Consider the following 1153433-nt stretch of genomic DNA (forward strand, 5'->3'; position numbering starts at 1 on the left):
TGGGGCCAGTGCAGCTGGCTGGGACCCAGGGCACAGCCCTCTACCTCTGTGCACCCAGCCATGGAGCTGCACACACCTCTTTGAGAGCCCAGACTCAGCACCATTCTCAGAGGGGGAAGCTGCTACATCGATTTTATCACCTGCAGAGTAAATGGGGAGGGGATACCACTTGTTTCAGGAAATGGTATCTTTTAAAGAGCTCATTTATGTTGCCCAAACCTTAAGAGTTTGCACTTCCATTTTTTTTAAAAATGTTTCTGTATCTTTTCCAAGTTTTCTATGGGAAACTTCGTTTTATGATTACAAGGAAAAATCCACTACACTTTTTAAAAATGGAAGGCCAGTTAAGTTGAGAGATCACAAACTTTCTGGGTGCACTGAGGCCTTGCAGAGCGCAGAGCAGCCCTCTGGGATACACTGCCAAGCAACACTAAGAGAGAAGATCCGTGCTTGCCTCTGAACCAGACAGACTGAGTGGAGTTTGGGGTAGTAGAAGCACTGCCACCTGAGTCTTTGCCCCAAGTTGGTGTCTGTCTCATGCAGGCTCAGATCATTCTGGAAGGGCAGAGGTGACTTGTAACTCCAGCTGGGAGACCTTAGTCAGATTGCTCTCTCTTGGCCTCAGCATTGGCGCCTCCAGAGACTGCAACGAACTGCAAGGTAGACTACCTGTAAGGCCCCTTTCTGCCTACATCTGTGCCGGCTTCACTCCTGGCCTTGCAGGGGCTGAGCAAAACTCCAGCTCTGAGAGCCTTGACACCTGGGACTTTTCAGGAGGCTGGAGGAGAGCTTGACACTTAATGCTTAAGAGCAGAAACAGAAGGAGTCCGGATTAGGAGCCAAGCGCTGGCCCAAAGCCTCGGGCCTGTGGCTCTGAGACAAAGCTTTGAGGCTGAGTAGAGTGGTTGGCCAACAGTAGTTTGGTGCTGGGAAGCTGAGTTGCTACTTAAATTGGTTGACATGGCAGAGGGCCACCCGGGTCATGGATGCCAACTGAGGAAGCAGGCGATGAGGCACAGAGCAAGTATAACTTACCCTCGGGAAGCTTAGCTGGCATTGGAATGATGGTCCTCTCACAGGGGATAGGGCTCCAAGTCTGGGCCTTGGGCAGCTGGCCTCCACAACCCCCTTTAACTGGCATAATAGCACGTGAGTTTCCCTGAGCTCCTTGCATCAGCCCACACTCTTCCATCTGCTCATACCTTCCAGAATGTAGTCTCTGGCCTCTGGATGGTTGCCCCTTCATTTCTCCTTGCTATTTATTATAAGTTTATATATATTTTCAACTGTGAAATGCATCATACATACAGAAGAACATATACACATGTATGGTCCAAAGAAAAATAAGATGGATGGTGTATTGTCTTGAAGACGCAGAGTACTACATTACCTTAGAAGCCACCTTATGTCCAACCCAGATGAATTCTCCACATTTTCCACTAAAGTAGGTATTTAACTGAGTTTTGGTTTAATTTGTTTTGTTTTAGAGAAGAGGGGAGAAGAAGGCGGGGTGGAGGGAGAGAAACACTGGATTGCTGTTGCACTCATTCATGCATTCATTGGTTGATTCTTCTATGTGCCCTGACTGAGGATCAAACCCACAACCCTGGCGTATCCGGTCAGTGCTCCAGGGCCTGGTTTGTGGTTTAATCATTTCTTTGCTTTCCTGTTTTTACCTCCACTGGAGATACTTTGAAACAACGTAGTGTTCAGTTTTGAAAACACTGGGCATCAAGCACAAATTTAGCTGTGTGGGGAAAGAACTATGTTGCCACCGTTAGACGGAGTTGGCCAGCAAAGGGAGTGTGCTTGGTGGGAACCTCCGCTTCCGTAGGAATTTACAAGAGCCCCTCTAAGAAGGTCCGTGAGCAGGGACATGAAGGAATCCTGGAAACATGGGGTCCGCACAGTCAGCTCGGGTGGCAGCATTCTCCACAGACCAGGGCCTCCCTGTCTGTCAGAAATAGGGTTGGTGGCTGGGGCTGCTGCTTTCCCTTGTAATGCTCAGCTGCTACTCTGGAGAGCTCACGTCAAGACAAGCCTCGTGAAAATGACAGTCCGGGCCAGGGTCACTTTGACCTTTTTTTTTAAAGAAAACTAGGTAATTTTAATAAAATCATTTCAAGAATATAACGTGTGTAAAAACCAATATAATGGACTCTAAAATAATTTTTAATTAAATAAATTAACCTGTAAATTCTATAACCACATGTTTATATTCACAAAATCTGAACAAAAAGCAAATATTATTCATTTCTGACACAGTAATTTAAAAGTTCACTTTGAAGAGGACTGAGTTTTTGGTTTAATTTTACTTTCAATACCAAGGATAATTATTCAGAATTTGATATATTGTTTATTTAACAATATACTGCTCTGAAATAAATATCATTTGTCAGAATGACAGAATGTTTATAAAAAGACCATGAAAATGCAAGCTTCGTTTAAAAAAGTTTATAATCATTTATGATTCTATTTGTCCATTTACAATTCTCTGCACTTAAGATAAAAAAATATATAGACAATCTGGAGCATATTTAAGTACATTTTAGTGAAGTTTCTACTGATGTATGTTTACAAACAGCTAAGTAGCATCATTTCTGTATCAAAGATAAACGGCACTGTCTAGAAATAAAGATAAGTCTTCAACAATTTTACTTTGCTAAGTAAAAATACTTCCAAGGAGCTAAAGACACACTTTCATTCACATCTAGTAGAGTAACCAACCATAAAATTGTTATTTATTTTCAACTTAACTGATTGACATTTCTCAAACTGTTTTCAATCCTGATCTTTATTTCCTTAAACATATTTACCATGGGTTGCTGTTTTGCAATAGGTGTCATCATGAGAATAACCAAAATTAGATAAATAGGACAAAAGGTTGACAAAGTGTTTTACACCATTGAGTGATTCCAAATCAAGAATTGGGAGAGAAGCATTGCCAAATGAGACTGTGGCCATGCTATTTACATTCTTGCAGTAAAAGCAGCAATGTATCCATTTCAAGAGAGCATTTCAATTCCAGTTTCTTCTGAAGAACAATTTGAGTGTCTTGGCCATCCAAAGTCTGATAGGCCAATAAAGCTTCTGTTCAATTCTTAGTCTCTTTTGCGTGAGTCTTCAAGATATGCTTTGCACATTCATGTGAGTTTCTAGATTGCTGCTCTGAGAAGACTCTAGATCTCCTTCATATATGGAAATTAGTTGGTGATTAAAATCAAAACCACCAACAAAAGCATATTTTTGTGCAGTCCATCCATACTTATTTTGAGAACAAGACATCAATACCTTGCTGAAGAGGATTGACTATACTTGTGGATTCATCATCTACAGCAAGCTTGGGGCTATTCTTTTCATCTTATCAACTGCATGCATATTTGCATCTATTTACTAAAAATCCCACCATTTGCTGTTTGTTTTCACTTACAGCAAGTAAAAGTGGTGTGGGGTCGTTCTTGCTTCTTGCTTCAGTAGTTGCCTTGTAGAAAAGCAGCTTTGCTGTGATAGCTGTGTTCTGACCAATGACAGCACAGCAGAGAGCAGGGACATCATCGATGGCCATTACCTTTGGATCAGCACCGTGGTCTAGCGGAGTAACTGCACAGTCCTCTTTCTGGCATTGTAAGGCCTTAATCCCAGTTGTTCTGTTTTCATTGTCACAGAGGTTAAACACATTTTCTGTCTGCTAGGAGAGTTAGTACTCCTGGAGAGTTATACTCACAGGCCAAATGTGGAGCAGTCCTGTTCATCTTGTCTTCATCATTTGTGGACCCTGAGAAAGAATATACCTACTAAGGAGTCCTGGGGGCTAACCAGGCTCAAAACAGCTTAGCAGCCACTGCTGCACAGGGGCTTCTCATGCAAACGGCATTTCACAGAGAAGCTGGCATTGAACTGCTTGCTTCTGCATTGAACTGCCTGCCTGCGCTGTGTTCTTGCCATCTGAGTTGGTCCTTACAAATGAGTTCCTGAAATCTGATTTCAAACAATAGGACTGAGGTTTTCCCCATCCAATTAGAGCTGCACAGGTATATCCCCATCAGCTTCTTCACTGACCAATCAGAGCAGCTCCATTCCTACCATTCAGGACAGTTGATGTCTTGAACCAGTCAAATTGCAAGGATTTCAAGTGCTCATTTGCATGAGGACAGACCAGTCAGGGACCAGGAGTGGGTTCTGTCCATACAAGCCTTCTCCCCTCTGGCTCTGGAACTGCACTTTCCTTTTTCACCTAAGACTGAAAGGCTACATCTGCCCAGCTGGAGCTGACACACTGAAGATGTCTTGTAGGAGCAGAGGAGCAGAGCTGTCTGGCTGGAGAGGGAGGGGCCTGGCCTCAGGGCCTCTTAATACCTGTGCTGTTTCATAGATGTGCTACTTGGTAATTGAGCTGTAACACTATTGAGCTGTGTTTGAGCTGTGCTAGAGTTGTGCTGTATCATGACAGATGTTTGCTTTGCATAAAGTTTCCCTCTTCATGCCACAAATTGGGGATTCCTGGTGGTGGTGATGACAACCACCTTTGGTTGACACATTCAAGCCATTTATCCAGTGGAGTAGAATCTGCTGCACTTTCACTACATTGCTCACGCTGGCAGATTTGTGGATTTTTCTGATATCTTTGTCTCAGGTGTGGTACCTGGATTGTGAGTTAACTCTATTACTACTCAGACCTGATGTCCACACTGTTTTCATGGCTGTGAACAGTCCACTGGCGACTCACCCTTCCTACTCCCAAAGCCCCAAATTTTCTTCAGCAGAACCTACAAGCTTCAGAGATGCTTCCTCTTCCCCTCAGCTTTACACCACCTCCTGAGCCCAACTCTAGGGGTCTAGATAAGCCCACCACTTCTCACATATCATCTAAGCAGGGCAGCTCTACAGTTTGACACTTTTCAACTCAGAATAACTTCAGCTGAGCACTGACCTGTTCTTAGCTAAGAGTCATGAAAATAACTGAGATCATGGTGCTAACAACTTTTATTTAACATTTGTCCTGAGTCCAAACCAGACTTGTTGCCCTCCTGGTCTCATCCTGGTACTTTGACTTTCTTGAGAATTTCCTGGGAATTTTCTTGATTTCTCTCCTTCTCTCCTTTGAGGGATCTCCTGTTCTCTTTGCCACTTGGGAGGAGAAAAAGTTAATTAACCCTTGATTTGAATTCTTTCTCCACAGGAAGGTGACTGGCATTGTTTTCTAGAAGAGTTCCAGTTTCAGAAAAAAGTCTGCATTCACAGTTGCCTACCAGTTGGCACATCTGGGGTGGGAGACCTAAGAGTAGATCCAGGAGCCCAAATGGCAAGGATGGGTAACAAAGCTGCTGTGGGGCTTTTCCCTTTTTCAGTCATTTACGTGTTGGACCTCCTGGACTGGCTCCCTCAGTTTCAGATTCTCTGCTGACATCCTTTTGTTGTTTTGCGATTCTTTCACAGAGATGCACTCAATTTTACCTTTCAGTCCCATCTATTGAGTTTCTCAGCTCTGATATCATGTTTTTAACATCCAAGAACTCTGAATGTCCTTTTTAGTATCACCCTTTGTTTCATGGATATGATATCTCATCTGAGGAAAGTATAGATTATTTTCTCTGTAATTCTAATTCCTCCAAGTTATTACCTTTTTTTCCTATTTGTCTTGGTCTCAATCTTTCACTTTAGAGGCTTTAATTAACCTCAGGTGCTTGGTGATCCTTGCATGTCTGCCAGTGACTCATCAAGGGGCTTTAAAAGTCCAGAGCAAATGGGTAGGAGTGTAGTCTGAGCCTCTGTGTAGGGTAGCCTGGCTGGGCTGCTCACTGGGGAATTTCAGTGACAGTCCCCTTAGGTTCCTTTTCAAGAGTGGGTCCCACTCCCCAAAGTCCTTCCTCACCTGACTGGAAGGGTCAGCCTGGTGGCATCTATGAGCCCACTGGAGAAAGAAGGCTGGGGCTTTTTGTATTCAGCATTCAATATGGTAGCATATGGCCACTTAATCCTTTTATTTCCAGATGACACCAATTCTCTGACTTATGCCTGGGATCCCCTAGTTCAGGAATCCCATCTTACTCTCTCCAGGAAGAAAACTTCCTGGCTTCTACTGAGTTGAAGAAAATGCAATAGCCCTGGAATTTGGAATCAAGGAATCTGTTCCTCACAGGCCTTCCTGAATTCCATATTTAAGCCAGCCTCTCCACCCCAAGTTCTAGAAGCAATGACGCCAGTTCCTTGAACTTCCTCTTTTGGTTTAGGACCTGGCAGGCTCAGGTCCGCTAAGTAATTTGCCTCAGGTCTTCTGCTTTTCAACTTCCAAAATGACTGCAGTTGCTGCCTCTCTGCTTTCCCTATATTTCTAGATTTATGTATTTTTAAAGAAATCCTTTTCCTATATTTATTTTGTTTTAGTGAGGTTTTAATAGAATAGCCAAATTAAGTTTATCAATCTGCTTTTTTAACCCTGTGTAAGACTTACACCATTTCATCCAGAGATCACAAGAGGTCAGGAAGGCTGGTGCCCAGCCACTCTGCACAGGAGGGGAGCTCAGGTTGACAGGCTGCTGCGACTGAAGTTGTGCGCCTAGCAACAGGTGGGTCACTTTAAACTCATCTCTGATTTTTAGTTACCTTTCCTATAAATGGGGCTGTTACTGCCTTACAATCAATAAGATAATGGCTTTGAAAGATGAGGAACAATGTACTTGAAAAGAAAAAAATAATAGAAATCCCCCCCAAAAAAAACAAAACCCAAAAAGATGAGGAACAAGCAGGAAAGGTGTCCTGGAGAGCCAAACATCTCCATCACTGCCAGTAATAGCAAATGTGCCCCACACAACGTACTGCTCTCTTTCTAATTCAGGTTTTCTGCAGGTCTATCTGGGAGAGTCATCTCTTGTGTACCCATCTGCAAGGGAGCCTGAGAATGCAAATTTGGGTTTGTAGCTTGGTAGGCAGGGCTCATCAATGTGGGGAATTTCCCAAATGGAAGGATATTCTAAAGATTCTGGGCAGCTGAGACATAACAAATTTGGTGCATTCATGACATGTACTATGCAGCCATTTTATAAGCCTATTTTGAAGAACACTTAGTAGCATGGAAAAATGCTCAAAATATGTAATATGAAAAGATATACAAAGCTATGCACTGAGGGTGGTCTCAATTTTTAAAAGGGTGCATAGGGGAAAAGCCTTGGAACATAGTTGTCTGTTTGGGTCCCTTGAGAAGCAGATACCAATACGGGAGGTATTAGACACACAAGAGGTTTATTGGGGAAAATGTCTGTGAAGAATAAAGGGAGAGGATTGGGCATGCAGAAAAGCCTTCAAGCTGGAGTTAGATCTGACTCCTGCAAAGGGAAAGCAGGAAAGCAGGACTGAGGAGGAAGAGCCTTAAATGCAGTGCAATTCTGAGAAAATGTCAGCCAGGCCAAAGGCTCTGAGCAAAAGCTGCCCTTTGCAATTGTCCCACATTGGCAGGAATGAGCGGGCACTACCTCTGCTGTGCTCAGTTACTGTCTGAGAGCAGCCCAGGACATGGGTGGCCTCAGGGCTTGGGGGCAGCAGCTGAAAGCTATCAGCCTGTGGGCAGCTGTGTACCCACAGCATGTTCTCTTGAAGGAGACAGAGTGGTATACCTTTCTGGCCACTGTTGATAAAATCAGGGTGACTTTCAAGCTGTGTCTTTGCCCACAAGAAATACTGTATAGCAAACAATGGTTATTAAAACTTCCCAAGTAACCCATTTGTTGCTCTTTTGGAATCCATATTGCTGAGAAATAGCATGCATATACACAAGGTACATAAATTAAAATATATGGGTGAGGATCATACATCGAGCATCCATGTAACGAACACTCATGTGGAGAGCCCAGCACTGCCCGTCCCTGCTCCCAGAGCCCCATGCAGTCCCCTTTCACAGGCCCACAGAAGCCCCGAGGAGGGACCCTCTAGAGGGACTTTAGAGCAGTTGCTCTGTGCTCTTCTTAAAAGTTTTACCAACCATGCTTGTTCTTTTCTTTCACTTATTACTTTAAAAAAATTTAGTTTGTAACTTGGTTATCCTGAAAATTTGCCTTAAAAAAGGACTAGGAAGTTGCTGAAAACGCTAAAGGTGGTTTCCACCATTCTACAGTTTGAGTTCTAAGTTTTGGTGTTTCAGACATGTGAGGGCCAGTTATTTGGAAAACCAGCCTATTGATGTGAAGAACTTCATCTTTATGACTCCAGTTTTAATGAACTCAGATTTTACATGCTCACATCTGTTGAGGGTTTCTTTTTCTATCAGACGTATATATATTCCACAGTCTCTGAATGTAGTTCTGTAGGTAACTCAGGGACCTTTTAGAATAAGCCAGATCCTAAAATGGCACACTTAAAAGAACAAAAACTAGAGATTATCTGTTCCCAACTTTACAAATTAGGAATACGAAAACAGATATACAGAGAGAAAGTGACTTGCCCAAAGTCTCAGAGCCCTGTGCTTAGGGGACTGTGGCCTCCTTGTCTCCCTGACTGTGTACCTGTGGGCTGCTTAAGGGCAGGGTCAAGCCTCCCCAGACTTTGTCAGCATTTCTACCCCAAGACAAAAAGAAATGTAAAAGATGTGGTATCCTTTGTAAGGGTGAGTGAGTCTCTGGTTTCTACATACAGAATCAGAGATCCTCAAATTAGTTTTCTGTTATCACCATGAATGAGCAACTAGAGGGCATGGGTGAAAAGCTATAGTGTCCTGATGAAACACTAGTAATAGTAATGATGACAATTGTATGGTCCCTACTGTGTGCCAGGTACTTCCCTAAGTATTTCCCAGGTATTGACTTGCAATCCTATTTGGTAGGTATTGTTATCCCCATTTACAGATAGGGAAACTGAGGCACAGAGAACTTGAAAACCTTGCTTAAGGTCATACAGCCAATCAGTGGCAATGCCAGAGTCTCTGCTCATAACTCCTTTCCTGCCATGCCTGTTGGAGATGTTGAGGAGGTAGCTATCTCAGCCCAGACTTAGGAGACTGGGCCAGGCCTGGCAGGAGGACCAGTGTCTGGAAAAGCAGGCGGGTGTGCTAACCTAGCAAAGGATAAAACTCTGCCTAGGGAAGTGGAAGCCAGAGGAAAGGGGAACCAAGCAGGATCTGGAGCCTGTCTTTGAACTCAGCCAGTCCTTCAGACCGTGGGCTCTGAAGTCACCATTAGCTGTGGGACATCCTTAGGTCAGGGACAGCTTCCTTTGTAGCTTCTGTATCCCTGCCCCAAGGGTGTGTGAGCCCTCAGAGCAGTTTCGGTGCTGGGTGGTTAATGACATGGCTGGAGGCCTGAAAGAGCCAGCCTTGCCCGTGTCGCTTCCAACCTCGAGGCAGGGTTGGCAACAGCTTTTAGGAAGGGCCAGAGAAGGATGTGGGGCCCTTTACTACACTGCAAGCCCATGTACTAATTATGGCCCAATCTGCAGAGAGAGAGAGGCGTCAGTTAGCACAATGACAATAGTCCTTCAAATGTCATCTCACAAGAGGCCCTCTGGTGTGAGAACTTGCAAAACATGATGCCCTCTTCCCTTTCGCCCCTCCAGCCCTGCCCCCAGAGGAAGGTAGCAGGTGGACATGATTTTAGAGACAATGATGTCTCTAAAAATGGACATCATTGACTATGAGAGAGGTAAGGTCCTTAAAAAAATCCTTTTAAGAATTTATTTTCAAGAAGATTTTTTCTTTAGAACTTAACTAGAAAGGACTGCTAGAAATAGACATATAATTGGTTGCCTGGTGGAAAAATGTATTTTTCAAATATTTTATCAACAAACCTGCAATTTTCAAGTGTCCTGCTACTTCTGTGTGTAGGTGGGAGCTCAAATCAGGATCTTTTCTTGGGGAAAAGTCTCCCAAGAAGCCCCTCTTAACTGTGCCCATGTTAAGAAAAGTGGACAACCTTGACTGCATGGTGGTAAAATGTCTCAGACAAAACTCCAAGCTCCCGGGGACAGGGTAGTTCCAAGGTGCATTACTGTGGGGCGGCGAGTTCCCTTGGATTTGTTCTTGGCTGTAGGCCTCTTCAGCTAAGGGTCATTTCAAAGAAGGGTATACATGGAGATGTTGTTTTGGCTCCACCGGTAAGCCCTCGAAATAAGATAGAGCAGCTGAGTACCTGTGGGATGATGATATTGCTGTGTCTTTAGTGGGGATCTGAACCATCAAGAACACCATCCTATTTGCGGACATTGTTTGTGGTCAGTGGTCAGCAGCAGCACTGTATAGAGGTAGCAGAAGTGACAGCAGTGGAAAAAGTGCAAACTGTGACTGGTTCCTGACTCTCACCCCCAGGAGGCCAGTGGACACAGGCGGAGCAACTTCAGGGATGCCCAGGCAAGTTAAGTGGAAGAGGGAGTCCCCAGGAAAGATCCTTATACATCCTACCCATCTGGAAAGCATAACATCAGGAGTAGGCGTACATGAAAAGCCACAAAATAGGCTGTGAGCCTGAACTCACAGGGCAGGCCATGAGCTCACCCAGAGGCTGCGTAGAAGCAGGTTCCCTGAGTCCCCACAGCTGCCGTCAGAAGGCTTTGCACAGTTCAGCCTTGTACACATCCTAAGAATGAATGCAAAGATGTTTTAGGGGATATGATGCCTGGCTTCAAGTATCTGAAGGACCATCAGAACCAGAACCCAGGAGAGAAATTGCTGGAGGAAGACATCAGCTTCCCAGGCATCGCACCTGTTCCATGGTGCAGTGAAGCGCTGAGACCCCAGGTGGGACGATGGTTGGCCTGTGACTTGGCCGGGCCACATGTCCTTGATACCGCTTCCCTCATTCCAGTCTTATTCCTGGCTGGGTTTCCAGGTTGCAGCTCCCCACCTACACACGAGGCTAGTCTGAGGGAATCACAAAGGATCCCTGGGCCTCTTTCCCAGATGTTCTTCTATGGCCCTTTTCAGGTGGGCAGCCCCTCACCCTGGATGTGAGCCGTTTCCCAGGTCCCCAGTTCCGAGAGTGGCACTGCCTCCATCAAAGGGAACACAGGGTAAAGCAGAGTTCAAGTTCTCCTCTGCACTGACACTTGGGATTATATGCTTGGGTTCCTGAAGACAAGCCCTGCTAGGAGGAGGCTGCAAACCCAGCCTAGAGTGGCCACTTAATGCCTGCTTCTGAAAAATGACCACTAAAATGACTTCTTAATGACACCACTTGGAAGAAGGAGCAAGAGCAGCAAAGGGGTTGTTGGTGCATCTTCACTCAAGGCTGCCTTCTTGAGAGACTCAAAGAATAACTACTGTCCTGGCTTCCTTCCTGACTAAACTGTATGACATTAGTGGGAATTCTGACCTAGCTTACAGTATGGGTATTGAATAAGCCATTTGAATTTTCTTTCTTGTATGATGCACTAAAATATTGTTCTGAGTACAAAAATCCCTTCTTGATGCCAGAATTTATTCTTCTCAAGTCAAGGGAGTCAGTGTTAAAGGATTCTGCCTCTGAATCACTGTAACCTTGACGGAGTCACCCAAGTTCTTGGAGTCTCAGTTTTTCTATCTGTAAAGATAGGGTTTGGTGAAAGGGAACATGGAAGACTACCCCTCAGTGAGCAGTCAGCCTAAAGCGCCCTTGGCCACATGGAGTTTGGGGAGGAGCCCATGACTAAGCTGATGCAGCTTGCAAACCAGGTCAGGGGCTGCTTGCCCTATGGATGTCACTCAATGCGAGTGACGGTTGGTGATTGTCTTGTCCTGCACTAGGGTGGGTTGAATTGGGGTTCAGAAGGAAGGTTGCTCAGAACTTGAGCTGGGCCTCTGAGTGTGGTCTGGCTAAGCAGAATAGGGTGTGTTTCCAGTTTCCTTGTAGTTGGCTCCAGAGCATTAGAGAAGGGCACCCGCTCTGCCCTTTCCTGCTTCAAGGCCTTATGTAGTAGGGGCAACGCTTCCTTTTGTTAATAGGAGAAACCTGGTTCTTCTCACCAATACAGTGAAGAATTACAGATCAGCAAGCCTATTATCATACAGGTAAAGTTTAATAATGCTAAGTTCTAATGGGAGAGCAAAAGCAAGGGTGGCAAGAACAAGGGTGACAAGAGCCCAGGTGACCAGCACCTGGCTGGCCAGAGGCCAACTGACCAGGGCCTCCCAATATGGCAAAAGGGCCAGGAGAACTAAGAGAATGAGTCCTTTGTTCTGAAGATGTATATAGTTGGCGGGATGGGGGTGAAGAAGTTTACATGTCGACTAATGGGGTATAGGAGAAAGTGCTAGCTTTCCCCTGGAGAGACGTGATTACCCAAACGTAGGTATGTGTGTGGGTCTGTTAGCCCAAGTCCTTATCTTGCTTTAGACTCTAATTGTTCATTTTGAGGCAGGCAGTTTTTATCGGCTTTTTCTTTGGGCACTGTAGACCTCTCTCCTTCCCCCTTCCAGGCCTTGGGATGAATACACAGATTCAAGGTTCTCCTTTCCCAGCTAGTGGAGATGATACACACAGACTTTCAAGGGTTCCCCCCACCTCCTACACTATTATAGTTTTGCTTGTTGTTTGGAATGCCTCGCAGTCTTTTCAAACCAGACTCAGGACTACTGGGTCAACAGGTGAGACATGTCTTCCTTTGCTTTTAGCCTCCTGAATTAAGTTAGATTGCAATGGCAAGGGCCTTGCCTTTATTTCCCCTCTGGTCACTCATTCCTAGCTGCTACCATAACACTTCCACCCCATGGGTGAATTTTCTCCTAAGATCCAGAGTGGGAGTCTGATTTTGACCCCTGTACTTTTTTTACGACTTACATAAAATTTCGTAAAAATAGAAATGTTGCTCTGTCTAGGTTATACTGACCAGCAAAAAATTAGATCTGACCCATAATACATTTTGAGTCAAATATATCTTTCTAAATTTATAATAGTAAGGCCCTGGTTTCAGTTTTTAATTCTTTTTAAAATTAGATTTTTTAAATCACAGAATATATGCTTATTATGAAGCACTAAAAAAAACACAGAAAAATATAATGTGAAAAAGGGAAGTCCCCCTTTGTTTCTAGAACCATTTAGTGTACTCCTCTGCCAGGGCCACTGCTGTAAGGATTTGGCAAGTGCCTGCCTAGATCTTTCTCTGTGCATTTACATACATAGTTTTTTACATGCATGGGCCATACTGTAGATATTGTATTACTTATTGTTTAAAAAATAAAGCAAAACTAAGTTTATGTGAACTCACTGCAATAAGAGAGAACCTCACCTTGACAATCTTAGCAGTGTCTCAGAAAGGGAAAGTCAGAAGTTGAAAAACTAACTGTAAAGCTTTGGATATAGGCTCAAGGAATTCAAGGCAGACAGGAAACTCAGACTGGCCACGTTCGTGGTGCTGTAATAGTTTAGGACTGGGAACAGCAAGCAAAGAATCTTGAAGTAAGTCTTTAGAAATAAATTGTTAATTGTTTGCAGCTGACTTGAATAAATTGATTTGGACTATCCTTTATTTTTACCATTTGTGACACTTTTTGTTTCTTTGTGTAGATCCATGTTTTCATCTGGTATTATATTCCTTCTGCCTGAAGAATTTTATTCAGTAGTTCTTGTAGTATAGGTTTGATGACAAATGACAATGAATTTTACCACCTTTTGGTAGTATCAAAAAGTCTTTTATTTTTTTAAAGAAAATATCCAAACGAATTTTATTATCACGTTTTCTTTGTAATGATTTTAAGGCCAGCCACAGTTTATTAAGTTACCTCTTAGGGCAGCTCTTCTGCTAATGGCATAGCTATCTCTTTCTACAGTGTTCCAAAGCCATACAGCTCGAGTGCCTGGACATCATTATGTTAAAGGAGAAAATAATTCTTTCTCATCTGTGATTTGCTATGTGTCTTTTTTAAAAATTGAGGTGAAAATCCTATGAGACTAATTATTTTAGAGTTAGAATTCAGCAGCATTTATTATAGTCATAATGTGAGTGACCATCACCACTGTCTAGTTCCCAAACATCTTCATGGCCCTTCAGTGGCCACTTCCCATTCCCGCTCCAACTAATCTGCCTTTTATCTCTTATGTATTTACCCATTCTGGATATTTCATATGGCATTTCGTGTGTGACTTCTTTAACTTAGCATAATGTGTTCAGGGTTTGTCCACATTGTAATATCTGTTGTCCTTCATTCCTTTTATGGCCAAATAATATTCCATAGTATAAATACACTGGGTATTATGGCTTTTCACTCTTTTCTCTTTGTATTTTAATTTAGATAATTTCTATTGACCTGTTCTTTGAGTACATTCTTTCCTCAGCTGTGCTGATGAGCCTGTCAAAGTAATTTTTCATCTCTGACATGTTTGTTATAGCTAGCATTTCCATTTGACTCTTTTACAGTTTCCCTATCCTTGTTGAAATTCCCCATCTGTTCAGGCAGGTCGTCCACCTTTTGTATGGGATCATTTAACATAATCAGAGTTGTTTTAAGATCTCTGATAGTTCTAAGATCTGGATTATCTCTGAGTATGATTCTGATGATTGTTTTATTTTTTGACAGTAGGTTGCTTTATCTTGCTTTTTGAATATCTTGACATTTTAAAAAATGCTGGTCTCCATTTTAGGAGAATAGAAGAGATTAGATTAGTAGTATTTATGCCCAGAAATGGGCATGCCTCCCCCATCAGGTTATTAGTATGGAGGATGGAGTCAAACTGTTCATTTAGATGAGCTAGGTTTTGATTTCTTTGGTGATGCTGTTGCCTCAGACTTCAAATTCCTTTAGCAGTGGGCTGCTGTTACCTTTTGAGTGGGTTCTGCAGTGCCAGTGGGGCCTGAGGTTACTAGATGGTTCAGTGTTCCTGCTGCACCATCAGCTTTCAGAAGTCCTTGCGTACCCTTGCCACAAAGAGGGTATCTCTCCATTCCCTTGCCTGTCCTCCAGCAGGAGATGGCTGCTGCTTATTCCTTGATGCCAGGCCCACTCCCTGCATTTAGAATGTCTTTTTTCCCCTTTTCGCTGCTGAGCATAAAGGATTGTTCTAACTCATGGATTTTCCTGCTATCCTGTTTACACTGGACATGAGACATGGACCCAAGGGCCAGGTAGCTGATACAGTCAGATCCCTGAGTGGTTCTGAGCAGAGGGTCTGCTGCAGGATGTGCTCACAGTCAGAAGATGGGGCGAGAAGCTCCCAGAACAAAGTGTCAACGTGAGCAAGTGTTGCCGCCCATCTCAAAGAGCAAGCCCCTCTTTGCCAGCAACATTTGCAGTGATGGGTGCTATGGTAGTGGGGAGAATGCAGAAATGGGGTAAGATAGTGAATTGCTTGGCTGGGAAAGAGATGGCTGCGAGTTGGGTAAGTCTTGGGTCAAAAATATAATCGCTCATCCTTAACATGCATCACCTTCAAAAATATATTTAATGTAGCATCTTCATTGTAAAATAACTCAAGAGGCTAAGAGCCCAAAGGCCCATCCCAAGAGACATTCTCTGCAAAAAGCTGATGTCAAATTCTTGACCCTAAATGTACCCTTGCACTTCAGAAGACATCAGCTGTAGGGTCTAGAACCTATACCTTCATATCACCCTACAAAAGAGAAAGGGAGTTTAGAAGCCAGCATTTGGTGTTGTCTTGGGGTATTTTGGTTGGCAAACAATATTTTAAGGACAAAGAACTGGATTTATTGCAAGGATAGATTTTCTAATAGAAATATTTAAAAATGGAGCAGGATTCCTTAAGAGGTACTGAGTTTCTATCTCTGTAGATTTAGACAGGGGTTCAAACACTGTATTGGAAAGGGTAGGGCAATTAATGATTTTCTTTGAGCTTTCCCGACCCTAGATCTCAAATTAAAATACAATATACAGCCTCCAGAGGGCACTCTAATTCCCCCACTATTAGAAAGGATTCCTTTTCAGGATTATGCATTGGGAGAAAACACATAAGTTGAGGAAAAGAAGAATTCTCTACCTGACACAAAAGTGAGTTCTTTTTTCCCTCATATTAAATTATATCAATTCATTTTTAGAAGAAGTATTTTACAGACAATGCTGAGAAACCAATATTACAAAATCAAATTTGCAGGTGGTCTGAGGCAGGATATAGTTCTTATTTTTAGAATTACTTCCTGAAATAACCCACTGGGAATATTAATTCATCTAGTAAAGTGATGTCCTTATCAAGTAATATTTATGAATGAGAAGTGCCATGCTTGCTGTTACACAGAAAGGAATACCTGTCTTCTAGAAACTTGTGTTTTAAAACAAAGTCTTCCCAAAATTAAAAAAATTCAAATATTTTTTAAATTCAAAAGTTTCCTGGAGAATCAGCAAGTCTCAGCCAAGATGTCCAAGTCTTCACAAAGCTGCCCAGGCAGATTACCATCAATCACAAAGTCAAGATCAACAGACCCCCCTCAGATGGGTCCATTGAAAGATCCAGCATACAGAGATCTACCTGCATTCTTGGAGGATATAACACAAGGAGAGTTGACCCAAACTCTATCCTTGGATGTCGCAGAGACAGAAACAAGGGTGGAAGCACTGTCAATTGATGAGCTGACTCTACAAATAGCAAGAGTGAAAAGACAGACACGTAGAGCTGCCTGGAAACAAGGCAAGCAGAGAGATCAGTGATGCATTAACTGAGACAAAAGAAATTGGAGATCAGATAATGAAGAAGATTGACTCCATTCTAGAAGCAATCGACAATGTGGCCAAGTCAACAGAGGCCAGGTTTAGATCACTGGAAGCAAAAATCGATAAACTGGAAACCGATGTGTCCTTTCAATGCAAGGTATCCTTCCAACTGGGATGTACTCAGGTCTTCTTCTAGATGAAGCCAATCTTCTATCAGCCGTCACCACTTCTTTGGCTCCCTTTTCTTATGCACAAAGCAAGACCCTTGAGAGATGGGATGATTGGTAATCATTCAGCAAATGTGGTAAACTAAAATGTTCTACAAGCAAGATGCTGAGCATTCCTACCTCAACCAGGCAGAGCCATGCCCTGAGAGCACATTGCTATTGCACATCATGTGCAATGCCACTATCATGGTCTATAATAATTTTAAAAATGTAATAGAAAGCTACTTTTGGACTTAGGCTTCCGAAAGACTGAGCTTGCCTTCACAGATGTGGGTGAAGGGTTCAGAGCCTCCCATCTCTTCTCTACCTACTTCCTGCCTTGAATGTGGACTCACAGAGAAGAGGATTTGCAGATTATACTGGGGCGGGGAAGTGGGTATCACTCCTTGCCTCTGAACTGACCCTGCTGTATGGCCCAGGTAACACAGCATCCAATAGATTTTTGATGGAGCATTGACAGTGTACCAGATTCTTTTCTTGAGTGCTTAGGATACAAGGGTATTGAATCAGAAATGGGTCCTGCCCTAGAGATGCTGACAGCTGTTTACTGATGCCAACACTAGGAGGGTCCATCTCCTTCACACATAATCATGGGGAACATTCAGCCTCTGCTGACATTAGAATGTGTGTTTTGTAAGGTGCACAAAGCACTCTTTTATTTGTGCTATTCTCTTCACCCCAGTCCTCCCACTACCCCTGGAAACCCTGGGGTTTTTAGCTTTGGGGTGATTTAGAGTTCTACATGTGGCTTTTCTCCCCATGAATGTAATCATCCACAATCCTCTGCAAAAACCATGGCTCTAATAGACAGTCAAGTGATAGTTATCCATTTAGAGATTATCTGTCTTTGTGATTAGGCATAGTTTTAAAAACATACTGACTTCTCAGGTGCTTCCTCTCAAATATTGTTGGTGTATTCTCAGAGAAGTGAGACTAATTATAATATTGAAAATATTCACTGTAAGAAAGCAGCAAAAGCAGTGAAATGTAAAGAGAAGGAACCCAGGAGTCAGTGAACCTGCATTCTAGTATTGATTCTGATATGATCTGGCATTCAGGCCTTTATACTGAGCATCATTTTCTTTTTTTTTCACTGCAGACATGTTATAGGCCTTTTGGATAGAAACGGGAATTTATTTGCCAGGGGAGATGATCCCATCATACTTTTGCTGGGACCAGTGCATGGCCTTGTCTTTGCTGATTCTGTGTTTGGCTTCAGTTGTTTTGTACTGCATTTCTTGTCTGTGATGCTGAAACCTAGCCCACCCAGCACCACGTAGAAGTCCAGGCTATATTTACCAATGCTTGGGTCATAACTGATACCCAGATAGATATGTTCCTGGATCCCAAAACTAAAGCTTCCAGTATCTGACAAGTTATTTTTTTATGACTCATACTCTTGTGCCTTCAAACCTTCTTCCAGTGTCTCTTCTGCTTTGGCTTCATGACTGTGCAATGATGGCCATCTGTTCATTTCTCCTGATGCTCAAGGATCTGATGGTGTATCTGGCTTTGGAGAACATGGGACTCTGGCCAGACCTGTGAGCCACTCCAGGACTTTGGCTGCCGGTGTCAGTCTATCTTCACTCTCCCCCACACAGATGTCGAGGAAGAGCTTGTGGATGCAGAGCTCGTGCATGGGGTTCTCCTTTTCACCTCGATCCTGTACCATGATGACAAACAGGAATAGGACCTGAGCATCATTTTACTGTCAATAAGCTTCAGGTGACAAATGTAGATGTTATTTATGGAATCACTCAATGTAGTTTAAATGTAAGATGATGCATTAGAATTATCAAGAATTTCATGGTTACTCTCCAGGAGGGAAGGAGTAGAATAAGGGAGGGGTCTAACTCTTTTTTGCATGGGACGAGCAGTTGGTATCATACAGCAGGGGTATCTTGTACATGAGTGAGGTGGATTATTTCTATAAGTGTATTATGTCCTGGACTTCATGAGTTTATCTTCAGTGGGATTGGTTTTTTGGTCTGTGGGATGCCTGTGAAGCAGGTTCTAGTATAGAAGAGAGGCACAGCAACTATATAAATGAGATGAAGTCAAAGTCAAGCCAGGGGCCTGCCACGATGCTGCCTGACATGGAACTCAGCTGACCCAAGACACAAGCAGACCATGAAGAGCCACTGGACAAAGAAAATTCCTGCAAAGAATGATTAGTAGCTACTCACTCATACCTTATCATTTACCCATACCATGAATAGAAAACACAAGGCCACAAAATAGCCTTGTAAAGGTTAAAGTTAATCCCAATTTTTCCACTCTCTATTTCCCCATACCAGCAATTTTTAGTAGAAACTACAAACAAATATAAGTTCAACCTCTAGAAATGGTTGAGGTCTCTTTTCTCTCATCAGGAGAGTTCACTGGTCTGTCTGTGAAGTACCTTCTCTTGCTTGTCCTTTCTGCTCAATTAAACCTGCTTTTCCACTTTAATCCCTTGTCTTATTTGGTCTTTAATTCATTCCTGCACAGAGCCAAGAACCCTCATGACTCAGGGCTCTCTAGTGCTCAACAGGGACTTGTTCCTCTGGCATCAGTCCTGTATAGAGGTGCTTCATTTGTTTATGCCAGGTAATCTACAGAGATCATTGGCACAGTGGCAATTTTTTTGAGTTCCTGAAATATGAGGATAGTGTATATTTAAACTCAAAATCCTCTGAGTCCTAGACCTTAGTTAAGAATTCTCTAAGGATGTTACTGTAGGTAGTTAGCTAATTATTAATTAGAAAGACACCAAAAGGGATTAGACATTGAGCTTAGTAAACTGGGGAGCATAAGCCTGCTTGCTTAGCCAGAAAACTATAGCAATTACAAACTCATTCACACAATCCAGGGGACTGCTGTGAAGGAGACCTAATCCTAGGAGTACAGGAAGTCTCCCCTGTAGCACTGTTCATCCTCTGGTACTGGGTTGTTGTGGGAGGGTGCAGGGGAAGGTGCTTGACCATAGAGGCCTGTCAGTCTAAATAGGGGCTTCACCCACCAGAAGCCTGTGAAATCTTAGGAAGCTGACTGGTTATTTTGAGAAAGATCCTGGATATAATGCCCAGGGAAGAAAGAAACTCTATGAATCTCTCTCCCTCTCTCTCTCTCTCTCTCTCTCTCTCTCACCAGCATTCACCTCATTCATTTGTTTGTGCAGGAACATGTGACCATGGCGGTCTATCAACCACCCGGGGCCTACAGCAGACCATGTGGGCTTTAAAGGGCTAAACTTTAATATGAAACAAACTCTGGACACGGGCCTTTAAAACAAAGGCCATGTTCTCCAAAGCCAGATACACCATCAGATCCTTGAGCATCAGGAGAAATGACCTTGCTAAAGACACAGTTGGACTTTTCCTCAATGGGATGGATGGAGATGGAGCATTGGGAACACAAGGGCAGCCTTCCACCCAAATAAACCATGCCAAACCACAATCTTCCCTGTGCTGGTCCATGAAGTGTTTTCTTTGCAATCCCATAGAAGAGTCTGACTTCTTTCTTTTTTTTTTTTTTTTTAAGATTTTATTTATTTATTTTTAGAGAGGGAAGGGAGGGAGATAGAGAGAGAGAGAGAGAAACATCAATGTGCGGTTGCTGGGGGTTATGGCCTGCAACCCAGACATGTATTGGGAATCGAACCTGCAACACTTTGGTTCGCAGCCCGCGCTCAATCCACTGAGCTATGCCAGCCAGGGCTTAGAGTCTGATTTCTACTGGCAACATTTGGTGAGCCCAGCAGGAGAGGGAGGTGTGAATCATGGTGAGAACTGGAACCCCAGCTTCCTAGGCTGGAGTTCTAGTCTTCATTTCTCTCTCTCTCTCTTCACTACTACTGCTATGTGGGCTTTTTGCTTCCTTTAGTCTGTCCTCCATCACTGCTGGTTCAGACTCAGATCCAGAATTCCTCAGCCCCAACTTCATGGGTGTGGGCCAAGCAGCCACCAAAGCCTCAGCAGCCGCCACCCATGACCCAGTGTGCAGTAAGGGCAGGGCCCACTTTTTGTCAGCCAGTCCAGGGGTTCTGTTTAATAGCTATGGCTCAGACTGAGAGAAACAAAGCAGTCACCTTTTGTTCTTACCACTGCTGCCACAAATGGCCCTAGCATTTTAGATCCCTGTGAGGGGCAAGAGGCTAATTGGCACCGGAGAATGCAGAATGTGGAAAATGTGCACGTGCCCACTGACCCTGTTGTGGGCACACAGCTTCATCTCCTTTTCACTCCTGACCTCCACCCTAGCTTGCTTGTTTCCAGGAGTAGCAGCTGGCAGTCATATGCTGCTAACCCCAGATGCTTAGGGTGTGGCTACAGCCCAGCAGCTGCAGAGCTCATCTTGCAGATTCATCCACCACTTTATTCCCACTACCTCTCTTGTTCTCCTCTACCCTCCACCCTCACCCTGGCGGCACCCTTGCCTCTGTGCAGCCTAGGGCCTGGCACTATGGGGTAGTGAGTAGCAGAGAAAGCCACTGACTAAACCTGCTTTCCCTCTACAAGCATAGGGTGACCACCTCTGGTCCCTCACCTTATGGCCTGTGTTCCCTTAGCAATTATGCATTGTTAAAGTGGCAGGAGCTGCCCTGTGGCCACAGTGCCCACCTGGGGCTCACAGCCACTGCTATGCTTTTGCCTGATGCAAACACAGCTGCTTGTTTGTTTCTCTAGGGCATCAGATCTTTAGTCCTCACTAATGCTTCTGCAAGTATACAATAAACAAAAGCCTCAGATATAAATGGCCCCCACAATGGAAGGTTTATATCAACTAATCTGGAGATTGATTGAATGTTTCTTACTCACTAGAGAAGGCCAACTGGATTCACCCAAGGGCCTGGTATTAGGGTGGTCAATGATGTGGGTTGTGAAAGAATTTATAATGAGAGGGAAATACGGAGAGTAAAGTTTACTCAGTTCTCAAGGGAGGAAAGGGGCTAGGCATGGAGAAATGCACCTGCCCTGAGAGGTTAGAGCTTTGAATTTTTATTAGGTTATAAAGGGCAAGGGTGTTGTAGCTAATCAGGGCAGGTAATCAGGGCAGTTGTGGAGGATGTTTCAGTTGGTCTTGCATGGGCTGAACCCTATGTTTTGATGTTCTCTTGGGTGCAGGGTCTGGGTTTTGTGACCTGGCATGTCCTGTTTTGTAAGATCTTGAAACCTCTGCGCCTTTAGGGCACTTCCAGTAATTTTCTAGTCCTGAGGCTCATAAAACAAGAGTCAGTCATGCTTTATGGGTACTTGACTAATTTGCAAGCTAACTCTGGCAAAGAGGGACTAAAAAGGGGGTTTTATCCTTTTACTCAGGGTGTTCATTTCTGTATAGCCAGCTTGGTTAATTCTCAGGATGGTTTAACAGTGACATTTCCTCCCCTAGTAAGGGAAGTCTGCCTAACTTTACCAAGCCTATTTAAGGACTGAGGCTATTGGGAATATGAAAGGAAGGGAAATGGGTTACTTGCCCAACTACTAAGGACAGAGTTATAGCATGAGTTTTTCTATCCAAGGCAGCAAAGGTACTAGTTTCCCTTCCTACAGACACATACAAGGGTGGGAACCTCTGATAAGCCCAAAGGTCATCAGAATTGCTTGTGTGCCTGATTAGCTCAGACTGTTGCTTAAACTCCATACATGAACAGATTGTATTGCCATGTTCAGGATAGTCTCTGCTCCATTGTGGGAGATGCAGCCCTCATGATATGGAAGCTGGCAGTAGGTGTTGGGTGCCAATTTCAGGCACTAGTAACATGACAGTGGAGCTAGGGAAATTTGAGGACACCCATATTTTCCCTCAGCTACCCAATATCTCCTCTTTTATGAAGATGAAAGGTTGTTTTCTTCCTCTATTATGAGGATGAAGGATTTTTCTCCCTCTTATATGAGGACAAAGTGTTTTCTCTCCTCAAAGACAATAGGCAATACAATCTCCATTCACAATACCTAAAAAAATTCTTTTGGGGTGATACTTGCTAACTGGTAGAAATTTAACTTGATTTCTCAAGGACAGTGCTTATAGATAATTGCCTTTATGAAAGCAAAGTCTGCCTTTGAAAATGCAAGTATCTGGTCTCCAAGAACTCTCATCTGAGCCATCTTTTAAAATGCAAATTTCTGGAAGGTAGATCTTATCAAGAAAGAAAAATCTTGGCTATCTGAGCAAGTCAATTTAACTAACTTCAGCTAGATCAGTGAGTTTTACTATATAATACCTGTTCTAGCTCATGGATGTATTTCTCTCAAAAGTGTGTGTTTGGCATTCAAGAATCCTATGTGTCTAAAGTTATGGAATGTGTTTGCCAATCTAAGGAATGTTAATTGCTTACCTTTTAGCTGTCTAATAAGAGTTGGAGTTTGGTCCTTTTTACTCTCTTAAAGGGACAAAGGTTTTCTTTTTGCTTAATGTTTTTCTCCCTACTGGATCCTCCAGAATTTGGCAATTCTTAGAATCATGGCAATACGTTTTTTTTGCATGAATTCAATATGACCAGTTTCTAATTGTGGTTTTATTAACCAAGACTTGGACTGGAATGTCATACCTGAGAGAGATGTGCCTGTGTTAGGGAACTCAAGAGCTGGATAATTTTAGTTTAAGGTAAATAGTTAATAAGCCTAGTAGGCAATGAATTTGTCAAAGCTATTGTTTCAGAAACTGCAGATAAGGCCCATTCTGCCTGGTAGAGACAGCTGATCTCCTGGGGCACCACTAAAGATTACCACCTGGAGAACAAGTGGAGGCATCTGGACCATTGTGTTCCAGAGAGAGGCAGACCACTGCCTGCTGCTGGGAATAGCTAACTTCCCAGGAAATACTGCAGTTTTTTGTTTTATTTTTTTAATCTAATTTTCCCTGAATTTCAAAACTCCTCACCACACTTTGTTCTCTGTTATAAAAAAGCTGGCTTGAGAGGAAATGTAAGATGGTCTGTTAGGGGATGAACCTGCCATCTTCTCAGATCACCAGCCATCTGAATAAAGCACCCATAAAGATTCACTCCCTGTCTCTGCTTATTGGGTTTGGTATGTGACAGGCAGCATGAATGCCTGTTCTTTTCTGGTTTCATATTTTGGCAACTTTGCCCGGGCAGACTTTGGGAATCTCTGGTATGTCTGGGTATTTGATGAGGAGTCCCATTTGTTGCCTGGGCTGGGAGGCCCCAGGAGTTTGGATCTGGAGATTCCCAAGCAGCTGCCAGATGATTTCACTTGGGGATTCTGCCCCAGGACTCCCAGCACTTCTTGTCATTTATCACATTTGATTGAGTCATTGTGCTTTCTGGTTCAGGTTACAATCCAGGGTCACAACTTAGGTCATCTGGTAAAGGTGCTTTTTTGGTTTACAGGGCTCTGTCTGGGAAAAGGCTTCTGATCTGGTTAAGGTACCATTGGGTTACAAGGCTCTGTCTGGTGGAAAAAAAAAGGACATCTGATTTGGTTAAGATACCTTCTGTTTTATAGAGCTGTGTCTGGTAGAATGGTGGGGAAAGACTCCATTCCAGAAAATAGTCCCTTGGGGTGAGTCCTGGCTAATTGGTCGACTTATGCTTATAAATATATGATTAGAGTGAATGTGGTTTTATTGTAATACTGTTTGGCTTATGTATTGTATAATCTAGACTCAGGAGAGCACTGGTTCCTGAATGGGTCTTTAAATTACTGTATTATACTGTAACTAGAGTTGTTTTGTCAAAAATCAGGGAAGTGGGACAAATGCCTTACCCAGAAGTTCTTTTTGAGTTTACATGATAAAGATGCAGAGTTAAAAGGAAACAAATTAACGGTCCAGAGAAAAGGGAATTTGCATGTGAAAGATAGTAGAAGTTCAGAGGAGAAGGACCAGGAAGCTCTAGATATTATGACTGCTGTGAGCAGGATCAGAGTTCCCACAACCCTAGGAGATCTTCCTCCTTATTCAGTTGAGGGAACTGGGAAAGTGCATCTGAACTGGTATCACCGTCTTGTGCCTGTCAGGGAACCAAATTCAGTGGAGGACAAGCCCCCTTGGGGCAGGGCAATATCCTTTGCAGAGACTTGCAGTGGGAGTAGGGCCAGAGGGCCAGCCTGCTGGATATTATTGGGCACATACTCTGTTTCTACATCGGATCCGTTAAACTGGGAAAGCTCAAGCCCTTCTTAAAGGGATGATCCTGCTAAAATGACTAATTTGGTTGTATCAGTTTTTGCCACTCATCATCCCAATTGGGCAGACATACCAGCCTTATTGAACTTTTTGCTTCAATAAGGGGGATGAGCAGAGGCTGGTGTTGGATAAGGCAAATGAAGAGGCTTGGAGGTTACACCAAGAAAATCCAGATAGGGCTTTTGGCCCTCTCAGGGCAATACCTCTAACTGAGCCCAACTGGGAACCTAATGGGGATGGCCTTCCTCTCTTCGAGCATTATTATACAGGTGCATGCTCGAGGGAATGAGGAAAGGCAACCCTAAGCAGAAAGGTCTGAATACGGTGCAGGCAGAGCAACAAAAATCCACAAAGGCCCCCTCTCAGTACAAGGAAACATTTAAGGAGTTTCCTGGGGATGGCAAGCTACTGCCACATTTGGATTCCAAACTTTGGGCTCATTGCTAAACCCCTGTATGAGGCTCTGAAGGGACTGGAATATAGCCCTTTAGAGTGGACAAAGGAGTGCACTCAGGCTTTTGAATCCCTGAAAGTGCACCTGGCTTCTATACTAGCCTTGGGGCTTCCAAAACTACTGAAGCCCTTTCAATTATATGGGCATGAGAGACAGGGCGTTGCCCTAGGATTCCTCATTCAAATGTTTAGTGACATTTCATAGCTCATCACATACTTGTCAAGGAAACTAGATCACACCGTCCAGGGGTGGCCAGTCTGCTTGAAAGCTGTGGCAGCCACCTGTGAGCTTTTACAGGAAACTAAAAAGTTTTCCTTGGCACAACCAATCATCAGTTATGCACCCCAGCAAGTGTTGAGACTGCTGGAGAAAAAGGGAAATTTGTGGCTCACTGCTGGAAAAAGGGCAGGTACCAAGCCAACCCTCTCGACAATTCCAACATCTCCCTCAAAACTGTAGGTTAAACCCTGTCTCTCTTCTCCCAGAGCCTGACTCAGCTGTGCTAATACATGACTGTGCTGAGATAACTGATGAAGTGTATTCTAGCAGAATTGATTTATAGGACCATTCTTTAGAGGAAGCAGACTGGACTGTCTATGCAGATGGAAGCAGTTATTTGGACAAAGGAAACAAAGAGCCTGGGAATGCAGTTGTGACTCTTGAAGAAATAGTGGAGGCCAAGGCCTTGCCTCCAGGAACCTCTGCTCAGAAAGCTGAACTGATTGTATTGACAAGGGCACTGGAATTGTCATACGAAGAGAGTGAATGTGTACATCGACTCAAGGTAAGCTTTCCTAATTTTGAATGCACATGGTTCCATCTGGAAAGAAAAAGAACTGTGAACCTCCAAATAAAAAGAATAAGCATGTGGCAGAAATTTTGAAATTATTAAAGGCTGTTCAGGTATCTTTATAGGTGGCAGTTATGCACTGCCTGGGGCATCAGAAAGAGGACACTAAAGTGGCTAGAGAAAATAATCTGGTTGATTGAGCAGCAAAAGAGGCTGCTAAAGGAATGCTCATAATGCCTTTGTTCCCTGTTCTAGACTTTTCACAATCTGACCTCGAATATTCAACTGCAGACTTAGAGAAAGCTCAGGGTTAGGGTTTTGATGAAGAAGGTCCTGACAGTGGATGGGAAAAGAATAAGAAAGGAGTTATACTGTGTGTCAGACTCTTGCTAGCAGAGTCTGTGTGTTGTGACTGAAAACAAAAACAAATGCACAGACTACAGCAGTCCTGTGGAGAAAAAGGGAAGGTATGGTACTCTCTTAAGATGAGAGTCCTACGGCCACTTCTCTCAAGGGGAGAGCACACCGACCCTTGCCTGAACAGGCTTTTATTGTTTTTTTCAGGTCTTACATCAAAGAAGGATTTGTTATTTATTACATAGAATATTGTTGTCTACATTTTAGGTACAATCAAAGAAATGAAAATAACAAATGCAGAAGGGAAAGGTGGAGAGCTGATTAGCTCTGTCCTTGGGAAAATTCACACAGGCTTTGGAAATTACCTTGAAGATAGACAATAAACATCTACTGTTTTAGACCAGGGTGAGGGAGTTTTAGCAAGAGCAAGCCGTAACAGTTTGTAAGCATTTTCTAGGCCTGATTCCCATGGAAAACCCGGTTTAAGGATCTGGCTCCTGCTCACCACTTCACTTCTGTAGGTTTTCCATACAGAGCTGAGTCACATTTGCCAGACCAAAATGAATCGGTTCCCTACAATACTGCTTTCCTGAACATTGAGTAGAGCCAGTCATGAAGCATTTCCATGAGGCCATACACTATGGAAGAAACTCATTGACTACGTATGTCAAACTGTGGCTAACAGGTCCAGGAATTTCTAAACCCATATGAAAAGCAATTGCTGGATGTGTTGTTATGTGCCAGGAGAATAACCCCAAAACAGATCCCCATCAAAGGAGAGAAGGAAAGCAATACCAAGGACAGTGCCCACTTAAGGCCTGGCAAATAGACTTTATTCAGATGCTAGGTGTCCAAGTGGAAATATTTGTTAGTCTTTGTTAACACCTTTTTCAGAATGTGTAGAAGCTTGTCCTACTAGAATGGAGAAATCTTTGAGGAAGTAAAACCCCTACTGAAGGAAATAATCCCTTGCTTTGGCCTCCCTGGCAGCATCCAGAGTGATAACTGGCCCACTTTTGTTTCAGAAATTATATAGAAGGTTAGTAAATTTAGGAATCAAGAGAAGACTCCACGCAGCATGGAGACCTCAGGCTTCAGAAAAGGTAGAGAAGATGAATCACACTTTGAAGAAAAATATAGACAAACTGTCGAGAAACTCATCTCCCTTGGCATTCAAGCTTTGCCTATTGCCCTGCTGAGAATAAGGGTGGCTCCTTGAAGTGGGATTCAATTGGGTCCTTAAGAAATTGTGTACAGGTGACCATTTCAGGCTATGATTGGGGTGGGAGATATGTATATAGATCAAGAAGTGAAGGCAAAAAAATATGTATAACATTTAACTCAGACCTTAGCTGTAATTAATGACCTTGCCTATATTAGTGACCTCTCCCCCACAGGTTTGCTGCATTCCTTTGAGCCTGCAGATAAGGTGCTACCCAAGATTTGGATGACAGCATCTCCAGAAAGCCAACTAGAAGAAAAGTGGACTGGACCTTGGAACGTTGGGACACACTCCTCACCATCCCCACATGGTGAAGCTGGCAGGAATAAAACCTTGGATTCATCACACCAGAGTAAAGCAAGCACTGGAGGAACAATGGACCACTAGACCTCAAAAAGACCTGAAAGTCATCTTTTGAAAATGATATTTGTGTTCTTTTCATTACCTCTTGTTTAACCCCTTGTTCTGTACAACTTATTCCTTTCAAATGGGATGAAAATATTTGTGTATATTTACCAAAACTGTTCTGAATATTTCTGACTTTGTCTTGTACGAGGAACTTATGTTGAACAAACTTTCACTTCATGTTTTGTAGGTGTTTGTACTCCCTTGAAAAGCCTTAGAAATTATACTGTGCTTGAGCATATCAAAAAGAAAATGACTGACTCTGATGTTTATAATTGGGGGATCAGTGGTGACTATAAAGGACAAAGAAATGTTTTCCTTGAAGGTTGCTAAGGTAGCCCCAGCTAGAGAGTGTGCAACTTTTGTCAACTGCACTAAAAACTGTTTTGTGCTCTCAGCAGGTGTGAAGATGAATTGCACCACCACCACCACCACCACCACTGATGTATCTTGAGCTTGTGCTCATGTTAAATTGCCCACAGGATAGTTTCTAATATGTGGAAGGACCCTATTGTTTCAAACTAACTGATTTTATAGAAATAAGATATTTTAAATTAACACTGAGGGAATGATAGGGGACTCAAGAGTTAGAAAATTTTAGTTTAAGGTAAATAGTTAATAAGCCTAGTAGGTAATGCATATGTTAAAGCTATTGTTTCAGAAACTGCAGATAAGGCCCATTCTAGCTCCGGGTAGAGACAGCCAACCTCCTGGGGCACCACTAAAGATTACCTCCTGGAGAACAAGTGGAAGTATCTGGGCCATTGTGTTCCAGGGAGAGACAGACCACTACCTGACCCTGGAAATGGCTAATTGCCCAGGGTGAGAATACTGCAGTATTTTGTTTTGTTTTGTTTTATCTAATTTTCCCCGAATTTCAAAACCCCTCACCACACTTTGTTCTCTGTTATAAAAAAGCTGGCTTGAGAGGAAATGTAAGATGGTCTGTTAGGGGATGAACCTGCCATCTTCTCAGATCGCCAGCCATCTGAATAAAGCACCCATAAAGATTCACTCCCTGTCTCTGCTTATTGGGTTTGGTATGTGACAGGCAGCATGAATGCCTGCTCTTTTCTGGTTCCATCTGGAATCTGGATGTCATCAGAAAGCCTTGAGAAATTGAGATTGACTTTCAAAGCCAATAGGAGCCCACTAAAGAAATAGCCTGGTACCTTGCTTGGCCACATGGTTCATGGCAGTCCTTCCAGATGAGGAATGAAGGTTGCTTTCCTGAGAGACGGTGTGACAAAGGAACCTCAAGACACTTTGGAGGACCTCAATAACTTGAGAAATTTACCCAAACCAACAGGCACTGCAGTCAAAGCCTGATGGCAACTGTGTGGCTTGGCTTCTGTGCCCTGAGGGGGTGATTAAAGCTTAGTCTGAAAATTCCTTGTGAAATTCCAACAAAGCAGATTTTAAAAGCCTATGTGACTGCTATTCCTGTTGTGCTCATGCAGATAATCAGGCCAAATTAAACCTGGACTTAGTGCACTCTCTTTGACAAAATTGAGGGTGATTTAGGGAGAGAAATTGTGTTTCAATGAAATTACAATGCCCAGTTGTGGATACTGACTCTAGTACAGTTAATGGTCTTCAAAGTTTTGTTTTCACTTGTAAGCTGAATGGGTTCCTGAATTGTTCTAGTTTTCTTTAACCCTTTAAGCTAATGTTTCATTTTTCCTCCCATCCCTGGACTGGGAATTATTGGGAACTAAATTTTTTCTAAGGCTTGATACACACTTTCTCTAAGTGTTGATATACTCCATATGGAATTTACCTCAGCACCTGATGAAGTCACCAGAGACGTTCAAACTATAGATGAGTAGGATCCGCCCAATTGTTTAGGAGGTGCATCACCACTTCCTGAAACAAGACTCAAGGGTTTGGCTGCATTGACTTGTTAGGACTACATGGTTGAGTTGTGAAGTATAGAGTAGTCTACTGCTTTCCCTTGAAATTGATTTCCCTTTTCTGCCCAGATGGTTCAGACAGAAAAGGCCCAAAGGTCTTCAGGGGGAAATCTTAGAATGTTGCTTTCAGCCTAATTTGAGTTAAGTATGGTAAACAAGAGGGTTTCAGACAGGTGTAACACCTTTTTTCCTGAGACAGTATAGTGAGAAGCTAGGAAAATTCCTTGGCAAGTAGAATAAGGAAACTGAGACAGACTGCTGAACACAATGGCAGAACAATTTACAGCCAGGTGCAGATTGTCACCAGAGTGGCTTGGCAGGGGGCAAAACTGGAAAAACAAGGACCTCACCCCCAGAGTAACTTCTCCTCTGGCCTTTCCTCCCTGGAGATAACATCTAAGGCCTCAGTTATATTTCAGCTCCAGGCCCAGAAAAACAGCAAAACCAGGTGGATGACAACAAGACCAACTGCCATGACTGAAGACTCCACACACACCCTGTCCTGTCATGGAACAATCAATGGAGACTACAACCCTAAAGGAGCACACTTGGGAAACTGGTGAATATTCTGCTAAAACCCTGCCCCAAGCTGGAACCTAAGATCCCTGCCTGTAAGAGAGGGATAAAAGCCTCAGGACAAAGGACCCAGCATACACACTCCCCCTGGGGAGCTGCCCACTATTCCCTTTTCCTTCCCTCCCCCAACTTCTTTCCCCATGGGCATGCATCTCCTAAACTTTAAGGAAATAGGCAGATGGTAGCCTGTCCCAGGATAATCCCCTTAACCTATTCCCAGAGCCCCCTTTTTTCTGATTTCCCAGTGAGCAAAGGGCAGCCCAGCCAAGGCTCTCATGTTGCTTCTTCTATGGTAAGCCCTTCCATGTTTCACTGTCCCCAGCTTAATAAATGTATCCTCCTTGTCATCTGGACTCATGCTGTGAAATCTTTCCTACACGAAGGGTCAGAAGTTCACACAATACAGCTGGGCCTCGGAGACCAGGCCAGACCCCTGTCTGGTAACCTCCAGGGAAGCCATTCCTCCAACCTAATCTGAGACTACATAAAGTTAGTCCCTCCCCGTCACCTGGTTTTTACCTCTCACCAGACATTTACTTGCTATTTAATTCTGATTTTTTGACAAATTCTTGTCAAATTCGTCACCTCTAGAATACAACAAGGATGCCAACTTGTCTAGCATTGTCATCTTCTAGACATGCTGTTTTCCAGGGATAGCCAACTGACTTGGACCTTCCAAAATCCCTCTTCCCTGCTTGAAGACTCCCGTTCCCTTTGGTCCTTTTTTCCGTTAAGATAGGAAGACCCTCTAGGTCTGGGGATAGGCAGAAATGTGCCTTTTGACAGCAAGAAGCAGTTATAGAAGATGAGACCTTCATCCATTTACCTTCATAAGATTACAAAGACGAAGGTAGTTAGGGGTTAACATTACCATAGATAGTTAGGTGATTACTGTATTAATAAGAAAGGGAGCAAAGGGAATTAGACACTGAGCTTAATAAACTTGGGAGCATAAGCCTGCTTGCTTAGCCAGGAAGCTATAGCATTTATAGACTCATACATACTCTCCGGGGACTGCAGCTGTGAAGGAGGCTTAATTCTAGGAGCACACAGAATCTTTCCAGCAGCACTCTTTGCCCTATGGTACTGGATTGTCAGTAGGGCACGGGGGAGTTGCTTGACCATAGAGGCCTGTGGATGGTTAGTTAGTCTAACTAGGCAGTTGACCCATCAAAAGCCTGTGAATGCTTGGGAAGTTCATTGGTTATTTTTGAAAAAGCTCCTGGTTATAACCCCAGGGAAACAAAGAAGCTCTTTGAAGCCCCCCGTCCCACCCCTCTCTCCCAATAACCCACACTTGCCCTGTTCATTCGTGCAGGGACATATGAGCATGAGGGGGTGGCAACCAACTGGGGCCTGCAGCAGACTGCATAGGCTCCAAAGTACTAAGCTTTAATATGAAACAGAACCTCTGGATACTGGCCTTTGTTTTGACCTTGCTGAAGACAAGGTTGTACACCACAGTCTCCCATGTGTGGGTTCATGAAGTGCTTTTCTCATGATCCCTTGGAAGATCCTGATTTTCACCAGCAAGAGGGAGACTTTCCTCCTCAGCACCTAGACTAAGAGACAGATTCTTTTCTTCCTGTGTGAACTTTTCTAATTTCCCCTTTCACAGTATTGCTTTTGGAAAGTCTCAATTTTATGTGTCTTGGTTGAAACACTCTCCAGCAGGTCAAAGTCATCTCTCTGTGTGGTCATTAAAGGCCAAGCTTCCTAAAACAAGCCCCATCATTCCAAGCCCTTCTACCTTAGGCAGCTATAGCAGCTGATTATGCTTAATGCTCTGGAGTTCTGTCCCCTTTGTGTTCTGGCCCCCGGGAGTTTCCCTTACTTTCTTGTAAGTCCAGCTGGGCATTAAACATATGATTTATAAATTGTACTCAATATTTTCTAGACATTTTATTTCAGGACACTTCAGGATATCCTATCTGCCCTACTGTCAGAATAAAAGCCTCATGGGCACCAGCAGAACTTGAGAATTTTTTTTTTAAAAAGATTTGAACAGGAAGAGTAAAATAGTAGAGTTTGATAGAGCTAGGTAAGGAGTACGTGCATATTTATCCTCAGTATTTTCAGTTGGTTGAAATATTTTATAATTAATAAAATCAAGAAACTAAGGGGTCTTACTCCATATCTAAGGTCCCTTTCTGTTTCCAACTTGGAGTAGCTTTACTTGTTTGGTCAAGTTTTTCTTGGTAGCTGGTAGCAGGGATGGTAGGGTTCTTTGGTGTAAATTTTTCAGGGATTAGGACAAACAATTTAGCTCTGTGGACACTGGGTAATAAAAGTTCCAGGCAAAGCCCCTGAGGCTTTAGAACCTTATCTCAGGCCTTGTGAGCTTATTCAGCATTTAGCTAGTCAGTGTCATTGATCAAGCAGTGACCAGCTCTCCTTGCCAGATAGGCTATCTGTCCACTGATACAAGGTATGACTACTTATGGAAATGGCTAAAAGCCCTTGTCCTACCACAGCCCCAGGATCATATTGTACCCTGATGACTGAGTGGGAGTAAGTGGCAAATTAATTTGATTGCTACTTCTTCCTTCTTTTCTTAAAATTTTTAAAATTACAGTTTTACAATACAATACATACAGACATACAATAATACTTTTCTTTCTTCTCCTGATTCTTTGTCTTCACTTTATTCACGGTAGGTAAAGAAAACTCCTGAAGAGTCAAAGGGCAGCCAAAGAGACACAAAGTCAGTACCGTTCAGAAACAGCATCTCTGGGAGTACAACCATTTCTCAAGTATGTTTTGAAAAACTATGCAGTGAACAGTTTTTTTCTTAAAAGTGTGAGGACACACTTGTTGGTGGGCAATTAAGAGGAAAATCAAGTCCTATGGATTTCAGATTGCCCTCAATAATTGTTTTGATTTGAAATGCTTAAAATTAATGTTACATTTTGTACATGTATTACCAGTATACATATTCACATAAAAAGTTCAAGAAAGGATATTTTGAAGCAAGGAAATTGAAACACACATTTCAGTTTTTAAAAACCCACCATGCGTGAGATCACCTCTGTCTATTTTAAGGTGCAAAAACAGCTCTAAGTCAGTTTGCTACCAAGAAAAGTTCTTCAAGTTAGAAGTTGGTAGTTTAGAATTACTTAGGAGTATTGGAGCTGTGGTTCATCTTCTCTGGACCCCGTAGCTCTTATTCCCCTCTCCTCATTTCCCTTTCTTCCACTTCTAATGCATGCTTCTTGGTGAAGCCATTCCAGATGGAAGGAGCAGCACAAGAAAAGTCAGAGGAACTTCCCCTTGCGGTCACATCCCCTTCCTAGGGCACATGTCCCTGTTTTAATGCATCTGCTATTGGGAAAGGCTGCTTCTCTTAGTAGCTGAGGTTTTATGGGTTGGAGGATTTGCCCAATATCATGTACTTTCTAGTGGATGAAGTTTGGCTGTTCTGTCTTCAGGTCAGGTCTGCCTTTCCCTCCCACTCTTCTTATGAAGGCCCCTCAATCATTTCAGGTCCAGATCCAGTCCCACCTCCTCCAAGATCCAGGAGCTTTGCCCCAGGTCCCTCCTCTCATAGGAATGGCTCCATTCTGTGACCTGGCACCACTTATTCTATACCCCTCATTTTACTCAAAGGCCCTTGATCATAGTACAGTTGTGGTCTCTGGGAGGACCATCTTCTTCAGACAAGTCTGCTGTCCTGGGAAGGACACGAGTGGAGTGAGAAGTAAAAGGACCACCACATGGTGGTGAATTGAGACAAATATTTTCTGGAAAACAGCAGGGTGACAGATATCACAGCCAACTCTCCCACTTCTGAACTGCTCATTCTGTATCCAACAGACCCTGCCTAACTCATCCAGTTGCACCTCTATCTCTCCTCTCCTGAAATACTAAAGTTAATTTTTCAAAAGGAGGGGACACTTCATTTTTTACATCTGTTTGACACCTAACGCAGGCCTGTGTGTGCCAGAGAGGTTACCAATAAGTGTATGCTGAATGAATGAATGAATGAATGAATGAGTGAATGATCTGATTACCAAATAAGACTGCTTAGGATCCACAGTTCTCCCACCAGCTCAAGTTCAAAAGGTCTAAAATCCTCATTTTCCCTTTATATATCTACTCTCCTTTTTGACCTTCCCATTGCTCTTAATGGTACAGTCCTCCAGTACTGAGCAGAAACCACAATCATCTTGGAATGCTTGTCCTCTTGGTCTGTAACTCACTGAGGCGCACTGAATTGAGTATTTCCTTCTTCCTCAACACAGTTACAACCTAGCTTCAGGCCTTTATCACTCAAGCCAGGACTTGTGTAAAAAGCCTCCTGCTTCATTACGTTGTACAATACTACCAGGCTAATCTTTGTAAAACATTTTTCTATTCAAGTCACTTGATGACATTTAAAAAAAATAAAAACATCCATGGTTCCTGTAAGCAGTGAAATACCATTCAGGCACCTTAGGCTGCACTCAGGGACACTCCAGTCTGACTAGCTGATTCCTCACCTTCCTCTCCCTGCCTGTACTTTGCAAAGTTCCTGTCCAAGTGGACTGGTTTGCTCATTGGCTCCCCAGCAGGGCTCTGGCATTCTTAAATCCAGTCTTCCTGCCACACAGCCCTTCTTGTTTTGTCTTTCCAAATCCTGCCTGTTCTTCAAGGCTCACCAAGCTCAAATGCCATCACTCTGACACCTTCCTCACAATTACTTGCAAAGACCACAGGCTATTTACCCTTGAAGGTCTTGAAGCTTAACCTTCAGAACATCACACTCACAAGTTCTGGGCCTTGATTTATATTTGTAATTTTGAATTAATTTTCTTAGATCTCCCAATTTTATAAACTTCCAGCCCACATAAAACCTGCACCCCTCTCTGCTTTTGACCATTGATAACTAATTAGCTATTTAACTTTTCAGTCAGTGGAGCTGAGTTTGTCTACAAGTGTCTTGTTACAATATAACTGGAAACATGCTCAAAGCTCACACTCAGTCTACTTCCTTTACTTTTGTTTGAATCAAATCCCCGAGTATGTTGTTGTTGTGTGTATGTGCACAACATAAGAGCTTTTCGATGGAGCAGAGGCAGGGAAGATATTGTCTGGCATAAAGGGACCTACTGTTGAGAGGATAAAGCATAAATAGCTGTGAAAGGAGGTGGGCAAAGTACAGTAAGAGAAGTACAAAGTGCTCCTGGGCCTGGCATTTTACCCACAGTCTCCCCACATCCCAGCAGAGCATCCTGGCTGTGCTGGGAGAGAGAGAACAGCAGCCAACCCTCAAGACAGTAAGTTGGCTGGGGTGCGGCGGGGGGAGGCTGAGCTTCTCCTTGGTGCCTGGCATGCAGCTGATGAGGTGATCATTCCCTGTGCTTCCAGTGCTCCCAGCCAGCTCTTTCCTTTCCAGCAACTTGTGGCCTGAACAAAGGTACAAGTACTTCCCAGGCGGACTTCCCAGCATGCAACTCTTTTAGCACTTACCACTTTTGCTTTTGTTTCTAAATCCCTAACTGTATTCATGAATTGATTTGAATTTGTAAAAATCAATGAAAGCGAAAAACCCAAATCTATACTGTTTGCCCTGGATGGACAAAAAAAGGGGAAAGAGCTCACGGAGAGGCCTTGCGAGGGTGGGGTCCTGAAGTTAAGCTTCATTAGCTTCAAGGCAATAGTCTCCGGTCAACCTCTCTCTTCCTTTTGAGCTAAACTAGTCCTCATTTCTTTGATTCAGAATCCCTCACTATCATCTCTTTGAGGTCAGAGCTCCCCTTTCTATGGATGCTAAAAAATAAGCGGTGGCTTGCTGCCTTGCTCCTGAAAAATTGGTAGTGATACCCGCTCTCCTAGGCAGAGTCTAAAATCACCCATCTGCTCTCTCACTGCCAAGAAGCTCAGAGCTACACTTTGTGCTGTTAGTTACTTCAGCCTCCTGAGGCTTTGGGGGATTTTATTTGTCTACTTCCTCTTCACTACCTGACTCCCACCTCCTTTTTTGTTAACAACCTTTAGTTCTATTATATTTTAATATATTTATACAGGTCAGTTTCAAGCTTTTACTGAATCCCCATCTCACCATTCCCCATCTTTTCTTTCTATGGAAAACCTGGGCCCATCCCCAACTGGGGACCCATGGTGGCATAGCTTTCTTCCCTCAAGACTGGGAAGAAAGAACTTCCTTTCTCCTCCCAGGCCTGGCAGCAGCTCTGAGATCTCCTTCAACCCAGTTTCTGAAAGACAGCTTCAGGAGGCTCCTGTGCTTATGGGACGCTGGCTCCCTAAACCCGTGAAAAAACTGCCCACTTCCCTTTCTCCCCATTTCCAAGCCCCTTTCCTGCCTCAGGAAAGGGAACAGTACTCCTGAGGGCTTCTTTATGAGATCTTCTCCTCTGCCCTCCTCTTTTGAGAGGACCCAGCAGCAACTGTCCTGTTAGTCTCAGCAAGCCTGTTGCCCTAGCAACATGGGTGGGGCTTAGCCTATCAGCTGCGGTGACTGTTATTCAAGAACTTTCAGTTAGATTTCACCAACTAGAAAGGTTGACCAGGCAGCCACAGTTTAACTGAATTCCCTGGGGGTTGGGCAGCATGGCTTGATCAGTGACATTTAAACTGGCATTAAAACCTCGATATCCTTTCGCTGAACCCACATCACACTACCTGCCACTAAGAGCTGCAGTTCCACTTCCAGCCATCTCAGAGTTCTTACCAGATGGACAAACATAGCCTGATTCTGGTCCAGGAGAAAAAAATCTAGTAGGGCACATATTCCAAAGTGTAGTCTAGGGGTGTCTGAGTTAGAATCATCTAAGAGGATTATTTCAAACGCCAAGTGCCAAGCACCTACCTACAACTGGGGATGGGTCTGGGAAGATGAGTTTTTTTGTTTGTTTTTTAAATCTTTATGTGGGTGCTTCTTTCAGATAGCCTGCGATCTGAGAAGACGGAGGGTTTGTACCTTAACAGACTGTCTTACATTTCCTTTCAAGCTGGCCTTTTTATAACCAAGAACAAAGTGCGGTGAGGGGTTTTGAAAGTCAGGGAAAATTAGATTTAAAGAAAACTGCAGAATTCTTGCCCTGGACAGGCAGCTGTCCCCCTGCATCTTCAGTCTCTCCCTGGAACACAGTGGCTCCAATATCTCTAGCTGTACTCCAGGAGGTCGTCTGTCTCTCAGGGGAGTCAGGGTGGGCCATACCTGTAGTTCCTGAAACAATAGCTTTCCACATGTGTTAACACTCTTGAACCCCCCATCACTCCCCACTGTTAATTTTAAACTATCTTATTTATATGAGATCAGTTTCAAATGGAAGTATTCATTTTGCTGTTGAGCATGTAACAGCATTGGACCATTTGGTGGGGGGTTTAGGGATATACAGATCTGCCCTCCATACAACCAATTAGCTCTGCCTTCCTTAGAGCTTCACATCAATAGATTTCACAATATGTCCTCTATTGTGGCTGGCTTCTTTTGTGCAGCATAACATTTTTGAGATTCTTTCATGTTGTGGCATTTCTCAATAGTTCTTTTCTTTTTATTGCTGAACAATATTCCACCATTTGGCTATATAAAACTTTGTTTTTCCATTCACTTGTTTTGGTTTGAGATATTTCCAGATTTCCACTATTATGAGTAAAGTTGTTATAAGCATTCTACAATCCGTCCAAAGTTGATTTCTGTGAATGTTGTAAGAGTTGAGATTCATTTTTTTTAACCTAACTAGATGTGGATATTTAATTATTCCAGCACCATTTATTGAAAAGAGTCTCCTTTTCCCCATTGAATTATCTTGGCACCTTTGTTGGAAGTCAACTGATCATATATGTTTGGAGCCCATTTCTGGACTTTATATTCCATCAGTCATTCTTAAGCCAATTCCACATTCTGCTAATAACTATAGCTTTATGGTAAAACTTAAAATCAGGTGGTTAGTATAAGTCCTCCAAATATTCTATTATAGGTTCTTTGCATTTCCATATAAATTTTAGAGTAAGCTTATGAATTTCTACAAAAAGCTTGCTGAGATTTTGATGGAGATTACATTGATTCTATAGATCAATTTGGGAATATTGGTATCTTAAAAATATTGAATTTTTTAGTCCAGTGCTAACCAAAAAATGGGCTTGGCTGGCCACTGCAATAGAAGCCAAACTCATGAGACAAGTGCTTGTGCAAAAGGAAAGAGGTTTATTCAGGTTCTGTGACCTGGAATAATGGTGGACTCCCATCTCAAAGACCATCTGAATCTTCCTGCTCACGCCGTTATAGGGATGAGGAGGGGAGGGCTTTTTTCTCCTAATTATCTTACTAGTTTTTTACATGCTTGGGCTCTATCTCTTTATCTTTCTAGCCTTTGCATGTTTCTAATGGCCAGTGATGTTGAGCATTTTTTCATATGTGTATGGGCCATCTGTGTGTCCTTCTTGGAGAGGGGTCTATTCAGGCAATTTGCCCATGTTTTAATTGGATTGCTTATCTCCTGGTGTTGAGTCATATGATTTCTTTATGTATTTTGGAGATCAAATGCTTGTCCGATGTATCATTGCCAAATATATTCTCCCAAACAGTGGTTTTTCTTTTCATTTTGGTGATGGTTTCTTTAGCTGTGCAGAAGCTTTTTAATTTGATGTAGTCCCATTTGTTTATTTTTTCCTTTGTTTCCCTTGCCATGAGAGATATATCAGCAAAAATACTGCTACACAAGATATTTGAAATTTTGCTGCCTATGTTTTCCTCTAGGATTTTTATGGTATTGTGACTTATATTATTCTTTTACTCATTTTGAGTTTATTCTGGTGCATGGTGTAAGATGGTGGTCTAGTTTCATTTTTTACAAGTACTAGCCTATTTTGCCCAACACCATTCGTTGAAGAGAGTATCTTTACTCCATTGTATATTTGTGCTCCCTTTGTAAAACATTAATTGACCTCAGAGATGTGGGTTTATTTCTGGGCTTTCTATTCCATTTCATTGATCTATAGGTCTGTTCTTATGCCAATACCAGACTGTTTGATTACAGTGGACTTGTAGTATAATTTGATATCAGGTATTGTGATTCTTCCAACTTTGCTCTTCTTTTTCAAGATTGTTGAGGCTATTTAGGGTCTTTTTTGTTCCATATAATTTTTTGGAACATTTGTTCTAGGTCTGTGAAATATAGCATTAGTATTATAATAGGAATTGCATTGAATCTATGGCTTGCTTTGGTTAGTATGGACATTTTAATGATGTTAATTCTTGTGTTATGGGAGAAACTCTCAGAATTTGATTCTTCTTACTGATGCAGTAAAGAATTACAGATCAGTGAGCCTACTAGCATTTAAGCAAAGTTTATTAGTTCTAACAACTAATAAACTTTATTTAAAAAATAAAAGCAAAAGCAAGGGTGGCTAGAGCAGGGGTGGCAAAAGCAGGGTGGCCAGAGGCCAGGTGGACTGGGAGCCCCCATGTGGCAAAAAGAGCCAAGAGGGCCAAGAGCCAAGAGAGAGAGACCTTTGTTCTGAGCATTTATACAGTTGGTGGGATGGGGCTGAAGAAGTTACATATTGATCGGCAGGTAAAGGCAGTGCCAGTTTTCCCAGGGAGATGTGACTACCCAAACGTAGGTATGGGTTGGGGTCTGTTAGCCCATATCCTTATTTTGCTCCAGACTCTATTCATTTTGGATATGTTTTGGCAGGCAGGCAGTTAATCAAAGTTGTTTTATAGACTTTTCTTTGGGCACTGTAGTCCCCATCCCCATCCAGGCCTTGGGACAAATACAGTCTCAAGGGTTTCCTTTTCCCAGCTAGTGGAGATGACATACTCAGACTTTCAAGGACTACTCCCTGCTGCACCATCGTAGTTTACTTATGTTGTCTGGAATGCCTGGTAGCCTTATCAGACCAGGCTCAGAATTACTGGGTCTTTGTTAGATTGCAATGGTGAGGGCCCTGCTTTTGTTTCCTCTTTGGCTGCTCATTCTACTATAACATTCCACTTCAAGAGATAGAAACCTACATCTTTGGGGACTTTGGGCTTAGGACTGCTGGGTGAATGGGTGAGACACCACTGCCTCCTCCTCCCTGCCTTGGTTTGCTGCCTATCCTACCTAACATTCCCTCCTCAAGCATTCAGAACCCAAATTTTGGAGGCTTTGGGGTGTCAACTGCTCTAGCTGCTTCCTGCTGTAAAAGGGATGTTGAGCCTTCTTTGGGTTCTGTCTGCTCGCTAACTACCAGTCCACGGAGGTAGAGTGAAATGCCCGTGATATATGGTTGGAGCCTGAGGTCCCAGAGATTGATAGTTATTCATTACAATCATCTGTAGTCTTATAACCTCTATTCTAGAAGACATACATTTAGATAGTAAGTTGCTAAATAGAAACATTACTATTATAATTAATAACTGTGCTGTGTTGTGGATCCAGGGCTTGATTCCTATCAGCTCTAGGGAAGAATGCATTGTCAACAGGATGTCATAGGGACCAATCTATTGTTCAGCCAGCTGCTGTTCAGGGGCCTTGAGTCTTCCAGGTTTTTAGTAAGACTTGGTCCCTTCACCAGAATGGGTGTAGGGGCTCATTAGGTGGATAGACAAACCTGCAATGAGCAAACTTGCGCAAAATAGGTAATTCACACAGTAATCCACAAACTGGTCTCTGCGTCTGTGAGGCTGTCTTTTGGGAAGATATCTCGTTGCAAGGCCTTTACTGGAATGACATTTAACAGTGGCAATTCAACAGATTAATGCCTGTAAATTGAGCATATTTCATGATGTTATAAACTCAGTTTCAACTTCCAAATGAAAACAAACTTTGAAGACAGCTAGCTGCACTAGTCTCATGTCCATCACTGAGCACTGTGATTTTCCTTGAATCACGATTTTTCTCCCTAAGATCACCTTCATTGTCATTAAAGGAACTGTGTTAAGTCCAGTTTTAATTTTGGATATTTGTATAAACCCAACAAAAGCAGAAATTGATCTTTAAGTCTGCTTTGCTGGAACTCACACAAACAACATTTAGATTGTCTTTTTAGTCTGCTGAGACACACATCTGTCATCTGACCTCGCCTGTAGCACCCACTTCTCTCAACTCCTTATGGTTTCTACTGTGCCTTAAGTTTCCCATCAGTACAGCTGGTGACCCATTATGAGGCTCCCAGTGCCAGGACATGGGGCACTGGATATAGCACCAATTCAGTTATTCTTTAGAGTCCTATAAATCCTTGTTATGTTTAAAGGTATGATTTCAGAATTTATTCTTAGAAACAAATTTGGGAGGAAAGGGATCCAAATAGTACATTGTGGAAGAATTTGGCATTCAACTGACAAATGATGGGGGCTGTGTCCTAGAATTATCTTCAGCCCCCATAATATTACTTGATTTAGAGGCAAGAAATGCAGCATGAAAGTTGAGGACAGAGTAAGTGGTCTCAGTATCAACAAAGAAATTAATTTTCTTACCTTCCACATCATCTGGGATTCTTTAGTAGAGATTGAGATGCTGGTGTATGCAGGGGCCAGCCTGCTTCCCAGGCACCCTCCATCCTCAAGTGCTGCCATGGGCTTTGGTGATGACCCCTTTCTGCTCTGGGAATAAAGACAGTCTGTCTTCTACCAGGGATCAGAGCTTGTACCTTTGCATATGGGACATAGCCCAGGGGATGGCCTAGTGCCTTCCCTTGCCTAGTGCCCAGGGAGTTTACACCTAAAGCAGGTTTGATCTTTGTGCCCTTCATGCCTCAGGTTACCTCAAAGTGGCTGGCTATAGCCAATGTTGCCACTAATAGCTAGTGCAAGTAGCTTGGCCTGTCCCTCCTCTAAATCGCGATTGATAAAGACTGAGAAGGTGATATCCATCTGTTGTGCCAAAGAAGCTTGGTGTCCCCTTTGTAATTTTTGAAGCTTTTTATAGATATCAGAGGCTGACTGGGTTATAAAGTGTTGCCTGTTAATACTTGACCTTCTGGAGAGAATGAGTCTATATTAGTGTATTTCTGAAAGGCCGCCACCAGTCTGTTGTAGAAGAGCACAGTGTTCTCTTTCTCTCCTAATGTTATATCTTTAACTCCATTATAATTCACATTGGTAGACCCTGAAATAGATGTTTCTTTAACCCAGAACAAAGAGATGGAGCATGAGATAATACAAAAAAGGTTGTGTATAGAGAAGCTCTAAGCACTCGCTTGGCCTCTGACAGAATGGATGTAATTGGAATATAGTGCTGTAACTGATACTCCCATTTTCAGGCCATATTTCCTTATTTCCTAACTTATACTGAGACCAGGCTCTATCACACAAGAAAATTTGCCAATTTTTCTTGAGAGTTTCAGGGTTAAACTAAACCCAGTTCCTAAGAATGCATCCCAGTGGACATCCTGGGGGATAGAGGATATATTTGCTATCTAGTCGATGGTGCCCCTAGGAAATCCTGGGCTCCTAATAGGGGTCTCCCTTGATTGCCCAAGGAACCTTTTGGTGGGTTGTTGGGTGTACCCCATCTTCCCATCGCAAAGCTACCAGATGTCTCTTGTGACACAAGCTAAGTTTGCCACAAACTATTCCCCTTTGCTACTGGTGAAGTTGACAGCTTTGGTTAAACTGGACCCTTTCTGCAGATCTCACAGCCTTTTATAAGTTTGACTCCTCACCCACGAGGAGTTGGAGAGAAGGGATGGCACTAGTCATTTGGTATATTTCCTGCAAGGACTAGAGGTGAATTTAGTATTGTTCAACACAATAAGAGAGGTGCCTATTATGGTGAAATATTTGCCACCTATGCGGCCCTGGGTCATTCTAGTTTTAGGGATGTATTGTATTAAAACACAGGAGGTGTCTATGGGAGAGACGAAGGCCTATCTCTGTAAAATACTGGATGGGGAAGTGAGCTGGGAGTGTAGAGTGCCAGTCCCCCCTGCCCTGCCCTGCTCTGAGGCTAAAGAAAGAGGAAAAAATTCTTAGTGATTACTGCATTTCTTTAGTGTGCTCAAAAGTGGGCTGTTTCATTATCTAGTGACCTTGACAACTTTTACAGAAGCTAGAGAAGAGGCAGGGGAGATATTCAGCTTGGCACATCTTGTTCCTGGGACTGCAGCTCCTGGGCCTCCAGAAGGAGAATTCAGAGCATTTAAAAGTTTTATTTTTTCCTTCTGAGTTTTACTGTCTACCTAATGGGCTCTCTGATGGAATAAAAACTGAGCCACTCCTTTCTGAAACAGAAACAAAAATGACAAAGGCAGAGTTTCAAGGAGGGCCTGGAATACTAGCCTTCGAATCTTATCTTATACTAACTAGTATTGACAGGCTGTAGAGAGTGTCAGAAATATGGCAAAGACAATTATATTCAGGCCTAATTGTTGTGTTACTTATCCATAACAAGTTTTTGTTTTTTTGAAGAGAAGCTGGAGGTCCTTGAAGGATTCATAAGCATACATCTCAGGTTGTGGTTTCTGTGGGGACTTAGAAGAAACAGGTTTGATTTGAGATAGATGGACCCAACTGGCTCTCCCTGTGAGCTTCATTGCTGTTTGGGGTGTATAGTAGGACTTGAAGTGAACTCTTCTAGGTTTTTGAATAGACCATGTCCCGATTTGACTTGTTTATGCTGGTAGTCTTAAGTGTTTCTATGCCACTGTAACACTTGTCCAAATAAATGAGGGCTGCCACTAAATTCTTGGGGGTGAATAATTCTTGGTTGTAGGTTTTCCTATTACTCCTGGGACTGTGAGGAGAGGGATCTGGAAAAAAAAGTAAAGCAGAGTAGATGGCCCCCATGTAAAGGTTATTATCCCACCGGCCACATTCATGTGTACCCTAAGCTCTAGCCCAGTGATGGTGACCTTTGAATTGGGGCTGACTGGGATGGGCAGCTTTAGTGGGATACTCCTTTGTCTAATGCCTCTTCTTTCAGCACACATGACATAGTGTCTTTGGAGTAGGCTGTACAGGGCCTGTGGGATGTGACTATGAATGTCCTGAAAGCACGGCTAGAACTTGGGCATTTCTAGTCTCCTGTTCTTTCTCCTGAGCCATGGCCTCCCTCTCCTGATTGTAGAGCAGGAGTGTGAATGGGAAGATGCCTATTAGCATTGTGGTAGGATATAGCTTACACTTGTAGCATAGGTCTCCCCTGCCCTTTAAATGGAACAATGTCTATGCAGGATTTCTCACTACCTGCCTAGGCATTTGTAAAAGTTATTACATTGGAATATGGTATATAGTATTGTGATTTAAGCTCCCGTATATTGGCCAAGTTCCCCCGTCAGCTAGCTGATGTTGAGGCCAAGCAGTGTTGCAAAAAGAAAATATTAGTCTTTCCTTCTTTAGAGTTTTGGGGTCAAACTGCAGCCATTTGGAAAAGGTACAGCCTAATGAGGTTCTGTCTGAAAGGAATTCCTGATTTTCCATTTGGAAGGAAGAAATATCTTCCTTTGAGCCAATGGGAGGAGTAACCAGACACAGCTCTTACCTACTTAAAACTGTAACTGACAGGTGAGTCTTTGTTTTTGTTTTGTTGTGGTTTTGCTCTTCTTTTGCCCTATCTTGATTGTTAAAAATACTGTTGGCTATTTCTATCAGTTGCTTTGTGGGTGAATATATTTCTATAAGTGCGTCGCCCTTAGTAGACTTAGGATTAATGTTTATATTTTATAAAGCTGTAGGTAATTGCCCCTGAAAATGTAGGATTTTATTCTTCCCTTGTCCTTCATTTGTCCTAGTTCAATAGAGTTAGTTGGTGTCCTAATGTAGGATTGTAATCCCCCCTGGTTGATGTGTGCTGTTAAGTATGATGGCTAAAAATGCCTGTATGTAGGAGATTTTTGACTCCCCCTTCCCCCAGTCTAGGTGTTTGCAAAAAGACTGAGTTGTAGAATTGTATTATAACTTAGGGTCCCCTATGGTGGCCAAACCTCCTTGTCCCCTAGTTGATATTGGGGCTAGGCTGTGTTACAAAAAAGATCAGGTGGTCTTTAAGTTTTGGGGATCAAACTGTGACCAATTAGAAAGGCTAAATCTTGGGAGGGTACCAGCAAGAATGGACTCTTGATTCCCCATCTAGAAAGGTGAAAACACCATACATAGGCAGTGGCAAGACTGTCTGGCCTTTCTTCTAGGGTGTGGAGAGAATCTTAGTAGTTCTTATGTCCTTTTAAGAATTAAAAAAAAAATAGTGGGGAGTTGAAGGTTAAACAGTGGCAGCTATTCCCTGGGCATAAGCTGGAAAGCAGTTTGTCCCATCCTTAGAGTGGCCTTTCCCCACTTCTGCTCTGCTCAGGAATCCAGAGAAAAAACAGCTGAGATATCAGGCTAGGCTGAAAAATGGCTTGAGTTTTAAAGTGTTACATTTTCCCCTGTGTTGTAAAGACAAGCACCCTGCCGTTTCTGCAAGCTGTAATGAGTTTGAGTAATTTTCAGTGTTTCAAAGACTTAGATACCCATTTTACTTCTTTAACACACAACATTCTAAAATAAGCATAGTAAGTCCCTAAAACTTAAGCCTGATTAACTTGCTTCCTTTGAATTACCCTATTGTTCTTAGGACCTGGTAGCTCCTAGGTCTAGAATTTTAGTGTTTCAAAAACTTCTATACTTACTTTTCCTTCTTCTTTTTTTAAAAAACATTTTATTTATTTATTTTTTAGAGAGAGGAGAAAGGAAGGAGAAAGAGAGGGAGAGAAACATTAATGTGTGGTTGCCTCTCACACGTCCTCCACTGGGGACCTGGCCTGCAACCCAGGCATGAGCCCTGACTGGGAATCAAACCAGCAATCCTTTGGTTCACAGCTTGTGCTCAATCCACTGAGCTACACCAGCCAGGCTTACTTTTCCTTCTTATTTCATTTCTACTTCCAATGTCCGTCCTTCCCATGCCACCCATGGATGTGGCATATATCTCTTTCCATTATTCCTTTTTACTCTGCTCCTTCACAATTATTCACTTTCTTAAATCCTTCTTTTCCCCTATACAATCCCTCTTCAACTTGCACAGATAATCTACGACTTACTTGAATCTTCTGAAATATACATATACAACATTCTATAATAAGCAAACAAGTCTTTCAAAAGATGGAGGCACAGGTAGATACATTTTGCCTCTTCACACAACTAAAAGAAGAATGACAACAAATTTAAAAACAAGAAATAATCAGAACTGCCAGAAAATTGAACTGTATGGAAGTCCAACATCCAAGCAGTTAAAGAAGAAACATTCATCAAGACCCACAGGAGGGGCAGAGACAGGCAGCTGGCGTGGAAAAGATGCGTGGTAAGGCCTCGGCTGGCGGACTTGGTAAGGTGGCAGCTGGTGGAGTGGGAGGTCCCTATGTGGGACCTGCAGATAAACCAGGAGTAACAACCGGGGTGCGAGACAGACCATGCAACCCAGGGTTCCCGTGCTGGGAAATAAACCCTCAAAATCTCTGACTGACAACACCTGTGGGAGTTGAGGTGGCAGTGGGAGAAACTCCCAGCCTCACAGGAGAGTTCAGTGGAGATACCCACAGGGTCCTAGAAGGTACACAAAATGACCTACCCAGGAATCAGCACCAGAAGGGGCAAATTTGCTTGTGGGTAGTGGGGAAAGGGACTCAAAGCCAGTGGAAAGCTGAGCAAATGGCATTGTTCCCTCTGGGACCCCTCCCCCCCACACAGCACCACAATGCAGCCAAGTGGGCTGTCCTGCCTTGGTGAATACCTAAGGCTCTGCCCCCTACTACATTACAGGCACATTGAGACAATAAAAATATGGCCCAAATGAAAGAACAGATCAAAGCTCCAGAAAAAATACAACTAAGTGATAAAAGAGATTGCCAACCTATCAGATGCACAGTTCAAAACACTGGTGATCAGGATGCTCTCAGAAATGGTTGAGTATGGTCACAAAATAGAAATAGAAGTGAAGACTGTGAAAGTGAAATAATGGAAAATGTAGAACAGGGCTGTCAAACTGATTTTCACTGGGGTCCACATCAGCCTCACATTTGCCTTCAAAGGGCTGATTGTAATTTTAACTCCTTAATAGTTAAAGAGTAGTTACATTTATTCAGTCCTAAAATTATTTTGGTCCTTTGAAGGCAACCATGAGACTGATGTGTCCCCTGGTGAAAACAGTTTGACACCCTTGATGCAGACAGAACTAGCAGTGAAGGGAAGGAAACCAGGACTCAATTCAATGATTTGGACCAGAAGGAAGAAATAAACATTCAACCAGAACAGAATGAAGAAACAAGAATTCAAAAAATTGAGAAGAGGTTTAGGAACCTCTGGGACAACTCTAAATGTCCCAACATCTGAATCATGGGGGGTGCCAGAAGAAGAAGAGAAAGAGCAAGAAAAACAAAAAATTTATTTGAAAAAAATAGTGATGGAAAACTTCCCCAATCTGACAAAGGAAATAGACTTCCAGGAAATCAAGGAAGCTTAGAGAGTCCCAAAAAAGTTGGACCCAAGGAGGAACACACCAAAGCACATCATAATTGTGTTACCCAAGATTAAAGATAAGGAGAGAATCTTAGAAGCAGCAAGAGAAAAAGGAGACAGTTACCTACAAAGGAGTTCCCATAGGACTGCCAGCTGATTTCTCAAAAGAAACCTTGCAGGCAAGAAAGGGCTGGAAAGAAGTATTCCAAGTCATGAAAGGCAAGGACCTACATCCAAGATTACTCTATCCAGCAAAGCTAGCATTTAGAATGGAAGGGCAGATAAAGTACTTCCCAGATAAGGTCAAGTTAAAGGAGTTCATCATCACCAAGCCCTTATTATAGGAAATTATAGGAAATGTTAAAGGGACTTATCTAAGAAAAAGAAGATTGAAACTATGAACAGTAAAATGACAACAGATTCACAACTATCAACAACTGAACCTAAAAAACAGAAACAAAAACTAAGCAAACAACTAGAACAGGAATAGAATCATAGAAATGGAGGTCACATGGAGAGTTATCAGTGGGGAGGGGGAAGGGGGTTACGGGGGGGGAAGTTACAAGGAATAAGAAGCGTAAATGGTAGGTACAAAATAGACAGGTGGAGGTTAAAATAATATGAGAAATGGAGAAGCCAAAGAACTTATGTGTATGACCCATGGACATGAACTAAGTTGGGGGAATGCTGGTGGGAGAGAGGGTGCAGGGTGGAGGGGAGAAAAAGGGGGAGAAAATAATGTGACAACTGTAATGGCATAATAAATAAAATATACTTAAAAACAATTGTATTACTGTATACCTCTGGAAAGTGACTTTAATAATATATAATACCATTTATGGTTGCTAAATTTTTTAAGTACTTAGGTGTAAATATAACAAAATATGTATAGGACTGAATGTAATGCATGACAAAATGCTGATAAAAATATTACACAAGTTACAAAAAATGGGTAGACACAGCATGTTCAGGGTCTAGAATATTCAATAAACTGTGGTATATATATATTTATTGCAATTTCTATCAAAATCCCTAGAAAATAATTTTGCAGCTATAGACAAAATTACTCCAAAATTTATATGGGAAGGCAAAGGAACTAGAATAGCTAAACCAGTTTTGAAAAATGAAAAAAAAAATGTGGGAGAATTTGCTCTACCCAATTTCAAGACTTATTACATAGCTATATTAATCAAGACTTTGTGAAAGACACAGATTAATAAAACAGAATAGAGGATCCAGAAATAGCCCCATATACATAGAGTCAACTGATTATTTTATTTAAAAAGTGTGCAAAAGCAATCCAAAGCATGAAGGATGGTCTTTTCAGCATATAATGCCTGAGCAAGTACACATCCACAGCTAAAATAAAAAAGAGCACCTTGACCTAAACATCACACTTCATGTGAAAATTAACTCTAAACAGGTCATAGTAATAGACTTAAATATATTATAAGACTTCTAGGAAAAAAGAGGAAGTCTTCAGTACTTAGGATTGGTGACGTGTTATTTTTTTAAATATTTTTTATTGTTGTCAATTATAGTTGTCTCCATTTTCACCCCACCACACCCTCTCTACCCCATCCATCCCTGCCTCCGCCCTCATACCTACCCCCTTTGGCTTTGTCCATGTGTCCTTTATACACGTTCCCTGAAGGCCCTTCCCCCATTTTCCCATTTACCCCCTCCCCTCTCCCTTCTGGTTACTGTCAGTTTGTTCTTTATTTCAGTGTCTCTGGTTATATTTTGCTTGCTTGTTTGTTTTGTTGATTAGTTTCCACTTATAAGTGAGATCATATGGTATTTGTCTTTCACTGCCTGATTTAAAACATAACACCAAAAGCACAATCCATAAAAGAAAAAACTTGAAAAATAGGAACTTATCAAAATGAAAATCTTTTGTTCTTTAAAAGGCCTTCTTAATAGGATAAAAAAAATCAAGCTAGAGAATAGGAGAAAATATTTGCAAATCATATATCTGACAAAAGACTCATCTAGAATACATAAAGAATACTCAAAATTCAAAATTTAAAAAACACCACTAGCAAACAGGTAAAAGATATGAAGAAATGCTTCTGTGAAGAGGACATACAGGTAGCAAATAAGCACATGAAAAGATGTTCAACATTGTTAGCCATAAGAGAAATGCAAATTAAGACCATGATTAGCTATCACTATATGAAGAGGTGGAGGCAGTGAGAATTTACAAGGCAGAGTCCTGAAAAGGAGGGAACTATGCAAAGAAAAAGCTGCAGAAATCTGCACAAGGGTCCACTTAAATATTAGCTGAATATGAATCTGTACATGCATAGAGTGAAACTCCATAAGGCTGGACAACAACCACCACCAAGGAAAGAAATTTTTTCAGAGAGCTCTAAGTTGAACAATTCTCAGAGCTTGCACAGGGCTGGGATTTGCTTTAATTCCAGAATAGTCACATTTTAGTAGTCTGTCTAAAATAACTTTAGAGTTCAGGACAATCTGTACCTGACCTTCACAAGCTTGAGATTGACATGAACCATCAGTATCTTAACTGCCTGCCACAACAAAACCAAACACTCTTTAAAATAATGCAACAAAATATAGCACTGGTAAACAAAGAAAATAATCCCATTTAATATTGCAACAACAAAAAATAATAAAGTACTTAGGAATGAATTTAACCAAGGAGATAAAAGACCTGTACTCAGAAAACTGTAGGACACTGAAGAAAGAAATTGAGGGACATCCAAATAACTGGAAGCATTTACCAAGTTCACAGATTGGAAGTGTTATAGTAGAATGAGGAGCCAGAGGGAAAATAAAGGCATGGCCCTCACAACTGCCATCTAACAAAGACCCAGTGTTCTGAGCCTTGTCCCATAAGGCCTGCTGTATGCTTGCAGCATCTCTGCCCCTCCCCCGCCGAGATGGCTTCTTGCATCTTTCTCTCCCAAATGGCTTCTTGCATCTCTCTCCCCCACATGGTTTTGCAGCATCTTTCTCCTCCAGGTGGCTTTCTTGCAACATCTCTCTTCTCTAGCACTTCAATTTACATCCAAATACTCCTTGCAGGATCTGCAAAGAAGGATAACGTTATATTTGCCAGGTCTTGGTCTCTCCCTCTTGAGAAATTGCCACACCCTGTGGACACAGGTCAAGCATTTAAAAGCCACTAGGGTACTTGCCGCAACAAAGATACCTATGAGAAGATCTTCTGGGACGTGGACTGTGACAGAACTCTCGGTTTCCTGCCAGCTGCAAGCAGAAGTCCACACAACGAGGGGACTGTATAAAGCAATCATACTCCCATCCTTGCGGTGCATTCCCCGGTTAGGTTTATGAAATTCCTGAGAGGAGAACGCAAGATTTTAGCCTTTAGTGGAAGTTCTGGCTTTTCTGGCTTCTTTGTTCTTAATTATGCCTTTCCTTTGCATTCATAAGTTCCCTTCCTCGTTTCATAATATGCCCCTTAGGTCAAATGTTGGATAACATAATCAAGTTTAAGTTGCATTTCTTTTTTAATTTTAATATATTTTATTGATTATGCTACTACTGTTGTTCCTTTTTTCTCTCCCCTTTATTCCTCTCTGCCCTGTACACCAGATCCCAGCCTCATTCCCCCGCCGTAGTTCATGTCCATGGGTCATACATATAAGTTCTTTGGCTTCTCCATTTCTCATATTATTTTAACCTCCACCTGTCTATTTTGTACCTACCATTTACGCTTCTTATTCCTTGTAACTCCCCCCCCCGTAACCCCCTTCCCCCTCCCCACTGATAACTCTCCATGTGATCTCCATTTCTATGATTCTATTCCTGTTCTAGTTGTTTGCTTAGTTTTTGTTTCTGTTTTTTAGGTTCAGTTGTTGATAGTTGTGAATCTGTTGTCATTTTACTGTTCATAGTTTCAATCTTCTTTTTCTTAGATAAGTCCCTTTAACATTTCCTATAATTTCCTATAATAAGGGCTTGGTGATGATGAACTCCTTTAACTTGACCTTATCTGGGAAGTACTTTATCTGCCCTTCCATTCTAAATGCTAGCTTTGCTGGATAGAGTAATCTTGGATGTAGGTCCTTGCCTTTCATGACTTGGAATACTTCTTTCCAGCCCTTTCTTGCCTGCAAGGTTTCTTTTGAGAAATCAGCTGGCAGTCCTATGGGAACTCCTTTGTAGGTAACTGTCTCCTTTTCTCTTGCTGCTTCTAAGATTCTCTCCTTATCTTTAATCTTGGGTAACACAATTATGATGTGCTTTGGTGTGTTCCTCCTTGGGTCCAACTTTTTTGGGACTCTCTAAGCTTCCTTGATTTCCTGGAAGTCTATTTCCTTTGTCAGATTGGGGAAGTTTTCCATCACTATTTTTTCAAATAAATTTTTGTTTTCTTGCTCTTTCTCTTCTTCTTCTGGCACCCCCCATGATTCAGATGTTGGGACATTTAGAGTTGTCCCAGAGGTTCCTAAACCTCTTCTCAATTTTTTGAATTCTTGTTTCTTCATTCTGTTCTGGTTGAATGTTTATTTCTTCCTTCTGGTCCAAATCATTGAATTGAGTCCTGGTTTCCTTCCTTTCACTGTACATTGGTTCAGTTGGTTCCCTGTACAGTTTCCTTCATTTCTGTTTGCATAGCTTTCATTTCTTTCTCTGTCTTGCAAGCATACTCAACCATTTCTATGAGCATCCTGACCACCAGTGTTTTGAACTGTGCATCTGATAGGTTGGCAATCTCTTTTATCACTTAGTTGTATTTTTTCTGAAGTTTTGATCCATTTGGTCCATAGTTCTTTGTCTTGGTGCACCTGTTACATTGTAAGGAGCAGAGCTTTAGGTATTCTCCAGGGTGGGGCTACCCACTTAACTGTGTTGTAGCACTGTATGTGAAGGAGGAGTCGGTGAGGGGTCAGGGAGGGAACAATGTCACTCGCTTGGTTTTCTGCTCACTCTCAGTTACTTCACGTGCTTCCCACAAGTAAATTGCGCCTTTTCTGGTGCTGATTCCCAAGTGGGTGGTTTTGTGTATGTTCTAGGACCCCATGGATCTCTCCAAGGTACTCTGCTGTGAGGCTGGGAGTTTCCCCTGCTGCCAGAACCCCCACATGTTTTTGTACCCTAAGGTTTTGAGGCTTTAGTTTCCTGTGCCACAACTCTGGGTTGGGTGGTCTGCCTTGCTCCCTAGTTGTTTTTTCCACCTTATCTGCACATGAATGTGGGACTGACTGGTGCTCAAGCCATCTTCTCACCCGCAGTCTGCTGTCTTGCCACACCCCACCACCCAAGCTGCCCATCTTTGCCCCTCCTACCAGTCTGATGAATGTTTCTTCTTTAACTCCTTGGTTGTTGGACTTCCATACAGTTTGATTTTCTGGCAGTTCTGTTCTGTTTTGTTTTGTTTTAAATTTGTTATTGTCCTTTTGGTTGTGCAAGGATGTAAAGCATATCTACCTGTCTCTATCTTGGCCGGATGTACAATCGATTTTTCTATGTTGAACATGTATCTTACAATCTTATTATGACTTCTAGGAGTTGGGTGTTGTTTTTATTTTTAGTATATTCCTTGGGGTTTTCTATATAGTTTATCATGTCATTTGCAAAGGAGAAAGTCTTATATGTCTTTCTTTCTGATCTTTATGCCTTTTATTTATGTTATTGCATTAGCTAGAACTTCTAGCACTATGTTGACTAGCAGTGGTAAGTGCAGACATCCTTGTCTTGTACCTGATATTGGAGGAAAAACAATTTACCTTTCACCGCTGAACATGATGTTAGCTATAGTTTTTTTGTAGGTGTTTTTGAGATTTTTTTTGCTGTGTTGGGGTATAAATACATACAACTAAAATTGTATATATTTCAAATGTATAGTGTGATGATTTCACATATGTATACTTTGTGAAATGATTACCACAATCAAGTTAATTACTACATCTATTATCTCATATTTATTTTTGTATGGGTGTGGTCAGAATGCTTAAGATTTATTCTCTGAGCAAATTTCAAGTACATAATATGGTATTAACACTAGTCATTATGCTGTATATTAGATCCCCATAACTTATTCATCTTATAACTGAAGGCTTATACCAATTGACCAGAATTTTCCCATCACCCCCTCTCCTCGGACCCTGCGAGCCAACATTCTACAATCATCAGTATCTATTAGTTTGACTTTCTTTTTACTTTTATTTTAGATCCCACCTATACATGAGATCATACATTACTTGTTCATCTGTGTCTGGCACATAATGTCCTCTAGGTTCATCCATGTTGCTGGAATTAATAGGATTTCTTCTTTCTCATGGCTGAGTAATACTTCACCATCATTATCACATAGGTGTGTGTATGTATTTGTGTATATATATGTATACCACATATGCATATGTATGCATATCACATATATGTACATACATACACATATACATATATATAGTGTGTGTATATATAGCATATCTTCTTTATTTATTTGTTGGTGGACACTTAAGTTGTTCCCATATCTTGGCTGGTTTGAAAAATGCTGCAATAAACATGGGAATTTAGATATCTCTTTGAGAGATACTGACTTTGTTTCATTCAGATATATACCCAGAAATGGGATTGCTGGATCATATGTTACTTTTATTTTTAATTTTTTGAGAAACCTCCATACTGTTTTCCATAATGGCTGTACCAATTTAAATTTCACTCCATATACATGGTCTGGCAGAAGTTAGGCTTGCTTGAGTGTGGCTGTAGGGTAATAATATAGATGTGATAATTTATGGTTTTAATTGGAACATTTTGCCCAAAGTGTCATATGGTATTCTTGAGTGTGATATTGTCCTGTTACAGAATTGCATACTTACGATTTTGCAATAAAAGATTTTATAATAAAAAAGGAGCATTATTTGTGCTGGACCCTGTGTGTGTTCTTCTTTTATTTTGTGTCTTTGCTGTGCAGAAGCTTCTAAGTTGGATGTAGTCTCACATGTTTATTTTCATTTTTGTTGCCTTTGGTTTTGGTTCCATATCAAACCAAGACCGATGTATCTGTGTGTGTTTAAGAGTTTTATTTCAGCCCTGGCTCGTGTAGCTCAGTGGATTGAGTGCAGGCTGTGAACCAAAGTGTCGCAAGTTCAATTACCAGTCAGGGTACATGCCTGGGTTGCAGGCCATGACCTCCAGCAACCGCACATTGATGTTTCTCTTTCTCTCTCTCTCTCTCCCCCCCTTCCCTCTCTATAAATAAATAAATAAACAAACAAATAAATAAAATCTTAAAAAAAGAGTTTTGTTTCAGATCTTACACTTAAGGTTTTAATCCATTTTGAGTTAATTTTTATGCATGATTTAAGATAAGAGTCCAATTTAATTCTCTTATATATGGATATTCAGTTCTTCCACCATCATTTATTGAAGGGATTATCCTTTCCTCATTCTGTGTGTTTGGCATCCTTGTCAAAGATTACTTGGCCATATGTGATAGCATTTATATCTGGGCACTTACTCTGTTCCATAGGATTGTTTTTTCTATATCTTTGAAAATGCCAGTGGAATGTTGATAGGTATTGCATTGAATCAGTAGATTACATTGGGTATTATGGACATTTTAACAATATTAATTTTTCCAATCCATGAACATGGGATATCTTTTCATTTATTTGTGTTTTCCTCAGTTTCTTGCATTAATACCTCATAACTTTTAGTGTACAGATCTTTCATTTCTTTGGTTAAATGTATTCATCTGTATTTTATTTTTTAATGCTATTGTAAGCAGGATTACTTAGTTTTTCCTTACAATAGTTCATTGTTAGTTTGTAGAAATGCAACTGATCTTCTATATTGATTTTGCATCCTGCAATTTTACTGAATTTGTTTATTCTAACAATTTTTGGTGGCTTCTTTAGGTTTTTCTATAAGGTCATTTCATCTGTAAACAGAGATGATTCTAATTCTTTCTTTCTGATTTGGAAAATTTTACTTCTTTTTCTTGCCTAATTGCTCTGGTTAGGAGTTCCAGTACTATGTTGAATAGGGGTGGTGAGAGTGAGCATCCTTATCATGCTCCTGGTCTTAGAGGGAAAGTTTCTAGATTTTCATTGTTGAGTATGATGTTAGTTGTGGGCTTGTCAGATACACCCTTTATTATGTTGAGGTACATTCTTTCTATACCTAATTCACTGAGAGTTTTTATCAGGAAATGATGTTGAATTTTGTCAAATGTTCTTCCTGTATCTATTGAGATTATCATGATTTTTATCCTTTATTCTGTTAGTGTGGTGTAGCACATTTATTCATTTGCATATGTTAAACCATCCTGGCATTTCAGGAATAAATTCAGCTTGATCATGGTGTATGACTCTTTTTTTAATGTGCTGTTGAATTCTATTTGCTAGTATTTTGTTGAGGATTTTTTATTTATATTCATCAGGGACTCTGGCCTGTAATTTTCTTCTCTTAATGTGTCATTGTCTGATTTTGGTAGGAGGGTAGTACTGGCCTCATAAAATGAGTCAGGAAGTGTTCCCAGTAGATGTTCTTCATTAAGTTAAGAAAGTCCTTCTCTATTCTTAGAATTCTGAGAGTTTTTTAATTATGAATAAGTGCTGAATATTGTCAAAAGTTTTTTTATATCAAATAATATGATCACATGATTTTTATTTTTTAGCTTGTCAATATGGTAGATAACATTGACTGATTTTTAAATATTGAACCAGCTTTGCATATCTGAAATAAACTCTACTTATTTATGTTGCATAATACTTTTAATATTGAATTCTCTTGGCTAGTTTTCATTGATGGATTTTTTGAGAGATATTGAGTTGCAATATTTTGGAATGTAATTATTTGGTTTTGCCATCATGGTAATACTGGTTTTTACAAAATGAGTTGTATCTCAAAGAGATATCTGCATGTCTCTGTTTGATGCAGCATTGTTCACAATAGCCAAGATATGGAAACAATCTAAAAGTCTGCTGATAAATGAATAGATAAACAAAATGTGAGATATAGACATACATACAAGCCATATTATTAAGCCATAAAGATGGAGGATATCCTGCCATTTTCAACAATATGGATGAATCTAGAGGGTGTTATAAGTGAGATAATTCAGAAACAAAAAGGCAAATACTACATGATCTCACTTATATGTAGCTCTAAAAGATAAAAAAACTCACAGAAGCAGAGAGTTGAACAGTGTTTCCCAGGAGCTGGGGGCTGGGAAAAATGGAGAGGTGTTGATCAAGAGCACAGACTTCCACTTATGAGTGAATTTGGGAGTGTAATATGTGGCACAGTGACTGCCATTAACACTGCATCATATATTGAAATATGCTGAAAGAGTATGTATTAAATGTTCTCATCACACACAAAAAATGGGAACCATGTGAATTGATGAACATGTTAATTAACTTGATTGTGGTCATCATTTCACAAATGTATGCATATATCAAATAACCATGTTGTATACTTTAAAATATAAAGTATTTTATATTTTAGATATATAAAATTATATATAATTAGTAGACCTTAAATATATATTCTATATAATTTACATATATATTTGTTAATTATATCTCAATAAAATTAGAAAAATGAATTAACAAGTGTTTCCTCGTCATCCATTTTTTGCAAAAAAAAAAAAAAGAAATTGTATAAAACTTGTGTTAATTCTCCTTTAGGGGTTTGGTAGAATTCAGTGGTGAGGACATCTGTACCTCCATATTTTGGGGGAAAACTTTAAAATAATGAGTTCGATTTCCTTAATAGTTACAGAGCTATTCAAATTGTCTATACTATATTGGGTGACTTGTAGTTTGTGCTTTTCAAATAATTGGTTCATTTCATTTAAGTTGTAAAATTTTATGTGTGTAGAGTTATTTGTAGTATTTCTTATTATTCTTGACTACAAGGTCTGTAGTTATATGTCTGTTTCATTGCTGATATTGTAATTTGTGTTTTTTCTCTTTTTTCCTTCGTCAGTATTGCTAGAAGTTTGTCAATTTTACCAAACTTTTCAAAGAGCCAGTTTTTGTTTCATTGATTTTCTTCTATATTGCTTTTTTGTTTGTTTTCGATTTCACTTGTTTCTGCTATTGACACTGTTATTTCCTTCCTCCTGCTTGTGTTGGTTTATTTTACTCTTCCATTTCTAGTTTTTAGGGACATTAGACTATTAATATGAGGCTTTCTTCTTTTTTCCTTCTCAGCACTGCTTTAGCTCTTATACAAATTCGATTATGTTGTATTTTTATTGTTATTCACTCTAGATGTTCATATTTTGGAACAGAGATCAGTAAGCCTTTTTAGTATAGGGTAGGCTTTGTGGGACACATAAGGCCCATATCATTCCTCCTCTTTTCTCCTCTTCCTTATAACATTTTAAAAACATTTTATTTTTTAGAGCAGTTTCTGCTTCACAGCAAAACTGAGAAGAAAGAAGACATTTACTTGTGCTCCTTGCATACCCACACATGCACAGCCTTCCCCATTATCAACATTCCTCACCAGAGCAGTACATTTGTTACAACTGATGCACTTACATTGACACATAATTGCCCAAAATCCGTAGTTTACATTATGGTTCACTCCAGGCATCGTACAATACATATCCACCATTATATTACCTAACAGAGTACTTTACTGCCCTAGAAATCCTCTGTGCTTTACCTGTTTATCCTCCCTCCCCTCTAACTCCTAGCAACCCCTGATTTTTTCCACTGTGTCTGAAGTTTGTCTGCCTTCATATGGTTGGAATTGTACAGTATGTAGCCTTTTCAGATTGGCTTATTTCATTTAGCAGTATATATTTAAGGCTCTTTCAAATTGGTTCTTGGCTTGATAGCTCATTTCTGCTTAGGGTGGTGTAATATTCTGTTCCCTGGATGTACTGCAGTTTATTCATCCATTCACCTGCTGAAATACATCTTCATTGTTTTCAAGTTGTGGCAATTATGACACAGTTCCTATAAATATGTGTTTTCAGGTTTTTGTTTAGACATGTTTTCAACTCCCTTGGCATAGGAGTATAATTGCTGAATCCTATGGTAAAAGTTTGTTTAATTTTGTTAGAAACCAACAAACTGTGTTCCAAAGCTACTCTACCATTCTGTATTTCGGCTAGCAATGGACGAGTGTCCCTGTCGCTCTACATTCTTATTGGCATTTAGTATTGTCAGTATTCTTGATTTTAGCCATTCTAATAGGTGAATAGTATCTTAAACATGTTAAACCAGCCTTAGCTTGCATGCTATAGGACAACTGGCTTGTTAGGTCTGTGTTTGCCAACTGCTGCTTTCAATCCATTTCCTACCTTCCAAATTCTGAGTGTGTGTCTCTAGCCTGACATGGCACATGTCCTGGATCAGATTTTCTATTGAACAGACACACACACAGTCACACACACAATACCTTTCTTTTTCTTTCAATTTCTCCATAACCTTCTCTTTTTCCAGGACACATTTCAATTTTTACCACTACTTCCATGAAATTTGTTCTATCTGATTCACTCTAAATCTGTCTGTCATTTAGAAAACTCACTGCATGTAATTGTGTAACACTGTTTTGTGCTGAGTTCACACTGCCACAATTTCCTATGCAGGTAACTGTTTCATATATTTTAATTTATTTCTGCAACCGGATTTTAAGTTTCTGGATAGCTGGGATTTATCTTAACAATTACAATGATAACAAAACTTTGCTTAAAAAACCACCTATTCTGTGGTACACAGTGTTTCCTGGGCTTTTTTCTTTTTCTTTCATCATGACAACTGTCTGAAGCGTCCTAGGCAAGGGATTTTCCTCTAGTTGACAAATGAAGAAAATGAGGCTCAGACAGTTAACATGGACCACAGCTCCATGACTAGTAAATTACAAAACCAGACTTAGACTCCCAGTGCTGGCCCAGTGCTTCAGCACCCTGACACCCATTAGCAGACAGGCACACTGAGTGGCCTTGGCCCAGCCTTTTGAATGAATGAACGATGCTGAGAGTGTCAGTGTCAGCTTCCCTGGCCATGTCATCCAGTTCCCCACATCCATACCTCTACTTCTTCCCCACCTTCTGGAGTGTTTGCTGCTGTGCCCTATTATCTTAGTGAGAATGATTAGCAAGGTCTTGGGTGGCCAGCTTTTAAGAAGAGATACCCCAACTAGGAACCTCAATACTTTTACATTTCGAAAATATCTAGAGAAAGATGACTGAGCCTGAAAACATGCCCATTTCCTGTTCTTGGCAAGTAGGGCCACATTCAGGGGAGGCGTTATTATACAGGGACTTTACAGCTGTCCTGAGGAAGGGCCCTTCCCCACCACTACCAGGTCCTCTACAGGAGCACAGAGGGGTAGGGCCCAGGCCTGCTGGGCTCTGGTGCAGGAAACTGCCTCCTTTGTAGGGTGATCTCTGCCTTAAGATATGTGATGTTGGTGGAGAAACTTTCCACAGCTGCAGCAGGTAACTTGGCAAACATGGAAGCAAATGCAGGCCTGTTCATTTCTGTTGTGCAGTAAATCCGCTGTACCTGTCCCATAGTGAGGCCAATGCCCTCAGACTTTGAGGAAAGTCTTCAGTTTGCACCTAGAATTTCAGAAGGGCATGTCCTCTCTGGATAGCCCAAGTCCAAGCTTGGACCCTGGTTGGCATGTGTTGGATGGTAGCATTGCTCTCTCCACATGGGCAAGGCTCCCCTAGGCTTGCCCACCTACACCCCACCCCAGAGCTGGAAGACTTCCAAAGGTGTGACTTTAAAGAGGAGATACTTGGTTGGACTCAGGCAAGGAGGCTATGTCACAGGGAAACCCAAGCCCCCAGAGGGTCCTTTCTGTGGGGCTCAACACTCACTAATTCAAAGATAATACAGCCATCTTGCTTGGGGAAACTCGTTTTCCTTTAAGGTCCCATTCTTTGTCCAATCCTCTATAGTCATTACTTTTTTCCACTCATTGAAGTCTTTGGGAGTATCTTCTCCCAGGAAGTCTGAGGCTTGGATACTTCCGGGTGGATAAATAATTGATTAGATTATTCAGCACCAAGTACAGAGCAAGCTCTGTTCTAGACACGGTCCTCACTAACTTTCTTCACCCTCAGAACAACTTGGTGGGGTAGATGCTTTGTTATTTGGAATCCATGGCGGAGAAGACCTGGCCAACTGCTGAAGTGCACAGTTTAGTAGGCAAGAGCTCAGAGTCTGAGCTTAGGTGTGTGCTGTTGACCTCTACATTCTATTGAGCCTCCAATTTATACATCAATTAGGGAGATTATATAGAAATTAACCCCAGCTAGAATAATAAAAAATGGCTTTCTGAAGGGTGAGGTGGCTCATGAAATCTCTGAGCAAGTGGATTCTGACTGGATACTTTCCAATCCCCTTTCTTTTCCTATGCACAGAGTAAGATGATGTCTCTCAGCCTACCTTTCAGTTAGGCCAATAGAACATAGGGGAAATGATGTATAACACTTCCAGGCCTGGACCTAAAATTCCTTCCCAGATTATTGGCTTTCATATCCCTCTGAAAGAGGAGAAATCTGAGGTGTGGAGCCTCAGTACAGAAACAGCCTGGGTCTGAATCACCAGCAAGAAGTGCTGCCCAGGAGATCTGTCCAGCCTGCATGGGCTTGCATGCGATTGGGAAATAAGCCTTCTTGCAGTTAGCTGCTGACATGTCAGATTTATTAGTTTTGTGGAATGACTTAGCCTATTCTAATCAAGAAGTCCAGAAAATGAGGCTTGGTGGCTCCAAACTCAAGCACAGTGCCCTGAATCATGTGGTGAATCAATTGCTTCCGTGGAGACATCAATACTATTGCTGCTAATATAGATATTGTGATTGTCACTTCCACCACTGCTGCCATGCCTGAAAGCAGGCACTGTGGATAGAGTCTTTGCTGGGCTGTCTTCGGAAAGTGGGGGCTGGAATCACGCCTGCTGGAATAGATTCTGCACAGCCTAGATGATACAGATATGGATCCTGCCCTCAAAAGGCTAACTCTACAGTGGGAGGAGCGAAAACCCATAAAAGGGCATCATAATGGATGAGAACGTGGTGCGTGTGCTGAGCAGGGATGGATACTGGACTCTGATTCCTGGAAGAAGACAGGCTTGTGGGTCAGGATGAATTGCCTGTGTGTTCTTGGGTTCCTGGGACATTGTCTAAGCCGGTGTCAAATTAAGTTACTATCTTTTGCCATTTAAGAACCTAAGCAAACATTTTGAGGATAAAATTGGACAGAGTATTTATACTTACAATAATTTAAATATGAAAATTTTACAGTAATGGATATTCCAGCCCCAGCAAAACCTCCACACTATGAAGTATATGGTCACAACTCGCAATTCTGTATGAAAGTCTGTGTCACAAAGCTCTGAGGTAAAACTGAAATAAATTGAGCAGCAATACTTTAAGTGCAGACAGGTTTTCCATGTCACTATTTACAAGGCTTGAATCCTTTCACATTATAACAAAGTATGATACAAGTGACTTAGTTAAGTCAATTTTAAAAATCTGTCCTTTTACACCATGACAGGCTGATCTTCTTGGTCATCTTTCTCCTCCTCCTTTATCTTTGTGTTTGGACTTTTTCTTGTTTTTGTGTTTTTGGCCTTTTTCCAACTCTGCTTCAGGGCCTGCATACTTCTTCTGCTGTTTGTGCGTCTTGTGCTTTTCCTCCTTGCTGTCCTGACTTCCCGGATCAGCATGAGGGCCGCCTCGGCACTGGTCCCGCTTGGCCTGCCTGGCGCATTGCTGCTGTGTCCAGTCTCTTTTGTTTTGTCTATCACCTGACTGTTCAGTTCCTTGGATCTTTTTCTGAATTCCTTCTCCTTTTACAGATACATTACTTGTGCTGCCACCTTCATTATAGTCTGGTTCAAAAGCAGCTTCCTCAGTTTCTCTAGTTGAGTGGGAGGGAAGTTGAGAGGAGTGGCTTCACTGGGGTTAGGCTGGATAGCATTCTTGTCAGACTGTCCACTACTTTGCTCTCTTTCAATCTGTGTACTTAGTGAGTTAAGAATATACTTTATTGCTGCTTGATTATTTGTTGTTCTTCGCTTCTAACATGCATGTCTCATGACCCTTACAAGGATTTTTATCCAGACTTCTTCTTTTCATTTGACTGTTTAGTAGTGTACATGTCTTTGTGATCATGAAGGTCATCTTTTTTGCTTGTTTTTTTTGTCTCTTGTGGTACTAGAATTACTTTTTTTGAGGAATGTTTTGTTTCTTTTCCTCTGCTGAAGGCAACCTTCTCTCCTCCTTCAGCTTATTTTTTTTTCTGTTCAGATGCAAAAGCTATAGAGATTTTTTTAGATTTCCTTTTTATGTTGAGAATGTACCCTTCCATTTTAATATTTTATTGAGAATATTTTAATTATAAATATTTAATTTTGTTATTTTTTTTCCTATGTCTCTTATGACGATCATAATTTTTCTTTCATTCTGTTGAGATCATGAATTACGTTGGTTTTTTAAATGTTAAGCCAATGCATTCCTGGGATAAACCTTGCTTAGTCACATATATAATCTTTTTTACATATTGCTGGATTCAATTTGCTCATGTTTTATTAAGGATTTATGTTCATGAGACATATTAGTCTGTAGTTTTTTTCTTGAAATAATTTTGTTTTTCTTATCAAGATATACTGGCAGCTTCTAGCTGGTGCAGCTCAGTTGGTTGGTGTGTTGTCCCATAAACTGAATGGTTGCAGGTTCCATTCCCTGTTAGGGCACATGCCTGGGTTGCGGGTTTGGTCCCCAGTTGAGATGTTCATAAGAAGCAACCGATCAATATTTCTCTCTCACATCGATGTTTCTCTCCCTCTGCCTCCCTCCCTTCTCCTCTCTCTAAAGTCAAAAAGTATGTCCTTGGGTGGAGTAAAAAAAATAAAAGATATGTTGGCAGCAAAAACTGATGTGGGAAGGGCTCTCTTCACCTCTTTTTGAAAATGTTAGTGTGAGATTGATATTATTTCCTCCTTAAATGTTTGATAGACTATACCAGGGAAGCCATTTGACATGGTGTTTTCTTGGTAAAAAGAGTATTTGTTTTTATACATTCAGTTTCTTTCATATATAGTATCATTTAGATGATCTCTCTTCTTACATCAGTTTTTATAATTTGTCACTTTTAAGGATTAGGTAATTTCATTATATTGATGAATTTCTTGGCATAAATTTGTTTATATTATTCCTTTCTATCATTATAGTGTTCATAGGACATGTAATTTGGTCTCTTCTTTAACTCCTAATAGTAGTAATTTGTGTTTTTACTTGGTAACTCTAAAGGATTATCAAATTCACTATATATTTTTAAAGATACAGCTTTCAGTTTAACTGGTTTATCCCTTCTATTTTATTGTTCTTATTCTTACCTCCAGTTCCCCCTTTCTTCTATTTATTTTGGGTTTAAGCTGCTCTTTTCTTTCTACTTTCTTTTTTTATAAGATTTTTAAAAAGATTTTATTTATTCATTTTTAGAGAGAGGGGAAGAGAAGGAGAAAGACACCAATGTGTGGTTGCCTATCGCACGCCCCCCCGGGGACTTGGCCCACAACCCAGGCATGTGCCCTGACTGAGAATCAAACTGGCGACCCCCCTGGTTCGCAGCCTGTGCTCAGTCCACTGAGCCACACCAGTCAGGGCTCATTCTACTTTCTTAATATGGAACTTTTAGATGATTGCTTTAAGACCTCCTTTACTCCTTCCAAGCACTGCTTCACCTGTTCTACAAATCCACCCCCCCTACACACACACTTTTTTCTTCTGTAGTCCTGACTATTATGTCTGTTCCTGGGAGGACACTGGAGAATTTCAAAGTCCATGCAACTGCGGCCACTTCCACAGTGCCTCCTTATCAGATTTCAAAAAGAGATTGATGACCATAAAGTTCTGGACCATTTGAAGAGAATTAAGATGAATTTTTTGCTGATTCCTCACTGAAGCTACTGATTACATCTTTCTACATGATAAGACCTGGAGCAGTTGACTGCATGTTCTGGGGGAGGAAGGTTTGTGTTTCAGATGTTGCATTCTCTCTCTTGCTTCAGGAGAATTATCATTGCAAAGGGCCTCTTGTGTTGGTCTCCTTTCCTTTTCAGTCTTCTCTTCATGTGGAACCATACACACTCTAGTTATACCCAGATTTGTTTGGTGAGCAGAAAGTACGTTATTTCTTCAGATACAGATTTGTTAGAGAAACAGGCTTCTGGACTTGGTTCCACTTCAGCATGGATTAAGAAGTGGAAATATATTGAAATGAGGATAAAGGGCATTTAAAACAATATCAGAAATCCTATTTGATAAGGTTGGAGTAAATTCCTTTTAAAAAATTTCACTCAAAATTCCATTTTAAAATAGGTGGGCTTTTAAAAACAGATGTTTTTGTTGCAGTGGCTATATAAACCTTCCTGGACTTTCTCAGCAGAGATGCAGACCTAGCTAAGTCACCTGGGGTGTTTTCCCTGAGTCAAGTTAGCATTAAATTGGCCCTATACATGGAAAGTAGATGGATAATTTCATAGTCTACAGACATCAGAAGTTTTCTTCTTACTCTGTCCCTCCATGTTTTCAATTAATAATCCTTTTTGAAAATCATTTGGACTTCCACTTCTAGTTTGTATATAGAAAGTTGTAAGAGACCGTTCCTCTTACTGTAACAATGTGAGTAGCTGGATAAGCTGCAGAACTATAGTTGTTAAAAACCTATCAGAAAGCTGAGGGTGCAAATAGTTTTTAATGAACTCAATTTCAGAGTATAGAGCCCTCTCTAGGTGAGTGAGACATGAGGATGCTTTCATCATAGGGATGTAGTGGATAGAAGAGAAAACCCATCACAGAGAGTGGATTTCTGAAGATGTATTGAAATACTAGCTGAACTGGCTGAAATTTGCATGAGCTGGCATGATGTATTAAAATCTCCAAAACACCTTTATATAAAATGGCATCCACCTGCCAATTCTCATCCATAGGGCTTAATCAACCACATGCCCTGGCCCAGTGATGATGAAGGACAGGGAATGAGAGTAGAGAGACAGATTTCCCTAGAAACACTCATGTATCAATTCTTTCTAACTAGGTCTTCACTGAGTACATAGCAGAAGGGACAGGGGAGAAGTATAGAAAAGAACCACCTCAAGGTACACCTGACCACCAATTTTTTCCCAAATGATCACATAGTTAAGTGTAGAGGACATGTTAAAAACCAGGAAGATGTGACCCATAACCAAGAAGAAAAAAATAGCCACTAGAGACAGGAATGATCTAGATGTTGGAATCAACAGACAAAAACTTTAAAATAGAAGTATTAAAATGTTCAGTGGAAAAGGTGGGAAAAATGAGTGAAAAGATGGAAAATTTTAGCAGACAATCAGAAACTCTTTAAAAGGATAAAATGGATATTCTAGAACGAAAATGAAAATTTCACTTGAAGAACTTAACAGCAGACTAGATACAACTGAAGAAAAGGTCAGTGAACTTGAAGACAGATTAATAAAATTTATCCAAGCTGATGCATAAAAGAAAGAAAAATTGAACAAAATTTAAACTAAATATAAAGTTACAACATATTTTCAGAGAACTTTTAGGACAATATCAAATATAATAACATATCTATATTTAGAGTCCCTAAAAGACAGGAGAGAAGATATTGGGCAGAGGAGATATTGATGGTACTATGCTGGAGAATTTTCAAAACTTAATGAAAAATATAAATTCACAGAATTAGAAGCTAAGGAAAGCCCAAATAGAATGAACACAAAGAAACTCATCTCAACATAACTCATAGTCATTTTGCTGAAAACCAGAATTAAAGAGAATATGTTAAGCACTGTCAGAGGAAAAGGACACATGCATTTAAAGATAATAGGAATGATGGCTAACTTCTTGTCAAAAACAGTAGAATTCAGAAGAATATGAAATGGTTTCTTTAAGGTGCTTAAAGAAAAAAGCATTCAAAATACATACTTCAAAAATAAAAAAAAATAAAGACATTTGCACACAGAAAATAAGCAGAGAGAATTTGGCTGTAGTAAACTTTCATTATAAGAAATCATAAAAGAAGTTCTTCAGGCTAAAGGGAAATAATACAGATACAGTGAAGCCTGGATCTGTAGGAAAGAAGAACAATGGTAGGAGTAAATAAGTGAGAAGGGACGTGTGTGTGTGTATCAACAGGTAATTAATATTGTTTAATTTGCTCAACAGACACTTATGTTTACCCCTACATCTAACACCTTCTTTGCTCCTTAGTAAACAATACTTTATATGGCAGTGAATTCTCCCAGGTTTTGTTTGTTGAATACATCTTTAGTTCATATTTATTGCTGATTTTTTTTTCCCGGCTAAGGAATTCTCTGTTGGCAGTTATTTTCCTTCAGCACATTGAGATGGTCATTCCACTGTCTCTGGATCCCATTGTTTCTTTAGAGAACTCAGCCGTCAGGCTCTATAGGCACACTCTGAGATTTGTTTCAAGGCTTCTTCTTTGTCTTTGTTTTTTTGTTGTTGTTTGTTTGTTTTCTGTTTTTTTTTTTTTTTTTTTGTAATTTCTCCATGACATGTGTAGATGTGGGTTTCTTTTTAAAACTTGCGGCCTGGAATTTATTTGTCTTCTTAAGCACATGGTTTGACATTTCTCTTAGTCTGCTCATGCTGCTATATCAAAATATAAGAGACTTGGTAGCTTATAAAAAATAGAAATTTCCTTCTCACAGTCTTGGAGGCTAGAAGTCCAGAATCATGGCCAAACATGGTTGGATGAGGGCCTTCTTCCTGGCTCATAATTGGCACTTTCACCTTAAGTGATAGAAAAGACTAAGGGAAACTCTCTGGAGCTTTTAAAATAAGGTACCCATTCCACTTATGAGGGCACCACCCTCATAGCTTAATCTCCCAAAGTCCTCACCTCCTAATATCATCATTTTTGATGGTTCGAATTTAGACATATGAACTTTTTTTTGTGGGGGACACATTGAAACCATAGCAACATCTTTTATTGTTCTGGACAATTCTCAGTCACTATTTTTTTACATTTGCCTCTGTTCCCATTCTCTCTTTTATTGTTGGGGGGATACCAGTAAAACATATATATTAGACTTTCTTACTGTATTCTTTAAGTCTGTATGTGTTAGGAGGTAAATATTTTCATGCTTCTGCACAATACAGATTTTACAAGCAAATGTTATCAATACCTGAGTTAGTGGAAGTTAAAGGTGTTTAGGACTGAAGCCATCTGCTCCCAATTAAAGTGTAATAAAACTTATCTTCTCCAAACTCCTCACCTTCCCAAGCCAAACTATTGCATTCTGGAGTGGGGACTTCTCTATTTTACTGAGATTTCACTTACATTTCAATGGGAAATAAAACCTGGACAAATAGAGACAGTGGCTTATATTCCAAAGGATAGTAAATGATGGAAGAGCAAATGTTTCTCTCTCTGCCCCACTTCCCCAGGAAGAAAGGATGATAGCTGGACATTGTGTAGCCTATACAAACTGCAAGATTCATGATTTCAGGGCTTTTTCCTGTAGTGCAGAACACTGTTTGCACATGCAGGATTAACTGGATGGCTCTCACCATGTCTCCTGAAGCTGGAAGACACTGGGAGTAGGGAACTGATGCACCTAATGATGTGAATTATGCCCCTTCTTTCCTCTAAACCTCATGTTTTCATTCAGGATAACATACATAAATAGAGATATTTAAAACTTATCATTTAGCCCTTCTTTTTTTATTTTCCACACTCTTATCTTGACTATTTTGTGGATAGTTCCTTCTGACCTACATTTTAGTTCACGAGTTCTCCAATTTTTGTGATTTGCCATCCAATCAATTATACATTGCAATATCTTGGGGTGATGGCAATGCTTTATCTTTTTATTGTGATGGTTACACAACTATAGCTTACCAAAGTATGCACTTTAAATAGATGGATTTTATTGTATGTAAATTATACCTCAATAAAGCTGTTAGGAAGAGGAAGAGAAAGAGAGCACAGAAAAACTTCATCTAATTCTTAATTTTCACATTATGATATTTTGTAGTTCTAAAAATTATATTTGGTTCCCTTACGTATCAGTTACATCACTTTTTTATATTGATGAAAGAGAGAGAGAGACAGAGAGAGAGAAACATCAATTTGTTGTTTCACTTATTTTCATTTATTTATGCATCCATTGTTTGCTTCTTGTCTGTGTTCTGACCAGAGATTGAACCCACAACCTTGGTATATTGGGACAATGCTCTAACCAACTGAGCTACCTGGCCACAGTTCCTATATCACTCACTTTTCATCATTTCTAGTTTTTTAAAAAATATATATTTTATTGATTATGCTATTACAGTTGTCTTATTCCCTCCCTCCCCTTAATTCCCCTCCACCCTTTACCACTCCTCCCACCAACATCCTCCCCTTCCCTGCCCCACTTAGTTTATGTTCATGGGTTGTACATATAAGTTCTTTGGCTTCTCCATTTCACATACTATTCTTAACCTCCCCCTGTCTATTTTCTAAGTACTATTTATGCTGCTTATTCTCTGTACCTTTTCCCCCTCTCTCCTCTTCCCACTCCCCTGTTGCTAACCCTCCATGTCACCTCCATTTCTGTGGTTCCATTCCTGTTCTAGTTGTTTGCTTTTGTTTTTTTAGGTTCAGTTGTTGATAGTTGTGAGTTTGTTGACATTTTACTGTTCATAGTTTCAATCTTATTTTTCTTAGATAAGTCCCTTTAAAAATTTCATATAATAAGGGCTTGGTGATGATGAACTCCTTTAACTTGACCTTATTTGAGAAGCACTTTATCTGCCCTTCCGTTCTAAATGAAAGCTTTGCTGCATAGAGTAATCTTGAACGTAGGTCCTTGCCTTTCATGACTTGGAACATTTCTTTCTAGCCCCTTCTTGCCTGCAAGGCCTCTTTTGAGAAATCAGCTGACAGTCTTATGGGAACTTCTTTGTAGGTAATTATCTCCTTTTCTCTTGCTGCTTCTAAGATTCTCTCCTTCTCTTTAATCTTGGGTAATGTAATTATGATGTGTCTTGGTGTGTGCTTCCTTGGTTCCAACTTCTTTGGGACTCTCTGAGCTTCCTGAACTTCCTGGAAGTCTATTTCCTGTGCCAGATTAGGGAAGCACTCCATTATTTGTTCAAATAAGTTTTCAATTTCTTGCTCTTTCTCTTCTCCTGGCACCCCTATGATTTGGATGTTGGAACATTTAAAGTTGTCCCAGAGGTTCCTAAGCCTCTCCTCATTTTCTTGAATTCTTGTTTCTTCATTCTGTTCTTGTTGAATGTTTATTTCTTCCTTCTGGTCCATACATTTTCCTTTAATTCATTTTTCATAGACTTCACCCTTTCCTCTATTTTGCCACCATATTCAACCAGTTCTATGAGCATCTGATTACCAGTGTTTTGAACTGTGCATCTGATAGGTTTGGTATCTCTTCATTGTTTAGTTGTGTTTTTTTCTGGAGCTTTGATCTGTTCTTTTATTTGGGCAATTTTTTTTTTGTCTTGGCATGCTTGTAACATATTAGGAGTGAAGTCTTAGGTATTCACCAGGGTGGGGCAACTCAGGTCACTGCATTGTGGTGCTGTATGTGGGGGAGGCATCTGAGAAGGATAATGCCACTTGCTGGACTCTCGGCAGGCTTTCAGTTACTTCCTCCTGTACCCACAAGCAAATTAGACTCTGCTAGTGCTGATACCCAGGTGGGTGGATTTGTGTACATTCTAGGACCCTGTGGATCTCTCCAACAAACTCTCCTGTGAGGCTGGGAGTTTCTCCCACAGCAGCTCCCATAGATTTTTCAGTTACAGGTGTTTAGGGTTTATTTCCCCACACTGGAACCCTGGGTTTCGTGGTCTGTCTTGCTCCCCAGTTGTTCCTTCTGGTTTATCTGCATGCCAATGTGGAGTCATCCAGTTTGCCAGCCCTCAACTTGCCTGGTCTGTGAGCCACCTTGTCCACCCAGGTCCTCCAGCCAAGGCCTGGCCATACATCCTCTCCACCCCGGCTGTCTGTTTCTCCACCCCTCCTACCATCTGGCTGAATGTTTTTTCTTTAACCCCTTGGTTGTTGGACTTCCATACAGTTTGGTTTTCTGTCAATTCTGGTTGTTTTTTGTTTTTAAATTTGTTGTTGTCCTTTTGGTTGTGCAAGGAGGCACAATGTATCTACCTATGCCTCCATTTTGGCCGGAAGTTCCATTTCTACTTTTTTGCCCAGAGGGTTTAGATTGACTTTTATCTGCTTGAACATAGTAAACTTATTTATTTTATAACCTCAGTGGACATTACCACTGTTTGAAGTCTTTGTGAGTCTGTAGGTCTCTTTCTTTGTTTTTTTTTTCCCCTGAATATTCTCATTCATAGTATCTTATTTTCACATCTGCCTTATTTTCTTACACTCTGTATTAGGCAATGTGTTGGGAAAACTAATTTAAAGTCCAGGATGTGTTCTCATCTTCTGGGAGTGGTGTTTCTACTGCTTCTGCCAGGCAAATGGGAGTACTACCAATCCAGGATCCCCAAGTTCAGGCCTTGTTATTTTCTTAGTCACCCAAATAATCTAAAGCCAGATTTTTAACTGTGTGAGGGGCTAGTTTATTTCTGGTTACCCTTACTTCTAGTGTGAAGCCTTTGGGGTGACAGCCCAGAGTCAGAGGTCATTGTTAGGACCCACATTTGGAGGGCCCTCAACTTTAACATTTTTTCCCCATAGTCCCTTGAGGCCACCAAAAACCCAAGAGTAGGTCAGTTTAGGGCAATTGAGACAAAAATATCTCACTAATTTCCCCAGATTCCAGGCCTGTCTGGGACCTTGGTCACATAATTTTGGGGGGATGACATCCAAACAACTCAAGAATACCAATGAGGGATCCCATTTTTTAATTGGATTGTTTGTTTTTTTGGGTATTGAGTTTTTTAAGTTCTTTATAAATTTTAGATATTAACCCCTTATCAGATGTTTGGTGAATATGGTCTCCTATTCTGTGAGTAGTCTTTTCATTTTGTTGATGGTTTCGTTTGCTGTGTGAAAATTTCTTAGCTTGATGTAGTCCCATTTGTTTATTTTTTCTGTTTCCCTTGCCCAAGGAAATACATTAGAAAAGATATTGCTATGAAAAATGTCCAAGATTTTAATGACTATGCTTTCTTCCAGGATTTTTATGGTTTTGAGTCTAATATTTAAATCTTTAATTGATTTTGAGTTTATTCTTGTGTGTGGCCTAAGAAGGTGTTCTAGTTTCCTTTTTTTGCACTTATCTGTCCAATCTTCCTAACACCATTTATTGAATAAACTATCTTTAGCCCACTGTATGTTTCTGTCTCCTCTGTCAAATATTAGTTGACTATAAACGCATGGGTTTATTTCTGGGCTCTCTGTTACATCCCATTTTTCTATACATCTGTTTTTATGTCAATACCATGCTGTTTTGATTGCTATGGGCTTATAGTATAGTTTGATATTAGGCAGCATGATTCCTCCAACTTTGTTTTTCCTTCTCAAGACCACTGCTCCCCTTCACGGTCTTTTGTGGTTCCATATAAATTTTTAAAATATTTGTTCTAGTTCTGTGAAATATGTCATTAGTATCTTGATAGGAATTGTGTTGAATGCCTAGATTGCTTTGGGTAGTACAGGCACTTTAACGATGTTAATTCTTCCCATCCATGAACATGGTATGTGCATCCTCTTATTTGTATATTCTTCAATTTCTTCCTTCTGTATCTTATAATTTTCTTCCCTTTAAAAAAATCTTTTTAACTCATTTTACTTATTTATTTTTAGAGAGAAGGAAAAGAAGGGAGAAAGAGAGGGAAAGAAACATCAATGTGTACAAGTTGCCTCTTGTACACCCTCAATTGGGGACCTGCCTTGCAACCCAGGCCTGTGCCCTGACTGGAGATCAAACTGGCAACAATTTGGTTTGGAGGCCAGCACTCAATCCACTGAGACACACCAGCGAGGGCTGTGTCTTGTAATTTTCTGAGTACAGGTTTTTTACATTCTTGGTAAATTTATTCCTCAGTATCTTATTCTTTTTTGAAGCATGCGAATGGCATTGTTTCCTTAATTTCCATTTCTAATAGTTCATTACTGGTATATAAAAATACAAAAACTGAGCTACCAAATCTGTAAGAGCAGTCCAACCCATACTGAACAGTTCTTTACTTGCAAATTACTTGGGGTCTTAATCATCTTCTTTTTTATCATGTTTCTTTCTTCTTTTTGCCTTTCTCAATCTCTTCCTCTTCATCCTCATCCTCATCATCTTCATCTTCACCAGATTCTCCATCACATCCAAATTCTTCTTTCTTCCCACTGACTTCATGCACATCCTCTTCCTCTTCTACATCTTGTCTTCAATCTCATCTTCTTCATCATCAAACTTTTCCTTCCCATCATCCTCAGCCTCCTCATTCTCTTCATTTTCTACTTCTTCATCCTTCTCTTCTTTGCCCTCACCATGTGTTCAGCGTCTGAGTCAGGGGCTTCTCGCTGCTTTCAGGTATAGCGCCCAGGTAGGCCAGCTGGGGCAGGAGCTAGAAGGCTCTCTAGGTGTTCAGGTTAGTAACAGGTAAACAGGTACACAGATCCAGGCTTTTCAGAAATTCCAGCTTTTTCAATGGTTCCAAGGTGCTAATATCTTTCAGCTTATTTTCACTTAAGTTTAGATTTGAAAGTTTTTTTTTCCTACATGTCCAGACCTCCATGTAGTCTATTGTCACTGAGCTAAAGCTTTTTCAATTTGGTAGTTTGGGGAGATTTAAAACTGAAATCAAGCCTACATTTATTAAACTGAATAACTTTAAGGTCACACAGTCAGCTGTTATGTCCTCAATTTTCCCCTCATTTCTTTTGCAATTATCCAGGACAAGTGCTTGAACTTGAGACGAGGGTCTGGCAGAGGCATGGCCCACCCGCATGGGAAGGGGGAACTGTGGCTCCTGCCCTGTCCAGGAAAGCCAATCTAGTTCTCCCACGTATCTGCATTTTTAATTCCTCAGCTAATCCCAATGTGCAGTCTGGCTTAAGAACCACCATTTCAGAGAAAAAAAAGTTTGGTTAGTGTTAATAGCCAAGTGAATTTTAACTGAAGTTAAATAACTTGACTTTGCCTTCTTAGGAATTTGATTTGGTTCTGATTGTGATTATACCTCTTATGGATAAAATTTAGGATACTCAGTTAAATTTCAATTTTAGATAAATAATCAATCAATCAATAATTTATTTTTAAATTTAATAATTTATTGATTGGTTATTTATCTAAATAATCAATATAAATAATTTATTGATTGACTGATTATCAATTAGATAATCAATGACTAGAGAAAGTTTTGGCCTAAATATTGCAGGTGACATGCTTATCCTAAACATTATTGGTTGTTTTTCTGAAATTCAAATTTAGTTGAGTATCTTGTGTTTTCTTCATTAAATCTGGCTGACTTACTGTGTTATACTGTAGGATACTCTGATTTTCTGAAGTGTTCCCCTGCTGTTGCTGTGGGTTAATCTCACATTTATAGTAGATTTGAGCCTCAGCTTCTCTCTGCCCAGGAGAGAAGACTGCAGTCCTCAGCCTGTTACAGAACAGAACAAGGGGGGCCTAGGACAATATACTATTATTGAAAGAAGGCCCCGGGTCCGTTATGTCCACCTCCAGAGGAAAGACGTCTCTCAATGCCAGAGATTTGTGAAAAGGAAAGGAAATGTTTATTTAATGCTATACTAACTTAAAGTAGTGTCCTAATGTCTTTATCAAAAATCCTAAAGTCCCTAAAAACACTCACAAACACAGTCACAGTCCTTCCTTCCCCCTTTGCCTAGTCCAGAGTACCGTATCTCAGGAAAGGAAATAGAAGTCCACAGCTCAGGCAGTCCTCTGGTTCTTCCCAGTTAGTACCCCCTCTCGACTGGGAGACCTCCCTGGGTTCCCGGCACCCTTGGCTGAGTCGCCAGGATCTCTGCTAAAACCAGGTGGTGGTTCCCCTTCTAAAGCTGTGGGGGTCCCCACTCTGTCCAGGCCTCGTGGTTCTCCCTCTCAGGGCTGCAGGAAGGGGAGAGTCCCCACTCCGCCAAAGCCGCGTGGTTCTCCCCTTCTCAGGGCTGCGCATGGCTCTCCTTCCTAAAGCAGCATGGTTCTCCTTCTCAGGGCTGTGCATGGTTCTCTCCCCTAAAGCAGCATGGTTCTCCCTCATCAAAGCAGCATGGTTTTTCCCAATGGCCGCCAAGTCTGGGTTTTAAATCCCCACGCCAATCTTCCTCTGCAGCCTCATTTCCGACTCCTCCCACACTCGGCTTCACATGCCAGAACTGTATCCTTCCAGCTTTACTGGGTTGCCATCTTGAGTCTGGGCAGGCGTGGCTCCATGTCCTGGAGCCAATCTTCTCCGAGCTCCCACGCAGGCGCTGTAGCTTGGGGGATCTGCCCCCAGTCACATCTTGTTGGGGAAGTTACTTCCATTCCCCTGGCTCAGAGATGATCACAGCTATTTAACATATCTAAGCGACCAGCCAAAGGCTATAGATATGTTAAATGACCACGCCAGAGGGTAGCTGCAGGGCTGTTGCTATGCAAAACAGATCTCAATGGCCCTGCTCCATTTGTCCCTTCCCCCAACCCACACCGTTGGGGGGGTGGGGTGGAGACACCTTAAAATCTCCTGGACACCTTAAGTTCTGGACCCCATTTCAAATGCCCACTTGGGGTCCCCCCTCTTGGCTGCACCCTGTAACAAGCCTTCTGAAATAAGTGCACAAAGGAACTTTAACAACACTTCATCACGTCTTGGTGGCCCTTTGGCCCACCCTAACTATAACAGGGTACAGCCAAGAGGGAGCCCCAAATAGGGATTTGTAATGGTGTCCAGAACTCAAGATGTCCAGGAAATATTAGAAAAATATACAGGATGTCCTCACCATTCCCCGCCGCCCCCCCCAACTCCACAAGGCTAGGCTGGGGGATGGGACACATGGAGCAGGGCCATTGGGAGCTGTGTTGTATGGCAACAGCTTTGCAGCTAACCTCTGGTGTGGTTATTTAACATATCTATAACCATTAACTGGTCTCATAGATATGTTAAATAGCTGTGGCCCTGCTTTGAGCCAGGGGGATGGAAGTGACTTCCACCTAAGATGTAACTGGGAGGCAGCTCCCCCTGGTTATAGTGCCTGCATGAGAGCTTGGAGAAGATTGGTTCCCTGCCATGGGGCCACACCTGCCCAGATTTAGGATGGCAGCCCAGTAAAGCTGGAAGAATACAGGAATGCTGGCAGGTGTAACTGAGTGTGGGAGGAGTTGGAAATGGGGCTACAGAGGAAGATTGGCACGACGATTTAAACCCAGGCACGGCAGCCATGTGAGGGGAGAACCATGTGGCTTTGGCAGAGTGGGGACCCCACAGCTTTGGCAAGAGTGAGGACCACGTGGCTTTGGGGTTCTCCCTTTTGCAATGTGGCTTAGGAAGCAGGAGAGGCTTTGCCTGGAAGAAAAGGGGTGAAAGGACTCTTGCTGGTGGGCCATGAGAAGATGCCACATGGCTTTGGATTAACTGGAGATCATGATGGTGACACGGCTCATGGTGCTGAGAGCCCGAATCATGGACTTCTACTTCTTTTCCTGAAATATGGTACCCTGGACTGGGCAGAGGGAGAAGGAAGGACTGTGTGCATCTTTGGGTGTCCTAAAGGACTTTAATACTTTAATGAAGATGTTAAGTCACTACTCTAAGTCTGTATATCTTTAAATAAATAATTACTTTCTTTTTCACAAATCTCTGGCATTGAGAGACATCTTTCTTCTGGCAGTGGACATAGCGAACCTAGTGAGGGGTCCTTTCGGTAATAGTGTATTGTACAACTCCCCCCTTGGCTCTGTTCTGTAACATAACTTCTGTTGTGGGAAGCTTTTAGTTCCTAATGGCCACAAAGTATGTAGTAGCCTCCTTAGGCATAGAGAGAGAAGCTTCTAGCACTTTGATATGTCAGGGAACTAAACTGTACACTCTGCAGTAGGCTTTTGTTCAGACAGTAGTCACTTGTGCCCCGTTAGTTATGCATAGGCAAGGGAGATTAACACTCATTATCCTGAAAAAAAAAAAAGATACAACAGGGCATCTTGTTGGGGGGTTTTAATGTATATGTGTGTGTTTAGAAAATGCCATTTCTCCCTTTAGTAGTCAGACTCAGTGAGGGTGAGCCAATTTGTGCAAGTTGCCCGGTGAGGGTTTCTTGTATGTAAACACATTTTGACCACAGGTTCAGTTGCTTGAAACTTGAACTTAGGTGCAACTAGTGATATCAATTGGCATGGCTCTGCCCATGGCATTATGGTAGGAAAGAACCCCCAGGAATCCAAAAAGGACCTATCAGAAAGGAAACAGGTTGGTTTTTCAGAACCAATAAGGTGTTAGAAGCCCCACTGGTTTGAAAGACTCCCTTCCTCATCCCCCCACCCCCCACACACACTCCCAGTGTGCTCTGAGGAACAATATCAAAGCACATGGGTGAGAATCTGGAAGAAATGAAGCCTTAGGCCCCAGTGTGGGACCCTACTGTAACTTGGACCAGTAAGAGCTTCCCAACAGACCACCTGAACCAACTTTGCTGCACTGGCTTCCAAATCTGACATCTTGTGGCAGCATCTGGCAATGACAGCAGAGAGCTGAGATTGTTCTTTGTCCACCTGGTGCTAGGAAGCAGGACTGAAAGAGCAAGGTTCTTGGACAGCACAGGGGAGGACGGAGAACTCAGGAGGGAGAGCCTGGAAGTCCTGTGCATAAGGGTAGGGGCTTGCTGAGGCAATTATGAGGCGTCTCCTGACTTCACATCATCGTTTTACCCCTTTCTGTGAGAAGTTGGCAAATTACTGCATCTTTTTTTTTGCCTATTTCTTTATCAGCAAAATGATAATAACAATAGTACTTATCCCCTAAGGTTGTTGTGAGGATTAAGTGAGTTAATGCTTGTTAGAATAATGCTTGGCACAAAGTAAGTGTTCAGTAAGTGGTGGGGGCTGATGTTCTAGAAAAGATAAAATCGGATGAGGCTATACTGGCACCCAGATGAGTGGCTACCACAATGAGCTCCAAGACAGATATCATGTTTCTCACTTTGCAAATGACGTGATTGAGTTTCAGAGAATGGAAGTGACTTGTTCCATGTAGACAGATGTGATTTGAAATCTAGTCTTCTGATCTGACTTGCATTTCCTGGAAGCTTGAAATTACCTAACCTAAAACCAAGGTCTCCGTGATTCTTCAGCCATGATCAGGGACAGATGCAAAGTTATTTTTATGGAAAATAAATCTGAAGCTGCACATTACCCCACAGGAGAAAAAAAGCCCTGCCCTGGCTGGTTGGCTCTGTTAGTTGGAGCATCAGCCCATACACTAAACGGTTGTGGGTTCAATCCCCGGGTGGGGCACATATGGCAGGCAACCGATCAGTTTCTCTCTCACATCGATGTTTCTCTTTCTTTCCCCCTCTCTCTCTCTCTCTCTCTCTCTCTCTCTCCCCCCCCCCACCCCCAAAACCATTTCTCTCTCTCATCAGTAAAACATATCCTCTCAGGTGAGGATTTTTAAAAAAGCCCTATTTATATCACCTCTGATTTTTTCCCCTTGAATCCATTATTTCTTTTCCATCTTCAGTGCCTCTGCCTTGGTTTAACCCTCAACGCTTGCCTGCACTCTAACTGATCCTTTTGGCTGCTGACCTCCCCTCCATGCATCTAGAAGGGTGATCTTTCTAAATTGTACCCCCACCTTGAGCCTTCAGTGTCTCTCCATCTCCTGTGAGACTATCCAGGCTGTTTAGCTGTGTACAGCCAGTCCCCAGTCTCCTGCTGAGCTGCTTTTCCTGCTACTGCACCAAGAGCTAGGTTTTCTTTCTTTCTGTTCCCAAAGCTTTTGGACACTTCCATGGCACCACTCACTGTGTTGTAGTGTAATTGTTGTTTGTTAACAGTCATTCCAGCAGACTGAATTCACTGGAGGCAGAGATCGTATCTAATCCACTGGGGTCCCCTTAGTGACTAGCATGGCACCAGGCTAGGAAGTGTTGATGAAAGGGACAGATCACCCTTGGGGCTCATTTAAGATACAGAAGGGGGCACTTCTTGAGTTTAGAGTCAAATGCAATTCCTCATTGGATCATAGGTAGTATAAAAGAGATGAGGAGAAAACAAATGGCTCATTATACACTATACTGATGTACCAATTCCTATCTTTTAAGAAACCTAAACATTGCAAAAAATATTATTGCCTGAATTCGTTGAGGTACTTAGTGGTGATGTGGGTGAGCAACAACTCAAGCTGGAAAGTTTAGGCAGGTTCCAAGTGGCAGGTCAGAAGCCAGAATAGTGGGGTACTCTAAAGACTTATATGGTCATGTTGGGGGCATCAGCAGCAACATACCAATTCTTCTGCTCGATGGCGGTACAATAGAGAGGTTAGACGCTGCTAACCAGATTATCTCAATTCAATCCTAGCTTAATTGCATTACCTGTGTGACCTTGGCCAACCTCTGCAGCCTCTCCGTGACAGAGTTTACTTATATCTAAACTGGGATAGTAATGGCATCACTCACAATGTTGTTGTATAGGGTTAACACCTACAAAGTGCTAAGAGCAGTGTTCGGCAAGCTGTGAGTGCTATGCATGTTTTAGCTCTGTTATCACCAAGCAGAAAGCTCAGTCCTATTCTGGAAACTGGCCACCATAAAAATCAGGTGCTCCAAAGAACAAGGGTCTTCCTTCTCTTCACCCACCCAGATGCCCCACACCCATGCACACCATTCCTACAATTCTTTTGCACACATTAGGAGTAGCCCTGCTCTGAAAAGAGGCGATCCTCCTTTCCTTTTTCCATAGAGCAGGTAAACGAGCCATATTTTCTGTCAGAGTAATTGAATCTTTACCATCTGACCAATAGATCACTGTAATGCATTTGGCCCCAGTGCGCTGACTCCCCTGTTTCACCCCTTGGCACTGCAAGTTTAAAAACAAAAGCTTTCTGAGCTTTGAGTTATGTCTACTTGCTATTTCTGTTGCTCAGCTGTACTGAAGAATGTTCCATCTCAGGCTCTTTCATTGTAGGCACTGAAGGTTTTTTTCCTGATGTATTGCTTAAATTGCATCAATTGCTTAATGATATATAGAGTGCATTTCCTAGCACTTTTCCATTAATGTCTCCTGAGTGGACTAGCTCAGGAGCAAAATGTGTTCTATTTTCTCTTTCTGTGCCTTGCCTTACCCACCTCTGATTCTGAATAGAGAGAGCACTGGGTTCCATGACAGGAGAGGACCTGGGCTCTGGATCCTGATTTTCTTTTCTTTTCTTTTCTATTTTTTTAAAAAAGATTTACTTATTTTCTTATTTTTAGAAAGAGGGAAAAGGAGGGAAAAAGAGAGGGAGAGAAACATGGATGTGTAAGGGAAAACACCAGTCGATTGCCTTTAGCTAGCCCCAAACCAGGGACCTGTCCTGCAACCCAGACATGTGCCCTGGCCAGAAATCTCCTCTCTGTCAGTGGAGAGATGCCCAACACACTGAGCCATACCAGTTAGGGCTGGATCCCAATTTTCTTAAATTTTTTTTATTTTACTTTTTCCATTACTATTTAACCCCCTACACACCCCTCCTCCCCTGCAATCACCACCCTGTTGTCCAAGTCCATGAGTCCTTTCACCTCTTTGCTCAATACCCTCATGCCCTAACTTCCCCGCTAAACAATAGTTGTCAGCTTGTTCTTTATCTACAAGTCTGTCTCTATTTTGCTTATTAGTTCAGTTTGTTCATTAGATTCCACATATGTGTGAAATTCATATGGTATTTGTCTTTCTCTGGCTGGCCTGTTTCATTTAGCATAAGGTTCTCCACGTCCATCCATGCTGTTGCAAAGGGTAAAATTTTCTTCTTTTTTATGGCCAAGTAGTATTCCATTGTATAAATGTACCATAATTGTTTTATCTACTCATCTACTGATGGACACTTGGGCTGCTTCCATATCTTGGTGATTGTAAATAATGCTGCAATGAACATAGGGGTACTTATGTTCTAAAAAGTTTTTGCACAGCAAAGGAGAGCATCAACAAAATAAAAAGACAACCCACAGAATGGGAGAAAATATTTGCCAATGATTCTGATAAGGGGTTAATTAATATCCAACTTACAAAACTCAACACCAAAAAAAACAAACAATCTAGTTAAAAAATGGGCAAAGGACCTGAATAGACATTTCTACAAAGAGGACATACAGATGGCCAATAGACATATGAAACGATGCTCGACATCAGTTATCATCAGGGGAGTAAATTAAAAGCACAATGAGATATCACCTCATACTGTTCAGAATGGCTATCATCAATAAATTAATAATTTCTGGTTGGGTTGTGGAGAAAAGGGAACTCTTTTGCACTGTCTGTGGGAATACAGACTTGTGCAACCACTGTGGAAAGCAGTATGGAGATACCTCAAAAAATTAAAAACGCATGTGCCTTTTGACCCAGTGATCCCACTTCTGGGAGTATATCCGAAGAAACTCAAAACACTAATCTGATTTTCATCTATCAACTGCATGAACTTGAGCATTCCTTTTATCTTTTGGGGCCCAGGGTCTTTCATTGAAGCAGATATCTTATTGCTAAGGATACTTCCAGCTCAAGATTCTTTGATGCTTCAGCTCTTCTCTCCACTCTTGACTCAGAGCTGACTGTTCATTAGCCTCTTAAAAGGGGTGGCAGGGAGAGCCCCCATCTGCTGCAGTGGAGGGAGATTCAAGAGTGCCAGGTAGAGATATGATGCCAGATTGCTCAGCCTGTTGGTCTTCCCTCCAAGATGGGTTCTACTGATGCAAAAGATCCAAGTGTTCCTAATGGAATAGATAATGATCACTTCTTGTATAACCATTTTGGGATCTGGAGATCTTAGCTGGTTGCCAGTTAATCAATATTTCAGTGAGACTAAGGGCAGCTCCTGCACCACTGTGATGTGCAGCATAGGGTTGGGTGCACTGCAAATGTTTACTCAATATTTTTGAATAATGTGATAAATCAGTGGTAGGATATGGCTTCTGAGAAACCTAGTGCCACTTAGTCAGGCTGCTTTAAAAGAAGCATGTTACTAGAATGAGGGAGGTGATGGCCTCACTGTAGCATGCTGTAGAAATCACATCTAGAATTAAGTTTCATATTGATTACCCACTAAAGCTCCATGAGAGTTGGGATGGTGCCTTTTTTTTTTTTTGCTACTCTATTACCAGTAAAAGCATTGTCAGATACCAGGCTTGCAATAAACATGTTGCGGGGGACAGAAGATGGCAGCTTTACTCCAGGCAGCATTTTTCTCGGCTTCTGTGAAGAAGAGGGAAACTCGCGGATCGGTGGAGGAACAGAACAAGTGGACTAGGTTACTGAATCACTTTTGAAAGCAGGACATCAAAAATTATTGCAATCCCGGAAAAACCAGACGGTAAGGAGACTGCTTCAGGACAAAAGGGGCCCAAGGATCAGTGCGGGGTCTAGGGGTGTGGAGCCCCCAGGCCTGGTGCTCCCGGGTCTGCCTTAGGGCTCCCGGGAGAGGGGAGTCGCTGCTCCCTCCCCCGAATACAGGGGGTGAGAAACTCCAGGGGAGAACGTGTTGCTAGAAGGAACAGATTGGCCAGTTGGACTGGGAAAAAATCGCCCAGGGACTATGAACACCCGCCCAGAGACCTGGGAGAAGTGAGGTCCTCTAGCCGACAGGACCAGGGGCAGCCTGGAAGAGTGCCCACACCCCTAGCCCAGTGGAAGTGCAGATCGGTGGAGAGCACAGAGCCGGGCTGCGCTCGGTTTGCGCCCCACAGGGCACCTGAATTGTGCACCGTGATCCCGGGAGGGACGTGGTGCTTGTTGCGTTCCTACCATAGTGGCTCAGAAATTTCCAGCCAGCCCGACCGGGGGAGCCGAGAAAGGCGCCTACACCCAGTCAGAGTGCGGTTTGGCGGGGAACACTGAGCTGGAAAGGGCTCGGCTCGCACACCATCGGGAAGACTGACTCGCACGCGCTGTCAACATGGAAGGGTCACGGCGAGGCGCTTAGGGTGATCCTAGACCCCGAATCTCAAAAGTTTGGGGGAGGGGCACGCCCTTTTACGATTCCCAGGGAGGGTGCAGTGAATCTCAAAACGTCTCGGGTGCCTCCTGAGATCATAGAGCTGGAACCCTGCAGGACCCTGGAGTCTGGAAGAACGTGGAAGTGAGAACCAGAGAGCCAGTGTGCTCGGGAGCACCCAGGGTACCTGACAGACTTGCTGAGATCTGGCTGGGAGAGAGAGAAGCATTTCAAAGGTCCCTCAGCCAGCTGAAGCCAGCAAGATCAGAAAAACTGGTCTGGCCAGTTAGAAACCAACAAGAGGCTTTTTTTGTTTGTTTGTTTGTTTGTTTGTTTGTTTGGTTTGGTTTGGTTTGGTTTTGTGTTGTTTTTGTGGCTGTTGTTGGTTGATTGATTTTATCTTGTGTTTTATGTGACATTTTATTTTTCAATTCTTATTATTTTTATCTCGCAATCCCTTATGTTTCTCTTCCATTCATCCTAATATTATTCTTTCCACTCCAAATTTATCTCTCCTGCACTACATCTTCTGCTTTTCTTTCCTTTTTTAATTTTTAAAATTTTTTTTAATCTCGCAAGTTACTGTAAATTTGTATTATCTTTTTCTCACTTTTCCGACATTTTTTATTTTAATAATATTTTGGTATTCTTTTTCTTTCTGTATAATCTTCTTTGCCTGGCTGGTTATACTGTCATTTGATAGGTTCCCCCTGGTATCTCAGTCACAAGGTGTTGATAAGTTACTATCCTTCATCTGTGTTCCATTAATACACCTCTCAAGGTTCTATACTTTTTATTCTTGTTATCTAGACCTCATTGATTCTGCCACAAGACTGTCACTTTACTATTACTGTTAGTAAGACCTAGTCTATACAATTGTAAATACTTCTCAATACCCCTACCTGATCTCAGCCCACTTTTCAATTTTCTGATCTATACTATTGTGGGGGTTGTCTCTATTCTTTTACACACTACTCCTATATACTAATCTTTAATCCAACCCTACCTTAGAATCTGACCTCCCACAGCCTCACAGCCTTCTAGATCCAACTAACAATCCTCCCGTCCCCAATAAGAGTCTTACCTTCTTTCCATCCTTTCTAAAATGTGGATAGTGGGGTGGAGGATCATGGTTAACCATATAAGGAGCCAAAGGATAACCCATCTCTTCTCTACTGGCTGCTAATGTAAATATCATAGTAGATTGTCTTGCTGTCTTAAACCATTTTGCCTTACTCCTCCAACTGATCACAAAAAAGAGTAGGGGGAAGCTGTGAACACCAGGATACATGAAGGAGATTGCACCACTGAATCTCACAAATATTCTACCACAGAAGTTCACACCATAATTACAGGGAATCAGAACAGATCAATTTAACAAACAAGAAGAAAAAAGAAGAAACCCATGAACAATGAGAAAACAAAGAAACAACCCCCAATTGAAGGGAAACGAGGAAGCCTCAGGAAAAATGCTAAATGAAATAGAAGCAACTCAACTATCTGATAGTGAGTTCAAAACAATGATTACCAGGAAGTTCAATGAACTCACAATGAGCTTTCAGAAATTAGAGGGAAACTACATCAATCTCACTGCAAATTATATAAACATGAAAAAGGAAATAGAAACTCTCAACAAAGGTCAAGAGGAAATGAAGAATACAATTTCTCAAATGAAGAACACAGTAGAAGGAATGAAAAGCAGGATCGATGAAGCAGAAGATCAGATTAGCGAGCTGGAGGACAAAGTAGAAAACAACATCCAGAAAGAGCAAGAAAAGGAAAAGAGGCTCAGAAAGAATGAAGAGGGATTAAGAGAAATGCAAGACAATATGAAACGTAATAATATCCGTATAATAGGGATACCAGAAAGAGAAGAAGAAGAGCAAGGGATCGAAAACCTAGTTGAACAAGTAATGAAGGAGAACTTCCCTAATTTGACGAGAGAAAAAGTCACACAAATCCAGGAAACACAGAGAGTCCCAATCAAGAGGAACCCAAGGAGACCCACCCCAAGGCACATCATAATTAAAATGGCAAAATTTCACGACAAAGAAAGAATCTTAAAGGCAGCAAGGGAGAAAAAGGAAGTAACATACAAGGGAGCCCCAATAAGGCTAACAGCTGACTTCTCAATGGAAACACTTCAAGCCAGAAGAGAATGGCAAGAAATACTCCAGGTAATGAGAACCAGAGGTCTGCAACCAAGGCTACTATATCCAGCAAGGCTCTCGATCAAGATAGAAGGCCAAATAAGAAGCTTCCCAGACAAAAGAAGTTTAAAAGAATACACCTCGACCAAACCAGCTCTGCAAGAGATTCTAAAAGGACTGCTTTAAGAAAGGGAAGGAAAAGAGAGAGAGAGAGAGAGGAACACACGTACATAAAAGACAATGAATAAGTACCTATCAATAATAACCTTAAACATAAATGGATTAAATGCTCCAATCAGAAGACATAGAATAGCTGAATGGATAAGAAAAAATGACCCACATATCTGCTGTCTACAAGAGACCCACCTCAGGATAAAAGACCTACACAGGCTGAAAGTGAAGGGCTGGAAACAAATCTTCCAAGCAAATGGACAGGGAAAAAAAAGCCGGGGTAGCAATACTCATATCAGACAAAATAGACTTCCAAAAAAGATCCATAAAGAGAGACCCAGAAGGTCACTTCATAATACTCAAGGGAAGAATCCATCAAGAAGACATAAATATTGTAAATATATATGCACCCAACATAGGAGCACCCGAAATACATAAAGAAAATCTTAGAGGACTTCAAGAAAGATATGGACAGCAACACAATTATAGTGGGAGATTTTAACAACCCCACAATCAAAAAATGGACAGATCTTCCAAACAAAATATCAACAAAGATATTGTGGCATTGAACAATACCCTTGATGAAATGGGCTTTACTGATATATACAGAGCCCTCCATCCAAAAGAAGCTAAATATACATTCTTTTCAAATGTACACAGAACATTTTCAAAGATAGACCACATGATAGGGCACAAAACAAGCCTCAAGAATTTCAAGAAAATTGAAATCATACCAAGCATTTTCTCAGACCACAAGGGACTGAAGCTAGAAACCAACCCCAAGGAAAAAAAAACTCAAAACACTCAAAATCATGGAGATTAAATAGCATGCTATTAAACAAGGAAAGGGTCAAGAATGATATTAGGGAAGAAATCAAAAGGTTTCTGGAAACAAATGAAAATGAATTCACAACAACCCAAAACTTATGGGACACAGCCAAGGCAGTCTTGAGAGGGAAGTTCATAGCAATACAAGCCCACCTAAAAAGGTTAGAAACATTCCAAACAAACAACCTAACCCTACGTCTACAAGAACTCGAGGAACAACAACAAAGGCAGCCCAGAGCAAGCAGAAGGAAGGAAATAACCAAGATCAGAGCAGAATTAAATGACATAGAGACTAAAAGCACAATTCTAAGGATCAATGAATCCAAGAGCTGGTTCTTTGAAAAGATAAACAAAATTGACAAGCCTTTAAGCAGACTCATCAAGAAAAAAAGAGAGAAGACCCAATTAAACACAATCAGAAATGAAAGAGGAGAGATTACAACAGATACCACAGAAATACAAAGGATTGTAAGAAATTACTACAAAGAACTGTATACCAAAAAATTTGAAAACCTAGATGAAATGGACAAATTTCTAGAAAAATATAATCTTCCCAAATTCAATGAAAAAGAAGCAGAAAGCCTGAACAGACCAATAACAACAAAAGAAATTGAAGCAGTAATCAAAAAACTCCCAACACACAAAAGCCCGGGACCAGATGGTTTCACAGGAGAATTCTACAAAGCATTTAAGGAAGAGCTAACCCCCATCCTTCACAGACTATTCCAAAAAATCCAAAAAGATGGGAGTCTCCCAAACTCTTTTTATGAGGCCAACATCATCCTAATTCCAAAACCAGATAAAGATACAACAAAGAAAGAAAACTTCAGGTCAATATCACTGATGAACATTGACGTTAAAATCCTCAACAAAATACTGGCAAACCGCATCCAACAATACATTAAAAAGATCATACACCATGACCAAGTGGGATTCATTCCAGGGTTCCAAGGATGGTTCAATATTCGCAAGTCAGTAAATGTAATACATCACATAAACAAAAGCAAAGACAAAAACCACATGATCATATCAATTGATGCAGAAAAAGCATTTGATAAGGTACAGCACCCATTCATGATAAAAACACTTGGCAAAGTGGAAATAGAGGGAGCATTCCTCAACATAATAAAGGCCATGTATGAGAGACCTACAGCCAACATCATACTCAATGGGCAAAAATTAAAATCTTTTCCACTAAGATCAGGAACAAGACAAGGCTGTCCACTTTCACCACTTCTATTCAATATAGTACTGGAAGTTTTAGCCACAGCAATCAGACAAGAAAAAAGAAATAAAAGGCATCCAAATCGGAAAGGAGGAAACAAAACTGTCACTGTTTGCAGATGACATGATAGTATACATAGAAAATCCTATAGACTCTACCAAAAAAACTGCTTGACCTAATAAATGAATTTCGCAAAACAGCGGGATACAAAGTCAATATCCAGAAATCAAAGGCATTTCTGTACACCAACAATGAAACAGCAGAAACAGAGATCAAGGAAAAAATCCCATTTGAAATAGCAAAAAGAAAAAAGAAAATATCTAGGAATAAACCTAACCAAAGAGGTAAAAGACCTGTATTCAGAAAACTACACAACACTGAAGAAAGAAATCAAGGAAGACACAAATGGAAACATATACCGTGTTCATGGATTGGAAGAATTAATATCATCAAAATGTCCATACTACCCAAAGCAATTTACACATTCAATGCAATTCCTATTAAAGTACCAATGGCATATTTCACAGACATAGAACAAACACTTCAAAAATTTATATGGAATTATAAATGACCCCAAATAGCTGCTGCAATTTTGAGAAAGAAGAGTAAAGTAGGAGGGATCACAATACCCAACACTAAACTATACTAGAAGGCCACTGTAATCAAAACAGCCTGGTACTGGCATAAAAACAGGCACATAGACCAATAGAACAGAACAGAGAGCCCAGAAATAAGCCCAAGTCTCTATGGTCAATTAATATTTGACAAAGGAGGCAGCAACATAAAATGGAGTAAAAATAGCCTCTTCAACAAATGGTGTTGGGAGAACTGGACAGCCACGTGCACAAAAATGAAACTTGAGCACCAACTTATATCATATACAAAAATAAATTCAAGGTGGATAAAAGACTTAAATATAAAATGTGACACCATTAAAGTCCTAGAGGAGAACGTAGGTAGGAAAATCTCAGATATATCACAAAGAAACTTTTTTACTGACTTGTCCCCTAGAGCAAGGGACATAAAGGAAAGAATGAACAAATGGGACCTCATCAAAATTAAAAGTTTCTGCACAGCTAAAGAAAACAGTATCAAAATTAAAAGAGAACCATCTATATGGGAAAACATATTTGCCAATGATACCTCAGACAAGGGTTTAATCCCCAAAATATATAAAGAACTTACAAGACTGCACTCTAAGAAGACAAGGAATCCAATTAAAAAGTGGGCAAAGGACTTGAACAGACACTTCTCCAAGGAAGACATAGAAAAAAGAAAAAAGAAAAAAAATTAAAAAAAATGAGGACAGCTTAAGAAACATTTTGGACAACATGAAGTGTAACCACAGCTGCATCATGGCAATATCAGAAGGAGAAGAGAGTGAACAAGGGATCAAGAACCTATTTTAGGAGATAATGATCAAAAACTTCCCTAATCTGGTGAAGGAAAAAGGCACACAAGTCCAGGAAGCTCAGAGAGTCCCAAACAAGTTGGACCCAAAGAGGACTACACCAAGACACATCATAATTAAAATGACAAGGCTTAAAGACAAGGAGAGAATCCTAAAAGCTGCAAGAGAAAAACAGGTAGTTACCTACAAGGGAGCACCAATTAGACTGGCATCTGATTACTCAACAAAAACATTTCAGGCCAGGAAGGAGTTGCGTGAAATATTCAAGGTGATGAAAAGCAAGGACTTACAATTAATGCTACTTTACTCAGCAAAGCTATTATTTAAAATTGAAAGAGAAATACGTGGCTTCCCAAACAAGAAAAAGCTAAAGGAGTTCGTTAACACCAAACCAGCACTGCAACAAATGTTGAAGGGCTTGTTTTAAGAAAAAGAAAAAGAGAAAGGAAAAAAAGAAGAAGAAAATAGTCTAACAATAAAGTGGTACTAAATACGCACCTATCAGTAGTCACCTTAAATGTAAATGGCTAAAATGCTCCAACCGAAAGACATAGGGTAGCTGAATGAATAAGAAACCAAGACCCATATATATGTTTCTTCTAAGAGACCCATCTGAGATGAAAAGATACACAAGACTAAAAGTAAAGGGATGGAAAAAGATATTTCATGCAAATGGAAAGGAAAAAAAGTGCTGAGGTAGTGGTACTTATATCTGACAAAATAGACTTTAAGACCAAGGCTATAGTAGAGACAAAGAAGTGCACTACATAATGATAAAGGGAACAATCCAACAAGAGGATATAACCCTAGTAAACATTTATGCACTAAACACTGGAGCACCTAAATATGTGAAGCAAGTCTTGAAGGATACAAAGGGAGAGATCAACGGAAATATACTTATAGTCAGGGATTTTAACACTGCATTGACTTCCATGGACAGGCCTTCCAGACAGAAAATTAACAAGGAGACAGCAGCCTTAAACAACACAATAGATCAAAAGGATTTAATTGATATCTTAAGAGCATTTCACCCCAAAGCAGAAGAATATACATATTTTTCAAGTGCACATGGAATGTTTTCTAGGATAGACCACACATTAGGACAGAAGAGAAGTCTCAATACATTTAAGAAGATTGAAATCATATCAAGCATTTTCTCTGACAATAATGTTATGAAACTAGAAATCAATCACAAGAAGAACGTAAAAACATACAATGACATGGAAGCTAAATAATATGTTATTAGACAATGAATAGGTCAAAAACAAGATCAAGGAAAAAATCAAAAGACACCTGGAAACAAATGAAAAGAAGGACACAACAATCTAAAATCTGTGAGACACAGAGAAAGCAATCCTAAGAGGGAATTTATAGCATTACAGTACTATCTCAAAAAATAACAAAAAGCTGAAATAAACAATCTAACTTTACTCTTAAAGGAAATTGAAAAAGAACAACAAACAAAGCCCAAAGTGAGTAGAAAGAAGGAAATAATAAAGATCAGAGCAGAAATAAACGAAATAGAGTCTGAAAAAGCAATACATAAGATCAGTGAATCCAAGAGCTGATTCTCTGAAGAAATAAACAAGATTAACAAACCTTTAATCAGCATCCTCAAGAAAAAAGGACCCAAATAAATAAATCAGAAATAAAAGAGGAAAAATAACAACTGACACCCAAGAAACAAAAAGGACTGTAAGAAAAATATTATGGACAACTATATGCCAGTAAACTGGACTACCTGGACAGAATGAATAAAGTCCTAGGAATATACAATCTTCCACAACTAAATCAGAGGAATTAGAGAATTGGAATAGACAGATTACACCTAGTGAAATTGAAGTAGTAATCAAAAAATTCCCAACACATAAAAGCCCTGGGCCAGATGGCTTCAAAGGTGAATTTACCAAATATTCTGAGAATTAATACCCCTCTTTCTCAAACTATTTTGTAAAATTCAAGAGAAGGGAAGGCTCTCAAAGTCATTTTATGACACCATCATTATCCTAATTCCAAAACCAGATAAAGACACTACAAAGAAAGAAAATTATAGGCCAATATCCCTAATGAACACAGATGCTAAAATTCTCAACAAAATATTAGCAAACTGAATATAGCAATGCATTTAAAAGATCATACACCATGATCAAGTGAGATTTATTCCAGGAAGGTAAGGTTTGTACAACATTCACAAATCAATAAATGTGATTCACCACACAAACAAAATGAAAGATAAAAACCACATGACCATATCAATAGTTGTAGAAAAAGCATTTGATGGAATCCAGCACCCATTTATTATAAAACTCTTAGCAAAGTGGTGTTTGAGGTAGCATACCTAAACATAATAAAAGCCATATATGACAAACCCACTGCCAGCATCATACTCAATAAGCAAAAACTACAAGTGTTCCCCTTAAGATTGGGAACAAGACAGGGATGTCCACTTTTATCTTATTCAATATAGTACCGGATGTCCTAGCCACAACAATCAGAGAAGAAGCAGAAATAAAAGGCATCCAAACTGGAAAGGAAGAAGTAAAACCGTCATTATTTGCAGATGACATGATACTGTACATAGAAAACCCCAAAGATCCCACCAAGAAACTACTAGAACTGATAAATGAATTCAGCAAAGTAGGAAGATACAAAATATCCAGAAATCAGTAACAATTTTATATGCCAATAACAAACAGAAAGGGAAATTAAGAAAACAATCCCAATCACAATTCCTTCAAAAAGAATAAAATAACTAGGAATAAACCTAACCAAGGTTATAAAAGACCTGTACATGGAAAATTAGAAGACACTGAAGAAAGAAATTGAAGATACAAATAAGTGGAAGCACATAACATGTTAATGGATAGGAAGAATTAACATCATTAAAATGTCCATACTACCCAAAGCAAATAGATAGATTCAATGCAATTCCTGTCAAGATTCCAATAATATATTTCACAGAACTAGAACAAATATTCCAAAAATTTATATGGAACCACAAAAGGCCCTGCATAGCAACAGCAATTCTGAGCAAGAACAAAGTTGGAGGAATCATGCTACCTGATATAAAAATATAAGACTATGGTAATCAAAACAGCATGACACTGGCATAAAAACAGACACATAGATCACTGGAACAGAATAGCCCAGAAATAAACCCACACCTTTATAGTCAATTAATATTCAACAGAGGAAGCAAACACATACAATGGGCTACAGATAATTTACTCAATAACTGGTGTTGGAAAATTGGATAGATACAGGCAGAAAAATGGAAATAGTCCACCTTCTTATACCATAAACGAGAATAAATACAAAATAGATTAAAGAATTAAATATTAGTCCCTAAACCATAAAAATTGTAGAAGAAAACATAGGTAGCAAAATCTCAGACATTGCTCACAGCAATACTATCCAATATATCTCCCCAGGCAAGGGAAATAAAAGAAAAAATAAACAAATGTGACTACATCAAACTAAAAAGGTTTTGCACAGGAAATGAAATAATCAACAAAATAAAAAGACAATGCACAGAATGAGACAACGTATTTACTGATACATTTGATAAGGTGTTAATATCCAAAATTTATAAAGAACTTACAAAACTCAACACCAACAAATCAAATGACCCAATTAAAAAATGGGCAAAGGATCAGAATAGACACTTCTAAAAAAGGGGACATACGATGGCCAACAGACATATGAAAAGATGCTCAATGTTACTAAGCATCAGAGAAATGCAAATTAAAACCACAATGAGATACCATCTCACACCTGTCAGAATGACTGTCATCAATAAGTCAACAAACAACAAGTACTGATGAAAATGTGGAGAAAGAGCAACATTTTTGCACTGTTGGTGGGGATGCAGACTGGTGCGGTCACTGTGGAAAGCAGTATGGAGATACCTCAAAAGATAAAAAAAAGATCTTCCTTTTGACACAGTGATCCCACTTCGGGAATATATACAAAAGAGCCCAAAACACTAATTCAAAAGAACATAAGCACCCCTTTGTTTGTTGCAGTATTATTTATAATTGATACGACATGGAAGCAGCCCAAGTGTCCATCAGTAGATGAGTGGATAAAACAACAAAAGGACATTTACACGATGGAATACTACTTGCCTGTAAAAGAAAAGAAAATTTTACCCTTTGGGACAGCATGGACAGACCTGGAGAACAGTATGCTAACTGCAATAAGCCAGTCAGAGAAAGACAAACACCATATAATTTTACTCATATGTGGAATCTAATGAACAAACCGAAGTAACAAGGAAAATGGGAAGAGATTCATAGATAGAGAGCAGGAAGACAGCTAGTGATGGGGGGAGGTGAGGGGGTGGACAGACTGAGCAAAAAAGGAAAAAAGGACTCATGGACATGGACAACAGTGTGGTGATTGCTGGGGGGTGTAAGGGGACTAAATGATAATGGAAAAAATACAATAAAGATTAAATAAAAAACAAATATATTAAAACATTTTTTTTGTTTCACTAAGGTAGAGTCAATTTTTTTTTTTGGAATCCCAGAGCCTAATGGACAGTGCATGGGAAGGGTTTGGTGAATGAATGAGTCCATAAATGTTTGATTGACAGAGTTAAATCAGATCTCTTCTGGTTTGAGCTCTGAGAGAGTCAAATTTGGGCAGGGGAGAAGAAGAAGGTGAGGAATGTGAATGATACCAATTCCAGGACAACTAGAGTTCTGCCTGGACCAGCATTAGACTGAGCACTAGGAAACCTGTTCCCAGAGAGATCGTCTCTGTTGACTGTCAGGGTGACCTTAGTGAAGTCATGTAACCTCCCTGGATCCCATTTTCCTCTCGGAGGGGAGGATTATTCTGTACTCTTTGCTCATTCCTCTCCTGTAGCTAAATTAAAATGAAGTCATGACTAACAGCAGCCTTCATGTGGCTTGCACGGAGTGCTGCCTGTTGGCTTCTGAGCAATTTGACGAAGTCTTCATCTGAGTAATTTGGACCAGATGTTTCAGCACAGACCCTGCTGACTCACACCAGCCCTGTCTTCCTGAGGGCTGGGCTGGGGGTCAGCTCTGAGCTAATACCATCTGCCTTCCCAGAAGCGTCCTACTGGGGTGGTGTGGTGGAGTGGGGGAGGGGGGACGAAGGAACAGACATTTAGGATGGGGAGTTTTTTGTAGCGTGTATGAGGATATACTGGAAGTGAATCTTTTCTAAGGAGAAATTGGTATAAATGACTGTCTACACATGGAATTCAGAAGGCTGTGAAACTCACATGCATTTGGAAGAGGAAATGTTCCAAAGTGCCAGTTCACCACGTTTCTTGAGTGCTGGGGTCAGTCTGGGAGCAGGAGACTCAAGCCCAGGAACCAGACAGTGCTGGGGGTCTGGGAGGTTGGGCCAAAGTATCTCTCTAGCTCTGTGCCCCTGGTGCTCTGTCAGCCTCCCTCACCTACTCTTTGCCTCTCTGTGAGCCTTCCTGGTCCTCTAGGCTTCTGGGCTTCAGCTTGTTGTTTCTGCCTGCTGCCTTCTTTGCAAGAACTCATTTTGATTGCAAGTGACTGATACCCAGCTCATAACAACTAGAGGACACATGGGGACTTTATTGGCTTGTGGATCAAATCCTGGATTTAAATAAGATCTTTGAAAAGGAAGAGTGAGGGACTTCAGGAATGACCTGAACCAGGGCTTGAGTCTGCTCACAGAATTTCATCTTTGCTTCTCTCTGTATGGAGGTTTCACTGTCTATCACCGTAGACCACACTCGGCCGCGGGGTGGAAAATCTGGCTGCCAACAGGGCCCTCTGTTTACCTTTCGCAATTCCCACTGCAGGAGAGTGCTGGATTTTACTCTGGGTCCCAAGCTGAATTAAAGAGAAAACTCGAGTGACTAAAAATCACAGCCCCAAATCACAATTATCCTAGTTCTGCCCATGTCTTGAAACATGACCTTGCACAATCACCTCTCTGAACAGCCATTTTCTCATTTGACAAATGGGCATGAACATACAGGTGGTTCCCAGATCAGAAGAGGCAAGTATTGTCTGGAGGTTGGGAGCAGAGGCTCTGGGAGCAGTGTGACCTTGGGCTGGTCCCCCAATCTCTGGGTGTCCCAGCTTCCTCATCTCTGAAATAGGGCTAATAATAGCATCGCTCATATGGTGTTGTGAGGATTAAATGAGTTGGTAGGCCTGTCAAACACAGAACAACGAATGCATCTCCCAGGCAATCAGTGCTAGCATTTATTCCTGCTATCCCCACAGCTCCACAGGGTCTCTCTCTCTCCACAGCTGCTGCTTAAGTAAAACAGACAGTGAGCTGTGGGCCATCCCCTCAGCTGGTGGCCACTCTGCTACTTTCTCTGAGTAAGAACTGAGAGGGATGTTCATATAGGAATAAACCTTTATCAGATTTAATTTATATTGTTAAAGAGTTATTATTCTAGAGCCTGGGATCCCTGTTATTAATGGATTTCTTTTAAGAATGTTCTATTCTGAGCATTATGTCAAGTGCTTCATTGACACCTATTGTTTAATTTAATCATCACAAAAGCACAGCAGGGCAAGTGTTTCTGGAGATGACACACCTGGCTTACCCAGGAGCCTAGATTCAAAACCAGCTTATCCAGCTCTAAAGCCCATGCACTGGATTCCTGTCTTCGAGGCACCTTGTGCTAGAAGCTGAGCCTGGGTTGAACCCCAGGCATCCTGGAGACTTCAGCCAGGCCTTTCCTCCAGTTTCTCTCTTCTCTTCTCCCTGAGACAGGTAGGCCGGTTTGCATATGTTTGGCCACTCCTGGCTGGTGTTTTGGCTTGTTCACCTTTGCGCTCCTTTGACCTGATGCATTTCCTCAACTAGATGATAAACTCTGTGTGGTGTACCTTAAGTGTCTGTCCCCTTCACATCCCTCCCAGAGGTCAGGGAACACAGCCAGCGCTCTGGAAAAGCCCCATGACTGGAGATTTGAGTGGAGGAGACGGGTGAAAAGGAGAGCGTCAGTACCGCTCACCACCAGGCGATGGCGCCAGTCTGCAAGTCAGGCCTGGCTGCTGGAGTGGCTGTCGGTGATTTGGAGCCCGCAGCACATCCTCAAGTCTCTTTAGACCAGGAGAAGCACCAATTATGGGCGTTATCTGTGGTGCTAGTGATAAGGAGAGAGGCCCAGGGGAGCAATAAGATTGTAGCAGTGTTGTCATTCGCAAGCCCTGCCATGTAGCCCACGGAGCCCTCAGGGTTTTTGCCTTCTTGGGGACAGCCACTATGGCCCTGCAGAACTTACAGAGCTGGGCCACCATCATGACTTTTCTGAGCCTGAGATACTCTGAGCCAGGCCTGCACCCTTCCGTGGATGGTAAGAAATAATAGCTGAGGCCTGTCCCAGCCTGGGGCTGGGGACAAGATCTGACTCCCCAAGGGACCGAAATCCCACTGATCCTCTTTAGCAATGGTTCTCAGCCCCAAGGAGAGTGTGGAGCTCAGTGATGGTGACTCAGAACCAAAGGAGCACACTGCCCCTCATTGGTGGTGGGGATGATCTACCTCAGGGAGTCAGCCATGGTATCAGGGGCAATAAAGGTAAACTTAGCCTCAAGCTCTGAGAAAGCCCTGGAATGACCCTTAGATTCAATTGAAAAGCCTTATTAAACACCTCTGCAGCCCAAGCCTCGGTCTGGTGGCCATTTACCCAGTGTTTGCAATGTTATTATTAATGTTCACAAAATGCCCGTGCAATTCTCCCTACTCACAATTCGCTTTCCTTCCCTTTACAATATTTCCCACCTCTTGCCCTTCTCCCTAGACAGGTGAAAACAAGCCACCACTTAAAGAGCACCCACTAAGCTCCAGGTGCTGTGTTAAGTCCTTTTCGTGTATCATCTCATAGATGATAGGTATCCTTATTGTCATCTTCTCTGTATAAAGGAGGAATCTGAAACACAGGGACTTTAAGTACTTGTCTGTGGTCACACTTAGGGAGGGGCAGAGCACATATGCATAACCAGGGCTGTTAGTTAGTCCCCATTGCAGGGATAGTTTGGGTTTTTATTGTCCCTTGTGTTGATCCAACGTAACCAGTGCTGTTCACATGAATTTGGGTTGCTGGTGATGTCCTCCCCAGGGGACTGGACAGATCATATTTTGTTTCTCCTGTTCCTGCCCTTCTCCTAATGAAACTTGGAAAACATTAGTGTCCCCAAGAGAGCCATAAACAAATGGCTTGTGGCCTCCACCTTTGGCAAAGGGCCAGCCCCTCCTGATCACAGCAAGACTCAGCTCACCCAGCCCCTGACCTTGACACCAAAGCAGACACTGGGACAAAGGGACTCCGAGAACAATGAGTGGAAATGGAAATGTTTCTTCCTGTTGGCATTTTTCTTTTCTGGTTGGTGGAGAGGAAAAAGGAGGGGACAGAGTAATTCCTTCTAGCATCATACTAGTTTAGTGAGCTTGTTTGCTACTTCTCCAGGCCAGTAGTAATGGCCCTGTACCTGGTCAGGCAAGTGGGAAGCCAAGAATAGCCAGAGAGCAGGGTTCCCAATGCCATGGAGATATGGCCCTTCCATTTGGGGATCCTTCCTATCTTGCTCAAGTCTCTCAGGAAAGGAGTGATAACCCAGTCAACACAATAAAGAGTAAATAACTATTCAATGCTTAATATAGTTCACTGCTCCCCAGGGTGGTGAGCTGCATTTCCACTGCAGAGTTAAGGGAATGGCCTCTACTGGTAGAATTTCAAATGTCAGTGAGTGTCTGGGGGGAATGGTATCCTGAGGCTGCAAGCTGCTGCTACTGGTGTTCTCATACATTTTTTATTATATTTTTTTATTTTTTAGCTTTTAAGCTTAATTTACAAATGTTTATCTTCAGGCCCATACTCAGTGGATTCTTACTAGATTCATTGCCAATTTCTTGATCCCTGTCCTCTGGGACCCTTGTGCTCTAGAAATACTTCCTTGGTTTCTCCAGGGGTTTCTCCATTAGAAGCAGGATTCCTATTCAAATCCCCATTGTTGGGGGCCATCCAGCTTTAGATCACAGGCTTGATAGGGACAGAGGGGGTTGACTTGGGGAGACCATGGTCACCCTCTTTGATGTGATCCCCAAAGCCTTCGTTGCATCTCTCATAGGACACCTACAGTGTGGACAACTGCTCTGAGCTGACAGAACACCTTCTGCTTGCAGATCCACCCAGGTGGTGTGGACTAGTGGGAAGAGCAAGGGTCTCGGAGTAGGGGAATCTGGGTTTAAGTCCCATCACTATCTGTCATTTTTCTATCCTGTGACCTTGAGTGACTCATTTTACATTTCTAGCTCTCAATTTCCTCATCTACTACAGCAGGTCCTTGAATGAATTTTTTTTCAATGCCATTTTGTTACAACATTGATAAGATGCTGTAGGAACCTAACTATTTTGTTATATCAATTAGTCTATGGCAAAATTAGTTCCATTATACATTGTTTTTCTTAAAGTCGTCACACATATTGACAACATTAAGTGAGGACTCACTGTTTAACTCTTGACTACTTTGAGAGGATAAAACGAGATAGTATAAGTAAGAGTACTTTTAAATTGAATAGGAATTGTGTCTATTAGAACGTTTTTAGTGAATGAGTAAAAGAAAACAAAGCCCAAACTGGCTTAATTAATAAAGGAAACATATCGGTCCCTATCACTGGAAAGTCCAAAGATGGGGCAAGCATAGGCAAAATGGTTTGTCTGCTTCTCCCAGCTCTGTCCTCCCCCAGTGCTGGCTTCCCATCCTGAGACTTGTGCTGACATGGCTGCAGGAGGTGCGTGCTCTCATTGCAACCACAGGAGAAGAGATTCTTGAGAAAGAGGGAAAAATTTCTCCAAATCATCCACCAAATCTTCCCTTGCATCTCATAGGTCTGAATTGGGCTATTGATCTGTTCTGGCCCCCAAAAGTTGCACTCCTTGTCTCTATCTGAGTTGTAAGAGTCAAATATCACGTGTGGTCCTGATACTGTGGGAGGCTATGACCTAGGCCAAGAACACAGAACCATAAGTCAGGACATCCCAGTCACCTAGTGGATCTCTAGCACTACAGGAAACCTGCCATGTCGGTACATCTCCCAGCACAAGGGGCAGACGAGACTGTGCGCCCGCCGTGGGCAGCTTCCTCCTGAGAAGAATCAGGTGGGCTGCACCGAGCATGCCAATTTCTTCTTCCCTGATTTCCATTTACATGGATTACTTTGCCTCTCCTGGAGCAAGGTGAGTAAAGGGTAGAGAGAGGTCAGAGAACACATTAACCCCTAAAATCCCCACTCTATAACCATCCGCATGGTCAAGAGAATATCATGCACAAATTAGCTGAGGTCTGGTTTAACTGAACGAATCAGTATGGCAAGGGAGGTGGAATCACATCAACTGGATTAGAACAGTATAGGGTCAGTCAGAAGCTGTAATTGAACTAACTACTTCCCCCTCTGCAATTCTATGGCTACTAAATAATGGAAGAATAGGAGAAGAGATATTGAGAAGATAATTACACTGCCCACTTCAATAATATATAAAAATAATATATAAAAAGTGAAGTCAGTTACAACAATGATTTGTTTAGTGTTTGTTATAGCCAAGCCCCATGATGAGCTGCTTTAATCTCAAAAATCAAATAAACTGAGACTTCTACTTCTGGCCATGATGGAGTAATTATGCTAGCTTAACCCTCTGCCATAAATAACTACAAAACCAGAAAAAATATATGAAATAACTGTTCTCAGATACTGGAAAACAGGCAGTGGGGGACTGTGATCCCTGAGAGAGGAGCCCAAAGGGCACTTTGGCTGTCTGCCCAGAGGCACCCCCCAGAGCCCAGCAGAGAGGGCTGGGCAGTATCTAAGCAGAAAATAGCAATCTCACTGTGTTGGGGAAACAGGGTCTTGAGTTCAGGAAAGTCAAGGCTCCTAGAATTTGTGGGGCAGAGTATGAGAGAGGAGAGAACTGTGTAGATGTAGTGTTTCAGAAATTTGCAAAAGGATTCCCTTGTAGTGAGGAAAATAATCTGGAATTAGATATGCTGATGGTTGCACAACTGTGTGCAGGGTATACGTCAGTGGATACAAGGATCCAGTGAATTATACCCTTCAGAAGGGTAGGTTATGTGATATGAGGATTAATCTCAATTAAAAACCAAATGTGGGGGGTGGGTAAAAGGATATCCTCAAGTCTCTGGCTGGATACTAAGCAGCACATGTGTAGGGTGAGACCCCAGAAGGCCAGACAAAGAAGAAATACTGGAAAATCAACACTAACCAGGGAGCTGAATAATGACCAGAGCACTTACAAGGTTGGAAGACTCGAGCTCTGACCAGCTGGAGAAAACAATGAGCACTGGGAGCACTGAGTGGGACTTCAGAAGGGCCACGTCTCAGAGGAAGGCTTAGGATCCCTACAGTAAGGTCTAGTCTCGATGTACTTTAACAAAGCCTTAATAAGTTGCTTTGGAAGTAGCAGGTAGATACACAAGTAACTTAACTGTCTGTTAGAACAAAATAAGATTTTTAAGAGGAAGACAACAAATTCCAGTACTCAAAAACATGTTATTCATAATGTGCATTATCTAATACATTTTCTAAAATAAGAGAGAAAAATGTAGTGAATAAAAATACACCTAGAAATGGTGGAGATAATAGAATTAGCTGACATAGACTTTCAAATAGCTTTTAAAAAATATGTTCAAGAACTTAAAGGAAAACATGAACTTAATAAAGAAGACAGAAATTATAAAAATAACAAAATGGAACTTGTACAGTGAAAAACAGAGTATCTGAAATAAAATTTTCCCAGGTAGACATAACAACAGTTTAGATACTGCAGAAGTGAGGATCAGTGAATTTCAAAACAAGGAATATAAACTATATAAATGGGAGCATAGAGAGAAGAAAAACATTGAAAGACTGAGCAGAGCCTCAGTGACCTGTGGGACAATATTAGCTGATCTATCATACATGCAACTGGCTCACTGGAAAGGTGATGGGAGAAGAAAAAGTACTTAAAGAAATAAGAACTGAAAGTTTTACAAAGGAATGAAAAACATAAGTGTACAGATATGAGAATTTCAACCAAATATATACAGAATAAACATGAAGAAAACCACACCAGGGACACCAGAGAATTATTGAGAATTAGTGATAAAAAGAAATATTTTGCCCTGGCTGGAGTGGCTCAGTGGAGTGAGTGATGGCTGCGAACCAAAGGGTCACCAGTTTGATTCCCAGTCAGGGCACATGCCTAGGTTGCAGGCCAGGTCCCCAGTAGGGGGTGTGCGAGAGGCAACCACACATTGATATTTCACTCCCTCTCTTTCTCCTTCTCTTCCCCTCTCTCTAAAAATGAATAAATAAAATAAAAAAGAAATATCTTAAAATCAGCTAGAGGAAAGAAATTACATGTAATAGAATGAAAATAAGAATGACTGGACTTCTCATCAGCAACAATGCAAGCCAGAAGATAAGAGAAGGATCTAACCAATCTTCCTTTTGTAGAGAAGGAAATTGTGGCTCATAGAGATGAAGATGTACAAGGTCTGTCCAGAAGATACCCAGCTATGTAATATGAAAAATGGAGACATTTATTGAAGAAGATACAAGGAACATTGTACATAGGATAATGATGCCTCAGTCCCCTTCAAAGTAGGCATTTTGGGACCTCGCACAGTTCTCCCAGTTGTCATCAGCTGCCCTGCCATATTTTTCTGAATCTTACTGATGAACTGAAATCTCTTCTCTGAAATCACAAAGGTGATTTAGTTTTGGGAAAAGCCAGAAGTCTCAGGGCACCAAATCTAGTCTGTAGAAGGACTGAGTCACCTTGGTGATTTGATGGTTTTCTAAAAAACTCTGCATGAGATATGATGCTTGAGCAGGCACATTGTTGTGATGAAGCTGCCAGTCACCAGTTGTTCGTAGCTATGGCATTCTGAATCATCCCAATATTTTCCATGGAAGAATGCTTGTGTTCAAGCTTAACACAAAATTTGATGCAGATTCGTTGCTCTGCTCACTCAGTCGTTTTGAGTGCGATGGCCACAGAGTGCACATGATCACTCAGTGGTGTCTACCTCCCCCACTGACTAGTACAGTGAAGTTGTCATTGTTCACACATGAGCATTCCAGTCCACCCTCCTTGGCTGCCAGGTTACATCAATGTTGTGCAAACTGTTCTCATTATATTAACAATGGCTGGACTTTACACGTACAGACCTTGTATACCTTAGTCATGATGCAGAGTGGAATTTAAACCAAGATCTGTTGACTCTAAAGTCTTGGAGTTTTTTTCTGTTTTTCAGTTTGACCCTTTTTAAAAAATATATTTTATTGATTATGCTATTACAGTTGTCCCATTTCCCCCCTTCTCTCCCCTCCACCCTGTACCCCCTCTCCCACCCACGTTACCCCCTTTAGTTCATGTCCATGTGTCATACTTATGAGTTCTTTAGCTTCTACATTTCACGTACTATTCTTGTCCTCCCCCTATCTATTTTCAACCTACATTCTATGCTACTTATTCTCTATACCTTTTCCCCCTCTCTCCTCTTCCCACCTCCCTGCTGCTAGCCCTCCATGTGCCCTCCATTTCTGTGGTTCTGTTCCTGTTCTAGTTGTTTACTTAGTTTCTTTTGGTTTTGCTTTAGGTGTGGTTGTTAATAATTGTGAGTTTGTTGTCCTTTTACTATACATGTCTTTTCTTTATCTTCTTTTCTTAGATAAGTCCCTTTAGCATTTCATAAAATAAGGGCTTGGTGATGATGAACTCCTTTAACTTGACCTTATCTGAGAAGCACTTTATCTGCCCTTCCATTCTAAATGAGAGCTTTGCTGGATAGAGCAATCTGGGATGTAGGTCCTTGTCTTTCATGACTTGGAATATTTCTTTCCAGCCCCTTCTTGCCTGTAGGGTCTCTTTGGAGAAATCAGCTGACAGTCTGATGGGAACTCCTTTATAGGTTACTGTCCCCTTATCTCTTGCTGCTTCTAGGATTCTCTCCTTCGTTTTTACCTTGGCTAATATAATTATGATGTGCCTTGGTGTGTTTCTTCTTGGGTCCAACTTCTTTGGGGCTCCTCTGAGCTTCTTGGATTTCTTGGAAGACTGTTCCCTTTGCCAGATTGGGGACGTTCTCCTTTATTATTTGTTCAAATACATGTTCAATTTGTTGCTTTTGCCCTTCCCATTCTGGTACCCCTATAATTCGGATGTTGGAACGTTTAAAGGTGTCCTGGATGCTCTTAAGCTTTTCCTCGATTTTTTGAATTCTTATTTCATCATGCTTTCCTGCTTGGTTGATTCTATTTTCCTTCTGGTCCACTGTATTCTTTTGAGACTCAGATTCCTTCCTTTCACTATTGGCTCTCCTCCGCATATCTTCCTGCATCTCTTTTATGGTAACCTGCATCATTTCATCTAAATTGTGCCCCAAATCAACCAATTCTGTGAGCTTTCTGATCACCAGTGTTTTGAACTGTGCATCTGATAGATTGGCTATTTCTTAGTCACTCAAAAGGATGAGTCCTGGGGGACTGATCTGTTCTTTTGGAAACATGTCTTATGTCTTTCCCTATCTCTCCTTTTGTTCCCCCCCCCCATCTGGTCGCTCTTGTTATGGTGGGGGGCGCAGCCTTAGGTGTTGACTGGGGCTGGGCACCCCGGCCGCTAGATTGTGACGTTATATGTGGGGGCGGGGGCGGGGATGGGAGGGAACAATGGCGGTAGTTCCGTTCTCCTGGGCTCAGACCCTTCTCTGGGATCCTGGGCTGCGAGCTCTGCCCTCGTCCACAATCGCTGCCTCACTGGGTCCGCCCGCCGCAGCTTGCATACTCAGGGATCACCGCTGCATTCTTGCGCCCCAGATGGCTGTCACGCTGATTTCGCGCCAAATTTTCCCCAACCTCCGCGCGCTGCCACCCGCACCAGCCCCTTGCCTGCCCAGCTTGTCGTCTCCTACCAGTCTGGATGTACCGGTCTACTTCAACTTCTTGGCTGTCCGACTTCCATTCAGATAAATCCTCTATCAGTTCTGAGTGTTATTCTCTCTGTAAATTATTGTTGTTCTAATCTTGGTTGTGCGAGGAGGTACGGTGCGTCCACCTATGCCTCCATCTTGCCGGAAGTCCTTGACCCTTTTTAATTTATGAAAATATCATCTTTTTGTAAGAATTACCATGTTTATTGCAAAAAATTCAATATATGAAAGTGCTAAGAAGTAAGTAAAAATAACCTGACACTCCTCCTACCAGTGATCAATCATTAATATAGTGGTAAATAACCTTCCAGGTGAAACAAGGCATAAATTTACATGTATGTATACAGGTTAATGGGCATGGGGTCATACTCCATGTAACTAAGACTACTGATTATGTACCAGATATATATTCTCAACTTTTCCCTTGGTAACAGGACTCTGGGCAATATGCCCAGTTGAAAAACTCCATTTTCCAGGCTATCTTCCTATCTCTGGAAGATAGGCATGGTCAGTGGATGTGGCTTGGTAGAGTTCCTGGGGAAACTGTTGTGGCCCTTCCCTGAGATTCCTAGATTCTGGGAAATGATGTCTGAATCTCCAGGAGTTGTGCTGTGGCCTTGAGGGTAGAAGCCACCTTCCAAGGATGGCAGGATCCTGAGCATCTGACAATTTCAAGGAACTGCCACACCAACTACAACTATCTCTTGACTTCTTTTCTGTAGGAGCATAAACCATTAGTCTGTTTAAGCCATTGGGCTTAAAGTCTATGTATCCCTGTGTACATTGTTAAGTTGACATCTAAATTTTTTATGACTCTAAATAGTTGCAAAGAGTGTAGTTCAGACTCATTGAAGCTGCTAACATTCTAAAACTGTCATATCACTTTAAAATATATTTAAAGAAATATAAAGTTCATAGTAATTTGATACTTACCATCATCTATTTTTTAAATTTTATTTTAGTCATTGTTCAAATACAGTTTTCTCCCTTTTACTCCCAATCCAGCTACCATCATCTATTTAAAAATACATGAACAAAATCTTTAACAGTCAAATTTTAGGTCACTCATTTTTCTTCTTGAGTTATTATTTCCATTCCATGTATCTTACAGAATTTCATCCTAACATTTTTTATGGTTGAAAGTGTTTTACAGATTATTTTATCTTGTGTCTCTGGAGTAAAATCACATACACATGTGTACATATACACACATTGAAATTTTTTTTTCATTTCCTGTGACCATATATGTCTCCAAAGATTGAAAATTTTTCTGGGATTGAGCTATATTACAATCTTAATGAATATACAACTGAGCAAAACAATGTAAGTAAATTAAGTTTTTATACATGATAAACATAAAAGTAAAAAAAGATTGGATATCTGTTTCTTTTTTAATTTTTTGTTTTAATTTCTTTTTAAAATTTTATTTCAATTGTTGTTGCAGTACAATTTTCTATCTTTTACTCCTATCCCAACCCACCCACCCAACCCTCCCCTTCTCCCTCCCATTTCCACCCACTCCTAGTTTTTATCTGTTTCTTAATGACATGGATTTGACCATTTATATATTTATTTAATTTTTAATTTTTTTAAGAAATAATAACTGGAATTTTTCAGTCTTTTTTTCTTTTTAGATTTTATTTATTGTTAGAGAAAGAGGAAGGGGAGTAGAAAGAAACATTGATGTGAGAGAGAAACATCGATCGATTGCCTCTCCTGCATGCCCCAACCAGGGAGGAAACCTGCAACCCAGCATGTGTCCTGACTGGAATCAAACCAGCCACAGCAGTCAGGTCTGAATTGAGCAAATCTAAAGATTAATTGGTTTATTTATCCATGGTGCACTATTACTTATTGCTAGCAGGAGACACAGTTCAGCTCATTTCTCTTCTTATTGATTGTTTTATTGAGGCAAGCACTAGGAAACCTTGTTCACATAGACAAGTAAATAGGAATGGAACATATTTTGTTATAGCATTATCATATAATTCTTTGAACATTTCATGAGTTATATGCTACAAAAATCCATAACAATATATCTCTAAAACCATTTTTAATATTCTATCAGTTAACAGTTTGGGAAAGTCCCCTTTAGTTTTGTTGAAAGGAAAGAATGAGAAACCATAGATTTTTCAAACAACTTGCTACCCAACCATTAGAGGAATTCACGTTCTCAATTTCTGGGAAGTTTATCAAAGAAGCTACGTACCAAGACCTATCAAATGACTTAATTACCCTCTCAATCCTATACAGAGAGACATTTTTTAAAACTGATAGACACAAAAAGAGTTGGGAAAAATCCCAAAACTGAACACAAATTTCAATTTACACTTACCAATATATTTTTGATGAAATTGTTTTGTCTCAGTGCAAGCTTTAAACATATTTTCATGGAAAATGTCCACCATTATTCTAGATGGCAAAGCTTGTTCTCAGTGCCAAACCAGTTAGCCAAGTCAAGTTTACTTATTTTGAAATATGACACACATTCAGAAAAGTTTACTACACAAACCCTTAGGTGTCAATAAAGACTAAAAAAGTGAACATTCATGTAACTGTCCCTTTGTGTTGGCCTCCCAGAAACCCCACTCACCCCTTCCCTCTCTCCTCACTCCCTCCCTTCTCCAGGAGGATGTTGCTCTTTTGATGTTTATGGTAATCATGCTTTCCTCTGTATAATTTTGCATTGTATGTTCTCATCCCTAAATAATACAGTTTGTCTTAATTTTGAATTGTTATGAACTCTTACTGTGTATGTCATTTTGAAGTGTGTGTCTTGTTTGAAATCATGCATGTGCTTATAAGTAGAGGTAGTGTGCCTCATTTTCCTTTTGGTGTAGTCCATTTTATGAAATTGCTACAATGTATTTATCCAGTTTGGAACTATAAGAATCATGTTACTATGAATATGCATTTTGTTCCACGCTGAAGTAGAATTGCTAAATTCTAGGGTATGCCTCTCTTCCACTATAGTAGAGTACTAATGTGTTTTCCAAAGTGGTCCAACCAAGGTTACATTCCTACACTCAACACAAGCTCCTGTAGCTTCTGTCCTCACCCACACTTGCATTCATCAGCCAAGCAGTACATATTTGTATGTTTTTGTAACTTCTGTATATTTGTCAGTCTTTGTCCTTTTGTACTTCTTGTTCTTTCTGTGGGTATATAGGAATATCTCACTGTGATTTCAATTTGCATTTCTCTGATAATGAATGATAATGAATGGGGCTGAGCTCCTCCTGTGAGTTGTTTGTTCAAGACTCTAGCTTCTTTTCTATTGAAATGTTTGTTCCTTGCTGTTTTGTAGGGGTTTTTTGTACTTGGAAATCATCCCATCATCAGTTGCAAAGATCTCCCACTTTGTGGTTTGTCTTTCCAACCCTTAAATGGTTGTTTTTAATTATCAACAAGTTCTTAATTTAATGGGGTCCTTATTGGTTAGTCTTTTTTGTGTCCAGATTAGGAAGTATTTTTTTCTAAATTGGAGTCATCAAGACAGTTTCCCACATTATCTTCAAGAGGCTTATTGTTTTCTTTTACATTCGGGTTTATAATATGCTGGGAATTGATTTTGCTGTAAAGTATGAAGTAGATGTTGTTTCATTTTTTCCCCTCAAATAAATATTCTTTCAGCTTTGTTTATTAAAATATTATCTTTCCCACTCTCTTGTACTAATAGTTTGTAAATATATTAATAATAAATTAGCAATATATTAATTATAAATGTAGTTGCTGATATACTTGAATTTAAATTTGCCATTTCTACTAGGCTCTTTCTATTTTTCCTGCCCATTCTAGTTCCCCTTCCTTCTTTCTTGCTCTTTTGGATTTATTACGTTGTTATTTCTTTCATACTCTCTATTTATTATCTATTGGCTTGGAAATTATACATATTGTAATATTCTTTGGCTGTTCACCTTAGAAATTATCACCTTCATCCTTGATTAGGAAAATTACCATCTTTATGGACAATGGAGGATTGTTACAAAATTTTAGTTCTATTTATTGTTGACATACGTTTAAATTTTAAAAAATATTTTAAATTCAATGATACATTATTATTATTATTCTTGTTGAAACAGTTTGTGTTCACTTACATTTACCCACATTTTTATAATTTTTGTTGTTCTTTATTCCTTCTTGTATCTCCATCCTTCAATTCAGAATCACTGTTCTTCTGTTGGAGAAATGCACTTTTGTGGTTTGCTGGTGAAAAATTTCCTCAGATTATCTGAAAATGTCCTTATTCTGTCTTCATTTTGAAGGATATTTTTTGCTGAGCACTGAAGCTTAGATGCAGTTATTTTCTCTCAATTCTTTAAACATGTCATTCCATTGACTTGCAGTTTTCCTTGTTTCTTCTAAGAAGTCAGTTGTTTGTCTAATTGCTGTTTCTTCTAAGGTAATCTGTTTGGTTCTTCTCCACTTACCTGCTTTTAAGATTTTCTCTTTGTTCTTCATTCTCTGCACTTTTGCTGTGATGTGCCCATACAGCCTGCTTGTTGTGGGGTTACAGGATTCGTAGATCTGTGACTTGATGTCTTTCATCAGTATGGCAGCTTCTCAGTCATTGTAAGTTTAAATATTTCTGTTGTTCTATTCCCTCTCTTCACTCTTCTTTAGACTCTACTTACAAAAATGTTGGACCTTCTCAGTGTTTAATTTGTCTCTAAACTTTTTTTTGTATTTTCTATATATTTTTTTCTCTCTCTGTTTCACTCTGGGTAATTTTTTCTAATGAATTGACTAGCCAATTCACTAATTCTCTGTTTAGGCATATTGATTCTTCCATTGAGTTATTACTTTTAGTTGCTGTATTTTTTTAGTTGTAGAATTCCTATTTGTTTCATTTTCAAATATATGTCTTTTTTGTACAATTTCTAGTCCTTTGACCTCATTGGTGTTGTTTTCTTTCATTGCCTGAATGGAGTAAACATAGATTTTTTGAGAGCAAGGCCTTGTATAAGATAAACATGACCATATGCTTTATTAGCTGTCTAACCCTCACAAGTCATTTGTCCCTCTGAACCTCAGATACCTCATCTGTAAAATTCAGAGTGTAATAGAACCTGTCTTCCAAGGTTGTTGTGTGGATCAAATTGGATAAGGCAGGAATGGTGCCTGGCACTTAGCTAGTGATCGAGCGGTGATAGAGTTACCTGTGGTGTCATCTCTGTGGCACTGGGGAGGCTGGGGTTCTAGATCTTATTTGACAGATGGAACTAGGCTGCAAGGAGCTGAAGTGACTACTCCAGGTCATACAGCTGCTAAAGAACAGAGTCCTGTGTTCAAGCCCCAGTGCCTTCCACCTTAGGTAATATGTCCCAGGCATAGGACGATGTCCAGCCTAGGAGCTCTCTGAACTGGCCATAAAATGGAAATGGAGTTCAGGACTCTCAGAGGGCAACCTGGGACTCCTATGTATGTGGATAGACAAGGATTTGGTTTATTTGATTTACATCACCACTGTGGACAAAAATGTGGTCAAAATCTTTTGTTGTGGGTGGACAGGGGATTAGTTAACTTAATGAAGAAAAATTTTATTTACGCCTTTGTGGCTAAAGCTAATCCTATGATTTGCCTATTCGTTTGCTTTTAATGAGATGTTCCACTTGTGTGCTGCCTCTGAAAATGCACTGAAGTCTTCATGTATGTGTCAGATGCGCACAGGCTCAGAAAAAGGTCTTTTACAGTGTGAGACCTACTCTAACAGTTCAGCGTGAGGCTCTGGAATCACACTGCCTGGGTTCAAATCCCAGCTCCACTATTTAGGAGATGAGCTGGGTGGTGATGATAATAACTGTGCCTATTTCATGAGGTATCTATCAATTAAGGTGAGACTTAATGAGGGCTGTGCGATATCAGACCCTTAGCACAGGGCCTGGCAAACAAAGTTGTTTCATAATAATAGCTATTGCTACTATAATTAAGATGCAGAATCTCACTCTTATAAAGCATTATCTTCGCAACCAAAATATCAACAAATTGTTCTCCCTGATGTGGACATGAATGATAGCTCAGTCTGGAGCCCTGGTGTCTGAGCTCCTCGGTGTCTGTTACTTTGGCACTGCCAGCCTCTGCATCTTGGGCACCTCTATACCACCTGGCAGTGCTTAGCACAATGAGGCTCTCCATAATGGTCTGCCCACTAGAATTGAATGTGCCATTCATCAACTGGGGAAGTTGTTCCAGAGGCATGGCACAGTGGTGATACCTGACTATGGGGCCAAGGAAAATGAAGTCAGGAGGATCCTGTTGGGAAGACTCTCAGCTGTGACTTCAGTGGTGCCATTTCTGATTAAAGGTGGTGTTTTCAGGGAACTTTCCAGACATGTACTGACTGATGGGAGGCTGGTAACACACACCAAGATTTAATACAGTTGATCCTGGGTAAGTCATTTCACCTCTCTCTAACTCAATTCTCATCTCAAAAAATAAGAATAAAAAATATCTGTCCTTCTAGAATTTTACAAGGATCAAATTAGTTCATAAGTGTGGTGCTTTGTAAATGTGAGATCTTCCTCCCTCTCTCTCTCTCTCTCTCTTACACACACACACACACACACACACACACACACACACACACACAGTTGACTAGTGATTAGTTTTTCTATCTTCCCACCCTGATAGCTGGTGGGGAGCTGGGAGGGCCCAGAAGTCCCTTTTCCTGACATGAATTTCATCCTGTGAAGTTCCCCTTTTGGCTGCAGCCTCCAGAGAGAAGGGACCAGCATGCTGCTTGCTGCACAGCAGATGAATCATGAAATATGGTGGTGACGAGCCTAGTGACTCATCACTTAGTCAGCACAGGAGGGAGACATTTTTCACGTGAGAGATTCAGGAACAAAGGGTCATCCCTCTCTAAGGGCAAACACCTGAGAGCCAAGTGGAGCAAGAAGCTCAGGCATTTGCCCTGGGTGAGGAGAAGGCTCACTGATAATGTCTTCCTCCCTTCCTGTGGAGCCTAGACTACTCCAGCCCAGCCTTTGTCGTCAGGGCTCTGAGACTCTCTGGGCTTCTCAACTGGCCCCTGGCCTCAGCTCATCTGGTCTCCTATTGTCATTGATGATGCTCAATACATATTAATAATAATAAGCTTTGCATAAATTATTTCACTTAATTATCATGACTTGCCAGCAAGATAAGTACTGTTATTATTCCTGTTTTACATGCTGGGAAACTGAGGCATAGAGAGGTTAAAATGTACCATTTTACTAAGTCATATGATTGGTGGATGAGAATGCAAACCCTGGCAATTTGACTGCAGAGTTAAAATTTTTACCACCACTTGTATAGAAGGGATGGAAGGAAAGAAAAAACAGAAGGGAGGAAAGGAAGGATAGAGGAAGGAAGGAGGATATTTTCTAAGTTGTGAGGGGGAAATGAGATACTGCATGTGTGAAAGTGCTGTGTAACATTTAAGGTGTAAAGATGGGCTAGTATTGTCATAGTTAGACCAGGGTTGTCCTCTTCAGGAAGAAGTGTGTCCTGTAAGCTGGGACTCTGAGCTTTTCCATCAGGGTGTTCTCCATACCCCCAGCCCCAAGTCGAGTCTCTCCCTGGACCTGGAGGAGAACAAGGGACCACAGCAGAACACAGAGCCTCAGAGCCCTGGAGACATGGTGCTTTCTGCCCTCAGCCATCTGTGGCCTTGGGTAAGGCTTTTAACCATCTGCTGTACCCTTGAGTCCACCTTTGTCTCCAAGGAAACAACGCCATGCCCTGTGGACCTGTGAGGGCCTGTGTGTCACAGTCCCAGATTCAGCAGTCAGATTTCAAGCACTGCACAGACACAGTGACTGGAGGGGACCATACTGGGCAACACTGACACCAAAAATGTCCATCCCCACAGAATGCTTTGTGGGTTAGCACTGTTCCATATTCATTAACAGGCCTTTTTCTTTTGTGGTAAAGCTTACATACAACGAATCTTATCACCCCAGAAAGTTCTCTCATGCCGTCCCAGTCAGTCTCTGACACCAGCTCTAGAAGTAACTGCTGTTTGGATCATTTTTAAAACCATTAAGTTAATCTTGTCTATTTATGAAAGAATATGATTGTCTTTGCCAAGGGTCCCCTGAAAGCTCACACCGTTTTCCACTTCTCTCAAAAAAAAAAAAAAACCCACAAAAACAAAAACAAAAAACGAGAGGGTTTTTGACTAATAATTTCCATCTTCTCTCCTCCTCACACCACTGGCTCCTTCTATGCCTGACAAGCAGTGTGGACTGGAGCCGGTCCTTGGGAGTGTGACCTGCTTCAGGGAGTTTGTGCCACTCCAGCTACCCCTGCTGAGATTTGACCCATGGGGACTGGGTGGAAATAGTGCCCACTGTGTCCCTTTCTAGGAGTGTCTGATCGGCATTCCCAACGCAGAGTTTGTGCCAGGTGGATGGGAGAGTGGCCAAGGAGAGCAGAGACTGTCACCTTCTAAGGATCATCAGGGCAGGGGTTGGCCCAGAGCTCTAATCCAGGCCATACTGCCTGGACCAGTTGGTCACTGGTGACTCTGATCCTGTAGGAAGGATTACAGGACAATTGAGTCAAGTCTGAACTGGAAAGTAGGAGCTATAAATCACTTTTGGGTTAAAATTCTGGGGAAGGAGTAAAGAGCACATGTTACCTTATTGCTTCAGGTCAGTTGAAAAAGGCTCAAGAAAGAAAAACCAAATTCAACACTTTGCATGGACTTTCTCACCAAAGCCTAGAAGACTCCCAGGTGCTCACAGCCACCACCAGGCTGGCTTCTCCCTGTGCCTACATCCCCAGGGGGTGGCCAAAGGAGACATCTTGGTTCTGAGGGCCAGCTAGAAGGACAGAAACTGTGATTTCATGGACCCCTGAGCTGGCAGAGAATGACTTTCACAGGCTTTCCCTGGGTGGGGGAAGGAAGGGGCCTGTTGGGGTGAGGTAGGAGGGTGTAGGCACGATTGTCACAGCTGGGCCATCTACAGGGCTGGGGGCTGGCTCTAGTGCCCAGCAGGAGGGACCTCCATACAAGGCTTGGAGACTGCCACCTCATGCTGTCTGTTGGTTGTGATCACTTCAATGTGTATGAATGACAGCTAGACCAGAAAGAGGCCTGGTGGCCTGAACAACACTAGGAGGGTAGAGAGGGCAGCAGAAGACTCGGGCTGGGGAGGAAAGAAGTCAGGGATGACATGGCTGGGAGCTGCCCTGAGGAGTTGCTAGAGGTGGCATATCTGTGAAGCTCATGGGAAGGGAGCAGGCTTGGAATGGTGAGGTGCTTAGGGACTCACCCAGTAGGAGGAAGGCCACAGGTATCCCTGAAGCTACATGATGGCCAGGCCAGAAAATGATGAGCCAAGAGTCATATGTGGAAAGGGAGACCTTTTTGCTCCTTGGGCAGGGCCCAGTGACTGTGTATGTATGTGTCTGGTTGGAGGGTGGCAGTGTTAACTGCAAGGCTGACCCAGGGTTTTCAAGGGGGCCCTGTATCCGAGGTTTCCACAGACTTAGAAAATCCTAGAGATGTATGTTCAGGGGGTCCCAGTCTCTCATTCCTGCCCCACTCTGTGTCCCAGAATTCACAGTATACAGGCAGGTTGCTACCTGCAAGTCCTGTCCATGCAGAAGGCCAGGTGGCCTGCCTGGCCCTTTCCCATCCCTCCACCCAAACACACATTCAGAGAGGGAGAAAAACTTCTTTGCCTCCAGCTGGGACTTCAATGTTATCAATGACCTGTCACCAAAGTCAGCTTTGAAACCTGTATTGCACACCAATGATCCACAGAGCTTGGCCTGAGATAGGCCTGGCAAGGATGGCCAGATCCTACTCATTCAACAAAAGGCAAGAGTAGGGCCAGAGGTGGGGGATGAGTGTTGTTGCTGAGAAACATTAAATAAACACTTGTTTATCTTGAGTAGTTGGAGCTGTCCAGCCATAGCTTGTTAGAAACTCACTTGAAATGTAGTAAGCTCTCCATCACTGGTGGAATCCAAGATGATTCTGGATAAATGCTTGGCAGGGACTGTGTGTGTGTGCATGTGTGTATGTTTTAGACTTTGGGCATATCTGTGACCCATTTAATTATTTATGTGTATTTCTTCTTTAAATAATTCGTTCTCTTGGACATCAATCAATACGTTTTAAAAGAAAACTTGAAATTGATACCACACAGGAAAGACAGAATCATGTGTTATAAACGGAGGATAACCCTTAAAGTCACTTCCACCACCACCACAAACTAAAACAGGCCCATCAGATCCTCACGGGACACTGTTGCCTGCCCTGTTGTCTGGGTCAAAATGGCAGTGGCAGGTGGCAGAGGGATGCTGAAGGGAGATTCGCTAGCTCCCGAGGAGTCTCTCTCCTTGCGCTCATCAGGAGCATTGGAAGTGAACTGGAGAGAAGACAGCTCCTGCCGGGTTATTCCTCCAGTGCTGCTCAGCAGCAGCACTCCCAGCTGCTTCCTGGGGTAGCTTTTCCCTGCAGTAGCACTCCCCTGTCCTGTCTTCTGTAAAATGAGGTGTTTGGACAGTAATTTTGATGCTCTAAAAATTCTTCCAGCTTCAGACTTACAAGATTCTTCCAGTCCAGTATGATTTCTCAGGGTGGGCTTTCATGGGGTCAGGGCTGCGTTGACCCCATCCTGGCTCCCCCATGAGTCCCTACTAGCCCAGCAGGAAAAGCATGCTCTGCTGGTGGGCTTCTGTTTCCTCAGAGACAAAACCTACCCTCAGAACCTCTTTGTTCTCCCACTCCCCACTCTCCCTGATTTGAGTCTGGCCACACTGAGAGCTTCACATAGGTCGAATATTGGTTTGAAAACTAAGATTCCATTAAAAAGATTATTGTCTGCCTCCTTATGTAAGCCTCTGAGATGGAGCCTATCCTTATTTGATTTGAGTTCAGGGACACTTTCAAAAGAAGTGGTGGGGTGGGGATGGGGGGAGCCTGTTTCTCCCTGAGAGCAAGACAGAAAAGCATGCTTTATTTACGGCTTTGTTTAGAACTCGGAAAAGTGTTTTGAAATATTTCCACCAGCAGTGGTCAGCAGGGTAATGCCCTGTTAAACATAGTACTTATGCAAGAAGACAGCAACACCTGGCTTGGAGCAAGTCCATGCTGTGAAAATTAGTGAGTAATTATGCACTTTACCCAGGAAGGGTTGCTATAAGGAACCCTTTAGACAGACAATCCCTGGTAACCTTTAAGTAAAATTCTATTTCTTTCCAGAGTGTGGTAAGGACTTAATAAGATGACCATGTTTCAATGAGATGCATTTTGGGATGGATTTCCTCCCAGAAACCACTAATCTCCTTTATTTCTCTATGGATTTTCTTATTCTGAGCATTTCATGGAAATGGAATCATATAATATGTGGCCTTTAGTGTCTTGCCCTTTCACTGAGCATAATGTTTTCAAGGTCCATCCATGTGTGAGAACATCATTCCTTGGGGAAGTGGTATCTCCCTGTGGTTTTGACTTATATTACCCTGTTGCACACCTGGGATTTGACCCCAAGTTTCTCAAGTTCCAAATCACTGCTTTATCTACAACAGCAAAGGACAAAGATAAGAAGAAATGTTTGGGGGGGAAGAAAATGCTTTTCATCCACCATTTTTTCCTTTAGTGCCTAGAGGACACGGATTGGTTCAGGCTGCTATATGAAAACCGTTGGGGCCCGTCCTGCCTGGTGTCAGGAAGCTGTAACCCCCTGTGACTTAGGCTGAGTGAGACACCTCTGGACCAGGAGCCACTAAGGAGACAAAACTTATTTCCCTGGCATGAACGCTGCCTGTTCTGTGCCTAATCTCCTAGGCTTGATCAGTTAGCCAATGAAGGGTAAGATTTCCCATGGAGGGAATCGCCTAAGACAGGCATGATCACAAGGAGGCCTCTGGGGAGAGACTCGGGGCTGTGGAAATGAAGGGGTGATCAACATCAACCCCTGTCCCCTCAGCTTTGTCAAAGCCTGAGTTGTTGTTCTTAGTTGTGAGAAATCCAAGTCTTCTGGCTGCCTTTGTCTCCTCTGCCCAACTCAGGCCTGCAGAAATAACAGGGGCAGTGCAGTCCAGACTAGAGTCAGCGGACCCCCAGGGTAATCAGGCCTGGGACATAGAATATGCAAGATCCTGTGAGATCTGTTTGCTGGAGGATGATTAGATTAGAATTTGAAGGCACAGACAGGAAACCAAAACTAGCCCTTTGAGCCCTGTTAGTCCTTTCAAATATTAAAACTCCAATCTCTGCCCAGAATCACAGTGAGGGTTCTGTCTGCACCTTGGAAAGTCACCTACTTCTTTTGATCTTTTCTGCCAGACTGTGAATCCACAAACTAAGTCTGTATTCTCAATAAAAATCTGCTTGGGAATACATACGGCATGCTCCCCACTAGAGAGAGTGGCTGTTTCATCCCTACTTCCCCACAGGACCTGGTTGTCTCTGTGTGTGTTTTTCTCATGTTTCTACAAGCCATGTGCAGCATTCCGCGATCATGTAGGCCAGTGAGCACATGTCAGAAAACTATACTGAACACAATAGGATGGGACAGTATGTTTTAGATGATGCAAAAAGCTCAAATCACAATAGACTATAGAAGCCGAGGGCAGAGAGGACTCCATGGATGAAGAAGCAGCTTATTTAAGACATAATAGCAAAAACCAAAACCAAAACTGTAATAGTACCTAGTAGAATAGAGACATTCATATTGCCAACAGAGTGAGCATGGTGCCTGCCTCGCATGGCCTGCCTCCAGCCCCTCCCTGGCGGCTCCCTGACTGTCTCCACCTGGGCTGGGTCTGATCCCTTGGGATGCTGTGCTCGTGGCTGACCTTTCACTGGGTAATGCATTTCATCACTCTTCAAGTGCGTACCAGTCAGTTTAAGCCTTTTTCAAAGGTCAATTACCATAGTTTTTAACCTTTGAATCCTCAGAGCCTGGTATATAATAGGTTTTTGATAAATATTTGTTGAATTCATCCATTTACCCATTCAACAAATATTTACTCATCATCTACTTTGTGCCAGATGCTGTTCTAGGCTTCAAAGATACAGTAATGAATACAACAATTAGAAACTGCCTGCTCTCATGAAGCATATTTTCTAGTGGATAAATGAAAAAAGTTTACAAATATGTGTTTGAGATAATGAATATGATGGGAATTTTGTGAGCTTACATGCTACATAAAATAAAAAATTATATTCACAAACAAATAAAAATAATACTAGCATCACAAGAGTTAAGTGGAGCATTGACTATGTGCCAGTCACTGTTCTGAATGATGTATATTTATTACATATATTTGAGGAATATATGTGTAATGTATATGTGAATGATAGATGTGAGGATTAAATGGAGTTTTATGTATTTACACACACACACACACTCACACAGAGAGAGATCTGTCCAGAAAGTATCCAGCCATGCACTATGAAAAATAGACATTTATTGAAGAAGATACAAGATATAAGAAACATTGTACATAAAATAATTTAAAAAAATAAAGTGCAATACAGAAGAAAAAAAAGAAACATTGTACATAGGACAACAGCACCTCATCCCCTTCAAAGTGGGCACCTCACACAGTTCTCCCGATCACCATCAGCTGCCCCATTGTATTTTCCCAAATCCTGATGGTACGAAACCTCTTTCCTTTCAAAGTTGACTTTAGTTTTGGAAAAAGCCAGGAGTAACAAGGCACCAAATCTGGGCTATAGGGGGGCTGAGTCAGTTGGGTGATTTGATGTTTCATCAAAAAGCTCATACAAGACGTGATGTATGAGTAGGTGTGTCATTGTGGTAAATCTGCCAATCATCTGTTGCACACAGCTGCAGCCTTCTGAATTATCTGAATAGTTAGTGCAGAGGAATGCTCAAGCCTAACACAAAATTTGATGCAGATTTGTTGCTCTACTCACTCAGTCATTTTGAGTGTGATGGCCACCAGTACATACACTAACTCAATGGTGTCTACCACCCCCACTGACTGGTACAGTGAAATCATCATTGTTTGTGCATGTGCATTCTAGTCAACTCTCCTTGGCTGCCAGGTTACATTGACATTGTACACACCGTTCTTGTTGTATCAACAATGGCTGGACTTTTTCTCGACAGACCTCATATATATACATATATATGTAAGACCCATTTATTTATTTATTTATTTATCATTCTTATTCTATTACAGTTGTCCCAGTTTCTTCCCCTTTGCCCTCCTCCACCCAGCCCACCCCTGCTCCCACAGTCAATCCCCACACTGTTGTCTGTGTCCATAGGTCCTCCATACATGTTCTTTGTCTCTTCCCTTCTGCACAATAACCCCATGAGTTAGAAGATACAAGATATTATCATCATCTCCATTTTATAGGTGAGAAAACTGAAGCGCACAGAAATTAAATATTTTGTCCAGGATCCCATGGTGATTAGGCAAGAAAGCCAGAATGTGAACCTGGGACTATAGCCCCAGCACTTGTGTGCTTCACCACTATGCTGTGGTCTCTCCCAGGACAGAAAGCAGACATGAACTTGGCCTGAGCTGGCTGTCTATGTTCTGAGTCCTAGCTGTCACAGCTTTTATTCACTGGGTCCACTCTGCTTGGTGTGGGCCTGGGATATTTGGGTTGGCTGACAGATAGATAGACCCTTAGAGCAGAGGCAAGAATGTCCTTCAGGATCCATTCTATCACTCTGTCTATCCCCACAGGTCTATGCTCAGCCTTAATGGCCCATGGCCTTGAACCTGACCTCCCCAAAGTATATTCCTTCCAGCCCTCTTACTGCCCTTCTCCTAGGTGACTTTGTGGGAACCTGCGCCTATTGCTGGAAGCTACTGAGTGATCTCATGGCTGTGGCAAGTGCTTTAGAGTCAGGAGCCTTACTTCTTGTGCCTGCCAGGCCAGTGTCCCCCAGGCTGGGCAGAGAGCCCCCTAGGAGCTCCAGGAGGGAGAAGGGCAAGAGCCAGGTGACTCACTGGGTTTTGTCACATTTTCTCCCTGATCTGGGTGTGGACAAAACCCGGGCCATATCCTAACCCTGACAAGCTCAAAGGAGGCCTACAGGGCAGATTTTACAAACTCAGAGAATACAAGTAACCATGTAGGATTGTCTGCACTTGAAACTTTCTAACTAAAAATGAGCCATGGAGGGTAATCTTGTCCTCGGCCTGTAACATCCTTGACAAAAGTTAATTTTACCTTAACTGAGCCTGTCAATTGTCTTTGTGCATCTAAGATAACATGTCAAAGTAATCTATTTTTCCAGGCCCTTCAGGGCACAGTCTCCCACCAGAGCATGAGACCACTACACCCCTCGTTATTATCTTGTTCCCCAAATACCATCTCTCTGTGCTGTAAATGTTAACTACCCCATACACACCAATGTAAAAGTATGTGTCGCCTCATTTTACTTTTTATCCAATCCCAGAGCTTTCCCCACTTTGCTTTCTCCCACCCCCCTGTAATCTACCACCAAATAGATTTCATGTAACCCTCCCTTTAGTCTTATCCTTTGATTATAAGATATAAAATAAGTTGTAAAACTGCCATTCTCTGGAGCATTTTCTCAATCCACTGAGATTTTGTTTCCCAGCAATTATTATCAGCCTGGGTCACATAAACTCTTATAAGACTTTTTCTTAGGCTGGATGTTCTTCTGTCAACATAAGTAAGCTGTGAATGTCCTCTGGTTTCTCCCTGTAGAGGGTGGGTGGTTCATCAAAGGCTGATCTCATCACCTTGGTTCTGTCTGTGCTTAACAGACACTGGAAGTGCCTCTGAGCAGGAGTCGGGGGGTGGAGAAACATGCCATGGACCCTCAGATTCCAAGAAGCTAGGCTGCAGAGCTTTCTGCTAAGCAGCAGGTGGGTAGGACCTGCCTAGTCTCATTCACATCTGTACTCTAATGCCTAGGCCAGGTGGGCACACAGTAGGCACTTGGGGAGTATCTGCTGAATGACAGGCCTATAAAGGAAAGTAAATCCCATCTAGCTCAACCCTCTCATTGAACTGGCAGGAAACTGAGGCCCAACAAGGGGAAGTGGCTCAGCTAAGCCAGTATTTATAGCCAACAGACGGGAGAATCAAAGAGCAAGGCCAGGTCTCCAGCTGTGTACTTTAGAAGAGATGTTCTTTCCAGCACACCAGGTGGTCAAGATCTGCAGGATGCCTCTCCTAGAGGGAGCCCAAGCACAGAGTCTCTGCTTCTCTTCTCCCACTCCCTGTGATCTCCAGGAACATCTGCTCATTAGCAGCCCAAATCAAATAGACAGGAGGCCTGGAGGAATGAGTTAACCTTTGCAGTTTAAAGTGCTTTCACCAGAGGAGGGGAAGGAAGAGAAGGAATAGGAAAAGGGAATAATGACAATAATAGTGGTGGCTATGACTTATTGAAGACCTACTGGGGTCCAGGCACTGGGAATGGCCTTCTTTGCATATATTATTTTTAATTCTTTAACATTCCTAAAATGTATTGTCTGTCCATGGTCAAAGGATCCCTGTTATTGCTTAAAACAAAGCAAATAATGGAAACTTTCCAAACAGGATGGAAAAAAATACAGGTGGGCCCAGGTACCCCAGACAAGTGCTCTGGGGTCTAGTACTCAGCCCAGCAGAGGGGTTGTAATAGGTTGCAGCCAAGGGGGGCCCCCAAATAAGGATTTGTAATGGGGTCCAGAACTCGGTGTCCAGGAAATATTAGAAACATATGTATATATATATATATATATAGAGAGAGAGAATTCTCACCCCTAGAAGTCTGAGCTGGGGGATGGGACTCATAGAGCAGGGCCATTGAGAGTTATTTTAAATAGCAACAGTTTTTCAGATAACCTCTAGAATGGTCATTTAACATATCTATAACCTTGAACTGGTTGCATAGATATCCTAAATAGCTGTGGCCATGCTTTGAGCCAGGGAGATGGGAGTGACTTCAACCCATGATGTAACTGGGAGGCAACTTCCCCTGGTTACAGAGACTTTGTAAGAGCTTGGAGATGATTAGCTCCATACCACAGGGCCACACCTGCCTGGACTTACTATGGCAGCCCAGTAAAGCTGGAAAAATACGGGAGTGCTGGCAGCTGTGGCCAATTGTCAGAGGAGTTGGAAAAGGTGCAGCAGATGAAGATTGGCACTGGGATTTAAACCCAGGCACGGCAGCCATGCAGGGGTTTTTTTTGGGACCACGTAGCTTGGGCAAAGAAGAACCATGGACTTCTTTACCTTTTTCTGAGATACAGTACCCCAGATTGGGCAGAGAGGGAAGGAAGGACTGTGCATTTGTGGGTATTCTAAAGGACTTTGAAATCTCAATGAAGACATTAGGTTATTACTCTTAAGTTTGTATAACTCTTTAAATAAATAATCCCTTTCCTTTCACCAGTCTCTGACATTGAGAAATGTCTTTTCCCTGGCAGCAGCAAGGCAAACCTAGTACAAGGTGGGGGACCCCCGGAGCACAAGGGTGGGTCCATTTGGTAATAGTATATCATTTACCCCCACGTGTCCATTCTGTAACAGGGTCAGCAAAGCTCTTTCTGCCTTGATTGTGGGATGCTGTGGTCCTGGAGTCTGCAGCCACAGCATGAGCTATGCAGCTCCAAGGTCTTGGGTTCTAATGCCAGCCCCACCACATGCAACCAAGTAATTCCCTTGCACATTCTTAAAGTAAGTGGCTAAGAATGTCTACCTCTTAGCATTGTAGAGAGGATGAAATATATGTGACAAGAAGGATCTTGAGTCCATAGTAGGTACATAGTAGGCATTTGGCAATTGTTAGTTCTCTCTCCTACCTATAAACCGGTGTCTACTTCTAAGAAAGATGATGGCCTTGCATCCTCTGTCCCCAAGGAATCAGTATTTTAATCAACGATGCTTAGAAATCACAGAATGGAGGCTCAAAAAGTGCATTTCAAAAGGTAATTGGGGACATAATAAAAACCACTGACATGTCAACTCAAGAGAATTTGAAATGTCCTGACATTTTCCACCTGATACATGAACGAAATTTGAGACAGTTTTTCCCAAATTTGGTAAAAATTCTGAAGATATACATGATGTTACCAATAATAAGTTATAAATCTGAAAGTAACTTTTGTAAATAATCAATGATAAAAAAGTAAAATTTTGTAAAAAAAAAAGTAATTGAGAGGCATGTAGGGGCAGAGGGACTTCCTTTTCCCTAATGCTCTCACTGCTGGTTAAATAGCAGGTTAAGAGACAATTATAAAATTTATATGTACATACTTTAAACATTTTATTATAATTTAAAATATACAAGCATATATTAATCTGGCATTTTTAAAAACTTTTATATTATGGAAGATTTTAATCATATATATAACAGGCAGACCAAAGTTTTGTGTGTGGCATGACATCACCCAGCTTCAGAAATTATTGAATCATGGCAAGTTTGTTTCATATGTATCTGTCCCCCCAAAATGCTATAACATTGAAGAAAATTCCAAATGTAATTTTACTTAATTCCTACTATTTCAGTCTGCATCTGCTATGGACAAAACTGTGTCTCTCCAAAATTCCTATGTTGAAGCCCTTGCCCCCACTGGGATGGTGTTTGGAGATGGGGACTTTGGAGGGTAGTTAGGTTGGGGGAGACCATGATGGGATTAGTACCCTTCCAAGAAGAGACAGCACAAAGCTGTGTCTCTCCACCCACATATACACAGGAAAGGCCATGTGAGGACAGAGTAGGAAGGCATCCATCTCTAACCCAAGGAGAGAGCTCTCACCAGGCACTGATATTTCAGGCACCTTGACCTTGGACTTCCAGTTTCCCAAACCATAAGAAGTAAATTCCTGTTGTTTAAGTCACCCAATCTATGGTATTTTTTTATGGTAGCCCACACTTACTAATGCAGTATCTCTAAAAGAAAGATTCTTCAACTTCTGGCTAAGATGAAGGCATAGGTAGACACACTGTGCCTCCTCGCACAACCAAGATAGGGACAACAATTTAGAAACAGGATAACAACCAGAACTGACAGAAAATTGAACTGTATGGAAGTCGGACAACCAAGAAGTTAAAATAGACACATTCATTCAGACCAGTAGGAGGGGCAGAGTCCGGCAGCTGTGTGTGGGTTGAGGTGTGGAGAGCAGAGAACGTTGGGACTGGGTGTGTAAGGCATCCAGGGCACGCAAGACTGCAGCAGGCAGACCCCAGCCAAGGGGTGGCAACTGGTAGACCCAGCAAGGTGGCGATTGTGAAGCAAGGCACTGCACGCAACCCAGGATCCCAGCACTGGGAAATAGAGCCTTAGGGCACTGACTGAAAATACCTGTGGGGGTTGAGGCACAGGGAGATACTCTCAGACTCACAAGAGAGGTCGTTGGAAAGTCCCATGGGGGGCATAAGCCCACCTACATGGGAATTGGCACCAGAGGGGCCCAGTTTGCTCAGGGGAAGTGGTGGAAGGGACTGAGATCTGATGGAGAGCAGAGCAAGCGCCATTGTTCCCCCTCAGACCCTGCCCCCCACATACATCACAACCCAGCAACCGGGATGCCTCACCCTGTTGTACACCTAAGGCTCTGCCCATCATACGTAACAGGCAGGACCAGACCAATGGGAAAAAAAAAAGATGGCTCAAACAGAATTGAAAGCTACACAACCAGTACTTCTAAGTGACCGAGAGATAATCAACCTATCAGATCCATAGTTCAAAGAACTGGTGATCAGGATGCTCACAGAATTAGTGGATTTTGGTTGCAAATTAGATGAAAAAATGAAGGCTACAATAAGTGAAATGAAGAAAAATGCACAGGAACCAATAGTGGTGGAAGGAAAGCTGGATCTCACATCAATGGAGTGGACCTGAAGGAAAAAAAACCCATACAATCAGAAAAGAATGAAGAAATAAGAATTTTAAAAAATGAGGGGAGGCTTAGGAACATCCAGGACATCTTTAAACATTCCAACATCCAAATTATAGGGGTACCAGAAGGAGAAGAGAAAGAGCAACAAGTGGAAAACTTATTTGAACAAATAATAAAGGAGAACTTCCCCATTTTGGCAAAGGAAATAGACTTCCAGGAAGTCCAGGAAGCTCAGAGAGTCCCAAAGAAGTTGGACCCAAGGAGGAACACACCAAGGCACACCATAATTACACTAGCCAAGGTAAAAATGAAGGAGAGAATCCCAGAAGCAGCAAGAGATAAGGAGACAGTAACCTACAAAGGAGTTCCCATCAGACTGTCATCTGATTTCTCAAAAGAGACCTTGCAGGCAAGAAGGGGCTAGAAAAAAGCATTCCAAGTCATGAAAGGCAAGGACCTACACCCCAGATTGCTCTATCCAGCAAAGCTTTCATTTAGAATGGAAGGGCAGATAAAGTGCTTCTCAGATAAAGTCAAGTTAAAGGAGTTCATCATCACCAAGCCCTTATTATAGGAAATGTTAAAGGGACTTATCTAAGAAAAAGAAGATCAAAACTATGAACAGTAAAATGACAACAAACTCACAGCTATCAACAACTGAACCTAAAAAACAAAAACAAAAACTAAGCAAACAACTAGAACAGGAACAGAATCATAGAAATGGAGATCACATGGAGAGTTATCAGTGGGGAGAGGGAAGGGGATAAGCGGGGGAAGTTACAAGGAATAAGAAGCATAAATGGTAGGTACAAAATAGACAGGTGGAGGTTGAAATAGTATGAGAAATGGAGAAGCCAAAGAACTTATATGTATAACCCATGGACATGAACTAAAGGTGGGGGGGAATGTGGGTGAGAGAGGGTGTGCAGGGCGGAGGGGAATGAAGAGGGGTAATGGGACAAATGTAATAGCATAATCAATAAAATATCTTAAAAAAAGATTCTTCAAAACAAAAAAACAAAACAACAATAACATCACACCTACAAAATAGATCATCAGATATCAGCAGGTGAACTTATGATGTGGGGCTAAGGCTCTTCTCTTGAGTGTGTGCCAACTAACTGGGTCCTATATTGCTTTAAAGCAAAAACCACAGCTGCCATGCACAGTTTCAGATTTTTAATGTGGAATGAGAATTTAAAGACATTTTGGAGGATATGAGAACAGAACTCTCACCCATCATCTTTTATAGTTTTCTCACTTGCATTTTAGACATCATTTTGTTTTTAGAAACTCACTTATATTGAGCATTTTCAAAGCACTCCCCTTAGCTTTCACAGAAATGACTCTCATTTCTATAGTCACACTTAGTTTTTTGTATTTAGTTATGAATTAGCAATAATAAGTACAACTGGCACAAATAGGTTTGAAAACAAACATAGTTGATTCCTGCTAAGCATCCCACTCAACTTGTTGGAGAAGGTCGTGGGAACGCTGGAGTGTGAGCCATGGACATTGCACAGTGCTTTACAGAGGAGCTGAGAGCATCGAATAATTTGGTAAGGTGTTAGGTGAAGACTGAATAAATGTGCTTCTTCTGCATACTTTGGAGATCTTTTTATATTAGTACAAATGGTTTCATACCAGTCTTTTTGTATACTGTATAGTATCCATTATACCACATGTCTTAACCCATGTGTTTCTTATTGGTGGAAATAGAAATTGTTTATTTTTTGTCTTTTCATTTTGCTTTTTTGCTTATATATAAACTGCTTCAATGAGCCTCTTTATTCACATACCTTGATGTACTTTAACCTATATATCTACAAGATACATTTCATAGTGTGAAATTAATGATAAATAAAAATATATGTATTTAAATTTTTCGTTGATATTGCTAACTTGTTCTCCAAAAATGTTACACTAATTTATACTCCCACCAACAGTATTTGAAAGTGTGTATTGCATACCCACTCACCAACTATTACCCAACTTTTTTATTTTGTACCAGTTTGATAAATAAAAAGTGGTATCTTACTGTTTTTATTTTAATTTATTTAATTTTGAATGATCTAGAGCATTTTTCATGTGCTTTATGGGTATTTGCACTAATTTTTCTATGAACCATGAGTTCATATCCTTTGCTCTCCTTGTCTTGTTGAACACTTTTGTTAAACTTGATTTAATTCGACAGTATTTTCCCAATGATTTTCTATGTGTAACATAAATTCACAGTGAGGCCAACACCACTGAATGTTCATCAGAAATGAGTGCTTTCCCTTCCATTGTGTGGTCTTGCCCCTGGGAAGAGTTTGCACTCTAGGGGCTCCATTTCCCTGACACTTTAAGGTAGGTGAGGCCATGTGACAGAGTTCTAGCCAATGGGTTGCAAGCATGGATGATTTGTTTTAAGATTATTTCCATGTTACTTACTTTTTAACCATACAGATTAAAAATTTTTAATGGTCATTTTTTAAAAAATGAATTTGGGGTTTTGTGTTATGTTTGGAGAGAGTTTGAGGTAAAAAATGGGTTTCTATCACAGTTGTTGTTTCCCCTGTAAATGACTAGGCAGTCACTTCCATTCCATTTATTGAATAATCTATTTTTTAATCACTGATTTCAACTACATCTTTATCATCTACCAAATTTCAATTTGTATTTGGGTTTATATGCAGACTCTCTCCTGTTTTGTGAGTTTGTCTATGTATTAATGCATTGTACCAAAGTGTTTTAATTATTGTAGATTTACAATAAATACTTTAAAATATCTGGTGAGGAAGTCTATCTCCCCTTTCCCCCATCATTTTCCTGGCTATTCTCATACATCTGTTTTTCCAGATAAACTTTAGAATAAATTTGTCTGGTCAAAAGAAATTATATAAATTCTTTAACTGGGATTGCTTTGAATGAGGAAAATAAATTTTTACAACACTGAAAGTTTTTTATTTGATAATATATCTTTTAATTTATTCAAATGTTATTAAAATTTCTCATTGGAGGTTTAAAACATTTTTTCATATAGATTCTGCAGTTATAATTAAATATATTCTTAGGTGTTTTATCTTTTTTCTTCTTATTAAAAGAGGGATCATTTCCTACACTATATTTTTAGATATGTTTTATTGATATGCTATTACAGTTGTCTCAATTTTCCCCCTTTTCCCTCCTCCACCCAGTACCTCTCATTACACCTGGCTTAGCTTCCCACTGATTAGTTTGTGTCCATGGGTCATGCATATAAGTTCTTTGACTTCTCCATTTCCTATACTATTCTTAGCAAACCCCTATCTAATCTGTACCTACCAATTTGTACTTCTTAATCCCTGAAGCTTCTTCTCCTTTCTCCTCCTTCCCCCTCCCAATTTATACCCTTCCAAATGATCTCCATACCTATGATTCTGTTTCTTTTCTGCTTTTTGCTTAGTTTATTTTTTAGATTAAAATTGTTGACAGTTGTGAGTTTATTGCCATTGTAATGTTCATAGTTTTGATCTTTATATAATAATGGCTTGATGATGATGATGAACTGCTTTAGCTTTACCTTGTCTGGAAAGCACTTTATCTGCCCTTCAATTCTAAATTATAGCTTTGTTGGATAGAGTAACCTAGGTTGTAGGTCCTTGCTTTTCATCACTTTAATAACTCTTGCCAGTCCCTTCTAGTCTGCAAAGTTTCTTTTGCAGCTGACAGTCTTATAAGAACTCCTTAGTAGGTAACTATCTACTTTTCTCTTGCAGCTTTTAAGATTCTCTCATTATCTTTAACCTTTGTCATTTTAATTTTCATGTGTCCTGGAGTGAATATCTTTGCATCCATCTTGTTAGAGACTCTCTGTGCTTCCTAGACTTGTATGTCTATTTCTTTCACCAAATTAGGCAAGATTTCTTTCATTATTTTTCAAATAAGTTTTCAATTTCTTGCTCTTCCTCTTCTCCTTCCAGCACCCCTATGGTTTGAATGTTGGTACATTAGAAGTTGTCCCAGAGGCTCCTTACCTTATCCTCACTTTTTAAAATTATTTTTTCTTCTTGCTGTTCTGATTGAAAGTGGTTTTCTTCCTTATGTTCCAAATCACTGATTTGATTCTCTGCTTCATCCACTCTCCTCTTTATTCCCTGTAATTTTTTTTTATTTCACTTAGTGCAAATTTCATTTCTGCTTGGGTCTTTTTTATGCAGTTGAAGTACCTAATGAGTTCCTCAAACATACTAATAACCAGTGTTTTGAACTCTGCATTTAACAGATTGCTTATCTCCCTTTTGTTTAGTTCTTTTTCTGGAGGTTTGTTCTTTTCTTTCATTTGAATCATATTTCTTTTTCTCCCTATTTCGGCAGCCTCCCTCTATTTGTTTCTATGTATTAGGTAAAAATGCTTTGACTCCCTGTCTTAGTAGTGTGGCTTATTGTAGAGAAGTGCACCAGTAAGTTGGATAGGTAATCACCAGTAAGTTGGATAAGTAATCACCAGGGCAGGGCAACCCATGTGAACCAAGTTGATGGAGCCTCAGATAGGGTGTTGGGCTCTGTGGCTCCGTGTTGGGGAGGGCTCAGAAAAGGTACAATGACCTCTGCTTGGCCTCTGGAATTTTGTCTGGGAGGAAGTTGTCCATCAACACTTACTCTGATGCCAGACACTTCAGATTCTCCTTGTATGCCACTAGTGCCCTTTCAGCTGCTGCCCCAGTGCTGGAGCCCAGAGAGAATGAGTCCTAAGTCTGTTGCAGGCCATTTAAGAGGAGATGCCTGAGAATACCATAGCTTTTTCTTCCCCAACCTCCCACTGGTTTTTTAGCCAGAAGTTATGGGGTCATATCTTCTTGGCACTGGAACCCTAGGATAGGAGGTCTGGTGTGGTGCTGGAATCCCTCACTCCTGAGGTATCCCTCCTGATTTTTATCTACCATGGATGTGGGACCACTCATTCAATGTCTGCTCCTCCTACCCATCTGAATGAATGTGACTTCTTTATTTCCTTGGTTATCATACTTCCATACAGCTTGATTTTCTGACAATTCTGGGTGATAGTTGTTTTGTAGTTTAGTTGTAATTTTTGCTGTGGTTGTGTTACATATACCTCCATCTTGACCAAAAGCCTCTCAATAATATTTAATGAACAATTGATGTTCTACCCCTCATGCTCACTCATGCTGCAGTGTATTTTCTAACTGGCTGTTGTTTGTATAAGAAGAGACCACCCAACTCATTTCTGTTTTTTTTTTTTCTTAAAGTTTTTCAGTTGACTTGGATGCATTGTATAATCATATTATCTGCAGATCATGATGGTAAATCTGCTTCTTCCTTGGTAATATATTTATCTATTTTTTCTCCTTATCTAATTATATTGGCTTGCACTTACAGAACAATGTTTAACAATGATGTTGGCAGATTCCTACTCCTGAAGATCCTCTGAGGGGGTCCTCTGCCATCTCTCTATTGGCTACTATCAACCTCTTTCAGAGGAAGGAGGGGGAATTGGTTATGGGAGGCCTCTGAGGATGTGCAGTCCTTGCTTGAAGGGCCACACTCTATACAAAAGTCACCCTGGCCATCTCAGCATTTCAACCTGTTTCACCCCTGTAGCACTGATCACATGCATAGGATACCTTCACTGTCTGTATCTCCCCACCCTCCATGAGAATGGGAGCTCTTCCAGGGCAGAAACAGGTCCTTTGGTCCACTGCTATTTTCCTCCAGCCTAGTGACCTGCCTGTCATATAAGAAATATACAATCAATATATGGTCAATGGAATGACATAATCAGATAGATTTTTGCTGTCTTCTATTAAAAATGCCTTTCCTATTAACTGCCATTCACATTTTTACAACCTTTCTAGTAAAAAGCCCTTTCATATACATCATCTTGCTTTACTCTCTCATTGAAAACTCTGCAAAATTTTCTGTCTTAATTATTCTTTTGCAGATAAGGAAAAAGGTTCAGAGAAGTTAAGTGACCAGCTAGTAAATGGCAGAGTGATATTCAGTCATGCTTTCTGGTTCTGTCCATTGGACTGTGTAGCTGTTCAGTTGACCATCCCTTGGAAAGCAGCTCTGAAGACTTTCCGTCTTGGTAATGAAATGTGACTTTTTAAAAAGACGTCAGTTGAGGGGAAGAAGGGAGTGACTGAGGGAAATTGTGTCCGTCAGAAGTTGCCACTGATTTTGTCCCTATGAGCAAAGGGTAGGTTTGAGTGAGTCTGGGTATGTGGGGTATGGCTCCAGGTGGTGGTGGTGAGGGTGTGAGAGGAGTGGCAATGTGGATGTTCCTCAACTCACTATTCAGATGAAAAGGCCTAACCTCTGGTGTCTTGGAGCCTTAGGAACAGTGATGTAATGTTGGGCCCTTGGAGCTGAGTCTGGGGGTCCTATGGAGGATAATGCAGGGTACCTCTGGGCACTGGGCACTGGGTCCTAGAGAACCCTTCCTGTACACACAGTTCTATTCCAGCCACTTTGGGATGTCCCAGAGGAGAGAACAAGAGCACTCAGTCCTTCCCCTCAAGGTCCCATGTTCCAAAGGGAGAGAAATAATTTATCATCTAGTACATGTCAGGCCAGATGCTGGCCACCTCACATGCATCATATTTTACCTACTTCTCACCACAACTTAAGAATGAGCTGTAATGATGTCCATAAACAGAGTCTCAGAGATTGAGAGTCACAAGGTCCCCGCCGTCATCAGTGTCTGAGCTGGAATTTCAACCTGGGGGCCTACAGCACCCATGCTCTCCACCACCCTCCCACAGTAATGAGTGGTCTAATGCATACAAAGTGCATGTTGGCCATGCTGGGTGCTGGGTCCCATCAGATGACAAAATCAGGGAGGCTGCCTGGAAGGTGAGTTGGAGGAGACAGTATGAATGGCCCCAGGGGAAGGCAGGTAGGAGGACACAGCAGCTCTGAGAGGGATGGGTAAACAGTTTAGTCTGGCAGTAAGGAGAGATGAGAGGGATTAGTCCCTGTGTTAAAATGGTAACTTCTCAGTCAGCAATACTGAAGGCCATGCTCCCTGAATGGACAACCTTGGTGAAATGGTAATAAAGTTTGTCTACTTTTTCAACCCGAACCCTGAGACCAGACTGGTTTCTGATCCTAAGAGTCCTTTCAATCTGACAAGGGTCAACTCTCTGCACCTCACCTCCATCCTACCCTCCCCCAAGGCACGTCCTGTGCCTCTCTGGATGTTTGCACCACTTAAGGGGTTCTCAAGGACTGGAAAGCCTCTCTGTGGAGAAGGAATTGGTACCGTAGGCACGTGGGTGGTGTACAGGCTGGTAGGAGGGTGTCCCAGAACCCCTGACTGTCTGGGGGTCACCCTCTATCTGCTCCCAAGTCTGAAAGGTGATCTGCAGGTTCGGGAAGTTGGGGAGTTCAGTGGACATCCTTTCCCACCCTGACTGTGACTCAGAGAGAGCACTGCGGGTAACTTTTCCCATCACTGGCCCTAGGACAAGTCCTTCCAGTGTCACTGACTCCCCCCTCAACAAGCAAAGTGGAGCAGTAACCCCAAGTGGCTGCCTGCCATGGGGCGACTCGATTTCACTATCAGGGTGGAAAATCTTCAGGGGTTATTATTTTCCAAAGAGCTGGCCACCTCCCACCCATCTCCATTAGTGGCTCCATAAGAGGCAATCCAATATCCTGGTGAAAATCACTTTGAAACCAAATCTGGTGTCTCCTGACTTGCCTTAATCCCTATAAGCCTCCTCCCCATGGCTCAAAGCTGACCCAGCACAGGCCCCCTGTGGCTAGATCCTAAAATGACTTGGCTTGGGAGGTTGAATGGAATGAAAGTGGTGGCTCTTACTTATGGATGGACAGTGAGGAAGTAAATGTGAGGCCACAGCCCATAGGCATTTGGGCCCCCTTCTCTCCTCAGAATGCCGGGTACATTCAGAGTATGAATATACCTTCCTTGCTTCCTGTGTAAACCCTCCTTAGCTCCTTGTTCTGGGGACACTGAACCTTCCTCCCTAACTAGATTACAAATTCCATAAGGACAAATATTCTCCTGCTCTGTTACACCCTGTACCTACTGTGGGCCTGGCACATACTAAGCCTTCAGGAAATATTGGATAATTGAGAATTTTGGTTTCTCATTTCAAAGAATAATTCCTACTTGCTTAAAAATGCTAAAGAAAGCAAACTAGGAGAACTATAATCAGGGAATTGGATATTTTTCACAAGATGGTCTATAAGTGCTTACTTGTGTGTGCACATGTTTGTGCATGGCTGTCCCTGCCCTCAGAGATAGCACGTGGTACTTTGTATCCAAGGCAAAATTAGCCTCATTAAGAAGATGCTTTCTGACCACCTGTACATGGGTGCATCCCCACAGCCCTAAAATTGTCCTCATTTGAGATGCTTTTTTCTTCCTGCATTGTAACAAGCCCACAGTAATGACAGGGAGCTCAGGCTGGAATGCCTAATGAGCTGTGGATTAAGAAATGATGTGATAGCATCTTGCAGATTGTAATTAACACATGGTCTCCATTATGCTCTATCAGAGTTGTGTCCTCTTGCTGATAAGTAATTCCCCAAAATAACCACTTGTCTTTCAACATTTCCTTGTGATGACTAATTGTGAAGAGCTCCTGCCTAGAAAGGCCACACAGAGCATTTTGGGGACAATTACATGGAACCCATAGCTGCTGGGCACAATTACCTGGACCTGAATATGTGGTGAGTGAGACCAAGTGAGGGGAATGAGGCTTTGGCAAAGCATTCGGATAGCACCTGCCTATGGCTGCTGGCTTCATAATGGGTTTTGTAAAGAACTAACAGGTTTCCCTAGAGTAGAAGAATAAAGTACTCAACAGGAGTATTTGAAAGGACTTGGATAATTTTTTCTTAAATAGTGCTAGTCATGATTATCTGTAGAAAAATTAGAAAATACAGATAAACAAGAAAGCCATTACCAACATCTTGTCATGTTAGTCCATCATTATCACCACCATGACCATCACCTGTGATCATCAGCATCATCAGTATCACCATCATCGTCATCAACAACATTATTACCAACACCACAATTACCACCACCATCACCACCACCATCACCACCACCATCATCATCATCAAAACTGCTACCATTTAGGAGCTTATACTCATTCTACATAGTGCTAAGCATTCTAAATTTGTTACCTCTAGATCTAATAAAAATCTTAACAGGTGGGTGACTATAGTTCCCTTTTATAGATGAGAACACCGAGACTCACACCTGTCTCAGTTCACACAAAGCAATAGCTATCAAAGGTGGAATTTCAATTTGGGTCTGTGTATCGGAAATCTGTGCATATGATGCGATGCCTGTTTCTCTCCTCATTTTTAAGATGGGGTGATGATCCTTTCTCTCCTGGCTACCATAAAAGGTTGCTGTGAGAGTTGAATAAGATATTAGAGGTGAAAGCTTTGCAAACAGTAAGTCCAGTATAGAGTGAGGGCTTGTTAGGCAGTGCTTGGCATCCACCCAGATACCATGTTCAGTTGCCAAATAAGTGAGCAATAGTCATTGAATAGTGTTTAATTGGGTCTCATTGAGAAGCCAAGCCTGGGAGGGTGTATGCCATTTTCTCCCAGGTAAGGGGAAGGAAGGGAGAGGTGCAAAGCTAGGAGTGTAGGCATGGACGTGAGTTGAGGGGGAAGAGAATAACTTGACTGATTAGAACAGAAATTGTTCTGAGATGTGGGGATACTCTGATTCTTCCCTTCAGTTACTTCAATTAAATCTTTGGTCAAAATCAAAACAGTGTGCTTAATATGCAACTACCATGTCAAAAAAGTTTCTTAGCCCCTCTTCCAACCAGATTGTCAGCTTCTTTTTTTTTCCCCTTGGGCTATAAAATTTTATTGACAGATCAGAGGAGAGCCAGAGGTAAAGGTCCCATCCCTCCCATTCACCTACCCAGGAGCATCCATCCCTCTGCTTGAAGCAGGAAGCCAGGGAAGCTGCTGGACTCAGGTGGTCTGGGTAGTGGGCAGATTATTGTAATAGGCATCCTGGCCCTCATGCAGGCTGCAGGAGGTGGTGATCTCCTGCTCCAGCCATGTCTTGGTGTTCATGAGCTGGTGGTACTCCAGGTTCTGCCACATGACTTCAGCACAAACATCACTCAGCTGGGCTTTGATACTGCTGATTAGCATCTGGATCTGTGCCAGCTGGGCTCTAAAGCAGGATTCTGTTTCCACCACTGTGTCTTCTAGGGTGGCTTTCATGCTGAGCTGAGATTGCAGCTGGATCCCCAGACCCTGGAGGGTATGGCACAGGTCAGTGACCTCTGTCTTGCTGGTCTGCAGTTGTTCTGTGTGGCCAGCAACCTCCTGGTTCAGCTCCTCAGTCTTGATAATGAACTGGACTTCAGCATCCTTCTGGTTCTTCTCAGCCATGACCTCATACTGGCTTCCTCATGTCACTCAGGATCTTGGCTAGGTCAATGCCAGGAGCGGAATCCACCTCCACACTGACTTGGCCATCCACCTGGCTCCTTAGGGACACTGATTTCCTCCTCATGGTTCTTCTTCAGGTAGGCCAGCTCTTCCTTCAGGCCTTCAATCTGCATCTCCAGGTCAGCTCTGGCCAGGGTCAGCTTGTCCAGCACCTTGTGCAGGCCATTGATGTCGGCCTCCATGTTCATGCGCAGGGCCTGCTCCACCTCATACTTGGTTTGGAAGTCATCCACAGCCGGATGGGCATTGTCGATGTGCAGGACAATCTTGGAGTTCTCAGTGGTGGCACCAAGAATCTTGTCCCGCAGCTCCCCGATGGTCTGGTAGTAGTGGCTGTAATCACGGGCGGGCCGGGCCCTTGTTTCTGGTACCAGTCACGGGTCTTCACCTCCAGGTCTCCGTTGGCCACCTCCAGGGCATGCACCTTCTCCAGGTAGGAGGCTAGGAAGTTGTTAAGGTTCTTCATGCTCAACTTCTTGTTGCCCACCAGAAGCCCATCAGACTGACCACGGTGCCCACATAGCCACCACTGTAGCCCCCACAGGAGGACAAGGACGCAAAGCGGGCAGTTGTCACTGACACACCATGGCCACCCAAGCCTCCACAGATGCTGGGTGTGCAAGATACTCCTCCTCCAAAGCACACGTTGCCACCACCCATGCCCGCAAAGGACTAGGTGGCAGATGACTGGCAATAGCTGTAAGAAGTCATGGCAAAAGAGGAAGCAGAGACGCTAGTCAAAGGAGCTGTGGTTGGCTGGAGGAGAATTTTATATAAAAATTCTAGAGCCACTGTGGATGCTGGAGAAGAAGATAGGTGTAAATTTGAAGTTGTGGAGTGAGCTCAGTTAAGGGTAGGAGTTGTGAGAGAAGGACCAAGCCAGACCTGGAAGTGTTCTCTCTGATTCTGCAGTTGGATTCTCAGCTTTCAATCTGCTTCTGTGTCTGCCTGCCTCACTGCCTTTTCTGCCTGCCTTTCATTCTGACCCTTGACTTTAGGAAACATATAGAATCCAAATGTTTTGTCTCTGGTGTGTGTGTGAGTGTTGAAATCAGGAACTGGTTCTCATGTTGAAAGGCAGAGGTAAAGAGGCCCCAGCATCCTGAATGTCCACACAGGGCACCAGCCAAGTGCTCAGCCAGCCTTGGATGCTGAGCTCCTCTCCCATGTTGGAAGTCCTGATGGCAACCTGAGAAATTAATTGAAGTCCTGTTGGGCAGCTATCCATGAGGGCACCTCTCCAGCCCCCTGTGGCTTCTGCATTTGTCATTTGTCTTGGAAGATCACCAAGCCAGGAGTAGAGTTTAACCAAAAGTGGGTGGAATTGACTCATAAGAGCCAACTCAGGCAGTTGCTTCTGTCCAAAAAAGAAAAGAGAAGGTGGATTGGGGAGAGAAATTGGGCAGAATGAATGAAGATGGTACTTTGCTGGGAGGGGACAAGGCTGGCTGCATGCAGTCACACATGTCCTCCAGCTGGGGTCAAGGCAAGAATAGAGCCTGAACTTGACTTTCACATTCACACATTGTGTTGAATTCTTCCAGGCCCCAACTACCCTAGCATGCAGAAATAACCAAGCTGATGATATGATGGGGGACTATTTACACTACCAGTTATCTTGCCACTGGCTGCATGGCCCTGTGATCAGTGGACTGGGAGAAGTAGAGGGCCAATGACTACTATTCTTTTCATAGTTGTGTGGCGACAGCCTTAGAGGGGGACACTTTTGGCCATGAACTTTCTCGGTGCTTTGTTCTGTGTATCAAAGGCTGTTTCTGCCTTCATTCTTGAGATTGCTGCTGTGATCAGTGGAGAAGAGTGTATTGATGTGGTATGTGCTCTGGGGAGGTTTTTCAAAGTAAAGAGTAATGTGGAGAGCATAGGTAATGGATAGAGGAGATTTTCTTGGTGGAAAAGAATGAAGGTTTAGGAAATGAAGTGAGTTGCAACAGTGAGCAAAAATGTGCACATTATCTAATTTGAGCTCAACACTTGCCTATGAACCACTATCTATTAGTAGGTCTTGATGCTGAAGTTGTTATTTCCACCACAGGCTCTGGCGTTCACAGAGATTTCCAGGGGAAGTGAGTACCACTGCTCTCAGTGCATCCTCCCTATTCTTCAGCATGTTGCCTCTCCACTCTGTCCTGCACTGTGGCCACATTATCATGGGGATGTGAGAGACAGCTCTGGTGGGATGTGGCCCCTGGAATGTGTTGTTCAAATTCTTTATATCACACCTAAACTCTGCACCTACAAATAGCAAAGGTGACTTTTAGAGGGCATTGTGAGCTTCCTTACTTGGATGGGCTCACATGGCAAACCTCAGAAATACCAATTAAAGAGCAGACTCCCCAGAGATTCAGCTGTGGAGTCCTATTAAGTTCTGGCATCCTTTGGCCCAGGGCTAACCCAGCTGATAGTTCAGTATTGGTGCCCTCATGGATCTTCACCATGGAGTGAGAACTGGGAAGTCATTTCTTTGAAACTGTGACCCCAGGAATCCCTTCTTTTTCATCCCATTCTCTGTCTGTGGGTCCATCAAATTCTACCTGTTCCTCAGCTGTGTTTCTTCTCCTTTCATTGTACAGGCAATGCTTTCTCCTTGCCTCCCTTGTTTCAGACTATAAGCACTTGATGAAGATCTAGAAACCAAGTTTTATGAAGAATGTCTGAAGAGTGGTGGTACTAGAAAAGAGGAGATGCTGGGAAGAACCATTATTGCTTTCCTCAACGTAGGGATTGATGTGTGTGTATATCTGGATGAGCAATATAATGAGGGTGGCTCAAGAGATAGCATTAAGATCCATGGATGAGAGCTGGAGGGGGACAGACTCAAATCCATTGAAGGAAATTCATTGCTGTATACTTAGGAGCTGAGCACCCATTCAAGCAGCTGATCCTGGATGAAATTTATCTATTATCATCTTTTCTTTATCCTCACCTGAGGATATGTTTATTGATTTGAGAGAGAGAGAGAGAAACATCAGTTGGTTGCCTCTTATACGTGACCTGACCGGGGATCAAACCTGCAATCTAGGTATGTGCCCTGAATGGGACTCAAACCTGCAACCCTTTGGTGTATGGGATGATGTTCCAACCAACTGAGCCACCCGGCCAGAGCTCCATTATCATCATCTTCATCATCAGCACCACCATCACCATTTACTAATACTTACTGGGAGCCAGGTCCTCTGCTCAGCATCTTACCTGCATGATCAGTCCGTATCCCTTCTACTTACTTCCACTTTCTTTTCTCTTGCAGGCTTGTTATCCCTGTCTCCCAACCTCCTTAGCTTTTGGTCCTCCTGAGGTTTGGAACATGGGACAAGGCTGGAGAGTCTGGGGAGAGGTCAGTCCTTATAGAGAAGTGCCTACAAAACTTCGGGGCTTAGAAAAGAAAGCACTTTCCCGATGCAAAAATAAATTCACTCTTGTGTATTGGACAACTAGGACTCATCCTTAGATAAGTGGGTAGATAAAGGTGTCACTTGGCCCACCCTTCCCTTTCTGCACCCCTCAACCCCACACCTCCCTCCCCACATGGAAAGCTGCATAGAGAAACAAGTTATTCACAAGTTTATGTGAAATTTAAAGATTTTGGTTTCCTTTTCCAGAGCATTTTTAAAGTAGAAGGCTGATCTCTCATAATACAATGAAAGTCTTTCCCCCTTATTATTAAAAGACTATTGTGGTCTGAAAGCAAGTGGGGGTATTTCAGGCAACTTGGCAGGAATCTGGATTCCTTCAACCCATGCTAAGTGGACAGAGAAGGATGGCTAGATGGGGCAGGGGAGTTACTTTTTAATGGGTGCAGAGCTTCTGTTCTTGATGATGAAAGAATTCTGGAGCTGGATAGTGGTAGTGGTTGTATAACATTGCAAATGTAACCAGTTCCATTGAATTGCACACAAAAATGGTCTCCATGGTCAAAGAAAAGAAAAGAAACAGTGGCTAGGCATCACAGTGGGAGCTATGGTGAAGAACCAGCAGAAGGAATGGTGAAAAGGGCTCCAAGTGATTGCTCCCTCTGTATGGTGCTGAAGGGGGTGCACCAGGGCATAGCCCTGATGGGGAGCAGTTGGCAATATCGGTCAGGATCGCAGGTGCTCATGCCCTGAGTCAGTGGTCTCACTCCAGGAGTACATCCCAGGGGTGTGCCTGCTCCTGCACAAAATCATGATGGACCACAGGAAGCTGGCCTTGGAAACAGCCTATGTGTGCACCCAGAGGGGGCTGGTTAAAGAAACTAAGATAGAGCTACTCCATTTGTGTGTGTGTGTGTGTGTGTGTGTGTGTGTGAGAGAGAGAGAGAGAGAGAGAGAGAGAGAGAGAGAGAGAGAATATACTAACGTGAAAAACTCCCTGGGATCTGTCCACAGTGAAGATTTAATGTAAGGCAAAAACATCAAAGAGTAGAATGGTGTGAATAGAATGCTACCTTTGTGTAAGAAAAGGGGGAAATTCTGAATATACGTGTGCTGTATATGCATAAAAGAACACTGGAGGATACATAAGAAACTAAGTGGCTGCCTGAAGGGGCAGCTGTGAGAAAGGGGGTCAGTGGACAGACACAGGCTGGGAGCTAGACTTCCATTGTATATTTGTATATTGTTTTGTTTTGATATTTTTATCCACATGAATAATTTACCTAGTCATATTTTCTTTAAAAAATGGCTATGAATGCCCTTTGCAAACTTTAACACGCTATATAGCTATGAGGAATTAATAATGAGAAAACAACAATTCTTTAATACCATTTCTCAAGTGTTTACTAGGTGCTATATGCTCACTGAATACTTTATATCTATGATCTTCTTTGATACTATACAACTTTATGGGCATCATGATCTTCATATTTTACAGATGAGAAAACTAGCAATCAGAGGAGTTAAGTGGGTTGTCCAAGGCCACACTTCTAGAAAGGCACAGCGCTGAGATTTGAACCCAGTACTGTCTGCTTTCACACTTCCCTTCAGTCCATTGCTCTGTGGTAGATGTGATACATGGGAGCTTTATTTTCCACACTGCCAGCATGACCCTGGCTGGCATCAACATGGACATTTTCCAAGGAAATTGCAACATGTTAGTAATCTTTTTCTTGTGCCATTCTTGGGGAAAACTAACTCCCCTTGACACCACCACTCTGCTTCAGGCCTTGTGGTCATTCCATTTTCAGGAGGTATTTTGGGTTGCCATTTTCCTGCACTATCCAGACAAGTGTCATGATTAGACATAATGCTTCCCTGTGGTTGCTCCTAGCCTTCCTAAAATATCCATCCAGGACCTCCACCACCTTGGATGGAGCTGAGAAGAAGGTTTTTATGGGACACAACTTTAAACTGGTTAATGAGTTAGGAATAACTTGGCAACAGCAGTGATACACACATGTATGCACACGAGAACCTATTCTTGTTGTTCAGACCATCTCAGAGCTGTGTGCTTAAACCTGCAAATAGGGCTGGGTAATTACATGGCCCCAGAAGAGGCCCAACAGTCAAATGAAAATTTGGTTGTAAAAATAATTAGATCACAGGATATTTAAAAACAGGGTCCAGAGGTAGAGCTGCAGGCTCCATCCTTATTTCACTTCAAAGAAGGGACCTCAAATTGAGAGTAAGTTGAGAAGGAAAAGTGCTGGCATTTGGCAGATTGAAATTTCAGGCTACATTTCCTAGGGCACATGTCTGCTGTCAGGATCCCCAGATGGGAGGAGAAGCCTCTTCAAAAGATTCTATTGAGGAAATTCACAGCTTGCAAGTGCCCAGAGTAAGTGGAGCCCAATTCACACTTTCCCAGCCCTGAGACTGATTATTTGTCTCTCCCACAACAGTTTATACGTGTTTAAGTTAATGGTGCTCTGTGTCCAGAGAGCGAGGCAACTGAGGTGCAAGTGCTTCCCAGGAGGGGTGAGTTATAGGATGTGTTGTGGAAACTGAAGGACCAGTTTGTTTCAGGATAAATGACCTTATTGTGTTCTGTTTTATTTATTTATTTTTAATCTCAGCTGAGTTCCCACAGCCAGCCTAGTGTGTTTGGATGGAGCATTGGAGTGGGAAGAAGAAAAAGTGATTTTTTTTTACATGACCAGTAGCTAAGGTATCTCAGAATATCATGTCCCCTCAGGCCAAGTCTTCATCAAGGCTGTAAGCATGAGGCCACACTTCGAGTCTCCCTGGCTAAATCAAGTCCCCTCTCAGAGTTTGGTGGGGACTTGGCTTTTCCTCTCAGTGATGGATATGTTGAAAACCAACGATGCTTTCTACAGTGATGTCAAGAGTAACACATGTCATGATGGATGGAGAGGACTCTGATAATCCAGCCACTGGAACTAGATACTCTGTCTGATAATCTCAACAGGGATTTTCATCAGAAGCCTCAGAAGCACTGTCTCCTGTGGGTCTCAGTCTGCTCAGCAATGGGTCGGCAGCAAGGCCTGAGGTCTCCCTGGTTAGTGACACAGTGGCAGTGGTTTTCCCATTGGCCTATGCTGTGCCTAGAGCAACCTTCAGGAAACACGCCGGTGAGATGCTGCTCCTGTGGATTTTGTGGATCTCACATATAGAGTTTGCAGCCTGCTTCCTGGCAGCTCTTTGAAGGAATTTCTTTCATGTTGCTAGAGTTGAGAAGTCACTGTAGAGGCACAGCTACATATGAATGTTCTTATTCTCCCCGCAAATGTTGCCAGGATCATGGAAAGAATTCACCTGTCGGGAGGGTCGTGTTTGACCTCAGGTGGCCCTTGATACAGCCCCAAGTTCTCCTTCCTCTGCCCCACTGTGGGCTAACCAGGCAAGCCAAAGCCCATGGATCACCTGGGTTACCTGCTGCTCCCTGGGATGGGCTGCAAATCACCTCCAACAGGGCTCCAGGTTACTTTCAGTTGGGGTCAGACACAGAAGAGTCCTATTCAACAAGCACAACTGAGGTATGAGTGGAGACATCGAGCTGGCTCTAAGGATTTATTCATGTTTCACTGAATAGAGGGTAGAGCTTTCCCACTCTTTTCTTCCACGGAAGCAGCGCATGTCTGTGTCTCTGCTTTAAGGAAGGCGAGTCTGGTGGCAGCAGCTCCACAGAATCAGGAATATTGGCTTCCTGCAAAGGCAAGCACTCCCTCATACCCACTGATCCTCTAATGCAGGCTTCCTGAACACTCTTGGCATTTTGGACCAGATAATTCTTTGTTGTCAGAGGCTGTTCTATGCATTCAAGTATGATTAGCAGCAGTCCTAGCTTCTACCCACTAAATGCCAGTAGCATTGCCCCCTGATGTAACAATAACAAATGTGTCCAGGCATTGCCAGAAGTCCCTGGCAAAGTCACCCTGGTTGAAAACCACTGCTCCAGAGATAACCTGTGTAGACTTCTCTGCACCTGTCACTCCATATGCATTTGGGTCTTTGTTCATGTTCCACCATCAGGGATGCGTTCCTTTTCCCTAGTTTTTTGTTAGAAAATATCAGATCTTTCTACTGAGACTGCCTCTCCTGGGAAACCTCCCCTTACTTCCCCCTCTTGCTGGTGCTCCCACAGGGCCTCTGCATGGCTCTGCCATGGCTTTGGCCATGTTGGAGTGGTCATTGCTTGTGCACCTCTCTTGAGCTCCTAGAAATCCAAGACAGAGTCTTACTTTAGCTTGCCTCCCCTGTGGCCAGCAGAGTACCTGGTATATAGCAGGCACTGAACTGAGCAGGATCCCTGTAGCCTGTAGCAGACTATGGGGTGTATCCTCTCCTGAGAGTTGGTACATCATGGCCACTTAAGATGGTCACACATGAATGGCCCGAATGTTTTCAAGTTGATTAAATAGCATGCCAGTACTATCTCTTGCATGTAAGAAGTTTTCCTCTACTTTCACTGAGGCTGTTCTTAAACCCCAGAGATTCATGGATGCACTTTGGGAGGTCTGCAGAGTTACTGACTGTTTTGTGTATAGATGAAAACAGGCATTGATGTTTCCCACCTCCCTACCACACCCCAGTGGTGAAATTCCACAGGTTTCATCAATTTTCCATATGTTTCCACGATTCAAAAACTATTAAAATTAAAAAGCTTCTATACAGCTAAAGAAACCATCATGAAAATGAAAAGGGAAAAAACCATATGGGAAAATATATTTGCAAATGATATCTTGGACAAGGGTTTAATGTCCAAAATATAAAAGGAACTCATCATGACTCTACACCAAGAAGGCAAACAATCCAATTGAAAAATGGGCAAAGACCTGAACAGACACTTCTCCAAGGAGGACATACAGAGGGCCCAGAGACATATGAAAGGATGCTCAGTGTCACTAGCCATCAGAGAGATGCAAATTAAAATCACAATGAGATACCACTTCACACTGGTCAGAATGGCCGTCATTAATAAAACAAGAACAACAACAACAACAACAACTACAACAAGTGCTGGTGAGGATGCGGAGAAAAGGGAACCCTAGTGCATTGTTGGTGGGAATGCAGACTGGTGTAGCCACTGTGGAAAACAGTATGGAATTTCCTCAGAAAACTAAAATTGGAATTGCATTTTGATCCAGCAATTCCACCACTGGGATTATACCCATAGAATCCTGAAACACTAATTCAAAAGAACCTGTGCACCTCTTTGTTCATAGCAGTATTATTTACAATAGCCAAGTGCTGGAAACAGCCTTCAGTAAAGTTTAAGCGCCCATCAGTAAACGAGTGGATCAAAAACTTGTGGTACATTTACCCAATGGAATACTACACAGCAGAAGGAAAGAAGGAACCCCTACCTTTCACGACAGCACAGATGAAATTAGAGAGTATTATGCTAAGTAAAATAATCCAGGTGGTGAAAGACAAATACCATATGGTCTCACCTATAAGAAGAACCTAATAAACAAAACAAACAAATGAGCAAAATAGAACCAGAGACATGGAAACAAGGAACAAACTGACAGCAACAAGATGGGAGGGGGAAGGTGGATAAAGGGGGAAAGAAGGGGAAGGGTCTAGTCAAGGAACAGGTATAAAACAACTAAACTGCTTTCTATTGATTAGAATTTTTCTGGTGCATCTTTCCCCAGTCATTTACCTTGAACTCTTCTGGATTCTTAAGTTATAGATGTGCTTCTGAGAAATAGCACATTCCTAAGCAATTTAAAATCAACAAGATAATTATTTTTTTTAATAGATGGGTTGAATCTATTTGCTTTTACTGTATTTTTAGATGTATTTGAATACATTCTACCATTTTCTTTTATTATTTCTGTTACCCTATTTTCTGCACCCCTTTTCTGCCTTCTTTATTTCTCTTTCCATTCTTCTTTAACTTGGGAGCTATTGATTTCATTTTTATTGTCTCACTGGTTACTCCTAAGATTTCACCATGTTTCTTGAGTTAATCTCAAGATAATTCATACTTCTGCCCTATTACAAACAGTCCAAGAATCTTGTTTTGCTTAACCCTGAAGTACTGTCTTTGTTTAACATGTCACGGTATCTAATATTTTGGTTTCATCTTATTTGGTAACACCCAAATTTATCATTAACATTACTGTTGTTTTAGGAATCAATACTTGTTCAGTATTACCCATTTGGTAATCAGTATCTTTGTCCATCAAAACTGATTCTTCATTACTCCCTTCTGAGTTCAGTTTCTTACCCCCTGAAGTTTATGCTTGAGAAATTCTTTCAGGAAGAGTCTCTTGGTGACAGATTCTTTCAGTGTTCACTTGTCTAAAAACATTTTATTTCATCCCCACGACTGAGTCACAGTGTAGTTCAGCATAGGATTCTAGGTTGACAGCTATTTTCATTTGAAAATATTGTTCTGTCCCTGGTTTCAGTTTTACTGTTGAGAAGAGTGTTGATTGACATTCCTCTGTAGGTTTTGCTTTTAGTATTTTACTCTTCGACTTTGGTGAATTATACTTTCTCTACAAGACACCTTAGGTGGGTTTTTATTTACCCTGCTTAGAACTTGTGCCTCCTGAATTCTTGTTTTCCGTCATTCTTAGCCATTACCTCTTTGAGTATCATCTCTTCCCATTCTCTGTCATTTTTTCTGGAACTCTGCTTAGATACACTGTATGATACACAGTCTCACCTATCTGTTGTGCCTGCCATGCCAATGTTCTTATTTCTATCTTTTTATTATCTTTTGTGTAGTACATTCTGTGTATATTTCTCAGGGGTCTGTTTTTATTTGCCTAATTCTTATAGTCTAACCAAGTCTGATCTGCTATTAATCCTACTCATTTTGAGTTAAAAATTTTTTTACCATAAGTTTTTTTGGGTTCTTTCCCAAATCTGCTTATTTTTTTGTTCCATTATATCCCTCAGCCATTTTTCTACTTCCTTCTTTTATACCTTTAATAATGTAACATTACTAATTTTATGTACTTTTTCATATTATTCATTTACCCAAAGTTCTTGGCAGTCTTATCTGAGCTTGCTTTCCTTCCAGCTACTGATGTATGCTCATTATGTCATTCTTTTTTTCATGGGTTTTGAAATTTTGTATTGTGGGTTCGTATTCATCTTTGGGAATCCTTCTCATTTGAGTTGAGGGTCTGTATCTATATCTCTCATCTCTCATTTGTATCTTCTTTAACAATTTTTTGTGTTTTCAGTAATCCTTATGCTTTCATGTGCATGTTAGATGCCCACCAGACTTGTGTCTTTGCTGATGATATTAACAACCTATAAAAAGATAGTTAAATCTCCTTATTCAAAAGGGGACCTCCTTTCCAAAAGGGGACCTAGTTCTCTACCACATTCCCTCTAAGCATTTTTTGCTTATGAGTCTGTGAGGTTTTCTCGTTGAGACATACATTCTTGGGACAAGAGACTGTATGGCATCAGAGGAAGAAATGAATAAAGATTCTGGAAAGTGGAAAGAAGGAATGTAACATCCCCAGTCACAGGAGGAGGAGGAGGAAGAGGAGGAGGAGAAGGAGAGACAACACTGAGCAGCAAGCAAAGATGAGTGAACAAGAATGTGGGTTGGGATAGGGGAGCAAAGACAAGGATAACATGGTGATGGACCACAGGGGAGGAGGGAGGTATCTTGCATGCTGCAGGGGATGGGGACTCTGATAGGGTGAGGATCATTTATATAACCACTTTTCTGCTCTTATTAATAATAACAAAGGGCAGTAACAGGCCAAGACTTGCCATGTACAGATACTGTGTTAAGAGTTTTATCTGGGTTCCTTTGTTCTATTCTCCTAAAACCTCATTGAGGAGGTACTTTTATTCTCCCTAATATTCAGATCAGGAAGTTGAAATTCAAGAAGCTAAGAAACTTAACCCACACCAACGGCCAGAGGGAAGAGCAGAGCTGAAACCAGAACCCAGCTCTGCTGAACTCCAGAGCAGGGACATGTAGTCACTTCAGGCTGAACTAGCACGTTCATGGGCTAGGATGTAAATTCCTTTCATATGTGTGGCAACTCCTCCAGGTACCCCTCATGCGATGGTGGTGTGGGAGAGCTGTTGTGGGGTGGGGACACCCTACTTATTAAAACTGTCAGTAGCACTGAGCACCCGGCAGCCGGTAGGTGCTTAACAAATATTGGCCTAATAAATAAATAATGTTTTTTCCTTTGTAGGGTTGAGGAGCTTGGCCCTGGAGAAGAGAATAGGGCATGTTAGATTGAAATGTCTCTTTAGCTTCTCCCTTGGCTTTAACGTCCTGTGTAGTCAGCTGGAGAGACCAGCGTACCAGTCTCTGTCTGGGCAAGGAGGCTGGGCTGGGTGGGGTTCTTGACAAGTAGGTCATACTGCAGGCTGGTAATGGTGTTGAGGAGGCACCACTTGGCTCTCTGGGCCCTCCCCTGGCTGGGTGGCAATTTCTAGATATTGTTCTTCCCGAGTCCTATTAATATCAGTCCTCCATCTTGGTGATAAGAATAGAATACATAATGAAGGGATCCCTCCCTGTCCCACCTCTTGCACGTGCAGTCCAGGCTCACCCCCAGCCAGTGCAAATGCCGAGACTTTATAGAACCGGAATGTTCATGCTGTGGGGTGACCTGGACTGTGTTATGCAGGCAGACCCAGGATCTCAAGTCACTATTCTCCCTGGGAAAAGAGGCAGCCCGGAGTGACAGGAGATTGAGGAATGGGGCTGATGGAATGTTCACCTGCCAGGAATTTGCCCCCAGGAATCTGTGTCTTTCCTTCTGAAGCACCAGAAGCCCTTCATATGATAGCTGCAGCCTGTCTGCTTTGCCAGGGATGGGCAGCACCCAGAAGAGACCCCCAACTGGGGCTGCTCTGTGTCCTTTGCCTTCTTGTCTCTCTGGTCTCCTTATCTCTCTCTGTCTCACCCCCCAACACCCCCTCTTCTTTCCTTGACTTTTCATTTTGTTTCTTCCCTGTACTTCCTCACTCAAGAGGTTTCTCTCCGTGCCTCACACTTATTTCTATGAAGTTTTCCATAGCTCCGCCCACCTCCCAACACCTTCCTGCTCTCAGAGGCACAGAATGGCGCCCAGTCCTGCCATTCTTCCTTACCCCCACCAGGTCTTGAAAATGTCCTGGCTTGTTCACAACCCCAGGGCTCATTTCACAGAGGTTCTTCAAAGCTCTTGTGTGGGCCTCCAGCTGGGCCCAGGTTCCAGGGACAGGCTGGGAGCCAGGCTGCCAGAAGCCTGCTGAGTTTAAAGTCCTCCACTGGTGAGGCACTCCTTGACCAGCTGGGACGCTGGTCCATGCAGGGTACACAGAGATCTGGGTGCCATGGAGGCGAAACCCCTGGGTGCTTGCCATCCAGCAGGGAGACTTCTGAAATCACCCGGTGGTAGGGTCACAATGGGGGCACCATGGGGCTCAGAGACCTAGATGAACACTTTAAAGAAAGATCAACAAGAAAGGGTTTCTGAGACCTGCCAGGAGCGGAAGGCATGCCAGTGAGGAAAGCCCAAGGCCCCTGAGCCCCCAACAGGCCCATCTGCTGACCAGGTGGCATCTGAGAGAAGTAAAGGCACCAGACAAGGAAGAGGGAGAGTTGGATTCTAACTTCAGCTGAGACACTGGGGAGCAGTTTGGTCATATTACTTAATATCTCTAAAGCCTCATTTTCCTGCCCTCTCAAAAGAAAAAGTTAGACAAAATGATCACTGACGTCCTTCCGGCTCTAGAGTTACAATGGCCCAGGGACGGGACAGAGGCTGGGTGACCAGCGAGGGCGCTATTTTCCCCGAACATGTGAATAGGCCTCAGAAGAAAGGCCAGCTCTTTGTGTAACATTTGCCAATTTCTCTGGTTAGCAAAGGGAGTCCAGACCTCAGGCTCTGAGTTGACAGCCCCAGCTCTGATTTGTTACATAGTTTTCACTCATTATGTCTATTTTTACACTTGCCTTCTACTCATTTTTTATTTATATACATTTTAATCATATTTATCCATTTTAATTTGTTTTATTATCATCTATTTACCTTCTATTTATAGCCATGCTGGTTCTAGAATTTCCCTTTGAAATAAAATTGAGTAAATAAGTCAACTGGAGACAAATATTGCACAAGTAATCCTAAAGGCATCATGTTGATATGACAAAAATTGTGAAGGCAATCTAAGAACTGGGGAAGTGCTTGCATTCAACTTGGGGCCATGTAAAGTGCCCTCGGAGCTCCCAGACCTTGTCAGCGGGTACCCATGACTGTTACCACATTCATGCTGCTCCTCTGCCTGTCACTTCAGCTTTTAGGCAGCGCTGATGACACCAGCCTCCCTGGAGCACCCACAGGAGAGTGAGCAGAGTGCGCCCTCGGGCCAGCCGACCTGGGCATACATTCTGTTCAGTCTTTAGATTTGCTCTTACTCCAGTGGTCTTCCCCATTGCATTTATTGAGAAGTCATTTTAATGGGCCACCCGATCATGAACCATGGAATTTCTGTGCTAATGATAAAGGACCTGGAATTCCCATCTGAGCCGTTGTGCTTTAGAGAGAATATGTATTACCTTCTGAAATAAAAACCACTTATGCATACCAACTAATCTGTCTCAGTATAGTGTCACCAAGACAGATGTTGATTGAAGAGCAAGAACTAATCAAATAAAAAGCTTTAAGCCTAATACTATCCATCATCCAGGGAGTTCCCAGGGATGCTGGGGCAGCTTGTTGGGTTACTTTGTTCAACTTACACCTTTCAATTTTGTTACAAGGAGGGAGGAACAAAATGAGATTTATAGGTAACCAAAATGATGTTTTGTGTACGTCTCTAATCCAGCATAGCACCTTGCAGAAAATGCATTTAGCATGATGTTCTGGGGCTCCCGGAGGCTTTCTGAAAGCAAAGACTCAGCCATGTGCCTGAGTGTGTCTGTCTCTAACATCTGCTCTGGCCAGCTGTGCAGTGCAGGTCTGTCATAAAGTTTCAAAGCTTGTGCTCACAGAAGCTCATAGCAGAGGTGCCCAGGGTAGGAGAGAGGATGAGGTACTCGTTGCATGCTCCCAAACATCAGTGGCTTCAGCACCTGGAGGAACCAGAGATCATTTCCCTCTGTGTTTGGACTTGCTAGAATAGCCAGGCAATTGTCACAACTCCCCCCTGGACTTGGATGGCCACACAAATTCCACTGGGAAAAATCCCTTTGGCAGCAGACTCAGGGACTCAGGTCCTGCCCATGGGTAGGGAGCTACCTCTCTTTGTCGTCAGATGGTATCCCCAGGTGGTATTCATACATTCTGGAACTTTATCAGTGTTCTTCTGGTGAGACATGGCAAGCCCTTTCTGTAAAGACTTTGAATAAACTTTCTTCTTGAACTCTACAGCCAGTTTATTGGATTGTTTCCTTTATAGCTTATTCTTCTGCGACTCCAAGGACATTGCTAGAATGGGTTTTCATCTGGTTTTGTTTGTTTTGAAAAAAATATTGCAAAAGCAGGATTTCTTGGTTTCACACAGATACCTTTGCCTCTCACAATTTTTTAAACCACTAAATTATCTCATGAAGCATAAGGCCTGGGAACTGTGGAAAGGCAGTAAAACTGAAGGTCTGCAACTTCAAGGTGGGCCAGCTGTCAGTGTGAAAGGAAGATGCCCTGATCTGGATGACATTCTGCAGAAGCAGGCACCAAGGGAGCAAGTCAGAATTAGGAGCCAAAGAAACCCCCAGAGATGTCTGAATTTGGACTTGTCTCCTCTTATTATCTAGAGGCTTATAAGTTGGGAAAAGTAATTTCAGCATTGTCCGTATTTGCAAATTTGGCAAAAGCTACTAGGTGGAAGCAGGATTAAGCCCCTTAACTCATCTGCACAAGTGCCTTTATGTAGTCATTGAGTGCTCAACTGCCTACCTCTTGAACCAGAGTTTTTGCAAAAATGAAGTCAGGGACCCTGTAAGAAAAGGATTAGAAAGTCTGTTGTCCTGGAAATAAGACCAGGTTGGGTAGTACTGAAGAGAAGCTCTTCCCCCTTTGGTTTTTCCTTCGCCCACAGTAAGAATGGGTGGGCTAATTTTTGCCCTGCCTGCCTCCCAGAGGCGAGGCCAGCAGTTACTGGTGTGCTGGTCGGGCGACACTGATCACAGAGATGAGGGGGAGATGTTATTCTGGCAGTCCTGTGGGATGCATGTGGAACTGAATTCTAGCCAGGGGATGTGGCTGAGGGGCATAAAGGCCGTGCTCTTGTAAGTTTGTGGGCCCTGGGGATAAGGGCTCAGGAAAGCGGGATAGGACCACAGACACCATTTTCCTCAAAGGCACTGGCTTCGATGGGTTAGAAAAGGGGAGGATTTTCTGGCAGCGTCATGTCCCTGTCCTGGCCCACATGTCTTCCCTCGGACCTGTGGACGTGAGGCCGGTGTGTTGCAGCAGGGCTTGGAGGTCTCCCACAGCCGGGCTGGCTCTCACGTGTGCCATCTGCGGAAAACAGGTCCTGGGGCTAGTGTGTCAGAGCATCAGTGCAAATCTTCTTCAGGACATCCTCTCAACTGTTAATCACTTACACAGACTTTTAGGGCTTGTTTAAAAAGATGTTAAATTTCAGAATAACCTAAATGTCAGCAGTATGCTAGCTGATGGAATACTCAATTATTTTTAAACAAGTGTTTTCCATGATATTTAATGACATGGAGAAAAATATTTACAATTTAATGTTAAGGGAAAATAGGATAAAAATTTTGCAAAGATACACACCCAAGAAAAAGGTGTGAAAGAAATATATAAAAATATTAGTAATTATTATCTGTGGGTGATAAGATTCTAGGGAATTTTTACATTATTTTATAAAACTTTTATTTTCCAAATTCAGTATGAATCTGAGTTATTCTAATAGGCAGAAATAAATATGAAATAAATATTTATAACCCCCTCAAAGCTTGCTCTGTGAGTCCCTCTCTCTACCTAGGAACCAAGGGTCCCTGCTGGTGCTCACAGGCTTTGCTCTTGGTTTCGAGGGGTGGGCCACTGCAGTGATCCCCAGTCATTGTGAGTCTCACAGAAACAAGCTGCTGCCAATTACAGGCATTCTTGTCATGCCAAGTAGCTCGACAGATCTAATCCTCAGGTTCCCTACCTATAAAACGGAAGAATAGACTGCTCTTACTTATATCCCAGAGAGATGATAAAGACTAAAGAAAGTAAAAAAGGGAAGAGGTCTGTTAGCCATTTAGAAGATAACACAATGGTAATTTAAGGAGTGTTAGGTTATCAGTGGTAGTTACAGCTCAGGAGATGGGACATTAAATCATGGTAACAATATTAGCCCTGTTAGTTGCCTTGGTCACAACAGTTTACATGCTGGTGGGACTGAAAAATGGATTATTAATATTATCGTGGTTTCAGATTTTTACAGCAGGAGTTTCCTCTTTGGAATTTTCATACCAAATTTCCAACTTCACATATTAATGTGCCAGAAAGAGCCACCAGAGGGCGCTACGTCACCTAGAGTCCACTGGGCTCCTCCACAGCAAAATCACCAAGATTTATGTCAGGAGTTTTGGAACTGGGTCCAGGCTCCAGATAAATGAAATCCAGTGTACATTAATTATGATGCTGCACTGACATTTAATTAAATAAGCTTCTTTGTTCCCTTGGCTATTACTTTAATGACTCTGCTTTTTTAGTTTGTATGTTTACAGACTTTTATTTCTTTCTTTTAAATCAGTAGGGATTGTTCAGATTAGAATTCTTTAGAAATAGAAAACCCTGGTTTGTTCTGAAAGCTGCCACAGGCACACATTCACATGATAAAGAGGCTCACCTCCTCTCTGAGACATTTATAAATGTAGCTAGAAATAAATAAGTGGCCTGTATTGTTTTCAGAACAGAGGAGGTTGAAATCTCTGCTTTAGTTTAGGCCTCCATTTTCTTGTGCAACAACCCTTAATTCCCAGTCTGCAGACACACTTACAAGGGTGAAACGCACCGGGCTGTTCATAGGTGCGTCTTCATACTTTTCACATGTCCAAGGCTGTCTCAGGCAGCGGGAAGGCAGCGAGTGTGCAAGTGAGTCTGGGTTTGGAGGGCCCATTCAGCTGGGGTGGCTCTGCCCCACCCTGTAAGCTGTCTGCGCTTGGCTGTCTGTGGGGCCCTGTGTTATGGCTGCAGCAGAGGGCAGAGTGACTGACCTCAGTTCTCCCTGCAAGGGGGGCCCTGGGGGATGCAGAACAGCAGGTGGGGACAGGGTAAGACAACTCTGCCTGCACGCATCTCCCCCGGGGTACAGTGCACGCACACACAAGGGCTGGCTTGTGGATGGGGAGATCTGGTCCGAGTTTGGCTCTCTGTGTTTGGGTCATAGTAGTCACAAACAAAATCTGTGTTTTCCTTTTCACCCTTACAAATGACCCTTGAGGTGGGTGGGGCAGTGCCTGTTTTTATTCCAATTTACAAACATGGAAACACACAGAATGAAAGTTACTTAGGTTCCTTTTAAGTCTGAAATTCTATCTTAGCTGCGCAGAAACTCTTCCTCGCTGGTGAGGCCAGAGGCTGGGTTTCCTGAACCTGGTGCAGAAGTTTGTGGATGATAAGGAAGTAGCAGGGGAGAGCTGGGCAAAGGCCCGATGAGGTCTATTTCTGGTGGGTGGTGGTGGATGGTGGTGTGCCTCATTCGGTGCCTACCAGTGAGGCCATGCGGGAGGTGGTGAAGGACTGGGGATTGTAGGAACTGTAGGACACTGATTTTGATGGTGAGGGTCTCTGATGAATACGAGCTAAGCCTAGGCTTTCTTAACACAGAAGTTGCTAAAAGCTTCAATCAGCCCAGGCAGGGGTGATAAAGGGAGAAGTGTGATGTCTAGAGGCCTCCCAGTACTCTCTGCAAGGATGAGAAGATGAAGGTGGTGGTAGAGGAGGAAACACAGCTGGGGATTCAGCACTTGGGTGATGGAATCCCAGCAACCAATGGCCTGTTGCTCATAGCCCCAGACGGGTGTTTGAAGGGAGCCTGGGCTGTGGGGGAGTCCAGGAAAGCCTGGAAAGGATGTGTTGGTTTGTAAAGCTCACTTTTGTCGGAGAGGGAATCCATTATGGGGTTTTACATCCCCGTGGGCAAACTGTTCTGTCCTTTGCTGCTCTTTTTATGTTACAGGTGTTTTGTTTTTAAATTTCAAACCTTGGACTTGATTCAAGGGAAGTCCTCAACTTTTCCAACATATATGGAGGCCCAAAGGCAGCAAAGTGCAGACATTTAGAAGGTTAATAAATCAAGGAAACTCAAGGCCACAGTTATCTTCTTGCACATCCCACAGCATTTCTAGACATGACCCCCGCCCCCCTTCCCCACCCTCCCAGTGCTGGACAGACCCAGGGCCTTTACACATGTGCTCTGATTTGGCAGGGATGCCTCCAGAGGTGCTGCTGACCATGGAAGACAAGGACGGAGATGCCAAATGAATGATAATTTTACTTTCTGGAAGATGCTGTCTGTGGCTGTTTTACATACTGCTTTAGAGTAACACTCAAGAATTCTATCTCATTTCATTTTGTCCTTTGACCTTGACTCTTTTCTGATGGATGTGTGTCCTGAACCCAGTATGTTAATGAAGTAGGAGAGGTGGCAAAAATCCCCTTCAGCTTCTCTGCCCGGCTCGGCCTCCCTCAGAGGTCCTCTCCTGCACCCTAGGGCCTCCAAGGGCAAGGGGAGGGGCTGAGCTCTGGCTCAGGTGAACAGCATTGAGGGAAGGATGCTAACTTGGCCCTCGTCACTGGAAGGGCTGAAAGGAACCTGAGAATTCCAATTAGGCTTAAACTAATGAGCTGGAATCTTTGGGGGAACTACTGTGGGCAACGAGGGGACAAGTGTGATCATCTTCCTTTTACTTAGGACTGGAAAAGCCTGTGGCTCGTCTGCTAGCACAAGGGAACAAAGCTTCTGAGAATACTAGAAAGGGGATTCCTTTGGTGGTAAAGGGATAAAGGCTGCTGAACAAACCCAGACTCCTTCATCTTTTAAGGGGAGAGGAGGGAAACCCCTAAATGGGGAAAGGTGGGCTTGCATGGAGCCTGGAGCCAACCCTTTTGCTAGCTGCCCTCCTCACACAATGGAATCTGAAGCTGGGTAAAAGAAAGCGACTTTAAGGAACTCTACTGCCCATGGAGCCTGCACCACCCATGAGGTCAGGTTCCCCACCCACCCTCTCTGTCTGCCTTCTTAGGCAGCCTCCCTTGCTTCAGGAGGAAGAGGCAGAAAAACCACCTGCTGGTGTCAAGGCCAGAGACCACTCGTCAGCGCCTAGGAAGAAGGAAAGGAGGAGCGAACTAAGGATCAGTAGGGTGCATATCTTGAAGAAGTGTCCCTTCTTCAGGCTCGAGGCTCGACCCTCCCGAGGCTCGAGGATCTTGAGGCGTCAGGCCTTTGGAATAGAGTCCACAGCTGGTCACTCTTCCCTTCCCCAAGGAGTCACCTTTGGGAAAATGGCCTGCCATGGGGGTCCTGCCATCCTCTTCGGGACCCTCAGGGAGCTCTGCTGGGGGCGCAGCACATTGGAGAGTTGCGAGGTCCTGTGCCTGGGTTTAGGGAGCTCTACCTCACTCTCTATGGGGGTCAGGGGTGCGTGCCAGGCCGCCACGCAAGGGTCAACTTCCCCCCTGCCCAGCCCTGAGTCTAGGCAAGCCAGCACCGCGAGCCTCCTTCCCTCCCGCCTGGGGTGGCCTGAGCCCGCGCCCGCTCCAGCTGCTGCAGCTGCTGCTGCTGGCGACTGCGGGGAGCGCGGGGCGCGCGCCGAAGAGGACCGGGCGGCGAGAACGGGGACGAGGAGGAGCCGAAGAAGGCGAGGAGGAATAACGCGCCGAGGCCGAGGAGGCTCAGTGGCGTGGCGACGCGCTCAGGCTGCAAGGGCTAGCTGCTGCGGCGCTCACCGACTGGCCGCGGTGAACCTGCCGCGGCCCAGTGCGCACAGGGGCGGGGAGACGGGTCGAGCGCATCTAGGGAAGAAGGGCTGGCGCGGGGGCTTCCGGGCGGAGGGTACTGATTATACATTATTAACGAGTTGCCTCCTAATAAGCCTAAAGCGGCTCGTCAGCGGCGCGAGTTGCGCGTGGGGAGGAGGTCTCGGGCCAGAGCGCAGCGCACAAGCGTGTCGCACGGCGGGCGGCGCCGCGCGGAGCCGAGGGCACCCGGGCCCGCGCACAGAGCCAAGGCGGGCCCGGGGGCGGTGCAGACCCTGGGCGCAGGCGGCCCGCGGCGCCCCTGGACTTTCCGTGCTCAGGGGCAGCGCGGTTCCTGGCGAGCGGCGGGTGGAGTAGAGGGAGCTGCCCCCGCGCTCCATCCCCCTCCCCCCCGGGCGGGCGGGCCGGTGGCCGGGGGGAGGGCGGACGGCGCGGTTGGCTGTATATATCTTCGCGCACCCCGCCAGGTCGCGCACAGCGCCCCGAGCCCAGGCGCCTCCCCGCCCCCTCCCCGCGCTCCGCGGCGGCGGCGGCAGCAGGAGCAGCAATATGGCTGTGGATGGGTGCTCGGGGCGGCGCTGGCGGCGGGAGGAGCTCCCCCGAGCCCCTGCGCTGGCTGTCCGTTGCTAGCTATGGCAAATGGTGGCGGCGGCGGCGGTGGCAGCACCAGCGGCGGCGGCGGAGGCGGAGGCAGCAGTCTTAGAATGAGTAGCAATATCCACGCGAACCATCTCAGCCTAGACGCGTCCTCCTCCTCCTCTTCCTCCTCCTCTTCATCCTCCTCCTCTTCCTCCTCGTCCTCGGTCCACGAGCCCAAGATGGATGCGCTCATCATCCCGGTGACCATGGAGGTGCCGTGCGACAGCCGGGGCCAACGCATGTGGTGGGCTTTCCTGGCCTCCTCCATGGTGACTTTCTTCGGGGGCCTCTTCATCATCCTGCTCTGGCGGACGCTCAAGTACCTGTGGACCGTTTGCTGCCACTGCGGGGGCAAGACGAAGGTAAGGTGCGCCCTGGACGCCCGCCCCCTGCGCCAGCCCCTTCGCTTCTCCGCCGCGTGCCCGGCAGCCCACCTCCTCCCTTCATCCCCACCTGCCTTCCCTTGGCTTCTTTCCCTTCTCTCCGCTCTCCCAGCGCCCTCGGATTGGGGCAGCGGGAGACGCGCCGGAGGTGAGGAGTTGCCCCCAACCGGTGCGCTCTGGGACGCGGACGCCCAATCCCGTTCCCTTGTTTATTGTAGGGCTGTTTGCGGTTGCGGCCGGAGTGGGGGATGCGCGCCGCTCGGGCGCTGTGGTGCGGGGTAGGGAGAGCCAACCCCGCGGGCAACGAGGAAGCTGGGGGCCGCTGGGTGCGCGTTCCGCACGGCCCACCTGCCGAGGCTCGGTTCCTTTCGGTGGGCGAATGGGAGCACAACAGCCCGCACTTTAGAAACCTGTTGGGGAGATGAGTTCGTGGAGTCAGAAAAAAGGGGAAATCCTTTGGGCAAAGGAGGAAACCTTTTAGACTAGGGACTCCCGGGGGAGGAACATGGCCAGAGGAAGTGGGGGTACGAGAGAAAGTTGGGGAGATGCACCCCAGTTTTGGAGGTAACCTGGGGAGGTTGTCACTTTAGGAGTGTGGCGAGGTGATGTGATGTCACCTCCCTCTTCATCCGTTAGATATTCTTGTGGAACATGCACCCTCCCCCCAAGTTATGGGGCATCTGTATTCTCGCCCCCATGCCACCCCATTTAGGTCCCCGGAAATGCCACCAGCAGCGTGGAGGCTGAAGCGGGAGGTCCGCCTGAGAACCGGCCGAGGCCGCGGTTTCTCGCGGAGCCTCCTCTCCGACGCTTTTGAGGTGGCTGGCTGTTGGGTTAAGCTATTCCTGGCGCAGAGACGCCCACCAGCAACCAGGCTCACTACACTTTATGTATGGTTGCTAGGCTAACTTCCTGGTCCGTCTCTGAGTCGCTACAGACCTCGTCCTTGACCCCTCATTGGCCGAAGGGGGGGGGGCGCAAAGAAAACTGCGCGGGGGGGGGGGTGCGAATATAAAAGAAAGAACTGGAAAAAACAGAGTGACCCAATATGCCTTCTGTTTGAATAGTTCCCATACGAGGGTACTTTCCAGTGCCAACATTTTCAGATGGAGGGGAGATCAAGGGGGATAGGGGAACAGTGCGAGGTAGAGGCAGACTCCTTCGGAATGTACACACTTTTCCTGGGAAAGTTGGTCCGAGGACCCCTCAAACTTCCACAGGGCACAGCAACTTGTCGCAGACTCCCCAGCTGCTACAGGAAGAAGTAGGGAAACCCGGGTCTGTGGGTGACACACAGGAGTGAACTGAACCTCGCTCTCCAGGCCATTAATAATGCATCCTGTCGGGTGCTGGAGCTCAGCTGTGTTTTGTGGCAGCACGTTTGTGTTTTGGAAAATACTGGTGAGTCGGAAATAAGGGAGAAAAATAAAATCTCTCCCTCTCCTCCTACTTCTCCAGAAGCCTCCAGATGTTGGGCCAGCCTGGTTTTTTTGGAGTTTCCTTCTCAGGAGAGGTTTCTCCTTACTTGTCAAGGTGGACAGCCTCCCACATTCCAGAGCAGCCGTCAGATGAAGCAGAATCCTAAGCACGGAGACCCCAAGACTGTGCCCCCAGCATTGCCCTCCATTTAACAACTGCCTACTCATAGGACCTCCTTACCCACCCATTTCCTCTCCTCGACCTCCCTGGAGCCTTCAGCCCTCAAGTTTATTTTCCCTCGCTGAGGTTTGGTGTCGGGCCAGGGGGAGAGATAGCTCATGGTTGTGCACATCTCAAATGTTCTCTAGACGGAGTGATTTCAGTGAACTTTTTAACAGCTTCCTTATCCATAAGGAATTGGACAATCCTGATTATAATGAAAACTTTTTTTTGCAATGAATCAAAATAAATTTTGATGTTTTTGTGATCCTGGGGTTTTAAACAGTCTCTAAGTTTTTTTGACTCCAGGGGATTCCTTAAAGCCACTGTAGTGCCTGTGATGAAATGCTGATCACATTGTTCGCAGAAGGAATCTCTTTCTTGAATGACGAGCAAGCATAACTTCTGTCTTTTTCCTTCAAGAAAATAGGTTTTTGGTAATGATCACTACAAAAATAAAATAATCCCTGTATTAGGCTGTATTTTGTAGCTTCAAGAGCTCCTAAGTTGACATAACTGGAAGTTTCTACAAAAATCAGAAATGCTTGCATTCAGTGGGGGAGACAGGAAGCAATGTAGGACAAGATCAGGTCACTTTGGTACCATTAGAGTTCATTTTAAATCATGCCCAGATCTCTTAATATCTGCCCCTTGATTTGCTCAATGAAGCCTAGTGTAGCCAGCTCTTTATGCCCAATGGTAATAACTTAGGCCTTTTACAAGCTATTCTTTCTACCCTTGATGTCTCTTGCAGTCGTGGTTTTTCTGCCCTTCACTCTTTTTGCTTTTCAAGTATTGGTAGTTGTCGAGATGCTGCACAAAAGAATGCATTCAGCTTGAACTTGGAATAATTATTTTACTGCTGGGTTTCCCAAGCAAACCTAGGCTGCTTTTCCACAGAACTGTACTGGCCCTCAGGTGTGTTCACCCTCACCTTCATTCAGACCCAAGATGGTTTGATCAGGAGCCGGGGTCCAGTGGAAGGCTAGTCTTTTTAGCATTAGAAATTCCATGGGTCATTAGTTTCAGCAGGGAGCTGGGGAATCGTAAGTGCTTGGCCTCTGGGACTGCACCATCCTCTCTGATCAAAGGAACCTGGGACTGTGGGTGTATCATTAGTACCTTTGGCCTCTGAATCCCAAATGGTGAATGACTCTATTATTTGGCAAAGAATTGTATTGCATTTTTCTTTTTAGGAAATAAAGAAGAAAACGAATCACATTTCTCCCTTGTTGAGAACTTGGACACAGTCACTCAGGACTGTGTTCTTTGCTGCACTCTGTCACATTGTTTTGTGTCTGTTGAGTTTCATCAGAGCTCTCTTCACTGGGCTGTGACAGTTTGAGGTCCAACCTGGTAGCAGACTGTAGTGAACAGGGAGCTGCTCTGGCAGCCCGAATACGGCTGTGACCTTGAAGAAGTCATTTAACCTCTGTGGTCTCTCGTTTCTTGTGTTTAAAATGTGGAGATTGAATTCTGTGTGTTCTCCTGGCCCTTGTGCTCTGTGATTCCATGTTAGGGAGTGGAAGGAGTTGAGAGACTATGGGTAACCTTTCTAGCTCAGAATGTATTTTGCAATGGTGCAACGATTCCTTTAGGAATTCAGTTTATGTGCCTTTCTTTCCACCTCCTGCTCCTCATTCAGCACAACAGTTTCCTTTTTTTCCCATTAGTCCAGGGAAGCTGAGGCTGACTTCCTTTGGAGCTGTGGTTTGCTGAGGGGCCTGCACGGTGGGCATGGACTCAGGCCTGTTCTGAGTTAGAGCTGTCCTCCCTGTAGAAGTTTGGGCTTGATCGGGGTTGGTCTGCATGTAATGAATTATTGAGGTGTTATCTCCATGGCTGTGTCTGAAAAAAACAGCATGTTTTCTCTGCCAGGCTCGTGACTAATATAAATATCAGATCCTATTACAGCTTGGTAATTGCCCTGGGTCTGGCCTGATGCATCCAATCAGGGCTGGAGCTTCAGGGCCTCTGAATTCTTGATGCCACATTGGCCCTGGTGCCTCATCTCATGCTGGGGATCAGCCACATCGCATGACCTTCAGATACTGCTTCTTGGTGAGATCGCTTAGGCCTTGGAGAAGGTCTCAGGTCCCAGTCCAGCTGACCTTCCCTTATCCAGACAGCTTTTGCTTCTTGTGTCTCACTTTCTTTATGGAAAGACACATGCAGAGACTCTGCAGTGAGACCCAAGTGCACATAGTGATCTCACATTTATTAGCTGGGCACCTTTGTCTGGCAACTATGTCAAGCCTTGATGTCTTCTTCCATAAAAAGAGCCTAATGATGTTTTCTTTGTAAGACCCTTATAAGGAGTGGCAATAATGGGCACATAGCATCTAGCAAATGCCTGGCATTTAGCAGTCTCCTGTAAATGGGAGCTACTCTGTAGCTCCACAAGGTGGTGAGTTTATTTTCTCTTGATTCCTTAACTTTTCGCCCTTGTAGGGCACACACTGCAATGAAGAGAACTTTGGAGAGCCTGAAGTCAACTGTCTAACAATCAGAGCCAGACCGAGATCCGGGCTCATGACTTTCTGCTGCTGCGGGGCTAGAAGGGTGGGGAGGGACAGCCGGGGAGCGCTCTGTGGATGAGCGTCTGGCAGGATCGCTAGTGTTTTATGGTGTGGATGTTCTTGAACGAGCACTGACGTTGTGGGGCTCCCGGGGCTCTAGGCCTATCAGAAGTGAAAGCTTTGTTGCTCAGATGTGGCTGCCCACCCTTCCTTGTGAAGGAACAATTCTATCCCTATAAGCCCAGTCTGGAGCTCACAGATCTGTTCCCTCAGTAAAGTAACAGTGTCTTAAAGAGGATGCTCTCTTTCTGGATCAGTTTTAGTATTCTGTGGAGCACTTGCCCTTGAAGTTACCTTGTGAAAAATTGAGAGGCATGGCCTACTGGGTGGCCATTTGGGGAGTCCCAGGCTCAGGGAAGTCCTGCAGCAGAGAAACTGGTTGAACGGCTCTGGAATGTGCTCACGTAGAGCAGCCTTGCCTAGATGTCAAGCCTGCTGTGCAGCACTCAGCTGTCAGCTTGTGACCTTGGGCAAAGACTCCATTGCTCTGTGCCTCAGTTTCCTCACCTGCACATTGGGGATTGTAATAGACCACAGCCCTAGTGGGTAGGTACTCTCCATAACCCCATTTTGTAGCACTTCCTAGGAGGACATAGTGACTGCAAGCCATGGGCTGACCCTGCTTCCAGGTGCCCAAGGACCTTGTCCAGACATACATCAGGAGGAAAGGATGAGCTGCCCTAGCATTTGGCCTAGGGGAGTAAGGATTCCAAGGGCAAACCCAGGTGGGACTCTTCTTTGCCTCACCACTATCTTCTTTTCTGAATGGGGCATTCATTGGGTGCCTGGTAGCAGGAGTAAATGCTTGCTTTGTTGCTTTCTTTCTGTCCCCCTCCCTCCTCACCAGGGCAAGAGAAGCCTCTGCTGAAACAGGTCGGCATTGGATCGTAGTGCCAAGACCTCCTTCCCGACCTTGGTAGCAGGGGTGTCCCAGCTCACAGTGGCAGTGGCTATGCTAACCTGTGAATTACAGCAGGCAATGCACCTTCCTGGGACTCCAGAGCTGCGGAGCCCCTGGAGGGCTGCCCCTGTGGTTCCCGTGGAAAGAGCTGTGTGTGTGTGTTCCCACAGCTCCTTCCTGGAGCCCAGATGAGAACTCTGGTCTTCATGGAGTCCTACCTGAGGGTCAGGCAAGATCAAGCCTCCTGCAGGACCCCTGCAATCCCACAGCCATTCTGTACACAGTAGGGAACAAAGTGTGTCTCCTTTGTTGAAATGCACCTTGAGTGGGTGGAATTCTGGCCCTGGGCAGGTGGAGAAAGAAACTCAGGGGCCCTACTCTCAGAGGCAGGGGGTCTCAGCATTCTGGATAGAAGGCTTAAGGAATGTTCCATTGGGGTATCAGATCTCTGCCTCCAGGGCTGGATAGAGCATCTAGTCCATGTAATCCTGGGGCCTCTCAGACCCCAATGTGCACACAAATCACCTGAGGAGTATTAAAATACAGATTCAGATTCAGAAAGTCCAGAGTGGGCCCTGAGATTCTGCCTTCCTGACAAGGACTGCCTCAGGAGTAGCAAGGATCTGGTCCATTTCTCAGCCTCCAGGGGGTTCCTCCCAAAACACGGGCCTATTTTTAAATATGAAATTCCCTACTCTTCAGAGTAGGAAGTGATGAGAAGAGGAAGGTCCCCTGTGCCAAGATAGCTAGGTCGCAGAAACTCTGCTCAGGCTCTCTGAGTTGCTGCAGACCAGCATGGGCGCCTGCTGCTAAAGCTGATTGCAGGGTGCCTCTTTCCAAGGAACCCGCAGTGCTGTTGGCTTGGGGTGGGGTTGTGGCGGCCACTGCAGTGTTCTACAGATGTGCAGGGTGTGGTCTGTGTGTCGCCTGTGGGCTCTCTCTCATGCCAGTTGGTCACACTGCAAAGGGAGAGGCTTTCTGAAGTTCAGAATGGCAACCTAGCCAAACCACCTTTTTGCAAAATTAAAGGCTCCTGGTGTAGCCAGGGCCGTACTGTGGTGATGCTCTGGGAAGTCAGCTGCTGGCCACGCCCTCTGGTGTGTTTGAAGTTAGTGCACAGCAACACTGCCAGCCTGATTTTCCATAGGGACCTGGGTGGGCCTTCCCAACAGAGGTCTAGCATGAAAGGATGGGGCTCCAGCCCTGATCCCTGCGGGGAGGCGGGGAGGCGGGGAGGCGGGGAGGCAGGGAGATGGGTTGCACTGTGCTGTGCAGGCCTCCAGCGGCACCTCTCCAGAATTCTATCCTATGAAATTGAAACTAGCCCTTTCTCTCATGGCAGCAAAGTTCTTCACAGCTCATGCCGTTAAGGACTTTTTCCCTGAGATATGCTTTTTATGTTGTTCTATTGTCCAAGGGGAGAACCTGGAGTAAACTTGACCCATGAGCATCTCCAGCTGTCCAAATAAAGAAGGGCTTAGTATAATGCTCAATACAGAATAGGTTCTCAAATCTTATGGTCACTGTAGTTGTTATTTTTACTTTTATTGCATAGTAGGTGCATACTATGTACCGAGCTAGGTACTTGGGGAAACAGAGGACCCCATTCTGACTTCTAGTTGACAGGGTGGGAGGGAAAAAACCCAGTTATCTTCTCATATGGTGTGCACATGCTTGGTGTCTAAGTTGCATGCAGACCCCCTGAGGGCAGGAAGTGAGTCATAGTGCACAGCAACACTGCCAGCCTGATTTTCCATAGGGACCTGGGTGGGCCTTCCCAACAGAGGTCTAGCATGAAAGGATGGGGCTCCAGCCCTGATCCCTGCGGGGAGGCGGGGAGGCGGGGAGGCAGGGAGGCAGGGAGATGGGTTGCACTGTGCTGTGCAGGCCTCCAGCAGGCCTATGTGCTGTGCAGGCACATATTTGTGTTGGGAGGGCCCTTTCCATGGTGGTTCGCTAGTGTAGTAGGTAAAAAATACATTGTGCTATTTGTGTGTGTGTATGTTGTGGGGGGGTGGGGTGTGATTTGATACATGCCATGGAGAAACTCTGGGTGAATGGGGTGGGTTGATTTGGTGACAGAATGATGTTTGAGTCATCCCTGGATTTAAATGATTCATCCTGCCTGGTCGGTCTTGACCAGTAGACAACGAGCAGTTGTCTACAAGGCGCATGAGTCAGGCAGGGGATGGAAGGGCAGCTTCAAAAGAATGACTGCTTCGAGATGAAATTTGCTTTGCTTTTGGCATGATTAGGTGATTGTTTTGGGGACATTATTTCTAATTGCCAATTTGGAAATGTAATTGGCACTCTAGGTCCAGAATGGGCATACCTAACGTTGTCAAACCGAGCCTCCAGCTCATCTCCGTGTAAGATCTCATTACCTGTATGACTACCACTTCTTTCCATGGCCCAAAGCCAAGTTATTATAAACATCTCAGTTACTTTGTATTCTTTCTTCTGTTTCATTGCCCCCCTGCCAGGTTTTCTCAGGGGCCCAGATCCCCTTCACTGTGGGTATTTCGAAGGTAGTCAACAGGAAAGCCTGCATTCCTTCCTTCTCTCCTTCCTTCTGCTCTTCATCCTTTCCTTTATTCTCCTACTTGCCTAGTGATTCCTCCTAGACCCAGGAGCAGAGGGACTGAAGTTTGGAAGCTGGTGGAATTATGAAGTCATAGTGGTAGAAGGGGGCTTTGGGGCACAAGTCCTGCATCTTCCTCTGTAACCAGAGCTGGAAGCCCTCTGCTCCTTCGTCAGAGGAGATGGGGGTGTCCGTTATTTCCTGAATTCATTTGGTGGGGAGCCCCCAAAAATGAATGGAAAGATCTTTATCCTTGCATTAGCCCCTCTTTGCTTTGGTTCATTTCCAGAACACATGGAAAAAGGCTTTTGTGGGTGCTAGATTTCAAATGCTAAATCTAGCCCAGGAGGGCCCAGAGCTGGGAGATGTTTAGGTGTCAGCAGTGTTGTTGAGACGTGGGATACCCTTAACTTGTGCTGCCCCTGTGCTGGACACGTCCTTTGTCTCTCTCACAATGCCCAGTGTCCTTTTTCTCCGAGGTATCCCTTTGCTTCATTCTTTAAAGTTGGAAAATGGTCCATTCTGGCTGTTGGTTTCTGGAGTTTGCCTTTTGAAATCTTTCTGGTCTTGTCAGAAGCCGTGGGTGGAGGTTTTGGCTGCCCCTGGGCCATGAAATTGCCTCTTTATACCAGGCACATGCCCTATGTTTCCCAAGTTTATCTTCCTTTACAGTTTAGTGCTGGGCTTGGCGGAGAGCAGATATAATCTTGGAGCCATGCCAAGAATCCAGATGTAGAGTGTGGATCCTTGGTTAAGAAGCCCAAGTTGGGCTCTGCTTTTTGTGTGTTGTCTCTTCCTGAAGGAGATAGAACAGATAGCAGGCTTGAGCCTGTGTTGTATCATTTAAGTATAGGTGCTGCCTGGAACTGGAGATGTTACCGCCCAGCTGCTGGTGGTGAGAACAGCACCAGGTGTGAGAACGGCACCAGGTGCTAGACCCGTGGAGTCACACCCCGCCCTTGGCTCAGCAGCCTCAGTCCAGGCTGAGAAAGAATTCAGGCCCAAGACTTGAACTACAGGAGAAAGTTTATTTAGAAAGTTGTGGAGATAGAACAAGTGAGCTGTAGAAGAAATGGGCTCAGGAAACAAGTCACAGAGACGAAAGAAGGACTCTTGGAGCTTAGGAGAAAGGAGGGGAAAGGTAATGATCTGGGAGCGGGGAGGTGGGGAAGGTCCCAGGGGAGGGTTTCACTAGAACATTCATCAGCTTCTCAGGTGTGTCCTTTCAGGGTCATGGTCTCCACCGATTTGTCGGCGTCAGGGCAGAGGGTTATTAGTCAGTGCAGCTGGGCCTGAGGTCAACCCGTGGAGTCAGTTGTCTGGTTTTGCTGTTTTTCTAGGCCTGGAGCTGAAGCACAACTGAGGCCTAGATGTTATCCCTAGGGGTTAGTGCTGAAGGGAGTGGTCGTGCAAGGGCCTGCATGGGATTCACATGATGTCACTCCACTAAGAAGTCTACCACATGACTAGGAACATGCAGGAGAGGAAAGGTCAGGGGAGGGTCCTAACCTCACGACCAGTGATATGAAAGGTCAGGGGGTCTAAACCACATGACCAGTGACATGCTAGGGGAGGAAAGGTTACCCTGGGGACAAGCTCCTTGTTTTCCCAGTTTTGCCTGTTGCTAGGCGCCTAGGGCTCTCCCTGCTGACCTTCTGTTTTCAGTCCATGGCCTTACTCTGCTGATGTCTGTCTAGCTTCCTACCACACAACTGCTCATCTGATCTCTTCTCTTGGGCTTCTAGACACTACTGCTGCCATTTCCCCTGTTGTGCTGAACAGAACAAAACCCGGAAGGAAGAGGACATATAAGAGGAGAAGGCAAGGGAAGGCAGGGGTCGAGGGAGATGCTCACACAAAGAAAACTAGAACTTTTCTTCTGTTTTTTTTAAATACATGTACTGAACTTCTCTTCCAGAGGTTGGTTAAATGTAGAATTGGATAGATTTTGTTCTTAGTTGCCAAGGAGTGAAGCCTTACACGAAGACCAGTGGAAAGAGTGGTTTCACTTTTGGAAGACTAGCTTTTCTAGAGAGAAGTTCCATCCAATCAGTTGCTCCTGTGGGGCCTGCTGCCCTGTGGCCCCAACACAAGGGATCTAAGGCTTCCTGGGATATTCTTTGTGGGCTTGTTATATGAGAGCAGAATTTTGCTCCTCTTTGCAAGAAGTTGCAGCTTGAACTTGTGACTTTGGAAAGTGGACCCTCTGTGGCTCTGGAAGGTGAAAAAGTGGACATTTGGCAATAATCTAATGGAGAACTCAGAGATAAGGGCTCTAAGGATTGGAGGAAAGATTTGGAAGAAGAGAGGGTTTATCCAAATACTGGTGATGTTCATTATCAACTTTTACATTGTAACAACTGGCAATGACTTTATACATTGTTTTTCTTCTTTGTGCATATGAGAGCACTTTCCAGTGCTTGTAGGAATTCTCGTAGTTGCCCATGAATTATGACCATTTCTCCAGTGGATTGTGGCAGCCACTACGTATCAAGTGGGAGGATTCTAGAAGAGTGTAGCGCTAGTGTTGCTAGCTGAACCTGCAAGAGAAGTCATTGGTTTGCCTCAGCCTTACAAAAATAAATCTTTTTCTTAAGTTCATATGCAACCCTATTTTCCTCATAAGATTTCTTTTTCAACTTCAGTGTTTTACACATTTGTCCTTAATCCTAAATGCCCACTATACTCATTGTAGAAAATGTAGGCAGTGCAGAGAGGCTTTTTTATTTTTAAAGGACACCTCACACCCACTAGCACGGCTACTGTATCAAAACCCAGAAAATAACAAGTGTTGGGGAGGATGTGGAGGTTTGGACACATTGTGCACTGTTGGTGGAAATGTAAAATGATGCAGCTGCTTTGGAAAACAGTATGGTGGTTCCTCAAAAAAATTAAAAATAGAATTACCACCCAGAAGTTCCACTCTGGGCACATATCCAAAAGAAGATATTTGTACACCTACATTCACAGCAGCATTATTCATGATAGCTCAAGGATGGAAGCAACCCAAGTGTCTGTTGATGGATATGGCATATACATGCAATGGAACATTATTCAGGTTGCAAAAGGAAGAAGATACTGGCACATGCTACAACATGGATAAACCTTGGAAACATTAAACTAAATAAACCAGACACAAAGGGACAAATACTGTATGATCTGCTTAGATGAGGAATCTAGAGTAGTCACGTTCGTAGAGACAGGAAGTAGGATGCTGATTGCCAGGGCTGAGGGGAGGGGGAGTTGTTGTCTAATGAGTAGAGAATATCAGTTTTGAAAACAAAAAAATTCTGCATAGCAGTGCAAATATGCTTAATACTACTGAACTACACCCACCCTTAAAATTGGTTAAGATGGTAAAATTTATGTGTATTTTACCACAATTTAAAAAAAAAGGAAAAAACATCCCTTGAAACCCCACCTCCTAGAGATGACCATCTTTCTCTTCAGGCACATTTCCCTTCTATACACATTTTTCACCGCAGGACTCACATTTGTCAGTGGGGCAGGTAATGTTCCTCTAGCAGGGCTGTCACACTCATTTTCACTGGGGGCCACATCAGCCTTGTGGTGGCCTTCAAAGGGCCGAATGTAATTTTAGGACTGTATAAACGTAACTACTCCTTAACTGTTAAGTGAGAGCTTGGTGCTGCCACCAGGTAAAAAAACAAGGTGCTGGGCAGATAAAACAAGGTGGGGGACTGGATTTGGCCTGCAGGCCTCGTGTTTGCCACCTGTGCTCTAAGGGTTGGTGAGCGGCAGCCCCATGAGAAGGGCCCAGGTTGGCCTTGTTTGACTTTGATGGTGTCCATGCTGGGAACAGAAGAACAAACAGTAGAGCAACCCTCTCTCTGCCCATAGACTCTGGTTTGAGGGTGTTTATTCTTTGAGTGCAAGTGAAAGAACTTTTATTTTGATGTATGGGCAGCTGCAGTGTCACAGGCCAGTCACCACCGTCTTTGGGGCCCAGCCTTCTCACATGTAATATGCTCTGTGATTCAGTGATTGCCATACACAGCCATTTCTTAAGTCAGACTTCAAAGTTATCATTTTTACCGAATACAGAACCCAAGAGTAAATTATGCAAGACGGTGGGCTCAGGGAGTAGTTCTAGGTTCACTATAAATCACAAGTGTGAAGTTTGATGGACGTGTCCCCAAAACTTCATTGCCGACTTTGATGAGGTGGCGTATTTAAGAATTACCATCCGAGAATGCAGACCTATTGGAAATACCACTGGACTTGTCATTACAGAGAGTCTCAGAACTAGGTTTTCATGACTATGCTATTACTTCTAAGGATAAAGCCACACTGTCATTGAGGTTTAAATTTTAATTTTTGGTGTGGAGGAAAAGTTGAAAACGCCTTCAATTATAGACTATAAAGAGTATGCTGGGGTAGGCTGGCTTCGCTGGGTTTGGGCATAAAAAGAAACATCTGACTAAAGAGCAGGTCGTGTAAATCAACTTACTTTGATGCTTTTCCTTAACCTGCCCCAGAAGCAACCCAGAATGAGAATGTTCCTCAGCCCTGTCGTGCGGAGCATTCCAGCTGCAAAAGGAGGGTCAGGACGACTGCAGCTCCTGTGGTCAAAGAGAGCGTGTCTGCAGGGATGATCTCCACGTATTCAATGACTTCTGAAACGGTCCTGCCTTCGAATCATAAGCCCTTACCAAACAGTCTCCTGGGTTACATAACAACAATTAGGTTATGCTACTGGGGCCATGTACTAAGTTTTATTTTATTTTATTATTTTTTCTATTTTTTTAATTTTAATCATTGTTCAAGTACAGTTTTCTCCCTTTTACTCCCATTCCAGCCCACCCACCCAACCCTCCCCACTTCCCTCCCATTACCACCCTCCCCCTAGTTTTTGTTCATGTGTCCTTTAAATTTGTTTCTGTGAACCCTTCCCATTGTCCCCTGAAATTCCCTCTTCTCTCCCCTGTGGTCACTGTCAGTCTATCCTCTATTTCAGTGTCTTTGGTTATATTTTGCTTGTTTCTTTGTTTTGCTGTTTAGGTTCCTGTTAAAGGTGAGATCATATGGTATTTGTCTTTCCCTGCCTGGCTTGTTTCACTTAGCATAATGCTTTCCAGCTCCATCCACGCTGTTGCAAAGGGTAGGAGCTCCTTCTTTCTTTCTGCTGCATAGAATTCCATTGTGTAAATGTACCATAGTTTTTTGATCCATTCATTTACTGATGGGCATCTAGGTTGCTTCCAGCATCTAGCTATTGTAAATTGTGCTGCTATGAATATCGGGGTGCAAAGGTTCTTTTGTATTGGTGTTTTAGTGTTCTCAGGATATAGTCCCAGCAATGGAATTGCAGGGTCAAAAGGCAGATCCATTTTTAGTTTTCTGAGGAAGTTCCATACTGCTTTATATAGTGGTTGTATCAGTCTGCAGTCCCACCAACAGTGCACTAGGGTCCCCTTTTCTCCACAACCTCTCCAACACTTGTTGTTTGTTGCTTTGTTTATGATGGCCAATGGTATCTCATTGTGGTTTTAATTTGCATCTCTCTGATAGCTAGCGATATTGAACATCGTTTCATGTGTCTTTGGATCTTCTGTATGTCCTCCTTGGAGAAGTGTCTGTTCAAGTCCTTTGCCCATTTTCTAATTGGGTTGCTTGTCTTCTTAGAGTGGAGTTGTGTACGTTCTTTATATATTTTGGAGATTCAACCCTTGTCTGAGGTATCATTGGCAAATATGTTTTCCCATACAGTTGGTTCTCTTTTAATTTTGATACTGTTTTCTTTAGCTGTGCAAAAGCTTTTTATTTTGATGAGGTCCCATTTGTTTATTCTTTCCTTTATGTCCCTTGCCATGTACTAAGTTTTAACTGGTCACAGATATGTTGCATGAATACTTCCCAGATCCGCAGAGTACCAGGAAGCTTTGGGGTGTTATTGAGTGAATTGGTGAGTAGACATCCTACAAGAATTTCCTACAGAATCACCCAAAAATTCAGACAGTAGTTAATGCATCTGATGTGCTGAATGGTTCATTTATGGCCATGAACCAGATATGACAGAGAGTTTGAAAACTCTGGGAACCTTTTCATTTTCCAGTGACAAGCAGTCAGGCACGCTGTTTTTAATTGGCCTCTTCTTTAACTCAGGAGCTGAAATGTTATCGTGCAGATCTCTCCTGAGTTGCATGGAAACTAATAAAATCATGAAGGCTTCTATTTGTACGCTATGAACACAGACTATAATGAAACTGAAACAGCTATCTCCTGGGATGGTGCTATTTAAATGCTAGGCAGGGCTTTGAAACGGTTTTAATGGCGAGGAGAGAGGCTGGCAAGTGAGACATTGCTGTTCTTCCCTCCCTCGCTCATCAGCGCCTGCTTACTCTGCTCCTCTGTACTTCCTGACTTCAGAGAGAATTCATTGAAAACAAAGAACTCTTGTCTGTAATATCTCCTGTCTATCACCTGCTTTAGGAAACAGGAGTTGATTTTCAAACATTCTTTCTTAGCCTTTTTGTCTTCTTCCTTAGACATTACTGGTGTTTTATTTTGGTCAAGTCCTTCTATGTGGACTGTTTTTTTCTTTGTAAAAAAACAGAATAAAATTTTCCAGTGGTTGCTATGCATCAAGATTGTATTAAGCTCCTATGTTTATTATGTTATTGAAACCCCAAGATGTGAGATTCCATGGGTGAACACTTATGTAATCCTCATTTCACAGATTAGAAGACTGAGGCATAGAGAATACAATTATTTTATTTTATTTTTGGATAACAAGTGTTGGATGCTTACTATGTGTCTGGTAGTTTCTGAGCTCTTTATATGTATTATTTAATCCTCCAAACAGTCCAGGAAGTAGGTGATATTACCATTCTCACTTTACAGATTGGGAAACTGGGGTATGGTCAGGGTGAGTAGTTTATTTGCCCTGGGTCACACACTAGAGAGGGGCAGAGCCAGGTTGAAATCCGGGCAGGGGGGGAGTGGAGCCCACACGTCCAGCCCCTGCACTGTGTACCAGAATTCTGCCTCCTGCAGTGGTAGGTTGACTCTGCTCAGCTCAGCCCTGCACAGAATGAGAGGCATGGAGCACACAGACAGGACTGAAGAGTCAGGCACCACTCCCAGATGAGATTTGAGATTCCATGGGCGAAAGTCAGAGAGGTCCGTACTGTCAGGATAAGAACAGACCTTAAAGGTATCTAGTCCTTTTACTCTAAGTCTTGGTTTCCTTGCTGGGAAATGGGAATTCCCTTTTCCCTACCTGAAAGGCAGGTGTGCTTGGTGCAGCTGTGCAGGTGGCTTACTGTGCAGCTCTGGGGCTGCTATGAGATTCCCATCAGATGATCCATAATTACACTTTATGAACTGTGTACCTTATCCCTGGGGAGTATATGGAGGCACAAAATAAATATTGGGGCATTTCTCTGAGTATTGGCCTTCCTTGATAAAAACACCTTTTTTAATATTAACACATACATGGAAGGCATGAAGAATAGGATGCAGAATTTGGTCATAGTTTTAAAAGCTCGAGAGAAGAGTGTGTGTGTGCATGCACATGCCAGAAAGCCTGGAGGATGGGAAAAGTTTGACACCCTCCAGCAAAGTCTTACCGTTACCCTGTGACCCTAACTGTCCTGATGGAGACTGATGCCTTAGTTTTTCCACATGCTGTTTGCTCATATCTAAACGTCTGAAACTCTGTTATTAAAAGAATGAGGATTCTATGAAAAGCAAATAAATATATCTGAATTACCTTATCTGTTATAAAGTGTATTTTAGATGTCGGTGGGTCAGAGAATTTAATCTATACACTCAGAAAAAGGTAGTGGTAACTCGTTCAGTGGTTGTGAATCTTCCTTTGCCTTAGAAAGATTGATTTTTTACCCTTCTCCACCTCCTTGGCCTGGAAATACATTATTGCATCACAATATGGATTTCTTTCTAGACCATTGGGCATTGGGGCCTTATGCCTGCCAAACCCAATGCGTGGCATATTTGGAGGCAGGAGATGAATTGATCAGTACACGAATCCTTATTAGCACAGCTGTCCTCTTCCTAGGGTGATAGGTTGTGTAAGACATGGTTTCTTCCTTGGCAATGGCAGTGGCCGCATTGCCCAATTCCAGGTGTAACACTCACGTCGTAGTTCTGAATGATGCCCCTGGAATTGTGCAGTACACAGCACATGTTCACACACGTGGCTTTTCTGGGTGTCTAGCTGGGTTGGTTTGATACACTCACACAAGAAATTAAAAATAGTGTGAGGCCCATAATTCTTTACAGCCAAACAAGCAAGAGAAGCCTCAGTAACTTGAGATTTAGAAAAGTTGGAAAACACTGAGAATTGGTCGGTGAGGGGATGGCCAGGGAGAGCCTGCTGGGGACATGGGGGTGTGAAGGTGGACTCAGCTTGCCCACTCTTCAGCCCAGCCCCCAGGACAGGCTGTTTCTGACTTCTGACCACTGTGCAGCTTCTGACCTCATGTAGGAGGCCTCCCGGGCCCCCATGCTTGTTCTTAGTGTGAGTCTTTGAGAAGAAAGAATGCTCGGGTGCCAACATGCGTGTGCCTCTAAGGCCCATGGATGAGCAATAACAGGACCCCGAGGATTTAGGGAAGTCCTCTCTGTTGCCAGTTGTGCCATTTTTAGCTCTCTCCCATGGCCCCCGCTGTCCCCAGGACTTTGTCAGTAGGGCGTCTTGCATCTGAATGGAAAATGGCAGTCAGGCCACAGGGCCACGGCAGCCTTACTACCAGGCCTGGCAGGCTGCTGCGAGGGTGGTTGCATAACTGGCCTTTCTGCCTGTCGTAGTGCCTCCTGGTTCTGGGTGAGGAGGTCGAGCCAGAGCAAACAGATCCACAATTCACTGCTCCTTCCCAAGCCCTGGTGCATTGGACTGGCTCACGGGCCCAGTGACGGCCTGGCACAGTCAGGAGCTGGTTTTCCTCTGGAGCTGCCTGATCATCACCGACGGGTACCCAGGCCTGAGCGCCAGGTCTTGCCCACCCACTTGAGTTAGGTCTTGCTCTCTCTATGATACTCCCTGCTCTGTTCTCTCTGTCCCACATGAGCATCATTCAGCTGATGCTCCTTGTGGACAGGGCTGGTCATTTTCCTTCTTTGATCTCAGTTGCCTCTTCCAGGTGGTACTAGAGACTGGGTAGTAGGGGATCAATAGCAGTGTGGTTGTTAGTGTTCACAGATGGCTTTCAGTGAGCCATGATGCCTGGTATTCATGCTCTTGGGTGGTCCTGCCTTGGAGTCAGGGTCAGTGCTGTGACTTACTCATAACCAATAGAATGTGGTCAGAAGGATGCGGTGATTTCTGAGCCTAGGACAGAAGAACCCTTGCAGCTTCCCGCTTGGTCTCTTGGAACATTGGCTTTTGAGAAGCTAACCACCATATATAAGAAGTCTGGCCACGTGGAGAGGCCCTAGAGGATGAGATGCCATGTGGAGAGAGAGAGAGTGCTGTGTGCAGTTGCTCAGAGACCTTGATTCTTTACACCTGGGGACCTGCCTTCTTCTAGGGGGCCCTGGAGGTTTTCGCTGAATTTTCTGCTTCCCGCTTACACATTGGGAATGACAGGTAAGGATCATGAGGTGTGGTATGGTAGAAGTAATCCTGGAAGTCATTCATATCAGTTCTGCCCACACAGCCCTTTGACCAGAACTCAGTCATGTGGTACTTGAACTGGAAAGGATCCTGGGAAGTGTAGTAGCGCACCCAGGAGGAGTAGGAAATGGATTTGGAGAATACCCAGAGTGCAGAAAGGTATTCTAGTTTCTCCACACTAGGGGAAAACTAGAATGAGGGCTTCTGCTGTCCGCAGCTGGCTCTGTCGTACCATTACCACAACCACATGATAACACGGGGTATTTACTGGGTGCTGGTAGGTGTCACATGTGGTGTTAAGCTCTCTCCTTGCTTTATCTCAATTCTCTCAAAGAGCCTAGGTGGTAGATATTCCTCCTATTATCCCTGTTTTATCTGAGCTGAAGCTGAGGACAAGGCTTGCAGTGGTTATGGTGCTTGCCCACATTAATAAGTGGCAGAGCTGCAGTCGAACCCAGGATTTTCAGGCTCCAGGTGTTACCACTTAGCCACTTCTGTGCTGCTCTGGGTTTCAACTCTGCCCCTTTCTTGTCCCTGCCTTCAGCTTGATGCTGCTTCTTAAACACCTTCAGGAACAAAGGGACTAAAGAGATTAATTCCCTCCCGTTTCCACATTCCAAAGAGAAAAGGCATCTTGATTATTGTCAGATAACATAGTCTGTTATTCTCCGACATAGTAATGAGGCGTGGTAAATGGACAGGGGTCCCTGGGCCCCTCAGCTCTCTCCTGCTTTGAATGTTACCTATAGTGGTTCTTTGCCTAGTACATTCAGAGCATGAGGTGGAGGGACAGCAGAGGCTGGTTCCCAGCTCCCTCATCTTCTTCCCTGTGGTGCAGTGCTTCGACCTTCAAAATGCCACTTTAGCTCATTCTACCCATTTCAGATATCATGTAGCAGGCTGAGTTCAAGAGTTCACTGCTGCGACAACAGGGGATCGAACGTGAGTAATAACAAGAGTGATGTGGCTGCTTTTCCAAAGCCCAGTGGACTGAAACCTACATATCCAAATGAGTATCATCTTTCCAGTTAGTTCAGTGTAATTATCAAGAGCATGCCCTCTGGAGTCAGACTGCTTGGGGTCAAGTCATAGTTCTGTGACTTGTAGACTTTGCAAGTTGCTTAACCTCTCTGTGCCTCAGTTTACTCATCTGGAGGGTGGGCCTAATAAGAGTAACCACTTCATGGCATTTTTGGGAGGATGATGTGTGTTATTGCTTAGAGTAGCACCTGATACTTAAAAAGTGTGATATAAGTGTTTGTTATTTTTGTTACTTCACTTTGAACACCTTTGGGAGACAGCCTCTCTTGCTGACATGGACTGTAGACCATGATTCTCCCTAACACGGAGGGCCATCTCCAAGGTAGTCACTCTGTCTTCAAGAGCTCTTCACTCTAGTCCTCCCAACTTCCAGAGGGGTGGCTGGGATGCCTGCCCCCTGATGGAATGTGGTGTTCTTACAGTCTGGGGCTGTCTATTTTTGTATCTGTAGTGCTTGGGGCAGTTGAGGTCCTCTGCAACATTGCCTGAAATGTTGTCCCTATGTTGAGGGCTCCAAGAGGGCAGGGGTCTTTTTATGTTTATCTCTTTCAACTTACACAGCAGTGTCCAATATCACAAAATGTCTTTTGAATAAATGAATCGTTTCATCCTTACTTGAAAAGTGAGGGTCTGTCTTGGGAACAGGCTTGTGACAGCATCGGTGTGTTCTTCTGAATGTTGCTGGGGTGACGTATCTCAGCATTTGGAAGTTAGTTTGGTTCTAGGAAACTTCCTGAGGTAGTTTGCTGGCAAGTGCAATGAATAAGAGAGGAAGCCAGTGATGTATAATTATGATGTACATAAACTGAATTCTGGGTGGTGTGTAAATTTCCTTTGTGGGCAATTTCCAAAGAAAGTTCCAGAAATGCTTTGAGTTTTGGCAGCCATTGAGTAGATGTGTAATTCCCCTCCCCATCCCCACTGAGGAGGGGGCAGCACTCATTGGAACACTGGCTTTGGTCTTTTCAGTTCAGGCTTGTGAACTTTATAACTTACCTTGGAGTTGGATACAGGCAAGCTTGAATCCCAGCTCTATCTGGCGCTAGCTCGGTGGCTTTGGACGATTCACTTCACTTCACCACGCTCACCTTCTTCATGGGTAAAATGTGCATACAGAAACATACCTGCCACGTAGGGTCATTGTGTGGGTTAAATTCGGTGATCTCTCTGAGCACTCAGAGCCTCTTAGGTGCTCAGTAGATGGCTCCTGTCATGTGAGGTTGACTGTTATTTTAGACCCCTCTCTCTATCAGCAGCCTTGATGAGGATGCCCTGAGATGAGGGGGAGGCCGCATGGTAGCCTGGGGTGCCCAGAAGGGGCCACACCAGGGTGGTGATTCCTTGGGACACTACATAATGAGGCAGGGCTTAGGGTAAAAGAAAAGTGGAGTCAGAAGTGCCTCCTCTTCTGTACCTCCATATCACCTCCCACCCCCTGTAGGAAGGAGGGTGGTGGGAGAAAACAGAGGGGAAGGGAGGGGAAATGCAGAATTTTGGAGAACCAGTGACCTCACTTTATTTAAAATGGTTCGTTCTGAAGGAACTGAGTTTGTCCACCTGAAAAACGAGGGTTGGATGGATTGATTCTGAGGGTTTTTGGCTTCAACAATCCCATGTTTTTGTAAGAACTTTGATTTTGCCCCTGAAAGTTCTGCCCTGCATTAACCCCCTTCCACAACCTCAGGGAGAGGGAGACAATAGCAGAGGGAACAAAAGACATGGGGAGAGATGGAAGGCTGGACAGTGCTTCTCCCAGAAGGCTAAGCATTTGTGAAGAGGCTTTTGAGTCTGGTGGGCCCTCCTGTCTTCTGTCCTGGCCAGCCTTCCTGCCCTGTGAATTGCCTGCTGGGGCCTGCTGAGCTGTGAATGCACCAGAGGACCTTTTGAGCTGAAAGAGCCAGAACAAGGGCCTTCTCAAACCTCAGCCCCACTACCTGGGTCAGCTTGTTTCTTATTGACAGTTTCTGCCATTTAGGGTTACATGCTGCTCTGGTATTCTGAGGCAGGCCAGGTGCCTGTTTTAAGGTTTACATAACACCTGGTATTTGTCCCCAGATGTTTTGCTCCACTGGGGATTATGTGTTGTCAGGCAATAGAAACATCTGCTCACTGAACTCTTCCAGGAAGACTTCTGGATCATCTTTCTTTCCCACTCTGACCTCTTTTTATCTCAGGTTTATTCTGTCACATTTACTCAGTTAAACAAATATTTTGCTCATGGGCAACTCATGGCCCACTGTGCCAGGCTGTGAAGGGGACCCCAGAGTCATCAGTCATGGGGGCGTGTCCTTGGGGGAGCTCAAGGGTGAGTTGGGGCTGGGTGAGGGAGAGATGTGGGTGCTCCTTCCTCTCTTTGTGTGGTGAGGTGGGAGGAGGGTGGGGTGTGGGACACAAGGACCTCAACTTAGCTCTTGCCTGCTCCATGGGTGGGCTGTGTGGTCTTGGGAAAGTTGTGTGTCCTCCCCAAGCCTCAGCTTCCCTTGCCTGTAGGATGCAGAACATAGAGATCTAGCGTGTGAGAGGTACTCAACAGATAGTGGCCACCATTTTTATTGTGAATCCAGGTGGAATGATGCCATTTAATGGAAGTAGATGTATCCAAGTCCACTGTGGAGCTCATCTTGCCCAAAGTTCTATGTTACATGGGGGCAGGAACAAGCTCCGGAGAATTTCATGTTGCTTCATTTGCTGAGCCCTCTGGCTAGATTGTAAGCTCCTGACCCTAGATCCTTCAGGATTTGCCACACTCTGGACTGTGGGCTTCTTTTACTTTTGTATCTCCAGAACCACAAGCGTGTGGTGTGACCCAAGGTAGGCGCTTCGTAGACACTGGGCAAATAAATGAATGGACAAATGGGCGTTTGACAAACTCTTACTGATGAACTGAGTAATAACCCACACTGGTTAGATTTATATTTTGGGCACTGAGACTTTCTTGTCTGAAGCTGAGGTTGAGCCTGGCAGGCCATGTTCGCCAATTCCCAGGCTCTCAGCAAATGAGACATCCGTCCAGGCCTGGAGAGTGGTGGGGTGTGCATGCCCGGGGGTGGCCTGCAAAGGTAGCCTCACCCCACTCCATTTCCCAGTGGCTTGGCATGGGGTTCTGAAGCATCTCATGCCCAGCTTCTCCAGAAGAGAGAGTGTTTTGTCTTCTCTGTGTAAGTGTTGGACAGCAGCTCCCCATCTTCAGACAGTCTTCACCTCTGTTTGACGAAATGACAGACTCGTTCTTTTCTTCTCCACCCCACCCATATCCTTCTTTCATTCCCATGTGAAGGCACCTTTGTCAGGCTAGCCACCAGCCGTCATGAGAGGAGCCAAGTTCCTCATCATACTGTGCTGAACCAAATTGCCGCAAACTGGACAGAAGAGGCAGTTTTAGCTAAAACGCATGCATCTTGTCAAAGAACACAGCATTTACAGTTTTTGCTGCACACAGAGATAGGCACAGGGGTAGATCACAGCATCTGTTCCCTGCTAATTAACCCCTTGGTGTGCACTCACACTGCCTGGTGAGCCGGCCGACGGCCTGAATCGCCTCCTCTCAGGGCCAGGCTTTAATGGGGTGCAGAGTGTATTGGAGAGAGGCACAGAGCACCCAGGGGTGGGGCAGGTTAGTTCTAGTCAACCAGGGCTTATTGAGCTCCTGGGAAGTTTTTTTAAAAATATATTTTATTGATTATGCTATTACAGTTGTCCCATTCCCCCCTTTATTTTCCTCTGCCCTGTGTACCCATCCCACCCACATTTCCCCCCTTTAGTTCATGTCCATGTGTCATACATATAAGTTCTTTGGCTTCTACACTTCCCATACTATTCTTACCCTCCCCCTGTCTATTTTCAACCTACCATCTATGCTACTTATTCTCTGTACCTTTTCCCCCTCTCTTTCCCTTCTACTCCTGCATTGATAACCCTTCATGTGATCTCCATTTCTATGGTTCTGTTCTTGTTCTAGTTGTTTGCTTAGTTTGTTTTTTGTTTTAGGTGTGGTTAGTAATTGTGGGTTTGCTGTCATTTTACTATACATATTTTTTATCTTCTTTTTCTTAGATAAGTGCCTTTAACAGTTCATATAATAAGGGCTGGTGATGATGAACCCCTTTAACTTGACCTTATCTGGGAAGCACTTTATCTGCCCTTCCATTCTAAATGAAAGCTTTGCTGGATAGAGCAATATTGGATGTAGGTCCTTGCCTTTCATGACTTGGAATACTTCTTTCTAGCCCCTTCTTGCCTGCAAGATCTCTTTTGAGAAATCAGCTGACAGTCCTATGGGAACTCCTTTGTAGATAACTGCCTCCTTTTCTCTTGCTGCTTCTAGGATTCTCTCCTTATCTTTATTCTTGGGTCGGTAATGTAATTATGATGTGGCTTGGTGTGTTTCTCCTTGGGTCCAACTTCTTTGGGACTCTCTGAGCTTCCTGGACTTCCTGGAAGTCTATTTCCTTTGCCAGACTGGGGAAGTTCTCTTTCATTATTTGTTCAAATAAGTTTTCAATTTGTTGCTCTACCTCTTCTCCTTCTGGCACCCCTATAATTCGGATGTTGGAACGTTTAAAGATGTCCTGGAGGTTCCTAAGCTTCTCCTCATTGTTTTGAATTCTTGCTTCTTCATTCTTTTCTGGTTGAATGTTTCTTCCTTGTGGTCCACACCATTGATTAGAGTCCCAGTTTCCTTGTCTTCACTGTTGGTTCCCTGTACATTTTCCTTTATTTCACTTAGCATTGCCTTCATTTTTTTTTCATCTAATTTGCAACCACATTCAACCAGTACTGTGAGCATCCTGATTACCAGTGTTTTGAACTGTGCATCTGATAGGTTGGCTATCTCTGTCACTTAGTTGTATTTTTTCTGGAGCTTTGATCTGTTCTTTCATTTGGCCAATTTTTGGTCTCAGTGAGCCTGCTATGTACAAGGGGCGGACCCTTAGGTGTTCACCGAGGTGGGGCAACTCACTTGGCTGTGTTGTGACATTGAATGTGGGGAAGGGGTTGAGTGGGAACAATGGCGCTTGCTCTGCTCTCTGCTGGATTTCAGTCACTTCCCCCACTGCCCACAAAGTGAGCTCTTCTGGTGTTGATTCCCGGGTGGGTGTGCTTGTGTACATTCTAGGACCCTGTGGGTATCTCCAACAAACTCTCTTGTGAGGCTGGGAGTTTCTTCCGCTGCCGCCTCAACCCCCACAGGTGTTTTCAGTTGGTGGTTTGAGGCTTTATTTTCCTGCACTGGGATCCCGGGTTGTGAGATCTGTCTAGCTTCCCAGGTGTTCCTCCCGGTTTATCTGCACGTGAATGTGGGACTGCATGCTCCACCAGCCGCTGCCTTGCTGGTCTGCCAGGTGCTGCCTTGCCAGCCAGCTACAGCCTTGCTTGCCCTGCTCCACAACCCACTGATTTGCTGGGTCTACCAGCTCCCGCCTTACCCGCCCTGGTCCTCCACCACCAACTTGCTGTGAGTCCTCTGCCTGGCTGCCCGTCTCCATCCCGCCCCCACCTCTCCCCACCTCACTGGTCTGGATGAATGTTTCTTTTTTAACTCCTTGGTTGTCAGACTTCCATACAGTTTGATTTTCTGTCAGTTCTGGTTTTTTTTTTTTAATTTGTTGTCCTTCTTTTGGTTGTTCAAGGAGGCATAGTGTGTCTACCTACACCTCCATCTTGGCCGAAAGTGGAAGTTTTTTTTTTTTTTTAAAGATTTCATTTATTTATTTTTAGAGAGGGAAGGGAGGGAGAGAGAGAGAGAAACATCAATGTGCGGTTGCTGGGGGTTATGGCCTGCAACCCAGGCATGTCCCCTGGCTGGGAATCGAACCTGGGACACTTTGGTTCCCAGCCCGCGCTCCATCCACTGAGCTACGCCAGCCAGGGCGAAAGTGGAAGTTTTAACCCCTGTGCTGTTACTGGGGGAAGGTTGGGGCAGGGGAGCTGGTATTTACTGAGAGCTTACAATGTGTCATAGTCAGAGCTGGCCACTTTGCACCTATACTGGTAAAATTCTCACAGCAATTCTGAAGGGCAGGTGTTATTCAGGAGCTAAGGCTCAGAGAGGTTAAGTAATCACCTCAGGGTCACAGAGACATCCCAGGAGGTGGAAGGCACAGACTTACTGTGTGGTGAGGAGTTCCAGACCATCTGTAATTTATTCTCACACTAAACAATTAGTTGAATACCTGTCGTGTGCCTCTGCACAGTGCAGGGGATCCAAGCTGAATGAGCGCCAGCTTTGTCTTCTAGGAGCAAATGACCACAGTGGGTCTCTTTGCCTTTATTGTTTTCTTTTGGGACTGGGAGGGTGTCAGGGATGCATGGGTGGCAAGGTGAGGAGGTAGTGGTGCAGAGAGGCAGGTCAAGAATGTCACATTTGAAACATGTCTTGAAGGGTGAGAAGGAACCTACCCATCTTTTGACTTATTTATGTTTTATTCTCACCCAAGGATATGCTTATTGATTTTAGGCAAGAGAGAAAGGGAGAGAGAGGGAGAGATGGAGAGACAGACATTGATGTGAGACAGAAATATCCATCAATTGCCTCCTATATATACCAAGACCGGACATCAAACCTGAAATCTAGGTCTGTGCCCTGACTGCGACCTGACCTACAACCTTTTTTGGTGTACAGAGTGACGCTCCAACCAACTGAACCACCTGGCCAGGACTTGGCTTTCATTTTTTAAGTTGAGGTCTAAACAGAGCATGCACAGGTCTTTAGTGTATAGGTTGGTGAATTGTTACCTATGTACCAAGAACTGCCAGTTCTTGGGGGCAAGAGCCTATGTGGGCGTTCTGTGCTCGGGCAGAACAAAGAGATGTGGACCATGAGCCCTCAGAGGAACTCAGAGGAAATGGAGCTCAATGAACTCTCCACAGATCTGGTTCCATCACAAGGGAATGAAAAGATGAATATTTATGTATCTTGGTCTCTTTTGGCATCATTTACATTTTGCTTTCTCTGGATTGGAGACTCCTCACCTGCCCCTGGGTTCTGAAGAGTAATTGTTTCACGCATCACATAGTGCACTGTGAGGAAAAGAGGGGAGAAGGAAAGAAACTGGGGGAAGAGAAATTTACTGGATTCCTTGAGTAGTTTAGCCAGCTTTGTGTGTAAGACTAGATTATGTCTGGGTCTCTGGCCACATACATGGAGTGTGTATATTACCTCTGGGGTTAGTGCGAGGAGGCCCAGTGCTGGGTTCTAATATGCTTTCCCTCAATGCAGTCTTGGATATGTGGATCTGGATAGGCCCACGTGTGAGAACAGAGGGAGCCAGGAGAAACCGGAAAGCCACCAGGACTCCCATGTTTTTCTTCCTTGAACTCTTTCAGCTTTGGCTGTTGAATTGCTTAAATCATGTAACGGGGCAAATGTATGCTTTACTGTTTGTGGAACTTGAGCTTGGCTTCCAGATTAGATTACAAACTCCTCTGTTGGTTTATAAATTGCAGTGCCTTTTTCTTGTCTGATGCTATTTTCCCTCCCTCCCTAGTCTTGTCTGAGCACACAGTAAACCTCCCCAGGAGTGCTTGTTGTGTGCACTGACTGTAGGGCCTTTGATGACGTTGGCACAGGCACAGGGGATTGGGTTATAAGGTTATAAGCCAGTAGAGTTCATCTCTAGACATCTGGGGGAACATTGACCTTGGCAAATAGCATAGGAGAAGTTGGGGAAAAAATCTCGATAGCTCACATTTTGAGAACTCGCTGTGTGCGAGGAAGGACTTCACATAGCTTAATCAGTTGTGATACTTTGGGTTGTAAGTAGAAGAAAAATGGATAGTAATTGGCTTAAACATTAAAGAGCCATCATTGGCTCATATGATTGAAAAGGTGGGTAACTTCAGCTCAGACTTATTACCATACTGGCTCAGTGATGTCTCTTAAGGACTCAGTTTCTTTCTGTCCCTCCAACCTACTTTCCTTACAGGTGGCATTGTCCCGAGGCTGCTCAGTGTCTGAGGTCCAAAGTGGCTGCCACAGGTCCAGATGGCACATGCTGTTAGTTCATGAATGGAGGAAGTAAAGCACCTTTGTTTAAGCATTCCTTGCCCAGGTCTTGAGAATCTAATTGGACACACTGAAGCCAGAGGGTATGATCAGTGTCCTCAGAATCTCAAAGATCCCCAAATGAAAAACAGGATCTGCAAGGAAAGGGGACAGTGGAAGTTTCCAGAGCAGTCAGCCCCCTGGTGAGGTTGGCAGGGTTCTTACCCCCATTTACAGGTAGGAACACAGGGGTATAGAGAGGCCAAGTAATTTGCCTGAGTTCACACTGCTCATGTCTCAAGCCAGGAGCTGAGCCTGGAGAGTCTGCCTCGAGAGCCTGAAAATCTGACTATTCCATGGCAATTTTCAATGAGTCTTTCCTCTTATTAATTGACATAAAATTTATTCTTTTAAGCTGTACAATTTAGTGGTTTTCAGCATATTCACAAAGTCGTGCAACCATCACCACTATCTAACTCCAGAACGTTTTTGTCACTCCTGAAGGAAGCCTTGTACCCATTAAGTGGTCACTCCCCACTTCGCCTCCTCCCAACCTCTGAACAAGCTGCTTTCTGTCTCTGTGGATGTTTCATATTAGTGGAATCATGCAGTTTTGCCTTTTGTGTCTGGTGGCTTTCACTCAGCCAGTGAGCTCTTTTTGACTGGGATCTGCTGTACTTGACCTTAAGGATTCTTCATTCTTATCTCTCTCATCCTGAAATGGACAGTGCTGCTGGTGGGCTGGGGAAGAAAAAGACTGTGTGTGTGTGGTGGAGGCAGGCACACATACCACAGATGAGCTCTGTGAGGGCAGGGCTGGGCCTTTGTCTCTGTACTACAGTGTTTTCCAGTTACACACAGTGAGGGTTTATTCTGCATTCGTGGGCACCCCATGTGCCAGGCACTGTTTGAAGCTCTGGGAGAACAGCAGGGAGAAGGGCTGGATTGGGAGCAGGAATGTGGGTGCAGTAGAAAATCAGCAATTTTTTTAAAAAATTGTTTTATTGTTGTTCAAGTATAGTTGTCTTCTGCATTTACCTCCCTCCTCCCCCCAGCCATCCCCAACTCCCTCCCCTGATTCCACCCCCCTCCTTGGTTTTGTCCACGAGTCCTTTATAGATGTTCCTGAAAACCCTCCCCCTCTTTCCCCCATTATTCCCCCCCACCTCCCCTCTGATTTCTACTTTCAGATTATTAATTTCAATGTCCCTGGTTATATTTTGCTTGCTTATTTGTTTTGTTGATTAGGTCCCACTTATAGGTGAGATCATATGGTATTTGTCTTTTACCACCTGGCTTATTTCACTTAGCATAATGCTCTCCAGTTCCATCCATGCTGTTGCAAAGGGTAGGAGCTCCTTCCTTCTTTCTGCTGCATAGTATTCCATTGTGTAAATGTACCATAGTTTTTTGATCCATTCATTTACTGATGGGCACTTAGGTTGCTTCTGGCACTTGGTTATTGTAAATTGTGCTGCTATGAACATCAGGGTGCATAGGTTCTTATGAATTGATGTTTTGGGGTTCTTAGGATATTATCCCAGCAGTGGAATTGCCAGGTCAAAAGGCAGTTTCATTTTTAGTTTTGTGAGGAAATTCCATACTGTTTTCCATAGTGGTTACACCAGTCTGCATTCCCACCAACAGTGCACTAGGGTTCCCTTCTCTCCACAACCTCTCCAGCACTTGTTTTTTGTTGATTTGGTTATGATGGCCATTCTGACTGGTGTGAAGTGGTATCTCATTGTGGTTTTAATTTGCATCTCTCTGATGGCTAGTGATGGATAATCAGCAATTGATCAATACATGAATGAGATAATGTCTGGTGGTACAATGGAGAAACTGAAGAGGTGATGGGATTGGGGGTGTTTGAAGGGCAACCTTGGTGAGTGGCCAGAAAAGACTTTTCTAAGAAGGTGGTCAGGCAGGTTTGGGGGCAGCATGTAGAGCCTCAGGGTGGAAACTGGGTGGTGTTTAGGCTCATTGGCGCTGATGGGGATTGCCACCTTGTTTGTGCTTTTCCCAAATGGCTCTTCACTCATCTGGGTGTTCTCTTTCCTGCAGCTTCTACCCTGGAAGAGTTTGGATGTGGCTTAATGGTCATGGGGAGATTCATCCTTTGAGGCTTTGGAATCTGTGTGGGGCTTTATCTCCTTCTGTGTTTTTGAAATTTGAATCCAGACTTCCCCTTGGTTCTGACTCATGCCTGAAATTGCTGATCATCTATTCCTTTTTTTTTTAAGAGAAATTTGATTATTCAGAGACCTTCATGCTTTTTCTCTTTGAATGTTGTCAACCAAACTCCAGGGACAGTAGGCTTAGTCCACACAAACATCTGACATTGCTGGTGTTTGCTGAGTCTGCTCTTTGGGGGAGTATAGGTGGATTCGGGGCTGGTTCTTGCTTTCAGGGAGTTTCTATAGTTGAAAGACCTAGCACACATACAACTAATACCACAGCAGCCAGCAATGGAATGGCTTGGCTTGTTTTGGTAGAGCTGCTGAATACAGCCGTACCAGGCAGAGGGGATCAAAGAAATATCTACCGTGGGGTGGGAATGAATTCAGGATTGAATGAGACATCTGCCATCCCTGCCTCCAGGGCCAACTAATCCCATGGTCGGGGCCTGGACTGAGCAGATGATCTCATTCTTAGGCACATAAGGAAGTCTAAAGTGTGATGAAAGACTATGGAATGTGTAAGGGGTCTGTCTTCATCTGCTGGAGGGCTCAGGAAAGGCCTGGGTCGGAGGAGAATGTGCAGAGGGATCAGTGTGTTTGAAGTCTCAGATGACATAGTGAAGCTTCCTGGAGGGAGTGGGCTGGACGCTGAAGGATGGACAGGACTTGGAGAGGCAGATGGCAGCATGTTCCAGGCCATAGGGACCCTCGGAGAGAAGATGGAGGAGGAGGGAGAATAACTGTGACCTCTAGCAGGGCAGGAATGGGTCTCTTTGACTCATCACATAACCCCTAGTGGCTAGCAGGGTCCTGAGCATGGGGAAAGCTCCTGACTGCTCATGTGGACTGAGTGTATTACTTTCCTGTCACTGCTGTGACAAATTACCACAAACTTAGTAGCTTAAGACATTGCAAATTATTCTCCTAACAGCCTGGAGTTTGGAGGCCTGTACCGTGTTTTGCCATACTCCCATGTTTTTGTGTGCATTATACACAGGATTATTATGCCCATTATTACACCCATTGTGTATAATCATTATACCCATGTATAATGCACATCTTTATTTTCCCCTCAAAAATTTGGGCAAAAAAGTGTGCATTATGCATGGCACAATACGGTTCATTAGTTTCACTGGGCTGAAGTCAAGGTATCTGCAGGGTTGGTTTCTTCTGGAGACTCTGAGCAGAGAATCCTTTCCTTGTCTTTGGCAGCTTTTAGTGCTGCCTGTGTTCCTCATCTGTTGTCCTTCCTTCATCTTCAGAGTACATCGCTTCAGTCTGCTTTTCCACCATCACATCTCTTATGTACTCTTCTGTAGTCACATCTACTCTGCCTCCCCAGTGAGGACTGTTCTGATTGTGTTTAGGGATAATCCAGGAGACTCCTCATCTCAAGATCCTTCACTTAGCCACATGTACAGAGCCCCTCTGCCATTTAAGAGACTCTTGGAGGTTCTAGGGATTAGGATGTAGACATTGTAGGGGGCCATGCTTCAGCTGACCTGTGTCAATGAATGACGTTTTTAAGAGGGAGCAAGGGTAGGGGAGTCAAAGGAGCATGCTCAGCAGGGGAGCAGCACCTTGCAAACAGAAGAAAGGAAGACCAGTCCTCCACATGGTGCTGGCCCCACTCCGAAGCTCTGCCTCTAACCTCCCCTTTCTCACTGCTGAGTGACATAAGGCCATTTCCCTGGAGTCTAAGAAGCACCCTCTCACTCCCTTTCCTGACAAGCAACTCCTTCCCTACCTTGCTGCCTTGCTTTCCTTTTATCTGATAAATCCCCTTATTTGCCACAAGGTTGCCTGAGGATCATACCTAGAGGCATCCCAAGTCCAGTATCTCACAACTCTTCCAGCAGGGTCAGGTTAGGTGAGTCAGAATTCTCTGGAGGGAGAGTAAGTTATAAGCCACTGCCATTGCCTAGGGCAGGTCTGGGTGGGGCCAGGGTCTCTGAGGGTGGGCTTCTCCAGAGGTCATATAGGGTCTTTCCCATGGTCAAGGTGCCCAAGGAGGCACAGAATGACCAAGAAGTGAGGCTGCTTGCTGGTTTCCCTCAGCTCGGGAAGGTGGTAGGGGGTGGGCAGCAGGAAGAAAGGGAACCACCAGATGCAAACATGTCTTTCTTGACTCTAAGGAGTGCTCTTTCAGTGACTGTTGGGTCCAGGTGTTTCTCCAGAGGAGGTGCTTGTGTTGTGCTTAATTGTCCCAACCCCTCCTTCCAGACAAGTGGGAATGAGATGTGGGGGAGGGCTGGGTGAGCTTAAATTTACAGCCAGTCTGGCTTTCCAGCAGCTTTACCTACAAAGGGCCTGGGGCAAAGGGGGCCAGGGGAGGCCAGGAGGTCTTAGTGAAGGGTCAAAGGTGGAGCCTGAGTGTACCCAGGCCACAGCCATTACAGTGTGGCTGGGAGGGTGGGGACTGGGTGGACATGTCTCTGGGTGTGTCTCTGCGATGCAGGGTGGTATTCAGTCCCAGCTTTGCCATTACAGCTGCCTGACCTTGGACAGGTTGTGTATCCTCTATAACTCTCAGTTCTCTGTAAAATGGGCACCTTCCTCATAGAGTGTTTGTGCCAGTGCAGTGAGCTAATATGGGTAAATACCTGGCATTTAGAAAGCACCTACTGAGTATGAGCCACTTCCATTATCATTACCATGGGCTGGGGCATGGAAAAGCATTCCAGAAAGAGGAGTAGGAGGTGGTAGCCACACCTCCCCCAGCCATGGCTGGCATGTGGGGAGGCTGCTCGAGGCCCACTCTCTTGAGATTACACTGAGGATTGTCCCAGCAGATGTGGGAGGCTGTCATGGAAGCTGCCATGCCCTGTGTCGGGGAAGCACTTGCAGAGGGCTGAGAGGCCAAAAAGTTCCATGTCGCACCCTTGATGGCCTGTCTCTCCAGGAGCAATTGAGAAAGAGGGAGGCGGGCAAAGCCCATGTCTGGAGACAGATCTGCTTTGAAGCCCAGTATAGTCACTTTCTAGTAGTGCTACTTCTCAGAACCTCAGTGTCCCTACCTGAAAGATAGGAATCATGCCCAACTAGCTGGGGCACTTTTCGGCTTAGGAGAAATGAAGGGTGATGTTCATGGAGCCCTTCCCTGCGGCAGGCAGGGTGCCAGCTCTTTCCTGTGCTATGTACTTGACCTCCTTCGAGAAGGGCATGGTGCAGTCCATGGCAGCTGGTGCGCACTCAGTGAGGCACCTCTTCTTCCACGTGGCCTCTGAGGACACTGCAGCCCTGTGCCTCTGGGCTGCAGCTGGGTGGGAATCTGGGGAGGATACACCCTCTGTAGTTCACAGGAGCCAGCAAGCTGCTGGTTTTTATGGCTGTTCTGTTGTGCTCAGCCTCCAGGCTGTTTTATGGGCCACTGTGTTCTTGGAGCCACACCTCAGATGGGTCTAGGCCTTTGAGATTCCCAGATGGTCACAGTGGCATGTGGTGGGCACCCCAAGCTACCTGTGAAAGGGAGGGTTTGGGTGGGGGCTGGGTTGTGAGGCCAGGACCTAGAGTTTCCTGGGATCTGGATGTCCTCAGAGAAAAGTGTTGGTTTTCCAGTTGCCACATGTGATGAACTTGGTCTGCCAGCCATTAGGAAGGGAACGACAGCTGGATGTCTGTGCTCTGACATAAGCTCACCTCAAGGGACCTAAAGAGGAATTTGGTGACTTTAAGGCTAATAAATGCCATGCCTACTGATTGTTACCTTTCAGTTCCTATTTCCCCGTCCTTTATGTGAAAGGCTCTCTTGTGCCCGCTGTGGGCTTTACATCAGGCAGTTTGGTGGTTCAAAGCATGTGCTTAGGGTCATGCAAATCTTCAGATTCCATCCTCACCACACAGCCATTTTGATTGTCCCCTGGACTGGAGGGGCACTCAGAGCACTCACTTCCCTGAGGTCAGAAAGAGTCCCATCCTGCCATGTGTGGGGCCACTGAGCTCCCATTGTAAGTAGCTTCCCTGGAGAGACATTGTTATTGGGTCCCCGATAATATCTGGCACCCATTGCACACCTTTATGTGTCAGGCACTGTTGTAAGAGCTTTGGATTAAACTGGGGAGGTGGGAAAGGTTATTACTTTTTATTTTAGAGATGGAGAAATGAGGTGAAGTAACTTACCTGAGGTCATAGTATTAGTGATAGAGCAGGGATTAGAATGCAGGGAGCTGATGCAAGATGTACACTTGTGATCACCATATATTGCTCCTGAGTCTCCTCTCTCACCAAGACTATGGTTCTGCACAAGTACTGGGCCGCCCTGGGGGTGGGAGTCTGTGGAAGGAGCGAGGTGTCGCTTCCTGCTGTGTAATGGGAGGGGTGGGTGTAAGCACAGGCTGACAGATTGCCCCAGCAGTTCCCCCCGCCCTCATTTTTGACATTTCCCTTAAACACCCACCAGGACCCAGAGGGTGGAGGGTGGGGTGTTCCATTATTGAACAGATCCGTACCCCCACCCCCACACTAACACAGATGCTCACACCCTGTTCTCCTGAAGGGACACACCTGTTTGGTTCTCAAGCCGTGGATCAGATCCTTGAAGTGGGACATCAGAAGGAAATCTGCCCCAGCTTCACAATCTGTGGAAACTTCTCTCAGTCCAGGACTCCTTGCTGCCCCCTCAGGCGATGGAGATCCATGCTGAGGTGGTGGAGAAGGGGGAGGGAGGAAATTCACAGGAAGCCCAGAGCGAGGCTGGCCTTGCAGGACTCCTGAGAATGCTGGCATCACAAATACCAGGGCCTGGCTTTATTTTTAGCAGAATGAGGGGCCCTGAGGGCAGCAGGGGGATGTGGGAATCCTATTTTTTGCTCTGTCTTGCTAATGGAACCTCTAGCAGTTTTTATGCCCGATTTGTCTTCCTTTGAAGTCTGTCATGCCTGTAGTCCCAAACTGTACTTTCCCTTTGAACAAGAAGGAAGGTGGCTGCCTGGTTTCATGTCCTTGCCCATCCTGGAATTTGGGAAAAGCAGCCAGCTTTTGTACCAGATGAGTGAATATTCCCAGAGGTGTTTCCTGGGAATGTTCTGAGAATGTTCCCATGCCTGCCTTGGTTGCTTAGAACCCTTGAGTTCATGGGAGGGAGGCGGGCAGTCACTGGCAGCAGGGGCCTGCTGAGGTCGGGTGATTGAAAGACAACACCGGAGGTGCTGGTCTCACCTCTGTAGGACTGCCAGGAGCGTTGAGGATACGAGGACCCAGTGCAGGAATGACAAATGGTAAGGTGTGGGGCAGGGAAGCTCCTTCTCACGTGGTACACTCATATTTTCTCTCTACCATCAAAATTAAAACAAACAAACAAATTAACCAAAAAACAGCTTTACTGAGATATCACTCATTCAACATAAAATTTGCCCCCTTGAAAATAGTTTTTAGAATAGTCACTGAATTGTGCAGCATGGTTACCTAATTACAGAACATTTCAGAACCCCCAAAAGAAATTCTTTACTCCCCTGAGTGGTTACTCTGCATTCCCTCCTTGCCCAGCCCCGACAACCACTAGACTGCTTTTGGTCCCTGTGATTTGCCTGTTTTGGCCATTTCATATAAATCGCATCATACCATGTGTGGCCTCTGTGTCATGTTTGAAGGGTGAGCCTCTATACTTTTTGTCTGAGACCCTTTGTCTGCAATAGACACAAGAGTCATCAGAACCCGAAAAGTTGCCGTGATGAAGGCATCTCTCTCTCTTCCAACTGAGGCTTCAGTGCCCAGGTGGAGATGAGAAACCTGGGATATCTGCTATCAAATTTTTGCTGTCAAAAATGGGTGCATTTCATGTGCCTTGCAATTTGGAATAAATTCAGAGGTCTCCTGCCACCAACTGGGATGGTGAAATGTACACAGGATGGCCTCATTCTCAGTGCCATTTGGTGTAGTATAGTTTTGGTGAGAAGCAAGGTTAGTTTCTTAGGTGGCATGCATCTTCTCATCAACAAAGGAGCAAGGGCTAAGCATCTGCTACATCCCTTGCTAGAGCCCAACACTGCCTGGACCTGAATATTAGCATTGTTGGTGCTTCCTGCTTTGGCTCTTGGTCCAAATAATTTGCCACATTCCTTGACCAGGTTGACTTCAGGCATGTTCTTGAGGCCCACATGGTTTCTGGTTGATTCACTGGTAAATAAGTCCACCCTGATGCTTATCAGGCCCTGGGGGGAGGGCGGATACCGTGGTGGTGACCTCTAACGATAATTGGACCATTAGAACCAGACTGTGAGCCCCAGAGGTCTGCTGCTTTCTGTGTTGCAACCAAGTACAAGAGCTGCTTCATCCTGGGGTTGGGGTGAGTGAGCTGCCAGAAGATATTTTGGTTCCTAGATTATTAAAGGAAAGCAAAGGTATGCTCCAAGGGTATAAAGATCATATGGTCCAAGTCTAAGGTGATGACATTGTCTGTGTTTCACTGGCCAAGTCATGGGTTCACTGCTTCCTCATTCATGTCACCAACCAGTTATGGAGTGAATACCAGACACTAATGAACATCACAAATTTGGATTAGAACATAGGTTTAATTGTAGCTCTGCTTTTGAATGAAATTCTTGAGATTGTCCTTTCTTTTCAGCCGTGAGGCTTTGGCTGAGATGGAAATAATAATGATGGTCCCTGGTAACCCTGGACATGAGTGTGCTAGTCTAGCCATGGGACCTTGGGCAGACCTTTCACAGGTGAGTCCCAGTGACCTTGTCTGTCAAGTCCTTGCCTGTCAGGTGTGTGAAGCCGAGATGAGATCATGTTTCTGAATATACAGTTGGCTCTCTGTATCCTTCTTCCACATCTGGGAATTCAACTAATCACAAATCAGAAACATTCCAAAAAAGTTGCCTTCTTGTTGTGTACTATGTACTATAGACTTTTCTTGTCATTATTCCTTAAGCAATACAGTATAGCAACTATTTACATAGCAGTATTATAAGTAATCTAGAGATGACTTAAAGTATGTATACAGGAGGATAGGCCTAGCTTAGATGCAAACGCTATGCTATTTTATATACAGGGACTTGAACATCCTTGAATTTTGGTATGGGGGGATCCTGGAACAAACCCCTGCGGATACCTGGGGATGGCTGTATTTTGAAAGGTAAAACCATGCAGTCAGACCCTCCTGTGCATGAAAGGCCAGAATGAATGCTCTCCTTTATTTCACAGATGAGAAAATGGTTTTTGCTCAGTGGGGGAGACCTTCAACCATCTCAATCTGGGGAGATTCATTAAGTGCCTATTATGTGGCTGTTGCTGTGTTACGCAGTTTAATAAGCAGTTAATGCCCTGTGGCGGAGGGCAGAGTGGCATAGTGGCAGGGGGGAGGTGGACACCAGAATTAGAGCAGAGGCCCTGGGTGCAACCCTGGGCTCTGTCATCTGCCAACTCTGTTACCTTGAACAATGTGTGTATGTCATGTGTGAATTTGTGTGTGTGTGTGTGTGTGTGTGTGTGTTTCACAGTAACTTCTCTGTGCACCCTAATACCTAAAGGGGCTATTGTGGGGACTAAGTGAGCAAATATGTATAAAGTGCTGGGAAAAGCTCATAAACCCTGCTTCCTGCTTGTCCCTCTGGGCTGCCCCTCTTCCTCCTTGTGATCAGGCTGTCTCCTTCATTCTATAGATGAGTAGACTGGGGCCATTCACTCTTCCTCTCATGCAGAAACACACCCTCTGTAACAATATCGTGAGTGGCATTCCCACTTCTGTTTAAATACCTTGGCAGCAGGGAGCTTACTATCCCAGGAGGTATCCAGTTCTGTTTTGGAATTGCTTCACATGAGCCTTTGACTCTGCTGAGGTGGATGGTGAATGGTGTAATGTACATTACAATGATGAGCTATTTTTCTTGAGAGAGTGATATGGTTAGCCCACGTCCCACAGTACAGACCTGGGATGATTTCTCATGATGTGGACATGGGTTGGCTGTGAACTTTCTCATGACTTGACGTCCCCTTCATATGGGTGAAGGCCCATGGCATGTAAGGGACTCGTGAATGTTTGGGGTGGAGGTGGCGATTAGCCCAGGGACTTATAGGATTGAAGGAGAGGTGTGACCATTAGGAGAGTTCTGGTGACCCAAGTAGGATGACATCACTATGCCCAGGGTCACAGGCCTTGTGCCTGACCTTGAAAGCCAGCACTGGGTCAGGTGCGTCCAGTGCTGTGCAGTCATCTATGAGAACAGATTCAGAGGGAACCGTGGCGTTGTGATCTCTCTAAATGTGGAAAAAGCATTCAATATAATCCACTTGGCACCTGATGAAAAACACTGCAAACTTGGAACAGAAGGGGACTTTCTTAATTTGATGATAGATAGCTACTAGAATCTATAGCAAGTGCAGTTCTTAATAGCTAAATGTGAGACATTCCTTTCAAGTTAAGAATGAGGCAGGAATGCCCACTGTCACCTCTTACTCTACTCTGAACTGTAGGTCAGAGGCAGTACAGTAAGACAAGAGAAAGGTAAGAGAGATGTAGCAATGGCCAGAAAAGATAAAAGTGTCATTTTATTTATTTATTTTTTTGGCTGATGATCTGATCATCTGGCCAGAGGAAATCCTAGATTCTAAATCTATAAATATTAGAAGCAATGGAGTTCAGCCCGGTGGTCAAAGGTCAAGTACAAAAATCTATGGTTTTCAATAAGAAAAGATACAGCTTTTCAAGTTGGAAACATATATGCACCCCCTATGATCACTGCAGCATTATTTACAATTGCCAAGCTGTGGAAACAACCTAAGTGTCCATTGACAGATGATGGATAGAGAAGATGTGGTATTCATGTACAATGCAACACTATTCAGCCATAAATTAAAAGGCCCTGGCCGGCTGGCTCAGTTGGTTGGAACGTCGTCCCACACACCAAAAGGTTGCGGTTTGATTCCAGGTCAGGTCAGGGCATATATGAGAGGTGACTGATTGATGTTTCTGTCTCACATTGATGTTTCTTTCTCTCTCTCTCTAAAAATCAGTAAAAACATATCCTCTGGTGAGGATTAAAAGCAAAGAAGAAAATCTTTCCATTTGCAACATCCTGCATGGACCACGCTAACTGAAATGAATCAGATGAAGAAAGACAAGTACTGTGTTCTTTCACTCATCTGTGTAAGCTAAAAAACCCAAAAAGATGAATAAATAAAACAAAAACAAGAACAGACTCATAGATAGAGCATATCAGAGGTTACAAGTGGGGAAGGGTGTTGGGGGTGAGTGAAATGTGTGAAGGGGATCAGTTGTATACAGATGTCAAATTATAATGCTATACACTAATTCTACCTCAGTTAAAAAGATACGGCTTCCTAATAGACCAACAGCAACTAACAGTTGAGGAAGTAAAGGCTCTTCATAGTATGGGGTTTTGACATTGTCCCCTGTGGTCCATGGTGGCTCTTGTCTCCTAACTTGTATTTGTATAGTGAGATCAAGCCCTGCCTCATATATCCAGCCCACTAGGACAAGGCATATTTTTTAAAGAACTTTAAATTCCATTTTTCAATTACAGTTTACATTCAGTATTATTTTGTCTTAGTTTCAGGTGTACAATATAGTGCTTAGACAGTTATGTAATTCACAAAGTGACCTTCTGATATTTCCAGTACCCCTGTACACCTGGCACCATACATAGTTTCTGCAGTATTACTGATTATACTCCTGTGCCATCCTTTACATTCCCATGACTTTTTGTAACTACCAATCTATACCGCTTAATCCCTTCAACTTTTTCACCCAGTCTCCCAAACCCCTCCCCTCTGGCAACCACCAGTCCACTCTGTGTGTCTGTGAGTGAGACAGATATTGTCTAATGTTGAATTTTACAGATGAGGAACCTGTGGCTCAGAGAGGTTAGAGTCACCTTGTCCAAGGTCACTGCATGAAAAGGAGGCAAGAGCTGGGACCTGGCCTCTCAGGTCAATGCTCCCTACTCTCTGCTGCTTTCCACTGCTCCTCTTCAGACCTTACTATCCCCAGCAGTTTGTATTGTCCACCCTTTTGTTATCCATCCAATAGTGGCAGAGCTTGGAGGGACGAATGGTGCAGAAGCATTCACATTTGGGTTAGAATGTACTCTGATTTCTTTTATAAGCAATAACTTGTTTGGTCTGATATGCTTGTGTGTGTTGCATGGAAGGGATGGTTTTCTTCTGCGGAGGCCATCCTGAGGCACGAGGAGGGAGGAGAGGATCCTGCGGTGGGTGAACACGGTCTGGGTTCTCTCGCTCTTCATTTGGCGTGTGTGCCCTCCACTCTGCCTCCTCTTAGTCCCAGTTACATCTTTGCTTTTCAATTCTATTAAATGCCTCTTCAACAATTATAAAAATAACATATGTTCACAGTAGTTGGTGGAATAATAGTACATTTGACCCTTGAACAACACAGGTTTGAACTGTGTGGGTCCAATTATAGGTGGATTTTTAAAATATATAGAAGGAAAGAATGCATAGAAGAAAACGTAGGCTTCTTTAACAGCTCTCTGCTGCCACACTTCTCTCCTGTGACTTCACCAACCTGTGCTAAAGGTCTAGTGTAAATTCTTTCACCCACTTCTCCAGGCCTGTGCCAAGAGGTGCAAACAGGTTTTCTATTCACTTGGTGGGAATTTACAGGCACTGTGCTAGATGTTGGGGGTACCACAGTGAACAAGAGACAGAAATCCCTCATGGAGCTTACAGTCTAGGAAGGGTATCCAACCTTTTGGTGTCTCTGAGCCACACTGGAAGAAGAGTTGTCTTGGGCCACACATTAAATACACAAATGGTAACAAAAACTGATGAGAAAAAAAAAGTTTTTAAGTAAATTTACGATTTTGTGTTGGGCCACATTCGTAGCCATCCTGGGCTGCATGTGGCCCATGGGCCTCAGGTTGGAATATCTAGTCGTGGAGTGTCAAGCCATAAGTTCTATGGAGAAAAACAAAGCAGGAAAAGCCTTCCTCTCCCTTTGTGATTTTGAAAGAGGAGATCAGTGTAGAATTTACTGAGAAGGAGAATTTTGTACAGAGACCTCAAGGACCTGTGAGAGAAAGCAATGAAAGTGTCTGGGGAGGAGTACTGAGGCTGATGGTAATTGCAAAGGCCCTGGGGCAAGGTGGTGTCTGGTAATGAGCTTTGTCACCTAGGGCAGAGCCAGTGACAGGAGAAGAGGTAGGAAATGGCACCATAGAGAGGATGGGAGGAACTGGAGGAGGAAAGGTTATATAGGGCCTTGTCAACATTGTATAGGACTTTCTGGTCATTTAATGAAAGCAGGATCTTGGCTTTTTTTCCTCACAGCTTACAGTTCTTACTGAGTTATATCTCATGAGCACCTCTCCAGGCCCATGGGTAGAGATCTCTTTTTCTGTATATTCCTGTACCATAATGGATTCAGGCCTTCTCTTTCAGAGGACTTCTAGGTTGTGGTCAGGTTGTTCCTTTCCCCTGCCATTCTGATGCTTTTATTCTGTGTGTTGGAGTGTGGGATTTCTAGATCAAGGGTCATGCCTGTATTTAATTTTAATAGATATTGTTGGATTTTCTCAAGAAAAGTAACTGCTTTTTAGGATAGATTATTCTTAAGTCTCAGATGGTTCGCTTTGTCCCAAGTTGCTAAATAGCTAGCCTGCAAAAGAGCAAAATTATACCCGCACATAAGGATAGCTCTGGAATCCTTCATTGGGTGGGCAAGTATGTGGCTTTCTGGAGTGTGCTGCTGGGAACAACATCATTTGCTCTTTTTTGGAGCTTCTTTGATGGTTGTGATGTTGAGAGGCAAAAGATAAAAAAAAGAAAACAGCTGTTGCTGTGTTGTTTGCATTATGGCTAATTTTGCATATGTCTAAAATAAGCACAACAGCGTGGAGCTACAGGAACACAGATTCACACCTTGTCAAATATTGACTCATGTTCCTGTAGCATCTTAAGGATAAAGCTCCCTCTGAGTGTCCCGCTCTGTAAGCACGTGAATGCTGGTAGAATGGCGGTGGGTGTGTACTTGCTCGGCCCTCCTCCTGCCATGATGTTCCCGAGTGGGAGCGGGATCTTGTAAACTTAGAAGCAGACTCCTCATCTGTTTAATAGCCTCATGTATTTGTGTGATTTGTGCTGTTGGACATTAGGCTGTTTCCCATCTGTCACAATTCAAACAATGAATAATCTTGTGTCCGAGTCTTTTCGCACATGTGTATGAGGATATCTGTTGGGTAGATTTCTAGAATTAGAACTGCTGAATCGAAAGGGATTTGCTATCTATATCTTGAGAGATATGACTGAATTGACCTTCCTCAGGAAGGAAGTGTGCTGTCCATGGGCCACGAAAGAAAGTGCCTTCTTCCCAAGCCCTGTGCAACACAGGGTCTTGTCACCTCTTTGATTTTTGCCATCTGATGGGTGAGATGTATCTCATTTCTATTTTATTTTGTGTTTATTTCTCCCAAGAAAGGACAAACACCTCTTCAGATGTTCAAGAGTTGTTTCTGTTTTATGTTGGAGAACTGTCTTTCTAATCCTTTGCTTGTTTTTATTTCCCTGTGGATTAGCAGTCCCTTAGCTGGCCCCTTCCAGCATGGTATGTCCACATTATGAGGACATTTGACCCTGTGATCAGGTAACCTAACCTGTCTGACTAGTTAGAAGTCAAGCCACAGCATCTTTATCATCAGGAGGGAAAATCTAGGTGTTGGAGTAAGGAAGTATGTCTCAACACTAGACTAGATCATGGCTGCATTTTGACAAGGGTGCTGTTCTGACTGTTTCTCAATCAGGTTAAACGCAGACATAACAGAGAGCTGTCAGACCCTGGAGTCCATCAGCCTAGCATCAGCTTTTGTGGGGTCTCACTTTTAGCCCATCACTGGTTTGAGGAAACATGAGGAAACTTGGCTGTTTGCTACTATAAATTCTGTTACAACCCATTGTGAGAGTTTTGGAGGCAGTGGCTCCACTGGTCATCATGCTAGTCCATGTGGCCTAACCGCTGTCTCCAACAATCCCCAACTTTGGTAACAACACAATAAAAGGGTGTTTCTCACCACCATGGCATTTATGATCAACATCAACATGGGTGTACGCAGTGGAGCAGCTCCCTGAGTGTCTAATCAAGAATTCAGGCTTCTTCTGTGTGTGGCTCTGCCTTCCTAGGTCCCTGGAGGCCTCCCCTGGGTTCTCTGCTGGCAGAGGGCAAAGGAGAGAAGAGGATGGTGTGTGTGGGGGGGGGCGGTTCATGGGCCAGCCACTCTGACCTCACTCCACTGGCCAGAGCTTAGTCTTGTGCCCAGTCTGACTGGAGGGAGGCTGGGCAGTGGACGCCAGCGCATGCTCCAGCTGCCAGTTTTGATCCTAGGTACTTGGTGTACTGTGGTCTCTGAGTGCCATGTAGGACTTGTAACTTTTCAAAGTGTCTTCTCAAGTGTGATCTCATGCTGCCTTCAACAGTTCTGTGAAGGGGAGGTAAGATGAAGGCTTTTAAGCACTATTTGGAACCAAGCATGCAGAGGCCCAGGGAGGTAAGCATCCTATACAAGGTGAGACACTGTGTCACGGACACAAAATGTGTGTGGAGTAGGCTGGAGAACCAGGTTCTTGCTTGGCTGGCCCTTTCTAACAACACACAAACACAGTCACCCACTCTGGGTGTGCCTCGGACCACCTCTGCAGGCAGGAGAACAGGGCTATGTGCTGAGGGGATCGTGGAGGTTGGCTGGCGTGTATCCTCTACCCTGGTGAGTGGTAAGAAGCGAAAGTGTCTCTTGCCTATTGTAAATAGCAGCCAAATGGCCATGGGTGACAGCACTGCTACTGGTAGAAAGACTTAGCAAGGTGTCCCATGGGAGATAGGACTCCCATAAACCAGGTGCCTCTGGGAATGGTCCTTTACCTTGATTTTGGCCATTGTCTTCTTTTATCATTTGTATGGACACTAGCACTGAGATTGGGGCTTTCTTCTTTACGCTCCCATTCCCTTTATTTAATTACCTTGAAACATGTGATGCTGCAGTGAGACCAACTCATGAGCTGTGACAACTCATCTGTTCTCTTTCGAGCATCAGGAAACAAAGGTGGGATGCTGTTGCCACCCTTCTGGGTAAGGACTGTGCCTCCAAAAGCCCATTGGATGGATGGAGCCAAGGCTGTGCTGGGCACACTTTGGATGCTCTCCTCTCTGTTTCTTTATAGTGTGATTGAATACCTTGAACTAACCTGGTTATAGAGAGCTTATAGAGTCAGGATCATAGGTGGTTGCATGGATTGTGGTGGTAACAGCAACAGTATCAAGCAACAGACAAGGCATCAAAAGGCCAATGCTCAGGGCTTAGCCCTCTCGCTCTTCATTGAATGGCCACTGAACTTGGTTATCTCATCTGTGCAAAAGAAATAACATCTTTCCTACCTCTCTCACTGGGTTGTTATGAGGATCACACAAGATAATGCGTATAGAAGTGCTTTATAAATGGAAATGTACTCTGCAGTATAAGGTATTATTTTATTAATAGTAACAACTGCCATTGCAGTCCTTGTGATTCATTTGGGGTAGATCTTATCACTGCTACCATTACTACTCACATTGTCCTTCAAAGCTGCAATTACTGTGTGCAATTTCACTTGCTATTTTATGATCATGGAATATTAGTACTGGAAAGAATCTTGGAGATTAAGTAATTCAACTGCATCACTTTAAAGATGGTGAAACTAATACCTGGAGAGGAGAGGCTTATCTGAGGCCCCAGGAACCTGGGACTTCATACTGTCAGAATGGGCTGTTTTGCTTTTTGGGTCGTGATGCCTAGTACTTTCTGAAGAGGCTGGAAACCTGGAACTTTGGTTCTTAGTCATGAGGTGGAGTCGCAGCTCTGACTCATGTCTGCTTGATCACACTGACCCCACTCCAAGCTCCTGTGCTCCAGGTTCTGGTCAAATTTGGACAGGGCTCAGGGGAGAATCTTCAGTGCTTGGTCACAGGGTCTGAGAGAAGGGAGTAGGAACTGAAGTATTTGTGACAAGAAAAGGAAAACAGGACAATTTCAGACAAGGAAGGCGGAGGTACCCTTGCTCCTGACCTTGGTCCTTGTCTGGTTCCACTCCCCTATGCCCTCTCTCTGACTGCCTTCTCCATGGCTGCTGGCTTCCAGGGCACACTCAGGAGGCACAGCTGCAGGACTGTGGGGCTCCTTGTGGAGAGAAGGCTAAGGGGACCCACCGATGCTTTCAGTATTCAGAGGGCAGTGAGGCTTAGTCTGGATAGAAGAATAAGGACTAGTGGGTAAAAGTGTTGGAAAGACTGATTTTTTTTGCCTCCTTTTCATTCACAAGCCTCCTTGGTTGGCTCCTTTATTGCCTCCAGGTTTTGTTCACCTGTCACCTAGATGAGGCCTACAGGAACCCCTTGATAAACTTGGGGTTGGCACCCTCTCTCTGGACTGGATTCACCAACCAAAATAGATAGAAAAGTTGCAAATTAGTGGAGATTTGCCCTCTGCCTCTCACCCAGCCTCCCCGTGTGTTCACATCTTAGATGACCACGTCACAGAGCACTGCAGGGGTCCAGGAACTTAATACTGATTTAATGCCCTTTCCTAAACTGCAGACCTTCACAGGTCACCAGTTTTCCCACTAATCCCTTTTTCTTTTGCAGGATCCAATCCAGGATCCCACATTGCATTTATCTGTCACGTCTCCTTAGTCTCTTCTAATCTGTGACATGACTTGACCTTTCATGACTTTGACATTTGAGAAGAGCACAGTTTAGTTATTGGTGTAGCATGTCCTCTAATTTGCGTTTGTCTGATCTCTTTTTATGGTTGGTATGTATTGATTTTATTTACTGTTCATTGGGTCTCTCCCTGAACTGATGTGTCAGCTCCCTCAGAGCAAGCATCATTGTCTGTCTGGTTTGCTCATGTAGCCTAGTGCTCACCAGAGTGCCTGGCACATGTGCTCGGTCATTATTTGCCCAGTGACCAGGTGAGGCGTTGAACTTCCCAACGTTAGCAGAGCATGTGACTGGAAGTGAGGGAAATCCAGAGCAGAACACCTGGGTACTTGCAGAGCCTTGGTGGGCAGCTGGGCTGGATGGGCTCTGAAGCCCCTTCGAGCATTCAGATTCTGTGATTTTATAACATGATGGTGGTAAATGAGCTCAAGTTCATTAAATTCCACAGATATTAGCTGAACATATTAACTTGCTGTGGAATCCTATGCTGGGCAAGGTGGGGCCATTGATGGACACCTGAGATCCAGGCTCTGAAAAATTGACATTCTCTGTGGACCAAAAGCCCAGGGAAATACATGGGGAAGGCCAGTGTCCATGCTACAGACAGTTAGTGGTCTAGAACCTGTCCTCTAGGTCATTGGTTCCCAGACTTCAGCCTGCTTCAGAATCACCCAGCAGACTTGGTTATAACACAGATTGCTGGGTCTTACTTGCAGAAATTCATTTGGTCTATGGGTGAGGCATGAGAATTCGCATTTTCAACAAGTTCCTAGGTGATGCTGCTGGTCCAGTGTTCCCATCTTGAGAACTACTGTTCTAGATATTCAGAGGAGAAACGGGCCACTGACAATTAGCAAAATCCAGGAAAGCTTCGTGGAGGAGGAGGAGGTCAGGCTTGAGTGGGGTCAGAGTTACCCAGGTGGGAGTGGGGCTTGAATCACACACAGCCATTTTGCTGCTTCTGAATGCAGTCTGTGGGTGCCTTTTCTCTGCCTTGGCCCTGTTGGCCTCTGGCCTTGCTGTGGCCTTGTCCATCCTTCTCAGTACCATGACTGGTCCTGTCCAGGAGAGTCTGAGACCCCAGAAGAGGAGGCTGACTAAGCCTTTTACAGGAGTTGACCTTGGCCAGCTTGGATGAAGTCACTCTGAGCCCTGGATGTGTCCTGTATTGCACAGGCTGTCTAAATGTGTTTATTTGCCTGGGCCTCGCCTGCTGCCTGTTGGCACCGTTTGAGGTGTTGCTGTTGGGCTCGGTGGCTCTATTTCTGTTTTCCCGTCTGGCACCAGCTCAGTAGGGGCAGATGAGGTGTGTGGCCACCCTTGCTGTCTTCCTGGCTCCATGTTCTTCTTGAGGCCAGCACTTGGTCAAATAGAACATTTGAGTCTCACTAGCATCCGTGCTGTGGAAGCAGATGGGCTCTTTTCAAGGGAGAGGAAGTATGTGAAGGAAGGAAAAGGCGTTTAGGGAGATAAATTATTAACTTATGTTTGGACTTAACACACAGTGATGGTAGGACTGTTTACACATGTACATGTGTGTTTAAACTTCCAGAATCATTTAGGAATTTTCATTTCTTTAAGTGGCATTCAAAAATTGATGTTAGAGGTTGGGGGGCAGGCATCAGGAAGCTTGGGAGAGACCATATTGTTTGTGTAGTTGGGAGAGTCTGAGCAGGAAGATGGTGTGTCATCCAAATCACACAATGTTGGAACAAGAGGGCTGTCTTTGTGCTTCTGGTTTCCCCTGTCATTTCAACTGAGACCTAGAACGGTTAAGTGACTCACCCTGCTTAAATGGCACCTCCTCACCTCTCCCTGGCCAGAGCAAATGGGTCTGTCTTTCCTCTGTTCCAAAGTTGTTTTATTAATAATTCACCTCTCTTGTTTTATATGTAGTCATGTACAGGTTTATTTTACCTACTTAGATCAGGGGCCAGCAAATTAGCCTGGAGGTCCAATCTGCCCACTGCCTGTTTTTGTAAATAAAGTTTTATTGGAACACAGCTGCACCATTTGTTTATGTATTGTCCATGCTGCCTATGCACTAGCATGGCAGAGGTCATTAGTTGCTACAGAGACCCAATGGCCTGTACAGCCTAAAGTGTTGACCATCTGTCTTGTCCTACAGAAAAAGTTTGCCAGTCCCTGCATGAGAAGGCAAGTTCCTTGAAGGCAAGAATAGAATTTTCATTTTACTTTGCACCTTGTTCCTTGCTCATAGTAGATGCTCTGTAAGTGTATTTTGATACCTGATCCCTGGGTCATGAAGAAAGCAGACAACTTTTGTAGTGGAAGATCTTGTATAATGAAAAGCAGTGTACTTTATAAAGAATTAAAAATTTTCGTCATTAAAAAACATGTATTGACAGGGCTTGAAATGAAGTGGGTGGATTTGTCGAAGATTGAGCATGCAGGTCTAGAGTTATTAGGTAGCTATCCTGGCTTTTCCAGCTTTCTTCCCACTGCTGGATGATTCTGTGCCCCAGTTTTCTCTCTGTAGAAAAAAGATAATATTGTCCGCCTTGCTGAGTTCATTGATCCTCAATGAGGATAGAACAGAATATTAAAATATCTTACTACAACTGAAGGCCTAGCTTCTGGTTTTCCTGATGATTCTAACCCACCATAGCACTGGACTTATCTTTCTGAGATTCTCTTTGCTCCCCTGCCCCCACTCTCAGAGAGGCTCCCTTTTGCCTACAGGCTAAAGAACACACTGGGCCTGTGGTTCATGGCCCTCCTTACTTTGATCCCACCCCACCTGCCTGTCTTGGCTTTTCAGTCCTCCAGTGCAACCTTCCGTCGCTTCCAGAATCTTCTTCATGATGTTTCCTACATATTTATTAAACCTTTGCCTGGAACCCTACCCCCACTCAACTTGCCCTCTTCCTGCTTCTCTGCTGTCTGCTCTCGTAGGTCCCCCTCGTGCTGACCCTGGCATGAATGGCCAAGGTCAAAGAGAAGAAGTGCATGTCAAAGATTGTCTTCTTTGCCACGCACTCTACTGTTTTTGTTGTTATTTTTTGGTCCTTGTGAATGCTTGTTAATTAAACTGAGGCCAAGACCCCTGACCCATGGAAGTAGAATCTCCAAGGGCCTCTTTGTTTTTTCACCAGCTTCTCATGTATAGTTACGATTCTGACTGCAGTTTGAGGAATGCGAAGTTAAACTAGAGAGCTTTGCAGTGGTATTTCACTTTTTATGGGACACTTTTTTGTCTATTTAAATAAACTGGAAACATCTTAAGGGCAGATCTGGGTCTCATTTTTTTTTTCCAGAGTAACACACACATAGATGAAGATTAGGGCTGTGAGATGATTTGTTGGTGAGATTATCTCCTGCAGCCGGCCCTGCATCTGGTAGACACTCAGTAAATGTTTGCTTATTGATCAGTACAGATATGAAAGTGCTCAGGAAGGCAGAACAGGCTCTACAAAGCAGGGGATTACTGTCAGGAACAGGCTGGTGTGTTCCTTGCACTGATTCTGCTAAAGAAATCCTCAGATTTCTGGAACCCAGGTAGCCCAGACACAGAGAGTCAGCCCCTGGAGGAAAACTCACCCAGCCGAACCCTGGGGGCTTCTCTAGCTCTGTCCTTTTTACTTTCATCTCCATGTGCTTATGTGAAATGCGTCCCTCTTTCCCCCCTTTGGCTCATTCCAATAGTGAAAAGCCATAGAAGTGCATGCTGCTAGGAAAGTTTGTTTGGACACTGAAGGGTATAGAAGAGGGTGCAGCTTGTAGAATGAGTTTTGCTTTCTCGTTTAAAATGCTTAGACATACAAATGTTTCATCTCTGCCTGGCGAGCTGTAGGGCCTGTTTACACGAGCCTGTGCTCTGTGGCTCTGAAGAGAGAGGGCTTCTCACCTTCCCCAGGGTGTGATGGCACAACCCTAGTGTTGGGTCTCCAAGCTGACATGGTGTTCAGGCTTCATGTCTTCTTTCCAGTTATGAGGCAGGAAGTTTGTATTTCAGAAACAATAGTTTCAAACAGGGCTTTGTTTAGAACCACATGCAAGGTTATTGAGAACACGAGGATGCCTCAGACTTTTTATTGAGTGAGGCCCAGAGAGTGGTGTGTAGACCACCCATCAAAGCTGTGAGTCTGGGTGCTGGTCAGGGCTCACTCGAATGGGAGCAGAAAATTCTTAGTCTGTCGGGAAAGGGATAAAACAGTAAATATAGATAAAATAAACCAGATCTGGGAGTCTGTCAGTGGTGAGGGCTGATTTAGGAGAACTCTGTATTTCCAGGCTTAGACATTTGCAGCCATCTGAACATATGGAGATGAACCTGGGCTTTGGCAAACTGGTGCTTCAATGGTAGGTGGATAAAAACTTCTTTTAATGATGGTTTCATTGTTATTAGCATGTCCTATGTGGGGAAAAAATGTAGGTTTTAAAACTCCTTCCTCACAATTTTACTAATTGCTCCATAGTGCTCCATTAATATTAAGCTTAGCTATTCAGTTCATTATATTAGAGGCTTAATGCTTAATTTTAAAATTGAATGGATTATTAGCTCTTTAATAAACAATAACATTGACTATTTATTGATGAGGACTCAAGTCATTTAATTTATTGCTATGTCTGTCTGTGTTTTGTTCATGAAATGGAACAAAAACTATTACTTATCAGAAAGTAGACTTGTTCACTGTGCTCCCAGGAGTGTGGACAGTGGGGGTTGTCCATCCAACACCCAGGACGTGTTTCACATGAACCACAAAAAAGGCCGCCAAACATGAGATGATACATCTGTGTCTGAGTGCTAGAATCAGTTTTCCCCCATCATCCCCAGAACTAAGAACATGGGCGGGTAAGCTCAGTCAAGTGCCCATATGGTTCCATATTACAAATGAAGGCAAAATCTGGCATAGAGTCTCTCCAGAGCTGACTATGGCACTGACTGGTTTCACCTTGAAGGGATGTTATATACTGATTTCAGGGAAACAGTGAACAAAAATTGGGGCCCTTTATTCTATAGAAGAGATAGAAAACATGCTGACAAACACATTGTTTGGTTTGGATATTGCATTTCATTGTGATATAATGTGTGCTTTGTCAACTTGGCTTCTACTTTTGATAAAAAATGAGGTTCCGGATGTCCCTTCTGGCTCATGTGCTTATGAGAAAGTGGTTTCAGGAAGGAGTTTTGGTGTGTTCTTCCCACGGAAATAACACAGCTGTCATCTTTCTGTCATTAGAGACTTGGCACTGAAGAAGAAAAGCCTGAATGAACTCAGTCTCTGTTCTCAAGGAGCCTGGAGTCTGTTGGGGGCACACAGCACACCTACACAGGAGGGGATAACTACAGGTGGGGTGGACCTGTGTTTTTGGATGCCGAACGAATGCCAGAATGGCAGGATAGCTGCTCCTCTGGGAACTCATGAAGCACTGAAGCCTACTTCACAGGTGGCATCTGAACCTGTTCTTGAACATGTATTTATAAATAAACAGAGATGCAAGAGATAAAGGGAACAGAGCCAGATGCTAATGTATAGAGCATGTTCAAGCCAGGTTAACGAATATTTGTTGAGAGTCTGCTATCTGCATAGTGCTCCATTCTAGTGAAAGGAATCAGAGAAGAGCTTGGTACAAAACCATGCTATATTCCTTGTATGTATCTTCTTCACTTCTTACAGAAATGATGGAATGTAATAAATGTTGTCTTTAATTGATTGTGTTGATTGATTTAATCATGACAGCAATCCGAGAAGTAAGAACTATAATTGTTCTCAAATTCCAGAAAAGGAAACCACGATGCTAGCAGTGAAGTGACTTGCTTAAGTTCACGCAGCTAGTTTGTCGTGGAGACTCGAGCCAGCTCGTCTGACCCTGAGCATGGGCTCTTGGCTGACTGTGGTCCCAGCTCACCCTGTTGTAGTGATTCATGTCCCTGCTTATCTCCTGCAGTGGGATGAGAGCAGCTCCCTTCTCTGGGTCCCTGTCATTTGCCACACTGTCTGCTGTGAGGTCTGAGTTTACTAAAATGACTGTTGAGTACAAAAGATTTGCTATGGATATTGAAGGAGGGAGCAGTTATATCTTCTGGGTTTTGGGGGGCAGCTTAGAGAAGGTTAGGGAGGGCATTTCAGGGTGAGAACACAGGCACAGGGCTGGCATGTGTAAATGAGGGGACTAGGCAGGGAATGAAGGATCCTGGTGTCCCTTGAGCAGGAGTGTGGGGTTCGTATAGGGAACTGGAGGTGATACTGGGAGGGGAGGTGGTGGCCATGCTGTGGTGGTCTTCTCTGTGGAACTTCTCAAGAGTCTGAAGGATTGGCTTTGACCTCTGACCTCTGAGGTGATGTCAGATGATCACTCCCTCTCCCAGCTGTGCATTTGGTGTCTCTGTGTGGGATAGAGTCTGGGGCTGAATGAGTCAGGGAGCATTTCCTTGATGAAAGACATTTATTGAACAACTTCACTGTGCCAGCTCTGGGCTTGAGAGACATGTAAGGGTCACTCACAGGCTCATGCACTTATCTGCATGTTGGATTGTTGGTGTTTGTTACTGGGGAAGAATAGGTGGGTGGTGGGGATGAAGGCCTGGCCCCAGGCAGTCAGGGATTATAGAAGAACAGCTCTGTGGGCAAACAGTGTTTCACTGACCCTGTGTTGCTGACTGGCAGTGTACCCAAGTCCTGCTCTCTGGGGTTTTGTAACTGAGCTAAACAACTGAAGAAATCAGCAAATTGTCACCAAATCATGTCCTTGATAAAGTATGACAAAGCATTACATGTAAAAGAGGAAACAAAGTTTAATCATCCTACCTCATTAATCAAGTCCCCCACAATGCATGTCATTTATGAATGAAAGTACTTTTCAGAAATGGAAGAATTTTTAAAAATCTACATGGGGTTATACCTCCTCAGTGTCTACTACCTGGGCATGGTCAGAACTCTGTGCCTGAAGACCAGGGTTTGAGGAAGTGGGGTTGGATGTGTGGACCCCTCCTGTGGAGCCAGTACTGTGGTTGAGCTTGGAAGATGGGGTTCTTGGGAGAACTCCAAAGAATAAAGTGTCAACACCCCATCCCCTTTGTTCTGCCACAAAACCAAGAAGGTTACTCCAAAACCCAGGACTAACCTTGATCTTGTTCTGTCTGTGTGGAAAGTTAAGTCATTCGTCAAAGAAGTATGGACCAGTTTCCTTCTAGGATAGGCTTTTTGTCATGCAGCTGATTATGGTATTACTTAGATTTCAGATCTTAGAAAATCATGTCAACATAGGCTCCAAAGGTCAAACATTTTATAATGATTTATTCTTGGGATTAGACTCTCTGGGTGTTAGACTGGTCCTGGAGATAGTGCCTTCTGGACTGGCGTTCCTGTGTGAGAAGCGATACCCACTCAGGCTCTGTCAAGCTTGTGCTGGCCAGGATGTGAATTCTAGTGGCCAGTTGTGTCCCCATCCATCCTTCTGTGAAACTGGGCCACTGATATGTTGACCTGATTTCTGATGATCTTCAACTGCTCAGAGTGGAATCAGCTGTGGTCAGGCCAGGATGGGGCTGACCAGGAGAAGCCCAGCCTGGGAACCCAGAGAGCAGAAGTAAAGGGTCAGGACCCAGGAGGACTGGCCAGAACCATGAAGCCTGGCTCTGAGTGGTCAGAGTCAGCAAGGAGAGCCATGGTTGTGTGTTTGGCATCTAGGTGCCGAGTGCCATGATAATGCTGAACCCATGAATAATATTTGTAGCCAAAAGATGGTTGGAGGCCCACAGTGCTGCTGATGGAAGCAAGGGGATGGAAATGCTGGGACTATCTCATCTCTCCAGACTCAATTTTGCCGTGCAGACTTGACAAATCACACAGGAAGGGGGCTTCCCTGGCTGGCTTCTTGCCCTGTGCTTTGGGGCCGTGCCCATAGTGAAGCAGTCACATGTCTATTAAATAAAACTGACTGAAAGTTTCATCTGAAAGCTAATATGGAACCAAACACATGAGTGTCTGCCAAGGCCTCAACCGCTCAGGCCAAGAAGGTCCCCAAAGAGGCATGGCTCTGTGAGCTGCTCTTGCAAGTGTCTTGGTGGGGGCAGGCGCTTCCTTGCAGTTTAGTTAAGAGAGGACAACGCCGATTGCTTGTCTTGGGGGTATCAGAGGGCAGAGATTTAGGGCATGGCAAAGCAGAGGTCACTTCCTGCTAAGTGAGCTTTTCTTCAGGTTTCTAAATTCCAGCTTGAAGATGATGCTATTAATACTAATTGTGAGCAATTGTTAAGCTCTTCTTCCACTTACATTAACACAGTGATGCCTCATAACAACCTTGTGTTGCAGGCATTGTTATTTTGTTTTACAGAGGAAGAAGCTGAGAGACAAGGACATTAAGTAACTGGCCAAGGCCAGTAAGCCAGTGAATGTCAGGGCCAGGGATCCAAACCCGGGCCAGCCAGCTCGGAGCTCAGAGCTGTGTGATGCGCTTGGAGATGGATCCGCTTTTGCCCTGGTGGAGCTGGGTACAGATGTGTTTGATCTTGCTGGAGAAATTGCCAGTCTTTTCAACCCTTGCAAAATTTGCGAAGTAGAACCTCAGAGCTGTATCCTGAGAGCATATCTCCTGGTTTGCTAAATTTAAAAAAAGTTTTACTTTCTTTTTATATGGCAGGCTTTTGTGCCCAGATAAGGAAGATTTATGATAGCTTGTGGGACCAGCTTCTGTCCTGCCTTCTTCTTAACCTTTTATACCTCAGATGCTCTGTAAAGTCCTTCCTTCCCCTGTCAAGGGATATGTGCATCTGGAGTCAGAGCCAGAGAGCAGGACCAGCCCCTGGGCAGCCCTCAGGTACCCTGTGCAGCATCCCAGTCACCAGTCCATGGTTGCTAGGGAGTAAATGAGGACGGCCATGTAAGGATGAACACCTGTTCCCAAGGGAGGTAGAAAGTGGTGGGAGGAGGCAAACTGGACTCAGGGGCTGATTGGCCCAGGCCACCGAGTCTTTGCTCTGCCTGGGTTAGAAATACAGACTTGAGTGTCAAACTAGGTCCTGGTGTCTGTCCTGGTTTTGCCTTTTAGGAGCCTAGAATCAAGTAGGCACTTTACAAATGTACTTTCTAGCTGTGTTGTAGTTGGGCTGGCAGGCACTGGGGTCTGATGGCCTGGGTTCACTGGCGAACGGTGTGACTTGAGCCACTGTACTCCAAGCAGGACTGGCAGGAGCCAGTGCCAAGTGAAAATGTGAGGTTCCTTGTTCAAAAAATATTAAGAATTTTACAATGGTGATGAAGAGCACTGAACCAAGTGTGGAGCCTTTCTAAGTGCAGGGACTGGTGTGACTGCACACGTACTCTAAGCCTCAGTTTCTTCACCTGCAAACTGGGTGTAATGGTAGTATATCCCTCACCGGCTTATCGTGAGGTTTAAGAAAGATGATAATGCCTGCACATTAGGTACCTGGTGAGGGCTTGATAAATGCTAGCTTTGATAAGTGCAGTGTCAGAAATTCACAGCCTCTTTTTGGACCATTGGCAAAGAGTGGGGAGAGTGAAGGGACCCTCGTAATGCTCAGTTTAAAGAACAGTTCTGGGCCTTGTTCTCTGCCCTTACCTGCTTGGGGCTTGGGATTTGCACCTCCTTTGCAAAGCACAGGTGCCTCCTCTGAGGGAGCAAGGGGCTTCTTGCATGCTTGCCTGGGCATTTCCCAAGCTGTGGACTGGAAGAGGGCCTGCAGAGGTAGATGCTGGTTTCGCTGCATTCATTTTTTATTTACTGAAATACATTAAAGTCAATTACTAACATCACAGAATTTCACCCCTAAGGATTTTACTCTGCCTCTCTAAAAAAAGGTCTTTTCTATAAGCACAATAACATTATTGACTTTTTTTTATTTTTAAAACAGCACTTTGTGAAAAGTTTAGCTAGGTGTATGTGGGGAAATTATGAGTGATTAGTGTAGATTGGCTTTGCTAGGATGAAGGGCTGTTGTTGTTGTCCAATCCAAATGGTGTAAGCTTGTTTACTTTTAGTTTAATTGCTGTTCATAGAAGGCAGTGGCTCATAACTGGTCAGAAAGACCCTGGGACACCTACCCCATTGCCCCAGTGGGTTACAATGAAAACCTGTTTCCAGGATGATCCTCTCTGTCTCATCTCCTTTGCTGAGGTCTCTGCTATCTTTCACGTAAACTATCCTAAGGGTCTCCTGAAGGGTCTTCTGTTCTGCCCTTTGGAATAGCACCCCAAATGGTCCCTCCTCCGTCAACCACCAGAGAGGTTGGGAAAGTCACCTGGACCTTGAGAACATCCCCTGGACCTGGTCATTCCCTTAATTAAAACCTTTCAATGACTTACAGCAGAGGTTGGCCGACCACCTCTATCCTCATGGCCCATTAGCTAAGGATGGCTTATACACCTTACAGTAGTTGGAAAAATACCAAAAGAATAATATTTTTTGACACATGAAAATTAAGAGAAACTCAAATTTCAATGTCCATGAAGTGGGTTCATTTATGTGCCTTCTGTGGCTGCTTCCATGTTGCAGTGGCCGAGCTGAGCAGTTGCACAGACCGTTATGGAACAGTTCACCCACACCTGGGCTGTGGGATAAAATTCATGCTCCTTGGCAAGACATCTGATGCCCTTTGTCACTGTCACCTGCCTGCCTCCCCAACCCCACCCCACTTCTTTTGCCCCTTATGCTTGTAGGAACTCCCAACTGCATTGATCTCCTGCATGGGCCATTTTCACCTCTGTACTTTGTCCTTTCTCTTCTTTCCATCCTTTGCTAAACATCACTGACTCATCCCTGCAGAAGTCACCTCCTCCAGGAGGCTCTCCCAACTTGCCTATCTGGCTTAGTGGCTCCATACTTTGTGTAGAGACTCAATGTCTAGGCAGGAAAAATAAGAAGACCTGAGGCTCTGAGAGCTCAGGAGCAAGGAGCTCAGTTAAGAAGAAGCTGAGTCTGGGTGGAAATGGCTGACTTGGGCAGTAGATGCAGGTGGAGTGGCTGGTGCACACCATGCACTCTAGAGGTGGGGATGGCAGACTTGGACCCTGTCCCTGTCCCTGTGGGGCCTGCTCTCCAGTGGGGGAGATGCTTAGGCACACATTAATATACATATGAGAGTTTCCAGTCCTCATTAGTGCCCTGCAGAGGGATGGGAGTGATGGAGGGCTGGATTGTCTACATAGGGCGGCCTCTGAGGAGGTGACGTTGAAAGTCCTGAATGAGGCAGGGCAGTGGGCAGCCAGCAGCTGTGGAGAGGGAAAGATGAGACGTCTTCCCATTTCCTCCTCAGCCCGGAGGAGATGGTGAGAGGAGTGCTTTTCCCCCCTCAGGCCCACAGTGCCAGCAGCCTGAGAAGTCACACCGGGCTCTCCAGTCAGAGCCCTCCCTCATGGCAGGTGGAGGGGTGCTGCACTGTCCCTTAGGGCCCTGTCTAGAGCCAGCAGCCACTTTGTGAGATCTATGAAATAGTTGGGAGGCACTTCAGCAATGGACCCCAGCTGACCTCTTCATTTCAAGAGGCAACACTGAAACCCAGGGAAGTTCAGACCCCTTGTCACTGGGCTAACGGAGGCAGAGCCAGGACCAGAATCCTGGCCTCTTAACCCTTGTAGTAAAGGGGATCACTCCTATTTTTTGCTTTTATTGGGGAATGCCAGGAGAAGTCAGTCCCCAGAAGTGAGAGAAGGCCAGTAGAAGCCATTGGGAAACCCTTTGGCTCAACCTGCCACCCAAGAGAAAGGTCCCTGGCTGAGACTCCTGTGTGTCACCAGTGCGCTTTGCTGGGGGTGTCCAGAAGCACTGTCCCAAGCTGCTGGCCTCTAATCCTGCTGGTTTAGTTTAGCTCCAGTCCTGAGGGAGGCTGTGCTAATTATAGCTAGCCAGCCTTGCTGGGAACTATAAATAGGGTTAGAGGCACCTGTTTGGTCATTAGTAGGCATTTATTAAGGTACCTCAAAGGATTCAGCCACTGGGCTGGGCATGTTGTGGGCACAGAGAGCTCCTAGGTGCCTTGAACTGTGCTCTTAAGTTATAGTTTAGTTAGAGGAAGCCAATGTGAATAGTGGAGTGGGGTCAAGAGCACGACTTGGGAACTTGGTTGACTTTTCCACCTGTGAGACTTGAGACAGTTACTGGAAGTCTCTGTCCTTCAGTTTTCTTACCTGTAAAATAAAAGTCCTAATGACATCTACATAATAAGGATGCTAGATTAAATGAGTGCTATGTAATATTTTTTGCACATAGATTTATGTATTATAACTAAATATCATATATAGTTATATATATGATTATGGATATTATCATGATTATGGATGATCATATACAAATAATTTATATGTATATATAATTTAGAATAGGCTGATATCTAAAGTGTAATGAAATTATTGTATGAAATGGCATGCAGACAGCTCCAGACACAGCCAGCTCAGAAATGACCCTTTGGTATGGGAGCCTTGATCTTGGAAGAGTGCTGAGCTTAGGTCCCTTGCAGCCTTTGATGAGACAGCACTGTGTGGCAGTTAAGTGTGTGGGTTTTTCCATCTGGGGTTAAATTTCAGCCCTGTTACATCCTATTACTTCATATTACTTTCCATCTGTAAGCCTCCATTCCATTCAATAAAATGAGGCACGACAGTAATGAGCATTTCTTGGGGTTCTGATAGAATTCAATGAGTCAATACCTGTAGAGCACTTAACACGACACCTAGCACCTAGTGACTGCTGACCAGTAAAAGTCGTTATTGTTAATGTCTTTTCACCTGACTTTGGCAGGTCGTGCAGCATCTCTAGGCTGACACAGTTATGTCATCTGGGGAATGGGGCCATTGCTTTACCTTGTGCCTCAGAGCAAGGACAAAGGAATGGAAATGTCAAGGAGTCAGATCTCTGTTAAGGGAGGGGCGAGTTGCCTGATCCCAAGCCTGCTGGAAGTGAGAAGTGAGGGAAGAATGCAGACCCGAGAGTTCGAGAGTTTGGCATGCTGGTCTAGGCCTTGCTACTCAAAGCATGGTTAGAGGACCAGCAGGACGGGACCCACCCCAGGTCTACTGTGCCCTAATTTGAATATTAATAAGATCCCCAGATGTGCACTTGGGAGTCTGAGGTGAGGAGCACTGCTCTAGACCAGAGCTTCTGAAGCCAGGAGTTATTCTTCCCAGTTCACAGCTGAGAAAACTGAGGCTGTTCCATGGGCCTTGAGCACTGGTTCTCAGAGTTCTGCTTCTTTCCTTGGAACCCCAGGGAGCACTAGTCCTTCCCCTGGACCAGTAGCGTCAGCCTCACCTGCAGAGTTGGTTAGAAATGGAAATTCTCAGGCCCCAGCCCAGAGCCAGTGAATCAGAATGGTGGGGGGTGGGGCAAGGGCTCTGTCTGAACCAGCCTTCCAGATTGCTCTGCAGTGCTGGCCAGGCTGATGACCGGGAGTGGGAGTACTGGTCCTCAGCCCCAGCTGCAAGTTGGAATCACTTGGGAAGATCAACAAAGGAAATGCCTGGGTCACTGAAGAGTGTCTGGGTGTGGCAGGGACACTGTGAATGTCAGAAGCTTCCCAGGTGATTCCAATGTGCAGCCAGGATTGAGAACCAGTGCTTTAGGCTTATGAAATAAACCTCAGTTTTCTCATCTGTGAATTGGGTAGAATTGGGTAACATAACCTGTTTGTCTGCTAACAATGTGAAAGTACCCTGGAGAACCTAAGGACCTGGAAAAGTATGCAGGGAGATAAGCTAATATCGGTCAGGAAGGGTGTAGCTGGGATCCTCTTTAGGGGCAGATGGGATTGGATACCCAGTATGGCATCAGGGGTGGAATTGTAAAGTGGTTGCTGGCTGATCCAAGTATTAAGTGCTGCAAACACGATACCCTGCTTGATTCAGGAGCTCTGCTCCAGAGAATGAAATCACTACTCCTCTGAGAGCCCAGTGCAGGCATTCTCTTCTATGCTGCTCACCCTTGCCACTAGTGTCTAATTCTCGGGTTTGCCTTCAGTGGGGTCCTTTGCTCTTTGTTGGGGAGATGATGAAGTCTACTTCATCCTAGAATCCCTTGAATTAGAATGGTGGGGCTGTTGGGGAGCTGGGCCCCCTCTCTCTGAGTACTGGTGGTGGCAAATATGAGGTTTAAAGAAATATTTACTCAGAGTAATCCCTCTGCTATGCCACTGCCTGTCTCCCAGGTAGCTGAGTAACAAACACAGGGTTCTGGTTGTAATTTATTGAGTGATCAGCTGAGCCTTCCAAGGGCTAGGACAGGGCAGGAGAAAGGGTGGCGGTTAAGGTCTCCAGTCTCAGGTCCTCTTGCAGTGACCAGAGCCTAGGGGCTCTTGAAAGTAGCCATGAATTCCTACTACAAGGGAACAAGTGCATGTGCATCATAAATGTGGATTTGGAATTGTCATGAAACACCAGATGTGGAAATTAATCATAATCTGATCTTCAAAATGAAATTACATGGTGCTTACCAGGGTGCCCAGAAGCACTATTCTGATTATTACATATGTGATCCTCAGGCCCACCCCATGAGCTACATGTCATCATTTCTCCCATTCGACATGAGCAGCTGCTCTGGGGGTCTGGTGGTCAACCTCTGCATTTCGCATATGGGGAAACTAAGGACCAAGGGGTCATAGTGAGTGAGCAGCAGAGACAAAATTAGAAGTCATGTCCCAATCATTAAGGGTTTAATGAAGACTCTTCTTGATTTTCAGTCTGGGATGACTTTAATACAGAGTGCCTGGGCTAGTTAATACCAGGAAAAGTAATTCACAGGATATTTGTTCTGAAAAGAAAATCAGCCTAGCAGAGTAAACTTAAAAATTTGTAGATCATGTTCCACAATAAGAAACACAACTATACATTGTATACATGTGTATATATCGGTATATTATATATACACACCCATATATACAAGGTCTGTCTGGAAAAAGTCCACTCATTGTTAACGTGTATAACGAGAATGGTATCACAACATTGTTGTAACCTGACAGCCAAGGAGAGTGGACTGGAATGCGCGTATGTGAACAATGACAACTTCACTGTACTAGTCAGTGTGGGGGCAGTAGATGCTGTTGAATGAGCATGTGTACTCTGTGGCTGTCACAGTCAAAATGACTAACAGCAGAGCAATGAATCTGCATCACATTTTGTGTTAAGCTTGAACCTTCCTCCATGGATGACTCAGAAGGCCACAGCTTTGGGCAACTGGTGATTGGCAGCTTCATCATGATAACACACTCGCTCATGCATCATGTGTTGTGCAGAACTTTTTGGCGAAACATCAAATCACCCAGGGGACTCAGCCCAGATTTGGTGTCCTGTGACCTCTGGCTTTTCCCAAAACTAAAATCACTTTTGAAAGGGAAAAGATTTCAGACCTTCGATGAAATTCAGGAAAATAGGACAGGGAAGCTGATGGTGATTGGGAGAACTGTGTGAGGTCCCAAGGTGCCTGCTTTGAAGGGGACAGAGGTGTGAATGTCCTGTGTACAATGTTTCTTGTATCTTCTTCAATAAATGTCTCTATTTTTCATATTACATGGCTGGATGCCTTCTGGACAGACCTTGTATATACACGTGTACATGTATATACTGTACTAGGTATATATATGTATGTATGTGTATGTATGTATGTATCTGTATACCTGTTACCTGTCTACCTGTTTATATATATAAATATATAGATATATAAATATATGTATATATATCACTCTCTATATAAACCACAGTAACAAACGTTAATGAAATAATGGCTGTTCTTGGTATATGAGCCAACTTGATATTTTCTATTCTATTCTAAAATGTTGCTCATGATCTGTTAAGTAGATTTGGTGATCAACCAGTGGGCTAAATACTGCCATTTGCAAACTACTGGTGCACCTGTCTCTTGCACATGACAACAACATGGAAGCTGAAGCTTTGCCACAGGTTACATCTCTCTCAGTCCCAAGTCTGAGACTAGAATCCGGCCTTACTGATTGCCACCCCTGCCCCGTGCTGACCCTGCCATTGCACCTGAGACTTGGCTAAGAACCTTTCAGTGCCATTTGCTGACATGTCCTGTTGTTTTGTGCCCACATTTTCCTGCTCTCATGAATGTACTGCAATCAGCAGGCGCTGGGCCTGGCAGGCTATCTGGGCCCCGCCCATCCCCGTGCGTCACTCAGCTCCTGGTCACTGTTCTGTTCCTCCTGTGGTTATCTTGTGAAAAGCAGAGCATGGATTCTGAGACTGAGTCCCAACAATTTGGGGCTGGTGGATGTCATTGTGAGGTACTTTGAGAGCAGACTCATTTATCCTGGCCCACAGCCTTTTGCTCGCAATTCTGAAATCCCTAATGTTCTGAAGATTGAGGATTTTTACACAATTTATGGGGGGGGGGGGAGCAAACCTGCCCTAAGCTGCTGCGAGGCTGTGGATAGCCTTTATGCAGCCAGCAGAATCCAAGCAGTCGTGTGTGTGGCTGCAGCGGCCCAGACCCTGTGCATTCACCTGGTTAATTTTCTGAAGTCTGGAACACATGGAATTCTAAAGCACGTCTGGCCCCAGGTTTGGGGTAAGGGACTGTGGAGCTGTGGATTTATTTGAAGTGTGTGTGAATGTGCTACCGATTAATCAGTGAATGTCGCTTTTGAGAGAACAGGGTGGTAGGTGGCGGCAAATGCGAAGGGCCCGTTACAGAAGGCTGACTGTCAGCAGCTGTGATGGGAACCTTGGGGAGTTTTGTGAGGATGAAGTGAGCAATGGCTGTGCAAACACTTTGGAAACTATCATGAGCTGTACCTGTATGAAGTGTTTAACGTGGTCTGGTTTCTTCAGCAAACAGAATTTTGATGTGCTCACTTCCAACTTTAACTAAGGCTCACATTGTGTGTGCACACGCCTGTGTGTATGCTGGAAAGGTGTCACTTTTATTTCACAGATGAGGAATAACCAAGCAAAGGAAAAAGTCAGAGGAATGTCTCTGCATTCTTTGTAGATTTGTTTTTCCACATCTGCTGTGTTCTACTAATTGCCTCTTTTCCTTCTATCTTCCTTCTTTATAATGTCTTAGGTTCCCCTCAATAGAAACCACAGACTGCTCACTGGCATACACTTCTCTTCATTACATTATCCTTGTAGGCCATTAAACCTTGAGACAGCTGCTGCTTTGTTTCTTTTTCAATAAAGACCTCAACATTCCCAAGTTTTAAAGCTTCTGCCTTCAGGGCCCTGGAAACTCTGGGCTCCTGAGACTAGAGAAAGGCATATCCAACTTCCAGTGTGGGGACAGGACCCAGACCCAGGCCCAGAGAGGTACTGTGATGTGTCTCAAAGAAATCAGGCTGAGGGAGCTTCAGGCTTTAAACCAGGACAGAAAGTGTGGTCTTTATGAAGGCCCAGGGGACCAGACCTTGGGCCTTTGCTGGGAAGCTGGAAATGAGATTTCCGCATAAATCCAGCCCCTCCAGGGGTCTGCCTCCCCAGGAGCAGGTGGTCCACCAAACATCTGCCAGAGGACGAAGGGAGTAGACAAGGAGAAAGACCCTGTTTGGACCTTGGTGTTGGGAGGATGTAACAGTGCCTGCTGTGAGAATCTGTAATCATAGCTGCCTTCATGCAGGTTCAGGTTTGAATTTATGCTGCCTGCGTGACCCAGGAAACCCCAAGCTGAGAAATTAATCTGATGTAATTTTGGGTTGGGAGCACCGTATAGTGTCTGTTAGAATCAAATGAAAATTTCTCTCAGAAGGCACAGGCTCATAGCTCTAGCATTGAAAAATCTCCGTAGGTAAATCTCAGCCAGCCAAACACGAGCTTTTACCCTGATGTGACAAAACAGAGGAGGAAACAGGTCACCATCAGTGAAAGTCAGCAGGAACAATACATACAAGGGTCAGACCGCCCCCCCCCCGCCCCCACCAAGGGTTTCTGACGTAAGACCTATTGGATATACAATGTATTTAAAATGTTATAAAATAAAAAAAAGTTGTGGAAAAAATGAGCAAGAAGCACTATTAATTTTAAAAATTTATGGATATTGAAAGAAAAACAAATAGTACTTTCAGAAATAAAAGAACATAACTGATAATGATTTTCAGCATTAGGCATATAAGTTTGTTTATATGTTCTTTTTATTAGAAACATTAACATAGCAATTCTGAATAAGGATGTATCAAAGACAACATTAAAAAACTAACTTGCACATTTTGTGGCATTGAATGCATTGTAACATATTAGAAAGAGGTGGGGTGCAGGCAGGCTCTTATTTGGCTGTATGACCTTGGGTTACTTTTTAACCTCTTGGATTCTCAGTTTCCTGTTGTGCAATCTGACCCCACAGGCTTGCTCTATCAGTTAATTTTGAAAGGGTCTTGATTTTTCTTTTCCCTTCACTTCTCTTGATTCTGGAGACTACATAGTCTTCCCCAGCTCCTCCTCCCCTGGGAGGGTTTGGGCAGTTTCTCATTAAATTAAATTTGAATTCGCTCCTCAGATGAGTAAGGGGAGTGTGTATAATTGCTGATAGCTGCTCCGGGGACTTGTATATTACTCAAGAGTTACACATATTCATCTGGAAGCTAATGGGGGAGACTGACACTCGGTGAGAAGGCCAGTGTAGCAGAAAGGTAGGACGACAGCCAGAGGGGTCAGTCCCAGGTAGTGAGGCTTTGGCCTGGCCTCCTATCCTAGGGTGGTGATGGATGGCGGGGTTCTGAATTTGAGAGGGGCCTGCATGTGTTTAATATGATGACAGATATGGGTCTTGGTCAAGCACAGCCTGCAAATCCTATCCCCAATTAATCTAATCCCAACCCTTGGGAAATCTGAATTTTGCATTGAGCTTGAGCACTGCTTTAGGGCTCAGGCCCAATTTGTTACATCGCCTTGCAGGCATCTTGTATCCTGTACCCTTGCTTGCCTCTTCCAGAGGACAGGACCTGCCAGGACTGTCTCAGGGCCGGGCAGCAGCTGGGTAGGGGTGGTCAGCTGGCAAAGCTAGCCTCAGGTCCAGACCTTCCTGCCTTCATTCTCCCTCCTTTCTTCCCCCTTCCCTTCTTTCTCCTCTTTTCACTTTCTTCCCACCCATTCTTCTTTTTTCACTTTTTCTTCCTTTTTTCTCTTTCCCCTTTTATCTCCCTTACTTTCTTTCCCTCTTTAGTGAAAGAATGAAAGAGCATTCTTTGTCATTCTGGGAAATGAATACAGCGAGAATTTGGGGGTAGGTGTCATCTGGGCTTGCCTGGACACAGGGCAATGCTTGGGACATAGTAAGATTTTAGAAGCTATCAGATGGGGTTGTCCTGGACCTTGGAATAGCTTCTAGATCTTTCCTGGTGAGAGCCCAAGTCATGACAATGGAATTCTACCCAGGAGGGGAAGCAGGGAACCTGAGCAGTGCTGGCTCTGGGAGGAAATGGCTGGTTCCCCTCCCCAGTGACATGGGCCCAGCCCAGCCTTGGAACTCAGCAGGGTCAGGCCTGCAGATGACGTCACTGGCCTTCCGTGGGACAGCTGCAGCCAGCAGCAGGACACTCCAGAGATGCCAGCGGTAATTGGAAACTTTATTTTCAAATGTTTCCCACAGCATTCGTGCATGGTGAGAAGTGCTTCTGATGGGCACTTTTCAGGTGGCTGCTCCGAGCAGGATCTGTGGGGACCAGGGAGACCTGAAGTCAACCTCCACCTTCCCTGGAGCTGGGCTTCTGGGAGGTGGGATGCGGGGCAGTCCCCAGGGGACTGCAGCGTCAAGTCAATGGGGCTCCATATGAGTAGGCCTCCACAGTATATATTCTAAGCAATAATTTTCAAGGCCCTTTTTGCTATTTCATTAAAAAATATCTTCTTCAGTGTCCCAGGTTCGATTCCCAGCCAGGGTACATTCCTGGGTTGCAGGCCATAACCCCCAGCAACCGCACATTGATGTTTCTCTCTCTCTCTCTCTCTCTCTCTCTCTCTCTCTCTCTCTCTCTCTTCCCCCTCCCTTCCCTCTCTGAAAATAAATAAATAAAATCTTTCAAAAAATTGTTTAAAAAAATATTTTCTTCTTATTTACCTACCTCTGCTGCCTAATCTCTGTGCAGCAGGTGAACATAAGAGAAATGAAGGGAGAGAGAAACACAAAGATTTTAGAGAGAGAATATTTTGTGGAGATGCAGCAGCTGCCTTCCCGTCTCAACGTCTGTAATGGTGAAGGGGCATCAGCTTGTTCTGTGTGTCCCCTGATAAGAGAATTAGGGCCATGGGAGGCACCTTTCATCTTGGAGTGCCAGTGGGGGTGGAGAGCTCCCACCTACGCACCGGCTATGGGACAGCTGTGGTACAGGGCACTGGCTCATTAGCCTCAGGTGTTTGTGCTTCTGGCGACAACCTCAAGCCTAGGACCCTTAACAGCTACTAGTTACTGACCACTTCTCAATCATAGGCTGCATACTAAGTGCTGTACTGAATAACTCAGAAGCTCCTTCAGGGCTGCCCTGTTGGGTGGGAACTCTCATTAACTCACAGTGAGTCCAGTTGCCCAAGATCACAGGCTAGTAAGTGGCACGGGCTCAACTGGAATCAAGTCAGTCTGACATCAGAGCTTCCCTCTGCACAGCTGGTGACCACCAGGGTTCACTTCCCAACATTGTTTCAATGTGGGTTGAACCTGCCAGGCCTTCCTTTCACACTGTTTCCTCTGCCTTGTTTCTGTCATAGTCTTAACTGTCATATTCACGTATTACCTTATAAAATTGTTGAGAAGATCCCACTTTGGGAAATATGCTCAGCCTTGAAAGCTCTCTCCCTGCCCCCCTGCCTCACCATTGTTTATCTCCTTTAAGGGAGAGCCAGCTAAGGAGCTGTCATCTAAAAATGGACGGGTTCTGCTCTAGAGGGATTCGGGAGGGGAAAGTGACCACTTGCAGGAAACTGGTGCTGGGTATAGGGCAGGAGGACGAGAGGACACTTGAGGTCCCCTCTGATGAGGACAGTCACCGGTGTGGCCCTTGATGAGCTCTTGCTGAGGCAGAGGTGGGTGCTGCCAGAGTGTGATTGGGCGGCTGGGGAGGCAGTGACATCCTGGTGTTTGCACCACCTGTCTGAGCTGTGCAGTTGCCTCCTGACCCCTCTGCCAGGTTCTCTTCGCTCCCTTCTCCAGGCCTTCCTGCACACAGCTGCCAGACTAATCTCCCCAAATGCTGATTTCATGATGTCACTCTGAACTCCCTTTGCTCTCTGTGCTCAGATGCCTGAACTCCTGGACCCCAAAGTCAGGGCCTGACCTGGCTTGTTTTTCCAACCCCCCTTCTTGTCTGCCTTCCATGAATCCCACTCCATGTGGACTGGGCAGGTCTACAGTGTGGCCTGAACCAACCCTCATGACATACTTGTTTTCATCTGGGATCCCCTCCTCCTCCCTTGAGTGTTCAGATTTCTGTTAATTCAGGGCTCTCTTCATTCCCTTAACACTAACCTATTGTGAGGCAGCTTGGTGCCAGGAAGAGGCTAGGAGAACTGAGCATACAAGACAGTCCTCTGCCTTGAAGAGCTCTCATTTTGGGATAGGGGTGTATATGAAAGCACCTTTGGCCAATATAGTGAGAGCCACTCCAGGCCAGGCACAAAGCCTCCTCTTCCAGGAAGCCTTCACTGATTGCTCTGTCACTGTGAAACACCCTTGGCTGGAAGCCTGTAGATCCCACTCCCTTTCTTTTCTTAGTGCCTTTGTTCTGCCTGGTGTTATTCACTTTCTTTTACTGCCTGTATCTCTTGGACTTTATCCTAAAGGAACATACCCCACTGTGCTGCACCATGTGCCTATTACTAGGAATATGTGTTTATACTGAGGTCTGGATACAAAGCACATTCACATCCATGATTCTCCGGATGATCGCGACAGCGGGGAAAGCTAGGACAGATATGACCAGCCCTAGTTTACGGGGTGGTCAGCAGCTTGTGCACAGGCACACAGTGAATAAGTGGCAGAGCCAGGACTGGGGCCTGGGGGCATGCCGTGCATCTGCCACACAGCCCCGTGGAAGGGTGGGTGGATGCGGTCCCTTCACTGTGCTCTCCCCTGGGCCTTCAGTGTGTGCCAGGGTGCTCACTCAGGGAGGACGAGAGTGCAGAGGAGAATCTTGGGGCTGAAACCTAGGGGACTCTTTAAGGATCAGGGAGGCGTGGGGGCCACCAGGGCTGGTTATATAAAGGGGGATTTGTATTCTTTTTTTAATACTTTATATTTTTTTAAGATTTTATTTATTTTCTTTTTGGAGAGAGGGGAAGGAAGGGAGAAAGAGAGAAAGAGAAGCATCACTGTATGGTTGCCTCTCATGTGCCCCGTGCCGGGGAGGACCCAGCAGACAACCCAGGCATGTGCCCTGACTGGGAATCAAACCAGCAACCCTTGGGTTTGCAGGCCTGCGCTCAATCCACTGAGCTACACCAGCTGGACTTTTTTTCTTTTTTTATGTTTATTTAAATCATTTTTGTTTTTCAGTTATAATTTTTTCTTTTTTTTATTGTTCAAGTATGTTGTCTCCATTTTCCCTCCACTACTCCCCACAACCCCAGCCATCTCCACCTCCCATCCTCAATCCTACCCCTCTTTGGCTTTCTCCATGCGTCCTTTATACATGTTCCCTGATGACCCTTCCCCCTCCCACCCCTGTTAGCCACTCCCCTCCGTGATTTATATTCTTAATGCCTCTCATTCAGGCACTTCACTCTTCCTCGTCCCCGTGGGGCCTGGGACTAGTGAGATGAAGTGAGGATAGAAGGCACAGAGTGTGGAAGGTGGGGCCAGAGGTGGGTAGGGTGGATGAGCAAAGAACAGGTGAACAGAAGTCAGGGGCAGTCAGGTGACCTATCACTTCTCCCTGTAGGATGAGCCCCCATGTTTTCTTACCACCTAGAGATGAGGAAACACATCAGGACCCACAACCCAGCTCAAAAGTGTCAGAATTGTATGCATTTAAAAACGTATTTAGTAGACCTTGGGACAAGGTTTACAGAAAGTGGAAGCCTGGTTCCTTCTCATCCTGGCTGTTGATTTTTTTGGTGTTGCACTTATGGCAAAGGTGTTGGGACTGTGAACATGAGCTAGTTGGAATGCTCGGGCTTTTGAAGCTCAGTGGTCGGAGCTATCTACGTGTTAAAAAAAATCTTACCTTTTTAACAAGAACAAAGTGTGTTTCTTTAGCCCAGGCCTAAATCAAAAATAGTTGAACTTTTTTTTCTTGCTCAAGTTTAAAAATAAAAAAGTTACCTTTGGGCTGAGATCAAGAATGGAAAATTTCAGGGCATAAGAGTAGTTTTTTTTTTTCATCTGTTCTGGCAGGGGACGAGAGGGCGTGTTGGTGGAAGGTTGTGTGTAAGAATCAAGTGCGGGTCCCAGTACCTTACTGCTTTGCAGTGTCTACTTGCTTAAGATGTCTTCAGTGAGAGGCCCCCTCTACCTCCTGGCACGGCTGACTACACAGAGCACCGGAAAGACATGGAATTGACTAGAATAGGCAAGGGAGGGGGAGGTGAAAATTAATAGCAACTTTAGCTTCTGCAAGGGGGTGCTATCACATACAGTACAGGTTAGAAACCCAAATGATCAATTAATTGCTAAAGCTCTAGTTTGGGTGGTAAAAGAGTCTGAGTTAACTGTCAGGCTCAGGGAATTGCTTTGCAGAGTGAGAATAAAGATGGGGACACTTTTGAATTTTCACTAAAAAAAAATCTGGGACAGGAAAAATCTGGACAATCCTAGACCACTGTAGTTAATTTTGAAGTTGTTATGGTTAAAGCTTAGCTTGAGACACCCTGTTTTTACAGTTCAGTATTATTAAGGTATGAAGATACTGTTTTATGTATGTCAATTTTATTGTTTCTTACAACATCTGAGGAAGTATACATTTGTGCAACAGACAGCCTCGGATGTTAATGGTAAATTTAGAAGCCGCCTCCATGGATGCTGAAATCAGTCACAAAATTCAGGGGCTTACTCAAAAAATCTGAATACCCATGAGGCTGGCACAGTCTCTGGACGAAATCTGGGCAGCAGAAGATCCTCTGTTAGGATCCCAGGATTGTCAGGGTGTGGCGTACCAGCTGTGGCCTGGGCTCTAAACATGTGCATCTACAGATACTCACTGAGCAGAATCAGCGTGGATGGAGGAAAGACAAACCGCTATGGACAAACCTTCCAAGCACCATCCAGGCCCCTGGGTTTCATCTTGGCTCTGTTACCAGCTGCGTGGTCTTGGGCCTGATGCTTCACATAGCAGCCTAGGTTTCCTCATTGGTAAAACAAGGTGACTGAATCAAATATGCTCTAGGATCCTTTCCAGATCTCTAACCCTGTAATTAACAAACCACATTCAAAGATTCAAGAAGGGGCTTTGGCTCTCTTTTATTTGGGCTGTTTGTAGTGCTCAAAATTGATAACATATTGAAAACCTTCCCTTCTGGTTACAAGAGCCACTGTCCTAACCTCTCTGAGCAGCTCTGTCCCTCTGGCTCCTTCCCTGAAAGCCTCTGGACCTCCCCACGAGGCAGCTACTAAAGGCTCAAGGTCAAGGACTGCAGGGGTCTTCAGCCTCAGTCCATGTTCATCCTGATGGTTGTTCAATATAGTGACCATTCACTGGGCTTATAAGTACAGTCTCTGGGTGGAGTTGACTCAAACGATATTGCCTTTCTGAGTCTCTGTTTCTGCACCTGAAAATGGAGCTGATCACAGGGTGGGTTCTGAAGCTGCACTGCTTGCTTTCAAGTCTGGGCTCTGCTGCATGGTTTGCGGCAGGTCATGTAGACTTTCTTACCTCAATTCATTCTTGCGAAATGGGGATAAGCACCTGCTTTATTGAACTATTGGTGATATTGAATAACACATACAAAATGCTTAGAATAGAAAAACATGGTAGAAGCAATAGCTCTTGGTATGGGTGATATTAATATATGTGCCTGTGTCATGGGGCTTTATATATCAAGTGAGATAATGTTATCAGGAGGAGCCTTTCACCTGTGCCAGCTCACACAAAGCGCACAGTCTCCTCGTTTTCCCAGGGGCCCCAGGTGAGCCACCTGTGGGAGTCAAAGCACTCTAGTTCCTTACTGGAGACTGAGCTCAGGGAAGCCCCCCTTGGGCCTAGTGTCCCCACAGTTTTCTGGTGGGTCTTTGGAAGTGGCAGAAGAGGGTACTTGAGGTGGAGTGATGCGATCACCGGCCGGCTGTGACTAAGGAACACTGTGGATGGCTCGTCAACACGCGAGAAAAACGTACACGGAGACAACCAAGTCCTGTAGGGAAGTAGGAACAAAATGGCCACTCTCTCTGGTGGGGAGAGCTCCCCGTTCCCCTACCCCCCTATCCGCTGGAGAGGCTTTTTATTGGTTTCACTTGCATAAGAATTCAGGTAAAGCTCATTACTCATTGCTAGAAAGTAAGGATCAAACAATAGGTAACAAGGAAGTCTCAGGGTCAGGGCCAAAGAGCTGTAAAAAAGTTGAAGGAACAAACTTACTTCTCCCCTGGACCCTCATCATTCAACTGAGAGCATTCTAAACAAAGCAGGTTTCACAGAATTTTACATATTCTTTCTTAGGCCTGATCACCCAGGGACCCCACCCTTTTCAGCACAGAGCTGCACCACCCTGTTATTGTTTCAGGCTTAAGTGGAGCTAGGGAAGTAAGGCAACCAAGAGATAAGGAGATTTTCTCCCTGTCGGTGAGGACTCAGGCTATGTCAAAGCTGAAGGGCGAGGGTCTATCACCCCCTTTTGCTGTAGTCCCCAAAGTCCTTTCTTGGGGGCCTCCCACATGATCGTGCCTGTCTTACATTGTTCCCCCCTTGAGAAATCTTACCCATCATTGGCTAACCGACCAAGCATTGGGGGTCAGTTATGAATGAAGCAGCAGAAGCAGTGCTCCTGCCAGGGAGATAAGCTTTTGTCTCCTTGCTGGTTTATGGTCCAAGGTCACTCCTTCAGCCTTAGCCTTGGCGGGGGTTACAGCTTCTGATACCAGGCAGGGTGGTCCCCAACAGTGGAGGCTGGGCCCAAACCGCACCACACTCAGCTTCAATGTGGACATGGGGCCCCACACAAGTGGGTCTCTCTCAGGCCCTCCTGGCCAGGGTCAGGAGGTCAGATGCTTAGGTTAGTCTTCTGGTGAAAGTCACAGCCACTCCAGAGACCACTTGAGTGCAGCACTTGGGGGCTGAAGAACCAGCTACTTAGTATGCAGGAAACCGGATACCTGTGTCCAGAGCCAGAGTTTCTAGAAGAGAAATGAGGGTGGCAGGTCACATGGACCACCTCTGGGCTCCATGCTCTCTGGGGGCCTTGCCCAGGTCTTGAGGCATTTCTGACCTCAGTGTTGTCACTAGTGATAGGGTGGAATTAGCTAGATCAGGGCTTTCAAACTTTATAGCTTTCCTGGAGGCCCACAGTAAGAGGTTCATTTTCTTTTTGAGCCCAGTGCACACATCCATGTATACTATTAAAACATTCTTGCAGCAGCACCTTCCTATGTGCAATACTCCCCATTTTCTAGTCTCCATTGTTTCCATTGTTTCACAAAATATTTGTGAACTATTAAACTGGTCCAGTGACCTGTGCCTGGGTCACTCACAACCTTCAGTTTGAGCGTCCCAGGCTACGTGACAGTTTAGAGTCCCGAGTGCTGTTTGCTGATTCTCCTGGGAGAGTTGTAGATGGAGCAGTGGCTGGCTTCTCTGTGTCTGGCTAGAGAATATTTGAAATATATAGTTGTTGTTACCAACCATATTTTTAATTCTCAAGTTGTGGCCTGGAGCTGCTGCTTCTGTTACTGCTTTTCCTCAAAAATAAGTGGGTATTTCCATAGGCTCAAAGGTATGGAGACAGCATGTGTAGGAATGTGGTTCCTTCCCCAGTATTCCCTAGTACCATTGGAAATGAAGGAGGATCCCTTGATGAAGAGGAGAGCTGGGGGTGACCCCCTCTTGCCCTGTGGAGAACAGTACATAGTGTGGTCCCAACACATACTCAGAAAAGCTGGGTCTGTTAGCCTTTCCACCAGTGGGGCACTGTGGCTCAGGCTGCAGCACCACGGCCTAGGTGCTCTCAGGAAAGGTATGCATGCCATTTTGCAGTGCATGGCCCAGACACCAATGCAGTCCTCAGGAGCGTCCAGCTACTGCACCAGGTGCTGACTCTTCAGATGCTGGATCATGGGGGAGGTCAGAGGTCATAGGAGAGGGGTCAGGGTGATGGTGGCCACCCAAGAGTTTATGGGAAGAGGCTACTTATATTAAAATGTATTTTATTTACTATAAATTATTAAAATGTAAAGAGCATTTTAATACTTAATACTTTAACACTGGTAGAGCTGTACTGGTGCATCTGTCTCAATTTCAGCCCTAGGTATATGCCCTGCTGCTTAGGTTATCCCCAAAAGACCACCAGTAGATCCCACTTCTGTGGACCAGCTGGGGGTAGTCTGAACACCTGCTGAGTGTTGATGGGCTGGGCTCACCAAAGGCCTGGAGAATGACTAGCCTCCTGGGGCTGAAGCCTCCAGGCAATAATAACCAATCAGGCCATTTTAGGCAGGTGGCCAGAGGTCATTCCCTCCCATTCCCAGTGTGGCATTGGTGCCTAAATCTACATGGCTGTGTTCTGATGAAGTTGTATCAGTGGCTCGCCACTTAAGGCTCATAGGTGGCTTATGACCAATTTAAAGAAAGAAAGACTCATTGGAAAATGTATTTCTTGGGGAAGCCCTGAAGCCCAGCAAATGGGAACTGTGCCAGGGGTTTTATTAGGACACTTGGCTTGATGTTTACTTCCGAGCCTCTCCTTGGGTTTATTTTGTGCCTTCTGCCATCTTCCATCTGGGTGGGAAGAGATCTTTTTTGGAATTTCAGGACTGCCACCGAGGCCTCTTTGGAGATGCAGCAGCATTCCTGACTGGCAGGGGCATGCCTGTGGGCAAAAGGGTGCATAGTCGATGCCTTTTTTGTAGGAACTTATCTCCTTGGAACCAGCTGGAAGCCTGACCCTATCTCCCTTAGGACACCAGTCATCTAAGGTGCTTCTTGGCACTCCATTTATGCTGGGGAACCATGGGTCAGAGTTCTCAGTTGCTCCCTTCCAGGGCCTTGATTGTCCCCCTCACACCCTGCCACAGTATCATGGTAATCAAATGGATCAGATGAAATAGATGTCTACTCACAGTTGCAGAGACGTGGTGGTCCGCACATCCCTGCCTCTACAAGTCTACACTCTGAAGGAGCTGCTGCCTGGTTTTGCCTGCCTTACGAGGCATGTCTGACCATTTGTGTTCTAATTTTGTAAGACTAGAAATACGAACCTTCCAGGAGTCAACTGTAATCTGGAGAGGTGAGAACTCATTTTCTGAGCCCTTTTCTTATCCTTACAAGGTGGGTAAGGGTACCCACTTCACAGGTTTGTTGTGAAGACCAGATGAGATCGAGAACTTGAGAAAGCCTTGCAAATTATTCAGGTTAGGGTGAAAGAAAATAATTTATTATTAATTAGCATTGCTATTATTGAGCATTTCTTATAATTTGTACACCCAAACGTCTTATTTGACTAGTGCAATCTTTATACAGTTCCAGGCTGGGATGTTAACTTAGTCTTTTAGAGAATGGTGTAAAGACAAAATCCATTCCCAGGCAGCCTGAAGTTCTTAACTTGGGCAGACAGCTTAAGTTTTTTGAAAACATGGGGGTGGGGGATCTAGAATCACTCATCCCCTCTTCTAATAGCACATTATTATTGTGTTTCCCACATCTCCTATTCATCTCTGGAAAGCCTAAAGAGGATGAGAATTATATTCTTTGTCACTGCCCAAGAGTCTCCCCTGAACCATATAAACAGTATTGAATTGCACACTTGTTTCTCATAAACTCAATTGGGCTAATATTATAGATGTGTTTCTGTCACCTCTGGCTGGCTGAGTATTTGTGTTTGTCCACATGTCCTTTATGCTCAGGGCACTTGCTATGTAGGAGGAGCTTATGCCCTCCCAGTTGGAGAATGCCTATAACTCAAGGACTCAGCATTGAAGGGCTGATTGTGGGCCTTGATTCATAGTGCTCCTGAAAGCTTTGGGGAAGGATTAAACTGCCTTTTGGCAGTGACTGACAGCTGCCATGATTGAAATAATGAGCCCAGAGCCCCTGATGCCCTGCAAACCTCTCTGGAGTTAATTTCCTTGTATAGCTCTCCCTACCTTTCAAATACCTGCCTTTTGTGCTGTTCTCCACTCAGGATGTCACGTCCATCTTCTGCTCTTTTGCTGCACTTAATTGCCAGAATTATCTGAGTGATTTATATTAGTCTCCAACCAACCAGCTATTGCAGCTAGAGGACCCTCAAGTAGAGCACATGCTTGATTGTCTGGGTGGCTTTCAGACTTGGCCTTGTCCATGAGAGATGAGCTTGAGACATTGTGGTGTGATTGTGCCTGTGATCGATGGGCTGGAGGCTGGAGCTGGGGAAATGGCCACCAATTGTGTTTTCTAAGGGTGTTTTTGACTCACAAGTGTGCATCATTGCAGCGTGACGATTGGGAGTTGATGGAAGACGGTGCCCTGGTGTTTGGCATGAGACACTCAGCTGAGTGTGTTCATGACCTGGGACTCATGCTCATCTGGGTCCTCAGCTCTGGATGGGTCTAGTCCACATCTTCAGGATCCTGGGTTCTGCCTGGTGCAGCAGGGTCATGGCTTTGTGATGGGTGAGGGTGACTTTATTGTATCACTATCTTCATTAGGAGCAGCAGCAACACAGATACTTCTGAGGAGCACTTTAGAGGTGACAGGGGTCTGTCACCTGAATTACGACTTTCAGTTCCTCCCAGTCACTTTGAGAATTACAACACCATTTGAAGTATGAGGAAACAGGCTCAGTGAGGTTGGGTGACCTGCCCAAAGTCCCCCAGGTGGTAAGTTGTAGAAAATGGCTTAGAACCTTGAATAGAGAAGCCCATGCTCTTTCTCTTTGATCATGCTATGCATCCACTCTGGATCCTTGTCCAGTCTTTCTGAGAGGAGTTCAGAATGCTTTTGAAAACCTGCATGAAAAAAATACACATATACTTAAAGATGAAACATGCAACAACAAAAAAAGAAAACCTGCATTTTGGCATTGCTCCTTGATGGACTGCCAGTGTTTGCCTAACGTAGTTCTTTGGAGTGGTGATCAAGGCTGTAATAGTTCATTGGGATTTGCCTAGCTGATTCCAGCATGGAACCAGAGGCCCCAAAATACAACCAAGATTCCTGGCTCTAGCACGAATTTCATGTCCACATGCCATCATCCTTGTGAGGCTTATGTGTGTGTAAGGGGCATGGGGAAGCTAAGTTTGGATCTCTGTACTGTTCCCTTTTCATCTGTTTAGTTTAACCTCCAAAGGCTTATGTCATGTTCTCCACACCAAATGGAAAATGATGTTTTTATGTTGCCTCATACATCATTCTTAACTCTAGTGTGGGGGCTGGGATCTTGGGACACTTCAAGACACTCGGCATAGGACTCTGCCTAAAGCTACAAAAAGCTCTTAGGATTTGTTGTTGTTGTGAAGTTGGCTGAACTTACAGTTTTACATCTTTTTTTATGTTTGGTTCAGGAAGACAGTCTTGAAAATACAGGTGACAGTGAAGTGTCATTTTAGTAAGCAAATTAAATTTTTTCCCCATTAGCAGGGAGATTGGCTCTTCCTTGATTCTAATTTTCAGGTTATTTTTTCAAGATCTCCATTTCTGGGATTTTTTCCTAACCCATGGGGTCTTCACTCCAGTTACTCACTTCTTATAATTGTCAGAAATGACCATTGACCCACAGAGTTTTATTTAGGCTCAAATCAAGTCCTAAGAAGCACCAAAGGCCTTGTGACTTTGCCATATAGTCACCTGGCCTGTGTGGAAGTCCCTGAGGTGCATCAGCCTCACCTCACCGTCTCTGTTCCTCCAGCCACCAGCTCACTTCCATAGAACAAAGGCCCCCTCTTATCAGTCCAGGATTTTTCTGTCTGACAGGTGTTCCTGTGGTACGGCCCTGTGTGTATGTACATGTCTGTATGTGTGTGCAAATGTGTGTGTCCAAGTGAAAAGATGGTGAGGGGAGGGAAGGGGTATTGTAGATAGACTTCTCATTAGGGAATGGCTGTTCTCAGAGGAGAAATCACTTTCACAGGCTAGGAGAAGCTAGTGAGACATCAGTGCTGGCCCTGCCACACCCCCTTTGTGATGGACTGCTCCTGTCTCTTCCTTGTTTCCTACCTTCCCCAAGTTGCCCAGGAACTGTCTGGTTCAAGAATAAGCTCAGAGATGGTGGACTCCATGGGCTTGGGGCTATGACCACGACGTCAGGGCCTTTTAAGTGCAAGGAGTCTTTGTGGATGGCAACACTTCCAGGAACAGGAAGGCCTTGGAAAATATTCCAGGCTCATTAGTTGGAGGCAAAGGTTCTTTTGGATGCTTTCTTGGTCTTCTTTGTTTCCAAATTGCAAAAATGATTTCTGTGGAATCTTCCTTACCTCATCAGAGAGGACTTTGTTTTGCGGGCACATCTTCAGGGAGCCTTGGACAGTCTGTCTGCTGGGCCCTGTTGCATAGTCTGGGCTTTCAAAGAGTTAAAGAAATAGCAGACTCACCCCTAGATGTGGAAAATCTGTGTGTGACCTGGGCACAAGGAAATTGTTCGGCCTGCTTTGAAGACCTTATTTAGCCCTTTTTGTCCTCTCTCTACCCCTGCGAGGTATGTACACAGTGGTTGTCCCTGCTTTCAGAAGAGGAAACAGACCCAGAGAATTAGGGAGCCTTATTAAGGTCACACAGCTGGTAAATGGAGGACTCAGGATTCTCACCTGGGCAGATGTTCTCTGGAGGTCTGGGTATAGCCAGTGCATGCGCTGCCTTCTCCCAAAGCGAAGGGGAGGCTCGCTGGGTTCAGAGCCACTCCGCAGGATACCTGGTGCTTTCCTGCCCCTCAGCACTGCCGGGGCTCTCCCAAGCAGGACATGGCCCATTGCTTTGCACTCAGTCTTCCTAGCCTGTACTCAAACCCCATCCTTTCATTGCCATGTTTCAGAAACACCTGAAAACTGCTGATTTGTTTGGGTGTGGGGGGGTGGGTGGTTTCCCACTGTGGATCTGGGAGGCCTGAGCCTCTGGCACTGACATTCGACTTCCTCCTTGCCACTGCCAGCCTTTCAGTGGGGCTGGGATGTGTAGGCATCTGTCAGCTGAGATCCATAGCATCCCCTTTGTGTAATCAGCTTCCCACAGCCATCCTCAGAAGGACAGGGTAACTTCGGCATACACAGCTGTCCTCTTAGTGATGGCTGGGGTAGATTTGCCAGCCAGGGCCCCAGTCCTCTCGGTGCTCCACACACGCATGCTCAGGAGGGAGGGCTTTCCCTGGAGGATACAGTCTGCAGCATCCGCTGAGCCCTGGCTACGATCTCCAAGCATCACTGTATGCCAGATTATTTAATTAATGGTGTATATAGTAGTGTGCTGTCCAGGCATGGGGCAGGATGAATTAAATTAGACATAGTTCCTGGCCTCTTAGGGGACCCCCTAAGGTTGGAGGATACTTTTCTGGGAAAAGCATTGATCATGGGGCTCAGGGGCTCACAATCCAGTCTGCTTCTGCTCTTCTCTTCCTGTGGGTCTCAGTTTTCTTATCTGTAAAATGAAGCTATTGGGAACTTGGTGCACAGCATGACACTGTTAACTTGTACAGTGTCATCTATCAATTACATTGCAGCAAAGCTGGAAAGCAAAGAAATTTAGTGCTTTTGAGAAATTTCTACTGAAATTCTTTAAGGGGAGAGAAGAATACAGGTGAGTGAGCCCCTTCTATCTCCCTCTGGAGCATAATCCAGTCACTTGCGCAGGTTTTCCCTGTCATTTCATGATTGCATTTCATTTAATAGAAACGTGGTGTTTTCCCTACATCTTTGAATCAATTTTATAGTCTGTGAGGGTGTTTCCTGAGTGGCTTTGTATGCTCCTGACACCGGAATCTTGGCTGGGGCCTTAGTTTTGGGAGGCTGAGCTTGGGGAGCAGGACCTGTGCCATGCTTGGGTTGGGAGGCACTGTATAAAACTGGTACCCCATGAGGACTGCCCATGAGGACTGCCCTTTCTGCTGGTCTCAGGGCCTTCTTCTCACAGTGTTTCAGCATCTTTCCTTCACGGAATAACGACCATGTCAAGATCTTACTTTAGAAATCTCCACTTCTGAAAATGTGCTCAGAAGGAGCATGTGCAGCCCTCACCTCTCCCTAGCCTCGCTTGGTTGTGCCTGGGTACAGCCCGGTTCCCCAAGGGAGAAGCATGCCTGAACCTGAGATGCTTGCTGGGCAATGTTTTCCAAGGCTTCTTCCAGCCCTTCTGTTCCGTGGGTCTACATGAGGTCACAAAGCTAAGACGGGCATGCTGACAAATGTGTAGATGTAGTAATATGGGAATCCCAGAGATAGAATGGAAGGTGAGGCAGGAGAGAACAGTGGGAAATCCCAGAGGGACCTTGAGGCCCCAGGGACTTTGCACTGCTTCCAGCTGAGGAATGAAGAGAGTTCTGGGTGCTGTGGCACCTCCTGGGACCAAACATGCATAGCTGTACCCCACAGGCATTGAGAGAGAGAGAGGTGGTCCCTGCAAAACCAGTATCAGATGGGAGCCTCTGGGGAGAGATGGCCGATCTGGCTGGGGCAGGGGCAGTCAGTCCCCTGTTTTCCTCCACACCCCACCCTCCTAAGCAGTAGCACCAGGGCTTCTCCAAAAGGCCTTCTTTTTCTTTCTCCTTTGCTCAGCCCCAGCTCTGGTGCTGAGCAGACCAGGCATGAATACCAGTGCCCGGTTGTGAGAGTCTCTTTTGTGGCTTGGATGGGGGTCCCTGCACAGCCCCTGAATCTTAATCCTTTGCTCCACACTCCATGTCCTCCCTGCTCTCAGCACTCTCCTCTTCTGTGGGGGAAGCTGTTCCATCCTGTGTAAAGTAGCACTTTTGTCCTTCAACAGTGGGCAGGGCGGAAAGTACTCCATGGGGCCCAGGGTGGGTTTTGTCCCTGACTGTCTGCAGTTTTACCTTTCTGTTGGGGGAGTTCTCACTTGTTAATACTGTCACCAAGATACTAGTATTTTTTTTTGAGAGGCGTGCCCTTTTCCTTGAGCCATGGTGGTTCAAGGTTGTCTGTGTGGCTTCCCAGCCTTTCCTTAATTTCTTATGTTGTGTTGGGCACTGGGCCTGCCATTTACATATACTTTACTGAAAGCTGGGGGATAGCAAAAGGGAAGTAAAAGGAGGGTAACATTGCCAGATAACTGCCTTACAGGGCATAACTTATCCCTCTTAGCTCACAAGTTTCCTGCCAGGGACAGAGTTTTTGGCCTGCCTCCATGTGTCAGGGTGCCTGCTAACTGCCCACAACTACATATGTGCCCTTCTGGAGGTCCCTAGCCAGGAGCATGTGACCCAAGGAGGGAGCTGCAGGTACCCCTGGTTGGTTTAAGACCTAGGGTCCAGCTCTCCTGTTAGAAGCTGTTTTCTTCTTTGGTAACTGAAGCAGTGAAGGAGAGCTTCCTTTTCCCTTCCTGGAACACTTTTTCCTAGCCTAGAGAGTGGTGGCCTTCAACCTCAAGATAACAATGGAAGAATTCACAGTAAGGTCAGCACCTCCAGCCAGCAGAGAAGGTACCAGAAGGGGAAGGACACTTACATTTCCTTCTCAGTAGAGGCAGGACAGGGGCATGGTTAAATGTGTGTGTGCAAGTATCAGAATGCCTGTTGTTTTTTTAAAATTATTTATTGATGAGAGAGAGAGAGAGGGAGAGAGACATTGATTTGTTGTTCCACTTACTTATACATTCATTAGTTGATCTTGTATGCACCCTGACTGGGAATTGAACCTGCAACCTTGGTGTATCAGGATGACACTCCAACCAACTGAGCTATCCAGCAAGGGTTCAGAACACCTGTGTTTTAATCCTCTCTCTCCCTTTAGTGGTTGTATCACCCTGGGAAAGCAGCTTCACTGCTCTGGGTCCCAGCTTACTTGTTTGTAGAGTGTGCATTTTTACAGTGCCTTCCTCAGAGCTGGGGGCTGCCGGTGATTGTAGGTTAATATATACAAGGCATCCAGAACAGTTGTACATCTATGACTATTGTCAGCGATTTATTCCTAGTAGGTCTGTTCTATATGTGAATCCTATCTATAAATGGCCTGGCGTGGGAAGAAAGTATCACCATCCATGATGCAAATGTAGCACATTATAGTTTTTCAAAGTGTTCCTGCAGGCATTTCTTATTAGGTTTCATTCCAGCCCTGGAGTATAAGCTCCATGAGGCAAGACTTTTGCCAATCTTGTTTTTTGCTATACCTCAAGTGCTAGAACAATGTCTGGCTCAGAGTAGATGCTCAATAATTGTTGAATGACTGAGTTCTGTGAGTTAGGTGAAGCAGGTAGTATTAACCCATTTGACAGAAGAAAAAACCTGAGGCCCAGAGACATGAAATGAATCTCCTAAGGTTGCATGAGCAGTCAGCAGCAGAGCTGGGATGAGACCCTAGTCCATCCTGAGCCCTGGTCCAGTGCTTCTGCCCCAACACGTTCTTGCCAGTCTCAAGAATCATGCCATAGGTAGGCTGGAGCAGAGGCTACATAAAAGGTGGCAGCTATCAGGTCAGAGTCCAGATCCCATGCACCCTGCTGCCCTGGGTCAATCTGTGTGTGTGCTATGAGCTGGAGACTTCAGAGCTGTGGACCGGTGGTGTCAGTGGCATGAGATCCTGCCAGGGCACAGCTTCAGGCACGCTTCTTCTGCCCCTGAGCCAAGTGGGTGGTGTAGATGACCGCTGGACCTCCTGAAGCAGATACTTTCCACATTAAGCTTCTGGGTGTTAGAAGTGGGTGCAGGATCAGGCTGCATGGTTGCACCAGGAGTGTTGGTTTGGCTGCCCCAAGATGGTGTACAGATTGCCCTTCTGTAAATGTGTTGTCATCTGAAGCGTGGGGCACCAGGTACCCTGCCCCTTTTATTGGCTCCCTGTGGGGCTAGAAGGGACCTCCTGGGCCATTTTTTCTATCCTTTTCCTTCCAAACAAGACTGTACCAGATATACTGTAGAGATATTATCTGCCCTTTAAAAAGCTCAAGAAATCCACCCAACCACTTCTGAAAGTTTTTTTAAACTGAAGGCTGCATTTTTTCTTAACAAAGAGCCAGAGAGTGTGTATTTTATGCTGGCGGGCCATGCTGTTGCAGCAGCTCAGTCATACAGTTGTAGCGTGAACTCAGCTGTAGACAGTACCGCACAGATGAGCATGGCTGTGTCCCAATAAAACTTTATTTGCAAAAACAAATGGGCCAGATTTGACCCATGGACCATTGGTTTGCCCACCCTTGTTCTAAATGATCATCTTTGGGGTCAGCCCATTTCCTTTGGTCTTTTTGGTCTTGGGTACTACCTGAGTCAGATAATCCAAGAGGAAGACAATTTCAGGTTGACTTCTCAGCCTCTGCTGTAAAACCTTTCTCAGAGAACTCCTGCTCATGGAAGGCCTGAGAGGCAAGAAGGCTTACTGTGTGTGGAAAGGCTGACTTTCACCCCAAATTCCAGATGATCTGGAAAAGCCATGCAGAGGTGGTCCTAAAAGGGGCAGCTCTGTTTGGGGTTAGGCTGGATTACTGTAAATGCTCAGATGCTTGGGTTGTTGGCTCAATTTCCCCTCCCTGCCTTCCTAGACAAATGAAAGGCAAGGGCTGTCGGAGCCTGGACATAATATTTAAGGTTTAGTGGGTAGAATAAAATGTAATTGACCTGTTCTTTCAGCCAAGCCTTCATGATTTGTTAATAATTCATGGTGGGATTGCAGGGCAGTGGGGAAGCAGTGGGGCTCTTGAGCAGGCTTGGGAGAAATGTCTGGATTCCAGGAGGTGCCGGCTTCTAGGGCAGATTCGGCCTGATTTTTTTCAGCTCCTCTTCGCACAGGGAGATTTTTTATGGAAATTTGAACACTCCCAGCTAAACGCCCTTGCTGTTAGCATCTTTCATTTTGACAGAGGAGCTTTCTTCCTCTGCTCTGATGGATGAGCCAGGCTGGGCTGGGTTCCTACATGGAGTCATGGGCACTCTTTAGGGAAAGCACACGTGTGGTGGAAGATCATGGTTTTTGGGGTTACACTTATGTTTGGCTGTGCTTCATTACTTGTGATGACCTCAGGCAAGTTCCTTAACCTTTTTGAGCTCAAGACCTTGCTTGCACAAGGGGGTGATGATACCATCTCCAGAGTTGTTGGAGGACCACGTGAAGGTTGGTGAGCAAAGCACTGAGAGAGTACCTGACACATAGTAGGTGCTCAATAAAGGAAAACAAAGATTCAGTTGTAACATCCAGAATTGGTTCAACATCTTTGTTTTTTTTTAAATTCTTACTCGAGGACATATTTGTTGATTTTAGAGAGAGAGGAGAAACGAGAGAAATTGATGTGAGAGAGACATATCAATTGGTTGCCTCCCACGTGCAGTCCGACTAGAGATCGAGCCCACGAACTTTTGGTGTATGCAACGATGCTCCAAGCAACTGAGCCATCGTGCCTGGGCTCTGGTTCAACATCTCTGAGATTGTCAATGTGCTTACCTGAGCAGTAATGTTTTAAAATGTGAAGGAGGCCTGAAAGGACAGGCTGTTGAACAGGTATTTCTGAGAGTCAGCCGGTCCCTTCTTTCCCCATTGGAGACATTAGCCACTACGGGGCCAGGCAGCGCCAGGGAGAAGGGTCACATGTCTGAGAGTCTTGGGGGATATTTTCTTGTGTGAACTTTTCCAGAAGAAAGGCACAAGAGAGGCCTGGGGCTCTGGATATTTCCAGTTACCTGGTTTGAAGAGCTTGTCTTACCTCTCTCCTTGGACTGGGGTTTGGTAGATTCTTGGAGTCTAAAACGTTACCTTATTGTTCCCCTACATAAAATGTTCGTTTATTGTTCAATTCTCCTGCTGCACAGCCGTGCGGGGCAGTGGCAATGCTTACCCTTTCTTGGCAGGTAGGCGGGCCAGAGCTCTCTGAAGGTTCTCCGTGAATCGTGAATCGAGGAGCCAGTGGGAGGCCATAAACTGGGAATGAAGCGGGGGAGGTGGCCTTGAAGGCATGGAGAGGGGGCAGGATGAGCAGAAAGAAGAGGAAGAGGAGGCAGTTGAGAGCTCGCTTACTTAAGGCAGAGAGTGTGTGATCACAGCCAGTCCCACACAGACTTCCCTCCAAATGAGAAGGGAGTGAGAAATGTAATTTTAGTGTCTGGCTTTTCACTGACTCTGTGCTGAGGTTTCTTCTGGGCTGTGTGGTGTTGGGTGTCTCCCCTCTCCTGCAAAGGACAGACCTGCCAGGATAAGTGAGTTCAGATATTGTCTGCAGAATGGCCATGGGGAGGAAGTGGAGAGCAACACATGTGCCCTGGGGGCTTGGGTTTGGAGACATGGAGGTGACCGGAAGGACACTGCAGAGGATTTAGGGACAGAGTAGTGGGGTCATCAGCCCAACTGGGCTGAGCTATATTGGGTCTCTGTTCCTATACCAGGAAATGAAGCCATGTTTTCCAGGCCCTGTTCCATGGCCTCGCTGCCAACACAGGTTTGCATTTTGGTGGAGGCCTGCCTAGCTCTGTGCAACACCAAGGCAGCGGAATCTTTCCTTGGAATAAGACCCTGCTGAGAAGTGCGCAGTCCTCGGAGAACGTGTTCCAGGCAAGGTCTGGGCTCCAGTGCCCAGCTGCCTGGGGCTCCTGGCATGGGAGATGCCAGGCAGTATACTCTGCGGGCCGGACAGGCTGTTGTGTCTGTATGTGAAAATCAGACTTGGGGAGGTTATAAACCAAAGAGAGCCCCCCACCCCCACCCTGAGTCGCCCACCTAGCCAGAGAGCTGTCGGTGATGGTGCAGGGAAGATTCACACTGAGTGGAAAATATGCATAATGTTTTCATCTTTTTTTCCCTCCCCTCACTACCAGTCACTGTGTTAGGGGAGTAGAAACTCGTTTAAATATGAGTCTCTGAAAAACTATAATTAGGAAGATAAATTGAAAAATACATATGATACACTTCTGTGCCAGATATCAATTATTTTATCCATACTGCTGCACCCATCCATTAACCTGGGGGGCTGGGAGTTGTCTGTGGCATGACACTCTCTTGGGAGATTTTTCCAGGGAATGCAACTGTGAGGAACTCCCTAAAAGCAGAAGATACACATACAGCCTCTTGGAAAATATGCAATTTCATTTAAATTCATCATTCAGTGACTTTGTCACAGCGCAGGAAAAATGTAATCTCTTTTTCCGTTTCTTTTGCACCTGGTGTGGGATGGCCGGGGAAGAAGAAGGTTGGGCAGATGAGAGTCATGTGATTTTTGTCTCCCTATATTGCCAGGCAAGGACACATGGAAAGCAGTTCAACTATCCAGTGTTTCCCGACAGCAGAGCCTGTGCCATGGGCTAGAAGTTATATAAAGGAGGATCTTGGATCAATACAGGGAATCACTTTCTGGCAAAGCATTTTTAGTGGAAAACATGGACTTTAGAATCCATCAATGTGGGGTGAAGCTTAGATGTGCTACCTACTAGCTGTGGGACCTTGGGAAAATTCATTTCTCTGGGTGTCAGTCTCTCCAACAGGAAAATGGGGAAATGCTGTAACAAATACTTGTAACCTGGTAGAGTTGTTCTGAGGATTAAAGGATTAGTCATGGTTAGGGCAATTCAACAAAAAGTAGGTATTAGTGCTAGAGGATACAATAGCAAGGAAGGCAGCAGTAAGAGAATTACCTGCACTATAAACTTGAAGTTGCCCTGCAGTGGGATGGGACTGTTGGGTTATAGTGGGTGCCTCATCTTTCCTGGGGGTTTTGGCGATAGCTGGGTGGGTAGCTTCTTCTCAGGAGTGCTGCATGGCATTTCCAGGTGAGATTAAGTGGTCCTCCAGCTTGACTGTTGAGCATCTCAGTCCCTGGAGAGTTTTTTCCTCTTAAAAATCATAATTGTTTTTGAAATATTTGTTACATATAATCCAGGCAACAGCAATGTTCAGAGAGAAGTTTTAAAAATAATTCAAAATCTCACTGCCTTGGAATAATCGTCTTGAACAGTAGGAGAAAATCAGGAAAGAATCGTTCTGTGGATATATACAGTTGGAAGGATACAGAGACCACAGATTGATAGGGATAATCTTAAAATGATAGGATCACACCCTCATCTAATTGTAACAAAGAATGTGAACCTGCTTTGCTTAATTTCCTAAGAAGACACATCTGCTGTGCTGTGGATAAATATTTCTTCATTGAAACAGATATTTTCTAAAAGATTTCACTGAGGTTACAAAAAATATGAGATTGAAGTCATTCCTTTCTGTTAACTTTTAATTTTACACCTGGAGTCCATGCTATAAAAGATGAAGGAATTAGCATTTGCATCCTTTTTCCTACCTCCTTCCTGCCTTATTTTAATAACAGCATTGTTTTCTACGTTGTTAAGGTTGGTAATATATAATAAGTTCCAGAGCTGTTTAGTCTCAAGCCTTTCCCCAATGTGGGAATTCAATTTGCACATGAAGTTTTTCTGTCTTCAAATTATTTAGCAATCTGAAATGGTTGCTATTCTGATCTTCAATTTATTTGCTTTGCTCTAACTTTCTTGTATTATTGAACATATATGAGGGGGACACAAGAAAACCCAAAATTTATTTATAAAAATTTGTGTGCTTAGTTTTACATGTGTAAACTTTGTTCACCTTCAAAGTACTCTTCATTTGATGCAATACACCTATTGAGACTTTTTTCCCCACTGCTTGAAACAGATTTTGAACTCTTTGATTTTGATGCCTTTTAGTGCTTTTGCCATTTTTTGTTTCACCTCTTCCATGTTGGCAAAATGTTTCCCTTTGAGGGCTTTTTTTTATCTGGGGGAAACAAAAAAAGTCACTTGGATGTATAGGGAGGGCGGGGCATGGGGGTCATGCTGTTTTTAGCCAAAACTACTTAACACTCCACATGGTGTAGGCAGGTGCACTTGTAAATCACCCATCATGAAATGGGCACATGTGTTAAAGAGTCCTCATAAAAATTCACTGAAGCCGAATGCAGCCTCTCACAACAGTGCCAGCTGGTACTGATACAAATGTGTTCCTAGAACACTCCCCTAGTGGGGGAAGCCTGTACTACAAGGTGCTTACCCTCCAGAAGATGATTCTGGGTTTTTTGGGGGTCCCCTTCTGCTTAATTCTTCCTATATCTTTAAAGTACTTGTAGGAAATTTCCTCTGTTTTTCTGGTTGTGTTTTCTTCCAGATGGGGCTCTTCATTCTGTGTGCTGTGTTCTTTTTTTCTCCCCTGTAGTGTCTGTCAAGTGCCATAATCTTGTTATCTTTCTTGCATATGCTGAACTTGGTAGCTTTGTCTGGCCCTTCTAAGTGCTCTGATGCTGTGGGCAAATGCTTTGTGACTCTTTGTGTAACTTACCCAAAACCTCTGCCTTGGTATCTGAGCTGCAGTGTGAGAGGATTTCTGATGCCCGGAGCATTACAGGGAATGTGGGGGATGAAGGAGGATGAGAGCTCAGAGCTGTGTGTTCCTTTGAGCAGGGACACAGGGGATGTTGTTAAATGTCCTGTTCCAAGGTTCATCTTGCTTACGGGGGACAGGCTGTCCTTCATGGGGGATGCCCTTGACATTTAAATGATCTCCTCAGTTAAGCACTGAGCTCTGGACTCTCTTCTTCTATGACGGAGATTTGTTCAGATCGCTGTTTTACAGCCCACGTCCTAGTAGTTTCTAATTTGTCCCTATCAAGTCAGAAAAGGGGGAAAAATAACAATATAAGCATAGTGCGCTTCTCTCCAAATGTGCAGTAATTAGTGAAAAGTCTCAGGATTTTGGCGTCACCACTAATGCTTCCAGGAATGGGAGCAGACTAGGGACAGGAACCTCCCAAGTCATGACAAACCCTGTTCCCCACCCTCACCCCAGGTCTGCACTTTAGATGTGGATGGTCTTCCTTCTCTGATCACTTTCTTCTTCTTACTTTTTTCTTTCAATTTTGTTTTGTTTAATTATGTGTTGGCACATGGAGTTACTGTGATCTGGCTCCACTCTGCTATCTCCTTTCAAAGGCCTCTTGAATATGTTTTAAAAAATGTTTTCCAGGCTTGAGTCAGATATACGGTATCAGATTCCCATGGGGTAGGACACAGAGTATATTTTTACAGAGTTCCAAGGCATTTGTAGCAGTCAGCCGGGGTCTAGGATCCACTTTAAGTTTCCTGTAAGAGTCTCCCCACCCCAAGATTCTGTGATTCTGTTCTCTTCAGGAATCAGGGAGAGGGTCTTAGCTCAGGGTTTCCGTCAGCCCTTTTCTCAGGTATTCCCAGATGTGGTTTCCCCTCCCTTTGTGGAGCAACAGGTCCCATAACTCCCTTTATTTTAATCATTTCTTTTTGAATTGCAGGTAGAAGGTCTGACGTTGGAAGGTCATCTAATTTATGCTTTCACAATGACCTACAAGTACCCTCTATCTTTTAGTAGACTTGCCCTTGATAACAGCTGTTCTCAATGCTCCCTGTCTGTTAGAGTCACTTTGGAAGCTTTTAAAATACTGGTGTCTGGGCCACCCCCTGGAGATGCTGTGTTCATTGGTTTGGGACTGGCCTTTTCTTAGAGCCCCCCTAGGTGTTTTCACTAATCTTCCTTCAGGATTAAGAACTGGCAGATTCTCTTCCTTTCTTCTTCAGTGACTCATGACCCTCTCCCCATTTCCCTTACTCATACTACAGCCCTTGGTTATGGAACATGTATTTCCCACCCTCTAAATGTTTCCTGAGTAATATAACTTAGGACAATAGAGTGATTTGGTTGAAAGCATGGGGTTTGGAGTAATAGAAGTCTGAGTGTGCATCTTCTTTCTGTCCCAGCTGCTGGTGGGGCCTTGGGCAAGTAACCTAACCTCTTTGTTTCTCAGTCTCCTTAGACAAAATAGGGACTTCAGATGTACCTTTCACTGTTTTAAGGGTTGTTTTGAGGATCCAAATTAGTTTCAAATAATGTTAGTTACAGGTTACTCCAGTTTCATTTTGGTTAGTGTTTGCCCAGCATATTCTTTACTATCTCTTTATTTTCAGCCTTTTAGTAGGTTTCTTTTAGCTATGTTTCTTGTGACCATCACATAATTGAATTTTGTTCAAATTTTTTAATCTAGTCTGATAATCCCTGTCTTTTAATAGGTAAGTTTAACCCATTTATACTTATTATAATCACTGATAGAGTTTCTGAGTTTTTCCCTACTGTTTTACTGTGGGTTTCTGTTTACAGTCCGTTTCGTTGCTCCTCTCTTCTTTTCCTGTCTCATGTCGATGAATAGTTCCACATCCCCTTCCTTATTCCTTTGCTGGTTCACAAGCTATAGATCATAGTCTCTTCTATTTGTGATTGCACTTACATTTTTAACATATGTCCTTAGCTAAAAAGTTTTCTAGGAACATTGAAAGTGATACAGGGTTATTAATAAAATACTGTAAGTCAAGTATCCAGCATAGTGCTTGATAGTCATTAAAATGTGTAACATTTCCATTTCTTAGTGCTGCTCTCACTACTACCAACAACACAATTAATATCATCATTTTACTCAAAGAACCACTATTTTTACCCATGAGTACATTATCAAGGAGGTGAACATTATGAAAGCTATGGGGGAGAAATTCTAGTCAGAATAGTGACAGTGTTTCCCAAAGGAGGGCCTGTTAGGAAAGATAGCACAGTGTCCTGGTTCCTTTTGTCTCTGAGCTTTGACAACATCCTTTCACATGAGTTTTCTCATTTGTAAAATGTTGCACTGAGTATTCAATGAAGTAAATCTTGCAAAGCCCTTGACACAAACTTGGTAGCTGTTACATGGATACCAAGCTGAACTTCCCTTTTCAAACATCCCAGCCTTGACCCATTACCTTGCCCCATGTCCCCCTGAAAGCCAGTTCTTGGAGTATGTCCCTCTGGCTCTCACCCCTTGCCCCAAAGCTCCCATGGGCTGACGGTGGACGTGACTGCTTAGCTTCCCCTGGCTGGGGCATAAGCCGCTGGCTGGGAGGCAACCCAGAGTGTAAAATCAATCATGATGATTTTGGAAGGAATTGCTGATGAATTAGTGGAGCGCTAGGAGGGACAGTCCAGATGGAGGTAGGTGTAAAGTAGAGCTTTGCTGGATGGTGTTTTTACACAACATATTGATCTCCTTTGAGTGAGAGAAAAAAGAAACAGCAGCTCCTCACCACTCTCTGAAGTGGTGGGTAGGAGAGGACAGGTGGGAGTCCGTGGGCCCCTCAGCTTGCTTCTTTTAGATGTACCATCAGGTACTGCAGCTGTATTCCCACTGCTCCCCCGGCAATGCAAAGGGCAGATTACTAAGCAGGGCTGGGCTGGCAGCGAACATTGCTCTGTTTTCCCTCAGCAGCCACAGCATTCCTGGATGGAGGTGGTGCAGATACTCTGAGACACCCATGCTCGATGCCCACAGACTGCGTACAGGACAGAGATGCATGGCTGGGAATCCATCCCTTGGCTCCCCAGTGCCTGGGCTGCCCACCTCTTCCGGGCTGGGCTGCTCTACAAGAAGGTCCCTCCTCCCACTGAAGTGCAACCGTTTCCATTGTGCCCCCAGTCATAGTTCTGCAGTAGGGTGAGTGGGGATGTCTGGGGATGAGGGACCTTGCTGGACCTGGATCCCTTATCCCATATGTACCCTTGAGAGGACAGAGTTCTGGTCCTCCAGTCTTGATTTTGCCTCATTTTCACAGTGCATTATTGGGAAAGTCCTAGGCCACTCCCTTGTCCAACTTGGGTGTATAGAATTAGAATCACAGGTATTTTAGTAGATTAGGGGTCAGGAGATGAAACCTAGGCTTTAATTCCAGCTCCTTCACTGTGTGATCTTGGACAAACCTCTGACTTGGGTGCTTCAACATCTGTAAATGTAAAAAACCATGCCTGCCCCTGCAGGTAGGTTGAGAAGGGTAAATGAGAGAATCACTTTGCAGGCTCTGGAGGGTGAGAGAGTCAAAGAGAAGAGGGTTCCTTGGGGACATCTGCTTTTTACCTAGGGTAGGGGGAGGAGGTATATGAATAGTATAATCTCAGGTCCTCAGCCTCTTCCCAGGGGTCTTCCTGGACCAACCAGCCTGTGTTGGAATCTGTTCAGTCCCTTAGATAAGTGTAGGACCATGGCTGGTGGCACTGTGGAGATAGGTCACTATTCAGTGGGAGGAGGGACTGTCTTGTAGAGCATTCCAGCCTTGCAGATAACTTGTACCAAGCAGGGACTGAGCCGGCCTGTGATAACCACTTCCCATGCAGTATCCCACTTAATCAGTGTCTTACCAACCAGCCCTCTCATAGGCAGGGACCAATTTGATTACATGCTTTTGCAGAGCTAGAACAGGATCCTAGAGGCCACCTGTTTGGTCAGGCTTTAACCCTTTAGTCATTAGCTTGTGGGAAGATCCAAGGGGATTCATGGAGGAGGGAGAGGGTAGGGGGCACTTGTGGGTTCATAGATAGGGTACTCATGATCAAGCTGTTGAGGAACTGGCTTTGTGTTAGCTGTGGAGGCTGGTACTGGCAGTCTCCAAGATGTAAGATGCACATGAGAAAATGAAGGTTCAGGGAGGTTAAGTGATGTTCTAAGGCCACACAGCTAGTAAGCTGGGATCTGGACTCAAATCTGGCTAAGAAGTCCAGGTGGGGTAATGACCAATGATGGCTGTAGAGTTGGAAGGGACCAGAGGAAAGGGTGCACAAGAGTGTATAGAGTATGTGAGTATGTGTAGCATGAGGATTGTGGGTATGTATAATATGTGAGTATGAGTGTGAGTGTGTGAGTGTGTGAGTGTGTGTATAGAGTGCCTCCCCCAAAGCCCCACTCTGTGAGCAGCCTGCACATCTGTCATTGTAACAGAAGCCTGTTCCATTCCAACTGGGCCTCACCAAAAAATTAGAATGAGGGGAAGCCATGAAGAATGTACAGCTCAGGCGGAGCAGGCAGTGGTTTATGGTCCGAATGGCTCATTGTGATGATGTGGGTGACACTGGGGCCAGAGTTGCCACTGAGACTCTTAGTGGCTCCATAGGAGCTGTTAAATTCTTAATAACAGATTGTTCCCAGTTTTCTCAGTGCTAGGTGAGGTTTTTTTAAAAAATATTTCTTCTTTTAAAAGCAGAATAAGAGAAAGAAGGGGAGATGGAGAGCAGGAGAGGTTGAGAAATTTCAGGTATTATCAAGTGAATTCTGAAGTTCTGAGTCAAAAGGAAGATAACTCTTGAGTGATTTATACTTTATTTTTTTATCCTTACCTGAGGACCTGTTTTCATTGCTTTCAGATAGAGAGGAAGGGTGAGAGAGAAAGAGAAGCGTCGATGTGAGAAAGAAACATTGATTGGTTGCCCTCTTGTACACGCCCCAACTGGGGATCAAACCTGAAACCTGGGTGTGTGCCTTGACTGGGAATTGAACCCATGGCCCTTTGGTATATGGGATGACACTTCAACCAACTGAGCTACACCACCGAAGGCTGGAAGACACTTTCTAAACAAGCTTATGTGTCTCAGACTATGGAAGATCCCTTCTCAGGCACCATTCTGGTATTTGTGTGTGGTTTGGGGAAGGTGGGCCAATGGGGATCTGGAGAGGATGAGATTTCTCTCATAGCCTGGCTGGGGTACTGCAGACTCAACTTGATTCTGCTTACTGAGTGGCTCTTGTGGCAGAACAGTATATCCCTTGAGTTGCTGTCTGGTGAGGCATGATGTAGGGTGGACTAAAAGGAGGGCGTTTCTTACCACTGAAATTAAAAGTGAAGGGGGAAGGTGATAGAGAAGCTTGTTTTTTTGAGAGAATTCAAAGATCTTGCAAATGTTGGAGTTAGGTGACATGGTTCTGTGTATTCCACTGGAGATTTTAGAATTGGTGATGCAAGTGTGATTGGGAAATAAACATGAACATAAAATAACAAGAGGCATCTTCGAAGGAAATTAATGAGGGTAAGTTTTTTTTTAATTTTATTTCCTGTTCTGTGCTAGGCATTGTAGTAAGTTGTGCAAATTACTCAGAAATGACACAGCCTTTGCCACTAGGACCTCAACCGTGAGTTTTATTTTGTATTTCCCAGTCAGTGGCTTGTGTATTCTCCCTGTTTCTAACAGGAAACATTGTCAAGACAGCTGTTGAGAGAAAGATGTAGGGGTTGGCTGTGTTGCCAGGAAACTGGTAATACTGCCATTTATTGAGGTTTTACCATGGTGTTTTACATAGCTGACTTTTAAAGTCCAGATAGTGATCCTGTCAAATGGGCATTTCCCCCCCTCCAATGGACAAATATATTTGAGTGTAATGGTAAAAGCATGGAGACAGAGTGCCTGGCTTCAGTTCAACCCAAGCGCCAGCTAGCTGTAGGACTCTGAGCAAGTCACTTATGTCTCTGTGTCTCCACCACGTCATGTCTAAAATGGGAGTGATGGTAATAGTATGCAGCACTACCCTTGAAACAGTGCTGTTGCAAGGAATAGATGAGTTCTTAGATGTAAGGCCCTTAGCATTAGTATCTAGCACATTCCAAGGGCTAAACATATTGGTATTATTGTACTATTAGGAATGAGGAGATTGAAGCCTGGTGACCAAACTTGCTTTTGGTCACCAGTAGCTGGTAGAACTGAAATTCAAATCCAGCTTCAGAGGGAGGTGGAGAGTCAAGGTTGCACCTCATCCATGGCCTCAACCTCTTCTGCTCTTAGCCGCTAGATAGGGGAGAAGAGCTCTTGGCTTTGGAGGTACCCTCTTGTAGGGAGAGAGGAGGCCCTTTGTCATAGGGACCCAGAGTCTCAGGAGCAGTATCTTCAGTGCATTCTGATCAACATTGGGAAGAAAGACCACAGCAAGATGTGAGCCTTTGGGAAAGCCATGCCCTCTGATTTTAATAAGAAAGGGCACTGTCTTCCTTCTGCTTCTAGATGCCAGCTACTATGCCCTTGCCTGAGGGGCAATTCTTTTTTTTTAAATTTATTTTTCATGTACAGTTGCCATACAACATTATGTTAGTTTCAGGTGTACAACATAGTGATTAGACATTTGCATACCTTATGAAGTGGTCACCCCAATAAGTGTAGCATCCAGCGGACCCCATCCATAGTTGTTACAGTGTTACCGACTGCACCCACTGTTCTGCACTTTACACGAGGAACAACACTCAATCGTTATCTCCTGACAAAGAGGAGTTGCCTGACCAAATAAGTGCACAAAATGTGCTTGCCGGTATGTTTTCCTTTGTCTTTTTTTAGTATTAAAATAAAAACAAATTAAATTTCTTCTATCTATATTTTTCAAAGGAAGGTTATGAGCTTCTGGAAACAAACTTGATAGGGCATGAGAAGGGAGAGGCAGAAGAACAGGAGTCATGTGGTGACTGTTTTGACTTTTGAACCCTGAAAGAAATGTTCTGGTAAATTAGCATTTCCTTCTGTAATCAAGACCCACTTAGTGGATGGATATGCTTTTGATATTGCAGTGTGCACGTGTGTGCAGACCTCTAGAGATCATAAGAACTTCATGCCTCGTCTTTATGTACCATCTTCATATGAAGACTGCCACTTGGGTGATCCACACCACCCTTATGGCACCCCTGTGGGTTGTAGGTATAGGTGTAGTTTGTTGCTGTAAGTTATAGGTGTGGGTGTAGTTTGTAAGTATAGTTTTTAGTTATAGGTTGTAGCTCTAGGTTGTAGGTATAGATTATAGCTATAGGGTTATAGGTTATATAATAGATGTAGGTTGCAGGTCTCAGTTACAGTTTTAAGTGTGGGTTTAGTTTGTAGTTGTAGATATAGGTTATAAGTTGTTGATGGGAGTTGTAGGTGTACATGGCAATGTGTAGGCATAGGTTATAAGTTGTTGATATAGGTTGTAGGTGTACATGGCAGTTTGTAGCTATAGGTTATAAGTTGTTGATGTGGGTTGTAGGTATAGGTGGCAGTTTGTACATATAGGTTATGGGGGGAAATAGAAACAATGGGCTTTTCACTTCTCAAGGTCACATGCCTTTAGGAACAGACAGATCTGAACCTAGAACCCAGAACTTTTGATTCCAAGATTCCTGATCTTTCTGAGCTTATGTTCCTCCATGAGAAGGAAATGCTCATAGTCTTCTCTTACAAATATACATAAATGTAGATAGAGGAGGGACCTTGTCTCTGGTCTCTCTACCTAGAGACACCGTTGGCTACCTTTTGATCCATTTCCTTTAAGTCTTTTTGTACAGCTTTTCATACTATTGGAATTTCCTTAGCTGTGATTGTACTTTTTATCCAATTTTGTATGCTGCCTCCCCTACCCCCATTACTATCTAACACATCTTTTCTGTGCTGTTAGAAGTCCATAAACATTTTTTATGACTGCATGCTATTCATGATGGCTGTATCATCATTTTTTTGCCTTTTTCTAATGTGGGATGCTTAGGCTATTGTAGTATTTGGCTTTATAACTAAGATAACAACTTTGAGGTAAGTTTTCTTGAATGTAGTATTTTTAGGTTTCCAGGGGAACTGTGAAGCTGGGGATGGGCTACACCCAGGAAAGTCTGGAGAAGGCCTGGTAACTTCCTGATAGGAAAATCTAGCCTGAGGTTACATAGTCAGTTGGCTCAAGTGTGCCCTTGGCAGAGGCTGCTGGCCCAGAGGCCAGTGTGTGGCAGTGTAGTGGCCCAGCCCTGGGATAGAAGGAGCAATAGAGGGTTCTCCCTCTTTTAGACAGAAGCAGGATATTCAGGAGTAGAGGTAGGGAAGAAATATGGGTGCCTCTCAGAGATTTGGATCTGTAGAGACAGTAAAGGAGGGCATAGGGTGGGAAAAAATAGTCATACATTTATAACCTCCCCACAATTTGTCCCTCTGGCATTTCTGTCCCGAGTTGTCAAAAAAGCAATAGACAATTCTCTCCAACAACCAAAGTCTAAGCTAGGAAAGTCCACCCTTCTTTGTAGGGCTTGGAAAACCCTAGTGGGTGCTCATCAGAGGGGTCCTTGAAGGTCAGTGGCTGGTGGAGTGACCCCTTCATAGGGTTGGGTGAATCTTGCAGGGAGCATGGAGGAAAGGAGAGTGGGGGGCAGAGCCTGGCACAGAGAGGGGGAGGGGTACAGTATGCAACAAAGACTAGTCCCTGTACTCAAGGAGGTTATTGATGCTCAGGGGTCCTTCTTCCAGCCCTGGCTATTCCCAGTCCTAGGATGTTCTTTCTCCTTTTGTTTGGCTGGTTTCTGCAAATGAAGCAGTCAATTCCTGGAGAAGTTATTTGTCCGAAGTCATGTAACCATTGAATGGGGGCAGGAAACTAGATCAGAGGGCTCCAGGTTCCCCAGTGCCCTTTGTGCTGTGTCACGTAGCCTCTGACATGTGTTGGCTTATCTTCCGTTAGGCTGTCTGCTCCTTCGGGGTCAGGGTTGCGTCTTACCTTGTTTAATCCCTCCCCCCCACATGACATGACCTTGTTAAGACATGATGGGCACAGTAGCAGCCCTGGGTGATTCCTCAGGGTGAGGGAGGCATGGGCCTGTCATGGTGTGGATGGTCAGTTTGTGTTTGGTGAATGCAGGAGTGTTCATTCATCAGAAACACATTATGCATTCATTCTAAAAATATTTTTAAGCACTTGCTATGCCTGTCCTGAGCATAACAGTAGAGCTTCTATCTCTGCAGAGGAGAAAGCCATCAACAAAAGTTATAGAATTAATAATTACAGATAGTGGAGGAGCCAAGAAGAGAGTGATTTCAGGTTGCAAAGGGAGCATATGCAGAGGGGCATGGCAGAGTTTGAGGAGCACCTTTCAGGATCTTCTAGATGTCCTGGGCTTACAAGTCAGGGTCTCATACTGCCATGGGGAGGGTTTCATTAAGATAAGTAGATTTTCTACATGGACTCTGGTTTTGGCTCTACTATTGACCTGCTGGGATACTTCTAAAACGTTTGCTTCTTTGTGTCTTGTTTGCTTTAGCAGGAGATTACATAAATGAAGAAATTGTAAAATCCTGCTATAAATAATTTACCCTATCACCTCACCTCCATCAGCACCATGGTGGAAATACACTGAGGAAATTCTAATCCTGCCTTAAAAATGACTGGTATATGCAATATTTTAGTGTTTGGGTTTTCTCTTTTGATTGGGGTTTGGTCATTTGCTAGTTTCTCATGGTTAAGATTTGGACAGAGGTATTTTCCAGACTTAAATGAGAAAGAAAAGACCTAGGAAGAAATAGGCCAACCCTAGCTCCTTCCCACCCAGCAAGCATGCTTTGCATGGGCACATCTCTCTTTCCGTTTGCTGGTCAGTGTCTCATCTGCTCCCAGCCTTTTGTCCTACTCACTTGGTCAGATGGTCCAGAGAGCCAGTGCCCTGAGGGGGGAATCTGCCCCTTTTGCACATGTCACGGGAAGGCTCAAAGGCATCTTGTTGGAGTCAAATGACTTGTTAGCACATGCCTGCTTGCGGATCCTTCTGCAGTTGACATATTGTGTGACACACGGGATTTTGCATGGTGCTGAAATGCATGGCAAGCCTCTTCTCTCTCTGAGCACCAATTCAGTGCATTTTTCCCCAATTGCTCCTTCTTGAAGGAGATTATTTCCGATGCATATTGACTTGTTACTGAAAAATGCTTCAGAGGGATAATGAGCTGGGTAGTTTTCCCATTCCTTTTTGTGTTCTTGTTGTTGTTGAATTCGTATGGGTAACTGGGCTCTCCACTTACACTATTGATTCCTGAATTTAGGAGATGGCTCTGTAATAGACGATTTCTTCCACCACAAAGAAGGACTATACCTGTGGTTGCTGTCTTTGTCAGAAGCTGTATGATTCCAGGGCCAAGGTTTTTGCCTGAGACAGGCACTCTGTCCAGCCCTGGACTGACACGTCTGGGTGCCCTTCAGCAAGTCCCTTGCTTCGCTTTTCCTGGCTCTGTTTTTCCCTTGCTGTACTACCAGGAGTCAGACCACATGACATTGGGTGCTGGACCTCCCAGTTCTCACATTTTCCAGGCTGGATGGAAGCCTTTTCCTTTGCTGGCTTGGTGTGTGAAAGTCTGGAGCATTCTTGCGTTCGTGGATGACACTGCCGATCCCACATGCTCTCGCCATTGTTTTCCCAGGAGGCCGGGCCATGTTTGCTGAGTCACACACATGCGCAGCCAGAGTCCCTTGTGACTAAACTGTGTGCTTTCGAGAGGGTTGGCAGGGCAGTGGTGCAGCCTGTGGCTCAGCCTGAACCCAGCATTGCCCGATGGGAAATAAACCATTACTTTGCCAGTGTGGGTAAGGGGCCTCGTCCATGGAGCTACCCCATCTGGGCTCATGAAGTGCTCGCCTCTCCATTCCAGTATTCTGCCTGTCAGCTTTGTTTATGTGTAAGATGGATTACTCTTGCTTCAGATAATCATGGAAAATCTTACTGTCAAGTTCTTAGGACAGGATTAAGTAGAATAGGTGATAAAGGTCATCAGCATTATTTCCAGTCTCGACTTTTATTCACCCCTGTAGCCTGTAGACAAGCTGGATGCTTACTCAAGTGGCAAAAACCAGGGATTCAGAGTCAGGCACACTCAGATTTGAAGTCTGGCCATGGTGCTTCTTGGCTGCATCACCTTAAACACTGAACTCCCTGGGCCTCAGTTCTCCTTCTCTAAAATGGTAGAAAACAACATTGACCTAAGAGGTTTACTGGTGGAGACTAAGTGAGTGAACACTGTTTTGCAGCATCCCAATACTGGTAGGATGCTTTTAGGTGGGACACAGATGAGTTTCTTATTATAGCTGTGTATTTGAATGCGCTTGTGAAAAAATAGAACTAGTACATCAGAACTCGTGATTTCACAGATATTATTGCCCAGGACAATGCTAATTTAAAATAAAGTGAGATAAAGTTGATGTAAAGAATGATGTGCAGTGAATTTTAGTGCAGGGTATGCAGACGTGGCAGAAATCAGGAAGGTGGGCGAGTAGGACAGAATTATCTCATATAGGATACATGGTAGGAGGAGAATTCGTGTGCCTTTGCTTTCTTGTCTGCTCCTCATGCAGAGAAGGTGTAGGGTGCTAGTGTAAGAAGCTCAAAGAGAAAAGTTGCTGCTGGCTCAACCTTGCGCGTTGCATCAGCCTGACACGATGCTGTACACTCCCAGCTGTGAATTCTGTTAAGTGATTTTGAACAAATGGCCTCTTTTCCTGATCCTTCTAGGGCAAGTGTTAATCATTATAGAATTAGCCATGGAGCTAGGAGAGAACTTGGAGACAGTCTATTCCATTTTATACTATTTATATGACTTAAAAATTATTTTATATAAAGAATGGACCCAGAGAGATAGGGACTTACTCCAAGACACACAAATAGTGTGGAGTGGCTGGCACAAACTTTCACATGTATTTCCCTGAAGATCTTTCTTCTTTCTGTCCTGCTTGCCATCACAGGCAGTAGCTTCACTGTGTTTAGTGTGTTCGTAAACAGGACCCAACTGGACTGGGGTATGTAAGTCCCACACCACGGGGATCTCTTCTGCAGTGTTGCCTGGGTTTCTGTGTTTCTCTTGTTGGTGAGAGGAATGGAGAGCCAACTGTTTAGACTCTGTGGGAAGAAAAGGAAATGAATTTTAAAATTACAAGTTTTAGCTGTTCGGTACCCATAGTGTTGCATACTAGCATTTGACCTGCTGCTGACCTCCCAGAGCCTGTGCTTCTTCCTCTGTAAGATGGTTTGACCTCTTCATGTTTGAGTCACATGAAAGGTGGGAAAGGTTGAGTCCCTGGCTCCCTTGGTCAGTGTAGAGACTGAGCTGGGTCCTGGGGCATGAAGGGAGTTAGGCAGGGTGCTAGGGGTGTCAGGGGGCACTCCTGGTGGAGGAAAAACACATGGCAGGCTCAGAGAGGATAGACACATGGCATCTGTGGGAATCTATAGTGTGGTGTGGGGAACGAGGGGGCAAGCAGGAGCACAGGAGTGGAACTCAGCATGTAGCAGCAGCCACCTAGCCCCACAAACCCGCATCATGTAAAAAATCTCAGGGGAGAAGAGTTTGTGTGCTGCACCTTTTCTGGGTTATTTTATTTTATTTTTTTTGTGTGTGTGATAAACCATACAATGTACCGTTTAAACCATTACAAAATATACAAGCCCAGCATTGTGTGACCATCACTGTGAACTAGTTCCAGAACGTTTCGTCACCCCAGGTGGAAGCCCTGTACCCATTTGCAGTCACTCCCATTTCCCCCTCCCGCTGGAACCCCACAGATCTGCTTGCTGCTTCTATGAATTGGCCTACTTTGGGTATTTCATATAAATGGAATTATACAATACATGGCCATTAGTATCTGGCTACATTCACATAGCATAATGCTGTCAGGGTGTTGTAGCATGTTAGTACTTCATTCTTTCACTCATACTCTACTGTATGGATGTACCACATTTTGGTATGTTCATCTGTTGATAGACATTTGGCTACTGTGAAGAGTGCTGCTATGAACATTTGTGTACAAGTTTTTGTTTAAACACCTGTTTTTAATTCTTCTGTGTATTCTTTTTGGCCTTGGAATGAGATTGCAGGTTATAATGGCAGTTCTGTGTTTAACATATTGAGGGAATTGCTGGATTCTTGAGTGTACATTTCAGCTCCACCATCTGCTCAGAGCTGTTCCCTATTAGGTACCAAGCTCTGAGAAATGGACTGAATAATTAGCATGTACAAGGCATGATTTTGCATCCTCTCTAGCAACCCCAGAATGTGTGTGCTATTTTTGTCCTGAGTTTCCAGATGAGGAAACTGAGGCACAGAGTGGTTAAACATCATCCCCAAGGTCATGCAGCTCATGAGTAGTGGATCTGGGATTTGAACCTGGATTGTCCCCAGAGCCTTTCCTGACACAGCACATGATGCCTCAGAGATGGGTGTGTCTACAGCCGAGGTCGTAAGATGAACCTGGGAGGTCTCTTGACTTGTGGTGGGAGGCTGTGTGTGTAGCATGGCACCCACGTGAGCCCCTGGGTTTGACAGCTGCCTTGGGACCCACTCAGCTGTACCCTCACCCTTCTACCCTTTCCTTTCTTTTTTTATCTTGACTTCCCTTCCCCAACACCCCCTCTCCATGTCCCCTCTTCCACTGAGGCCACCCTCACATCTCTCTCTTTTCATAAATGAAAATGGGTTACGGTCTCTCCTAGAAATAATACCAAAGAAAGAACCTCCAGTTAATGGGGGTGGGAGGGAGACGGAGAGCAAGTGCTTTCAGCAGGTCTGCGGAGAACCCATGGGACCCCAGCTCTGGATTTTTATAGTGCTTTCAGGTCTACCGTAGAGGTGACCCAGAGCTGGGCTTGGGCTCTGGTGTCTGATGGCACCACTCCCTCCCCTCCGTCCCAACCTTCTGGCTGTTCACAGGACAGTTTGCTTCATCTGCTGTTGTGTACGCAGCAGCCACAGAGGACACTCCACACTGGGGCTATTAATTGCTCATTGAAGAGGCCTTATGGCTTCCTATGACTGAGGCTGAAGTCAGGGAGGCCAGAGGAAGGGGTGGTCTGGCCTCGGGGAGCGGAAGGGCCCTCCTGGAACATGAAGAGGGAACCCCAAACCAGTTTGTCCTGTGGGAGCTGACCCAGATTATGGTTTACAATGCAAATTTGGGAGCTTGCCAGGACTGTGTTAATACTGCATGAAGCAGTAAAGGGACTACAGGCTTGAAACTGGAGCTGTGGCCTAGAATGGAACTGAATAGTGGACCTTGTCTTAAAGGGACATGACGTGCTCCCCAGAGTTATGTGTGACATTATTTCCCTCTAATGCTGTTTACTAGATTTGCACACAATGCCCCTAGGGGTTAAAAAAGGAAACCCCTTTTTGGCAGTGTAAGATGAGAATCGTTTTTATTGCACATAGTAGCACCATTTTACTGTTCATTGACTTAATTATTGTTTTTTTTATTACCTTGGTGAGAGGAGAGGGGGAGCAGAGGGAGGAGTGGAGAGAGAGAGAGTGAGCAGGGGAGGAAACCTATGTCTCTCCCTGATATTCTGCTGACATCTGTCTTAGCTAGTAAGCAGACAGAGAAATCTGGGACTCATTCACAGGTAGAACAAAATGAATAACAGTTCGAGAACTCAGAACCACCAACACAGACCTAGAATTCTGCCTTCTGATTCTTCTGCTCTTGTAATTGAGTTCATGGCTGGGCCCTTTGTTTCCATGGAGAAGGCAAGTCAGTGCTGTTCCTTGTTGGAATTTTCAGGCCACTCTTCATTTGTCTAGAAACTAGGCAACCACACAAAGTGTAAATTAATAAAAGAAATGTAAATAAATGCTATTGGCTTATGAGAAAGAAAGGGAAGGGATGGCAGGGATTTGTTTGAAAGAGTAACCTCCATCCAGATTGCATCCTAGAACATTTTCCAACATTAAAGGAAGATCTGGCTATGTATATATAGTATAGTTTTAGTGTTAAGTGTGTTTCAGAATACGTTCATTCTTTCCACGTTGGTGATACACTGTAGTAGTTAGGATGTTTTTGGCCACAAGTAATGGGAAACATTGACTCAAATGGGCTTAAACAATAAGGAAGTGAATCTCCTGTAAGTAGAACTGAGGTTGCTGGAGTCGTGGGAGGGGCACTCTCTGGTGTGAATTGCTCAGTGGCTAAGTCATGTGTAAAACTCTAGATGCTTCTGTTCCTCTACTCTGCTCCTTGGTGACAACTTCATCCTAAATCTGGTTCCTCTCATGGCTGAAAAATGGCTGTAGTGGTTCCAGACATCACATCCCAACATGGCAATGTCCAGAGGCTGGGTGGAGATCATCTCTTCTGGTGAGGGCTTTTAGAGAGAAGAAATCTTTCTTGGAAGCTTCACCCTCCGTCAAGTTCTCCATCTGTCTCATTGACCAGAACTGGGCCAATTGCTCAACCCTAAGTTAGTCAGTGGCAAGTAGAATGGGAATGCTCACTAATATAGACTAGATAGGGCCCAGCAGCTGACAAGAGAATGGGCTCAGCTTATTTGAGGCCCAGAGCAGTGTAGGGTGGGAACCTGAACAAAGTGGGGGCATGCTAGGAAAGGGGAGGTGGCTGATGTCTAGCTACCCCTTAACATTCACGAATAGCAAAAGGCAGCTCCCATTTACCTGGATGCACAAGGCGTCATTGACTACTAGAACTTGGAAGGGAAATTAGACATGATCTATTCCTATTCCTTCATTTTACAGTGGAAGAAACTGAGCCCCAAGAGTGGGGGTGACTTGCCCAAAGTCACTCGATCCACTCTGGAACCCAGACTCCAACTGTTCAGGTACGGTGGGCATTGAGGGTATTCTGGTCGATGTTACACAGCCTGTGGGAGAGTACCAGAATGCAGGGTGGGAGAATGTTGGGAGGGCTTCTAGAAACTATTTGTAGGGCCTCTCATTTTCATTAGTAAATTTATTGATCGGCCACTGAGTCTGTTATCCCGCACTCTCTGGGTGTTATGAGAAGTATAATAAGGAAGCCTCAAGGGAATAATCCCAACCCATAAGGGCATGGTCAGAGCTGGATATGTCTTCTCTTCTTGAGAGAGTTCTCATTTTTCATATTCCCACTACCCGATTCCAAGGGTTTTCAATAGTGCCTGGAACACAACTGGTACTCTATAAATGCATGTCAAATTGCACCAATTAAAATTGCACAAGGCCCAGAAAATGTTGATTTCATCTTGTTTTAACCTGTACAAAGTGGTTATAAAATTAAGTCATGGTAATGATTATGTAGATAAGATTATTCAACAACAACAAAAAATTAGCTGCCCCCCCCAACCCCGCCTTCCTGAGAGCAAATCTGTCTGGCTCTCTGGGGTCTGTGGTCTTGGGGGCTGGGCATTGACTCGGTTAGGGAGTCCAGTAGTGATGGTGGCACAGCCTGCTGGTGCTGAGGGAAGCTGGAGCTCCTGTCCATGAAGGTATTCCATGACTGCCCTTGACACTCCCTGTGTCTGGAGGGAGTGTGCCTTCCTTTTGCCTCCTGCATAACCCTCAGAGCACTTGTCAGAGCCTCCTCTCACTGTCAAGGGGGCTCCGGTGTCCATTATGGTCTGATGTGAACTGCAGAAAATGTGGGTGGGGAGTGGCTCGTGGATAACTAGTGCTAGATCCCTCAGTTCCTGGGTGCCACCCTAAATAAAGCAAAAAAGCAACTCACAGCTGCATTGGTGTTCCTGACATTTTTATTTTCTCCTCTAGCACCGAGTCACCAGGGCTGTAAATCATTTAGAACTCAGAGCACTGTACACCGCACCATGATGAGGTTCCAGATGCTTTGTAATCTTGAGAGTGTCAGAAACTGCAAAACATTTGAAGATTCCCAGAGGAGAATCTTCTGAGGGAATGTAGTTTGCACATCCTTGGCTTCCTCATCAGTTGGGTGCTGGAGCTGGGTCAGTCTAGGGATGAAGAACAAAGTCCATCCAAGCGTCTCCTCTTGTCAAGCTGATGGGAAGTTCTCAGTGTCTGTTTTATTACTCAAGCATTCCACATTCCCTCTCAACATCTCACATCCTCCTGCTGCTTGCTTTCTCGTGCTGGAGACTTACCTCATTTTGTAGGTGGCAGCAGTTGAGTTCTATGTAGAACGACTTTTTGTAAAACAAATCCTATTCTCTCACTGACTTCATTTGGACAATGAAGATAAGTGTCCATGGGGGAAATATTGTTTAGTCATTTCTTTTTTCTTTTTACTTTTTAAATTGAACTACCATTTGAGACTGAAAGGTGAGCATGCCATAAAGTCTCTGCATCTGTGGAACTGAACAAACCATTGTAATCACCACCTAAATCAAGAAAGAGAACCTACATAATTTCTTGACGTAAATACTCTACTATTGATACGAGGCCCAGGTTTGCTCTTATAGTAGCATTTCTGTGCTCTGGCATCTCCCATCTCACTTGCCCATCATCAAACAGTGGGAGTTTCTCTCTCGCGTGAGGGCTGTCTGGCTTGCATTTCCCGTCTTAGCTTCTGTCTTCCATATACGTCCACATTAAGCAAATCCAATGGATGAAAAGCCATATTTACCAATGAGACTAATTGGGGGCAGTGTTATTTAACACCAGTTGTTTCCTTCTTTACTGTTCCTTCAAATGGATGAGCTCCTCTCTTGCTGTTAGATAGTAATTCACCTTAACAATCCATAACTATTAAGCACCTACTGTGTGCTGAGCATTCTGGCAGATACTGCATGTGTGCTTATCTGTGGTGTGAGTGCAGTGGAGGCAAGATCCAAATTTGAGTGAGACATGGTTTCTCTTCTCAAGGAGGCTAGGTGGAGACAAGATGTGCACTAGCTTGACCATGATCTTGCTACATAAGTGAGATATGGGAGATGAGATGTGAGAGGTGGGAGAGGAACCCCCTTCTGGTCTGAGGGAGGGGGTTTTGGGAAGACCATGTGAAGGAGAGGGCGTTGGAGATTGCTGCTTGGAGATGTGACTCGCCTGTCACATTTATGATGTGAACGACAGAGAAAGGAGTCTTACACGCTGAGAGTACGTGCTGCTGTTTAATGCATGCAGCTTACTCAAAGGGAAGGTTTGGGGCTTATTAAAGGAAGTGAGAGCGCTCTGTGTTAGCAGTTCTGTAAGTTCAAAATGTGATCCGGTGGGTCTGCTCACACAGTTGGTTTCCCTGAGACCCATTTCTTGTGCATTTGGCAGCTTGTCAGAGTGTGAATCTTTGGAGATCGCCCTCTGAAGGCAGAGGCTGGAAGCAGGCTCTAAGCGAAGTCCCCAAACTCTACTCCCTACATATTCCACTCCCTGGCAGCTTGCTCAAGCCCTGCTCCTGGGCAGCGACAGCTGTGAGGTGTGGGTGAGGGGCTGTTGCTAAGAAAACGATCCCAGATTGCCTTGTCTGACATGTATGTTTAAATTAGCATCTTTAAATGCAATTCCCAGCAGTTATTTCGATTTTGAAACTACTGAGGATTTGGGGGCAGGTCGTGGGGGTGAGGGGGAGGAAAGGCGATTTTAAAAGGCAAAACATTTGGGGGTGGTTTTTAAAAAGTTAAATAAAGGAAAGCCTATCAGATGGGGGAATGCAAGTCTCAGGCAAGACTGCAGAACTGCCCCTGCCTGTGGGCTCACGGAACCCTGCAGGCAGCCCTGCAGATCCAGTTGAATACAGCACATGGGAATGTATGGGAAGCCCTGAGTCCTCTTAGGGTCACCCCAAATCACTATATTGAGTGAGGACTCAGGATGGGCACATCTGACTGATAAGTTGACTGATAACTAGCCCACAGTAGGAGGGGCCAGGGTGGGTGTCATTCATCTGCCAGCCATCACTCCCCAGTCTGGGTAGAGACGGGGAATCTAATAACAAAAGTGATGGTGCTTAAAATAGAAAATGATAATGCTCAGGTCTATTGGGTACCTCCTGTGTGTCAGGGACTAAACTTAACAGGTTCATGTTGTTAACTTGTGGCTACTCCTGGCAGTAGCTCACAGAATTGCTCCTCTGTTATCCATGATTGGCAGGTGAGTGAGCAGAAGCCCAGAGAGGGTAAGTAACCTCCTTCAATCACTGAAGCAGTGAGTGGCGGAGCCGGGATTGAAATCCCTGCTTCTTGACAGTAATGTGCCTGCGTCTAACCTTGCACTTTGCTGCCACCAGGAATTAGGACAGAAACTGAAGAAACCAGATGAGAGTGAAAAATCAGATGTGGAAGTGGAAGACAGGAGATGGGGCCCAGAGAGATTTGCTGAGTTGCGGATGGTACCTGCTGCAGCCTTTGAAAGGTTACTGTTGGATGAGGGTGACACAAAGGTGTCAGTCTGTCTTAAACATCGTCTGCCCCTAGAATCCTGTCCACAGAGGACATGCCAAGCTGTTGCATACCTCAGGGCCTTTACATACACTGTTCTGGGTGGCTGGAATTGTTGTTCTGCCTGCTTTGTGTATGCTGGCGCCTGGTCATCTGCCATGTCTTAGTTTAAAGCCACTGGGGCAGAAAAACCTTCTTGACCGTCTAACAACACACCTTCAACAAACATTTATTATGCATTCATACACGTTATTCTAGGTACGTGGCATATAGTAGTGAACAGGTGCAAATCCGTGCCCTTATGGAACTAAATTCTAAGGTGAAGATGGAAAGTACCCAAGAAACACAACCTATAAGTCAAATTTTGTAGTGTGTGATTCTGTTATTTACTTCAGTACCCCATTTGCTTCTCTGAAAGCCCTGACCATGGTTTGCAATTATTTCTTGTTCACTTGATCATCGCCCCCCAACCTTCCATGGTAAGCCCCATCATGCATGCAGGAGCCTTGGCTGTCTTGGTCACTACTGAATCCCAAATGCCCAGCCCAGAGCCTGGCACACAGTAGATGCTCAGTAACTGTTTGTTGAATAATGGGTGAGAAGTAAAGCTCTTGGACTTTTGGAGAATAACTATACTGAAAAGTTTGGAAGGATTTTCTGCAACTAAGTCTTTTGGGAGTTCGATGTTTTCCAAAGCAGAGTTGTTGGGGAAATGTTGCCCATGCCAACATGGGACCTCATTTGAGCTCTTCTTGGATGCGTCACAGGCTGTTTCTTTATAATGGGGCTAGTGGTGCCCTCTCCTTCAGGACAGGAGGGAGGGTAAGGAAGCAGGCTGGGGTGCGCTGGCCCCCAGAGCAAGTGGTGCTGGATGATGAATGGCCTCCCTGGGGGGTGCTATACATGGGGCAGGCCGAGGGACCTTGTCTCCACTCCTGGGTGGGTGTGGGGACCAAAGAGATCACATCTTTGTACTGAGATATATCCTAATAACTGTTATAATAGAAGCACATTTAGGGGGTGCTGCTTTGTACTGATATGTCACCCTTTAAATGCATGCTGTTGTTGAGTCTCCACTTGCCCCTGTGTGATGTGGGAACCTGCCAGGTAAAGTGACTTGCCCAAGGTCACACAGCTGTGGAGCTGGGGACCCAACCCAAACCAGCCAGGACCTCACACTCTGCTCCTTCCAACAAAGCCCTCTTGTCATTTTTAGTGTCATCCAGCAAAAGGCAACTACGTGGTCAGGTTACTGGCCTGAAACTTAGAAATAAACCGTCCATTTTGTATTTCACCAAGGAAGGCCTTATCTTTTGAGGTAAGAGCAGAATTCACTTGCTTTATAAACATTCATGTTATTTATTATTCTTGCTATTATTAATAAAAGCCACAATGACTCAGTCTTTGGGTTAAGGAGGCAGTGTAAGGGAGTTGAGTGACCTTGGTTAGGATGTTAATACTCTTTTTCAGTCTCCTCTCAATTATCCAGGCTAATAGCATGGGAACCAGTGCCCACAAACAACCAAGAAACCCCAAAATCAATTATCTGCTCACTGGGGTGTTGGCTGACAAGGAGGTACAAAGCCATTTATGAGGCTAGCCTTCAAACTCGACTTTCTCCTCTGGTGATCTTTTAGAGGGTGCCAGGTGGGAATGACCGGTGCCCTTTGAGTCAGCATGGAGAAGCAGCAGAGTCTGCCTGGCCTTTCATCTTGGGATAGAGAGGGCATGCGGGTCATGTCAGCAGCCAAGGTGGTGCTGGTGCTGTTTTTCCCTTCCCTAAAGCAGCTTGGGTGATGGAGCAAGTTGTCTTAACCCCCATGAGCATTTTGCTGGCTGGTGTGGCCGCATGGAAAATGTTAGTGTGCTGGTCCGGGCCAGGTGTGGCTTAGAGCCCTGCAGGGCTGACGTGGCATGGGGCTTGAAGGGAATGGAAAGGTCAGAAAAGCCTGGGACAAGGGAGTAGATGGAGCCAAAGGCACTGTCCGGTAATGTTATATGGAAGATGAAATTGTAGCGTGGAGCTGAGAGATGCCGGGCTGGGGAAAGAGACCTCAGCATTTTCCATGATTAACTTTCTAATAGTGACCGTGTGTGTACGCCGGTGCTTAGCAACCAGGAGATGATCTTCACTGAGTGAGCAGTAATACAAGTGCGTGTGGCTTCCCACCAGGGTTAGGTTTTCCCCATTTTGTTTCTTTCACCATCCCATCCTCAGTCATTGGGAGATTAGACCACAAGCCTGTTGTCCTTGATGGCAAAGTGGGAGACAGCTAAATTTGCCTCCTCTTCCAATTGATCCCCACCCCCCACCCTCCAAGCCTTATTTGACCACCGAATCCCTTTCAGCAGTGTCACCAAGAAACAGAGGATTAGCAAGGTTACCCAGAATTTGAGGACAGAGTTGGGACCACCATCCAGGTCTCCTTCCCTCCAGTCCTGTGCTTGGGACAACAGTCCTGTGCTTTCTTCCTTCTTCACATAGGGGGAGGAGGAGAGGCCGAGAATACCTCTTAGGTATTTGTCTCCTTGTCTCATGGCCTGCTGGGGGGTGCAGGCAGGGATCAGGTCTCCTTGCCCTGCGAGCCCCAGCTCAGCAGAAAGACCAACAGGTGGGCACACCTCTGAACCTTGCTGCTTCCCCAGGCTGTGATGTTCATTAGATATGTAGCTAATAATAAAGTGCCCAGTTCTGCACTAATGCCTCTGTTGCTTTGTGGAATCTCTGGGGAATCCAGATCTATGTGTTTATCACTGGTGCAGAATCAACGGGAACCTGGGTTCCTCCTGAGGGACATTGTTGACCCTACCCCAGGGAGCCCGAGGTGCATGTGATGTCAGTATTGGCCTGTGTGTTCTGGGGGCTGCTCTGATTGCCTGGTAGCAGCTGCGTAATTGCCTTCTGGTCCTTTAGTGGAGGATGCCTGGCTTCCCATGACATTGTTTCCTTCCCATATAAGTTGATATAGGTCAGGGAGCAGGAGACAGGGAATTCTTCCTGAGGACCCCAGGGCAGTACCCTTTCGTCCCCACGTCTGTCTCTCTAGCTGGAGTCTGCACCAGGGAGAGGAAGCACCAGCACCTTCTCCCATAACACAGCTTTCTGCATTCACATGTGTGTGCACACCTACACATGCTTGTCTTCTCCCCCTTTTTCTCACCTTTTTAACACACAGACTATGTCCACAGATGCCCTGCCGTCACCCACTCACTCATGCCGATGCACATCCATTCCCTGATCAGGCACATTGGCTCACACATCTGTAGCTCCCTAGATGCACCTCTGTGGACAAAGGGCCTCTTCACCCTTCACCCCTTTGTCCACCCCTACAATGTGGACACCCCCTACCTGTGCCCTTCACATGGACATCCCCATCATATCCTCATACACTTACACAGAGGGGTTCCTGACCTGCTTTGTGGCCCTGGAGCCAAGGCATGACAGGTGGAAATTTCTGCGGGTGTCGTCCCTGATAGCAAAGGAGGAAGAGAAGGGGGCAGAATTAAGGGGTCCCAGTTGCTTCTTGGGCATGTAGGGGGCGCAGAGGCTTTGGCTTTGTGTAGTGCTTTTTGTAAGGATCTTACTTTGTCCTTAAATTCATTCATTTATGTGTGAGGCCCTGGGGAGATGGGGAGATGGCAGGGAGCACAGCAGATGCAGGCCCTGGTCTCACAGGTTTCTGTTTCAGTGGAGGCGCAGACCATAAATGGGATAACTGAAGAAATGGGGTGAGTCAGATGCTGATAGGTGCAAATGGACAGATAAGGAGGGAAGGGAAAAGAGCGATGTGGAGGGCACCATTTTACACAGGGTGGTGAGGGAAGCAGTGATGACGTGAGCTCAGAGCACTGGGGCTTAGAGCAGGCAGGGGAAGGAACAGCAGATGCAGAAGTGTGGGAACACCTAGGAGGGAGGAGCAAAGAGAGGCCAGGGGAGTGTGGCCATGGGTGGGGGCAGTGGGGAGTCTCTTTGATGGGTGATTCTTAAACATCTGTCACCCCCAAAGGATTCTGGTCCCTTGAAGCCCCTGGGGTACTTGGGACTCATGTCAGTGGCCTATGTACGTCTCACATGGCACCTGGTATGAATTGGTACTCAGAATTTTTGCTCCTTGACACTTTGCCTAGTTCAGCTCTACACAGTCCCTCTTCTCTGTTTGGAGCTATCTGGGCTGGCTGCCGGGGATAGCGGCTGGAAAGATCTAGGCCTTCTCTTGACGAGATCCTGGCTAGGGAGGTGGCCAGCTGGAAGTGTGAATATTGTGAGTGTCCTGAGAGAGGTGGGCAGGGCTGCTGGACCCAGGAGCTGGCTGTAGGGCACTATGTTAGTGACTGATCTTTGGAGGAGGTGCTACTTGAGCACAGTCTTCAGGAAGGAGAGGTGTTAGCCTTGAGGGAGACAGAGGAAGAGGAAGGAGGCAGAGGGATGGCCCACTGGGGTTTGAGAAATGACACCTGCATGGTGTATAGTGGAGGTCCCAGCAGTTGGGGGCTCCGGGGTGCTGTCTACTCTTGCATTCCGGCTCTGTTTGTGCTGGGCAAAGAAAAGAGCAAGGCAGGTCCCAAATACTTCACCTGTCATGGGGACAAGCCCTGTGGCTCCCTGCTCTCCCTGAGCCCCCAGTCATTGTGGCCAGGAACACCTGGAGCACCTGACCCACGTCATCCCCTGTCTCCTGGTCATCATCCTCATTCCCTCCTCCAAGTGGAGAAAGCCACATTTCCTGACTCATGGGTCAGGCCTTGACCTCTGGCCTCTGCTTCTGTTTGAGAGGCAGACCAGGAAGGCCTCCCTGGGGAAAAGCAGAGAAGGATGGAGGCTTCCGAACAGCACGTGCTCCCCAGAATCCAGTCACCCACCCTCCCTTTCAGAGGGAACAGGCTGGTGGTCCACAGGTGTGTTTGATTTGGCCTCCACAGTTGCATGGTGTTTTGTTTTATTTATTTTCTGCATTAATTTTTTACACTTATGAAATAGGAGGTTTTATATTAAAAACTGGGTTTCTAGCTTTTCTAGGGAAAAGAAAAGATAGAAGATGGACATTTGTGGGCTGGGCAGAGCAGTTGAGGCCCCTGCTGTGCAGGGTTCCTTACTTAACTGTTGCACTGCCGCCTGGCTCCCACGGCCATGTAAACTTGCACCCCCCTTTTTTATTAGGGAAACAAACAGGTAGGATCATACATCTACAGTTTCTCAGGGATGGCTTTTGAACCCTTTAACACTTCCAGGTCATTCTAATTTCTCAACTGGAAGCCAGTGGGAGCCCCCTCTGTGCTTTTCATTTGCTCCAGAGTAGTCGGGTTGTACTGTGTATTAGAGATGATGAGCAGAGGGAGTGGGTGTGGGCCGGGCACTACAGACTTGTATAAAAATGGCATCCAGACTGAGGTACAGAGGTAGGAGGTCAAAGGTCTTGGAAATCTGAAGGGTTGGGCACAGGACTCATGCATGCAGTGGGCAGGGGCAGAGCCAGGGTCACCTTTTCTCCTCTCTTGTGCCTCACCAAGCCAGGTCCTCGGTGAATCTTCACAGAAAGAGAGAAGACATGATTGGTAGGGTAGGGGTCTAATGATATGATAACCCCTCCTTTACACCTCATAGCAGAGGTTCCTTTTAGCTTCTGGAATTCTTGCGTGGTCATTTCCAGGAAGTGGGAAGCCGGGGGGCTGGCTGGGAGGAAGCTCTGCACTGGGAACCTGCCTCTGGAGTCTGTACTGAAGCGGTGAGCTGTGCACTGGCCTCTCAGCTCTGGTTCAGCTCTGAGGAGGAGACCGAACTCACACCTGCTGAGCAAGCTGCTTTGATGTGAACACACATGGATTAGGTGTCAGATGACCACCTGGGGAATATGCCAGTTGGGCAGCCAGGATACAGCGATTTGCTTCCCCCTTGCCAGTACTTTCCAAGGTCTGGTGTTTGCCTGCAGCTTCTGGTGAGGCCTGGCCAAACTGAGTGAGGGCAGACCACCTGTGGGTGCACAAGGCTATGAGGTGGCTCTGCCAGGCCCTCTGGACCCTGAGCAAGGCCTGACACACCAGGGCTGGTGGGGGAAGGCCAGCAGTGAAGTTAGTGTGGGGGCTCCAGGCTCAGGGCAAATTGCTTTTTCAGCCTGCAGAACTTCTAAAGATAGGCTCGGGTGGTGCTCTGCTGGCATTGGGCATGATGGGCCATCTGTGACTCACAGCCCCACCAGATTCAGGCGTGCAGGCCCCAGGCGGGCAGTGCTGCAGTGAGAAGGGCCCAGATGAAGGAGGGGAGGGGTGAGTCAGCCCTGCCTACGAGCCTAGATCCCCTCCCAGGCCACCCCTAAGGGAGGGGGTTCTGCAGCCATAGCCATCTATAATTTATGTGGTTCCTATAGCTGGGTGGAGCAGATGAAGCCTGTATTGTATAAAGGAATCATCAGTGTAGTTTGTGCTTCTCAGGCCTGCAAGCCTCAATATTAAAAAATATAAGTTGGTTGGTTTATTTCTTATATCACTATTTGAAGACCCTCCACATCCACACTGAATTGTCCATCTTCCTTTTCTCTTTTTCTCCCGTTTTCTTTTGAATTACTTGGTTGGCTCTTTTGGGTACTCATGACACTCACATTTATGCAGCACTTTGTAGTTTGCAGAGCACTTGCAGGCAATACATACTTACTGAGCTCTTCTAGGCACTGGACCAATGCTGGGGAAGCAGCAGTGAATAGGCAGACATGATGCTTACTCTCGGTGAGGCAATAATGAGCATTGCTAGTGATTAGGAACACAACAACCTGAAATGATACTGAGTGTTTCTTTATCGTGGGTGAGAAAGGCCTCTCTGAGGAGCAGACATTTGACCTGACGTGAAGCCAGGCAGGTTGAAATTTGGGGGGAAAGCATTTCAGGTAGTGGGAAAAGCTAGCGCAGAGGTCCTGAGGTAGGAATAAGCTGGCTTGTTTCAGAAACAGCAAAAAGCCACTCTGAACAGTTTAGGGCTGGGGGAAAGGGGTACAGAAGGAGGTTGGTGGGAGATGTTTTTTGTAGGGCCTTGTAGGCAACAGTGCGGAATCTGGATTTCCTTCTCAGTGTGGAGGGGCATTGCTGGAGGGGTTTAGGTAGCCATGCATGTGATCTGATTAGCATTTTAAAAAGCTTATTCTTGCAGCAGGGAGGCCAGGGAGTAAGGGCAGGAGTGGAAGCAGAAGGACCTGTTTGGAGGCTACTGTACCTATCCGGGTAAGAGTTAATGGTGCAACTGTGGCTTAGACTCTGAGGGTCAATTCCAATATATCATCTCAATCCTATAGTAGTCCCATTAGAGAAAGAGGAAGGAACAGAGGTTCAAAGAGTACCAATGACTTGTCCCTTTGCCAGTAAACAGCAGGGCTAAAAATTTCAACCAGAGCCCCAGCTGTGGTGTTTCAGGAGGCCTCCTGCCTCTCTTGCTCAATGTGATGCTGGGTCATGAGCTGAGGGTGATACTTGTGAGCCCTGTATTAGTGTGTTAGAGCTGCCATAATAAATACTGCTGACCGGGTGGCTGTTAGTTCGCAGGCTGGCACCTATGCATGGAGGGCAAGGAGAGATTGAAGAAAGATGCAGGCCATTCCAGCTTGGTAGGTAGCAGGTTTAATAAGCAAGAGAAATTACTTACTAGGCTTGCCTTGTCAAGATGAGTAGATTTCAGCACTTGCTCACCAGAATCTTAAAGTTCATAGAGAGGCCTTAACTGGGTTCACTCATGTACATCATCCAGATGGTCTCAACAACACCTTACTCTGTCCACCCCACGCATCGAAGACAGCTCCCACTGCGCGAACAGTGGGCAGAATGTACAGTCCAAGGGCAGGGGAGGGGTGAGGAGCCTCTGATGGCTCGGGTCCAGTTCACAGGTCGACCAGCGGTCACATCCTCTTAATTACCTCCTGCAACACTAGCTTAAACAACAGAATTTTTTCTCACTATTCTGGAGGCTGGAAGTCTGAGATCAAGGCGTCAGCAGGGTTGGTTCCTTCTGAAGCCTCTCTCCTTGGCTTGTAGATGGCTGCTCTTCCTCCTCTGTCTTCACAGGGTCTCCCCCCCTGTACGAGTCTGTGTTCTCATCTCTTCTTCTGAGGACGCCAGTCAGATTGGATCAGGACTCACTGTCTTGACCTCGTTTTAACCTAATTACTTCTTTAAAGACCTTGTCTCCACTGATAGTCCTGTTTTGGAGTACTGGACTATGTTGAATTCCTATTCAACATAGGAATTTGGGGGGACACAGCTTAGCCCTTAGCCCCTTTTCTCATTGATCTGGCTTGGCTGACAGCATGGAGACCACATGCGGTTCTGCTGTCCTTTGAGCACTCTGGGCCCACACTGGTTTTCCCCAGGACGATGACCAGCCAGCACTAACAGATACTTGTGGGCATCCATGTACAAGAGTCCAGCCCCAGTTCCACAAGTGTGGGAGGTGGGTGGGTTCTGCGAAGAGAGCAGGTGCACTTTGTGTGAGGTGGTGGGTGGGAGGAGTGAACCACATCTCTCACAGCCACCAGCTTTAAAAAGTATCACCTGCCAGCATGCAGATGTGTTTGCTGTATCAGGCGGTTAGATAACAAAATTATTGAGAAGCATAACCAGTATTTGTGGAGCATTTAGTAAGTGCTGGATACTTTTCCCAGCATCCTGCATGCTTTATTTTGACATCATAGAAATTCTGTGAGCTACATGTTGTTACTATTATCATCCCCATTTTAGAGATGAGGAAACTGTGGCTTAGAAAGCTTTACTTAGCAGCTTGTCCGTGCTACCCCAGACAGGCAGTGGTGGAGTTGGGATTTGCACATGTGTTCTTCTTTGATTCGGAGTCCACTTCTTAAACTATTATGAAATGCTTCCTTTAAGAACTTAATGACATGTCCTAGAAGAGAAAGAATGTGCCAGGTTCTGAATTAGAGTTGATTTTTCTGGTGTTGCAGAAAGTAGATTTCATCTATGTTGTGTGTTAAACTTGTATGTGAGGAGCTTTTACTGTCTGCATCAGTGGTTCTCAAAGTGGGGTCACCTGAGAATTTGTCAGAAATGCAGATTATGAGGCCCTGTCCTGGATCTACTGGATCAGAAACTGAGGCTAGGATTGACCTGGCACTTGGTGGTTCAACATTCCCCAGTTCAGTGATTCTCATGCTTGCTAGGTTTTGAGATCCACATCAAGCCCAGCAGACTGCAGGCATTTGTATTTGGACAGCCAAGGAGTCAGCGGGTTGAGCACCAAAGCCGCATCCATGAAGCAGTATTTACTAGTGGGTGTGCCACGTTCCTTCCTGTGGCAGAAGCTATGATCAGTTCCAGAAATGAATGGGGGTCAGTATTTATCACACCTCTCCTCTACAGCAGGCAGAGTGCAAGGCCCTACAATCTTAAGGGGTTGATACCATCCGCCTCACGTAGCAGATAAGAAAGCTGAGGCACAGAAAGATGACATTGCTGTCATACAACTGGTAGGTGGTGGAGCTGGGCTTATACTCCAGGACCGTATGAACCCTAAATCTCTTCTCCTCCTCTTTCTGTATCACCACATGGAAAAGGGCAGGGAGGTGGGAGCCACACTCATGGAACTGGGGACAGACCCCCGGGGGCGGGGGCAGCTGTGAGACGGGGCTGTGTGGTGCTCGGGGCAGGAGGAGGCTGAAGTTAGCCTGGTGGCACTGATAGATGAGGGGGCATTCTATGAGCCGTTCCTCAGCACAGGTTTTAAATTTTCTTATTTTTCAATTACAGTTGACACATAACATTCTATTAATTTCAGGGTTACAACATAGCGATTAAATATCTTTATAACTTAAAAAGTGATCACCCCATAAGTCTAGTACCCATCTGACAGCATACACAGTTATTAAAATATTATTGACTGCATTCCCAGTGCCCAGCACAGTTTAAAAACCAGCATGAATTATTTTTATGAGTATAAACATAACACATGTTCCTGGTAAGAAATTCTGAAAACATAAAAGTTAAGAAAATATGTAGCTATTTAGATGGCTGCTATCAACATTCCCGAAAATAACAATGTTGTCAAGGAGGTAGAGAAAGTGGAACCTCTGAGCATTTGAGCATTGCTGGCGGGAATGTAAAATGGTGTCGCTGCTGTGGAAAACAGTATGGCAGCTGGTCCAACATTAAACAGAATTGTCATATGATGCCACATTTACATTGTTAGGTATTTACCTCAAAGAAGCGAGAGCAAGGACTTCATCACATATTTGCCTGCCCATGTTCATAACAGCATTATTCACAACAGCCAAAAGGTGGAAGCAACCCAAGGGTCCACTGACAGAAGAATGGATAAACAAGACATGATATATACATACACTGGAATATTATTCAACTTTAAAAAAGGAAGTTGTGACACATGCTACCATGTGGTAGGACCTGGAAGATATTATGCTAAGTGAAATAAGGCAGTTGCAAAAGCGCAAATATTATGATTCCACTTACAAGGGACAGCTGCAGTAGTCAGAGTGATCGGGGCAGACAGTAGCAAGGTGGTTGCCTGAGGTGGGGGTCCAGGGAAGTTGTTGTTCAGTGTGCACAGTGCGTAGTGTGGGAAGACGGGAAAGTTCTGGAGGTGGGTGGTGGTGGTGGCTGCACGATAGTGTGAGTGTACTTAACACTGCAGTGCTGCACACTTCCAAATAGTGAAACTGGTAAATTTTATGTTGTGTATATTTTACCACAATTTTTAGAAAGTATAAAAATGAAAGTAACTATTATAGTGCAGAGATGATTGCTATTAACATTTGGATATATTTTATGACAATTTTATTTTAAGGCATTCAGATACATATACTCTTACTATTGCATCAATAACTCTTTTTTGAAATACACTTTTTAATAATGCATATTAGTTTCTCAAATAGTTGTACTATAATTTAATTAAATACTACAGGGTGTTAATCTCTTTAACCATCTCACTGTTGTTAGTCCCGTAAACTAATTTCAGTTTGCCACTGTTTTAGGCTGTGTGCTGTAGTTAAGGTCTGTGTATGACCATTTTTATTCATATTGTTTCCTTGTAACAGACACTTACAAGTGGATCGCTGGTCGGAACGTGCGTGCAGGCTTTGAAGATTCTCTATCCAGTTGCCAAGTTGCTTTCCAGAAAGGTCACATAGCTTTCACGCAGTCTTATCCGAAGTATGTGAGAAAGGGTGTCTTTTCCCATTAGCTTCCCCACTTCCCAAAAGAGAGCCAAAGGATGCAGAGGGAGAAAGAGAAAGGCATCCCAGGCCCCTCAGATCTCAGAGCTGGGTCTTGGCCTGTGCAGTTTTCTCTTGGGCAGTGAGTGGGCGCCTGCTTATCGAGCCAGCACAAGGATGGTTAGCTGTCTGAATGGCCAGGGGTCTGGAGCTTGCCTTCAGAAAGAACAGCCAGTTCAGGGATAATCTCTTGATATCGATCCTGTGGTTTCACTCTAGAGATTTTAATCAGGGCTGCCTGCCAGTCCAGCCCTGGGCTGCTGCAGGGCTGGGTGTGCGGAGCTGGTCAGGCAGGGTTCACTGAGCCTCCCGATTTGACCCTTACATCTCATTTTGGGGGACAGGGAACATTGGAAAGCTGTGTTTGTGATGCTCTTCTCTAATATGCTCTGATGTAACATTCGAAGGAGTGAGAAAGCAGTGTTTGCTTTCTTTCTTACGGACGTGCTTCTATTCAACAGGGAACTAAGTGGCAAGAATATATATCTTCCTATGGTATTTCATATAGCCATTTACCTTTTGAATGAAAAATAATTAACTTAGAGGCTGCAAAGCATTTTCTGGTTTTTAACTAAAAAAGTTTTTTGTGGATTGTAGAAACAAATATTTGCCTGACCCGGCCCATTTGGGAAGTAGCACACTGCTCTTTATTCTGGACTGGCAGCATAAACATAGGTCTGGAACGAATGGCTTATTCCTCTGAAATTAAGCTCTGTGACGGGTGGTAGGAGGGGCCTAGGAGCTGAGTCTGGGAGATGGCTGGGAGCTGAAGGCTTCAGACAAAAACTCATTCTCTCTTTCCCTTTCTCTCTCTCTCTCCATATTTAAAAGCCACCACCCCCTCCCAGCCCCTATCACACATACATTTGGTGATTGGGAGCATCAACTCCGACTACGTCCCTGATTTCTCTCTGGGTACAGGAATCCCTAACAGCTCCCTGAAAATCCCTTTTGATTTTGGATTGCTCTTGAAAGACACATTTCCTGGCAGTGACCAGATGCAGGGCAGTAGGGCTCCCTTGAGCTGCACCTCTTGGATGTGGAGATGATGTGAGGAAGCAGGATGAGCAATGAGCCACGGGCCTGATCAGGGTCTGTTCAAGGAGGCTCTCCTGGTGGTTTCAGAACTTGTAGAAGAAAAGTCTAATTAGCTTTTTAACTCCACACAAGCCAGTGTGATTCAGTTCACCAAAGAGGGACAGGGGCATCACACTATATTTCCCTGTGAGACAAGGGGAAAAAGAGTTCCTCTCTCCCGAGCAGCATGGTTTTCCTGGACTGACTTTCCTTTGCACCTTTTCCAGTCTGTTGCCAAATTCTAGTGTGCATACCTCAGTCATTCCTTGAGTGATTTCTCCTCTCCGTTGCTGCTTGCTGGGACTGGTGCAGTAGTCTTCCAGCCCCATGACTCTTGTTTCTGATTAGTCACACCCAATTACACTTTTTAAGTGTTAGCTGATCATTTCACTTTCCTCCTCAAATACTCTTTCAAGGCTCCTCATTAGCCAAGGGAAAACAAAAAGTACAAACATCTTTTCTTGGTGTTCAAAGATCTCCATAATTCTTCCATTTGTCCCTCCTCTTTCTGTTCCTGGCTGCCAGCCTACATCACTCCTCCTTGTCCTCGAATCTCTCTTTTCTGCCTCGTGTGGTAGTTTATTCTGTCCTTCCTGCCCCTTTGTCTGTGCATCTCTAAGTCCCATTAATTTTTCTTAGCCTGGGGCCAAAACCAGCTCTTCCAGGATGCTTCTGGTTTTGGTGCTCAAGTTGGAAGTAATCTCTCCCTCCCCTAACCAGCACTCTCTTCCCCCATTCCCTTTCTTAAAGCACTAAACTTTTGTACATTCTCTTAGAGTTTTCCGAATACTAGGCTTACTTCCTTGAGCTCTGTAGAGCTCTGACTCATTGTTGCCAGGGTACAGTGCCTTGTACGTGTCAAGGACGCAATACTATTTGGTGAATAAATGAACAAATGGCTGAGGGTGTCCAGTGGTGACTGACCTTTGTTTTCACTCTGTACTATTTGCACTTTTTTCCAAATTTCACTATGTGCCCTACCCTGACTTGGACTGGTTCCTGCTGATGACAGCTTGCTGCCAAGGTACCACTTCACTTAATTTAAGCAGGCTTGTGTATTTCCAGGCACACAGCAAGGGGCAGTGGGTTAGTGATTCATGAGTAGGTGGAGAAGGCGATTGCCTTGAGAGCTGCTGACTCAGCTGCCAGCCGCTAGCCTGGGGCTCCTCTCGGCTATGAATCAATGAGCGGATAGTATGAATGAACAGATGGTCATGGAATCTCAGGGGACCCCGGTCTGTACTTCCTAGCTTTAGAAATATACAGCCTAGGGCCTCATGAGGGACGCTATAAGCCTCAGTATACACTTGGCACATTTTCCTGGACACCCAGTACTTGAAGGTTTGGGAATATATATTCTTTAACATTCAATCATATTTATCATGAGGAGAAATGCAAACATGCACACATTCCAACAGATAAAATGTAACACTTTACAGAAGCTAACTACCTGCGGAAGGCTTCTTTCAGGTTCCAAACCAGGCTTCCCGAGGGGGGGGTTCAGTGTTCTTCTTGCCTTCAGAGCTGTGATGAGAAAGTTTGCAAGGATCTGGGCAACTTCTGCCCTGCCTGCACCCCATCCCTTAATTGCTAGTGCCCATATCACTGCCTCCTCACCCCATGGCCAGTCTACCTCAGCGTGTGGACTGTGCAGTCACTGACTGTAGAGGAGAGGTTAGACTTGGAGACTGTGTAAAGCTGGCTCCACATTCCTCCTGACGCACCAACACCATATCTGGAAGGCAGTGGGGGAAGGGGCACTCATGCTGTCTTTCCAGAGGAGAGACATGAATGCTGGGAATATGATAAGACTATGAAAAGTACACACAGTATATTACATAATCAGTGAAGGGTAAACCCTTGCAGATTGGTGTGAGAAGCACATGGTTGGGAGTACTTCAGCTGGTGATGCTACTCAGCTGTACCCCCTTGTGAGAAAACCCTCCAGGGCCATATCACAGAGGCCTATGCTCCTGCCCCTCCCTGCACCCATTCCTCCTTTCATTTATGCTGACCATTACCTAGCTGTGTGACCTTGGGCAAATCACATGTTGTCTCCCTCAGTGCCTGCTTTATTAAATGAGAAAATACCTGATTAGAAGGTCATTGTAATGACAATTCATGTAAGATGCTACTTGATACCTTGTAACTAATTTGCATGGGCCCCTCCCTGCACTGTAGAATCCCACAGCACCTTCAGCATTTCAAACGTGGGAATGGACCCCATCGGCTCCCTTGGGTTTCTGGAGAAACAGTTTAAAGAATGCCAGCTCCGTGTGGGCAGGGACTTTTTAAATTCACCTTCATATCCCGACCTGCTGGAGTAGTGCCTGGGGCATAGTAGGCGCTGGACTAGCATTGGATGGCTGGATGCAGGAAGTAGATCTGCTAACACAGGTGGGCAGGCAGACACAGAGGATATGCTCAGATTCTCTGAGAAAGTTATTTGCTAAAATGTTGGGTAGTTAGTGACCTCTTCAATTTGAAATAAGCTACCAGGCTTTTCTGGATCTTCCTAGTGGCTTAGAACTAGACTCTGGCTGTCATGGCATGCCCCCTCTGAGTGGATGGGTGGGGGGTTCCCATGTATGGTTGTGTCTAGAATATAAGTAGACTGACCTTTCTCTCCAAGCCACTGGTACTCAGGGGAGCAGTGAGAGCCTGATCTCTCTTTAAGGGATTGAACTAACTCTCTGAGCCTTGGAAGAAAGAAAAAAACCTTGACATGTATTAAAACAGTGTTTGAAGGGATCAAGAAACCCATCTTTGGGAAGGCTGCCATGATTCTTCTCCAGGTAGATTGCTTTAGTTGGGCCAGTATTTTCTCTTAGATATGAGGTCAGCTATTTACAGTAGTGTCTCCTGATCTGTGGTTTCACTTTCTGTGGTTTCAGTTACATGTGGTCAGCTGTGGTCTGAAAATATTAAATGGAAAATTCCAGAAATAAACAACTCACAAGTTTTAAACTGCGTGATGTCCTGAGTAGGGTGGTGACATCTTGCTGTCCTGCTCCTGCTACCTTGGTTGTGACTCATCCCTGTGTTCAGTGTCTCCATGCTGCATATGTTCCCACCCTTGGTCACAGTAACCGTCTCAATGATCAGATTCTCTGTCCCAATATTTCAGTGCTTATGTTCAAGTAACTGTTATTTTACTTACTGATGGTGCAAGAGTAGTGATGCTGGCAATTCAGATATGCCAAAGGGAGGCCATAATGTGTGTCCTTTAAGTGAAAAGGTATGTTTGTATATATAGGAAAAAGCAGTATATGTACTGTACAGTTATAGTGTGTAAAGAGTTCAGTACTATCTGCGGCATCTACTGGGGGTCTTGAAACACATCCCCTGCAGATAAGGGGGAACTACTGTACTAGTAGATTGCTGCCACAGTCAATTATTTATTGATGTGTTTTTCTTGGGTAAGTTGGGCCTCCTTCTCCAACAGACATAACAGGCCTGGGTGGAATGAGTCTCTTTGGCCTTTGTGTACTCTGTATATTCATTGCTAACCCCGCCCCCCAGAACATTGACCTCCAGGATTGAAGAGGTTGATAATTTCACCCATGAACTACCCCCTCTATATTTCCCCAAGATTCTTGAGGTGGCTAAATTCATTTCTGTTTGGAAGATGGATTTTATGATCACATTTTAAAACCAGAAGTCAGTTACTGTCCCATCTCCTTCCCTGACATAGAGGGTTTGGAATTGATGTATTTGCAACAATTTTAGCCAGAAAAGGTCTTACTTGTCTACTTCTTTGATAGAGTTGCCAAGCGGTCTTGGACAGATCAAAACAAATTGAAAAGTATGTACTATGTACTAATGAGATTTACTATTACCATTGTCATTTTTATTATAGTGACTTCAGTATCTGTTAGAGTCCTTGGAGCTTTACACATGCAATCTCATTTAATCCTCACAGCAATGTAGAAGGAAGGTACCATCGCCATTTTCTAGGTGGGAGAACTGAGACTTAGAGAGTTTAAGTAGCTTGCTCAGTCACAAAGGGTGGGTATGTGATAGAGGTGACATTTGAATTTGGGGAGCTGAGAGTTCAGGCTTTGCCATCAGACAGACCAAGTCCTTTTCTTGGTGTTCGTGGGGTGTCAGAGATGTAGGGGCTCTGCTCTTTCCCTTCAAAGCAGACACAGCCTAAAGTCTGGGGACAGGCTGGGTGGTAGATGGTTAACTCTAAGCTCTGATTCCTCTAGGCCATCTTGGTGGAAAAGGGCAGAGCACGAAGAAGCTCACCTAGAGGGCTTCCTTGGAGGAAAGGCTCTGTAAGGGTCTGAAATGTGGGAGATTTGGGGCAGGTAAGAGGAGCAGCAGGCATTTTGAATGGAGGAAGTGAGCTGAGAAAGGATTCAGAGATAGCTGCTCAAGTGTTCTGGCCTCAGTCTCCCCATCTTCCTAGGCATGTTTAACTCTTGAGTGAAGCACTATAGGAGATACTTTATCCATGTCAGAAAAGTGCTATAAAGAAAAGGCATTTCCTGTGTCAGAAGCACGACTATCAGTGGGTAACTTCTCTCTCCCCAGGTGCTGCAGCTGTTGCATTGCACGGCAACCTGGTACAGTGGAAAGAAGCTTCTTTTGGATTTCTCAGATGTGTGTGTTAGTCCTCGCAGTTAGACTTTCCTGCTGTGTGGCCTTGGGGCTGCCCCAGAGCTTCTCTGTGCTTCATATGTCTCACCTGCCAGAAGAGGGTTGATTTCCTTGGGCACTTGTAGCTCTAAAATGCATGAACATATGATCTAATCATGATGACATACAGCAGCAGTGAAATCCCTGCACATCTCAAATTTGAATTACATTTTTATGAGTAGAAAAAATGTCTCCTGTCTCCCGGGACATTTTCACTTAACTAGGATACACCTGACTCTGGTCTGCTTAAGGACACTGAATTTGCATCTTGATGAGGCCTCTGCCTGTCCCTGCTTCCTCCCCCCATGGGTAGCAGGGCCTGCAGCACCCTGGGACATGCCTGGGGCTCCCCTAAGTGCTGACTTTTTCTCCTCTGCAGATACCAGGGCAAGATACCAGGGTCTGGGTTTGCCTCTGCCCAGCTCTGCAGACTCAACAGAGGGAGGAGGAGTGGGGCTGGGAGGCAGGGATAGAAGGCAGTGTGGGTGGGCAGGGGAAGGAGTCCTGAAATGACAAGCCTAGTGAGTCACTCAGCGGAGCTCCAGCTGGAGAGAGTCAGAGAGGGGTCTGTGGCACTACCTCATGCAGCAGACAAGGAACCAGCCATGAGCTGGCATCGATTCATTGTTGGGGGCGGCACTTCCTCCCTGGGCCCAGGCATGGAGGAGTGGGCGCAGAAGAAGTTCACTGAACTGGGAGGCAGGAGAGCAGTGGGTTCGAGGCAGGCTCTGCTCTGGATCCCTGAAATGGAGTTAAAGCTGTCAGTGAGTGCTCACTCTGCAGGTACCATGAATGCCTTATAGAAGTAATCTCATGCCATCCCCACAGCCATACCAAGAGGGAGGCACTGTCATTCTTCTCAGCTGGTAGATTATCGACCTGGGGCTCAGAGAGGTTAAGCATCTTGTCTGAAGTCACCCAGCAATGACTAAACAGCGGGAGGGGGGCACCTGGATTGCTCTTGGCCTTGGGAGCCTGTGGGTTAAATCACTGCATCCATGATTCTCAGCCTTGAACCTGCATCAGAACTACCTGAAGGGCTTTCTGATTCTGACTGGGCCTGGGTGGGCCTGAGAATATGAATTTTAGTAAGTTTTCATCTGATGATGATGCTGTGGGTCAGGGACAACACTTTGAGAACTGCTATTCTCTATTCTCCTCATCTTCCCTGTCACAGTCTCCTCACTGTGAAACGAGAGGGTTGGCATCTCCTGCCACAAATGCTATCTTTCTGATCTACAAAATTATGTTCTATTTTGGCCAATTTAATTTATGAAAGAGCAATGGCAGTTCGATAGACTGTCCTGCTGCTACTGTGTTTCTGTCACATGTTTCTTTTTATTTTTGACAATTTGCTGTTTTATGTTTTGGTGGTTCTTAGCACATAAAGTCCTTGACTTTTAGACATTCACTTTGGATTATAGTCTTTATTAGTAGAAAGCCTGTCACATTGTCTAATTTAATGTTTTTTGTTTTTTGTCTTGAAAATGTTCTCATTTGGATGTCAGTGCCTCCCTCCTGGCATCATTGCTTTTACTTGATTTTTACTAGCATGTTTTTGTCTGTTTCTTTTAGCCTTAATTTACCACTTTGTTTAGGGTATATTTCTTATAAAAATATGTAATTGTATATATTTATTCACCATATGTTATACATATATTTGATATATATGGATATGTATATATTTTTTAAATTTTTATTGTAAATGTGAATATATTTTGGCTTTCTGATTTTCTTCTGTTTTTAATGTCTTGTTATACTGAAAATTTAAATTTTATTTTATATTTTTCTCCAGTAAATTGGAGTGTTAGCTTTACCTTTGTTGCTTCTCAGGTATTTAAATTTTTCTTCAACCATAGTTTGTTAATGGTTCATGTGCAGAATGAAACAGCATCTTTTGGTTTCCTACTATGTAAAGTAATAACAGTTTTTCCTTTTTTCATTCCCCTACCCTTATAATGTTACATTCATGCTTTTACTGTATATTTGGAGATTTTAAACATTTGTTATATTATTATTACATTTTACTTTTTCACATTTTTTCTCTTCTAGGAAGTTTTATTTTACTTCTCATTTTGTTTTGTGATATATCACAGTTATAACAATTATTTAGACCTAGTGGATCTTAGCATTCATTGCCAGATCTTTATTACCATGGGCGTCCCTATTATTGACTTCCTTACTTTGATTACTGTCTTTATCATAAATATGAAAAGCTTAACATCTAAATAACCTTCCTGAAAAATTCATTCCGATTTATTGCACTTTGTTTCTTCAGCATAAATGACAACTTGGCCCCGTTGTTGAGTTTTTCAGGGGAGAAGTCACATACTGGCCTGAATTTTCTTCCTATTTTAGGTAACCTGCCACCTTCTGTGTGGCTGCTTCTATTTCTTCATTATGACATAAATTAACAAAATATGAGAACAAAAACGGAACTCAAAGACAGAGAGCTGGTGCGGTGGCAGCAGTGGCCCAAGAGAACGAAGAGGAAAATGAAGAGCACTGGGTTGGGCCTTTACCTGTCCAGGCAACATTGGCTAGGATGAGGAAAGCTCTAGAGTTTGAGAGTCTGTCCTGATGATCTCCCCAGTGTGTCCATGTATGAGTGCAGTTATGTGCATAGAGGTGTTATCACCCATGTGGTCTGTACCAAGACAGACTTTATTATTCTTGCCAGTTGTGATGGACATACTAAGATGTGGAGAAAAATAGAAGGGGGAATTGAATTTGTTGAACATTTTCGCAGTCACCCAGAAGTTACTGAGTATTGCAGTTAGTTCTGAGGGAACATTGTTCTGTTCTGTGGGTGATAATAAAGCAGTGAAGGTGTGTGATATAGTGAACTTGGACATAATCAATATACTGAAGCTTGGCTATTTTCCTGGACAATGTGAGTGGATCTCTTGGCCAGAAGATGCTATGAAGCAATGAAGGTGTGTGATATAGTGAACTTGGACATAATCAATATACTGAAGCTGGGCTATTTTCCTGGACAATATGAGTGGATCTCTTGGCCAGAAGATGCTATATTGTCAGTTGCTGCTTCTGAGAAGAATACAGGACACTTTTTTATTTATGGTGGTTGAGAAGATAACCAGCTACTTCATGTTTTTTAGCAAACTCCATACGTCACCTCTTACTTAGATATGGCTACACTCAGTTTACAAAGCAGTAGTGTCTTCTGACAAATCTGGAGTGATTGAATATTGGACTGGGCCTCCTCATGAATATAAATTCTCCAAAAATGTGAACTGGGAATATAAAACTGACACAGATTTATATTAATCTGTGCAAGGCTTATCCAACCAACATATGTTTTTCAGCTGACGGGAAGAAAATAGCTACAATTGGTTCTGATAGAAAAGTTAGAATTTTCAGGTTTTTAACTGGAAAACTCATGAGAGTATTTGATGAATCACTAAGTGTGTTTACTGAACTACAGCAGATGAGGCAACAACTACCAGACATGGAATTTGGCCAACGAATGGCTGTAGAATGTGAGTTGGAGAAGGTGGATGCCATGAGATTAATATAGTTTTTTAAAAAAGATTTTATTTATTTTATTTTTTAGATAGGGGGAGGGAGAGAGAGAGGGAGAAAAACATCAATGTGTGGTTGCCTTTTGCATGCTCCCTACTGGGGACCTGGCCTGCAACCCAGGCATGTGCCCTGACTGGGAATCAAACCAGCAGCCCTTTAATTTGCAGGTTGGCACTCAACCACTGAGCCACACCAACCAGGGCTAATTAAGTTAGTTCTTCATAAAATTGCATACTTTGTGCTATATGGAACAATGCTGGGCATTAAAGTTATAAGTGTAGAAACAAACCAGTGTGTGGATCTTAGGCAAGCAAGAAAATATTAGGGTGATGCATTTGGCTTTATTCCAGGGAATAGTCAAAGAACATCGTGCTGCAACTACTATAGAAATGAAAGTTTCTGAAAACCCTGTTCTTCAAAATGTTCAAGTTGACCCAACAATAGTCTGTATGTCTTTCAAAAAGAATAGGTTTTAGTATATGTTTACCAAACGAGAACCGGAAGATACAAAAGTGCAGATTCTGACCGAGATGTTTTTAATGAGAAACCTTCTAAAGAAGAAGTCATGGCAGCTATTTGGGCTGAAGGACCCAGATGAGTCTCAGATGGTGCCAGCACCCACACAAGCGTGGGAGACATTCACATCGAACTTTTTCCTGTTGAGTGCCCTAAGGCAGTGGAAAACTTCTGTGTTCACAGCAGAAATGGTTATTATAATGGACATACATTTCACTGTATAATTAAGGGCTTCGTGATTCAGACAGGAGATCCAACAGGTACTGGTATGGGAGGAGAAAGTGTATGGGGAGGAGAATTTGAAGGTGAATTTCATTCAACATTACGACATAACAGACCATATACACTTGGCATGGCTAATGCTGGATTGAATACTAATGGATTTCAGTTTTTCATAACAGTAGTTCCAATGCCTTGGCTCAATAATAAGCACATGGTATTCAGACAAGTGACTAAAGGAATGGGAGTCGTACAAAGGATCTCCAGTGTCAAAGTCAAGTCCAAAACAGATAAGCCCTATGAGGATGTCAGCATCATAAATATTACTGTCAAGTGATATTTGGGAATACCTTAAGACTTTCTGAACGTACAAATCATGTTTTAAGGATTGCTGTATTGTATTTTTATATTTTTCATTACAGGCCATTTAAAAAATATACCTAGTAATCAGTGCACCTTTTAACCTTCAGACCTAGGTCTGGTTTTAGTGTTGGAAATTTTTCTTGTATTTTCGTAGTTTTTCAATTCAGTTCATTCTGAATTGGCTGCCTATCCTCTATCTCTGTCATCTTTTTGTATAACTTGCCACCTTAGACCTCACACTATTTCTGCTTATGTCTTTCTTCATCTTCATTTTGGGAGCACTTTTAAAATTTGTCCTTCATAACACATCTTTTTTCAGGGATAAGTCCTCTTGATTTTTATTGTAGACATAGAATAGATTGTTTATTGATACTTCCGTTGTTATAAGATTATCATTCACTGAGCACTTAATATGCTCTAGGCACTGTGCTAAGCAATTTGCTTGCATTACCCCATATAATCCTTAGAACAAGTGTGAGAGGCATGTGCACTGAGTTTCATCACTCTATAGGCTGCAAACAGATGCTTACAGAGGTTGAACCTTTCTCAGCCTTACCTAGGTGGTGCTTGCTAGGGCCAGGGTTCAGGGCCAGCCAGTTTTACCACAGAGCCTGTGCTCTTGGCCATGATGACATAATGCCTTTCTAACCAGTAATTCTTTTCGAGTGCGATGTTGTCTGCTTTTTGTATTTAAGGAAGAAGGCTTTGACAGGTCTGGTGGGAGGTTTTTGTGTTTTTCATTATTGAATGCGGACAGTGTTTGCCTGTAAGAGCTTCTCAGCTCTTACACCAGAGCACTGGTTGATGAAATGAAGGCTTACATGATCCAGCAAACTGTAAGGTGGGACGGGTGAGCTTGAGCCATGAGTAGTTCCAGAAGGGAAACTTAATCCCTGTGATATTTCTTCCTTGCATTTGGTGAACCCATTATACCATGAGCCAACTGTTTGCATCTGGCTTGCTGTTTGACCTGGCCATCGTGCCAGGTACAAACTGTGCTTGAACTTGTCCTCCTACTGGAGCTACCACCTGCCATATCAGGGACAGGCTCCTGCCCCCAGCTAGTTGTCTTCTTGGTGTGCCTGTCATGTGATTCCTGGGCTTTCCAGGGCTGCTGAGTATACATGTTGCTGTGGATCCTCAGCAACAAGAGGGGGACTGGTGGATGAAGTCTCACTGCCCCATGCTTGGCTCTCCATCCTGTTTATTCCCCCCCACCCCATCGCTGCAGCTCTGATGTACACTTCTTCAGTGACCTCTACTCTTGTTGCATAACCATTCTGCCACTTCTCACAAAGCAAAGCTTGCCAAGGGGTCTCACTGCCTTTTCCCTTTCTTCATCTCTTTTTAAGAAAAAAGATTCTCTTAGGTTCTGGCACAGAGATAGCACCTATTCCTAGGTTCTTTTTTGAGCTGTGGCAAGTTTTACAGGTTTGCTATGCTCGTTTGGTTATGTCAATAGAAATCTGGGCAGGAAGGCATTGCAAACCTGTGCTCATGTTGCCATGGTGATTCATAAATGAACAGAAATGGATTCATAAATGGAAAATCCACAGCCTTTCCCCCCCCAACTGCCCATGCTCATGAGTGTGGGGATGGGAGACAAGTGCCTGCTTCCTCCTGACTTCTCTACTCAGCTACTAGTTGCATCTCCCTCTCTCTCCCCCTTTCTCCCTACCTCAGATCTCAGGCCTTACCAGGAGGAGACTGTGGTTTCTGGATTGGACATTGAGTGGGATGAGGCTATTGCCACCTCAGATTTGGTAGCTCTGTGGTAGTGGTCCTGGTAGTCTAGGTCAGGGTAAATTATTCTCTCTTTTAGGAGATCAAGAGACTTTATAATAAAGAGGGGTTCTTCTGGAAGCTCTCTTGTACGGTCTCATGCTGAGAACTTAGGTTTTAGAAGCCTGTTCAGGATTTTCTGGAACCCAGGTAGGGGTGGGTACAGTCATTGATTCTTGTGGCATTGTTCATTGTCAGGAGGTAAGAAAAGCAGTGTCAGGAATACACTGAGTATGTCTCATTCATCCTCAAGGGTCACAAACTTGGTGTATTGCTTCCATCTACCTGTGTCTGGCACCAGACACAGTCACATCCTTGAGGTTTAGTTAATGGACAGTCATTTCTTCCACTCCACAGCCTGACACTCCAGAGCCATCAAATGTGATATGCAAATGGCCTTCATTCCCAGGCTAAGAAAGGATGATCTTTCCCCCATTGGACTTGATTATTCATAAATGACAGTTGATAATAAAGCACTTGCTGCTTCAAAAAATTCACTAAACGAGGTTGCAGGGTTTTCCCAATTGAGAGGACAGAAAACCAACAGGAGGACACATAGAGATCAGTAATTAACTCCCTAGGTGAATTTGAGGTTTGCTGTCTGAGATGTTGCTTGCTGCCATGCTTTGGCCTCTGCAAAGACCTTTCGTTTTCCTTGCCAGCAGAGTAGCTGGTAATGGCCTCATGAGGAGAAAGAGTATAGGAAGGGCAAGGGCAGGGGGTGGGGGCTGGTGAGGATGAGAGCAGGAAACCTGAGGAGGGGAAAGCAGTGAGTTTAACTTTGGAGTCACTGGCTTTGAGGTACCCATATGACACCAGGTGAGACAGCCAGTAGATAGCAGGAATGGGGGAAACATGTCTGTGGTGGTGCAGAGGGTAGCTTTGGGCTCCTATTTGCCTTTGTGTTTTTTGAAACTCCCTTAATGTTTTTGAACTTCAGTTACCTTACCTGTAGAGCAGGAGAGTTCATAGCACCTCATAGTGCTGTTGTGAAATCATGTCAGTCAGTAGACAGGGTGTTGCTTTGGGTGCCACCTGGCCTGACATAGTGCACAAAATCTTTTCTTTGAGGGATGCTTTCTTTTGCAATATTTTTTATAACAGCCATGAGGTGCTTTCTTATCTGGAATGACTGTCCCCTGGTGAGGAGGATTGATAAGACTTTGTTGGCACTGAGGTGGTAGAGAAGAGTCTGGGGTCCAAGATGGTACTGAGGGCTGGCCAGGCCTCAGGGTCAGGGGATGGTCCAGGGGCCCTGGACCAGGGGAGAAGAGGTAGGTGAGACTAAGTGCCTTCCAAGACTGTCCACATCCAGGTGAGCCCTCTGCCTCTTTCTGAGGCTGGGCTTCTAGGCCTCCAAGGCAGGATCTACTTCTTCATCAGACTGTTGCTCGCTGAAAACCTTGGCAGATGGTCTCAGTCAGCCTTGCTGCCAGCAACTTCCCAGACAGGAAGATTTCCAGAGACTGGCAGCCTTCTGTGAGAAACCACAGGGAACGAGGCAGAGGAGACTTAGGAGCCCTCTGCTTTTTCTCCAGGGAAAGGGGATGCCTGTCTCTAGTATGAGGGCCTCTTCTCTCCTTCTGCATACTATGGGACCACTTTCCTCATTTGTTCACCCCGTGGGCTGTGGCCAGTGCACAAGCACATGAGTCTGCCTACACCAGACTCCATGGCAGCAGCCCTGGCCTGGGCTGCTAGTGTGCTTCCTCGCTGCTGTCTCAGGGAACATCGGGGAATGGATGCGTGGAGACTTTGCTTCCTCTCCCTTTCATAAATAAGGAAACAGGGCCTGAGAAGTCAAGATCACTTGTTGGTTAATGCTCTTGTTGGTGCCTATCACCCAGAGGTACAGAAGGCAATGTGAAGGCCATATTCTGTCCTCTAGGCAGTGGGCAGCCATTAGGAAGCTATAGAGCAGGACAGTGGAATGACTAAGGTAGGACTTGATGGTAAGAGTCAAGGTCAGGCAGCATGATGCTAGAGGGCATAGAAAGGAGACAGACCAAAGTCAGGGCATCTGGCAAGGAATCCATCACAGCAGTGCAGACATGAAGCCAGAGAGGCCAGTCTGGCTAGAGCCAGGGAGTCCTTCCATATGTCTGGCCTACTTCTCAGCATTCTGCCCCAGTCTATGAGTAATGTTTGGAGTTCCATGTGACTTTTTTTTAAAACTGTTTTTCTTTGGGAAACCAGATATTATAGGTTGAAATATGTCCCCCCTACACAAAAAATGTTGAGGTCCTAGCCCCCAGTATCTGCCAATGTGACCTTATTTGGAAATGATCAAGTTAATATGTCATCATCAGGGTGGGCCCTGGTTCAGTATGACTGGTGTCCTTATAGAAAAGGGAAATTTGGACACAGACATGCATTGGGGAGGCTGTGTGAAGATGAAAGAAGAGATCTCGTGATTAGTGTACAAGTCAAAGAAGGTTCAAAATTGTCAGCTCTTCACCAGAAGCTGGGGGAGGTGGGGACAGATTTTCCCTCCCAGCCTATAGCAGCACCTGGCCCTGCAGACACCTTGATCTGAGTCTTGTGGCCCCCAGAACTATGGGACAGTACATTTCTGTTGTTCATACCACCCAGTTAGGGGCATTTTGTTACAGTAACCCTTGACAGTTGTGTACACCAAGCTTTGCAGATTCCATTTTTCTACTTCCTGAAAATTCTTCCACTGATGTTGAATGATCATGTGTGACCTCCTGACCCTGAGGAGTTCACTGGTGATAAGTCTTCTGCATCTGGGTGGCAGAAGCTGCTCTCTGGGCTGCAGAGAATCCAGGTAGCTCCTATGGGCAGAGGCTGCCAGGTCACGACCATTTTCCAGGGACTTTGCTTCCCATTTCCTCCCCATGTACCTGCCTGACCAGCCGAAGCCTGGCGAGGCCCCTGTGGGGTCTGGTGACAAGTGGAGCAGCAGCCTCTACCAAGGAATGTGTGTGCAGACCTGGTCAAGCAGCCGGGCCGGCCTCCTGCATGGCCCTCCTGAGTCATTCCCTCAGCACCTATCCTGCCCTGACCCTAAGCTCAAGAGGGGCTAGGTAATGAAGACTGGGACCTTGTTGTTGGTGAGCTCACAGTCTGCTTGGGGACATATCAAGACTGAGCAGAGGTTGCCTTTGAAAGTCAAATACAGTGTGGTGAGTTTCTTTGAAATTCCAAATCCTCCATCCCATTCTGCTGAGTGGTCCACCAGCCCTCCATTGTGCTTATTGTGCTTTTTCAACATTTGATTTCATCCCTTTATATACTGACAAGCTCCCAGAGAGCAGAGGCCTTCTGTCTTGTTCTCCCTTGCACGGGGTAAGCCAACATTTGCACAGGGCTTATCTTCTGTTTCATTCAGCAGGCCTGTAAGATGTTTTGTCAGTATCCTCATTGTGTGAGGGGGGACCTAGACTCTGGGTAGAGTGATTCGCTCAATGTTTCACAAGCAGAGCTAGACACAGGGATCCCTGGGCACATAGTAGGTTCACAAGAAATGTAGTACCTCAATTGGCACCATATCAGAATTCTGTGTTTGATGGTGCCTTCAGTGTTTCATGGTTGTCAATCTCGTGTCCTTGGCTAAGACCATCAGCCACTAGGAACAGGGATAACCTCTTTGATGCCCCCCGCCTCTGGCTCCCAGCCCCTACTTGGGTGCACATTCCCCTCCTGCACTGATTGACCGACATGGTGTTAAACATGTGGCCTTTCGCCGGCAACTCTAGGAGGGCGATGAGCTTTATAAATCTTCCTGGTGCTTGAAATCGAACCACACACATAATTCACTCACATGTACTTGCTTCGTCGGGCTTGCATTCTCTCTGTCATCCTGTCTCCAGCTCACACTTGACGCCTTACAGTTCTGGACTTCTCCAGCACACGGTGGCATGTTTGGCCTATCCCAAATTCCTGACCTTTAGGCTTTGGGTCCCCATGGGCAGCTTGTTGTCATTTGAACACCAGGCCTTGGCCCTCAGTGAGGCTGCATCAAGTGTTCTGCTGCCTTCCCTCTGCTTTCGAAGCACTGTGCCTGCCTGGGCGTGGGTGGGGAAGGGGGTGATAAGCCAGGAGCGCCCTGGGAGGTGGCAGGGCTCTGGATCTGCAGCCAGCCCCCTACCCCCATTTACAAAGCCTTGCCAGAAACCTAGAGTTGTTGTTGAGTTTGTTTAAAGGGTCTTACCCCATGCCGGGAACTGAGGGGAATGTGAAGAAAAAAATCATTGTTTCCAGAGAGACAAATCAGCCAGCAGAAGTTCTAGTTAAAACTCAGACTCATGTTTAACTACAGGTTCAAATCCCCATCAACTAGCTTCAACCTGAGGTGAATGATTCCACTTCTCTTAACTGAGTTTCTTGGTAAACTTTTATAAAGTTTTTGTGAGCATTAATGTAGCACATAGTAATACATTGTTGGCACCCAGTGAGTATTAGGTGGAGACACTGTGGCCCCTCACCTCCACTGCAGTGCTAAGAACTCACCCATAGACAATACCCGCTGGGTACCAGGCATCTTAAAGGGACTTTACAGATATTCACTCCTTTCATCCCACAGGCACCCAGGGAAAGAGTGAGGCACAGACTGATATAAAGAATTGTCCAAGATTCCAAGGTGTAGAGCTGGGTTTTGACACAGACAGTCCGGCCCCCAAGTACCTTTAAACGTCACACCGCAGGGCTTTGCTTAGACCAGCCTATGCGATCTCGGAAAATGCCCCTATGCCTAGTTTCCTCACTTTTAAAATCAGGATGAGGGTGCCAACTAGGATCCTTAGGAGAATTCATTGAGCTTTGCAAAGGGCATGGTGGGATGCCTGGCTCATGTTAAGCATTCAGTAAATGGTGGCAGCTCTTCCCATGAGGAACACATGCACAAGTGACCACACATGGAAGCTATCGATGTGGAATGGCTCCAAGGTGTCCCAGCTTTTATTGTAGGTGTTTGCAGAGTAAGCTCATTGTGGGCTGGATTAGGGGAGATGGGAGGGGGCACTCCAGGTATGGGGGTGAGGGGATCATCTTGGTCAATGGAGTGGGGGGGAAGCAGAAAGCGAGGAGGCCAGGGTGCCAGGAGCAGAGTCTCCGTAGAAATGCTGGGTTTGGGGAGTTAGGTTGGGGACTTCGGGTGTGGATTGTGACCTGTGGGCTGTGAGGAGATGCTGAGGAGTGTCATGCTCACTGGGATCATTTCAGAGTCTTCTGGCCCATAGGCAGTTTGGCTGTTATAGACTTCTCATTCATTCAGTTCCTGGCGCCCATCCCTGGTGAACTGAGCACTTGTCACAAAGCAGGGCACAGGATGCTTGCCCATCCCCCCATCTGCTTTCCCAAGGGGCTGGCCCTAGGCCCTGGACATATCCAAGGCTTTGCGTTTACTGCCTTTCAGCTGCTGTTTGTGTCACAAATGCTTGTCCCACAAGGAGCATTAAAAATAACGCAATGGGTAATAGCATTTCTCAAAATAACTGCCTGTAAAGTGCTTTGCTGGGGTGATTGGCTACTAAAATTAGACTCCCTGGAGTATGTGTGTGTGGGGTGTGTGTGTATGAGAGTTTTATACCCATTTCCCCCAGGATGAGACCCACAGTTTGTGCCTTTTTGTTCTTTGGTTCCTTCTGTCATTGCTGGGTATCCCAGAGATGTGATTACCCACTCACCCCACGATGCCCTCTTCTATCTTCCATTCCTTAATAAACTGGAGCAGCAGCCGCCCTACATTGCCTGGTTGTCCTGCCCCAAGGAGCAGAATTTTCAAGACTCTTTGGGGGCGGGGTGGCCTCATTGTAGCAGTGGCCTCATTCCTCGGTGTGCCAGGTAATAATATCACACCATGGGGGCATCTCACTCAGCCTGCTGTCCAAAGGGGAAACTGGGCCACAGAACAGTGAGGCAGCCCCACTCAAGGTGCCCTAGTAACTGAGGGCACGGACATGCCATGTGCAGGGCCCTCGCTCATGGCTGAGGCTCTGGAATTCTTCAGTGGTCTTCCGGGCCAGTTCTTTGGGCCACCACGCAGCTCAAACCCAGTCATTCCTTCATTTGCTAATAATGCAAAAGGGAGTGTGTATACCCTTAGATGAAGTTACAAAACAAAGGGAATCAGCACTGGGGGTAATTTTGGCCCAGGATAAGCAGGATAATCTGGGGGGCCAGAGGCTGGCTGGTTTTCTTTTAGATAATGACTTGCCTTGAAAGAAGTGGGTGACCTCAGTATCCCAGTGTTTGAAATGCAGGAACATTTGGTAATTCATTTAGCAAGCATATATATACACACCCACATACCTATATATGTATATATATATATTATAGGCAGGCACTGAAGTTACAAAGAGTGGTTCATGGTGTAAACAAGGTCAAGAAACATTTACAAGCCAGTGTGCTATATGTATGCACCTCTATAAGGCCTAGGGTTCTGCGTGGTCTAGGGAGAGAAATGCATCCTTGACACCCGGGCTGCATCGTTGTGCCTACTGGCCTGGGATGGTCCCTAGAGATCTGAGTCCTGGAGAGGAGAGCCTATGAGGGTTTTACCCTAAATGGAGGCCCAGGGAGCAGTGAATTTCCTGTTCCCTGTGGGAATTTCTACAGTGGAAAGAGCACAGGCTATGGAGTCAGGTGGACTCTATGACCTTAGGCATATTGTTTAACCTCTTTGAACCTGGTTTTTCAACTGCTGAATGTGAATAACCATAGCATTGACCTCCAAGGGCTCCTGTGAGGATTAAATCACATAATGTAGCCAAGCGTTCTGGGTGGTCCTGGTGTGTAGTAGGTACTCCACATTTATAGAGATTTGTAGCAGTTATATTAGTGTTAAACTAATAAAAACTCTGTTTGCCTGAGAGGTTCCAATAATCCTCGCTTTTAACTGGTGTGATGGTAATTTCATTTTGGGGTATTATCAAGTCCTTGCTGTCTGTAAGACCATCAGAAAGCTGGAGTCACTTACTAGAAACTGGTCAACTTCTGAATGCTGGAGTTGGGGTGAGGTAGGGGTACATTTACAAAGATTTAGATCATATCCTATGTTAGATTCATTATGGGAGCTAGATATTTAAGAGGAATCTTCCCTACAAATCCACATGTACAGCCAAAAATTGTTGATTGTTACAGTTAGTAGGGACCTTAGACATCAAGACATATGGTCCTTTAACCCAGTAATTATTAATCTGGCATTTTGCCCCCCACCCACTACCACTATGGGACATTTGGTATAATTGGGGTGGCATGTTACCGGTATCTAGCAGATAGAGGCCAGAGTGCTGCCAAGCATCCTACGATGATAGGACAACCCCCGAAGGTCATGCCTCAGCATGGTGGCCTTTCTTCATGCTGACTGAGAACAACATTTGAAGGTCTTCTAGGGTAACTGCTTAGGGGATTTACCACATTGCTTGCTATCTTGTGGACACCCATGGGCCACCTGAGGACCAATGGACACACCTAGTCTTTGCTGCGTTGGTGCTTAATCAGTGCGTGTTGAGCAAATACATGAAAGAGAACACAGTACCTGCGTATGGCACAAGGAGTCTGATGATAAAGGCTGAGGTTACTGGTTCTCAGACTTGAGCAGCATCAGCATCACCTGGCAGCGTATTGTTAAAACAGACCAGCTCCATCCTCAGGATTTCTGGCCCTGTAGGGCTGGGGTAGGAATCAAAACTCTGCATTTCTCACAGGTTTCTGCGTGATGTTGCTGGTGAGGGCTTAAGTTATTGCCCTTCTCAAATAATTTGCATTTCAGTTTTACTTTTATTAAGTGTGTTTTAATCCTGGGGACATAGTAGGCAACAACAACAACAAACAAGATATTGCTCAAGAAAATATGTTCGAATCAAAGAAATGGACCTGAACGGAGACCAGCTCAAGCAGGAGGGCACCCTCCCTAATGCTGCTGACATTTCACCTGCAGGGATTCTTGAAACCTGCCATGGTCTTAGGAAGCTTATTTCTAAGAACCTCAAAAGGCCCTGAGCTCACGCCTGGACTTGTCATGGCCTGAGGGAACACACCCTCCCAGCAGGGGGCAGAGGTCTGTATACTTTTCTTCAGAACCAGAGGAGAGAGGCTACTCAGGGCTATCTATGAGTTCCAATGTGAAATCAAAGGAAGGGTGCTGTTTTATTTGAACAGGGTCAGGAGAAACCCTCCGACTTTGCCCGGGGCCAGGACTGGCTTCCCTGTGACTTCTCCACACACCCTGCTCCTGTCTTTTTCAGCTTCAGGATAGGCAGACAGGAGTGGGCCGAAGCCTGCTAGCCCGGCATTTACAGCAGCAGGATTTACAATAGCTCATACTTGTGGAGCGCTTACTGTGTGTGGAGCACTGTTCGTAAATGTGCCTGAGATTCATATCAGACAGAAAAGGGTCAGGGGAGATTAGGAATAGTCACTGTCGATGGAACACATGCCCTTAAACAGCTCAGAAGCACTCTGTGTACATTATTTCATTCAGTCTTTAAAACAACCCTCAGAAGTGGGGGTATGATTGAACCCATTTAAAAGAAAAGAATATGGAGGCTGTGGGAATTTAAGTAACTATCTCAGGATCTCTCAAAAAATAAAATGGTAGCATCAGGTTTGGATTCAGTAATACTCCAGAGCCTGTTTTTTCTCTGTTGTCCTGTGCAAGAGGGTGGTGGTGAGGGGAAGGAGAAAGATGCAGGTGAGGGACAGGGAAGGGAATGTTTGATTTGTGCTCAATCTGCCAGCTCCTAGACCTTGGTTTCTTCCACAGAGTCTATCCCGGCTACTGCAGACTACATTAGCTCCTCTTTCCAACCTCTATTCTGACCTGATATGGATATTTAATTTGGTTTGGATGATGATGATGATGATGATGATGATTAACTCCATCTTATAGAATTGCAAAGACCTTGAGAACAGGGATTGCCCTCAGGCTCCCTTCTGCTCTCCTGGGATGCCTTAGAGAAGAGGTCAGGGTGGTGATGATAAACACCCAGGTTCACCCAGAGTTGGTACCTGGCTCACACCTGGGGTGACAAACCATTGCAGTTTGCATGGGACTGTCCTGATTTTAGCACTACAGGTCTGCATTCTGGGAAACCCCTTAGTGAAACCAGAAAACCAGGTTGCAGTGGGTCACCATGTACCTCATTTGCTAGGCAAGGACACCACTGTCTGGGGACATACAGTGTGCTCCAAGCCTCATCCATGGTTATTGGTGGAGGCTGATCCCTGGGCCTGCTCCCCGATGCCTGATCCTGTCCTCTCTCCTCCCAGTGCCCCTGCAAGTTAGGCTCAATGGTCTCTTGCTTTCTGCCTTCAAGATACAGCCTTTATAGGCAGCTGCTGTCTTGTCTCTGGGCTCCTTGGTGCTCTCATCCTCTTTCAGAAAAATGACCCCCAAATTGAGAAGCTGTGGCTGAAAGATGCTTACAGGACACTTGTGATGGGCTAGGGGCTCATCGGGGTTACTCTCTGAGGGACAGTGTGCCCCCCCCAATGGCTTGTTGTTAGCAACATGGAACTCACTTGTCCCGAACCATAAGGCATAGCAGTTCTTTAGAAGGGACGAGGAGCCATCGACCGTTCCCATGGTTGATCCTGGAGCTGAGAACTGACTGACTGTGCAGATAGAACACCAAGTTCTAGACTAGTGGTCTCCAAAGTGGGATGGACAAAACTGTCTTTGGAAAACAGGAAGGAAATATTAAAAGATCTATTTCTGTTGACTTTCATTATCCTTGAAAGTGACTGTGTGTGTGGATAATGTATGTAACTTTAGGCATCTGGTGAGCATACAGACACACACATGTCAGGGTGTGTACTGCTGGGGGCTGCTCATCCAGAAGTGCTCTCTGTGCTGCTGAAGAAGGTGTGTTTTAACAATCACAAGATCTCTTGGCTGAAGAATAGATGTTAGGGCTTCTTTTAGCCAGGGGAGGTCCAGATGAAGAACAGAGTGAGTTTGAGTGTAAATTGGGTTAGAACATCTCTCAGTTGATGTTTAACTGATGCAGATGGTGCTTAAGTGTCTCTGTGGCTGATGTGTGCTCTATTTATGGTAACAAGTCTCAAGAGAGTGGTTCTGTGCCCTGGGGAGGTAGCTTCCCACAGTCATGCTCTGCACACGCTGTTTCATCACATCTCCAACAGGAGGACTTGTTAGCTGATGGGTGATAGGAGGCAGTGTTAGATAGACCAGTGGTTTTCAAATTGGAGTTCCCAGGCCAGCTGCATAAGTATCACCTGGGAACTTTTGGAAATGCAAATTCTTAGGCCCTGTCCCAGACCCCAGAACCAGAGATTGGGAGTGGTGCCCCACACACCTTGTCACCAGCTCCTCAGGTGGTTGTGATGGCAGGCAAAATTTCGAACCCCTGAGATCCACTGGCAAGATTTGGATTTGAGTCCTGGTTCTGCTCCTGTTGGTCCTGTGGCCTTGGGTAAGTTACTAATGGCCCAGGGTCTTGGTTTTCTCATCTGACTAATGAGGGCTGTAACACCTCTCCCAACTTTAGTATGAGGATTAAATTGGAGATAATTAATGTGAAGTGCTTAGCACTGTGCAGAGCACATAGAAGGTGCTCCATGTCTAGTATCAGTCGTTATTTTTCTCATTAATTAAATTGAGATGGGCCTCTCTATGAAGGAGGCCCCAAAACATCTGAATCCTAGTTCCTTCCACCCGTAGGTCTGTTACCTTGAGCAAGTTGGTCTCTTTGTCTGTATAATGTGAGTAACAACACCTGTCTAACAGGATCCAATGTGATAAGGTGCCTACAGTGCTTTGTAATTTGAAAAACAACAATCATATATGAGAAATTCCTAGATAGTTACTTACTGAGTTGCTTGTACTTTGTCCTCTTGGAAAATACCTCCCCTCCTCTCAAATAATAAGACAGTCAGGAATTCCACCAGGCTGGGGCCCAGAGGGCTTTTTTTTGCCCCCCAGGACCACTCTGTTTTCTCTTTGTGCCGTGTCTGTCCCCTCCCGCCTGGATCCCACCCTGCAGATCCTGTCCTCCACTTTCTCCCCGCAGTGCTCTGAGGTTGATCCCTTATTAAAATGTCAACTGCAAGTCATGAAAACTCCGTCGGGTTTCCTGGAGGAGAGGAGGATGATGATGACTGTCCAGCATGTCCTTTTTGTCATTATGATAATGGCTTGTGTGGCCGTGCCAAGACATCAAATAAATTGCCTATTCCCCTTAAATGTCTCAGTGCTATTTTTGCAAATGACTTGTCCCTGTGCAGAGATAAGCTTTGCTCATAATTTCACCAGATTCTTAAATGAGGAAAATGGGCAAACAGCTTTCCCTTTTCCACATACTCTCATTTTTTTGTGTGTGACAGTGTCCAATGACAACACATCCATCACCAGATAGGCCTTGAGCTGGCCAGCACAGGTTGCTGGAAGGTTCCTGTCTTCCCTGGAGAGTATGGCGGGACTGTGAGGGTGTCTGCAGAGCAGAGATAGAACCTAAGATCCCTGGGACAGAGAGCCCTGCCCCCTCGTGTTTACCATCAGGAGGCCATTGCTCTTCTCTCTGGGAGGAGTGGCACCTCACTTTCCTCCTCGTCGCCTGCCTCAATGAGCCACACAGTGACAAAGTGAGAACTATGTCACCACCATGACTCCTCATTAGGCTGATGGTGAATAGGGACAGCAGGAAAAATGAGTTGAACTCTGCTGTAGCATTTCTCTACTCTTCCAGCAAACTGCCAAGATACCCTTCTCTTGTAAGGGTGGAAGGGAATGGCGGAGAGGAGGAGGGCTGGAACGGAGAAATTTCTGATATGCTGTTAGTGGCACAGCCAATTAAAAAGAGATTAAAACAGAAATCTCTGCTGGCTGCTGGAATGTCACAGTTTCTTCTCCTGGCCACCCCTCTACACCCCTGAAGAAATTAATTGCATGGATGTTGACCGGGTATCAGCTGAATCCTTAGATACCCGCTCTTTCTCTGGTGGGCAGAGAGGAAGAAAGGGGTGTGTGGGGGGTTGTAGAGTAGGGAGGGAAGGGGGGTGAGAAGACCGGGGGGCATGAGTGAGTAGGGGTGCAGTTCAGGGATTGAAAGTGGGCTGTATGAGATTTGAGCATTTTTGGGTGGATGAGACAAAATTTGCTGGAATTTCATCTTAAAGATAATCAAAGGACTGGGAGAGAGACTTCCTATCCCTGGAGAAAATAGTTTGAGGCTGTGAAGCACTCTTGCCTCCAAATTCTTCTTTCTTCATTGACTCCAAAGCTGCATGAGGGCCAAGAGGAGCTGTAAGGAGGACTTTGGGACTGTGGAAGGTCAAGGATGATCCCATGGTGCTACTAAATAGTTGGCAGGGGGGTGAACAGAGTGGCTTTGCCCTTATGCTGTGTCATACATTTGTCCAGAAGCTTTAGCCAATGTGTGGTCAGGTGACTTGCAAAAGAGACAGAAGGAGGAGACTGTGTCCCTCTTCTGAGACCTGGACATTTGGGTCATCTGGGTTCCTCCCTGACCTTGTGAGGCCCTCAGCTTGCCTTCCCCATGATCTCTCGTTTTGATTAGCTTCTCTTTAAGGACTTAGAGAACAGCAGCTGTGGTTCTTTGGCCCAGGGATCCAGAAGGAGTGTCTCGTTGTGGTCAGGGCAGGAGAGTGGGCACGGAGCAGTGCCCCATCATGCCTCTGTCTCCGCTGCCTCGGCCAGCTGCTGCCTGGGTCAGCTGCTCCTCCGTCCCAGGGACGGTGGCAACCTCCCCCGGAGCAGTTCCTGGCACACGCTGAGCCATAAAAAATTAAACTGCAGGGTTATCAAATATTTAATCTGCCTGATGAGTGAATGTTTGCAGGTTCTTATGAATTCTTTGCTTTGATTAAATAAAATTGAAGGATGGGAACTGTCTTCTCAGCACTTGAGCAAAAGGCAAGTCAGGGCAGTTACTTTCTGCCTGGGATCTGGTCCCAGGGACAGCTTGAGTCCTGCAGAACCTGCCTGCTTCATGTGTCAACCCTGACTCTCTATGTCCTAGGGTTTTGGATTTTGCCCAGGCTGTGGTCAGCAAGGGCAGTTCTAAGACCAGCAGCCCTTTATAGTTATGAAGCATTAACAGATCCCAAGTCCAATATTTTCACCCTTGGGTGGCCTCTGATCTTCATTTTCCTTACCTGTAAAATGGGAATAATATCTTCTCTATACAGTTACTGTGTGAGATATGTATCAAATGCTTCTTACCTAATAACTAGTAAAAATTACTACTTTCTAAGTAGAAATTACTAAGTAATCCAAAAAATTACTACTTTCAATATTACTTTACTTCTATAACGTGATTGAGTTGAATATGTCCTTGGATTTAGAAAGGCGTGGTTTGAAGGAGGATATTCCTATATTAGCTGTTGCCACAGTTCCTTAGAGCTGTCAACTGACTAGTCCATTAATAAGCCTGTGTGTTCATTTATTTATTAGTTCAAGACTTTTGGGTTCATTCTTTAGCTAGATGCAGAAGGTGTAAGTGATTGGACCCCTGCCCCTAAGGAAAATATGCTTTCACTGGGAAAGTAACATGTATATACTATGTATTTATGTATGTGTGTGTCTTAGTATGTTCATCATACCGGGAGAAGAGAGGATCCTAAAACTTGGGATTACTGTTGCCAGGGTAATCAGGGAGGGCTTCAGTGAAGGGCAGTGTGTGCAGGCCAGAGTGTGGGGCCAGCACTTTGGGGAGAGCTGCAACGGTCACTGCGGTTTCAAAAGAATTCAGAGAGGGAGCTATAGCCCATGTCTCTGCCTATGGAGCATCTCTGGGGCAAGTTTAGGCTTTAAAGGATATAATTGTAAGTTAGAGCCTTCTTTGTCGGGCCTGCCTTTGCCGAATGTCCTGCTCCCAGAGAGGGGGGACTGCTTCTGTGTTTGTCTGGGTGCTTTAATAGTACAGTGAAAGTAAACATGCCCGTTGGAGTGCCTTTGGCCCAGCTGGAAGAGGATCCGCTTGGCTGCAGTTTAGGAGGGGGCCTTGTGGGTCGGATTGGATCAGACCAGAATTTTATGACTGGGATTTGCCGGCTGGAGGCCTGAGTCACTGTGCCAGACCCAACCACAGGTCAGAAACTGGAATTGGATCCTTCTGACCAGATGGGAGGCGGGCAGGGCCAGCCCTTCCCTGTCCCTGGCTTGTAGCCAACCCAGGTCTTGTGAGAAGTGAGGGACACATCCTGATGTCTGAGTGCCCTGAGATTTATTGGCTGGTAGCTTGGCCCTGCTGGGGACAGATGCCAGCATCACAGTTGACACACATTGGCATCCTGGTTGGCGAGGACTGTGGTTCCTGAAGGAGTACATCTGGCTTCTGGGTTGGACAAAGGCCAAGGTGCTCCAGGGGCCATTCTCCTTTTTAACCTATTCAATCAGTCAATCGATGGGCAAGTGCTTTCCAAGATCTGAGGTGTCAGTTATTGAAAAAAAATCTCTAGGCTTAGCTCTGAAGGCAGTACAAAGACTTACAAGGTAGGGACCCCCTCCTCTACCCAAGGAGCTCTCAGTTCATTTGAGGGAAGCAAGAGAGAGGTACACAGGAAAGGTTAAACAATTTGTATAGCCTCAAAGACAAGACACGTGGGCAACAGTTTTTAAGGCAGCATGTGCTCAGCACTACAAACGTCTGGAGCGGGAATGGCCAGCTGGGCACGGGAGGAGTGTCTGCCTCCTTGCTCAGCATCTGTGTCTTTTTGTTTCATCAACTTCTCTACATGAAAAGAGATAAATTTTGTCTCTTTTCATATCCCAACAAGGACGAATCACATCTGTGGACATTCTTTTCCATTTCTGAGTCCCCTCCCACTGTGTATGAAAGTCTTGCAGGCACATTGTAAAATATTTACAAAGAACAGAAGTGTGCAGAGAAACAGAAATAAAATCACCTGTAATCACATCAGAAACATCTACTATTCACATTTTTCTTTATCTTTTCTTAACAATATTACTGTGCTTTAGGCTTTATAATGTCAAGATCATAGAGTATGCAATTTAGTGTTCTGCTTTTTTTCCTTAACATCATCTTATTACCAGCATTTCCACATGTGGTTGAGACTCTATAAACACAATTTAAAAGGACTAATATCCCGTGTTATAGATACTCACCACTTTTCCTCATATTTCCCCTTTATTTCTTTTTTTGCTATTATAAATAGAATTGCATTGAACATCTTTCTGCAGAATTATATACATCACTTCATTTGCTCTTTTATTTAAACAACTTTGAATATCAGAAGTGTTTGAGACAGTGTGCTTTTAGTCCCGAAAGGAGATTTCTAGACGTAGAGTTGGGCAGTGAAAACATTATGGAAAGACTTAGGAGGAAACCCCCTGAAGAAGCAAAAAGGCACATGTATAAAATGCTTTAGAACATGCACTTTGTGATGCTATTATCACTAGTCATTATCTCTGGATTGTACCAGGAGTATGGGCAGATTAATTTTGGGTGGCCCCAGTTTCCACATATGCAGCCACTAGACGGGTTCTAAGCTGCCCCCTGCATTAGCAGTCTGTGTTCCAGCTGTAAATGTGAGATTGTCCAAGGGCCCGTCTTCCTGGTGACTGACTCACTGAGGCTCTTTGTGTGTGGAGTGTTCCTGGTGCACAGATGCTGCTACTGCTGGGCCTGGACCAGCCTGTTTTCTTCCGGTCTTGATCATGATCACAGTGCTCATTTGCTTAGTTCTCCTTTGCCTAAGTAGTCAGGCCTTGACTGCAGCCCAGCTCTGTGTGAAATCATCACAGACACATAGAGGTTTATAAAATGTGAGCAGAGCAACCAAGAAAGAAAGACTTCACCAAAAGTAGACATGCCAAGAGAGAGGTCCTCTTTAAAATTTGAGCAGGGTAAATTTTTGACAAATGGGAGGAATTCTCATGACATTAAGCCCATGATAATGTATTTTCCTGAGAAGTGTTGAAGGCAGAGAGTTGAAAGACTTTTACAACATGCTATAGAATTAAAGGCCAGAGGTGCCTGGTCTCTGCAGGGTGTTGCAGCTGGATGATTTTTATGTGGCAGTGCCCAAGTTTCACAGACCCCAGATAATGGCACCCAGATATCTGAGACAGTGATCTCATTTATAAAAGCATGATCAAGGCATGCTAGCACTGAGAGAATAGCTTATTTCCTAAGGGTAACAGTTTCTTGCTGAGATCATGCCTTTGGCCTTGCTGGCTGAGAGAGCTTAATTTCAACAATTCACATAGAAGAATTAGATTCAGAAGAATTAGATCAAAATTCAGCTAATTCTTGAATGACTGGGGGATACAACTATAAATACATACAATGAGTGTGGTTGAATGGGAATATCTTCTGCCTAAGTCATAAATGACAAGGTGCTACCTCCTATCCCTTATTCTTAACAGACATTATTAATCTATCAGGATACTTTTTCCAGCTAAGCTAAGATGCAGGCTCAGAATCCTTCTCAACACAGTGCTCCAAGCAGCCGATACCAAACAAATGGAGTTCATGTACTCCTGGAGCAAAACCTTCTTATCATTTCTATGCATGAATGCATTCTTTCTCCTATGGGCAACAGTATATGGGAAAATAAATCAATGTCTAGAAGATTCCTTAGTAAGAATAGACATATGGTGATGGCCTCATAAAGTGTTTGTCCAAGTGGGTGCCATCTTGAGTAAGACCAGGGAATGTGGAAAAACAAAGATATTCTTTTTATTATCAGTTATCAGAATGAAGATTGGTTCATGTCATGATAACGAGTTACTATGTTATAGGCATTTCCCAAAGGACTTGTCACTATGTTTTGTTGTGTGTTCTCCATGGCAACACCTGTGGGGTAAGCAAGGTAGGGAGTACCTCATGGAATAGAAGATGGAGACTCAAATGACCTGCATGAGGCAAGTTACACAGCTGGGGGCTTTTTCTGGAAACCAGGTGTCCTTATCTACAGGTGCCAGTTCTCTTGGTATTCCTTTAAAATTTCTGTTTTAACTTGTCAAATTTGTGCTAATGTGAATTCCTCAAGGTCATGTGTTATTATTTCTTTATCTTTGATTACTTTCCCCTCACAATTTCAAATATCCTGAGTAAAACACAGGAAGTGCTCAAGAAAATATTTATGGCATGTAAGTCAGCAGCCAGTTTAGCATTCATTCATTCATGCATGTAAGAAACAAGGAGGTGCTCCTTCTCTTCCATGCTGGCTTTTCCCAGTCCCTTTTGGGGGGAGGGAAGTGCCTGGAATTTAATTGCAAGAGCAGCTCTGGCTGTGAGAAGCCACACTGGCACATGTACCTGTGCAGCAGATAATGACGTTATCAGTCCACTGGAGGCTTTCTTTCCCACTAAGAGGCTGGTCCTTCAACCTTTATTTGCAGTTCCTGGTAGCAGGAGTGACAGGCCTCTAACCAGCTCAAGACTTGGGGTTAGAGCTGCTTGGGTCCTGAATAGAGGGATCCCTGTGCAGAATGACTTCCAGGAGAGTGGCAGCACCTCTGGTACAAAGGGCAGAGGACTGGGGGAAGAGAGGCTGCATGCCAGGTAGACAGACGCTCAGGCAAGACAGCAGGGGAGACAACAGCACTAGGAGGAAGTGGGGATTCAAGGCTGTAGGGAGGGGTGGGAGGCCAAGCAGCCCAGCTCTCTAGTCCCTCTCTGGACTGTCTTTGTTTTCTAATTTATAATCCATCTCCTTCGGGGATGACCTTTTGACATGTGCTAATTATAAATTGTCCTTCCGTGTATTCGGAGAGTTCTAATAATTAGAATTTCTAATTCCAGTCCTCTGAGCTTCTCCCAGCAGCTTTATTCTGCAAGAGGAGCACTCGAGAAATTTGTTTTTCAGCTCAAAGTCACCATAGGAGGCCAGCAGGGTGCAGGCTGGCAGAAGGACCCAGATTTGGGGAGTAGGAATGGAAACTTCCTACCCCAATACACATGTCCTGGAGACCCTGCTCTTTGTGGTTTGCTCATTTTTGCAGAGGAATATTTTCAGGGCAAATGGATAGGGCAGGGTGGCTTAAGGAATAGATACTGGGCTCTGCTTCTAGCCTGGCCAGAGCTTCACTGTGAGACCCTGGCCAAGGAACTCTTCTGACCTGTTTTCTTGCCTATAGACCAAGGGAGTCAGATCTGCGGTAGCCCAGGCCTCTTCCAGATCTGAAATGATTTGCATCTGTGAAATGTGGTAATGGAGCATTCTGAGTTGAAGCCCATAGATCACATGGTGACTCTGCTAGAGCTAGTTACATGACTTCATTTCCATGTAATGTGATATTAAATAACTTGTTCAAGGTCAAGGTATGATGCCAAGCCTTGTAGTTTTGTTTTGTTTTTTTCTCCATCCTCCCCTCTGTCTGGCTTCACCACCCCTAGCCTTAGTTTATCTATCTGAAAAGTGGGAAAGATGATGTTGGGGGATAGTATCAGTGAGGCACACATAAGGGATCTTCATACTGTTCATCTTGCCTTGTATGGATCCTTTGGAGGGGGCACATTACCGTTTCTTCACTGCCTCATCTCACATAGGGCCACACTCACAAAGCATTGTTAGGGCTGTGCAGCAGTTTGGTGTCCACGATCATGGTGGGGAGAGGGGCACTCCAGCTCCACCCCCGACTGAAGACTTATGTCACCTTGCTGGGGAATCACCTTGTGGGGGCACTGATAGATGTGGACGCCAATCCTAGAACCTGCTAGGTGCCCAGTCTTCCTTCTTGTCTGTGAGTAAGGGTGAGCTTCCTTGATTTGTTTGGATGTTTTACTGGTACACACATGGACACTCCTACTTTCTCCTTTGTGGGTGTCACATGTGGCTACAGGTGTTGGTGGGGTGAGTGCCCAAGGCTATGCAGCCATTAAACCCAGGAACAAAGCAGGGAAGATATAAACTGAAGCCTCTAGCTCCAAGAAACAGCCCACCAGCCTTGCTACTTAACTGCCCCCTCTGCCCCAACATCCGTGTACTTCTGAGGTTGCCCCGCTCTGTCCTCCAGGTCCTCTCCCGTCTGGGCTTGTGCCTCAAAGCTGCCCCTTGCCAGCTGTGATCCTCAAGTCTTAGAACTTGAAGGAGTGTCAGTACTAGAAAGACTCTTAGATGTTATTTGGTCCAGCAGTTTCAGTTAACTGATGATGGGATGGGGACTAAGATGATTCGTGACCACAGAGCTGGTTAGAACAGCCTGCAATGAGCATCCCTCCTGACCAGGGCCCCAGGGCCCTTTCTCCTACACTTTCACACACCCTGTTGTCCTTCTTTCCTTTAAATTCCATTTGGGATTCATACACTGGTGAAAGTGAGGTCCAGCTCTATTTTCTTTGGCTGGGCTAGTCTTTAAAAAAGAGGGAAAAATAAGAATTTAAAGCCTCCAGACAGGACATGCACCAAACTCCCTGTGTGGGCTGCTGTAACAAAACCCAAGGCTGGGTGGCTAGACCAGACATTCTTGTTTCAGTTCTAGGGGCTGAAAGTCTGAGATGAAGGTGTCAGTAGGGTTGCTTTCTTCTGAGCCCTATCTCCTTGGCTTATAGATGGCCATCTTCTCCCTGTGTCCTCTCGTGGCCCTTCCTCTGTACTAATCTTCTCTTCTTATCAGGATGCCTGCTGTATTGGCTTAAGGCCCCTCCACCCTAATGACCTCCTTTTAATTAATCACCTCTTTAAAGACCCTGTCTCCAAATACAGTCACATTCTGAGGTGCTGCAGGTTAGAGTTCTAAAATATGAACTTGGGGTGGATAGTGCAACCTCTAACACTCCCTTCATATTACCTTGTGTGTGATTTACACTTTCTGCTGTTTGGCTGCTATGAGCACTCATGTTTTCAACCCTATTTTCTATTGGGAGGCTTGGTGAATGATCAGGAGAGATCCCCAGAATGCAGTGAGTGCCCCAGGGATGCTAGAGAAGGGCAAGCAGAAGGAGCTGCCTGTGGCTACCCTCACCTTCATCTCGCTGCTCCGTGGACCTGCTTGAGTGAGGACTGAGGCCGAGCCTGCTTAGATCGCAGTCAGGGCTGAGGAGGGAGCTGGCAGTCCTTCTAGGGAGTGCAGCTGATTAAAATAATCATATTAACTGGCCCTCAAAGAGACATATTTATAGCCATGGTGACATATTATTAAGGATCTAATTTGGATCAGGACTCTGGGAATTCTAATTTTAGGTCCAGAGGAGAGCCCTGCAGGTAGGTGACCAGGAGGTCTCCAGTGACTTCATGTTCAGCCTATTGAATTAGGGACTCTCAAAGTTGGAAGAAATGATAAAAGTCCTATCAACCCATTTTCCCACCTGCCACTGGTATCATTGCTCCAGTGTCCCCACTGAGGGACCATCCAACCTCCTCTTCAATGCCTCCAGTGCTAGGGAGCGCTTTTTCACTCAAGGAGGTCCGTCCTGTCCTTGGAAAGTGGAGAGGAACTACTGGTTCTGACTCCATCCTTGGTATACAGAGATGACTATACAAATCAGATATCTTGAATACAGAGCTAATGGTCTTCTTGGCCTTCACTGCCGTAGGCCATGAGCCCCTGTGTGTTCTGCCCCTGTGTGCCCTGTGTGTCCATCCTCTCAGGATGGAGTTCCATCCTGTTATTTGGGGGATGTGAATGTTCTGTTCCAGTGTCCAGGACCTCCTTCAATGCCTGCCTCATGGGGACAGCTGCAGTCCTGTGTCCAAATGAAATTTTGCCTGCTGTAGTAAACTGACCTTTACTGAGGAATGTTGGGGAAGACAGGCTACTTCTAAAAAGAAATCACTCCTGCCCTGGCTGTTGTGGTCAGTGGATTGAGTGCCAGCCTGTGAACCAAAAGGTCACTGGTTTGATTCCCAGTCAGGGCACATGCCTGGGTTGTGGGCCAGGTCCCCAGTAGGGGGCACGCAAGAGGCAACAACACATTAATGTTTCTTTCCTTCTCTTCTTCCCTTCCCCTCTGTCTAAAAATAAATAAAAAATAAAATCTTAAAAAAAAAGGAATCACTCTGTAGGTACCTGTGCTATAGGTGTGGCAAGGAGAAAGGTAGGGACTGAGTACTGGTGGTGGGGGGCTGCCCCATGTGAAGGTCAGCAGCATACCCCCGTGGGGACCCAGGCCAGGCCATGGCTGGGGGGAATAAGCTAGAGCACCGTGATGGGTATTCCCTCTGGGAACTGAGCTTTTGGACAGCTTTGGGTTGCACTGCCATCTTCCTGAGAATGGTGGAGCCCCACTTGTAGGAGCCCCTGACAGGGAGAGCCTGAAGTGCATCTTGTACAAGTCAGTGTCCCAGGGCTCGTGGTGGGCACACCATCAGTGTCCCTGAATGGATCATGTGCACTCAAGACCCAGCTTTGTGCCTGAACCAGTCCTTGTGAGACCTTGAGTGAGTGCCCCCTTCGTTGTTCTAAGGGTGAAGTGGGCTAATGCCTGTGAACATACCCAAGGGCCTAAGTTCTCTACCAATATCACAAGTGAAAGATTTGGAAGCTGCCTTTGCATGCTCAGATATTTATATTTTAGTGCCTAACAACAACAGAACAAAAAGAAATGTTAGTTTTCAGATGTTGGAAAAAATCTGATTTTACATGGTATTTCATAGGAGACCATAGTAGGATTGGGCTAATTGTCCAGGCATCATTTTTGTTTCCTTTTTAAATTCTCTATTTTGTGTTAAAAGCAAGAAAACAAACTGTGTGTATGTATATGTAGTGTGTGGATATGTATGTGTGTGATGTGTCTGTAGGTATGAAATATATATGTGTAGTGTATGCATGTGTGTGTATAAGATGTATGATGTGTATTTATTTTTTGGATACACCAGGGGTGTGTGTTTCTTTGTGGGCAGTAAAGATCTTAACCCCCTCCCCATCCCCACCCAGTTTCACCCTTCTTACCTCCTCAGCTGGCAAAGCAGTGCTCACCTCACCTAAAGGAACACAGCAGGATAATTCAAGTTTCAGGATAAACAAATGCCTAGAAATTTTACTTCTTGGGGAAATAGCTTTTGGTGGCTCTTTAAGAGGAGCCCTTGTTGCTTGAAATAAGATGAGGGTTTTCCAAGTTAGATTCCAACAGATCCTGTGGGCAAGCTTTAAAAATGATTAAATTACTTGTTCAGTATGTTCAAGATTATAGTCAAGTGGCTTAGTTCTACTCTTCTGCTTGGCTTGAAGATAAAGATAGAATTCAGACATTCAATTTTCCTTTTTTTGTCCTCACCAAAGAGTGACCTCTGTGAGCACTTACACTTTCCAAAGGAGAGTCCCTGCTCAGAGGCCTCGTGTGGTGCCCGAGTCTCTCAGCAGCTCTGGGTGCTCAGGATGAGGTGTGTGGCCTCTGGTTTGTGTCAGTGGTGAAGTTCTTCTTCAGACAGTCCCTTCTTCTAGGTGGGAACTTCACCTGGGTTACTATCGTGCAGTTCTGACACCAATCCCAATTTTTAAAATATTCTATCTATCTATCTATCTATCTATCTATCTATCTATCTATCTATCTATCTAGAGAGGGGGAAGAGAGGGACAAAGAGAGGAACAGAAACATCAATGTGTGAGAGAAACATCAATCAGTTGCTTCTCGCACACGCCTCAACAGAGGACTGGTCCCAAAACCCAGGCATGTGCCCTGACCAGGAATTGAACTGGTGACCTTTCACTTTGTGGGATGATGCCCAACACACTGAGCCACACTGGTCAGGGCCTAATGCTAATTTTTAATTACCCTAAGGTTGTGGTCACCAATTACAATGTGTGTGGTTTCCTCCCACCAAGCAATTCTTAGAGACATCAGCTGGGTGTCCTACAGTTCAACTAAATTCTTACACTCTTTGTCTGGAGACAGCATCAGATCCTACAGGTTAAGGGCTTAGTCCCAGAAGACTCCTCCCCGACCTTAGACACTAGTTGCAAGTCCAGGTTGACTTACTCCTGTGCAGGTGATAAAATGGAGGTTTCACTGTCCCCTCCTTGGGTTCTGTCAATTTGCTAGAATGGCTCTTAGAACCAACAAACATTTCACTTACTAGATTACTGGTTTATTATAAAAAGATATGACTTAGGAACAGCCAGATGTATACTGCAAGGCATGGGGAAAGGGCGCAGAGCTTTCCTGCTGTATAGAGCAAGAACAGAGTGGAAACTTTGGACACCCTTTGACAATCTAATATAGAGTCTCCATAGGCCATGACAGTTATGTCAAGTAGCCTGAAGCCCAGAAATGAGGTAATGGGGTATAATGGGAATGCCCTTGGGAGGGGTCTGAGACATCCAAAACCAATGTGTGGACAGTTGGATAAGGACTCTATCTGGATATCAATATGAGTGGGACCACTGCCCTATATTGGGCTATAAGAACTAAGAGCTCTAACCCTTTGATGCTTGGGCTTGGCTGTACCACAGGTCATGATGCTTGGAGACCTGTGGGACCATGCCACAGGATGCGTGCAGTCACTGTAGCCACTGGCTTGAGACCGACACCCACCTCTCTACCTGCAGATGCTGCCAGTGACCAGGACTTTGCACCAGATGCTTGCCCTGCTAGCTTCTATTGCTTAGGATTCCCCTCCATGTGTGTAAACTTAATGTGATTCTATTGCTTTTTGGGGAGGTCTCCCCTAATAAACCTGGCATTGTGGAATGACACAAATGTGTGTGAGTGACTCCTTTCAGGGATGCTCCCTTGCTCACAACATACACTCTCTCCCAGTGCACCACTTTTCCCCAGTCTCCACGTGTTTAACAACCTGGATGCTCTTGGGTCCTGTCCTTTCAGGTTTTATGGAGACTTCATTACACAGGCACAATTATTAAATCATTGGCCACTGGTGATTAAACTCAATCTCCAGCCCCAGTCCTGAGGTGAGGGATGGGGTGGGACTGAAATTTCTGATCCTCTAATTAGGGTTGATTTTCTCTGGCAACCAGCCCCATCCGTAGGTGACATAGGCAATCCAAAGGTCATCTCATTAACATAACCAAAGAAAACTTGATCTGGTGCTCAGCATTTAGGAAATTCCAAGTGTCTAGGACCCCTATGCCAGGAAGCGGCTCAAAGGCCAAATATATATTTCTTGCTATAAATCACAATATAAAACACCCCAAGTCTTTCCTTTACAGCAACCAGTGTGGAACTTCAATGACAGATTTCTGTGCCATCACATCTTTGTCTTGTGGAACCAGAATCATTCCTGGACCATAAACTTAATGAGGGCAGATACTGAATCCTTCTTAGTCTTCTTTGCAGCCATGGCATCATAGACAGTCCATTATCATTTGTGGTATAAATGAATATATTTCCATTTTTAATGCCCTCCCCAGAATTGGCACAGGGAATAGAGAATTCCACCTGTTTCTTTCTCAGAGCCCTCTAAACAGTTGGTGGCCAGTGGAGAAGATGGCCCTGGGGTTTCTGTCCCAGGTCCCAACTCCTGTGTCCCTCCTAAAGAGGATCAGAGGGCCAGAGGTATAAGGAGGCATCTGACCTTTGCCTCTTTGCTCACTGTGACTGATGGAATTAATATAATCTTGGCAGCATCCTTAGGTCTTCATCTGCTATTAGCTGATTGATGTTAAGAAAAAAAAATCTGTATCCCCAGAAGCCTATTGTTGATGCAGTTGAAGAAAGACAGAAGATATATCAACTACTTCCTGGCTTATGTGGCCCCTGTATTTGGCCATAAACCCATTGTGAATTGTTCTCTTTCCCCCAACCATCAGCAGGAAAATCCATGAACAAATGGAAGTTCCATCCTGAGTCAGAAGGGCTTTAAGTTTTGGAGTTTCCAGATGACCTTAATTTTAATCGCCAACACCATACAGGTTTGGAAGCAGCCGCAGTCACTGAATCTCTTGTTACTTGCTGAGGCAGCAAAAGGCTGTGGGTTTTGGCCAAGAGCCTTCTGGGTTCATGATAATCCCTCCTGAGGCCTTGGCCAAACTTCTGAGTTCATGATGATCCCTCCTGCAGCCTTGTTGTTTTCTGAAGATCTTTGTGCCCCTCTCTTCATTGGCCTGGTCTAAGCAGTTTCTCAGTAAGCTTTTGATAAGTTCACACATACTTTGAAAGTTTCTGTCACCTCCAGTTATTTTGTTCTAGGCTTTGTGGACAAAAAAGGGGCCACACACTAAACCTGACAAGCTCAGGGGAGGTGGGTCCTATAAATCCAGAGACCAAAGTAACCAACTGCACAGGGTGGTCTGAATCTAAAAATTATTAAAAGTGGGTTATGGTGCATAGCTGTGTCTTAGGGCTGTGGGTTTCTTGACAAAGGTCAATCTTTAACTTTGAAATTATCTATTGTCTTTTTGCATCTAAGATAACATACCTTTGGAATGTCAGAGTAATCTCCTTTTCTAGACCCTTCAGGGCACGGCCTCCCACCAGAGCACAAGACCACTGCACTTCTCCTTGTTATCTTGTTCCCCAAATACCATCTCTCTGTGATGTAAATGTTAACTACCCTGTACCCACCAATGTAAAACTATGTGTCTCCTCATTTTACTTTTTATCCAATCCCAGAGATTTACCCGCTTTGCTTTCTTCCACCTCTTTAGCCCACAACCAGTGGGTTTCATGTAGCCCCCTTACATCCCATCCTTTGATTCTAATGTATAAAATAATCTGCAAAACTGCTGTTCTCCAGAACAATATCTCAGACTGTTGAGATTTTGCTTCCCAGCAATTATTGTCAGTTTGGGCCAAATAAACTGTTATAAGACTTTTTCTTAGACTGAATGTTCTTTTGTCAACAACCTCCATGAGTCCCCTCTGGTGACTCTTTTGTTCAGGGGCCTTTTGCAAGACAAACTGAAACAGATACAATTCTAAAGCTGCTGCCAACAGGCTGCCTTGTGCTTGGGTGGTCAGGAGCACTGTCCAGAGCTGTGTCACTTGCCATCACTCACCAGCCCAGTTCAAAGTCATCTGTCTTGACCAGAAATCTTCCCTCTCCAATGAGCTTTAAGAGGAGGCTTCTGATTTCCGTGATTTGGAGACACAGAGGGCCTGTAGCTGCAGCCTGTGTTGTGTAACTTCAATAAACTGGAGGAGAGTGCAGTGCTGGGTGGGGAGCAGGTGGGGGTTGGGAGGCAGGTCCTGAAGCAGGGGTCAGTGGGAGAGACAGCTAGACAGGTGGGAGGGGCAGAAGACAAGTCCCGGGAGGGCAGGTCTGGGAATTCACGCTGTTTTTCTCTGAGGTACTTGGGGTGAAGGGGTCGTTGGGGGAGAGGTAGAAGGGTGAGGGGTTTGGGCTTGCCTGAAACATTTACTGTTCTCTGTTTTATTTGTAAGCCTCTTTGCTCACACCAGAAGAGTGAGATAAAACAGTTTGCCAAGACCAGGCTGGGTTAAGGCTGCTTGCTAATGATAAGTATGAGAAACATTCACTGGGCACTTACTAAACGCCAGGAACTGGGTATGCAGCAGGACTCTGTGAGGAAGGGACTATTACTGTCTGCATTTTCCCGAGGAGGAGAGTGAGGCTCTGTATCAGTTTACTAGGTTGTCATAACAAATACCACCGACTGAGGGGCTTAAACCACAGAATGGATGTTCTCACAGGTCTGGAGGTCAGAACTCTGAGATTGAGGTATTGGCAGGGTTGGCTCTGTTCCAGGCCCCTCTCCTTGGCTTGTAGATGGCCATCTTCTCCCTGGGTCTTCATAGCATCTTCCCTCTGCACTGTGTGTGTCCAGATTCCCTCTTCTGAGAAGGTCGTCAGTCATTTTGGGTTAGAGCCCACTCTAATGGCCTCATTTTAATAGAATCATCTCCTCAAAGACCTTATCTCCAAACATGGTCACATTCTGATATACTGAATGGAGGTTAGGACTTCAACATGAAATTTTTTGAGGGGGACACCATTTCTCCCAGAACAGGCACAGAGAGGCCAGATAACTTCCTGAGGTCACACAGTTATAGGGCTGTAAGTCAGGCATTCTGACTCCAGAACCCCCAGGTTCTGTACATATTGAAAGAAATAAAAATGAAGAAATGCCAAAAGAGAGTTATGCAAATAGAAGTCTATTTTAAATGTTTAAATGAATTAAACATTTAGAAGGTCTTTAAAAAAATAAATCAGTTGCAATTTATGTTATTCAAAGGACAATTGCTTAATATGTAAATGAATTATTAGTTCCTATTGCAATGCCAGGGATGAGATGGGGTAATAGGATAAAAGTCTGAACTTGCTGAGCAGTGGTATCTTCCCCCACTCCATCAGCTCATCTCCTTGGGATAGCTTTGAGGGCTAAATTTGAGGCCTTCTGTGATTGTACAATAGAACTTAGCTAGTGGTCTCTTGTACCTTCCTGCCCTCTTGGGGCAGCCTTTCTGAGACTTCAGACTTCCAGTCTCTGGTCTTGGACCATTGTGCTCTGCTTCCTCCCATGTCTGGAAATGTGGTTACTGGCCTCAACTCTTCCAGGAGGCAGTGGTGACCTTGGGAAGGTCAACTGCTTGAAACTTACCTTTCCTATCTGCAAATGGAGGCATTGGAGTTACAGGTGACTTTTAAGGGCTCCAGGAGCTCCAAATGTCCCTACAACTTTGCTGCTGTGACTGCGAGTACTGTCATCCAATTCTATGGCTAAATATTAAGCCAAACTAAACTGTAATGTCTGAAGGTCTATTGGATTGTCCCCAGTGGCACCCAGAACCCTTTGGGGTCTTCTAATCGCCTAGCACTACATCTGCTGCTCAGCCAGCATTGCAGATGACCGCATGGTGATGAACTCTCCATCATAAAAAAAAAGCAGTCAATAAAGAGGGGTTGATTAAAGTGTTGTTTGATGTGAAGCCTGTCCTGTCCTATGAACAGTGTAGCAGTGGCCTCTGCAATGTCAGATTTGTTTTAACAGATGGGTATGTAGGGCCACAAGCCTTGGGAGGGGATGATGCATGTCCGATGGAAGTGGTGATAGCTTTGTACCAGGGTGTCCTCTGCAGGCAGGCCCAGAGGTCAGCCTGAGGCCTTGGGAGAGGCTCTGTGTTCTTCCAGCTGGGTTTTCCCTGGCAGGGGTTTCTATCTTTTATATTTTCTCTTCTCTTTTTACTTGTTTTCTCTCATCTTCTCATCCTTTTCGTTTCCTCCTTCCCTCTCTCCTTTCTTCCTCCTTTTTTTCTTTTAAGTTCTGTTTATGTGATTCAGGCTTTGTTTTCCCCAGGGCTTTCAAATCAAAGGTGATTACTTGCTTCTCTAGGGGCACACCATTCCATATGACTGAACATGCATGACCTCAGTTCTGTGTGTGGGCATCAAAGTGTACATGAGTCTCTTGCACAGAAGGGTTGTCTGCTAATATTCTCCTGCTCTCTTACCTTTCTGGCCCTTTACTATTTTGCTAGAGCTGTCTTCAGCCTGTCTTTAAGCATTACTCTTTCTATGATGATTCAAGCCTTCTTGAAGGTTGTCATGGTTTAAGACATAATGATATGTATAATATGTTTGTGTGCTTAACTGGTCTTTGTCTCTCACCACACTATAAACCCTTTGGGGACAGGGATCCTGTCTGCCTTTCTCACTGTTGCCCTCCCAGAGTTTTCCACAGCCTGTGGTTCACAGTAGGTTTTCAATGCATGTTGGTTGACCCAGTGTATACAGAGTGGGCTCATGGGGCTTTATAACCACACTGTGAGGTAGGTGAGTAGGTGAAGGTAAGTCAGTCTTCCTTTGGAGCTGCAGAAACAGGTTCAGATAGCTAGGTGACTTGCCCAAAGCAGAGGATGCAGACCTGGGCTTTCTCATTGCACTTGGTTTAAGGGACTACAGTGACACTGGTCACTTCCTTGCCCATGGGGAACTTGCTATCTAGTGGGGAGACCAGGGGAATGCAGGGAGAGCTGTGAGAGGAGCCTGTGCTAGGCAGGCAGTGTGAGGTCTGGACAGCCAGGCTTCAGAGGGGCAGGGAGCTGTGGGCTGAGGCCAGGTGGATCAGCCCTGGGCCACACAGCCCATCTCTGCCTCTGCTTTTAGCAGCTGTGGTTGGTCCCTGATGCTCCTGCCAAAGGTGTGCCTTTCCTGGGCTTCCCACCTCCTGCCCTGAGCCCCTTCCAGAGTACTTTCTGGGGTGGTTCCATTCCCTGTCAGGATAGATTTGGTTCTATCCTTTCCCTCCTAGCATCATGGACATCTCCATAGGCTGAGGCAGGGTGTGGACTGCTCAGCTTGTGGGGGTGGGGGTGGGGAATGTGCATGAAGATTAGGATGTGGGCAGCACCCTCTGCAGTTGTGCAGTGGAGCAAGCTTGGCCTGAGTGATCGAACAGGGAATGTGGCAGGGACTGGCCCATTTTCTATAACATATAAGGGAAGAGATCATTTCCAGGAGGGGCCTAACCCGAACAGTTTTTTTGTTTGTTTTATGTGGGAGGAGGGAGCCAACACTCACGAGATGTGTGCTGCTTGCCAGGCTCCAGTGAGGTGCTTCGTGTATGGTATCTTATTTAATTCTTCATATAGTGCTCTGAGGCTGATATTATCCCCTGGTCATTGTTCCCATTTTACAGGTGAGGAAGCTGAGGATCATTGTGTTTACATGGCTCATCCAAGGTAGGCACAGCTAGTAGTAGAGTCCAGGTTGAAACTCAGGCTTCTCCAACTGTAATTTTTTAAGTGTTTTCATGATGCCACAGTGCCTTCTCAGGTCTGGGGAAATCCAGGCAGCTCCAGAGATGAGGAGAAACCTCTGGAGATAGGAGGTACTGTCCTGGCGCTGCTAGGGTGGGCCCATCACAGATGCCTTTCCATTTGAAGTCAAGTGGCCTGAATCTGCAGTTGGCCTGGTGCTCCTGGGTCAGCACTACCACCTCTGCACTTACCGGAATCTTCAGCCATACGAGCCCTTCCCAGAGCCTGTGAAGGCCAAGCAGATTGATGTTAGCACTCTTGGAAACCAGCTGTGGGTGAGGGGCTCACCTTCTGCTGAGGTCTCCTTGCTACCCTCAGCATCATTAGAGACTATGTTTGGTGCCCAGGTTGGGGCCCAGAGGGACTCAGTCCTGGCATTTTCAGAGCTTAATGTCTGAATTATGAATATGTGTGTTCCATTGTGGGTGTACCCAAAGTCTCTGGTCTGTTTTTGGTTTGGCATTTGGACCATATTCCTTTGTTCCTTACCCAGGCAGATTTATACCCAACTACACAGTCTTGTGTCAAAGACAGGTGCTCAGTCTTTGCAGCACCTGGAGCTAATGGAGGGAGGCAATGAATTTGATGAAACAAGATAAGCAATAATTTAGAACTTTCTATCTAAGCTCTGTGGTGTAATTTCCTCCCATGGCAGATTTATCTTCTCAATTCTGTTTAACTCAGACCAAAATTAGAACGGCTTTTTTCTTTCCTGTCCACACACTAGTCTGGGTTGGCTGTCAAGAACACGGGTACGCTGAAGTCCATAAGAGTGTTTGCTTTAGAAGGCAGGGAGCCCAGATTCTCATGCTTGCCCTTCTCACTGCCTGGGTGACCTTGACCCTCTCACTTAACCTCTCTGAGCCTTGAAAGCCTATTTGTTAAATGGGAATTCAACATTGATACCTGAACTTCTTGTAAGCAAAGAACAGTGCCAGACCTGGGATTTCTAGATAGAATACTCTGCCTTAGCATGTCTCAGATGCTGCTGCCCCATTAGCAATGCTGTCTCTCCTCTTCCTCCTTCTCCTTCTCTTCTTCCTTCTCCTCCTCTCTCTCCTCCCCACCCCCCTCTCTCTTCCTTCTCATCCTACTCCTCCTCTTCTCCTTTTTTGTTTTTTAACTGAGAGCCATTAAGGTTTAAAATGAAATCAGAAGGCCATCTTCCTGGTCTGTGACTTTCAAGAATCATCTCTCTGCTCTCCTCTCAGGGCATTAATGACATAGGAAGGGGGAAGGGAACACCTGGTAGGAATGGAGTTGTTTAATTGCAAAGGCTCTCCCACTTCTCCAAGGGCTTGTAGATGAAGGATCTGACTTGAGCCCCCCTGGAACCCGGGAGAGAGAAATGAGGCTCACTTGCACCATAGCCCTGATGAGGCAACTCTGGCACCTAGAGAGGTCACGGAATTCCCACACAATCACACAGCAATTTGAAGGAAACAGCTGGGCCAGAAATCAGGGATTTTGAGTCCCCATCCAGTGCCTCCCAAACTTCAGTGCACACAGAAAGGTCCTGGAGATCTTGTGAAAATGCAAATTTGGGATCTACCTACAGTTGGTTGCCTGCAGTTCTGTATTTCAGGCAAGGGCCTGAATGATGCTGATGCTGCTGGCCTCGGGAACTTCACTTGGAGTAGCAAGGGGCTCGCTAAAGCTCAGAGACTGAGTCTTGCAGCCCCATCAAGTGGGAGTGAGAACCTTGTCTTGTGGGGGATCTCTACCACCTCCTTAATGATTGGTGTACCCCCCTCTTTCTGGAGTTTTCTTTCCTCTTTGCTGCGAAGGCCAGGTCTGCAGCCCCTGTGCTTCCCTGGCCCATTTTCTTCAGTTTCATCTTGCTCAGGGTTGAAGTAAACGTCACATCTTACCCAGTTTCTGCGAGGTCCCCTGGCTCACAAGCCTGCTGCTTTAGGTACATGGTCCCCATCCCACGGAGATCTGAGTGCCTGAATTAACTCTCTCTTGGAGCAATAAACCACCCTGAGTGCCAACCTAGTTTGTATTTTTAGACCGCGCTCCATCAATTACTTAACTTTCAGAGCAGCTCCTCTCTGCTCGTGGGGGTGGGGTGGCGGTAAGGATTATTCCTCCTTAGGCTTTGGTGAGGTAGCCCCCACCTTGCTCCCATCTCTCATGAGCTGAGTCCTTCCTCCTTGGCACTGTATCCTCAGCGTTCAGGATGGAGCGATTACTCACCCCATTTGGTAGATGTGGCAGAAACACTGAGGCCCAGAGCAGGTGACAGGGCAGGCTCTGGCAGTGGAGTGTGACAATGCCAAGGCGCAGGAACCTTTCATGTCTCTGCTGGGGAGAGGTCATGAAAAGGGAACATTTTTCTGGGCCAAGGAGGGCCTGGGACTCTGTCTCTGAGCCACTGTTTTGCATGATGGTGGTCTGAATGGAAACCAGGTGGGGCCATGTTCCCTGACACCCTTAGGTGGAGTGAGCTCCTGCCCCTGGTTTTTGTTTATAGAGTTCAGCTGGAAAACCCACATGCTGGGAACAGGTTACCAGGACCACTTTAGCCAGAGGTTTCTGCCACACCCTCCCCACCCCAGGAATACATTTGTAGCCCTAGACAAGTCTTGTCAAATGACTTGATTTGGGTTTCATCAGGGTTTCTCCCACCTCTGGCAGAGGTGTGAATGAGCAGTGCTCCACCTGGAGGCTGGCAAACAGAAGACTGGATCTCACACTGGGCTGGGCTGGGCTGGTGAAGGTCCCCCTGGGTGGCAGGGAGAGAGTGACTTTGAAACTCAGGTACGGTATATGGTCAGGGACCAGCACTTCTTAACCACACATGTGAGAACTTCATTCACTGTCCTACCAATTAAACATGAGTACCAGCTGTGTTCCAGGCATCAGGCAGGATGCTATGGGTGTTAACGGGCCTTCAGTGGGGAGAGGAGTGAATAGGACACAGTCTTCTCAGGGACTTTAGACATCTTTCTAATGGGAAAGCACTCTGTGTCTATCTGTAAAAGTAAAAGCTAAAAACATTGGCCAGTGTGTGCATATGTGTGTTCATGCATGTGTGTGTATGGGTCTGTGTGAGTATGTAGGCATGCTTAGGTGCATGTGCGAGCACGCACATGTTTATGTGTCACCATGCACATGTTTGTGCATGCATGGTTTTGTGTACTCACATGTCAACATGTATGTGTATATTATGTTTGCGTACCTGTGTGCTCACATGTTATGCACCAGTGTTAGTGTGTGCTTTAATGCACATACTTGTGTTTGTGCCAATGTGTGCACATGTCTATCTTTCTATGTGCATACATGTGTGTAGGTGTGTACGTCTGTGGGAGTGTGTATGCAAATGTACATGTACATGTTTGTGTGTCTGCGACTGTGCTTTGGACTGGGACTCTTCGAAGTCCACCCTCAGCGGTGGGCACCCAAACAGCTCCTGGTCCAGGCTCCCCTGGAGTCTGTCCCTGATGCTCTGGATAGCGGAAGGGACAGGGACATGTTTTCTGTGGACTGTCTCTAGGTCTGTCCTGTACATCTCCTCTACATGGATGATTTCAGGTAGTACTCTCAAGTGAAGGCCAAGGAAGGAAAAGTGAGTGGGACCAACTCCACTTCATTCAGCATGTGTCTGGTTCCACACTGGATGCATGGCAGGTGCAAAAGTGAGCCTGACTTGCTTAGTGCAGGGGATAGGCCTCATACATGCTGTGCCCAGAGAGAAACTGAGGTAGCAAGTAAAGAGCCTCTGAGAAAGGGGAAGCATAGCTCAGCCCTAGATCCAGGCTAGAATGGTCCCTGGAAATGGATAATATGTATTTATCAGTGAAGTGTCCACTGCTGGGCAGTCTATAACTCCTCCACCCCAGTACTGTAGCCTCGTTAAGTCTAAGACTACATTGAATTGAGACTCAGGACACCTGTGTGTGGTCCTGACCCTCACTGTACAGCATCTCCTCATCTGCTGGAACCATTAAATTCTACAGCTGAACAAGTCATTCCACAAATGGCAGTCTGGGACAAGTGTCATGATAGAAGAGCAAGCATAGTGCTCTGGGGATGTTCCTGAGAAAAGAGGGAGGGTCTAGGAAGGCTCCTTGAGTTTGGCCTTGAAAAATAGGTGGAGAGAGAAGCAGGGGAAACAATGCAAAAAGAATCAGAGAGGCAGTAGGGCACAGCATATTTTCATTATTCATTTAACAAACATTCACATAGCACTTACTATAAAGCAGATATGGTTCTGAGACAGGGGTTGGCATTATTCTAAGATATGGCCTGCAGGGAGACCTGGCCCACCCCCTGACTTTATAAATAAAGTTTTATTGGAAGGTCCATGTCCATTCATTTATGTATTGCCTGTGGATGCTTTGGGCTCCAGGGTACAGTTGGGAAATTGTTACAGAGACCATAAGGCCCACAAAGCCTAAATATTTACTATCTGGCTCTTTACAAAACAAATTTATTGCTTTGTTTTAAGTTCTTTGCAACTATGGACTCATTTAATCCTAATAACGGCCCTACTGAGAAGTTATTATTATTGTGTTCACTTTACAGATGAGGAAACTCAAATTGTATCCTAGCTGCATTCTGTAGATCATCAACACCTGGAAGGCTTGGGTTGTGTCTTTCCTAGTATGTTGTTCAGGGCAGAATGGCTTCTCATTCAGGCCCGAGGATTTCAGGGCCATAGTCCTATGGGGAAGGAGCTGTGAAAATGCCCAAACCAGAGGGGCTTCGGCAAGAGTGGAGAGTTATGGAGGGGGGAGCACTGGTGACTGTAGTGGAACTGTGAGTGCCCTGCCCATGTCCCTAGCACTCTCCATTCATACCCCACCCAGCTTTTCCTTCTGCCAGCACCTCCCTTGCTTCCTGGATAGCTGGGAGTGCCCAGACTCAGCACCCCCAGTGGCATCCCCAATCACAGACCCCAGTGGGAGTATAAATAGCCCAGATTATGGCCCCTCAGGGGGCACCATTCTGACACATGTTCTATAACTAGCACTGCCCTCATAGAACTTTGTGTGTGGATGGAAATGGTCTGTATCTATGCTGCGAAATATGCTAGCCACCAGCCACATGTGGCTGTTGAGCACTTAAAATGTGGCTAGTAAGTAAGACAGAGACATTGAATTTTTACTTTCAGGCAATGACATGGCTGGTGCCTGCCAGGCTGAGCAGGGCACGTTGCCCTGCCTTGCAGCGGTCCCCCGCAGGGCTGGGCCTCAGAAGTCTGTAGCGGTGTCCTGACGGTCCACAGACACTCCCTGTCGGTTCTTCCCCAGCATCATCACCCAAACTACTCATTCAAGCCACATGAAATTGCTGGTGTTTAAGTCAAAGAATGGTTGAATTACATTACTTCCATATGATTCAGTTTACACTGAAATTTCCACCTTCAGTCTGCATCTGGGGGAACCCGAACTCACAGGGTGTTTAGGGGTGTGTGTGCAAGTCATAGTTGGGTGGGAAAGTCATTCCCTGCCTGGCTAGCTTCTAATCCTGGCTCTTCCTCAAAGTGGCTGTGTGGCCTGGGGCAAGCCACCGGAACTTCTCTCTGCCTAAGTCTTCGGTGAGGATGATTGTCTCCACTCCCGGCTGAGTGCCTGCCCTACTTGCCTTGCAGAATGGTTGGAAGAAATAAGGGAGCACAGGGAGGTCTATTCATTCAAAAAAAAGTGAGCACAATGAGAAGGTGCCATTGCAGGGTTCAGTGGCCCAGCTGCACCCTGTTCCTGGGTGGAAGGATGCCTCCTTCCTCACGGCTGGCCGAATCCAGACTGCATGTGTCCTTGGTGCTGCACGACTGGCATTTCTGGCTGCCCCAGGCTCCTGGATGCAAACACCCTGGAGCTGTCTTGCATACTTAGGTCTTTTTTTTTGGCAGGACACACTTAGCCCCTAGCATGAGCTGAGCACGAACAGTGGGAAAACTCACCCTGGCTGCCGTTTGATCAGAGCACGATTTACCGGATGGCTGCTCAGGGCTGTACCTTTGCTTCCCTCATGCAGGAAAGGCAGTAAACATTTTAACTAGGTGGTGATTGTGAAGCTTTCCAGTTTTAGCTTTATGTTGGAATGAACTGGACAGGATAGGGGCATTTCCCTGGAAGGAAAAATAGGTTTTCCTAGTCACCTCCATCTTCTTGAACTTTCTTAGAGGTTTGTTCTTTCAGGTCAGACTGGCCTTTTTTAGGAGCTCACAGCCTCCCAGAATGTCCATGCTGGAAGGAGACTGATCTGCCAGAGACCATACAGGAAACCAGAATGCAGTAGAAGGAGTTCATGGGGGGAGATGGTATAAAGGTATTGGAGGATGTCAAAAGCAAGCAGGAAAGAGAGAAGCAGCCCTGAGAATAGCAATAGCAGGAAGTTGCTAGCATCTCTAAGGCTGGAGGAACAGGGGGAGCTGGGACGGCAGAATTTGGGGATACTAGAACTTTAGAAGGCCTGTTGGGTGGGGCAGGAACACGGAAGAAGGGCCTCCCTGGGGAGAGCCAGAGACCCAAAGGTGGAAGAGGCACTGTGGAGACATCACCTAAAGTAGAAATTGATGGGACATGTACGCTGGTTTCTTTCCTTCTCTTGCCCTCTGGCCTTCTGCCCATATCCTCCTAGTCTGACCTACCAGAGGGCAGACAAAGGGAGCTGGGAGGCGTAGTCTGTAGAGGAGGGGTCAGGGCTGGGTCTGAGGCAGATGATCAACTTGGAGGCGGGGCCTAAGGGAGCTTTTAGGTGAGACATTCTCATCCTGGGGCCTGTGGATGAGCTTCAGGGAGGCCATGCAACTCTAGGTAATGTAGGCACTGTTTTGTCTGTTTGTATGTATGTACATTTCACTAGAAAAAGGGTTAGTATCTTTCTTCAGATTCTTAAGTTGCTCTGTACTCACCAAAAAATTCAACATAATAAATAATGCAACCACCAATCCCAGGGCTCAAAGAAACACCTGTAGGAGGCTATACTATTGATCCCTGGCCCTTGCTGCAAACTGGCCATTGTCATTCAATTGTTCTGGCTGAGCAAGCCTCTTAGGAAAGTTCCCTTGATGTTCTCCACCTCTCCAGAGCCAGCTGTGTGTTTCATCCTCCTGGGCAACCTTCCTGATTGCAAGCATCTGCTCCCTCCAGTGGGATCCTGTAGCAGGATCCTGTGGCAGCCAAGCCACTGATCTGGGCCCTCACACAGTGTGCAAGGCAGGCAGAGCTTGCACTAGACAAAGGACCCTGTTCTCCATGCAGTTTCTTTCCTTTATCAAACATTTACCTTGCACCTGCTAGGTGCCAGGCATTTTGCTAACTGCTGGGGAAACAGTGCTGATCAAGATAAACAATACTGCTGCTGTCATGGAGGTGGAGGTAGAATCAGAAAATAAACAAAAGAACAGATACACAAACAAGGTTGTTTCTGATTGTGATAAATGCCAAGAAGATAACAGAACAGGGTGATGGGATAGACTGATGAGGGTAGAGTATGGTAGCTACTTTTGATGGGGAAGCTCTCTTCTGAGAGGTTATGTTTAAGCTGCAATGTAAGGGATAAGAAGGAATTAGCTTTCCAAGATTCAGAGAGAGAACATTTTAGATGGTGATCAGAGCCTGTGCAAAGGCCCTGGGGTGGAAATGAGGACAAAACCCCCACAAAATGGGCCTCTGTGGCCAAAGCAAGTGAGAGCTCCTGCTTCACAGTGTTTGACTCTTCTGACTGACCTTGTAGCACCTGATGCAGGCTCCTCTTGCTTTAGTGGGTGAATGGGTGGCAAGCTCTCCCTCCTTAGCCATGCTCCATTCTTAGCAGAGTGTCTGGCAGGTGGCAAACTGGCTTTCTGCCTACCAAAGCAGTGGCTGAATTTTTTTTTGCATGTGTGTTTCGGAGATGCCAAGAGGATGGCAGATTGTTTCTGTTCTGTCCATCAGTTGCACAAAAGCCCTGAGATCAAAGAGCATGGGCTTAATTTATTTTGTTTATTTTGTAGAGGAAATAGCATTTCCTTGGACTGGAGGCTCTGAAGACTAAAAGCTGAATGGAGAGGGGGAGTTTGGATTAAATGAATGGGCTGGCCAGCTCTGACCCAGTTTCCACCCAGCACAGAAGCAATGGGGGAGGAAATTGCATTCTGCCTCTCTGCACTGGCCCAGGGGCCAGTCACTTCTCCAGCCTGCCCTTTCATGGGGGACGGGCCTTCTGTGCAAGTCAGGCCTGATGGAAATGTCCTTGAAGGTGGCTCATGAGGAGGGGTGGAGGGTAACAGCATGCAATGACCTTGTGCCCTGCCTGAGTTTTTCTTGGATACTTGAGGGCTGTCTGATGTTACCCCATCATCTTAGCAGAGAGGGAAGGTAGAGATTAGGTGAAGGTCACTTTAATTTTTGTGTGACCTCATCAAATGTGAATGAACTGAGAGGAAAAGTTACTGCTCCTTTGGATTGCAAAGGAGCACTCAGAATGGGGAGTTCAGAGGAAGTCTGGTGCAGGGTGGAGATGGGAGGGGGCAGGGGACATTGTGACTTATTACTGTAACCAGTTCAGTGCCGTGATTGCAGCAAACAAGACGTGTCCATGCGAGGCGTGGTCTAGGGGTCCTGGGTTCAGGTTCCTGGCTCCATGTTTCATTCAGTGTGTGACCTAGAGCAGGTTACTTTAGTCTCTTCTAGTGTCCTCAGCTTTCTCATCTCTAAAGTGGGGGTAATGATTCCTGTCTGCCCTACAGCTCGTGATTGGTGTGAGGGCCCAGTGGGATGCAGGGTTTAAGAATGTTGCCAGGCACTTAGTAGGTACTCAGTAAACACTTGTTTGCTTAAATGAAGGAATGCATGAATAACTGGATGAGACCAATGCTGATATATTATTCTAGAACTTTAGGACAATGAGGAACTAGGGTTAATATGACAGCGAGAGAGAGACACTTGGCCAACTCTTCCAGGTGCCCTCATTACAGAAAGCTCAGTCTCTGGACAAGTTGCAGATTGACCTGGTCATAGAGGGTGGATAACTATGAAGCACGGCCCTGGGGTGCTTGGGTCTGTTTGCGGATTTCTTGTTCCCCTAGGTTGCTTTAAACAGCTGTTCATAGGAGGACCTTAAAAGAGAATAGAGCCCACAAGAGATGGAAGGCTCTAAGCATGACATTTTATGTATGTGCCACTCATTAAATAATTATATCATTAACCCCCAAGTGAAGAATGAGTAGGCAAATGCATCAAAAGGAGCAAACCTGTTAAAATACAGTGAATACTGACAAACTCTGATTTTAATAGCCCCTTCTAAAGGAGCTATGAAGGAACTTACGGCCAGTCAAAAGGTTCAGGCTGAAACACAGGATGAACTAAAACTGGTAAAAACAGCTAAAGATAGCCACAGACCTCTGTGAGATAATAGGCCCAGAGTTAGAAGAAGAATGCTACTGGGAAGGGAACACTGTTAGCAGATCAAGAAACAGGAGAGAATAGTGTTTTCTCTCTGTCATTTTCACCTAGAATGACCATCTTTAGAATGAGAAAGATAGAGCAGTCTCAAGCAGAGACCCAGAGAATCATTTTAAAATGCATTTCTGGGCCCAGGTGGGTTCTGTGTCAGGGTGGATGTGATTGCAGAATTGCGTGGGGGTGTCTTTTGATTTTTCTCTTCATTATGGGTTGTATTTTTTCTGCTTCTTTGCTTGCATGCCTTCATTGTGACTGGATGTCAGACACAGTTTTGCCTTGTTGGGTGCTGGACATTTTAGTACTCTGTAAATATTCTTGAACTTTGTTCTGGGACACAGTTAAGTTACATGGAAACTTTGATCCTTATGGGCCTTGCTTTTAAGCTTTATTAGGTGGGACTTGTTGCCTTAATCTAGGGCTGATTTTTCCCTACCGAAGAGGCAAGGCCATCCTGCATGTCTGTATTAGTCTGTGAGGGCTGCCATAACAAAATACCACAGACTGGGTGGCTTAACAACAGATGTTTATTTTCTCACAGTTCTGGAGGCGGGAAGTTGAAGATCAGGTGCTGTTAGGGGTGTTTCTTCTGAGTTCTGTCTCCTTAGCTCGTTTGTGTCCTCACATGGTCATTTCTCTGCCTGTGTTGTCTGATCCTTATCTCTTCTTACAAGGACATCAGTCTTATTAGATCAGGGCCCACCCTAATGATCAGTTTGATTTAATTGTCTCGTTAAAGACTCTGTCTCCAAATATAGTCACATTCAGAGGCACTGGGGGGTTAGGACTTCAACATAGGGATTTCGAGGAGACACCACTCAGCCCATAATGGTTCTCCACTTAGTGCCCCAAGAAATTTGAGGTTTTATGCTCTGGCTGGCAGGCACAACCTCTTCCTAGCCCCGTGTGAGCTCCAGGGGTGTTCTCTGTGCTCCTTCTCCCACCTTGGGCAGTTTCCTCACATCTCTGTGCTGATCAGTACTCAGGTGAAGGCCCAAGGGGCCCCTCTGCTGATCCCTGGAGTGCTCTCAGGGCAGCTGTCCTCGCTGGTGCCCTGCCCTGTGAACTTAACTGCCTTGGCCTCTCTGGAGTCCTAGCTCCGTCTCCCAACTCAGTGAGACTGCTGGACTCTGCTTGGTCCCCCTTCTCTGTGCTGTGGTCTGTACACTCTTTGGGCTAGAGATTGGCTGGGTGATGGGCTCCCCTCACTTGTTTCTCAGGGGTCACTCCCCTGCCCTGCCTGAGCTCCAGTGGCTGCAAACCCTTGTTTCAGATGTCGTGTCTGACATTTTAGTTGTTTCAGGAGGGGGAGTAAATCCAGTTCCTGCTGCTTCCTTCAGAGAGTCTTTGGATAGCAGGGAACAGCCTGGTGTTCTGGAACTTCTCATTCTTGCTAGCATTTCTCAGTGGGTGTTAGAAGATGGATTTGGAATCTCCATTCTGGCGATGCTGCGGCTTATCCCTGGGAATAAGGTTTTTTTTTTTTTTTTAAGGTGGGAATAAGGATTTTATTAAAAAGATTTATTGATTTATTTTTTAGAGAGAGGGAATGGGAGAGAGATAGAGAGGGTGAGAAATATCAGTGTGTGGTTGCATCTCACATGGCCCCCACTGGGGACCTGGCCCGCAACCCAGGCATGTTCCCTGACTGGGAATCAAACTGGTGACCCTTTGGTTTGCAGGCTAGCACTCAATCTACTGAGCTACACCAGCCAGGGCTCTGAGAATAAGTTTTGACTGGATTGTTAAGGTGAGTGCTGTGAGCCCTTGGAGAGTCAAGTGGTGGTCACAGGAGCCAACCTGGTCCTGATATAAACAGGTCAAGTTGGAACCACCAGTCATTAAGGAACTGGTATCAACCTACAGGGCTTCCTTTACCATGACTTAAACTAAAGTTGTGGGAGTTTTTACTACATACCAGGGTTTCCTTTGTTCCAGCTTTTGTCCACACAGCAAGCCTGTTAGGTAGGTGCTATCACCCAAGATTTCCAGATAAGGAAACTACAGAGAGATTGCAGAAATTCCCCAAATGTAGGGTTTGAGCTCAGGCCTGCTGGTCCTCAAATGAGATGCTACATTGTCCCATATCTTTATCACCATCTTGAGTGAGGAGGGCCTAAGAGCTGGAACTTCAACTCAAACCAGCAAAACAAAAACAGATTGGATGCAAGACAAAGGATCCTTTTTTGTCCCTGCATTGAGAAAAGAAGCCATCCCCAAAAGCTAAGGGAGGGGAAATACTTATTCCTGGAAAAGAACTCATTTTTAAAAGGGAACTCAGATTATGCAGTCCCCAGTTTACAGGTGGGGTAGGTGGCGGTCAAGGGCCAATAGCTCCGTGGCACTGTCACACCTGAGGGCAGACTGGAAGCTTCCCTGGCAGGATTTTCCCTCAATGGACCCAGTCTCCATTGTGTGAATGTCCTTTTCGCTGCACATTTCTAGAGTGGATAGTTATCCCACTAGCTGGGTGGATACCACCTGGTCGATTACAAATAAATCATCACCTCGCCTCCTCATCGCTATCAAAATGTCTTTCACGCTCCAGTTACATCAGCCCACTTACTTCATTCTCTAATAAGCTTTTACAGAACTTACTCCCCACCCCCCACCTGACTCCCTCTAGAGAACAACCCTGGTTAGGTGTCAACCATGCTTTGCTCTCCTGGATGCCCACCTTACCCTCCCCTTGGAGTGTAGCTCCTTCCATGTGATCATCACCTCTGATTTGCGGTCCCTTGTGTGGTCTGGGTGACCACATGAGGCATGACTAGTCTTGCTCCGCTGTGTGGGTGACACTCCCGAATGGGGGCAGGGGCAGGCGAGGAAGAGATCAGAGTCTGGTCACTTCCTTCTTCTAGTGGCCAGGCAGAGGGGGTAGGAGGAGAGCGAGAGTCTTGCTGTCTTTTATGGAGACAGCACTTTGTTGTCTTGGAATACCAGCTCTTGTCCTAGAGCAGCGAACAAATACAGGATCTGTGCTTTCATTTTTACCACTGTTAGCAAAGTTTTGGTGGGAGGGAGACATCAAGTGGGAATTTAGCCAGATCCAGGGTGATTCACAGAAAATACTTGTTAAGTCTAGTGTCCTGTGTTGAAAAGACTTGTAAGTTTCAAAAACATTTTGTGAATATCCATAAACTTGTTTACAGCAGATTTGTGATTGAGCTATATGCCCTAGAGCACAGGTGGCAAACACAGGGCGCACGGGCTAAATCCAGCCCTCCACCTTGTTTTATCCGGCCCAGCACCTTGATTCTACCCAGTGGCAGGGCCGAGCTACTTTCCCCTAGTTGAGGAGTAGACATGTATACAGTCCTAAAATTACACTTGGCCCTTTGAAGGCAACCACAAGGCTGATGTGGCCCCCTGGTGAAAATGAGTTTGACACCCTTGCCCTAGGGTGATAAAAAACAGGCACATAGATCTTTGGAAATATAGGTGCCTTAACATGGTGATGGCTGGTGGCCTTGCCCATAAGTAGGAAGGGCAGTCATTAGAACGTGTGGTCCACACACTGCAGAGACTGCCCGTACCTGGGCACGTGAACACCTGGCCTGTATTTGAATACACCCAGACAACTACTACTTCTTCTTCTTCTTTTTTTTAAAAAAATATTTATTTATTTTTAGAGAGAGGGAAGGGGAAGGAGAAAGAGAGGGAGAGATACTTCAATGTGTGGTTGCCTCTTGTGTGCCTCCTGCTGGTGACCTGGTTAGCAACTCAGGCTTATGCCTTGACTGGGAATCAAACTGGTGACCCTTTGGTTCATAGGCTGGCACTCAATCCACTGGGCAACACCAGCCAGGGCTGGTTATTCCCAGACTTCTAACCCAGAATCCACACCACCTCTTCTGGAAGTGATCTTTGTACCCCAGGCTGCAAGTAAACTTCCCTCTTCTGAGCCCAGTTGCCCTATATTCATATCTCTGCTGTTAGAGCTCTGCTGTTAGGGCTCAGAAAGAACAATGCATTCCCAAGTTCACAGATAACTCATGCAGTTGTCATACTTTGTACATTCATTGACCTCCTTCCTGGGGGCATGGCGTTCATCTTTGGACGGCTTTCTGCTTTTCTGGGTAGTCATCCAAGCCTGAGGCTACAGAGTTAAATGAAGTCCAACATTTCCCAGAGGCCTTTGCTGCTGGAGCCATATTGCATCTCTAGGTGATTCCCCTACAAGTTGTAAGACTTATTGTTACTTCTCAAACCTAGAAATATGTAATGAGCATTTCTTTCTGTTGCTGCTGCTATTTCAGGAATATTTTTAATGGCACCACCCCAGTCCATCATGAGGATGTCCAGTCCTCTCTGTTGTTGGACGTTTAGTTTCTTTCTGGTTATTAAAAGTAACACTTAATAATAATAACATTTTTAACATATAATTTTGTCTGCCTCTGCTTAATTTTTCAGGATAGATTTCCAGAAATGGAATTATTGTTGTGAAGGACAGAAACTTTTATGGCTGTTGGTAGACACTGTCAAATTATGATACATTTTTTTCTATAGAAGTAGGACTATTTCTCTTGGCCGCAAATTCTTTTTATTTTTTTGGTCCTCACCCGGGGATATGTTTATTGATTTTAGAGAGAAAGGAACAGAAGGAGGGGGGGGGTGGGGAGAGAGAGAGAGAGAGAGAGAAAGAGAGAAACATTAATCGGTTGCCTCCCTTATGCACCCCAACCAGGAATTGAACCTGAAACCTAGGTATGTGCCCTGACCAGGACTGAACCCTCAACTTTTTGTTGTATAGGACGATGCTCCAACCAACTGAGCCACCTGGCTAGGGATGTCCATAAATTTTCTTTGATGTTTGGAATATTTAAAAAGTAATATAAGAAGATCTGCTGTTTATAACAAATTTAAACAATACAGAATTACATGGAATGAAAAATAAAAGGTGCCCCTCCTCAGCCTGGCCTCCTCTGCCCAGAAATGAGGCCTGTTAGAACCAAACCATTTGTTGCTACCTATTAGCTGGGTGATGGTGGATTAGTTATGTGTCACTGGGCCTTGGTTTCTTTGTCTGTAAAATGGGTATGCCAGCAATCACTTTGTTGGATTGTGTGAGGATGAAATGGGTGTGTGCAGAGCACCTGGCCCATGGAAGGCACTATTATAATGATTGTCTTTGTTGAATGACTGGTTGCTAGTCTCTGTGTAGTGTGTAATCTGCAGACTCAGGCTGAAATCCTGAGCAGTCCCCTAATTCTGATGAATGTTGGCCCTTCTCTGCAAGCCTGCTTGCAATGTGAGCTGATAGAATCACAATGCTGTGAGCTTCCCAAGTAGGAAATAGTGTTTCCAGCAGCTTGGGGAGCAGCAGCTGTCCCCCACTCCACCCTAGCTTTGTTCTGGTGTGGTTGTCCAGTCCTTTGAGTAGTAGGATATCATTGCCCCTTTCTTAGGTTGGACACACCCTGGATTACTGTTCCTGAGAACACTGACATTAAAATGAGGCAGGAGAAGTCCTAGCTTGGATGGGCATTCACTGAATGTCCCCTTGGCATGTCATCCTACTCAAAATTGTAGGCATGACACTATAAACCCTGCTATTTATATTGCGCTAAACTCTGCAAATATCTTTAGTAACATGAAGTCCTGGGTTGTCCTAACAGCATCTCTAATTGTAACCTTTTTAACACTTACAGCACTGTCAGGCCATCCTGACTCAAGTGACTGGTGAGCCAGGCTGCACCTAGCGGCAGCACTGCTGATGAGAAGGTGCCACCTTCCAGGAGAAAATTGCTGAGCCGTCACTTAGAATGCTGAGGACCCCATGAGCCACTGGTCTGGATCCCAGGATCCAAACATCCCAACGACTCACCTCCCGCGTGTGCTGTGTGATTGCGAGGGGGCCAGAGGAAGCCGTGTCCCTGCAATGGTGCTCCCTTCCTTGGCCTTGTTGTCATTTAGTTTCCCTGATGGACAGCTACTCTGAGTATGCCTGGAAGAGGGCAGGCTCTGTGAGAGCTTGGTCCACAAGTAGAAATATTAAATTATTCCAACTGACTGTCAAACATTTATTGAGCATCTTCTGTGGGAGAAGCCCAGATTCCAATAATAATGGCCAACCATTGGCCATGGAGAGGGATGGACACTGGTGCAGATTGGGCTCTCCAGAAATGGACACTGAGTTTGGGCACAGGATGTTTAATAGGGATGAATTTGTGTGAAAGGAGGGACAGAGGCAGGAGGGGCAGAGAGACAGGTGGAAGGGTGATGCAGACCCCACCAGGCTTCAGCCAGCTCAGCAGGAGCCCCAAGTGAACATTGCCCAACAGTGTTGATCTCTTTGGGCCAGAAGGACTGGGCTTCTCTACCCTCACCTGGAGTAGTCACCAGGATTGTCCCAGGAAGAGTGTAACCTTGGGTGAAGCCCCTTTCTGTAGCCAGGGCTGACCTGATGGAGCCGCAGGGGAAGCCCGTCTGCAGAAGCTGGGCAACATGGCCTTCCATGAAGGGGGCAGGCCAGAGCATCTCCGCAAGCAGGGTTAGCTTGAAAAAGGAGCTGGAGGATACCTCAGAGGAGCAGGCAGAGCCTCCAGGAGAGTGGAACAGCATGAGTGAAGGTATGGAGGTAGGAAAATAACACACCACAGCCGGAGCCAGTATGAAAAGTTTTGCGGTGTGGATGTCCAGGCATAGGCCCTGCCACCACTGAGAAACAGCCCAGGGGCCTGTGTGTGTCACCTTCCCAGTTCTTTGCTTTGGAGCCATCTTTGGAAACCTGTTTTCCCTGTCACCTTAATGGAAGCCACACCAACCTGGTTGTGTGTCTTCCCAAGTGACCTGGAGTGAACTGTGCTCCGTGTCCTCTAACCAATTTGCCTTGGGCAGCTGGGGAGATTATCTGCTTCTTCCTGTGCAGAGCCTGGATTTTCTAGGCTCATCCTTGATGAAGTGGAGGTGACTTCTCAGGCAGCTGTCCAGGGCCTTGAGAACGCTCTCGAGCCTGGTCACCCATTTCAGTTCATAGGCTCTTCCGAGGTGGGAACATGGGATCTGGGTAGAGCACCCAACTCCCAATGTGGAGGGGCCATCCTCCTGCTGTGACTGCCATTTGGGGGAGGCTGGGCATCTTGAAGCCCCCCAGATGAAGACAGGCTGGTCCTTAGCCTGATAGCCTATTTTGATTCTTCAGATAGCCCTGAGCGAAGAAAGATTTTCACAGGCAGTCACTTGGTTTAGCTTCACTGGTGGTCTGGGGTCTCCTTAGCAGGCGTCTGGTGCAGCAGGGCTCTGTGAGAGGAACATGGAAGTGGAAGTGTCATCCTGGCACCTGCCTTCCCGCTCACCATCTTCCTCTCACATGCTCCTGTTTTTCTCCCGGCCTCCTGCCATCCTCTGGCTCGTTAGCCAGTTCTGTCGCTTGGCTTCAAGGGCCATACCTCAAGTCCCTGTCCCATGAAGTTAGATTCCCTCTCAAGTGTTCTCAGAAGCCCTGGCTTGGGTGTCATGGTATTTTGGGATTTGACAAAGGAGCAGAGATGGAGTGGCCTTGTGGGCAGTTTGTGGCTAACCTCCCTTGGCCTTGACTAATGACTATGGTGACATCTGTGGACAGTAAGCAGGTCCCTGGTGCAACCCCTTGTGATTAAGTTCCCTGAGTTATTCCATGTCAGATCACTGGCTGCTGATTGTGAAGCTTGTACCTGGTGCAGAGTTGGGCTTTCAAATCCTCCCTTTCTCCCTGCCTCCCTCCCTCCAAACTCAATACTGAGCTCTGTTAGGAAATATTGAGCAGTTAAAGTAACAACTATGCTACAGGTATAGTAATAGAAGTATCTGAAGGTAATGTTGGAATTGGTCATTCATGGATATTTTTTTGATCTACAAATCTACCATAGAGACCTGGAAATATTTTTATTTTCCCATTTGTGTTTGCATTATGTGAGCATGAAAGAGAGAGAGACAGACAGAGACAGAGAGGAGTGAACAGTCTTTTTACAAAAGATCGAGAGGTGGGTTGTTTTCCTTTAAAATCCCAGCAGAGCTCAGCTAATCCTGGGACCTGCATCAGTTCAGTACACAGGATACTCTTGGAGCTTGCCTAAAGCTGAGATAGTAGCCACATTTTTTTTTCCTATGGTTTCCCTGGGCTTTTCTGAAACTGAATTTAAAAAGCTCGTTTTCCTTCTCTAGGTACTGCTGGTGGTCTCCGCTGTTGGGATTCCAGTACTCTGGGCCTGTCTGGGACAAGCCTTGGGCATCTGATAGTTGCTTGTGCAGCTGCAGTTGGGTTGCTATGGAAACCAAATCTCATGCGTCATGTCTTGCTCCTGACCTGGGAAGTAATGGTGATGGTGACACTTTTGCTCATGACCTGAGCTGGGAATTCCCTGTACCATCCAGCAAGGCTTTTCAAGGCCCTGACCATGGTGCCCACAGCAGGGAGTTGGTAACTTTTGGGAGGGGTGTCTTTCCCCTTGCTCAGAGGAAGCCTTCACCTTTGGACTGGTGCCCAGCTATTGTTCCTGTAGGCTCAGCAGTGCTCACCAGGACAGGGGGTCCTTGGCCCATTAGAACTGCCTGGGAGGCCACCCAGGATCATGTCTGGAGTGCTTGGGAATACTGGGGCAGACACACACCCTGGGACAGCCTCCACCTCTTAGCATGGAGATAGTGGAAGCATTCTGCTGGTTCTGATGAACCAGGTGATAGGAGAGAATATAACTACTATGTGGCAAATTAAGGTGGCTCCAAGTCAGCTCACAGGGGTCATTTCATTATTAATTCCAATCAAAGACATTAGTTGCTATTTAAGGATCTAGCAGCTAGATTCTAGCTGCTTGGTCACCTATACCACCCTTTATCTGGCCACCTGCAGCTTTTGAAGGAAAGAGAGAAAAGGTCTCTTTCTTTTCCCTGCTGCTCATCCTTGGAAAATTTACTTTGGTGAAACACTGGATGATTTTCAGGACCAAGTGTCTTCCCAGAGTAGAAGGAGTCTGGATAAGCCACCACAATAATTCCACATCCTGGCCAATCTCAGCCTGGTTAAGCAAGCTCCTACTATGTGCTTGTTACCTTTCTAAATTTTATCTTTGAATTCTCAAAATAGCCCCTCACAGAAGGCATTTTTTCATTCCCATTTCTCTGCTGAGGAGATGGAGACTCAGAGAGGTTAAAGGGATCAGCAGCATTCATTTAGCTAGGAAGTGGCACAGCTAAGATTTGACCCTGACCTCTGATTGCAAAGCCTGATTCATTCATGTTCCACCTGTGAGCCAGTGCAGGGCCAGGCAGGCCTGATTCCTCATGTGCTAAGGTCTGTGTCCTTGACAAGGGCTGTCAGCCTCACTGAGGGTAGACATCTCACCCTGGCCCCCACGAAGCCCAGCCTAGATAAACTCCCCTCAAAAGAATTTTCCAAGGCACAACAACAACCCATATGTGGCACTAAAAATGCCCGAAAGGGGACTTAGTGATGGATCTGAAGGAGGTAGCTGTCTGTGACAGGCTCCATGAACACAAAGGCTTCACAACCAAGAGAAAATGAGCCTCTGTAGGCAAGAGGGACCTCGACGCCTGCTGTGACCACCAAGAAGACCTCTTCTTTCGGAAAACATGCATATGGTTGCAGACTGACCTCAGTGGGAGACTGAGGTGTCCGGGGTTTCTTCCTCTCTCCTGGCTGCCCATCTCTGTGTGTGTACCCAATCACTCCTGGATCTGAGAGATCCCTGGCTGTTACCATGGTATCTGTGTCACTGCATAAATACATGATCTGAAAAGTGAACATGTGCTAGGAAGGAGGGCTCTCCCTGCACATTGGCTGCCCATGCAGAGTGTGATCTGTGAGCCACGACAGGAGAAGGGGCACTGACAAAGGGTGTACAGCAGGCATCGATATCAGATTCAGATTCATACTTGACTCGGGAGCCCCAAGGACAGAACTCCATTGTGCCACCCGGCTTCCACTGGGGTGTGAAGGGGGAAGAGGGGAGGAGTAGGGTAAACCAGCCACTATAGAACGTGCGCTGAATCCTGTGTGTTCATGGGGTGGGGACCGGATATAGATGAAAGCTGCCAGTGACACTCCTTAGGGCCATTGCCACGTGCCAGGCTCCAGGAGAAACCCTTATGTGCTCTCTCTGTCTGGTCCTCATAAGCATCCTGGGAGGTCAGTACCATTGTTGGGCCCATCATACAGTTGAGGGAACTGACGCACTGAACAAGCGAGCCATGTGCCCAAGGTCTTACAACTAGTAAAGCAGCAGATCCAGAAGGCAAAGCCAGGCTTATCCGATTGCAAACCTGGGTCCACTCTGGGGTTTCAGGGGCTGGGAGGAGAACCTTGGAGCTGGAGCAAGAGAGGACTAAGGAGCACTGTGCAGAAAGCCCATCTTGGAGGGTGAGGAGACGAGTGCGGCAAGAGTAACGGCAGGTGATGGAGTTGGAGGAGTGGCACGGGTCCAGGTGGCAAGGGAAAGGGAGGTCCTGGGTGCCACGCTTCTCCTTGTGGGTATCAAGAACCTAGGACAGGTGTTCCTGTCCTTGAGTGTTTACTCAGCTCACTTTCAGGTGAGGAATCCGTAACTTAGGGCTGTGTTATAGCCTGGGAGTGAGATGGGGCTGGAGTGATGCAGTGATAGCTGAACATGGGCAAAGTGGATGGTAAGGTGGGAAAGGCCTTGGGTGACCAGAGCCAGATCTTAACCCTATGGGCAAGGAGACACCTCAGAGCAAATGGACCTTTCCAGTCTCCTGGGTGATCTATTTCTGACCCCCAGGCCCCCACTGAGAACTATCAGTGGCCAAGCAGTTTTCACTGCTGGCTCAGCTGGAAGAGCAGAGACCCCCACTGACCTAGGGCATTTCTGAAGCTGCCTTAGGCTTTGTGGCTCTCCCAGGGGAAAATGACCTGGATGGGCTGAGCAAAAACCTCCATGCTCCTCATTCTGCCAACTGGGACCCTGTCTTTGTTTCCAACACAGAAAAAAGAATCTTAGCCTATTGTTCAGCCTTGCTATTTACAGCCATCAGATAATTAAGCAGATGAACCTGTCCAGGATCAGAAGGGGCCACCTGGCTGGTGGGCCATAAGGTGAGTCTGCAGGGTCTCTGGGTGGCTAATAGGAGGAGAGGAAAGTTTGGAGAGCCTTTTGTTAATGTTCACACTTCATTTCTTCCCAATGTGTTTTCGGTCAGGAGGATAAAATGAGCATTAAAAAAAGTTGTATTCACTAGATGTGACCCTGGAGGATGATTTTATTTTATTTATTTTTAGAGAGAAGGGAAGGAAGGAAGAAAGAGAGGGAGGGATATATTGAAGTGAGAGGGAAACATTGATTGGTTGCCTGTCACACACACTCTACCAGGGACTAAACCCGCCCCCCAGGCATGTGCCCTCACCGGGAATTGAAAGGGTGACCTTTCGCTTTGCAGGACAGTGCCCAACCAACTGAGCCCTACCAGTCAGGGCTCTGGGGGCTCTCTGGGTCAAATTTGCTTGCTTCTCTGATGACATAGAATGCTAAATTCTAAACTGCCCTAGGAAGAAGCCTAGTGGAAGACTTCAGGTGTCCACCTCCCTGGCTGGTTTCGGAGGCATATCATAACCCAAATCTCCTGCTTCCCTTTAGTAAGACCCAAGGGCTCCTTGGCCAACACCTGTAATAATTCATCAGGTTCCTCCCTTGCCACCCCTTAATGTACCCAGTATATCACCTTCAGACATGGTCACGACACTTCTCTACCCTCACTCCAACTCCTCTGTGGCTCCCTATTATCTGCAGGGTAAAGTTCAGGCACTTTGTCCTGGCTTAGTCCAAGTTACCCCCCGGCCTGCCTTCAGCCCACCTTTTCAGCTCTGTACCCTGCTCTCCTAAGCACCTTCAGTCATTCGGGGTCCCCTACTTCTTCAAATATGGGGTTCCCTCTTTGAATTTGGCTTCTTATTAGAATGCTGTCTCACTTCTTTGCCTGTTCAAGTCCTGCTCACCCTGCAAAAGCCAGTTCCTATTCAGTCTCTCAGTCTTCCTATAATCTCAGAATGATCTCACATTTCTTTCCCCAGACCTTTAGAGAAAGTCTGTCTTGTTGGTTTCATTTGGCAATTAATCATGTTCTGCCAGGCGGTTATCTTCCCCACTATTATCTCAAAGAGTTATTTAAATATTTCATCAACATTTAAATCTTCACATTCATCCTGCCACCTCAGTTGGGCTGTCTGTCTGGTTGGAGGGCAGAGAAGTCCTAGGCGTCACTGCCTGGTAGCACCATGTGGTGGTGGCCATGTGGACTCTGGAGACCTGCTGCGTGTCACCCTCACTCTAACTCATCCTTTTACTAACCGTGTAACCATAGGAAAATTTGAACTTCTCTGTGCCTAGTTTCCTTATCTATAAAATATGGATAACAATTGTGCCCACCTCACAGAGTTGTTGTAAGGATTCAACGAGTTAGTATGTGCAAAGGGCAGGGCTTAGAACAGGGCTGCATGATGTCAGCTAAGATCCTTAATGTGCCTGCTTCCCCTTTTCCCAGCCCTGGGCTGCTGCCTTGGCACAGTGCATAGGCCAGATTTGCTTGTTCTTTTCATTTGGTCTTGTGTCATTGGCACAGATGAGAAAGCTCGGATGCACAGCGGCCAGGAGGGTTTCTTAAGGCCACATAGCAGGCAGTAGTGCAGAGCCTAAGGGTGACTCCTGGAGCCTGGTCCCAAGGCCTTGCTTTTCATACACAGCCCCACTGAGGGTCTTTCCTTTGCAAGGGGCATGGAGAGAACACTGATTTTTTAATGGTTGGACACCTTTTCCATGGTGCAGTTGGACTGGGGGTGGCCAGGATGCCACCAGTCTGCAGGACTCGAGGGGGCCCATTCCTGTAGTCGTCTGTGGAAATGATATCCCTTTGAGGTGCATCATGAGGTCTTGGGATGAGAAATTTCCCTGACAGTCCTCCCATCTCATTCCTGGGCCTGTTGATGGACCCCAAGGCCTCCTGCACCTGGACAACACAAAAACATTGAAGCTGAGTGGTGCTGCGAAAATCCCACTTGTCAGGGCCTGTGAAGGTGGGCACAGCTGCCTTTGCCCACATGCTGCCCCACTTGCTGTCCCCTGGCCACTTTCTGAGAGACCCTCAGGGCTCCAGGATGTATTTGGAGGTGGCAAGCTATTCCCAAGTACCTTCCCTCCCTGCCTTGTGCCAGGAGAAAATCAGAGTCCGGTTGGGACAAGTGGTGTGATGATGCACACAGGTGTTCCAAGGTCAACGTTCCCCTTCTCGCCTGCTCTGCCTCCACCCCCCAGCCATGGAGGGAATGGCAGGAGTGGGTGATAGAAGATGCCAAATGGCTTCTAATTCAGAAATGTCAGTGTCTGAAATATGCCTTGAAATTGTTTACCAGGCTGCCTTTCAAAAGGAACTGAAGGTGACATCTTTTGGATAGATTTGTCATGAAACAGTACAGTCAAATGTAATAATGTTCATGGTAGACTCTAGGTAGTAAGTGTTCAGGTGTTCTCTGTGGAATTCTTTCAGCCTTGTTGTATGTTTGAAATTTTTCATAATAAAATGTTAGGGGGAGGAGTGAGGACTTCATAGCTGACTGTTTAAGTAGCCAATCTCGGCTTTGCTACTTTCTAGCTGTGTGACTTTGCACAAGTTATTTAACTTTTCTGAGCCTTGGAGTTTTCTCATTTGTAAGAGTGGAGTTTATTTTGGAACATATCATAGAAGTACATTCAAATGCAGTTGGTGTGTTTCTTGGGCAAGGACTTGAGACAAGGTCTGGTGTACTCAATATTCAGTTGAGAAATATTGGTCATTATTATTATTAGTCAGAGAACTTTATTTGGATAAGATCTTAGAAGAAGACATTGAATCAGTCAATTAGAATGTTATTAGTAACTTGAACGCATAATTCCAGGACTGTGGTTTGGTAGGAAGGAGAAGCCACATGAAGTGGTTTAGACAGAGATGGTGGGTGGAGAAGTCAGGGAAGCAAGCAAGGACTCCACTTTCAGAGGCCTTGTTAGAAATAGGGAAGAGAGCTGGGTTAAGACCTTGAGAAGGAAGGGAATTTGGGGGATAGAGGAGACATGTGTGTGGGGCAAGGTCCTCTAACTGCAGGCCTGGAAGGGCCTTGCAAGGCACCAGCAGGAAGCTCAGATGTCCGTCTCCCAGGCTGAGTCAGGAGGCAGAGTCAGTGGGCCAGCCAGGCACCCTGTCACCTTCCCCTGGGGCCCCCTGTGGACCTTTGCAGGAGCTCTTCCTTATTCTAGCAATAGATAGGGTTAGTTCCATGAAGAACTTTTCTGTTGCCCTTCTCCCGTAAGTGTCTTCCGACAGAACTGGTGCCTTGGGGGAGCCCTGGGGCCAGTGGTCCTGCACTGTGCATAATAAAGCAGGAGGCAGCTGGCAGCCCGGCTTGACACCTTACACTCTTAGGGGATTTCTGGAATGTCTGATCCAGAGAACACATCCTGAGTCTATCTCACCTTCAGGGAGCTTACATTGAAAAAATATTAGATGGCTACAGAAAAATTAAGAGAGTCCACATGAAGATACAGATTTCTAGTTTCTCTTGACAAAAAAAAATCCAATTAGGCAGCCTGGGACCTAGCAGTTACCTGGGGTTGAGTGGCTGCTGCCTCCTTGGCCTGGGCACCCTAGGTCACCAGAGGCTCTGGTTGCCCCTTCAGTCCTGTGTCCTGAGCCTAACTCTTCGAAGCGTTTGAGTTTGTCACCCTTGCCCTAATATAACCTCTTACTTTAAGGGGTGGACACTGGCCAGCCAGGTTAAGGGACTTGCCCAAGGCCTTCCATTTTGGAAGATCCCCTCCTCTGTACTCCGTGGCCCCTCTGCCTGTGGGTATCTAGGCCCTGCCATCAGAAGCCCATCAAGCTCTATGAAATGCTTCAAGCCTGTTCCAGTGGGCCCTGGTTCTGCCTCCCAAGGGGGTGCCAGGAGGATGTGTAAGGAACTGTATGTAATACTGCTTTATAAAATTATCACAAACCATATTCCCCTTGGTGAATTGCTCTGAATTTTCTATCCATGAATGTTCTTACACCTTTTCAGTCTAGAATTTTACCTGTCATAAAAACAATGTAATAGTAACTTTAAAAGGCATTTGAAAAACTAATCACAACCCCACCAGCATAGCACAGCGGCTGTCTCTATCTTTTATTTATAAAAATGCTTTAAATTACTGAAAAAACTCTTCTCATTTTTATCTTGTGCTATGGGAAGTATATTTTAACTGCACTTCTGCCTTCCATGCTCCCTCTCTCCCTCCCCTTCCAGTCTTTTCCTTTCCCTTTCCTTCCATCTTGCTGTACCTGATAGCCACTGGGTAACCAAGGACTCCACCCTACTTCCAGTGTTTATCTCTGGCAGGAGGGTACAGTCACAGTCTTGCTCAGGAAGCAGCCCAGGCTCATCCTTGGTGATGGAGCTCTCTGCTGTGCCTGCTGGCTTTCCAGATAAGTTCCAGATCCCAGGAGGCAGAGGGGGCAAGCTGGGCATCAGAGGAAAGCTGGAAACACCTCCCTAATCCTTGCTTTTCAATCTACTCAAATAGAACATGTTGGCTGAATGATTGTGTGTGTGAATGTGTGTAAAGAACTAGGACTGGGATGATAGGGTTTTAGGCACCAGGAATCCCTTCCCTTTTTAGCCTGGTATATTCAGATAATTTTCTTTTGATGCCTTGGACCCATATAAGTTTTTAATGAGTTTTAAGCACCATCTTGTCATCTTTACTGTGTATGGTATGCTTAGCATTTATTTACGCTCATTCCAAACAGTTATTGAATTGCGTGCCAGCAGGGCCTGTTTCTGTACATTGTGATGAGAGAATGCAATGGGCACTTCCCTGGGAAGGCCGTGATGTGCACTGCTGGAAATAGCGTGCTTTTTTAATATTTTGGTAGCTGTGTCACCTTGGGTAAGGCACTGTGCTTCTCTGTGTTCAGTTTCCTTTTTCATGAAGTGGAAACGATCACTACTAACCTGGCTGGGAGGATTAATTAACTGAGGTACTGTATGTAAAGCACTTTGCAGAAAGCCTGGCACACAAACCAGCAGGATTCCAGTTCCCTCCCCGTTCCTTTCCCTGCAAGTTCTCTTTGGAGCTTGAGAACCTGCCAAGGAGTTAATAATCTGTTAACAAACACTTAAGTGTTGGAGAATTTTCTTGTAATGTAAACACTCAACTCCAATTTTGGTAAGCTTACTTTCACCTGGTGAGTTTCCTCCACCCAGTTCTGCCTGGGATTCTAGGAACTCTGTCCCAGTTGGGTCTCGATTGAGAAGCAGGGCCCAGGTGCATGGGCTGTGAGACCCCTTCTGGCTGCCTTCTTCCTGATTTCCTTGGGAACCAATGGGCTTTGGTGTTTTGGGTCTGGCCTGCTGCACAGCCTCCTCGCTCCAGTAGTGCTTAAAGCCACCTGGGGACCTGGTTCAGTCTTCCCTTCCCAATTCAGATGCATTCTGCACCTGCCAACACTGATTCCCTGCTTTCATGTCTTGGGGGGTCACTTGGCTGAATTCTACTCAGCCAGGTGGTCTAAGACTGGAATGAAAGTGTTTGAAAAGCCCTCCCCCACTCAGGATTCTGCGTTCCATGGTAAAATTGAAAAGTGAGAATTCTTCACTCTGTCCCTGCCAGCTGGGTGAACTGGGCACATTCTCTCCCCTCTCTGGTCCTTTGTGTCCTCATTGTAACCTGAAGGTTGTAGGATGTGTTTACAGTAGGTAGGGGGGAGGGAAGACAGAAACTTTAGAAACCTAGTTCAGCCAGCAGCCCAGTGTCATTTGAACATTTTCTGCCTTCCTTGTGCCTGATTTCGTCAACACTAAGTCTTATACTAAGGATCTTGATGTTGCCAGAAACTTGAGAGTTTGCTTAGGCTTTGGGGTTCCTGGGCCCAAGTACAGGAAGCACAGCACGGCTAGTGAGACAAGGACAAGCCCTTGAGTCACCAGCGGGGAGATAAGCCCTTTGCACTTTCCTTCCATTTCTGATCATATCTAGGAGAAAGCCTCATTTGAATGTGTTGGACACCTCAGTGTTCGCTCAGGTCCCTTTTGAGCAAAGATACAGCCACTGAGGCCGAGAGCTTTTGCCAGCAGTGGCATCTGCTGGAATCTTGTGCTCTGCTTTTGTTTTGCATTGTCCCTATTTTGAAGGTTCTCTTCTCTTTTTTTCCACAAGTAAGCTCAGTGTTTCATGTATGGTAGTCTTACAAAGTTTCATTGAAATTTACTTACCTAATTAAAAAATATGAGTTTGCTTAGAGAAGAAGCTTCAGCATAGTCTGTAGTTCAGGCAACATGCAGCTAGGGCAGGAGTTGTAATGGGGCTGTGTGACTAGACAGGGAGAACTGGCTCCTTCTGGGGTAGTCTAAAATCCAGTGACTCCAACTCCATGTGTGACTTCACCTTTGACAAAAAACACTGGGGCGGTTCCCACCAGCCAAAAAGTTCCTCAAAGGCAAGGCAGCCCCTTTTTCCTCATGCACAAGGACCTCTGTGCATTATTATTATTCATCTATTAAACACACACATTCATGAGCTGCAGGCTTTTCAGCAGCCTTTTGCTGGGCCTAGGGGTCCAGGAGTCAGAGCCACCATGCCCAGGCTCTGGGGGCTCTGAGGATACTGGTGGGTGCTGAGGACAGTGGTAGGTTCTGATGCCCCAAACACACTGCACACAGACAGGTGGCCTCACACTGAGTAGGTGGTTGAGCTGGCATCTCGAGGCTGGCTTTGAGATACGTATGGGGAAGGGGGTCCTTGGTACTGGCTGTTTCTCTGGACCCCAGTGTCTCCCAGTTTTGGTTGCCTCCAACTCTGTTCCACACTGTCCAGAACCAGAATCCTTGCCCAGGAGCTCAACATTCTTCCCCAGAGTGGCAGGAAAGCTAATTGTTCTGGGACATCTGACTTCCTTGCAATAGGTTTTTCCAGGGGAACATAGCCTGGAAGGTGGGAGACAGACCCTGCCCCAGATGTCAGAGAATGTGCTTAAGTCACCCCATCCCAGGGCTCACACGTCTCTGAGGCTGCTAGTCTTTTGTGTTACTTCCAAGGTGCAGGTAGGTCTTATGTTGGGCGAGGAAGGTCACCTGTGAGGTGGTGGCATGTTGGTGCCATAAACTATTTAGCTGAGCTTCCCAAGGGGGAGGCTTTCTGTGGCCGGATGTAGCTCTGACTGTGTCACAGTTACCTTTGTAGCCTAGATCCTGGCTTGGGACAATCAGGACATTGTGCTACACTCACTCAGGCTTGATGCCACTGTGGGGAATAAGGATGCCAAAATAATCTGTCAAAAACTGAAATCAGTCCTGGCTGGTGTGACTCGGTGGATTGAGTGCCGGCCTGAGAACCACAAGGTGGCCAGTTCAATTCCCTGTGGGGCACATGCCGGAGCTGTGGGACAGGTCCCCGGTTGGGGGACGTGTGAGAGGCAGTTGATCAATGTTTCTCTCACACACTGATATTTCTCTCTGTCTCTTTCTCCCTCCCTTCCCCTCTCTCTAAAAATAAATAAAAATCTTAAAAAAAATTCTGAAATCACTTTTTTAGAAAACTTAAAGCAGGCATTATGATCATTGCCTGATTCTTGAGCCCCTGACTTTCCTCAGTTTTGAAATATAAGGTTGGTGCTTCTTTCTTACTACAGACAGACCTCACAGATCTTTCCTTACCCCTGATTCCACTCTATTCCTGACCTTGACCTTTCCCTGACCCTCACTAAGTCCCTTACCTCACACCATTCTTGATCCCCACCCTCTTCCCCATCCCACCTATGGCCCTTCTAGAAGTCTTTCCTACCCAAGTATAGGCAAAGCCTGTTAACAGGCAAAGTCTGTTTTGCGACTTGCCTGATAATTGAAAACAATGTTGAAAGTTCAATAGTTTGTTTTTTAAGTTATACCAAAAGGTCCCAGCTTTCAAATGACAGTGTAGACAAAAAGCTGGGTTGAAAGTTGGGGGGTCTTATGGGTTCTCTTGTCTTCTGGGCCTGACTTGGTCACCACCTCTCCATGTGATGATACCTGGGCCTGTCAGTTTCCCACGAGTCTGTTTTCTCATTGGCCATTGGAGGGATTTGGGTCAGATGAATGGATTCCTTTATTTCTGGATGTCTGTCTGCTCCTTGGTGTGATGGTGACACCAAAGCTAATCTCCAAGGCCTCTTCCCATTTTAAAATTCCCTGAATCTGACAGTAGATGTCTGTACTTGGGGTCCACAGTTGTGAAATGAGGAAGTAAAATCAGGACAGCCACTGTTTTAGATGGATTTTATGAAGAAGGAACCATAATAGAAGAAGATCAGCAAGTGAGAAGGCCTTCTCTGTCTTGTTTGGCACCATATGCTTAGCACCTAGAATAGTGCCAATAAAAACAGGATGATCGAGTGAAAGAACACTAGGTGTTGTGGCAGTTTTGTGCAAAGCAATAAAGAAGCTTAAGGAGGCAGAGTCTCTTTGTCTTATCTTACCTTTAAGCTTGACCTTATCCCAGTAACTTAAAGGTGCCAGCGAAGGGAAGGGAAGGAGAAAGGAAGAGTGAAGCTGGGGGTCTCAGACTGGAATCCTGCAAGTGTGAGAAGCCTGTGGTGTGCTTTTCCCATGCAGAAGGGCCTAGCCTCCAAGTCTTCTGCTGTCAGTCGTCTAATGGCACAGACTCCAGGGGAAGCTGCAAATGTCCAGCAGTTGCTTCTGGATTTTATGTTGCAGCTGTTGAGACACCCACTGGCTGCAGCTGCCCTGGGGCTGAGCCCTTGGCCTCTCCTGCAGTCACCTCTCTATCCTTCAGACCAGCTGGAGCCTTGATAAACTAGGCTGGGGGCCCCAGGCCTGCCCTCCACTTAGACCCTTCCCCATTCCCTGTGTATATACCCTTCTGTTTGACAAATCACAACTGGCCAAAGCAGTTCCTGGCATCCCCTTAGGCTACCTGGAGCTGAAAGAGTATTGGCACCAGAGGCCTTGAGGTGTGATTATATTTCAATCCCCATGCAAAATTGTAGAATGTCATACCATCAACTGTTTTCCTCTCCATATTATTATTATTTTTTTGTTTTGCAATCTGAGAATGGGACCCCCATCTGTGGTCCCTATAGTGCTTGGTCTTGACAACTGAGACCATTGGGAGAATAATCAGTCATTGCATGTGATCTGGCTCAGTCACAGGAAACTGGTACCTTGATATGTTGCCTTCAGAAGGGTCACTGGGCCAGCTGATCTGAGTTAGAAATTAACTTGTCTCTTGGAACTGGTGGAAATGAAGAAGATGGACAGTGGGCACTTCAGGGCTGGAACAGCTACCATCCCCCAAAAGTGCAATTGTCTGCAACCTGGAAAAGCCATGGTAGAATATGACCCAAGAAAATCATGAAGAGACAGAAGAGAAAGAGACATGAAGAGAAAGGGGAGACTTTATTGTGTTATTGATGATCTGTGAATTTTAGTCAAGGCCTTGATGGTCAAGGCCTTGGCCTTCGTTGGTTAACATTCCTTCCAGCAAACTTAATTGAGGCCCACTCTGTACCAGCCACAATACAAAGGTGCATTGCATCAGTACAAAGATGAGTTAAATTGATTGACTCTGGTGGGAACTGCACTTTGCAGCATGGATGTGATGTTGAGTGGATGGCACCTCCCTGCATCCTCCTGCAGTTTTAGTGATCACTACTGTGAGGGCCCCCTCGACGCTGTCTGTTTTGTTCGCTCTCCTGGGCAATCACCATGCTGATGTTTCATCAGTGCTAGCTTCCCAGGTGGATGTTCTGGATGGTGTTGGTAGAATCAGATTGTGACATGGCCAAGGGAGGATATATCCCTGTGTCTTGTTGTGGATAATATCCAAATCATTTGTTCAGGTGGAGGTGGGGTGGGAATCAGTACTCCAGGATTGCAGATGTGGCACTGCCACTCATCTATTAATAAGAGTTGGGAACACATAGCTGGCTTATTGCTTTAATTCCTCTGGTCAGTGGGGAGATTGGGTGCCTGGTATACTGCACACACATACATACACATACACATGTAAAAATCTCACAGCATTTTTTTGGAACATTAGCTCTGAAAGATGTAAGTAGATAATAAAGGGGTTTGATTTGAGAAAGTTTGAAAAATACTAAGTTAAAATATGAGCTTAAACAAAGTATTAAACTAGTTTCTTCTTCTTGCAGAACTTTTAGGGCCTTTAATATACTAATATGGGAAATAGCTAAAGAGGGTGCAGTATTTAATAATTCCCAAACTTAGTTGACCATGGCACAATTGTGTTATAGAGTAGCTTACTGAACTTATGTTCCTTGGAACCTACTTTGGGACTCACTAGTCTAGATCAGTGGTATCAGCTGGTGGTGATGTTGTTCCCTAGGTGATGTGTAGACACATTGGCAGTGTCTGGTGACATTTTGTCTAAACTGGGGACAACTGGGAAGGGGGGTGGTGGGATCCAGTGGATAGAGGCAGAGAATGCTGCTAAACATCCTACAACACAGGGCAGATACCCGTGACAAAGGTTTATCTGGCCAGAATGTCAGTAGTGCCAGGGTTGAAAAACCCTGTACTGTATGGTCCTCAAAGCCCCCACCACCTCCCAGCTCAGACACTTGGGGAATAGGTAAACACCAATTTACCTTGAGGGATCTCTGGCCCTTAAATGTCATTACTCTCTGGAAGGTGGGAGAGGTGAGGCCTTCCATTCTGCCTCCTCCTTATAGATGCTTGCATACTCCTGGCTGAAGGTTCCTTATGCCCACATATCCATATATTCAGTAAGCATGGCCTGGCATTAATGGCAGCTCATAGACTGGTGTCTAGGTGAGAATAACACAAAGTCTCCCTTTCCTGGGTATTGTTTCCAGCCTCAGTGGCCAAGCTGGGGCAGTTCACTTTGCTCTATTGCCTGAGAAATTTGGATTTCAAAGTTTACAGTCTGCCAGACACTGTCCCACAGACAGAGCCAAAGGTCCCAGAAGAATCTCCAGTTCACAGACATTCATCATCCTTCTGAAGTTTTAAAATCACATGTGGTTTTTATGGATACTCAAGGTATTCCAGCTTTTCATGCTTTCCTTTAACCTGTTTCTCCCAACACACATTTTTCTCCAGTAACCAAGCACAGATTCCATCATGGGCTGACCCAGAAGCTCAAATGGGACTGGCACAATAATAGCCGAAGCAAGGCAGTATCACGACTAAATAGCTTCTCACAAAGACACATTTTCCTGCAGACAGCTTCAGGGAAATCAGCCAGCTATGTCTCGGGGTACACTTAGGGAGCTTCCCTTCCTTCTCTAGACTTCAGAAGTGTGCTTTGTCTAAGGATGCTCTGCCACCACTGGGCCACATTAAAGTGTCAGACCCAAGATGGAAATGCACTTCCTGCCTGCCCTCCACCCCATCAGTCATGTGATTATTTTCATCATAGAGGCCTTGTTATCCTTAGGGGCATGAGCCATTCACTGAGAAGCTTGCTTCTCCCTCAGAAGGCAGCATAGGCAACGATGAGCAGGCCCGTAGTCCAGTTGTCATAGACAGAAACTTTAGGAGGGCCATAGAGAAACCTTGCTGGGAGTTGTCACCTTCATCTTCCCCATGTAGAAGAGGCAGCATCCTGTGTCCAGAGATACCAGATGAGATTGAATTAGTGAAATTTGTGTAACAAAGTTTATTGGCCATGGGCCAATAAACATTGATACTCAGTGATGGATGACTTAATGGGCGAAGCCTTGGACCCTTGCTTAGTTGGTTCAGCCACTTGAGTGTTAACTATGTGCTAGGGAGTGCTGCTATTTCTTTTGAATGTTGCAGGATCTGTAAATATGGAGACACAGAGAAGGGTAGGAAGTCCCTTGTAAGGTATTGTTCAGACTTAAGAGGGGCTACAAAGACCTCACACCACCACCAATCAGCACCAACTCAGTATTACAAGCCCTGGCATTTTTCTGTGTGCTTTCTGCATCTCAGCTAATCTACACAGCCACCCTCAAGGGTGGATATGAAGAACCTCATTTCCAGGTGAGGGAACTGAAGCTCAAGGGAGGTTAACAATCCACCCAAGTCAGTAACTAGCAGAGCCAGGATTTGAAATCATTTTTAGCAGACTCTGAGGCCATGCTCTTAATTCTGTGCTGGCTTAAATCCAGTCTTTAGCTCCTAGTTTATATCCAGTCTTCACGGCCTCAGGACTCCAGCCAGGTGCAGCAGGGCTCTGGGGGAGGGACCCAATGACCATCCAGGCTGTGGCAGCACCATGGTGCTCTCACACAGTAGGCAGGGCTGTCTAGCTCTTCCTTTGGGAAGAACTGCTGTGCACTGCACTAAGAAACTACATGTGCCTTAAGTTAGAAATGAACTCCCCTAAGAAGAATTTTTCAAGTCATGGCCACAGCCCATAAGTGGACTATAAAACCAATTTATCAGGTTGCAACCAATGCTCAAAAAAAAAAAAAAAAGAAGATATGAAAGTACAGATCTTGAATTAGGTTAGGTATTGCTTCATGGGTCCTTTGTTGGCAATTACTCATGTACTAGATGTGTATGGATCATGACATAAAACCTATTTCTTACTTTGGGTAGAGGTCACAGTTCAAAAGCACTGGGCTGCAGAAAATGCTCTAGTGAGAGGCTGCAGGATTTCTTCTTTGTTTCTCAGCTAGGGGAGGGGTGGAAGGAGGCAAGGGGCACAGCAGGTCTTGGCAGGTCAGTTGGCAAGGGTTGGCTATGCACCTGCTGTGAACTGGGCTTTGTTAGATACTTTGGGGGCTTCAGAAATGTTAGAGAGGAGACTGTTATTGGTTCTCAAGGTTCTTCCTTTTCAGTCAGAGAACCCACGTCTGCCCAACAAGACAAGAGGATATAACAACATCTGTAGAATAATAATGGAAGCAGAGCAATGGAGCCATGATTAAGAGTGTGGATTCTAGAGCAACCTGACTGGGTTTAAATCTCAGCTCCATTCTCCTTAAACCTCTGTGACCTTGGGTAGATCACCTAACTTCTCCACCTCAGGTTCTTCATCTGTATAATGGGCACAATAATGGTACACACCACATGAAGTTGTTATAAGGGTTGAGTTAGTGTTTACAAAATGGTGAGAACAATGCCTGGCACAGGGCCACCATAGACACTTATTTGCTTTATAAAAATGAGTCATTTGACCTTTATTTGAATGCCTAACAGAAAGCTTTACCAAGTCAAGATTAGAAGCAGGCTTTCAATTACTCCATTTAATATTCTTTTTCTCATCTTGATTGTTAACAACTACTATTTTCTTACTATAAATATATTCCAGCCACTGTGAAGTCTTCTGTGTATGTCCTACAATCCAGTGAAATAGGAAACATGTTCATTTTACAGATGGAGAAATAAACATGAAAGGAGGGGTCCAGCCAGGCCCCAGGCCCAGGCTGGTCTGGCTTCACCTATGCTCTGGAACCAGAGGACACATTCTGTCCTTGGCCTGTTGCCACTGATTACAATGAAGATATGGCTGCATAGGTCCTTTCCTGGCCCTGAGAAAGGGACTGCTCTCCCCATTGGGCAGAGGGAGGGTTTTAAAGCATATTGGCTCTGTGGAGCACTCCAGGCCCCCCCAGGGCGTGACTCAGATGTCCACTGTGAGGACCTGGTTTCCTAATGGCTCCTGCAGGCCTGGACTGTTGAGCTGAGGTCTGAGATGTGTCAGCAGCCTGCTCTGCCCCATGCCTGGCTCATCTTCTCTCAGGCTCAGAAGCCAAGGCCCTGCCTGGACAGAGAGCCCATGACAAATGCAGGCCCCTCTTTGAAATGCTGTGTTAAAGAGGCTTCTGAGAGGGCTTCATGGCCTAGCAGAGACCCATGCATTTTTAAGTGCTCTTCTGCCTTTGGAGGAAGGTTCTTGAAAATGGTAGGAATCATTAGGGCTCTCAGTCATCCAGCTCCACTCAGAAAAATTAAGGATTTCAGCTTTGTTCACTGCAGGAGAAGTCCTAGGCATGGGCAAGCCTTGGGGGCAGCCCGCACTGCTGTGCCAGGGGACCCACGCTAGACCCATGCTTCTGAGGGGTGGGGGTTGTGGGCTGATTAGCAGTTGACCAAGGGGAACAAATGAGGGCAGTGAGAAGGCAGGCCTCTCGATAGGCTTGCACTCAGTATCCCCTGGGTGCCCACATCTCCCGAAAGCACTGTGGACAAACATGATGGAGAAACCTGACTGGGGAGACACCCATACACAGGAACCTAAACACAAGTAACATAGGAATCGAGGGGAAGGGTTTAGGGTAGTAGTTGTAAAAGGCTTCCCACAGGGGAGAAAACTGAGGTGAGGGTACCAGGGATTTGGAATTACTACAATGGTAGACCTGGGCATTATCTCTACATGTAACAGTTATTCCTTTTGGAAGCAACCGCCAAGCCTCCAACAGTGCCTCCCTCCCTCCCTCCCTCCCTCCTACCCTCCCTTCCTTCCTTCCTTCCTTCCTTCCTTCCTTCCTTTCTTCCTTCCTTCCTTCCTTCTTCCTTCCTTCCTTCCTTCCACACTTACTTCCCATGTACGTACTTGGACTCAGGCCCAGTTCAAGGTCCTAGGTGTACACAGTAACGTGAACACAGTAGCATGCTGCCTCTCCTCCTGTGCTCATGGTCTAGTGAGGAACACCAGAATTAAACAAATAAATTCCCCAATATCTGTGAGATTAAAACTGCATGAGTCCGATAAAGGAAACAAGTGGGTTACGGTGAGAAAGAAGAACAAAGGGACCCTAATTTAGACTGAGCCATGCTGTGTGCATCTGTCAAAACCGTGCCCATCCTTCAGCACTCAGCAGAAATCCTCCCTCCTCTATGAAATCAGCCTGTTCCACAATGACTGTCTACTGCTTTTTAATAGCCTCCACCATGTTCTGGCTTCCTGTACCATCTTATCCTACCTTTATTTAGTTTTGGGCACTTGTCTTATTTTCCCTGATAGATTTTCAACTCCTGGAAGAAGAGCTTGTATTTTATTGTCTGAGAACCTACTGTGAGCACTCCCTTTCTGAGAGGCACAGAGGGACATTGTTGAATGAATGCATGCATGAATGAATGAGTGTGAGACTTCATTCCTAACCCCAGAGACCCCCTATAGGGATGCAGCCAACCTCTTTGAGAGCACAGGCTCCACAGCCAATCTGCCTAGGCTCAGCTTGTCAGCTTTCAAGCTCTGTGACTAGAGGCAAATGCTTTGACTTCTCAGTGCCTCTGAGTCCTCATCTGCAGAATGGGAGATGTTAGGTAATAGCTATTACAAGGATGAAAAGGGTTATGCATTACTAATTAGTGCATTAGGGCATGTGCATTACTGAGATTTGTACTTGGCCATAATAAGTGATTTATGAGTTAGTAGTAATGTGTCAGACACATCTCACAAAATCCTGAAAAGCATTTACTAACATGCCACACTTTGCACAGCAAATTCGATTTCAATACAAAATAAAACAAACATGAAATGAGACAAATCTGCAAACCTAGGAATGTCTGTCCCCCATGACATTCCTCTGGCCAGATTAATTCTCAACTCCCTAGTCAAGGCTGAGATGTACATTCCGGAAGTCTACTCTCCTGGCCAAAGGCTAAGGGATCAAACAGACATTTGAAATTAGACACTGGCCTGGAAGGGATGAGGGAGACAATTCTTAACTTCCAGGGGGTTGGTGTGGCTCTGCTCTGTCCATTTCAAAGAATGAGACCCCCCTTATTTTTGAGGACCTTGGAGTGGAGATGGCATCCTGAAAATCTCATGATCCACTGCAGCAGAAAATGTGGCCTTGGCCCACCTATAAATCATCTGAAAAGTTCCAAGTTCACACCAACTTTGTGTGAGCAACCAGCCCTGGGTTGGCAAAGATTGGAGAGGCAAGGAAGGTGTTGGTTGGTTCTGATTTTTCATTCTGTGGCTTCTGAGCTTGGGAATATAGAATCCCTACTTCCTGGTGTCTCCTTTTCCTCCCTGAACAATGACAAACTATGTCCACACTCCCTTCTTGGCTCCTCCTTAAGATATCGAGCACGTAACTATGTCTGATTTGAGAGTAAAAAACTATATCCCTTATATTTACAAAAGGAGAGGGGTATAATTTTTGTGACTAAAACCAGGGTACTGAGACTGAAAATATTTACTGCTAAGCTGTTTTCATATTGATGAGAGAAGGCATTTCTAGCTCAGACCAGAGAAGTAGAAACTCTTTACATGTGACTGAGAAATCCCTTGCAAGTGTCCCCTTGTGAGAAATGGAACCGTTGGAGCCAGGATGGGGGGAAAGCAAAGCCTCCTTAATTTATTCATTGACTCTTTTTTTTAGACTAAAAAGTAATCACATGCTTTTTGCCAAAAGCAGCCCCAGGGCAGGAGTCCAACAGAACATCATCCTAGTTAGGTAATCTAATTTCCAAAAGGAGACCCCAGCTCAGACACCCACCAGCTGGCTGTGATGCAGAGTTGACACAAAGATCAGAAAGCTGAGGCACCCACCAAAGTTAAGGCTTGCCCTGTGTGTGTGTGTGACTATTGGTGATGATGAAGGAAACACTGTCTGGGGGAAAGGGTGCTACAAACTGGGTGGCTTAAAACACCAAAATTTATTCTTCCACAGTTCTGGAGGCCAGAAGTAAAAAATCAAGAACTTGCAGAGGCCAGCTCCCTCTGCAACCTATGTGGGAGAATCCCTTTTGGCCTCTTTCTAGCTTCTGGTGGGGGCAGTCCATCCTTGGCATTCCTTGGTTTGCAGCTGCGTCACATCAGTCCCTTTCTCCGCTGTCGCTTGGCCCTCTTCCTTTGTCTCTGTCTCTGCATGGTGTTCTCTTCCCTATGTACCTCTCCTCCTCTTGTGAGGACATCAGTGATGTTGGATTAAAGACTCACTTGAGTATGTCTGTAAAGATCCTATTTCTGATTAAAGGCACCTTCACAGATACTGGGGGTTAAAACTGAAATGTAATTTTGTGGGGGACACAATGCATCCCATCACCTTGCCTTGCCCTAATGCTAGAGAGATGGATCAGGGTTTCTTGTGCTGGTGTGAGGAAGCGGACATTTGGGGTGCTACTGGGAATCAAGTCCTTGGAAGGAGGAGGAATCCTCATGTGGAGGGCTTATGCCTTGAAGGTCCTTTTTCCAGGTTAGTGTTTCTCAAAGTGAGGTCCCCAAACTATCTCCCCAGATGTGTGAGAAATGTCATTTCTTAGGCCACACCCTGGGCCTACTGAATCAGCACCTGTGGGGTGGGGCCCAGCAATCTGTTCTAACAGGTCTTCAGGTGATTCTGATGTGCACTAGAGTTTGAGAACTGTCCTAAGTTCCTGGCTTTTGTCCTCGTAGCAACACATTCTAGTGGGGCTGCCTGTAGTTTTTTGATCAAATTAGTGTGAGAAGCACGTGTTGGTCTAAATCAAATGAGTTCCTGACTGAAGGATAGTTCTGAGCTTTTGATATGCTTTATGTATGTACTGAGTATTGAAAATTTCAGGGAAGGAAACAGTAGGATTTCCAAATTTCATTGATGAAAGAGCTATCTTGTTTGTGTGGAGTATCCCATTGGACTGGTGTTCTGCAGAGAGCACACTGGGAAACACTGTTCCTGTCCACATATTAAGGCATTCAGTAAATTTTTATGAATCACCTTCTGGTAGTAGGGGAACACATCAGTGAACAAGACATAGTTTCTCTCTCCGTGGAACTTAGAGCCTCACGTGGGAGCTGGCAAACTACAGGCCGTGGGCCAAGTCTGGCCTGCCATCTGTTTTTGTATAGCCTGTGAGCTGAAATTGCTTTTTACGTTTTTTAAGTAATTGAAAACAATTTAAAGGAAAGCTATTTCATGAAATGTGAAACTTATATAAAATTCAAATTTCAGTATCTATAAATAAAATTTATTGGAACACAACCACTCTCATTTGTTTACATATTGCCTATGGCCACTTTTGCTCTACGCCTAAATTGAGTTGTTGCTATAGAGACCATCTGGCCTATAGGCCACAGAGCCTAAAATATTTTTTCTCTGACCCTTTACAGAAACAGTTTGCCAATCTCAAGTGTAGTGAAGTGAAGAGGGGCTGAACAAATATTTGCAGGTGCCTTGAGTGTTATGAAGGAGGAGTGCAAGGACCCCAGGACTCAGGCCTTTACTCACCAATGGTGGTGGTGGTGGCAGAGTGGGAGGGGTGGGGGTATTAGGGCTTTCTGGAGAAGGATCTCCAGGATGACTAAACAGTCTGGAATATGACTGGATAGAGAAGGTCGTTACAGGCAAAGGAGATAGTACATGTAAATCCTTGAGTCAGGAAGAAGACCACTCATTGAAGGGATGAAACAAAGTCCAGTATGGCTGGAGCATAGAGAAGGTGAGGCCTGGGGTTGTCACACATGTGGCCAGATGCCAGGCAAAGGCCAGATATGCAGGAGCACCTTGGAAGGCCACAAGGAGGATTTTGGACTTTACCTTAAGAGCATTGGGCAGTCATTGAAGAATTTAGGCACAGGAATGATATGAATGATCTGAACTTTGTGAGACTGTGTTGTCAGTGGAGAGTGGGTCAGGGCTGGAGCCAGAGTGGATACAGTACAAAAAACTGGGAAACTTAGCAGTCAACTAGGGGAGAGGAGAGGAGGGAGAGATGGGTGTGGCTTTGAGATGTAAAGACTCTCTGTGAACGCTCATCCTCCCTCCCTCCAGGCCCTCTATGCTCCTTGGCAACCCAGGTGCTAGGTCTGCATCCTACTAGACTCTGATTTATTAATAAACATTGATTGCTTATTTCACACCTACTGCATATCTACTGAGCAAAGTGCTAGATGTAGATATATGTATACATTCTACATATATACATGTATATACATATATATGAAGTCTGTCCAGAAGGTATCCAGGCATATAATATGAAAAATAGAGACAATTATTGAAGAAGAGAAAAGATACAGGAAACATTGTACATAGGACAGTGACACCTTAGTTTCCTTCAAAGTAGGTATCTTGGGACCTCATACAGTTCTCCCAATTGCCATCAGCTGTCCTGTCATATTTTCCTGAAGCTCACTGATGGTCTGAAATTTCTTCCCTTTCAAAGGTGATTTTAGTTTTGGGAAAAGCCAGAAGTCTCAGGCACCAAATCTGGGCTGTGGGGGTGCTGAGCCAGCTGGGTGATTTGATATTTTGCCAAAAAACTGTATGAGAGGTGATGCATGAGCAGGTGTGTTGTCATGATGAAGCTGCCAATTACTAGTAGTCCACAGCTGCAACTTTCTGAATCTTCTGAATAGTTTTGTGGAGGAATGTTCAAACTTAAGGCAGAATTTGATGCAGATTCGCTGCTCTGCTAGCTCAGTCATTTTGAATGTGATGGCCACACAGTACACATGCTCACTCAATGGTGTCTACTGCCCTCACTGACTAGTACAGTGAAGTTGTCATTGTTCACACACGCACATTCCAATCCACTCTCCTTGGCTGCCAAGTTACATTGATGTTGTGCAAACCATTGTTGTTATTTTAAAAATGGTTGGACCTCTTCCAGACAGACTTTATATTCTATAGATAAGAAAACTACTAAGACCCAGTTTTTGAGCTCAAGATTATTAGCTGAGGAAGAGATGGATGTATCCACAGTGCTTGAAGGGTAATAAGGGCTGATAACTACAGGAACAAATAATACTCTGAGGGGACAGAGGAGGTGCTGAGTGAACACCACCGGGAGATATTCATCCTCATTAAGAGATCTTTAGAGGCTTCTTGGAGGAGGTGGCTTTTAATCTGCATCTTGAAGGACATGTCAGATTTGGAAAGGAGGGGAAAGGGAGTTGATCCAATCCGAACAAAAGGATGAACTCGTGACAATGTGAGTGTGCGAAGGGGGGACTAAAGGGAGCAGTGTGGTTGGAGTGAATGATCAGCGGAGGCTGAAGAGGCAGTCCCAGGCTCCTGAGCTGGTTTGGAAACCTGACTTGGATTCCTGGTTGCTTAATGAGCCTGACACCTTAACCCAGGCTGTGCCAAGATCATGAGTAGCTCTTCAGCAGTGGACTGACAGGGCAGTGGAAGGCTCACTGTTTCTCTGATGGCCAGGGCCCTGCCTACCTCATTTCATGATCGCTCAATGAACAAGTACTCTTTGGTTTTCTGGCCCATTGATCCTATGACTATTTCTAATTGCCTTTAAGTTCTGCTTTGACTTCTGGCTGGTGCCTGCTCCTGGTTGTGCCTGGAGACCAGTAACTTACAATGAGCATTTTTCTGGCTCTTGGTCCTGTTGTTCAGGGCTGTGACACAGGGTTATTTTTGTTGTCCTGTGCCAGAAGATACTTAATAAATGTGAGTGGTGATGATGGGTTTCTTAAGAACAGTTTGGCTGATTCATTTTTGAAAGTTTTTTATAAAATAGTGAAATAAAACAAATATACTGAAAAGCATATACATATAAAAGTACAAAATAGTGCATAATCATAAGGAAATTCATGCAACTACCCATTGGGTCAAGAAACAGAACATACCGGTATCCCCTGGAGCTTTCCCATCTGTCCCTTCTCCATGGCTTGTTTCTCACACTGATGTTTGCTAAGAAATCTTAGTAGACTATCTCTGTCCAGCTTCTGGTCACTGGTCAGAAAAGCAGCTTCAGAAGATGAAGAAATACAAAGACCGGGGAATCAGGCAACAATCTGGGCTTTCTTCTAGGGCTGCCCACACAAAGGAGATTCCATCTCCATGAGTGGTTGGGATAGACGGACAGATGTTAGGGAGACGTGGCGCACACGGGCGACTGGCTCAGGTGATGATCACAGTGTGCAAACAGGGGCCCTTGTCCTGCAGGGCTCTTCTCTCACTGCAGTTATTAGATGCTCATAACCAGAGACTTCTGAGATTTAAAAGTTACCTTCCTCTGGGTCCCCACCTGGGTCCCCCACCTGGTGTGGCACCTCCCGCCCCCCCCAGCCTGGGGGATGGAGCACTAATGGAAGGAGAAAATATTTGTTTTGGTCTAGGGGAGATTGTGTGTCCTCAGGCAAGGATGTGGCAGAACTAACAACAGATCAGTGGTAATTCATTAGTAATGTTGACATTCAACTTATAGACATTTTTGGAAACTGCATTTCTAATAATGATCTTTGGTTAGAAGTCTGTATTTGTGGAAAGACACTAGTCTGAACAGGCATAAAGGGAGAAATAATCTGCTTTGCGAGAGAAGGCTGAAGGGCTTTGCCTTCTCCTACAGAAGGGTGTGAGCCTTTCAACATTTCCACTGTTGCTCTTCAATTATTGGTGAATCGCAACTAGGTTTGCAAATTCAGAAAACTGGGGGGTGGAGAGAGGGATGCTGTAGGGAAGGAAGCCCCTGTACATGCAAGTGTGTATACCTTTGACTTCTTGTTGGCTTGTTTTTCTACATATGACCTCATCTTTGTGCTGGACTGGCCACTTTGTCAAGGGGGCCCTCCTGACCGAGGTCTGAAGACGGTGAAAGGGTGTGGGTGCCCCAGAGGTAGAGAGCCAACATGTCCAGACACTCGGTGTGCTCTGTCTGGGTGGAAAACCTCATCAGAAGCCAGACTGAATCACACCAGTTTCTAAGACATTCCTCAACCATGTTAGGCAAAAGAGTCCCCCGCTGACGAGCTGGGGTAGAAGGAAACCTGATATAATTTTGGAAAAACCTTCTTTGAGAAAGAAGTTTCTCACAGCTGCTTAGACTCTGCCCGACATCCAGTGTTGGAGGGGTCCCAGGCCACATGGAGGAGATTGATGGGTTCAAGGGTGCCAAGAAAAGAGTTGAGGCTTTGCAGTACTGGGGGAATCGCCATTCCTAACTCCCCTCAGGGATCTAGAAGAAGGAGAAGTAGTCATCTGAACTGGATAGAAATAGAAGTCCCTTCCCCTCTCCCCAGGCTATTTGTTGAATTAGTTGTTATTTCACATTAACGGCCAGCTCAGGCTCTCTCGTATTTGGCTGCTGTGTTGGAAACAAATATAGACTAGGGTGGTGGGAACCCAGGCGCATAGGAGGTTGCTGAGGTTTCGGAGCTGAGCCCGGCCTCTAAGGGGGCAGGTGCAGAATCTGAGTGCAGGGAGTTAGGCAGTTCTGTGGAGCCACTGAAATTGGAGCCTGGGCCCCCACATTGGGCAGCCGAGCCACTGACACTGCTCCTTCTGAGTGCATCAGAATGCCTGGTAACCTGGCTATCTTTCTACCTCCTGAGGCCTCTCTGACTTGCTAGGCATTGCTTTCCTGAATGGGGGTCACTGGGAAAGGCAAAGGTGGGGAGACCTAATTTCAACAGCTCTTTTGACCTGAAGCCAAACGCATCTAAGTTCAGTCGGTGGGGTTTATAGTTGCTCACTGGATTAGGTCCTAAATCATGGTGGAAATTTTCCTGGAATGGGACAAATCTTTTTGTAAATAAGAACATTTGTCTTTTTTTGACTGATGTGCCTGGTGAAGCATGTGCCCCTCAGAAGCTCCAGGACATCTGATCTTGTTTGGGATTTGGTGTTTGAATTTGAACATGTGCACTGAGAAACTGCAGTTTGGGAGCCAGAGCTCAGTTCAAGCTTCAAGTCATGGAAACCTGCCGGGTTTAGCCAGGATATGAGCGGCACTCAGGAAAGGGTTGTTTTTCCGGTGCCTAGTGAGCAGAGGTTCAATTTAACCAATCAGTACATATTATTAGTCACTTGCTGGATGCCAAACATTCTGGGTATTAAAAAAATGGGCCATTGCCTTTTAGGGGCTTTCGGGCTAATTGGGGCAATATGACACACATGGATAAAGACAGTGAAGGCTGCGTGCCAGTGCCTGTCCAGTGCTGAGTGAGAGGAACAGATTGTGGGCGCTGGAGTTAGGGCAGGGAGAGCACTTCAGTGGCCCCCTGGGATTTGATTAAGGAGATGAAGATGGGTGGAGAACAATGGAGAGGCCGTCCCAGGAATAGGAAAAGCTGGCACCAAGGTGTGGAGTGCCAGGTCACATCAGGGAACTCTGGAGGGACAGCAGGCTCTGAGGGGAAGGGGCAGGGGGGACTGAAGGCCTGAAGACCAGGCTTGGAGGAGTTTGAGTTCTGTGCTGTGGACAAAGAGGATTGGGGAGCATTTTGATTCCAGAAAATATGAACAGTGTTAAAAAAAAGGCAAAAAATCCCCCCCCGCCCCAATCCAGCAATCATTCTTTAATACACTATGAAGTCCTCAGTATGTGCTAGGCACTGTTCTAGGCTCTGAGGGTATGCAGTGAACAAATGGGCCAAATGCCCCCCCCCCCCGCCCAGAGCTTACATTATGTTCCAGGGGAGACTGGTGGAGAATAAGCACACCCAGGTGTAAGGAGTGGTAAGCATGATGAGGAAATTGCAACCCTGAGAGATGAAAGTGACCTGTTTCATTTGGGGAATTGGGCTATACCTTATATTGTTCACAAGTCACCTTTTTTACTCCATGTTGCTTCTGTCTTTTGACTTGGAAGACAATATTCAACCACAAGCAATTCATCCCATCTGTTGTCTGCTGGTAAATTCTCTCTCCTCACTTGCCCCTGAATGATGGTTTGGGGCTATGGCAACAATTTCACTGTTTCCAGGGAGACAGTTTAGGTTCTGTGCATTTCCTGCTGCTGTGGCAGTGAGGGCTTCAGGACCCAGAGTGAGGCTAAGTTGGACCCTTTGGAATGGGTTTCAGGGTTTTGAGCCCTGAAAATTAATGCATTCCTTTCCTCCTGCTCTCTGGGCCAGTGCTTGCTGAGCTGCTGGAGTCCTGAGGGACCTTGTCTCTGTTGCCCGATCTTGCCTGGCCCGGAGGCTGTCTGTGATTGGTATGACAGACACACCCTGGGGTCCATATAGAGGGGCCTGACCACTATGAGCATGGCCTCTCTCGGCCTTAATTTCCCTTCTGTGGAGAGAAGACTAAGTGAGTGGTTCCTAGACTTTTATGAAATACTCAATTCAACTTTAAAAAACTTAGAGACTAACACAGGATTGCCAACTTTTTATTTTGACAAGCACAAACATAAAGAAGAAACTGTCAAATGCCAGCTCTGTCATCATTGTCATTTCATTAAAAGGGCATATTCTTACCCGACAAAGAAGTGATGACATAATATCAAAGAAAAGGACAGTTTTTCCCTGGAGAGGCATACGGGCCGTCTTTCACTGACATACATACATTATGTTGTGCTGCTGCTTTTCTTTCCAAATTCCATCCTGGAACGGTGCTGCTCCATGGCCCCAAACTCAGGGACCGCAGGACCAGAGGGCTGGTGAGCCATCCTCCCAGCATCCTTTGCTGTGGAGAGTGAGACACCACTTGGACCGGATCCTGTTCCCAATTCTCCCAGGTAGCAGTGAACTTCCTTCTCCTGCTTCTCCCCTCTTGACTCTTCCACTGTCTTTCTCTCTTAGCAATTGCTTTCTGGAAGTGAAGACATTCTCAAATTATCCTGGGTTGTTTTTCAGGAGCTGGGAGAAGGGGGGAAAGAGGAAGAGTTCATCATCTTTGACCAGCTGAGCGCCTCCCTCAAGCATCTAAACTCCTCATCTTTAGGTAGCATTCAGTTGTTCCTCAACCATATTCACATCCTTGTTTTGATTCAATTTGCCTTTTTCTATACTAACTTGAGTCATAAAAGTTAACTTGGCCATGGCATGGCCAAGTTTATGCTTTCTCTTATGAAAATGAGGGTTTGGGATTTCCTGTAGGTCTTAGTTATCCATGTCTAGTCTGTCTTGACCAGAAACCAGATTAGGCTTCCACTTTGGTGAAGGGAACAGAGATCAAGTTTGCTGTTTGGAAAATATGGATTTGCCTCCTGATCAGTTTTTAATCAGCTGGGGACCTTGGGCAGGTCATTGTTCAAGGCTGTGTAAGTGCATAGTCTGGCACTTGGCTAATATTAACTGCTGTTTACTGAGCCCTCACCAAAGGGCTTTGCATTCATCATCATGGTTGATTATTGTGAATACTCTTGGGGGAAGGTATTTGTAAGCCTACTTTTCCAATGAGAAAACGGAGTTTAAGATGAAATGGAGTGACTTCCTTTCCACTCTCCTCATGCCATCTCTTGGCCTCATGGGGCTCTACAGTTCCTTGTGTGAACAAGCTGTGTTTCTACCCTCCTGTGACCTACACCCTTCCTTTCTAAAGGAAGGGAGTTCAACCGCACAAGTTCCAAGGTCACTTGCAGATCTCACCTCAACAGCTCTGTGACTCAGATTCATTTCATTTTTTTTAAAGACAACATTATTTGAAGGTGTTTGAGTGCTCTCCTTGCGAAAAAAAGTGATGGTAAATTACCTTTTCATAAAATGTAAGATTCCTCCTAAAGCAAAGGGGTTAATATTGAGCTCATGGGCCCTCAGTGCAATTTGTAAGGCCACAGTGCTAACCACAGATCTTCAGCCAGCTCAGTGCCTCAGTTGTCCATCTTCAAAATGGAGACAATAGTGCCTAACTGGCAGAATTGTTAACAAGATAACATAAGGCATTCAGAAAATTACATCTATTATTAAGCCATCTGAACTTCTGGCCCTGCCTCAGACTTGCCTGGTGTGATTATAAGTGATTTCTTAACTGGGAAACAAATGTGATTTTTTGTCTTCTGCCTGGGCCACTGTGCTGGTCTTCTCATGTGGGTGGGTCCTGAGCTATTCTCTGCCAGCAGGTCGGATAAGCCCCTGGGTGAGCAGGCTGACATGGACCCGGTCCAGGTCGCTCTGGCTGAGGGAGGAGAGCTGAGATCTCTGCTAATCCAGTTTAAAGTCTCTAAGGCCCAGACAGTGGACTCAGGACTGCCACTTTTAGGTTCCCATTTTATTAAGCTCATTGAGGGCAAAGGAAATGGTTATTTTGCAGATGTGATGTATTGACTGAGATGTGTACATTAATCCTGAAAGTGCGGGATTGATTTATTAATTTTAAGCAGCAGATGTGGCCATTTGAGAACACATCTCACTGTACTCCTGTGTATAATGCTCACCCATGTTTTGGGCCTTTCAGGAAAGAAAATCTTTTGTTTTAATTTTTTAATTCAATTTTTATTTATATTTAGATACTTGTTTTCTGTATTATAAAGGAACTTTAGCATTTATTTTTGAACATATTGTTATTGCTTTCTAGAGTTATACTTTTAACACATATGTAAAAACAAAAGAATTAAAAATGTTTATATAGATATGGAATTAGTACTACCCATGTATAATGTGCACCCTTATTTTTCCCTCAAAAATTTGGGCAAAAGAGTGCACATTATACACGGCAAAATACGGTATGTCTGGTAGGTCATTCAGTTCCTAGGTGAAACCCCTTGCATTTCTCCAACTCCCTGTCTGTTCCTGGTTAACCAGATTAGATGTCTATACTACAAAGTTTTACTATTTAGGAGCCCATAGGGTGTAAGATGATTGTTTCAGTGGTAGTCAAGCAGCATTTCATAAGGAGATTCCATCTCTTTGTACTTTTTGTCTGTCCCAAGGCAGTAAGGGATAGAAGAAAAACATGGCCTTTAGTCTTAGAATAGATTGGATTTAAATTTCAGCTCTGCTGCTTACAAGATGAGTGATCTTGGAAATTGCCCAACCTCTGTGGGCCTCATAATGTTGCTACCTTCCAGACTTGTGAGGATTAAGCAAGATGGTGTAAAACCACCAAGTAGAGGTCGTGGCCCTTGGTGCACTGTCCACCTCAAGCATTTCACACCACCAGATATTTGTTAGTGAGGGACTCACAATCCAGACCTCAGGGTCAGTCCAGACAGAGCCTGGGGGTGTGTTTGCACAGCATCTTTGCATTTGAGGTGAGGAAACCTGAGCCGACATGATGGTAGGCAACCTGTTAAAGGTCAGTTGGCCTGCTTCTGTTGTCACCTTTCTCCTCCCACAAAGACGAAAAGCAGTTGTTCCTACACAGGCCAGGGAGCTCCTAGCAGTGGGAACCTTATGCAGCCTGTGGTGGTGAAGTATCTTATGAGACCCAATAAACTCAGATGGTATCCAGCATCCCAGAGTAAATTGCTTTGTCTGAGCTCCTTTTTAAGATCTTGTGGCCTGAATCTGTGAACATTGTGCCCCTTTCCTGGGAGCACAGACTGTGGTTAGCAAACAGGGTAGCTGCTGGGTGAGTTCATCTGGTGCAGACGTGGTGGTGTGCCCTCCAAACGTGGACTCCTGGAAGATGGATGGGGAGGCCGCAAAGTGTGGGGGAGGCTCTGCCCTGCTTGGGAGGGGCAGGATAACCAGAACTTCCCAAGGGCAGAGGCCAACTGTGCCACCCCCTTCCACCAGCTCTGTGTGGGGCCCGCCTCCTCTGCTGCCCCTTTCCCCTGCCCCTGGTGTACCACCTCCTCTCTCCTTTCTCTACCCAGAACTTGCACATGAAAATCCCCACTGGTGGTGCCCACATTATGCTTTATTTGCTTGAACTGCTTAAGGTAATCGGCCTAATCCCTAATATGCAGGATTATCAGTACCTGGGAGGATCCCATGACTGGGCCACTGGGCCAGGATGTGCAACGGGCTGCCAGGGGGGTTTCCTCTCGGCCTCTTTGGCAGGAGTGGGGGTGGCTGGAAGACCTTTCCCCAGCAATTAGGCCCAGTGAAGACCCAGGGCAGAGGGACCAGGACAGTGGCACCACATGGAAGCACTGGAAGCTCGATGGGTTTGTAGGTATTGAAATTCAGCCATTTCTAGGTCTTAGGCCAAACTGTGCCACAGAATGTCGTAATCATTGCCATGAAATAAAGCATCTTCTAAAAGCTGAAATGGGCCTATGAAATTTTACTCAGGGGATTTCAGACTTTTTTTCCCCACAGAAAACCCCTTCAAGCAGAATCAGTCTCACACAAATCTTTTAATAGGTGGAGACTGTGCAATGTAGAGATGCTTTGATTTCATGGGGGCCAGGAACCTTGCCTCCTCTGCCCTCTCTTGGTAACCTCTAAGGCACAGAACACACACACTAGGCTCTAAGGAAAAAAACTGTGGGTTTAACCCACTGCGCCCTCTCATTTCCCAGATGGGGAATTGGCTCAGAGAGGTTGGGTAACTGGCCAAGGCCACACAGCCTGTTCCTGGCAGAGCCAGGGCTAGAGTGCAGGCCCTGCCTTTCAACCCAGAGTTCTTCTCCCTGCCACCATCCCTCTAATAGGAGGGAAAGGTTCCTTCTGCTCTGTAGTGAGCAGCCCCATGCAGGGCTGCTGGGTCAGTTTTGACAGACACAAGGGGTCAGGGAGAGGAGGTAAAGACTGCTGGGGGATGGAGTGAGGGTGGGGGTGACAGGCAAATAGAAGGAATAACTGAGAAGCAGAGTCTGTCAATGTAGGCTCAGGGGGAATGGCTTTCTGATGCTGACCAGGGAAATTTGAGGACAAAGTGGGCCTGTGAGACACAAGGAGAGGACAGATGGAGATTTCCTGGGTCCTTTCTTCCCCCACAGCCTTCTGGCTGTCAGGAAGTATTCCATGATGCCAAAGCCTTGGGCAGAGGGTTCAGGCATGGACTTGCAGAGATGAAAGTGTTCCTGGTCCCTGCTCTGTTCCAGAGGGATTAGGGGAGGCCATTCCTTTCAGACCCTCAGGATTGCTGGGCCAAGAGGGCACGTGTCACAGCCACCTGAGGATGTGGATAGCACCCAGGGAGGCTGGATCTTCTTCACTGGCAGCTGCATGAGAGCCTCGGTGCTCAGCAGGAGGACTTCACAGCCACGCTCATGTCCATTTCGATGCTCCGCTCCATGAAGGATGATTATGGTTCTGAGTTTGTTCTTGGCTGAGAGAGGAACTGTGTTCCTCTGTCCTTCAGTTAACCATCCTCTCAAGGCACGGTGACCTTGAAGGAGGGCCTCTGTGGTACATGCAGTACCCAGATTGCATGGGGTGAATGGAGTGCTTAAGATGGTAATAAACCTTTCGTAGGCACTTTAGAGCCGCCCATCATCCTTCCATACACATTATCCCGTTTGGTCCTCATGCTGTCCCTGAGAGAACATCAGGCCAGGTACTTGTCTCTTTTTGGTGTCATACAGCTGGGGTTAAATTCTGATTGAGTTTTCCTGGGCCAGCTACTTAACCCCTCCTCTGTAGATGAGTGTGTTCATATCTGCCTTATAGAGTTACTATGGTGATGCTTGAAATGGTAGCCAATACTAATATCATTATTATTTATTAATAATCATATCTAGGTGTTGTGCATGCCAAGAATTGACTTTCCATTTGCTGCAGCTGCCCTTTTCTCTTTTCCTCCCTCCTTTCCTACCTGCCTTTCACTAAGATGTCTCAAATGTTTATTCTGTCCTCATAATGTGCCAATGTGGAGGACATAGCAGTGAGCAAGAGACGACAATTTTTCTCTCAGGGAGCCTACAGGCATTAAATGATGGTTGAATATGCAGGCTTCCAGGTGGTGGTATAAATGCTCTGAGGAGGCACAGAGCATAGATGGGGAGTGATCAGGGTGGGGTGGCTGTCATTTCCAGTGGCATGGGCAGGGAAGCGCTCACTAATAAGGTATCAATGGCCCGAGCAAGGCTAGGGAGCAGCCATGTGGCCATCTGGACAAGAGGAACAGCCAGTGCAATCAGTCCTGAGACAGAAGTGGGCCTGGAAGGTTCTGGCAGCACAAGGAGACTGATGTGGCTGGAGTGAGTGAGAGAGTGGGAGACTCAGGATGACGGCAGGCGTGGGACAGATTGAGTGGGTTCCACTGTGTGAAGTCTGTGACGTCCTGCAAGTGGGATGAGAAGCTATAGGAGGGTGATGGCATGGTAGTCACGTGATCTGACTTACATTTTTAACCGTAGTTTTCCTCCCAGATGCTCACTGTGTAAGCAACCTCCCAGATGTGGGATGAGGAGACAGTGTTCAGAGAACTGAGACATAATTAAACCCGAGACAGCCTTGTTATCTGAGGGCAGCCTCAACAGGGAGCAGCGAGGGGACGCTGCGATCCTCCTGGTGGCTGGCCCCCAACCTCGCTGCAGTTACCCAACAGGTATGCTGTTCCAGGTGGCCTTGGCTCCTGGCGTGGCCTGACAGGTGTTGATGGGAGCTTGCTCAGGGTGAATGAGCCTAGCTGGGCAGGAGCAGGTGTGGTGGCTGCTCACAGGGAGGGTGCGGTCTGCACAGTGGGCCACCTGGCAGGGCTTGGCAATCTCAACATCTTGTTGAGGAAGGTAACCGGAGCCCTTCTCTGCAAGGTGCGGCAGGGTGAGGATCTGAGAGTTGAACCACATGCTCTGTGAGGCCTGCCTTTGGGGTTCTGGAACCCTTTCTCCAGAGCAGCACTGCTTCTTGCTCACAACCAGAGGATAGCAATGCCATTGTTGCCCACCTTCATTAAGCAGTGGGTACTTTCAGGAAGTGCTGGGTTCCACCTTACCAGATCATAAGGTCGTACTCATCTCTGTCTGCAGAAGAGGGTTGGGGAACTGAAGTGACTTGTCCAAGGACATTCAGAAAAGCTGGACCTGGATTTGGGTATCCTTCCATCCTCAGAGGTCTTCCTACCACACCACAAACTTGAAGTTTCCCTTATAATGGGTCTAATTCGGGAAGGATGGAGACACACATGGCCCATAACTGAAGGTTGGGGGCTGTGGGGTTCTGGGATTAGAATGGGATTGCTCTCCAGGGCTGGGTCAGGGCAGGGCTGCTTGTACTGCTAGGGAAAGCTAGCCCTTTGAAGACAAGAAAGGTTGCTCCCCACTGTGGCCCCCACACCCAACTCTGGGATTGGGACAGGTGGAGCCTCTGGCAGTTTTGGGAATCCCTGGATGCCAGGTTGCAGCAGAGGGAACTGCTTGGGAGTGATGGGTTCTCTTGGTTAGGTTTGGAGGAATCATCCCACTGGGGAAGGAACAAGAGATGTGAGTAGAGCAAGCTGGCAGTTTATGTCTTGGCTTGGGGGTTGCCTGGCTGGGCTGGGTGGCTTCACCCCTGCCCCCCACACCAGGCCCTGATTCACTCTGGGCCAGTGTCCCTCTCAGGGCCAGCAGTCGATGCAGTGGTGCAGCTTTAACTTTAGAGGGAACCAGTCCCGTCAATGTGCACTCTGTCACAGTAGCTGTTAGTTACTGCTGCGTGCCAGGCACCATGACAAATGCTGGGCATCGCTTATCTCACGTAAGCTTTGTCACCTACTCATCACCTACTGCTGGGGGTCTACATGCCTGTCCCCCATTCTACATGAAGGAAGTAGAAGCTCTGGAGCTAATGTGCTCACAGCAGTCAGCTTGTTAGGGGCAGGGGATTCTCGGGGCAGACCTATGCCTAGACAGGCTCTCTGCCTCTATGCTGAGCTCTCAGGCTCTGTGCCTTCCCCTGAAATACCTGCTTTCAGTTGCCCTGTATATAAAATGGGGATAATTCTACCTGCCTGTTGGATTTATTATAAACTCTAATTGAAATCATGCATAGGAAGCACCTAATTTGTAGTTCCTGACACCCAGTTCTGGCTTGATAAGTGGTGGCCAATCACTGTTACAATGGGCCCTGCCCCTTACCACTCGTCCCCTGTGTGTCCCAGCAAGGCCACTTCCCCTCTCTGGGCCTCTGCTGCCTTTTCTCTGGAGCATGGGGTTATGGTCTCCGCTCCACATAAAGGATGCTTTGGCTACAGTGAGGTCAGAAGTGGCGAGGGCCTTTCCCTCCAGGCAGGGAATGCCCTCCTGGCCTGTGACATCAGGCTTTGTAGAGCTCCAGCCCCCTCTTCTCCCTGCTGCTCCCCCAGTTCTGCCTCCCACATGTGTAATTAAGCTCAAAACATCCAGTGTAAGCAAATAACAACAAGGGCATTATCTCCCTTTTGTCTGTGTTTTTCTTTGCCTATCATAAAGTAATTAAAATAATGAATACCTTGTAAAACAATAGGTAAGAGGGCTGGCAAGAGAGCATTATCTGCCATATACCACTTGTGCTGTGAATTATTAATGCATTGAAACCACTGTGACTGGAGAGGACACCTGCCTCCAGCCTTTGTCATGCCCATTCCCTCCTCCCGGGTCTGCCAGGTGGCTGCAACCCTGAGCTCCAGGAGTTGAGGAGCAGAGAGCTGGCCCTTCACACACCCCTAGTCATGGCCCTGGACCAGTTCAGAAATGTCCCAGGGACACACTGCTCAAGAGGAAATATAAAAGCTTCTGATTAGAGGGCCTTTTCCCTGCTCCATCTCTTTCCTGCCCCATCTCTTCCCTGTCCACTCCACGTCCTCTACTTCTGGAAGAAGCAGGCAGTTCTGGGCCTGGGTGAAGGGAGGGGCTGGGAAAGGGTGGGTGTTAAGATCCATGTCCTATTTCAGATAATAGCCTGGATGATCAATCCATGCCAGGATCATTAGAAGCAGTGGTTCTAAAAGTGGAGTTCCCAAACCAGCAGCTTCAGTATCACCTGGGAACTTGTTAGAAATACATGTGGTGGGGGTGGGGTCAGCACCCTGGGTTAACAAGCCCTACAGGTGGTTCTAATGGCCCCTTAGGTTTGAGGACCACTGCTAGAGTGTCGGTGGCTGGAGGAGAGGTGGGAGGCTGTGGGACTTATTAAATTGGACATGTATTAAGTGTCCTGGGGTGCTTTTAATCCCCACCATGGCTGTGGGCAGGCAGTGCTGCCCCATCTGGCAGGGCAGGTCCCACAGAGGCAGGAGAGCTGGCTCTACACCTTCAGATACTAAGGCTGATCCTGGATCAGGGTCTTCTCTTCCAAGACATGCAACTATGCAGAGTCTTTACATGGCCGATACATGGGGTCCTACTAGGCCACTGAGACTGGCCTTAGGTGACTCAGGCAGCTGGCTCCACAGATGTCAGCAGGTGGCCCTCAAATATACCCACCCTGTGCCAAACCCTCACCCCACCCCTGCTCCCTGCTTCCTCTTGGACTGTGCTAGTTCTGTAGGGCCCAACACACTTGGAAATAAAACATAAGCACCTCGTGTTGCTGGTATTGCTTCTCTCTTCCCAGCTCCCCTGAGCCTGGGGTAGCTGGAGGGAGAGAACCAGGTGTCAGGAGCAGCTTTCTGCCAGCCTGCAGGTCCCATAGAGCAGCAGTCCCCAACCTTTTTGGCACAAGGGACCAGTTTTGGGGAAGACAATTTTCCAGGGACTGGGGTGGGGGGAATGGTTTCCAGATGATTCAAGCATAATACATTCCAGCCCATCTCCTGCTGTGCAGCCCAGTTCCTAACAGGTCCAGACTGGTACTGGTCTGGTCCTAGGCCCGGAGGCTGGGGACTCCTGCCCTGGAGAATGACTCACCCAGACTCTGAGCCCTCTTTTCCTCACTCTTCCCCTTCCTTATTCACTGCAAAGATTTTTACTTCTGCCTTTTGTTTTTTCCCCTCACTCCAATTCACAATGATCCATAGGATCAATTTACTTTGGAAATTAATTCTAGTGTTTTAAATGATGAACATAATTGTGCTGGCATCTTTTAAGACATCTATAGATCTGCAAAAAAAAAATCTCAGTGAGTATTTGAGTAGAGGACTCAGTTAAATTTAAATTTTAGATAAATAATGGATACATTTTTAGTATAAGTATGTTCCATGCAGTATTGGGGGGACATGCTTATGCTAAAAATTTATTTGAAGTTTAAATTTCCCTGTCTGTCTTGTATTTTATTTGGCAACCTTAAGCCCTGGTTCCATAGTCAGTGAGGGACTGATACTCATAACTATATTTGTTCATTCATTCATTCATTCATTCATTCATGTTTATTGAGCCAACTATATTCCCAGTACTCATTTAGGCACTCAGGATACAGCAGTTGGGGTAGAGGCAGAGAGTAAATGAAATAAGTGAATTTTAGAGTATATTAGAGGTTTTAAATGCTTTGGAGAAAAATAAAGCAGAAGGGCTATTTTGTCAGAAGGCAGAGTTGCAATTTTAAAAGGGTAGCCAGAGAAGACTTCATTGAAATAGTGATATTTAAGCAAAGACTTGAGCTTAGTGAGGGAGCAAGCTGTGGCCCTTTGTGGGAGAAAAGTTTTTGTGGGAGGAGAGGGTACCTTATATGCAGGTGAGTTCAGGTTAAGGCCCAGTGTGGGGCTCAGTTATCTGATGATGTCAGCCTTGTTTCCTCATTCACATTTGAGGCCATGATAGGTAGTTTATTATCTCCTGTAACTGAAAAGGGCTGGGGTAGATTTCAGGCATAGCTGGATTCAGATGTTCAAATGATGACATCAGCATTTCATCACTTCTCCTACTTTTCTCTGTGCTGCCTTCACTCTCAGGAAAGGATTACCTTTCCTATGCTTTCCAGCAAAAGTCTCGAGCTCGAGTTGTATTACATTGGTTGTGCATCATGTGACCATCGGTGGCCCAGTCACAGTTGCCAGGGGGATGGAATGACATGATTGAGCAGTCCCCATTCCTGGAGCCAGTGTGGGCCTGTCAGTCTCTTTTGAACTACAAGAGGAATGAGGAGGTGGGGATTTCCTTAAGGAGAGGACTGGGCACTCCTGTGAGAATGGCATGAAGGCTGGGTAGGGGAAGAGCCCAGGCAAGATTCTTTTCCTCCTGAACTTTGTGATTTTTTCTTAAAAATGGGAAGAAGAGAATCTCATTCTTTCTTTCACAAAGATATTTTAAGAAGAAATAAAGAAAAGATTCTTTCTTAAAAAGATTTTAAAAACTGATCAAAGCCATAACCCATTCCTTCTTTCCTAACCTTGTAACTTCAGGCCAGTTCCTACCTTAGCTGAGGACCCTTTGATTTTGGGGGGTAGGTTTTGTTTTTAAAATGCACTTGGTCCCTATGTCTCAACCTTTGTTCTCTCTGTTGCCAGGAGGCCCAGAAGATTAACAATGGCTCAAGCCAGGCTGATGGCACTCTCAAGCCAGTGGACGAAAAAGAGGAGGCAGTGGCAGCTGAGGTCGGCTGGATGACCTCTGTGAAGGACTGGGCGGGGGTGATGATATCTGCCCAGACACTGACCGGCAGAGTCCTGGTGAGTCCTCAACTTCCTCCTCACATCAGGAGGCCTGCTTTTCAGGTCCATGGTTGCTTTGTTTATAGGGATGTGGTGTTTCACAGGGTCTTCTACAGGCCACTGGCTGTTGGGAGGTGGGACTAATGGGGAGCGCTTGTGTATGGTTGTGGAGGAAGGCTGGGTTCATGCACATTTAAGCTAATGTTTGCAGACTGGGCTATTGTCTGGGGCACAGAGGGACCAGGAAGTTCTGAGTGTGTGTGTATATGTTTGCTGGCCTTCTAGGGATGCTACTGTTGTCCTCTGATTGCTAAGCAGAGAGCCTCTTTTGGGAAGTTTCCTAACCTCCTGCCCTGTGTGATCTGGATCCCACCCACATTGGACATCCTCAGTTATCATGGGTGAAAGTTATTGGCAGCCCACCCAAGGCTGTCTGGCCCTTGCTTGGAGCATTGCCCCTGCAACATTATTTCTGATGAGGCTGTTCTTGCCCCATCTGCAGCCAGGGCTCATCCTGTCCCTTCTCTGGGCATTGCTTGCTTTCTCTCTGATGTGTTTATATGGAACTTGGCTTCACTGACTGGTCTCATGGCGTTCTAGTTCTTGGCAAGGATCACAGGTGAATCAATCATGCCAGCTTGTCTGGGACTGAGGGGTACCTTGGACATGGGTCTTTCAGTGCTAAGACAGAAGAAGTCCTTAGACAAACAAGCATAAATTGGTCACTGGCCAGGCCATGCTCCTGACAAATGTTGACCTTTTCTTTGGGGTAGCCATGTCTACTGGCTTTCTTAGATCTACTTTGGGTCAGGAATATTCCTGAGAAGGATTTTCATTCCAAATAATTCCTTTTTATAATTTTGAAAGCTATTTTGTATGGGATACCCTTCCTGGGCCTGAAGCTGGGGCTTGGTCAAAAGTCATTTGGCTCATAGATAGTGAATGGGGACATCCTGACAGCTGAGGCAGGGATACTGGAAAGTAGATATGATCACCCTCGACATTCTGTGGCAACAACTCAGTGAGGTGGTGACTGCAGATATAGGGAAGTGGTGAAAATTTCACCCATCACAGTCCTTCTTGGGGAGAACTGTACCTCAAGTTTGGGAAAAACATCTTACAAACAGCTTGAAGGAAGGAGTAAGACACTGAATGCCATGCTTGGGTTATAAAGTTGGTGGCCAAAGAGCATTCAAGAAGGACAGGGTTCTATTATCTGAGGGACTCATCATGAGCTGAACCTTCTGAGAATCTGGTTACGAAGCTGTGGCTGATGTTAATTGGTAGCAAAATAGAAAGGGGAGAGATTTAAAGTTGAGATTTTGTAGGAAGAATAGAGAGAAACTGGTGAGGACAGTTGCTGCATGGAGGAAGATAGAGAGGAGGGGACGATCCAGGTTGGTGGGATCTGGGTTGCTGCCCAGGAAAAGCTGGGCAGCACTGTGTGTCAGATGGGGTAGCAAAGGCAGCATTGCTGTGGGCTATGCTGTGTAACCACCATCCTTGTCTCCCCTGCCTCCTGCCTGCCCAAGTGTCCAGTAGAATCTTCATTGCTCTTCTGTGCTTGTTTCTGAGCAGATTCCATGTGTGGAACTTAAAGGGGTTGAATTCTGAGTCTGGGCATTCATGTGGGACGAGTGGAGGTGGTACCTTCTATATGTATGGTGGTGATGGTGGATGCGGAGCAGTAGATATTTTGGTTACACAGATGTGCAGCCCCCACAGCTTACATGTGGCCCCTATAGACAGTTCTGAATATCCCCAGCAGCATCGGACAAGAGTTACTGAGCACCAACTCTAGGCCAGGTGTTCTTTTCAGCCCCATGGAAAACAAGGAGTGACCCTGATTCCATTGCACCATGGAAGTTGTTGAAGGATTGTCTGGAGAAATGCTAGGAGTTCAAGCATTGTGTGAGTGTGTGTGTTGGGGTGGGGGAGCTGAATATGGAGAATTTTGGGGGATCAAGAAGGCCATCATAGGGACAGAAGCCTTTGAGCCAAAACTTCCATTTCAAGATGGACCGAGCATACACTTGTGATATAAAAAAATAAAAATGTACCTGAGCTTACAAACAAGAGAGGGACCACTTAGTGGGCCAGAAGCTGAATACCTAATAAGACAGACAGCATTTGAATTGAGCTTTGAAACGTGAGTTAGGATCTTGAGCATCAAAGCAGAGGAGATCGTTTCAGAGTGAGGAGTGCAGGAACAGGGAATGACCACTACATTGATGGACCGAGGCCTGGGCTGTGAACACAATGGCACTCCAGGGGAAGCAAACCTGGGAAGGTGGGCTGGAGACAGCTTATCCCCTCTTCAGATGCCAAGCAAAAGAACTTGGATGGAATTTTGTAGGAAAGGGGATTTTGAGGGAAGGGTGTCATGATTGGTGGTTGTGCAGAGAGAGCTGGTGGACAAACGGAGACCAAATTGCTGAGAAGGGGAGCTCGGAGGTACTAGGATCAGTTAGGATAGTGAGCTCCTAGCACCTGTGACAGGACTTAAGGGGATTGTGGCAGCGGACCTGGTGAGGAAAGGCCTGAACTAACACCAAGCTGTGGAAGCAGGTAGGTGGATGTGGGTAACATTATGTAAGTGGAATGAATCACAGGCCAAGTGCACCCAGCATCCACCTTGATACTACTACTGGCAATAATACTATCGAAAGCCTCCTGTGAGCCAGGCACTGTGCTAGACACTGCATGTTATGATTAGATTGAAGGGTAAGGACCATGTGGAATTTTTTTTGTATCTTCCATTTTGCTGTGGTGTTATAGGGATTCATTACAAGGAAACAAGCAAGCCAGTTGTATCAATGAATCTGTTTCCATTTTACAGTCGAAAAAACCCAAAGCATAAGAAGGGCAATGACTTGCTTAAGAATATGCAGCCTCCAGGCTAGTCCCTGCAGGCTCTGGACTTCCCATCTAGTGCTCTTTCTGTGTCATTACTTCCAAGTCGAAGATAATGCCTCTTCTTTTTTAAGCCACTGACAGCTGTCGCTTTGGCTGTGACATTTTGACTTTATTGTCTCTGCGCCAATTAGGTCCTAAGGCTTCTTGGCTGTATTCTTTTAACATTTGCGTGGACAAGCACAGTCTGCCCAGGCCTGCTTGCCCAGGAAGCCAGCTGCTCTCTGAAGGTCTCCTTGGAGAAAATCCTGCCTGTGCTGCTCTGGCACCCTCAGAGCAGAGCAGGTCCCACTGCACAGAGAGCAGGCTTCCCTGAGTTCCAGAACAGGCCTCTGCTCTAGGAGAAGGCACATCTTTGCTCTGAGAAAGGAACAGATTTCACATTGAAGTCTCAGTGTCTGCTCAGAACCCAAAGCTGTGTTTGTCTTGAGCTGTCCCAATGTTTAGCCTTCCAACAATGGGACTAAAAGCAAGACTAGACACCCAATGGTTCAGAGTTCCCCTTTTCAATTTTTAATTTGTTCTCCTTGATGCATGGCTCAGGAGCTTAGCCTCCACATCTGGATACTCCCTTCACCTGTCTCATTGTCATAGGTGAGAGAGTCTCAAAGCTGGGGCATTGTGGATAAGGCCCAGCTGGGGAAGGATGCGCCAGGACAGCCTAGGCATAGCTGTACACTTCCCTTCTCTCCGGGCTCTCCAGAGGGGCACACCGTTCATTTGTACTTGTTTCTCACCTGCACCAGACACTATTCTCAGCACTGGACATAAAGCAGGGAGCAACAGAGATCTGGGGTGTGAATTACTTATAATGATAAATTAGATACAATGTAGAGCTCAATGTAAAAATGACTAATGATCATCATCATTGACCAGTGCTTTTTATAGTGAACACCTGGAATTTTATCATCAAAGTGACAATTCCTTGACCAGGTCTCCAGATAGCCCAGTCCTTGCCTTGTGTCTCACCTTGGCATTCATGCTTTAGCTTCACAAGAGCAGCCAGGCTGGGCAGAGCCTTCTCTTGGAGCACATGGCTGAGGGAGTCTACCTCAGAGTGAACATGAGGCTGTCAAGGGTTACTACTTCCTTTATCTTTTCTTTAATTAAAAAATATTTATTTGAAAATGTTTTCTGATTATAAAATTTTGGAACATACCGGAAGTATTGCTGATAAACTCCACTTTGGGATTTGGAGGTGACCTACACTGACAGCATTTCCACATAGCCGTGAATGGGTTCAGGATACCTCCCAGTGGCTGTTTGGGCGTTGTTGGGGACTTGGTTCACTGCATGTCACCTTATCTGCTCTGTGCACAGACTCGGGGGATGAGTGGTTCTTTGTGCCAGGGTTTGCTGTGGTCTTCCTGGTGAACCTCTAGTGAACACCATAAATTGGGAGAGGGAGCATGACTTTGTGTTGTGGCTGCTTGGAGCCAAGTTGGTGGCCTATATAAAATACAGAGTCTCGGGATTTGCATTCAGTGTATTCACATACTCCTGGCTTCATCTCCATGTCTCTCCTTCCTTTTTCTCTTTGTCTTTATTTCCTCATTCTTCTCTTGAGGTTTCCATTGTATGGGTTATGCACTCCACACAGTTTTTTGAGCAAATTAAAATTCTTCTAGGAGTAAGGCAATGCATATAGATAGAAAAGGCAAGATACACACTGAGTCAGCTTTTGTATTGTTTGGTTATCCTTTATGGAAACGTAACCCGAAATCAATATTAGTTATAGTCTAGTTCAGGGGTGGTAACTTTTTCTGTAAAGAGCCAGGTAGTAAGTGTTGTAGGCTTTGCAGACCATAGGGACTCACACAGCTATTCAACTCTGCCTTTATAGTTCAAAAGCAGCCACCAATAATACATGGACATGACTGTGTTTATTTAAAATTTATTTACAGAAACAGGTGGTGGGCCAGAGTTATTTCATGTGTCATAGTTTACTGACTTTTGGTCTAGCTCATCTCCTTATTTTATAATAAAGAAATTGAAAGTCAAAAATTGAAAGCAATTCCTTAGGAACGAATTTTCTAAGATGATATCGGACAACAGTGATGGCATCAGAGAACCCAATCATAATGGGGAATGTTACAGACACAGAGATACATGCACTCACAACATCTACATTAGCACCTTATTTCTGTGTATTCACATTAATTCCCACGTTGATCTCAGAGTGACTGTCTCCCTAGGGGAACTATGGCTTGTGGGCCAGCATGACTTCAGCTATGAGTGTAAGCAGTATCTACACTGCCTGGGCTGTACCTGAACCCCGTTCATTACAGAGTCAGTGTTTTATGATTCTCCTCAAAGACTGGTCTTGCTAATACAGCTGTCAGCTACTTGAGCAGAGATAGAGCCTTTAGAATTACTCTTTTGATTATTTTCCCCATATTCCCAAAGTCCTATACTACATTTAAATATTGCTCCAGGATGCATCCATGTCTAACACATGAACTGAAAATATATGCTACTTGCTTAAATGTCTGGGGGGTGATTAGTCAAAGTAAAGAGAAAGAAAAATGCTGGTCTTTTCCTTTATCATCCTAAATATATTGCATGTGTGGTATTCTACTTTTGCATTATATACATAGTCTGGCCATTCTATCCTTATCTCCCAGAGCCCAAGAGAAAATATGTATCAAATGCACCTTTTGAATAGAAGTAATCCTGTTGGTTTCACAGAGTTAAATAGATGTGCTCACTGCTGGACTATTTGCCCATGAAATTGGAGCAGTTGAACAAAATGGAGGCGCACACGGGCATACGCTCAATCAAATGTGTGACATTCATTGCCATCCTTTCTCCCTTCAGGTGGCTCATGGTACTGGTGACATTTCTCATGGTGCCTGGTGGCAAATTCACACACTGCTCACATTTTCGTCTTTCTCTCTTTACCTCTCCTCTGTGTTCCACTCAGTATTTTTTTACATTTTAGGCAAATCTACATGACATTTTTATGTTACCTACAAATAAATGCCCTATGTAGCAGAAAGACCAGAAGTTTCACAGGCATGTATTTTTACTAAGAATATCCCCATATCGAACAGGTAGATCCTGCTCTCTGTGAAATTCGGAGTAAATTGAGATTTTATTTGAGTTTTTTTTTTAAACTCCCCTGAGTAAGACTTTTAATGGAAACACTGATTCTCCTTTAGTACTTCATAGTAGTTCTTCATTTTATCCTGTGCATAATTAGAGTTTATATTTTGGGTATGAATCAGTAACTCAAAGAAGGTATGCTTTCTTTATAAAATTATCAAATATGAGATTTTGTCTTCATCTGATGAATGATGCACTAAATTTATTACTTGTGAGCCAGCATCACTGAGTGAAACAACATGAGTTGGAGAAGTCCCTGAACCCAGCAAGCAGACAGAGAGGTAATGAGCTGCCTGTCCCTGGAGATGGTCATAGAGAGGCATGATCACCTGGGTGGCACTGTTGTTGACCATTGGCCAGACTTCATCCTTAATGTTCCATGAGGTTTTATAGAAAACTAGACCTAGGACATGTTCCAGGATAAAAGTGGTTCCCTGGAACTCAGACAGACAGACTCTTTCTCATCCCCTTTTTGAGATTGCCAGTGTGTATCAGCACACAAATATTGAAGAAATCCTATAGTACGAAAGCAAAAAGATTTTTTCCCCTAGCATTTCCCATGCTTATCACACCATGGAACCCTTTCTCATGAAGCACCATGGGCATCTCCAAGAACAGTTTGGGAAATGTTGAACTTAACCCAGGGATCGGCAAACTGTGGCCCATGGGCCAAATCTGGCTGACTGCCTGTTTTGCATGGCCTTCAAGTTAAGGACGGTTTTTAGATTTTTAAATCGTTTTAAAAGAAGCAAAAGAAGAATATTTTGTGACATGTGAAAATTATATGAAATTCAAATTTCAGTGTTCATAAACAGAGTTTTATTGGGATGCAGCCATGCTCACTCATTTACATATTTTTATGGCTGTTTTTGCAATGCACCACAACAGCAGAATTGAGTAGCATCCACAGAGTCTAAAATATCCATCAGCCTAAAACAGTTACCATCTGGCCCTGGACGGAAGAAGCTTGCCAACCTCTGAACTAAGTCACCAAGTTCTCCTGCTCTGTGGCTGCCACTGTTCCTCTCTAAGTGGTCAATGAGACTGCTCTGCAATTCTTCATGGCACAAGGTAATGGCTAAGATGTGCCATCTATCTCCTTTTTGTAGAGATGTCTTTCATTTACCTCCATAAGCTCAACTAAATGATGTGGAGAGATGGGGAGACAGAGGCCAGAGCCAGGAGCTTCCAGTTCCATAGTAGGTTCTCTGCTGGCTCAGTATAAGATTTCACCTTCCCACAATGAGTGGAATGTATATGGAAATTCTGTAGCAGGGTCTCTCCCTAAGTTGCCCCCTCTACTGCCTCTATGCTCCGCTGTCACTGCACTGCAAACCCCACCTGGCAGCCCAGAGTCTGGTCGCTATGGTGAAAAGTGCCCCTGGTTCTGGCCTGTAGGCTGGTATCTCAGCTGCACTGGCTGCTGGTCTGCATTGCTGGCCTATAGGTTATGTGCTCTGTGTGCAGCCTCTCCAGAGTGTTTTGTAAAGAGCAGCTGTTAATGTTACTAGCTAGTGTGTTGGCTTCTCTGACTTCCCCTGTGAAAATGAAGGAGAGCTCCAAAAACAATCTTCTACAGCTCTGGAGAAAGGAAGAGCCTCTGTTGCCTTCCTTCTCTGGGGTTTTGGTGTGGGGGAAATGGGGGTGGGAAGTGATCCCTGCTTTGTCCTTCTACCTCATTCTCGTGCATCCATTTATATCCCTTCATCCATCTAGCCAGTCCTAATACTTTTGTTGGTGTTCCCCACACGCAGAATTGAATGTAGCACCCAGTCAGTGGGTGCCTAATAAACATGGCAGGGCACTTTGGTATCTGCAGTAAACAGGCTGGGCAGGCCTTCCCTTGCCAGTTATCTTGCCTCCGTTCTCTCTATTTTAGCTTCTCTGTTGGGGCTGAAAGATAGGACCCTGGCTGCTCTGCTGATCCAGTCCTATCTGAACTGGGGCTCCTACTCTCTTTTGATCTCCATCTGCTCCTTATGTCTCTTTCTCATTTGACTGGAACCCCAAGGAGGATAGATAGAGTACTTAGCATCCCCAAATCTCCAGCTTCTGCCTTTCCTCTCTCCCTGGGACATGCTGTGGCCTTGAAATGTGGAGGGTTGCTATGCGTGGAGCAGCAGGGCAGTTTGAATCCAGCTCTACAGTCATCCTGCTTCACCACTGTCTTGGACTTTTACCGTGGGGTAGTTGCTTCCTATTTTGGTGCCTCAGTTTCCTTATCTGTTTAATGGACATAATGATAGTCCCTGCCTCTTAGTGTTGTTTTGAGGATTTGATGAATCAATGAATATAAAATGTTTAGAATAGTGCCTCTTTCATGGTTGGTGCTTAATGAGCATTAGCTATTATTATTTTTGTTATCGTGTGAGCTAAGTCACTATGTCATGGAGGAAATGGGTGGTCTGGAGGTACAGAATCAAGTGGAGAATAAATCCTTCCCTGCAACAGACATGGAGCAGCCCTCAGACCACACCAAACTCAGACATCCTCTCGGAGTGCTGAGCTAGCTCTGGGCACAGCCATTTGAAAGGGGTCTGAGTATCCCAGGCAGACCTTGGTTTGGGTCCAACTAGCTGATGAGCTTTGCTCCATACACACAATTCAGGCCCGATCATTTCTAAAACTGGCTCGTTCTAGCCTGTCTCACCGTTATCAAGTCAGCCGGGAAATTCTCACTTCATCTAGCCTCCTGAGCTGACGGGCGTGTTGTGCAGAGGGAGGGCTGGCTCTCCCGGGGAGCTATGCACTGTAGACGTGTGTCACAGGAAACGCCTTGGCAGAATGACATGAGTGTTGTGGAAAGAGGGTCAAGTGCGCTCACAGTGGTCCCTATATTCTGCCCTCCCTAGAAGGGGGGCAGAGCTGACAGATACAGGTGTGGTTTCAGAGCGCTTGTCATCCTAGCATGTGGGGAGGTATCTTTAACATTCATTTTGGCTGGCAGCAACCTCAAATCCATTGGATGGATACAGGAAAATGTGTCAAGTCACCAAAAGATAAGGGTACAGATTCTATTGTATGTGCAAGGCATCTCCTCTGAGCATTCATCCACTCCTGCAGACATTCCTGAGCTACCTACTAAGTGTCAGACACTATTCAAGGCATTGGACACATGTTGGTCCTTCCAGTGAATCTGCAAAGTGAAATCATTCAAAGAGTTGACAGCCAAAATGTTATGCCTGTGTTTTGCTGCAATGCTTCAAAACACATGGGTGGCAACAGTTTCGATAAATCAGAACCTGTGCCCTATACCTCAGTTGTTGGATGGGGCTGGGAGCCAACTTTTCCATTCCTGATCTCACATTCTGGACCCAAGGGATCTAGGTAAATGTGTTTATATGACTAATATTAAACTCCACTCTCCCTCCCTCCCTCCCTTCGCAACCAGTAAAAGCTTGTGCCCCCTGCAGGCTTTGTAGGAAATGGAGCTTGCCATCTTGGGCTGGAAGAGATTTCCCCCACAGCCTTCCAAGGATGCCAGTGGTTTCGCAGCCCCTATTTGCCAGAATAATAGCCTAGGTGGACTGCAACTCTCCTCAGAGCCACCATTTCAGCTGCAAGAAAGTTTAGCAGGGAAATGTAAACATAGAGATGATGATGATGATGCAGCAAAGACAACAATGACGATGAAGTCACTAGCCTTTGTCCTTATTGCGGAGCACATGTTTGGAAAGTTACACTTGGGACCACATGCAAGCTGATGCTTCCAAGTTTAGTTTCATAGGCTATGTTTAGGAGCAGGCAGGCTGGTGCCTGTAGCCCCAAACATCCCAGTTTGGTGTACCAGAAGCCCCATTTTAAAAATCTGGGTCCAGAAAGAGGCTCCTTTTTTCCTTCTTCAGAAGAATAACTACTTCAGGGGAATGACAACAACAGAAATCCACCATTTGCCCTAACATTTTATTGAAAATAAAAATGTTCTCTAGCGTTTGAGCAGTGAGGAAACTAGGACAGGACTGTTGCTTCTCTGCCTCTCTTAAGGAATTAGGGCACTTGAAAACTCAATTAAATGCACTCAGGCCTCTTAAGCACCAGGGCTATCTTTTCGTTCATCTAGTTAATTTTAGTGCAGAAAATTGGCCTGGTGCTAACATGGAAGCACGACAAAACTGGGAAGCCAGGGACCTAAGTGGAAGCTTGGTACCCAATAGACAAGCCTGTAGGGACACAGATCTTTCTCTAGGGCACCGAAGGTTACCCTTATACTGCATGTGCCTTCTCCTTGGGCAAGCAGACCTCTGGGCCTTCCCTGCTTACTGGAGGTGGGTTAACCCAGAAAGTAAATGGACTGGGCATACTGGTTTCTTACACCTGGGAAGAATCTAGGATCCAACAGATTAATCTGAAGGACTGAGAAACCATCACCTTCCTAGAACTGTTCCCAGGCTGCTTTAGCAGAAATGCTGAATTTCAACCTTTTCTCCATTTCTCTTTGCAATCTTCCCTCCCCCACCCCCCCCCCCCACCTTTTCTTTTTGTGGCTGAAGAGACTATCCTAGGGGAAATAGGGAATAACTCATTGAAAAGGAGAGAGGAAGAAAAGACCCTGTTTTCAAACCACCCTCCCTCAAATTCAGGCTTTGCTTACACTAAAAATAGCTTGCAATAGAGGCTGAATCAGAAAAAGGCAACGTTTCAGAGGGCACAGGCTGTTGGCTTCCTGGCTGCTACTCGAGCCTGCTGGGCTGGTTTGCCTCTGGGCCCCAATTTGCACAGGAAGGCATGGGGTTTGGAATCCTGTCAGGAGGGGTCCAGACCATTTTGCTTGTGTGGCATGCTGGATCTTTCTGGAGTTAATTATATCAGCTGGGCACTCACAGAGCCGGCTGCCTGGGCTTATGCCCCAGGGATGAAAAATAACTTCCTGCAAAGGAAAGCTGTTGTTTTCAGGAGCTGCTTAATCCCACAGGCACCTGTGGGGCTCCTGGGGCAGCTGCCAAGAGGTTATTGTCTCCTTCTGAGTCATGAGGTGGGCAACTTGGTTTAGACCTCTCTAGGATGAAAGCTTAGATCACCAGAAAGAAGGTAAACAATTTACTCCCCCAGGTCCACGCTGTAGTATGTCTCACTGGGCCTTGGGGATTGGCAACAGCATTTGAGACCAACTTGGGGTATGGGAATAGAGATGATAGTCACTATCACCTGAGGAATGGTGGCCGTCAGAAAACTGGGTTCTAATCATGGTTCTGTCATAACCTCTCTGGTGACCTTGGACAAGTCAATTTCCTTTCAAGAACCTTGTGCCTCCATGGATAAAATGAGGACTAGCAGTAGTCTGCCAGTAGTTTGTTTCTTTTCAGCCCAAAATGTTTCCATGTTTTCTTATTCCCTGTACTGACCTTCCATCAGCAAAGGCAAGCAAGGGGTTACCTCGGACCTGCTGTGTACTTAGCACTGTGCTAGGCACTAAGAGAGCTGCAAAAGGAGAAAGAACAATAGTCTTTTTTTCAGCTGTGGGAGAAGCTGGAGATATGCAGGGTAGAGTCAAGGGGTGTCCATACGTGGGCCTCCCATGGCTTAGCATTCTATTTGGAACACAGTCTCAAACTTTCCCTGTGTGATAGGGCCCCTGCCTCTCACTCACCTCCTACAATTCTTTTTCCTCCAGACTTATTTCCTGGATCTGAGTTTGCAGAGAAGGGAGGCATTGGGTAATGGGAGCAGGGTCTGTGACTGTGGAGTTGGGAGGGAGGAAGGATGCCTTGGGAGGAGGGGGTCACATCCCAATGGGCCAGGTCCTTCCTGGAGGAGATGGTTTCTTCTAAATCATGTCAGTCTTGAGTTTCCCTTCTTGAGCCATCTTCAAACAGTTGGGACCCACTGAAGAGGTCATCTTTCAACTTGGCAACCATAGTAGCACCAATATTAATCTCAAGAGCCCCCTTTATGGTCAAGCAGCCTCTACTTGGGGACACCCTGGGTGAGATATACCCCATCCTTTGCTATTTGCATTGCTTTGTCAGAACAGCTGTGAAGCAAGTTGTCTTCTTCCTAAAAGCCCATGTTCTTTTGGAGGCAGAAACATCTTCTTCTCTTTGTACCTGTAAACATTTCATAAGAGGCACATTTATTTAAAATAATGACTGGCAGAAGCACCTAGGAGGGGCTGAGGAGAAGGAAACATTTCTGTGATGAAAGCTATTTTTTATTTCTGGAGCACGGTACCCGGGGGGGGGGGGGTGAGCTGCGAAGAGAACCCCCAGATTTACAGCAAAGGTGTGAACACTGTGGGTGATGAGTGGGTTTGGCACTGCAGAAGTTCCTCAAATTTTTGCTGGTGGAAATTGTGTACTTTCATGGAGTCCCAAGGAAAGCATTCCAAGAGACCCAAGCGTTGGAGGTTGTCGTGTGGTAAGGTAGAAGGTTGTCCCCAGGTTGTCCCTCAGAACGTCCCATCTCATTCATCCCACCATGAAAAAGTCCAATTTTGTCTTCATGAGGATCAGAAATAGGGCCAATGTCCACAAATTCTGTGCCATATTAAAGCTTAGTCTTGTGGAGCCTGTGCAGTTTCCTGCAGGGCCCAGGTGGCTGCTAGATCCACATGGCTGCTACAAAATGCAGAAGCATGTAGGTGAGTATGTGTTACTGAGAGGGGGAAAGGGAGGTAGAGGTGGAAGAGAGGTGGGGGAGAGGTGGGGGGAGAGAGAGAGAGAAAGAGAGAAAGAAAAGCTGTTTAGTAGCTTGGGACAGACTGGGCAATTCTTCAAACTAACCAATCAACTTCCCAAACTTTCACAGGCTCCTTATGGGTCCTCCCCATAACTAATCTATTACTTAGATCATCTGAGGTTGTGTCTCTTATCCAATCTGATCCTTTCACCAGGCGAGATGGACAGGCCTCCGTGGTAGCCATTTTGGCTCCTATTGTGCATGTGCTCACCTCCCGGCTTAGTCTCGGCAGGTGGGCCAGGGAGATTGAAACTCCAGTCCTTCCTCCCTATATGGAGGAGGGAGGGGTGTTAATCTCCTTTGCTGCCCAATGCTATGATCCCCAGGGGTTTGTGAAGCTGTAGCTTCCTGCTTAAGCAGGTTTATGCTCCCTAGTTGATTGTGCTTAATAATATCTGATCTCCTTTGCTCCTTTCCTTTCTTTACTAATATTTAGCTACCTATGCTAACAAAATGACATTTCATTTTAGGTGAACTTCTTATATGAAGTTTAAAAAACAGCCCCAACAGACTCTCCACTGGCTATTTCAAGTATTTTTAATTTAATTAACATGATTTAAGGAAAGACTGTCCAAACCATTGAGAGTAAGGATTGAGCCTTTCTCTGGACACTACATTGCAAACCATCGCTGTTCCTCTGACCTGTGCCCACTTTGCAAATAAATGGAGTTATCTGGTAGTTTTTCCCAGAAAGTTTCAGCATTGAAGTATGTGTCCATATAGCCCCCTGGCCCAGGGCAGTTGATCTGTTGGGGGCTCAGGGTCACCTCCAGCAAACAGACCAGAAGCGATTCTGCAAGCCACCCTTCCAGTCTTTCCTGAAAGAGAGCATTCTGCTTCCCCTGTAGTGATGGACAGATCTAGATAGAACAGAAATAAATAAGTAACCAGATTCTCTTTCATTTTATTCTCTTCCAGACACAGCCTCTGGTGCTAATTATTTCTGCTGTAGATTTTGTCAGACCTTGATTCCCAATCCTTTTGCCATAGGTATATTTTAGAGATGCAAAATGACATGAAAAACCATCCACCTTCCTGAAAGATAATTTTGTGTACATTAAACAGACACATTAAGCCATTTACAAGTGAGCTGTTTGTTCTCAGAGATCTGGAGGAAATCTGAATTTCTAATTTTGGGCTCTTTAATAATTTTCAAAAGAACTGAGGGTAATAATTAAATGTCTTTGAACTTCCTCGGGTGTCTGTTATTCCCTGGTCTTAAAACATTTGAAAAGGAATAGAATTCTCTACCTTGATGAATTCCTTAGGAGGTTAGAGAGGACATCCACCCCAGGAGGAACTTTTTAGCAGGATGGGGGAACCTAAGGTAAAGAGGCTCAGGGAAGGTGCACAAGGTCACTCGTAGAGCTTCAGACTCAGTTAAATGAAGGGTCTTCAAGTCGGGTTTGTTTGTTTTTTTTTTTTCCCCATAGCCCCAGCTGCTAAGACTTGGAGAAAAGGCCAAGGAGAAGAGAAGAGAGGTAGATTGTTGTTAAGGGTATTTATAATGAGAACACATGTCACACGTAGCACTTTATAGCTTTGGTGTTCAAGGATTAGCAGGGATCTAGTCCAGGGATAGGGAAGAAGTTTCATCTTCTGGGCCCATTCTGATGAATCAGTCAGTTGTGATTACCCAGAATGCTTTGCTGAAGATTCAAGGCTTAGCAACAAAGACTAACTAACTGCAGCTCTGCTCTCCAGAATGCTCTGGGTGATTAGTGATTTCTACCATGAGTGATGGATTGAAGGGTGGCAGGACCAGTGTTATGTGTGCCTTATTATGCCTTCATTATCTCTGTGCTAGATCATTTTCCCTAAAGTTTATGTGTGATTAAAATGAGGCTTGTCCAAGGTCACCCAGTCAGTCCCAAGCAACGTAGGGACAAGAACCCATGTTTCCTAACTCTAATATTTGATACCCTAGCACCACAGGCTAGATCTCAGAGGAATAGAAAGTTGTCAGCTTCCTGTATGAACCTTTTTTTCATTTTTCATATTTAGCCTGATTTCAGATTTCTCCATTTGGAGATTTTCTTCAGTGTTTGGAGAAGCAGAGGGGGTGGATTTCAGATCTGCAGAGATTCTAGACAAACAGAAATACAAGCACCATTTTCTTATTTGTTAGGTCTGACCTCACACCTCTTGACCCAGAGCACACACTGCTCACTGCCCCCCCACTGCACAGCTCTCCCCTCAGCCCACTCCCAGAGTTCCACTCTCCCAACCTCTGCACATGCCTTTCCCTGTGCCCTCCTCCTCCCCCCGGCACTGTAAAATGCTTTCAGTGGGGGTTGATGCGTCATCATTTTCTCTCTTGCTTCAGAAGCCTCACCTCCTATTTCTTCCTGTTTTCTCCCTTAATGTATTATCTCTTCAGGTATTCTTGCTCACATCTTAATGGTTGTGCTTACACAGATAAATACGTTTTGCCTCTGATCAAAAGCAGTTTCTTCACTGACTTGAATTTAAAAGTCTGCAAGGGTTGCAGGGTGGGAGCCTGGAAGAGTCCTCAGCTTCATCCTGGGAGCCATAAAAGTTGCGAAGATTTTATTGCCTCCATCAAGATGAAAGTGGAATTCCAAGACTTCAAATATGATAAATAAGAAAAACTTTAGCTTTTGTCAAAGCAAAGTTTTTTTTAATTTAGTTTTATGTGTTTACCTACTGTGTCCACTTCCTAGCGTCTGTTTCATTCTGATGTCAGACAGAACCTTCTCAGGAATTTATGCAAAATGGGGCTGGGTAGAGGATTTCAAACAATCAGGGCTTGGAAGAAGGCCGACAAATCATGTTCTTGGGCCATAACTCAGTCCCAAACTCCTCGTCCAGTCTTCAGTTCTTGCTCCTCCCCTTCTAGTGTGATGGGAATTGGAATAGAAAGTGCCATTATCTGTAAGACCCAGGCTGGGTGTGGATTCTGGGACTGTGATTCATAGGGCGATAGAATTGACAGTACTGTAGTTTGCTGTGTACCAGGCTATCTTTCACGTTTGAGGTGCCCTGATTCATTGTCCAGGTTGAACTTGCCATCTTGGCTTCACTAATCAGCCACCCATAACAGGGAAAGGCTCAGTCTGCATTTCCATGCACTGCTCAAGAGAGCCCCTTGTTTCACCTTCTTAGGAAACCAGTGCTGCAGGGAACCTGTGTGTCCCACTGGGTGGCCAAGAAAGTACCCAGGGGGTGACTCTGGAACTTGTTTCTGATTTGAATGATTTGGTGGGAAACTGATGCAGACATCTGATATCCTGGCAGTAGCCTGAGGATCCCAGCCCTGTTATGCCCTTGGCTCCATTGTGCTGGTTTAGATCCTGAGACCTCTTCCTTCATCTATTATAGCAGCTGCTATGTCACTCCCCACATTGGTCCCATCTTCTTCCTTTAGTCCACTTTTCATGCCACTGCCAGGTGGACTTTGCCCCAAATCAGCTTTGCTTAAGTTCTTCCATGGCTCAGGGCCCTTAAGCAGCTTCCCGTGGCCTAAACCCAAACTCATGCAGATGGTCAGGGCACATCCTCATCTGGCCCCACCCTCTCTCCAGGCAGCCTTTCCTCTCTTCTCTCCCATACACTCTGTGTGTTTAAATTCTACTCAACTTGGAGATGCAGTATGGGGTCAGGATCTCCTCTGTAAGTCATCACTCTTGTACACTGTTCACATACACTTGTGTAGGTGATGTATGTGTCCTATTGAAGGCAGTGGCTGAGTGGTTAAGAGCACTGGCTGTAGAGCCAGCCTGACTAAGTCTAACGTTTGCTCTACCATGTACTAGTATGACCTTGGGACAGTGACAGCGGACAATAACAGTGCCTCCATGGTAGGGTTATTGTGAGGATTAAATAAGCTGATATTTATGAAGTGCTTAGAACAGTAGCTGGCACAGACTAAATATTATACAAATCATTTCTAAAAAATAAACTATTAAATGAATACAGTAAACTGTAAATTTCTTGAAAAATAGGAATTATATATTTTAATGTTATAATCCTTTAGTCTGGTACTGGGCTAAAATAATCCTGAACCTGATTGCTGTGAGAATGAAATTTAAGAAGAGAAATAAGGAGCAAGAAAGGGAGAGGGAGGATAGGAATACATGTGAAAACACTTTGTTATTTCTTCATTTAACTGGTACTATTCAGTATCTGGAAATACCAGACTCTCTGCTCAGTAGTTGTGAATGATCAAAATGGAATGAGTTATGGTTCTGGTATTCAAAGAACTCATAGTCTGGGGGAAAAGACAGAAATGTATGTCAATATCTAAACATATGAGTATAACTATACAGAAGACAAATGCCATTCTATTCTCAAGTCCATGTTACAGATGAGAAAACCAAAGCTCAGAGATTTTTTAATAACCTAGGCAAGACTATACATCCAATAGACAACAGAATTGGGCCTGAAACCTGGCTTCTTGTGACTTAATGGCTCAGGCTGTTTCCACTGTACTGTGGTGCTTCTCACTGAAGATCAAGCAAAGGAACAAATGAATGTATGAAAGAATGAATTGGAAAATCCCAAAGATACATGGCTCCAGGAAGAAAAGATAAAACCAGGGATCTGTTGCAGAGGAAATAGCACTTCTAAGTCAGGTTGGGCAGGTAGTAAACCTTGGAAGCCATAACCATTTGTCCAGTCAAACATTTACTATGGTGGACAGTTGGGACAGTTTCTTTCCTGTCCTTTTTGGGGCCACCTCACCCCTGTTGTCATACCTTGATGCCCTCCAGTCATTTCTCTCTGAAGCAAAGATGGTTTTATTTTCTTCTCATTTGGGTAATAGTAAGGACAAACAGTAGATGTGAGGATGGATGGAAAAGGTATGTAACTATTTCCTCTTTGATCTACTTTTATCATAATGGGCCCATTTGGAAGGTTTCCATAGGTACAGGGACAATGCCTCTCTGCTGGGCTTCATCAGCCACCAAATGATCAAGGCAGCAGGGAAAAGTCTGGAGTGAGGTTGGTTAGTTTCCATGGCAACCATTACTTGTCTCAACCCTGCGCATACACTTCTCTCTTTCCATGTAGGTAGGCATGTGTTTTGTTTATTATTGTCTTGACCTGGGCATGGCTGAGTAGCTATGTAGGTACTGCCTCTGCCTCTACTGCTGATGTCACTTTTTCATTTTAGAGATGGACCCACAGGAGGGTGGCCAGAGGCACAAGATTTGCCCCACCAGGAAAAGCTCTCTTTAGAGTCAGATCCTGTGTGAGGTTCTGCAGTGAATCACAGACTGCCCGGGAGAGCTGATGGTGACGCACATACCTTTCATAAACAGATTGCTTGTTGCTCTCTCCTGGGAATCCCCATGATCTAGGTGGGTGTGCCTGGGCCTGGGAAGCTCTAGACCTGGGCTGTCCAATGGGAGCCACTAACCCCAGGTGGCTATTAAGCAGTGGAAACATGGCCTGTCCAAATTAAGATGTGCCATAAGTGTAAAATTTAGTAGAAAGGCTCCAAAATAATATTAATACTCATAAACAACTTTTATATTTATTATATCTCAGATGATAATATTTTGGACAACCTATCCAGAATCTAATCTAGATTTAATATAATTATCATTTCAAAATTAATTTCACCTGTTTCTTTTTTCTTTTTAAAATTGTGCCTCCTAGATGGATAATGGTGATAGTTGTACAACAATGTGAATATACTTAATGTCACAGAACTATTACTTTAAAATGGATAAATGTTTGATCTTTTATTATGTATATTTTAAACAATTGAAAGAAAGTGAAAAGAAAAATAAGGTGTGATGATAAAGGAACCATCTTTTCTAGGCCTCTTTCTTAGACAGGAGTGTAGACCACTTTCCCAGAAGCCCCCAGGATACCTTTCTGGTTCAGACTACCTAGGTCTACCCAGGAGTGAGGCCAGAGTCCCTGAGTAAAATGGCTCTCTGAAGAAGGAAGGGGATGGGGTGGCTGTTAGGGAGGTAGCCAACGCTCAAACTTAAAGGAAAACATGCAAGAAAGTCAATGCATGTGAGTTTCAGGTGAAAGCAATTTGAAAACTTCTTTCTCCTACTTGGAATATTACTTGTCTTTAAATCTTTCTGTAGAGTTCTAAATAAAGCAGTTAAGTGTTCAAAAAATGTGTCTCCTAGAAAATTCAAAATTATATATGTGGATTGTATTATATAGTTTACCCTTGAATAACACAGGCTTGAACTGCATGGGCCCATATATGGCAGATTTTTTAAAAAATTATGGTAGCAATATATATAGTATAGTACTGTCAATGTATTTTCTCTTCCTTGCAAGAATACAGTACATAGTACACATAACATAAAAAAATGTGTGTTAATCAACTGCTTATGTCATTGGTAAGGCTTCTTGGTCAGTGGTATAGGCTATCAGTAGTTAAGTTTTGGGGAGTCAGAAGTTATATGTGGATTTTGTACTGTACAGGGGGGTTGGTACCCCTAACTCCTGAGTTGTTCAAAGGTCAACCATATTTCCTTTGACCTTGCTGCCTTCTAGCATTTGTGGTTAAACACAAGGCTATTCTGGGTCGTTCTTTCCCATTTACAAACTCTGTGACCTTGGACAGGCTGGTCTACTGTGTCTCATTTGCCTCCTTTGTAAGATGGGAATAATCGTAACACCTACTTTCCTTGGGTGGTAAGTTCATTCATGTAGAGAACTGAGAAGTGTGTTTGGCACACTAAATGAACATAACGAAGCCCAGCTCTCACCAGGGACTGCATGGAGGCCAGTGGCTATTCCAAGTCTCGAGGCCCTAATGCTGACTCCCAGATGCAGAGAAACACCCCAAGGGGAGCTTTTAATCAGATGTGAGGATGAGTACTTGATGCATGGCTTGCCTTTACTGGATGGTTCCAGGATGACTATTTCTATATGAAGGGCCTCCTTCTGAGCATTGTATCAGCTTCCTGGGAAGTAAAGAGGGAAAAAAAGATCCACAGAGAAGAACCCCTTTGCTGGGTGCCACCTCATCAGGGCAGGTGTGAGTTAACTGAACTCCAGCCTGCCGTGCTTACTTGCATGACTCTAGGACAAGTGGGTGTTCGAAGCCTGGTTACCCAATGAATGTCCTTGCTTTCAGGGTCCCACTTTTTTAGGGGTTCTGAGAACCTTTTTAGGGGTTCTAAGAACCTTTTTTAGAGGTTCTTGCCTATCAGGAGGGTTCATAGAGATGTCCGAAGGGGAAGAGGGCCTGTGTTTAAAGTTGTCTAAGTCAACAATTAAGAAAATAACAAGTGGTTTTTTTGAGATTGTCCACACAATTACTTGAGACCAGTGGCAGATAGAGGATTTGTTAGGATCTCCATGGAATGTGGGAATGTTCTTTATGAACCTTAGACCACAGTTGGTAGATGTGGACAAGTTCTAGTCTCAACTCAAATTGCTACCTGTTGCTTAGAGAAATAGAATTACAGTGCAGGGAGGTACTGTGGAGAGTACTGCAGGGAAGGAAACCAAGGCTTGGAGGGAGCATGGGTTGTGCTTATGTTTACACAGCAAATGAGTGCCAGGTATCACGTTGTTCTGAGTTTTCCTTATATTTTCTCTAACATTCAGTTACTTTTATTTCCCGTCCTTCATATCTTTCATTTTTTCTTTAAAGTCTACAATATAGTACATAATCTGCTCACTTATTTGTCATCTATTGTCTCTTGCACCCACTAGAATCCATACTGGCCTCATAAAAGTAGGGATTTTTGTCTGTTTGGGTCACTGCTGTACCATTAGTATCTAGTTCCTGGAATATATGAATGAATGAGTCTGCTGAATGCATGGAGGAGAGCCTAAGGGGTCTTGTAGATCTGTCTAATTCAGAGTCCTCTGGAAAGAAATGGGAAAGTCTTTTCTACCCTAATGGGACTCTAAGGTCAGAAGACAAACAATTAGTTGCCCATGATTAAGCTATAAATATTGACCTTCTAAGACAGGGGTGTCAAACTCATTCTCACTGGGGGCCACATCAGCCTCGAGGTTGCTTTCAAAGACCTGAATGTAATTGTAGGACTGTATAAATGTAACTACTCCTTAACAATTAAGTGAGAGCTCATTGCTGCCACTGGGTAGAAATAAGGTGCTGGGCCGGGTTTGGCCCACAGGCCTTGTGTCTTCCACCTGTGTTGTAAGAGGTCATAAGTTTTGGGACATTTTGCTTTCTTTTTGAAGTAGAAAAGTCATTTCACATCACTGTGCCCACCGTGCTGCTTGAAGTCAGCAGCAGATAGTGTGGGCACTTGGGCATCATTTCTTCAAACGGACAGCATCTTTCCTATGAAGTACCAGCTGGGTTTGACTAGGTTAGGGGGAGGGGAGCAGGTGTTCCAAAAGAAGAGACTGCCAGGAACAAAGGGGTGAAAGCAAATATGAGCCTTCAGTGAGCAGACATTCATCTGAACACCTACTGTGTGCTAACCTCTGAGCTGGGTGTGGATCTGTGGCTTGTTTATAGGTACATTTGAGGGAATAAGGGTCCATGGCTAGAACAGAGGGAGAGAAGGATTAACATGGAGGAATTAATGTTCCTGAAATGTGCCTACCTTCTTCTCTAAGGCAGGCTGAGCAAGAAAGTAATGCAGGAAGAATCTCTTCAAAGAGCTTTGCCAGGGGCTCTAGATTAAAGGATTCGTTTATGAGGAAAATGAAGGAAGGAAACCAAAATGCTTCAAGTGTGGCTGAACTACACTGAAGGAAGACCTGAAGTAAAGGAAATATTTCTCAAACTTCAAGTCCAGGCTGGGATTCTTAAAGAATACTTGTGGGCCAGGGAACCCACCAAGCTGAGCTGGAGGGCTCAGTGCAGAAACCCAGAGGCAACAAGGAGATGCAGTGTATCTTTGGTAGAAACTGAAGAATGTTCTTCATGCTGGGTGTAGGAGGAGGATGGTGCTGAGTATGAGGCCTTCAGCCTAATAGAGCAAACACTTTCAGCTGATGATATACGATTGCCAAAATATTTTTTGTTTAATCTATGTGCAAACATTCATTCTTTTCCCCCTTTGAGATCAACTATAACCCCAGCTAAAAACAAATGCTAATATTTATTAAGGATTTACTAAATGCCACAGGTGATTCTAGGTGCCCTCTCTATGTTACTTGTTTAATCTTCACATCCCTGTTATGGGGTGGGTGCTGTGTTCATCCTCATCCTGTGCTCCCTGTAGGTGAGAAAACTGTGTCATAGGGAGGCTAAGTAAGTGCCTTGCCTTAGTTAGCAGCAGCCCCAAAGGAAATGAGGGCCCATTTAGACATTCAACATTTTATACTGAAAGATAATATAGCTTGGCGTTATGTGGCAGTGATGAGGAGCTTCTGGCCCATGATGTAGTCTTGATGTGATCTTATCTCATTTTGGAAGCAGCGAAAGGTTACATACTTTTTAACTCCTGTAACTATACGTCTATAAGATAGCTTTCAAAGCTTTTAGTGGCAATCTTCCAAAATTAGAGGTTGCCTTGTGAAAGTTTCTCTTTACTTCTTATTTTATTGTTGTTGTTGGGTTGGCTGATGATTTCCTTTTCTCTCACCTGTGTCCAATTTCCTCCTTCCGTCTGCCTCCCTGAGGCCTTTCTCAATCACTTCTCAGTTTGTTTTTGATCACTCTTGTTTTCTCCTCCTAGATATTTATCCAACTGTTTTATTTATTTTTCCTTTTTTTCTCTGTACCTCTTAGTATTCCTTAAATGTCTGTGAAAAAGAATTCAAATATGTTCTTGTTCTTGTTGAGTAGAAGAGAGTTTTATGCTTTAACTAAAAAAACTTGATGATTTAAATGCCTCTCTTTTTAAAATATAATAACATTCTGTTGCTTTTTACTCAATTAGTATCAGAAAAATATTTTGATTCCCTGTTGGACAGTGGTCTTTGATGGGGCTAATGCTTCCAATTCTCTGTTAATAAGTTATGTCCAGAAGTTTTTGTTTGGTCTATTGTTTGTTGTGGTTATTTATTGCTCAATTTAACATAGAAATCTTTAAACAGACACCATTTCCTACACTGTCAGGAATGCCTGGTTATTCCTGAAACATCAAACAAAACAATGCTCGTGAACCAAGAACTTCTGAATAGAAACCAGAAAATTACTAAGAGTGTTATCAGCATCTCACCTTGGTGTCTGTAATTGAACAATGAAAACCAGTGTACATGTAGGGGCCATGGAACGAAGCTTTTAATTTGTATCAGAGGATGGGGTGAAGAGATGTCACTTACAGCATTACACAAATAGTCCTACAGTGAATAATTCTGTGTGGAAATTACTTCCTTACATTCTTCCTGCCAAGTGATCACCATAGATTAGTTGGCTGATGAAGATAATAGTGTTTTATATTTGCACACAGTGCTTTTCACTTGTCAAGGTACTGTCTCCTACGCTGTCTTATTTGACATTTGAACAACTCAAATGTCCTGAAAGTAATGAGACCTGGAACTAAGATCTCTCTTTACGAAGTGGAAGCTGGGGATCGAAGAACTAATGTCACTTTTCTTATGATGTACATCAAGCCAGTAATGACAGTTGACCTGATCCAGGTTTCCAGGCTCCAGAGTCAGGATTTTTTCCTGAATGCATGTGGTGGGAGGGAGACATCATACCATCCATTGCACTGAAGCTGGAGGGAAAGGAGACTTTGGCAGAGGCAGTGCACTAGCTTAGCAAGACAGACTCTCCTTCCTCTCCCAGGCTGGGTAGCTCATCCCAATATACCAAGGTTGCCACAGTTGGGACATATGCAGGGGTCGACTAGCAAATGCATAGATGGGTGGAGCAATGGATCTGTCTCCCTCCCTTACTCTCCCTCACTTGTAAGATGGGGTGGGCAATAAAGAGGAGCAAACACTTGATCCACAGTAAAGTGGCATTCTCACCACTTTGCCTGGTTTCTATAAAACCTTTTCACCTGGAGGGGTGGGTCAATGACTCTTATTTTCACAGCCCATTGACTCTAGGGGCACCCTGAGGCTAGGGCTGGGGCTGAGGCTTGGATTGGGGCAGGGGCTGGGGCTTGTGACCATCAGTATTGCTGCAGGTCAATGAAGGCAGAGGATTTTCAGAACTATGCCTTATTTTTTCAGGTTTTAAGCAATTTAAATGCTGGGGTCTTTTTCAAACTCAGTAAAAGAAATAAAGCCCTTCTGCCTAGAATTAGAAGCTCATTTTTTACTCCAGGCACTGAAAAGGGCCAATGCTCACTTAAAATATGTGCCCCAGTGGTTTTTCACATTTATAGGGGACTCACTATGAGCCAGGCACAGAATGGAGCACTTACTGGGACTTACCTTGTTTAATCATACCCAGAGCAGGACATGGGCACTGTTATACTCACTGTTACATGAGAGGGGTGCCTTGGGCTCAGAGTGCTTGAGGGACTTGCTGAGGGTTGCGCTGCCACTAACTGGCCTGACATACGGCCTTTGCTCCCCAGGACCTCCTGGGAGCTCTTCTAAGGCAGTGGCTTTCACACTCTTAAAAGGCCCAGAATGCTCAGTAAACTGACAACGATCTAGCTGCTTTGGTTATGGGGTTATGTGGAGGCTGGAGCTGCACCCATGCCCCCCACAGGCCTTGCAGGAGTTCGGTGAAACCCTCAGGGTGTCCCATGGAGTAGTGTGCTCATGATCTGATGCATACCTACCTTCTCCTCAAGCCCTTTGAAGGGGAGGTCAGTTCCACTGTGCCTGGGAGGGACCGGTCCCATGAAGCTGCCTGTCAGGCCTCCACATCCTCCTGTAAAATCTGAGCTCCTTTCCTGTAGGCAGGGAAGACCCAGCAGGTGTTTCTCCTTGGCCTGCCTCTTTCTTTTGTAAACTCACCAGCAATAATCACAGAAAGACATCTTTTCCTTGGGAGTGAGAAAGGGAGCAGGCCCCCTATGTGAGGACATAGATGTGAGTACTGGAGAGGGGGTCCTTCTTAGCAAGCCCCTTGCTTCAGGAGAAAGCACAGGTGGGGAAGGCTGAGGTCGAATATGCTATTCACTCGTGGTAGCTGCAGGTTGGTGACAGGTGAGCTGGGACTTGTAAGGCCAGCTGGTTCTAACACAAGATGAGCCCAGGAGTTTGCTCTGGTATGCGCTGGAGCACAGCTCTCACTAGCGCCCCCTTCGTTTTCACTTGCCCCATCTGTGCCAGGTGGCTCTGACCAGGCTCCTCTTCTTCACCTCACCATTGGTATTTTGTATCTAAACATTCCAATTTTTCTTTTAAGAAGTGAAGCATTTCACATTTCTTTGAATTAAAAACTTAAATGGCAGTTGGTAAAAGAATTATTTTGCAATTAGCCATTTATGTTCTAGGAAAAGAAATCTTTTTGGTTTTTCTGATGTTGCTTCTCCCTCAGGGTGACTTTTCTCACAGTGGCCTCAGATGACCATTATTCACATGTATATTTTGCTGAGTCATCCTGGGGTAAAGAAGTGTGTGCTGTCTCATTGTAGGGTTCCCTCGATGCCTCCCATGCTTCATTTATCTCTCGCCCGGACTGGGGCTCCCAGCTATGTGGGGAAATGGAACCTAGTGGCTTCTATGGTTGAGAATGTCTGCAGAGCCCAGACTCTACCTGAAACTTCTCAGCCCCTGTTGTGAGGCAACCCGTGTGCCTGATTTCCCTGGATGGGGTGGTAGGGGAAGGATTGCCTGTGTGGAAGGGCAGCCCTCACGGTTGTTGCAGCACCACCACATGCTGTTTTCCTTACCCTGGACTCTTGGCAATGCCAGTGGCAAGAACACCTATGATCTGGAGGGGTCAGGTGTAGGGCAGACCACAGTGTGGTTGGGCATTCGGGGTCTGGATTTAGCAGGCCAGGTGTCTTATTTCTGACACTTAATTCAATCAACAAGTGCAAGGCTTGTTACAGACAGAGTTGCATATGCAGGGTGTTTACCTGGGAGCGTCAATGGGACCAATGCTTATGGGAGGAGGGGAAAGAGGACACAGTGCTGTGAGGTTAAGTGTGCTGTGGGCCTGCTATAGCTTCAGCCAACCCCGTGGAGAGAGCTGGAGCCAGAATGACCAGCCAGCATTGTCCTGTGCTGACGTGGACCTCTATTCCCTCACCCCAGTCAGTCATAGGAGGGAGGCTGTCCTGAAGGGTGTGACCTTGGGCCAGGTGGCTCTGTGCAGCTGAGCAAGCCCCAAAGAGGCTGCCAACAGCCCTCTAGCACCTGGGCAGCAAGTCCTTCCTGGGTGGGGATCTGTGTCCACCGTGGTTTTCTCATGGCTGAGGCCCTGGGTTAAGGCACCACAGTTCGAGTTGAAAGGGTTGGTCTGTGTTTAAAGTGCTGGGGGTCATGTGACTCAGACCCCAGCATGGTAGATGCTGGCGCAGAGGGCTGGACCAGGTGCTGCTCAGTAAGCCCAGCCTGGCCCTCCCCTCCGCAGCCCTGTAGATGCCAGTGCCCTATTTTACTGATGAGGACAGTGAGGCTCTGAGGTGTTAACTTGCAGGGGTTACCCAGCCAGTAGGAGAAGGCACCACAATTTAAACTCGGGTCCAGCTCTGAAGGTTGTATGTTTTCCTTTACTCAAAAGTGCCTCTGAAATCAGAGGCAGGGCCTACAGGAAGCTGTGACTGTGGCAGGTCAGTGGCCTCCCCTCTGTTGGCCCTGCCCAGCCCAGGCTCACTGCTGTGCCTTTGTGCCAGTCATTTCCCCGCCTGTGATGCCACTTCTCCATGCTTCCTCCACAAAGCCTTCCCACTTCTTCAGCCCACGTGGCTTCCTCCTCACCTAGGCTTTTCTTAGCAGGTCACAGTTGTGTTCTCCAGCAGCTGCACTGGAAAAGCCCCACTAGTCCTAGGAGATGGCACATGTCCAAAGGGCAAGAGTATTGTGTGTGCACCGATTTAGGCTTTGTGTGAGAGTCATGTGTCGCAGTCTAGGGAGTTTGGTGTGGCAGCTTCCTTCCTAATAGAGATAGTTCTTTAACCGACTTCTCTGGGAATCAGGGTGCTGTGAAGTGCTGGCACCCACTCAGCCCTAGGGGTCATGAGGAAATCCACCGGCTTATCCATAGAGACCCAGCTGATAAAATGTCCTCAAGTCTGTGCCTTCCTGAGAGGCCCGCACTTCCTTCCCTCATGTACCTATGGGAAAAGGTGTAGGGTGGGTCAGGGCACCAGCACATCAGTGACCCTGTGTTTATTGAAGGTGAGGCTGGCATGGATGCCCTTAGAAAGCAGGTTTGGACAAAACCCAAAGGTTCCAAGGCCTTGATGTCCATCCCCTGTGACCTACCACTTAATCAAGTGGCCAAGGACGTGTTAGGAGGGAGAAGTATGTAAATGTTTAGGGATAGTGAGTTGAGAGCTGTAAATGGCACTGGCATATTCATAAGAAATGTGCAGACCAGAACAGAACCCCTGATAGCTTTTCTTTTTTTCTTGGATAGAATTACCAAACTGATGGATGGAGGGAATGTCCTGGTTGTTAAATATTTGGGCCTTGGGAGTCTTTTGATGTAGCGCCTTGTGACAGCTGCTTGCAAAGTGAACTCAGACTAGCTTAAATTAGCTCAGGGCCACGTGTTGGGAAAGGGAGGCTAGATGTTGGAGTAGATTCCTTCCATGATTGTTGTTACTCTACTGTTTAAGAGTTCAGGACACTGGTAGTTGAGTGCCCAGCCTTAGCCAGATCACAGCCCAAGAAAATGTTTGTGTCTGCTAATTTATCAACACATATGGTACTCAAGGTCAGGGTGAATGTGGAGAAGCATCAGATCAAGAAAACTGATCATGATTCTCGGTGAGGTATTGACACACATAAAGAGCAGTCAGTCTCTCCCCATCACCATCGGCCTCCATCCTCCCTTCACACACCTTTCTCAGCGGCCTACCACAACTGCTCACCGGTCATTGCGCATGTCCCCTTCTCCTGCCTCCAGTCCTTTCTGCCACCTGCAGCCTTCAGCTAAGAATGCTTATGTAACCTCTTTCTAAACCTGCCTGAACCTTTAGTGGCAAGCAGATGGAGTTTCTTCCCGGACCCACCAGCTAGAAGCAGTCACTACTTCTTTTAAATGTCATTTTAGTCAATTTGATAGATCCAAAGGGAAAGTGACAACCATCTCTGTTTTGTATTAGCTGAATGGATGGATGGATGGAAAGATAGATGAGTAGACAAGTGAAGAAATAAATGGAAAACAAAACATGAATAGAAGGATAAATGTAATTTCTCCTGGTTGAAAAACACTGTTTCAGCTTTTGTAACCTCGTCTGAAAATGGGACTAGTAACAGTAGTATCTACCTCATTATGCGAGAATTAAATGGGATAGAGCTCGATACCTGGGGCTGGGTAAGTGTTAGCTATTGTTATTGTTGTTATTTTGGAAATAACTCCATAAGGTGTTCAACTCTATGAAAAAATTATTCTTTTTAAGATTCTATATTAAAATAAGCAATTCCTAAAACTCTTAATACCCCATATAGACCCATTCTCCAATGTTATGCTGAGGAAATAGTCCAGAAGAGGGAAGGGTTGGTTCTAGACACTCTCAGAGTTGGTGACAGGTTTGGTGTCAAAGTACAATTTTCAAAAAGCTAAAAACATGACTCATACTGACATAGAATGTACGCATGTGAAAAATTGCTTTCAGCTCCTTAATAAGGGATCAACAGGATAGCAAAAATGGAGTTACATTGGTGCTAGAAAAAGAACATTGGAATAAGAATGCTAGAGTTGATGCACAACTAGTTAATGTCTTACAAGGCAGTAAAATGATAAACTTTGGGATTATCTTTTCCACTGAACAGAAATCATTTGTATTTCTTCTGGGTAAAGCCCTACACATGAACCTGCAAGTTCACAGACTCTGAGCCTTTAATTGATAGTAAACAGCAAGTCAAACATAGGTGCCTTTCCCTAGATAATGCAATATTCCTTGGCTGGGTGGTTACACCTGCAACCCTTCTTGTGCCTTACTCCTGATAAAAGAACCAAGTCTTCTCACTGAAGCCTCTCCTTCTCCTTCCTCTTTCTGCTCTCCCCATTCATGCACGGAGCCTGTATTCTTGCTTCCATTTCTTCATTGGGAAAATGAGGATTATAGTACCTCCCTCGTGGGCTGGTTGTGGTAATTTATGGCTCAGCACTGGACAGGAACATGGAAGGAGTGTACACAGCCCTAGCACTGGAGGAACTTGACATCCATGGAAGAGGCAGGATTGAACAAATAATCGCACTACCATTTGTTGATGGCTATGACAGGTAACAGCAAAGTACACAGGGGCCTAAAGTGAGGGGCACTTGGCATAGTAAGGGAATAGTAGAGGACCAAGACAGGAACCTTAGATACTAGATTTCCAAGCCTCACAGATTTGGGTGGTTGGTGAAAAGGAAGGACATACTTGGCCAGGTAAATAGCATATACAAATATATAGGGATAAAAAGTAAGGTGCTTTTTATTTCAAGTGTATTTGTTGAGCTTCTGTCATGTGCTAAGTTCTGTGTTTGACCCTGAGTTGTGGGTAGGGAGAGGAGGAGGGAGGGACACTCGTTGGTAAAATAGAAAACAAGTCCTAGTCCTTTTGGAGTGGTTTCAGGACATTGGGGTTCTAGGTGCATCTGGGAGAAGGAAACAGAGATGGAGTGGAGTGGAGACACCCAAGGCTGGAGCAGGGTGGAGAGCCCGGCCTGTACCTGAACAATGATATGGATGATAACACTGGATCAAACAATTCATCTGGAGGAGACCCAAGATGGCAGAGGAGTAGGTGGAAGTACCCTCACCTCCTCCCAGGACCAAAATGGAATTAAAACTAAAATACAGAAAAATCGTCCTGCATCACCAACTGAATACTAGCTGGAGAGAAGCCTCATAAGCAAAGACTTAAAGAAGAAACCACATCACCACATGGAGACTGTGTACAATTCAGTGGGTTTTACTACATTTACAAAGTTATGTAGCCATCACCACAATCTAATTTTAGATCATTTTCATCATCCCCCAAAGAAACTTGTACTGCTGTTTTAATAACAAGCCTTGTAAAACTATTTTACTTATTAAACCATAATAAAATAAAATAAAATAAAATATAAAATAAAATAAAATAAAATAAATTCATGTTTGTCCAGAACCTTCTTCTGCAAAGCTTGTAGCTGCCCTCTAGCCTGTCCAGCTGCTCAGGAAGTTTTCATTTGAGCCAGGGAAATAGGACACACTTGTAGGAAGAGCTGACAGTGTGCCATGGTGGGTAAGGTAACTGCTTAAGGCTTTGGAGGAAGGAGAGCTCTTTGTGGCTTGGGCAGTCGGGAAAAATTTCTGGAGAGGAGATAGTACTGATTGGGTTGAATAAACAGTAGAACAGAGGGCATTCTAAGCAGGGGGGTAGCTCCCTGTGGAGGCCTGAAAGCAGGAAGATTTTCTAGGGATCCGGGGAGAAGAGTTTAAATTGGTGCATTGTGCCAGGTGGTGAAGCTGAGTGTCCAGCTGAGCACCTGGAAGTCCATATTGTGTCAGGCATTAGAAACTCAGATGCTGACCTCGGAAGGTCATGTACCGAGGGAAGAGGGCCTGGTGGGGGCCTTGATCAGCAGAGTGAGAGTCTTCCCAGCTGAGGGGGCAGCTGCCTCAGATCCCTGGCCAACTGTGCCCATTTGGCCAGTTTGTGATATTTCAAGGGAAGTCAGAAATCTACATTTTTATGAAGTCTTCTTTTTTTTTGTTTTACATTTTTTCAACTAAGCAAAAAAATTGAAATTACTCCATGGGTCAAGAAATAGAGATGTGACCTGTGGGGCCCTGGTCTGTGACTTCTCTGTATACAGCGTGGTTGGTGAAGGTCCTTCCAGGCTTAGGTGCCAAGTGGCAGAGATGGGGATGCTGACCTGGAGAACTGATCTAGGAGCTGGCAGCATCAGGGTCAAGGCCATGTGCACTTATGGCCAGGGGTCACAATTAATACTGAGCAGGACTCACCCTACCCAAGAACCACAGACTCAGAATAGAAGGGTAAGTAAAGGAAAGGGAGTGAGGTGTCTGGTTCAGGATAGGGTAGACAGAACAAATCCAGTTTCTTTTTCTTGCTGTTTTAAGGAAGCCTGGTTAATGCTGACCTGTACTTGTGAGGATGGCAGAGGGTTTAACCCTTAACCCGAGCAGGCTTTTTGGAAGGGCTCAGGATCTTCATATAGTGGGATTGTGGAAAGATCACTGGACTTGGAGTTGGAAGTTCAGGGTTGTAGAAGTTACTGCTGTTCAGTAAGTAGCCACTGTGTGTCAGGCCCTTCATGTATATTCTCACTGTAATTCTTCTAATTTTCTAAGGTACAATGTGAAGTAGAGAACACTATAATTCTACTTGTTTGAGGTCAAGGTAACAGAGCTGATCAGTGGCAAGTGTGATATTGGAACCCAGGTTAGTAGGACTCCAAAGGCCATGTCCTTTCTCATGGACCCCACTACTGTTTGGTTCATACTGAATCCCTCCTTGTACTGTATATCTAACCCACTGTGTGACCTTGGGTAGGTCACTTCTACCTTCTTACAGAACAGTGAGGGAGGACACCTCAAGACTTGCTTGGTGCAAACTCAGCATGCCATGGTTCTGCAATTGAGGCATTTATTTGTATGTTGGGATTTTATGACTCTAAAGGTCTTTGAATGTTTAGCTTCAAACAAAGAACTAGAAATCAGAGATATGTCATCCTCAGGCGGTAGCAGCAATGTTGAGAATGAACTTGGCAGCCCTGCAGGAAAGGATGTGCTCTCCTCATTCTTGGAAGGGCTTTTAATAGGAAATAGGTACATGGATGTCTAAAAAATAGGCATGCCAGCTTGGCTGTCACTGAGGCCCCAATCTGGAGGCCTAGAATGCAGCTTTTGCTATTTTCATATCTTTCTGTCCTTCTGTCCTCTATGAATGTTTACAAACCCCCCAAAGGACCTGCAGCTTCAAAAAGAAATATTATTGATGTGTTGGTCTATTTTTGGCTGGCTGGGGTTGGTGCACATCCAAAAGGAAGCATTAAGTTTTACATCCATTTTTATCTGCATCAGCTCCTCTTTCTCCCAAATTCATTAAAGGATAACAGAAGCAAAGCTCACTTCAGACAACAGTCAATAGGTTTATATATTGGGGGCAGTATATCATGCCCCCCATCTTGCTGCAGCTGAGATGTGCATTTAATATTTCCAAGGAGCCACACAAAAAACACAAGAAAATTTCCCTTTGTCCTTAGAGATTAGAGAAGGGTTTTTCTCTTAAATATGGAGCTGTTTCTCTGACTCAGCATAGGAAGGAGGTGGATTTGAAAGCAAAAGATGTTCCCTTGTTATGAAGGAAGTATTTTAGGTCACAGATCTTATTGATTAGACTTATGCAATTGGACACTTCTCTTGCACATGCACACTTTCTGTCTCTCTTCTGTTTCCTGTGGCCTCATTAACTTCCAGAGAGACGTCTGAAGAGAGGAAGCAGCCAGAAGATGGGATTCTGGAATGTTACTCCATTTCCTGGGTTGGGCAGGGAAAGGCATTCCTCAGGTATAGATGTGTTGGACCAACAGAGGGAGTTTGTCAATCTACCAATTGTAATTCTTCCTAGAAAATTCTCAATGAATTAACATCTCTGTCCTCAGGTGACCATGGCAATTGAATTGAGAGAAAATGAATTGATGGTCTTAATCAGACGGGTTTAATAAACATGGGGCCAGAACCATAGGAGCCCAGGTTCTCATAAACCCTTTTCTGAGTCTAGAGTAGGAGTTCAAACCTGGCTGCTGCTTGGAATCACCAGGAGAACTTAGGAAAATTCCAGTGCCTAAGCCCACTTTCAGAGATTCCTTTTCAGTTGGTCTGGGTAGGACCCAGGCATCCATATGTTGTCTCTTCCCAGATGACTTCATTGTGACTCCAACTCTAGAGCATTCTTAAACTCTGATGTGCAGAGTAGTTACTTGGGGACCTTGTTAGAATGAAGATTCTGAATCCCTAAATAAATGGCAAGATATACCATGTTCATGGACCAGAAGCTTCATCAGTGAAGATGTCAGTTCTCTCCTAAATTCTATAGAGATTTAACACAATTGCAATAAAAATCTAAGCAAGAATTTGAGTAGATATAAATATGCCAATTCTAATTTTTTTATGCTCACCTAGGGACATACTTACTGATTTTAGACAGAGGGGATGGGAGGGAGGGAGGCAGGGATGGAGAAAGAGAGAGACATCAGATTGAGAGAGAAACATTGATTGGTTGCCTCTCATATGTGCTCCGCCCAGGGACCAAACCTGCAATCTAGGCATATGCCCCTACTGGGAATTGAACCTACAACCTTTCTTTAGTTTCTGGGACAATGTTCCAACCAATTGAGCCACACTGGCTAGGGCCAATTTCTAAAATTTATGTGGAAAGGCAAAATAACTAGAATAGCTAAATGATTTTGAAAAAGAATATATTTAGAGGAATCACACATAAAATCCTACCTGACTTTAAGATTGATTATAAAGCTATAGTAATCAAGACAATGTGGTGTTTGGCAAAGGGAAAGACTCATAGGTCAGTGGAACAGAACAGAGTCCAGAAATAGACCCACAACAAATATGGCCGAATTATTTTTGATAGAGGTAGAAATGCAATCCAATGGAGAAAGTCTTTTCTACAAATGGAATTGAAACAATTGGACATCCAAAGGTGAAAAAACAAAACTTGACCTAAGCTCTACACTCATACAAAAATTTCCTAAAATGTGTAACAGATATAAGTATAAAACAGAACTTTTAGAAGAAAACATAGGACAAAATCTTTGTGATCTGTAATTGGGCAAAGAGTTCTTAGAAATGACAACAAAAAGATGATTAATCAAAGAAAAATGAATTAATTGGACTTCATTAGAATAAAAACCTTTTGTTCTGTGAAAGACACTGTTTTGAGAATGAAAAAGACAAGCTACATAGTGTGAGATCACACGGCTCATAGAGGACTTTGTATAGCCTGGATATATAAAGAACTCTCAAAATGTAAGAGCAAGAAAGCAGTCCCATTGAAAAATGGGCAAAAGACTTGATGGAACACTTCATCAATTGTCACTGACAATTTGCAAACTGCTTCCTTGGAACTAATCCCTACAAGTTAGGAGGTCCTAAGGAAGATACATTGACTTCTTTGCCTCAGCACATTCTGTCCGAGTTTTATTCTTTTCCCAAAGCACTTACATATTGTTTTCTTTAGATATTCTATATTTATATGAAATTTTAGGCAGGGATTCTTTTCTCCATCTTGCAGGTAAGATCACGGAGACCCAGGAGTTAACGTTACAGAGTTTGTTAGTGAAAAGGCAAGGAGGAAGTGGCTTCTTGCCCACCAGAGTGCCCGAGATCTCCGAGATCTCCGTGAGAGGCACGTTGAGTGGTCTGAGCTGTCATGGAGCCCAAAGCTCAGGAAGATGCTCAGGCTACTTCTGGGGAGTTGACTGCAAGTTCACATACCAGGGTGAAGATGGTACTCTGAAAGGCAGGATGGAGGCAAAGAGCGGGGTGGGGGGGGGGGCGGGGGGGGCCGGGGGAAGGCCGGGGGGAGGAAGAGAGGAAACAAAATGTGGCTGTCAGATGTAGGTTCAAACACATGAAGGACTGAAGGGTGCATCCTTGAGAAGTGGCGAGTCTGCAGGAAGCCATATTATCACCTAGTCCTAGTTACCTTTCCTCCGCTCTCAACCAGAGAAGGTTGTGTAGGGAAGTTCTGCTGTGAGAGAGGCTCTTTGGAGTCAGAATATCTGGGCTTCAGCCCTGCTTCAGCTGCCTTTTTGAGGGATCTTGAATGAGCCAGTTAAAGCCTCATCTCTGGAAGGTCCCTGGAAGGGTATCTGGGTTGTTCAAGGATTGGGCATGGAAAATATCCATGAATTTCTGTTGTCTGTCCTGGGTGGATTGTGGTGCCTTTGAGGGAGGCAGTGAGAGGAGCCAGGAGGCCTCTAGGACAAGGTGTGTCCATTTCCTACGTTGGGTGTGAAGTTGCGATGCCTCTGTCATTTGCTCCAAGTGCCCCTGCCCTCAGTTTGCTTTGGTTAATAACCTTAGTTGATCCTTCTATGCAGATGGCTCTCACACCTCAAATTTCTTGGCACAGTACCTCCTCAACAATACCTTTCGTGCAGTATACAACCTCAATTAATCCTTAGTTAAAATGCCTCAGAGACGGAAAGGCCTTTTTCCTTTGTTCCCTTTTTTCTCTGGAGCAGATTGGATTTTGTGCAGCTTCATTGGAAAAGGAGTTAGCTTTGAAAGCAGGTTCAGATTCTAGCCCAGTTCCTGTTTATTTATAGTGCAAGTTATTTCAGCAACTGCTGTCAAGTAAAAACTCCATTTAATCAGAGGCAGGTAAATATGCCGATTCCCTTTCATTCCTGCCCCAGCAGCCTCTCTGCTGTGGTACAGGATGATGCCACTCTGGGTCTTCTCCTGCTGCTGGTGGGGTGGGGAGCAACACAGTAAGACTTGCTTGCCGTTCAGGCTTGGACACTCACATTATTGTCACTTATGTCATTGGATGGAAAAAGCAAGATGTTATGAGCCAGAGCTTCTGTTTCTGGTTTGGCCACTTGCTGGCTCCATGACTTACAAAGGTTACTTAGTTTCTAGAGTCAGTATTTACTCATTTAAAAATGGCAGCATTATTAACTACAAGTATAAATGAGTTAATGTCAGCCTTCATTGCAAATACTCAGTAGACAGTGGTTTCTTAATTCATGGTTTATGGGCACTCTTTGAATAAGTGAAGTCAGACTTTGCAAAAATGAGTGAATAAATCGTCAGCAAAAATTTGTTGAGAATCTGCTGGGTATTAGGTATTCTGCAAACAGGCAGTGAAACTCAGGTATTGTTCCTGGTTTCATAGAACTTATCACATGTTGGGGAAAGAAAAGACAATGAACATAGAAGTATGTAATCATGCCTATTGATAGGTCTGTGTTTAAAAGACCCAAAGGAAAGAGGAAATTGGTAATAACTTCCTTTGGGGAATAGTTAGGGAAGTTGTTTTTGAGGCATTTGAACTGCATTTGAACTGAGACCAGAGATGGGGACAGGAATTAGCTGGACAGAGGAGGAAGAACATACATCTAGTCCTGAGATAAGAAATGGCTGCATACTGCCATTCCCCCAAAAACCCAGAATTATTTTCTGGAGGGCGGACCCCTTGTAATATAGGCTTCCTCTGCTAGGTGAGTGTTCTAAGAACCCATCTGTAGCAGTGTGCCAGCTGTCATTGTAGTCAGAAGCTGCATTTGACTTCAGTGAATTTTGTTTGAAGACTCAACACATTTGCCCATTTCTTGATGGGTGATTTACAAGCACACCTCCCACACTGTGCTGAGTGTTCAGCAGTTTTTGACCACAAACAGCATAACCCCCATACTACACCCTCCCTATTTACTCTGTCTTGCCTTGAGGGACTGTTTTTCCTTCCCAGATGAAAAAAGTTCTCAAAGGGAAATGTGTTGCCGATGGGGAAGAGGTGAAACAAAAAACAGCAGAAGCACTAAGAGGCATTAAAATCAATGAATTCAAACTGTTTTGAGCAGTGGAAAAAACATCTTGATAAGTGTACTGCATCAAACAGAGAGTACTTTGAAGGTGACTGAAGTTTAAACATGTAAGAATAAATACACAATTTTTTAAAAGATTTTATTTATTTATTTTTAGAGAGAGGAGAAGAGAGGGAGACAGAGAGGGAGAGAAACATCAATATGTGGTTGCCTCTCACACTTGGGACCTGGCCCGCAACCCAGGCATGTGCCCTGACCGGGAATTGAACCAGCAACCTTTCAGTTCCCAGGCTGGTGCTCAGTCCAATGAGCCACACCAGCCAAAGCTTTTCTTTCTTTCTTTAAAAAAAATATTTAATTTATTTATTTTTAGAGAGGGGGAGGGGAAGGAAAAAGAAAGGGAGAGAATAAATACACAGTTTTTTTTTTTTTTTACAAATAAATTCCTTTTGGGGGGGTCCCTCCTCATATATTTAAGGAAGGAGGAGTAAGGCCAGGGAGACCGAGTATGATGAGCAAAGAGGAGCCTGGTTAAAAGGGGGTTGGAGAGAAGGACAAGAGCACATGTTGACCTTAAAGGCTGTAGGAAGTGTTCTGCATTTATCCTGGGCACCACTGGAAGCCATAGAAATGTTTAAGCAAGGAAGTAATTAATCTATTTATTAGGACCAGATAAAGTTAAATTGAATAAAAGGTTACTAAGAATACAGATGCCATTTTTATGGGATGAGCTAGTCAGCCCTGCAGACTAGCATAAGGTAAGGGTAACCTTGCTGATCATCTTGGTTCTTCCTGACTCTGGTCCCTGCTAAGGAGCTGGGGACAGGTTCATAGATGCTGGAGCCTCAGTCTGTGGGGTAATGCTGGTACGAAGCCATCGACTTTCCCATGGTCCAAGGCCCATCATGCCTTTGTGTATGAGAAACCCTAGGAGTGGGAATTGGAAAAGTATCGGCTGAGAGGCCTGCACTGGAATCCCAAATTGATGATTTGATTCCACTATTGACTGGAAGAGGAACAGTGAAGCTGTGCTGTCAGCTGGAACAAACTGGACTGAGGAAGCCTCACGGTATATTGTTTAGAAACAAAATCTTAAGAAACTCACATGACTCTCAATATCATGAGTCACCATGACAGTGTAAGGATTAGAACTGTCTGCCTCTCAGCCTCGTGATCCTGATGCTTTTTGGTCCCATCCATACTGAGAGATCCTTCATGCTAAGCCAGCTGTGCATCTCTCTCACCTGCAGGAGGAACTTAAACACTTTGAAAGGGGACATCTGTCTCCCATCCCCACTCCAGCCCCAACTGTAAAATGGCTTAGCCTAGAGAGCAGCAGGGCTCTTTGCAATGGTCCTCATCTTTAATAACGAGTAGCCCTGGAGAGATTTGTCAGATGCCCATTTGACTGGTGCAAGTCTTCTTATAAGCTAACCATCCAGGCTAAGAAGAGCGGTGGTGGCAGAGAAAGATGAGGGATGCTTAGGGAGTCTAGCTGCAGCTCCTGTGTCCGGCAAGGCAGAGCCTGGCCTGTGAGTTGGGTGGGCAGGTCCGAGGCAGCATGTCAGGCAAGGTCCATCCAAAGACTGTCTTTCATTTACTGAGAATCTGTTGTCTTTGGGGCTCTGCCCTTTCCTCATGCTGCCCCCATTTATCCTTCGCAGTTATGCTCCATGGTAAAGGGAAGGCACTGAGTCTCCAAGTGGTTTCATGCAGTGCCAAAAGGCACATGGGCAATAAGGGATTGATAGAAACCGAATGTTTATGTCCCTCCTATATTCGTATTTAGGAGGGATGAGGGCTGAGTTGCAACCTAATGCCTGAGTTGATGGTATTAGTGTGAGGAGGTGACGCCTTTGGGAGGTGCTTGGGTCACGAGGGCAGAACCCTCATGGGATTGGTGCCCTCAGAAAAGAGGCCCCAGAAAGCCTCCTTGTCCTTCCCACCATGTGAGGACACAGAGAGAAGATGGCAATCTGTAAACTAGGCACGAAATGTGCTTGTGCCTTGACCTTGATCTTGGACTTCTCAACCTCCAGAAACATGAGAAATAAGTGTGCATTGTTTAAGCCACCCAGTCTGCGGTGTTTTGTTATTGCCCCCTGAGTGAACTAAGACATAGGCAGGACTAGATTTGAACACAGAGCATTCTGGATCTTTCCATGTTGTCTCACAGCCTACCCCAGCTTCCTGTGCATGTGTGGGGCTGCCCTCGGCCCCAGGTGCATGTGTGGGGCTGCCCTCAGCTTCCTGTGCATGTGTGGGGCTGCCCTCGGCTGCCACGGCCTGGCCGTGCCCTCCTCCGAAGCATATGTCCTGGTGCTAAGTCATTGTCCTAGGGGGCACTGGGAGGGTCCTACTGCTGCCTCTAGCCTGTCAGCAGGCCATCATTTTCTCCTCTGTGACGCAGGGTCAGTGTGCCCTCCTCACTGGCCTGCCCTTTCCCAGCCTGCCGGGAGCCGGTATGATATAATGGATGTAAAAGATCTCTAGGGAGGAGAGAGCACAGGAGAAGAGGCTGAGGTGCTAATGGGCAGCCAAGACTGCCAGCAGCCTGCTGACAGAGACCCAGGGCCTGGCTCAGTATGAGTGGGCTCAACTCCAGGGGAATGAAGAATTGGGCTGGCCCAGGCTGGGCCAGAAATAGCGTTTCCTGAGCCCATGTCACCAGCTAACATTTGCACAGTGGAAGAAGTGCCTGGGAGTCCTGCCTGGCTGTACGTGCGGGTTCTCTCATCCCTGTTGTGGAGATCCTAGTGTTAGCCAGAGGCAGCTCTTGGCCCACAGGATGGACTATGCAGGCTAGCTATGGGCAGTGGTTACCCTGTCCTGCCTGGGCACAGAAAGTCCCTTGAGCCACACCCAGCCAGCCAGTGCTCCTGTTGACTGCCAGTGACTGACTACCAGCCTCTCCTGCTCTCCTCCAACTGCTCTCACCTCCTCCCTGCAGTTCCTGTGCAGTTACAGTGTGAGGTGGTAGAGCAATTAGGTGGAAACACCCCTCCTGGTGCCTCTCATCACTGAGCACTCGGAATTTCATCCATCCTTGTGCTCTCCTGTTACCCTTCCTGGCCTGTGCTGAAAGTAAACCTGGGGGCTGGCAAGTCACCCTGCTTCTGGGGGAGATGGACCCCAGACAGGTGGCACAGGGCCTCCCTGGGAGGCAGGTCTCATGTTTGGGAGGACACACTGGGACTCCTTGAGGCCTGTTCTACCTTCTCATTCCTGTTCTGCAGACCAAAGGACTCTGGATTCAGAGTCAGGAAGCCTGGGGTTCAGTCTGATGATGATGATGAGCATGATGATGATGATATGATGATAGTAACACTAAGAACAGTTAAAATAGCTTTAATTTACCAATTACATTTAATCTTAATGACATCCCTGCAACGCAGGCATTATTGTCACTTTACAGATGAGAGATTTAATATTCAGAGAGGATGAGTGACTTGCCCAGAGTCAAACAGCCAGAAGGTTACTGAGCTGAGATTTGTGCCCATATCTCTGTGACTCTGACCCCAACTGTGTTCATCGGGATACCCCGACACATGACTTCAGAGATCTCCAGGGCCACTCAGAGACCCCCGAGCTGGTGGGCCCAAGATCATTCCAGCTCCCTCACCCTGGCAGTAAGGAGGCTTGGGCCCCTGGCTGCACTGGTGCTCTGGCTCCCTAGTCACTCCTCCCAGCTTCTGTGTGCCTTCAGAGAGGGGACTCTTTGAGACTGCCCTAGCTGGGCTGGGTGTTTTGTGAAAGGAAAGACTAAATACCTCAGGTGTACAGAGTGTGCCCATCTCCCCAGGTGCTCAGTGAAGTATCTGTTTTCAGAGTGGCCTGAAGGGAAAGTGCCCACCCTGGCACTGCACAAGTCAAGGTGGGGTGAGACCCTGCTAACCTTAACTCTCTACTTCCCTGAGACAATCAGAGACCAGAATGAGGAGGGCTTCCACAGCCTGGATATATCCTGATGCTCCACAGGGGCTGGGCCTCCCCCTCCCTGGGAGGGCCCACAGAGGGGACAGTTCTTGGAAGCCTTCCTCTCTGTCTGCATGACCTATCCTGCTTCTCCTCAGTCTCCCACTGTTCTTCTGAGGCCCACGCACTGTCACCTCCTCTGGGAAGCCTTCCATGGCTGCCCCAGAATCATGGCTCCAGACCTCATTCTAGAATATCTGTCACATTATACTTTTCTTACTATTTTATATATGTCTCTTCCTTTTCTCTAAGACAAGACCTGAATTTGTTTAAGCCTGGCATGGTCTCTTCTGTGTGTAGTCAGTTCCAAGACATATTTAGAATACCACCAGCATAATTTATGCATTCACTGTGAGTTTATGCTCTTGTGTATTTTGGAGCATTTTTCCTTTTTTGTAGTTGGTATTATTAATCATTCTTATTTTCACATTGCTCTGCCTCATTGTTTCTGTTTTATAGCCTTGCTTCCCACTGCATTTCCCTGTTTATTTTTTTAGTCAACAAACAGCTGTTGAGCACCTACTATGTGTCAGACACTGTTCTCAGTGCTGGGGGTACAAGAGTGAACAAAAAATTTATTGGCTTATGTAACTGAAAAGCACAGAATTAGGGTTGACTTAGGGTGAGGCTCTAGCCGTTGGCCCAACACTGTCCCTGCTGGAGCTGATATCCTCACGGGAGCTCACTTTGTGGGCTGAGTATTTAGGGGATTTCCTGAATACCCCTGAAGTCTTTCTTGAATGAATAGCTTATCTGGTAATGAATGAGGCTACCCAGGCTCACACACACTTATTCCTGGAGTTGGAGCTACCTTCTAAGGTTTCATAGTGAGAACACACTTTTTTTAGGGGAGCAGGTATGTGGTAGAGCTGGACTCCTACACAGCTGTCTTCTGATTATTCCCAGAGAACTGTATCTCTTTGATCTGGTTTGGCTAAGCCTGCTTCTGTCACCCCCACTGGGAGGTGTTGTTTGTTCCTGGAGCAGAGAAACATCTACCTTCCTCACTGAGCCTTGACAGATGCCACATTCAAATCAGCAGCACCCATTTAAACACACACAGCAGCAGCAGCTCTGTCACTGCCACCCTGGCTCGACACTGCACCCTCATTTTCTGGTCCTGTGACCCACCCTTCCTCCTGCTGGGCGCTCTTTCCCGCACCTCCCTGCCAGCCCACTCTCCCACACTGCAGGTACAATACCTGTGTGCACTCTGATACACAGCAGACCTGAGCAAGAGGGTTGGAGAGGAGGGTCTTACTGCAGAATTGCAGGCTGTAAGCACCTGCTGGGTGATGAGCACATCTCAGCCTCTCTGGGCTGGAATGGGATTTGGATGGTTGATCGTGAACACAATGGAAAAGCAGACAGGACATCACCTCCTCTGAATTATGAACAAGAATTCCTATGGGAAGTGCCTCACTTAGCTCCATTATCTTCAGCAGTGACAGCTTAGAGAAATGATGTGGGCCCATATAAAAAATGAGGCTGACTTTTGGTATTCAGGGGAAACTGAGAATGCTTCACGCATATTCTAAGACAGCGAAGTCTTGACTGAGGATGGCTCCTAAAATAAGGCGTGGAGGAATAAAGAGAAGGTTGGAGATGGGGGGATGAGAAGAGAAAGCGCCAGGCCCAGCCCATGTCTAGTTGTATGAAGACTTTGCAACTAACTGCTTTACTCAGATGTAGAACATTTCCTCTTGCTTTATACAATCATGCTAGTTTTTGATACTTTATCATTCCTTCCCTGTAGGTCCTACTGTCACAGTCCTGCAGATTGTTTGTGGCCTTGTTTTGGAGAAGGCTGGGTTGAGTGTAGGGGTCTTGGGGAATACCTTCCTCCTTGGCAGGCTCCTGGCAGGAGAGGGTGGCCTGGGGAAGGTGCTGGAAGTCCATATCCCTGGGGCCTCTTGGAGAGAAAGGAAATGGTGAGTCCAGCAGTGTCCTGAAGGCTAGGAGGACAGTCAGTTGTTAGGTCCTAGGCAGTGTCTTAGGTGCTGTGTCCCAGAAAGGAGGGTGGGGAGATACGGGCTTGCAGATAGCATCCCGCTCTGGTGGTTGGGCATGGAGAGGGGGGGGAGGAGACTGGTAAATACGTTCAACCAGACCTACTGCAGACAGGCCAATAGGGTAGGTCCTACTTTTTACCCCATGTGCTCACAAAGGACCACTAATTGAAAAAGACTGGTCTAATCCTGAAAGCTTCCTGGAAGGATTTCTGATTAGCGTAGCCACAGCTAAGCTACTTGTGCAACTCTGGATGATGGGGAACAGCATGGAGGGAGGACCAGGTCCGTTGCTCTCAGCTGGGCTGCAGGGAGTCCTGGGGTGGGGGGCTCTCAGTGATCCTCAAGGCTCCTCCTTAAATGACCCCTTCCTTGAAAGAGCCCTTCTATTTATAAATTTTTTTTCTATGTTGTGCTTGTGCTTAAATATTTCATTTGGAAAAAGGCATCAGGAACTAAAACATTTCTTAATATTCTGAATCTAATTGGCTGCAAGCTCCCTCTGACTCTGTGCTGATTGTGTGGCTTGGTGTTCCAGACCCCCAGCCTGCCTTACCTCATCATGCGTTTAACTTTTAAGCTACTCTTTCTTACACTGACATTTGAATTCCTAGGCTGCTCTTTCTGCATTTCCCCAGACCATTTTTGTGACTAATCCTTCTCATGTTGTTTTAAGTAACAAAGAGAATATGAACCTAAAAGTGAATGCCTTCTTCCCAACTGTTCCTGGAATCTATAAAATACCAGTCTGTATACAGGAAACTGAAGTTTAAGAAATGTTAGCTTTTTCCTTAATTTAAATGATTGCATCTCATGGGAAATTTAATTTTTAAAATAAGTCACATGTTCTAATAAAGAAGAAGCCCTGCTAGATAAACAATGAAGATATTTGCTCAAAAAACAGTTCTTTATTCAGAGAGAGAGGAACTAGGGGAATAGAGTACTGGATGGAATGTATCAGACAAGATTTTGAAACCAAGCTGAAATTTATCATCTCTCCTTTTCAGTGGGCTCTGCATGAGCAGAGCTAAGCAGAAACACCTCCTGAGGGCACCTGTTCTGGTTCTAGCATCACCAGAGGGTGCTACCAGAATGACTTTCTCCAAGTCCAGGGTGTCAGGGGGTAGAGCCAGGATCTGTTACAAGCCTCACCAGGGTGACTGCTTGTATCATCCAAGATTTTTTGTATGCAGGTGAGAAAAATCAAGTTCAAGTGCTTAAGCAAAAATAAAAAGTGTGTGTGTGTGTGTGTGTGTGTGTGTGTGTGTGTGTGTGTGTGTGTGTGATTCCAGTAACTTGAAAGCCCAGAAGTTTGGTTTGGCTTCAGAGTTAGCTGATTCCAGACACTCAAATGATGTCCTTAGGTCTCTTGCTCTCACTCTTTCACTCCATTTCTCCTTCACCTCATGCCTGTTTTCTTCTCTGTCAGTTTTATACTCAGGGCAGGCTTCTTCCTCCATGGATTCACAGGATTCACCATGGATTCACCATGGATCCTGAAGCCACAGAATCCAATGCATGTAATATTCATTTCTTACCTTTAGCTCTCAGTGGAAAGACAACTTCTCTTTTCCATACAGAAGTTCCACCAAAAGTCCCAGAACTGACTATCATTGGAACAGGTTGGTTCACATGCTCATTTTTGAACCAATCACCATTGCCAGGAAGGTCATTCAGCTATTCTTCCTGGGCCAGCCTGGTGGATATCCACTCCTGGAGCTGGAGGGTGGAGGTGGGGCCCTTCCTGGACCCCAAGAACTGAGTGAAGGAGAATGTCATTAGCAGAAAGGTCAATGGGTGAGGCACAGGTAAAGACAAGAATTGGTCACTATGATATGGTTTGGTGAGGCAGATTTGAGGGACCCATCCTGGGATACCCTATGTTTGTAAGCTGATCTTCTCAGGTGATTTCTTCCAGTTTGTTTCCTGTGAAGTACCTCAGCTATTGACATGGTCCTCCTACCATCTTGCTCCTCTACATTGGAAGGGCACGCAGAGCCTAATTTACCAACTTGGACCTGATCTGGGAGGCAGGGCAAGCTTGGTGGCCACACTTCTCCTGCAGCTCAGTCACTTCCACTCTCTCACCTTAATCTTAACTATCAGCCAGCAATTGAGAGCTGATAGCTATGGAAGATTTTTAAAATTATCCATCATCTATGTATCTAATTTTACTATCTGAACTATTTACTTTATTAATTAAACAAGTTTTTATGAAATACCACATAGCAAGCAGTTACATCTTTATAAATATTAATTCATATGTTGATAATCCTGTGAGATATATGATTAGCCTTATTTTACATGAGAAAACAGGGTCAGGGTGTTATGTGACTTGCCAGAGGTCAGACAACCTATAGCTTCCAGCATGTTACATACCTGCTTAGGCTGTATTTGATGTACATAGGAGTGCAGAAGTCAAGTTCTCTGTCTTTGAGCAGTTTGTAATTGATGTGTGCTTACAGTTACATAAAAGAATGAGCAATGTGCTCCTATGGGCATAAAAAATAAAACAGAAGGAAGTGAGTAATTTTGTCTGAGTGTAGTCCAGGAGGCAGGAAGGGGCATTTGAGCTAGGCCTTGATGAGAGAGTAGGAGTTTCTCATGTGGGTATGGTACAGAGGGAATTTGTTCTTTTAACTGAGTAATAACATGAGTTTTGTATGAGATGGAGCTGCCAGTTTCAGGGGATCTGATATCACCTTGGAATCTGCCTTCTCACATTACAGGATGGCCAAAGTGATACATTTGTATTGGTTCAGATGCTTTCATTGCAAAGATCAGAAACCACAATACAAACTGGCTTAAACAATAAAGGGGATTTATTGTTTCATCTAATTGAAAAACACAGAATTAGGGCTGGTTTAGGGTGAGGCTTAATCCATTGGCTCAATAATATCATCAAGAGTCTGGTTTCTTTCCATCTCTTTTTGTTTTCTCTTATGCAATGGTGTTTACTGCAAAAGCTGGCTCTTGGAAGGGCCCGATGATGTCTGACAAAGCTCCCAGACCTATATGCTTTTTTTATTATGCCCATTTGGAAGAAAAGGTGACTTTATTCAAACATTCCCAGCCAAAGACCTGAGAGTAACTCTGATTAGGTCACATGGACAACCCTGAGACAGTCATTGCCACGGGACCAAGTACATGGATGGAGTCAGTTCCCCTGGAACAACCTGGATCCCCAATCACCTGGACAGTGGATGTTGGGAAGGCATCAAATAAATGTTCACTATAGCATTTAAGCTTGTATATTCTCTCTCTTTTGAGCTATAAAGGTGGCATATACCTATTGTACCACACATAGTCTTTGATGCTCAATCTGTGGCATCTCAAACTCTAGGCTTGATCTTGGGCAACCTGCCATTGAACTGCCTTTTTTTTTTTTCTGTGTTGTCTCTTCTTAGCTTATCCTCTGGACAACTTACTTTGCCTTTGCCTGAGGATACCTGCTCTCCATTAGTAGGTCGTGAGTTTTGCAGACAGACCAGAGTGCTCTGGGCATGATGCCTTAAGAACCACACAAGGTGGTCTAGACAGGGGTGTCCAACCTTTTGGTGTCTCTGGGCCACACATTAAATACACAAACACGAATGAAAACTGATGAGCAAAAAAAGTTTTAAATACATTTATGATTTTGTGTTGGGCCTCATTCCTAGTCATCCTGGGCCACATGCAGCCTGTGGGCCTTGGGTTGGACTCCCGGAACTTTATAGCAACGACTCTCTAGGTCTTTTACAGAGCTGCTTTTTTCAAAGAGAGTAAAAATCTGACAGCATTTTCTAAAACTCTTCCTGAACTTCAGGGCCACCCCTTCTTCCTTCCTGCTGAAATAGCTAAGTTTCTTCTCAGTCGTGGAATGGCAAAACAAAAAGACCGTGGCTTTCATTTCTTTTTATTTTCTTCTTTTTTCTTTTTCTTTTTAACATTGATAAGAGGAAGAAATATGCAAGGCCATCAGCCAGAGCTGGTAAACTGTGTGTGGATATCCCAGAGGTAGGTTGGCTGTAGGAAGGAGTAGTCGGGGGTGGGTAGGCCTGGGGTTCAAGTCCTGTTGCTGTCACTTTATAAGAGGCAGTGTGCGTAGGGAAGAAGAACACAGGCTGTAGTCAGGCTGCCTATGGCTAAATCCTGGCTCTACTGCTTACAAGCTGTGCCTAGGTTCACAACGCAGCTCTATCATTTACTAGCTACAGATGAGAAAATAACCACCACATTCTAACCTGCCTCTCGGGGGGCTGATTTCTGACATTTCCTCCTGTCATTGGCCTTCCCATTTGTTGGGAGGATGGTGACTGTTACTCAACTTCTTTGGCCTCCTTTGTTTCATCTGTGAAATACAGGTAGGATTGATGTCCACACTATAGGGTTGTTGTGAGGTTTAAGAGAATTAATGTTATAGCAGACACTTGACACAGCCTCTAGTAGGCACTTACAGTCTGAATGACTAGATATATCTTGTAGGGTTGCTGTCACTTTAAGACATTGCATATATATTTTTTCCGGCGTATAGCAGACACTTGATAAATGTTGGCCATTATTAATAATAATTATGCTGATTGAATTACTTACTAATAATGTGAGTCATTTGTGTAGAGCTCTATCATTTCTGGGGTGCTGGCTGCCAGTAGTGTCTCCCTTGGACCTCGCAGCTACGCAATGATGGGGCTTCTTCCCTGTCCAGATTATCTCAGAGGAGGGTTGAATGCCTTCCCAGGGGGTCCTGGCCAGGTGGTCACTATCAGGACCAGGACAGGACCCATGGCAGGAGCTTCCCAGTCCAGGGCTCATTCCACACTCACTCGTCTTCCCATCCTGGAGGCTTCGCAGTCATTTGTCACAGCCTTGTTTGAAATGCACGTGTTTCTCATCCGTAATATCCTGATTGTCTCATTAATCTCCTGTAAGCTTTATGAAAAATACAAAGGGCTGGATCAGGAAATAGTTGCCAAGTTCTAATTTTGCATTCAGGGGATTGTTTTCCATGGACATGAAGAGACTGATGTTTCCCATTTGGCATTTGGCTTCCCAGCTAAGTCGGGGAGAGCTATTGCCTTCTGAATTATCGACCCATTTGTTTACAAGGTTGCACCAATATTTTGCCTCTAATGTTTCCATACCTTTTGTTGCTGCTCTACCTGCATGTGCTTTTCTTCATAGTGGATATCGAACTGCCCAAAGGGAGTATGAAGACATTTCTTTTGATAAGACCTTAGAGCAACAAGAAGTCTAGAGCTTCTAGTAACCCCCTTGTGCATAGTCCTTAGCCCTTGACCACAGAACAGTTTCCATTATGGAGAGAGCAGTGTCTGTTTTCTCTCTACCTCTGTAATACGGTAGCCACCAGCCAGGTGTGGCTATTTGAATTTAATTGAAATTACAAATTCAGCTCCTTAGTCACTCTAGCTGCCTTTCAAGGGCTCGGTAGCCACATGCAGCTAGTGACTCCCATATTGGACAGCACAGATCGAGAATATTTCTGTCAGTGTAGAAGGTTGTGCTGGATAGCATTTAGCATATAGGAATAGAGGGAATGGGACATGAGTATTAGCATTAGCTACATAGTGCCACAGACAAACAAATAATAAATATTCTTGTTTCTTAACTCTCTGCATGTATTTTTCCTGCAATTTCCAAGTACCTATACACCAGGGGAAATGAGAGGCCATTGTTCCCTGACCTAACATGAGTATTCAAGGAAAATCTTTTAATCTTATAAAGAAATATGAATGCATATTTCATTATCTAATATAAACAATGAACTTGGACAGCATGCTATATGTGGTTCCTTCCATTGGTGACTGGCATGGGTGTGGCCGGGGAGCCAGTGTAGAACTTTGTTTATCTTAGAAAGAGAGGGGTTCAGGAAGACTACCCACGGACATTGCCTGGCAGGCCAAACACTGGTCAAACACTTTTAAATATTCTTGTTCAATCTGAGCTTTAGCATTTCTGGCTGTGAACCACTCTGGTGGGCAAATCTACTTCTGAACAACCCAGTCTACTAATTTATCTCCCCAAAGCAGGCATCATAAATGCTGGAGAAACAGACTTGCTTTTGATAATATGAGGATGGCATTTGCCGTTTGTTTTGTTGCTAAATATCAGTAGATTACTTAATTGTACCAGATCCAAAGAGGTGAACATCATTGCACAAATTTTGCCAAAATATCTCTGGACCTTCTGGGGACCCTCTAGAACTAGTTTTGAGAATGCCTAATTAGTTTGCAGAGTTCAATTCACATGGTTGAACAAGGGATCTGAGTCCTTCTGCCCTTGGAAGGAAGGAAAAACCAAGGGTGGTGGCAGTGGCTGCCTGGGCTAATAGGAAAGTGGCAGAGGGAGGGTCTATGGCTGCCCCTGAGTTCTGAGATCTGAGTGATAGAGCTGGTGCAGGGAGGAGCTGATGTGCCTTGTGAGATGGGCTTATTCAGCAGTGCCCAGAGCCTCTGGTGAGTAGTGGGGTCTTTGTGTTCCAAATTGTCTGTGGCCGGCTTACTAAATAGGCTAGAGTCTGGTGGAGAATATCTATAGGATTTTCCAGAGACCAGAAGTCTCAAGACAAGAGGATAATCTTCTCCAAATGTCCTTGTAGTCTTCTGTTAACTGCGATTTACTAGGAATTTCAACCCATGTTAGGGGTCATCTTTTTGGTGCCCCTTGACCTTTTAGTTCCCTTAGAGATGACTGGTGACATTAAGATGAATATGTTTTGACTCTTGTCACTGACAAAATTCTTGAAAAACTTGCAATACTTTAAATACATAAGATTAATGAATATCTTTGTACATTTCAGTATTTTGAATAAAGCCCTTAGAGCATTATCCTAGTGGGTTTTAAACTCTTCTTTTTATCCTTCAAAATCTTTGTTCAAGTGACACCTTGAATAGGACCCAAAATACAGTACAGATAAAAGTGGAGTTGTGACTGAAGGGAACAGGTGGAGTCCAGATCACTGACCCTTTGCCCCCACAAAACCTTCCCTAACCTTTGAGTCAGACCCTGAGTCTCTGCTTAGTGACTCAGAACATCACCCACTGTGCCTCACAGGCGCCAGGGAGGGTATTGTATGCTCTGGTCATCATGGTGACTTGGGACTGCACCTGGAATTAAGGAGGCAACTTAAGTAGAGAGAGTGGCCCTCACACAGCTTGGCTCCATTCAAGCATTCAAGGAAGGTTTGTAGTGACAGGAACACAGGGGAAGGGACTTGTCTAGGGCCTCAGGTGGATTCTTCATAGCCTCTCTTCTAGAGTAGGGCATGTCCTAATAGAACTGGTCTCACGGATTTTAAAGCAAAGTTAAGAGTTTTTGAGCATTGGCCTCCATGTTACCTTCCTCAAAGTGGCTGTGTGCTCCACTTGGGATTCTGCTGTGAAGACCCCTAGGAGACTTTTCAGCCTACCTTGAACTCAAGGTTGCCGCAGTTCCTCTTGCTTTGCAAACTCAGGTATGAGCAGCTGGAAGCTCCTCCTGTGGTCTCCACTTAAGGTTCCTAAAACTCTTCATGTTCATTCGACCTCTCGTGCTGTCACCTGAAATAAAACACTGCATGTACAGTGTCAGCAGATACATTTGTTTCTTGCACAAGGATGAATGAACAGCTGTCCTCCAAGAACTCCTGCCTCTGTAGCATGTCATCTGCCCAGTGCCTCAGTATCCTTGCCTGTGAAATGGGCATGTAAATAAATCTATGTAAAACTCACTGGAAGATTCAAGTTCTTTAAAATTTTTGGTTAACAGCAAATTTTTCCAAATAAAGGTTGATTTTAGGCCCAGAGAGTTGAAATGGCCTCCATCTCAGAGACAGTTACTACCATGTGCAAAAAAAAAATGTCATTGCTGTTCTTGTTCTGAAACTGAAATCAAAGAACCCAAAGCTGTGGCTTCTTGTCTAACCTTTGCTAACAATTTTCAGATTGATTCTATATGCAAGAGAACTGCTGATCTGTTTCTTATAGGAGAAAGCAAATGATGGGAAGAAAAGGAACTGAGCTAATTTTCTGAGCTCAGTTCCTCTATTGACTCACCTAGGGGCTTGGGAGCAACTTTCTGAGTCTCCATATGCACCCCAGACATGGGGATGATGGAATCCACTGAGAGGGTAGGGGAGAATTCCAAGGATTGCATTAAGAAAGTAAGTTGCAGAGCAAAGGAACTCCTCCTCAAAGGCCAATACAATCTTAGTAATCTTATGAAGAGCCTTCCTGGTTTTAAAATTAGCTCCAAGGAATTTGGCACCAGATTTTAGATTTGTACAGAGAGCAAGCAAGAGGGAAGGAGATGCTGCTTTTGTCTGGAACTTCAGTACGTGCCTTTGCAGGGCTAGCAGTGCAGAGATACACACTGAAGAACAGCGGCAGTCTATCCTTAGAACAGAAGCACTTAATTTGGTTTAATTGTGGCAATTTCTAGGAGTCACTGGGAAATCCAGCAGCTAATGAATGAGCTCTTGTTCTGTCAGATCTCTATAGAAATAATCAATATTCTCTTTGTACTTACAAGCTATATGGAAATATATTTCCAGAGCTTGCTGGGGATAAGAGCTGGGATATAAAAACCTCCTTCTGTCCCACCAGATGGGTCCCAACAGCCCAGATGAATGTCACACCTGTGTTAAAAAGGCCACTGATTCTGAGCAGGCTCTGACAACAGCCTCTGCTTCCCAGGTCTGTGCCAGGCTGACCTCCTTTCCCAGTCCCACCCCTTGCTCGTGCCTCTGTGGGCCTTTCATTCATTCAGACTGTGGCTTCTGGGTGTCCAGGTCTACAGGCAGACACACTTCTGCAGATCTAGGCCAGAGGACAAGACAGGATGAAGGACATTGGGCTGTTTACTCTTCCCTTCTTTGTCCTTTCGCCTGTACCTGATTTTCCAACAGCCAAAGCGAGGCTGTTCTATGTAGAGGAAATGACTCAGATGTGGTATTTCTGGAAAGATATTTCAGGACATACTGGTGCTCCTCAGGGTCTGGGGAAGGCTGCATACTATCTCCCTTTTGATGTTTCCATGCACGTTTACTTATTAAAGACCACGGAGTCCTGTAGTCAAGTGACCTGACAAGCTTGCCTCTGTTTATCCCTGTGGTTCTCAGTGAGACCAGCGCTCTGGTGATGTGCAGGGCAGCGTAGACTCACCTGGGCCAACTCATCCTTTGAAAAAAGTTCAAATGCAGCTAGGTGAATAGCAAGCCTGTAAGTTTTTACCATTTGGTTTTGTGCCCTTGAACAAGTTACCTGTTACATGCTTCAGTTTCCTCACCTGTAAAAAGGGATAATAAAAAGTACCTACTTCATAGCTCTTAGAGCAATTCCTGAAATATAATATGTCCTATACGTGTTAGCTATGATTATTATTAATATCTTTCATTATTATTTACTGGAAGCTTTTGCCACAGTGCTAAATGTTGTTAATGCCTTCTCTTGGTGTCATAGAACATGGGCAAGTATAAGAATACTACCTTGGGTAAAAGATTGCAAAGCACCCTTGTTTTCTTTAAGCCTCATAACAGACTTACAAGGAAGTTGCAGTTGTTCCAGTTTTATGGTAGAGGAAGGTAAGCATACCTACGTGGTAAAGAGACTAGTTCCAAGTCATACAGCACAAAGAGGACTCAAATCAGGCCTCCTGTCACCAAGCCCAGGATCTCCATAGAGCTGCCTGCCAACCAGCTCCTGATGGGGACCTGGAGACATGGGCCTGCTGTCAGCTCTGGTAGGAGCCACCTTCCACTTGGATGCTGGGTTCAAATCCTAATTCTGCCCATCTCTAGCTGCTTGTCTTTGTGAAGGTTGCTTGACTTCTCTGGTCTTCATTCTTCTCTGGTATAAATAGAAATGGCAATACCCATGTCTCCTGGGTGCAGTGAGGCTAATGGCAATGTATGTGAGGGTCAAGCACAAGTGTTCAGTAAGTCTTCGCTCACAGTGATACTCTGTATCATTGATACTCTATATCAGTGATAGTGATACTCTGTATCAGGCTTTGTGCTAGGCTGCTTTACATGCATGATCTCATGTAATCCTTACAATACCACCAGGAGACCTATACTCTTCATTTTTTAGATGGGGAAACGGAAGCTCTGCAATTTGGGGACTTGCCTAAAGCATAACACCACAGACTTTAAAGTTGAGGTTTAAACCCTGGCAGCCTTACTCCGTGGAAATACCTTTCCCATTCCTCTTCTACAGAGCCAGGTGCTAGAATGCAGGCAGGGTTTGTGCTCAACTGTGTTCTTTGTTTAACAGGACAGTTCAGCAGTGGACATTTTAATCATTTTTGCGTGGGACAGTACTGTCATTTGGGCTTGAGGACATTGCTTATGAGCCAGGAGATTAAGGCAGAAATTTAGTGCTGTTTTGCCAGGAGGGATGCACCAACACCATTCTTGGGTCCAGCAGTTCTGTCAGAGATGATGGCCCATTGATACATGTGGTTGGGGTGAGAGTTTGCGCCAAGGCCAGGACCCAGAAACCAATGAGCCTGTCTACCTATTGAATAGTCCAGGTGCCCAGAAAAGACACACATTCCTGCAACATGAACTCAAGAAGTGCCCAGCCAGTCTTCCAGCTGACTGGGGCAAGCAACCCCATGCACTGAAGGATGAGGGAGAGTTGGAATGTGTTCCTAATCTGAATTCTCCAGATGGAGTCTAGTTAACAATTTGAAAACTGTAGAAGCCCTTCAGCCTGAGGGACAAGAGCAAAACAAGTGACCCGAGGCACCAGATGCAAAGATACAGATAGTAGGGAGGGAAGGAAAGCCAGGGAGAGCCAAGTTTACTGTCAGGCCTCTCGTACTCCGCTGGCTTTCAGAGTCAGAGTCACAAACAAGGTGGGTTATTAGAGGAGCATTGATTTGGGTGTGCTGAGCAGTTAGAATGTGTTTGCTTCCTGGACATGAAAGCTCACTTAGTTTGCTTGATTGGGTTTTGAATTGTTCAACAGCGCCTCCCTTGGTGCTGCCCTGAGCCTGTGAAGTCCCCAGTTCTGGGAGTAGCTGCAGCATTTTTGCATTTCAGGGTGGGTCATGGGGAATAGTAAGTTTTACTGCTTAATGAAAGCACATTTCCCCAGGATAGCCTTATTTTATCTTCCTTGGCTCAGGGCCCTAGAAGCATCCCTGCTGGGGAGAGGAATACATATCCAAGGTTGCTAAGTACATGACTGTGTCCAAGACTTAGGTCCAAGGGGCGAAGCCAAGTTGCTGCTGGGCAGTAGTGGGAGTGGGGGATGAGACAGGGCCAGGGCAGGGTGGGAGCGGATCCTTCATTCATTCACCCAGTCAGCATTTACTGAGCACCCACTGTGTCCCAGATGTTATTCAGAGCATGGACATACAGCACGGAGTCCAGCAGAGCCACACAGTCACGTCACAGAAAGAGAGACCCGTGGGAGCAGCATAGGTTGAGGGGGCAGTGCTTGCTAGAGTGTCAGAGGTCCACGTTATAGGATGACTCTTCCTTATAACACATTTGGTTCTTCTCCCCTCTCAGACAGGTTAGTAGAAAAAGCAGTTCACTTTCGACCTTCACTCCCTTCCATCTTAGCGTCTAATAATTGGCGCTCCAGGCTGTTTATTATGTTTTTGTTCCTTTGGTTGGAAGGTTGGGCACAGGCATAAAACCCATAGCTTTTCGCTGGGATTCCGTTTCTGGACAGAGGCAGGGGGTCTTCTGGACCCACAAGGTCAGCCACTTGCTTCTCAGGGGATGTGTCTCCCCTTGAATCTTTTTTTCCCCCTGAAGGAACTGAGTCCATGATTCCAGGTCCAGCTAGCGCCACCTGGCAAAGAGGAGCTGGGAGACCCGAGCTGGCCAATGAGGTGCGGTTCTGAGTACCAGATGTGGGGGGAGCCAGGGAGAACAGGCTAGATGTGTGTTCTGACTGAATAATGTGTGTAGAGAATTTGGGAACATGCCTGAAATCTAGGGGCTCGGTCCAGCAAAAGCTGAAAACAAATAACTCTGGGAAGGGTGGCAGGAAGGCAGCTATTCATTCAATACCCATTCATTCAATCTACAAATATTTCTGAAATACTTAAGTAAAAATAGAATAGATTCTGGAGCAGACTGCCTAGGTTCAAATCCTGGTTATTTTACTTAACTATCTTTGTAAATTTGGGCAACTTAATTGTTCTTTGTACCTTAGTTTCTTTATTTGTAAATGGGAAGTTATGAGAACTGGAAAAGATTAAAAGCTCCATGTGTTCATAAGTATCTTTTGTTAATTTATTCAATGACAATTCATCAGTCAGGTGTCAGGATCTAGCCAGTGGAAACAGGCAAAGGTCCCTGCTTTACCCAACTTAGATTTCAGTGGAAGAACCAGATTATCAGGAAAAAAAGCCAATAAACCGATAAACAATACATTTTAAGAGTGATAAGTGCTGTGAAAGAAACAAAAGAGAATCCTGGGAAGTGAGTGATTAGGTGAGGATCAGTTATACATAAAGGAACAAGGGAGAGGGAAACAAGCATTCCACACAAAGATGACTCTGAAATAAGCAAGTCTTTGGAATTTACCAAAAAAAAAAAAGGCAGGGGAGAGAGAGAAAGCACTCTGAGTTTCTAAGAGAGGCAAGCAGGATGAGCAGCCAAAAATAAATAGTTGCATAAAGATTGACTCTGGGGCCAAACAAGTTTCAAGATAATTATTTTTCCCGGTAGTGAATTATTGTGGCTCACAAATGAATTCATCTTTTGATGTTTTCAGTACCAGAGGTCCTTGATAGATGGATTAATCCTCTTTTTCACCTGACTTCTTTCACCTGATCCCCTCACATCGTTGAATTGAAATTAAAGGGCCATTCATTTGGAAAACTTATTACCTCCCTGCTCCTAGAGGCTCATTTTCCACTCAGCCTGGCTGGGCTCTGCCTCGCCAGGGCTTGAGCCTTCTTGCACCTCTGCTGTCTCCATCAGTGTCCCCAGGCTGGGGTAGTAAGGCTCACCAAATATTCCAGTTGCACCTGTTTATTTCCTGGCTCCTATGTTTAGGTAGAATATGGAACGTAGGAGACAGGCATCACTTCTGGCTGAGGCAGGTGATCCCCATGTGGGGTGCTCCAGTAGCTAGCTGCCTTTCCCTAGGATGGCACCAGAGGAGGTTGGGTGCTTCTGAGGGAGCCATGCAGGACAGCAAAGCTTCCCTCAGTCTGAGCATGGAGTGGGTGGGTGGAGCTGAGTCCCACTCCCTCTGTCTTCCTGGGTCTCTACCTTCCGGTTTCTCAAGGACCTTGAGGACTGCTTACTCCCTCTATTCTATAGGCATTTGAAAGCCTCTGCCAAGTGAATTCTTCAGCCTTGGCTAGGCCTGCTTCTGTTAAAGTTAACATTCCCCCTCTCTAGAATAACTTCTGTACCTCCTGCCCTAGTCACTTTGGCTTTTCTGTTTTCTTTTCTTTATTATATCTGTCATTCTATGACATTATTTATTATCTATGTCCTCTTACTGGACTATAGTCTACCACCTGTTTATACTCCACCAAATCTCAGTGCCTAGAACGGTATCTGGTGCCTGATGACAATGTGAGTGAATGAATGAAAGCCAGCTGCCAGGGAGGCACCTCCCCTCTGACCCAGTCACTTCTCCCCTACCCTCTTCCCTGCTTCAGGGCTTGGCTGAGAGTCCATTTGTTGAGGCACTAGGATGCATGGAGACTACATGGGCTTAAAGACAATATACTACCTGTCAGAACTTGGACAAGGCTATCTGTGCCTTAGTTTTCTCATCTGTAAAATCCAGATGGTAGCAGTTCTAGCTCATTGGATGGTTGTTCAGATTAAATGAGCTATTAGATGGAAAACACTCAGAGAAGTGCCTGGATCATTGTAAGGGGCATGTAAGAATTACTGTTGGTATCGATTGTAAGGGGAGGAACGGGGCCTGCACCCTATCTGTCCCCTAGGCACCCTTTTCAGTAACCTGGAGACCTGGCCTCACTGCTTACCTGGGGTCCCTCTGGGGTCCACTCAGTAAGTAGGTACAGCCACATCGAACTTCAGTCCAGGAGGCATAAACCTATCCAGCCTAGAGGAGGTGTCTCTGAGAAAAAGGGCCAATCTGGATTAGGACAGATGGTCCTTTCCTCAAGGTTGAAGCTCACCGGGCTCAGGAAGGCCCCTCCCTCAAGGCTCTGTCCTCTCCTCAGTCCTTCAGCACATTTCCATAATGTTATTAACACCCAGTGTTTGCTGGCCCGATGAGTGACACTTCCCTGTGATGGGGCTTTGCTTTGCTCCTCTGGGCACGGAGAACTTGTTCAATTATGCGCCACCCCTGTGATGGGCCCAATCACAGCCACACACACTAGCTTTTGATTACACCCTTGTTGAGTCTCTCTTGACAGGAAGAAAATGAATTTACCTCATGTCACCTCTGTAGTTTGCAAGCAGCCTTGACTTCTGTGATAATAGCACCTTTCACTTTCTGTGAGACCAGGGAGGAAAGGTTTGTTGGGTGGTCAGTCCTTAGCAGCCTATGTGTTCAAGCCTGGAGAGGCTGGAGCTGATTCCTCAGGGGTATGTTTTCTCTGGGGCTTATCCCCACCAAGGCTTGTAGGGAGGTGGTACTGTAGGCAGCAGAGCCCTGAATTCATAGTCTTCAGATCTGGGACCACTCCAGATCCAAATCAAATCACCACTGATGAAATCATTGGCTTTCCCTGGGCCTCCACGTCCATTTGTAAAATGGGGATAGTAATAATGGAAGTTATCTCATGCCATTGATGTGAGATGAAATGACCTAATCTATGGAAAGCACTTACTGTAGTGCTTGGCATATAGTAGATATTACATAGGGGTTTTTTTAAATAAAAAATTTATTTTCATTATATGTTTGCTATTGTTATTATTGATGTTGTTATGAAACAGACAGACCCTAGGTTTCAGACACATCTCTGCCATTTAGTAGCTGTGTGACTTTGGGCATATCACTTATCCTGTGGACCTTCGTCTCCCTGTTCATAAAGTGAAAAAAGAGGAGTGGTCTGTCAGTGTTGCCGGGGGAATTTCAGTGGTTAGTACATGAGAAGCATTCCAAACAAGTAGTGCATGCTCAGTGAATGTTAGCCATTGTTCATTGTTATTGGTGAGTTGCATCCTTCACCAAAGGGAAAATTCGGTGTGCTGTGGAAGCCTAGAGAGGGGAGGGGGCAGAGGAGTCCCTGCACAGGGGGGTGTATTATGTACACAGGTATTGCTTTCCATTTGGGCAGTAAGGTTCTTGAAAGAAGGAACTGTCCCCAGCCATGCAGTTTGGAGTTCTGCTAAGGAACCTGGGGCAGTCAGACACAGAGATGGGAATGGAGTCTGTGGGTCCTGTGATTCCTTCCAAAGCCCTCTAGCTGGTAAATGTAGCTTTGGAGGCAAAGTGATTCCTGTGAGGGCAGAATTGCCCTTTCTCTCTGACCCCTCCCCTCTCCACTAAAACCTCTGACTTACTAGCAACCTGTCCCTGTAGGAAACCACCCCTCCCCACCAGTCTCCCTCACAGTCACAAAGGAACATCATGTCAAAGGAACTATGACTGAGAGCCTGGAAAGGGCTTTCCTTTGACCTGAGAAAAGACAGGATTCCATGAGCATGTCTTCTGAAAAATCAACAAACCCACCTTTTCTCGATCATTTCTTTGGAGATGTTTGCTGCTTGATCTTTAAAGTCTATGCATTGCCTATTCCCAGTGAGTCCCAGTGATGGTGGCAGCTTGCCCAGAGAGCCCCTGTGCGAATGGGCTGTGCTGTCCAAGAAGGCACTGGCATTTTGATCTGATCGGAGGTTGAGAGGCTGAGCAGGGCCCATTCTTGACCTTCAGGGCTGCCCTTTATTGTGCCTCTCAGGACATGAGGCAAATCTGGAAAGCTCCACTCTCAAGGGAGGCCATGTAGAGGTTTGGGGCTCAAGGTTCATGGGTTCCACTAGTCTCCTGACCCCATGGCCTTAGCAGACCCAGTAGCTGCAATAAGAACCCCTGTTTTCAAGGAGCCTTGGCCTGTTGTGTGCAGCCCCTGGTGCTGGGCCTGCAAGGGAGCTCTTCAGGAACTTGGAAAAACTAGGCAAATTTCTATGTCCCTCCGTAGTGAAAATAAGTGGGAATGGGGGAGAGGGAGAAAAACCTGCAGAGAAATGGAGAGGAGAGAATTAGAGTGAGACCAGAAACAAGAAAACTCGTAGGAAAAAGAGTTGGGAAATGAGACAGAAACTGACAATAATGCAGACTCACAAAGGGAGGAGAGAAGATCATCATGACAGCTATGAAGTGCAGACAAATAGTATCTACCAGGCACTGAGATAGCACTGTGCATATTATATTTCATTTAGTCTTTGCAACAATACTATGATGTAAGTATTAATTTCAGCCTCACTTTATAGTAAAAACAATGGACATTCAGGAAGGTCAGGTATCTGATCTTGGGTCACCCAGCCTTTGGCGGGGAGTCAGGACTAGAACCCAGGTCCACTTGACTACAGAAACCCTGTGAACTCAGGAGTGTGAGTCAGTGTGGCAGAGTCTCCCTGACTCTTCCTGAGTGGCTGAGATGTTGAGAGGCATAGGAATTCTCTTGTGTAGTAGAGATGTGTTTGTAAGGAGGGAAGGCAGGTTGGTGAGTATTATGCATTTTACCCTTGACCCCTGTGTTACTTAGGATGCTTTTAGGTAACAGAGAAAAGAATTTTCCAGAGAAAAGGAATTCTAGGCATAGATAGCTGCTGGTACTGGTACAGCTGCTGTGTCATGTCAAAGTCAACCTCTCTAGGATGTTAAGATTCTTTTGGCTTTGCCCTCAAGGTTGCAAGATAAATGGGCAGCTTTAGAATTTGTGTTTTAAGCTAGGAAGAAAAGAGGAAGATATCATCAGGTTAAGCTGTTCCCACCTCCTTTTTATGAGAAGGGCTTCCACCCATGCAGAGTATTTGAGATGGCCATCCATAGCTGTAAGAGAGGCGAGAAGGTGATTATACAGCTGTCTACCCTCTCAGACAGACAGGTTTGAGTATTCACCTTGGAAAAGCCAAATGACAGTGTCTGCTATGTTCCAACAAGCCAGCTGAAACCCAAACCCACCACTAACCTTCCTCCACCCCGTGTGTGTGGGGGTGCTCATTTAGTTCCCATGGAAGTTTCAGGCAAGCCTTGACTTGCGCTATTCTGAGTGGAGCTGGGTGGTGGGGATGGAGAGTGGGTGGGAAGGGTGGGCGCATGGGGTGGGGGCTGGGCACTCAGCTCAGCTCCTTCCTGTCTTGTCATTGCCGGAGGTGGCTATGGGCACAATCACGTTTGTTGTGTCTGGAAAACCAAGACTGGAGTCTCTCAGCTCTCCAGTGCCTGCTTTCTCTGCAGCCAGCTGCACAGCTCACATCCTGGGAGAGGCAGCAGATTAGATCAGTGAAGTTGCAGAGAGGCCAGGAAAGGGGTTTAGGAGGAATGAATGTGGATTTGACAGAATTTTTAAAAATATCGTATTATTGATTTGGAAGAGACATGAGAGAGGAAATGTAAGAGACGGCGATAAGAGGCTCAGCTGAGATGGGCACCAGAGAAGCTGCCTGTTTTCTGATAGGCAGTAGCACCAGACCAGTGTTTCTCAACTAATTTATTACTGCCAGTTTACGGAGCCTTGTAAAACCCTTCCCCTCCCCTCCTAATCATCCACCCAATCAAATTTTAGTATTGTGGATGTACTGTATTATCTGTTTAGGTACTGTATATGTACCTGTGCTTGCTTGTATATAAAAGGAGTAAGAATTCTTACACCCCCCAAATACTAAGTTTTGCCCCCTTGGAGGAGGTGTGGCCCCCATTGAGAATGCATGTATTAGACATGTCTCTGGGGGCACATCTGGGCTTCCCTGGGGTGAGGAAGAGCTGGTCCCACCCTCTAAACTCATACCTTCTTGTAGTGAAGGGGAGCTGGTGGGAGTCTCATAATTCTCGAGCACCTGTCGTACCCCAGGCACCAAGACAGGTGCTTTAGATACATCATCTCACCCAATGGGTGGTTAGACCTGTGACCCCATTTCACGAATGAAGGCATCAAGGTTCAGAAGTTTACTCCTCTTTTGAAGAGATCAAACTTGCCTGGATGGATAAGGTAACACTGTTCCTATGAAGGGTATAGGTATATAGTTCTGCCAAATGGGTTTGGAGCTGGTGGAGTGAGAACAGAATGGACCAGAGTCCGTGGTGGCACTTTCCGGAGGAGATGGATGGGAACAGGCTTTGAAGCTCCAGAAGTGAGGGGGCAGCAGTTTGGGCAGTGGGGACAGCGGGAGCTTAGGAGGCTGAAAGTCTGTGTGAGACCCTGACTGAAGCTCTGGGGAGCTGAGGGAGACTAAGGGGTAGCCATCCAGGAAACAAGAAGCCACAGGGAGATTTGCTTCTCTTACAGGCTCTGGTCCTGACCAGATCTCTGTCAATACCTGACAGTATTGAGCCAGAGATCCAGCCCCAATACTTAGCATAAATGTTATTAGGCCCAAGGGCATATTCTTCATGAGGTTGGGCAGGAGATGGAGGCATAGAAGGCAGAAATCTAGGGTTCCTAGCTCAGGGGCTTTTGGAAATTGAGTGGTCTTTCCAGAATATCTTGGTGCAGGAAATTTCTGAAAGAAAGGAGCTGAGATTGTGACCAAAGAGAGACTAGAGTCTTGTTTCCTTTTCATTCCAAAGACCATAACAGCTCATCTACCTGACCCTTTCAGTCCCTTTTCCAGAGCTCTTATGGCCTTGACTGTATCAGTGAGGACATGTTTCAAGAACAAAATACTCCCAGATCTCAGTAGGGCAGTGTGATGAAGGGGTGTTGCCCACTCATGCTTCATGCTTTGCATGGGTTATACTGGAGCCCAGGCTCTGGAGCCTATGTTTACCCCCAGAACCTTCCACTGTCACTGTAGTAGAGGCAGAGAACACGGGAAATTGTGCGGAACTCCTAAAGGTTCTTCCAGGATGTGACTCATGTCACCTCCGTGGACATTTCATTGGCCACTGTAGGTTACATGTAGCCTAACTTCGAAGGGAGTAGGGAAATGTCATTCTGCCATGTGCCCCGATGTGAAGAGCAGGAGAGATTTGTGAACAGCACTTAAGATGATCACAATGATAGTAATGAAGTATGAAGATACTAAGTTGATTTTCAAGGTCAAGTAGAAGAGTTTATTTTTTCCCTCTGTTCTCTGTGTAGCACTCTGATTATCTGTTCATTATTACTCACGTTATGCTATTTGGTAAATATATATTTGTTGCTCCAACTAAAGTCAAAACTCCTAAGGTCAAGGAGTATGCTGAATGAGAAACTTACAAATACTTGAGGACTCATGTCAGGTACAGTGCTGGTCCACAGGTTAAAATTCCAGTCTCTCAGTGTGGTAGGTGTACTAAAGGTGACAGGTGAGTTGCCTCTGACTTCAATAACACCCTGGGCATGCCTCTGTCCTAGCACTGTCTAGCTCAATGGCTTATTGATTGACTAAGTTGGAAATAGGAAGTGTGATGGAGGAAATTTCCAGAAGGAGATGACCTCTGAACCAGTGACCTAGCACAGGTCCCACACAAGGCATTTTTGGTCGTAGTACTTTGCTTTTGACAGTGGTTCTTTCATCCCCTTATTCCACTTGATCCTTTTTGTAGGACATTACTAATCCCATTTGAAAGATGGGTAAACAGTCTCAGAGATGGCTCATTAGCCTGGTCAGCTTGTGCCTTGAGGATGAGAGCTCCTGTCCTCTGGCTGTGTCAGCAGAGCTGGGCCTGCCAATTTCAGGCTTCCTATCACTCAGCTCCCAATGCCATCAATCAAATGTTCTCAAATTGGTGGAGCTTAAAAATGACAGCCATTTGAAATTGAGTAGAATTCAGTATTATTAAAATAGCATTCTAAATTTTAATCTTGTGCATTGACTTTTTAATAGCTTCTACTTTCACTGAAAATTATGAACCATGCTCACAGACATTCAATTTAAATACTGTCAGGCAAGACTGATTTCTCTTCCATTATTACCAGATCCTCTCTCTCTGTCTCTGTCTCTCACTTTCTCTCTCTCTTACTTTCTGCCTCCTCCCTTTTAAGTATTGAATTAATTTTTTACTACTTGTTCGTTGTATAGGGTAAGAGCTCTAAGAAAGAGGGCATATCTTTGTTTACATTCTTCTTATTATTTTTTCTCCTATTCTTTGGTCTTCTTTCCAGTCTATCCATTGATGAGGGAGGACAGGCTTCCCTGTGGAAGCTAGATAGTGGTTATTTTTTCTGGGGCATCTTTTCTCATCACCACCTCATTCTCATCACTCCCAAACAAGTTTTGTGATCAATATTGGTGCCTTTCCCCATGTGCTCTTACAATGCTTATTCTCTTCAGTGCTTTCGAAAGTCTCCCAGTAAATGCTGGCCCTTTATGAAGTCTCTCACTTGCTGATGCATCCACTATTATTTTTCTTTCCCAAATCTCCCCTGAGCCCCTACCTGTCTAGTTATTACCTTCTTCTCATTCCCATCCCAGTTTCTCACCTTGAGCCAAGATTGGGGTGGGCAAGCTGGGGGACAGGATTGATAATGAGGAGGGACAAAGGCTGATAAGGAGGAATGAGTATGGGTTTTGGAATCAGAACTGGTTTGAATTTCTTTGCCAGTTGCTAACTGCATGGCCCTGAAAAAGTTACTTTGTCTTAAGAGCCTCAGTTTTGTCACCTGTAAAATGGGGTTGGTGACAGCTCTCTCACAGGGTTATAGTGAAAAAATGAAAGTGAAAAAATGTACATATAGCACAATGCTTGGCACTGTGGATAATGGCATCTATAGCTAACAGGCCAATCTTTCCCCTCCCCCACCTGGTAGCTCCCACATCCCAGCCCAGCAGTTCTCAGTTCTAGACACACATTAGCATCACCTGGGTGCCTTTAAAAGGTGCCAGATTTCCCAGGGTTTATTCCAGCCTGATGAAATCAGAATCTGGGGGTGTATGCTAGTGGCATCTTTCCTTTACAAACTCTTTCCAGGTAAGTCTGATGCAAGCAAGGGTTGAGAACAACTCTAAGTCTCTAGTGTTGCCTAAGGCCTGAATATACTTTTATTTTGAGATCAGAGGAGTTTATTTTAGTGCTCTGGGCAAGGACCCAGATCTCTCATTAGCACTGGAATGGGATTTTACCTCATTTGACTGTGCCTTAGAAAGTGAAGAGAAGAGAGGGGTGGAGCAGGAGGTCTCAGACAGGGAGAAGAGGCACCCCTTTGTTTTATTCTTGGGATATCTATGCTTCTCTGCGACCATCACCCTTGCTTCTAAGGGGTAGGCAAAGGGGAAAGGGAGGGAAGGAGAGAGGAGGAAGAAAGGACAGAAGAGCAGTGACTCTCATGAGGCCTTTTCCAGACTCCCCTGCCCACCAACATATTCCTCTCCTCTATACTCTGAAAACTCTTTGGTTTGACCTCAAGCTGTCCAGGATGGTGGCCACTAGCCATAGATGGTTATTAGACACTTGAAATGTGGCTACTCTGAATTGAGATGTGCTGTGTCATGTACATAGGCAAAGATTAAGTATAAAGAATGCATGTAAAATATTTCACTGGCAAAATTTTTAAAATGTGTACGTGTTGAAATGACAATATTTTGGATATATTAGGTTGTGTAAAATATTACTAAAATTAATTTCACTTGTTTCTTTTTACTTTTTACTGTATCTAGGAGAAATATTTCAATTACCTATGTAGATTGCATTATTATATCTCTGTTAGCACTGATTTAACTTTGCATTGGACACTCAGTCTATGTTTCTTATGTAAGTATCTTAATGCTTCCATCAAACAGGCAGTGTGAGGATAGGTACCTCAGCATCCTATTCATTTTTTGTCCCCCAAATACCTATTATCAACACATTGTATTCCACAGGCAGTGGTAAATGTTTTCTATAATTGTTGTTGATGTTGGTGATGAAGAAAATAATGAAGATGTAATGAAGCTCAAATGGTATATTGGAGACAAATTGCAAAGATTTTTGAAAAACCATGGAAGATGAAATGGTAACAATCTTAGAATAAGAGTCCTCTAATACATCTTAATTGCTTGAGTAATTTACACTGTAAACATCCTTGGTACGTGGAACAGAAATATCTTCAGTCACTTGTATTTAGAGATATGGCATTTTTAAAAAAAGTCTTATGATTAAGACTCTCCTAAAATGTTTAGTGAACTTTAAGGGCCAGTACTAGGTAATGGGGATACAGCAGTGAAAGAGCTAAATATCCCTACAATTTGAATCTTACACAGTGAGTGGAAATAAGCACATGTTCCAGTAAAATGTTTACAGGTCAGATGGTAAATAAGCACTCTGAGAAAGAGAAAACAAGGGGAAGGAAAAGGGGTGTGGTGGGGTCAGGGAGTGACGTGCGGTTCGGGGCCTCAGGTAAACAACGTTTGACCACATATCTGTAGGTGAGCCAATCTCTTGGGGCTCTTCTTATCTTATTGTTTCTGGAACTCACCTACTATTAGGTTTCTTTCATTCATTTATTCCTTCAACAAACACACGTATTGAAATCCTTTTATGTGTTTCTGGCCATGGTGAGATGAGGAAGTGGGCTTTACCTCTCAAGGAGCTCACAGCTTAGTCTCAGAAGCATGAAAAATGCACCAATTGTACAGCACACTCATATCCTCTATAAAGTAGATCCTTAATTAGGCAACACTTCAGCAGCTGCAGAGTCACTTATTCTCCAGTAACACAAGTGCATCTCATTGGAAATATCCTCCAATGCAAGCTGTACTGGAGTGGTCACCTGGAGGGAGACCTCTCGAGGAGCTTGGGTCTTGCAAGCAAATGCCATGAAACTCTCATTATGGTTTTGAGCCCAAAATGAGTTAAGGGCTAAAAATGCCACAATTTTGTATCAGTGTGGTAGTTTGAATTTAGGCACAAACGTTATCTAGAATTTTAAGAATGGAACTGATTTGTGGAGATGTGGTTTGACAGGACTGTGAGTTATTTTCCAGGCCGTTCTTGATACAAGCTCTGTCTCACTCATTTAGTCCATCAAGACAGGAGCCAACAGCCCCCCTGTCCAGGGCAGTCTAGAATCACATCCTGTTTTATACCATCTATGCCATTGCACCTTTATCTTCTGGAATTGGCTGGCAGAGTCAAGATCCACCTTGAACATCTGAGGCCGTCCTGGAGCTAGCTCCCCAGCAGGAAGCTGAATGAGAACCTGTGTTTCTATTCACAACTAATGAGTCTGCATTCTCTGTGTAAGGACCCACTTGGCAAAAGAGGGAAGAATCTCTCTTTTATTTTGTTAATTTCAGCTTTGAAACTAGGGAAGTTGCATTTAACTAGGCTCATCGCTAAGTGAGTGTAGCACCTTTCTAAGTTTGTCTGAAATTTGGAAGTGGGGATGGGGCTGATTAAATGACTTTCTTCTGAGAGCTTTGTGTTTCTGTGGTTTCCATTTCTCTTTCATTCTCTAACCTGTGTTTTCCCACCTTCCTTGCCACTATCCCTCAGATGTATTCACAGTTTGCTGTTGTTTGAAAACTCTCCTGGCTCTTCCTGGCGACCCCATAGATCCCCAGTGTCCCATATCTGGTGCTCTGGAGAGGCAAGCAGATAGCAGGGCTGGCCATTCTGCCACCCAGGGAGGCAGGTGGAGGGGCAGTTAGGGTTATAGTAGTAGGTGGGGAGGTGGGGTTCATGGTTGAGCTTGAAGGAGATGCACAATCACCTGCAACCCCTGGGCAGAACAGCTCACCTGGAACCCACACTTTGGGCAGAAAGTGGAAGCAGCTGGGGACTGTTTCAGGTCTTGAGCAAGCAAATGTTGGGTGGGTGGCTGGGAGTTGCCACCTTTATGGGTTACCACTTGCTGCTTACCACCTCACATCTTTGCAATGGCTGCCCCGAGGTCCCCATATTCTGTGACAAAATGGTTTTTGCCCAAGCATTTCTTTGATGTAGGGCAACCTCCTCTTATTTCTTCCATCTCCTCCCCTGGCCAGCTCCTCTGAACCTTTTAGGTCTTCGCTGTGAGCTAAATGTCCAGAGTTCATGGAGAGTACTCCTCCTCCGTGCTCCCCAGCTCTGAGCACCTGGACCACCACACTGCTTTGTAATCACCTCTCTAACCCTTCTCCCATAATGGGTGGTGACTTCCTTGGTGGCTGGGGCTATGTCATGTCTCTCATTGTATTTTTAGGGCCCTGAAAAGTACACCTGTTGCTGTGAATATTTGTAGCCTGTAGTGGATCCCATCTATGTGCATAGTATCATTTGATTAATTACAGATATCTCCTGATTATGCACTAAATGAAAGGAAGCAGTAGCCTGGAAAACCCAGAACAGATAATCCAAAATTTCATTCTTTAAGGCTTTGCAATGCTCCATAGGGTAGCTTTGTGGAAGGGGGCAGATTATCTTCTTGATCATTGCCATATTTATTAAATAAAAATGAGGGTTATGGTGGTGTTTCAATATCGATAATTATAAAATGCCTTTCACTACCTACCTTTTCAGCATTGTTTCATCCTTACTGGTTTTTCCTAGTCAAAACAAGAAGGAATGCTTACGGAAATGGATTGTTTCATTGATCCATTGTTACCACAATGACATATATTATAAAGTTCTATTGTATAAATTGAACATAAGGATGAACAGGGATTTTTAGGTAATTAGCTATTACCATCCTCATGCTCAGACCTGCTGCCAGTCAGAGTCAGGAGCCTGGGAGTATGCCACCTAGGTTGAGCCAAGCCAGTACAGGATTTAAAAGTTTCCCAGATAAGCCACATTGGACAACTGAGCTCTCTGTAGATCCAGCATATGACTGACAGGTACATCATAGTGGATGGAGGGGAAGGAGATAGTAGGACACTGGCAGTTGTTAGAAGAGTGTATGCTATTGCCTCTCTTAGTATAGAGTCCATGTGGCTTTACACATTGGAAAGAGGGCTGGGCTGTAGTGACAATGACAGTGATGACAGCAGTATCTTTTTGTGTAATCCCACCTCTGTGCCAGACAATAGGTTCAGTTCTCTGCTCACATTATTGTTCACTCTCCAGCATCTTAAATGGAAGATACTGTTTCCACTTTACAAATGAGAAACTCAGTCCTCATAGGTTAAGTCACTTTCCCAAAGTCATGCAGCCAGTAACAGTATCTGTAAGTGTCAGAACTGGGATTCAGAAAGAGTTCTCCCTGGCTGCTATTCCATGCTTTTCTCACTAAATCTTGTGGCCTGATGAGCCAGCCTGGGCTTTCCTGAATTTGGCATTCACTGGTAGCTTTGCGACTTTAGCAAGTCACATCAATCTCTGGGCTTCAGCTACCTTTTCTGTAGGATGGGGGTGGCACTAACTGCCTGCCTTGGAGTGATGCTAAGAAGATTGAGGGACTATGATGCATAGCAGTGTTTGGGAAAGTGCTGTGAGCTCTACATCAGATGGGGTCATTATCATTGCTTGTTTGCCATTCTGACTGCTGGAGATTCTGGGTCATGGGCTGGAAACATTGAGCTACACTGGAGAATTCTTCAAAGGAGCCACTCACTTGGAACCTTGGCTTTGGTGACCTGCACGGCCTGTGTCAGCCTTGTGAGCCTGCTGAGCTCTGCTGGAGGCTGACAGAGGGATGGGGAAGCAATTGGGGGGTGGCCTCAAGCATGGCTGAGCAGAGTGAAGAATGGCTCTGTTGTGATGTAGCCTGAGGGCACTTAGGTTCTTCACAGCTTCCAGGGGAACTGTGGCCTTTGAGTTTTTACTCTCTCCCATGTGAAGAAATTCCTGAATTTACTTTTTGTTAGGTTCAGTGGATGGGTGAGTAAATAAACCTTTCTCATTTCTTACTAGACCTGTATCCATATTATGTTCAGGAGGGGGATAGAAGGGAGCATATAATAAAAGCAGAGAGAAGGAATGCATCTGCAAACCAAGATGTAGAAAGGAAAAAAAGAAGGTTTCTTTGTTAAGTCTGATTTGGAATAATAACAGCAATGACAATTATAATATTAATAAGGATATATTTATATTTACTGTGTTCTTACTATGACACATGCACTTTCTAAGTGATATAGGCTCATTATCTTATTTAATTTTTAAAATAGCATGAGCTGAGTACTTTTTTATGGTCATTTTTATAGATGAATGGACTGAGAGATAAAGGAACTTGACCAAAGTCTTCTGATAAGTGAGGAGTTAGGGTTGAATCCAGGCTGTTTGACTCCAAAGCCTCACTCTTAATAAATATTCTCTGCCACTTCTTTGCAGTAGGTCAATTAGAGAATAGAAGAATTAACTTATTTCAGGATAGGAGATTCATGTTTTTCAATTTCTTATTATCCAGGCCAACAGAGGGGAGCCAATGATTCTCGAAGTAAATTATGTTAGCTCTGGTATGCATTATGAGGTTTTATTTTTGGTGACAAGTTTAGAATCAGGAGCACAATAGGAGGGGATGCCCATTTACTAAGCCAAACACATTTATTCTCAATAATTGTGTTTATTTGATCATGACTTTAAAGAGTCTCTCTCTTTTGTATTTGGTAGTCTCTCAGGCGTTGTGACTTCCCACCAGCCTTTGTCCACATCTCTTTTTCAGGACCATGGACAGGGGCCTGGGTGCTAGAGTGGTTGAACATTTTATTTAGGGTATGCCTGAGTTCTTGCCTCAGTTTATCTCCCACAAGATTTTTTTTTCTAAGTGTTGCAGACAGTCACACTAGCACTGTCTGAACACAAACATGGTGATAGCAGAGCATAAAATGCTTCAAACATTTTCCAAGAATAAGCTGCAGAGTTAGCAAATGACCCTTTTCTACCTTCTCTGGACTTAGTGGGACTTGACAGGTTTGACCCTTTGCCTTACAGTGTAACTTGCTTCCCCGAGATTTCAGTCCCTTTGTGTGATTTTTGTCAAAATAAAAAAAGGAATAAGCATTTATCTTTCATTCAGTATCATTACATGATGTTGATGACAGTATATATTGAGGGCACATTGTGAGCCAGACACTGATCTGACTGCTTTGCATGTATTATTTTATTTAATCAACACAACCACAACAATACTAGGGGATGTGGATAATTGTTGCAGTTTTGTAGATGCAGAAAATGAGACAGAGAATGATAAAGTAAATTGTGCAAGGTAACCCAGTTTGGTCAAAGTAGTAGAAGAGAGTTCATACCCTGAACCTCAAGGTCATTGTGCCCACTCTCACAGGGTCCTCAGGGTAGAAAGGGGGAGAAAATCTTTTTTAACCAGAGATGTCAGAGATGTGGTTGGTGTTTGATAGGATTTTACATTCAGTACCATGTTCTGTTTGTGATCCAGTCTTGTCCAGACAAGAGGGTAGTGATATTCTAGAAGCTAAGGATGGCAGGTGACGTGGCCTCAAGAATCATGTAGCATGGGCCCAGAAGCAGAAATGGGTATGCTAGGTAGAAGGGTGAATAAAACCTCCAGTGTGGATCATTTTGCTCAACATTTGCTTTGTGCCCACTATTGAGAGAGGTAATGTCAACCATGATGCTGCCTAGAGTAATCTTTAAAATGGGAAATACTTGCAGTGAGAACTGATGTCCTGGGCTGACATAAATCTCAGTTTCTACCACTTCCCCACTGGAATGCTCGCATTTGTGTGCCCAGGCTTATTGAGTAGGAATGGCCCATGTGGATGGAGGGTAGGCTCACTTTGGTGTCAACTAGTCTCATTAATAACCACAGAACTGCAATGTCATCACTAGATGGAACCTCAGGTCCTTCTAGAAAGCTCATTTATTTGCAGTACAGGAATCTAAGGCCCACAGTGGGAAAGTCAGTGTTTGAACCCCCACCTCTATTCTCTTCATGACTCTATGCTGCCAATCCTGCAAGCATCATTAATATCAATAACATAAAATATTATCAATATTATTAATATTATCAATAATGCTTCTACCAGGAGTAAAGCATTGTGCTATATGCTTTGAAGCTTGCCAAGACAAAGTAAGCAGTGGTCATTTTCCTCAAAAAGGGAATTGGCAATTTGGGGTTTGAAATATAAAATAAAGGGATATCACTGTCATCATATCATCATTTGATAATGATTTATCATCATTATCAAAGATCACTATGTTGAGCACTTACTGTGTGCCAGGCACTGTGCTATGTACTTTATTTATATTGTGTCTTAATTTAAAACTTATGGCAAACATACTGTGCTATGTACTTTATTTTATTGTGTCTTTATTTAAAACTATGTCAAACCTATTATTAACCATGCTTACAGATTAGGTTCAGAGGCATTAAGTAACTACTACAAAGCCTACCATTATGAAACTCCACATGGGAGATCCAAGTTAATCAGGTGCAATGGCAGCTTAGAAAAAAACAGAACAGTGTAGAGGCTTCGTGGAGAAGGTGAGACTTGCAGGGGACCTTGAGCTAAACTGTGCCAATGAAAACGAACAGGATGGGGAGGACACTCTAGAGAGGAGTGAATACCTGAATGATTTTTGGAATTAGGAGAACAGAAGGTTAGACCAGGGAACAATGTGGACAGTGGTCTGAGATATGAATGAATTACCTTCCAACTGATACTGAGTACATTCCCTGTTCCAGATCTTGTGCAAGGTGGTACTGGGCATGCAGAGGTCAGAGATACAGACCCTGCTCTAAAGAATGAGGGAAAAGACTCTGAAATGGAGAACAAGCAACCTGGGCAATTGGTAGGCAATGGTCAAACTCAAGGGACCATGTAAGTTCAGAGGAATAGGATTCAACCTCATTTCTAAATGGCTGACTAAGAGATGGATTTGGTATTGAAAACTAGCAGGAGTGTCCTGGGCAGGTCATGCATTTCGGGAGACACTGCTGATATGGTGGCCAAGATGACATGGAGACAGGGAGACCTGTCAGTGCAGCAGGTGAGCACAAGGTCCCATTTGGTAACTGGACTTGAAAGTTGGTAGTCCTCTCTCATTGCCTGCCTCTCCCCTGCCTGTCAACAGCCCAGGGAGAACTTCTGTTAATATTGCTCTGGCTCGGTCAGCTGCCCGAGCTCAGGGCTGTCAAGGGACATCACCCCACACAAGGCTGTTCTCTCCGAGGCTGGACTGGGTGTGTTCATGCTTCTTGTGCCAGCCACTCCTCCTCTCCTCAATTCCCAGGGCTCAAACTGGGCAGCTGCCCAAGGGCAGGCTTCTAGGAGGCCAGGCTCACCATGGGGGAAGGTGGGGAGGGACACAGCTGGTGCCAAGGGAAATATTAACTTGACATTTAGCAAAAGGGTGAATTCATTTATTGCACTGCAAAAATGAGGTGTTTGCATCCTGAGTTACCTTCTGTTTTTCTATTGTCTTTCCTCACCATTGGTCTGGCCAGGCTGTAGTCTTGGCAGTTTCAATCAGCATGGTAATGAAGGGAAGGCTCAGATTCAGTTCACAGTCAATCTTTCTGTTTTTCTGTCTCTGTCTTTCTCTCTCAACTCTCTCTCTCTCTGTCTCCTTGTTTTACACATACACATGCACAGAGTTCCCTGAGCTGTACTGACTGTCAGAAGCCTTCTTCTCCCTGGTTCCTTCCTTGGTAACCCTATAGTAGCAGCTTCAGCCCAGGCCACCTGGATGCTCTGAAATGCTTCCATCTTGGCCTAGCTTTCCAGCTACTAACAGACACCCTTTCCAGGCAGGATGGAACATGGATTGGACTTCTGCACTATACATCAGGACTGCTGAGGACATGACAGAAATCACTAACAATGCCACACAAGGACTTTTATAGTCTCAGGGCTTTTGCCTTTTATCATATCCCAGTGGCTCAGTGAGATGGGCAAGGCAGGTGCTGTTCCAGGTGAAGAAGCTGAGATCCAGGGCTCTTGGATTCTTATGATGTCCTGGGCTTGGGACTGGGTATTGGGTTCATTCATCACATTGCATTATATCATTTAGTTCTCACCAGGACCTGGTGGGGTTGGTCTAGTTGTCCCATTTTATAGATGAGGAAACTGGAAGAGTTTGAGAATTTTCTCAGCTAAGAAGTGGCAGAGACAGGAAAGATGCCATACCTAGCCGACCCTGAATCTGCTGCAGTGCTGGAGAGTGGGCAGTGTCCAGAGGGTGCAATACTATTTTCCTCCACTCCAGTAGTCTGCTGTGGCCCACAGTGGAGCTGTGGCTGTTCTCCCTCCTCAAGAAGGAGGGAATGTTTCTTTTGCTTCAATGCTTACTCTGTCATCAGAATTCACAGAAAAGACATTGCTTCTTACCCTGTTGCCTTGACAAGACTGGATCTGGTAACTTAACAGCTAAATGCCAGCCTCAGTACAACTCAAAAGCTCATAGAATTTTCTCCCTAGAAAATGGTTCCAGGCCTCACCCATCACAGTCCTAGGCCAGCGGATGGATCTACAGCTTTGAGCCCAGTCTCAACTCTGAAAAACACCTACCTTGAAGCCTGCTGCCCTGGGCCTCTTAATCTACAGCAAGAGGGAGCCCTATAGGCTGGACATGATACTTGACTTCTAAAATTTAACAGTGATATATGAGCCAGGAGAGAGAAGTGGAAAACATATAAATATATATACTATATATTATGCAACTTTTCCTAAATCACTAAATAGTACTCTCAGCTCTCCCAAGATATCTACATAATCATGTTATCTCTCTCACAGTTCAGTAGGTATGGTAACTCTCTTGCCACAAAATTACTCTCATGTAAAATGATAGGCCTGATTGCAATTGGGGAGGGCACACCTACAAATTCAGACCAGTGTCTTCCTTGTCTAGACCCATCCGTGTGCCTATGTCCTGGTGGGTTCCTGAACTGGCATGAGATGCAAAGACCAGTGCTTATCTTGACAGTGGCTTTGTTTATTAGAATTTATCCCCCTTCCAACCCATTTTTGCAACCTAAAAACATCTTTCTAGAGAGTTCCACATGTCACTAAAAAGAAAAACCCAACTCTGGGAGCTTGGTTTTCAAGTCTGGGGGCCAGTAATTTCTTTGATGTGCCAGTCTGTTCTCAATATGAAGACCTGCCTGAGCCCCTTTGACTTTATCAGATGTTGGTGAGATCCCAGTGATCTGATGCTCTTGGTTTGGTCCACATTAATTACTTGGCCTTGGCTCTCATTTTAAGTCTGAGTCAATCCTAGTACTAGTGGGGACCTTGTATTTTCCTCCAGTGCAATGGCTGCCAAATATAGGTGTTTGTCAGGATTACCTGGGTTGTTTATTAATATGCAGATTTCATACTAGATAGACTGAAGTGTAATTCTTAGAGTCGGTATATGTTTTTAACAATTAGTCCTCCTTCCAATGTTTGGGGACACTGATCTTATTTATCTTCCAGCTCCTAGGCAGAGAAAAATTTGCAATGAAAGCCTCCCAGTGTGGGTGATCTAGGACAATCCTTACTCCCTCCCCTACCCTAACAATGTCCATTCTGCTTTTGAGGAGCAGAGCTCTTGTCAAAAGCTCAAGGTGACCCTCCTTGGGTCCATTCTTGTCTTCTCAAAGCACAGGAAATAGTTCCATCTGGCACTCCCAAGAGTTCAGAGGACAAAGAGAAGAAACCTTTGGATTTAATAAACATACCTCTGCCACATTGCTGGTGAGCTATGTGCAGTGTTCTAGATTTACTTGTTACCTTGTGATGATATATGATTAATTTGGAGCATAAACTTCAAGGGCTGGAATTCAAGAGTTGCTAAGTAGATAACAACATCATAAAATGTCCCAACACTGCTAAATGGGGACCAGTGTGGACAGCCATTTAATGATGACCAAATAACCATGGGCTCTCCACTCTTCCAAGGCCCTTGCAGTTGGGTGCACTATGAGCATAAATGACATGTGTCTCTTGTAGCCTGAGTCAGTGAAAAGCCCCTGCATGCTTCCCCATGTTCCTCCTTGCCCTCCTATGGTGATCACAGAAGTCGTGTGTTACGGTGGTAGAACTATGAGATAAAACCAGCTTGGACCCCGGGTCATCTCTTTAAAAGAAGTTACCTTAGAGAGCCACCAGACCCAAAGTGCATAAGAGGGAAATAAATGATGAAATGTTGAGTCTTTGAAGTTCTAGGGGTCCTTCGTTACTGCAGCGTGACTTTGTCTGTCCTCATCAGTGTGGTTGCTGTTGTCCTGAGGCAATCCTCCTTGTGGGTACAGCTTCTGTCATAGTTCTTGGCATTTGTAGGTTGCTTCTCCTCCTAAAGACTGAATTCAACTAGAACTTTCTAGGAGTTCTTTCAAGCTTAAGTAATGATTTACTGAAGCAGAAAGAACATGGTTATATCAAGCTACAGAAGAAAACAAAACAAAACAAAAAAAACAAACTTAGGACTGTTGTCTTCCTCCCAGGGAGGAATTGAAAAATAGTGGCATATGGAGAGGGTCTAAAATAACAACACTGCCTGATCTGTGTGGATGTGTTCTTGAGTATTAACTACACACTCATGACATTTAAAAATATTAATTTAAATGCATGTAGCTTGTAAATCTCTTCTTATGCCTTTTGCTGGATGACTTGGGATAAAGCTAGCTGAGAATTAATTGATTAATAACAAGCTATGGCCTGTGTGTTCTCACTGACAATGTCCTCAAGACTTGGGCTTCCTAGAGCTGCTTTTCTGTCTGTGGAGGTAGTTTTGTCTTTAGGGGAGTTTACCACTCAGTGGAGTTAACTGAATTTGATCCTTTCTCCTCTGGCAATGGCAAAGCCACACATTTGAGAATGGATGCTAGTGTGGTATTTTTGGGGTTGTGTATAAGAGGCTTGCTTGGCATATGTGACATACAGAATGACATATAAGGTGAGGTTCTCAGGAAAGATCTTTTGTCTTTCATGACATCAAAGGGTCTTCTGTCCATCATGATCCATTACATACCGAAAAAGTCCTCTGTGAGCTCTGGCTGATGTGGCTCAGTGTATTGAATGCCAGCCAGTGAACCAAAGGGTTGCTGGTTCAATTCTTTTTTTTTTTTTTAATGGCAATTCTTTTTTTTTTTATTTTCTTTTTTTTATTTTTTAATATATTTTATTGATTATGCTATTACAGTTGTCCCATTTCCCCCTTTCTCTCCTCTCCACCGTGTACCCCCTCTCCCACCCACATTCCCCCCCTTTAGTTCATGTCCATGTGTCATACTTATGAGTTCTTTAGCTTCTACATTTCCCGTACTATTCTTGCCCTCCCCCTATCTATTTTCAACCTACATTCTATGCTACTTATTCTCTATACCTTTTCCCCCTCCTCCTTCCACCCCCCTGCTACTAGCCCTCCATGTGCCCTCTATTTCTGTGGTTCTGTTCCTGTTCTAGTTGTTTACTTAGTTTCTTTTGGTTTTGCTTTAGGTGTGGTTGTTAATAATTGTGAGTTTGCTGTCCTTTTATTATATGTGTTTTTTATTTATCTTCTTTTCTTAGATAAGTCCCTTTAGCATTTCATAAAATAAGGGCTTGGTGATGATGAACTCCTTTAACTTGACCTTATCTGAAAAGCACTTTATCTTCCCTTCCATTCTAAATGAGAGCTTTGCTGGATAGAGCAATCTGGGATGTAGGTCCTTGTCTTTCATGACTTGGAATATTTCTTTCCAGCCCCTTCTTGCCTGTAAGGTCTCTTTTGAGAAATCAGCTGACAGTCTGATGGGAACTCCTTTGTAGGTTACTGTCCCCTTTTCTCTTGCTGCTTCTAAGATTCTCTCCTTCGTTTTTACCTTGGCTAATGTAATTATGATGTGCCTTGGTGTGTTTCTTCTTGGGTCCAACTTCTTTGGGGCTCTCTGAGCTTCTTGGATTTCTTGGAAGACTGTTCCCTTTGCCAGATTGGGGACGTTCTCCTTTATTATTTGTTCAAATACGTGCTCAATCTGTTGCTTTTCTCCTTCCCATTCTGGTACCCCTATAATTCGGATGTTGGAACATTTAAAGGTGTCCTGGATGCTCTTAAGCTTTTCCTCGATTTTTTTGAATTCTTATTTCATCATGCTTTCCTGCTTGGTTGATTCTATCTTCCTTCTGGTCCACTGTATTGTTTTGAGACTCAGATTCCTTCCTTCCACTATTGGCTCTCCTCCGTGTATCTTCCTACATCTCTTTTATGGTAACCTGCATCCTTTCATCTAAATTGTGCCCCAAATCAACCAATTCTGTGAGCTTTCTGATCACCAGTGTTTTGAAGTGTGCATCTGATAGATTGGCTATTTCTTGGTCGCTCAAAAGGATGAGTCCTGGGGGACTGATCTGTTCTGTTGGAAACATGTCTTTCCCTGTCTCTCTCCCTCCGGTCTGGTCGCTCTTGTTATGGTGGGGGGCGGAGCCTTAGGTGTTGACCGGGGCTGGGCACCCCGGCCGCTAGATTGTGACGTTATATGTGGGGGCGGGGACGGGAGGGAGCAATGGTGGTAGTTCCGTTCTCCTGGGCTCAGACCCTTCTCTGGGATCCTGGGCTGCGACCTCTGCCCTGGTCCACAATCGCTGCTTCACTGGGTCCGCCAGCCGCAGCTTGCGTACTCAGGGATCACCACTGCATTCTTGCGTCCCGGATGGCTGTCGTGCCGATTTCGCGCCAAATTTTCCCCAACCCCCGCTCGCCGCCAACCCGTGCCAGCCCCGCGCCCGCCCGGCTCGTCGTCTCCTACCAGTCTGGATGTACGGGTCTACTTCAACTTCTTGGCTGTCCGACTTCCATTCAGATAAATCCTCTATCAGTTCTGTGTGTTATTCTATCTGTAAATTATTGTTGTTCTAATCTTGGTTGTGTGAGGAGGTACGGTGCGTCCACCTATTCCTCCATCTTGCTGGAAGTCCGCTGGTTCAATTCTTAGTCAGGGCACATGCCTGGGTTGTGGGCTGTGGTCCCAGTATGGAGCACATGAGAGGCAACCACATATTGCTGTTTCACTCCCTCTCTTTCTCCCTTCCTTCCCCTCTCTCTAAAAACAAATAATAAAATCTTTAAAAAAAATTCCTCTGTGAGTAACACATGTCTTTGTGCTCCCAGAAGTGGTTTGATAAAATATAAACACCTTCGTGAGGAGGGCAAAATAGTAAGTCATTAACAATATTAATTTGAAATTTCCTTAGGAAATCCCTGAAGGAATGGGGCATAAGTCAGATGTGAAATGAGGAAATAGGCCACTCAAGACAGATTGTAGCAGGGTGAGTGTGAGCAGGATGCTATAGTGGAGGACTCGGGAGGCCCGAGAGTGCCAACCTTTGGTGTGGACAACTGAGTGGGTTTGGGTGCTGAAAGGTCCAGATTTGCTCAGGGTAGGCTGTGAGAAGCCTGCCTTGGTGTGTCATAAAGGTCCCAGGGGGTTGACTTCTTTCACGTTAAACACAGACTTCCTGAACATTTCTGAACTCTGTTCAGGTTTTTCCTGTAACTCTTAGGTGGGAGTCATGTCATTATCACGTGTAGATCAAGTCATCTGTCTGCTGTTCTCAGATATGGTGGGGTTGGCGGGTAAGAAGTAGAGAGAAGTGAGGCAGGGTCCAAGTCAGGAAGTACCTACTTTTGTGCATCCTGGCCTAGGTAGTTGGCTGGGAGGTAGGCCAGCATGGGAGGGCCTGGCAGGGTTTTGACACTCTTATGGCAAGAAGGGTTTGGCCCAGTGATGCAGAGCGCTGAAAGCCACTGGAGCCACTTCATCCTTCTTCATGTTTGCTTTGGGGTCCCAACCTCAGCTTCGGAATTTGGAGCCACAGTCAGATTTTATTCTTAGGGAATGGTTCCCTTCCTTTCTTGCAGAAAAACCTTCATGAGGATTTGGGGGTTATCACCTCCCTCTTGAAGGCATCCAAATTAATAGCCAAATTAATTCTACTATTTCTTGTGTCTGCATTGTGTTGACAGTCACCTGTCTCATGGCACTTACCAGAACATATTTCTTTTGTGTCAGAATTTTCTTCTCCAGAACTTCTCTTATAGTCTCTAAAATTTTGTTTAGAAAAAAATATGTTAATTAGTCTCTTGAGGCCAAGAGGTGAGACTTCAAGGAGAATGTTCAGCTATCAAAATATGCTGGCTTTTGTAGAATGTGGATTCTGTAATCTAGAGGATTTTTGTTTGTTTGGTGAGCACCAGAATTAGTTGAGTGTGGCAGTTTACCTGTAGATCAGGGCAGAGCTGAATTGTTCTGCATCAGAGAGACTGTATCCATCAGGGTAGGCCATGCTCTGCTACAGTAACAAACAACCCCAACAGTGGTATAACATAAGAAAGGTTCATTTATGCTCCATACAAGTATAATATCAGCCATAGAAGGCAGGGGGAGGGAATGGGGAGGCTTTTCAGTAAAGTCACTCAGTGAACCAAACTGATGGAAGCTCCATTTTGACATTTGCTTCCAACATCATCCTGGCCCAAGACAGTGATGTACCACTTGTCTGAAAGCTTCCATCCAGAAATGGCATAGGTCAATTTGCTTAGGATTCACTGGACAGAGCAAACCACTTGGCAATACTTAACTCCAGAGGAGACTGGAAAGGACCTTACCAATTGCTCAGAAAGAGGAAAGAATTGGAATATTTTGAATATCCCTAATGACATCCATAGGAGTGAAGCCTGCCCTAGTGGGAAGGTGAGGGTCAAGGGGCTTTGGAGGGGGAGTAAGGGACTTAGGCTTCTCAGAGCCACGTTTCTACCTGGAAGAGTGGGTTTCCATCTGTGTGGGAAAGGGGCAGGGAAGGAATCCTTGGTTGTGCTATGGCCTAGAAGGAACTGGAGTGAACACATAGTCTCCTGTTAGATCCACTTGCCATGAGGAGTGAGATTTAAATCCCTCTCCACCTTATTTGTGACATTCTCAGCTTTAGGTGTTATTCCTGATGGCTTGACTGGGAGCATAGGATGAAGGTGAGAGGCAGGAGGGAGTGTCTCAAACGAGTGCCACATTCAGGCTGGAAATGATTCAGGGTGAAGCTGGAGGCTGTACATATGGACATAGGCCCTGGAGAAGCCAGAGACAGTTGACATCAGAATTGCATGCCTGTTATTTATTTATTTATTTATTTACTTACTTATTTGTAAAAGTTTTAGTCCTTATCTGAGGCTATGTTTACTCATTTTAGAGAGACAGAGGAAGGGGCGGATGAGATATGAGAGAGAAACAGTGATTGGTTGCCTCCTATGCATCTGTACGTGCACTATCTAGGGACTGAACCAGCAACCTAGGCATCTGCCCTGACCAGGAATTGGACCTACAACCTTTTGGTGTACAGGATGATATTACAATCAACAGAGCCATCTGACAGGGTGGTACCTGTTATTTTTGACCCTGAGTCAGAAATTCCTCAAGGTCAAGGACTGTTTCTTATTTATCTGTATGTCCCCTGCAAAGCACAGAACTACTGCAGGCACAGTAGGTGCTCAGTTGCTGGAAGCATATCTGTGGGTGAATGAATAAATGAGTGACTGCACTTCTGCCTTTTTCCCTTGTGCTGTGGACTGGCAGCCAGGGAAGGAGCAGAGCTCTCCTGGCTCAGCAAAGTAACTCTCCTCAGTTCGCATCCAGCCTTGACTTTTAAACCTGTAAAGGAACAAAGCCTCTCTCTCTTCTTGAAGTGGGATATACAAAGCTTCCTTGAAGGTCTTGCCTGGGCTCCAGAGAGCTGTTCTACTGATGTGTTGAGAGGTGGCCGGCAGCGTTTGAGCCCTGGACCAGGAGATAGTAGGGGAGTGAAGCACCTGTGAAGAGTGGGGAGTGGGTATTGTGGGTAATGAATGGGAGCATTTATTTATGACTGTATTCATTCCCTCTATCATCCACAATGATAAAATTGGGTAGTGCATACAGAGCTCTGGTATGATGCCTGGCACAGTGAGTTCCAGGGAAATGTGTTTGCTCGTTCACTCATCAGCAATATATTTTGAGTGCCTGTTTTGTACCAGGCTCTTCACCAGACCCTGGGACAAGGCAGAGAAGGAACAGGCAGATAAAGGTCTCTGCTGTCTTGGAACTTACATTCACGTGCATGGGTGGGAGTTGTTACTACTTTGAAGTATTTACGATGTTCTGGGAATCCATAGAAATTGGCAATATGGTCTCACTCCTCAGGAAGATTAAAAACTAGTGAGAGACAAGGCCACATACGTGGAGCATCAAACACAATAAGGCAGCCTATGTGGGGTCCATGGGCAGACTTGGAGTGAGGAAATGCTCAGACTGGGCTTCCTGCTCTGGCAGGACAGAGAGGTCTGGGAAGGCTCCAGGGGGTGATGGGTGGATGGGGATGGGTTGTGACTGCAGACTGCTCTACCCCTTACCAGCTTTGTGACTTTGGGCAAGTTCCCTAACCACTCTGTGCTCCTTTTCCTCCTCTGTAAAACCTCATAAGTCTGGCATGAGTTAATATTTTGTGAAGCTCTTGGAGCATTACCAGGACCAGATAACTACTACATATGAGTCTGCTGTATCAGTACATAATACATGAATCAAAGAGGGGGACTGGAGGAGGGTGTGGTTGGCCATATACAGGAGAGCCCTGAATTGCTCCAAAAGATCATGGGCAGACAGGAGCCTGCTCAGTGTCCTTCCCCAAGGAGACATTTAGTTTCCTCCATTCACTCCTGTCTTTCTTCATCTTCCTTCTGCCTTCTTTTTTCCTTTCTCCCTGGCTTTGTGCAGTATCTGATTCACCTCCACACTCCTAGAACCTAGCACAGCACCAGGGAGACAGATAGTGTGTAAATACTGTTCAATGAACCAATGAATATTCTTTCCTCGGCATCACTGGACTCTTCCAGAACAGATCTCTAACTTCTGGGTCCCATGTGGGGACGTAAGGAGGCCAACAGCCTAGAAATTCTTGTGTTCCCCTAGGTTTCCCCTTGACTACATGTCATTCCATCACTGACCAGACACAGGGGAGGCAGGTCTGTCCTCAGCAGGACACCCTTGGACTCATTGCAGACAGTGGCAGGGGCTGAGCTACTGGGAGAGGAGGGACATTGCCTTCACTGTCCTGGATGGTTCCAGCCTCTTTTTTCTCTCTCCTGAGGTCAGTAGTAGTAACAGTGATCATTGTCATCATTGTTGTGACAGCGAGTAGCACTATATTTATTTATTTATTTATTAACATTTTTAAAATTTTTGTTCAAGTACAGTTTTCTGCCTTTTCTCCCCACCCCTCCCCCCCATCCCAGCCCTCCCCACCTCCCTCCCCTGTTTCCACTTGCCCCTTGTTATTGTCCATGTGTCCTTTATAATTGTTCCTGCAAACACTTCCTCCTTTTCTCCTGTAATCCCCTGCCCTCTCCCCTCTGGTCACTGTCAACCTGTTCTCAATTTCAGTGTCTTTGGTTATATTTTGCTTGCTTGTTCATTTTGTTGACAAGGTTCCTGTTAAAGGTGAGATCATATGGTATTTGGAATTCTATGCAGCAAAAAGAAAGAATGAGCTCCTACCCTTTGCGACAGCATGGATGAAACTGGAGAACATTATGTTAAGTGAAATAAACCAGGTGGTGAAAGCAAGTAGCACTTCAGATGGGCTGTTTCTAGTTACCAGGCACTGTTCCAACCAAGCACTTTACCTGTACTGAAGCAGTGTTGCTAGAGCCCCACCCATATCTCCATTGCCAATCCCAGTGGTCTTTTTAAGGTGGACTTGAAGATGGACCTCCTCCACACATGGCTTCCTGCATCTCCTGACTAAGGGTGTTCTCTCTTTCTCTGTGAGGGGCATGTCTGAAGTGCCAGGGCATTACCACCTTAGCAGTGACCCTCTAGCAATGATGGGTAGGTTGGTGGAATAGATAACCCACTTCCTTCGCTTCAGTGGGTCACCCTTCTCACTGGGACACCCCTCTCAGTGGGACACCCCTCTCAGTGAGACACCTTCTCAGAAAGCCCATTGGGGTTGCCCTTTGCGGAAACACCCCCTTGCCAGTGTGTTTGGTATTGTTTCCTCATTTCCTTGTCTCACTTCCTCACTGCTCATGGTGTTTCCCTAGTCCATCTTCCAAAGAAATGACTGGCACCAGGTCTTGGGCTTCAGGGCTGCTTTTAGGAGAAACTCAGCTGAAGACCCAAATTATTATCCCCTTGTCATATGTGCAGTGGAGAAAGTAACTGGACAAGGTGACACAGTTGGTAACTAGTGCCACCAGGACTGAATCTGGTCTGGGCCTGGAACCCCTTTCTAACAACTGTCCCTCTAACTATGACTTTCCAGTCAGGTGCTGCACACTCTTTGCTCCAAGTTTGGGGTCCTGAAAGAGCCCTGAATTGTCCCCATGTCCCTACCTATATGTCCTTGGGAACAGTTTGGGCAGTAACACTGTGCCTGGTCCAGGCAGAAGCTTCACTTCCTCCTTCTTTGTCAAGGAGCTGCCAGCCCCTTACCCCCACTCAGTGTTTGTTGGCAAGACACAGTAAAAATGTTCCCGAATTATAGGCACAGTGAAATGACACTTGAATTCTCAGGGGAACAATTCCTCAATGATGGATAAACATGTTAATTGCTGAGAATTTAACCTCCAGCTGCTGCTTTGCACAGCTTTCTCCTCTCAGCCTGAGCTTGAGATCTGGTGTTGTGGACTCTCGAGGATCTCTGACCCCGGAGAACCTCTGGTCCCTGTGCACAGCCAATACCTGGGAGGCAGTGAGCAGAGAGATTGGTGCTAGATGGCTTGGGTTCAAATACAGCTCTACTACCCATAACTTGCAGTCCTCATTGCTGTGCCTCATTCTTTTTACCTGTAAAATGGGTTGCTGTGAAGATTAAATGTGTTAACGTTTGTGAAGGACTTAAGGACTTAGACCTGTCCCTGCTGTGTAAGGAAGTATTTGCTGTTATTATGATTACAAGTCACATGCTACTGGCAGCCTGAGTGCCCAGCTCTTCCCTTTGCAGAATTTACTGCATTCTTTTCTCTTTAGTGATCCCACTGCCTTGCTCCAAACTCTCTTAGGGAACTTTGAACTCAGTTTTTGATGTGCCAATTTCAGCTCTCCCAAAGGAGTGTGGAGTGAGACACACTGTAAAGTCTTCCAGGATGTGAGTAGGGCCTGCCTGTCACTTCATTTATGTATCAAGCATTTAAAGAGCTCTACACTGAAAGCTGGGGCTGCTACCTCCAGTGAGACATGGCACATGACTAAATGCATGCCACTTTCTTATGGGGAGGTAAAACCACAGGTGCACCCTGTGCCACAGCATGGAGAGGGGCCCCTCTGGTACTATCCCCTACAACACCCCAGGGAGTGAGGGCAGCAACAGACACAGATTTTAATACTGGCTAAGCATCATTGCTGTGTAACCTCCAGCAACACATTTAACCTCTCTAAGCCTCAAGTTCCAACCCAAAAATGGGGATGGTATTAGTGCTTAACTGAAGGGATTGTTGTGAAAATGCAGGCAAAATTCTAAACTCCATCACCCAGAAAGCACTCAGTAAGTGATAGCCAATGTGATGATGCCATTATTGCTGATGGATAACCTTTCCAATGTGGAGTATCCTTGCCTAAAAATAGTGCCTCCTTCCCTGAGCTTGTAATAGTTAAATGAGGTGATTGGTACAAAACACTTAGCACTTTCTGGGTATAAAACAGTGATGGGTGATTTACTCAGGGCTCCTTTTGTCAGCACCCCTCCTCCCTCAGCCCCTGCCTCACTGGGGGCCTGAGGGAGCTCCCCCACTGTTGGAGCCTCAGTTGAAATCAAGATCCCCGAAGGAGATTCCAGCCTTTCGGTTGTCTTCCTTAGAATCGTCAACTCTGGGCTCCCCTGGCTGAAAATGGCCTGCTACTGATGGGATCACTGAGAGTGCCAGCCAGATCTGATCTCCACATTTGCAGGTTTATTAATATCACCTCAAATTTATCCTCCTTGATGGGGAAATTTTGCCAACATCTGATAAAAGCAAAACACACAACAGCCTTGTGCCAACAAGAGCCCTTTCCCTGTCATCAGCTGTTAGCAGAAAGCTATGCAGGGGACTGCAGTGAAGCTGATGAATATATGGGGGAGGCGATGAGTTTTGTGTTTTTAGTGCAGAATTTTGACTTCAGACCTCCTCCAAAGGTCCCCCTCCCCCAAACTGGACTCTGAGAGTGTGTATCCCAGTACCCATCTGGCACAACACTCCCAATGAAGCCATACCTGTCCCTCCAAACACTTCCACGAATTCCACTTATCTTCCAGTCTGGAGTGTGACCACAGAAGAATATAAATGAGTGGCATGAATGGACCTGGTTGAAAATGAGATTTAAAAAATTGTGGCAGCATGCGTAGGGCTTTAGCAGGAAGGATCAAATTTGACCTGCTGAGGAAGTGCACCCTGTAGCCTATGTTAGCTAAATGAGGTGGGAATAGCCAAAGGGGAGGACTCTCTGGGGCAAAGGACTCAGGCGACTATTTCAAGGCAGTCTTGAGTTGTTTTGCTGTAGGCCTGGCAATGGGAAGTCTAAGGTGATAGGGAGTGTTTGGGGAGGCTGAACCGATGTGTGGTGCTGAATGGTAGGTGAAGGAGCAAAGAACTTTGGAAGCTTTTGGTTCAAAGTCACCCTCAGCCCATTATAAAATGTCCAATGACCTTATTTTACTAATGAGGACATGAAGCAGAGAGAGGGCTCACCCAGGATCACACAGCAATGGTGGCAGGGCTAGAACTAGAATGGATGTATGGCTTTCCTGTCCAGCAGTCTTTCCACCAGGGTATATTCTTACCTTTCTTCCTTATGTGGTTAACTTTGAGTCCTTTCTTCCTGACAAGCACCCTGCTAAGCAATGGGTGTTTTCTGTTGACCTTCACAACAATCTTGGGAAAAATTTGCCTTGGTGCCTTTGTTCGATAATTGGCATCATGGGGCTGAGAGAGTTCAAAAGACTTGCTTAAAATTACAGACTAGTAAGTGGTGGATTCAGGGCTCCAACCTAGACAGCTGGATTCAGTCTTGCTTGTAATCAGCAGTCTAAACTAGTGCTTCTCAAAGTGGGGTGCCTAGGGGAGCAGCATCAACCTGGGAACTTGTTAGAGATGCAAATTCCTGAGTCAGAAGCTCTGGGGGTGCGGCTAGCCATGCCATCTTTGGTTGGATAAATGGGAGTTGGTCTAAACATTAAAGCCGTAAATATGCCCATGTTATGTCTTCCTTCCCATGCTTTGTAAACCGAATGGCTGACTTCTCATGTCTCAGGAAATTTACAAGGTCATTGCTACCTCACAGCAGCCCAGCTTCCAGTGGCCTCTTTTTAACAGTGGCATTCTTCAGGAAGCCTGAGATTGGCACAGGTCGCCCACCACCCAGAGGGTTAAGTGTGCCTCTGAGCTTGAAGACAGCAAAATTGGCATTGCTGAACCTTCTGTTGGCCAGTGGGGATTTTGAGAGTCCTGTCTGCTTTCATACAAACTTGGACAATTTGGTTCAGTCAAGTGGAAAATGAACAAACTGGAAAAGTAGGGGACACGATTTGAGACCAAATGTTCATTGCAAGCAGGGTGCTGTGAGACATGCTCTCATGAAGCCCTTAAGAATCCCACACTGGAGATGTTTTCCTCTGGATTCCATGGACTTTTATTTTATGCCCACCAAATGCCAGGTACTTTGCTTAGGACTGGAAAGAAAAAGATGTAGAGTGTGGTCCCTGTCCACAGGGAGCCTGCAGTCTTGTGTGATTACATAGTGATAGGATTCTCCATTGGGGAAAATACAAAGGCTTTTAGTAGATGCAATTGATGATGTCTAGTTAATGGAGTGTCATAAAAATAAATCCCCTGATGACTACAGTGGTGCCTGGTGGCACTGCATGCTAATGAAGGTGGCACTTCTTCGATGGTGCAGGCTAAAAAATTGCAGCCCAGTGAAGGGGAGTGATGAAGACTTCATTATTTAATGAACCATGTCGTTGTGAACAGCTGTGGTGTAAACCAGCCAGGACAATTATGCAAGTTGGATTATTTCTCTAGTAAATTGATTCTACTTTATTTGATTAGGTTGGCTCTCCAAAGACATCTTCCATGTTGGGTTGGGGATAAAAAAATCACCATTCAAACTTTGCTTCTCACTTTTAATCTTCAAAGTACTTTTGCTTTCAAACCTTAAGAGGAAACACATGATAGCCACTATGTTCTCAGCAAGAGAACCAAGAGTAATCCTGTATTTGCAGTAGCTATTAGTGTGCTCTGTGCAAGACCCCCCGTCTTCTCTCAACAAGCTTGCCCAGTGTGGCAATACAGACAGGCAGGAGACTGTGACCACTCCTTTTTGAGCATGAATCCAGCTCAGCAGGTGGTTTGTCTTCCTTTGCACACAGCCAACTGTAGACATACAGCTGAATATAATGAAAAGAAATGGATTGTTATGAAATTCTTCCCAGAACCTCCCCCTGCCATTTTTAGAGTACTATCTAGTCCAGTGCATTAGATACCATCTAGTCCAGTGCATTAGAAGCTTGTGAAATCTGTTTCATAGGTCATCACATCCTTAAGAAATGAAATAGAATAAAATATAATGTATGTCCTTATACATAGTAAGTATTGCTTCATGAAGCCACATTTTGGTGTGTATGTGTATGTGTGTGTCTGTGTGATATGGTATATTCTGAACCATGTAATGCCCACAGTCTGTAAGTTGAGCAGGTTGGTTCTGGATGAAAATTCATTTTTTATAACAACAGGAGCCCAGAAAAAGCTAGAAAATCACTGTTTCAGATGTGGACTTTATAGTAGTGAAATCAGTGGCTTTTGGACTTATTAAGACAGGGTACACCTAGTACACACACCCAGTACCCCACAAATACAAGTCTGGCTTATTTATACTTACCATTACTACATGTGATACATCCTGACACACTCCACTCCCCTCCCATCCTGTCCCCTCTCCATTTCATTTCATTCTCATTTCATTTATGAAATGATGGTCAGGAGTCATTAGATAGATCAGTGTCATGATCTATTAATAGGTTGCAATTAAAAAATAGATTAGGTTAATTCAAATGCCCTATCTACCCCCAAATTTTATGAATCCAATGTAAATCACCACTGTAGTATTAGGGTGCAAAACCCTATGTGCAGCTGGCTCCCAGATAAAGTTTGTTGGCTGACTGAAAACCATGTTATTAATCACTCATTGATTCACTAGCTTGTTCGTTCCATTCATTACTTACCATGTACTAGGTACTGCGTTAGGCCAGGGTTATGTAACATATATAAACTAAATAAAACACAGCCCCTATCCTCAAGGAGTTCATAGATAGAGGGATATGGATTAAATTTCTTTGGGTTGTGAGGGTCCCAGCAGCTGCTTGCCCTGGGTTCCCTTTGGAAGGAGGACCTTTGAACTTCATCTCCAGCATTTTCTCTGTGATGTTCTTGGACTATTTGGCCCTAAAGTCTTGGTCCAAGAGCAGAGAGTTTAACGTGTTAATAAAAAACAAACTAAAAAATGCACATGTGATAGAACACAAAGGCTGCCAGAACTGTGGAAGCCCTGCCCCACCTTGGGCCCTCACACAGGTATCAGGAGCCCTACTTAGTTCCCTACATAGAATACTCATCCTGTGGGCTGACTTACAGGGACTAATAAAATGAGATTGCTCAGTGTTGAGAGCTAATCAGATTTCTTATGTTTAGACAAGCTTTTTGCTAGGGTTTAAGGAAGCTCCTGACTTAGGGCCTGAAAATGCCCTGTTTAACCACTTCCAGACGTGTTAGAGTTGTACTGGGCCCAGGGGCCTGGAGCAGGGCTGGATATTTCTTAAGGCTCCCCTACAGTGAAAATCCTTTCCTCAGATGTCCCATTCCTTATCGACCCTTTCAGAGCTTCTGGACTCCTGAGAGCAGTTGGGAGGGCAGCCACATATCAGTTCAGAATCACATGTTAATTTTTTCATGATTATTTATTTTATTGCCCAGCGAGATTATGTACTCCTGGAAAGAAGCAACTGGCTGACTAGGTATAGTCACTCTTTGGCCCCCAGTTGCTTCTTCTTCATGTATAAAATGGGAGCAGTATGCCCTCAGCAGGCTCATGGGGAGGACTAAGTAACTACCTGCCCTCAGTAAGGGCCATTACCCTCTCCTCCCAGTGCCTGTACCATTTCCTGGAAAGCCAACACTGGGAACATGGCTTGTGCTTCTGATTCACAAACTCCCTTTTCTCCTCTCAGAGCAGCCCTGGAAATACTATCATGTCAGTAAACCTCTTGATATTCTTGAATCACATTTCTGTCCTTCCTCTCTACCCTCATCTCATGCTGCATCTCTCATTCCACTTTAGACCAATCAGCCACAATGACAAATACTTCCCTAAACCAGAGGGACTGTTGGAGTCCACAGCTCCTGCTTTTGCTCAGGATTTACCCTTTGCCTGGGGAGTGTCTCTGACAATCCCCACAGCTGTCTCACCCTGGCACTCTCCACACAGAATAGAATATTCTCTTTTGGTGTTCATCTCTCTTGAGTTTTCTCAGTTGAGCAGTCACAATAAGGGCCAGTTCCTAGAAGGCTGTGCACACCGGAATTTGGGTGTTGAACCCAAATGACTTCAGCGAGGTAGAATGCACACTGCTGTGGGGTAGCATGGTATTCCAGCTCACCTGCCATACTGTAGCTTAGCTAGAGTGAACCCCAGCAGACCTGGACATCCCAGGAATGTGTGTGATAGGCCCACTGAGATGATCTCCTCAAGAACAGACCATTGTAAGGCTTGGGGAATGAATCAGGCTCAGGCCTCTGAGTGAAGCTAATGGATTCCAGTGCTGTAGAATTCCGTGCACACTGACATGTTTTACACTGAGGGCTGCAGGACAAGGCAAGGCCATTCCTAGTGACTGGTCTGGTTAGATAAGCTGTGGGATCCTGGGGCTTTGGAGCTGGAAAGGTTTTGCTGGATCAACTCTAGTCTAGCTCTCTCTTTTTACACACAAACAAGCCAAGGTCCAGAGCTGGGGCCTGACTTGCCCAAGGTCAGTGAATGCTGTCACTGCCAACATGTGGGAGGCAGCTGTCTGGGCTGCAAGGGGAGGGAGCCTGTTGTTACTTTTCCTCCCTTCACTGCCATTGTCTTCTCTTGGGTGTCCTTGTTTTCTCCTGGAGCCATGAGACAGGGAGGAAGGAGCTCTATTGCCGTGGAAACCAGAGACCTGTCTTCTCTCCCCACCCACTATATCCTCCAGTGGGGTGCTGTTGGTTCTGAGGCTGGGCCCTGATGGGGGTGCTGGGACCAATCACCACATTGCCAGGAGGGAAAGCTGGAAGGGTAACAGACTTCTAGAAGAAATTACACAGGCTCAGCAAAGTGGTCCTGAGTGTGCACAGTGGCTGTTCTTTTTGCTTTCTCACACCAGTTTCTCCTCTGCCAGAGATCCCCAGCAGGATTTAAGAATCTTTTTTAGAAAGAGATCAGCATTGAGGTGACTCTGGTTTTTAGATGCAAGCACTATATTTTTGAACTGACAGTGGCTCTGGCTGAAAAGATTCTGTTTGTTAGACCTGCCATTAGGAAATCTGAAATGAAGAGCTGGAGTTAGGGGAATGAGGAAATTTATTTTGCCTTCAGACATATTTAAGTCTCTTAAGTCTTCCAGGAGTTAAATTTGGCCTTAGAAATCAACAGGCTTGCCCTGACTGGTGTGGTTCAGTGGGTTGGACATCGTCCCATAAATCGAAAGGTTGCCAGTTTGGTTCCTGGTCAGGGCATATGCCTGGGTTGCAGGCTGTGAGAGGCAACCACACATTGATGTTTCTCTCTTTCTCTTTCTCCCTCCCTTCCCCTTTCTCTAAAATAAATAAATTAATTAGATCTTAAAAAAAAACCCCTCAACATGCTTTCTGTTCATATGGGACCAAAGAGTTCAGAGGTTGGGAAGGGTCTTATTATTAGGCCATCTCATCTATCCCTCTGCCTCAGGGCCCATTCCAATTTCTCTTGTTTATAAAACTCTCGGTGAAGGTGATTTCATAAGCTCCCACAATAATTTGTTCCACTGTCTCACAAGTCTTGATCTTAAAACCATCTTCCTTGTAGCAGGGCCAAAATCCTCCTGTTGCCTCCAAATTTTGTCTGTTTATGGGCCAGAACTGCTTAGAGGCAGCTAGGATTTTATGAAAAGAGCATGGACTTGAGCCATAATCATGGTTCAAGTCTTGCTATTTCCACTCCTAAGCAAAATCACCTTGGACGAGTCACTTAACGATTCCAAAATCCAGTCTGTTGATCTAAAGAGGTTATGTGAAGTTTATAGGAAGTAATACATGTAAATATGTCTAACAGGGTACTTGACATTTGGTGATACTCCACAAATGGTCCATGTTGTGCTCTAGGTTGGCCTGGGGGCACCATGGTATGGGCAGTTTTTGGATCTAGACCTCAGGGATTAACTTTTTGGTTGTTGGATCTTGGGGTTAATGGGGCAGGTGGGGGACCGGAGCAGCAGGGACAGGTGAGGGAGCATTCATGGGCCTGGCCATTGACTGTTTACCAAACAGAAGAAAAAGTTTCTCTATTTTGGGGACCTGTTTGGCTGTAGCAGTGCATACTGTCTAAAGTATCAGTCCTGGTAGTTCCTTCAGAAATGCCAAGCACATCCCTACCTCCACATCTTTTCTTGTGCCACCCATGCCTCCATGCCCTTAGTGACTCTTTGAATCCACCAATCATTGAAGAACCAGCTCAAATCCAATGTCATATATGAGTGTGACTCAGTTCCAAACCCATAAACCTCATGTCCTGTAATTTTTCCCCAAGAAGGAAGAAAGGGGGGGTGGGGGGAGGTTGTTTCTGTATGGCCAGTTGAGCCATTGTTTGAATTGACCTGTCAGACAACATTCAGCCAAGAATCGTAGGCGCAGAAACTGAGGCTAAAGAGGGACAGGGTCTCGCCCCAGGCCATCCCAGTGATCAACATTGGGTCAAGAACTTCAGTCTCTTAACTTACTGCCTGGGATTTTTGTTGGTACCCATGACTAAGGCTGTTCCTTAAGCCTGGAACTAGAGCAGCTCCGACCCTGCACAGCAACCCTCCCACCCTCCCTGCACATGCTGGCTGAGTCACTTAGAGGAGAGGCAGGTGGGGGAAAACACACCTGTTTTTGGAGACTGCATGCACTAGTTGGGAAAACTGAAGCTGGGCAGTCAGTGCAGGTGAGGTCTGCCATCCAGGTACCCACCCCAGCCTCACACCAAGGCTGTGTACTGGGGAAATGGAAAGCACTGGTGTATTTCTGACTCACCTGGAAGTGGGGCTGACTTTAAGCCTCATGCCAGGAGGCTTAAAAGTTTTACTGTTGATTGGACACCTTGCTTGGCTTAGCTTTTGTAAAACTTGCCTTTAAATGGAAAGTCCTTAGATGTGTTAGGGAAGTACTACCAGCCGCTGAAGCACCTGGGTTACAGGAACATCTGGAAGGTGTTATTCAGGACAAGAGGCTGTAAGATAGAAGTTTGTGAGTGCATGTGTGTCTGTGATCCCCTTTGTTGGCTGCACATTTTGTTATTGCATCATGGAAAAATCCTTCCTTAGGAAAGTAGCAGGTGCAAAGATGCTGATGTTAGAGCTATTGAGGAAATACAATTTTGGTCATAAAAAAGATATTTATGCACTGGGTTGGCATGTGGTTGGCCCAGATGGGGAAATACTGTTGAAATGGTCAGGCTCCTTGGCATAAGGGACAGAGAATGGCTGCCAGAGCAGCAAGGACACTGTAGGATAGGGAAGCATGGTGGTTTGGAGCTCACAGGACCAGAGTTCAAATCCTGACCTCCCTGCCTTCTAGCTGAGAGGCCTTAAGCAGCTCTCCAACATGTGAGGCCTGGAACTAGAGCAGCTCCAACCCTGCACATCAACCCTAGTGGATGAGACACAGAAAGGACTGGCCGGTGATTGTGCTGTAAATGCAACCCTGAACCCTCCCTGCACATGCTGGCTGAGTCACTTAGAGGAGAGGCAGGTGGGGGAAGACACACCTGTTTTGGGAGACTGCATGCACTAGTTGGGAAAACTGAAGCTGGGCAGTCAGTGTAGGTGAGGTCTGCCATCCAGGTACCCACCCCAGCCTCATACCTGCTTTGTGGGTAGGAGCTCAGTGTAAATTATTGGCTCCTTCCCATGTACTTTTAAGGATAAACACAGCTGGGTATCTTAGGGGGAAATGGCCCATAGTTTTGAGACCTCCAGCCTTAGACAGGAGAGTGGACTCAGGGCAGAAAAAAAGTACATATGACGGTGGAGAGCCCCATGCATGAAGTAACTCCTTGGGCTGCCATTTTAGCCCAGGTCAACGTTTGGACCCTGCCAGCTGGCTCACTTCATCTTTGAATTCTGCCCAGGCAGCAGCTGCAGTTGTCTTCCTTGCTGGTGTCTGGAACAGCTGCTGGATTTAATAGTGCACTTAGAGGAATTACCTGGAATCACAGCAGGCACTAAGAAATGAGAATGCATTTCTGTAAGCCAAGCTAATGTCTAGGAGTAAGAGAGCAGGGTCTTTTATTCCTAGTGGATGAGACACAGAAAGGACTGGCCGGTGATTGTGCTGTAAATACAAGTGGTAATGTTATCTGGGTTGTACTCACCATGGGACTCAAGTTACATAGTGTATGGAAATGAATGGCAGGGTCTGATTGGGGGACTTCTTTTTAGATCAAATGCTCAAAGAAGCCACCATTCCTAGATTCTTGGGGAGGGGCAACCATCTTGGCTAGTACGTGAGGACAACTGTGAACAGCACTGTGCCCTGAGTCCATCCCCCCACTCACTTTTCCCTGTTTATCTGGTAGCACCATAGTCACATTGGTATCTCCCTCTCTCCCAAGTTCAGATGTTCTCTCAAGTCAGCCAACTGCATTTCCTGATATTTAATTTGCACTCCCCTGTGGCACCACACTGCTAAGTATGCTATGCTGTGCTTCTAGTGAGTTAAAGTCTTCTTGGGAAATGTGATTAATGAACGTGCAATTCTTAGACAACAATAAAGATAGTACAGATTATGGTTACAAATTGAATCTAAGCAGGATAGGGCAGATATAAAAATGTCCTAGGAGCTTAAAAGGAAAAACTTCTTCTTTTTTAAAAAAATTTATTTTATTTTAATCATTGTTCAAGTACAGTTTTCTCCCTTTTACTCACATTCCAGCCCACCCACCCAACCCTCCCCACCTCCCTCCCATTACCACCCTCCCCCTAGTTTTTGTTTTTGTGTCCTTTAAATTTGTTCCTGTAAAAGGAAAAACTTTTGAAGGCTGGCAGCAATTAGCTGATGAGCTATATGAAAGTAGAACCCTACACAGTCTTTTGGGGAGGCACTAGTTGTAGGGGCCATGCCTCCTCTGCTGACCCTGCATCAGATGAACTTGGATCTTGAAGCAATAGCAGGGCCTGGGTTAAATAGAAGAAAGGAGGTTCTGCCTCCTGTGTCCTTTGCAAGCTGAGAGTTGATCTGGCTTGGGGACCATGTGAGGTTGCCATACGTGTTCCATGGTGGCCTGGCTAGGTGGTCACTTGACTTAATACCAACACTGGCTGCTTTGGGGCTTCCAACAGTGAACCTGACTAATGAGGTTGGATTCAGTGCTGAGTCAGTGAATAATCACCTTTCAGCTCTTGCACCCCTCAGTGCCCTGCTTTGAGTTGTGCTGTGTACCAACAAAACCCATAGGTGTCACTGTGGTCCATTCATTTCTCACCTAGTTTAGGCCACCATCCTTTCTTGAGTAGGCAACTGAAACTGTGGCCTATAAAATCTGCTCACGGTCCCTCCTAGGTGCCCCCCACTCTATCAAATCCATTGTTCCAACAGTGGCCAGGGAGACTTTTAAAAATGGTTTTCTGGTTATGTTAATTCTCTTTTAAAAACTCTTGTCTCCATTGTACTTAGAAGTAATCCAATCTCCTTATCATGATTTGTCTGCTCCTGAATTTTTCTTATTCTCTATGTGCTTCTCATAAAGTAACTTAAAAACAAAAACAACTGATTTTTACCCATGTGGATCCCTCTGCTTGGAATGTCCTTCTGCCCCTCTCCATTCATGTCCCCCACTTTTTGCCTTGTTCCCTCCTATTCTTCCTTCCTGGGATCATCATCTCTTCGCAGACCAGGATTGCTGCTCCCATTCCATACCTCAGCTGACTCTGCTTCTCCTTATGAATTACCACATGTTATCTGTGTAGGTTTTGTTGTTGCTTGATGTTTAATGTCTATCTTTCCTTTTCTCTCCTCCTTCCAGCCACTCACCATGTCCATAGGAGGAACCATCCCAATCTTGTTAGCTACTCTCAAGACCTACCATCAAGCCTACAGCTCAGCAGCAATCAGAACATGTCAGTAGAAGTTGTGGGTCCCTTGATTTTTCAGAGCTTCCTCACAGATTTCTCCTGCATCCCACTGATCTCTGGGGAAGAAATGAGCTGCAGGCAACTCAGCCAGATGTTTCCATCTTTAGATGGGCTTTATGCCCAGGCACATAGCAGAAGAAGAAAGTATTTTGACTCATAAACTGAACAAATTTATAGTGGAAATCAGTGGGAGAGAATAAATATCAATCCCCATGATGTCATTTTATAGGCTATAATCATTTTATAGCCTATAGATTTAGCCTATAGCCGATATTTTTATAGATTATAATCATCCATTTAGAGTTTGCAGGCTATTAATTTGGTTTTCAGAGCACCAGGACTCTTGGGGACAGAATTTACAGGGCTGTAGTGTCCAACACATGGATCTGGGCTTTCACGCCCTGAAAGGTTTGGGGAAGAGGAGCCTTCCTGCTAGCAATCCTCCTGAACATAATTTTGAAAATGGTTTTAAAAATATTTGCTCACTGTTCTATTATCTTAATTCTACCCTAGACTGCAGGCCTTGCCTGCCTGGAAGCTAAACGGTGTGTGAATTTTGCATTCAACAGTTGGTAGAGAGAGTTCCCTTCTGAGAGCTGAATAGGCCTAAGTTGGACAAAACTGTGTGGACTCCAAATCTACCCTGTAGCTTGTGATCTTAAGCCAATCGTTGCTGTTGTTGTGAATTTTTTTACTTTCCCTTCCTTCTTCTATAAATCATGACCACTGCCCCCAACTTCAAAGAGGGATTGTAAAGATAAAGGAGATGAAATAGGAAAGGCACTTGGCACTCAGAAAGAGTTGTGGGTAATAAAGTCATTCTGATTGCTGTTTTAAAGTCAGCCTGGTATAGTGGGAACCAAGCAAAAACTATGAGTTGTGACACATGGATCCAACTCTGTAACTGACATGCTGGGGTACTTTGAGTAAATTAATCAGCCTCTATGGTCAGAGATTCTGCATTAGTGAAATAAGGATTTGGCTCAAAAGATCTCAATGATGGTACTATTCAGAGTGTGCTCTGTGGAGCAGTATCACCTGGGGAATTTGCTAGAAATTCAGATTCCCAGGATTGTCCCCAGCCTCTTTTGCTCAGAAATGATCTATGTTCTAACCAGTTCTCCAGCTGGCTGGTGGACATAGAGAAGTCAGGGAAGCATTACTCTATGATAACTTCTGGTGCTAACACATCATGTCCAATGTGGGTTTCCCTAGCAGCAGTCATCCCTGGAGCCTTCCTTTTTGGGGTCTTGGACCACAGTGGCCTTTGGAGAGAGCAGAACAGAGTAGAGTATGAGAAGAGCACAGGATCCTAAATCAAGACCCTGGGAGGATTTGAACCAAGGTAGCTTAATGCAGCATTTGTGTATGTGGCCACCTCTTGATTCCCTCTCACTGGTTGGGTCTTTGCGTCTTCCTTGCCCAGTGACCTTGGCCAAGTTGCTCAAACCCTTTTCCTCATCTGGAATATGGGGAGGAGTCTAGTACCTATATTGTAGGGTTACTGTGGGGATTACGTGAGTTATATGAGAACAGTACCCACAGGGCCTGCACATAAGCAGTGCTGAATGTGTTAGCTGCTAATTATCACCATTAATATCTTTCTCCTTCTCATTCATTATGGCTCCAAGAATATAACTTAATAGAACCAAGTTTCCTGATTTGCTCTGTTTCCATTTAATGGGTTAACATTTTCCTCATTTCTAAATGGGAATGTTTACTTTTTTACTGGTATTTGTTGAGTGACATGGGCCAGGCCCTGTGGGTGCTGCATGAAGAAGGCAGGTGAGGTTCCTCACTCTGCCCACTTTCTCAGAGCCATGGATCCTTGTGGGATTTGAGAGATAATAAATGAGAAAGCCTACTATGGCTGTTACTGATCATTTTACCACCATAGATGCAAAGTATGTCACAGAGTTAAATACCCTTGATTGTCCTTGCACTGGGTGTTTCGGAGATTTATTCCTGAAGTCAGGCTCTGATAGGCCCATTAGAGAGATGAGGAAGAGGAGGCCTTGCCTGGACATTAGGTTCCCAAGGGCAGGTATCTCTGCTTCCTGCTAGCCCAACAGACTGCTGTACTCCCCAACTAGAGGGCTCTCCCTCTGAGTTTTGGGAAGTCATTGGAGGTATCCCTGAAAACACTGATTTGGAGGTGACCTCTTGCTTTCCCAGCTCTTTTTTGAAGTCTTCATCCTCTACTTGCATGTGTTCTACTTGGAGGTTTCTTCAGAGCCTCAATTAGGTACATCTGTGGTCTTTGCATCAGACCCAAGGCTGGAACTGCAGAGGGGGAAGGGAAGGGAGGGCAGGTCTTTCAGAGTGGTGGTGGTTGGATTTGTCTTTGAGAAGCTGCTCTGAAGATGTACTCTGAAGGACAAGTGCAATTCTGTGGGAATTGTACTTGTCCTTGCCCTCAACCTGACTAGATGCAGATGGTGGCTGTAGTTTAGTGCCCTGGGCAATCAGAGAAGGCTACAACACTTTCTGTAATGCCATATTTGAGTTGCAGCAATCCTACCAGTTTCTGCATCCCCAGGCCTGGAGAAAGGAATGCGACTGTCAGAGCTACCCCGCCCCAGCTCACTTCCAAAGAGCATGTTCTGAGGTTGAGTCTGGGCTCTGAGCAGTGGTCTGTTACTTCTGTTGGCGTAGAGCTCAGTGAGCACCTGCTGTGGGCCCAACCCTCTGTGAGGCAAAAGGGTGATATAGTGATGTCATGGGCTTTACCTTTCATGATTTCACTATCTGATTGGTGAGGCAAATCTAAGTTAGAAGAAAAAAATGCCACAAGATGGAACATAATTTCGGATTTGAGTGGCACAGGCAGAAGTGAGAGGAAGAGAGAGCCTTGTGATCTGGGGGGACAAGTGTTCTGAACACTTGTAACTGTAGCTGAACCTGAAGGATGGAAAGACAAATAGGTGGGCTTTTTGAGCGAAAATAACACCTGGTGAAAGAGCCAGGCAGATGTGGGGCAGTTGGTGAGTCCTTAACCAGATCACCTGTGGCAGGTGGCTCAGTTCACAAACGTGTGTGCAAACAATATCACTTCTGTTTTTAATCTTCTAATCAACTGAACTCTGACCACAAATTCTCCTCTCCATGTTTATTGGGGATATTTCCCCTGTTTAGGGTTATGCATAGCTGTTGGGTCTAAGAAAGCCCCCAGTCACAGGTTTTTGGCCACTAATGATGTGGGCACCTGGTCCCTGCTGAGGTGTTGGTCGTGGCTTCTGAGTCCTTTTAGGTTTGGAGCTCTCCTATATCTATACTGCACACAGAGCTTGGGAGGCCCTGGGCAGGCAGGAAACATGGACTAGTGGTGTGTTCTCCCCAGGGCACTGTGCAGCCACCCCTTCTCAGTTCTTGCCCTCTCACTGTCCCCAGGAGGATGTGAATCTCTTCTCCCCCCAGTCTGCCTACTTCTCTTCAGTCTGGAGGATGTCTCTCTCTCTCCTCTGCTTGGCCCCAGGGTCCCTCCCTAGCACTTGTCTCTTTCATGAACCCCTTTGTATGAACCAGAAGAAGAGCACTTGTCATTAAGCCACCCATTTCCCAGCTGCAAAAATTTGCTTAGTAAGACCACCTGCTGCTTATGAAGAGGCTACAGGGAGGACAAATGTCAATTGATATTTCTGGAAATTATCTTGCCATACATTTTAGAGACAGAAGAGCAGGAGTAGTATCTTTAAGTAGCAAAAGTCAATCCTACCCTTTGGGCAAATACTGTCTGGTTGCTGGAGGCTGCACTGAATTCAAGTACTGAGTTACTCAGGAGCCAGGTTATATAGGAAGGACCAAGATCAGGTAGTTGACAACCATGAGCCACTTCTGTGTGGTTTAAGACACAAATAAATATTTCTTTGATAATTTACCCCAAAACACTCTCCCCAAGTAATTTTACCATCTCAGCCTGTGTTGGCCCTGCCTGAAGACCCATTCTCCAGGACCAAGCAGACAAGAAATGAGTCCTCCTCTAGTTGGCTGTCAAGAGTTCCATGCTGCTGGCCTGAAGGACAGAAGGCAGGGAGACCTGGTACCCAGGGCCCCTCCTCTGTGGAGGTGAATGTAGGAAGTGTCACTCACAGAGGATGGGGAACTTGAGTGGAATCATCTCTGGAAACCTCAGAGTGTTGCTGATTGGCTATTGCTAAGCAATCATAGATAGCAAGATAATATTATTTTTCCAATCCTGTGTTAGTAACACTCTATCTTTCTTAAAGACCTCCCTAGTTGATGAAGATACCTGCATGGTGAAGACTATGGCCTCATTCTTTCTTTTTCCCAATTTCTCTTCTCCCCTTTTTCTTTGTGTATTTCTGGAGGGTGAGCTAGTCCAGCTCCATGAGCAGGAAAATTGGGCAGCGGAGGTGATTTTTAGGGGCTTTTATGGTCCCATGGCCCATTAGCATGCCCCATTGATTCCTTGGCATTGGTCTGAAATGTCCATGTTTGTTACTCCTTTGGGTCAAGGCATGAAGACATCTGTCCCACTGCCAGTCTTTTCTGATATCAGGATGATAAACTAATTTAATATAAAAAGCTGACAATGTTTTAAAGCCGATAGGTAGATTGCAATGAATGTAACCCTCAATTTTATTGCTGATAAAGAGAAACAGTATAGTAATGGTTAGAAGCACAGATCCTGGCACAAGATTTTATGGGTTCAGTATGTAGAATTTACTAGATTGGACAAGTTGCCTAGCCTCTTTTTCTTTAGTGTTTTTTGATATAAAATGTGACCAATGATAGTTCTTACATCTTAGAGTTGTTACTAGATAAAACTTGTAGGTTTACATGTACTTAGAGTGCTTCCTGGAATATGGTAGGTACTACAGAAGTGTTTGCTAAAATTCTTACCACCTGAGGTTACACTGCTTGTCTCTGAAGACCTAAAACTAGAACTGTGCTTTTCCCTGGACCAAATGGATTTTGAGAAACCAGTCACTTAGATGTAGGGGAATGTGACCAAGACTTTTTGACGGGGTGCTAAGGACCAGCAAGAGTTGGTGAGAAAGGTCTTTATCAGTGCATATTAGAACACTCAGAACTTTTAAAAATTCCTATGTGTGGGTTACCTTCCCTGCCATATCCATTAAATCAGAATCTTTGGGAATGGGATCTGTTTCTTAGCATTTTTAAAATCTCCCCAAGATGACTCTAATGTGCAGTTAGGGTGTCGAACTAGTAGTCTACAGCCTTTCAGGTCTTATAAAAATTACCATGTAATCTTGTTAAAGTAGCTTCTGCACCTCAGCCCCAGCTATTGTGATGCCCTAGGTTGGGGCCCAAGATTGACATTTCTGGCCAGCTCCCATGGGGTGCTGATGCTGCTGATCTGTAGCCCACACTGAGGGGCCGGGTTAGAGCCCAGGGCAACATAGGATTAGCCCCCCAGGTTAGAGTGAGGTGAGCATGGCATGGAGGCAATGTGCTACCTTTGGGCCACACTACAAGGGTGGGAGGCCCAGGGGCAACATAGGATTCAGCCTCACCTCACTTAGGGATTTTTCTAGAATGGAGGTTACAGATGGGGAAGTAGATGTCAAGGTTAAGTGGTAGAAGTTTGTCAGAAGTCCCTTCAGTTTAGGAAAATGCCCTCAGTAGTCTTCAGAATCCATTATGATACTGTGATCATTAAGCACCTGCAGTGGGCTAGGCCCTGAACAGATAAAAGAAGGACAAGATTTTCCATGAAGGGCTTTATAAGACACACACCCTTGAAACTGTGAAGCTGGAGAGAATAATAATAATGGTGAGAATGAAAAGTCAGCTCTTGTTCACTCTTCTGTACGTCATCATAAATGAACTCATCTAATGTTTGTGGCATAGTGGGTATTATTCCATCTCAAATGTGAAAAAAATTGAGGCCAGATAGGCTAGGTAACTTGCCCAAGGCTACATAGCTCACAGGTGGTGGAATGGGGATTTGAACCCAGGATTGGTCCCAGGACAGCATTTACAAAGTGCTTAAGGAGCAATGGGGAGGGGGAGCAACACAAAGATGCCAAAAATGAGAATTATCGACTAAGGGCATGTGGAATTCAGAGAAGCACCTCATTCCCTAGATCTGAATCTGTGGGTTGGGAGCAAGTTGCTCCGCCTTTTGGTGTGAATAAGCTAGGAAGTCAAGGGGACCCAGGTCTGCTGTTTATTTTCTCCATGACCTTGTGAAACCCTGAATACACTCCTGCCTCCTGGTGACTGTGAGAAGGAGTGAGAGGGCACATGTAGAGGGCCTGGCCCCAATGCTGGCACACAGGGTGCCCTCAGTACTTGGTAGCCCCTTTCTACTTGGCTCATTGCCACTATGCTCCCACGCTGGAGTTTGAGACCAGAGGTCATGGGGTAGGGGGGCTTTAATTGGCTTGGATTTGCCACCATGCTCCCCAGGCTCACAGGGACTTTATGTTCAGATGGCTTTAAACACATTAACCCCTTATAACATGTTCCCCTTACTATGATTTAATAGCACCTTGGATGCCTAGTGTGGCTTTTGCCAATTTCTCAGAGAATTAAACATTTAGTGCCCAATCAGATGGTTTCCATTGCTAAATACATGTGGAAATGTATGCGCATCCCCTCTGGGGGTCAATTAAAGTGCAGATGAAGCAAACTCAAACTAATTCTCCAATGCAGGGTAGTGTCTGTGTGGTTGGTGAAATGAGTAATGTTTATAATTTGCTGGAGTGTAGCTCTGAAAGGAGAAGATGGAGGGGAAACAAGGTCTGCAATAAAGAGAAAAGCTTGGTGTGGATGCAAGAGGAAAAAGAAAGGGGAAGAAATTCCTCAAAAGTGAATCTATTTTACCTATAAGCAGGTTTATCTACCGTGGTAGAAGAAATTTGCTTCTGATGATGCCCTTTGCCGTTCACCATGTCTTATGGAATCAAGCCAGCATAAAAGTTATCTTGCATTCTCAGCATGGTTGGTTCAGAGAATTAGACCATTTGTAAGTCAAAAGATTTCTGCAAAATTCAAAACAGGTTACTCTTCAGGTATCTGAGCTTAGATGGCTAGGAAGAAGGGATCATTTTTAAGTAGGTTTCTTCATTTTCCAGCTTAAAATTGCCTTCAAGGTTTTATCCCCATCTCAAAACAACAAAGGCCCTGCCTGAGGAAGAATCTCTCTTTTTTATGGTGTTCTATGACTTAAGTTACTGAAGGCTGCAATTTTCCTGGAATTCAAGAGGAGGCTGCCAGCCACTTGTTAGCTGCTCATCTTGGGGGGAATTCAGACATGAGGAGGAGATGAGACTGACTGGAGCCATAGGTCTCAATCCTGGGGGCATGCTACAGTCCTCTGGAGAGCTTTTAAAAATCCCATCCAGGCGCTGTTCCTACTAATTAAATCAGAACCTTGGATGGCCCAGCCCCCTAGGATCACAGGTAGTAGTCATGGCTGCAAGCCACTGGGCTGCATGCTCCCTCAGGATCCCAGAGCCTGGGTTTGAACCCCCAGGAGGGGTCTAAAAGTGCTGGGGAGAGAAGGAGATGCTGGCTTGGATGGCACCTACACACCCTTCCCCCCAGGGGTGTTAGTAGAAACCACATTGCAGAGAGTCCCAAGAAGAAGGAAGTCTCTAGCACTTATCTGTTGGTATGCATGAAATTGTGATTAAAAGATTGTATCTCCTTGAGTCTAAAATCCATCAGTTAGTAAGATGCACCATTGAATTTAATAACTGCCTTTTTGGAAGGTAGGGATTGGAGAAAACTCTATATTGTATGTGTTAAAATGTGCATTGATGTTATAAGCTATATCTTAGTCTCACAATCATTATATGGTAGAGAATGTGACTCTTGGAATGGATTTAATAACATTATGACATAGTGCTTTGCAAAAATGTGCTCATTTAATCCTTACAACAACCTTACCAAACAAGTGCTATTATCATCCCTGTTTTATGGGGTAGGGAATTAAGGAACAGAGAGGTTAACTAATTTGCCAAAAGTCACAGAGCTGGTCAGTGATGGAAATGGTATTTGGTATAAAAAGTTTGGTTTTCAGAGAAGTAGCCCAGAAAATGGGAGCTAAGGCTTCACTTCCCCAGCTTTTCCCTCCCCCGGAGCCCATGGAGATGGTTTTCCCCTAACCCAGGCCCTGAGTCCCCCCCAAAGCCAGGGCATCCCATACAATTACTCCCCTTGTACCCTGTACAAAGGTGCCTGGCCGAGGAAATGAGTGGGGTTGGAATCCTACTCAAGCTCCCTCACCAGGTTCTGCACTCAAATGAGAGGAGTCAACATGACTGGGCCAGAGAGCATGCATGCACTGAGCAGTGGGTGGGCCTTCCCACCACCTTCTGATGCTTCTTTCACGTGTCATCCACAGGGTCATAAAGAATCATTGTCACAGACATGTTTGATGGCAGAGAACTAAGGAGTTGAAATCTGAGGTCCTTCTAGCTCTGGGGCCTTTGATGCTGTGCTTTCAAAAGTCTCTGCCTTCCATGGCACATTGCTCCAACAGGCTGGCGGGAGTGGAAGAGGGGCTGACAGGCAGGCTGACCAGGAACTGTAGGAACCCACAGCACAGAGTTCCTGTCCCCTGTCCTTCTTGTGCAGGTTTTGCTTCCATCGTTTCCCTTTTTCTCAAGCTCCTTGACGGGAAGGGGAAGGCGAGCTGCACCTCTTAGGAGCTGCATTCCAGAGCAACCTGGGTAATGGAAAGTACAAAAACAACCTAACTTTGTTTCCAAAGCTTGATGGCTTACACCAACTTCTCAGAAAGAGGCCATTTGGACCCAGATTTTGAAATAACATTTCACAGGTCATTAGAGCTCCAGGCGTGGGCCAGATGGGAAATCCAGACTGCTGTCTTGGTTGGTGAGGTCCTTTTTGCTGCTCTTTTGGACTGTCAAAGCAACAGCCTCTGTGGGACCCTTACCACATGCTTAAGATGTTTCATGGGGAAATTTTTAGGTTGGAGGGAATGTTGGAGATCAATATATGTAGCATTTAGCTGACATTAGACTGGTGGTTGTTTAAAAGAGGCACACGGGGTGGCAGCAGCAAGTCAGGGGTGGGGCGGGGCAGCTCCAGTTCAGCATTCTCAATTGAAATAATCTGCTGGCTCTGCAAATATATGTTAAGAAAGTCCCCGAGCTCCCTTGTGCAGTCAGACTTCATGACTATGGAGCCAGAGCTGGAGAACATTAATACATACAGAAACACCACCAACAAAGTGAATTGTTCCAGAGTTTGACTTACAATTCCTTATATAGGGAGGCCCTTCTGACAGTCTGGATGCAGATTCCTTGGGTGCCTGCCATGGGGGTATCCAAGATCAGCCTTGCCTGGGCCACCCCTGCCCCAGCTGTCCACTGTGAAGACCTCCTGCAGACTCTTCTTCCACCCTGCTTACTGTGGGAGCCCACTCTGGCGGTGCGTTCAGTGGCCATCATTCCAGTGGGCACTGTGAGGACCACTGCATACTGAGGGCTATTACTCTCCAGCCCTGCTGGGTATCAGGCAGGAGTGGCAGGGAGCCTTAAATGAAGAGACCTTTGGGAGGTCACCTAACATTGTAGGGCCCAAACTCATCTGCATATTAGAATTAGCTGGGGATTTTTTTTATTCAGTAAACTAATACCTCTTTCCTCTGTCCCTTAGAGTAGAGGTATCAAACTCATTTTCACTGGGGGCCACATCAGCCTCGTGATTGCCTTCAAAGGGCCAAAATAATTTTAGGACTGTATAAATGTAACTGCTCCTTAACTGTTAAGGAGTTGAAATTACATTCAGCCCAGTGAAAATGATTTTGAAACCCTGGCCTTAGAGGGACATTTGTGGTCACTCAGTTGTCTTTAGCAAGCTTTCTCTGCTTTAGCAAGGCATACTAGGTTACAATTATTGTCAAATTTTTGATACAATTCATGAAGCTGGTTTGGATATACACATAGAAATTGCTTGTTTCTTGACAAGTTCAAGGGTCTGCCTTGGGAGCAAATGGCGAGCTGAAGACCTTTGGGATGAATACCATTTGCTTCTCTGAGCATTAGTCAGCACTGTTTGGTGTCACTCCTGGGACTCCTTTGGGTACCCATTTGGGGGCCAGTTAATGCAGAGATCTCTTCATGTGAGTTTCCCTCTTGGAATCCAGGCAGGTGAAATTGACCAGCAGAAGAAGAGCATCTTCCTTTCTTCATGCCTGTGATGTTCAGATCTTAGGAATAAAGAGGCTGAGGTTTAGGAGAGCAGATAAACCTGGCTGAAGAAGGAAGTGTGTTTTATTTCCCCCCACTTACTCTCATAGGTAAAGACTGCCTATTATGTACCATCTGTCTTAGAGCACAGCCAAATTAATTATGTGTGTATTTAGAGCTTCACTAGCCTTGCCACCAGACATGTGTGCCTTATAGTTTACAAAGTGGGTACACATACTAATCTCCTGTGACTTAATGAGATGATGATTCAACGGGTTATAAATCACCAGAGCAGCACCATGCACCATGCATGACAACCAGGGAGTCAAGGATACCAAAGTCAAGGTATCGGCAGGACTAGGAGCTCTAGGGGAGGATCTGTTTCCTGGACTTTTCCAGCTTTTAGAGGCTGCCTGCACTTCTGGGCTCAGGCCCCTGCCTCACATCACTCCAACTTCTGCTTCCACTGCCACATCCTCTCTGACTCTGATCCTCCTGCTTCCCTCTTATAAGAACCATGGGATTACATTTATCATCCACCTGGATAATCCAAGATAATCTCTCTATCAGGAGATCCTCAACCCAATCACACCAGCAAAGTTCCTTTTGCCAGGTAAGGTAACATTCACAGGTTCTGGGGATTAAGATGTGGGCATCTTTAGGGGACCATTATTCTGTCTATGACAACCTTCAGTGTGTGATTTCTCTGTTTTATCCACTGGAGCCTTAGGGAACACTATATTTGCTCTTTTAAAAGATGAAATATGTACTTGCAAAAGAAAAAGGAAGGGAAGGGAAGGGAAAGGAAGGGAAGGGAAGGGAAGGGAAGGGAAGGGAAGGGAAAGGAAGGGAAAGGAAGGGAGAAAGGGAGAAAGGGAGGAAGGAAGGAAGGAAGGAAGGAAAAAAAGAAACCGTACAAAAACAGATATACTTAAAAATGTCTTTCTTCATCCCTGGTTTCTACTGCTCCATTTCTGCTTCTCAGAGGTGAGAGCTGGGTTCATGAACAATTTCTGGTGTATCCTTCCAGTCAAAATGCATGTATATACAAGCATTTATACTCACATCCATGTGTGTATATGTGTAACTGTCCCATGTTTTAAAAACACGGATATCTCATTTTCACAGTACTATATTTCTTGGAGATGAAGATTTATATACCTGACCTTTTTAACAGCTACATCGTTTTCCATTACATCTGTGTATCAGAATATATGTAATTAGCTCTTTGTTCAGAAACCTCATGGTTGTTTCTAATTTTTGTTATAAAAAACAATGTAACAGCAAATGCCTTTTCTTATTTGCTTTGCACATGTATGCCAGTATACCTGTGGGCTAAACTCCTATGAGTAGCATTGTTGGGTGCCAGGTTACATGCATCTTCAACTTTGATGGTTATTGATTGCCTCCCAAGAGAATCTGGTGCCTGGTGTGGACAATTACCATGCTCAGCAGGGCCCTGACATGTTGCTCACTGATCACTCTGGGACACCTCATCATAGCTCTTCTCTGACCACATCTGCTTTCACTACATGGGGGTTAAGTCCAGAATTTATAAGGCCCTACACTGGTGAACCACTGCTGACCTGGACCCAGAGTTGCAACTATGATGGACATGTGCATTCAAAAGGATATTCAGGAAGCATCGCTTCCATGATATGTCAAATGCTGGGCTCACAACCCTGTGTCTCCTTGAAAACCAGTTACTTTTGTCTCTCCAATTGCTGGAGCCAAACAGTGTCGAGACTCTGACTTGAGTAGGCTGACTTGAGTAGGAGGAACAGACCTGAAAGCCCACTGTATTTGCCCAAGATGTGCTGGCTGGAGCCAGAGTGCTTGGTTGTGACACAGCTATTGTTTGTTAAAGAGATTTGATGCTTCATTAGAGAAAAACTGTGTACAGAAACCCGGCAGAGATTTCTTAATGGCATTCTGATGAAAGGAGCAAACAGCCTAAATGCCAGATTAGTAGCATTTCAGGGAAAAAATGGTGCCCGATCCCTTTTGCCCAGCCTTGCTTGGCAGCCAACATTTGTCAGTTTAAGAAAATGAGAAAGAATCCAGCTGATGTAACAGAGAAAGACTGGAAGCGAAGCAAAGCATGGAGACTTGGAGCTGTCTGGTAGCCCATGGAGGCAGGTGAGAGAGTCTGAGCTCAGGAGTCCTGAAGTCTGAACAGCCCACTGGGCCACCTCACAATGCGAAGCTATGCACCAGGAACCTTCCAGAATGGTGGAGAAAGAGGAACACTAGTGCCTTTGAGTCTGTCATGCACACAAATAGTTACCTCTCTTCTCCTTTGGCCTCACAGTATGATGGAGCACCCCAAACCGTGCTTAAAGAGCTGTGGTTGTCCCTTTTGTCCCTCTTTGTGCAAGCTGATTAGGGGGATGGTTAGATATCTTTTAGATGGGGCAATATACCTGGATAGGCAAGCAGTTTAGGGGACAGGGTTAAGAATATCTCTCTGTCTCTCTCTCTGTCTCTCAGATCGGTAAATGTATCCTTGGGTGAGGATTAAAAAAGAACCTTTCTCTCTCTCTGCACAATAAGAAAAGTTCCTTGTACCTCGGTCCAAGCGACTCTGGAGCTTTCAGCACACCAAGCTAGTTTCTGCACCATGACCATTCTTCTGCTGTTTTCTCTGTCTGCATGCTTTTCGGCCTTTCATAGGTGGGGGAGCTGTCCCCTTGCCATCTGGTGCAGCCTGTGTCCCTGGCTCCCGCTCCCCTGCTCCTAATTTCCTTCATAATCCTTAACGCAACTAAGAACTATCAGTTTTTGGTTTATTTGATTGTTTCCTTGCTCTTATGATTTCTCCTCACCAGAATGTAAAGTCTAAGAGGACAGGGATCTGGTTGGTCATCTTTAACTCCTATAGGAGTCAGAGTCCACTCAGGAAAACAGGGTGGTTCAAGAGAGGGAATATAGTGTGGGGAACTGGGGCCAAGCAGAGATTAGGAGAAGAGGGGATCTTGGGCCTGGAGGACAGACAATGGGAAGGGATGGTGATATGCAGGAGGACCCAGCACTGCTGCAGGCACCTGCTGAGGGAGACAGAGAGGAAGAAGGAGACAAAGGAGTAGGTCCACTCCAGCTTCTCCCTTCCTTGCATTTTCTAGGCTCCCCAGTGCTCCACCAGCTGAACCCAGCATTGACCTGGTTGGCAAGTGTGCCCCCAGGGAAGCGTGGTCTTTTGGGTAGGGATTAGCCTCTGCAACCCAGAACAGAGCAGAGAAAGTCAGTGACTTGGTGTGAGAATAGCAAATAACTGGTGTCTTGCTCTATGCCCAGCATCCTGGCGGTCCTTGGCACACTAAGGGCCTCAATAAATCATTGTGGAGCCTATGAGTGAATGGAATTCACCATTCCACACGAATCAGTTCTAATGGGGTCAATCCCTGTTAAAATTCCCGAGCCTAAGAGGGAGGAGCTCTGAGGCTTGGCTACAACAGTCACTCCCTGTGGCCCTGACACATCCTGAGCCTGGTGTGTCTTCTCTCAGCTGCTTTAGCCTGGGGAAGAGAAAAGGATTATTTCCAGAAATAACACTCTTTCAGGAGCCCTTTAATCTGAGCCCACTGACGCTTTTGTACGTGTTATCTTACTTGAGGAATTCCCTTGAAGACCATTTTAAATGTTCATTCCTTTTTTTATTTTTAAAATTTGTAACATTTGGGACCCTTCCAGTGCCCTGGATTTGTTCATGGGCTCAGGGTGTTAAGAGACTGTAGCTAAATTCCACCTTTCTCTGGTGACTCTGGGTAATTGATCCTTGTATTGGAACCTCTATTTGTCCACATTGGAGCCTCTATTTGCCCATAAGGTGGAATTAAGAACACCTTGGAGGGAACGTGAACTAGTGAAATAAACAGCATAAGTACAGTACTGGCAAATATGAAGCACCTGATACCTTGATTCCTTCCCCATTCCTTTTCAAAAACATCTGGAGGTGGCTTAGGTGTGTGTCCTGTTCCACATCCCATCCATGGCTCATCCCAGCCTCTGCGTTGGTTTCAGATTTCCTCCTGCTGATTATCCTCCGAGGAAGAATTTGGTTGGAGCAAGGGTGATGGCCACTGATTAATATACCTCCTTGTTGTGACATTTTTGCCTTACTAAAAGAATAATTGTGAGTTTCCCATGAATTTTTTTAAGGGTACAAAGGAAACCTGTAGTCTGACTAAATTGATTTATGTGGGTAATTTATAGAGTGCATGCTCTTTTTTCCTCCTTTCCTCTTTCTTTGTGCTGATGGTGCCTTTGCTGCCTGATCCCTGGAGTTTTGCACGAGGGTTGAATTTTGAGCTGCAACAGTTTTTCCCGTTCAAACGTGAAGGTTGACTGGTGCTTTATCAAAGCTCTGTAAGTACTTTTTAGTATGGAAATCTCAGCAGGTTCGAATGCAGGGGCTTTTATTTAAACCTCTAACATAACAAAGACAATGACCTGTGATTAAGGCATTTCTGGAAGTTACTTTAATTGAGTTGCAGCAGGGAAGGTAACAGCCCATGAGGGCTGGTGCTGAATTCATGGGAAAGAGAGGCATAGGGGGCTGTGGTGCAGGAGGGGTGTGGTGTGGCGTGTTTGTGCCTGCGACTTGCCCCGGTTTCTGTCTGCACCGTTATTGTGACAGTAGGTGAAGGACCCCTTTAAAGAGCACTGTGCACTGGTGAATATCCCGCACATTGAACCTCCTGGTCTCCTCTCCACTGCCACTCATAGTCAGCCTCCCAGGACCCTGATGAAAAGAAGGCTGCTGCTTTCCAAACAGTTAACCTCTTCCCTGTCCGTCCACAGACCTGGGTTTAGACAAGCTTGTGATGACACAGAATTTTACTCACTTTGAAAAGTAGTGGTTAAGTCTTTTTGTCCCCTGCTCTGCAAAAGCAGGCACTGGGTTTTTCCTTTTCAGAGACATTGTCAGGGCTGTCAGAAAGTGGAATTTCCCACAAGACCAGAATTTCATCAGCCTTCATTCATGACCTTAGTACTTTCAGTTTTGAAGGAGAAACTTGCCCTATTTTTGAGTGTTGAAGGAAAACATCTAACTCCCAGTGACGGGTATGTGCACTTAAGTAATTGTGTGAGCGAATTTAAGTGCGTGAAGGAACAGTCCCCCTCAGGTGCCCCCTTTTCCCCACACAAGGAAAGTGAAGTTCTAAGGGGCAGTGGCCATGGGCAGGAGGGGTAGGAGGACCCAGGCCCTCAGACCCTCATCTAGTGGGACGTCGTAAGGCCTAGTCTGACTTCTTTCTCCAACCACTACCACTCTATGACTTTTTCCATGCCCTTTTAGTGTTAAAAGCACTTGAATATGTTATTTCACTTAATCTCCACTGCCAGCTATACCCATTAAAAGTTTTTATTAGATAATCAATAGTATTTTAAACATGATCCAATTTTTTAAAATAGGAAGAAAACTTATTTTCTGGAGAAAAACCTACTCATGGGCCTTTTAAACATTTTTATTTCATTAATTATCATACAGCAAAGTGGATTTTTTATTGTGTACAGTTCTGTAATGTTTAGTAGATAATTTAGCCGCCATCATAACCAGGATACAGACCATCCCTTTACTCCATAAAGCTCCTGTCCACCACCCATAACCCTTGGCAACTGCTGGTCTGCTTCCCATCACTGTCATTTTGTCCTTCTGAGGACGTCAGATCAGGAGAATCCATAGCAGGTGGCCTCTGAGACTGACTTCTCTTCTGGGCCTCTTTTGATTGAAACAGATACTGTTTGGGTCGTCTGTATCATTTCATTACTCCTTTTGTGCAAGCTTGGAAGAGTTTGAATGGTTGCTTAAAAGAGAACTTAGTGGGGAAATTGGTGACAGGGACAGAAGGACAGCTTTGAGACCTTTATTTCTGTCCCAGACACTGACACCTAGTGGAGCCTTGGGAACTTCTGGTTGCTGCGCATTTCTCTTACATAAGTACAGGTGTAGGTTGTGTGTCTGGAGGGAGCCGGCTAGAATTCCAGATGCCTGCTGGTGATTAGAGTATTATCCATTTAGCCAAATGTGCTGGCGCCATGAGGCCTGCTCAAACGCGGAATGCACACAGTTGCGGTGGTGGCAGGCATTACATTAATTAATGTCCTAGGGAGCCCCATGCCTCTGGGGGTGGGCTCTGCCAGGAAAATGGGGATGTCTGCATGAGGGCAGGAGGATGCTGGGTTGGAGGTGAAAAAGGAGCTACTGAGTGTGGTCGCCTGCCAAGGAGGTAATTGGGAGAATTAGTTTGGTGATTTTGGCCTGACAGCCAGTAAGAGGCTTTTCCCCAGGAGCTGAAGGAGATAAGCCTGTCAGGATCCTCCCTGCTGGTTTAGGCTCAGGGTTGTCACAGCTGAAAGGCAGGACTTTGGATTTCCCAAAAAGGGAGTGAGCAAGTCCCAGTTCAAAGCACCAAGGCATCACAGACCCCCCATGGCTAAGCTGGAGGGAGCTCACCATGTCACCTGGTCAGCAGATAGATGCCTGTCAGCCTTTCTTCTGGTCCAGACAATGGGTTCACTTTTGAGAGACAAGCCTCAGGTTGTGCTATGTAATTCCATCTTTCTGTCCCTTTCAAAAAGAAAAAAAATCATGTTGAAATGGGGGTCAGAATAGCCTTTTATTTTGAGCCTCAGATCTCCTATGATTGACAATCTGTCAATCAACTGGCTATAATTGGTGGCTGCTCTTAACCTTTACTGAGAGAGATAATGATGGAGTAAAGAGCAGGGCTCTGGAGCCAGACCACATGGGTTTCCAAGTCCCATCTTGGCCTTGCTGGCTGGGTGACCCTTGGGCAAGTTGTCAAACTTTGTGAACCTCAATGTCCTCATCTGTAAAATGGGGACAAGAAGATTCACATAGGATTGGTATGAAGATTGCATTAATCAATACATCCTCGTATAACTCAACTACCAAATAACAACCTTTCATTATAAGTCAATTTTGAGAACTCCTTATCTGGACTACTCCACTAGTGTGTTTCCACGTTCAAGTTGAGAACTGCCAGTCAGTCTAATAGTCTCACTTCACAAAGAAGAAAGCTGAGGTTTATGAAGGCTTGGTGAGGTGCCCAGTGGCAGAAGCAGGATTGGACATGTTCCTTGACTCTTAATAATTTTTGTCACACTACAAAGCAGAAACCTGATGCTCTGAATATACTTTTGCTAATGGCCATGTTATTAACTGGAAATCTCTCATAACTTGAACCCTCATGCCTTGTCAAGACAGTGGTGAGTAACTTTTAGATCAATAAGCCCAGTTGCTGGAGAAGGATATTACTAACTTCTCCAGAGATTTAGTGTTAAGCATATTTTTGTGGTGCTTATTTATCTGCATAATGATCACCATATATGGTACATGGAGTAGTTCATAGTGAACTGGAATGTTTGCTTAGCAAGAACTTTCATTTGCTGAGTAGCAGAGATAACAGAGTTTATTGCCACTTGATCCCCTCAGCCAGCCCATCTGGGTCAGCTTGTTTGTCTCTGGTGTTCTCTCTTTCCATCAAATTGTTCCAGTGACTAACAACCGGGTTTAGTGATGACAAGTTTGTTAATAGTAGAGCTCAAGATAAGGCAGTATTAACTCCCTTTGCCTTGAGAGTGTGCTGCCTGACTGTTGAGTGATCCAGGGACTTGTCAGCCCTTTGAGTTGCTGCGGGAGGTGCTGGGAGTGCGGAAGAGCACTGGGTGTGCTTTCAGCTTGTGCAGTCTCCGGCTCTGCTCTCAGCCTGCCAGCACTCCACCCTCTTCCAGGAAACCTCGCTCTTCCCTTGCAGACCATACTCATGCCAACTCCCATCTAAAAAAATAAATGCCTTTGACTTAGAAATACATTTTCTTAGACACACAGGTGTTCAGAGTTTTGGCTTTTGCTCAATCAGTCCACAAATCGCATAACTTCCCCATCCACATGAATGATCTGTATTGAAATTTAGGACCCCAGATTGGGATTTCCTGTCACTGATCAAGTTTCTGGAGCAGACACATCATCTAACACTGCTAAAGCGAATGTGACAGGCAGGAGAAGAGGAGCTAACATCCATTCGGAGCCTCTCTGTGCAGGTGTGTAGCCTCTGCTTTTGTGAGTGCGAGGAAAGCACTCAGGCTCCCTGAATGTGAGGACTATTTGGGGGGTGCCTGTGGATGATCTGTGTAATATGTTTGCCCCTTTGTGTGTGGAGAAGCAGAAGTTGATTGTACATACAAGGAAGGGCCTCCCTCCACATGCATGTCTTTGCCTTTCCATTCATCTTATTAGAGTGGTGCAAACCCCAAAGCATGAATTAACTGGGTCCATAGCTGAATGAGTTTGGATTTGCTGAGTAGGCTGATTCAGGACACCATCCTCGATTCCCCTGCTGTTTACATTGTACCGACACCCTTCCTAAGTGAACGTGGCATTTGTATTGGATGAAGGCCGTAGCTCAGTATGAAGCGTGATTACATGTCGACTCTAATCCTCAACAGGCAATGCTTTCCACTTCGGGCCTTTTAAAGGACATGTGTAAGGTAGACTCACATGATATTTGGGTCAAAGGCATTTACAGACAGAGATGACAGGTATGAACCATCAGATTAGAAACCAAACCTCAGGAGAGATGAGGGTCTGCCTGAGGATGCATAGTTTAAGTAGCCCCCCTCATATATAGACACACACAGCACCCCCAGTCTGATTTGCAAAAATTTACTGTTGAGCCAATAACATCACTGCTCTCCAGGGGAGTGTACAGCTGTACATTTTATGAATTCTAATGCCTCATTCTGCAATTTTAGAAATGAATGGGCTAGGATTAATTGGGATCCTTCCTTCCAAGGGGCACTGGAAGTATTCCTTGTTGCCATGGAGCACTGTTTGTTTATCCACAAACCCCCACACACTGCAATGGAAGTCACGCTAGATGACATCGTGAGAGGTGGACGTTACCAGGATTTTAGATGATGTGCTGACCCAGAATCAGATAATACAGACTCATGTGTTCCATTTACCATAGGGAGAAGGTTTTTGCATTCTGCCAACTGCAGAGAGAAGGCCTCCACTTGGTCATATTGTGTCTTTCAGGCCTCTATACACTTTGGTAATCCACCTCAGGCCTCAGGCTCTGAGTCTTCATTGGGGTAGTAGTATCATGGTAGAATCTAAATTATCTGGGGTCTCTTTTTTGCTGTGTATTAAGGGCTTCTTTTTAGTTATGGCAAGTGAGATGAGCTTTCCATTTCACATAAAGTTCAATTTAAGAAATAAATTTAGAAGGATGCAGTTTAAAGAAAACTTTCTTCAGAATTAATTGTGCAGGTGGAACCCAGTTTTAACATGCCATCTGTCAGGACAGGACGTGAGTGACCAAGGTTAGGAGACCTTGGCGCTGGGGACGATAAGTGCTGTGTTTGTGAGGGAGGTGGTGGAAATGGGCTGCCTCTCCTCATAAGTACCGCCATCATTTCCAGCAGAGGAATGGTGGTGGCTAACCTTTATGGAGGTGATGCAGGGACCTTTCATATGTTTCACTTAATCATCCAAACAACTCTGTGAGACGCTGTCTAGGGGCTCTGTATTATTACAGTCCCTTTGTTTTAAAGACATGGAAGCTGGGGCTTAGAGGTGGTAAGTGGTGTTCACAAGCACACGTGACTGGTGAGGGGCAGAACCAGCCTTTGAACACAGACAATTTCACCCTGAGGCCTGGCCTTCACTCTTCTGCTGCATCCCATTTCTCACCTAATAACACTCCCAGGCAAATGACCAGGGAAGGAGAAGAGAAAACTCTAGTCATTCCAGTTTACTACCTGTTGGCAAATTTAAATTGTAGTGAGCAAAATGAAAAACGCTTTGAAAAAGAGAGAGAGAAAACACAAACTTAAATTTAGAGGGTTGAGACCCATATGTAATCCCCATGTGACATCTTCATTTTCACATCTGTTTTACTGTCTGTTTACTGTCTTGTTTTATGCCAGTGGATGTTCAAAGATCCATGGATGTTCTTGAAATCTCTACTTTGGTTATTAACGACTAGATTTCATTATTTTTTCTCTCAAATCTGGATGAGCAAGCAATGCCTTTGGATTTGGAATGCTTGGTGTGTCTATATGCCAGTAGGTATACATTGATATGAAGGTTTTGTTAAACTTTAAAGGAGGGGTCCTTTTGCAACTAGATGTGATTTAGAGTCCGTCAGCAGTATTTTTACATATTCAGTATGACCATTGTAGAAGAATATATGCTGTCTATAAATATATACGATGTCTGACTCAGCTGAAAGCATTTGCTCCTTAAGTTTTCTGGATAAATTTTAAGAGCATCAGGATATTACTTAGATTGGTAGATGTTATTAAATCTCTAAGAAAATAATTAACTCATCTTACAAATGGTTAATGCTTATAGGAACTCATGATAAATAAGACCACTTAAAACCATTTTATGAGAAAACACAAAAAGGCAGTTTGTTAATGCTGGTCCATTCTCTGATATTGTGAGAAATAATGAATGTTTATCATTAGCTGTTACATCCTTAATTTGAGAGTCTTTAAAAGGCAATTACATACATTTACAGAGAAATAACGCTGCCATTTAGTTCAGTGCTTTCAGTGTAATAGAGTCTTCCCTGAAAGATTACAAAGCAGAGCCATGTTAGAGTTGGTTCTGCTGTAATTCTAACATTTCACTCTGCCTATGTTACAACCATTTTAAGAAATTAAAAAATATGTATATCAATGAACAGTCTCAACCTCTGTTAAATTGCATTTTATTTTGGTCTCCAAGAGGCCTGGGGGATTTTGTTTCAGGTATTTTAGTTCTAGCTGCTTATTGTAGGGGCTGTATTTCCAGCAAAAAGTCTTACTGTGTCCTTCCTTCTTCTGATCGTGCCCTGTAACCTAATCACCTCTCCCAAACCATTAGGAAGCATCCTCTTCTTTCCAGGCCATGCTTTTCCCTCTCCTCCTCAGTGTTTAGACTCTGCTCATGCTGGCCTTGCCCAGTTTTACAACAGATTTGTACTCCTTCTCATCACAGGACTTTGCACACGCTGCTCCTCCACTTGGAGAATTTCCCTTCTTCTCATCTCCCTTCCCCAGAATCACACATCTTTTACCTGCTTCTATAAATGTCAACTCAAGTGCTACTTTCTGGGGAAATTTCCCTTCCCCTTGTTCCTTGGTTAGTAGCTCTCCCAAATTTGTGTTCCTTTGTTTCATGCTTGTATCTCAGTTTGAGTTCACTAGTTCACTGTGGGTGATTATTTCATGAATGTCTACCTCCCTCAATAAATCAAGTGCCCTGAAAACAGCCACTGTTTCATTTTGCTCCAGTTATATCCCCAGCACCTGACTATGTGCCCATAGGATAGGAAGCACTGAGTTAAGTATCTGTAGAATACTGACATGGATAGAAGTGTGCGCCAACCTCATGTTCTGTAACCTCCCCTCCATGCCCATGGATCCAGCTGTCTGCCATCCTCCTTGAATTTTCATGAACTCGGCCTTTGATTTTGACTTAACAGGACAAGTATATGAAGGGCTGAGAGAATTCCTGGCATTTGCTGGAATTTGGGAAGACACTGATAAGGAGAGTGGTCATCCCTGTTGAGCTGTCAGTCTGTGCATCTGTGTGTCACTGTCCTGATAAGCACCACACTGACTAGCTGTGAGGCCACTGGAGGTCTGTTCCGGGCAGCAGGACCACCAGGCTGCAGTGGACTGGCTGTCCTAGAAATGCAACCCTATCTCTTTTGTCCTCCTCCTTGAGCCAGAGGGAGGTGGTTTTAAGTTCTATCTAGATAGCCCTGAGATTGGGAGAAGAGGAAATATAAAGTCTGATCGAAATTATTGATAAAGAAAGAAGTTACAGGGGAAGAATGAAAAGTGGATGTTTTCTGACTACTCTTCTGTTGCAGCCATTGAGCTAGTCTGCACACCATTATCTCCTTTCATTCACCCATCATCACAGATTATGTGATAACCAGACCTCCAACAAATAGGCACAGGGCTGGTATTTAATCCTAAATCTGTTTGGTTCCAAAGCCTGTGTGTTTTCCACTATAACATGCTTCCTGAAGGAGCTTCAACCCTTCCTGCTCTGACTCCTCTGCCAGAGGTGGGAGGGAGTCTATTTGGCCCCAGGGGCATGTACCCTGTGGCCACTGGTGTTTCTTATCAGGCCACCTAGCTGGTGGTTGCAGATGGAGGCTGGGAGGCAGGGAGATAGTCTTGATGGTTGAAAGGGCAGAAAGGATGGAAAACTATTTCAGAGAAGAAGTCTGTTCTCCTTTGATTACTTGGGCATCATCTAGTCAACAAGGTTTTACCATATGTGAGTTTAACTTATGGGATTCAGATACATTTGTCCCATGTGGAGCACACATGAGAAGTGCTGCTATGAAAGCCAGTGGATTACAAATCAGGAAAACTTTCTAGAGCAACATTTGGCTTGAGCTCTGAAGGGTGAATCTGAGTCATCTGATAAAGAGGTCTGGAGGAAGGAGAGTCAGAGAGAATGTTCCAAATAGAGCAAATCGCATTTGCAAAAGCCTAGTAGGAGGATGGAGGAAGGCACGCCTGAGTCACAGAGGAATGACCAGTGTGGTGGCACTTGTGGAAGAGGAGCGGCCTGGTGCCAGGTGTCAGGGCAGTGCACAGACTTTATTCTCCTGCTGTCACATCAGAAAAAGAATAAAGGGGTCAGGAGTAAGAGCTAAGCGATCAAATGAAAGTGGGAAAAGGTTGGGAAGAAAGGTTGGGATGAAAGTTTCTAAGAGCATATTTACACTTAGTGGCAGAACTAGCCAGTAATAGGGGTGGGGAGAAACAAGCATAATGATGAGGCCAACCTTCCTGTTAACCTGCATTGAGGTCTCCCTTCCCTGTACTCCTGGTCCTTTTATTGTCATCAGTATCATAACATCCAGGTGTCTCGGGGAAACTCCTTTAACTATCCACATTCACCTATTTTGGACGTTTAATACACATTGAATCATAAGGTAAGTGCTCTTTCGTATCTGGCTTCTTTCACTTAGCATACTGATTTCAGGGTGTCTCCATGTTGTATCATGTATCAGTACTTCATTTCTTTTTACTGCTGCTCACTTCTTGACCCCTTGGGAACAAGCACTGAGTCACGGGGCACTCACTAGATACCCTGCGTGGTTGGGGCAGGGTGCTAGAGAGTTAGTGATTGTCTTCAATCCTGTGGGATCCTGGCGGTCTGGATCAGGTCAGCCTGGACACAGGCTTCTCAGGTTCTCTTTTGCCCTGCTTAGTAGCAGCCACCCTCTAGCTGCACATTCCTGTTATGGTTCTGGGTCCTGGGCTGTGCGTGTTGTTTATCCAGGTCCACCATGTGTGGCTGTGTAGGTTGAGCATTGCCCAAGGGTGCTAGACTGAAGGCACAAAAAACCGCTCAGGTACAATCTGCATCCCACTTGCCAAGACATAAGCCCCAGAAGGGGGCCGTGTCCATCCAGAGGAGGAAGCTGCCCTTTTTTTGACTCCCACAAAGTTTTGTCAGGGCTCCTGGCACTTCTTTGGATGGCATGCTGCCCTGTCTTTGGCGCTTGTTAGAAGTGGGGATTAGTTAGCATGTTTTATATTCAAGTTAACAGTTTAGGTTGTGACAAGATAGAGGATAAAATTACAGATATTTTCTAATTTATGGGTTTGTTCCAATAAGAAAACATGCCTCTACTTTGCATTCTTAGATTTATAGCTCTACCATGAGCCATGAGGGAAATTTTCAACCTCTAGCTCTCCATCAGTTTTCTGATGGAGAAGTTTTCTCCATCAGAGTTCTAACATCTCTTGCTGTTCCCATCTGTGTTTCTAACTTTTGGGCAGAGCATTTATTTCTAAGGTTGAATTGGTGTTAAACAATAATTTTCACAAAAAAAGGGTGAAATCATGACTGTCAGACATCAAAATAAATCTGTGTTAAAAATTTTATTTTATTTCTTAATCAATGAGGGAACCAGGCAGATATTATAACCAGTTGAAAGGAACAGATGCATTTCCAGATCAGGAATATTAGAATGAATGTGCCAGTGGAGGCAAAGCTATTTTTTCCACAGGGGAAGAGAGAAGTCATATGAGCCTCTCTTGGAAAGGACACAATTTACATGTCTATAGACAAGACTTATTTGCATTGCTATCATTTATCTACAATTTACAGAATTGTAAAATAGCTTCCACATAATCAGACAGTGAAAACCCAAAGGGGTATATATTCTCTTGTCTGACAATGCATCTTTTTCCATGAAACCACACATTTTCCCTTGCACTGGTGGTTTGTGGTGTATCCAGCACATTGACTGAATTTAGATAAGCTTTTGTTGTTCCAGTTGAGATTGGAAGATGAGGACAAGACTTCCTACAGTTTACAAACGGTCTTTGGTATTTGATATTCTATGTTGGAAGAACAAGGATCTGGACGTTTGCAAAGATACCCCTGTAGGTGGTTGAAGGAGCCAGAGTGTGATACACTGGGCAGCTTGGAGGGAGGAACCCCTTGGACCAGAGACTGGGGAATGAGGTTTGATTTTATTCTTAAAATCATTACACACTTCCTCTGTGACCTTTGGGCTTGCCATTTATCTCCCTGCCTCTTTGTGACAGGAAAATAAGTATTATTTGTAAAGTGCATTGAGGTTCCTTGATGAAAGGTACCAGTTAACTGCAAAGTGGTATTATTAATTTGTTCATCCTTGCCCTTTGTATTCCTGCTCAGGGTAGATTTGTCTTCCATCTCCTGTCTCTTCCCACCATTAATTTCCATGGCAGCAGGTGGGGGCCCAAACACAGGATAAAGTATTTTCAATAGCTGCTTTGGAATTTGCTCTTGGAAAATTTGTTAAAAAAAAGCGCCTAAAACAGCCATCCCAGTTTCTTTCCTTTCCTTTAAAATGTTTAAGTAAATAGTCGATGGAATAATTATTCTAAATGTAGTAGAGTATCACATTGTCTTAAAGCTTGCTATAAATTCAAAATTAGTCTTGTCAGAACTTAATGGAATTCTTTTGCTCTGCCAGGCACAGCTCTGTTGGCTCAGCGCTGAAGGTGGTGTAAAGAAAATACTGGAACTCCAAAGAAAAAAAGTGTAGGAATGTTTTCGAGATCTGTGTCTAGAAATAACTTCCTTCTTGTTAATCACAAGGGGTCTTCAGGTGTATTTTCTTCTATGGGAAAGGGCCATTTATATAGGAATGTCTATAACATTTGCAATGTAGTAAGTTATGTGGCAACTCAATTAGCTTCACTTCACAACACTGACTAGCAGTGGGATGGCAAATAGTGGCCGGAAGGTGTATTTTTTTAAGTTGTGACACTTTAATGACTTTACTCTCCCTCAGTTTTTTCCCTGGGCTGAGGTAGTGTTCTTTTATAAATTAAGTCATGAGATTCTTAACTTATGCCCTACCAAATCCTGTATATCTCACTTCAGTTGTTAAGTCACTTTGAGTGACCCAGTATGGCAGAGAAAACTATTTTTGTCTTCACTGTCATGACCGGTTTCCATGATGCATGGATGAGTCTGAATTTTGGAGACTGCTTTATTATTTCCAGACAAATGCTGGAGTGAGTGTTATTTCCAGACAAATGCAGAAGTGAGGGACAGCTGCAGCATTTCAACCCAGTGCACTAAATATTGCTGCTTTTTGGGAAGCTGTGCTAGGACTCAATTACTCCACACATTTATCACTTTACCTACTTTTAATGGATTATTTCCACAGTCATTTTAGCCACATTGATTATCTGCTTCTCAATTTCTAAGATTTTTTTATCCTTTCTCCTACTGATGGTTCCATGTAACCATAAACAGTCTGATGTATTTGTCAGTGTATTTGTTGGGTAGTCATTTTGTCTCTCCATGGGACATGTATATTTGATAAGAGAGAGAATAATATTTTATATTTCTCTTTTGTCCTGTAAAGCACCCAGAGGTAGCTAGAGTCACTGCAGTTGTTGAGCACATTATTTCCAGTTTCCTAAATACAAGTGCCATTGGCTAGACTTGCACAAAGTTATGTAGCTTGCCACAAAGGTCTACAGCAGAGCACACTGATTATATACATGTGATCAGCAGGACTGACTTGAGAAATAAGCCTGGCTCATTTTTAAATGGGTGTGGGCCTGTTGTGATTAAGCTGAATGGGTAGCTCCTGGCACTGATTAATGGAAGGATATAACCCTTTAATTGTTTGGATGGAAAGGGAATATCTCTATCAGTTTTTTTCCCTTGGATGAACTATTAGAAACGGAAAGATTTCAATAACCCATATCCATGGGTATAACTGTAAATGTGTCAGGAATCTTTGCAAATTGGCACCCTCCCATTGATCTCTGGTGCTTAGGGTCAAGTGTAGAAGCAGGGAGACCAGTTAGGAGAATAGTGTAAGAATCTGGTAAAAGATGATGGTGCCTTGGAGTTGGTTTGGTTTGCTGGGACTGGTAAGCCCTGTGATCTGCTAAACTATTTAGAAGGTAGAGCCACTTAAATAAATAAATTACTAGGGCACTTTGAATGATTCCAAGGAATCAAGTCCTGGGAGTGAGGCCCAGGAGGGATGCCACTCTCAGTTTGGAGACACTCCCTGCCCCTGGAGTGAGTCATCAGGGGCAGATCTTGGGTGCTGATGTCTGTGCTGTGAGCAGTCCCAGCTTCTCTGATGGGTTGGCATGTGGATCATGCAATCCTCTCAGCCAATTCCTCTCCCTCGGGAGGCACCATCAATCATTCAGAAGCTTTAAAAAATGCATCAGCTCACTGGACAGTTCCCATATCCTGGGCCTAGCCACATCATGGAAAAGCTCTCAGGGTACAGCCTCTGCATTTTGCATTAGTTGACCTCTTTATTGAGAGAGGCCTGGAATCTGAGCTCAGAGAAGTGGTGGTTTAGAGTATGTTACTTCTTGTTAGGATCTGACCTGCAGCATGCTGAGCAAACACTGCCAGTGGGTGGGATGGGCCAAATTAGCATCAACGCACCTCCTCCTCTTCTCCCCAGAGGGGAGAGGTCTTTTCCCAGGGGAAGACAAAGCTCTCTTTAAGGCAAGGACAACTTGTGGAGCACAACTCAGCAGCACCCAGGGCAGAGACTACAAAGAGAAAGGATGAGACTGCAGCTGGCAGACATCTCAGGAAGGAGTGGTGGTTATAGAATCCAAGCTCTGTACCATTTACTGCTGTGGATGTTGGGCAAATGACCCTATGGCCCCAGACCTCAGTTTACCTAGCTCTAAATGAGGATGATGATAATCATAGTACCTATCTCCTAGAATGTTTTGTGGGGGTTAAATGAATTAATATAGGTAAAACATTTAAAATAGTGCCTGGCACAAAATATGTACCACATACATTTGCTGCTGTTAATATGATATTATTAATTTATTATATGTGATATATTTATTGTTATTATGTTACTACTATACTCCGAAGCCAGGCCCAGTCACTTGCCTTTGGATACCTACTCTCTGTGGGTTTGATTCAGGTTAGTTACTGGATCAACCTGTGTGAATCCAGCATAGACTTAACTTGTTTTTTAAAAATTATTGGTGAGAGAGGGAGAGACTTTGATTTGTTATTCTACTTATGTATACATTCATAGGCTGATTCTAATATGTGCCCTGACTGGAGATTGAACCTGCAATGTTGGCTTATTGGGACAGTGTTCTAACCAACTGAACTACCCAACCAGGGCCAGACCCTACTCTTAATACAAACACTTTGAATTGAGTACCTACTAAGCCTGGATCTGCATGGGAAACTTCATACCTATGAGCCACAAACCTGCACTGTCTGTTTTAGAGATTAACAAACCAAAGCCCAAAGGGTTAAGGAATTTCCACAGGGCCACAAAGATAGGGTTAAAATCAGGTCCCCTGACCTACACCCAGTCCCCTTTCCATGAACAGTATTTACGGTGCCTGGTCAACAAGTGTCCCTCCATGCCCACTGTCTGCCCAGCGCTGTGCTGTTATTCATGACCTGGATCAAGATTCTGAGGTTGCAAGTCTTGGGCTAGGCCTAGTTCTCTGCATGTTTGCAGGGACCTCTGGGAGCTTCCAGTGCAGGTGGCCTCAAGAATACTCCAGGGACATTGGTAGAAGGTACACAAAGGATGGCCTCAGCTCCTGAGGGGTCTTATTATGGAGGTGATCATCAAGTTAAACAAAAGTGCCTGGCAGGCATGGATGCTGTGTGTGTCTGCTGTGCCTGGCCTGGGATGCAGCTGGTTCACTGGTGAGGTCCATGATATATGCATACATCCATGTTCAGAGGAGGACAGTGTGGTGGGGGGCAGGAGTGGCAGCAGAAACTTCAAGGACGGAGCTTCATAGACTGGTAGTACTTGTGAATGTAGAAGAGAAGGGTGAGGGTAGAGCACATAGGGCACTATTGGAAGACCGGCTCAGAGGTGAAAGGAATATGGCATGTGACAGGGATCGCGAGGACTCCCACAGGCACAGTTCTTCACTTTCTAGTGAACTGAAGATGCTTCTGCAAAATCAGTGGCTTTTTCACATTGCCTCCTCTCTTTGCACCAAGGGGACCCTTGGAGGAGAGAAGGAAGGTGGCATAAGCTCACCATTTGGTAAGACAAATGGAAGAAAGGGGATTGCATAAATGGTGGGCCTTGGACAAGTCGATTCCTCACTGGGTCTCAGTTTTCTCTGTTAAAATGCTGGCCCAGGGCAGGATGACCTTGACAATTCCTTTTCAGGGTAACACTTAACAACTCTTTTGAATCCTCAGAACCATTCTTGGTGTTCAGGCATCTTTGACAAAACTTCCTCCTTCACTATTTGGTAGCTGAGCAAGGACCCAGATGTCCTGACTTTATTCCCCTTGAACCTCCTGCAAGACTGGAGCTAGTCAAGAAGTCAAGAAGGGAATCCCAATACCCCTCAAACCTTTGTTTATGACCTTTCCATTGGTAAAAGCTCTCTGAGGTCAAAACCATCCAAACAGGAAGAATCTGCTGTCCATGTAGGTGACTACCCATGACCTCCAGTGACCATCCATGAAAGAGATTCTTAGGTGATAAGACCTTCCATACACAAGGTAATCATTACCAAGGTTTTTCACTGAAGCACAAATCTGAACAAGCACATACTTATTAACTGGATGTGAACTGCAAGGGAAGCAACAAGCATCAGTCTCCATGAGATGGAGAAAATATTCTGGGATGGCAGACATCATGGGAAGCTGAGCCCTGACCCATCTCCATCTTCATCAATCCCTGTCTCAGCTTCTCTCCCTCCAAAGCCCACCAGGAGATCACCTGTGACAGTGAGGTTTACCATCCAGTAGAAAGGAAACCCAAGGGCAGTTGGCTAACAGACCAAACTTACTCCATTTCCTCTGACTATCCATAATTACTAATCCTTTGCATTCCCCCAAAAGCCGTACACCTGCGTCCCTTCTGTGTCTCTGGGACAGCAAATGGAGCCACAATTAGCCAGCCAAGATTGTGCTGCCTTGTGTGTTCATGTTTGTTTTTTTTGGCTCAGGCTGCCTTTGCTAGGATGAAATAGTGAGCCTTCCACTAGGCATGGCTGAGCAGCTCCACTTGGGTCTGTGCTTTATTGGGCAATAAATTAATACAGAACACTGCCAAGGAAAGAGATAAATGGAGAGGATGGCAGATACATTTTTAACAAGGAAAATGGCTTTGTTTCTCAGTAGCATCATTGAAATGATTAGCTCAGTAATTGTGTAGGTTCCTTGATTGGGATAGGGGAGGGGATCCTGATTAAACACATCTCTGGGAGGAACAGTGTGGGCATGCTCTCTGCCTCTGTGGATTTGGGGTAGAAGAGCTTGGTTTAGGATCCTGAATCTTGGGAGAAGCTTATATTTTTGTCATGGATGATACAAATTCTGACTGGGTTTTAAGCCTATAAACAGTGTGAGGTTCACAGCTGCCTGTACCTGCAGGCTACAAGGAGGATAGTCACACTTGAAGGAGTTAGGAGGAATCTTTGATGATGTGTCATGGTCATTAACTGCATCCCATGGTTAATCATGGTGAGAGAGAAGGAGAAAGGAAAAGATAGACTCTGTAAGAGGAAGCTCTTGTTTGCAACACACATGCCACAAAGCCCAGAGAAATTCTAGATATCATCATAAAGGACCACCTTCAAAACTCAGGAGAAAGGCAACAGAAAAAAAAAAATTAACCCCTCCCTTTCCTGTATGTACATGTGAACCTCAGGTTGTGCATGTCTTGTCACAACTAATTTCTAGAAAGGGTCCTCTCTTCACCAGAATATCAGCTACATAAGGGGCTTTTGTCTCTTGTTCTCTGCAATATTCCTTGTGCTGGGAATGTTGCCCAGCGTACAGTAAGAGATGATGTGTGAGCTATTGAAATTATAAGCAGACTGTGTTCCACCCTTCACATTCTACCCACTATTTCTTCACAGCCTAACCACACTTCCTCCAGTCCCTTCCCTGACTGCTCTCACCTGAATGACCATTCTCTCTCTGCTCACCTGATCAACTCTTCTTCTTTTTTTTAAATTAGAAATTGAGCTCTTCCTTTGGATCATCTTCTCTATTATCTCCATTTGACATTTAAATCTTAGAGTATTGATCTTTATTTTTATATTCCTTCCACAAACCGTTTCAGGTTGTTATAAAAATTTTATCTGCATTTCCTTAGGAATAGGTGAGTTGTATAAATGTGAATTCATCTTGGAAGTACAGCAGCTTTTCATAGTAGACCTTCCATGTAATAAGTACATCAGAAAATAATTTAGCCTTTATGTATTTTCCTCCTCACCGCTCCCCACCCCGCCACACATGTCCTGCTTCAAATGGTTGGTCTGTATGCTTAATCACTCAAGAACTCAGCTTCTATATAAATTGAATTTATTTTTGTACGTGACCAACCTCCTGATTTTTGTTTTAGAATGACAGAAAAGAAGAATGGGCAGGCAGAAGAAAGAGAATAAAAGAGAGTAAGAAAATATGGATGTATGTTCATGTCTATAGCTTACTTTATTATAAGCCTTGAAGCCTTATTTACAGTTCTCTTTTAGAAAATATTTACAAAGAGTAAGTGTCATAGAATTTGAAACCAGAGAGCTGGGTAGACAAATTGATGCTGCTGCCTTAAGGAATGTTTCTTGGTAACTTCTGCTAATGGGGACTTTTCAAGCCTTCTCATCTCTGGTGCTCATGTCTCCACGTATTTCTTCTTGGTAAGGGGTTTAAAAGAAATGGCAGGTCTTGGCCAAGGAATAGCTTTATTGGAACAAATCATTTGCAATAGAAATGTGTTTACTGAGATAAGTGCCATTTTAAATGTAGTGTCCTATACCCCTGGCAAAGAATCTTAAAGATGACTCAAAGCTTTTTTTGAAACACTTGCCATAATTAAAGAAAACCAGTGTAAGTATTTAACATTAACATTATTCTTTACAGTTTTATTCTTGGACTGGAAAATTGTTTCAAAAAATGGCTTCATTCAATTAGAATGATAAATATAACATATATTTATATATGTGTTATATATATATATATGTATCATGTATTTCATTTTAAAATTATTATTTGTGGAAAGATTCCACTATATGTGACCAAGAAAATTAATTTAGGGAGTCTGCTTCATAGTTCCCATTTATTCACCAATAAGTATTTTTTGAGGACGTGCATTGTGCTAGGCATTAAGAAAGCTACACAAAGAATGAATGTAACATTCAGGACACAACCTCAAGGGACTTGTAGTCTCTTTGGGAAGATAAGACATATAAGTATATACAAAAGTAGTTAACCATGTACATCAAATAGCATGGAATGGGATGTTCTCAAAATGTGAAAAATGACATGTTTGGAGTATCAAGCAAGGAGAAGCTGAGGAATCTATACAGCAAGGAGGGTATTTGTTTATTCATACATACATACATTCATTCATTCATTTACTCATTCCGTAATTCTGTATAAAGCACCGATTCTGTTGCAGCCTCGGGTCTGGGTGTTGGGGTTATAGTGAGGACAAAACAGACCAGGTCTCTGTCTTTACAGAGTGTTTCTCTCTTGAGGTTAAGTAAGAATTGAACAAGATGATTTTGGGAGTGATAAGTTAAGAAGAAGTGAAACAGTGTTGGGGAACAGGCCAGTGCAGTGTGCCCCTATATGCACCTGTGTGCACGCGCACGATCACTCACACACTCATGATGCATCTTTAGAAAGCATAGTAAGGAAAGGCTTCTTTGGGCAGGTGGACTGAGCTCACGCCTGAATTAGGAGAGAACCTGCAGGAGGGGTAGTGTTCAAGCCTTGCCTCGGTGGACCAGGAAGGTATGGTTTGGAGAATGGGAAAGGAAGAGACATTCTGAAATATCTCAGACAACCTGAGCTTCTTTTCCCACAAGGCTTGAGGTCACAGTGCATTGCATAAGATAAGAAATCAGTAAATATTTCTTGAGTGAATGACACTGGCAACCAGAAGGTTGGTAGCTGTTTTCAGGTAAGAGATTCTTTTGCATCTTCCAGTAAGATTATTCTAGGATGAAAGATACCAGCATGCTCTGTGCCCAAGCGTCAGCCATTGTCCTGGAAGTTTACCTATTCAACATTTCCCTATAGAGCCCCTAAGGTGTGGTAGACACTGTCTTGAGTGCCTCACAAACAGTAACTCATTTAATCTTTATAACTCTTTGAGGTAGATTGTCTTCTTACTTTTCCTCTGACAGATGTGGGAACCAAGGCACAGAGAGCCACCTACTCCAGGTATTGTGGCTGGTCAGTGTCTGGGTGCTTCCTTTCCATGAGAGGAGTGAGCACCCACGTCACTCAGGACATTTCTGAGTGTCCTCATTCTGGACTGGTGGAAAGAGAATAGGGATCTTTTCAATTGGTTAAAGGGTCTAGGGCCGTGTCCCCAGAAGAACTTTGTGCAAGGATAGAAACATTCTCTCTCTGTGTGTCTGATAAAAGCGCACTAATGTGTTTGTCGAGCACTTGAAGTGTGGCTAGTGGGACTGAGGAAGTGAGTTTTCAAATATTACTTAATTCTAATTTCAATATAACTTCAAAACTGAAGCAACATGTTTTTCTGTTAAACACAACTTTGTTGTTTCATAGGACTAATTTTTACTAAATGCAACAGCTGCTGCATCACATTGCTATGTTGTAGTGGATGTGTTGGGTGTGTAGACTGTTTTTAGTATCATTAATAATTTCCAATATTAATTACATGTTGAAGTAAAAACATGTATATATCGAGTTCAATATAAAATCTTTTCTACATGAATACTGCTTTTTAAAGTATTTTTTTATTGATTATGCTATTACAGTTTTCCCATTTTTTCCCCTTTATCCCCCCTCCACCCTGCCTCCCCAACCCTTCAGCATTCCCCCCACCTTAGTTCATGTCCATGGGTTGTACATATACATTCTTAGAGTCCTCTGTTTCCTATACCATTTTTATCTCTTCCCATCTATTTTATGGCTACTAATTATGCTGCTCTTTCCCTGTACCTTTCCCCCCCTTTTCCTCCCTTCCCTCTCCCCACTGAACTCCCTCTGTGTGATGTCCATTTCTCTGGTTCTGTTCTTGTTCTGGTTGTTTGTTTAGTTTTTGTTTTCATTGTTTTTCTTTTCTTTTAGGTTCATTTGTTGATAGTTGTGAGTTTGTTGTCATTTTATTGTCCATATTTTTGATCTTCTTTTTCTTAGATAAGTCCCTTTAACATTTCATATAATAAGGGTGTGGTGATGATGAACTCCTTTAACTTGACCTTATCTGGGAAGCAGTTTATCTGCCCTTCTGTTCTAAATAAAAGCTTTGCTGGATAGAGCAATCTTGGATGTAGGTCCTTGCCTTTCATGACTTCAAATACTTCTTTCCAGCCCTTTCTTGCCTTCAAGGTTTCTTTTGAGAAATCAGCAGATAGCCTTATGGGAACTCCTTTATAGGTAACTGTCTCCTTATCGCTTGCTGCTTTTAGAATTTTCTTTGTCTTTAATTTGAGGTAACTTGATGATGATGTGCTTTGGTGTGTCCCTCTTTGGGTCTAACTTGTTTGGGACTCTCTGAGCTTCCTGGACTTCCTGGAAGTCTATTTCCCTCTCCAGATTGGGGATGTTTTCCTTCATTATTTGTTAAAATAAGTTTTCAATTTCTTGCTGCTGTTCTTCTTCTTCTGGCACACCTATAATTCAGATATTGGAATGTTTCAGGTTGTCCCAGAGAATCTTCAGCCTCTCTTCATTTTTTTTTTATTCTTATTTCTTCGTTCTGATCCAGTTGGATGTTTATTTCTTCCTTATGTTCCAAATCGTTGCTTTGAATCCTGGTTTCCTTCTTGTCACTGTTGGTTCCCTGAATATTTTGCTTTATTTCATTTTGGGTATCTTTCATTTTTTGATCAAGCTCAATCAGTTCTGTGAGCATTTTGATTACCAGGGCTTTAAATTCTTCATCAGATAGGTTAGCAATCTCCTCATCTCTTAGTTCTCTTTCTGAGGTTTTGCTGTGTTTTTTCATTTGGGCCATATTTCTTTGTCTTGGTGCAGCTGATGGGTTATAAGGGGGTGGGGCCTTAGGTATTCACCCAGGCAGGGCAACCCTCTTTGCTGCACTGCCTGTGTGTAGAGGGGCCAGAGAGGGACCAATGCAGCTTGCCTGCTTATTTCTAGTTCACTTTCCAACAAACTCTCATGTCAGACTGGAAGTATTTCTCACCGGGGCAACCCCAGCCATAGCCCACAGTCAGCTCTGAGTCTCAGTTTTCCCCTTAAGCCAGTCCCTCCCACGCAGCTCTGCCAGCTCGAGCTTGACAGTCAGCCCTGCCCCCCAGCCGCCTCCCTGTAATTTTTCTGAATTGGCCTGGCCTGAGTGGTCAGTCTCACTGGTTTGGTTGTTCTGGTTGATTTTTTTCTTTAATTCCTTGGTTGTCAGAGTTCCATGTGGTTTGATTTTCTGGCAATTTTGGTCGTTTATTGATTTTAGATTGGTTGTTATCCTCCTTTTAATTGTGTGAGGAAGCAAAGGGTTTCTACCTACACCTCCATCTTGGCCAGAACTCTTGATGAATATTGCTTTTAAACTTTTACTTTTAAAAACATGCCTACCAGAAAATTTAAAATGACAAGTGTGGCTTGAATTCCATTAATGTTGGACAGTGCTGGCCTCAACGTCATGCTCACCCACTGGAAAGGGAGCTTGAACAAACAGAAAATGCTTATTGGGTTTTGGTGGACATCGTGCTGTCATCCTGATGACCAGTGCTCCATGGTCCTCACCATTCTCATTCCAGTGCCCAGTTCCCAGGGGCCAGCATGTGCTGTTGTTACTTAGGTTTTGCAGATGGAGCACCATGAGATAGAGGTTTGTGGGAACTCACACATATATGTGTCCCCCCACCAACTTTTGCTTGAAAAGATGTGGATTTGGTTGGAGTTGGGGGATCTTGAGCCAGATCTGCTTAGTCCACTATCCTTACTTGTTTCTTGGCAAGGACTGAGGCCTGCATTGCCACTAGCAGGAGGCAGCTGTCCACTCATCCCCTGCTTTAGAGCCAAGCCCTGCACCTGGACTCAGAGGTGCCAAGGAGCAGGGGGTGAGATGCCTGAGCTTGCTGAAGGGACCCCACAGAGCCAGGGAGCAGCCTGGCCAAACAACGCAGTAGCCAATTTCAGTAGCCAAACAACGCAGGCTACTGAAATTCATGAGGCAGCAAACAGCCCAGTCAGTTCCAAGCTCTGGCTCAGTCCTTAACCTTCACATGTCATCTGTTTCCCCCCAGAGCTCCAGCATGCTGCAGTCTCCATGTGGACCTTGGTTTCAAAGAGTGGTGTGGGTGCATGTGGAGAGGCAAGGCTCCTCCATGACTGAGTTAACTGGGGACCACTCTTTCAGGGCCACTCCAGTGGAGACATGAGAGAACCAAGAAGTCCCTGCTTTGTCAACGCAGAGCCCCGACTCTGTATCGGGATTTCTTTTACACAAGCCCTTGACTGTCACTGCAAATTCCACTTCCCTCTGCCTTAAGGTTCTTACCAATCACTGCTCAGGTGACCTTGGTTTTCAGAGCCATGTAATTTGTAATTCTTAGCCCAGTTTGCACATTGGAATTACGTGGAAGCTTTAATTCTAATACATCAGAAAAATACTGATACCTGCTTTTCCCCCCTGAGATGCTGTCACTGCTCTGGGGTGTGACTTAGTGGTCTGGGTTTTAAAACCTCTCAAGGTCCCCTTCTTATAGAGGAACTGATATGTTAAATAGTTCTTTCTCAGATCTGTGTTAGAATTCCAGGGAATGGGGGTATGGTGTGCTTGTTGGACATGCAGATTTCTGAGTCCTTTCTCAGAAATCTGAAACCTTTGAAATTACAATATTTGGAAGTGCATTTTAAACAAACAGCCTCAGAAGATCATAGGCACACTATGGTTTCAGCATTACTGTAGTGAATCATTTAAAACTTAATATGGGTTCATTTGTTATCCCTTGTGCCCATGAAGAAAATCAAGAAAGACAGTTAATGTAAAACTCAAAGTAAGTAATGTCTAATGGTAAACTCTCAGAGTCTTAATAGAGAAGTATTTTGGGGATGACGGGAGGGGTCTTTCAGAAGATCCTGAAGTGATGATGTGGGGGTGACTGCTGTTCCTCAAGCCAGAACTGGGGCAGGTTTCATCAAGTCATTCAGGGACCCTGCCTCTGTGCAGTGGTAAAGCAGTTATGTCACTGAGTGACCAAGCCTCCTTAGGTCATTTTCTTCTTCCCAGGCTGAGGATTGCTGGGAGCTTCAGCCATGAAATGCTTGGGTTGTGTTTCTGCATTGGTGCAGTGTTTCCTGGGGATCGCTGTGTGTTATTACTGCTGCTTGTGTTCAGTGAATCACTTTGTGTAAGTGGCGGCAGACCAGAGCCACTCTCTGTGCCAAAACTGAGTCAGCCATGTGTAGCCTTATGTTCTAACCCATCCTATGCACTGTAATGTTTTCTTTGGAAATAGTACCTGCAGATTAATCTGCTTTGCTAGTATTTTGTTGAGGATTTCTGCATCCGTGTTCATTAGGGAGACTGCCCTGTGGTTTTCTTTTCTTGAAGTGTCTTTCTTTAAAAAAGATTTTTATTTATTTATTTTTTAGAGAGAGGGGAAGGGAGGGAGAAAGAAAGGGAGAAAAACATCAATGTGAGAGAGAAACATTGATTGGTTGCTTCTTGTATGTGCCCCAATCAGGGACTGAACCTGCAACCCAGGCATGTGCCCTGCCTGAGAATTGAACTGATGACCTTTTGTGTTGTGCAACAATACCCAACCAACTGAGCCATACCAATCAGGGCCTTTTGTAGTGTCCTTATCTGGCTTTGCTATAAGGACAATGCTGATCTCATAAAATGAATTTGGAAGTGTTCCCTCCTTTTCAAATTTTTGGAAGAGTTTTAGAAGATGGGTGTTAACGTTCTTTAAATATTTGCTAGAATTCATTCATGAAACCATTTGGTCCTGGACTTTTCTTTTTGGGGAGATTTTTCATTTTGATTGAGACTCCTTACTTATTTGTTATTGGTCTTTTGAGATTTTCTGTCTCTTCATGATTCAGTCTTGGGAGGTTGTATGTTTCTAGGAATTTATCCATTTCTTCTAGGTTATCCACTTTGTTGGTGTATAACTGTTCATAGTAGTCTCTTCTGATCTGATGTATTTTTGCATTATTTGTAATGTTTCCTATTTTATTTATAAACTTATTTATTTGAGTCTTCCCTTTTTTTTCTGGGTTAGTCTAGCTATGGTTTGTCAATTTTGTTTATTTAAAAAGAACTCAGTTTTTTTCCATAATATTGAATTTATTTTTTAAATTTTATTTTAATAGTTGTTCAAGTACAGTTTTCTGTCCTTTACTCCCATCCCAGCCCACCCACCCATTCCTCCCCACCTCCCTCCCATTTCCACCCCCCCGTAGTTTTTGTTCATGTGTCCTTTATATTTGTTCCTGTAAACGCTTCCCATTCTCCCCTGAAATTCCCTCCCCTCTCCCCTCTGGTCACTGTCAGCCTGTTCTCTATTTCAGTGTCTTTGGCTATATTTTGCTTGTTTGTTTGTTTTGTTGTTTAGGTTCCTGTTAAAGGTGAGATCATATGGTGTTTGTCTTTCATTGCATGGCTTATTTCACTTAGCATGATGCTTTCCAGCTCCATCCATGATGTTGCAAAGGGTAGGAGCTCCTTTCTTTCTGCTGCATAGATTCCATGTGTAAATGTACCATAGTTTTTTGATCCATTCATTTGCTGATGGGCACCTAGGTTGCTTCCAGCACTTAGCTATTGTAAATTGTGCTGCTATGAACATTGGGGTGCATAGGTTCTTTTGCACTGGTGTTTCAGGGTTCTTAGGATATAATCCCAGCAGTGGAATTGCTGGATCAAAACGCAGATCCATTTTCAGTTTTCTGAAGAAATTCCATACTGTTTTCTCTAGTGGTTGTACCAGTCTGCAATCCCACCAACAGTGCAATAGGGTCCCCATTTCTCCACAACCTCTCCATCACTTGTTGTTTGTTACTTTGTTTATGATGGCCATTCTGACTGGTGTGAAGTGGTATCTTATTTTGGTTTTAATTTGCATCTCTCTGATAGCTAGTGATATTGAGCATCTTTTCATGTGTCTCTGGACCCTCTGTGTGTCCTCCTTGGAGAAGTATCTGTTCAAGTCCTTTGTCCATTTTTTAATTGGGTTGTTTGTCTTCTTAGAGTGAAGTCATGTAAGTTCTTTATATATTTTGGAGATTAAACCCTTGTCTGAGGTATCATTGGCAAATATGTTTTCTAATGTTGGCAAACATGTTATATGTTGGCAAGTATCTGAGATTTTTCTGCCTATGTTCTCTAGGACTTTAATAGTGTCATGGCTTATATGTAAATCTTTTATCCATCTTGAATTTATTTTTGTGTATGGTGTATGTTGGTGCTCAAATTTCATTTTCTTTTTGCATGTGGCTATCCAGGTCTCCCAACACCATTTGTTGAAGAGGTTATTGTTACCCCATTTTATGTTGCTGCCCCCTTTGTCAAATATTATTTGACCATAGAGGCTTGGGTAATTTCTGGATTCTCTGTTCTGTTCCATTGGTCCATGTGCTGGTTATTATGCCAGTACCAGGCTGTTTTGATTACAGAGGCCTTGTAATACAGTTTGGTATCAGGTATTGTGATCCCTCCTACTTCGCTTTTCTTTCTCCAAATTGTAGCAGCTATTCAGGGTCATTTATGGTTCCATATAAATTTTTGAAGTGTTCATTCTATGTCTGTGAAATATGCCATTGGTACTTTAATAGGTATTGCATTGAATGTGTAAATTGCTTTGGGTACTATGGACATTTTGATGATACTAATTCTTCCAGTCCATGAACATGGTATATGTTTCCATTTGTTTGTGTCTTCCTTGATTTCTTTCTTCAGTGTTGTGTAGTTTTCTGCATACAGGTCTTTTACCTCCTTGGTTAGATTTATTCCTAGGTATCTTATTTTTCTTTTTGCTATATCGAATGGGATTTTTTTCTTGATTTCTGCTTTTGCTGTTTCATTGTTGGTATGTATACAAAAATGCCTTTGATTTCTGGATATTGACTTTGTATCCCGCTGTTTTGCCAAATTTGTTTATTAGGTCGAGCAGTTTTTTGGCAGGGTCTATAGGATTTTCAACGTACACTATCATTGCATCTGCTAACAATGACAGTTTTGTTTCCTTCTTTCCGATTTGGATGCCTTTTATTTCCTTTTCTTGTCTGATCACTGTGGCTAAAACTTCCAATGCTATATTGAATAGAAGTGGTGAAAGTGGACAGCCTTGTCTTGTTCCTGATCTTAGTGGAAAAGATTTTAGTTTTTGCCCATTGAGTATGATGTTGGCTGTAGGTCTCTCATATATGGCCTTTATTATGTTGAGGAATGCTCCCTCTATTCCCACTGTGCTGAATGTTTTTATCATAAATGGGTGCTGTACCTTATCAAATGCTTTCCCCATCTGTTGATATGATCATGTGATTTTTGTCTTTGCTTTTGTTTATGTGATGTATTACATTTACTGATTTGCAAATGTTGAACCATCCTTGCATCCCTGGGATGAATCCCACTTGGTCATGGTGTATAATATTTTAATGTATTGTTGGATACGGTTTGCCAATATTTTGTTGAGGATTTTAGTGTCTATGTTCATCAGCAGTATTGCCTGAAGTTTTCTTTCTTTGTTGTGTCTTTATCTGGTTTTAGAATTAGGATGATGGTGGCTTCATAAAAGGAGTTTGGGAGTCTTCCATCATTCTGGATTTTTTGGAATTGTCTATGAAGGGTAGGGGTTAGCTCTTCCTTAAATGCTTTGTAGAATTCTCCTGCGAAACCATCTGGACCTGGACTTTTGTGTGTCGGGAGTTTGATTACTGCTTCAGTTTCATGTGCTGTTATTGGTCTGTTCAGGCTTTCTTCTTCTTCTTCTTTATTGAGTTTTGAAAGATTATATTTTTCTAGAAATTTGTCCATTTCACCTTGGTTTTCAAATTTCTTGGCATACAGCTCTTCATAGTAATTTCTTACAATCCTTTGTATTTCTGTGGTGTCAGTTGTAATTTCTCCTCTTTCATTTCTGATTGTGTTTATCTGGATCCTTTCTCTCTTTTTCCTGATGAGTCTGCTTAAAGGCTTGTCTGTTTCATTTATCTTTTCAAAGAACCAACTCCTGGATTCATTGATCCTTATAATTGTGCTTTTAGTCTCTATGTTATTTAATTCTGCTCTGATCTTGGTTATTTCCTTCCTTCTATTTGCTCTGGGCTGTCTTTGTTGTTGTTCCTCAAGTTCTTGTAGACATAGGGTTAGGTTGTTTGTTTGAAATGTCTCTATCTTTTTCAGGTAGGCCTATATGGCTATGAACTCCCTTTTAGGACAGCCTTCACTGTGTCCCATAAGCTTTGGGTTGTTGTGAGTTCATTTTTGTTTGTTTCCAGAAATGTTTTGATTTCTTCCCTAATTTCATTCTTGACCCAGTCATTGTTTAATAGCATGGTATTCAATCTCCATGATTTTGAGTGTTTCAGGTTTTTTTCCTTGGGGTTGGTTTCTAGTTTTACTTCCTTGTGGTCAGAGAAAATGCTTGGTATGATTTCAATTTTCTTGAATTTGTTGAGGCTTGCTTTGTGTCCTATCATGTGGTCTGTCTTTGAAAATGTTCCATGTGCATTTGAAAAAATGTGTATTTAGCTTCTTTGGGATGAAGGGCTCTATATATATCAGTTAAGCTCATTTCATCTAGGGCATTGTTCAGTGCCACAATATCTTTGTTGATATTTTGTTTGGAAGATCTGTCCATTTTTGATAGTGGGGTGTTAAAATGCCCTATTATAATTGTTTTGCTGTCAATGTCTTTCTTGAAGACCTCCAAGATTTTCTTTATGTATTTGCTCCTATGTTGGGTGCATATATATTTACAGTGTTTATGTGTTCTTGGTGGATTCTTCCCTTGAATATTATGTAGTGACCTTCTGGGTCTCTCTTTATAGCACTTTTTTGGAAGTCTATTTTGTCTGATATGAGTATTGCTACCTTGGCTTTTTTTCCCTGTCCTTTTGCTTGAAAAATTTGTTTCCAGCCCTTCACTTTCAGCTTGTGTAGATCTTTTGTTCTGAGGTGGGTCTCTTGAAGACAGCATATATGTGGGTCATGCTTTCTTATCCATTCAGCTATTCTATGTCTTTTGATTGGAGCATTTAATCCATTTGCATTTAAGTTTATTATTGATAAGTACTTATTCATTGCCATTTTTGTACCTGTGTTCCTCTCTCTCTTTTCCTTCCTTTCCTTCAAGAAGTCCCTTTAGCATCTCTTGCAGAGCTGGTTTGGTGGAGGTGTATTCTTTTAGACTTCTTTTTTCTGGGAAGCTCCTTATTTGGCCTTCTATCTTGATTGAGAGCTTTGCTGGGTAAAGTAGCCTTGATTGCAGGCCTCTGGTTCTCGTTATTTGGAATATTTCTTGCCATTCTCTTCTGGCTTGTAGCATTTCCATTGAGAAGTCAGCTGCTTACCTTATTGGGGCTCCCTTGTATGTTACTTCCTGTTTCTCCCTTGCTGCTTTTAAGATTCTCTCTTTGTCTTGAAATTTTGCTATTTTAATTATGATGTGTCTTGAGGTGGGCCTCTTTGAGTTCCTCTTGATTGGGACTGTCTGTGTTTCCTGGGTTTGTGTGACTTTTTCTCTCATCAAATTAGGGACGTTTTCTGTCATTACTTTTTCAAATAGGTTTTCTATCCCTTTCTGTTCTTCTTCTCCTTCTGATATCTTTATTATATGGATATTATTATGTTTCATATTGTCTTGCATTTCTCTTAATTCTTCATTCTTTCTGAGCCTCTTTTTTTTTCTTGCTCTTTCTGGGTGTTTTTTTCTACTTTGTCATCCAGCTGTCTGATCCAATCTTCTGCTTCATCGATCCTGCTTTTGATTCCTTCTACTGTGTTCTTTAGTTCAGAAATTGTATTCTTCATTTCCTCTTGGCCCTTGTTGATACTTCCTATTTCTTTTTTCATGGTGATACAGTTTGCAGTGAGTCCATTATAGTTTCCCTGTAGTTTCTAGTAGCTCATTTTGAGCTCATTGAGGTTCCTGATAATCATTGCTTTGAACTCAATATCTGATAGTTGAGTTGCCTCTATTTCATTTAGCATTCTTTCCGAGGCTTCCTCCTTTCCCTTTGTTTGGGGATTGTTTCTTTTCCTTCCTATTGTTTGTAAGACTCTTGTTGTTAGCCTCAGCTTCTTAAATTGATCTGTTCTGGCTCCCTGGGTTTATGGCGTGAACTTCTGTGGTAGAATACCTGTGAGATTCAGTGGTGCAGTCTCCTTTGGGTATCCTGGTGTTCACAGCTTCCACCTACTCTTTTATGTGATCAGTTGGAGGGGTAAGGCAAAATGGTTTAAGACAGGAAGAGAGTATTCTATCATATCTACAGTAGCATCCAGTAGAGAAGAAACAGGAGATCCTTTGGCTATGTATAGTGTTAATTGTGATATTCCACCCAACTAGCCACTTTCTAGAAAGGATGGAAAGAAGATAAAACTCTTGTTGAGGAGGGAATGATTATGAGTTGGATCTAGAAAGCAATGAGGTTGTGAGAGGTCAGATTCTGGGGTAAGGTGAGAATAAAAGATAGTAAATAGGTGTAGTGTGTGAGAGAATAGAGTTAACCACTACAGTAATAGAGTTCAGGAAACCGTGAAGTGGACTAAGATCTGGGAGGGGTGTTGTGTAGTATTTACAATTGTATAGAATAGCTATTATTTACAGTAATATTAGAGCAACAGTCATATGACAGACTGAGATCTAGATAACAAGAATAGGGAATATAGAACCTTGAGTAGTGTCCTAATGGAACACAAGTGAAGGATAGTAAATTAGCAATACACTATGAATGAGATAACAGGGGAAACCTGTCAAATGATACAATTTAACCAGCGAAACAAAGAAGACTAAACAGAAAGAAGAGGAATACCAAAGTACTATTAAAATAGAATATGTAAGAATAATGAAAAATTTGTAATCAAATATGCAATAACTTGCAGTTTCAAAAAGAAGAGAAAAAGAAAAAAGTCAGAAAATGGAAGGAAGAAGAGATAAAATTGGAAAGAAAGAAGGAATAGCACTAGAAAGAAGGAAAGAGAAGCAAAAGGAATTGAGAGATATAAAAACAATAAGAAATCAAAAATAAAAAGTTACTTAAAAAAAAACAAAATCAAACAATCAAACAAAAAATCTTGTTGGTTTCAAACTGGCCAAACCGGTTTTTCTCATCTTGCTGGCTTCAGCAGGCTGAGGGGTGATTTTCTCCTTTCCCATTCAGCACTCAGTCAGCCTCGAGCGTACTCTCCCCAGAGCCAGTCTGATGCCTCTCCTCAGGGCCCTGGGTGTGGGATCCAGGCCCTCCTAAGCACGCTCTCCCCAGTTCACAGCTGTGGGCTCCGGGGATCCTGTGGAGCATGCGCCCCTTCCCTTGGTTCACGGCCGTGGGCTCCGGAGATCCTGCGGAATGCCCGTGACTTCTCCGGGTTCACAGCTGTTTGCTCCGGGTCTTCTACAAAACACACTGTCCCCAGGTTGCAGACTCAGGCGTACGTCTAGGCCACCCTTTGTCGCACAGGCTTGGGTGTGGGTGCTCACAGCCCCTGTGTCATTGCCACTCAGTCCTCACTCCCTTCTCTGTGTCTTCAAGCAATGAGGATTGCAACCAGGAATCCTTGTTTGGCTGGGGAGGCAGCGGTTGACTCAGCTCTCTCTCGAGTGCCCTGAGGCAGACCCAGGGGCACCGGGCCTGAGGGTTGCAGCCTCCCTAGTCCTGGTGCTGATCCCTGGGCCCTTATTATCCTGAAGCACTCTCCTTACTGTCTGGTTTTTCAATGTTTGCTACAATTTTTGATAGCAAATAGGAGCAATTTTTGCTCCTATTTTCATATATGTTGTGGTACTGTTGGCTGTTTGCTCTGTTCCTCCATAGATCTGCTAGGTTTTTCTCCTGTGTGTAGGGGTAAGTGGAATCTGCTCCTTCCTACCAGGCCGCCATCTTCCCTCCTCCAGTTTCTTTTTTTATAATTAAAAAAATTTTAATTATCATTAACATATAATATTATATTAGTTTCAGGGGTACGACATAGTGATTAGACATTTATATAGCTTACAAAGTGGTCTCCCCTGTAAGTCTAGTTCCCATCTGACATTATACATTATTATTACAATGTTATTGACTATGTTTTCTCTGCTGTATTTTACATCCCCATGACTTTTTTATAACTGGCAATTTGTACATCTTAATCCATCTCTTTTTTCACCCATGCCCCCATGTCCCTCACATCTGGTAACCTTCAAAATGTTCTCTGTATCTGTGAGTTTGTCTCTGTTTTGCTTGTTTGTTTATTTTGTATTTTAGATTCCACATATAAGAGCAATCATACAGTATTTGTCTTTCTCTGTTTGACGTATTTCACTTAGTATAATACCCTCTAGGTCCTTCCATGTTGTTGCAAATGGTAAGATGGTAAGATTTCATTCTTTTTTATAGCTTAGTAATATCCCATTGTATATATGTACCACATCTTTATCCATTCATCTATCAATGGACACTTAATTGCTTTCATACCTTGGCTATTGTAAATAATGTTGTAATTAACATAGGGGTGCATATGTTTTCTCAAATTAGTGTTTTGATGTTTTTTGAATAAATACTCAGAAGTAGAATTGATGGGCCATGTGTTAGTTCTAGTTTTAATTTTTTTGAGAAACCTCTGTACTGTTTTTCATGTGGCTGCACCAATTTACAATCCCACCAACAGAGCATGAGAGTCCCCTTTGCTCCATATCCTTGCCAACACTTGCTGTTTGCTGATTTATTGATGACAGCCATTCTGGCAGGTGTGAGGTGATATCTTACTGTGGAGTTAATTTTCATTTTCCTGATGATTAGTGGTGTTAAGCATCATTTCATATGTCTATTGGTGATCTGTATGTTCTCTTTGGAGAAATGTTTATTGAAGTCATCTGCCCATTTTTAAATTGTTTTTTTTTTTCATGTTAAGTTGTATGAGTTACTTATGTATTTTGGGTATTATCCCTTGATCAGATAGATTATTTGAGAACATTTTCTCTCATTCATTGGGTTGTCTTTTTGTTTTGCTGATGGTTTTCTTCGCTGTGCAAAACTTTTTAGTTTGATGTAGTTTTATTTGTTTGTATTTTCTGTTTCTTCCCACGTTCAAGAAGACATATCTAAACAAATATTCTTAAGAGCAATGTCAGAGAGTTCGCTGCCTATGTTTTCCTCAATGAGTTTATGGTTTTAGGTCTTACATTTAAGTCTTTAATTCATTTTGAGTTTATTCTTGTATATGGTGTAAGAAAGTGATCTAATTTTTTCCTTTTGAATGAGTCTCTCCAGTTTTCTCCAACATCACTTATTGATTAGCCTGTCTTTACTCCAATGGATATTCTTGCCTTCTTTGTCATAGACTAATTGACTGTATGGACATGGATTTATTTTTGGATTCTTTATTCTATGTACCTGTGTGATCTGTGTGTCTGGTTTTATGTCAGTACCATTCTGTTTTAATAGTTTGATATCAGGTAGCATGAGACTTCTAACTTTGTTCTGCTTTCTCAAGATTGTTTTAGCTATTTGGGGTCTTTTGTGGTTCTATATAAGTTTCAGGTTTATTTGTTTTAGTTCTGTGAGAAATTTCACTGGTATTTTGATAAGGATTACATCAAACCTACAGATTGCTTTGAGGAGTATGCACATTTAACAATGTTAATTCTTTCTATCTATGAGCATATTATGTTTGTATCTTTTATAATTTCTTTTTTTTAAAGATTTTATTTATTTATTTTTAGGGAGGGAAGGGGGGAGAGAGAGAGAGAGAGAGAGAGAGAGAGAGAGAGAGAGAGAGAGAGAGAAACATCATGTGTGGTTGCTGGGGGTTATAGCCTGCAACCCAGGAATGTACCCTGGCTGGGAATTGAACCTTGGACACTTTGGTTCCCAGCCCGCGCTCATTCCACTGAGCTACTCCAGCCAGGGCTCTTTTATAATTTATTGCTTCAGTGTCTTATAGTTTTTCAAGTAGAGGTATTTTACCTCTTTGGTTAAATTTATTTCCAGGCATATTTATTTTTTTCTGAGGCCATAGTGAGATTGTTTTCTTAATTTTTCTTTCTGATAGTTTCTTATTGGTGTATAATAATGCAAACAATTTCTGAATATTAACTTTGTATCCTAATACTTTACTGAATGTATTTTATCAGTTCTTATATTTTTTGATGGAATCCTTAGGGTTCTCTCTGTATAAGTGTGTCATCTACAAAAATGGCAGTTTCACTTTTTTCTTTCCAATTTGGATGCCTTTAATTTCTTTTTCTTGTCTGATTGCTGTGGCTAGGACTTTCAAAACTCTATTGAACAAAAGTGGTGAAGGTGACATCCTTGTCATGTTCCTGGTCTTAAGGAGAATGCTTTTAGCTTTTCATCATTAAGCATGATGGTAGCTGTGGCCTTCATTATGTTGATGTATGTCCTCTCTATTCCCTCTTTGTTCAGAGTTTTTATCATAAACCAATGCTAGATTTTGTAAAATGCTGTTTATACATCTATTGATATGGCCTCATAATTTTCATCCTTCAATTTGTTTATGTGGTGTGTCATGTTAATTGATTTGTGAGTACTGAACAAACTTTGCATTCCAGGAATAGATTTCACCTGATCATGGTATATGGTCTTTTTACTATATTGCTGGGTTTGGTTTGCTAATATTTTTTTGAAATGTTTACATCTATGTTCATCAGGTGTATTGGCCTATAATTTTTTTGTAATATTTTTGTGTGGTTTTGGAATAAGTTGGCTTCATAAAATGAGCTTGGGAGCCTTCCCTTCTCTTCAGTTTTTTGGAATAATTTGAGAAGGATAGGTGATAATTCTTTGAATGCATGGTAATTTGCAAAGCCATCTGGTATAGTTTTGTTTGTTGGGAGTTTTTTAAAAAATATATATAACTGACTTGATTTCATTAGTAGTTATTGGTCTGTTCAAATTTCTGGTTTCTTTTTGATTCAGCCTTGGAAGATTGCATGTTTCCAGAAATTTATCCATTTATTCCAGATTGTCCAATTTGTTGACATATGATTCTTAATACTATTTTCTTATAATCTATTGTGTTTCTGTGGTGTCAATTGTCACTTCTCATGTTTCATTTCTGATTTTACTTATTTGGATTCTCTTTTTTTCTTGATGAGTCTGGTTAAAGGTTTATCAATTTTGTTTACCTTTTTGGAGAACCCGCTCTTAATGTTTTTGATTTTTAAAGATCATTTTGTTTATTTTTGCTCTGATATTGATTTCTGTCCTTCTACTCACTTTGGATTTTGTTTGTTGTTTTTCTCTAGTTCCTTCAGATGTAAAGATAAATTGTTTTATATGAGATTTTTCTTATTTCTTGTGGTAGGCCTAAATAGCTATGAATTTCCCTCTCACAAGTGATCTGGCTGTGTCCAATAATTTTTGACTCGTGTTTTCATTTTATTTATCTTCAGATATCTTTTAATGTCTTCCTTACTCTCATGTATAACCCATTCATTGTTTATCATCATGTTACGTAGCTTCTACCTGCATCTGTGGTTTTAATTTTTTTCTCGTAGTTGATTTCTAGTTTCATACCATTATGATATGATATGATCTTCTGTAAGATGCTTGATATGATTTTAATTGTCTTAAATTTGTTGAGGCTTGTTTTGTGACCTAACATGTGGTCTATACTGGAAAATATTCCACGTCTGCTTAAAAGAATGTACATTCTGCTTCCTCAGGGTAAAATGCTCTGAAAATATCAATTAAATCCATCCGTACTAATGTGTCATTTAAGGCCACTCTCTCCTATTAAAGTGCACTACTATGACTGTATTACTGTCCATCTCTTCCTTTATGTCTGTCAACATTTTATTTTTATATTTGGGTGCTCCTATCTTGGGCGCATAAATGTTCACAAGCATTATAACCTCTGATTAGATTGATCTCTTTATTATTATGAAATGTTCTCCTTTATCTTTGGTATAGTCTGTTTTAAATTCTTTTTTGCTTGACATAAGTATTACCACCTTATCTTTTTTGTTGTTTCCATTTTAATGAAAACAATTTTTTTTATCCATTTGCTTTCAGTCTGTGTGTCTTTTGATCTTAAGTTGATTTCTTGTAGACAGCCTATATGCAGGTCATGTTTTCTTATCCTTTCAGCCACCCTAACTAAGTCTTTTGATTGGAGCATTTAATCCATTTACATTTAAAGTAATTATTGATAGGTATGTAGTTATTGCCATTTTATTAATATTTTTTATTTTTTTCCTTTTTAAAGATGTCCCTTTGATATTTTTTATAAACTGGTTTTGTGGTTATGAACTTTAGCTTTTTCTTGTTCTGGAAACTCTTTATCTCTTTTTCAATTCTAAATGATAGCCTTGCTGGGTACAGTGATCCTGGTTGTAGGTCCTTGCTTTTTATCACTTTGAATATTTCATGCTAATTCCTTTTGGCCTGCTAAGTTTCAGTTAAGAAATCAGTTGGCATTCTTATATGAACTCCCTTGTAGGTAAAGGTAACTAACTGCTTTTCTCTTGCTCCTTTAAGATTGTCTCTTTAACTTTTGACATTTTAGTTGTGATATATCTTGCTGTGAGCCTCTTTGGGTTTATCTTGTTTGGGACTCTCTACACTTCCTGGATTTGTATGTCTATTTTCTGTGCCAGGTTAGGAAAGTTTTTCATTGTTAGGAAACACTATTTCTTCACATAGGTTTTCAATCTTTTGCTCTTTTCTCTTTCTGGTCCTGCTGTCATACAAATGTTGGTATGCTTGATGTTATCTTAAAGGTCCCTTAAACTGTCCTCTTTTTTTTTAATACTTTTTTCTCTTCTGATTGGGTGTTTCCATTACCTTGTCCTTCTAATCACTGATTTGATTCTCTGCTTCAACTAATCTGTTGATTCCCTCTAATGCATTCTTCATTTCAGTTATTGTATTCTGTATATGTGACTGGTTCTTTTTTATGATTTCTGTTACCATTTTTATGTTTTTTAATTTCTTTGTTAGAGTTCTCACTGAGTTAATCTACTCTTCCTCTAAGTTCATTGGGCATCTGTATAACCAGTGATTTAAACTCTGCATCTGGCAGATTACTCATCTTCATTTTGTTTAGCTTTTTCTGGAGTTTTCCCCTATGCTTTCATTTGGGTCATGTTCCTCTGTCTCCTCATTTTGGCTGACTCCTTCTGTTTGTTTCTATGTATTACATAGATCTCCTGTGTCTCCCAGTCTTGGCAGAGTGGCCTTATGTAGTAGGTATCTGATGGGGCCAAGTGGAGCAATCTTTCTGGTCACCTGAGCTGGATGCTCCATGGATGTCCCTGTGTGGTTGATGTACTGTTGTACTGATGTACAGCAGTACTGATGTACTGCTGTTGGCACATCAGTGTGGAGGGATTGACCCTCAGGTTGACTTTCTGTGAGGAATGGCTGTGACTGCAGTGGATGAAGTGTTGTGCTAGAGCAGACTTTACAAAGTGGAATTTGCTTTCAGGGCTCTGGTTCCTGCTGAGCCTGTCCTTTGGGCCTGTTGCTTGTAGACCTTGTGGCCTGGTCTTCTGCTGTGTTGTGAAGCCAGCCACTAGGTGTATTGGTTCTGGGCCTCTTGGGAGAGGCATTGGTGCAGGTTGAGGTCAGCCACTGTCTGTGCTCGGCTTAGAGCCACTTGGTAGGAGTACAAAACAATCTGCAGATGATTGCTGCCTGTGTTGGACTTGAAGGTGACTGGGAGAGGCTGTGAACTAAGGTTGGTTGCCAGTAGTGCTGGGTTTGGGGCTGTTTAGCAAGAGGTATGGGGCACATTGAGGCCAGATGCTGCTTTTTGGGGTTTGTGAATCATTGTGAGATTTTAAGAAAATTTGTTCCATGAGCCAAGATAGGGTGTGTGTGAGGAACAGACACTGGAAGACATTCAGGCTGGGTGCTGGACTTGGATGAGGTGGGTGTCAGGGAATCACCAGGACAGTGAGAATCACCAGGATAGTGATAGTCAAATTAATGGAGATTCAGATTTGGGGCCCACCTGTGCCTGTCAGCTGGATTTGGGGAGGGCTCAACCAAGGAACACTGGTGTCTGCTAGCACTTATATCCTAGGAGTGAACTGCTTTAAATCCTGCCCCTCCAGCTTTTGCTCTGAAGTTAGTCAGTTCAGCTTTTTCTCCTATGTCCCTGGTGCCCTTCAAGCTGTTGCCCCAGCTCTGGAGCTTAGAGCAAGTAACTCTATCAGTAAGTAAATTCATGCCCGAGCTCTGTAAGAGGAATGCCTTGATTCCAGAAGCCCCCTGTCTTACTGAGCCCTAATCACATACACAGGGGTGGGCAAAACTAAGTTTATAGTTGTTTGTATGAGAAAAGACATGCTGGTTATGATTATTACAATAGCTTTATTAACTCAAAAGAATATCACAGTGACCCAGTGCACTTAGGTACAGTCTCCTAAGTGCTCCCTTTGCCAGTCTTCATTATTTACACATTCTTGTAGTCTATTTGCTATATACAAGCACACTTCGGCATAGAGTTTTTTATTGTCATCAACTTCTTGACATGCTTCTCTTACTCAGTGAATCATACTGGTCTGGAGGTACATGGTTTTCATGAAAAGATTTTATCTCTGACAACACCCCAAAAGAAGAAGTCCATTGGGGTGAGGTCTGGTGATCATGGTGGCAATTCCACTGGCCCTTGTTGACCTACCACCTGTTGAGTAATTGTAATCAAGAAACTCACAGTTATGGCACAGTGTGGAGGAGCTTCGTTTTGCTGAAAGAAGTCATCATTATCATGCCGTCTCTGTAACTGTGGTAAAACGGTGTCCCTCAGCATGTTAAGATACAAGTCATGTATAACAGTTGTATGGAAAAAATAGGCCCAAGTACCCCATTATATGAAAGACCCACCCAAACTCTAATCCCTGGCTGATTCACCTGTCCTTCCATTGTTATATGGGAATTTTCTCTTGAAAAGTAGACACAGTTGTGCCAGTTCACAACACCTGAAAGTTTAAAACGAGCTTTGTTAGACCATGTAATTTTATGAATGATGCCATTGCCTTATTTTTCTTCATTCAGAACCACTTAATAGAATTGTAAATGGTTATCCAGGTCATCTTCTAATAACCCAGGAAACAATCTTGACCGAAACATATTCAAACCTAAACATTGTATTAGATGACTCAAAGATCTACAGGAAATGCCTAATTTTATGGGAGCCCTTTGTTTTGATTTTTGGGGGACTCTTCATTTCATTTTCTTGCTTGGCGATATTGACTGGCCGACCACTTTATGGAACACTACAGATGGACCCAGTTTCATCAAATTTATTGTGTATTGTGTAAATTGTTTGCTTGCTGACAGTGTATCAAATTCTTCAGCCCATTGCTGCTGAGCCTTTTTAGCAGTCTCTGTCTTCTAGTATTGTTTAAGTATCCACTTTTTTTTGGTCATTGGTTAAATTACCAGCCATCATTACCTAAAAGATAAATAATAAATACGGTTATGAAATAATAACAAGACAAATAATATAAATAATACAATAATGAATACATAATAATACAAGAATAAACTCTGTTTCACATATCACAACTGTAGATTTACTTTCACCAAACCCTGTATATATGAAATCATCATGTTGTACACCTTAAATATGTACAATATTTATTTGTCAAATAGGCCTTAGCAAAGCTTAAGAAAGAAATAAACAAAATAATAGCCACGAGGAATTCATTTCCACCATTCCCTACTTAATTAGTTTAGGTACAGAAAGTATATGACACAGTTCAAACCACCCATGTTAGGAGTTCAGAGCTGGATTGCTCTTTTCACTAGGAACGAATTTTGAGAGCATGTTGTTTTGGATGCCACTGCCCACAGCCTCAAGAACTAGCTTTAATGGGCTGCTTTGGGTCTGAAATCTCAAGATCCATCTCCCCCCTTCTCAGAATCTAATGATTCAATTGCATGAGTCCCCATCATCTTCAACAGTTTACTAGTCATGTTCATCACCAACCAAGACCTTAAAAACAACACTCATTCATCAAGGTGCCACCAGGGTCATGGAAAAGCTAACCAGCTCCTGTAAGAGAATCTCCTAATCTATGTAAACTATGTGTGTGTGCGTGTGTGTGTGTGTGAGAGAGAGAGGGAGAGGGAGAGAGAGACAGAATATTTGTAAGAAATTATAGAATTTTAAGCACTGTCATTCATATCCTGGTATGTCAGGTATATATGTCATGGGTTATTAAGAAGAGAACAGGAAGTTCTCCTGAAGTGGCTATAGGAACACTATACATTTAAAACCATCCTTTGTTATCACCTTCTGGATTTTTAGCAGCCCCTGGGTCAGGATGTATTAGGCCTCTCCAAGGGTCCAAGTATGTCTTGTATCAGATGGCCAAATTCTTCGTCATCTACACAGAACATCTTTGAGGGTGAAAAGGGGAACTTTTCATAATTATTCCAGGACATTGGGAAAACTGGGAAATATAGTCACCATTAGCATATAGACATAGCACAGTCCATGTCAAGAAGCTTCCAATTTTGGCATATTAAGGTGGCATCAGAAGCTGATATAATAAATGAATTCCTTCTATGGTATTCCTGGTTGGTGATATCCTGAATCTACTTGAATATCCCCAGGGACAGAAAGCTTAGTACTAACTGCAGTAGCCCATTCTGTTGGATGATCCTCCTCCTTAGGTTGGGATTTTGTTAGAAGAATTTTTTAATATAGGGTACAAAACTGAAAAATATACACATTCAATAAAGCAGTAGGCATAATTACCTTGAATATGGGAGAGAGGGTTGCTTGTAGTTTGGGGGGAAATAGGATTCAGTGCCTACCCTTTGTGTCTTCATTTGGGTCATGCCATGATAACCATCTGAGACAACCTTCCAGCCTTGATGCTTCTTCACTAGGGAACTCAGAGAAAGCTAGTGGAAGGCCACAGAGTTTTACAAGTGGAACATGATGGGGATGATTTCCTGGGATGCTGGAGGCCTTATAACCCCAAATTTAGGGAGTAGCTTTGGAGTCACAAATTAAAAGAACAAAAAGAGTCAAACCTGGATTTGAGGCCCAACTCTGCCTATTGCACAAGACATTTAAGCTCCCTCTGCCTCAGTTTCTTCACTGTCAGAATGGGAATATTTCTTCCTTCTTGAGCACATTGAGTCCTCATTCAGTTCAATTTAGTCAGTTTCACCCTGCCCTCGTCCTGTCCTGTTATGATGAGAGCACGGTGCCATCTTGGTCCCTTTGTTCACTCAGCACATATGACTGGGATAGTGGTAAGAAGCTTTGGATGCACTGTGCCATTTTCTGTGTGAAATGCTTGCCTTACTCTAGTTAACTCCTTCTCATTGAAGTCTTCCTCAGTGAAGTTTCTTTGGACCCCAAAGTCCACTAAGCTCTCCTCTCCTCCCATTCAGAGTCCTCCTACTGTGTGCAATTTTTACTCACGAGTGTGACCTTTGGTTAAGTGTCTGTTTTTCCTCTATGACTATAAGGTTCATGAGGGCAGGGGGCCTTTTTGGTTGTCTGCTGTACATGTAGGCCTAGCACAAAGCTTGGTATGCAGTAGTCACTCGATAAATGTTAGCAGAAAGAATAGTGAATAGACATGAATGACATACTTTCTACCTCCAAGGAAATCACAGGCAAGAGACTAAGAAAACTGGTGACTGCAGTAGAGAAGGTACAAAGTACTTTGATTAAAGTCTGCTCTGGGTCTTTCTGGAGGCCCCTCAGCAGAGCAGCACATGAGTGGTAATTAGGGAAGGTGAAGAGTTGTTAGCCCAGTTGTGTCTGAATGACTTGATCTTTTAATAGAAGCAACAAACAAAAAAGAAAAGAAAAGGATGACTTAAATCCAACTACCCTATGTAGTTGAAATAGCATTTAAAACAAAATTTAGGATGGCAACTTGATATGACTGATGTGGCTGCTATTGGAGAGAACATGCCAAGCAGACCCACACTCCTTCTGAAGGTCTGTGAGCTCTGTGCTCACAGGCATGCCTGTGCTCACAGGCATTTGGAAGCCAAGTGACCACTATAGGTTCTTGCAGGGGTGGAGCCTGAACCCAGGGCCTCTCTGTCCTAGACACATGGGGGGAAACCCACAGAGGCTTTACTTTTGGTTCTTTGTTTTTGGAAACCACATGGGCAACTATTCTTTTTTAACACTGTTTCTTTCTAAAAATAAAGGAAATAGTTTATTTATTGTTTTATTTTGAAATATTTTATTGATTATGCTATTACAGTTGTCCCATTTTCCCTCTTTCACTCCCCTCCAACCTGCACACCCCCTCCCACCCACATTCCCCCACTTTAGTTCATGTCCATGGGTCATACTTATAAGTTCTTTGGCTTCTACATTTCCTGTACTATTCTTACTCTCCTCCTTTCTATTTTCTACCTACTTATTCTCTGTACCTTCCTCCCCACTCCCTCCCATTCCCCTGTTGATAACCCTCCATGTAATCTCCATTTCTATGTTTCTGTTCCTGTTCTAGTTGTTTGCTTAGTTTGCTTTTGCTTTTGTTTTAGGTGCAGATGTTAATGATTGTGAGTTTGCTGTCATTTTACAGTTCATATTTTTGATCTTCTTTTTCTTAGATAAATCCCTTTAACATTTCGTATAATAAGGGCTTGGTGATGATCAACTCCTTTAACTTAACCTTATCTGAGAAGCACTTTATCTGCTCTTCCATTCTAAATTAAAGCTTTGCTGGATAGAGCAATCTTGGATGTAGGTCCTTGTCTTTCATGACTTCAAATACTTCTTCCAGCCCTTTCTTGCCTTCAAGATTTCTTTTGAGAAATCAGCAGATAGCCTATGGGAACTCCTTTGTAGGTAACTGTTTTCTCTTGCTGCTTCTAGGATTCTCTCCTTCATTTTAATCTTGGGTAATGTAATTATGATGTACCTGGATGTGTTCCTCCTTGGGTCCAACTACTTTGGGACTCTCTGAGCTTCCCGGACTTCCTGGAAGTCTATTTCCTTTGCCAGAATGGGGAAGTTCTCCTTTATTATTTGTTCAAATAAACTTTCCACTTGTTGCTCTTTCTCTTCTCCTTCTGGTACCCTTATAATTTGGATGTTGTAATGTTTAAAAGTGTCCTGGAGGTTCCTAAGCCTTTCCTCATTTTTTTGAATTCTTGTTTCTTCATTCTTTTCTGGTTGGATGTTTCTTTCTTCCTTCTGGTCCACTCCATTGATTTGAGTCCCAGTTTCCTTCCCATCACTATTGGTTCCCTGTACATTTTCCTTTATTTCACTTAGCATAGCCTTCATTTTTTCATCTACTTTGTGACCAAATTCAACCAATTCTGTGAGCATCCTTATTACCAGTGTTTTGAACTGCTCATGTAATAGGTTGGCTACCTCTTCATTGCTTAGTTGTATTTTTCTGGAGCTTTGATCTGTTCTTTCGTTTGGGCCATTTTTTTTGTCTTGACATGCCTGTTACATAGTGAGGGGTGGAACCTAAGGTATTCCCCCAGGCAGGGTAACCCACATTGCTGCATTGGGACACTGTACATGGGGCAGGGGTCCGAGAGGGAACAATGGCACTTGCTCCACTCTCTGCAGGATTTTAGTCACTTCCCCCACTTCCCCCAAGCAAATTGAGCCCTTCTGGTGCTGATTTCCGTGTGGGTGGGTTTGCATACATTCTAGGACCCCATGGGTCTCTCCAGCGAACTCTCCTGTGAGACTGGGAGTTCCTCCTGCTGCCACCTCAACCCCCACGAGTGTTTTCAATTAGTGGTTTGAACAGCTATATTTCCCTGCACTGGGGCCCTGGGTTGTGTGGTCTATCTCACTCCCTAGGTGTTTCTTCCAGTTTATGTGCATGCAAATGTGGGACCGCCCAGTCCACAATCGGCTGCCTAGCTGGCCAGCTGCAGCCTTGTGCACCCTGCTCCACAGTCCACTGCCTCACTGGGTCTGCCAGCTGCCGCCTTGCCACGAGTCCTCTCTGCCCAGCTACCTGTCTCCACCCCTCCTACTGGTCTGGATGAATGTGTCTTCTTTAATTCCTTGGTTGTTGGACTTTCATACAGTTTGATTTTCTGACAGTTCTGGTTGTTTTTTGTTTTTAAGTTGTTGTCCTTCTTTTGGTTGTGCGAGGAGGCACAGTGTGTCTACCTATGCCTCCATCCTCACCGGAAATCAGGAAGTAGTTTATTGATGAACTTCCATTCTCCATTTGTGATACTTTCTGATTACTTTCTTTGGAAACCAAGTCTCCTCAGCTACACACCTTTACAAGTCTTATAATCCTAGGTGGAAGCAGGGCTTCCAAATCTAAGTGTATTGGAAGTAGTAGTTTAAATAATTTTATTAGTAACAGTGACATCATATTTACATTTACAGTTTGGAAGCTTTCTATGGGGAAAATCTATCAACTTAATTAAAAACAAAAACAAAAACTTTCTGGGATTGTCTAGCTCAATGATTTTCAGTGTCCCACAGAATTTTAGTAATTAGTTTATGTGTGCCATGAGATGGAAAAGGTTGAAAATCACTAGTCTAGCCCATCAAACTAGAGTATGAAAATGATTTGGAATAACATTTCAAGATAAAGAATTCTAGCCAATTTTCCCCTATCAGATGCCTTTGAAGTATCTTCTTATAGATATTTAAAGGGAATTTTGTCCAAATAGTACATATCTTAAATAACTAATTTAAACTGATTTTATATCCATATTCAAAAAATATCTTGGAAGGATAAATTTTAATTTTATGATGGTTTAAAGCATTGGTTCTCAAAAAGATGATCCATATCACCATCACCTGAAATATAAATTCTCAGTCTCCCCCTGATTTCTGGAATCAGAATCTCTGGGATGGGTTCAGCATCTGTGTTTTAACAGATCCTAGAGGTAATTCTGATGCAAACTAAAACCACTGTTAGGCTAGGGTATAAACATCTTGAAAGCTTTTTGATGCTAGGTGCCTCATTTTGAACTCTGTCATCCTACTTTACGCAAGAATGAAAACAAGAGTTTAAGTTCTATAAAGCAGGAGCATTCTTCTACAATTTGTTTTCCTTGCCAGCTAACCCTGAGTCCATAGTGGACATTCAGCAGTGGTATGGAATGAATGAATGACTGTGGAATGATGTGGGGAGTTCATAGGAATGACTTGTTGTGCATAAAGATCTTTTAATAGAGTGGATGAGGAGGAAAGTGGGTGACCAGGCTGGGGCTATGACGAAATGCATGGATGGATTATGACAACAGAGCCCCTATACCTTGAAAAGGTGATGGTTGTCACCCACCTAGAAATTAAAAATCTGGAAAACCCATACAAAAGTTTTAAGGACATCCACCCTATTTCTGATTTCTCCTTGATTACTATGTTGGAGCTCTTAAAAATAATAAACATGAAGTTCTTCCTACATTTTCTGGCTCTTACCCTGCTGAAGTGCTAACCATGTGCCCGGTCTGCCTGTCAGAGATGCTAAAGTATGAAACTGACCTGAACATCAGACATGCATTCTTCATGCTTGTAAATGACCTTGAAAGTGGTATTCCACAGACAGTCCCCTTTTCTCCTCTTATGTTTCCAAAGTACATGTGAGGCTTACAGAGGCAGGAAACTTGTACACCCTGATCATGCTCACCCCCTTCCCCTAACATGTACCAATGAAAGTGAGCTGTGGTTTTCTGACTGTAGGTCTCCACTAAACCAGAACTCCTGTTACCCTGTCCAGCATCATCAGCATCTGATCCTCACTGGACCACAGGGACACCTGTGAGACGTCTCAGGAGTAGGTGACAGCTACAGCTGTGGTCGAGCTTTTCCAAATTAGCAGTGATACATTACTTGGTGAGGCATCGTAGCTCTTGCCTAGGGCAGTGTGTTGCCTAGGGCAGTTTGTGCTGCTGATCAATCCTGCCTTCTGCTTTTCCAGGCTGTGGGAGTGGGAATTTGTGAACACGAGAAATGGTATCTCTTAAAGCTTTCTCCTTCCTCCAGGAAGGGCAACTTATCTGTAAGGATTCGAAAGTACATACTAATGAACAAACAAACCCATCATTTCCTGGAATGAGGGAAGTGGGAGTGATGTCGCCTAGTTCCTTCTACTTGGAGACCTGGATTTCAACCCACTGTAAACCTTAACAAAAAGGGCCTGCTAGTTTTGTTTTTTTTCCCAGCTGGAGTTTGCGAAGACTGACCCCTTTGTTGTGGTCCATGATTGGTTCTACAAAGGAGAAAATGGAGTGTGATGCTTTGGGAACAGAGCATGTGAGCATGCACATCCACTGTCAATCCCAACGTGGGGCAGATGACTGGGTCTGAAGCCTGGTCAATGTTGGTGTCAATGTTGTGTTGTCCGTTGAATGACTTTATCATCTTTGCCAATTTCCTTGCTGCTCAGGGGCTCTGGTGGCACTGCTTTCTTGGGTTCATTGATGATCCTTTCTGAAAGCAACATCTTTGGCAGCAAAATCATTACTGTAGAAGATGGAAATTTTAGGTTGTTTCTAGGGGTGACTTTAAGGTCCCACCAACCCACTGAGGGGCTGTAGCAAAGTCACTACTGCAGCTTGGCCTTGATGTTTAGACTTGGAGGCCAAATACCCTGTCTCTTCCATTACCTTCTGGAGGAAATTGTTTTGTGTTTTTACTGTGGTCATAGACCAAGGGCATACTCTTTTTTAAAATTTATTTTTTTATTTTTTTTATTGTGGTAAAGAATACATTCTTTTAAAACTCCCAATCATATCTGAGAGTTGAGTCACAGTTGCCAAAAGACAACGTAGTTTCTGGCTGCAGTTAGAATCCCTGATACCTAAGAAATATATAGCTCACTTTGTTGTATCAGTGATACATGAGGGTGGGAGTGGGAGGGGGAGGTGGGGGCCCATGTAAAGTCTCTGGCTAAAAGGAGATAGATTCTGGAAACTAAAAAAAGAAATTCTAGCTAAGTAAGGGATACAATCCAATACCTGAGGGGCAAGAGGCACTTATATGTGATACAACTTTCAGGGAGGTACCCACCACCTTTGAAAGGAGAGACACCAGTATCCCTCTGAGAAGGTGATTATGTTTGAGTTTTGAAATGTGAATGAATATCTTGCTGGATTCTACTTGCAGGTTCTCAAATTTTTTTTCCATTTTTTATTGTGATAAAATCACATAAGATTTACTGCTTTAGCATTTTTAATTGTACAATTCAGTGGCTTAAGTACATTCACAGTGTTGTACAACTGTCACCACTATGCCTTTCCAGACCTTTTTCATTAACACCAACAGAAACTCTGCACATTGAACACCACCCCCCCTCCCCCAGCAGCCACCATTCTGCTTTCCACGTTTATGAATTTGACTAATCTAGGTGCCTCCTATAAGTGAAATCATATAATATCTGTCCTTTCATCTGGCTTATTTCACTTAGCATAATATTGTCGAGGTTCATCGATGTTGGAGCGAGTGTAAGAATTCCCTTTCTTTTTAAGGCTGAATAATATTCCATTTGATATGTATGCACCACATTTTGTTTATTGTTCTGTGAATGGACCTTTGTGCTGCCTCCACTTTTAGGCTGTTGTGAATAAAGCTGTTATGAATTTGGGTATACAAGTGTCTGTTTGAGTCTCTGCTTTCAATTCCATCTTTTGCCTTTAATATACTATAAAAACTGTCAGAGTTTGGGAAGCAGGACAAAGAAAGCCATAAATTTAGTCCTTGGTGACAGTAAGTGGCAGCTGGCAGCCTGACAGTGCTATAGAAGTTTCTCATCCCACAAACCTAATTAAATTAAACACCCAGTTGGCCAACCCTATTGCATTTCAGCCAGACAATTTTCCAAAAGCTCATTAGCTGCAAACTTGGGAGCTTTACCAGCAGATGGAACTTTTTCCCCTAGATTTTCAATAATTAGATAAGAAAGGCCTTTCAAACTTTAGACCTCAAATGAAAGATTTTATCTTACTTGCCAATGCATCAGTTTTAATGCCCTTGGTGAAAATATACAGAAATCAACATTTTCAATTTTATGATGCAATGATGCAAGATTTCAGTGTCATTAAACCATGACTCTCAGGAGGAACACCGGGTTTAAGGAAACTTCTGATTTGATGTTACAATTGCTGTCTATTTTTTCCATTTATTTCAGATGTAAAAAGTTGAGGCGTTGGAGGAGCACATTTGATTCCTCTGTATTTTTATGTTGTGCAAAGTGAGATGAGCACGGTCAGTAACATCTAGGATGTAAGATAGGTGACGTTCCTGTGACAATTAGGAAACACTATCCTGCAGAAGTTCACACAGCCCGTGCCCTAGAGTTATGCTAGCATGGGCCCTTGGAAGAGCCTGTGATGTATGCTGCAGATTCTTCTACGGGGAACACATTACAAATAAGACTTCAGACCTTGTATAGCTGTCTTTGTTAGTCACAGTCTCCTCTTCCCTTTCCAAAAAGGCCATTATTGCACTTCATTTTGTCTATATTCCAGCAGATATGTGATTTATAATAATCTTGTTCTTTGTAGCTTATACTCAAAAGGAGCCCTATTATTTTCCAGGGCTTCCTTCTTATCTATAGTAATTTTGAAATTACCTAATTTGATAATGGACAGTGATACATTGCTTGGAATGTACTTGGTTAATAAATGTGAACAGAGAGCCCAATTTGTGATTGATCAGTAGATTATTATTTTATTATCTCTGTGTGTAGCCTGTGTGTATGTATATATATTATGCATACATATATGTTCATGTATTATTTATACATTTTTTCACCTCCTCAGGACATGTGTTTTGCTCTGTTTCCACAGATTCCTTGTCCTGATCCCAATCTAAATTCTTCACTTCTTCACCTGACACTCCAGATGTCTAACACCTTCACTGAATCCATTTTCCCAAGAGAGGACATTTCCCTCAGTTTTCTCAGTGGAGGCTACTTGATTCTTCATAGTCCAGGGACCGTTGGCCACTCTGGCCCTCCAACCCCGCTGCTGTCCTGGTGTGAGACCTTTAGCCTTGAGGCTCTTGCCATCCACTGAATCCTTATTCTGCCTACTCTCCTGATGCTGCAATCTATCTACCTGCCCCCACCCCACCATTCAGGATGGCTTCCATCCTTGGCTTTTTCTGCTCTCACCCTCAGCTCCAGCCATTGCCTTGAGTCTGAGCCCTTGAGTATCCCAGGTCCTTGACCTTCTCAACTGCAATGCACTGCAGCTGGGAGCCTCTTGGATTCCACCTTCACATGGAACTTCTTACCTCTGTCAGATTTTACACTCCAAAGTCTCCCTCCCTGAGGGTCCATATCCTTCCAGCTCTCTTCTGCTTTCACTGCATCCAGTCTCAAAACTCACTCTTCAGCCTTTTCTCCAAATACTCATTTAACAAATATAGAGACACTGCTAACTCTAGGAATTTAGTGATGAGTGAAAAAGGACATGTACTTTGTGTTTATAGAACTTTTAGTCCAGCAGAGGATAGAGGAATTAATCAAATGACTGCACAATGAAATACTATAAAATTTCTGCTGTGCCAAGTGCTACAAAAGTACAGACTATGTTCATGGGGGACCTTTCTGAATTAGGTGGGTGGAGACATGACAGTAGAGCTGAAATATGGAGAATGAATAGTCTGTGAGGGGAGGCAAGTCTTCTAGGAGGAGGGATGTGCTTATGCAAAGGTCCTGTGGTAGGATTTTTTTTTTTTTTTTTGTGCAGGGCACATGGTGAATAAGAAGTGAAAGATCCATTAACTGGAGTCTAGATAGGGAGAGTGTAAGATAAAGCCAGAAGGGGAGAAAAGGGCCAGCTTTTCAGGGTTTTGTAAACTATGTCAAGGATTTAATTTTTCATACCAGAAGACATGGAAGTCATTTGAAGGTATTGAGGGGAGCTGCTTCCAATTTATGTCCTGTGCCCTAAAACTTCAGTCTATACTAACTAATATTGCAATTTACTATTGCACTTTTAGAGGCACCAGATTTAAATGCCCACAAATTCATAAGCATTTACCTAGGCTTCCTTACATAGTTTCACTCTTAATCTGGAAGTCTCATATATTTTATTTTAATGCTGTAATTCTAAATATTGATGACTGAAAACATTCTTTATTTTTTATTTCATCTTGAGTACATCTGTACTTACAATGTTGTTTGGAGTCTTGGTTCCCAGTATATCCATTTATAGCATTTTTGTGTAAGCACTTGCACAAGTCAAATGAAGTGCACCAGAATGTTAGGTTGGAAACTTAGGGCACTTTTGGATGTTTAAATGGCACTGTCAAAATATTGGTTTTATACTTTACAAATCTTTTGTTATTTATGATGAAAAAATACCCTTTTTTGGTAACAATATTATATCTGCTGTTGAGAACCACTAAGGGTTAGGGATGAGAAAAACATATTACTATACTTGCCAGTTTGTGAAGAAGAAAATCCTTCCCTATTTCCCTTAAGAAACCACTGAGACTGGGAATATGAGCTTTCAGGGTAAAACCTACAGAAATGTGGGCTTTTCAGAGAATCACAGAGGCAGGAGGTGAGGGGGCTGGGTCACACCCCCCACCCATTTTTCTGTAGCCGTGGCAGAGGTGAGGCACAGCCCTAGAAGAAGCTGCTTGTGTGCAATGACAATCTGCACAAGCAGTTGATTGCCTACTGGACACACAGATGAATCTGAGTGTCCATGGAGTTCCCACTTGTGATTTTGTGAGAGAAACAAGCCTCTCTGACATAGATTAGTGACACATTGTTTCAAGATGAAATAAATTCATACTGAATTATAATTATGCACAAATGGCATACAATTGGCATAAAGAAAGGCTATCTTTATAAGCCAGAATTCTTTAGTTCTTTTACAAGGTCCCCACTGAGGGATTGGAACAGATAACCAGATGGAATCCAGATGGTTGTCTATTCCAATCCCACCATTTCAGAATGGGAGACAGCCTTAGAGACATTAAGTGATGTACTCAAGAGCATACTGCTTATTGGGACAGAGCTGAGACTCAAACCCAGGCAGGCCTCCTGATGGGAGTCCCGTGCCCCCTCTGCCACGTGTCCTAAGATGCACCTGGCATCTGTTCCTCCCTGGAACAGCCAGTGGACCTGGATGGTCAAGAACTCTTCCATCCTCTTCCTTGGTTTTCCCTTCTCCCTTTCCTTTTCTACTTTGGGAGTCTGCAGTGATGGTGGTGTTACTTCTCTGTCCCCTTCTTCCTTAGACATCCCAGAAGTGTCTGTTTATGTGTGTGTGTGTAGCATTTGCTAAATTCACAAGGGACCTCTGAATAATTTAAACTTCTGGATTCCATGCTTGCTGAAGGCAAAGGTCAAGCCTGGGTTAGCTATTTTTAGCTATTTTAATTTTCTATTTCCCTCTCTGTCTGTCTAGGCCTGTACATAGGAGGTCAATAAATGTTTGTTGGAGTTGTTAAATTCACCAGACTGAACATTATAATTTGTATGTTGGAATGATGTTGTCTCCCAAAAACAAAATGTTGCCAGATTGTTTTGCCTTGGGAGCTCTCTCATGTCTATCTTTTTAATACAGTGAATTTTATTGTATGTAAATCACCCCTCAATAGAAAGATCATATGCCTTCAGGATCATATATAGAAAGTTGTCCACATTCTAAGGGGTTGTAGCCTCCACTAGCTGGGTAGGCCCCAATCAAACATGCAGAATCATTAATTAGGGTCATTTGTTCCACTGGGAGCTGAGCAGAATGTGTAAAACCTGCTCAGGAGAGAATTAATTCATCTTCCTCTCTGTACTTTTTCGAGTACTCCTAGCACGATTCTCAAAGCCTGCAGACCTCATGCATATGTTCTAATGGGCTAATTGCTAAGGAGACATTTGTGAATTAATCTCTGACTTGAGCTAAGTGGTTTCCACTAATGGCTTTAATTCAGTGACTCCCATTCTTGGCCACACATCAGATTCACTGGAGGAGCTTGTTAAAAATAAGAGATGTTCGACTTCCCCCTCTCCCCAAGCTCAAAATTTTCTGGTCTCTGGGCAGATGAGGGTGTCTCTGTTTTTCAAGGAAAGCTCTTGTGGTGATTGTATCTGGTGGTAGTCACCTTTGGGAGTACCTGCTTTAAATTCATGTCTGAATGTCCATGTAGCCTCATGTTTATTGAAAGCATTTGAGCCCAAACCTGACAACCTGAAACCAGGTTCTAGATGGACATCTCTGGAGTCAACTTTCCTGGTTCATTCATCTCCACAGTCTCACCCCTGAATCTGTCCTTTCCTTGAACAGCCCCAGTGGCCCAAGGGTGGGCATTCTGTGCTTTGCCATGCTGTTTCGCACTTTTATGAACTTTCTGAGACATTTGAAAAATCCTCAGAGCCTACTGAATTTCCATCACGAAGATGACTGTGAATATTCTCTCTACCCTCCAGTTATCAATGCTCTCCCGGTGGCAGGTATTAGGGACAGGCATTCTTTTAGTACACTGTGTGTGTGTGTTCTTAGCATTCTTCTGTGCAAACACGTCATGTTTGCTCTTGGAGTTTTGAAAATAGATGACTCACAAGCATCATTTTTTCAATGACATTTATCAAATTAATTTTATTTTTAGGAATCTGGAACTCTGTAAACATCACTCAGTACTGAGTATTACCATACAGCCTATGTGTGTTTTCAATAAATGGAAGAATATGGCAGTTAGCACCATGCAAAGTAGCCAAGGTAACTCAGACTATGAAAAGTTAGAAAGACTGTACAGGTTCTAGTGAAGGTCAGTGCAAGATGTACCCTGAGGGGACATGCTGACATTATCGCCTTGGTCAGACTACATTCACAAGCTCTTGTTTTAGATGGTGCTTTATAGAGTGCTTGGTCATTGTAAGGGGTACTCTGTGACTCAGCTGCTAAAGGGTGTTTTCCTGTCTCAGATTCCCTGCTTTTCTTGGCCTCATCATATTGTGTCCTTGGGGCCTCAGTGTCCCTTATCCTTTGGACCATGGAAACATGTGGATGGACTCCCCATGGCCATCTTCCTACTGAGGAGACACAACATGTAGGAAGAAGGGACAGTCTGAGGATAATATTGGGACAAGAACCCCTGTCCCTACTGTTCCTAGCTTCTCCTTCAGGTATGCTACACCAAATCAATAGCTTATGTATTGATCAGACCAATACCACACAATTGAACACTGATTAGATACTAGCATCGGATTTATCTATGTAAGGATTACTTTAGAAAGGATTGTATTTTATGACTCCAAGTGGACATTTTTCTTTTGTTTTTCCTAGCGCTTGATGCATTGCAGATGTGGAATAAATACTTAGATGATTATTTAGGGGTACTCTATAACATAACTATTACCATTTTTGGCTAAAGTATAACATTTTGTAGAGTAAAACTGATCTTTATTTAAAGATGAGAGAAAGAGAGAATGCATCCTTTGCTAAGGCTTGTAGAAGATGAATCTCTGTTGGATTCCTGTTTTCATGGCCAAATCTAAAGGACCTATTTATTTTCTGTAGCACTTGGATCCAGGCTGACAGTGTAATCAAGCCTGACATGATAAAGAGGCATTTAGCAAGTTTAAAAATCACATGCACAGTTGTTTCAATATGGAGAAACAGATCTTCTGCCCATCGATCATTTCATGTCTGGAGGCAGGTGGGTAGGCAGGAGAGTCTGAGCAACCTGTACGTCCTTGAGAGAAGGCCTTCCAGCTGAAGATTAGGACCCAAGCAGGGGCCCACTCAGCAGAATCTTTAGTTGCTGAAGATTTGGAGGTATCTGTCTTCGGCATGTCTTACCTCCCTTGCCTTACTAGAGAGATGCTGATATTTGAGTTTGCATCTTAAGAGGATAGCAGGATTCCCTCCCTCCTGTCACTGGCTGATTTGCTTAAGTAAGCTGCATGCTATTTTCTATCACAGGGCCAGTGGGAGGCCCTGGGAGAAACTAGTGTCAGCTACTTTGGCCTTTCCCAAGGCTGGGAAATCATCGCCACTGCAGGAGAGCGTGGATTTTGAACTCATTTCAGAATGATGTAGATGCCATTTGCAAGGACTTCTTTCCTTTTTCTCCTCCTCTCCTCTCTCCATGCATTCCCCCCTGTCACCCCCACTTTCTCCTCCTTTCCTCTCTAGCTTTTAATGGAATAAGCCTGTGTCTGCAGCTTGACTGAGGCTCAGCATTCATACACATGCACGCACACACAGCCAAATTGACAGAGATTAGTTTTGAATCATCTGTTTATGAATGAAGAAGAGGTCCTTCCCCTCTGTACTGGCCAAACCCCTTCTCTTTGCAGCATTTTGAGAATGAGGTCAGGGCTAGGATCTAACTGCTTGTCTCAGAAATAGCACAGATCAGAATTAATCTTAAGCTATTTGTTTTATTGCCTCATTCAGATAATAAAGGGAAAAGCAGAGGACTATTTGTGTTTTTTTGTGTGGGAGGTTTTTCCGTGCATAACTGTGCAAGGAATGAGTGAATGAATGAATGAATGAATGAATGAACAAATGTGTGTGAAGGGAGAGGCTGAGGTGAGCTGCCGGTGGTTTTGCACTGGGTTCATGGTAATTACTGACAGACTGCAGGAGTTTTCTTGGATTCAAGTGGGACATGTTTTAGAGTTGAATAAAACTGAAGAATAAAATTGGCCCCAGTGGTGTCTTAACACTTCTTCTCATATGGATAATTTATCAAGTGCTGTGGAACTACATAACCCTTTCACAGTGTCCAGTTGTTTCACCTGTCAGCTTTTAGTGTGTAGCTCGCCATCCCTCCCCAGTAGCTCCACAGAGTTTTCAATTATTCAAAATGAATATGCAGATTTCATTCTCTGCCAGCCACTGTGGTGCACACACAAGTACAGGTATGTGTGAGTGACCCACCCACATGCACACACATGGCTTAATTTTACCTAATCTTTTCATAAACTGGAATTTATCCCACAGCCAGTGCCAGAGGGATATTAACAGATACTCTGAGGAGACCGATACTTCTAACCCCTTTCAATTTCTAGTCCCTTTAGAATATTCGCAGGTCTGAAAGGTATTTGTGGTCCTCTGGCATTGTGTGTGGTGGTGGTGTTTATTTTTGTTCTCAAGGCTAATAATCATTAACTCTTAGTGGCTGTTTTATATTTGAACATCCTTTGAACTGGACCACTACTCTCCTCTGTGAAAGATTAAATCAACAAATTAGAATGTTGAGCAAGCAGAGAGGTGTCAGTATCAGCCCGATCTGCTACATATTCATTTGATGGACTTTCGTGTGACAGGTATCCTCTGACCCACCCACCTGTCTGGGCAAAGGAGATGCCCACCTGTCTTTTCTATCAAAGGTGATTACTTTTGAGCGAAGAGTGTGAAGGAGAGTGAGGATTTCCATATAGCTGGCCTCATGTGTTTCCTTATTTGGTGTCCTTCACCTAAGTGGTTTCTAAAATACTTAGAACTCTCCTCCACCCCCACGCATGGATGTTTGTAGAAGCACCAAATTTGTGCTTTTCTTTTCCCCCTATATTTTACTATAAGTTTATTGAAACAAATACAACTTGAGATCAACATTATAAGACCCTCTCTATCTAAAGGACTTACTCATTTGCCTGGATGAACTGTTAGGCGCTGAAAGAACAAAGCTATAGCCAGATGTTCCTGGCTTCCAGAAATCAGTGGGAAAGAGAAAGTATGCTTGGTTCTAGAAATAATAGGATCTGTGAAAAATCGTTATTAAATTTTTGGTGTGACATTGTTTAATAGAATTATATAGGTTTTAGGTATACAGTTATCTAATACATCATCTGTACACTGTGTGTTCACCATGTGAAGTCCAGTCTAAAGTCATGCTTTTCAATTGATATTTTTCATGCAGAAACAAAGTGAATTAGTGAGTGTCTAGGGCTGGGGTGGGAATGGGAACTACCTGTTATGGGCACACAGGATGTTCTTGACAGGACAAAAATGTTCTGAAGCTACAGCACAGTGATGGCTGCACAGCTTGGTAAAGTCATTCAAAGTCATTGATTGCATTGTATGTTTAAAATGGGTGAGTTTTATGGTATGTAAATTATACCTCATTAAAGCTGTTAAAAGTTGGTATTCCTGTATTTGAGTGCCCTTGGGGCCTAGATTGCATATAGTATGAAAATTATATCACTCCAAAATTTTACCTGCTCTTTACCCACTGAAGTGTTTTAACTTCAGTTGTGAATAAGCTTCACCCTGAGGTAACAGGGCCAAATAAAAAGCCGGAGCCTAGGATGCAGGAGTCTGCCCCAACTCCTGTGGGCCAGCAGTGAGATTGCTGCCCACCGCAAAGTAAGGAGCCCACACCAGGGGGCAAGGGCGTGAGATTTCCAGGCAGGCCCCAGATGGCAGTTGGCACCATGTTTCTGAGCTGTGGCTATGACATGTGTCGTAAAATTAAAAAATAAACATCCCGGTGTTGTTCAGCCCTTAAGTGACAGCATTTTTCTCTTGTTTTGCAGGTTGTCTTAGTCTTTGCTCTCAGCATTGGTGCACTTGTAATATACTTCATAGATTCGTCAAAGTGAGTATTCAAATTCATTGTCGTGCCCTCTGTTTCTAACACAGTCATGAGCCTTTACATCGATCAGTGATTTACTTTAACACCGAGCTTTACAAGAACCTCCTGAGTGTGGAAGACCTTTGGGGAAGGCAGAGCTGTTTGTGCCGATTTTCTGAATGGGAATGCAAGCTCTCACAAGGAAGGATTCTGCTGGCTATGAGAGGGAAAGAAGGGTATCTGAGTTCAAGCCATTTTGCTGGGTACCATTTATTTTTAAATAGCTATTTCCTGATGAAGCATTTGCACTGAAGATGTCAAGAGGCTTGGATGTGCATTTGCAACCTCTGAGAAGTTATAGTGTCCAACGGGTGAGGGGCTGAGCTATTCTTGCCGAGGTGTGAGGGTTCTTCCCTCTTTAAGAGTTTCCAATGCTTTAATGTTATTCACGGTCAGTTAGAAAGTGCTATACTATCCCACCAACCAAATATTCAGCTGAAGCATTGCCTGCTGGTGCTTCTTGACTTGGGAAGGTAAGGAGATGGGACAGAGGAGTTCATGATGACTCCCAGAGGTGGAGGACCATGGCCATCTGAGAATTTCTGGAGTGGACACTCATGAAGATCCTCAGGTGCCTGCAGGGTGAACTGCTGCTTCACGGTGGGCCTGTGGTGGGGTCCATGTGACAGATGGTAAAGGCTTTGTAGGAGGCAGAAGTCACTGAGCAGAGTGGCTAGGCGTGGCCAGGTCTGCCCTGGTTCCTGCAGGCATCACCCCTGCAAGAATCATTTGTTCCAACTATTCTATAGCAATCTTGAAGCTGACAGCACCTGGGAAACTGGAACTGTGCTGGCCCTACCGGCCCTTCTGTGGTGACATGAACTTGACACTGGACAGTGGCCTTGAGCTCTGTTTGCCCTTTTTACTATGAGAGTGTTTCTTACTCCTTGAGCTCTATCCCTGGTATGACTGGATACTAGAGTCAGACCCCAGGAAACCTCCTTCATGTTCCTGTTGGCACAGGCCCTGATGTTTCTGAATTCTGAGCATGTGTTCTTTTTCTGTAGCTCAGGATGGTAATACTTTCATACACACCTAAACTCTGAATTTCTCAGAGGCATCTCATCACCAGCCTAAGGATTTTGTGCACATGGATGCCAAGACCAAAATGTCATGTTAGGGAAGATAAAGAAAGTATCATCTCCAATTACTTGTCTCTGGGAATCAGCCTTGTCTGAGACTATCAGGCCCTTCAGTCCATCCCCACTCATGAGGCTGGGCTGCCCTCACCATCTTAGGTGGAGGGGCCTTTAAAAGTTCTCCAGGAGACAAGATTCATCACACTTCTCCATCAGCTCTTCCTGGCCAAGAAAGAGAAGAAGAGCTTTTCAATTTGGAAAACTCCAAGTGGGATGTCATTGAAGGTAAGCCCCTTCTAAATATCTACGCTTAATAATTTTGATCTTATTTGAATGGAAGCAAAGATCTTTTAAAGCCCCTGGTCTTATTTCTCCATTCTCTCCCCAGGTGTGAGCAGTGTTCTCATATTCCTGGGGATGCAACCCTGCCAACTTCCATGCCGGGGCTCAGTACATGGGTTTGGGCATGTGGTTTGTATGCCCTAGACCGAGCAAGCCTTACGTGGAGGCAAGTGTGGCTCTTGGTTAGGAGGACAGATGCCTCAGCACCTTCTTTCCTTTGCCTCCCTTCCTGCTCCTCTGTATTTCTCAGTTAAATAAAATACTCTCGTTGGATGGGTCTGAGTTGTGTACTTCTTTACAGCATCTACTGTGAAGCAGTCTTGCGCACTTTGATCCTGGCGGACTTCCACGGGCAAAACCCTTTTCCTTGGATGCCCTACACTCCCGCAGTGCCCTTTGGATTTTGTTCTGATTGTGCTAAGCCTTGGGGAAGCTGGCATTGTGGGTCCTCTCAGGTTCAGGTTCTTTTATGGACTTGCAGCAAGTTTATTCCAAGGATGCACCTTCCATTCTGTTCTCAGCTTTTCCCAGCAAAAGTTCGAGTAGTCTGAGAACCAAGACTGTCCTCACTCCCCCTGGGGACTAGCCTAGCCTCATCCTAAACTTGGTCTTTCTTCTTCGTCACTAGACTGTGTGATTTGGCATAGAGAGATTTTGTACATAAGAAAAACTTGTGTGCCTTTACGTAGCCCTTTCTGCTTTTCATTTGCATTACTTCTTTTGGTTCTGACACCATATACTACTGTGCTGTCCTGTGGGTGCCCTGATGGGCAGAGTCAATACCAAGAAATCTGCTGTCTTTATGGGGGCAGCCAGCAAACATGTTTAAGTAAGGGGAAGAATTAAAGTGGAATCTATAAAGTGACCTTTATGATAAGTCTACAGAGTCCCAGGGATAAAAAAATAAAAACAATCTATTAGGCAAACTACAGGCAAAGAGAACAAGATAAAATGAAGTTCTATCCACACATAAAATGCAAATGGAAATCGGGGAAGAAAGCAGGCTGTTAATTCTTAAAGTTCTTCTTTTTTCATTCAAAACTGTCATTGGTTTTACACACTAGTGGTGTTGCTGGCCACTTGGAAAGAAATGGGCATCTCCGAAAGAAAGCTTTAAACTTCTTGGAATTTATATAAAGTCATCATTCTGGAAAAAAGTACCCCCCATTCTTCCATTGAAGTTGAGTTAGTATTTATACCCTTCAGATTAATAAGTAACTTAAAACACAATCCATAGACTTTCCCTTGTGTGGTCCTAATTGGGCAGACATTGCCTAAGAAACGGCTTGTTTCGATAAGTTTTAATCAGAGCTGGCCTCCCCTAGATGGTGGGGAATACCCCAGCAACACAAGTTCAAGGTGTGACACTCTGCAGGTTTAGTGTCAAGACAGGCCAGTTCAGGTTGTACAAGAGGATAGGTGGTCTGGGTGGTCATTCCACTTGTGTGGGGCAGCAGATGAGGAAGGCACTTCAGATAAGTGTCATAAGTAATGGGTGTATGATCTTTTTAACCCTTCCTGCTTATTTTACTATCAAGAGGCAGTGGCTAGGTTATTTCCAAATATGTTCTCAACTACACGTGTTTGCCTTTCTGTTGTCAGGCCAAGGTAGTCCCTGAGCAGTAAGGCTTTGAGAGGCTCTTCTTTGGGTCTTAATTTTCCTAGAGTGATCACCACAGAAGAACCACTTGTGCAACATCGAGTGATTACTATCTAGCTAAGACCGATTATTCTTGCAATTTCTGGAGTTGAAAGCCAAAGAGAAGTACATTAAACTGTGTTAAAATTATGCTTCATCATCGCAGTGGTAGACTCTCTAGAAACACCCAAGCAGAGGATAGCTGTTCCACCAAATCTTTGGCTAGATGTCAATGCCAATTCCTTAATAGATACAGAGATGCATTAAGCCTGCCACACACAGTAATCCCAGCCCCCAGGAGGTCCCCTTAAGTTAGCCACATGAGACAGTTACTGTCCAAAAGAAAAGAACTACATTTCTTTGTCATTCTTTTTAAAGCCGCTGTGCCCAGTTTAAGGCACACCCCACTCCAACTCCTAATTCCTATGTCTCCCAGTGCTTACACCAACCAACCCTTTCTTCTTACACTCTGATAACTCCAAGAAGCAAAGGTTTTTTAAAAAAATGTACAACTAAGTCAAAAGTTATTTAGATGTTTTGTGGGTGATAATGTCACTGTGACTGGTTCCATCCCTTCCTGTCTCCTCCCTTTGACAAAGGAGCAATAATTTTTCCCTAATAGATAAGGAAAAAAGCCCCAAGATGTCAGTGTGAGGTCAGCACCCATGGATTGCATTATGCAGCAGTTCCTGCTGCTTCTAGAACTTCAAGAGAAAGTTGGAAAAGAAAAAAACTCAGGACCCTTGCTTCTTTGCACTTTTTTCAGGGGCATTCTGGGATAGGATGACTCACCTGTGTGAAGATATTTATTCCTTTGATTCATGTTTAAAGTCTGCTACTTTTTATGCTATAGTTACATGAATTATGAATATTTAATCCTGCATATACTGAAAATGAAGGTCAACTCCTGCTTACTGGTGACTTCAATGCAGACTCCTGTCTCTGAAAGGCAAGCTACCTGCTGTTAGCAGAGTAAAGCTGAAAGGTTATACATTGTTAAAATTTTCCTTAATGACTTTATTTGCTCCAAAATGGCTGATACACAGTGGGGGGTGCCTACTGCTTTCTCTTGGCTCCTGGTATCAGCAGTGCTTTGGGGGATGCACTCATTAGGAAAGAGGGGGAAACAGCAGCACACATTTTGGAGAGACATCTAATTTAAGGGCTGGGTTCCAGGGAAACAGTGTGGTTTCGATGTGAAAATGGTCTTGCCCTAGTCTTTAAAATTTTAAGTTTGTATTGAGTAATTCATTCATTTTGTGTCCAATCATTCATTTGAAACATCTTCAGTGTGATAATGCCAAGTGACTATTTTTCACATTGTAAAATTGCTATGGTTAGTTACGGTCAAGGAAAACTGCTTTTAAGATAGCAATAGAAATTGACCGGACTGTTATAGTCTCTGATAAAGAAACTGGCACTAAGGATACCCAGAGCTTTAGCAGAAATGGCCAGTCACTCAACTATTATACCTGTCCCAGTCTTCCCATGCCAGGCTCTCTCTCTTCCCCAGCCTAGACATTCTCCTCAAAAAGAGAGGGGCAGGTGGTTGGGGAGAATAATATTCACTGATCATGTGCTTTTTGTGAAGTATAGTGCTAAGCACTTTAAACTAAATAATACATACAATCCCACAGAAGTCTAACAACTTGATAGAGTAGGAATTACAGCATTCCCACTTTACAGATGAGGAAGCCAAAGCTGCAACATTGGCCCAAAACCACATAGCTAATAAATTGTGGAACCAGAATTTGAATCCAGCATATCTCAAGGCATCATCTCCCTTCCAGGTGTCAAGAACTGAGATCCCAGATTGAGGAAGTGATTAAATGGGTTTGATGAGAAGTTGTAAGACTGAGAGGTCCCTCCACCTCATCCTGCTGACTCTCTTGCCTTGTTTTCCCTTTTGTTCTCCATCTCCTCATTTCTCATCTTTGGGACCAAGTTTGAAAGTCAGCAGTGCTTATAAGGGCCCTGTTGCAGTTTTCTCCCTATGACATGGGACATGTTCCATCTGACATCTCTTTGGACTTTGATTCATTTCTCCCATTTTGGCTTAATAAGACTCAGTTCTTTTTTATCTCAGGGGAGAAGCAGTGCTTTGTGATGGAACAGGGTCAAATTAGCAAAGACAAAGGAGAAATGCTTGTTTATCAAGGGGTCTTCCCATTGAAGGGATTCTTTCCAGATGGAAAGGCCCTTTGTGATCCCATCCTTACCTAGCTCTCCATGCCTGTTATTTGGCACATTAACATACTGGGTTGGCCAAAAAGTCCGTTATGCTATTTTCCGCAAGATAAAAGCCACATTTTTCATTTTTACTGGTAACTTTATTGGTGTGGATATTTTGAGTATGTCTGCTGTCTCCTACTGTTGGGTTCCAGTGGGGAGAGGCAAGGAGTGCTGCTAAACATCTCCCAGTGCATATGGGAGCTCCACAGCAAACAATTATTTGGCTAAAATGTCAATAGCGCCAAAAAACTTAAGAAACCACTTTGACATGTTGGATCAGCCATAGCACCTTCTTGATATTCTGCGCAGATCTTTTTTTTTTTTTTGCATTTCTGTTGTGTTTTTACCTTTCTTGAAAATAATAAAGCATAATACACTGAATATGTTGCTTATTTTCTTCCATCTTTAATATTAAAATGCCTGCACAAAAATTCACCAATGTTAATGTTTTTTAAATGCATGCTGATAGGACAGCTGTCACAATACAAGCTAACAAAATTGTTTTGGATGAAATTGAAGACAGCTAAGCACTACTAGAGCCATGCATGGAAAAAATGTAATGGACTTTTTGGCCAACCTACTAGCTAATGACAGAGTCCCTGCTTCCCATTAGAAGGAGGCTTTCATCTCTTTGGGGGAGTTGCAGAATTTAGTTGTGTGCCTAGGAAGTTAGTATTACCAAACCAATGGACTCCAGGAAAATTTGGTCCCAAAGACATTTCAGTGGAGGCCTTTAAAATGATTTTAATATATCCAGCTTCCTCCTCCAGTCTTGTTTGTAGTAACTGTGCACTCAGGTGTTGACACAGTGCCTCCCACAAGTCCAGCCTCCTGGCAGGCACCTGGCAGAGCTGTGAGGTCAGCAGAGATCACCTCCATGACAATGCACTGTAAACTGTAAGGTACAGTGAGCACTACTGTAACTATCACCATTATCATACCCTAGGCCATGCATCATGAACAGTGAGGCAGCACAAGGCAGAAATAAGAAGGCTGTCTCATTCTGTGCCCGGTTTCTTTAGGGAACAGGGTCTTTCAAGGTAGGATTCTGAGCAAGGAAGAATCCCACTTTGCTCCCACTCTCTGCCTTGTGTCTTTTTTGAGAAGTCATGCCATGTACTTAACCTCTATTGAGGAAGTCAACACAAATCACTGTGTGTGTAAAGCATCTCCCTATTCTTTTCTTTCCCTTTTAAATACTCCCCCCAGTTTTCTTCATCCCTCCCTGACACTTTTATTGCCAGGCTTTGGTTTGGAAAATTATGGGTAGAGAAAGTTCAAGGGCAGGATGTTCAGAGCAGCTCTGCACATCTGTGAAGGGAATACAACAGGAGAGCCAGCAGCTGTTGAAAGAATGGAAGGTCAGGTGGTGGAGTTGCTGAGCCCACTGGAGGTGGGGGAACAGGAGCCCCTGAGGGGCTAAGGGGCTGTAAATAACTCCCAGTGGCAGGTCCTTGTTCCCTTTCAGAATCTAACCTTTCATGGTAACACTTGGTCCTCTGATTTGGGAAAGACCCTAACTCAAACATTTCACCTCATCCCGTTTTCTTTTTTTTCTTTTTCTTTTTTTTAAAAAGATTTTATTTATTCATTTTTAGAGAGAGAAAGGAGGGAGAAAGAGAGAGAGAGAAACATCAATGTGCGGTTGCTGGGGGTCATAGCCTACAACCCAGGCACGTACCCTGACTGGGGATCAAACCTGCGACACTTTGGTTCGCAGCCTGCACTCAATCCACTGAGCTATACCAGCCAGGGCTCATCCCGTTTTCTGAATTGCCATCCTCTCATTGATTAGGTATAAACCTGAAGACAAGAGGGGTGGAGAATATGCGAAGTTGGTGAGTGCCCTCCCCCCACACACACCCTTGAGGGGGTCTCTGCTTCCTTGCTTATTTCCCTTTGTGCAGGTGATACATAGGTACCACATGCAGCAGCATCCAGAAGGAAACTGCTTATCTTTGACATTTCCTTGGAAAAATCAGGGACTATGTTAGGAATGGGAGAGAAAATGGCGCTAGACCTTCCAGGTTGGCTGCATAAGACAAATGTAGGATAAAATGTTAGAATTTGAAGAGGTGCCAGAATTCAACTGGTGCCACTGTTCCCTGTGCCTCAGCATTCTGTCCTGCAGAATGAGGGCTAAGTGGCCCGCTCAAGGTCACCCAAGCAGCCACATACAGAACTAAAGCCAGAAGCCAGAGAGCCCTTGCCTCTCAGTCCAGGCCCTTGTCTACTTGATCTCATGTTTTTTTTTCTAAGAAATAAATCATGATCAAAGATGTGACAGCGAGTGTTATCCATTGAATACTGAAGCAAATCATGACTTTTTATGCTAGTTCTGGAGTTTCAGGATGTCATCATGGAGGGAAATTTAGGACAGAGATGATCTCAGGTAGAGAAAATCAAACCCAGCCAGGTGGCTCCTTGGGCTAACTTCAGTTCATCCTCCTTGGCAAGTGGTCTTGAATTTCTAGGTTTCATGATCCTGCAACTCTTTTTTTTTTCCATGTACTATTTCAGAAATGGAAGTAAGAGTTCATCTCTGTTGTGGAAGGTTAACAAGGCTGAAACTCATTGGTTTGGTCTGTTTGGAATTTATTATGCATTACTTTGGAGGGTGTTTGCACAATTACTCAGTTGTGTCTCCTGTAAAAACAGTCTGATAACTGTCTATAAATCATATCTACTCTATCTTCGAAAATCAGAATGAATTATTTCTTGTTTTCTCATCATCCCCAGAATTTAAAAAGACTTTAAGTTATCTGAGACCATCTTAGCCTTCTTGCTTCTTTTTAAAAAATGATTATTCCAGGGAAAATGAAGAAAGCGCATCCCCTTCTGAGTCCAGTCAATCAGTTATGTCTTCTGAAAGAGCATGTGCTTATACCATGAGTTGGCTGGATCTCCTTCCCATTGCACAGCACTGGTCCTTCACCTGAAGTCACCACCAGGTGTGCAATCAGCATCTGCTGGGAGATAAGGGTGGGAGCCAACTGGAGGGAAGGGTTAGAGCACAGAACAGTTTAATGAAAACACAAGGGTAGAGCTCATGCTAAACACAGCCATGGTTGTGCTGAGGTATGGGACCAACTATTATGGCTTCAGCACTGGATTTATGGGCTGCAGACAGGAATGGAGATGTGACCTCTGTCTTTGCTTTTATTCCCTTGTCCTTCTTCTTGACAGCCTGACAAGTTACAGCTTTGGGGAGACCCTGGTCATTTATGAGTCATTTGTGGTTTAAAAATAGAGTCCCTTATAGTAAGGATCCCTCACAGTAAAAAGCCGTTGGGACTTTTTAATGCATATGTTACTGTTTCCAGAATTTGGGAGAAGGGAATGTAAGTGTGTGTGTGTATAGGGGACAATCCTGTCTCACCTATGCACCAGTGGTAAAGATAGCATGAGGAGATTAGCAAGCAATCTCATTGTAATAACAAGGATGACACTGAGAGCCATAGATCTCTATGAAGTACTGACTGTGTCCAGGGCATTTTGTTAGGTATTGGGGAATATCATATACTATGTATAAGAATGTGTCATTTCCATTAAGATTATCTCTATCTCTATCTGTATCTATATCTCTGTCTCTCTCTGCATCTGTATCTAATCTATCTATGTATCAGGAAGTCCAGCCAAAATATAGGAAAGATAAGGTAACAAAACAAGGTGAGAATGAAATATCACTGGGCAATCTCTCATGAGGTACTAACAAGAGCATTGATGATAGTTAAGCTGAAGGTTGAGAAGCTAAAAAGATGTTGATGGAGTGTTTTGGCTCTGGGTAGGCTTTGAACTGAGGAGACAGAAAACTTAGTCTCCCCTCAGACTCCAGGACCCCACAGAAGGGCTGTCGTGACTGCCTGCACTTTGATCTGTTAGCTTTATTTCCAGTGTGTGCTGAGTCCATTGAAGCCCTACCTTGAAATCAACTACTGAGGTTCAGGATTGAGAATGTTTCAAAGATATCATAATAGAATTAGACAGGGAAACTGGCTTGGGTGACAAAATACCTGATCTCCATATGCACATGATCAAAACCTTTGGAAACTTTGATTTGGAAATTTCCAGAAGTGACTGAGTGAATCAAATCTATTCCATCTTTTTGAAACCTAGGTCAGGGACAATATGCCTTTCAGAGGACTTGCTTATGAACTTGACACATGCAGAATATCCAGGGATGTGGTGGGGAGGAAAGTCGTGGCTGGGTGAGGCTGTGCTGTCCCACCAGGCAGCTGCAGCCCACCCAGAGATGTTGTCTGGAGATGGGCATTTGCCTGGAGGGCCACACTGGATTTTCATGAGCTCTATTGCTTGTCCCTTCAGGGTTCTTTTCTTCATAAAGAATATTAATAGTTATATCTTATGACTGTGTTTATATAAAGATGAGTATTATCCAGGCTGGAGTCATTATTACATGTTCATTATATTATAGCTACTTTTTTCTTCTCACTTTAAACAAATTCAAATTAAGACATCTTCATGGGTCCCTAGAAGTCTGGTGGGCCTCAGACACTGTGTCCGCCTTGCCTGATGGAGAAGTTGGCCCTGTTTCCTCCCTTCCTGTCAGCCCCATTCATCTGGAAGTTTTCACAGATGAGAAAACATGCCCAGAGACAGATACCTTGCACCATACCCCTCCCAGTGTCATCTCATAAAAATAAAAATAAACATTTCCTTTCAAACCATGTCTTATGCCTTGACTTTGGGAAATACTAGCTTAAGCAACCCAACATTTTAAATGATGGGTATATGGATATGTAAACAATAAAAAAAACTAAAACGATTGCTTTTCTGCTGAATTTTGGAAAAACATTTGTTTTGTTCAGTCTTTTTTTTTTAAATCCTCAACTGAGGATATGTTTATTGATTTGAGAGAGAGAGAGAGAAGCATCGATGTGAGAGAGAAACATTGACTGGTTGCCTCTCATATACACCCCAACTGGGGATTGAACCTGCAACCTAAGTATGTGCCCTGATTGGAAATCAAACCTGCAACCTTTTGATGTACAGTACACTCCAACCAACTGAGCCACGGGCCAGGACTGTTTTGTCCATTCTGATATCTGAAAATTCATCTTGTTTTAGGAGCTTGGTTCCCTGATAGTACCACTGTAAAAATAACATCTCCCACTTCTGAGGTTTGCAAGCTCAAGTAAGCAGGGGCAGGCAGATATAGATGCAGATCTGGGGAGGATTGGGGTGAGTTGAGAGCTCAAGTGTCCCCTGAAGTGGCTTCCTAGCTCCAGCTGATTGTCCCCAAGCAGTAATGCAGACTCTCGGAACCAGATCTTTCCAAAGAGAAGAAAGGAAGCTGAGCTTTTATGTCAAATCTCCAGTTTAAAAATATTACCCAGGACTCCAAAACTTTGAAATACTCTGCAGGCCAAACACAACACCTCTGCAGTCCAGATTTGGGCCTCCTGTTGCCATCTCTATTCTAAACTGTGTCTCCTCCTGGTCTCGAATTAGCACTGCTCCCTGGGTGCCAGAAAATGCACTTAACTCTTGGTCTTCTGTCTCCCCCAAAAGGGCCCCTTCTCTCTCCAGGATGAGGAGACTTTGGCCTTGAGCTGCTCTGGCTTGTTTCCAATCTAACCATTTTCAAGTGCTGCTTAAGTCAGTGTCCACTTTTCTCTAGGCAAATACTGTATGTCACAGCAATAAATCACCCACAACTTACTGTAAAACCCCAAAGCTACATATCACTAGGTCTACGTCATCCCTGAAAATAACGTCGTTAGGACCTCATAAACATACACTCTGTTTGTTTAAGAACTGCAAGAGCTTTTCAAACATGGTTGCTAAATCACAAGAGTGTATTTTCCAGGACATAAATGGAAGTGAACATAACCCCCTGAAGTTGTCCGGTTCTTTATAAGAGGCCCAAATCTGTGTGTTCTGCCAGTGTGTTAACTTGACCACAACAGAGTTGATTATACTAAGCGTGCAAGTGCTGATAATTGCTCAAGACTGTCTTATGACTTACTTGGCTATATGGGCACATTACATGAAACTTAGTTTAATTTCTAGCTTGTGTGTCTGTGAAAGCATGGGTTAACCTAGATAAATCCTGGCTGGTAGTTTTCATCAACCAAGTTTGCAATTTGCTGAGCATTAGGGTCAGCTTTACTGATTAAATGTTCATGCTGTGGCCCCTTCAGAAATAAAATCAGAAGCATCTCTGTAACTCTCTTCCCAGATGTGGTCCAAAGACTGCACCCCACCTCCACCTCCTGACCTTTCCCCTTCTATGTGGAAAGCTGGCAGTTAATATTAGGGTGGCAGTACGCTCTACTTGAATATGGAGTCTAGAGCTTAGGTATTTTCAGAGCTGGGGAAAAGCTGATCAGTTCATTATCATAACCCAGATTCCAGCTGTTCATCATCTGATTTCCAAATGGAAAACACTCCCACCACCCACCTTTCACCTGTCAAGATTCTCTGAGGGAGGAATTGTAGGTATGGCTCTAGGGCCTGCCGGTTAGATGTTGGAATCTACTGGAAGACACATGTCCTCTGCTCCATGTTCCTTCCTATTTATACCCGCAAAGAGAGCCCCCATCTCTTCCCTTGAGAGCTGGTGTTTTCACCTCTCCTCCCTGCCCTCACTGAAGATTCAGAAAATGAACCTGTGGCCCTGTTTGAGATCCACTGGATGTTGATGCCCTGGAGGGAATAGCAGAGACAGGATGTAGAGAAAGGTGAAGAATGTGTATGCTCTCAGATGACTCTACCTAACACATGCTTTTTCCTTTAGCAGCAGGAGGAAGTGGGTGAGGAGTGCAATAAGGATTTTTCCCTCTTTGAAATAGCATGAACAGGAATAATAAGGCAGGTCTGAAGGAGCAGTATGGGAACTGAGATGTTGTCTGGGCAGCCACACAGACTGTCAGTGCCTTGGAGCACAGTCTGTTTTCAAGTATGTGGTGAGGCTGGGGAGCAGACAAGGAGGGGCATTTGGTGGCTGTGTGCACACACATACTTGGAGAAGGCAGGAATGAGTAAGAATTGGAAGCTACAGAAAATTATTGAAGGTGATGTTTGTAGATTACTACATTCAGTGGTGGTACTTCTTTTGTGGGACAAGAACCCTTTTGGGAATTTGATAAAGGCTATAGGAATTTTGCTTGCCAGGGAGCCTAATATTGTCTGTGAACCCCAAGCTAAGGATTCCTGCTCTATTAGTTTGGTTCATCTGCTCACTCCTGTTTCTTCTGCCATGAAGATGACGTGGCAGACAGAGGACATCTTCATATGATCGGGAGCCATCCCCCTGCTGGCGTACAAAACACTCTAAGCAGGAGTCTGTCTGCAGTCTTTTGAGCAGGTGCCTCCTTTCCCAGTGGCATTTGAGGTCTTGAGCATGTGGGGGCAGTGCTAATGACCTAGGGAAGGAAGGCCATAAGCTTCCGAGCTGTTCCTTTATTACCAGGCAACACTGAAAGTAGCTTGTGAGGTGAGATGGGTGTGTAAAGCAGAGCTGAAACACTCTTTGTTTGCTGCTATTACTATACATTGTGGGTTAGCACCTGCTTTTCAGGGAAGATTTCCTTCTTGGGCTGCAAATCAGGGATGCACATAATCTGCTGAAATTCCATCTGAGACCCAGTGCTTGGGCACCAGCACCTGATGCTATGGGGCTGCCCTAACAGATGTGAACAGCTGCCACTTCTCCACAAAGCTGTGTCTCTTCCCTACAGCTAAAGAGTCTCTGAGGACTGCTGTGGGCTGGTTCTACCCATCTTCAGACCAGTTTGATAGACTATAAAAGAGCGGCTTCAAAAGAAGCCCCACCTCCCCTGGAAGGCCTGTTTCCTTCAGATTTCTTCCTGTCCCCACCTGTCTCTAAGCCAGCCGACTGTGACAGTTTAATTGGTGCGCGGAAGGTGGAGTGGGGAGAAGCAAGCAGGGGTGACTGGCATTCTGGAAGAAGCAGACTCCCTTGAGATGAGTGAGGAGGACCATGACAGACAGGCCTGAGAGGCTCTACAGGCAGAAGGTTGTGGGCTCTGGCTTGAAAAGAGCACTGGCTGAGGAGAAACCGTTTTCCAGGTCCCTCCTCCCCAGGCTGCCCAGGCCAGTGTGTGCATTCCTGTGTATTGTCAGCCCCATGCACTGAGTGTGTGAGAGGCTGGCTGGAGGCTGAGGCCTGGACTGAGGATGGGTGCAAAGGAAAGGTGGTGCCGCCCAGCGTTTAGCGGGAGGATTTGGAATCTGACCTTCACTGACCACTTTACAGCTGTGTGCCCTTGGGAAAGCTAGTTAACCTTTCCAAGTTGTAGTGTCTTTACTTTGTGACAAGGGATGAAAATGGCGATGAGGGTCAAGGATAAACTCTCCTGTAGCCAAGTGTGTGGAAAAGATTAGACAATGTATGTAAAAACTCCTGGTGCAGTGCCTGGCATGAAAGTGGCAAAGATGTTGTTCTCCTTTTGAGGTTTGTTATGAAGCTTTTAAACGGGTCTTTAGAGAGACAAGATGTAAACACACTAAAGGTAAGAAATAGGACAAAATGAATTGCGAGGTAGTGATTAATTGTTGAGGTAGTGGACAAGACCTGAGATTCTTAAAACTGCAAATCTGAACTCATTAATGGTTTGTGACAGTAACAGAGTGGATCACAGCAAGCATTTTATTTATTTATTTGTTGGCACTTGATTGATTTATTTGCTTTTCTTTATGTAATTAATTTTTTTCAATTAGTTTACATTTAATATTATTTTGTATTAGTTTCAGGTGTATAGCATAGTGGTTAGACAATCATACTTTACAAAATGTTCACCCTGACAGTTTCAGTATCCACCTGGCACCATATATAGGTATTACAGTATTATCGACTATATTACCTATGCTGTACTTTACACAGAAAGCATATTAAAAAGATGAGGTCAAACAGCCTTAGATAACAATACTGCTCCAGAAGGTCAATGTGATTATATAAAACTTTTGCTTCAGTTAATATATACAGATCTATATATTCTGTATAGACATACGTGTGTGCTGTTTTATGATGTAAAGTTTACAAGGTGGGGCAAAAATAGGTTTCTAGTGAGTACACAAAACACAGAGTTTATCATATTATTTTCCCTATGAACAGATATAAACCTAAACCTACTTTTGCCCCACCCTGTATTTCTTACTGTGGGTTTTGCTAAAAATTATTTGAGCCCAGAAGGGAGAGTGCTTTCTGGGCCACAGCAGCTTAGGGCAGCATCGGGGAGGAAGGGGTACTGGAGCCGGGTCCCCAGGCATGGGTAGGATTTAGATAATACAGAAGAAGGAGAGGGTGATCAGTCCACAAAACCACCCTCACTTCTGGCACCAACTGCACATTTGGGGATTCCCTGAACCACTCTCAGCTTTGATAATTCGCTTCATGAAGGGACCACAGAACTCACTGAAAGCTGTCTTGCTCACCAAGGATGTTGGACAGGGAAAGGATGCAGATTAAAATCAGCCAAGGGAAGAGGTGCCTAGGGCAGAGCTGGGAAGGTAGCAAACACAGAGTTTCCATGTCCTCTCCCTGGGGAGTCATGGGTAGTGCTACTTCTCTAGCAGGGATGTGTGACCACATACAAGGAGTACTGCCAAGCAGGGAAGCTCACTGAGCCTCAGTGTTCAGAGTTTTTCTTGGGGCTCACTCAGTCCCACAAACTTGGGTGATTGACCTCAGTTTCTAGTCATTTTGGAGGTTGACTGATACCACATGACCCCAAGCCCCTCACCGTATATCATGTCGGTAGACTTTCTGGTGTGGTTAACCACCACCCTCCCCCATTCACGTTATTACTACCTCCCTGACCCAAGACACCCAGGCAAAAACTTTCATCAGGCATGACATCCTAAGCTGGCTTTCCAGAAGCTGAGGGCTAAGGTCAGACCTCTCTCTGGGCCAAGTTAACATCTTTACAGCAGAAGCAGCAAGGGGGCTGGGCTGGCTGGAGTAGGGTCTCTTCTGGAGAGGACTTGGTGTGGGCCCTCTGAGCTCATGCATGAACAGCAGAGGTTGGAAATGTTCCTTCACAAAGGCCAGTGTTTCTAGGGTCTGTTCATGTCAGCAGAATCAACATTGAAAACAACATGATTTATACATCTCCTCAGCCCCTGTGTACACCCAAGCTGAATAGCTTGTTGGGTAGGCCAGCAGTTGGCAAAATAAAACTGAGCACAGGGCACAAAAAAACGGCCGCCTGGATGTCTGCTCCCTGTGTGGGCGAGCCACCCTGGGTGCATTGGCCTTTGATGTGACCCCATTTGCTTCCATCTCCAGGTGACCAGGACTCTTCCTGGGCTCTGTTCCTTTGCAGACCAGATAGATTGGCCTACAGGTGCCCTTGGCAGCTTTGGGAAGGAGAACATCTGTCTCCCTGCTCCAATTTAGCTTCCCTACTGTAAGGCTTGATGAGGTCAAACCTAGAAAACACTGGGAACTCAAGCTGGGGACAAAATGTAGATCCGGCATGTCGTCAGGCCATGCTGCCCCCATGCCACCTGACAAATGAGGCAATCCCCAGCCAGGGACAGTTTGTAATTGTGCAATCAAATTAACTTGGATTTCAGCTTAATGAAGTGCTTAATGTCCTGAATGAGGCTGAGCCCTAATATTTAGAGAAACTAGCTGGACCCCAGGAAAGACAAGAACAGGCTTCGGTTAATACCTGTTAGCATTAATTGTGCTTGCAAATTAAACCTTTTCAGAAATCCATCCTTTATGTGAGGCAATCTGTTAGCAGCCAGTTCTGCTCTGTTTTTGCTGAGGGGTTTTCCTGCTGTGGCTCAGAAACAGTAGAATGGAAAGAACATTTTTCTGGAAATTTCTGCTGAACTCTACATCGTAGGGCGTATTTTGTAACTTCACAGCATCTCACTTTTCTCAGTTGAACAATAAGACACATCTTCCTTGTTTTCTCAGAAATTTCTCTTTTCTTCTTTAGATGGGACTATTTATTTTTTTATTTATTTAGTGAAAATTGATATCTGGAGGCAGGTTGACCTGGTTGAAAATCTTCCCTCTGTTACTTACTAGCTATGTGACCTTGGGAAGAAATCAACCTCTGAGTCTTAGTTTCCGCAAATGTAAATATGGAGAATAATAATTCCTGCTCCTTAGTATTGAGAACAGTAATTGAGATACTGCATATAAAGCATTTAGTACAGGACATAGGACATATTAGCACTTGTTAAATCTGATTGATGATGTAAACGTGAAATTATTTTCAGTATGAATTATACATCACTAAGTTTTTATCAGTAGTTTTTATTTTAATTAAGTTGATGATTTACCTCTTGTTTAGAAAATGACTGATGATTCAGTAATTAACTCAATAAGTAAATATTTATTGAATGGCTATTACGTGCCTGGCACTATGTTAAGCAGTAGGCATTTCCAGTGGTAGTGTCAGAGGGAGACACATTGACAAATAAATAAGGTAATTTCAGTTGATGATCAGTGCTGGGAAGAAAATTAAAACAGTAATGGAAAATGCAGGGTTTTTAAAAATCTTTTAGTGCTGAGAACTCTTTTGGTAGTCTAGTGAAGAACACGACTCTTTTTTCAGAATATTTATAAATGCATAATATAAAAACATTGAATTACAAGAAAACCAATTATAGGGAAATACAGTTATCAGAATATATAAAACAAATTTATGGTAGAGTATGTGTACTAATTGACTAATTCATTATCAAGATCAAGTATAACAGCTCTAATACAACCCAAAATAGGATTAGTGTAAATAATATTTTGAGATGTCTACATCAATGATACTCTTGTATGTACATATCTGGGTTTTTGTTACTAACAAAGTCAGAGGTATCATTAATACCATTCTAGTTTCTCATCAACATTTACAAAGATTTTATTTATTTTTAGAGAGAGGGGAAGGGAGGGAGAAAGAGAAGGAGGGAAACACTGATGCGAGAGAAAAACCTTGATTGGTTGCCTCTCCTATGTGCCCTCACTGGGGATCAAACCTGCCACCCAGTCATGTGCCCTTGACCTAGAATCAAATTGGCAACCTTTCGAGTTGCAGGATGATGCCCAATCAAAAGAGCCATGCCAATCAGGGTATTTTTTTCCCACATTATAAAGAAAATGCTAAATTTGAGTTAGAGGTTAACGAAAATAAAGATGTGATTTTTCTCATACGAGTTCATTGATTCTTTGGATGTTATCCAAGGACTTCTTGGGAGTCTGTGGTCCCCAGGTAGGAAGTCTTGGAAAAGACAGTGACTTTTGCTGGGGGTTGAGCTATTTTCCAGAGACATGAATAATGTGATTTCTGCTTTTAAAAAGCCATTCTGGATATATAAATTAATAGAGTGGAATTGAGAGTCCAGAAATAAGCCCATACATCTATCATTGACTGATTTTTGACAAGGGTGCCAAAATCATTCAATGGGGGAAAGAATAGTGTCTCCAAACAATGCTGCTGAGACAACTGGATAGCCACAAGAAAGAGAATGAAGTTGGACCCTTCCTCAACCACATAGAAATTAACTCAAAATGGATCAAAGACCTAAGTGTAAAAAAGCAGGAACTTATAAACTTGTAGGAAAAAACATAGGCAGAAACCTGTGTGACATTGGATTTGGCAATTACTTCTTAGTGTGATACAAAAGCACAAGCAACAAAAGAAACAGCAGATAAATTGAACCTCATTTAAATTAAAAACTTTGTGTTTCAAAGAACACTACCAAAGAAATGAACAGAAAACCTACAGAATGGGAGAAAATGTTTGCACATGATAAGAGACATATCTAGAATACATAAATAATTCTTACAACTCAGTATAAAAAGATAACCAAGTAAAAATGAGCAAAGGATAAATATTCATCAACACGTTGGCTATGAGGAGAGTCCAAATAAAAACTACAATGAAATACCATTTCACACTGACTAGTATGGCTATAATAAAAATGACAGCTCATAATCTTTGGCAAGGATGAAGAAGTGGGCTAATTGCAACCCTTGTATGTTGCTAGTGGGAATGTAAAAATGATGCAGCAGCCTTAGGAGGCTGTCTGACAACTCAGAAAATTAAACATAGTGTCACCATGGACACAGCTCTTCCACTCCTAAGTATATACCTAAGAGAAAAGAAAGCATGTCCACTTAAAATTTGTATACAAATGTTCATAGCAGCAGGATTCACAACAGCCAAAAAGTGGAAAGAGTGGACAGTTGTATTAACAAAATGTGGTATATTCACAGAGTGGAATATTATTTGATTAAGAGAAGGAATGAAATACTAATATATGCCACAACATTTATGAGCCTTGAAATTTTTTTCTAAGTGAAAGTAGCAAATCGCACCGAAATATATTAACTTTATTTATATGAAAGTCCAGAACAGGCAAATAGACATAGAATAGATTAGGGCTTGCAGAGGTGGGAAGATTGGGAATTGAGAGCTAAAGGGTTTAGGGTTGCTTTTTGAGGTGATAAAAATATTCTAAAATTGATTAAAGTGATGATTGCACAAACCTGTGAATGTGCTAAAAACCATTGAATTGTACAATTTCAGTGGGTAGATTGAATGGTATATGAAGTATACTTCAATAAAGATGTTACCCAAAAAGTTATTATGACTGTGATGTGGAGAATCTAGTGTGGGTTGCAAGATGAAAGCCAGGAGAACATTTAGGAGGCTGGTTCTTTAATCCCCATTTAGAGGGTGAAGCCTTGGGCTAGGATGGATGCAGTGGAGGTGGTGAGCACACGTGGGAGGTAAAATGAATGGAGTGTGCTGTTTAGCTAAAAATAGAGACTTCTAGGTTGTTGACCTTAATAATAGGTCTTTTCCTCTTAGAAGATGTGAGTTTCAGTTACAATATGTAGAAATGTTGAGAGGATTAGCAGTGGACCTAAACACTACAGACTTTTTGGAGGGTTAGAGTGGAGGTGTTGTTAATTTCGTTGTGCCTTTTAAGGAGGAAAAACATTATATACACACACTCACCACACCTTCATATGCATCCTTATGCATGCAAAGCAACAACCCTGAACCTCACCTTTCAGAAAACCAAGCCAGGGGAGAAACAATGAACGCTTAGCTTCATGACTTCTGTCAATGCTGAATTTGTTCAGTGGAAATAGATCACTAATCAAAGTAGGAAAGAATCTATTCCAGAATTTGTGTATCTTAAACATGTCCATCAAGCCTAATTTTCTCCCAGTCACATGTATGAATAGTGAAGGAGGGGAAAATGTCATTTCAGACAGTTAGGTGTTACAGGACTCTGATTATGTCAGCAAAATAATAGCTACAGTGATCATTATTTTTGTAGTCGCTTGGTTCCAGCTAAAGCCCTGGCTAAGAAAATTGTCAGTCTAGGTGTGTGAAAATCTGAGTTACTTCTCTGGAAATAGCATGGCTCTCCTGATGATCAATGTGTTGATGAATATTTATCCTTTTTCATTTTTAATTGGTTGTCTTTTATACTGAGTTGTAAGAGTTATTATTACATATTTTAGATACGTCTATTATCAGGTACTCTATATGATATGTAAACATTTTCTCTCATTCTATAGTTTTTCTCTTCACTTCTTTGGTAGTGTTCTTTGAAACACAAAAAAAGTTTTAAATTTTGATGAGGTCTAATTTATCTATTGTTTCTTTTGTATCACACTAAAAAATAATTGCCAAATCCAACATCGCACAAGTTTACTCCTATGTTTTCTCCTAAAAGTTTATAAGTTTCTGCTCTTACATTTAGGTCTTTAATTCCACTGTAGTTCAACTCAGGGGGGTTGTTCAACTTACCATAACAGCTCTAGGGGTGGCTTAACAGAGCAGTGCTGGAAGACCACAGACTTGGGGCTCAGAGTTTGGATTCACACTCTGGTCTGCCTCCTTGTAGGAGTATAACCTCGGGCAAGTTATAATCTCTGTAGTCTCGGTCATTTCATCTGTATAATGACAACACTACCACCTACCTTCACCCTGGAGTAAAGATCTGTATAACTTTATAGTACATGCATAGCAGATGGTAGTCTGAATAAATGCTTTTCCTCCTCAGTGATGAATACCAGGAGGGGTAAGAGATGGATTTTAAACAATGTGCTTGAAAATTTTTCATATTAATACTTTTGGACCTTATCATAGACTGTTTTCTTTGCAGTGGATTTTCTGCCAAATCATGCTTGATTGAATTCATATGGAAATTTTAATATATTTATTCTGCTTATGTATACCAGGGGTGAGGGAGATGAAGTGCATGACAAAATTGGGAGGATAACCTGGGCTGACTCATGATCTTGAGATTCCACAGGTGCATGACCCACCTTTGTTTACTTTCCATTATGCCCGTGGTCTGGGTGGACTTGGAGTGGTTATTGATCTCCCTGTTTTTTCCAGAACATGGCCTTCTTATCATTCTTTAAAAAAATAAATAAAAAATAAAAATTTCTGGCCACAAACTGTTTCATTAACTTTGGAAGAGTCAACAACTATTTATATTACTATGATATAAACATACATTTGTACATAAAAATTTCAACCACCTCTCCCAAATAACACTCATTGATAAGTCCCAGTGAATCAGCGCACATGATGCATTGTTCTTTTCTTGGTCTCAAGCACTGTAGTTCCCGATGCAGTGAGCACTGAGGGCTACTCCTCCCCTGGAGATTGGCCCTGGTGGTAGTAAGGGTTTCAGCTCAGTGCTTCCCGAGCAGGGAGGCAATACATGACTGCAGGTGGCTTGAGTTGGAGTTTCTGATCCCTGGAGGTGGTTGAATAATGGGAAAGAATGAGAAGAGCAGTGCGAATGTTTAGGTCCAGTGCTCAGTTAGCTCAGAGTGTGGTAGACCAAGGAAATGCCTGCACTAATAATTTTGCATGCCTTCACATTGTTATCCTTTACATATTTATTAAACATTTATTTAATAGAGAGACTGAGCTTTGTGAGGGGACAGAGAAGGAGGAAGAAGAAAACTATTACAGAGGTGTATCAGAGGTCTTAGCTAGCTACCTTAGCTATTCAGAGACCCTCTGTTGATCTTTAAATTTGTCCCTGTAGAGTCTTACCTCTTTACAAGTGGCTTTTCTAAGTACATAGTCTTCCTAATCATGTGTAGTTAGTAGTCTTGCTGAAAATCCCATTCTTCCATCTCATTACCTTTCCAGTGATGTCTTGGGTACCTTAGAGATTGACTCCCCCCACCCCCCCAATGAAAATGACCAGTTGACCCACCCTCTAATTCATCTCTGGCTGATAGTTTTCTAAAACATTTAATTTAATGCTTATTTTGTGCCAGGTAGTGTGCTAAGCCAGAGTACTTGTAAGTATTACTTCACTTCATCTTCCCAACAGCCTATAAGGTAGGTAGCAATATTATCCTTATTTTATGGTTGAGGAAACTAAGGCTCAGAGAGGTCAGAGTGGCTTGTTTAAAGTGACAGCTAAAAAGTGGCACAGAGAGGGTTGAGTCCAATCTTTAACTTCAATTCCTACATTTGTCTTGGGCAAAATCATGCATTATTTCTTTCAAAGTCAGGATTTTGGACCCACTAACAGCAAATGAAAGCAGTTTGTGGATAATTCAATCCTAAAATGTCATATGTACCAAACTTGGTAATTTATTTTAGAATCAAAATGATTAAAATCATGAAGTATAATTAGCCATCACGTAAATCTTTTTGAGAACTGGTGGGAGCTACCTTTCTGTAAATGTGGTTCTGTTTTAATTTGATTGCTAGGAGGTAGAGCTTTTATGCCATAATTTGCCTTTGGTGGTAACTTCCAAGCCATTGACTGACCAAAGCCTTAGAACGATGGGACTCTGGAGTTCACAGGCAACTTCTGAGGCCTGGTGAACCTCAGAACCAGAATCTGGGTTTGGTCAGATGCTCTGTAAGGAAAATAATTGATAGTTCTTCCTATCTCTACCTAGTTGCAAAATAAAAATAAAATAAAATAAAGTGAAATAAAGGCCAGGAACTTAGGGAAAATTTTTCACCTTCTGCTTTTCTCTATGGACCTCAAATTGCTTGATATTCTGGCTGTTTCCAGGGTGTTGACGTCAGTGGAAACAGCACACGCAGAATGATCGTCTATTATGCTATGAACTCTAGGCTGTGGTCTGGCAAAGGAAATACTGCCCCAGGCAAAGAGGGGGCTGCATTATATAAAAAAACAATAAGGCTTTTCCTTAATTACTCCCAAAGAAGAATTCTGGCTTTTAAGATGAACTAAAAGTATGACAAGAGCAGATTTTGTAGTGAGGGAGGTCCACCTGTCTCTTAAAACACTGAAATTATCCTTCTGGACATTGGCTGTGAGTAAAATGGAGACCATAACGAGTCTCCAGTTACACACACAGCAGTGTGTGGCCATCCCGATAGCCCCTCTGTTTTCTCTGCAGCCCTTCCTTACGGGGGTGAACAGGTTTCCTCAGAGCTGTTATGATTTATTCGTCTTCTTTCCCCAAAGCATCCAGTCCTGGGCTGGGCAAGGGAAAGATAAATGACTCCCTGTGGCCATGTTGTAGATTACTTAGTGCCAGTTGTCAGTTCTTTTCTCCCTGGGAAGGGTTTGAAATGAGATTGCTTTCGACAGACTGTCCGTGATAAATGATTTTCCAAGTAAGAAACTGCTATCGTGCAGATCTTCACCAAATCACCCTGACAAATGTTTGTGGCCACAGGGGGCCTTCCTGGTGCTGTCTCCTGCTTGGGGGTGTAACTGGCCAGGAGCTCAAGCCAGAGTGGTTCAAACTGGGTGCTTCTTGGATGAAGACAAAGAGGGACAAGGATCTTTGTTTCTGGACTGTACGTTTCTGCTGTTACTAAAAGCCTTTAAGCAGTGGCTGAAAATCCAGAATGTTCCAGATCTGAGAGAGGAAGGTAGGTTAAAGAGACATGTACATCTGTTAGTTCTGGATTATGATGTTTCCATGTAAACTGTTGGGAGTGAGGTGACTAACGTCAGTTATAAATAGAACAGTGATGTGTACACACAGCAGGGCAAGAAGCCTCTAGGCAGTGTTCTCAACCTCTTATTAGTCCTTGACCCATCCTGAAAAATCATAAAAATAGCATGCTCTCCTTCAGTGTTATTTAGCATTTGAAAAAGACTAAACACCAAGTCTTAGGGCATGACTCTTCTAGCTGTGTAGAGCCCCTTCTTCCTTCCCTAGCTCTGGCAGAATAGGGGCCTGTGTGACAATCATATTGATTGGTGAGAGGCCCCCAGGGCATTGGCAGAAAGCTACCTCTAGAGCTAGAATCTGGGGTCTCAGCCTGCAGTGTCCTGGGGTCATTTAGTCAGGGCCCAGGTGAGATAACTCTGCTAGGGTGGCCCACAGCACTCTGGGTGCTGTAGATGGGACCTCAGCAGATGGAACCTCAGCAGTTTCCATTCAAAGGGTGTTGTCCCTGTCCTCCATTTGGTCATGTTGCCTCTATGACCCCTTAGCTGCCTGCCAGGTCCCAGTCCTTGCCTTCTCCTGATGCCACAGGGAGAAGGGCACAAATGTCTCTCCAATGATAGTTACTCAGTGGCCAACATCCCAGGCCAGCTCTGGAAGCTTCCTGTGGCTGGCTACATGGGTCCAGAGAGGCATGGGAAGATATGGCACTCTGAGTTCTATGCTAATGAGGACCTGGCTCCCAGGTGGGTATGAAGCAACAGCACACCCTGTACAATTTCTAGCAATACCAATACCAATTGGCTTCTACGGATACTTCAGAAGCAGAACCTATTGAGAGCTTGCTGGTTTTTCTAGTCATGGTAGAGTCTTGTGGGTGGAGAAAGTTGGGTTATGTTCCCTCTTCCTACCTTGTTCTTCCTGAAGTGATCTCCCATCTTCCCAATAGTTTCAACCTCTGTTTAGATGTACAAATGGATGGACTGGGGCCTAAGAGGAAATGTAGGTGCCCAGGAACAGCCAGTTTGTCAACTTCAATGCCAGTCTGTTTTGCTGCAACATCTATTTCCCTTTGTCAATCCTTGCTCAGATCCTCTCTGTCTGGGTTGCCCAGTTACCCTCTCCCCTCTTTCAGCATACTGCAGGGAAGGACTCAGTAAGGCAATCACTGCTTAGTAAAGCCAATTGTTAATGGTCTATCACTGTTTATTTGATTGGCATCATTCATTCATCCATCAAATGTTTATGGAACCTTATTCTGCATCATGTTCTGTGCTGGGTGCTGGGGCCACAGAATGGAATAGAAAATAGTTCCTACCCTTCAGGGACTCACAGACTGACATAGAATCTGACAACCAGTGGTACTGGCAACAACAACAGTGAAAGTATATTCAGTGCTTACTATGTTCTAAGAATTTTCTTTTTATTAACTCACCTGAGCCTTATCACAAGCTCATGAGGTAGGTGCTATCATCACTCTCACTTTATAGATAAGAAAATAGGGATTCAGAGAAGTTAAGGAGCTCCCTGGCATCACATAGGTAATGGGCAGCACCACCCAGATCTGAATCCCAAGAACTCCAGCTCTAGGTTTCAATGCTCTTCAGTAACCTACAGTGGAGGTGGGTCTAGGGCAGGTTGGACATGAGGGGAGCGAGTGGTCAACACTTCAGCAGGGTTTGAGGAAGCAGTGCCAGGGAGCTCATGCTTGAGCTCTCTTCTGCCTCTTCCCATGGTGTCTTGGTCTTCAGTGTTGATGGGAAGCAGCCCTGTGTTCCTGATTTTCTGGACTAGGGCTGTAGGTACTGTGATTACCCCACAGCCCTTTCCTGTAGTGTGAGGACCTTCCCAAAGGAGATGGGTTCACCAGTGTTCTCCATTTGGATTCAGGGATTCGGGAGCTGTGTGCAAAGGAAGATATGTCTGTCCATGGGCTCAGATCCATCTTCAGAACATGACTTTCAAAGTCACAGTCACATGGGGTTGAAAGCCTTTCAGGACCTGCTCAAAAGGAAGGTATCTCCTCTCCCAGTCTGGGGTATGTGCCATGGACCTACACCATGCCTTATTGGTTAGAACAGAAATTGGAATAATTGACTCTATTTTAGGAACAGACACATCTATGGCTAATTAGATCAGCTGAACCCCAGGTGTATCTGGGTCCATGGAACTGTAACATCCCAGATAGTCAGTAAATATGGCCAAAGGAGAGAGACAGGCAGAGACTGTCTGAGACTGAGACTGACTGACTCATGGGAAGCACCCCTGTCCCCGTGCCCTAGCTTCAACAGCAGGTCAGTAGCAGAGGCATGGGGGGAAATCAGTCCAAATCCTTCTATAGCCAGCAGTTCATGCTGGGAGTGGCACAGTTGGCTTGTTCCTGCTCTCATCTATTCTGGAACTTCTCTGATGTCAGGCGAATCTCCAAGTAGTAAAGACTCCCACTCACTTGCTTACTGACCTAGATGTCTGTCTCATTGGGCTGTTAGGTTCTGCACACGAGCCAACACCACCAAGACTGCCTACCGCCTTCTTCACTTTGCCCAGGACCTCTGCCAGGTGACCATGACTGTGGTCATAAGAGTGCTCATGGAGACTGTGCTTTCTGAAACTGTACTGCCTAGAGAAGTGATTCTGTTAAGGGATCACTGCCCGGAACTGAGGAAAGAAAGGAGGCATGGCAACCAGTCAGAACGCAGAGAGAGGGCAGAACACCTATGTTTGAGAAAGGCACTGATGGCCTAGTGAGCTTCATTAGCCCTGCCATGGCTATTAGAGCCTTTGGCCCGATTCTCTTGCCTTCTGGGTTTGCTGCCACCATGTCTGCATGTCCAATTAAAAAGGTATCCAGAGAGGCCACCACTCTTACACAGTTCTCATTTTTGGTTCATCCTTGACACATCCTAACTTACCTGCACCTTCTTTTAAGTTTTTGAGTACATACAGCTTCTCCAGCTGGAGAGTGAGGCTGATAATAAGGATTCTAAAGTCGATGATACAGATGGGCAAGGACCACCTGAGTCATGCCAAGATGAGCAAATGGCTGGGTCAATGCCATCTGAAAAACCAACACATACTCCTGTTATAGCATGGTCTGATGGGAACAATTATGACCACTATGTCTTCCAAATTATAGTTTTTTACAGCCAAAGAAAAAGGGTATAATTATTTAAATGCAGTTTAACCCTGTGTTAGCATGCCCTACAATCCAATTCATAGAGTAAACTCAGGTATCCAGAGAATGGTAATCAGCTCTAATCCCCATCCTAATCTCAGCTAATTAGGCTAAAGTTTTTGTTTGTTTGTTTGTTTGTTTTTCTGAGGGGCAGGGCAACTTTGCCTTAGCAGAAATGCTGAGGTTGGGATTCTTTTGTCTCATGTTTTCCTGGCCCTGTCCCCCTGGAATCTGGAATCTGGCCAATAAAACAGGAACTGGCTAATCAGGATGTTCCTGGAATCATTGCTGCTGTCTTGGAAACTCCAGCAGCCAAAGGATCTAGACTGTTTCCACTGGTGTTTGTCCTGGATTGGCCAACCAGCTCAGTAGAACCAGGCTGCCCCTGGGATGCGGAAGATGCGGACCTCATGGTAGGACCCCTGGTGGCTGGTTGTGCAGGCTCCCTCAGGTCATTTTAGAACCCTTATGTGAGTTCACATTTTACCTGATTGAAATATTTAGTCCATTCTTAAATTATGTTGGGGGAAGGGGTTAGTGGGTAGAGGGGTGGTAGAAGATTGGAGTTTAGTGTAATTCAGATTGGGAATTTCACTATGAGAGCCATAAACAGCATCATAATCTAATATGATGCTCAAAAAAGAGTGCTCCTACTATTTTCTGGGGACCATAGGAACCAAATAGTCTTTGTGGAACAGTGACTTCATCTGTAGCAAAGCCTGAGATGCACTCCCAAAGGCAGGAGAGCAAGTTCACTGCTAACAGCCTAGATCTACCTTCTTCTCTTTCCCACAGAGAGGATTTTCATTTTGCCTCTTCTGTATATGAATGCTACATGCTTTCATATTCTATTTTGTTTAATCATCCAATAATCCTGTAATAAAGTTATTGTTGATCATTATTTTATAAATGAGGACATGGGGGCTCAGAGACATTTGGACATTTTTTACTGCTTATAAGTGACAGAGCTGAGATGCATACCTGAGTTTGACTTCAAAATCCAAGCTTTCCTACTCTACATCATAAATGTCTTGTGTTGCAGTGGTTAGGTATGTATGGAATAGTTCTTTAATGCTTTTTTGGGAGGTTAGCGGGAGATGTAGTCTTGCTTAAGAATTTTATGAAAACTGTGGGCCTCTGGGTGTCCAGGGAGTCAGGAAACACCCAACCCCACAATTCTGAACACAGTTTCTGGGAGTCTACTGGGCCCTTGACCTTGTCTGTGTATTATTTAGGCCTAGGGGATTCCTGGGATCTCAGGTTAAGCTAATTAGGATCATGAGAAAATTCATTAAAAGTGAAAGATTCATGAACATTTTTTAAAGAAAAGGGTTGTATGGTTGGAAGGCCATTTCTAGAAATTTCCTTTTGGCTCCTCAGGAATAAAGAGCAGGAATATGGAGAAAGGAAGATGGAGAGGAAATGAGTGAAGGGCAGAGGAAACAGAATGGACAGTATTAAGGAATTATCCAGTAAGCAGTGAAAGCAATTTGCATTGTGAATAATGAAGGTTGTTCAGACCCTACGGACTTGGCTGAAGCACCATTCACAAGTACTTTCTTTTCAGGTTAAAATTAATTAGAGTGTTGGTTTATTTATTTTTTCTCATGGTGAACCCAATGGCTCATCCTGATTTATAAACCTTCCACCTATCCACTCTCTATTATGATTAGTCGGGGTGAGCAATAGGTAACTTTGCATTCCCCAGGGCCATTGTTTGTAGAACCCAGATGCTGGTGGCCTGGTCAGTGACTGCTAGAAACTCCTCAGAGTCTCAGAATTTCCAGTTTTTATGGAAAGAAGAAATCTCATGAGTTTGTGTGTCATTTGTGTCTTTAGGCACACTTTTCAGCAGAAACTGAAATATATGGCTAAGGGGTAAGGAGGACAAAACTCCAGAGCTTGGGAATTTTTAGATTTCAAACCTAGCTGGAGTTTCTAACCCACGAGGAGGGATATCTGGTGCAAGCTCCTGTTCCTTGTGTTTAGAGAAGACCCCTCAAAACTGCTATTACAGTGGCTTCTTTACATGCACTATAATTACCCAGGATTTCTTCATATGGCTTCTCACCTCTGCTAGAAGTTTCTAATTTCCTGAGATTTCAGAAATAAATAAGATACCATTTTTTTCCAGCCTAGCTCTGAGGAAGATAAACATTTCAACCTAGGCCTTGTGGGCCAGTCTTTGGAGATGCTGCAGAGGAGACCTGCCTCCACGATGATTTAGAGACTGTGGTCTAAAGCAGACCACGTGGCTGCTCCTGTGGCTGTAGATTCTGACCACATGGAACAGACTTTTAGCTCTGGCCCTGACCAGTCAGCCTAGAGGTTAAAGCACATGTTTGGTGTCAAACTGCTTGAATTTAAACTCTACGTGATCTCTTGCTGGCTAGGTGAACTTGGGCATGTTACTTAAACTCCTCTCTGTGCCTCAGTTTCTGCTTCTGTAATATGAGTATAATAACATAAATCATAACACAAACAAGGCTGTTATGAGGAGTAATCGAATCAGCATATGAAAACACTTAGAATAGTGTGTGACATGTTTAGAGGGTTGAAACAGTGCTCCTAAGGAATCTTAGTTATTGTTATTATTTAAACTTTCTAAGTTTTTGAAATAGCTGATGATAATGGAGTTGTCATGAGGATGATGAGAAAATGTAGTGAATGTGCTTAGAACAGTGCTGGGCAGAACACTTACGCTCAATCAGTGTTTGGCAGCAGTGGGCCATAACTCCAGTGACAAGACACAGACTGAGGGGATCTTGACAGTTTCCTTATGGATTAAGAGATGAGGATGCCAAGAAACCTTGCAGGGGGTCAGAGCCCTTACTATATCTAACTTTAGTCAGTGCCAAAGCATGTGAAGCCAGGGCAGCACACCCCTTGGCACCCAAGAGGCCAGGTCTGCCTGGGTATGGGATTTGGACCTTTATCCTCCGCTCCCCAGTTTGAGCCCAGTGATCCCAAGTGCCTGTGCCCTTGTGTATTAAGTTTCTGGTGCTGGCTTGGAAGAAATGACTGTGTTAATGTTCTTAGAATGACTTTGAGATTGTTTTATATGGGTGGAAAGCAGAAAAAACAATCAGCGCTCTTCTCTAGGCCCTGTGGTCTAAAAGAGTAAATTAGTTTGTTACAAATGTCTGTGAAGCAGTAGGTCTGGAGGAGTGACTCCAATGCTGATTTTGGTGACAGCAGGGATACCAAGTAATTACACCACAAGATGCAGAAGCCCAGGTAGACATTTAACGAGCAAAGGATCCTAAAGATTTGGGGATGGATTTAAAAAAAGAAAATACATTTTTTAAGAAAAGGATAAAGAAAGAGTGTCATAAAGCTTAAAATCTGAGCTACAGGTGAGTACGGATAGAACATTGTTAGGATTACAGGTGTCTGTGGGCCGTTGGTGGAAATGGGTAAGTTGCACTGCCTGTCGTGGAAGTGGTGGAAGCACGTGGTTTAGCTCTGAAGGGCCTTCTTCTGGGATTAAAGAGAAAATGCCCACAGGAATCAGTTGGACGTTATGTATGAAGGAGTTGTGGGGTCCGGGGAGACCTGTCTATAGGGGTCATCTACTCAACTCTAGTGGATTATTCCCCAGTGGGAACACAAAACAGGTCTTTCAGATCTTGTGTGTATTCAAGTGATTCTGAAAATCCAGTTGTTGTTGTTTTTAATGTAACACTTCTGATTTTAAAAAACTGTGTGGGCAGCCCTTTTGTGACCTCTGACTACAGAGGAAGACAAGAGAGCTGGTTCCTTGTAAGTGCAAGGAGGCCACAGGGGTCATTTGGGAATAGGGTGCTGACTCGTTCAACTCTGGCCACCCTCTCAGCTGTCAATAGAGGAGCTCACAGCTTTTGGGGACTGGGCAGATACTCTTCTCCTCCTTCACTCCCTATCTTCAGAGTTTCCAGGGTTTACCTTCCTCATCTTCTTCCAATTAACATCCTTTCTGCCTTCTCATTGTGGGGAGAAGATTTGAATTGCCTGGGTCCATTTCATCCTTGGGTTTTTTTCTATAAATACTATAAATACTATAAATGTGTTTTCTTTATGATTTTCTTAATAACACTTTCTTTTCTCTAGCTTACTTTATTGTAAAAATACAGTATACGACACATATAACATACAAAATGTGTGTTAATGGATTGTTTATGTTATCAGTAAGGATTCTGGTCAACAGTAGACTATTAATAGTTACATTTGGGGCAGTCAAAAGTTATGCATAGATTTTTGACTATGCAGGGGGTTGGTGCCCCTAACTCCCATGTTGTTCAAGGACCAACTGTGTATTGAAAACATTATGGAAATGACTGTTAGAGTAGATAAACACATTTTAAAGTCTTTCAAAAGTCGCTGGTTCTTATGACAGTCCTTCCTGCCCACCAATGGCCCAAGGGAGTTATGGAATGTTCATAGATAGGTGAGCACCACTTGAAAAGAAAAAAAAAAAGAGAAGAAGAATTCAAAACTGAGATCAACAATGAACTATTCTGAGCACAAATGGATTTTTCTCATTATTAACGTTTCTATCACAAGTTTTCATCATAGTGTTCTTGTCGAATTTACAATAGGATTAGTTTATAAATCAATTGAATCTACACATAACTTTCAGCAAAACATTTGCAGCATAAATGAGGTGTACCTGCACTTCATATCACATTTTTCTCATTTTTGTTTTTCTTTTTTTATTGTTGTTCAAATATAGTTGTCTCCATTTCCCTGCCACCTCATTCCCCCTCTCCACCCATCCCCCCTCCCACCCTCAGTCCTTTCCCACTTTGGCTTTGTCCATGTGTCCTTTATACATGTTCCTTGAGGACCCTTCCCCTTCTTCTCCTATTTTCTCCCTCCTCCCTCTCTGGATAGTGTAAGTTTGTTCTTTATTTCAGTGCAGTGCCTGTGGTTCTATTTTGCTGGCTTGTTTGTTTTTTTGATTAGGTTCTACTTATAGGGGAGGTCATATGGTATTTGTCCTTCACTGCCTGGCTTACTTCACTTAGCATAAGGCTGTCCAGTTCCATCCATGCTGTTGCAAAAAATCCTGAAACACCAATTCAAATGAAGCTATGTACCCCAGTGTTCATAACAGCACAATTTACAACAATCATTTTGTTTTTCCTTTTCCATTTTGTTCTGTTCATGTCATCTTTCAGCATCTCCATGTTTTCATTCTTGCAGCTCTTGTAGACTTTGTAGTAAACCCATATCCTGAAGGCAGGGAGCTCAAGGATGGCCAAAACCACTCTTGATGTTTTTGGATCATAAACTCATTCCTTTAATGTAGATGAGTTGATGTTGGGAGGAGGTGACCAAGGAGAACATGAGGGATGAGTGGTGGGGGCTGACCTGGCCTCTACAGCTCCATAGCTAATACAAGAACAGGTAGTGTTCATTAGAAAAGCTAATGAAGGCCTTCTGCTCACAAGGCTTACTCATTTGAACTTTTTATTCATAATGTTGTGACAGAGTGCAGGCTAAGAGACATGGCTTCAAAGCCTGGCTCTGCCATGCACTAACTATTCACTTTTGAGCAGCCTAGTTCCTTGTCTGTAAAATGGGAACATAACACTTATCTTGAAGGATAGCTGGTGAGGATTCAATGAATGATGTATTCAAAGTCAAAGTCACATGCAAAGCTAATGTCCAACTGATAGTGCTCTTTGGATAAATGTTAGCTCTTTTTTTCTTATGTGTGAGTTAGTGGTTAATGAATCCCCCCTAAAGAAGTTATTCCTATTTAGAAGACTTCAGGAGCTGATCCCTAGAATTGAAGAGAGATACCACATTTTATTAATTTTAATATACAGTTTTTTCATACTTTAACATGTTCAAAACAAGAAATGGCTTTACAGTTAATGGCTCCTTAAGGCTAAAATTGGCAGACATTTTTCTTCTTAGTGGTACATAAAATAGTGACCCATCTTCTTACTGATGGCAACTTAGAGTCAATGAAATCAAGTATTGATATTTTAAAGGTGAGCATATAGTTATACATGTACTATGTATAACTTTGTTCTCCTACTTCTCCCTCTTCTGCTTTTTCTTTTTTAAACAACTTTTTTGAGGTATATCTCATATATTGTCAAATGTACCATTTAAAATGGTTCATTGATTTTCAGTATATTCACAGAGTTGTACAACTAGTACCACAATCTAATTCTACATTTTCAACACCCCCAAAAGACAGCCTGTGTCCTTCATTAGTCACTCTCCTCATTCCCTGCTCCTATTCTTTCCTACCCTAGGGAACCACAGGCCTATGTTCTGACTGTATGGATCTACCTGTTCTGAACATTTCACATAAGTGGACTCTTTAATACATGGCCTTTTGTGACTGGTTTTTTTCACTTAGCATTATGTTTTCAAAGTTCATCCACATTGTAGGAGGTATTGGTATAAACAATATTCCATTGTACAGATATACTAAATTTTGTTTCTCTATCAACTGATGAACATTTAGGTTGATTCCACTTTTTGCCTATTATGAATAATGCTAGTATGAACATTTATATACAGGTTTTTGCATAGATGTATATTTTCATTTCTCTTGAGTATATACCTAAGAGTGGAATTACTAGTCACATGGTATCTTAGTTTCAGCTATCATAACAAAACACTTCACATGTACTGGGCGGCTTAACAAGAGAACTTTATTTTTTATAGTTCTGGAGGCTTGGTGTCAGCATGATGGGTTTCTAGCGAGAGACTTCTTCTTGGCTTGCAGATTGCCACATTGCAGGCAAGGAGAAAGCAAGAGGGAGGAAGGGTGGCAGGGACAGAGAGAGCTCTGGGCAGCCAGCCTCTTCTGGTGTCTCTTCTTCCAAGAGCACCGATCTATCATAATGCTCCCCACCCTTGTGGTCTCATCTAAACCTAATCATCTCCCAAAGGCCCTGTCTCCAAATGCCATCATGTTGGGGTTCAGGGCTTCAATGTATACATTTTGGGGAGAGACATTTTATATGGTATCTCTTAGCAGATGGTATCTCTGTGTTTAACTTTTTGAAGAACTTTTAGCTTCTTTTGTTTACTCCTGTTCTGTCCCTAACTTTTATAGTGACCCTTATAACCCTATGAGGTTCATGCTCCACAGCTTACCAATGTCAGCACCATGCTCCTTCATTAATTCACTCAATGGAAATTTGATCTGATCTGTACTGGATTCTGTGAACCAGCAAACCAGTAAATATAATCAAGGACCATTTATAATCTAGTGGCAGACAGGTGGAGGAAAAAACAATAAAACAGACAAATATTAAAAAATTTCAATCTGTAATCATGTTCTGGAGATTATAGATAGACAGGAGACCAGTCAACAGAAGATGGCCATGGAGGTGGTAAAGTAAGGAAATTAAAGAGGAGAAAGACATTTTGGACAGAATGCACTGGTGGGTTGGGTATGGAGTGAATGAAAAGAGGGACTAATGGTCCTTCTTGGTGTTTGGTTTGAATAGCAAGTCAGAGTGGTGCCATTTACTGAGGAGGGAAGAGCTACATTGGGGGTGGTAAATTGGGGACAAATTAGGACTTCTATCATGACCATGTTGAGTTTAAGAACTCTGAAACATGGAGGAGGTGATGTCAAGTAGGAAGTTAAAATGAGAGCCCAGAGCTTGGAAGAAAGCCTGGGCTGGAGTCAAACTTTGAGGAATGTAGAGAGGATTTTGAATGGATGGGATCATCTAGCAAAAGAGGTAAAAGTAGCCCAGGGTGGAGAGTGGAGTGCCCCTAACATTTAGAGTCTGGGTAAAACACAGCAGCCTTTCTGGGAAACAAAAATATCTGAAACTGGAAGGGTGGGATGGCGGAGGCCCATGGAAGGGAGTGTTTCAAGGAGGAAGAGGTGGACTACTGCCAAATGTAGCTGAGACATCAGGGAGGACAAAAGCCCCGAGTCATCTGTGAGTTTGCTCCGTGGGCACTGCTGTTGTTCTTGACAAGTGCTGACAGCAAGTGGTGGGGATGGGGCCAGGGTAGGGTAGAATGAGTCATGGAGCTCTTGGAAATTTGGCTGGTGGTAAAGACCATGGGAATCTGGTATGTAAGTGGGCTGTAGGACCAAGGAAGGTTTTGTTTCATAAAATGGGAGGTAGCCGCGCAAGTTTCTGTTTTGGTGTTAGCACTCCAGTAGTGAGGGAGAGATGGCTACAGCATCAGAGACTTTCGTCACAAAGCTGAAACAATGGCCTTTGTGGGGACTGGTCTTCTGTAGGATGAAGGAAACTCATTCTACTGAACAGGGAGGCAAAGAGGAGGGACTGGGTACATGGGAGCACAGGCTTGGAGGGCTGTAGGTGGGAAAAACAGTGAAACTTGATCTGATTTTGCTTACTATTTTTAATGACACTATGTAGTGAGGCCATCAGCTGAGCAAGATTGTGTAGAAAGGGACATGGTGGGAGGTTAGAGGAGAAAAGAGAAACTATGAAATAGTAGCCTTGGGAAACTGGAAAGCAAACCAATTCAGAATAATAGCAGTTTGCAGTCAGTGTAGGGTGTCAATTGTAGTGTGAGAGCTTGAGTTTGAGGGAAAGTAGTTATTTCAGCTGTGCAGTTTTATTCAGGGATTTTCAGATGCTCAGGTCTACGTGTGGAGCAGAGGGCGAGTTAAGTCCTTCATCGGGAGAACTTTTGTTAGGGATGGAGAATGGCTACGTAGATGTGATGATAATGCAGGACCATGGAAATTAGACTGGACAAGGAAGGCCATGAGGTGTGGCAGGAAGCAAATGATTGACCTGGGGGTTAGGGATTTGGAGATTTCTCTAAGGTTGAAGAAAAACACCAGCTTGCAATTCCTGAGCCTAAGAGTTAAGAAGCTGTGGTGGAAGAGTGGGGTGTTTGGGGTCAAGATTTCAGATATGTTGCCATTGTTCCTAATGGCCGGGTCCAGATAACGACTGTGGGAGTAGGTGGAGCATGCAGGGAAGGGAAAGTTCACAGATGAGAGGCCAGCATTTCTGTGGTCACAGTCATCAAGAAGATGACAGGAGGCAGAATGGATGGGAAGACTGTGAGCCAGGCGCTGTGTCCCAGTCTTAAATAAACATCAGGCCAACATGTAATTGTGTATGTGGTCTGGAGGCATTTGCCACCCCATTTCTTGTGCCGATTACAATTTTGAATTAAAAATCAACATGAAGGAATGCAAGTTTCAGAAATTCAGGTTCATCCCTTGCAGATCCTGCTTTATGTTTTAGAGATGGTTGTTTTGGTGATCTGGTCCTTGGAGATGTGGGTGTTTGTGTCCTCATGAGTACCTTCTTCAGGCGTCTTCTGCTGTTGCCTTAGATTTCCACAGAGCATAGATATAGAGGATTAGATGAATGAGATAAAGATAGGATAAGGAAGTCCAGGTTTGGATGCTAAGAGCTACTTTGCAGGTCTTCAACCTTAGCTGCACTCTACCCCACGAAGGACTAACACTGTTTTCGTTCTTTGCAGGGTTCCTTGTAAATTATACCACATTGTTACACATCATAATTGTATCATTGCACGTCATGACAATGGGATTTCAACAGTTATTATTGCACATTCTAATTATGTGATTACTCAGTCTTTCACCAATTATGTGATTAGATTTAATTACACCAATTGCACAAATAAATGATAGTCAACTACAAATTACTTAAAATAAAATTCAGAATTGCATACGTCTGCAGTTGCCTGGAAAAACGAGAATAGACAACAAGAAACAGCAAAAGGCTCATGGAACCAGTAAGCAAGTGGTAGGGATGATTTGATCTGGGCAGATTTGTAAGGGTCATGGTGGGGAATCACCTTGTCTAGAAGTTTCTTGTCATTTTTTTCTGCCACAGAGTGTGGCATTAAGGATTGTGGATGTTGAAGTCAAGAATACTGATCTGACTCTGCCATGCTTTGGAGAGCATATTGCTATTATTTCCTTAAAAGAAAGAGGGAAGGAGAGAGAGCAAGAGTGAGGAGTGAGAGATTGATGAGAAGGAGGGAGAGGGGGAGAGAGAAGGAGGTCAGGGAGAGGGAGGAGAGAGGAAGAATATAACAAGTTTGACACTTAGTCATTGAAAACAGTACAGTATGATTTAATGTGGAGCACCGAATCAGTGCTAAGACAATACAAATTTAGCATCTGAACTTCAATCTCCTCACCTAGCCTACTGTAGGTGAGTCAGGAGTTTTTACCTACTTTTTTCCCTTCACCCTTGGTTTTAGTTCACAAAACTCCTTCTGAGGTTATTCTCTGAAGCTAGAATTTTAAGGCCAGGAGCCTGTTACGTTTTTTTGCAAGACTACATTTGTGAGACCAAAAAGTAATAGGAGAGAAACACTGTATTTGGTGCATGAAATAATTGTAGTACTCATTATCATTTTTCATTTAAATTGTCTCTGTTGTTGGATAGTTTTAAACTAGAAGCCTATGAAAAACTTGAAAACTTTGGGCTATATCGTAGGTGACCACACTGTTTCTGTGGAGAGATCTCAGTGGGGTGGTCTTGTCTTGGGAGTAGGTTTTCTCTGACTGGAGTCTCAGAGCTGGAATAGAGGACAGTAGTAACTGCCCTTGTCAGCCTTCTCAGCTTCTTCCGTGCTGGGAAGGACCAAAAAACCGGGAGAAGGACCACCCCCAATGCTCCTCGAAGGAGAGGCAGAGTGTGCTGGTGGGAATGGGGGGGGGCACATCTGGAGAGTGGGCCTGCCACATTTGCACTCACAAAGAGATGTAATTGGTTAGGTGCCATTTAAATACATATATACTTAGGGAAAATTACCCACTAGGCTTAACCTAGTACTGCATAACCACTGAGTACCAGGGTTGCTCAACATCTGCCCTGGGCTCTTAACAGCAGTTGACAGGATGAGAATTACTTCAAAGTATACATAGTGGCTAATGCATTACTATGAAAATACGTCTTGATGCTATTGTGGGTCAGATTGGGGGTTTAGTATACTTGGTTAGCTCTTGCCTCTGTGTTAAAAATAAACAAGCTACATAGCTACAGTAATACAAATGAGGGGAGAGAATGATTTCAAATCTAAAGCAAAGACTTATTAATGCAGTGGGTTTATCTATGGAAGCTCTTGTTATGGGCAGTGGAAGCTAAGGGACTTTGACTGAGACTTACTCATCTGTCCTCAGGTGTTTCCAAAGCCCCAGGATTGTGTTTCAGTTATTGCTCTGTTATAGGCGGACATTCCTGTTCAGGCCAACCTTCATGCAGCTTGTGTAGGTGGCTCCCAGGAGAGGGCATTACAGTTATGTTGGAAACTTGAGGAAGTGAATCCAGTGAAATTGAAACTAAGAGAGGAGATGAGCTGGAATTTTGCAGCCCATATATCTGTTTCCTTATTTCCAAAAATCTACCAGATCAAATAAGGTTAAGATAATGCTTATCAGCAAGTTTGCAAGAGTGTGGCAGTCCACTCTTCGATTTCCTTGTCAGAAACTAGGAGCATGTAAAACAGATGTGCTGATATTAAGCAGCCAAAGCTATTTCCTAAATGAGAGTGAAAGAAGCATAAGCAGTTTACACAAACAAGTCAACTTGCTGAGCTGCTATAATCCTCATTCTAGATTCTCAGCCCAGAGCTGGTCATTTATGGTTGGCTCTTCTAAACAGAAATGCCAATTCAAATATTAAAGTGCAGTATAGAGGAGAACGGAGATATGGGCAGGGACTAGCATCAGTTTCATGGAGTCACTTCCCTCATTAAACATCTATGTTATGCATGCAGTTCTGGTTCAAATAGGCTTAAGGAAAGAGATTCCACAAAATACTTCATGTAAGTGTAGGAACCACCACACAACTTGAACAGATAGCAGCCAAGAAGGGAGGGGAGGGCTACTTGCTGGCCAGTTACCAGGAACCAGCCATTGATTCAGCCACCATTTACCAAGTGTTCATGAGGTCACACACAGGCTTAGCTAACTGTCATCAGGCATTGTGACTTTAGTTCTAATTTGCTCTCTCTAGACCTATAAGTAGTTTCCATATTTATTGAGAACTTACTATATGCAAGGATAAGCCCTTTACAAATTTATCCTATTACTCTGCTCAGTAGTACTACCATGATTTTCTCCACTTGACTGATGGAGAAAGGGAGGTTCAGAAAGGTTAAATATCTTGCCTGGGGTCACATGGTTACTAACTGGGGCTAGAATTTGAGTCCCTGGTCTGAATCCAGAGTCTTTTTATTAATTCTAATTTTATACACCCTGTTGCATGCCTAAATCTAATGATCCCTGGACAATTTCTTCATTGTAAGCACACTTTAAAAGTGGGAGAATTGCATAGGTCGGCTCAAATTTATTTAGGAACACACCTTTATTAATGTACACTATAAGAAGAGCTTTGGATTAACATGGAGTAGGCTGTCAGTTCCGGTTTTACATAGTCTAGAAAGACAATTCACAAGGTAATATTCTGTTTTGTCTTCAAGTGAGATTCAAAGTATGTGTGAGTGTAAGTCAAAAAATATCTTTCCAGGTGCATGTGTTATAGAATATTAAATTCTCAAGCAACTCTTTATGTTGGAATGAGATGAAAATCCTTTGATGTGGATACAAAGTCCCATATACATAGGGACTGAGGTGGCTGCAACCTCATGCTGATAATCATGGTTTGACAAGGGAAATATTAGCACACTCTATTGTTGACCATAGACTTAATCTTAGCAAGGTTGAGCTAGGACTTTTTTTTAGAAAAAAAATATTTTATTTATTCTTAGAGAGAGGGGAAGGAAGGGAGAAAGAGAGGGAGATAAACATCAATGTGTGGTTGCCTCTTGCGTGCCCCCTACAGGGAACCTAGCCCACAACCAGGCATGTGCCCTGACTGGGAATTGAACTAGCCACACTTTGGTTCGCAGACCATTGCTCAGTCTATTGAGCCACACCAGCCAGGGCTGAGCTAGGGCTTTTATTCCCCCCTCCCTCCCTTCCTGAATTTTATTTCTTCCTTTGGCTTCCATTTATTTGTTTATTCATTTAGCAAAGTTTACTGAGTACTTACCATGTTCCAGGAACTAGTTTAGACTCTGGTGAAGGAGTGGACAAACAACACACAAGTTGTCTGCTTTCATGGACATTACATTACAGTGGTGATGGACAAAACCTTGGGGGTTTGGAGGAACAGAAATAAGGTGAGTGTGGTTTGAGCTCAATGCAGAGGAGGGAGAGTGATGTGTGGTGTAGGAAATTTAGACGGAAGAACTAGAGGTCCACGTTGCAGTGACATCTACACAAGAGCAGACAGAAGCTTGGTTTGTGTCTTTGCATTAACGGTCTCATCTGCTAACAGTAAGTGAGCCTTCCTTACTCAGTGCTAGGGACTGTCTAAGCAATTGTGTTTTAACTCATTGAAACTTCACAACTCCACTACTTGACAGATTTTAAAACATCTCTATAAGTTGCAAAACAATGGCTTCAATGTGAGATTGATAAATCTAAAACCTTTTTTATTGACTTAATAGTGAATTAGGGCACAGTACATTAAATTATTCTTTTTCAGTTTCAAACAGTGATGATGCTGTTCTAACTTGTCTTAGCACTAGCAGATAATTTTTTTAACTGAGGATAAGGATTTTATATTTAATGCCATCATTTTTAAGCTGTAGGTTGAGCAAGTGTTCTCCCTTCTTATGATAGAACTGGCTCCTTTGCAAATGGGTCCACCAAATGGCATTCTTTGGCTTTGTTTACACTATGATACCATGTTGTTCATAGGTTCAGCTGAGCAAAAGGAGTGTTTTGATTGACAGTTTTGTTACTGCTCATATTAGATGGATATTACTACATCTTTGCTTCTCTCCTATTAGCTCACACCTAATATGGATAGTCTTTAGAACTGCTTATACAGATGGGGTTTCAGTAGCTAGTGACTTTAAACATTTATACAATTAACTACTATTTAAGAAAATAATCCTTATTTTTTAATCCATTTAATATTTAGGGAGAGTGACAAATTAAAGAAAAAGTCACTATTAAATGATTTGAATGCTTGATTCAGAGTTGGCTTTTCCTGGATATTCATTTGCTGAGGATTTGATTCAGGAGATTTTACTCTTTGCTCATTTCTTCATTTTTCTTTTGTTTCTGTTACAGGAATTTTCTCAAACAATAAAATGGTTGAAATGTTTCTTGTCATTCTAAGTCTCCATCTTTACTTCCTCATTTTGGCCTTGACTTTACTTCCAATGGAATTGCATAGGACAAGTATTATTTTAGTAGGTACAGTGGATCCTTGGGTGATTTGGGGATTGTTTCAAAGACTGCCCTGTACTCCAAAATATCTCTCCTTCTAACTTTCAATTAACTTAAAATTCTGCAATTGTATATTCATTCTTGAAGTCATTTTGGTTGTTTTTAAAAATTTAAGTAGTTCTTATCAGCTCATACCTTAATTAAGCAGGAGTCAGTAATTGGATTTTTAGTATGGCAAGTATTGAGTTCTGGGAAGGGAAAGAGAGAGGCTGAGAAAATAAGCTGAAGGATAGCTTAGCCCAGGAACAGCTTTATGCTAAGTAAGGAGGTCATTATAGCATCATTCAACACATCTTGTGACCTGACCACTGCTCACCTAAGGAGATTACTGTGAGTTCATTCTCTGAGCTTACTTGTCACCTTAATGACCTATATTTATTGACACTTGATTCTGTGTTGAGAGACTGTGAGAATTTGCATATTAGATAAGTTGACATCTTTGCCTCTATTAGTATTCCCCTGAGAGAGGGAGTAAGATAGTTATTATTGATTGGTATTGCCAGTCTAACTTATACCTCTTTTGTATCTTTTGGAATTGACCACATTGCTATAACAGGTGCCAAATGAATGCTTTTTTAAAGAAATCAGATTATAAAATTTTTGAGGCTTATATCCAAGCAGCCAAAATAATTGATTATTTTGTTATTTTACTTTATTTAGTAATGTAAGAATCACAAGAAGGTGCAAAAAAAAAGTTTCTGTGTACCCTTCCTTCAGTGTTAGCACTGTATGTTACGAAGCCATAATATGTTGTCAAAATCAGAACACTGACATTGGCACAATACTGTAGGTACAGACCTTTTTTGGGTTTTTGCCAGTTTTTTTAGGCACTTTTTTTGGTATAGTTTGAGGACATTTTATCATATGTACATTTGTGTTTTTCTACTCCCCAATCAGAGTATAGAACTCCTCCATCAGCATAAAAGAAACTCCCTTGTGAGACACTAAATTTTTAAGAGAAATAAGTAAATTGAAAAATAGAGCCCTGGCTGGCGTAGCTCAGTGGATTGAGCTCGGGCTGTGAACTAAAGTGTCACAGGTTCGATTCCCAGCCAGGGTACATGCCTGGGTTGCAGGCCATAACCCCCAGCAACTGCACATTGATGTTTCTCTCTCTCTCTATCTCCCTCCCTTCCCTCTCTAAAAAAATAAATGAATGAATAAAATCTTAAAAAAAAATAAAAAAAAGAAAAATAGATACCAACATTTTTATAAGGTCACATTAATGAATTTTAAAATAGTATTGATTTCAAAATTACTTTGGGGTTTAAAAATCAACTAAAAAACTATTTTTATTCAGTTGATTACCTGCAAATGTAGTGCAGGTTTAAAAGGAATCACCTGTTTCCTTTCTTTTTGGTCGGTTCTGTTGATCAAAATGCAGATCTTCTACCTGTTCTCATGCTGTCATGCTCATCTGCAGTCACACACAGATGCATGCATATGAAGGCACACTGTCATCACTGCTTCCTGGCAGGAACACAGGTTCTGTTCTGGCAGGAGCAGGTGAACCTACTTACTGAGCTACTGGGAAAGATGGGCAGGAGCTCTTTGCTCTTGCTATTTCCCAGTTGGTTTCCATCCAACAAGTACCAGCAGAGTGACCTGGGAAGGGTCAGGAGGCCCTGGTGCTACTTCATAGCATTATTCCTAGGAGTTCTGCGAGTCTGTGTTTATTCACCTACTGGGGCAGCAGTTGGGAGACAAGTGGTCTTGTTGGGTGTCCATCTTTTTACCCAGGTGGGAGAGAAAGGGGGAGGCATTACACTTTTTTTCCAACAGGAGAGAATTACCCCTTCCTCCATTCTTCAGAGATAACAGCTGCCTGGATTGGATCTTTTCTATTTGGCTTTAGTTAAGATCTTTTATATTCTCCTTTGAAATAAGGCCACAAGCCAGTGGCTGCTCCACAAAGATGCTGGGAATGCCTGGGAATTTCCTTGAATGCCTGCTAGTAGCAAGTAGCAGTTACCTTAGAGCATCCCAGCCTGTGTTCCTACTATGAGTTCAGCTCATCATGTGTTCTTCACAACTCTGAGTGCAGAACCATCATTATTTCCCAGGTCAGCATTTGTACTCTTGTCCTGGCTCCATGGAAACTCCAAATTAGAGTGGACTTGGAACAAATGAAACTATCACCAAATATTGTGAAACTGCTCATAATAATACATCAACAAAACTTTTCTGTTTCTGCTTCATCAGCTGAGGGTTGATGCAGACACTGGCCCACAGTGTGCACGTCATTATGGATGAAATGAGACATTCACACAGACTACCGAGTCTGGTGGAGGAAAAGGGACAGCATGGCTTTTCTCTGAAGGGGAGCAAAAGCCACTGCCTCCGCCATGACAGGCCTTTATTTCTATCTCCTGGCACATTACATGATGGTCCTCATTTACTATGCACAGGTTCCCTTTAGGTGGTTACCTTTTACAGAAAACAAAGGAGCCAATGCGGCTAATCACATCATGGAAGAGGGATATTAGCAAATGAAAAGGCAAAAGTGGTTGAACTGGTTACACTCATCCTTGGAAGGTTTAGCATGGATTTTAGGAAGTTACTTTGCAGTAAATGTCCTCAATTCAGGATGAGGGAGTTTTTTAAGCAAGAACAAGACTCAAAGTGGCCTAGGCACACTGTAGGCCTGATTCCCCAGGGGAGAACCTATCCGTGGGTGTGGGTCCTGTGCATCCCTGAGTGGGAGCTGGGCCCATGCCACACAGAACAGTCTCCTACAGAGGGTACAGAGGTCCTGCCACACTTCTACTTGGAAATTGAGCTAAGTGAACATTGAACACATTTGGAACTTTTAAAATGGAAGCACATTATCAAAAATGGCATTTGTCCCCTTGCTGTTTTGACTCTAACCAAAAGAAAACTACAGCCCCCGGAATTTATGTTTCCAGGTACCCTCTGGGATCTGAGGATGCCGGAAACCCTAAAGTACAGGACTCTGAGGGAATGCCAATTCATTATGCTCACAGAAGTGTAGATGGACATAGGATTTGATGAACAGTTCAAAGGCAGCTCAGTATGATGGCTTAGTGACATTCCTAACTAAGTCCTTTAGCAAATGAGCAGAGAAAATAGAGGCAGAGAAGAAAGTGTCAGCTATAACTCTTCTACATGACTATATGTGTTCATATGTAATTTGTCTGTAATTGTTGCCATGTGTCTGTACATATGTACAGTACCCTCCATTAGAGGTATTGAAATTTGTTCCTAATATGTAGATTCTAACTATAATTTAGACTCTGTTCTCTAAATAATGTAGAGAAAGTCTTCTTAACAGGCTGGGTCCTTTCAAAAGATGAGGGAACATACCTCTGGACACAAAGACAATAGATAGGGAAGGCTGCAGTAGGAGAAGTAACCATGAGGTTTAGGTAGCTGCTTCAGTGATATGGTGGGTCTAATCCGTTTCCCTAAGGAAGCCCTGGCAGCATCCTACTGTGAAGGAGGAGTATGTTCCAGGAGATTAGGATACTTTGTGCTGCAATAGCAGTTTTCATCTTAGCATTTGCAAAGGTGACTTTTTCCCTTTGGAATTTAATTTGGCTGATGGACCTCTTTGCCTCCATGTTCTCCTGTTTCCAGTTCCCTCTCCATAACATCACCAGAGTTAATTTCCTACAAAATGAAGATAATGGCATCTTTGTCTTGCATATAAACTTGTATCAATTCCTTGTTTTCTGTAGGATACAGACTAGACATGCTACCAGGGCACACAGAGGCTCCACAGTCTCCTGTGTGATTATATTACTTGCCAGTCCACTGGTTTTCTTAGGCTCCAGTCATGTGGTATCTCCTCCATTCCCAGAATGCACTGTGTCTTCTTATGCCTCTAAGTTTCTGCCCACACTTTTCCCTCTACTTCAGTACCTTGTCCTGCCTTCCTTCCTTCCCTGACAAATTTCTACTCATCACTCAAGACCTCAGCAGTTGGGCAGAGCCCATCTTCTGCTTCCAGAGCCTTGTGTTTATTATGTGTGTTTGAGTGCTAATGACTATCATAGCTAAAGTGACATATATTTACCATTTGCCAGCCACTAATGAAACAACATTTAATAACTTATTTATTTTTCTCAACAACCTGATGAGGTAGGTATTTGCACTTTATATATGAGGAGGCTGAGGTACAGGGAGATTAATTAACATGCCCAAGGTCATACAGGGTAGCTAGTGGAATTTTGAAGTAAGGCACTCTTACATTATGCTTTCAAAAATTAAAATCCAGGCAGGCTCCTCTACTCAATGGAAAACTACTGAAGAGCAGGGAACCATGTTTGATTGAATGTTATGTTCCTGAAACCAGTATAGTGCCTGTCACAGAAGAAGAACCTTGGAGATATTTGTTGAGTGAATGTACAGACTATTATATTTTCATTTGAAACTGTAATTGTTTTGAAAATGTGTCATTCATCTTACACCTTTAAGTTTTTAATCGATAAGGGAGTAAATTGTGATCAAGTGAAAGGAGCTGCGTGTCGAGATGTGCGGAGGTGGTACTGGGAGGAATCCTGTGTTTCAGTGCTGCCTGCATTCATCCACACGTCCCTGTGGTGCTCCAGTCTGGTGGTGTTCAGCTCCTGCTGGGCATGTAAGGTTGAGGTAGTGCCCTGCCCATGCACACTGGCCTGAGCTCCCTCTCAAAACTCTAATCACATGTATAGGGATGAGAAGGCTGAGCTCTAGGAGAACAGAAAACACCTACTTTCGTCTCACTATTTTCAGTCAGAACTAGGAGAGGGAAATTTTGAGTTAGGGCTAGACTACACCATCTTTGAGTCGGGCTCAATGTGTCAGGGATCACGAGAGGCGGAGGGGGGATGTGGAGGGAAGGGAGAAAACAACTGCTGTGTAAGTGGGCAGTTCACAGGGAAGCAGTTGTCAGATATTACATGTGGCCTTGATAGCAGAGGGCAGACTGATGGCCTCCTACTCCATCAGTATTTTTTATTCTATTAAGAATGTCAGAGCTCTTTTTTTTCTGATTAATTGATTTTGATGAAAACACCTTTGGGGAATGCTCAGGGTATACATGGTGAATTCACTGCTGCCCTGTCTTTCATGCCAAGATGAAGAAAAGATGGTTTCCTTGGGAATGAGTTTAAATTCAGGGTTGTATGTGGCTTTGGGGGGTTTTAGTTGCTTAGCGTTACCTACCCTTGTACCATCCCAAGCTTCTGTGACTGCTGGGTTCCTTCAATGCCATGTTGTGCTTTGGGAGTCACCATGAACTCTATGACCAAAGTGTTCAGGATGTTGGCACTTAACTGTCTCTTATTTATTTAACCAGCTCAGCTCTGCTTCTATAATGAACGGTAACCACAGGAAATCATGGTGTGTATCTTTATGTAACTGATGCCTTAAAAATTATGGTTGATGTTAAAGACTCTAATGAGGTTACTTGTCGAAGCAATGTACATTATAAAAAGACATACATATGAAAGGATGGCCAGGGACACCATCTCATCAGACAACGGCCAGTTCTGTCCTCACCTAGCCTCCCCTGTCTCTCCCTCCTTGTCCCTGAGCTGCCTTTTCTCATGTGTAATGCCAATGCTCTGTACAGTGTTCTGTTTATAGTGGTTTGAACATTTTTCTGCCCGTGTCTTTCATTGCTGAAGTAACTCACCTCTCTCATATCGACTCTTACCCAGGAGCCGCACTGCAGACTCTTTGATGTAGGTCTTTTCTGCATGGCAGCCAAGGCCCAGCTGTGGTTTTCATTGCATGATGCAACCTCACCCCTTTGGTTGTCACCTCCAGGTTAACCGGTTCCCGCACTGCCCATGCATGTCATGTGCTTTCCTCCAGGGCCTGGACCTGAATGTCGTGAGCACTGGGTGCATGCATGGAATTGACGTGGCGAGCATTCTGATACACTGAGACTTAGGGTTCTCTTTGGACATCCTTGTGGGCCCCCCACTTTGCTGTGATACCACAAAGGCCACCTTTGAGTTTCCCCCTGAAAACTCAAGACTGGAATGTTGGGAAAGAGAGACATAACTCTCCTGTTTTTAGGCGTGTGCTGAGCAGAGGCTAACACTAAGGGAATTAGAAACAAAGGGCAGTTTTCCAAGTGACAACGGACCTGATGATCAGTCCTACAAATTCTCAGTACTGCGTGGATGTGCCCAAAGTCACCAGTGTTACGGTACTTTTCACATCTTTCTGAACAGTGTTACCTAGTTTGGTTTTGTTTAGATCTAATAAATTCTAATGTTCATACTTAGAAAAGCACCTCTTAAGGTAATATCCTGGGAAATAATAATCATTGGCCTTTGTCTTAGTGTATTGTGTAAACAGAAGTGTCACTAATTCAACTTTAAAATACATAAAACAGTAGTACTGTAATGGGACACCATATTCCTGTTGAAGCATGTTGGTATTGCATTCAACATTATTGATTAGAAATTGTGACCATTTTCTCTCATTAAAATGTATTTTTGCTGTAGGGCTGTCTAATGACTTTCTTTAAAACTGCTTTTTTAAAAAAACATGTGTTTTGTTCCCTCTTTTATTAGCAGAATGCACTTTTATAAACATGATAACCAGGATTTGTTTTCTTACTCCATATTTTGTTATTTCATATGATTAGATGCTTTACATTTTGGACATACCTTGGCTGTAAACTGAACCCTGATCACCCCAGGGTAGGAGTAAGAGTTCCTGGAGAATTCCTGCTGGTACTGGCTTGCCAGAGCCCCTCAGATTGAAACTATGCAGTAAGCAGTCATCATGATGCAAAATTGAAGGCTTCCTATCTTGCTTTTATTTTTCCCCATGAATCGTGTTTTTGTTACATTACAGGTATTTAGTAGATTGAAGCTTTTTCCAGACACCCCTTTTCCCTGTTCTATTAAACATACCCTGTTTGCCCTATAGAAACAGTTTGCTTAGAGTTCATAGCATGCTCTTTGACAAGCATCAAGGTCCTTTGAATGGAAGCATTTCTCTTTTGAGAGGAGCTTGGATGAATTATAGTGCAGAGTGGGTGGTCCTGACCAGCATACTGAAATGCTCTCACTTGATCAGAGCTTTCAGCTGGGGGTTTGCTGAAGTAAGTGACTGATTCCCCTTTGTGAGGTTCTTCAGTAAAGAGGACCCATCCCTCTTTTTCAGAAAAACACACTGCTCCCAGATAAAATGAGAGAATTTCTGAGATCTAACCTAGAGTGGGGATAAGTGGGTCCATACATGGAGAAAATTGTAAGAAATCGGCCTCCTAGGGGCATCCTGCATCCCTCACAGAGATGTTTTTGCCATGATAGGGAAAATAACTCTAGAGAAAATCAAAGATACAGCAACAGAATTTAAAAGGGGAGTTTCAGGAGGAAGCAGGGAAAAAGAAACTTCACTCCAATGAGTATTAATTGGTGATATTCCTTTCTAAGTTTGGACCCAGAAGTTAAGTGGACACCACTGACAGGGTGGGAAAACCTCATATTTCTACAGCATGAGCAGGACAATTTTCATGAATAAGCGATTTCCAATGCTAATCAGAAGCAAGTGGGAAAGAAAAAAATGCAGGAAGAGAAATGTTCCAGGAGATAAGAAGTTATTTTCATGAAGTAGTTGAGAAGGAAATTAAGAGTGTATACTTGAAGACATGGTTGTATAATCACAGGATTTAAGAAGCCCTTACCATTTTCCCTGTTACTGACGACTGTTTGTTTCTAAAGGGAGCTTGCCACATCTGATTTCCGTGGGGCTGCTGGTCTCCACTGCCAGGCCGTTTGCTGGCGTTCGTTAAGAGTGACGCCTGCTTTGTACTCGGCAGACTCAGGACTTCCAATCAGCGCCATCTCGGGCTCTCTGTTTTGGCTGTGAGGCTGCTGGGCTCTCAACAGAACTCCTAAATAGGAATACTTACACAACTTCCATGCTTCAGCTGTCAGCCAAAGACAGAGCTAAGAAACAGCTATTTTATTCCCTTGGGTAAGAAAGGTTAGTTGTTTTCTATACCAGTTGTCAGAAAGACTTGTACCAGGTCTTTCTCTGTGTCTTCATAAAACAAAACAAAACACAAAAACACCGCAGGATGTCAGAAACAAAGCTATCTTAATTATCCTTTAGCATCAGATTTAAATTCATGTGTAACTTTTAACTAATGGCAATGTCCTCATGGTGAGTATATACGTATGTTTTGTGACTGTGTTTTCTATTCTTCAAAGTGAAGCAGCAGATAAATGGCACAACTGTTTCTTTACATAGTTATTGTTTCCCACATGCTCTTGGGCCTCCTAAAATCAATACCAGGCAGGTCTTCAGTGTTACCATTCTTTGTAAGTGTAGCCATTTGAATTCGACCACTGATGGGACCATGTGCCTCTCTGGTTGGGTCCAGATATGGCTGGGAGAGCAGGATTGAAACTGTGGTAGGTCTCATAGGCTGCTGGACGAATTGTGGAGTCCATTGGAGAGAATAAGAAAGGGATCTGTCTCAGGTACCTTCATTACCCCCATCTGATTAGACTGCCAGTCTGGGACCCAGAACAGGCTGGGCCTGATTGTGGAGTCAGTAGTTTTGGCCTCTCCACTGTAAGTCCTTGCAGGTTGACCCATAGCACAAAGGCATGGTTAAGGCCAGGTTGTCCAGGTGTGTATAGATTATGTGAAAGCCAAGGAGGCAGATAGGGATGGAAGTGTAGGGAGACTAATGAGTGACCAGGGGATGCCTAGAAGAGTCCAAGGCAAACATTTGAAGAGGAAGGCTCAGACAGAAGAATTTTGAAGTCTATACCCAGTAAGAGTGCAAAGAGGTCCCACAATGATTTGAACCTGTTAGGCTGTGGGAATCCCAATACATGTGCTCACATGCTCAACCTTGCTCTGATTGAAATCCTTTGTGGATGATGGCTCATGCTTCTTAGGAGCCTCTGCCATTTTCTGGGCCACTAAGAGAGCTTCTTACATGGGAAGGCTCAATGCAAAAGTGCCTTGAAACCTTGCCCCAGGCTGGTTGCTCTCTCCTTAGGAAATGAGGACACCAGACAGTTGCTCCCCAGTGTCTGGGAGCTGGTTATTGGTTACTGCTGGTGAGAGATTATTGTTCATGGGCTTCTTAACACATGTGTGACAACATTTACTATCCAGAAGAAAGGCACTGGAAGCAGAAGGCAGCAGTAGTCTGAGTCCGCCACACTGTTTCCTCAGGTCTGAGTTTTTGTAGGCATGAGACAAGGCTGGCTCCAGGGCCCAGAGGTCTGCTCCCCCTGCTGGGCATCATGTCTGGCTTCCTCGCTTTCCCTTCAGACCTGGGACTTCTCTTTTCCCCTCCATTCTAATCACCTTGCCCAGGCTGTCCCATTTTGTGGGTGGTCCCAGAGTGAGGCTGGGGTTTGGTAGAGAGCACATATTTGAGCAAGAGGGCTGGCTGTGGATTGTGCACGTGTGCATGTGTGTGTGTGCCCACCCACATGTACCACCCCATGCCTGTACATGGCTATTTGACCCTGTCCTTGAAGTACTGTCAGTCTGTTTTGTAGTCTTTGTGATTGAGTGTGTATGCATTAGTAATTATTTGAATCATCTACTCTATCATGTCTTAGTAAATAAGCATCTGCTAGAGAAGAGATGGCTAGCATCAGTGGAAGCAGGGGAATGAGAGAGTAAGAGTCAGTCAGTCATGACTCTTCACACAGTTTAGTCTGCAAACCAAAGCAGCGCCCATTTAGCAACACTCTGTTTTATGTAGTAGCTTAACTCTGATTTATTACATAAAAGTTGCTGGCAAATGTGAACACTAATTCTACTCTGGTAACAACTGTGATTGAAGTAATTGTAGTCTGTGGACAAGCTGGAGAAAACAAGCATTAGTGGGAAGGTTGTCTTGGACATCATTCTAAGAGTCCAACAGAGAAGAAATACATAATCTTATGGATGCAGAATTAAAAGAGATATTTAGAAGACATATGACTGGGTCCCACCACCCCACCTCCTCTCCAGATCAGCCAACCAGGCAAGTGAAACTCTCCTCTGCTAAAGACCAGGGAAAAGGAGAATATGCAGCCTCCTGTGGCTGCTCATTAAAGTGACTCATGGCTTTTTCTGTCAGGAAATTTTGGTTAATTACTTAATATTTATGAGACTGTGTGGCTGCCCTTAAGGAAAGATAATTTTCCTGGTCTTCTTTAATATTACCCAAAGTTCGTGCTCTGATACACGGAAACACACCAAATGTTAGCTCATCCTATTGGGCATTTGAATTATATTGTAGCACCCAGTAAGGAGGCAGTAAAGCAAATACAAATGGAAAAAGAAAATGAGAAATGACCAATTCCTCTATCAGGTTTTGTTGATTTGTAGATTGTGTTTTTTTGGCATTTTTTCTACAAACAGTTATAGTCACTGTCACTATTAACTTAGGTTTTTAAAATAACTATCATTTGTTCAGTGTTTGGTTTTTACTCATAATCTGATTTCATCCTCCCAACAGCCTTTAATGTTTTATCTTTACTTCCAATTTGCAGATGAGAAAACCAAGGCTTGGAGAAGTCAAATTATTTATAACCAATAGAGTTGGGATTTTAACTCTTCCACCAAACTCCCAAACTACCTAACTGCTAATTACTCTTGAGATCAACTTACAACACCCACATTTTGCTTTTGATTTACCTATTTGAGTGCATTAATGGATGAAAAGATGTGGAATGAAGATGAGAAGTCTTGTGACAAAATTTAGAAAAGCTCTATGAGAAAGCAACAGATTTCATCATATGAGTTTCAAAACAGAAATGGTCTGTGTGTTTCATTGAGAAATCCAGTGTGTAAGGAACTGACATACTTTGTTCTCTCCATCAGCCATGCATGTAATTTTCTTTGTTCTCTTAGAAGAATGCTTAATTATTAGGACTAAGTATTCAGGTAGACACCCTGAGCCATACATACAACTGCTCAGAAGTCTATTGCTGCCATTGTTCCAGGAGTCTCCATATCACTCAAAGCCCAAGAAGACAGAGTAAGTGTATAGGATTTGTAAGAGTAGTGAGGGTCTATATACCAGCTATCCTTTTTTTCCAATTAATGTCAACATGACCCTAATGAGGCATATGTTGCAGCTATTAGATCGCATGTCATCAGTTGAGCAGAGGCATAATTGGAAGCCTGGTGCTGTCAGAAGGATTAATAGGCCTCTTGATACAAACCCATAGGTGAAAATTTCCCAACAAAGCCACTTAACCATCTGGCTTGGAATCATGATAAGTCAATACTGCAAGTAACATGAAGCATTTTCTACTCATGGTAGAACCATTAAAAGATCTAATGAAAGTGTTTTAAGATGAAACCAAGGGCTCACTTTGTTGATATTATTATTAGCATTGATTAATGATTAAATACAAACTTAACCATCAATGATAACATCTTGGACAATAACTATTCCAAGATGTTCTGGGTCAAAGTCACAATGATGATCAACAGAAGAAGCTTGCTTCTGTTTGGTAAATTTAACAAAACCTACACAACTTATTGAACACTGGCCCCATCCAGTGTAAACACCAAAAGCACCAACACTAAAAAGATACACCTTGAAGTACAAAGCTCTGACAAGGTAGTTTAAATGGGGGCACTGACAGAAGCAAAAAGACAAAGCTTTCAACTTTGATCCATTCAAGACCTGGGCGGTCCTGGGGTACTGTCTAGTTCAGAAGACAATGTTTTAAAGAAGATTATTGCTTTCTCAGTGATTAATTAGTATCATGTCATTGACACTGAATTCACTATTGTTACTAGCTTGTGAGATTTCTCTGAGTCTTAAAATTATATCAATAAAAACTGGTTTCTAATTTGGAGTACAGTTGACTCCTAAACAAAAGAGGTTAGAGGCATTGACTCCCACACACTCCAAAATCTGCATGTAACTTTTGACTCCCCAAACCTTAACAGCTAATAGTCTGCTGTTGACTGGAAGCCTTACTGATAACATAAATGCTCAATTAACACACATATTATATGTTATATGTATTATGTATTTCATGCTTGCAATAAAGTAAGCTAGAGAGGAGAAAATGTTATTAAGACAAGCTTAAGGAGGAGAATGCATTTACAGTACTGTGTAAATAATTGGTACAGTAATGTGCCAATAATTAAGTATTTATTGAAAAAGATCCACACATAAGTGGACCCATGCAGTTCAAAGTCTTGTTGTTAAGGGTCAGCTATACATTGCAAAGTCTTGCTTCCCTTTTAAAGTTTCTTGGTCTCATAGTATTCTGATTAGTTAGATGACTTTATTCCTATTTTGTAGGTAGCAAAACTGAAGCACTTTATTTATCCAATAAATCCAGATGTTATTAAATTTCAAAATTACTAAAACCTCCAATTACTGAGATTTCATCTCTTTGTTGCATAGACTCTATAGCATTCCTGGCTATACGATATCACTTTTAAAATTTTGATGGAATGGAGTGGTATACAAAGCTTATTGATTGTCTAATTGATAATTAGAAATGTTTAAAGTACCTAAATATTATTATTCATTACTATGTTCTTTCTTGTTCTTCTAGAATAAGAGAGGGTGAAAGAAATTTGGGGCATCTCGAGGGTCGTCTGTCTTTAAGCAGATAGATAACTGGGAATTATTTCCCTTTAAGCAGAGGAACTTGCCCTCAGATATTGGGGTCAGGCTCCATGAGGCTACTACCACTCAGGGTCCCACCATGGACTTCTGAGGATTAGCAATGTCCCATGTGACAGTCTTTACAGAGCAGCAGGGTTAGGTATAAATTGGATAGGTCAGCTTCCTCTGAATTTTCCCAGACCATTCAACAAATGCATGACTTTTTCCAGGACAATTTTATCACCTCCTTAAATCAGCCCACCCCCATTGTTTTTGCATAAACTCAATGCCAAGCTCTGTGGATAGTAGATACTATGTCTTATGTTCTGTTTTCTTCCCAAGGATGTTGCATCCCCTCTGTAGAAGTAAGGGGGTATGTCAGAAAGGATATTGGGTCTCTGTCCCAACTCTACCACTCAGCTACATGATCTTGGGTAGGATTCTGAGCCTCTGCTTCTCTTTGGTTGCAAAATGGAGATTACAACACAATATCTACCTTATTTTGCCAAGTTATGAGGACCAAATGCAATAGTGTATATAAACTGTATATAATTGCCAGGTATTATTATATTGAGTTGAATAATAATCAATAGTATAAGACTGTTTAGAATTTCTTGCTCCTAATGCTATAGGAATTCAGAGATGGGAGAGGTCAGTGAGGGCATGAGTAATGTGCCAAGCCACGCTTTCAGCTGGCTTTGAATGCTGCCTAAGGTTTGAACACAAGAGGGAGGAGCATTTGAAGAGACCATAGCAAAAGCATAGCTTTAGAATTAGGAATATGCAGGTCACATTCATGAAATAATGAAGGTAACAGCTCATGGTAGCAAAGGGTTTGACTATAGCAGAATAAAACATTTTTAAAAAAGAATATAAACTGGGAGATGTAGAGAGAGGCTGGGTTTTAGAGGTTTTTCACAGCCAGGCTTAGGGTAGATGTGTGAGGCAGGAGGGAGCCGTGATGGTGGATGAATGACATATTTTAATTAAGTTAATCTGGCAATATTGCAGAGGTGAAACTAGGAGAAGAATCTGGAATCACTGAGCTTTTTTTATTGATTCATGTCTGTGGTGCTGTGGGCCTGAACTCTGGTGGTCCATTATCCTGGTGGGAATTGAAAAGGCTCCATCCAATTTAAAAAGGGACTAGCCACAAGAGTGAGGCGAATTTAAATTTTGGAAATTATTTCTAAAAGTGCTGTTTTGTTTCTCAGCTACTCCCTTCCCTCTCATGTGGTTATTTCTTAAATCGTCTTGGATGTTTGCTGTTGTTGTTGTTGTGCCTAACTTACTTAACATTTCCTTTTCTTGCAAATGATTGTCTTTATAACCTCTCTCCATCTATACTTCATCATTTTTCCTTTAAATATTAAACTAAAAATGTGCTGCTTGGGCACTGTCCAATTGTTAATTGGAATGTCATTGGTGAAGCTTGCATAGCTGTATTGTAATTACTTCCCTGTATCGTCTTAATTTTTCCCCCTATGTTCACATCTGGAACTGGAAATATCTGTTCAGCTTCTTGATCTCAGCAATTAGTTAAGTGGGATGCATAGCTGGTTACCTGGGGGTTGTCTCAGATGCCTAATCACCTCAGGTCTGAATGGATATCTCCTCAAGCAGCAATGCCAGTAGTTAGTGTAGCAGTGGTTCTCCAAGTGTGGCCCCCAAAATGAGCAGCATCTGGGAAATCATTAGAAATGCAAATTCTCAGGACCCTACCTCAGTCTTATTAAATCAGAAACTGGGAGGTGGGCCCCACCAAAGCTTCAAAAACCTCTCCAGGTAAATGCCAAAGTTTGAGAACTACTGTCCTGAAGAAATCTTCACAATGTTGGACAGCCAGACTCAGGTAGGGAAAACAGGCTTCAGAAAACCCAAGGGAAGTTCAGAGGCTAAGAAGAGAGGGCAATTAAGTCCCTCTTGGAGATGATGCAGACAAGCAGAGGAACAGCTGCTAGAAGTGAGATTTTTGTCTCTAGCCCTTTGCTGTTTGAAAGGAAACCTGGGTAGCTACAGCTTGCCTTATGCTTTAGAAAGACATGTTCTTAGTCTTCAGGAAGGACTGTTGGATTTTCCTACTCATGGGTCTTTATTGGATACTATGTTGTTAAGTTGATGAAGAAAGAGATATATTTCCCATTTTGCTTGGATCTTATTTGCCTCTATAGAGAGAACCAAATACAGAGATATGCTTACTTTGAGGGTTAAGAGAGAATAAGTTTATATTTCAATTCTATCTAATACTGAATGTTTATCCCATTAGAAGCAGATCCCATTGAAGTTCTTTTGAAGGTGCCCAATCATAAAGTGCTGGCCAAAACACTAAACATTTAGTGTCTATGGTTTCAGTATTACCCTTGATCCAAGAACTTTGGAACAGAGGAATGAATAGTTCATCAGTTTACCTTATCTTGTGTCCTCTGGTTACTAAGTCATTAATTAAACAAGAACAAGGTAGGGAAAGTAAGTTTTCTACTACCAGGATTAGAACTAGTGACCTTATTTCCATTCTTAAAACTTCACTCTTTTTTTTTTTTTGGCCACCTATGTTCATAAAAAAGCGTATTATGATGTGGGCATGTTTCATCAGGATGACAATTTAAACTTAAGTGTGTAATCCAGAGTTACTTTCCTTTATAGTTAAAAAAAGTGATTGCTTTTTCTTGCTCTTGACATTTCTGTGTACCTAGACAAGAAACTCTCCTACTTTACCCAAGAAGGAAGAGAAGTTTGTGTTCCATTCTCCCATCCTACTGTGAGCACTAGTCATTAAGATAAAGTCTCTGTGGAAGAAAATAAATCCTGGATGATATGGCCAACCTTTTTGTCAAGTTATGTATTTTCTTTCTATAAGATCAATGAACTTCTCCATGGTTTGTTTCCACATGGTGAATGAAAGGATGGGGCTTTAGAATTTCTACTTGGTGGGCTCTAATTGTGTGAGTCCATGGACTACAGGACTTAGAGGGTTTATCTCGAAGGGGCTCCTGATAAATAGTCCATTGCCACTTGAGAAAATTAGGCAGGATGTTTTTCCTTGGGCTCTCATGGCACGTTAAAGAGCTAACAGGGCTGGAAAACAGACTCTGATTACTCTGGCCCTACCTGGGCCCCAGGGGCTGGCCCTCCTTGGTCACTGAATTTCCTCTACTCCCTCTTCATCTCAGCAGAGTTACTCATGTCATTGTGAGCTCCAGCCAGAGGAAAAGCTGCCAGCACCAGCAGCATAATTTACTCCCTCTATTATTTCAGCTCAAAGTCTAGGACTCAAGGAATGATATGAAACAAGGATGAAATCTGCTGTAAATTTAATTTTTTAAAAAAGGTCTATTATGGTTTCAACATTGTTCTCTGTAAATCAGGGGTGCTGCTGAGATATATTTTTCAGCACTGTGCCTTTTAGCTCCTTGCTTTCCCATCATTGCCTTTGGGAATGAGCAATGTAGGAGGGAGCAGCAGAGATGACAAGGAAGGCCAGGAAGAGTGGAAAGAAGTTGCTACAGCCTGATTCCTTATACTTTTTTGAACATCTGCTTCCATTTATGTTGAACCCAAAAGTCCTCAGTGGCATTAAGCTAACATCTCTTCCCCACACTATTCTAACCTCTTCCACAGCATAACAACTACTTTCTCTACAAGATGTATTTCAAGGTAACTACCAAATTAACCACAAAGGCCATGAAATTAATAGGTGCTAGGGTACTCACAGTGTTCCCAAATATGCCATCAGTAACTTCACTAGTGAGAGCAATAGTAAGGTTATCATTTGGCCTGGTGAAGTGATAGAGGGCTTTTCACAGTATTGGGAACCAAGATGTTCTCTCTGTTCCATTGTCTGAATACACATCAATCTTGATGACTGTGACTTTTTAATGAACAGCTAAGTCATTGGTGGCACACATGAGGATGTGAGTGCAGTGTTTGCCAACAGAGCTCCCAGTTCTTTCTCTCTCAACACACCCCTTTAACTTTTAGTAGCACATCATACCAGTGACTCACATAGCACAGAGATGCATGGTCTTTCTCTGAATCCCTTAGGATCTCTAGTGAATTTCTGGTCAACCTAGTTCAGGTACTTTTTTTTTTCACTGTAGCTAGAGTAGCTAAGAACTCTGGCAACTGTGAACCTTGGGGGTCTTGTTCTTGAATCAAAGCAAAATGCCATCATGGCTTGGGAATTGCAGAAATGTCACTTATTCACTCTAGGTCTGGATTTTCCTTTTTTTTTTTTTCACTTAAATGAATTCCTGTGTAGGAGGGCCTGCAAAGAGCAGTGGTAGGCTGTAATGTTTAGCTTTTTCTCCTGTCTCCTTTCAGCACTGGACTGAGCAAATTCATGCTGTCTTTCCTCCAACTTCCCTACCTTATTGAAAACCTAGCAGTTGCCATTTTCTTTATAAAAGAACTGTTTTCCAGTGTTTGTTTTTTGTTTACTCCACTGAATTTGTAAATGCAAATGTAGATTACTGTTAATGCTTTTCTGGAAGATTTTCCTCCTATTTGTGATTTGGGAGATGACAAAGGGCATGTTTGACTTGTAATAGAGATGAAGAATGGATAAATCCAGTGCATGTTATATGACTGGAGAGTCCCACAGACTGACCCACCATGGCTCTAGGTGGGCTCTGCATTCCTGTGCTGCACAGATTCCTGCCTGTTGAACAACTTAGCCTTGTCCTTACAGAAGTACAACTATACTAACTGGTATTGCATACAGTGATTTCCAAAGTGGCAAAGCTCTGAAATCCAAAATCCCGTGTTCCGCGCTTCTCATGCTAGCCATCTCCTGGCCTGGAGGTCCATGGGGCTTTCCATCTGGGAAAAGTATTTTACTGCCCCCATACTCCCCCCTTTTCCTCTTCCACCTTCTTTATGTTCCTGACCTGAGTGTTACCATTTGCTTACTGATAACAGTATACTATGAATTTTCTTTCACAGCTTTGAGATGCTTATGAGGCTTTCCTGCTTCCCACCAGCCCCAAACTTGGGACTTGTCACACACTGATCCCCTGATCAGTTTGACATGGGAAGCACATGGAAGCCATGTACCAGTTTGTATAGTAGTACCCTTTGGAACTGCCTACTCTTGAACAAAGTAGAGTGTGCTGGGGTTCGCATTGGCTGCTTGACACACACAAAACCAATTAATTTGCATGCCAAAGAATAATAATAAAATTAACCCTTAGAGTACTGCTTCAACATTTTGGTTTAATGGCCTTGAATTTTACCAGTTGGGCAATGCTTTGTTCCCTGGATCTGAATGCTGCACGTGAAGTCCATACGTAGAACATCCACCAGGACCCTCTCCTTCATGGCTTTTCTGAGATGCTCCTGGATCCTTTATTGTTCATCAATTGATGGCTTTTGAAAGGTTCAAAACATGCCACTGTGTTTAATTGAAAATGGGCTCCACTTCCAATGAGCTGGAGGGTGTGAGGAACTGCTTTTAGCTTTGGGATGTGTCCTCTAAAAGAAAGAAGTCAGTTCTTTAAGGGTTAATGTGAAATTAAGGAATTTGGTAGTGTCTCTTGCTTGTCCTTCCTCCAAGGTGTGTGCATGATCTTTAGATTGTTTTAGCTCAACTGTTGAATGATGATAAAAATTATATATATGTATTTAAAATTACAGAAAGAAATAAAAGAACAAAAGACTGAATGGTTGAATGGAAAGACCCCTTGGCAATGCTTGCTTGATTATCATAGGGGTAAAAAGACCAAGTGTTCTATTTTATGAATATTCATTGTGTCCTCTCTCCCGAGCACCACCACTGCACAGCATGTGGGAGACTTGGTGATGCTTTTCATTTACCCTTTGCTTTTTCTTCTTCCTATCTAATAGCCCAATAGAATCCTGCCAGAATTTCTACAAAGATTTCACATTACAGATCGACATGGCTTTCAACGTGTTCTTCCTCCTCTACTTTGGCTTGCGGGTGAGTTGGAGCAACACTGCCCAGTGTGATGATGGGGGTGCAAGTCCTGTTCCCCGGGGGCCATGCTCCACCAGCACCTGCCCTCGCAGGCAGACAAAGCCCAGTGATCCCAGGGGAGACAGCAGACCTGTGTTCTGATTTCCAGTGTGTGAGAGAGCCTTGTCCTCAGCCCACAGTTTTCTGAAGTACATGTTAATTGTGTTCACAGGGGTAGAAATAGGGATTCAAATAACTTTTTTGCCCCCACCGGCTGACTTTCTCTTCCCTCTATTCAAACAGGAGGACATTGTTCCTTTAATAGAACTAAAAAAAAGCTTTTTGACCTTAAATTTATGTTTGTCCATGCTCACTTACCTGAATCCTGGGAGAATAGTGGAATCAGGGGATAGATTTTGGGGTGGGGGATGTTCTACTACACCCTGTTTATGACAGGAGCTGTACAGAGGTGGGTTACAGAGATGTGTGTGTGTGTGTGTGTGAATGAATGCATCCATATATGCTTTATTTGCAATTATGTTTACATTAGAGAGTCTAATGAAAGTGAGATCACTCAACCTTCCCTCTGATGCAGTTGAAAACCACAGAAAGATATACATCCTGAGTTTTCTCCAAGGCTAACATAACTTATAGTCATTCTTTAGAAAAGGCTATCTGAAGTCTAAGACAAAAATAGCATGTAATTGGTATAGATATGAAAAGAAAAGAACATCTCATTCACGTCCCCCACCAAAAACCCAAATGTAACCTTTGGCAAGAGTATATTTTGAATGCTGGCGCCATGCTCCTCATTCTTTTTCTCTCTTTTCTTTCCCCCAGTTTATTGCAGCCAACGATAAGCTGTGGTTCTGGCTGGAAGTGAACTCTGTAGTAGATTTCTTCACGGTCCCCCCAGTGTTTGTGTCTGTGTACTTAAACAGAAGTTGGCTTGGTAAGTCAATCTCTGCCTTCCTTCTTGCTGGTTCCTGAGCCATGGCTGGAATATAGACTCTAGGGCTGGGCTGTTTCAGAGTGTTGTGTATTAATGTGAACAACTCTTGGAGTTTTAGAAGTTGATGTTGACAGGTCTCTTTGCAGCACTAGACCACCAGAATTTGCACAGTTACTGCTTCCGCTAATACAGTTTTATCATTGCGGAAGCCTAGTGGTCATCACTGTCACAGCCAGGACCTCTACGTTCATAGGTCTGTCACTTTTCACTCAACTTGGAGTCAGTATTGGACAAATGAGCCTATGAAGACAAGGTCAACTTTCTAGATAGCTGGTTCAGGTGCCCCAGAAGGCTGTCTCACTTCCCATCTCTGCTCAACATGTTGCTTCCTGTATCAGGACAAGGACAGTTTGGTGGGAAAAGTAACGAGCTCAGAGGATGACTATGGCAGGGCGTAGAGAAAAGGCTTCGAGGTTCTCTTTGCTGCACTTCATAATTTTCTCAGAGTATTTCTGCTGCCCTGGATCTGCAGGGGAAGGAGGGAAGCTGAAATAGGACTTGGAGGAATATTTGTCAGTTCCATCTATCTTTATTTTCAGAATTTTTTGTCTTAACATGATTTTTTCAAAATTATATATATATATATGTATATAATAGTCAATATAAACATTCAAAGATGTATGTACAAAGAAAATAGTAATTATCTCTTCTCCCTGCATCCATTGTTGCCTGCTCTCTGGGATGCTCAGTGTTAATAGACTTCCACAACTTTCCTTCATACTCATTTCCCAACAAAAAGCATGAATGCTCACATATAATAGTGTTTCAGAGATGGTGGTCTTTGCATAAAATAATTGTATCAACCACATTGTACTGCAATTTGGTTTTCTTACTAACTAGTGAATGATGGACATCCCTTCAGCACAAAATTCCATAAGTCGTTGTACCACAGTTATTCAGCCATGACCCTGATGATGAACCACCTGATTGTTTTCTTTTCCTGCTATAAATAATGGCCTAATAAACATACTCATCCACATATTTGTACAATTCTATTTCTATAGATAGTTTTAGGTTCCTGGAAGATTTGCTGGATCAAAGAATATGTATATTTTAGTTTATACAGATATTGATGGATAACGTTTCAAAAGTATTGTGTCAAGCGATGTGTTATAACATTCTTGCTAGCACTGTTAATTTTTTTATATACATAGTAGCACATATTTAAGAAATAAGCATCTTTTATATATAGTATATGTAATAATCACATACACATATGTGTGTATGTGCTATGGCTCTATTTTCCCAATTTTCACAGTAGAATTGTGTTCATTTTCTTGAAGGAAGGATCTTCATCCTTGATTTGAGACATACTTGCTTAGATTGGGTTTTTGAGCTGGCACGATGAGACCATTTGGGCTGCACACAAATCTGAGAAGTGTCCTTAGTTTGACCTAAGTGTGCTCTGTGGCCAGGGGTCCTGAATGCCTCAGTTTAGCTGTTAGCTGGCTTTGTGACCCAGGGACTCACTTTTCATTACTTGCCTGTTGTTTCTTATCTGTAAAATAAAGGTTGGCCTAGGTGATCTCTAAGGTTTTTTTTGGTTTTGCTTTTGTTTTTGTTGTATCTCGGTAAGTCTCCAAGATGCTTGTATTATTAATGGCTGTTGAGAAAAAATGGAAAGTTAGTGCAATTAAATCATCAACATTGCTGAGTCAAAATTATACATGGGCTGCTAACCAGGGCTTTTTCTAAACCACCCCCTTGTGAAGAGCACACCCTTAAACAAAGAGATAAGGAGTGAAGGACGAGAAAGAAGGAAGAAAGTGTGGAGGAAAGAAAAGTGAGAAAGAGGGAGAAAGGAAGGAAGAAGGAAAAGAAGAGGATCAGAAGGGAAAAAGGAATGTGCCTTCTGTTCCTGGCTGTGCTCTAAGAATTGTGCACCTGAACAGCCACTTTTCTTTACTGGACCCTCAGTTTTCCCATCCAAAAAATGGGAGATTAGGATTAAATTACCTTCCAGGCCTCATACTTCAGGAATCCTAATTTTGTGTGAGGGTCCATTGTCTCCTGGTCCTTGTGGTCCTAGATAATTGATGGCCCCTCATGACTGTGATGGAGACATCCCTCCTCTGTCTCACCCCACGTTAAGAGTGTGAGGCTGAGTCTCCTCCTTGTGGGTGAAATGTGCCCTAGAAGGTCTTAGTGTAAGGAGAACTTGGATATTCTAAGAATCCATGCCTTCTTGTGGATGGTTTAATCCTAATTTTTGGAATTGTGTTCCAATCTAGTGAAAATCTATCAGAGCAAACAGAAAAAGGGGGAGAAAAAGGAAAAGGAAGAAATGAGATACATTTCCATCAATTGTGGCTGTTCTTCAAAAAATGCTCTAAAATGTGCTTCAAATTGTGCATTAATTGAACAGTATTTATTAAGCACCTCCTATGTGTCTGGCACTTTTTCAAATGGTTAGAAAGCAATAGTGAATGAAATAGACAGCATCCTGCTCTTTAACATAGCAGCGGGGGAAGAATAGGAAAATAGGAGCCTAATAAATAAGTATATTATATAGGACGTTAGGAAGCAAAAATGCTATTGCAACTGAAAACATAGACCCATGACCTTTTGAGCTCTGTAGAAGAAAACACTTTAAATAGCATACTTTTTGTTCTTTGGTAACTAAGCCCTTTGGGTGAGATTCAAAACTGGTCTGGCTGTTAGGATAGGGAATTCAATATAATAATATTTCAAGGAGGTTCCCGTGTCTGATTTAATACATGGGTTATTACATCGTGAAACAATTATTGAACCAGCAAGCTGCCAGAGATAAAATGAACATTCCCATGAGGTATGGCATATAAAGTAGAAGGAATAATCTCATTAAATAAGGCATTTCAGGAAGTGCTGCTGTTGTTTCTGAGGTTTAGGGGAAGATGCAGGAAGCTGAAGGCTCCCCTTGTTCTCCTGCACATGCTGCTGGAGGCCTGCCCTGCTGAGGACAGAGGGCTGGGCTGTCTCTGGCACTTTGGAGGGTAAATAACAGTGAAGGCCATGACCCCTGCCCTTACCTTTCCCACAGCATAACCCACACCATGTTTGATTCCTTATTATTACTATATGGTTGCACATTATATAGTTCAGTATTTACTTAAATTTTTGTGGGTATTAATTATCTGTGCATTTTATAGTGTCTTACTAATAACAGCTAACATTTATTCTGGTTCTGCTGTGTTCTAGGCACTCTGATGAGCCCCTTACATATATGAACTCAATCCTCAGCAAACCTATGAGCTAGGAATTATTTTCCCCATTTTGCAGAAAAGAAAACAAGCTCAGAGACGTTGTCTTGTCCAAGGTCCCATTGCCTGGAAGGGGTGAAAGGGGTGATTTGTTCCAGATTTGATTTGACTTTATGTCCACACTCAGGCTGTGCTCCTCTATCTCTGTCCTTACCCTTGAAAGATTTGGGGTTCTGAGGACTAGGTGGGGGTGACTGAGCTGATTTTGCTGCGTATGTTGGCATTCCTCCATCTCTACTTACTCACAGAGGGCTTCACTTCGGGCTGGCAGGCAGGAAAGAGATCTTACTGAAGAACACCCCCATGTCTTCTTCCTACTTCTCCTTTCCCATGTCTACTTTCTAGAGTTGCCACTAGGACCAGGGAAACACAGGTGTATCCTGAGTCCCAGGTGCCTTAGCAACTTGAGGAGGAAATCTTCACCTGAGAGCAAGAGCAAGAGCAAGAGAGAGACGGAGGGCTGCTGCCCATCCTTGGTCAATAGGGCAGAGTGGGTCAAAGCCAGTGGATCTGGGCTCTACCCCCTCAGTTCTCAGTTCTTTGCTCAGCCACTTTCTGATGGGTCACTTTGAGCAAGGTCATTTGCTTGTCTGAAACTCAGTTTTCTTACCTGCACAATAGGGATATTAATAGCACTCACCTCATAAGGTTGAAGTGGAGATTCAATGAGGTAATGTGAGTACAGTACCAGATACACAGGATGAGTTTAGTGATCATCATGGGCCCCTCTTTCTGACCTACCTATCATACTTTAAAGTGCCAGGGAAGAAAACAAACCAGATGGAGCTAAAAATAAGGCAGCGGGACGTGAGGACCTCCATGTTGGCAGGCAGCAGGTCGATGCTTATTTTAATTCCTAGTCCCACACACCAGCTTATTCATTTTTGTTTCTCTCACAGAATTTTTATCCTACCTCACTAAAATAAATGTACCTTGAAATGAGAGATGTATCTTATTTTAAGACTTGAATAACATGTTCTGAGGAGAACTCTTTTGTCTGTTTGTCTAATTCTTTTGGGAACTGTATTCCTAAGGTAGGTCAGTGGGCTGTATCTCCTTTGTGTGTTTACATAGTTTTGTTGACTGTCATCTTGTGTGAGGAAAAATAATAATGCACTCACTGGCCAGTCATTGAACTTGTTTTCATGAGCACCTACTATGTGCTCAGTGCTGGGATGGGAGGAACATGCTTGGCCATGCTCTTTCTTTGCTTTGTTGTGCCTCTTGACATCCTCTGTCCTATCTTCTCTGACTGATGAAATCAGGGCAGGTTAAGGAGCCACCGTCACTGAACCATGGTTGAAAAACTGAACCTTGTTCTCTAGCTCATATTAGACCTGGCCTTGGACCTTAGACTTTAGAACCTTCTGCAAACTCTGCTAGAAAACAGAAAACTTGGCTAAAAATAATAGAAAAATGAGTTAATACCCAGTCACAGGGCAATTAAAATGATTTAGGCTATCTACTTATAAATATATGGCTGGGCAGTCCTTTTTTTGTGTCAAGGTGATAAAAACAGGCTCATAAAAAAAGCACAGGTTCTTAAAAACAACAACAACAAAAGGACAAAACATAGTTCCTGTTTGAGACTAAGGTTTTAATCTAGTTTTGGAACCGAAATAAACTCGTGCAGCAACAGGAGGTAACACTACCCGCTATGTAATTAAGTCCCACATTGCGAAGTACAGACTGTAACGGCCCTGCGAGTTCAGAGGAGAAAGAGCCTGTGTGGGCAGAGGGATGCAAGGAGCCTTCTGGGAGGAGCAGGGTCCTGCTGAGGCCGTGGTGGTGGGTGAGCAGGCAGAGTGGGAAATGGCGCGACTTTTGCATGTGGAAGATAGCCAGTGCCCATGGGTGGTAATACCATCCTAGAGAAGAAGGGTTCTTTCCATGTGCCAGCCATTAGCCTCACAACCCTGCAAGACAGATGTACTAGTTTCTTCTTGTTGCAGTAACAACTTGCCATAAACTTAGGGTCTTAAAACAACACAAATTTATTATCTTGTAATTCTATAGGTTAGAAGTTAACATAGGTCTCTCTGGGCTAAGATAAAAATATCCTCAGGGCTGTGCCCCTTTATGGAAGTTCTAAGGAAGATTCCACTTCCTTTTCCAGCTTCCAGAAGCCATCCACACTCCTTGGCTCACAGCCACTTCCTCCATCTTCAAAGCCAGCAATGGTGGGCTGAGTCCGCTGCACACAGCATCTCTCTGCTTTTGCTCTCTGTCACTTCCCTCTATCTTTTATGACTCCCTCTTCTACTTTTAAGGACCCTTGTGATTACATTAGCGGATAATCCAGGGTAATTTCCTCATTTTAAGGTCAGCTGATTGGCCATCTTAATTTACCTGCTACTTTGATTGCCTTTTGCCTTGTGCTGGTAGGTTACCAGAAACTTAGAGTTACTATATGAAACATTTTGGGGAGCCATTATTCTGCCTACCAAAAGGGGTATTATTATTCGTCCTACTTTGCCAAAGAGGAAACCGAAATTCAGAGGGGTTAAGTAACTTGCCCAAAGTCATGTGCCAGGAAGGCTTCGAGCTGCGACCCATGCTGCTGCTCCGCCTGCCAATGGTCTGCACAGCCTTTGGCGCCAAATGCTCTAGCAGGCGCCCGGGCCCTCTGCACCCTCGCCTCATTGTGCTTTCCCAGCCTCCTCTGTGAGGAGACCCTTGGGGAGATTCTGTTTGGAGCCTGAGACCTTCCCTGTATACTCACTTACATGTAGTGGGTTTTTGTTTCTTTGATTGATTTATAATTTTCTTGGGAACAAGTGAATTACTTTACAAGTTGCACCGAGGCCTGGGCACCCCTTCCTGTGTAGCTGAAGAAACTGAGGGTGGTGTGTTAGATCTACATGTCCCTGCTAAAAATCCCTCTCTTTTTAGAACTCATGCTTTCTTGCCTTTTTGAGTTTAGTTAAAAGAGTAGAAAGAAACCAGAGTTGTAGAGTGCCAAATGAGGCAAAGGAGGGTTAGTGGCATGTCACCATTTTCCCGAGGAAAGCAATATGTGGGGTCAGAACACCACTTTCCCTGTTAGTGGCCATTTTTCCGGAGCTCATTGCAGTCCCAGGAGTCTCACTGTTGTTCGTCCATTTCAGAAGGCTCTGGCTCCAGCCCCCCACCCCCACCCCTCCCTGTGCTCGAAGAGCCCCATACCAGATGAAGTGAGGTTAGTATCTGGACTTGACATTGACCAGCCCTGCATTTGGTAAGAATAATCAAGAGTGAAAGTGTTGACTGGCTTCTGTTTTCTGACACCAGTTATTCTCAGTGTGTTGAGATTTAAAAAACAAAATAGAATCAGAGAATGGAGGCAGCCCCTTTGGGAGACCCCAGGCACACAGACCTGACTACGAGCCTTCCTTCACCTTAGATTTCTTGGCCCAGCTGTATCAGGCTGCTGGGTGGCATTTGCTGGCTGCATCTTCCCTTGTGCTGAGCTGGAGTGAGGTTCTGCTCCACCTCTCTGGTTATAGTCCCTTTCTAACGCCACCTCCTGTGTGAAGCTTTCCTGTTCTCCCAGTTGGAATGAATTCCTCCCTGACCTTTGCTTCCTTTTCTTTTATGATTAGTGCTCCGAGTGCAATACAATCAGTCTGTTTATATTGTCCGTTAGGATGCAGGTCCATGACAGAAGGGTGACAGGACCTTGACTATCTTGTACCTTGCTGTGTCTCCAGTGCCTTGAACAGTTCCTGACACATAATTTGTGCTTGTTGAATGAATGAAGGAATGAATAAGTGTTGTTACAACAGTGACAATAGTGAGCAATTGTTGATTGCTTATTAAGAGCAGACACTGGGATCCTAGCTGGGTGGGTAGTTCAGTTAATTAGACATCATCCCGATATGCCAAGATAGCAGGTTCAATTCCTGGTCAGGACACATAAAGAATCAACCAATAAGTAAATGAAACAACAAATTGATGTTTCTTTCTCTCTGTCCCTTCCTCTCTCTCTCAAAATCAATCAATAAAAAAGTTTTTTAAAAAAGAGCAGACACTGGCCTGAGCATTTCCTAGCCATTATCTGTTAACAATCACAGCAACCCAGTGAGTAAATATTGGGTTGGCCAAAAAATCCATTTTTTTCCCTTAAAATAAAAGACACATTTTTCATTTTCACCAGTAACTATTTATTTGGATATTTTGAGTATGTTGCCTATTTCCTGCATGGTATAACATTGATTGTTCTCAATTAATGTCTCAATTTGATCGCTATCAACCTCAGCTGGTCTACCCAACTGTGGAGCATCGTCCAGCGAGAAATCTCTAGCACGAAACTTGGCAAACCACTGTTGACCAGTCACAGCACCTTCTCCAAAGACTGCACAAATCTTTTTTTTTGTATTTCATTTACATTTTCACCTTTCTTGAAATAATAAAGCATAATATGTTGAAAATGTTGCATATTTTCTTCCATCTTTGATATTTAAATGGCTGCACAAAAATTCACCAGTTCTGATAAGTTTTTTTTAAATGCATGCTGGTATGACAGCTGTCACACAACAGACTAACAAAATTGTTTCGAATGAAGTTAAAGACAACTAAGTGCTACAAGAGTCATTGTATGGAAAAAACCAATGAACTTTTTGGCCAACTCAATACTGTCTGTCTGAGTTTACAGTTTATGGAACTAGGTTTGGGGGTAGGTAACTTTCCCAGGATAAATGGATCCAGGTAAATGGATCCAGGACTCAGCCCAGGTCAGCCTCATTCCGGAGCCCATGCTTTTAAAATCACAGGCTGGTGGTTCTCGAAGTGATTGCCAGACCAGCAGCACGGGCTTTACTGGAAAACCTGTCAGAAATGCAGATTCTTAGCACCCAGCCCAGACCAAGTGAATCAGGGGCTCTCTGAGCATGATCCAGCAGTCTGTGATTTACCAGCCTCCCCAGTGACCCTGATGCTCGTCAGTTTTGAGCACCACTGCCCTGCACTATGCTGGGATGGTTCCAAATTTGGCTGTCTATGAAAATCCCTTAGGGAACTTTTAACACTCATGGTGTTTAGGCCAAACCTCCACCAGTTAAAATGAAGTCTCTGGGTTGGGGGGCCGTGACCTTGGCTCAGCATATTTTAATGCTCCCCAGTTGCATTTAAAGTGCAGTAAGGGTGAGAACCACTCCTAACTATGAATGTTGAATTAATTTCCCCCTAGCAGAGTACTTCCAAACTTCAGTGAGCATATGAAGCACCAGGAGATCTTGTTAGAATGCAATTTCTGGTTTAGGAGGTGTGGGATGGGAGCAGAGATTCTGCATTTCCATAAGCTCCCAGGTGACGCCCATACATCTGGTCTGGGGACCATACTTTAAGCAGCAAGGCTTTCCATTGTGGACTGTGCCGTCCAACATGGTAAGCACTAGCCACATTTAGCTATTTAAATGTAGATTAATTAAAATTAAATAAAAGCTCAGTTTCTCAGTCATACTACCCACCTTTCAGGAACTCAATAGCACCATGTGGCTAGTGGCTGTGTTTTGGACAGCACAAATATAGATCATTTCACTATTGTAGAAAGGTCTGCTGGACCACACTGCTCAGGAATGTGAGTCTTGTGATTGAAGGCACCATGAACTTTTACTTTTTGTATGTCCAGGACAGTCTTTAAACATTGGTAACTTACACACGTTTCCTGAAGTGATTTTTATTGAAAAGACTGATGGTAAATGTCTATACCTGAAAGAAGTAAATAACTTTCTTGAGCGGATGTAGAGAAATCCTTAGTACACCATTAAAATGAAACTCCCCCCAAACCTAGCCAAGTTAAATTGCTGACAACCTGTAGGGACCAGGGGTGGGGTGGGCGGAGGACAAGCATAATAGAGGCCAGGGCCCGTTCCAGTCCCAGTTTCTTCCTCAGAACGTACTGCTGCTGAGGTGGCCTTTTGGGCTCTGAAAGCAAAGGCCTCTGGTTCCCCCTACAGGACTGTCCTGGAGTTTGCTGGATCACTGTGAGATCTGGAAAGAAGGAGGAGGGACACAAACTGGCTCAGACTCAAATGGCAGTTGGTGCTTGGCAGAGGTCAGGTGTCTGCCCGCTTTGCACGCCCATGGGATATGGGGCATCTGATGACTTGACCCAACCACTGCAACCACAAACACCCCAGTTCCTCCCCCCAAGGGGGTTCCTGGTCCCAGGACCCAAGGTCTGGAAGGAAGGGCCTTTGAGAGCCCCCTGAGGTCACCTGCTCCATAACTTCAGGCATGTGGACATCATGATTTTCTAAGGCCCCAGAGTAAGCCCCTCCCTATAGTCAGTAGTTTTATTTAAAATAATTACTGTAATTTTTTTAAAGTATGGCTTTTATTTTGGGGGCCAGACATCTTTGGGGATAGGGAGAGGGAGAGTGAGAACACTGTAAAAGAGAGGAAAGTGCTTTTGTAACCAGAGTAGTTTTGCATGTGTTCATATTATATGTATATGTGTACGTGTATACATGTACACATATACATATATGTATACATATGCACACATATACATATATAATCTATAATTGTCCCAGGTAATGTTCCAAACAATACTATGAAATTGGGGTCATTTTTAATTTGTTTATTTCTTTTTAGAGAGAGGGGAAGGGAGGGAGAGAGGGAAAGAAACATTGATCAGTTGCCTCTCCTATGCTTCCTGGGGACCAAATCCACAACCTAGGCATGTGCCCCGATGGGGAACTGAACTGGCGCCCTCTTGCTTTGTGGGATGATGCCCAGCCAACTGAGTCACACCAGTCAGGGTGAAATTGAGGTCACTTTTAAATCCATTTTAGCGATGGGGAAACTGAGGTTCCGGCGGTGGTTCAGTAACTTGTTGAGAGTCACAGAGTAAGTGGCAGAAGCAGGCTTGGGACTCAGGCAGTCTACCTCCAACATTCCTGCTTCTCAGTCCTTTATGATGCTGACTCCCTAGTTAAGACTTAAAAAAATTTGTCTAACAGTCTTGTTCAATCAGATCAAATGCTGAATGCAGCTCCCTCCTTCTCCTGACAGAAAACAGACTTCCTAACAGAATTTCTTTGGTACTCCCAGGTGAGAAAGGAAATTGAGAAGAAAAGTCAGTCAGTCCATTTTTTAAAAAATTGTGTTAATACAATTTTTGTAACTCACCAGCCTCCAAACTACTTTTTTTAACCTTCCCCTTTTACCAGTCTCTTCTTCTGAACTTCTTAGTTTCTTGTGTACAAGCAGCAAAAATGAAAATAATCCATGTCACTATAGTTAGTCCATCTTGAAACAGTTTGTCAGAGATCACGGCTATACTCTTTGCCTGAGCTTGCTTGCTTGCTTGTTTGTTTGTTTGTTTGTTTGTTTGTTTGTTTGTTTTGGAGGAAGGAAACTCAATAGCAGCACGCATCTTGGGAATCACATTAGGATGGATTGCCATAGGGTGACAAGAGAAATGAACTCATTTGGTTCTGCCCTGTGACTGGGCTCTGAAAGAAGACGGCCCCAGCACAGCAGCGTGCTCCAAGTTCAGATGTTTTCTAAGGAGCTGATTGCTGTCTGGTCGCTGCTGCAGCTGAAACTACTTCTAGAGAAATTATTTCCCGGTAAGAGATTTCCAGTTATGTTCCTGTGATGTTGCTTTGTCAGGGGCATGCTTTAAATAAGATGCCCTCTGTAGGCAGCAGAGGCTCTAAATCCTCATTGAGCTGCACGGCTCTCTTATGTGCCAAATTGGAAATAACATCCTAAAATGAATGTCTTCAAGGAACAAATTCAGCAGTAGGTTTTCGTAAATGCCAAAACCTCTCCAGATGGCTGTACTTCATCTGGGATATTATTGGAACGGCCTCCTTGAGCAATCTAAATCTCTAGGACTGGAGACTATTTACCTTCACATCATTTTCAGAAATAGGTTCTTCGATTCTTCTCGATGAACTCAGGGCCACAATGGAGTGACCTGGGTGGCAGGTCAGTTAGGGAGAAAAGGAACACTGGGATGCAGCTTAGAGACACTCTTGCCCTATTCAACTGAATACCTACTATGTGCAAGCCAGTGACTCCTGGGAGGGGCTTACAGATGGGGGAAGCAAAAATCCTGCTCTTCAGATGTTGATAATTTAACTGAATGGATACTTTATAAGGAACAATAATAAATGTATAGGAATTCAGAGGAGGAACAGAGGGAGGAACGATGGCCATCCCAACCCAAAGAAGATTTCAAGTATCTGAAAAGTAAGCATATTCCTCTAAGAGCAAAGTTGCTAAGGTATGCTATGCAGGCCAGCACAATCAATGAAAATTCTTGGGCCCAGGCCCGAATCTATACACTCCTTGGGAATTGGTTCAATAAATAATCTAGGTGTTTCTTGCTCATGCTCCAGTGTGTATTAGATACACTAATATATTACAATCACCTGGGGAGCTTTGAAACTCCCCCTCTTCCCAGCCAGATTAACTTCTCAGAATCGCTGGGGTGGAACTCAGCCCTTGGAATGTTTTAAAGTTCCTTGGGTAATTCCAACTGTGCAGCCAGGGTTGAGAAGCTCTCTGCACAGTGATGGCTCTTAAATCAGGAACACGCCTGAATACCTGAGAAACTAAAAACAAAACAAAAAATAAAACATGTAAACTCCTTCCCAGGCTTGTTGAGTCAGACTCTCTGTTCATGATCAAGGATTGTTCATGGACACCACATGTTTGAGATAGATCAGGGGTTCTCAAACTTTAGCCCACATCGGGAAATCACCTGGAGGCTGGTGGAAGCACAGGTTGCTGGGCCCCATCCCCAGAGTTTCTGACTCAGAAGTTGTAGGGTGGGACCCAAGCATTTGCATTTCTGTCAAGTTCCCAATTGACAGCTGCTGCCTCTGGTCTGGGGCCACATGTTGAGAACGAGTGGTCTGACCCTGGCCTTAGGCTGAACCTCCTCTCTCCCCCAGGACTGAGTCCTCTGGCTTCCTCCTCCAGGGGAGAATTCCCATGAGGCCTGACCCCTCTCAACCCCCAGGATAATTTATTTTAACAAACATTCTTTCCTATCATCTTACTTGGAGACACTGGACTCACTTGCAAAAGTAAGGGCAGGTCATGGGTGATGAGAATAGTTCCATTTCTAATGAAATACATCATCAGATTACTCAAATGCCGAAAACCATTATGGTGCCACTTTGTTCCCATATCACTAAATTCATCTTTTCTCTCGTTAAGGCTGAGTAAGAACTTAGCAACCCACCTCACAAAGGGATTCACCTAGGTGAATCACAAAACTTCCCCTGACCCGATTTGGGGCCATGGTAAACTCCTCCTGTCTGGGGAAATCTCAGTCTCACGTTCTCAGTCCTTTATGTTCTCCCTCAGCCTTCCTTCCTTTCTTCTACTCCTGTTGGCTGCCTCTCTGTGCATTTCTCACCTTTTTTCTCCAACCAGCCTGTTTACCAGCTACTTCACTGCAAGCACAAATATATTCCATCTCCATGACTTTGGTGGGTCCCCAGTCTCACCCATTCTCTCTGCTCATCTCAACTCAGCCAGTTATGACTTTGCTTCGTTGAAAACCATTATCATCTCAGTCACATGGGTGGTCTTCTGATGTTGGCTGTTTTGTTTGTTTGTTTATTTAAATAAGTAACGTATACATTTTCTGGCTCATCAATCAGAGCAGGAATTGGCAAATCTGGCCCACTGCCTGTTTTTGTGAATGATGCTTTACCAGAAAACAGCCACAATCCATTCATTTTGGTACCGTCTGTCACGATGAGACAGAGCCACGGCCCGCAAATCCTAATATAATTACTATTGGGCTGTTTACAAAAGTTTGTGATCCGATCCCTGCTCTAGGTTGGCAGCTACATATCACTACATTCCTTTAAGTTCCTCTAAATATCTGGTACAGTGTTTTACACGTACTAGCTACTAACCAGTTTTGATAAACTGGGCATGAATGAACTTTCCTGTGAAAGCAGTCACAAATGTAATGGTGATGAAGTAAAATCTTATTTTTGTTGTTATGTCATAGCTTCTGTGTGTTACATGGCACCTATTCGATTAAGTTCTTTATATGCCTGTCTCGTTTGATCCTCTGAACAGCTGCATAAGATAGAAAAACCTGGAGAGAGATGAATGATCTCATTTAGCTGTGTGACTGCAGCAAGTGATACAGTGAGGTTTTGAACTCAGGTCTTTGTGATCTCAGAGCCTGAGCTTTCAATTACTACTAGGTACTTACTCTTCCGTACCAGCCCTTTTATGTGATGGGAGACAGAAATCTTCAAAAACCCTATAGTGAGATAAAGCCTGTACAGAAAATGGGTGGATGGTACCCAGGGAGCTGGGGGGAGGCCATGTCCTGAGAGCAAGCAGTGCCTCCTTCAGTGTCACTGCTCCTCGTGCACCTCCCTCACCGTACCCTGATTTCAGAAACTCTGTTAAGTATTGCCGGTGTTGTTATGATTATCTTCACTGATTCATTCACTCAGCAAGCCTTAAAACAGGTGTAATGTGTTGGTTGCTGTACTAGGCTGGGAGTTGGAGCTGTAAATAAGATATCTCTCCCCAACTGTGGGAGACAAGTGTATAAACCCCAGATTGCAAACCCAGATAGTTACATGAACAGGAAGACAGCAGATGAATGAAGCGTGTCAGGTGAAGGCTATCTCTAGCTGGACGTGAATACCCCTCTTAAAGGGCAACTGTTGATGATGACCTTTGGCCATTCTTGCCACATTGACTCCTCATTGTCTTGTTGTGCCTTCTTCTCCCCTTTCTATGCCCTTCCTTCCCCTCCTCTTTTTCCTCCCCTGACTCTGCCAGTCACAGTGACTTGCCCTTTGGAAATTGGTATAGGTTGCTGCATTATTTCTGTTTAGAACACAGGAAGTTCTGGTGTCTTCTCTATAGGAAATGGTCACCTCTAAGAATGTTTTCCTTCTTACCACCTCTATGGTATCATTACAAGTCCTATAACTTGGCATCTGTGGATAACACTAAACAGGTAACAGACATAAAAAAATAAAAATTTTCAACATGGTAGGGGAATATTTTAGGAAACTTAAAACACTATATCTTGAATTTGCAAAGTGGATCAGAAATCTTTTTTCAAATGTTACGGCATGTGGAGCAACATGTACATTATCTGAAGACTTTATTCTTTCCATTTTAAAAAAATTTCATTTTAGGCAGTAGGCTTTGCTTGCCTCCCATCAGTAAAAATGCTTCTAGTCTGGTGGAGAGGAAGGGCGCAGACCTCATTTTAAGCGCAAGGGGACCTTGGGAAGTGCTGGCTTTCCTTTGTGCTGATCTGCCCCCAGTGCCTGTCCCCTTCCAGAAGCCCTCAGAGTCTCCGACTTCCTAGCTTCAGCACACGTCTGGTCCACGCTCCTGTCCTGAAAGATTTGTTGTACAGTTCTGCCACCTAGTGAGAGAAAGTAGGTATGAAAACCATGGAAGCTGTTCTCAGAATTCTCCCTGAGTCCTGGCTAATTAGCCTTCGATGAAATAGGACCTAAATTTTTACTCTTAGAAGATAACGTATCCCTCAAAAGGGCACCAGGCTTTGTATAAAATCTGGGAAAAGATGAATCTCAGGCCAGTGGCTAGGATTCTGCAAAGTGGACTTCCAAGTTAGGTCGCAGAGACGAGGAAGGCTAGCCTGCCTCCAGAGTGAAACCTTACCGGCCTCACTAAAAGTAAGAGCTGTCTTTGATTGCTTGCCTAATCTTTTTAAGCCCAGTGGATACTTTTCTTCTGTCTTTGGACTGAATTAAGTTTAGATTTGAAAGAAATATTGAAGGGTCTGTCACTTGCCTTTTTGCATATCAAGCTGTTAGCTTTTAAAAATGAAAGAATATACAGATTCTGAATAGATGTTTGTCAAACCTAAACAGAAGTAGAACCTTCTTATTTATTTATGTTATTTTATTTTTTTGTCCTCAACCAAGGACATTTTTAACTGCTTTTAGAGAGGGAGAGAAACAGGGGGAAGGAGGAGAAGGAAGGACAGAGAGAGGGAGAAATATTGATTGATTGCCTCTTGTATGTACCCCACCCCCAACTGGTATTCCAGTCTGCAACCTGGGTCTGTGCCCTGACCAGGAATCGAACTGTGACCAGTCTATGAGATGATACTCTAACCAACTGAGCTACACTGACCAGAATGAGAAACTTTTTTAACACACTTGAATATGGTCATATTATGAGTACCCCAATAAAGCAGCACTGGTATAAGAACCAGAACGACAGTTTTAAATGAGGACTGTACTATGTTAATGCTACTATCTCATTCTTTCCTTCTGGGAGGTGAGTTAGCATAATGTAACCATCAACTACCATTGGGTGGGTCCCAAAGGTCATTTCTGTGGCAGTAATAGTGCTTTTCAATTGATATGCTTTCAGCTGCACAGCAGATGCAGAAGAATATGAAAAGAGGTCCCCAAAAGTAGTGAATATTTTTATCCTGAGTTGTCTTTCCTTGTATCAATTCATTTTTAGGAAAGAGCCTATTTTTTTCCTGTTATGACATATCCATCATTTCCTTTGACTTTTTGGCTGGACTTCATCTCAGTGAAGTTGAAAATACATATTTCAGATGGAAAAAAAAAAGATGAGATGAGACTGGAAGAGGGAGGAGAGCCATGACACAAAGAGAAAGAGAATTCTGGATGCCCTGTTGCCCTGTGGACAGTTTGGGGCTTTTAAGGAGGAAATACATCCACAGGTTCTGTTTCCCCAGGGCTAACAAGAATCCTGGAAGCATCTGTGGTTGGTCCAGGAGCACTCCGACTGTCTGGCTGCCAGAGCTGTAGAACCAGGCAGTTAACAGAGCAAAATTAACAAATGATTGTGGGTGCATATTAACTGTTGTCCAAGCTACGTGCATCCATCTAGACAGCAAAGGAAAGCAATTGCTTCCAGGGTAGACAAGAACTATGATGTAATCAAGGAATCAAGTTTTCAGAGCTGCTTATGTTCCAGGATCTTTAAAAAACTACTAGTAGCTTGTATATGGGGCAGAGGCAACAAAGGGGTGACTTGTGTGCTGTTTGACATTGCCACCCATCTTGAAGTTGCTATTTAAAAATGGGTGTGCAACCTGGCTGGCATAGCTCAGTGGATTGAGTGTGGGCTGTGAACCAAAGTGTCGCAGGTTTGATTCCCAGTCAGGCTACATGCCTGGGTTGTAGGCCATGACCCCCAGCAACCACACATCGATGTTTCTCTCTCTCTCTTTCTATCTCCCTCCCTTTTCTCTCTAAAAATAAATAAATAAAATATTTTAAAAAATGGGTGTGCAAATAAAACCTTTATGATTCTTAGCTCTAATGGGCCAATTTATGAAGTCACTGTCATCTCTTTTCTCCACTGTTGTGTGTTCAGACCTTGAGCAGACCTTGACTGAAACCCCAAGGTATACTCCCTGTCTGCTGTCAGCAGTGATCTGTGGAATGGATTGGTGTGGGCTGCGTTGCCTTGGGCAGGGTTCATGTGTCATTCAGGAGAGATGCATCAGGCTGCAGAAGCAGAGAGAGGCTGCCTTATGTCCACAGAAATGAGTGAATCAGAAAGCCACATGGGGGCCAGCTCTGAGGACATGAGGAACTGCAGAGTGCAGAACTGGAAGGATTTGGGAACAGATTGTCCTTCATTTCACTTATGAGAAAACTGAGGCTCGGGGATGCCAAGGAATTTGCCCACATATCTCCCGCTGATTAGTTCTTTCATGTATTCAACAGTGATACCTGAGTGTCTCCTGTGTGCCTGACTTTGGTCTAGGTGCTGGGGTTATAAAGAAAGCGAGTGTCACACAGGGAGCAGGAGCTTGTCACAGTCAATCTAAAGGAGGGACCTGATTAAGAATGAAGGGTCTCAGGGCAGAAAAAGAGGGAAAGAAGAAAGAGACACTACAGCGTCCTACAGTTTGGGCATTGATTTGACCATCTTTAACAATTGTAGTAACTCTCAATGTATCATGGAAGGTTACCATTTCTTTGCACCCATCAGAGCAGTTATTGCAAAGGTACTTGTAAGACTATCTCATTAGTCTTTTTCTCCCACTGCAGATACCCACAGTGAATTTGTCATGCAGGTTCCTTTCCCAGCTCTATGTTTTATCCCCACAATGGGCACAACACGTGACATGTGGCAGATACTCAGTAAATGTCATTTCGTGAACAATGGCATGAGTGATAAAATGGTAGCAGTGCTCACATTTCACTCTATAGGATAGGCATCTGAAAACTTTAGTAAAGGGGCAGATCCTAAATGATTTAGGCTTTGGGGACCATCCAGACTCTGTGGCAACTGTTCAACTCTGCCTTTGTAGCAGGAAAGCACCCATAGACAATACATGAAAGAATTGGTATGGCTATTTCAATAAATCTTTATTCATGGACACTGAAATTTTACTTTCATAAGTTTTCATTTTCCATGGAATATTATATTTTTCATCTACTTAAAATTATAAAAAAAATTTCAGCTTGTAGGCTTTACAGAAAGAGGTGATGGGCCAGGTTTGGCCCACAGGCTGCAGCTTACCAACCCTTGCTATTGGAGTAGGTTAATGGTTAGAGTAAAGGTTTTATGGAAAATGTTAATTGGTTGATTCATTCATTGGTGCAAGTATTTATTGAGTACCTGCTCTGTGCCAGGATTTGTGCCAGGCACTGGACATACAACAGAAGCCAGACACAGTGTCTGTCCTTAGATGGTTTAGTGTTTAATTCAAGAAGATACTTGTGAAAAAAATAAGTGTAATAAAAATATAGTGAAGTGACATGAACTTGGTGGAGGGAGGGAGTAGTCAGTTGTATTCTAGGACAGGAGAGCTTCATAGAGATGTGTTACCTGCATCAAAGTCTGAATGATGAGTAAGCAATGGCCGGGAATCGACCGAGAGGGAGCCACATGAGGAAAGGCTCAGAAGTGGTTACAGGAGACCTGAATGTGATGGGACAAGGCTCTGGAAAGGCAGCCCTGGGAGCCTGGGGCCATATCTACCAGAAATTTATTATGTGAAGGAGTTCGAATTGTGATAGTCTGATTATAAATGTATCTCCCCCCAAATCCTCTAGGATCTTGTGATCTACAGTAGCAGTCCCCAATCTTTTTGGCACCAGGGACTGGTGTCATGGAAGACAGTTTTTCTATGGACTGAGGAGGTGGTTGGAAGACAGGAGGTGGAGCTCTGGTGGTAATTAGAACTGTGTCCAGGGTTGGACAGGAAGGAGGTTGGGGCCCCCTGGTCTACAGGAAGGAGTGTGGAGACCACTCTGTGGGAAAGAATGGAGAGGGCTTTAGGATGGAGGCAGTGGACTACTTGAGACCACTTTAGAACCTAGGGAAGAAGTGCTCAGGGCTCCATTAGAGCAGGAGCAGGAATCATGGACAGGAGAGGAAAATCAAGAGAAATATTAAACAGGAAGAACCTAAAAGACCGTGGCTGATGGCTATGTGGAGGATGAGGGAGGAGGAAACATCTAGAATGACTGGTTTTGGGCTTGGAATCTCCCCATTAACAGAAAAATCATTCACATAAAAAGCAGTGAAGGAGGGCCCATTTTAGGAAAGAGCAATCGGATACTTGATATTTCTTCCTTTGGTGATTTTTAAAGATTTTTTTGCATGAGGTTTAATTACTATATTTGTAAAACAGGAATCATTAATTCTCTATTTCTTTTGGGAGACAGAACTGGTGTGACCAGACTCTCTTGGCAGTCACAGTGATAATTAGTCACCGGTACAAAGACACAATCATTGTCCTCAGCAGGTCAGGTCTTTGAAAGATGAGTCATGACTGCATAGTAAATTAAGAACCCCACAGTCCATTTAATCCATGTGTACCAAGCACTCTACTGCTCTCTGGTGGTCTAGCAGTTAGCGCTCAGCACTCACACTAAACACTCTAAAATTAATTGGAGATTTCTAGACTACACCCTCCAAACATCACCAACATCTTTCGAATGTTCTGTATTTACAGACTGGAAAATACATGTAGGTAGAGTGATTTTCCCACTATCTCTAGGTCATTTTGCTTGTCTGTTGCTCAGAAATTTTCTGCTAGCTCTCTTGCACGTTCTTTGCCCATCACAGAGTGCTGGTGGATTCTTTGATAACCTGCTTAGAGATTACTGAGAAAGATTTAGAGAGAAAAAAAAGTTCCCAGTTCCTCTCATTTAGCTTGTATATTCCCAGTCTCTGTCTTGATCAAAACCAGATGAAGGCAAAGATGTTATCTCTACATTGTAGTCAGAAAACAATAAAACTCCTTCTCTGTTTTATTTCCTGACGATGGAAAGTGGTCCAGGAAAATAGTAGCAAAAATGGAAGTGAGTCGGGATTGATGGTTTGGTTTTGTATACTTTTCTTGTTTGTCTATTTCTGGCTGGTATTAATGCAGCAATCTATTACACTCCAGCTAGTAGTTTATTTCTTTGCCACCAACAATTTTGCAATCTTTCAGAATACTTTTGGGGATTTTCGAGCAAATATCCTTGAGGAACAACTTAATTGTTTGAGAAAGTTATTTGCTTATTAGAACTGTTGAGTCCATAGCATTATCTGCATGGAGAAATAATTTCCTTATCTGCAGTCAGTTTCACAGTTCCTTACACATTGGATAGCTCTTTTTACATAAAAGGATGCTTGGAATGGGGCCACCTGGACTGCCAATTTTGGGTGCTTTTAACTGGGCCCAAAGTAATAACAATTTGAGTCAGTGTGCCTATTGACGTTTAGAAAAAAAAGGCACAGAGAGAAAAGCACAGGATTTGGGGATAAAATTTAGGATGAATAAATGAGTCATTAACAAATTGATCACAGGACTGTTCTTGTCATGGGGGGCATACTGTGAAGTGTAAGACACCGTTTCAGCCTAGAGGAACTTAATCAACAATAGTTATAGATATGGGAAGTCAAAATATCTTGTCTACAATGGGAGTTTAAAGTTTTTGATGAGTAAATATAACAGAGGAATGAATAAACAGTTAAATGATACTACAAAAGTAAACATGAGATGATAACACATTGAAATGCACACTAGTGCAGTTGTTACTGAATGTAAATCACACTTATCTATGTGTTGATCACATGAGATACACGCATATCTATATGCACACATAATTGAGTTCAATGTAGTAGGATAGTAATTGAATGATGGAATCTAGGGTTCCTGACTTTCTTAGATAAGTACCTTATTGGCACAATGCAGTAACTAATATTAAAACCAGTGGAATATACCCTCGAGTACAAATGGAAAATCTTCCCTGTCCTGTTCCCTTTGCTCTGAATGAATGAATACAGGCATCAGTAAAAAAGCAGCTGTTTATTTCCTTGCCCTACATCTGTCCTTGAAGGCTGTTACATGAGCAAGAACCATAGAGTGTGCAGACAGTGTTTCCATCAACAGGCAAGTTCAGGCCAAGCCAGGGGCTGACTATACTGAGCAGATAAAAGCACCTTGGAGGGGCTGGGCCTCCTAAGAAAATAGGCTTATAAGTCCAGAGTGGGGTTTCATTCTCCATGTGTATTTCATGGTGAGAGTGAAAGTAAACCTAACTTAGGTGTTGTTGAGTTTCCTGTTTGAATGTTCAGTTCTTAGATTGAAAGGAAGCTCAGTGCCAAGGGAGTTTGACATAAGAAGGGAGTGGCCTCAGTGAGCTGGGGCCTGTTGGGACTGCATGAGTTTGTGTACATATGAGACATACGACATTTCAATAGCTATTAACTTTATAAAAACATTTTGTGAATAATGTTTTATTTAATCAGTTGGGAGGTAGGTGTTTTTTCCCTCAGCTTGGCAGATGTGGACAACAATGTTCCAAGAGGCCAGTGGTTGGTCCAACGTCCCACGACTAGTAAGTGGCTGGACCTGGGCTAGAATTAGGGGGCTCTCATCAGTCGAATGCCTACTGTAATATGAGAGGGATAGCATACCACTGTCTCCTCGGTGCCGACCAGGTAAGTATATGTTCAGATGGGGGCAATTGCCCTGTGGTTATGAGCCACAAGTGTGGTACACACAGCGCAGTGAGTAGAGAGCAAGAAGGTGTTGCCTGTTCAATGGACACTGGCTGGGGGAATGGGACTAGAGTTGAGACTTAAAAGCATGGGTAGAGTTTGACTAAATGCAGTGGAAGGGAAAGGGCATTTCAGAAAAGAGAGAAAGATAAGCAGGAGGAGGAATTTGCCCACTGCTTTGGGAGCCAGTGAGTAGACTAGCCTGGATATTTCAGAGTGTGTGTGTGTTTGTGTGTGTGTGTGTGTGTGTGTGTGTGTGTGTGTGTGTGGTGGGGGGAGGAGTAGCTGATGAACCAGCAATAGTGGTAAAAGTAAGGAGTGGATTTGCTCCTAGCAAAGCAGGGATGGAAGCCCTGTGAGAAAGACTGGGGAACTGATGGAGAGCCTTCCCTGTTAGCTGATTATGATCCTTCTGTATGACTGCTTCCTACAGATCCATAGTAGGTGGAATTCATCCACCTACCCATCTACCCATTTCTTCATTTCACTTCATTTTCTTTCATTCAACACAGTTAGTATGTATTTCTTTGTGTTGAGTCTTTGTGAAGTTATAGTGTTTGGTGAATTAATGCACGAGTGAGTGAATAAAAGAAATGGAGTGCAGGCTGGGGAGCTCATTTGTGGGGAGAGAGAAGGAAATAAAGAACTACAGTGCATTGATTGGACTGAGTATAGCCCTGTAGTGCTCTGGGAACAAACAGAAGAGGTAACTAGAAGTGCCAGGGAAAGTTTTCCATACGAAGTGGCATTTTGTTTGATTCTTTGAGTCTGAAGTGGACTTTGCTAGCTAGAGAAGGGGAAGATAGGCAAGTCAAAGTGAGGGTTAGTGTTTGCAAATGAACACAGGCTTGAAATTGGGTGGGGTGAGGCATGGAAGTAGGTATAACTCAAGCTGAAGGAGGAAGGTAATGGTAGAAGATTCAGGAAGAATGTTTTGATGTCAGGTCTAACATGACTACCTAGTTCAAGGTCATGTCTGCATCTCCTTCCCAGGCACAAATGTTACTTCTTGGGGGAGTTTGCTAATTCAAAGCCCAACACTAAGCTCATCTTTCTCTTAAGGCTGAGTGAACATCTCTCTAAGGCTAGATGCCCAATAATTTAAGAAGAGATGAGACAATGATATAGTATAAAAGAAAAGAAAGGAGGGCGTGGTGACACTGGACATTTTTTCCCCTAAAACAAAAGTAAGTAATGAAGTATCTTTTTAAAAAATAATTTGTCTTATTTTTAATTACAGTTCACATACAATATTGTGTTAGTTTCAGGTATACAACATAGTGATTAGACATTTATTTAATTTATGAGTGGTCACCCAATAAAACAAGTATGCATCTGACACCATACCTCGTTATTACAATATCATAGACTATATTCCCTATGCTGTAGTTTAAATCCCCATGACTGTTTTATAACTACTAATTTTTACTTCTTAATTTTTTTACCTTTGCACCTATCCTCCATCTCTCTCTCATCTGGTAGCCATCAAAATGTTCTCTGTATCTATGAGTCTGTTTCTGGTCTGCTTGTTCATTTATTTTGATGATTAGATTATACATATAGGTGAAATCATCTGGCATTTGTCTTTCTCTGGCTTATTTCACTCAGTACAATACCATCTTGGTCCATCCATGTTGTTGCAGATGGTAAGATTTTATTCTTTTTTTATAGTCGAGTAATATTCCATTGTGTATATGCACCATGTTTTTATCCATTGATCTACTGATGAACACTTATGTTCCTTCCATATCTTGGCTATTGTAAATAATGCTACAATGAACATACGGATGCATGTGTCTTTCAATTTAGTGTTTTGCTTTTTTTAAGTGGAATTGCTGGGTCCTTCTTTGTCTTTTGTTAGAAGTCTTTGCTTTAAAGTCTATTTTGTCTGGTATAAGTATTGCTACCCCAGGTTTTTCTTGTTTCCATTTCTTCTTCTCTTTACTTTTATTCTGTGTGTTTCTTTTGATTTGAGGTCTCTTGTAGGCAGCATATGTAAGGGTCTTGTTTTCTTATCCCTTAGGCCACCCTATGTCTTTTGATTGGAGCATTTAGTTCATTAACATTTAAAGTGATATTGATAGATATGTATTTATTGCCATTTTATTTTTGTGTTTTGATCTTTTGGTTTCTTCTTAAAGAAGTCACTTTAATCTCTCTCTTAATACTGCTTGGTGGTAAAGAACTCCTTTAGTTTTTTGGGGGGGGTAGAATAATCTTATTTGTAAGTTATTATTTTTCATCACTTTGAATATTTCATGCCAGTACCTTCTGACCTACAAAATTTCTGTTGAGAAGTCAGCTGACAGTCTTATGGGAGTACCCTAGTAGGTAATTAATTCTCTTTGTCTTGATGCTTTTAAGATTTTCTCTTTAACCTTTGGTATTTTAGTTGTGATGAGTCTTGATGCAGGCCTCTTTGGGTTCATCTTGTTTTGGAGTCTCTGTGCTTCCTAAGCTTAAATGTCTATTTTCTTCACCAGGTTAGGTAAGTTCCCATTGTTATTTCTTCGAACAGGTTTTTAATTCCTTTATTTCTCTTCTAATTCTGGTATCCCTATGATGGAAATAAATGTTGGTATGCTTGATTTTGTCCTAGAGGCTCCTCACACTGTCCTCATTTTCTTTTAATTCTTTTTTCTTTTTGCTGTTTTGATTGGGTGTTTTCTAATACCTAGCTTCCAAACTGCTGTTTCAAGCCTCTGCTTCATCTAGTCTACTGTTGATTCCCTGTAAAATAGTATTCATTTCAGTTATGGTATTTTTCATTTCAAACTGATTCTTTTTTATGTTTTTATCTCAATTTTTATGTTGTCTGTCTCTTTGTTGAAGTTTCCACTGAGCATCCTTGTAACCAATGTTTTGAACTCTGCATCTGGTAGATTGCTTGTCTCCATTTTGTTTCAATCTTTTCTCGAGTTTTGTTCTGTTCTTCCATTTGGGACATGTTTCTTTGTCTCCCCATTTTGACTGCTTCCCTGTGTTTGTTTCTATGTATTAGGTAGAGCTGCTATGTCTCACGGTTTTGGTAGAGTAATGAAATATCTTTTAATAGCTGGCCTAGGATGCCATTCTGGGGGCTTAGAAAAAACTCAAAATATATTAGAGTTCTTTTCAGACCTTGGATGGTTTATGGCAGCATCTGCAATTGCTGGTAAAATTACGACCTTGTAATTCACAGCTGTGTCATATATTCACTAGCACACAATGTGATTTATATATAAGCCAGTTGCCTTGAAAAAGAACGTGGGTAAAAACTCACACAACAGAAAGTTTACAAAGTGTAGTTATTTTTAACATATAATGTTTTTCCCTAAACCTATACTCATAGGATAGGTGGTATGCTGTTCATCAAGGTTATTCGCACAGTACTTACAGGGCAGGGTAGAGTATGAGGATTACTTATACTTACACATTGGCTGGCCAGGCTGCAATGTTCAGAATATACAACCCTCCTATTTCCCTCACGCAAAAGAGAGCTGTCACTTTGAACCAATTTTTCCCTTGAAATTATACCTGGGCATCTATAAAGCTTGACCTTGACTTGCATTAAACCTGAGCAAAAAACCTAACCTCCCCTGAGACTCCTTCTTTCCTAGGAATGCATGAGGGTATGCAGGACAGCTTGTTAGAAAGCCATACATGGAGCTTCCACCAAATTTTTTTAGTAAGCTTGGCTTCGACCCCTGTTATGGAGCCAGAGAGAGAAGGAGCTGGGAGCAGGGTAGAACCTGAGGAAGACGGACTGTGGAGAATATCAGATTCACACAGAGTTTACTTCCATGAGAAGTGGTGGGAGAGAGAGAGAGGAGACCCCACAGCTCAGTGATCAGGTAACAAAAGTCATGGACGTGAATCTAGAGACTTGGCTGTGGTCCAGGCTGAAGCCCTGCCAGTTTGGTTGACCTTGGGCAACTCATCTATAAAAAAAGAGGTGAGTTCTTGCCTTTGGCTACCTGAGGGAGTTATTATGAAGATCAAAGGAAATATATCTTTTAATTCTAAACCAATATCTAGGGTCATTATTTTCCTCTTGCTCTGCCTGTTTCAGTTTTATTATTTCCCCATTATATCCAGCCTTTTCACCCCAAAGAAGATTCTTGAGGTACCAACTCCCTTCTCTCTAAATGATATTCTTTTGTTTGGTCTTATGCCAGTTATTCCTGATTGTCTTCTCTGAGCCTGTTGGAAATCTGATCACTTCCCTGTGTAGGACCTGTTTATACTTTTTCTTGACATGACCACATGGTTCTCTAGATCAGACCCTTACTTTCCTTGGCTCATTTCCTGCCTCCCCCTGACCTACAGAGTACTGGAAGCAACAAAAACAGAGGCGGCTCATAGCTGAGCAGAAGGTCCTTGCTGGAGCATTTGTGATGCAGGTGACCAGAGCCCAGAGTTCACTGCATTGGTCCCAGAGCAAGTGCCAAAACTCTGATCCCATTAAAGGCACTGGGGCTTAGAGGACACTGCAGCTTTGTGCTCAGAACCTCCCAGACATTGCCCTTACTGAAGAACTTGGCTTAGCTCAAGGCAGAATGAGGGGCTTTATTTTTTGTTTGGTACCTGGTATCCCAGAAACCATAAAACTATTTCTAATCCTTCCAAGATAAAGAAGCTCTTATTTTATTCCAACATGAAGATTTTATTTTATGGGATTGAGTCAAAGAAGTCTGGATATTTTAATGATATATTTTCAAAGTAATTCTTTTATAATTTTATAAAAATGATACATTATTATTTAAAAGAAATGGAAGCAACACAGAAAATATGAAGAAGAATATGTCAAATAAATTAAAACAACAAAATTTTTGATCATAGCAGGCAAAAATAATTTTAGACATCTTTCTATATAGTGAAGAAATAAATGTTAAACAAATTTATATAAAATGAGTCCAAATTATACATGCTGTTTTAAAAATTAAAATGTTAAATTTATTTGAACATAGGAAAAAGGGAAGGAAAACAGAAGAATTGTTAAACTTTGGTAACTTGGTTCCAAAGACATGCTGGTATTACAAGAAGGCAATTTGGAGAAATAATGAAGGTGGAGTCATGTTTTCTTCTAACTCTGTTTTTAATTTGATGTAATAGGGATGAGCCTTCTGCTATGAAAGGGGAGAAAATTACCACATTTACATTTCCTCCCACATCCTTTCAGCTCACTAATTAGTTACATTATTTTCATTTTGTCAAGGTTTTATAACATTCTCCTCTGGAACTAGAGTTCCCATTTTTATTCAGTCTTAGTTAAGTCTTTTAAAGTGTGAAGTCCTCACCCCAGGGCCTTTCTTTGCACAGCTTCCTCATACTGCTTCAGTTCAGAGCAGCTGCCTCCCTGCAGCTAGGAAGCCCTGCTCATTGCCTGATTGCTGGGTGAGTTTGAGCAAGCTACTTAACCTCTCTGCGCCTCAATTGCTGCATTTGTAGAATGGGCACAACGGCAGCCAGCTCTTAGCGGGTTTTGTGGGGATGAAATGAGTTATTTAAAAATGCTTAGAAAGGTTGCCTTGGCTAGAATGGTTCAGATGGTTGGGCATCATCCCCTAAACCAAAAGGTCACAGATTCAATTCCTGGTCAGGGCATGTGCCTAAGTTGTGAGGTCAGTCCCCGGTCAGGGTGTGCAGAAAAGGCAGCCCATCAATGTTTCTCTCCCACATTGGTGTTTCTCTCCCTCCCTCTCTCCCCCCTTCCCCCTCTAAATAAGTGAATACATACATACATACATACATCCCTGGTCCACTGTGTTTGCTGTTATGAAATCACACATTTCGGACAGCAGTGTGTTCCAAGAATCTCACACCTATCCGCTAATTGTTGGCAGGGATCTTTTCGATCCCATCAAGCCATTCACCTGCTGTAAACTCTTTTATGCCTTTTCTTGTTCTTAGTCTAAATCCCAGTCTCCTTTTTAAGTCTCCTTTGCAAGGCCTACTCAGTGGGTGCCTGCCTTCTCCTGCAGCTTCTCTCAGGCTTCCCCCATGCCCAGTTACAGCAGGCCACATCCTCGCCCTTTCCCCGAAGGCCACACATGCTGCCCCCTGTGTTGGATGGCACTTGTTCCTGCTTTGATGTGCATGGCAATTCTCACCTTCCATTCTTAGCTGGTCTGACACCTCATTAGAAAGGTCCCATCAGGCCACACCCTTGGAAGTGTACCCCAGGGAAGTCTGTTTACTTTGGGATTACTTGTAGCAATTTGTAACTGTTTGTTTGATTATTTATTTGTATAGTCTGGCTGCCCCTCTAGTTTATACCTCCTTGAAACCTGGGATCATATCTGTCTCATTCAGGGCTGTATTCTCAGTACAAAGTACCATGCTTGGCACCGTAAATATTTATAATTATCTATCTATGGTTGTGTATATACAGGTAGCTATACAGGGTTGCCTCCCTCTCTGTCTTCCTCTCTGTCTCCTTCTCTCTCTCTCTCTCCCTTCCTCTTCTTCTCTCTCCCCCTCTCTGTATAGCTACCTCTTTCTAGATACATAGATAGGTAAACACACACACACACACACACACACACACACACACACACACACTTTTTGGAGATCAGAAAGGAGCAGACAGACTTTATACAGATATAGGTATAGATATTCATTGAGTGTCTGGAATTATTCAGTCAACATTCCTGTCCTCTCATCCTTCCATTTTTTCTTCACATGACAATTATCTTAGATGATAAGAATGGGAATTAGGATTCTTATGGGAGTGGTTAGAGGAGGAGACTTGAAAGTTTGACGGGCAGGTGACATTCACTGACTGTTAGCTGTGTGCTGCATAGTGCTGGATGCTTTGTGCTGGGTTTTACTCAATCTTTATAGCAAGCTGTGAACTAGACTCGTGTTCCCATTTTACAATACAAATGATGCTGGGAAAGGTATTTAATTCCTTAAAGTTGATAAGTGGCATGGCTGGGACTGGAGACTCCCCCCATCTATTAGGTAATGCCACTGGTTAAATGGATGTGACATGGTGACTGCTCACCTACTTCATGCAGATTACAGGGAGCCCTTTCTTTGGAGATATGAGCTATGCATATGAGTCTCGGAAGGAGTCATTTCAAATCACAAGGTAATGCCAGCATGAGCCTGAGAAATGAAAAGTGAGGGAATCATCAGGGTGGGTTGGAGTTCATCAAAACAGAAGGTGAAACCAGAAGATTCCAGTAGCACAGAAATATATTTGTCAACAGTATTTTGGGGTAAGCTGAAAATTATAGAATACTGTTCTGGGTAAAATGCACCAGTCTTAGACCTTCTGTTCTTGAAATGTCCTTCATGGCATTTTGGATTAGTGAGAAAGTTGGTAGGCATTATGGAAAGAAAGTTCTATGGTCAAATAAGTTCAGGAAATCCTACTTTAATTAGAGTTTCTTAACTGCAAGAATTCTCAGAGCCTTTATATGCTGGTGCACACTGTCAGTTCCCAAGGCAAGGCTGTGGCATCTCTCTGGACCTATTGTGTCTTCAGACACACTTGGGACAGTGTTTTTCTACCTGACGTGGCCTCCCAGCAGTGAGCCCTCAGTAAATGTAGTCACAATGCAGTGGATAGTAATAATAAGTCCTTCCCATATACTGTTTTGTTTAAGCCTTACAACAACCTAAGAGATAGGTTTTCTTGTTCCCATGAGGCAGGCCCTGCTGATGCTCTACCCACACACCCTTGTCCTTCCCTCTGTGCAGATGGCTGGGTTTTGCATCAGCATTTCTTTGCCTGGGGTTTTCTCTAGTCTCTGAGGCTTGATTCTTGGCCTGTCTCCAAGTCATAAGCACTTGGGAATTAATTCTCCCTCCAACCAGTGATGATTATAGGGAGATGGATCAATGCCTCCAGCCCTCACCACTCAGTGAAAGAATTTTGCTCGAACCTTCTACGCTGGCTGCCCAGGCCCCCAGTGGGGTTCTACTAGTTTTCCAGCGATATGTGCTTGATAAACTCTTTATTACTGACCTCTTTCCCATCCCTTTCTCATATCCCAACTCCCCACTGGTGTTTCCTGAGCTGTCCCAAATAAACTATTCACAATTGAATTATTTGCTCAGATTCTGCTGCTGGGGAACCCAAACTGAGATATCTCATTTTTTAAAAAGTAAAACACTTAAAAAGCCCCAGAGCCTCCAGGAGGTTACAGCAGGTACCCTATGTCACAGTTTATCAATGGTAAAGCCAGTATTTAAATTTAATCAACACATTTACTGAGCACCCACTATGTGCCTGGCACAGTCCTACATACTGATATGACAAGATGAGAAAGCACTCTCTCTTTTGAGCAATAAACAGAAATAAATTAGCCCAGGCTGTCTTCAAAGCCTCTGCCCTTGACCACAGTATTCCACAAATTCTCTAAGGGTGGGCTCTTGACCCCTTCAAAACTGGGAGATCCTTTCTATTCCAGACCCATGATGAAGCAGAAGCTGTGATATTCAGCTCCCATACTGCCCTCTAGGTCACACAAAAGTGCACCACATCCAGGATTTTGGTTTGTGATAAGTGCTTCTCGGCAAGATTTGCTGACTCAGTGACTTTTCTGCCCAGTCTAACATTTCTCTTAATTAATGAGTTGCAATTAGCATTTATAAAAAGAGATCATTCCACAAGGTGAGGCCACTGAGATAACATCTTGTTCCAAGGCTGTCCTCCTGGTGTGAGTGGGATCATTTAGAAAATGGGCATCTAATAAGCCTTGTGCAGCAGCACTTACGTGCACCTGGTCCAGCTGGGCAGTGGGGTTCTGAGGCAGCGCAGGAAGTTCATGGTGTGAGTCAGTGCTCCACAACACTAGCATTTGTTTGTGGTTACAAAGTCGCTATCGAAATTGCAGGTTTGTAAAAATGATTTTTATTCTTCTTTGGGCTATTTTTTTAAAATTACTTATTGATTTTGGGGAGAGAGGGAGAGAGAGAGAGAAACATTGATTGGTTGCCTCCCGTACATGCCTTGACTGGGGATCACAACTTTCACCTAGGTATGTGCCCTGACAGGGAATCAAACCCACAAAGTTTTCAGTGTATGGGTCAATGCTCCAACCAACCAAGCCACCCAGCCAGGGCTCTTTGGGCTATTTTCAAAATATTATTATTATCATTTGTTCATAAGTTACCTCTAGAAGCATAGAGAAACAATTATAGAAATTTGATTTGAAAGGGAAATTAGACATAATCTATTATTAATACCCCCCAGTTCCTTTCTCTTTCCCGCCCTCCACCCTTTACTCCTTTCGATGAGAAACCTAAATCATTAAGAGGGAGAAGGATGCGTTTAAGGAAATGAGCACTCCTGCAATTGGGACCCACTTGGTTCTTCAAACTATTATTATACAGATGTTCTTTTCTTGTCCACAAGAAATCTTTTTTTATTGTATTCTTTGTCTCTCTCAGCAGTTCTGACATAAGAGTTATCACAGAAAGAAGTTTAATTTGCTAGGCAGCGTAAAGCTTTGCATTAGCCATGGATTTGTGTCTCCTGGGTCTTGCTTGCTCTCCTCACTCTTAAGATATTCATAGTCTGTTCCAGTAAGTGATTATGATTATTTATTTGCTGTTTTTCACTTTTGCATTTTTTTGTGTGTTATCATTTCTGCTTGTTTACAGTCAAGACTGTGTTTTATAGTGTTTCTGGCCCTAACAACTCCCAAGAAAGGACCACGCATGCAGCAGGGGCATGCAGCAGGGGCATGGTCGCTCACTGCTGATCAACTCATTTCTTTTACCCATATTTTTCCTCTCTGTTTACTGTGTTTGCAACTTGTGCCCATCTATTTCTTCTCTCATCCCCTCATGCCATCAGTGAAATGGCCACAAGCACGGTGTTCGGTGAAAGGAGGAAAGGGGTGGTCTCCCTAACCCCTAACTGAATACTCCATCCAGAGTAGGGAGGACTCGGTTTTATTTGCAGGCCGTGCCTCAGGCACTGGCAGAGAAAACAGCACCAGCAGCCGCAGGACTGTGTTGTTCATGCACATGTTTGGTTGGTCTGTGGCAGGAAGAAAGAATCCACTCATTGCTAATGATGAAGCAGTGACTGACCTTGTTTATTTTCACATAAATCATGTCTCAGCAGGCGTTTTCATAGCCTGAGACCAACGTGCTGTGGTTTTTCTTATCTATGAGAGTGTTCCTGTTGTGTACGAGCTATTTCATAGAGATCAGGAATCACTGCTTAACTGTAATCCATCTTCATCAGTGAAGCGATATGCTGTAAGGACTTTCTAGACACTATCTGTCACCATGTGGCCATTAAGCAGATGGCTTTTATGCCTCCCACACTGGTTCTGTGATAGGATGGAGATTCCTGTCTGCATTCCCTGTCACTCAGAGTCAATAAGTAGAATCCAGTGAGACCAATGGAACTGGCAGGACAACTTAAACTCAGGTTTACTTACCTTCTTGTACTCAAGGATGAATTGGAATGAGGGATGCAGGCTGAGATTGGAGACAGATTATTTCACTAGGTAGTGCTAAATGTGGGTTGGAACTAGGTGGCCACACAGCACAAACTCTTGCCTAACAGAGCATTGTAACTGCCTGGACCAGTTGCCAGAGGCCATTAGTATAACAAAAGATTTATGAGTTAAGCCCAACTTATATTCATTTTCTCATTCCTTCAACAAATTTATCTAATGCTACATATGCTGGACATTGGGGATATGAACAAAAGGAGACTGAAGTTACATAGCCATTTATTTATAGGAAAAATGCTGAAATAAGCACATGAGCCAATGACTTTGATGTCACAAAGAGGGACCTGCTAACTTGTTTTTGATCAGAACAAGGTTTATGACTTAACATAGCTTTGTTCAGGAGTTCGTAGAAGCACATGGTGTAGGGGTGGTGGGGGGTGACAATGCATCCTTTTGAAGAGACTTTTTGTCCCCTTAAGCTAAAAGGATCTCCATGTCCTCCCATGTTAAAACAAAGCTGTGAATCACCCTCAGTCAGTAAGGGAAAACCATGATTTTAATGATTTAATGGCAGTGTCGGGCATTACAGATTACACACAAAGATGGACGAAGACCCTGACATCAGGGAGTTCATTGTCAGAAATGATTTAGAAATACCTGAATTAAGCTAGGAAAACATGAAAGTACCATAAGATCAGATGCTGAAAGGAGTGTTACAGGGATTAGAACAAACCACCGATTGTTGCTACCTTACGAAAGCACCTGTTGGCAAATTAACCTTTCCTTTCTCACTCCAAACTGTCAGTAAATCTGAGGCAATTAAGCTATAGCCTGCAGGCTAAATTTGGTCTACTATTTTTGGAAATAAAGTTCTATTGGAACACAGCCAAGGCCATTTGCTTAGATATTGTGTATTGCCAGTTTTAATACCGCCATGGCCAAAGTGAAGAATTTCAACAGAGATTGTATGGCTTGCAAGGCCCTTGGCCCCTTTACAGAAAAAAAAATAACTGACCCCTGATTTCGAATATCCAAGTTTATGCTGGTATTAATATAGAGCCTCAGAACAAAACATAGCTGAGGTTCACCTGGCGGCAAATTAACCCCTTGCAAACCCATACTTCATTTTCATCCTCTGAGTTGACCTTAAATTAATTTTGGGCATCAGAACTAAACAGAGCTAAATCCTGTGGCACCTGAGGCCCTTGTGAAAATGTTTACTGACATGAGATGCAGTGTTCTGCTTTCTGCCTTTATAGAAAGCTAAATCAAGAGGGCCCATTTGGGAAGGATGGCCTCTGTTCTTTGTAAACTATAATTGAAGATATAATTCACTGTGTTCCTCAGTCTCTATTCAAAGCTGCTGGCACAAAAATTCTGCTTGAATTTAATTTTAGTATAATGTTGGTCTCTGAATTGACTTTATAGGTTTTATTTCAGAGGTGAACTTAGTAGTAGATTCATTGCAGGTGCTAGGGCTGGCACTCGTGTGAAGCAAGAGAAAGGTATAGGGTACAAAAGGTAAGGAGGAACTCAGCCTGGGGGCATTGCCAAGGTAGGGTTGCCCTTAAAACAGACAGCTCCTTGAATTTGGTGCCTGAGGTGCCTCTCTCTTCTCCTGATGCTAACAGATGCCTCATATACCCATCTGTTCTACTTCCAGATGGTGGGGGCCCTCACCTAGTTTATTCCAGTGTAATATATGGGCTTTTTCTTTTCTGTTTTCTTTGGACCATGTAAACTGATTCAGTTCTTCCCTGCAGTAGATAGGGGTACGAATCTCAGACTAAAACCTGTGGGCACTTGAGTGACCAGAGACTGCCATCTGTCCTCTTCGGGTCCAAATGTCAGGCAGGAGGGAAGCTCAGGGCCATGTGTCAGCTTTCCAGTGGGCACTCAGCATGGGAAGAGGATTAGGGAGGATTATTCCAGTACTCTTCATCGAGCTCAGGTTTTCTTTTTGTGGAAGAGGAGGGAATACTGGACAAAGCTGGATTCATTGGTCTCCAGTATCCCATGTGCTGTGCCAGGACAGATGGAGGCTATTACTCTGGAAATGAGAGGAAACTACAGGGACCAAGAAGTTGGTGGCATTCAGTGCACTGCTAGCTGCTAACAAGGGGGAGGTTGGGAAGGAAGGATGGGCCGAATTACGGACTGCTCTGCCCCTCCGATGGTCAGTTCTTAGGAGGAAGGGAGGTAAAAAAGGAGGACAGAAGGAAGGCTAATGGGAGGGAGGGAGGAGGATGGAGTGGGTGAGGAGAGGGTAGATTAACTAGAGAATAGGCAAAATTTTCTTGAATAGTCAAACCAGGGACCAAAGCAAAACATGTATTTCCCTGGTAATCTGAGGTCGGATGATCAAATGCCGCAGGCTTCTGGTCTCCAATTTTCAGAAGAGTAAGAATATGTGTGAGGAGGCACTTGATTCAAATGGTCTGGGATTTGGGGAATAAATAGTAGCACAGTTTTATGGGCCTGGTCATAGATTCACCTTGACTTTGTCTTCCTGGTTACAAATAACATACATGGGATGACTTCTTTGTCAGCTAAAAATAGGGCCATCACTTGCCAACAAGGGACGTTGGTTTTAGTCCACAATTCATTTCACAGTTTGCCCCTTTCTACTCCATTGTTAACTCCTTGAGGATAGATTTATAGCTAATCACATTTGTATTCCTAGTGTGCCTAGCTTAGTATATTAGCCATAATGAGAGCAGTCCCTCATTTGCACTTCAGATGTGCCAAGGACAGTGTGAACTGTCGTAGATTATTGATTTATCCCTTAAAGTCTCCCTATGAGTCAGGCCACTGTTAACTGTTCCCATTTTATAGTTGCAGAAATTGAGAAACTCTGAGGTAAAGATACTTGCCAATGTTTATTTCCAAGTAATGGCAGAGTTGGGATTTGAATCCCATCATTCTGGGTCCAGAATCCTGCCTGTCTTCTAAATACATGCTTAGTTAAAGTTTGTAGTTAAATAAATGTGCCATCAATTTGTACAGGATCTAGGGAATTGGGTGTTGATGTCACTGAAAGGGCAGTGTGTCGGTTAATTGCTTGGTCAGTATTTTTAAAAGAATGGAATAATATTCTCTTGTTCTTCTGTTCTGACCAGCCCCTCTGAGCAGCAAGCCTGATGTAGAGGAGGAGCAGGGCGTTGCCACACAGTGACTGTAGGTGATGGCAACACCGGGCCTTTGGCGCATATAAAACTCTCATCGGATCCTGAGGGCCGACGGGAGGGCAGCAGCTGTGGGGCACACTGAGGGAGGTGTAGTGTGAGGCTACAGTTTGGGACAATTTTTTGTAATACACACATCTCCAGAAGGATGAGCCCCAGATCATTTGAAGTGTGCATATTTTTAGAGACTTTTCTTTACATTTAAAAAGTGATTATAAATACCCTTTTTTTGGGTGACATATTTACCTTGGTAAGTTTCCCCATTTTAAGAGTCAGGGACTTGGGCCCTGGCTGGCGTAGCTCAGTGGATTGAGTGCGGGCTACGAACCAAAGTGTCGCAGGTTCGATTCCCAGTCAGGGTACATGTCTGGGTTGTAGGTCATGACCCCCAGCAACCGCACATTGATGTTTCTCTCTCTCTCTCTCTCTCCCTCCCCCTCTCCCCCTCTCCCTCCCTTCCCTCTCTAAAAATAAATAAATAAATAAATCTTAAAAAAAAAAGAGTCAGGGACTTGAGGCAGGTTTGAAACACCTTCTCAAGAGCATGGGGCTTGTCAATGGGGAGGCCGGGATCCCAGGCTTGGCAGTCTGGCTTCAGGGGCTACACTCCTCCTGATCAAACTAGCCGGGTCTGATGGAGAAGCTGGCAGGTCTGCTCTGTGGACACAGGAAGGGTTGTGGTTGTTGACGCTAGGAGACCAGGTTTCTGGCTAGCCATGGGACAGTCCATGAGCAGAAGGTAAATCGCTCTGGCTGGGCCCCAGAACTCTGTTCGATTGACAAGAAGAGAATTTGCTGAGGATGATCTTGTGTTAGTCCTTGTTGTAGGGATTCCCAAACATTATTTAATCTGAATAGTCATCTATGAAATAGTTATTAAAATCTCTGTGACTTTTCATGTTCTTAATTGTTTTTTGATGAATTTTTAATTTTAATGATATTTAATTGATCAGTCTTTTGGAGGAGGGGTCAGTGCCTATTGTGTCAGAAGAAATTTTTACCCACCCCAATGTCCCTGATGTTTCTTTTTATAGGCTTTATATTTACCTTTCACATTTCAAACTAATTCTGTATATAGTGTTAGGTAAGAGTCGAGATGACTTCCTTTCCCTTTACAGACACCCAGTTCTTCTAGAATCATTTGTTGAGGAGAGTTTTCTTTCCGCATGGAATTGTATTGGTGCTTTTGCTATAAAACAACTGACTGTATATCTGTGGGTTTGTTTCTGAACTCCAGTTTCATTATTCAGCTTGTCTTTAGGCCATAATATAATCTATTACCATACTTAACACATGAAGCTTTATAGTTTTTTTGTTTTTTTGTTTTTTTGTTTTTTTTTTCATAAAATGGGTGTTGTATTTTGTCAGACCTTTTTTCTGACATCTCTTAAAATGGTCATATGATTTTTCTCTTAATTTGTTAATGTGCTGAATCACTTTATTGGTTTTCATTTGTTAAACTGATCTTGTCTTGGTGGGATAAACTCCACTTGGTCAGGATGTATCATCCTTTTTATGTACTTTGGATTTATTTTATTGGTATGTATTTAAGGATCATTTTGCCCATGTTAATGAAGTGTATTGATCTGTCATTTCTACCTCCTCCCCTTCCCCTTCTCCTCTTTATCCTCTTTTTCTTCTCTTTCTTCATCTCCTTTTTCTCCTCCTTCTAATGACCTTCTCAGGTTTTGGTGTTATGATTATTCTGACATCATAAAACAAATTGGAAAATGTTTCTTCTTCCTCTATTCTCTAGAAGAGTTTGTGTAGTATTAATATTATTTACTTTTGAAATATTTAAATGTTTGTTAGAATTCTCCATTTCTAGTGGAAACCATGTAGACCTCAAATTTTCTTTGTAAAGATGATTTTAATTGAAGATTAAATATCTTTAACAGTTATATGACTGTCTAGATTTTGTACTTCTTGTGTCATTTTGAAAAAGTGCTTTTAAATACTTTTATTTAACTAGTTTATTTAGTTTTAAAATTTGCAAGCACCATATTATTCATAATATTCTTTAATTATCCTCTTAATGTCTGTAGGACCTGTAGTTATGTCTATTATGTCCAAGAACTGTAGGTGTTAAAAAGTTAGTGTCCCATCTATTTCATTTTAGACATTGAGTTCCTTTATGGTTAGGAATAGGCCCCTTCCTTCCCTCTTCAAAATATTTGTCATGCTCTCTCTTAGCCTAAAAAAGCCCCCTTAACCAAAACCTGTATCTCTTTTCACTTGCATGTCTGCTACTCAGCTATTAGGATTCAGAATAAATGTGAAATCCTTACCAATATCCGCATCACAGCATTCTTCATGAATATACAAATCCAGGTACACATGTATGTACTATACACATACACACATACAGAGCTATTTAATGCTTTTACTTTGCAGCACTTTACCAAATTATTAATTCATTGAAATTATTATAAAACATTTATATTGCTTCTCACTCCTACTGGACTATAAACTCCATCAAGGCTGGTCTTGTATTGTTCCTGTTGTATGCTGAATACCTAGTACCTAGCACAATGCTTGCTTGGCACATCATAGATGCTCAATGCACCATGGTTGGGTGAATGAACTTATCTACATTATTCTCTACAAGGAGAAATAATTTGTTGTCTATGCAAAGTCTCTTAATGAATTTTAGCTTCACTAGAGGGCAGTGTGAAGGCTGGAGAAATTGGTGGTGGCCAGATTGGGAAGAGTCTTGATTAGTAACAATTTACGGAATCCAGATATTTTTCTGTTTATATTTTAAATATTTTCCTCTCTCTGTCCCTGGTATGTTTCTGTTTACACTCAATGCCTGGGGGGCAGAGGGGACTGGCATTGGTAATGAGAGGAGATGCTGAGAACTACAAGGCAGGGGAGTGTGTGGGGTGAGGAGCTTTAACCAGAGTCCCTTCTTCACCTCAGTCCTTCTTACGATTAGCAGAGGATTTGTGTATTGGGGTTATGTTGGTAGTGGGGTGGGGGAGAAGTAGAGGAGTGGAGCCATTCACTTTTTTTCTCTAGTTGGGTATCACATCCTATAAAAGAGTCTTCCCTATGAATCTTCACTCTTCAGACAGGGTCACTAAAATAGAAGAAATGGTCCAATGGGCCCTAAACTTCAGCCTTCTCTACACTCTATTCTGTACTCCCTGATTTGTGGAATTATAACCTTTTCTCTTTCCATCCCTTAAACTATGTTCAAAGGAGCTTATGTGGTAAATTCCAGAGTGAAGCTGATTGATCAGCTTGTAGAACATAATGGATTAGAGGGCTGACCCCTCCCTTTCCAACTGCCTTCCTGATGTGCTTCATGCAGCTGACGCCCAGAGCAGGCAGGGGCTCTTGCACGTGGCCTGGTGGGTGCAGGAGGAGAGAGTGTCTGTTTGCCCCACCAGGACATAGATGCCGGTGAGCCTCACTGTGCTGGAGAGGGAGAGGAGGCCCTGTATGCAGCACGGCTCAGAGGAATGCGGGCTCCACCAAATCCTTGCAGAGCATCTGCTTGTGCAAGAGGTGAATTGAAGGAACTGGGAGCCTAGTCAGCTCTCTGCTTCTGCCATGATCCCCAGTAAGATTCTGGTCTATCATCACCCACCTGACAGCACCAGCGCGGAGCTTTACAGGCCCACCAGACGTCGCAGAAAGTCCCTGGGCGATTTGTTCCATAAAGGCTACCGGGTGAGGTCTGGGCCTGCTGCCCCTGAGAAGGAGGAACCACAGAACTTTTGGCAGTCGTTGGTGTCTTGCTGCAGGGTTTGCGCTTCTTGGGGTAAGGTCCCTCCTAACCCCAGCACTTATCTCCCCCAAGTATTCCATGTTTCTGGAGGCTGCCCTAGAAAGACGTGGTGTCCCTACGGGATGGATTTAGGGTAGCGTCCAGGGGACAGGTGATAGCCTTCTCTGTTGCCTTTGCTTGGCATGCCCCCTGAACTCAGGGGTACTGGGCCAGGCAGAAATCCTCTCCTTCCTTTTTAGATGAGTGTGACTGTTCTCTAGAGTTCCTAGATGCTTTTGAGATATTAAAGAATATATTTCAGAAATGTTGGAGAAAGCTAGGCAAATGATGGGAACAGCCTCCTTATTTATTAAGTGGTAACAGTTTCCAGTGAGTCAGCGCTTTCAGAAGCGGCATTTAGAACAATCGATAGTACACACACACACACACACACACACACACACACTATGCCAGAGACAACATGCCTTTTCAGTTTGCTTTCTTCTGTCCTCATGTTGGGCCATGAAAATGTTGCCCAGCCTGTCCCGGTGGTGCTTCATTAGTCTCACCCAGCAAAGATTATGAGCCATCTTCAGGGAAGATTTTCTTGTCTCAACTGCTTTCCGGTAGGTGTGTTTTTATTTGGACACCTATAATTTATAGGAATTTGACATAATTGGCTTACATGTACATTTCTGGACCTAAAATTCCCAGTCTTAGGAAGTCTTATTTCCAGAAAGGTTAATGGCAGCACTGGCTTCTTTGAAATGAAGTGTAATTGTGTTGGAAGCCAGTTTAGGATTTCGATGTGGATAGACTCCGCACCAACTACCTTTGCATTATCTGCTTGTGTCCAGCAAGATCATGTGTAACAACTTGTAGGTGAATCCTGGTCCACCTTTTCCATTAGGATGCACGTGAAAGGCTTCCTTGGGCTGTAATATCTGCAAGGACTTCATCTGGAATTCAAATATTCACACCCCATGTCTGTGACCTTAGATCTGCTGATCATATTGTAATGTTTCTTCTTTCTTTACTTCAAGAAGGAGCTGCTTTGTGCTTTATGACATCCAGCATTGCCGGGGGTAGGGGGGCGGCTGTTAAAGCAGTGGGAGAGAAGAGCACGAACAATGGGATTGCTAAGCTAAGAGAAAGGAGACTATTTTTTGAGAAAGAGCTGAGCAACTGACTAAAACCACAAGTTTAACTTATTGTACAATTTTCTTTCTTACATTTCCTTTGAGAGGGTTTCTCCTACATCCATTTATCATCTTCCATAGCGAGTGCCAGCATCACTGGCCTAAAGGACGATGGACACAGTGGTGAGTGGGGGAGGGACCTGCTGCGGTGGAGCTGACCTGCTGAGGGAGACAGGCAGGAATCCTCTTAAACAAGCACAGAAGACCATTTAGGTGTAATAAATGCTGTAAAGGAGAACATGGGCATGGGTGGCCTGAAGACATCTGTCTGAGCTCATGGCAATTGAGCCAGCCTTGCAAGAATCCAGGAGAAGAACATTCCAGAAAGGAATGGAAGGGAAAGCCCTGAGCTGGGAAGGAATTGGGGAGTGTTTGAGGTGCAGAGGCACAGTGCGGAGGGCGGGAGGACCAGGAGAGGGGAAGTAAAGTGACTAGACACTAGGTCATGTAAAGTCTCCAGAGCAAGGTGAGGAATCTGAACTTTTTTCAGTGTGTTGGAAGCAACCTGAGGGCTTTTAAGATTTTATTTATTTATTTTTAGAGACAGGGTAATGGAGGGAGAGAAACATCAATGTGCCAGAGAAACACCGATCGGTCACCTCTTGCCCACCCCCAATTGGGGAGCCGGCCCACAACCCAGGTGTGTCCCCCAACTGGGAATTGAACCAGCAACCTTTTGGCTTGTGGGACGACACCCAACCTACTGAGTGGAGAGGGAAAATACAAGTTATTTCATATGTACTTAAGAGATAAAAATCAATAAAAATTTCCCTACTGTATGGTTCTCTTATTCATCTCACTAACATTGAGGAAAGTTAATGTTGTATCCTCAACTGTCAGTATGATAGAATATGTATCTTCCTTCAAAGAAAGTTTGACTTTCCTCAAATGTTTGGTGATTTTTGATATTGTGACACATAGGAAGGAAGGAAGGAAGGAAGGGAGGAAGGAAGGAAGGAAGGAAGGAAGGAAGGAGTCACAATCCCACTTTGAATATCAACTGATGTTCAGTATCTATCAGACAGGAAGTGGGACTGGAATAAGGTGGGGGAGAAATGGGGAGGCCCCAGTTTGCTCTGTGCTGGGTCTGAGAAGTCTGTCAGTGACTGGACTGGGCATGGGTGGTGGGGTTCTGTGATGGCAGCTGGGTGCACGGCATAGTCTGGAAATGGCCCCCTGTGTTGTGTGTGTCTCCTGTCCTCAGTTTGAGCTCAGGCTGCAAGGCCAGATGACCATGACCTTGTCAGCCATCACAATAATTGCTCCTCAGGATTTATGTGGGGGTAGAAAGATTGGAAATGACAGAGGTTTATTTGAACCTTTCAGCTTTTTGGATTTAAAGATTAAGGAGTTAGAGAAAATGAAAACCAGCAAATTGGAAAACCCTGGCAGGCTTCCCACTGTGGACTGGGGTGTGTTTGCTTTTGTGTTTTCTCAGTCTCCAGTGGGACTTTGCTGCTTGCAGGTGTCTGCTGAGTCCTTTCTGTCCTGGGATAAGGGGACCCTGAGCAGTGAATGATTTACCATTTACCTGTGTATCCCTCTGTGTCCATCAGTAGGACAATTCTGCTTCTATCTGAGAAGTTCTCAAATCCCTTAGCCTGTCTAGTGCCACAGCTAGGATTTCATGGCATTAGTTCTCAGAATGACCCTAACCTGATTAGTCAGGTCCCAGGTGCCACGTTTGACCCTCTGAAGGGACAGAAGTGGCCGGGGTCCTCCCTGCTGGGAGCCGCTGGCCTCAGGTTACTGAATCTTTGCTGTGGGCACAGGGCTCAGAGCCAGAGGACATGCACTCAGTCCTGACTTTATAACAACAGCAACCAAAAATTATGAATATAAGTAGAAATTTTAATGTAAATACGATGGAAAAAATTTAAAATAGAGAAAATTAAAGAAATCCAAAAATCCTGTCTTCACAATGCAACCACTTTTAACATTTTATGCTTTTCTTCTAGTTTTAATTTTTCATGTACCTATATTTTTTTATGGTTTGATCAAAGAGAGCATATACTTTATATCCAACTTGTTTTTCTTTTCAATGTTTCAGTTTGGGTTTTTTTGTGTGATAAAAACACATACCATATAATTTTTCATCTTAACCACTTGTAAGTGCTCACTTCAGCAGCGTGGAGTGTGTTCAGTGTCACGAGAGCTCCAGAAGGTCCTGTCCTGCAGGTCTGAAGCTCTGGGCCCACTGAGTGACTCCCTTTGCCCCCATTTCTCAGCCTCTGATAAATACAGTCCTACTTTCTATCTTTTCTTTAACTTAACTTTCTATCCTAAGTATTTCTCACTGTTACATCATTTTTCAAACTTGTATAATATCCCATAAAGAAGATAGACTGTGTATAAGATATATTTTTTAGATTATGAAGCTGTTTTCTATTTTTCTTGTTTAATGAATAATTTTGCAATAAACATCTTTGTTTCTGTAGCATTGTTTCATATTTTGTTATATTTTCTTAGGCTACATTCCCAGGAATGGAATTAATTTGATTTATAATGTGGAATTACTTTCTGAAAATGCTGTATAAACGCACAATTCCACTATCAAATTATAAGACTGTTTCATTGCAGAGTCAGCTCTAGTAAGCAAAACTCAAATATATTGCTAGTTAAGTAGAATAAACATATTGTTACTGTAATTTTGTTTAATGTGCATTTATTTATTTCAATCAAGTATAATACTTTCTAATGATTGTTCACTATTTTTCCTATTTCATGATGTGTCTGTTTATGATTTTTGTGCCTATTTATGAACTACCGATATAATATTTTATATACATGCTTTTGACATTACAAAGAATTTATCCTAATTATATCAAATTTAATTAAATTATTCTTTTATTATTTTCATTACTTTTTTAATATGTAGAATTTTAATGTAGAATTTTAATATTTTTATAATATCTGATCTGATATTTAAAGCTTTTATGATTCATTTCACCTCTGAGTTTAGAAATTCTTCTCTTCAGCCCTGGCTGGTGTGGCTCAGTGGACTGAGTGCTGGTCTGTGAACCAGAGGGTTGCTGGTTTGATTCCCAGTTGGGGCACATGCTTGGGTTGCAGGCCAGGTCCCCAGTAGGGGGCACGTGAGAGGCAACCACACATTGATGTTTCTCTCCCTCTCTTCCTCCTCTAAAAATAAATAAAATCTTTAAAAAAAGAGAAATTATTCTCTTCAGAAGGCAAATAAATATATAATTACATTTTCTTCATTTTTTCTCTGGTATATTATTTATATTTAATTTCAATTATGGTATGAAGTGGCTGTTTAAATTGACACTGTTGTTAATCAGTCACTCCATCATTACATAATGCTTGTTTCCCTTTTAATTTAGATGACTTCTTTTATTGTATATTAAAGTCTTCCCTACATAATACAGTTGGTTTTGTGATTTTCTTACTCTATTGTTTTGTGGTAAATGTGGCCTATATGACTTATGCATTTTGGAATTTGGTGAAGTATTTTTATGGCCTATTACATAGTTTTTGTGACTGTTCAATAGTTGTTATTAAAATTATTAAAGACTAATATTATTAAAGCAGTGTTCCTAGTTTACTAATATATGTGTTTATCTGTCCATTCATTCAGATAGATATCTATAAATATATCCCAGGGAATTAAATGCCTTGCAGATATTCTATATATGTGCTTATTTTTTGCCTAGTTTCTGGAAAATGAACATTAGAGCCTCTCACTGTGTGTGACATTGTCAAGTTTTTGTTTCCCTGCATTCTTGTCAGATTTTGTCTTATATATCTCAAAGGTATATTCTTAGGTATATAGAATTTTTTCACTGTTACATTTTCTTGGTGGATTGTTTCTTTATCAATATGAAGTATGACTCTTTTTTGTGATAAATTTTTGCAGGGGCTGCTAATTTATTTGATATTGTTATTACTTTGTTTGCCTTTTATGCTAAGCATTTTTCTGGCATGTATTTTCCAGTCTTTCATTTCTAACTTTCCTCTGTGTTTTGCTTTCAGTGTATCTCACAAACAGCATGCATCTGGAATGTGTTATTGCTGTTTTTATATTATCTGAGAGTCTTTGTCTCTTGGTAGATGAATTTAACCCATTCAGTGTTGTTGTGTTTACTGGTGTATTGGCTCTTTTGTTGTTGCAATAGTATTTTCTAATTGATATGCTTTTTGCCTATTTTTTTCCCCACAATTCTTTTCCTTTAGTTGGTTGATAATTTTTTTGCTCACGTTTCTCCTTCTTTGATTTGGAATTTGTAATTCCAAATATATCCTTGAGTTTTTATACACATACTTAAAATTTTCTGTCAATATGTGTAATTAATAGTATCTTCCCTGAAGCAAGACTAGAACTTTAGTGCATTTTTCATATCCCCAATGCCCTCTCCCCTTCATACTTTTATTTTCCGTCTAGTAGCATCTAGAGATTTTTAGATCATTCTTATTATTTGTTTTTATAATATTTTGCTAACACACAAACTAATCAGTTACTTTTACTCTTTTCCTGCTTTGCTGCTTATATTTCACCATTTATTTATTTATTTTTCTTCCACCCGGCTCAGTATGTATTTCCTCGTTCAAAATAATTTCTCCTGGGGATGATGGAGCTGTCCTTCCTTTGTTTTCTCGCATTCAGTACATCCAAGAGAATTATGACAGTAATTTGATTCTCGCTGCTTTCAGTATTTTATATATCGTCACACTGATTTCCTGAGATGTCATCAGCTAAATTTTAAAAGACCCATATCTCATCTAGGCATATCTGAGAATGCAGGTTGCCCTTTTGTTCTAGGAAACTTTCTTCTAATGTTACTGAAAAATTTTATGGCTTTCTATTGCATTTATTTCCTCCTCCTGGAAACTCAATTTCATAAATGTTGAAAATTCTACTGCTCTCTTCCATGTCTCTTAATTTTATTCTAATACTTTTTAATCCCTCTGTTACTTTGTGAAAGGATCTCTGTTAACCTGACCTTCTAGTTTGTATGTGGCTATGTCCATTCTTCTGTTTAGTTGGTCTTTCAAGATTTTGATGTTTAGAGTTTTACATTCGAAGATATTCTATTGATTTTTGTTGAGCTGACCTCCTTTCTCAAAGATCTTTATCAGTTAAACTTTTTCTAAAATCATTGCTTTGTTAACATTGTATCCTCAACTGTCAGTTTGATAGAATATGTATCTGCCTTCAAAGAAAGTGTGACTTTCCTCAAATATTTGGTGATTTTTGATATTGTGCTTTTCTTTGAATTTGAGATTTTCTGTTAGCTTATATGCGGATGCTGCCTTTGCTCATCTGGGGAGTTCTGGGGGGTGCGATAGAGCATTTCGGTCCAATAGCTGGTCTTGCAGCTGTGGACACAGGAGTTACCACTCACTCAGGATATTGCTTCACCCACTAAAATGCCCACGCTTACTGTGACACACCGGGTGATCTTGTTTGGCACCCTGGTGGGGCAGTCAGTGCCCCAGCCCACCACTCTCCAGTGCCAGTCACCTCATTTCATCTTTTGGACATTTGTTTTCTTCTTCATTATGATCTCCTGACCTCACTACCCCCACCAACCTCAATCTTTGTGGAATTTCTCATCAAAATTTACTGACCGAGGACATTTCTGATATTCTGTTGTTATTATCATGGAAATATAGATATAGTTAGATATGTATACAAACACACATGTATTTATATGTATTCTTACTCTATATGTTATACAAATGCAAAGTTAGGTTTCTCTGCTCTGCCAAGTGAATTTCTGACAGGATATCTACTCTTTATCTACAACATACGGTTTTCTCTTATGTGCTGTAGCTTCCTCCTCCATTTTTCTGTCCTTATGGGGTTTTATTGATTTTCCCCCCTTTAGTATTACTTTAATAAGGTTTTGAGAGGTGGCAGAGATAAACCATTCTGTTCAACCTGATATGCTTAATCAGAATGCTCCAGATAATTATTTTAATCCACTGATGAATTATATGTATTGGTATTTCATGAAGAATTTTAGCATCTCTAATCTTGGTGAGATTATTTTTCTTTTGCTCATTGAGAGTCAGTTTTTGGTGCCAGGTTTATGCTTATTTTATAAGTATAGCAGCTTTACATCTTTTTTGCATTATGATGGTTTGACATTTCAAGAATGTATGCATGTTAAAGAATTTAATAATAAGTTATATGGGTGCAGAGTCTTTGAAGGGGAGCTACTAATAAATTTTTCAATTTATATATCAGTGATTATTCTATAATGGTTTTTTGCGTGTATTAACTTTCAGAGTTTACATTTTTTAGAAAGTTGTTCCCACTCACTGTGTTTTTCAAGTCTTATTAGTATGTATTTTGCCTGGCTTTTTTTCTATTTTTTTAATTGGATTTTCCCGTTCTTCATCTTATTTTCTTTTCTTTATTGTTGTTGTTGTTTACCCCATGAAATAATTTGGAACTTTTTATCAATTATAAACCTTGATATTGAAATCATATTTCCCCTAGTGTTGTTAAAAGTACTTTTTCACTAAAATCTTAAGCTGACTGCATTATTTTACAAGCAGTCTCTCAATATACTGTTGACTTCTTCTTATAGTTGGCTAGCATGTTTTAAAAAATTAATTTAATGATAGTAAAGAGCCAGTTTCAGGTTACTTAAGTAATTATACTCAGGTAGAGAGAAACTTGGTATTTGGGGAAAATATTAAAACTTGGTCCCTTTGGCATAGTATTAACCATAATAAATGAATATATCAAGATGGATTAACAAGTTAGATGTTAAAAGGAGAAAAGACACCCCAAATGAGTAGTTCCTAAACTTGGCTGCACACTGGCATCAACTGGGGAGCTATAAAACATTCCCATACCCAGGCTGCACCACAGACCAGTTAAATCAGAGCATCTTGGGGTGGGACACATCAGTCTTACAGTGCCCAGGTGACTGCAGTGGCCTCTGAGGCTGGGACCACTGCCCTGAGGCCTCAAAATTTCAGTGTGGTCTCTGAACAAGAGCGACACCTGGAGGTGATTAGAAGTCAGAGTATCAGGACCCATCTCGGCACCACAGAGTCATAATCTGAATGGTAACAAATCCCAGTGATTCCTATGGAGGTGCAATTTGAAAGCAGGTCTCTAAATTAGGTGTAGCAAACTAGGCCCCATGGTCTGTTGGTCTGAATAAAATTTTACTGGACCACATCCATACCCATTTGTTTACATATCTTTTACAGCAGAGTGGGTAGTTGTGATGCACCCTAAAATATGTACAGTCTGCTCACTTACAGAAAAACTCTGCAATGCTTTTCAGCCTCAATGGCTCATTAGAATCATGCCAGAGCTTTCCCACCCTCTGCCTGCCGGCAGCCCGGGCCCATTGGGTCAGAATGGGGGAGGCTGAAGTGAGACCTATCAGTAATTCTTAGTGCATCCCAGGTGATTTAAATGTGTAGCCAAGGTTTAGAACCACTGCCCTCAACATATGTAGAGAAAATGTAGATGCATTTTCTTAAAAATATTTTTTTATGTTGGCAGCAGTCATTTTTGAATGTTGAAAATAATAAAACAGTGATGGAAAGACATGAATTTGACCATATAACAAAATTTAAAAATCAAAAAGGAAAGCTCACCTTAAGCAAAATTTTAGACTTAGAAAACAACTAAGCAAAATTAAAAGAAGAATGACAAACTCTGGGAGTTAATATATAACATAAAATATCCTCATTATAAAAGAGCTCAAATATATGAATAAGAAAAGATGAACACGCAGATAAACTGGCAGAAGCCAGTTTATTTAAAGCAGAAAACAAAATGACTTAATAATTATATGAAGAAATAATTAACTTTAACACAGAAAAGCAAAATAAAGTGGTGATGAGCCCCTGCTGGAGTTGGAGCTTGTCAGACTGGAACTCTTCATTCCCCCTCTCTCTGTCCTTCCTTTTTTACAACCATAATACTTAACACAGGGGAAATATTGGCAAAAGAGCATCTATATATTGATAGAAATGGAGATTGTTAGAGTTCGGCAAGATGGTCACAGTGTTCAAAGTGCTTACTTGAGTTGAAAGTGCTTGACATTTAAAACTGGGCCAGTGTCTGTGCCAGGGCAGTGGTTAGGAGCTGGGGCTGTGTAAAGTTAGACAAATCTGGGTTGAAATATGGCTCTGTTGCTTACAAATTGTGTGCTGGACATTGTATCTGTTTATCCTTAACTATTTTCTTCTGTTTAATGGATTAAATAAGATATTGTTAAAGGTTTTGGAATGTGAGTAGTAATTAAAAATAGTAGACTTTGATATTAATTGATTTACAACATTGTCAACATCATCATTTCACTAGTAATTTAAAATAACACTATATACTGTGTGTGTGTATGTTTCTGTTTGCCTTGTTGGCTTTTCTGTGGGGTTGTATACCACCTTATACGATTGTAATTGTGTAGCTTCACATGATGAAATGACCATTTATTTACTGAGAGCACAATGTACCTAATGTACTATCAGAATACTTCATCTTCTAGTGCACCCAGGCAGGTTTGAATGGCTGCCTGTGTCTGTGAGAGAAGAAGGAAACTACATGTAGAGCTCCAGCTGCACCAGCGGCCTCCATCCATCCCATGCGGAACTCTGCAGCTGGGAGGCCCTTCAGAGCTGTCCTAAGTTGAGACAAGGCAGCAGGACTTTGTCCCCATGGTTACTAGTTTTGGGAGCCAACTCTGGCTGGGGTGCAGCCTTGGGAAAGACAGCTCTTTAAGAGCTGGGACAGGTAAAGATCCCTGCAGAAGGGACCTGGATTGCTCCCCACAACCTCCACCACAGCTCCTGAGTGGTACTCATCTAATATGGTCTTGCATACAATATGATATGCTGGTATTTTATTTGGGATTCTTATATTTAGTCATTAGTGTAGTGAGCATGCCTTTTCTTTGAATGTGTGGGCATCCTGTGTTCAGCCAATGCCAGCTTTCTAAACCAATATGGAGTATGGAAAAAAGAGAAAGATTTTTATTACATAGTATTACATAGTAATAAACATCGACTATAGAATCAAAGACTGGGAAAATTTACTATTTCTTGATAGTTTGGAAGAACTCACTTGTAAAACCATCTGGACCTGGTACCTTTGGGGGAGGGAATAATTCAAGTTTTTTGGTACATACATATTTTGTTGACAACTCTGTTATAGCCATTTTCTATTTCCCTAGAAGGCCATTTTATTTCAGATACGTTGAATTATATGGGATAAGTAATAAGAATATAGGATTATAAAGCAGAGAAGATGAATAATTTGTTACTTAGGCACTGACCATCCTACCTCTTGCTTGTCTTGGCCTCCTTTATGTAATCTGAGTTGCTGTCCGTACTCCTCTGGGCCCTCTCTGGGGACAGCAGAGTGACCAGGGATTAAGGCTGTTCTCCAGTGAGGCTGCTTTATATTTCCTAAGAGCATCGGCCCTAACCTCAGAACTCTTGGCTTTTTCCTTCAGTAAGTAATGTGTAGTTCCCAGTGCACAGTATCTGACCTTTAGTTTTCTGTCATTTAATTCATTCTCAAGTCTGATTTATTTGTTCAATTCGAGCAGGTGTTTATTGGGTATCCACCTTATGCCAGGCACTAACTTAGGTCTATCAAATACAGCCATGAACAAAACAAATGTAAGTTCCTCCCCTAATAGAAATGATGGTGTAGCTAAGTAGAGAGAAAACAGATACATAAATAAGATGCATGTACTTTATACTGAGGAGAAAAGAAAAGCAGGCAAGAGAAATAAAAAGACAGGGGTGTTACCAGAGGAAATGGAGTCTTTTGTGGTGTTGCAGGAAAAGAATTTCAGGGACACTCACATAGGAGGAGTTTAGTGAGAGAGGCAAGATTTATTAGAGTGAAAAGTGACAAGTGACAATACATTCTGAGAGGTAGAGAGAGCAGGCAGGCTAAGTTTCCATGTATTTCCTTGGGTTTGTAAAAGAGCAGGCTTTCTTTCAAACTATCCAGTCTCTCTCCTGGATTTTCCAGGGTCTCATGACCTTCTCCAATCTGATCCTTTTCCCAGACTTTCCCAGGCTAGTGCCTCCCCCTTTTATGGTCTCCATTTTGGCTTCTACTGCATATGCACTTAGTAAAATGGAATTTCCCTTTGCATCTTTCATCCTTCCCCTGTTAACCCAGCTAGATGATACCAGTTCCCTCCCAGGGTGAATGTAAAGCAGGATATTGTGTAGAAAGATGCTGGGGTGACTGTGAGGCTGCTGTTTCTCAACTTAATGAGGCTTAGTTTGCTCCCTTCTCTTTCATTAATAGCTAGCTGCCTACTCTGACAGGGGCAGAGTGAGGGCAGAGTTCCAGTTTTGAATAGACCTGTCTCAGTGAGGGAAGGTCTCACTGAGATAGTGACACTGAGTAAATACTTGAAGGAGGTGAGTCTAGTGAAGCATGTGGACATCTGGGCAAGAGTGTTCAGGCAGAGAGAATGGCATGTGCAAAGGCCCTGAGACAGGAGCATGCCTTCCCAGTCCAGATCACTGAAGAAAGACAGATCCAAGGGAAAGTAGTACGAGGGGGAGGAGGAAGCCAAAAGGACATGAGGGTGGCCTTGCTCTAGGTCCTTGAAGGACTCTGACATTGTATGAAATGGGGGTATTGGAGGACGTTGAACAGAGGAGTGACATGATCTGTTTTACCTTTTAACAGGCCCACTCTAGCTGCTGTGCTGAGAAGAGACCGTAACGGGTCCAGGGCAGAAAGCAGTTAGGGAGCTGTTGTGAACTCTGGCCTGAGGGATGTATGCTTCAGACCACCATTTCTCCACATAGTCTGGCATGATCTCAGGATAAAACATAGACTGATTTTTTAACCCATGTCGAACTTTGTTAACTCACTGTGTTCATGAAACCCAAAGCCATGAGAATGACCAGCACAAGGCCATCATATAAAGGGAGCTCGCTGTTGTTCCACCCATGGGAATGCTGCTTCTGCATCACTGGGTCCCTGTTGCAGGGGCATGTCTCTCAGTTTGTACCCTGGCATGACTGTTCCCCTGAGAGCCAGCTTGTTTTTCTCTGTTGTACATTATTAATCTTACTGTATCTTCCTGCCTTCTTTTGTCAGCAAGCTGCTCAGAGCTAGGCTATGGTTTACCTCTAGCAAGAGTACAGGACCTGTGGCTGCTGCATCCATTTTTTTCCTACCCTTATTTTCATATACTTCAATTAAAAGAGAAACTTTTATTCTACGTTATTTTTGTGAGTCACTTTAAAGAGTGGCGAGCTACAGACAAACAGTTTAGGATGGAAGTGGCATCACTTAAAGATAAAAGGAAGGAAATACAGTTTGCGGTTTAGGTTATTTACATTCTAATTTTTGTTTCCATAAGTGAAAAAGAAATACACACACACACACACACACACACACACACACACACACACACACACACACACATACAAACACACACACACAGAGGATTTTCAGGATGAAGCCATTACTAAAAAATCCTTATGTCCCTGATAGCTGGCTTCAGTGTTGCTAGTCTGTCTCTACCCTGGGTTTCTAAGTGTGTTATTTTATCTCTCAGCAGCGTGTGACAGTGGTGCTGGAGTGAGGTCAGCCCTCCTGGTTGGGCTAAATGCTTAGGACCTACCATAGAATTTGTTCAACATACAATTTCCAGCCCCGGCTATTCATTCTGATTGAATAAGGCCTGCAAATGTCTTTGAAAATACTTTCACACAAACAATGTATTTTCTGAGACCTTGGATATTGGAAAATATTTTTTGTTGCCTTTGCTGTGGAACGACCACTTGGCTGGGCATAGAGATCTGGGGTCTGACTCTCCTTGTCTTAACATTCTGAGTATTGCTCAGCTATCATGCAGAACTTGCTGTTACATTGACTATGATGTGATTTTAGTTGCATTAATGGTAACCCTCTCCCCACCTTGACACTTTATTTTTATTTTTAAGTTTAATACTTGATGCTTACAGGAAAAAAAGTTGTACACTTCATGGCATTGGTTTCTAAGTGCTGGCTATCCATTTTATTTTTTAATGTCGAGTCACTTTTTCATATCTAGTAAGTTTGTTCCTATTATGTCCTGGCCCTACTTATGGTCTTGTCTGTACTCTGTACTTCCCATTGCAACACATTTTATTCATAGGTTGGATCTTTGCGATTTTCTCTCCTTTTGTATGTTCTTAAACTTCCTCTTTTTTCCATATCTTGTCCATATTTTCTCTGCTTCCTGAGATGATGTCTTAGTTTTGTCCTCTGCATCAAGGCTGGTTTTCAGCAGTGTTGTCAACCTTTTATCAGTTTGGTTAGGCCTCTGTTTTGGACTCTTGAATCTTTTCATTTCATTTCATCCTTTCTCATCTCTACACTTCCTTTTTTAATAAAAGTAACATAAACATCATTTAAAATAGAAGGCAAATGTTTTCTGAAGAGCATCTTTGGCTCATGAAGGTAAATCCTGTTCAGAGAGAAATTTCCCTTTTGAGCCATTATCCTTCCTTAGCTCTTGTGCAGGCCCATCCCCTCTCCCCACCCCATGGACTTTAAATGAGCTCTCCCTGTACCTTAGGCTTGAACATGTGGAGCTGTTTAGGGGAAACATCTGGTCTGTCTGCTTCCCTTGATTCATCCTGGGGTGTCTAGCGAATCACCACCTCTGCTTCCCACCACTGTGCATTAGATGACCCCTCACGTATGGGGTCAGAATAGTCTCACTACTGTCAACAACTTAGCCCACCTGGGGCTCAGCAACCCATAGCACGTGGGGCACTGAGTTAAAATGCTTTAGGAAAATCTGCAAAGGAAAATACCTTCGAGAGAGGACGTGATATTGAAAGTGTCTTGAAGCCGCAGTCACCAGTGAGCAAGTCTGTTTGTTGCACAGCAGCCCAGCGTTAAGGCCCATGAGTGACTCAGGGTGTTTCTTGACTCACGGATTTGCTATCAACAGAAATGTATTTTGGCTATTAAAGCACAGCACTCATTTGAATTATCTTTGATCCTAGATTGTGTTTTTCCCCCTCGTCTTCCTCTCTCTTCTGCCATCTAGAGACACTGGCTCTTGTTCTCCATTCAAGAGAGGTTGCTGATTTAGAAAAGAGAAACATTTATGTTGACACTTAGTGAAAGTGGGATTGTGTAAATTTTGAATCCTAAAGTTATGGGTGTGAGAACTTAGAAAAGAGATAATGCTGTGGGCCATGCTCTTCATTTAATTAGAACCGAGGATAAGATTTTAAAAATCCATCAAAGACATCAGATTATCCTATTTGTTCCTAATCTTCCCTTAGCATAATGGTTACCCTGAGCTATTCCCAGTAATTTTCGGAGACAAATCCTCTCAGAAGACAAGGTAACTTTGAAACAGTGCTTTAGACTGGGGATAGACACAGAGAAACCTCCCTAAACAGGGCTGTCCCCACCAGACCTTCCTTCACAGTGCCTCCAAACAGGCCTCCTCTGATGAGAGTCAGTTTAGCAGCTGAGGTTAAACCAGTCGAGAATCGGGATGAAGGACTATGTGCAAGGTAATGATGGTTTAATCTTCTATGAGAACTCCATCTTCCTTCAACCATGGCAGCTGTAAATCGCACATCAGAGTGAAAACATTAACACCACACACTGAAAATAATGCGTCTCTCTTTCATTTTTCTTTCCAGGTTTGAGATTTTTAAGAGCTCTCAGACTGATCCAGTTTTCAGAGATTTTGCAGTTTCTGAATATCCTTAAAACAAGGTAGGATGTTCTTTCTCTTTTTTCCCCTCTCATTCTGGTCCCCAGTGCCAATTTGTAAATAGTAGGTGTGTTTCACTTTCATCACAATAAAGTTAAAGTTCCATTATTCACAGAAAGAGTGATGCACCCCAGAGATCCTAAGAAAACCCGGAGTAGGATTTGGGTTCTCTCTTTGGCAGGGCTGGGGACTCTGTGGTAAAGAGAGAGAAATAGCTGTGCCTGTGTCCCCAGTTTGGGGGACTGTGAGGGTTGCCTGGAAATCAGGAAATGAGCTCAGCATCATGGGGAGAGGTGCACAGCGGATGAGGGATACATCTGCTCATTGATTCGGAAGTCCTTGCTCTCAGTTCTAAATCACTCCTTTATTACAACACTAAATAAGAAATTGAACCTGGCCGTAAAAGCAATAGAAGCAATGCTTTTTGAGAGGCAATCACAAACCTCATATGGCAAACAGAAAATCATTTCATTTCGAAGTACATTTTAGATGTTCACTTTATAGCCAGTATAGCCCCTGGGGCTTGCTCTGTGAATTGCCTTTTGGGGAATACCTAAAAGCCTCCTGCCGAATGCACCATGACTGCTTCTGTCGACTGTGTTATGATCTGGAAAACTCTACTGGACCAGCAGGAAAAATCCCCTGGAGATCCCTTTCTTGATGACCCTTGGGTTTGTGGAGCTGGCCTGAACCTAGGGCTGCCTTGATGAATAAACTAATAAAAGAAGTGAGATGTACTCTAATGGAGATCAAGTGCAGGCCATAAATTTCTCTTATAGGAAATTACAGTTTAAGAAGCTCACTGCTAATGTTCCATTTCCTTTTAACATGTTTGATAAATGATTAAAAACAGGGCACCTCTGTTTTGTGATGTATAATTAACACACCTGCATTTGGGGGGCCTTGGATTCAGCACTGTTTTCCCAGAAACCAAGGCTGGGACCCAGCTTCCTGAATCTGTCACATCCAAAAAATGTTCCAGGCTATTGGATTTCTTTTGGGGGTCTTCTGTGGGGCTTTTGTTTGTTTATTTTGATTTGTTTAAGTCCAAACTGGTTTCCCCTATTCATCTCTGTGAATGTGAGGTAAATTCACTTTCTAGTAACCTAGTTGAAGAGAGTGAGCATCTAATGCCAAAGAAGTCTTCTGTGGTATGTCCCTCCACCCTACATTTGCATGTCCTGGGGTCAGCATTTACCAGCCTTCTACTTAATAGTATGTAATATTACTGATTTACAGTGGATATTGTTAATTTTCATAATTCCCCTGAGTGACAGTTACCTTGATTTCCACCTTCTTGTGGTTGCTCTTCTATACCATGGACTCCAATGACTCTTGAAGTTAGAATGATCAACAAACCTAGCAGTCCCCATTGTTTACATCATATTTGCTCCACTAGACTGAATTTTTTAGGGCAGAACCTGTATATTTTAGTGCTGATCACAGGGTCTGTGTACCTGTGACAGCTGTTTATTCTGGTGGGGACAGTGTTGTACAGAGCCATCTGTATGGTCTCATGTGCCCTAGTGCCCTTCTCTCCTTGTTCTGTGATTACCTTATAGGTTTGGGTGATTTCAATCCTCTGACATCAGCATTTTAAGAAGGTGCCGTTACTCCGAGGAATAACATAGAGAGAACAGTGTTCTTACCTTTCTGTATTGCACATGGTTCCTTTACTGGACTTGGGCAAATGATGAGCCATCTGAATAAAATACCTCTTTCTGGACTTTTACCAAGAGCCTCCCACCCTCACCCTGCAATTTCCCATTCCTTAGAGAAGATTCCATTCCTTTGGCTGTAGGCAATAGGATTAGCATCCTCGGTGAACGGTCAGCCTGATAACTCTGCACGTATGAGTGGTTTGTTGTCTTCGTTCAGAGGGGAGACAGTGAAAGAACTGGCTGGGGAGAGAGGTGACTCTATAAATCTGGACAGAATGGCCCCAGGGAGGGGTCCTAAGGTGGCAGGCTGCTGGGGTGGGGGTGCCATGCTGAGCACAAAGCTGCATTTCCCCAGAACCCCACTCTCCACTGAATTACACTTCTTCAACTGTTAGGGGTGTCTGTCATCCCAACTCTACAACTTGGATTGTCCCAGTTCCTGCTGCTTCTGGTCACAACCAGGTGACTGAGTCATTTCAGTAAACCTGAGTTGAGCATCCATTTGTGCTAAGGAAGTGTTCAAGGCAAAGGGGTGTCTACGGAAGCCTTATGGAAAGCTAGGTGTCATCCTGGTGGGGCTGGAGATTGGGCGTGTGAGAGGTAGGGAGGATAGGGCTGACTTCCAATCAAGGAAGCTGCAGAAGGTGCACAGGTGGGAGATTGTGGTCCATGGAGGAACCTTGAGCAATCCTGTGCTCCTGGCAACTTTAAAGGGGTTCTGTGATGGAAAAAACAGAAAGCGGAGATTAGGAGGGCAGGCCAAGACCAGGTCACCAGTCACAAATTAAAACTTCATTTAATTGTAAGAATTCCAGGGACTTCAGAACAACCCTCTGAGCCTATTCTCTCTCCAGGTGCCCAGCTAATCCCGGCTTCTTGCATCTGTGCACCCCAAGTACAGATTTCACAGAGAAATGAAAGCCTGGGTTTTTGTAGGCCTTTGGACTTTGAGCCATTTTCTGGTGATACCTCTGTACCCTGCTGCTGTCATGGGGACCCTCCAGGAGGGGGGTGGTGGCCCATAATCATCTTTAGGGAGATTTTGTCTGGCTTTCTCTGGTGGTAAATCCCTACCAATCTGTGGCATTAGGTAGGGATGGGCATATTGCAGATGTGATTTGAAACAATGATTTGAAGTTGCCATTTCATTTTCTGTTTGAGTGCCTTGCTTGGCCAAGAGCAGGAAGAAATAGGGAAGAGGGAATTAATGTGGGACAAGTTGGGGCAGGAAGAGAGGGAGTGAGAGAGAGAGACAGGGTAGGGGAGAGATAGATAGATAGATAGATAGATAGATAGATAGATAGATAGAGAATTAAGAGAGTGGTAAAAGGAAACTAGAGTGAACAGGATGACAATAAAAAAAGTATAGACGAAACAAGCAAATCATAGTTATGTGACATCATCAGGGCCATTCCCCAAACTGCTGGCCAGTGGAAGAAGCTGAAATGCTCCCTGTACTGAAAACGGTCTATTGAATGGGACACTGGGAGTCTCCATGTCATCACCTGACCCTCTGGCTGTTGCCTAGTTGCCCTGCAAACCAGCGAGCAGATGCAGGTGAGAGGACACTTACTCAGCAGTCAGAGCCAACTAAGCAGCTCTGTTTAAGGCTGTCATTCTACACCTCATTTAATGTGGTAGATATTGATGATTTACACATGGATCACACTGCAAATAATGACTTTCTGCAGAGAAAGCCCAAGAGAACATAAACACAAAGTGTTAGACTTAACAGATTTAGCAAGGTTCAAAGTCCAAAAATCAATTGCATCCTATACATCTACAATAAACATTTATACAGTGTAATTTTAAAGGTTATATTTAAAATCAGAACAAAACTATGTAAGTATCATAAATTTATCACTAGTGCTGCACACTTTGTGGAGAAAATTATATATTAAAAAAACAAGTCTCATGTGTTATTTGTTGCTTAGTGATGAGTGACTCTAAAACTCAGTAGCCCAAAGTAACTATCACTTTTTAAAATTTCTCCTGGTTGGTGTGGCTCAGTGGGTTGAGTGCCGGCCTGCAAACCAAGAGGTCTCTGATTCAATTCCTGGTCAGGGTACATGCCTGGGTTGTGGGCCAAGTCCCGGGTTGGGGGCTTGTGCAAAGCAACTGATCCATGTTTCTCTTGCACATCGATGTTTCCCTCCCTCTCTTCCCCTCTCTCTAAAAATAAATAACTAAAAATATTTTAAAATAAATAAATAAAATGAAATTTCTGAGGATTCTCTGGGTCAGCTGGGTAGCTCTACTCTAGGCTGACTTGACAGATTGGTCTCTGTGGTCAGCTAACGAATGCAGGACAGAAAAACACTTCTGTCTTCTGGGCCTCGCCTTGCAAGTGAAAGTCAGAATTTCCAGGCCTTAATCATGCACTCAAAGTCGGGACAGTCTTTGTTCTGGGGTGGCTATGTCCTCTCACCAGCACTGCCTGCCACTCTCCCACAGCCCAGAGCAGTGCCCACAGAAAGCTGACTGAGGGTGAGGGAAAGGATGCAGAGAGAAGAAAGTGTGGCAGAACAGCAACGATTTAACGTTTAAAAATATCCCATTAAATTTGTGACATAACCCAAGTTATGTGATATTCACACACTCACCAAAAGAACTCCACGACCCTGTGATATAGATATGGACAGATGAGGGAAGTTCAACTCAGGGCCCTTAAGTAACTTTCCATGGGACAGTGTGTAGATCGTGGGGTTGGAAATGGAACCTGGTCTACTGCCTTTAAGGATGGGACACACACACAAAACATGATCACGATCACCTAGCAATTTTTAAAAGAAGGATAAACACTCGTTCCCTGTAAGTAATGTACAGTCACTGTAAATATCTTAACAACATAGAAAAGCATAAAGGATAAAGTTAAATTTCCCAACACCACCAATGGTTGAGGTAGTGTTATTATTATTCTACTAATCACTTTTATTTCCTATGTGGCATTCCATGTTATGGATGTACCATCATTTACCTAAAAATACATTTTGGGGGGATAGTTTGGGAATTGAAATCACTGTACTACATACAGGACCTCAGAAGTAGCTCCAAGGTTGTTTCAAAAAAGAGAATTCGCTAGGGAGAGCCTGAGGAACTGTGCAGGTGGGGCCACATCGTGGATCTCAGGGATCTGACTCCGGGAGTACAAGAGAGCTACTGCGTGGTCTTAAGCAGAAGAATGGTCAGATTTCTGTTTTAGAAATGTCCACTGTTCCACCAGTTGTATAAAGAGAGGATCTGAAGCATCTAAGACCATAGAGAATGAGCCCAGTGTGGGGCAATTGTCCAGCAAGAATGTCAGGCAGTGGCCCTAGGCAGTGCAAGTCAGGTGGAGCAGAGGAGGGGGATCTAGAGATATTGGAGGGGCAGAATTGACAGAGCTTGATTTTGCTTCATTCCTTGTTCAGAGCACACGTCTTGGAGTGGTATGGTCCAGTTGCTGTTTCAGGAGTGGGTGTTATTACCTCCATCCAGCAGAGGGAACAATAAAACAAAGTAAGGGCCCTGGCACCTGGCTGTACCCTCAGCCAGAAGTAGAGAGGGAGATAGTGGACAGGCAGAACAGGGACAAATTTGGGCTTTTATATGGAAATTGGATGACATTTTCAGTGTTAACCAAAAACACATCTTTTTTTTTAATTCTTTTGCTATACTCCTCATGTTATTTGGCTTCTTTTTTTTTTAAAGATTTTATTTATCTATTTTTAGAGAGGGAAGGGAGGGAGAAAGAGAGAGAGAGAAACATCAATGTGTGGTTGCTGGGGGTCATGGCCTGCAACCCAGGCATGTACCCTGATTAGGAATCGAACTTGCAACACTTTGGTTCGCAGCCCGCGCTCAATCCACTGAGCTATACCAGCCAGGGCCAAAACCACATCTTACATACACTGAGGGCAAAGATGGCCCCAGACAGCTCTGGGTTTACAGCTATAATCTCAGAAAGAAACAGACTGCCACTCTAGTATCTATGGAGACAGACTCTCCCTCCTAGTATCTGCAGAGTCCTGGAGAAAGTCTCTGATCTACAAGAACAGAAAGGTCTCTTTTGCCTGCTCTTGATTTGCTGTATCCAGTGATGTGAATTTCTCTAATGGCTAGTGAGAACTCATGAGATCCAGAAATCATCATGGAAAACCCAGAAAAAGATTTTCTTTCCTTTTTTTAAAAGATATTTTATTTATTTATTTTTAGAGAAGGGAAGGGAGGGAGAAAGAGAGGGAGAGAAACATTAATGTGTGGTTGCATCTCGAGTGCCCCCTACTGGGAACCTGGCTTACAACCCAGGCATGTGCTGTGACTGGGAATCAAACCAGTGACCCTTTGGTTCACAGTCTGGCACTCAATCCATTGATCCACACCAGCCAGGGCCCAGAAAGGGATTTTCTTTAGATGAGTTAGGTTCTCACAATAAGGTCACCATGCATCCTTCCCTCAAGGCATGGAAAGTGGGCTAGAATTACTCTAACCACTGGGCTTGGCCATGAAGTCTGTGACTCTCCAGTGGCTTCTTTTGCCATGCAGAGCACACAGCCCTGTTTCTCCTACCCCACTCTCCTTCCAAGGAGCCTATGCAACCTGGTGAGGTCCCGATTTCAGAGTATGAAGGACATCCGCCAAGAGTTAACCTTGTATCTTTTGCACAGAGCTTTTAGATGATTGCCTGGTTGTAGAGTTTAATTTGGAAAGCAAATGGCAAAGACCAAGAATCTGTAATGATGCTGATGCTGTAAACATAATCAGATTTCAGTGCTGAATATGGACTCTTTCAGCAATAATGATTAAATGTTCCATGCACAGCAAGAGCTCCCTTAAGCACTATTAATATTACTGTGACTAATCATTTAAAGATTAATAATCACCACATTTAGGTCATTTTTCCCCCCAAAGCACCAGGAGGCTCAGAGACTCCAATAGCTTTAATATCTCAAGAGGCTCCACATGATTATTGGTGGGACACTGCTTTGTTCAGGCCCTAAGGATCTAGGAGTTTGTAAGTGAATCAACTTGGTACTTAATTATCCTCTGAGAAAATGAATAATATATGCTTCCCTGAGATCTCTCCCTTTGCCTCATCTGCTTCTCAGTCTCTCTCCACTGTTAGAGTGACACTAGAGGGGTTGGGAGGCAGAGGCAGGGGAGGGTTCCCCTGTTTTGGCTTCCCTTTGAGAAACTGGAGGGGGACAGGTTGTGGTGGTGATCCAGCCGCAGCAGTGCTCAGCTCACTGAGTGCCAGGGTTGCTTCACTTGATGTGATTGTCCAGTGGATGCCTTAGATCTATTTGCCTTGTTTCCACTCTGTAGGTGTCTGGGGTGGGGCAGGGGGACTATTCTTCCAGAGGGAGAGGTCTCTGCAGGGCCGGTGAGTGAGGCTCTGGGGCTGGCTGGCTGCCCTGGGGAACAGAGAGGCAAGAGACTTACTGGAACTCTCAGCTCTGAGGAGGTGGGAGGCTTAGCTGGGATATTTTAAGCATTATTATAGCCAGCTGGTGATCTTCATTCACAGCGATAGCAACTACTTAGAGGTGAGCCATGACCCAAGGTCATCAGAGTCTGGGAAAAACAGTGAGGGCCAGGATTTGGCAGATGAACTTCCAGGCCATGGAACTAACTGTTGAGCAGACTAGTGGGCGGTACAGGATCCACCCTCTTTCCTCAGGCCTGCTTTACAGATCTGATCAATTCAGGGTTCTCCGAGAACATTTTGGATATTGCCCCCTTCTATTGTACACAGATGACTTTTAGTTACAAGTGACAGAGTCCACCTTGAACTAGCCTTGGGATGACTGTGAGTCCAAGAAGGAACTGGGCCCGTCTGACTCAGGGGGTTAGGTTGCTTTATCAGGGTTCTGCCCCTCTCTCCATCTCCTTTGGATTTCACTCTCAGGCAGAGTTTCTTCAGGGCAGATGGGCTTCTAGAGCTCCAGCTTAGATGTTTTAAACCCAAATCTCAGAAGTAAAATGATTCTGTCCCCTTTATTTTCTGAAAAATGCCTCTACTAGTCTCTGCCTCATATCTCTTTAGAGCTAGGAGTTCCCTCCATTGGTCAGCCTGGCTTGGGCCACTCAGGTAGAGGGACAGGTGGGGCCTTTGCTTGGTACCGAACCATCCACAGGACTGTCACGGAAGAAGAGATGCAGGACAAAGCAAAGTGTCATAGAAACAGAGGCCCACTTGGCTTCTTTGTACTGCCTCTCCAAATTATTTAGGTCGGTAAGCTTTGGGTCAGTCAGTGCTAGGTCTGAATATTGACCCACCACTTACTAAACATGTTTCCTCAGGCACGCTGCTGCTTAAGCTCACTGAACCTCAGCTTCCTTCTGTGGTTAGTGGGAACAGTAATGGTGCCTATATCAAAGGGTCAGTGGAAAACTGCAGAGAAAATGAAGAACTCAACACTGCCTAGCACATAACAAAGGCTCTGTACATATTGGCCATTATTATAGGCCACTATTGCAATCTGGCACTTTAGAAATGACCAACAAAGACAGAGTGGACTTATTTGTTGGTTTTCTCATCTGTTTTTGAACCATAAGGAAGTCGCTGCACACGTTCCAAAGGATTAATCTTACCCACAAAAGTGGGAATATCTGCTTATGCTTTCTTGAACTGTCAGAACCAACTCTAGAAAGCTAAGACCATTGGTTCCTCTGCTCAGTTGTGTACGAGGAAAGAGACCAAAGAAAGAGGAAAGCTAGGCTCTAGGATCATGCCTGTCCTGGTACCACTGACCCTGACCTCCACTGGGGACTCCCTCTTTAACCCTGGCTCCCCACGGGCTGCCGTTCCTCTCTGCCCTCCTCCCCGTGGTGGTCCCAGCAGAGATGTCGTCATCAGAATTTTTCCTTTCCATCCTTTTCTGTGGCAGTTCTAGAGGTTCATCTTATGTCAAGAATGTCTCTCTCCTCCTTGGGGTAGGACTCTCCGACCCTTTCTCATATCCTGTGCACAGAGTGTAGGGGAGGCACAGCTTTGCTTTAGCAATCATGGAAGACTTTCTGATGATCTCCTGTCTGTGACCATTGTTCTGTAGTGTGGTGACCAGGAGGGCAGGCCCTGGAGCCAACCTGCCTGGGCTCAGATTCCAACTCTGCTGCTTATTCTGTGAACCTGGGTCAGTTTTTTAACCTCTAGATGACCTCATAGAGTCATTAGGGAGATTAGATGAGTTAATATATGTGAAGCACTTAATTGGTGGGGCACATAATAAAAATGTTACCATTACTGTTTCTATGATCTTAAACTCTTAGAATTAAAATCATTGGTTCCCCTTGAGAGAGAGGCGGGAGGAGGCAGAGATCAATCAATCAAGAACGATGGACTGAACCACCCTGTGGGAGGTATTAGACCACCATGGGGAGACTGAAAGAGAAAGAGAAACAGAGTTGTTTTCTGCAAGATGCAGTTAGGTATATGAGTCAAATAGCCATCTAAAGTGACACTATGAAAGATGTCTTAAGACAGTGGGATGAATTACCAGTGAGTGGCTGGAGGTAAGAGCCAAGAGGAGGAATCTCTGTTGCAGTGGGGGTTGTGGGTTGGACCAGGTTTTGAAGAGAAGAAAAAACTTGGATAGATGGGAAGGGCTTTCCCCCTGGATAGTAAACACGGACGTGGTAAGTAGGTTTGGCTGTGATGAACATTCCAAGAGTTTATGTAGAAGAATAGCAGAAGGAGAGCCAGAGCTTCACACAGTGTTGGAAATGGAAGAAGAGTTTGGACATAACATTTTATTCAACAGGGAGCCTTTGGACAAGGAAGTGACCCGCTGACAGCAGCATTCAAGGAACTGTACCCCACCGGGAGTGAGCAAGGTGAAGTTTAGTAGGAAAATTGCAGAGGAAGGGACCAGTTCACTCAGCACATACTCATAGAAACCCTACTATGCGCCAGAGACTCACTGCTTCCGAGATCTGGACAGCCAGGCCCCTTCTTTCAGGGAACTTAAAATTTAGTGAGTTCCAGCTGATGCACTCAAAGAATACCGGTGGTGCTGAAATGATTAGGTCTGAAGTTTGTGGGAAACAGGATATTCCTATGGTCTTAGAGTCTCACCACACAGAAGGCAGGCAGATGAATCACTAAAGAGAAATGGGTGCCTTTCTGGATATCTGGCATTTCCATGGTAACCAAGTGACTATGCTGGTGTGACTGAGGCGGGATTTCCTGAGATGCCATTCTTACTGTGAAATAGGAAGGTAAATAGGCAGATGTTCTTTTTTTTTATTAAAGATTTTATTTATTTATTTTTAGAGAGGGAAGGATGGGAGATAGAGAGAGAGAGAGAAACATCAATGTGTGGTTGCTGGGGGTTATGGCCTGCAACCCAGGCATGTACCCTGACTGGGAATCGAACCTGCGACACTTTGGTTCTCAGCCCGCACTCAATCCACTGAGCTATGCCAGCCAGGGCTAGGCAGATATTCTTAACAGAAGAACTTAAACATGACCAAATCATGGGGGAGCCAATCAGACATATCCACAATATGGGACATTCTATAAGACAGCTGATCTGGGTGAACAGAAAATTAAATATTATTAAAAACAAACAAAAGCAGGGGTAGATTGTAGGTTAAAAGAGAATTAAGCAACGATTGGCAAACTACAGAGCCCATGGCCGCCTGCTGCCTGCTTTGTAAATAAAGTCTGACTGGTACACAGCCACCTCCATTCCTTTACATGCTGTGTAAGGCTGTTTTATCCTGCAGTGGCAGCTCTGAGGAGTCGTGACAGGAACTCCATGACCTGCAGCACCTCAGGCATTCACTGACTGGCCCTTTACAGACGCGTTTCTGACCCATGAATTAAAGCAGCCTTATAACCAAACTCAATGCATGAACCTTGGGCAGTTCCTGGATCAGGGCGAAGAAAATGAAAACGTCAGTAAACATAATCTGTGGGCAACTGGAGAAATTTGAATAAGGAGTGCATGTTCAGGACGTTGCTGGCTGCTTGTTAGCTCTCTGAGTCACGGCAATTCTGTTGTGACTGTGTTGCAGTGTCCTTCTTCGGTGTTGAATGCCGAAGCACTACGGGGGGTGTGTCATGATGTCTACAGTCTGCTTGTGAATGGTTCAACCATACATAAATATGTACATAAGTAGAAAGGAAGAAAGAAAGAAAGAAAGAAAGAAAGAAAGAAAGAGAAAGAAACAAAGAAACAAAGAAAGAAAGATCGTAGAGATAAAGCCAATGAGGTGACAAACTGTTAGTCAATCTCGGTGAAGGGCATTCAAGTGTTCATTACACTGTTCTTTGATTATTTCTGTAGATTTAAAGACTTTCAAAATAAAGTTAATTACAGAAAAACTTGAACACAACTGGGGACATGAATTTAGGAACCATTTGAGTAGCCCTTATGTCATATTCCCATGTGCTCTGGCTGGGCTGACTTCTGCCCCTTCTGGGGGGTTCCCCTCAGAGTCAGAGATGCACTGGGGTGTTGGAGGTGAGCTTCCTGTCACTCTGGCAGGTGGCCCAGACAGGGGCTTCTTTTGTAACTTGGGGATTTTGCTTGTTGTCTCTTTTGTGCAGTAATTCCATCAAGCTGGTGAATCTGCTCTCCATATTTATCAGCACATGGCTGACAGCAGCCGGGTTCATCCACTTGGTAAGTGTCCTTGAAGATGCTTTAGCTCTGGCTCTCCTGGAGTGAGCCCCTCTTTGAGTCATTTTAGCACCTGAACTTTTTCTTACTGGTGAGAAACTTAAGCCCAGCTGTAGAACATAGGAAAAGAAAAAGCAACTGCACCATTGTCTGGGTTTCCAACCCTCTACCCTAAACTGGTTCCAAATGGTTAGTAGTGTTCTCACTATTATTCTGCATTTTTCAGCTCTCCAGTAGTGCTCTGACGCTTTGGCACATTTTTATTCTGTGTGCAATACCCCCAATCAGCCACAAGATGGCAATGCTTCCTCAGCAACCACACAAAAATGTCTTGGGGACAAGGTTGGAAGTCTGACCCACATCTCTTCGTAAACAACAAATTCGGATCCCTGGATTTCTTTTTACTTTTCCCCTTCCAAAAAGCCACCTTTGATTCTCTTGCCTGATGACTTCTCAAGTTATTTTGTATCTCAAAAATGTTAATTCATTTAAATTAATCACTCTTTGAAAGGCTTATATTATGAAGTCAAGCTGTCCTCACCTCTTCAAAGCAGACTTTTTTCCTGCTTTTAGGGAACACAGCTGTTGTGAGGAGCCTGTTCGATACAAATACAAACTGTCACACCTGGAAAGAACCTCCTGTAACTCTGAAGCTTTGAGTAAAGGTGCCCTTCCCTGATTGGCTCTCTGTATAAGGGTGGAAGTGTGCATTTAGCCACCCACCATTTGGATTTACATCATTTTCATCCAGTGGAGCTCAACCTGATTAGAAGTCCAGGCTCTCACTCAGTCACTGGACCTGATGGATTCCCCACCCACCTCTTGATGCCGATGGTTTCGTGGCTGAAATGGACCTTAAATAATCACCCTAATTCTGCCAACTGCCTAAATCACAGATACAGTGGGGTTAGTCATTTTCAATAGGCCAGTGACCTCACCTTCCTACTGTGTGAAGTACCTTCTGGTTCACCAGGAAACCTGCATAGAAATGGGACGTTGAGGACAGGTGTCGATGTGTGGAAGAGACCAGCTCGTGGCAACTTTCCGTAGTGGCCGAGTCGGAGGTCTGGGGGCCTGCCCCTCGCATTGGCCTGTGACCGGTCACAGGCATTGGTCATAGATCCAGCCCCATCTCTCCCAGTCTCCTGAGGAAATCTAAAGTACCTCTCTTGCCTGCCTCACTGTTTTGGTGGCAGATCAATTTGATAAAAGAACTGAAAGTGTTTTGTTAAATTTAAAGCAGAGATGGGCAGACTACAGCCCTGGGGCCACAGGTCTCCAAAAGCGACCATGCTTCCTCAATTTTGGTATTGCCTCTGGCTGATCTTGCCTACAAGTGCAGAGCTGAGTTGTCCCTATGGAGATTGGACATTGCATAGCCCTCAAAGTGGAAAACATTTGCTATCTGACTCTCAACAGAAAAAGCTTGCTAGCCTTGGGTCTAAAGTGTTGTGCAAAAGCAAATTGTTCTCATGAGCTCACTTTCTGTGCTCCTGGGGAAATTCCTGCAGTTTGCAGGGCAGAGCCATTGCTGACATTCTGCAAAGTAGGGAGAACAGAGGCAGACTCCAAGAGATGCTATTTGGGATTTGGGCATAAGATCTGGAAGAGCAAGGCCCCTGGCCAAATAATGAAAGGAGGAGGCCCCCTGTGGGAGGGTCTCAAATTTCTCTGGGAGCATGTGAGTTGGGCCCTCTGGGACTGAGCAGGAGCTCACTGAGAAAGGTCAGGCCCGGCTCTCTGGCTCTTTCTTTGATGGGAACGCCGCAAAACATGGCCAGAGCAATGCCCAAAAGTTCAGCTGACTTCAGATCTTTAACAATGAGAAGGAAGGTAGACTAGGGATATCGATTTCTGTTCCTCGCCCTCTTAGCCCCAGTCAGCAAGGAAGGCATGACTGTGTTCCTACCATTCTGCTTCTCTGTTACCTGTTCAGCCATCACTTACAGAAGTTGGCCCAGGGCAGAAAGCACCTTGTGTGGAGGGGCTGCACCTCCAGAATCATCCTGCTGGAGCTTTTGTGTTCCTGGTTTGTCATATATGTACAGTATAACGTTTTCCTTTTTCTCCCCTGCCCCCTTGCTTAGGTGGAGAATTCAGGGGACCCGTGGGAAAATTTCCAAAACAACCAGGCTCTTACATACTGGGAATGTGTGTATTTACTCATGGTTACCATGTCCACGGTTGGCTATGGGGATGTTTATGCAAAAACCACACTTGGACGCCTCTTCATGGTCTTCTTCATCCTCGGGGGACTGGTAAAAACTCTTTATTATGGTGTTGATTTTTATGGTTATTAATATTTTCTGTTATCCATTTCCTTAAAGCTTTGTATTTTGATATTGTGTTTCTGCATTAGAAGCAAGTGGCCACCTTAGTGTTACCATCAGGCTAAGTGAGTCCCAGCATGAGGGTGACTTCTCTGCATATTTCTTTGGTGTATTAAACTTGTTTCCCAGACACCCAGGCATGTTGCCCTTGTCAGGGACAGCCATTTAGCCGGGAGCAAACCTAATTGTCTTAAGAAAGTGATGCTCACTTATTAAGTGAGAGTGTCTGTCCCTTCGTAATGTAATTCAGCATCTGACATTCTGCAAGGACAGCTGCTGTCACCTGACCCTGGTAGATGCTGTCGATACTCTATAGACAGTTTGCGGTTTCAAGAGCTCCTCTGCCCCTTTATGGTCCTCCCCAAACCTCCAACAAACACTGTGGCTGGGGCCTGCCCTGAACAGTAGGGTCTCCACATTGGAGATGGAGGGCCCACCGGTCCTGCCCTGGTGGATGCCACCCTGTGAGTTGTGTGTTGGTTTTATAAATGGCCAAATAACTCTATTACATGCGACACCTGGGATATTCCCCCCCCCCCCTTTGTAAGTCAGAAGGTTTTGCTGTTTGCTTTTCTGGTCTATGCAGATCATAACAGCCAGTGATGATGTAAGTTTAAGGGGGGACTTCTGGCAACCCATAGGCGGTGGCTGCATTTTGTCTTTCAAAGCAGCTCACGTTAAGTTTAGATTTTTGCTTTGTATGAGGTAAGTGATTAAAATCCTGCTTCACACACAGCTTCCACATATGTACACAGCACACACATTTACATGATGCATACACATCTGTCTGTTTTGTATGCATACGACATATGCATTTCAAAATGTATATGAATGTACATGTGCGTGTGTGCATCAGTGCAAGTGTCCCCGCAGCACCTGGAAGCCCCTGCAGACAGGGGGATGAGGAGCCGGCCACGAGCACAGTGTTTGCTGGACAAAACATGGCAGATTTGTGTTTCTCCTTGCTGTCCTTTCCTCCCGTGTCGTTCCTTAAATTTATCTTGTGTGCGTTTCAGTGATAGTTGTTAAATGGAACCATTCATATTTTTTAATCTTCCTTTAGTACTTATTGTCTTCAGTTACTCAGAAAGACATCGACTCCCCTTAGAATTTTCACTAGGAAGAAAGGTCCCCTCTTGCAGCAGTTTGTGGATGTGAGCCTGTGAGTGTGTAGCTTCCCCAGCTCCTTCCCCTTTTACTTATTTCTCTTCAGGAAGAAGAGCTAGATGCCAATTTATTTGTTCCTGTCTCCCTTGTATTTTTCTCAACTGTGATTTTTTTTTTTTAGTTGTCTAGGTTGGCTAATGTTTGTTTTGTCCTGTGTATTTTTAGGAGCTTGCCCTTTTCGTGCTTTTTAAAAAATAATCCAAAATATTAGTATATACCTTCACAGTTCTAACCCTTTTGTGTTTTCAGATCTTAGTATCCCCCTTTCTGAAAAGGTCACCCCCTTTCTTTGGCCTGTCTTTTTAGTCTCTCTTCTGTCTCCTATCTTCTCCTCAGGCCATGTTTGCCAGCTACGTCCCTGAAATCATAGAGTTAATAGGAAACCGCAAGAAATACGGGGGCTCCTATAGTGCGGTTAGTGGAAGAAAGTAAGTATGCCCAGAGGTTTTGCTGCCTCCGCTGCGGTAGAATCCTCTCTGCATGCCATTTTTTTTTTGGCTCTTGTTTCTTTGTTTCATGCATGTAGGCAATGTTTGCCCGCTACGTGCCCGAAATTGCTGCTCTCATCCTGAATCGGAATAAATTCGGCGGGACTTTTAACAAACATGGAGGCAGAAAGTAAGTCAGTTGCATCAGAAAAGATGTGGTTGAGTGACTTCTGAGAGTCCCCACGGCGGTGGCACCTGAATCCTGCCCCTCTTCTAACCCCCTGGGTGCTTCTGTGAGGGAAGGGCCACCTTCTGTTGGGGTGTGACATCAGAGGTTACCCAGGTTGTCACACTGGGACTGACCACCTAGCTCCATTCTCATTCACAACCTTCTTCCCTACACTTCTTTCCAAGAGACATGGATTTATCCTGGAAGGGGTCCACCTGTAACTGGGCCATATTTTCTGTCCTGATCCCTAACAAGTGAACCAAGATCATTCATTCTTTACACCAACTGGCTTGGTGGTTACACTCTGGTCCCTCACACTAAGATAATGCCATCCTATGGGGTTTTTTGTGCAGCAATAACACAAAATCATACTCCAGCAAGGAACTCTTAGGGAGGACAAGATCAAGGTCACCTTGCCTACTGTAAGGTGTGTGGCCACCAGGGAACCAGTTCTCTTTAGCCAGAGGCACAGGGCTCATCCTCAGAGGGGTCCGTTACTTGGCTGAAATTTCTTTTGGGCAAAAAATACTATGTTTACGGCATGTCAGGGCACTGTGTGCTATGGCTGATGAGTCTTTTGTTTGGCTTCCCAGGCACAAATGCTTTCCACATGGGGTCTCTTTCAATTTGTGCTCAGACCCCTTTATCAGTGTCAACATCAGTATGTGGGTCCATCACCAACCAGAGGCTTTACTCCTGAGCACAGGGCAGGACCTCGCCACCCTGTCCCCTGCTGGCCACTGTCTCCCTCGTAGAATGTCGGGCTGGCAGCAACCTTTCTTAACTACTTAAAAGAATTTTTTTTTCCTTGGGCACACAGCTTTGTTTCTGAGGTTTTGTTTTTGAGTTTTTGTTTTTATTTGAACTTCTCTAGAGTAAGATGCATACCTCTTTATTGTGCAGCTCAGGAAACCTGTACCTCTGTACACACCCAGACCTAGATGCAGCATATTTTCCTTGTTCTTGCCTCTTCCCTGTTGTAGAAACTCCTGCATTGGAACGAGTTTTGTTTTTTGCTTTTTTTCATTCCTTTTCAGGTCAACTTTGAAAAAGCCTGTTTTGTTTTTTTAAGAGGAAATAGCCCCCTTGGCACGGCACCCCCTCCCTCATCGCTCCCCATTGCCCGCCTGCCACATTCGGGAGTGAGTCCTTCTCCTGTGGTGACTCCGGCACATCCTGAGCTCAGGTGTCCGGTCCTCCATCCAGAAAAGGAGGAGGTGGGAAAAAGGGCTCATTTTCTTGAACGACCCACAGGACACCCGTTCCCTTCCAAAGGAACAAAGGACAGTGGGGGAGAGGAAGCCAGTTGGCGTCTTTTCCGTGGAGGCAGCACATTGCTGCTCCTCCCCTCTAATGGAGCCCTCCCCTTCCTATTACTGTAACTGCCCTGGAAGAGATGAGAACCAAGCTGTTCTGGTTTCTCGGCCACTGGTTGGATCCAAAAGGCCAAATAAGTTTAAAGATTCCTATTGGTCATTTGTTCCATGCCAAGAGGAAAACAGCTTTTTTTTTTTTTTTCATTTTGCCTTGAAGGTGTGCACAGGTTGCCATAAAGCAGAAGGCATTCTGAGGCCCGGGGCTCTCTGCAGCCTCCCCACCCACTGTCCCAGCCAGCTTTTCCAATCACTGCCCCCAAAGGAGTCAATGAAATCAATTGCCCCAAAGTCTTTGTTGAAATTATTTCTGGACTCTCACTCCAGGTAAATTCCCCAGCTATCCCCAATAAAGCTTCCCAAGTCCAATGTGGGTGGGCTTGGCAGGCAGCTTTGGTTGATGAGTGACCCAGACCAGGCCCTCAGACCAGTGCTCACTCACCGGCCTGGTCTGACGGGTCATTTGTTGCGGTGGCATTTCCACTCAGAGCCCCGCATGGTGACGACTTTGGATCACAGACTCGCGCAGCTTTTGTTCTGCCTCCATCGCCGTAATGTTTTATCACTGCTGTTAGCCTGTTTCCCCGCCTTTTTTCTTATTCCCTTTATGAAAATGCACACTGCTTTTAATGTTCTCTTTGGGTCTCCAATGTTTCCCGACCCCACGGACAAAGAGCAGGTCTGTCATCAACACTGGGACTATTCACTTTACTTTGCGCATTGTTTCCTGGTTCAAAAGCTAATTACTAAGTAGTTTAAAGAAGCCCTTTGGTCACTTAGATCTTTCATCAGAAAATATAAGCTTGGGAAAGGAGCGGTAATAAAGGGCCATTAGCACCCTTTGTTTGATGTTGTTTTTCCAGTCAGTAGAACAAGATTGATGAAATGTTATGTTTGGCCAAAATTTGAGTTTTCATTTGGAATTCAGCGTTGAGAGAATGGGCTGTCAGAATCAATAAGTTTTCTTGCGCTGGGGATATGGGCATGTGGTAGTAATTAGCAATATAAGGTCTTTAGTTGAGCAACCAAGCATGGGTTCTGGCAGCAAACATAATGAGAAACTACAGTTGTTCTGTTTCTAACGTCAGAAAGTTTCCAGATAAAATTAAATGCATTTGCAAGGGGAAAGCAGCTAAACTTTGTTGAAAGACAGAGTTCAGACTCTTAAAATAGTGTGCTTCACCCCATGTTTTTGTGTGTGCATAAATATACGTGCTGTATTCATGGACACACTTAACACATATGCTGCTTCCTGGGAGTTAATCAAGTGAGTGCCTGGAAAGTAATTAAAACATATGCATAGCTAAGGGATTTGTTTATGTTTGCATATTCTACTCAGGAATAACCTCCCTAAAAATGCATTAACTTGTCAGAGAACTCAAGGTAACTCGCAACCCAAAGCTACGGAGATACACAACTTTGAAATCCAAAGATTATTTAGAGTAAAAGAAAATTAGGCAGAGGAGCTCAGGGATTTGTTTATGTAGCACCCGATTTTAGGATATTGGAGAACATGAAGATCTCGTTGGCACCTCATTTCCAGTACATGTTTGGCATAGTGTAAACACTTCACATAGCATCCCCAGAACGTCTTCACCACCAGCACCATGTCAAGGGCATACATGGCTTACTCCAACGTTCTCTTCAATATTCCACACCTGACCTCCCACAGGACATCAGAGCCAGCAGTGGGTGTGGGGCAGCGTGGGTCTGTGTGTCAGCTTTTCTTTAATTTATCTTGTTATGATATATTGGGCATCCTAAGATCAGGGACTTGTATATCAACAACCAAGGGTTCCAGGAGTGGCCAGGGAAGGAAGTCTTTCCAAGTTGGAGATCTTGGGGACAATTAACCCCTTGGGCTGAGTCCCCAAATTTTATTCAGAAGAGTAGACTGCCTACAGCCCAGCCTTCCTCCTGAGGCCACTGCCTCCTCTGTTTTGCTTTGATGTAATGTCAAAGCTGCTCAGAGGTGGGGGAGCACAGGGGTGAGGCTCCCATGGCCTTTGGGACCCCAGCTTGCTCCCCTTCCTCCCACAGCTCCTGCCATTTCCCCCAGAGGTTTCCTCTCTGTGTGTGACTCAGCCCACTTCTGGTTAATTTATGAGAACTGACAGATCATGGTCCGAGGTCACATGGCCAAGGGCCATGGAAAATAATCGGCCACAGAGAAGAATCCATCTGCTCAAACCCGCTTATTAGAGGAGACCTTCTATTTCCCATGCTGGGCTTCTGGGGCCAAAACTGGGGCAGTCCTAGGCCAGGTGTTTGGGACAGAGGAGAATGGGATGGGTTTGGATTATTCTACTGATTCCGGTAGCCAACTACTGAGAAGGCACTCGGAAAGAGGAATGAATAACAGAGGACAAGGGGTAGGCAAAAGGGAATAGGACAGTGAATGTAATTCACTTGGAGGAAATGTCCCAGCTGGATGAGAAAGCTAAGTCACCCTTCTGGTTGGGGGAATAGTTGTTACAGACTAACCAGTTCTGACTCCAATTCATGAAGGCTGCCTATGAAACTTAAATGCTAATGGCTTTTCTTAGAATGTTTGCTTATATACTTGTGGAAGTGAGAATGTGAATCAATACAGCACAAAGCCCTAGAACAGTCTTCTATGACAATAATAATAACTACAGACACTTGCACCTTTCTTTAGTTTCACAGCAACCTGTGAGGAAGGTATTATTATCATCTCCATTTGCAATGGGTGAGGAAACTGAGGAACAGAGAGGTTAAGTGACTCGCCTGACGTCACCCAGCTAGTGGGGGGGGTAGACCTGGCATTTGACTGGGGCAGTGTGTTCCATTGGGACACGTTAATTCTCCAGATCATCTCTTGAGACCCTGGTCTGCTCTCAGTGATCTTGTCATTGTCTATTTTTTCCACCTCTGTCCTTAAGTGAGGCCAGGACACTGCATGTGATGGAGAGAAAGAAATGCATGAGTATTACTTGGGGTCTGTCGCCTCTTTCTGATCATTTATTACCCCTAAGGGTCCTGGCCCCAGAGTCTAGGACAAAAAGTTGGAGAGGGGATGAAACAATTTTTAGTTTTGGATTTTGCTCATTTTGTTGGACAAGAAATGTATTTACCTCTTGAACACTTCTAACAATGAGGGCCTTTCAAGGATGGACAGACAGATCATTGATCAAATTGAGATCAGTGTGTTATTTGTGGATTTCAACACTTTCAGCCCCTTCGCTGGCTCCATCCTTCCTGGGGAGTTCATTTTCTAGGTTACAGCCATGGTGGACTGTAGTGACCTGCCAGATTTGGGTGCCCTCCTGGGGCAGGCCTACCTGCATTTTGTCTTAAGGAGAGCCTTCTCTGCCCTGGTGGACATATCTACCTGTTCCCTTCAATTCCTTGGTGGTTCTGCAGCACAGCTTACAGCATGTCTCTGGTTGTGGTTTCTTAACTTTCAGTGAGAATTCGAATAACAGGAGCTCCTCCCAGAACCTCCTCTGCAAGGCACACTTTCTGGGCTTATTTCAGAACTTTGAGTGGGGATAGCTGCATCCCTCTGGAGGGAGCGAGGGCAGCCCCCTTCAACCTCAGGTGTGTCCTCAGGGTTGGAGGGACCCCCAGAGCCATGGAGGTGGGCAGACTCTATCGTGCTTGTCCATTTAAAAATGAAAACAGAGTGCTGTTTAAATGTCCTTTCATGTAAGTGCTTATATTTTGAAGATTATTCAGTAATTTGGAACAAAATGTCAAGAACTAAGAACTGCTAGAGCATAGCTAGTTACCTGCCTCACTGTCCAGTCCTGTTATTATCTCCACTGGTTCATTCATTCAGTTCAGGATGCTTGCTGAGTTCCTCTGTGCCCAGCACAATGCTGGGTTGTGTTGGGTGCCAGGGATGCAGCAGTTCCCTGGGATGAGCAGGCTGCCCATGGACCCTGTCCTCATGGAGGTTGCAGTCTCCAGGAGGTTATAAGCAATGAGCCAAGGGTGATGAAAGAAGTTACCAGGCATAAATTTTAATATATGCAGCCAAAACAGAGACAAAACCAAAGATTCTGTTATAGAGCAAAACAGGGATTATTTATCTTCACTAAAGTGGACCAGGGAGTTGACACTCAGAGATGTTACAGCATGTTCAGTGACTATTTAATCCAGCTTTCATTATCCCCGAAAGAAGTTAACACTCTAGGTTTTACAATTCATGTTTTGTGAACCCCTCTTGCCACCATGAGTCTTGTCTTCTACCTCTGTGGAACTGAGTCCTAAAATCTTTCTCTCTGAGGCTCTGGATTTCTCTTCCACCAACCCACCAGGTGAGGCATCCATATACCTTCCCTGGTTCTTTACTTGACTCTTTCTTTCCTCTTACCAGAAATATGTTCATCATCTCCTTCTGCATCCTTTGATCATTTCTAATTACACTTCCCAGTCCCTCCTTCGTGGCTGCCTTGTGTCAACATGAAATTCCACTTCCCTTTCTTCACCACACTCAGATTTTGCTCCACAGTTGTTTCAGACCTTTTTTTTTTTTTAAGAATTAGAATTTTAAATGATCTGCTGTGGAGGAACAGGGATTATTTCTTTACAAACAGTCATTTAACCTACCCCTGATAGGGCCCCCACCTAAAAGAGAATGAACATGAGTTATGCCTTCATCCTCATTCATCCCACATGTGCCTGTTGAGTGCTCACTATACACCAGGCACTGGGGCAATGTGTTTCTACCTACCCGTAAAACTCTCCAAATGTGCCACGTCAACTGTGAGCTGCACATTATGTATTGTTTGACCACCAGTGTGGTTGGGGAGTTCAAACTTGGAGCTTATTTAAGCTTCCCCTGTTGGTTCCTGGAGGTGGCACTCGCTCCACAACATTTCCATTGCTGCTGTTCCTGAGAATGCCTGGTCCCAGCACTTGGGAACATGATGCAGGTTACTTCCTGTGGTGTTGTCTCAGCCGAGTAACTCAGGCCTTCCTTTCCTTTCCCATTTACGTGGAGCCTGGGCAACACTCACTCTTGCTTCTCCACAGTCTGCATCGGGGGCTACTCCTGGGATTGGTGCTCCCTACAAGATGTCATTTGTGATTTCTGTTTCCCAGACACCGTTCTGGTTGAAATGTGACCGAAGCTTTGTGCTGTACACGAACTCCCATCCCTTGACAAGTAAGCCATTCAGCCCTCTCCTTGAAACGCCCACACGAGCCCCAGCCTGAACTCCCCAGCAATGTCTTCAGATTCCTAGTTTTTAAAACCGTAAATTAGCAAATCATCAGCATATCACTGGGAAGGATCATCTGGTAGCCATTCGAGTCAAAAGGAAACACAGGCCCCAATAACTGATCTTCACAAAGATATGAGGAACTGTAGACAGACAGATACAGTAAATAGGAAGACAAACAGATAATTCAAGTTGACAGGCCATCTTGGACTGATTAGGCATTCTGCTTTGATTAACATTAAACTTTTAGGGGAGGTAAAAAATGAGATTGCCCTAATACTTTGGAACAATGACCCCTTGACTACTTCTGAAATTCAGTACCGAGGGACAGATACCAAAAGCAAGTGTCAATTAGATGCTGGATCGTATAATGTAATATGCCAGATATTTCTTTCTGATGAGAGGGGTCTTAGTGGGTGTGGATGTGGGCGGTTCTTTCTTTGCATCTGCTTTGGATTCTTATAAGCCACATCTTCAGTCCCTTTCAAACTTGATGCTCTATTTAAAGAGACTTGGTTGCATATTAAATCAATTTCCTCCTAATACTAATGGAATGAAAGCTCCCCCCTCCCCGACACTTTCCTGCTGTCTCTCTTCCCTTCCACACACTTATCAAAATGTTCCAGCTATTGTTCTGCAAACAAGAATAGAAATGTAGGTGGGAGATGAACTGTGTGCCTAAAAAAATAAAAAAAATCACATTCAAGCCTAGATTTTGCTCTTAAATGTTCTTTCTTCCATTAAAAAAAGAATTCTGAATATGACTTTTCTAATTATAATCCTCGAAGATTCTTTCTCTTCAACCTCACATTTGATTGGATGAATCCTTGCTGGGTAGATTTCAAATCTAGAGAAGGAATGAAACCCTCCGAGACTGAGTTGCAGCGTTTTCGGTCTCTAGCTATACCATTCATTCTGATAGAAGTCGTTCCAGAGCTGCACAAAGCAGTTCTTAGTACAATAGATTTGGGGTTCATCCCACAGCTGCTGCCATCATACACTGAAAATAAACCAGGAAACTTTCTGACTGGCCAAGCCCAGTGTCTCTGTTTATTAAAAATCTATAGGGGCTAATGCAATGTGAAACTCGTGGAAACCTGATTGTGTGACTCTCAGTATCCAGGCCCCTCATCTAGCAGTGGTGTCACATAACGGTGATGGCCTGTTCCCGTCCCCAGAACCACAGGGACTGCTCCAAATGTGGGCACCAACTGTCAGTAAAAGCAATCTGATATCCCCTCCCTATACCTTCCCAATAAGGGGACGTGGAGGCAATTCAGAGATACATGCAAGCCATCTCTGTGAGAGGTGTATGACCTTGGCTGCTGACCACAAAGGCCAATGTCAGCCAGCATTTAGAGCAAATTTAGGAAAGCTTTCATTCAACATATTTGCTCAACTAAAAGTTACTTGAGTTGCTGCCACGTTCCAGGCACTGTGCTGTCTTTGTACTGTGTTTAAAAGTGTGAGCTAGAAGGTGTGGTTCTTGCTACCCTGGAGTGTACCTGATACGCTGACCAATTAGAATCATTCAAGAAGTCAGTGGCAGCTAAACAGAAGCTTGATTCTGTAGGACCATCATCACAGTGAAGTGCTTTTTTGGTAAGAACTTTATTTAATAAAATCATGGAAGCATAAAGCAACATGAATGCTGCAAGCATTTTAGAACGGTGCTCCTAAAAGCATTTGATAATCCCCATTGTTAAATGCACCATTGGAGTAGTTTAGGGAAAAGGTAACAGCAGGTGATTTGTGCTCCCAAAACCTAGGGGTCTAATGATGGACCCAATGAAAGAGGGGGTGCAGAGAAATTTGGGAGGGTGGGGAGTTGCCAATGCTACCCTGAGTTCCGCTCCATTCCAGACCTTCCCTCTGGGGAGTCTTAGGCCTCATCAAGCTCTGGCAGCTGTGGACAGCTCCCAGTTCTCCTGTGTGCAACAGGAGCTGGAGGCCTCTGGGGCCTGTGCAGGTGTGTTGCCCTACTTAGCCTGGTAGGCTAGCAGAGTGTGCTGCCTAGGGCCACACCTGTGGTTGTGGCTAGGGAAACCGCCCTGATGTGTCAACTTGATTGTCATTATGGGAGGGTCAATCCCAAGGGCATATGCTCTAGGGCCATGAGGCACATTTTAGCAGGAGTGTTAGAGAGGGCTTGATTTGCAAATCCAAGCTGGCATGCTTCCCCCTCCAGGGCAACATTGAGAACCATTTCTTTGCTTGGACCCATTCTCTCTCCATTTCACCTTCATTCCCAAAGGGGTAGCTGACTTTTGCCTTAATCTTTTCTTTCCTTGGTCCCTCCCATTCAGAAACAGCATAAGCAAGTGGAGAGAGACAAATCTGATCTGAATAGAAGAAAGTGCCCTTCAGTGCCCTGATCCCTCTGTGAGAGCAGAGAACCATCTAGGACTGGAAGGGAAGACTGGCTTACTTAAACATGGCCAGAGGCCATTAAGTCTGCAGCAACGGGGGTAAATAAAAGGCAAAATGAGTGAGGAGATGGGGAGAGAGACAAGGAAGAACCCAGGCAATTTGTGCGAGTTGGGCAGTTCCGGCATTGCTTACTTAAGAAGGCTGTGTAATTCCTCTTCGAGGAAGGAAGGAAAGGAGCAGAAAGAAACCAAAACAGTGGTGATAATATTTGCATCCTGGGTTATTGTGAGAATTAAGTGAAAACTAAAGGCAAAAAAAATTTACCAGTTAGGATAGTTTGGTTACAGGCAACAGAAGCTGATTCTTGCTGACTTAAGCAGAAAGAGGATTTTTAATTTTTTTTTTTTTGAAGGTTAGAGTACTTGATGGAATAAGAGAAAGGTGAAGAGTCAGAACCGAGAAAGGACAGAGATGACCCCGAGAAGCAGCTCTGGGATCTGGCAGGAGGAACACAGGACTGTCACTGCAGGGTCTTGCCATCAGGATGACTCAGCCCCCAGGGTACACTTAGTATCATTCCATTCAAGATTGAAAAGCACCATGGATTGGCTGAACTTGGGCAGGGAACCTTGATTAAAGGGCCCACGACTGCACCTGGTTGGGGAGGAGTGATTCTCCAAACTAAAAATGAGGGCTGTTGACAAGAGGGAGGGTACATGCTAAACAGCCAATGTTTCCTATGCTGAAGTTCCCATAATTTAGTTTTGAGGCTTAAACTGAAATGCCTTTTGGGCAACCAGCTACAGAAGATGTGGGATCATTCCTTGTGCACAGTCTGATCACGGAGGTGCAGACACCGATCCCGCTAGGGGCCTTCAGGTCCTGACCATCTGCATGTGGTAAGATGCACCCGCTTCCTGCAGAAGGTTCTGGTCTGGTCAGGACACCTCAGTGTTTTCCATTGGGGCTACCAGTAAGTAGTCTATCCTCTGACCTTGGGGCTGTTTTCCAGAGGTGCCTTTGCCTCACTGTTGGGGTCTATTTGCTCAACCTTCTGCCCCCCCAACAGCCTGTCTCCTCCAGAACAACTCTGTTGACAGCTGGATCAGATGATTACCTCATTCTCCTCCTCACTAGGAGGGAGAAGACATTTCCTTCTTTGGTGATTAGCAAGAGCTGCAATAGATGTGCCCCTAGGTAGGAAATGATCTTCCAGCTCCCTTGGGGTTTTTTGTTTTTGTTGTTGTTGTTTGCTTGCTTCTTTTAAAATTTGTTTGAACAGGAAATAGTTAAAACAGGGTTTGGGATGATGTGCTCTCAGAGTTGTTTTGATTTCATTTTGGTCCTTTTTACGTGTACTTTTCTCTCATAAACTTGAAATGTGGTGGTGGTCTGACATGGCAGGTCAGTCAATGCTCTGACAGGCTTACAGTTAACTGTTAGGTTTCTTCTGCACTGACTGTGGCACAGGGTCGCCTTGCCATGTCCGCTCCAGCAACTAGCCCGTCGGTCAACAGATAGTTCTTGAAAGTCCAGCAGGCTTTGGAGTCCAGGATGGGCTGGGCCCACCCGCCTGGATTTGCCTTTGTTTGGAGAAGATGATCCCCATGTGGAAATCCTTTGGGGCAGTCCTTTGGGACTGGCCATCGGCACAGGAGGAAGTGGGAAGGCAGGAGTTGGTGTAGCCTTCCTCCTTTTGGGCAGTACTTTGAGTACTGACCACTGTGTGATGTGATGTGGGTTGTGGGGACTCTTGCTACCCACCCTGCTTTCTATATGATAAAACACTGCTGAATTTTTTTGACAAGTCTTTAAGATGCATTCCCATCAAGTCAGCAGCTACCAATGGTGGGAGGCATTGGGGGGAGGTGGGATGAGGAAAACATGATTAGAAGGCTCAGCAGAAAGACAAGAGATTCTAGCATATGTATTTGATATAAATATTATAGTTTTACACAGACATCGAGATCAATATATGCCACATTTCATCTACCTCTTTGACAAAGTGAGCACAATGTATTCAGGAAAAGCTGTATAGGATTTTCAATTTACTCTGTATGATTTATTGTGACAGGATAGCTATGGGTTTTTCAAGTTCTTTATACTTGTTCCAGTAAAAATGGATATAGTATCTTTAAAAATAAACAGCCCAGAGCTGTGCATTTTACATTGTCTTCCTAGAGTGAGGCTCTGCTAAAGAGAGATGTAAGACCCCTGAGCCCTTGTGAGACTTGATGCAGTTGGATTAGCCTCTTTCCTCATTCTTTAGCATTGGGGGGGGGCAGTTGTGGGAGCATAAACAGGTAACTGAATTAGGAAGCTGTTGCACAGGTGTAGACAAGATAGGCCGATGGCATGAACTGAGGTGGGGCCTGAGAACTGGAGCCCTGAGGGAGGATTCATCAGTGTCTGCAGCACAGCCCAGTCAATCTGGGCCTCTTCATTTTATAGTGACTCGTCTCTGGTTGCACAGGATTGGAGCTCCTTCCAGCACACCAGTTGCTTCCTCTGTTTAGGAGGCATTAAACCACAGTGGTGGGTCTGCCCTTGCTCTGGCATTCACTTGGCACTGAATCTCTGCACCTCAGTTTCCACATCAGAATGATGTAGGCACTAAATTCTATACTCGCCAAGGGCAATTATGACACAAGGATACACATGAGAATATGCAAGGGAGCCCATCACTATCACAGTCCCTTTTTCAAAGACTGCTGGCTCTGCGCAACACTACCTGAGCGTTTTTAAAAAGTGTGTAGATTTTTGGTCTCATTGAACTAAGCTCAGTCTCAGTGGCTATCGATGATTCATTCCCTAGAGCTTGGAGAAGCTTTGTCTGGGGGCCCCCTCTCTGCCCTTCTCTCATGCCTCCAGCCCTAAGTCAGTGCTCCTAAGCTACCCATTCTGAAAGGCACCAGTGGCATTGGGTTCTAAAACTGGGGTTCCAACTGCACAGGGGCATTCCAGCTTCCGACCCATTTCTAAGAGGGGAACAGAGTGATTGTGGAGAATGTGCAGGATTTCATTCTGAAGATAAAGATGCTTATAACACCAATATGTACTTAGTGAAGAGGCACCCATGAAATAAGCAATCGGTCATTTTCTGGTGAGCACTGACAGTTTTCATAATAGTCAAGCGTTGTTCTTGTTCTGATTAAGTCACATTCAACCCCTTGATGCCATGCTTGCATCCTGACCCGCTGGTGTTTCCCACCTCTAATTCAACTGTGCCCATGTTTATGGGGCCCTTACCCCAAACCGGCCGTGCTTGCTTCCACTAGGTGAGTAAGTCCTTTCCACAAACCCATCTGCTATTACTTTTTAATTTCACATGCTTCCTTGTGTATCTGAGATGGATCTTTTAATCCTAGATATTAATATTAGTTTATCCCAAGAAAGATCTGTTCACAGAACAAAGCTTTAAAAACCAAAAAGTACATCTGATGACAAATGGTTATGGATTTAGGTTTGTTGGCCATCTTCACAGACCAGGTGGCCAGGCCTGCTAGCAAGCAGTTGTGATCGCCAGTGGTCTAAAAATGTTCAAATCTAGAGCTCCAGCTGGAGGCAGCATTTGCTACCTTTAAGTGTAACTTTCCTAACTGTTCTCCATTGTCCACAAACCATCTAGATTTCTGTTACCCTTGGATCCTTGGGCTGGTGAGGAAGTCTTAAGCTGGACATGGCTGATAATATCTAAAATGGATATTTGCATCATTTTGCGGCCCTGGGTTTGCCCAGTTATGTGGCTTAAGTTGAAAGTTGGTTTAAAGTTTCTGCTGTCACTGAGCCTTCACCACCTTGGGCCTTCTGGCCTGACTGACCAGGTGCCACCCGAATCTAGTGATACTGCCTCTCTGTGATGCTTTAAGTGAGGTTTATCTCTGTCCACTCCAGTCCCACACTAAGCCACTCCCCTGGGCTAGGGAGGAACGCTCAGACACCCCCTCCACCATGTGTTCAGGAGGATCTCCTGTTGCTCCAGCCCTGCCTGGCTTGAGGGAGCAGCAGCTGAAGCCTGTGCCCTTTCCACATCATCTCTTTCTTCTTAGTGAGAGTGAAAGCCAGAGACCTGGGTCACATCCTGGGAGAGTCACTTTTACTTGCTGTGGGATCCCAGGCACATCACCTAAGGAAATCGAGGTTCAGAGAGGTTATCTGAAAAGATGCAGGTAACAGACACAGGATTGTCTGAGGATTAGGTGAGATTATATGGGACACAGAGCATTTTATGTCTGCTACATATTGATTTACAGGTGTCACACGAATCCCACCATTTAATGCTAACCATGAGCCAGACCCTTTACTAGGCCCATCACATGTATTGCCTGTTTAAATAAATCCTCCAGCCCCTCAGAGATTCTGACTTCATAATTATAAAATGCAGAATTGGTACCTTGCCTAAGACTGTTTAGTGATTTAGCCTCTGAGCTGAGCCATCACAGGGCTATCAGAGTAGCAATCTCACACGGTAGATTTGTAGGTGTCACAGAACCTGACAGACATAATTTTGGATGAGGATCTTTTTGGCGTTCTTCAAATCACATACCACTAACAACCATCACTCTGCTTCTGAGGACAGCACCCCTTGCTCTCAATCTTAGAGCATTTTCAATTATATTTTCAATTGTTGAAGATACAAGAAACTCTGTTTCTCTTCTCCCCTCAATAACATCCTTCCCCAAACTACTGCCTCTGGAATTTCCAACTCCTGAAAATATTTCTGACACATAAACTTTCCCTCTTTCACCATCCATCCCTCGCACTCTGGTATGGCCCTTGGCGTATCCTCAGATGAGAGCTGGTGGGAGCAGACCTTCTAATGCAGATGCCAAGTTAGAAGGGCGGCCTCTCCCCATCCATCAATTCTAACTGCATTCAAACATTTTCAATATGTGGGTTCCTTGATAACTTTCACTGTATGGAAAACAAAATAGAGGGAAATGATTATTGGCACAAAAGGGGGAAGCTGTAAATCTCCAAATCAGATATAGGACAGATTGGAACAATATGGGTTCCCCAAGGTTGCCATGATAATGCGTCTAATAACTCTCCTTGGGCAAAGAGGCAATCTGCTTTCAATCAATCTCACTTTTTCTGAGCAGAAATACCAATTATGTTGAAGGAAGATTTTTTTCCCTCCCTTTTTGATAAAGACTGATCTCTACCCCAGAAATCATGCTATAGCTGAAAAGATATATATTTTAAATTGTCTAGAATGGTATTGGACAGCTAGCACCAAATGAGAAAAGTCTTTTTTTTTTTCTCCTCTCTTCTGCCAGCATTTGTCTACTTCTTGAGAGAAGTGAAAGCTAATTAAAGGCTTAAGGGATAATATTGATTGCATTGGAATATATTTTATATATACCCAGCACATTTTTAACTAAGAGAACCCTGACTCTTTCTAAGGCTGAATAAATCAGCTGCCTGGGTCTTTGATTCAAGGGTGAGAGGGTGAACTCATCTCCTTCCCCTCCGCTTCTCACACATCCGTCCTTGAGATGAATGATTTTAGAAGGGGAAGAGGGAATGCTGGCAGATATTCATTCAGTTCTTTGCATACAGGATAGGAAGGATGAATGTCCAGGCATTTCTCTGGCCCGCTCATTGATTCGAGTTCAGCTTTGAATAATAACTGGGCTTATGCTGGTACAGAACTACAAGCTTTGCAATGCCTGGGGCAGGAGGCTGGCTGGGGGTTTTAACATCTCAGTCCCCTCATCTATGGAATGGGGGAAGAAGCTTGCCCAGGATCACACACATCCTTGGTGGCAGAGCATGAAATCAAATATAACATACTTTGACATCCAGGTGAAACCAAGATCAGTCCTATGGAGGACTGATCTTCCTTATGTTGGATCATGCTGGTTTCTTCATTCACTCATTTTTAGTCCTCGCCCTAGGATATGTTTATTGATTTTAGAGAGAGAGGAAGGGAAAGAGAGAGAAACACGATGTGAGAGAAAAACATCCATTGGTTGCCTCCTGTACATGCCCCTACTGGGAATTGAACCCACAATCTAGGTATGTGCCTTGACCAGGAATCGAGCCTGTAACCTTTTGGTGTATGGGACAACATTGCAACCAACTGAGCCACCTGGCTAGGGTGCTGGTCTCCAAATCATGGAAATTTGTGGGCAGAAAGTACTAGAACTGCCTTAAGCAACCCCACTGTCATTTGCAAAGTGGTCAGGAGGGAGGTCCTGTTTCTTAGTCAATTTCTGAACAAACCTGGCAAATTCAAAATCAGAAATCTTGTTCAGATCATGCAAATTCGGGAGAAGCCTGTTGTGTTCGTATAAATGCACATGTGCCACGAGCAATGTTTTAAGGTATGATGCGATAAAAATGTATATAATTCAAGTGTTTAATTTATATCATGTATTCTGAATACTATGTATGTTAGGAAGGTGTTAGTCATATGGATTTTGAGCATAAAATTTGAATGGGTGGCCAAGGGACCTCCCTCAACCTAGCAGCTACTGGCTAGAGAGCACAGCAGTCATGTTCAAATGTCTTGTCTGAGGGAGCTGTGGACACTCTCCCCTCCCTGTGACGCCCTCCACTTGCCCGATCACTAAGTACAGCTCCGTAACAATAACAGTTCATAATGGTGATATTATTAACTGCAATGTGCGTATTATTGATTTACTCTTTGTTCTGCATCATTATCCTTTCAGCAATGAGTTTACTGCATTATTCTCACATACTTAGTCAAGCACCAAATTACAACGAAAGGGCAGGCTCTTGTAATGGCATCTAATGGAACATTGCATAAGTGATCATCACTGCCTCCTATTATGAGCTGCCTCCAGCCATGCGCTTTCTGCCTTATTGGAATGTGCACTGAGCAATTACCAAGTGCAAGGGACCTGGCCATTTTGAAATTTCCCACAGAATTATTGTGTTTCACGTTTGCCACCTGCCCATGCCTCATAGTCCAGCCAGGGATTCAGCCTTTGTCACTACTAGCCTGAGGGGCACAGGGACCTGGGCTGAGCCCCTTGCTACAAGCTCTTTACTATAAGCCAGCAGATTTCATCTGTACAGTCAGTCCCTGACTTTTGGTCCCAGGGCTAACTCTTGCACCAAAGTACTTAGTCCTGAACAGGCATCATGTAGTGATTATAAGTGGCCACAGTATAGCCTGGTGTTAAAGCCAGATTGGTTCAGGAGCCCACAGGTGTAGGGGGGACACTTGTTCCAATAGTTCTGGAAGAGGGGCTTCTCTCCTCAGGAGCAGCCACCATCTCCAGAATTGGAAGTCCAAACTACCCTGGAACAATGAAAATAATGCCAGCCTCATCTCTTTCTAGCTTCTCCCCATCTTGAGGTCAGTTCCTTCGGCTCTCAGAGAAATCTCCGACACCCTAAGGAAGCAGCTGTCTGAGGACACACAGATCTGCGGCCTGATCTACGATTCCATAGGCATCCTGTCCCCATTTAGCCCTGAGTAATGCTCACTTACTGTAAAGTGTTACATGCCCCCATTGTCGGAGGAGTTATGGCGGAAAAATGCAAAATTTTCCTTTTTACTGCTTATGGCCAGCAGAGCCCATAACGTGTCAAGCTGCACATTAGCTACCCTGATAAAAGTTCGCTTTCTTACACACAAAATCATCGTTTCAGCAAGATTTGTTATCTCATTACCTGATAAGCTCTATGTCATAAACCAAGACTCATTCAGTAAATCTCCCGGGAGGACGCTTTGTGGGCAGAAAGGGAGAGATATGAATCTGCAAGGGACTTGATAATGCAGCATTTAAGCGCAAGCATAATGTCACTTATTGTTAAATGCATAAAACCACTTGGCCAAATGGTTGGGCTTTTAATAGGATTTTGTGCAGCATCAGGTGAGAAGCCATATGCCTTTTCTGTCGAGGAGTCACTGAGCACCTGCCAGCACCGCTGCTTTGCCTCACAGGCCTCTGGGGACAGGAGCTGGGCTTTTATTGAGGCCGGGGGAGGGGGGGTCATGAATGCTTTCCTGCAGCTGCGCGCTTCCTCTGTCCTGCTGGGAGTGGGTGTCTGGGTCATTGCTGGGCCGGCCTCTTCTAACTGACCTCTCCCATTCAGGCACATTGTGGTCTGTGGACACATCACTCTGGAGAGTGTTTCCAATTTCCTGAAGGACTTTTTGCACAAGGACCGGGACGATGTCAACGTGGAGATCGTCTTTCTTCACAAGTAAGAGGCCCCTGTTGTTTCAAGACCCTTCATCCAACAAGACACCCAGAGGGGGACACCCTGAGTGTCTGCAGGAGTGGAGGTCTGGGGGTGGCACTGAGGGAGCAGAGCAGAGATGAGTGAGTCAACATCCCTTCTGGCCTCACTGGAGAGGACAGTATAAACCAGTAGACGTGGAAATAGCACACTAACACAGTGATGAGAGCAGCACCTGCCTTTGTGAAAGCAATTCTGGAGTTTATTATGGGTCACACACATCATCACTGTCCCCTCAGCTGTCTAGATCTCTGTGATCCAGATGCGTCCACAGTGTCTGGTGTGGGATGATTAGCAGTATGTTGTGAATGCTTTATGAGTGCCAGAGTGACATAGTGACCAAAGAAGACACAGACCTAACAAGAAGCAGGGTGTAAGGTAATAATAATAATAACAACAACAACTGTGGTTCCTAGAAACCTTCAGTGGGGAACCCTGCTTGGGGGTCACAGTGCATACAGTCTCTCTTGTGATCAATAGGAGTTAAATATGTGCTGTAGACTCAGAATATTTGATCCGAATCTTGACCCAACCAATTACTTGTTGAACAAGTTACTTACCTACTCTGGGCCTCAGTTTCTACATCCATAAGACGAGGAGACCATCATGGTTTCTACCAGCCTCCTTGGGCTATTGTGAGAATGAAAAGAACTAACTCTTATAAAGTATGCAGAGCAGAGTCAGGCATGAAGTAACTGCTCAATATATGTGAGCTTGTACTGTGAAAGATAAGATATATCAGGTTACATAATCAATTTAGAAGTTGGGTCTTATATATTTGTTTTATAGACGAGAAGGGCAAAATAGCTCCCCTCTGCTCAGTGTTGTTGACTTTTTAAGCTTTGTCACATCCCCTTTTAGGTAAAAAGTAGTCTGCTCCAAGGATGGAAGGTTGGGAGGGTGTGGCTTGAGCCTGCTGACATGGGTTGCACTGACTTCTTTTATGGAGATGGGGCTGTGAAGGGGCCAGCCTAGCCTTAAGTTGATGGAGGGACAAAGCTTACATGTTGGTGTTGGCTCGATATAGCATTGACCACCCAGGACTCAGTCCTGCTCCAAGATTTCCCTGCAAGCTCCCATTCTGTGCATCCTTTTCCCGTGGGCATTCATTCACCAGACTGGCCACCATGTTTGAGCACCAGAATTTGTCTTCTCAGCACCGACTTCTCCAAGTTCTGAAAAGACTGGCCAGGCCATGGGCCTTAGAGCAGAACCCACAGATGGATTTGGTGCTTAGCTGCTCTACCAGCTCTGGGGCCTGTCTTCTGCTGAGCATTTTAGAAGGTCCAAGGGAAGTATAGTGGGTAGGTTCTGCCCTCTTGTTGGTTGAACATTTTAAGCGGAGCACATGTGCAACATTAGAGCAGAATATTGACACTGAATTAGCTTACTGAGGTTAGTTTAATCAAGTGGCAGAATGGCCAGGGGCCTGTGTACCAGGGAGGGACCCCCGCTTTTTTATTACTGAGGCAGGATTCAGGAAAGAAGCATGGTTTGTGTAGGATCTGGAAGACTGGTCAGATTTATATAGGCAGCTACTCTTCTCTCACCTGTGTATTTGGTCTGAATCAGCAAGTTGGCTTCTTATGCTTCCATTGTTAACACTCCTCTGCATCTATTAGTGTCAGCATGGCAGTTGGTGACCCAAGTTAATTCTCTTGAAGCTTTGTGTTAATAACATACCTTCCTCTAGGATTGTTTTGAGATTTAAATGAGTTCATACTTGTCGAGTGTTTAGAATTGTATTTGCTATGTAGTAAATGCTGAAAACACTAAAATTTATTTTTATTAGGTACTTAATAAATGTTAGCTAAGTGTTGATTAATAAAGTTCTTGGCGCCTAGTAGGTTCTAACTATCTCCCAGTGCCTAGTATCAAACTGTTACAGAACAGAACAAGGCGGGGGCCTGGGACGATATACTATTATTTAAAAGGCCCCCAGGTCCGTCATGTCCGTCGCCCGAGGAGAGACGTCTCTCAATGCCAGAGATTCATGAAAAGGAAAGGAAATGTTTATTTAATGCTATACAAACTTCAAGTAGTGACCTAATGTCTTTATCAAAAACCCCAAAGTCCCCCAAAACACCCACAAACAGACACAGTCCTTCCTTCCTTCCCCCTTTGCCCAGTCCAGAGTACTGTATTTCAGGGAAGGAAAACGAAGTCCATGGCTCAGACAGTCCTCTGGTTCTTAGTCCTCCTTCTTGACTGGGAGACCTCCCTGGGTTCCCAACACCCTCGGCTGAGTCGCCAGGATCTTTGCTAAAACCAGGTGGTGGTTCCCCCTTCTAAAGCTGCGGGGGTCCCCACTCCGTCCAGGCCTCGTGGTTCTCTCTCTCTGGGATGCGGGAGTCTCCACTCTGCTAAAGACGCATGGTTCTCTCTCTCAGGGCTGCGGGAAGGGGAGAGCCCCCACTCTGCCAAAGCCGCGTGGTTCTCCCTCAATGGCCACCAAGTCTGGGTTTTAAATCCCCGCGGCCAGTCTTCCTCTGCAGCCTCATTTCCGACTCCTCCCACACTCGGCTTCACTTGCCAGAATTCGTATCCTTCCAGGTTTACTGGGCTGCCATCACGAGTCTGGGCAGGTGTGGCCCCATGTCCTGGAGCCAATCTTCTCCGAGCTCCCACACAGGCGCTGTAGCTTGGGGGATCCGCCCCCCAGTCACGTGTTGGTGGGGAAGTTACTTCCATTCCCCTGGCTCAGAGATGATCACAGCTATTTAACATATCCATGCAACCAGCCAAAGGCTATAGATATGTTAAATGACCACGCCAGAGGGTAGCTGCAAGGCTGTTGCTATGCAAAACAGCTCTCAATGGCCTTGCTCCATTTGCCCCTTCCCCCAACCCACAGCCTGGGTGGGGGGGGATGGAGACATCTTAAAATCTCCTGGACACCTTAAGTTCCCGGACCCCATTTCAAATGCCCATTTGGGGTCCCCCCTCTTGGCTGCACCCTGTAACAGTACCATGTAGAAAGCAGGTATTTTTCATCTCTCCAGAATTGATAAATGAATGGTTATCATACCTATTGTTATCACTGATTTAATCTTTATCCCCCAATGGGAAAGATGACTTTACAGCTCAGCCCTAAGAATGATGGATACCGTACACAGGTGGGAACCAAGAACAGCACTGAAAGTAAATGAACTGTGTGTGTGGCTGGTCAGAGGTGACATTTTTTGATTCAGTCCCTATGGAATGAGAAGTCCAGGAGCTAGAGAAATAGGGAAAAGGCTTCCGATAGAAGCAGGAGGTTTCACCAGGGGACCTTCGGCTCATCACTGATGTGACAGCCTCAGTTTCTCTACTCATAAAATAAGGATTCTACTCATAGTGAAGTTGAAGACATTTTGCCCTACTCATTAGGCTTTGCAAAAAGTCATGAGCCTGTTGATTTCATCTTGGTATTGGTTTTTCTTTGCAGTTGGGCTGAAGTTTTACATCTCTTGAATGTGAACCTTTTATTTATGACAAGCACAGGGGCTACTTTGAAGGTGAAAGCCTTTATTCAAGTCTTCCTCTGTGGAGGTCAAGAGAGGGGAGGCAGCGGAGGCTGAAATACCTGAGTCTGTCATGCTAATGGCCGTGTTTTCTCCCCCTGCACAGCATTTCTCCTAATCTGGAGCTCGAAGCTCTATTCAAACGACATTTTACTCAGGTGGAATTTTATCAGGGTTCAGTCCTCAATCCACATGATCTTGCAAGAGTCAAGGTAAGAAGGGAGGAGTGACTTCTGCTTTTACTCCATCTAAAGGGAGGGGGTGGTGCCTGACTCTGGTGAGGGACATACCCCTCAGGATGGCCAAGAGTCACCTCTCAACCCTTAATAAGCCAGAAACCACCAACCTTGACATCACTCTGCCTTTGGCCCCAGGACTTCATTCTGCTGGCACCTGGTAGCCACCTGTAAGCAGTCCACCCTTGAACTAGCCCTGACATGAAATTTATTTTGTTAGTTCCTTCAGTATCAATACTGCTAAAGGCAGTAGACTACTCTCATTCACAACATAATAATCAAGTTTTTCCCATCTTGAATACTTAAATTGGTCTCAACATAGTTCTGAAATTTATTATTTTTATCAGAAAGGAGCATTAACTATAAAATGTAAAATAAAATTTTAGCAAGCCATAAAACATTTTTAGCTCCCTTTTTGTCCCCACCAAAGATTAAGGTGCAAAGCTAAACATACAGGTAGCCAGTACCAGTTGGTAATGGGCTCCTTCTTCTTTCCAGAACGTGCTAACACAGATTCTTCTTATAAGAGACTGGGGTACAGCAAAATGGCATCTGCTACTTTACTCATTTTGTATCAATTTTGTAAGCACACTCAATATTTGCATGACAGTGAGTATAGATTAAAATTGTGAATCCACTGATATGTAAATGCTAACTGTGGCCACCACATAATCAAGTACATAATGTCATTGGCAAACACAAATAAGTCAAAAGTATTTGGGTAAATTCTTTGGATTATTAAGGAAAACTAGAGACACTTGGGTCACATACCAAGGAGACAGCCATGCCCTCCCACCAAATGCAGGACTGGCATGTTAAGTAGAACATACCAAGTGGGACATTGCAGGGTTGAGCCAGCACGAGAAGTCTTATGCTTATAGGTCCAGTTAATCTTAATATTACCCAGACTCGATCCAAGTCAGGGCTAATGTGAAAGCTTATGAGAACTTAGAGAAAATAGTTATTGTACTTGGACCTAATTTAGATGTAAGCAATTATTAGCACAGCTCACAGGAATAAATTATTTTTGGCTCATATGTAGGTAAGTCAGTAGGTTATAGTTGGAGATAGTCTGTAACATGTTATTTTATTTATACAGGTTTGCTGTCTTTTGGATATCTGAAAGCTAATTGAATACTGAGCTATTATTGGATTTAGGGCTCTCATTTCCTCTTACTCCCCTGTTAAAGTGTAAGAAAGGTTAGAGGAAGTGTTACAGAAAAGGGAGGCCAAGGGCGATATACTATGATTGAAAGAATACCCTACCATGCTTGATTGTCCCCCGCGTTATAGGAAAGACATCTCTCAATGCCAGAGATTTGTGAAAAGGAAAGGAAATGTTTATTTAATGCTATACAGACTTAAAGTAGTGACCTAATGTCTTCATCAAAATCCCAAAGTTCCTTAAAACACCCACAAATACACACAGTCCTTCCTTCCCCTCTTTGCCCCTCTTTCCGTATCTCAGGAAAATAAATAGAAGCCTGTGTCTCAGGCAGCCCCCGGTTCTTCCCAGCAATCCATCTCAGCTGGTAGGCCTCCCTCAGTTCCCGGCACTATCAGCCGTGTTGCCAGGATCTCTGCTAAAGCCGGGTGGTGGTTCCCCCTTCTAAAGCTGTGGGGGTCCCCACTCTGGCAAAGCCACGTGGCTCTCTTACATGGCCACAGCCACGTGGCTCTCCTTTCTATTGCCACAGCTGCATGGTTCTCTGCAGTGCCACAGCCAAGTGGTCCCCTCTGCACAATGACCGCAGAAGTCCCCACTCTGGCAACGCCACATGGTTCTCCCTCCACAATGGCCAAGGGAGTCCCCACTCTGGCAAAGCCACGTGGTTCTCCCTCACTGGCTGCCAAGTCTGGGTTTAAATCCCTGCACCATTCTTCCTCTTCAACCCCATTTCTGACTCCTCCCACAGTCAGCTACATTTGCCAGCACTCCCATATCCTTCCAGCTTTACTGGGCTGCCATAGTGGGTCTGGGCAGGTGTGGCCCCATGGCGTGGAGCCAATCATCTCCAAGCTCTCACGCAGGTGCTGTAACTAGGGGGAGTAGCCTCCCAGTTTTGTCTTGGGGGAAAGTTACTCCCATCCCCCTGGCTCAGAGTATGGCCACAGCTATTTAGCATATCTATACAACCAGTTAAAGGTTATAGATATGCTAAATGACCATGCCAGAGGTTAGCTGCAAAGCTGTTGCTATGCAAAACAGCTCTCAATGGCCCTGCTCCATTTGTCCCTTCCCCCAACCCACACCTGTGGCAGGGGGAGGGGGGTGGACATCCTAATATTTCCTGGACACCTTGAGTTCTGGACCCCATTCCAAATCCCTATTTGTCACCCCCCCCCCACCCCCCTTGGTTGCACCCTGTAACAGAAGGACTTTGGAGTCTACATTACTGAATCCTCAACTACTCAGTCAACTTGGTAACCTGAGAAGAGGGGTGTAGTCCACCTAACTCCATTTCCCACCTGGAAAAGTTCGGGTGATGGTGCAAATGATGGGGCAAGGGGTTGCGGGGTGGGTGAACTGAAAGGCTTAGTTAATAGTTATTTAAAGAAATATGGAAACCTCACCTGTAAGAGACTATGCAAAAGGAATGGTATAATTACCAAGGTACATATTGTGCCGTTCAAGAGAAATAAGATGAATTGTTGATATCATAACAAGAACTTGCAACCTACACTTTTGACAAAAACTATAATCTCTCAGGATTTAAAAAAAAAATTTCCTTGCAAAGTGCCAGGTTCCCCAAGAGCTGTTAAAAGAGAGAGTCTGCCAAGCATGGCTATTTATATGTTTGTGTTCTGTGATTTTCCTTTTGGTGTCTTAGATAGAGTCAGCAGATGCGTGCCTCATCCTTGCCAATAAATACTGCGCTGACCCTGATGCTGAAGATGCCTCCAACATCATGAGGTAAACTTGGGGAGGCTGGGGAAAGCTCTGGGCTTGGTGCTCTTTTGGGTCCCCTGCAGAGCACCATCTACCCCATAAACTACCCACAACTTGCATGTGCCTGGGAGGAGCTGAAACTGTGGCAGGTGCAGAGGGCAATGCCATAAGGCATTGTCAACAGGAAGTTCATTCTTAGAAGACGGGAACTCTGGGGTCTTGAGTTTGAGATCCTTTAGACAGGACTAGGAAAGATAAATTTAGGTGGGCATAGGCCTGAAATAAGGTACCATGTTTCCCAAGGGGAATGGATCTGAGATACCTTAACTGGGGGTGGTTTTGTCTCTCGGGACATTTTGAAACACCTGGAGATGTTCTTGGTTGTCATAACTAGGGCATAGTCCTGCTCTTGTCTGGTGGGTAGAGCCTAGTAATGCTGCTCATCTTCCTATAATGCAAAAGACAGCTCCCCACAGCAGAGACTTATCTAGCCAGAATGTGAATAGGGCTCAGGATGAGAAGCCCCATGTTAGAGCTTTCCCAGTGTGTCTATAGCATAGTGATTAATGTCACCCACAAAGAGGAGTTCATTTACCAATGAGTTTGTTTCAACCAGTTTCCCCAAATGAAAACATTTTGTTCACTGAATACTTTCTCAATGCTTTTAATACTAATAAGAATTTTTAAGACAATGTACTATAGAGAGTTTTCAAAACTATTTGACTCTAAGTCCCTGCTCCCATTTTTATAGAATATCCACTGTGGGGCACTCTTTGTGTTACAGAACAAACAAGGGGGGCCTGGGACAATATACTATTATTGAAAGAAGGCCCCGGGTCCATTATGTCCGCCGCCAGAGGAAAGACGTCTCTCAATGCCAGAGATTCGTGAAAAGGAAAGGAAATGTTTATTTAATGCTATACAGACTTCAAGTAGTGACCTAATGTCTTTATCAAAAATCCTAAAGTCCCTAAAAACACCCACAAACACCCAGTTCTTCCTTCCTTCCCCCTTTGCCCAGTCCAGAGTACCGTATCTCAGGAAAGGAAATAGAAGTCCATGGCTCAGGCAGTCCTCTGGTTCTTAGTTAGTCCTCCATCTCGACTGGAAGACCTCCCTGGGTTCCTGGCACCCTCGGCTGAGTCGCCAGGATCTCTGCTAAAACCAGGTGGTGGTTCCCCTTCTAAAGCTGCGGGGGTCCCCACTCTGGCACAGGCACGTGGTCCTCTCTCCCAGGGCCACGGGAGTCTCCACTCTGTCAAGGCCGTGTGGTTCTCCCTCTCTGGGATGCGGGAGTCTCCACTCTGCTAAAGCCGCATGGTTCTCTCTCCTAAAGCAGCATGGTTCTCCCTCAATGGCTGCGCATGGCTCTCCTTCCTAAAGCAGCATGGTTCTCTCCTCCTCAGGGCTGCACATGGCTCTCCTTCTCAAGGCAGCGTGGTTCTCCCTCCTAAAGCACCACGGTTCTCTCTCTTAGGGCTGCGCATGGCTCTCCCTCCTAAAGCAGCATGGTTCTCTCTCTTAATGGCCGCCAAGTCTGGGTTTTAAATCCCCGCGGCCAGTCTTCCTCTGCAGCCTCATTTCTGACTCCTCCCACACTCGGCTTCACATGGCAGAACTCGTATCCTTCCAGGTTTACTGGGCTGCCATCATCAGTCTGGGCAGGTGTGGCCCCATGTCCTGGAGCCAATCTTCTCCGAGCTCCCACACAGGCACTGTAGCTTGGGGGATCTGCCCCCAGTCACGTCTTGGTGGGGAAGTTACTTCCATTCCCCTGGCTCAGAGATGATCACAGCTATTTAACATATCCATGCAACCAGCCAAAGGCTATAGATATGTTAAATGACCACGCCAGAGGGTAGCTGCAAGGCTGTTGCTATGCAAAACAGCTCTCAATGGCCCTGCTCCATTTGTCCCTTCCCTCAACCCACACCCTGTGCGGGGGGCGGGGTGGGGGGGTGGGGGGGGGTGGAGACATCTTAAAATCTCCTGGACACCTTAAGTTCCCGGACCCCATTTCAAATGCCCATTTGGGGTCCCCTCTCTTGGCTGCACCCTGTAACATTTGGAGAACCCTTCCCAGTAACTTCCTGCAAATGGGTTGAGCCTGTCTAAGGCCACCCCCTGCCCAGCTCCTACTCTTTACTATTTCAGAAGAAAACTGCTCCATGTTTGTTCTTTCACAGACCCAAATTCCAGACTACTTGTGTCTATGAAATGTCTCAAAAGTTAAGCTATTTTGCTCCAGATAGTTAAAGCCCTTTTGAATTCTTTTCTCCTACAGCAGAGTGGTTAAGAGCTGGAAGGGAATAATAAGGAGAACCTTCTGGAGAAGAGATGAACTAAGAGAAAACATTTCACTCCCACTATATTCCCAGGAACTCTTGCCTAATTGCAAACAGCCATCTTTGGGATCTAGACAAAGATTCCGATCTCCCTGCAGCTTGGTTTACTGTGTCCTGGGATTTCACCGAGGTACAGGGTTGGGAAGTTGCTTTTGCATCATCACAGTGCTCCCATCTCCTTTCTTTGCCTTTAATCAGAGGCCCCAAGTGACATGAGCCTCCCCATCAGTGAGGTGGGGGAATTCCTCCCTGCATTTCGGGTGAGCAAGTCCTCCTCTCAGCATCTGGTCCTTGTGTCTGGCAAGCGACATCTGGTGCGATGTTCTCTTTGCACTCGCTTTTCTTTGGCAATATGATTAGTGCAGTCGTTTTGAGGAAGTCAGTGCCTGAAGTCTTGTAAGCATTGGACTTGCCAGGCTGCAGGGAGATGGGTTCACCCCTTAACTGGTCACAGCTGGAAAGTGACTGCAACAGCCTCAGCTTAAAGTGGGTCAGTCTGCCCTTTCCTTGTGTAACAGGAAAAGACACTGGCGTTTGGGCTGCCTGTCACTACCAAATCCAATAAGCAATGACAGTGATTGAATCTTTTATGGGTGCTTTATTCAGATGGCTGGCGATCCGAAAAGATGGCGGGTTCATACCCAAACAAACCATCTTCCCTTCTCTTTCCTGGCTAGATCTTTTATAAGTGGGTGGGGGAGAACAAACAAGATGCAGTGAGGGCTTTGAGATTCAGAAGCCGTAACATTCCTGTCCTGGGCAGTTAGCTGATCCCAAGGGGGAGGGGTGGTCATCTGCTCTCCCTGGAGCAAAGGTTCAGAGGTCCCCAGGCGGTAATCTTCTATCAGTGCCCCAGGAGGTCGGCTGTTTTTCCCAGGAGCCAGGATGGGCCTTATCTGTAGTTTCTGAAACAAAAGCTTTAACATACACATTACTTGCTAGACTCAAACCCCTTAACCTTAAGCTAAAATTTTCTAAGTCCTGAGTCCCCTATCACTTGAACTAGGATTCCCATGGTTCACTAAATGTTTGTATCATTGGGAGTGATAAAAATGTAGTCTTTAAGAAACTAGACCTCATTGTCTTCAAAATTTCATCCCAAAAAATCAAAAGAAGATGAAGCTTAATGTGTTAACTCCACAAAAAGTTTGAGGCTGGCACTGCTTTTTTTTTTCCCTTCAAAAGTGACTAGTTGAAATGATAATAGCTTTGAAATGGGCATTTCTCTTAATCACAATATTTTATATAAGCCCTGAGTATGATAGGGTTAATGTGAAGACATATAGGTTCCCAGGGTGAGCGGTGAGTGGCATGATGCCAAGGCATAAAGATTCCTGAAGAAAGTATGTAGTATCAGAAATGTAATTAAGCCATCCATTAACCAGAATCAGAACTAAGGCCTGGGCAGCAAAAGGAAATGGGAGATCCAGGGTTAAAAATGGGCTTTGTCTTTCCCTTATTTATATAAGCCTCCTTCCTCCTTAATTTAATGAGACCAATCTGCCCCTTTTGAAATTAAAATGTCAAAGATCCATTTGAAATGAGCTAATGCAGAAAACTGGCTGATGCTGTGAACTGAATTCAGAGGGCTGACAAAGGCTCAAAGTCCTTGAGTTATAAGCATGGGCCAAAGCAACACTTTTTCAAAAATAAGATGAAATCCTTCAAGTGCAAAAGCCCAGGGTGAATTTGTGCATGAGGAACTTATGTGTGATCTGTTTCCTAAATTCACAAGTTGTAGCTTTTCAGACAAAGATGCTTCCTGGCTGCCTTTTCCCCATCTTTGCACAAAAAGGGAAGGGACCATAGCATTTCTTTGTGGGAAGTTTGTGGGGGTGGTCATAATAAATGCATTTGCATTTCTGAGTAGGCTTAGGAGGTGGCCTTTCTGTGGATTCCATTCTCTAGCCTTCCTTGTCACAGAAGGAAATGTACAATGTCACCTCTGACAGAGTCAGTAATGACAAAAACCATAACTTACACGTGGAGAGGGCTTTTAATGATTTCAAAGCATTTTCACATCTGGTCTCTCATTTTGCTTTTCATACCAACCCCGTGAAATAAATAAAGCAGGCACTGTTGCCCCCAATGTCCAGATGAGGAAACAGTCACAGAGGACCAGGATTTCCGAAGGTCACCCAGTACGTTAGTACAAAAGCTGGGACTGGAGTCCAGGTGTTTCTATTCCGCTGCTCCTGGCCCCTCCCCTTTCCGCAGAGGGATTGTCAAGCAAACAGAAGGGGAGGGGTGGACAGTGGTTAATCCTGAGCTGGCCTGAGGGCATTTTGGAGAAATTTTCCACCAAATCAGGACCTATGGAAGGCTGAGCCATCGATCCCATCTTAAGGGCCCTGCTTAGAGATCATTTTTGTGAGTGGCCATGTATATAACAATTAGAATCATTTGATTTGTCATTGTTGTCTCAAGTTATTAACTTGGGGAATTGGACTCCTAGCAAATTGTTTCTAGGCTCTCTTCCCCAGGGCATGAGATTGCAAACCTCCCTTGGCCCCATGAATTGGGCTTGCTTTCTTTAGGTGCCTATATAGGCAATGAGCCCTGACCCTTGTTCTGCAACCCCCACCCCCAGTACACACCCCCTCACATACCATCCATTGCCAAGACACCACAAGGCCTCTCTCTTCTTTTATGCCCAGGACACAGTCTATGACAGTTGTGTGGTTTCTTTGTCACACTACCACGGGGTACAGTGGTGGAAACACAGTTTAACTTGGCTCAGTGCCTGCAACCCCCCAGGATGGCCCTGGCTGCTGGCACCACACTTAGTGCATTTGGTTATAATCAAATTAATCTTATCAGACTCCAAGGGTAAGGCTAAGGCAAACTGTGTCTCAGCTTTCCTTTTTTTCTTTTTCAGAGTAATCTCCATAAAGAACTACCATCCGAAGATAAGAATCATCACTCAAATGCTGCAGTATCACAATAAGGTAGGACAGTGAGAGCCCCTCCTAGGCTCAGAGATGCACACATGGGTCCAGCCTCTCCTCCCTCACTGTACAGCCAAATACATGTGCATGCACACACAACAAAGGCCTGGATAAAGAGGGTGATGGGCAAAAACCTTCTTGGGCCATTTCTTCAGTCCAATCATCTTGTTTGTAGTTGATTACGGGGAGCAAGCACCTTCAGTACTGATTCATTCATTCAGGAAGCATTGGTTGGTCCTGTAGTTTCAGAAATATTGATGCATTTTTAGATCTCCTTCCAACAACTTCCCTTTTTATGTGTTGCACTAGTTTCTTTAGTTGGTATTTACTGAATACCTCCTAGGTGGTCCACATTCTTTGCCTGACCCCCTAACCCCACATGGATATAATGAAGTCCTATTTTGTGCCCTCAAGGATTCAACACTCAATATGTAGAGAGTGTCCCAAATTGGACTTTTCTATCTGAGACCACGTGAATGTTGGGGAACAGAACATGGTTGGGTGGAGAATGCAGAGTGTGGCATGCTCAAATTCAAGATGAGAATTGCATGGTTGAATTCAGGAAAAACGGTTGGCTAGCTAGAGATTAAACATGTAGGAATTGTCCTAGTGCTACAGCTGACAAGGGGGTTGGAAAGTCTGTGTTGTTTCCCAGAGCCCAGTCTTACTCAGAGGCAGTGCTCCTTCACTCAGACTGTCATTAAACTCCTAGGAAAACAGCTCTGGGGGAGGGAAGGTGGCACTTTTTTCTGCTTGACACGGAACCAGTTACTTCTAACCCTTAATGAGGCTTAGAAACCAGAGGCTGCTCAGTACCTGGAACCAGGTGTCCTATCTGAACAGAATAACTCCCTGCTGGGTTTTGAGTGAGCTTGTGTCCCATCTTATAGGCCACATTCCCTATGAAATCGGCAGTCAGGTAACCCAGAGAAGACCCCACTCTGCCAAATGCGCCAGTGCCATGCCATTATTTCTTAATTGTTGGCAAGTGCTGCCCCATTTTGTGAAATGGAGGCCCATCAGTGGCTGTTGTTGAGTGGAGCCTGCTGTCAGTGACTGGCCTGCCACGCAGGTCTGCTGCCCACTGCCAACTGTTGCCCAGCCCTGGGCAGGTGGTTCCATGGCAGACAGTGTTGCTCTGCAGCCAGTGGGCTTGGTGATGGGCACCCAAGGTCACGTTGTCCTGTGCGTCTCTGGAAAACCCAAGGACACTAAAGAGAGAAAGTGAGGACATTGGTAACTCACCAGCATTGATTTGGAGAGGTTTTTCTGACAGCAGCCCCTGCAGGTGGAGGAGCTGTGGCCGGTGACAGCTCTGGAAGCAACTAACTTTTCTTCTTTCATTTGTGGTTTGAAATTTTCTTTCACGTGGGAGTGCTTTAAGCTGTTGTTTAGATTTTTTGACTGAATTTAGATTGAATAGGAAAATTAATATGGTATATTTACAAAGGGACTTGAATTTCTTCCTTTCTGCTTCTAATGAGTGCTGATGTAGCATCTTCAAGAAATTAAGGAGGATTTCAGCTATGGGATTGTTGTCAAACTCAAAGTAGCTTGGTGAGCCTAGGATCCAGATGGCACCTGGTCAGTGTTCTCATGATCGCAGCAATCTGCATGTCTTCCATAAACCTCCATGTCGTAGTCGTTCAGAAACTATGATGAAGACATCAACTGACCCATGATTATTTGCTTAAGACACTTTTTATTTTAAACCACCCTATTCTACCCTAAATTCTAAAACCCTAATCCTTGAGGGTTTTAGAATTGGACAAAAATCACCTATGAGACTTTGCCCCTGGAAGTTTTATTTTATTTTAAACCACCTTAATCTACCCTAAATTCTAAAACCCTCAAAGAACAGAAAGTCCACTGGTCATTATTTGTTATCTTATTCCTTATAGAGTTGCAACTAGACATTCTTCACCTTGCTTTATAGTTTAGCTCTGCTCCCTAAGGTCTTCCTATACCCACCATTTCATTGTGTTTTTCTCCACCTTCCATGCAATATTATTTTTCTTCCTTTCTTGGCACTTTCTCTTCACCAGACATCTTTACCCATTAAAACTTGCTTTCAGGAAAAAACCTGGTATGTGTATATAAGCTCATATCACTGTCAACATAGTCCAAGGGATAGTTAATTCCATCATTGGATAGCATATATGAAATATAGAGAATTTCAGTCCCCTGTGACCATATGAAGGTAGTATTATTATTTAGGGCCTAGAGGCATGTAGGGAAGCTGCCTGCTTGCTCTCCATATACTCTCATAAAACTGGTCCTGGTTTGTCAGCATAATAATCTCAGATATTTGTGTCATATTTTATGGTTTTAAAAGAGCTTTGGCATCCATTATCTCATTTAGTCCTTTTCTAACCATCTGTGCACTTTAACATCCCACTGTGTCTTTGGGACTCTAAGCTCTGTCTCAGACAGAGCAGCTCTGGTCAGCACAAGTCATGATCACTTGGCAGCCAGTGAGCTAAGAGAACTGCCAACTACCACCTTCTCTTTGAACAGAGCCATAGTCCACTGAACCAAACTGTGGTGCCTCAGAGTAGGCCTCATAGAAAGATTCTATGAGGATGTATTCTCTACAGTGGATGTGTTTAACATCATTGGAGTCTGTGGAAATGCTTGCAGCCTAGTCAACTTCAAACAAGGAAAGAATATAGTCTAGGAAGTTTTCTGATTTGATTGTAGATGACTTGAATCTCTTCAAGGAAAGAATGGTTTGTGGTGTCTTGGAAAAGTGCTGGTCCTGATGATTTAGCTATTACTGGACTTTTTCCTTCCAGTAGACTGTAGTGAAAGAGGTCTTTTTCTCTGACCTGGAAGCCAAGTCCTAATGGCCCAGTCTTTTTGACTTGCTCACTACAAACTTACACTAGGGTGTTGAAAGTGTTTTCTCTATTGTGACCTTCTTTGTTCCTCATGGGGGCCTCCCCACAGTTTTGTGTGTAGTGAGAGGTGGGGCTGGGACTGGAATTCATTTCTCCTGGTTTTCCAGGACAAACTGTTTCACATTTCTCCTTCTTGAGATGAGCAATGGCGCAGCAGCAGAAACCGGGCACCATCGCCTGCTGGACCCTGCTCAGCAGGTCTGCTTCTCCAGGTTAGAGAGGATTGCCTCTAGACTCCCATGCAGCAATGCTGGCGTTTTCCACTGAACCTATACTTCTCTCAGTGAGAAAGGACAGAGTTGCCAGAAACAAAGAATTTGAGTTCCTGGGTCACCTTCCTCATTTTGTTTCATGCACATAGAAGTCCCTAGTCCTGGGCTCTGGTGCATCCCTTGCATCTCCCTCCCTATGATTGCAGAAGCTATGGGGCCCAAGAGAGGAAGCCCCAGAAACAAAAATAAGTGCCTTTTTTGTGTACTAACATGTAGAATATGTTTAAGGAACTCAAACCAGATGGGCACAGGAGGGACCCAAGGCCTAAAAGCCTGGACCTCATACCCTGGATGGCACATGCAGATGTGAGAACCCTCTTGAAAATGTTTTGTTTGTTTGTTTGTTTGAAGATGCCTGCCTGGGGCTTGGACCACCCAAATCTTTCACACTTGATGATTTTATTTTTCATTACTTAGATTTAATGTCTCCTCATTCTTCTCAGATGGTGTTAATGCAAATGAACATTTCTTCACTGAGACTGATTGATATATTATTCTCTATGGTGCCAAGGAAGTGGAGGGGAAAGTGGCCTTCATAAGCCAGCGGAAAGTAAGGAGAAAAATGAAACAAAGGGCAGGGCTCCTTGCTGTACTGAGGATTCAAAGTGTAGAAGGTCTCTGATACTCAGCTGGACAGATGCTGCCATCAGCTGTGGCCCACACATGGGACTATTTGAACAGTGCTGTCATCAGAAGGATACAGTCACCTCTCCCAGGAGTAGACTCCATTGGGTCAGGATGCACGAGATTGTCACGGAACTGGATTTTGCAAGAAGGGGTTTCATTGGAGTGGTTATTTCTGAAAGCAGAGCGGGGACCTTTGAACCTGCCCCTTGTTTCTCCATGGAGTCTTGTATCTCTTAGTACAACTAACTATGTATATGGTGCTGAAAGTGAAGGGAAGGCTCCTTGGTGCCCTTTGGGTTTGGAGAGACAAAGCAACCTCAGGGCTGTAGAGTCTTGGCACTGGGGCAGAACCCAGAGGGTTCTCTTCCTTGCAAAGTCAGGGGTCTTTCTGCTGAGACCTGGATACTTGCTGAGTTTTAGGGGCACAGACTTTTCATTTTTGGATGTTGCCTTCTCCATTTGTTAGACAAATTGCATCCTTAGGAAGTTCCTTTATAAAATAAGCCAAAAATAACTACCTTCTTTTAGTATATTCCAGTCAATCTCAGTTCTGGCCCCTGGAACACAGCAAGACCAGCCTTATCTCTCTTCACCACTACAGCACCTGGGTATTCAGAGGTAACTCTTCTGTCTCCGTGAAGGTGTGGCCCTACTTCAGGCAAACACTGCTGGCTCTCTTAATTGTTGTTCTAAAGGTGTTTTCCAGAACTCACATCTCTCTTTGTGCGTCATTTGTTCTCTGTAAGTTATTCAAACAGCCAATTTCCCTTCCTACATCTGACTGGTAAAACTGCATCAGGCACTCTGGAACTAGCCTGACCAGTTCACATGAGAATGGAACATTCATTGACATTCATTTCCACTGATCTGGAGACCATTTCTAACTAACAAGCATTGGCTTGCTCTGTAATTTGTCACACAGTTGGCCTCTCATGGGTTTACTTACCCACACACTTAAGGTTTTTTTTTTTTTCTTTTTCCTCCTGTCTGCTGCCAAGTTAGGTCTTCTCATTTTGAATTTATATAATTGATTTTTCTTAACCTAAATGCTATACTTGACATTAAAACCTTTTAAATCTTTTCTGGTTGTTTTTTTCTGCCCACTTTTTCAACTCTGGAGAACTTTTCAAATCTTGATTCTTTCATCCAGTGTATCATCTATGACTCCGCTTCATGCCACTTAAAAGTAATTGGCTGAGCATGGCTCTGGGCCCTGATCTCAGCGTCTGACCTAACTGTTGAATAGGATCAGTCCATCTGCAACAGATTGTAACATGTCTACACTGTGATTTGCCTGATGATTTAGGGCAGTGCTTCTCAAAGTGTGGTCCCCAGGCCAGCAGCTCAGCATGGCCTTGACCTTCTTAGAAATGCAAATTATCCAGGCTCACCCCACACCCACCAAATCAGCAACTGTGGAGGAGGGGCCAGCAATGTTTCTGTTCAGACCCTTCAGGTGACTCTAATGCTAGCTCAAGCTTGGAATAGTGGGAAGGTAGGTAAAAAAGAAATCTCAAGTACCCAGGCATCTGACAGCATTAGAGTCTGTCTGAGGAGCCAATTTATGAACAACCTAGTTAGACATACTAGTAGCATGGGCCAATGTCACAAGAGGAATTTCCTTTGGACTTTATTTGGCTAAAGTCAAACCTGAGGAAAGGTCTTGGGCTTGGTGGGCACAGAAGCAGTATTCCAGAGAAACTGAAGTCTGATGAAGAGAAGAGTTGAGTAAAACACCAAGCAGCAGACACAGGCATGGGCAAGAAAGGACAAGTCTGGATGACCCTGAGCAACTGGGCAATGCTGCACTGCCCAAAGGAGATTTTAAACAATCAAACATTTAACAAAGTAAGGTCTCATAACTGTTTTTCTTTCCACAGGCCCATCTGCTAAACATCCCAAGCTGGAATTGGAAAGAGGGTGATGATGCAATCTGCCTCGCAGAGCTGAAGCTGGGGTTCATAGCCCAGAGCTGCCTGGCCCAGGGCCTCTCCACCATGCTCGCCAACCTCTTCTCCATGAGGTCATTCATAAAGGTAACGTCGTGTCCTATTAGAGCACATTAGCCCCCGATTCAATTTGTCGTGGGGTTGAGTAGAGAGCACAGCTTAAACTCAAAACAGATCGACGAGCTTTAACCACTTTGGTTGAGGAGAAATTCCTTGTTACAGATTTGGGCAAGAGGCCAACTTCTTTCAAAATTATGTTTTTATTTTTATTTGGCACATCCACGGCCATTAAATGATTGTTCAAAGCACAATCCACTCTTTTTTTTAGGTAAACCACATGTTTATCTATCAACAAAGCCTCCGCTGTTAAAACAAAAATATGATTTATATACATTCCATATGGCACCAGAGTGCCTAAAGAAAAGAATTATCATTTTGCTCTTTTACATCAAGTGGCTGGTGGACCTCTCACTGTGCGGATAAATGCAGACCATGTGTTTGTGCTGAAGCCCAAACCCCAACAACATAATTCATTTATTTATTTCTGCACAATCAAGGAGGCCAGCAGGGCTGACATGCCACGGTTATTTGAATGGTGAGTGAAACGATGAACTGAGTCCTCGTCAGTGGCGCCCTTTACACCGTGAGGCACACGGTCTGGATTTGCTCATCGCCTTGTCAGCTGGCTCACCTCAGCGGGGCCCCTGCCTGCTGGACCAGCTCGAGCAAAGAAAGACCCAAATCTGTCCTCACAGGCCAGGCCAGGCGTGTTCCCAGGATGTTGGGTTGAGTGTTCAGGCTCCTACTGAGAGGGCCCTTGGAGCTCAGTGCATAATAAACCAGAGAATAATAAACTGGAGAATGATAAACCAGTCCTTTTCCTTGGACTGTTCTCAGCCTCAGCAGTCAAGGTGGCAAATCAGTGCATTAAAAACTGTTTAGTTTGGGTCTCTCTGATTTGGCACTGGTGGCCATTAGTTCTAGATCTGGGCTTACATTCCCCTCCCTGTTACTCATTTATTCACCTTCCCCTTTTTGACTTAGTAGTGGTTAAGGTGGGAAGTCAGTGAGTCACCAGGGGGTTCTGCAAAGGGCATCCATACCTTTGAAATCAAAGGTGTGAGGTCTCCAGGCTTTTGCTGTCATTGCTGCTATATCTACAACCAGAGATAAGGCCTTTGGTGTGTTGAGGACATGGCCCTGGATTTGGTGAGAGGGATTGGCTGGAGGATGGAGATGCAGGTGATGGAGCACAGCCTCTGCAGTGCTGATCCTGGGCCTCCGCAACTTGTCTGACTTAGAACATGATATTTTTCTAGGTCCTTACTTACTGTACCCCCACCTAATTTATATTATGTAGCCAATTTATAGTTAATATTCCTCTGTAAAAGAACAAATAGTTTTGGAGTCCCTTCAATCACTTTAGCAATGGATGTCTTGATGAAAAACTTCTTCTAGTCACTGTGTGTACAGACCTCAACCTCACTGAACCCCTGGCTCAGACCCAGCTCACAGATAGGGGCATTGTGTTCCTTTAAGTGGCTTCTTTAGTCCAGGCTGCAAGTACCCTGCCTGGCTGAAACAGAATGCAGGCAAAAGGGAGGTGGCAGGGTGATCTGTGTCGCAGGGTGTAAAGACAAGCCCAAAAGCCAGATGGAAGCTTGTGTCTCCTAGACCCAGGATAAAGAACTGTCACCAAGAGAGCTTTTTGGGTTTGTTCAGCCAAGCTCTGGTGGTTCTGCCCAGTGGGGAATCGCCCGCAGGACCAGGCACGAGGTCTGAGGCCCTGGACTCTGCTTTCTTGTGTTGATGTAACACGGCCTTGGCAGGGCCCCACTGCCTATGGGGCACTTGACATGCGTATGTTTTGATTTTGTGGTGCCTGCATGGAAACTAGAGCCACCTGTCAGGAAAATTAATAAAATGGATATGACACTGCTTCTTCAGTGTTATTACCAGCAGGGAGAGAGAACTTCTGTCCAACCTCCCTTAAGACCTCTGCAGCCAAGGACGTTCCCTCCAGCCCAACAAATCCCACTGCCAAGTTCCTATTTAGGAAGAGCATGTGGGAGAGGCCTGGCCTGGTCCTGGTGTAACTAAAAACACATTTCCCTCCCGGGGTTATGTTACTGTGTTGTTTCTGTCCAGGCCAGCTCCTTGGTGTTTGGGGCTAGCTCTCTGCGTATGGCCACATGACATTCAGGTGGTCTTCATGTTGGGATTCGCTAGGCATGTGACCTGACCTGGAAACAACACTTCCCTTCACTGATTTTTTTCATTTAAAATAGGGACAGCCTTAAGCATATGTTCCCCATTCTGTAATGTCATCTCTGCACACTTACCCTCCAAATCCCAGGTCTTTGTCTCTTTTAAACACTACAGTGATGCCTTCCTTGGAAAGTTTTATATATTGTCTCCCATTCCAAGGATCACAAAGCCTTCACTTATTTTTATTTGGGGACAGATGGAGAAGGAAATCTATAAATGGATTGTTGTTTACAGAAATTGCTTCCTTCCCTAGTGTCCCCCATGTCCTACGCAGAAAATGCATCAGCACTTAGTCCTATCAGGACGGAGGGAGACAAGATGGACCTTTGGCAACCTTTGATCCCTTGAGAACACTTAGCATTTCTAGAAGCCAGAGGTGGAGTGTGAGCTCACCCTCCCTCTGGCCCTGGGCAGGTACCCTATGTGTTTCTTGGTTTGGCAGAATACACTGTACTCGGTCCCTCCTGAAAGAAGAAGAAAGAGGAACAAGACTGAAACTGTGATGATATATCACAGGCAGAAGCACAGTGATTAGCTCCTGGGTTTTTAGAACCAAGACTGAAAGTGAGGCTGAGAAAGCTCAACAAAAGAGAAAGGGGCTACTGGTGTATAGCTGGTACAAAAGAGACCTAGCCCAGAGGCACCAGGAAATATGAGGGAGCACTTACTGACTTTCCCTAAGGTCACTTTGAAAGATCCTTACCCTAGGACCCCAAGTCATTGCCCCTGAAACCCTAGCTCTCATATTGGACACATTATCTGTGGATGGATCTAAATTTTGCGACTCTATTTCTATTTTTAGCCCACATCTTTTGAGTAATGAAATTTTAAAGTTCTCCTTTAATTTGTTCCACTTAACCTTTAAAACATGAGTTCTACAGTTTCTAGTGTGCTGGGATTTGTTTAACAAGCCATACTGACTTTATAGCCAATACCTTTATGAAAGAGGCTCAGGTTGGCCATTGTGGGGGTCCTCTGGCCCAGTGGCCTATTGCCAATGCCAGGTTAAGCATTTTGTCCAGCAATACCCAGTTTTGACCTACAGTCCCTCTGAAAAGTAAAGGTGAATGTTCTGGTTACTATGAGTTATGAACATCTGTGCCTGAAACATCTTGTTCATTTACCAGTATCTGATCTCCTACCATCTGCCTGTCAGGTTCAAGTGAGAATCTTCCTAATGTCTTCTGTAAGGACCAAGACAATGAACTTATTTAGCCTATTTGCCATCTGCCTCATCCTTGAATAAGTGGCCACACTTATATCCTCTACTTGGCTTCCTCACTTGGATGTAATTTAAGATTCATTGATTGTTTTTTATTATTTTACAGTTTTACCATGTAACACTTAACTTTCTCTCCAACAAATCTGGTTTTAAGTTGGGGCTTGACCTGCTATTTTTGTGAATTGTTTTATTATTCTTGCTAGGATTAGCTGTCCTTGGACGTGATAAATTGTGTGGGTGTTGTGTGTGTTTAGAGTGCGATTAATTCTTAAAATTTATTTTCACTCTACACTAAGTCTTCAAACTGAGCACATTTAAATTGTTCTTAGCATCACCAACTATTTTAACTTGGCTAATCTACCTTTTTGTACACACATGTGCACTCTCTCACACAGCCTAGAATATAGCATGTGTTTTCCTAATCATTTCTTCATTGGATAAATGAGTTAAGAAAATATGTGATACAGTTTTAAAGTTTTTGCCTGTTTTATAAGATTTGGAATTGTGGGTGAAATTTACATAGTATTGATCCCAGTACTGTCTCCTCCATCACATTTTCTATTTGTGAAGAGGAAGCACTAGAGAGATCAGACCCATGTTATTCAGACAGTATCTTGGCTGAGTGGACTTTTCTGGATAGAAAAACCATTTGCTCATTATTGTTATTATCTTGTTGAGATAAACTCTCAGCAGTACATAACCTTACCAATAATTGTGGCCAACGGAATAATTTTTAATACTTTTGTTTTGGGTTATGTTTATGTACATGTGTGTGTTGGAGTATATGTGTATATAAAAACATGGTTTAGAAGCCGGAAACATAAATGAAGAATCTTTAATAATAGCTGAAATATACTAGGTCCTAATTATATGCCAAGCCTTATGCTGTGCTTTATATGAATTATCTCGTTTAATTCTTACAATGACCCTATCCAAACTTGGCACTATTACTAACCCCACTTTACAGTGGAAGGCACTGTGGATTAAGACAAGTTCAGCAACCTGCATGAGGACATAAAGTTGGAATGACAGACTCAGTTGTTAAACCCAGACAAATTGACTCCTGGTCAATTCCACAGCTCCATTCTGTGGGTCTTGTTGGCCTTTCTCTGTGGCCATTGCTGCAAGGGCAGAGGCCACTGTATCAAGTCAGATGAGGGGTTAGCCTAGTCTGGGATGAGTCAGGGAGGGAAATAAATTAGACTCTCGAGAGGGAGCTGACATCATGCACTGCTGTGTTTGGGATGGGGGGTAAAGCTAATTGGCTTAGGTAGGTGCTTCTGGGAGTCAACAAGCAATTTTTATTGGCTGGTAGGTATAAGCTCTGCAGGCCAGAGGTGTTTATCCAGGTGAGGGAGGCATACTAGAAGCAGGGCTGGATTCTCTCTGGAGAGGGAGCTGGTGAAAGGATCTCTGAAATGGGATCAGGGATCCAACTGATAAGACTGGAATCAAAGTGGTCTTCTATGTCTGATGCCAGAATAGAGGGTTTGTCTGGCAAAGTAAATGCATGTGGTGTGAGTTAGAAAGTGAGATACAAGCTATAGCTTATTCCATACTATACTCATGGATAGTGTCCCCCTAACCGCACTCAAGAGGGTGCCCTGACAGTGGACCTCTGCAGATATCCCCGATCAGTGGAGGGTGGCTCCCAGTACAATCATACCCACTTCCTTCATAATTGTATTCATTCTCATTGCTTCTAGATAAATCAATGACCATGTTTATATCTCTACCTAGAACCTCTCCCTTGAACCTGGTGTCATCCATGTACCTGCTACTCAACATCTCTATTTAAAAGTCTCATCTCATCTCAGACTTAACATATCCACAGTAGAATTCTTGGGGGTTTTTTGTTTGTTTGTTTGTTTTTTACTATAAACCTGTTTTTTCCCCTTTACACTGTTGGCTATGCCATCCTTCCTATTACTCAGACTAAAAACTTTGGAGCCATTCTTGACTCCTTTCTTTTTCTTGTGTACGTATTCAAATCAATGGGAAATCCTCTTGGTTCAACTTTTAAAATATGCCCAGAATCTGAGTGCTTCTCACCACCTCCATTCTTTCTATCAGCTCCAAACCACCATTCTCTGTCTCCTAGAATATTACACCAGCCTTCTAACTGGTCTCCACACGCTGACCTTATCCTTCCCTGCCCTTCAGTCTGTCTCCAATATGGCATTGAGAATAAACATTTTAAAGCATGAATCAAATCCCACCACCCCCTGCCTGCATCTCTCCACAGCATCCCATCATACCAGATAAAGTCCTTACAAAGGTCTGTAGGTGCTAAGCTGTCAGGTTTCCGAGACCTTACTGGCCTCATGTGGCAAGTGCCCTCCTGCTCCTTACATCAGCCACACTCCTGTTGGCTGGTCTCGGGGTTTTGTGTTGGCTCTTCCCTCTGGCTGGAGAGCTCTTCCCCTAGGTAGCTGCCTGACTTCTCCAGTCAAATGGTCATGTCCTTTTGCTCAGTGTTAAGTTCTTGGTGAGATCTCTCTCTAAAACAGAATTGAATTTTTATAAAGGGATTAAAAATAAACTTTTAATTGATGTAAAGATACAAATAAAAAGTGTGCATCTAATAAATGGAGAGCTTGTGAAATAGTCACAAAGCCGGCACTCTCACTGAACCAGGACGTAGATGAAGTTACAGTATGTCATCAGGACCCCGAAGCTTCGTTTTTATGTCGGGTGCCAGTGTATGTGTGGGTCTGTTTCTGGGCTCTCTTGGGGAGAACCAACATCTCCACAATGTTGACTTTATGAAGATGGTGGATCTCTAATGAGGGTGTGCTGTGTGTGATTCAACAGTTTTCCTGGCAAGTGCAAAAAAATCAAGAAGAATGTCATTAAGCTCATCAGTTTCTCTGGGGCTTCTGAGGGCCCCTACCAGGAGTAAATGTACTAATCCACATTCTCTAAGAAGGATCTAGATGTTCTCTGTTTCATGGGATGAGTGAAGTTTTCATGTGAAAACATACCAGACCTGCTTCTTAAAAATTTGCATTACTTTTCCCTTCACACCACATATTTCCACATCTACTCTCCCAGAGGCTATTATATCTTTCTTGACATTTGTTGTCACTGCCTCTTTTCCTTGAGGCAGTGCAAACACCTTGAAGCCTTGGGCTGCTTGCAGAATCTCCAGTGCCTAGAATGGCACCTAACTCCTAACAGAGCCTCCTAAAATGCATGTTGAATAAAGGAATAAGTTGGCCTCAGCCTAGCTTGGCCTGTCTTTCATACAGACAGCTGGGTGGCACCAGAACCAGCAACTTACAATTTTGAGTGACTTGGGTGCTGAAAACACCTTTTTTTTGCTACTATACGTGGTTCCCTGGGCAAATGAAGAGCTCTGACTCTGTTTAGAAACTTGAAATTCAAAGCTCGGTAATCCTTGGTGAGGATGCATGGGGACTGGTTAGATTTGGTTATAAACCCATTCTGACCGGCAGAAAATTCAGTTACTGTGTTGTTTAAATTCACAAATAATAAAAGCCCATATATTGTAATGAATTCGCTAAACTTCAGTATCCCATTCCAGTCAACATCACTGTGTATCATCTTTTTTTTTCCTGCTTAAATCTCCTTTGCTCAGTGGCTCTGCTTGCCTCCCCCAGTGCCGCCTGCTTTGCCTGAGATGACTAATGCCCACCTGAAGGGGAAGCAACTTTCCTGACAATTTCAAATGAAGAGAGAATTAATCCATGAACTATTAACAGGGATTCCATTCCCTTCTGGCCCTGGTAATTTCTAGAACATTGAATTAAAGAGTTCTCAGACCTTTACAAATTCTCAAGGCAAACATTATTAGCAGAGAAAAGCCCATACCCCATGTTAGAAGATTGCCAGAAAATGTCAATGGAATTTCAGAATAAAATGCAAAAGGTTGAAATGCCTCTTCCCCATCTTCTCCCCTTCTCCCTCCCCACCTCTGTCTAACATGATTAGAAAGTCATTTCATGTGTCTTATGTGTTTGGTCAATCAAAGGCAAACGTACATGATCGATGGTGACAGGGAACACATTTAACTCATTATTCTTTACTTTGCAGCAAAATGATTTGTGTAAACTGTCTGCCTAGCATTAAAGGTAAAACAAACTTAGAAACCCCAAAATGTTATATATTTGTCTAATATTTTCCTTTTGGTTTTAGAGCTGTAATCACATATGGATTCTTTTATTTGGCACTTGGCATGGACTGAACAAAGGGGAAGGCAGCCCAGAAAGATTACATAACACACACATACACACACACACACAGAGAGAGAGAGAGAGAGAGAGAGAGAGAGAGAGAGAGAGAGAGAGAGAGAGAGCCTGTGCCTGGTGAGACGGAGCCAGAGACGCTGCAATGACCGGGACTCACTGTGAAATCTGCAGAAGCAGCCCCGTACCCTAGGCCCTTATCAGCTGGCAGGATGTTGTCACTAGGCTTGGCCTCTTGACCAAGCCTCTGGTCAAACATCAAAATGAGCTCTTTCAGAGATTATTGTCCTTTAACTAATTGTGTGCATTTCTGAGTACACCTAGATATCCATGAGCTGAGTCCTCCTGGCCTCTCCTACTTCCAATTTTCTAACTTAGGTTTTATAGGCGCCACCCACTGTCTATGGTTTTTTAAGCACAAAATCTCAAAATGCTATTAAACCATTAGGAATAAAATCTCAAATTCCCTTCTGTTATCTACTGCTGGTTATCACTGCTTTAAAGGATGCCAAGTGTGAGCCTGAGCCCACAAAAATAATGAGGGACCTTTGAGTTCTTTTGAGGTGATTATCCTACATTTATCTAGCGGAGGCAAAGCAAAGAACCAGCATTGATTTGACCCAGTGGGTGTTTTGTCAAGAACTTTAAAATTACGATAGTATCCTAAGTTTGCTTATCACTTTATAGTTTATACAATACCTGCTTTTTACTTAAATGACTTTTATTTGACCCTCCTACACAAGCATTTTATTGAATATCATCTGGGAAATGTGCCTAATGCAAAGTAGCTAATGTTTCTACCTTCCTCACCTGTAGAAGAGAAGAAATAGAAGGGGAAACAGGAAGATGACTGACTTCTGGTTGCACAGCTGTATGGGAAATGGGAGCGTGAGGGCCAGAACTCCAGCAGGTCATTGGGTTCTTAGCTCAGTGCTTTCCCCGCTATTACAGATTGCTTCCCCTAGAGAAATATCTCAAATAGAAACACTACTTGGTTTTGTATTCAAATCAGTAGCTTCTAAGAATAGCAATCATGTTTCAATACCTGTAAATGTGATATCCTAGGTTTACCCAACCATATCAAACTACATGCTATAAAAGTTAAGATAAATTGCATGGTAGAAGATACATATGTTTGGCCCATTCCCTTCGTGGCGCCTTCATTTGAAAAGCACTGAGGCACCATCTTCCCTAGACCATAATGCCTTGCATGTGCAAGAATTTGCTTCTCCATCAATGCTTCAACCAAGCAGGGAAGGAGATGATGACCTGTTTGTTGAAGGTGAATGTAAGAAAGCTAAAAACAAAACAAAACTTAGTCCCAACCATCTGAAAAAAAGAATGAGTAGGTCAGAAGGCAGGTTGGTGGATATCCAACAGAGGGAGGTATCAGTAAAGAAGGCATGAGATCCAGAAGGGTTAAACTGCTGTAAAGAAGAAGAAAGAACACTTCTAAGGGGAAAGGTATAGCTAACCTTTATCATTGTAGGCCCCTTCTGATCTTCATAAAGTGTTATAGTAACTCAAATGACTTGGGCACAGGGGGTAAGCCTTTGAATTGATGTCCTTGGGATTAGTAGAAAAATCCAGTTCTGTTCACTTAGCATTTCTTCTGGCCATTTTCCTTTGTAGGAAAATGCTTAAGGTATATGGTCCCATTGAGATTCAGAAGTAATTTTAGTTGTCCAGATAGCTCCTTTTTTACTTTAAAAAATTAACTTACAGTACAGTTTGTTTGTGTGTATATAAAGTTTTATGCATTTTAAGACATATGTAGAATCATTCGACCAATACCAGAATCAGTGCACAGGACAGTTTCAATACCCCCCAAATTCTCTCATGCTGTCACTTTGCAGTCGTACCCTCACTTCCCATGCCCTGACACTGACTGTTTTGTTCTATCTCAATAGAGTTTTGTCTTTTTGAGATTGTCTTGCAAATGGAATCCACAATATGTAATCTTTGAGACTGGCTTTTTTTCATTCCGTATTTTGCCTTGAGATCCCTCCAGGTCATTGTATGTATCACTATTTCACTCCTTTCTATTCTGGAAAATTATGGCACTTTATGAGTGTGCCTTGGTTTGTTTTCCATTCATGCATTTAATTCCATTTGGGTTGCTTTCAGTTTGAGGTGATTATGAATAATGCTGATAAAACATTTGTATAGAAGTTTATATGAATATAAGTTTTAATTTCTCTAGGACAAATACCTAGAAGTAGAGTTGTTGGACTGTAGGGTAAGTGTATGTTTAACTTTAAAAGAAACTGTCGAAGTGTCTTTCAGAATGGCTGTGCCATTTATCATTCCTACCAGCAATGTATGAGAGTTCTTGTTGCTCTGCATCCTTGTCAACACTTGGCATTGTCAGTATTTTTAATTTTAGTCATTCTAATGGGTGTAGTGGTATCTTGTTTTGGTTTTAATATGTATTTCCATGATAACTAACGATGTTGAGATTCTATCTTATGCTAATTTGTCATCTGTGTATCATTTTGTGATGTGTATGGCCCAAAGCACTTTCAGGTGCTCAGGAAAACTGAATGGAGGTACAGTGATTTCCCATGTAGCTCCTGCTCCCACACCTGCATAGCTTCCCCCACTATCAACATCTTCTGCCAGCGTTCATTTCTTACAATTGATGAACCCTCTTCCCTCCAATCCATCTTTTTATCGTCTCCTTAAGTTTTGTCTTTTTCAGAGTGTCATATAGTTGGATTGTCAATTATATACAGCCTTTTTAGATTAGTTTCTTTCACTTAGTAATATGTTTCTCATGTTCTTCTGTGTCTTTTCATGGCTTGAAGGTTCATTTCTTTTTAACCCTTAATAATATTCCATTGCCTGGATGTACCCTAAATTTTTAAATCTCTCCATCTGTTGAAGAACATCTGAGTTGCTTCCACATTGGAGCAATTATTAATAAAGCTGCTGCAAACCTCCACCTGTAGGTTTTTGTATGGGCATCAAGTTTCAAATATTTTGGGTAAATAACAGGGAGTTTGATTGTGGGATCATATGGTAAAAGTATGTTTAGTTTTGTAAGAAATCACCAAACAGTCTTCCTAAGTGTCTGTACTGATTTGCAATTCCATCAACAATGAATGAGTTCCTATTGCTCCTCATCCTTGCCAGCACTTAGTGTGATCAGTGTTGGCCCAGTTTTTAATTGGACTGTTTGGTTTTTAATTTTGAGTTTAGAAATTTCTTATACATTCTGGATATCTTATTGGATGTGGGATTTGTACATATATTCTCCCAGTCTGTAGCTTATGTTTTTATTTCCTTGATACTGTCTTTCCTGAATCAAAATTCTTAATTTTGAAAATTTTGGAGGTTTTCTCAAAATATTAAATATAGAGTATCTGTAGGACCCAACAATTCCACTCGTAGGTATCTGCCCAAGAGAAATGAAAGCATATGTATAAATGTACCATGGCTGCATAACATATTACTAAACTTAGTTGCTTAAAACAACACACTTTTTTTCTCTTCCTTTACTGGAAATCAAAAGTCTGAAATCAGTTTCACTGGACTAAAGTGAAGGTGTTGGCAGGGCTGGTTCCTTCTGGAGGTTCTGTTTCCTCGCATTTTCTAGCTTCTGGAGGCTTCCTGCGTTCCTTTCTCATGACTCCTTCCTCACATCACTCTGACTTCTGCTTCGAGTGTCCCATCTCTCATTTCCTCTTAATTTGCTACATCTCCACCTGCCTCCTTGTAAGAATACTTGAGATTACAGTTAGGGCCTTCTTGGATAGTACCGGCCAACTTTAGAGATATTTGCAGGTTTTGTTCCAAACCACCATAATCAAATGAGTGCTACAATAAAGTGGGCTATTACCTTTTTGCTGGTGGAGGATCTTGCCTTCCACTTGTAAAAAATGCAACACCTGTGAAAAGCAATAAAGCAAAGCACAATAAAACAGTATATGCTGTACATAATAATCTCACATCTCCAAATCCTTAAATTAAACCACACCTGCAAAAACCTCTTTTGTCATGCCAGGTAACATTCATGGGTTCCAGGGATTAGTGAGTGGTTATCTTTGGGGTCATTATTTAGTCTACCATAGGCTGTTTTTTCACCCTCAAAGATCCATATTGATCCCACATGCAAAATGCATTCATCCTATCCTAATGTCCTTAAAGGTATGAATCCGACAGCACCAATTCAAGTTAAAAACCTCATCTAAATATCAACTCAAAATCCCAAATTTCATCATCTAAATCACTTATGGATGAGATTCTGCATATAATGTATGGTGGGACAAAATTCCTTCCATCCATGGATGTGTAAAACCAGAAAACAAGTATTCCACCTCCAAAACATCATGGAAGGACAGCTGTAGGATAACAGTGATAAGCATTCCTATTCCAAAGGGGAAAAAGGGGAAGCAAGAAAGGAGCTGCAGGTACCAAGAACCTTCAGAATTTAATCAGACAAATTTTATTAGGTTTCAACATCTTGAAATAATCCATTGTATCTTAAAATTGACATTAGGTAATGTGATTCTTCCAAATGTGTTCTTTCTCAAATTGCTTTGGATGATTTAGTGTGTTTTTGCACTTTCATATAAATTTTAGGATCAGCTTGTTAATATCTGCAAAAAATCCTACTGGTATTTTGATTTGAATTGTGTTAAACGTATAGACTAATTTGGGAGAGCATTGTATCCCAATGGATTCCAATCTATGAACATGGTCTATTTATTTAGATAATCTTTAACTTCTTTCATCATGTTTCATAGTTTTCAGCAAACAGATTCTGTGTATTTTTGTTAGATTATACATAAGTATTGCTTTCAGGGGTGAGGTACTGTTAATGATATCTTTTAAAAAATTAGTTTCCAATTGTTCAGTTCCAATTGGTGGTACATTTTTCATTATTGACTTTGTATACTGCAGTCACATTGTACTGGCTTGCACTTCTTGCAGGATGTTGAATAGAAGGAGAGAAGTATGTTTTTGATTTGTCTCCACTCTTAAAAGGGAGCAAATTCAGTGTCTCACCATTAAGTATAATGTTAGCTATAGGCATATAAAGCTAGCCCTTCTTTTGAGGTTGAGGAAGTTCTTTCCTATTAATTTGATGAGAGTTTTATTATGAATGATCTCAAATTTTATCAAATGCTTTTTGTGCATCAGTTGATATAATCACATTTTTATTCTTTAGACTGTTAATGTGGTAAATTGCATTGACTGATTTGAAAATATTGAAGCAATTATTGTACATTCCAGGATAAACCCCTCTTGCTCACAGCATGATACACACAGACACACACATATAAATTAGTATATATGTATATATCTGGATGGATTTTATGTGCTAACACTATATGAAGATTCTTTTTGTATATGTTTATGAGTAGATATTTTTCTATAGATTTCTTATACTGTTTTTGTCTGGTTTTAGTTGGTTTCATAAAATAAGTTAGGGAAGTCTTTTTCCTTCTATTCTCTGGAAGGGATTGTGTAGAAGTGGTCTTATTTTTTTTTTTTAAGTGTTTAATATAATTCACTAATGAAACCATCTGGACCTGAATTTCTTTTTTAAAGGATTTTAAAGACTAATTCAGTTTCTTTAATAGTTACAGGTTTATTCAGGTTATTTATGTAATCTTGGTGAATTGTGGCAGTTTAAGGTTTTGAAGAATTATTTTAATTTAACCGAGTAGTTTAATTTATGTACGTAAAATTGTTCACAATTTTCCATTATTGTCCTTTTAATGTCTGCATGGTGTGTAGTGATAACCTCTCTCTCATTCCCAATTTTGTAATTTGTGTCTTCTTGTGTCTTTTCTCCGTTAGTTGTTAGTCTTATTACATGTACATTTTGCTGATTTATTCAGATGAAGCTTAGGTTATTGATTTGAGAGTCTTCCTTTTTAATATAAGCATTTAATGCTATAATTTTATTCTAAGCACTGCTTTAGCTGCATCCCACAAATTTTGATATGTTGTATTTTCATTCAGAACAAATCTTTTGTAATTTCACTTGAGACTTCTCTGACCTGTGGATTATTTAGACATGTATTTCTTAACTCCCAAGTATTTGGAGATATTCATCTTATCTTTCTATTATTGACTTGTAGTCTGATTTTATTATTGTTAGAGAACCTACTTTGTATGATTTCAGTTCTTTTAATTGTTAAAGTGTGTTTTATATGATTTGTCTTGGTGAATGGTCCATGTGAGCTTAAAAAGAATTTTTATTCTGCTATTGTTGGGTTGAATGCTTTATAAATGTCAATTAGATGTAGCTGGTGATGGTGTTGTTCAGTTCTTCTATACCCTTGCTGACATTTATGTCTACTAGTTGTAGTCATGAAAACGAGAAGAGTGCTGAAGTCTGCAACTATAATTTGGGTTTGTTATTTCAGTTCTGTCAGGTTTTGCTTTGCGTATTTTGAAACTCTGTTAAGTATATATACATTTGGATTATTGCATTTTCTTGGTGAATTGACCTTTTTATTTTATTTTTAAATTAAATGTATTGGTGTGGCATTGGTTAATAAACTTATATAGGCTTCAAGTGTACATTACTATGATACATGATCTGTATATTGCATTGTATGCGCACCACCCAAAGTCAAATCATTTTTTGTCACCATATATTTGGTTCCCTTTACCTTCTATTGCTACCCCTCTTTCCCCTTCACTCTGGTAACCACCATACTGTTGTCTGCATCTATGAGTGTCAGTTTTATATCCTACATATGAGTGAGCTCATGTGGTTCTTAGCTTTTTCTGACTAACTGTTTAGCATGATATTCTCAAGGTCCATCCATGTTTTCACAAATGGCCATGTTTTATCTTTTCTTATGGCTGAGTAGTATTACCAACTTGAACACGCTAATTTTATCTTATCTTGGAAGCTCTTTCTATCACTATGTTATTCCTAATGTCCTTTGTAATTTTCTTTGCTTTGAAGTCTTGTAGACCTCAGGTCTAATGTAAATAGACCCATTTAAGGTTTTTTTTAATTAATGCTTTCATAGAAAAAAAATTTATATTTTCTTATCAGTTTTTGTTTGAACCAATCTATATCTTTTAAATTTTAAGTGATTTTCCTATAGACAACTTATAATAGGATTATTTTTATTTTTTGTTTTCAAAGTTCTTTTTGATTTTTATCATATTTTATTGATTATGCCATTACAGTTGTTCCCATTTTCCCAAACTCTTAGCTCCCCTCTATCCAGCATCCCCCACTCCCTCAGACAATCCCTCTACCATTGTTCATGTTCATGGGTCATGTGTATAAGTTCTTTGGTTACTCCATTTCCTATAAAGTGTACTTTACATCCCTATGGCTCATCTGTACCTATCTATTTGTATGTCTTAATCACCTTACTTATTCACCCATTCCCTCACAACCTTTTCATATGGCAACCATCAAAACACTCTCATATCCATGATTCTGTCTATATTCTTCTTCTTTGGTTAGTTTGTTTTTTAGATTCAATTGTTGATATATTTGTATTTTTTGCCATTTTATTGTTCATAGTCTTCATCTTTTTCTTAAATAAGTCCCTTTAACATTTCATATAATAATGGTTTGGTGATGATGAACTCCTTTAGTTTTTTCTTGTCTGGGAAGTTCTTTATCTGCCCTTTGGTTCTAAATGATAGCTTTGCTTGGTAGAGCAATCTTGGCTGTAGGTCTCTGCTTTTCATGACTTTGAATATTTCTTGCCAGTCCCTTCTAGCCTGCAATGTTTCTTTTGAGAAATCAGGTGACAGTCTTATGGAAACTCTCCTGTAGCTAACAAACTGCTTTTCTCTTGCTGCTTTGAAGATTCTCTCTTTATCTTTAACCTCTGACATTTTAATTATGGTGTATCTTGGAGCGGGCCTCTTTGCATCCATTTACTTGGGACTCTGTGTTTCCTGGACTTGCATGTCTATTTCTTTCACCAAATTAGGGAAGTTTTCTTTCATTATTTTTTTAAATAGATTTCCAATTTCTTTCTCTTTCTCTTCTCCTTCTGGCACCCCTATGATGCAAATGTTGGACCTCTTGAAGTTGTCTCAGACTGCTTATACTATACTCATTTTTTTGTATTCTTTTTTTCTTCTTGTTATTCTGATGGGTTGTTTTTTGATGCCTTATGCTCCATATCGTTGATTTCACTCTCAGTTTCATCTATTCTACTGTTGTTTCCCTGTACATTGTTCTGTATCTCAATTAGTGAGTCCTTCGTTTCTGATTCGATGTTTTTTATGCTGTTGAGGTCCTCACTAGGTTCCTTGAGCAACCTTATAACCCATGTTTTGAATTCTGCATCTGATAAATTGCTTATCTCCATTTCATTTAACTCTTTTTCTGGAGTTCTGATCTGTTTTCATTTGGACCATGTTTCTTTGTCTTCTCATTTTGACAGCTTCCCTGTGTTTGTTTCTCTGTATTAGGTAGAGCTGCCTTGGCTTTGTGTTTTGGTAGTGTAGCCTAATGCAGTAGGTGTCCTGTAGGGTTCGGGGGCACAGCCTCCCCTATCACCCAAGCTGGGTATTTGAGGTGTGCCGTTCCTGTGGGTTAAGTACATCCTCCTCTTGTAGTTGAGCCTAGGTTGCTGTTGACAGATCAATGGGAGTGATTTACCCAGGCCTATTAGCTCCAAGGATTGGCTGTGACCACTTACCACTAACCTCCACTCTCTGTGGAGGATCAGCTGTGCAGGGGCAGGGTGGTGTTACTCCTATGTGATTTATAGCTGCCTACTGTGTGTGCTGAACCTGAGGTTTCCCAGGTGGTGCAGGCCAAGGTCAGCTCCCACCTGTATTTTTCCTGGGGCTACCCGGCCTGAGCTAAAAAGCAGTCTGAGATGGCTGCTACTTGTTCTTGGCTTGGAGATTCCAGGTGAAGCCAAGCTGTGAATCTAGGCTGGCTGCTACTAGTGCCTGACCTGGGGCACACTGAGGCCAGCTGTTGCTTGTTTGAGAGGATTTAGGAAGTTGTGAAGCGTCAGCCAAGACCAGCCATTCTTATGGAAAAGCAGTGAGTGGTTCTGTAAGTTGGGTGGAGCAGAGCTTCTGGGGATCTCCAAGGCAGCTTAAACAGTGTCAGCCAGGTTGATGGAGTCTCAGATATGGCAGCAGCTTGCCAGTTCTTCGGGGGTAGGCTTTAACAAAATTATAGCTGCCTCTGCTCACCTTGATGCCAGACACTTAAGTTTCTCCCTGTATAACACTGGTGCCTTTCTAGCTGCTATCCCATTGCTGGAGCTCAGAGAGAGTGAGTTTGAGTACGTGAGTCTGTGTGTGTGTTCTTTAAAAGGAACTGGTTGGGGCTCTAGAAGTTTCTTCCACTGACTCAATCCCCACTGGTTTTTGTAGCCAGAAGTTGTGGGGACATATCTTCCTGGCACTGGATCCCTGGGCTGTGGTATCTGGTGTGGGGCCGGGACTTCTTGCTCCCAAGATCTCCCTCCCAAATTTTTATCCACTGAACGTGGGTGAGGGATCATCCCATTCCGCATCTGCACCTCTCCTACCAGTCTGGATGGATGCAGTTTCTTTAATTCTATAGAGACTTCCTTTCAACTTGATTTCTGATGGTTCTGAGTGATGGTGGTTCTATATTTCAGTTGTAATTTTGATGTGGTTGTGGAAAGAGGTGAGCCATGTCTGTCTGTGCCTCCATCTTGACCAGAAGTTCCTGGATTATTTTTTAAAAATCCATTCTACACATCTCTATTAAAGGGTGTGTTAGATTATCTATAATGTAATTATTGATGTATTTTGATTTAGGTGTGATATTTTGTTAATTTGTTTTCTGTCTGTTTCCTCTGTTTTAGTTCTCTCCTTTCTTCTGTTCGGTTATTTTGAACATTTTTAGTATTTCATTTTTTCCATTGTGTTTATTATGTCTTCATATAGTCTTTTAACTGCCTTTGGGATTGTAATGTGCATATTTAATTTTTCAAGTCTATTTAGATAAAAAATCTACCTCTTTTCAATTAGCATAGAGACCTTACCAACCTATATGTCTCTTTATTCTTCCCATTTTTTTGTTGATTTTCACTGTGTTATGCATTATTGTATCTGCATACACTGAAAACCCCATCAGACAATATTATAACTTTTGCTTTCAACCATCCAACATTTTTAAAGAATTCAACAGAAGTATAGTATTTTATATTTATCCTAATATTTCCCATTTCTGTTGTTCTGTCTTCATTCCTGATGTTCCAACTTCCCCTTTGTTATCATTTCCATTCTGTCTGAATAATTTTTTTTAGCAATTCCTTTAGAGCAGTCTTCTGGTAACAAATACTGTTTTCCTTCATCTGAGAATGTCTTCATTTCACCATTTTTCCTGAAGGACATTTTTGGTGGGTTGACACATCTTTTTGTTTCAGTGCTTTAAAATTATTGTTTTACTTCCTTCTTGTTTTCATTGTTTCCGATGAGAAATCCATAGTCATTTGAATTGTCGTTAACCTATAAGTAATGAGTCATTGTTCTCTGGTTGCTTTTAATATTTTCTTTTTGTCTAGTTTTCTGTCATCTGATTATCTGAGCATTATTTCTTTGGGTTTATTCTGTTAGGGCTAAGTGAGTTTCTTGAATGTCTAGATGTGTCTTTGATGGAATTTGGGAAATTTTCATTCTTTATTTCTTCATATGTTTATTCTGTGCCATACTCTTTCTGCTCTTTTTTCTGAATTTTCTATAACACAAATGCTGGGCCTTAAAAAAAGTAACACAGGACCCTAAGGCTCTATTTATTTCTTGAACCTTCTCTCTATTGTTCAAATTGAACAATTTATGTTGACCTAAATTTAAGTTTATTGATTTTTCCTGTCATCTCCATTCCATTATTGATCCCATCTAGATTGTGTGTTAGTTATTGTACTTTTCAATTCTAGAATTTCTATATGGTCTTCTTTTCATCTTGTTTCTGTCTTTCAGTTCTTTATAAAAAATGTCCTTGCTGAATTATTGGAACACTTTTGTAGTAGCAGCTTTAAGGTCCTTATCAGATCATTCTAATACCTGTGCCATCTAGGCATGAGATGCAAGTTGAGATTTTTCTGGTTATTCATGTGCCAACTAATTTTTTATTGTATCCTGGACATCTTGATTATTTTTGATGCAACTTTGAATCTTGTACAAATCTTACAAAAATGTTGATACTTTTATTTTGGCACAAAACTTACCTGCTTGATTTTAGGCTGCAAGTTCTGACCAGGGAAGCTATTGCCTCTAAGGCACTGCCATTATTGTCATGTTCTGTTAGCATTTTAACACTCGTTCTCTTTGGGATGAGATTGAGGTAATCCACCTTTACATCAGAGGCTAATAATGTGGCAAGCTGCTTTACAGTAAAACCCAGCACATCACCTGGCAGAACAAAGTGAGGTGGTTGTTTCAACTTCAAACTCATTTGGCTGATTTAGAGAAACTTTGGGACACCAGTAAAGTGACACTGAGATCAAATTAGGCATCCATCTGCCATCTTGAAAAATGATGTGAAATAAAACCTTTCAACTGGGTATAACTCTTATAGTTTTTATCATTAACTGCTACATGTATTTCATTGTAACAAGAGTGATGCAGTCCCACTGATAAGGGTTTCGAGTTCAAAGAAATATAGGTGCCCTGCCTTGACACTGTGCTTTGTATACATGAAGGGATGGGGAGTAAGATGGAAGTGGGTGGTATTAATTGACATGTGAGTGAGAGATACTGTTGCCTTCTCCTTTTTCTCCATGCTGTGTCAGTAGGTAGGGTCTTCCCACTGAGAAGTAACATATATCTCTGACCTTGGTTTGCAAAAGCTCTTTTGCTGTCAATCTGACAATAGAAGTCTGTATTTAATCCTAGGCTTCATATTTATGGCATTGCTTTTAGGACAATGGATTTATTCAGTTTCTCCTTTTTCTAGACTGACAAAATAAGTATCATTTCTTAAGGCATTTCTGTTGATTTCTTGTCTTGGCTCAAGTTTGGTGGTAAGATGGCCATTTCTTTCCGTGGTTGGGTATTTTTTCTTCTTGAATTGTCTAGTGAGGAAAGAACAAGTGAGCAAGGAATATTTGGTGGTCTTTTCAGAATGCAGATTAGGTATTAGACCTCATCACCCAAAGATCTTGAAAGGTATTTCCCTATCCAGATACACCCCTAGACCACTGTGTTACCCAAATTTGCCCACACAGCCCACACCCTCTCTGTCCTCCCTCCCTTGTAAAGTATGAGGACAGTTGTGTAGCTGTGCAGTGGGGTGAGGAATGGGGAAGGAGAAGAGTTGTAAGACTCTGATTTAGGACATGATTTGTTGTAAGACCTTAGACTGATCACTCAACCTTTCTGAGTTTCATATTCATCGCTATAAAAAGTGGAAGAGCCTAGAGGATTGTTGGAGACATTCTCAGTGTGTGAATGCACCTAACCCTCTTCTTCTTTCTTAAGAGTGAGTGGTACTGTTTGGGTTTCTATTTGTTATGAGACTTGGGACTGGGTTCGAATTGGGTCACTAATGGGAGAAGAAAGAGGGATGAACCTAATATAATACTATGCTCTAAGGTGGTATAAAAGCATCCCTTCCTATATTGCTTAAAATTTTGTGTTGCCAACATGTTTGTAAATGACTAATGTTGGGGGAGGTCTCTGGAACTCTTTATGGTAGAGTTAGCAGAATTTTTTGCTTGAATCCATTTTCTAGGGCAGCAGCATTGTTCATCAGCCTTAAAGACACTGGTTTCTTCAACTCCTTCAACACTCTGTCAAAAACCCAGTCTCCTCCTCTTGGGCTAGAAGGTTTTATCTACATGCACAAGTGAAAGCTATGTGCATCCTTCTGGCTTTTCTTAGGCCTCTGCAGTGAATGGAGATGTTCTGACTATTCTTTCTGATATGTAAGGAAAGCCCACCTAGCAGTGAAACCTTGCCTAGGAGAGCCCTGTGGTTCAGAAATTGGAAGGAGGGCTGTGTGCTGGAAAGAGTTACCTCTAGGGAACTCAGGGAGGTAGAAATCTCCTGGGTCCTGCCTGGAGGATGAGACTTGCTCATGGGACCAGTGAACATAGGGCCAGAGAGGTTTCTTCCTGCACAAACAGAATCATCATAAATCCTTTTTTTCTCTCCTCATCTTATACCAACTGCAAGATGAGGGCCAGCCTGGCAGTTTTCTGGGGATACCAAACTTTTATGAGTGCTAAACTGTTCCTAGAAATGCAACAGGAAGGAGAAAAGTGTGCCCTCAGAACTCTTCTCAGGAGGTGTAAATTGTGGTTGGAAGGGAGGCTTTGGTGAACTCTTTGGGGTAGGAGGGATGGGATCCCTTCTACAAAGCATGCTCAGGGAACCATAGATATTGTCTAACTTGCCTTTTAAAAAGGATGAACCCACTTAACCACAGGCTTTTCTTTTGATGTGGTAGTATGTAAAATTGGAGTCCGGTCTGATCTGTTGAGGGCAGCAGTGGCTGAGAGCTGTTACCAGTGGCCATTCTTCTCTCTTATCTCCCCACCTAGTGCTCTGCCACTCCTCCAAATACAAGTTGAACAAGTACTTCTTAAAAATATGTTTGAACAAACTCCAATTTATTATCATGCCTATCATGTGGGCTCAGGATGTTCCAGGTGTAAAAATCAGTCTGGGAGGTGAGGCAGGAAAACAAGGAGCAAAGCCATTTTCTAGGAAGGAAAATGAGAGATAAGAGTATAGAGATTCCCCAGTTGAGGGATGTGGGCCAGAGTCAAGTGCAAGACCCAGAAGGAGCTAATCCAGTCTACCCATCAGGACCGTGCTGGCCTGGGGCTCCTTTCAGAAAGCCAAGCTGAATCTTCCTACATCATCTTCAAGTTGCTGTCCACACATGACCCTTCTATTTTGGGAGACCATCATTTCCTCCATATCCCTATCTCTTATCATCATATGCATTCTGAGTGAGCCTGCTGGCCACAAGAAGAGGCAGAGAGCAGGGAGGACCTCCAAAGAACACTGCTTTCTTTTGGGGACAAACTCAAGTTGCTTTGTTTTTCTATTCAGTCTGGAGGATCATTTGATGATCAGTGATATTCCAGGATTTTATAGCAGCAGCTAAACAATGAGAAGTCATGAGTCACAAGTCCAACATCTAACTGGCCTATGTTCCTTTATGTGAGCAGTGGAGATGTCTTCATCATCACCATCGCCATTGTCACCATCATTACCATCATCCTCACCATCGTAATCATCAACACCGGCATCATCATTCATTACTTAAAATGATAGCTGATATTTTTAGAACATCTACAGAGTTTATACTTAATAAATGCCATTTTTAGTATGATTAAACAACAAGAGCACTGGACACCTGGCACTGTTTTAAGCACTTTACATGCATCACATCATTTCATCTGCCTTCCTAGGAGGTAGGTACTACAGGTGCTCTCATTTTGAAGGTTAGAGGATGGAAGCTTAATACAGTTTGGCCCAGGGATGCTCAGTGAGGCTCAGGTTTGAACTCAAAATTTGAATGTGCTGTGGTACTTCCTATATTACTACTGCACTAAGGATCATGGTCCTCCTTAAAAGGAAACTGCTAGGCCCAGCTAAATACCTTAGCAATTTATAGGCTGCCCACTTTCAATTTCTGAACCAAATGTCTTTTTGATGAGGCCTACATTCTACTCTAGGAAGCAGCAGAGGGGAATTTCTGAAGTCATTTCTAACTTCCTGTGAAAATATTCTCTGACTGGCAAGAGATCTCCCAGATAACAATGAATACACAATAAAGCGGGTGCCTCTGCCTTGGATACCTGGCTCACAAATAACCCATTTGGCTTCCCAATCACCCTGATACCTAAAGCTAGCAGAATTTATGCCCATGGCTGGAATGGCTCTGTTCAGCCAGAAAGTGAAAGTTTATGGCCAAACCCCTTGCTCTGAAATGAAATCTAGTCTCTTTGGCTCGCCTTTATTAGGCCGTATTGTACAGCGATAGAAGACATAAGTATTCAGAATCTGCTGTCACTAAAACAGGACTGAGTTGGCAAGCACTTTTGTCCTCACACTCAACACTGTGTCCTAAAATGGGAAAGTCGAATAGAAATTAGGGATACAAATCAGGGTCATTTTCTGAAACTTCATTTTTAGTTGAATTAAATATAGCCACACTGTTGTTCTCTCTTTACACAGCCCACATCGAAATGGGGACTAGGCTGCCATTAGGGTCATTGGATCAATGGAGAGAGACTAAGCAGATAAATGTGGATCCTTGAAATATTGTTTTGACTAATTACCACAGCAACCCAAACACTTGGATATCCATTTTGTACTTAATTAGCTACAAGCTTTCTCTGTAACTGCTCCAGTATTTAGTGATGCTCACGGAAAACTTTCTTCTTGATCTCTAACTCAGATCCTTTGGCTGTGATTGATTCTCCTTAATCTCTGGTCCATAAAGGCATGATGGAAGAAACTTGTTCTCTGTTCTTCACTGTCTTTGGGAATAGATCCTTGCTACTCACTACATTTGGGCAGATCAGTGTTCTCTGGGAGCTTGTCAGAAATGCAGTTTTAGACCCCACCCCAGGACCACAGCATCAGAAACTGCATTTTTTGGAGACTCTTGGGGATTCACATGCACAAGCCCAGGACTCAGAGCCTCAGAAGACTTTGTTAAGTAAGCCCTCAGATGTGCCCACTGGGGAGAAATTATCTGGGGAGTTAACATCATTGGATGCAGGGGGGTTCTCACCAAATGTCTAAAATACTGAAGATTCTGCAAAGGCATAGCTCTTCTAGTGGTTTGTCTCATCAAAAGCAAGCTCATAATTCTTGTGCTGATTCACATGGTTTTCTAACTTCTTTGATCTTCTCCCAGTTCTAAATATGTAAGTAAATAACCAACCAACCATTGTTTTTGGCCTCAATTTTAGACTTTAGAAGTAATGAAATTGCCAAATATAGTCTTTGATGGGCTCAGTCACTTTGCTGTTGCATTGTTGTTTCGTTCCAATGTTGATGCATTGGAACTGTTGGAATCTAAAAAAGTGAGAACAAGGAGAAGACAGGGTGAAGTCCCATGAGGAAGTTGTGAGAAAAGGAGGCTCTTTCTGCAGGGATGGTGGTGGGACTACTGGCTAGCAGGAGGAAGGACTTCAGTTAGATTGTTGGTGATGCACCAGTTCCTACGAGTCTCTTCTTTCCAATCCAAGCCTTCATGTTACTGGATTTTGAATTAAGAAAATCATCATCAACTTCTAAGTAGCCCAAGATGTTCTGGGATGACAAAATTTCCCAGAAAAATATTGCTCATAGGGAGAAGTCTTCTGGGAACTTTAAAAAGGACCCAATTATACATGCTCCCTATTTGATCCCAAGAAGGAAGAATTTTTCAGCATTTGGAGGCAGAATGGGTTCATCTCATGGTCCAACATTAAATGCTATGAAGCTGTCAGTGCTTACTTGTGATTAGATGCCTGGAAAAATGGTGCTTGTTACTTTCTGTCTTTCTCCAGTTTTGTCTTCCTTAGTTCAGTTCAACAAATAATAATTAAGCACCTCTTATCATGTGTGAATCATCTCATTCAGCCCTGCCAGCACCACTGGAGATGGGCACATCACGCTGGGGAAATACAGAAAGGCCTCACCAATGAGGTAGCACACAATGTGAACTTCTAGGAAGAGTTGGATTTTGACAACTGAAAATGTCCACCGAGATCTATTTCTAGCACTGCCCATCTCCACCAGCTGCTCCTTAAAATCGAGGGTTCTGGTACTAAATACCATGTTCTTCCCTTAGAGATTTGTAATTCATATTAATGTGTTAAATACTCTAATTGCCCCCCAAAATCTCATCTGGCTTTGTTAAGTCCAGTGTTTTCCAAATTTGTTCATATCAATATGTTAAATAGTCTAATTGCCCTAAAAAAATCTCATCTGGCTTTGTTAAGTCCAGTGCTTTCCAAATTTGTTTCCCCCATTCATCAGATATTATTGAGTTACTACTACGATCTGTGCACTGTTCCAGGTACTAGGGATTCAGACAAAATTTTCTGCCTTTAAAATGGCCTCCAATTTAATGGAGGAGACCCTAGAGGTTCAAGGTGATGCTTCTTAGTAACTTCCATTGATCTTACTTTGAAGAATCTTATTTGAGAGTGACTCTACTTTATTGACACTTGCGGGGTAATGTGAAAGGAAGGTTTGTGAGACAGAGAGTGAGCGACGCAACCACAGGAGCAGGCCACAGCCGTGTCTGGCGGCCCATGTGCTGCCCATCCACCAAGAGAGAAGTAAGAGAAGGGGAGTAAGTGTTTTGAAATTTTTAAAGCAATTGACAGGTTCATTTTATATCTGTTGAATCTCATGTACTTTGCACATTCTCGTCTTTTCATTTCTTTCTCTTTTCTTCCTGTTTTGGAATTCATCATTTCTGTTAGAGTTTGCTGAAGTTTGAGTTGGCAAAAGAGTGGATATTAGAAATGAAACTGAAACTCTGGGCTCTCACCTCAAATGGGTTGAGAAGCTCTGTTCTGGAAAGTCTGTATGCTGGGGGCCAAGCTGCCCTCGTGAGGATTGCTCGGCAGCTGGCTCGAGAACATTGGGCACTTCATGCCCATTCTGCCCTGATTAGAATTATTCTAGGGATATTTTAAGAACCTTATTATTTGAAACGTAAATAAAAATGTTCTTAACTATTAGCAAGATTGCAAAACCAAAGTCCTATTTGAATAGATAGTAAACAGGCCAATCTTTGAAAAGGACTGACATCTCTTAAGCATAAACACCTTTGCTACACTGGAGAAAAAAATAAGGAAAGAGTAGAAAAACCATCTATTTGAAAAAAAAATTGAAAAAAAGCACCAATTTCCTGCCACATAGGTAACACTTCCTTAAATGATTTATAAATAATTCTTTTTAAAAGTCTTCACGTCTCTCTTTCTGCTAACACACCTTTTCCCCAGTCCCTCTGACACTCTGTCTTCAGACTTAATCTGGGCTGGGGTAACACAGTGGGAAAATGCCGTATACTCTGATGCTTTCATGGTGTGGTCTGTTAATTTCTCTCTAAATACCTCATGTAGGCTGATTTTTAAAAGTATTTTATTTATTTATTTTTAGAGAGAGGGGAAAAGAGAGAGAAAGGGAGAGAAACATCTATGTGAGAGAGAAACATTGGCTGCCTCTCTCACACCCCCAACTAGGGATCTGGCTCAAAACCAAGGCATGTGCGCAGACTGGGAGTCGAACTGGCAATATTTTGGTTTGCAGGCCAGCACTCAATCCACCAGCCAGGACTGATTTTTTTTTTTTTCATACTGTCTGATGGAAGAAATCTTGTTTGATAGTCTGCAGCCGCTAGTCTGGAAATAAGAGATTTGGCTCAAGTCCACCTTGAAATTTATCTCTAGAGTTGTTTATTTATCCATTCAGTGCTGAAGCAACCAGTTATCTGACATTCCATCAAATTCCAAATAATTTTTTAAAAATTGACATTGTCTTGAAGCCTTTGGAAAAAGTGGAGATCCTTTCATCCTATCCTCACTGGATAGTGCAGTCTGAAATAGGCTGTGATTGTGGAATGCCAAATGGTTATGGGGTCCCTGAAGTGCAGTGCTGCTCTCAGAAGGGTAGCCGACCTGAGTCCACATCCTAGAAGTACAGCATTGATGGGCAATTTGGCACAAGAAAGAATTATATTCTGAAAAGGTGCAAAGTACCATCCGTTCCCCATCTCTTCTACATCTTGCCTTTGGTTTCAACTGTTTCACCCATTTCCCCCACCCCAGGAGGCTGTGGAGTGAGGCATTCTCCCTGTGAGGACCTAAGCTAGCAATATTCAGGCATTCTGTTCTATAATTCTGTGAGTTGATTTTAGGGTCTGTGATCATACTGAAGAATGTTGAGGCTAGGAAGGGAGAAAGAAGGAGATAGCCACATGCCCATGAATAAAAACTGGGGCATGATTGTTAACATGGGAACTTAGAAGGAAACAAAGGAGAAGAGAACCCAGGGAGCCCGATGATAAAGTCTTCTCAACACTCAGTTGTCCTAACTTCGTTCTCTCCAGCAAGGGATTCTTAAGTGCAACATGAGCTTGGGTGTTCCCCAGTGACAGAGCGTGCAGTTGAAGGGTGGGCACAAGTGACCCCACTCAGTTTAGTCACTAGCCTGCACACGCACCAGCCTAGAGCCCATGGGTGTTGATTCCAGGTTTGTAATTATTGTCCAGGGCCTGACACATTCTGCGGGCTCTCTTTTTTTGTAAGAATAAATATGGTTCTGCCCTGGCTGGTGTGGCTCAGTGGATTGAGTGCCAGACTGTGAAGCAAAAGGTCACTGGTTCGATTCCCAAGCAGGGCACATGCCTGAGTTTCAGGCCAGATCTCCAGTGGAGGGTGCATAAGAGGCAACCACACATGGATGTTTCTCTCCCTCCCTTCCCCTCTCTAAAAAATAAATAAATAAAATCTTTAAAAAAAAAAGAATAAATATGGTTCTATGGGATCAGAGATAGTTTGGCCAGTTCATGTCACTGCAGTGTTTTAGACTGTCTGATTGTAAAGAGCAGTGACCAATGTATTGTATGATTTATATGTACAAATTTCATTCACAAGTGGCTAATGAATTCTCATTAAGTACTTTTATGATTTAAAACTGTGAATGATTTAGAGGAAGAATATTAATTGAGAATTCAGATAGATTATTTTAAAAAAATTATAACTGTAAAAATGACCTGTTATTAGACTAGTCTCCTACTCCCTATTTTGGGCAATGCTAGTGTGTATGTTATGACTCACCTCTTCTTATTGCAGCTATTAAAATAATGGTCACTGGTTTTTATAATTTCCTTCCAGTTCATTATTTTTGATGTGCACAATATAACATATATTTGGATTAAAACAGTGTACTTGTTTTCAATGAAATAAGGATTGGTACACGATAATCTTCGAAATTATTTACATGACTCCGAAGGTAAGGATAGACTTTTGCAAAATTATTTGGCTGCAATCAACACGATTATTCTGACTCACTGCTGGGAACAGAAACCATGCCGGCTATAACATAGCCCAGCCAGGATGGTTGGTTTTTCACATTCACTGGGCTGTTAGCATTAGGGAAACATAGTTTCACTCTAATCAGAGAAAGCATAAAATATAAAAGGTGTCATTACCAACCAGTCATTAGTAACACATGCAGAATTGGAATCAAGAGGGTGTTACTTCCCCCAGAGCCAAGGCTGATGGTTCCAATTGGAAGGTACCTTTGATGATGGAGCCACTGGCCCATAGAGTGGTATACAGCATTTACTTGGGGGCTTGAACTAGACTGTGTGAAAAATTAGATAATGAAGGGGAGTAAATAAGCCCATGAGAAGAGTAGATGAGCTGGCCCAGTGGCGCAATTCCTTTTTCTCCCCGAGGATTCTGTGAGCAGTTGATGCACATCACCTGTGCATCTTTGTGAGGCGCTTTTCTGAAGCAGCTGGAGTTTGATGTGACAGTCAAAGGAGAAATTGCTGCCTCAGGAAATGCTTTGCCTTTGACTGATTGCTGAATGGCTGGCAAATTAATTTTGGCACCTTTCCCTAAGTCGTTTTGGTCCCATTCCTTCATTTTTTCTGCTGGGAAGTGTGTATTCACATTGCAGTTAAAAATACATTGACAACACAAATGTGGAGAACAGTGTGTACTATTTTAGGAAAGAAGCTGTAGGCTGAGATGGTTCCATTTTATAGAATAGAAATGATGCCGTTCTGCTCTGAGAGGAGGCCTGAAGTCTCTTTCAGCTTGACTCAAAGGGAGTGTTACTCCTCCCGACCTCTCCCTGGGTCATGCCCATGACCCAGGGTTGAGGGTTTTGAGCCTCTGAGGATCTTCTGATCTGATATTTCACCCTTAGATTCTTATACACAGCAAACCTTTCCTGTCCCCACCCCCCAAATTTTATCATCACCACTTCTGTATGTTTACCCTGTCATCTTTAGTAAAAAGTAATCGGTAGGTGATTAAGAACATGAACTCTGAATCTTGTTTGTACCACTCATTGGCTTTGTGACCTTCAGTGGGTTCCTTAACCTCTCTGTGCCTGTTTTTACACTTAATTTTTCCTTTTCTAAGAATGCATTTCATCACTACTGACAAAGGTAAAAGGAATGTGCACTTTTGATTTTGCTTTTCCAAAATGAGTCAAAGATACCATGCTTGAGACAGAAAGGGAAGCCTGCATGAGAAGTTACCATTTAAACAAACCCATACTTCTGGCTGAAGACTGAGGTCCTGTTGCCTGAGCTGTGACACACTGCCGTGCCATCAGGCTGGATGCTCGCTCCCTGACCCTGCTGATGTGACTGGCCTGGTGCTGTCCTGGTTCTGTCACAACTTGTCATTCTTGCCCAGGATTAAAGCATCTCTGCCAGAAAATCAATTACTGATTCTTACGCTCTTATGTTGTACATATGTTTTTAAATTAAATTTAATTGCGATGAGTATACAGAACATAAAATTTACCATCTTATCATTTTTAATTAAGTATTTTTTTGTGGTTTCTTTTGTGTGTGTGGAACATTTATCAGAAACTGAAAAACATGTTGACTTATCTTTATGGAAACAATGTTAAAGATGTGGACATCTTAAAGGGTTATGACAGCGAATTTAAACTCCTCAGCATTTCTACAGTCTTTTCAATGCTACCACATTTAGCGTTGTAGACACAGTCTGAGCGTCTGCATATATATGTGGAAGAGGCATTTTGCTTTCCAGGAAAGTTCAATACATTTTTTTTTTCCAGCATTTGACTTTTGATTCTCAAGCATTTCAAATCAGCCACACAGGCAAACTTGCAGGAAAAGAAATGTGGGAAAAAATCAGTAAAAGTCAGATGTATCTGGTCAGATAAATCATAACCAGATATATCTGATGCTTTTTTCCAGCAAAGAGAAAAATATGGGGAAATAAATACCTGTTCAAGTAGGATTTGATAAGTAACTAGAACAGGTCCTAAGTGACACAATATGCTCAATAAGTATTTACTGAATGAATAAATCAGCAAAAACAGTTTTTGCTAAGTTCAAAACAAAAACAGATAATACAGTTATTCTATAAAGAATCTATTTAAAAAGTTTAGTGATTAACTTACAATAAAATTTGGTCTAAAGAGTAATCCTATTAGGACATAGAGGCATGAAAACACTGACCATAACTAAGAGAGTCATTTTAAAGCCACATTAATTGAGAAATACCACCAATAGTAAAAAAGTATTGAAATAAAGGTTAGTATTTTCATTGTTTTTGAAAATCAAGTGTAATATTTAAATTAGCAATATCAGGATCACATTGTAAAATGAATATCTCTGCTCAAAGAATAGGCTGAAATCTTACACTTCAAGAATACAATTTGTTCATAAGGCTTTACTATGAGGACTTATAATTAGTGATCCCTCATGTAGTATCCTATTTACCAATAAAACAAATTATGATAATATAGTGCCCAAATATTCAATATTTCAAATTATTTATTAATGCAGACTAGGCTTTCATCATATTAGTTGGAATTAATGACCTTTGCTTATAGAGTCCAGCATGTCTTTTATTTGGAAAAAGAAAAGTTGAAATTTTTATGATGTGAGGAAATGAAGAAGTTCATGCTTAGGCTGAACACATTGTGGTTAATTTTTCGAATCATACCATTTAGCAGTAGAAATGTTTGAGTGCCTTTTTTAAAAGACCCCACTCTGGGGAAGACCAATTTGTAGATAAACAACCCATACCCAGCAGCATTGCATAGCTAATGTGGAATGTGTGCGAGCAGGTTAGAAGCAGCCCAAGTTAATGAGGTTAGCCAACATAATCTAATCACCTAGTTTGAGCACAAAGAAGACAAACAGCATAGAACCAGGGAGTATTCAATTTATTTCTAAATTATTTTTGGTTTTTGTATTTTAGAGTGTCACCAAGTAGAGAGTGGATGTGCATTTCCCACTGTTTTCAAGTCTCTTTCAATTTCAAGGATTGTAATTCCCCTGCCAAATTACTGTTGGGTCATAGGCAAGATGCCTTTTAATTCAACATCAGCACCAGAAATTTAAGACCCTCTTCCTGTTGGCTAGGAAGCTCCCTTTCATCCTTCCCCCTTATCAGACCTCAGGTGGAAATGCATCTGAGGCAGAGCTCACAGATATCCGAGGACTACACAGGCTGGCCAGCCTGCCATGGGAATCAGTGAAGTGCCCAAGCTCCCAGATGGGCTAGTCATTCTTGTTGTTACTCACTTTATAATTTTTAAAGATTGATGCTATTTTCTTTTTGAAAATTGAACCAGAGACAAGGAAATAAAGAACCAACTGACAGTGACTAGTGGGGAGGGGGAAGGAGAATAACAAGGGAAAGAAGGGGAAGGGTTGGGTCAAAGAAAAAGCATAAAGGACCCATGGACAAAGACAATGGAGGGGGAGGATTGAATGTGGGAGAGGGGATGGGAGGACAGGGGGGAGTTATGGGAGAAAATGGGGACAACTTTAATTGAACAACAATAAAAAATTAAAAAATAAAGATTGATTCCAAGGTAAAAACCTTTTCAGAAATTCCTAGCATGAAGAAGATTGTTGGGAAAATCAGTTGAACTTGATTAATTAGGGAAAAACCTTACATTTTAATGAAAATTGAGGTAAGGCCACTCTGGAACTACATTTTACTTATTGTGATATTCAAGATGGGGTTGGAAAAATCTTTTTTTAAAGTAGAAATAGGTGTACTGTTTCATTGTAATATGAGGACTCTCTGGAAAAAGTCCAGCCATTGTTATAACAAGAACGTTTTGCACAACATTGATGTAACCTGGCAGCCAAGGAGAGTGGACTGGAATGCACATGCATGAACAATGATGACTTCACTGTATTCATCATTGGGGTGGTAGATGCTGTTGAGTGAGCATGTGTACTGTGTGGGCATTGCATTCAAAATGACTGAGTGAGTAGAGCAACAAATCTGCATCCAATTTTGTGTTAAGCTTCAACATTCTTCTGTGGAAACTATTCGAATGATTCAGAAACCTGCAGCTATGGGCAACTGGTGATTGGCAGCTTCATCATGACAACACAACCACTCATGTGTCATCTCATGCAGATTTTGGTGAAACATCAAGTCACCCAGGTGGCTCAGCCCCGCTTCATCCCAGATTTGGCACCATGAGACTTCTGCCTTTTCCCAAAACTAAAATCACCTTTGAATGGGAAGAGATTTTAGACCATTGATGAGATTCAGAAAAATATCACCGGGCAGCTGATGGTGATTGGGAGAAGGGTATGAAGTACCAAGGTGCCTACTTTGAAAGGGACTGAGGTATCATTGCCCTTTGTATAATGTTTCTTGTATCTTCTTCAATAAATGTCTGTTTTTCACATTACATGGCCAGGTACCTTCTAGACAGAAAATATATATTTTCTTTGTAAAAGCCTTCAGACAATAGAGAAATCTATATAGAAAAAGTGTCATTTTACATCTCAGACATAACACCTGTTAGTGTTTTGCTATAAAGCTTTCTAGATTTTTCCATGGTTTTACAAACATTCAGATAATTATAGGGTATTTAATAAAATAGGATCAGACTATATACACTTTAGTAATATGCTTTTTTACATAATTTCTATATTAATATATATTTTCATCATAGTTTTTAATTGCTTACTTGTATTCCATTGTATAAATGTATAAGCTGTGCTTTTCCCCTCAATTTTTCATGAATAGAAAGGATGTTCTTATACATATGTCTTTACATACCCATATTTTTAGGACTATAAGATGTACTGGGCCATAAGACACACCTAGGTTTTGGAGGAGGAAAATAGGAAAAAAAATTGAAGCAAAAAATGTGGTAAAATATTTAACAACATAAATAACATAGCCCCCCCACCCCCAATGAGCCAGGTAAACTACATTTGGACTATAAGATGTACCCCCTTCCCTCCCAAATTTGGTGAGGGATGCGTCTTATACTCCAAAAAAATATGGTACTTGTCTACTTGTTTCTTTGCTGTCAGTACTTAAAAGTGGAATTGTGTAAGAGTATGGATTTCTATAAGTTTTTCTAACAATTATAAAATTGCTCTAAAAAATCTGCATCAATTTACCTGCTTACCAATATTGCAGTGAGTGTCCATTCCCCCACATGCTTGGAAGTCATACGGGTTTAAAAAGAAGTAGCCCTGGTTGGGTGGCTCAGCTGGTTGGGATGCTGTCCCACACACCAAAGAGTTGTGGGTTTGATCCCTGGTGGCGGTTGTGTATTGGGGTGGGACAACAGATTGATGTTCTTGTTTCTCTCATCAATATTTCTTTCTCTTGCTCCCTCCTCTTTCAAGTCAATGAACACATCCTCAGGTGATGCTTAAGAAAAAAGAAGTGGTGCTTTAGAGGGGTCATACTTCTAGCCTGTGAATTTAGGGTTGGGGAAAGCTTCAAGTGGATGATATGCTTGTGTTCCTGGTTGCTGGAGAAGGTCACCATCACATAGCCAGTGCATTCATTTGTTTGCAAGGTGGTAGAACTCAAGTTTTCCTTTCATAGCTTACTGTCATTATCTTAAACCCTCTTCTTGTTCTTCTCCTTTAGATTGAGGAAGACACATGGCAGAAATACTACTTGGAAGGAGTCTCAAATGAAATGTACACAGAATATCTCTCCAGTGCCTTCGTGGGTCTGTCTTTCCCTACTGTTTGTGAGTAAGTGACCACCAACCATACGGTCCTTGGCTGTCAGGGATATTTAATGTGCCCCTCACAGGAGAGACCCCTCACCTCTGCCCAGCACAGTCGGGACACTTGAGAGCTACAGACTGTGCCCTGTATGCTCAGCCTTGTGTGATGAACTCAAGGTGGGTTCTGGCATGGTCTCTGCCTTGGGGGTTTCTGCTGGCCCTACTTTTCCTCCAGACCTGACAATCTCAGGTATGGATCCATCATTTGTACTAAACCAAGAACTCACTTTAGCTGCATATCTTCAATTATGCTCCTGTGATGCTGATGCATTTATGAAGGGAGCTGTGAACCCATGTCTTTCTGATTTTACTAGCAAATCTCACTAGCCCCTTGATGAAAGGAATTTTAATTTCTCTTTCAATTAAGTCATATCATGAAGTTATCAGAGAAGCCACTGTTCAAAGTGCATTCATGATTTGCTGAGGAAATGTAGAACCACATGAACCAGAAGGAGACCTTGGAAAAGTCCCTGACATGGACAACTGTGATGTTGTAGCAATAAGAAGACTCAGCTTCTTCTGACACTGGCTTAGCAGGGTGGATTTGAGCAAGGGCAGCCCCATTTGGCCATGGACCCTCAAGGTAGAATAGGTGATCACCTAAGGGTATGACATCAGGATTGTCAGGTGTCCTGGACCCTGAGAAACTTCCACCAGGGCAATGCCTCAGCTTCCCCACTTAGAATCTCTGATGTTGGTTTAAGTCAAAGAGGGGCTTTGTTCTCTATGAAAACACAAACTCCCTTGGAATGCTGAAACATTCAGCTTGACCCATTGACACCTTAGCAAAGGATTTGAGAAACTCAGTCTCACTGATACCAACTGGGAAGAAGCAGGAGAATCTGGGAAGCCACTGGGGAAGAAAAGCTGTTCCCTTGTATTATCTACCTGCCTAGAAACTGAACCAAACTTAGACATTCAAAGGAATGTCTAAGAAGGATGATCCTGGGGGCTCTTGGGTTCCCCTCAATCACAGTTTTCTGTTCTGTGCACTGTGGAGAGGGGACAGAGTGCCTGGTAACTTGGGGTTTACCTGGAGATGCCTGCCAGTGAACACAGCAGGTGCACTCAGCCTGTCCCTGGGTCCAGACCCTGAGTGATACAAAATGGTTTGGCTGTTTACTGAAATTTCTCACTCTGTCTCTAAGTGAAAGTTTAAATGCTAAATGGACTGGAAAAGTGAATAGGTAATTGATTCGGAAGAAGTTATTTTCTGAAAATGGATGCCCTATTGTAACTCCCATGTGTTCCTGTCTCTGAAAGCTATTTCTCCTTCTGCCAAGAAAGAAGTTAACTATTCAGAGGCACTGGGTCCTAGAACAGAGGCTGCCCCTGGGGATTTTCTCCACCTTGGAGCTTGGCCCGCCTAGGATAGAAAGCTTGGGAGAATTCAGGACTTATATTAAAAAGCTGATTCTATAAAAAGGCGACTGTGGTCTCCTGTACCTAATGAAGGGGTGGTGAGGGCACCCAGCAGAGCCCCAAGGGCTCCTATGGTGTTGGAGGCATTAGCAGGGAGTATGTGAGGCCACCTCCCTTGGTTGTTAATTTCCCCTGCCTTGACCACGGTTTGTGTCTGTCATGGGTGCTCTCCTGGAAGCCTGCTTTCCCGCTGCTCCTTTGCTGCTCCTGGGAACCAAATCAATGCATAAGAGTGTTAGCCTGTAAGGTTAGGGTTGCTGTCCCTTAAAGTCGCAATTGAGCAAATTTACCACAGGGTAAATTTAACTCACGAATTTGCCCTCCACGGTATTTCATTTCTTAAAAGTTAGTTGCCAGTATTTCAGAATGGAGGTATTTCACAAAAAGAATGGATTTCTGGCCTCTCCTGAAAATCTGAGGAGCCAACACAGTACTTGCATTTCTGGTGAATGCTAACTGGCTCCAGTTTCCTGTGAGGAAGGGCTTAGTGTAGCATTCCTCTCCCTCAAACCAGGCCAGAGCAGCACGTCCAGCCCAGGCCTAGCCCTGGGGACATGTGAGCTTGCCAACTCCAGCACATGGGTTAATGTGATGATCCACTGCCCTACAGAGCCAGCTCAAGAGCTGGTCACTAGTGACTGCTGTAAATATTTCCTTTGGTTGATTTTCAAGTTCAGAACATGTCCAGAACATGTCCAGTGTGTCTGAGGGACCAGATCCCTCAGACACACCTTGTTGTCAGAATTTAGTATTGGTTCAGTACAGCTTCCGGCATGCAATAAAACAAAACAACCTTCTGATGTGAATGAGAATGGGTGCAACTTAGTGCTATTATTCGTTTAACACAATGATACAGCAGAGGTAGAAATAATCAATAAAGAAAGGACATTTAATGAGATTTAGGAACATCCCAAAACATTGAAGCTCTCCTCAAGCATTTGATTATCTGGAGGCTTAATTATCTGTGTTTTCTACTTTAAATTAAAGAAAAGCCATAATTCAAAGTTACCAGCAGTTTAATGATAACACTCTTCAATTCAGGTTAATTAAAGCACAGCCGTAATTAGAGTGTAGTGTTGTATATCACTGGGCTGGCACATAAGTATTTTCATTACAGTAAGAATCGGCTATTTAATTTCAGAGTGACATAAAGGATGCCAAAATATATTTTAAGCTGCTTCATGTAGACAAAAAAGAATTGGGGAATATTCTGGGTATAATAAAACACAGATAAAATATACAGATTTTCAGAGCAGTTTCTATAATTATGCACTGCATTAAAACAGTATGCAGCACGTAACATCTTAAAGCATAAAAGAAGTTTGCTCTTCCCCTAGGCTGACAGAAAGCCCCTCTGCAGGGTGGGGTCACAGCACAGGAGAGTTTGGTGTTATCTTAGAAGCTGAGAGAATCATTCTGTGAAGACAAGAGGGCAGGACAGATTGGTGAAATCTAAGGTCTTTTCCCAAGAGAACAGAATGGGGGAGGAAGAGAGGCAGGAGACGCTCCCCACCCCCAACCCGGTGCAAGTTTTTAAAAAAAATTCAAGTAGAGAGATGCTCTCTCTTGTCCTAGTGAGGTGCCAGCCAGCTATGTACTTTGATTTCTTTGGGTCAACTTTCTGGCTTCCCTACATTTCTTGCTGGAAGGATCAGCTTTGTTCCAAAAATAGTAGCTAATTTAGATAAAATGCAATATCATTTCTAAAGATTTTGTTTACGTTTTATTATTTTATTATAACAATTCTGTGATATTTAGATTAGTGTCACTATCCCTGGTTTACCAATGGGGACACAGAGCTTGGGGCCTCTTCCCCAGCCGCCCAGCAGACAAGTTACAGAACCAGCATTCCGACGCTGGCTCTTGTGCGACTGGGAGCAGCTTGGAGTCACTGCTCGATGAAGGCTGGCTAATTAACAATCGCCTGGGGAGCTTATTAAACAGAGAGGTTTCTAGGTTACATCTTTAGATTTTAATATCTGGGGTAAGGCCCCAAATTTGCATTTTTTACAAACTTGTCACGTGATTGTGATCCAAAGTTTGAAGACTGAGAACCCTCATGGACCCCACCCTTCTATACCATAGACTGGAATAACCTGTCTTATTTCTCCCTTTGGACTCATACACTGGAATATGTTTCTCTCTGATTTTAGCCAAATCATAGATGCGTAGGTTGGCCACATTTTGCAAACTAAGATTTGGGCCTCTGTGTGAGTTTCCTTGTCATCATTCCTTCTCCACATAGGGTATTCTGCAATGTCCAGAGACACAGGAAGTTGTCTACCACACCAGGCAAACCACTGACTGCTCTCCCTACTCCCCACACCTAATCCAGATCAGTATAAGAAAAAGACATGGGGTGAGGAACCCATTAATATTCTTGGTTATGTTTCCACTGGGGATCATAAAAGCAGCTTCAGGCTGGGAAGAACAGACAAATACTAAATGTGGAGAAGTCTAGAGGAAACAAGGAAGTTCAGGGTACAACACTCAATGCCACCTGTTGGCCTTGTTGGAGGTCCTAGTGGGCATGTCCTCACCTTCCCTGGGATGCTCCTGGGGATGGGTGTTCCTTTTAAGGGCCAGCAACTCCTGAGCACTTCTCCTTGGTTTTGTATAGCTAGTGTGCCCCTGGGCCTGTGTGGCAGTAAGATCAAGGCAAAGGAGCATTGGGATCTGAAGGAGAAGGTGCCATCCATGGTTCTCTGAGCACCAGAAAACCACCTGCTCCCTTGACCCCCTGGACTCCCCACCTCCCTCAGTAGATGACTCTGGAGGGTGCAGACAGCCAGCACCAAGCCTGCAGGAAGCAAGGGGTGGCTATGCTTCCCACTGAAGTGTGTTGCTCTTGAGCAGTTTACATACTAGGATGCTGTGTGATGTCTTGGAGTGTGAGCTGTGGAGTCTCAAAGGCCAGCGGTCATACCTCCAGATTGGCCACTTGCTGGCTATGTGATTTGGGACAAAGTATTTGATTTCTGAATATCCGGCCTCAAACTTGGTACTTACCCCCAGCCTCTTTATCTCTGAAATAGGAATGACATTACTTATCTCTCAGAGCAAGATAATGTCCTATCCCTCTCTTCTACCTCTCTGCGTCCTCCCACTGCTCCATCCTGCCCCATAAATATGATGTAAGCACATGGGAAGAAAGAAATCCACTGTGGCATTTCAGGTTATAGTTACTTTTACCTTTTAGAAAATTCTGCCAACAGTTACCAGTCAGTCAGTTGAGTAGATAGTTCATGAGTGTGGGATGTTAGTGCCGGTGTGCCAGGCATGGTGTCATCTCTAGAGGAACCTGCAATTAGCTTTGATAACATATATGCACAGTAAAAGATTAATAACAATACTTACAAGTGTCAAGTAAAAGATTCTGTTTCCCTTCAGCAGCTGCCTTCTGAGAGTTTGCAATCTGGCTAAGGAAGATAATCCCCATTGTCTGGGAGAGGAGAGCACCTGTTGATAAGTGTTTGTTTGATGGATATACACAGTGGAGGACAGATGCTGAGAGTTACAGAGAAACAGCTTCCAGTAGGCTGGGGGTGACCAGGAGACTCTTCCTGGAAGAGATGGCACTTGATGTGTGCCTTATAAGGAGGTTGGATTCAGAGAGAGAATAAAGAGGGAAGAGAGGTTGCTAAGTGGCAGGGAATCAGGAGCCACACAGAACCACTCAGACTCTCAACACCCCAGTCTCTTAGAGACTTTCAATGAGAGCAAATTGGTCTCCACTTTAGATGGCAGGAGGAAACAAAGAAGGTGTCTTTTGACATGTGATATTTTCAGAGGGAATCAGCGATAATGTTTTTATCATGAGAACTAGCAAATATGAGGATACAGACCCCCTGCTTCCAGGTATTTCCTACCTGGAAAGGCCCAGAGGAGAGGAGGGAGGTGGGAAAGGAAGGAGGGGCCAGAGGGAGCCAGGGGTTCACAGGTTCAGCCCCAAGAACACCATGTTCCCTCACATTGAGCCTATTAGTTATTCATTACTTACAAAATATAAAACCTCAATTATATCAGATTTTACAGCTCAGAGGGGATTAGGACAAAAGATGTATTTAAAATATAGTGTGTCCCTCTCTGTACCACTGCAGCTGGTGGAGCAGTTAAAATTCAGATTTGATGTGGAGAATTTAATGCCTGGGCAACTTGGGGAACTGTGACAGATCTTTGCAGTGCTAATGGGCAGGAGTTCTGCCCTCAAGCCCTAGCATGGATGCTTCTTTGCTGGTTTAAGACAGTTTGGGGGCTGGGGAGGATTCTTCATTTCCTCACCCACCTGCCTTCAGGGTCCTAAGCATTCAGAAAATCACGCTATTTTCCTGTGTCATTTTGTGTGGGTAGATCTTTCCATTGAGGCTACTTGAGGAAACTTAAAATTGAAGTCTGCCTAGAGAAAGCTGGGTCTCCTGCCCAATGAAAACTACAGCTAGTTTAACTTGAGCTCTGTGACATCATTAGCCTTTTGAGACAGACATCCAAATTTGAACATGGAGCAGAAAGAAACTGGCAGACCTGATTGTTTCTTGATAGATTTGTTTAGCCGAACTGCAGAAATGAACATTTTATGAGAATTTATGGAAAGGCTCAAGTCTCAGCTTTCAAAATTATTTTTCCTCAAAGAACTGGCCCTATTCATTTAATTATCTGGACTAAACATATATGAACATAGATAGGAATACACTATTTATGAGTTTTTCTACTATAGGGGCCCAGGAGGCGAGCACTGACCCCTGTGCATGCTAGTGAATAAACCGGCAAAGGGTACAGAGGCAGTGGCAGGTCAAGGATTCTCTGCAGGCAGGGTCAGGGGAGCAGTCCCGTTGGAAATGGGATGGTTGCCACAGGATTGCCTTGATGCTGGTACTCACAGCAAACATACAGTTTATATTTTGTTTTTGATTAACAATAATAGCAAAGCTTTCTAAAATTCATGTATTCACCTTTTAGACAAAGGCTAATTGTTCATGTCAAAGATGTAATTATATTTACATTTAAGTGTCCCAGGTATGCTAGTGGAGAGACAGTGAGCATGTGCTGGTTTGAGGGTTGACTGTTCTAAAGCCTCCTTACTCCACCCCTGTCAAAGCTGTTGGGAAATGGAATCTGAATAATAACTCGTGAGTATTTCAAAGTCACAAATCACTTCCATTTTCTTAATGCTGAGTCTTACAAATCCTGCTGTTTCAATTTTTTTTTAACTAGCTGTTTCCATTTTGAGAGCCTATAATTTTAAATCAAAGCTCATAAATACGAATCTTGGTCATTCTAGCCCCTGGATCTCGAAGATCTGGTTTCCCAATGCCGAGTATTGACATCCACATCTACTCTGAGTACACATGTCAACCTGGCATTCCCAGGGTCCCTCTGAATAACTGAGGAGGAGCTGGCACTTTGGGCGGAATGGGTTTGGAGGGCACACTGAGAACTGTGTCTTTGGGCTTCACCCAACTCACTTCTGGCCCCAAGCCATGTATTTGCATATTCTTCTGAGCACATTAGAAGGTGCATACTCTATGACAGGTTTCTATGCTTAATTCATACTAGCAAGCAATCTTTCTAGTCAAGGGAGCTGATTTAATGGCAAGAATAATTTATGTCCCTCTGGGTAGGTAGAAACAGTTGGACTCTAATTCTTAAGAGCCTTTGCTCAGGAACATCTGGGTTGAAACCACTATAGTTAACAGATGATGCTGGTCATAAAAAAAAAGGCCTTGTATAATGTCATTGTCAAATTGAGTAGACCTCTACTTAATAATTATCAAGAAAGCAATCTAACTTGTTATTACAACAGTTTTATTGCAGATTGCTGGTTTAAGACGTTTTTGTGACAGTGGCATTTTTTTTTTCCTGGGGGAAAAAAAAAAGTCATTTCTATTCCCCTGTAATTATTTTTCCAGCCAGCGACAACTTCCTGCATTGGGCATATTGGGACATTTTATCTTAGAAACCAAGAATTAAATTCTTGGTAATGTATGACTGATTTCATTCTGTTTATCACATTGTAAAATTTCTTGCTTATTTCTTACACCTTGTCTCACCCTAGGCATTCTTTCTCCTGCCACCCAGCCCTGTATACATTTAAATGCAGTAGCCCGAGTCAAGCCAGAGAATGACTATAAGGACTGGATGAGCAAAGCCCATTTTGCTTTACAAAAAAAAAAGTTGTTGAATGATGCAAGTAAATGTTTAATCTCAGGACATCAATTTTGGGCAATCTGAAGGCACATTCTTGGGGGCATGCTTCTTGTAACAAGATTTGTAGAGGGTCCCAAGGAGAAATTAATGTCTGTATCTTAGATTTGTGCTTACATTGTGGCATAGTGGATTGAAGGCAAAAATTAAATTCCCAGAGCACATCACTGCTATTATCTCCTTCTACACCCTTCCTACCCTGCCCAATCTGTGTGCTTTTATAGAACAAGACAAGAAGCATTTGTTTCATGATTCTATACGTACTTCTAAGCCTTCTCTGTCTAAACTAGATATTCCCAGTTTACCACTTTATCTCTTCTGTATTATTCCAGCAACTTCTGAGGTTTTGTTCCCCATTCTTTCATACATTTATTTAATCAGTATTTATTTAAAGCTTATGCTTTACACTTTGCAAAATGCCAGGGAGAGAAAGCATGAGGAAGCTTCTTCCATGCAATGGAAGAAGCTCAGTCTAGAGGGCAGAGAGATTAATAAATAAAGGATTACCACACAAAACCACACCCTCTCCCCTGTTTACTCACCTAGATCTGCTTTTCCCCACTGGATCCCCAACAGGGGCTGTACCTCTGCTGCAGCCTTCAGCCTAGTACCCTAACTATGGCCAACTTTTTGTGGCAGGATCTAATGAAAAACTGATTACAAGGAGAGACATAGTTCTGCTTCCAGTGTAAATAGTAAATTACTCAAGATTGATATTTTGCAAACATCCAGATGATGTTCTTAGAGTAGAGATTAAAAACACCGATACCTGTAGGGGACAATTAGCAACAAAGAGTGAAGAGTGAGGTCTGAGACAACAGGGAGTGGTGGGGACTGTGGCATATTGGAGAGCACATGTCTCATCTAAAGGGGCAAGTGCTTTGAAGCCCCAATCTCTGTTAGCTTCAGTGTGGCCATATCTGATCTGTCCAAAAAATCTGGAAAACTAGTTTTTATATGAAATCACCTATTGTTATCTGATGCCAGTTAAAAAAAAAGGACAAAACACTGTACTGACCAGACAGAACCTGTCTGCACATTGGGCTTCTGGCCACCACTCATTTCCTCCACTTTTATGAGAAACATCTGTGCAGCACTGCATTGAGACTTGATTTCCACTTTTGACATTTCTGTAAAAAATGGAAACCTTGTTTAACCTTGAACAAATTGCTTAATTTCCACTTCTGGCTTTTCTATGGAAAGGCCCTATGACCTTGAGCAAGTTGCTTTCCCATCTTTGGAACTCAGTTTGGCATCTGCCTGAGAAGAGCAGGGGTAGCCAGTCTTGAAGGGCCTGAGTCTGAAAATCTGTGGTGTGCTACTGTTGGTATATAATCACTTTGTTTATATCACTCTGTCCCTCTCTTCTTCAACCCTTTGGCCAGTGAGCAAAGGCATGTCTTGGGTCAAACAGCTTCTTAGAAAGAGGTATCTATAAAGTAGTATAGAATTATCTTAGATAGAGATTTGAAAGGCATGAAAGGGGACTCAGAGATCTGCTTGGTACCCCCTGCTAGGTTATGAATGTGCATGGGCCACATAGATTTTATCGTTTTCCCTGCATTAGAAAGCTCCTTTCTTTTTCTATCCAGTTGGTTAACAGTTTTGAAGTAGCTAGGAAGACATTATTCATTATTACTATGAACTATTTCTTCCCGTCTCACCTGCAGGACCAGGTTGTTAAAGCAATTAAGATCCTGGATCCCATGAACTACGAGAGTTCCAAATCAGAGTGGTCATTGCTCGTAGACTCTGCAACTTGGCCTCTTCATGATCCTTGCTAAGTTAAGATCACACTTCTTGAGTTTTTGGCATTTAGCTGCTAGTTACTTTAAAAAGTGGTTACTTAATCTTAGTAACTTGGTTCAACAAATATTGCATAAGCCATTTGATATTTTAAACAGTTTAAGCTCCAGAAGTAACAGTCCCATAAAAGGTGTGTGTTAGCCGTGCTCTATGGTACGTAAATTAAGAAGAGCATTTTTCCAGCTGTAGTTGGATTGGTGTTTCAGCAAACTGTGTGATCAGCATAAAGCCCAGGTCATTAGAGTCTGCTGGCAGGAATCAGAAAGCCTGCAAATCACCCAAGAGCCCCAATACACTTGCATGGAAGTGGTTCTTTGAAATCTGACTGTTTGTTGAAAGCAATATGGAGGGCCATGACCTCAGAGGCATGCATGAGCAATTTGGTCTTATTCCCAACAGAGAGTATGAGGCCTTCATCAGCACTTTACCTGTAGGTAACACATCCTCAAGCCCAGCACATCTGATTATGGCACTTTGCTATTTAAAGTCAACCAAAGTTTCCCATTCTGCTTGGAATAAGCTGCAGACTCCTTGCTGTGGCCAACAAAGTGTTCTGATTTGGTTCCCACCTAGTTCCCCAACCCAATCATTATCACAGTTGTTATTGCTGGTTCTCAAATACCTGAAGTTCCTTCCAGCCTCAGGACCCTTGCACTTGCTGTTTCTCCTCCCCAGGAGGCTTTTTCCCCACATCCCCTCATTGCCTACTTCTCTTCATCATGCTCCCTTGCTTGGTGCTTTATGTCACTTCTTCAGAATGGTCCTCCTGGCCCATTGCAGATAACACACTTTTTCAGTTACACTTTATTCTCTTAGGGATTTTAGTTTCTGCATAGTACTTGTGTTCTTATTACTTATTCTTTGTATATTTGCTTAATGCTTATCTCTGCCAACACAAAATAGGCTTCACTGGGGATGAAGATGTTGTATATCCCACTAGGTAGTAGCTGAGGACCTTGGTGAGTCACATGAGCTTTCTGAGCCTTAGTTTCATCACTTGTAAAATAGAGATACTAGTAGAAGTATGAATAACTAGGATAATATTTCCCTCTCAGGGGTATTGTGGGGATTAAATGAAAGCACCAAGAAAGGCCTTGACCTGTGACCCAAAATATCCTCCCCCTTATAATGCTGGAGCTAAATAACCATGAACTCACTTCTCCATATATCAGTAAACCATTGCTTTGTTATCTAAGAGACTTTGGACCATAAGTGATAATGCCCATTATAGAAACACAATTATAAGTTATTCAATATATATATATTATTTATGTGAACTTTTATTTCTATGAGTATATAAACATATATTTTTACCTAATTGTATCATTATTTATACATTTTATCTATATAATATTTTTTGTTGATCTTATACCTTAAAATAGTCTTCAAAATGTAATTTTTGAATGCTAATACCTACCATATAGTGCCACACTTCAACCGTTGCCTTATTACTGAACATTTAGGTTTTCTTTTTTTTTTTACTCTGTATAAATATTACTACCTTAAATACCTTTATGCAGAAAGTATTTTCCAAAATGTGTTATGATTTTTTTTAGAATTGAACCCCAGTAGTGGAATGATTTCTTGAGCTTGTGTGTATCAGTGGTTCCATGCACAGCACTATGGGGAATTCCAAACCAGTCTAAAACTCTTAAGGAAGTTACACTGGTTGAGGAAACAGAATTCAGACACATGAAATCACAGCCAGCATTAGATTGACTAAAGGCTAGAAGATGTGGTTGCAGACAAGGTGCTAGAGGAGTTCTGAGAGTGGAAAGAAAATCAGAGGGCAGCAGTTGCTGAAGAAGACCCACACAGAAGATTAGATTTGATGTGGGCCTGGGAGGGGGTATTGGAAAGAGAGGAGAAGATGTTCGGGGGGAAGGATGTGCATCACTGAAGGCATGGAGGCAGGACCCAGTCCACTGCAAAGCAGTCTGGGCCGTGGGCAAGAGTGGCAGGCAGATGAGGTGAGGCAGCTTGGCTGGAGCCAGGAATGATGGCTCTGTAGTCATGCACTGGGCAGTTACATGGAGGCTAAGGATTATTACCATCATTCCGAGCACACAGGGGTCTGCTCGGAACAACAATATGAGCCATTTGTACAAAAGACCAAAGCAGAATCCAAATAACAGGTCCAGCTGCTCCAAAAACCTCCCTCCCCCTGCAGTTAACATTTTACTACCCAACGGAGAAACTAATGAATCTGGCCCAGCATAAATCCCCAGGCACCAATTCCTGCTTGGGGTCTGTGTCTAGACATCTAGACTTGAGTGCAATTTGCACTTTGAACATTCAGTGCCTTATCGCTTGTGAGAAATCGGCTTTAATGGGGATGCTGGGAGGTGTTGCCCACAGCCCCATCCGTTTGGCACAACGACTGTAGAATGAGGGTCCCTTGGATAATGGCTGGATTAGGAGATGAAAAGGTCATAATAGTGTTTGCTAAGTGGCTCTGGTCCTCATAAGCACTGACTGGGAGTTTTCTCCATCTCTTTGCAGGCTATGTTTTGTGAAGCTCAAGCTCCTAATGATAGCCATTGAGTACAAGTCTGCCAACCGAGAGAGCCGGTAAGTTTGCTGAGTCTCAGCAGCCAGCTGACGTTTACAATGGTGAGAGTGCACTCTGGGAATGTTCGGTCCACTTTTTCTTTATTAGGCATTGTTTATATGCTTGGAACCCTGATGCAACACCTCTCTGATCCTAGGACCCATTTCGAGGCATGCTCAACCAGACACTGGCATTTCTATCCTGGACCCACCTGGCATCTCGAGCCCTACTGGGCATTGAGAGTGTTTCTCCAGGGGATGAGACACTCAGATCTCCATCGGATATGCCAACTTTCACTTTCCATCCTCTCAGCATCAAAGCAGGAACAGACACTATCCTCTTACCCCTTTTTACTGTTGTGAGCACAAAGCAGGTGGACTCTGGCCCCCTTCCCAGCAGGCAGGGCAGAGCCGTGATGGGAGATACGAGCTCTCTTGATAGCCAAATTACAAGCAGCCTATTGTGGACCATATGTGCTTCTCCCGGTGCAGCTGAAATCCAGGTGGCAGAATAACAGCTTCATGTAAATTAGCCAGGAGATCAAGGCTGAGAGGCAGGAGCCCTCTTTATTTATTTATTTTGTACTTAATTATGTGCAAATCAGGCTGATGAGGGACTGGGTCTGGTTGAAACAGATAACACCCCAGTCAATATAGGAGTTCACATTGGAAGAAGGAAGTATATCACATTAGAGAGGAATTTTGTTGATGGAATACTGTATGTATTATAGATAAAATAGAGATGATTTTTGCCACCCCCACCCCTATTCTTATCCATAGTTTTGAAAGAAAGATAACTTGTTGAGAAATGATCAGGCTTTTGTCCTCTGGAATGACAGCCAAGGGTTGTTCCTAACTGTAGTCAATAAGTCTTCCTGTAGAGTGCAGGTGCCCTCTGACATGCACCTTAATGACTGAGCAGAGTGCAGGGCAAGACTAGAAGGTTCCTGCTGTCATTGTTTAAGGAGTTTTCATTATTTGGATGAATGACTCAATAAAGCCAGACTTTCAAATGTGCAGTCTGTGCCTTTATAACAACAACAACAACAACAACAACAACAACAACAACAACAACACTGGGTTATCAGCAAGTTAATCCAATATTCTCTGTTACCTTAACCCCTAGATCAGATTGCTCACAAAGTCAATCTGATCAAACGTTCAGCTCTTACAAAAATCCAAATCAACCAAGAGGAAGAAAAAATGGTAGATTTGGTAGATACATGTAGAACATGGATGTAGCAGTTAACAAATATGTATGTAGATACACATTTTTCTTTTCTGTGTTGGCAAAGTGAAAAGTATTATTTGCAAAAAAAAACCAAAAACCCCAAAGCACTGAGAGTCCTGGCTATTTGCTGTTCAACAGATGACATGGGTGTTTCTGGAACTACTGCTTGCCCATATCACCAATACTCACCTGTACCTGTGTAGGGGGTTTTGCAAATGATATCTTTTGTGTTGCCAAGTCAGTATATCTTTGTGTAATTCAGTGTTCTCTCTTTATTCTTTGTGCATCTCTCAAAAAAGTGTCATGATGTGGGTGATGCCAAATAGTGTTTCTCAACCATTCTGGAAAAATTTTATAGCAGGAGACTGTAGTCTGAAACTTGACCAGTCATCTCTCACCTGCCAGTTTTTGGTCACAAGGAGGGACAGAACAAGTTTGTTAATGGTTCAGTGTGAATACATTGACACCACTCTGAGGAAAAGAAATCAGAGGTTTTCCTGAACAGAGAGTCTTTTCTTTGATGGACTCTCCATGTAGTTCATATATCAGAGGTGTTTTCAACAAAGCCATATGTATAGATAGAATTCTTTAGATTTTTTTTCTTTTTTAGAAAAGGGAGAAGAGGCTTGTTTGGCTTTGTTTTGGCTTTCTGTGTGCCTTTGCCAGCTTTAACCCTCAAATGTGGCTTGGTCTCAGTGTGGAAGCTCATTGGTTCTTGTGGAAGAAGGTATATTTGAGGGAATGTGGATCATAGCTCTGAGAAAACACAGGACTTAATAAACACGATATTCGTGTTTCAAAGAATCCAGTGTTTGACCCTCCCTGAGATAATAATCTTAGGTTTTTTCCTGCATTTAGAATGTCCCATTTCCTTCCCTCTCACCTTCTCTAAGTGCCCTGGTGTTAAAACTCAGAGAACCCTGCTTCTCCTTCCTGCCCCCTTGCCTCCAGCTTGTGTTGAGCGACCTCCTCTGTTGTTTCACCCCATGATACTGTGCCTATGCTTTGCTGAAAAACCTTGTTTTCACATGCATCCTTCAAATAATTTGAAACAAAGGTTTTATTCCTTCTTTTCCTTTTGGTGTCAGTCAATTTATTATCATGTTGTTTGATTTAAATTCTTTTCTTGTCGTTTTGCAGAAGCCGAAAGCGGTATGCACTCTTCGTTAACTTTCCTCCCAACCTCCACCCTCTATCTTCACTTCTAACCACAGGACTAACTATTTGCCAAGAATTCAGGAAGATAGGGATTATATATATATATATTTGTGTATATGTATATATAATCTCATTCCCTTGTCTATTGTATATGTATATATTTATAAATGTATATTTATACATAAATCCCTCTCCAACTAGTGTACATAAAAACTGAAAGTAGCCTATTGCTTTTCTTGTTTGATTTGTTGATTCTTTTGGATGACGCACTAACTTCTTTGCAGGAAACCAAAACAAACAAAAACTACTACAAAAGGCACAATTATGTTTTCAGTTATGGCACCAATGATGGGAACAAATGCTGTTCAAGTTGAAAAGGAGGAGGCTTCTCTCCAGCCCTCAGTGTCTGTTTCTGTCCTGTCCTGGTGTGTCTTGGTGTCCACCAGACTCTGTGGTGCCATTTGTCTACATAACACATCCACATTCCCCCTGACCTCCTCCCCGCTGTGTCTACTTCCAGTTTGTAGAGCAGAATTTGTGTCCTTTTATCCACAAAACAGAGACCAAGTCCTTACATTTAACTCTTTCCTTATGCCTATTTTGATGATAATGTTTTGCACATTTTATTTCTTGGGCAGTACTCAGTGCAGACTTAGGACACTGCTACTAAATTACCAGATTATCACATTTGATTTACTGGATGAGTACTGTTCCTTGAGACCACCTTATGGCTTTCTGTTTTTCCTAGTGTATTTGGACATATTTCTTATTATGAAGTATCATAGCTTTCACCATGTGACCTCACCTTGTTTGCTGCTCTTACATGTTGCATGAAGCATGACGAAATTCTTATATAACTTTTTTTTAATTTAACTTTTTGGATTAATATTTCCAGTGTAGCCTTTCAAATGTTTTCTCTGTCTAAGGAAGTATTGTTGAAAACATTCCATTGAGCTGCCTACTCGTTCATCTTCTCGAGTTGTTTTTCTCAGTAGCTTAATCACTGTCATATCTTTGTGTTTGTGATTCTGTGTGTGTGTGTGTGTGTGTGTGTGTGTGCATTTGTCTGGAACTTTTTCCAAAGTCAGACTCTGCTGTGATTTTTCGAGTAGATGTGTAAAAATAGATGTGGCTTCCTGTCAGTTTGGTATTATTGATATGATCCAACTGCGAGAAGTTACTGCAACACTTTGCATCTTCCAAGGTCCACAGTGGTTGCACCTCTGCCGTGGGCTTTTGGCCTTTGAGTCTTTTTACCTTGTGGTGAAGGCATGTTGTGATGTAGGCATGATTTGTCTAAAGTGTACCAAAAAGTGACTCAGCTTGTTCCCAGAACCAAATTTCCAGCATTGTCCTTTCCAAATGAACTATCTCTTTTCCTTCCCATATGGCTACTGTTTTTCTGGTGTATAAAATCTATTTTAAAATGCTACTTCTAAAATGACTGAGATGGAATCAGGATAAATATATCATTGGTTGACCACAGTGGTGGCCATTTGAGTCTGACCAACTGGGAGCAACCTTTATTATGCTGTCTCCGTGTAAGTGAACTTGGCTCAAGTATACTGAAGCATGGAATACACACTGTGAAAAAGTTTATGTGTCTAGTAGTGTGGGACTCCAGCAGCATATATTTTAATGCCCAGAAGAAATGAAAAGTTCCAGAAAGGCAGTAGGATTTGAGATTTGGGGTTTCCATAGGCTGTGTGCTAACACAGCCCCTAAACTGCAAGGAGGTTATACTTCCTGAGATGGGAACCAGTTGGTTCAAAGAAAGTCCCACCCAATAGCAATCACATTTGACCTTGTGTCGTCAGAGAGGCCACTTTTAGTGGCATGATTTCCCTGGGCACAGCATGAACAGAAGTCCTAGATTGTTCTTATTTTCTTGCTCTAGGTAATGGAGTCCCATTAGCTTTCTAGACACTGATATAATTATCATGTTATCAAATACAAACTATGTTCTCATGCAAGTGATATTTTTGTAATTGCTCGGGGAATGGTACATCACACCTACCAGAAATTGAGTGGGAAGAAAAGAGATACACACCTGTCGTATTTATCCGTAGTGGATAAAAGTTTCCTTTAAAAAAACCTATTTCAGTTGAATTACTAATCACTGGTTGTCTCTAAAAGCAGCAAACAAGTAAAGTTTATGATAATTGGAGGAGAAAGAACTAGATGTTTCCCAGTTAATGCATAAGTGGTGGAGAAAGGGAATACCTCATTTTGCCCCAATTGTCTACCCTGACCAAAATTCAGCAAGAGATACACAGTGAAATGCACTGCAGCTTGAGACCTGGAGCTCCGCTCCCAGAGGAACCTGGCACAGACATTTCCCTGGGGGGCTGAGCCCCGCTAGCCAGTTTCATGCAATGTGTTTTGTGTTCAGGAACATGTATTTCAGTTCTCAGTGAGTGGTGTTTTCAATAATTGAAATCAGTTCCTTCAACTCCCCACATGGCTAGCTGTTTATGTATTTTGTGTATTTACATATTTATACTCAACATCTCTGGGATATTGTTAGCTCATTTGCTGACCCCTAGAATAGGTGTGATTGCTCCCCTGGTAGGCCTGACTGATAAGAACTGCAGCTGGGTCTTGAAAGAACAGCTTTGACTCCCTTTCTCCTCAGCAGAGAGGGAAAGGAGCACTTTTGGAACTGAGATCTACGACTTCTGTTTTCCACTCATTCAACAAATAGTTAAAAAGTGCCTCTTCCATGCAGCTGGCTACATGAGAAAGGAATTTATAAAAGTAAATAAAGTATGGTCATGCTTTTCACTCCTTTACTCAGCTGTGAGTTCCCCACAAAATATATATATTTGCTCCTATAGTGGGTGAGGAGCTGACGAATAAGTCTAGATACAAAACTAGTCTGAGAACAAAAGAAAGAACAGGAATCCTTGGGGAAGGGACCATACCAGGCCTTTGCCTCCGGTTATCAGTGAGTATTTTCCATTGGAATTAACAAGGTCATAGAAGAAAGAGGATAATTTATAGTTCTTTGAAATGAGGGAAGGCCCACCCCTGCCAAGAAGATGTCCCTATTGGAATTCTGCTAATTGATATATGGATTTTTTTTAGGGAGATTTTCTTGATTCTTCACATGACATCTTGAAGTTTATCTCTGTCTAATAAGCTAGTGAATTAGACAAAATTGGAGACAGAGACTGATTTAAAGTGCTACACAGGGCAGGAGACTTTTGACAGTCATGAAAACAAACAAACTTAACATTGGGTATTTTAAGAGATGAAAGATATTTGGAAAGGTTTACCTATTCCCATTAGGAGGTCAATAACAGATTTTAAGGATAGGGGGCACATTATGGGAACAAAAAAGTTACTTCTGTCTAGATGTTTATCATTTTATATTTTCAAAAAGATGAGGATCAATACTTTATTTAAACTTCATAGATTTGAAATATGTATTAAATGCTTAATGTCTAAAATATCAAAAAGGGTAACATATTTCCTCCAAGAGTCTTTGAAACTTTGTGCCCACACAGGGAGTGTTGTGTGTGGGGGTCCCTGGAGTCTGGCACGTGTGCCTGTATATTGAACTCTCAAATACATGAGGGTAGTCCAGCCCAGTGGGTATCTTTATGTATCTAGATGTCTTTCCTTTACTGTTCTTTAGAGCTGGGCTTATCCTTCTCATTCCCACCCAAAAGGCTGCCTTAGCCTGACCTGGACCACTGCAAATGATGCAGCCTCCCACAGCATGTAGAAGTGACTTAAAGCCTCTGAGCCCTGTCCAGAAGACAACAGGAGGACATTCTGGGGTTACATGGTCACTGACATCCTTGAAGGTCCTTATTGCCTTTTACACTCAGCCATAAAGTTTAAGGAACAGAGTTACTCCACTGTGTAGCCAAAAGCCTGTCCAGATTAGCCCATCTCCTGATATTGTGCAAGAATAAAGTTTCAGATACTGTGGTCAGTAAAAAGGTCTTTCAAGTGCCACTAAGGTACCTCCTGGGTAGTTTCTCAGCACCAAGGACAAAATGAGGAGTGCGATGCTGTGAGAGATTATTTACTTCTCACGTACTTGTTGCAATTACCTTGCATAATATTTATAGCAGCTGTGTATTAAGGATCTACTATGTTGCAATCACTTGGCACATAGTATGTACTTTAATTTTCTCAGTAACTCTGTAAGCTAGTGATTATTCACCCCATTTCACTGACAAGGAGTGGGAGGCTCAGTGGCACCACATGCTCAAGGCCAGGACCTGAAGCTGCCGGCCCAACACATGCACCTGTGTGCTTAACCAACAGCAGCAGCAGAGTGGAGACGAACAAGATCTGCCTTACATCTGTGCCCAGATCTTTTCCTCTCCTCCCTCAAACTTGACTGAAGCAAGCTTGAGGGCTGTAATAAATGATCTCAACCTGCAGTCTCTGGAGTGACAATCCCAAATTCTTACTGTAGGCCAGTTCTTCCTCGCTGCTGATAAAGAACAGTGGAAATGAAAAGAGACTTTTCATTGATAGGAACCTCACTGTCACCACCATGGCACAGTGGGATCCGTCACTGCAGTGCAGTTACCGAAGCATGTAATGTAAAAAAGGGAAAATGGATTCTGTGCGAGGCTTGTTTTGTGCATATGTGTCACCAAGACATTGATGAGTGTCAAATTTCTCCTTTTGAATTGCGTTGCTGAAATCATGATAGGATTTTTTTCCCACTCAGGAAGCTTTTTTACACGCTTAAAGGTCAACAGGTAGAATTTTCCAATTTTAAGGAATTAGTCTCCAGAAGTTACCCAGAATTATTCATTATGTCCTTGTCCTTTGTTCTAAAATGTACAGTTCCTCATCCTGTAACTTTAATTATGGCCAGGATGTTTTTTAATCCCTGCCTTCCATTTCTTGGGGACAGCTGAGGAAAATCTGATAATTCCATTGAGAATGAAATACCCTTTTGGCTTTTTTTTTTGCAATAATAAATATTAAAAGAAACAATAACCAATAGACATCAAGCCTTCTGTCAGTTATCTCGCTTGATCTTCTGAAGAAAGACTATGATTATCATCATCTTGTGGGTGAGGAAATTGAGTTCCAGAGAGGTTCAGAAACCTGCCCAAAGTTAGACAGCTACTAAATGGCTGTGCTAGAATTTGGACGCACTATGCTGCAATTTGGAATTGCAGAGACAGGGCATGTAAGAACTGCCTTGCAGGAGCATGGGTAGGAAAGTGTGCAAAATCCAGAATGCCACCTTTCTAAAACATTGCACTTAATTGCCTTTGAGAACACAATCATCTAAACTGCAGAAGCTCGGACCCTTTTCTCCTCATGATCATGACAAGTCAGAGGGCTGGTTGACAAATGTGCAGAACTGGTGGTTGCCGTATTTTGCTGTGTGTAGTGTGCACCCAAACTTTCAGGGAAAAAAAATCTTTCATTTTAATTTTTTAATTCATTTTATTTATATATGTTTGGAAACAAAACCAATGATCATATTCCAGGGTATTATTTTGTATACAGATGTCATCATTGCTTCCTAGAGTTATACTTTTTAATGCATAAGCATAAATAAAAATTAAAAACCTTTATATAGATACAGAATTAGTACTGCTTGTGTACAATGTGCATCCTTATTTTTTCCTAAAAAATTTGGGCAGAAAAATGCACATTATACATGGCAAAATGTGGGCAGCGGGGAGGTGCCTGTGCAGCATGGCCCCTTGCAAGCCGTGCTGTCAGCCGTGGCCTGCCGCCTCCTGATTTGTGAGGAATCTCCATGTTGTCTGTGGTTCTCTAGGGCAGAGCAGTCAAATCTTCATGAGCTCTTGCTATTATTTAGTGTTAATAATAGCAATGACACAGGATTGATTTCCTCCCATCAGGCCTTATTATGGGCAATAGTAGATGTTCTTGTGACCACAAACAATTATTTTGCAATAATTATCTACTCCATTCTCCCAGCAGAACAAAAGTTCACCTGGGTCCTTCCTGTATTGCTGCAGACACATTGCTCTGTTGGTCACTGCACTTTTCTGAAATGGCTTTAGCAGCAGAAAGGGATTACATGTTAATTGCCATCCTCCATTTTGATTATTTTAGGCAGTTAAAGACTTCCTTTAGCCTGATTCCAAACATCTATTACATGAAACACCCGATTTTCAGATCAAAGACTCCTTCCGTTGTATCTGTTGCTGAATTTAGAGTCCCTAAATTCCATATCCATTCAGCCGAAAGCCTCATCTCACTCTCTGTGTATGGCGTTCCTGGATTCTGCTTTTGATCTGCAGAAAATTAGACTTGTTTGTTTCATCCATTTATTAGATTAGGATACATTTATCTCTTCTGTCAGTCCAAACACAACTTGGTCTGCTAATCTATTTATACCACTTTGAAATAGGACAGTGTATATTTAGGTTCATACTTCCCTGCAAGGGAAGTTTCTTTAAGTGGTAATTTGCATTTGTCTTCTAATTACAGTTTGCCCCAATCAGGATGTGCTAGACACACACCTTATTCAAAGACCCCCTTACATCTTTGTAAACAGCAGGCTGGAATCATTAAGTATTTCCAATTGCTGGCATTTTCCTTTTTTACTGTTCTGGTAGACCTAATTCCTTCTACACAGACTGCACATGGAATCTACTTCCATGTCCTTATCAATGTCATGCAGATGTTCTGTTTGCTTCTGCATTGGTTTTGGGTGTCTTGTACCATTCCCTGCAGTGGTATGTGGTGTGTATATGTGTACGTTTCTGTATGCATATAGGGGTCCCATTAATGCTCTGTCATCTAATGGAAAATTGGTGTAGCAGTAACTTTATTAGACTAATAACACTCAGTGTTGACCATCAACAGTATTGTCCAAAGGGGCATGTTATTGGGGATTTTGCTTCAGATCAGAAGCCAGTGTTGGCAACCCCATTATAAAAACCCGGCCCTGCAACCCAGATTTGCTTTGATTTTTACAACGGGCAGTGTGCCAACGTAGGGACTGAGTGGCCGAGCTTTATGATGGCATTATCCAAATAAATGTGTGGGACAGTGGACCTCAGGCTCTAGACAAAATCTGTGGGGAAAGCATTAGACTAGTGGGCCCCCTATACGATTTAACCATGTGGTGTAGCCTTCAAGGTTTTACTCAGAACATGACCTCACAAATGTGTCTTCTTTGTTTTTGTTCACTGAGCAGTATATTAATTAATCCTGGAAACCATCTTAAGATCCAAGAAGGTACTTTAGGATTTTTCATCGCAAGTGATGCCAAAGAAGTTAAAAGGTAAGAGTTTATTTTCACCTGCCTTCCTTTCTGTTGCAACCATAGACATCTTGACCCACTGGGGTGGACATACTCTATATGTATTGGGCCCTAGCCCCCAACTTCGTAGCATGTCTTTGGGCATCAAATGGTGCCAAATCTCAGGAAAAAGGGATCGTGCTTTCAAATGCTTCCATGGGCTTCTCTTCATGGGTGTAATCAGCTCCACATCTCTGAATTAGAATAATAACACTTTAGAGCTAGGAGAGCCTAGTTACCTCCACCTTCATTTCCCAAGGAAGAAAACAGAGTTCCAGAGAGCTGAATTGATTGTTCATGGTCCCCCGATGCTTGGTACCCAGAACAACATAGCATGGGACAACTGACTCCTCGTCTACAGCTCTTTACTTAATGTTGTTACTCAGGCAAATGTACTTGAGGATTATCAGTTTTTTACTTTCAGCATCAAATGGAATCTCAAAAGGTTTGGATTGATTTCAGATGAAATCCTAAACTGGATATATTTCTAAGTGTGGCCATCTAGGTATGTGGCTGAGGTTGTCAGGTTTAATTCTTAAGCCTCTGTAGGTGTAGCCCAGGGCTTCATTGGCCTCTGTGTTTTATGACACCTTTATTAGTATCCTTAACCTGTTCAAGCGGTCCAGGAAATTATAGGACTCTGTGCAGAACACCATGGAACATTGTTGTATTTGATTCTATCCTATGAACTAGAAAAAATTTACTAGCAGAACATGGGACTCAAATGGCTACACAGGTTGTTCAGCTCAACAATAACATTACCTAAAATATTTTAATTATTTATGAAGGTCTGTAATTTATATAAGCCCATCTTTATATAATGGGTTTCTACTCAAAGCCAGGCCTGTGCGAGGTGTTCTACATTCTTTATTGTTCTTCCTCAGAAAAAATCTTATAAGGCACATCTTCTAAAACACTTAGGCTTTGGTCTTCTCCTCTGTGAAGTTGAGATAAATGATTTGTCCAGGCGGTGTGGCACATAAGCAAGTGGCAGAGCCTGGGTAGGAACTTGTCTTTCTTTCCTCAGCCCCACAGTATCTACCAGAGGTAATAATATGAGCAAATTCTTACATAGAGTTTACTGTGTGGCAACACTCTTCTAAATACCAGGTACCAGGTATTAGTGAACTCCCTTAATCCTCTCAATGACCTGATGGGATAGACGATATTATTATTCCTGCTTTACAAATGAGGAAACTGAGGCACAGATTGGTTCACTGACTTGCCCAAAACCACACTGCTGGTTCAAAGCCAGGGTTTAAAACCAGGAAGTCTTACATTCTTAATTATTGCCGAGAGGTGAACCTGACATGCTGAGTGCAGAACAATATTTGGTGGCTGATGCTTATCATTATCTTCCTCATCATCCACTCTTGTAAACTAGTCATACCAGTCATAAAGCTTTCAGGTAAAACACAGAGGGTGGAAAAGGGAAACAAGTCCTTAAAACTGAGCTGTCTGATAGCAACTCCACTTCCACAAAATTACCATTATTCAGGTGTGGGAAAGGAAAACCTGTTTATCCAGGTCCTTACATGTTTGCAGGTCCTTACTGTTCTTTAAGAGTACCCTGAGAACCGGGTTCACCCGAGAGAGTAAAGTTGGGGTGGGGGGAATGGGAACAAACACCGACACCCCAGGGCCCCTGGAGGAGAAGGGTGTGCTCACATCCAGACTGAGACACAAAAGCTGGAAGCAGTGTCTCAGCACCATGAGCGGGGGGCTGGGGAGCAGAATGGCACCATAGATCACGTGTGCCTCCCACATAGCAAATATAACATGAAGCTCCCATTTGTGTAATTCTATTTCCTATTGCATCTCTCACTAATGAATGTCACAAATACCAGGCAGTCCAAAAAACAAATTACCTCCTATATTAGGGAGTGCAGGATGTCTCATTTCAGTGCTTTATGGTATTCACAAATACATGCTGACACAATCAGCTACAACACCAGCCTGTAATTTTCCATGGTGTGTGATGTGTCAGAGCAAATGCTGTCAGTTAGGGGATTTCAAATAGATGAAGACTGCAGAAAACCACAGAAAGGACATTGGAGATTTGAATGAAACTAAACAAGTTTTGTAAAAATAGAACAGTAGATTACGATGCTCTCGTATTGAGTCTGCACCCTGTGCTGCAAAAAACAACAAAAGAAGTTAATGGATCTGGCTCATAGAAACTTTCAAATGCAGTGTGTTAGGAAAAAAAGAGGAGCAAAACCATCCAACTCCAGTCTTAACAAGGTCACTTTGGGATAAGTATTTGGGCTCTTGCCCTATACTCCTTGCCACTAAATATTCTGCTTTTTCAATAACCTTCATATAGCATTTAATGTAGGAGTCACAAAATGGTGCTTCATCAACTCAGTTTGGCTTGCAGGCATGGTTCATTTGAATCACAATTAGAAAAATAGTTTCCAAAATGGAGAAGTCCTAATATTTTACATAAAAATCCCTATTACTGATTTCTCCTTGAACTTGCAGGTCCAAGATTACTGGGCAGCATTCATTCATTCATTCATTCATTCATTCATCAAACATCTGTAGGTCACTCGCTTTTTAGGACACTGTACCAGGTGCCAGGGAAATGCCGGAGAACAATGCAGAGGAGTCCCTGCTCTCATGCGCTCCCATTCTGTGTAGGAGAGAATTGCGCTTGTGTTTAGTCATGGCGCCAAGCATTGATGCAGCTGGGTCACTGCTTTAGGTTGGTTATAGGTGAAGGTTGCTTGGAGGGAGTGACACTTGAGCAGATAGTGAGGTGATGGGAAAGAGTTCATCAGACAGAGATCTGAAGGGAAGAGGAGACATGATGGGAATATGTTTGTTGTGTTCAGGGAACCAAAGGAAAAAGAGGACATTAGGGGCAGCAGACTGTCAAGGTGAGGTTAGAAAGAATGGTAGGGCTAGTTCCCAAAGGACTTTGTATTTTGGATCTGTTATAAGATGGAGTCATGGATGGTTTACGCTGGTGGTGATATCGTCTGGCTTACATTATTAAAAGGCCTTTCTGCGCTGTAGAGAATCAGACACAGTGGAAGAGGAGAGGAGCCAGGAGACTTGGAGACCTCTGCAGAGATTAGGTGGGAGATGATGGCTTGAGGTAGGCTGGGGAGTGGAGGTGGTGAGAAGTAGGACCAGTTCAGAATATCTTTTGGAGAGTTCATAAGGCCCAAATGGACATAGAAGGTGATGGAAACAAGAGGAATCAAGAATGGAGCTGAGATTTGAGCCTTATACAACTGGCTGGATGATGACTCCATCTCACTGAGATGGGGCAAGTGGGAGGAGGAGCAAGATTGGGGTGGAAGGAATTTAAGAATCATAAATGGGTTGTGTTAAATAGGATGTATGCATTAAGTTGTACACATGGCGATGTTGTAAAGGCAGCTGGAGCTAAGATTCTTGACAAAGGAGAGGGCTGGAGATTGAAATTGGGGCACTTAACAGTGAGGGTCCTGGTAAGAAACAGATGATACACTTTAATGGGAAAAAGGAGGAGAGTTCTATAAAGAGAATCTATAAAGTTGGGGGTACAGAGTTAAGGAAAACCTACAAGGAATGGCAGAGCACCCCAGAGCTAGCAGCCGAGGGGAGCCACTCTCAGCCCTAGATCTGGAGAGTCCAGGAGAAGGAGGGCTGTCAGAACTAGACAGAGAGGGCATGCTGTGGGAAAGGCTACCTCACAGGAACTGTGTCCTTATGTAGAGAATTGTTGCTGCCATTGTATGAGCTGGCAGGGAAGGAGTCATCTCTTCTTACCCTCCTGTCTCTTGCTGTCTCCCCCCATTAGACAGATACAAGGAGAAACCAGGAAACAAGGAGACCCTAAATGCCAGCCTTTCAGGGTGCACATCTGGTGTGCTTGATGACCTATGTGGCAGCTTCAGCAGTTGAAGGGTAGCTGGGGAAGGGGTGGGTGAGTGGGAGAGGAAGTGGAGAGGAGACCAGAGAGCCTTGAGGCGGGAGAAGGAGACAGAGTGTAGATCCTGAGGCATGCGAAGCAGCCCCTGGAGTCCAGGGCCATGGATTTAAAGGGAGATCAGTCAGCAACACTCAGCTGCTCAGGTGCAGGTGTGCAGCAAGGTAGGGGCTTTGCCAGGTGAGCAGGAGAGAGGCAGAGGTGGGTGGAGAATAGAATAGTGCTGGCAGAGAAGTGCCACTTGGAAAAACTCACATGGAGCTTAAATACTCTGCCCTCTCCAGTTGGGGGATATGCCTCTAGGTTGCCACAGACCCACCCCCTCCCCCACTTCACTCATTAACTTTACGTGTCTGGCTCCTGTGGGCGTTTTTTACTTTCAGAATCCAGCTTTAATTCATGAGGTAATTATGTTTTATTTTTCAACAGTCTATTCAGGCTCATCATAATTTCTTCATCTCCTTAGTAGAGATGTGTTTAAGACCTTGGGCACTGGGACTAGATTGTGTGGATTTGAATCCTGGTTCTGCCACTCAGCTGTGTGACCTTGGGCAGGCACTTAACCTCTCTGTTTTTCAGTTTTCTTATCTATAAAACAGATAATAATCATACTTCCATCAAAGGATTGTTTGAGGATAAAATATGTTAATACTTATTAAATGCTTAGAACAGCACCTGGTCTATAATCTGTGCTCTGTAAATGTTAGCTGTTATTATTAATACATGTAGGAACATCAAATGTGGGGAGAAAATGGGCAAAGAAAGTGAAAACAAAATTGCTTCCTTCTTTCTTGCACTTCCCCTTTTAAGGCAAGTCATCATTGATTGCATTTGTAGCCACATTGCCACTGAGGACAAACAATCAGCTGCCTTTTGTTGTTTTGGCAAGATAGATGAAAACTGGCATTTAAAGCAATAGTGGATGAGCTGCCAGGGTGGAAGGAGCATGGGGCCTGAATCTAGAGGACCTAGGGCTGGCCAGGTACCAGCACAGGATGACAATGGGCAGTTATGACTACCTCCTCCATTTACAGATGAGAACACTTGGGTCTCAGGGCTTTTGGCTGCAAGATCTCGGCTGTCTTCCAGATCAAAAGTCTTAACAGTGGTTTCCAAAAGTCCCAGTTCTCTGAAAAAACATAAAAAGGAACCTAGGAATAAAATGGTCAAGAATTGTGTTTATTTCTTTATAGCACTGGCAAGGAGAGACCGTGTTTATCCCTGGCATTCAGCTTTGTGTTAGGAGTGGTGAAGGTGTGAAGCCAGGGATTTTGTTAGTCACTGTACTCAGAAGGCTGTGAGGCTGTTCAGTGAATTTTATCACCTCCCCAGTACTGATAGGGCACAGGCCTCTTGTGCTGTTCTTCTAGGCCTTGATCATTTTAAATAGCGCTTGAATGGTCTTACTTTGCTTCATCCAGAATATCTTTGACATGGCCAATGCTCTTTGTCATCACATATTGACACTTAAGATGAGGGGATTTTCCTGTTGATTGATTGCTTTCTCTGGGTCTTCTTCTATTCAGCCCAACCCTATAATGCCCTCTGTCCATCCCATTCCACTGGCCAGCTGAGCCATCGTTTTATGTAGTAAGAAGAAAACCTTCATTTATTGCATGATCTCAAGGCTGGAGAGTATGGGAGTTGGTCCAGCCAGCTTTGCAGTAAATGTGGATGATGGAATCCCAGAAGGCATTTGACAGAGGAGCCCCTTGATTCATCACTTTTGATTTCCCTTCTCTAATCTCCTCCTCAGCCTCTCTCACTTTGGCTGAAATGAAAAGATGTTTTCAGAGTGACAAGGCGAATATTTTTGTTTGCCTGAGGAGCGTCATCCTTGTGCCCCTTTAATGTACAGTTAACCAGACTGAGGATTTCGGAGATGTGTTTACCTCCCCCCCCACCCCCCAAGGGCCTGAGGCTGCTCGCCCACATGTTCTGAGGGGCAGCATTGAAGCTGTCCTCAAAACGAAAGACGAGCGAGCTGACGCCATGTGTCACACCGGCAACCTTTTCCCCAGTTCCTTTTCAAGTGAAAGTTTATTAAAAGAAGCACTAACTCAAATCACAGAGACCTGTGTTTGAAATAAATGGTCTTGCAACAAACATTTCCGTCTGTCAACGTCTAAACCTTTCAAAAGATTAAAGGAAATTAGTGCTGGCGTGTTTCATTAATTTGGCACCACAGTGGAGGAAATGTGGTACTCATTTCATCTGGTGGATTATGAAACGTGTCAGTTTTTCCATTCTCTTTCTCCAGGGCATTTTTTTACTGCAAGGCCTGTCACGATGACATCACAGATCCCAAGAGAATAAAAAAATGCGGCTGCAAACGGCGTAAGTAGTGTTTCTTACCCCCGTTGCTCCTTTCCTTCCTTTTCCCCAAATTCATTTCCCTTCTTTCCCTTTTGAAGAAACACTAAACATCAAGAGTTTTCTTGAATATGTTTATGTTTCACCCAGCAGTTTAAAGAGACATGAAATAAATACCTGTCCTCACTTTATTAGAGCAGAGGTTGAAAAATCATCACCACCAGCACCTAGGAGTAAACCTAGTGCCTAATCCCGCCTCTTGACTCTAAGGGGATGAATAGCTAGCGGTGCCCAGTCGAACACAGTAAGTATGGTGTGTGAAAAGGAGGACAGCTAAGGCCATGGAGGAGGGAGTGTTCTGTAAAGTGCTTTCTTGTGGCTGTGGGGATGCCAAGTGTAAAGATGGCTGTACTAGGGCAAGGAGGGAGACTGAGTGTGAGGACTCGGTTTCCCTAATGGGAGCTGACTCTCATTCCACTTGGGATCACTGCAGATTTGGTAGCAAAGGCCAATGTTTTCAGCTGTGATACTTTCAGACTGGCCCAAGAAAAGAACTTGGACATCGCCAGTGGATTTTGTCATTGTTCCAGGGACCAACCTCGAATACCACTGCTCTTTGGGGTAGATGAACTTGGGCTTGGTAGCTAATGGCATATCCTGTCTCCAACTCCTTCCAAAGTAGCTTGCCAATGGAGCCTCTTGAGAAAGACATGGGAAGTTAGGAATGTTGGATTGTGAGTTCCTGAGAAACCAGGATTTAAAGTAGGCTTTGCCTTGAGAAGGTCATGCCTTTGGCAGTGATCATGTGGCATTCATTGTCTAATAGAAATTGTTTACAACCCTAGAGAAAACGCTAATAAGGACGCCTTCCTTCCTATGGCAATTTAGTCTTTCCAAAGCTCCTTATGATCATTATTTTCTTTGATTCGTACCATAATCCTACATAATTGGCAGGGGATGTTATTTATCCCATCTTACAAAAAGAAGTTAAGGTTTCAAGTTCAGTGACAGGATGAGATTGCTGAGACCTCATTGACAGATTCAGGCTTGCCCGAAGGCCTCTCCTAATGTCCTGCCCTGATGTGTTTTGTTTGTTTGTTTGTTTGTTTGTTTGTTTTTGTTTTTTTTTCCAGGAGAAAGGGCAAAGTGGGTGACATTGGGTCTGATGAGTAAGAACACAGTTATAAGATATTGTCCCATAAAGTACTTTTTCACAAGCAGGAACCACACAGATGAACACCCTTCCTGGGATATGCTGAACGATGCAGGGCTTTATTCACTGCACCCCTAAAGGGGCACAGTAAATGTAAACCAGTAAGATGTAAATTCCACTCTGCCGGAGCATGGAAAAGACTTGGTCTAGAGCAGTCTCTGTGGAAACCCTTTTGCGCTGCTCCCCAAGTCTAGGACACCTTGGGCCTACTGTTTTGTTCCCTCTTCTTCGCTGACTTAACGCAGAGTCCCCTCCTCTCAACTCTGACACCCCACCCAGATGGGTATGAATGGAAATCTCAGAACAAGAGCCTCTAACTTCTTGGGGCCTAAGAATTCTCCTAGTCTAACAGCCTGTCAGGACAAGTGTCTAAGGGCAAGTGAGACACAGAACAAACCCACTCCTGAGTCCATGACTCTGAAGGCCCTTCTCAGCAGGTGGTCCACGCCAGCTCTGCTTTGCTTCATGGGTACCCTTGTTTTGTGCAAGGCACTGCTCTTGATGCTAAAGATGGTGTGGTATATAGGATAACATCCCTGTCCCCCCAAGCCTTTACTCCACTGGAGGATCATGGAACAATAATCATAGACACAATTAAATACATTCAGATAGAGACAAGGGCTATGAAGAGATTGGATGCTGCCGGAGGGTGTGAGGAACATTTGCAGAGATGCTGCTTTAGCTGGGAACCGAAATGAGCTTGCAGTGTTTGAGGGGAGGAAAGGCAGCCAGTGGAGCTGGTGGGATTGGAGGGAGAGGGATATGAGACAGATCATGGAGGAAGGCAGGCACCATGCTAAGAAACTTGGGCTTTATTCCTACAATAATATAGTTGTTTTCAAGCAAGGAAATTATACCACCAATTCCTGTTGATCTCCTGGGTGACTGGACAGAGAGCAGAGTCTAGGGAGGCAGGAGGGGAATGGAAGGATAGAGAGTAAGTGTCTCAGACTCCTGCTGAGCTGGAACCCAGCAGATGGGTTTTTTAAGTCCCCAGAAATGAGGATTTGATCTCAAAGGACATTTTTCCATTTTGGTTCTAGGCAAGCAAATGGCAGTAGTCTTTAATATTATCCTGGAGGGAAAGGCACATAATTGTTTGAAATAATATTATTCTCTTCATTTCCATTGAAGTTGGCTCAGCTGGTGAAGCGTGCGGTCTCCCATCATGCATAGCAGAGTGCTGCGAAAGGACTGCCTCTCCGAAGCCAAGCCAGTGTGACCAGGGTCTCGCTGCCTCCTCTCTGCATCCTCCCCCCACATGGGCTCCTCCTCTCATAGAGGCCCTGGCTGTAAGGCTGATGTTTGATAACAATCAGAATTGTCCAAATATTGTTCTTCCTAATTACACAGCCGTAGCAGCCACCGTTCCAGAGGGCAGGATGCAGATGTGTATGTGTGAGTGGCAGTTAGAATAAATTAGTTATTAAGCCTAAGGCATACCAGGCAAGTTAGGAAATTGGGGGAGCTAAGTTTTGGTTACAAAGAAACTTTCATTACAAGGAGCAGAATTGTTAACAGTGTACCAAGTGCATACTGTCCCATGCCCAAAGTGGGGGAGGGCAGCTGCCACATACTCGTTTGTCCAAACCTGGTAGGTCAGGTATTGGTAATCCACCCTGGAATGATACACCTCCATGAAGGCAGAGCTGGTGACAGTCACTGGTCCCTGTTTGCAGCTTCCTAGCCCTCCTCCCTCAGCCTAGCTCTTCCCCGTTGACCCTGCTCACTCCCACCTCCACCACTTCATTCACTTTTGTTCAGAGACTTGAATGTTTCGTGTTTTACTACCTGGAGAAGTACTGAGTGTGGACATTCCATGCCTGGAAATTCTGTGGTAGTATAGTTTAACTTTTGCATTTCTTTCCATTTCTTCATAGCTCTCCATCAAGGAAGAGGGTCAAATTCAGCGTCTGGCCAAGCAGCAAGCTCTCAGAATCTATTTACCCACTTTTTTTTTCTGTATAACAAACTTGGTCTAATGATTGATATTTTCTCCCCCTGCCTCTAAAAGTTTGCCAAAGCATAGACTCCTAGGAGACAAGTCATGTCTAAATTGATGTGTTTGAAGGAATTTTCTTGAACTTCTAATCATTGACATATTTTTGATTTATTTTTTTCCTCTTTGCTGCCTTGGAATACGGCCCCTACTCTATTTTAACTGCACACTGGTAGTGATATATTGTGAGTAAAACGGGTTCCCAGCAGCCCGCAGTCCAGTTTCCCCTGTCTTTCTCTAGAAGAGATACTTCTTTTATTTTCTGTACAGTTTCAGTTTCTTTTTTTCTTTTGGTATTTATGTTGCATGTAGCAGTAATATCATGCCCCCACTCCCTCATCCGCACAGTCTGCCGAGTGGCCGGGTGCTGGAGAACCCTGACAGCAGGATCCCCTCCCCACCCCCCGCCCTGTTCATCCACCCACCCCGTAGCTTTTGGCCAGCTTCTGGTGCTGTCTTATTTTTCTATTTGAAAATAAGACCTTGACAACAGTGTTTCTCTTGAAGGCCTTGTCTCAGGACCTTTGGGGGACACTGAGTATGCTGGGGTAATTACCATTATAGTGCTAGATGCCTCATCGACTGGGGGTCATTGTCATGCTGGCCTTTCATAAATCGTACTTGGTCTCCTTGACCACTGAGCTTGAATTCCTATCCTAAAGGAAACACATATGCTACATATATATTCCTGTGTTGTGATACATATATATCATGTCCCAGTATTTTATATGTAAAAATGTACATTTTTATATATAAGCATAGAGATATTTTATAGAGAGAGTGATTTATTATAACATTTGCACTTCTCTGTATGAGAAAGTGCTTGCTGGAGGATTAATTGGACACCCAACTTTGGGACTGTAAGTATCTAGCTTGCCTTACTGGAGACAAGTATTTCCACAGTGGTAATTATTTCCAACAGTCTGTGAAATTCCCTTGCTTTAAAATAAGGTTTCTCCTTCAATCAGTACCCAGTAGGATATGCCCAGTTCCTCTAGGGATGTTAGTTAGGCATCTTGGAAGATGTTTGCTTGTTTAGTAAACATTTACTTGTTTAAGGAGGAGAGTGTTCTGCTCCACTGATGAGCTCCACAGAAGTCTGAACAAGTAAATGCGAGTCTCCAAGCCCCTAACTTAGTGAAGGCGTAGGACCCCTCTCACGCAACAAGATGGAGCAGTCGAGGAGGAGCTTTTAGGGCTAGTATTTCTGTGTGTTACTTAGAGTAGCGCTGCGTTCTGTTGTGCTGGAACCGAGCATGGGACCTTTACTCCTGTACGTAAAACCACTGAACACGAGGCCCAGCCTGCAGAGCAGTTCAGTCCAGTAGTCCTAGAATTTGGAGGTGTCTTGGCACTGGGCCCCCTCATTCTCCTCTACAACAGAAGAGAGAGACAAGTTGGTCATCTGCTTTTTGCTGGGCTTCAGAGCTGGAGGGTATAGAGTGCTCAGTGCACACACAAAACAAAGGAATGACCTTCCTCAGTTTGATGCACATTCTGCCAAAACTGACGCTGCAGCTTCCTTTATCTGCAGAACACCTTTAAGGATGGCTTGAGGGCAGGAGCTACTTTTTATACCTGCAGAGCTGCCTACAGAATCTAATGACCCTTCAGAATCGGTGGGAAATCTTGATGTCAATCAACAAACAACTCTAGTGCCAAATTCTTCTGCCTCCTTCAGCCACAACATGGTGTTGAGGGTGGAATCAACCAGCTTGGTAGGCTCTGCGCTGCTGACATCCACTAGCTTTTCCTTCTCCCTCTTTCCACTTTGGGAAAACCACCTGGAAGATCTTTCTTCTCCTTCCAGAAACTAATAGGAGGATTTTGCTAAGTGAAGACATCATTGCTCATTTTTAGGACTTGAAAGAATGCTCCCTGATCCCCAGTGTCACATCAGACAAATGCCTCACCTTACACCTCGGCAGACGTTTTCTGCCATGGATTTGCACCTGTGATCTTCGTTGCTGCGAGCAGGTGAACAGCAGCTCCTGGGTTCAGGCTTGGAAATAATCCTTCCTACATTGGATTGGCTTTAAACATGAGGTTGTGATCTGACAAGTGCCTATGAATTGAATGGCAGCTTTTTTTTCCTGCCACACAAGTCTTCCCTTGAATCGCTCCATTTGAAACCTGAACTATTTTCGCTCCAGCAGTTGGAAAACTCCATCTGAGCCTCCCAGTCCAGCACTGCTTTCCTTGCCCCTTCCAGTACACCCTGGAAATTAAGATTGTGCAATTGGAAATTGGCTGACAATTTGGTTGCTGATGCAGGAGGCAGATGGTGCTGAGAACAGGTTGGACTCCATCTCCCTCTTCCATTCCAGGCTTGGCTGGGAAGGGTTCACCAGCAGAGAACCTGCGTTTGACAGCTGATTGTCAGTTTGCCGCAAAGAAAGAGCGGTAACTAAACTACACCTACAGCAGCTACTGCTCCACAGGTTTCCTTTCTCACGACCATGGCCTTTGCAAACATAGCACATGTTGTCCAAGAGCATGTCTGAGAGGTCTTCCAGCTTTAAACACTCGCGGGTGAAGAGTAAACCTTTGATGATGTCCATTAGGGAAATACTTTTATGTTGTCTCTATAAATAGCACTAGGAAGTCATAATGGAAATACTGGATGAATATTCATTTCATTGTGGTGAAGAAAAGCACATAAAAGCTTTTTCTCAAACTGTAAAACTGTTAGGACAGGGTTCTTAGGGGGAAGGTGAGACCCGGGGCCTAATTCTTGGCAACCACATAACCTCTTTGAATCTGTGGCACAAGTCCAAGAACTAGAAACTTATGATGTGGGCCAAAGAGAAAACTGGGTCCCCAGAGGCTTGTATTTCTGCTCTCTCAGAGTTAAGCTGGCCTTACGGGGGCAATTAATTGAGCATAAAGTTCTAAGAGCCCTAAGGTAGAATGACAAGTAGCTACAGAATGTATATCTACTGGAGACACTCTCTTGTCTGTTCCCTGTCTCAGGACACTACTTCAGAGCTTTGAGGTGACCCAACCAGCTGTTGCTGAAGTGGTTCTACTCTGCTGTCCATGGCTGCAGGGGCAATGTGCAAGTTGCCACTTTTGACCACTCTGAGACCATCTCCTAGAACCTCCACCCCTTTGGCCCTGCTGCCTCCTAAACACCTGTTTTGGATTGGGAGGAGCAACTAAATGAAAATGAAAAGGCACGAGCATTTCAGGTGTTACAGGCTCACAGGGTCCTCTCTCTGCTTGCTTACCGAGATAGCCCACTAGTTCGCGTCTGTTAACTAGCTGCTCTTCCACATAGATCCACTAGATGTCCTCATTGATCTACTTTATATTACTGTTGAAATCCTGGGGAAAACTCCCTTCTTTGAGGATTGTGATTTGGGAAGAGAACATGGGGTGACTACGTAATAAAGACAATCAACAAACACCAAAGCAGAGAGGGCACTTTTTGTGGCTAGAGAGTAGATATGAAATTTACTTCTGCTTTAAATAAATATTGAAACTTTCAAAGTCGCTCTTTGAAACCTAATCTTGGTAGTTTTAAATGGCACTCTGTTATCTGAAATTAACCTTCTAACCTACATCAGTTCTAAAAAGGAAACAATCACAGAAATGGAAATAAAATACCAGTGATTTGGAATATCCATGATTCGCTAAAACAAAACCAAAGGATTAGGAAGCCAGAGAGAGTTGACGGAGATGCGGAGTAGTATTTTCCAAATTAGGAGGTCCTTGACTTAATTTCGATGTGATTTTATTTTACAACTGGAGAGTATAATTTTACATACAGACTGTCCACATTTTCTGGAAGAGCTACCGCCAGGGAGACATATCCTCACCCGTTTTTAGTTAAAGAGCTCGTACAGTGGCCCAGAGGAAGGGTCTTCCTGCCGGAACACACATCCTTCAAGCCTGGGGGATCACTCCACCAGATGCGAGGTCAGAAGGGGCCTCAGCTTTTAAGAAAGCGGGCCTGGGAAGATGTAGGTGAACACACCAGATGGGGATGGGGAGGTCCACGAGAACGGACTCTTCAGAAGTAGAGCAAAAGAGCCGCCCTTCCAGGTGGGGCACCTCGGTCCCAGCTCTAGACATTGCTGTTGACGAAGGTTTGTCAGCGTGTGGGGCTCAACCATTTTTCACTGTTTCCGTCTTGTCTTGGAGCCTCTCACTAATCTTTCTTGCTGATTTTTTTTTTTTGTGGTGGTGCTTGTTTGTCTGCTGAGGTTTCTATTTTGTGTTTGGTGTGAGTGTAAAAGTGATGACTGAGAAGCAATGACGAGTAATAGCATGTTTTCCTTTTTATGCATATGCTGCTTTGGAATGTGACTGCTTATAATTAACATTTAATCTTCTTATAGCAAATGGTTTTTTACTGCTTTGATTACCAGTTTCAGCCTGTTCCTGCATGCTAACAATATGAAATTTTAGAACAATGCATGGTCTCCAGAAGAGCCAACAGTAACAGTTGCAAACAGTCCCTGAGAGGCACTTGTTTAAAGATGTGTTTCCTCCTGAACCCTTATCAAGTAGGAGGTTTAAATCACCCCTTATGATGGGCTTACCCCTGTCAAAGCCATTTCAAAACTTATTCCACCCCCATCTACCTTTCCCTTGTCCTTAAAGATGGTATATGTATGTATATGTATGTGTGTGTGTATATATACGTATATGTATATATATATGTATATATACACACACACACACATATATACATATATATGAACTTTCTTTCCCTATAAATGTGTCAGATTCTATTACTGTATATGAACCCAAAATGGCAGGATGAAAATGAAAACCAGGGACTGTTGCTAATGAGAAGCATAGCATTTCAGAGTTTGATGGGCTTCTTTTCTGCTACAGCATTTGATTAAAATTTTTTTCGAAACAATGTATCTACAGTGAAACCAAAAATCATCTTTGTTTCCCTCTTCTGTGTAAATAACAAATCAATATTTCCAGTAAAATAACTAGCAAAGAAAAAACAAGCAAGTGGTCTCTAAGTTGTACCCCAGATCTGGATTTAAAGTAATCTTATTTTCATGTCTTCAGCTGAAGACATTTTCTCTTTTCTCGATTTCAGCAACTGCCCTTTGGGGGTGTCTGGGTGTCCACGCCTGCTTTCCAAATTCTTCTGATCTGAATGCTATAGTAGAATTTTCCCCTCTAGAAGCTCAGCTCCAGAATGACTAGGCACATGTTGACTAGGGCCGGGTCACGTGGTGGCAGTGTGAGCGACTGGCCAGCTAGGATGCTGAAAGAACTTGTCACCAAAAAATGCGAGCCAAGTTTACAGGAACAGAGTTGCTGCTGAAGAGATCTCTCATTCATCTCCCCCAGTGCCTGTTCTTCACAATCATAACGTTACCCCTGCTTGACAAATATACTGTATGGCAAGTCATAAAGGTCTTAGAACAGGACTTGACCCATTTGAGAGATTTAAACCCCTCTTCCTGGTGACTGTAACATTCAAAGAGGGCAAAACCACAAGCCATATTTTAAAGTAAGGGTGCAACCATTCTCCACAAAGAAAAAGAAAGGGGGGAAATACGACTTTTGAAATGGAAGGTATGGGCACAGGGAATAACACCTCTCTTTAGTTCGGGTTACTGTTTGGCTATCATGCTTGGAATTCTGCCCTCCTGCGAGAGAAGCAGGCCATGCAGGCTTGATAAGCAAACATTTTTGCCTATTGTAGCATCAGATTGAGGTGCAAAAAGCTTCTCATTGAACTTAACTAGAAATTGGCTTGCAGGGTAAAGGTGAAGGGCATTGAGAAGCCCTGCAGCGAGGTCTAGCCACTTTTTTGTAGGCTTGCACTTGAGCTGGGTCCCCAGGTAGCACAGAACCTACAGTTCTAGCCTCAGAAGCACCATCAGTGCTGCGCACAAGTCTCAATATTGTACATGTGGTCTCTTCTTTTATTTCATGTTTTGTAATTTTTAATCTATTTTGGCCAGATTTTTCTGTAGAGGAAAAAATTATGATTTTCCAGTAGCCTGGTTGCTTTCTGAATTTTGGGTGGGTGGGTAGAGAAAGGGAGATGGTATTTTCAGATTCTCTCAGCTTCAAGCAGAAAATACACCCAAGAGTAGCTAAATGCACTGCAATAGACCAACATCTCATATGCTTTGGGTGATTTTTTTATTTTTGAACTTCCTTTAATGTCAAACACGCAGCGTTAGCCTTGAGTAGCTGCATTTCTTATATGGACAGATTTGGATATTTGTTCTGTCAAGAGTAAATTTAAATTCCTGTAGGCATCATGTAAACTCACTCTGGGGAAGTTCAGCAGAGGCATCCTCAGATTCTATATTAACGTGTAATCGTTTCACATCTAATTTGATGCAAGCTTGTCCCAGGCTCTGCCTAATGCCCAGAAATGGATGGAAATTAGAAAGCCTACATATTAGCTATATTTGCATCTTGCAAAAACCATTTATTGTACCAAGTCAGCAGTTCATTGATTGGCTATGTGTATATTTTTATATTTTGTCCTCCTGTATTTATTGTGCCAGGGGAAAAATGCTGGTTACGTTTTTGCTGTCAATAACATGCTCTTCCTCTCATCCAAGACCGCGATTGTTATCAGCCATGCCCTTTTCCTGTAGTCCCCCGAGTTACCTAGGGGAGAAAAGTCGTACACAACAGCCTTGGGGATTATAAAGGCAATTTATATCTTCGCTGCTTTTTTTTGATGTACAACCCAACTGTTACCAACAGTCACTCTGTATTTTTTTCTGGGTCAAGACTGTTACTGTGAACTAAGACCTATGTTAAATCCCTTCAGCTCCCTTCAGCCGCCTTGCTGTGCGTGACCTTGCCATTAACTACCGCTCTTCCTCTCCTCTCATCCAACCACATGGTGATAGCCGAGATGTCCATCTACAAGAGAATGAGACGGGCATGTTGTTTTGGTTGCGGACGTTCTGAGCGTGCCTGCTCGTGCATGTCAGACCGTGTGCGTGGTGACGTGGACACCCTTGAGAGAGCCTTCCCACTTTCTTCTGTCTCTGTTAATGATTGCTCCACCAGTTTCCGTGCCTGTAAGTTTAACTCAGCACTCGCAGTTCCATGTCTCTGCTGTCTGTGGTGTCATCCCCGTCTCGTGTCGTGCCCTGTGGTCCTGTGAGTCAGTCAAGCTGGTGTTTCCTTCCCCGTGTGACCTCGTATGTGGTGATGTGTGGCCCCAGCTTCCTGTGTCACAGAGTACGTGCTGGGGGAGGCGTACTTCTTGAAATGGTGTGCAGCACTATGTTGTTGCTGTGTGTGGATAGTCTCTGTCCTTTAAATAACTACAAATGGAAATTAATATGACAGCAGATTAAATACAATAAAAATGCAGGTGTGTGTGGAAATGTATACCTTAACATTCAGGAAAGCTTAGACCTTGGATTGGGTCACAGGGAGGAAAGAAAAAGGTGTGGGGAGAACAAACCAGCTCTAGCTTTAAATTCTTTTTAGTGAGCTTAGTTTCTAAAATACAACAGGGTTTTGATGGAGATGGATTTTTTTTTATGATGTCTCCCCAATCTGGATCTCCTTCTTCCAGTGCCAGATTGTGTCCTATGTTCTGAAGGAAAAATATTCTAAATCTTCCAACCTATATAAACTGATGGATCCTAGAGCTCCTCCTGAAAAGGATGTCTAATTTAGAGGATCATTCCATTAATATCTTTTATTTTTCCAAAAATACAGCTCCCTGTTTAAGCTATCTTGTAGCAATTGTAATTTCAAATAATTAAAACTATAAGCATTGAACCTCCAAGCCTGTTGCACAGACCTTTGAGGTCAGTCTGCTTTGTTACCTGCAAGCTCAGGGATGTCATAGAACCTGCCAAGATCTTGAGCTGGTAGCTGCCAAAGCTGAGATATGCCAGATTCCTGAGACAGCTGTCATCATTGTCTTCAGCATGAGTTTTGCTGGGGTTTTACTGACACAATTCAGAGGTGATATTACTGAAAGCTCCAGTTTGTACACAGAGACACTGGGATATGGCTTCCCTTCTAAGGGCAGAAGAGGCTGTGGTTCTGTATGAGGACTTGGATGCCTTAAAGGGTAGCTGTAACCTTATTTTCACATGTTTGCTAGCATGGGAGGCAGAAGACAGTCCTTCTGTGCTTCATCTTTTTTAAAAGCACCCAACGCATTTTTTGGTGACCATATTGCCATCCATTTTCTCCCTTAAGTGCATAGGGCTGGTTGAATTAAACTTCCACCAGCAGGGGTTAATTCACACTGGCAATGAGGCTGGAGAGCACTTTATTTGCTCTTGAGCATTTACCTCCATAGAAAGGTTGTCCCACTCACCTGCACTGACGTTGAAGGCAGTCCCAGTATGGTGTGCTTGTGTGATGGTGATCCATAGAGGCTCTGAGGGCTGGGAGAGTCCTAACCTCACTGTGTGGGGTGGAGCAATGTGCCCAGGCTGGTGCTGGTGTTTGTCCCTGCAGTTCAGGTCTGAGCCATGATCTGTGCATTGAGCTGTCTTAGAGTCATCTGGAAAAGTTAGATCTAGGACCATGAATCATCCTCTCAAATTCATGATTCACTGCCTCTCCAGGACAGTGCCAAGGGACAAGATTCATTTGCAATAGTGATAGCTATTGAGAGGTATTTGGGACTGTCTAAATCTTGTCTTGACAGTGATCTAAAATGGAACTTTTTAGATAGAAAGTTTCCTTTAAGTGTTTCTTACAGATGCCATAGTATGGATTCTTACCACTTATTCTCATTGTAAGAGTTTTTCTCTGATCATATGACACTACCAAGGTCCAGTAGGCCACAACCACAGAGTGAATTTGGGTGTCTATGAAGTGTGGCAAGACACCAGCTTTAGAGACAGGAGCTGGGGAGCATGAGCAATGGGGTGAGCTGTGGCCACATCACTTTGATTGACTGTGGAGAATGTAACCATCAACCACTGGGTTACCCTCCCGCCTAAGGCACAACTTCTGTTTCCAAATAATTACTGGGCTCTAAATCCTTGGCCCGAGAGTCAGTAGAGAAAAGGAAGGAGCCATTCGGGCTCTAAACTGGGGCTTTGTGGTCATGTCTTGGCTCTGGTCATCCATACCAATCACAGCAAAACCTGTGTGAGGCCCATGATACTTGGTGTGTGTAATTTCCATTTTATCCAGGAGAAACCATAATTGGAGGGATTTCTCAGCTCTGCAATTGAATCTAAGTGTTGGTGGAGGCCAGGAGAAGAAAAACTTGGGGTGGGATTGTCCTGTCCTCTCAGAAACATCCTGTGCATGAGATCGTTGTCCTTCCTGCCCCTCCAAAATCAGCCCCACCATGGAAAACATGGGGTTTTGGGCTGGATGTTGAAGTTCTAACTGGTACTGACAGCCCGGGGGATGAGGGGGGTGCTGCCCCTGTTTCATCGTCTTTCCGCCTTCATCACTCCATCAAACAAAAGCAGATTTCATCCATCCCTGTGTGAGACCACTCACCTTTGACCATTAATAAGAAGTTAGGAAAATTCATTCCAATTTGAGCCCCTTTATGTGCCCACATAAGCCCTTCATCTCCAATTAAAAAAATGTCTATCTCTATGTGGAATTCCACTGGCAGAGCTCCAACAGCAATCCCTGGCCTTCCCTAGCTGGTGGTGGGGCTGGGTGGTGCCCATTTGACAGAGCTGGTTGACTCAAAGAGCGGTGGTGAGAGTGGGCTTTTCATTAAATATGAGCAGATGTGAAATGTAGAGGGTTTGACAATTAGAAATGGCAGGAGAAGGGCCCTTGAATCAAAGTGAGGTCAGATGGGCGGATCAGATTACTTCTCTTACATTCTTTAGTTGTTCTGAAAATCATTTTGAATTAGTGTCAGCAGAGCCATGATGGGTTTTGCCCTTTGTCTTTTATGCTGGGGCTGTATTGTTTCCCAAGACACTCATTAAAGGTCATTATATTATTACGGAGCTGCTTTGGTCGCAGTTTCCCAGTTGAGCCAGTGTGCTTTGGAGGCTGCCTAATTCGTTTCTCTCTTGCCTTTCGTCTCCCTCCTTACTATTTTTTTTCTTATAAGGGGAAGGATTTCCGTTTTCAAGGGACATTAAATTGAAACACAAAGTCCCATTATGTGCTTTCTGAAGTGGGAAGAGAAGTAGCCGGTTCCCAGGGGAGTGGTAATGTATTAAAAGTGTTCACACAGTTTTAGAAATCTGCCTTCTCCCAGCAGGACCTGCCTGCTCAGCTCACCTCTGCTTGGAGGTGTGGCCCATTACCGCCTATCGGTTTTTGTTAAGTCACCGGCTGCTCTCACCCTTGTTTCCTTGTATTGAACTCACAAGAGTTGTAAGGTCAGACTGTGCTGACAAAAAGATCTGCTGAGAAGGCGTCCTTTACAGGAGACTTAAAAAACAGTGTCAGAGAAGTAAGGCAGACACCAGTAACGATTCATCACAAGATTGTTCTATGGGGCAAGACTAAATTGCTTAGTGTGGTAGGTTAGGATGTGGGTGTTCACATACCATCATTGTCTGGTTATTCTGATTTCGTTTCCACTTCAGGTGATTCTGGGCAGGAGTACCAGCTCTCTTAAAAGACACCCAGGTGGTATGGGCCCCACACTTTTTGTAGGTAGCTAAATTCTAGTACTATCAAATATAAAAATACATGTCTAACAACATACACACATATAAATACAGGTTTAGGTTGTAATCATTCCATTTGCTCTCAATATAATTTTATAAAATGGTCTTTTTTCTCTGTTCAGAATTTATTCTTATTATTTATCTTGCCTGCTATCTGATTGCTAAGTCTAACAGAAAGGGACAATTAAAATTATGATGCAGTGACAACATAGGGCCCTATTGATTCAAACCTGCTGAGACCTGCCTGACAGGATGCTGGCCACAGCTGTCAGTTACTGTGGCATGAACAAATTAATCATGTGCCAGAAGAGAAACAGATTTTTAGACTTGCACTTGGAAATAGTTTTAGTTAAAGTACATGTGTGATCACTCACACCAACCTTTCAATTTACTAATAGTTTAAACCTGTACTATTGTGTACACCGTTTTCTAAACTACTGTAACTAATTTTAAATTGTGCATGACTTTTATTTTGGGTATAAATATAATACAAAGAGGCATTCAACGCCAATGGTTAGGTTGAGATGAGAAGTCCACTACAATTAGATTGAAGGGAGACATACCAAAATCAGTTCAGTGTAATCTTGAGTCTTGTCAGATAATAAACAAAAATCAGCTTATCCCGAGTTGCCTTTGGTTTGTAAGACAGAGAATTAACATGGTCACTAGAACTGAAGTCACTCAGGTGAACGAATGGTATCTTGAAGTACATAAAATCAGGGACTGGGGCAGGGGGCGGAAATCCCTCTAGGAGAATGTCTGTAACAGGGCACACCCTATGCTGACAGTTGCCAATGCCTGTTAAAGGGAGATTTAATTCAGTGAGTTGCATTTAAAAATCAACGGTCTATCATTATCTCATTCCTTTTATGCATAGTTTTGGGCAACCTTCTCAAGCTCCCTCTTCAAATTTTATTTGTTTATTTTACTTCTAGGCTCTCTCCTTCCCTCTCCCCCTTGCCTCCCTCCCTCCATCTCTCCTGTCTCTCCTTCTGTCTCTCTCTCTCTCCATGGCACCGAACACTAAAGCAGCCTTTGGGTCATACTCTAGCTCTTTAGCTAGCTCTGGGCCATCCTCCCTTATTTTCCCATTTGTATCCTGTTGCGGGAAGTGAACACAAGAAGGCAAATTGGCCTAGCAAGCCATGCAATCATTCCATGAGACTCATCATGCACCTAGGAGGGCCTCTTAGGGCACTTTTGTTGGTAGTAGACAAGGCTACAAAGCCAATGCCGCTCACTTGTATGTTGTGGTGGCCACATTTAGCAGTGAGTTGACTGGAAACATGGCTTCCTATGTGCTTATTCAGCAGTCGGCTCTTTTAGTCAGCATAAGGCAGCAATCATGCTTGGGCAAAATTTCCTGTGAAAAGAATCCCTTAAATCGCCCATCTCTAAAGAGCTCCAAACAAGCCAGGTTGTCATTCTTAATAAATAGCTGAGTTGTTCTTTTTTTTCTTCTCAGTTTAGCACCCGGTTATGTAGTTGACTTGCATTTTGGGACCTCACTGGGCTCCCAAACAGTATTGTGGAATTCTATAAGATAAATCTGCTATGAAAAGGTACCACATATAGATGAAAGAGAAAGGGAACAGTGGGCAAACAGAAAAATTGGCAGCCAATTTTTCAAAAGAAATCCTTTGAAATGGAGTTGGGAGACAAGAAGTAGAAAGGTTAAAGTGAAGAAAGACTGAAGGGTCCTTGGTGTGTACCTTGTCATATGGACACTTCCCTTTTCAGGGAAGTGCTTCAATAGCAGACTGGGCTCTTCAAGGACAAACTAGAAGAGACGTTGGCGTGCCACAAGTAAGCTGAGCAGAGGTCCTTGTGCGAGGTGACATGGAAATTATGTTTGCATTTCTATTTAGGGCAGTGGCCAGTTGTTCCAGTACTCACCCTGACAGCTGCTACCACCAGGCAGCGGATTCTCTGTCTTACCTCCGTGATGGGGAACAGAGGTGGCCAGCTAGCTCTCTATTTCCCCTCTCCTCCACTATCTTGGGTGACAGATGCCAGAGCCAGCCTGCCTTTCACTTGCGCTTTCTTGTCAAGGCTCTGCCTTGAGCCCAAATCCTGACCTTTACCGTATGAAATAAAGTACTGATGAACAAGCAGAGGTTTGAATTAGAGCAGCTTGAAGCAAATGTCAGGTCCATCTCTGCTCCCTCCTGCACCTGTACCGGGAGCCTGGATTAGACCCAGTCTGGAGTCTGCAGTGCCTTAGGCTTTATGGGTCTGGGGAGACATAACTTATTAACAAAGAGTTATTAAATTTTTATCAATTTTACAACACAATGTAAATGCCTCCTATGAATCTACATTGTATTCATTATCATTTAAAACGTTAATTAAGTCAAAGTTGCATTTAATTTCTCTCTAAATGGCCCTCTGGGAAGAGGCTTTTAGAAACATCTGTGGGATTGTACAGCTCCAGAGACAAGGAATCCCCCAACCCGCACTCAGGATAGCCCCCGAGTTGATTGCAGTAGTGTGTCTGTGGCTAATTTGTTGTGACTTGACTGGGCATTGTCTCAAATTAGCATCAGACCAACAATGGTGTAAAGACATGGGAGAGAGGCTGGTGGGGTGGCAACCCAGGCTTCCCTGCCTCCTGCCTCCCAGTGCCTTCCAGACTGAGATGGGAAGTTCATTCAAGACACCTCTGGTCTCAGTCCTGCCTCAGATTCTCCCTTCTTACATGGGGCCTGTCATGTCAGGTGGACACTTCCTTCATCCGACATGAACATTTGTCCTCTGACTCGACCAATTCACAGCATGTGCCAGTATGCTCACAGGGAAGATCTTAGAGTTTTGGGGTCTTAGACTTGCATTTAAACCTGGAAACAATGAGCTCCATGCAACATAATGAGGACCCTTTTCAGACAGAGTAGATGTGGAGATTAAAAACCTGTCATGCTCTTGGGTGAGGAGAGAGGAAGGGCGAGGACAACTAAGATCTGCTGAAAACTGCTTTTCCCCTTTGAGGCTAGGTTGATGTTTTTGCCTTGTCTGAGTACAGGCTACCCTCTGGACAGTTCTCTGTTTTTGCATATGTATTCCATCTCCCTGGAGCACAGGCATGTTAATGTCAGGGTACAAGGAAATAGCTAATTGCTTAACTTGGACTCAAGTTAAGAGTGGACTCAGGAGAGTCTCTGCTCTTACCCTATGGAAGGTACTCTGCTAACACAGTGTGTGTGTGTACATGTGTACACGCATCCATGTATGCATGTTAAGTTTAACATAGCATTTGCTGCATCGAAGGTGCTATTTATGTCCTTTACCAATGTGAATTTAATCCTTATCAAGACCTGGTAACTGTAATTTGCCATTAAGACACCTGTACTGTGCCATTTACAGATAGGCAACTAAGGCACAGAGAGGTTCAGTGACCTGCCAAGGGCCATGCAGCAAGTCGGTGGCAGGGCTGGAATTCGAAACCAAGCTGGTGGCTCCACAGCCTGTGAAGTGAGTTGAGTTTCTCAGTTACACAGTTGAGGGTGATCCATAGGTCTGTCTACCTCCAAGGAAGGAGAAAAAAAAATGAGGATTTAAGTAATGAAGACTCAAGACAGTGTGGGAAGCGCTATGAGGGAGAGGGGCAAAGGCCCAGAAGTCACCTCCTCTTGGTCAGCCAAGGAAAGATCCCATAGGATGTATCATTGCAGATGTGCCTTGGAGAACAGGAGAAAAGGGGTATTCTGCCTATCAACATGAGGAAAGGTAAGGCAGTGGGGAGGTCAGAAACCTCCTGCCAAATAGCCTGCCACCCAGTTTGGTTGGAGCTGAGGTCCTGTGCAGCAGAGGCAGGGCGAGGAGCCCTAAAGGGTAGGTAGAGCCTGTCTTGACAGGGGCTCAGCCATGACGATTTTGTTCTTAATCTGAAATACAACAGACAGCATTCAAGATGTTTGCCCAGGGAAGTGATGCGAGAGGCTTTGTTCTGAGAAGACTTCTGTGGCAGCTGTGGAAGGAGGGCCTGGGTGCAGGGGGCAGCTGGGAGGCCTGCGAGGGTGATGAGCTGCAGAGGGGTGCTGTGCTGGGAGGAGGTGGCGCCCAGCCGCTCTGAGAAGCCCCAGGAAAGAGGGCCCAGGCGGGATAGCCAGCCTCTAGGACTCTGCAGCAGAAGCATGTAAACCAAAGGCAATGCCAAGAAGTGAAGATCTTTTTAAAGAATGTTTAATTAATAGCTGGGAAGCGGTTGAATTCTGTCAGTTAAATTTCTTGAGCACAGTTCTCCCCAGCTGACTTGGGCTCAGTAGGGTCTTCTTCTTGTTGGAGGAGAAGTTACTCAAGTCTCAGTCAGACTGGAGGCCTGCAGGGCTCTGTCTGCCGCCCCAGGTCCCATGGATCTATTCCATCCAGTTCCTGTTTGTAACTAGTGTTTCTTCTTCCTCCCTCACCGCTCTCCCTGTTTCCAATAATATGCACATCTTGAGCATGTTGAAGGTGAGAGAGGCAGGCAGCTCTCAGTTGCTGGCATGAATGTCATTGGCCCAGGGCAGGTGGCAGAAGCAAAGCAGGTGAAGGCCACCAGCTGGGATATGTGACCAGCCTTGAGGGTCTTGGCCCAAGCTGCATGTGGTTGCTTCAGTTAGAGCTCATGGGAATTACTTTTTAAATCCCTGTGTGTGGCAATAAGACTCTTCCTCTCATCTTTTTCAAGGAGATAGCATGTCTCCTTACATCTAGGGAGGGAAAAAATATAGTATTTCTCAGCCCACTCACTGAAAATCCTTTGTAGTTTTCTACCACTTACCCTTGTCCAATACAAAACGTCTCCTATGAGGTGCTGCTACACAGAATCTGGGGAAGGCATGTGGCATTTCTAAGGACCACAGCACAATTTTTTTTTCCTTTTCATTTCTCTGTGCACAAGGCCTTTGTGTTCGTGGTGTCTCTATGTCAGCATCCATGGCTGTAGGATTTGTACACACCATCAACCCAAAGGGTTGTTAAAACAGCATGGAAAAGTGCTTGAGTCCTCTGTCCCCTCCCAGTGGTGGGGCATGCAAGCTAAGGATGCCAACTTCGGGAAGTGGATGAAGCAGAATGTTCCACCCTACGGGCTGGGTATTGTCCTTCCTTTCTCGGGGGCTTTCTCCCAAAGCAGCATATTGAATTACCTCGGTACTCAGGGAAGCTGCCACCCCTGCATTTGCTTCTAAGAGTTCAGTTTCCCCAGGAGGACTCTACGTGGACAGAAAGAAGTGCAGTGTTGTCAGACCCACACAGCTGACACCTCAGCATTGAAAGGACCTTTTTGTCCTTTCACACAGCTAGGCGCACAGCTAGACAGTGTGCCTCATGCAGAGGTAGATTCTGGACATGCCCACAGATTCTTGTTGTGAGGGGATGTTCTTACGTCTGTCCTGCTCAGATGAGCTGGGTGAAGCATCGAGAGGTTCTTCAGTGGCTCTTCTGCTCTGCACAGCTCATCTAGTCCTCCTCATGAGGGGCTCTCCTCCTACAGCCAAGGAAACAGCAAGGAAAACACTCCCCTGACCTCTCCAGTAACCCTGAAAGCCCCCTCTCTGTCCGCTTCAATATGATGGTGTGATTACACCAAATCTTCCTGGAGTGATGGGCAAAACTTGTGCAAGCTCTGAGTGGAAGCTGCTAAGACGCATCTGTATCAGATGACCAGCTACACTGAGGGACTTAAATGAAGTGAGAAAGACTGCTCCTCAGAGCCAGAGCCACGCCACATGGATGGACAGTGCAGAGAGTGGCGTGTGTGCCACAGTGCGGGCCGTCTCTGGGGAGTGGAGCTGAGGGCTGGCATTAAAGTCATCTCCATTTGGCCAACGTCTGCTTTCTGGGCTGAGCCTGTTGGATTGTGCCCAGGCAAGAAAGGGCCTACAGGCGGCCTTCCTTCCTTCCCTCCTAGGTCAGAAATGTAGCATGCTGACATCCTTGGCTGGGTTTCAAGTGTTGGCAAAAGTACTTGAATAGGAAATGGCCCGAAGGTTCCAGTTCAGTAAATATTTGATGAGTAAAAGGTTGAATAAATGAAGGGGTTCTCAACCATCAGTTAAAGGATTAGCAGTGTGCTGGAAGCAGGATGGTCCTGGATCTGTGAAGTTGAAAACTCTCTAAGCAGCTTACAATATAATTATATGTATATGTATATCTATATATCTATACATATTTATAAACAAAGAACTGGATAGAAGATGAAGGGGGAAATGTAGCAACAAAATTAAGGATGTAAGTGAAGGATCTTGAAAATTAGCAGCTAGTAGATGTAGTTTGTATTCTACGTGAAGGTTAAATATTGGGAAAGAAGATACAGAAACAAAAACAGAAAAAAATCACAGGAAAACATCTATCAATGTTTCAGGTTTCAAGAGATATGTGTGTATAGAGCATTTGTCCTTGAAAATTAAGGACTAGTGACAGTTGCATTCAGTTTTACTAATTTTGATGAACCAGATTGTGTTTCTGTGAGTCTGGGTGGCACACAAAGGGGAATGCATTGGGTGAAGCCAGCGTGAGCAGAGGGGCCCGTTTGTCGAGAGCAGTAACCACTTGCAGGCGTCACGTCAGGCTGCTCCAATGCGGAGAAGCATTGAAGGCCACTCCTGACTATTAGAATCATTGAGGGTGACTTCCGGCAGGCCGATCAAATCCAACAGCACCCGTGTGACAACTCCTCCCACCTAGGGATGTCCAAAGGCTGAGTGGGCCACGGCTATTTTCTGTTAGGAACCAATATTCTGTTTATTCTGTGTGAGATGAGGGTGCAGAGAGCTTTCTGGATTGCTCACAGAGATCTCAGACAGCACCAGGCATTCTCTTACTTTTGAGTTGCTTTGAATTGCTCTCTGCATTTTGTCAAGGTTGATCTGGGCTTTTCTTCAGTGCAGATGAGTCAGTTTCCACATACGGTCTGTAACACATCCAACTGAGAGAACACATCCAGCAGGGATGCTTCAAAACCCTAAACAGGTGTTATTGCAAAAGGAGGCACGATAGGAGAGGAGAAGTGCACAGTGGAAACGATAGGATGAAACTCGCCAGGAATGCAGAGACTAGCCTGGAAGTTGGGATGAGGATGGAAACTGTGCAAGGGGCTAGTGCTGGAAGGGCCACAGCACAGAGTTCCTCTGTGAAGATGAAGTTGGGTGTCTGTTAGGCAGACATTCCTGTCTTCTCTGGTAAAAATTAGGGGATTCTCAAGCCATTCCCCTCATTGTGCAGTGAGCTAAGTGATATCCTTGGCAATTAAAGCTTGAAATTCCAGGAAACCTCACAGCATGGAGAGGGAGAGTAGAAGTGGGATTTGAGTGTTTTCTAGGGACTCTGGAAGTCATTCCTGGTACTGGCATGCTTTGGTATGTTCACCACATGGATGCTCAGTGAATGCCGAGTGCTGTAATACAAGTAATGTCTTAGCCATGTGTGAATCTTCATATGTCTCAAGGCACTGACATCTCATTTCATCTAGGCAAGCCCAGAATAGACATCATGTCTTACTACAGTAAGACTTGGGGTGTGTTTGAGAAGTTCTCTGTTCCTTAGTTTCCTCATCTGTAAAATGGAGATAATAACTTGACCTATCTCACAGGGTGGTTGAAACTATGACTGTGGGTCTTATCACTTGTCATCTTGCTGAAACTGCCTCTATGCCTTCTCCACCTCACAAATGGGCACAGAGATAGAAACAGTGAATTTTGTGTGTTCTTGGAACATGGCAGGAAGCGTGGAAAACAAGCAAGAGGGGAACAGATGGGTCACCTTCTAAAGGAGCAGTGATCAGTCCTAGATCATGAATGATGGACTTCCCATCATCACCTTTCCTAAATTGCTGTGTGAAGAGTGAGGCTCTGCTTCTTGCTGATTTTGTCATTAATAAGATTACTGTTGGGAGCTGGGCCGAGCCCTTCACTCATTCTGCCGTTGCCCCTACACCTGATGTGAGGACAGTTTAGAGATGGGCTCAGTAAGTATTGGTGCAGATTTTTGAAATGCTAAGGATTCTGTGTTACTGCTCCCCTTTCCACCCTGCTGAGGGCCGAGTGACTGGATCACTGGGTTACCTTTCCAACCTTCTGTTCACATTCTCAATGGCACTGCCAAGTTTAGGCACTCATTTCTTCTCCCTAGTCTACCACCATTACCTGCCCACTAATTGGTCTCTTGTGCCACGAGACCACCACTTGATCACATTAGCATCCCATTCTAGAGAGGAAAAACAACTTTCGATGGCTCTTGCTTTCAATAGGACAGCATCCAACCTTCTTAACATGGCATTTAAAGTCCTTCACAGTTTGGCCTGAATTTATTTTTCTAGTTCCATTTTCCATGTGAATATCCTTTATCCAATGATTCTCTAAAAATATCTTTTGTTTTGTTAAACATAGTTCTATAACTTTTTCCTGTGCCTGTGATTCTGCTCCTCTCCTCACCAATGGAAGCTTACTCTTCTTTTAAAGCAAGAGTCTGCAAACTGTGACCCATGGAGCAAACTGGGACCACAGCCTGTCTTAGTAAATAAAGTTTTATTGTAACACAGCCATGGCCATTTATTTGCATATTGTCCATAGCTGCTTTCAAGTGAAAACAGCAAAATTGGATAGTTGTAATATAGAACATATGGTTCACAAAGCCCAAGACCTGATGTTTACAGAAATTTGCTGACTCCTGGTTTAAACACAGCTCAGATAGTGTCCTCTTTATGAAGACTTCTTCACTGCCCTAGCTCCCCACTCAGATCAGATTTAGTGGGTCTCTTTTCTGTAATCCTATAATACTTATAAACTGTGCACTCAGTGCAGTTTCCATATTGAACTTTTAGAAGTCAAAAACAGACAACTCTCAATGGTCTTTGAGTTCTCAGTGTATTGGCCCCAGCAGCTGAGGCACACAGTAGGAATTCAACGGATGCCTGCTGAATAACAAAAACCATGTTGAGAATGTGCTTCCATAGTTTATTAGCCATGTGTCTCAGGAGAAAAGAGCTTCTTGAGCCCAGAGAGCTTGCTTCTTGTTTGCTTTGACCATCTTGAACACAGCACTGGTTTCTGAACAGCTGCTTCCTTTGACTGTTGGAGCAGTTTTGAATAGCTTGATCCAGTATTGATGACTGCTTCTTTAGAAGGCAATGCATTTCCTCCACTGCTTCTGCTGACAGGCACAGGGTTTGGATGCTGATGTATTTATTCCCCTTCCATAGGTCAGAGGCATTTGAGCCTGGGTGGGTAGAGGAGCACGTTGGGGAGGTGTGGCTAACCCATTGTCCCACCACTCCCCTAGTGACCTCATCACCTCTCAGGCCTGCAATACACTTCTAACTCAAACCCTTTCCATCACCTATGATTCTCCATCGATCTGAATCTATTCCAGCTGCTCTTGGAGGTGAGTCTTGCACCTTTAATCACTCAGGCCCCAGCCAGTTTCAGGGACCTTCTCTCGCTGTGCTAATGTACCGGCTGACACTGTGGGAGTTAGGTCTAGGCAGGGTGAGCCCTCAGCTCAAGTCTTAACAGCCTTAAGTTCCACGAGATTCCCCCAAACCTTCCCCATATGCCCAAAATTGCTCCTGGCAACTCTGTTCACAGCCAGTGGTAACCAGTGGAAGTGGGAGTTGAGCTGCTGTCTGCTTGTGCAGGAGAGCCATCTAGACTAGTTCCTGGTGGTAGATAACTGGAGATTCTGGGCTCAAAGGAAGCATCACAACATTTGATTGAATTCATACATATGCCTTACACAACTTAGACGTTCAAAAGCTGAATGTAAAGGGGTTCCACCGTTTCCATGGGAAATAACAAAACTGAGCATGTGTGTGTGTTTAAGGAATACCCTTTGATCGCTATGTGAGCAATCTTTATTGTTGTTAGAGATTAAATCTCAATAACTTTTTGAAATTAGAGGTCTCTCATCAGCCGAACAGGCAGTGGCACTCACCCCTTCCCATACCTTCCTCCTACCTCTAGAGTGTTATCAGCATGGTAGTTTTGCTTGAGATCAAATCAGGGCAACATAGGAACTGTCATTTTTCATTTACTGGGGCCCTTTGATCCCATTCAGAGTTTATTTATTTCAAGTGAAAAACAGGAGCCTGCTTGCATACATCTATCCTGTAGAGTACTTTTTTATTTTCTTCTGTTAGAGATCAAATCAGAGTTGTAAGTAGTGTGGTCATTAGTTATCACCACCAGACTTCACAGCCTGCACTTTATTTCTGTTCTTACAAAATCACGAGCCTTCTCTGTTGCATAACGATCACTCTGGTGCAGCTACACAATATGCCTTTCGTGGGCACTTGGGTGTTAATTTATTTCACAGTTTCCTTTGTAGATACAATCAGAGTCACCTATCACATTCCTGTTTCTTCCTTTTATTGCGTTTCTTCACTATCTCGTTTGTGTGATCTGTTTCTGCAAGATGACAGGCAGTGTTTCTCTGCATACTGTTTCAGTGACATATTTTCCAAGGCTTCTCTATTGCCATTTTAAAAGTATAACATTTTATATATGTAATATAAGTTATTTATAACTCAAGTTTTGTTATATATAAACATTTCCCAAATGACACTTTGGTTTAAGTACACTTTTTAAAGAAAAGAAAAAATATTCTTTGCAGAAATATTTTTCTCAAAGTTGTGAATGAAGGAAAAGCTCTCAGCATGATTATAATGCATTTTTCTGCTATCTGAGTACATTGAAATATATGAATGTTATTTTCATGTAAGTGATCAAGTTGTGGTATTTAATAACACGTTGTTAGTAGAAAAGGAGCAATCCATTTTGATTTATTTGGATATTTACTGGTTGACTTACAGTGCTTTACATATTAGAATTGGTTTGTCAACAATTAACATTCTAGGTTTTTATGTAACCCATACTTCAGGTAATAGAGGATTATTAAACTGCAACTAGTGTGTTGGAAATCTGCCGACTGGTAATAAAATTCTTATGTATAACAGCAGCTGAGAAATACTGCTGTATATTTATGCATAGATTGTAAGACAGATGATGGCCGGCAAACCGGTGGGGCTTGAAATTCAGATCTCCAGCAGGTGGCGCTGCTTTTCTATAAATGAACCCTCTACCTGGCTGTAGTCTAAGCACCACCACCACTGCCCCCCTTTCTGCCTTTTCTTTTCCAGATGCGATGCCCTCTCTTTCTCAAAGATGAATGTCTAAAACTGAGTTTGTTTATTTTTTTGAGGAGGTATGCCTCCGTTAAGACAGTTCTCAATTGCTAAGATCCTTTAAATCTAACTTGCTTCCCTTCATACTCACTTGGAACAAGTCTCAGTTAAATAAATGTTACTGTTTTTAAAAGGAAGCTACACAATACGAGATTCTCATCTCTAAGACTGGACCACCGTCTGAATATTATGTGGAAAGTTCCCATTTTTATCTAATATTTATGTGTACAAGTTAATTTCCTAGGCTTCGTTCTGCACTAGGATAATGAGGGACATTTTTATAAAGGTGGCTTATGCACTGGATTAATGTGCTATATACAAATAATTTTAATATGATGCTCTTTCATCAAGAATTACTTTAGAATCCAAGTTAGCCAAAGAATGTTGCTTTTCTCCCTCGGCCAGCACTAAGTTTCTGAGAAGCAGGATCAGACCACTTTGGGGTTTTTTGTTTGTTTGTTTGTTTTCTGGTTTTTAAATAAGGTTGCCCACACAAAGGTTAATCAGATTGTCAATTTGGGCATCAGTGAAGGAAAAATCCTATATTTTTGGTTCTTTTTCATACAGCCTCTTTTTAAATTATTTTTGTTTTATTTTTAAAAGCCACAGCTATGCCTTTTTACTAACTTATTTTTATAAAACCTACATTATTCCTTTTCTGTTGGGTGTTAGGGTGTAAACTCGAGCCTGTCTCGATACAATAGATCTATTGAAGTAAGGGAAGGGCAGAATTAAAATACATCCCAAATGACTCATTTATTTTCTTTATTAAGGGCTACCTATCAGATTATAAAGAATTTTGAATGCAAATATCCTACATTTTTGTAATTTAAAATTTTGAAGCCATTTTGAGAATCCAGTTGGAATTTTATCTTTTGAATTTTTAAACTTTTTTTTGAGACATACTAGGGTAGAGGGTGTAGGTCAAGGGTCCAGATAATATTAAGTACATCCTCATTTTATTCACATATGCTTTTGACAGAGAAAACCCTGAAGTGTTATTGATTAGGTAAAACAAAGGAGTGGAGGATTGGGGAAACATCTCCTTTTCAGTGAGTTCCCTTGAAAGCCCTCCTTTTGATTGCAATGTTTTCCTGTTAAAGTTAAACCCTGATGGCTTTCCTTCTACCTTGCTTCACAGGGGGACGGGATCAACTCAAGTAGTTGACAGCAGGAAATAACTGTCCCAAAGTTTGGATTTACCTGGCTGAGCCATGAGGCAGCAACCTTGTGAATTTCACAGGACCCATTTCCAAGGCATTAAATAACTTTATTTTCCTGTCAAATACACTCTCCAGAGTAAAAGTGAGACCTCCAATGGAACTGGACCACTAGTGGCTCCTCCTCGTGTTTAGTTTCATGCACATATGTGTGTCTTATCTTGGACCTTGATAACTTCTAGGTGGCCAAAAAGAAAGTAGGCTGGCTTAGGGGTGGAGGTTGGGAGGGTGATAAACTTAGCCAAGCTGCAAACCTACAGGTGCCCTCTTTGAATTTGAGTATGCAAATCTTTAAAAAAGAAAAAAAAGAAAAAAAAAACCCTTTCAGAGGACTGAGATTACTACCCAATATTATCCACATTCTGTTACTGTGAATTTAAAGCTGTATACTGCCTGCCCCTTGTACTCCCATCTACACCCTTAAATAAATCTTTCTGCCCTAGTCAAGCTGAATTTCTTAAAGTTTCCTAGATTAGTGCCTCCTTACCTCCTTGCTTTTGTTCAAGCTGCTCCCTCCACCCAGCATGCCCTTCCCTGGTTGACTGAGCATTGTGGTTGGGGTTGCCCCCTGTGTGAGGCCCTGTGTTTGATTCTGGGGATACACAGGTAAGCAAGGCTGACATCTCTGTCCATCCGATCCTTGTTCCAAGTCACAGTTTTTCCCTGATCACCCTGGACCTTCTAGCCCTTACTAAAGCAGTTCATTTATCCTTCATCTGGTGCTATCATGTAACCCCTTTTTAGCTGTTATTTCACATAATTTGTGAATTACTATATATATTTAATGCAGTTATCTCATTTCTACAGCTAGACTTGTGGTTCTTATTGTCTTTTTAAAGGTTTTTTTTTTGTTGTTATTTTTAAGAAAAGAAAAGGCAAAAGCAACGGCCAGCCCCAGCTCCCACCCTCGAGGTGTTTGCTGAGTGGGTCTGGGGTGAGGGCCAAGCACTGGTGTCTGTAAAGTTCTCTAGTTCCTTGTATTGAAAGGCAGGCTTGAGAATCTCTGAGCTAGACCACACTCTCCTTGGACCAGGAACCCTGCTTTCCCATTTGGTAGTGCTTTCTGGGCTTGAGTCTGGTAGGACATGTTAGAAAACTGTATGTGGCTGCCAAGTTATGAGGCCTTCGGTCCATGGCTGGCTCCTGTGATAGCTTTCAAGTATCAGAAAAGATTGTTAAGCCCAGAACCATTACAAATCAGAGCTGAAAAGGTCCTTATACATAATTAATGCCAATCCTTTGGGAGGTGTCTTGCCAAGACCACACAGTTGATCCAAGCCAGGTCTAGAACCCAGGCTCTTCACCACTGGGCTATGCTTCTCCCCTCTGCAACATTGCCTCTCCGGCAACTAGGAGATATTTATTCAGAACATTACCAGGGGCTCAGCATAATGAGATATTCAGAGACTTGCAAACTACCAGAGAGGACCTTATAAGTCTAGTTGGGAAGTGGGATGCATGAAATGGAAAACAAAATTTAATGCAAAACACAAAGAGATGGCAGAGGAGTGTCAAATGAGAGTGGAAGAAAGGAGGGATTCTACCTTATTATAGTCATCTGGGATGGCTTCCTGGAGGAGGCAGGCTAACCTTCTTGAAGGGTGGGTAGAGTAGGTAGGTGAAAGGAAGACTGGGTAAGAAGGGATAGTGAAGGAGTCATTGCCCCCTTTTTCCCTGCCTGTCCCGCCATCTCCCACATGCATGCCCCAATTCCATGACCTCCCACCAGAAATTCAAGGGAAAGAGCCCACCACAAGCAGGCAGCATGAATTTCCTGTAATTTAGAGGGAACAGTGGGGTTTCCCCGCATTTCCATCTGATTTTCATTTGTTATCGCCCTGAATGGTCCCAGCCTTCTCCAATTGAGGCCTGTTTAAATATTTTCTGGCTTTTCTTGTTTTTATGACACTTGGCATAGCCTAATTATTTTGACCTGAGCAGTTCATTGGGGCCATGTGAAATATGGGACAAAGGTGACAGTTGAACAAGATGCAGAAGGTGGGGGTGGGGGTGGGGGTGGTGAATCTCACCCTGTTCTGATGATTGGATCCCAGATGAGCTGTTGGGAGCAGTGGAGAGAGTGTTAGTGCATTTGGGTAGAACAGAGTCAGAAGAAAGCAGACTGACATCATGACGAAGGACGCAGTGGCCGAGAACTCTAGTTACTTCCATTTCTCAAAGCCAAGATGATAATGATGGGTAACATTTATCAAGAGCTTGCTGAAAAAACTCTATTAAGCACTTTCCATGTTTTCAGTGCATGTTCACAACAGCCCTCTGAAGGAAGTACTCTGATTATTTCCATTTTATAGGTGAGAAAGCTGGAGTTAGGTAATTTGCCCAATGGCTGTGCTTGGACCCTGCAGTGTAGCCTCGGGGCCTGTGGAGTTAAATGTTACCTTCTTGCAGCTCATTATAAATTGATCATTGTAGAGGTCTCTCCCATATCTTAGAATCCTTCTGTCAGTGAGTGTTGCTGGAGCCAGGGCCAGAGATGTAAGAGGGGTGCCTACCCAATGGGTGGGGTACAGTAAACCATGCTGGGGAATTTGACCAGCTGGTGAGCTCATGTCCCATGAGACAGTTCCCTGAAATGGAAACCCAGTCTTCTGCATGAATTTAAAACAGAAATTAGAAATCCATAGTTTATGGACATCTTCAGACTTAAAGATCGTCCCAGGTACACGACCCTGTGAGCCAGCAGGGTGGTGCCAAGCAGAACACCCAGGACAGTCCTCAGGCTGTCAGTGTGTGGTCTCTGGTTGTCTCTCTCGGCCCCACAGCAGTTCCAGATCGGCGTGTCCTCCAAGCCAGGACTAGAACCCATTCTTCATCTGTCCCATGGGGGTAACAACAGATCTTGGGACATTGTGGAGTTGAGTGACTTATCTGAGATCAAAATTCTTGTGAAGGTCATAGGAACTTGGAAGGGTGACCTGAATCCAGGAGATGTATTCTCATGAGCAGAATTTTGACAGCAAATGACTTGTGTCAGAAGTCAGCAGACTGGGGCCCTCGTTTTAGGTGTGCCTATTTGTGTCACGTTAGTGTGGCCCTAAGAGAGTGAGGCCAGGACATCCCTAAACTTTCCAGCCCTGTTCCTGCATTCCACACCTTGTTTTCTAATGGTGTGGAGCAGAAGGGGACCCACCATGCAGCAGCATTTTAAAATGTTGTGTGGGATGTGTCTGAGGATAAATTATAGTGGAATACAGATAATGATTTCATAGTTCAAGACCATCTTTAGAAGGTGACTATGCCCTTAAGAAATATACTAAATGCTGTGTTTAGTGTAAAATCACAATCTGGGACTGGTCTTACCTCCCAAGGTTAAAAGCATACAGTATTTCCTAAAGTGTTCTGGCAGAACATTCTTCATCGGGCCATGTGGTGTACCTGGGTTGTACTAAAAACCCATGCATTTTGCTTTTATCTGAGTCTCAGAGAAAGTACTTGTGCAACCATCTGGAATACATAATGGAATTCTCAGGGGCTTTTAATACAACAGGCTCAGTGGAAAATATGGTGTTTATGGATGAGATGATAATAATAATGATATTAATAATAATAATGGTTCTTATCTGTATAACATCTTCTGGTTTAGAAAATAATTTCACATATATACAATTAGATTCTAGGCTGGTCTTCAAATAGAATCATTGGGGCAAGCATTAATTTTAAAAATGTATATAATAAAGTAAAAATGGAAATGAAAATATGATTGACATTTTCTGCCAGTCATGTTTACTGGAAGCTGTTTAAGGGGAGGAAAAGCAAAAAGAGAAGAAAGGTAGTATCTGAGTCAAAACATATAAGCAAATAAAAAGTTGTACCTCAAAGTGGCGATGTGAATCCAGACTGTGTGAACCAGGAGAGTCTGATGGAAGCGTGAAACAAGGTCCACGAGAGACCTGCACCTTCCTCTCTCTCCTGCTTCTCACCCTGGCAGGTGCCATAGCTCACACTCCTGTGATAGCACGATCTTGTCTCCACTCCTTTGGATGTCTGACAACTCGTAAATCTGTAAGGAAGCCTTTCTTGCAAGGGTCTTTCTTAACAATCTCATGCAAACACCATGAAGTGATCAAAAGAGTAACACTCCCGAACAAGGGAGCCTGGAGGCACGGGTGCAGACACAGAGTACGAGAACTTCTTTGTGAGGACAGGCAGGGCGGCGGAACCAGCACAGAGACCACCCTTGGGAGGCAGACAGGGCAGGGCCAGGCCTGGAGTGAGGCATTTACCTTGAAGACCAAACTTAAGGGGGCATCAGAAACTTCAGTAATGAAGGTAAATGATAACTTAATGCAGTATTGTTTAAAGAAATCAAAACGTAAAAAAATCCATGATGAATAAAATGTCTGAATTTTAAATAAAGAGGATAAATAGCTATTTTCACACTAGGATTGAAGTACTGGATTTCACAAGTCAGCAGGGTTTAGAACAGGCAGCACCACAGAAGACTGGCAGCTGCTCCCACTCACACGAACGCTCCCCGCGCACCGGGAGCAGTGCTCTGTAACTTACAGCCGTTCTGTCCTGATGCGTTGCAGAGGGACCCGACTTGTCCTTCAGTAAATCCAAATCTATTTGATAATAAACTGTATTAGGAAAAGGGTTCTCTTACAAGCTCCATAAATTCCATTACAGTCCATTTTGTCTTTGTTAAACGTATGAGTTGAAAATTACAATCCCTTTATTCACAATGATCGTTTTAGACCCACAGCTCAAAAAGATCAGCATTAACTTAAAAAAATATATTAGCATGCTTGTATCTATTAAGCACTATTGCTTTGTAGGCTCCAGCTGATGATTTTATTAAGTATACTGCAAGAGGGGAAAAATCAAGGATAATTATAAATTCATAAATACATAATTCATTGGCATAAAGTGATTTTAATGGAATGGGTGCAAATTATCTATTTCCTCATGAAAATAACAGAGATGTTCTGATTAAGCCCATAATGTAGTCTATGTGAAATTCTAGCCAAACCGATGGGACACGCTTTCTGAAACTACCTTTGATAAGAAATGCATTACAAACTCATCAGTTTGGCTTCCTGTTAACAAAGAGACAGCAGCCGTCTGGATCATTCCGGATTCACAGGGAAACTGCCACCCCACGTATCCTCCAACTAAAGCTGTGCAAGTTTGACAAGGGGCAGATGAATCCAGGAGTTATTGTGCAGGGGTTTAAATCTATGCGGCAGCTGACGGTTGAAATAATCATCTATATATCGCTCTGAGCTAGCTGGGGAAAGGTTGAAGCTGCATATTTTCAACATATCTAGTCTAATGGTTAATCTGTTGTCTTGTCCAGGCTCTTGCAGGATGGACCTGCAGCCGACACTGACAGCTTCAGGGAATTGCTCGTGGTAGATGTGATTTGCCTTGATTCTCAAAGTGGAGGGTGGATGGCTCTAACTTAGCTTGAGCTGGGAAAGGGGAAACTCACCTGCCTGGTTTCCTCAAATGCAAGGGGACCTGCAGAACTAATAGTAGGTTAGATGGTAGGGACATTGTGGGCACTAAACTGCCTCTCTCCCTCCCGACCTAGCCCAATTTCTTCCCTTAAAGTGGGCTCCATGTGTGCTTCTTTTCATTTGGTTGTCTCGGCAGATTGGAAAAACACTGTTCTTTTTGAAAACAGGACATTAAAAAAAATGCAAGAAGAGCAGGGACGAGCAAACTTTTTTTAGCAAAGGCCAGCAAATAAGCATCTTGGGCTCTGCCAACCATACAGTCTCTATTGCAACTACTTGACTCTCTGGTTGTGAAGAGAAAACAGATACAGACAACAATTAAACAAGGGCTGTGGGTGTGTCCCAGTAAGATTTTATTTCTAGCCACTACTTTGATTTACATATAATTTTAATGTGTTAGAAAGTGTTTTTCTTCTTAGATTTTGTTCCCCAACTATTTAAAAATGAACAAACCATTTTAGTACATGGCCATACAAAAACATGTTCCTGTCTACAGGTTACTAACCAACCCCTGAACTTGAGAAATCTAAGAAGGAAGAAGGCAGCTCGTGGTGCTAGGGACTTGGCAGGTTTCATCTCTGTCCTGAAGCCCTGACCTCGGCAAACAGGCCCTGCCTATGCCAGGGCCACATAAACGAGTCTGGTACACTCTTTGGCTGCAGAGCATTTACCAGCTTGTTGATGTTGGGAGTGGGGAGAGAAGGAAAGTTGAAAAGGGGCTGTTTTTCTTGGACTCCTGTACATTTCCCCCAGTTTAATTCAAAGTAACAGTTATCTTTCATCTACTGCCTTCCCAGTCTCCAAGTTCCATAGCAATAATTAAAGGAAATTCTTGCATTTCTCATTTTGGTTGTATATCTGCTCTTAGACTTTCATTGCTCATCTCTGTTTTGTCTCTGAGAAGCTAATAGGTAGTGATCTTTGCATGAGACTTTTCTTTGACCTTGAGGTGATGGAGACAGTCTGTTCCAAAAAAAAAAAAAAAAAAAAAAGGAAGAAGAAGAAGAAGGAAAAGAGCAAAAGGCAACTAGATCTCCAAAAGGAATTTTTTTACAAAATACTGAGTGGAACAGAGTATTGGGGAAGTTATTACAGCAGGTCAAGTTTTTAGTGAAGATGTATGAGCTAAGATTCTAGATACAGGGACGTTGATGAATGTTGGACTCTTACCAAGATACATACAATCAGGCTTCTGGTTTGAGATGGGATGGAAGGGGGTGGGTATGGTAGGTACTTTGAATCTACCCAGTTTGACTGTAGAAGATTCATTAGGCCCACAGTGTTCCTGTAGAAAATATTGCAATGTAGGTCATGTAGAATCTGTTCATATATTTATACACTGTTTTTCCTCCCATGTAGGAGCTGAATTCTCTCATTGCTCTGTGTTGATGAACTCAAACTTACACAATTCAGGTTTCCTAGGTAGTGAATAAAGCCAGAAATATACCCTGTGATTAACTTCTACATAACCTATTGTTCCTTAAAGTCTCCCTCTCCATTCTCCTATTAGCTCCACAAAAGCCAGAAATGAAAAAGCTCCAGCAAGTCTCCCTTCCCTGCCCCCTCAGCATGTGGCAGGGCGGGTGCTTCCTGGGTGGGCACCAGGGCAGGTGGGCTACTTGGAGATACTTTCCATCCTCATTTTATGTAATGGCAGGTTTTGTTTGTTTTTTTTTTTCCTTTAACTTATGCCTTCTAGGTTTTCCAAATAAATGTACTTTTTCTTTCTCAGCTAGAAATTGTGAAATTATCCTGCCTGATAATATGAATGATAAAGCAATTGCTCAATTTTAGAGAGTTATATATATGTTGGAGGTGTTATTACTGTTGACATTGCTTTTGAGAAGCAGTATCTTTTGTCTTATCATTATCTGTATATTGCTATTCACCATGGTCTTTCAAAAATAGCTTTATGGATTGATCTTATCAATAATACTGCGAACTATTTTCCAAACTTCTTGGTGATACATATTATCCCAAGGTTGTCAGAGCAGAAACTTGTTCCAAGGATATCACCCACTTAACTCCCATGTTCAGATATTGAGCTGCCCACTGATCCTCCAGGTATAAGATGTGCCTGTTTTACCTTCTAACAAGTGCTCAGCTGCCCAGCCTCACTGATGGGCATGTGGCATTCCCCACCGGGGGACCCATCCTGAAACAGCAGTCAAGTGCTCCTTTACAGAAATGATAGGGACAAACTCACCCTATGGGTTATTTATCTGGCACTTGTGTTTCTTGTTGTGGTTGATTTTCCTTCATTGCTAAAGGAAACACCCTCACCTTCTCACTAGTCTGGCGCGTGTGCCAGGCAGCCAGGGTTCTGGTAATCGATGACCGCGAGACAGGAAATGTCCCTCCGTGAAGCTGGTGTCATCCTGTGCTCCAGTTCTGGGGTGCTTTTACATGGCCACACTCTTAAGACCCTCAAGTTAAGTAGCCCAGACTTTCTGGTGAAAGTCTTAGGTGTCCATATTAGAGGAAGGTTGGGTCAGCTTGGGAGTTTTGTCCATTGTGAATTATATATTGAGAAATGACTGTATTAGTAGTACTGATATGATTTTTTATGAGGAGGAAGTTTGATAAACCCACAGAAATCAAGAAGCACACTGTTCAGTGTCTAGTCCAGTAGTTTTGCCCTCTCTTTACCCTGAGTTTTAATAAAGCAACGTTCACATCCTGATAGACTAACAACACACATCCACATTTCACTGATGTCACTCATGATACAAGGATATACATATTACATGTTCCCCTTTCTTAGGCGTGGCAGACCCATGGCACTTTACGCAAATTAGGCAGCCATATTGCAGCCAAGGGTCTGACCAAACCAGTGGCTTGAGATGGAAATGATAGGTTAACATAGCAGGTTGCTGATTTGGAATATAGCGATCAGGGAGTGGAATGCACTTTTGCAGATTTCAGGAGATAAGGGGTCTTTTGTTGCTGCTAAACTCAGTTTTCCATGTCTGTGTAGGTTGTAAGGGAGAAGGGAACTCTGTATATTTTTGGAAATTACTGCACAAACAAGATTGCCATCTGATATATTATCCCTTCTGACGTTGATGACAGTAACACAGCAAAAAGAATTTTAAGAAGTCACCCGGGTAAAAGAAAAGGAAAGAAAAACTCTCAATGTGGCTATGAGGAAGAAACTTTCATGTTAATTTAAAGTTATAATTCTATTCCATTTTAAAACTGGTTTGCAACTTTTCTAATGAAAAATTTCACAAAGGATTAATTTCCATTTTCTTTTCTTATTATTGTTTGGCAGTCAAGGTTGAAGCTAGATCACGCTATTCCAAAGACCCATTTGAGTTCAAGAATGCAACTCACAATTCTCGGCTTGTGACCAAGCCAGGTGAAGGAGTACTGGCACCCATCCCAGTTTTTAATAACTGCCCTGCACCCCTCAATGCTCTACCTTAACATGCTGAGTTCAGTTGAAGACAGATGCACTACTGTGGATTTCAGCATGCATTTAGCTTGTAATGGGCAGCAAAATACCATAGAGAAAAACCATAAAGAACAATAAATAATAATTAAAACTACCATACTCGCAAACTAGCAGCTTGCTCAAGACTTCAGTCGGAAGCCCTGTTAGCTAGATGCCTTTTACATTCAAGCCACTTTGCATGCCTCTTACCCTGAGTGATTCCAGTGTGAATATGACATTACTAATGACCTGCTAAGTGTGTGCAGATGTGGGTTTCTCCAGATGTGGTGATTAATAACGTAATGGAGATAGCCAGTCAACTCATGTTTATGGGTCGTTTGCCTTTTATTACGTTTCTGAGTTTATTTGCTTTGAACTATTTCTTAACTCCAGCCAACAAACTCACCTTTAAGTCTCAAAGGGCATCATCCTGCTAAACCCTGTTGAGGAAGCAGGGAAGAAGGAATGTGCCCCAGGCTGGAGCTGAGCAAGGAGTTTGTCCAGTGTCGGGGCACTGGATTATTTGGGGAAGTTGAAAGTTGAAGTCTTTGCCCATTTTACTCAAAGGGCCCACAGAGAGGCATTGGTGAACCTTGGTACACTGTTTGCAAGCTGGCTAGGCCAATAAAGAAAGTTTTTTTATTTAACTCAGTAAAATATATGATCGTCTTGAAGTAAACCCAGAGTTCTGGCCGGTGTTTCTGGAAGATGTTGCCTTGCCTTTGCTTGAAAACAGAATGACGATGAAAAGTCGAGTAAAATGTTGTTACAGATGTTCAACTCTGCATTAAGGCTGTTGGAATTACCACCACATCTTAAATCAATTCCCAGAGCATTGTCTGGAGGTTATGTCATCGAAATAACGAATCCTCTTTAGTCAAGTATAAGCAAACATGTTAAAACATCATTGTAACTTTAAATTAAACTCTAGCGCCAACCAAGGGATCTGAAGCCTCATTAGACTTGCCTGACATTTTTCTAGCGCTGAGTCTTCCCAAACTGTAAAACTGTCCGATTCAGTGCCTATTAGACAAGCGAGCACTGGGAAGTTATAACAGCACATTAAGTGTTATACTTAGGGATGTGCAAAAACAAGCCCTTGAATTTTATGAGTACTTGGAGACTGGATGGAGTTCAGCCCCTATAAAAATTCTACATTGGATTCCTGAACTTGTTTGTGTTTTAAAGAAGCTGGTAAGTCAGGTTCCTTTAACAGATCGTATCTTCCTGAGGTTTCCACAGCGTGATGCGAGTGAGAATGCTGGAGACAGAGGTGTACTGTAATTAGTCAAAAAGCAGGCTAAATATGAACCTGTGAATGTGCATCAGCATCAGGTGCTTGCCCCATTCCTTCAATACATTTGTCTTAGTTGACAGGATGTGAATTTAAGTCTTCCTTTTAATTCAATTTTTATTCCTCTCATGTAGTCACAGAAGCCATAAAGTGAAAATTATATTTTATAACTTAACCAAAAGTTTTTCTAGATTTGCTTTCTTTAAATATGCTGAAATTGATAGGATCTATATAGAGGGTAATAATTAAATATGGTTTATATCCTACTTATGGGAAAGAAGTTATCGCTGCTTCTCTTGTGGGACCTGAGCCATACATAACAGTCTCCATTCCACAGCATTCATATTTCTAAGCTGGAGACATTCTCCCCATCTCTTCGGGGAACAGATCTGCATTTCCAGGCTGAGAGTGCAGGAGGAAATCTTTGAACATGAGTTTCATTTAAGAGAACAAATCCCAGTTTAAATGCAGTATGACTGTGATGGATGATCTTTCTGACTTGCAATGAAAATAAATAGTTTCCTTGCATATAAGGAGGCATAACTTTAGCACCAGAACAAGGTGTCCCCCTGGACCTGACTAACAGGTATTAACTTGAAAGTCTTCCATCTGAACATCGCTGCAGGTAAACAGACGGCAACATGGTGCAAGGATATTGGGCTCTTAACCAAAGAGGGTTATTTATTGTGGACCCAGCGCAAATGGGAAAACAAAAGTTAAGCAAAAGAATCCAGTGGAAATATCAGTGAGTGTGACTTTTTTTCAGGTCTTAACTAATATAGACACAACCATGGCAACATCTGGCAACCTCAAATAAATATAGAGTTAGACATAGGAGACTAGGTAAAAGACCCTTTTGGATATTTCATTCTAACCATTAAAAAGTTTGTGTGATAGAGAAGAAAAGAACTTTCACCCCCACTAGACACACTCCCATGCACACATGACATTTAGTCTGGCACGTGACTCAGCCAATCTAGGTCACCCTGAACACATAAGAACTGCAAGTGCTCTACATTAGAGTGACCTTGTGTTATGGGTGGCATCAATGCAAGATTTTCTACCCCATCTGAAGATGACAAATGCGCCTAAGTATACTCACACACATGTTCTCCCTCACTCTGAACCTCACTGCCTTTCTACCCTGTTACTGCCTGGGATGCCTGGCCCCCTGTCCTGTGAAAGGAAGATGAATTCAGGTCAAGCTCAGAGTGCCTGTTTGCTTGCCGAGAGATGCATATCAACGCTAAGTGATTTTTTTCAATACCATTTATGTGGCTTGTATTTATTTCCTTTAATCTTTTAAGTGCTGTTTAGTTTCAGTGTGATTTGCTGTGGATACTCATTTCTGATAAGATGCACTATCCTCCCAGGCACATAGTTCCTTCCTGGAGCCCTAAGTGACTGGTACGGTCATAGCCTGAGCATGGGCCTCTGGGGGAGATGGGGCGCAGGTGGTAGGGTTAGTGGGCTGTGGGCATTTACAGGTGTTTTCTTGCCTTCATTCTTTCTGGAATAGCTCTCACCTAGAACCACAGTCTTGTTCCCTTTCCCTGTGTCAGCGAGAATTTAAGCAACCTCACACTGACAGTAGAATGGTGGGAGTGGGGGGTTGCTAAGTGTGATACTTTGAAGCAGGTGCAGAGAGTACTTGGGTTACTATAATCCCTTTAGAACCATGTATCATAACATACTAAATTTATTCAGGGTTTTCAGGGAAGCAGCATGTAATGTGTGTGCTCATATGAGTCTTTTGGATAATATCAAGTAGATGAGATGACATTTTCTCCCCAACCTGACTTGTACACCATTAACATAAATGTCAAGCATCTTTTGATGTCGTCACTGCTAATGTTTTTCTTCTTAACCTTAAAGGTAATTTCTGTGCATTCTGGATTTCAGGGGTGCTTCCTCCTAGTCTGTGTTGCAATCAACTATAAGAATCTGAGGATCCTATTTTTTCCTTTTTGACATTACAGCTTTAGCCTGAATTGTGGGGATGGGGAGAGAAGGACTAGAATTTTGCCACCAATGCCCTTGGGTGACAGGCTGGGTATGCATCTACTAATTATCAGGCAACTCTCTTAAAAAGAAGCATGATACAGGCTAATACATCTACAAAGCTTATTAGTGGGTGTCTTTGGGCAAAGGCAGAAGAGTATGCTGTGTTATGTGTGAGCAAAGCTTCACATTGCTTAGCGACCTGTTTAGTTTAGACATTGGAAAACAGCCTTTGGTTTCCAATCCCCTGTGCTGCCTTCTCCCCCTCCCCTCACCACATCATCAGGGATATCATTCAGTGGCAACCTCCTCCTTCATTCGGGTGCTCTTCTCCTGCCGGGTTCTCCAACCTCATAGCCCGGTCCTCTTATCCTACTAGGTTAAGAAAAGACCCCATGTGCACAGCCCTCCTTTTCTGAAGGTGTAGGGGACAAGAGCTGAGTTGGGCTGGGGATTCTTGGGCCAGCATGCTCCAATGTTCCCAGTCCTGAGTGATTGAAACATTGGCTGTCAAGGCCTCAAATCCTTGCCTCTCTCCAAGGCTCTTCATCAGGTGTGCAGGGATTAGGAATCAGTTAAGTAGATTCATTTGCAGAAGCATCAGGCTGTCAGCTATTGTGCTGCTGTTCAAATACAACTTTATTTCTGATTTTGATTATGAGAAAACCCTTTTGATTGCCCACCCAAGCAAAGTAACCAAAATTATCTCTAAGAATAATGATTGCGTGTTCCCCTATAAATATTTTCTGTATTCAGATAAATCACTTCTTTTCTCTATGGCAGGGTGTTTACAAACTGTTGTAGTCTGTTTGAAGTGCATGATCAAATGCTGGAGTGTAAAAGAGGTGATGCTTTCACCTTTCCTAAGCCGGCTTCTTGGACTAACACATTTGGTCTTTGTCATTGGGTCCTAAAAGACAGTTATGAGTTCCTAGTGAGTGACTGAGCCATGAATGTGTGTCCTTCGATATCTTGCCTGTAATTTTCAGTCTGCCTTCAAACTGTCCGTAATCTTATGAGCTGCCTATATTTCCAGTTGAAGATGAGCAGCCCTCAACGCTGTCACCAAAAAAAAAGCAACGGAATGGAGGCATGCGGAACTCCCCCAGCTCCTCACCCAAGCTGATGAGGTAAGGAGGGGGCCTCGGCCAAGGGGGTTCCCCTCTAGCTCCTTCTCTTCCCTTTCTCACCCTCCCCACCCTGCCCAGGGCCAGGGCCTCCCCTCTCTAGCAAGCGGGAGGAGGGGGGTGGGGATGGGATCATTAGATGGCTTCTTAAAGGCTGGAGTATTTATTCTGTCAGCTTGTCAGCAGTTAATGATAGAGCTGAAAAAATTCTGTCATGAAAAACAGTTTGAAAAGCTGTTTGAAAAATACATAGGCTTTAAAGTCTTAGCTGTCACCGTGTCCTGTCTGTGTGTAGTTCCTAAACAGCAGTGGCACTAATGATGGTGGCAACCAATCAGAGGAACTCATGTGGTTAGTTCGCCTCTGGCTATTCTCTTTCTGCAGGAGTCCCTCCGAGGACTGTTGTCTGTACTTAAGGCCATATGTGAGATGTATCATCACAATCAAAAATGAACCTGAAGATTACCTTCCTTTTATCCTGTCCATTGAAATCAAATTTCTGTTAATTGATTTCGACTGATAGAAAAAAAATCTAATAATCTGTGGATTTGCCAAAGCAAAGTTCAAAATAAATACAGATCTGCTCAGGCTAAAAGCAATATTAATTATGGAATAGAGTGTGGTCTCTCTCTCTCTCTCCTCCCCCCTCTTCCTCTCCCCCTCTCTCCTTCTTTCCCTCCTTCTCTTCCTTCCCTTCCCTTCCCTCTTTCTATCTTGACTATGGCTTCCTCTAAGAAATAGAAAGTGAAACCAAATTTCAACACAGTTCTGCAAGTTCCTCTTTCATCTTCCCATTTTTGTCTTTGATTCATCTGCCAATTCCAGCGCTTCTTCCTTCCAACACCCTAACTCTCTGTCACCTCAGTGAAGCAGGGGTGATCTCAGACGGGCACTGCTCTCCCTGAAATGGTCACGGCTGTGGAAATACCTGCCATCTTGATGTTACTTTTCCCTTTGCATCTGCATTGACCAATCTACCTTTCATTATTGAAATATAATGATGGCGATTTTTCCCTCCTTCTCCCCTCATCCCCCACATTCACATCTTCTTGGCCCTCCTCGAGCTCCTTTTTGGGATGGGGATGGGCAGTCCTTCTCCATGCAGCCGAGGACACAAGTTCCCGTGGAAGACTCACCCAGCCCCATATCTGTTTCCATTATAACCGTTTCTTCCTGTTAAATGTTTCCTTAACAGTTCTCTGCCTCCCCCTTTGCTCAGTCTTGCTCGGGTCTCGCTGATTTACATGCTTGTTTACAGTTTACAAGGAGGAATAAAATGCGCCAACTGCCAAGCCTCTCATTCTCATGAAGCCAGTTGTCATGCTAGCATGCATTTCCTATTTACTCACCTTTAGGTAATCGCCTTATCTAATGCTAATAGTTTTATCCATTTAAAGTAGAGAAAAGCACTTTCTTCTGCCTAAATTTAGAGGAGCAAATAAATAAATAAAGAGAAGTCTGAAAAATCTGAAACCTTTGGAGCCAAATTCCCTGTCCCTGTTTGCTATGTAAAGTATGGCTCATTTCTTTGATCTTGAGTAATAATAATTCTGAGGAGTTACACTGTTTTCATATGCTTCAAAGCTGTGTCAAAGTTTTGCTGCTTAAGGGTACTTCTTTATTCTGTTGGCTCTTGGGTACCAAGATGACAGGTCTTCTGTACGTGGTGGAAGCTTTTTTAAGTCATAGCCTTCAGCAAAACATCAAATTACCAAATCCAGGGTAACATACTTCTACACAAATGCCTTTCCTGTAGATATATTATACCATATATATTAAATACTTTAGTGTTACACGCTACATTTTATGTGCAATAGAAAGTGATGGTTTGAGGTAGCCTTGAGGGGACTTTTTTTCCACAAGCAGAAAAAGCTAGTGTATACTGTATCAAGTATGGTTTTTACAGGACTTTCTGCCTGAAGGCCTTTGTAAATAAGTAATGATCAACAGATTGGCTGTGGGTTTTTGAAAAGCATGCCTATGTCAGTTTGCATGATGGGGGAGAATTTTCAAAGTGGGTCTAGCTTTCATTGCCTGTTGGAGAGGGGCTGAGGGAGGCAGACAACCTGGGCTGGAGCTGTCTGTTCCGTGGTACATCAGAATTGCTAAACGTGGGTCAGGCGGTGAGCTGAGACTTGCCAAGCTATAGAACTTGCATTTCTGGTGTTGCTGCCTTTGAGCTGCTGCTGTGGCCACAGCTTCTGTCACCAGGATACTTTACCCCACCCACCACAAGGGTCTCTCAGCTGGAACAGGCTGTTTTGTGACAGGTCAGAAAGTCTCAGGCACTTCTCCATTACTTTCTGCGTCCCAGGTGTTCTCTATGCTCTGATGTGGCAGCAAAGACAGGGTGTTAAGCCAAATCTGCTTTCCTTCCTTTCCAGTGTGTGAATGGAGAACCATGCGTTTGTTGGGTTTGACTCTGGCACTGGTCCTGAGGTTCCCAGAACCATTTTTTGCAAGATCCCTCCTGTTGATTGAAAGAAAACAGAGGGCCTCATGCAGTATCTTGTGGCTTCTCCAGGTCCATCTACCTCTTCAAACACTCCCTTTCTACTCTATAGAAGATACGACTCCCAGGTCCTATTTCTTATGACCTGAAACATCCATAAAGAAAGCTAATGACATATTTGAAGTGGTTTTTCGACATGAGTTTGTGGCTTGCTGTTTGAACAGAATCAATCATTCTGAATGTGGGCAGGTTTAGTGGCCTATGGGGCAGTGATAGGAATAGCTCCAAGAGAAACTGGAGAGCCCAGAATGGGCGAGGATGGGCTTTAATTTACCACTGTGGCTTCTGCAAATAAAACAGGCTCCTACAAGAGGGTTCCTTGCAAACTATCTGCCAGTATACTGTGCTGCTGGGACTCAGTGCTAATGGGTCTCTGTCTCCCTTTTGTTCTGGCATCAGGCTTACCCTGATTTTTAAGTGTCACTTAACTCTCTGTACAATCATTAGGTGAACAGCCTCGTTTTGTGTGTCTGGATGCCGACAGTATGTTTTTTAGTCACTCTGACAGAAAACAGCTCTTGCAGTCAGACTGAGCTAAATGGTGAATGCCTGTGCTCCAAGCTAGGGTTTCCTGTGTCCTAATAGATGACCTTGAACTTCACAGCCCCTGGGGAGGAGTGGGTCATGGGGTTCCCAGTGTGCCCTGTTATTTGCCTCCTTGTTGGTCTCTTAACATAGAATGATTTAAGGAGCCTCTCCCAGCTTCCTCCATACGCACCAAGCACCCAATGCTCTGTTCTCCTTAGTTGGTGGTTTGTGCCTTATAAGGATATCTGTGTCTTCCCTCAGTTGTAAGGCCCCTAAGGGCAAGAACTTTGTCTCTAAATAACTAAGTCACGGGTTCTTAATTTGGGAGGTAGTTTTTACAGACCCTATTGAATATCCAATGAAAACTCTCTAGAAGTCCCTGTAGGGGGAAAAAAAGTATAGTTGACACCATTTTTACTAGATTCATGGATTCCTTACATTATGCCCAGATTACAATCATACTCAGTTCTTTCTGTGGCCACTTTCCATTTGTTTTATTCTCGAATGCATCTTGGCTGCTGAGACTGTCCCTCAGGTGGATAGACGGTGTGAAGGCAATGCCTGGGCTCTCACACTGTATCCTCCAGTGGAACCCACCAAGTCTGTGCATTTCAGGGGTCTGCTTCTCTTCCTTTCTCAGATGGATTTTCATCCAGCGTATGTTTCGTGAAAGCCTCTGGCATGGAGGTGTTATAGAAGATCTCTGAAGCGTATAAAGTAATATAGATTAGAGGAGGTGTCTGTCTTCACAACACTTACAGTTTAATTAATGTAGGAGTCAGCAAAATAGAGTGGGAACAGTTAGGATATCTATTAGCATGGGCTGTGAGAGTAGAGTGGGCTGACATCACCTCTGGTTTGGAAGGCTGAACCTATGTGAGAAGAAGGTTTCAATGAACCTAGCCTTGTGTGATGAGGAGAATTCTCTGTTGCTAATATTACTCACACTATTCATTGCTTACTGAGTGTCAGGCATCATTCCAAGAGTGTTGTGCCTAGGAACTTTGAATCCTAACTACAACTGCATGAGTAGGAATCAATCTTTCCCCACTTTACAGATGAAGAAGTTGAGTCACAGCTGTAAAATCTAGTAAATCCAGTAAGTCTTACCTAATTATGAAGATTTGAATCCAGGTGGTTTAGCTCCCAAGCCCATATTATTAACTCCTTCACCATTCGACCCAATGCAGGAAATAGAGAAAGTGTCCAGGACATAGGAAGTGACTTGGTGTGGCTGAAGCACAGGGTCCTATCACAGTCGTCTGGCACCCACCTGTGGCACCCTTTCCTGTCATAGGCAGCGGGGGACCCTCGTAGGTTTTTTAGGAGGCAGTGGCCTAACTGGTGTTTGGGAGGGCCACTGGTGGCACAATAAGGAAGGATTTAGAGCCTTTCATTGGGGTCTCCTGAGACACATGTTACATAAGTACAGAGGTGGAAAGAGAAGGATCAGCCCACCCCAGCCTCTGCCAAGGCCCTTTGAGTGACAGCCACCCAGGATCTGCTGTGCATAGTGGACTGGAAGGGGGCTATGCAGTCTTCTGAAGAAGGACACACAGCATTCTTGACATTAGTCCATGTTACACCCATTGCTCCAGGAGCTCAGGGAACTTGGAGTAAGGTTGAGAAGCACAGGCCATGAAGATTTACAACAGGATATGGCAGGTAGACAATTTACCAAAGACACAACCCCCATCTGGGCTAGCATGGATAATTGACGATACCAAAAACAGAAAAAATAAACACTGTGAGCGGAGCTTCATGTCATGAGACAGAAAATATTCGACATTTGTTGTCTAAATGGGAAAAGAAACATGATTTGAGGAGAACAGATTATCCTGTTGGGCATTTACTGATCATTAAGTGAAATAAAAGCATCTGCTTGTTAAGTCCCCTTCTCTCTCCTTTGACTCTTCCACGGGGTCTTTTTGTTAGGACTGTCAGCTTAAAAGGTCCTAGCAATAGAAGATGGCAACCTGGCCTGAGCCCAGGCAGAGTTGGGGGCAGAAGGCTGCTCTCACAATTCCTTCCACTGGACAGAATAAAGAAGGAAAGCACAGACAGCTTAGCTAAGTACATTTACCTCCTAATGCACAGACAAATAGGGAATGACAGGCCCTGTGGGACTGGAGAAGAAAGAAATAGTGGGTCTCATCATACCAAGACTTGGGTGGACTTAACACTTGTTTTGGGCCATAGCATGCTCAGCAGAGGGTCATTATCCTGTCCTCTTGCTTCCAGAGCATCTTGTATACTCTCCTCTGGGACTGAAGAACATGTCATTTCTCCCAGATGTCTCCCAAACATAAAAGCAGACATTTCCTTCTTCCTCTGAGAATGGTGGCTGCCTAACAACAAATGACATATTAGGTGGCAGTAGTTCTTGACTGTATACCTGTTAGGCAGCAAAAGAAAATGTAAGTAAGTAGTTACAGAGAAGTGGAAAAGGACCCTAGTTTTGGCAGAGTGGCAAAAGCCTGGCCTGAAGTTTTTTTCAGGTGACTCCATAGATGGCCATCGGGTGGGAGATGAGGTCAGTGACAATGGGCAGCCATATCTCAGGAGAGATGACTGAAGGATGAGCTAAGAGAAGAGCCAGAATCCCAAAGTCAGGACCCTTACAACGCAGCAGCAAATACTATACACCCAGAAATAAAATGCAGCCAGAATGAGGCACATCATTTAATGGTGCTGAAAACCCAATGTGAGTCCTCGTGAGGTGACCACCTGAGACCCTCTCCAGTCTCCTGTGGCCAGCACAGCCAGAACCCTACTTGCATGGCCTGAGACTCATAAATGTCGCACTCAAGGACTCAGTTACCAACTGCCATGCTGTCTTCTATGGAGTGGGAGAGGAGAAGTGGAGATAGGGGAGTAGAAAAGAAGAAGTATTGCACTTTACCAGAACTAATACTTCATTTGCTTTTTTACACTTATTTGCTGATTGGCTCATAGATAGAGAGGTCAGCAAGAGTCATTAGTGTGGTATTCTGGTTAGGAGTCCCCATCAGGTGTTGACACAACCTTTCAAGTTCCGAAGAGTCACAGGGAAGGCAACAGGGGTGTGCTTTGGTCTCTAGTCCTATCATTTGCCTTTTGAATAGGAGGATCAGGAATAGGGTGAGGCATATGTAGCACCTCCTGAAATTTTGCACCCAGGCCCTCACTTGCTTCACCCTAGCGCTGGTCTTACTGAGTAAAACCATAGACTTCTAGTCTGTATTTTGCCAACAGTTGCTGACTTTGGTAGGATTGATTCACCACATAGTTTCTCCATATGGGCAAAACTTGATTGCACTGGTTCTTAAACTTTGCCATATATTGGAATCATCTGGAGCACCTTGTTAAACTAGAGCTTAATTCAGTAGGTCAGGGCAGGACTGGAGAATCTGCATTTCTCTCCAGCTCCCCAGTGCTGCTGCTGCAGCTGAGGTGGGGAAGCACTTTGAGAACCACTGCTTAGACATGTTAGGACAGTGAGCAGCGTGATGAGATGGGGGCCTCCTCTCAGAAGTGTTCATACTTGGCGTTGGAGTACTCAGTAGTTGCTTAATTAAGAACATCTGCCTTGACTACCCTTGGACATCAGACATGAGCCCTCCCTGCTGATCAGCTGTAGTTGCTGGCTCCAGGCACACTCCAGGCAGGCTGACTTGTTACAGACGTATTTCAGAGTATCCCTTCAGTTCACAATGCCCTACTTCAAATAAAGACTCTGTAAAGTAGAAAATAGTGCAAGAGCCTTAGTTATTCTCAAAAAGAACTGTCACAAGATATCGATGGTGAGTGAGCTCTCCCTGGACACATTTTCTGATCTCCATAAAAGGTTGGATGAGTTTCCACTGACTCATTGAATAGTGTTCAGAGACTAGAAATCATTGATCAGCTCCTCATGTTAGTTGTTTATTTATTGAACACCTACCATGTCCTCTGCTGGACCCTGGAAATATACTGAAGAGTGCAATAGGAGTTTCCTGCCCTAAAGAAGCTCACCAGCTAATAGGTAAGACAGAGATGCACATATTACCTCTGAAAGAGGATTTCTCACTTTTGTAGGAGCTCCTGGAAGGAAGGGAAACAACTAGGAGGGAAGCTTCAGGCAGAACATTTGAAGCAAACTTTGAGGCCTCAGAAATGTCCTGATAGCTGCTGGAGTGCCTGACATGATACCTACTCAATAAAATTAGTATTTGCCACTGGATGAAAAGCCTACAGAGAGATGAGAAATTTGCCCACAGTTTCCCAGATCTGCCAGTAATGACAGAGGCATCTAATGTGATGAGAAATGAGGTCTTAAAAATCAAGTGAGGGAAAGGATATAATTTTAAAACAATTTTGTTAATTTTTTTCTTTCATAACTTTTTTTTTGTTTGGGTTACTTGTACTTGATGTAAAATTTTCTGAACTCGAGTGTTGAACCTACTGCCACAGGAAAAACCGGGTTTTGTTTTCTTTTCCTGCAAGGGGAACTGTGCTCTTTAAAATATAATAACAGCTTCCTCACAGCAGGTTTGCTAAAAAAGGGATTTGTGGTTTTGCTTTAGGCTGTTGTCTTCAAGGCAAGCTTTTTGTGTTTCTGCTGTAGCAGGGCATTTAGTTCACTTCCTGAGATTAATTGATGGCAAGTGGCATTCCTTGCGCTGCAAACCCTCAGAACAATAATCTCTTATTCTTTATTTGAAGTCACACATACTTAATTTCTAGCAGTGGACTTTGGAGGTATCAGCTAAGATTCAAGAAGTATAGATATGAAAAATTTAACTCACTGGGGCTCCTTGTTTGTTATAAAAATGTGGGTATTCCTAAAGGGAGCCTTCAGATATTCCAACATGCAGAAGCTCACCAAGCCCCAACTGATGACTGAGGCTCTCCTGAGCACGTTGTCCTGACAGGGGCTTATGGGGTCATTCTCCATTGGTTATTCACACAAGTGGTGCCTATCATAAATTCTCATGATGCTGGTCTTTGCAGCTTAGGGCACAGTGGCTTGGGGCACTGCAAAGGAGAGTGAACAAGATCCAGCTGCCTCCTGCAAGTGGGAGGGGGCAGGCTGGGGGTCAGGCAGCACTGGCTTTCAGTCAGGAAGACCTCTCTGTCCAAAGCCTTGCCTCTCTGCTCACTGGCTATGCCACCTTCACCATGACACTTCTCCACTGTGTCCCATGCATCCAAACATGCGTGACAGGACTTGACTTGTAGAATCCTCAAGTTGAATCTAGTAAGTCTTGACAATGATTAGCAATCCCATTTTACAGATGAAGAAACTGAGACAAAACACATTGTAGCAATAGTAGATGAGCCAAGACCTAAAGACAGACATTTTGGCTCTGGAGCCACTGTGCTATATTGTCACTACAGAAATAGGTGTTTTCCTGTCCTCCACAGTCTCCACCCCCAAAGCACTCTCTTTGGAGACAGACTTTTGGTTCCACTGAACAAATTAACTGGCAAGAGTCCAGGCATCCTCTTTTGGTTGGGTTGGGCTGTCAGAGGTACTGATCCTCAAATGCAGGTGTAAGTTAAAGACCACAGAGAAGTTTCCACTCAGGTAGGGTAGATCTAATTATGTATGTATGTTGGGGATAGTGGGTTATGCTGGGGAGGAGAGGGACATTGGCTCAAGCTCTTAGACTAAGATATTGTGTATTTCCAGTATATTTCCATTTGTAAACTGATGGTAGGATGCTCCGCTCCCTTAACTGAACAGAGGAGACTAAGGTGCAGGAAGTGTTACCAGGGTTGTCAGTGGACTCATAACTGATACAATACCTGTTTTTCTTTAAGCTGGATTATTGTATTGGTTTTGTGGGGCTGCCCTAATAAAGTATCACAGACTGGGTACCACAACAGAAACTTATTTTCTGACAGTTCTGGAATCTGGAAGTCCTAGATCATGTTGGCAGTATTGGTTCCTTCAGGCCATGGCAAAAGGACCTGTACCAGGCCTCTGTCCTCAGCTTGTAGGTGGCTGTCTTATTCCTGTGTCTTCACATTAGTTTCCTCTTATAGGTGTCTGCATCCAAATTTCTTCTCCTTATAAGCACACCAGTTATGTTGAATTAGGGCTCACTCTGATAACCTCATTTTCATGTAATTACCTTCTTAAAGAACCCATCTCAAAATACAGTCACATTTTGCTGTACTAGGGATTAGGACTCTAACATACAGATTTTGTGGGGGACACAATTTAGCCCTTAACAACTATACAGCAGCAGATATACCTCTCCTCATAGAATTTCTCTTACCCTAACATAAGGCATATTCATTGGCTAAGTAGTAAGTAACAAATGAGTCATGAATTAATTCTGGTGCATTTTAGGGAAGTTGGGATTACCTTGTGAGTTGAGAAAATACATACATAATTAAGATGTGACAAGCAATATCTATTACTGGTCTTGGGTTCCAACTAAGGGTCTTTGAGGAATTGTCTGAGAGCCTGTGGAAGTCATTCAGGTAGGCTTCTGTTGGTCCTCTTTCCCATGTGCAACAAACTACCCAATTCTTCTCCTGGTCCTGACCACAGCGATGTTGGTTGTGCTCAGCGGCAAATGCTGAGACTTGCTTCTCTTGCTATCAATGCCCCCAAACTCAATTTAGATATACAAGTTCCTGTGGACAGCTGACTCTTCCCTCTTCACAGATGTCACAGATCTCTCCACCACATAAGCTGATTGAAGGCACTTGTAATCACTACAGGAAAGACGTGGTAAAAAACTTTATCCTGTTTGGACCAAAGTTTCAGCTTGCTGTGCTGCTGGAATGAATAACATTCCCAGTTTCCTCCCAGACAGTGGACTTCAGTGAATGAGGAACAGTTGTAGCCCTAATGCAACTCTAAAAGTTATCAGTCTCTTATGCTTCTTACTGTCTATGCTTGCTCCAATAGCTTTTCTTCACTTGCTCAGCCCTTTGGCTTTTTGATGCCCAACAGTGGTTCGATATTTCTCAAATTCTTCTAGAGACCTGTTTCCCTAATAAGAGCACACTGCTTCAAATCTTAAAGGTCTCCTAGGTTTACCCAACATCTATAATAAAACACCCTTTGTATCTCCAGCTCCTCTGAAATGTCAAATGATGAGAAATTCACTGCCTTGGTAAACATCTCTTCATTTTTTAAAAAACTTCAACTTTTTATAGCATTTTTTTGTTTTGTTTTATTTTTGAAACGATGTTTATTTTACCTCAGTATCATGCATTGCTCCTGGTCTGCTCTCAGTCAGTCGTAGTCAGTTGAATCCATCTCCCACTTGACTGCCATTGCACATGTGAGAACAGGTAGTGTGTCTGGCCTGAGTCTTCTGTACCCCAGGTTAGGTAGTACTGTAGCTGACACCTGCCACCATGGTTTTAGGTGCCATTCTCTGGCTCTTTTTGTTTGGGCCTCAGTTCTTTGAGATAGGCCTAATGGCTGCTAATAGATTAACAATGAAAACATGCTGAGAGTCCTTTCTACCTTTCAGGGCCTAGATCAAACATTACCTTCTCTGTGAGGCCTTCCTTAATCTTACTCAAATGCCAGGCAATTAACAGCTTTGTTCTTAGTGTTCTCATACCACCCTGTACATTACTTTGCTGTAACACTTAACACAGTGTGTCACAAATATTGATTGACATTTTCTCTCTCTGCTGTATTTTGACCCTGTCTTTGATGAGGGACTATTTCTTGCTCATTACACTATCTTCTGTTCCTGGCTCAGAATAGGGGACTTATGTTTATTGGCTGCTTTGCTGATTCAAGAAACCGAAGTTCAAATTCCAGATAACATGGCTGGTCGAAAAAGAAAATACCTTTGTTCTGGGAGATTTTTGGTGATTCTCAGATCAGACCCTTTGAGGAAAATCCTGGATGTTTATACTGAAATGAGCTAGGCCAGGCTGAACGACTTGTGGGGAATAGATGGTGCAGCCTGGCCTACTGCTGAGACCACCCCCCCCAGAGGTTTCAGGATGCTCCAGCACCAATTATGGCTTGCAGCCCTAGTGTCAAATTATACCTGGTGTCCCCAAACCCTCACTCCAGTTAATGAGGCTGTCTTTTTCCCTCTCTTGAGGAATAATTGATCATCGGGCTTGTTTTTTTCTAAAATTTACTTTTCTAAGATGAGGGTTGGAGGCCGTGTTACCAAGGAATGATTTCTTCCCAGAAAGAGAAGGAACCAAAATGTATGTCCTCTTAGTGAAGACACATTGTCTAAAAAAGATTTTAGTCAGCTTGCTATATCATTTGCTTGTTTGCTGATGTTACACAAACATTGTCCTGGGTATCTTTTAGTTCCTGAATGTGCTGGGGGCAGGCCTCAGACCTTCTTGAGATAATCCTCCTTCTCCAACCAATAAACACAGCTCTTTATCTTTTGGTCAACTTTATTAAGATCCTCTTGCAACTAAAATATGTTCTGTTAGGCTGGGAAGGGCTCATTCTGTTCATTTTCTCAAGCTTCTTCTCTATGGTGGTCCTAATTCATCAACTTATCCCAGAGGGTAGATGGAGACCTATAAAACTATTACCCATTCTTCAAGGACAAAAAATCCAAACTTTGCTATTGCCCTAATCTGTGACTAGTTTTATCAGCTACTGTGTTTTTATTTTATCATTTTTGAATGAATTTACTATGTGACATATAGCCTGGTACTTTAGAACACCACAAGATTTCCCAACAATCCAGCTACTGAGATGCTATTCCGGCGGGGGGGGTGGGGGTGGGGGGTGGTATTCTCCTATAAGACCTGATGTGACAGTTCCTATCATAATCTAGCATGTTTGTTGGAGATAGCTTTTTAGGATTGCCTCACATGGTATTCACTATTTGTCATAGCTTGAAAGCAAATTCTCAGAAATAAGTAAATATAGAGTTTTCCCATCTAAAGTGGGTTGGGAAGCTTATTGGGATGCATGGCCGATACCCTGAAAGCTTCTTCTAGGTTTGTGGACCTTGTGGGAGGGACTACTGCCTCTCTCTCTGTGTTATGAACATATAGGTGAGAAGTACTAGAACAATTTCAGAGGGAGAAACACAAAAAAACTAATTAAAGGTCACCTTTGATGCTCGAAGTAGAATTATTAAAAAGTAAAATCACTCTACAATAAATATTTGGAATTTAAAACTACTTATATTTTCAATCTTGAAAATATAAATAGGTTTATGGACAGTATTATTCAGGAAAAATTGCTACATGTCATGGATAGCTAGCTATACCTGGGATCTTGTTCTAGTTATATGTGGTCATTGTTGTAGAAATCCAAATGACCTACCTCAAAACTGAGGTATGTAATCACTATTGGAGATAGAATCTGGACATGGATGTCGCCCAAGATGAGAGGATGTATTTCTTGTGCTGTGAGCTTGTTAGACTTGATTGTATTGTAATGCTTAAGGGTGTTGGTGAGGCTCTGCCATTCCATAGGAGGGGAGGACCAGTTATAAGCATCTTCCTTTTCAGAGGGTGAATGCATCTTCCTTCCAGAGGGTGAATGCGGCCTTAAGAATTCAAGATAAGTTTATTAAGATGCGTCTGAGCTTGAGGCTGTCCTGCAAGGAAAGCTGCATTTGGAGGTGAAGGTGGGGTGGGGAGCAGCATCATTGGACTGTTCATGCAAATGCAGTTGTCAAGGCAAGGAGAGAGGTGGTTGCTTAGTATTGAAATCATGTATTCCAGATGTGGGCATTTGGTAGTCAATCTGCTCTGAAGTGACATGCTGCTGAATCTTTAAAGGGCTTCAGCCGGGAACAGCAAAATCTGATTGGGCAAATTGCTAAAATATTTAAAGTGCAGCCTGTTAAAGCTTTTACTGCGAAGAAAATCACGTCAGAAGTTGTAGTCAGAAAGAGCGAGTAATTGGCTTTCCATCCTCATGCCAGTCAGTCAGCATGAAACTCTATCCCTATTCCTTCCTCTTCATTGCCAATGCTAATAATAACCGTGTGGGGGGTGGAGGTGGGCGGGAGGGGGTCCTGAGAGATTGCATAGCTGGAAAGTGAGAGGGGGAGAAAGAGTGAGCTCTTCATAAAAAGGGAGATCAAAGCCACAAAACAACATGAAGGCCAGTTTAGAAAAAGGGGAATAGGAGAGAATGGCAGGATTATTACCTGACAAAGGTCACCTGTACTTCCAAGTGGTGATGGTTTGGGTCAGTTGTCTTTCAAACACAAGAATGGCCTTCAGTAACAACTAGTTCCTCTGTGCGTTTGATCTCTTTCGAGATGTAACTCAGGGGGCACTTTTCATTTATCATTTATCACATTTTCCACTTAGGTTTTCCTGTCATTTTCTCCCCAGGCATGACCCCTTGTTAATTCCTGGCAATGATCAGATTGACAACATGGACTCCAACGTGAAGAAATACGACTCTACTGGGATGTTTCACTGGTGTGCACCCAAGGAAATAGAGAAAGTCATCCTGGTGAGTGACAGACTGCAGAATTGATGCCATCTGCTCTGCTCCCAAAGTACATTTGCTAGGAATGTGGTTTTCCTAACCGGATAGTAGGATAATATAGTCCCAGGTCCTAATTACTTTTGTTAAAATTCAGAACACATATTGAAGTAACTAGAACTCTCATCAGAACATGAACCAAGAGTAGAATTTTCCACCTCTGAATATTCGTTGGTGCATTACCGCAGGGTCACATGCTGTGTGAAAGGCATCACGAGAGGCCATATGTGCCTTAACGTCTGTGGATGTGGCTCTGGGGCCAGGGTCTGCCTGTGCCATTTAGTAGCTGCACAGCCTTGAGCAATGCACTTGACCTTGCACTTCAGCTCTCTTATCTGTAAGAAAATGAGATGAGAATGACCCTAACTCATAGAGTTGTGGTGAAAATTAAAATCCAACTTATGACTGAATAAAGTTACCTATTATAATTATTACTGGTAAATGTCATGAAGAAATCTGAACACTGCCTATATTATTATGTTTATAATATTATCTTGTATTTGTCTAGATAATGGTTTTGCATATTTGTGATTCTTCTTAGAACAAAGTGTAGACAGGCAAAGTGCTAATGATAACAACGGTGAACCGTGGGTCATCCCAGGAAGGTGGGAATTCCTAGCCCTCTTTCTTGGTTGGCTCATCTCTGTAGTAGTTGTGGGCTTCCCTAGTTTGTCTCAGGCATGTCAGCATAGATAACAATCCATTCCACTCTTTAGGCTTGCCTTATTAACAGCCTTAGGTTTTAATGCCTACATCAGCCTTCCCACAGCTTATTGTTTTGCTAATCCATAGAAGATGGATTAATAATCAGAAAGGTCAAATGGAAGGGTTCTTTCTCCCTTGTGCCTCTAATCCCCAGATTGCTGTGGCCTGCTCCCTTATGTGAGCCAGGAAAATCTGATAATTTCTGATGTCATGGCTACCCTCCCTAAAAAAGAACTGTTTTTCCTGTATTTTATCTGAATGGGTGTGTTATGTCAGTGTAATTGTAATCAAGTATTACAAGCCACTATAGCATTGTGTCACAGTATTGTGTTGGAGACTGTCTCAGAGGTGTGAATGTTGTAGACAAAAGCACAGACAGTCAGAATTCTCAGGAAACAGCTGTTGTCCAACTTACCCAGTGTACAAATGGTTCTAACCACAAAGATACTTATGCATTTACATCCTGATGTTGTGCTCACTAGATTTTTGCTCTGGTGATCAAAACTCAGCCTCACATTACCCACCTGTGGCAAGTTGAAGGCTGAGTGCCATATCTGGGATCCAGGGTTTTGGTCTCCTATCTTCATATATGCTAGGGTACTGTTGGCTGTTTGCTCTGTTCTTCCGTAGATCAGCTAGGTTTTCTCCCATGAGTAGGGGAAAGTGGAATATGCTTCCTTCTACCTTGCCACCATCTTCAGTCTCCTGGGGATCCAGGGTTTTAATAAATAACAGACATGTAGTCAGAGTTCCCTACTAGCATGAAAGAGTTTAGGGAGATGAGTTACTACTTTTCCCATCCGAAAAACATCATTTAACAAAATATTTATAACAATCTTTTATGTGCTAGGCATGGCTGCTGTTGTTGGAGTAGAGCCTCTGACCTCTGCTCCCATAGAGTGTGTCTTCTAGTGGGGGCTAAGAGAAGACCTCCAGGTGGACAAATGAATACATAACATATCAGTCATTGATAAAGTGCTATGGAGAAAATAAAGCAAGGTCATGGGCTAGAAAGAAACAGGGGGATGCTATTTATTTATCTAATCCTCATCCAAGGAAAAATCTATTCATCTTGGAGAGAGAGAGGAAGAGAGAGAAAGGGAGGGGAGGGGAGGGGAGAGGAGGGGACAGACAGGGAGAGAGAGAAACATTGATGTGAAGAGAAACATGGATCGGTTGTCCCCTATATGTGTCCTAACCAGGAATTAAACCAACAGCCTAGGTATGTGCCCTTACCAGGAATCAAATTTGGAACCTTTTGATGCACAGGACAATGCTCCAGCCAACTGAGCCACACCAGCCAGGGCCAGAGAGATGCCATTTAGACAATGTGGTCCAAGAGGCCTTCTGTAAAGTCACATTGGAGCAGAGATGAGCATGCTCAAAAGATGCTCTGTAGTGTGCGTACCCTAACTGCTTTGGTGTAGGACACTAACTGCTGTAGGGGTTAGACAGTATGTGATGGCCTCAATGTTGAGGAAATGATCATCTAATTAAAGAGAAAATATACAACAACCATGAAACAATACATTTAAAGCTTCATGTTCAGTGGCACAAAGTAATAGTCACATCTAGGGGAGAAGACTGGCATGCATCTAAGTGGCCAGGAAGCCTTATTGGAGACAAACAGGTTGTGCTCCAAAGGGTCTGAGGCCATTAAGGCCCAGCTCGGGGTAGGCCTTGGAGCATGTGTAGGAGACATAGGATGCACATGTGAGTAGTTTCTCTAGTGGGTCTTACACCTGGCAGAATCAGATTCTCTAGGGCTGAGGTCCAGGAACTGAAATCTTTACAAGGTTCTCTAGGTGATTTGTGGTGGCTGATCTGAGGATTGGTGTCTTGGTCCCCATATCTAAGCTTCTAGGGTCAGCATCTGTACCTCTGCCACAGCTAACTGGTGCCTTGCCCTCCACCCTATTCTTGATTCCTTGCCTCTCCTCTGGACCCAGTTTGGATTCCTCAGGCTCATTGATGGGAGCTAGCTGCCAGGTGATCTGGCCAATTCAAAATAATTAGGAGCCACATTACAGACTAGTTGACCCTCTGTTGGTGGTACCCAGGCACACACACTTCATGCAGCCAAGATAACTAACTCCAGGTCTACTGCTCCACGAAATGCTGATATGGGTTGTGACTCCCCACTTGGTCCCCCTTGGTCTCAGTTTATAAAACATTTCTTACAGCCTGTGTCTTTGGTGTTTCTCTGCTCTTTCAGAAGGAAACCAATAATGGTGACAGCCCTTGTTTTATTCTAATGCTCAGGGAGTAAAAGGTAGCTTCTTCCTCTCTTTGGGGGTTACTGTAACAACCCTGGCATTGTTGTAAATGGCAATATTGGCATTTAAACAATCAATACATGGGTCAATTCTAGGGATTAAATGGAGCAGAGTTTGATATGTGCAGTGGACATTAATATGCCTCTCCAAAAGCATTGTAAGCTGCACAGGGCTATCCAGGCATTCAGTGCGTGGACAGGGAGGAAGGAAGGCAAGAGGGGAGGTATTGGACCAGAAGGAGAAGTAGACAAAGGCCCACAGCTGGCCTTCTTGTGTTGTTCTCTTCACCAACTCAGTGAGCAAAACAACCAGCAGTGGCTAACATTTGCATTTCCTGGGAAGCTGGTGTCCACCTCTAAATGGGGTGATTTGATTCTTTCATTTGTCTCCTTTGTAGATATAGGCCTAGAGGTGCGGAAAGACATGGGCTGTTATTGCTCTTACTGATCTTACCCTAGATCTTTTTCATGATTTTTTTGAAACCTCTCTTTGGTAACTTGTGCAGGTGAGCCACTCTAGGCATGCTCCTGGAGACCCCAAGGCAGCAGTGGACAGGGGTCAGCACACTTTCTGTAAAGGGTCATATAATACATTATTTAGGTTTTGTTGGGCATACTATCTATGTCACAGCTAATTAGCTCTGCCATTATAAGGTAAAAACAATCATAGGCAATACCTAAATGAATAAGTTGGCTATTACAATATAATTTTACTGGAATTTGAATATCATATAATTTTCACATATCATGAAATACTCTTCTTTTTTTTTTCAACAATTTTAGAATGTATAAATCAATCTTAGCTCACCAGCCATGGTCATGCAAACTATGGTCTGAGGACCATGGTTTGCCAATGCCTGGCATAGGATATCATGGTCTACCTATTGATGCAATGACTTACTTATCATCTCACAGATAAATCTAGAACTCAAAACTCAAATTTCTTGAGCTGAGACCAACATAGAATCTGATCAATCTATCCTCATCTCAGCAATAGAGGCAGAAAACACAGTTCATTTTATCAATAATTTAATGGAAACTAAGTCTTCCCTTTCCAAATAACATAAATATTGCCGTTCCCTCTGATTTTACCCCTGAAAATTATTATGAAAGAAATCCTGTTCATATGCATGTATGGCATATCTTTTAAAAATTTTCTATCAAAAAATGTAGTGATATGTATGTATATATGTTTCAATATATTTCTTACACCAGTATAATATATGAGTATATACACATACCCTATTTTTCGGAATATAAGATACACCCCCCTCATCCCCAATTTGGGAGGAATAATGGCTGTTAATGCTGCTATTGAGTTCTGTTTACATTTAAATTTGGTGAAATATTATGTTATTTACATTATAAATATTTTACCACATTTTTTTTGCTTCAAAATTTTTTTGCCTATTTTCCTCCTCTAAAACCTAAGTGTGTTTTATGGTCTGAAAATATGGTGCTGAAATTGTAACTATATATCACACTGTTGGAAATAAATATAATAGCATATAATAGCACATAGTAAGCACTCAATAAATGTTTACTCAGTCCTTCACACTCATGATTTTTTTAGTTCTAAACACAGCCCTATGAGGTCATCTCTCAAATGCTCATGCACTTCTTCCTGTTGCAGACACGAAGTGAAGCAGCCATGACCGTCCTGAGTGGCCACGTAGTGGTCTGCATCTTTGGCGATGTCAGCTCAGCCCTGATTGGCCTCCGGAACCTGGTGATGCCACTCCGTGCCAGCAACTTTCATTACCATGAGCTCAAGCACATCGTGTTTGTGGGCTCCATTGAGTACCTCAAGCGGGAATGGGAGACTCTTCATAACTTCCCCAAAGTGTCCATATTGCCTGTAAGTCCATGGTCACATTATTGATGGTTTTTTTCCCCATCCTTTCATTCACAAAAGAAAATCCCAGATGGATGTAATAGTTGTAGCTTTGATCATGCCTCCACTTCTTTATCTGGTTGTGGACCTGAGGACTCAGCCCTTCCTCTGTGCTCCATCTAGGAATATCTAAACCCTGGGGACTTTATTAGAAGAATCTACAGCTTCATTCAGTTGCTCATCAGATGTGAGTTTAGCTGGTATCAAATGTATTAACCACATCGATGTCTGAACACTCTCTTGCCTATCCAAATCCAGTGCTGTGGATGTTATGGTGCTTAGAGCAGAATTCCCTTATGGGACTATTGATTTCATTTTATTTATGACATTATTAATGCTTGGGGAAACCTTGATTGAACCACATTCTGTTTTGAACTATATGTATCTAATAGAGCTCTTTGTTTACTTTTGCTGTACAGAAGGCCAACCCCTTCTGCTGGTCAGCCTTTGCCTCTCATTCATTTAGAAGCCCAGCAGTGTTTGTGTGGGTTTGTGTATGGACCTGCAATGTGCGTGCCTATGATATTATTCATTACAAAATACTGCTACCCAAATCTAAAAGGAAGTAGTCCTTACACTACTGTACAATGTAGTGTGAGGACATGGGATGTATGATCTGTGAGTCATCTAACTACATCCTAATTATTGATCAATATATTTGCCATAAATGTTCAAAAATTATATTGTACATGTCAATATTTGATACAATTCTCTATGTCACGAATCCAGGCAAATATCACTCATTCTGTATATATTTTTCTTGGAAGTTCACATCATTAAGACTGAGGAACATGAATTTGAAGCTACATTTCTAGAGGGCTGGGTTTTTCCCCACTTATGGAGCTGAAGTTCACTATTTCTATTATCAGCTTTCAGAACCTCAGAAGTGGACAAAGTAGTGAAGTAATATAATTCACTAACAACACATAAGACTGTAGCTACAAGTAATATATATTAGTAGCTACCATTTATCCTTATGTACGCCTGGTACAATAGGTATTCAATAAATTTTTTAAAGACTTGAGAAAAATGTAGATAGACATCTCTTGGTTTCTAGGCCCAAAACTCACTGACTTAATAAACTCATGTAATTAACAATAGGCACCTGCAAAAAATCAAATAGTCATACACACTGAAGATTTAAACACATATATGCCTTGCTAATTTCAGACATCTTCTGTTTGATCTTGTTTTCCCATGATCATCTTCCTGCATGTGATCTTGCACATAGTCCCCTAGGAGTACACGGACTGGGGTCTAAAAGTATTTTGTGAGGAGCTTATTATTTTGCTGGGTTACATGAGTCTGTGTGTATGTGTGATGTTTGGTATATGTGTGTGTTTCCTTCTGCATACCCTTGTGCATATCCACTCACATGCCTGCATTTATATGAATGAGCTTTTGTATTTGCAGGTCCCTTTCAAACACTCCAAAATTTAGCATACTCATGTACAACTTATTTGTACAAAATGGGCCTTCTCTGCCTTCACGTATTTCATTGTTTAAACAGTGCCTCACAGATAGGGTGAGCTCTGAGAAACACAGTTGTTTCTATGTATGCCATTTATATTTCTTGAGTTTTGAAATCACGTGGATACAACTGTGCAAGGATTGTCTTATATCACAATTACTGCTGGAGTCCCTACAAGATGAAAATTAAAAGAATATGGATGTGGGCAATTGAGGCTTATGCACTGTGCAATGATTCAGGAAGTTGGTCAAACTTATTTTGTGCCAAGAGATCCTAGGAAGAGAGGGGATTCTTCTCTTTCTCTCAAAAGATAATGCTTCAAAGTCTGGAATGAGTAGCTTCTTAGCCCTACAGTACTAAATGCCTCGTCCTCCTTCATTCCACTTTGTGGCAATATTCTGGTGGCTGAGAATAGAGTCATGACTGCCACTGAGTCATAAAAGAAGGTTGATGGCCTTGACCTCTGCAACAAGTCAAACCTTCTCAAAGACCCTTTTCCAGGAAGGAGAACCACAAAAAGGTATCCACAGATATAAGACAGTAGGCAAACCTTCTTCCTACAGTCAGTAAGGGGTGACTTCACACAGAGGTGAAGGCTACTAGAGTCTCCATGCAGGCAAAGCAGAAGCTGGATTCCGGCTGGAGGACCAAGGAGGCAGAGGGCTGGATGCGAACTCCAAGGGATGTCCCTAGGGAGCTTGGCCATGGGATAGCCTGATGAGTTCTGCCATGATGCCTCCTGAGGACACAGAGCATGTGGCATACATGCTCCTCACTTCTAGGACTAACCCTCACACTTCACCTGTGTATGCCTTCCTGGTTTCTTTGTCATTACCTCCTAGATCTGTATTTTTCCCCCACTATTTTGTTGTTTTAAGATTTTAAAAATCTGTTTACTGGCTTATTTACTTTTAATTACACCAGTAGCATACAAACACATTCTGGTTACAAAATATTCAAATAATACAGAAGTATGTGAAGTCAAAACAAACTTTTTACTTTACCTCCAATCTTATTCTCTTCTCCTGAGGTGATTACTGTTATGAGTTTAGTGTGAATTTTTTCTGAACTTCCTCTCTGAGTGTACGTACATTCATAAATACACTCATAAATATATAGTTTTATTTTAGAGAGTTTTCCAAGGCAACACTTGCACAGAGAGCTGTTTCAGTCCCTTTACCGGCTGCGTAGACTCCCATTGTATATATGTCCCATGGTATGTTTAAGCACTCCTATGTTGTTGGACAATTAGGTGATTTCCTTATTTTTTTTTCTTACTGAAAATATGCAGTAAAATTATATGACCTGAAGCTTAATTCCTTTCCATCTCCCCTTTGCAAGATGCACATTAATTCTACTCCCTCCCACATCCTCCAAGTGGAGCAGTGTTTCAGCCCCACCTCATCACACCATGCTCACTGCTTTTTCCACTTAGCTGCATTGGAAATTCTACTTGAAGCTCCTGTCTTTTGCTTGAGACAGAAGTGACCTGCCATTAAATAAACAGGCATTTGAAACCCACTCCCTTGTTACATTCTGAAAGCCAGAGGTTGCCACAGGACAGTTACTTAAATCAAGACAATTTCCAGGCAGGAAGAAGATGTAGAACTCTGGCATTATTCCTCTCCCTCGTTTGTTAGTAATAGCTTGATTGAGTATTGAGAGCAAGCCTAAAATGCTGCCATCAGCACTGACTACCCTTTAGATTAGCACACAGCTCCTATTCCCTTGAATGTAGTTAGGCCAGCTTAATGTCAAGGCATAAAAAAGATACTTGTTAAATAATTTCCCAAAGCTCCAGCACAATCTTTAATTTGTTTTTATTTTTTTCCTCTTTCCCTCTGGTTTCTCAGTCTCACTTTTGTGTCTCCTTTTTTTTTCTTTCCTCTCTGCCGAAGGGTACGCCATTAAGTCGGGCTGATTTAAGGGCCGTCAACATCAACCTCTGTGACATGTGCGTTATCCTGTCAGCCAATCAGAATAATATTGATGATACTTCGCTGCAGGACAAGGAATGCATCTTGGCGTCACTCAACATCAAATCTATGCAGTTTGATGACAGCATCGGGGTCTTGCAGGCCAATTCCCAAGGTAAGGACAGCCTGTAATACTCCTCTCCTGTGCCTACAGGGGACAGGGGCTGGCAAGAGGGATATCCTTCACTCAGTAATTCAAAGGGGCTCGCATCAGCCTGCCTGGCAGTGGAACTTGTGGTCATTGCGATGGTGTTCAAAGGGGCACCTGCTGCCTCTTCTCACCATCCCAAGGTGCAGGCTTGAAGACACACACTCAGAATAGGCTGCCTTCCCAGTCAGTAAACCAGCCTTTCCATCACCACCCCCTCAGCCTTTTTCAAACAGTGGCTTTATGACCAGGATCACCAGCTAAATGTCAGAGCACTGAAAAGATGCTGGCTGAACAATTCCCAGTGTTTCTCCCCAAAATATATCTTTGCCATTGACCTGTTGTAAGCCTGGCTATTGTTATAGCTGCATGGGTGTTTTAAGCTTAAATTATTATATGCTGGCCAAGGGATGGTGACCCCTGGAGAGTGGGGACCAGATGGGCACTAAAAGTCATTTAGCAAGAGGTGGTGCTCATCAGCCCACCCATTCTCTATAGGAGGCACAGCAGCCCTAAATGACACATATCTGCCATCTCTGCTTTGCCGCAGTCTTTCCTGTTATTTTCTCCAGGATTTTGGGCAGATAGCTACATGTAAAGATGACATCTAGGAGTCTCAGAGTGTGTGTGGGGACTCCACCTGCATGCCCCCCCCACCCCCCCGCCTGCCACGGATGAGAATAAGTCTACCAAGATGTGATCTGCTTGGGGAGGAAAGGTGGCCGATCTCTCAAAGGAGAAGGGCCAAGAGCCTTTTCCTCAATGGGCTTTTATTAGGTTCATTTTGCACAGGAATACAGGTAAAGCTCATTAATCATTGTTAGGCAGTAAGGATCAAACAATAGATAACAGGGGACTCTGAGGGCCTATTTTGAGTCAGGGTCAGATAGCTAAAGAGCTATAAAACTTTGAGGAAAAAACTCACTTCTTGCTTGGACCCTTATCACTTAATTGAGAGCATTCTAAACAAAGCAGGTTTCACAGGATTTTACATATTCTTCCTTAGGCCTGATTGCTGGGGAACCCGCCCTTCCAGCACAGGGTTGCACCACCCTCTGTCATTGTTTCAGGCTTAAGTCAGGCAGGGGAAGTAAGGCAGGCAAGAGATTAGGAGACTTCTTGCAGACAGAATGAGGACTCAGGCTTTGTCAAAGCCAAGGGGAGAGGGTCCACCACCCCCTTTTGCTGTAGCCCCCCAAGTCCTTCCTTGGGGGCCTCCCACATGATCGTGCCTGTCTTAGGTTGCCCCCCCCATGGGAAATCTTACCCGTCATTGGCTAACTGACCAAGCATTGGGAGCCAGTTATGGATGAAGTAAAAGGAGCAGAAGCGGCACTCCTGCCAGGGAGATAAGCTTTGTCTCCTTAGTGGCTTCTGGTCTGAAAGTCACTTTCTCAGCCTTAGCCTTGCAGGGGTTACAGCTTTTGAAACCAGGCAGGGCGGTTCCCAACATTGGAGAGACAGCATGGCAAAACCCTCTTGACAAACAACCTCACTAGTCAGGGCATTAGCAGTATTAGATGTAAGGCATTTTCCCCCTAAACACATCTCTATGTAGGCATGTACTAACTGTAGGATTGTTGTCATCTCTGGCCTTTGGGATGGGTGGCATTCCAGGACCAAAGGTAGAGGGAGCACACCCATGAGAACTATAGCTTCTGGGACAAAACACCATCATATTGGTGGGATAAAGCTTGGCTTCCTGCAGTCTAGACCTGTGTGCCATGTTATCTTTTGTCAACTTGGTATCATCATCTCCTTTTAACATCTGCTCAACATTGCTCCAAAGGTGGGAACAATAGTCCCCAGAATCCTTTTCCTTGCATGGTTCTGGGCTGGGGTCTGCCAATGAGAGGGGCCCTGGGAGAAATCTGGAAACTGGAAGAGAAAAAGTGGCAGCTGCAGCTAGATCCTGAGCAGATGTGAGGTTCAAAGCAGGTCTCAAGGAAGCCTAAGAACTAGTGCTTTTGGTGCTGGGGATTGAGAGAAGGGGTGTAGGCTTCTTTGGGGGTCTGAGATTCATAGTATCTTAGGGTGAAGCTCAGGAGAACCTTCCATTTGGTGTTGCAAGTGAAATGGCTAACAGGGGCCTATTGGACTTGCTCCTGCAGCCTTTCCAATGGTTGCATCAGCTTCTTCATACTTGGAATAGAAAGGCTTCTATTCTTAACATAACCCTGCTAGATACAGCCAGAGGCCCAGTTTTGACCTTTCCACTCCATCATCCTCTGTCTCTCCTGCATATTGAAATATTGGTATCCACTTTCTCACCTGTACCCACGGGCAGAGAAACATGTCAAAGCTCTAAGAGACAGCTCTTAGTTCTCCAGTTGCATACTGAGAGGCAGAGAGCAGAGGTGTCAAAGGATGTAAGGAGACAGTATACTGGTCTTCTAGAAGGTAGAAGAGGCAAGCTAGAATTTAGTTCTGCCTTTAAGTGCTTGTTCTTTTTTTTTTTTTTTTTTTAAAGATTCTATTTATTTATTTTTAGAGAGGGAAGGGAGAGAGATAGAGATAGAGATAGAGATAGAGATAGAGAGAGAGAGAGAGAGAGAAACATCAATGTGCGGTTGCTGGGGGTTATGGCCTGCAACCCAGGCATGTACCCTGGCTGGGAGTCGAACCTGGGACACTTTGGTTCCCAGCCCACGCTCAATCCACTGAGCTACGCCAGCCAGGGCATAAGTGCTTGTTCTTTAATGTGGGTCTTCCCATTCCAGAATGGGCATCACCAGGACCTAGTTAGAAGTGCAGAATCTCATGCCCACCCAGACCTTCTGGGTCGGAAGCTGAATTCTAACAAGCTCCTCAGGTGTGCACGGCTTTGAAGTACAATAAATCTATCTTCACACTAACAAAACCAGGTACAGTGAACAAGTTGACCAACCTGTTGAGACCCACCTCTTCTCCTGGCAGGAACCAGCAAGGAGGGTGGGAAGAAGTGGAAGAGAAGTTCTCCCTGTGGGTTGAGGTGAGATTGAGCAAGAGGGACAGGAAAACACCCTCTTTCCCAGCATGCCTATTTCCATCCAATTCAAAACTTGTGATTTTAGAGGTCCATAAATCAAAATCTTAATGTATAATTTAGTTACATAGTTGACCCTTGAACAGCAGAGGTTTGAACTGCATGGGTTCACTTATATATGAATTTTTAAAAATAACTATGTACAGTACTATAAATGTATTTTCCTTATGATTTTCTTAATAACATATTCTTTTCTCTAGCTCATTTTATTTTAAGAATACAGTATATAATATACATAACATGCATAATATGTTTTAATTGACTGTTCATGTTACGAGTAAGGCTTCTAGTCAATACGGGGCTATTAATAGTTAAGTTTTGGGGGAGTCAAAAGTTATATGTGGCTTTGGTGGGTGGCTCAGTTGATTGGAGCATCATCTCATGCACCAAAAGGTTGTGGGTTCAATTCCCAGACAGGGCACGTACCTAGGTCACAGGTTTGATCCCCAGTCACAGTGCATACAGGAGGCAATCAATGTTTCCCTCTCACATTGATCTCTCTCTCTCCCCACTCCTCTAAAAATCATTAAACATATTCTTTGGTGAGGATTAGAAAAAGTTATATGTGGATTTTCAACTGCATGGGAGGTCAGCATCCCTAACCCCCGCATTGTTCAAGTTCAGCTGCATATATGTTTAACATGGGTGTTCCAACATGGGAGCCCTTGTCAACCTTATCACAGGCTCTTAGATCCTCTCTGATGGTGAAACTGGTAAAAATACCCCCTCAGCTTCTCAGATACCCACCCAAAGCTCAAAAGCCTTCTTTACTGTTTTTAGCACAGAAGTGAGAAAAATAGATTTTAGTGGGAGATAAGGAAGGAAGGGGGAGAGAGTTTGTTTTTCCCACAGAAAAAGAGAGAGGGAGCTCCTTCTTTTGTACAGGTGCACATACACGGGCAAAAACAAGGCAGAGGATGTGCTCTGTGGTGATTTTTATAGATTCTTGGTTGGCAGTAAAATGGAGCGTGTGCCCACCAGTAAGCGGCAAGCAGTCTGCTCTGCTCTCAGTGAGAGTCTGTGGGAGCTGTAGGCCCACCAAGACCATATTTCCCTCCTTTTCTTGCTGTGTCTGCTCTTCTCTTGTCCTTGGTTTCTAACACTCTTCTCTGGTGACATTCTGACCTTCCAAAAGGCAGTGGCTTGGCAGTGGTCATCAACATGGGAAGTGACTTCATCACCAATGGGTGAGCTCTGTAAGTTCACCTTTGGCTGCTCCCTGTGAAGCCCGCTCCTCCAGTTTGTCCCAGCCTGTGCGTCATTGGGTGGATGAGCTGAGTTCCTCTGACACTCTTCCTTCCTGAGACCCTTTTGACCAACTGGAGTGCTCACTGCACTCAGATTCTTTCATTACCCTTCACCTGGGTATTTGGCATGCTTCAACTGGGTTGGAATTACAAAGTACAAAATGGATTTCATGTTACTCTAAGTGATAACTACATAGATTCCTGCCCATCAATTGTACTCACTATTTATTCTGTAGTCCTTGTGAAACCCCATAGTTCATTCTGTTCTGAGAGCTAAATTATGATCTGTTTAGCAGGACAGAAATGTGGACCCAGGACAGATGTGTGTGCTCTTGGACCAGCTTATTCATGCATCCTTATGGAAAGTTTTTCTACCATGATACAATGTAACATGAAAAATGTGTCTTAACATTGCAAAGGTAGAGTCCTCATTGGGATTTGTGTTCAGATGCTTGACGCTGTATGTTACTTGGTCTCCTAGACTAACAAAACTTACTGTCTTCCCTTTCACATTCCCTTTTGGTGTCATTATTCTAGTCCACATGGTGTCAGAACTGACCCAGCCTAGGGATTCTGGACCACACATTTTCTAAAATGATCTGAGATGTGATGGTTGGTTGTCAAAAACAATTATAGAGTGAGGTGGCATACCCCATGCTGATGGTATATCCGATGTGACAGTTGGGTCTATGAGATGCAGTTTTAATATACAGTAGGCAGGACTGCAGTGACAATTATATAAAACAGGTGAAGCCGATTCTTGCTGGTCAGCAAACAGCAGCTGAGAACCACTTTACAGCTCTTTACCAGCAACTAAGTGCCTTTATTTACAGAGCTCCTGTCACTTCCCTTTGGCTGGAGAGCTGGTGTATTATTTAGCACACATTTATCTGGGGAAAACATTTCAATTTAAATCAGCTGGTACAACAGGGGCTCTTGCCAGACTGTTTTCCCGTGGTTCTAAAAGACAGGAGTTGAGTCTGATCTTGGAAAGGAGGGTGAGCCCCGGAGAAAGGTCCATTCTCAGAAAGCTGCTTGAGTCAGTAGCTGAAAAGAGGGAACGTGTTTCCCATTATGCTTTCATATTATTATGAAAGAAGCATTTTACAGCTTCTTCCTGCTTAACCTTAACTCTTAAGGTAAAGAAAGAGGAGTAAATAAATGCTCACTATGTGTCAAGCATTATAAAATCTCAGGAGACAAAGATGACATGGATTCAACCAGTCACTGCCTTTGGCGGGCTCAGGTGAGTAGAGGAGGCACCCCCATAAACAGGTATAGCCCAATAAGACAAGGACTAGGCTAGAAATACAGGAGCTCAGAGGGCTCCTTGCTTGATATATTTCAAGGATTTGAGAAGACTTCTGAGAAGAACTGATGCTTTTTGATGAGTTGAATACGTGTAGCTATTGAGTACTTGAAATACAGCTAGTTGGTTTTAATAAACTTGAATTTAAATAGTGGCATTAGGTTTGTAGCTATCCTATTAGACACTGCAGTCTAGAGCATAGACTTGCTGCTTTGCTAAGAGTGTCAATTTATAGGAAGATGATGATTAAATCCATCTTTTAAAAAGATAATAGGCAAAAATATGAGCATAGCTTAGAGATGGAAAGAGATGGTGGCATGAACTGTATAAGAAGTCTACTGCTATGAACTACAGGGGTGGGCTGAAGGCTGATGCTACAGCTCTAGTGATGTCAGTAGGGAGGGCAAGACAGTGATTGAGACAGAACTGAAACAGAAAAGATAGGCAATGATGACCAGGTAGATGGTAAGGAGGTAGGGGTGAGCAAAGGTGAGATATTAGGAACAGGTTTGCTTCAAGGTTGGCTCCGGCATAGATGTAAAAGTAATTAAGTAAGCAGAGGGCCCAGAAAGAGAAAAAGATTGGGGAAGAGGGTAAAGAATTTGGTCCTGGTCCACCTGAGTTGGAAATCTCTGTTGACTGTCCAACAAGAAATAAGAACATGAGATGATAAGGATAAAGTTAGTTTTAAGTCATTGGTGATGGACGGTGGAGAGGCCTTGAGAGTGGATATTTCCCAGGGAGGTAGACCAACTCATTAACCAGGGACAAACATGGAACCCTGGGAAACATCAACTTTGAAGGGACAAACAGAGGGAGAGAATCCAGTGAAAGGGGCTGGGGGTAAATATTTAGAGGAGTATTAAAGTGCATGGTATAAAAGGTAAAGGAGAAGAAAGTTGGCTAAATTCCAGATTAGCATTCTAGACTGTTTCTCAGTATGTTTGTTTTCTTGAGTAGGCTGTGGGTCCTTTAAGAGGCGAGGGCTCCTCTTCATCTTGTTCATCTTCAGGTCCCTAGTTCCTCTAGCACAGTATCTGACAGAGGTAGCATGCAGTAAGAATTTGTTGGGCTCAGTTGATTGAAAATAAATGGTGTTTAGCACTGTCAGATATTGTGGAAATGTGCAGTCAGTGAGAACTGGCCTAAAAGAGGCAATGGTGCACTTGACCTTCAGGAAGCTGTTGACCTTAGCAAGAACAGGTGAGTAGCCTGTTGCCAGTAGAAGCCAGCATTCAGGGGAATCTGAAGGGTCATTCAGATGAGATAAGAATTGGAGACTATATATGGCTTTTTAAGTGCTTATGGAGAGAGAAATAGGATATTTCAGAAGATCTTGTCAAAGAAAAGATTTCTTTTTTGTTTTTAGAATGGGGAGAAACATAGCATATTTGTTGGTTGCAGTAGACTGAAATAAGTTAACTCCCAAAGAGGGAAAGTTTGAAGCTCTGGGGGAGAGTTGCTAAATGACAGTGAGAGGGACAGAGAGAGGCAGGAGAAAACGATGAGGCCTACAAAAGGAGGCAGCTAGGTGGGACAGATGAAATGAGAGGAGGTTCAGTCTTTTGGTTTCTTCATGGAGAAGTCACTTTGGTTTTCTTTGAGGAGTTAAGGGAGTGGGGCCCCTGGAACAGGGAACTGATGGAAATAAAGGTTGGGAGCAGACATCATGGGGAACATGTCAGAGAAACAACTGGAGGCAGGTGACAGTTCAGTGAGCATCAGTGAGGACCAGCTGAGGTTGGAATGATGAAGGCATGATTTTCTGTGCAGTGCTTGGCAGAAAGAGCAGGGAACGGAGAAATTGGCTCTTATTTGGGATGGAGGTTCAGAGGAGGTAACAGATTTCACAGTGCTCGTGAGTGAATATTAAAATGAATGGCATCTAGACCAAGATGGTAGAGGGAGAACTCAAACTGAACTCACAGGCCAAAAATGAAGCAAGAAATATACCCATGTGAAGTCAAAGAACAGGGTTGCAGGGTCAGGGAGTGGGAGGGCTGAAGGGCGGGAGGTTTGATTGAGAGAGGAGTATGATGGCCTCGGAGGATAAAATACTCATGCAGAGCTGGAGCAGAGTTTGGTGATATCACACTGAAAACAGTTCCTCCCCATGAAAACTCGGAGCCCAAAGCAGAGCCCATCTGAACACCATAAGTGCCACCACCACCACCACCATCCGCAGTACCTATGCTTCCTGGATGTTTGCTTCTATGATGTTGTAGGCATTTTGGCAACCAAGATATCGAGCATTTCCTAGGTCATTAATTTTCACACTCAGCACATTGTAATCACCTGAGAAATCTTAAAAAATATTGGTTGCACCTCAGCAATTGTCATTTCATTAATTTGGGTACAACCTGGACATTGGGAGTCTTTGAGCTCTGAGGCAGGACCAAGAACAGCTGCCCCAGGTGCTCTCATAGGAAGTATACCAAGTAAGGAGGTTACCATTTTGATTTCAAAGAGGAGGAAACTGAGACGTAGAGAGGTTAAGTAATGATTTTAACCTGGGTCTCCTGGCAATCCCAAATTTTAAACCATGTTGCTGCTTTAGGACAATTCTGTTGGTTCAACTTACTGGTCTGCCTTCTTTCTTTCATATTTTTGGATAGCCTTTAGATTGTTTAAGGCTGAAGAAGTGGAGAAAAAAAGATGTGGGGGAATATGGTAGAAACCCCAGGCTCTATCTGTTTTCTGCCTAACTATCTGTATTTGTCAGTCTTGTCTCTGTTGTATGTCTCAAGGTGATAAGGATACTAGTTGCCTGGTGTACAGGCCTGCTTCTTGACCAGAGCTTTTGAAAGGTGGTGGAGCTGAGGTCCCATACCACACTGCTATTAAACAGCAATGATGCTACCCCCAAAGCCACTGTGTTCTCCCCACAAAACTGCTGTGTGCTCCCCTCAGGCCCCGGATCTCTTTAAGATAAGGCATGTGTGTTTCAGCATCTATGCTAAATTTGGATGTTGGTGTTTGGGTTTCTCTGTTGTTCCCTTTCCTATTATATGCTCTGCATCAATCTCATTCACTCAACCTGTCTTGAAGCTGTCAATCTAATTCCACAAACACTTAGTAAGCACCTACTGTGTGCCCAGACTGTGCATGGCGGGCATTGCTGGGGAGACAGGGGTCATAAAGGACATTCTTAATCCTTGCAACCTACTATGCAAACATATAACTCTGCTTTGGAGTGTTGGTTTATTACTGTGAATTACAATCTATGGAGGCTAACATGGACAGGGAGAGAAAGAGAGAGGGTTTGAGAGACACTGAAAAACTGCATAGGATTTCAGCAGGTGTAAACAAATAGATCTGGCTACAGTCAGAGCGAAGAATAGAAGTCAGGGGGCAGAGGTACATGGGGACTGTTTGAAGGACAGCAATGAATATAATTTGGCTGCAATACTGTATGTGCATAAGACAGCAGGGACACATGAGGCTGAAATGTGGGCTGGGCATTGGGGATTTTTTTCTTTTTTGAGTTAGGAAGCTGTAAATAATTTTTATGAATTTCTGAGTTAGGAAGCTGTAAATAATTCAGTAGGCACTGGGGAGCTATGGAAGGTTTCAAAGCAAGAGAGTGATGGGATTGGAGCTGAGCTTCAGGGAGATTGATCTGGCAGCCCTATGAAGCACTGTCTGGGGTAGGAAAGAAGAGGGTGCAAGGATACTGGATGAGGACTGTGGTTATCCAGAAGGAGAGCAGGAACCCTGACTGGAGAAAGAATGAGAGGTTCTAATGTGAGGTGTGGCAGATGTCAAACAGACTGAACGTGAGCTTCCTTCTCAGTGATGTATGACAGGGACAGTGACAGTGACGCCAGTCACAGGCAGAGAGAGGCCTGCCAAGTGGAGGGACTGGCAGAGGGAGAAAGTAGTGTTGGTAGTGCTTAGTTTTAGCCATTGTTCATTTCCATGCAGACTTGATGGAAAATGTAGGTGGACGTAAGAAGCAGATAGATGGAAATGAAGTCCTGATTCTAGGAGAGGGTCGGAGCTATAGATCCAGGAGCAGAGCAGAGTCAGGCCTCAGGGAGAGTGGAAGGGCGGAAGTCTGAGGAGCATCTTGAAAACGGGCAGAGGGAACCATTGGTAGAAGCTGGGACCCACGAGCTGAGCCGTAGGTCCCAATGTGGGTTTCCTTCTTCCCTAAATCTATTTTTCTACGTTCTATGCCTCATTATTCCCACCAAGATAAAAATATTTATAGTGGCTTACACACGCCACAACAGGCACCCAAGCAAGTGTGATGTCTACATATAAACAATGCTCCCCTTTGTCTGCGCTGCCACTAAGGTTAAAAGCCTCAAGCAGGAATGGCATTTTCCTTGGAAGTATGGCTGTGGTAGCTACAGCAATAGCATTAATTGGGGCACCCTAAAGTCTGAGGCAGTTTATTCTGTTCCAGAGGAGAAGGCGACTTCTAGTTTATCTCTGGAAAAGGCCATGTGGATTAGAATCTTTAAATTACTGGATGACAGAAATCAGGATTGAATAGGCCCTTCCTAAACTGCAACTTTGGAGCAAACCCTGCAGAACAGAATGCAATGAAGACCACTAGGCATTAAGTTTCAGATAATCACTAAAGACAGGCTGCATAAACCTCACTGATTGAAGTATAATTTATTTTGAGAAGTGATTGTTTCATCCTGGTAGGTCTGAGAGGGAGTGTGTCAAGAGTTATAAAGATTTGAAGGGAGAAATTGACAAACACAAGAATGTTGCCAAAGGGATGACCAGAATGGGGAAATTCTTGGGCAACATGTCACTTGCCAAGCAGTTAAGAGAACTGGGCTCAAGGGCTAAAAGGGCCATTTTATCTTCTGCTCCACTGGACAAACCAGGACTAATGGCTGATAGTTAAGGAGAACCAGATTTTAGAGCCACATAAGGAAGGCATTTCCAGAACAGAATGGGCTGCCTGAAAATGTAGTGTAGTTCCGACCACCACATGTCCTTTTACCAAAGGAAAGATGCTAACATGATCTCTATGATGGGAGGGAAGTTGGATGAGTACTGTGGTTCTTTATAACCATGAGAGTCTCTGGTATTTTCTTGACTTTTATTACATATGGATCTGCATTTTAGATGATCTACATTCTCACTCCATTGGGACAGCTATGGTGTTTGCTTGGGATGGGGTCATAGTGGGTCTTTTAGAGGAAGCGTTCACATCCTTCTCCAATAGTACTGTTTTTGTGTCTAAGGTGGGGAATGGCCTGCATCGGGGTGAGCAGCTGCACATCTGGCTTTGCCATTAATTGGACAGACCACCCCCATCTTCAACTCCCATGTCACCCTTCAACACCTGCCCTTCCCAGTTTTCTTCCTTCTTCCACCCACCAAGCCTCGCTTCCTGTACACCGAGCCTCTTGCCAACATACCTATACACATATCCTCACACGCATTCTCCCTCCCTGAAATCAGAGAAGCACTTTTTCAGCTGCTCTCATGTAACATTTCATTACCACAATATTCTTTCTCAATTCTGAAATGGTGGTGGGGGAGAAGCCATTTCTCTTTATACCTACCAAATGAACAAAAGCTCAGTGCTAAAATATTTTTCTTCACTTGTAACTGAAACTGCTGTTGGCTTCAGTCCCAAAAACCAGAAAGACAATTATACTTAACTGTTTAGAGATTTATAAATACCACACTGTAGTAGCCTCTAGGTAGTAACTTTAGATACCCAGCCCAATAATTTTCTTTTATTGGTTTGTGATTTAGATCTTATTTTGAGTCCTCTATAATAAGAGTAGTACATTTCATTAAAAGAGCTTACTAAACAATAAAGAAAATCTGGCTTAGAGCTCCGAGCGGGTCTCAAGTACCAAAAGGGGCCTGCCCTGTTCCATTTCTTTTGTGGGCATCGCAAGACGAATCTCAGTGCAGTGCTGAAAGTGTATTTCTGCAAAGCAGCCATTGCAGCTGTTTTCTACATGACTTCACCTTTTTCCTACACAGCATATCTCACCACATGAGAGATCTTCTCAAGACAGTCATTTACCATTCTGGTAATAGATTCCCAGTGAAGGAAACAACGAAAAACAATAGCAACGACAACAATAGCTATAACAAGAGGTTGAGAAACCTGTGGAAGTGTTGAGGCCCTCCATGCATGAATGTCTTCCTTAGGGAGTGGAAGTGGGGAAGAAAAAGTGAAAACAGAGAAAATAACTGTTTCTTTCCAACTGCATGCAGAACAGAGTCACTTCCCCACTCAGGGTGTGCCCAGCTTGGGACAACTGCAGTGAAAGGAAATCTTAGCTTCAGAGACGGAAAACAGATGTGGCATGGTGTTGGGGTTGGGCCGAACTTCTAACATCAGGCTTTTGTGAGCTGCTTTACTCTCAAAACTTGTGTGTCTGGTTAACACTCCTTTAAAAAAATTATACTTCTTTTGTTTTCCAGGTGAGTCATGCGCAAGACATGTTCATATACAATATCTCATTTAATCTTCCTGATAACCTTTGAGATAGAAGTTTTGCAGATGAGAAAACTAAGGCTCAGGAAAATTCAGCAGCTTGCCCAAAGCCTCATAGCTAGTCAAGAAGATATTAAGTTGATCTGCAAACTGGTTCTAAAGCCTTTGCTTTTCTTACCACATCAGTGTGCTTCATAAAAGAGAACAAGGGTTATTGTGATAGGAACAGGTCATTGGAGGATTCCTGAGGACAAATATCCAGGGACATAAAAGCACTCAAATCATGCCATTTCAGCTCCTAAACTGTTCTTTGCACCGAAGGCTGAAGTTTGTTTTGAATGTTCTCGTCTCTGTGTACCACCATTTTGTGGGTCCCTGCCCCCTGAATTCCAACAACCAGAGACAGTAGGGTTGTTTTAATCCTAGTCTTCCTCACCACAACACCTAGACAAACAGAGTAGAGTTGGGAGAAGCAGGAAGGGTTCTGTATAGCTTGCTTGTGCAAACAGTGTAGTTGTTCAAGGTTCTCATCCCCTGTTAATATAGATATGATTTTGGAGCTGTCTGAAAGATGGTAGAAAGTTTGAAACTCAGGTATTGCACTTTTTTTTGTCCAGAAACTTATAAAATATTGCCAGGTTTACTCTCTTAACCCATTCTCCAGGTGGAAGTTTCCATGGAAGGCAGTAGATAAGAATGAACAGACCACTCTAGCCCCCAAATCTAGGATTGCAGGTGGTATGTTATGCTCAGAAAATTGCCCAGAAAAATTGTCCTGGAGGAGGGAAATGCTGTTGTAAAGGAAGTCTTATAATCCCACAGACACTTTAAGGTCCCTGATAAGATTCCTAATAAGGATGGATTGATAAAGAGTTCTTTTCTTGGGCACCAGTTTGGTTCACACCCTATGCCTGAGATTAGTGTCTGTTTGTTCCATAGTCTATGCCATCATGATGCTAATGGTATCTATAGGCAGATATGACAGACATTTAAAATAAGTAGCGTGGTACAACTGGAATGCACATGTTTAACAGTTTGAGGTTTGGAACATTCCAGAGTACTGTGTAAAATGCATGATGTGAATCATTCGTAATTTTAGAGTCATGAATTTAATTCACATGCTGTGAAGATAGTACACATGCTTCAAGCTAGCAAATGAGCCTAGTTAACTATCTAGTGCATTTTTGTCTTTACCCATTCTTTCATAGGCAAAAACCCAAGTGAACTCCTAAAGCTCTTACTTCTTTTCTTAAAAAATGGTCCTGCAAATAAGCCAACTGCTTATTTCTTTAAATTAAGAAAAATTTTAATCCTCACCTGAGGATATGTTTATTGATTTTAGAGAGGAAGATAGGGAGAGAGAAGGGGGAAGAGAGAGAGAGAGAGGGAGGGAGGGGGAGGGGGGGGAATTGATTAGTTGCCTCTCATATGCACCCTGACAGGGAATCGAACCCAAAACCTAGGTATGTGCCCTGACCAGGGATCCAACCCATAACATTTTGGTGCTTGGCACAATGCTTCAACCAACTGAGCCACTCAGCCAGGGTGCCAATGGATTTATAAATGACTTTAATTCTAGATTTATATAATATTAAAGATATGAAAGATCCCTACGTACTTCATTGGGATATTCTGGAAGAAGTTATTCTCCGAATTCCAGAAAATCAGTTTCTTAGTTATTGAGCATCCTTTTACATATCTCTAGTAAGATTTTCTTCCAGATATCATCATCACATGGATGTCACCATACAATGTATTATGAGAAGGCAGAGGTTGCTGTGGGCTAGGGATGGTTTGCAGGGGGAGCTCCAGAGTAAGTGGAGTTGAATTTGAAAATAGCTATGATTATCCTGAGTAAAGGGGCAGATGGAAGGGGCCAAGGTGAGCAAGAGAAGGAAAGGCCAATGTATTCATGGTGGGGTACTTGGCTATGTATCTATTAATAATATAACTGAGGGGACTTGAGACTCTCAGGATGTCAAAAATGATTATAGGTGAAGTCACTGTTAACTTGGATAGGCCCTCAAAATAATAGCCTGTTCTATATCTTACTGACTTACCCCTTCCATCAATAGTCAGAAAAGATTTAAATACTTAGCACACCACTTCACACCTAGTGAGCAAACAAATGGTTTAATCCTGGTATCTGTTGTCTGCAGCCTTCTCTATCTTAGTTTACCTTCAAATGAGATAAAGCCGCTTTATTAAATATATCTTTATTAAATACCACATCCTTTCCTGCCAGGCTTCATTCGCTCTCCATTGACTTGACAGCTGGGCCCTGGGCAAGTGTTACAAAGACTGAAGACATTAAACTTGTGGTCAGATTTTTCCAAGTGTTCTCTAGTGTAACTCATCTCATTCTTTTAGCCTTTACTGATAGCTCTGATCTCAACCTTTTACTAGCCTCATTGCAGGGCCTGTCACATAGTACCAGCCCAAGACCTAAGGGTGCTGTAGGATCAAGACCTATAATAGTTCAAAAATGGGCAGAAAACATCTCTACTCTCTGGTCCAGGGAGCTTTGAATGGTTCCTGAGAGGGTCCACATGGAGGTGGACCCTCTGCTCAGCAGCAGACTGGTGAATGGCGTTCTCACTCCTGGGCAGAAGGCATTCAGTGGATGACTTGTGTTGCTCTAGTTGTTATGGTGAATCACAACAGGGCCATCAGAGTGACACCACAATTGTGTGGGGTCAAGGAACCAGGTTTTAAATCCCACTTTTCTCAAGTTGTGTGTTATTTGACTTGGGATAAACACTCTACAACTTTATTTCTTCATCTACAAAGTAGTGCTTGTTATAGTGGCCCGACCTCAACACGCTGAGGGATTGTGTGTAAATCCAGAGATGATGGCCACAGATGGGTTGATAAAACATCCAGGGCTGTAGAGTTAGCGCTTTCCAGTCAAGTTTAATCATGGCACCTGTGGGCTCTGGAACTGACAGTCTGGGTTTGATGCCAGCCATGCTACCTCCTAGGTCTGAGACAACTATTTAACCTCTCTGGCCCTCGGTGATCTCACTGAGACTACTAATTGCACCTGGCTCATCAAAGTGCTCTGAGAAATACATGAAATATAGGGCTTTCTCTGATCCATGCTGTACCTTTACATGAGTCAGAAAAAGTCACTCCTTTCTCAAGACACTTTTCTTCTATCTGTTGACAAATTATCATCATACAATATATTGATTATGTTTGAGCAATATACTTTTTCTTCCATCCTCTAGGAAAAAACATTGTAGTGAACATGCAAATATTTTTATGCCCATGATATGGGTGGTGCCCACTTTGATGAGTTCCTGTCCACTGCCCAGCTCTCATAACCATGCATGCCATTTCTGAATGAATGGATACAAAGCTGTCCATACCTAGGATGTACTTAGATCAAACAACATTAAGTATTTGTGTTATTCTTATTATTGGATAGTTTTACCATTTTCTTTTACTTGGTTCCCCAAAATAACAAATAGCAATGTAGGGTTATCCAGTTGTAACCCTACATTGGTTACATCTAACCGAGCAGCCAGAATTACAATAGATATGCACAGAAAATAGGTAATGGTGGGAACCAAGACACCCTTGGGAGGCAAGCAGCCCAGGTAGGGTAAACAAAAGCCTGCAAAAGGCTGAGGAAGAACTGGGACAGATGGACAGTGACCACTGGGATTTCCCCTCTGTAGACATGTGAGTGCGGCACCATACAACGGCGCTGCTCTCTGAAGCAGAGAGGCTAGGCCATGGACCACTCAGACATAGAGACCTCATTCACGCCTACTCTGTGACAACTGGTTATGGCAGGAACCCTGACTTTTGGAGAAATGACATTAATCCAGAGTTGCTACTCTGCTACAGCCTAGTAGGGTTGATGCTGGTCCCACTAGATAACAGATGGCACCTGGCTTCCCTCTTTTGCCTCTTTTCACTCAAAAAAATTTTTTTTGGTCCTCAGCCAGGAGACGTAGGCATTATTAGTTCTTAATTGGGGGAGGTGTCTTGGGACCCTTTAAATACTTAGTAAAATGACGAATCTTCTCTCTAACCCTCCCCCATCCCCTTTAGATTTTTGCAGAAATATGCCTACCCCATCTTAGGTGTTTTTCCACATTACATGCACATTATAATCAGCAAGGAACTTTTAAATGTCCCCAAGCCCAGGCCACATCCCAGAGCAATTAAATCAGACTCTGGGAACAGGATGCAGACATCAGAGATTCCAACCTACAGTCCAAAGTGAGAAAGAATCACAGGCCTAGCTTCATTAATGCAAGGCCACCATCTGTGATTCTTACATTGAGGCTACTGGTTCACCAAGCTTTAATCTTTGTAGAACTGGCAGTGTCCTAAGGGTGACTGTCAGGAAGTTTGGAAGGCAGAGCATGGGCATTGTGAAAATGCATGGTATCTGAAAAGTGGACTTTGACTTACGAACTTCCGGGTGGTTCCCAGTCTTACACCATCCTGATTGAGAAGGAGCAGGAAAAGTAAACCAGGGAAGGGTACATAGGACGGATCAAGGCAGGTGGGTGCAGGTAGTTGTCTGAATGCCCCATGGGTGTAGGAAACGGAAAAGTTCTGAAAACCAGCCAGAACCTAGGTCTAAGGACAAGCAAGGATAGTAAATAATGAGCATGTTAGGGTTGAAGTTTCACACTTAATCTATAAACCTACTTTTAATAGGCCCCGGGGGGTTCTAAATTCATGGTGGCTTTGTAGTTATTGGGGTTGTACGAGATTGTTCCACATTTCACAAAGCAGTCCAGGTGTGTCTCTTTCTTATTTATTTATTTATTTACTTATTTGCATTAAGGATACTGAGGATTTTTAAAAGGAAACCCTCTTTTTTATCAGGATTAATTATACACCATGCAAGGGAGCAATGGCCTCTGTGTTATGAAATATTAAATCAAAATGCTTCCCACTCCCAGATGTCCCAGAGATAAATACAGCCATATTTTGAAGCCCCTCTCGGAGCTGTTTTGCCTGCAAATTTATTGTTTTGTCTCCATTTTCAGAAAGCTCTGTTTTCTGTGAAGTATAGCACTCTAGGTAGTTTTTAAGGCACAAAGTCCTCTGGAGTTGCCTGTGTCGGCAACAACTCTTATGTAGATGGCACACGAGGGATGGCGCGTTGATCGGCTCCTTTAAGATGACAAATGGACAGAGAGTGTTATTGTCTTTGATTGCATGCCTTACATCATGTGTATGTAGGAATAAGAGGGCCATACTTTATCTTTAGCCATTTTATAAATATTTAAGTCCTTATAGTTGCCTAAAGATATTAAAGCATATTTTACAGTAGTCGGAATATAAATATTATATATGGCACAAGATACCAAAGTAGTTTAATGAATTCATAATTTTCTGTTCACATTTATTGGAATGTGTTTTATGTTCCAAAAGTTCCATTTAAAGAATAAGATACCATTCTGCTTCCTGACAACACACCAAGTGTTGGCTGGCGTTTCAGGCGGGGTCTCAGTGCTGATGTCTGTGGAGGCTTTCATTGGGAGGCAGGGAGGCAGGAGTCAGAGCCCTGGGATATATTTCCTCAATCTCTACATTTAAATATATATATAAATAACTTTTGAATAAACAATTCTGGTGCTTATTTAAATCATAAAGTGTTCCAAAGAGAAAACTTTTTATAGCTCCTTTCCTATATTTCAAGGAGATTAATTCAAACAAACCTGAGTAGGTACAATAAAGATGCGGTATGTAATTTTCCTGTCCTCCCCACCCCTCCCCCTTTTGTAAACAAGGACACAGACCCTGTTGGCCAGTATGCAGCCTAACTCCAGGTATTGATTTGGACAGTGACTTCCCAGTGCAATCTGTACAGTTCTCTCTAAGACAAAGCGTTCCGACTTCTTCTTCCATTTTCCTAAATGCAAGGGAGTGACAGGGAGAATATTACTGCACCTCTTTTCAATTTTCCAGTGAAATATAAAGACTTTCCTCTTTAATATTTCACAAAGTTTCTCCAGCTCCCAGCAGGAGTCCATGCTGGGTAATGTTTGCTAATTACCAACAACAAAACTAGACATACAACGCTGGTAAATTACCTGACCCTTTCCATTTTAATGAGGCAACAAGGATTTTGCGAAGTGATGTTGTTTCACTGGTTAATGGTGTCAGCAATGTTGTAATTGTGGGTTGAGACACATTAGCTGAACAACCACATGTAGAAAAGGGCTTTCTCTCCACAAGCCCTTTGGAGACTAGAACCATATTATCATTAAGCCTTTGTCATTTGCATGCTGCTAATCACTTACTTTATTATCCTACATATCCATTGTCTTTCTTTAATTGCTCTTTAAATTAAAATTAAAAATAGTTCTGAAGCCCACAATGGCTGGGATAACATCTTGATTATGAAGATAACTTCAAGAAAATGGAACAACTGGTAATGTACTGCCAGGATTATGAGAGAGTCCCACTGTTATGTACGTGCTTACTGGCCCCAGGGGCCCAATTGAGGCGGTTTCTCTTCCTTTAGCCCACACTGTTTGTTTAATACATGGTTATTTATGGCCTTTTCAGCCATTATAGCAACTTTGGAGAAAGTACATCCTTCTGATTGGTTTGGGTACTGAAATTTCATTCTCTGGGCAAAGGTATAAAATTCAATGGGAAGGCAGGATCTGTGCCAGAGCCTTTGAAAAGGCCCTCTTGATTCTCCTTGTTAGTTTATTCTGTACCAGTTTACTTTTAAAATTTGGGGTCATGAAAGACAAAGAAGTTTCAGAGCTGAAACAAACTTTGACATCATCCTCATTTTACAGATGAAGAGACTGAGGACCAGAGCAGGTGTCAGGGCTATGATCACACACCAGGAGATGAACCTGGATTATCTGTCAGTGCGTGGAGTGGATGAGGGCCTGGAGGGAGGATCACGTGTTATGGGCTGCTCCCAAGAGTGGATATGACATCGTTCCTTGAGCTGTGATATGCACGCTGCATGGTTGTCATGGTGCAGGGCATTTAGTGTGTATCTCCTGTATACACATATCCCTGTGCTTGTTGATCAGGCTGTAATGCCTGGATGCAGGATGATAGGGCTGTTATCTTCCATTGCTTTCAAAAAACAACCTCACAGGTGACTACGCAGTTGTTCCTGAATGTTGAGTGATTAAACCAGAGTTATCATGGTTCCAATGTCATATATGGTGCCCTAGAACTGGGATGATAGATTTTCCAGATCCAGGAGGCAATGGGGCATTGCCTTGTCTGCCTCAGTTTTACAGATGAGAAAACTGAGTTTGGATAAGACATTGAACTCCCTCTAAGTTCTCACAGGGAGTTAGGGGTAAAACCTATGTCTTTTGTTATCTGTTTATATCTCTGTCAGCATTACAAGTATATTGTTATCAACATCATCTTCATCATTGTTGTCGTTATCACTGTTAATAAGTTAGTACTTTTAAAGAGCTTCCTCCATGCCCGGCATTGTGGTAAGCAGTTTACTTGTATTGTTACACTCATTTAATCTTCATGACAGGTCAGTCTCCCGTTTTACAGGTAAGGAGATTGAGATACCAAACTTAATTGCCCCAGATCACAACATCAGAAGCTAAACAAAGCAACACTCAAACTCAGGGAGTCTAGCTCCAGAATTCAAGTTCTTAACCACGATGCTATGGCTCATTTCAGGCCGTGGTCCACAGATATGGATCTTGGTATAAACAGAGTTGCTCAAAATCAAACTAGCACCAATCAGCCTCTTCTTTAATGAAGTGGGGGGGGTGAATGCCTGACCCCCAAGATCCAAGATCCTAGTTATATAGTCATCTGCCAGCATAAACATATGCAGGAGAGCCTTTAAAACATAAGAAAAAATTGACAGGGCTTGATTTTTAAAGCACTATCAAATGTTTGGAACCTTGTCTGCTATCTCAGGACAGGTGCTGGCTGAATGTTGTCGGGTGGTGGGACTCTGCTTTTCCTGAACTGCCTGGCAATGCCTTGGATCACTTGGCAAATCCATCTTTTGCAACTACTTAATTTTCTGTGCACTTAAGATAGGGATGTTTCGGTTTGCTTCTGATTTCATAGCTCTCTTTTTTGCTGCACTGGCCATTGGTTCACACTAAACCAAACAACTGGGGCCCATTTGGCATTTGGTGTTTTAGATGTACAAGGACATTTGAACTACATGACAAATGCTGGAAAACAAAGCCCATGGCACTAAGAACAGAAAGAAACTGTTTATAATGTAAAGGTGGTTGGTTACATTTTCAGTCAATCTATCACTTTAATGAGCTCTTTGCATTTCTTTGATTAATGCTCAAAAAAGGGGGAGAAAAAAATTGATGTAATGGAAACAGAATGGTATACAGTCTTGGCAGCATGAGGGCAGTTTCTCTGTGTTTTATTAGTATCCACTTCATGTCACTGTCTTGCAGTGTATATGTCTACCTGTTCCCTGGCAGGATATGCCTCTGGTTTACTGGAAATGCAATCCAGCAGAAAGGAGGAGATCCTGTATTACAGGCAAAACAGCTTTTGTCCTCTTGTGATGGCAGCAAAGAGGGAGGGTCTAGAACAGGAATTAATAATTAATAATAATAATAATAATAATAATAATAATAATAAAAATACTCCATGCCATATTGAAATTAAGGATCCAATAGGTGTGAAGATTTTAAAAGAACATTAAACATGCTTTAAAACATTAAAATTAGTCTCTAATAATTACTGCATAATTATTACTAGTCTGTACAGTACAAAATAGTGAATAAAAGGAATGGGAAAAGTTCAGAGGAAGACATCTTCATGAAGTAACTATGTGGGAGGAGAGGAGATAGTCAAGGAGGAGGTGAAGAAGGGGCAGGAGCTGGGTTGAGGGAAGAGAGTAGACAGAGGGGAAGAGTGGATATGTAAAATTTAAAGCCATTTGATTCATATAATCAAAGTATTTCTTATTTTTAAGTTGTAAAATAAATTAGGAGGGGATAAAAAGCAATTGAGAATTGGAAAATTCACTCTGACACCACGGTGAAGAAATTAGATCAGGTGAATTTTAGTTTCCTTTCCAAATCTTTAGTCTTTGTTGTGTTTTTAAGTTGTCACTAGCTTTGTTCTTTCCTCCCTCCCTTCCTCCCTTCCTCCCCCCTTCCTTCTTTTCTTCCACTGACCCCTCTGAGAGACAGATAAAAATAATAAGCTCTTTAAGCCATGGTAAGGAAAGAGACTGTCTGCTTGGAGACCCTTGCAAATATATTTGTTTTGTGTGTGAGGCTTGTTTAAGTGCTGAATGTATCCTATGAAATTTAATGGGCAAATAGTTATAGAGAACTTTGTTTGCTTTAGTTTAGACCCAAAAAGCAAACTCTAAAAAAGGTGAGGTACTTAGCTTAGTAGGTAGAGCCAGCTTTCCAAGGCATTCTTCAAATACAGTTTCTAGAAAAAACTGTTAAAAATATCATTGGTACTTACGGTAAATAGAAGAAATGGAGGGGTGGGGTATTGACCCACATCTTGTCCCTGGTCACTGGAAGTGAACAAAAAACATCAAGTGAAGATACAGTCAGTCAGTCACTTGTTTCAACAGAAAATCAGACATGTGTGAGCCCTTTCACCAAGAATGGAGATTTTTCTCACTGTACTGGGGCATTTTGGTTGCAGATAGAAATCCAACACAAAAAGGCTTAAATAAAAAGGGAGTCATTTACCTGGGGTGCCTCCGGCTTTAGATCACACTCAGGAGCGTGATCTCTGCCATTCTCTTCCCCACAGGGATCACTTGTGCCATTGGCCAGGTGGTCACCCGCAGCCCCATTCTTGCATCTGTCTATCTTTGCGTCCACCACATCTTTAACTTCTTCTACATAATGTCCTGGGAACAACAAAGATTGGCCCCAGCTTGCGGGGCAGGCCCATCTCTAAAGGAGCCATGTAGGCAGGATAATGGGGACCATCTTGCTGACTCTGTGAAGTCAGGCTGTCTGGTTTACCATTCTGTGGCCAGGGTGGGGACAGGGTTGTACCCCACCACCAGCACCATACACTGGAATGAGTCCCTCGTGTGGAGAGAATTGAAGGGGAGCAGATAATAACCGATAAACACCATCCTGGGTCTGCCACCAACTGGTTCTGTAATATTAGATACAATAACTTCTCTGCTTTGAGACTCAGTTTTTATCATCTGTAAAATGGAGGCATTGATTCCAGGATTTCCAAATATGTTATATCCCTAACATCAGTGATTGGTACAGAGGCAAGAGAGATCCAATGGTGTGTTGAGGTTGCTCAGACTTATTTGTTTATGTTTTTCAAGCTCTGTTTTTAGGCTCTGGGCAGGGGACAGTTGTCAGCTCCAGGCACGGGACTTCTTTTGAATACAGCAAATAACACTGAAACTGCAGAGGGGTTCCCCCTTCTTCCCTCTCTAACACTGACCTCCACTGCCCTGTTGGGGGCTCCCTCCACCTTGGGCTCGTAAGTGGAAAGTGGTCAGTTGGGCAGTGTTAGGAGAAGCTGCTTCCTTGGTGAATAATCATTTTCCTATTGAGTCAGTACTGGTCAACTGCCTGACCTTCATGACTTCAGGACTCCAAATTTTTGCAAAGCCACTGAAAACTATGAAAAAAATATTACAAGGATAAATTGAGGTTTTCACTTGTAATATTTCCCTTGTAACACTCCCTTGTAAAAGGCCAGATTTCTCTTGCAAACCTTTTCACAAATCTACTTCCCAAACCAAGCCTGTGCACATGGACTTCCCACCCACTCCCCACCTACAAGTTAGAAAGCAAGCGTACTTGTATACATGGAATTTTCTCCACTTCAGCTGCTGGAGAATTTGTTGGAATACATACTGCAAAATGACTGCTGTGGCTATTACTGTACTTGCTCAGGGGAGCTATTCAAATGCCTCATTTATTGGAGCTTAATAGATTAAAAGTCCAAATTGAGTCTCATGATATAAGCCTAATCAAGTTCTAATCTGCATAATTTTCCCATAAGCAGCAATGGGAAATCTGGATAATTTATGTTTTAGCAGTTGCCAATCATGTGTTAAATAGCATTGTTGCATTTACTTATCAAAATATTTTTATTGATCTTTACATCATCTGACATTTGGCTTTGGGATTTTTCCCCCCACATTAACAGGAAATTTAATTCATCTCCTAGTTGATGTAATATAAGATGTTTCTCTTGATTTTAATATGTCTTTATAGATCATTTTTAACGGTGATCTTTCCCTTTTACAACTTCATATTGAATACCTGTCTCAGCAAACGTAGATGACTCAGCCTAATTTATTTCCCTAGTTTAACATAGCATATGGATTTCTAACCACCATTTATATGCACACAATAAAAGATAATTTGGCCCACCATTTGAACCAATTCCTTTATGTAAAATCTGTGGGGGTGGGGGAGGCACTTACCTTAATTTCTCCATCTATTCTAAGGGAGATGATTGATAAAAATGTTCATCTCCCTCTCTCCCTGGAAAGGCTTGGGGATTTAACTAATGAAGATTTAGAAAGTACTTTGTGTTTTCCTCCATGGGAAAGTACTGTAATAAAGCATTTATTATATGTACTGGGTTGTATGTGCTACCATACTGAAGCAAGTTAAATGTAACTATAATGGGTTCCCATTGTTATCTGCTATTGTTTAAAAGTGAAAACAATGTAAGACTCAAACTTGCCTGTCAGCGTGGAGGAAGACACCATCACACACAGAGGGCAAGGATCACACAGCACTGTCTCCATGGGCTCTAACCTCAGGCTGCCTAGCTGCAGCTCCCAGACCTGCTATTTACCAACTAGGTATGCTCGAGGAAATTACTGGGCTGCTCTGAATTTTATTTTCCCTATCTACAAAATGGGGGTATTTTTAGTCCCTACACTCATAGGGCTGTTATAAGGAATAAATGAGGTGAGCTGATGAGAAATCTCTTAGTACTGCTCTGCCGCTTAATAAGAAGGAATATTGGCTTGATGGTTTAGAGGAGACCCTGGAGTCAATTTGCCTGGGTTTAAGTCTGAGATCTCCTGATCCCCAGATGTATGCCCCAAAGCAAATTGCTGACCTTCTCTGTGCTTCTGTTTTCTCATCTGTAAAATAATATTGTCTACATAGGATGTTTTTGTGAACTAAACTTCTTATGTAGGCAGAATTTAGTACATAGAAATCACTCAATAAATGCTGGCTTTTTTTTTTCTTGAGCTTCTATTTAAGTCCACGTTCTATTTTTAAAAATATATTTTATTGATTATGCTATTACAGTTGTCTCATTTTCCCACCTTCATTCCCCTCTACCCTGCACACCCTCTCCCACCCACATTCCCCCCTTTAGTTCATGTCCATGTGTCATAAGTTCTTTAGCTTCTACATTTCCCGTACTATTCTTGCCCTCCCCCTGTCTATTTTCTACCTACCATCTATACTACTTTTTCTCCATACCTTTTCCCCCTCTCTCCTCCTCCACTCCACTGGTGCTAACCCTCCATGTGATCTCCATTTCTGTGATTCTGTTCCTGTTCTAGTTGTTTGCTTAGTTTGTGTTTGTTTTCATTTTAGATGTGGTTGTTAATAATTGTGAGTTTGCTCTCATTTTACTATACATGTTTTTTATCTTTTTCTTAGATAGGTCCCTTTAACATTTCATTAAATAAGGGCTTGGTGATGATGAACTCCTTTAAGTTGACCTTATCTGAGAAGTACTTTCTTTGTCTGCCCTTCCATTCTAAATGAAAGCTTTGCTGGATAGAGCAATCTTGGATATAGGTCCTTGCCTTTCATGAGTTGGAATACTTCTTTCCAGCCCCTTCTTGCCTGCAAGGTCTCTTTTGAGAAGTCAGCTGACAGTCTGATGGGAACTCCTTTGCAGATTACTTTCTCCTTATCTCTTGCTGCTTCTAGGATTCTGTCCTTCATTTTTACTTTGGCTAGTGTAATTATGATGTGCCTTGGTGTGTTCCTCCTTGGGTCCAATTTCTTTGGGACTCTCTGAGCTTCCTGGACTTCCTGGAAGTCTATTTCCTTTGCCAGATTGGGGAAGTTCTCCTTTATTATTTGTTCAAATAATTTTTCCACTTGTTGCTCTTCCTCTTCCCCTTTTGGTACCCCTATAATTCGGATGTTGAAATGTATAAAGATGTCCTGGAGGTTCCTAAGCATCTCCTCATTTTTTGGAATTCTTGCTTCTTCATTCTTTTCTGTTTGGTTGTTTCTTTTGTCCTTCTGGTCCACTCCATTGATTTGAGTCCCAGTTTTTTTCCCATCACTATTAGTTCCCTGTGCATTAGTTCCCTTCATTTCACTTAGTGTAGCCTTCAGTTTTTCATTTAATTTGTGACCAAATTCAACCAGTTCTGTGAGCATCCTGATCACCGGTGCTTTGAACTGTGCATCTGATAGGTTAGCTATCTCCTGGTCGCTTAGTTGTATTTGCTGTGGCACTTTGATTTGTTCTTCCATTTGGGCCATTTTTTTTTTTTTTTGTCTGTTACATATGAGGGGTGGAGCCTTAGGTGTTCACCACGACGTGGCAATCCAGTCGCTGGGTTATTACGTTGTATGTGGGGGCAGGGTCCGAGAGGGAACAATGGTGCTTGCTCCACTCGCTGTCACATTTCAGTCCCTTCTGCCCATTTCTCCAAGCAAACTGGGCCTTTCTGGTGCTAATTCCCATGTGGGTGGGCTTGTGCACATTCTAGGACCCCGTGGGTCTCTCCAACACACTCTGCTGTGAGGCTGGGAATGTCTTTGGGCACCTCAACCCCCACAGGTGTTTTCAATTGGTGGTTTGAGGTTCTATTTCCCAGTGTTGGGACCCTGGGTTGTGTAGTCTGCCTCACTCCCTAGTTTTGCCTGGCTTATCTGCATGTGAATATGGGACCACCTAGTCAGCCTTGCTTGAAGTGCCTTGCTTCACAATTGCCACCTCGCTGGGTCTGCCTATTGCCACCCCATGCCCAGGGTCTGCTAGCTGCCCCCTGAATGCCCAGGGTCCACCCATTGTGGTCTTGGGCACCTGGAGTGCCTTAAGCACCCAGTGCCATGGCTTTTTGTGCCTCGACCCCTCTCCACCTGGCTGCCTGACTCCACCCTTCCTACCGGTCTGGATGAATGTGTCTATTTTAACTCCTTGGTTGTCCGACTTCCATACAGTTCGATTTTCTATCAGTTCTGGTTGTTATTTTGTTTCTAAATTGTTTTTGTCTTTATTTTGGTTGTACGAGGAGGCACAGTGTGTCTGCCTATGCCGCCATCTTGGCCGGAAGTCTTAAGCCCACCTTCTTCATTTTCACTTATCTTTATCAGCCTATATCTAGAATATCCTTGCCTTTCCATGACTTTGAGTCTTTCTTATATCTAATGCACTCATGTCTACATTACCCTAAACCCTATGCAAGTCATTCTCCAGTAAAGTTTGTCTGAGCCACAGCCTTTTTGGCTTACAACCACATGGTGCCTCTTTGATGCAGTGCATGTGTGTATGCACACAGTAGGTACCCAAAACAATTAATTAAAAAAAAATAGAACCTTGGTGATTTCCTTGTTATTCCAGTGTCTCTTCTCCATGCATATCTTAGGGACAGAGGCAAGTGTTTATATTAAATTCTTAAGTTCAAAACCATCCTAAAACTCCCTTGTCTAATTTAACTAAAGGTCATTTAACCTCCCAGTAATTTCCCTGGCAGAGGCTAAGTTCCTCCTATTCCCTAGAATAATCCATATCATGGAAATGACATCAGACACTGCTAATTTTATTCAATAGAACCCACCAGAAGCACATATAGTCAAGAACACAAATGTTGAATGCTGGAAAAGGACGTAGAGAGTATAAAAACCATTTTAGGAAGTGTATGCCCCTGAATTATTAAGAAAAGTGGAAGATTAGATCTAGAATAGAAGACTCCAGAGATATTCTCAGCTGCTATAAGGAATTAAGAACTTTTTATACATGAAGACTGGCCACCAGTTTTTCAACATACCTAAAGAAATCCTAGCTATCCCTGTATCTGAAGCCCTCCTATCTTACATATTTTGAGCTGTATTTTTTATCACTTGCTTTATCTCATTATTTGTACTAAAATATATCTACTTTGCTCATTACCTTTCCATTAATTTCCCATGATTTTCTCTCTGAAAATTCCCTTTAAAAAATCTACCAAAAGACACCTCAGTTCTTTATCCGTAGAAAAGAGGTGGTTATGGATGCCATGACTGTCCACAAGTACTTATTGTGTCCCCAGTAAAATACTAACACCGGCGGTCAACATTTTTGAGTACCCGTTTCATACCAGGCATTTTATCAAATGTTTTGAATATACTATTTGATGTTTTCTTTACAACTAACCTATATAGGAGATACTTTTAGTTTATAGACAGAGAATCAGGGACTTGGATAAAGTTTGTACTGTGTTCATGGTCATGTAGCTAATATAGTAGATGAGCCAGAGTTTGAACCCAAGACATCTGACTGTTAACCATGCTTTTTACTATTCCACTCCGTTTCTTCTCTGTGGGCCAGGAGTTCTGTAGACAGTCAGGGAAGTTTAAAGAAATAGAAAACTGTCTCTGGCCTAAAGTTCTCATACAACATATAGAATGACCATGCTTGGCAAGGAGTCATCTTGGGCTCATTTATTCCTGATGCCAAAAGAACAGAACAGATAATGTAAGCCCATCACTTCTTCCCTGAGGACTCAAATGTGGAGGGACCTTCAATTTAAGGAGATAAGGTAGTCTTAGGAAGTCTTTTTTAGCCCAAAGCTTGCTTCCCAAGTCTATGCCCAACAGAGGACAATGGAGATACATTTAAAAAAGCAGGAGGCCATCTCCATAAGAAGCTTGAACTTGAGTCTTTTCCTGATTGAGAACTTCGTTTCATCTTTCTAATGTCAGCATTTTTGCTAATTAATTCAGGCAAAATAAGTGGTTCTTTCTAAAATTAATGCCCCAAGTGTTAGTTTAACTAATGAAGGGAGCATTTCCCAGCTTCCCTATTCTCTAGTTGTAGGTTAAAATACCTATAGTGTATTCCATGTGTATTCATATGGTGTGCAGTACAGTGTATTCACACACAGAACTGGGGTGCTGTTTCATGTATTGAGAATTAAAATTCAACCAAAGGAGTGTCCACTGCAGCAAACAATAATGGGGTGGGGAGGAAGGCCACCAGAGACCTGGACACAATCTAGCCATGTCCCTTTATGAACTGCTGCTATGATGAATGGGGTAGGGACCATCAAATGGCATCAAAGGTGGAATTGCCTCAGCCCTGCCATTTCCAACCACAATTTTTCCATATTTGGATGTCTAAGAAAGAAACCATGGTAGTCATATCCTAGGTTGGTATCTTCCTTGGCAAAGGATAATCTTTGCCCTAACTGAGTCTCTCTATTGTCTTTTTGCATCTAAGATAACATATCTTTGGAACATCTAGGTAACCTCTTTTTCCAGACCCTTAGAGTACAATCTGTCATCAGAGCACAAGGCCACTGGACGCCTTGTTGTTATCTTGTTCCCCCACATACCTTCATTATGTGCTATAAATGTTATCTGTTAACTATCCTATACCCACCAATGTAAAAGAAGTATGTGTTTATCTCCTCATTTTACTCTTTATCCAGTCCCAGAGATTTTCCTGCTTCCCTAATCTGTCACCAGTCAACTTCCGGCAACCCTCTGTGCCTCTTCCTTTGATTAAAATTTATAAAATAAGGTGTAAAACTGCCATTCTCTGGAGCATTTTCTCAGTCCCTTAAGATTTTCCTTCCTGGAAATTGTCATCAGTTTGGCTTAAATTAACTCATAAAAGTTCTTAAAAAATAAATAAAAATAAATTCTGTTCATCTTTAACACATCTCTACACCAGAGGGGAAAAAAAAGATGGAGTTTATCTCTTCAGTCTTTCTTTTTGCTTTTAAAAAATGTGTGACTAGGTAAGTATCAAAAGAGAAAGAGACATTATAGTTGCTGAAGTTTTCTTGCCAACAAAAGCAGCCTGTTCTTGGGGTCTTGCGTAGGAAAGAGGAGGACCTTTAATGGAGCGATGTCTTTGGACACCCACTACAGTTTGTCAGTTTGCAGATGCTAATGGAGGCAGGCTTGGTGACTGGAGGGGAAAATGGAATATGAAAGCAAAATAAAAGAAGCCTCTGAAGCAAGCATGTCATTTCTAAATGAAGGTTTCATGCAAAGGAATTGAGACTTTTCACAGCTGAAAATGGAATTTTTAAATAAGATAAAATAAAAGGACACTGGCTTGTTGCAGGTTCTATAATGAAATACAGTTTTCCTAATACGGTGTGACCTGCATTTCTCCATTTTATGGGTGCTATTCCTTGACGTACAAACCCGTATTTTCTCAAGTCAGCATTTGATGATGGATGTCAAAATATAGGCCATGTATTATGCATATAGCATTACCGATTTAAGGTGTTTACTTGTCAAGTTGAAGAAATTCAAAAACGTCACCTCCACTGAATCTGCTCAGCTGTCACTTGTAGTTTTTCATGCTTTTGAATGAAACTTCTGATGAAAACAGTTTGGTCTTCCCCTTCACTAGTCTAGGAGAAGAAAACAGCTAGCATTTAAAATGCGTGTTCTTGATTATGTGGTTGGCTGAAAAGTACACATTCCAAAGTTTGAAAAAATGGACACTACACTGTAAGTGAAAAATACTTACTCTGCACACAGTGTGTCAATATAAAGAGTAAAATTAAATGCATTCAGGGAATGAAAAGTAAATAAAACATTTTTTCTTTCTGAGAATATGGCACACAGTAGTATGAAAATTATACATAGAAAAACAGAAAATAGGCAAACACTTTTTATATTTCTCTGGCATTTTATGCATTATGCACCTCCAAAACAACAGGCAATTATTGGGCACCTGTCATTGCAGCATTCCTGGGAAAGCACACACGCCATAATGCCAGATTTAACACAGGCTTGTCACATCACTGGAGAGTAAATGAGGAAGCTGGTCACACAATCTATTTGGAATTTTGTCGTTGGAAACTTAACAAGAGACTTTGTATCTCTAAGTCATAACTCATTGATAAGTCCACATGGTAGTCCATCAAGGGTGAAGAAGAGAAACCAAAGTGAAGGTGTCTGCCTGTTTTCTAAGATAGAGGAGCAAATTGGGCCTTGCAGCCAGCACAGAGCTGATGGTACCAATTGCCATGTACTTCACTTGGTTAAATTAATTATCACTGTATGAATGTGTGAGGTAAATAAATGTCTCATGTCTATATGTTTCTATGTATACCCTTAGAGAGGCAGCTACTCAGCCTAGCTGGAATGATTTCTCATCCTCAGAGATCTTGAGGCTATGGCTGGGTCAGGCTCATTCTAATATGTACTTGGGATTTGGATCTGAGACCCAAAGAAGCCCAGATGCAAAAAGTCATAAACCAAATAGGCTGCTTTCCAACTTACTCCACCCACATCTGTGTTAAGATGGGTTCGGCACAATGGGAATTTGGGGCCCCACTGTGAGCCAGCCACACATGTGTCAGTCAGGATGATTTTAGTCACAAATATTGTTTTTAATAAAACTAATCTGGCTTAAACAAAAGGAAAATATATAAAGATATAATTGTGTATATATATATATAGAGAGAGAGAGAGAGAGAGTATACATATGCATATAAAACCATGTTACCTCAGGATTTTTTCCATAAGAAATGTTATCTATATAAAATTTACATATAAAATACATAAAATTTATCTACATAAGATATGTAAATATTATATACATATCACTTATATGTATATATAAAATATCATGTAATAAGAATTCCTGAGGTCAGTTGGTTTTGGTTCTAGGGCTGGTGAATTCAAGAACTCAAGGACCATTCTTCCTGTCATTCAATCTTTCTATCATTCAGTTAGGCCAATATTGTTAAGATGACTTTGTCCTCAGCTGGTGCCCAGCCTGGTTATGAGATGGCTGCCACAGTTCCTGGCACTAAAGCAATTTCCAGTGGATTGAACAAGGATGTCTTTTTCTGTGTGATTCTTTTTAAGAGTATAGAAGCACTCCCTAAACCCCCCCAAGCAGTTCTCTCCCACTTCCCTCCCCTTGGTCAGAACTGTGTCAAAGACCCAGGCAAGCCTCACTGGCAAGAGAATAAGCAATGAAGTAGTTTTAGATAGCAATATAGGTTAGGTTATGCTGTGGTAACAACAACAATAGACCCAAATCTCAGGGACTTAAAGCAACACAGATTGCTTTTTCACTTACTCAGATGGCTTATGGGTCTGGGTTACTGTCCCCAGCTGCTGCCCAGTCTTCTCCACAGTGACCCATGTTCCCATGGTTACCACAGTCTGGGAGGACAGGAGGTGGGTCAAATGCTTATGTCAGAAGTGATGATATGCATGGTTGTGTTCATGTTTCATGGGCTAGAACATTCCCTACATTGTATTGATAAGTCTCACTTCAAGGAGGAATTTAGGTATAATTCTCAGGTGTGCCTGGATGGAGAGGGGAGCAAAAATCTGCGAGCAAGATCAATCATTGTTACAGAGAATGGTTTTTAGGGAACTATCAAAGTGAGTTAGAATTATGTATGATAGTCTCCTACTTTGTTCTTTCAAAAAAAAAAACAACAACAAAACAGCTCATCAGAGTTTATCCTGGAAGTGCTAATTGTTGACCTGTAAATAATGCATAAACTACATTTTTTTTTGGATTCTGGATGTACCCTGAACTCTCATTATTTCCAAATTTTCCACACCTCTGATTTTTCTCCCTTCTCTTTTTATTTCCCACTAGGGTTCACGCCTCCAGGAATGGATAGATCCTCTCCAGATAACAGCCCAGTGCATGGGATGTTACGTCAGCCATCCATCACGACTGGGGTCAACATCCCCATCATTACTGAATTAGGTAGGGGTGAATGTCGGCTTTGGGCAGACTTTTTGGTTCTCTTTTCCAATCATGTCAGATATGAGGAAGTTAGCCTGTTTTTTAGCTCCTTCAGCACAGTAAACTCTAGTGGGGTTTGATTGGAAGGAGATTGAAGAAAGGCATGCACAGAAATATCAGATTGCTGAAGGGAAAACTGATCTAGCTTTCCTCTGAGATGAATAGACAGTTCCCTTCATGCTGGTCACTGCTTCCAAGGAGTATGAGATGATGGATTTGAAACTGGGGCATAAATTAGGGAAGGGGGAGGAAGGGAGGAAAGGCATAGTCCAAGGACTCTTGGTAATTTTCACTCAAGCACCTCTGGACAGGTCCTATAATCAGAACCCTCCAATGAGGTTAAAAGCTTCAGCTCTCACTCAGCCAACCTCATTTTGAGAACGGAAGAGAAGCATTGAGCTAGTAACTCTACACTTAATCTACCCTAAGAGAACTGCTCAGACAAATGCCATTTTCTGTGAATGCCACTTGGGCCCCCCAAAATGATGGAGTTTTGAGGACCATGATTGTTGGAACTCAACTGTTAACCTGGCCATAACACTCCCTGCTTCTACTTATGAATTTGCACAACTGCCAAGTGGTCTGTACCACCACTCCTCCAAGACAAATATTACCAACCTGAGATCCAGGTCTTGGGTGCCTTTACTTTAGAATGTTTCCTCTGTTATTCCCTCACTCTTTTCTTTTTCTGTACTTTCCTCCACTCCCTTTCCCCAACCCTTAAATGCTGTATCCAATTAGCTAAGCCTGGCAAGTTGCCTTTGGTATCAGTCAATCAGGAAAAAAACAGTGGGACGCACATTCTAATGATAACTGAACTGGGTAAGAAGCACTGTTTTCCTTCACATCAGTATCTCCTTTTGTTCTGTTGTTGGTGTTTCCAACCATCATCAGCTTGTTTTTTATTTCACTGGCTGTAACAGAACGGCTACCCCATGGCACTGCTTTGAATGTGTTTTATTTGTGGCTCTGGTTGGAATCGACTGTCTTGTTCTGGCCTTTCTTAATGATTTTTTTTTCCCCACACAGCATCAGTAAACCTTTGATCACACCCATCTGACCTGGCAGTTGTTTTCAAAGCATCTTTTCTCTAATTCATTTTCTTTGGCCTGGGCCCTTTTTTTTCTTTTCCGTGTGTCCCCCTGCTCTCCCGCCTTCTCCCTTATATTCCTCTTCCAACACACTGTCAATTTGACTGACATGTCTTCACAGCTCTCAGAGGAAGTCAAAGGAGAAATATAAAAATTTTAAGATAAGAAACCTAAGATGGTGCCTTCCCTCCAGCTGTTTATTTCCCTTTATTCTGACTTTATTTGCCTTATTTTTTTTTGTACTAGGCCCTTTCTCAGAAGCTCTGGTTCTGAAGCCATAAAAACAACCAGCTCCTAGAGGACCTTTTCTTTTCAAAGTCAGATTTCAGGAAGGGTGCCAAGGATGAGGTTAGCAGCCACTGGGGCACATCCTTGAGCTCTGACCCCCACCCTGCTGGCCCAGAGCCTTCTTGGGGACACTCAGAGTGGACTTATCAGGAAGATGAAGGGCTTGGTCATGACTGCATTTGTCAAGACCTTCCATGATTTCCTACAAGTTGGTTAATAACTCCTTGAAAGGCACCCATCAGCAGCAGGTCTCAGACCTGGGGATTGATCTTCTAAATAGAGACAGTGAAAGTGCCGCTTGGCAGAGGGGTGGATAGAGAAGTAGGAAGCACCTGCCTTCAAATGACTCACAAATGAAACTAACATGCCATTTTCTAGGCCCCAAAATATATTTCAAAATAAGAGAGCAGCTTTTAACACAGTAATCTTGCTTGCGAGGTGTCTAGAAACTAAGGAATAAATTGTCCACCACTCAGCACTACATTATTGTAGATGTAGCTATTTATCAGGACAGATTCACTCAGGTCAAGAAGTATCACGCTATTTTTTTATTTCCAGCAGTAGAAGAGGTGTCTTTTTCACGTTTAGGGAAGTTGGCTAAAAGCCAAGGTTTCGGGACTGCTCTCCTCAGAACCTTGGTGTTATAGGAGACCCCGGGAGCTTGTGCAGCCCAGACCTGTGCTTGAAAAATTCATTCTAATGTCTCCATCTCAGGAATGTTCAGAAGAATTTCAGAATCATCAGTGCCAGGAATTTCTTTTTCTGTCTGGGATTCACATGCTGCCAGCTAGCTAAGATATCTTGATTGGTAGAAGAGAAAAGAAGAGGCTTGGTGCCCCAAATCAGAGGCAACAATTCAGGCATTTGATGAGCATCCTTGAATCTCTTGAAGTTTCTGTCCCTCACCAGAGGGTCATGTCTTCAATTATGGAAGCTAATGTCTTCCACTAGCTCAGAGAACCTTCCATGTTCCTGTGTGTTCCCATCACCTTTACCTTCTGTCTTAAGTCCATTATTTCTAGAGGTCAGACCATCTTTGGCAATCATACCATTGTCCTCTGACTGCATCCCCTCCCTGTGTCCCCACAAATATTTACTATTTACCTACTACATGTTCTGAGATGTCTTCTGTGTTATGCCAAGTGAGTAAAATGCCTTTTGAAAATCACAGAGGATGCTGAGGTTGAATAGGTCTTTTAAACTGTGTAGTATATTCCAGTCTTTAACTGTTTGGAGAGTCCCTATGGATGTCTGTGGGTCAAAGGTCCCTAGAAGTCCCATAAGAAGTAAAATCTTTAAAGGTGTTTAACCTGCCTGTTTCCCAGTTGTATTTGACCTCATATATATTGGGTTGATTGTTTTAATCACCTCCTAGCACCCAGTAATGACTGCTCTGTGATACGTTAGAGTAACACTGTCCTTTTGATACTGAGTGACCCCAAACAACACACAGGGTCTTCACTGAACCCTGGCTCATGCCCTGGAGTTTGTTTCCAATGACTCAGACCAATCCCTAGCTCACTGAAAATCTAGAGTTATCTCTCCCTACTTGGGGCTACTTCCCCTTGAAGTCTAATACCAACCCTTCCTCAACATTTTGAAAACGGGTAACAGATGCTTCTCATTTTGGAGTGTCAATGCACAGGGCTTCCTCAGCTATTACAAATGATTAAAACCACATCCTCTGCACGTTGTCCTGGTTCACATTTTCTGATTTACAAAGCAGGAAGACTAAACTGTGGTCCACAGCATGCTTTTGGGTAAGTGGATGGAGGAGGGAAAAGATACAAGTTGTTCCTACTAGGATCCCTGAGAAAGGCTTTACGGGCTTCTGAGAAGGGGTGGAAGGAGGCTGGGAATTTCTATAACATAGTGGATGCACAGAACATTTAATGTCAGAAAGGTGATCCTGAGAGCAGCTAGTATCAAGTGCAGGGTCAGGCTCACCAAGTACAATATCATAGGAGCGTCCTGACAACCTCACAAGAGCTGCTGTTAGCTCCCCCCATCTTACAGAGAGGGAGAAACAAAGGTGTGCAGTGATGAGGTACTTTGCCCGAAGGAGTTAGTGTCAGATCCTGCATTTTGCACTTTCACCCTCCAGCCTGTGATGCAAGTGCTGCAGTGACAGTGCGGGGGCGGAGTGGGTATTGGGCGGGGGGACCCTGACGTGATAAACTTTGGAAGAACAGAGCAAAGATTTCTCTCCATTAGAATCTTTCTCTAGGGAAAGTGTCATTTAAAAATAATTTCATGTCTAGCTTTTTATCCTATTATCATTTATTCTGCCTCACATAATAAACAAACAACTTATAAAAATGTTATCCAAAAAGTTACTTTTGGGGAAAAAAAATTAAAACAGTAACTCTAAGAAAGAGAATTCGCTGCTGATACTTTTAGAAAGGGATCAGAAAAAAGGGAACCTCATCTATTCTTTTTCTAAAAGCATGATAATTATTCCAGAAATCATGAGCACTTATTTTTCCCCAACCACACACTTCCCCCACCCATTACTTGCTCTGCAAAGCTGATCGTTTCTGGAGTCAAGAGCAGAATGGAAATTAATTTGTCATTTAATTTTTAATAAGTTAAAGACATCTCAGTGATACAGTCAATCAGTCTGCACATGTGTGCCAGAGGAGTCATCGAGGAATCCTCAGATGGAAACAAGACACAGCATCAAATGTTGCATCTGCTTAAGATGAAGCATAGAGAGAAGACTGAGCTATTCAGAAGAGGAAAGGGAGAACGTGGGCATCCCCATGCACCTTGGGATGCAGATCAAGTAGTTGTCAGCAAACAGCTGGAGACAGCCCTGGAGACATCCCACATGGGGTCACCTTTCTAATAACCAGGGCCTGTTGAATGTGGGCCCAGAATTAGGGCTGGGGACACCACCACCCCCCAGCCCAATCCCCAGGCAGGGTGTGGGCTGTGCCTGTGGGTGAATTCCTTGCTCTTTGCCTCTGCTGTGCTCCCAGTCAGTTGCTCTTCACTCTCGATAAATTGCTTTCTTTTCCTTGTGGCTAAACCAGCATGGCTAATTGTGGCTACTCATCCTTGAAATACGTCTATCTCTCAAAGGACTTGGCTACCAAAGAAACACTTTAGGGTGTTTTTCGGGGTCATGATTCTAAAACTATACCAAAGGACTGACCAGCACTGTCTTCTAGTCCTCCTGCAGCCTGCCATGGGGCAAGTCTGCTTGAAGTTATTGCTCTCCGGGCCTTGGAAACTTGAATAATCACATAGGAGCAGTCCATTGAGTCCCACTGACCCCCGCCCCCAGACCTATCCCCGGCTTCTCCCATGCTTTTCTCCTTTTCAGTGACTTCAGTGTTTCTAAACCAGCAGCCTGCTCTTTCTCTGGCTTCACTGCCTGTGTTTGGTATTTGGAGCTAATTCTTATTTTATGCTTTTTCTAGTGAACGATACTAATGTTCAGTTTTTGGACCAAGACGATGACGATGACCCTGACACAGAACTGTACCTCACGCAGCCATTTGCATGTGGGACAGCATTTGCCGTCAGCGTCCTGGACTCACTCATGAGTGCGGTGAGTGGGTGTGGGATGGGGAGTGGAGCTCCTCCAACCTCCCACAGGAGAGGCACGGGGCTGGAGCTTGAGCTACAGGGGAGGGCGTGACCAGGCAAAGCTCTCAGTCTGGAAGGGGATACAAATGTGCACCAAACTATCACGCAAATAAACATTGGATTATAAATTCTTGAAGGTGCAAGAAAGACTGTGAATAAATATAGGTGAGCAATTGACCTGGTCTCTGGATCAGAGAGAGAGATTCCATAAAAACATCATACACATTTTATGTCAAACTCTGAGCACTAAAGAAGGCAGATTTTGTGGAGACAAGCATCCCTGGAAGAAGGGAAGCAGATGCAAAGGCCTGTGGGGATGGAACCTGACAGTCTGAAGGAAGCTGGACAAAGCCTGTGGGGCTGGGCCTGAGTGAGAGAGGGAAAAGAGGGGAGGAGGTAGGGTTGGACCCGCAAGACCTTGGACACATTTTCATGGTTTTGCTCCTTTTCTTTAGAGCAATGAGGAGGCATTGAAGGGTTTTGAGCCGGAAAGTGTGATCAGGTTTATGTTCTAGAAGGACTGCCTCGGCTGGGGTGTGAAGGATGGTTCCAGAGGCAAGAGGACAGCCAGAAGTCTGAGTAAGAGGCTCAAGTCTGAGTAAGAGGCTCTCTAACTCAGACTAGGATAGAGCTGCACAGCGGGAGGGAGGTGGATGGGTTTGTGTGGCGTTTGTCAGTCTATTTGGGAATAGATTGTGTATGAGCAGAAGGTGAAAGAGAACAAAGTGTCAAAAGTAACTCTAGGTCGCTGCCAGTCACTGAGACATAAGTCCTGGGAGAGGACCAGGCACGAGGGCCAGGCCTGGCTTGTTCTTTGCTGCAGGGAAGGACTTGAGTGGTAGCTGAAGGATCAAAAGCATCTTTGATTTTTTCTGTAACTTGATGTGCATTTCTTTTTCACTTTTGAGTCCAAAAACAAAGAACAATTAAAAAGTAGCTCCTAGTTTAACGGAGCCGTCCTGAACTATAAAAGGCAAAAGCAGACACTAGAATGGGTTATAACCTGGGGATTGTGATGTGTTCTTACTGAGTGTCTTTATTTGTTATATAGAAAAGCCTCTTCATTTTGGAATTCTCAAGTTCACAGCTTTTGAAAATACGACATAGACTGGATAAATACTGACTTTTGGAGAATCCATGGAAAAGAGTTTTATTGACCACATTAAAATCATAAACATAGCTCAGAGAGTTTTATACACATACACTTCTTAAAGAGCTTCACAAGGCTATTCTCCTGAATGTGTTAAACAACAATTGATATGCTAATTATGCATTATTCTCATCTATTCATTAAAGAAAATCCCAAAAGGAATTCTATTTGAAGAAAGAAAAAACATAAAGCTTTTAAAGACTAATTTAGGTTATTCCATATTCCTGAATGTGGTCCAACTGCAAGTATATTTTAGTTAAAAATCAGGATTATGGATTTAAAAATAATTAGGAAACTACATTCATCTTAATTAAGGCTAACTGGGCTCCATGCCATAACCATTTCTTTCCAAGCCAAGAAGGAAAGGCAATGGTCCCTAAGGAAGGGTTCTTTTGGTTTCCCAGGTGTTGTGATCTTCCTGATGGCCTGAGGATGCTGAGCCTAACCTTTCTACCTGTGAGAGATGCAGGGCTCAATTTGGGCAAACTCCTTAACAAGGCTGAAAGGAATCATAGGAGCTAGAGGATATGCTTGTTACCCTGACATATTTTTTAAAATGGTCCTCAGAGTCTCCAAATATAGCTTCCAACAGATTTATGTAATTCATGTCTTTAAAAATTTCACTTTACTTCTGATCCTCATCAGAGAGATTACAGAAGCCTCTTCTCACTGAGATATTAAACTGTTTATAATACATTTGTCAGAATTGCAAATACATTATTAAATTTTTAACTGAAATTTATAAAATTATTTATGTTTGCACATATCAGGCATTCAGTATATTCCAGGCAGGACCAGCTACCTAATTTTTAAGACCACTTTTTCAGAAATTATGAAGAATTTTTAAATGGTGGCAGCTGAGTATTAAACCAAGTGAGGGGTCCTTCTGAGGGTGGGCCCTGGGTGACTTCACAGGCCATACACCCATGAAGCCAGCCCTGGTTCTAAGGAATAAAACTGGTTTTGAGCACCAGAGAATGTCAGCTTTCTACAGCAAGGGGATACATGGTGGCCATGGGTGGAAGGCTGGGAGGGCACATCTGGATTTGGGTTGCACGGTTATCTGTCTACAGTAGCATGAGGGCATCAGCTCTTGGAAACTCAGATGGGAAATCAAAGTGAGTTGGTTTGAATTTTTTTAAAGCCATCTCTAATCTCCTTTGAAACGTAACCAAAATGTTTGAGAGAGGATAGCTAAGGCATGTGTGGACACAAGTTTGTGTGTAGCATTTCTTCTGAATTCCAGCCTGGGAGAAAAGGGTGTCAGAAATCTAGTAACTGTCATTATGATTATCATCAGCAGCATCATTTATTGAGGGCCTGGAACTGTGAGAGGCACTCCAGCTTTAGTATCTGATCTTCTGGGCAATAATGTGAATAAACTCAGTCTAAGTGTTGAAGCAAGATGTATATTGAACTGATCCACTGATAGTAACTTTTCAAATCTTTAACCAAAATGCTTATCCAATTCCAGGCCTTGTTATCATTGCCTAGGATGAGCAAGTTTCACAGTGAGGTCTTGAGAACTGGGTCTGGTTCAACAGATCCAATTGGATCTATACCTTCTGATAAAATCTTACATGCGATTTCTTTGCAATCCCCAACCTAAATTTATTTAATAAAAAAGGAGGTCTTCCAGGACCAAGGCAGTAATTAGGAGGAACTAAAAGAGGGGGCAGAAATATAAACTGAGAAAGTGAGACTCCCCCAAGCAGCAGGAGCCAGCGGGGAGCTTCCATCTCAGGCCTTCACTATAAGCAACGTCACAACACACACACACACACACACACACACACACACACACACACACACACACGTCTTTAGATGTTGATGATCTCCTCTTTCTAGCACTCCTCCCTGAATTGCCATTTAATCATGTGTCTAAACATTCCCTGAACATTGTCCTTTATAACTCAACTCCTGCTGCTTACTGCTTCATCTGTTAAAAGAATAATGTTTTGATTCATCACAGGCAATCTTGCTGGAACAGATAGAGATATTCCCGGCACGGCCTCATGGCTTTCTCCTACAAATCAACAGCAGAAACACGTGACAAGAGGGAATAATTGTGCTTATGGGCATATGCCTCTAAGAAGATCACAACTAAACAATGTGTTTTGAAGAACACCGGCTTTCTGCTCATACACACACACACACACACACACACATGACAATGAAAAAAAGCTTCTCTGTAGTTAGAGCTGAAACAGGTACCTGAGGATTCAGATTTCTCTCCACACACCTATCATATCCCCCTACCCTTGCCTTCAATTTAAGTTTCACCAGGACCCTCCCTAGAAAGAGCAGTCATGGACTCAAGAGCCAAACTACTTGGATGCAGATCCCAGCATCACCATTTACTGTCTCTGTTACCTTATCCTCTCTGTGTCTCCGTGTTCTTATCTTTAAAATGGGGTGATGATAGTACCTACATCATAGGATCATTGAGATGACTAAATGAGTTAAGATTGTAAGGTGATTAGTGTAGAACTTAGCACATGACAAGCTCTATATGTACTTATTGTTATTAATCAATACATTTTTGGGCACTTACTAGATGTCAGGCACTATTTTCCATGCTGGGGATTTGGCAGTGAAGAAGACAGATGAAGACCCTGCCCTCATGTTGTTTCAACTTTCATTCTGGTGGGCGGTAGCTGTGTAAGTAACAGTAACTAAGTAAGTGAATGAGGACTGCCAGGTGGGGATAGCTGATCTGAAGCCTATGAAGTAGTATGAATAGGTATGGAGACCTGTCATAGCCAAAGTGATCAGAATCAAGCTGTCTCAGGCAGTAACTTTGAAACCGACACTGAAAAATCAGAAGAGATGAGAGTGACTAGCTTTCCCAGACCAAAGAAAGAGCAAGGGCTGGAAAGGAGTGCTGAGCTGGGTTTTGTCTGAGGAAGTAGGTGAAGACCATCGTGGTTGGAACGTGGTACATATGGGAGAGGGACATACAAGAAGCAGTCAGACAGGCAAGACCATCAGCCACACCTTGTACTCTGTGTTCAGAGACCACATCTGGTCAAGTTTTAAGACTAAGCTTAGACATTTCAGTCTTGCTTAGAGGATGCACCTTCTTTTGGACACTGCCGGCATCCTTATGATGCCACTGGCAAATGTGACCTTGGGAAGATGGACAAACATGATTTACCCTCTTAATTGTCCTTCCATGAAAGGCTCAGCCCCTGCACTGTGTTATGGAGGAGACCAAGTTCTCGGTTAGCCTGTGCTAAGCCAGTGCCATGTGAAATAAGGTAATAAACACATTACTCCTGCATCCCAAGTACAGAGCCAGTGTGGCTCTGCACCAGTGTGGCGCATCAGCACCAGTGTGGCACACAGTACTACGTTCTGTCAGGCTCAGAATATGCCACTGCTGTCACATCAGGCCAGGCAGGCCCAGCATTGAAAAAAATCAAATAGTTCTCATCCCTCATGAAAGAAAATACTAAAAATAAAAATCTACACCATGAAAACTAGGAAATATAAAAAATGGCAGCTATGACATGGAAAATGACAATTTTAGAGCAATTATAAACGAAAGGCAAAGTGCCATTAAAGTTAAGGCAATGTTATTAAAAGATGTGTTAATTTTCAGTTAAATTTTCTATAAAAGACCAATTAGTTTAAAAGGCTTGACAGCATTAACTGCGAAACATAAGCTCTGGTAATTATACTTTAAAAAAATAAAAAGAGGAAGACACTCCAGAGTGTTGGAGACAAACTGCAGAGGGGTGTCCGTAGAGCGGGCTAGATGGCGCTGCAGACTCGGATTTCCTGTTGCAGTTAGTTGATGCTTTCCCCAGCGTTTTTCAGTTTCCTTAATGCCTCCTGCTCTACTTGCAGGATCAGAGAATCATGAAAATTCGGAGGCCAAGGGGGTCCCATGTGTGATGTGGGCCAGCTCTCTGGTATTAGAGATGAGAACACAGAGGCATAGGGAAAAGGGAATTTTCTAAATTGGTTGCATTGCTAGTTTGTTGCTTTTATAAACTATCATTTATTGAGTATTCATCGTGCATCAGAAGTTACCCAAAGTATCTCATTTAACTCTATCCTGTAAGATGGGTTTGGTAATTTGGGGTGTCTGCTTTTCTTAATATTCCTGTTATATGGAGGAAGAATCCGAGGTACAGAAAAAAAGAAAAACAGAAAGGCAACTTTTCCATTGTTATAGCTATTGAACGACAAAGCAGGTATTTAAAACCATCCTAGCTGAATTCTGAAGTCTGTACATCAGGGGCCATGTTCCCTCATTTAGAAAAAAGGCTTCCCTGACCAGGTGTGGAACCCTGACCTTGCTGTTGGGAGGGGGGATGCCCATGTTCCTTAGACTACTCAGGTCTTCTGATTCCAGGCACAGACCAAGACCCTAACTCAGTTTTCATAAGCTCCTCAATGTCCATTTGACACAGCAAGTGCCATAGCAAAGGGCTTTTCCCAAAGCATCCCTGGAGACTAGTTTTGTCAGGGTTGGAGGTTCTGTGCAAGAGCCCCTAGCAAGGCTTCTAGCACAGGTGTGGTGAGCATGCCATGGGAAGGTCCAGAGAAGACTACCAGTACAAATGCATAGGAGGTGAAGCATCACACACACATATTACAGTTCTCCCTTTAGAATTTGTTTCGATTTTAGCATTTCTGTTAACCCAGAAAAGAGACTTGTAGACAAGTTGTTTTAGCTGGAACACACTCCACATGAATAAAGTCTTTGACAATTGGCATTTGAAGTCCCAGCACTAGATTCACTTCATGATTCTGAAATGGCTACTTCCTTGTACAGAAAGCCCTGGATTTAGTGCTTAATTTCAGACCACTGTGTGCTCTTGTGAGTGACAATGTAAAATGATTTGTGACTTCCAATGTGATCAACTGGACATCCTTTTTCAGGGAAATCACCGTCTTTCTACTAAGGTACTTAGACCACAAAGAGCACAGAGCACACCCATGTGCAATGTTCAAAGTATGTCTCTGCAGACGAATACTGAGGCATCAAAACAGGAGCAAGAGTGCTCTGCAGACAGAAAGGCATCATTATTCTCTCCTGCAGCAGACTGTGCTGCCCACAGCACTGCACTTTGATGCCCCCATGGAGACCTGGAGGAGCGAGATCTGGCATACATACATGCCAGCGAAGAGGACAGAGAATTGGGTCCAGAGTTGTGTGCAGAGATATATAGACACCTGTGAAACCCTGCAGCCCACCCTGAAATTATCCTCATTGAAGACAATTTTGGAAGTGACACTTTTTGAATAGCACACATTACAAGCCAAACCAAGACCCAGGGATTAGAAGGTGCTCAATAAATGTCAGTGACTGATTGATCAAAATGATTACTCTGTTCCAGTGTAACTGATTCCAAAGCAGGAGGGGAAACATGTTAAGGTCAAATCCTAAAGATCTGAAAAAACAACCTTTCAGGTTGACCTTCTAGACTTATTGCAAAGTAGAACTTAGATCTTTGTTTAAACATCATTGACCACGTTTTCATTAGAGCAGTTGTTCATACCCGTGTGGAAAATTTGGAAAGCAGAGAAGCACAAAAAGAAGAAAATTTAAGTGAACTATATTCCCAACATCCAAAGACAAGTATGGTTAATATTTGGGTATATTTCCTTCCATTTGAGTAGACAAATCTGGAATCATCTAGTTTTATGTTTTGGTTTTCTCATTTATTTTCACAGTTAGTATTTAATACAGAGCATTTAATCATGTCATATTCTCAGGTCTCAGGATTTGCAAAGCCTCCATAGGACTTCATGAGACACCAACATATAGATGTTCTAGAATCTACTTAACCATTATCTTTGTGGGGTACCTCAGTTGTTCATTTTTTGTTGTAACAATAATTAACCCCATGATAAACATTATTGTGCATAAATCTCTGAACAAGAAGCAACTTATTGTCTTGAGGTAAGTGTGCTGGGTTTTTAACATTTTTCCAGCTCTTGATACACACTGCCATGTCATTTGCCACAAGCAGTTGTGCAAGTGACACGACCACTACTGGTGTGCCAGTGCTGTCTCACGATGCTTTGATTGTTATTTTCCCTAGGAGGCTCTTTAATTGTGTTTGTGACAGTTTTGAAGTATCTCAAATTTTAATTTGTGTGTAATCATGTATGCCTGTTTTCTTTTGTGAATTCATCAATAGTTTTTATGCTTAAAAAGTACTCTTTGAACAAGAGAACTATCAGTATCCTGAAATCAGTTAAATATTCAGCTCTGTTTTTATGAGGCTATTTGTGGCTACACTTTTCCCCTTATTTATAACATTTATTTCCCTTTCTCCTCAGCTTTATTGAGATATAATTGACTTATAATTTTATGTAAGTTTACGGTATACAAAATAATAATTTGATATATTTATATATTGCAGAATGATTATTATAATAAAATTAATTAACATATCCATCACCTCACGTAATTAGTTTTTTTTTTAAGATTTTATTTATTTATTTTTAGAGAGGGAAGGGAAGGAGAAAGAGAGAAAGAGAGAGAGAGAAACATCAATGTGCAGTTGCTGGGGGTCATGGCCTGCAACCCAGACATGTACCCTGACTGGGAATCGAACTTGCGACACTTTGGTTCTCAGCCCGCGCTTGATCCACTGAGCTACACCAGCCAGGGCTCATTAGAGTTTTTTGAGGAGTGAGAAATTTAAAAATCTACTCTTTTAGCAGCTTTCACATATATGGTACAATGTCATTAACTATACTCACCACACTGTACATTACATCCCCAGACCTTACCCACATCATAGCTGACAGTTTGTGTCTTTTGACCACCTTCACCCATTTCCCTGACCCCACCCCCACTTCTTACTCCTGCAACCACTGATCTGTTCTGTTTCTATGAGATCAATTTTTTTTAGATTCATGTGTAAGTGAGATAGATTATACTATATTTGTATTTCTCTGACTTATTTTACTTAGCATAATGCTGTCAGGATTCACCCAGGTTGTTGCAAATGCAGAGTTTCCTCAGTTGAATAATATTCCATGCTGTTTATATACCACGTTTTCTTTATCCATTTATGTGTTGATGGACACTTATATTGTTTTCCTTGACTTCGTTATTGTAAATAATGCTGCAGTGAACATTGAGGCAGAAAATAACTCTTCAGGACAGTGATTTTGTTTCCTTAGGCATACACGTAAGTGGAAAGGCTAGATTCTATGGTAGTTCTGCTACAAGCAATTTTTGAGGCAACCCATGTTATTTGCCATAGTGGCTGTACCAAATTACATGCCCACCAACAGTGTACAAAGTTTTCCTTTCCTCTACACACTCACCAACACTTGTTATTTCTTATCTTTTTGACAATAGTCATTCTGACAGGCGTGAGGTGATATCTCATTGTGATTGTGATTTTCATTTCCCTGATGATTAGTGATGCTGAGCATATTTTCCCGTACCTGTTGATCATCTGTATGTCTTCTTTGGAAAAATGATTGTTCAGTTTGTTTGCACAATTTTTAATCAGATTTATTTTGCTACTGAGTTGTATAAATTTCATTTACTTCATTTTTTAGAAATTTCAAATAACTATTTTTCCATAGTAAAAAATACATAAAATAAATTGAATTATAAGAAAGAATAAAAAGCAGGATTCTATCATCAAGTAAAACTTTGGAGTACTGAGTACAGTTGAGGTCTGTACTTTTGACATGAATTTTAGATCACCTTTTTGGGATCTTGCTTTTTTGAATATTTTAATATTATATCATATAATTGTTACCATGCCAGTTAATAGTCTCTGGAAGCATAATATAAATATATGTATTATGTAAGTCATGTAAGCCTATCTTTATTTATTTAATCATTGCTATAATGTTGAAAACTCTTTTCCAGATAGCCAGTTTCCCCTAAATAGTATGTTGAATAAATATACCTTCCCTATGGTGTGTGATGCTTTTATTAGAAATGGATCAGCAAACTTTAAAAAAAACAGATGATGAATATTTCAGGCTTTTGAGAGCCATACAGACTCCCTCAAAACTACTCAACTCTGCTATTATAGCACAAATGCTTATTAGTAAATAAATGGGCATGTCTAGGTCCCAATAAAACTTTATTTATAAAACAAAGGACAAATCAGGTTTGGCCCAAGGGGTAAATTTGTTGTAAGACTGGTCTCATAACTGGTAGGCTATGGTTGTCATTAATCTATTCTGGTTGACTGACCTTCCAATTGTTAATATTGTCTATAATGTTTAGTTTGAATTTTTCAATATTTATTTTATAATACCTGGAAGGACAATTTCATAAACTGTTTCCATGGGAAATTTCACATGATTGTATCAAGTTTTTAAAAAGTTCAGCTGAATCTATAATTAGGCATTTATCATACTTAAAAATTTTACTAGAAAAAATATGACATTATAATGTCTAGTTTGTGTTAGGGAACATGGAAGTTCTTTCTCTTTTTTTCCCCAAATGATCTTCTCTGCCTCTCAGTAGACTGTCATTATCCTGCTTTCTGCTGAAAAGCAGTAGCTATTCTTCCTCATGTCCAGTGACTGAGGTGTTAAACCCAACTTCCAGAATAGTAGTGTTAACCTCAACATATATGACACTATACTCTCTTTCTTATTTGAAATTTTAAATCTTTTTTGTTGCAGTTATATTTGTCATAGGTTTGTTTATTTTTTCAAAGAATTACTTCTTGCATCTATCAATTCACAAACTATCCTCTTGCTCTTTCATTAGTTGATGCTTTATTATTTCATCCTTCTGCTTTTCTTAGATAAAAAGGAATAATAAAAAAATTCATTTAATGCTTAGCATTATTTATTGTATTTTTTCTTACTTAATAATAAAAACATTAAAGGCCTCTGAATTTCTCTCTGTAGCTTTGGCTTTAACCTATGACATTTTAATATATTATTTTCAAAGGTCTTTTAATTTTAAATACTCTATATTCTAAGTTTGATTTCCATCTTGATCTATAGATATTTAGGACACTTTTAAAAAGACTTGGTAGTGTTGGGATAGTTATTAATTTTTATTAATTTTAAAATGTATACTGTGCAGTTTATATCATATATATTGAGATTTCATGCTTGGGGCCTTTGACCATTTTTTCATATTATTGTTTGGAAGCTATCCAAAAATGTGACAAAGTTTAATACAAATCTGCTAAATCGTGCTTATTATAGGCTTAATTTTTAAAAAAATATTTTGGTCTATTTGATTTGTGAAACCTAGAAGCACAGTGATATTTCCCATATCACTTTCAAATATCATATTCAGTTTATATTTATTTGACTGTAATTGTTTTCTATATTTCAGTTATATTATTTTGTCCATAAAGAAGTGACCTGAAGGGAGAGGGGAAGGAATTTTAGGGGAAAAGGGAAGGGCTTGCAGGAGCAAGTATAAGGGACACACGGACAAAAACAAGGGGGGGATGGAAATAAGAGGGAGGTGGGAAGAGCTAGGGGTTGGGCTGGGATGGGAGTAAAAGGCAGAAAACTACTTGAACAACAATTAAAATAAAAAAAGTTATATCTTTATTGTAAAGATATAACAATCAATGTAAAGTTAACTCAATGTATATTTAAATTTTTTTCCTTGAAATATACTTTTCTATACCTTTTGTTTGTTTGTCTGTTCTTGTTTGTCTCTGATGATAACAACATCTGACTTGATTTTAGCTTTTGAACAAGTCTGAGACTCTTTGCCACATTATCATTTAGCTCATTTTTGTTTAGTTATATCACATACAATGCTGTAATTTTGCATTGTGCCTTATGTATGCTTCTGTAATTAATTGTATTATTCATCTTTAGGTATGTGAACTCTATTTTGTGTGCTTACTTTCTTTTTTGGCATGTAAACTACCCATTTTAGTTTTTACTGTGGTTAGTGGTTACCAGTCTATCAATATAATTGAAATTATAATTTCTAAGTGTCAATATCTAGGAAAACATGGTAGCTCTTGATTTCTCCTCCTATAGGGAAGGAGGAATTTGCATGCCTTTATATCCACTCTGCTCTATTCTATCTCATTTTTATGACTTTAAAAATAATTTAATATTAATGTATTAACATAATTTTATGTCATTTTTTTATTTCAAGAATTGCTTTCAGTGTTTTCATTCATTCAGTTAACAGTTTTTTAAATTTCAAGTTTCAATATACTTCACTAGTACTGGTGACCGGAAAGCTGATTTTTGTTCCTGAATAAAGTAAATCAATAAATGCTTAGGTACTCAGAAATTGAAAAATATTTCTGTTGCCTTCACAGATGATTAACAATTTAACTGCATTTAGAATTTTTGAAATAATTATGTCCTTTCATAATTCCATTGACATTGATCTTAAATTTTCTAAAGAAGTCTCTGGTTAATCTGATCTTTCATTAAAAAAAATACAGCATTGTACCAGGTTACTTTTTTCTTCATTGTACTATATGTATTGAAAGCTGTTAAAAGAGTATATTTTTTAGCCCTTACTGCTGGCTGGTGTAGTAGCTCAGTGGATTGAGCGTGGGCCTGTGAACCAAAGGGTTGCCAGTTGTCGCCCTGTCAGGGCACATGCCTGGGTTGCAGGCCAGGTCCCCAGTAGGGGGCATGAGAGAGGCAATCACACATTGATGTTTCTCCTTCCCTTCCCCCTCCCTAAAAGCAAATAAATAAAATATTTCTAAAAAAAAGAGTGACTAACAAACCACAACAATCAAATATAGTGCACAAGGCTTGATTGCATCCTAGTTCAAAGTGAACAGTTACAGTATTTAAGAGACAAGTGGAGAAACTTTAAAATAAAAAATAAAAAAAACAGCATTGTATTAGGTTACTCTTTTCTTCATTTAATAATTTAAATCCAGTATTTACCTCATACATTACAGGTGTAAGTACTGGCCTGAACCACTTTGCTCCTCAAACTTACTCATTCTGTACTCATTTTTTCCTTGTTTGCTTCCTCATTTTTACCTGCTTGAATTTTGTTTATAACTTTAATTTGTGAATACTTGGCATTTATCAATGTAACATCTGAAAAAAGAAAAAAATATCTACACATTTCTCTATGTAGTTTTCGTGAACTTAGTTTTACTTCCATATTACTAATTGTGTGTGTGTGTATGTGTGTGTGCGAATTTCAGTTCTATAACATGCTGCTTCTTTTATTGTGATAAGAACATTTAACATGAGATCTACCCACTTAAATTTTTTAGTGTACAGCACAGTATTGTTAATTACTGCTTGTTAACAGATAAATATTGGCCATTATAAATTTAGTTACATTTTAACTATTTTTTAACATCTTCATTGAAATATAATCAACATCATGCAATTCACCCATTTAAATGTACAATGTAATGGCTTTTAGCATAATCACAGATATGTACAGCCATCACCACAGCCAATTTTAGAACATTTTCTTTGCTCTAAAAAGAAGCCCATACCCTTTAGCTATCCCCTACTATCCGTATGTCCCAACTCTAAGCCAGTAATCTACTGCCTAGCTCTATACATTTGCCTTTTTGGACATTTTATATAAATGGAATCATATAATGTATATTCTTTTGTGACTGACTTCTTTCACTTAGCGTAATGTTTTCAAAGTTCACCTGTGTTGAAGCATATATCAGTATTTCACCTCTTTTTATTGCCAAATAATATTCAAGCTTGGACATATACTTTGATTATGCTTTCACTAACTGATGGATAATTTTCACTTTTTCACTATTATGAATGATGGATTATGGATATAAACATTCATGAACAAGTTTCATATGGACGCATGTTTTCACTTCTCTTGGGTATATGTAGAGGAGTGAAATTGGTGGATTATATGGTAACTCTATGTTTAACCGTATGAGGAATTTCCAGACTGCTTTCCAAAAGGGCTGCATCATTTAACATTCCCACCAGCAGTCCATTAGTGTTCTAATTTCTCCACAGCCTCACCAACTCTTAATATCATCTGTCTTTTTGATTATAGTAAGCCTAGTGGGTGTGGAATGGTAGCTCATGTTTTTAATTTGAATTTGATAATGACTAGTGATGGTGAGCATCTTTTCATTTGTTTATGATTTGCATATCTTTTTAGGAGAAATGCTTATTTAAGTTTTTGTCCATTTAAAAAAGCAGGAGATCTGTCTCCATGTTGTTGAATTGGAAGATTTTAAAATGTATATTCTGGGTGCTAGACCCTAATCAGATGTATGATTTGGGAATATTTTCTCTCATTCTGTATGTTTTCCTTTCACCCTCTGGAGACTGTTCTTTGATGCACAAAATACTTTTAATTTTGAATTTCAATGTATCTGGGTTTTTTTTTTTTTTTGCTTGTGTTGTAGGTGTTATATCAAAGAATCCATTTTCAAATCAAAGTGATAAAGATTTACTCCTGTGTTTTTTCTAAGTGCCTTATAGTTTAACTCTTATATTTAGGTCTGCAATCTATTCTGAGTTAATTTTTGCACATGATGTGAGGTAGGAATCCAGCTTTATTCTTTTGTACCAGTTGTTGTAGCACCATTTGTTTCACAGGCTACGGTCTTTCTCCAGAATGGCCCTGGCACCCTGGTTCAAAATCAATTGACCACAAGGGTATGAGTTTATTTCTGGATTCTCAATTCTATTCCAATGGTGCAGATGCTAACTGTATGCCAATATCACACTATCTTGATTAAGTAACTTTGTAGTGTGTTTTAAAATTAGGAATGTGAGGCCTCCAACTTTTTTTTCCAAGATTTTCTTAGCTTTGTAGTCACTTGCAATTTCATATGAATTTTAGAATAAACTTATCCATTTCTACAAAAAATGGTCTTTGAGATTTTGATAGAGATTACTTTGAATATTTAGTTTGTTTTGAGGCATATTGCTATCTTAATTATATTGTCTTTTCCATTTACTTAGATCTTCTTCAATTATTTACAGCAATATTATAGTTTTCTGAGTATCAGTCTTGTACCTCCTTGGTTAATACTTATTACTAAGTATTTTATTCTTTGTATTGCTTTTCTAATTGGGATTGTTTTCTTAATTTTATTCTTGTTTTATTTATTGAAAGTACACAGATACACAAATGATTTTTGTATATTGATTCTGTATCTTGCAAAGTTGCTGAATTTATTCGTTACCTATAATAGTATTTTAGTGGATTCCCTAGGATTTATATACAAGGTGGGGGAAAGTAAGTTTACAGTTGTTTGTATGAAAAAAAAATGCAGGTTAGATTATTATAATAGCTCTATTAATTCTGTGTTCTGAGTATTCACAGCTGTAAACCTACTTTAGCCCCACCCTGTATATTTAAGATTATGTTCTTAGAGAATAGAGACAGTTTTACTTATTCCATTCTGATATGGATGCCTTTTTTTTTCCTTCTTGCCTGGCTAGAACCTCCAGTGCTATGTTAAATAGAAGTGATGAAGACCACTATTTCCCTCTTGTTTCTGATCTTAAGGGGAAAATATCCAATGTTTCAACATTAAATTTGATGTTAGCTGTGTGTTTTTTATGCATGCCCTTTATCAGGTTGAGGAAGTTCCCTTCTATTCTTAGTACATTATGTGTGTTTGTCATGGAAGGATATTGGACTCTTTTAACTATTTCTTACCACATCCATTTTAATTTCAATATTATACACAACAATTAGATAAATTGTATGAAGTAAGCTTTCTTATCATCTAATCTTTGACTTGTTAAAGATACTCTATATTTTTTTAAAAAATATCATTCCAAAACAAATTTTTCTTTTACTTCTTCTAATTTTCACTGATTTCCTTTATATCGTAAACACTGGGGTACCCTTTTAAAAAATCTATACATTGGGTCTTTGGCTTTCTTTTCACTCCTCTACATTTAAGCAAGGAGAGGTCTGTTTTTCAGTGTTCAAGGTCATGGGTATTCTGTTGTCCTTCCTGTGTGCTGTTACTCTCCCCCATTGGTCTTGATCTAGAAGGGTGATTTCAATGCAAAGGCTCTTGCCAAAGTTCTGTGTCCAGTGCTCACTCATTTCATGTGCTGCAGCGCCCAGGAGTGGTCTTTAGCTTCTAATGATAAGCTCTCTGATGGTGGGGAAGAGGATTTATCTTGGAAATGTTTGTTTATGTGCCATGAGCCTACTCAAGAGTGCCTCTGGTGGCCTGCCTCAGTGCTACAACCACATCCCAGGATGTAGTTCCCCATGACCCTCAGGGAGCCATTCCTGAGTGGGGCATTAGATTGGAGGCAGACTGACAAGTGCAGACTCAAGGATGAAATGAATGGCCTTGCTTTACACCCCATTCCCCACAAAAAAATGTAAGAGATTTATATAAAGGGAAGGTTGGGAATGAGCTGACTGCTCTTGTCATCATCAAAAGACCCAAGTCTCTGATGTTAGGCCAAATGTATTTATAGTGCTTCCTATGCACACTTTTCTAAGTGCCTCACATGTATTAGTTATACAGTCCTTATAACCACTGTATCAGTACATTTCGCAGGTTATGAAATTGAGGCAGAAAAGTGGTAATAACTTTCTAAGGTTATGCAGCTCCTAAGTATGAGAGCAGCATTAAATCCACAGCTTGAACCTTCTCCTTTAACCACTCTATACCTATCTATCTAGTTATCTACCCAGTCAGATAATAGATATAAATATATACCATTATGTGTACACACACACACACACACACACACACACACACACACACATGCTAGCAACATTTCCTCCTTTACTTGTCCTTGTTCTGCGTCTACCCTGCACAAGTGCACTCTGGTAGAGTATACACTCTCTTACGGTCAGACTGGCTCTGAATTACACTTGTAGTTTCCTTACTCTTAGAATTCTGTATCACTTGAGTATTTTTTTAATATTTCAATGAGGAAATGAACTCTGCCCCACTAGCTCTCATATGAACTGGGAAGTCCTCATGGAATTCTTTGCATATAAAGTTGATCTTAATGACTGTGCTTAGTTTACTGACAAGAAAATCAAAGCCCAGAGTGATTAGGCAACTTCCCCAAGACATAGAAATAGTGATGGCCAAGCAAGATGAGAACCTAACCTTACCTGATTTGTTCCCCACTCAATTTAGCCAGGTAAACTGTCTTAGAAACTGCTGAAGGAAAAATGAAGCTGTCTTTCCTAACCTGCTCCCAAAGGCCCATACATCCTCAAAGGCCATAGGCAATATTTGGTTGGATTTTAGCTTGTTTGATTTCTTCTTACATGAGAGAATGGAATGCAGACCCTTAACTGAGATTTTTTTCAAATTAGGCTGGGTAACAGATGTCTTCTTAAGCTCTTTCACTGGACATCCTATTAATTTTTTTTTAAACTCCCATTATTTTACTCTTGACAGACCTGTTATATGTCAGATGTGAGACAAATATACATGTAGAGGAAGCTTCCCTAATTAGCTGGGTTTGCCTCAGACTCCTGAGGTTATATAGAAAAAACAAAACCAAAAGTGCACACACCAGGACATGTACCTCATCATAAATTTGTCTGGCATATTTAGTTGACTTCTGGGTAGGACAGTATCAAAACCTGTGTGATAAGTTGTGGAGCCTGTGGCCTTAATGATGCCCTTGGCATCTCCTTTCAACGCAGAAGTTTTGCCATTGTGGGGAGGTGGCTTCCAGGCACGTGGGTGACAGGGCCTCGGGGGTGGCCCTGCTTGGGTCAGCAGCCTGGGAAGGCTGCATTTTATTACACATGTAAGCAGTATGTACATCCTGGGTAATGTCAATTATGGTGAACACCAACAATTTGGACTTTAGCCCTTTAATAAAAATCCTCTGAATTGGGTTTTAAAAGTCAGGCTCTTGTGGCAAAACCAAGTAGGAGAGAAAACAATAGAATAATTGGAGGCTGCTGTCTTTTCACTTCCCACATAAAATTATTTGAAGAGACAGGCCAGAACTTTAAACAGGAATACCAAGAAAAGTTGTAATTTGGATGTCGGTTGTCGTGACTTTAGGATATGTGCTTAAAGGACTCCCCCCTATCTCTCTCTCTCTCTCTGTCTCTTCCCAGACATACTTCAATGACAATATCCTTACCCTGATACGGACCCTGGTGACCGGAGGAGCCACACCGGAGCTCGAGGCTCTGATTGCTGAGGAGAATGCTCTTCGAGGGGGTTATAGCACCCCCCAGACGCTGGCCAATAGGGACCGCTGCCGCGTGGCCCAGTTAGCATTGCTGGATGGGCCCTTTGCAGACTTGGGGGTGAGTGCATTGCACAGAGGTCACCTGAGCCTGCTGTTTGGTCCAAATGAACTAGGTACCAGATAGTGACAAGCTAGGCATCTATCTTTTCTACCTTCTAAAGTAAATAACTATAAAAGGTAGTGTTTACAGCTTACTGTATATCAGGTACATGCTCTACATGTGGTCATTCATGTTGATGCTCATGGCAGTCCTTTGATGTAGGTTCTATTATCAGACACTCTAAGGAAACTGAGTCTCAGAGAGACTGAAGACTGGCTCTATCAGGAATAGCATCAGGAGCCCTAGCTTCTGAGCCTGTGGCTTACTCCTCTTGGGTATCTTTTACCAAGAGATAGAAGCTAGCAAGTGATTCCAACATGCAGTCAAATCTGGGAACAGTTTCTACAGGCTCTTAGCATAGCTCAGGGCTACTTAACACCAAATGCACATTAATGGCCTATGAGGAGCTTTTGCAATTCACTGATGGCCATGTGCAGCCCCCAGGTTTCTGAGTTTTTGTGTCTGGATAGGACCCAGGCACTGGTGACTTTCAAAACACCACCAGTAAGTGTATGCATCCACTACCACTGACCAAACAATAACATCCTGTGCAGATCCTTTAATGTCTGTCATTCCTGATTCAGGTCTTTTAATTTCTGAGGCTGGAATCAGTCACTCTCCTCCAAGCCTCCCTGCTGCAGAGGTGACCAATGCCTCCCTTTGGGTTCCATGCACCAGCATTTTAGCAGAAGTGTGCAATCTTGACCCTTATTCCCAGCCCTACTCCAGGGATGAGTTCAAGGGGTGGAGCCACAAGTCTTAGGATCCAATAAACCCATTGTATAAACAATAGTATTGCTCAAGGAAAGGGGTACTTTCTTCATTTCTTCTGAAACTGTAATAATAACTTGCTCCATATTTTAGTTTGGTTATAGGCAGGGACGTTTGTTAGACTGGACTTTTTTTGAAAGGCAGTTCCTATAACTAGCAGCTCTTTTAACTATCACTTAATATATCATTTTAAGGACCAAGACTTGAAACAATGGTAAGATTTGGCTCTGCTTGTATTCTCTAATATGATGCCTCAAAGACAGGATAGACAAATGCAGTCACTTTATTCCCGGTGAAGTCCTTCTTCAGTGCCCTTCCTATAACACCTACCTGAATCCAGCATTTCCAAGTGAATGAATTTGCTTTCACATTCCACGTCAGGCTCCAGACCGTTGGGAGGTGGCTGTGAACTGATTAGAACTGTGAATTCCAGTTATTCAGCCTGCAGACCTCCAGCTCCTGGGAAAACATTTTCTCTTCCACTCTTGTTATCTCTGAGGTCTGTAAATTGTGCTTTTCACACAGTTCTTACCTGAAAGAGTCTATCACCATAGTACCTGGTAGGGTCTTCTCTCAGTGATTTTAATTATCACTCAAGCAGTTTTGACAACACAGTCAGATCACAGTGATTACAGCCAAGCTGGGGCTAAACATAAGCACCATTTTGCAGACCCAGTTTCTTCTGAGCAACATGCATCTGAGACCTTCAAGCTTTACACCTTCACTTAAAGTGAGGGAGAGGTGCAGCCTCCTTAGAGCTCTCATTGCTACAGATGGAAAGCTAGAGAGAACCAGGGGGAAATCTCATTATTTGATTCCAAAATATTGGGTGTAGGCTGTTAACCACACTGACTTTTTCAGCCACAGTCCTTTACAGATCCTCCAGCTCAAGAGACACCAAAACAAGCCTTCGTGAAAAGGCCCATTTCTCCCTGGAACTCTACTTCCAAGCCAATAAAAATGATGTTTCTCTTTGTTCTTTTGTTGTCTCCTAGGATGGTGGTTGTTATGGTGATCTGTTCTGCAAAGCTCTGAAAACATATAATATGCTTTGTTTTGGAATTTACCGACTGAGAGATGCTCACCTCAGCGCCCCCAGCCAGTGCACGAAGAGGTGAGCAGGTTTCCACTCTGCTCTTCCACTGATATGCAGCAATATAAATGACCCTTCTGTCCCCCATGGTGAAGGCAAAAGCAAAGGCCCATACACACACTATCAACATGCAAATTACTCTGCTCATTCAGTTCAACACTGAGTTATGGGAAGCTTTCCTTCTTTAATTACTAATAGCAGATATAAAGACATTGTGGGAAAAGTTCAAATTTTGTAGGATAGTTCTATCACCTAATTACAAGCATTTGAATAGATGCATCTCCTCCAAACTCCAGCTACTGGGAAAATTCTGTTGGTACCTAATATAGAGATATTTCATATTGCTAGTATTTAAGATAAATGATTCTTTTGCCATATTTTAGATGCTTATATTTTTACTTAATACATTTTTAATTGACTTATTTACTTTGATATATTTATTTAAGAAAATTATATATTGGCACCTGAAGCAGAAATAATAACAGTTTACATTGGCTAGTTGTATTGTTCTAATATGCATCAAGATAAATTCAGAGCAGCCCCAAATTAAGAGTACATCCTAGAATCATCAAAATCAGTGTGTGTACATATATCCCAGGTAACAATGCTACAGAGTTGAGTGTTTCTCAACCCTACTTGAATATTAGAATTGCTGGGGGTACTTTTAAAAAACACCCCAATTAGTCTGACTTAACTGGTCTTGAATGAAAATAACATGTTTTAATGCCCAGAGATTGCAATGTATAGCCAGAGTTGAGAATAATTGCTGTAGATCAGTGGGTTCTTGAAGTTTAGTGAACATGAGGGTCACCCGCAAAGCTTGTTAAAACACAAACTGCTCAACCGCATGCCCAGAGTATCTGATTCCATATGTTTGGGGTAGGGTTGCTTAAGAATTTGTATTTTTAAGAATGCTGATATCGCCCTGGCTGGCGTAGCTCAGTGGATTGAGCACGGGCTGCGAACCAAAGTGTCGCAGGTTCGATTCCCAGTCAGGGCACATGCCTGGGTTGTAGGTCATGACCCCCAGCAACCGCACATTGATGTTTCTCTCTCTCTCTCTCTCTTTCTCCCTCCCTTCCTGCTCTAAAAAATAAATAAATAAAATCTAAAAAAAAAAGAATGCTGATATTTCTGACCTAAGGACCACACTTTTGAGATCCACTGCTGTTGATGAAACTGATTTTTTTAAAGTCATGTCTGTTGTTAATCAGAGAAAACTTGATCAAATTGAGAACAGTTAAAGCAGGACCAACTGATAGACAAGAAGTTGTTTTATGTTCTTCCATTTAGTAAAATCCCCATCAAAGTTGATTTTTAAAAAGTAAAGAGTGAGGAAGGACTAAGAAGATGCTACACTATGGTAAACAAAGATCCTGTGGTGTGTGTGCAGGATTGTCAGAGCATTCTAGAATGAAAGACAATGCAGTGCAGTCCATGAAACCTCCTGCATGTGCTTGGGGTACTCAGGGATCAGAAGTGAACTTGACATTGTATTGAAAGGGCCATGTAGATCATAGGCAGCACAGTTTGGTTTTCCCATTACCTGGCACTTATTCAGCATCTGGGATGTCAGGGCTCATGGCTGGCCTCTATTGAGCAAAAGAGAAGAAGATTTCATTCAACTTGGAAAGTAATTCTTAATGCCATGGACCAGCAGCTGTAAGTCCACCTTCCAGATCTTCCAGTAGACCTGAGGAACAGACAAGTTACTTTTGATTCAGAGAGGTGAAATTTCCACCCAGCCATCCTCATTCTGTGACCTCTTTGTTCTCCCCCTCCAGGTATGTCATCACCAACCCCCCATACGAGTTCGAGCTCGTGCCGACGGACCTGATCTTCTGCTTAATGCAGTTTGACCACAACGCCGGCCAGTCCCGGGCCAGCCTCTCCCATTCCTCCCACTCATCCCAGTCCTCCAGCAAGAAGAGCTCCTCTGTTCACTCCATCCCATCCACAGCAAACCGTCCGAACCGGCCCAAGTCCCGGGAGTCCCGAGACAAACAGAAGTACGTGCAGGAAGAGCGGCTCTGATATGTGTATCCACTGCCACCGTGTGTGAAACTGTATCTGCCACTCATTTCCCCAGTGGGTGTTTCCAACAGTAACTTTCCCCATTTTCCCCTGTAGTCCCCCCCTTTTTTACACATATTTGCATATGTATGATAGTGTGCATGTGGTTGTCATTTTTATTTCACCACCATAAAACCCTTGAGCACAACAGCAACTAAGCAGAGGACCAAAAGTTATTTATGATCCTAGGGGGAAAGTAACCCAAAGGCATGCTCCAGACATAAATAGCTCACTGGGAGAATAAGGTCGCAGATTAGCAGAGGCTTGTGACCCACAGCAGTTAGGCAAAGCAAGTTGACCTAGTTAATTTAGTTGATATAGAAGAAAAATTCATTCTGATTTTTCAGGATTATCAGGGTGCTTTGGGTTTTGACTATATTGTTGTTTTCCTTTCTTTTTTATATACACACAGTAATATATACACACGTTTATTTGAAACAAGCAACCAAAAAGGAACAAAAACATATCAAATGTTTCCACTCTCTGGGTTGAAGGATTGCGAAGCTTTTGAAAAGCTTTTGCCATTTGTGTAGATGATGATTAAACACCTGCTCGGTTGTAAAAGAACAACTGAGGTGTTTTGTTTTTTTTTTTTTAGCTGCTAACCAAGGGCTATAGTTCCAGAGCTGGCTTCCTTTGGGAATTCAGAGGAACATTTCTACCCTTACTGTGGAAGAAAGAATAGTATTCCATTTGTGGATATATCAAATTCTAGTCATTTAATTTAAGAGCAAAGAGGTTTGATTGCATATTAAATTGTTATTCTGTCTCCTTATGCTGCCATATGAATAGCTATTTTTTTTCTTTCACTTTTGACATTTGGGATGAAAAGCCATATGTATCATAAATATCGAATGTAAGTCATTAAAAACTGCCTTCCTGGGACTTTTACATCTTTTAAAAGGTGAATTACTTACCTTATGTACAGAATAAATAATGCTCAGGAAAGAGCAAGTATTTTTCCACACATTCTCAGGGGACCTTTTTACTCCCCTCTGTTTGATTAGCTAGGGCCCCCATGACAGGTAGGAGCAAGGGCTGGGCCATGGTGCAGTGAGAGGAAGATAAACCCAGCAGCAGATCCTTTTCTGTTTTTAGGAGCTGACATGATAAATTGATCAGAATGTGGGGGGATCAAGCCATAGTTAACCCAACAAAGACAGAAGGCAGCTACCACCTTAAACTGTTGGTCCCAAAGCAGAAAGCTGGTGGGAGAATCCCTCCTTGTCAATCCCTCTATCATAGCCAACTCACTCAGGCAGGTGGAGGACAGTCTGAGGGAGCTGCTCCTTGTCATTTTGTGATGGGGAGGAGAAGAAGGGTATAACAGTGAGCCAAACATATTTTGGTATAATTTTTTTTGTTTTCTTTCTTTTATCAGTTAGTGAGCATGAGAGGAAAGGTAGAAAAATATCCTTTTTTTCAGTATATAATTCAGATGTTTTATGCATGCAAATCATACTTTAGACAGTATAGTAGTTGTTAAAAATAGGCCCATTCCACCTTAACCAAATTCTTATAGAAATGGACTAGCCCTGAGCTGATATATGCATATTTGAAATGTTTACTTAAAAAAATCCATCCAACAGAACAGAGGTGTAGGAGAGGAGAAAAATGTCACACCTGTAGAATCTCTAAAAAGGTGTTTTTATGGTGAATGGTTTGGGTTTAGATTTTGGACCCCCCTGTCCCCCCTCAAAGCATGACAGTTTTGAAGATTTGCTTGCTGTGTGAATTGACAAGCACTTTTACTGACAAAATGGTGAGGCTTAGTCAGAACTTCTGCCCCCACACCAAAGACATGGCCTGCATTATTCAAACAAGTAAAGGGGTGGGGAATAACTGTATACATGTACATTAAAAAGCCCTATGAGTAGAAGGTTTTTTTTTCAGATTATTTTTGTCCCTATATATTGATTTATATATTATGTATAACTATCTTTTTATATATAACTATATAAATATCTCTATATACACACACATACATTTACTTGTATACGTGTGTGTGTGTATACATATATACATACACACACACACAGACACACACATCCCTAGTTTTGGACCATGAAGAGCTCTTCATGCATTCTTTGCAAAGGAGGTTGTAAAGTTATGCCCTCAGAACATTTATAACTGTAAGAATGTGCCAGTTAAAGTGCTCAACAGGAAATATGACAGTTTAAAAGCATTGTAAAACTCACATAGCTTACTTCTCTCTCTAAAGTGCAACAAGGATGAATAGAATGGGCCAAGGTATGACAATTAATGGTTCTGCATGACCTAGCCACTGCTGGGGGTTTTCTTCTATAACGTTGTCCTTGTGAAAACTTTTGTGAAATTAAAAAAAAGGAGTTACAAATTTTATTCTGTTATTGGTTTGTTTGTTTTTATTTATATTGTTCTGTTTGTGGTTTTATTTATTTTGTTTTGCTTTTTTTCCCACCCCATTTCCCCTCCTTCCCTCTTCCTTCTCCTTTCTCCACTTTCTAAATTGCTCAGCGCAATGAGGCTGTGCTGCTGCTACTGCTAGATCCCTTAGAGTTTGTTTTGGTGTTCTTGGGTTTGGGTTGGGTAATTTGGGGGCAACTTCTCTCCATCTGGCTTGCCTTTCGATCTGCACGTGGCCTCCCTGCCCACCTTGATACCTTGCTCCAAGTTCAAAAGCATTTTCCCATCAAGATACTCAGCTTCCTCCACTCCTCCCCCCATTACCAGAACCCCAACCCAGCCCCCCATCAGTCTGTCCACATCTCTGTGTTTATCTTGGCAAGACCTACTAAATCAAGTGATGACACCAGGTGATAAACTTTTCTGGAAAATATTTGTAGCTATTTGATTTGGCAAACCTGCTTTTCAATATTTCATCCTCCTTTCTATTGAAATCAGGAGGGTTATTGCTAACAAAAGCACTGGTCTCCTTTATATTTGATCAGTACGACCCCAAATTAAAACTTTTCAACTCTATGTATCAACTCAGTAGCTCACACCCAGTTATCTGGGGGCTAACAATTCAGTCTCTATTACCCAGGTCTCTCCTGCCACCTGCCATTCTTACACTTGTTAAATCCCAACCAGAGATTGGGCAGATAGAGAGAAGTAAATCCAAAATGCATTTTATATACAATCTGTTAGCAGCTCTGGTGAGATGATTGTGATGGGAATGGAGTGGGACCAGACTGTGACATGAGATGAAATGCTGGGATTTTTTTCCTGAAGTTTGGGCACACGATTGAGAGTTGACTATACTTGGGTAATGATATATTCGATGATGAAAGAGGTATTACTACTACTTCTATTTTATTAGCCAAAACTACTATATTATACTTTCCTTGATAGAACAAACAGTCTATTTCACTGTTTTCTGTGTGAAGCCAAACTTCCAATTCCTCTTTCAGGTTGTACTAGGGAGGGGGCATAAAATTTTATGCCTTTCCTCTTTCCTCTCCCCACCAAACAAAGAAACATGTAGGTAAGGGTAGAAAGTGAAGGAGTTATTTGAAGACAACATATGTGCATTTAAAAACAATTGAGCTAGAACTCAATTCTTGGCAACAGTCTAGAAAAGAAACAATTTGTAAGCTATTCAGTCCAATTTGCTTTATAGGCTTCAAAAGGGGTAATCCTTAAAATGTAAGTGAATAGACCAGGAGGCTCAAACCTCCTCGGCCTCAAAACAATGATGATAATGAAATAATCATCATCCCTAATGACTGCCATTCAGGCCCCTTCCTGGAGCCACTTCAAATGGCTAAAGAGAAAGCTGGACCCCTATACGTACATTTAGATTTATCTTACAGTTGGGAAAACTTTCAAATTATGTTATAAATACTAAAGGTTGTGACCCAGAACTTTACTCACAACAGGTGCTCAATACATACTTTGAAATAAATCAACCTTAAATATTTGTATATTTTTCATCAATTTATAAGTTACCTCTACATCGTTGGCTTATCTTTACAAAAACATAACAAATGCCTGCATGTTCTTCATGATGCTGCTGTTCTGTTGGCACTGTCTAGAGCTGGGTTCACAGCTACTGAGAAAGGGGAACTACCACCCTGTATGTAGCTCAGTGAGCAGAGAGACTAACTGTGCCTTCTGCCAGTGTTGTCAAGATCCCAGGTGACCAGAAAAACCTTTTGACTGGCTCTTCTTCAGCATGGGAAAAGCCTAAAGGTGTTTGCATCCCAATAGAGACAATTAAATCAACCCGCCAGGTTCCTATAGCAACAGGCTCCTGAAGGAAAAAGAGGAGCGTACAGAAACTTCAGGGCCTGTGGAACTCAAGACAGGGCAAAATCAATGTCTCAGTCAGCTTCTTTCAGCTCACCCCTGCTTTGTCATAACATGAGAAAGAAGTAGCTGTGGGCACCTGTCACTAGCCTGTTTGCCTGTCTCCCAACAGGAGGTTGCACATTCATTGCGGAGGGAAGTGATAGGGATTATCTCTGCCAACTGCCACCAGTCACCTGAAAGGGAAGTGTGCAAATGCTGCCCTCCAGGTGTTGAGGGCCAGAGGGGGCAGTTGGCCCTGTCCAGTGAATGGCAGCATTAGACTGTTAAAAAAGGCAAATGCAATCATAGTGGACAATAGCAAAGAAGTGAGATAGTTTTCATAAGCAAAAACTGCTGTCACTCTGGTACAAATGATTTTCATTTCTATAAAATAGCCACAATTTGCCCATGGAGAGGAAAGAAGGCAGCATGCATGGGGGCCCACTGGGAGCCCAGGGGTCTTCAGGACAGAAGGATGTCGCTCAGAAGTGTGAGGTGTGAAACCACACAGCATTACCTTCTGCAGGCTGAGCTCCTCGTTAGCTGTTACTGTCCTCAACTGTTTTCTCTATCCAGATGGAATCTTTTCCTTTCAATCCCTTTCTCTCTAAACCTCAGCTTGTGGTACAGCGAGAAGAGGGCCAATTATTCCAAATGTCTTTGCTGATCCATCGTCTCCCCTTTAATGCATTCTCCTCTGGGGAGTAGTTACGTGAAAAGGCTAAATCCCACAGCACTGACAACCCACAGAGCCGACAAAGAGACTCAATTTTCACAATGCAGTCTGTTTCTCTGCTTCTGGGTCCCCAGCCATTATGTTGGCCCAGATCTGGGACCTTTCCCACCATTGCTTAATATTCTGGGATTGCATGTGGCTGGAGGAAATGCTGACCCTTATTTTGGACCCTTCCATCTCAGTGATGACAGTAACAGTGAAAGATGGAGATGATTTGCAGGTAGGGTAGGGGTCTGTGGAGCGAAAGCTGATATTTCAAAGACACAGGTGCCATAGGAGGGTAGCAGCCCTGACCTCCTCAGACAGAATACCAGGTCACTCCTCACCTTCCAAGTGAAGACTACCCCACTAAATCCTCCTCGGTTGTCTCTACTGCCGCAGTCCCCATTCTTCAGATAATCACCCCTCCCCCAATTAATAAACTTTAGTTCTTACTCCCAGCTCTTTTGCAATCATACTGAAAGATCCTAACCATCCTTATGTGCTGACCTTATACTCAAAGCTAACACCTCAGTGACTACCATGGGCCAGACACGCTTCTAAGCACTTTCCTTATATTAACTCATTCAATCCTTGAGACAACCTCAGACGTAGATGCTGTTGGAATCTTGGTGTGAAACATGCCGAATCTGAGGGATAGATTTGTTCAAAGTCACCTAGCCAGGAAGGAGTAGAGTGGAATGTAAAACTGAAGTCTATGATAATTTTGCCTTTATGGTGTAATGCTTGCTTGCTGCTATTACTAATAATTACTAATAGTCTTCACAGCTCACGTTGACTTACCATGTAACTGGACCTGTGGTAAGTGATTCATGGAAACCAGATCAGGAAAGTCTTACCATTAACCCCATTTTATAGAGGAGAAACTAAGCTAACATACATTTCATAATGACTTGCTCAGAGCCATGCAACTAGTATGTGAGAGAGCCAGATCCATATGAGCTTAACCCATTCATTGCCCTATGACATCTCCTTGGCCCACACCTCATTGCTTGTCCATGCTGGATACATAGTGGCATGTCTTGATAGGTGGTATCTGCCAACGACAGTGTCAATTCTTTTACCAACACCTCTCTGCAGTTATTTTCCAGGCTTTATCTTGTTCTCCTAACCCACTTGCCACAGACTGTGTGCAATGCTACTCCCTTCCTATACTCACAGTAATGACATCATGCATATCTCATCCTTAAGAAGCTTATGAACAAATAGGGCTCTTTTTCTCTGTCAATGAGAAGGACCTCATGGTCTGACCTATTGCTCTTCTCATCTTAGGGATGCAATAAAGTTCCCAGAAACCTTTCTGGCATGTGGGACATGCGAGGCAAGGAAAGGGGATACAGTCAGGGATTTGAATTTATCCTAGACTCCTACTTCAGCACTCATTGGAATTGCCTCTGTGAGCACCCCTCCTAATGGCCAATTTTGGAGGCACCCATTGGCACGGTTTCTTTTTTGGAAGGCAAGATTTGATAAACCATGTGTAATTGTCATGCCTGAAACACTCTCCATTGAAGTAGAATGACTGGTGATCATTAAGTGTGTGTTCCCATGAAGCCCTTTGGGAGAATCTCTTCATAAAATACCTTTGCCCCCAGACATTTTTGCACAATGTTCAGAGCATTAGTATATTTCCACTTCCTTGACCAAGTATCTAACCAAGTATCCAACAACACATATGCTTATATCTTACAAGCCACTCAAATTAAAAATCCTCTCTCTCAGGCATAATGAAAACCTTGGCTCATTCCCTGGATATGCTTTAACCCTACTCCTTCTTGTGTGGAGGCCGAGTGGCCAAAACACAGGGGCTACCCTACTTAGAATTTTTTATGGCAAGAAACTTAAAAGGAAAGAGAAAGAAGCTTACATGGGGAAATAATCCTCTCTTTCTTACAGACAGCAGAAGGAAATTGATATTCTCCCTGCCATGAAAGGTCAAAATGCCAACTTTGAATTGAACTGTAAAGACTAACTCCTGAACAATTATTGTCTGCAGCAGTTGTAAAAAATTCAGCAAATTGCAACTGTCTTAGGTCTTTCACCCAAAAGACCTGCTCATTTTTGTAAGCAGAGTTCACGCTCCTTCCCAGGATGGCATGTCCAGCCTAGCACTAAATCCCTTTGCTAAATCAGTCCGAAGGATGCCATGTCCAAAAACCCAGGGTGGCTGAGGCAAACAACACAGGTGCTAGGTTCAGCGCTTCTAAAACTCATTTTTACACACAAACCATTGGAAAAAGTCATAGTTTGAAATTGTTTCAGCGGCCTGGCAATGCTTTTAAAACATGATAACCATCACACTTTACTCCTCTCTGAAAGGTTAGCTTAATCGTACATCACAAAAAATTGGTTTCCACAAATGCATAATGGTTCATCTATGTCACACTTGAACTAAATGGTTTTTTAAATGGAGCTGAAATTATTTTGATGTGTACACAGTCCCCAGTTTCTATACAACCTTTTTTAACCAGCCCATCAGGAACCTTGCCTGTAAAGCCTCATTAATAATTCAGATGTGCTGATGACTTTAAAAGATCTATGGAATTGAGGCTTGGGAAAAAAAAAAACTCTGCTTGACAAAAAGATAAATGAATGTAGAAAGAAGCTGTAGGAGTCTGGCAAGCTGTAGATCATCTCAGAACAGATTGTAACTTTATCATTCTGTCAGGGGGAATAATTTAAAGCACTTAATCAGTTAGCTTCACTGTGAGGATGTAGCATTATGAATTCCTATCGTCCAATCTGTTCAAATCAAAGTGAACTTAATTATAATAGGTGAGAGAGCTAGAGCAGCAAAGAGGGGGGTGGAGCATAATCCAAGAGGCAGGAAATTTTCTGGGGGTAAACCGAGCTGCTGAACAAAGGAGTAAGTGAGTAAGCTTTCACCAAGATGCACCCCAGCTCCAGTGACAGAGCATTTACATTGAGGGCTCAGGGTACTGGACACAGCTCTAGACCAAGGGGAAAGAAGCCGAGTGATCATGAACTAAGCATAGATGCCGAATTTATAAATCACCAGGCAAATGGGGACATACACCACACTCTTTTCTGTCAGTACAGGTGAGCAATTCTTGTTAACATGTGAGTCCAGGGTCACTGACAAAGCAGGCATGAATTGTTCTGGTGGGCAGAAAGATGGCTCAAGAGGTCATGGTCTCTATAGCAGTGGGTGTCCTGAAAGCTTTCCCCCTTTTCTTTTTCTAAGCCACTAAATGAGGCATATGATTCTCAACTTAGAATGTCCTATTCACCCAATCTCTTTGTATCTATATACATGGCCTATTTTCCAGAAAAATTTCAATCCTAGAAAGAGGTGAGGATGAGGGCTAAGTCTTACAACATAGCACTGAACTGCTAAGAGGATGCTAGGCCATTTGCATTCTCATCCCAGCCCCCAAATCCTCTGACTCCTCACTCTTTCTCATCCATCTCTGCATTTAGGGTGGAAATGAAATGCCATCTCTGCATTTAGGGTGGAAATGAAATGCCAAGACTTTGTGGAGCTCCCTTATTAACAGCTTGGGTTATTATATTATAGTCAGTTAAGAGAGTGCTACTAGGTATTCTTTTTAGAACCTAATACTAATACAGAGTTTTCTTTCTTGAATTAAAAGTCATCTAGAAAACTTCTGAAACCATTGGCTGCTGTTCTGGTTTTTAATCTCATTGGCCTGCAAAATTTGCGAATTTACTTTAAGACCCTCAAAATTGGCTTGCAAAAGAAGTAGCAGATTGAAATGGTTGAGATATAACTTGAACTGTGGTTTTAACAGGCAAAGCTAAGTGAAGCCTGGGAGGAGACCCTGCATAAAATTCTAGATTACTCACTCTGTGGCAGAGATGAGTCCCCTTACGTTCCACCCAAATCAGTGGTACATAAATCTTTCCTCAGGTACAATGTCTATACCTAGTATTCGATACAGTTAGCATCTCCTTCCCAACAAAGCTTTTTAGGCCACTAAAGGAACACCAGAGAACATTGCCAGAGTTTGTTTTCCAACCCCTCTTTATTCTCTGAGGTTCACTCATGGTGCCTCAAGTCCTAATGGCCCATTGGTCATCACTTGCTATGGCAACAGAGGTATGTTTCTGGGGTTCTTCGTACAGTGCACTGTCTCTCTTAGCAATGACTCACTATCAGCTTCTATCTATTACCTTTTTGCATTTTTTCAATGAACTTTCCAAAGGCTTTATTCTAGGACTAATTAAGCTTCTCATTTCTCCTTCTTGTTCTCTATCCATTTTGCCCTTTAGCAGAAAAGAAATGGTTTACAGATGAACCGGATAATGCCTATCCGAGAAACATTCAAATCAAGCCCATGAGTACCCACATGGCTAACCAGATCAACCAATATAAATCCACAAGCAGCTTGATTCCACCAATCAGAGAAGTTGAAGATGAATGTTGACTCCCAGGTGACCAGAACTATTTTTTTAAAGCCTGACAAACTTCATAAATGGTGATGTGACTTTTCTTCCTCTTACATACTGAATCACTGGTGGAAACATTAGGCTAAGCGAGGTTGGCAAGAAAATAAAGTAGACAGATCTTTCTCTTTGTCTGCCTGAATATTGCTTCCATGTATTTTGGAAAAGAAAATGATTTCACTTATAAATGAACATACTTAAATAGTCATGTATAGCCTCTAGCATTTTAAATTATTTTTATTTATTAGAAAGAAAATATATTTTTCCTTTGTTTTCACTGTCAAATATCTTCCTTATATCTAAACAATGCAAAATCAAAATGAATATGTGGCCAGACTCCTTAATATGTATTTCTCTTCTTTGTCTTTTTCTTTGAGGAGAATGATGGTCACCACCACAATTAATTGTAATGAAAGGAAATGGGTTATCAGAAAAAAATTTTAAATGGTTCAAAGATGTAAATGTATTTTAGTACATTCAAAAAAAGAAGACAAAAGGGTGCAGGTGAATTTCCTGGATGGGTCTGTATTTTGGCTGCACTGACACCAGCTCTTAATAAATGGAAACATTTATTTTCACAGTTGAAAGTCATATTTTTGTAGTTTTAGTTTTCATTCTGTATTTCTTATCCCTTTGTTCATATACTTAAAGGGGAGACCTTCTTGCAGCTTTTCTACAATTGCCAGATCAGGTTTACTCAGCCAACTAACAATACCAGGAGAGTTGTGAGCACGCCTGGGAATGTGGAAAGTGAGGACCAGATGCACAGGAGACATTGCTCTGTCTATTGTTCTAGTGGTGGGAACTCCCACATGTTGTTGTGCTTCTCATTCCATATCTCCGAACTTCCCATGCAAGTATTTCAACTATGAAAGGGTCTGGTGGGCTTTCCCCACTCCCCAAGTCTCAGAGATTTTAGCCTGAAAGTTTATAATAAACATTAATGAACAGTTGTACTTCACAGTAGGATGTGATAAAACACTTATTCTTTTCATTGAATTTTGTTTAAAAACCAAAAATTTTCTATAATCAAGGACACAACTTTTGCCCAGATTTTAGCTTTTCAGGCTTTCCTTCTGTCCCTGGGACAAACAAAACCCACAAACTTGCTACAACAATATAAAAAATAATAACAAAAGGAAAGCAACAAATACACTTAAAATAAACTGTTAGAAAAGGCCTTGGAAAATTACCAGAAGTGAAATCCAATGTATCAGCCACTTCAATCTATGGTCAAAAGATTTGTTTAGCCATCAGACACAATTACCATGTCTCACAGCTCTGCTGCCACTTGCATGCTCAGTGTACAGTCGTCCCAGCAACTGTTAAGTTCCAAATGAGTTAGCAAGTCTTCTAACTTCAAAATTATCAACCTTTGATACAATGATCAGGGTCTCTGGAGAAGCATGGATGTGACAGTGATTTTTATTTTCTTAAAAATGTGAACGGTGGACACTTGAAAAAACCAAACTTACCAAAATATCCCCAAAAGTCCCATAATATCTATTCCATTAATTCTTTAGGCTATGACCCTGTGGTACCTAGTGTGTTAGCACACATCAGATCAGAGGCAAGCAATGGAGTCACCATGAAAACACGTGTCCACTAAGTGCTCCAGTTACAGCATAGACGAAATGCGCTTCCACTTCCGTCCCTGTGGAGCCAGCATCGTTGTGCTTCCACCGTGTAGGCACCATCCTGAAGTGACTTGTCAGACTGTGTCGTCACATTTTGTAGAATTAGTTCTATAAAAGCATTGTGATTATAATGTATGTCCAATTGGATTGTTTAAAAACTACTTATAACCAATTGCTAGCCTACTCAGCAGACTAAAATGACGTAAGCAGTTTATATTCAGGCTTATAAACATTTCCTGGTTTCCAACAGAAGTAATGTTGGTTTGTGGGGTGAATCTCTTGCTAGGATTTTACACCTTTCCTGAAAGCCAGGCTTTCTTTCACACGATGATTTTGCACTGGGGTCACCTTAACACATTCACATCAATCCACACTCTTCTTTCCTTCATGAACTCTGAGGGACTCTTCTTCACCCTTGTTCCTACAACCACTTCTGAATTTGTCCTAACTATTCGGTCTCCTCTGGCAGGTGATGGTGGCCACCTAAATAATCTTAGAGGGACTTAAGCCACAGAGTCCCATGCCTGCTCCCCTCTCTCCCCCTCTCTCCACACCAAGCCAGTCTGGAAACAGATATATATGTAAACTCCAGGCCCATCAATGTTAGAGATTTGAATCTGAACTTTCAAAAAAATATGACTGAGATGGTTCTCTACAATAAAGGTATCCCCCCAACCCCCCCCCAAAAAAACTAATAAGTGGGAATCTGTTTTCTTCTAAGTTGGAGCAGGAAGCTCATGCTCTTTTACCTTTGTAATAATGGATTGTTCTGGGCCAAAAAATAAAATCAGGCATGCTTTTAAAGAATTGTGAAAAAATGATTGGTTGGTGGCTCCTTTGGTGAAAGCTGCTTGCTGGTAGGTTGAAAGTAAAATGAAAAGAGAAACAAGGTTGTGCAATCACTGAGGGGCTCATCAGAATGCCAGAGCTTCCTGGTTTGTTTCTGTTTGTTGAGGTCTCTGGCCCTGAGGAAGTGCTCACCCTACCCCACCACAACAAACTCATCATTCTGGATAAACTCAGTATAGACCAGTGATGGCCATCTTTGGTACAGTGTTACAAGGCCCTGCTCTCCTATCCTAGTTTGGGGTTCAGAAAAGCCTTTTTCCCAAACTAAATTTTCTTGGGTGCATTGAGCATCAAAGGCTCACCAAAAGGCTATTTAAAAAACAGAAAGCACCTACTTATAAAGGCATCATCACTGTCACTGTCTTTTTATATTTTTACTTTCATTGGAGAAATTTTATATTTTAAAACATCACCTTGAACCAATATAAAACACCATAAACAAAAGTGATTGTAAGACATGTTGGGGAACACCCAGGAACTCTTTTCCTTCATAGGTTTTGTACAAAATGTAGTTGAAGGCTTTAAATAAAGTAAGAATTAAATCTGTTTGTTTAGAATTGGAAAGGGGGGAAATGAAAATACTTAAGAAACTTGGGGATATTTTCATGTGAAAAGGTGAGAGTCCCACTAATGGTTTCATTGAAGGTTCTAGAACTACTACATCTGTAAATAACTAGCTATACATTTTGAAAATGTCCTTTAAACTCTCTGAGTCCCTGTGACCTTTGTAAATGAGAGGGATTCATCTAGATGATTCTAAGATCTCTTTAAGATCAGAGAGGGCATGGTCTAAGTTAGAGTGGGAGCCTGGGAACCCACCCTTGGAGACAATCTTGTCCTGTGCTAGACCGATGGTCCTCCTAGCTGTTCCACTCAGGCAGTACTGCAAAGGGCCATGTGCATTTTATGCTCTGGACACAAAGCAGTTAGTTTCATTTTTCTGCTTTACAGTTTGGAATCTTTTAGGTTCAAAACACAAATTTCAAAATTCATATTCTCCTGAACCACATTGATTAGATTGTTCTGTGTGTTCCTGAGGTTTTCTTTGCAATCTCATTCCTGCCTGCCCTTTTTCTTGGCTCAACATTCAGTTTTGGTCAATCCCTTCACCTTTAACCCATATCTCCAATTTCCATGATGTAGTTTGAGGCTCATGAATACTAGATTCCTGAAGTTTTCATCATTTTTTACTTTTGCATGCACATCTGGGCTTTAGGAAGTAATCAGTCATATCTCACTTTATTCCATATTCACTGTTTATTTGATTTTTTCTTTCAGTTTTACACTATCTCTTTGCTACTTATATTCATAAGTCTAGTTTTGATCTATCATTTTTTATTGTTGAAGAGAACCTCAGTAAAAGAAGCAAGGGAGGAAAGTATAAAAGGAGGAAGAGATGTAGAAAGAGAGAGGGAAAAAAATATCAAACTAACTGACTGGTAAGCCTCCTTATTCATAGGAGACTAAGCAAATCCATTCAACTTGGACATAGAGTTCCAGTGCAGAATCTGTCTACTTTCTATTCTTTCTCTGTAGGCTGCCTATTTCTATTCTGTTCCTATTTTCTGACTTTGGAGTGGTGGTAAAATCACCAGTTACTATGGTCCATGAAAAGACCTTTACTAGTTAGAGCTTGACTTACCATCTTTTAAAAACAGAAGGAACTGAGAATTGACTTACAACCTACCTGGTTAATCACCTTTCTGCCCTGCCTCTATTCATCCCATGTTCCCAAAGGGCATTTTTTTTCTATTTAGAACAGATTATTTAAAATTTGAATTCCATGTTTATTTGAGGAGCTAAGGTGGTCCTTTGGATTTATTTATGAGAGAATAGTAATTAGAAATGATTTCTAGCCAGTTTGTGCTAGTGCGACCATATTAGTGTTTAACTGAAGTCTATTTTAATTGATTGTTGCCCAAGCAATAACAGTTGTTAATATTTTCAAAATTGCCATGCAACAATTCAAATACTTTAGGAACTACAGAGCTTGCCGTTCCTATTGTACGTTTGCTGGGAACATGCACAGAGACAAAGCAGCGTGTGTGCCTGATGCAGAAGGCCCCCACAACAGTGGAAGGGTACACGATACCATGGCTTCGTGTGGTTAGACTAGGAAGCAATTTTAAGTGGGGCTCTCTGTACCAGACCTTCCTTTTTGTGCCTTGTTTTCTTTAGCAAGAAAGGGGGACTGAGACTTCTGTATCTAAAGATAGGCTAAACTCAGGACACTTGTCAAGGAGCTGGGAAGAAAGAACAAAAACAAAAGAATATAAACAGCATTTTATAGCACCATCAGCCAGGAGCATGTGTGTCATGGCAGGAGTTAGTGCTTTGGGTTGAAATGAGGGAGAGGTTGCATTGACCTCTGTGGGTTGGGGAAAATACAAAGGAACATAATGCTTGGTGGGTTTGGAGGGATTTCAATAGGCAATAAGTGATTGGAGAAATGTGGAGCATGAGGGTTTTCCAGGGAGAGGGGGTTTAATGGACCATAGCTCATTGGTAAGAATGTGATTTCAAGACATAGACCATTTTGTCTATGGGGTTGAGGTCACATAGGAGAGCTGAGGAGAACTAAGATGAGACTTCCTGGAAGAGGCTAGAAAGTAAATAGTTTTAAGGGCCAAGCTAAAAGTTTGAGACTTGATTTTAAAAGTCATGGAAAGCCACTAAAAGTTTTAAACAGAATGATGAATACCAATGCCTGTGCATTTGTCAGGTTGAAAGTTTTGCAATGTCAGTTTCTCCTGGAAGTCATTGTGAGAGTGTGCACAAGGTTGAATGTTTTCTCAGTAGCAATGCGTTCTCAGGGATGCACACTCCAAATCAACACTCAGTGTTCTGAAGCTCCTGTCTTCCTCCAATATGTGCTAGGGATCGTGATAACTGTAGCAGCTTAGTTGGAGTTGTAGAGGCTGGTGTGTGGGCTGGGAGTTGGGACAGTGACTATAATTCTGAAGGTTCTTTGTGAAGGGAACACTGAATGTGGACCTCAAGGGAAGAAACATGTGGAGGGATAGAAAAGAAGACAGGAAGGGGAGCCAGCAAGTACAGGCAGCTAAGAAATATTTTGGATTCACCCAGAGTACAAGAAGCTGAGAGCTATGAGTAAGAGAATGCCTCACAGGAACAAGGAGTAAGAAAAGTAGTGTGGATGAGAGGGTTACCGCAGACCATGTGGATTTGCAAACCAGGCCCACAGAAGTACTTGTAAAGTGGGGGGCGTGTCTGAATTCTCCAAGGGAGGAAGTACAGGCATGAAAAATCAGCTGTCAGAAGACTATTAGGGGGCTATATTCATATTTTTAGGAGCTAAAAGGAGTAGGATAAGTAGACACTCCTGGCATAGAGGACCTAGGGTACTCCAGAATCAGGAAAATGGGAAACATGAGAGGGACACTTTAAGATAGAAAGGGTAGCTTACCTATGAGGTTGGAGCTGAAGGGTATTAGAGATCATGACTCAGAAGTAAAAAGACTCACTTGATTAGAGCAGGAAATGTGTCTATGTGTCAAGAGGCCTGGCTCGGCGTGGGCAGTTGTCAGCCAGCGTGTGTTGCTTTGGATGCCATGGGCAGTGGAGGTTGGAGAGCTCTCCTAGGTCCCTGGCTTTCTTCCTGGGGAAGGATTCAGAAGAGAGGGCCTCTTCTTTCACTTCCCTGTGCATGTCACTGTGTTGTTTCTCACCCCCCAACTTAGGCACACACACCTGAGCTTTGGTTTCAGGCTTTTTAAATGCTATGGTCATTTTGCTTTGGTGGCTTTTCTTGACAGGCAGCATGAGGAGAGGGTCTTTTTTGGCCTGGTGAAAGCTGAGCTTAATTTCTAGGTAGGCTTTAAATTTAAAAAAGTTTCATTTGGCCTGTTTATCCCCTTGAGAATTTCTGTGTTTCTTCTCCTCCACATTGCTCTTCAGCACAACAGGGACAAAGTGACACCGAAGCTGTCCAATGTACCCGTGTTGGGAAGCAGTGCTGGGCCCCTTGCTCAGAATCTCAGAGATGTAGATATGGCACCGACACATGCCTGCCAGAGCAAACCAGAGTTTTCCTCACGTGGGATTCAGGACCCATTTGAGAAGGCAGCCAGCAGGGTGGCTAGACACCTACTTCCACACTGCCCACCCCAGACAGGCCTGCTCCCTTTCCCTTCCTGCCCCTGAGCACAGCCTGAGACATGTTTGACCAGAAATGAATCACTTCAAACGTAAATCAAGATCGGCCTGAAATCCTAATTTAAAATGTTCCATTCCTAGGTGGCACAATCACTTCCTGCCTAAAACTTCTGGCCCACTTCCCACCATGCAGAGGCTGTAAAGAAATTTCCCCCCACTTAACACCAACACCTGCACTCCACATTTCTTCAGGGGACAAAGAAAAAATACGCTTACACAGAGGTCAGCCTACATGTTCATTAAGGAAGAAGAGTGTGGCTTATTCATCTGTGTTTTCAACTTTTGATTGTTGGCATTATGATTACAATTATGAATTAGTGACTGTGACTGGACAGGAATTGGAAAGAACACATGCTGGTGCTCTGAAATGATCTACCCAACTCCATCATCTGTAACAACCAGTGATAACTCTCTTGTCTTGTAAAAAGGGTTTGTACATAACTTGTACATGGTTTCATTTTGTATTTTTCGCAGATTAAAAATTTATGTATTTGTGTTCTAAAATGAGTGTGTCTTGTGTCTCTGTAGCACCCAAATGGCCATGGGGTGATGGGGGTGGGGCTGAAAATGGCAAAATCTGAGTTCCTGGCGGCCTTCTTTGCTTTCTCTGATGAAGGCACAGTTATGGAGTACAGGATCCATGGGCTTGCCTTTCTGGCTTTGGTTGCAAGTAGATCCCCCCCTCCAAGAACACTGCCAGTGGGTGCCAGCCTAAGACCACAATGGTCAGTGGGGGAAAGGGAGAGCCACTGTCATTACATGCAATGCTTGAGAATCCAGCATGCAGGCCTCTGAAGAAATGGGCAGCCTTCAGCTAGGCTGTGGAAAAGCTAGAAGTTTTCTCTGCTCAGCCACCTGCTTCCACTCTAGTTATCCTTTCTCTACATCAGCAGAGTGAAGCAACGTTCCTCTCCCCTCTGTTTAGCTTATCAAAACCCAGGAAATCCTGCTAAAGGTTTGACTCATCCTGCCCCACACTCATCCCAACAGAGTGATAGACAAACTGTATCTCAAGGCAAAACAAAACAAAACAAAACAAAACAAAACAAAAAAACTCTTCAAAATTACTGTTGCCATTTCAGGGTCATAATTTAGATCTTAATCAGAATCCTATGAATTTGAACTCTTTCAGGGAGGCTGGACTCCCAAAGTTAAGGCTGGTATATTCTGGAGGAAAGGAGAAAAGCCTTCCAAGTATAAGTATGTAATGTATATAATACAGTGACATTAATGTATTCTAGAGAGTATCATTGATTCACCAGCCAAGTGTTTACTGAATAGCTATTACATTGACATTCATCTACCAGGACCTGGGGACACAACAGTGAGTAACACCATGACCCCTGTCTCCAATATGGGGAGGAGTGCAACCAACAAATAAACAGGTTATTGTCATGTGTTAAAAACCGATCTATGTGTAAAGTACAGTATGCAGTTGAGAACATGTTAAGAGGCAGTTAGCCATTTGAAGAACAATCTACCAATTGATTGATACTTTCAAAAACAAGCCCCTGTTTCGCCTAAGCCAATACCAACCCAAACTAGAAGAGGGGTCAGCAAAATCAGGTTTACCTGTCAGAATGTGCCAATTCCTGACAGTCCTTGCACTCCAGATTCTCAAGTTGCCTTCTCCAATATTTGCTAACAAATCTGAATGTTGTTGGGGAATGTAATTGCAGAGCATATGGTCCCCATTAGTTAGGCAAACTCCACTGCCAAATTCAGCTCCAAGGAAGGAGTCTGCATAAAGGATGAAGTATTAGCCAAAGATCGACAGTGACAGAGAAAGCAAATAAAGGAGATGAGACACTGAGTTACAAAATAGCAGGCTTGGCATCTGCAGCACAATGAATGTGGAACATATTTTTCTATTTGTTGAGAAAACAATATATGTGAATTTGTGCTAAAATCTCCCTGTAGCAAAAATCAAAGTAGACCATTCACCAGAATCAATGTTAACTGTTTTACAATGTCAGATAAGATAGATTCTGCCTGGGAGAAAAACTGGGGGAAACAGAAGAGATAGTATGCAGAGGAAATAAAGCATGAACAACATCAACATGTAAATATGGGCTTACCACTATTTTAAATGGTAATGGGCCAGGCATTTGAGAGAAGAAACAGTCTGAAAACACAGGCTAAATCTCAGAAATGCAAGGTATCTGGAAGACACAAAGACCTGGAAACAATGGCTGGCCAAGGTGTGAGCGTGGGTGTCCTGGAGCTGAGGGTAGTTTCCCTGTCCAGTGCAGTCTCTGAAACTTGTGGAGGAAGCAGGGCAGTGCCTGTGCCCTAACCCACGCTTTAGCCCAGACTGCTCTGTCCAAGGAGCTCATGTGGGGGCACACCCACTGTCCATCCAGGGCTTTTTGGTTTCAGTCTATTATAATTATCTCACCCATACCTAATTTGACAGATTTTTTAAAAAGCAATTTACCTTAATCTCATCTTTGCAAAAATAATCAACATTGTTTTTGTAGAATCAACAATCTCTTTCTTGCACTTCCATTTCTATTTAATTAAATTACATGCTATAATAACAAGTACAAATGCTTGAACAAGCTTGGGATGGCTGGTACCATCAGGTGGTGAAAGCACAAGGAAGCAGGTGGAGTCAGGAGTAGTCTACAGGGCATTAAAAGTCAGTGCACCATGGAAAGCAGTGAACATGTCCACAGAGGACACAGAGAGAACATCAGCTCAGCAGCTAACTAGTAGTAGGTAATGCTTGATGAAGAGGGCTTCTAAAGGAAATGACTGGAGATATCTACCAATAGGGGGCAAGTTAAGTAAATGTATGCATCCATTCAATGGAGTACTAGGCATCCAGGAAAATGGATGAGGTAGATTTATGTATATTAGGGGTTGACACACTATATCTCATAGGCCAAATGCAGCCTGCTGCCTGTTTTGTAAGTAAAGTTTTGTTGGAACACAGCTATGCCCATTCATTATGTATCATGTATAGCTAATTTCATGCTGTAATATCAGAGATGAGTAATTGCAACAGAGACTATATGACAGGCAAAGCCTAAAATATTTACTGCCTTGCCATTCACAGAGGAAGTTCGCTGACTCCTGGGCTATACTACATACGGGTAGAAAATATAATGTATAGTAGGATCTCATTTCTGTTCAGTGATTAAGTGTATTTATGCACTCATTAAAATTTGGAAGGAAGTATAATCAAGCCATAAACAGTGATTGCCAAGTAAAGGTAGGAGGCAGAGGAGAAAAATTGAGAAACATATGAAGGGCTTGTGCTTTTCAATTTATACATTTCTGTTTAAGTTTATATAGATTAAACACATATAATTTTCATCAGAAAAAGTGCTTAAGATATTTCTTTTCACAAAATGTAAATAAATAAGGCCCCAAGGCCACAAAGGATATAAACAGCTTTACCAGAATGGGAAAGAAGTCCTGCTCACTCTATAGCCCTTCCAGGGCTCTGCATCTCATAGTTTCCTGTTTCCAGGTGTTCTGTACACAGCAGGCAAGCATGTGACATGGGGACATTTTCTCTATGGTCCTGTTTGTTGCAGTTTCTCTACGGTCCTGTTTGTTGCAGTTGTTGAGCTCCGGACCTGTCAGGACAGCAAGCATATGTCTCATAACACCACAGACTGTTCTTCCTGCAGTTGCATACCCAGCACCAACACACCACCCTCTCCACACCACAGGAGGCGCCAGCAGCTCTGAGCTGCCTAACTCTAAGTTCCAAAGCTGTACCTTCCACAGGCCACAATGGGGCATCACCCGCTTTATTCTGTTTTGCAGTCTGTTTTATCAAGGGACCTTTCCGAGAAAGGATGTGCCTCTCAAAAATCTTCATTCATTAACTAAAACAAAACTGAATAAATTAATTAAACTGGATCATGCATACCAGTCACACACATTTAAAAAGCATAAATTAAGTAAACAGTGAAAGTAAGTCTCCTTCCTATTCTGAGTCACACAGCTCTTCTCCTGTGGACAATCATGTCTGATGTTCTTTTACACCCTGCCAGAAATAGGTAACACATATTCAAGTGTGATGGAAGCATAGCATGCTATACGTTTTGAATATACTTTATATGCTTTTTTAAAAGCAATATAATGTTCATATTATTTTATCCATCCATCATCATTTTTCGTAAGGGCTACGTACTATTTCATGTAAAAAGTAATTTATTTAGACTTTCTCCTACCTACTAACATTTAGATTGTTTTCAGTCTTCTTGTATTTTATCCACAGCCTCAGCAAACATCCCGTGCATGTATCTTTGTGCACAGACGTAAGCATAACTCCTGGATAAATTTTCAGAACTGAAATTATTCTGTCACTTTAAAAAACATTTTATTGTGTTTGATACTGCCAAATTATACTCCCAAGAGAGTGTCTTAAATCATAATTCTACCACCTATCAGAATACCCAGCTAAATGTGTTAAATGTGTCATCTGATAAAATGAGAACTCCAGAGCAGAGTTAGGCACAGGGCTGGTTGATGCAGGAATGGGCATATGCCTTGGTTGCAGGTTTGGTCCCTGGTCAGGACACGTATGAGAAGCAACCAATCGATGTTTCTCTCTCACATTGACACTTCTCTCCCTCTCTTTCTCCCTCCCTTCCCTTCCCTTCTCTCTAAAAACAAACAAACAGACAAACAAAAAACTACAGTGACAGAAAGCGTATATGTATTTGCTTGGGGACAGGATGGGGGAGAGGATTGACTGGGATGCAATATGAGGGAAATCTGGGAATGATAGAAATGTTCTATACTTGAATTGTGATGGTTATGAGGTTTTATAAATTTGTCACAATTAATGAAATTAACAGTTAAAATTAGTGTATTTTATGGTATATAAACTATACTTCAATAAAGTTGATTAAGAAAACACAACAAATTATAAACTGACAATAATAGAAACTGTAGTAGTGATGCATAACTTAACAGACTAATTAAAGAAATTGAATAGAGAGACTAGAAATTTTCCCCAAGTATCTGCTAATTTAGAATATGACAAAGACAGTATTTCTTATTAGTGGAGAAAAGGTGGGTGATTCAAATGATAGAAAACAGAGTAGTCATGGGGAGAAAATAAAACTTCATGCCTGTTACAAGTTAAATTTTGTCCCCACAAAAGAAATGTTGCATTCTTAACCCAAACACCTCAGCATGTGACCTTATATGGAAAAGTGTCATTGCAGACATAATTCATTATGAAATCATGCTGGAGTAGAGTGGACCCCTATCCAATATGACTGGTGGCCTTATAAAAAGAAGTAGAGACATAGATCAAGAAGGCCATGTGGTGATGGAGGGAGAGATTGGGATGATGAAACAGATGATGCAAGGAATACTGCAGGTGGTTGGCCACCACCAGAAGCTAGGAAGAGGCAAGAGAGGATTCTCCGGAGTCTTAGAGGGAGGCTGGTCTTTCTGATACCATGATTTAGGACTTCTAGCCTTCAGAACCGTGAGAAAACAAGTCTTTGTTGTGTAAGTCACTCAATTAGTGTTACTTTTTATGGTCCTAGGAGACTAATACAAAGACTATTACTTTATTAATAAAAAGGAGACTAATACAAAGACTATTACTATTACTAATACAAAGACTATTCACTCTTTATGTGAAAAATAAATTATATGCAATATGAATAAGTTCTAGATCTGCTGTACAACATTGTGCCTATAGTTAACAATACTGTATTGTATTATAAACTTAAAAATCTGTTAAAGGGTACATCTCATGTGAACTTTTTAAATCACAAGAAAATAAGCTAACTAACTATACGATTAAAAAGAGGAAGTAATAGAAGTAACAGAACATACCAGATATGAAGAGTAAGTTCAGATTGGGGAAGATATTTTTAACTATGACACAATATTCAAAAGACATAAATTAAAACATTGCTGTAAAAAAACCTAAATATTTTAAACATATCTATACCAAAAATAAAATTTAATATATAATATCATAAACCCATTTGTCAAAAGACAGAGATGCTATTTTTATTTCTGATAATCACAAACTAGTAAATTGTTCCAAATGTCCCACTGAGATAAACTAAGAAAACTTAAAAAATATTTTTTTAAAGAAGACAAAATATCTGTTCAAGGCATTGGTGAACTACAAAGGCAGTGAAGAGTTAAAAGGTTAAGGCTATATTGCTTTGTGTATTTTACATGCACAATTAAATGCCAATAATTGCAATATTATTTTTATTTTTAATTATTTTATTTCTATTTATTTATATTTTTGCTAAGAACTCTCTTGGTATCACATTCAGCATTTTAGGTTTCATGAATTGTACCCCAATTGGCATATTGTTTTCTTATAATACCCTGGAGCTTAAATTTCTCTATAGTTTGACCTAAATAAATTAAGTCTTCTTTATAGGAATCATTTTTGAGGCCGGTTGTTGAGGTTTGTTAACCTGAGGGAGGCTACTCTTAGCTTCCCATCTCCTGGTTCTTTCTAGTAAACTAGCTGCCCTACAGTTTGGCTGATACTCTCACAGAGATACCAGCCTTTTCTTAACGCCATGAGAACCTGCATTGTTTTCATGAGTGTTCTTAGTCTTGAACTTTCCCACATTGTTCCAAATCAAGTTCCCTGTAGAGAGCTTTGGAGCTAGCTGTTTGTTCTTATAATATGTTTTTTTCTGATCAAAATTTCTGGGACATTGTTGTGGAGTTGGGGATGGGGACAGTGGCAAGCTTCTCTTGAGTGAAACACCTGCCTTATGAGCATGGTGCTTGGTGGAGCAGTGCACTGCTTCCCCAGGCATGGACATTTGCCTCACAGTCAAGTTGAGACAAGGGCCAGCAGGGCCCCATATTCTTAGCACACTACACATGATCTAGAGATCCTGCCCTAAAGTCGGGCTTGGTTGGAGGAAGGGAGCCCTAACTTCTTGGCCATAGTCAGCTGGAATTTAGCTTCTGCTACATGGAACTAGGAGGGGGCCGAAGAATGCTGGTGACCTGCCTCTGCAGTAGCCTTTGACTGAGAAAAGGTTGGAGAGGAAGATGCATCTTCTTGACCAAACCCAATCAGAGTTGTGCTTCCCTCATGCTGAGCTGGGAAGGGGGAAAGAGTAGGTTGTGGCTTTAAGACCACAGACTCTCACTGCTTTTAGCCAAAATTTGGTAGCCTTTCTAGAATAAATGTTTTTCACTTACCATATGCCCCTAGAAAAAAGCCTAAAGACTTTAAGTGTTTTCCTTCTAATGATTTTTGCTAGTTACAGTTATTTCTCTTAGGAGAAGTTCTGCATAACTCCTCACACAACCATCTTGGACAATGTCTTCCTCAAGAAGGTCTTTGATCAGACACAAAAATGTATAAACCACAAGGGAAAATAAAATATACATTTAATTATCTTAAAATTAAGAAATTATTTTGCCCTGGCTGGTGTGGCTCAGTGTATTGAGTGCTGGCCTGCAAACCAAAGGGTTGCCAGTTCTAACCCTGGTCAGGGCACATGCCTGGGTTGTGGGCCAGATCCCCATTTGGGGGCCCGTGAAAGGCAACCGAGTGATGTATGTCTTACATATCAATTTTTCTCTCCTTCTCTTTCTCCCTCCCTTCTCCTCTCTCTAAAAATAATAAATTTTAAAAAATAAAATAAAAATTAAGAAATTATCTTAATTGAAAAATGTATAGCAACAGTAAAAATATAGGTCACATATTCAGAGAAGTTTTTGGAAACAAATACAGTCAACAAGAACATGTATGTAGAATATATAAAGAATGTCCACCAAATCAATAAGAGAGAGCACAATCCAATGGAAGAAAATAAACAGTAGACATGAATCTAAAATTTATGGAAGTAGAAATTCAATGGTCAAAATACTTATACAAACATTCAACTTAAGTAATCATCTAAGTAATGCAAATCAAACCCACAGTAGGGTTTTCACCTCATCATCTATAGGATATTTGAAGATATGCATAATGTACAACCCACCATTTCCCCCCTGTGTATGTACTACAGAGGAACCCTCCCAGATGTGCACAAAGAGGCAGGCAAAATATTTTCAGAGAAGCATATTTTTTCATGTGAAAAAAAGAGGTAACCTAGATGTCCATCAACAGGAAAACAGACAGATCATGGTATATTCATCAAATGTATTTCAATAGAGCAGTAAAAGTTAATGAACTATAGCTATGTAAATCAACTTGGATGACTCACACAGGCACAGTCCTGAGGTAAAAGCATATTTTAGAATCCATATATTTTTATATCATTTTAAACTTATTTAACAATGTTATGCCCAGATACAGAAGAATTACTATAGATAGTGTAATATTATAATAATATGCAAACAATGGCAGATTACGTATTCTGGGTAGAAGGCACCTGTAGAGGAGGGAGGAAACATGTTTTGGAAAGGATAGAAAATGGGCTTCAAATGTGTTGGCAATGCATTAACTGTGATGTTCAGTTATACATGTTTCACAAATGTTTAATTTTTTATATCAGTTTTTATGTCTGCAGTTTCACAAATTTTAATAGCCAAAGTGTGTGAAGGAACAAAATAGAGGCTATGACCGTGGTGGGCTGTGAGCACGAAAGAAGGAATGTGGACCTGCCTCATCAGCACAGGAGCTCCACGGTAAGAGGGTACTGGTGCTGAGTCTTGAAGGATAAAAATGAAATGAATGCTTTCTTCTAAGGGACAAAAACAGAAAGGCCATTCACAGTAAGATGGGTCTTTTTGTTGCTCTTGTTGTTGGGTCTCCAGGTCAAACAGAAGTAGCTGACTTGTTTTTGTAGTCAGAGAGCTAAGAATAGTTTTTGGATTTTTAAATGGCTACATTTTAAATGCTGATATACATAATTTCTCAGTTTTGCCTCTTGGTCCACAAAGCCTAAAATGTTTATTCTCTGGCACTTTAAGTTTACATGTTTGTTTCCTAGCAATGCTGTGTGTCTTCTTGATCCTGGGAGAGAAACAAAATATACTTTTAGTTATAACACTGATTATGGCCTCAAAGGAGTAAATGCTGTTTTATATTAGTCAGTTGCAACATAACTAAAATTAACTTAAGCAAAAGGACTGAATTACTTACTTATAAGTCTGGAAGCCCAAAATGATGGCTTCAGGTGCAACATGATCTAGGTGCTCAAATGCTATAAGAATTTTGTCTCTGTGTCTCTACCAGGGGTATCCAACCTTCCAGCATTTCTGGCCCACACTGGAAGAAGAAGAGTTGTCTTGGGCCACATATTAAATATATTGCAACATGTAATCACACAAAATCTCGTAGTGCTTTATATAAATCTACAATTTTGTGTTGGGCCGATTCATAGCCATCCTGGGCCACATGTGGCCTGTGGTCTGTCGGTCAGACACCTCTGTGACTCTGCTTTCCTCTGTGTTAACTTCAGTCTTGGGCAAGCCCTCCCATTGTGATGGAGGAGATGGCCAAGAGTGGCTCCAGGCTTATAACTGAGCAGCTGGGCATCTGCCATTCATAATCGTTTTAGGAAAAGTCTGAGGATATATATTTCTTATCCTGGATCAACTGTCCACCCCTGGATATGGGGGTGGGTATTATACTTCCGTGGAAAACATATCCCAAAAATATGAAAGGTAGTTTTCCTAGAGGAAAAACACAATACAACATGACATGAGGAACAATGGATACAAATGTCCCCTCAGCAGTTGATGACAGACACTGTTTCTGTTTACCAACAGCTATTTTATCTTTACTCCCATCCCTGCCTCAAGATCCCAAGGCTGACAAACTGACTCTCCTGTTGGGTGTAACACAATCTTCTCTACTTTCTATTTAGTCTGCTCCCTTGTGGAGGCACCAAATGTTTGCATTCTCACTTTTTTGGTTTCAATATATAGCTTTGAATTCACATTTGCCATCTCCTTGTAACTCAATGGTTTCTTTTCTTTGGTTTGTTAATAAAACTTTTGAAAAATCAACTCTTTAGATACCCCCTTTTCAAATCCATATTAGAAATTAGTGGGGCTCTGACTGGTGTGGCTAAGTGGGCTGGGCATCATCCAGCAGACCAAGAGGTTGCCAGTTTGATTCCTAGTCAGGGCACATGCCTAGGTTGCAGGTCAGGCCCCTAGCTGGCAGGGGAGGGGTATGACTGATAGATGTTTTTCTTGCACATCAATGTTTCTCTTCCTCTCTTTCTTTTCTCCTCTCCTCTCTGTAAAAATAAATAAATAAAATCTTTAAAAACTAGTGGGAATTTTGGCACATGATTAAAAGCAACAATTAACTGACATTTGGAATACCTACAAGAAGAAATAAACCTTTGCTTTACCCTATTTTCAACATAATTAAAACATCTTAGGATGGTAATCTACTTCTTTAGCTACTTTTACCAAAGCCCCTTTTCCAACTAGGAGTAGAGATGGGAAAAAGAAAGAAGGGCATGAGGGAGTAATAGTATTCTGCCACATTTATAGTGAAAATCTGGCTAAACACATACTTCCTTAATTCTAGATAACAGAAAAGGGTTCAGCCTTAGTTATTATTATCAATATGCCGCCTGATTAGACCACACAAAGTCTTTAAGTCATGCTAGAATATGAGGCATGGGCATAACTTTCAGGTCCTGGTATCTGAGCTTAAAGCAGGGAGGCTACCTAAACAAAAAATTTGTGGGGAAAAGTAGAAAATGTACACAGAAATGTACATTTAGCCCAGACAAATATCTCTGACCTCAAATTTGGAGATAGAGATGTAGGGATTTTTAGAAAACATTCCCCTTTGAACTGAGCCAGACTAAAGTCAGGGCTACAGAACCAACCATTGAGCAGCCAACTCCAAAGACTATCTTCCAGCAACAATCTTCCCAGCCCCTGACACAACTGCCCCAATCCTCACCTGATACCCACTATGTCCCATAGCCTCTCTGAGCTGCATAAGCTCAGTTATATGTGGGCTAGTACTCCATCACTGGCATTCTAACTACCTCCCTGTCAATGGGTGTATTGGTCCCACCCATGCACAATTTTCTAACCAAGAGCTAGTTGATCCAGTACTGGCTGCAGTGGCCCCAAACCCAGAGGGTCTGGTGTGAATGGAAGTCACTATTCAAGTAGTCAGGGTCCTGGTGTTAGACACTTGGGACAACTATGCCAACAGAAAAAGCACTGAGGGATAAATCTCAGTGCAAACCTTACAAAGCCAAACTTCATCCTTTCTAACTCATCACAGTATACCACCCTCCCCACAAACCACCCCCCAACAATACTGATGCCAGGCCACATCCTCCACACAGCATGGCATAGCCAGCAAGACAGCTGGAGAGTCTCTGTGACAGACTACCTGGGTTTGAATCCTGCTCTGCTGACCATGAGCAGTATGGCTGCTGTTTCACCTCCATTCCTCAGTTTCCCTGTTTGAAAAACAGGGGGCTGTTAATAGGACCTACAATCATGATTATAAAGATGGAGTGAGTTAATATTGGTGGCTATCCATGACAATGCTATGCACGTAGTGTCGCATATGATAATCCAAGTAACAGCCCATTTAATACTGTCTTCCTCAGACATAGCTGTTCAGTTTCTGGGACGTCAATCTGCATTTACAAAGCCAGAAAAGGAGAACTGTCAAAGATAATGACAGGCTGAGGAGAAATTAAACAAAAAGAAACCTGGCAAGGGCCAATCAAAAGGCTACTGTATAGCCTATACCAGGAAACAGCATTGAACCTGTGCTAGCTCCTACAAAGCCAGTATCAAAAATCTTGACCCTGACTCAGAAACAAAATCACAGAGGAGGAAGCACAAGGTTCCAGTCAGAAAATTAGCAAGTTCTATGTGTAGGAAGAGAAAAAGGAAGGAAGGATGGAAGGAAGGAAGGAAGGGAGAGAGGGAGGGAGGAAAAGGAAGGAAGGAAGGAAGGAAGGAAGGGGGAAGGAAGGAAAGAAATTAGACAGAAGTCCCTAGTTATAGCTACTGAGATGCTTCCTGGAGGAAGGTGGCCAAATTTTTATCAGACGTGTCACTCAGTGAAATAATTGCTGCCAATAATGGTGCAAAAGCAGTCTGTTCAGAGTACTATTTATCCATGTCTGTTCTATCTTTCAACTTCAAAGTGCCCACTGCCTCACAGAGCACATCAAAATGACACCACTGTTGTTAATGACAGTGGTCTAAATGCAACACACAGAAGTCAAGTGATTCCTCTAGATAGGCAAAATAATAATGATAATAATTATCTCATGGAGAAGCAAGGCCTATGTGTATGCACATCCTGATGCCCCATTTTAATTCACAGATCGGGAACTGGAACTGGGTGCAGATCTATTCATCTTCAGGAAACACTAGACTTTGAGGAAGGTAAGGGGAGATAAGATACACGGGAATAAAGGCAATAAAGACATTATAGGAAGGGGATTACTTTTTGGTTTTCCCAGTGATTTGTTTTCATATTGCTGCAGGCTTAGTGATACCAGAAAATGCATAGAATCAATTGTGAATAAGAGGACAAAGATGTCCACTGTCTTTTATCTCCCTTTCAACAATGTACTTATCCTACCACACATTCATCTAAGCATTTCTCCTTCCATCTCTCCTGTCAGTCTCTGCAGACAAATGGCATTTAGACATCCTGACATCAATCCTCTCCATCCTGAGATCCTTTATATCCTATCCGTGTGGTTAATGTGGCTTAATCAAATCAACCACACTCTTTAAGACTCCATTTCATCTTCTTTATTTTTGCTCATGTATCTTTCAAATTCCATATATTTTACATGAACACATCCCACCCTTCTTTTGAATCTATCTCCAAGCTGGCCATCAAGAGCTCATGTTGAGAATCTGATAAGCAGGATGATGGGCTACTTTATATACTTATGATTTCCAATCTCACCTGGGTCCATATTTCTCCATAATCCATTTCCTCATCTCTGGTCAATTGCTTTTCATATTTCTGGAAAGAAGGAATATTCAGCCTTCATAGTAGCCTACCATGAGGTTCAATGCACATAATAGCTAATTGGGGTTTTATTAAAACACATACATCTGGGCCCTATTTCAAGAGATTCTGATTCAATAGATCTGGGGTGGAGCCTAAAAATGTGTAGATCTAACAAGCTTGCAGTGATATTAGTGATATTGGTCCATGGGCTATATTTTCAGTAGCGCTGACATACAGCTCCTGGTATTTAGTAAATTTCCATTATATAAAAACCTTAGTTCTTTTCTTTCTTCACTTTAGCAGACCTCTTCTATTGGGCAACAACAACAAAAAATTACTGAAAAATACACTCTTTTACCATTCTGCCACCCTCAACTTATGTGTTTACCCAACTTCAACCCTTTCCTTTGTGAGTGAAAGGAGTAAGTATTGACTTCACTGCTAGCTTACTGAAGTAGGTGGGACAATGGGAGGTTTACAGATGAAGACATGGTTATGGTCTTCAGCTGACTTACTCCATCACCTGCCCTAAGCACTTTGTGAAAATGTAGGAAAGGTTAGGGATGTTCTCCTAGTCAACTCCCAATGTCTAACACAGATGACCATTTTCTTCTTGACTCTAGAAAATAGGGATGTGCAATACAAATGGAAAAGCAGCAAAAATGAGGATTCTGTAGCCAGGCAGACCTAACCTTGCATACAAGTTCCATCACTGCCTATCTGCATGGCCTTGGGAAATTACCTTGACCTGTTCTCTTCCAACCAATTTTACTGATTATTGTAGATATGAATATTTCATCACAAGTTTAGCAATGCACGAAATATAACTTCCTTTATTTTTCTCCAAATGTTTGAAGCCCTCATTCAGCTACTGAGCAGATACTCTATCTCAATCCTTTTAAGGGCTTCTCTTTTCCCAAGCTATTTTTTGTTCTCTGGGACTTAGTGCTACAGTTTGGGTTGAGGATTTCTAATCCTGGGTTAGTCAGGATCCATCCATACCAACATCTGCTGAGATGCCAATTTCCATGTGGTGTTTTGTCAATTCATGCAGGTTGCCCCCTGAGTCATGCCTCATTCCTAAACCCATGGCCTTGCCAGGCCTACCTCTATCTGAATGAGTTTCATGTCCTTCCTGGGTATACTGAAGTCAGTCTGCTGATTCCTGCCTTATTCAGGCTATACAATACTTGAAGCTTGAAGGGGTCCTCATGGCCATACCACTCTCAGCTTGAATTCATCTTCTGCTCTCACACCTTGCTAAGACTTGAATTCTTAGGTGTTGCCTATGTATGTGCCAGGTGTTGCCTGGCACATACCCAGGTGCCATTTGTATCCTTCTTTTTTTCCCAGGATTCTACCTGAGAATCAGAGACACAACTCTCTTGGAGTTCAAGTTCTCTAAAGCTATTTACATTTGAAAATGAAAAGAGTGTGTTCTTTAAAATCAAAAGCCTTTTTCTTCTACTTTCTTTTGTAACAGTCATTCTATGAGTCTGTGAATCAATGTGTGCCACATGGGAAAAGGATAATGGGTACAAAGAAATTGCAGGAAAAATGTCAGTTAATATTTCAAAATATCTCAACCACATGCAAAGCAGGATGAGATTATTTTTAGGTTTACTATGAGAATTCAATGTCATCACACATATTAAGTTCATAACAGTCTCTGATTTGAAACAGATATTAGATAAATATTAGTCCCTTTCCTTAGTTTCTTCTATTTTTCTGACCATTTATCTTTTCCTCAATGGCTTTTCCTCCCCTGTCTTTTCTTTAAAATGTAGTGGTTCTTTACTTGTTATGTATGTATCTCTCAAAATTTCCTACCTTTGATAATCCTACTGAATGCCCACAGATACCTCACACTCATCTTGTCCAGAACACCCAGTGTTATCTCCCTAAATTTCCCCTTCTTAGATTTTCTTTGGCCATCCTCAACAATATTCTATTTCTAATAGTTACATGTGATCATGTCCTTATTCCAGTTTAAGTATTTATAATGGCGCTTCCTTCCCTATAAGTAATGATCCCTATTAAGTAATGATATTTAATTATACTTAATGATACTTAAAGGCATTGGCTATCTAGTGCCAATCTTCATGTTCATCATTAACCCTCAATTTTTTCCTTCTCCATCCTTCACCCACATCCCAAATCAGTGCTCAGCATGGGTGTTATAAAAATAAACTTGAGGGGCGACCAATTGTGATATGTCCCAAGAACTTTATTACTACTAGAAAATTACCTCAATCCTTTCCTTTCCCATTTTAGTTGACCCTTTCTACTTGGCAACAACTTTATTGTATATGTATAACAGTATATATTATATATGGTAGTGAATTCCAATAATAGCATTACATTCATGATAGAAAAACTAAGAAAAAGAAAAGGCCTTATTCACATCATCATGGTATTTACTGTATAGTCCAGTACCTGGAACATAGTGGATTCTCAGTAAACATTCCTGAGTAATGAATGTGCCTGTGGAGGCGTTGCTGCTGCTGCTCATCTCTTCACCTGGTTGGGACCCTCCTGATGGCTGAAGGTCACATGATGCCACTTCCTTAGGCATGCTGTGGCTGGGACTGACCCTCTCCCACACAATCTACTTTGTTTTCCACATGGCACCACCATACTCATTTTTCAAGTTTAGCTTAATTATCAACTCCTCTTTCAAGCCTTTCTTGACACTGTAGATCACCTATCCCTTCCCAGAGAAATTAATCATTCCCTTCTTTGTACTTCCACACTGTTTGCTGAATGCAGTTACAAGTGCTTTAGCATTATAGACTTCTTATTTGGTATATGTATTACACCTTATTCTCCGATTACTAAGTTAACTCCTTGAGAAGCCTGTTTTCTTCTTTGAATTCTAGCATAATCACGCATAGTAGACATTCTGTATTTTCTGTTTGGTTTCATTTGGTAAAAAACTTGAAAACCAGAAGATTAAGAACTGTTGACTCAACCACACACACTGAACAAGTATGTCTGGGTTTTGTTTTTAAGCAAAAAACATAAAGGTTTGTTTTTCTGGGGTGTTAGAATCACCTTTACCTATACTCCTTTCTCCTGTTGGTTCATCTGACCTACACAAAACTAAAATCCAGGTCCTTGTTCCCTTGGAGCTCCTGAGGAGACAGCACACTACAAATACATGTTTTGGGGTTTTTTTTTTTTGCCTCCAAAACTTCCAATGCTGCAGTGAAAAAAACATGCACTTGAAGACTTTCTGCACAAACCAAAGCAGTGATGGAGAGAGCAAGTAGCAGGAATATGGGAGATGAGCCAAGAAAGGCCTAGGGAATCTTGTCTTTGTGGCACACAGAGCTGGAGAGTACAGTGGGATGCCCCCTCTGCAGCCCTTCCCAAGCATACCCATTTGGTTACAGTGTGCTGTAGTTATTGAGACACAACACCCAATGAATGGCTGAACATATGGTCCAATTTTTTAAGGTAAATACATTTCTCCATCTTTCACACAAGGTTTTGGCAAAGACAAACTTTGCACTGGCAAATGTTGTACTTCTATTTAGAGTTCACCCTTTGAATTTGCTATAAACCTATGGTTTCCATTTATGTCCTTTAAGAAAAAAAAGATACTCCAGAAATTCTTAAAATCAATATCTCAAGTAATTTGCACTAAGAGACTCAAATAAAAAATTGTTCTAGCATGTCTAAGGGACCCTAGCCCCCAAAAGATCACTGTCCACAGTCCAGCTAATTATTAAAGCCATATCCTTCTCGATTTAAGATCTTTTAATGGACAGCCAGAAGCTGGGCCATCACTTTACACCTGCCATAGAGTCAATCAGTTGGAGGAAAAAAATATTTTTATGTCAATCAAGAAATCTTTGGGGAGGTTATAACCTGTTATGATGCATTACCCTTTGACCACTGTGACTTAAAGTCTTTGGCCTTAAAGAGCATGTGCCAGAAATAATTAGAAGCTAATCTTGATTGTACTCACATATAAATGAAGCAGTTAGCCCTGAGTAGGCCCAGCAGTTATACTGTCTGGGCAAGAAATCTGGGGAGTCCATCTTCCCTGGTGCCACCATCAGCATTGCCATTAATCAAATGTAGAGGATTGAGATTCAAAGCTATTGCCCGAATGCTGCAAATATTTAACACCAATGTGATTACTATTATCCTGTATTAATGTCCTGGCACTAGTGTTAACAAGGCCAGTATAGCAAACTGACTAATTTTCAATGCGCCTAGCATCCTGTGGTGAAAGAGATGGATTTTCCAGGAAACAACCATTGTGGAAAACAGCAATATATAGGGCTGAGGTTGGCCTTATACATTTTAGTGGTTACAAAAATGTCTCCCCCTACCCCTTGTGAGTTATAGCGCACCAAGGTATGATACTGAATCACCTTATCTCTCCCAGTAACTGCTCTGTTGTGCCTGGCTCAAGGGCATTCATCTGAATGACACCAACCTCAAAATCGAAATTTGGGCTCTAAATCTTGAGCATGGGATATTTTTCTTTATGGGCCAGATTTCAGAGGGCCCACAGAAGAGAGAGAATCACCAACACACACCTGGCTTGCACTTGTTCACAACTCATCTTGGCCACTGCAACATCCTGTCCTTAGAATGACCTTACAGAACAGAAGAGCTAACGGGAATAGCTACAAAAATGAGATGACTGAGGAGTAAATAAAACAACAGGAAGGCAAGCAGGGACCATGGGGCCCAGACTGAACCAGAATAAAACAAATTCATTATACTGTAAATTGCTCACACTATATAGGAGTCTATTACCAGGAGTTTGTGAGAACTAGGGAAGGGAGGTAGACTCCTACTATATTCAGAGCCCATCGATCACTCCCAAATCCCCAGAGCCAGAGAAATCTAACTCCTGATAGATTGTTTATGGTTGTAGGGGGTGAGTAGAGAGTAGGTAAATTAAACCCCCAGATAGCCCTATCCGTGGTGTGAAGTACATTATAGGTCTTTCTTCTGCAATTGGGCTGTGGACACTTGAGGATAATTTGCCACCCTGAAGGCCCAACATAGGGGTCAGCCAGGTGTCTGGTACTCAGTATATTTCTGTTGACTTCAAGAAGATTGTCCTGAAGTGTTAAAGCACTTGTACATAGTAAACAATCAATAAGTATCAGTGATTCTGCAGCTGCACAATCACTTTCTCCATTTAAGCTCCCCCCACCAACCATGAATATATAATCCACATTAAGATATGTGAACCTTCTTTTTCTCACATTACTGTTTCACTCACTCATTCATTCATTCATTCATGCATTCATGCATTCACTCATTTAACAAATATTTACAGAGCAGTTATTATCTGCTAGGCACTATCGATAACATATTCTGGAGTCTGGTAATAGCTCTGGCATCAGATAGACCTGGATTAAAGTCCTGGCTCTGTGATATTGAGTAAGTCCTTAATATTTCTGAGCTTCGTTCTCCTCATCTGCTAAGTGAACATAATAATAATACCTCTGTTGGGTTATCGTGAGGGTTAAACAGCTTGAATAATGAGCTATTTAGCAGAGCTTAACACATGGTAAACTCCATAAATGTACTGGCTTCAAGGCCCCATCTAAATCCAGGCAACACTGTGACTCTACCCTAACTTACATAGCCCTTGTTATTTTGTCTTTCCCTGAACTTAATTAGTAATTATTATCTGTTTTATCAGTTCAGTTCTTGACTTTTTAATTGACTTGCTAATCTTCCTTGGCCTCTGATTCCATGACTTTTTGCCTTTGGCTTTTTCTATGGAGAAACACAATTGCAAAGGAGCCCAGTTTGTGAGAAAACTATGTATTGGGAACTGATTCCATATGAAGATCAGTGCAGGAAAAAACTCATCTTCACAAAGGTAGGGTGAGGCTTAGGGGAAGATGAATAGAATCCTTGTAGAAAAAAGCATGATGAGGCACAGAAAGGAGAAGAATGGTTGAGTATCTGGTGGCTATCCTAAAGACAGCAGGGCATATTCTGCAGTGTGGGAAGTCCCCTAGATCATAGGGATTCCAAGAGGAAATTGTGTGAGGATGGTGGTTCACAATATCTGGAGGGGTTTCAGGAGATTTCTCATGTAAATTATAAGGCAATAAACATAGTAGGGGAGGATTTAATAGTCATGTTTACCCTATTTCTCCATCTTTGATCTTTATCTCTTATTGACTGTAAGCAGCCTTATTGGTAGTCTCAATGTTAGTTCCACAGTGACTTTACCTCTGTACTTCCTGAGCCCCTTTGCATATCTGGATGTCCAGTTATTGGTTGGGATCCAAAAACATAGTTTTAAAGAATAGAATAATAAATAGCAAAGAGGTGAGAAAGAGGCAGAATGGCCCCTGAATCTCAGTGCTCCTACTTTTAAAGTGGGATACTCAATTTTCTGAAATTGTGAGCAAAGTTCTATGAATGTGAGCTTATGGGGTTTTTTTCCTACTGAAAAAGGGGTCAGTAGATTTTATAAGATGCTTAAAGAGGGCTGAAAATTGTTCCTGTCCTGCTTTGCTCAGAGGAATGACATGGGGGAGTGTATGCTCCCTTGATATCCACTGAACATTCTCAAGGGCTGCCAAGTAGGGCTTGAGGGTTGCCATTCTCAAGGGGCAGTAGAAGAGGACAGAGAATGTAGGGTCAAATTCTCCTCCTCACTTCCCACTTCAGTATGTACAGTGATTTATTTTTTCACAGAGAAGTAGTTTTACTCCATTAAAAAGTTAGAAAAATAAACAAGATTATCTGTCTGAACTAGTCATGTAGCTCTTATATCCACTTTCATCATTGTGGCAAGGCATCTTATATAGGGTGACCAGTGTCTACAAGGTGTTTGTGGCTTCAGCCCTGGACTGGAACCACACAATATACTTTATATTTTTTTGATTTCCCATTTCTCATTTTCCTGTTTCTATGTTTGCTACATTCACATTTTTTCATTTATTTAATTTTTGGCAGCCATCTTGACTCTTCTAAAGCTTCTCTCCACACCAACTGTGCTGCCCTAGATCTCCTTAGGTAAAACTTTTTTTATTTTAGTCCAGTTCCAGAGCTCTCCAGGCCTGACTCTTACCATACAGGTGGACTGTAAGGTCCATTCAGCTCACTTGGGCACTGGACCCTATAGTCTGATTTGGATATCCATCACACTTTAGAAAATGTAACCACTGCGTAGATAGAAGCCCTTCAAACTCCATACCCATTCATGTTTTCTGAAACTCAGGGGGCATTCAAATCAGTGCCCACCCAAAGACCAAACCGCAATTGAATCCCACCATAGTGCTCAACTGCCTATAATGCTTCATTCCTCAAATTTGAAAACAATATGTGAAAACAGCCTATATTCACAACAACAGGAAAATCGTCAAATATACTTGGTATCTTCATTCAATGTAATAGTATGTGGACAATCTAACTGATACTTTAAAAAAATATTTATGATGAAATCGTAAATGGAAAAAGTTCAATTACACAAAAACTGCCTGTGAAGTGATGAATTATATGCAAATTATTTAAGATGTTGCAGATCTTTATGATTCTCCTGGTTATATGTGATGGCTACAAGATGGCAGCTGCAGCAGGCACACAGTGAGAGGCATCAAGAGAAAAGGATGTTGTCTAAATCATGGAGCAGATGCTTCCCCAGAAATCCCATGGAACAGTTACACTTATTTCCCACTGAGCAGTACTTTGACCAGGCCTGGTGTCAAACTAGACAAGATAAGAAAAGAAGTTTGGAAATGGGGATTGAGTCAACCAGTCAATGAGTGCCCCAGCTGGTAACTGAAAATTTACCCTAACTTCTGGGCTTGAGTAGTCTGCCAGAGTAACCACTGATTTAGTAAGACCAGAATATAAAGAGAAATTTCCTTCCTTCTTTCCTTCCATCCTTTCTTCTACCTTTCCTTCTTTCCCTTCTTTTCTCTTTGGTATTATAAGACCTAAATTTTCAAGTGCTGCCTTGACAGCTTTGAGTCTCATAGGTCCCTAAGGACCTAGCTTAGGTTCCCCTGTTCTTGCCAAAACATCCCTATCCTGGCAGCTGGGGCAGCTGAACCCTGCCTGGTCTTCAACCTAATGAGTTTCACCTCCCTGTTGGATTGTGAAATTATTTTAGAAAGTCAATTACATCCTCCCCTGTGATCTCATGGTCTCCTTACCCTCTGTCACCACCAAAGTGTGATTCCCACAGCCCTTGCTGGTTTATTCCCACATGCAATTTCTGTGTTGCCCTGTGGGGCCTGAGGTATCCTCCTCCTCTGGGTTGTGAGTATTTATGGCTAATAAACTGTTGTCTATTTTATCTGTCTGGTGTCTTCTATTTGTGTTTAGCTATCTACTATTTAAGGTGGAGGATCCCTCCCATAACATAGTGAATAGAAGGTGATCAAAATATCCTTCAATCTTCCTTCTTTCCTTCTAGGCCTGCATGCCAGGCGCTTCTCTAGACACTGACATTACAACACTGAACAAGACATACTTAGGTCCTGCCCTGAGGGGTCTTACCATCTAGTAAAAAAGATACATGTCTGTATTGTGTTTGCTTCTCCAAGTACTGGAGTCGAGTGCTGTGAGGAAATATGACATGAACCAGAAATCTAGAGTGGAGAGTGACTGAGTGTATGTATGTGTGTACACCTACAACAGAGAAGTCTGTGGTGAGAGGGAGTTATCCAGAACAGATTAGATAGTGAAAGAGGAGATTTTTCTTTGGTGTGACTAGCTAGGAGCTTGAGGGGCGGGGAACAATGTAGAGGGAGCAGTACAAAAAAGAAACTGGTTGAGAGAAGCTGGAGAGGGACACAAGGGCCAAATCATCATGGAAGGCCACCTCAACAGAGTGAATAACTTCAGGCTTCCATGGGTGAGTACTGGAGCATTGCTTTCAGCAGGAACATATCAATGGACATTTGCTTTTGGATAGACTCCTGTGGTTTCAGTGTGGAGAGTGAAAGGGCGCCACATGGGGAGCAGAAAACAATCAGGAAGGCTGTGGCAGTGATCTAGGCAGAAGAGCATTACACCTGAGCCCCCAACATGGCAAAGCTACAAGAGATGTGGAGGGAGTGTCTGTGAAGCCATGGGTCAGTAGATGGAGAGAAATGTGTGGTTTCTAAGTGACTTCGCACTTGAGGATTTGTGTATCTACCATCCTTATAAGGGTCAGGGAAGTAAGTTACCTGCTCACTTAGGACAATGGTTCAATCATCTGTGGCACAGGTTTTATATCAGAATTTTCTGCATCTGCAAGTGAAAGAAAATATACCTCGAGTGGCTTACACAAATCTGAACATATTTCTCACAGAGAGGGGTGGTTGATTCAAAGATGTCAGAGCATATACAACTCTGATGTGTCCCTCATTGTCACAAGCTTAATGCTGTAGTTCCATCCATTATGTACTCAAGGCAGTAGAAAGAGTAAGTGGGAAGGGCTATGCCATCATTATGTGTCCTTATATCAAGAAAGAGAAATATTTTATAAATTACCTCTCCCAGAAGACTTCTGCCAATTCCTAGTGGACTCTGGTTACCTCTACCAGCATGGAAGCTGGGATGGCAAGTATTCCTGTTCTGAACTCTACAGAAGGAGGAAGAAAGGGAAAAGGGGGCTGGGAATGGCCATTCAGCATCCAATCAACAGTGCTTGCTGCAAGTGCATTATAAGCCTGGGTTATATTTGAGGGGGCAGGGGAAGCTGCAAAGGAAAGCACGTAGCAGAGGTCAGTGACAGTCATGAATTTTATGAAAGGTTTTCTGGGAAACTACTTTTAAGAAAATATATATGGTGACTATGATTCCCCTGACAGCACGACTGAGTGATTTGCAATGTAGTTGCAATTCATGGTCCTCGTTCCAAGAACTGTCATTCGCTCTCATGTCAGACACTTGAGTTGTTTCAAAATCACCAGGCTGTCCCACTATTAAATTACATACACTTGCACACACAGAGATGTTTTAGAAGCCCCCAGTGTATGGTGAAAAGTGTGCCTGCTCTTCTGATAGCTGTGGCATCAACATTATTGATTTGTTTGGGCAAATGCTCCTTTGCAGGACTGGAACTCCAGGAAGATTAAAACTGCCCTCTGCTCCAGGTGTCTTGCCAAAGGTCTGGAGTCTAAATTCCTTTAAAGCAGTTTTACACCCATGGTATTGTTTGATTCTCATGGCAATCATGCAAAGCAGGCTCTTCTCAGTGTTTTAGAAGACAAAACTGACCCAAAGAAATGAAATGACTTGCTTATGATCACCCAGTAGAGTGTGGGGGCCAGTAGCCATGCTCTAAAGGAAAACTTCTGGGTTCAAATCCCAGCTCCTCCTAAAGCTGGATGACTCAAAGGACTTTCAGGGTGAGAGCAAAGCAAGGCCACAGAGAGATAAAGGAAGGCCAGCATTGACAAGTAAACTATAATTCTAGTTTAGGAAACCTGGGAAGAAGCTGTTTGTATCTCTGTACAAACAGATCTCTGTATAAAAGATATCTCAAAATTTAGTCCCATAGAACACCAACTATTTTATTATGTTTGTGGATTCTGTGGTTTAAGAATTCAGATCATAGAGCGGATGGCTTGTCTGCTCCATGATTTCTGGGGCCTCAGCTGGGAAGAATTAAATGGCTGTGGGGTACTCCATGGCTGAGCCCTGGAATTGTTTGAGGACTTTCACTCATATGTCTGGCTTGTGGGCGAAGATAACTTCAAAGCTGTACTCAGAAGAGACTGTTGGCGTAAGCACCTAACTTGGCCTCTCCACATGGCTTGGGCTTCCTTACAACATGGCAGCCTCAGGGTAACTAGAGTTTTTTACATGGCTGCTCAGAGTTCTTTTAAGAGATTGTGTTCCAGTGAACAAGGCACATGCCGAGTGGCCCTTTGTAAGCACATACTGTCACTTTTCTTTGCCATGTTTTTCACTGCCTTTAATTAGGTTTTTATTCCAATTTAGCTGTACACAGTGATTTGACTTTTGTGGAATAAATAAATTTAAATTTATGCCATGGGTGTCTTTTCTTCTGTGGTGAGCTTCTTTTCTGGGCTTCTTCTCAGCTGCTGTTTTCTTGGTAGCTGCAGCCTTTTCTGGTATCAAAGCCTTCTTCCACTTCCTAATGCTAACAGTCTTCTTCCGTACCACAGGCTTATTGCCTGGGACCCTTTTCTCACCTGATTTGGCTTCTAGTGCTGCTGCTGCTCTACTCACTGGGTGTCTGTGATTCTCAGCCTGGAGAAGAATGGTATTCTGGTGCATGGCTGTTACATATGGGTTTAGCTTCAACATGATTCTCAGGTTTTTCAGTAAATTCTTCTTCAGGACTCTGTGATTAATCTCCTTGCATGGTTGTTGGAGGGCTTTTTGGATCTCCAGGCTTTTTGATATTCTGCTAAGGTCTGTGTTGAGCATGACATACATGGGAAGATTATAGTTATGCTTGAGGGAGGTAGCTTTATGTCGGGTGCCATACAGATCATCTACCTTGTGGAAAGCTCTTTTAGTCCAAATGCAGAAATGGCTCAAATGCCCACCAGGAGCACATTTCAGAATGTTCAGTTTGGTTACAATGAACAGGTAATTCCAGGGGTGTCTCTGAAGGCTTTGATGATACCGTTGTCCTCATTATAGATGATGCAAGGTCCCCTGCACTGGCCATAATGATGGTTTCTCATTTTGCTCTGTAGCTCACATTCACTGAGAGGCAAGAGGCATGACCCTTTTTGATATCATTCCAAGCCTTAAGTTTCTTGAGAGCAAAACAGCACCTTGGTTTTCTTGTAGCCTTCAAATTTATCTTCAAACACCAAAGGACATTCAGGAACTTCCTCAGCACAATGACCTTTACACATGATCAGTGCTGGCAAGGCTGAGGCAGACAGGGAAGAGCAGATGGCATATTGCTTTTGTGTTGCGTTCACTGTGTGGTGCCAATGATACCAGGTTTTTGTTGGTGCAAATATAAGGTCCCCTCAACACATATTTCCAAAAGCACCCTGGCCAGACCAATGAGTCTCACTACCTCGAATTCTGGGAACTTGAGCCACAGCTCTGCCAGCACACCAAGACTAAGCACTGGTTAGATGCCTGGCAAGTCCCTGACAACATAGGGTTGTCTATTGTTTTTGTCCAAGTTGGTATGAACAAAGTCCACAATATCTGGTCATATGGGAGCCTTGAACACAGTAGGCAAAGTGACATTTTTGCCAGATGAGTCCCCCTTTCTGGAGCACACTGATATCAGTGGATGAGCACACACCATGGTGTGGAGAGAAGGCCACACTCCTCTCAACCATGTGGCTCCCACAGGAAAAGGCCACATAGTGTCACATCACCACATTCTCTTGGTTGAAGTAGTCTGAAATCCACCTAGATTCAGAAGAGAATTCCTCTTGATGAGAGGTGCTTCAGAGTATTTGCAGCCATATTTTAAAACCAGTGCAGAAGCCAATCTATTGAATATATTGGTTATATTCACTGTCTTTTCTGAAGTTTGTAATCTCTAAATGTATTTTTCTGGCCTTAATACCATCACTTGTTAACTATGTGAGCATGATATCTTGCCTAGTATCTCTGAATTCTCAGTTTTCATGTCTTTAAAATAGAATACCTCATTTATTATACATTATAATAAATACCTACCTCATTGGTCTTCTGTGAGAAGGAAATGAGGCCGTCTATGCAAAGTGCTTAGAAGAACCTGCTCCACATTTACTCAACACATATACCCAGCAGTTAAGTGCCAAGATTTGTTCTAAGTGTTTCATAAAGATTGCCTCATTTAATCCTCATTTACCCCTACCAGATAGACACTGTCATTATCCCTATTCTAATGATGAGGAAACAGAAGTGCAGAGAGGGCCATGACTTGCTCGTGGTCACACAGCACATACATAGAAGACCCAGACTTGAACAGAAATATCTGGCTCTAGAGTCCGTACTTTTAACCATGCTGATATGTGGCCTTTTGTTATAGTACAGATGTGAAAATACACATGCATGTATAAACTCTTGAGCTTCCACAAGTAGCAGTGTGAGCCCAGGATTCTGGTTTGTGCCAAGACTGTTCATCTAGACCAGGGATTTGCAAATTATGACTATGGTCCAAGTAGGAGACACTGCCATTCATTGTGTATTACCCATGGCTGCTGCTTTCATGCCATACCAACAGCACTGAATAGTTGTGGCAGAGACTATATGGCCTACAAAGCTGAAATATTTATCTGGCTTTTTACAGAAAAAAGTTGGCCAACCCTGTTTTAGATCTTCCTTGCAACAACATTTTATCCTGGATTTCTTGGAATTTCAAGAAACTTGTCTTGATTAATCCCTTCATTTAACAAGTGTTTATTGAGTGTCTAACATATGGCAGCTAACAGGGGAGGTAGTTCACCCTCTTCTGCAATAGTTGAAACAGGGAGAACAGGGAAGACCTAACAGGGGAGGAAGAAAAGGGTGAAAGGGGGATAAATGGTGATGGGAGGAGACTTCACTTGGGTGGTGAACACACAATACAATATACAGATGATGTATTGTAGAATTGTATACCTGAAATCTATATAATCTGATTAACCAATGTCACCCCAATAAATTCAACTAAAAAAAAATACCCTTTATCAGACATACATACACAAAAGGTACGTAGAGAAGAGATATGGATTTGTTATATCTGATAGAGGAATAGAAAGCTTTCTAGGAAGTGCTAGAAAGATGGCTGTTCAGTGCAGAGAACCTGCGTCTGGATGTGATAGTGAATTGAAAGTCAAGATGGTCAGCTTGATGGTATGATTTTTCTCTTCTGCAATATGCAATAACTTGGATGCAGACAAGGGGGAAGCAGAGAGTGAGTTCAACAGAAGTTGAGGTTTTAGAGGAGAGCAATAAATGGAAGTAAGATGTGAGGTAAATGAACAAATTTAGCCTGGAGACAGATTTTGTTTGGCTCACAGGTTGTATTAGAACTAACTATTTGAATGCCTCTAGATGGAGCACAGTCTCGTTCATCACTTCCCCACAGGTTCTTGTTGTGTTTTGTCTTGCCTGTTTGTCTTGTTTATGTTTCCTGCCTGACCCTGTAAGCTTTTGAGATGGCAAGACTGAATTATAGTAATATATGATGAACTCTTACCTGCATAAGGAGAAATTGGAAACAGAGAGAAAAAGGATTATGAGAGAGGTACTCATGAATTGGAGACTGAAGTTTTGATGAGGTCTGATGAAAGCTAAGGACTATTAAAGACCTGACATTTAAAAGTTAAAAAGTGTGACACTGGGAATGAATAGCTGAGGTAGGGAGAAGCAATATGGTATATATATATATACATGTACACACATATATGAAACATGTGCATATAACCTGTACATATACACATACATAAATGTTGGGAACTGCCCTGACTGGTATCAGAAGCTGAAACTCCCGCCTAGGCTAAGGCTAAGGGAACGCCCTTGGAACCGTAAGCCAGCAAGGAGACAAAAGCTTATCTCCCTGGCAGGAATGCTGCTTCTGCTATAGACTGGCAGAGTTCTTTGTTTTCTATAGTTCCTTACTTCCCCCTAATGAGTACTGTACTTTACCTGAATTATTATGCAGAATGAGCCCAATAAAAGCAGGTATGGACTGTAAATCCGCGAGCTCCCCACTAGGGGGGGTGGCCATTTCGTCCCTACTTCCCCACAGAAACTAGTTTGTCTCTGTGCATGTGTTTTTTCTCGCGTGTTTTCGTCGAGCCATCCGCAGCGTTTCGTGGTCACTGCTGGCTGGTGACCGACGCGCAACACATAAATTTATATACACATGCCTTGAAGTAATTTTAAGAGGCTAATTGGCATTCACATTTAAGACAATGTCTCCACATAATGAAGATGTACTTTTTACGATTTTTCTAGATACCTGATGAAAAGAATCATTAGGAAATAGCCAAAATACAATCAGCCAAGGGCAAGCCAAGGCTAGAATAAAAGAAATCCTTATTCTGACAAAACAACTTTTCTTCTTCCTACAGAAAAACCAGTACAATTGAATTATTAAAAATATATGTAAGGTTTCCAGGGAGCCAAACACAATGACTGCTCCTAGACCACTGTTTCCCCATAAATCTGCATATATCTTTTCCACTCTTCCCTTCTCCTCCTGTGCCTCCTCCTTCTTTCTCTTTTTTCTTCTTCTCTCTCTCTCTTCCCTCCCCCAAACCATACCCTCTGCATAAATAGAACAGAGAGAATACTCAACCTTCAAAGCAGTTTCAATTGTAAAAAAGGGAAAACAAGAAATACCAGTGAGCAGTGTTTCACACTCCCACCTCGAGCCTTCCAGGTCAGCAGGGGTGATCTAAAAATACCAAGAGAGGAGAGAAGAGATAATCCAGAACCTGGTCTAAAATTGCTCTGAAAGAACCACGACAATGAGAAACCACCCTAAGCATGAAAATGTTAAAACATTTCCTGCTAAATGAGAGCACTAACTAGAGGGGAGGAGTTTAAAACATGTGTAATTCATAGAGACAGATTATGAAAGGCATATCTTTTGGAGGACAAAAAAGTAAAAAGAAAGGCAAAGGTTATTTTTGGTGATTAGGTGGTAAAAATTTGCAATCCTGAAGACAGAAGAGAAAAAATAAACCTCAAAATTACCACAACACACACAAACCTCCTTCATAAATAGCCATTCACAAAATAAACCGAGCTTTTACCGCACTAAGAGAATGACATTGAACTAAGAATGTTATAATCTATCCCCAAACTAGACAATAAACTGAAGAATAAAGACAACAAGTCTATGAGAAGTTAGCACAAAAAATATATGAATCAGGAATTTATTACCTCAGCTGAGGAAACTGCCTCCCCAAAAGAACAACCAATAAAACACAATAAGTTTGACCAGTGCTCCATATCATTTAAACAACATTAAATAAGCATTTGGAATGAAAATAAGCACACTGACTCAGAAACTGAATAATTAAGAACAGAAACAGACAAAAACAGGAAGAAAAAAATTGATTACATTTAGAAAAGAAATGGAAGAAAAAAAAAAGATCTCAGAAATGAACACTAAATTACAAGATAGCCAAAGGAATCTTTGTAAAATTTATTAGGCATTGAGAAGATTCAGGAAACTAGTTAAGGAAGTAAAAGTGACATAAAGAAAGAAATAAAAGGCCAGAAGAAAGTGATGAAAATAAAAGACAGGAAATGATGGAATAATGTATGTATAATTGGGATCTGAAAGACAAAAAGAAAACAATATAACATAAATAATATCTGAAATAATAATCCAAGAAAACATTCAGAAAAAAATTGGTATTTATACTTTTAAAGTTTACCTTTGGTACTTGGGAAAATGAATCTGACTAAATCACTCCAAAATATATCCCAGTAAAACTATTAGGTTTCTAAGATAAGAAAAAATCTCAAGGCCTCATGGCAAAAAGGTAAAACAACTTATAATAGTAAAATATTAGACTGGCATCATACTTCTCAAACACAGCATAAAAAGCAAGGCAAAAATAGAGCAGTGGTTCCAAAAAGAAAACTGAGTAAAATTAAGCCTGAATGAAGATTTTTTAAGCTATCTATGAAGTGTCAACATTTATATAAAGTATTTGAAACATACCAATACTTAGAATTCTATACCAGACACACATAAACTAATCTCACAGCACACATAAATTAGTAAATTCTGTGGCATGCCAAAAAATATATTATAGTTTTTGCTGATCTGACTAAAAAATAAGTATAATTTTGATTAAGTCACAGCAGACAGCTATTGTTCTCTTGGTGGTCATCATTTTTTTATTTCACACTCTAAGGGAAAAGAGGTGAGTGCCCCTAACTAGTCAGGTATTGCATGTTTTAAAAATTATTGAGGCATACCAGTTGGGAAAACTTATAAAAAAAAGAACTGATAATGAACACTTTATTAAATAAATACACATATTCACAAATACTACATATAAACATATTATAGTAGATTAAGATTAATATAAAGGTTGAGTTGAGGTAAAGAGTAATGTGCAAATACTACATATTTTGACAAAGCTGAAATAAAGCAATTAAATATGGAATGAAAGGGAGAGGGAACAGGGATATAGGATAACCTCATTATATACACAATAGGTAGCCATTGAAGGGCATCACGATAAACCGACAACTGTTGTAAAATTACCAATGAGAAAACACAGAACTAGAGGCATTTCAACAAAAAATGGTGAGTACAAAGGTAGGACAAGGATATGAGCCTTGATAAATATTAACAGAAAAAAATTTTAAAAATTGAAGAATACCTATCAAATAAATAAAGGAATATAGTAAATAGAATACATACAGCTTGGGCCAAATACATCAATCACACTGATGAGTTAAAAGGCTTTTTAATCACTTAATAAAAGAAAAACATTTTAAATTTGACTCACAAGACCCAACTACACGTTGTACACTAGAGACATACCTAAATGAAAGTTATTTGGAATGCATTAAAAAAGGCATGGGTGGACAAAGGTAAATAGTTGGGATTATAAAGAAAGTAGGTAAAAGAAAAACATCTTTATAGCAAACAAAGTAGAATTTAAATTAAAAAATGAAATGAAGTGCAGAAAGACTAAATGTCACAACTCACAAAAAGATATTTTATAGATATTAATGCACTTAATAACATAGCAATCATCTTTAAGAAGCAAAATCTATAGGAAATGCAAGGATTCATTCTAATGAGGACATAAAGACATCATTCTCAATACAAGAGATATCAATGGACAAAAAAGTAAATAAGAATATAGAAGACCTAAAATTTTTTTATAAAGTTGAACTTATGAATATATATTGAATTTTATACCCCATTATGGGTTGAATTATGTCAGCCCACATATATATTATGTTAGAATATATATATGTTGTGTGTGTGTATATATGTATATATATACATATACATATTCTAACCCCCATACCTCAGAATGTGTTAATTAAAAAAGGTAACACTTTTTCAATTTGCAAATGATATGATAATATATGTGGAAATCAATAACAAAGCTAACTTGAAGATAAAACAATTCAGGAGGGTTACAGGCTATAAAATTAGCATGTTGAAACCAGTGGACCTTGGTTTCAATACAAGCAATAACCAGATAGAGGACAATGGTAGGGAGGCAGCATGTACAATAGCAACAAGGAAGATGTAATAGTTAAGAGTAAGCTTAACAAGAAATGTGCAAAGCTTCTATAAGAAAACGTCTACAAAAACTTTTGAGAGAGAAAGTAAATGTGAACAAATGGAAAGATATCCCCTGTTCCTGGATAGACTTAGTTTTATACAAATATTAACACTTTCTAAACTAATTTATAAATTTAACACAATCTCAATTAAAATAACACATTTTATATTAAACTAGTAGAGTTTATCCTAAAGTTAATGTAGAAAATCAGATGTGGCAGAATAATTAAAAAAAAAAAACAACAAAGAAAAAGAAAAATATGGGTGTATGTCAGAGGGGTGAAGTGTGGAGGAGACAATTGGCCTTACTAGATATTAGAATATAGCCTAAATCTTCTATGATTAAAAGAATGCCAGAGAAGCTCATGAACAGGCAGATAGGCTGGTGGACTAGAATAGAAAATCCAAAAATAAACCCAAGAACACATGGACCTTTGGTGTATGATAAAGGTAGTGTTTCAAATAAATAAGGCTAAAATGGACTTTTATCAAATGGTGCTGGGACAACTGGGTAACCAATTTAAAGGAAGAATAAGTGTGATCCACGTTTCGCATATACAAAAATAAATAAATGTCCACACATCTATTTGTATCAAAAATTTAGATCCAAATAATTTTTACATTATGTTATCTTCTATATAAGAAATGAGACAAAGTAACAAAATACACATGTTAAGCACAGGAAGCTCAAGAAGGATAAGTCAGAAACTTGTTTACAATGTAAAGAATAAGACAAGAATTCACTAGTCCATATTATTATAACAATGGATCGAATAAATTTAAAATGGGGGGAGAAGGAGATATTCTTCCTTACAGTTGAATTCCAAATAATAAACACAGGAGGGATGGTGAAAACAGAAAATCATCACAGTAATGCTCATTTCTGGTATCATCAATGAATATTAAAACGGGTGGGAACAAGATGGGATGAGAAACAGGATTTTTATGTAGTCTCGAAGTAACTTCTTAGAAGATACAATGGGAGAGAAAAAGTAGAAACAACTGGCAACATCTCTTTACCAAAGTGATCAAAGTTAATATCACCACTCGTGGGACAAATCGCCCACTAGGAATTGGGACAGAAGAGGTGAGATTTCTGAGTTACACATGACAAGGACACATCATCATTTTTGTTGTGCTCTTGCCCACAATGCATAACTTCAATTTAATCACAAAGGAATCTGAGACAAACCTATACTGAGAAACATTCTCGCAAATAGCTGACCAGTGAGTGTCCTTTAGACATGCCAGGCTGTGAAAGATAAAGACTGAGGAACTGTTTTTGATTAATGGTTATTAAGGAGACATAATAATTAAATGTAATGTATAATACTGGATTGGATTTTGGACCAGAAAATGGATATTAGTGGGCCAATTGATAGTTTAGATAACAACAGTATGTTAATATTAATTTATTAGTTATGATATTTATATTCTTTTTGAAAAGATTTTATTTATTTTTTTTGAGAGATGGGAAAGGAGGAAGAAAGACAGGGGAGAAACGCTGATGTGAGACAGGAGCATTGCTCCATTGCTTTTCTCACACGCTCAACTGGTACATGGCCCACAACCTAGGCATGTGCCCTGACCAGGAACCAAACCCAGGGCCTTTTATTTTAATTTGCAGAATGGCGCCCAACCCACTGAGTGACACAGTCAGGGAGATAATTATATACTTGACATTTGCACAATCTGAGTGAAGTTCATACAGAACTTCTTTGCACTGTTTTTACAACACTTTTACAAGTTTGAATTATTTTGAAATGAAAAATTAAAGAAAAAGCAAATCCAATAATTTAATTTCTCTTTTGTGTATTGTGGCATATGCTTAAATGATATTCACAGTTACATTTTTTTCTGTGTAATTATGCAAGAAACAAACAGATCTGCTCACTGGTTCCTTCAATGTTCTCTGGATATGCAGCAGTTAGAAAAAAGAAATGAAAAGTTCCTTTTGGATATGCAGCTCTCCATGCTGAATACCTTTTTCTTATCCTCCATCCAGGATAATTTTTGGCTATTTACTGATTTTCCCCACAATTTATTAATGAAATAAATATTACTCCTTTTTTCTGTTTTTAATTTTAATCATTGTTCAAGTGCAGTTTTCTCCCTTTTACTCTCATTCCAGCCCACCCACCCAACCCTCCCCACTTCCCTCCCATTACCACCCTCCCCCTAGTTTTTGTCCATGTGTCCTTTAAATTTGTTCCTGTAAACCCTTCCCATTCTCCCCTGAAATTTCCTCTTCTCTCCCCTCTGGTCACTGTCAGCCTGTCCTCTATTTCAGTGTCTTTGGTTATATTTTGCTTGTTTCTTTGTTTTGTTGTTTAGGTTCTTGTTAATGGTGAGATCAAATGGTATTTGTCTTTCACTGCCGGGTTTATTTCTCTTAGCATAATGCTTTCCACCTCCATCCAAGCTGTTGCAAAGGATAGGAGCTCCTTCTTTCTTTCTGCTGCATAGAATTCCACTGTGTAAATGTACCATAGTTTTTTGATCTATTCATTTACTGATGGGCATCTAGGTACCTTCCAGCACCTAGCTATTGTAAATTGTATGGCTATGAACATCGGGATGCAAAGGTTCTTTTGTATTGGTGTTTTAGTGTTCTTAGGATAGAGTCCCAGCAGTGGAATTGCTGGGTCAAAAGGCTAAAACGATGTTCAATATCGCTAGCTATCAGAGAGATGCAAATTAAAACCACAATGAGATACCACTTCACACCAGTCAGAATGGCCATCATAAATAAAGAAACAAACAACAAGTGTTGGAGAGGTTGTGGAAATAAGGAGACCCTAGTGCACTGTTGTTGGGACTGCAGACTGGTACAACCACTATGGAAATAAACATTACTCTTGCCTGGAGAATCTTTTAACTGTAATCTCATTGATGTTCACAGACAGAAAAAAATTAGTAAGGGCTTAAGATACCACCAAAAGCTTTTCTTAGTTTTTGTGGATTGAACAAGGGAAATACATGATTTCCTTCAAAAGCAAAAAAAAAAAAAAGGAATGTGGGAGCTTTCTGTTGATACCTTTATCTGAGTAAATAAAAGGTCATAATTAACCAAACTTCTAGTCAGCAAATATTTCTTCTTAGACACAGGCAGTTGAGATATTTGCTGCAAGAGACAAACAAGCAGCTCATCAGCTGGACTGGAAATTCCAAACCGTATGTTTAAAGCAAGAATCACCTGCCCAAAACACCTGAGCTCGCTGAGCACTGGCTTCGCCCCTCCTGTGTATAATCTACACGGGAGCTTTGCAGCCCATCACCACAGTTTGATCAATAGTTGTGCTGCATATAAAGTTATGTCTTACAGGATGTCAATATTAACCTTTCAAGTGTGTGTTTTTAAAGATTTATTCCTCAATAGCACTACTAAATATATTTCATATGCCACAAGCACTTATTTTTTACTGGGAAAGGAACCTGACGTTTCAAAGCTAACTACCCTCCACTAGGACACTCTGTCTTCCAGAATCAGGGAAGCCTCTCCGTAACTGGGCCGACACTGGCTGGCTCAGTGCTTACCCATGGAAGGTCTAAGTCTTCTTGGTAACCTCCACAAGGGTAAATATGTTTAAACCCACCACAGCATCTCAGATTGTCTTGACCAGTGAATAAATGCTCAATAAACACTTCTGGGTTGACTCCATGAATCTAAATGTCACCAATTTTGTCACCAGTTATTTAACTCTTAACTGTTTAATGGCTACACTTTTAAAATAGGTTTCTGCATAGCAGGTGCTTACTAAAAGATTTCCAAATTTGAAATAATTTCATTTAATCCTCAGATGTTAAAGATAAATAATGTTATCTTTTTTAAAAATAAATAAGAATAGGTAACTTCTCCAAAGTTGCTTGGCTACTACAAAGGGGAGAGTTTGTATTTGCAGCCATATATAACACCAATGTGATACTTAATCTTTATGCAGTGTGTAGTAGTACCACCCATGGGGGAATAGAACTTAGAATTCAGGAGACCTCCAAGTACATCAAGTCTGTCCTGTAGCTAGAAGCAATATGTGCTCTTAATCTAACTATTCCAATAGTTCAGTTTTCTAAGGGAATCTTGCACTTGGGTAACAAGAGATACAATGTGGAATTTTGCCTGAGGCACCAAAGTATCTGTATTAGCTTCCTGTTGATACAGTAATAGATAGCCACAATCCTTGTGGCTTAAAATAACACAAATTTATTATTGCAGAGTTCTGGGGATCAGAAATCCACAATCAGTTTCACTGCACTAAAGTCAGTGTTGGCAGGGCTGATTCTTTCTAAGGCCTGTTTCCTTGCCCTTTTCAGTTTCGGGAGGTCACCTGCACTTCTCAGCCCATGGCCCCTTTTCCACGTCACTCCAACCTCTTGCTTCTGTTATCACATCTCCTCTGGCTGACTCTGACCCTTCTGCCTTCCTGTTCTAAGGACCCCAGTGATCACATTGGGCCCTCCCAGATGTCTCCCTCTCTCAAGATCCTTACTTAATCACATTGGCAAAGTCCCTTTTATTATATCAGGTAACATATTAAAACATTCTGGGGATTTGAATGAGGACTTATTTGCAGGGCCATTATTCAGCCTACCATAATATCACAGATAAAATTTCAAAATAAGTTGACACATCAAAATGCAAATTTTCTAAACAAGTAATTGAGTTGATTTCATAATTTTTGAAACCCCTTAACCACCTGAAGAGCTTAAAATTGTCAAGAGTGGATCATGAAAGGGGGAGTTCTTTGGTGAAACCTAACTTATGAATCCTTTTTAATATACAAAGAGAGGAAATATCTACTCCCTCAGTTAATGTTTTATAGGAAACCACTCAGGGAACTGATATACATCCCCTGAAGTTTAACCACTGTTAGACCATGTCTTAGGAATCTCAGAGAACAGGGCTGGGGCTGATAACCCGAGAAGCAGGGCTGAGGGGAAAGTAAAGGTCTACATTTGAAAATAACCCTGCACCCACCTAAGCATGGTATTGTGTGTTCCCTATGTACCAAAGGTAGGTCCTATAGGAGAAAGAGTGAGCCTGGAGCCATTTAAAAATTCTATTCCCAAGTACCACCTAGAAGGATGATAGGATCCTTACAGAGGTCTGGAAGAGGAGGTCTCCAACAAAGTAAGGTTGGAAAAAGGCTTGGAGGAAGATGTATGCTTTTCACATTATAGAATTATAGTCAGAGGAGCCAAAAGAAAAACATAGGAAAAATAGTTTTATTAAAAAATATATATTGTTGTTCAATTACAGTTGTCCCCATTATCCCCACATTATTCTCCCTTGCCCTGCCCACCACCACCTCCTATGTTCAAACCTCCCTCCTGCCCATTGTCTTCGTCCATGGTCCTTTACACATGTTTCTTGACTTGACCATTCCCCTTCTTCCCCCCATTTTCTCCCTCCCCCTTCCCCTCTGGTCACTGTCAGTTTGTTCTTATTTCCATGTCTCTGGTTCTATTTTGTTTGTTTTGTTGATTAGGTTCCACTTATAGGTAAAATCATATGGTATTTGTCTTTCACTGTCTGGCTTTTTTCACTTAGCATAATACTCTCCAGTTCCATCAGAAAGAGAGAAGGAACTCTTACCCTTCATGATAGCATGGATGAAACTGAAAAATTTATAGCTTTAAACTCCAGTCTACTTGCTCTGCAAAGAGAAAGGAATCCTTCTTTAGAAGAAATTAGTATCAGCTTGCATCTTTACTTTTTAGTTACATATTTATAAAATAAATTGTTAGAACCAATGACCATATAAAAAGGTGCTCAATATCATCAGTCATCAGACAGATGAGAAATAAAACTATTATGAGATATTATATGTACCCATGAGAATGGATAAAGTTACTGATAATATCAGATGTTTGAGAGGATGTAGAATTCAGATATCTTATGTCTGAGGATTCCTTAAAGGTATTGACTGAAATTTGGTTTGCACTTGTACGAAACAAGATTATTTGAAGGTTTCTAAAGACCAAGTTCTATGGAGATGAGAACAAAGTATTTGGTAAATATATATATTTGGAAATATCTTCTAAAGCTATTGATCCATATACACTATAAAACCAAATAACTTTACTCTTTGATATGTACCTAGTAGAAACATATCAAAATTCATGTACAAGAATAATCACAGAAACCATATTTAAATACCATCAGCTGGAAGCAACCTCTATATCCATCAAGAATAGCAAAGTAAGTAATGCATGGTAAATTCAGACAGTGGGACAATATATACAATGGGAAAGAAAACACAAACTACTGATACACAGGACCACATGGGTGAATCTAAAGACTTTGTAAAGTGAATGATGTTAGACACAAATGACTACATGAAATGTTATTTCATTTATATGAGGTTTAAACACAGATCTGTAGTGACAGAAAATCGGAACAATGGTTACCTCTGGGGGCCTAGTGACTGAGAGGATGCATACAGAGGCCTTCCAGGATTCTGAAATATTCTGTACCTTGCTAAGGTGGTGGCTACACATTTTACATATGTAATAATTTATCAGATTACAAACTAAAATTTTCCCTTTTTTTGGTATCTTTTATAACTCAATTTAAAAAATACCAGCCACACAAAAATACTTTGTTTTTGTAAAAAAAAAATGAAGAGAAAAATAATACAGAAAATAGAGATAGACTTACCATGATTTGGCTGACCCAAGCTTTAAAATCATTATGCTTAATTTGTTTAAGACAATAGAGATAAAGCTGGACAAAATAAATTAAAAGATGAGTTTCACTAGAGTATCAGAATCTATAAAAAAGATAAATAAATTTCTAGAATTAAAAAAAAAACACAGTATCTGGATTTGGTTTCTAGCTATGATGGAGACACTGGTATTAACTAGCTCTCCCATTATTAATAAATACAATACCCACAAAGATTTAGAAAGGCTTGGACAATAGGGAGCATAGGATTGTGATTCCTGAAGAAGAAAAACTAAAGAAATAGGGCCTGCTTAAGCATGGTTGTCCTAGATCTCTGCCTGAGGACAATTTTTATATCATGATGCAGCAACTGAAATCTAAACAGACTTCAATAGTCTTCCTGAACTGGGGAGGTAGAGAGCAAAGTTTGAGGCAGCTGAAGAGTTTAAAATCTGAATAAGACATGCAAAAGGAGGCAGGTGTGCAAAGTAGAGGCCCCAGAAACATATGTGGCAATTCCCTAGAAGTCTGTGACTAAGGGCTAGACCACATTTGCATAGGACAAGGCAAGCTGAAAATTTCCAAAGAGTAAGTTCATCAGAGATGAGAGGAGAGCAGAGAAACTGGAGGTCAAGCAGTGCTAGGGAACAATGGAAGTCCAGCCCAGCTATAGTAGAGGGGCCTCATTAACTCGTTGTTAATATCACAGTCATCCAATAGAGATACCAAAATTTAAGAATAGGGACCTGCTCTAGAACCTCTCCAACAAAGTCTAAAACCAAGACCTGACAAAATCCACAGAGAGGACAGAGTTTGGTAGAAAAACACATCCAAGCGAAAATGAGAAAGAGTAGGAGAAGGAGAAAAAGTTGAGGATTTTTACAGGTCGGCCCTAAGGAAGTGTAAAACCAAGTGTACACAAATTCAAATTGGTAAACCCATAATTGAATTGTATACTTGAACAAAAATCAACTTTCTTCACAGGAATATAGTACAATCTAGACTAGAGTCTCTACAATGTACATGAACCAAATCCAGCAGAGAATAAAAACCTGTTAGACATGGAATTAAATAAACAGGATGTAGCTCATAGTCAAAGAAAAAGAAATAGTCATGAAACAGACCCAGGGTGACCCATATGTTAGATTTAGCAGACAAAAACTTTGAAGAAACTATTACAAACATATTTAAAAACCTAAACAAACATATTCAAGAAACTAAAGGAAAATATGGCCTTCTTAAATGAATAGTTGGGAAATCCATTGAGTGAACTGAAAACTATAGAGGAAAGTAAACAAATGGGAACCCTAGGTCTAAAAAAACTAAAATGGAAAGAAATAGATATACTTAACAGCAAACTGGAGATGACAGGAAAGAAACAAAGGAGTTAGATATATAGAAATTATCCAAACTTAAAACAGAGACAAATGATTTGTAGTAAACAGTGCACTAGGGACATGTAGGACAATATCACTCAGTAATAGAAGTCTTAGGAGAGAAAAGTGGAGATGAGGCAGTAAAACATTTTAAAGAAATAATCACCAAAATTCCACAGATATGATTTTAAAACATTTATTTTTATGAGACTGAAAAAACTCAGAAAACTCCAAGCAAAATAATTTCACACACATACACACATACAACAAAACATAGTGAAATTGCTGAATAAAAATTTAAAGAAAATTTTGAAAACATAAGGAGAAAAATTAACCTTTACATCTTTATATATAGGGAAATAATAATATGAATGAATTTTAACTTCTTAGAAACATAAAAGGCCAGAAAACAACAGAATGTTATCATTAAAATGCTAATGATATATGGCCAGTGAAAATATCCTTCATAAATGAGGGTGAGATTGTTTGACAAACAAAATCTGAAAGAATTTGTCAATGGCAGACATGTACTAAAAGAAATGTTAAAGGATGTTCTTTAGACTAAAGGAAAATATATAATCTAAGATAGAAGTTTAAGTATTTGGGAATCTAAAACAAAATAGTACAAGATGTATATCGACTGCAATTCTCTTTGCAAAAGCAAAGATTGGAAACATGCTGAATGTACAACAAAAAGAGGTCATTCAATCTCATTGTGCATCTGAAAAAAAAAGGAGGGGAAGGGTTTTCAGGAACATGTATAAAGGACACATGGACAAAACCAAAGGGGGATAGGATTGAGGGTGGGAGATGGGGATGGCTGCGGTTGGGGGAGTGGTGGGGGGAAAATGGAGACAACTGTACTTGAACGACACTAAAAAATAATTAAAATTAAAATAAAAAAGAAAATCTATAAAGACATTAAAAATGAAATTAAAGTTCTAAATGACAAGAACACATTCATGATATCATATATTTTGACTTCTTTATCTGATAATTTCTTGGATAATTGTTTGAAGTATTTCACTATGATTGTTTGTATGTATGTATTCTTACATTTGGATATGTGAGATTATGATTTTTATATAGTGCTGATTAATTGCTGCTTCTTTCTATAGTTTTTATGTTTCTAATTATACTTTTTATGTTAAATTATATGTTGATATTAATGTAGTTTTCTTGCAGTGATATTTTTCCAATTTATCTTTTCCCCAAATTATTGTATTTAACTGTTTTGTATAATTTTTGTGGCATTAGCTTATAATTGAGTGTTTTTTATTCATACATGCACTCATTTTAATAAGTACATTTATGCTGTCTCCATCTTGACTCCTGAGGTACTTGCCTGTGTGTCTGCCACCTTATGCTGCCCTTCTTTTTCCCTTCTCTTTCCCTTGCCTCATGTTTACATTGTTCTCTGCCTTCTGTTCATCATTTACTCCTCACTGAAAATTATAGATTAGTAAAAATTATTATTATGTATGTTTTAACATTTTAAGAATGGAAACACAATTCTAAATTATTTTTATACCTTTTTTCTAACATGGAAGAAAATGATCATGCTTTAACTGCCCACTACTATATTCACCTACTCACCTCCCCTCATACTCTATTTGAGCCAATAGAACTCTAAGACACAAAAAGAAAATCTCAACATATCTAAAATTGATCATATTAAGCTTTTTTAATGACAGTAAAATAAAATCAGGTATAGAACCTGAAAGACATTAAAGGATAAATGTGAGTCTGGAAATGAGCATTCCTATCTTTAACTAACACTTGAATTAGATAAGAAATCACAAAGAAATTTATGACTTATTTAGAATCCCAGTAGAAATGTTGCATGTAAAAACTCATGAGATGCAGCTAAAGTATTACTCACAGGTAAATGCATGTCCATATGTAAAGATTTTTTTAAAATAGAAAGATACTAAAAAAAGAAAATAAGAGGTAATCCTGCATCCATGTAAGAAATGACAAAATGAAACAAATTATGAGTGTACATCAAAGTGAATTGAAGAACAAAATAAGTTAGAAGTAGGAACTAAAATAAAGAATAAAGAACTGACAATAAGCACAATAAGCTGAAATGCTTTTAAAAAAACAGATCAATAAAGTAAAATTTAGTTTACATAGATCAGGAAGACAAAATTAAATAAACAATATTAGTTTAAAAGAAGAAGGCCAAAGTCTAGATACTCTGGAAATAAAAAAAATCATTTAAAAGTTTGATGAATAATTATGACAATAAATCTGAAAAATGAAGATGAAATGGACAACAGACTAGCACATTATAGATTGCTATAATTGTCTTAAGAAAACTTGAAAACCCAAATAAACCATCAAAAATTGAACCACTTTTTTTCTCCAAACAACAGCAAAATAAATAGTTTTATAGGAAATTTGCTATCAAGAAAAGTATGTCTTATAATTTTTTAGATAATAAAAGAGGGCACAACATCCTGTTTACTCTCTAAGGTTGGTGTAACTTGGATATTATAATCAGACAAAGATAGGTAAAGAAAATAAAATTACAGATCAGTTTTATCTATAAATATAGATGCAAGAAACATATATTATTAACTGTATATCAGTATTGTATTAAATATGTATAATATGAAATATTTACATTAAATACAATGGTATAAATATATTTATATAGAATATATTTATTCTTGAATGTATATAAGAGGTATACTTAATCTATGATCTATATCAGCAGTCCCCAACCTTTAGGGACTGGTTTCCTGGAAGACAATTTTTCCATGGACAAGGGATGGGGGTCACCAGAGGAGATGGGGGTGGAGCTCAGACGGTAATTTAAGCAAAGCTTTGCTCACTGGCCCACTGCTCACCTCCTGCAGTGCAGCCCAGTTACTAACAGGCCATGGACTGATACTGGTCTGAGGCCCTGGGGTTAGGGACCCCTGATGTCTAAGGTTTACCTGCTTATTTATGAAAACTATGCAAACCTAGTTAATTATTAAGACAACCCTATGTAGTCCTGGCTGGTGTAGCTCAGTGGATTGAGCATGAACCTGCAAACCAAAGTGTCACTGGTTCAGTTCCCAATCAGGGCACATGTCTGGGTTGCAGGCCAGGTCCTCAGTTGGGAGCACACAAGAGGCAACCACACATTGATGTCTTTCTCCCTTCTTTCTCCCTCCCTTTCCCTCTCTCTAAAAATAAATAAATAAATAAAATCTTTAAAAAAAATAAAATCCGATGTATTCTATCATAGTACCATGGAATATATTAAGTATCTAAATATTATATATAGGTATTAAATTTATAATAAATGCCATATTTAGTAAATAAAATCAATACATATATTAAAACATGTACATCTATATCATAAATATTAAATAAAACAAAGATAATTTCATATAGAAAATATCTCTGTGTAGGTAAGTTCATCAGATTAAAAGAGTAACAAGAAGGAAATATGGTCATTTTCCTAAGCACAGAAAAGGAATTTAATAAATTTAACACTCACCGTGTATTTTAAATGGGAATGGATGGTTGCTGGTACTAATTTAATGCCAACAGGAACCCCCAATTTGTGGTGGAATGAAGAAGGAAGCTTTATTCAGAACAAAACACATTAATTGTGATACAGCACAGCTGTGAAAACAGTATGGCTGTGAAGCAGCCCTGGGCCCAAGTGGCCCTGGGGACAGGTTCCCCTCCAACTAGATAGCTCATCTCTCTGCTCCTTGCTGGTCTTCTTTGCCTTGCACTGGTCTCCTCTACTCTGCTCCAGTCTACTCTGCTCTGTGCCAGTCTGCTCTGACCTGAGCTGGTCTGCTTTGTTCTGTTCTAGTAAGACATCTTTGGTGTTTCAGTTCCAGCCAAGGAAATAGTTTCCAGTGGAAAGGGAAAGTGAGCCCCCAGAGCCAGAGAGAGCTCACTCGTATAGAGACAAGTCCCCACCCCTGCCCCTGATTGGTACATCCTCATGCAAATGCAGACTCTAAATCTTCACAGTACGATTGGCCCATAAGGCACTGTCCTGATTGGTCAGAATAGAGTTGCTCTGTTTGGTTGGTGAAGCAGCTGATCAATGGGGAAATGTCTCACCATTGAATGAATGAGATTTAGTTAATTGGTTAGTCACATGGACACAAATAAAAATTCATAACCTTACTTCACACTTTGTATTTTTTCCCAAAGATTAAAGGTGTGAAAATCAAAACTTTTTAGTTAAGGCATAAAAGAATATCTTTATAGGACCATGGCAGGGTCCCCTTAAAAAGACACAGACAACACAGATCATAAAGAAAAGATTGAGGGACTTTTGGCCAAGATGAAGGTGTAGGTAGATACACTTTGCCTCCTTGCACAACCAAAAGAAGGACAACAACAAATTTAAAAACAAAAACCAGCCAGAACTGCCAGAAAATCAAACTGTATGGAAGTCTGACAACCAAGGAGTTAAAGAAGAAATATTCATCCAGACCAGTAGGAGGGGCAGAGATGGGCAGCTGGGGTAAAGAGGACTCCTGGTAAGGCAGTGGCTGGAGGACCTGGTGGTCCCACATTTGTGTGTGGACAAACTAGGAGGAACAACTAGGGAGTGAGACAGACCATGCAATCCAGGGTTCTAGTGCAGGGAAAGCCTCAAAACCTCTGACTGATAAAACCTGTGGGGGTTGTGGCAGCAGGAACTTCCAGCCTCACAGGGGAGTTTGTTGAAGAGACCTGCAGGGTCCTAGAATGTACACAAACCCACCCACCTGGGAATCAGTACCAGATGGGCCCAATTTGCTTGTGGGTAGTGGGGGAAGTAACTGAAAGCTGGCCAAGAGCTGAGCTAGCAGCATTGTTCTCCCTTGGACCCCTCCCCCACATGCAGCACCGCAATGCAGTGGCCTGGGTTGCCCAGCCCTGGTGAATACCTAAGGCTCCACCCCTTACTATGTAACAGGCACACCGAGACTAAAAAGTGTGGCCCACAAGAAAGATCAGATCAGAGCTCCAGAAAAAATACAATAAACAATGAAGAGATAGCCAACCTGTCAGATGCAGAGTTCAAAACACTGTTAATCAGGATGCTCACAGAAATCGTTGAGTATCCAATGGTTGAGTATGGTTGCAAAATAGAGGAATAAATGAAGGCTGTGTGAAGTGAAGTTAAGGAAAATGTACAGAGAAATAACAGTGATGGGAAGGAAACTGGGACTCAAATGGACAGTTTAGAGCAGAAGGAAGAAATAAGCTTTCAACCAGAACAGAATGAAGAAACAAGAATTCAAAATAATGAGGAGAGGCTTAGGAACCTCCAGGACATTTTTAAACATTCCAATATCTGAATCATAGGGGTGCCGGAAGGAGAAAAGGAAGAGCAAGAAACTGAAAACTTATTTGAAAAAAATAATGAAGGAGAACTTCCCCAATCTGGCAAAGGAAATAGATTTCCAGGAAGTCCAGGAAGTTCAGAGAGTCGCAAAGAAGTTGGGCCCAAGCAAGCACACATCAAGGTACATCATAATTACATTATCCAATATTAAAGATAAGGAGAGAATCTTAAAAGCAACAAGAGAAAGGGAGGCAGTTACCTACAAAGGAGTTCCTATAATTCTATCAGCTGATTTCTCAAAAGAAATCTTGCAGGCAAGAAGGAGTTGGAAAGAAGTATTCCATGTCATGAAAGGCAAGAACCTACATCCAAGATTGCTCTATCCAGCAAAGCTTTCATTTAGAATGGATGGGCAGATAACGTGCTTCCCAGGTAAGGTCAAGTTAAAAGAATTCATCATCACCATGCCCTTATTATATGAAATGTTAAAGGGACTTTGTTGGGAACTGCCTTGCCTGGTATCAGAAGCTGTAACCCCTGCCAAGGCTAAGGCTGAAAGAATGACCTTGGACCATAAGCCACCATGGAGACAAAAGCTTATCTCCCTGGCAGGAGCACCTATTCTGCTCCTTTTACTTCACCCTGCCTGGCCCCCAATTCTTGGTCTGTTAGCCAATGATGGGTAAGATTCCCCAAGAGGGGAACGACCTAAGACAGGCACAATCATGTGGGAGGCCCCCAAGGAAGGACTTTGGGAGCTACAGCAAAAGGGGGTGATGGTCCCTCACCCCTCGGCTTTGACATGCCTGAGTCCTCATTGTCTGCGAGAAAATCTCCTTATCTCTTGGCTGCCTTAATTCCCTTGCTCCACCTAATCCTGAAACAATGGCAGAGGGCGGTGCAGCTCTGTGCTGGAAAGGGCGGGTTCCCCAGGTGATCAGGCCTAAGAAAGAATATGTAAAGTCCTGTGAAACCTGCTTTGTTTAGAATGCTCTCAGTTGAATGATAAGGGTCCAAGGAAGAAGTAAGTTTGTTCCTTAAAGTTTTACAGCTCTCTGACCTTGACTCAAAATAGGCCCTCAGAGTTCCCTGTTATTTGATTCTTACTTCCTGGCAATGAGTAATGAGCTTTACCTGAATTCCTGTGTAAACGAACCCAATAAAAGCCATTGAGGAAAAGGCTCTTGGTCCTTCTCCTGTGAGAGATCGACCACCTTTCCTCCCCAAGCAGATCATGTCTTGGTAGACTTATTCTCATCTGTGGTGAGTCCCCCACAGGATTTATCTAAGAAAAAAAAGACCAAAACTATGAACAGTAAAATGATAACAAACTCACAACTGTCAATGACCAAACCTAAAAAAAAAAACAAAAACAAACTAAGCGAACAACTAGAACATGAACATAATCACAGAAATGGAGATCACATGGAGGAAGAGAAGGGGAGAATGGGGGAAAAGGTACAGGGAATAAAAAACATAAATGGTAGGTACAAAATAGACAGGGGGAGTGTAAGAATAGTATGGGAAATGGAGAAGCCAAAGAACTTATATGTATGACCCAGGGACATGAGCTAAGGTGGGAGAATGCTGGTAGGAGAGGAGTTACAGGGCAGAGGGGAATAAAGGGGAGAAAAAAATGGGACAACTGTAATAGCATAATGAATAAAAAATTTAAAAAAGAAAAGAAAAAGATTGATACATTTGATTACATTAAAATCTTTTGCTTGACCAAAATCTTCATAAAAATGTGAAAATACACCCTGACTGGGTGTGTTAATTGGTTGGAGTGTCAGCCCATACACCAAGAAAGTTGTGGTTTTGATTCCCAGTGAGGGTACATGCCTTGGTTGCAAGTTTGATCCCCCGTTGGGGCACGTACGGGAAACAACTTATCAATGTTTCTCTCTTTCTCTCCCTTCCTCTCTCTCTAAAAGCAATAAAAAACATAAGACAAGCCACAAATAGAAAGTATTTTCAATATACATATCTGACAAAGTTTTAGAATTCAGAATATACACAGGGCTCTTACACACCAACAAATAAAAGCCATTCTACCCTTTGTGGTGACAATGGGCAATTTTAAAAAGGAGGAAATGAGATAACTAATACCTGTGGAAAGATAGTCAACTTTATGAATAGTCATAAAAATGTATATTAAAAGTTGAGACATTTCATAACTATCAGACCTGAAAGTTGGACAAAATGAAGTGTCGGCAAGAAGAAACAAGTAATTCACATACAATGTTAGTGGGATCCAAATCATTTTAATGACTTTGAAAAGTATTTTGGCAATTCCACTTGTAAATATACTCACCAGATAAATTCCTACATAGGTGCACATGAAGACATGTTCAAAGATTATTACTGAAGTATCATTTGTAGTAACAACAAATTAAAGGTATTCCAAAACTATGTCAGAAGTAAATAAGAATAAACTTGGTACATCCCTCCATGGAACATTGCACACAGATGAAATAAATCAGCTACAGCCAAAAGTGTCAATATGGATAAATTGTAAAAGTGGGTACTCAAAAACTAGGTTACAAAAATAGCCATACAGTGGGATAACATTAATATAAAATTTTAAAACACATAAAACAGTAGTGTGAATTTTATGGATCCATATGTATATATTAAGTTTTCAAAAATATACATGGAAAGATATACAAAATTTCCCAACAGTGTAATTGCCTGGTTGAGAAAGGGAGACTAGGATTTGGGTGGAGAACCAAAGAAGTTTCAATTGTATTGGAATGTTTTATTCTCTCAAGAAAGATTTAAAGCAAAATCAACAACCTGTTAAGATTTGTTAAATCTTGACAGTAGTATACAAATGTTCATTATGTTTTTTGAATGTTTGAAATTTGTATAATAAAAAAATGAAAAAATAAACTGCAAACTATATACTCAGATTCTCTTGTTTAAAGTTTTAAGTAAGTGTCTCTCTGTGTGTATATGCACATGTATGTACTAGTTTGTAGGGGCTGCCCAAATAAATACCGCTGATGGAGTAGCTTAAACTACAGAAATTCATTTTCACACAGCTCTGGAAGCTAGAGGTCTGAGTTCAAGATGTTAGCAGAGTTTCTTTCTTCTGAGGCCTCTCTCCTTGACTTACAGGGGCCATCTTCTCCCTGTGTTTTCATGTAATCTTTCCTGCATGTGTCTGTGATCTAGGCTCCTCTTCTTATAAGGAAACCAGTCATATTGGGTTAGAGTGCATCCTAATAACCCTGTTTAGCCTAATTACTTCTTTTTAAAAATTATTTATGTATTTATTTTTAATTGTTCACATACAGTTTTCTGCCTTTTCCTCCCACCCCAACCCAGCCCCCCAGCCCAGCCCACCTCTCTCCCGTTTCCCCCTCCACCCTGTTATTGTCTATGTATCCTTTGTAATAGTTCTAATTACTTCTTTAAAGGCCCTATCTTCAAATACAGTCACAGTCTAAGGTACTGGGGATTAGAACTTCAACATATGATTTTGGGAAAGACACATTTCAGTCCATAACTGTGTGTGTGTAACATAATATTTTCCCACCTTCTCATCTTCCTCTTTCCTATTCAGGTCCCAGGCAAAAATCATTAGCTCAAGCTTGCCTGTATCTTCCCCCAATGAAGCCAAGTCATATACAAGTAGGGAACCAAAAAAACCCAGATTTATCTTCTGGAGGGCGGATCACTTGTACTACACTATTCCCCCACTAGGTGAGTGTTCTAGGAACCAATTGTATCAGTGTATATATCAGCTGGCATTGTCACGAGAGGCTGTGCTCAGCTTCAGTGAATTTTTTTGAAGATTCATCCTGTTTGCCCATTTCGTGATGGGTGATTTACAGTGCACTTGCCCACACAGCGCTGAGTGCTGTATAAGTTTTTGACCAAAAAGAGCATGACCCCTGCAATCCACCCTCCCTATTCACCAGATGTCGCATGTTGCACCCAAGTGACTTTTTTTTTGTTTCCCTGGATGAAACAAGTCCTCAAAGGGAAACATTTTGCTGATATGGAAGAAGCGAAACAAAAAATGGTGGAAACACTAAAAGACATCAATATTGATGAATTCAAAAACTGATTTGAGCAATGTAAAAAATGTCTCAATAGGTGCATTGCATCAAATGGAAAGTACTTTGAAGGTGACTAAAGTTTAAACATGTGAGAATAAATACACAATTTTTTATAAATTCTACTTTTGGGTGGTCTCCCTCGTGTCCATGGGCATCCCCATTGAGCATCCCATGTCTTTCCCCATGCTAACTCTGAACACCTCTGTCCCATGACTGGGTACCTCCTCAGAATTTCAGAACCTTTATTTGTAAAAAAAATATATATGTGATTGATTATGCTATTACATTTGTCCCATTTCCCCCCTTCACTCCCCTCCACTCTGCAAACCTCCTCCCACCCACATTCCCCCCCTTTAGTTCATGTCCATGTGTCATACTTATAAGTTCTTAGCTTCTCCATTTCCCATACTATTCTTACCCTCAACCTGTCTATTTTGTACCTACCATCTATGCTACTTATTCTCTATACCTTTTCCCCCCTCTCTCCTCCTCCCACTCCCGTGTTGATAATCCTCCATGTGATTTCCATTTCTGTGATTCTGTTCATGTTCTAGTTGTTCGCTTAGTTTGTTTTTGTTTTAGGTGTGGTTGTTAATAATTGTGAGTTTGCTGTCATTTTACTGTATATGTTTTTTATCTTCTTTTTCTTAGATAAGTCCCTTTAACATTTCATATAATAAGGGCTTGGTGATGATGAATTCCTTTAACCTGACTTTATCCGGGGAGCACGTTATCTGCCCATCCATTCTAAATGAAAGCTTTGCTGGATAGAGCAATCTTGGATGTAGGTTCTTGCCTTTCATGACATGGAATACTTCTTTCCAACTCCTTCTTGCCTGCAAGATTTCTTTTGAGAAATCAGCTGATAGAATTATAGGAACTCCTTTGTAGGTAACTGCCTCCCTTTCTCTTGTTGCTTTTAAGATTCTCTCCTTATCTTTAATATTGGATAATGTAATTATGATGTACCTTGGTGTGTGCTTGCTTGGGTCCAACTTCTTTGCGACTCTCTGAACTTCCTGGACTTCCTGGAAATCTATTTCTTTTGCCAGATTGGGGAAGTTCTCCTTCATTATTTTTTTCAAATAAGTTTTCAATTTCTAGCTCTTCCTCTTCTTCTTCTGGCACCCCTACGATTTGGATGTTGGAATGTTTAAAAATGTCCTGGAGGTTCCTAAGCCTCTCCTCATTATTTTGAATTCTTATTTCTTCATTCTTTTCTGATCAGATATTTCTTTTTCCTTCTGGTCCACTCCATTGATTTGAGCTCCAGTTTCCTTCCCATCACTATTGGTTCCTTATACATATTTTCCTTTTTTCACTTAGTGTAGCCTTCATTTTTTTTTTATCTAATTTGCAACCAAATTCAAATTCTGTGAGCATCCTGATTACCAGTGTTTTGAACTGTGCATCTGATAGGTTGGCTACCTCTTTGTCGCTTAGTTGTATTTTTTCTGGAGCTTTGATCTGTTCTTTCGTTTGGGCCATTTTTTTTTTGTCTCGACGTGCCTGTTACATAGTGAAGGGTGGAGCTTTAGGTGTGGTAGGGCCACCCATGTTGCTGCATTGTGATGCTGTATGTGGGCGAGGGGTCCAAGAAGGAACAATGGTGCTTGCTTTGCTCTCTGCCAGATTTCATTCAGTCACTTCCCCTGCTTCCCACAGCAAATTGGGCCCTTCTGGTGCTAATTCCCATGTGGGTGGATTTATGCACATTCTAGGACCCTGCATTTCTCTCCGATGAACTCTCCTGTGGGGCTAAGAGTTTCTCCCAGCACCTCAACTCATACAGGTGTTTTCAATCAGTCATTTGAGGCTTTATTTCCCCACACTGGGGCCCTGGGTTATGCAGTCTGTTCTGCTACTTAGTTTTGCCTGGTTTATCTGTGTGAGAATGTGGGATCGCCTGGTCCAACAGGCACCTTGCACACTGTGCCCTGCTCCACAATCTGCCACCTCTCTGGGTCTGCCACCCGCCATTTTGCCTGGAGCCCTCTCTGCCCCGGCTACCCAATCCACCCCTTCAGGTGGTCTGAATGAATATGTCTTCTTTAACTCCTTGGCTATCAGACTTCCATACAGTTTGATTTTCTGTCAGTTCTGGTTGATTTTTGTTTTTAAATTTTTGTCCTTCTTTTGGTTGTGTGAGGAGGCATAGTGTGTCTACCTAAAACTCCATCTTGGCCAGAAGTCCACAACCTTTCTTTCTTGTTTTGCAACATGAACTTAAAATACCTCACAGTGAACCCCACAAAAATCAACCATGCCACGTGCATAGTATAGAAAGCAATGGACTGTACTCCTGGTTTACTCCATATTTGGTATCTTATATGAGTCTTCTTGTAAGGTTTTTATTTTTTGTCTCAGTCTTTATGCCTAAATAAAGCAAACAAATAATCATCAGTATGTCAGAATTAAGAATGTAAGATTTATAAACATGAACAATTTCACTTTCCTGAAAAGTCAAATTAAAAATCATCCTATTACAATATAAAAAAATATGGTAAGAAAATTTTTCTTTGAATCTAGCTGCAAAGTTTTCTATTCAACCTCAACCCGGTGTTTTGTTTTGTTTTTTATATTCAGCATCATTCTGCATTAGAGATGAAAACAAATTCATGCCATTGACCTGAAATGGTACAGAATCATTTAGGGAATGAGCACATTATTAGAGGTGAGGACTGAAGACATCTCCGAAAAGTGGTTTAAAAATGAGCTCTGCCTGTGTTTCTTATATCTAAACTCAAATGGATACAACAGAGTTGACCCCATTTTGGGCAAGACTTATTACTGTATAGATCTGGAGGAAACTCAGGCCAAATTATGTTCCCTGACATCAAACCACTTAGAAACAGATCAGCCTTGTGTACCTCACTAGAGTAATACAAAGTTCCAATCTTCAGGAAGAAACAGGGGTTGGGGGTCAGAACGTGGATTTTGAATTGAAATTTCTAACCCCAGCTATTGAAAATCCATTTCATTAGCAATTATTCTGTGAGTATAGATAGGGTACAAATCCTTGATGCTTGGGGGTATGTTTGATGACTTAGGGAAGAGTGGAAGAATATGTAACATGCATTCATGCAACCACCCTCAGCTGTCTTCCAGGATTATTAAGTACCCAGCACTGTAAATTCCTACTTGTTTCTTTACAAATTGTTAAAGCAGAAATGCCAGTAAGTCAATAGCAAAGTAATATCTAAATCATATATTATTCCTTCCAAGAGGCTGGAAAAAGGCAATGTGCATCCCCCAATGAGGACAAGACTAATCGCAGAGCTAGTGCCAAGCCTGTGGAGATTTCCCCAGGGAGCTCATCATTTTATCACCTGTCATAGCTTCTCTCAGTCTCAACGTGCTCTTTGGAGCAGACTCCCTTCTCTCCACAGGCGCCACCATTATGGGGAAAAGAACTTTCTATAAAATCTACCTGGGATAGAGCTGTCTTGGTTCAGGGGTCATTGGTGGTATATAGGACACTAACAAAACACATCTAGCTTTGGCCAGTGTGGTTCATTTGATTAGAGCATCATCCAGTAACCAAAAGGTTGTGGGTTCAATTCCTGGTCAGGGCACATGTCTGGTTTATGGGTTTAATCCTTAGTCTGGGTGCATACAATCCCAGGTATGGCTTTGTGAAGGAGGTAGCCTATCAATGTTTCTCTCTCACATCAGTGTTTCTCTCTCTCCTTTCCTCTCTCTCTAAAGCAATGAAAACAAAATGTCCTTGGATGAGGATAAAAAATTTTTTAAAGAAAATACATCCAGTGATACAGAAGCCTTCCCCTCAACCTGAGGGCAGTGGCTTGGTTCATCCTGGTATTTAGGTTAGTAATTGGTAATTCCTGATGATTAATTAATTTGGGTATTTCTGTGAATCAATACTGGCTGTCAACAGCCAAAGTACCATTCCTCCTTTCACTGCTTTTGGTCTTCATCCCTCGATATGCATAGCTATGATGGCTTTGGAAACATGAACATGCTTACTTGCACACACAGACACACAGAGACACACATTTAGAAGTTGTCAATATAATTTGCCAGTCAGCGTTTGAAATCCTGCTTAGCTAGAATTAGATGAAAAACACATAATCATGGAAGGCTGCAAGGTTTTGCATTACTGCCTTTTTCTCCACCCAGATTGTTCAGGAAGTGTTAATACTGTCACTTCCCCATCATCTATACAACAAAATATCCTCTCAGTTTTGCTTATTTTGACCTGGTCCTGCAAGTCTAGAGAAATGTATTCATTCAGGACAGGTATGATTAAATCTCATGATGGTGACAAAGTCAAGCAGTGCCAGGATACAAAGTGCTGAGAAGTCACAGCAGCACATTTGTTGACCTGATTTGAGGTTATCAGAAACCACTAGCTTTCTTTAGTGCCCAAGACCTCAGGCAGATAGAATGATGAAGAGTAGAGCCCACACAGAGCCCAGGGTTTGCCATAGGATCAAAGAATTCCAGGGTTCTTCAGCATTCCTAGGGGTGGGTAGAACTCTTAACTAGCTCTAAAACTCCCTGGTTGTGACTCAGACTTGCATCAGTCTTGCTAGCCAAAAAATAAAAAGTTAAATGTTTTTTGAGGTGATATTGAATTGACCTGGCCAGAAGTTAAAATGTTCTTTGTATCCTTTATTCTCCCCAGTTACACTGCATTCTCAGCCCACACTTCTGAGAAAGCCAAGATGGATGACAATGTACTGTTAAATGTCTTGCTGACAGTATATAGGAATAAAGAGATTGTCAGCAAAGAATTCTCTTAAGGTTGCAGGAACAGGAGAGGGCAATTGTTTTCTGAAGTACAGTTGTCACTCTGTGTTAATAACTGTACCTGACTTTCCTGTGACAAAGGTTCTTTGCTGGGTTCCACATTGAGCGGCCAGAATGATTTAAAATTTAAGCACTAACAATAGGGGACAGTCTATCTGAGTGAGCAAAGCACAGCACTTTGTTTTCTCCAAAGCCTTTGCCTGTCATGGAAGCTCTGGGGAAGGGGGAAAAAAGGGTGAGAAATAATACCGGGGCCACTCCCTAGGGCATGGTAAGCTGGTAACGAAAGAGCTTTATGCTTAAAGGTAAAATTCAAGTACTTAAAAAAAAAATAACCAACTAAAGCACCAGTTCTTTTGCCTCAGGGGTAAATGGCTCAAAATGACTAATAAATATCTGTGAATCCCTTTCCACCACTAGACCTAGCCTAACCTCTCACAATAGATTTCCCCTTCATTAAAACTCATCTTCCTATTCAACTCCTTTTGAACTGATGTCTTGGTCCAATTCTTGTTTCATATTCCTCCTACCAGCTTTCCCACAGCCTCGTGTGCACTGAGATCCCAGTATTCCCTGAGCTACTGGCACTCATCATGACCTCTCTAGAGAACTTCATGGTATATTATCCTCAGCTGTTATTTAGCTAGGATCCATTTGCACCTGAATTCATCAAACTTATCTTGTTTCTAGAAGTAATAAAAATTCAGTAGCAAAGTGTTGATTTAATATGGGGACCTATTAGTTGAAGGCATTGTATTAGGTCTTAGAGAAATGCAGAGAAGGGTCAACTGTAAGCTGGACCTTCATGACACTTCCAGTTCAGAGGTGCATGGGCAACCAAGGTTGGAGTTGGTGGAAAAGGCCATTCAAGCCTGAGGAGATAGCTTCCAAACTGAGGTCAGCAGGAGAGTAGTATCTAAGACCAAAAGATTCCTAATGTTGAAATCCTTTCAATTTATATATGTCCAAACTGAGGCCCAAAATGATTTGCTATTGACAGGGATTGGCAGAGTGAGGATGGTATAATACTGGTAGGAGCTGATAATAATGTATTTATTTGATAATAAATACAAATATTTCAGGAGCACTTATTAAGAGTCAGGCCCTGTGCTAAGAAATTGAGAGATGAAGTGAATTTTCCAAGGTCCCACAGTTAGAGAGCCATGCTGAGGATCCAGGGCTCTGCCACCACCATTTGTGCTCCTTTAGTCCTCTATTCTTATTCTGACTTCCTTCAAAAAAGAAGACAAAAAATAAATGGAAATTAAAACTCTTTATCTGGGTTCATGATTCCCTTGCTCTCTGTGAAACTTGACACTTAGTTCAAAGCTCCAGGTGTCATTAAAATAATTAGTCCTAGACTGGATGTTTCACCAAAGGGCCTAGATCACCTTACTTACAAAATAAGAGGGTCAGAGCAGATAATCTCAGAGGTCCCTTCTGGTTCTTACAGTCCATGATTCTATAATTCTGAACAAATATTGCCATCTTCAAAGACTAAATTTCAACTCTGTTCACAAGCCCTAAAGAGGAAGGAAAGAAGAATTGATTGCTTGCTTGTGCAAATTTAAGTAATAGAGAATAGAGATGCTACCCTTGTGAATTCCTGGGTGATATGCATGACTTGGAAAAAGAAGAAAAGTATTTCATGCAATACCATAGGGCACCCTTAGCTCAGCCTTTCTTCCTGAAATAAAAATACAACTGAGTTTTTCAAGTTAGTTGGTTGATGTATCACCCTGTTCCCTTCATCATTCTCCTATGATTCAACAAACATTAGAGAGAAATTTTTCTGCTTAAATTCCTTCCTGCAACAGAAGTAAATATCTTACTTTTATAAAATACATTTCTTAAAGATAAAATACAGTTCTACAATGCTGTTTCAGATAGATTTGCCATAATTCAGGTACCCTCGTTCAAATAATGGACTATGAACATAATCCATCTTGGGGAGTCAGGAAGTACAGAACTTGGTCTTATTAAGGTGCTCCGTTATGAGGCCCAGTCACTGATACAATGAATTGTTTTTCAGCTGGGCTGTGGCTGCCACCATAAGTCTTCGGCTTGAATGAAAAGGCAATTAAGAAAGGAAGTTGAACGAGAAACTCAAACTAAATATTCTTCTTTTTCCAGTGCTAACATAATTAAAATGGTGTTTAACTGCCAGTTGGCTAAAACTAAATAAAAATGTGCAATTAAGGACACCAGTGAGACCAACTATACCTCAAAAAACTCTCTTTCCTACTAGTGCCACTTGATCCTTACTTTTCTTTCTTGCAGAATTTTCTTCTAAGTTGCACTAAACCCTGCATGTGAACAATGGAAAGGTTGCACCTTCTAATGGGGACGTTTTTACACCCCTCTACTCTAGAGATGGTTGGCCTTAAAGACATAAGAGACTTCTTGTCACTTTGTACAGGGCTGTTAACCTGGGAATATTCAAAACCCACAGTCCAGTTTACTGTCTTATGTGACCATGGTAAGAAAGTCTTAATCTCCCAAGAAAGCAAAGTGTTGTACTCTATCAAGAACTGTATCAACAATCTGTTATTATCTATTACTGTGTAACAAAGTGGCACAAAACATAGTGACTGGAAAAAATAGAGAATTATCTTACAGATTTTTAAAAAACATTTTTTTGTTTATTTATTTTAGAGAGAGAGGGGGAGGAAGAGAAAGAGAGAGAAACATTTACTTGTTGTTCCACTTATTTATGCATTCATCGGTTGATTCTTGTATGCGCCCTGACCCAAGATTAAACCTGCAACTTCACTGTATTGGGATGAGACTCTAACCAACTGAGCTACTTGGCCAGGGATCACAGATTTTGGGGTCAGGAATATGGGCTTGGCTTAGCTAGATAATTAACTGGAGAGTCTCTCACAACACGGCAATCAAGGTTTTACTTAAATAGGATCTGCTTCCTAGTTCTTCCAATGGTTGTTGTCAGTCTTTTGTGTCTGAGAAACTTTTGGACTAAGAGTCCAAGGTTCTTGCTGGCTGTTGGCTATAGGTTACCTTAAGTTCTTTGTCACATGGCCTCTCCAAATGGCAGGTTGTTTTGTCAGGCCACCCAGACAGAGTGTCTGCTAGAAAGATAAAGTCACATCTTTTGTAATTTTAATCATGGAATTGACATCACATCACCTTATCACATTCCATCAGTTAGACATAAGGCACCAAGTTTATCAGTTGACACTCAAGGGGAGATTTTACAAGGGTGTAAATGCTAGGCCATGGCAATCACTAAGGGTCATTTTAGAAGTCATGTACTACAGGATAGTGGGGTCTATGACTTGGCCAATCCCCATATGATAATTAGAGATCAGAGTCTAATCAAGTATCCTCTTCCCTAATACATACAGCAAAAGTATCATCCCATAAAAAATCTATACACCTATAACTGATCATCAGTTATAGGTGTCTTCCTCGCTTCTACTGCTACCTACCCATGTGTGATTTCATTGTTACTACTTAAAAACAGGCTCTTTCCTGTATAATAGTTAAAATTACACTGTTATATTATTTCTTTCAGAATTTACAATAATAACTCTAATAGTGTAGTTGATAAACTAAATTATGTTGCCAATGTGACCTAAGTATATAAAATTGTACTGAATTTACCTATAAATCCCTGTGGCAACTTGGGTAAATCATTTCCCCATATTGGGTCCAAATTCCCTTACCTGAGAAACAAGAAATTTGCATTAGATGGGGACTAAGCTCCCTACTCTTAGTTTTTATATGGTTTTATTTTGGGATCCTCAAAAGAAGTACTAATTAACACCTCACTGGATTTCTTTTAATCAATATGGCCAGCTGATTATATCTAGCTTCTATCTGTCAGGGCTCTCTGCACTAAGTAACAGAAACTGATTCTACCTAGATCAAACTCAAAACAATAGTGTGAGGAAGAAGGGAATTTGTTAGGAGAATAATGGGACTCACAGACTCACAGGAAGAGGAAAACAACTAGGTAACTGGAAGAGAAGGAACCAAGGCTCAAGACACAGCTACAGGACCTGTAGCAGTGGTTTTGTCCTTTTGGGGCCCCTCCACATTGCAGCATGGCACCAAGTACCTTACATTTCTGTGTGTCTTCTCTGATTAAGCCAATATTCAAATTTATAGAAGAGTGATTCTGATTAGCTTGACTTAAATTATCATCCTACCCCTGTAGTCAGGGAAAAGAGCCTTATGATTGCCAGTCCCATAAGAACCACATGTGATGTGGGAGGAGCATTTTCCTGAAAGAAGCGATGCTGATGCTGAGTAGTTTAAAATAATTAACATTACTACTTTCAGCTAAAATGATGGCTGGGATGATGGACATTGTTTAGAGGTAATTTAAAAATATGTTACCTACCTAGGTTCTCCAGCCTTATTTATGCCACATAAAATACTAAGGTTAGTCCAACTAGCTTTGTTCTAAGAATGCCTTCATTAACCAGTAGTAGTTAATAGTCACATCTGCTATATTGGAATGTAAGCCCCATGAGGGCTGAAATTTTTGGTTTACTGATACGTATAGTACAGTGCCTAGAACAGGGCATGGCACATAGTTGACTTATTCAATAAATCAACAATAAATACTGGTTTAATAAATGTATTAAATGTACATTGCTGACACAAATGTACATTGGTACAAGTGAAGCATATTTCACACAAAGGTTAGAATTTAATGTCAGTTTGTTAGGGGGAGCTGTGTGACTAAAAAGTGACCACATGATGAATATCATGGGGGACTTTGTAAGTCACACTGGACTTTGACATTTTAGACCATTTTTCTGCATAACTCAAACAGGGTTGTTCCTTCCTGAAGTTTCTTTGGTTGAACACCATAAAAAGTGATTCCTTTGCATTTAGGGGTCATGATGTGTACACAAATGTGTCATTAACCATATCACGATGAACCTCAGAAACTGAGGAGGACTAAGCATATTCAGGTTCATTTGCCCTGTCTATGCTCCCTCTAGGATATACACTTGCATCTATGCTGCTTTTTTGGAAGGTATCAAGATCCTTAAAGATGTTCACACCATTGGATCCAGTATGACTGAAGTTTAGAAATCATCACAGGAAAATAACAGAGCTATTAGGGATATATAATGCAGTGTTATATTTTATAGTAAAATTCAAAGCTATTAAAATGTAAAATAGTCAGAGAAAGGTTAGATAAGCACATTATGGATATGTAATTAAATACTCTGAAGCCTTTAAAACTCTAGTAAAATGTTATTGTACCCATTTTACTAGTGGGGAAGCTAATGTTAGAGAAATTCAGTTTCTTATACAATGTTAAAGTGTTACATAATCTCTGTGCTGGAAAGTTGACTTCCGATCAGTTAGTCCAACTCCAATTTAATGTGAGAGTCTTTTCCATGCTGCTCCAGTGGGTTCTCTGTCATGTTTGCCATCTCCAGTAGATGGTGAGATAGGTAAAGGTCCCCCAAATGTGTTCACATCTTAATCCATTGAACCTGTAAATATGTTATTTTACATAGCAAAGGGGAATTAAAGTTGCAGATGGGATTGAGTTTGCTGATCAGCTGACTTTAAAATAGAAAGATTTTCCTGGATTTTCTGGGTGGGTTTAATGAAATCATAAGGGTCCTTAAAAGTGAATGAGGAAAAAAACCCCAGAAATATGACTATGAAAAATTATTAGAGACATGGGACATTATTGACTTTGAAGATGAAAGGAAGGGGCCACAAGCCAAGGAACGTAGTGGGGCTGTAGAAGTTAGAAAAGGTGAGGAAATGTTCTTCCTCAGAACCTTCAGATGAATGCTGACCTGCTGACACTGATTTTAACCCAATGGGACCCATTTTGGACTTATGACTTCCAGAACACTAGGATAATCAACTTGCATTGTTTAAGCCATTGAGTTTGTGGCAATTGGTCAGAGCAACCACAGCAAATGAATACAGATGAGTGGCTAGACACTTCTCAAAACTGTGCCCACATTTCAAATCTCTCAGGGCAATGTGGAAGAATGGACTAAATTTTTGTAGAGTAGTATAAACCTGAAAGATAGATTTTGGAATAATATACTTCTAATGTCTCACCTCAAATATTTACTCAAAACACATTCTGATTCATTAAAATTATGTCATATAACACTTCTTGGCACATTGTCTTGCAATTACTTGCTGCTTTTTGCTCCTTCAGTTTGTGTTAACTCTCACACATGGTGGTATTCAGTGCCTTGAATTTCTCTGCTTCCTTAAATTTGTTAGACATAGATATGGTGATTAATTAAATTGGCTTCTATAAATGAATAGAATATAATCATAGATGAAGTTGAAGACCTACTCAGAGGCTGAGTCATAAGCTATAGCTTAGGATCCTCAGTAGAATTTAATAAAGAATGTTCTCCTATTATACAGTTTACCAGCCTTAAATTGTTAAAAAGGAAATAAAGGAGTCATCAAGTTATATGGTTACATATTAATCATTAGATTTCAGAGTTGGTCAGTTATGTTATTTATGACCATTTTATGCATCAAGTGCAATATTCCATAGCATATAGATAGTTACATGTATTTAGGGGCTTATAATTTAGAAAAGGGGGGTTTGGCTTCTCTGTGTGCCCTTTGTTTACTTGCATGAACCATAAGATGCATTTCTAATTAAGTCGGGACATCATCCAAAGATGTGACTGTTGTTAAAAGAGCACAAATTAAGTGGCAAGAACTGAAGGCAACCCGGAGTTTTTTGAGAGCAATCTTAGAGCTTGGAGAATTCATAAACCAAGTAAACCTTCTGACATAACTATAAAATGTGGTATAAACCCTAGAAAAAAATGGCCATCTTGAAAGGGTAACAGCACTTTTATGAGAATTCCAACTGCACCATGGCAACATCAACCCGTCAAAGCAAATGAAGGGTAGTAAAAGTAAAATTAAACATGATGAAGGGGACACCAGCTTGCTAACAGCTTTCCAAGCAGTAAAGCTTTCAAATGTTATCTCTTCATTGGTCTGTTCAATCACACATGCCTGCTACCAAGCTTTATCATATTATGTATCTTTCTCATCACTGCAGCCTGCCACGGGTTTGATGGACTTGTCTTTATATTCACAAAAGAGGGACAGAGAGCACTCCCCTTCCCCCCACAGCAGCCCCTGCCCTGTGCGCCCTTATCCCTCTTCTGTAATTCTTCTCTCCCATCATCCTCGTCTTCTCTTGCCCTTGGTTGGTGACCAACATGAGTCTCTCTGGCACAACAGAGTTTGCTGTGCAGCTCTGAGCTTTGGGGACTAAATCTAGATCAAACCCCCATCCTACCCTCTGTCATCCAAAAGATAGATTCCAGCGTGCATCTGACTTTGTCCTCTCTTTGCTTCCAAAAATCATCATCTTTCTCTTCTCATTGTTCTTTTTCCTCTCAACGAATCCCTCTTTCCTATCCTTTCTCCAGCCTCCTGCTGGGAAAATTATGAAGGCATTTTCAATGTGTTAACTAACAGCCTAGCTAATCCTCTGGTCTGAATGCCTTTGCTTTGTTCACAGGGACCCTGAATTATCAAGGTTACATTTATTCTCTGACCTACTCAGCCATCAGGGAGTCAGGACAAATTCTGGTCTTTTCAGTACTTTAAACCTCTTCCTGACTCGATTTCCCCTTTCTCAACAAGTTCCCATTCATTGTGTGCGAAGTGTTTGCCAAAATTCCTCAGCCTGCAGACCATATGAGTTATTTAACTGTATGTAAAAGAAAAAGAAAAACAAATGATTAATCAGGCAACTTGGGCTCTCTGTAGCCCACTGTAACAAGGATATTCAGGAAAAAAGAAGACAGCTGGATTCCGTGCTGTGGTGCTTACAAACAGCCAATAGGGGGTAGAAAGGGAAACGAGAAACCAAGAAAAGAAAAGGCCAAGTAGCTGCAGCCAAGTATCTCATAAAATTGCCATGTTTTAGCCTGAGTTTATTGTCTGTTAGTGTTGGTAATTCAGTTGCTCTCTACTGTGGGCAAGTATGTGAACCCACGTCCTTTTTCTATGATCAACATTAAAGTGTGTTCCCAGTTAAATCAGCTCCTTTGATTCATTCATGCATTCAGCATATACTTTTTGAGCCCCAGCAGCTTGCAGAGTAGGACTCAGAATGCATTTGAAGTCTGAGAAAGGGCAGAACAGAATTTTGTAGTGGGCACTTAGGGGAGAAGATCCCCAAATGTGTTTTGATGACTCCCAGCATCTCTTTCTTTGCATGTTTCTCTCCACATTTGTCTCCTATGAGTCCAGCCTTCGGCATTTGGTTGTCCTAGCCCTAACTTCCAGCCAAGAACCAAGATGTCTGCCTTTGCCAATTTTCCATCTTTTTTTTTCATTCCTATAGAGTTACCATATCCTTCCCCACTTTCTGTGTAGAGTTTCTGCTTAAAGTACAGACATTTATTGGCAGAAAATATTAAAGGTATGAATGAGGCCATGGTTCCAAAAAGAGCCATGAGGATTCCAATCGATTTAATCTCATGTGACTGTGTGTATGCACAAATATGTACATTCAAGCCTGCTTGTGAGTATGTACACACACACATGCACACTTATTATTCTGTTCTAAGAAGATAAAGGTAAGGCCTGAAATGTTAGGTAACCACCCAGAGTGTAGGGACACTGTGCCTTAATTCTCTGACAAAGTCCTCAGGAAGTACTCACTCAGCCTAAAACAGACTCGCTCATGTCTTGTATTTATACTGCTTACTGCGACCAGTTACAGCCCGTGCCCAGAACAGGAATCTCCATCGCCAATGGGGGCAGACAGTAGCCAAGCAACAGCAAGTAGTATTTGGAGCCTGATACTGTATTACTATAACTAAGACCACCCAAGGCCTGGAGAGGGGGTTAGTTGGCCTGGAGTCACAATAAACATTTACATGATGCCATCACACACCCGGCATTATTCTCATCTTTTTACCTTGGTTACAATCGTCACAAAAACCATTATGTGGGTGACAATTATTGAAATCATTTTTCAAATAGGGTAAAGCAGAGGCCTGGACAGTTGGAGTAATTTGCCCCTGGTCACAGAGCCAGTAAGTGGCCAGCTGGGGCTTGAACCCAGGCAAAGCTAAATTTAGCAGCTGGGTGCTTAACTCCTGTATCAGTATCGGTATTTCAACACACCTACTTGCCTTCTTAAATCCTGTCTACCTCAGTTGCCAAGTTCTCAATAATCCACAGTTCCTTCTAATCATGTTATCTTGTAACCATTACCTTATAAAGTTTCATTACCATAACTGTCTCCCTAGTGATTTCAAACAGGTTCTCCCATCTGTGCCTCCACAAGCCCCCACTGAAACTGATGGGCCACAGGCATTCACCTGCTTTCCTGAGCAGTCCAAATCTACTCCTCCCTACTGCTCTAACTACTCCCGGAGTTTTGCCTTCTGATGCAGGGTTTACAAGGGAGCCATCATGACACAATTACCTTGAACCATGCAGCGCTGATAATGCAATCATCTGTCAGCAAATGAGTTGAGCTGTGCCTGTGTGAGGCTGTCTGGACCATACTTGGCAAAATCAGGTTGTTACCTTCATGCCTTCAAGCCAAACACAAACAATAGAGCTCTCTAGGACCAAGAATGGGAACAGTTCTCCCCAGTTTTCCTGCCCACATACTGAGATTCAGATAGAAACCACAAAGGTAGCAGAGAACTATTTCAAGACAAAATGCCTTTGTCCCATCTCTTGAGCTAAAAGAATTGAATATGTTTAGTACAAGTCTCTTGGAAACCAATTATAATATCCCTTGCACATCTTTTCACTGAGGAGTGTGTTCCTGGCAGGTTTGTCTTCTAGATAGTCAAAATGTAATCATTGTATCTAATCAATGGGTAGGGCAAAGATTGAGTTAGAGACTCAGGAGACACTCAGGACACAAAGCCTTTGTGTACTATTAATGCTGAAAAGGTAAGGTAGATCCTTTATCTCATCACTCTTCCCCCACACCTCACATTCAACATTGTATTATGAAAATTTCCCAACATACAGAAAAGTTGAAAGGATTTTACAATGAACTAACTACCTTCCCACACTTACTTAGATTTATTATAATTGCTTTATGCCCTATCTGTCAATCTGTCTATTCTTTCATTCTGTTATTGATTCATTTTATTTTCCAGTGCATTTTATTTATTTTTTGTGGGTTCTTTTTATAAGTATGTTTTATTCTTTATAACAATTGTCCCAGGTTTTTCCTCCCCTTTATCTCCCTCCTCTCGGCACACTGCCCCCACCCTACAGCATTTCTCCCTCCTCTTTAGTGCATGTCCATGGGTTGTACCTTTAAGTTCTTTGGCTTCTCCATTTCCTATTCTGTTCTTAACCTGTGCCTGTCTATTTTGTGCCTATATATTATGTTTATTTCCTGTACCTTTTCTCCCCATTCTGCCCCTCTCTCTCCCCATTGATAACCCTCCATGTGATGTCCATTTCTATGATTTTGTTCCTATTCTAGTTGTTTGCTCAGTTTTTGTTTTTGTTTCTTAGGTTCAATTGTTGATAACTGTGAGTTTGAGGTCATTTTACTATTAATAGTTTTTGATCTTCTTTTTCTTAGATAAGTCCCTTTAACATTTCATATAATAAGGGCTTGGTGATGATCAACTCCTTGAACTTGACCTTGTCTGGGAAGCACTTTATCTGCCCTTCCATCCTAAATGATAATTTTGCTGGATGGAGTAATCTTGAATGTAGGTCCTTGCCTTTCATGACATGGAATACTTTCCAGTCCCTTGTTGCCTGTAAGGTTTCTTTTGAGAAATCAGATGATAGACTTATGGGCACTCCTATGTAGGTTTCCTTTTCTCCTGGTGCTTTTAAGATTCTCTCCTTATCTTTAATCTTGGGTAATTTAATTATGATGTGCCTTGGTGTGTTCCTCCTTGGGTGCAATTTCTTTGGGGCTCTGGGATTCCTGGACTTCCTGGAAGTCTATTTTCTTTGCCATATTGGGGAAGTTTTCTTTTATTATTTGTTCAAAAAAGTTTTCAATATCTTGCTCTTCATCTTCTCCTTCTGGCACCCCTATGATTCAGATGTTGGAACATTTGAAGTTGTCCTAGAGGTTCTTTAGCCTCTCCTCATTTTTTTGAATTCTTATTTCTACATTCTGTTCTAGTTGGATATTTGTTTCTTCTTTTAGGTCCAAATCTTTTATTTGAGTCCTGGTTTCCTTCCCTTCACTGTTGGTTCCCTGTATATTGTCTTTTATTTCATTTTGTGTAGCCTTTATTTCTTCCTTCATTTTGCTACTGAGCTCAGTCAGTTCTGTGAGTATCATGATTACCAGTGCTTTGAACTCTGCATCTGATAGGTTGGCTATTTCCTTGTTGCTTTGCTCTTTTTCTGGAATTTTGATCTGTTCTTTCATTTGGGCCCTATTTCTTTGTCTCGGTGCATCTCTTAGATGGTAAGGGGTGGAGCCTTAGGTATTGGCTAGGATGGGGCAACCCACTTTGCTGTCTTGGGATGCTGTCTGTGGGGGAGGGGTTAGAGAGGAAACAATACTGCTTGGTTCCCTCTTGTCCCACTTTTCCATAAGCAGACTGTGCCCTTTCAGGGGCTGATTCACAGGTGGGTGGGTCTGTGTACATTTTAGGACCCTGTGGGCCTCTCTAATGGACTCTCCTATGAGACTGGGAGTTTTCCCATCACCACAACCCCCACAGATTTTTTATAGACAGGGGTTTTGAGTCTTTAGTTTCCCTGTGCTGAAACTCTGGGTTTGGCAGTCTGTCTTATTCCTCACGCATTATCTGCATGCAAATGTGGGATTGCCTGTGCTGCCTGCCACTTTTCCCTGCAGCATGTCCTCTCTGCCCTGGCTGCTCTTCTCCACCCTCCTTACTGGTCTGGATGAATGTTTCTTTAACTCCTTGGATTTTGGACTTCCATGCAAATGATTTTCTGGCAGTTCTGTTTGTTTGCTTTTTTTTGTTTTGCTTTTAATTTGCTTGTTATCCTTCTTTTGGTTGTGTGAGGAAGTGAAACATTTTTTCCTATACCTTCATCTTGGCCAGAACCCTTGTGTTTCTTTAAGTGCATTTTAAAATAAATTACAGATCTTGATACATACTTCACCCCAAATAATTCAGCAAATTTTTAGCTTTGATGGAAAGCTTGCATACAATATAATGTAGAAATATTTAGTGGACTCTTGACTAAATGTGGACATACGTATACACCTAAGCAATCTGAATCCCTGTCAAGTTGTACAACATGAACATCACTCCAAAAAATTTTCTCAAGCCACATTCCAGTCAATCCTGCACATCATTTTCTTAGAGACAAACATTATTGTGACTGTTTCTCCCCCAAAATAGGTCAGTTTCATTGCTCTACAACATCATACACATGAAATCATAGAGTAGGTACTCTTTTGTGTAAGCTTCCTTCCCTCAGTATTTTGAGATTTGCCCATGTTCATTATCAGTAATTCATTCCTTTCTATTACTGAGTTGTATCCCCTATGCATGGATATACCACACTTTGTTTATCCATTTACCAGTTGATGAACACCTGGGCTGTTTTCAGATTTTGACTATTGTGAATAAAGCTGCTATGAGTATTTGTGTACAAGTCTTTGTGTGGATAATTTTTTTCCCATTTCAGATAAATATATAAGAGTAGAATTGCTGGTGAAGGTATATGTTTAATTGTTATAAGAAATTGCAAATCTTTTTTTCTGAAGTATTTATCTCATTTTACACATCTGCTAATGTTTGAAAGTTCATTTTGCTTTACATCATCACTGACATTGGGTGTTGTCAGTCTTTTAATTTTAGTGACTCTGGTGGAAGGGAGGTAGCTTGTTGAGGTTTTAATTTACATTTCCAAGATGATAAATAATGTTGTGCACTTACTTTTCCATGTGCTTATGGTCATCCATCCATATATTTTCTTTTGCAAAATGTCCATTTAAATCTTTTGTCCATTTAAAACTATTTTTAAAATTGAGTTTGAGAAAGAGAGAGAGAGGCAATGGGAAAGAGTGAGAAACATGGATTTATTGTTCCACTTATTTGTGCACTCATTGATTGTTTCTTGTATGTGCTGTGATTGGGGATTGAACCTGCAATATTGGCATATGGGGATGATACAATAACCAACTGAGCTACCCAGCCAGGGCCATTTGCCCATTTTTTTTTAAGTGGAGGGCCTGGGCACACCTTGGCCTCCTTCCCAGGGGCAGATCCACAACCTTGTGCACATGCTGCATTAGGAAACCCCAGCTCATCCCTACTTCACTCCCTGACCAGGCTCAAATGAACCTGAAAAGATAATTTTTGAATAAATGTTGGTTGCACTCCTCATTTACTGGGTGCTGCCAACAGGCAGCAGGAATTGACGGCTTGTTAGCAAAGCTTGGCCCCTTTGTGAGATGTTTTCAGAATGATTGATTTACAATAAAGTGGTTCCCAGTGGGTGCATGCAGGTGGAACTGATGCAGATCGATTCCAGTGGCGCTAACTAATCAGCTGTTTAAACTGGCAGGGGGAGTGCTCAGTGACAGACACAGTGTGACCATCATTTTCCCCCTAAGATTACAAATTAACTTGTTGGGGTTTGCTGAGGTGTGTGACAACCTGGAGCCCAGCCTCAGAGCAGTGGGGGTGCCTGTGCCCTCCGGGAGGCCCCTCTGGGATCTGCCTTTCCCATTCAGCTGGACCTGGGCAAATGGCACTCTGGCTGGGGGAGAAGGCACCTCAGAAAGTGTAGAGATTTTCATCCTCACTGAAATCCATCTTCTTCCCCCACACGAAGGGGGAGCTGGATTTTAAAATGTCTACTCCTGTTTCTCTTTTTTATTTATTTTAGCTCTTTGGCCCCAAGGCCCACCCATCTCTCTTTCTTTACATATGATGAGCACACAGGGAATCAACCTTATGTTTCTCTCTCTGCTCTTGAAAAAAACTTGAGATCCCCTAATCTAAGCTTTTGGGGAATGAGGAAGGCTATTATTTTGTCTTGTTTGTTTTTAAGGCTCTTGGCTTGTAGCAGCATGTAACTGTGGTATTCTCTAAGCATTGAGTTATTTGCTTTCACTGTATTAATGACAAAACATGACCCTGAAAATTGGGTAGTTTTAGGCTGAAGAGGCCAGGTGAAGTTTTGAGGGCAATGATGATAAAGCAGGAGGGGTGTTTAACTGTGGCCCAGCCATGGCCAACTACAGGAAGGTCTAACCTAGCTCCAGACTCTAGGATTAAGCTTGGCCTCTTTTCCACAAAACTTTTTCATTTATATCTTATTTCTGACATAAGGTAATGGACTGTGCAGGAACCACCATTTTATGTTTGATAAAGCAGCAATCAAAAATCCTCAAGTAGATGGTGAGAGAGGTGAAATCTGACCTCACATAAGGACTTTGGAATTTAGTATTTCCAGTTACAGTTCTTGAAGCCCAAATTAGCAGGTTAAATACTTTATATGGTATACAAAGTGTCTGGGGTGGCATTCCAATATTAGAACGTGAATCTGTTAATATAGTCCAAATTAACACTTCAGAAGTTTTGTTTCTTCAGAAATTGGTACTGTTATTCTAAAGGAATAACTAGGTAAGAACTGGAACAGGCTGCCACCAGATATTAAAACTTAGTTTAAAGGTCTAATAATTAAATCAGTATGGTCTAAGGGTAAACAGACAAATAAAATGGAATAGGTGGCTTTGTAACAGATTCTAGTATTTGAAAAAGCAAAATATGATAAAAGAGATATCAAACTATAGAGTGAGAATGGGAAAGAATAGTCAACAAATGGCTCTGCAAACATTTTTTAAAAATTATTAAGAAGAAAAAGTATATTTAGATCCTTAACAGATGCTGTGCTCCAAAATAATTACTAAATATTTCAATATTTAACTATAGAAATCCAAATCATAGCAGTCTTTAAAACATTTAGGTGATTATTTAAGTCTTTAGGATTAAGAAAGGCTCTAAGCATAAAAACAGAGCAGAAATTACAAGTCAAAATATAGAATTAATTCAAATATAAATACAAATATAGCATTAATTCATAAAAATAAAGTTTTTTATCTATAAAACAACACAAAGATTAAAAGCCAACAACAAAGTAGGAGGACTATTTATAAATATTGTTAAAATTGATAAGAAAATAGGAGTCTTGATGAATACATTGAGGCCAAGAATATAAAGAGATAAGTTACAGTGGAGGAAATAAAAACATTAAATTGACTTTCCTTCTTAAGTTTGGTAAACGAAGGATTAAAAATTGAACTAATGGGATGTTTTTCATCTATCAAATTAGCAAAGATGAAAACATAGTAATAATGTTAGCAATACTGTGATAAAACAGATACTCTCATACATTAATGATAAAGGTTAAATTGTACATCTTTTCTGGCTATTATTCCTATATTCTGCCCTTATAGCCCTCTTCTGTCTTATCTCTTATTACTTCTTCTTTGCTCTCTGTACCAGGATAAGGGGATTTTTTTTTCAGTTGTCACACAGATTTTCCATATACCTAGAAAGCTTTCAGACTTCCCCTCTCTTCCCTCCCTCTCACTTCCTTTGCCTCCTATTCATTCCCCTCTTCTTTCTTTCTCCTTCCACTCTTCCTCAGCCCCCTCCCTTTCCATTTTTATTGCTCTAATGCTTCTTCCATATTTATTCCTTTTCCTTCCTTTCTTTTTCTTCCTCTTTCCTTTCCTTCTCAATATTTGTGTAGGCAAGACATCCTTAAAATAGTAAATCAAACATTACTTACTCAATACAGCTTCCTTATTCTCCCTAAAAGCACCACATTATCTGGCTGTTTGTGCTCACATCACCTTGTAACTTTCCCTTATAGCACAATCACAATCTAAATTTATATATCTATAGTTATTTGATTAATATATTTCTCCCTCACAGATTTACATGGACTGTGTCACCTTTAGTCATCATTAAATCCTCAGTATATACAGCAAGGTGCCAGAAAATAAGTGGGTTGTTACCTATTGAGTTGGATATTTTGACTGCCCACTTCCCAAAACACCACTATAAAAACTGTGGCCTAAGCAAGGCTAAATTTATCAAACTTATTGAAGTAATGGAAAACCTACCTTGACAGGTCAAGAATGCAAAAATATTGTACCTGGACTTTTTTTTTTATGGTATTTGACCAAATCCTCAAACTATCTTTGTGGAAGAAATATGGGGTTGAAATAATCAGTAAGGAGGCTAGTACTTTGCTGAAGAACTATACCTGAAGGGTATGGATTAATATATTAGTTTTTACCTGCATGAACATATTGGTTTGAATTTATGGATGTTCAGAATAACTATGAACCTGCTGGGGTCAGTCATAGTATAGTAAAAGCTTGTATTATCCAGTGCTAATACCCCAATGGCCCAAGGTCATATTCAGGGTCAATTAAAACTCTATGTCCTACAACAGAAAATCAAAATGCCTCCTGTACAAAAAACCATGAGATTTGATGTTTTAATGATGATGATGATGGTTATAATGATGATGATGGTAATTTTTACCTGACTTACCTGAAGTAAACAGCTGCTATATGAAAATACATACTTTCATTGAGTTATCCAAAGAGAGTATAGAGTTTATTTTCTTAGTCCTCATCCATGTCAAATCTATTTTAGTGAATAATTGTTAACTCCAACAAGCTCAAAAAACTCTTTAATAATTGTAGTAAATAGATGAGGTAGAACTAATTATAAAAAAAAAATTAGTCAAAGTCTATGAAAATAAGAAATATATAAATAGTGTATTGCTACATCTCATTAAAAGAGTCATTCACTTAGCATATGTCATTGTGTTCATATCACTTCAGTCAACATCTAGACCATGTTAGGAAGTCAGGCTATTAACAAATAGATAATGCCATAAACAATAAGTTTGTGGATGTCAATTACTTTGTACTGATACTTAATGTAAATCTCATAATGTATGTGGTAATGAGATAGAACATAGGATATCACTTTTTTTAAAGATTTTATTTATTTATTTTTAGGGAGGGAGAAAGAGAGAGAGAGAGAAACATCAATGTGCAGTTGCTGGGGGCTGTGGCCTGCAACCCAGGCATGTGCCCTGACTGGGAATCGAACCTGCGATGCTTTGGTTTGCAGCCCATGCTCAATCCACTGAGCTATGCCAGCCAGGGTGGATATCACTTTAAATATCATATTATATGTTCTATGAAAGTTGTGGGGAAATATCTTTTAATATTTTCCCACAAGAGGTGGGGAAAAGGTGATCTTTGAACTGATTCCTGAAGTACTAGGCAAAATTGGCTAGCCATGTGAGGATGGAAGCAGAAAGTTGTAGGCAGAGGAAGGGAAAGGGAAAAATCCTAAATGGAAATGAGCATGATATATTTAAGGAACCAAAGAAGCCTTATCTTGCTAGAGTGCAGAGAGGTCATTAGAGGGAATCTGGTTGAGGTTGACAGGTAGGCAAGGGCCAGTTCATGTAGAGACTTGCAATCCAAGGACAAGAAGTTGGATTTCAGTCTAAGCAAAATGGGAAGCCATTGGAGGATTTTAGGGAAGAAAGCAACATTACCTGATTTGTTTTTAAAAGCACCCCTCTTGGCTGTTGAGGGGAATTATAGAGTATAAATGAGTAATAATAGAAATGGGGAGGCCAATTAGAAATCCATTACATTAGTCTAGAAAGAAATAATATTGGCTTGCACTAGGGAGGAAGCTGAAACATTAAGGGAAGTAGAGGCATTCAGAATATGTTTTGAAGGTAGAGATAGAGGATTTGAAGGTGGAGTGTAAAGGTAAAGGATGAATCATGATGGCTCCTAATTTGGAAACTTGAGTGAATTTAGTGAATGGTTATACTGTTAAATATGTATTAAAAATATGAATTGAATATGTACTCTGTGCAGGACACTTTTGTAAGATATATTTTTCTAACTTCTAAAACACTTTTATTACTTACAGATTGTAGATGCAAACTACATTAAAAGTTGTCGTCAATATTTCCATTTTATTTCAAGCAAATATTCTAAGTAAGCATTTTTTCTCTCTCACTGTCTTTGTTATTATAACAAAGATCAGCAGATGGCCAAATTTTTCTGAAAAGAGCCAGATAGTAATTATTTTAAGCTTGGCAGTCTATATGAACTCTGTTGCAACTACTTAATCCTGATGTTGTAATGAGAAAACAACTATAGATAATTCATTAAGAAATGAGTGTTTCATTAGAAAAGTAGGAATAGAGGGAACATTTCTCAACATAATAAAGACCATATATGAGAGACCTACAGTGAACAACATACTCAATGGGCAAAAACTTAGAGCTTTCCCACTAAGATCAGGAACAAGAGAAAGATGCCTGCTTTTACCACTCCTATTCAACATAGTACTGGAAGTTATAGCCACTGCAATCAGACAAGAAAGAAAATAAAAGTCATCCAAATCAGAAAGGAGGAAGTAAAAGTGTCATTGTTTGCAGGTGACATGATAGCATACATAGAAAATCCTATAGACTCCATCAAAAAACTACTTGACATAAATGAATTTGGCAAAACAGTGGGATGCAAAGTCAATATTCAGAAATCAAAGGCATTTTTGTACACCAACAATGAAATATCAGAAACAGAAATCAGGAAAAAAAATCCCATTTGATACAGCAACAAGAAAAGTAAAGTACCTAGGAATAAACCTAACCAAGGAAGTAAAAGACCTATACTCAGAAAACTATACAACACTGAAGAAAAAAATTAAGGAAGACACAAACAAATGGAAGCATGTACCATGCTCATGGATTGGAAGAATTAACATCATCAAAATGTCCATACAATCCAAAGCAATTTATAGAATCAATTCAATCCCTATTACAGTACCAATGACATATTTCACAGATATAGAACAAACATTTCAAAAATTTATATGGAACCATAAATGACCCTGAATAGCTGCAGCAATTTTGGGAAAGAAGAACAAAGCAAGAGGGATCACAATACCTGATATCAAACTGTATTACAAGGCCACTGTAATCAAAACAGCCTGGTACTGGAATAAAAATAGGCACATAAACCATGGAACAGAACAGAGAGTCCAGAAATAAACCCAAGTCTCTATGGTCAATTAATATTTGACAAAGGGAGAAGAAGCATAAAATGGAGTAAAAATAGCCTCTTTAACAAATGGTGTTGAGAGGGCTGGGCAGCTACATGCAAAAAAAATGAAACTTGGTCACCAACTTACACCATACACAAAAATAAATTCAAGGTGGGTAAAAGACTTAAATATAAGCCACAACACTATAAAAGTCCTAGAGGAAAACATTGGCAGGAAAATCTTACACATTCCATGCAGCAACATCTTCACTGATATGTCCCCTAAAGCAAGGGACATAAAGGAAAGAATAAACAAATGGGACCTCATCAAATTAAAAAGCTTCTGTATGGCTAAAGAAAACAGCATTAAAATGAAAAGAGAATCAACTGTATGGGAAACATATTTGCCAATGATACCTCAGACAAGGGTTTGATCTCCAAAATATATAAAGAACTTACAAGACTGCACTCTAAGAAGACAAGGAATCCAATTAAAAAGTGGGCAAAGGACTTGAACAGACACTTCTCCAAGGAGGACATACAGAGGGCCCAGAGACATATGGAAAGATGCTCAGCATCAGTAGCCGTCAGAGAGATGCAAATTAAAACCACAATGAGATACCACGTCAAACCTGTCAGAATGGCCATCATAAACAAATCAACAAACGAGTGTTGGAGAGGATGCAGAGAAAAGGGAACCTTAGTGCATTGTTGTTGAGAATGCAGACTGGTGCAGCCACTGTGGAAAACAGTATGGAATTTTCTCAGAAAACTAAAAATGGAAATGCCTTTTGCCCCAGCAATTCCATTGCTGGCGTTATACACTAAGAGCCCTGAAACACCCGTCCAAAGGAACCTATGCAGCCCAGTGTTCATAGCAGCACAATTTACAATAGCCAAGTGCTGGAAGCAACCTAAGTGCCCATTAGTAAATGAGTGGATCAAAAAACTATGGTACATTTACACAATGGAATTCTACACAGCGGAGAGAAAGAAGGAGCTCCTACCCTTTGCGACAGCATGGATGGAACTGGAGAGCATTATGCTAAGTGAAATAAGTCAGGCAGTGAGGGAAAAATACCATATGATCTCTCCTTTAACTGGAACATAATCAACAAAAGAAAAAAAGCAAACAAAATATAACCAGAGACATTGTAATTAAGAACAATCTAACAATGGCCTGAGGGGAGGGGGAAGGGACAGTGGGGAGAAGGGTTTTGGGGAACTACTATAAAGGGCACATGGACAAAGCCAAGGGGGAGGGTGGAAACCAGGGAGAGAGGTGGGTTTGGCTGGGGTTGGAGGGGAGAGTGGTAGGGAGAAAATGCAGACGACTGTAACTGAACAACAATAAAGTAATTAAAAAAAAGAAATGAGTGTTTCAACAAAACTTTATTCACAAAACAGAGGGCCACATTTGGTCTGTGAGCTGTATTTTGCAGATCCGTAAATAAAACAATTTAAATGGAGGAAAAAGAAAAATCTGGTTATGAAAAAAGCTAAATACTTATTTGTTGATTGACAACAATACATAGTGGAATCTAAAATATTTATTTAGTAAATTTTAATTGTTTTCACTTCAGTATTATTTTGAATAGTAATTCTTGTGATTTCTTCAGGATCCCACACATTGTATAATCCTGATAAGAATATAAATCATGGTATTTTGGTCTCTGCTGCAGTTGGTAGGTCCTAATCCAGGTTGGCCAAACTGAGTAGTCCCTTCCCCATAGTCACAGTTGATTGGGTTAGAGATGAGCACATGGTTCAAGCAAAGATAATTAGATTCTTCTCTGAACTTGATATATAGATAGTAGGAAACAGTCTTCTTGGCTGAAGGAATGCTAAGAGAGAGAGCTGAAAAATCTTTAACTTAAACTGACTATTTTGCCCAGCATTTGTTCAGTGCTTATGTTCAGAACAACTACAAGCAGAGCTAGAATCAAGAACCATGGCAACATTGTTTGGAAGCTTAATCCAGCTATGTCTAAAGCCAGAGACATGCCAGTACTTCCTAGTTATGAGAGTCAATAAATTCCCTTTCTGCTTAAGCTAGTTTCAGTTGAGTTTTGATCAGTTGCAGACAAAAGATTATAGACAAAACTATTACTTCATTGAATCTGGAAGTAGAAGACAATTAACTTTCGAATTCTTTGAATGCCAAACATAATACATACTAATCTTAGTTAAACTTAAAATAGCTTATGTTTAAAGTTGAAAGAACAGGGACTCAGAGGTAAGTGATTTGCCTGAAGTTTCATACATTTTTGGTAATCATTTGACTGCTGATGTTTCTGACTCCAAAGACGTGCTATTTATATATGTGCTAAGGGAGCATGGAACATAAATGAAAAAATAATAAAATATAATTTTGGGATTTCTCTCTCTTTACTTCTTTTAAACTAGTTTATTCTAAGGTTCCAAAACTGAGGGAAATAATAAAGATGATTCTTTCAGCATCAGAAAGGTAGTTGAATCTCCAAGAAATTTCTTAAAGTAGAGGGAAAATATGTGCTGTTAAGCCATCAATCATGGATGGACTTTCACAGCTGCTCTGAATCTTAAAGTGAAATGTTTCTAGCCTAATTGCCCATAGGCTAAAGATGGAAAATGTTATACTTTTTTCCCCTGCTTACAGAGACCAGATTCCATATGTATGCAGGAAATGTGGAGCCTGGGATACTGTTCATTTCCATATTTCTAAGTGGCTGTGTGAGCTTCAGGAAGGAGGGCAGGTAAGGGATGTAAAATCATGATCAAAGATTCATGCCCGGGAAATTCTTCTTGAGAGCTATATGGAGACAGGAATCCAAGAGGGGTTTCTTTCTAGGTGGAAAGAGGTGATAATTAAACATAATTTGTAGAAGAAAATTAATAGTGATGGACTTGAATCCTTTATAGCAAATGTAAATTTCAAAGCAATTTTGTGTGGAGATGTAAAAAGCTATAATATATGGCTGAGTGGTATATGCTGACAGTAATGGTCCTCTTGTGCAGTGAGTTATTAAAGACTTTCATCTCATGGTTTTCAATAATGAAAAGAGAGGCAGTTTGGGGGCATTTTCTGAGATATGTCCCTTGTGTTGATTTAGGTTGCATGATCACTAGGTTATCTTAACAGCTGTATGGAAAAGATTAAATTTGCTAAGGATGTAAAAGACTCAAATAAGCATGTTATTTTAGAGAGATGTATTGGTTCCTTCTGGAGTCTAACAAAAACTATGACTTTGGGAAAGTCATTTAATCTCTCTGGGGCTTGGTCTTCACATATTTTCTAAGGGTCTTGTCCATAGCTTTTTCTAACTTCAATAATCCATGGTTTCTTCTTATGATAAAAATATCCTCTTGGGAATGAGATTTTCTACCCCTCTTTAGGGACTTTGCTGTGAAGAAAACTCAGGGACATTTGCTTGGAGTCATTTCTCTCTTTCCTTGTTTTTCAAATGCATTTTAGAATAGCTCCAGGACTGCATCTCTTTTGTTAACCAAGAGACAGAGAGATATAGTGAAGGACCAGAGCCATTTCACAAAGCTAATCACTCAAGCTTTTACAAAGATCTACAGAAGGAAACTTGGCCTGACTATCAATAGCTCAGCTTAACCAGTTGTGACACAAATGACTATGGGTTAGGGGTGTTTTTGAATAGTCTTGGCCTGTGAAGATTGGACCATGAGGAAATGAGAAATAGGACTCTGAAAGAAACAAGAGATCAAATATTTTTTGATAATTTACTGCATTTATTAAATTTCTGAGGGGTTGTACATGGGGTCTTAATGTATCATGGATTGTATAGACCTTAGTAAATAATTAATGTTTTAGAGCAGAGATAAACTTTAACATTAGTATATTTGTCAAAACTAATTAATCAATAGTTTGATTAATTACTTTTTGACAGCTTTGACACTTTACAAGAGTTATGGTCAGGTATTGAGTATCATGTTTCTGAGTTTGGGTTTGTCTGGTGTTTTTTCTCGTAATTAAATTGGAATTATGGGTTTTTCAGAGACTACAGAGTTTGTGAAGTGCCCTTCTTATCACACCGTATCAAGTGCACATACTATGATATGACTTTTCACTGAAGATGTTAAACTTAATCACATGGCTGAGGTAGTGTTTGTTGTTTCTCCACTGTACAGTTATTCCCACCTTTCCACACTATACTCTTTAGAGGGAAGTCAGTCCTTCCCACACTAATGTGAGTGGGAAATTGTGATCTGCCTCTTTGAGGGGAGAATAACTACATTCATTGTTTATAATTCTTCTGTATGGGAGATTTGTTCATTCTTCTTAATTTATTCGTTCAATTTTTTATATCAATATAGACTCATAGACATTTAGAGTTATACACTGGGTTATATTCTGATACATGTTATTTATTTTGTTGCTCAAATTGTTCAGCTTTGGCCATTGGAATTTCTTTACTTGGCTTCTGTATCCCTCTGGCATAACCCTATTGGCTTTTTGTTTTGTTTTAACAGTTCCTTACTTTCTGACACTACAAGATGCTTTAGGCTCATTCTGTATATCCTTGCCTCAGCCCTTAAATCTGCCACATATCTCAGAATCCCTAATTTCTTTGACTGGAGAGTGGTATTTGAGGAAGGGAGGAATGGGAGTTATGTTTTAATTTATTCTTATTGTATTTTATCCATTACCATTTGTCTCCTTATTATACCCCCTACCCCTTACATTCACCACATTGTTGTCCATGTCCATGAGTCCTTTTTCCTATTTGTTCAAGCCCTTCACCCCCAAATTCTCTGCCCCCAGCTGTCCTTCTGCTCTCTGTGAATCCATTTCTGTTTCACTTGTCAGTTTAGTATGTTCATTAGATTCCACATATGAGTGAAATCATATGGTATTTGTCTTTCTTTCACTGACTTAATTTGTTTAGCATAATATTCTCCAGGTTCATCCATGCTGTCACAAAAGCTAAAATTTTATTCATCTTTATGGTCACATAGTATTCCATTCTGTAAATGTCCCATAGTTGTTTTATCCACTCATCTACTGATGGACACTTGGATGGCTTCCATATTTTGGCAATTGTAAATGACACTGCAATGTACATAGGGGTGTTTATGTTCTTTCAAATTAGTGTTTCAAGTTTCTTTGGATATATTCTCAGAAGTGGGATCACAGGGTTAAAAGGCAGATCCATTTTTAACTCTTTGAAGTATCTCCACTCTGCTCTCCATAGTGGCTGCACCAATTTGCATTTCTCCCAATAGTGCAAAAGGGTTGCCTTTCTCCACATCCTCACTGGCACTTGTTGTTTCTTGATTTATTCATGATAGCCATTCTGACAGGTATAAGATGGTATCTCATTGTGGTTTTAATTTGCATTTCTCTGATGATTAGTGATTGAGCATCTTTTCATATGTCTATTGGCTGTCTGTATGGCTTCTTTGGAGAAGTGTCTATTCAAGTCCTTTGCCCATTTTTTTAATTGGAATTTCTTTTTGGTGTTGAGTTTTATAAGTTCTTTAAAAATTTTGTATATTAACCTCTTATAAAATGTATGGTGAATATTTTCTCTGATTCACTGGGTTGTCTTTTTATTTTGTTGATGGTTTCTTTTGCTGTACAAAAACTTTTTAGTTTACCGTAGTCCCATTTGTTAACTTTTTGTTTTGTTTTCCTTGACTAAGGAGATATATTAGATAAAATTTGCTATGAGCAATGTCCGAGATTTTACTGCCTATATTTTCTTCTAGGATTTTTACAGTTTCAGCTTTAACATTTAAGTCTTTAATCCATTTTGAATTTATTCTTGTGTATGGCATAAGAAGGTGATCTAGTTTTATTTTTCTGCATGTATCTATCCAATTTTCCCAACACTATTTATTGAATGAACTATCTTCAGCCCGCTTTATGGTGTCAAATGTTAATTGACTAAAAATGTGTGGGCTTATTTCTGGGTTCTCTGTTCTGTTCCATTGATCTGTGTGTCTGTTTTTATGCCAGTACTATGATCCTTTGATTATTATGACCTTATAGTACAGTTTAATATCAGGTAGCATAATTCCTTCAATTTTGTTCTTCTTTCCCAGGATTGCTGTTGTTATTTGGGGCCTTTTGAATTTCCCTAAAAGTTTTTGAAATATTTGTTCTAGTTCTGTGAAATACATCATTGGTATCTTGGTGGGAATTGTGTTGAATCTATAGATTGCTTTGGGTAGTATGGATATTTTAATGATGTTAACTTGTCCTGTTATGAACAGAGTATGCACTTCCAACTATTTGTATCTTCTTCAATTTCTTTCTTCAGTGTATTATAATTTTCCAAGTACTTGTGTTTATGTCCTTGGTTAGATTTATTACTAGGTATTTTATTTTGTTTGAAACAATTGCGAATGGGATTTTTTCTTAATTTCCCTTTCTGGTAGTTCATTATTGACATATAAAATTGCAACTGATTTCTGGATATTAATTTTATAACCTGCTACTTTTCTAAAGACATTTGTCAGGTCTAGTAGTTTCTTAGTGGATCTTTAGGGTTCTCTATGTACAATATCTTATCATCTCCAAATAAAGACAGTTTTACTTCTTCCTTTCCAATTTGGATGCCTTTCATTTTTTCTTCTTATCTGGTTACTATGGCTAGGACTTCCCTTATCATGTTGAATAAGAGAGGTGAAAGTGAACATCCCTGTCTTGTTCTCAGTCTTAATGGATATGCTTGTAGTTTTTGCTCATTGAGTGTAATGCTGGCAGTGGTTTTGTAATATAGGGCCTTTATTATGTTTAGATATGTTCCCTCTATTCCTACTTTGCTGAGAGTTTTTATTATAAGTGGGTGCTTGATTTTATCAAATGTAGGTTCTGCACCTATTGATATAATCATGTAGTTTTTATCCTTCATTTTATTTATGTAGTTTTTTTTAATGTTCATCAGGGTTTGGCCTATTATTTTCTTTTTTATAGTATCTTTTTCTGGTTTTGGAATTAAGATAATGCTGACCTTGTAAAATGAGCTTGGGGGTCTTCTGTCCTCTTGAATTTTTTGAAATAGTTTGAGAAGGAGATGTGTTAGTTCTTCCTAGAATGTTTGGTAAAATTCACATGTGAAGCCATCTGGTTCAGAGTTTTTGTTTATTGGGAGTTTTTTATTATTATTGCCTCAATTTCACTAGGTGTAATCTGTCTATTCAGATTCTCTGATTCTTCCTGACTTAGTTTTGGAAGGTTGTATCTTTCCAAGCATTTATCCATTTTGTCCAGGTTCCCAATTTGTTGACATATACTTGTTTGTAATGTTTTCTTTCAATCCTTTGTATTTCTTTGATGTCAGCTGTGAGTTCTCTTCTTTCATTTCTGATTTTATTTATTTGTGTTTTCTCTCTCTTTTTTCTTATGAGTCTGGTTAAGTTTTTGTCAATCTTGTTTATCTTGTCAAAGAACCAGCTCTTGGATCTTTTCTATTTTTTAAGAGTCTATTTTGTTTATTTCTTCTCTAATCTTTATTATTTTCTTTCTTCTACTCATTATGGGATTTATTTCTTTTTATTTTTCAAATTCCTTTAAGTATAAAGTTAGATTGTTTGAGCTTTTTCTTGTTTATTGAGATAGGCCTGTAATGCTATGAATTTCCCTCTTAGGATTGCTTTCCTTGTATCCCCCAAATTTTGGGTTGTTGTATTCTTATTTTCATTTGTTTTCTCCTTGATCTCATTGTTGACCCATTCATTGTTTAATAACATATTATTTAGCTTCCATGTGTTTGTGTATTTTTCATTTTTCTCTTGTGATTGATTTCTAGTTCATAGCATTGTGGTCAGAGAAGATGCTTGATATGATTTCAATGTTCTTAAATTTATTGAAACTTATTTTGTTTCCTAATATGTGGTCTGTCCTAGAAAACGTTCCATGAACACTTGAAAAACATGTATATTCTGCTGCTTTTGGGTGAAATGCTCTGTAGATACCAATGAAATCAAATTGATCTAGTGTATCATATAAGGCCACTGTCTCCTTGTTGATTTTTCTGTGTGGAATATTTATCCATTGGAGTCAGTGGAGTGTTAAAGTCACCTACTATGATTGTATTTCTATTAATCATTCTCTTTATGTGCATCAGGATTTGATTTACATATTTAGATGCTTTTATGTTAAGTGTATAAATGTTTACTTTTATGTTTTACTTATGTTACATATATAGGGCTATATCCTCTTGTTGGATTATTCCATTTATCATTATGTAGTATCCTTTGTATCTCTTACTATAGCCTTGGTTTTAAAGTCTATTTTCTCAGATATGAGTATAAGACAGGTTCTCACATTTGCTACCTCAATTTTTTTCTCCTTTCAATTTGAATAAAACATCCTTTTCCATCTATTTACTTTTATTCTGTGTATATTTTTTTATTTTTTATTTTTTATTTTTTATTTTTTTTAATCATTGTTCAAATACAGTTTTCTCCTTTTTACTCCCAATCCAGTCCCCCCTCCCACCCTCCCCACTTCCCTCCCATTACCACCCTCCCCTTAGTTTATGACCATGTGTCCTTTAGGTTTGTTCCTGTGAACCCTTCCCATTGTCCCCTGAAATTCCCTCTTCTCTCCCCTCCGGTCACCATCAGCCTGTCCTCTATTTCAGTGTCTTTGGTTATATTTTGCTTGTTTCTTTGTTTTGTTATTTAGGTTCCTGTTAAAGGTGAGATCATATGGTATTTGTCTTTCACTGCCTGGCTTGTTTTGCTTAGCATAATGTTTTCCAGCTCCATCCACGCTGTTGCAAAGGGTAGGAGCTCCTTTTTTCTTTCTGCTGCATAGAATTCCATTGTGTAAATGTACCATAGTTTTTTGATCCATTCATTTACTGATGGGCATCTTGGTTGCTTCCAGCATCTAGCTATTGTAAATTGTGCTGCTATGAATATTGGGATGCATAGGTTCTTTTGAATTGGTGTTTTAGTATTCTTAGGATAGAGTCCCAGGAGTGGAATTGCAGGGTCAAAAGGCGGATCCATTTTTAGTTTTCTGAGGAAGTTCCATACTGCTTTCCATAGTGGTTGTACCAGTCTGCAGTCCCACCAACAGTGCACTAGGGTCCCCTTTTCTCCACAACCTCTCCAACACTTGTTGTTTGTTGCTTTGTTTATGATGGCCATTCTGTCTGGTGTGAAGTGGTATCTCATTGTGGTTTTAATTTGCATCTCTCTGATAGCTAGCGATATTGAACATTGTTTCATGTGTTTTTGGATTTTCTGTATGTCCTCCTTGGAGAAGTGTCTGTTCAAGTCCTTTGCCCACTTTTTAATTGGATTCCTTGTCTTCTTAGAGTGCAGTCTTGTAAGTTCTTTATATATTTTGGAGATTAAACCCTTGTCTGAGGTATCATTGGCAAATATGTTTTCCCATACAGTTGGTTCTCTTTTAATTTTGATACTGTTTTCTTTAGCTGTGCAGAAGCTTTTTAATTTGATGAGGTCCCATTTGTTTATTCTTTCCTTTATGTCCCTTGCTCTAGGGGACACATCAGTAAAAAAGTTTCTTCATGAAATATCTGAGATTTTCCTACCTACGTTCTCCTCTAGGACTTTAATGGTGTCACCTTTTAATATTTAAGTCTTTTATCCACCTTGAATTTATTTTTGTATATGGTGTAAGTTGGTGCTCAAGTTTCATTTTTTTGCACGTGGCTGTCCGGTTCTCCCAACACCATTTGTTGAAGAGGCCATTTTTATTCCATTTTATGTTGCTGCCTCTTTTGTCAAATATTAATTGACCATAGAGACTTGGGCTTATTTCTGGGCTCTCTGTTCTGTTCCATTGGTCTATGTGCCTGTTTTTATGCCAGTACCAGGCTGTTTTGATTACAGTAGCCTTGTAATATAGTTTAGTGTCGGGTATTGTGATCCCTCCTACTTTACTCTTCTTTCTCAAAATTGCAGCAGCTATTCGGGGGCGTTTATAATTCCATATACATTTTTGAAGTGTTTGTTCTATGTCTGTGAAATATGCCATTGGTACTTTAATAGGAATTGCATTGAATGTGTAAATTGCTTTGGGTAGTATGGACATTTTGATGATATTAATTCTTCCAATCCATGAACACGGTATATGTTTCCATTTGTTTGTGTCTTCCTTGATTTCTTTCTTCAGTGTTGTGTAGTTTTCTGAATACAGGTCTTTTACCTCTTTGGTTAGGTTTATTCCTAGATATTTTCTTTTTCTTTTTGCTATTTCAAATGGGATTTTTTCCTTGATCTCTGTTTCTGCTGTTTCATTGTTGGTGTACAGAAATGCCTTTGATTTCTGGATATTGACTTTGTATCCCGCTGTTTTGCCAAATTTGTTTATTAGGTTGAGCAGATTTTTGGCGGAGTCTATAGGGTTTTCTATGTACACTATCACATCATCTGCAAACAATGACAGTTTTGTTTCCTCCTTTCCAATTTGAATGCCTTTTATTTCTTTTTCTTGTCTGATTGCTGTGGCTAAAACTTCCAGTACTATATTGAATAGAAGTGGTGAAAGTGGACAGTCTTGTCTTGTTCCTGATCTTAATGGAAAAGGTTTTAATTTTTGCCCATTGAGAATGATGTTGGCTGAAGGTCTCTCATATATGGCCTTTATTATGTTGAGGAATGCTCCCTCTATTCCCACTTTGCTGAGTGTTTTTATCATGAATGGGTGCTGTACCTTATCAAATGCTTTTTCTGCATCAATTGATATGATCATGTGGTTTTTGTCTTTGCTTTTATTTATGTGATGTATTATATTTACTGACTTGTGGATATTGAACCATCCTTGCATCCCTGGAATGAATCCCACTTGGTCATGGTGTGTAATCTTTTTAATGTATTGTTGGATGCGGTTTGCCAGTATTTTGTTGAGGATTTTAGCGTCAATGTTCATCAGTGATATTGGCCTGAAGATTTCTTTCTTTGTTGTGTCTTTATTTGGTTTTGGAATTAGGATGATGCTGGCCTCATAAAAAGAGTTTGGGAGACTCCCATCTTTTTGGATTTTTTGGAATAGTCTGTGAAGGATAGGGGTTAGCTCTTCCTTAAATGCTTTGTAGAATTCTCCTGTGAAACCATCTGGTCCTGGACTTTTGTGTGTTGGGAGTTTTTTGATTACTGCTTCAATTTCTTTTGTTGTTATTGGTCTGTTCAGACTTTCTGCTTTTTTTTCATTGAGCTTTGGAAGATTATATTTTTCTATAAATTTGTCCATTTCATCTAGGTTTTCAAATTTCTTGGCATACAGCTCTTTGTAGTAATTTCTTACAATCCTTTGTATCTCTGTGGTATCTGTTGTAATCTCAGCTCTTTCATTTCTGATTGTGTTTATTTGGGTCTTCTCTCTTTTTTTCTTGATGAGTCTGCTTAAAGGCTTGTCAATTTTGTTTATCTTTTCAAAGAACCAGCTCCTGGATTCATTGATCCTTAGAATTGTGCTTTTAGTCTCTATGTCATTTAATTCTGCTCTGATCTTGGTTATTTCCTTCCTTCTGCTTGCTCTGGGCTGCCTTTGTTGTTGTTCCTCGAGTTCTTGTAGATGTAGGGTTAGGTTGTTTGTTTGGAATGTTTCTAACCTTTTTAGGTGGGCCTGTATCGGTATGAACTTCCCTCTCAGGACTGCCTTGGCTGTGTCCCATAAGTTTTGGGTTGTTGTGAGTTCATTTTCATTTGTTTTCAGAAACATTTTGATTTCTTCCCTAATATCACTCTTCACCCATTCATTGTTTAATAGCATGCTATTTAATCTCCATGATTTTGAGTGTTTTTTGTTTTTTTCCTTCGGGTTGGTTTCTAGCTTCAGTCCCTTGTGGTCTGAGAAAATGCTTGGTATGATTTCAATTTTCTTGAAATTCTTGAGGCTTGTTTTGTGTCCTATCATGTGGTCTATCTTTGAGAATGTTTCATGTACATTTGAAAAGAATGGATATTTAGCTTCTTTTGGATGGAGGGCTCTGTATGTGTCAGTAAAGTCGATTTCATCAAGGGTATTGTTCAATGCCACAATATCTTTGTTGATATTTTGTTTAGAAGATCTGTCCATTTTTGATTGTGGGGTGTTAAAATCTCCCACTATAATTGTGTTGCTGTCCATATCTTTCTTGAAGTCCTCTAAGATTTTCTTTATGTATTTTGGTGCTCCTATGTTGGGTGCATATATATTTACAATATTTATGTCTTCTTGATGGATTCTTCCCTTGAGTACTATGAAGTGACCTTCTGGGTCTCTCTTTATGGACCTTTTTTGGAAGTCTATTTTGTCTGATATGAGTATTGTTACTCCGACTTTTTTTTCCTGTCCATTTGCTTGGAAGATTTGTTTCCAACCCTTCACTTTCAGCCTGTGTAGGTCTTTTATCCTAAGGTGGGTCTCTTGTAGACAGCAGATATGTGGGTCATTTTTTCTTATCCAATCAGCTATTCTATGTCTTTTGATTGGAGCATTTAATCCATTTACATTTAAGGTTATTGTTGATAGGTACTTATTCATTGTCTTTTATGTACGTGTGTTCTCTCTCTCTCTCTCTTTCTTCTCTCCTCCTTAAAGCAGTCCTTTTAGAATCTCTTGCAGAGCTGGTTTGGTGGAGGTGTATTCTTTTAGACTTCTCTTGTCTGGGAAGCTTCTTATTTGGCCTTCTATCTTGATCGAGAGCCTTGCTGGGTATAGTAGCCTTGGTTGCAGACCTCTGGTTCTCATTACCTGGAGTATTTCTTGCCATTCTCTTCTGGCTTGAAGTGTTTCCATTGAGAAGTCAGCTGTTAGCCTTATTGGGGCTCCCTAGTATGTTAGTTCCTTTTTCTCCCTTGCTGCCTTTAAGATTCTCTCTTTGTCTTGAAATTTTGTCATTTTAATTATGATGTGCCTTGGGGTGGGTCTCCTTGGGTTCCTCTTGATTGGGACTCTCTGTGTTTCCTGGATTTGTGTGACTTTTTCTCTCGTCAAATTAGGGAAGTTCTCCTTCATTACTTGTTCAATTAAGTTTTCGATCCCTTGCTCTTCTTCTTCTTCACCTTCTGGTATCCCTATTATACGGATATTATTACGTTTCATATTGTCTTGCATTTCTCTTAATCTCTCTTCATTCTTTCTGAGCCTCTTTTCCTTTCCTTGCTCTTTCTGGATGCTGTTTTCTACTTTGTCCTCCAGCTCACTAATCCGATCTTCTGCTTCATCGATCCTGCTTTTCATTCCTTCTACTGTGTTCTTCAGTTCAGAAATTGTATTCTTCATTTCCTCTTGACCTTTGTTGAGAGTTTCTATTTCCTTTTTCATGTTTATATAGTTTGCAGTGAGATTGATGTAGTTTCCCTCTAATTTCTGAAAGCTCATTGTGAGTTCATTGAACTTCCTGGTAATCATTGTTTTGAACTCACTATCAGATAGTTGAGTTGCCTCTATTTCATTTAGCATTTTTCCTGAGGCTTCCTCGTTTCCCTTCAATTGCGGGTTGTTTCTTTGTTTTTCTCATTGTTCGTGGGTTTCTTCTTTTTTTCTTCTTGTTTGTTAATTTGAACTGTTCTGATTCCCTGTAATTATGGTGTGAACTTCTGTGGTAGAATATTTGTGTGTTTCAGTGGTGCAATCTCCTTCGTGTATCCTGGTGTTCACAGCTTCCCCCTACTCTTTTTTGGGATCACTTGGAGGAGTAAGGCAAAATGGTTTAAAACAGCAAGACAGTATACTATTATATTTACTTTAACAGCCAGTAGAGAAGAGATGGGTTATCCTTTGGCTCCTTATAGTGTTAACCGTGATCCTCCACCCCACTATCCACATTTTAGAAAGGATGGAAAGAAGGTAAGACTCTTATTGGGGCCGAGAGGATTGTTAGTTGGATCTAGAAAGCTGTGAGGCTGTGGGAGGTCAGCTTCTAAGGTAGGGTTGGACTAAAGATTAGTATATAGGAGTAGTGAGTAAAAGAATAGAGATAACCCCCACAATAGTATAGACCAGGAAATTGCAAAGTGGGCTGAGATCAGGTAGGGGTATTGAGAAGCATTTACAATTGTATAAACTAGGTCTTACTAACAGTAATAGTAAAGTGACAGTCTTGTGGCAGAATCGATGAGGTCTAAATAACAAGAATAAAGAGTATAGACCTTGAGAGGTGTATTAATGGAACACAGATGAAGGGTAGTAACTTATCAACACCTTGTGACTGAGATACCAGGGGGAACCTATCAAATGACAGTATAACAAATACTTCTTCTTTGCTTCCAGCCAAGCAAAGAAGATTATACAGAAAGAAAAAGAATACCAAAATATTATTAAAATTAAAAATGTCGGAAAAGTGAGAAAGAGATAATACAAATTTACAGTAACTTGCAAGATTTAAAAAAAAGGAAAGAAAAGCAGAAGATGTAGTGTAGGAGAGATAAATTTGGAGTGGAAAGAATAATATTAGGTTGAATGGAAGAGAAACATAAGGGATCGCGAGATAAAAATAATAAGAATTGAAAAAAAGTCACATAAAACACAAGATAAAATCAATCAACCAACAACAGCCAGAGAAACCAAACAAAACCAAACAAAACCAAAAAAAAACCCCAAACAAACAAACAAAAAAACCCTCTTGTTAGTTTCTAACTGGCCAGACCAGTTTTTCTGATCTTGCTGGCTTCAGCTGGCTGAGGGGCCTTTGACATGCTTCTTTCTCTCCCAGCCAGATCTCAGCAAGTCTGTCTGGTACCCTGGGCGCTCCCGAACACACTGGCACGCAAGAGTCAGTCTTCCCGTCGGTGCACAAGCCCAGGTGTTTCCAGCTCCGTGTTCCCCGCCAAACCGCACTCGACCGGGTTTTGGCGCCTTGGCACCTTTCCCAGCTCCCCCAGTCGGGCTGACTGGAACTTTCTGAGCCACTACTATAGGAACGCACCCAGCACCACGTCCCTCCCGGGATCGCAGCGTGCGATTCCGGCCTCCCTATGGGGCGTGAGCCGAGCCGCGGCCCGGCTCGTACTCTCCACCAATCTGCACTTCCACCGGGCTAGAGGTGCCCCTGGTCCTGTTGGCTAGAGGCTCTCACTTCTCCCCGGTCTCTGGGAGGGTGTTCATATTCCCTGGGTGATTTTTTCTCAGTCCAACCGGCCAATCTGTTCCTTCTAGCAACCCGTTCTCCCCTGGAGTTGCTCACCCCCGTATTTGGGGGAGGGAGGGAGCAGCGACTTCCCTCTCCCGGGAGCCCTGGGGCAGACCCTGGAGCACCTGGCGGGCCTGGGGTCTGCGCACCCCTAGACCCCGCGCTGATCCCTGGGCCCCTTTTGTCCTGTATCAGACTCCTTACCGTCTGGTTTTCCAGTGAGTGCAATAATTTTTGATGTCCTGCTTTCAAAAGTGATTCGGTAACCTAGCCCACTTGCTCTGTTTCTCCACTGATCCGCGAGTTTCCCCCCTCTTCACAGAAGCAGAGAAAAATGCTGCCTAGAGTAAAGCCGTCATCTTCCCTCAGTCTCTATTCTGTGTATATCTTTTGCTCTGAGGTAGAAGATATTTCAGAGATCAAGCCTAACAGAAAGCCTGCAGGCAGAGGTGGATCTCTAGGAGTGCTGAGACTTTAGCTGAACTTCCCTGGGCCCAGTGCTAGTAAAAGCCTTCATTGGTGTGCAGATTTGTTCTTTTTGCAAATACCCAGGCCCGGAAGAGGGAACCAGAAACTGTGGATTGCTGATAGCTCCAAAAGGGTTACTGAAGTCCAGTCACATGTGGTATCTGACATAGGTCTGCAGCAGAGTTTTTGCAGGTCTACCTAATACATACAAGCAAACACAACAAGGCAGCCAAAATGGTCAAACAAACAAACAGGCCCCAAATTAAAGAACAAGAGTATACTCCAGAAAAAAACTAAATGAAATTGAGGCAAACAATTGATCAGATATAGAGTTTAGAGTAATGATAATAAGGATACTCCAAAGCATCAAAAAAGACATAGACACCATAAAAAAGAACTTGTCAGAAGAATGCAATATCTGAAATAAATATAACCTGGAAAGAATAAACAGTACATTATATGAAGTAGAAGACTGAATTAGCAATTTTGAAGACAAGGTAGAAAACACACAAAATCAGAGAAGGAAAAAGGAAAAAGAATTTTAAAAAATGAGGAGATTTTAAGAAACCTTTGGGATAACATGAAATGCAACAACATTTGCATCGTGGAAATTCCAGAAGGAGATGACAGTGAGCAAGGGGTGGAGAACCTGTTTGAAGAAATAATTAGTGAAATCTTCCCTGACCTGCTAAAAGAAAAAGACACATAAGCCCAGGAAGTGCAGAGTCCCCAACAAGATGGACCCAAAAAGACCCATACCAAGACACATCATAATTAAAATACCAAAGCTTAAAGGCAAAGAGAGAATGTTAAAAGCTGGAAGAGAAAAGCAGTTATTTACCTGCAAGGGAGCTCCCATTAGACTGTCAACAGAAACACTTCAGGCTAGAAGGGATTGGTATGAAATATCCAAGGTGATGAAAAGCAAGGACCTACAACTAAGGTTACTTTATCCAGCAAGGCTATCATTTAAAATTGAAGAAGAAATAAGGAGCTTCACAGACAAGAAAAAGCTAAAGAAGTTTGTGAACACCAAATCAACATTAAAACAGATATTAAAGGGCTTGCTTTAAGAAGAAAGAGAAGGATGAGGCAGAGAAGAATAAAGAGAAGAGAAAGAGAAAAAAGGGAAAAATGAAAAAGAGGAAAGTATTTAAAAAATAAGATGGCAATCAATATGTATCTATCAATAATCACTTCAAATATAAATAGTTTAAATGCTCCAATCAAAAGACATAGAGTAGCTGAATGGATAAGAAAACAAGACCTGTATCTATACTGTCTCCAATAGGAGTTATTTTTTCATGGATATACAGTTATATTTTGGGATGATGAAAAAACTTCTGAGATGGATGGTGGTGATGGTTGTACAATAATGTGAATGTACTGAGTGTATGTCACTGAACAATACACTTACAATGGTTAAAATGGTAAATTTTGTTATATATATTTTAGCAAAATTAAAAAAATTAAAAATACAAAAAATACACCAAAATTATCAAATTGTTTCCAAAATGGTTGCACCACTTTGCATTCCCATCAGTAATGAATGAGAGTTTCTATTGCCCCACATTCTCACCAGCATTCAGTCATCAGTTTTGTTTTATTTTTAGCTATCCTAATAGTTGTGTAGTAATAGCTCATTGTTGTTTTAATAGTGATACATTATTGTCATTTTAATTTCCATTTCCCAAATCCTGTGAATTTGGGCATCATCTCATATGCTCATTTGTCATCTGTATATTTCTTTGTTGATGAGTTTGCTGGTCCTGTTTAATTGGGTTGTTTGTTTTCTTACTGCTGAGTTTTAAGAGTTCTTTGATTTTCTTTATATAAGTCCTTTATCTTGTATGTGATTGGCAAATATTTCTCCCCATCTGACTTTTAATTTTCTTAACAATATATTTCACAGAGTAAATTTTTAATTTTAATAATCTCCAATTTATTCATTTTTTCTTTCATGGGTGATAATTCTGGCTTTATATCTAAAAGGTCATCATCAAAATCAATATTATACAAGTTTTCTTCTAGAAGCTTTATAGTTTTGCATTTAACATTTAGGTCTGTATCCATTTGTAGTTAATTTTTGTGTCAGTTGTGATTTTTGTGTCATAGACCATCCATGACTTCCTAGAATGAACCCCACTTTTTATTCTTGTATATGTATATTGCTAGAGTTAATTTAACTTGTATTTTGTTAAAAATCTTTTTGTCTAAGTTTATGAGATACAGTGGCTTGTAGTTTCCTTTCTTGTAATATCTTTACCTGGTTTTTATATTAGGGTAGTGCTGACCTCATAAAATGATTTAGAGAATTGGCATTAATTTTCCCATAAAGTTATCAATAAAACCACCTGTACCTGGTGATTGCATTTTTGGGAGCTTTAAATAATGAGCTCAATTTACTTAATAGTTTCAGTAGTATTCAGATCATCTATTTCTTCTTAAGTGAGATATAATAGTTTATATAATTCAAGACACTGGTTCATTTCATCAAAGATATCAAGTTTGTGGACATAGAGTTATTCATATTTCTTTCTTGTTATGCTTTTAATATCTTTGGGAATAGTTGTAATGATTCCTCTTTTATTCCTGATATTTATAATTTGTTTCTTCTTTCTCTTTTACAGATTTAGGTTGTCTAGGTTCTTACCAATGTTTATTAATCTTTTCCAAAAAAGTACCTTTTGGTTTTATTTATTTTCTCTATTGTTTTCCTGGTTTAAATTTTGTTAAATTCTGTTCTAGTGTTTATAATTTCCTTTACATTTAGGTGTAGTTTTTTTTTCTCTACTTTTCTTAGATGGTCAACTTTAAATCTTTATTCTTTTCTAATACATTTAATTAACACCATAATTTTCTCTCTATGTACTGTTTTTGCTGTATTCCACACTTTCCTGTTATATTTTCATTTAGTTTAAAGTATTTTAAATTTTTTTGGAAACTGGTTATTTCATCTACTGGTTATTTAGAAGTATCTTGTTTACTGTGTAAATTTTGGTTATTATCTAACTGTCTTTCTGTTATTGACTACCAGTTTAATTCTGTGGTAATTTGAGAGCATATTTTGTATGATGTGATTTCTATTCTTTTAAATAATTTGAGATGTATTTTATGACCTAGATATTATCTAATTTGGTGAATACTCTATGTGGACTTAGGAAATATGTGTATTCTGCTATTCTTTGACGGAGTGCTCTATATATGTCAATTTGATCAAATTGATTAATGGTGCTGTTCAGGTCACTTATCTTTACTGTTTTTGGCCTACTTGATCTATCAATTACTCACAGAGATGTATTGAAGTCTCCCAATGTAATAGTATACTTGTCTACTCTCCTTTCTGTTACATTAGTTATTGCCTCATATATTTTGGTGCTATTTTGTTAGGTACATACGTGTTTATGAATTTTTGTTCTTGAAAAATTGACCTCCCTATTATTATTATGTACTACCTGTCTTTACCCCGATAGTCTTTTCTGTTCTGCAGTTTGCTTTGTCTGAAATTAAAATAGTCATTCCAGCTTTATTTTTATTAATATTAGCATGTTATATCATTTCCCATATCTTTACTTTAGTCAAAACATTTATGTCTGAAGTGGCTTTCTTCTATATGGCACATTATTTTGTTTCTTTCTTCAATTTAACAATCTCTGACTTATAACTGTTGTGCTTACATCATTTACATTTAAAGTAATTATTGATATAATTGGATTAAAATATACCATCTTTGACACTGAAATTGAGAACAGGCTGACAGTGACCAGAGGGAAGAGGGGAGGGAATTTCAGGGGAAAAGGGGAAGGGTTTGCAGGAACAAGTATAAAGGACACATGGACAATAAGAAGAGGGGGTAGAAATGGGAAGGATGTGGGGAGGGCTGGGGGTTGGGATGGAATGGGGGTAAAAGGCAGAAAACCGTGCTTGAACAATAAAATAAAATAGAATAAAATAAAATAGAATAAAATAAATAACTAGATACAAGGTAAATGTCTAGTGGTAGGAGACTGAATAAACCAGGAAGCATCCAGCAACACAAAGGAGCACTATGTTGTTGAGAAAAAGAATGAGAATTCTATGTGCTGCTATGTAGTAATATCCATGTAATATTGTAAGTAAAGAAAACAGGTGAAGGGAAATTATGTTACAACTTACATAACAAAAGGTGGAATACTAATAAATATATACATAATATGCATGTAGAAAATAAAATATGCCATCTTTGTAACTTTTGTAAAAATTACATTTGTTTTTTTGTTTCTTTTTATCTCCTGTTTCTGTGTCATCTCTGGTTTTTTAGGGGGAGGATTATAATATTTTATTTTATTTTTTTAAACTTTTTAAAATTGTTCAAATATGGTTGTCTCCATTTTTCCCCCACCACTCGCCCCAACTCCAGCCATCCACTTCTCACCCTTGATCCTACCCATCTTTGTCATCTCTGGTTTTAATTGAGCATTTTATGAGTCTCATTTATCCTCTCTCAACATGTAATTTATACTTCTTTTTAAAATGTTTTTAGTGATTGCCTTAGGGTTCACAATACATAGCTTAAAAAATCTAAATGAACTTTAAAGTAATACTATACTACTTTATAGATAGTGTAGGTATTTCATAACAGGATATTCCCAATTGCTGCACCTGTCCCTTGTAAAATTTGTGTGATATATTTCACTTGTCCATGTGCTGTAATTATCCAATACATTATTATCTTATTGCTTTGAATAAACAGGTGCCCTTAGATGAGTTAAAAGTAATAAAATAAAATATTTATTTTTATTTTTCTGACATTCTTCCTGTTTATGTAGATCTAAGTTTCTGACCTGTATGATTTTCATCTTCCTGAAGAACTTCTTTAAGCTTTTAATCAAATTGTTCTGATATTAAACAATTATGTTAGTTTTTGTTTGTCTGAGAAAGTCTATTTTTCTTTTACCTTTAAGGAATAACTTTACTGGTTATAGAATTCTATGTTGGCATTTCTTTTTTTTCAACACTTTCAATATTTTATTGCATTTTCTTTTTGCTTTCATGGATTGTGATGAGAAGTCTGCTGTGCTCTTATCCTTTTTTCTATAAAGGTAAGGTTTTCTTCACACTCTAATTTATTTTAAGATTTTCTCTTTGTCTTTGTTTTTTCTACAGTTGAACATAATATGCTTAAGTTTCTGGTGTGTTTTGGGGGGGCATTTCTGTCATTTGGTGTTCTCAGTTTATAAAACTTGTGGTTTGGTGTCTTTCAATAGTTTTGGTAACAACTCAGCAACTATTACTTCAACAATTTCTTCTGCTTCATTTTCTTGTTTTTTCTTTTAATGGCATTTCAATTATGCATATGTTTTATCCCAAAAGTTATTGGGTATTCTAATCTGTTTCCTTTTCTATTTGTGTTTCAGTTTGGGAAGTTTCTACTGGCATATCATTATTTCCTTGCTGTGTCAAGCCTGCTGAAGGCATTCTTTATTTCTGTTTTTTATTTCTAAAATTTTCTTTTAATTTTTTAAAAATAGTTTCTCCTACTCTGATGACATACCCATTTGCTCTTACATGTTGCCTATTTTTTTATTAGAACCCTTAACATATTAATCTTGGTTAAATTTCTTATCTGTTAATTCACATCTGAATGTGGTTATGATGATTGCTTTGTCTGCACAAGTTGAGTTTTTTTCCTTGACTTTGATTTACCTTTTAATTTTTTTATTGACTATCAACTTGTTGTACCCATAAATAGCTACTTATGTAAATAGACCTTCCTGGGGAAAATTTATGTTAATCTGGTTATGAATTGGACTGTGTTTAATGTTTGCTGTAGAGATATGTGGAATAGACTCCAAGTTCTTCTAATACTGTTTTTGTTTCCTCTCCTGGCTTTAGAGCTTCCCTTTGTGCTGCTTCTTAGAGAGTTTATGTCTTATAGCTATTTTTGCTATAATTCTGTTATACTGAAAGCTTATTGGTACAGTAGTTTGGTCTGGGGGAGGTGGAGTCTCAGTCTTCTGGGGCACCTCTCTTTCTGTGTGTGGCCCTCACAAGTGTTTCTGTTTTCCCTGGAGACCTGCAGCTCCCTTCATCTTCCCTCTACCAAGTTCCTAATGGGTTTCATTGAAGTTCTGCCCCCTTAACTTTTTCTCTTCCCACTTCGGTGAAACAAATGCTAGCAGGAACTGCAAGAGGGAGGAAATCTCTTTCCCCAGGAGAGATAAAGTTTCTGTTTCACTCCGTGGCAAAGTATTTCTCCTTGGAGATTAAATAAGCCCTTGCCACAGAGAAGGAGATGAGAGGGCTACTCTTGCTATATTTCCCCTCTCCTTGTCAGAGCCATGGGAGATTTTTCTGGGACCCTCACTGTGAGAACCCGTGGGGATCTTGGAAGGAAAGCCCAAGAAAGTGTGGGAACTCTCCTTTGATTGCAGCCCCCAGAAATTTGTCACTATCAAGCTAGTTAGCACTTAGGCTACAACAATTTGTCACAATTACTAGTAAAGGAAGTGGTTTTACAACTTTTGGATTCTGGTGCCTTAGCTCTAGGTGAAAAAACCTCTAGTATACTATCTCTGAATGTATCAGTCTCTTCGGTTGTAGAGTGGCAGTTTTCTCTGTTACTTCAGTTCTCTGGTGGGTTCAAGAATAGTTGTTGATTTTCACTTTGCCTAGCATTTCTTGTAATAACAAAACTGATGACTTGAAATCTCCTTACATGTCAGAGCTGAAATGGATAAGCCTACACCTATTAATTTTAATGGGAAAAATTATATGTGCTTCATTTCAGCCCTAGAGACCTACACATTTTACACAAGTAGAGAGACATGTAAATTGAACAATTAAACTACTTTATATAAGATATAAGCAATAATTTAAAAACCAATAGATACATAATGTATACAAATTTATTGTACTTACCATAGATGAAAAGCATATTTTGGAGTGGGTGCTGGTCTGGGGAGAATTGCAAGGGGTCACTCTTTGGAAGCTGCACTCATTGTTCTGTACCTTTTGTTAACATTTTGGAGTTCATGTTTTATCTTGCACCCAAACTGCTTTAAATAAAATCCAGGAATAGAAAAATATCTAAGAAAATATAGGCTAAATTCAATAGCATGCTGAAACATATGGAAAAAATACATATACCCGACAGACTGCAGATATGAAGAAGCTCCTCTTTATTTTTCTCATGTGGTGTATATTCACAAATACAAATGAATAAAAATGTTTTGGCTCAATGAACCATGACCTGCAGTTTAAATTTGTTCCATATGATATTCTTTGACTAGAAAGTGTGTCTAGTAAATTGGTAAATTTACTATTCAATGTTGTCTTTGCTTGAAAATATAACTTTGGAATGGAATACCACATCTTAGAGTATATTTACTTAGTGTGTTTTCAGCTGAAAAGTCTTTATACCAAAAAAGAAAAAGAAAAAGAAAGGGTTGTATCCAAAAAAGTTGTATACTTTTTCAAGAGCTGTTATGGCAAAACATCATTAACTGAGCAGTCCCTGTAATTCTGTAATTTATATTCTTTTAAAGTTTGGAATCAGTTCATTGTTAGCTATGTTTCCACCAGATCAATGCAAAAATCACTGCAAACTTTTATTTTCCTCAGTTTTTCTCCTTCACCTCCACCAATGACCATATGGAAAATGCCTGGAATTTTAGTTTATGTTATTGTTAAAATTATTTTCTTTTCTTAGTAAGTACTTATTCAGACATAACCACAAGTCGTTTGTTCTCACTTCTCTGTCAAATAGACCTTCACACATAGTTCTGCTTCTTTCTAGATTAATCCTTGTTCCTGATGTAGTTCATCCTCTAATAAGCAGTTATTTTAGACATAGTCTAGAAGTTATAGACTCACCCTTAGATGACAGTATATGTGGGTATAGAATTCTAGAATTCAAGCATTTTTTTTCTCTGTAATTTCAAGTGCTCCACTATCTTTTCTATTCAATACTGTTAATGACAAATCTAGTGTTACCTGAACTCTTAAAGCAGGTTCTGAGGCAAAGATGTGAGAATAAGCCAATTATCAATTTACTGTTACTGCTCAGAGGTTTATTTACAACATGTCAATAGAGCATTGGTGCTGTTGTAGTGTGCATCTTAGTTCTGCTTGGTTATCTCTTTCAACCTAAGGATACATGTCTTTCTTTAATTCTAAGAAATTATCAGTTATTTCTGGAATATTTTTTCATTTGTTCTCTCTATTCCTTCCTCCAAAACATCTATTACATGTATGTTGGGACTTCCATTCTATCAGTATAATAGTAGTCCAAAAATATTTATAATTGGATTATTTCTTTTTTGTTTATTGTTGTTCAAGTGCTGGTGTCCGCATTTCTCCAATATTCTCCCCCGCCCCACATACCTGCAGCTTCTGCCCTCAATCCTACCCACCTTTTGGCTTTGCCAATGGGGCCCTTTATACTCATATCTTGATAATAACGTATTTGGAATTCTTTGTACATTCTGCATTCACTTCCTTTATCAGATATGTGTTTTGTAAATCTGTCTGTGGCTTATCTGTTCAATCTCTTAATAGTATTATTCAAAGAGCAGAAGACCTTAATTTGGATAAAGGCCAATTTAACATTTTTTATGGTTCCTCTTTTTAGTATTTTATTCAAGAAAGCATTTCTCCTACATTTTCTTCTAGAAGGTTTATACTTTTAGGTGTTATAGTTAAGTACATAATCTGTGTTAGAATTAATTTTTGTAAATATTGTAAGAATGAATTAAAGTTCTTGTTTTTCATATTGATATCAACTTTTTTCAGTACCATTTTTTAAATGGCTATTCTTTACCAAATAACTTTTTCCTCTTCTTTGAATGTCAACTAACCATGTCTGTGGGGATCTATTTCTAATTTCTCTATTCTGTTTCATTGTTTATTTCTCTTGACTCTTGCATTACTTTTTGATTACTATAGTTTTATTATAAATCTTGAAGTGAGATAGTATAATTCTTCCAACTTTTTAAACATTTTCAAAGTTATTTTTAGCATTTCTAAGTCTTTCACATTTCCATAGAGATTTAGAAACAGCTATTCAATATCTACCAAAATATTTTGGAAATTTGATTGGACTTCCATTGAATATATTATTCTATTCAGAAAGAACTGATATGTAAATAACAGCAAGTCTTCAGATCCTTGAATATAATATCACTCTCCAATTAGATATGTCTTTTTAAATTTCTCTAAATTGTAGGAAAGATAATTTCTCAACTTGATAAAAAACCTAAAGTTGATGTCATCCATAGATTGAATACTTTATGCCTGTGACAGGAAACAAACAAAAATGTCTGTTCTTACCATCTCTATTTAATGCTGTATTGGAAGATCTGATCTAGTGCAAGGCAAGAAAAAGCATTAAAAGTGAACATATTTAAAAAGAACAGGAAAACTATATTTATATGCAGACACTATGATCACCTAAGTAGAAAAGCCCAAGAAATCTACAAAAAATCATGCAAATTAGTGAGTGATTTCAGTAAGATGGCAGGATACAACGTCAGTGCACAAAACCAACTGAGTTTTATGCACTAGCAACTGACAAATGGACAATGAAATGAAAAATGATACATTTGAAAAATCATAAACATGAAATATTTACAGATATTTGTAAGACAATCTGTATAAGAGCTGTATGTTAAAAACTGCAAAATTATTGCAAGAAATGTATAGTGTTATATATTTGGAGATTGAATAATGTTTTACTGTCAAATTTTGTTAAATTAACCTAGAGATTCAATGCAACCTCAATCTCAACCAAAGTCTTAGTAGGATTTTTAGATATTGATAATTTGATTCTAAATTTTATAGAAATACAAAGGCCAGAATGGTCAAGACCATTTTAAAAGTGAAGATCATTGGATCATTGGAGTATGTAACCTGTTAGCAAGACTTACCATTAATCTACAGTAATTAAAAGAGTATGATAGACATATAATTTAATTAAATAGAATAGCCAGTTTAGAAACATTCTCATACTTCTATGATTAATTTATTTTTAATAAGCCTACCAAGATAATTCAGTGCAAGAAAGCCCACTTTTTTTTTTCCAACAAATGGTGTTGGACCTCATAGTGAAAAAATAAACCCTTATCTCACACTGTATGTAATGAACTTATCTGGGGCCATAGAACTATGATTAATAGGTAAAACAATATTGAGGTCTGTCCATAAAGTATCCAGCCATGTAATATAAAAAATAGTGACATTTATTGGAGACAATACAAGATACAAGAAACATTCCACATAAGATAATGATGCCTCAATCCCCTTCAAAGTAGGCAGCTTGGGACCTCACACAATTCTCCCAATCACCATCAGCTGCCCTGTCCTATTTTCCTGAATTGCATCAATGGTCTGAAATCTCTTCCCTTTCAAAGGTAATTTTAGGTTTGGGAAAAGCCAGACATCACAGGGCACCAAATCTAGGTTGTAGGGAGCTGAGTCACCTGGGTGATAAGATGTTTTGCCAAAAAACTCTGGACAAGACATGATGCATGAGTTGGCATGTTGTTATGATGAAGCTGCCAGTCACCAGTTGCCCAGAGCTGCAGCCTTCTGAATCATCCAAATAGTTTCCATGGAGGAATGTTCAGGCTTAACACAAAATTTGATGCAGATTTGTTACTCTACTCATTCAGTCATTTTGAATGCATGGCTACACATGCTCACTCAATGGTGTCTGGTGCCCTCACTGACTAGTACTGTGAAGTTGTCATTGTGCACACATGCACATTCTAGGCCACTCTCCTTGTCTCCCAGGTTATATCAATGTCATGCAAATCATTCTAATTATGTTAACAATGATTGGAATTTTTCCAGATAGACCTTGTACTATTTCTAGAAAAATGTAATGGAGAAAACCTTTGTAACCTTGAGTTAAATGAAACTTTTTGTTAAGACTCACAAAAAAGCATGAATATTAGTAAGAACAAATGAAGTGGTTTATCAAAATTAAGAAATACACTGTTTTGAAAATGAAAAATCAAATCACACACTGTCAGAAAATTTATAAAACATGTCTGATAAAAGACTTGTATTCAGAATAAAGAACTCTTACAATGAAATATTAAGAAAAAATGCTCTTTTAAAAGGGCCAATGATTTGAACAGATATTTCAGCAAAGAGTGTATATGACTAGATAAGAATTGAAAAGATAGATGTTAACAGCTCTACAAAATATAAGTGGAAATTAAAGTTAGATGAAAAACTATTGCACATCCAATAGAATGTCTAAAATAAAAAGACCATCAGCCTAAACATTGGTGAGGATGTCAAGTACCTCTCATGTATTGCTGGTGTGAGTACAAAGTTATATAGCCACTTTAAAAAATATGTTGGCAGTTTCTAATAAAGTTAAAAAGAACTTTACCATTTGACTCAACATTTCCTTAGTATTTATTCAAGGAAAAGTAAAACATGTGTGTTGAAACATTTGTAATCAGATGTTTATACCAACTTTATTCTTAATAGCTAAAAATTGGTAAAAACATGTAGGTATATATATTGGTGAAATGAAAAACATATTGTGGCATATCCATTCAAGGAATACTCCTCCGTGGCATGCAAGTGCAAACTACTGAAATAATCAACTACATAATGAACCTTAAAAGCATTATGCTAAGTAAAAGATACCTGCTATAAAAGACTGCATATTGCATAATTCCATTAGAATAAAATTTTAGAAAAGGTAACTGCAGTAATGTTACAGAACAAGCAAGGGGGGGGGGCTGGGACGATATACTATTACTGAAAGAAGCCCCCAGGTCCGTTATGTCCGCCGCCAGAGGAAAGACATCTCTCAATGCCAGAGATTTGTGAAAAGGAAAGAAAATGTTTATTTAATGCTATACAAACTTAACGTAGTGACCTAATGTCTTTACCAAAATCCCAAAGTCCCTTAAAACAGCCACAAACAGACACAGTCCTTCCTTCCCCCTTTGCCCAGTCCAGAGTACCGTATCTCCTAAGGCTGTGAGGGTCCCCACTCTGGCAAAGGCATGTGGTCCTCTCTCCCTGGGCCACGGAAGTCCCCACTCTGCCAGAGCCGCATGGTTCTCCCTCTCAGGGCTGCGGGAGTCTCCACTCTGTCAAGGCTGCGTGGTTCTCTCCCTCAGGGCCGCGGGAGTCTTCACTCTGCTAAAGCTGTGTGGTTCTCACTGCACTTCCACAGCTGCATGGTTCTCCCTCTCAGGGCTGCACATGGTTCTCCCCCTCCAATGGCTGCTGCATCTCGGTTTAAATCCCCACGCCAATCTTCCTCTGCAGCCCTATTTCCAACTCCTCCCACACTTGGCTTCACGTGCCAGAACTCATACCCTTCCAGCTTTACTGGACTGCCATCAAGAGTCTGGGCAGGTGTGGCCCCATGTCCTGGAGCCAATCTTCTCCAAGCTCCCACGCAGGCGCAGGCGTTGTAACTCCAGGGACCTGCCCCCCAGTTATGTCTTGGTGGGGAAGTTACTTCTATTCCCCTGGCTCAGAGCCTGGCCACAGCTATTTAACATATCTAAGCGACCAGCCAAAGGCTATAGATATGTTAAATGACTACACCAGAGGTTAGCTGCAAGGCTGTTGCTATAAGAAACAGCTTTCAAAGGCCCTGCTCCACGTGTCCCTTCCCCCAGCCCTGGGGAATGGGGGTGAAGACATCTTAAAATCTCCTGGACACCTTGAGTTCTGGACCCCATTTTAAATGCCTATTTGGGGTCCCCCCTCTTGGCTGCATCCTGTAACAGTAAGAGCAAGCAACTCAGTGGTGGCCTATGGCTGTCATGGGAGGAGATTGACTGCAAAGAGGCAAAGGGGAAATTGTGGTTGATGATGGGATTATTCTATATCTTGATTGTTGTTGTCATTACATGGCTTTATATATGTGTGTGCCCAAGTCATAAAATTGTAGTTTTAAAATTGATGGGTTTCTTTGTATATAAAACTAACCTCAAGGAAACTGATAATAAAAAAGATAGGCTCAGGCCTCAGCTGGGTTGCTTAGTTGGTTGGAGCATTGTCCTGTACACCAAAAGGTTGCAGGTTCCATTTCTGGTCACGACACATGCCTAGATTGTGGGTTCAGTCCTGGGTTGGGGAGCATACAGGAGGCAACTAAACGATGTTTCTCACACTTCTCTCTCTCTCTCTCTCTCTCAAATCAATGAATAAATCCTCAGATGGGGATTTTTAAAAGGCTCAGAAATGACAGAGAAAATATAGAATCATTTTTCATTAGAGAGAAAAACCTGAGGATAATAGACCATTTAGAATACTTTCATTATATCACATTCAGAAGCAGCTCTACCAGAAAACTCTCCTAAGGAGTCTAGCTGTGTTCTTTGCTCCATACCAAAGTTTTTCTTATTTTTTTTGGTTGGTGTCTTTTGTTTTCCTTTCCTTGAAAATAAAGATTAATTGTTCTTATATTGGCAAAGAACCTTCAAAATGTCAGGTGATGCGGATCCCGGATCCTGGGGTCTAAGGTGTTGTGGATGAGACATGAGACAAATTCACACAGACTACAAAGTCCCATGGAGGAAAAGGGATGGCGCAGCCACTCTCTCAAGAAGAGAGTGCCTGGATCCTTGCCTTGACAAGCTTTTATTGGTTAAATTTGCACGGGAATAAAGCTCATCAGTCATTGTCAGGCAGAAATGATTGAACAATAGATAACATTCAAAGAACTCTGAGGGCTTATTCTGCATCAGGGTCAGACAGTTAAAGGGCCATAAAGCTTTGGGGAACAAACTCACCTCCTACTCTGTCCCTTATTATTTAAATTGAGGGTATAGGCAAAGTAGGTTTCATAGGATTTTATGCATTCTTTCTTAGGCCTGATTGCCCTAGGGAACCAGCCCTTTCCAGCACAGGGCTGCACCCACCTCCAGCATTGTTTCAGGCTTAAGGCATTGTTTCAGGCTTAAATCAGGCAGGGGAAGTAAGGCAGCCAAGAGATTAGGAGACTTCTTGCAGACACATGAGGACTCAGGCTTTGTCAAAACTGAAGGTCGAGGGCCCATTACCTCCTTTTTCTATAGCCCCCAAGTCCTTTCCTAGCCCCCCTCCCCACTGCCCCGTGATCATGCCTATCTTAGATCATCCCTCCCTTAAGGAATCTTACCCATCATTGGCTAACCAATCAAGCACTGGGGGCCAGTCAGGGTGAAGTAAAAGGAGCAGAGGCGGCTCCCCTGCCAGGGAGATAAGCTTTGTCTCCTTAGGGGCTTATGGTCCGAAGGTTGCTCACTCAGCCTTAGCCATGGGGGTTACAGCTTCTGAAACTGGGTAGGGCAGTTCCCAACAGTTAGATTTAATTTGAAAAGGACAAACAAATGGCAGTATTCTTGTTTCCACATTTCTTTGAGGAGATAGTATGGTGTGGGGAGAGTTTGTGAGTGGGCTAGTAAAGTCCAGCTCTGGTCTCCTCTCCCCTTGCCCCTGCCCACACACACAGGGGTGCTTGCTGCCTCCTGCTCTAAGACTGATGGCAGAACCCTTAGCCTTGGCCATCAGACTGGGTTCAGACAGGAGCCTATAGAACCAAGAGCTTTGTGAATCTTTCCTTCATTTGCCTTAACAACTGCTTAGGCCTAAAAGCCGTCTAGCTGTAGAGGTTTTGTAACACAACAAGCATTGTAGACTCAAGATAGTTCTGTGATTTTTTTTAAAAAAGAGGAAGAAGTAATCATTTTCAGCTATTCTCGTTAGCTGGCCAAGCACATATCAGTGGCTTCATTACCAACACAGTCACGCAGAAGTATTTAAAAGTTTACCGCTATTTGAAACAGCTTTATCCCATAACTTTTATGACTTTCTCATCTTCCATAAATGTCATCTTCAACATTTTTAGCCCTTCTCAAGAGAGAGGAAGAAATATATGTTGTGTATGTGATATATGATGACTCAACCATGTTGTTATTGCTTATAGGAGAGATGACAAATCATCAGGTATTAGTAAATCAGGTATCCCACCCTCCCTCATCCAGAGATAAAAACATAGAAATGCCATTTGAACATTTTGGCATGATATACATGTTAGGAATGGCAGAGAACAATAAATTGTCCCAGTAACTTCTGTATTTTTTTACAATAAAATGGTAGGATTGAGGGAGGCCATGGAAGCTTTTGAAATAAAATTACTATTTCACCAAATCCAATCTTTATATTTATTTGGATAAAAAAAATTTCCCAGTATTTTGGGTGTTCCAGCAGCTATAGGGGTCAAAGAGTCTCTAAACATATCTACTTGTATGTGGAATGAGCAGATTCAAGTAGATGGTTCACTGGTTTAAGAACTAGATTTGGTTGTGGGATTTACGGAATCCCTAAAACAGTGTGAACTTTCTGAGAAATAACCCTAAAAAGAGCTTCAAGTTTGTAGCTTTGAAGTCATTGTTTACCTTACTCAGCACAAATGTATATTCTATAACATACACTGATGATAATGGTCTGTTTTCCCATGTTGCAACTTGTGTGTTTGGAGCTCCAAAAAACATAATGAGCGATTCTGGTCTTTGTATGAGTTAATTAGTAATCCACTAAAGTTGACCCCCCTGAGTAGCAATTCGACAGGAATTTGCAAAATGGGGGTATTGAAAGCCTATAGGATGTATGCACAGTAATCCAATGATATTTAGTTTTCAATACATGTTTCTTTCCAACAACACATAGAGCTCTTAAAGAAATAGTCTTAAAAATATTGAACATTTTTCAAACTTTCTTGCATATACTAACCCTGTTATATGTCATCCTTGCAAAGCAACATGGGAACTTTAAAATATTTGAGATACTATTCCAGAAATATTTTATATGTGGACTCTTGTTTGTGGGAAAACCATCTTTCATCAAATAATGAGACTATTAGAACTGCACAGAAACCTTAAGGACTGTTAAGATAATTAAAAGCCACATTTAATAGTTGCTCCAGTAGCACTTTTTTTTCCTTTTTCAAATGTGCTCCAGTGGCGTCTTGACAAACATTTTAATTTTATATCTCTCAAGTAAACTCATAAAACAGCATGATCTAAAAATTCTTAACAAATACATTAATAAAAATTTATACATGCTTGCATTACTTATGCTGTTTTTATGTTAATTACATAATAATATTGCCTTGTATCAACTTTAATGAGATTAAATATTGATCAGTGCACTTTCCATTGATATTTCATTAACACAATAACTGTCTTGTTATATCCAGATGTAACTTTAAATTAATTAGAGTCTGGCTGGAAATGAAAAGTTTTGTGAAGATGTACAAAGCAAGCTCTTTTAAATATAAACAGGGTTGGAAAACTCAGCCTATGAATTAAAGCAGAGAAGAAAAATGAAAATCTACCTATTTTAAGAGTTTAAAGTAATTAGATCTAAGAACAACAGTGCACAATTTTTTTTCCCATAGGATGTTAGCTCTAATATTTGACAAGGTTCATTTATCACTCTGTATTAAGGAAGAGGTTATGAAATATTACAATTATTACTCAGTATTATGGTCTTTATTTATTTCAAAAAGAACCTGTATTAAGGTTTCTTAGGATGTGATTAACGCTGTTTATTTTATGCTGATGAACTGAGAGCTGCTTCAATGGGGAGATGCTGTAATTTTCCCATGATCTAGAAAATAATTCATGGCACTTTTTATGTTGTCATTACTGTCACATCTCCTGAGTTAAATATGAGCCCTGTCACTTGGAAGTCAGAAAGTGGCTCCTAAATTTCTCAATTTTATTAGCAATTGATTCAAATCATTTCCCGAAAATAGTCTGAATTGACATATGAATTGTAGTGGTTCATCATCTTGGTGATTAATTAATCAAGCCATCAGGTTCACATTAAACTATTTATCAATCTTATGATTTCCGGCTTTTCAGAAAAATTAAAAAGTGCTCCAATGATATTTTATGAGTTTTGAGAAAAATTAAAAAGGGATCAAAAAAGTAATCTGTCTCTCCTAATTCAGAAGCTCCATGATGTAAATTTCTGTAAGCCAAGAAAGACACTACAAGGAGGAGATGGGGTTGGAGCCTCTACCCCAGGGAAACCATGTGGGTTATTTCTACAGGCCTCAGTTTCTTCATCTATAAAATAAGGAAATTGAACTAAATAATCTCTCATGTTTTGCTCACTTTTAAAATTGTCTATAGTCAGTAAAGGTGTCATATGATTGTTGTTGTTACTTTTATTATTTTAATGTGTGCCAGTGTCTTTACACATAACTTGTGGTTATTGATGGAGCGACAAAGCCTTCAAATTAAAGTTGTAATTGACATTCTTGGAGCAGCATTGGACACTGTTCTGCAATTTGCATTTGAAATACTATTTTCCACATTAGTCTGTATGTTTTCTATTGGGCTATTTTAACAAGGGACCACAATCCTTTGCTTTCAGCCAGAATGACAGTATCAACCTTTCCAAGATTGGGCCACACCAAAGCTGTTTGTGCACTGAGAAAACTCTGGCAAAACATCAAGTTGTTTGCCTATTTAATTTCATTCAAACTTGGCTGAGCTCAGTTAATAGCCAGTTCTTTTCAGAATAAATGACTAGCCAACCAAATTCAGCCCCTTTTCTTTCACATTTGCTGTGTGTATAACTACAAAATGAATGTCTCATTCTAAACAACTATCTCTGGTGTTATTTCCAAAGAACTAAGGATTTTTTTCTCCTAAAGTTAATTCCACTTTAAGTGCTCAGGTGCCTCTGGTGTTCTGGAACAGAGAGCACAAGCCACACAGAGAAGACCCTACACATGTAGCTAGGGTGGACTCCATCTCTGACTGCTGTGTGGGGACTAGGCCAGAGGCATGGTGTCTAAAATGGCTGAGACAGTTGGCATTCTTAATCCTTCAGCCACTCCTTGCTCAGGAAGGTCAGGGAGATTCATGGAAATTAAATGTCTTTTTCTTCCATTTCTTCTCACCCTCAGGATGAGCAGTAGCTGGTTCTCCCTGCGCAGTGCAAACTGAAGAGGAGGACCCTTGGACAGGGAAAGGACCACAGAGAATCTGGACCACAGAAAAACCACCCCAAGAGTGGTCCTTCTGGAGGCTTGGTGAAGCTGCTGTTCTCTTTGAAAGTAGCTAGAGGGTCTCTCATTCAGGAGAAATGGACCAGAGGCCTTTGGGCTTAGGGTCTCATTTTGGACCATCATGGCTCTGAGAGTCCTGCACGTTAATTCCTGCCATAGACACATAGTTTATGGTTTATAGATGAGTCCAAAAAGAACATGCCCTGTGGGAGAGGGGGGTGATAATGGGAAAGCAGAGAGGCTATTTGACTCACAGACCCACAAATGATCTCACATTTAGATTTTATCTCCAAATGAGATTATGCATACAATTGCTGAGATATGTAACCAAATTTGGGGAAAAAAATGTTATCCCACAACCAGAAATTTGTGTCACACTATAGAAAAATATTATCCATAACCCCTATTTTATCAATTCTGTGATTATCTTATGTGCAGCTCAAAAATATTGCATTTTTTAACTTAAATAGTTAATTTGTTCAGTGTAACAATTTAAACTATAACATGATGTTTTAATCCTATTTCAATTTCTTTTTTGAAAATACATCAGGAACCTCAAGAAAATGGAGAAGCCCAGGCTTCTTTCAACCTGTCTGAGGCTTTGCATGGTTGTCCTGGGCATCCTTCATTTTGGTCCCCAAGGTGCCAGGGTCCCACTCCATGCAGACAAAGCCATATAGTAGAAGGAAAATAACATATGGGAGAGGCACATTACAAGTACCAAATGAATAACCTAAGCCTGTAACAGCCTTGGCACATTGCCAGGAGACACCTCCAATTACATACTGAAGAGAAGGAGAATCCTCACCCCTAGAATACATCCTACCCCTGCTATTTTATTATAATGCACTTGTAATTTGTAACTATCCCAAGCCCTTTCTGGAATATGCTGTGCTTTCAAACTCCTGTGCTAGCACCACAAGGATGGAAAGGCATTGCATTTGCACATGTCAGCCTACCTCATCCATCTCCCCTCATTCAAACAATACACATTCGAGGTTCAGCAATTGGAGTTATATATTTTTCCTTAATGTTGTTGTAAGGTAATGGTTCTCTTATCTGAAATTCATCAGCCTGCTATAAATTTAAACTCCATTACTGCCAATAGAGAGAAGCTAAGCACCAAACCACTTTCAATAAATTTGCACTTATGCAATTGAACTGATACGGCCTCAGAGGAAAAGGTGAAACTCGTCTTGAGATATTTAAGTTAGTCTGAGTCACTGCTTCGTCTAGTGTTAAATTGGATCCATCGAAAAATGTAGGGCAGCACTCATCAGCCCTGAGTTATAAGAAGAGATTTCGGGCTGAAAAAAATTCTGTCTCCAACATTCATTATTAGACAGCATAATTCTAAGAAACCACTGGCTGGCTCTGTTATTTGGCACAACTAAATGCTACAAATGGAAACCCTGATAGATGTATGTTTTTGTGGACATTAATCAGACTCAGGCCAGCCCAAGTCCTGAAGGTTTTTATGTCCTGGCATGAAGCTGTGAGTATGTCTAGACAATCAACGTAAAGAAAGTACTTACAAAACATTTGTACAAGGCTTCAAGATTAGCAGATAACAATGCTTCTGGTCTACACATCCACCTGGGACATAACAATTGTTATTTACCATCTTCTGTTTTTGATGAGGAAACTGAAGCTCAGAGAGGAAACAACAACCTTTCTTGGGTACATGAAAACAGTGATTTGATATTAACGTCTTCCTGGGTCTGAGTTTTCGGCAGTGGAAGATCAAGAACACACCCTCTTCAGCAACCTCAAAAGGCTGTCAGGATCTCTTCTTGATGAAGAAGGACTTCTTTATCAGGCGCCAAAAGGATAAAATAAGCTACCTCCAGGGTCACAGATGTAGCTTCCTTGAAGAGGAGGTCTCCTGAGGCTGACTTTCTGAAGCAGTCTAGACTGGAGTCTGCTGGTCAATTAGAGTTGATGGTTTTACAGGAGGAGGACAACATGACCAGGCAACAGCTTCCAGGCTATTATGAACTGGAGGTTCAGAAACTTAAGATGACTTCCATTTATGGTTGGAGAAAAACATCTCTCTGTGCACTTGAGCTGGGAAATTTAACTCCCAGGATGTAATGAGCATGCTACACATTGTAGGGACTTAGCTGTCAGACACACACACACACACACAACCACTCATTCTCCCCACCCCTTTTCCCATCCCCACAGCTTCAGTGCCCATTCTAAGGCCAAAACTGGCATCACACACCAGTTGCAAGAACTGAAAATCTTTTGCACTTAATTGGATGATATACATTATTCATGAGCCTTGAGTCTGATGATTTTGGCATTCATTAGGGGGGAAAAACGGGACATTAGTTTTCTTGGTACAAAACATTTCATATTAAACTTCATTTGCAATCCACTTTTCAATGTAAGGAATTAGAAATGCTTTTAAGCAAACTTGGGAACTATGAAATAGCTGGGAAATGAGCATCAGCAATTTCTAAAGATGGCAAAGAAAGGAGGAAGAGCTGAGATTTTCAGATCTCAACACTCAGAGCTCTGAGTAGAGGGGAGGGTCAGCCTAAAATTCAAGCAGATTAATTCAAATTACAATGATAGTAATGATAAATGCTTATATGCATATATATATGACATATACATATGCACCATCTATTTTATGTAAATAATCTATATTTTATATTTGAATATGTGCCTATGTTTTCAAAATTTATTTCAAAGCAATGAATGAGCTTATTTTTTTCCTACCTCTACTTTTCCAAAATAAAAGGCATCATCTCCTGAGAGTTAAGTGAGGCCTAGTTCAGGGTTCTATCCTGCCCTTCTCTAGTCTGTGTAAAATAAAGACTTCAGTATCTACTGGAAGCTTCTGTAGAATGAGGTTGAGTATGCTTAATTTCTCTTTTTACAAGTGTATCTAGAATCTCAGAATTGAGATACCCTAAGTCAATTCCTTTATTTTGCAAATAAAAACTGAAGCACAATGAGAGATCTGGGATCTCCAGTGCTCAGAGGATGAGAGGTGGAGAAAATTGGGCTTTCTTGACCACTTTCATGCAACCCACTACCCAAATGGCCACAGCTCCCTGGGAAATCCTCTTAGTGAGGGGCTTCGAAGTCAAACAAATTTGGGCGAAGTCAGGCCTTGGGCAAGCCTCTCATTTTGTTACACCTTAGTTCTTTACTTATAAATTGAAGATAAATTTTGGATGTTTGTTAGGAAGTTTAGAAGCAATAACTACAGGTAAAGCCCTGAGGGCAGCATCTGGCATATGCTCCATAAAGGTTGGCTGTGATTACCCTGTATTATTATAAAGTGTGAGAACACAGCCTACCTGGACATTCTTGCTGTCACTTGCCAGTTGTCCCACCTTGGTGACATTTGTCTAATTTTCCCAGTTAGACATGAAATTTTTTTAGAGCAGTCATCTTTTAGTCCCACTTAGCATTGTCTTGTGCCCAACCTTAATTCAAGTAGCAGATGCTCAATAATGATACAAATTGTGTTTTACATGGTGAGACAATTTATAATGTTCAGTCTTTTCACATGCCCTCTGCCTTCAGAAATCACTGCTGAATCTATGCTTTAAGGCTGCAGAAAAATCTCACCTACCAGAATGTTGACAAGCAAAGCTTTCCTCTTTTTCTCAGTTAATACACACCAGGACCAGGATTGGCAGATACCAACACCCCCACTTAATGGAGGAGGGGGGCAGGGTGTGGGGAGAAAGGAGCTCTGTGCCTGAAGCGCTGCAACAGAGTCACAGCCTGGAAAATCATCAGGTGTCCCATCCTCTATTCAACCTGGTTCCACCAACTTCATCTACCAGCATAGACTCACTGTCTGCTATTGCGGGTTGAACTCCACAAAGTGAGGTCCATATTTAAGAATGCTGCTTTCAAAAGAATAGGATAAATAAGTTGGCTTGTTTCTAAAAGTATTTTTTTGAGAAGGCCCAAAGCCTGAGTAAAGTGACTGTCAACCAGGGTCTGGAGCACTGCTCCAAGAAGCTCATCACAAGAGTGAAATTTCTTTGAAGTTTCCCATTAAAATTTACATCCATTAGAGTCAGTCCCAATTTCAAATATATGTGCTTATTTTTACTATACAGTTGCTCCTTAAATATTGAAGTAAAGTAGGCATTCCATAAAAATGCACCATTTTTTCCTATGGTTCAGGGCATCCATGGCATGCAGCTGTACACTGAGATTCAGAAGAATGGTTGGCAGGCTCTTTCTAATCCCCAAATCTCAGCCCAAACCCAAGCCCAAATGTGTGATAACCCCACTGCCCACAGTCCTTTTTCATCAGGGCACAGCTAATGGGCCTCAATGAGGGCTGATCCACCTGTTAATTTTCCTTAAGGAGCCATGAGGGTGCTTGCCTTCCCACAGAAGCCCTAAGAGCAGCTGAACTCATTTCTCTTCTGTCCATGTGTATTAATTCCTGTTTCTGTAATGAGATAGGGAAGAGAAAAAAGGGGAGAGGACTGATGTGGAATCAGATTGGGCTTGATGAGTTATGGAGCCTGCCTTCTCATCAACAATGTAAAACAGCCTGGGCTCTATTTACTGCTGCTGTCAGCAGGATCAATAAATAACATTTTCAGTGACATGAAGAGGGAATACGTGAGTTCAATGAAATAAAGGGGAGCCAGAGGTAGAAGCAGACACTGTTCGCTCCTTTTCCTCTTCTTGCCCTGGCAGGAAGTCACCTGGAGTCACCTGTTTGGCTGGGGGAAGTGGGGGATGCAATCTGGTTTGGCTTTTAAGGAGGGAGGAGGAGGCATTCCTGGAGGAACAGAAGGCTTCTCTGCTGAGACGGAAGTCAAGGAAGGGCATGGTCCATTGTCACCATAACTTCCCTCATAAGTCAAACCACACCTTCATCTGAACCTATAAGCCACCATTAACAGGCCTGAGTGGGCAGTGCCCCCACCTTCTTGGCCACATTAGAAGAAGGGATTTGTCTTATTAGTTCTCAAGAAGGATTACAGGCTATGGAGAAACCCAGAGGAGGCATGCTTCGTCTGCCCAAGGGCAGAGAGGATGCTGACCAATTAGAAAGTACTCTGTGGTTAGAGGGGTTAGGTGAGGTGACCTAAAGTACAACAGATTTCAGGTTCCGTTCAACAAGAATTTGGAGTCAAGAGTTAACACAATCACAGAACTTCCACTTAGAAGGAATTTCTTAGGTCATCTTGTCCAGCCTCCTCTCAAACATCAGAATCACCCCATCAGGACCTGAAAGGAGCTGAGCCAGCCTCCATGCAGAGGAAGTCACCAGCTCTTTCCATGAAGACCCCTGAATACTGCAAGGAGGGTGGAACATCTGGCACAAGCAGCAGCACAGCTAACTGCAGTGTGTCTGCTTTGCACACGCATAAGATTGGCATTCTGCTGGAAGACTGGAGTATTGCGAACTCCAAAGACTGCCCCGGGCAGCCTCTCTGACTTCTGCTCCATAGACAGCTTTGTAACAAAATCCCTTCAACTGCAAACAAGCAAGAAGCTCAGTTTGTTTGGTGAACAAAATAATGTTGAGGGCTTCATTTGCAGTAATTTTTCTTTTTCCTTCAACAGTTTCCTAGCATTTTTATTTGGGCTGAACACGGTGGCAGTTGAGGGTCATTTCAAGCCCTGGCCAGGTGGCTCAGTTGGTTGGGGCATCAGATACCGTGCACCAAAAGTTTGCAGGTTCAATCCATGGTCAGGGCACATATCCAGGTTGTGGGTTTGATCCCTGGTTGGGCACCAACAGGAGGCAACCAATCAATGTTTCTCCCTCACATAGGTTTCTCTCTCCCTTTCTCTCTCTCATCAATAAATATATCCTTGGGTGAGTACTTTAAAAAAAAGGCTTTTCTAAATCTTGGCTATCTCAGACTCAGTGGCAGAAAGTTGAGATAGCTCAAGAAGCATCTAGGGGAGAGAGAAGAAGAGACAGGAGGAAGTCATTAGTGTGGGAGTGGAGAGGATGGTGGACAGAGAGAGGAGAGGGATAGTCATGAAAGAAGAGAGGGAAGAGAGAAATGGGAACTAGGAGAGAGAAAAGAAAAGGCTGAACAAAATGAGAGGTAAGAAGAGGAGTGAGAAACTGTTCGGCCAATTCCTGCTCACATCAAGTCAGCTTCAAATTTATGTGTTAGTAGGCAAGTAGACAGAAATGAGTAGAAACAATAAGTCACAGAAGAACACCAGGGTGGAAAGCCCCAGGTGCCTAGCAAGGGACCTCACCCCCAGGGTGAACTTTTTCCCCCTAGCATGCAGCTTAGAACTCCTGACCTTTCATTTAGATGGTCATGTGGTTCAAGGCCCTCCCTGACCTTTCTTCCCTTGGAATATCACTAGTGTGGTAGACCCCCTTCAAGGAGGAACAAGGTGTGCTATAGAATAGCTTCATACGACCCCCATACAAGACCTAGCATGACCATTTAATGCTTAATGCTTAAGCATTAAGCATTAAGAACCTCAGGACAATGAGGTTCTGAACTACATGAAATAAACTTAGGAGCAAAGCCTTGGATCTGTTGACCCCAGAGACAAAGTTTTGGTCAAACTAGAGAGAACACCTAGGCTGGCCTCAGTTGTGTTTCAGCTGTAGGCCCAGAAAATCAGGAAAACCAGCCAGGGTGATGTAGTGGCTGACATCAGGACCAACTGTGTTAATGATCTTCTGCCCTGGTGCAGACCAATTAGTGGAAACTACAATCCTGAAAGAACACACCTGAAAAGCTGTTGACTATTCTATTGAGATCCTTCCCTGAGATGTCCCCTAAAATACAGGCCTTTGGGAACAGATAAAGCCCCTTAAGACAAAGGACCCCGTGCACGGCTCACTCTCTGGAGCACACCTGCACCTTTCTTATCCCTTTCTTCCCTCAAGGAGAGTGCCTTTGCTTTCATTCTCCTAAGCTCCAAGGGTCCCTTCTTTTACCTCTGTAACTTGTTCTCTGAGTTCATGGAGCTCAGCTGGCTCATTTCTTCTATGGCTCACTTCCTCTACCTCTGTAGCTTTTTAAATAAACTTTTGTTTGTATTTGAATCTTGGCTCTGAATTCTTTTTTAGCCAGAACTTAAGGACCAAAGTTTAACATTCTGGTGCTGTTTGCCATCAACATTCACACTGTTAATTGGGTAGAAAACATCATAAAAAGAAGCTCTTCTTTAGACATTATGTTGAAAAGTGCCAACAAACAATTTAAAATCAAGGTATACTTTAGATTTTAGTTCCAAGTATTCTTTGAGGAAATCCAATGAAATCCTCTGACAACATGGATATGTCAGAATTAAAGTCCTGTTTTATACTCCTAATAGTGGGTGCTTACTAGATGCTATGAATTCATTTTTCAAAGTACTGTGCCTATATTAATCTATGGAATTGACACACCAAGCATACAAACCTGGGGCCATTATCAGGCCTGTTTTGCCAGGAAGTGTAGAGACTAACTGTCTAGGGCCATACAACCAGGAGTATAGGAGCCAAGATGTGATTTTTATTTCAGTCAGTCTGGCTCTAGAGCCTGGCACCTGATCACCTTATAATTCTGCCTCTCATTTATTTTCAATTATTCAATCATTCAGTTGATATTTATTGAGCTGGGAACTTCCTCCAGTAACACCACCTGGGCACAAAGTATATAAGTGAAAAGAGGCACAGTCTCTGCTCTGATGGGTAGGACCTGTTAAAGAACAAAATTTAATCCAGTCAATCTGAAGATATAATTGGCTTTATTACAGAGATTTATGAATAGGGCAGCAATCCCAGGTAGGAGTTAGAAGAGTGCTCTGAGAGGCTGTGCAAAATGGAAGGTTTTTATAGGAAGAAGGGTGGGGCAAGGGAGACATTAACAAAAGAAAAAAAAGGATTATTTTTAGACCAGGACATCTGCTCCTGAGAGGCAGGGAAGGGCAAGCATTTTTATCATGCAGATTTCCTCTTTTTCTATGGCGGTGGGGGGGGGGGGGAGTGTGGAATAGAGAAGGATCATGTGACAGATTACCTAGTCAGCACCAGAGAGGTATACTCTGGTGCTGACCAGAAGATTCCAGACTGGTTAATCAAAATTATGTTTCTGGGAGAATTTCAAACAACAGCTGTTTGAGGTATTAAATCTAGGCTTGGTATCCTGGGCTTTACCACAAGTGATGCCATTTTAGGCCTGGGGTTTTCTATTTAACAGACCTCACATCAATGACAACTGCTCACTTATTTGTCCTCATGTTCTGAAAGGGGTAAGCAAGATGGGGGCACAGAATCTGCATTTCTAATGCACTCCCACAGAATGTCAACATTGCTGCTCTGGGGACCACACGTTGAGGACCACTGGGTTATAGACAGTGTTGTAAACAGAAAAAACAGAAACTGAGAGACCTAGAATATCATTGAGAGGTTTCCAAGTAAACAGGCTGGAGGAGAGAATGTCCAAAGGCCTGGAGGAAACAGGCAGATGCCACTTTGGCAACTGGAGTTAATGGCCGGGACCTGAAGTGTAAAGCTAGTGAGGGAAAGGAGAAGAGGCAACTCAGGCAGGTAAATTTAACAGAGCTCTCTCTTGCCCAGTGCAAGGGAGGGTCATGCCACTAAAAATCCCACTGAGTTACCACACAGGGTTGTTTCCAAAACATAAAGTCATCTTTTGATGTGCAAGGCATGTCAGGTTTCCATCTGCCCTTCTTGTATCTTCTCTTGGAGAAGCTCCCCAGGCTAGACTGACCTCTTGTTTCAGTTGCTGCTTGAGAACAATACAAATGCACAACTCGATGGCCAGGCTTTGTTGATGATAGAACACAGCTCCTGATGGTGACAGCATAGGTGACTGCTTCTGCAGATGGTTTTGAGAGGAACCGCAAGTTTACACTGGCTGCTCAAGAGCTTCCAAATCCCACTATTGTGGCATTTCTGTTAATCTATGGAATCACCTGTAGTCTCTTATTAATGTGCAAATATGTATTTAGGAAAGGTATGTATTTATTACTCTCATAATCCTCATGAATACATTCCTAGAGAGAAGTTTATAAGGGTATCTACCTACTTGTTTTCTGCGGCCTGGGCTAGTGTTGGGGGTAGAGGAGTCTATCTCAGGATTTTCTAATAGACATCTCCACCTACAGAAAGGTCACTGCTCTTTAGGATCACCAGACTATGTGCATACACAACTATGACCAGGATCATCTATACACATGTTTAATTTGATATTCACTGACCACTTCATTCCAGTCCACATGATAGTTGCCTCAGGGCTCAGAGAGATAGATATGTATATTCTCTCCAGAACTCTTTTATGGCCCCAATCACAAAACAACAACAACAACAACAACAACAACAACAACAACAACAAGAAAATATTAGAAGCCTTATCTTCGGGGTGAAATAAAAGCATGGGTACCTAAGTCGGTGGTATTAGGAATAAGTAAGAATAGAGCACAAAGAAAAAGAGAATGGCAAAGCAAACTCAAAGTGGTATGGGAGAGAAAGGACAGAGAAGACAATTGATGGGGTAGCACAGAAGTACCAAATACAAAACTCCTTTCTACCAAGCTCATGGCTAAAGATTCTCTTGGGGAAGGAGTGGGCTGAACTTACATGGGTCAGTGAGCTTGGCTGTGGGCCCAGCAAAGCCATAATATTACTATCCTGCTCTCTAAATGACATTGAATTCTGTTCTGGAATGGTGGAGTAGCACAAATCTTTCAGGATAGAAACTAAAACAATAATAACAAACATCATTTAAGCTCTAAAACATGAATTATGGTTTGAATTTTTTTTCTTTTGCCAAGAGGTATATTTCAGTGATTACCTTAAGGCTCTGGCAGTTATCCTGGGATGACACCCATAGGAAGATGGCATGAGGTGTACATAAGGAGTTGTAATCCTCCCAATCAGTGCAAACTCCGCTAATACAAAAATGTGACTCTTCCATTTAGGTACAGGTTAACAAGACCCAATGAGCTTTTTTCTTTACCCTCATCATATGTTGACCAGCAGGACTGTTAATGTTTCTCTTTGTCTTTCAAAACCTGATATATGTTAGGCCCCCAGCTTGTTAACTGCTGATTTAGCAATCATTAGTTCCTACTTCAGATGACTGCCCCATTTATCTTGGTGTAATACATTACCATGCCAACATATGATGGTCTATGGGTATTATTTTATTATGTTCAAGTAGCATATTGAAGCATGTTTCAATTTGAAGTGACACACAAATCTAACTTTCCTCATCCTTTCATTTGACTCTGTGGTAACACAATATGGGCATAACAGACAACACACAGTCTATTAACAATTTTACAGCGAATCACTGTTAGGAACTGTCTTCTTAGGATTTATGTAACTGAGTCTCATATGATCTAGTTGAAAATTTCCTCTATGCCTGCATTTTGCTTCCTGGCAATGTGTATAGACAACACATCTAGCATGGCATATGGATATGTGTGTGTCCTCCCAATGGAGATGTTTATAAATATATGATGTTAAGAGTGAAAAACAAACAAGGGTGACACAGTAGATTTTGCTCTAGTGTGCATAGCTATTATTGAATTTTTAGACTCATTAAAGGAAACAGTCTGAAGAAGGAGCTTTAAGAACTATAGACACTGCATCAGCTTTGCATTTCTGAGGCTCTTCCTCGAAGAGATAGGTGAGTTTTCAGTTAGCCACCTGTTAGCAAAAAAATTCATTGACCTTTCTGTGATTGTGATGGGAACCTTTCCCCGCTATTCACTGTTTTAGAAAGTGAGGGAATAAAGGACCTTTGAGAAAATTCAAATTTGTCTGCAAGCTCTACTAATTCAATCACAGCATCAGTTAAATAGATCTAAAAATAATAGTATATACAGATACACACATATGTATGAGTATACATACACCTATGAGAGAATACAGGATAGTTGCACGTGTATATACCAGTGTATGTGTGTGTTTTATATATATGTAATTCGCTGTGTGAAGAAAAGTTATAGCTCATCTTCCATGTTCTTAAACTCAATTTTTTAACCATTCTTCTTAACTCATTCCCTATTTTTTCTTCAAACATTCTTAAATAAAGGCTATATGTTCCTTTAAATTTTCAGTTGGCTATCTCTTGGTTTATTTAGCAATGGTGCTTCTTTCTTTTGCTGTTGCTTTGTTTAACCTAGCTTGAAATGGCTTATAGAATATATAGCTTTAGACATTCCTGAATTCAGGTGCCCAAGTGATATTGTCAGGGTTCTAGCTATCTTGCCATGTCTGGATTCACTTCCCATGGTGTGATTGTGTCATTCTCAGACAAGCTCCTGGTGGTGAGGAAGATGGCTGCTGGCATTCCCAGGCCTTTATACTAATTGCTCATGGCCTAAAACCAAGAGGAATCTTTTCTGCAGTACTAAAATGCAGAATCTCAGGGAGGTCCCTGACTGGCCCTACTTGGATCACACCCCCAATTACTGGACTAATCACTGGACCTGTTTACAGTTTGGATCTAGCCTGGTGACTCAAGTCCAGCTTAGAGCCTGGGGGCTAAAAGGAGTTCTCATACTAGCAGCCCCAGCAGAACCACATGGAATAGTGCGTGTGTTAGAGATGGAGCAGGGGAGCAGCTCCCATAGAAAAGTAGTAGTAGAAACTACCTCTTCTTACCTACCAGATGCCTTATCTCATATCCCCTCAAGATAATCACCTCTCCCTTTTTTACCACCCTTGGGACTCTCCATGCAGGCCTTAACTACTTTTTCTTAAGCATCCTCTAAATCACACTTGAAGTTGCCCGGGAAAGTCTGAAGTCAATAAGAGCCCAAGATATAAAACAATTGTGTGGCCAATAAGCCTTAAAATAGACAGTAAAATATGGGCAGATGGTCTCCATTCAAAAGTCCTGGAAAAGCAGCCAGATGTTCTGTACATGCTTAATAAACATCAGACAAATCACAGACACTCAGAAAGATAGGTTCTATTCATGGCCACTGGTAGATCCCTGGAAGGAGAAAAAATATTCTCAATCATGTTTCCTAGTCCAGTCCCTCTTACTATCCCCAAATTATTGCCATCTTGCCATTGAATTTAAGCCTTCCTAGAACTACTTATGGTAATAATACATGGTGCTACAATTCTAGAGTAAAATGGACTTGTGACAATGAAGGCAAATTACCTAGTCTCTGTAAGCTTGGCTTATCTTTTATCTGTACCCTGGGAATAAGAATATTTATTACATCAATCACTTAAGCTCTTCAATCTTCAATTTCATGGTCCATACAATGGGCATATAGTATGGGCACTACCTTGCTCATAAGGTAAGTCAGATTTGCCACACAATATTTACTCTGCTATTCCTTGGTAGCATAAATCCAGCTTTGGTAGGTGTGGCAGTATACCATGATTTAAAAAAGACACAGCCTTCCTTCCAGATAGGGGTGGTCAATGAGTTATAAGTGAAAATTGTCAAGAGTGACACAGAGGAATCCTTTCAAAGGAGGCTGAGTGCTATACTCTATTACCTTTTTTCTTTTTTTTTAATCTGCAATTAGGATGTGATGTCTTCAGATTCAGCAGCTATCTTGGGTCCATGAGGCAAAAACAAAGAATTGCTGAGACTTTGGCTATTATATCCCTGAATTGCTGAAACAATGCCAGCAAACTCTTAATTTAGACTTCTTGTTATTTGAGAAAAAAATAAACCCTTTTGTGTTCAGTCCTCTGCAAGTATGTCTTTTCTACTTGTGGCTCAATGCAATGTGCAATTGTACAAGATTTTTTAAGGATTTAAGGAAGTAATCTGTATAAAGCATTCATTACAAAAATTTGCAATACAGAATCTAAGGCACTCTGATGCTGTTGTTTTTTCGTTGTTTTGCCAATGAAATGCTTTCTAATTATGCCACAACTGTCGCCTGGCTGGTAACATGTATACTGAGATTGATTTATAAGATGTACATGATTTCAGAAATGTTAAGATGGGTAAATTGCATATCATAGAATCAATGAAATAGTATAATAATAATAACATTTACAGAGCAATTCTTATTCTCATTCATAAATGTAACAGTGCTAACACATTGCCAGTTACAAGGCAGGTGCTCAAAGTGTTGTTTTCTTTCCTTACATTTTTATCCCTTTTTTAAATGTAAGAGTGTGTCTGCTGAGGAGGAGTCAGCCTTTTTCAATAATATGTAAATGGTAATAATTTCCAGGTGTACTCAGGAGGTGGTCACATTAAACAGAGCTCTCTTACTAGTGAATACAAAGAAAACCTAAACACGAATTTTGGGAAAGTTAATGTGGTTTTTAACAAATTGTCTTTACAGGGGACCTGACAAGGCTGGTCCCTAATTCTGGTTAGATCCTCAAAGTAGGTCTAATTAATGGGCTGGAATTAGCACTATTGGGAAAGATCAGTTCATTGAAATATTTAGCCTCCTATCACCATCACCCTCCATCCAGGCCTAGTGAAGAGGCAGCCTCCACCATCAGCGTTTCCATGACGATGCAGTACATTTAGTCAGCAGCACCTCCCGAGTAAACAGTAATCCTTCAGAAAAACAAGAAGGTCATTACAGCAACTTGTCAAATCAATGCAGAGGGTGTCGAGGCCGATTAAGGCATCTTCTCTCGCAGCTGACACAGTGTCAATAGTACTGGGCCACTACTGCTCAGGCAGATGATTGAAGTGAAGTGCCCATCAGTCAGGGCGTTGAGGTAGACTAACGATTCCCCGCGCTGCCTATTAGAGCTACATGACAACTCAATCCTCTTTGCTGGCAAAGCGAGAGAGGGAGAGAGAGACAGAGAGAGGAAAAATAGTGACCTTGTTGCTTTGTTTGAAGCAGAATTAAATTGACAAGAGCAGCTAATCTTTACCTAGGGCGATTAACAGAATTAAAGACCACAACAAAGGCACCTAAGGTTTTAACATCTATGCAAGGGTTCAGGGATGTTTATGATGTAGGAAGCTGTCCTTTGGTATTCAGGTACAATCCAGATATTTATTCTGGGCCAAGCCTTCCCCAAATGAAGCGTGGGTAATCCCATTAACATCCTACCAAGGCAATGTGTAAGGACACAAGGCGTTCACTGGATATACTTCTTTCCTCATCAGCTTGGAAGCTGACTCTTCCCAGTGGTGCTGGCTGATTATTTTAGACTTATGAATCTGGGCTGGAGAAAGCCATAAATACACAGAGTTTTTAATATATTTCCCTGGTGAAATATTTTGCCGTATTTTCAATCTTCTAAGCCCATGATTTCACAGTATTACTTTCCAAACCTTCCAATGGTTCAGCAAAATAAGAGAAATGCCTCATGTTGGGAAAACAGAACTCCCAAAAAAGGTAATGAAGAGTTTGAGAGATTTTTGGACAGAAACTTTTTCCTCACTATTGGAACATTCTATTCTTGATAAAATTAAAGATGTGGGATCTAGCATGAACAAATTAAAATAAGTTGGAACAATAATATCAAGGGTAAAATTTTACATCATATACATGATTACGTGTAACATTTACTAAAGATAATCTTCAATGGCCAAAAGTAAGGGACATCAAATTTAAGGGCCAGATAGTAAATATTTTAGGCTTTGTGGACCTTATAGTTTATGTTGCAACTACTGAATTCTACTATTGTAGCATGGAGGAGTCATACACAGTATATAAATGAGTAGGAGTGGCTGTGTCCCAAGAAAACCTTTATTTACAATAATAGGCAGTGGACCAGATTTGTCCTGTTGGTTGCAGTCTCCAGACCACTGATCAAAAGATTGTAGTGATTCCATTCAACCAACAAATATTCAAAATTTTTTTCTATTTGTCAAGCACAGACATAGCAGTTAGGGAAAAAAATGATGGGACACACATCATTCCCGCATTTGAAGAATCTGTGGTGTAATGGGGAAGACAGCTATTTATAGGCATGAATATAATACAGTACATTTGTACTGTAGTTAAAGAAACAAATTAAAGTGATAAATTCTTCCTATAGCAGAAGATGTCAAAGAAAATTACAGAAAACATGAGGCTTTTGGGATACACATTCAAGAAATTCTAGGTGGGTAAAGTGGGTAAGGGCATTATAGATCCAGTGTGGTCCAGGAGAGCAGAGAAGAGGAGAGGAGAGGAAAGGAGAGGAGAGGAGAGGAGAGGAGAGGAGAAGAGAGGAGTGGAGAAGAGAAGAGAAGAGAAGAGAAGAGAAGAGAAGAGAAGAGAAGAGAAGAGAAGAGAAGAAGAGAGAAAAATGACAAGACAGATGAAATGAAGGAGGCTAGGAATAGAAAAAAGACTTTGGGGGACAAATTAGCTGCAGAAAAGACTAGAAAAGTATATGGGGAACAGGTGAAGGGATTCATTCATCTATAGGTAATAAAAAGCAAAAACTTTAGGCAGGGGAATAAAGCAGTCAAATGACCGTGTAGAGACAAGGAAAATCTAGGCAGAGACTATTATAATAGTTCCAAGCAAACAGAATAAAATCTTGAATTAGGGTTGCACAGGGAATAGAGAGAAGGACAAAAATGTAAGAAAGTTATAAATAGAATTTATCAAGTACCTGCTCTTACAGATAGGGCAAATATGGCTGAAGGGTTATTACCGAGTCATGTGTTTCAAGAAAGTTGGTGTTAGGGGAATGTAGGACCTTGGGAAGAGTTTCAGTGGGGCCAACTAAGGCAGCACAATGGAGGGAGAAAGGTAGTCTAAGAGGATAGCCAAGAATACCACCATGGAAACAGTCTATAAGCACCAAGTATAGAAGATGATCCAAAGGTAAGGGTGAGGTATTGCATTGCTGAGGTGTGAAGCTCATGAGAATTGGTGTAGGTCAGAATGCAGAGCTGGGAATATGGTTGGGGCAAATTATTCAGGGCTTAGGTGAGCTGGAAGATGATTTCTCACTTTGCTGAGGTGCCAGTGTGGGGAGATTTCATAAGATATGGACTCTTACAGACACAGATACAATCAACAACACCAGAAATTATTCCAAGAATTCTAGGTGGGCAATTCAAACAAGGTGATGTTTATAGAGGTAGTGAAGACAGATGATGTAGGCAGAGTGATACTGAGTTTACTTGAGCAATGATGAATTGGAAACACTACATGCTAGCAGGTGGCTTGTTGAATGTAATAATGTATGGCTTAGAACAGGAGATAGAATTTTGAGACTAATCAGTATGCAGCTTTACATTGAAGCCATGGAATGGATGAGAACACCTAAAAAGAATCTGTCTGAAGAGAATAGGGAGACGAAGAGAGTCCTATGGAAAACACTTATTGAGAAACTGGATAAAGCTTACTCACTGAAAAAGAGAAACTGATGAGAGAAGTAAAAGGAAAATCAAGAGAGAATATTTCTGGAGTGAGGATGAGGGTAGGAATGGAAATGGTTAACAGCAAATGCTATAGGAAAATGAAGTTAGTTGAAGCCAAAGAGAACACAGCAGAACTCTCATTCTTTTCAAAAACACATTGAAACATTTTCTAGGATAGACCACATGTTAGGACACAAAACACGTCAATAATTTAAAGAATATTAAAATCACATTAAGCATCTTTTCTGACCACAATTGTATGAAACTAGAAATCAGTTACAAAAAAAAAAAACCCAAACTGAAAAGAGTTTTATTATATTACTAAACAACAAATGGGTTAACAATGAGATCAAAAAAGAAATAAAAAGTTACCTTGAGACAAATTAAAATAAACAAACAACAACCCCAAATCTATGGGACACAGCCAAAGCAGTCCTAAAAGAAAAATTTATAGCATTACCTCAAGAAGTAAGAAAAATCTCAAATAAAGAACCTAACCCTACACATAAAAGAACTAGAAAACAACAACAAAGGCTAAAGCAAGTAGAAGAAAGGAAATGAGAAAGATTAGGATGGAAATAAAAGAACAAAAGATCAATGAAACCAAGAGGTGGTTCTTTGAAAAGGTAATATTGAAAAAAACACTAATCAGATTTATAAGGAAAAAAGAAAGAAGACCCCAATAAATAAAATCAGAAATGAAAGAAGAGAAATAACAACTGACACCAACACCAACAAAAAGAATTGTAAGAATATATCACAAACAACTGTATGATAACAAATTGGACAACCTGGGTAAACAGATAAATTCCTAGAAACATTCAATCTTGTGAAACTGCATCAGGAAAAATCCAAAAATATGAATAGACCAATTAAAACTAATGAAATCAAAGCAGTACTAAAAACTCCCAGCAAATGAAAGTCCTGGACCAGATGGCTTCACAGGTGAATTTTACCAAACATTCAAAGGAAAACTAACACCTGTTTTTCTCAAGGTATTCCAAAAAATTAAGCAAGAGAGAAAACTTCCAAGGTTATTTTATGAGGCCAGTATTATCCTAATTCCAAAATCAGATAAAGACACTATAAAGAAAGAAAATTATAGGCCAATATCTCTGATGAACATAGATGTTAAAATCCTCAACAAAATATAAACCATCTGAATACAGCAATACATCAAGGAGATCATACACCATCAAGTGGGATTTACTCTGATAATGCAAGGTTGGCACAACATTTACAAATCAAAAAATGATTCACTACATAAAATGAAGGATAAAAACTACATGATCAGACAAACGGATGGAGAAAAGGCATTTGATAAAATCTAGCACCCATTTACGGTAAAAACTCTCAGCAAAGTGGGAATAGAGGCAACATACTTCAACACAATAAAGGCATATACGAGAAACCTACAATCAACATTATATTCAATTGGCAAAAACTGAAAGCTTTTTCCTTAAGATCAGGAAGACAGGAATGTCCACTTTCACTATTCTTATTAAACATAGTACTGTAAAGAATAGCCACAGTAGTCAGACAAGAAGAAGAAATAATGAGCATCCAAATTGGAAAAGAAGTAAAGTTGTCATCACTTGCAGATGACATGATATTGGGCATAGAGAACCCAAAAAATTTCACCAAAAAACTACCAGAACTGTTAAGTGAATTCAGTAAAATTGCAGGATACAAAATAAATATCCAGATCAGTTGTGTTTTTAAACACCAATAATGAACTATCAGGGAAACTTAAAAAATAGCCCCATTTACAATTGCATCAAAAAAATACCTAACTAATACCAAACAATAAATTTAACCAAGTATGTAGATGATGTGCTATATAGCTCTACACCTGTGTGATTTTATTGACCAGTCTCATCGCAATAGATTCAATAAAAATTAAGAAAAAAAACAGAAAAAAAACTATGGGCTAATTGTTGGCAATCCTGGGCTAAATGGTATTAGGAAAATAGGGTTAGAATAGTAGTGTGGATAAAAATAAATATATAAAAAAGAGAAAGTAGATTATCCTGGGGTCAGGACTGAATGGGAACCATTGTCAAAACTTTTGGTGATAAAGAGATGTGGTGGTAACTTTAGGAATATATATAGCAGAGGAAACATGATTTAAGAATGAGAAATATTTAAAGATATTTGAAGTCTGCCCCGGCCAGTGTGGTTCAGTTGGCTATAGTATCATCCCCCAGAAGGGTTTGATTCCTGTTCACAGCACATGCATAGGTTTCTGGTTAGGTCTTGGTTGGGAAAGAGGCAACCAATTGATGTTTCTCTCCCTTTCTTTCTTCCTCTCTTCTCCTTTCTCTAAAATCAATAAGCATGTCCTCAAGTGAGGATTAAAAAAGATACTTGAGGTCAGAAGAAAACCTGATAGAGTGTGAAAATATCAAAGAGGAGACACAGAAAATCCAGGATATTATTTCCTAAGTTAACCTGTAAACAAAAATTACCTGTGGTACTTTTCAAATATATTCCTGGGCTCCAACCCAGATATTCTAATTTAATCTTTGTTTTCTATCAGAGGAACCTGGGGATCTCAATGTATAATAAAAGTTTCAGGTAATCTTATCATCATGCAGATTTAGGAAGTTACTTTGGGAATATTTGAGATTAGAGCACTGGTCTACAAACTTGCTTGGTTGTTGGAATTAACTAAGGAGCTTTAAAGAAATATCAGTGCCTGGATCCCATCCCTAGAGATGCTGACTTATTTGTTTTAGAGTTCTGCCTGGGTATTGGAAATCTTAAAATTTTCTAATGGGATTCTACAATGCAACTAAGTTTGAGGTGTATATATGGAAAGGTGAGAATAAGTGAATATGTTTGGAGAAAGAAGGAAGGAAAATATGTTTGCTTCACACTTCCATGGCCTCTATTATATTGAAGAAGTGAAAGGCTCCATAGCCATTGAGACTGAAGAAGCAGAAGTACAGTTTTGGACTTAGGAAAAAGGTAACGAATATGAGATTTAAGAGCACTCAACGTGTTCCTGAAACCATACCCATTTTCGACAGATGGCAACTATTCGGAAATTGAAGCTGGGTGAGTCTCTATCTGATGCTGGGGCTGGCAGGGAAAATGCAGCAGTGTGATCAGAGAAAATAGAATTGAGGGAATTGAAGAGAACTGTACTAGCATTGTTACAGAACAGACAAGGGGGGCCTGAGACAATATACTATTATTGAAAGAAGGCCCCAGGTCCGTTATGTCCGCCACCAGAGGAAAGACGTCTCTCAATGCCAGAGATTCATGAAAAGGAAAGGAAATGTTTATTTAATGCTATCCAGACTTCAAGTAGTGACCTAATGTCTTTATCAAAAATCCTAAAGTCCCTAAAAACACCCACAAACACGCAGTCCTTCCTTCCTTCCCCCTTTGCCCAGTCCAGAGTACCGTATCTCAGGAAAGGAAATAGAAGTCCATGGCTTAGGCAGTCCTCTGGTTCTTCCCAGTTAATACTCCATCTCGACTGGGAGACCTCCCTGGGTTCCCGGCGCCCTCAGCTGAGTCGCCGGGATCTCTGCTAAAACCAGGTGGTGGTTCCCCCTTCTAAAGCTGTGGGGGTCCCTGCTCTGTCCAGGCCTCGTGGTTCTCCCTCTCAGGGCCACAGGAAGGGGAGAGTCCCCACTCTGCCAAAGCTGCGTGGTTTTCTCTCCTAAAGGCAGCACAGTTCTCTCTGGGATGCAGGAGTCTCCACTCTGTCAAAGCCGCGTGGTTCTCTCCTTCTCAGGGCTGCGCATGGCTCTCCTTCTCAAAGCAGCATGGTTCTCTCTCTCTCATGGCCGCCAAGTCTGGGTTTTAAATCCCCACGGCCAATCTTCCTCTGCAGCCTCATTTCCTACTTCTCCCACACTCGGCTTCTCTTGCCAGAATTCGTATCCTTCCAGGTTTACTGAGCTGCCATCTTCTGTCTGGGCAGGTGTGGCCCCATGTCCTGGAGCCAATCTTCTCCAAGCTCCCACGCAGGCGCTGTAGCTTGGGGGATCTGCCCCAGTCACGTGTTGGTGGGGAAGTTACTTCCATTCCCCTGGCTCAGAGATGATCACAGCTATTTAACATATCTAAGCAACCAGCCAAAGGCTATAGATATGTTAAACGACCACGCCAGAGGGTAGCTGCAAGGCTGTTGCTATGCAAAACAGATCTCAATGGCCCTGCTCCATTTGTCCCTTCCCCCAACCCACACCCTGGGTGGGGGGATGGAGACATCTTAAAATCTCCTGGACACCTTAAGTTCTGGACCCCATTTCAAATGCCCATTTGGGGTCCCCCCTCTTGGCTGCACCCTGTAACAGCATCATTCAAGAAGGAAACATGGTTACCTGTGGGCTGTTGTGATTAACATGTCATGATCATGTTTATAATCTTGGAACCTTAAGCCCACAAAGTAGAGCCATAGAAATGATTTCCCTGGGGGAAGTAAAAAGGAATATCTTTGTAGTAAAGTTTGTTCAGGAACTATAAAGTTTGAATTTTGGGACGTGGAATTGCCTTGTGGGGTTAAAGGGCTTGAATTCTGGATTTATCAAACCTGTCTCTTTGATTTACTAACTGTGTAACCTTGGGCAAGTTATTCAACCGTGGAAGCCTGATTATCTGTAAAATCGAGGTAATAATACTTAATTGAAGATTTCATGAGCAAAGGAATGGTCAATGATGTCAAAGGCTTTATACTAAAGGGCCAGTATGATAAATAAACAGAAGGCTTTGAATTGGTCAATAAGATGATTATCGGTGGTAAGTGTAAGTAGAGTGATGAGGGCAGAAGCCAAATTCTAATGTCTGCAAAGGAAAGTCAGTAAGTAGAAACTCTTTCAAGAAATTTGGTGAAGAGAAAGAGGTATTGTATAGTAAATTTAGGAAAAAGAATGGAATACTTAGAGAATTTTTATGGTGATTAAGTTAATAATGAACATAAAGCATTAATCCCATGGGCTTAATATTTAGTACTCAGTAAAACTGTCTATCATTATTATTATTATTACTACTTACATTAACAATACCAAAATTATTGATGATAATCACTGATTTAGAGAAATGAGAATATCATATCATACATTTTATTGGTTTGGTGATTGTGTGGAATAAATGAAAAATTTATGACTTATGGCACGAAGTGGTGAAGAATTTTATTGGAAATCAGGGTGTTATAGCAGGCATGATGGTTAAGGTAGCTCTGCAGATAACAAGTTGGTTAGACAATGTTCTATTTTGTTGTCAGGTTTGCCACTAAAATGAGGTTCAATGACAAGTTTATTTGTGACTATTTTTAAAACTTGTGTCCATTCTAAACTTGATGAAAGCTGCCTTTTTATTTGTATCATGTTTCCATGCAATGTATCAGTTTATATTACTGAGCTTCTCAATCAAATAGAATAAAATGCTACCAGGAATGGGCAGAATGAGAGTGAGAGTGAAAGAATCCACTCCAAAAAAGTCTTAAAAATAAAAAAAATCAAAGAAAATAAAAAATAATCACTTTCATTACTAGCCTTCAACCCTGCTGGTCACATATTTATATCCTCTAAATAGACAACACATTCTAGCATCCAGAAAAAGAAATCACTGCCACAATGCACTCCTAGACAGCAAAAATGGATTCTAGAGAAGATCCAAGATGGGCATTTCAGAGTGAGATCTGATATGCCAGGGACAAACATTCTACAATCTATCTTAGGGACAATCATGTAAACAAAGAAGAACCAACCACCAAAGCAATGAAGTCTCCAGAGTTTGTGAAGAAAGGTTTAATGGAACAACTGGTTTCAAATAACAACTCCAGTGAGTCAGAACTATTTCTGAGGCCCTCATAGTACAGGAGAGTAGAATTATTATAATGACTTTTAGTTGGCAAGACTGGATTTAGTGGATGAAAGTTGAAGTGAGGTAGAAGTCAGGTTAACATACGAAAATGTATCTGTGCAACCACAGATGTCAAACAAACAAGCAAAGTCTGCTTAGGCAATACAGATGACACTTGAACAATCCAGGTTTGAACTGCATGGATCCACTTACACATAAACTTTTGTTCAATTGACCCACTCAGTTGCACTGACCATTAAAGTTCAATTGACCCATGAAATTCAAACTGGTGTTCAAGGGTCAACTTGCAACTGGGAATCTACATATGTAGAAGACTCACTAAAATTTTATGCAGATTTTAAACTACACTGGTGGTTGATGCTCCTAACACCTACATTGCTCAAGGGTCAACTGTGGTGATTTTTTGTTTGCAATTGAATACCCATAAAATGAAATGAATAATCAATTTCTGGGGATCTTGTGGAAAGGATAAAATATCCAATGGAGATAAGACACTCGAGTTCCATGTTGACTCTGAGACATTACTTATGATGTTTTGAAATATCACGGCCACCAACTCTTCTTTGGAGTGAGCCAGAACTGGGTTGCTCAGAGTTCTTTCTGATTAGATATGTAGCGTGATAATGTAGAATTCTGGGAAAATTTTGTAAAGATAATTTTTGAGGGGTGGAAGGGGGCTTCCTTTTGTGTCTATTGAGACATATCATGTTAAAGAATGTACTACAGACTTAAAATTTATCTCATTTAATTTCACTAAAAAACCATGAGGTAAGTACTATAATCCCTCTTTCTTAGATGAAGATATGGAGGAGTTAGAGCAATTAAATGAGTCATGAATAATCTCACAGCTAGAAAACCAGTATTTAAATAAGTCATACATAATCTTGCAGCTAGAAAAACATTTATGTTATCCTACTGTTTGGAATCTTACTGCTATACACCAGTGTTCTCAGTTTATGTCAATGACTAGCTGCATGACTTTGGGTATACTATCCTACAGCGTTGACAATTTTATCCTTTATTACAATGATACATGGAGGACTGCTGGGTAGCTGAAAACAATGGCAACTACTTAGGTCTACACTTTCCATACATATCATAAAATATCATAGTAGAGAACAACAAGAGGATGAGTTAAACCACACAAAATGATAGTTTCAGCATAACTAGAACACAGGGAATTACCAAACTTTAAAATAACTGCAGAAATAAAATTACCATATTCTAGTGGGCTGTCACTCATTCTCCTTGAAAAAACTGTTCAAGAGGGCAGTTTGAGAGAAGCTATAAGAAAATGAGAAGATGGGAGCTAAAGGTGGACATAATTTCTCTAAAACCACAGCCAGAAAAAGAAAGTTCACCTTAAGTGTGAAAGTACTAAAAAAATCTATTGACCAGTTTGATCATTGATGACAATAAATGTGCTTTCAAGTATATATAATTTGTAATGGCAGCTTTGAAAGGGATGGCTTCAGGAAGAGAAACCAGTGAAAAAGAAGGGAGAGGATCCCTTTGACAATTGAATAATGAAGGAGAAAATAAGTAAAATGAAAAATGTTAGGGTTCTATAAAAAAGCAAACTAACAAACAAAAGAACAAAAATAGAAGAAACAGAACATCTCTCCCATCTCTCTCTCTCCCCCCCCCTTTTCACACACACACACACACACACACACACACACACACACACACTCCACTAAAGAATAGACTTTGCAACACTGGCAGAAGAGGGCAGCATTGAATTAGAAATATAAATATCAACAAATCTTTACAAATTAATGCAATAGTTAAAATGTCAATTTAAAGTTACAAAAAAGTAGAAAAAAGAGTCAACGCATTTCAGTTCATAAAATTTTTCCCTTAAAAATAACTAGAAAGTAGAAATAACTTGAAAGGCAACATCGCAAAGTTAATTAAATGTATAGTACATAAACAAGACATTGGAAATATAAAAAATCACCTGGCATCAGAAATTTAAAAGAAAAAAGATAAAAAATGGGAAAAAATGAAAAATAATTTATGGAACCAAGAAAACAAAAAGGAAAAATAATCAAAATTGTTTCAGGAGGAAATAGATTCAAATGAAAATTTAATAAATGATTTTGAATAAAGATAATAAACAGGCAAGGTAATGGAAATGGAGTAAAAAAGAAGACAGAGAAAAATGTTAGTAGACAGGCAAGGAAGAAATAACATACATATAACTGAAGGCCAGAAAAAAAGGAAAATAATTGAATATATCTAATATTTAAAACTTTAATTCAATACTATTTTCTAGAAACACACAGAAGAAAGTGCCCAGCAGAATCTTCAGAAATTAACACTGAGATGATCAATGGTGAGACACATATAAAACTATTGGACTTCAAAGATAAAGGAAAAATCCTGAGGCTTCAAAAATACACAGACACACAACAGAAAATATGAAATTTGTCTTCTAAACACTTGTGGGCCATCAAAAAACTGATTCTATGTTAAGTCACAAAGAAATCATCTGTAAGTCTCATAAAGTAGGAATATTATAAATAATACTACTTCTGGTCATTATACAAAAATAAACACTTAGATATCATTAAAAAATTTTTAAAAATTCCCAAAGTCTCTCTACCTAGAATTAAAAAAAAAAAACTCATGTAAAAGACAAAACAAATGGAAAATATAGAATCATAAAAATTAATGATCATGAAATCAGAATTTATGGATACATTTAAAGCAATGATTGGAAGAAAACACAAAGCCAAAAATACTAATAAATAATGGAATACCACGCAGCAGAAAGAAAGAAGGAGCTCCTACCCTTTGTGTCAGCATGGATGGAGTTGGAGAGCATTATGCTAAGTGAAATAAGCTATGCAGTGAGGGACAAATACCATATGATCTCACCTATAAGTAGAACCTAATCAGTAAAACAAACAAGCAAGCAAAGTATAACCAGAGACAGTGAAATTAAGAACAATCTGACAGTAACCATAAGGGAGGTAGGAGAGGATGATGGAGTAGGGGAAGTGGGGAAGGGTTTTCAGGAACAACTATAAAGGACACATGGACAAAACCAAGAGGGAGTGGAATCAGGGGAGGGAGGTGGGGATGGCTGGGGTGTGGTGGGGAGAGGTTGGGGATAAATGCAGACAACTGTACTTGAACAACAATAAAATAATTAATTTAAAAATACTCGAATAAAATATGAAACAAAGGAAATTAAATAATTGGCTTAACAAAAATTTAAGAAGTGTAAGAAAATAAAGAATAAATATACACAAAGGAGGGAATAACAAATAGAATAAAAGAAGTTACTGAAGTAGAGATTGGGTAAGAGCATAGAGAGAAACCAATTTGGCACAGGTGCATGGGGAAGGCTGACAGTTGAGGATGGAGCGGAAGCATTGAGAAACACTATTCCAAGCTAGAGACCCCAAATTAAACATAAGGTAATGCTAGGAAATTTAAAGCCAGTGTACATTATGGGTAACATTAGAACCAGTAAAACCTAAACCCATCTTCAGCCCTAACTAGATCAACTAAACATTCACTCTAATAGTCTAAGAGAAAGAATGTGCCTATTTCTAGGCATAAATATTATTTAGCTCAGCTGCTATTGTTCTGCACACAGTGTCTGCCACTCCATTAAAAATGACAAGGTGCTAAAAGGCAAGAAAATAAATCCACCAATAAGAGACAAAATAATCAGCAGAATCAGCCTCGAAGGTGAACCAGATGTTGGAAACAGACAGGAACTTAAACATAACTATGGTAAATATGTTAAAGGCTCCAGTAAAAATGGTAGACAACATTCATAAACAGTAAACAGTTGGGAAATTTTTGGAGAAAGAAAGAAACTATTAAGATCCATATGGAAATTCTAGAAATAAAAATTCATGGTAACAAGTATGAATAAGGTTCTTCACGGGCTCATCAGTACATTCTACACAGCTGGGGAAAGAATCAGTGAATGTGCAAATAGGTCAATAGAAATGATCTAAACTGAAACACAAAGAGAAAAAAGATGGAAGTAGGAAGGGGGCACAGAGAACACAGCATCCTGAAGCTGTGAGACAACAGAAAATGATCTAATATCAAGAAAAGGGGAAAATATCTAATTTACTAATTACATTTTTTCAAAAATATACATACAACAGCTTTGAGCAAGAAAAAAATAGACATGTTACAAAGACATAGAAGCCAACATGAAAAGGCTCCCAGTGGCTGGATCTGGAAAATTTTGAGCAATAACATCAGTCAATTATAACCCATAGATTAAAATAAGAATCCATAGCTTTATATGGATATAAACTTATATATTGCTACTGATATAAATGTATACTTATAAAATGATATGAATGAGACAGCTTTTACTTACAGAATATTCCCAACTATATATGTAGAAGGGAGTGTGAAAATAGAAAGTCACCATTTGAGAAACATCATAGTAACAGTTGTGTCACACAAGAACTATCAGTAGAGGCTGAAATTAGTGGGTGGCAGTATGATGAGAAACAAGATATTTATATGGTTTTAAAATATCTTCACACAATATACTTCTTAATTACAAACAGAAAAAAATGTTAACCACGTAAAGACACCTTGCACATAGCCCCTTAATGAAGTAATGTTAATCATTAGTAATGGCACAAATTAACAGGAGCACCATGATGTGTACTTAGAGAGGGACACAATACCAATTTTTCAGTGTTTTTGCCAGAAATTTAAATTAGAATGTAGTCATGTGGAGACATTAGACAAACTCAAATTGAGGATCAGTTTACAAAATAAATGGCCGATGCTCTTTGAAAAGTGCTGAGGTCATGAAAAACAAAGGCAGGCTGAGGAACTGTTCTACACTGGAGGACATACTAACTAATGGCATAATAACTAAATTTCAGCATGGAATCCTGTATTGAATCCTGGATCAAAAAATATCACTAACGGGATAATTGATGGTATTTCAATAAGGTTTGTAGATTAGATAATAGCATAACAGTAGTGTTGTGTCAATCACAGTAATATTTAATTGTTGGGAATTCTGTGTGAAGGATATCTGAAAAGTTATTTTGCACCTTTTTTTGCAAACCTGAAATTATTTTTAAATGAAAAGTTGTTTACTTTGGATATTAAAACAGGGGAAAAATAACCTTTGGCCTAGGCCTAAAGCAACATTGTGCCCCAAAGAACTGTTTGCAAAGATAACAAGAAAGCAGAGATCATGACTACCAGACTGATGGCTATTGGACTGAAAACAAAACATTCTTTATAATGTTAATTTACTGTGTTAGCTTATCTGCACCAATAAAAGTAAATGCCTTCTCTTGAAATAGTTTTCCCTTTCTCACAAATACCTGTTGTGCCTGTCTACTAATTGGAAAACTATTTAAGTTTCTGCATGAATGAGTGTTTCTCATATAGATATTCTTATTGATCTCAAATAAATGCTTGTTGCCTATATCCCCTAAAAAAAGTTGTTTAAAATTTTAACGTTAAAAAAAAGTGACATAAAACAACCTGCTGCCTGTGGATAAGAATGTCAGTGGGCTTTCTAATGCACAAATCTCACCAGTTCCCTTCCCTTTTGAAAATCTTCTAAACCTCTGGACTCCCTCACCTGGTCCCTGCCCACCTCATTCAGCTTTGTCATGACCAACACCAATTCTCCCAACATCCTGAACTTTAAGGAGCATTGGGCTCTCTCAAGCTCATGGGCATCAAGAGCATCTTTCTCTGAGCTACAGCATCAGGGCTGGAATTAGTGTATGGGACATTCACAGCAGATTGTTTTTTAACACTTCCCTTGTTGAACAGATAAAATTATTTCCTGTTGAGATCACATAATAATTAATAATAATTATTTTTATTTGCTCACTAGTTCAAAAAACTGACTTTCAAATGTCAATTTAAAAGATATTTGCAATATCTGTAAAGTTTTTCATTTATGAATTAAAGTTTCTTTCTACCTATAACAAAATTATTACAACTTGTAGTTTGTATTATTTCCTTATTTTTTAAAATATATTTTATTGATTATGCTTTTACAATTGTCCCATTTTTCTCCCCTTTATTCCCATCCACCCTGCACCCTCTCTTCTACCAGCACTCCCCCACTATAGTTCATGTCCATGGGTCATACATATAAGTTCTTTGGTTTCTCCATTTCCCATAATATTCTTAACCTCCTCCTGTGTATTTTGTATCTACTATTTATGCTTTTTATTCCCTGTACCTTTTCCCCTGTTCTCCCCCTTCCCTTCCCAGCTGATGACCCTCCATGTGACCTCCATTTCTGTGATTCTGTTCCTGTTCTAGTTGTTTGCTTAGTTTTTGTTTTTGCTTTTTAGTTTCAGTTCTTGATAGTTATGTTTGTTATCATTTTACTGTTCATAGTTTTTGTCTTCTTCTATTTCTTAGACAAGTCCCTTTAACATTTCATATAATAAGGACTTGGTGTTGAAGAACTCCTTTAATTTGACCTTGTCTGGGAAGCACTTTATCTGCCCTTCCATTCTAAATGATAGCTTTTCTGGATAGAGTAATTTTCTTTGTAGGTCCTTGCTATTCATGACTTCAAATACCTCTTTCAGCCCCTTCTTGCTTACAAGGTTTCTTTTGAGAAATCAGCTGATAGCCTTATGGAAACTCCTTTGTAGGTAACTGTCTCCTTTTCCTTTGCTGCTTTTAAGACTCCCTCCTTATCCTTAATCATGAGTTAACTTAATTATGATGTGCCTTTGTCTGTTTTTTTCCTGGATCCAATATCTTGGGGACTCTCTGGGCTTCTTGGACTTCCTAGAATTCTATTTCCTTCACCAGATTGGGGAAGTTTCCTTCATTATTTGTTCAAATAATGATTTGGGTGTTGGAATGTTTAAAGTTTTCCTGAATTTCTAAGCCTCCTCTATTTTTTTTTTGAATTCTTGTTTCTTCATTCTATTCTGGTTGAATGTTTATTTCTTCCTTCTGTTCCAAATCATTGATTTGAGTCCTGGTTTCCTTCCCTTCAGTAATGGTTCCCTTTAGTGAAGGGAACATTTTCCTTTAATTGACTTTGCATAGCCTTCACTTTTTCCTCTATTTTTAAACCATACTCAGCCATTTCTGTGAGCATCCTGATTATCAGTATTTTGAACTTTGTATCTGATAGTTTGGCTATCTCTCCATTGCTTAGTTCTATTTTTGGAGCTTTGATCTGTTCTTTCATTTGGGCCACATTTTTTTGTCTTGGGGTGCCTGTTACATAGTAGGGGACAGAACATTAGGTATTGGCCAGGGCTGAGCAACCTGCTTTTGCTCTGTTGTGGCACTGTATGTGGGGGAGGAGTCCAAGAGGGAACAATGCCACTTGCTCAGCTCTTGGCTGGCTTTCAGTCACTTCCTCTGCTACCCACAAGCAAATTGGGACCTTCTGGTGTTGATTCCTAGGTAGGGTTTTGTGTATGTTCTAGGGACAGTGGGTCTCTGCAATGAACTCTACTATGATGCTGGGAGTTTCTCCCACTGCCAGTGCAACCCCCACAGATTTTTACAGTGAGAAGTTTTGAGGCTTCATTTCCCCCTGTCCCCTGCACTGGTACCCTGGCTTGCATGGTCTGCCTTGCTCCCCAGTTGTTACTCCTGGTTTATCTGCACACAAATGTAGGACTGCCCATCTGCCAGCCACCACCTTGCCTGATTCTCCAACCATTGCCTTCTCTCCATCCCAGCTGCTCATCTCTGCCCCTCCTACCAGTCTGGATGAATGTTTCTTCGTTAACTGCTTGGTTGTCAGACTTCCATACAGTTCAATTTTCTGGCAGTTCTGGATATTTTTTGTTTTTAAATTTGTTGTTGCCCTTGTTTTGGTTGTGCAAGGAGGCAAAGTGTATCTACCTATGCCTCCATCTTGGCCAGAAGTCCTATTTCCATATTTTTTAACTTTATTTTTATTTACACTATTATAGATGTCCCCAGTTTTTTCTACCTTTGCCCACCTTCTACTTAAAAACAAAACAAAACAAAACAAAACAAATAAGTGGTCACTTTCCATCAAGTAACTCTAGTTCTGTCATCTTCCTAAACAATGTGCTATCATTGTTTATTTTGTATCTATGATTTAAGTTCAGGAATATGTCGTAGTACAGACACTGGAGACAATGACTGATTCTGAAACGACCTGAGTGTACCGTTGTGAACTTACTTTGGTAACAAATGAGTATAGTCAGGTCTGGATGTGTGGGGGACTGGCTGTATAACTGAGAGTTCTCTGACTTCTACACAGAAAGGAATGTTTCTTAAAGAACGGGGGATAAAAATGTGCTAATTTCCTGTTTATGTATATACTATTCAAACTCAACAGTAATTCCAATTATTTAGAATTTAGTCCAAAAAGTGATTGTCAGGGAAAGGAGAATTTTATCACAGATATTGTTTGAATTTATTATCCCACGGTGATAACAAAAGGGCTAACTTTTAGTTGATTCTACTGTTATTTTTAATTTCCCCACAATGCATCCTCTCATTGCCTGTTTCTGGCTGATCCCATGCCACCTCACCTTTAGAACACTGTTGCAGAGCATCCTAAGTTTTCTTCTCTCATTATATCTGCTACTGTGCTTTCTAAGAGTTTGCTGATATACCTATCATATAGAGGATATTATGAGCTGTTTGAGTAGAACCTATGCTTTATTTGTTCATCTCTATTATTCCCAATATTTGATATATAATAGTTTCTCAATAACTTTTTTTAAAGCAGAATAGTTCAATGAATACATGTATATAAGAGTGGACCACGGTTCAGATTATATATATATGTATATATAACCTGAATATATATATGTGTGTATATGTATATACATATATACGTGTGTGTATATATACTGTTGCCATATATATATGGCATATATATGGCAAGGGTAAAAACCCTCCAATTTTAACACTGTCCAAAGTCTTAAGGCTTCCCAACTTGTGTCTGCGTGGACTTCTGATAAAACAGACTAGGCAGTTTTAGCCCAAGGTCCAAACTTTCTTATATGTATAGCAAACACTGCAGGAGTGCAAGGTTGTGAACAACTTGGAATGGGTGTCAGACAATAATGACTTCATGTCTCACCGCTGCCACTTCAGTGGCAGCCTTTGAAATGTTTACAAAAGTGCTTGAATTCACTGAGGCTCAGTTTCCTCATCAGTCACAGTGGGCATAATCCCTACATAACATAGGGTTCTTGTGATATTTAAATGAAAGGTCTTTGCCATCATGTCTCTGGCACAGAGTCACCCTAGCACAACTCAGTAAATGATGGTTGCTATCCCACTCATGCTTTTTCTCTGACAACTAATGCTTAAACGCACTCCAAATTTATCTCCATTATATTTATAAAACCTAAAGGACATTTTCTATGTACCATAACATTTCTTTTAAGGTAGGAAAGATATATTACCACTTGGGCATATGGCAGTTGTAAATATTTTTTCATCAATTACAGGAAGATTCAGTTTTGAAACTCCAGGCTTCCCTTTATACTGTCAGGACCATCCAGGGTACCCTGTGGGTAGCTGACAGAGGAACTGGAGAATTGTTTCTTAAAACCCAGCTGGAAATCTGCATAATACCAACTGAGGACCATGGAGCTCTCAAGCCAGAATTAACCAGCATCATGTTTTCTTCCTTCAACAGATATTTCACTGGTGTCTGTTAAGCAACCCGACTGGCTTTTAATAATGACAACTTTTCCAACCTGTCAGGGCTTGCTTAGAGGAAGAAACAAGGAGAGCACACATGGTGGTAGGTGTGACAATGTATAGATAATTAACATTTTTAATTGAATTTCATGTTTGAGCTTAAGCTTCTCATTGAAGATTCTATATTGGACCTATCATTAGCAGAATAATTCTATTCTTTTTTCTCATTATTTTAAATTGACCAGCAAAAGAAAAGTGTGATATCTGAGCACATTTGTTTCTTGGGAAAATTAACTGAAATGATGGAAACAATAATACATTCCAATGATACCTAATAGAACTTCCCGCAATGTTGAATTTGTTCTAATCTGCTCTATGTAATATGTTAGCTATTAGCCACATGATTATTGAGCAGTTGAACTGTGCATAGTCCAAGTAAGAAACTAAATTTTAAATTTTATTTAATTTTAATTTAAGTATAAATATCTACATATGGCTAGTGACAACTGTAATGGATAGTACAGATAAGACAGCCCAGTTAAAGCAAAGTCCATGGCTGTCACTATGCTCTCAGCATATTGGTGTTTAGGCTGCATTGCTTTAAGTGATACCTGCCTCTATGCTTAAGGCTCTCTGCATGCTCTGATCCAGCCTGTGCTCCTCCAAGTAACCTTTAAACAACTTTTGCTGATCTCTATATATTGTTTGTCCAATGTTGCTTCATGAGCTACACTTGCCTGGTTTCCTGAGGCCTCTATGGTTGGTTTCTCTTACTGTTTTCTGCTCTGCACTCACTTCCTTTTCCATAATAGCTTCCCAGTTTTCTTTGGAGAATCATTTCTTCTCCGTTCCTGCACTCAATTCAAGTGGTTTGGGAACAGCTGACTCCATTCTGGAACTCGAGGAATGCTCATTGTGAACAGGCCAAGCAAAGCACTGCATCCTTCTGACCTCAGTACTGCAGAGAGTGACACATGGCACAGGTGTATCCCATGCAGCCCTCAGGGAATCATTTGCTGGGGTCATTATAAAAGTGAAGTTCTCTTTTCATTGGGATTGCTCAGTGAATAGAATGGAAATGTGGATTGCTGGTGACCATTTGACACCATGGAGAAATGAGTTCAATATAGCAGAGAATACAATTAAAATTGGAGGACATTTCTGATTAGGCTGAATGCCTGTATCTAGGCATGTTTGAAGATATGCACACTAATGAATTCTTTTCTCTCTCCTTCCCTCCCTTCCTCTTTTTACTCCCTCTCCCTTCCTGTAGACCCCACCATTTTATCTTGGCTTAAGCAAGTTTGAGTTGGGGGTTCCAGAAATTTCATATAAATAGAATTTTGAAAAATATATAGTTTCTATAATCTATAAATTCGACCTCTTACCAAATCTCCTTCTATTTCTCAGTGGTACTGTCTATAAATGTGCCCTCTATCAGAATCAAGCACATCTCCCTGTTCCCCTTCTCTGTGTCATTGATTTTATATCTTTTCCATGCCTGGTATAAAATTCTTTTTATCTTATTTTCAAATGTTCTCTTGGGTTCATAATCCAAGTAAAAGCCCATCTCCCTTTGACTTCTCTAGTTCACCTCCTCTCACTCTCCTCTGAGCTCTTGCATTGCACTTCAATCACACTCACTCTCCTGTGTTCACTGTGCTTTATGACTTTGTCTTTATGCACCAACAAGACTTTGAGCCTCCCTGTGGGCAAACACCATATGGAATTAATTTTTATCTCCTGCATATAACCTCTCTCAGGGTTTAGCACAGTAGTGCTCAACAATTCTGACGGAATGATTGATTGTTTGACAGAAAGCACAGAATTCACAAATACTGCTTTCTGAATGTCTAGAAAGGAAGATAAAGTGAGAAGCAGCCTTAATAAGAAAACTACTAAAACTCATTAAAAATGTATATGAACCACCTTTTGTTTGTTTGATTTTACATTTTTTGTGAAAACTTTATTCACACTCTCAATCTAGGGTTGTGTTCTTTGTTCAGAATTGGCTGATGTCTTTATCCAAGTCTAAAGTTAGTAAAAAACAGAGAGGATTGATTGTGGCTGATATCCAAGGAGTCAATCATCAAAGGCTGAAGCAATGAAAGTTTTGGAGAGCTTACAGTCCATGTGTCTGTTAATGATATTATCACCAAACAGAATGTGTTTATAAAAAGACCACTTAGTACCTCCAAATAAAAGCAGTGGAGGCTAGAAAAAATAAAGTCATTATCTTGGCTCTCAGGAAATCCTCACCTCCTTAGATGAAAAGGTTAACATTTCTGAGATAGCAATGAACAAGACAAGGCAATATATAATGAACTCTATGGGGGTACATCATTAGTGTAGAATTTAAGAGATGTGGAAGGTCACTGAAGACAGTAGAAGTCACTGAAATGGTTTTAGAGAAAGTAATTCTCTAAGTAATTGTCTTAGAGAGGCTGGGTTTTGAAGAATAGATAAGAGTTTAATGAACAGAAAGAATATATAACTGGGTGTTGAAAAAGAAAATGTAAAGAAATTAAATGTAGTAGGGCTTTAAATTTAATTTTTGTATTTACTATATTTTAGAGAGAAGAAGAAAGAGAGACCGAGCAAGAGAGAAAGACAAAGAGAAACACTGATTTGATGTCCCACTTATTTATGTATTCATTGGATTCTTCTTGTAGGTGCTTTTACTAGAGATTGAACCCACAACCTTGCCATAATGGGATGATGTTCTAACCAACTAAGCTACCTGGTGAGAGAGATTCAGAGGTCTACCATTTTACAATTTTGATTGAGAATCACTTTAAATGTTTTAATCAATCAGAGGCCAGTTTTCCATTTCAGATGTAATGTTGTGCATACATATCGAAGAGGGCTCCATTTATACTTTAAGCATCGTAGATATAGATATATTACATCTACATTTCCTTGCAGATAGTAGTAAAGTAGCTTGCTCTCACAAAATTACTATGCTAATATATGAGAAGTAGAAGTAAATTTCTTGAGGAAGAAATGTTTTTTCTTACTCTTTCAAAGTCACCTTTGGGAATCAGAGGCAGGAAAGACAAGTCTTCATCATCAGCATTCAGGGATTCTCTTGTCTCTGACTTTACTCTCAAAGGTCTCGGGAAATTCTCAGGAAAAAAGAAATGACACCAATTCCCAGGTTGTTTTAGACTCCCCAAGGGCTTTTACTTAGTCTCTCTTTTAAAAGTACAGGTCACAAAATAATCTGAAAAAAGTTAAAACAAAATAAAGGTTTGGTTTTAAAGGGTGATGTAGGTAATAACTATGACAGAAGTTTGGTGCAAGGAGAACTCACTGTGCATTATTGGAGGGACAACTGAGGACCTCAAATGATCAGTAAGATTTTCATAATTATTTATAGGTGGGGAGAAAATTTTCAGTAGAAGAGAAGATACAGAAGCAGGAAAATTAATGCATATAGGCAGCAAACGGAGTGTGGGGAGCATCAGTACTGTTTACTTTCAATACTATTTATGAAATTGACTTCTAACTTCTGATTCAACACATAAAAATCTTGGAAGCTGCCACTCCCATCCTTACAACAACAATAAAAACAACAACAACAATGACTAAACTAACGTAAAAATTAACAATTCTTCTTGGGTTATCAGATAACTGAACTCATAGGGTATACAATTTCCTTAACAGTTGGTGAGAGGTGAATACAGATAATGAGTTTACTGAGAGCAGAAGCTCAGAAGCAGACACTGCCATTGGAGCTAGTTTTGGTTAAACTGGAACTGAAAAATTTCAGAGGTTTGGTGGGGTCTAGTTTGAGAGACACAGTCTTAGAAGAGACCTTATACCTTACAAAGTTTTACCTCCAGGTACCTCACTACATTTTCAAGGTATATGTTAGAAAAAAATCCCCTTGTGGTTTTGGTAGGGGCTGAGTAGAGTGGGGAAGTTACCATTTTGAAATATACCTACAATATTCCATTCTCCTTAAAAAAAGACTTCACTCAAAAGAAACAATTTTATGTATCTCTACAAATCGTGATACATAGAAACCACTATGTGTGTTGACAGATTGTTAAAACTAGACTTACTGTGATGATTTTGCAATACAAACAAACAAAATTATTATTTTAAACACCTGAAGGTAATATACTGTTATATGTCAATTATACCTCAAGGAAATAAGTAAGTAAATAAATAAATAAAACGTTTTAAAAAAGAAAAAAATGGAACCATTTCACTAGAGCCTAGTGACTTGCCTTTTACCAGATACCAACTGACATGGAAGAAGAAAAACACTCCCCCACATGTACCACCACATCAATCAGTCTTCTATACAATAACATTGCTTTATGCAAAAAAGAGAACTTCAAGACTGAGACATTAGCTAAGAAATTCCTTGTGAAACCTAAAGACAATAGAGGAGGCAAAAACAGATATACTACAGGATATTTTACCTTCTGATAATGACAGCTACAGCAAACAATAAATGCAGCCTAACTTTTAGAAAACATGCAAACCCACAGCAAAGGGTTATTTACCTAAGTTTTAAAAATCCAATATATCACATTTGACTTTCACAAAAAACTACAGGCATGCTAAAAGGTGAATATGACAGTTTTAGAAAGCAATGCAAGCATTGAAACAAGATTTAGCTATTACAGAATTTTAGAATTATCAGACTGGAAATTTAAAATAATTTTGATTAAGATGGTATGGCTCAAATGGAACAAGTGAACTACAAAGAAGATAGGTAACATAAGTAGAAAGATGGAAACTCTCAGAAAAATACTCAAAAGGAAAATATGAGAATTTAAAAACACTGTAACAGAAATTAAGAATTCCTTTGAAAGGCTTATGTGTGGTCTGAACACAACTGAAGAATCAGTGAACTTGATGATATAGCCATAGAAAACTCCCAAACTGAAAGTAAAGAGGAAAATACATGAAAGTGACATGGAATAGAATATCCAAGAACTGTGGGACATTACAAAAGGTATAAAATGAGCATAATAGGAATACCAAAGGAGACATGGGTGGCAAAGGAAATTTTGAAAATTAATGATGGACACAAAACTCAGATCCAGAAAGCTTAGAGAACACCAAATATGATAAATACTAAGAAACCTACATCAGGTATATTATATTCAAATATAGACTATAAAAAGAAAACATGAAATTTTGAAAGAAAATACAGGGTAGGGGCAACTTACATATGAAGGAAAAAGGCTTAAAATTACACAAGCCATGTAAGCAAGAAAACACTGAAGTAAAATTTTGAACTGTTGAAAGAAAAAAACCCTACCAATATAGAATTTTTTATTCTGCAAAGTAACCCTTCAAAAAAGTGAAGAATAGCTAAAGACTTTCTCAGAAAAAAAAATTGAGGGAATTTATTTCCAATAAATCTGCTTTGAAATAACTGTTAAAAGAAGTTCTCTAGAGAAAAAAAATGATATAAGGAAGAAAGTCAGATCTTCATACAGAAAGGAAGTGTTACAGAAAAACATAAATAAGAGTAAAATTAAAATTTTAATTACCCTAACATTTTAACTGACCTGAAAGAAGGTAGTTTTTTTTTTCAAAATAATAATAGTGACAATCTATTCAGTGTAATTATAGATAAGTAAAATGAATCACAACAATATTCTAAAGAATGGAAGGGAGGAAATAAGAAAACTCTGTTATAAGGACCTGCACTAGCCATGAAGTAGTGAAGTGTCATTTGAAAGTGTACTTGGATTAGTTGCAAATTTATATTGAAAACTATGGTGAAACCACTATAATTTTTGAAAGAAATTATATTTGATATGCTAAGAGTAGAAAGAAAAATTCCATCATATTAAATGTTCAATTAAAACCATAGAAAGCAGAGAAAGAGTAGAAGAAAAAATGAGAAAGAAACAAAGGGCAAGAGCAACAGATTGAAAATATTAAAATATGGTAGCTATTAAGCCAATTTTACCAATTATAACTTTAAATGTGAATGGTCTAAATACACCAGTTAAAAGATATACTGTAAGAGTGGATTTAAAAATCAAGTACAAACTATGTGTTGTCTACAAGAAACTTATTAAGGGATGAGTAAAGATATACTATGCTAAAACTATTCAAAGCTTGAGTAGTTGTATTAATTTTGCACACAGGTATTGAGGCATTAAATAATGATAAAGGGATCAATTTTCCAAAAAGATACAACAATCTTTACCCTATGTATGTCTAACAACAGAGCGTCAACATACACGTGACAAAACCTGAGGGACCTACAAGGAGAAATAGACAAATTCACTACTATACTTGGAGATTTCAATAGCCATCTCTCAAACAGTAATTGGCAGATCTAGCAGTATACTACATAAAAATAAATTTGAACAGAACAGTACCATCAATCAACTGAATCCGGCAGACATTTATAGAATATTTCATCTAACAACAGCAGAATACATATTTTTCTCAAGCATATATGGAACATTAACTAAGATGGACCACATTCTAAGCCATAAAATTTACCATCACATACTTAAAAGAATAAAAATTCTTTTTTATTCCTTTGGAGACCATCATCTCTTAGACCACAATGGAATTAAACCAGAAATCAATAACAGAAAGAGCTGAAAAATCCTGAAGTATTTGTAAATTAAACAACACACATCTAAATAATACATGTGTCAAAGCAGTGTCAAGAGAAATTTTAAATCATCTTGAACCAAATGAAAATAAAAATACGACTTATCAAAATGTGTTGGATGTAACAAAAGCAGTACTTGGAGGGAAATTTATAGCAGTTAGTGCACATATTAGAAAAGAAGACAGATTGAAATCAATGATCAAAGATTTCACCTTAGGAAAATAGGAAAAAAAGCAAATTATATCTGCAGTAAGAAGGGAAGAAAGAACAAAAATTGGAGCAGAAATCAATGACTTTGAAATAAGAAAATCAGTAAGACAAAAATTAATGAAAACACAAGTTGGTACTTTGTAAATACCAATAAAATAATAAACATTTATCTAGGTTAGCCAAGAAAAAGTGAGAGAAAACCCAAATTACTAATATCAGAGATGAAAGAAGCACCATCACTACTGTTCCAATGGAAATTAAGAGGAAAACAAAAGATTATTACTAACAACTCTAGTCCCACAAGTTTGAAAAGTAAGATGAGATTGACCAACTCCTGAAATGACACAAATCTACTAATCACACTCCCAGGAACTCACCTAAAAGAGCTGAAAATTTACAACCACAGAAAAATCTGCATATGAATGTTTATAGCAGATATATTTATAATTAACAAAACTTGGAAGTACCAAGATATTCTTCTAAAGGTGAATGGATTAACCAATTGTGGTATATTCATATAATGGAATATTACTAAGTAATTAAAAGAAATGAAATACTAAGCAGTGAGTGACTTAAAAGAACCTTAAATTTATATTGCTAATTCAAAGAAGTTAATCATCAAAGGTTATGTACTGTGTGACACCAACTATATGACATTCTGGAAAGGTAGCCTCCAGGCATTTGGGGAAAAAAAGAGAGGAATTAGTAATTGGAGCACAGGGGATTCTTAAGGCAATGCAACTATTCTCTATAATACTGTCACAGTAAATACATGATATTCTGCATTGATCAAAAGCCATAGAACTGTACAACATAAAAAGTTAACCCTGATGTAAACTATGAGCTATAATTGATAATAATATGTCAATATTGGTTCATCAATTGTAGCAAGTACCACAGCAATGCAAGTAGTTAATAATAGGAAAAACTGTTTTGGGGAGTGGGAATAAGGGGGTATGTTGGAATTATCAGCACTTTCCACTTAACTTCTCTATAAGCCTGCTTTAAATATGAAGCCTATTAATTTTAAAAAAGCACGTACAATTTTGCAATATAATTTAAATACATCTTTGCAATTTTTGTTTATTGTTGTTCAGCTACAGTTGTCCTGCCTTTTTCCCCATTGCTATACCTTGCTCCATCCCCCAAGCTCTCACAGTCAATTCCCCCCCCCCCCATGAAGCCACAGGAAAGTCAAAGTATTTGTTTTCCAAAGTCAAGAAGGAGCCACCAGACACAACCCCATGATTCACAGTACCCTCACATATGTTATTTATTGCATGCTTAAGAGCATAATGCAAGTGCAAGAAGTTGGTGCCATTAGAAAAAGTCAGGAATATGACTGTCACATGAAAAGGCACAAATGTGTTTCCATCAGAGATTCTCTACTCTAAAAATGTAGTAAACATTACATGGGCAGTGTCATTTCATTTCCCAGAATTAACTCCCATGATGCAGTCACACTTTTCTCAATATTTATGAAGTCAGTGTAGCATCATGGGTCAAAGCAAAAGTTCTGGAGGCAGATGGTCTGAGTTTAATTTCTGATTACATTACCTATTTGCTGAGTGACTCTGGGCAAGAATGTTAGGTCTTCATGCCCCAACTTCTCCATTTGTAAAGTGAAGGTAATAATACTACCTACTTCATGAAACTGTGAGGATTAAAATAAGTTAATTCATGTGAAGCATCTGGAACATTGTCCTTGTGGAATATCTCCTTTTTGGAGATGCACAAAGTACATGAAAGCATTAAAGACTCTGTTAAGTTCTGTAATAAAAAGCTTCAGAACTTTAGATTTTGTAAATTCATTTGATTAAACAATCTATTTTTCAACTGATAACTATTAATATTCTGAAGAATGAATCTTAATTGGTAAATACTTTGAGCAATTCCAGACTCAAACATCAGCCTCCTCTGCCCTTTGTTTACTTCCTTGCCCCTTTCTCATCATTGCTCACATGACCAAAATAAACATCACAACCTCTTCCCAATCACCTCTGTATTATGGGGCTGACTTTACTCTTGAAAAGAAAGATTTTTGGAAGAGAGTCACCCTCTGTGTTATCCCCTAGTAGATAAACTTTCCTTCTATTGTTTGTGATATTCTCATTATCAGAAACCCAAAACAGAAGAATTGTAAATTACTGGGTAGATGCTCAGTCTAATGTGGGTCTGGTCTGTGTCATGTATTGAAGGCTGACAGCCTGTAAATATTTGATAGCAATAGGCACCAAATACCATGTGAAACCATAGAGGAGTTTCTTGACAAGAATGCTTGGTGGTGGGGGTGGGAGCAGCTAGTACTAGGACACTTGGTTGGGAAATAAAGAAAGTGGAGAGGAAGCCAACATTGCTAGAGCTGCTTCACTCCCTTTTCTACTTAGAATATCCAATCACAAAATGGCCAGGTTCCAAGCAAGCTATAACTGAGAAACACAGCAAATGAGTATTGGCAAAACAACATGATTCATGAAGAAAAGTGAATAGTCATCATTTGTGTGTTAGCTCATAGGGTGGCCTTCCTAAAACGAAGTCCTGGTTTGAAGGATTGGATCCTGTTTCCAGAGCTAGGAAATATATACCAGACACAGCACACCCATGAACTGTCAGAAAGAATTAGAGCCACTCTGAACTGGGAAAAGGCACTTCTCTTGGTGGCAGGAAGACTTATCTTGCTCAATGGCCTGTCATGTGTGGTAACATTGTCTTACATTCTACAGATGAAAGACATTATCCCACCCAGGGAGATAGCAGTTACTCCCCCAAATGAATCAGAGGATGTCATCCTCATATGGACACCATTTGTGGAGTGTTTATATGAAAACTATGAAATTTAATAGCCTGAAGAAAATAATAAAAAATAAACTAAAAAAGACAAGTAGAAAAAAAATACAAAATGTTTATGGTTGCCTCCAGGATCTGTCTTAGGAATGTCATTATTTTTCAAACTGTATCCTAGGAACACCTGAACTGAGCAAGGGTCTTAGAAGAAAATGTTCTGTGCTCCAATTGGCTAAGAATAGTCTCTGCTCTATAGTCCTTGTTGGTAAATGACAACTTTAAGGACTTTGAAAGTCCTAGAGTAAAATTTAAAAAAATACACCTTGTTTTATTTTGATTTATCTCAGTTTTCTCTAAATGTACATGAGCATGTAGCTATTTCATTTAAAACCTCTATTAAACTCATTATAGTCAAGTATATAGTAAAGGCAATCTTTAGCTATTGAGCTCTGTTCATCTTTAAACTAGGTCAGATGACAAAGTTAACAATATCTGACCCTTCTGGCATAATGGGCCAAGAATTGCCACTGGTACGAGTATTTTGAGAGGCTTAGAATGCTTGTACAAATACATCTCATGTACCCTATTGCTGAAGTCTTGCAGAAGTAAGCCTGCCCTGATTGGCAAGGCTAATTAGTTGAATGAATCTAATTATATGCCACTGTTTGTTAGGCTTTCCCACAATAAGAGATTTCTTCCCCCTGAACAAAATGCAACACAGAACAAAAGATGATAAAAGCTGTGGATTGTTTGAAGGGGAAAACTACAAACTCAACAAGCTTAGGCAAAGCAGATTTTCAACAATTAACTCATCTATTCAACAAATGTTTATCAATCCTGTGTAGTTAGGATTCTTTCTGTGATGAGTGATAGAAAGTCTAACCCAGACTGACTTGTGGCACATTGAATTTTCCAGAAATGGCCACAGTCATATTTCCAGTCCTGCTTACTTTTTGGGAACAATGCTCTTCCCCTTCCTTTGAACTTGAGTTGTTTTGTGAATGCTCCAACTAATCAAGGATGGCAGAACTGATGCTAAGTGACTTTTCAAAAAAAGGGATACAATTTCTATCTTGCTCTCTCTCTTTTATTGGGGGTGGAATTGGGATCTCACTTGAAGAAAAACTGGCACCATGAGGTGAGGAAGCCCAGATAGCCCATGAAGAAGGACCACCTGAAGAGACCCATATGAAGAGGAACCACTGCCTCTTGCTGATGACTGGCAGCTATCACCAAGCCTTCAGATGACAGCAACACTAGCCCTTGGGCCACCACCTTTGACACCTAGTGAAGGAAAGGCAAGCTATCACTGCTGAACCCTGCCCAAATTGCAGATTTGTGGGCAAAATAAATTTTGCCATTGTTTTAAGCCACCAAATTGAGGAGTGATGCAGTAATCATCAGGAGAACAGGGCTCATAAAAGGAAATGTTCAGGAGTGTTGCTGGTTCCTCGCATAGATTGATCAGGAGCTCACATGATGTCATCAGAGATCAAGTTTTTCCTGCTATATCCCTTGGTCCAGTTCTCTTCCTTGTGGACTCTCTTTTTAGATAAGCTCTTCCCTCCAGGAATGAGACAGATGGAGCAGTGACCCAAAGAGTTCCAGATTTAGTCCAGTATGGAAAGGGCATTCTCCTTTATTCCGGGCATCCCCCAAAAAGTTTCACATTCTCTTCCTGGCTATAATGAGGTCATGTATCCATCTCTGACCTCATCCTGGTACCAGAGAAATCCTTGAATAGACCTGATTCAGAAGCCCGCTGTACTGAGGAAGAAAGAATGTAGTTCTGGGAGAACTATAGAGACTGAAATTTAAGATTTAGGGTGAGATGAACTCCACAACAGAAATCAAGGGTTACTATTGGTAAAAGATTGCTTAAACATTAAAGTTGTCAGAGGACAACTTCTTATTTACTTATTGTTTATTTCTTTTTAATTAACTTCTTTGAGTGATTAATATGATTAAATAGGTTTCAAGTGTACAGTTCTATGATACATGATCTGTATATTACATTCTATGCCCACCACCCAAAGTCGAATCTTCTTCCATCACCATGTATTTAACTCCCTTTATTAATCACATCACCCTCTCTTCCTCTGGTAAGCACCATATTGTCTGTGTCTATGAGTTTTTTTGTTTTTGTTTTTGTTCATTTGTTTCTTTCAGTTTTATATCCCACATATGAGTAAGAAAATTTTATCAATTTAACCCCCCCAAAAAGGGAAGTAAAGGCAAAAAATGAATGGGAATATATCAAACTAAAAAGCTTCTGCACAGCAAAAGAAACCAACAGCAAAACAAAAAGGCAACCAGCCAAATGGGAGAAGATATTTGCAAACAACATGCTCCAACAAGGGGTTAATGTCCAAAATATATAAATCATTCTTACAACTCAACACCAAACAAATGATACAGTTAAAAAATGGGCAGAAGACCTAAACAGACACTTCTCCCAAGAAGGCATACAAATGGCCAACAGATATATGAACATATGAAAAGATGTTCAACTTCACTAGCTACTAAGGAATGCAAATCACAACTAGAATAAGATACCACCTCACACCTGTTAGAACATTATTATCAACAAACCAAGTAATACCAAATGTTGGAGAGTTTGTGGAGAAAAATACATTTTTAAAACATTTTATTTATTTATTTTTAGAGAGAAGGGAAGGGAGGAAGAGAGAGAGAGAGGGAGAGAAACATCAGTGTGTACTTGCCTCTTGCATGCCCCCTACTGAGTACCTAGCCTGCAATCCATGCATGTGCCCTGACTGGGGATCAAACTGGCGACCCCTTGGTTTGCAGGCTGGCGCTCAGTCCTCTAAGCCACACCAGCCAGGGCAGAAAAACACATTTTTAAATGAATTTTTTAACCTTATTTTTATTGTTTACACTATTACAGATATCCCCATTTCCCCCACCCCAACTTTGCTTTCTCTATCCATCCTGGACCCCTTTCCTTTGTGTCCAGGAGCTATGCATGTATGTTCTTTGGCTAACCCTTTCACCTTCTTTCATCCAGCTCCCCTTTCTCTTTCCCCTCTGATAGCTGCCAGTCTGTTCCATGTACCCATGCCTCTGTTTATATCTTGTTAATCAGTTTATTTTTTAAATGTCAACTTTAAGCATCATTCTAAATAAAAAATAAAAGTGAATGTTTATTGAGTGCTTAATTTGCAAAAGCAGAGTTCTAAGTGCTTTATATGTCTTCATTAAAGCCCTCACAACTACTACAACATGGATATTATTAATAACACCATTTTACAAAAGTGAAAGAAAGACATAATGTTAGAAATTGACCAAATCTGCATGGTTAGCAAATACCAGAGGCAGAATTCAAACCAAGGTAGTCTGGCTCCAGAAACAACATTTTCATCACTATGCTACAATGACATAGCAATTTAAATATACACTAGAGGCTAGAAATGAACAAACGGTGTGTCGCCTTAGAAGAACCTTTTTACTAATGGAGGACAAAAATATGTAACTACATAATTGCAATGCAATTTGTGCATTTCTCTAATAAAAGTGAAGTGCTATGAGGGCTAGGAAGAGAGAGTAATACCTACACATAGAGTGGAGATTATACAAAAATGCTGAAGAGGTGACATTGAACTGGTCCTTGAAATATAGGTGGGACTTTGCCTGGGGAAGGAGTAGAGGCAGGACGCATATTTTAGGCACTGTATGCAAGGAGAGATGATGTATTTTCCTAAAAATTATCCCAAGTTATTCATTCTTTCAAAATGTATTTATTGAGTACCTACTATATAACAGGCACCCTCTTAAGGACTTAGGGTATATCAATAAACAAAACAGACAAGGATTACTGTCCTTGTGGAACTTAAGTGTTATCAGCATTAACAAGGATGGTGCCCGGGCTTCAGCAAGAAAATTGAATAGCCATGTCTTCATGTGCTTTTAGGCAAGCTAGGATGGCCCTCTCACCCAAGACAGATAGCTTGGATGTGTTCTGTATTTCACTACATTTCCTAAAGAAGAGAACTTTATTTTTTTTTGAAGATTTTATTTATTTTTTAGAGAGGGAAGGGAGGGAGAAAGAGAGACAGAGAGAAACATCAATGTGCGGCTGCTGGGGGTCATGACCTGCAACCCAGGCATGTACCCTGACTGGGAATCGAACCTGCGACACTTTGGTTCGAAGCCCATGCTCAATCCACTGAGCTATGCCAGCCGGGCAAGAACTTTATTTCAGTCGTTGCTACCCGCAGAGAGCAAAAAAACCACCAGTAAGGGCCGGTAGGGGGCAAAGAAATGAAAACCCTTCTCCCTTAGCCAAGTGTTGGTCCAGGCTGGCACAGAGCAGATTGGCATGTGTGCATGTGCACATGCGTGTGTGCCTGGGCTCCACACATGTGGCAAGTCCCAGGAGGAGGGAAGGCAACGGGGCTTCGTCCCTCACTGGTGATCGGCAGTCCACAGCTTGGACAGGCTGCCGAGACATTAATAATGCAGAAAAGAGGATGGCATTTTAGTTTTTAGTAAGTGACAAACTTTATTAGAGAAAAAGAACAAATCAGAGATATCCTGTTCTGTCCCAGAGTTCCTCATGGGACAGGTAGAGTTCAGTGAAAGACTGAAGGAGGGAAGAACAAACATCCTTTTTCCAGGGATAATTGAAGTGGTCTGCACTGTTTTACTAGAAAAAAATATCTACTTCTCAGCTGGCATCTCTAAAATTATGCACTGAAAATTTCCAAAGAAAAGTCACACTACTAATGTGAATTTTAAAGATAATTATTCCTGTCATTTCTTTTGGAATCTGAGTTCTGGGATTTGATTCAAAACTTGAGTCCCCCCAAAATAACACTGTGTCTATTGGCTTTCCTCCCTGAACCCTGAACAGTTACACTCAACACTCTTTTTAAAAAATCCTCAGTCATCATACAGTAATTCATTCACTCAACCATTCATCCATCTATCCATCCATTCATTCATTCACTTTTTCCATATTTGTTTTTAGTCCCTGCTATTTTCAGCCCTGTGCTGGTCAACAAAACTACAGGATGATGCAATAGACTTGATCCTGTGCTTGTGGAGCTCAAACTAGCTCATGACTTACAGCTGTTTCTCATTTGCTCTAAACTCTTAAGAAGGTACCTTCCTTATTTGTGTCTTATTTTCCTTACAAGCAAAAGGAAGAGACTCAACATCCTATAATGTTATGATTCTATTATTAATGTGAGTGAAACACCAGTAAATAAATACAACACTCACAGAATCCAATGCCTAAATTGGATGATCCTCACAACCTTTTCCCCATCTCCCTCAAGAGCTTCTAATCAGAAATTGGGAGTGGGTGGGGATGGGTAGCAATGGGCTAGCAAACAGACATGGATGTGAGAGAGAAACATTGATTGCTTGCCTCCCGTGTGTCGAACCTGCACCATTTTGGTGTATAGGATGATGTTCTAGCCAAACCCCCTGGCTAGGGCCAAGTGGAATGTTTTAAAGCAGTAGGCATAGGCACCAAAAAAAAAAAAACTTATGCTGGAAACAAATAAAATGACTTTGTATTTTAATTCTTAGGCAATTCAACAAAACTTCATGAAACACCTGTGTACCTATCTCAGCTGCGTGGCTCAAGTAACACATGGATCTTTACAAAGATAAAAGAACAAAGAGCAGCACAATCTGAGATAAAGTACAATTTGGGAGAGATAGAGAATGGTATACAAGTACTAAGGTATTAGAAATCTTAAACACTCTTTCTGCATTTATAAAAGTCCATATTGTTTTATTCAGTGGCAGTTGCTTTCAGGACAGAAAAGAAACAAATTTACAGTAACTTCCATTGATTGCATTCATTTGTTTCAAAGCCACCTTCTTATTGGCTCCTTAATATACCAAGCTATGCCAATTAAAATACATGTATCTGCTGAAATGGAGACCTCAGATTGGTTACGTGGATGTTAGCTTGCCTCTAATTTTAGCGAATGTCAAATTCTTACTATTTCATATCCTGGTGGACCCAGGCCTGGCTCAACCTAGAGAAATAAGTAGATTCAGTGCTGGGGATCAAAGACTGCTGTAGCCATAAACCAAGGTGCTTCATACAGAGAGTTACAACTAAGAACAGATGGTGAGTATTTCATCAGGTAGGGTGCAACCCCCCACCACAATCATTCTCTCCTCTTCTTTCTGGCAGTAAAAAGCTGGACAGAACTCTAATGGCTGGCTAATGAGCATGATTAAAACCTGATAATGACTCATCCTAGGAGAAAATGTTCAACCCTGCAGAATACATTCTGCTTTATTATCTGTGAACCTCTTGCTGATGGGGACTGGAGATTGACGGGCTTCCATTATGTGGAGAGTGCAAGGTTTGCCGGAAATGGAAGGTACTTTCAAATTGTCACGGTTTGTGATGCTCTTCAGCTGATGGGAGGGCCCCTACCAGGGATGTGCAAAAAAGCACCTTTCCCCACTTAAGCCCCAGATCCTCTTATCTGGCAAGAAGAGCAGTCGTTGATTTTAAACAGAATGTGTTGTTTTCTGTGTAGATTTGATTAACACCGTGCTGTTGAATCTTTACGGTCAGGCCAGATTATATTACAGTCATGACAAGTAGTTAATGAATTTACATTGACTAATCCATACAATGCTAAAGATTTTTCTGTCAGGATTAATATCCAAAATGTGCAGGACACTGTCTGATGTGTGGCTCTGCTCTTTGCACCAACATGACCTGTGGTTGGTGTTTAATGTCCCATGATCAGAGCTAAGTGACAGACAAGATCTGGACACTGAAGTTCAGAACTGTTGGAAGAATTTTTTAAATAAACAAGGATGATCTTATTCCTGGTTCCTTATTCTCTGATTGGGTATCTTATATCTTAATTTTTCCTGCTGTAGGATCTGGGCAAGCAACTTTGAGAATCCTTGTAGGACCCATGACACCTCTAGAAAAGGCAGTATGGTTTTCTTGCCCTTGTCTGGCTCCCTATCTTATTATCACTGCTTGCTCTGGTCCTTTGTTACCTCTGCTGTGTCAGCTCAGCATGATTCTCACCTCTTGTCTTATTTTGACCTTAGGTACCTGTCATTCCATCTGTGCCCAACTTAACACTCTCCATACTACTCACCTCTTTTGGAATCATGGCTCTACCCTAACCATGACCTCACCAGCACCTCTAGGCTTCCTCAGCTTTAGCCACAGCATCCTTTCACAAATGCAAGACCTGTGGAGGCTGTGACTTGATGCTGGTGGAAGGCCCATGTTGTACCCATCTGGACAGCAAACACCAAACTGTAACAGGCATCATAATCAACTGGGGAACATGTCAAACATGTGAATTCATTGCTCTATCCATTAGGTCTGCAGCAAGTCCCATAAATCTGCTTTTTATCAAGTAGCACAAGCAATTCTTCATGCTTGATCAATGTTGTTCATGGTCCACACTTCAAGAATCAAGGATGCCCCTTTGCAGGTCTCTGCAGTGGGTCCCTGTTTTTTGCCAACAGAGTCAGCACTAGTACATTTATTAACAAGGTGATGTGGGTTAATAAATTCATTATTAACCCACATCAAACTAACATTCATTTTGTTCAAAGTGAATGTTAGAGGTGGCCAATGTGGAATCAGCTGTCTGAGAGGAGACTCTCCCAATGTCATAAAAATTCTGGTCTTTTTTGATCTAACCCTATGAAACCAAAAAGCTTTGGCTCCTAGTGGCTCTCTTTACCCTCATATTTGGGTTGTTAGAGATGGTGAAAATGTATTATGTTGACTAAGTAAAATTGCTTTCTGGAGAGAATATCTGCAGGAGACCGTGTGGGCAATTGGTAAGGGAGAGAATGAGGAGGTGGGCTAATGGTCCTAGTGGGTATACCATCCATGTGGTCATTTGCAGCTCAATTGCCTATATGTCCAAGGCTTACATTAACTTACACAAGTCCAGGAAGTTTGGTTTATACTTAAAAAGTATAGAAGTATGGAAGTTTCAAAAAAATGGAAGTTATAGTATAAAGTATGGAAATATCACTACAGATTGAGGATCATGAGGGGTAGCTTGAATTAGGCCTATCAAGAGTCAGAATTCTGAAACAAGTTAGCACTTGTACTGAGGATCTGATAGGTGCTGCGGTTCATCAAGCATCACAATTCCTGCTCTTTACAACCACCCTTTGTGGTAAATAAAAGTGTTCCCATTTCCCAGTTGAGGAAATTCAGGGTCAGAGAATCTAAGTTAGCCTGTCCCAGATCACACATGTAGCATTGGCAGAACAAGAATTTAAATTCAGGTCAGACTGACTAACCCACTACAAAACATTATGTCTTGAAGATGTAGAAGATGTTAATTTGACCCAAAGCCATGGAAGCTTTCTGTTTGAAAAACAGTGTTGCCACCCTTAATTCTCACCTTTGTATCTTCTCTTCCTGGGGATGATATGGTGTTTGTCAGGCCTCAGCTGCCTCACCCAAAGTTGCTAAAACAAAACTATGGAGATATATCAGACAAGCAGTGTACTGTCATTACATTGCATGATTATCAAAGACCAAGGTGTTTAGTGTACAAAGGTTTTCTTCCAAACAAATCTGAGCACTGCATCTATCTAATCAGTGTATATTTATTCTCAGAGCCTCTGAAGGTTGGGTGGAGCATGTACTATCTATTTCCCTCTCTTATGATTGTATTTGCATCTTGGTTCTAACACCTTCTTCTCTTCCATGAAGCCTTCTGGATTTGTATAATTGAAATTTGCGCCCTTTTTTCTGTGTCCTCCATCGGCCTTTGTATACTCATCATAATGTCCTGCCATTGCAATTGCTTGGGTCCATATCCATTGCCCCTATCTAGACTCTACCTGCCTAATAAAAAATAATTTAGTTGTATTCATTTTGTTCAAAGTGAATGTTAAATAAAGATCAAATTCACAAGTGGGGAATAAATCATATTGCTCAATGAATTCTTTGCCCAAGGCATCATGCTTAATATGGAACACAAAACGCTGGTATTCTAGACTCTGAGAACTCAAGTACTCAAAAATATACTTTCCAAAGCATTGATCGAAAGCCCAGTGTTGACATCTCATCCCGGTGCCAGTTAAGTCTTACTTGGCCCAGATCCAAATGGGCAGATCTGGGCAGCTGCAAAGCTGAATTCCCCTCATTTCTCTTCACCACAAGAGGCCCATTGTTCCTCTATGTAGCTAGTCAGTAGGCACCTTTTTTCTTATTTCATGCTTGTCCTTCCTTAGGAGGTGTCTGGCCCACGGCAACACTCTCATACTGACTTCTCTGAACTGCTCCCCACCAGTTCAGGGGCATTTCCCAGTTTTCAGAAGCTGAGCCGTGGCCTGAATGTGCATCTAAGTTCATGTCAAAAGTTCATTCCTGCTTTGAATCCCAGCCATGGGGCTGGAGTACCATGAACTTCCAGGAAGGCTCACAAAGGGTCCCCTTGTAACACTGGTTCTCCTTTGTAAGACATTCCTTGTGTCCCAATTGGTTTTGGCTGAGGAGATGTTGGCCAAGAACAAGGAAGCAGACACATTTCTAAAATGTAGCCCCAGGGACCAAGGTACTGCAGGAAACTCAGAGGGAGACCTCCCTAAGGCTTCCCCAAGGCGACTTTCTTAAGCTCCTTGGAACTCTTGGCACAGTCCCTTTAACGTCATCTTATTTGGAGGCTTTGTGAGGTTTGTTTCAATGCTTGGGGCTGTTTTTCCCAGGTTTGAAAACTCCTTTTTGGAGCCAGATTTAGATTCTTTTTAGAGTGAAAAATTTTATATTCTCCTTCAAGCAGAGGTGTTGAAAGGTCTTGCTTGTCCAGTGAGTACATTCAACAAGAGGAGAAAAGCATATGAAAACATGACTTTTCTTTAGCTTGGGGTGGTTGGGAAAATGTTAGTCTTGGGTCTAACTTTAGAATCAATCTTTCAACATTTACTCATTTGGCTTGAAGTTATTAAACACCCTTATATTTGGCATTGTAGTAGGTACCAATGTGCTAGAAAGAAAAATGAGATTCCCACTCTTGGGGAGAGTCCAGAAAAGTTGCAGAAGCAAATCTTCACCCTAGAAACAACAGGAGCACAACTGTCAAGCAATGGAGGCTACTCTACACCCTGGTTCTTTTTGTGGAATCCAGAAATTCCAGGATCCGTCCATGAATGAGATTCTGTATGTAATAGTGCATGAATGAAGTTCATGTATATGGATGAGGTATTTACATGTGCAGAAATACATACATATATATATATGGGCATGCATATATCCATACATATATGTATGGATACATCCATATATATCCATAATAAACTATGGACACACACACGCACGTTATATTCTATAATATACGTATGTATATTATATATATGTATAATATACATATTATACATAATATACATATTATACAATATATAATATAATATATATGTTATATTCTATAACATATATGTGTGTGTGTGTATATATATATGTCCATAGTTCACTGAGATCCTTAAATGTTCCTCCAAAATAAACTCCATGTATTAGAGGTAACTACCCAGTTGTATGTTGTGGCTCTGTTCCCATATCTGGCTCTCCAGGTTAACATATGCCTAAGTGAACAAATTTATCCTGTCTTTCTTATTTTTGATCCTCCCCCTTAGAATCTGACCATGAGGTTGTGTGTACCAGATTGCACTTACTCAAGTCTTATCAATCTGTATTTTAAAAGCATATATTTAAATGTGGAAAGACAAACTCTCTTATGTTTTGTGAATATGATTTGGTTAAGAAGCATTTTTTCTCTTCAAACAAACTGTAGTATCATTGGTAAACTCTCTCTTTCCTTCCTTGGCCAGATTAAGAAAATGTTTCATTTCAAATGAGATTATACGCAATGTACTACCTGTGCAACTGTGATGGCATTTAATCATAACCATGCACTACATCTTAATTTAGTCCTCTCCCTTAGAAAAAATGTTAAGTTCCCAAAAGGAGGAAAAAAGCTATGTCTTCAAATGTTTTAGCAATCCAAAAGCTCTGGACTAAAGAGAGCCAACATTTAATCTAATCTTCATAACTCTGTGGTCTCACAGCCTCCATTGGGCGATTGCTGGTGACAAGGGGCACGTAGTCACTTTGATGATTTCTATGCTGGTCCAGGATGCTGCAGCACAAAACCCCAATGTTCATAACACTTCCTTCAATTATGCAACATGGTGGCCCTGATATGGCTGAAATGAAATTCTTCCTTACCCCACCTGCAGTGACCTCACATGCTGGACCTGGGTTTTGTCATCTAGGACTTCCTAGAATCAGTTGGACCTGTTTTATGAAAGGATTTCTTCCAGCAGTAGGAGTTTCAGCTTGGAGTCTATAGCACAAAAGAGAACTGAATGAGAACACCAATAAAAGAATGAAGGAGTTTATAATTGATCCTGTGCCGGAAATAGAGATTCCATGGGGAATAACCATAATCAGAGAAACCCAGAGCTTGTCAGGTAATCTTGTGGCTGCTGAGAAACTACTTTCTGTTAATTTCTTTTTACCTCTGGTCTCCGGTGGCTAGTTCTATGACTGGTTAGCTTAGTAGTTACAGTACAGCACCAATAAAGCCAAGGTCTTGTATGTAAAGCCTCCTCAGATGCATCTGCTATTGTTAATCATTTCCCTGGCCAGAGCAGCACTCTCATTATTATTATCAGACAGATTTTCCCCTCTATCTTTAATACCCGGGCATATACTGACTACTCTTAAAAGGTTTCTTAAAACAGAGTATAGAGTACTGAAAATGGGAGCACAGGACCTATAATTTGAAAGTAAAGTTATGGGTAATTCAATTCCATATGTGATCTAATCCCCTAGGCCCATCTATAATGGACCAAATAGTAACAAATAAAAATGACTAACATTGGTCGAGAATTTAGTGTACACCAGCTACTGTTTAAGGTGCCTCACATGAATTAACTCATTTCATTTTCACACCAACCCTAGAGATACATACATGTCTTGTTCCCAAGTCACAGAAGAGGAAAGTGAGGTTCTGAGAGGTGAAAGAATTTGTCTCAAGTCATTTTTATAGCTGAACCCCAACAATTTTGCTCTGGAAGCCACACGTATCATGTCATAGTGTTTCAGCTCAGGAAGGGTGGTTCCAAGGACTGTTTTTCGCCAGTCAAGGGCCCTTTCTTCTCAGTACAGTCCCTTCTGAGAGCTTTCCTTGCCTCCCTGGGTTCACAGAGCAGGCTGCCTGGGCTCATGACAAACATTCCCTAGCTCAGCACCCCTTAGCCCCCCTCTCTGTGTTTCATACTCAAAACCCTCACAAAGCCCATTTCTACATTCCAAACCCTGGTTTCTCCTCTGCTTCTGAAGGTACAGTGCACCTTATCTGAAATGATGTCTTCATTTTCCTTCCTCAAATTCTGGACTAAGAAATAAATTAGTGGAAATGGGAGGGAGGTGGGGAGGGTTGCAGGGTGTGGGCTGGGACAGGAGTAAAAGACAGAAAATTGTACATGAACAAAAATTAAAATTAAAAAATGCAAAAATATTTCTCCTTGAGTGACCCAGCCTTATAAGGGAAGCTGGGCATAATTAGCAATCATTAAGCTTCTAAAAATATGTATTTCTGAAAACAGCAGATATTTTAAAGAAGTTAAACCACACCCATTTTTTAGAATCTGCCATAAGTGCTACTTAAAAATCATTAGTTAACATTTACTAGTCTTGTCATTCTTTATAAAAGCATATTTTTGAAACTCCTATTACATATGAGCAGAATTTTCTTCCCAAAGACAAAAACTATGCAGACTTTACAATGCTTTATTCACAATTTAAAGATGATTCTTTTTTCTGAACATGTATAATTTATGTTTGTGCATTAATTCTGTAATTAATGGTGATAAAGTACATCAAATATGTGAAGTGCTGCATAAGTGCTTAATTAAAATAAAAACAAAAAAGTGATAATTAATTGTTCATCCCAAAGGCTAGACAGTATTATAGTTCCCAGTGACTATCAATGAATATTGCTATTGTTAATAAAAAGCTAGAGTTTTTATGTAAAATAGAACACATTAAAATTTTCTGATTAAACATGGAGTCAAAAGAAAAAAGTTTCTTAAAAATATTTTCATCATTATAAAGCCTCTGTGGGAAAACAGCTTTGAAATTTTGCATTTTAAATCCTTGCTTGAATTCAGCTTCATTATACATTTTTTGACTTCGAGTTATACTATTATAATATCACACTTTTCAAATTCCTATTTCCCACCAGGAAATACTGAAAGTGTAGCCAAACCCAAAAAGAATGATCTTCATTATAAATATAGGTTCATTATTGTTTGAAAGGGCTAATATGAAATAAGGCACCTACTAAGTGGAAAGAAGTGTTCAAAGTGCTTTGGAAGAATTTTTTTTGTTGACTGACAAATTTATTGAGTACTTACTGTGTGGTAGACACTGTGGCAGGGACTAGAAATACAGCAGGGAATCAAGGTAGATTCAGGCTTAACCCTCCATGGTGTTCAGCATCCAGGGAAGGATAGACATCAGAAAAGAATTGCAAGCATGATGAGTACTGCAGGGAGCAAGCACTCCTAGCTAGAGATCTGGTTATGCAGACAAGACAATTGCTGATATAAGGTGGTAAACAACTAAATATTATCATGTAGTGTTTCCTACTTTGTTTTTCTAGGTCAGATTTTTTGAGGTTCCTAGCTTCTAAAAATGGCATCTTCATAAATCATCCATCTATTTTGACTTCATTAACCAGGAGCAGATCAGTAAATCTAATGAATATTATTTTACTTACTTTACTCAGAGGATTAATTTACTGAAAATAAACCAACCAATATGTGTTTATAGAGAGCTATACATTTGCCGGGTAGTCTTACAAGTTCACTAGCATTGCTCAAGTTTCCTTTGTCAACTGCACGCAGCAGCATTATTGGCTAATCACTGGGCCTCCCCATCTTTTCCTTGGCTGGCAGGGGTTGGGGGACTTCTGCCTAAAGAAATCATGTTTCTTAAAAACCAGCTCTGCCACTTAATCTGTAGGCTTAACTCTCTCTCACTGCTTCTGTCTCCTCCAGAAGCAGTAGGACCTTAAAGAGAGGAAAATAATTTCATTTTAAAAAGTAAAATATAACTTCCTGTCACTATGCTAATGAAGCAATAAAGTTGGAATTCATAAAGCGTTGTATTTAATGAAAATACTGCCAAGATAGAATTTTAGTGTGGTACATTCTAGAACAGCCACCCACACAGAGCTCTTCCTTTTGTGTATACTTTGGCACTGGATCTTATACTTGTTGATCTCAAGACTTAACCCTATGATAGAAAAATCTCTGCTCTCAGTAGGTTAGCATATCTTATAGTTGAAGCACCTTACTGGACTGGGCATGCACCCTTCTCTCTGCAATAGTGCCACCCCTTAGTCAGCCACCCTGAACTTCTTGGCTAGAAATTTTAATTTGACTTCCACAGATGGATATCAAAGTATTTATAAACTCTAGAGACATAAGTACATTTTACATACCACAGATTTGTTTTGGGAGAAATAGCATTTCTTTTAAATTTAACTCTCAAAGTAATCTATTTTATTATTATTTTTTAAATCTACACCCAAGGTCAATTTTTCATTGCTTTAAGAGAGGGAGGAAGGGAGAAAGAAAGAAAGAGAGAAAAACATCAATGTCAGAGAGAACCATTGATTGGTTGCCTCCCATACATGCCCTGAAATGGGATTGTATGTGCCTAGATGAGGGATCAAACCTGCAACCTTTTGGCTGATGCTCCAATCAACTTAACCACACCAGCTGGCCAGCGTGATCTATTGATTTTTTAAAAATGTTTTAAAAGTTTTGCTATTTTCAGGTTCCTATGGTGGATTCCATTAATGACTCAAATTCTTCACCTTCCCTCTCTCCACATATTATCATGTGATTATGCAGTTCTTGCTGTGAAAGAAGTGGAGTCTGTGTTCCTACTCATTGAGTTTGAGGTCAGTCTTGTGACTTGCTTTCTCATCAATGGAATGAGGAAGAGATTTAGTGTGTCAGTTCCAAGTTTAGGACTTAGGAGATCTTTTGTAACACAAGCTTCTGCCATCACCATAGGAAGGGTGCTTGGACCAGTCTGCTGATCTCAAGAAGAGAATGAGGAATCCTGAGCTGCCACAATCAAGGTTCCTCAAATAAGCTCTGCTCAGAGAAAATACCCCAGATGAGCAAGCCCAAAACACATGTAAGCAAGCCCAACTAAATGGAAACAAACCTAGTCTTCATCAGGAACATCCAGCTGACCCACAGATATGCAAGCTATAAAATGATTGTTGTTTTAAGCCACTGAATTTTGGGTAACTTGTTACACAGCAATAATTAACTAATCCATCTCCCAATACTTGAGAGATTCCTTGCCTGCTCTAAAATATCTGGAAAGGTTAATGGGATATAATATTCTTATCAATGTAGACATGGTCTTAATTCCAATCTTCAATAAATTTTTTTCTATGTCTGTCCCCTACAAACAAATCTTGGGGATAACTCCATAAATTCTTCCTTCAGAGTTATGTGAGTTTCCTGTGCTGAGCTTACCTGGTCCATTTTGCTCCACATCCAAAGACCACTGTTGATAAATTACTGCAGGCAGGATTCACAGGAAATAAAGACTTAAAGCAGGTTAATATCAGGAGAGAACATTAGCAGAATGAAAGAGAAATAGTAATAGAAGTGCTATTGGGTTGCTAAGGCCTAAAAGAGGAGCAGGCACACTAGCTATGCTTAATGGGATAGTAAATGCTTTGATATCTATACATTCCCAATTTAAAGTCTTGTTAAGATCTTTCATTGTCTTAAAAGCAAACTCTCTCTAGCAACAAGGTTCATGGACACAATTCATCATGTAACTCTTTCATCTACAGGGTCAATAGCAGAAATAGCTGAAGGAGGAGGGTCGGCTTGATTTCCCATTGTCTGCTTGCATTCCGACATTGCCCACAGACCACATTCCAACCTAAGTAAAAACTGTAGAGTATCCAAAACACCCCCACACTCCCACACCCCCAGTACTCTCCCATATTTTAGCCATGTGACCTTGAACAAATCTCACCATTTTCTGGATCAAGGTTTCTATGCTTGCAAACCTAGGGAACTGGAAATGAGATGACCTTGATGGCTTTGAATCATGAAATTCTCTGATTAGTCTTATCTACTCAACTAAATTCATAGAAACATCAACTTTAAACTTTGGAAGAAATGTTCAAAATTATCCAGCCCCACCACTTTAATTTATGAAACTGCAAACAGCCCCAGATGGATGAAGTGAATTGTCTGGGCCCACCCAGCGAGTTAACAGCAGAGCTGAGATGAGAACCTCTTTCTTTTTCAACATTGTCCCTCATCCCACTTCCTTGAGGATGGGGGTAATTTCAAATTCATCTTTTATCTTCAGCCACACAATCCAAAAATTGTAACCAACACTCAATAAATCTCAATAAATATTTGTTGACTTGAATTGGGAATGAGTAAGCATTAGCTACAAAATTTTTTAATCTGTTCAACCAAGAGACACAACTGCCACATTCCCTGGAGGCTTTCTCTCATGTGGGGGAGAAATGTGAATGTGTGTAACTACTTTCTTAAGTTACATTTTGATCAAAGAGCCAAAACAGCTCCTTATCCAGCACTGGATTGACATCACTGGGTCTTCAAATACCAGCATTGCTCACCATGAAGATGTAATGGGCAATTTACACATTATTTCTCACTCACAGTTTAGATTTTGAAAGAAGAGATAGTCTGTGGGCAAGGACATGATGGATTAGATTTCAGCAGACAGCCTCTAAAAGTGCTTATTATTTCAGAATGAACTAATGTTTCTCTGAATAAAAAATAATTTATACTCACAAGGAAGGTAAAGCAAAAGAGTCAAGTACTGAGAACAACAAGGTGTGGGTTATTTGTCATAGTTCCAAATATCCTCCTCTCCCATTTTTTGAGGAAGTACAAGGTTGAACTTGGTCTCTGTCTGGGTGGCATTGCTGTGGAAATGAGGAGACACAGAACCACACATCATTCTGGCTCACTCTCTTGGGAAACCACATTAATAAAGTTCAACTGACTCTCAAATCAGGTACTTACAGCATATTCCAAGGGCACTAGTTCTGCATGTTAATGAAGGCCCCATAGAAAAAAGTCCTGTCCACAAATATGTTTGAGAAATTTTTGGTTAAAGTGTTTTTTAACTTTATTTATTTTCTTTTTCAAACATATAAATATATGATATTAGATACATAAAAATAATATGTGATATATATAAGCTATGAAGCTTAATAGTAAAATAAATATCCATAAATCCCCAACCAACTGAAAAATGAAAACATTGCCAGTATTTCTGAATCTATTTGTTAATTCCTCACTGGTTTCTTCACCTGCCCTTCCAAATATGTGTGTGTATATATGAATATATATGTTAGATGTTATATAATTTTGCTTTTATGTAATTTTATAAAAATTGAATCATGCTGTACATTGTCTTAAATTATTATTTTTTTCATTCATCATTGTACATTAAGATTCATTCATGTTGCTGTATGTAACTGTAGATCATGGAATTGCTAATGTTCCATGATGTGAAAATCCTACTATTTATTTATCTGTACTATTGAAGAGGGACATGTTAGTTGTTTCCAGTTTTTAGCTATTGTGAATAATGATGGAATGAATACCCTCATAAATAACTCCTATGATAAATATGCAAGAAATTGTCTAGTGTGTTCATCTAGGAACAGAACTCCAGAGTCATAAGTAATGTGCACGTTGAACTTGACAAGATAAAAGCAAATTGTTTCCCAAAGTGATTATATTGATTCATTCTCTACCAGTAGTATATAGGAACAGTGCTGCCTTTATACCTAGGCAAGAAGGCTCTGCCCAGGCCTATACCACACAGGCAACTGTGTACTTTGTGCTGCCTTCCTAAAAAGTTTCTGTATTTCCCTCCAGTGTCTAAGACTAGCTTAGATCAATTGTGGGTAGGGCATTCTAAGACTTGTGTAGTTTCTTTAGGATTCCCTCTCACCCCCACATCCCCTACCCCAACCCACCTGCCCTAGCCACACATGAGAAGTTAGTTCCCAGACCATCTATGAGGTGGTCATGGCCTTCAAGGTGGGATCTCTGTTCCAGGGGCTTGCTAGGGTAACACATTGCTTCTGCTGGTTGAGGCATATTTCTTCTGTAGGACTATGTAAGCCTGGGCTCCAGAATAGTACAGACAAGCTGATGTGGGGTGATTCTTACTGTTTATATTGACATAGTTCCTGAAAAGTATATGTATTTTTTAGAATCCCACACACTCTAGGAGTGGTTTTATGTAAGAGTTCTCAGCATTCCACAACCCCATAACCATTTAGTACTGTCAAACTCATTATTTTTTCAACCTATCAGGTGTGAAATTGTATCTCATTGTGGTGGTAATTTGCATATCCCCAATTACTAGTTAATTTAATCATTTTTGTATTTTTATTTGCCATTATAATAACTTTTCTGTGAAATGCTTTTTTCATGTCCTTAAGACATTTTTTTAAATTATGGTAAAGTACATATAACATAGTATTTACTGTCTTAAACATTGTTAAGTGTACAATTCAGTAGTGACAGGTATATTCATATCCTTAGTTGTGCAACCAATATCAGGAACTTTTTCATCTTGCAAACCTATAACTCTTTACTAAATAAATAAATTTACATTTTTCTCTTCCTGTAGCCCTGGCAGCTACCATTCTACTTTCTTTTAATTTGAATTCAACTACCCTACATATCTCAAATAAGTAAAATCATAGAGTATTTGTATTTTTGTGACTAATTTATTTCAGTTAGCATAATGTCCTCAAAGTTCATCCACACTGTAACGTGTGTCAGAACTTCTTTCCCTTTTTAATGCCAAATAATATTCCATTGTTTTATTTATTTATTCATCTGTCAATGGACATTTGGGTAGCTTCCGCCTTTTGACTATTGCAAATAATGCTACCATAAACATGGTATGCAAATATCTCTTCAAGACCTTGCTTTTGATTTTTTTGAAGACATACACAGAAGTAGAATTTCTGAATCATATAGTAACTCTATTTTAAATATTTTTTCAGAAACCATCACACCATTTTTTATAGTAGATGCAGAATTTTTACATTCCCACCAACAGGACACAAGTGTTCCAATTTCTTCAAATTATCACCAAGTTATTTATTTTTTTTTAGTAACTGCCATCCTAATAGATATGAGATAATATCTGAACGTGGTCTGTTTTGCATTACCCTAATGATTAGTCATGTTGAGCAACTTTTATATGCTTAGCCACTGTATATCTTCTTTGAAGAAATCTTTATTCAAAATTTTTGACCATTTTAAAATATGATTATTTATTGTTATTGTTGAAGCTGTAGGAGTTATTTTTATATTCTGAATGTTAACCTTCACCAGATATGTGAGGACAAATATTTTCTCCGACTGCACAGACTGCTTTTGCATTCTGTGGATTATGTCCTTTGACACACAGAAAGTTTTAATTTAGGTGTAGTCAAATATATAACTATTTTTTTTCTTCCCTGTGACTTTTGTGTCATAACCAAGAAATTGTTGCTGAATCCAATGTCATGAAATTTTTTTGTTTGCTTCTAAAAGTTTTATTGTTTCTGGTCTTTCTTTAATCTATTTTGAGTTAATCTTCATATATAGTGTAGGGTAAGGACCCTATTTCACTCTTTTGGATGTGCATATCCAGTTTTCTCAACTAGACTTGTGGAAAAGACACAAAATAATCTTGAAAACCATTGTGTCCTTTCCCCATTGAATGGTCTTGGCACCCTTGTTGAAAATAGTTTATTTCTGGACTGTTTATCCTACTCCATTAGTCTATATGTCTGTCTTTATGCCAGTACCATACTTTGTTGATGACTGTAGTTTTTAAATCATTTTTGAAATTAGAAAGTGTGAGACCCAACTTCATTCTTCTTTTTCAAAATTGCTTGTTTATTTGGGGTCCCTTGAGATTCCATCTGAATTTTAGGTTTTTCTATTTTTGCAAAAAGTGCCAGTGTGATTTTGATAGGAATTGCATTAAGCCTGTAGATCACTTTAGGTAGTATTGACACAATATTAAGCCTTTCAATCGTGAACATGATGTCTTCTTCCCATTTATTTGTGTTGTTTTAATGTCTTTTAGCAACATTTGGTAATTTTTAATGTCTTTTTCCTCCTTGGTAGTTTTCAAGTCTTTTGCATTCTTTGTTAATTTTATTACTAAGTATTTTAGTCTTTTTTGATGATATCATAAATGGAATTGTTTTCTCCATTTCTTTTTCAGATTGCATGTTATTAGTGTATAAAAAGACAACTGATTTTTGCATGTTGATTTTGTATCCTGACACTTTGTGTTCAGAAACTTTGCTGAATTTGTTTCTTAGTTTTAACAGTCATATTTTTCATGGAATCTTTGGGGTTTAATTTCACCATTTAAAAGAAGTCTATTTACCTTTTAAATTTGGAGTTCATTATGTTTTTCAGATATCAATCCTTTGTTGGTAACATGTAACACAAATACTGTTCCCTGTATATGGCTTGTCTTTCATCCTCTTTATGGGTCCGTGGAGGAACAAAACACTTATTTTAATGTAGTTGAATGTAGATTTTTTGGTTGGCATTTTTGGAGTTTTGTTTAAGAAATGATTTCCTAGTTCAATTTTATGAATGTATTATCTTGTATAGTCTTCCAAATTTAAATTGTTTTATACTTGTAGTTAAGCATTGAATTCATCTGGAATTGATTGCATGGTATGAAATAAGTGTATACTCTTATTTCATTTTTTCACAAGTAGAGTCTTCTGTTCCTGCACCAATTATTTACCAGTCCCTTAGTGATGTGATATGTTTCCTCTGGTATAATCAAGTGCTCATTTATGCATAGTATTCTATCTGAACTCTTTATTTTGCTCTGTGTTAACTTTGTGTTCACAATAATGAAAGTACCTTAATTATTTGGCTTTAAAATGAGTCCTGATATTTGCTAGGGACTGTCCCTTCATCCTATTCATCTTATTTAGGTATGTCTTGGCTATTTGGGGGCATTTATTCTTTTGTATACATTTTAGAAACAGCTTAATAAGTTCCTTAAAATTCTCAGTTAGGATTTTTATTAGAATTTTATGAGATCTTCAAATCAGTTTAGAAGAACTGAATCTTTAAGAATTTTGAGTTTTTCAATTCATTGATAATGGATACTCTACATTTAAGATCTTTAATTTTTTATTATATCTTTTTAATGTTTCTACATCAAACAATCACAGAACTCTTGTTACATTTATTCCAGGTTATTTTGTTTTTGTTGCAATTACAAATAATGTATTTTTATTTAAATTACATCTTTTAAATGTTTATTTTTTTATATAGGACATGCAATCTCTTTTTTTTTAATATGGATATTATATCTACCTACCTTGGAAAGCTCTCATTAATTTATCTTTATCTTTTGCTTCTTTTTATAATTTATCTTTCAATTCTTTTTTATAATTTATCTTTCAATTCTTTTGAGTTTTCAATGCAGTCAATTATACATCCATGTCAATATTATTTCTTCATTTGCATCCCTGTATTGTTTATTTCCTACCCTTTTTTTACTGCACCAGCTAGGAGATACATTGTCATATTTAACAGAAATGGTGATATTGGACCTATTTTCTTCTCCAACTTTAAAAGAATAATTTTAGCTTTACTATTAAGAATTATATGTGCTCTAAAGAAAACAGCAAAATGAAAAGGGAACCAGCCATACATGAAAATATATTTGCAAATGGTATCTTGGACAAAAGTTTGATCTCCAAAATATATAAAGAACTCACATGACTCCACTCTAAAGAGACAAGCAACCCAATTAAAAAATGGGCAAAGGACCTGAACAGACACTTCTCCAAGGAGGACATACAAAGGGCCCTGAGACATATGAAGGGATGTTTCGCATAACTAGCCATCAGAGAGATGCAAATTAAAACCACAATGAGATACCACTTCACACCAGTCAGAATGGCCATCATAAACAAAGCAACAAACAACAAGTGTTGGAGAGGTTTTGGAGAAAAGAGGACCCTAGTGCACTGTTGGTGGGATTGTGAACTGGTACAACAACTATGGAAAATAGTATGGAATTTCCTCAGAAAACTAAAAATGGATCTTCCTTTTGACCTAGCAATTCCACTGCTAGGATTATATCCTAAGAACCCTGAAACACCAATCCAAAAGAACCTATGTACCCCAATGTTCATAGCAGCACAATTTACAATAGCCAAGTGTTGGAAGCAACCTAGATGCCCATCAGTAAATGAATGGCTCAAAAAACTATGGTACATTTACACAATGGAATTCTATGCAACAGAAAGAAAGAAGGAGCTCCTTTCTTTTGCAACAACATGAATGGATCTGAAGAACATTACGCTAAGTGAAATAAACCAGGTGGTAAAAGACAAATACCATATGATCTCACCTATAAGTGGAACCTAATCAACAAAACAAATAAGCAAGCCAAACATAATCAGAGACATTAAAAATATATATATTTGCTGTAGTTTTTGTTAAATATCTTCTGTAAAGTTTAGAAGAGACACTTCTATTCCAAATATTTTTTAAAAACATTTTATTTATTTATCTTTTGAGAGAGGGGAAAGGAAGAAGAAAGGGAGGGAGAGGAACATCAACAAGTGGTTGCCTCTCACGTGCCTCCCACCAGGGATCTGGCCTGAAACCCAGGCATGTGGACTAACTGGGAATCAAACCAGCAACTCTTTGGTTTGCAGGCCTGCACTCAATCCACTGAGTCACAGCAGCCAGGGCCAAAGATTTTTTGTTTGTTAATTTAGTTTCCTTTTTGCTAACAGTTGTTTAATTTTATCAAATGATTTTTCTGTAAATATCCATATAATTAAGTATTATCTATTTAATCTTTAATGGAATTAACAGATATAAGTGCATAATACATGCCATTAAAGGCAGGCAACCCACACAAACACATAACAATAACAAATATAGTTAATATTAATAAATTTGTATCACACCAAAGACAAAAGATTTGAAAAGTGGTGAGAGAAAAATCAGATACTTAAAAATGATATGATATAAAGCAAGAGAAATAATTGAAGCCAAAAGATGATGGATAATATCTATAAAATGCTAAATTGTACAACCAGAAAAACCATCTTTCTAAAATAGAAAATAAAAAAGAGAGAGATTTCTAGAAAATTTCCATCAACAAATATGCACTCAAAGAACTGGCAGCTGTAAAAAAGTTAAACAGAGACTTATCAGATGGCCCAGCAATTCTATTCCTAGCTATGTACCCCAAAGAACTGAAAACAGGTACCAAAACTAATACTTGCTCATAACAGCCCTATTCACAGTAACCAAAGCACTAAGTGAAAGAAACCAGACACAAAAAGTCACTTGTTGTATAATTTCCTTCATTTGAAATATCTAGAATAGTTAAACCTGTAAGGACATACTAAAGTACACTGACACCCTCCAAGTAAGAGAACACACAGGGCTCTGGAGAGTGAGAGTGGTATTAGGAATTCTGATTTTACAGAGAGGCCAGAGAGTGGTGTAATATAGTAGTAGCAGCAGTGCTGGTATAGTAGCAGCTGTTGTTATAGTAGTAATGGATAATATGGGTTCAATCTAATACTTGGAATATCCACTAACAAATACTCCAAAGTTCCCTTAAGGCAAATGTTCACAGCAAGTCAGAAGCTCTGAGCAGGAATAAACACTGGCAGAAAGAGAAAAGCAGCTGAGAAACCACGGAAACACTCCCATTCAGGCTCTGCTAGAGAGTTATACGTATGGGTTGTAGATTTCTGACCCTGCATTCTTCTCTGAGCACTCACTCTTCTCCTTACAGAAGAAGTCCTTACTCTAGAGCCCAACTTCTTTTTTGTTCCTCTTTGCCCCAATTCAATTCAATGGACTCCTCCACCTCTTAATTATGGTCACATGTATAACCTCTAAGGTACCTATGATCTAAGGTACCTATATAACCTATAACATAACTTTAAGGTACATGAGCCCTGAGCTAACACTTTTGGGGGAGGATAATATATGCTTCTATGTTTCTTTAATGTTCAGGATGCGTGCCACAGTATTAATTCAGTATGGGCATTGGTACCAGGAAGGGAGGTAGACTTGGGATTGAATGATTTTCCTCCTGTTTCTACCTGGAGCCTGCTCCTCAGCTTCCCTCTCCATGGTCTCCCATCACCCTCGGTGCCATCCATCACAGCTGCAGCTCAGCCCGGTGATGTATTACACTAACATATCATTAGTGCAACAGCAGAGCAAGGAGCTTTGATGATGTATTGGGGCCATATATCATCAGAATGAGTCACTCTGATGATGTATAACTCAAAAGATGGTACTATCCAGGGAAATGTGGACATACCATAAATCAGGGACAATGTTAAAGAAGAAAACCCAGGACAGCCTCGAAGGGAAATAAAGGTTCAGGGGTCTCCCTCAGTAAAGGTTGAAAGACAAAACTAGTAAATTCTTAACAGCTCAGATTGAAGCTTTCTGTTACTTGTGGCATTCTTAATGACTAAACCAGATCATTGGCATCCCAGGGTGACACTAGGATTTCCTTTCCATCTGGAATTCAGTTTGGCTTCTCCTTTCCTGCAAAGTCCCCTTGTTTTGGTAGAGATGTGGAGTCCATCAGATCAAACATAAAATGCTGCAGATCTGTGCTCCATCTGGGTCCTCCTGCATTCATCAAACATAGAATAGATTGTAGGGGCTTTTCAGTCTATGAGGGTTCAAGTTTACCCTCTCTTAGAAGTTCTCCACCTTTAACCATTGATTACTGAAATTCCTTAGACTCATGAAGGGTCTAAGGAGTGATTTTTGAAATTAAACTATAAAAATAAAGCCAAGGGGCCCTTGCTTGGCTGTAGATGTTATGAACTTTTAGAACATGGCTGAGGATTTCTATTTGTCAATAGGCTAGATCTTGGTGAAATTTTTTTGCTTTTCTTTCTACAAAGTAGCAACAGAAAAGGGAGGGCCATATATAATATGTAGTTCAATGCACAAAAACATCCCCAAATTAGACTTTTATGCTGTCAACTATTCATTTGGACTAGAAATACTGACACACGGGTATGAGACCTTTGTTGAAGTCTCTTTCCTGCCATCCCCATATCTTTTTCAGTTTTGTCCCATTCATAGGGAGATAAATTATGGAAAGTGTCAACCTCCCTTCAGTATCCTCAGATTAAAAGGGGGTGATTGACTTTCCTATAGACAACAGCACACACCTCTTCGTAATGTTTTTAAACTGGTAAAGAAAGTCTTTTATTTATTTTTTTATTTTAATCTTTGTTCAAGTACAGTTTTCTCCCTTTTACAGAAAGTCTTAAAGAAAGGGAGTTGAGAACCATAGGGCAGAGGGGAAATAAGACCACACACAGACTTAGTGGAAAAAAATGACACTTGTATTTAATGCTTTATTTAGTGCTGAACTGTCAGTTTGAGATCTGAAGCCCACGCATACGGATCCTATCCCTCCACCCACCCAAATTAAATAAAAATCAAAGCCTAGGTACTTTGGGACTGGAGAATATCAGAACTCAGCCCTTGGCATATGGGATCCGTTATAGGCAAGAAGTCTTCCTCTGGGGGTTCCTTCATCTGGTCCCCACCCACACTCTCACAGGGGAGGGGACTGCAAGCAAAGACTCTCCCAGTCAACCCTGGTCAAGTTGCTGTGACTCATTGTCTTTGTTTATTGTAAACTCTGCTGTGAATTGTGTCCTGGAGGGCAGCACAATTGAAGGGTGTGAGGAAAGGGGTGCAGGAGAAGGGCCTGAGTCAACCATAAAACACAGAGGGTCCTCCCTATCCTTCCTATGTGAGGAGCAAGGGGGGCTTCACCACCTGAGTAGCAGTTAAGAAACAAAGGGTTTTTTTTTGTTGTTTTTTTTCTTAGTGTTCTCAAATAACCATGCCTTCAAAGACTTTTAAAAGTTGAAACAAAACAGACCTTGTCTCTGTTCTTTATTTATTCATTTTGGTGGGAAGAAAGAAGAGAATGAGGGAGTTGATTAAGCCAGAATATTTTGGGGGAGTCATTTATAAAAGAGTAGGCAACAAAAGGGTTCCACAATGCCTTAAGGACCCTCTTGCCATTGAATGGAGTCACAGTCACTGGCATTTGTATGTAAGGCTTCCTTCTGCCTATGAGGAGAAGAGCTGTGAGGCACAGAGTATCTGGGGCCTGGAACACATGTTCAGATGGGAAAGCCAGGGGGATAGATATAGACAATACCAAGGGGAAGGTTGGGGGAGCAGTTGGGACCTCCAGGACAATACAACTCAGTGGTCAACATGGGCATAAGAGGGAACATAGAGAATTTGCTGGAATAATAGTTTTAGCTATCAGTGCATTGGATTCACTCAGGTGTGACTTGGAACAAGCTGCATTGTGGTATAGCCATTGACCAACCCAGTAGATTTGGACTCCTGGGCCTGCAGCTCAGTTCATTGCTGTGCATCCTCTTGTCAGGACTGAAAGATTCTGTGAGTGTCAATAGTCAGAGTAGCAGCAGCAATAGCAACAATAGGTACCACAATTGCACATATTTATTGTATATCAGCAATGCATTAAGCACTTGTCTTATATTTCAATTATCACATTAACTAGAAGGGGTAGTTTTATGCACTTCATTTTTAGATGAGGAAACTGAGGCTACCACCATAGTATATCTTTTCTTGGTCATATGACTAGTAAATGATACAGTAAGATTTCAACTCAATTTCCCTTGGCTTCTAAGCTTCCACTTGTCATGTGACCTGCAATGCAAGGGCAGACCTGCAATGTCACCCAATTGGGCTTTGAATCTCTCCCTTGATTCATCATTCCCTTCTCAAACTGCCTCCCTTGAGGGACACTTCAGATTTCCATTCTAAAACCCATGACCAGCTTCTCTAAAACTTAAAGAATTATTACATCTCAAAGCCTCTTTTGTGTCTGAATTAAAGAGCACAAAAATGGTTCTAGAAACCAAAGCCCATTTGCCTAATGGCACAACCTAGAGGAAGAAAACAGTTGGGTCCAATGGGTCTACTGGGGAGCTGCTTTTTGCTTAACAGAGGGCTTGGGGCCTACCATAAGCTTGAGTTTCCATCATCGGCTCAGGAACTGGTCTCTAAACTGTGTCTTGACCCTTTGAAAACATGTTCACCCCTTCCCCAGCTTTCAGAGACAGCTTGCCCAAAGTTCAGAGAGCAAAAGAACTACACACAGATAAAACAATTCAACTTTTGCTAAATCATTTGAATCTCCAGAATAAATAATAATAATAGTAATAATAATAATAGTAAAAACACCTTTGCTATGTTACTTTATGCATCCTCCCCACACCAACTTCAACATAATAATGCATAGCTTTACAAGATAGAAGTGCAAGAACTAATAAAATATATGGTTTAATTAACTAAACTTATGCTGTAGTCCACATTAGAAGACTATGATTTAGTGTACACTCTCATCCTCAGGACAGAATAATGCAAACAGCATAATTAAAAGTTGATGAGAAGTATATTTATTAGGCACACAGAAAGAAGAGACACCCAGATTTATGATACATAAAGTAAACCTTTAGTTTACAATATAATTAATATTTTAAACATTGCAGTGTGCATATAATGCAGTCGAGGAGTCTGCCTTGGTGGAAGGATAATTTCTGTGGTGCTGATCTTGGCCCCATTTAATAGTAAATTATATTCCCAAGCATATACAAATGTAACATGATCTATTATGATCTAGAGATGATGCTCATTGAGATGTCTGCAGCTGTGATAGATCATGGTTTCGTGTCTCTGAAGACATGGAAGATGGCTGAAGGGCCAATTATTTATCTGTGGCATGAATTCTGTGGCTATTAGTCACACATGGTGACATAAAATGAGGGTATGTCACTACATTTTAATCAATCTCAGCTCCAGAAAACCTCTCGTTAGCACAGAGCTGAGGACATCAGAAGTTTGCAGGGGAAGAGGAGAGCTTTAGAAAAGCAAGAGGGTTGGATGAGAGGGGCAGCTGAAAGCAAAAGAAAGCACACAAACATCCACAGTGGCTCTGAGAACCCACTGACATTCTGGTCTCAGGTCACATGTTTCATCTCATGTAATACTCATAATGACTGCATGTGATGGTTTCTATTTTATTGTGCCTGTTGCACAGATGAGGAAACTGAGGCCCTGAGAAGTTAGCATCCCAGTAAAGGCAGAATGAGTGTTCCCAGTCAGATGGTACAACTCATTCTGCTCCACTCAGGGCTTCCATGAAGGACACTGAAAGAGCTGAGTAATGTTTCTCTAAAATTCAGTCCACACTTCTCCTTAGAGGCCAGGAGCTCAGGGATCCTCCTCCTATACAGATTCTGTTTCTCCTTTCAGACTCACCCTCAAACTGCCTGTCTTAGGAAGCAAGTATCTGCCTCCATTCATCCCCTTTCCTTTCATACTTATTCCAGGGCCACTAGTAATGATTTACACTGCAGAGTCTCCAGGAATCTTGCCCTTGATCTCAACCTAGAAGGTATTCCAAATGATGTCATGCTTGTTACCATTTAATAGATGTATTTTTCTTTTAAACATGTGTCCTGATGAGTTGCCTTCCCTCTCTCTCTTCTAATCTTTCTGTCCTCTTTCTTTTCTTTCTTCCTCCCTACCTTCATGTCTTTTTAAACCCGAGAACTGGGTTTAAAAATATACTTGTATTTTATTTTTTACTGAAACAGAAATACTACATACTTGAAAAAAACACATAAGATGGCTTTTGTGTATATTCTCTACATCCCATGCAGTCTAAATTCTCTGGGCTGATTTATCTACCTCATTCCAGGGGTTAATAAGGAATGAAGGCACAATGTTCATTAGACTATGACTTTATCAGTTACATGTTTACGTTTCTGGTCCTATATCCTGGGCCATTGTTACAGGCCTCACTGAAGGATGTAAAGAAGGAATGCCTGGTTAGTTCCTCTACCCAATCTACAAGCTTCCTAGGCCATGGAATAGTTATAAGCATCTTATATAGAAGGGAATGGATGAGTGATGCTTAGCCACAAGGCAGAACTCTTGGAAGCCTGGAGTGCCTGGACTTTGGGCTTTGGATCCCATTGTTTTAGCCAGATCCTACTCTGGGCCCTTGCATGCAACTATGATAGCCATAGACAAGGACAAGTATAGTATGGGCCACACTTTACATTGGACTGTACTCCACACATGAAGTGGAAGCCAGCATGACAAGCTTAACCCCAGAAGGGGCCCCTTTGGCTTAAGGCTTGAGAGGAAATTCACCAGGGCCTGACTGACATCATGTCCCCCAAGGGACACTGTGCCATGAGCATAAGCTTTGAAGTCCTGTCTTGGGTGGTCAGGACAGGAATCCAACCAGCTTTCAAATGGGATTTTTACTAGTTTTTAGTGGAACTAAAGTGAACATTTACCTATAATCCTAATGTTGTTGGAAACACTCTCGGGGAAGAGACATGCAAAGGAAACATACAAAATAAATTAAGTACAAAGTAGATAAAGAAAATAATATGAGTTCTTCATTATTTAGTTTGTTATACTTTTTAGTGCTTATTAAAATCATTGTTAAATGATTTAATTTTGTTTTGGATAAAAGTGGATGAAGGGAATAAGACATTAAGGAGATAAACTGCTGAGCATTCCATTTTGGAACTGGTTACAAATAAGGGCACAATGAGAAAATAAATGTGTAGGTCTCTCCAGGGGAGCAGTAAACACCAGCCACCACCACACACACAGTTTACCTTTTTTTCTTTTTTCTTAATTGGCATGGCCTTCTCAAGGGACAGTACAACCTAAGCCAAGTAAGAAGATAAATCACCGCCCTGGCTGGCGTAGCTCAGTGGATTGAGCGTGGGCTGGGAACCAAAGTGTCCCAGGTTCGATTCCCAGCCAGGGTACATTCCTGGGTTGCAGGCCATAACCCCCAGCAACCGCACATTGATGTCTCTCTCTCTCTCTGTCTCTCTCTCTCTCTCTCTATCTATCTCTCTCTCTCCCTCCTTTCCCTCCCTAAAAATAAATAAATAAAATCTTAAAAAAAAAAAGATAAATCACCTTTAGTGTGGCCCCATTTGGGTCACAGATAATTTTTCTGACAGTCACGTCAAATCAGGATGCTAATATATCACCTAGCACCTCTGTATCCCAGCACTGAGGGTATAATTTCCTTCCTATTAAAACACATGCACACAAACACACTCCCCAGGGTGGTTTAGTGAAGGTCCCAGTACTGACTTGGGGAAGAAGACCTGTGACAGCACCTAGAATATGCCAGACCAGGATAAATACCAATTTTTGCTTCTAGAACTAAATTTCCACTTTTAAGAGGGCTTCTTTCATCCTGTCATGAAGTTAATATCTTCTAGTTGCCCCAGATGCCACAAGACACATATATGTAATCTGGTACATTTGTGGTGGTGGCAGCTGTCCTATAGAGGTTTTCATGACAAATAACATTAGAACATATTGTCTTTACCAGGTAAATTATTTGAAGCTTAACATGTATGCCTTTAGAATACCATGCCTGAACTTACATGAATAATACAAATGGGAGAAATACTGAGTTTTAAGATAGAAAAGTATTTCAGGAAGAGGGAGACTTTAGACCACAGATAACCTCTTCTATAACTCTTCTAACTACTGTATAGATTTCCTGGATTGGCTTCAGATGCTAGAAGGGACAAGTCTGATCTCAGGAAGACGTTCTTCAGAAAAGGATCCTCTTGGGCCTCTAGGTTCAGTCCTGGGATCACCAGGAGTTACTGCGCAATTCTAGGCAAAGATCTAAAATGCCCATGACCTTCTAGCCTTAATCTACTTTCCAGTCTCACCTCAACTGAGATTACCCTTTCATCCTAAGTAATAGTCATACCAAACTATTTGACGTTCCCTGTATACATTTTCATTTTTATACACCCTCTGTTCCCTGAGGCAGAGAGAATGCTCCCTTCCCTATATGTGTGCTTATTTATCACAGCACTTGTCCCAGTAAATGAACACTGTTCATTCATGCAATACCCTTCCTCACCAGGCAGTAAACATCATAAAGGCAGGTACCAATGTCTATATGGACATTGTAGTTATCATGGGACCTGGTATATGGTAGGTCCTCAAGTGGTTTGAACATGATATGAGAAAATCTTACCTCAATGGAAAGCAGAGGAGATAGGAGATTATACAAATAATTTCAAGGCAAGGTAGAAAGTACCATGCTCTTTAACAGAAGTGTGTGTCTTAAAGTTATGGCAGTTTAGTGGGAAAAAGTACTGAGAAGTGTTGTGTTACCTCAAAAGGACTCCCTCGGCTCCAGACATGCATGATTTTGAGATGCAGAGATGCTATCACCATGGGGATCAGACGGTGCTGGGGCAGGTTTGTGAGCCCTGCATAATAGTTCACAAGTAGATTCCTGGGATCTAAAGCATCTCCACTTTGAGTTCTAGAAGATGGATTTTGCCTTTCTTTCCCAAATCTTCCCCTCCAACAATATTAGTCTCTCCTACAATCAGTCCCTTTCCCACCTCAGTCCATGACCACTGGGAAGTACTTTAGGAGCCCAGCCAGTGGAAAAGTGGCACCTATCAGACAGCCATGAGTGCTGAAGCTGACAGTGGTGACTCCTAAGGGAGAAAAGTGTGGTTCCTCTGCTGACTCTGACAATGGGGAGTATCTCGTCAGGTAGGTTGGGTTCCCGGAAAGCCCATGGCAGTGAGGATGCAACATTATCCCCAAAGGGCATCCTTCCCAAGCTCACTGACTGTCCATATTAGGTGCAGTGAATTTGTCATGTCCTCTGCTAGAGATAAACTGTACAGCTATTCTCATCTTTTCTGTTGCTTAGAGACTTCCACCTACCACTCAGGGTGAGCAACATCATTGATTGGAGAGAAAACAAGGGAGAGAGTTGACGCTGACTATCAGCGGAACCAGAGGAAGCTCTAGCCTGGGCAGGTGCCAGGAATGAGCCAAGCAAAATCTTTCCTTTATCCTGATGCTTCCCTCCCAGGAGCCTTTGGTTTCCATTACTAAATCCTCCACAAACTGCAGTGAGGTTGAAAGCAAGCCTCTGCCTTTGATAATGGATTTGGGTATAAATGAGGATTGTTCCTAGTTAACTCACCCTGCCCTACTTTTTCCCACCTGCTTTCTAAAATAGTCAACCAGAGAGCAAATAGGGTTGGACTTTCAAAGCCAGGGATTTAAAACAGAAAAATCCTCCCCTCCCTGGTACCTGTACTTACAAATATGTATTCCATATTTATACAGCATATTAAAACTCAAAACCTACACCAATGCAACATTAAAGTCAAAAATGCAAAACTGAAGAGTTTATGGCATTGTTAGCTTGCCCACATTGTGCATTCTGCATAATGAACCTCACCTTGAAATTCAAGCCATATACCATATGATGGAGTTCATCCCACCAAGAGAACCTTAAACCTTTTGCATTCTGTGAATTTCATTATCTCAAATTGCAATATTAATAAATGAAATGTGCAGCCAAGAAAATGCTAATTTTCTGCTTTTCCTTTCATTTTTTCTTTCATCTATTTCCCCTCTAATTAAAAAAGTAGGGAAGGTAAAGAAATAAAGAGAAAAGGAGGAGATGAAGCCAATGAGAAGGAAATTCACTAGGTTAGACAATTTATAGTAGGGAAACTGAGGCCCAGAGGGAGATGTCATGGTTATTTAGCCCTCACAGTAATTATCCCACTGTAAAGGCAATGCTCTTTGGCTTCATTTCCCTTCCAGTTCTTTGAATGAGGCCCCAAATCGAAATGGGGAAATGGATTCAACAGCAAGTAAAGGAAACAAAATTTCTGCAAGCAGTTGGAACTACTTTTCTTCCATTTACCATATCTGGTTTATCATCACTTAGCATAGCTTTGATCTCAAGGGGTACAGAATGACTTTAAATTACTGGCATTCAAAAAAGACTATTGTTTCAAACAATAAAAAGAATGCATTCTCTTTCTGATTATATAATTCCCAAGGAGAAGAACATATCGTCACAAAGTAGCCAGCATGGACAGAGCCCCAAGGGCTATGCAACAATATCCTTTCAACCTAATGAACTGGCGACCTTGCAGGGACAGTTGCCTCGCACGTCTCATGGAGAAACAAACACAGAGTCTGAGATGGAAGGCCTGTTGACAGGCCTAGCTTCCTCTTTAGCAGCCTGTTGACTGGACAAACTGGGGTCATCTGGAAAAAAGAAATGGTCAGTGTGACCTCAAGTCACACTTTTCAATGAATTGGGGGCCAGAACTGCCTTGGCTCTTGAGGTGCTCACGAAATTAGCAAAAAAAAAATGGGATGAATTTCTATTCCAAAAATGTAACCATAGAACTTGCTTTTGTCTGTTTTTTGGCTAAAATGCATCTGAAGGCAATGCCAACTTGGCAAATGTTGGCCCCGCTAAAAGAAGGAGGAGAGAGAGGAGAGAAAGGCAAACATATGTCTACAACCCCAGGAAGAGATGCTGCTAGATGTCATTGGCTGGGGTAAGCACTTTTGGGTTCAATAAACTGAACAATAAAGGGCAAGCCCCTTCTGACCAGGACTGATGGGGGTTCCCTAAGCGGGGAACTTTTCATTGGAGACCTCATGTCTCACACACCTTGGTGATCTGGTAGTCATGTTTCTATTTCATGAAGTTGTTTGAAATTGCAGTGAGTTATTCTATGCCAAAAGGCTGAAGGTCTTTCAGCCTGGGACTTCCCTCTACAGAGATGTTTATGAAAAGGCATGGAACTTCAGGCAGTGGTCTAGCTGCTATTCCTGCCTACAGGACAATGAAAATCAAGTGCTACTAGTAAGGGTGGAGGGAGGAGAGGCAGGATCCCAAGAAAGTTTTGCTCTGTTAGACAACTCCTTTATAAATGACCCTGTAACCCAGTGGGCACAGTGGAAACAGATTTAATGAGGCAAAAGATGAGGAAAAAAGAAAACACCGAAGATTGCCAGATCAAAGCCAGAAACCAATGTCTATTAAAGAGGAAATGGGAGGAAAAGGGGTTTTCCTTACTCCATCAATCCTGCTTAGAGGCGGCTTACCCTTTCTAGGTCAGTTTATTAAATCCAAAGGTGCTTACCCCAGCCAACAGCAGTGAGCTCTCCTTTCTCCCACATCTCTCCTCTAGTCCCTGCCGTTCTCTTCCTAACAGATGGTAGCACACACGAGCATTTTTTCTTGCTTCTGATGCTAAACATGATTTACAGGCTTGAGTTATTATTTATCATTATTCATTTTCTGTCAGCAGTGCATTGAAGGTTAATAGAAATGCCAGCATGCTCTCTGATTTACTTAGTAAAATATTTGTTCCAAGGTTTAGGTCATATGATTGGTGTCTGAGTGAGTTTCAGGTTTATGCATTATAAAAAGCAAGATGACTTGACCTTCAGCCACCAACACTAGCACCATATATTACTTTAGTGAGTGACCTTCAGAGACCTCAGATGCAGTAGATGTATTCAACACATGTTAGCCTCCTCCACATTGCTGGCATTGTATACATACCAGCAGAGTTTATGCAATATAAGCTGAGACCTGGAGCCCATCTAATGAATGCGAGGCAGATGAGATGTAAACTCAGGCTAAACCAGATCCTCTTCTTAAGATCATAAACTGACTTTGCAGTCCAGCTGCACTGAGGTTGTGTGTATGCACAGGGACTAATTGCTTCACATTGACTCTTGGGATTCTTGCAGTTTGATAGAGAGAAGTAGGTAGACAAAAGGACAACTCTGAAGCAAACTGGTTTTGGATGAGCAATTAGTCAGGGTCTGAAGGGGATAGTGGGCTTGAAGAGACCTACCATGCTAGTATCAGTGTGCTGTGTTTGCAGGCTAGTGGTGACAAAAGAGGGAGGTAGTATGAAGGTTGGGGCATATAACTTGGTCTCTAGGGGCTTAGGGCCATAGGCCAAAAAAAAAATCTAAATAACATTATGATGATACAGAAATAAAAACTATGTGAAAAGCAAACAATTTAGAATAATTATTTCTAAAGGGCTAGTTCTAACTGTTACTATAGAGATAATGCAGTATAGTGTAGCAGGTTCAAGTCATGTGCCCAGATGTAGTATGCATGAGTTTGAGTCTCAGCTCCACTGGGCAAGTGGACTTAACCTCTTTAATCCTCAGCTTTCTCATTTTTAAAATGAAGATAATAAGTATAGCTTTCTCTTGAGGCAGTTGAGAGGGTGAATTGATTGAAGAAGTACATACAGTGTGCCTAGCACTGAGGCTGGTGTACTCACCAAGTGTTCATCATCACTGTAAGTTTTATGAATAGATGGTGAAGAGATTGCTGAGAACAGCTGGAAAATCTTCATGTTTTAAAAAGGACTTGACATGGGAGTAAAAAAAGAAAAAGGAGTAGTTCAGGTTGGTAGAGAAATGGGGTCGTGAAAGAACAGAAAGCAGCTGGCTGTCAGAAACATATCACAACCTGGAGCCAGAGATGAAAATTGGAATGTCTGCAAGTCTGCTTTGTTGTCTCTTCCCAAACTCTGCTCCTTTCAATAGGCTATCAATGGCCCTTTAGCAATAGTTCACTAAATATCACTTACTTTAAAATGCAAAGACATTTCTCTAAGTCTTTAGAATTGCCTCGCACATGCAATGGTCAGCTGACAAGCAGTCTTCCCAATCACTCCTGTAATCTGTCCTTGTTTCCCTCCTTGTTGTTGCCACAGTCCATTACCACCTAAACTTTCCACCTTACAAGTAGTAGTACATTTTATGTTTAAGGACATCTACTCGGATTTAAGTTACCCAGCCTACCTCAACTCTTCATGCCAATAGAAGGGGATAGGTGTTTTGTTCCTTAAAATATTAACTTTAGTGTCTGCACAGGTTGTTTTAATACTCCTCTGCCCTACTCAATTCTAAAAGTAGCACGAATCCTCTTTCCTACCTGTTATAAAGCTAAAAGAATGGCTCATGTGGACAAAAATCAGGGAAGGTGGCTTAACATCCAGGAGAAGCCCCCCAAATGAGAACTAAACACAACTGTTTTCTTCAGAAAAGCAAACATTAGAAATGGATTCAGTGATTCCCTGTACATCAGCCCAAAGGAGAAGGCAATGTTGTATTTGAAATAAGAAAATTTATCCTTCATCGCAAACATTTCAGTGAACTAGATCTAATCCACAAAGAATGGTAGACTGCCCATAGGTCATTCATTCATGCATTAATTCTAGATATAATGTTTGCTGGGGTGGAGGACAGGAAAGGAGTTCCTGCATTCAGGGCATTCCCTCAGTCTAGTATTCAACTCATGCAGGTCAAGGCCATGACTGGGACTCTGTTCTTTATCCCAATCACTTATAAGAGAATCGCAGAGTCTTAGCACTAGACAAGATCTGAGAGGTGATTGAATCTAATCTTTTCCCTCTGCCAATGAGAATTCTGAAGCTCAGATTTGTTGATCTGTAATTGATAGTGGCAGAAACAGGCCTAGAACAAACCTCCTGGCTTCTGGGGGTGCTCTTTGATCCTCTCCACATTTGCCTCTGGTCCAAAAAGTCCTTCTCCAAAACTAACCCTAGAAATAAGCTGATGATGGGGCTCCAGCTGCCCAGACTACATGACCACTCTCAAAAAAGCCACCCTTCTCCCCTTGAACAAGAATGAGAATGCCAGAAACCCATGGTGTGTCAGAAATGTTGATGGCTAAATATTGCAATGTAATAACAAAGGCAACCTTCAGAGGAATAATGAAACAAAGCAATTTAAATCTCATTTAAATAATTTTCCTCTTCCCCCTATTTTCACCCTACACTGTTCAACGAGCCCATCTGAATTCTGAGGGCATGTTCATCCTGCCACAATGTGGGCTGAGTGCTGGAAATGTCCTTTCATCTAATTTCCAGTACTAGCTAAATTATCTATTGCCATGATCTGTGATTGATTTAGTTTTTATTGCTCTTGGCTGTGACAATCTATAAGGACCCAGATGATTTCCCCTTTTTGGGTTTTAGGCTTTATTGCTGTCATTTTAATGACAGATATTAAACATAAGGAATTCTCAACTGTATTTTCTCCAATAGGCTGAGCTCTATGTTGTATTTGAATGTGAAATTTTAGCAAGAACTGCTTTTTCCAAAGTCTCCTTCTCCTACTTGCTCCATGAATGCCAGGTATCTGTGGAAGTTCTGGAAAAGAACACATATATGTCCAGGCAAATTTCATTATCACAGTATCAAATATATAGAAATATCTAATAAATATTTGATGATAAACTAATGAATGAATACTTTATTAACCCTTTGACATGTGGACTTTTCCATGAATCTGCCATTAATCCTCATTTCCAAATGCTAAGAACCTACTGTGTGCAAGCAAGGAAATTCTGCTAGGTATAATTCAAAGAAGTATACAATCTTCCTTTCCATGAATTTGTAATGTATTGATAAAAAGCAAGAGCATGCATAAAAAATCAATATTACAAAGTATGAAATGCTAGTAAATGAGACTGCAAATGCCCTAAGGGTATAAAAGAGTGAGAAATTCCCTTGAGTTGAGCAAGGAAAGAGAAAACAAGTAAGATAGATGATGTAAGGGAACTGTTTGATACTGTAGTTGGTCTTTTTCAGCAATGAGTGACAAAAACACAGTTCAAGTCAATTTATTGGCACAGATGACTGGCTTCAGACACTGCCGGGTTAAGGGTTCATATGACGTCATGAGGAATCTAAAATATCTGCACACTACAAAAGCAGAGGAAAATAGTTTTAATCTACCCTGCATATGCACTCCTTTTTACAGATTTTTCAACTAAATAATTCTCCTTCACTCTTCACCCTGGCTACAGTTTGTTAAGTTTAAGAAATAAAAAAAATTCTAAATGTGGTTTTTGAGATGTCTTCTTATGTCTTGAAAATATATGTTCAAATCAGGATGAAATCCAAGAACTGCAGCATAGTCAAGTAAGAAGCTGGAAGATAAACTGTTTGGAAGCCCAGAATTCTGTTTATCAATGGTGGGCTCAAAGTGGGGCTGTCTTCCTTCTTTGCCACACACACACATCATGACAGGCATTATTTAATGATATTCTAGCTCCTGTTCTTGGGAGCTGCTCCTGATGGTGTTTTCATTTCTCAATAAATTCAACTATCACTCTAGGGTGTCCATTTAGAGAGCTGACTCTGTTAGAAGAGAAGGAAATTTATTTATGCTTGACTATGATGAGATTATTTATGTATAGTGATGTTGAGAAGGGGAAATGTACCACCTAAAATGTATAATAATCCCACAGAACTGGATTTTTGCCTAGTCAGCAAGCACAGGAAGTATGTCAATATTTATATTTAACATAATCATGTATATAAAAATTATTGTTATATCTTAGATGATAGAAAAAGATAATTTTTCATATTGCTTTTGTTGATATTATTTTTCTTGTATGAAGACTTGAATGATGACAATGAAGTCACCATATTTATCAATGTTATAGATGACACAAATCTTTGATGAAAGAATCTATATTCAAAGAGATATTGACAATCTTTTTTCCATTGTCTTCAAAATTCAGAATATATATGACATACAATGTAGGGAAATGAGTTCAAAGCAACAAAAGAAAATGAAATATTTATCTCCCCTTTTCCTACTTTTTCTTTCTATTCTTCCAAATAAAGTAGTATTAAGTCAGTTACCATGCTGAGCTTACAGTAGGCTTAATGGTTAGAGGTACCTGAATTGCTTCTGATAGGAACAGAGGTTGGTGATTTGAGATCATTAAATTTAACCTGAAATTGTAGAGGTTGGAGTTTGTTTTCAATTGAAAATTTGGTTTTCTATATTCTGAGAAAAGAGGCTTTTTGAGCACCCAAAATTTCAAAGGGCTCTAGTTAAATCAAAGTTATTCATTCATTCAACAAATGTTTACTGAGTAGTTTTTATGTTCCATTCACTATGCCAGGAGGTAGAAACACAATGACAAACACAATAGCTAAAAGTTCCTACTCTTCTTGGATTCACAGCCTGATAGGATGAAGTGACTTCAGAATACAACAAAAGATACTTCCTTCACTAGCAGGGGACTTAAGGGCGAGGGCAGACCAGGAAGATGAGAAAAAAGAGATACTGGCTGAGGTGGGAGTGGGAGTGGGCTTTGGGGACTTTCTGAATTACACAGAAAATTAAAAAAAAATTAGGAGTTTGGTAAATGTCCAATATTCTACAGCATCTTTGACCCCAGGTCTGGAGTTTTCCACCCACCTCTATGCATCTTCAGGGACTCCACAGACAGCATCACCACCAAACTCATTCCCTAATCCTCCAAGCAGAGAGAGCTAGAAGTTGGCACTGATGTTGAAATTCCATCTCTGCCCCCTACTCTGGAAAAGCCTGGGAACAAAGAGAGCACACATAGCATCCAGATGTCTCAAATGAATCCAAAATTCAATCAGAAGATCTAGGACTGTCACCCAGTTCAAGCAATAAGGAAACAGATTATTGTGTGCCCAGTGCTTTATGCATGTTCTACAGTTTTTTCAAAGGGGATTTAAAGTGAAAAAAAAATAGATTGAAAATTCAGCTATGATCTTTTTAACTGTAACCTGAGTGAGAGTGAAAAATATGTCTTCTATTATAATTATTATTAGTATTATTACTATTTTACAACCATTACTTTTACTACTATAACTATTATCATGATTACCTCTTGAATGTTATATAATTCACCCTACAGCCTTATGAAGTAGGTTATCACTATACCCATTATACCAAGGAGAACAAACAGGAAAGAAAAAAATAAAAGAAAAAGTAAAACTAAGATCTATTGTTTTGTTCAAAGTTGTATAGCAAAGAAGTAGTAGTACTAGAATTTGAACCCAGGTTTGTTCAACTTCAAAACCTATGGCTTATTCAACAATCCATAATACCTAAAAGGTATACAAGAACCTAGCTTCTTTAGAGTAAAGGAAATTAAACAAGTGGTCACCCCAAAACCTAAAGAGCAGAAAAAACTCCTAGTAGAACAAGGAGGCCCACAGAAGAATGGCTCTGAGACCATATCAGACACCATCCAAAAAGACTATCAATCAGTCCTGAAGGCTGCTCATATGTCACCTGCTCTTGTTGGCCTAACCACAAATCTTGCCTTGACCCTCACAGTGCAAGTCAAACTTTGCTTGGTACAGATCTCTGTTAGACCATCCTCTCAGTTCTGCTGTGGGGATGCATAACTCCGGTGAAGCCCAATCATCCAGGATATTCACTATTTAAAATATGTGGTCCTACTCTTGCACAAACCACAGAAATATTCTGAAAATCCAGATCTTTATGTATTCAAAGCCTAAAAGTTTAGGCTAACTTTTATACCTACAAATAGGTGAAATAAATATATTGCATTTATTTTTTGGTGGCAAAACACAGCTGATAGAACAGTGTCTATCTCAGGTTCAGCCTGCTTGCTGCTGACATTGCAGAAGATTGCTTGGTTCCTGAGTCAAAACAAGGAACTCAGGGCTTGATGTCTTGAAGAGGGGAATAACCACATCCAGAAAGCTCCTCAGAGTAGTATGAAAATAACAAGAAAGTATTCATATTTATATGATGCCATTTGACATCAGATACTCATCAACTCCTTGTGAAGGAGGACAGGAGATGAGAAAGGAAATATACAAAGGAGGTGGCAATGTTTCAGTATCAAGCAGACAGGTGTTTTGCCCAAGCTGGCTTATTTATTCCTCCCACAGTACTGGTGGATAGAGGTGAGTCATTTTCTCTCATTTATAAGTGAGAAAGTTCAAGTTTAGAGAGTTGGAGTAATTTGTCCAGGGTTAACACATAGTCACCTGGACTCAGGCTTCCAGGTCTTTCCATAGGTCCACTCTGCCTTCCTTTCCCAGACCACAGGGCCCCAGGACCCTATTCCCAGCAACCCACATCAATGGATGCAGACCCAGTGCCCGCCCTATATAGAAGTAAACTATGAGAAGGCCATGGAGGCCTGCATGTTTAGGACCTAGACCATATTGAAAAATTTCCATCCAAAAGGCTAGAAGTGTAATCTCATCCTAGAGGAAGCTCTCCCCTACAATTGCAGGGTTAGTGAGGGAGCAAATGTGAGAACTGATTCCCACCACTTTATTTTCAGGCACAAACATCTCTCCAGGTCTTGTATTCTGGAAGTACCCAGGGTTTGTCATTTAGTCATTGCCATCTTTTCCAAGCATAGAAAAATTGGACTTGGCTTTTCCTTCTTCTTTGGGGAACTTAACCTTCAATGCAGTTCCCTAATTGGGACAAATGAACTTTTGCCATCATAAAGAATATTACAATTTTATCAAATTCTTCCTACCACTTTTTTTAATTAAACTTTTTTCGTTGTTTAAGTACAGTTATCTCTGCTTTCTCCCCACTACTCCCCCCAGCCCAGCCATCCCCATTTCCCACCCTTGATCCTACCCCTTCCTACCACTTTTATGTATCATTTTTATCAAACTCTTCTTGCATGTTCACTGTTTTAAATGTCTATATTTATTTTATCCTTACAATAACCCTAGGAGCTAGATTTATGCATATATCTCTTAAAAGGGAGAACTGTGGATATGAGTTACCCAGGGCTGTTTAACAGGTAAATGCCAGACTGGGATTCAAATTCAGGTCCTCTGGTTTGACAGCTTTGTATTTGCAATGGGCTGGTGCCCTTCAGAAGAGACTCCCTTGCAGAGGTTTCAGTGCCAACCTAGGTATTATTGAACTTGTCCTCAGGCACTGTTCCATTTCTATTTGGGATGGAGAGTAAAGAACTTTCCTGCAGCTTCAGCTCTTAGAGGGGTCATTTTGGTTTATAAGACTAGAGTCACTTGGTGTCACTTACTTTCTTACTGCCTTGTCACTTGCCAAAGAATCAGGAAATTTACCTGGGTTATTGCCATTGAATAACCCAGGTCCCAGGTGAAGGAGTATTGACAGAGCCTATGTCTAGTCTGAAGTGGAAGGAGATAGATGTTGTCTGCATGGTACCATTCATCATGTGCCACTACCCCTCCACCATTCAAACCTAGGTTGTACATGCTATGTGTCCAAGCACAAGGAGCAAGAGTACAGAACAGGAGCCATGTGAGCTCAGCAGGATACTTTCCCAGGTGGACAGTGGAACTCCTTCAGCACCAGATGCTAAGCATAGGAACCCAGTCAGACTTCCTCAAGAGCTTAGACCCTTTGTTCTCTTGAAAACATATCCTTGTTGGTGAGGTTGCTATTGTTGTGGCCTTGAGAGGGAAGAAAATGCCGACATCTCCAGTTTTTAATATGGTAAATGTCAGTGTTTATGCCTGCACAGGCTGGCCTAATTATCCCATGTCCTCTAAAACCTTCCCTGTAATTACCACTCACTGCAGTGACACCTACTGCTAAAGGGAGAGCCATCAGCTGCAGGAGCTCAATGCCAGAGCACACTCAGCAAACTGCAAGCGACACCAACAGCTGTTTCTGGTTTGGAAGCGGTGAGAACTTCGTGAGCCATTTTTCCTGGTCCCTCTGGAGTGAATGCCACCATGGTTGAAAAGTTGGAAATGTTTGTCAGGCCTGGAACAAAGCTGTGAATGAATACTGCAATAATTTCTTTTCCCATAATCCCCTCTTTTCTCTACACCAGCCACGGAAGCAACTGATGGGGCTTGAAAGAAAGTGGGGTGGGGGCAGGGCGGGAGACTATTAGCACCAGTGGTATCTGCTGTGTTGTTGCTATTATGAGTATAATAACCTTTGTGTTATCTACATAGTACTGTAATGCAGAGAGAACGAGCTGAAGAGTGGAGACAGCTCAAGAGAATAGCTTTTAAGCAAAACACTATGCTACAGCGACTGATAGTCCTTCTTTTTAAAAAAATGCCCATTAGCACACACGGGCGGTATTGAATTGTGTTTGCAGTGTGGAGGGAGTAGTTTGGCCTCACTTCCATACTTGGCAATTGTACAGAGGAGGAGGGGAGAAGAGGAAGAAATAGGAGGAGGAGAAGGGGAAAAAGATCAATAAATCCAGTGAAAGCAAAGTTGTAGCAACCTTTAAAATAATAAGACAAATCCATTTATTTCACAAATGTCTTCATTTCCAAATGCCATTGTTTGGGGCACTCTGCTGTCATTGTCCATGGCATTTTCAAAAACTTGGCTCTTAATCATTCAGGTGTAGCTGGAGTTCTCCAGCAAGAGCCCAGTTAAAAGATTATACATTCACCCCACTGCTCCGGCAGGGAAGATCGACTTCAACAGCCTTGTCCTGTGGGGTGAAGGAGGGAGGCTGGCAGTGGGGGAAGAGGCTGGGAGAAAGACAAGGCTTAAATATGGACAGAAAAGCTCAGCTGTATTGCTATATACGATGAAAAGTAATTACAGAGAAAAATGAAAGCTGTTTCTTGCTGTTAGCAGGAAGAATAAGAGAATTCTGTACCTTTTTAAAGCTCCGAGTCCATTTTGATGTAATTGGTTCTGGAATTATTTATGACATTAATTGCTGCGCTATCGACTGCCTGTCAGTGGCCCTGGCAGTTAGTCCATCTTTCTTAGCAGAGACAGCCTGCTCAGCCCAAACTAGACTGACAAGCTAATTATACCCATCTTCCCCTTCAATGACAAATGCTGCTCATCGGAAACCTTTCTAGAAATAAGCTCTCATTCTTTTCCCTTTTTCCTGAGCCAGACATAACGGATATCTCAAGGTGCAGATCGCAGCTAAAACTCAGCTCACAGGGCTATTAGCTCTGAACATCTCACTTGAGCCAAAAAACCTAAGCATCTTATGTTATCAAACTGTATGTCATTCCCTGATGCTAGTTTTCAGGGATGAGCAGAGCCTGGCCTGTCAGTCAGAGCAGGGCAGAGAGAGCCAAGCTCAGTGTACTAGCCGAGCTTTTCTTAACCATTAACCACATCTGCCTCAGGTGATGCTATGGAGGCTGAAGAAATGCCTTCTGTGCTTTGTACAGCTGTTGTAAGGCTCATTCTGGGAATGCTTACTGCAGGGGCCCAATTTGGGGAGGGAGGCAGGCTAGATAGTTTCCCTGACCACCCTTTATCGAAAAACCCCTTTGTAATTTAATCATGTAAATTGTTTTTGTGTTTGGGGTTTATTTTGCATGCAAAATATTTTTAACTCATCAGGATTACTTCCATCCAGCTGGTGCTAGAACCAGGAACAGCAAGAGGAGAAAGGTTTCAGCAAAGGACTCCTCAGCCTGCCTGGGAGCACTTCTGATGCATGTGTTGGCCTCTCTAGGAGGAATATGTGCTCCTTATTTTTAGTGTATAATTTCAGTGGGTTGGAGTTCCCTTTATGAAGTTTTTTTTCTCACCAGGAGGACAGGGACAATTGAATAGCTAAACTGTGGACATTTTATACTCTTTCTATTTTTTTTTCTGGTGAACTCTTTGGAAAAACCCACATAATATTAACATGGAGCTTTAAAAATTGGTCCCTTTAAAGCACTCTCTGCCTATAAATTGTGTGGTGCTGAGGGACAGCTTCCTTAGGCCATTTTTTTCACTATGTGTGCAGAGTTATGGAAATAGGTAGATGGGGACTTATTATGCAAGTCCCTGCCCTATCCCCAGACTGCAAGGGCTCATTTCTGTGCTACTCCCTCAAAAGCTCCACAAAACACAAAATTATGATATTTCTAAGGACCTTCTGCTAAACTGGTGAGCCCAAGAGCAGCAGAGTGCAAGTCTGTTCCCCTAACTCATGGCATGGAGCCTGGCCCAAAGTGGAAACTCAGAAACTGTCAGTTAAATGGACAAATTAACTTCAAGCCAAGATCTGGTTTGATTTGGTTTCACTAAAGTGGAAATTGAGGAGTAGCAAAGACATTGAGGAAGCATTTAGGGAAAGAGTAGCTTTCTGACACTTGGCAAGAAAAATAGGCTCTTGGTCAAGCTGTAGGGGTGGGTAGCCTCCTGAGGCCCTCCATCAGCAAGGTGACCTTGACGCAGGCATCTGCTCTCTGCAGGTAAAAACTTCTAACTGGGAAAATATCCTTTAAAATAAAAAGTGAACTTGGCAAACAGTCTTTCAAATCTGTGGCTTAGATTTTCAAATAAACATTTGTAACATGACATAGGAAGGCTTAATTAAACATAGGCCTGATGAAGACTGAAATCATCCGCTACTTATAATAAATCCATCCATTGTCTCTTACAGTTAGTAAACAGATCACAGACTCCAAGGTTGTTTTACATGCATTAAATTATCCCATTTAGAATGGCACAGCTATGAGTTAGGCTCCAATAAGGGAGGGGACCCAGGTGTCTTTGGTTATCACTGTATTCTCCTCACTTCAGTAAATATTTCTTAATAAATATTTATAGAATAAATCAGTGACATCAAATAAGATGCTAAGGCTTAGAAATGCCATATTATTTGTCCCATGTCAAACAATTCATAAATGGCAGAGCAGTTACATTTTAGCACAGAGAGTTCAGGATATTTTCCAGGGGTGCTCATAATTTAGCCTCTTGCCATGGTAGATACACCATCAGCTTTACCGATACAGGGAGTGTTCAAGTTGAAAAATGGAGAAAGTTTTAGAAAATAATGAAAAATATAGAAAAACAACCACCACCTATCAATAGATATTGTTGTGTAAGCTGAGCTCACAAATCAAAACGAAAATCAGACCTCATTATAGCTTTGTGTTATATTATGGCTTATCATGCTGTATGGATTGTAACAACTTTTAAAAAAATTTCATTAGATGTCCCAAGCAATAGTTCTTTTTCTTAAACTCCTTTGAATTTTCTGTAAAAGCATCCTTTGACTGAAATTTAGCAGCTGTGCAGATAATATGCATAAGTTTTTAATCTTTAAAATAATATTACTTAGCACCTTATCCATGGTTTCTGAAAATTATCCTCTGGATGCTTCCAAAATGACTTTTGCAGAGGAAATCCCATTCCTGACCATTTAGGAGTCTTTAGGATGCCAGGGTAAGGGGACTGTTTTCACCCAACCAAGGTCAGAAAGGCTGTTGTAATTAACTCCAGGGAAAGCTCTGTATTCAGTAATGCTTTCTCTTTTTAATTTCTGAACTTCAAGGCTGCAGTTGGAGAGAAGAGAAAGACGGACATCCCTTTTCCTTTTTGTTGATAAGCTCACACCATCTTGCCCAGTACTCGCAGACATTATCTTCACTCGGGACAGGTGGTGGAAGGGGTGGTTTGCTCCTTCCTCACCCTGTCCTTTTAGATTTCCAACATCTTGAGACACATGTAGAATTTTTTTCAGGTGAATTCCACAAGAGCTCTAACAGATGATGCATCTGTTTTTGACTTCTAATTAATCAAGATAACATCTCTCTCAACTATTAGACAGTAAAATCAATTCCTCAGGCGGCTGCACCGCCAGTTAGACTTACACACCAATACCTATTATTGGCAAATCAGTGATGTATTTAACCACATTGTACTATATCATTTTATAATATGTGACCAATGTGACTATGTTGAGGGTGTGCAGAGAGGGTGATTTTTGCCCCTGGAACCAGCAATGGGATTTGTGCTACATTCTTAGTCCTGGCTGCCTCCCTCCTATTCCCAAAGCTATGGTAATTATTCATTTCCTAAAATGGCATGAAGCCACTCACCATAAGGGATGTTAAAATCCCAGTTTATGAAAAGCATAGGTAGAGCAATAATTCTATATAATAAGGTGGGACAACAACCATAAGAAATGTGGGTGTGTCAAGCTCCATCCATCAACCGGCATTAGCAGCCTGGAATGAGAGGGACTCTAGTTATTCAGAGGCCTTACTCTGCAACTGAGAGGGGTGAGTAGGAGAGGAAAGGGGAGGGAAGAAGGGAAGTGGGGTCCTTTCTAGAAATAGCATGTGGAAGCTATCTAAGCTATAGTTGAGAGGGGAGGAAATTTCTGGGGAATTTGCTGTAGAATTTGCATTAAGTGGCATCTATCACTATAAACATTCTTCTAGGCAAACTCACCAAGTCAAGGGCTCCATGGTTGGGGCAGGGAGACTGTCTTTTTAGGGCAATCTATTGCCTCCCAACCCAGAGCTAGAACAGTGAGTGCATGATATTTTCCAGCAATGAGCGAGACACCTAAGATCCTGTGTGACCAACCAAAAAGTCCTATAAGACAATTGACTTTCCCATAGTGCCTACATAGTCTTGTCAAGTCACTCAATTCCTGCATCACTACCACTCTTTACTAGGATACCCTAGGTTTCAGTTTTCATCTAATTTGTAAGTATTCTGTGAGCAAGACTCTTGAAGGTGTGATGGGATCTGAAGAAGGCCCTCTCACTAAGGCAAGGAAGAGGTCAGGAAGTGATAAGGCTGCAGGGGCTGAATAAAGGCACCTGTTGGGACACTGAGGCAAAACAAGCCTCAGTGCTAATATCTAGACACTTTTCTGACTAATCCCTTTCCAGAAAGCATTTTCTAACCTCCTGAAGTTTTCCCTTCCACACCCTGGCTGTACTTGAAACCCCCTTTCAACTGCATCACAGTAAGTGACCTGCTTCCTGTCTCTTCCTAGAGTGACTGTGAGCCCCATGAGTCTCATTTCTCTCTGTTCTTCCAGGGCAAACCCAGACTTGGTCCAAAGAGGGCACTGTGTCAAGGGTGGCTAGCTTGGTGTGAAAATTCAGTTGCACACTGATGCATGGGTCACTGGCCAGCAGTGATCATGGAACGCTGCGGATGGCTCGTCGAAACTTGAGAAAAAACGTACACAGAGATAACCAGGTCCTGTGGGGGAATAGGAACAGCAGGGCCACTCCTCACGTGGGGAGTGCCTTGGCCACCCTCTCTCCTGGAGGGCGCCAAGGCTACCCTCCTCGGAGGGGAGGGCACGCCATTCCCCCTTTGGAGAGGCTTTTTATTGGTTTCGTTTGCATAAGAATTCAGGTAAAAGCTCAGTGCTCATTGCTAGGAAGTAAGGATCAAACAATAGATAACAAGGAAGTCTGAGGACCTATTTTGAGTCAGGGTCAAAGAGCTGTAAGACTTTAAGGAACAAACTAATTTCCTCCTTGGACCCTTCTCATTCAACTGAGAGCATTCTAAACAAAGAAGGTTTCACAGTAATTTACATGTTCTTTCTTAGGCCTGATCACCCAGGGAACCCGCCCTTTCAGCACAGAGCTGTACCACCCTGTCATTGTTTCAGGCTTAGGTGGAGCAAGGGAACTAAGGCAACCAAGAAATAAGGAGATTTTCTCCCAGATGATGAGGACTCAGGCTATGTCAAAGCCGAGGAGCGAGGGTCCTTCACCCCCTTTTGCTGTAGCCCCCAAAGTCCTTCTTTTGGGGGCCTCCCACGTGATCATGCCTGTCTTAGATCATTCCCCCCTTGGGGAATCTTACCCGTCTTTGGCTAACCGACCAAGCTTTGGGGTTCCGTTATGAATGAAGCAGCAGAAGCAGCACGCCTGCCAGGGAGATAAGCTTTTGTCTCCTTGCTGGCCTATGGTTCCAAGGGTGTTCCCTCAGCCTTAGCCTAGGTGGGGGGGTTACAGCTTCTGATACCAGGCAGGGCGGTTCCCAACACCACACAGCACTCAGATGTGAGGGCAGAATACCATCAGTTAGAGCAAAAGAGTTGAGGGACACTGGATCAGTCCCATTTTCTAGAATACCTGCTGAGGGGTGGACCACACTTCTTTAGCTCTTATATTTTAGGCAAGATGATGGCCATAGTAACAACAAAACAACATCTATCATTATTATGAAAGTAAGTGTGTGGCATTGTGTGTTCCTCCGGGGCTGGTGTTAATACCCTGTCATACTGATGAGAAAACTGACTCTGATACACCCAAGTATCACCCAAGGTCACAAAGCATTTGAACCTGAGTAGGTCTGACTCTAAAACCTGAGCTCTTTCCATTATACTATGTTACCTTCCATATAAAATTCTTAAATGGTATTTCTACAGTTTTCACTGACATATTTTCATTATTTCCTCAAAACTCACTTCTTTCCCAGACCTCACGATTCACGATGTTCACAGCCTTGTGTTCCTTTCATTGTAAAGTCAACATCTACAGAAAAGTAAAATTTGAGAAATATTACTTTTTTAGGAATGCAACCAGGATCTATTCTTTTGACACCAAGGTGGTGGTTCAGTGAATCACAGACATTACCCTGAAGACTTACATGTACAAACCCCAACAAGGTGGGGAAAAACCTGTGGCATATGTGTGATATATAAATAATAAACTTCTGCTGACACTGCTCCTCATTGAAAGGTTCCATTAGGTACCCAAATTTATTCCCCAGTAATTTGAGCAGTGGGCTCAGTGAGAGAACCCTTTTTCATTCCTTGTTTTATATCCAAACTGATAGTACTTCAGAGTTTCTCTGGTCTATAAACTTGGTTAAATTTATTGAAATATTTTGTTTAAACATGTCCTTGGCTGGAAGGCTGAATCTGTAATTTGCAACACAAGTTTGAGTGAAATGGGGCATAGTGCCTCTGTCCTTCTTCAAGGTACTTCCCTTTTAATGGTATTTTCACATTCCTACCTCATATTGTCTTGGGCTATATATAGTCTGACACATTTGAATAGAAAGTTTTTGTATCAACTGCAACATGCAGTCCAATGTGTTACTCATAGGTTGGTGGGAATGAATCAGGGTTTTGATTAATTATTTGGTGTCTTAGCCGTGATGTCAAATCTCACCCTTAATGTATTACCCAGCAAACATGCATTATGGATTGGGAAACCACTCACCCACACAGGAAGTTGTTTGGCTGACATTTAATTTTACTACTTGTCAGCACCATGATATGAGAGATGAGCCATTTTTGACAGAAGGTGCTCTAAATTCTCCTAGAGATTTGTTGGTGATATACCAACCTCTGCTGGGTATCTCACGATTGTTCTTCCAATCCAGCATTCATGCTTCAAACATTGTTGGTTTGAGCCCCTCAGTATTAGTAAGCAAAGTCAAAGATGGCTGGTCTTCCATAAAACATCAGCTGGCCAGGGGTGTCTGTGACTCACACTCTCTTCTTGTAGCCACTGCACCATGGTCTCTTCCTCTTCCCCAGGAGGGGGCTTCAAGTGACTGTAATACTGGCCCATCATATCTTGGTCCAGAACACAATGAGACCTGCTACTCTAATCCAACTACCGTGGATAGCCATGTCAGCTTTCTTGCATTAATTCTTTATTTTTGTGTTCATTTAAGAAATATTAGTTGAGCATCAACTTTGTGCCAGGCACCCTGCTAGATACTAAGGATAAAGTTATGATTATGATTGACATGGCTTTTATATTAATAATTGTTAGAGTTTATTGGGGGACATAGACTTTAATCAAGTACATATAAATAAATATGTAATTATAAATCATAACAAATACTAGGAAGAAAAATAAGAACATACTATAAAGAAAAGAGTAACATGGGGCCTATTTAAGATGGGTCTGTGAGAGTCAGCCTGTAGATTTCTCACTGCCCCATCAAGGAGCTCAGCTTCACCTTCTCTACCCTTGGTAGAGATGAATGACCTTTAGCTGAAGTGAGGTGCCCCATCCAAGAAGACGCATCCTTCCTAAAGCACTTGCATCCAATGACTGGTCCACTTGGGGAAACAAAGGCCTCACTTCTTGCCTCAGGGCAGGACAACTCCGAAGACTGGCTTAGGTCCAGAGCCTGCAGTGGGATTGGGTACAGCTGCAGCCAGTTCAACTTCTCTCTCTACCCAATACTGCTCCCCTCACTCTTACAGAACTTGTTCCAGAGGGTACACTTCGATAATCCTGCATGCAGATCTCAGAGTCCCAGAATCCCAGAGTCCTCAGGAATGTACCTATGATGCAGCCTATCCCACAAGGGGCCAGCAGTAGGAAAAATGGAGAGACAGCTTTCCAGGCAGAGGAAACAGCATGTGCTAAGGCCTGCAAGAAGAAGGACTGGGAAGTAATCATAGGCCGGAGGGGCTACTGCAGCATAAGGATTCTCCCTCTCACACTGGTGGTGCAGGGCCTCCAAAGCATGCCCTTGTCTTGCCCATCTATACACCTCCTAATCTACTTCCCCACACCAGCTGTGCACAGCCACACAAGGCACCCCCACCTCAGTGGCTCCAAGTATGGACTTCTTCCTCCTTTATCATGGGCTATGTCAGGGTGTTACAGAACACAACAAGGGGCGCCTGAGACAATATACTATTATTGAAAGAAGGCCCCAGGTCTGTTATGTCCGCTGCCAGAGGAAAGACGTCTCTCAATGCCAGAGATTCGTGAAAAGGAAAGGAAATGTTTATTTAATGCTATACAAACTTAAAGTAGTGACCTAATGTCTCCATCAAAAATCCCAAAGTCCCCCAAAACACCCACAAACACACACAGTCCTTCCCTCCCTCCCCCTTTGCCCAGTCCAGAGTACCGTATCTCAGGAAAGGAAATAGAAGTCTATGGCTCAGGCAGTCCCTGGTTCTTCCCAGTTAGCACTCTATCTCCACTGGGAGACCTCCCTGGGTTTCCGGCACCCTCGGCTGAGTCGCCGGGATCTCTGCTAAAACCAGGTGGTGGTTCCCCTTCTAAAGCTGCGGGAGTCTCCACTCTGTCAAGGCCGCGTGGTTCTCTCTGGGATGCAGGAGTCTCCACTCCGTCAAAGCCGCGTGGTTCTCTTTCCTATGGCTGTGGGAAGGGAGAGTCCTCACTCTGCCAAAGCCGCGTGGTTCTCTCTCTCTCAGGGCTGCGCATGGTTCTCCACTCTGTTAAAGACGCATAGTTCTCTCTCCTAAAGCACCACGGTTCTTCTCCTCAGGGCTGTGCATGGCTCTCCTTCTCAGGGCTGCGCATGGTTCTCCCCCAATGGCTGAGGTCCTCCCTATTCTACTAAAGCCGCATGGTTCTCTCTCCTAATGGCCGCCAAGTCTGGGTTTTAAATGCCCGCGGCCAATCTTCCTCTGCAGCCTCATTTCCTACTCCTCCCACACTCGGCTTCTCTTGCCAGAATTCATATCCTTCCAGCTTTACTGGGCTGCCATCTTGAGTCTGGGCAGGTATGGCCCCACGTCCTGGAGCCAATCTTCTCCGAGCTCCCACGCAGGCGCTGTAGCTTGGGGGATCTGCCCCCAGTCACATCTTGGTGGGGAAGTTACTTCCATTCCCCTGGCTCAGAGATGATCACAGCTATTTAACATATCTAAGCGACCAGCCAAAGGCTATAGATATGTTAAATGACCACGCCAGAGGGTAGCTGCAAGGCTGTTGCTATGCAAAACAGCTCTCAATGGCCTTGCTCCATTTGTCCCTTCCCCCAACCCACACCCTGGGTGGGGGGATGGAGACATCTTAAAATCTCCTGGACACCTTAAGTTCTGGACCCCATTTCAAATGCCCATTTGGGGTCTCCCCTCTTGGCTGCACCCTGTAACAAGGGCCTTCATCTTTTCTTACCAACTGCCATTCTCATTATTTGGCTTTTAAACTTCATTCCAAGCTTATTATTCTCTCCTCTCAACTTCTACAACTTAGCACTTAATTATTAATGATTCTTCTTTATTTATTTGGGTTTTTAAAAAATGTTTTGATTTTGTAACCTTTACAGCCCTGATGAGACCAAAAGATGCTTCATAGAAGAAATTGTTTGGGAAAGTCTACAGAATCTTTTTTTGCCTAGTGAGAGGTCTAAGGGGAGAGATGAAGTAGGGTACCAGTGAAGGTTGTTAGTTATGAATAGAAGGACACAGTCTATCACAGATGATTCAGGAGAGACAGAAGCTGATTAGAGGCTATTATGTGACTCACAGAATATCTGGGAGAGCCAGAGAGCCAGGGTTGGAGGCTATTTAAGGAAACAGCCTCCTTTATCACAGGCTATGTCAATGGACACATCATGCCACATGGCCCAGACTTTGGAGCTCACACACATCCCTGATGCTGAGTCAGGACATGTCACTAGAGTCTCAGTCACTGCTGTCCCTAGGACATCTCTCCCCATCTTCTCAGAGGACAGTATGCCTGACATCTGCTGCACCAAGTCTCTAGCTTCTGAACCAGCCTAACACAGGGGCACCTGATCAGTGGGGCCTAGGTCACTTGTCTGCGCTGCAAAGGAAACTGGCACTCTGGGTTTCTGGAACCTATTGTAGTGTGGTATGGACTCACAGATGGTAAAACTGGAAGCTTAGGAAAGGTGTTCAAACGTGATGAACAGCCAAAAATAATGACTAATGAACACTAATATGGATTGGGGGTATGGGGTGGGCTGAAGATAAAGTTTTAAGGGCCTCTAACCACAGTCTAAAAATTTGAACCATATCTAGGCGTCACCACCCACCCCACTTTCCCTCTTCACAACCAGTCCCTGAGAAAGATCTGATTTACTTCTTAATCATCTCTTAAAACTTCTGTCTCTCTTACCATAATCCTAGTTCAGAGTCAGGAAGCTTTGCCTGAAAGCCAAATGCCGCTCACCTCTTGCTTTTATAAATCAGGTATTTTTGTGCCACAGTCATGCCTATTTGTTAACACATCATCTATGATTGTCTATGGCTATTTCAAGTAGAGTAGTTTTGCTAGAGACTATATGGCTGACCAAACCTATACTACCTGGTCCTTTATAGAATAGGTTTCTTGACCTCTTACATTCATAAGTGAGGTCAATAATTCACTAGGGTCTAAGCCAACATCATCTTTTACTGGACTTCTGCAAGAACTTCCTAAAAAAAAAAACCCCACACTTCTTATCAGTACCTATGATCTTATGTCATCCTATAGCCAGAGTACTCACTATGAAACCTACATATAATCATATTGATCCAAAACAAAATCATTCAATAAACTTCCATTATAGTTAATATAAAGGGCAACATCCTTAAAAAGGCAATATGATCACTCATTTTAACTCATCTACATGAATGGTTGACCAATGGGACAATACTATTGAGTACATGACACCAACACACATAGTTAAAGAATGTGATCTTTCTTTGATGGTCAAGATGGAGAGGTGATGTTCAGACAATGAATGAGATGGGAGCTTGACCCTAGATACCAGATACAGGGAGGGACTTCCACTTTTCCAAAATCCCTCTCAGAACAAACAACTGCTATGGATAATACCCCAAGAAATGAGGATCCAGGCAGCTATGAGAAGTCTGTTTTGCCATTGTCTCCTGTTTAAAAATGCCTTCCTGCTTTCCCTTCCCCTAAACCACCTGTCTGGTATGAATTCTCTTACTGTGGTCCTGCTTGCTCATTGGATGCAAGTGACAAATGTGTTACATCTCAGGATGGTCCTCTTTGCTGCAGGACTATATAAATTAATGGTTAATTTTCCAGGTATGGTGAACTCCAGCAGGCCCATGCCTCAAGCATCCATAAGGCCTATCCTGAAAGATAATCTCTGATCTAAGATTAAATATCCTCATAGTATCATTTCAATAGATTTTGTTTCTGTGTTTGGTTGGTTGGTTTGATTTTTTTGGTTTGTTTTCTTCTTTGCTGGTTTGTTATAAAAATATATTTTATTATGGAGCTACATTAATTACAACAGTGGGGTAATGCACTATGAATTGACAAATTGATGGAATAAAATAAAAGGTACAATAATAAACTCAAATCTATGTAGACATTTTCTATGATGATATCTTCTTTTATGTTGTCCTGTTTAGCTTTCTAAACATCTATTTAATACAGGGCAGCATGCAATTATCACTTGAACTACACAACAAGGGGGAAGTACATTATATAGCAAACAAATTATTTTATCAATTGAATAATTTGCCCATTTTTGTGAGTATATTTCATATTTTATCAGTCCCCTTTGAGGATCAGTAATAGACTTACAATGTTTCATAGATTAATAATTTCTAATAATTGCAGTAATAACTTCTTATTTTATAAAGTTACCACAGGGTATCTAGGCATCTTTCTCTTTAGGTTGTCTGCTCTATTACTTTTAACATTCTTCCCAAGAATGGTTGGATATATTCTTGCTTTTTGCCAAGATTAAATTATTTTCTCCTACTACAAATATGTAATGTGTGTGTATGTATGGGTATGTATGTATATATGTATGTGTGTATCTATCTATCAAACTATCTCTACCTATTATCTACTATCATCTAGCTCTCTGTTGATTTGTTTTTGGTACAATATTAGAAGCCAAAATTTGTTCTAGGACTATATGAGGTAGGCTTGGTAACAGCGGGCATATTAATTCTTTATTTTTAGAAATTTAAAATAAAATTTTACTTATTCCTCATGGCCCATCGTAATCATTGCCCCTTCAAAGATAACAACTATTAAGAGAGCTGCCATATTGTGTCTCCTTTATTCTTATGAGGATATTATTTATATTGGACTAGAGCTCACTCAAAACAGATTTTGGAGGGATACATTTTGACCCATGATAGTCAGGTTTAGAGCTCTGTAGTTGGTTGTGTACCCAGTTAAGATTGTTATGTCTTTTTGGTAAATTGATTTTTTATCCTAGGTGATTTTTTCCCTCCAAAATTCACTTTGCCTGATATTAGTATAACTACTCCAATTGTCTTTTGATTAGAGTTTGCAAGGTATATCTTTTTTCAGCTCTTAACATACCTATACATTACACTTCCAGAGAGTTTCTTTAGTTTTTTATGGCTTTATTATATATTTGTCAATTCTGATGATGTTGATCTTTTAAGTGGTGTTTATACCATTAATATTTAGTGAAATTGAGATGTTTAGTTTTAAACCAACCATTTTATTGTTTTGTCTGGTTTTTGTTCCTCTGTTTCATATTTCCTGTTTTCTTTTGGGTTATTTGGACATTTTAAATATTTCATTTTAAGGTGTTTTGTTTTTTTCCTTATTTATGTTTTTTTAAAGTTTCATTGAATTTATTGGGGTGATAGTGGTTAATAAAAGTGTACAGATTTCACATATAAAATTCTATAGTACATTATCTGTATATTGTATAGTGTGTTCACCACCCAAAGTCTTCTCTAGACATTATTCATTTCCATTTTACTTTATTCTACCTCCTCCTACCCTACTTTTTCCTCTGGTAATCACCATATTGTTATCTGTATCAATGAGTTCTTTTAATTTATTTTTTGTTTAATCTCTTCTCCTATTTCAAAGAGTCCCAAACACCCCTTCTTTTTGACAGCTGTCATTCTGTTCTCTGTATCTATGAGTCTGTTTCTATTTTGTTTCTCAGTTTATTTCATTCATTAAATTCTATATACAAGTAACATCATATGGTAATTGTCTTTCTTTGACTTTTTTTTTGACTTAGCATAATGTTCTCCAGGTCCACTCATGTTGTCACAAAAAGTAGCATTTCCTTCTTTTTTATGGCTGAGTAATAGTCCATTGTGTACATAAACATAGCTTTTTTTTTAATCTATACATATAATAATGGGCACTTGGGCTGCTTTCAGATATAGGCTATGGTAAATGATGCTGCAATGAATGTAAGGATGCATATATTCTTTCAAATCAGTGTTTCTGCTTTCTTTGGATATATTCCCAGAAGTGGAATTGCTGGCTCACGAGGCAGCTCCATTTTTAATTTTTTGAGTTATCTCCACACTGCTTTCCACAGTGACTATATCAATCTGTATCCCCACCAACAGTGCACAAGTGTTCCCCTTTTTCCTCATCCTCATCAACACTTGTTGTTTGTTGATTTCTTAAAGATAGCCATTCTGACAGGTATGAGAAGATATCGCATTGTGGTTTTAATTTGCATTTTTCTAATGAATTGTGATGTTGAGAATCTATTTATTCATGTCTATTGGTCATTTGTGTTTCCTCTTTGGAGAGGTGTCTATTCACAGTGCTATGCCTATTATTTAACTGTATTGTTTGTTATTTTGGTGTTGAGTGGATAAGTACTTCATGAATTTTGGAAATTCATCCCTTATCAGATACATTATTGGTGAATATGTTCTCCCATTCAGTCAGTTGTCTTTCCCTTTTGTTGATGGTTTCCTTTGCTGTACAAACATTTTAGTTTGATGTAGTCCCATTTGTTAATTTATTATTTTCTTTCCCTTGCATGAGGAGATATATCAGAAAAATATTGCTATAAGAAATGTCCAAGATTTTACTGCTTGTGTTTTTTTCTAAGATTTTTATGGTTTTGGGTCTTACATTTAAATCTTTAATCCATTTTGAGTTTATTCTTGTATATGGTATAAGAAAGTGGTCTAGTTTCATTTTGTTGCATGTATCTGTCCAGTTTCCCTAATACCATTTACTGAAGAGACTGTCTTTACCCCATGGTAGGTCTTTGCCTCCTTTGTCAAATATTTATTGGGCACAAAGTTGTGGGTTTATTTCTGGGCTCTCTATTTTATTTTATTGATCTATATGTCTGTTTTTATGTCAGTACCATGCTGTTTTGATTACTACGGATTTGTATACAGTTTGATATAAGGTAGCATGAGTCCTCCAACTTTGTTCTTCTTTTTGAAAATTGCTGTGACTATTCAGGGTCTTCTGTGGTTCCATATAAATTTTTAGAATATTTTTTCTAGTTCAGTGAAATATGCCACTTCTATCTTGATAGGAAATATGATGAATCTATAAATTGCTTTACATAGTATAGACATTTTAATGTTTATTCTCTCTATCCATGTACACAGTACATACTTTCTCTTATTTGTATCTTCTTCAATGTCTTTGTTTAGTGTCATAACTTTTACAGTATGGGTCTTTACAACCTTGGGAATCTATTTATTCATGTCTATTGGTCATTTGTGTTTCCTCTTTGGAGAGGTGTCTATTCACAGTGCTATGCCTATTATTTAACTGTATTGTTTGTTATTTTGGTGTTGAGTGGTTAAATTTGGTTAAATTTATTCCTAGGTATTTTTTATGCAACTGTAAGTGGCATTATTTATTAATTTTTATTTATTATTATTGTTTTATGTTCACATGAAGACATTTTTTCATTGCTTTTAGACAGAGAGGAAGGGAGAGAGAGAAACATCAATGTAAGAGAGAAACATTGGTCAGTCACCTCCCATATGCACCTAGACTGGGGATTCACAACCTAGGTATGTGTCCACAGCAGGAATGGAACCCATAACCTTTCAGTTACAGATGATAGTATAATCCACTGAGCCACACCAGCCAGGGCAGACTGTATTTTAGTTTCCCTTCCTGATAGTTCATTATTGGTATATAAAAATGCAACTGATTCTGCATATTTATTTTATATTCTGTTACTTTACTGAATTTATTTATCAGCTCTAATAGTTATTTGGTGGAATCTTTAGGTTTCTCTCCATACAGTATCATGTCATCTGTGAATAATGATACTTTTGCTTCTTTTCCAAATTGGGTGGCTTTTATTACTTCTCTGATAGCTGTGGCTAGGACTTCCAGTATTATTTTGAATGAGTTGTGAAAGTGGGTAACCCTGTCTTCTTCCTGATTTTAAGGGAGAAACTTTTAGTTTTGGCCCATTCAGTTTGACATTGGCTGTGGGTTTGGTATGTATATAACTTTTAATATGTTGAGATATGTTCCCTCTATTCCCACTTTGCTGAGAGTTTTTTTTTTATCATAAATGTGTGCTGGATTTTATCAAATGATTTTTCTGCATCAATTGATATGATGGCATGATTTTTACCCTTCATTTTATATGATGTATCACATTTACTGATTTGTGAATATTAATTATACCAACCCTGCATCCCTGGAGTAAATCCCACTTAAGCATGCTGTATAATCATTTAATGTATTGCTGAATCTAGTTTGTCAATATTTTGTTGAGTAGTTTAGCATCTATGTGGTGTCTTCATCTGGTTTTGGAATTAGGTTATGCTGGCTTCATAAAATGAGCTTGGGAGTCTTCCTTCCTCTAGAGTTTTTAAAATAGTTTGAGAAGGATAGGTGTTACATCTTTGCCATCCCATATAAAAGTTGGAACAAGGTTTTTAATTTCAATTAAAAAAATCTTATGCATTATATTGGGGTTATGTTAAATTGGTAGATCAATTTAGCAAGAACTGACATCATAATGCTACATCTTCTAATATATGACTAGGGTACTTCCATCCCTCTATTTACACCTATTTGAACTTATTTCAGTATTTCTTGTACTTTTCAGCATAGACATCTTAACCACTCATTATATTTATTCCTCAGAATTTGATGATTTATGAAGCTTTATTAAATGGTATTTTAAAATTTTTATTTTTCTAAATGCTTGTTAATGGTTATAGTAATATAATTTATATTTAATATCAACTTTGGTTCTTCCACTATTGTAAAATTCACTTCTTAATACTAATATTTATTTTCTGTAGATGTTTTTGAATTTTCTACAAAAAAATCATTTGAAAATAATACAATTTTATTTCTTAATTTCCAAATACTCATACATTTTATCTCATTTACATTTTATTGTATAAGCCAGAATTTTGCTTACAGAGCTAAATAGCTATAGTGATCGCTGGCCATCTCTGTGTTGTTTCTGATCTCTGTGGTGAAGCTTTCAATATTTGACCATAAATGCAAATTACATGAGTTGTTGTTGTTAGAAACTTTTATTAAAGAATTGCCATTCCAATTGGATTATTTTTGAATGTTGAATCAAACCTGCATTCATTGCGTAAAACCAACGTTTGTGATAGATTTCTTTATAGGGAACTGTTTCACATGGCATGGGAATGTAGCCCAGCTCCCACTCAGAAAGGCCAGTGGAGAGCGAGGCCTGGCACACAGGAGTCATGCCCATGGATAGGTTCTCCTGTGGGGAATCAGTCGTGCATTGTACCTAGGCTGCTATTGAGACTTGCTTTTACTAAAACTCCTTTACCCTGGATAGAGGCAGCAAATGTTTACTGCATATCTCAAGTATGGAATGTAACCAGTTCAACCACTTTTCCCCTTGATTTATAACATCCTTCTCTTTGAAGTAATTAGCAACATTCTTTCCCTTGTTATCTGTAAAGGGCAATCACCTACAGTGAACCTGTGTATAGTAAATGAGGACCATACTCAATGTCATGTACCCAGTAAAGCAATAAAAGCCTGTCCAGGCAGGGGCCGGGGCCCTCTCTCTCACTTAGAGAGCAGCCATGCCATCACTTTTTTCTCCACAGGACTTTCATAGTCCACATGAATTTGTCTCTCATAGCTACAACACACAAACCCTGCTGGCCAGGGTCTGCATCATTTCTTTATATCTTTATATATCATTTTCTAAATATTTTTATTAGAGCTTGCATATTTCATATTAGAGAGATAGACCTGTATTTTTTCTTTCTTGTAATGTCCTTGTTATCTGTTTGTGTGAAGAGCATGCTTGACACATAACACAAGTTGGGAACCATACCTACTTTTTCTCTTCTTTTGAAAAGTTTATGTAAAATCATTACTGATTCTGTTTCTTATGTTTGGAAGAATTCACCATTAGAGCCATCTGAGCTCAAAGATTTCACTTGGGGAAGATTTTAATTATTATGATTTTTCTTAATTTTATTTTAATTGTTGTTGAAGTACAATTTTCTATCTTTTACTCCCATCCCAGCCCACCCACCCAGCCCTCCCCACCTCCCTCTCATTTCCACCCCACCCAGTTTTTGTCTATGTGTCCTTTATACTTGTTCCTGTAAAGCCTTCCCCTTTCCCCTTGAAAGTCCCCTGGAATTCCCTCCCCTCTCCCCTCTGAACACTGTCAGCCTGTTCTGTATTTCAGTGTCTTTGGTTATATTTTGCTTGTTTCTTTGTTTTGTTGTTTCAGTTCCTGTTAAAGATGAGATCATATGGTATTTGTCTTTCACCACCTGGTTTATTTCGCTTAGCATAATGCTTTCCAGCTCCATCCATGCTGTTGCAAAGGGTAGGAGCTCCTTCTTTCTTTCTTCTGCATAGAATTCCACTGTGTAAATGTACCATAGTTTTTTGAGCCATTCATTTACTGATGGGCATCTAGGTTGCTTCCAACACTTGGCTATTGTAAATTGTGCTGCTATGAACATTGGGGTGCATAGGTCCTTTTGGATTGGTGTTTCAGGGTTCTTAGGATATAATCCTAGCAGTGGAATTGCTGGATCAAAAGGAAGATCCATTTTTAGTTTTCTGAGGAAATTTCATACTGCTTTCCATAGTGGTTGTACCAGTTCACAATCCCACCAACAGTGCACTAGGGTCCCCTTTTCTCCAAAACCTCTCCAACACTTGTTGTTTGTTGCTTTGTTTATGATGGCCATTCTGACAGGTTTGAGGTGGTATCTCATTGTGGTTTTAATTTGCATCTCTCTGACAGCTACTGATGCTGAGCATCTTTTCATATGTTTCTGGGCCCTCTGTATGTCCTCCTTGGAGAAGTGTCTGTTGAAGTCCTTTGCCCATTTTTTAATTGGGTTGCTTGTCTTCTTAATGTGGAGTCGTGTAAGTTCTTTATATATTTTTGAGATTAAACCCTTGTCTGAGGTATCATTGGCAAATATGTTTTCCTATACAGTTAGTTCTCTTTTTATTTTAATACTGTTTTTTTTTAGCTGTGCAGAAGCTTTTTATTTTGATGAGATCCCATTTGTTTATTCTTTCCTTTATTTCCCTTGTTCTGGGGGGAAATATCAGTAAAAATGTCGCTGCATGAAGTATCTGAGATTTTCCTGCATGTGTTCTCCTCTAGGACTTTAATAGTGTTATGGCTTATATTTAAATCTTTTATCGACCTTGAATTTATTTTTGTGTATGGTGTAATTTGGTGCTTGAGTTTCATTTTTTTTGCATGTAGCTGCCCAGATCGTCCAACACCATTTGTTGAAGAGACTGTTTTTGCTCCGTTTTATGCTTCTTCCCCCTTTGTCAAATATTAATTGACCATATAAACTTGGGTTTATTTCTGGGCTCTCTGTTCTGTTCCATTGGCCTATGTATCTGTTCTTATGCCAGTACCAGGCTATTTTGATTATAGTGGCCTTGTAATACAGTTTGGTATCAGGTATTGTGATCCCTCCTACTTTGTTCTTCTTTCTCAAAATTACAGCAGCTATTCAGGGTCATTTATGGTTCCATACATTTATGAAATTTTTGTTTTGTATCTGTGAAATATGCCACTGGTACTTTAATAAGTATTGCATTGAATCTGTAAATTGCTTCAGGTAGTATGGGCATTTTGATGATGTTAATTCTTCCAATCCATGAACACAGTATATGTTTCCATTTGTTTGTGTCTTCCTTGATTTCTTTCTTCAGTGTTGTATAGTTTTCTGCATACAGGTCTTTTATCTCCTTGGTCAGATTTATTCCTAGGTACTTTATTTTTCTTTTTTGCTATATCAAATGGGAGTTTTTTTCTTGATTTCTGTTTCTGCTGTTTCATTGTTGGTATACAAAAATGCCTTTGATTTCTGGATATTGACTTTGTATCCCGCTGTTTTGCCAAATTTGTTTATTAGGTTGAGCAGTTTTTTGGCAGTCTATAGGGTTTTCTATGTACACTATCACATCATCTGAAAACAATGACAGTTTTGTTTCCTCCTTTCTGATTTGTATGCCTTTTATTTCCTTTTATTGTCTGATCGCTGCGGTGGAAACTTCCAATACTATATTGAATAGAAGTGCTGAAAGTGGACAGCCTTATCTTGTTCCTGGTATTAGTGGAAAAGATTTTAGTTTTTGCCCATTGAGTATGATGTTGGCTGTAGGTCTCTCATATATGGCCTTTATTATGTTGAGGAATGCTCCCTCTATTCCCACTGTGCTAAGTGTTTTTATCATGAATGGGTGCTGTACCTTACCAAATGCTTTTTCCGCATCTATTGATATGATCATGTGATTTTTGTCTTTGCTTTTGTTTAAGTGATGTATTACATTTACTGATTTGCAATATTGAACCATCCTTGCATCCCTGGGATGAATTCCACTTGGTCATGGTGTATGATCTATTTAATGTATTATTGGATGTGGTTTGCCAATATTTTGTTGAGGATATTAGCGTCTATGTTCATCTGTGATTTGGCTTGAAGTTTTCTTTCTTTGTTGTGTCTTTATCTGGTTTTTGGATTAGGATGATGCTGGCTTCATAAAAGGAGTTTGGGAGTCTTCCACCATTCTGGATTTTTGGGAATAGTCTGTAAAGGATAGGGGTTAGCTCTTCCTTAAATGCTTTGTAGAATTCTCCTGTGAAACCATCCAGACCTGGGCTTTTGTGTGTTGGGAGTTTTCAGATTACTGCTTCAATTTTGTCTGCTGTTATTGGTCTGTTCAGGCTTTGTGCTTCTCTTTCACTGAGTTTTGGAAGATTATCCATTTGTCCATTTCACCTAGGTTTTCAAATTTCTTGTCATACAGTTCTTCATAGTAATTTCTTACAATCCTTTGCATTTCTGTGGTGTCAATTGCAATCTCTCCTCTTTCATTTCTGATTGTGTTTATTTGGTTCCTTTCTCTTTTTTTCATGATGAGCCTGCTTAAAGGCTTGTCTATTTTGTTTATCTTTTCAAAGAATCAGCTCCTTGATTCATTGATCCTTAGAATTGTGCTTTTAGTCTCTATGTTATTTAATTCTGCTCTGATCTTGGTTATTTCCTTCCTTCTACTTGCTCTAGACTGTCTTTGTTGTTGTTCCTCAAGTTCTTGTAGGCGTAGGGTTAGGTTGTTTGTTTGAAATGTTTCTATCTTTTTTAGGTAGGCCTGTATGGCTATGAACTTCCCTCTCAGGACTGCCTTGGCTGTGTCCCATAAGTTTTGGGTTGTTATGAGTTCATTTTCGTTTGTTTCCTGAAACTTTGATTTCTTCCCTAATTTCATTCTTGACCCATTCATTGTTTAATAGCATGCTATTCAATCTCCATGGTTTTCAATGTTTCAGGTTTTTTCCCTTGGGGTTGGTTTCTAGTTTCAGTTTCTTGTAGTCGGAGAAAATGCTTGGTATGATTTCAATTTTCTTGAGTTTGTTGAGGTTTGCTTTGTGTCCTATCATGTGGTTTATCTTTGAAAATGTTCCATGTGCATTTGAAAAGAATGTGTATTTAGCTTCTTTGGGATGCTAGGCTTTATATATATCACTTTAGTTCATTTCATCTAGGGCATTGTTTAATGCCACAATATCTTTGTTGATATTTTGTTTAGAAGATCTGTCCATTTTTGATAGTGGGGTGTTAAAATCCCCTACTATAATTGTGTTGCTGTCGATATCTTTCTTGAAGTCCTCTAAGATTTTCTTTATGTATTTGGGTGCTCCTATGTTGGGTGCATATATATTTACAATGTTTATGTCTTCTTGGTGTATTCTTCCCTTGGGTATTATATAGCCATCTTCTGGATCTTTCTTTATCGCCCTTTTTTGGAAGTCTATTTTGTCTGATGTGAGTATTGCTACACCGGATTTTTTTTTTTCCTGTCTGTTTGCTTGGAAAATTTGTTTCCAGCCCTTCACTTTCCGCTTGTGTAGGTCTTTTGTTCTGAGGTGGTTCATGCTTTCTTATCCATTCAGCTATTCTATGTCTTTTGATTGAAGCATTTTAATCCATTTACATTTAAGGTTATTATTGATAAGTACTTATTCATTGCCATTTTCGTACCTGTGTTTGTTCCTCTCTCTCTCTCTTCCTTTCCTTAAAGCAGTCCCTTTAGCAATTCTTGCAGAGCTGGTTTGGTGGAGGTGTATTCTTTTAGACTTCTTTTGTCTGGGAAGCTCCTTATTTGGCCTTCTATCTTGATTGAGAGCCTTGCTGGGTAAAGTAGTCTTGGTTTCAGGCCTCTGGTTCTCATTACTTGGAACATTTCTGGCCATTCTCTTCTGGCTTGGAGCATTTCCATTGAGAAGTCAGCTGCTAACCTTATTGGGGCTCCCTTGTATGTTACTTCCTGTTTCTCCCTTGCTGTTTTAAGATTCTTTGTCTTGGTATTTTGCCATTTTAATTATGATATGTCTTGAAGTGGGCCTCTTTGGGTTCCTCTTGATTGGGACTCTGTGTTTCCTGGATTTTTGTGACTTTTTCTCTCATCAGATAAGGGAAATTTTCCATGATTACTTTTTCAAATATGTTTTCTATCCCTTGCTCTTCTTCTTCTCCTTCTGGTATTCCTATTATACAGATATTATTATGTTCCATATTGTCTTGCATTTCTCTTAATCCCTCTTCATTCTTTCTAAGCCTCTTTTCCTTTTCTTGCTTTTTATGTGTTTTTTTCTGCTTTGTCCTCTAGCTCGCTGATCCGATCTTTTGCTTCCTCAATCCTGCATTTCATTCCTTCTACTGTGTTCTGCAGTTCAGAAATTTTATTCTTCATTTTCTCTTGGCCCTTGTTGATAGGTTCTATTTCCTTTTTCATGTTGATATAATTTGCAGTGAGTTCATTGTAGCTTCCCCGTAGTTTCTGGTAGCTTGTTGTGAGCTCATTGAGCTTCCTGATAATCATTGCTTTGAACTCAATATCTGATAATTGAGTTGCCTCTATTTCATTTAGCATTCTTTCTGAGGCTTCTTTTTTTCCTTTCATTTGGGGATTGTTTCTTTGTCTTCCCATTGTTTGTGAGACTCTTCTTGTTAGCCTCAGCTTCTCAAATTGATCTGTTCTGGCTCCCTGGGCTTATGGTATGAACTTCTGTGGTAGAATACCTGTGAGATTCAGTGGTGCAGTCTCCTTGATCTCCCAAGCTCGCTGGTCTTGGGCTGTCATTTAAGTTATCTCTGTGTTTGTCTTTGGGTTTTGATTGTTGTTGAGTCTTTCTTTGGTGGTTCCTTCCCACCAGCTGGTTAAATGAGGGTCACTCTGTTCACCACCTCTTGTATTTTGTTGTGCTGGTGAGAGCAAGTTTTGTTGAAGCTCATTCTTCCATGTGTACAAGGTTTTGAGGATTCTCTCTTGTGCTTGTTCAGTTGTTTGTACTGGGTAGTGTCTCCACTGTTTAGTTGTATTTCCAGATAGGTACTAGATTGAGGTTTGTGTGGTTTCCACTCCCTCCTTTACCTTCTTCTGTTGTTGTCTGTTAGTGGTTCCTTTTTTGTTGGGTTTCCTCTCCCATTGGTTATCCTGGTGTTCACCTCTTCTGCCTACTCTTTTTGTGATCATTTGGAGGGGGAAGGCAAAATGGTTTAAGACAGCAAGACAGTATTCTATGATATTTACAGTAACAGCCAGTAGAGAAGAGAGAGGAGATCCTTTGGCTATGTATAGTGTTAACCATGATCTTCCACCCAACTAGCTGATTTTTAGAAAGATGGAAAGAAGATAAGACTCTTTTGGGGGGAGGAAGGATTGTGAATTGGATCTAAAAATCAGGGAGGTTGTGGGAGGTCAGATTCTGAGGTAAGGTGAGAGTAAAGGATAGTAAGTAGGTATACTGTGTATTAACCACTACAGTAGTAGAGTTCAGGAAACTTTGAAGTGGGCTAAGATTTGGGAGGGGTGTTGTGAGGTATTTACAATTGTATGAAACAGCTATTATTTACAATAATATTAGAGCAACAATCATATGACAGAATCTATGTGATCTAGATAACAAGAATGGGGAATATAGGACCTTGAGTAGTGTGCTAATGGGACAAAAGTGAAGTGAAGGACAGTAAATTAGCAATACACTATGAAAGAGATATCAGGGAAAACCTATCAAGTGATACAATATAACCAGCCTAGCAAAGCAGACTATACAGAAAGAAGAGGAAACAAAAATACTATTATAATAAAAGATGTAAGAATAATGGAAAGATAGTAATAATACAAATATGCAATAACCTGCAGGTTCTCTGCAATAGCAGAGTGAAATTTGTGTCACTGTCGCAGCTGTTGTGATGCCTCTTCTTTGGGTCCAACTCTGGTCTTTTCACAGTTCTAGGTGTTTTTTGTTTTGTTTTGTTTTTTGTCTCACTTGTAGGTATTTTAAAAAAAGGCAGACAAAGGAAGGAAGAAGAGATAAAATTGGAGGAAGGAAAGGAAGAAGGAACAAAATAAGCAAGAAGGAAAGAGGGAAAAGAATTGAAGGAGAAAAAGTAATAAAAATTTAAAAATTAAAAATGATTAAAAGAAATAAAAGTAGAATAAAATTAAAAAGCCTCTAGGTTTCAAAGTGGTCAAACCAGTTTTTCTGGTCTTGCTGGCTGCAGCAGGCTGAGGGGTGATTGGTATGGCTTTTCTTCCTTCCTGATCTGCACTCAGTCAGCCACTCACGTACACTGTCTGGGGAGGTATCCTGGCACCTCTCTCCTGCACCTTGGGTGTGGGATCCAGGCCTTTCCCCAGGATTACCGCTGTGGGCTGGGGTGCGGGGGTGCACTCGTGTGTTTGCTCAGCCAGCCTGCCTTACCCTTCCCAGTGCTATGGGGGTGCACAAGATCTTCTGCACAAGTACAATCTTCAGCACAACCTCATGATCACTGCCCGGCTTGGTGGCAGGGAGGCTGGAGCGATTGCTGTAGGAGAATTCCCCAAACAGTGTCTGTCTTTTCACTTTTTCTTTTTGAGAAATTCCTCCTACTCAAACCTGCTGCTCCATACAGTGGCCTGGTTTCTCCCACAACCCAATTCTCCAGCCAGACTGGTGACTATGGGGGTCAGGGCCCATTGCTTGACTCTCAACTCTGTGGGTGTCCACAGACTCTGAGGGTGTTCACAGCCCCTGTGTGTTTGCTAGCAACTGGATTTCTCCTGGTGCCACTCAGACCTTGTTTGGCTGGGGAGGGAGCAGTTACCCCAGCTTTCTCCCAAGAACTCTGTAGCAAACCCAGCAGTGGGCACTGGGCCTGTGGCTGCAGCCCCCTGGGACCCTGTTCTGGTCCCTGGGACCTTATTGTCCTGAAGCACTCTCCTTACCATCTGGTTTTTTGGTTCTGCTACAATTTTTGGTCCCTTATTTTCATATATGTTGAGGTACTGTTGGTTGTTTGCTCTTTTACTCTGTAGATAGGCTAGGATTTTCTCCCATGTGTAGAGGGAAGTGGAATGTGCTCCCTCCTACCTCAATGCCATCTTCCTGTCTCTGGAAGATTTTAATTATAAATTCAATATTTTGGCTAGAAATATGAGTAATCAGATTTTCTATTTCTTCTTGTGTCATTTTTAGTTAGTTGCTTTAAAAAAATCTGGATGTTAAAAAATCCAAGAAGATGGAAGGCTCCTAAACTCTTTATATAAAGCAAGCATCATCCTAATCCAAAAACCAGATAAAGACCAAGAAAGAAAATTTCAGGACAATATCACTAATGAACATAAGCATGAAAATCCACAACAAAATATTAGCAAATCACTTCCAGCAATATGTAAAAAAGATTATACACCATGATCAAGTTGGATTTATCCTAGGGATGCAAGGATGGTACAATATTTGCAAATCAATAAATGTAATACATCACATAAACAAACCAAAAGATAAAAATCACATGATCATATCAATAGGTGTGGAAAAAGCATTTGATAAGGTACAGTGCCCATTTATGATAAAAACACTCAGCAAAGTGGGAACAGAGGGAGCATTCCTCAACATAATAAAGGCCGTATATGAGAGACCTACAGCCAACATCATACTCAATGGGCAAAACTTAAAACATTCACCCTAACATTGGGAAAAGGCAAGGATGTCCACTATCACCACTCCTATTCAACATAGTATTGGAAGTCCTAGCCATAGCAATCAAACAAGAAAAAGAAATAAAAGGCAGCTGATTTGGAAAGGACGAAGCAAAACTATCATTGTTTGCAGATGATATGATAGTGTACATAGAAAACCCTATAGATTTCAACAAAAAACTACCCAACTTAATAAACAAATTTGGTAAAACAGCGGGATACAAAGTCAATAGTCAGAAATCAAAGGCATTTTTGTATACCAACAATGAAATATCAGAAACAGAAATAAGGAAAAAAAAATCCCATTTACTATAGCAAAAAAGAAAAATAAAGTACCTAGGAGTAAACCTAACCAAGGAGGTTAAAGACCTGTATGCAGAAAACTATACAACACTGAAGAAAGAAATTAAGGAAGACACAAACAAATGGAAGCATGTACCGTGTTCATGGATTAGAAGAATTAACATCATCAAAATGTCCATACTACCTGAAGCAATTTACAGATTCAATGCAATACTTATTAAAGTACCAGTGGCATATTTCACAGATACAAAACAAAAATTTCATAAATGTATGGAACCATAAATGACCCTGAATAGCTGCTGTAATTTTGAGAAAGAAGAACAAAGTAGGAGGGATCACAATACCTGATACCAAACTGTATTACAAGGCCACTATAATCAAAATAGCCTGGTACTGGCATAAGAACAGATACATAGGCCAATGGAACAGAACAGAGAGCCCAGAAATAAACCCAAGTTTATATGGTCAATTAATATTTGACAAAGGGGGAAGAAGCATAAAACGGAGCAAAAACAGTCTCTTCAACAAATGGTGTTGGACGATCTGGGCAGCTACATGCAAAAAAAAAAAATGAAGCTCAAGAACCAGCTTACACCATATACAAAAATAAACTCAAAGTGGGTGAAAGATTTAAATATAAACCATGACACCATAAAAGTATTAGAGGAAAACATCAGCAGGAAAATTTCATACATTCCACACAGCAATATTTTCACTGATATGTCCCCTAAAGCAAGGGACATAAAGGAAAGAATAAACAAATAGGACCTCAGCAAATTAAAAAGCTTCTTTATGGCTAAAGAAAACAGAATTACAATGAAAAGAGAACCAACTGTATGGGAAAACATATTTGCCAATGATACCTCAGACAAAGGTTTAATCTCAAAAATATATAAAGAACTCACATGACTCCACTCCAGGAAGACAAACAACCCAATAAAAAAAAAATGGGCAAAAGACTTGAACAGACACTTCTCTAAGGAGGACATACAGAGGGCTCAGAATCATATGAAAAGATGCTCAGCATCAGTAGCTGTCAGAGAGATACAAATTAAAACCACAATGAGATACCACCTCAAACCTGTCAGAATGGCCATCATAAACAAATTGACAAACAACAAGTGTTGGAGAGGATGTGGAGAAAAGGAAACCCTAATGCACTGTTGTTGGGAATGCAGACTGGTGCAGCCACTGCGGAAAACAGTATGGAAGTTCTGTAGAAAATGAAAATTGGAACTACCTTTTGACCCAGCAATTCCATTGCTGGGATTATACCCTAAGAATCCTGAAACACCAATCCAAAAGAACATATACACCCCAATGTTCATAGCAGCACAATTTATAATAGGCAAGTGCTGGAAGCAACGTAAGTCCCCATTAGTAAATGAATGGATCAAAAAACTAGGTACATTTACACAATGGAATTCTATGCAGCAGAGAGAAAGAAGGAGCTCCTACCCTTTGCAACAGCATGGATGGAACTGGAGAGCATTATGCTAAGTGAAATAAGCCAGGCGGTGAAAGACAAATTCCACGTGATCTCATCCATAAGTGGAACCTAATCAACAAAACAAACAAGCAAGCAAAATATAAGCAGAGACATTGAAATTAAGAACAATTTGACAGTAACCAGAGGGGAGATGGGAGGGGATTATTTGGGGGGAGTGGGGAAGGGTTTTCAGGAACAACTATAAAGGGCACATGGACAAAACCAAGGGAGGGTGGAATCAGGGGAGAGAGGTGGGGATTGCTGGGGTGGGGAGCAAGTGATGGACAGTAAATACAGACAATTGTACTTGAACAATAATAAAATAATTTTAAAAATTATGGATTTTATATCTGGCTACTTTTACAAATTTATTAGGTTAAGTTGTTGATGTACCCTCCTTCCAATATCTATAGGATCTGTATTTTTATTTCTTTATTCATTCCTGATATTTGTAATCTGTACCTTTTCTGTTTTTACTTGATTAATCTTCTGAGGGGTTTATCAATAAAAAGAGAAAACATGTTACAAATAGGGAATAAAAATTGAATGACTACACAGCTCTGAATATTAATGTGCATGTCTTTATGTGGACATATATTTTAATTTGTCTTGGGTAGATTTCTAGGAGAAGAAAGAGTGTGCCAAATTGTTTTCCAAAATTTCTGTACCATTGTACATTCTCATCAGCAATAAGTTTCTCCATATTCTCACCAGGACTTGGTATAGTGTTTCTTTTTGACTAAACATTCTAGTGAGTGTGTAGTAATATGTCATTGTTATTTTATTTTATTCTTCTAATAATGATATTAAGCACTTTTTGTGCTTATTAGCTATTTTATGTAGTCTTTAAACTATTACAATTCAAGTATTTTACCAATATTTTAATTATTTTTATCTTATTATTGAGTTATAGGAATTATTTCTATATTCTAAGTATGAAGCATTAACATTTCAGGCTGTTTTGTCTTCCCTGAGTTTTTCTGTCCTCTAGTCCCTTTTGAATCCTGTGTGGCCTCAGGGTAAGCCAGGAGTGTAAGAATAGCTTAGAGGCTCTGTGTTTTCACTGAGCATGTGTACAGACTCTGCCAGGAAAATGTTTGCCTGATCAGGCATATAACCTCAGGCTACTAAAGTGGGGCCATTTGACCTTTATACTTGTTAGTCTCAGAAAAGTCATTTCTATTGAACATGGGTGTTACATACTACCTCAGTTGGAAAGAGTCACCTTCAATTGTTTCAGAGAAGCTGTTGGTTCTTATGACCTGTCCCATCCTGACAGAACCTCCATATCACCTGCTGGGACCAGGCCCAGCCCTGGGCCTAAATGCCATAGACTCCTATTGTTCCAACCCTAATTTCAGCAGTTCATCTGAAACTGTTGTAGACTTTATTAGAATTCCAGAGCAATGACATGACATTTTTTGTCAGTTTAGTTTAGTTTTTAGAGTTACTTTTCAGAGAGAGGATTTGTTGATCTCACTTGGCCATACCAGAAGCCTCAACCTTCATGTTCTTGACTTATACTTTTTTCTTGTTAATATACGCATTAAATTGTATGTATTTTCTTCTAAAAGAGCTGAAACTGCATTGCATAAGTTTGATGTTTTATAATAATTCAGTTTAAAATACTGTTTAATTTCCATTTTGATTATTTCTTTGCCTCATGGGTTATTTATAACTGCATTGCTTAATACACACACTGTGGGGAACTTTTAGTAATCTTTCAGTACTGATTACTGCCTTCATTAAACCATTGAAAAATAACTCACTCTAAATCAGTCATGATCCCCCTGGAAAGAGCATTTGGCAATATCTGGAGACATTTATCATTGCCATAACTGTGCGAGGGGAGCTGATCCAGAAATCAGTGGATAGAAGGCAAGGATACCGTTAAACATCCTGTAATGCATAGGACAGCCTCTTACAGCAAAGAATTACCTACCCCAAAATTTCAAAAGTGTTAAGGGTATGAAACTCTGAAATTTGCTAAGACAAACAAAATGTAGCTTGTCAAAATTTTTGGTAAATGTTTTACTTCTATAGGAAAAGAATATACTTTGGTCACTGATTCAGTGTTATTGATGAGATTTTTGTATGTTCATTTTGTTGTTAATGAATTGTATATTTCTTAATAATTTTTTGTTTGCTTATTCTTCTAGTTGGTAGGACAGGTATGTTAAATTCTCTCATTTTACTTATGAATTTCTTTCTTTTTATAATTTTGTAAATTATTGCTTTACATATTTTTAAATGATTTTTAGGTTTATACAAATATATATTTTTTCATCTTCCTAGCTAATCTTTTGTCCTTATACAATTATCTCTAGTAATATTTCATGACTTATCTTACATTGCAGCAGGCTTCTCTTTTCCTTTTCCATGCATTTCTTTTTAACCTCTCTATAAATTGTCTCAAATTGTCTCTTGTAAGTATAATATAATTGGATTTTGGTTTTTATCCAGGCTAATAATATCTATCATTTATTGAAGTATTTAAACAATTTACATTTTATATTACTTCTAATGTATTTGGGCTTATGTCTACCATGTTAATGTTTTTCATTTATCACCTATTTTTGGTTTCTTTTTCTCTCTTTCACAGTTTTTTGATAAATCAAATATATTTATTATTCTTTCCTCTTTATTTTCTTGTTTATTACAAAAGGTTTTTTTTCTTTTGTTCTTTTAGTGTTTGCTCTAAATATTACAAAATGTGTTCTTCAGTTATTAAAATCTAATGTAAGTTAGGACTTTACCTCTTCCTGGATAATTTTAAGAGTTTATAATACTTAACTGCCACTTCTTCTTTAGCATATTTGGTGGTTTTTTGTGTGTATAATGTTATCATACACTTTAATTTTGTGTATGTATATTAACTCCATAAAGCATTGTGTTGTAAAGTTAGTATGTCTTCATAGATATCCATATATTCACCTTTACCACTGTACTCTTTATTTTTTCCTGCATATTTTTGATTCTCCAGATAATTTTTTTCTACTATAATTCTATTTAGTATTTATTTACCCAGATTTGCAGGCAGAAAATTCTCTCAGTCTGGGAGTTGTCTTTGTTTTTGTCTCCACTTTTGAAGGTTTTTGCTCCATATAGAATCATAAAGTGACTGTTGTTATCTTTCAGCACTTTAAATACATCATTCTCTTTTCTTTCAGCTGCTGTCTTTTCTCTTGGAGCTTCAGCTGCTTGTCCTGCTACTGGTCCTTTTAAAGGTTATGTGTCTTTACATTGGTTGCTTTCAAGCCCTAGAAGTGAGTGCAGAGTGGTTTGGACAAACAACTCTATGGTACTTGATAATCAGAACATGGTATACATGGGAGTATGTAGGCTTGGGGTGGACCCCTCCTCTGGGCTCTTGCAGATTCTTTATCCCATGGAGAGAGGCACTGTCTTAGCTGGAGCTACTGTAACAAAATACCATAGACTGAGTAGCTTATAATAACAGAAATGTATTTCTCATAGTTCTGTAACTGGCAAGTTCAAGATCAATGTGCTGGTACCTTAAGTTCCTGGTGAAAATCTCCTTCCTGTCTTGCAGATGGCTGTTTTTTTTTGCTGTGTCCTCATATGGTAGAAGGAGAAAAAAGAGCTCTTGTCTCTCTCCTTCTTTTAATAAGGGCACTAATCCCACCATGGCAGCCCCACCCTCATGACTTCATACAAACCTACCTACCTCCCAGAGGTTCCACCTCCAAATACCGTCACAATGGGGATTAAAGCTTCAACACAAGAGTTTTGGAGAGATAGACACATTCAGTCCATGACAGGCACAGTTAGAAAAAAGGGCCTGTAAAGAGTGTATGAGTGTACTAGTAGTATTCCTTTATTAGAAATTCGACATGATTGATTAGTGGGCAAGTGTTTTTGTTTGGATTATAACTGTTTTTGCTCTGATAACAGAGTTGCATAAATTTTAATATTAACCTTATTTCTCCCAAAGCCTGTTTGTTACATTAGGAAAGTTTTACAGAAGTGAGATTTTTTTTTCAGTATACACACATATTAAACTTTAGTAACACTAAAGAGAATAAATAATTAACTAAAATCAAATAGCAAAGAAGGAGGAGAAGAAAGATAAAATAAGCTGATGTATTTATTGCCCATTTAGGACATCATATCACCAGGGTTCCACCAGAAAAAAAGAACCAGTTATCATATATATGTATATATAAAGAAATTTATAGCAGATAATTGGCTTTTGTGATAAGTTATTGTGGGCTTGGTTAGGTAAGTCTCAAATCTTCAGTGTGGACCATCAGGAAGAATATCCTGAAAACTATTGGACAAGAGCTGGTGCTGCAGTCTACAGGTGGAATTTCTTCTTTCTTAGAAAACCTCACATTTCTTGCTCTTAATGCCTTACAACTGATTGGATCTGGCCCACCTAGGTTATTAAGGATAATAATTCTTCACCTAGAGTTAAATGACTATAGAGGTTAAATATTTTCACAGCAACCTATAGTACTGTATGAGGGAATAATTTGGTACTATAGACTAGCCAAGTTGACACATAAAGGGGACCATCACGGAAATGAATAATTTCTGAAAGGAGATGATATGGTTATAGTATGTAGTTATAGATATGAAATCATCCTCTAGCAGTAGTACAAGCTTTCCTAAATATCAAAGAGATCACAAAATCAAAAAAAAGAAAAAAGAGTACATATTGAACTATTTTAAGTGATACAAATAAAAAATCACACTGTAAAATAATATAAATTAAAAGCACATATATATCAATATTTTCTAATGAACTAGATCTGTCTCTTTAAGACATAAAGAATTTCAGGTTGCATAAAAAAGCAAAACCCATGTGTATTCACTGTAACTGTCTTTCAAATTTATTAATTGTTAGAAAATTCTTATAATAAAATGTTTATACATAAATATGGATAGGGAAAAATAAAAAGCAAAGCATGCCTTTATGCTCTGTATAGGAGACATACCTTAAACAGAGTGATTAAAATGTTTTTTTAAGGCAAATAATAAGCAAGAAAGATAAAATAACAAAGAGGGTAGGTTAACTAACTTAATATGTAACATTGAATTCATTCAAAAGTCCTTAAGCATAAGAAAAACATACTTTATCAGGCTAAAGAGTATAACATATGATAAACACATAAACTGTTATGATTATATCCATTCAACAACATAGCATTCACTTTCATAAATCATACTTTGAGAGCCACATGAATAAGCAGAAACATGCTACTCTAAAATTTTAATTCACTCTTTGTAAGGAAACAAATAGAAGAAATTACACATTCAGAATGGTATATTACTTAAAATGTTTTGAGCTTCAAACACTGAAAATAAATAATATACCTTCTTTTCAAGGTATAGATTATTTTCAAAGCTTGTCCATATCAAAGGCCACTTGAAATTCCACAGTAAATTTCAAAAAGTAGGAAAAATAACAAAAGTGTACTATGCTTATGATGAAATAACACTAGTAATTAGTAGCAAAATAATATTTTTAAAAGATTCATAAGCAGCTTCCTTTTACTAATATAAAATAAAAATGAAATTGCAGAATATCTAGAAGAGAATAAATGGGAAATTCTAAAGAACAAATCTTATACATTGACATGGTTGAAATATATATGGAAAAGTATATGATGGAAAGTGAGTAGATATGCAAAGCTTAGGCCCACTTGTAATATCAGTAGATATTTCTAAACAATTCACCCTTGTATTTATATCAATTTTACCTCTGTACGACAATTAAAAACTTCCCAGTCTAAGTTATTTCATAAGTCTGCAAAACATTGAATAAATATGAATTTTAAAGCTTTATAAACCATTTTAGATCATTAAGGGGAAAGTCCAAATTCATTTTGTAAATGAGATTAACATTGGCATCATAATCCAATGAAGACAGAACAATAAGAGAAAACTACACAAAAGCTCATTCATGTAAATCAATTAAAAACTCTAAAATTAAATAATTTCAGTCTTAATTCATAGGTATATTACAAGAATAATATAATATGATCAAGTGGAATGTATTCCAGAAATTAAAAGATGGTTTGAAATATAAAAATGTAGTAAACATATCTTCTATTAATAGACTTGATGCAGGCATTTCGGGTGTCTGGGGACCCAATGGTCTGTGACCCACTGTAGGTTCTTGGCTTCCTGCAGGAAAGAATTTAAACATGAGGCAGTATAGAATATAAAATTAAAGTGAGACTATTAGTAAAGCAGTGAGACAGAGAATGGACTACTCCATAGACAGAACAGTTCTTCCCCTAGTTGGATATGGAGGAGGAGTATTCAGGATTTTTCTAGGAAAGGGTGGAGACTTCTCAGAAGAGCATTGTAGGCCACTCTATTACTTTTTATAGCCTTTCTGTTTCCAATCCGGTGGTGCCAGGTGTGTTGTTCAGTATGCTATTATGTTATGCTGATCCTGTAACGAGGCTAGGGGTTATCTCATAAGGTGAAATTAGTCACTGTGTTGGATTGAGCTGGTGTCTGCTGGTTCTAAACTGTAACTCATTTGGGGGTTTACAATTCTTGCAGCCCTTATCAGTTGCAGCCATCTGCAAAATACCCTATCTCAGACTTACAGAAAGAACTTACAGTATTATTTCTACAGATGTTGAAAAAAGCAGTTGGTAATTAAATTAATGAATTAAAAATTTTCATTAAAATAGGAATAAATTGTTAACATAGATCTTAAATTCATAATTTAATAAAAATATCATGGCTGGGGTGGGGTTAGTGGGGGGAAAATGGAGACAGCTGTACTTGAACAGCAATTAAAAAAGAGAAAAAAAATAAAATGAAATAAAAAAGAATGAAGTAAATACACATGCTACAACCTGGATGAACCTTGAGAACATTGTGCTAAGGAATGAAACCAATAATAAATACTATATATTGTGTGATTCTAATATATATATATTAGAATCTAATATATATATATCTAATATATATATATATTAGAATATATTTATATGTGTGTGTGTATATATATATACATATACATATATATATATATACACACACATATATATATATACACACACATATAAATAAATTAACAAAAGAGAAGACTTTTACCAAAAATATAATATTTGGGGGGAAATATTTTAAAGAAGCCCTGGCTGGTATGGCTCAGTGGATTGAGTGCTGGCCTGCAAACCAAAGGGCCACTGGTTCAATTCCCAGTCAGGGCACATGCCTGGGTTGTGGGCCAGACCCCCAGTATGGAGCACATAAGAGGCAACCACACATTGATGTTTGTTTCTATCTCTTTCTCCCTCCCTTCCTCCCTCTCTAAAAATAACTAAATAAAATCTTTAAAAAAATATTTTAAAGAAAGGTCAAATAAATTGAGTGATATACCATCATCTGAGCTCTGAGAACTTAATATTTTAAAGATAATTACTTCCCAATTCATTATGTAGATTCAATATAATCCTGACCAAATTCAAGCAGGTTGTTTTTTTGGAAGGGGGTGGGGGTGAGAATTTAAGTTGATTATACAATTTCTAGAGAATTCCAAAGGACTGAGAATAGTGAAGGTAATGTTGAAAGAAAAAACAGAATTAGAGCCTTGGCCAGTGTGGCTCAGTTGGTTGGAACATCATCCAGTAACCAAAAAATTGCTGGTTTGATTCCAGGTCAGGGCACATGCCCAGATTGTGGGGTCAATCCCTGGTTGGGGTGCATGTAGGAGGCAGCTTATTGATTGGTGTTTCTCTCTTACATCAGTGTTCTCTCTCTCTCTTACCCTTCTCTTTTGAATGAAAATAAAATAAACCTTTAAAAACATGGAATTAGAAAAAGGAACACGTATAAAGGACCCATGGACAAAGACAATGTGGGGAGGAAGACTGATAGTGGAAGGTGGGGATAGGTCGGGTAGGGGAGAGTAATGGGGGGGAAATAGGGACAACTGTAATTGAATAACAGTGACAAAATTAAAAAGAGAAAATTTTTAAAAGTTCCAGCCAAGATGGAGGCATAGGTACGAACCCTTTGCTTCCTCACACAACCAAAAGGAGGATAACAACCAATCTGAAAACAATAAACAACCAGAAGTGTCAGAAAATCAAACTGCATGGAACTCCAACAACCAAGGAATTAAAGAAACAGTCAACCAGACTGGTTGGAGGGAGATGGGCAGATGGGTGGACAGAGAGAACTCGGGGCAAGGCGATGGACCATGCTGGGGGGGTACCATGGCGAGGAAGCTGACTAGACATCAGACTGAGGCAGGGGCTGGCTGAGAGAACCTGCAGCAAGGCAGTGGACTGCTTGGACAGGGCTGGCCAAACAGGAAACTGAGACTCAGAGCTGACTATGGACTATGTATGGCAGGGGTTGCCATGGTGGGTGAAACTCCCAGTCTCACATGAGAGTTTGTTGGAAAGTGGGGCTAGAAGTGAGCAGGTGAGCTGCATTGTTCCCTCTCTGACCCCTCTCCCACAGACAGTGCTGCAAGACAGTAAAGAGGGTTGCCCTGCCCTGGTGAATACCTAAAACCCCACCCCCTTACAATTTAACAGGTGCACCGAGACAAAGAAACATGGCCCAAATGAAAGAACAGAGCAAAACTCCAGAAAGAGAGCTAAGCAATGAGGAGATAGCCAACCTATCTGATGAAAAATTCAAAACTTTGCTAATCAAGATGCTCACAGAACTGATTGAGCTTGATCAAAAAATGAAAAAACAAATGAAGACTATCCAAAATGAAATAAAGCAAAACATTCAGGGAACAAACAGTGACAGGAAGGAAACCAGACTCAAATCAATGATTTGGAACAAAAAGAAGGAAGAAACATCCGACCGGAACAGAATGAAGAAATAATAATTAAAAAAAAATGAAGAGAGGCTGAGGAACCTCTGGGACAACTTTAAATGTTCCAATATCTAAATTTTAAGAGTGCCAGAAGAAGAACAAAAGCAAGAAATTGAACACTTAATTGAACAAATAATGAAGGAAAACTTACCCAATCTGGTGAAGAAAATACACTTCCAGGAAGTCTAGGAAGCCCAGAGAGTCCCAAAGAAGTTGGACCCAAAGAGGAACACACCAAGACACATCATCATAAGTTACCCAAGATTAAAGACAAAGAGAGAATCTTAAAAGAGCAAGATGGAAGGAGAGAGTTACCTACATAGGAGTTTCCATAAGACTATCAGCTGATTTCTCAAAAGAAACCTTGCAGGCAAGAAGGGGCTGAAAGAAGTATTTGAAGTCATGAATAGCAAGGACCTACAACCAAGATTACTCTATCCAGTAAAACTATCATTTAGAATGGAAGGGCAGATAAAGTGCTTCCCAGACAACGTGAAGTTAAAGGAGTTCATCATCACCAAGCTCTTATTATATGAAATGTTGAAGGGACTTATCTAAGAAATTGAATAAGATCAAAAACTATGAACAGCAAAATGACAACAAACTCACAACTATCAATAACTGAACCTAAAAAAACAAACAAACAAAAAAAAAACAAATGAAAACAAATACTAAGCAAACAACTACAACAGGAACAGAATCAGAGAAATGAACATCACATGGAGGGTTTTCAGTGGGGAGGAGGAGGGGAGGAATAGGGGGTAAATGTACAGAGAAGAAGAATCATAATTGGTAGGCATAAAATAGATGGAGAGAGGCTAAGAATGGTACAGGAAACAGAGAACTCAATTTGTAAGTACAACCCATGGACATGAACTAAGGTGGGGGGAATGCTGGAGGGTTGAGGGGTGCAGGGTGGAGTGGGGATAAAGGGGAAAAATTGTAAAAACTATAATAGCATCATCAATAAAATATACCTAAAGAAAATAAAAAAGAAAACTTGCTCTAAAATAAACCTTTAAAAAATAAAGAATTAGAAAACTTCCTCTAATTGATACCAAGTTTAAAATAGTCACATTATTGAAGACAAAGTGCTCTTGTTCAAGGACAGACAAGTAGACTCATGGAACACAATAAAGTGTCCATTAATAGGTCCACACATAAATAAATTCTTTATCTGTGAGAAAGATGATATGGCAGAATGGTCTTTTAAATAAATGGTATTGAGTCATTGGATATATGTGTGTTAAAACAAAGCAAACTTTATTACTACCTTACACCAAACAAATCATGAATTCTTAAGGTGGATTGTAGCTCTAAATATGAAAGGTGAAACATTGCAGTTTGTAGAAGATAACATCAACATGAGAGACTATATTTGTAATTTTGATGCAACAAATGTATTTAAAATGGGAAGAACACCAGCCCTAAAAGAAAGTGTTGAAAATTAGGTTACAAAGAATTAAGTATTTTTGCTCAACCAAAGACACACCTAAGACAATAAAGAGGCAAGTCAAGAATGTTGCGCGTGGGTCACTGGCCAGCAGTGACCACGGAACGCTGTGGATGGCTCGACGATAAACACGCGAGAAATAACACCACATGCACTGAGACAGACTAGTTTCTGTGGGGAAGTAGGGACGAAATGGCCACCCCCCCTAGTGGGGAGCGCGCTGATTTACCATCCATACCTGCTTTTATTAGGCTCATTTTGCATAATAATTCAGGTAAAGTACAGTACTCATTAGGGGAAGTAAGGAACTATAGAAAACAAAGAACTCTGCCGGTCTATTGAGTTGGGGGGTCAAAGAGCTGTAAGACTGAGGAACAAAATAACTTCCTCCTAAGACCCTTCTCATTCAACTGAGAGCATTCTAAACAAAGGAGGTTTCACAGTAATTTACATGTTCTTTCTTAGGCCTGATCACCCCCGGGGAATCCGCACTTCTCAGTACCGAGCTGTACCACCCTGTCATTGTTTCAGGCTTAGGTGGAGCAAGGGAACTAAGGCAACCAAGAGATAAGGAGAATTTCTTCCAGACGCTGAGAACTCAGGCTATGTTAAAGCCGAGGAGCGAGGGTCCATCACCCCCTTTTGCTGCAGCCCCCCCCCCAAGTCCTTCTTTTGGGGGGCCTCCCAAAAGTGATCGTGCCTGTCTTAGGTCGTTCCCCCCATGGGGAATCTTACCCGTCTTTGGCTAACCGACCAAGCTTTTGGGGGTTCAGTCATGAATAAAGCAGCAGAAGCAGCATTCCTGCCAGGGAAATAAGCTTTTGTCTTCTTGCTGGCTCACGGTTCCAAGGGCGTTCCCTTAGCTTTAGCTAGGCGGGGGTTTCAGCTTCTGATACCAGTCAGGGCGGTTCCCAACACAAGAAGACTATTCCATCATATAAATATAACAAAGGCCAAAGTAAATAATAGTTAATATTATTAACTATTGAAAAACAAGTTAGAGTTTTACCATATTTTATATGAAAACTTAATAAATGTATAGCAGTTAAAACTGCTGACCCAAGGATAGAACAAAATATGTAACCTAGAATTAATGGGGGGGAATGTTTACATTATTTTTTCATATTAAAAAAGTTCAATTCTTATCCCATGTCAATCTTCCATAATCACACTAATACAGTGAATTAAAAACTTGAGAATAAAAAGAATAGTTTTCAAATTTGAAAAAATGTATAAAACTATTTTTACAAACCCGTGATTCTAAAGAATTTCTTAAGATACCAAAAGCACAGATTCCAAAGAAAAATAGATGACTTCAACTATATTAAAAATTTCTTACAGAAGATTCCACACAAAATATTACACAACTAGATATGGAATTAGGAACAATACTTGCAACACATAAAACTAACAATAATTCAGAAACAGCATATGTAAAGTGCTCTTAAAAATCAGAGAAAGAAAAGTGGTAGAAAAGTGGGTAAAGCATATATGATACATCATAAAAGGGAAATATAGATCACTAGACATTTGAAACTATGTTCAATCTCACTGGCAGTCAGTTCTCATGAAAGTGTAAAATAATCCAATATTAAAGTACCATTTAATGTTTATTAAATGGCAGATCAGTACACTGACTTGTGTGTCTTGGCTGGTTGGACTTCATCCCACAAAGTGATCACCAGTTTGGTTTGATTCCTGGTCTGGATGCCAATCAATGTTTCTTACATTGATGTTACTCTCCCTCTCTTTCTCCCTCCCTTCCCCTCTCTCTAAAAATATAGAAATAAAATCCTTTTTTAAAAAAATTAAAAATTTTTAAAAATATTAAATAAGAGTGGGAAACATTTCTCTTCCCCATTAATTCTAGGTTATTTATTCTGTTCTATTTAATGTTTTAAAATGGAAAAATATGAAAAAGTATGACAACATGGACTGCTTATGAGGATGTCAATTCATGGGAAGTATAGTCCTGGTGGTGGTATAAAATTTCCCTAGATATTTGGAAATATCAAATAAAATTAAAGACTTACACAGCCTACATATGAATCAAAATTCACCAAAGAATCAATATCATAAATAAATTCTCATATATGTCAAGACTATAAATGAATGAGAAAATTTTCTACTTTCTCTAGTGAAAAATTGGCAACTAAATATCCATCAATAGCAAAAATCTAGAAATTATTGAACTACCTGTATTGACATTGACAAATCTTGCAAAAGTAATGCTGGATGAAAAAGGCAAAATGTAGAATATAAATTCAATTTGATAGCACTTAAATACGTCTGAAAGTCTGCAAACTATTATACCATATATTTTTTGGATACATACATGTGCAAGAATGCCATAAAAGCATATATAGAATTGTGAGCTCCAAATTAAGGACAGTGGATTTCCATTGTGGAAGAGTATTGGGAAACAGAATGTGAGAGTGGCACATATGATGGTGTACATGAGTTTGTATGTTTTATTTTATATGATAAAGACATTCAAAGTAAGTAAATAAAAAATTAAAAATTTGCTGAATTTAAGTGTTATTACATCAAACTTGTCATGTGTTTTTCTCTTACTCTTGAAATACATTTTGTGGTAAAATAAACAAACAAATACTGATTGAGAATGAAAAAAGGAAAAAGAAATCAATGATTTCTATAAATGACAATTATATCTATCAACCTGGGGGAAAAATACCGAGACTTAATGTATCTAAAAGTCAAGTTGTTCAAGTAGAAGAGCAATGTGAAGACATTTTCAAATGTGACAGAACTTGAGCATATAGCACCCTTTAGTCTATTATCTCTTTTTGGGGCCAGGAATGAAACCACCCAATGATGTAATTTGGGCTCATGAAAGAGAATGGTGAGCCCTGGGTGGTATGGCTAAGTGGATTGAGTGCCAGCCTGCGAACTGAAGGGTCTCTGGTTTAATTCCCAGTCAGGGCATATGCCTGAGTTGCAGGTCAGGCCCCCAGTAGAGGGTGCGAGAGAGGCAACCACACATTGATGTTTCTCCCTCCCTTCCACTCTCTCTGAAAATAAATAGAAAATAAAATCTTGAAAAAAAAGAGAGAGAAGAATGGTGACTATGTAGTAGTAAAAGGAGCATAAACATTCAGTGTCAGAAGCCAGTAGCTCAATGTCTAAAATTGCTAATAGATGAAATCATGACCTTGGCATGCAAAGAACGCAGAGAATGCATCACTGAAGTTCTCTCTTGAGAAAAGTACTTCATGATCTAACCAAGCAGGAAAAAATCAGAAGAAAACATGCAAAAATGGAGAAGTTCCAGAAAAATGACTGGAGGTGAGCAGTAAAGTGATTCCAACAAAGAACTAAGATGACCATACTCTGGGTATTATAATTATAAAGAGTAAATGTTGTAATGCCTGGAAAGGAAATTTGGGTGGTATGAGTGGGGACCTGAAAGAATCATAAAAGGGCTACCTACTTAACTACCTAAATCACTAATGATTAAAATTCAAGCAAAATTTTAAGAAGTATAATATTACCACAATCTCTTAAACTTGGAAGTTCATATTTTTAACCTTATAATTTAGACATTTATATATCTTGTGGTAAAGAAATAACTAAAATTAAGCAATTCACTTAATTTTCATTATTTTTTGTTCCTGTTAAAATGAAATAAAGTTACATGTAATGCTTTATTAAAATGACATGGATAGCATAGTTTTGTTTCAGTAAGATGTTTTTTCTATGCATGCATGCATCCATCCATCCATCCATCCATCCATCCATCCATCTATGTGGATCCAGAGCAATCTGGAAGAATGTCATCTAATTTTACAGGCACTAAATCATAGGCGCTATGTCATCATAGGCACTACAATTTTAGATATTACTTTCAATTTGTTTTTTTTTACTTGTGTGTTTCTATTTTCTTAATGATTTGTCTTATTGTTTGAAAAGGTTACAATGAACATACATAATTTTAAAAGACAAAATGTGAAAACATTATTTGAAAAATCAAAATGGGGCACAGATGTAGGAGGTTTTGTGTAAGAAAACTGACAGGTCTGGTCTGGTTGACTATAAGGATCAAAGGAAGTGGAAAACTTAGAATCCTCTTGAGATTTAGAGGCTGGGACACTAGAAGAATAAAAGTACCACAGGCAGAATAGAGTACCCAGCAGAAAACACAACTGATGGGAGAAACAGATGCCTTCAACTTGGGATATATATGTCTTAGGAATTATTGTCAGTATAGAGATGCAATTTTGAGGCTGGAAGTTAGAACTGGTTAGGAAGACATATTTAGGAGTAAACATTATAGAAATGCGAGCTGGAGTCATGGAAAAGAATAAGATTCCAGGACTGGTGTGTGCATAAGGTGCGCCTGTGGGTCCTGACATGGGCTGACACCATCATTGCTTTCAGGTAGGGCCCCCATAAAAGCAGAGCAGAAAGTGTCTAAAATTAAGATGTAGCAGTACACGTGGCCCAAACTTCCCTTGACACTCTACGGTGCAGGTTGCAATTAAAATATTTACTCAGGGTCCCTGCCATTCTCAGATTTCAGGCTCTACTTGGGTCACTGTGACTACAGAATTCTCTTTCCACCTCAGCATTAATGGTTGGCTTGGAAAGGGAGACAGTCACACCACAGTTGATTTATCACTCTGCCTGAGGCTGCAAAAATTTTTCAGACTCAGAACCTACATGTGACACTGACTTTTTTTTATCAGATAACTATTAGATTTTTTAAATGAATGCTTTTATAATGTCCTTACCTTCTTTGAAAACATTTAACTACACGCCAATGTATTGCATTCAGAATTATTAAATAAATACATACCCTGTTAAGTAAGCTGGATGGCCAGGCTAAAGTTTAGACACACATCTGCTGTCATCCATCATGCCTTAATGCCAGTTAACCATCACTTATAGGCTACAGTTAAACAAGCTGGGCTCTCCCACCAGGTGATCTTGGTTACCACCTGTTACTTTGGCTGAATGAGAAGCCTAGCCATGGATTTTTATTTAGCAGAAATATTTGACTTTGGCAGACTGTTAAAAGAAGCAATATTTCAAAATAATGAAACAGAGCAATATTTATGAAACTATTTGCACAGTGTAACTGAGAAGCTAGCTAGCTCTTCTCTCTCATTATAAATCACTCTCCGCCTGGGTCAGAAGAGGAGGTTTGCCAAATATTTAAGTCCTGAAGGATCTGCTACAGAGATTATTATATTAAAGAAATCAAAGTAATCAGAAGTTACTGGTATAGGAAAATCCTGGTAGCACAAAAATCACATGCAGAAATGTGGAAAAGAACTGAAAGACTGAAACCCTAGACTTGGGCAAAGGAGAAAACAGAAAGAGCATGCAAACCCACACCAAACCAGCACATGACCAGTTTTGTCTCCCCCTGCACCTTCCCCAACTGGAATACACCCACTTTGAGTGTCTGGTCCTATGTTATTGTGGCTTGGCAACATCTCTTGATCCGGAAGGATGTTTTTAAGTTTTCTGAACACTTCCCAGTGGTTCTGTCCATTTGTACTTACCATTCTGGAGTCGGGCATGACAAGGATTGGAAATGACATACGCCCAACTCTGCATGTCCTGGAGCCAGCCTCAGTGGCTCTGCCACTGTCACATCAAGCTCCATCACTCCTCACCACTCAGTGCCTGTGCCCATGACACCTGTCAGAAACTTTCAAGTATCTGCTCATTTCTTCATCTAGATTGCCTGCCCAGCCTGGACAATGAAGAGATGACATTTGGGATGAGGGAGAAATAGGCAGCGCCTTCCTGTTTCTGCCTCCCCTAGCTGTCAGTTTGGGTTTTCTTTCAACATATCAAAGTTTAGGCCCAGTTGCCTTGTCATTTAAAAATGCATGCAGTGGTAACCAGGTTTGAAAACAATGTGAGAGAGAGAGAGAACTTGGGCATATCTCCTTAGAGAATGATGCATTGTGAGGAAGTTAAACAAAAGAGGCATGGCATGAGGCTATCTCTGCCCTTTGGAAATGAGCTGCTTTGGAAGATGAGTGGATGCACTCAAGTCTTCTGCACACATTGATTCCTTTGCATTAGTTTTCTTGTTCCATTAAAATGGAATAATTTGGTATATGAGTTATCCAAAGTAGCAGAGGTTTCCTTGGTGTGAGGTTTTAGTTTCTATTATTTCTCTTTTTCTTCTTTTAATTACCCTTTCATTTTAATAAAGGATGAAGGGGCAAAGATGCGGCCTGAATTAAAGCCAAACCTTCACAGTTTTGCAAGTTTTGTATGGATCTATGCCTATGATTCACTCTTCTCATTAACATAATTTGTACATTAACATCATATGTGAATGAGGAAGTGCTGCTTCTGGTCCATCCACATTTTTCCCAGTGGCTTTAACAGATAGTACCAGAGTTTTTCCACCAGCCTTTACCAGGACACAATGGGTGTTTTGTTTTTCCTTACTCTGTCTGAGCTATTATAACACTGCAGACATATGTCACAGAGTGAAACTGTGTCATTCTCCTGCTTCATCTCCCATCAGCTTCCAAGTCATTTAAACTCTGGCTCTTGTCACCAAAATGTCACCCAAAACTTGTGTGCTGCTTTTTATTTTATTTTACTTTATTTCCTTTATGCCAGGGGATGTGTCTTTTCAAAGCAGGGCTCTCAGGTGGGGCTGGCCTGCCTGGCTTCTGGTGGGGCAGCACCACGTCAACTGTACCAGAGTCCTTGTCATTGCTGAGCTGCCCTATGAGGTCTGTGAATGCAGATGCAGTAGAACGTTCTGGCTTTGGGGTCATACATGGTGTTTGATCCCAGTTCTGCTCTAACCCTCCTCTAAGCATTTGGCTGATGACCACCATATTTTGCTTCCGTTCCAGGGTATATGAAGGGAAGAGAGAACCATGATTTTCCTCACTTATGAGACCTTCTGAGGCCCAAATGTTATGATGGTTGTGAAAATTATTTAGAAAACAATAAAGGTTGTATCAGTATCAAAAAGGGGGAGGGTTTGGATAATAGTACAAATATATTTACTAAATTCTGCAAATGGGATTCTATGACATGGCTTTTCCTCACCAACCACACAGAAGCAAATGGGCCCAGGAGTCTTGCTTGTATGGGGGTGGTGCCAACCAGATTCTGGAAAGCCAAGGAGTGGAGACACATGGTCAAGTAGGGGGACTGTAGATGTTCTCTATACTTTAATTTTCTAGGTTGGAAGAGGTTGGAAGAGGAGTTTGCAAAAGCTTCCACATAACTTACACAAAATAGGAGAACTGTTTGTACTCAGAAATGAAAACATAAGATGACCATAGGGGTAATAGTAAAAGAAGGGGGGAGTTGTCCAGGCTGTGGAAATTGGAGGAGGAAGGGGAGACAAATCAATAACTCTACAGGGCTCCTGAGGGGCAGAATGAAAGGCCTTGTCAACAGCAATGTTCATCTTCTTAGGCCAGCATTCACTCCTTTCAGCCTATGTCCTGGGAAGCACAGCTTAGAGTACCAGGGACCTCAGGGACAGAAGAGCAAACCCATGAAGCAGGCTTTCCCTCTATGTCCAGGTGTCTAACATCAAGTAACACCAGCCCTTATAGAGTGTTAGATTCCAAGGGGAGGGAACAGCATGCTGGGAAGAATGTGAACAGTTCTCAGGCTAACACCTGGGCCATCAGCCCTTCAGATAAAACTTTTGAGGCCTCAGGCAAATGGACATGGCTACAGGGCCTTGAATGTAGATAGGTAGGTCACCATGGAAGGAAGCACTTGCACCCACACATTGTGCAGCTGACAAAAGTGACAGACTCAGTGCCTATTTGTGATGCAAGGAGATCTGCAGGAACTGTTCTCTCCCATGCTCAGGAAATGGAGGTCTCTCTTTAGAAGCAGCACCTTTGGCCACTCCAAGGGAGGAGTGAATCTGATGTGAGACTTTGGGCTCCAGCCTTCACGTTGTGTAGCTCTGCCCCTCTGGGATCTCTTTGTATGATGCCTGTCTGCCTGCCTGAATGACACAGATTTTACATTGTGTTCTGGTAGCCAGGAGGTAGGTAAGTTCACAGGAGCAGAGCACCTCTACCATGCAACTGGCAAACAGGCTGAACAATCTTGGCCAGTGCCATTCCACATACTTGAATTTAAGTTTAATCAACAATAAAGTTTATATTTGGTTCTTTATCTGACTTCTATGTCTATTTTTCATTGCTTTGATTCCTGGACAGAAACATAATTCAAAATCTTAATAGGAGACTCTTGCTGGTAAATCAAATGGGTTCTTTCTCTGGCAACTTCTGGGGAAGGTCAGAGAACATTGACATCATAAATAGAACTGTGGGAAGTGATTAAAAGTGAATCAGAGCCAAACTCTCAGGGGCAATGCATGATTATAAACTATGCATTGACCTTGTAATAATTCTCCCCACAATCCTAGTAGGAACTACACTATATTAGAAATAACTTATGTTAGAGATAAGAGCTTATGCTAACACCTAAACATAAAATTTAGTTAGTATAATTGTGAAGCTGTAAACTTAATTCTACAGAACAAACTTCACAAATATGCAATAAGAGAGCATAGCATAGCTATACCTAAAGGCAGATAGGCTAAATGTAAAGAAAATTGGGGTTTGCCAGTAACCTCTATGATTATTAATGAGAATGCCAATCAGAACTACAAATACAGAGATTAGAGTCCCATCTTAGCTACCCTGGCGGAATCATTCCTCAAATTTTAAAGCCAAGTTGAATGTGACACTTTGAATAGGACACAGGAAAGACTGGAGTAGGCCCCTAAAAGATAATGCAGGATGATAAGAGGAAGGGACCATGGGGATTGAAGAATGGGATTATAACTCCTGAAGAAAGGAGGCGTGGGAGGAGGCATGATGGCCATCTTTAAATATCCAAGTGGTGCTCACATGGAAAAGGTAGCTCATGTGGCTATAAGAGGACCAAATGGTGAATATATGAAAGAGTTTCCTAACAATTAGATGTAATTGGAATAAAATGCCCCCTACATAGTGAGTTCTTAGTTATCAGAGTATAGTAAACAGAGTTTACATATTAGGTAAAAATTGAATGGAGTTAGGTATTATATAGGTATCCAGTCTCATATGCTGCGATTCAAGTAATTACTTGTATTACACTTATCTAGCACAGCCTTGAAATGTTACAGCTCTCTAATTCTGAATGCAGATTCTCTTCTCTTGCCTTACTACTAGTTCACTCAAGGGGACTAACTCCCTGTCTTTCACTTAAACATAAATGTTTACTGAATAACTGAATAGTAGACACTCAAATATTTTTTATTGTGGTTACAGGAGGCTCAATAGTACTTGACTAGTGAATTAATAAACAAAGAAGAATATTAAGCATCAGCAGAGGTTTTTTTCCATACTATTTATTAACACAAGCAATTTTTCCTAATTTGGTACTTTTTTCTTTAACATTCTTTACATGAAATTTGAATACAATATGATGAACAGCCTTGAAGCATCTCCGTGCTTGAAAAGAAGAAATACAGTTTACATTTTGCAAAGGGTGCTCACATCAATTATTTCTTTATAATCCTCAAAATACCACCGTAAGATTGACATTTTCCAAACGAGCAAACAAGGCCTAGAGATAGAAAGGGACTTGCTCAAGGACACAAACTCAGTAAGTAGCAGAGCCTGAACTAAGGACAAAGTCCATTGATTCTAAACTGCATGCTCTTTCCACTGTATGTCAAATGCCTCCAATGAAGATCCTAAATGAAAAGAAGAAAGGTCGTGCACTTCCACCTGATTAAGTTGGTCAGACCCACCTACCCCTCATTTTCCCCATGAGCCTCTCTCTTCCCAGTGCCCTGCATTCAGTAAAGCCAATTGTTCTCAGGGGATATGGCTCTGGTTTGCCTGGATGCTGAGCTGATGGTGATACTATGTGAATATGACCACAGCGTAACTTGTCTTTATGAATATCCATTCCTTGCAGGCTTGTGAAACTACTTGCTTGAAGTCTGAGTCTGTTTGGCAGGGAGACAGGGACAAGGCAGCTGTAAGTTGGTACAGTTACCCTAGGCTAGTCCATTGGAATTCACCTCACTTAAAGGAGTGCTGGAAGTGGTTTAATACCAGGACTGCTGGCAGCTCTCACCTTGTGACCTGGGATTTCAAGGTGATCTGTGAAGAGAGACTTTGAAATATCATCAGACATGCTCTGAGGGTATGCTTACTGCTGCTTAAGTGCTTTGAAAAAGGGACACCTATTAAATATGTTCGTCATTCTCCTTTCCTCTTTAATCACATCTTCTCTCATTGTTTTCTTTCTTCTTGAGAAAGTAGTCCCAAAATAGTAAGTTCTCATAATAATTAGATGGAATTTCCTCACATTAATTAATTTAATAAATGTAAACACTTACAATGTGCCTGGTGCTGGGCTCAGGAAAATATAGAACTGAAAATTGATGTCTATGCACTCAATAAACTATAGTGGGAAAGGGAGCAATTAGATGAACAGGTTAAATAGAAGGTATTTCAGTACTGTTCAGTACTATTACTGAAGTATTTGCAAGATGGTATAATTGGTATTACTGAAGAAATTATTGGAAGCAGTGGAATATAAATTATAACCTATAAATAAATAAAAAAACTTTCCAAAATAGAATAAGAATGGGTCCACAAAAGCTTCATCACATATCAGGCCAATTCATGGAAAGAGACAAACATTTAATGTTTTTTAAATTAATTTTCTTAGTTTGAATAAAAATTTATAGACAAAAGCCAATAGTGATCATTTCTGGAATAAACAACCCCTCTTAAGGGTCTTAGTTATATAAACGCTTTGTGGGGGTGGGGTGCCATACACAGATTTATTAAAGGCTTTGGGCCTGGGGCAAATCTGCAGTTTCCTCCCTGCTACTGCCACCAAATGTCCATTGTGACTACATAGTGCACTCTAGAACAATGGCATGTCATATTTAACACTTTATATTTTCCCTGGAGTTTCTAGTTGCCTTTATTTTATTCTTAAAATTTTTTTTAATGTTCTTTGGGCACAGATATCCTTCTGGTTTTTCCTGTAATAATTCTCTTGAGTTAAATTCAGTTTTTCTTTGTAGTCTCTTTCACAAAATGTCCATTACAGATAATATCCCTATAATCACACGGACAACTGCATGCAAAAATAAAATTCAAGTTGTCATTATTGACATATATCCTCTAGTAGCTTTCTGTGATAGTTTGGATTAGTTGTAGCTGCATATAAAAATAATCAACAATAAATGTAACTTAAGCAATATAAAATTTTATTTCTCTATTACAAGGAGAAATTTGGCAGTGCAGAGTAGGTATCGTGGGTTCATATTGTCAGCAAAATATAGTTTCCATCTTTCGTTTTTTATTATCCTCCATCTATGGCTTTCATTCTGAAGGATTCCAGGAAAGCCAAAAGGAATATTAGAACTTCAGCTACCATGCTTACAAATTAGAAGAAATAAAAAGGAAACACTCTCTTTTATGGATATCTCTTTGAAGCCCCTTCACAACAAATCTACTATAACTCATTGGACAGAACTTGGTCATCTAGGCATCCATAGTTGCAAGGGAGGCTTAGGAATATAATTTTTTTTAGTTGGAACATGTCTAAGTAAAAACTGTTTTCTATTGCTGACCTAGGAAAAAACAAAATAATTGGTTATTGTAGGTAACAGATTTCTATCTCTTTCATCTTAAAATATCTTTATTTTGATCTCACATTTATTTCATATTTTGGTACCATATAAAATTCCAAGTTGAAAATAATTTCATCATAACTGAAAGTACTTTTGTACCATAACCTAACATTCACTTTAATGAGAGTAGGTTAGTCCTACAGAGGTGTCAGACTTATCTAATTGATTGATTTATTTAGCCTCTGTAAGCATTTGGTTCTTTATCCTTAGTATTCTCAAATTCCACAATAATTTTTCCATTTTCATTTATCATATCTTTTACTTCTTCAAAGTTATGTTCCATTATTTCTTTGATTTTTTTCATTTACTTCTTATATCTTTTTCTTCTCTAGCTTCTATTCTTTGACTGTTAGGGCTCTTAGATAAGTCTTGGGTCACTTGCCTTTTTTTGTCATATTTTTGTCTCTACTTATTTTCATTTTATTTTACAGAGAAAAGTATCCAGGAATTTTTTTCTTTAAATCCTTCAACCCAAGTTTTCTACTTAAGGTTTATTTGTTTTGGCAGATTATTTTAGTCATCAACATCTCATTCTTGATCTCTGAATCTTCCTTTTTCATAGCATCTTATCATATGAATGGAGTATCAGCTTACATGTGTCTAAGTACACAAATATCAATAAAGTTCTTTTCATGTTTTTTATTAGTTAATATCTCCACTTCCTTTGAAAACTATTTTATTTATGTTATAATAAATCTCATGTCATATTTTATTCTTCAAATATTTAGTTATTGTTGGTTTTTCATTTATACAAACATGTTAGATATTTTTTACATGTTAGATATTTGTAAACATGTTAGAATTTCAGTTAATATAGCCCATGAAAGGAACTCTCATCACAACACAAATATACACAAACACACACTTGATCTTGAAAGTAGGACAGGAAAACCTGTAATTTGCAAAAAAGGAAGGAAGGAAGGAAGGAAAGGAGAAACTCAAAGCCATAGGTAAGTTTGGAAATAAAAGGAAAGTAGCCCACAGGGGCATCAGAATTGGTTATAAGATAAATGCCTACAAAAGAAGGTTTTAGGATCAAGGCCCTTAAGCACAATGATCTGACCCTCAGCTCCTGAATAAGGCTCTGAGTCTAGAAGGATATGACATGGGATCCAACTAACTGCTCTGAACAATATGTGATAAAAGATTCATCAGCACAATTGGAAATCTAAGTTTAGGCAGTGAGAAATAAGGAGTTAGAATTCATACTCTACACCTAGGAAAGACATTACAAGCAGAAAATAAGCATAATATCTTTTATGGAACTGGTGATACCCACAGGGTCTTAGCAAAGACAAATTTAAAATTGCCCAATTGAATTATTCTATAGTGTAGAATAACGAGTGCTGTCTTAGAAAAAAAATGTCAATAAAAAGAAGGAAAAGGAGGAAAAGGAGGGGAATTATAAAGAAAAGTTTATAATGAGATTCAGCAGGTACAACAAAAAGAAAAATTAAACCCCATAACTATATAGGTAATGAACCAAGTTGAAAAAAATTTTAAAGGCAAATCTGTAAAAAATAAATTTCTAAAATTAAAAAAATATAGCTAAAATTTTTCCATTGTTGATGCAAACTATAAATCCACAAATTTGAGGAGAAAACAAACTCCAAACAGAATAAAACAAAAAGAACCACATCATAGCACATCATAATGAAGTTGCTAAAAGCCAGTGGTAAAGAGAAAATCTTATAAGTTGCCAAAAAAAGAAAGACATATTAAACACAGACTAATGAGATTAGAATGATCACAGATCAAAAATAATATAAGACATTGCATAATGAAATGACATATATAATGTGCTAAAAGGAAAAAGTATCAACTTACAACTCTATATCCAATAAAAATATTCTTTAAAAATGAAGGTGAAATAAGGCCATTTGTAAAAAAATGTTAATGCTCAAAGAATTTATTGCAAATAATTCCTCATTACCAGAAATGTTAGAGGAAGTTTTTCATGCTAAAGAATAATGTTTCCAAAAATACCCTCAAATTTACACCAAGAAACAAGAACACTGAATGAAAATGGTAAATATGGGAATTAGAAAAATATGTATATAAAGCTTTTTCTTTATTCTTAAAATTTTTAAAAACAGAGCTTTAAATAAAAATGTAGTATGCATTTTATAAATATGTTAAAATGAGATATATCACAATAATAGCACAAAGGTTAGTGAGGGGAATGGAAGAATCCTGTGTTAAGGTAAGATATTGCAATGGAAGTAAATATTAATTAAAGGCATACTGTAATGAGTTGGAAATTATTATTATAAACCCTATAACAAGCATACATAGCAAAAAAAGTAAGCTGAAATACTAAAGCTATTAAATTAATCATTAAGAAGGCAGAGACAACACAGAAACAGAGAAAAATAGTACAAATAGAAATCAAGTAGCCAGATGATCAGTACAAATAGTACAAATAGAAATTAAGTAGCCAGAAAATCAAATATAATGTATAATTGTATTGTATAATGTAATGCATAATTGTATTGTATGCATATTGTCTAAACATTCCATTAGAAGACAGAGATTGTTCAACATTTTTTTTAAAAAATTTATTGTTGTTCAATTATAGTTGTCCCCATTTTTCATCCATTACTCTTCCCTGCCCTACCCACCTCCCACTTTCAAAATCCTTCCCCCATTGTCTTTGTCCGTGGGTCCTTTATAACATTCTTAAAAGCAAGAAGCAGCTATATGCTATAAATAAAAAAAAATTAAATACAAACACATGGGTTAAAAGTAAAAGGATGAAAAGAGATAAATTATACAAACACTGAAATAGCTACATTAATAACAAAGTAGATTTCAGGATGAGAATATTATCTGAAATATGCCAGGACACTTAAAAATTGAAAATGACAAATGCATCCAGAGTATACAATAATCCTTAATGTGTGAACACCATCTAATAAGAGAACTTTTATGATATACATAAAGCAAAATCTTACAGACTAAGAGGAAATATAAAAATTCACAATTATAGCTGGAGACTTTAACATTCATCTCCAGTTATTGATGAAAAGGTATATATACAATTTGTAAAGGCACAAAAGAGTTCAAGAAAAATATACAGCAAGTTGTGTTAATTAAAGTTTATAAAACAATGCATCAAAAATAGCAGTAGGCACATTATTTTCAAGTGCACATAAAACACCCACCAAGCTAGCCTGTAAGTTAAGCTGAAACATTTAAAAGATTAAGTTATATAAAGTCCATTTTCTTATACATATACACAAATTCAATAGGAAATACCAAAAACTAATCTGAAAAATACCCAAATACTTTAAAACTAAACATGTCTTTAAAAATCTATAAGTTAAAGAAGACATCACAAAAGGACATTATTGAATATTTTTAAAAGAATGGGGACACAGTGAAGGCAGTCCTAAGAGGGAAGTTCATAACAATACAGTCCTACCATAAATGACCTTGAATAGCTGCAGCAATTCTAAGAAAGATGAACAAAGTAGGGGGATCATACCTGATATCAAACTATGTTACAATGCTACTGTAATCAAAACAGTCTGGTACTGGCATAAGAGCAGACACATAGATCAATAGAACAGAATAGAGAACCCGGAAATAAACCCATGTCTCTATGGGCAATTAATATTCAACAAAGGGGGCAGAAGCATAAAATGGAGTAAAAATAGCCTCTTCAAAAATGGTGTTGAGAGATCTGAACAGCTACATGCAAAAAAGTGAAACTCGATCACCAACTCACACCATAAACAAAAATAAATTCAAGGTGGATAAAAGACTTTAATATAAGTCATGACACCATAAAAACCCTAGAAGAGAAGATAGGGAGGAAAATTTCAGACATTCCACACAGCAATATTTTCACAGATATGTCCCCTAAAGCAAGGGATATAAAGGAACAAATAAACAAACGGGATTATGTCAAACTAAATAGCTTTTGCACAGCCAAAGAAAACATCAGCAAAATGAAAAGGGAACCAACCATGTGGGAAAATATATTTGCCAGTGATATCTCAGACAAGGGTATGATCTCCAAAATATATGAAGAACTCACATGACTCCATACCAAAAAGACAAACAATCCAATGTAAAAATATGGGCCAAGGACCTACCTGAACAGACACTTCTGCAAGAAGGACATACAGAGGGGCCAGAGACATATGAAAGGATGCTCAGCATCACTCGCCATCAGACAGATGCAAATTAAAACCACAATGATATACCACTTCACATCGGTCAGAATGGCCATCATAACCAAATCAACAAACAAGTGCTGGAGAGGTTGTGGAGAAAAGGGAACTCTAGTACATTGTTGGTGGGTATGAAGAATAGTGCAGCCACTATGAAAAATAGCATGGAATTTCCTCAAAAACTAACAATTCCACTGCTGGGATTATACCCTAAGAATCCTGAAACACCAACCCAAAAGAATCTATGTACCCCAATGCTCATAGCAGCACAATTTACAATAACCAAGAGCTGGAAGCAACCTAAGTGCCCATTGGTAAATGAGTGAATCAAAAACTGTGGTACATGTACATGATGGAATACTATACAACAGAAAGAAAGAAGGAGCTTCTACCCTTTGTGACAGTACAGATGGAACTGGAGAGCATTATGCTAAGTGAAATAAGCCAGGTGGTGAAAGACAAATACCATATGATCTCACCTATAAGTGGAACTTAATCAATAAAACAAAGAAGTGAGTAAAATAGAACCAGAGACATGGAAATAAAGAGCAAACTGACAGTAATCAGAGGGGAGAAGGGAGGGGGGCTGATGAGGGAAAAGAAGGGGAAACATATGCACTAATGAAATAGAATAGAAAGACCAGAAATAAACCCTTGTATGTATGGTCAATTGATTTTCAACAAAGGGGGTATGATCTTTCAATGGGGGAAGAAAGTCTTTTCAATAACTGGTGCTGGGGAAAGTGGATATCCATATGCAAATAATAAAGTTTGACCTTATATATAAAAATTAACTCAAAATGGGTCAAAGGCTAAAATACAAAGCTAAAACTATGAAACACTTTGATGAAAATATTAGGAGAAAATCTTCATGACATTGAATTTAGTAACAATTTATTGGATATAAAGCCAAAAGAACAGGCAACAACAACAAAAAGAGATAAACTGGACTTACCAAAATTTAAAACTTTTGTGAAAAAATACTGTCAAGAGAGTGATAAGGCAGCACAGAGAATGAAAAAAATACTTGGAAGTCATTTATCTGATAAGGGTTAACATACAGAATATATACAGAACTCCTACAACTCAAAAAGTTAATACACTTCAAAAATAGGCAAAGGACTTTAACAGACATTTTTTCCATATTTAAATGAACAAAAAACACATGAAAAGATCCTCAGCCTCACTTGTCATAAGGGAAACACATAGCAAAACCAAAATGAGATACCACTCCACACCACTAAATGGATCTTATAAAACAATAAATAAAAATCCCAAATTGGAACCCTTGTACATTGTGATTGAAAATGATGTAGCTGCTATAAAAGACAATATGGAAGATCCTCAAAACTGAAACACAGAGAATTACTACATGATCCACTAATTCTACTCCTAGGTATATACCCATTAGTATTGAAAGTAAAGCCTTGAATAGATACTTGTGTACCATGTTAATAGCATTATTTTTCACAATAACTAAAAGATTAAAAACAACCCAATATCCATCAAGATGAATGGATAAACAAAATGCAGTATATACATGGAATGGAATAAAATTCACCTTTAAAAGGAATGAAATTCTTATAAGTACCCCAACATGGATGAACCTTGAATATATGCTAAGTGAAATAAGCCAGACACGAAGGATAAATAAAGCACAGAACAAGACTTGAAACACTCTGCATAATGAATGCCTACAAATTTCCAACTGAAATTGCTTATTTTTCTCTATGTTGTTCTATCAGTTGTTTTGTATATGTATATGTATACACACATATATATATGGAGCCTATATCAATAAATGTATATGCGTTCATGATCACAATATATTTTTGATTTTCTATTTTTTAGCAATAATATACTATCTGCATCAGTCAGTGTTCTCCAGAGAAACAGAACCAGTAAAAGGATATATACATAATGAAGAATTGGTTAATGCAATTATGGAGCCTGAGAAGTCCCAGGATCTGCCATGTGCAAGTTGGAAAGCAGGCGATGTAGTTCAGTCCAAATCTGAAGGTATGAGAACCAGGAGAGCTGATGTACAAGGGCTGGAGAAGATAAGATGTCACAGTTCAAGCACTGAGGCAAGGAAAAGCGGAAAAATTCTACTTTCCTCTGCCTTGTATTCTATTCCAGCCCTCAGTGAATTGGATGCCCATCCACACTGGGAAGGAAAATCTACTTTACTGAGTATATCAATTCAAATGCTGACCTCATCCAGTAACACTTTCAGAGACACACCCAGACATATTTAACCTGGGCACCCCAAGGCCAGTCAAGTTGACATGTAAAATAACCATCACACCATCCATCTTTATTCTTTAGGTGATGTTAAATGAAAACAAAAATGGAGCACAACCTTGCATATGCATTCATTTGTATAAAAAGTAGGGATTATATGTCTGTATAAATACACACATATATTTGTATATGTATATATGTATGTATGTATGTATGTATGTATACACACATACACACTAGTTCTCAGTTCTTAGGTAGGGATAAATAGTGCTTTATAATTAGGGGGAAAGGTAAATGTGGAGGTTCATTTTTCTTATGTGATAAACAGAAGGTCATAGTGTTTCCCAGTGTCTGCTAAACTGTGTAGAATAGAATAACATTCATTAGAAGAATTAAAAAATACACTGGGAATTTCTTTAAAAGCTAAATGGGGAAGTGCAAAGAGGAGAAACCATCACAGATATAACCTAACCTTCAGTAAAGAAGCTAGCTACAAGCCATAGATTAGTATTTTTAGCTATACATTTAGCTACTAATTAAACTAGTGTTGAGGGTTGACAGGACTAAGGATTTTAAATACACATCAAATATGGATGTTCAAATCCCCTCACCCACAATCTTCTCCAAGAAATGGGACCAGGTAGGGTTGGGATTACAGTGGTCTGAAATGGGATTCTTCACCCAAGGCAACTGGAGACATCAAAGGATTGAAGAGAGTAAGGGTCTGGGCTGAAGCATCAAGGTCCAAAGTAGAGGAGTCCAGCTAGGAGGAATGTCTGGAAAAATTACTAAACTAAGTGAGCATGAATGACCACAATTAGAAGTGGCACTAAAGCCATACATGTAGCAAGGAATATAGGGTCAGAGGGATAAGAAGAGATGAAACACAATGGAAGCAAGAAGGAAGGGGATGGTTCTGAGTAATTAGCTAGAAATCATGCTGGTCTAGCTTACATGTAGGAACTAAGCACAGAGCACAGGATATCGGTGTGGGCTTGGCTTCGATGCTTTAAAGATAGAACAGAACAGACGAATATAATGCTATGCTGAGCTATATTAGAGCCTCAGCAAAAGGAAAAGAAATTATTTAATATTCAACATCTTATTGTAATTTTTTGCATTAACATTGTTTTGTTTTTTAAATTTATTTTAATAGTTTATTTTTTATTGTATTTTTCCATTACCATTTATCCCTTTTATATTCTTTTCCACCTCCACCCATTCCCTTTGCCCAGGTAATCACCACACTGTTGTCTACATCCATGAGTTCTTTTTCATTTTTGCTCCATCCCTCAACTCCCTCTCCCAAGAGCTGTCAGCGTGCTCTCTCTGAGTCTATCTCTATCTTGCTTGTTAGTTCAGGTTGTTCATTAGATTTCATACATGAGTGAAATCATATGGTATTTGTATTTCTCTGAATCTTTAATATACTGTCTTAAAATATCACTTATTTTGACTACTTAGAGTTTTTGTGCCCATTTACAACTGTACCTGAGGTGAGGGCCTCACTTATCTCCATCTAGACTAGCCCTGGTGAATAAACAGAAACCAGAAGAGATGTTCAATTTATACCTTTTAATTATAGTGAATTCATAAAGTAAGAGAAAAAAACATGAATGATTATTACCCAATGAAAACATGACACATGAAAAATACCATTTGTGGTGCCTAAACAACACTACAGCAGTATACAACTGAGTATATGAGACTTAGTTGCGAAATGGTGACTAATTTTAGGGGCCCCAGTCCAGAAATAATGCAAATATTGTGGTTTGGTCTGTTTCAAAGCAATCATCATGAGAGACTGTCCTGATCCCCAAAATCAAACTGATCACCTAAAATATTTTCAAAAGTCTGTTTTAGAAAATGCCTTCAGAACTTCCCGCCAAGATGGAGGCTTAGGTAAGACACACTGTGCCTCTTTGCACAACCAAAATAAGGACAACAACAATTTAGAATTAAAATAACCAGAACTGACAGAAAATTGAACTGTATGGAAGTCCGACAACCAAGGAGTTAAAATAGACACACTCATCCAGATTGGTAGGAGGGGCAGAGTTGGACAGCCAGGCAGAGAGGGGTCACAACACAAAAAGCAGTGGCACCAGGTGCACAAGGCACCCCAGGCACGCATGACAGCAGTAGGTGGACCCTGGGCGCGGGGTGACAATGGGCAGACCCAGCGAGGTGGTGATTGTGAAGTAAGGCACTGTGCACAAGGCTGACTGGGAGGTCCTACATTCACACACAGATAAACAAGGCAAAATTGGGGAGTGAGACAGACCTCGTAACCCAGGGTCCCAGAGCTGGGAAATAGAGCCTCAGGGCACTTATTGAAAACACCTGTGGGGGTTGAGGTGCCAGGAGAGACTCCCAGCCTCACAGGAGAGTGTGTTGGAGAGACCTACAGGGTCCTAGAACATGCACAAGGCCACCCACATGGTAATTAGCACCAGAAAGGCTCAGTTTGCTTGGGGGAAGTGGCAGAAGAGACTGAAATCTGATAGAGAGTGGAGCAAGTGCCATTGTTCTTTCTCAGACCCCAGCCCCACATAAACATCAGAACCCAGTGACTAGATTGCCTTGCCCTGGTGAATACCTAAGGCTCTGCCCCTCACTACATAGCAGGGACAACAAGACAAAAAAAAGGACTCAAATGGAAGAACAGAACAAAGCACCACAGCAAATACAACTAAGCGACCAAGAGACAGTCAATCTATCAGATGTGCAGTTCAAAGCACTGGTGATCAGGATGCTCACAGAATTGGTTGAATTTGGTCACAAATTAGATGAAAAACTGAAGGCTACACTAAGTGAAATGAAGGAAAATACACAGGGAACCAATAGTGATGGGAAGGAAACTGGAACTCAAAACAATGAAGTGGACCAGAAGGAAGAAAGAAACATCCAATCAGAAAAGAAAGAAGAAATAAGAATTCAAAAAAATGAGAGGCTTAGGAATCTCCAGGACATCTTAAACGTTCCAACATCAGAATTATAGGGGTACCAGAAGGGGAAGAGAAAGAGCAACAAGTGGAAAAGTTATTTGAACAAATAATAAAGGAGAACTTCCCCATTCTGGCAAAGGAAATAGACTTCCAGGAAGTCCAGAAAGCTCAGCAAGTCCCAAAGAAGTTGGACCCAAGAAGGAACACACCAAGGCACATCATAATTACATTAGCCAAGGTAAAAATGAAGAGAATTCTAGAAGCAGCAAGAGATAAGGAGACAGTAACCTACAAAAGAGTTCCCATCAGATTGTCAGCTGATTTCTCAAAAGAAATCTTGCAGGCAAGAAGGAACTGGAAAGAAGTGTTCCAAATCATGAAAGGCAAAGATCTATATCCAAGATTGCTCTATCCAGCAAAGCTTTCATTTAGAATGGAAGGGCAGATAAAGTTCTTCCCAGATAAGGTCAAGTTAAAAAAGTTGATCATCACCCAGCCCTTATTATATGAAATGTTAAAGGGACTTATCTAAGAAAAAGAAGATAAAAAACATGTATAGTAAAATGGCAGAAAACTCACAATTATTAACAACCACACCTAAAACAAAAAGAAAAACAAACTAAGCAAACAACTAGACCAGGAACAGAACCACAGAAATGGAGATCACATGGAGGGTTAGCAACAGGGGAGTGGGAGGTGGAGAGAGAGGGGGAAAGTACACAGAATAAGTAGCATAAATGGTAGGTAGAAAACAGACAGGGGGAGGACAAGGATAGTACGGGAAATGTAGAAGCTAAAGAACTTATGACACATGGACATGAACTAAAGGGGGGGAATATGGGTGGGAGAGGGTGTGCAGGGTGGAGGGGAATGAAAGGGGGGAATGGGACAAGTGTAATAGCATAATCAACAAAATATATTTTTCAAAAAAGAAAATGCCTTCAGAGTTTCTTGTTTACCATATGATTATTTATACTAGGGTAGCACTTTATTTTGCAAAGCACTTTTATATACATGATATCTCACAAAATCACTAAATTCCAAGTTTGGAGAGACATTGGTGATCCCCATCCATATTCAGAAGTCTTAGTCACAGCTGTCTTTGGAGGGTTTCCATTTCTCCCTTACTGGGTACAGAAATGGAAGACCAGAGAGGTGAACAAAGTGAAAAGCAGAGCAGAAAGACATCCCAGGTCTTTTGGATGTGGTGCACCGCTCACAATCATCCATTTAGATGGAGCTTTTCCAGATTTTCAGTATAACTAACAATTGCTACAGTGGAAAGTGGAAATCAAGAAGTGGGATATCCAGGTTATATATTCTTATTACACTATGCAAAGTGGCTATACAAAGTCTTCAAAAATCTTAAATCATAGAAAATATTTGTAATGTGAATGTAGCTTAGATTTATTTTCCACTGTGCTTTTTTAAAAATGTATTTCAGAGAATGAGTTGAATCATGGAGCTGTGAAATGCCATTTTTTTTTCATTTTGTATACAGTAAGCTTTATTACATGAATAATTTGTGAAGTTTTAAAATTTGTTCCAAAAAAGAATTTCATTTTCAAAAATATTTTTAATGACTTTATTTGTTTATTTTTAGAGTGAAGGGAAGGGAGGCAGAAATAGAGGGAGAGAATCATCCATAGGATGCCTTTCACATACCCCCAAATGGGGACCTGGACCTTAAGCCAGGCATATACCTGACTGGGAATTGAACCAATGACTTTTTGGTTTACAGGATGATTCCCAACCCACACAGCCATGTCAGTCAGGGCTCAAAAATGTTTTGACAAATATCTCTATCATCAGAAGAGTGTGGAGTTTACAAAATAATAGGATGCCTTTCATAGAGAAATTGCAGTGGGTAGAGCATGAACTCTAGACCCAGATAACCTGAATTAGAATCATGGAGACCATAACCACTAACTAAATGTGTCCCAATATGCTGTATTGAGCCTTTCAGGCTTTAGTTTCCTTGTTTTCAAAACACGGGTAAGAGCACCTACCTGATGGTGTCACTGGACGATTAAGTTAGTTAATACTTGTAAAGAGTTTTTATAGCATTTGCACAAGTGGTAATTATCATTACTTAACTAGATTCATAAATTCTGCGCCCCATTCTTCACAGGGAAAAAACTCTCATTGTTTCATACTCACCAGTCAGAACTTTGAGAAGGTCTGGATGCCAAATTACAAAGTTAAAATAAGTTAGTTCTATCAGTGCTGGATAAAATAACTTAATAATGACTGACAAGCATTAGTTTCATAAATAGTGTTGCTGTGCTTTTGAATTTCTCTCTAAATCTTGCTTTAATTATATATAACTTGTAGTTATGATATAAACATTATAGTAAAGATAGATTTCTATTTGTAACTGAATGAAAGAGAAGTGCTTCTACTTTCACACATTCAATGTCTGACATAGAATGCCTGGGAGTGTCCACAACTAAACCACACAGCCTGCTGGCTGCATGAGATGTCACTGGAGAAGAAGGCCCTATAAAATTCACACAGCATCTGAGATCCATCCAAGGTCAAGTTGCATATCATCTTGTCATTCTGCTTCTTGACATTCATTTTCCTTTCCTGTTTCAAGCTTAACCCATTTTCATTGCCTCATGCTCCCACATTGTACATTGTTCTAAAAATGAATGAGGTAGTTTGTTTGCTTGATCCAGATTATAAAATAAAAGGGGGTGGGAACTTCTCAAATGAAAATTCCTTTGATGAAAGAATCTCATCCTGTTTAATGTGCAACAGCAGCAGCCAGTGAACATAGCCTAATAGACCTCTATGAACTGGAAACATTCTTTCATTCATTCATAAAGTATTTATGGAGGTACCCTTTAGCCTCAGAATACAAGTCTTTCCCTTTGGACAGTAAATGACAGAACAAATAAATATGTAATATGTCAAGTGGTGTTGAGTGCAACAGAGGAAAACAAAGTGAGGTAAGTGGACGGTAATGGGTGATGGTGGTAGGGGGGCTACTTTAGATAGTGTGGGATGAGAAGGCTTCTCTAATGAGGTGGCATTTGAGCAAAGACTAAATGGAAGGTTTAGCGTGCTTGCTCATTGTAGATCAATGTGGCTGGAGCAGAGAGAATGAGGGGAGAATGATAGGAAGTAATATTTGCATTAATTTTTGCTTCACTTTCACAGCTATTGGCATACTGATTCCTCTAGAGAAGATTACATAGGGCCATGTAGGATCTGGTAAGGACTCTGGCTTTTACTCCCAGTGAGATGGGGAAGCACTGGTGGGAAATGGTTAGGGGACCCACAGGATGCGAGTTAACATTTTTAAAGGATGGTGCTGGGTTTCTTGTTAAGAACTGGGTTATAGGAAGGCAAGCATAGAATCAGGAGACCAAAAGGATATATCCAGTCAGAATTAATCCAGGTAAGAAATGATGGCAGCTTGGGTCAAGATGTTAACTGTACATAAGATCACTGTTACATTAAAAATTAGCTTTTCACTGTCATTTCTGTGCCTTAATCCAAAAAGTTCTTTGGTACAATCTCTAACGTAGTGCCTATGATAGCATATAATAATTACTTGTGTATATATTAGTCTCTTTCAGATAGAAGTTGTGCAAAAGTAGAGCATCTATTATTCCTCTTGTATTTCTAATTTCCAGCACATTGATAGTGCCTGAAAATATTTGTGGAGTTAGTGCATGGGTGGACATCCTTATAGACATGGGTTAACATAGGTTTAAAAAAAGGTTTCAAAAGCAGAGAGGATAATCTGGACTATGGAATTATTGGAAACTATTTCTAGAGAAATCAATGACCCAATAATGATAGGAATGAATCAAAAGTAAATACACATTTTAGAGTTCTTAAATATTTAGAGCCACTTTGCAGTCTTAAGTGTCCTTGTGCATATTTCAGCTAGTTTCTTGATCACTACAGTTTAATAAAATGCCAATAGTGGTGGAAGATAAATGTTGATATTACAAAAGAATTCTAGGAAAATAATTTATATGTTTATAATATGTATATATGCTGTGTACATGTGTGCATGAATAAAACAGCATGAGAAGGCTATAATAATAATACCCACTAAAGTGGCCCATAGACCAAACTAACCAACAAAAGCATTGCAAAATCCATTTTAGTATGACAATGTAATATTGTATATCTATGTCATATGTGTAAATACTCTAACTGTAAACCTATTGGCCTTGCCTAATAAATTGGAATCAACATTTTAATTTTATTTTTTCACTTAAATGTAATTTGCTAAGCAGTAGTTAAACCTAATTTTGTAAAGATATGCACACTGACTCTTTTCTGGTAATAGTAACCTCCATCATCATCATACATTATTAGAACATCAAGGAATATAGTGATGGTTAAGTCCATGCCTTTTACACTATAAGGTGATCCTTTGGAAATGGGTCATCTGAGTGGGTATACCAAAGAAAGCTTCAAAAAGGAGAGGGGATTAAAAGTGTTGCACTTGGAGGCATCTCTATATTCCCTGTGTTTGAGCGATGTAGCAAAGCCAGGTGTCTACAGAATGATGATGTATATGTTGTAGCTCTGCAGACAATAGAGACATTTTTTGGAAGACTATTTGTATACAAATGAGGAACTATGAATGTTAAGAATGAATGTAAGGACATGGGAAAATATAGCCAGTAAATGAGACTTGGTTTTATATAGTAATTATCTGAGATAGCTTATGTACCTATCTTTCTTTGGGTATCAGAGATACGCCTTGAAACAAAATTGCTCTGTTATACTTTGGACAATGGTCTTGTTGTATTCAAATTAGGTTTCAGAGGTCTAAAAAGGAGAAAAGCAAGAACATCAGGACACTGTTGCACTAGGACTAGAGTAAGTCAATCAATGAGTATGAAAGGCAGTGATAAAAAATATTAATTAGGTATGAAACGTACACATTTTTCTATGTAACACGCTAATAGGTGTACAAGTTGATTTATTATGGAGTACTTAGGAAAGTTAGAAAATTATTTATAACATCAGTAATAGGGATTCTCTGCTCAGATCCTGAAATCTCTCTCTCTCTCTCTCTCACACACACACACACACACACACACACACACACACACACACACAACTTTCAGGATGTTCAGAAGGACCTGATGAGTTGGGTAACTTTAAAAATCATTAGAAGATTTTGTAGCTGCCACAGTTAATATTTTCTAAGTTATGCTAAGTTATAATAAGTCCAGAAAAGCTGTTTCTATCATAATAATAGCCTGAAAAACTATATATAGGATGGAGGTTAGACTACATTCTATAAAGAAAGATTAAGTTAAATAGTAATAACATAAAAATTAAAACAATACACTATACCTGGGTATTAAATTAGTTTTAATCTTACTTCAAAAGAAATTTATTTTATAATACTACTTAATTATTATTATTCAAATTGTGATTTTTTAAAAATTATTTTATTGGTGTTTAAGTACAGTTGTCTGCATTTACTGTCCATCACTACCCCCTACCCCAGCCATCCCCACCTCCCTCCCCTGATTCCACCCTCCCTTGGTTTTTTCTATGTGTCCTTTATACTTGTTCCTCAAAACCCTTCCCCTCTTTCCCCTCATTATCCCCTCCCACCTCTCCTCTGGTTACTGTCAGATTGTTCTTAATTTCAATGTCTCTGGTTCTATTTTCCTTGCTTGTTTGTCTTTTGATTAGGCTTCACTTAAAGGTGAGATCATGTGGTATTTGTCTTTCACTGTCTGGCTTATTTCACTTAGCATAATGCTCTCCAGTTTCATCCATGCTGTCATAAAGGGTAGGAGCTCCTTTTTTTCTGCTCTGTAGAATTCTATTGTGTAAATGAACCATAGTTTTTTGATCTATTCATTTACTGATGGACACTTAGGTTGCTTTCCAGCTCTTGGTTATTTTAAATTGTGCTGCTATGAACATTGGGGTGCATAGGTTCTTATGGATTGGTGTTTCAGGGTTCTTAGGATATAATCCCAGCAGTGGAGTTGCCAGGTCAAAAGGCAGTTCCATTTTTAGTTTTCTGAAGAAATTCCATACTGTTTTCCACAGTGGCTGCACCAGTCTGCATTCCCACCAACAGTGCATTAGGATTCTAAATGAATAAATGTAACCTTTGTGGATAGAAAATGTATATGAATTCTTACCTATTTGAAGACTCCCCAACTTGGAATGATTGAAGGTGGGAGGTAGGGATGGGTGGGATGGGGGAAAGTGGTGGTGGGAAAATGGAGACAACTGTACTTGAACAACAATAAAAAAGAAGTACAAAAAAAAATGAACGCTCTACATATTCTGGCTAAACTCACCACAAAGTGCCTTTGTCCCTCTTATCATAAATACTCAAATTAGAAAGTTGATGTTTAAAGGAAATTACCCTCAATGCCTTCAAATTCATTTCTATTTCTAAGATTGAAGAAATTATTCCAATATGGAGAAGGGAACATTAATTAAAAGTAATTGATGTAACAAAACAAACATTAATTATTAATGGAATATTCTGTATGTTAATTTCAGTTATCTAGTTGAACTTTGATGTTATCCATACCTCTCATGTGTATTGTTTACTGCCTGCAGGTTGGGTTGGTCAAGTCCTATTGCTAGCATCTTCAGCCCCACATAGAGGCCTCTGTCATTTTCCTTAAATATTTTTGCTTTTGTCTCATCTTGCCAAGGCACCTGGCTACCTCTGAAGTTAATAAATATATAAAGGTTTGGTGTGAATGTGAAACTATTTTCTGTCTTTAATCAAACTTCCCAGACAACAAGTTTTCCCCTTAACTTCCAGGTGCTCCAGTAGCTTGGGAATTTACCTTAGGTCTATTTTTCTGTGGAATATTATGTACAAGCCATAGTCATATATGGCCACCACAACATGATTATTTATTCCCACAGGGCTTTGTGGTCTACTTTTTTCCTCACTGTTCAATTGTCTTGGGCAGAAAAAGTTGTAAAACATTACTAAGTGGTAATATTCCTCACTTATATCAAAGATGATTCCATTTTGAGGTGAAAATTTTGCTAAACACCAATTTAGTGCTGAATATCAGCACCCCTTCTTACTGGCAGAAAACTGTCCTTTGCCCCTCCTTTCTCATTATTTCTTCAGTTCTCTAATTATCCCTACTCTCTGTGTCCTCACTGCAATTCTGCTTCAAGATCTGCTTCATGCTCTCCTTTGGCATAACTCAATTACCATTTATATCATCACTACTTTGGCAACTTATGCCCAGTATATTTCATACTTAGAATTTTCTTTTTTTTTTCCTTAGCAAAACTCACTTGTCCTAGGTTGCATGTTCTCCAGGCCACATTCCATGCTACTTTGGAAAAATTAGCATATGCCAATATGTTAATATGTACAAATAACATAACCTTACCTACCCCATCCACAGAGTACAAATTAACAATTAGAATTGTAACTTTCTGAAGGAGAACTACTAGTGTTGGAAAATTTCAGGAAACTTGTAGGAAGACAATATTTTTGGACAGGTGGCTATGTCTTTTAATGTTCTTTAAATTTTTTAAGTGTTTGCTGATGTATTGAAAGTAACATACAGTGCTCCACCAAGGGCTGATGGTTTGTCACAAAAACCTGTAACTAATATGTTCTATGCTACTCTGGTCCTGTTTACCTTTCCAGGTCTCCATCACAGTGGTTTTTGACATGGCATTAGGGCAAGTTGGAAAGAGAAAAATCAAGCAATGAATGGTAAGAGCCTTCTTTGGCAAAGGCTTCCTCTCAGAAACAGAACAGGGTGATGGTGAATGTCACACTGGATAAACTGTGATGGATGGACAACATTGACCAGCCTCAATGGGCCCTGTGTTGTCCACCCTGGGCTATGATGCAGGTCTGACTGAGGCTGCTCTTATAAGTAGTAACTACTGAACCCTGCTATTGTTTTATTGAAAAGAGCCCTATGGCTTGTTTTGACCTGTATATTAGCAAAGAAGAGAGAGACAGCTTAGAAGTAGCAAGAAAGACATTTTCTCTTGAAAATATGCAACGTATATCTCTGACAGAAACCTTGCCCACCTAATACACACACACACACACACACACACACACACACACACACACACACAATCAAGGAATTCTTTCATCCAGAAGCTGTAGTTTGCCTTCTTTTCTTCTTCAGTATACACGAATGTGTGAAAATATACCACACTCAGATGTGCAGCATGATGAAGTCCTAATTTCTTACAATGTGCCTCTATTTAAACCAACAAACAGATGGAGGGTTTATGAGCAAGGCTGGTAAAAGTAAAAGCAAATGATTGTAATAGTTATACTTTTAATAGGATCCCCCACAATCTAAAACATTATTCCTCAGGGAACAAATTGTTCTATAAAATTATGTCACTTAGGAAAAAGACAGTCTGCCCTGACTTTGCTGAGGTGACAGAGGACTCCAGGATGGCCTTTGACTGCAGGGTGCTCTCAAGTCAGATCAGTGTTCTAGGAGAGAGGACACAGGGACACCCCGATCCCCAAAGAAAAAGCTTAGTGGAACAGGGTAAAAAGCAGAAAGACCAAGGGTACAAAGGGGATATGAAATAAGTATGAGCTTTGATTAAACTTACTACCTTCTAATTCTCTACTTTGAAAAACAGGGTTTGGGAAATTTCTACAGATTTAAGATAAGCATGCAATATCACTTCCTTCTCAAAAAATGCAGACCAATAATTCTAGCACAGCAGATCTTGCTTAACATGCAGTGAAATCACAAACAACCCAACACCAGTTCATTATCATTATTGCTTTTTAAGAGAAACAAAATTCACTATAATCCTATCATTAAGATGAATATACTGTAGTGATGGCCTTTACGTAAATTATAGTTAAAGCTAATCTTAATTAAAGTTATTACACCATTTTGGAAGAAAATAAACAACCCAAAGAGAGGGAAACAATGTGGTCAATAACTCAATCCAAAAATATTTTTTGCCTCCAAAGCTCTCATTGAGGGAGACATTCCTGTGTATGATACAAATGGTTCTGACATTAAGAAAAGTAAACAAGTAAGAAAAATAAAGATGGAAAAATTCTGTGGTCAGTTCACAAGTGCTTTTTTATTGTTTGAGGCAGGGTTAAAGCCTTTTACAAAGACAAGGATATATGTGCCGCTAGATTGGATATGACATTGGACTAGTCTAGCTGCCCTTGCATGAAACTCTAGCTGCCCATGATATGCCACGGACAAAACAAAGAATTAGGGTGGGACCTAACACAGCTAATTTAAAGCATTATACCAATGCTGTTTTATAGATCAAATAGAAAAAAGGTACTCGACTATGGTTATTAATCCATTTGAGAAACAAAAGCAAACATTCAATATCCTCAATTAATGGTCTTGAGGATTTTAATCTAAATAACTGATTACCAAAGCTTACATAATCTACAAGAGGGACACCTGCCAGCCTCAATGCAAGTCATTCAAGGACTGTACTGACTCAGTAGGCCCAAGGCCATGTGAATGGGCCAGAATTGAGAAAGTAGGTTCTTCTTGGCTATTTCAGGGATTCTGACTCCTCAAAGAGTTTTAAATAGCAACTCTCTAGATATTTGGTACCTATAATTTGGAAGGATTCTCTTTCATGTTTTGCTGCTCTCAAACTAACCTAATACTGAAATATCCAAGGCAATGAATTACTGGTCTAAATCGAAGAAGCAAAAATAAATGTTATTGTGTCAGGAGCAACCAAACTTTCAAATAGCATCCATACTGATTTTACTGGTATACCAATATATTAAATTACATTAAAGCCACCCAACCCATCTGAGCATGCTTATTTTCCTTATAATATTAGTGTTAGAATTACAGCCAAAGATGTACAAAGACCATCTCACAAACCCTGAATTTCATTTCTGAGAGGTCCTGAGAAAGATACCAAATCCAAAGGGTTTGTACCTTCTACTAAAAACTGTTTGGTCTGGTAGATATTTTCTACAGTGTTCCCTTCTTTTTTATGTTCTGATTCACCACTCTATCTTTAATTCCAAAGAAGCAAGCCTGTTCCAAATATAAATATAGCCATGGACATAGTTGGAAGTGTGTGTGATTAAAAATGAATGAACGAGTAAATATTAAAAGTTCTGGGTCCAGCCAAGATGGAGATGTAGGTAGACATACTTCACTTCCTCACACAACCAAAAGAAGGATAACAACCATTTTAAAAACAAAACCAACCAGGACCACCAGAAAAGAAAACTGTATGGAAGTCTAACAACCAAGGAGTTAAAGAAAAAACATTCATCCAGACTGGTGGGAAGGGCAGAGATGGTAGGTCTGGCAGAGAGGATGTGCAACAAGGCAGTGGTTGGAGTACTGGGCAGGCATGGCGGTGGCTGGCCAACTTGATATCCTACATCTGCGAGCAGATAAGCCAGGAAGAACAACTGGAGAGCAAAACGGACCATGCAACCCAGGGTTCCAGCATGGGAAACTAAAGCCTCAAAACCTCTGGCTGTAAAAACCTTTGGGTGTTGCAAAGGTGGAAGAAACTCCCAGCCTCATAGGAGAGTACTTTGGAGAGATCCCCAGGGTCCTAGAATGTACACAAACCCAGCCACCCAGGAATTGGCACCTGAAAAGGCACAATCTGCTTGTGTGAAGTAAGGGATGTGATGGAAAGTAGGGTGAGAGCTGAGCAAGTGGCATTGTTTACTGTCTGACCCCTCCCCTACAGACAGCCCCCCAAGGCAAAAAAGTGGGTTGCCCTTCCTTGGAGAACACCTAAGACTCCACTCCTTGCTCCTTACAATTTAGCTGGTATGCCAAGACAAAGAAACACGGCCCAAATGAAAGAACAGATCAAAACTCCACAAAAAGAACTAAGCATCAAAGAGATAGCCAGCCTATCAGATGCAGAGTTCAAAACACTGGTAATCAATCACAAAAATGATTGAGTATGGTTGCAAAATGAAGAAATGAAGGCTACACAAAATGAAATAAAGGAAAATATACAGGGAACCAACAGTGAAGGGAAGGAAACCAGGACTAAGTTCAACCATTTGGAACAAAAGGAAGAAATAAACATCCAACTGGAACAGAATGAAGAAACAAGAATTTGAAAAAATGAGGAGAGGCTGAGGAACCTCTGGGACAACTTTAAACATTCCTACATCTGAATCATAGGGGTACCAGAAAGAGAAGAGGAAGAGCAAGAAATTGAAAATTTATTTGAAAAAAATAATGAAGGAGAACATCCCTAACCTGGCAAAGAAAATAGACTTCCAGAAGTCCAGGAATCTCAGAGAGCCCAAAGAAGTTGGACCCAAGAAAGCACACACCAAGGCACATCATAATTACATTACCCAAGATTAAAGATAAGGAGAGGATCTTAAAAGCAGAAAGAGGAAAGGAGACAGTTACCTACAAAGGAGTTCCCATAAGGCTATCAGCTGATTTCTTAAAAGAAATCTTACAGGCAAGAAGGGGCTGAAAGAAGTATTTGAAGTAATGAAAGGCAAGGACCTATATCCAAAATTACTCTATCCAGCAAAGTTATCATTTACAATGGAAGAACAGATAAAGTGCTTCCCAGATAAGGTAAAATTGAAAAGGAGTTCATCATCACCAAGCCCTTATTATATGAAATGTTAAAGGGACTTATCTAAGAAATA

The 1153433-nt window shown here is 42.1% G+C and overlaps 1 protein-coding gene and 5 pseudogenes across 33 annotated transcripts; 2 read left to right on the forward strand and 4 right to left on the reverse strand.

Moving 5' to 3' along the window:
* Nucleotides 1-17912: 17912 nt before the first annotated feature.
* LOC123821057 lies at nucleotides 17913-18451 on the reverse strand (annotated as a pseudogene).
* Nucleotides 18452-73158: 54707 nt separating this feature from the next.
* Nucleotides 73159-73860, reverse strand: LOC123821153 (annotated as a pseudogene).
* Nucleotides 73861-133531: 59671 nt separating this feature from the next.
* LOC123821154 lies at nucleotides 133532-134731 on the reverse strand (annotated as a pseudogene).
* Nucleotides 134732-154147: 19416 nt separating this feature from the next.
* KCNMA1 (potassium calcium-activated channel subfamily M alpha 1) lies at nucleotides 154148-893398 on the forward strand. Of its 33 annotated transcripts, none has more exons than XM_045841891.1 (32): nucleotides 154148-155332; nucleotides 368368-368529; nucleotides 532093-532154; nucleotides 591184-591277; nucleotides 592094-592205; nucleotides 645597-645672; nucleotides 656867-656942; nucleotides 659027-659197; nucleotides 660773-660864; nucleotides 678099-678209; nucleotides 681855-681960; nucleotides 684816-684898; nucleotides 690098-690167; nucleotides 695847-696002; nucleotides 729158-729267; nucleotides 741234-741302; nucleotides 743653-743664; nucleotides 750833-750919; nucleotides 757120-757196; nucleotides 792106-792192; nucleotides 796599-796692; nucleotides 810008-810131; nucleotides 814778-815002; nucleotides 818408-818600; nucleotides 850397-850510; nucleotides 851291-851371; nucleotides 855354-855484; nucleotides 872658-872852; nucleotides 874661-874779; nucleotides 876543-876767; nucleotides 879053-879081; nucleotides 886094-893398. In XM_045841891.1, exons 1-32 carry the CDS (start codon nucleotides 154964-154966, stop codon nucleotides 886246-886248), a joined length of 3867 nt encoding a protein of 1288 aa, XP_045697847.1. In that variant the 5' UTR covers nucleotides 154148-154963; the 3' UTR covers nucleotides 886249-893398. The 33 variants fall into 33 exon arrangements, with proteins under 33 accessions (XP_045697847.1, XP_045697848.1, XP_045697849.1 ...); XM_045841892.1 differs by lacking the exon at nucleotides 792106-792192 and adding an exon at nucleotides 760561-760569 and having other exon boundaries at nucleotides 154149-155332; XM_045841893.1 differs by lacking the exon at nucleotides 792106-792192 and having other exon boundaries at nucleotides 154150-155332.
* On the forward strand, nucleotides 280196-281880 carry LOC123820870 (annotated as a pseudogene).
* A 23405-nt stretch (nucleotides 893399-916803) lies between the features above and the next one.
* On the reverse strand, nucleotides 916804-918062 carry LOC123821058 (annotated as a pseudogene).
* Nucleotides 918063-1153433: the final 235371 nt, after the last annotated feature.

The sequence above is a fragment of the Phyllostomus hastatus genome, unplaced genomic scaffold (genome assembly GCF_019186645.2).
Source record: "Phyllostomus hastatus isolate PE091 unplaced genomic scaffold, TTU_PhHast_1.1 phas_contig_38, whole genome shotgun sequence".
Classification (NCBI taxonomy): domain Eukaryota; kingdom Metazoa; phylum Chordata; class Mammalia; order Chiroptera; family Phyllostomidae; genus Phyllostomus; species Phyllostomus hastatus.

Bases quoted from the DNA above. Each gene is read 5' to 3' on its own strand.
- KCNMA1 (XM_045841891.1), top strand. From the start codon at position 154,964: ATGGCAAATGGTGGCGGCGGCGGCGGTGGCAGCACCAGCGGCGGCGGC. The intron at 851,372-855,353 runs GTAAGAAGCACT...TGCTTTTTCTAG, and splicing joins TCTAATGATAACTGAACTGG to TGAACGATACTAATGTTCAG. The intron at 855,485-872,657 runs GTGAGTGGGTGT...GTCTCTTCCCAG, and splicing joins TGGACTCACTCATGAGTGCG to ACATACTTCAATGACAATAT.